At 38.3% G+C, this 1,151,311-nt stretch overlaps 3 protein-coding genes, 2 long non-coding RNA genes, 2 other non-coding genes and 2 pseudogenes across 32 annotated transcripts; 5 read left to right on the top strand and 4 right to left on the bottom strand.

Moving 5' to 3' along the window:
• Positions 1-37,376: 37,376 nt before the first annotated feature.
• On the bottom strand, positions 37,377-37,484 carry LOC120363419 (U6 spliceosomal RNA). The gene has a single exon (XR_005578973.1). It is a non-coding gene; the product is annotated as a U6 spliceosomal RNA (small nuclear RNA).
• A 7,412-nt stretch (positions 37,485-44,896) lies between these two features.
• LOC101032861 (ATP-dependent Clp protease proteolytic subunit, mitochondrial pseudogene) lies at positions 44,897-45,959 on the top strand (annotated as a pseudogene).
• Positions 45,960-122,835: 76,876 nt separating this feature from the next.
• Positions 122,836-162,567, top strand: MYB (MYB proto-oncogene, transcription factor). 4 transcript variants are annotated; one of them, XM_039467908.2, is made up of 16 exons: positions 122,959-123,044; positions 127,422-127,539; positions 129,582-129,653; positions 131,502-131,594; positions 131,839-132,059; positions 134,339-134,573; positions 136,147-136,227; positions 136,678-136,782; positions 138,095-138,349; positions 139,301-139,663; positions 141,552-141,694; positions 142,734-142,848; positions 142,940-143,065; positions 143,963-144,073; positions 145,654-145,761; positions 159,503-162,567. In XM_039467908.2, the coding sequence occupies exons 1-16, from the start codon at positions 123,022-123,024 to the stop codon at positions 159,617-159,619; spliced, it is 2,286 nt and encodes a 761-aa protein (XP_039323842.1). In that variant the 5' UTR covers positions 122,959-123,021; the 3' UTR covers positions 159,620-162,567. The 4 variants fall into 4 exon arrangements, with proteins under 4 accessions (XP_039323843.1, XP_039323842.1, XP_074253530.1 ...); XM_039467909.2 differs by lacking the exon at positions 139,301-139,663 and having other exon boundaries at positions 122,836-123,044; positions 159,503-160,408; XM_074397429.1 differs by lacking the exons at positions 122,959-123,044; positions 139,301-139,663 and adding an exon at positions 124,077-124,186 and having other exon boundaries at positions 159,503-160,408.
• Positions 162,568-187,887: 25,320 nt separating this feature from the next.
• LOC101033496 (large ribosomal subunit protein uL16-like) lies at positions 187,888-188,530 on the top strand (annotated as a pseudogene).
• Positions 188,531-223,371: 34,841 nt separating this feature from the next.
• On the bottom strand, positions 223,372-449,388 carry AHI1 (Abelson helper integration site 1). 17 transcript variants are annotated; one of them, XM_074397418.1, is made up of 27 exons: positions 449,219-449,388; positions 444,067-447,500; positions 443,056-443,129; positions 441,292-441,416; positions 422,566-423,116; positions 419,622-419,803; positions 413,961-414,180; positions 412,208-412,400; positions 409,814-409,909; positions 404,550-404,735; positions 403,330-403,482; positions 400,571-400,703; positions 395,959-396,082; positions 390,965-391,194; positions 389,090-389,199; positions 387,864-387,982; positions 385,148-385,278; positions 383,699-383,839; positions 364,126-364,322; positions 358,061-358,087; positions 347,889-348,009; positions 312,248-312,303; positions 267,310-267,472; positions 262,894-262,991; positions 245,263-245,321; positions 235,275-235,377; positions 223,372-230,628 (listed from the first exon to the last, which is right to left on the bottom strand). In XM_074397418.1, the coding sequence occupies exons 3-27, from the start codon at positions 443,063-443,065 to the stop codon at positions 230,626-230,628; spliced, it is 3,531 nt and encodes a 1,176-aa protein (XP_074253519.1). In that variant the 5' UTR covers positions 443,066-443,129; positions 444,067-447,500; positions 449,219-449,388; the 3' UTR covers positions 223,372-230,625. The 17 variants fall into 17 exon arrangements, 15 of the variants coding, with proteins under 15 accessions (XP_074253519.1, XP_074253520.1, XP_074253514.1 ...); XM_074397413.1 differs by lacking the exon at positions 223,372-230,628 and having other exon boundaries at positions 234,393-235,377; positions 444,067-444,212; positions 447,416-447,500; XM_074397419.1 differs by lacking the exon at positions 235,275-235,377.
• On the bottom strand, positions 434,364-434,470 carry LOC120363379 (U6 spliceosomal RNA). The gene has a single exon (XR_005578936.1). It is a non-coding gene; the product is annotated as a U6 spliceosomal RNA (small nuclear RNA).
• A 123-nt stretch (positions 449,389-449,511) lies between the features above and the next one.
• LOC141584260 (uncharacterized) lies at positions 449,512-781,250 on the top strand. 4 transcript variants are annotated; one of them, XR_012517176.1, is made up of 8 exons: positions 449,512-449,673; positions 451,058-451,154; positions 518,299-518,399; positions 654,045-654,167; positions 654,562-654,698; positions 767,949-768,078; positions 768,585-768,655; positions 780,845-781,250. It is a non-coding gene; the product is annotated as an uncharacterized LOC141584260 (long non-coding RNA). The 4 variants fall into 4 exon arrangements; XR_012517179.1 differs by lacking the exon at positions 518,299-518,399; XR_012517178.1 differs by lacking the exons at positions 767,949-768,078; positions 768,585-768,655; positions 780,845-781,250 and adding an exon at positions 707,261-713,908 and having other exon boundaries at positions 654,562-654,684.
• On the bottom strand, positions 589,551-595,431 carry LOC141584128 (uncharacterized). The gene is made up of 3 exons (XR_012517075.1): positions 595,237-595,431; positions 590,741-591,213; positions 589,551-589,820 (listed from the first exon to the last, which is right to left on the bottom strand). It is a non-coding gene; the product is annotated as an uncharacterized LOC141584128 (long non-coding RNA).
• Positions 781,251-794,320: 13,070 nt separating the features above from the next.
• PDE7B (phosphodiesterase 7B) lies at positions 794,321-1,149,859 on the top strand. Of its 4 annotated transcripts, none has more exons than XM_074397411.1 (13): positions 794,321-794,381; positions 912,236-912,296; positions 1,065,571-1,065,654; positions 1,100,922-1,101,073; positions 1,102,680-1,102,743; positions 1,105,209-1,105,304; positions 1,107,796-1,107,896; positions 1,109,384-1,109,515; positions 1,128,017-1,128,108; positions 1,133,257-1,133,401; positions 1,135,457-1,135,553; positions 1,140,973-1,141,053; positions 1,145,644-1,149,858. In XM_074397411.1, exons 2-13 carry the CDS (start codon positions 912,290-912,292, stop codon positions 1,145,877-1,145,879), a joined length of 1,287 nt encoding a protein of 428 aa, XP_074253512.1. In that variant the 5' UTR covers positions 794,321-794,381; positions 912,236-912,289; the 3' UTR covers positions 1,145,880-1,149,858. The 4 variants fall into 4 exon arrangements, with proteins under 4 accessions (XP_074253512.1, XP_003932514.1, XP_010341327.1 ...); XM_003932465.4 differs by lacking the exon at positions 794,321-794,381 and adding an exon at positions 812,731-813,110; XM_010343025.3 differs by lacking the exon at positions 794,321-794,381 and having other exon boundaries at positions 912,200-912,296.
• The last annotated feature ends 1,452 nt before the right edge of the window (positions 1,149,860-1,151,311 follow it).

Raw genomic sequence — 1,151,311 nt, 5'->3', positions numbered from 1 at the left:
TAAGAAGAAATTACTGGGCCAGCTGCAGTGGCTCACACACCTGTAAAGTCCCAGCACTTTGAGAGGCCAAGGCGCACGGATCACCTGTTTGAGACTAGCCTTGTCAACAGGGTAAAACCCTGTCTTTACCAAAAACGCAAAAATGAGTTGGGAGTGGTGGCACATGTCTGTAATCCCAGCTACTTGGGAGGCTGAGGAAAGGAAATAGCTTGAGAAAGCCTTGGTCTCCACAATCTCCTACTGTAACCCAGACATTCCTTACTACTGATAACTCTTTTAACCAATTGCTAATCAGAAAATTTTTAAATCTATGTATGACCTGGAAGCCGCCCCCCATCTTCACATTTTCCCACCTTTTCAGACAAAAGCAATGCAAATCTTACATGTGTTATGTCTCCCTAAAATGTATAAAAGCAAGCTGTACCCTGAATACCTTGGGCACACGCCATCAGTGCCTCCTGTGGCTGTGTTACAAGTGCAATCTTAACCTTGGCAAAATAAACTTTCTGCATTGATTGAGACCTGTCTCAGATACTTTTGGTTGCACACTGGAACTACAGGCATGCTTCACCTCACCCTGCTAATTTTTTTTATGTTTAGTAGAGACGAGGTCTCACTGTCTTGCCCAGGCTGGTCTCATACTCCTGGGCTCAAGGGATCCTCCTGCATAGCTTCTTGATTGCTGGCATTACAGGCATGAGCCACTGCGTAAACCTGGGCCAAAGGCTTCTCCTCTCAGAACCTTAGGGTCACACTGTGAGATCAAGGATAAAAATTGAACTTACTCTAAAAAGCCATAAAGATTTGAAAGGCTTAATTCATTAAAGTGTCTAGAGCAGCTCCAGGCACATAGAAAGTACTCTAACAATGCTTGTATTCATCTTTGGCACCGGTGACTTCCGCTGCATAGGACGGATTCCATCTGGGTCTTGAAAATGATGAGATGAGGTTGGTCTGATTTGGTTGCCTGGGTGCTGACATCACCACTGTTGCCCTTGAACTTTACCACTGCATCCAGTGATGAGGCCCTCAGGAGTCCTCCCTGTCTTTATGTCACGCCTATTGATCCAACAAAACATTTAGCATTTTCTTGCCCTTGGCAGGGCTCACGATTGCCAAGTGCTTTCTCAACTGTATGCTGCAGCGTGCAACACTCAGTGAGTCTGCCCTCAGTCACTCGTTTCAGTCCTAGCCAGGTGATATCACCACCCTCCGGCCCAACTCTCAACACTGCACCAGGCCAAGTGGGAGGCTTTTGAGGGACTTTCAGCCTCTCTAGGTTATGTTCTTAAGAAATTAGCACAGCTTGGCCAGGCATAGTGGCTCACGCCTGTAATCCCAGCACTTTGGGAGGCTGAGGCGGGTGGGTCACCTGAGGTCCAAAGTTTGAGACCAGCCTGTCCAACATGGTGAAACCCTATCTCTACTAAAAATACAAAAAGTAGTTGGGTATGGTGGTGGACACCTATAATCCCAGCTACTCGGGAGGCTGAGGCAGGAGAATTGCGTGAACCCAGGAGGTGGAAGTTGCCGTGAACCAAGATTACGCCATTGCAGTCCAGCCTGAGTAGCAGAGCAAGACTCCTTCTGAAAAAGAAAGAAAGAAAGAGAGAAAGAGAGAGAAGGGAAGGAAGGAAGGAAAGAAGGGAGGAAAGAAGGAAGGAAGGAAGGAAGGAAGGAAGGAAGGAAGGAAGGAAGGAAGGAAGAGAAATTATCACAGCCCTCAATATTGCTGGACATATCCAGTCTCTGAAAATCTTTAATACAAGAGCTCCCTCACAGGTTGAAGAGAACTGTCCATTTTGAATATAGTATTCTTTAAGAAAGGTGGGTGGGAATATTTCAGTGAAAAGATGAAATACTTATTTTCTGGATCCATCCTGGTCTGAATCCAGACTTGCCAATATACCTTGTTATTGTATGCACAACTTCTCCTAGGATTTACAGACTGTCTACCTTGGGTATCATCTTAGCACTCCCTGTATATGTATAACATAGGGACACATACAGCTCTTCAGCCATGGGAAAGAGGTGTGTCCACAGTACAAAATGCTCGAAGGCACCAACGGAATGTTAATGACAAATCAAAGGGCAAAGCATCTTTAAATCCTAAAAGAAAATTCAAAGCATAGAAAATTTGCAAATCAAATCTAAACCAGAAAAAAAGCATACACATAAAAAGTAGAGTTTTAAAAGGTAAAAGCGGCTCTCATTAAAGTCATTTAAAACACTGAACTCTTTGAGGAATTTCCCTTCCTTGCCCTGTCATGCTCTGCTTTCTTTGAAAAGGAAGAAGATGGGCTACAGTGTCAATGTGTTGTTTAGAAACCTAAATCTAGAAAAACTTTGAGAAGAAAGGAGTAAAATAATTTAAGTCAAAACCCTTTAAGCCATTAGATATGGTGCGTACTAGATTTTCTTCAGAAGTTGCCAAATGGGAAAGGCCAAAGGGAAGCACTTGTTTTCCTTCTCACCTTCATATACATATAGGGTTGAGCCCTTGCTCGTCTTGAAAAACTTGGATATGGGACAGTCACACAACAGTGTTTCCTGTATATTGGGCCATAGATTTTGCAAAATATCCCGTAATATTAATTAGAAGCTCTGAAAAACTCACACCAAGAAGAGGCCACTTGATACCGATTGCCTACATAATTTTACCAGGGGTCATTTAGAAGACTTTGGTTCCTCATTTCTGTTTCTCTCAGGAAATGGTTCAATATGATTCATCATTTTCTTTGTATTTCTTTGTATTTTCCTTGTTTCCTGACTTGTGATTATGGGGCATGGTTTTATGAGGCAAGAGTCGCTTTTGACTCTGGTTGAGGTACACATCATCTCATTGCTATAACTAGAAGTTTTTAAAGCCATGTTTGCATTTAGATAAATAGACTAGACAATCCTTTTCAAGGAGAGCACTGGGCAAAAATTAGTCCTTTAGGTTTCCCATTATGACTGTGGTATTGTGGTAGATTATATTTTCCTAAGATTTCCACACCAGTACATTCTATCCAACGTGATCTTCTTTCCATGTAATACTGACTGATATGGTTTGACTCTGTGTCCCCACCCAAATCTCATGTCGAATTGTAATTCTTAATGTTGAGGTAGGGGCCTGGTGGGAGGTGATTAGATCATAGGGGCAGATTTCCCCCTTGCTTTTCTGGTGGTAGTGAGTGAGTTCTCCTGAGATCTGGTTGTGTGTGTAGCACTTTCCTCTCCTGTAGCTCTCTCTCTCTCCTGCCGCCATCTGAAGATGTACTTGCTTCCCCTTTGCCCTTTTGCCATGATTGTAAGTTTCCTGAGGCCTCCTAGCCATGCTCCCTTTACAGCTATGAAACTGTAGTCAATTAAACCTATTTCTTCATACATTACCCAATCTCAGGCAGTTCTTTACAACAGTGTAAGAACAGGCTAATGCACCAACTTTTCTCCTTTGAGAGATTGGGAGACTTCTTCTTTGAAACATACTTTTCCATTGAGAGATATTTCCTCCCCATAAAACTGGGTAGACCTATGACTACATTGGAAGCAACATCATGTACCTGCTAAAGGTAAAGCCATAAAAGGTGATATGGCTTTCACCTGGTTCACTTTGGATGCTCACCCTCAGAACCTAGCCACCACATTGTGAAGAAGGCAAACAGCCATTTGGAAAGGCCATGCGTAGATGCCCAGCAGTGTCTTGATGACAAGCAACCTTCATGACCCGACATGTATGTGAATGAGGCTTTAGATGATCCCAGTGTCTAGACTTCCAGATACCCCAGCTAATGCTAAGTGGAATAGAGATCATCTGTCCTCACTGATTCTACCCACACTGCAGAATTGTGAACAAATGTATGTGTTTATTTTAAGCCACTAAGTTTTGGGGTTGTTGTGTACCAGAATAATTATCAACCCAAAAAACATCTCACAGGGGACAGTAGTAAATACCTCCATGTTACATAAAATGATAATGATAGTTATATAAAGTTAATTAGAAGTACTATTGATTGTGATTATTTATATGACAAGGAATCCAAGTTTAGAAAATCTGCGTTCAGTGAGATTTTCTTTAGTCACTAGTCACAATTCTGAAAACTGCCTCCTAGGTATCCCATAAATAATCACAAAAGATCTTTTTATTCCATCCCATTGAAATGTTACACTTAAATGACTCAGGAAAGCTAGTGTAACAAGAACTTTATTTTCTGTGTGGAAAATTTATGTTATGAAATTCTGTAGTCCCCACTCTTTCACATGTTACTCAACATATTAATTGTCTGAGAAGTTTTAAGGAACAAATATTTTATTCAAAGGTTGATACTCTTTTAAAAAAATGACAGCTGCCCGGGCGCAGTGGCTCAAGCCTGTAATCCCAGCACTTTGGGAGGCCGAGGCGGGTGGATCACAAGGTCAAGAGATCGAGACCATCCTGGTCAACATGGTGAAACCCCGTCTCTACTAAAAATACAAAAAATTAGCTGGGCATGGTGGTGCGTGCCTATAATCCCAGCTACTCAGGAGGCTGAGGCAGGAGAATTGCCTGAACCCAGGAGGTGGAGGTTGCGGTGAGCCGAGATCGTGCCATTGCACTCCAGCCTGGGTAACAAGAGCGAAACTCCTCCTCCTCAAAAAAAAAAAAAAAAAAAAATGACAGCTGAACAAGGAAACTTTTGATAAAATATCTTCTCCCCAAGTAATAGTAATGTGGGTCATTTATTATTATTTTTTTAAATTACTACAGGGTTGGCTGGGCATGGTGGCTCACACCTGTAATCCCAGCACTTTGGAATGCCGAGGCAGGCAGATCATGAGGTCAGGAGTTTGAAACCAGCCTGGCCAACATGGTGAAACCCCATCTCTACTAAAGATACAGAAAGTTAAGTGGGTGTGGTGGTGGGAGCCTGTAATCCCAGCTACTCAGGAGGCTGAGGCAGGAGAATTGCTTGAACCCAAGAGGAGGAAGTTGCAGTGAGCCAAGATTATGTCATTGCACTCCAGCCTGGACAACAGAGTGAGACTCTTTCTCACACACACAAAAAAATTACTGCAGGGTTACTAAATTTCACTTGCACTGATAATTGATTCAGATGTGTCCCAAGGACTGTTTATTCCTTAAGTCATTTTTTTTTTATTAGTGAATGAAAAAGAGGACAGGAAATTCAGCAGCATGTAATGAAGCACACTGTCATGTTATCAGGATAGTCCTAATCCAATTTAAACACAGAAAATTCTCTTTAAAAATGTTCTCAAACCTTCAGTAAAATACTTAAAAATTAATTATCTTATTCCAAGGGTTTTAGACCAGATGAAAGCTGAGATAACTTTGTTCCCATATTCAGAACATATTAGTGTACATAAATTTGTCTTAACATATAGGTAATTATTGCTTTATCCACTGGTCAAAGCCTATTGATAGTCAGTGAAAAAGAAGAAAAAGGAATAAACAGCTTTAGAGGAAAAAAAAACACTAGAAATCTTTATTTTTAAAAATCACAATTTGGTTAATGAGACCAATAGGAAGAGCCAAACAAAGACTGACCTTTATTTTCGCCCCTCTTTCTTCTTAGCCCTGGACCTAGGGTATTGGCTTGATGAATTCTGTTTTTTTGTTTTGTTTTGTTTTTTGGTTTTTGGTTTTTTTTGAGACAGAGTTTCGCTCTTGTTACCCAGGCTGGAGTGCAATGGCGCGATCTCGGCTCACCGCAACCTCTGCCTCCTGGGTTCAGGCAATTCTCCTGCCTCAACCTCCCAAGTAGCTGGGATTACAGGCACGTGCCACCATGCCCAGCTAATTTTTGTATTTTTAGTAGAGACGGGGTTTCACCATGTTGACCAGGATGGTCTCGATCTCTTGACCTTGTGATCCACCCGCCTCGGCCTCCCAAAATGCTGGGATTATAGGCGTGAGCCACCACACCCAGCCAGCTTGATGAATTCTGACCTCCTTGTATAGAGATGTTACCTTCTGATTTACTCATTCTACTTAGGGAAAAGAACCTTTCAGGGGCACACTGATGTTTAGGGAGGGAGTGTCTCACAAGGAGAGAGATTTTTTAATTCTTTATGTGCCTTAATATGGGCACTCTAGAGTAAGGGGTAAATCAGAAATTCAGAAATAATCTATATCATGGTGAGCCTATAGCAGGACTGACTTCTGGTACCCTTCATGTCACAGAAAATTTCCAGTATTTAGCATGTGTCCAAAGAACCTAAGAAAAGTACTTCATTTACCAATATAAGCAGTGGCTGGAGAAACCTTTGTCATGAAGGAATGCATAGGAAGACTCCTTTGTTTCGCCTCCTTTCAAAAAGCAACTTGGTGCAAGGCAAAGAATATCTACCTATAATTTAGGAACTCTTCAGGTTACCAATCAACTAACCGTTGAGGCAACTTACTTTGCCAGCCGCTGTTTGTTTGCTTTTAAATGGGTTTTACCACATGACCTCTAAGTTTCTTTACAGTTTTTGTTTTTGTTTTTGTTTTTTGAGATGCAATCTTGCTTGTTGTCCAGGCTGCAGTGCAGTGGTGCAATCTTGGCTCACTGCAACCTCTGCCTCCCAGATTCAAGCGATTCTCCTGCCTCAGCCTCCCAAGTAGCAGGGACTACAGCCATGCACCACCATGCTTGGCTAATTTTTGTATCTTCAGTAGAGATGGCGTTTCACCGTGTTGGCCAGGCTACTCTCAAACTCCTGACCTCAAGTGATCTGCCTGCCTTGGCCTCCCAAAGTGATGGGATTACAGACATGAGCCACTGTGGCTGGCCTCCAGTTTAAAATTTAAATGGTTCTTGAATTACAGCATTTATAGCATTTGTCATTTTTTAATGTAAAAGCAGAAAGCACACTAAGTCATGGTGTGCTTGGGTTCTTACTAAGTCTGAAAACATGAGCAAATTTCTAGCTTTAATTCTTTTTTTTTTTTTTTCCTTGAGACAGGATCTGGCTCTGTTTCCCAGGCTGGAGTGTGGTGGTACAATCCTGGCTCACTGCACAACCTCTATCTCCTGGGCTCAAACAACCCTTCCACCTTAGTATCCTGAGTAGCTGGGCCTACAAGCACACACCAACACACCCAGCTAATTTTTGTTGTTTGTTTGTTTGTTGTTTTGCAGAGATGGGGTTCCACCGTGGTACCAATGGCTGGTCTCAAATTTCTGCACTCAAGTGATCTGCCCACTTAGGCTTCCCAGAATGCTGAGATTACAGGTGTGAGCCACTGCACCCAGCCTCTAGCTTTAATTCATAAGACACATAATTCTTCCAAGGCCAACAAAATGCTTGCATGACCTCTTCATAAGGAAATTTTTATAGATTGCAGTAAATAATAAACTATATTATACATTCTAATTTCCACATATAAAAAGGTGTTTGAAACATTTATCTTCATATTTATTTTAATATTTTAGAATTGAAAATGTTGCCCATTTTTCTCTGTCTTTTAATATATATTATACAAACAAAATGTAAAGCACAACATAGTATCTATTTGAAAGTTGTTTATAAGCAATATGTACAAATTTGGACATCATATAAAATGCAACCGTTATTTTAAATAACTATCTTAATCCACTTTCTGTTGCTATAACAGTATATCATAGACTGGGTAATTTATAAAGAAAATAAATTTATTTAACTCATGGTTCTAGAGCAGGCGTCCCCAAACTTTTTACACAGGGGGCCAGTTCACTGTCCTTCAGACCGCTGGAGGGCCGCCACATACTGTGCTCCTCTCACTGACCACCAATGAAAGAGGTGCCCCTTCCTGAAGTGTGGCTGGGGGCCGGATAAATGGCCTCAGGGGGCCGCATGTGGCCTGTGGGCCGTAGTTTGGGGATGCCTGTCCTAGAGACTAGAAAGTCCAAGAGCATAGCACCAGCATCTGGTGAGGGCCTTCTTTCTGTATCATAACATGGTGGAGGGCATCACTTGGTGAGAGGGCAAGAGTAAGAGAGCCACAGAGCACTCACTTGTATAACAAACCCACTCCCATGATAGTGCCATTAATTCATTAATCCATTCATGAAGAGAGAAATTAGGTTTCCAACACATGCACTTTTGGTGGATGCATTCAAACCATAGTCATAACCAAATAAATGTTAAAGGTAAAATAAATGTGCACTGGGAAATGGATGAAAGGGAATATTATGGATTGAGTTTGTCACCCAAAAATTCATGCTATAATCCTAACCTCCAATGTGATGGCATTAGCAGGCCGAGTCTTTGGAAAGTAATTCATTTGGAGCCCTCATAAATGCAATTGGAATCATTACGAAAGAGATCCCAGACAGTTCGCTAGCCCTCTTTCTGACATACACAGAGAGAAAATGGGCATCTATGAACTAGGCAGTGAGCCCTCATGAGACACCAAATCTGCTAGCATCATGATATTGTACTCCTTTAGCCTTCACAACTATGAGAAATAAATACTTGTTTAGGTTACCCAGTCTATGGTGTTTTTGTTTTAGCAACCTGAATGGACTAAGACAGAGAACCACGAGAATCAGATGATTATGCACAGTGGCATAAAGACTGAGAGTTAAGGACAAGATGATGTAAGATGATGAATACCATGTTATAGAAAACAAAAAAAAAACCTGAATGTCTTGGAGCTAAGTAGATTAGAGAATAGAAGGCCAAAGGAATGCATGATTGCTATCATCCAGTAGCAGTCTAAGTCATCAAATTGCAATTCTAAGAACTGTTCTATAGGTTTTAGAATAACCTTATTTTGTGTTGTCCTAGAAGAGTGGGATTTACAATCACGAAAGTCTCAGTTGAATGCGAGGGGAATGCAAGCAAAGCTTTTCAGCAATGGAATGAAGTGTCTCAAGAGATAGCGAACTTCCCACTGTGGGAAGCATCCTGTTGAGAAAATTTTAAGATTTTTTTTTTTAATTTGAAAAGACATTGGACCAGATGTTCTTTTAAGAGCTCATTCAACTCTAATTAGCCTGTGATTCTATTTTTAATGAAATAGTAAATTAAGGCAGGAAAGCATCTTAAGCATAAAATAGAGAGTGAAAGAAAACTCAGCACTGGGAAAATAAGAAGATATAAATGGGAAATTAAACAGAAAAGAGAATATGAAATAGAAAAAGACAAGAACAGTGAAGAGATTCAGCTAGGCATAGTAAAGAATTTTGACCTTCAGGATGAGGGTTAAGTCTCTCAAGAGTGTCCATAAGCCAAGTGAGAAAAAAAAATGTCAACCACTAAAAGAGGTCATATCCATGCTCCAGATTCCTCCCCCTTCATAAATGGAGTCGAGGGGCTTGATCCAAAATGCGCAGGAAGTTGACAGATGAACCAGAAAAGAAAAGTACAAATAGAAAGTTGATATGTCCTCCTAGAGGATTGTGGTTAATGATTGTTAAAACATGCCCTTGCTAAAGGTAGACAGCATCTAATGACTTTGAAGCAATTGAGGTGAGAAATGACAAGGATGTGGGCTAATCCCTGATCATTTGTTCCTGTGTAATTTACGCCAGTGAGAGATGTGATGGGGGAGAGAGAGGAAGACAAGAAGTTGGGAAAAATGGGTGGAAAGGGAGATGTGAGAAGCTGTTGTGAAGGTAAGGGAGAGAGCTTTCCAAAAGACCTGCAGAGTTTACACATCATGTTTTGTACAACGTTACATCTCCATCAAGAAAAAAGGAATCTGTTTCCAGAAAATAAAATAAAACCTGGGTCCTTTACACATCTGTACTTTAAAAGAGCATAGAGGACTGCAGTGGGAAGGTATGCTAATACCCCTACCTTTTGGTTAAACTCCAAGTCAAATAATTTCATTGTATCTACCTAAATCCTTTGCTGTTTAATTGAGGGAAGTCATACTTTACTCCACTTGCTTAAAAACTAATAAAACGTGTCTGGAGTTGCTTGCACTATTATACTATGTGATATATTGTGATTCTTGGATTTTTAATGTCCACAAAACTCTTTGTATCCCTCAAAAGAGGCTCTTTAACTTTTGGTTGTTAGCATTTTCCCCAGCGGTAACACTTTAGATCTTTATTATGTTATTAATATATATTTATGAAGGATCATGATTAAGGAATATAATTTAATAATATTATTTTTATATAGCAATCTAGCATCTTCTCTAAAATTACATTGAGGAGATGCATCTTTTCAACTTTTCTTGTATTTTATACGGTTCTCTTTGGAATGCTTTTTAGGCTCACCATAGAAATCCAAGAAAACGTCAACTTTTGCTTGCTTCTTTACTTCACCTCTCATTTGTCAGTTTTTCTGAACTCTCTTTATATTAAGGCAAGATCTAACTTGGCTTGGTTGTTGGAAAATCCTGGCATCATAAGAGGGTGGAAATTTGGCCCTAATCCAATAAACTTTCATGACAACACTCTTTCAGCTTCATTTTGGTGGCTTGATCTGATAGCCAAGAAGAAAAGAACTACTTAACAATATGTCAGCTTGCTATCTAGTTTGGTTTACACATCGAAAAAGTATAGAAGTCTATCACCTATTGCTAGGATAAATGTCATATCTTGCAAAGACTAATCTTGTTCAAACGGACATACTTTTAAATGCATAAATCTACTTGAAAACTAATCTGATAACAAAGACATGCCTGCAGAAGGATGATTCAGTTGTATCAATGTACTTGTCACTCAGACCTCAACCAGAAAAAAATAATATGATGGGGCTGGGTGGGTGTTAAAAGCATGCAAAGTCTTGATAATGGGACATTAGCCACAAAATGAAAATAAGGAACGTTTTCTTTAAGTCACAGGAAAAAAGAGTTCTAATGAGTTTTTTTAGACTTTATGACATGAGTACAAAGAGACAATTGTCAATTTGCCTGAAAAATTAGTAAATCTTAAGAAAATTTTTGTTTACTTTGGCTGTTACTATTGTTTTAAAATTAAGATTATCTATATATCATCCTGGCTTATTCTCAAATGAAATTGGGACTATAACTCTTGAAATCGGGACTATATCTCTTACTTGTTTCAAATATTAGAGACATTTTGTATACCAGTGAGAAGGGAGCTGTCTCTTTACTTACAGAAATTGTGTTCCCAGTTTTCTCTTATTTTCTTGCCCCAGAGACATTAGTTGGCTATTTGTGAGTAGATTTATAATATGGCTTTACTTATAGAAACCACCGGCTAAGTTCAATAGCCTGTAATTGAAAGCAAAGGTTTATTTTTAGACACTCTTTAATGCTTTCTTAGGGTATTTTAATTTAACTATGTCCAATTTCAAACATGAGAAACTGTTCCTTTGAAATCTAGTTAAACAATTCTAAGGTAGAAACATTTTTAAAAATTTGAAAGTCCAGCCCTAAAAGGCCACATTTTCCTAATTAATTCAACCAGCTCCTCCCTGTCTCAGAGACCAGATCCAGGCATATATAATCAAATAAAAGAGTATTCAATTCCACACTGGTTAGGATATTCCTACTATTCCCAGGACCTAATTTTTCAAAATATTACTGAATACTATATTAGGATCTCTATCCTTACTTTGTAAATGGATAATTAATTGCTTTCACCTGACTTTTCCCACTTGTTCTTGACCTTGGCTTGACTTTATCTTGACACTAGGTGGCAGGAATAGAAGTTTTCCTTCCTTCTCTCCCTCCCTTCCTCCCTCCTTCTCTCCCTCCCTTCCTCCCTCCTTCTCTCCCTCCCTTCCTCCCTCCTTCTCTCCCTCCCTTCCTCCCTCCTTCTCTCCCTCCCTTCCTCCCTCCTTCTCTCCCTCCCTTCCTCCCTCCTTCTCTCCCTCCCTTCCTCCCTCCTTCTCTCCCTCCCTTCCTCAACACCTCCCTCCCTCCCATCGTTTCTTCCTTCCTTTGCACTATGCACTCTAGTTAAGAAGTTAGGAATTTATCTAAAACCCTTACTTTGTATTGTTTTTTAGTGCTCTTTGTTTCATTGATTATTGATTATTACATGTTTGTGCTTATTCATTTAGTCTAGTTAGGAATTTGACTACGGAATGGTGAAATAACTCATACGCTCTTTTATTATTATTATCGTGGAATAACATTTCACATCTCTCGTTTTTAAGAATTTTGTTAGAAAACTTCATGTATAGACCAATAAATAGCTTTCCCTTCCTATGGCCACTTAAAACATGAACATAAAAGTATTAAATGAATTAAATGAATGCTTTCTACTTCCATTTTAGAGAACTGAGCAAACAATATTGATATTTTATATTTGAATGTTGTAGGCAAGGCTAAAACATGACAACATCTGATTTCCCATCTAGAGATCCTGGGCCTGGCTCAGTGAAGCTTCACACGTGAGTATTATCTCAAAATGTTCTCCTATTGACTGAATATGACTCCACACAATATTTCTTTTTAGGGGGTAGACTCTTTGGTGTATTCTTTTGTTTTCCTTTTTCTTTTTCTTTTTTCTTTTTTTTTTTTTTTGACTGAGGTCTTGTTCTGTCACCCAGTCTGCAGTATAGTGGCACGACAATGGCTCACTGTAACAACCTTGAACTCCTAGGCCTCAGCCATGGCCTCTCAAAGTGCTGAGATTACAGGCATATCTTTAGGTTTTTCTTTTTGGAGGTAGAGTCTTGCTTTGTCACCCAGGCTGGAATGCAGTGTCGAGATCTTGGCTCACTGCAGCCTCTTCTTCAAGGCTCTTCTTCAATCCCAGCTTCAAGGGCTCTTCCTGCCTCAGCCTTCCCAGGAGCTGAGACTACAGGCACATGCCACCATACCCAGCTAATATTTCTTTGTATTTTTAGTAGAGATGGATTTCGCTATATTGGGGAGGCTGATCTCGAACTCCTGGCCTCAAGTGATCTGCCAGCCTCAGCCTCCCAAATTGCTGAGATTACAGGCGTGAGCCACCATGCATGGACAGATCTTTGGATTTTTTTTTTTTTTTTTTTTTTTTGAGACGGAGTTTTGCTCTTGTTGCCCATGCTGGAGTGCAATGGTGCCATCTTGGCTCACTGCAATCTTCTCTTCTTGGGTTCAAGCGATTCTCCTGCCTCAGCCTCCCAAGAAGCTGGGATTACAGGCATGTGCCACCACACCCAGCTAATTTTTGTATTTTTAGTAGAGACTGGGTTTTTCCATGTCGGTCAGGCTGGTCTCAAACTCTCAGATGATCCACCCACCTCGGCCTCCCAAAGTGCTGGGATTACAGGTATGAGCCTCCAAGCCTGGCCCAGGTCTTTGGATTTTAAACTGAGCTTCCTAAAACCAAAATGTCTAGACCTACAGATATGAATACCTACTAGTTGGAATCTCTGTTGCAAGAAAATCAATGAGGTTCAGTATTTTGGGAAAAGGAAAAACACATTCACTCACACAGTTTTCATACATTTTTTGAACATCTACTATGTGACAAGCCTTTCTTTGGAAATCAAAGACACAAAACCAAAAAAGGAAAAATAATACAAAAATAATTGAAAAGAAAAATGTAATAATACAGTCTAGAGAAAACAACATTATCACTGACTATGACCTGTGGTGTACCGGGAATATGCTTGCTTCACTCTTCCTTTCCCTAAATCCTCCTTTACTCACAAATGTCCCACATCCCTCTTCACTACTCCAGCCCACTTTCCGCCACCTGCTCAACTGCCATCCTTCCTTCAGGTTTCAACTTAAACCTTACTTCTTTAGGAAGACATTTTCCACCTCCATAGACTTGGATAAATATAGTAGCTATAAAGTGGTCATTTTTCCAAATAATAACACCTAACAATGTTATTGCGTTACTTGCTTAATGTCTGTCTTTGAAGATTTAAAGGCAGGAACCATCTTGCCTTTGTTTGCTACCATAAGTCGAATACCTTGCACATTTCTGGGCCCATAGTAGGTGCTCAGTAAATATTTAATGAGTGAGTAAATGAATGAAAAGATGTTGTTTAGTATCTATTTTTTAAAAAGTATATGATGCCTTAATATATAGTATACAAAGAAAAAATTGAATAGTTGGAAAACCTGGTAGAGTAAAATAGAATATCCTTTGTTTGTTTTTTAATTCCTGAGTCTCCAGAGAAGAATACACTTACTAAAGCAAGGGGAAAAATATGATAGTATTGTGACTCCAGTGTTACAATTTTGTGCCTGCTGTTTACAGTCCATATGCACTTTCAAGTCTCTTTCCACTATATCTTACAACTAGGTTCTATAACTCCATCTTTATTAATTTCCGATTGCTAGTTTCAGATTCCTAGTTTCAGATTATATAACCATCAAGTTAACTGGAAAGGTATGGAAATATATTTAAACTTTCTTTTTCACTGTTCATCAAGAAATAACAAAGCACATTTCCATATACTTATTCAAGATCAAAACAATGAATACTTTGGGTCTTGTGAAATGCCTCTCTTCCTAGCGCCTAATATCGTATCATCGAATCCCCAAGATTAGTCAAAAGTCTGGTTGGGTTCACTAATAATTAAAAGCCGTGGTCAAAACTGTGTGTATCAACTATTAAGCTGTGAATTCTCAGCTCCAAACTCACCCTTTCTACTCTGTTTTGTGATGCTGGGACTGAGCCTCTGTAAAGAGTTTTTCTCTTTTGTCCTCCAACTCCCTGTTAGTCTTGGCCAGTAGAATGTGCTGGAAGCAGGCAGGAAAGCCAGGTTGAAGAAAGGATTTGCACCTTCCTGTTTGTTTCACAGTGCTATTTCAGCACAAGTCCCAGCCTTGCAAAGGCCATGTTGCCTGCTTTTCTCAGCACTCCCAGAGTCATCCTCATGGTGCCACTACAGTGATACCACCAGAACCCAGTCAGGGAAATAGAAACTACACTAGCTTAATATAATGAATGAAATATAATGAATTTAGTATAATGAATGAAAGATTGATCATTTAATATAATAAGACCATTTAATATAATGAATGAAACACTGAGAACTTTCAGGTATTAGAGAACTAAATCAAAAAGAGAACACTAAAGGTAACACAGGGATATGTCACCCCAGGAAGAAGCTACCACTCTAGGGCAAAAAGAAAGAAATGGGGCTTGTCAGAACTTAGAAGCCCAGAAGAAGGACCTAGCATAGCCAGGACTCAGGCTTCTGAAGAGGAGCCACTGTGGGGCTGGTGCTCATGCCCAGCAGCTCAGAGGGAGAGGTTGATGGACCCGAGACACAGGCCTTAAGGTGTGGGGGCTGCCTGACCGGTACACACAGAGGAAATCTGTGTGAGCTAGACTGTGTCCACTACTGTGGTTCAGGAATATCTAAACATATTTACCAAGGCTGTGAGACAGCCCAAGAGAAACCAATTTTTTTCTTTTCTTTTCTTTTCTTTTTCTCCATTTTTGAGACGAAGTTTAGGTCTTGTTGCCCAGACTAGAGTGCAATGATGTGATCTCTGCTCACGGTAACCTCCACCTCCCGGGTTCAGGAGATTCTCCTGCCTCAGCCTCCCGAGTAACTGGAATTACAGGTATGCGCCACCATGTCCAGCTAAACTTCTTTGTATTTTTAGTAAAGACAGGGTTTCTCCATGTTGGTCAGGCTGGTCTTGAACTCCCAACCTCAGGTGATCCATCTGCCTTGGCCTCCCAAAATGCTGGGATTACAGGCATGAGCCACCACATCCGGCCAGAAGTCAATTTTTATAAGTTGATATATTTACTTATTTTGGTTGGTTATCTATCTGTTTGTTTCTTTGTTTCAGCTCAAAGATGAGAAAATAGTGACTCAAGCGGGAGGAAATAGGTGACCAAGTGCACAGGGAGAAAGACTGGAGACTAAAGAGCATAGTGTGCGATAAGGTTTGGCTGTGTCCCCACCTGAATCTCATCTGGAATTGTAATCCCCATAATCACCACATGTTGAGGGAAGAACCTAGTGCAAGGTGATTGGATCATGGGGGCAGTTCCCCCATGCTGTTCTGGTGACAGCGAGTGAGTTCTCATGAGATCTGACGGTTTTAGAAACGGTAGTTTTTCCTGCACTCTTGCACTCACTCCCTCTTGCCATTTTTTGAAGAAGGTGCCTGCTTCCCCTTCTCCTGTGTTTGTAAGTTTCCTGAGCCTCCCCAGCCATGCAAAACTGAGTCAATTGAAACTTTTTTCTTCATAAATTACACAGTCCCGGGTATGGCTCTACTAAAAATACAAATATTAGCTAGGCGTGGTGGTGTACACCTGTATTTCCCAGCTACTCAGGAGGCTAAGGCACAAGAATCACTTGAACCTGGGAGGTGGAGGTTGCACTGAGCCAAGATTGCACTACTATACACCAGCCTAGGCGACTGAGTGAGATCCCATCTAAAAAAAAAAAAAAACACATAATAATAATACATATTAGGATGAAATTTTGATTCTGCTAAAATACGTGCTAAATGAATTAGACATTGCAAATTACGTGAAGCACAGAAAACATAAGTCGCAATTATTGAGACAAACAATATTTAATTTAATATAATAATACTAATTTAATATTCAATATTGTGCTTGTATTCATACACTAATCATATGTTCTGCTATGAAAAGCGGTATGCTAAGATCTCTAAAAAGAACCATAGAAACTATGGCACCAAATTCTAACCATGAATTCCCCTTAAAACCTTTAAATCTTAAATTAGATTAAATGTGCCTTTATAAATGTTTTTCATAGCTTCTGTCTTTAGAAGTTTTACTAATTCTAAAGATCATTAATCATGCTTTGGGATATACACAAAAAGACATAGAAAGCAACAGAATATTTCAAAATGTTCCGAGACATTACTATTCCATATGCTGGAGTGCATATTGCGGTATTATAGTGAATTGTTGAAAGTATCTACTCACTGTAACATTTTTTATAATAACAATGATATTTAAGCAGACACTCTGTTCAAGATTTCTGCCTGCTCAGTTATTTACACTTTAAATCTAATGTAAGCCTAACACATTTATTTCTGTGAGCAGCAGAATTTTACCTTGAAAAGAAGGTGTTTGTAAGCATTGCCACATGGTCCTTAAAAAGTCTGAGCATAGCAAGATAGTCATTTCTTAAAATTGGAAAACCAACACAATGCAAAGCCTTGAGAGAAGCAGTGTTGGGTTTTGTTGTTTAAGGATGTTTTAGGGATTTTTTACATTTCTTTTAATTTAAGAAACAGAAGATATGTGGTATTTTAAAAAAAAGTTCCTTTTTTGTGGCCAGGCTTGGTGGCTCACGCTTGTAATGCAAGCACTTTGGAGGCCCAGGTGGGCAGATCACCTAAGGTCGGGAGTTCAAGACCAGCCTGACTAACATGGTGAAACCCCATCTTAAAAAAAAAATCATTTTTTACATAATAAAAAATTTCTATTAAAGTCGAAAGCAGGCCTCAACACACACAGATGTGTGTACACACACGTGCCTGTGCACACATGCATAGCTTTTCAGCAAAGTATAGTAGATATACTATTCAAGGCATTAAGGAAATCTTGGATTAATCATTACCTGACCACTAAGCTAAACACGCAGAGTTTAGTGGCCAAATGCAGCAACAAAAGACTTTACAGAATTAATTTGGAAAGTCACTAAACAAAGAAACAGCAGTAATAATGGCAAACCCTTAAGGGAGAGGGAATCTGATTACCAGAGTTGCCACATTGTAGTATTTTAAATGCCAGTTTTGCTGAAAAAATATTGCAAGAAATACAAACAGGAAAGTATGGTTAATACACAGGAAAATAGTAGTCAATAGAAACTATCTCTAAGGAAACACAGACAGTAGACTACCTAAACAAAGGCTTTAAAGCAGCTATTACAAATACGCTCAAAGGACTAATGAAAACCATAGCTAAAGAATTAAGGGAAAGTATTAAAATGATGGGGTTTTTTCCTTCTTTTCTTTTTCCTTCCTTCCTTCCTTCCTTCCTTCTTTCTCTTTCTCTTCCTCTTCGTTTTTTTTTTTTTTGAGACGGGGTATTCCTCTGTCACCCAGGCTGCAGTGCAGTGGCACAATCTTGGCTCACTGCAGCAGCCTCCACCTCCCAGGCTCACACTATCCTCTCCTTCAGTCTCCTAAGTAACTGGGAATATAGGTGCATGTCACCATGTCCAGCTAATGTTTGTATTTTTAGTGGAGATGGTGTCTCCCTATGTTGCCCAGGCTGGTCTCAAACTCCTGGGCTCAAGTGATCTGCCCACCTCTGTCCTCCTGAGTGCTGGGATTACAGGCATGAGCCACTGTTCCTGGCTAAGAATGATTTCATCAAATTTTTAAAAATCAGTTTAATGGTAAAAATTATCTTTAAATGAGCCAAATAGAAACTCCAGAGTTATAAAGTATTATAAATAAATTGAAAGTTTCACTAGAGGGGCTCTAGCAGATTTAAACTGGCAAAAGAAATAATCAGTAAACTTGAAGATAGGTCAATTGAGAGTATCCAACCTAAGAAACAAGAAGAAGAAGAATGAAGAAAGTTAACAGAGCCTCAATAACCTGTGGAACATCAATTGTACTGAGTACACATAATGGAAATACCAGCGGGAGAGGAGATAGAAAGAAGCTGAAGGAATATTTGAAAAAATGATTGTCAAAAAAATCATAATTTGGTGAAAAATGTTAATCTGCAAATTCAGCTTTCAGGAAGTTTAAACTCTAGGATAAAGAGATCAATACCTACATGTACACTCTCATAAAGTCAAAAGACAAAGACAGAATCTTAAAAACACAAGAGACAAGTGACTTACCAAGTACAAGAGATCCCTAAAACAGTAGTATTTTGATTTTTCATCAGAAACCGTGAAGACCAGAAGATGGTATGATGCCATATTCAAAACACTGAAAGAAAATAAAAGTTGTCACCCAAGAATTTTATATCCAGTCAAACTATCCTTTAAAAATAAAGAAATGGAGACATTACAATATAAACAAAATACAAAACATACTAAAGTAGAACTTTAAACTAAAATGAAAGAACACTAGATAGTAACTCAAATCCAAATGAAGAAAATCCACAAGAAGGAAACTACATCGATTAATATAAAAGATAGTATATATGCATTTTGGGGGTAACTCTTTCCTTCCATTGGATTTAAAAGGCAATTGTATTAAGCAACAATTTAATACTGTGCTGACACTCTTATAATCTGTAAAAATGAAATTTGTGGCCAGGTGCAGTGACTCATGCCTGTAATCCCAGCACTTTGGGAGGCTGAGGTGGGTGGATCACTTGAGGTCAGGAGTTCAAGACCAGCCTGGCCAACATGGCAAAACCCCATCCCTACTAAAAATACAAAAATCAGCTGGGCATGGTAGCACATTCCTGTAATCCTAGCTACTGGGGAGGCTGAGGTAGGAGAATGGCTTGAACCTAAGAGGTGGAGGTTGCAGCGAGCCAAGATCATACCACTGCCTTCCTACACAGGCAACAGAGTGAGACTCCATCTCAAAAAACAAACAAACAAACAAACAAAGATAACTTGTATGACAATAATAGCACAATGAAAGGGGGAGGAACAAAGATATATTGGAGCAAAACTTTTGTATTCTATTTGAATAAATCACTAGTAATTTAAATACATTATTGAAATTTATATGTGATTTATAATTTCCAAGACAACCATTAAGAAAGTAGCAATATATAACAACAACAACAACAAAAAACCTCAAAAGAATTATAGTGTTATGTAAGAATATACCAATTAAACACAAAAGGAGGTAGTTATTAAATTCCATTTAACTTTCTGGTTTAAGGTTATGAAACTAAGCACTGAGTTCCTGTTAGGTAAGGTGAACATATAATTCATCATTTAAATCAAAATAGTTTGAGGACATTATTTATATCAGGACAAATGACCTAAACTGTCCCTAACTAACTTTGATATAAGACTGCCCTACTTTTAACAGAAAAGTTCAGGTATTTTGAACAATCAACTTAGTTTGCATTGTATCAAAGACTGTTTAGTATTCATATTTGGCTACTAACTTGTAGGCTAAATGAAGCGCAATGTTTTAGCATTCTGGTACAATCTGATTATGAGAAATTACTTTCAATGGTTTAAATCTGGTCACTATCACCAAGTAAATACTGTGTTTGGGATTGCGTTGGTTCTATAGATCGATTTGAGGAGAATTTTTTTTGTAGTTTGTAGTTCAAAGGACTAAAGAAAACCATAGCTAAAGAATTAAGGGAAAGTATTAAAATGATGGGCTTTTTTTTCCTTCTTTCCCTTTTCCTTCCTTCCTTCCTTCCTTCTTCCTTCCTTCCTAAACTGTTAAGTTTATCCTCAAATATCTCATGCTATTTATGGTATTATAATTGGTTTATTTTCTATTTGTATATTGCTAATGTAAAGACAGAATTGATTTTTGTATATTAACCTTATATCCTGCAACCTTGATATATTTTACTTATTAATTCTAACATTTTTTTCCCCAGATTTTATTTTACTCTGTCAGATAAGACTAAATTGTAAAAGTATGAATGTTTCTACTGGTGGGATGCAGAGAAATAGTATTTGGAAATATGAAATATTAAACTTTTTGGAAAGCATTTTGATAACATTTATTAAAATTTAAGTGAAAATAGACATTTAGTTTCAGCTCAGCAATCTCACTGGTAGAACTCTATTTCATAGCCAGCATAAGGATATACGTGCAAAGATGTTGATTGCAGTCCTCATTTGTAATGGCAGGAACCTGGACATGAAGTGAATGCTCAACAACAGGTGAGTGGTCAAGTGGTAGTACATCCACCCTTTGTTTTAGCTGGCTTGAATGGGTTTCTCAGACTGGTGGAAATAACCTGTTTCGGCAAAGGACCACATAGTACCAAAATAATATTTCATTTCCAGATATGATTATGTATTGCTGAAAACTAAAAAGGTTTAAAGATGGATTACTGTTCTGTGGAACTTTTGTATTCCTTCTAAAGCTTTGTCTTGCTGTGAGAAAGGTATACACGGTCTGCAAAACAAGCCCTTGCTCCTTTCGAATTTCCATAACGTGCATGCAGTTACAGTTGCTCAATTTTTTTCTTCAATTGCCAGAGGATTTTCATAACTTATTCAATAGAACTCACTCAAATACAGCAATTTTTATTCAACCTTCTACTTACCTTTTAAAACTCTGATGTCTAAGTCTCTGCCATTATTATTTCTTTGAAAAACAAAACAAACAAAAAGAAAACATTATTCTGACAGAGATCACGAGATTACCATGATCTCTGCCTATTTGAACCACATTATTTTCACAAACACTTTTAACATTGGATGTGATCTGACATTATTCATTGTATCACTGTATATCACAGTAAGTGCCTATTTTATTGCTATAAAGACTTTATTGCCCTTTGGAGAAACTCACAAATACATTTTTGGTAAAGGTAAAGAAATAAAGTAAAGGGGTGTAAAGGTCAGCTCTTCTGCAAGGCCATTAACAGCACACCATGAATTGAGCATGACTTGACATATGAGAGGAATGATTTATAGCAAATTCTTGGAAAAACTACTATCTGTAGGAAGTAGGAGAGAGAGAAAAAAAAAAACAAAGACATAGAAGAACTCAAAACATAAGCCAGTTTTGCATAGTCATTAACTGCAGATTATATGGTTTATGCTCTTACAAAGAATTATTTGAAGCATCAGATGAAGAGGGAAGGCAGACCAGTGAGAAGCCTTTGAATGAAACTTTTGAGCTGGTATTGCAGGCTAGGGAACTAACCTCCTGTACTGGGGAAAACAGGCTGATTATTTGATTCTTTTTCTCTTTTAAAAAAAAAAACTCTATAAATTTCTATTTACCTAATATCCCTTTGCCTGAAATGTTTTTTTGTTTGTTTGTTTGTTTGTTTTGTTTTTTCAGACAGGTTCTGGCTCTGTTGCCCAGGCTGGAGTGCAGTGGTGTGATCTAGGCTCATTGCAACCTCCACTTCCTGGGCTCAAACCATCCTCCCACCTCAGTCTCCTGAGTAGCTGGGACTACAGGTGTGAGGCACACGCCCAGCTAATTTTTGTATTTTTGCTAGAGACTAGGTTTCACCATGTTGGCCAAGATGGTCTCAAACTCCTGGCCTCAAGCGATCCTCCTGCCTTGGTCTCTCAAAGTGCTGGAATTACAGGCGTGAGCCACTGCACCCTGCTGAAATACCTTTATTCTCCTATGGTGTCCTAAATTTCTACAGTTAAACTCATTACTCAGAAATATTTTACTGTGTTTCCCCCGTCCTTTGCCATCAGCCGTTCACATAGCAATAGGCTGCAAATTAGTACTAACTACATTCTTCAGCGATAAGTAACTTCTCCTTCAGCCTTCTGAGACTACAAGATGTTCTTTTAAGTGCTCAAAATTCTTAGAAATACCTGTTAGGCTAATATGCAAGGTAATCCTTCAATCTAATCACCAAAGGTATTAGGTTGTTTCTGCTGCAAAGGAAACCTACAATAATTATATTGAGTGTTTTTATACATTTGATTAGTATAATCAAATAATTTCAATAAGGACGAAGACTTAAAATGAACATTTCCTTAATGTTGTTTAATTTGCATTGTAGGTTTCATTTATAACTCAACCCTTACCCATAAAAAATAGTCTCAAGTATTTACTAAAAATCAATATATTTTATGTGTATCACAGTCATGAAAACAATCAAGTTAGAAGTAGCATTTACGGTATTAGTCACAGATAGGAAGCCATAATTTAGTAAAGAATAGCAAAAATAAATAAATATAAATTGACAGAAATATAGCTAGCTAGCTAGCTAGATTGATTCTGAAATTTAACCTTGGCTTTACCCAACCTTGTTGAGAATGAAATCATGTATGCAGACTGTGTAAAAGACACTTTTTTCCTAAAATTGTATATATTGGAAATAGTTCACCAAGGAAACCCTAAGAAAGAAAAGAATCTATGTGTTTGACTTTGGGTTATGAAAGCAAAGACTATCCAGGATAAGTAATAGGCAGAGGATAAGGATTACGACTTATTTATTAAGAGAGCAACATTGGTGCATATCTGAGTCAAGCTTAGAACTACCCCTCCCTCCCCACCAGACCAGTTAGGTCATAAAAATACTGGAAAAATGGCATCAAATTGCCTGTGAATGTAAGCTCTTAGAAGAATGTTTTAGGTAGTGGTCTACATAATAAGACACCCACCAACCAAATCTGCAGTCCAGTATTGGGGAAAAAGAGCAACAGTGATATGTTTGTGTTTATTTAAATGTCTTGAATATTTTAAAAATTAAGTTCTTGGCTTTGGCCTACGAATCTCTAACTAATTCCAGGAAATGTACTGTATCTTTCCTTGAGGCCAGCAGGGAAGCCCCTTAGCAAGGGAGTCTGGAATGGCCGCTTGACATCCCCAGCACACCTCTTGCGAGGGTTACCCATGGCCACAGACAGAGAGACTGATGTGCTGCCATGGATGGACTTCAGAGATGAACAGATCAACTAGTTTGGGCTGATGCGTTAAAGTGTTTCTGTGTATGTAAGCATACCATAGAAAGACAAATTCAACAGCTTTCACTTTGCTTTCATATAAGGTTTTCTCTTACATGTTTTCTATTTTTGTTTGTATACTAATTACCTCTAGATTGACTGGGTTCTAAATTTATTATGAATTTGGCAAAACCTCTGAACTTTGTGTTTCTATATTACACACCTTGTGTCTGTTACTACTGTTGTGGTTATACATTCAGGATTTTAAAGTCTCAAAGATAATCACCGTAAGTCATTTTTAGCAGCTCTGTTTAAAAGATTCCATCAGCAGAAACTCAGCACGGGTAACTTTCACTTAAACGTTCCAGACTCTCAGAATCCTTTACATTTAAATGATGTGTTAAAAACAATGGCACCTCTTTTTACTTAATTTCAGTCACATTTGGAAGAATATAAGAAAATGTATTCTGAATTCCATCACTTACTATTACCGAATTTGTTTCATTGTTGAAACTAGGGAAAACTAGTCTGAGATTTCAAAGGAGCAACTAAATCATCTTTTTCCAAATTCTTATCCACCATGACCATGGCAAAAAAAAAAAAAAAAAAAAAGAAAGAAAAGAAAACACACAAACAAAAAACCCAGAGACATAAACACCCTTCAGCATAGTAGAGAGAAAGTGGACACACAAAGACACACATCCTCAAGTTCTCCACTTACTGGGTAAGTGCATTTTGTTGAGCTACTTAATGTCACTACGCTTCAGTTTCCTTATTTGTAAAATAGAGATGACACCTCCTTCATCACGTTGCTGAAGGATTACAGCATGATGGGTGAATTGTAATACTTGGTACATAGTATACATTCAATATACATTAGGAGGACCTCTTTCTGCTCATTATGTGGACAGAGGTAAAAGTACCTGGACAGGATATTTATAATGACTATGTAGAAAGACTTTGGCTTCCATGGGGATGGCAGGGTTATAGGAATCAAAACTTTGACATTAAATACTTTCATATCCCTTTAGGAAATTCAGTGAAAAAGAAAGAGCTGTTGATGCTGTAAGCTAAACATGAGGACAGTAATGGTTGGATTAACACAGCTGGACCACAGGGTGCCAGATGGTGTACGACACCCTGCCCCTTCCCCTTCCCAACCAGTAAATCCTAGAACCCTGAGCCCCCTAGTGTAAGCTTTGTGCATTTGTGCTTGAGGCAGCGAGCTTCTCCCACTGCAGGTCCCAGTTGGCATATCCACCAACAGCTCTCACCAAATCACACTTGTGTCCTGCCTACCTTTCCACACCCACCTGCATGCACTCCCACCACACCTAAAGAAACACCTTTACTGTTATTTCAGATATGTTTTATTTCTCTACGCAAAATGTTCTCACGTTCCACATACAAGTTCATTCGAAACCTAAGTTCCACTACCTTAGAGATGATCGTGTGGTTGTGTTTTTGTTTCCTTGAGGGAATGTCACCTCTGTAAACCATATGGCAAAGGGACAAGATGGAAGAGTCACTGTACACATTGGAACAAACATCCAGACATGAAGGCAGACAGCGTCACAACAACTCCAGAAGCTGGCAGTTTCTGGGCTTCAAAAGAAAAATAACTTTTTTTTTTTTTTTTTTTTAACTCTGCAAACCACAGCTACTTGTGTGGTTGATGTGTAGCTAAAGGCCACGGCTCTCCTATCACATGATCTCACACAGAGCTGGAGTTCTTCCAGTGAGCAGGTGTTAACGGTCCCTAAAAACCAGTTTGTAAGAGATTGTAGCTGTCATCCCAGAGTGATATGCTTTAATAGAAAGAAACCCATGTTTCTCAGGAAATGGCTATCAAAGTTCAACAGAGATTCCAGTGCATGAGCAGAACATAATTTGCCCACCATTTATCTTTAATGAGCACCTACTGTGTGCCAGGTACTGTGCACCTGCTAGCTTTGTCTATTTCAATCCTGCTGTTTCTTTAAATCTCAGGCAGACATCACTTTCTTTAAAAAGCCTCTCCTTCCTTCTCTAAGTCAGATCCTCCTTTTAGACACTCTGGTAATATGACATCTCTGTCTTTCACAGCTCTTAACCACAGCTGAATTTTACATTATTTATGGTATTCTTTTATTAACATTTGTCTCCTTCAGCAAGCTGTAAGCTCTATGAGGGCAAGTACTGTGTCTGACTTTAGTCAGTACTGAAAATACTGTATCCACAGCACCTAGAAGGCACTCATATATTAACCAATGCAGGTCTGAAAATACTGTATCCACAGCACCTAGAAGGCACTCATATATTAACCAATGCAGGTCTTTATATTGTCTGCAATCTTACACGCTCTTGAGGTAATAGTTCAGCTGACTTGATTTAGGGTAAGCTAGAATAAAGTAAGTAAATATTAATTGAGGAATAAAGTGCATATTTCTTTCTTTGGGAGGCATAGATTACCCACACCAGTGGTGAACTAGTAAGCTAGCTCTCTCAAAATTAATCAGTCAATTGATAACCCTGATTTGTATTGCTTGCCAAATTCCATGGTACAAATAGTCCCCCCACATCCAATTTCAGACTACCAGCATGAAGTTGCTGGACCTGAGTTGGGAAGAAATGCTCACAATCGGCTCTCATGAGCCAATCTGAAGCAGCATTAGCACGCACTGCCTCACGCCCACAGATATTCTTAAATACTGCATCACTGCCCAGGTTTATCATAACTGTAACCACGAAAGCAGCCTACGATACCTTTTGTCTTCTGGTGTCATGTAATTAGAGACCCCTTGAAGTAAAGCCACATACAAATGAGTCACCAGGAAAAGCCACCATCATTGAGAGTGGAATGTGCATTTTTTAACCTGCACAGGATTGAAATTACAGTTAAGAACTGTTGGATGGAACATGGATTCACATTTGAACTCTGGAGAAAAAATAACCTGGGAACATGGGTTCTCATTCTAGATTCTTATTGGTGAGTGAAATGGTAACATTTACTCTATAAATTATTGTCTTGGCCTGAATGGGTAGCAAATAAATAAATAAATAAATAAATCAGCCTAAAAAGTCACCACAAAATGAAGACCTGAAGTCTTTAAATTGGATTTTTTTTTTTTTTTTTTTTTTTTTGCCTTAGTGTCTACTCCTGAGATTCTGCCATTAGAGATGCTATTCTTTGATTTTTCTAAACCTTATCAGGGCATTAAAGCCACTGTGAAAGTGAATATGCTCCATGGACAGCTGTCACTTTAATCCTTTATCAGTCAGTATCTTCACTATTAGTGAGAATAAGAAACAGCAGAAATAGGCTTGATGGGCCCCAGCGGACAGGAGCAGAGGCACTGGAAGGGGAATTGGAAATTTGCATAAACAAGTTCTGCTTCATGTTATTTATTTATTCATGCCAAAGCTAGCCAGTCACTTCTCTTTAGGTTTTTGCCATGCCTAGTATTTATTATCATTTTTATTTTTCAATTTATTTATTTTTTTTGAGATGGAGTCTCGCTCTGTCACACAGGCTGGAGTGCAGTGGTGCGATCTTGGCTCACTGCAACCTCCTCCTCCTGGGTTCAAGCAATTCTCCTGCCTCAGCCTCCTGAGTAGCTGGGATTCTAGGCACCTATCACCATGCCTGGCTAATTTTTGTAATTTTAGTAGAGACGGGATTTCACCATCTTGCCCAGGCTGCTCTTGAACTCCTGACCTTGTGATCCACCCACTTTGGTCTCCCAGAGTGCTGGGATTACAGGCGTGAGCCACCACACCTGACTAGTATTTTATTTTTTAGTCATGTGTTTGTTCTAATATTTATGGAACAATTACAACTGCTAATAAAATCCAAAGGGGCTAGAGATTTAGATATAAAAGATGGTTAGCTTTTGTCACAACTTTCATGCAAACATAACTAAAAATGAACATTATTGAGTTATCCAAAAGCCAGTTATCTAAATGACTTGTTTTCTTAAAAGCAGTTGCCTTGGGAGGCAATTACTTTTGCCCCAACCTAATAACATCTACCAGAGCCTGTGGGGCTTCCCATAGCCTCCATGTTAGCAAATCTTGGACATTTGAAGACGATGTGATGTTGTTGGCTATGGCCAATATCCTATGAAGCTAAGTCCAGCTGAGTGTTAGCCTCGGGGATACTGCCAGGAGCAAATGAGGTCCAGCTCCCAGTAATGGGATTTGTGCCTCCTGGATGCACTCTGAGGATTAAATTCTGTGTGTTGACACACACTGAATCCTCTAGCGCTGTTTTGGCATATGTAGTTACTCAGAAAGCCTTCATTTAATTAACTATAAAGTTAGATATATGAAACAAAGCCACTGTAAAAAATCTTAAGGTCGAGAACATATTATATAATAGGCACACGACTGAAGCAGTAGATGGGGTAGATGTGACAATAGAGTCTTTGATGTTGATAGAAAAGCAAACTGGAAAATATTCATTCATCCTCCAGAACCTGAAATCCACCCACACTGGAAATTGTCACTAACATACTCTCGCCCAGGAATAACACATACTCTGACTTGTAACACTTGTCTTATTCCTTCACTCTTATCAAGGGCGAAAAGAGGACAGCTTTCAGTTCTAACAAAGCTAAGTTGAAAAACATCAGAATTTAACTAGGCTGAACTAATTCAGACACTAAAATAGATGTTATGTAGCTCAGATTTTAGGCAGTCTGGAAAATCATGATCCCTCTGATATTCTACATCTCTATCAGTGAAGCCTCTTGGATTTGAAGTATCTGACATCCATTCCGAGGGACTGCACAACATCCCCTTCGCTTTAGCTGCACTGGTTGGCTTTCGGTAAAACCTTCCACATCTATCTCAGTAATAACATTGAACGCAGTTCTACCTACTCTGTAATAACTTCTAATTTGGAGACCCAGAGAATATCAGTTGTTGCTTTGCTGTGGTCTTTGCTCAGAAGATGAATTTTTGTTTTAACACTGTGATGAGCAGAATAATAACCTCAATAGATGACCTATTCCTAATCCCTGGAACCTGGAAATATGTTAATTTACATGGGAAAAGGGAGTTTGCAGATGTAATTAAGGTTAAGGACCTGGAGATGGCAAGATTATCCTGGATTATCTAGGCAGACCCACCCCACTCACATGAGTCATTAAACTAGAGAACCTTTCCCAGGTCAGAGTCAGAGGGAGACATGTAAACAGCAGAAGGATGACACAGATGTGATTTGAGGCTTCCACCTGCTGTTGCTGGCTTTGAAGATGGAGGAAAGGGGCCGTGGAATGTGGGCAGCTTCTAGAAGCTGGAAACAGTAAGGAAACGTATTCTCCCCTAGGACCTCCAGAAAGGAACGCAGCCCACCGACATCTTTATTTTAGCCCAGTGAAACGTCCATCAGACTTCTGACCTATGAAACTGTAAGGTAATACATTTGTGCTGTTTTAAGCCACTACATTTGTATAAATTTGTTATAGAGGCAATAGAAAATGACCGTAGTTAAATATCAAATGTATATCCCACAGCTTTTGTTTACATGCCTTTCTTTGTACACACTTGCCTTGACTTTCAATGCCAAATAATAGCATACTCTTTTGAAAGCCATTTTATATGGCAAGTAAATCATCACATGTAATGTCATAATGCATGTCATTAAATTGAATCAACTATAATACAAACAGCTGTGATAACTGCATCACGACTGCCACCTCACTGACAATGACTATAGGATTATAAGGTACACCCCAATTTCAGAAACAAAATGTGAACAAAGGCTGAGGCAAGAGGATCACTAGAGCCCAGGAGTTTGAGACCATCCTGGACAACCCAGGCCACATCTCTGATTCACTAATTCAAACATGAACAATAGAATCTATGAAAAATGGAAGATAAGAATTAGGCGCTCCAGTTCACAGCAATCACCACTTCACTCCCTACCAACTCCCTATGATCACTGCCTTTTCGTGCCAGGCACTTAGGAGCTCCGGCTTGACCTCTCAATTTCTTATTTCATAGACAGGAGGAATGATATCCAGCTCACAGGTCCATCGTAACAGTGAAGGGTAAAATCATATCATAAAAACAGAGAGCTTTGAACACTGCAGAGTATTAGGTGGCCCAGATGTCCTTAGGCAGCTAGTCACCAGACCAGAACCCTTGGCGCCCCCTTTGTCTTTGCTCTTTCCTCCTCAGTCCATGTCCAATAGGTTTCCACATTTTGCTCTATTTTTATTTTTTGAGACAGAGCGAGACTCTGTCACCCAGGCTGGAGTGCAGTCGTGCGATCTTGGCTCAGTGCAGTCTCTGCCTCCCAGGTTCAAGCAATTCTCCCGCCTCAGCCTCCCGAGTAGCTGGGATTACAGGCATGCACCACCATGCCTGGCTAATTTTTGTATTAGTATTTTTAGTGGAGGTGGGGTTTCACCATGCTGGCCAGGCTGGTCTTGAACACCTGACCTCAAGTGAGCCACCTGCCTCAGCTTCCCAAAGTGCTGGGATTACAAGCACGAGCCACACTTTTCTTTCTCTCTTTTTCTTTTTCACGGCCCATTCCACGTGCTAACTCTCAATTATCTTAGTAGCCTCCTAATGGTTCTAACTCTGGCCGCTGATTCTCCTCTCCTTCAGTCAGCCTTATCAAGAACCACATGGCTAATTTTTCTAGAGTAAGGACTTATCCATGTCTGTTCACTGTGACAGGCAACCCCCAACTTTTAAATTTTGGGTGAAAAAGTACAAACTCCTTAGCCTGGTATCCAAGGCCCATAGCAATGTTGTTCTCTACCAAAACACACCATAAACCCAGTATATTGTACCAAGAGCATTCTCCCAGTCTCTCTATCCCCTCTATGCATATGTAAGGTCTAAAATTTCATTACAATTGAGCTCTAGATTTAGATCCTCCATGACACCTTCGTCAATACTCAGTTTTCGATGGCCCCCGCTGACCTCCCTCTAATCCCCTGTAGGACACATCTAATACCTCTCTGAATTTTCTGACATAGCTAACTCCGTGCCTTAAATAATACAAGATCTTGGTGGTGAATGATCACGGAAATTTTACCAGGCTTTGTATTGTCTCTTGACGTTATGCTCACACCTATACTGCAAATTGCTGATGCATTTCACTTTGCCTGAAACACCTTCCCCTTCCATACAACCTGTCCAAGTCCTATTTACCTTTCAAAGGTCAGTTCAAGTTTCTGACCTCTCTCAAGAACTTAACAACCACTCCAGCTCATGCAGTATGCACTGCTTGAATTTTTAATTTGAACGATTGAGTTTGTTTTGGCCCACATCTATATTTATCTGCTGATGTGTGTTATTCATGGTTTTTCCTTAAAGCTCATTGAGATAGGAACTTTTTTTTAGAGACAAGGTCTCACTTTGTTGCCCAGGCTGGCCTCAAACTCCTGGGCTCAAGCAATCTTCCCTCAGCCTCTCAAAGTGCTGGGATCACAGGCGTGACCATACCTGGCCAACATAGGAACTTTTATCATACTTTTTGGATGTTAGAATTCTACCCCTGGCAATATACTTACTGTGTGGCCACGGGCTGGTCACTCAATCTATATAAGTCTCAATTTCCTCATTTGTTAAATGGAGAAAATGTATGAAAGGGACCTATCAAAATGCCTGGTATATAGTAAGTTCTCATTAAATGTTTATTATTTACATGGTGGTTTATAAGCTTCTATCCCATCCTATTCCTCGCCACTCTGTCCATGTGTACATAAAGACTACTCATTGCGTTAATTGTTTCATCCTTAAACTGGTGTAGTTCTAATCTTTAAAATGGTTTGATGCTCACCACAATGACCACAACTAATGATATGCTATCCAAGGGACAGACACTCCCACAGGCTGGTGCTTTGTAAGTGATATATTGCAGGAAAACATTGTCATCTTTTCCACGTATAATAACATCTGTCTCCTTAACAAGGGCTTGGTGAGGTTCAAATGAGATAAACCATGTGAAAGTGTTTTATAGGTATTATAAAGTACTATAATAGATGTTATTATTATTCCAATGTCCTTATTTACAACTTTCTTTCAATTCAATTGCTTTCCCAGATGCAATAAAAAAAAGAGGCAGCAAACCATTCTCAAGGACCACTCATTCATTCATTCATTCTCATTGTTGACAGATCTTTACTGATCTCCTATGACAGGCAGAGTAAATGTGCTAGTCACAAGAGGGCCATACAGTGGGTCATGCCTATAATCCCACACTTTGGGATGCTGAGGCAGGAGGACTGATTGAACCTGGGAGTTGAAGGCTGCAGTGAGCTATGATCATGCTGCTACACTCCAGCCTGAGCAACAGAGTGAGACTTTATCTAAAAAAAAAAAAAAAAAAAAAAAAAGATATAATACTTGTACCCTCAAAACACTTCATATTATCCTTTTCTTCCTTCTCACCTTTTACCTTAAGCCATCCTGTTTATCAACTGAACATTTTATGTGTCTGCACATGAGACAGGATGGGGTGGGGAAAGAAGCTGAGTAGGTGACATCGAAGGGGACTCATCTATGTGATAAGCCCTGTTGTACCATGTGAACCACAAGGACTTTATTTATAGGGTGGTGAATCTTCTAGAGATGAAAAGTCTCAGCCCCAGAAAGCAATGCCAAATTATGAAAAATCCGGAGGAAGAAGAAAACCACCAAAGGGTATTCTTTATAAAAAAAAAAAAAAAAAGAAGAAGAAGAAGAAGAAAGAAAAAAGTATACCTACTGGAGACTCTGACCACATATCATTATGACTCATAGTAAAATGGGCCTTGATGATTCACTGCTACTTATTTTTTTTTAAGCATGATAATTATCTTTACTGCTTAAATTAAGCTTTTCTTATTTCCAAAAACAATTTTTTAAAACCCTTGAGGCTTTGTTGGATTTTTATTCCATTGTTTAAAGTAAGTAAGATTAAATACTCTGAGCCTTTCAAGTCTAACATGAGATTTGGTTACATTTTTGTAATACAGGACGTCTTTTGAGTTTCCATTTTCTAGATCAATTTTTGAAAGAATAAGATTTTTAAATTTCTCATCAGCTGTAAAGTAGAATTTTAAAAGATATTGCTAAACAATGCTATGTCAATGTTTTTCCAACACTGAGCCCATGAAGATAAGCAAAGGAAGAGAGAGAAGTAGAAGGAGGGAGGAAAAAGTCTTTGAGATATTTTCACTGTCTTTACTTAAACGAGTATTAACTGATTTCAAAACCAATATCAGTATTACAGTAAATGAGTTTTGACATGTGCACGATTATGGTTATATTTTCAGTGAAAATGGCCTCGCCTGGGGCTGAGAGTCTCCTGAGATCCTAACCACTTCAGCTATTCTCACTACTATACTTGTTCTTTAATGAGTGAATTCATCTGATAGGTAGATTGGACGCAACTTAACTCTCCATTAAAAATTGGGTTTATGTTTTACAATCCTAACAATTTCTGAATAAGGAAATAACGTAATATACTCTAAAGAATAGCGAAAGCATAACCTCCAAACACCAGGTTGCTTCACTAGCATGGTCCTTGCTCTTTTGTAATTCCAGGCTTCCAGCATAGTACTTGGCACACACAGTTTGCTGTTCAATGAGCTACTTTTAAATTACAATGAAGTCATACAAACATGAGTGAAATTAAGAGATTAAGTATGTCTTTGTGCATATATACTTTAACAATCTCATCTGACTTGGCAGAAAACTGTACTTTGCCAAGAATTTCATTATTTAATTAATTAGCATTGCTGCTAATTTACACCATGTGCTTAACCAAGTGATTTACCCCTCTTTTTTAATATTTGTTTAATAACTCTCTGTTTTATTTATGAAAAAGGACTGTCTTTTCTGACTTTATACATGTCTGAATATATTCTTTGTACTTGCCAACCTAGACAGGGATACTTAATCAGAACTTTGGATGATGTTACAAAGTCATTGAAAGCCGTTGTTCCTGCATATTAAAGTGCTAAAACAATAACTACTCAGAATTCTGTAAAATTTTAGTAAAACATCTATTTACATCATCTTGCATGTCTGGACCATACTTAAAAGAAACAGTGTCTTACGCACTGAGGATGCTATTGTGTTGTTAAAAGTTAATTCTAGATTTGACCCTAATTCTGATTTTAGTCTTTTTTTTTCCTTTTCAATCTCTGTGCTTACAGAAAGCTACTGAATAGACAATTAAATGATCTACCGCTACTCATATACATGGATATATGTATTTTATACAAAATGCTTTCAAATGTCTTCTATCATTTAACCTAATCAATGAACCAGTGAGTTTAGAAATACTACTGATTGTATTTTTCAGATAATGTAACCAAGTAGAGGACCAGGTAATAAAAGGCATAAATTAGTTAATATATACACAGGGTCATTGCTTAAGAGAAATGCAGCTAAAAGAAATTATACATGTATAAATTTTGAAGTAGACTAGTAGTTCTATCAGTGAATGGTATCAACATTATCTAATTAGCCACTAGATTGGTTATATGTTTATATGTTGTTTCATTAGCACATATCAGTACTCAAGAATTCCAAATATTAGTCTAAGCACGGTACATATAATTCTTTCAATCCTTCTAGTAAGTTTTGAGATGGGTGTTATTCTTTTCTCCATTTTACAGATTAGGAAGCTGGGGCACAGTGAAGTTAAAGCCAAGGTCCACACAGCTCATGTGTGAAGCACCTAGGATTCACTCCCAGAATTCTAGATTTTAAGCTTCTTTTTTTTTGAGATGGAGTCTCACCCTGTCGCCCAGGCTGGAGTGCAATGGCGCAGTCTCGGCTAACTGCAACCTCTGCCTCTAGGGCTCAAGTGATTCTCCTGCTTCAACCTCCCAAGTAGCTGAGATTACAGGCAGGCACCACTCTGCCCAGCTAATTTGTTGTATCTTTAGTAGACGTGGGGTTTTACGACATTGGCTGGGCTGATCTCAAACCCCTGACCTTGTGATCTGCCGGCCTCAACCTCCCAAAGTGCTTGAGCCACCGCACCTGGCCTGGATTTTAAGCTTCTAAAGAGTGGACTATTTTCAACAATGGTGTATCTTGCCATAACTAACATAGTACATTGTATTTAGATCAGGGGTCCCCAAACTATGGCCCGTGGCATCCGGCCCCCTGAGGCCATTTATCCGGCCCCTACCGCACTTCAGGAAGGGGCATCTCTTTCATTGGTGGTCAGTGAGAGGAGCACTGGATGGATCCGCATTCTGTGCTCCTGGAGCACTGTATGTGGCAGCGCTGCAAAGCGCGGTGTCGCTCACGTACAGTACTACTTCTGGTGACGCAGGATGCATGCGTCACGGCTCTGAAAGCACATCATATGACGCACATCCGGTCTGCGGCTGTGCTGCCCCACATCACTGGAAGCAGTGTGAGATAACAGCAGAAGTAGGAAGAAAGGCAAAGCACTATAACCATTACTACACAGTACAATGGTCCCCCTACTCCCCCAAATGTACAACAACATAATGGCCCCTATAACACCCCTTTGCCCAAAAGTCTCCCCCCACATTACTACACACCGTGTTTCCCCTATTATAAGACCCTGTCTTACATTAATTTTACCCCCCAAAGATGGGGGCTGTCTTATTTTTAGGAGGTGTCTTATAATAGGGGAAACATGCAGCAGTGGGCTTCCCACAGAAGAAGCCCACCACTGCTGCAGATGTCCAGGACGCTGTATACACAGTGTCACAGGCTGATCACTGCCATCCCTGTATACAGCACTGGAGGCGGTGCTGGGCCTGTGACACTGGATACCGCTGCCTGGGATAGTGGAGGCAGCAGCGCTGGCTGTGAAGGTGTCACACCTTGCATAGTCCGGCCCTCCAACGGTCTGAGGGACGGTGAACTGGCCCCCTGTGTAAAAAGTTTGGGGACCCCTGATTTAGAGGCATTTATTAATTATTTACTGAATAGAATTATGGCAGCAGAGGAACATTTTTTGTCAGAATAGTGAGCCTTTCTTTGTGAGCCACACCATGAGACCAGTGCCTCCAAAGTAAACCAAAGCCACTGCCTCTAATTGATGTTTTCTGGGGCAATCAGAGCTTTAGTGAACTAAACACACTGAAGATGTCATCACACCTTGCTCCGCATCTTAGAAGCTGGGTAATCTTGAGTAAGTCAACAAGCTCTCCGAAGCCCATTTTCTTTATCAGTAAAATAGGGATATTAAATAGCCTGAGACAGAAGTTGTGAGGATTCAGGATAATATAATAAAGCACTGCAGAAAGTAACATATAGTAATGACATGATTAATAATGACACCTGCAAATTTTTTATGGTGATTATTCTCATTAGCTCCAAAGCACACCTCTAACTGCTGGAACAAATGAAACCACAGCCTAGGTCTCCAGATTTCTAATCTAGCCTATTCAGACACTTATTGTCATTATTCTCCTCTATGGTAACTGGAGCAAATTGAATAACTTCTGCATTCATCTAGTAGTACCATCGTATTTTCAATGCATACCGTTTTTAAGTTCTTTTAGGCTCGGTTGTGAAAATAATTTTATAATGTTGCAGAAGAACAAAGCAATTTGGTTTTCCTGATTAAAGAACTCTACTGACACAACATCAGGATTAAATTCACTCTGGACAGCAGATGTTATTATATCAAAACCACAAAATGTTATCAGGGCGGTTCCCTCAGAAGACACTTACTGGCAAAAACTTCTGGCATTTACTATGGAAAAAATTTACATTTTTCTCTTATAAGAGTTTATGGTAGAAAACACAAAGAAAAAAAGAGTAAAATAAAAGTCTCCAGAAATGCCATCACTGAGAAAATCATAAGCCTGGGGTGGGTTTGGGGTGGGCAGAGAACTAATGGAATTATATCATCAATTATATGCAATATTTATCATTTGTGTTCTGGTTCTACAATATATACTTTTCATGCCATTAAATATTCTGTACAACATCTTAAAAAGCTGTGTAGAATTCTATTGTATAGATATACAATAATGTAATTAACTGAACATATGGTTGTTTACAGTTTTTTTTACTATTTAAGCAACCCTACTTGACTATTTCTGTGTGCAGATACTAGTTAAAATCTTAGCATAAATTCTGAAAGTAGAATCACTTGAACAAATATTTTTAATGCTTGCCAAAGTGCTTCTGGCAGCGAATTAACCTTGCAACAATAAATATTATTTCTAAAAATAATCTTAGTCCATTTGTTGCTTTTCTTTAAATGGTATCTTGCCAGGTTTTCAAAACTCTGTATTTCTTTGGTTACCAGTGATATTCAAATTTTAAAATATATTTATCTTTCATTTTATCTTCTTTTGTAAAATGCCTATTTATATACTTCATTTTTTTTTTTTTTTAAGAGACAGGGTTTTACCGTGTTGGCCAGGCTGGTCTCAAACTCCTGACCTCATCCACCCACCTTGACCTCCCAAAGTGCTAGGATTACAGGCATGAGTCACTGCACCCAGCTACTTCATTATTTTTATATTGGGCATTTTCCATTATTCATTTCTGTGGACTTGTTATGTGGTACTCCTTTGTTATACATGTAGCAATATTTTTATCAGTCTTTTCTCTTTTTATTTTTTATTTATTTATTTTTATTTGTTTTGGGTTTTTTTTTTTTTTTTTGGAGACAGAGTCTTGCTCTATCACCTAGACTGGTGTGCAGTGGTGCAGTCTTGGCTTATTGCAACCTCCACCTCCCAGGTTCAAACAGTTCTTGTGCCTCAGCCTCCTGGGTAGTTGAGATTACGGGTGCATACTACCACACCTGGCTAATGTTTTATATTTTAGTAAACACAGGGTTTAACCATGTTGCTCAGGCTGGTCTCGAACTCCTGAGCTCAGATGATCCACCTTGCCTCAGCCTCCCAAAGTGCTAGGATTACAGGAGTGAGCTACTATGCCCAGTCTGATTTTTAACTTTCCATGTCTTAGCAGAAAACAACTCTCAAGGTTTTATGTTTTATGTAAGTTAATCTGCTACCTTTGGCACCAAACTTAGAAATTCTCACTCTACCTAAATATTGTAAAAAATATTAGTATTTATTCTCTGGTACTTAAAGGTTTTAGTTTTGTTTTAGTTTTTGTTTTTTTTAATGGAACACTTCACGAATTTGCGTGTCATCCTTGCATGGGGGACCATGCTAATCTTCTCTGTATCATTCCAGTTTTAGTATATGTGCAGCCGAAGCAAGCACAAGGTTTTAGTTTTAACATTTGAGAACGTGATATCGCTGGAATCTGTTTTGGGGCCTTGTTTGAGTTAGAGAGACACCTGTATAGGATGTATATATAATATATTTTATATTTTGCCCCTCAAATGATTAGCCATTTATCAAAACACCATTTGTCGAATAACTCTCCTTTCGCCATTGATTAGAAATGCCGTTTTGTGCACATACCTATTCCTTCTTTTTAGTTGTGTCTGTTTATGGGCCTTTTGTGCTATTGCTCTGCTCATTCTTGTACCAGTTTCACAGTGTTTAAATTATGATGGCTTTATGTTCCTTTCTAAAAATTCAGAGAACAAATGTCTCCCATTGCTTTTCATTTTCTTAGCAAGTTTCACTCAGTTTTTCTTCCAAGTAAATTTAACAGTCATTTTGACATATACTTTTACAGCTAAAATCCACTATTTGTCCATTAGTGACCTAAATAGAGATTGTTCTTCCACAAGATGCTTAAAATTGCAATCATTGTGACTGGTAGAAGGAAACAAGTTTGTAAATTACAGAACATGATACTTGAGCTAGCCAGGGAATGTTTTCTTCATTTCTTTAATTCTAGGATAGAGTCATTAAGACGAAAAGGGACTTGAAAACAAGGCATTGGATTCATTCCTTGTTAGTCATAAAGTTTCGTTAATTTTCCCCCACAATACTTCTGAAAGTGTGACCCATGAATTCCGTCCCCAAATCATGCTGTATTTAAAATAGTGCAGTTTGTGAATCAAGAATAATTTTTTTAACTCAAAAATCATGAAAGGGACATACAAGTTATGTCGAGATAACATTTAAGGTGCTGCTAATGTTCCCTCCCTGACAGAAAGGCCATTCTTTTCAGAACTTGGCATTCTCTTTTTCACAGTGAACTGAGATTAGACTGTCCCTCGGTATATACTGCTTTTATTGTTGAGGGGTGTGTGTGTGTGTGTGTGTGTGTGTGTGTGTGTGTTTGGTGTTATATGTATCCAATCTCTTGAGGGCAAATTGCAAACACCCTACCAGCCTAGCGTCCACCCAGAGACACTAAATCATCAACATATGTGCTTAAACGGTCATTTCCAATCCTATGATTCTATGTTTTGGCTTTGTTTCCTCCAAGATTATGCTACCTCCTTTTTTTTGGAGATGGAGTCTCCTTCCGTCACCCAGGCTGGAGGGCAGTGGCATGATCTTGACTCACTGCAAGTTCTGCCTCCCAAGTTCAAGCAATTCTCCTGCCTCATCCTCCCAAGTAGCTGGGATTACACGTGTGCACCACCATGCCTGGCTAATTTTTGTATTTTTAGTAGTGACGGAGTTTTACCATATTGGCCAGGCTGCTCTTGAACCCCTGACCTCAAGTGATCTGCCTGCCTTGGCCTCCCAAAGTGCTAGGATTACAGGCATGAGCCACCATGTTCAGCCTATGCTACCTATTTAACTGCAGTCATAATTTCATTGTAGTCTGGCATTGGTCTTTAATTATTGCAACACTTGTTCAATTTAAAATATCAAAACTTGTATAATTAATCAACACTGATTGAATCATGTTGGAATAGGTCATCTAGTAATCTTTACTGTGGAGATTTTTTTTTAAAAAGACTTCTGGGGGAAAATTTGTGGAATAAAGCAGGATCACAGAATCTCCCTTCCAAACCACAAAACTAGGCAGCTTGGATAAATCTGGATTATAAAATTAGATTAAGTGGTGAATAGGAGAGAAAAAAGGATTGAATGGGGCACAGAGTGGCATTGTACAGCTTCTAATTCTTCCCAGACATAAATAGAGAGGAGTAAAAAAGATGAGCTAAAATTTCTGTAGCATGTGCTAAGTAAGGGTGTCTCTTTTTTTTTTTTTTTTTTTTTTTTTTTTGAGACAAAGTCTTGCTCTGTCGCCCAGGCATGAGGGCAGTGCTGCAATATCAGCTCTCTGCAACCTCTGCCTCGGCCTCCTGAGTAGCTGGAATTACAGGCACCCACCACCATGCCTGGCTAATTTTATATTTTGGCCAGGCTGGTCTCAAACTCCCGACCTCAGGTGATCCACTCACCTTGGCCTCCCAAAGTGTTGGGATTACAGACATGAGTCACCACGCCTGGGCAACGATGACTCTTGATAGTGGTGGGAAAAGTCCTGAAAAATTCCTCAAGGGTAGCAGCTCCTAAAATTAACTTAGAACCTAGGTTGAGGCAAAAGTCGAGGACTCGCCATCTCGCAGAGTGCCAGGCTGTCTCACGGTGTAAGCCCATGGATGGGATCTACCTCTGGCTGACTGAGGGAGGCCACAACACAGGACATCCCCAAAGGACTCTGAAGAAGAAGATTTCTCAGCCAAGACTGCACCACCCCAGATTAAGCTCACTCTTTTTTTCTTCCTTCATCTCCTTGTCATTACAGCACAGAAACGTGGATTGAAAGAGTGAAACAATCCTCAAACATTAGCTCATATGGGAAAGAACAAATATGTCTCAGAGGTAAGTTAAAATAGAGTTACGGAGAACATGCCACACTATATTATAGAGGGCAGAATGTTTGAACTAAGCTCTATTTCAATTTCCAGTTAAATTCAACATAAACAAGGGCAAAAGACTAAATTTACCATTTTAACCTTTTTTGGTTTTGTTTTTGAGACCGAGTCTTGCTCTGTTGAAAGGCTGGAGTACAGTGGCACAATCTTGACTCACTGCAACCTCCACCTCCACCTCCTGGGTTCAAGCGGTTCTCCTGCCTCAGCCTCCCAAGTAGCTGGGACTACAGGTGCAGGCCACCATGGCTGGCTAATTTTTGTATTTTTAGTAGAGACGGGGTTTCACCTTGTTGGCCAGGATGATCTCAATTAAGTGTACAGTTCTGTGGCATTAAGTACATTCATTTTGTGCAGCTGTGGTCATTCTCCATCTCAGAATTTTTTTTTTTTTGGCCACCATTTTTAAGAACACAACTTTGACCATCTCAGAAATTTTCATCAGTTTCCCAAAATGAAACTCTATCCATTAAACAAGTTTCTCCTCCTGCAGCTCTTATTAACCTCCATTCTTTTTGTCTTCATTGATTTGACCGTTCTAGATCCCTCATATAAATGGAATCATTCACTATTTGTCCTTTTGCATCTGGCTTATTTCACTTAGCACAACGTTTTCAAGGTTGATCCATGTTGTAGCATGTATCAATTTTATTTCTTTTTACAATGGAATAATTTTTCACTGTGTATATATACCACATGCTGTTTATCCACATGTTTATCCACTTGTCAATGAACATTTGGGTTATTTCTACCTTTTGATTACTCTGAATATTGGTATACAAATATCTGTTCTAGTTCCTGCTTTCAATTCTTTTGGGTAGAGATCTAAAAGTGGAATTGCTGGATCATATGATAATTCTATATTTAGTTTTTTTGAGAAATCGTCACACCATTTTTCCAAAGCAGCTATACACTTTTTCATTTCCATCAGCAATGCACAGGGGTTCAAATTCTCCACTTCTTCTCCAGCACTTTAAAAAAAATATGCAATGACCATTCTAATAGGTGTGACTTAACATCCCATTGTGGTTTTGATTTGCATTTTTCTGGTGATTCGTGGTATTGCTTGTTTTCATATGTTTATTGTCCTTTGTGTTTCTTCTTTAGAAATATCTATTCAAGTCCTTTGTCCATTTTTAAATTGAGTTGGTTTTGTTGAGTTGTAGTTCTTTTTTTTTTTTTTTTTTTTGAGATGGAGTCTCACTCAGGCTGGAGTGCAGTGGCATGATCTCAGCTTACTGCAACCTCTGCCTCCTGGGTTTAAGCGATTCTCCTGCCTCAGCCTCCCACATAGCTGGGATTACAGGCATCCACCACCACACCCAGCTACTTTTTGTATTTTTAGTAGAGACAGAGTTTTACTATGTTGGCCAGGATGGTCTTGATCTCCTGACCTCATGATCCACCCGCCTTTGCCTCCCAAAGTGCTGGGATTACAGGAGTGAGCCACCACACCTGTAAATATATAAGGTTGTAGTTCTTTATATATGCTGCATGTTAATCCCTTTTATGATATATGATTTAAAATGTTTCCTGCATTTTGTGGGATGCCTTTTCACTCTGATTGTATTCATTGATGCACAAAATCTTTCAATCTTGATGAAATCCAATGTATCTATTTTTTCTTTTTTAGGCTGTACTTTTAGTGCCATATCTTAAAATCACTGCCAAATTCAATATGACATTTTTCCCCCTATGTGTTCATCTAAGAATTTTATAGTTTTAGCTCTTACATTCAGATCTTTTATCTATTTTGAGTTAATGTTTGTATATTATGTAAAGGGAGGATTCCACTTCATTCTATTGTATTTAAAGTAATAACTTTTAAATAAATATAATCATCTAGCAGTTTAGCCTCTGACATTGAAGGCTTACCCAGGAGAAAAGTCACTGAGGACGTAAGTGTCCAGATGTACCATCATGACAGTGACCCAGAGCAGCCGAGGGGCTGGTCTTCCCATGGCTCCCCCTCATCACTTCCTGAAGCCTGCTGTAGACTGCTGTAAGAGCTGCTCTCTCTCTCTCTCTTTTTTTTTTTTAAAACAACTAGAGGCACCTGTTCTTTGAAGTGGGTGTCAGCTGCAGATGTAACACCCATTATCACATGACATCTGTTTTTAGTTAGTGAAAAATGCTGCAATGCTTTACTTATTTGCCTCCCTGCTTAGAAATCCACAAGCTTCAAAATTTCCCACAAGGGATCATTAACTTTTTTGCTCAAATACTTTTTTAAAAAAATATATCAGATGTCTTTTTGGGATTTACATGTACTATTTTGAATCGCCTCTATTTTAAGTGGAAATAAGTAGAATGACATATTTTAAAATAGCATTTTATATGCCATTGTTTCAGACAGAAACATCGAAAATTATTGGCAGCCTCCCAATTATAAAGCCAGATGAATGATCAATTAAAAAACATCCAGCATTTAATAGGGCACATACTATTAAAACAGAACATTACAGGTCTGCTTTGAAGTCAAATATGGCTTTTTGACTAGTATTCCATCAGTGTTTTTCTGTTTTGTTTTGTTTACTTGAGATGGAGTTTCACTCTTGTTGGCCACACTGGAGTGCAGTGGTGCCATCTCAGCTCACTGCAACCTCACCCTCCCGGGTTCAAGCAGTTTTCCTGCCTCAGCCTCCGGAGTAGTTAGGGTTACAGGCACGTGCCATAACCCCTGTCTAATTTTTGTACTTTTAGTAGAGACGGGGGTTTCACCATGTTGGCCATGCTGGTCTTGAGCTCCTAACCTCGGGTTATCTGCCCACCTTGGCCTCCCAAAGTGCAAGGATTACAGGCATGAATCACCATGCCCTGCCGTTCATCAGTGTTTCTCTAGTTAGCACCAACTATATTTTTTTCTCTGAACAAAACAAACTATAAACTATATAGTTTATATGTGTATATACACACACACATATATATACACATATATATCACATCTATCCAAAATGTTTTCATATTTGTCCTAAGTAATTAGTATCATGAAATATTACTAGATAACTTATTTTTGTTTCCAATATGGCTACATCTGAGACTGGAACAAAAGTAGGCTGTGGGAAGACCCTGAGAATGCCTTACTGAGCCTGCTCTTTAAGACTTGTTTCTCACATGCTAAATCCTTAAAATTCGTTCTTCTTCCTGAACTACAGTTTTTTGTTTGTTTGTTTGTTTGTTTGTTTGTTTTTTGAGACGGAGTTTCACTCTTGTTACCCAGGCTAGAGTGCAATGGCGCGATCTCGGCTCACCGCAACCTCCGCCTCCTGGGTTCAGGCAATTCTCCTGCCTCAGCCTCCTGAGTAGCTGGGATTACAGGCACGCGCCACCATGCCCAGTTAATTTTTTGTATTTTTAGTAGAGACGGGGTTTCACCATGTTGACCAGGATGGTCTCGATCTCTTGACCTTGTGATCCACCTGCCTCGGCCTCCCAAAGTGCTGGGATTACAGGCTTGAGCCACCGCGCCTGGCCTACAGTTCTTGATTCTTCCTAAACTGCAGTGAGAAACTATGGGGTGAACTTAGTCTTGCTTACATAATCTGTGAGGCCCAGTACAAAATGAAAATGCAGGACCCCTGGCTTAAAAATTATTAAGAATTTCAAGATGACAACAGCAGAGCATTAAGGCAAACACAGGGTCATTCTGAGCATGCAATCTGTGCAGCTGCACACTTTCACACCCATGAAGTCAACATTTTGTGTGCTTGTTTCTGTGTTCAACCATTTCTATGACTCAACTGCAGATAGATTCTCAAATGCTGCCCAAGGACTCATTTTCATTTTTACTTTAATGGAACCATTTTCTTTTCTTTCTTTTTTTTTTCAGCATCATACTGGAAGTCTTATTCATGCAACCAACGTGTCTCCTCCTGATTGCTGATGGCTCCTTCTCCTTGCTGCTCAGCCAACTTTCCACCATCTGTGAAACTATGCCCTAACTGGCCCCTCTCCTGCCTTTTTTCTCCGCATGTGTCCAAAATCTGCTATGACTATTTCATTCAACAATAACAAATATTTATTTTCTTGGTTTGGATCACCCGAAACAGATCTTGAGATAAGAATTCAAAAGTGAATGATTGTCTTGAGAAGTAAAAGCCAGCAGAGGAGGGGGAAAATGATGCAGGGAAAGAAGGCAGCCAACACAGGTATATTGCTAAGACAACCACTGCACTTTGGGAGGCTGGAGCAGGCAAATCACCTGAGGTCAGGAGTTCCAGACCAGCCTGGCCAACATGGTGAAACCCTGTCTCTACTAAAAATACAAGAAAAAAAAAAATGAAGAAGAAGAAATAGCTGGGAATGGTGGCAGGGGCCTGTAATCCCAGCTACTCAGGAGGCTGAGGCAGGAGAATCGCTTGAACCCAGGAGACGAAGGTTGCAGTGAGCCAAGATGGTGCCAGTGCACTCCAGCCTGGGAGACAAGAGCAAGACTCCGTCTCAAAAACAAACAAACAAAAAGAAGCTATCAATGTCTCAGAGCAACTCCCCTCCCCTCTTCTCCTTACTCCCATTCTCCTCCATTGAAGGACAAGGCAGCTGTAGTATTTATGCATCAAATGATGAGAATCATTGATTGAGGGCTGCTCTGTGGCAATGACGGTTGTAAATCCTCAAGCCTGATGGGTAGAATAGGTAGAATGGTCTTATATCTCATTTCTGGAAAGTGTCCTGAAGCTTGGAGATGCAGATACAGGCAGTTTGAAGTTGGCCAGAATACACTTGAATAGTACAGTCCAAGGAACCCAGGAGGCAATGACAGCATCTACTGTGTTTGAATACCCACTTTGTCCCATGTATTAATCTAAGTGTTGGGATATAGGCCATAAACAAAAATCTAAGCTCATGAAGTCTATATATTCTGGCTGGGGGAGACGAACGATGAACAAACATGGAAGAAAAGATGGTAAGTACGATAAAAAAGTAAAGCTGGTTTATGGGAATAGCAATGGGGGTAAGAGGGGAACCAATTTAGAAAGCGTGGCTGGGGAAAGGCTCTTTGTAAAGTGATACTTGAGCAGAGAACTGAGTAAGTGAAGGAGATAACCTAATAAGTGAAACTATTAGGGGGCATCTGGGGGCAGGGAGATCCAGGCAGAGGGAAGAGTAAGTCCAAAGACAAGAGTGGCTCGGCATATTTAGAAAAGAGTAAGGAGGTTAGATATTGGTGGGGGGTGGGGCGCGGGTGGCGGTAGGCAGGTACCCCGCGCTGGGGCTTCGCCTCACCTCTTGCTTGCCAGCGCAGCGGACGCCCCAGAGTGGCCTGGCCCTGCAGCAGAGCCTGCACGTGACGGCGGCCCGAGCTCTCCTGCTCTTTCTCATCGTGGTGGAGCAGACGGGTCGCGAGGAGCCCGCCTGTGACATCTACTCACGGCTGCGGGAGCGCAGCCTGTGCATCATGGGCCCGATAGATGAGACAGCGTTGCCAGCCTGGATACTGCAGGGCTCCTCTTCCGCAATCCGAGAGCAACAAGAAGCCCATCCACATGTACATCAACAGCCCTGGTGGCGTGGTGACCGCAGGCCTGGCCATCTACGACACGATGCAGCATATCCTCAACCCAATCTGCACACGGTGTGTGGGCCAGGCCGCCAGCATGGGCTCCCAAGCATGCATCACTAGCTTCCCAACTCCCGAATCATGATCCACCAGCCCTCAGGGGGCGCCCGGGGCCAAGCCACAGACATTGCCATCCAGGCAGAGGAGATCATGAAGCTGAAGAAACAGCTCTACAACATTTACGCCAAGCACACCAAACAGAGCCTGCAGGTGATCGAGTCCTCCACGGACAGGGACCGCTACATGAGCCCCATAAAGGCCCAGGAGTTCGGCATCTTAGACAAGGTTCTTGTCCACCCTCCCCAGGATGGTGAAGATGAGCCCACGCCGGTGGAGGAGCCTGTAGTAGCAACGCCGCCAGACCCTGTCCCAGCAAGCACCTGAGAGCTGGGCCTCATCTCCAGAATCACACTGAGGGGCCAGAGGCCGGCCAGACCCCTAGCTGGGCCCTGCTTACCCCTCACTGCTGAACCTGAAAGGGCCCCTTGAGGAACTTTGAATTTGCAAGGGTACCCCCTACGGATGGCGCATTCCGGCTGAGACACTGTGATTTTAAATTAAATATCTGTGATCTTTAAAAAATTTAAAAAAAGAAAAGAATAAGGAGGCTAATGTTGCTGGCTAGATTATAGGGAGAAAGAAAGAAATGGCAGCAGGTGGAGTCAGAATATTGGGTAGCAGTGAGATCCTGTAGGGCTTTGTAGACCACAATTAGAAGGTGTTGTTTTATTGTATTATGGTGTTGTATTATATTGCAAGATAGATAGAAGAAAGTGGAGGCTTTTGAGCAGAGAACCAATTTGATCTGTGGTGTTGCCAGTCAAAATTGGCGATTGCCATATCGTTTCTGTTCTTCACCCTAAAACACCAAAACAATAGTAAACACGTGATCACCCATCCATTCACCCATAATTGAGAAAGCATTTAAGAGTTGAGTAGTTTCGACTCCCTCCCTGCTACTGCCATCTGGGACAAGCTGCTGTAGGGTGTGGCCACTGGGAGGTAGCTCATTTGAAGCACAAGCAGAAGGAGAAAGACAAAATTGTTGGTCAACCCAGTGATCACCACTCTTCATTTTTTTTTTCTTTCCTTTTCATTTCTTTTCTTTGAATCTCTACCTCAATGAGCTACACATAGCCCTTCACATCAGAAGGTGATACTATAGTTCCTGACAGACAGAAGATATTCAGGAAATATTAATGGACTCTTAAATTTTGTGTTAATTTATGCCAAGTAACTGGTGCAGGGTTTTTTTTACAAAAAGACCAGTTATGACATAAAATGCACATTAACAGGGCCGGGCACGGTGGCTCAAGCCTGTAATCCCAGCACTTTGGGAGGCCGAGGCGGGTGGATCACAAGGTCAAGAGATCGAGACCATGCTGGTCAACACGGTGAAACCCCGTCTCTACTAAAAAAAATACAAAAATTAGCTGAGCATGGTGGCGCGTGCCTGTAGTCCCAGCTACTCAGGAGGCTGAGGCAGGAGAATTGCCTGAACCCAGGAGGCGGAGGTTGCGGTGAGCCGAGATCGCGCCATTGCACTCCAGCCTGGGTAACAAGAGCGAAACTCCGTCTCAAAAAAAAAAAAAAAAAAAAAAAAAAAAAATGCACATTAACATAAGCAGCAGAATATACACAGGTTAAATCACACAGGGGATTTACTTGTGCCCTGGGAGGCCAAGACCAGGCCAGGGGTCACCACTGTGAAAGTTTATTCCTCTTATGCTGAAAGATTGAACTACTGTGCTTGCTGAAAGTGGGGGCAGGGAATCAGAAGACAGAGTTGAGAGTTCCCCCTATTGCATTGAAAGGTGTCTTTAGAATGATCTATAAACACCTTTCCAATTCAATTCCTTGTTCCAGGATGAGCAAGAAGCATTTCTACAAGGAGAGCTGCATCCTGACAACCTTCGATTTTCATGGTACAGAATGGAAGAGAAGAAAAACCTGACTTCAATTTTCTCTTCCATCTATGAGAAGACAGAAGAGAAGTTTGAAGTGTGTGACCTTGAAACAAATTTTTCTCTTCTGTTCTCTGCCATCCTACTAAAAGCAGGAAAGCAGAGGGGACATCTCTGCATCTCTTGAAAAGAGCACCCACTGTGACAGTGACAAAGGGCAGTTTTGTCCACAGCAAAGATGGGCTTCAGGGCAGCAGTTCTGGTGAAGAGGTAGGGAGAATCCCCAGAAAGCTTCATGGTCACACCAAGTCCGGGCTGCTCGGCAGCTGCCCTGGCTGGCATCTAACAACAGGAAGCCAGTGGACCTCACAGGGCCATTCCGAGGCTGAGATTGAAGGCAGTAAGTTAGGGAGTTGAGGGTAGAAGGAGTAGCAGTGAAGGTAGAAGGAGGCCTTGTCAGGCTATCATCTAGGATTTGCAGAGGGAGATACCTTTGAGGGGCAGTGCTCCCCTTTGTAGTTTGCAAAATGCATGATTAAGAGAAAATTACCCTCTGCCTGGAATAACTAAGGAGTCCTATTTGGTTTTGTTTTGTTTTGAGATGTAGTCTCACTCTGTTACACAGGCTGGAGTGCAATGGCATGATCTCAGCTCACTGCAACCTCTGCCTTCTGGATTCAAGTGATTCTTCTGCCTTAGTTACCTGAGTAGCTGGGATTACAGGCGCTGACCACCACACTCGGCTAATTTTTGTATTTTTAGGAGAGACAAGTTTTTCACCATGATGGCCAGGCTGATCTCAAACTATGGGCCTTAGGCAATCCACTCACCTCAGCCTCCCAAAGTGCTGAGATTACAGGTGTGAGTCACCACATCTAGTCTTTTTTCCTCAAAATAGTGTGCATGTCACAAGAGATAAGAAAACGAGGAAATGTGGACATGACTGAACTCTTTACTTCTTTAGCATAGGAACCATGTTTTATTCAACTTGTTCTTTTACAAATCATTTTCTAAATTTCCCAAAGCATTTATTACCCTTACCCCTTAGATTTAAATTACAATATTTATATACAAGTAAGGTTGACTTCTGGGCTACCAATTCTCTTCTCTTTTTACATCCACTTCAGTACCCGTATCATATTATTTTCATTAGTAAAGCTTTATGTTTTCCTATATAATAATGAAAGGTCAAGTGATTGTGATTTTCCCCATCACTTATTAAATATTTTTGCATAATTTCTCTGTGAATTTTAGATTTATCTTATGGAGGAATTTCTGAATTAAACTTTATTAAAAACTTTGATAATATTTCAGTTATGATTGTATTAAACTTATACGTTAATTATAGAATTAAATTTTTTTTACAATATTGAGTCTTTCCATTGAAGAACATGGCTTATCTCTACATTTTTAACATCTTCTTTGACAACCTTAAGAGAAGTTTGAACTTTTTTTGTTATAGGTGTAATAAGATTTATTATTATTATTATTACTAAGTATCTCATTTTTCATTGTTGCCACTGTAAATAGGGCTTTTTCCTTTTTATATTTTCTTACATCTAGTATATAGAACACATTATTGATGTATGTTAATCTTGTATCTGGCCACCTTAACAGACTCTTATATTGTTATTGTAATTCATCTATTGAGTCTTTTTAATATCTATATAGGTGATTCTATCTCCTGTAAGTGGCAATTTTATTCCTTCCCTTTTAATATTTATATTTTAATTTCTTTTTCTCAGAGTACTTTTCAGGACCTCCAGTACATATTGAATGGTGGTAGTTTTGCAAAAATCCTTGTATTTGTAGGAATTCTTCTGATATTTCACCAAAAGAATGTTTGCTGTAGGTTCTTGGTAAAGTCCTAGGCCATTAAGATTTCTATCTTTATGAGTTCTTGAGTGTTTACTAGTAAATGCTATTTTTGATGACTGTTGAGATAGTTATATATATTTTCTTTTTATAGATTTGGTCTTAATAGCTGTTCTAAGAGGTTGTAGGTTGTAAAATTATTCCCAAAGAAGTTAATAACTGGCACTTTTTCTTCTTTCACAGATCTAAGTTCAGGAAAACAATTGGAACAGGATGTGCATCTTGAAGAGGCTGAGGGGATGAATATACTAAAGACATCATGCTGTCTGCACCGTGCCAGGTAGTCTAGTATGCACTGGGTTCCATTGAGACTGATGCTATAGTGAACTCTGATGATACGGTTCTCTGCGCCTGTCCACTCTGGTCTGCAGGAGAATTGCCACAGTCTTATGAATATAAGGCTGGGTTTGGAAGGGGTCAGTTGAAATTTTAGTTTTCATATGACTCTTACTCTTTCAGATTTACTATCTGCTATTGCACATCTGCCAGTGACCTCTGTCTGTTACTGAAGAAGGCTGCTGGCTTCTTTGCTGTATATCCTGATCACACTGACTTCCTTCTGTAGCCTCTAGATAAGCAAATTTTTTTGATTTGTCAGGAAGCATCTTTGGTCTCTCAGTCAATTCGACTCTACTACTGACATTTATCAACACAGTGGGTGTCATATCTTTTAATCTAATGAGTTATATAACTATATTTTTCTTTAGTTTTTGTTTTGAGATGGAATTTTGTTCTGTCTCCCAGGCTGCAATACAGTGGCACGATCTCAGCTCACTGCAACCTCCACTGCCTGGGCTCAAGCGATTCTCTTGCCTCAGCCTCCCTAGTAGCTGGGATTACAGGCACGTGCCACCATGCCCAGCTAATTTTTGTATTTTTGTATTTTTAGGAGAGATGGGGTTTCACCATGTCAGCCAGGCTGGTCTCGAACTCTTGACCTCAAATGATCTACCCACCTTGTCCTCCCAAAGTGCTGGGATTACACGCATAAGCCACCATGTCTGGCCTATAACTGCATTTTCTAATGCTGAGTGATTCTTGAATTGCTGGAATAAATCCTACTACTTTATGAGGTTTGTGTTTTTTGTTCATATACTACTGAAACCAAATAGAATTAGACATTTATTACATAATAAATGTTCCTTCTCAATTCAGTGTGGAAAAGATGGGTTTTTCAATAAAGGAAAATTGGATAAGATATAGAAAAGTACTAAATTGGATTCATCTTTTAAATATATATCCAGGTACTCTACACGTGTCAACAATTTAATGTGCATTATGATACAAGAAGGTAAAGATAGAAGAAGAAAATACTTGTGTATTTCTTTACGACTTTGGTGTAGAAAAGTCCATTCTAAACCAAGTCTCAAAATCTAGAAGCCAAGAATTTTTTTTTTAAAAAAAAGACTGATTAAATAGACTGTATCAAAATGGAAAAATGCAACATGGCAAAAGACACCACAAGCAAATATACAGATAAATGACAAATTAAGATAAAGCATTTAAAATTTATAGTAGAGGCAATACTCTAAAAGCCCCTCCATGCCATCCTCAATACTTTACAAGCCACTAGAAATTGAGAAGGCATGAAAATTACACTAAGATAACATTGTTCACCTGCCAGATTGGCAACGTTTCCAGCAGCAGGCTGGGTGCGCCAAACAGAGCAACCTCCACCAAGGGCAATTTGACCAGATCTGAGAAACTGCAAGTTGCACCCTACTGCTACAGTGTTTTCTCACAAATACACCTGCCTGTATGTAAAATCCTGTATTTACAAGGCTGTCCATTACATTATTATTTATTATGGGAAAAAAATTTAAATGAGGCAGGGGAAATTCAAAGGAGAACTGCTAAAATCAGTTATAGTCAACGCAGACAGTGGGAAAGCAGACCATTACAAAAGCAAATGAGGAAGCTTTCCTTGTGTTTGTGTGGAAAAATCTTTAGAATACATAAGCAAGGTGAAAAATAAGCAAGGTGAAAAATAAGCAAGGTGAGGAGGAAGTATATAATATGCTACTACCTGTAATTATATTAATGTCAATCAGATAATGGAAGTAACCGCTTAACAGCAGTGGCTCTCAAAGTGTGATCTGAGATCTGAGCCCCTTTCTGGGGTCCATGAGATCAAAGCTATTTTTTATGATAATATTTAAAATGCAGGCTGGGCATGGTGGCTCTTGTCTGTAAACCTAGCACTTTGGGAGGCCGAGGCTGGTGGATCACCTGAGGTCAGGAGATTGAGACCAGCCTGACCAACATGGTGAAACCCTATCTCTACTAAAAATACAAAATTAGCTGGATGTGGTGGTGCATGCCTGTAATTCCAGCTACTTGTGGGGGCTGAGGCAGGAGAATCGCTTGAACCTGGGAGGTGAAGGTTGTAGTGAGCTGAGATCGCACCACTGCACTCCAGCCTGGGCGGCAAGAGTGAAACTCTGTCTTAAAACACAGAAATGCATTTGCTCAGACTAGGCAAAAAGAACAAATCTGGAGGCATCATGTTACCTGACTTCAAACTATACGATAAGGCCACACTCACCAAAATAGCATGGTACTGGTATAGAAGTAGGCACGTAGACCAGTGGAACAGAATAGAGAACCCAGAAATAAAGCCAAATACTTAACAATCAACTGATCTTCGGCAAAGCAAACAAAAACATAAAGAGGGGAAAGGACACGCTATTCAACACATGGTGCTGGGATAACCGGCTGGCGACGTGTGTAAGAATGAGATTGAATCCTCATCTCTCACCTTACACCAAAATCGACTCAGGATGCATCAGAGATTTAAACCTAAAACCAGAAAGCATAAATACTCTAGAAGATAACATTGGAAAAACCCTTCTAGTCATTGGCTTAGACAAAGAGTTCATGACCAAGAACCCAAAAGCAAATGTAATAAAAACAAAGATGAATAGACGGGACTTAGTTAAACTAAAAGGCCTCTGCACAGCAAAAGAAATAATCAGCAGAATTAACAGACAACCCACAGAGTGGGCGAAAATCTTCACAATCTATACATCTGACAAAGAACTAATATCTCTATTCTAAAAGAACTCAAACAAATTAGCAAGAAAAAAAATAATCCCATCAAGAAGTGGGCTAAGGACATGCATAGACAATTCTCAAAAGAAGACATGCAAATGACCAACAAACATATGGAAAAATGCTCCACATCACTAATGATCAGGGAATTGCAGATCAAAACCACAATGCAATACCACCTCAATCCTGCAGGAATGGTCATAATAAAAAAATAATGTATGTTGGTGTGGATGTGGTGAAAAGGGAACACTTTTACACCGTTGGTGGGAATGTAAACTAGTACAATCACTATGGAAAACAGTGTAGAGATTCTTTAAAGAACTGAAAGTAGATCTGTTTGATCCAGCAATTCTACTAGTAGGTATCTACCCAGAGGAAGAGAAGTCATTATACAAGAACAAACAAGCAAACAAACAAAACACATCCACATGGATGTTTACAGCAGCACAATTCGCAATTGCAAAAATGTAGAACCAACCCAAATGTCCATCAATCAACAGGCGGATAAAGAAAATGTGATATATATATGCGGTGGAATATGACTCAGCCATAAAAAGGAACAAAATAATGGCATTCACAGCAACTGGGATGGAATTGGAGACTATTATTCTAAGTGAAGTATCTCAGGAATGGAAAAGCCAAACATCGTTATGTTCTCACTCATATGTGGGAGCTAAGCTATGAGGACACAAAAGCATAAGAATAATACATTAGACTTTCAGGTCTCAGGGGAAAGGGTGGGAGATGTCCAGGGATAAAAGACTATACATGGGGTACAGTGTATACTGCTCTGGGGATGGGTGCACTAAAATCTCACAAATCACCACAGAAGAAATTATTCATGTAACCAAGCACCACCTGTTCCTCAAAAACCTACTGAAATAAAAATAAATAAGTTAATTAATTAAATAAATGTATTTGCTCAATTTTGCTTTCTAATATTTAAAAAACATATCGGTGAAAAAATTTAGGAAGAAAGGCAGCTTTGGGCTGATTCGAATTAATCTGGTTGACATTTCCCTTGCTCTGTAACTTATGCCTGTGCCATTATCAATGGCATTTAGGTCCAGCCGTGAAGAAATGAGTAGGCACTGCCAGGCAAGTCTAAGAAAACAGACCACAACCACTTGCTTTTTGAGGCTTGTCTTTCCCATAAAGAAATTTACAAAAAGAAAAAGAGGGTCACAAAATATAAAATACTCCCAGAAGTCTAATCCAAAAACATCTATCAAAATTAAACTTTTTTCCCTTCAGACCTGTAATGGCAAAAGTAAAGCAGATAATCCATGTGAGTTCTAGATCATAATAAATAAAAATTCAAATAGGCACCTTGTTTTTCTAAGCATCAAGTAAGTATAGATCTACTAAATATAGGATTTGTGGTCATTGCTATATGTAGGTGGGGACCAGATGCTTGGTCACAAGGGATACTGAATGAGAGTGAAAAGCTGCTTCTACTATTAACTCCAAAGCATATGGCATTTGCTGTTTATAAAATGTTTCTCCCTTGTGTAAAATGTTTCTGAACCTTGGTCTCCAGGGCACACACGTTGCGCTGTTTTTTCCTGGAGTTGTGTTTCATTTGCACAAGCTAACCCACATTTTCTTCTGTGATTCTCCATATGACTAATGAAGCACATCTCTGAGGTTATGATTTAGGGGAATATCTGTAGCCATTAAGGGTACGACACTGACTGGGCCCAAACGCTGAGTATAAACGTGCTCTCACATACTTGGTGGATCAGTCTTCCTTCTCCTCTTCTCTTTTTCATTTTTGTTTTAAAAGATAATCTATTTAACTATAATTGAATGGTTAAGAAGAAAAACAGTGTTTTTCTGCACTGGCTCTCTGACTTATGCCTCCAGTAAAAACGTACAGGCCATCATTTCTTCAGGTTCTGCTCAGGCTTTTCCCTAAGAGTTGGCTCCAGGCTTCATGGCTCAACGCTAGGCTGGTCTATCAGCTCTTGTCATGCCATGGCTGTCCAAGTCCACCAAGGAATTTGAAGCGACATTGCAGTATGCACCTTGAGAATTCGTTTCTCTTCCTGCTCACAGTCACCTGATTTGTCTATCTGTGTATAACTCCTTAAGTTTATATATCTACATATCCATTTACTTGCATATACCAGTGAAATGAGTGCATGTGTTTATAAACAATTTGTGTGTGTTTATTTGCAAAATAATAAAACAACATGAAGGGTAAATACATTTCAAATTCAGAAGTTAATATGCAACATTCTTGTTAAGGTTATATTAGAATCTTATTTGTATGTTCTCATCTATTAAAAAAAAAAGTAGAAATCACACAAAAGCACAAAAGCTAATGTTTTCCTACAACTGGGGCCTCCTTGATCTTTAAATGGGTAGGATAATTATAGTATCACAAGGACCTCAGAATTTGATTTCACAGAAAATCATCTTTTGGAATTAAATAATATTTCAATGTCCAGCAGCATTCCATTTTTAGCTTCTCTGCAAAGTCTAAAATATTGTATTCTTTGTAGAATTTATTTTTAGACATTGTTTTAGAAAAGGTATTGAGACTGCCTACATACTGTGAATGTTTGTGTGAATGGCTTAGTCAGGATTGGACTTATAATCTCTGACCTAAGATGGAAGTTTCTGAATGACACTGGAGGAGGTGATCTAATTCTCATGATGAGTCTGAATACCTAACTCACAAAATGTGTCAATTAATTATAGAGAATCCAAAAGATGCAAAAACAAAGAAAAAATAAAACCATCAGTCGTGCTAAAGTGTATTAAATCTCATGCAGCATTCCTGCTCTTTACCAGACTATTAGCGTGAAATTCTCACAGCTATACTTTGCTTCTACTGTCTTCAGATGTAACTTTCTGCAGCAAAGCCTTCTATAAATCCTCTGTATTAGGGACCGATAGGACCACCCGTAGTTCCTTTTTCTTTCAAGCCTTCCTTACTGATCAGTTAGCTGAAGGTAGAGAGTGTTAGCACAATGTACGCATATCAAGGAGTGAAATGAAAACAGTTGAGTTCATTTTGTGAAACATTTCCACTGTTCTGGTAAGAAGGTAATGCATATGAATGTGTGAACTATAAGTACGAATTGTGCAATTTCGGTAATTCTGCAATAATAAAGCAGTGCTCTTACATTTGCATGTAATACTAGCTATGCACAAAATAAAAATAAGCAGTCAAATTAATGCTAATGATTTCAGGTTTTAATTTTTCTTCATTTAGAATCACATTAATTAGAAAACAAAAAACACTGTAGGTGGAGAGAGAGTCCCTAGAAGAAAGGAAAAAGTCACATGTTAAGTACCTTTTACTGCACTTTTTCCTGCTTTTTGAACAAGGGATCCTGCATTTTCATTTTGTATGGGCCCCCACATATTATGTGACCTTGGTTATAATGATGCATCAGACAAGATCCTTTGAGACTGAAAAAGTTCCCTATCTTTCAGGATGTGTAACATATAGAAAGATTAGATAGCTAGATAGTTACTGTTTGTTCACTATGTTAAAGCAGTCACTGTGCAGGTTTGTTCACTATGTTAAAGCAGTCACTGTGCAGGACCAAGCATAAATACTTGGTCCATCACTTTCTTAGAAGCTGCTTACCAATATTCATTGGCTTTATGTCATTTATCCTTGTAGGAAGATAACTTTTTTTTTCCAATACTGCACCTGTGCTGGGCTTTCTCAGGGGCTCCAGGAGCATTTCATCACGGGTATGTAGGGTGTTCAGTGACCTTTAAGGGAAGATCAGGTGGTTCCTCTGTTCTTCACACTGGGGAAGGAAAGACCTGCTTGTAAAATGTAACAAATGTTTCCTGGGTCGAAGCCAATTTATTTTTGATCTTCATTTGATCTTTATTTTGACTAATCCTTTTCTCTTTGTGTGATTTCCTTTTGTTGATATGCCAAAATTCTGCCAGCCTGTTTCCTTTCTCAAAAAACCCCTCATTTCTGTTAAGTTTAATTTAGTATTCACGCTTGTTTGCCAAAACTAAATTAGATTCCCTCTGCCCTAGCACCAACCCCTATTCAGTTCAAAAGAATATCTCATAAAATGCCTTGGAAATTGGGTCCTCTATATGCTTACTGTGCCCTTACCTTTTAGCGACAGTTGTATGTTGGTCTTTATGGATGTGTTTAATGGAGGTGGGGACGGTGGGGAGGGCACTCGGGATTTTCTTTCCAGTTATTCATTTTCACAAATAAGATTATATTTTTATGTCATTGTGGTCAACTACCCAGGTAATACATTCATGATTTCATTTGAATTAAACAAGATGTCTTTAATGTAAATTCAAGGATGTGACACAGGTACTTGGTTGATCCATTCCATAGGCTACTTAGAGGACTCTGGTTGGCAATCTGGCATTACAGGAATTTGCTGCAGACAATCTATCAGCAAGCCCAAAGTCCTATTGCAACGCTTTCCTAAACTCTACACATGCTACAAGAAATCTTCCTTTTCCAGATGAAACCCTCTTCAGAGGTTTGGACAAAGCAACTGAAGCACCAATTTGTACTGTTAGCTCAGCATTTTCAGCATGCAAGTTCGGCTTCCAAAAACCTCCCTTTGAGCCTGAGTTTGCAAGAGGTTCAGATCTCCTGAGTTTCACTTTGAGTGTCAAGTTCAAGCAGAACCAAAAGGAAACTCAAAGCAAAACCCACTTTGGACCCTTTGAGTTTCACCTGGTTTCTACCTGAAAGAAATACCCAATGTTCCCTTGAAACTTGGGCCAAGTTCGCATGCAATTCAACTGAAATCCAGTTCAGCATTGCTTGAAAGGTTTGCAAATCTCCATGAAACGAGCTATGAACCCAATGTGACCTTTGGGTATGGAAGGAAGTCTGCCAACATTTCCAGCAAACTTAAACAGGACTTTTAGGACCTGATGATGAATCTATGTGCTATATTTTAAAGTAGAATTCATCTCCAGGAAATCTATGAATCACATATAGTTGGCCCCGAGAGCTAAGTTTTCTACACTTTGAAAAATCATTTTTTATCTATGTATGCTCTTAAATTGGGAGGATTCTGGTTAATTGATCAGAAGTTAGGGCATTTTCAATACATGCTGTTTTCACTTCACCACACCACTGCATACAATGAATTCCATAAGCTCGGGCGGATCAGGGAGCATTTGCTATAAAGTGGCCCCAGGAATCTACACATTTCTAATGGTAAACAGTTGAGATAATCCAATATCTTTGCCCAACACAATGGGTTGGAACAACCTGTCATATAAGACAAACTTCCACTTCTAATGAAGATAAAATTGCACTTATTCTTTCATTCGTTCTTTAGGCAAAGTTCCTTCTCGTCTCATCTGTGCCTTGCCCTCCACCCTCTGCTCTCACCACAAAGCCCTCCTTGTGCCTTCTGATAATCCTCATCCACGCTCCCTTCTCTAACCACTTACCCTCTTCACCTTCAAGCCACTTTCTCCGTTCCTTAATTCTGTATTACCTGCCTCCCTCCTCCTCTCTCTCTCTGTCCCCCGCCTCTTTCTTCATCTGCCCCTGTTCTAAAGCACCCTAACGGCTTTCCAACCAGCTTCCAACTGCGCTACTCTGACAGTGTCATAAATAGGTCTCAGCTACGCCTTTTCCATTGTTCCTATGCCTGTCTGGGGCTGCTGATTTCCAGTCTTGTGACCGTTGTTTTCTGAACTGGCACTTTGGAAAGAGCTCCTCCAGAGAGGAGGTTGTAAGGCTGTCCTCAGCCCCTGCCTGTGGAAACACTTTGTAGCAACTACGGATGACAGAGTGATTTTGTATTCTATCAACTCAAACGCAAATGGAAGAAAGTAATACAATATACAGTGAAATAAGCATGGGTTTGGGAGTCAGCAAACATAGGTTTGAATAGTATATCTGCCACCACAACCCTGGACAACTGACCTAACCTCTTGGAGCTCTGATTTCTTCACCAGTGAAAGAGGGTCACTAATGTCTACCCCAACATGTTAAAAGGAATAAATAAAATAGTACACATTATAGAGGCTCAGTTCACATTAATTATTTACCCTTAAGAGTTCATTAAGAGAAAATGCTGCATTTTACATCTTCAGCTTTATTCAGAATGATTTAGTGGGAAATTTTTAAACTGCTTAATTTTAGCCTTGAACAGAGAGGTAGCGTAACATCTCTGTTCAATGTCCTAAGCAATGTGGCATTTTTGCACAGAGGCACAGAAGACACCAGACTCAAAGAAATCTCATTTTCTCACTTGGGATGCATTTTCCAAAGTGCTCATTTTGCTGGAGCCAGCGTGATTCCATGCTATATGCTTGATTTTAATTAGAGTATTTGTCTCAAAAAGGAGAGTGTTACTGCAAATAATATATCAATTACTCACATCTGTGCATTACTTTGCAAATACAAACATTGGTTGTCCAAAATTATCTGAAGAGAAAACCAAGTTAAAACTGAATCATGCTTATAACTGTATATACACTTAATTTAGTGACATCATTATTACTGTTAACATACTAATATTAAATGATAAGACTGGCACAGTTGAGGGTTGAAGTCATAAAAACAGAAGGAATGTTGAGCATTGTTTTTGACTGTGAGTTACATAAAAAGCTATACTTTTTTTTTTTTTTTGACTCAACAAGTATCTTAATCTCTTTTCCATTCACTTCAACATACTTGTTGTTGTTTTTGTTTTTGAGACAGTCTCGCTCTTGTCGCCCCAGGCTGGAGTGCAGTGGCTCGATCTTGGCTCATTGCAAACCCTGCCTCAAGGGTTCAAGTGATTCTCCTGCCTCAGCCTCCCAAGTAGCTGGGATTACAGGCACATGCCACCATGCCTGACTAATTTTTGTACTTTTAGTAGAGATGGAGTTTCACCATATTGTCCAGGCTGGTCTCGAGCTCCTGATCTCAGGTGGTCTGCCTGCCTCGGCCTCCCGAGTGCTGGGATTATAGGCGTGAGCCACCATGCCTGGTCCCTTTTTTTTTTTTTTCACTTCAGGTTCCGAGATACATATGCAGAATGTGCAGGTTTGTTACATAGGTATATATGTGCCATGGTGGTTTGCTGCACTTCTCAGCCCACCATCTAAATTTTAAGTCCTGCGTGTGTTAGATATTTGTCCTAACTTCAACATACATTGCTTTTGAAACTTTATTTTTCTGTGACTATGTGCACTCTAAGATATGACAGAGTCGTCATGGGTTTTTCCATACGTTTTTCGTAGTTTATGCTTGTTTTTTTTTTTTTTTTTTTTCCATTTTGGTAAACACATACAACCACCAAATGGCAACTGGGGAAATGTACTTCTTATTACTAAATTCTTAGTGTGTCTGTATAAGGCTTCAGACCTAAATGGGATCAAAATGTCTGAATCAAAAATGGAGAACTCTGTTAATCATTCAGTTTTGTTTTGTTTAATTTTATAAGGACAGCATACTTAGAGCCAACGAAACAAGATGAGTCAGAGTTTGGTGCCATGTAAATTATACTTCAATTTTAAATGCCTGCTAGATTCAATTTTGCATACAAATTAATTACCCAGTATTATTTGAAAGGTGTTAGATGAATGTATAACAATGTTTGCTTTCCTAGATTCAGCAGAATTTAAGAAACTCAAGAAAAAAAATTAACATGTGGAAAGGTCTGATACCTTTATCTTTATTATCATGTATAGAGCTTGATATATTTTTATTGAATGAATAAATATTATAATAAATTAATACTTGAGCCATTCAGCCTAGGATATGACACGAACCTAGCAAATGTCAGGAAGGAATGAGCTGGAGAGATGACCGTGCCCTCCTTGAAGCAGGCCCATTGTAGGGCTCACTAGAGGACAGCTAGATAGAGGCAGGACACAGAAGGTGTCACAAAGGTGACAAAGAGCAGACAGAGCAGTGCAAACCCTGGTAGAGTGAGCTAAAGGTAGGAAAGGGAAAGACTGCATACAGGTGCAAACTATAAAGGGGCAGGCCTAGGAACAACACTGTAAATGTGACAGGGAACCAAGAGCCAAGAGCTATGGTGGACCTGAATCCTAAGCATGCAAGGACAGATGACCTGATGACATGTTTGAGCTTCAGTCTCTTAGTCTTATAGTAATGGTTTGTATTTTGAACTTATAAGCTGCCATAGAATTTCCTAGGTGGAAATAAATAATAGTGAGAAGAAATCAGGGTGAAAGGGTCAAGGTAAAGGAATGGAGGGAAGCTAGGAGAAAAGAAGTGAAAATAAAAGACAATATGCAGTGAACAGAAAACAGACAGAGGAAAGTAAAACTAGAGAAATGGGACAAGGGCAGGAAGGTGGGAAGGAAAGAAAATTTTCCGAGAACTAGGAGGAATCTTGACTATTTTTCCGCTGGTCATACAGAACACAACAGTACCTTAGCTCATGGATTCACATGAATTTCCCAGTGGGTCCAGCCAGGCATCTTTGAGGTTTGTAGCTTTGGCGCAGAAATGGCTCTAGTCTCAGAAGATGGCTCTGAAATAAATAGGAGAGATGTTTCATTATAACCACAAATCTGTAACAGTGAAATTCAAAGAAAAAGGAAAATGAAAATATTGTTTTGTTTTAAAAAGTCTGTCCTGAGGTCATTACCTAACAATGATTCATTTTACCCAGCAGGGAAATTTAGGGGTACCCCTTTCATGAGTCAAAATCTTTTTCTTGTGGATTTTCTTTGTTTTGAATAGTTTGTTTCCTGATCTGTTAAAAAAAAAACAAAATAGTGTCAGGTGACATAATGAAAAAGCACCGTGGCCATCATCACAAAATAAGGTTAAATACAGGGGCATCAATCTTATAGGGTACATTTGATAAAGATCACTAAAATTTTTATCTTCTTTATTAATAAGTTGTTAGCTGGTAGACAAGAGCAATAAAATAAAAGCGGCTTTTCATACCACTACTAGATCTTTATTTCACTCCAGACTTAAACTTTCCACTAAGTTTTCAATATGTCACTTAGAAGATAACACTGGAGGAAAAAAACTACTACTTTTATCTAACAGAGAGAAAGATAAGGCCCTAACAGTGGCCAGGGATAGTGCCGTGGTCTTGGTAAGGACTTAAGAGAAAATAATATGCGAAAGATCCCAAAAGAGCTCTCAGGAAATAGGTGGGGACATGGGTCTTCCATAAAACAGCTCCTGGCACCATTGTTTAAAATACTGGAATACTGTCCTGAAAAGATAATTGTTATAGACAATGTTAATAGAAATAATAGTTTAAATTTACTGAGTATTTGCTAGGGACCGGGAGCTATTTGAAGCATTTTGCAAATTAACACACACAGCCAATCCTGAGAACAACTCTAAGTGACAGATTCTTGTTATTATTCTCCTCCTAGTTTGGTGAATTGATGAGCCTAGATTCATTTTTAGTGAATTAATAAATCAAATACAAGTTACCAAATCACAACCGTTTGATAGCAATAGTTATTACTGGTAATTCAGCAAGATGGTAAAAGCTATGATTATTAAGTTATGAAACTTTCCACTGTTTTTTTTTTAAAGCTCCTAAGAATTAGGATATAAACAGTAAATTGTTTCAAAATTTTAAAAGATTATATAGGAGTATTTTGAATAAAACATTTTAGCAAGTATTCTTACAAAGTCTCAGTGGTTTACACATGCACATCTGACCTAGGAGATCTCGAGCTGAAGTTCAATATTTCCTACATGTGTGGTAACACTGGATCATAGAGCTCGTTTTCTGAAAGATGTGCTCTTGTTGAAAGAGTTCAGGTTAGACACCCAGTCTCAAATGCTGTGGAAACACTGGGCTTGAAACAAGAGCCCTGAGCAAAACTTAACTCCTCCAGCTCTGTATGTCACCTTCTTCTTAAAAATGCATAACAGGCTGGGCATGGTGGCTCACACCTGCAGTCCCAGCACTTTGGGAGGCCAAGGCGCGTGGATCTAGAACTCATGGTCAGGAGTTCTAGACTAGCCTAACCAACACAGTGAAACCCCATCTCTACCAAAAATACAAAAATTAGCCAGGCATGGTGACATGTGCCTGTAATCCCAGCTACTCAGGAGACTGAGGCAGGAGAATCGCTTGAATACAGGAGGTGGAGTTTGCAGTGAGCCAAGATCATGCCATTGCACTCCACCCTGGGTGACAGAGCGAGACTCCATCTCAAAAAAAGCGGGCGGTGGGGGGAGCTAACAAATTTGCCCACAACAGCACAACTTTTTGTGAGAATCCAATGAGTTATAGATGCGAAAGAACTTCTTAAACCTTTACCATTTTTTCATAATCCTAAGCATGAGCATGAAGTGATGGAAAATTAGGAAATATATTTGCTCAAAAGCACTATAGATTTTCATTACCCTTTTTTTTTAGCATTTAGTTATGTTGATAACTATGTTTGATAAATGAGATAACTACTTATCTTGTAACTATAATAATCAATGGTCCTGAGTTATCTACAAGATGCTGTATATGATGTGATAGTTAAGTGAACATTTCAGCCAGACTTGCCTGTGTCCAAATCCAAACTCTCTACACTTACTACCTATGCAACTTTAACCGATGTTCTTAACTTCCCAGTGTCTTCATCTATAGAATGAAAATAGCAATAGTATCTATCTTACAGGGTTGTTGTGAGAATTAAATGACTTAATTAATGTAAAGCATTTAAAATTAATATTTAGCACATGAAATTCACTATATAAATGATTGCTGTTATGAATTGTAACAAAAATTCAGGTAAAGGCAAGTTATATTATTTTCCTAAATTACCCCATACTCATAATCATGAATTTCAAAGGCATAATTATATAATAGTTTTTAAGTCCTTTAAACAAACAGTATTACACACATACTACTCACCTGGCACTACATTAGGTACTACAACAACAACAATAGCAACAAGAACAAAAAGCTATGTGATATGCTCCCAGCCCTTAAAGGGTTTATAATCCAGTTGGGATCGGGGAGAAGGTACCAAATCATTGAATGCCAAAGTAAGTTATATGGATACCAAAATAAAACATCCGTATTTGTTTTGTGGCGCAGAAGAGGGTCACTATGAATTCTTGATCTTTAGAGTTACATAATGAGAATGGCGTTTGAGGAAGATTAATCTGGTAGTGGAGTGCTCAAAGACGAATTTTCTCCTGTATTCCCAGACTTAGTTGGTGGCAACATCAATACCTTGTCACCCACTCAGAAACCTGGGAGTCCAGTCAGTCTCCAAATCCTGTGGGTGTGAGAGCCTAAAGATCTTTGCAAGGCATTTCTACTCTGAATGAACTGCCCTCTCTCCTGTAAACTAGGAACATGTTTCCATTTCCTCACTACCTTCACCATCACCACACACATCGTCCCTCATCTGGCTGGGTGCAGTTGCTTCCTAGTCTTCTTGCTGCCTTTGAACTCCTCAAATCAAACTAATTATTACACATCATATACCTAAAATTTGTATCTGGACATTCATTCACTCATTTGCTCATTCATTTATTCATTCACAGTATTTATTTAGTGCTTACTGTCTATCAGGCAGAATACAAACAATGGCTGAGAAAAAACAGATACGGTCTATAAACATTGCAGGCGTGAACCACCACACCTGGCCTTATACACAAGTTTTAATTAAAACCTAGTAATGCTTGATATGAATGTATTCTGAAATGTAAATAAATGGCAGTACTAGAGGAAAGAGTGTATGGGAAAAGATTTTTTGATATTAAAAAATGAAATAAAAGAAAAATATCGGTATGAATGTTCTGTAGGAGTTCACAGGAGTTAGAATTCGTTTTAGGAGGAGCACATCCCTCTTCATGCAGTGGATAACTATAGGCATCACCAAGCATCACATAAACTAAAAATATAAACAAATATGAACTAATGCAGAAGAAGAAGAAAGATCTATACTGTGCAAAATGCAGAACATGTAGTGCTTAATATGTTGGTGGGTGTCATTGGCACTCCCAGTCGATTATTATAGAACATCAGTGTGCTCTAACTATGGTGAGGGCAGCGAACACTGCTCTCCATTTGGAACCTGTGACCCCAGTCCGTCCGGAACATGTGAATTTTCTGGTGGTTACTTTAGAATGGAGGCCCTTTTAAATAAGTATTGCGGCGGATGGCATTGCATGTGGACCACTGTCACCTAAGAAATGACTTTAGACTGAGAGATACTTTTGCAAATATAAAGTACATGAATAGGCCTAAGTAGTATTCATACATTTCTTTAATAGTTGTTTATCATTTCCTCAACCACCATTAATTTAGTGCTTAGAATACTGTTCTAAGATGTGGGGACTGACAGTAAGGTATTTGAGGGTAGTCTAAAAGGAGATTATGCCAGTTACACATGATTAGAGTATGAAAAACGCCACAAAAAGCACGGACAAAAAGCTACGGGAGGGGTACACAGACGAGAACACTAAATTCAGAATGGACTGGGGGGATAAGCAGGATTTCTACGTGAGGAATGCTCCGTGGAGGAGAGATGCTTGGCCTGAGGGATCACCTTGGCTGCTTGAGGTCAGGTTGTCATGTTTCTTTGGAACAATTGGTGACATCATAACCAAGCTGTTCCTGTAACATTGAGGAGGTTCATCTTTTTTTCTTGTTTATAAAAGTTTTACTTATCATCAAGGTCCAGGTTATTTCTCTACAAAAAAATTTAAAATTATCTGGATGTAGTGGTTCACACTTGTGATCCCAGCTACTTGGGAGGCTGAGGTGGGAGGATCACTTCTTCCCAGTTAGGCTTTCTCGTGTAGGCTCACAATGGTTAAGCGAAAGCAGATATGGTCTATAAACATTGTGATGCCCTCATAATGATAGACAATAATCAAATTATCCTCACAAACTAATGTTGAGCTTAAGGCAACGTTGAATATAACTTTCTAAGCTTCTGTTTCCCCATATTTGAACAGGAGTAACACAATGTACCTCCCGAGATTGTTATGAAGATAAGTAAGATTATTGATATAAAGGACCACAGAGTAAATGCTGGATTAACATTCATTTTGTTCTTGAAATCAAATGGCAGCAACTGGCCCAGAGGATAGCGTTAGAGAGAAAGATCAGGAAGTCAGGGGTAGAGGATAAGCAGAGATAGAGCCATAAGAGTGAATGAACTCTCCAAAAGAGAAAAAGCTAGGCAGAGAAAACTGAGATCCAAACCCTAACTTTAGTGAGGTGGAAGGAGGAAGAGGAGTCATCAGGAGGAGACAAATAATTTGTAAAAAGATGGGGCAGAAAAACCAGGGTCTACTGTTATTTTCAAGCTAAGAATTAAGGATGGAGTTCTCCACTCCTCAGTGGTTTGCTTCCAAAGTAGTCATGTGCTCAGTATTAATGACTTGGTTGGGAAAGATTTACTAATTGTCTTGTATTTGTTTGATTTTTAGATGTACCTGTTCACACAGACAATAATAACCACCAAGTTACAATATGAAATAAAAAGATGTAAACATCATAAATTATGTCAAGACCCTTAGCTGGTCTCCCAAGTGTTGCATGCAGTCAACTTTGACTCAACTCAGATAGACAGGGGAGGAGGCCACTCTAAACTAATGAAAGCTATGAATTATATGATATACTTTTAAAATATGAAATTTTATTCTCATATCTATCCGATGACGTCCTCGTCGGCCAGAAAGAGTACCAGCAAGTAGATACTCTCATAGACCTGCTTTCACAAATAACAAGAATTACTTTATTAATATATAAAATAAGAATACATAAACAGATGATATCAGATTGCAAACTTTAAAAATGTGTTCTCCAAAACAGGTTATATCCTGGCAGTTTTTTACACCATTTTTTGCTTACTAAAACCACTTGGCATAGAAAAGCCAAAGACAATCTTTATCTTAACCCCATTCCAACTACCAAAAATTCTAGATCAGCAATCCAGAGTAATGAGTGAGGTTTTACCATCCACAGTGCTAAGGCTAACACATCATTATTCTCCTTTGCAGTTCCATAATTATATTTAAACTGTTTCTCCTTAGATCAAATTTGCCACAGCTAACTTGAACCAAGAAATTTGAAGATCTTGAACCAAGAAATTTATTTAATTTTTTCAATGGTTTCTCTTATGAGAAATACAGTATCTGTTCTAAGAAGGAAGGCTGGTCCTTTCATTCTTCACCCTTCCCCCGATCTCTTTCAGGGCACAGTTGGAGCAGTATGTTTAGTTCTGTGTATGAAATTTCAGGACAAATGCTAAGAATAAAACAGAGTTTGAAGAGAATAAGACTCGGGGCTATTTCATATGAAGGACAGTTGGAAAAACTGGGGAAACTTGCTCTGGAGAACAAATGACATTGAGAAGCAAAGAGATAAGAATAAGTTGTCTCCACCTATCTGAAGGGCTAGGATGCATAAGAAGCATTGGCCTCATTATTCTCTGTGGCTTCAGAGCACAGATCTTCAAACTTAAGCTTATGAAAGCAGGGATCCGGGCTCCACAACCACCAACCGTCATGCATACGGCCTCATGTGGAGGGCGGAAAGATTTCATTTCCAGGAAAACAACATGGGTACTTTGGGGAAACATTCTTTCAGAAGGTGAACCAGTACAGTGGGCTGTTGTCACAGGAGATAGATTTCAGCTCAATATTCAAACACCTTTCTCACCCTTGGAGCTGCTCTGAAGTGAGGAGACTTGTCTCACACGGTTGTACATTCTCTTCAACGGCTGGGTCCAACCAGACTCTGGGTGACCACTGTCAAGACATCATAGAAGCGAGTGTTGAGGGCTTGCTGCTGCAAACGCCACGAGACAGCTGAACAACTGAACACAAAAGACATAAGCTCTTGGGAGCTCTATGGCCCTGCCCATCACCTGAGACACCTGAGGACCCGTCCTGGCCAACATAGGGAAAGATTATATCTCCCTTTTACTACTGTGGCTGGCGCTATATGGAAAGTGCCACTTCCTGGCTGGAAGCCAACCAACCCAAGCCATTATGGCAACTCATAACAAAACAATCCTGCCCCAGAGAAGGAGAAAACAACAGCTAATTCCACTGCCTGCAACACTCTGGCTAACCAGGGGTCCTGAGTCCATCCACTTGACAACTTCACTGCAAGCATAACTAGCATTCGAGAATACCAGCACACTAAACAAAACTACAGCAAAGACCCCCAGAGTCCACTTCACTCTCCTGCTACCTCGACTAGAGCAGGTGCTGGTCTCCACAGCTGGGAGACCTGAAGGCTGATCACATTACAGGACTCTCCCCAGTACCAGCCTGAAGGCCAGTAGCCCTGCTGGGCAGCTAGACCTAGAAGGGCAATCACTGCAGTCTGGCTTTCAGGAAGCCCCATCCCTAGGAGAAGGGGGAGGGCACCGTATCAAGGGATCACCCTGTGAGACAAAAGAATCTGAGCAGCAGCCCTTGAGTTCCAGATCTTTCCGCTGAAATAGTATACCTAAATGAGAAGGAACCAGAAAAGTCATTCTGATAATAAGACAAAGCAAGGTTCCCTACCACCCCCAAAAGATCACACTAGCTCTCCAACAACGGATCCAGCCAAACCAACAAGAAATCTCTGAATTGCCAGATAAAGAATTCAGAAGGTTAATTTTTTTTTTTTTTTTTTTGAGACAGAGTTTCGCTCTTGTTACCCAGGCTGGAGTGCAATGGCGTGATCTCGGCTCACCACAACCTCCGCCTCCTGGGTTCAGGCAATTCTCCTGCCTCAGCCTCCTGAGTAGCTGGGATTACAGGCACGCGCCACCATGCCCAGCTAATTTTTTGTATCTTTAGTAGAGACGGGGTTTCCCCATGTTGACCAGGATGGTCTCGATCTCTCGACCTTGTGATCCACCCGCCTCGGCCTCCCAAAGTGCTGGGATTACAGGCTTGAGCCACCGTGCCCGGCTCAGAAGGTTAATTATTAAGCTACTCAATGATGCACCAGATAAAGGTGAAAACCAACTTAAAGAAATTTAGGCCAGGCATGGTGGCTCATACCTGTAATCACAGTACTTTGGGAGGCGAGGTGGGTGGATCACCTGAGGTCGGGAGTTTGAGACCTGACTGACTACATGCAGAAACCCCATCTCTACTAAAAGTACGAAAATTGCCCAGCATGGTGGTGCATGCCTGGAATCCCAGCTACTCAGGAGGCTGAAGCAGGAGAATTGCTTGAACCTGGGAGGTGAAGGTTGAGGTGAGCTGAGATCGTGCCATTGCACTCCAGCCTGGGCAACCAGAGGGAAACGCCATCTCAAAAAACAAAAATCAAAAAACAACAACAAAAAAATGCACTTGCAGCAACCTGGATGGAGTTGGAGATCTTTATTCTAAGTGAAGTAACTCAGGAATGGCAAACCAAACATCACTTGTTCTCACTCATATGTGGGAGCTAAGCCATAAGGACTTAAGGTATAAGAATGATACAGTGGACTCGGGGAAAAGGATTAAAGACTACACACTAGGTACAGTGTACACTGGTCAGGTGATGAGTGCACCGAAATCTCATAAATCACCACTATAGAACTCACTCATGTAACCAAATACTACCTGTGCTCCAAAACTATTGAAATAATAAAAAATTTTTTAAAAAAAGCAAGTGCTCAACAGACAGATGATTGTGCTGCATGGAAGCCAAGGAATTCAATCCATTATGAGAGTATTTGTTTCTGGATTTATTAAGTTAAGGTGTCAGTTCTGACCATTATCCTTTATACAGAAGTTGTTTGGAAGTGGGTCAAATAAGAAAGCAGAGAAAAAGAAAAAAAAAATTCCTGGCCGGGCCCGGTGGCTCACGCCTGTAATCCCAGCACTTTGGGAGTCTGAGGTGGGTGGATCACGAGGTCAAGAGATCGAGACCATCCTGGTCAACATGGTGAAACCCCATCTCTACTAAAAATACAAAAATTAGCTGGTCATGGTGGTGCGTGCCTGTAATCCCAGCTATTCAGGAGGCTGAGGTAGGAGAATTGCTTGAACTCAGGAGGCGGAAGTTGTGGTGAGCCAAGATCATGCCATTGCACTCCAGCCTGGGTAACAAGAGCGAAACTCCATCTCAAAAAAAAAAAAAAAAAAAAAAAAAAAAAAAAAAAATCCTGAAGAACCCTAAATTAAATTAAAGGGTGATTGTAACAAAAATTTAGATCTTTTATTTTGCAATCACACATTATCTTTACCGCAGTATGAATTCTGGAGCCCTGTGAGTAATTTAGCATGTGTTGACCAAAGAGGGTAAGAAACCATGAATGACAGAAGTACCTGGAATAAAGAACGGAGCTTGTAGTAGCCCAGGGTGGCAGGGCAGGGCTTACTATCCACATGTTCTGTGAGGAGGGAGGCATAGAGAGATGAAGGGAAAGGAAATCAGGTAAAAGGCATCTGTTACATTTGTGTGTAGCTGGTTTTTCTTTCCAATTTTCACTTGCCAGCATTAAATTTATTATAAGCCAAGACTTCAAAGTCAAAATTAATCATTTTAAAGAGAATGAAAAAGAAACAGGAAGAGAAATGACATCTTTTCACATCCTGAACAAGCCAGTTTTGACATTGATAGGGAAAGGGGGTTGATTCATAATAGGTCAGATGTCATGGGAAGCCAATAATGAGACATTAGTTCCATTTGTGGTTTGGCTGTGAACTGCCAGACTGCCGAGTGTGAGTGCAAGCTGCAGGCCCCAATTCACGCCTTTTCCTCTTGTAACATAAAATGTCCTTTGTCTGTGGGGCAAAAGTACATGCACTTTAAAAACTGAGTTAAGAGTTTAAGAGAAAAAAAGTATATACATGCATCTCTTTACATCTGAGATCGAGGAAAGTTGTGCCCATCATTGGAAGTTCTTTCGGAGAAGGTGCCATTTGAGTTGAGATCCAAATGACCAAAATAATAATCATATTTGAAGATCCCAAGGACAGCATAGGAGACAGAGGGATCACGCAGAGCCAGAATCAAATACGTCCTTCAAACACACAAAAGAATATTTTGCTGAGGGAGCAGCAGCTAGTTTCCAGGTTTGGGAGTGTCGAGAAGAATCCAGGCTCCAACACAGCTCAGGTTGTTCCTGTGGCTGTAAAGCCACAGCTGCCGTATCCACTGTTGCTAAAAAGGAAGAAGCCACCACGTAGGGCTCTGACTGGCAAACAGAGACCACTGGACCTGCACGCTGGCTAGACTGGCCCTGCGGAGATTCTGGCTTTCCTAGCAGCCGCCCAGAGGGACAACTGATGCAATCCTTACAGGTGGAGGAGTTCCAACTCCATGGGTCGACTTTGGCCAAAGAAAGAAAGGAGACAGGAAGGAGCTGGAAGATGAGTAGCTTGCTCTTTCTCCTTTCTGAGGGTCTGTTTCTAGATGTTTTCATACAGCCTTGGAGCAGTTCTGAGAGACCAAGTGATCAGGAAGACGGGCTGGCGGCGCAAGGCACCCTCTGTATTTGCTCTCCGTCCCTTCCTGCCTTGCGTTCCTTTTCCCCTCTCTTGCCTCCTGGGATTGCACTCCCTAATAGAAAATTAACACAGAACCTTTTGCCTTAGGCAGTTTTCTAAGGAACCTACTCAAAGAGACATGCATGAATTCATTTCATCCTCACAGAAAGCTCCTGAGGCAGGTACTCTTTTTTTTTTTTTTTTTTTTTTTTTTTTGAGAGGCGTCTCGCACTGTTGCCCCGGCTGGAGTGCAAAGGCGCAGTACAGGCTTACTGCAACCCCCACTCTCAGGTTCATGCTATTCTCCTGCCTCAGCCTCCCGAGCAGCTGGGATTACAGGCGAACACCACCACACCAGGCTTTTTTTGTACTTTCAGTAGAGACAGGGTTTCACTGTGTTGGTCAGACTGGTCTCGAACTCCTGACCTTGTGATCCACCCACATTGGACTCCCAAAGTTCTGGGATTACAGGTGTGAGCCACCACGCCTGGCCAAAGCAGGTATTCTTAATATTCCCATGTTATAGGGAAAGAAACTAGCACAGCAGCTGTGCAACTTACCTAGAGTCCTGCAAGTGTTCAGTGGGCCAACTGAGCTGCAAACCCAGGTGACCTAGCTCCGCAGCCTCTATATTGCACCGTCATGTAGACTCCAGCCAGGCTCACAGCACAGGGACCGCATTCAAGATGGTCCTGCTGATGCTTTGACTTCGTGAATGAGGCTAGTATTCTCAGGGAGTGCTGTCCGCCTCTCCTGACCTTTTGGGAGAGGTCATGAGGCAAATTGTTATGGTTCCTTGGCCTCCATCGCTGGACTCATTGCATTGGAAGGGACCTGGCCTGAGCAAGTGTCGAATTTCCATCAGTGGTATCGTTAACCTCTTAACAAACATCTGTTCCATGCCAGAGTATTGTTCCAGGTTCTAAGCATTCCAGCGAATCAGAGATGGCCATGATACTCACTCCTGAGAGGTGGGGAAACAGCAAATATAGAAAAACAGGCTAGGGCTAGGCAAAAAATTGCCTTGAGCACAAAATTTAAGGTTGAAGGGGTGTGTCATAAAAAAAACAAAGTCATCCAGGGAAATAATATTCTAATGAATAATTTTATAAACCTGAGAAAAACGCAAAAAAAATCATGATGAACAAACATGAAAATTGTAAATGCAGATCAGATCAGTATCAGTGCCTTCCCAAACCAAGCTGGAGCCTGGGGCAAAAAGAATCAGCAGAGGTACCTCCTTTCCCTAGTCCCGCCCTGTAGGAAAGAATCAATAATTCAAGAGGCATATGTTCATTTCTTTGGCCCTCAGGGCCACACTCAACCCCAGAATAAATTCAAGACACTCTTTTAATAACTTCAGTATTAAACTTCATTTGGATGCTTTATACAGACTAACATGGACAATTAACACCCATTCCCGGCGTGATACTCTCCCACAGTCATCCCGTGGGCATACAATCATATTATTCAGAACTGAAATAATCTAATTAACTTTATCTTTAAAAATAGGGAAAACCACTATTTTCTTATCTATTTTTTAAAATCTTTGAGTTAAATAAGAAGTAGGATTATAGGTGACTGAAAATGTCAACATTCAGTGATACTCAGTAAATGAGGAAACTGAAAATAGAATATAAGCACTAGCTTATATCTGTTTTTATTCTAAGTGATAACAATATAACTATATGTAATAATTTAAATTTTAAAATTCCCAAACTAATTAACTGTAAAAAAAAAAAAAACTATACATTTCTAATGAAAAATGACAAAGCTACGCCATGTATGGTGGCACATGTCTATAGTCCCAGCTACTCTAGAGGCCACGACGGGAGAATCACTTGAGCCCAGGAGGTTGCAGTGAGCTGTGATGTTGCCACTACACTCCACCTTGGGTGACATGGTAAAAACTTGAGTCTAAAAAAATGTTTCCCCGGGCCAAGTGGCTCACACCTATAATCCCAGCATTTTGGAAGGCAAAAATGGGTAGATCACTTGAGGTCAGGAGTTTGAGACCAGCCTGGCCACATGGTGAAACCCTGTCTCCACTAAAAACACAAAAAATTAGCCTAGCATGGTGGCTGGTACCTTTAATCTCAGCTACTTGGGAGGCTGAGGCAGGAGAATCATTTGAATCCAGGAGGTAGAGGCTGCAGCGAGCCAGGATCTCAACACTGCACTCCAGCCTGGATGACAGAGTGAGACTCTTTCTCAGAAAAAAAAAACAAAAATTAAATAGAGACAGGGTCTTGCCATGCCGTCCTGGCTGGGCTTGAATGCCTAGGCAGGTCTCCCACCTCAGCCTCCCAAAGTGCTGGGATTACTAAAGTCATATGAGCCACTGCATCTGGCCAAAAAAAAAAATTTTTTTTAAATAAAAAAAGATAACAAAATACTATAAATGAGGGGAAAACATAAAATAAAGAAGATTAAAATTACAAAGCTAAATATCTTTATGCATGCAAATTTTGAGATAATCAGATGAGAAAATGTTCTTCTGTACCTGTTAAATTATCCTCTGGGTTGAGAAAGAAAAGATTCTTTGGATGATAAAGTTCTGCCTAAATTGTTGTACTCTGTTCAAATCCACTAACAACTTAGTTCAGGCCTGGATTCAGTCAAAGCAGGGCAGCCTAGGAAAAGGCTTCTGTGCCAGTTGTTCCAATATTGAGCTGGAAGCAGCAGCGGAAGCAAGGAGAGGGGTAGGGAAATTCCCACCTCTGGAGGAGAGCAAGAGGGAATACCCAGAGAAATCAGTGATGACTTGGCATAGATCTGACTTCCTCTTCCTAAACTTGCTGAAACACTTCTTAAAATCAAAATAAAATAGAGCAACAACAACAAAAAGCCCTTCTCTTCTTTGTTTTTCAGCTGAACAACAGTGATAATTGTGAGACTGCTAAACCGTACTTTCCCAGCAGGTCAGGCTGTAACTTGATCTGACCGCTTTTGCCCGGTGACAGACTCAGAAGAGGCAAGTACCCTTCCCCATGCCATCCAGGCTCTTCTGTGATTTGCCCATTTTTATAAATATGCCACATTGTTGGTGCTTTCTTCTTACTCCTGTAGCCTACAGTCATTCTGGAAGTTCTTTGGTTTTTCTTTTTTCTTTTTTTTTTTTTTGATACACAGTTTCGCTCTTGTTACCTAGGCTGGAGTGCAATGGTGCGATCTCGGCTCACCACAACCTCTGCCTCCTGGGTTCAGGCAATTTTCCTGTCTCAGCCTCCTGAGTAGCTGGGATTACAGGCACGCACCACCACGCCCAGCTAATTTTTTATATTTTTAGTAGAGACAGGGTTTCACCTTGTTGACCAGGATGGTCTCGATCTCTTGACCTCGTGATCCACCCGCCTCGGCCTCCCAAAGTGCTGGGATTACAGGCTTGAGCCACCGCGCCTGGCTCTTTGGTTTTTTCTTAACCCCTTTATTTATATGCCATGGAGTTGATAGGAGTCTTGAGTGTACCAAAAAGATAAACTCTCTTCTCTTATTAACTAACGGTTTGTGGGGAAAGGTACTTCTTAATGAACATTCAAAATGAGTTAAGAAGTGAGATTTCTATTATTGGGCTTCTGTGTGCGTATTATAAAGCTTTGCTAGTTCTAAGTCTAGAGCACGAAAATTAAAATAAATGAGCTGTGAGGCTTTAGTTATTATGCCTTTAATTGGAAGTTTAGTCAGTGTAACTGTTTCCTTAATAGCCAGTCCACACACATACACATGTATGCAAACATGCACATTTTTCAGAGTTCCAGAAAACCTCCCAACTTCTATTAAGAGCAACATTCTGATATTCAGTGTATCATCTTAGTCCAGACAGTTTGAAAATTCTACAAGCATTAATTTACTTGTGCGCTTACAGATTTTTCTCCTGGTCTAGTCATATACTTATGGTTCTAGGGAAAAAAAAAAGTAGGAGTCAAAATTTTAACACTTTTGTTCCAGTACTTTTAGTGTCCTTAAACAGAATTTTGAAAAAAAAAAACCCACCATAATAAATCTTCATATTCTAATGAGTGTATGTTTAGAGGCCTAGTCCAGATACATAGTAAAGCATCTAGTTCAGACACAGAAATTTTTCGAAATTTATATTTGAGCCAAGTTTGCATTTACAGGGTGAGGGCAGGAATGTGTGTTCAATTCATGTGTTTTAAGTTTCATGAAAGTTCTGCTCCATGAAAAGTCTCGAATATAATTTAACAAACTCAGGCTGGGCATGGTGGCTCACGCCTGTAATTCTAGCACTTTGGGAGGCCAGGGTGGGCAGACAACTGGAGGTCAGGGGTTTGAGACAAGTCTGGCCAACATGGCGAAATCCTGTCTCTACTAAAACTACAAAAATTAGCTGGCTGTGATGGTGGGCGCCTGTAATCTCGGCCACGCAGGAGGCTGAGGCAGGAGAATCGCTTGAACCTGGGAGGCAGAGATTGCAGTAAGCTGAGATCAAACCACTGCACTCCAGCCTAGGTGACAGAGTGAGACTCTGTCTCAAAAGTAAATAAATAAATAAATAAATAAATAATTTAACAAACCCCAAAAACCGTAATACCTATATAGTAAGTACTCTTCTAGATATTTAGAGCCAAAAAAGTCCACACAAAAATCTGCACACATAATTCATAATTGCCAAAACTTGGAAGAAGCCAAGATGGCCTTCATTATTGAATGGACAAATGGATAAACCCTGGTATACCCAGACAACGGAATATTATTCAGTGCTAGAAACAAATGAGCTATCATGCCATGAAGAAACATGGAAGAAACTTATTGCATATTACTCAGTGAAAGAAGCCAATCTGAAAAGTCTGCGTATTATATAATTCCAACTACATGGCATTCTGGAAAAGGCAAAACTATGGAGACAGTAAAAATGTGAGGGAATAGATGTTGGGAGAGGGATGAATGGGCAGAGGATTTGGGGGGATGTGAAAATACCCTGCATGATACAGTAATAATGGGCACGTGTTATTGTACATTTGTTCAAATCCAGAATGTGCAATACCAACAGTGAACCCTAAGGTAAAGAATGACTATGGTGTATCAATGTAGGTTCATTAATTGATAAAATGTACCACTCTGGTGGGGGAGGTTAATAATGGGGAACCTATGCATGTGGGTGGGAAGGCAGGAGATTTATGGAAAATCTCTACACTGTCTGCTCAATTTTGCTGTGAATCTAGGCCGGGCACAGTGGCCCATGCCTGTAATCCCAGCACTTTGGGAGGCCGAGGCAGGTCTATCACTTGAGCTCAGGAGTTTGAGACCAGCCTGGGTAATACGGCAAAACCCTGTCTTTACCAAAAATATGAAAAATTAGCCAGGCGTAATAGCGCATGCCTGTGGTCCCAGCTAGTAAGGAGGCTGAACTGGGCGGATGAGTTGACTCTGTGAGACCAAGGTTGCAATGAGCCAAGATCGTGCCACTGCACTCCAGCCTGGGTGATAGGGTGAAATCCCAACTCAAAAATAAAAATAAATAAATAATAAAATTGCTCTAAAAATTTGTCTTTTTAAAAAAAAAAGTGAAATCATTTTTTAGACGTCATATATCCAGTAGAAATTGAGCAATTCAGTTTTGAATACTGTCATTAGCCGTTCTCCCCCCAGGTGAAATCATTTTTTATGTTCTAACAACAACAACAACAGATTGACAATCTCACTTTATAATCCATAAAATTTATATCTCCAGTGTGGCACTGGATTTTGGACAGTCAGACAAGATGAAAAGGAAAAGGAAAAAAATTTTAGAATAATCTTCCTTCTCCACCTCAAAAAAAAAAGATGATTATACGAATCATTGGAACACAGACTTTCCAGCTATGAACAGGAACATTGTTTGGCCTAATAAATGCTATAATCTCTGAAACGTTAAGTATGTGTGGCCAATGGATAGTTCTTTTTTATTTTCCTTCTCATGTTTGAAAAGAAAAGAGGAGCTACTGCAAACTAAAGAACCACTGACTCCCCAATAAAGTTAATTAAGTCCAGGAGCTCATATTCACTGAAACCATTGAATAAAAAACTAACCTTTAAATCATGCTTTTATTTATTAACTTTGCTGTGTTGCTTTTGTTTGTTTGTTTACTTCACAGTTATTTCTCTCTCTCTCTCTCTCTCTCTCTCTCTCTCTCTCTTTTTGGAGATGCAGTCCTGCTGTCTCCCAGGCTGTGGCTTGATCTCAGCTCACTGCAACCTCCACCTCCTGGGTTCAAGCGATTCTCCTACCTCAGCCTTCTAGTAGCTGAGATTACAGACACCTGCCATCATGCCCAGCTAATTTTTGTAGTTTTAGTAGAGACAGGGTTTTGCCATGTTGGCCAGGCTGGTCTTGAACTCCTGACCTTGAGTGATCTGCCTGCCTTGGCCTCCCAAAGTGCTAAGATTACAGGCGTGAGCCACCGTACCCAGGTCACAGTTATATCTCTATGGTAGAATTGAGAGTAATGGCTACACTCAATCCAGGATTCAGACATGTCTCTTATTCTAAATTGGTTGCCCACCAGAAATCAGTTACCTGAGAGTCTGACATACCTCTCGGAAGAAAATCCTTCCTTAAAAACAGCAATTCAGACACACACAATACAGTTGTGATCCAGTTTTTTTATAAACAGCAGTAGTGATCAGAGGAGAAGCAGCACAGTGACTGTCCCTCAATTTTCTCTCCTGATCCAGCCCCCAAGTGCTCTGTGGGTCATGAAGCCATTGCACTAAAACTTTTGGGACATGAGGATACAGGAAGAAAAGCCACAGAGAAAGGTATAACCTGTAGAGAGGAAAGTCCCCCACAAACCCCCACCAGCAATTACAGCTCCATACACAGCTTGGTTGCAGTACTTTGAAAACTCAGAGGACACAGAGTTCACGGTCTCCATGAGGAACCCAGTGCACCAGCAGCAGTGGTGGCCATGCCTAGAGCACAACTGTACCTAGTGAAAATGAGTCATGGGCACCACAGGCACCTATGGCAGGCACAAAGAGGTGAGGGGAAATGCTTGAAAAGGAAGAAAATGACAGAACCATATGACAGCTAGTAGGTCTTCTTTGTGAGTACAAACGAGACTTCTCCTTGGGCCTCCTGGGAATTATCACTGTATCTGAGTGAAGGTAGTGGAATAATGGCTGAAAGAAAGAATCAAAGACACATGGATTTGTGCGTACTTTTACTGCATTACAATTATATAAATTCTACCGTAAATATAATGATAGACTACTTTGCGTATTTTGAAATGAATCTAGATAACACATTTATTGATCAACTTTTTTTTTTTTTTGAGGTGGAGTTTCACTCTTGTTACCCAGGCTGGAGTGCAATGGCATGATCTTGGCTCACCACAACCTCCGCCTCCTGGGTTCAAGCAATTCTCCTGCCTCAGCCTCCTGAGTAGCTGGGATTACAGGCACACGCCACCATGCCCAGCTAATTTTTTGTATTTTTAGTAGAGACGGGTTTCACCATGTTGACCAGGATGGTCTCGATCTCTTGACCTCATGATCCACCCACCTTGGTCTCCCAAAGTGCTGGGATTACAGGCTTGAGCCACCGCGCCCGGCCTTGATCAACTTTTATATTCATACTTACAAATTTCAACATACTGGACATAAACTTCATTCTCTGGAATGTTTTGTGATGTGGACCATTTTATCAGGTGCTGTCACTTGAAAATGCACTATTTCATCTAATCCAGCAGTCTTGTGGGGCACACACTTCTAATATAGAATATCTTCTTTTAAAGAAGAGGAACTAATTCCAGCAGGACCAATAGCTTGTTTAACATCACACAGTAAACAACAGAAGAGTTAATACTCAGCCCCTCGGGTTCCAAATCCCACTCTCCTTTCATAGCCCTATGTGACCTGCCAGTTTTCTAACAGCTCCTTGATGATTCTGGGGTCAGCATGCAACAGTTCTGGGCCATCAATTGGGAAACCCCAGATGGAATCCTCCTGGCTCTTGTTAGCTACTCTTTATTTAACCTTGGGAAAGTCACTTAACTTTCCATCTTATTTCCCCATCTGCGGAATGGGTTGGTGAATAATAACACCTGCCCCACCCAACTTTACATGAATGTAAGAGAAAGAATTAGATAATGTCTGCACTGAGGTTTGCTCTCCTTAGAAGAAAGTCTCTATAAAACACAAGACAGAAATTCATTTGACTTTACGAGGGCTGATGAGATCAAAGCCTGTAGCCATGGGCTGGGGAAGCTTTTCCCTGCACAGAGAACATTTACTGCTCTACACTCTAATAACATTCCTCCCTCAAGATTCTAAAATGATTTGCAGATAGTCATTATGTAGATCTTGCTGCCCTTAAGCACCATGCAATTTGCACCGTAACAGCCTAAAGTTTTATGGAAATGAAATCTTAGGAAGAGCAAAGGTGGAACTTTAAAAAATAATCCAGAAATTATGATCATTCAGTCTATTTTCTAATCATTTACTGTTTATATCCACAAAATGTAACTTATATTTAACTATTTAGTTTTCTATTCTTAGCAGCTAATAGCACCATTACAAGCAGATCTTGTAGTGGAAGAACCTATGCATAAATAAAAGGAAACAAATACTCCTAAATAATCAGTCACTTTTAAAAGCTTTGGGCAACTCTACAGCTTTGTACGCATCCCCAATTTTGATATTTGCCTAAACCAAAAATATTTCTCCCTTATTTTTCGTGCAAGTCCTTTCCTTCAGAAAGTGGATAAGGTCATCAAACCACAAAAGAACCCACTGTTCGGCTTTAGGGAATCCATCTTCCAGAAGCATGGGAATCCATTAATCAGGTCTTATGATGTTTGCATAATGTTGCTTAATCTCATTTTCTGATGTCTCAACTTGACTGCATTTCATTTTAATTTACTAACCTATATTGGCAAAGTCTCAGAGTAAAATGCTTTGCTATCTTATTTTTGAATCTAAATGTTAATCATGTCTAATTGGCCTTCATTTCCATCTGCACAGATCTCTAGTCCTCATTTCTGGAATTAGTAGACCAAATTTCCCAATCCAACCCCAGTCATGACCTCATGACGTTTATTTGACGTCGCCTCAATATTCTATCAAAACCTTAAAATGTAAGATACCAGTGCAAATGAGGAGCAGGTAACAAAATGACAAGTTTCAGCATTTATAGCGTTTCTTGTCTGAATTAGATTTGTTCAAAGGCATGACCAACATAGGCTGTGAATGTTTTCTTTCATTTTTTTTTTTCTTTCTTTCTATTTTTGAGACAGGGTCTCACTCTGTCATGGCTCACTGCAGCTTGGAGTAGCTATAACCACAGGTGTGCACCACCACGCCTGGCTAATTAAAAAAAAAAAAAAATTAAGAGACAAGGTTCTCTCCGTGTTGTAGGTCTCCACCTCACTCAAGAGATCTTTCTGTCTCAACCTCTCAAAGTGCCAGGATCACAGCAGTGAGCCACTGAACCTAGTCCCATTTTCCTTCCTTTATAGACTGCTCTGGAGTTTACTGAGATGAGCGTTAGGGCCAGTATTGACAGTTAACACACGTTTATATTAATATAGACTATTTAGAAGATTCTACTTCCTCTCAACTCCTCTCAGAGATTTTACCTTAAAAAAGAGGGAGCAATTCAATCTAGATGTAAAAAGGGGGAACTGACTTTATTCATCAGTGCTGAATTCATTACAATGGGGACCTCTCTATCCAAAGAACACAAGCCTTCAATTTCTGTTCATATTTAGTCTCAAGAAATGACCCTTTGAGTGGGGAAAATCATTCCAAAGGTGGCTTTTCTTTCTTTCTTTTTCTTTCTCTTCCTTCCTTCCTTCCTTCTTTTCTTTTTCTTTCTTTCTTTCTCTTTTTCTTTCTTTTTCTTTCTTTCCTTTTTTCCTTCTTTTTTTCTTTTTTGAGATGGAGTTTCACTCTTGACACCCAGGCTGGAGTCCAGGGATGTGATCTCGGCTCACTACAACCTCTGTCTTCCGGGTTCAAGTGATTCTCCTGTCTCAGCCTCCCGAGTAGCTGGGATTACAGGTGCATGCCACCATGCCCGGCTAATTTTTGTATTTTTAGTAGAGACAAGGTTTCACCACATTGGCAAGCTGGTCACAAACTCCTAACCTCAGGTGATCCACCCACCTCGGCTTCCCAAAGTGCTGGCATTACAGGTGTGAGCCACCCCACTCAGCCCAAAGGTGCCTATTCAACACAATCTTCTCCATCCAATAGAGTTATTTCCTTTAACTAAATCCTTTTCCCCTGATGAAATGCAAATAGCTCTAGAAATGATAATGTATTAAGTCTTATTAGTCACTTATACCTTAGTGTGAATGAATTGAACAGAGGCCTGGCGGTGGAGAAGAGACTGAAAAGGAAAGCCTAAGGAAGTCTGAAGCACCAAGAAAAACACCCCGCAAATTGGCCAGGTATTTTCTCAACAATAACGCAGACTTCATTCTATTCCCTCTAGCAGCTTCTTTCTTTTATGGCTAAAATGGGACAGAGAACCTTTCCTTTAAAGTCACAAAGAAATTCCGCATTAGGAGAGAAAGAAGATGAAGAGAAGAGAAAGGCACTAGGGTTATGCTTCCACTGTGCCCAGGAGGACATGCTGTTAATAGCTTGCACGCTGGCCGTGATGGTGAAGAAAACCTGCAGCAACACGCCAGTATCCAGGGTTCCAGACCCAGGGAGGGAGGAGTGCAGCGCATCTCATTCTCATTATGCCAAGGAATCTAAACTAAAAAAAATAACATCTCTGGCTGGGCACAGTGGCTCACGCCTGTAATCCCAGCACTTTGGGAGGCCAAGGCAGGTGGATTGCCTGAGGTCAAGAGTTTGAGATCAGTCTGGTCAACGTGGTAACACCCTGTCTACTAAAAATACAAAATTCAGCTGGGTGTGGGCTAATTTTGATGGGTGCCTGTGGTACTTGGGAGGCTGAGGCAGGAGAATCACTTGAACCTGGGAGACAGAGGTTGCAGTGAGCTGAGATGGCGCCACTACACCCCAGCCTGGGTGACAGTGAGACACTGTCTCAAAAAAAAAAAAAAAAAAAAATCTCAACAACACTGGAAAATATTGCCGTCTAAAATGAACTGGCCTACCAGCGTTCAGGGAAGAGATAGTGTTTCCAGGTCTCCAGCTTATGACAAACTTGTGTCGTAAAGGAAAATGAATAGTCAAAGAATCATTTCCAAAGAGTAAAAACCCAAGACCCAAGATCCTTGGTTGGTAGAGTAGTGAAAGTTGCTTAAAAAGACAATCTTGCCCAAGGAAAAGACAAATTATAATTACAAACATATTGTTCATTTATCCTACTGCTAAGGGTCAATCTGGAAGACTTTTCTTTTGTTTAGCCAACAATATGGTGAGTTTTTGTGATATGCAAAGAAGCACATTGAGCCTAATCTGAAATAAAAGCTATAAACTTAAATTTTGCAAATAATATTACAGGAACGTAGGTAGGGAGGGTGGACGCTAGGGCTTTGGGAGCCCTAGGAAGAAAGACCATCCAAGGCCACAGCTTAGGGCAATAAGGACTTGTCTTAAAGATCAAGGTGGTTTCTTTCCTGTGCCTGGTGCTGGTGCTGCTTTGGGGAGTGAAAGAAGCGACTTGATGGCCTTGAGATGAATGGTGACCTTGTGAGGGTGAAGCAGCAATCAGGGTCAGCAGGAGGAAGAGTGCATAGAGAGAGGATTCGAGCAGGAGCTCAAGGTGAGAGGGGCCATGAGGAAGAGGCCTCCATCCTGGGATCTCAGGGAGGAAACTCGGCTTCCCCCAGTATTTGGTATGAATGTTTGAGTCATTTAAATTTGTAAAAACAGAAAGGAAAGGGGGAAGGGGGAAGGGAAGAAGGAAGGGAAGGGAAGGGGGAAAGAGGAAGAGAAGAAGGGGAAAGGGGAAGGGGGAAGAGAGAAAGGGGAAGGGAAGGAAAGAGAAAAGGTTAAAGGCACCAGGGCAGAAGACCGTCTTCTTACATAATTAGTTTGCTCTGGCTGCATAAGGCATGATAAACACAGAAAGTCACAATCTTGCTGTCTCCCAAGATGTGTCTCTTCCCTGCTTCAAATCTCAGATCCCAGACCATCTGGAATGGTTGGATTTTAAATCTGGACCTACCTCCACATAGTCTAATCCAGTGGTGTACTGGTTAACCCGCCATGGGGGCGGGGAGGTGGGGGAGTTGGCTGATTTTTACCATGTAAATGCACCCACCTTGGCCTATTTCAAGCTAGAAACTCGATATTCCTGAACGTGGAGTTGGAAAGAGATAGGTGTGGAATCAGGCTCTCAGAAGCTAGTACAGCCAGCTCCAGCACACCCCTGTCTCAGTCCACATGAGACTAAGTCACTCCACTCTGTCACAGGACTGGCCACCTGGCCTTCTTTCAATTCCCTTTACTTGCTCTGCTTCCTCCTGCAGCAGGACTTTTATACTTTCTGTTCCTTCTGCTAGGATGCTCTTTCCTTCCTCTACACCTAATCGGCGTCTACTCATCCATCTGTTCTCGGCACGACTTTGACTTCTTTAAGCAAGATATTCTGACGTCCCTGGCCAGGTCAACTACCTTAATTCTAGACTCTTTATACCATGCACCTTTCCTTCCTAGAACATGTCAATTGAACAATTTTACACTATTGCACTGATCATTTGATTAATGTCTGTCTCCCCTCCCTGATGGTAAGCTCTAGGAGGACAGACCCCGAATGCTTCTGTTCCCGTGGTATCCCTATCACATAGCCTGGCAAATAACAGGATTGTGATGACAATTTGTTGAATGAATGAGCATCACAGATTATCCCCAATCCCAGTAAACCATCAGCTGGTCACTTTTTATTTGAAGGTGGAAAGTATGAAGTGCAGAATTGATCTTTCTGTCTCTCTTCTTCACCAACACCATACCCGGCTGTGCTTCAGATCAAGAAACCACTCTTTCTTTCTTTCTTTCTTTCTTTCTTTCTTTATTTATTTATTTATTTTTGAGATAGAGTCTTCCTCTTTCACCTAGGCTGGAGTGTAGTGGCACAATCTCAGCTCACTGCCATCTTTACTTCCCAAGTTTAAGTGATTCTCCTGCCTTAGCCTCCAAAGTAGCTGGGACTAAAGGCCTATGCCACCACTCCTGGCTAATTTTTTTATATTTGGTAGAGACAGGGTTTCACCATGTTGGCCAGGCTGGTCTCGAACTCCTGACCTCAAATGATTAACCCAACTTGGCCACCCAAAGTGCTGGGATTACAGGTGTGAGCCACTGCTCCCAACCAAGGAAGCACTCTCTTGATCGGATTCATTTGAATGCAAATCTACAGTAACTTCTTCATCTGTGAAGAACCACCCCATAAACTGCCAGAGGTTTAGAAATCATTTTGTGTAATCTTCAGCTACATAACAATGTCTTGCATGGTTATTTGGTAGAATCTTCCTCAAACAACCATGTTTTTTCATTGTTTTCTATCACAAATACTTGCTCAACACACTTGTATGTATCCAATTCAAATTAATTTGGCCGGGCACAGTGGCTCACACCTATAATCTCGGCACTTTGGGAGGTTGAAGCAGGCAGATTTCTTAAGCCCAGAGTTCGAGACCAATCTAGGCAACATGGAGAAACCCCCATCTCTACAAAAAATTAAAAAATTAGCCAGGCATGATGGCGTGTGCCTGCAGTCCCAGCTACTCAGGAGGCTGAGGTGGGAGGATTGCTTAAGCCCAGGAGGTGGAGGTTGCAGGGAGGCAAGATCACACCATTGCACTCCAGCCTGGGCAACAGAGCAAGACCCTCATTTTAAAAAAGTTACTTTAATCTGGAAAATAAGAAGAGAAATTTGTACTTTTTAGTCTACACAACTTCCACTCCACAGAGGATTAACATTTTTTTGGTGAAGTTACATCAGCATTTTAATAATGAAAATGTTTGTCATGTAGCAAATTGAAAGAACTTACAAAAAAACTGTTAAATCATACCTGAAGTTATGGAGTACCCTACTACTAAATCCTTGTACAACACTATGAAGCACAGAAAGGTTGAGCTAGGGTTCATGGTCATTCGGCCAGAAATAGTGGAGACTTGGATGGCACAGACTCGGACACCAGTGCTCACGCTTCTGCTTACTAAGCTCTGCAGCCTAGGGGGACAAGATCAAATACAAAATAGATGCAGTGAGTCCTCAGTCGGAAAAGAATAATATGGATCAAACATGCATAGAGTTGGAAGAAAGCATATACACACAGAAAAGTGTAAACAGTCATGCTAGGGTAAGAGGTTAGGATGCTAGGGAGATATGGATTTTTTGTTTTTTGTTTTTGGTTACTTTTAACAGTTCATTAAGGTTGTTATAAAGGAATTTTTAAAGGAAAAAATAAACCCAGCTTGCATTTTTTAACAATGGAGCATGTCCACAGAGTATCATTAGCATCTTGCTGAGGATTATAAGAGAAAAAGTAGATTTTAGTTTATTCCTCTGTAGGAATGAAGTAAAATGTAAATAAACAGCTCTGTAGACACGTGAGCTGTATCCTGGCCTACTCATAGTCATAGGAGCATATTTTGGCAGTAAAATCATAGTTAAATTTAGTTAAACTGCTTAGCTGTGCATCAAAAGTCAAGAGTTGACTACATGCAGTTCAATTTGACTTTCTGTGAAGAATCCGTTAGGGTCTAAAGTCAGGCTTAAGCAACAATTAAAAAGCCATTTCCCAAGACCAATAAACATCACTCACTACAGTGAGTGAGGATACTTGCTACTCAGTACAATTCCCTTTAGCAATAGCAACTTTAACTTTCTCAGAGAACTTCCCATGTGCCAGGCTAGGCTCTGTGCTGGGGCTGGGCATGCTCGCCTTCTCTTCATTCTTACAAGCTCCTGTGATCTACGTACTGCCATTGTCTTCTTTTTAGAGTTGAGAAGTGAAGTAACTAGCTCATGTTGACACTTTGAACCAAAGGGAGAGCAGAATTGTGAACGGAATTATTTCTCTCTGATTCACTGTACACATTTCATTGAAATATATGAAAAGTTCCAGAGGAAATTTTCAGCTCTGATTGGCCATTGGGGGGATTTGGTCATTTGGCCATGTCAGTTCATGACAATTTCTCTCTGGAAACCCTCTTAGAAACATATTCCGTGAGGGAGCTTCTGCTTCGTGAGAAATCTGACAAGAGCAGACTCTTTGCTTACTGACAAAAAACCAAACCAAACCAAAACAAAAACCTGTTCTTAGAAATAAAAAGCTGCAGAATAAATAGCAGTAGTTTTCAACTCTAATATATTTGAATCATCTGGAGAGTTTTGAGAAAATACTAATACTGGAGCCCCATCCCAGACCAATTAAATAAGAATTTCTTGGTGGTGGAGCCTGGGCCTTCATGATGTTTTAAAAGCTTCCTAGGTGATTCTAACGTGCAGCAAAGCCAGGAACAGTCTGCTTGCCTGTTATCAGAGTGCTGAACTCCACTGAAGACCTCTCATCTGTTTTCTCTGCCTCCTAATCCCTAACTGTAACAGGCAAAGAAAAAAAAAGTGCATTGCATAATGAAAGAGACAGCAAATGAATTTGATGCTTGGGACAATATTTTTGCTAATAGGCTTAATCTGCAAATGTACACAACTGCCTGTAATTGCTTATTTTATAAATTTACTTATGCTCTGCCACCAGTATCTTCTAATTTCAAAAGTTATACCAAAAGGCAACAGTAGATGGCCCACCTCTCTCAGAAAGAAAGAGGAGGCTGCTCGGCCTGCCTACGGAGCAGCCACTCTTTTATTCCTTAACTTTCATTAAACTTACTTACACTTTAAAAAAACAAAAAGAAAGAAAAAAGAAAGATCAAAGAGCCAACGCTGTGTATTAAATGGAAGAGCCAAAGCTTTCCTTGTAAGTTAACGTGAGGTGGGAGGTGAATGAGAAGATCAAAACATGATAAGAAAAATAAGAACTCAGAGTCTTTCTTAGAATAATTGAAGAGTGAGTTAAAAAGAATCACTACAAAAATAAATGCTAGGAATGGAAATGAGCAAAAGTGATTCCAGGGTATGCAGTCTTTGATACTGATAACGAAAGTAGTGAAAGTTAGAACAGGGAAGTTGGCAAACCAAAAAACTTGAGTCCCAAAGTTCCCCTTAATAATGGATATCTTTTTCCCCTTTTTGGGTGAAAGTGGGAATGGAAGATTTGGGTTTACATGGACAACATCTGTGAGGAAATCTGGTTATGCCTTTTTCTGACTGCCAATGGGCAGCTTACAGAAAGGTAAGAAAGCCCAGGAATTTTCCGTTGCCTCATCTATTCTTAAAATTGTTTTCATTTTCACTTTCACCATTTATATTATACTCCAGAGTCACCAAATAAACATACCACTCATTAGAAATTAACGAAAGTAAAAGTCTAATTAAAGGCTAACTTCTGTCTGGTTCATCTTCTAACATGAAGTATTTGTTATAATTAAAGCAGAGTTGAAGAGGATTGTCTTTTATATATATATATATATATATATATATATACAAGTGTAATTTTTAACCAGTAAAAATAATTATAGGTGCCATCAAGAACTTTTTTCCTGCCGATCTCAATACACACTCAAGGGATATTCACTTCCATTGAGGAGGAAAGTACAATAAATACTTCCATCTTACAACTGGACCAACTGAGAAAGAGAGAAAAGGTGATTTCCCAAAGGTCTTCAAACGAAGCAAGTCTCATCACTCCTAATCCACAGTTCTACTTTTAAATGACCTTTCCTGCCTGTTACTTCTGGGCTGGTAGAGATTTGAGGATTCGTTTTCCCCTTAAGGATAGTAATGTCCTAGTTCTAAGACCTACTATGACTAAAAGCTCAGAGTCCAATTTTAGTCATTAGCTTCAACTTTTGACCCTAAACTCTGTCTGGACCTGTGTAAAACCAGAGACCCTACTTAAAGCTTCAGTGAGGAGGGAGCAGGAGAACACATCCCTCCTGTGGTGCTTATAACTCAACTCATAACTTGATGCCAGGAACGTCAAACCTCACTACATAAGTCAGACTCCCTCATGTGTGTGACTGTAGATCACTGGAGTCTCATTTCAGTATGCCAAAAAAAGTGTTGAGCTTTAATGTAGAACTAGTATCTGGCAGTATGTGCAGCTATGGCAATGCATTGATCCTCTGGTAGAAAATAGAGATCTCTTTCCTTTAAGCCCATTCATTACCAGGCCTTGGTGGGCACAGAGAAGGGAGAGGGAGAGTGGGCTAGGTTAGACAGCTGTGGCCAAAGCAATGCCAGTAGCCATGGCCATGAGGCAGGTAAACAGTGGGTGAGACCAGTCACTTCCTTCTGTCATGAGGTCACCCCAACTTTGACACAGCTTATGTACAAACAAGTCAAAGTCTTAGGAAGTGTTCTGTTGTGTTTATTCTACTTGCGCATGTCAAGTTGTTTCTAGCAAGGATGATTCTGTTTAATGCTGAGAAGTAGAGGTGGCTGGCAAGCCTTTCTAACAGTACAGACAATTCTGGCTGAGAACCCAGTTTGCACAACTGCATCTGCAAACGCCTGTGGTGGAGATGGTGGTAATAGACTTGTCTTATGGTTCACTTAATTCCTGAGTGCATGATTAATACCGATTGTAACTACAAACAAGTACTGAAGCTACTCCTATGCAGAAAATAGAGAGGTGTTTTCTTCCTTTAAGCCCATTTAGTACCAGGCTTCAGTGAGTACAGAGTGGTAGCGTGGCCTGGGGTAGTCTATAGCCAAAGCAATGTCTATGCACACTATCTCTATAAAGAGATCATATAAATCTATATTCAGAAATGTTCTAATACAAAAAGTTAATTACTATGAACATTTTCAGGAATTATAATAAATCCATCACAATGTTTTTCTACACTAAATTGTTTAATGTTCTCTAGTACCTCTAAGATGAAATTCAAACTGCCAATATAAGGAATCCAACATCTTTTATAAACGATCTCCAACGTATCTTTATCTTATACCATTCCCCACCAGCTCTGCTGTCTCCCGGAACACATTCCCTGATCCTGCTACCCAGAACTAACCATTTTTGGGGTGAATTGTTGGCCAGGATTGCCAGCTGGAGGTCTGCGGGCCCAACCCATTTTGTTTGGGACTGAGAGTGTTTAAAAAGATTTTTGTTTGGACATTTTACAGAACTTCTTTTTTTTCTCTCCTTCCTATAGGAGATAGATAATTTTTTTTGAAAGAATAACTTTAATTTTTTTTCTAAAGAAATGGAAGATTCACTAACATTGGGCCCACATCCTGCATGGTAGCCACCAGTCAAAGCTAAGCAATGGCTGTTTGCTCTAAATGTGTGGCATGTTGTCTAGTTCTCCACAATCTCCACCCCTTTTCATTGCATCATTCCTAGCTGGTCATTCATTTTCTTTATCTGACTTGTCTCCATAGGGTCACACACTTTACAGTTTCATATTGTTCCCTCCTGCTAGTTCTTCTTCGGGAAATGTTCTGAGTTTCTCATATGCTTCTGCTAGTGCCAACCCAATGTCTCCTCCTCTGTGAAGTCTTTCATTTATGATCCTTTCAGTTATCATGTGACTGACCACAATACATCAACATTCATTATAAATAACAATTCCCTGACTACTGGCCTCCTCAAGTACAAGAATCTGATACTATTTATCTCTGTGTCACCAATATTTAGCACTGATGCTGATGAGTAAGTATCGAAGAGAGTCATAACATGATATAGAAAACACTCAACGGATTCCCATGACATTGAAGGGAAAGTGACTCTTTTTTTCTGAATCAGGCGTCAGTTGGGTTAACAGTGGTTAAAAGTGGAGCAAAAAAGTAGGGTAGCAAGAAAGTTAAGAACACAAGCAGGATCCTTGCTTAAGAACCAATTGAGAAAGCAGGACCTGTAATTATACATCCCTTCCAAATACAGATGGGTCAATAAGAAAAAGAAGGAGAGGGAGGAGAAGAAAAGGGAGAAGAAGACGAAGACCACTTGAGAACCGTGAAGGAAACATAGACATGAGGAGAGAATTTGTATTTACATTCTCTAACTAAAACTACTTTCAAATGAAATCATATTGTTCTTACAATTAAGGAAGGACAATTTCAGGAATTGTTTATAAACCGATTCCTCTACATTACAGAGGTCAGAGGTTCAAACTGCCAAATGTATATTGTGGAAGAAAAAACAAAAACAAGGAGAAAGTAACTCTCATTTTTTCAAACCTTTCACTAAAGAGTGAAGAAGGGGACCAGGGGAATACTGAACCTGAACATCTGAAAGGTTTGGCTGCTAGGAAGACCAGAGGTTAACCGTATTTTCCCAAAGCAACAATTACCATTACAAGGTTTTAAAATCTCTTACATTTGCCTCTTAAATTAATTCTAGTAAGCAACAAAAATACAGAGGAACTGGTGAATAGTTGTTGCCTGAATGAGGCGCCTGAAAAGCAAAAATGATTTGTATGCATCATAACAACAAAACAAATACCCTGTCCTAGTAAACAGTCTTCTGGTGTGTGTAAAGCAGTTCTTCATTACTCTAAGAGGTACACATGCTCTCCTATTCTTAGAGCACTTCCTTTAGCTTCTAACTGAAGCACTCTGACAAATGAGTGCCTACCGGCCTTTAAATGGATCCGTCATACCACCTGTTATTAATGTACTCCTCCTCCTCTCCTATTAGCTGTTAAAAAGGAAGAAGAAAGAGGCATGGAGCACTTGACCTAGAAAGACCCGTTGCCATTGTTTTAAATGAGAGAAAGGAAGTGTAGCGTCTGCAAGGTGACAGGTTTCTGTGGGAGGGTTATTTTGAATGACTTCAGGTACCTCATATCGTTCTGGTATAACATCAAGTTAGTGGTGTGCTTTTAATTTTTAAAAGTTTTTTTCTCTCTTACAAAATCCTGCTGAGAATATAAAACATACACATGTAAGTTTAAGCTACTAATTTCCTCAAGTGTCTTCTATAGAGTTACAAAACTCATGATGAAATAACAGCCTCTTTAAACACTGTGTTCAATATCTCTGACTTCAGTTTGTGCCGTTAGAAGGTCCCCAGAATCTGAACATTCGTCCTCGATCCTATGCCCCCACCCCCAACACCTCTGCTTTATAAGCAAATAAGAGGTAGAAATGGTAAGAGGAAGAACTGAAATGGCTTCTGGGAGGAAGAAAGTATGTCTCCATGTTATTATTCTAAACCATCTATTATCATGGTCAAATCCTTTCCTGTCACTAGTTTTTAAAATTAAGTGTTTTATTTTACTTGAGTGAACAGCAAACGGTGCAGGTTTCAGTCTATACAATCTATATATATTATGCATATATAGTGTGTGTATATATACACACACTATACATATAGATATATATAGACTGGTTTCTTGAATCTATTTTCTTGATCCTAGGGAACTAAATTGCTTCCTTTGGAAAACTGACTAAAATTTCACTAAATCTGACTAAAATGTTAAGACAAAGTAACATTCGCTGTAGTCTTATTTTTGTATCATTATATAAAATAGTTATAACTTATTGGTTATAGTCTGATTAGTTAGAGTCTTCTATTCCTGTTCTTTGCCATAAGAGAATTTGATTTTAAGAGACCTCTGACTTGTAAGAAGAACACAAAGTTCATTTTCTCTTTTTCAATGAACTAGTCAGCATAAGATCTTACCTATCATTTTCTTTTTGGCATTCATTAATTCTGTTCAGTAACAAAAACTACTTGGAAATAAACTTTGGAATTTTTCAGCTCATGCCTTACTTGGCACTGGACATTCTGCAAGATTATCCAGGACTTCCTGGACTTTTTGTGGCCTGTGCTCACAGTGGGACGTTAAGGTATGAACTATGACTCTAATAACACGTGATTTCCCTGTTGGGATCTTACTTTTATTATTATTAATATTATTACACTTTAAATTCTGGGATACATGTGAAGAACGTGCAGGTTTGTTATATAGGAATACATGTGCCATGGTGGTTTCCTGCACCCATCAACCCCTCATCTACATTAGGTATTTCTCCCAATGCTATTCCTCCCCTAGCCCCCCACCTCCCAACAGGCCCCAGTGTGTGATGTTCCCCTCCCTGCATCCATGTGATCTTATTGTTCAGCTCCCGCTTATGAGTAAGAACATGCAGGGTTTGGTTTTCTGTTCCTGTGTTAATTTGCTGAGAATGATGCTTTCCAGCTTCATCCATGTCCCTGCAAAGGACATGAACTCATCCTTTTTTATGGCTGCATAGTATTCCATGGTGTATATGTGCCACATTTTCTTTACCCAGTCTATCATTGATGGGCATCTGGGTTAGTTCCAAGTCTTTTCTATTGTGAACATTGCTGCAATAAACATATATGTGCATGTGTCTTTACAGTAGAATGATTTATAATCTTTTGGGCATATACCCAGTAATGGGTTCTGGATCCTTGAGGAATCACCACACTGTCTTCCACAATGGTTGAACTAATTTATACTCCCACAAACGATGTAAAAACATCCCCATTTCTCCACATCCTCTCCAGCATCTGTTGTTTCCTGACTTTTTAATGATCACCGTTCTAACTGGCGTGAGAAGCTATCTCATTGTGGTTTTGATTTGCATTTCTCTAATGACCAGTAATGATGAGCTTTTCGTATGTTTGTCAACTGCATAAAATGTCTTCTTCTGAGAAGTGTCTTTCATATCATTTGCCCACTTTTTTATGGTATTTTTTTTTCTTGTAAATGTGTTTAAGTCCTTTGTAGATTCTGGATATTAGCCTTTCATGAGATAGATAGATTGCAAAAGTTTTCTTCCACTCTGTAGGTTACCTGTTCACTCTGATGATAGCTTCTTTTTCTGTGCAGAAGCTCTTAGATTAATTAGATCCCATTTATCAATTTTGGCTTTTGTTGGCATTGCTTTTGGTGTTTTAGTCATGAAGTCTTTGCCCATGCCCATGTTGTGAATGGTATTGCCTAGCTTTCCTCCAAAAATTTTTTTGTTTTGTTTTGTTTTGTTTTGGAGACAGACTCTTGCTCTGTTGCCCAGGTTGTAGTGCAGTGGCACAATGTCAGCTCATGGCAACCTCCACCTCCCAGATTCAAGCAATTCCCCTGTGTCAGCCTCCTGAGTAGCTGGGACTACAGGTGCATGCCACCTCGCCTGGCTAATTTTTTTGTATTTTTAGTAGAGATGGGGTTTCACCATGTTGGCCAGGATGGTCTCGATCTCCTGACCTTGTGATCTGCCTGCCTCCGCCTCCCAAAGTGCTGGGATTACAGGTGTGAGCCACAGGACCCAGCCTTCTTCCAGAGTTTTTAATGGTTTTAGATTTTATAATTAAGTCTTTAATTCATTTTGAGTTAATTTTTATATAAGATGTAAGGAAGGGGTCTAGTTTCAGTTTTCCGCATATGGCTAGCCAGTTTTCCCAACTCCATTTATTAAACAGAGAATCCATTTTCCATTGCTTGTTTTTGTCAGATTTGTCAAAGACCAGATGGTTATAGATGTATGGCATTATTTCTGAGGCCTCTGTTCTGTTCTATTGGTCTGTTTTGGTACCAGTATCATACTGTTTTGGTTACTGTAGCCTTGTAGTATAGTTTGAAGTCAGGTAGTGTGATGCCTCCAGCTTTGTTCTTTTTGCTTAGGATTGTCTTGACTATATGGGCTCTTTTTTGGTTCCGTATGAAATTTAAAGTAGTTTTGTTTTAATTCTGTGAAGAAAGTCAATGGTAACTTGATGGGGATAGTATTGAATCTATAAATTACTTTGGACAGTATGGCCATTTTCATGGTTTTGATTCTTACTATACATGAGTGTTGAATATTTTTCCATTTGTTTTTGTCCTCTCTTATTTTCTTGAGCAGTGGTTTGTCGTTCTCCTTGAAGAAGTCTTTCACATGCCTTGTAAGTCATATATCTAGGTATTTTATTCTCTTTGTAGCAATTGTGAATGGGAGTTCACTCATGATTTGGCTCTCTGTTTGTCTATTATTGGTGTATAGGAATGTTTGTGGTTTTTGCACATTGATTTTGTGTCCTGAGACTTTGCTGAAGTTGCTTATTGGCTAAGGAGATTTGGGGCTGAGACGATGGAGTTTTCTAAATATAAAATCATGTCATCCGCAAACAAGATAATTTGACTTCCTCTCTTCCTATTTGAATACCCTTTATTTTTTTTCTTTTGCCTGATTGTCCTGGCCAGAACTTCTAATACTATGTTGAATAGGAGTGGTGAGAGAGGGCATCCTTGTCCTGTGCACGTTTTCAAAGGGAATCCTTCCAGTTTTTGCCCATTCAGTATGATATTGACTGTGGGTTTGTCATAAACAGCTCTTATTATTTTGAGATACGTTATATCAATATCTAGTTTATTGAGAGTTTTTAGCATGGAGAGGTGTTGAATTTTATCAAAGGCATTTTCTGCATCTATTGAGATAATCATGTGGTTTTTGTCATTGGTTCTGTTTATGTGATGGATTACATTTATTGATTTCCTTAGGTTGAACCAGTCTTGCATCCCAGGGATGAAGCCAACTTTATCGTGGTGGATAAGCTTTTTGATGTGCTGCTGGATTCAGTTTGCAAGTATTTTACTGAGAATTTTTGTATCAGTGTTCATCAGGGATATAGGCCTGAAATTTTCTTTTTTCTTTTTGTCTCTGCAAGGTTTTGGTATCAGGATGATGCCAACCTCAGAAAATGAGTTAGGGAGGAGTCTCTCTTTTTCTATTGTTTGGAATAGTTTCAGAAGGGATGGTACCAGAATTCTCTGGTAGAATTCTGCTGTGAATATGTCTAGTCCTGGGCTTTTTTTTGGTTGGTGGGCTATTAACTACTGCCTCAATTTCAGAACTTATTATTGGTCTATTCAGGGATTTGACCCCTTCCTGGTTTAGTCTTGGGAAGGTGTGTCTAGGAATTTATCTATTTCTTCTAGATTTTCTAGTTTATTTTCATAGAGGTGTTTATGGTATTCTCTGATGGTAGTTTGCATTTCTGTAGGATCAGTGGTGATATCCCCTTTATCATTTTTTATTGTGTCTATTTGATTCTTCTCTCTTTTCTTCTTTATTAATCTGGCTAGTGGTTTATCTATTTTGTTAATTTCAAAAAAAAAAAAAAAAAAAAAAAAAAAACCAGGCTCCTGGATTCACTGATTTTTTTGAAGGGGTTTTCATGTCTCTATCTACTTCAGTTCTGCTCTGATCTTAGTTATTTCTTGTCTTGTGCTAGCTTTTGAATTTGTTTGCTCTCACTTTTCTAGTTCTTTTAATCGTGATGTTAGGATGTTGATTTAGATCTTTCCTGCTTTTTCCTGTGGGCATTTAGTGGTATAAATTTCCCTCTAAACACTTCTTTGGCTGTGTCCCAGAGATTTTGGTATGTTGTGTCTTTGCTCTCATTGGTTTTAAAGAACTTATTTATTTCTGCCTTAATTTCTTACTTAATTTACTCAGTAGTCATTCAGAAGCCGGTTGTTCAGTTTTCATGTAGTTGTGCAGTTTTGCGTGAGTTTCTTAGTCCGGAGTTCTGATTTGATTGCACTGTGATCTGAGAGACTCTTTTGATTTCCATTCTTTTGCATTTGCTGAGGAGTTTTACTTCTAATTGTGCAGTCAATTTTAAAATAAGTGTGATGTTATGCTGAGAGGAATGTATAGTCTGTTGATTTCAGGTAGAGAGTTCTGTAAATGTCTGTTAGGTCCACTTGGCCCAGAGCTGAGTTCAAGTCCTGAACATCCTTGTTAATTTTCTGTCTTATTGATCTTTCTAATATTGACAGTGGAGCGTTAAAGTCTCCCACTATTATCATGTGGGAGTCTAAGTCCCTTTGTAGATCTCTAAGAACTTGCTTTATGAATCTGGGTGCTCCCGTATTGGGTGCATATAGATTTAGGCTGGTTAGCTCTTCTTGTTGCGTTGATCTCGTTACCATTATGTAATGCCCTCTTTGTCTTCTTTTATCTCTGTTGGTTTAAAGTCTATTTTACCAGAAAGTAGGATTACAACCCCTACTTTTTTTTGCTATCCATTTGCTTGGTAAATATTTATTTTGAGCCTATGAGTGTCTTTGCACATGAAATGGGTCTCCTGAATACAACACACCGATGGGTCTTGATTCTTTATCCAATTTGCCAGTCTTGTCTTTTAATTGGGACATTTAGCCCATTTACATTTAAGGTTAATATTGTTATATATGAATTTGATCCTGTCATGATGCTAGCTGGTTATTTTGCCCATTAGTTGATGCAGTTTCTTCAGAGTGTCGATAGTCTTTACAATTTGGAATGTTTTTGCAGTGACTGGTACCAGTTGTTTCTTTCCATATTTAGTGCTTTTTTCAGGAGCTCTTGTAAGGCAGGCCTGGTGGTGAGAAAATCAGCATTTGCTTGTCTGTAAAGGATTTTATTTCTCCTTCACTTACAAAGCTTAGTTTGGCTGGATATGAAATTCTAGGTTGAAAATTCTTTTCTTTAAAGATGTTGAATATTGGCCTCCACTCTCTTCTGGCATGTAGGGTGTCTGCAGAGAGATCCACTGTTAGTCTTATGGGCTTCCTTTTGTGGGTAACCAGACCTTTCTCTCTGGCTGCCCTTAACATTTTTTTCTTCATTTCAACCTTGGTGAATCTGATGATTACGTGTCTTGGGTTGTACTTCTCAAGGAATATCTTTGTGCTATTCTCTGTATTTCTTGAATTTGAATGTTGGCCTGTCTTGCTAGGTTGGGAAAGTTCTCCTGGATAATATCCTGAAGAGCATTTTCCAACTTGGTTCCATTTTTCCCATCACTTTGAGGTACGCCAATCAAATGAGGTTTGGTCTTTTCACATAGTTCCGCATTTCTTGGAGGCTTTGTTCCTTTTCATTCTTTTTTCTCTAATCTTGTCTTCACTATTTCATTAAGTTGATCTTCTGTCTCTGATATCCTTTCTTCAGCTTGACCGATTTGGCTGTTGATACTTGTATATGCTCCATGAAGTTCTCGTGCTGTATTTTTCAGCTCCATCAGGTCATTTAGCATTGGGGCATTTAGCCCATTTACGTTTAAGGTTAATATTGTTATGTATGAATCTGATCCTGTCATGATGCTAGCTGGTTATTTTGCCCATTAGTTGCAGTTTCTTCATAGTGTTGATGGTCTTTACAATTTGGAATGTTTTTGCAGTGGCTGGTACCAGTTGTTCCTTTCCATATTTAGTGCTTCTTTCAGGAGCTCTCGTAAGGCAGGCTGGTTATTCTAGTTAGCAATTCCTCCAACCTTTTTTCAGGGTTCTTAGCTTCCAGACATTGGGTTAGAACATGCTCCTTTAGCTTGGAAGAGTTTGTTATTATCCACCTTCTGAAGCCTACTTCTGTCAATTTATCAAACTCATTCTCTGTCCAGTTTTATTCCCTTGCTGGTGAGGAGTTGTTATCCTTTGGAAGAGAAGAGACAGTCTGGTTTGGAGAATTTCAGTCTTTTTGCTCCGGTTTTTCCTCATCTTCATGGGTTTATCTACCTTTGGTCTTTGATGTTGGTGACCTTCGGATGGGGTTTTTTTGTGGACCTCCTTTTTGTTGATGTTGATGCTATTCCTTTCTGTTTGTCAGTTCTCCTTCTAAGAGTCAGGCCCCTCTGCTGCAGGTCTGCTGGAGTTTGCTGGAGGTCCACTTCAGACCCTGTTTGCCTGGGTGTCACCAGCGGAGGCTGCAGAACAGCAAAGATTGCTGCCTGTCCCTTCCTCTGGAAGCTTTGTCCCACAGGGGAACCTGCCAGATGCCAGCTGGAGCTCTCCTGTATGACATGTCTGTCACCCCTGCTGGGAAGCGCCTCCCAGTCAGGAGGCATGGAAGTCAAGGACCCACTTGAGGAGGCAGTCTGTCCCTTAGCAGACCTCAAGTGCTGCGCTGGGAGGTCCGCTGCTCTTTTCAGAGCTGGCATGCAGGAATGTTTAAGTCTGCTGAAGCTGTGCCCAGAGCAGCCCCTTCTCCCAGGTGCTCTGCCCCAGGGAGATGGGAGTTTGATCAATAAGCCCCTGACTGGAGCTGCTGCCTTTCTTTCAGGGATGTCCTGCCCAGAGAGGAGGAAATCTAGAGAGGCAGTCTGGCTGCAGGGGCTTTGAGGAGCTGCAGTGGGCTCCACCCAGTCCGAACTTCCAGGTGGCTTGTTTACACAGTGAGGGAAAAACCGCCTACTCAAGCCTCAGTGATGGTGGATGCCCCGCCCCCCACCAAGATTGAGAGTCCCAGGTCGACTTCAAACTGCTGTGCTGGCAGCGAGAATTTCAAGCCAGTGGATCTCAACTTGCTGGGCTCTGTGGGGGTAGGATATGCTGAGCCAGACCACTTGGCTCCCTGGCTTCAGCCCCCTTTCCAGGGGAGTGAACGGTTCTATCTCCCTGGTGTTCCAGGTGCCACTAGGATATGAAAAAAGACTCCTGCAGCAAGCTTGGTGTCTGCCCAAAGGGCTGCCCAGTTTAGTGCTTGAAACCCAGGGCCCTGGTGGCATAGGCACCCACGGGAATCTCCTGGTCTGCGGATTGCAGAGACCGTGGGAAAAGCACAGTATCTGGACCTCCCTCATTGCTTCCCTTGCCTAGGGAAGGGAATTCCCCAACCCCTTGTGCTTCCTGGGTTAGGTGATGCCCCACCCTGCTTCAGCTCACCCTTTGTGGGCTGCACCCTCAGTCTAACCAGTCCCAGTGAAATGAGCCGTCTACCTCATTTGGAAATGCAGAAATCACCCGCCTCCTGCATTGATCTCACTGGGAGCCACAGACCAGAGCTGTTCCTATTTGGCCATCTTGCCAGCTACCCTCTTCTCAATCTTACTTACCATTTTCTATTGAAATGAACCACCTCTCAGTATAGCAGTGCCCACAATAATTCAACTTACTTAATTGAGCTTATGTTTTTAATAAAAGGCTTTGTTTTGTTTTGCAGCTTTATTTATTCTGTATTGGGTTTTATTACATTGCCTGTTAACACGTGGTCCAAACCATTTGCAAGTAGCTTCACTCTTACAAGTGGATATAGTTCTTTTGGTTTGTTGCCCAGGCTGGAGTGCAATCTCGGCTCACTACAACCTCCGCCTCCCAGGTTCAAGCAATTCTCCTGCCTCAGCTTTCCAAGTAGCTGGGATTACAGGTGTGCACCACCATAACCGGTTAATTTTGTATTTTTAGTTGAGGCAGGATTTCACCATGTAGGTCAGGCTGATCCTGAATTCTTGATTTCAAGTGATCACCCGCCTTGGCCTCCCAAAGTGCTGGGATTACAGGCATGAGCCACCACGCCCGACCAGATATGTTTCAAATATAGATATGGGTGTATGAGAAATGATAACAGTCTTGAGTCCCTTTAATTTACTAGCTGTTGTGACCTTGGGCAAATTTCTTAACTTCTTTAACATTCAATTCCATCATCTCAAAAAGAAGGGTACATGATACCTAAATTAGAGTGTTACTGTAAAGATTAAGTGGGATAATGTGTGTCAAGTTCTTGGTCTGATCCCTAGAGCATAAATAAGTGATTAATAGGTGATAATGGCAACAAAGACAGTAGGTGTTAATGGGAGATATGAAAAAGTAGAAGAGGATGATTTTGGTTAATCCACATCCAACCCATGTATACTAGACAGAATTTATTAATTCTTCCCACTCAATCGAGGGAGGAAAGTAAGGGTTTAAATATTTTTGAATGGCATCGAGGGATGAAAGAGACTCTATGGGCAGGCTGTGCAGAAGTGACTGTGTCCTTTCTCTTCCTTCCTTCCTTCATCAATTTTTACCATGTGCCCAACATGTGCCAGGCCCTCCCTTCTTCAGGCACAGGAAAGACAGCTAGGGGGAAATGATGCCCCCTGCCCTCTCAGTTTATATTCTAGGGGCGGAGGAGGCAATTAAAAAGATAAATAAGTCCAAATATAGCATACTGCAGAAAGTGTATAAGTATTGAAGAGAAAGTTTCAGCAAGGAAGGGACATTGGGAATGTGGGGGTGGGGAGCTGAAATATTGAAGTGTGAAGGAGGGTCACACAGCAAAAAGAAATTTGAATTAAGACCTAAAGGGACCAGGCGCAGTGGCTCATGCCTGTAATCCCAGCAATTTGGGAGGCTGAGGGTGGCAGATCACTTGAGGTCAGGAATTTGAGACCGGCCTGGCCAACATGGTGAGACGTGCCCACCCCCCATCTTTACTAAAAATACAAAAATTAGCTGGGCATGGTGGCATGCACCTGTAGTTTCAGCTACTGGGGAGGCTGACACAGGAGAATTGCTTGAACCTGTGAGGCAGGGGTTGCAGTGAGCTGAGATCCTGCCACTACACTCCAGCCTGGGTGACAAAAGGAGACTCTGTCTCAAAAAAAAAAAAAAAAAGGCCTAAAGAATGTGAGGGAGCAAATCATGTGAATAGAGAAGAAACAAAAACATTCAGCTTAAAAAAAAAAAATACCAAGACACTAAAGTGGGGCAAGCCCAGTAAGTCAAAATTGAGCCAAGTGGCCACAGTGATTGGAATGTCCTGAGCAAAAACAATAGAAGGAGGTACAAAATCAGAGTGGGGACAGTGGGTGGTGAGTCATACACAGGTCAGCACAGGGACCTAGGGTTTTTTTGTTTTTTGTTTTTTGTTTTAGACAGGGTCTGGCTCTTGCTTAGGATGGAATGCAGTGGTACAATCATAGCTTACTGCAATCTCAAACTCCTGGGCTCAGGAGAACCTCCCACCTCAGCCTCCTGAGTAGCTGGGACTACAGACCCAGGCTACCATGCCAGGCTATTTTTTATTTTTTATTTTTAGTAAAGATGGGATCTCACTATGTTGCACAAGCTGGTTTCAAACTCCTGAGCTCAAACGATCCTCTCACTGCACCCTCCCAAACTGCTGGGATTATAGGTAAGAACTACTGCACCTGGCCAAGTCCTAGATTTTTACTCTCCAATGGGAAGCCATCGGAAGGATTTGAGAAGAGGGAAGACATGGCCTGATTTACCTGTTAAGAGGATCATTCTGGCTGCTATGTTGAGAATAGACTGCAAGCTGGCAATTAGAACAATCTAATATTGTAGATGGGAGATAATAGTGGCTACTAACAGAGCAGGAGCTAGAGAGGTGGGGAGGTGTCATCATATTCTGGATATTTTTTACAGGTAGAGCCAACAAGATTTCTTGATGGATTATGAAGAGAGAAATCAAGGATAACCCTCAAATGTGATAACTGAGAGAATGAAGTTGCCATTCAATAAGCAAGAAATACCTAGAAGGAGCTGGATTAAAGGGATGGGTTGGAAAATGTGGACCAGGTATTTAGCTACATCGGTCTGGAATTCAAGAGAGAGATCCAAGCTGGCTTTGGGAGGCTGAGGCAGGAGGCTTCCCTGAGGCCAGGTGTTTGAACCTACGGTGAGCTCTGATCACTCCACTGCACTCCAGCCTGGGTGACAGAACCAGACCCTGTCTCAAAAAAAAAAAAAAAAAAAAAAAATCAGAATCACAAATATATAGGATGTATTTAAAGTCATTTGTAAGAAGCTATAAAGCAACGATGGGATAAACCCCTAAAACAGACTTTGAATGAGTAGAACAGAGAACAGCAGAGGGACAGAACATAGAAATGAAAACCAATGGGTAATGATGGTTCCCTGCAAGGGACTCCAGGGTCAAGTGTGCCAAGCACAGCACACTATGACAGGAAACTGGCCATGGGGGCAGGGCTGTGAAGGCAGATGAGCAATTCTGCCTCCTCTCTGTTCACCAGTGTGCCCTGATGATCTCACCTTACTGGTTCTTACACCTCGACCTACCCTCCACGGTCAAGAGACACCTGCTTCGTTATTTAATCCTAACTTAATCTTTCTATTAAAAAGATAATAATTTTCTAAAGGATTTACTATATTTAAAAAACATAAACAAAGTTCAGAAAGAAAATGTTTATCCACCCATTTCACATGGAAGTAAAATGTCATGCTTAAGTTGGTGTTTGGTTGTGCTTGTTAGGAATCCCTAACATCCCTAGGGATTTATTAAAGCAAGATCTTCGAGGGATCATCCTCAGTTACCGTAACTCATGACATGTGACATGTGGTGACACCCGGGGCTTCGGGAGCTTTTTTTGCCTATGCCTGGTCTTGCTAGCTTTTCCTTTTCCACCTCCAGGAACTCAAGTTTTGGCCCTTTTCCCATTTCATCCTGTATACACACTCTCTCTGGGAGCTCCAACACCACGTAACCACCACTTACCTGCTGATGCTCCTCATTTTGCTGTTCCTCAGTAGGAAGCCCATGAAAATGATGCTTCAGCAGTTATCTCCCCAGCGTCACAGGCATCTCAGAAGCCACACATCCCAAGCCGTTCATTTTCCTCCAGACTTTCTCTTCCTTACCCAGATTCCCTCTATAACAAGCTTCATCATCACTTATGAAGTCTCCAGAGCCAAAAACCTGGGAGTGACCCTAGACTCTCACTCCCCCCACTTCAACCCAGCATCCAGTTAACTTTGCAATGTAAATATTATTTTCTTCCTACACCATTTCTGCAATTTCTGCATACTTTTTTATTATTATTATTTTTATTTTTGGAGACAGAGTGTCGTTCTTTCATCCAGGCTGGAGTGCAGAGACATGATCTTCGCTCACCGCAACCTCCGCCTGGGTTCAAATGATTCTTGTGCCTCAGCCTCCCGAGTAGCTGGGGTTACAGGTGCCCACCACCATACCAGGCTAAATTTTGTATTTTTACAACATGGAGTTGTGCCATGTTGCCCAGGCTAGTCTCCAACTTCTGGCCTCAAGTGATCTGCCCACCTCAGCCTCCCCAGGTGCTGGGGTTACAGATGTGGAACACCGTGCCCAGCCCTCCTGTATGTTTTTGTAATCCCGTATATCCCAAGATTTAGCAGTTATTTACTTATATGTCTGTGTCACCTGTTAGACTATGAATTCCTCGAGGGAGGTTAGTGGATCTTATTGCGTAGAGGTGAACTGACTAATTCCAGATTTCTTCAGAGTAAGACCAATGGGTGAAGATGAGGATATAGACATCGGTGGCAGCAGCAAGAGACACTGTAGAAGGGGCAGATATCTTGTAACAGTAAAAAGCCTTGCAAAGTTGATGTTGGATGGTGCCCCCTAGAGTTGTGCATACATAGCCTGCACAGCCACATGTAGAGGTCCTGATTAAATACACCAGAAACTATGAATGAGAATTTACTGAAGGCCTGCTCTCTGGTGGGAGATAAAGTATCAATCACAGCTCTCCTGTCCTCCTGGAGCTTCCATGTAGCTGGAGAGAAGAGGTGGATGCCCAGTACGTGACAGTGTAGAATTGATTGATTTTCCTGGTGTAGGCCGTGTCCTGGAAGAGAAAAATCAATGAGATTCGTCATGAAAAGCTTCCTGCAGGAGGTAAACTCAAGAAGGGCTCAAAAATTGGTAAAATTTAGTAAAAGGGAAGACTAAGAAAAAGAAATAAACACATGGGTTTAAAAATGTGTTCACGGGACAGTCAGGAGCTTTGCCTGACCAACAGAGAGGTATCATGCTGTGGGATAGCAGGACAGAAAGTAGGGCAGGTAACAGACAGAAAAATTAGGCAGAGCATGAATGTGTCAACCAATGAGTCACTGATTTGAGCAAACTGTAATTAAAGTTTGACCCTATCCTCTACCTGAGGCTGACTTTTTTTTTTTTTTTTTTTTTTTTTGTGGCTCAGTTGGATTTCCTTAGGTCTTCTTCCACAAGAAGCACCACAATATGGATCCAGTAGTCTGCAAAAGGAAAGGAAGCTAGAGGGCGTGCCTGATGTCAGCCAATGGAAACACACCAGCTGATTAAGGTGGGGCATTATTTCATTTTAAAAAGGGGCTCTTGCTTCTCTCTAAGGACTCACAGGCCAATCACTTCCACGAGCAAGACAGCATCAAAAGGACTTGAATGGTGGGTAGCCAGAACTAGAACTCCGCAGGAGAACATCAATTACAGTCTTTACAAATATGTGTTTAACTACAGAAAGAGCTCTTAGAGGCCGGTCCAAAGAAACGCATTTGTCTATGAGTGTGATGGAAACAGAAGATAATCAGTTAAAGAAAGGACGAGAAAGGAAATGAAAAAGAGGTGTGAGATTTGTCAACCTTTTCCCTAAGCGCCCTTTCCAGTTCTCAGTGAGTGCAATATAATAACTACCCAACATGACAAAAAACTCATCATGAAACTCCAGCCAGTGGCAAAGCAGAATGAGCAATTTCATAGAACACAACCAACAACCGACATGAGGTCTGCAACAGAACTGCAAAAGGAAGACAAGTTAACTGTTAAACCTCCAACAGTTATGTTCTGCCGGGTTTAAGAACAACAAAATTTAGAGGCCATATAGTCTTACATTTTATCCCAAGATGTGAACGTTTTCCTTTTATAAGCTTGCTTAGAAATTGAACACAACAGGCTATAGAAGATTTTTTCCTGTAATTTGTTGTGCATTATCAGCTATTTACATAATTACTCTAATTAAGCTAGTTACAGCAGTTCCTGTAAATATGTGAAAGATCACTGAAACATGTAATTATGTCCTTATATCATTAATTAAACTGTATCAGCTGGGAAAATTACTATAAATATGTCTGGAGGTGTCATTAGTCTGTAATGGAGACATAGAATTCTTTATCGAACTATAATAAAGTGCTCTGCATTAATAATACATTTAAAACACCACTTGTGATTTTTAAAGTTCCAGATCTCAGCAGAAAAGAAATACGCATCTTCCACTCCACAATGATTTGAAAAACAGACACAGATTTTAGACTTTATTACCAACTTGGGTAGAATGCATACTGACAAGGGGGCCCAGTTCCCTGGTGGCCATTCTTGGCATTGCAGCAGGAGCGGCAGCACCTGAGCCCTGGGCTCTTCCTGGAAGAGGCTCAGCGAAGGCTCCTGCAGGGAGAACTTCCAGTCTCCCATGCTGAACCTGCCCCAACTGTTCCGTCCTAAGTTCTCATGCACTTACCAACCAACCTCTTTTCCCAGCGTTTATGTGTAAACAGATGTCCGAATGCCACTAGCCAAAATATTAGATTAGTAATAGGAAGAAGAGGAGTAGAAAAACCTGAGAGTAATACATTTTTAAATAGAATTTCAGGTTCGGCATGATGGCTCACACTGGTAATCCCAGACACTCAGGAAGCTGAGGTGGGAAGGTTACTGGAGCCCAGGAGGTCGAAGCTGCAGTGAGCCATGATCACACCACTGCACTCCAGCCTGGGTGACAAAATGAGAAGCTGTCTCAAAAATTAAAATAAAATCAGACATCAGGAGTACGGTGAGTGCAGGTGAGAATCCAGTCTTTCATGCCTTCAAATCAGTCAGTTTCTGTCTCCTTCTGAGTCTGGCCCTGCAGTCAGCACTTGGAGGTACTTCAAGCTTTATACCAGGAAACAGCACCCTGATTCAGTCAAGAAAAAATGCAGATCGCTCTGCCAGGGGATGGCAAACGGTGGCCACAGACGCCCTTATTGGTTCAAAGGATGCTCAATATAAAGAAAAAGGTGCCTAGGACTGAAAAGATGAGGGGATCCCCAGAACTTCAGAAAGACACACACAGGAAACCCCCTCCTTCAGAAAATAACAAACAGAGAAAGCTTTCGGTTCTTCAAGTGCAAAAAATAAAAGCTTATGACTAGAATTCTGATTCTCTTTAGTTTAATGTGTATTTCTGGGGAGAGGAAAAGGTTAACGTTCTTATACCAAAATCTTATATTAGGTTTCATCTTTTTTTGGAAATCAACAACTAAATTAAAAGAATTTAAAAGCAAATTCTTTGAACTAGAAGTTTCTGACTTTGGGCAGAAAAGCACATGATTTAATTTTTAATAGTTAAAAAATACAACACTTCCATTTGTCTCTAATCTTTGCATGTAGCAAATAACATACTTGCCCACGGTTCCATCAAATTCATGTTTAAAACTAGATTTGGATTAGTTGAGCTCCTTTCAGCTTCATTCCATAAGGCAGAATTAGGTTGATTCTACAAAATGGCACATAGTAAGATACCAATGACTCCTCACTTTTGGGTCCGACAGTGATTTCATGAATCTAATGACTGCTAAGGAAACTCTTGCCCTTAAAGAATCAAAAACTTGAATATATTCATTGTATTTTACATGAAATTTTGTCTCCTAAAGTCTACTCACAGACCCAGGTTACCCCTAAAATGCACGTTAAATTTTTAATTTTTATTAGTGTTTTCTATCAAGAGCTCTGGAGTAAAATGAAAACTTAATTTTCAACATTTATTTGTTTATTTACTTATTTACTTACTTACTGAGATGAAGTCTCGCTCTGTCACCCAGGCTGGAGTGCAGTGGTGTGATTTTGGTTCACTGCAAACTCCACCTCCCGGTTCATGCGATTCTCCTGTCTCAGCCTCCCAAGTAGCTGGAATTACAGGTGTGCGCCATCATGCCTGGCTAATTTTTGTATTTTTAGCAGAGATGGGGTTTCACCATATCGGCCAGGCTGTTGAACTTCTGACCTCAAGTAATCCACCCACTTCGGCCACCCAGAGTGCTGAGATTACAGGAGTGAGCCACCGCACCCAACCTAAAAACTGTTAAGGAAAGAAAGTCATGGCAGATCATCACATGCCATATGGAATACTAGCAATATTGTAATGTAAACACTGGTCAGGAAATTAGACCAACTTCTAGTACACAAACACTGTCAATATTGCTAGTTCTACTTCCCATCCTTCCTTCCTTCAATTAATTTTCATGTAGGCTCAGAATGTTCATTTTATGTATGTGTGTGTGTGTGCATATATATATATGGACACACACACATATGTATATACACTGTTTCCTAACATATTCCTGAGGTAACATTGTCTTTCCAGTCCTGCAAGGTTGCCCTCACTGACTCCCAAGTGACACAGCCTCTGCCTCCCAGACCTATCCGCTGGCTCCAGATTGTCAGATTCTGTCTTTAGTTCAGAATTCCCCCACTTTCAGAAGTAATCTGGTCTTCTCAAAGCGAAGGATGCCTCAGAAGGGAGGTTCCTTTCCAAAAACTCCCTAGGCAAGGCAAGCAGAACTGTGAAGACAAAACAGAAAATAGGAGAGCTCGCTCTTGTTTTCCGGATCCCAGAGAACATCACCGCCAACACTGTCACTCACAAAACAGAGCATCTCAGGAAGAAAGATGCTACAGCCAACCTCAGAGGAAGGATCTCAGGCTCCTGGACATATCTGTTGCTTTCTTTCACTTGGTGATAGACAAACCATGATCTCATGTAACAGCCTTCAGTGAAGCTATGGGATGCTACCTTGAAACTCAAGCTTCTCTTAGATCTACATCGAGGTGGAAACACAACATGAAGACTGGATATTTAATACTGGCCTGAAGTTGTCTTCGTTCTGTGAAGTAATCACTGGAGTGACTCTCTTGCTATCACATGCACAGCTGCAGAGTTCCTCCCAGGAGACTGGACAATGAATGGAGTCCCTCACCCCACAATGGATTCACTCATCTCTTATTAGGTGGGTTGTTGCTCTCAGAAAGCAGGTAAAGTGGCCTTGGCATGATTGTTTACAGTAAGGAAAATAAAAATCCATCGATTAAAAAAAACTTTTATTTTAGGTTCATGGGTACACGCGCAGGTTTGTTATATAAGTAAATTTGTGTCATGGGGGTTTGTTGTATGACTATTTTGTCACTCAGATTCTACGCCTAGTACCCAATAGTTATTTTTTCTGCTCCTCTCCCTCCTGCAACCCCCACCTTCAGGTAGGTCCCAGTGTGTATGTTTCCCCTCTGTGTGTCCATGTGTTCTCATCATTTAGCTCCTGTTTACAAGTAAGAACATGCAATATTTGGTTTTCTGTTTCTATGTTAGTTTGTTAAGGATAATGCCCTCCAGTTCCATCCATGTCCCTGCAAAGGACATACTGTAATTCTTTTTCATGGCCACATAGTATTCCATGGTGTATATGTACCACATGGAAAATGAGAATCTAATATTACAATTTGTAAAGACTTTGATGGTATCCAAAAAAGCATATGTCTTTGAAGCAATGATTTTTTAAAAACACTTTATAACACGTTGAATAGAACGTGCATTTATGGGTACTATATTTATTAAAGAGGCAGAGCAAAACTGAAAACGTCCTCTTTCCAAGGCCACCAAATGCAATACACTTGCTAAGATTTATCACCTACCTAATGAGGTTTTTTTACTCCAGAGTCTCCTGTGGCCTATTCTTGACCAAACCCCCAACTCAAAAACGAATGCACACTAAGTGGTAATGGTTATAAACTGATCAATGTGGTCATTTAATTCAAAGCAGTGGTTGGAACAGCAGTCTGATAACACTGCAGGGTTACTAAGTGTCAGAGAACAGGGTAAGTAAGCTTGCTCAGGGCAATGTACTGAAAATGCTTAAGACTGGGTTGCTGTGCACAGTGGCTCACACCCATAACCCCAGCACTTTGGGAGGCTGAGGAGAGAGGATCATTTGAGCCCAGGAGTTTGAGCCAGGCTGGGCAAACATAGGGAGACCCCATTGCTACAAAAATAAATAAATAAATAAATAAATAAATAAAATAAAGCAAATTAACCAGGCATGGTAGTGCACATCTGTGGTCCCTGCTACTCAGGAAACTGAGGTGGGAGGATCATTTGGGCCCAGGAGTTCAAGGCTGCAGTAAACTCTGATTGCACTGCTGCACTCCAACCTGAGTGACAGAGCTAGACCCTGTCTCAAAAAACAACAACAACAACAACAAAAAAACTAGGTTATACAGGGCAAGTGCTCACCAACTTCTTACCTGATTGTTTTAGAATTAAGAGTAACCTAAGCTCTCTCCCACAGAACTTCATGTACCTTATATGGTAATTCCTACATGCTGGTTTCCTCCATGAAGCATTTTTAGGGCAGGTACTTGTCACACTCATCTTTTGTTTGCAAGCTCCTAGCAAGTGCTTGCTACAGGGTGAATCCTCTTTGAATGTCTGTTGGCCTCCAAAGAAGTGATAAATTGGGAGGCCAAGTTTCTACACCCTGTTTTTACTAAAAGTACAAAAAGTAGCCGGGCCTGGTGGCGCATGCCTGTAATCCCAGCTACTCAGGAGGCTGAGGCAGGAAAATCTCTTGAACCTGGGAGGCAGAGGTTGCATTGAGCCAAGATTGCGCCACTGTACTCCAGCCTGGGCGACAGAGTAAGACTCCATTTCAAACAAACAAACAAAAAGAAGTGATAAAATGGCCTATTTTTGTGATATGTCCAACACAGCACCATGCCAACTATGAATCTTGAAAATTATTTTTGAAGTTCCGGAAGGAAAAATAAAAGACAGATATGTTTCTTTTTTACTATATGGAGGCAACATAAATTTTGTAGGTCCTTTTGTTAGAGTTCCCTTGCATCCTTTTTGGTATCAAAAAGTGATCAAGTGATATCAGTGATCAAGAGGATATCTAAATGGCTTAAGTAAAACGAAAACCCTACCTTTTGGATTTTTTTGGAAGCTGATTTCAGCATGAGGATACTCAAAATATCAGAGGTGCTGATTTGTTGTTGATGCCCTTCATGTCCTTCATGAACACCAAGTCATATATCTTACAAAGGAAAAGCTTTTACATTTTACATGAAAACTGACCACCGTACTGCTAAATCCCAGTTGTTTTCTTTAATGAGTTTATGCCGAATCATGTTCAACTAATTCCTACGGCTCCAGGCATGACTCAAAGCCAGAAATGCCAATAATTATGGTCTCAGCAGGTCGTGTATTCCTTCTCTGCAAACTTATCTGGAGTAAATCCTTTTCAAAAATCTCTGTGGAGTTACTCTTTATTCTATTTGTTGCAATGAGTTAACCCTCTTATAGGTCTGGAATTTCACAATTCCTCTTAAAATGAGCTGTATTCTCAGTTCACTCATGATTTGCAATACTCATAGATGAATTATTCAATTACTGAAAAGAAATCTAGAAATATCACTTTTTAAAAAATCTCTTAGGAAAGCCCTAAGGTTTTGTGATCACAAAAGCTTGGGTTTAAAACCTAGCTCTAAACTTTAAAGGTTGTGTAAATTTACACATGTACTTAAACCCTCAACTGCTCTATTTCCTCCTCAGTCAAATGGAGATCATACTCGCCACTGGCAAGGATGATGTGAGGATTAGCATTAGTCTAAAAAGTGGCTGGCACATAGCAAATGCTTAATAAATAGCTATTAATCTAGTGTCTCAATATATTAATTATAAACCATATTTGTGTTCTTGTAGTAACTTACTCACAGGTTATGAAACACTTGGACATATATTATCCACTGGATCACTCTGGTTCTGTGGGGTCATGCATAGAACAGGTACCATTTCTCTTATATTGATGAAGATTTAGGGACTAATGTTAAACATTTTGCCCAAAGTTGCACTGTGTGTTTGGGAGGGATAGGACTCAACTCAGGGTCTCTGACTCCAAGTCAGATATATATTTCCTGCCCTTCTGCCTCCCTGCCTCCTATCACTGGCCTAGTCAGCCTACACATTCATTTAAGGTAAATGTGAATTATTTGATCAAAAGTCGAATATCAAATGATCTAACTGGAACCTATTGGGAGAAATCTTTTTATTTTCCAGCACTTAGAAATTCTACAAGTCTGATCTTTAAGAAAATGATGGCCAGGCGTGGTGGCTCACACCTGTAATCTCAGCACTTTAGGAGGCCAAGGCGAGTGGATCATGAGGTCAGGAGTTCAAGACCAGCCTGGCCAAAATGGTGAAACCCTGTCTCTACTGAAAACACAAAAATTAGCCAGACGTGCTTTCTGGCTCCTGTAATCCCAGCTACTTGGGAGGCTGAGGCAGAGAATTGCTTCAACCCAGGAGATGGAGGTTGCAATGAACTGAGATTGAGCCACTGCACTCCAGCCTGGATGACAGAGTGAGACTGTCGCAAAAAAAAAAAAAAAAAGAAAAGAAAAGAAAATGTTGAAGATAAGTATAAATAGCTTGAAGAAAGCAACTGAACTGCAGCTTGTGTGACGGAGGAACTGAATCTTAAAATTTATTTATTTTTAATTAACTTAAAGTTATTTGTAATTAATTTAATTAATAAATTAATTAATTTAACAATTATCAATTTTTAATTTATTGATAGTTAATGACTAATTTATAATTAACATTAATTAATTTAATATTAAATTTAAAACTGGCAGTTGCTTTAGTTACAGGAAAACTTTTAAGTATAAAAAATGTTAAGTATGTTTTAAACAACTTGGGTATGTAATCTACTTTTTCAACCATACATTTTATGAATTCTAAATTTGTAAATAAAGTGTTTCTGATGAATATTGAGCATCTGAATTGAGTTGTGCCATAAGTATAATATACACACCGGATCTTAAAGACTTAGCATCAAAAAAAGAATGTAAAATATCTTCTTAATGATTTTATTATTGACCGCACATTGAAATGATAACATTTTGGTTGTATTAGTTTAAACAAAACATATCCACGCCTGTAATCCCAGCATTTTGGAAGGCTGAGGCAGGCATAACACTTTAGATCAAGAGTTTGAGATAAGCCTGGCTAACATGGTGAAACCCTGTCTCTACTAAACATACAAAAATTAGCCTGGTGTGGTGGTGCATGCCTGTAATCCCAGCTACTCAGGAGGGTGAGGCAGAATTGCTTGAACCCAGGAGGCAGAGGTTGCAGTGAGCCAAGATTGCACCACTGCATTCCAGCCTGGCAACAAAGTAAAATTCCATCTCAAAAAACAAGTATATATATTTACATATATACATATTTCAGTTGTAGTCAAACCAGAAACTTGGAGTCACCCTAAACTCTCCCCACACCAACATTCATGTGTATATATATGTGTGTGTGTATGTATTAGGGATATCTGTTTCTTTTTTTTTTTAGCATGGCACAAAATAATTTTAAGCAGATATATGGCTCAAATTGAATTTTATCTGGCAGAGCACTGTCCTAAAGGAAACCCAATTATCTGTAACCAGAGAAAATCACAGATAATATCACTTTTCATTTTATTAACCAATTTTCATTTTTGACAGGCCTGAGTCTCAGATTCTTCACTACTGAGGGTTTTCAAAGATGCTCCTTTCTCTGAGACAACCAGACAGAGGGCAAGAATGTGGGATTTTCTTTGGTGGAACAGGAATGGAGGAGTGAAAAGGCCTAAAATTCCTGAAATTGACCTAACTCTTGAATTAAAAGCTATGTTCAGTTTAATTCATTGCCCCAAACATTTATGGGACATCTACAAAGTGCAAGTGATTTGTTATGTGAAGGTTAATAGAGCCCAAAGTGCAAGACTCTAAGGTGCTCATATTCAAGTGCAGTGTTTCTCAAAATGTGGTCCAGAAACCATCACATCAACATGACCTGATTCTGCCTGTTAAAAATGCATATTCCTAAGTCTTAGCTAGGCCTATTGAATTCAACTGCTGGAGATGGTTACTCAAGAGTCTGAGTGTTAAATGGTAATTCTTAGGCCACTAAAATATGACTCCTTCTTCCACAGGGCAAGAGAGAGACATGAAACTGTGGATATTGTGCAAGTACTCTGCTGGAGGCATGAAGGCATTCACAGTGTACCATGAAAAACTTTTTTGAGCAGCAGGTTTCTAAACGAATTTATGATGACAAGCAGGAATTAGTCACCAAAGAAGACTGGGAGGAGAGTAGCAAGCAGAGGCTCAAAATGAGTGAGATATCTGAGCATACGTCCTTATGGCATATATGAGGACCTATGAGCAGTGCCTGTTACTAGGGCATACATGTACTATAAGGCTACAAAAGTCTTAGATGAAATGCTTTAATCTTTCAAGTAGGAGTATTTTTAGGGTGAAGGGGACATTGGTGGAAGGAATACAGGAGGCATGTGTAGTTTGAAGACAGTTTCCAAATCACCCTGATATTCTGCTCAAGAGCCACTGCTACCAGCAGCATTTTAAGCAAAGGAGTATTATAGCCAGGACTGTGTTCAGAAATTTTTCTGCCAGACAGGTAAAAGGAAAATGGCTTTGAGAGGGGCTAGCCCAGCATAAGGGAGTTGATCATTCTCTAAACTAAAGTGATGGTCAGAGAGATTTAAAAGGAGGGAAATAAAGCAGTGAACTTAGCAGGGCTTTGAACTTGACTGAAGGTTGGTGTGGGGAGAGTTTAGGGTGACTCCAAGTTCCTGGCTTGACTATAAATGAAAGGGTGGTAATACCATTCACTGAGCGAGAACATCAACAACCAGGCCTGTTCTAATTTCAAAACTTTGCTTGGCATGTTCTTTTGAATGAGTCATTGCATGCAAAACCTGTTGACAGTCTTCAAAAGGAACCAATGAAGCCATAACATGGTACAAGACTGTATACCACTATGGAGGAACTGCATGAAATTTTGTATTAATAAAATCTGTTCCCATCTTATATTTTCAAAGAGATCTACTTACAACAAAATGTTTCGGGGATTTTCATCAACATTACCATCATGAAAATTCTGATATTCACACACTGAAAGATATATTTAAGTGTCTTTCAGTGAGGATTTGAGTGAGTGTTTTTTCAGAGTTTTAAGTATTAGTAACACCTACTTTATATACTTACATGTATGTCAGGTCATTGAGAAAAAAATGTAATGGTGTGAAGGTCAAGTTACCTTTTTTTAGAAAGCATTTTGCATAGATATTGTTCTTTAAATGTTCCATGAGGATATCCTTAACTATGAGTTATGTAAAAGAAAGAAAAAAGCAGCAAAAGGGTTTTCAGAGATAAAAACTATATGCCATCTAAAAGCCAGGTAAGGTGCTGTGTACACCCTATAAGTCCCAGCTGCTTGGGAGGCTAAGGCAGGAGGATCACTTGAGCCCAAGAGTTCAAAACCAGCTTGGGCAACATAGCAACATCTCATCTCAAAAAAGTAAAAAGTTATCAAAACTACATGTAACCTAGCTAGATTAACAAATAATTAGAACTTTTATACATATATCAAAATATCACGTTGTTCTCCATAAACATATACAATTATAATTTGTCAATTATCAATAAAGAAATAAGAACTTTTATATAGCGATTTTGGTGTCCCTGACATTTTTCAAACAAATACCGCCTTTTGTGGCAAAAGTGCTCTCTGTCCAGCTCAGAACTAAAGGATCAAATGAGCCTCCCCAAGCTCCCAGCAGAACCAGCACTTCGGAATTTTGTCAAAGTTTTAAAACAAAGGATTATAAACACTTGGATGTAGTTTCCCTAGAAGCTGAATGTTTTGCTTAACACAAGTATTTAAACCAAATTAAGATCACTCTGGGAACTGATATGTTTCATAAGCTGATTGTTTTTATTTTTCGTAGAACCATTTACTTTAACTGAAGAGTAAATTGGAATAAGTAATTTCTACAAATGTCAAAACTTTGTAATATTGATTTTATGTATCCATGAAGTTTGTATTTCTAGTAATAAATGTAAAGGAAAAGAGCAAAGTTGTGATATATTTCAGCCTAACAGCGTTCACATTTAAAATTATGTAGTCCACTTATGTGAAGGACCCAAGAAAAATAACTCCCTTAAATCCATTCCTCTCTTTTTGTTCTGCTGAGCTGAAAACTTTATTTTCTTAGACTGTGGATTCAGATTAAAACAACAACAACAACAACAAGGAAAGACATAGAGGTGATTTAAAAAGATGCCGGTTCTTACCAAATGGTTTTCACAAAGCCTAATAAAACTTCTAGTTGCTGGAATTAAGCATTCATTCATTCATTCATTCATTGATTTTATGACTAATTTGAAAATGGATGGCTTCTTGAAGTAAATTCAATATTATATAAGGACATAGTAAAGTAAACGAACAGATAAATATACAATGATAAAGTAGGAAAGAAAAAAATAAGATTCAGAAAATTATATGTGAAACATCATGCTTTAAAAGAAAAACAGTTCCGAAGTCATTCCCAAACAGACAGCAATCTATGCAAATCTTAGAAATAAAGCGCTACGGCTAAGCTTAAAATTGTGATGTTGCCGTAATTTGTAAAGTTATCAACCTTTATCTGGGGACAGAATTGAATCCATTTGAAGCACTCATAATACAGGAAGAATTACAAGAACATAAATGCATACGAGTTAAAAGTTGAAGGCTGCCAGAGAGTAGTGGAAAGAACTTTGGATTTGGGACAAAAAAACAAACAAACAAAAAAAAAACAACCTTCCTTTAAACAGTCCCAGCTCTGGTAAATGTTATCTGTGTGGCCTTGTGCAAATTACTTCACCTGTCTCAATTTCAGTTACCTGACCTGGAAGTGACGAAAATAATACCTGGCGGGGAGACCTAGGCAGAAAGGCACGAACTGCTGTGAGGATTAAATGAGGTAATATGTGGCACAGCTTGTTGTAATCTCTAAAGTCAAATATTATACACTATTAAGTACCTTAAATAAATAAAACAGCTCCAACTAGTTCTCATCAATTGTCTTCAGCGCAACGAAGATTTATGTTCATACTTGTGTTCAAGACCCCGTTTTAGAAACTGAGTATGTAGAAAGGTAAAACATTGTGTCACTGCTCTCTGACCTATAATGAAGGCTCCAGATGAAATAAGGCACATTTATAAAAAGTAGATAGATGATGCTTAGGTAGGTAGGTAGACAGACAGACAGACAGATAGATCTATAGGTAGATGATACATAGATAAATAATAGATAAATAGATAGATGATACATAGATGAGAGAGAGAGAGAGAGAGAGAGAGAGAGAGAGAGAGAGAGTCTAACAGCAAAGAAAGGAAGGTAACATAGACCATAACAGTAAGAGTCAGGGAAGGTAGGCATTATCAGGTGGGAGAGATGACTGTCAATTAGTAAAGTCCAAGAAAGTTTCAGAAGGAATATTTGGACTTCAGCAGGGCCTGAAGAATGGGTCACACTTACATAAGCAGAGAGGAGGAAGGAAGACATTGCAGGCAGGAGGCACAGTGTAACCAAAGTCCTGAGACTGCCAATGGTTTTCTGGGGAGGAAACAGAGTGAACAGAGTAGGGTAAGAGATGAGGCTGGAAGGTAGGTTGTGTCGTAAGGCAAAATGGCATTCAGTCAGCGTGTCCCAGTCAAGCCCTGCAGGTTTTCTACAGCCAGGCCCACTCTGATTGGCCAAAGCATGAGCCACTTCAGGTATTAAATACTATCACCCCTGGGGGTGAGGTTGCCTGGGCACAGAGGCCAGAGCAAGCTCAATATAAGGAATGCCAAGTTAAGGAGTTCAGATTTTATCTTGTCAACATTAGGGAGCCAGTTAAGTGTTTTTAAACAGATGACTAACCTGCTAAAAGTGATTATAATGAGATTATTGAGCAGTGGGATGTAGAATGGATGGGGGAAAAAGTGGCCACAGGGTGGAAAATTAATTAGGGGGCTGTTATGGTAGCTCAGGGTGAAGTAATAATAACCTAGAAGAAGGTGGTGACACTAATAAGAGAAAACAGGCCCTGAATGTGCAGGAATCATCTAGCAAAAGCCCCAGTTCTTCCTTCTGCAGGCCAAAGCCTCGCACAGCGCCCAACACTGGGTAAACACATGTGTTTATCAACTATAAGGAAGTATGGAAACATTGTCAGGAATACAAAAGCAAATTGAGAGACCTGAGTATTTGAGAAAGAAACAGAATATTAAAGACTGGAAAGATTTTAAGAGATCTCTACTGCAACCTCCATGGATGGAAGGTTTGAAATATGAGGCTCAGAGGAACTATGTTCTGCTCATTCATTTGATGAACTTGCCTTAAACACCTTGTTCCAATAAGCCTTTAAATGCTATTAATCTTTTGTTGTTGTTGTTTCTATTAGCATTTCTACTAATAAAAGCTTACTATTTTGTTGAATAACTTTGAAAGCTGCTATTTAGCATTTATAACGTATGTGGGGAAAGTATAGAGGAGGGGAACTGACTAAGAACACCTGTGAGAGGAGATGGGAGAGAAATTACATCTGTAAACTGGTCGTAAAGATTTTCCCCTAAAGCTTTAAAAAGATAGGACTGTCACTTACAGAAAAGTTAGTGAGTCCATAAAACAGATTTTCTAAAGCAGAAAGAGGTAAGAACTTCATTCTCTACAGAAATGTTTTTCAAACTGTGATTCACTACCTATAAACAGAGCACAAAATCAACTCCAGGCTCCTGACCAGAATGAATAGAATAAAATAGAATAGAAGTCTCAGATTGCAAGGTTGGTAGTAAGGGGTAAGTATTGCTTTGTGAAACTTTTTTAAATTATTATTTAATAGAGACAAGGTCTCACCGTATTGCCCAGGCTGGTCTCAAACTCCGGGTCTCCAGTAATTCTCCCACCTCGACCTCCTAAACTGCTGGGATTTCAGGTGTGAACCACTGCACATGGTCAGAGCTTTTCATAGCTATGTGTATGTTGAGATAAGATGTAAGATGTGCTTCTTATTGGAAGTCACATATAAAAACATTTGAGGCCAGGTGCGGTGGCTCACACCTGTAATCCCAGCACTTTGGGAGGCTGAGGTGGGTGGATCACCTGAGAACAGAGACGAGTCTGGCCAACATTCTGAAAACTTGTCTCTACTAAACTTATAAAAACTTAGCTGGGTGTGGTGGCGGGTGCCTGTAATTCCCAGCTACTCAGAAGGCTGAGGCAGGAGAATCGCTTGAACTTGGGAGGCAGTGGTTGCAGTGAGCTGAGATTGTGCCATTGCACTCCAGCCTGAGTAACGAGAGTGAGACTCTCTCTCTCTCTCTCTCTCTCTCTCTCTCTCTCTCTCTATATATATATATATATATATATATATATATTTAAAAGCCACCACCCAATAAACATTTTCCTCAAATAAATCAAAGCCTTTCAAAATCAGTTGAAAAAATACAGAATTTTATTAAAAGAAGAAACATTTGTAGATAGGTAGGTAGGTAGATAGTTCCACAGAACTTTCTTTATTCCCCAACAGGCCTCTCCACCTAGCCTCTACCTTTCAGTCTCACCCCTGTCTTTTAACCTCTTAAATATTATCCAAAGACTTTCCATTGGCCAGGGATCTCTATATAAGTGCATATTAGCAAACCTTTGTTGCCTTCATGTAAATAAACTCTTCAATAAAGCATTTACTTGATGTGTTACTGGTAAATGTTTAACAGTCAGTCTTCCAATGAGAAAAAGCCCTTATCTGTAGCACTTGCCATTTCCTGTGGTGTAAGTACTCCAACCAGAGCCAATTTCAAGAGAAATTGGAAAGAGATACACAACAGCATATATTACATTGTATGTCCACTGTACACAGGGTAGGCATAACCTCAAGTAGGTAGATAATAGGAAAGTGTCATAAAACAGGAAGTGATGAGTTTTGAATATTTATTGTCTTTTAAAATAAAATACATTTCATTGTAAGTTTATATAATGTACTTTTTAATAATGGCTATGTCTAACAACTAGCTCACAAAATTTAGCTCCAGTGTATTCCTGACCCAGCTTGACCTCACCAGCAGGCTCTGATCCCACACTCTCTACCACCTGCTGAACAGCTCTACCCGGATGTCTTCCATAAGAAACCACAAACTTAACATACTGAAATCTAAACACACTTTCCTCTTTGAATCTCCCAGTGCAGACTTCTCTTCCCCTCATGACTTCCCTATTTCTATTAATGGTGCCCCTAATATCCTTAGCAACCCAGTCAGTTGTTAAGTCTTGAAGGCTCTGCCTATGTTCCTCTGATCTGCCTCCTCCTTTTCACCCCACTTAGGGTTACTGTCCCACCCCAGACAATTAACTAGCTTCTTCCCCTTGTCTCTTCTCACTCCAATCTATCTGACAATACTGTTAGATTCATCTTCCACATGCACAGCTCTGATGCTATAGCTTTTCTAGTCAACGCGCATACACTAATCCGGCCTTCAAAGCTCTCCTTGCTTCAGGCAATCTGGCTAGCTCCTTCTTTCCTGTGCTGGGAGTCTGCCTTGTGGATACTGACTGTGTGCTTTTGCTCTCCCTTTTACCTTTCTCTGGAATGTCCTTCCCTCTTTATGGAAAGACTGATACCTTTTATACAAGACTCAGCTCAAACGGCAATAAAAATATGTGGGTTGGTTGTCATTGGAATATATAAGTTGATGAGAATCTGGAGAGTGGAAACAAGTAGAGCCAAATCCAGACATCACTTAAAAATTTCTTCCGTCACTATCTGTTATGGAGGTTCTATGAAACATACTACACTGAGGTAGCACTTAGCCCATTGTCATTACTAAAAGATTTTCTGGGGAAGCCAACATGAGGTTTATCTCAAATCTATGGATTTCAATTATACATGCCACAGCTGTTCTCATTAATTGAAATCATCAAGAATTGTCTGTATTTTAATCATTTACTGTAATATTTCCCTCAATGCCCTGAACCAAACTCAGGTGAGGGGGTGGGAAAAGGTGGGTGGCAGAGACATGGAGCCCCCTAATCTGGTCTGTTAGCACCATTGATATGCCTCATCCATCTTTGGGATGCTGGTCACCGGGATTAAAGATCTACCACATGCCCAGGATTGCCCGGCAATCAGAAGCAAAGAAACCGGAATTTGTATCTTTTATGAATATTTTGTCCTTCAGCCCTTCCCCAGTGCTTAAAGTAAAATAAAATATCTTAAGTTCTTCCTTTTTTCCAGTGGGAGAATCCTAATGATGAGCAGCATCTGATCAAGTGATTCCTTTTCCTTCAAGTTGTGGCTGAAGTTCAGTAGTGAAGAAGGAAGGAATAGGCAGCCACAGCCCTCTGGTCAGTGGCATCAACTTTCCCAAGGAGTTAACTTATTCTGGGTTATGGAGAGCCTGAATCTTTAGCCCAGGAGAGGTGAAAGTGAATGAGGGAGAGAAAGGTGGTGAGAGACAAATGGCAAAAGTAAAAGTGGGCTGGGTGCAATGGCTCACACCTGTGATCCCAGCCCTTTGGGAGGCCGAGGCAGGAGGATCAAGCACTTGAGCCTAGGAGTTTGAGACCAGCTTGGGCACTACAGTGAGACCCATTCTCAACAAAATATTTTAAAATTAGCTGGCCATGGAAGCGCACTGCCTGTAGTTCTAGCTACTTGGGAGGCTGAGATGGGAAAATCACTTAAGCCTGGGAGATTGAGGCTGCAACGAACTGTGATGGTGCCACTGGACTCCAGCCTGAGCAATAGAAGGAGACCCTGTCTCAAAAATATAAATATACTTTTCATTTTAAAGAACGGTAAAAGTGTATCAAACCAGTCTGCCTGCACTCTGATACTGATATTATCGCCCAGTGCTCTGGAGACCTTCCATGAAAACCATTGTTAAAGATGCAGATTATTGGGTCTCACCTCAAACCTACTGAACCGTGGTCTTTAGGACAGCCTGGGACTGTGCATCTTTCATGGGTACACCCAGCAATTCTGATACATTCCAAAGCAAGCTTGTCCAACCTGTGACCATAGGACCGCTTACAGCCCAGGACGGCTTTGAATGCGGCCCAACACAAATTCTTACACTTCATTAAAACATTTTGAGATTTTTGGGGGATATTTCTTTAAGCTCATCAGCTATTATTAGTGATAGTAAATTGTATGTGTGGCCCAAGACAATTTTTCTTCTTCCAATGTAACCCAGGGAAGCCAAAAGATTGGACACCTGGGCTCTAAAGATTGAGGATCGCTGCTCTAGCATTGGCCAACTACTCCAGTGTTGGCTTGCAGACTCAACACAGCCTTTGAGCTAAAAATAGTTTTTAGATTTTTAAAGGGTTATAAAACAAAAACAAACAAACAAACCAAAAAAAAAAAAAAAAAAGAAAGAAAGACAAGAAAAAACAGAAGAATACACAACATAGCTTACAAAGCATTCACTAACTGGTCTTCTACAGAAAAGTTTTTTGACCCCTTTCTAGTGCACTGCAAATGAAAGGCTGTACCTGAATTTAGCTTCAGTGCAGTCCTGCCACAGCTAAAATAACTAAGGTAGCAAGCAGGTCTTTTTTAAAAAAGTGATGAAATGTGTAATGTTGTCATCTAAAAATACTTTTGTAATAATTATAAGTGGAGAGAGAAAATGTCTAAACATTCTGTAACGTCTTCAAAAATATAGTTTCATCCATACAAGAATTTTGATAACTCCATTTGATTCTGTTTTTCCATGTGCTTATCAGAGAGCAATATATCCAACATTAGCCTAATAAAATTACTGCATGTGTATTCTTTACTGTACTATGCATATTCCCAAACATATTATTGTCATACACCTGAGGGGAAAATGTAAAATCATACCCCCAAATATCTGGGAAATGAAAAATTATAAATTCTCAAAACGATACATAGGGGAAAAGGAAAATTGAACTTAGTATCTTTCTACTTTAAAGGGGTTCAAGAACTTAGGAATAGTTCCACCTCCTAAAATCTCAGGGAAAAAAAACTCACTTCACAAAGGGTTCAGATATTCACATTGTGTCCAAGAGACTCGGCAATTGGGAATCTTGCCAGTTAGATCCACAAAGCAATCCCAAAGCCAGAATGCGATTCCTTTAGGGGTGGTTTCTAGATGTTTGTTCTAGACACTTTTTAAAGATGTTTATTTTTGACGTGAAGAAAGAAAATTATTATAGAATCTAGACATAAATATTAGCTTTAAAAGAATTAATTTGACTTGTTCTTCATAATTGTGATCCGAAATATCTCACGATAATTTTGTTTCAGTGTTATTTTCTTCTCAGGAGGAAAAGAATGTTAAAAGCTTACTAGCAACTAATACTTGATAAAGATTTAAACTGTATAACAATTTTAAAGAAAGTCTAAAACACAAGATAGTCTTGAAACCTCGCATGCTTCACCGTTTAATAAAATTATGACTCATTTTAGTAAGAACATGCTTTTTTAGTAAGAAAAAATGCTTTCTGAGCTAAGTTTGAACTGCTAGGGCACATGGGACACCCACAAACCCAGTCAGCAGAAGTCTCAAACTCCTAAAAGATTAAAGGAAAAATACATTAGTGTGTACAGAGAATGAAAAAAAAAATCCCCAATGGGTCTAATCTATAAACGGAAGTAAAACTAAAATTCCCCTAAAATACCCCCAATCATCAATCCTTATAAATTGAGCACTCTTCTTCCTTTACTTCTGGAGACCCTCATGAAACAACACGAAAGCCTTTGCTTTCATCTCATAAAATAGAGCCCTCAAATGACACTAAGCAGATACCGACCTCCAAAATCACAAACTCCTTAACTTCTAAAACCATGCATGCAAACGTGGGGTTTTCTAAGTTCTGCTAGGGGCGGGTTGTCTGGACCCCCGTGAATTTTTTTTTTTTTTTTTTTGCAGGTGTGCAATGCAGGGCGCGCGCGGTGCAGGGAGGGGAGCAGAGGTGTGCAGTGGGCACCGCCTGGGCCGGGTGGGGCGGGGTGGGTGGGGCCCGGGTGTGTGCCGGGGTGAGAGTGAAGGACATGTGACAATACCACGGTGGCGGCTGCAGGATCTGGGAGGGGAGTGAAAGCTTTGCCAGGGCGCCCCATTAGTGAGCGGTGATCGCTGCCGCCCACTTGTATTGAAGCGTCCTTTGTCACTAACAAGTTAAATTAGATATGTTCTTTAAGAAGGAAAAAAGCCCTCGCCAAACATCCTATGAACACATATGCTCACATCCCCTAGTCCTCCAACTCCTAATTTCCCCGAAATCCAATCTTCAGTGTGAGAGTTTCCCCTACCGCTCGCCGCCCCTGCGACAGTCAGTGGGAGCCGAAGGACCTCGGGTCCCGCTGCCCCAGCGCACGCGGAGCCAGGAGACCGACGTGTGGCGGCCGGGGAGGAGGGAAGGCGGCGGGACTTGGCGCAGGTCGGCGCCGCCGCGGCCCCCGGCCGCCCCTCCCCGGCCCCGGGCTCCCCGCCCGCGCGCCTCCTGGGCCTCGCCGCGCGCCAGGCGCAGCGCGGCGGCGCGAGCGCCGAATGGTAGCCGCGGCCCGGCGGGCCCGACAGCCCCGCTGGCGGCAGCCAGGGCGACCGCGGAGGCGGCGAGCAGGGCGCGTGCGCACTGCAGGGGCGCCAGATTTGGCGGGAGGGGGAGTGTCCAAAGCTCTTTGTTTGATGGCATCTCTGTTTACAGAGTTTACACTTTAATATCAACCTGTTTCCTCCTCCTCCTTCTCCTCCTCCTCCGTGACCTCCTCCTCCTCTTTCTCCTGAGAAACTTCGCCCCGGCCGTGCGGAGCGCAGCTGCGCAGCCGGGGAGGGACGCAGGCAGGCGGCGGGCAGCGGGAGGCGGCAGCCTGGTGCGGTCCCTGCGGCTCTCGGCGGAGCCCCGCGCCCGCCGCGCCATGGCCCGAAGACCCCGGCACAGGTAACGGGGAGCCGGGCGGGCGGCCGAGGGCGGGGGCGCGCGGGGCGCCAGGCTCCCGGGCGCAGGTGGGAATTCGTTCCGGGATCATCTGCGGGGCTGTCAGAGCCTGCGAGGACCTGGAGCCCTTGCCTCGGCAGTAGAAGCCGCTCCAGAGACGGATGAATGGAATAGTCTTTATGGGAAACGTATCCGGACGTTGGGAAGCACGCCCTGCGGCTCATTTTGCAAGTTGCATGGGGATACATTTTTCTTTAGGGGGAAAAAGAAAGCAGCACGTTCCAGCCGGTGGCAGAGCCGTGCCCACCAGCCCCGCGGAGCCCACCAGGTGCCTGGTTTGATGCCGCGGGTGTCGGCGAGGGATCTGCAGCGTAATAGCTGGATACATTGAGATATGTTTGGACTTGGAAGTGCAGAGCATATGGCAGATACAGGGAAAATGCTGGATTGTTTAGTAGCTGCAGGTAGTTCATTTAAATTTCATTCATTCTTTATGAAGGTGAGGACTTGTGTCAGCTGACAGGCGGCTGAAAAGCAGGTTTTAGGGGTTAAAGAGGTCCCTACTTTTGCAAATTGTGTTAAGACCTGGTTTTGGAGGTTCGAATCATTACTCTCTGAAAGGCTTTTATTTCCACTGCAAACATTGCACGCGCACCCACACGCGCCGGCGTCGCACATGTCAGTGCACTTAGGGAGGCTCGCCGGGAAGAGATGGGTGCCATCCCCTCGCATTTTTGGCTGGACAGATGGGAAGAGGGAGAGGAGGAGGGGAGAAATCCTCGTCCGAACTGTCAGTTGCTGGCTCCCCAGCCTCCACCGGCCTCTGGACTTCCCCGGCAGCACTCGCCTGGGCTCCCTCGGAGCGGCGGGTGCCGGGGCTAGCTCCGCGGCCCGCGCGGTCACCACTTGGCGCAACCGGACCGAGGCCGGCAGCACTCAAGGCCGCTGCCGCGCAACCCGGACGCGATCCCCGCGGGCTCTGCCCCCAGGCGAGAGGTACCCGCGCGGCGCGCACATGTGGAAGTGACTGAGTTCGCCGCGCCTCCTTGCGCCCTCGTCCAGCCGCCTTAGGTCGCCCCCGCCGAGGCGCGGTGACCCGACGGACCCTCGCGAAGAGGTTCTGGGGAGAAGACTGTGGAGGCAAAGTAAATCCACTCTCCTTTCCTTAGGTTGTTTGGTTTTCTCCTGCTGGTTTGTGGTTGAGCCTGAGGGCGCTAGTCCCCGCGCGGCGCTGGGAAGTTGCAAAGAGCGTGGGTGGAGACCCTGCAGCAGCACCCGCGGGCTGGGCTGGGCGGGGAGCAACGCCGGGGCCTGGCTGGGCTGTAGGGACCAGAGGGCGACTTGGGGGAGCCCTGGGGTCCATACGCCTCGGCCGGAGCCTGGCCGCTCGGGGCGGGGTGCTGCCCCTCTAGGGCGCCACTTTTCGCCTTTAGGACTTCACAGGACAGGACAGCAACAGGGGTCACCTGTGTTTTTCTTTCTTTTCTCTCTCTGTGTGTGTGTGTGTGTGTGTGCGTGTGTGTGTGTGTGTGTGCGTGCGCCCTGGCAGCAGGAGATGGGAGCCGAGCAGGGGTGCTGGCAGAACGCGCGGCCAAGGCTACGCGCCCCGCGGTCCCGGCCGCCCCCGCGGGGCGGGGCCGCGCAGGTTCCCTGAGGCTCCAGGTAGCCCAGAGGGGAGGCGGCCGGGAGGGGCGGGAGCCTTGAACCTGCCTCAGGGGGAAGAGAAACCCGACTGCGGGCTCCGAGCCGTTTCTTGCAAGGGCGAGCGTCAACTCGGCCGGGATTATATTAACCAGGTCAGCGAAACGAGTTTGAACCCCATCCGAATCACAGTAGCGGCCACAAGGCACTTCCTCCGGCTCCCCTCCCTCTTTCCAACCCCCAGCACCTCTTTTCTTTTTCGTTTCTTTGCACGGTTTGTTTCCTTGACAGAATGTAATATTCATAGTTGTACTCTTGTAACCACACCGGGTCTAGCAGGTGGGGAGTCGAGTGCATCAACCCTGAAATCAGCCTTTGAAAGTCCTCTCTGACTGTTGGGTCTGAGATCTTGTCAGAGCAGATAAAGGAAAAGTTATTTCAAGTTCCTTAGTAGAAATTAATCATGCTGCTAGGACGACTTAGAGCAAGGAAATCGCATGCAAAGCTCAAAGGCGAGCCTGGGTGCCCAGCCTGGCGGGGAGACTCAGGAGCTGGCAGCGTGAGCAGCCCCTGACTCGCCCTGCTGCGTCTTGGCCCCTTCAGGACCTTTAGAAGTCACGCTCCACCTTGCCCCCAAGACCTTGGTTTTACACATCTCTGCCTCAGTGCTTAACTTTTAAGTGGCTCGGGAAGACATGGCATGATCATGTATTAGCTCTGGAAAGTACCTTAGAAATAGGATTCAAGCAAGCCCTATGTAAAGGCGGGGAACTGAGGTCTTGAGACAGAGGAAGTGATTTGTCCAAGCCATACAGTTAGGTGGAGGCTAGATTAGAACCTTTGCCTCCAGAACCCTAGTCCTGTGTGATTCTCGTGAGCTCGCCTGACATTGGCTGCCCCCTGCGGGCGGCTGACTTACGTTGCTTGTTCCTGGATTATTAAACTGCTGCCAAGAGAGAGACGCTCAATGACTACTCTGAAAAATGTCCTCAGTTCTGAAAATGTGACCTCTAGATCCGGCCAAACCTGAAAAGTTGATTCGACTTGAATCTATGACTGAAGTTTCAGATTCCTCTGGTTTTCTTGGTGTCTTTCACATTTCACAAGAGACTGCATTTGGGGGCTTTCCAAGGAGTTCCCTATGAATCTTTCAAAAGATGCTGATTACACTTCTGGGCTTATAGCTTTTTTTTTTTTTTTTTTTTTTGCTTTAACATATCGTGTTTTATATTTTTGTAATTCTTGTTCAGAAGTTGTTTAGTGCCTTCTGTCGACAGTGGAATCAGAACTAGGCTATTGTTTCGAAGCACAGACTCTAAATGAAAGGGATTATTACAGATTATAAATATACATTTCCTGGGATTTTATTTGGTGGTGGTGGTGGTGATGGTATTTTAAATTTGGATTGCATCATGTCATCATGCAACCTGGACTATCAGATTGTTGCTTAAAATAATAGTTTTAAATGATGAGAACCCCCAATTCAGGATTTTTCATAAGCACGTTAGCTTGACTTGTAGGGAGCTGGTAATGTGTGTATGTGAGTTAGTTTGGGAAGACAAACCTGTCATGAATATAACTTTTCATTTTAAAAACAATGGATTACATTATGATACTGCTTTACATCATTTTTTTATTGGTCTCGGTTTGATGGGTTTCTCAACGTTGCAATGACAAATTTTAGTGAAGGTTCTAAGATAGTATTTTTCCTATTTTAAGTCTTACAAGAAAAACTGTAAAACAAACTATGTCTGTAAAATTATTGTCATCTAATCAGTATGTGATTAGTAAACAGTAAGCACAGAGTTACTTCTTCAAAAGTCATCAAACTTCCTAGGTTTGGTTAGCTAAATAAAAGAAAAAGCTCTTTTGAAAATAGTAATGGGTTCTTTTAAATCCATGGATTTCTTCTGGGGAAATCCCTTGGTTCTGAATTAGGTCACATTTTATAGTATTTCAAACACCGTTCTGTCAGAGACAGAAAAAGCAAGAGTAAGTAAGACTCTGACTAAGAAGTGGCCTAATTATTCACTTAGTTACTCTAGAAACTAAGTATTGTAAACATGGGCACAAGTTGGATCAACCAGGCCTGGAGTTGTGAGCAATTTGGTATTAATTTTATTTACAAAACATTAAAGTTTGATCACTCAATGTTCTTATCTTTCCTTAGGTTTTAAAATCCTTTCCTCTTAAATTCTCCTAATCCTCTAGACTTTATGGGACGACTATAATTATGTTTAGGGGTGTATTGCTTCTTGATTTTTTTCTTCTTTTAATAAAACAAAAGCCCTGTTGGAATAACATAATTGAATTGTTTATTATGTTTGAGAAATATTTAAACAATGTGACAAATGCCAACGATTTTGAGTGTGTACTTAAAGAAAGGACATGGGTTCTTGTTCCTTTTCTTGTCCTTAACTTTAAGTTTTGAACTTCATTGGTTGGAAGGTGGCCAAATGTGTAACTTGTCCCTGGTCTAACAGTAACAGCAGGTTCAGACATGCAGGGGAATAGGAAGGTGCCAGGTCCTTTTCTGTATCTGTGGATACCCATAACAGCAGAACCAGTTTACAATACTAGAGCAGCAGAATGCAGCAAACAGTCTTGTTGTGCAAGTTTGCAAAGTTTTATCTTGGTAACCTTTGAAAAGCTTATTGAGTTTTTGTGGACATTTTGTAATCCAGTAGTAGTCTAAATCCTCATGTTTCAGCCCACATCTGCCCATTCCTATTTCTGCAGCATATATAGCAGTGACGAAGATGATGAGGACTTTGAGATGTGTGACCATGACTATGATGGGCTGCTTCCCAAGTCTGGAAAGCGTCACTTGGGGAAAACAAGGTGGACTCGGGAAGAGGTAACTATTTTATCAAAACATGGAAAACAGATAGAGTGTATAATTTATAAGAAACAGAATTTCAACTAAAGTGCAGGTGCTCCAGCTCGTTAGCAGGCTCTTTGATATTTTATCCTCCCCTGCATATACAGCGTGCCCTACACCCCGCCCCCCATTGTATTATCCATTTCCACAGTTTGCAGTTCTTTGAATGTCCTCTTCTTCTCATTTTAGACTTCATCTATGTTTCCTTCTGCCTGTTGAGTTCTCATTCTTTTGTCCCACCTCTTCTTCCTGCTTTTACATTGCCTGTGAAGGCATCACCTCTTCTGGCTTCACTGGACAGGATTGGATGCATCCTCCTGTGATCCCATGCATGGGTGCATGTTCTGCTTTATTGTTGCTGGGACATAGATGCCTCCTCTAGCTGACTGCAATCTGTTGAGGGCAGGGCTCAACGTCTATTCATCTTTTTTTTTTCTTTTTTCATATATATATATATATATATATATATATAAAAATATATATATATATTTTTTTTGAGATGGAGTTTCACTCTTGTTACCCAGGCTGGAGTGCAATGGCATGACCTTGGCTCACCATAGCCTCTGCCTCCTGGGTTCAAGCAATTCTCCTGCCTCAGCCTCCAGAGTAGCTGGGACTACAGGCATGCGCCACCATGCCCAGCTAAAACATGTGTTCATCTTTGTGTTTCCTGAACTCTCAAGTGCTTGACCCAAAGTAAGATATTAATAAATGTTCTCTGAATAAGTGAATGACATCCTTTCCCCAAAACAAAATAGACAAAAGGATACTCAGAGAACTCATCTTTTTACAATGTATTAATTTAATACCTTTGGTATATTTCACAGAGCCATATATATGAAGGTATGCTCTGAAAGCATCCAGTAATGGATGAAGACACATCTGCTTCCCGTTTCTTTTTCGGCTAGCTTGTCAAATGTTTGATTTTGTAGGAATGGAAAAATACTTTAGAAGCAAAATTAATAATATGTGGAGAAAAGTTTCTCTAACGTTCTTAGACATTTTTGCAACTAATTTTAGATGATTTGTGTTACAATAAATGGTAGTGGCTCATCTTCAGTTTCACTGTGCTCTGCTTCATTTAAACCAGAGCTCCTTTTGACAGGTGGGTAGGATTCCCAGAGGGGTCCATAGGAAATTCACATTTTACCTATTAAGATTGTGCACTTGGCTAATCCTTATGCTATGGAAATTCTGTTGTCAACATTGGTTTCCTAATTCTTGTGCATGGTATCGTACCAGGGACCTTCATTGTGTATGAATGTTACCTTTGCAGAAACATAGAAGGAATACATTTTTAAAGACACTTATGAACTGGTAGGATTGTGAACAACATATAAACTAAAAGAACTGATTACCTGCAAATGTTTCATGTCTTTTATGTTCTAACACATTTGGCCTCATTTAAATTGTGAATATATTGGTGCAAAAACTAAATAATTTTATTTAGCCTTCAAGTTTAATTTTAAAAATGATCTCCATTTCTTTATAAAGGGTTAAAATAACTGGAAATATTCTATTTCTTGCTCAATATTTTATTTATTGCCATAGGTAAATGTGTACTGAATAAAGCATTGGCATGCATTTTTCCCCACAGAGTAAAGCAGTTATTTATATATTAAACACTCACTATATGCCAGGCATTATGATAAGTGTTTGCAAAATTGCCTCATGTAATCCCCAAAAAACCCTGTTAATATCAGCCTCATGTTAATAAATTGCCTCATTTAATCCCCAAATAGCCCTGTTAATTTCCATTTTGTAGATGGCAATACTAAGGCACAGAAAGGGAAAATGATAAACCCACTTTACTCAATTAATCAGTAGTTGAGTCAAGATGCCAAATCTAGTCTGACTCTAAATATATGCTCCCAAGTCAGTATATTACATTAATATCTGCTGTATTTGGATACTTTTGAGAGATTTTTTATTCTGGATTCGTTCCCTCGTTCACTTTAACTTGAACAGAGTTATATAGTAAATGACTGATATCCTAGAATTACCTTTAAATGTCATAGGATGAAAAACTAAAGAAGCTGGTGGAACAGAATGGAACAGATGACTGGAAAGTTATTGCCAATTTTCTCCCGGTAAGTTAGTAACTTTTTCTTATTACAAAAGGAAAGCTTCTCCCAGTGATTTCTATAAAATATTCTAGGGGGGGTTATTAAGATAGTATATTATTTGCTCACATTTAAGAAGTAGGAGAAATGCCCTACCCATAACTTACATTTTATATTATAATGCATATAATTGGGATTTCTAAATTGATTATTGGAATTTAGATTATTAGAATCAATTATTATAATTTAGATTATCGAATTTTAAAAACAATTGCTTCTTGTTTTATCTTTTCATTTATAGGTTAATTCATATTTTGATGATTTGTTACATGGTATATGATTAAACTTGTTATTTCCTCCAAGTCAGTTTTTCCTAAATTCCCTATTTTCGTCAATAGTAATACTTTTGGCACCAGGGTTTAAAATTCTGGAGACGTTTCTTAACTTAGCGCATCCCCGCAACAACTACATCCAAGCAGTTACTAAGGATCCCGGAATTCCTTTAGAGTCAGTCCCGTCCTTTACATTCTCATGGTTGTGCTGAAGGTTAGGCTCCTGCCTTCTCATTTGGACTATCATACAACTTCCGAACTGGCTTCCCCACTTGCAGTTTTCCATTTTTCTTTCTTTCTCTCTTTTTTTTTTTTTTTTTTGAGACAGAGTCTAGCTTTGTCGCCTAGGCTGGAGTGCAGTGGCACAATCTCGGCTCACTGCAACCTCCACCTTAGCTGGGATTACAGGCGCCCGCCACCACACCTGGCTAATTTTTGTATTTGTAGTAGAGACAAGGTTTCACACTGTTGGTCAGGCTGGTCTCAAACTCCTGACCTCAAGTGATCCACCCACTTCAGCCTCCCAAAAGTGCTGGGATTACAGGTGTGAGCCACCGTGCCTGGCCAGTTTTCTGCTTTTCCATCCATCCCAAACACCATTGGCAGGTGGGACTTCCTAAAATGCAGCTGTACCTTATCTTTTCAAAACCAACCACAGTGACTTAGAACTCACAAATTAAGTAAACTGCCTTGACCTGGCACACAGAGGCCCTCCTCTGTTGCCCCAACTTCTAGCTCCAGTTCTGTTTCCTACTTCCTCTCTAAGCAGGTTTGCTTGAATGTATTTCTGCTTTCCCTCCTCTGGGCTTTTGCTCCTGGTGTTCCGACCTCCTAGAATGTTCTTCTTTTACGTCACCAATTGAAGTTTTGTTCATCCTTCAAAGTCCTTATGAAGCGCTCTTCCAGACTCCTCCCAAGGAAACCATTTCTCCTCCTAAGAAGATGCTTCTCTCCTCACTTCAGTATCATTTTGCTTTGGTCTTTCCTTCCAAATGAATCAAATTCAGCCTCTGTGATAATCAGTCATTTATTTGTCTTTTCCTTCTTAAAAGATTACAAGCTCCTGTAACATAGGACCTGTCTTCTATGGATCTTTATTCCTTCTGCAATATAAATACCGTGGTCCTGAATTGAAGCACGTCTCTTGTTGGAATGGGAAGCAAACTAGTCATTTAGGGTGGGTTTCCATGAAAGCTTGACAATATAGAATCTCCATGAAGCCTTAGGCCATGTAGATACTCTGCAGAAGTATCTCAGGTTAAGGTTAAGTTGACAGGCGCGTGTGTAGTATGATGGTCCTTTGGTTCATGTGGCAGGACTGTTTCCCTCAGGAGGCAGAGTGTACAATCTTAGAGCAACTTTGATGGATTACACGCATGTTCTGTAGCCTGTAGATAATGAGGGATAGGTGAGCTCTAAACATGCTCTAAAATGTTCTTAAATATTTTCACGGCGTATGGTCTGTGTGTGACTCTATGACAACAAAGAATTCATGTGCTTATCACTTCGTATCTTTATGGTGGTGCATACTCTATTTGTCTAGAATCGAACAGATGTGCAGTGCCAGCACCGATGGCAGAAAGTATTAAACCCTGAGCTCATCAAGGGTCCTTGGACCAAAGAAGAAGATCAGAGAGTAAGTTCTTTCTTCATTGGTGTGTGAATCATAATTAAGAATATTCCCCAAACGCTGAATTTTTTTCTGTTTGAGGAAGCAGGTAAAATGGGCAAACAGGAAGTAGAGGACTCTATTCCCATATTTCCAATGAATGAAAGCAAATTTTGGAAATTTTCTAAAGATCTTGTAACACTGAAGAATGATTATACTGACTCATTACATAACATTAAAACACAGGTTATTTTTGTGTGTTTATCTGAAGGTGATAGAGCTTGTACAGAAATACGGTCCGAAACGTTGGTCTGTTATTGCCAAGCACTTAAAGGGGAGAATTGGAAAACAATGTAGGGAGAGGTGGCATAACCACTTGAATCCAGAAGTTAAGAAAACCTCCTGGACAGAAGAGGAAGACAGAATTATTTACCAGGCACACAAGAGACTGGGGAACAGATGGGCAGAAATCGCAAAGCTACTGCCTGGACGGTAATAATATGTCAAAAAAATATATTGATCGGGAAGCATGAGGGAGTGGGTATTGGACATTCTGCTTTAAATGTATGGTGAGTGAATTAAATTTCATCAGTCATAAGTGTTTTATTAGATAAACCAGCTACATAGCTTTTAGAGACTGAAGACATCTTAGAGTTTATTTGGTTGAGAACTTCTGGGATCCACCTGACAGTGAGCCCTGGGTAAACACATTTATCTCTCCCCAGCCTCAGTTTCCCTATTTCCAAAATGACTCACACAGGGCCAGTGTTAGGATCAAGTAAAATGAATGTCAAAGAACTTGGTAAATTATAAAACTCTAAATGCATGGAAAGAAACTGAAGGCAGTTTGTCTCTGGCTGAGTTCACATAGTTGGTTAAGTGACTCAAAGGAACTCAGCTACCATTTTCCTGATAACCATTGTCCTTTTTTTTTTTTTTTTTAAGACAGGGTCTTGCTCTGTCACCCAGGCTGGAGTGCAGTGGTGCAATCTCGGCTCACTGTAACCTCTGCCTCCCGAGTTCAAGCAATTCTCCTGCCTCAGCCTCCTGAGTAGCTGGGACTATAGGCACATGCCACCATGCTGAGTTCATTTTTGTATTAGCTGGGGTTTCACCCTGTTGGCCAGGATGGTCTCAATCTCCTGACCTCGTGATCCACCTGCCTCGGCCTCCCAAAGTTCTGAAATTACAGGTGTGAGCCATGGCGCCTGGCCTTCGTTTCTTTAATTTTTTTTTTTTTTTTTTAAGAGACAGAGGTTTCTTCTGTCACACAGGCTGGCGTGCAGTGGCATGACCATAGCTCAATATATCCTTGAACTCCTGGGCTCATGGGATCCTTTCACCTCAGCTTCTTGGGTGGCTAGGCCTGCAGGTGCACGCCACTACACCCAAATGATTTTAAAACACTTTTTGCAGAGTTGGTCTTGCTGTGTTGCCCTGGCTTGTCTCAAACTCCTGGCCTCAAGCAATCCTTTTGCCTCCCAAAGTGCTGAGATTATAGGCATGGGCCACCGTACCTGGCCACCAATATTCATTTTATTATGCCAGTTTGCTTAATTTTTTACTCCGTTGATTAAAGAAATAAGGTGTTTCTCAAATTCTCATACTACTTCCAGGATTTTAAATGTCAGTGTAATAATGCTTGCTTTTTAATGAACAAGGCAAAGAAATGACCTCATTATGAGAGAGAACTATGGAAGCTCATTTTTGTCCCATTTTTCCCACTTAAATAATATATAACAGATTTTGTTACTTTGGAAAGCAGTATTTTTAATGATAAATCTTGCATAAAAATGATATAGATAGAAAATATTAAAAATAGTTCTACTCTTGAGCTCCATAATCCAGGAGAAAGTTTACGTAGTATTCTCCAGTGGTGCTCCAATGCATTTGCGCCCTCATGGTTCAGTATAAACTTAGAAAATTCAAGAGGTTGGTAAAAAGAGGTCTTCATTCCCATATGGCCTCAGAGGATACACTGCTGATTCTTCTCAAAATTAACAAGGCTACTGAACTTCCTCTTTCTTTAGCATACATTCCCCCACCCCCATTGAAATAGTAAAAGGGAGGCTTAAACGGTTTTTTTGAATTGAGAAACTGTTTTTCCTGAGAATGGAAAGACTTTAGTAAAAATGTGCTGCTGTTTGAAACTATACTGGGGGTGGTTAGGCTCTTTCCCTTCGGAATACCAGTTTCCACTCTAGTCTCTGTCTAATTGGAATAACAATTGGGGTGGTTTTTAAAGGGTAGGAGGTTTTTTGGTCTCAAAGGTTCTTGCTAGTGCTTCGAGAGATAAAGAGTGAAGTATTCTTCATCAGCAGCATCTTATCATCCACCAAACTTCTCCATGTCCCTATCGTGATATGTAGGCCCCGCTGTGCCACATTCAAAGGAGGAATTTCTTCAAAGCAGCTGGAACTTTACGTTGTGTTAGAGTCTTGGACCACAAACAGTCAGAATAAATATGAAGCGTTACTGTATTGAAAATACTCCTTTACCAAGGAAATGAAATGGTTAAAAGATACTGACGTTTCTAGAAAACGATGTGCATTCCAGATTGTGTAACTAAGAGAAATCTATGGATTTCTAACGAGGCAATAGAGAAAGCCTGATCTTAGCGGGTAGAGAAGAAGGAAACTATTAAAAAGGGGAAAATGTATGAGTGGGCCCAAGGGAAAGGTCTGTGTTAGAAACAGTTTTCTGTCAATTCACTTTAATCTGAATTGAAATTTTTTGTTTGTGAAATTTGTATGTGATATATTTCTGTGCAGAACTGATAATGCTATCAAGAACCACTGGAATTCTACAATGCGTCGGAAGGTCGAACAGGAAGGTTATCTGCAGGACTCTTCAAAAGCCAGCCAGCCAGCAGTGGCCACAAGCTTCCAGAAGAACAGTCATTTGATGGGTTTCGCTCAGGCTCCACCTACAGCTCAACTCCCTGCAACTGGCCAGCCCTCCGTTAACAATGACTATTCCTATTACCACATTTCTGAAGCACAAAATGTAAGCCATTCTTGAGAATCTAGTTTAATGAGAGAGATGGTTAATTTAGTTCCAGGTAGTAATCATATTTTGCAGTTGTATACTGTTCAGAGAACTTTCCTGGGCATGATCACGGCCAGTCTTCACCTATGCCCTTTGAGGTAGTTAGGGTGTAGATATTGTTTGTTATCCCTGGTTTATGTCTTCAGAAATGAAGATGGTAAGTGCTTTGCTCAGGGTGACATAGAGACAGTGCTGACTAGAATTTTAACTTGCTGCTTCAAATCTAATTTGAAGGTAACCTTTAAATGTAAATGTACTTAAGGTACTGCTGAGGAATAGGGGAATGGAGTTACATTTGTAGATGTAACATTTCTCTCTTCCAAAACCAAAATGGAAGGTATATTTAAAGAGGTGAGAGTTTGACACTGAAATTCAGCAGTTATGGTATGTTCGGTTCTGGTAATGATCTAGCAGACATGTCTTAATTTATTTTATTTATTTTATTTTTTTTTGAGACGGAGTTTCGCTCTTGTTGCCCAGGCTGGAGTGCAATGGCGCGATCTCGGCTCACCGCAACCTCCGCCTCCTGGGTTCAGGCAATTCTCCTGCCTCAGCCTCCTGAGTAGCTGGGATTACAGGCACACGCCACCATGCCCAGCTAATTTTTTTAGTATTTTTAGTAGAGACGGGGTTTCACCATGTTGACCAGGATGGTCTCGATCTCTTGACCTCGTGATCCACCCGTCTCAGCCTCCCAAAGTGCTGGGATTACAGGCTTGAGCCACCGTGCCCAGCCAGTCTTAATTTATTCACTCGGTAAGTGTTTACCTTCTTATTCTAAGTCAGGAGCAGAACTTTGTGACATTCATTTTCTGTTGTCTCCTTTTAGTCTCCTTTGGATCAGTGTGATCCCTTCCTTATTTCTAGATGTTTATATTTAGAGAAAGAGATAATCCATAATAGGTGGGAAAAGAAGAAGAAAGAGGAAAAGAAATCGAGAAACTTTAATCTTAAGACTAATAATAATTAAGTGATGAAACTTACCCAAGAATGGGTAGGCTCATATGCAAATTCTATGCAAAACATGTTCATAAATAGTTTTTATTCTTCTCTGTTCATGCATTTGACTACAAACTTTACCGAAAGGTCTCAGATGAATGCATTATCATAAGAAGTTCTGTGCTTTTTATTAAAATTCATAATTATTGCAAGAAAAATATTTTTATTTACACACAGCTGGTGCCATCAGTTTTTCCCATAGAAACTATTTTCAAACATTCATTCATGTATTTTAGATATTTTTTATTTTTTCATTGTGTTCTTCTCTAATTAAGGAAATTAAAGTGCCAATAACTTCCCAAAATTTACAGTGCTCATCAACACTTCCCAAGGATTGATGAGGACTTTAAATTTTTTCATTATGTTGCTTTAGCCATTTAGCCATTTTAAAGGCCTGGCTAAATTTCACAACCAAAGGTTTTTAAAAATTTTTTAGTGTATTTCAGTCCCAGAACAAAACCTCAGGAAGCCAAGTCCCCTGAAGCATATGTAACGCTGAGTGACGTGGCCTTTGCCTCTCTTTCCCATCTAGGTCTCCAGTCATGTTCCATACCCTGTAGCGTTACATGTAAATATAGTCAATGTCCCTCAGCCAGCTGCCGCCGCGATTCAGGTAAGATCATTTTATAAAGAAACTCATTCACTATTCAAAGCACCACTTTTAAGAAATGCCTTATTTCTTTCATCTAAACACATATTTTCACCTGAGCAACTGAACTTAAAAGGAAAGGGAACGTGGAGAGGAGAGCAGAGTCTCGGCCAGCCATCTACCAATCTTGTCTTCTAGAGTGAGTTTGCTCCGGAATTTTCTGATTCTTTGAGGTTGCAGAATGAAGTAACTCATCAGTCAGCATCCACTCTAGCCTGAGATTTCACATCACTCCCTTAAGTCTAAAGTAACATTTATAGAGATATCCACAGGAGCCAAATTTGGTGGGTGTTGCTGTCACACTGAGGCTCTTTGGGCTGTCTCTGGTACCTCATGACCATATAGGCTACACCCATTGTATTGGCAGCTTCCAATCAGACCTTTGTCTTTATTTCCCTTACCTTGTAATTTCAGAGACACTATAATGATGAAGACCCTGAGAAGGAAAAGCGAATAAAGGAATTAGAATTGCTCCTAATGTCAACTGAGAATGAGCTAAAAGGACAGCAGGCACTACCAGTAAGACTATCATCATGTACTTGAATGGAGGGGTTAGCAGCTTTGCCTCAGTTTACCTAAGCACGCTTCTCTTCAAAATATTATACTTACAAGGTGCTATGTGTCCATTCAGAATGTCTCAACACAAGAAGTTGAGTGTAGTAAAATGCAATTGATATCAGAATATATGCTGATTACATTGGAAGCAGTCTTTTTGTAATTGCAACAGAAATACAATCTCCAATTGTGATTGTCATTATCAACGTTTTTTTCTTCAGAAGGACTATAATCAGTTTAAAGACTAGCAAAGATAAAATAAATGAAAATCTGCATTTTCTACAGAGCTATGTATCTATATATCTATGTATCTATATGTATATATATATCTATGTACCATTTTTTCTATTATTTTCTTAACCTATATTTTCATATTTTATAATTTCAGATGTTTTGATGCATGTTCTGTATATACATGTAAAAGATTATATATAAAACCTCTTCCTAAATAACATTAGCTGCTCTCTTTTATTTGCATGTGTGAAAGTTATGTGGGCCATTACTGAATTCTGACATCTTTTTTAGTGACTGGGCAGCCAACTGGGATGGCTCCTTGTGCTTTGTAACATAGATACTCAACCAACAAAGACAGTAAAAGAGAAGTGAGGCCCAGTAGATCTTCCTAGGGGTACATTTATTTTTTTGTTAAATAATAGGATGATTATGTGCACATGCTAGTTCGACCACTTTTTAACTTTAGTTAATGTTTTGCAATTTCTCCTGTTGTGTGGTCATACTGTAAGGAGACTTCTGTTAATTTGCTCTTCTGCTTTCCTAACCACGTTGATCAGGCAGTGCTTCACTGCATCAGTGCAATCTGTAGCATTAGAAAGGGATAGAAGCAAGGAGACTAGGTGCAGATCAAAGCAACTCGAACTCCTGAGTCCTCCAGCTTTTTTGTGGTTAGAATGCAAATAGGACAGTTCTTCACTCGCAGCAGGCATTTATGGACCTTTGGCAAATTATATTAAAGTGGATTTTTAAGACAATATGAGAATTATACTTTGTAACGTAGACCTATGATTTGACGTTTTTACAAAATGATCACAATTTAAGGTAATCATAGAGGTACAACCTCTAGCACTATTAAAAACAGGGTCTTGCATTGATAAAAGGAAACATCTTGACAACTGTTTCATAGGCGTAAGTTTGGGATGATGCAACTACTCTTATCTTTCCTCCAACAGCATCTGATACCTTGTGCAACTTCATTGCTAAGTTCCTTCTCCCTTTCTTCTCCCCTCTCTTTATTTCTACACCCTTCCCCCTTCCTTAGACACAGAACCACACATGCAGCTACCCGGGGTGGCACAGCACCACCATTGCCGACCACACCAGACCTCATGGAGACAGTGCACCTGTTTCCTGTTTGGGAGAGCACCACTCCACTCCATCTCTGCCAGCGGATCCTGGCTCCCTACCTGAAGAAAGCGCCTCGCCAGCAAGGTGCATGATCGTCCACCAGGGCACCATTCTGGATAATGTTAAGAACCTCCTAGAATTTGCAGAAACACTCCAATTTATAGATTCTGTAAGTAGAATTGTGAAGGGAAGTTAATGATTCTGGAAGATAAATTATAAAACCCATTTCTTAAATCATTGCCATTTTCTATAGCCAAGATGTTATTAACATATATTCATGTAAAGGTAAAAGTATGATTTTTGTCTTCATAAATATGTTTTTTTCAAAGATCCAATTTCCTAGGCTACCAAGACAAAAGTATTTATAAACACTTACAACATAGGACTTTTGAAGGAAGAGTTTTTTTTACATTTGCACACTTTTCCTTCAGAAGTCACATTTTTTAAAATAGTCAAATTCATTCGTTTTAAAGCAGTGCTTGGATTATTGTAATGGAATGGTGTTTGAGTTACTTTTAACTTTTTTTTTCTTTGCTTACTCCATGGTGCTTCTCTAGAATTTTGTCTTGCTTTTGAACAGCACATTAAGGATCTGGCTTATCCAGAGCTTAAAGCAATTTTTTAGTGGATTTGAAGTGATAATCAGTTCTTTGGTCATACCTGGCTCTTTCCACAAAACGCCGTTTATTGATTACTGGCCCCATTGCTTCACTGAGATGAATCATCTTTAGTGAAACAAATTTGTTTTCAGCACCTCCATAGCGAACACTTGGTTCCTTTCCCAGTTGGTTAAAAAGCATTTATGACACAGTCGTTGGACAAGAGATGACCATTGCCATATATGCCATCTAGAAAAGGTCTTCCCTTTGCTTTCCATTGCATGCAGATGTAGAGAGCCGGGAGGTCCCTGCGGCACACGCAGAGGGCCGGCCTCGAGGCAGCCCACTAGACTACTCTACCGCAGCATAATAGAGCAACTGCTCATCTTGAAGCTGTTGCTCAAGAAGCCAAACCCACGGGCCCAGTGTTTGCTTTGCGTTGAGCATCTCTCTCTCAGTGCTGTTTCAGGTGATGATGGCACACACTGTCTCAAAGTTCTGTGCCTCCCACATTGTTTCAGGATTCTTCATCATGGTGTGATCTCAGCAGTTTTGAATTCTTTGAAGAAGCCGCTTTTTCACCTAGCCAACATCACACAGGCAAAGCCCTCCGGCTTCAGCAGAGAGAGGGCAATGGGACTAGATCTGCAGGAGAACCTAGCCTGAGGGTGAACAAACGCGTGTTGAGTGAGGGTTCACTTGACCCACCCAAGGTCTTACCTCCTGCGAGGCACAGCACAATTCCACTGGTCATCCTTCGAAAAAAACGGGGCCAGGCCAGCCCCTTAGCCACTGGAGACTCTAGCTCCTTCATATTTGCTGACGTCAGCAGCTCAACTCCCAAGCGTTCCCCTGTCAAAAGCCTACCCTTCTCTCCCTCGCAGGTAGAGCACAATTTCTGCACAGCTGTTACTAATTTTCAGCAGACACCTGAGCCTTAATAATCTAGAAACTAATACTTTGGAACAAGTGACTAATTACTGCTGCCCTCGCTGATTTCATCCCGTTCTTGAATCTAGCTGTTGCTAAGTTATATTGCCTGGCAAAGTTTAGGCTGTCTGCAGGCTGACTGTTGATTTTGGCATCATTCTCTCTTTTACTTTTTGGGTGGTTTTGAAAGATAGTTGCATGAAACCTACTTTTAGTTCCTTCAACTGCTAGAGTTTAACATTTCTGTCTATTTCTTTTTCTCCCATCTGATCCTTCCCTTTAAAATTTTTGACATCATTTCTGCCTCGTTGTTCATTTATTCTTACACAATCCAATGACCCAGGGGAGGAGGGAACCAAATTGTGTTTATATAACATTTGGGTCGCAACCGGAAAATTTAAAGCTAGAAAACGTAAAGGTTCCAATCCATCTTTCAGTGGAAGAGTTTGGGAAGAGGATGAGAAACAAATGCTTAAGGAAAAGAACGTATTTTTAGTCTCAGTTTCTCAACATTGGTGCTTTTGAGTTGTGCCATTCTAGTTTACTAGTGCAGTTTCTGCCAACAAATATTTTTATTTCATACAGCTTTTTTAAGGCATGAAAATTACAATTCTTGAGAGATTTGCATTCCTAAATTATTTAAATCATTAAAATTAATAGCTAATTTGGCACTTTAAAACATTTTTCCAATTGTATCTGTTGAATTTAAGAACAGATTTAGGTATGATGTAGGTATATACATTTGGGAAACACTGAATCAAACAAAGATAAAAGTGGGTTTCTTAGCTGAGCAGAGTGGCATGGGCCTGTAGTCCTCGCCACTGGGGAGGCTAAGGCAAGAGGATCACTTGAGTCCAGGAGTTCAAGTTCAGCCTGGACAACATAGTGAGACCCCAAGTCTAAAAACACTTTTTTTTTAAACGGCAAGACTTCTCAGAGTTATTAATATGCCATTGTGCCTTGTGAATTTCTAGGAAAAGATGACAATGTGTTATGTTTCCCAAATTTATTTTACCTTGGAATTGTTTAAGGAACACCTAGTTTTTTTCCCAGAACATTAGCGTTCTGAGAGACACGGTTTATTATTCAAGAATTTTTCACATAATGTAAACCTTCTATAGTAATAATTTTGGTCCATAAATTATTAAAGAGAAGAAACAAAGTATGAAAGGAAACTATGAATTATTAACTATTATTTTCCCCAAAATCACTAAAGCCTTTTAAATGTTAAAAAATAACACATCTCATTCTCTTTAATGACAAGTGTCATTTATTGAGAATATTTTCACACAGTTTTGCACATTTTTCAGCATTGACCCTAGATCTTATTTCTTGGAAACCACACCCAAATCTTGGGTGCTCAATCGAAATAAAACAATTCTCTGGTCAACACTACATGCTTGTTAGCATCTTTATTATTTAATATAGTGCGTCAGTAACACTTTCTTTTTACCTAGGTGTGATTTTTTTTTTTTTTTTTTTTTTGAGATGAAGTCTCACTCTGTCACCCGGGCTAGAGTGTGGTGGTATGATCTCAGCTCACTGCAACCTCTGCCTCCTGGGTTCAGGTGATTCTCCTGCCTCAGGCACTACAGGTACATGCCACCATGCCTGGCTAATTTTTATTTATTTATTTATTTATTTAGTAGAGATGGAGTTTCACTGTGTTAGCCAGGGTGGTCTCAATCTTCTGACCTCATGATCTGCCCACCTCGGCCTCCCAAAGTGCTGGGATTACAGGCGTGAGCCACCACGCCTGGCCCTAGGTGTGATTTTTAAATTGGATGGAATAAAGAAGTACTGTCTAATCTAAGTAATTTTTTTCTTTCTCTCCATATTTAGTTCTTAAACACTTCCAGTAACCATGAAAACTCAGACTTGGAAATGCCTTCTTTAACTTCCACCCCTCTCATTGGTCACAAGTTGACTGTTACAACACCGTTTCATAGAGACCAGACTGTGAAAACTCAAAAGGAAAATACAGTGTAAGTCTTTGATTCAGGAATGAGATTATTTATCTTATTTATTTATATTTAATTAATGGAATATAGTCCCCAGATGTCTGATCCACTTGTATGTGTATAATTTTACTGACCACTTACATATAATCATGTCTATTCCCACATTGAATGTATCTGTCCTGGGTGTATTAGAACTACCTAGAGGTAGAAGATGGGAACATAAATGAAGTTACCTTTTGTAACTTACGCCAAGATTTTTTGTATATGCACAAGTAGTTTTCATAAAACTTTTCCGTCCAGTTTGTTTGTTCCTTCAAACAAAGGCCTTCTTAGGAAAGCAAGCTTTTTAACCTCCTTTCCTCTCTAATTGCAAACTTCAGAAGAAGAATGAGTATGGTTTCTTAACTTGGTTTTATTTTTTATTTAATTTTATTTGTTGATTATTTATTTTTAGTTCATATTTTTTAAGTCTATTTTTTCTTTTTGAATTTATGTGTAGATAGGACCTCTTCTGACATCCCCAGGAATATTATATGGTTAGAAGCCAAGGGATGAGTAAGCAGTCACTTTTATTCAATAAAGCATTGATCAATTCAAAGGAAAGGCAGAGAAAAATCAGTGAGAATTATCAGAAACCTTGAAAAGAAATGCACTCTTATTTCAAATTACAAAAAGTAAATTTTAAAGGGTTAACATGTTTTATAGTATGGGCTCTGTTTTCATGAAAAGGGGAAATTGATTTGTAAATGACATCAGGTTTTTTTGATGCTTGTAGTCTTATACAGACCAGGGGCACTAGGTGTGTCTTCAGAGCCATTAAGGAAAAATAGAAAATCATGTAATGCTTTTATTCTTAGGAGTATAATATTTTGAAATATTTGGAAATATATGATATACATATTCTCTTTTTCTTAACAAGTAATATGATTAATCAGCATACCCAATTCCATATCCATAACAGAGTGTATTGTATTCAGTGGAAAAATATGAAATGTAACAGGTAAAGCCATGTAAAGGACATGTATTCTTTTATATTGAGCCACTGCTTGTTTTCTTTTTAAAGTTTTAGAACCCCAGCTATCAAAAGGTCAATCCTAGAAAGCTCTCCAAGAACTCCTACACCATTCAAACATGCACTTGCAGCTCAAGAAATTAAATACGGTCCCCTGAAGATGCTAGTAAGTTCTAGAAAAGTTCTTGGGTTTGGTTGGCGTATTAGTCCCGACAGGAGTTCTCCTCTGATGCAAAAATACCCACTCTTCCCTGTAGCCTCAGACACCCTCTCATCTAGTAGAAGATCTGCAGGATGTGATCAAACAGGAATCTGACGAATCTGGAATCGTTGCTGAGTTTCAAGAAAATGGACCACCCTTGCTGAAGAAAATCAAACAAGAGGTAAACAGGAAATCCTTTGGAAGCAACAAGCTGAGAATCCTCCCCTTTGCTCCTTGTGTACAGCTTGATGTGTCTGCCATTGGCAGTGTGCAACACCACCACTTTCCATGCAAGATTTTCATACAAGGAACAGAGAAAAGGTACTGCCAGACCGTAGGCATCATCCACCTTTCCTTTGAGAAGCCAAGCCATCTCTGTCTGCTTCATGTTTGGACAGAAAACATGCTAAAGAGTATCAAGAAAAGGGAGGGAAACAGCTTTTTAATGTACTTGTAAACATTATTGATTATAGATAGATAGTTGGTATTTCATTTTTAGATATTGTGAAGAATTGGAATTTGAATTAAAATAATGGTATCTTTAATTCATTGTAGGAAATCTAACCTGCAAGGATCAGAGTTTTAGCTCATTGGCAACAACTGTTTTCCAGCAGGTTAGATACAATGCCTCTTGAATTTATTTTCTTGTAAAGATAAATCTTTTATTTTTTTCTCATAGTTAAAAATCTGCTTTTTATATTCAGTAATGCAGAGTGTGATTAAAAACCAGTCTTTTGTCATCAAAAAACCTTTTATGTCACCAAAATAAAAGCCATGACAGATACAACACACGGATATCACTAAAATATATTCTTAGCAAAATAAACACCTAGAATCAGAACACTGGTTGAAAACACAGGAGCTTTACTGGGGCAGTAAAATTTGGAGCTGGTCACATTTTAAATTTGCTGTCAGTGGTTCTTTGTTGAATCCAGAAGATAGAGTAAATTGAGTTGATAGTGCCAGTTAGCAACATAGTAACATACAAGTATTTGAGGGACTGGCCAGAAATATACTCCTGACTAAACGTTTCATAGGAAGTTCTAGAATCAACAAAGCACTTTCTGTATGCTTTAAGGTGGAATCTCCAACGGATAAATCAGGAAGTTTTTTCTGCTCACACCACTGGGAAGGGGACAGTCTGAATACCCAACTGTTTGCACAGACCTCGCCTGTGGCAGACGCACCGGTAAGTATGTGCGCAGCAGCCCCCAAGTTGTTATGTGATGCTAGTGCCTCACAAAATTCTGGGTGTGGCCCATAGGACTGCTGCGCTTTCCACATTCTCTCTTTTAGGTGTCTTATTTCTAAATATTCTCCTGCACAAGATTTTTAAAAATGCATTTTTAGTAGAGACGGGGTTTCTCCATGTTGTTCAGGCTGGTCTCAAACTCCTGACCTCAGGTGATCCTCCCGCCTCGGCCTCCCAAAGTGCTGGGATTATAGGTGTGAGCCACCGACCCTGGCCTAAAAAAATGGCTATTAATGTAGAGTTTAAAGTTGAGATCTTTTTTGCGTTAGAAACATACCAGGCTTTTTTGTTATTTGTTTTCTTACGATTTGAGTGCCTTTGCCATTTTAAAAAATCTGCTATATGGATATTTCCATAAAAACAATGTTAATTTTTATATTTTCCTTTAATTTATTTGTCTTCTAAATAATATTTTCTTCTTGTTAAGCTGTCTGTGGTTTGGTTTGTGTAGCATCTATTATGGTATCAACTGCAGTGTCTCTAGCAGATGCACAGTGTTGTACCCACTTGCTTTGATTTACTACCACCATTTTTAAAGTTTGTAATTTGTGAATGGTTATCCTTATGTCTTAAGGAAAATCAGAGCTAATGACAACTTTATTTATTTAGTAGGTACTAAGTGGTGAGTACTGTTCTAGGGGTTTTCAATGAATTAATTCAATTAATCCTCACAATTATCCTATAAGGTTGGGGGCTTTTTCTTTTCTTTTTTTTTTCTTTTTTTTTTTTGAGATGGGGTTTCGCACAACCTTCGCATCCCAGGTTCAAGTAATTCTCTTGCCTCAGCCTCCCAAGTAGCTGAAATTACAGGCATGTGCCACCATGCCTGGCTAATTTTGTATTTTTAGTAGAGATGGGATTTCTCTATGTTGGTCAGTCTGGTCTCAAACTCTCGACCTCAGGTGATCCACCCACCTTGGCCTCCCAAAGTTCTGGGATTACAGGCTTGAGCCACCGTGCCTGGCCAGGTTGATATTATTATCATTTCCAGTATGTCAACTGGAAAACAGAAGCACAAGGAGGTTTCATCTTTCACTCAAGATTATATACCCAATAAGTGGTGGTGCTGGGTTGGAACTCAGTAGGTCTTGTTCTACATTCCCTACTTTTCACCGTTTTTTGCCAATAATTTATAGCTCTAAAATATTCATAGTTCTGTACCAATATATGAAATAAACTGTTCTCTCCCCAGAACTTAATAAATCTTCTATTTTTAAAGGCATGTGTTTATTAATTCATTTAGCAGATGTTTTTTGAGTGCCTAACACATGCCTAGCACTCTATGGGATCCCAAAGGAGGTTTGTGTTGTGGTGATGTTTGCCACAATGGGATTAAGGTTCATACATGGTTGAGTTCTCCTTTAGCTCAGAGTGGGAAGAATTTCTGGCAGATAACTGCATTTTTTTATGCTAATGTTTATCATCTCATAGTAATCTACTCTCTACTGTATTAGAAAAATGTTGGCTCTCATATTATCCAACCTCATTTAAATTTCAAATTATTCTCTTCCCTTTAGAATATTCTTACAAGTTCCGTTTTAATGACACCAGCATCAGAAGATGAAGACAATGTTCTCAAAGCATTTACAGTACCTAAAAACAGGTCCCTGGCGAGCCCTTTGCAGGTAATTGCTATTCCAACATTGGTATTTTAAAATTCATTCCCTGAAAAACCGTCATTGGTGGTGGTGGTGCTGGTGGTGGTGGTGGTGGTGTGTTTTTTTTTAACATTTTAGGCATAGAAGAGTGATACTTTTATACAATTTCTTGATGTCTAGAAAAATCCAATAATTCGTTTTTGCTGCTCATAGGAGACATGCTAGAAATTTTTATGAGTGCAGATTCCCAAAGCATGATGAAATGAAACGTTTCTTATTGTGAGTGAAAGATTATGTATTACATGTGTACTACGTGTGTCACTATCTCCTTCTGCCCTTAAATATTTTATAAAAATATATCGATATAGTTTACTTTTTGTTCCAAATTTTGTCTTTTTTATGCTGTATTCCCTAAGCAACCAAAGCTCGGAGATTGTTCCAAATGAAGTTTGAAATTAGTCAGACAGAAAATAATTGCAATGTATTTGACTGTCAGAACAAGAAAGTCAGCTGTCAATGTTGTGCGACTAATCTGAAGTTGACCATCTGCAGTCAAGTTTTAATATCAAAAGATATTTCCCTTGTAACCCTAAAGTGGGTGTGTGTTGATGAAATATAACAAATTCCAAATTAATCCTGAGCCAAATGTAAATAAGAATGCAAATTTTACTTACCTAAATTATTTAAAGCAGTTCCTAACAATAAATAGTCCAATACCCAGCCACCTGCAGAGCCCTCTCCTCCGTCCCCCTGGGCCATGCAGAGGGAAACTTTATAATCCTAGAGGAAGTGAAAAGCCTGGATTCAGAAGCTGAAAGATATATTTCTTGCTGTATGTTAAATGGCACTATCATAGGATAGCAACCTTTCGAGAGTCTGGCCATTCCCTGAATGGGCTTTCCAATTCTTGTGAAAATTTCTCATTCCAAATTGTGAGAATCTTAAAACTTCCCCTGTTTAAGTATTTGCAATGCTTAGTTTTTTGGTGCTTTTGTTTTTTGAGACAGGGTCTTGCTCTGTGGCCCAGGCTGGAGTGTAGTGGCGTGATCTCGGCTCACTGCAACTTCTGCCTCCCAGGTTCAAGTGTTTCTTGTGCCTCAGCCTCCCAAGTAGTTGGAATTACAAGTGTGAGCCACCGGTGCCCAGCTATTTGTTTTTGTATTTTTTGGTAGAGACAGTGTTTTGCTTCATTGGCCAGGAAGGTCTCGAATTCCTGGTTTCAAGTGATCCACCCACATCGACCTCCCATGGTGCTGGGATTGCAGGTGTGAGGCACCACACCTGCCTGGCTGGTGCTTAGTATTATTTTTAAATAAGGGTTGCAAGCACATTTTGTTTATTAATTAAATCAGATTGCTTCCTTCCTGGCCAACACAGTGAAACCCCATCTCTACTAAAAATACAAAAATATTAGCCAGGCGTGGTGATGCGCACCCGTTATCCCAGCTACTCCGGTGGCTGAGGGAGGAGAATCACTTGAACTCAGGAGGCAGAGGCTGCAGTGAGCTGAGATCATGCTGCTGCTGCATTCCAGCCTGGGTAGCAGAATGAGATTCCATCTCAAAAAAACGAATATCACAAAGAATTAGTAGATGAGGAAGAGAATGAACTCCACCCAGACATGAGAGGAACCCAGAAAGGGAGTTACAAGGATGTCAAGGCAAAAAGCAGCCATTTCAAAATTTCCCTGAGAGCTGTTCTCAGGACCAGAAGGAAAGCTTTTTCTTCTTTTTTTTTTCCCCTTCCCTCCTAAGTTACTTGGCCTTGTTTTTTAGAGAACAGAATTCAACTACTGCGATTAGTGCTGTTAGTGTTTAATTAAATTAGATTAAGTTTTATGTGTGTTTTCTAACCTAGCCTGGAGCCAAATCGTATCTGTAGTAGTAGAGGAAAAGTCTGTTCTAAATTTTAAAAAACGAACACAGAAATATACCTGGGGACAGCTATTGTTACATAAATTGAAAACCCATAGTTCAGTATTGAACTTAATCAGTATATTTGTATTTTATTTAATGGAAATATTGGTTATCTTTGAACTCAAAACTAAATTGTGGCTCTATTTTATTAATCTGTATTCTCCTGTCTATCAGTGAGTCATATTGGCAATTTACAGATTCTAACATCTGTACACTGAGATTAAGTCGTGTATGGTGAAGGTAATATTTGTCAGTTCTACCAAACTGAATAATTGAGACTTGAAAGTTAATTTTAGAGTTAATACTCCTATCTACAGTATATGGTTTACTGGTTTACACTGACCAAATATATTTTAATAATCTGCTATAAAGCTGTGTGCAGTGGCTCACACCTGTAATCCCAACACTGGATTATTGCTTGAGACCAGGAGTTGAGACCAGCCTGGGCAACATAGCAACACTCAGTCTCTATTAAAAAATAAAAAATTAGGCCAAGCACAGTGGCTTACACCTGTAATCACAGCACTTTAGGAGGCCGAGGTGAGCGGATCACCTGAGGTTGGGTGTTCAAGACCAGCCTGACCAACATGGTGAAACCCCATCTCTACTAAAAATACAGAATTACTGGGCGTGGTGGCACATGCTTGTAATCCCAGCTACTCAGGAGGCTGAGACAAGAGAATCACTTAAACCCAGGTGGCGGATGGAGGTTGTGGTGAGCCAAGATCACACCATTGCACTCCAGCCTTGACAACAAGAGCAAAACTCTGCCTCAAAAAAACAAATAAAATAAACAGCTGGGTGTAGTGGTGGTGTGCACCTGTAATCCTAGCTACTCAGGAGGCTAGAGTGGGAGACTTTCTTGAACCCAAGAGCTCGAGGTTACAGTGAGCCATGATTGTGCCCCTGCACTCTAGCCTGGAAGACAAGAGCAAGGCCTTGTCTCTAAAAGAATTGTTTTAATCTGCTATAATACTAATTCATTTTAAGAAGTACTTACTGAATGTTGCTCCACATGCTTGCCAGTTGGGAGGAAAACAGAAATATTCGCTAAATGAATGAATGCTGTATACCAAGTATCTCCTTCATTTTATGTCGCAGAGATCTAGCTTCTGATATCACAGAAATATGTGATTTCTAAAATGTTTCAGACTATCATGATAAGTATTAGAAAATCATCGAGTGACTAAATATTTAAACATATACGGCCTGTATTGCATATAATCCTGACTCAGCAGTATTTCTAGACGTTTTTATGCTATTTGGTAATTTTGTTTGTTTAAGACACAATGCCATTTCATATATTTCCATTGATAATCCAATTTGACCTAATTAGGCATATTTCTCACACATGGTATTATTTAACATATTGCACATTTATTAAATGATATATATTTTACTTAAGAGTATTTTATATAATCTATAATTTTTGTAATTTATACTTATAATAAATCAAATATTAAGTGGGATTTTAGCCAAACCATCTAGACTTTTTTGTCACAATGCTTTTATTAAACAGCAATATAGGAGTTTCAAAATATTTTAAAATTTGAATACTTTCAAAATGTAAAATATTTGCAACTGGTATAATGCAATTGGTTGTCCATCCTTCTAAATTGTCTAAATAACTTATGTGGAAGAACAGTTTATTGAAGAACACAGTAACTGTGCAATTCTGTGTTTTATCATTTCAGTTTGAATCACCCCTGACTGGATTATGGCAGTAACAGTTTAGATGAGCAATTATTACTGTTTTTGAGGCTCATATACTGGGCCATTTTGGTTTTACTTCTAACAGACATATAAATGCACCTGCTTATTCATAAATATGTATATGTTTGCTATTTTAAAATTGGAAATGCAAGAAGCTTTATGTTTGACATTTTATTATAAATTTTATACACATTTAGAAGTATGGAAAACATACAGTACTGTGTTCTAGATTTAACAATTATTATCATTTTGCCATATTTACCTAATCTTTTTTTTTTTTTTGAGACTGTCTCACTCTGTTGCCCAGGCTAGAGTGCAGTGTTGCCCATCTCAGCTCACTGCAACCTGTGCCTCCCCGGTTCAAGCAATTCTTCTGCCTCAGTCTCCTGAGTAGCTGGGATTACAGACGCCCACCACCATGGCCAGCTAATTTTTGTATTTTTAGTAGAGATGGGATTTCACCATGTTGGCTAGGCTCATCTCGAACTGCTGTCTTCAAGTGATCCATCTGCCTTGGCCTCCCAAAGTGGTGGGATTATAGGTGTAAGCCACCATGCCTGGCCTACTTTATCTCTTTTTTATGAAGTTTTTTAATTTTTTAATTTTTTTGAGACGAGGCCTTGCTCTATCACGCAGGCTGGAGTGCAGTGGCAAGATCGTGGCTCACTACAGCCTACCTCCAGGACTCAAACAATCCTCCTACCTCAGCCTCTTGAGTAGCTGGGACTATAAGCACATGCCACCATGCCCAGCTAATTTTTATTTTTTAATTTTTTTGTAGAGATAGGGTCTCCCTGTCTTGCCCAGGCTGGCCTCAAACTCCTGGGCTCAAGCAGTCCTTCTGCCTTGGCTTCCCAAAGTGCTGGGATTACAGGCAGGAGCCACCCTGCCCAGCCTGAAGTATTTCAAAATAAATTCCAACCAATATAACCTTTTTTTTTCATGTACTTTCAGATATGTCTCTAAAAATAGACATTTATATGTATAACCTAATACCATTATCACATATTTAACAATAATTCTTTAATCTTCTCATTCCCAGATATATTTAAATTTTCCCATTAATCCAAAAAGAATCAAAATGGAAACAATTTCACACATTGCATTTGGTTAAGTCTCTTAAATTTCATTTGCTCTCTAGTTCAGTGCTGTCTAATAGAACTTCTACAGTGGCATAAAGGAAATAGGTAATATACTGCTATCCACTATGACAGCTACTACCTATATGTGGCTTTTGAGCACTTGAAATGTGGCAAGTGCTTCTGAGGAACAGAATTTTCAATTTAATGAATTGAAGATGCTTTAGTTTAATAACTACATTTCCTTATTCTCTTACTGGAATCAGCCATTTCCCCATGGTGTTATGAATCCTCTTAGTGAGAAATGATGCATAGACACCAAAATCAGGGTGCTAAGTCTGCCCATTGTTATGTGGGTTGTCACTGAGATACAAATAATTTTTTTTTTTTTTTTTGAGACAGTCTCACTCTGTCACCAAGGCTGCAGTGCAGTAGTGTGATCTCGGCTTACTGCAGTCTCCACCTCCTGGATCCAAGTGATTCTCCTGCCTCAATCTCCCACATAGCTAGGATTACAGGCACCTGCTACCATACTTAGCTAATTTTTGTATTTTTAGTAGAGACAAGGTTTTACCATGTTGGCCAGGCTGGACTCGAACTCCCAACCTCAGGTGATCTGCCTGTCTCAGCCTCCCAAAGTGCTGGGATTATAGGCGTGAGCCGCCGCACCCAGCCAAGGCTCAATGAATTTTAATAATTTGGAATTCTGCATGTATCCCCTAATCTATAATCTGTAGGGCTTAAATAGAGGTTTTTATAAGCTGTTATGTACAATCAAGTTGTATTTGTTTTTTAAATTACTTAGTCTTTTCCCAAAAGGAATTTGCAACAGCTGCATAATCTTATAATTGCTATGTTTCTTTCTTTTATTTTTCTTTTTACAGTTGCTTTAATTTTACATCGTAAAAGCAAAGAGGATATTCTTACAATACAAATGTTCTGAGATGTTTTTCATATTTGTGTCTTTCATGTGGCTCAGAATATATGAGATTTTCATGTCATATCATTGTCAGTATTCAGCCTTTTCTCCACATTGTGTGGGATAGAGGATAGGGTCTAGAAGCTTATAAAATGGTCACAAATGAGGAAGTAGTGAAAACGTGCAGCCTAGAAAGCGTGCATTTGTGGCAGGAAAGGCACTGTGGAATGCTGCTGGATTCTGCCATTCAGTCGTTACCCCAAAAGAGACCGAGGCAGATGCAAGGAGAAAAGAGTTGCCTGCATTCCTCAGTGGCCTTTCCATTTCCTTTATGTTTTGAAATAAGCACATTATGCTAATCAAGTTTTCTAAAGGTAGCCATTTTTATTGGTAGATCAAAAACTGTACTTTAAGTAATAAGCCTTCTGACCTTCTGTATTTTTCTCTTAAATTATAATTTCCTTTTATTCCTATTTAAAACCCAAGTGTAAAAGATATGTTCATAGGCTTTCTACTCACTCACTTTCCTCTTTTTTGTAACCACAGAATGACAGCCTTAAATTTTAATTTCCTGACTTGGCTTGCCCATGGCCTGACTTTTTTAAAACAAGGAGTTTAAGTTAAAGAAATTTCCCCAGCCATTATTATTTAAACACAGTTGCACAGCATCAAGAAATTTTAAAATATTATTACTAGCAGTTGATACTCCCCCAGTTTTTGGGTTCAGTGTGTTTTAGATTGCCCCTGTCTTTATGTTTTTTGTTTATGAACTTTTATATTTTTCAAAAAATAAGGCAAACCCTTTTTGCCTGGTAGGCTTTGCTGAGCAGTATAATAAACTAGCATGCGGGCAACAGAACCTGGTTCCAGGCTAGACGCCACCGTTTTCAAATGGCAGAACTTTAATTCATCAAATGAACAAAATTAAGCAAATTAAATTGATATCATCTATAAGTCGAGGACCATAGAATATCCCACACTCATCACATGGGTTATTATGAAGATCCAATGGATATAATATTGCTTTCAAGATGGCAGCACACTTGCCACTGTACACCAGTGGTATTATTAGGCAGAGGCCGAATAGAGTCCCTGTCCTTGAAATACTGGCAAGGAGCCCTCACCAAAGGCCAGGTTTTTTGTTGTTGTTGTTTTTGCATTGTGGTATGTTATTTCCTCTGGCATGCTATTCCCTGCCCTACTCTTGCAGAACTGTGTCAGTGGGTCACCAAAAGAGAGAGCTGATTCAACTGATTCCTTGAAAAAAAGATAGTCAGACCTCGCAGTATGATGGAGATGAAACAACTGATTTACTGGTTTTCTTTACTTTTTTGCTGCTCATGTAGGCATTTAAAAAGACATGGAAACCGTCTGCACACGATAGATCTTTCTGAGCCTTTTTCATCTAGTGTGCTGTGCTGACCTGCTCCCTTGGATGTCTGCACACTCATTTGGTTCTCCCTTTTGGTCACTTTTTTCCACTTACCCTGGCAGAAATTCACATAGCTGTCAGTAGTAATTCAGTGACCTGCTTTCAAAAAAGTGTTATAAATTAAGCAGCTTTCCTGTGTACAGCTTTTGAGTTGAACTGAGAAGGGCTAAATGAAGGGAGAAGCTATGTTGAGCTCAGAGTCAGAATGCCCTGCCCCAGACTTTTTGAGACATGGATTTTTCATTTGTTTTGTTTGGTGACACTTAGAGAGAACAAACATTCTGAGATAAAATCTTCCTTGGGCCGGCCTGCAAAGATAGAATTGCTTTAGAGCAATTTGGCACTGGTCTTAATCTTAATAGTTTGGAACTCATATGTGACAAAGGAAAAGAATATTCCAAAAAGTTGTGCCACCCTAGGCTATGTGATATAAACTGTTAGAAAGTCTATCAGCATGTAAGATGAAGAGACCTCTAGAGACATCTAGGACAAACTCCAAATTTGGGAAAGGTCCATTCACATTTGCAATTGTTAATTTAGGCTTGGGAAGTGGAGGCATTGGTAGACTTCCAATCACCATCTCGACTTTTAATTCCCTAACTTGTAAGATCTATGGAAAATCAGCAGTGCTGAAGTTGGAGGCATTCGATTTGTGCCAACCTAGGGAAGCATTTACTCTTGGCAGCCATTAACCTTACCTTAGCAACATTTCAGTTTAAGCTCATCCCTGACTTTTAAGAGACAACTAGGCCGGGCGTGGTTGCTCACGCCTGTAATCCAAGCACTTTGGAGGCCAAGGCGGGTGGTGGATCACCTGAGGTTGGGAGTTTGAGACCAACCTGACCAACATGGTGAAACCCCGTCTTAAAAAAAAAGAGAGACAACTAAAGATTTCTATAGTTTCTCTTATAACTGATCCATTTTTAAAAAGATATCCCTTTGGGAAGGAATTCTTATTTTTAGAATTTTAGTCCAGAGTAAGTAATTTTTTTCAGATAGGTGAAATAGAATATGCAGAAAATTCTTATTTTTTTACTGTTTTAGATACCATCGATGCCTGTTTATTGTTTTAAAACAAAACATAATAAAAACATAATAACATCTGATGAGTTGCTTTGGTTTTACCTTTTTTTTTCAGTTTATACAAGTTTCTTATTAGGTCAGCAAATTGTAAAACACAATTTGTCAAGGCTTTTGAAGTCAGCAGATACTGGGTGAAGTTGCTATATGAATATAATAATAGAAACCGTTGTTCAGCATGATGCAAAAACTATTCATGTTCTAAGTGAAAATGTGAAGATAATCTAATTCTGACAGAAAACCACCTGTGGACATGGTCTTGTTTCTTTTTGTTTCTTCTGTTTTCTGCAAAGGATGGCAATGCTTATTTAAAGTCCTTTAACAGGATATCCCAGTTAAAGCTTTGACAGACTGTTTATAGTTCACTTCTGCCCAGGGGCAATTAAAGGCACATTACAGGATAAGCGAGATGACTCCCCGGCCACAGGAGGAGGATGTGTGGGTAGGATTATTAATGTTGAAATGAATTATGATAGAGTGACATGTCTGCAAGAGCACCAGGGGTTAGTAACTTAACAAGAATTCATATGCAGAAACCCATAATTCTCACCAGTTCTTCAGTGTAAATGAAACGAAAGTTGAGGGAGAGAGAATAAGGTGAATTTGCAGAGATATGTAGGACAGTATTTAAAAATATTCTTCCAGCACAAAGACGTTAATCTTCCTTTGTCGAAATTATTCTGTCTGCATGAAAATTTGGCATGGGGCCCCCAGGCTTCAGGTAAGATGGGAGAGAGGGAGTATTTCTTTTTTTTCTTTGTACCGAAGTACTCAACCTTCTGATCTTCCTTGACTTTCATACCATAGGCATATGTCTACTCTGACCAGTTTGTTTCATTTATTGTGGTAAGATGTGCTTGTCTTGTGCTTTCCTGGTGCAGAAAAGGAGCCGCCTCACTCATGCTTAGTGGCCCTTTTGTTCCTACACACAGTGGTTCTCGGACACGGTGGCTCCCACACCCTGGTGTTTGTCTGTACTGGGAGAACCAGGCGTTCCGAGTCATCTTGGCTGCCCTAGCTCTCAGCTTCAGGGAATATATGACTCAGAAATGCTATGCTTTCTGGAATTTGGATATTTCATTTGTTTTTAGTTTCTTGGCAACTTCTCTTTTGACTTAGGAGAAGCTAATTATTTGAAAGGGTCTCTCAGAACTCTACTTACAAATATATGGTACCTTCTTTGTATTGATCTCATTTTAAATATCTAGTCCTGGAGGAAGAGCTAAAGGTGAATAAAGTGATGAGCCATGTAGGGGATCTCTCAGGAACACAGTCAAATTTCAAGTTGAAAATATATTAAGTCGATAATACTTAGTACTAGATTCTCCTGAACTGACTTTGAGAATTCAGAGTCAACCTGAGGACTATATTACAAAGGATCAGAACTTGACTTTTGGGCCAGGTGTAGTGGCTCACACCTGTAATCCCAGCACTTTGGGAGGCCAAGGCAGGTGGGTCACTTGAGTCCAGGAGGTTGAGACTAGCCTATGCAACACAGTGAGACCCTGTCTCTACAAAAAACACAAAAATTATCCAGGGTGGCGTGCCATGTGCCTACAGTCCCAGCTACTGAGGAGGCTGAGGTTGGAGAATCAGCTTTGACCCCAGAGATGCAGGCTGCAGTGAGCTGTGATCATGCCAGCCTAGACAAAAGCGAGACCCTTTCTCAGAAGCAAAAACAAAAAGACACAGAACTTGACTTTTATTTAATAGGAGGCATGGTAATAGCACGCATCAGATTGTTTTAACATAGCATTTTAAGATACTTAATTTACACATTTAGAAAATTAATTCTGGCTGGTTGCAGTGGCTTTTCCTTAATCCCAACACTTTGAGAGGCCAAGGCAGGAAGATTACTTGAGGCCAGGAGTTTGAGACCAGCCTAGGCAACATAGCGAGACCCCCCTACTCTATAAAAAAATTTTAAAAACCATAGTTGGGCATGGTGACACACGCCTGTAGTCCCGTCTACCCAGGAAGCTGAGGTGGGAGGCTTGCTTAAGCCCAGGAGTTTGAGGGAGCTGCGATCACACCCCTGCACTCCAGCCTGGGCCACAGAATGAGGTCATATGCCTAAAAAAAAAGACAAATAGAAAAGAAAATTAATTCTATGTTGATTGAAGCCCAGCTAAATAGAAAAAAAAAAATTTCTAATAGCCATTTTAAAGAAGCTGGGAAATTCTTAACCAGACTAAAACAGAAACGATCCTTTCTTTCTTGGTGCTCACATCTATCTCTGTTTTCACCTTCATTCCCCTTCTAATCCATTCATTTCAAGTATTTTTCTTTTCTGTGTGTATCTCTATATAAATTTAAATTTACACACAAGATATTACAGTATTAAGATATTTCATTCTGCTTCCTGTTTTCATCACTTCTCAAAGTCCTTGGCTCCATGTATATCTAATCATTGCTATAATCCCTGCATAGTACTTCATATTCACTGTATTCAACCATTCACCCTCCAGTAGTCACTATTATATGTCACATTGTTGTAGCAACTACAAATGCAAGCTCAGTAATTGAAAAGTTAACATTAAATTTTACTGTTTAATTGGTTTCCTGTGTCAATTTCATGTTTCGGGAATTTGTATGGACAGATAGACACCAGAGAGATATGTATATTTCACCTGCATACTTGAGGCTAGAGAAACATGATTTAAACTATTTCAAATATTACAACTAACCTGGTTATTTTCTTTAGGAAAACATTAAATTCAGAGTAGAAGGCAATTCAGAATACCTGTCTGTTATCTTTGTCTTGTCATTTTTGTGATATACAGTTCCTTGAAAGTATTGTGATAATCCATCTTACTATGTAGTATTTCAAGTTATACGTTGAGCCTCTGAGCTTTCAGAGTGAACATTTCTATTCATAGACAGTGCTGTTGACATCAGTGGGGAGATGGCACAGGCTCTGTACTCTGGGAGAGTCTAGAATATTATACTGCAAACCATAGGTCAGAAAACTTTGTTCCGGCAATGAGGCAAGGAAACCTACCACTGTCCCCATAGCTTGTTTTTGTAGAATTATAAGTTGCCAAGAAGTCCAGTGACTCTCAACACCCCATCTCAACACTTTCCTGGATCCCAAGGCCCTGGTGCCCTTAGGACACAATTTCCCAGTTACTTTTATTGTTCCTGACAAGAACTCGAATGAAGGCAGTGTCTGGTACTCACTTGGGGTGTGGAGTCGTGGGTCACATTCTTGCTTCATCATTTCTTACCTGGGTGACCTTGAGTATGGCGCCTAAATCGTCTCTTTCTTTCAAATTGCCTGGTCTGTAAAATGGATGCAGTTAATGGTACATATTGCACAGATGTTTTGTGTGAGAAGTAAATGAGAGAAGGTAGATAAATAACACTTAGAGGCATGGTCAGCAGATGGTGAGGAATTGTTCAGTGTTGCCATTTAACCCTTTCTTTCTCTGCCTCTCCCCACACTCCCTCCCACCAGCAGTGTACAGATTGCAGCCTCCTGCCTCTTTCCTCCTATCTCGTTCCCTGGATGACACCCCTGCTTTTCCACCTCTCTCTCCCCTAATCTTACCTGTTTTCACCCGTTCCTCAGAACATTGCCTTGACAGTTCCTCAGTGCCCCATCCCCTCTTCCCATGGGCAACACCACAAACCTGCACACACTGTCTGTTATTATTCCACCTGTTTCATGTGTGTTCATTCTGTCTCATAAAGGACACTGTAGGCTCTGAAGAGCTAAGACCTTTCTTATTCTTTTGTCCCATGGAACATAATCCCCCTGGTATCAATACCAGGAATAGTGCTTTTTCTAACCCACTGGTTACCTTTTGTGCTTACAGGCACCAAATCTTAACATCTGTTTGTGTTTCTGTTCCCCTCTCTGCATTGGCTGCTAGAGATCAGAGTCAATCGGGAGGTCGCATCTAGCTGGGGCACTGTGCTTTATGGCAGGTGTTTTGTGTGCAGATCTCATACCATCTTCATTTTATAGTTGTTCCTTAGAATCAATGGGGGATTTGTTTCAGGACACCAAAATCCATGGATGCTTAAGTCCCCGATATAAAATTGCATAGTGTTTGCATATAACCTACACACATCTTCCCATATAATTTTTATTTTTTATTTGTACAAATTCATGGGGCACAAGTGTAATTTTATTACTTCAATATATTGCATAGAGGTCAAAATCAAGGCTGTGAGTGTATCTATCATTGGAATAACATACATTGTACCGAATAATTCCTGTATACTTTAAATCATCTCTAGATTACGTATAATAGCTAATACAGTATAAATGCTATGGAAATAGTTGTTATATTGTTAGGGGATAATGACAAGGAAAACACCTATGCATGTTCAATACACAGCAATTATTTTTTCCTGAATATTTTTGATCTGCCATTGACTGAATCCATGGATGTGGAACTCACAAATGTGGAACCCACAGACAGGGAACCCACAGATGTGGAGGGCCAGCTGTGTTTATTTTTTTCCAAATTTCTTTCCCTCTGATTCTGCTTTATACACATTTTTAAATCTGTTGTCTTACATTCCTTTTGTAATCGTCTTAAGTCCTTTTGGAAACCAAGCAAGGCATAAATTGTGCATATTTGCATTTGAGGCAACACAGGCACCGCAGGAGCTGGAGGCAGCAAAGTTCAAAGCCAGTTCACCACTTACCTGCACAGGAGCAAGGCACCTCCACTCTCTGGCCCCATTCTCTAGCCTGTCTGGAGAGAGAATGAACCTGCCTCCAGGGCGGTTATGCTGTTTAAATAAGATAATGCGTGTGAAATGTGAAGTGCCACTGTCCCCGGCATGGAGATGCTGTCCTCAGATATTAGATGCATCTTGTATCTTCTAGTGTGTCTTTAAAAATTAAGTTATACTGGCTTCATGCCTATAATCCCAGCACTTTGGGAGGCCAAGATGGGCAGATGATTTGTATCCAGGAGTTCCCAACTAGCCTGGGCAACATGGTGAAATCCTGTCTTTACAGAAAATACAAAAATTAGCAGGGGTTTGGTGGCACATGCCTGTAGTTTCAGCTACTTGGGAAGCTGAGGTAGGAGGATCACTTAAGCCCAGGAGGCTAAGGCTACAGTGACCCATGATTGCACCAATACTGATCAATCTAGTATGACAGAGCATGACTGTGTCTCAAAAAAAAAGAAAAAAATTAAACTATACTGACATATGTTTCTAAAGTAATCGATGAAAACATATACGACACTTAGCAAGCGTTGATCAGTTCCAGCGCGTGCATGAGCCACTTTGCACATGTGGCTCAAGCACTCAGCAGTTTGCTTAGTGAGTAGTTGGCCACAGCTCACCTTAGGTATCCGGAGAATAATGCTCATTCCTGTCTCCAGCTTTGTAAAATTGCCCAATAGACAAAAGGCATTAAAATATGAAGATGTGATTGTATCTTATAAAACTGCTTGGAGTGGGTTTTCCCTCCTAACAAATAATTTCTGATCATCCATACTCCTTAAGAACACTGGATTTCCGGGGGCCAGGGAGGTAAGATTTTGTCTAAAGCCTTCCTGGTGTCAACCACTTGCCATCTGTTGGTCCATGCTGGCCCTACTGGGACTATAGAATGTGCTTCCTTGACTGACGTTCCTGTTGCCCTTTCTTTCCCCATCAGCCTTGTAGCAGTACCTGGGAAGCTGCCTCCTGTGGAAAGATGGAGGAACAGATGACAGCTTCCAGTCAAGCTCGTAAATACGTGAATGCATTCTCAGCCCGGACACTGGTCATGTGAGACATTTCCAGAAAAGCATTATGGTTTTCAGAACACTTCAGGTTGACTTGGGATATATCATTCCTCGACATGAAACTTTTCATGAATGGGAGAAGAACCTATTTTTGTTGTGGTACAACAGTTGAGAGCCGCACCAAGTGCATTTAGTTGAATGAAATCTTATTGGATTTCACCCAACTAAAAGGATTTTTAAAAATAAATGACAGTCTTACCTAAATTATTAGGTAATGAATTGTAACCAGTTGTTAATATCTTAAGGCAGAATTTTTTTTAAAAAAACATAAAATGATTTATCTGTATTTTAAAGGATCCAACAGATCAGTATTTTTTCCTGTGATGGGTTTTTTGAAATTTTACACATAAAAGGTACTCCAGTATTTCACTTTTGATCACTAAACATATGCATATATTTTTAAAAATCAGTAAAAGCATTACTATAAGTATAGACTTAATACCATGAGACAGTTAATCAGGATTGTAAATGCTCATTTATGGTTAAAGACATTGAAGGTACATTTATTGTACCAAACCATTTTATGAGTTTTCTGTTAGCTTGCTTTAAAAATTATTACTGTATGAAATAGTTTTATAAAAAAATTATATTTTTATTCCATAATTTAATTTTGTAAATGCCAAATGAAAAACGTTGTTTGCTGCTATGGTCTTAGCCTGTAGACATGCTGCTAGTATCAGAGGGGCAGTAGAGCTTGGATGGGAAGGAAAGGAACTTGGTGTTAGGTAATTGACTATGCACTAGTATTTCAGACTTTTTAATTTTATATATATATATATATATATATATATATATATATATATATACACATTGTTTTCCTTTTGTAATACATTCGAAAACTTGTTTGGGAGACCTGAATTTTTTATTGTGGTTTTTTTTTTTGTTATCGTTGGTTTATAAAAGCATGCATTGCACTTCTTTTTTTGGGAGATCTATGTTGTTGATGTTCTATGTTTTGTTTTGAGTGTAGCCTGACTGTTTTTTAATTTGGGAGTTCTGCCTTTGATCCACATCCCCTGTGGTTTCTAAGCGTATGGTCTCAGAACCGTTGCATGAATCCTGTGTTTGCAGCTGGGGAGACAGAAACTGTGGTTGATAGCCAATCACTGCCTTAAGAACATTTGATGCAAGATGGCCAGCACTGAACTTTTGAGATATGACGGTGTACTTACTGCCTTGTAGCAAAATAAAAGATGTGCCCTTATTTTACCTACTTTTGTTTTCTCTCTTACTTGTCACTGTGAACAGCAGTTGTACTTTAAAGAAAATGGAGGAGACTCAAAGCACTTTCCTCTAATAATTTGCACACCATATGCATTTCATGTGAAGAAGCCAAGAATCATTACAGTGGAGAAGAAAGAATAAGCAAACCAAGTTAAATAGTTCACAAAAAATCACATAGACAATGGAGAGGAATCTCTTCCAGAATGCGTCAGTCAGGGTCCAACAGCATTTGAGTGGGGATGCAGTAAGGGGAGTTCGTTCACAAACGTACTGATGCCAGGGATGTGGGCAGAGGCTAGGAAAGCCACGGGTGCCGGCCTGAGGGCACCTGGAAGGCCACCTGGAGGGAGACAGTCCAGAAAGCAGGAGCCCTTGAGAAGAGCACTAGCCTTTAGCGAGACCACTGCCATTGAAGGAGACCTCACAGGGAGGGAGCCAAGGGTAAACCCTAACTGTGTTTCCCCATTTCTCCTATCTCTGCCCAGGGGTCTTCACTCGCAGAACCAACCAGAAGCTGGAGGGCAAGGCAGCTCCCAGATGGGAGCCGGCCTGTGAGCTTTCAAGGGCATGCTGGAATCATTTATTCTAAACGGCTCCATTTCACAGATGAATCTCCACTGGCTCCATCTTCAGCTTAGTGTTCTCTTTACTATATGCTGTAATACCCCTTTTCACATAAATTCCTTAAATTTCCTTTACTCACTCTGTTCCAACTCTGAATTCTCATAGGCATGATGCACTTGGTGTTCGTAGAGCCAAAGATTTGTTACGCCTAATTGCTAGTTTTTAAGATGCTTTCATGGACTTTTACCGTCCTGATGGTAAATGACATGACACATCCACCCAGCGTTAGGAAACTCTTTACATCCGTGCCCTCTCAGAGTGTTTCTCCAAGCTCTGACTCTGCCCCTTACTAGCGATTTGAACTTAGACAAGTCACTCACCTCTCTGAGGCTTTTTTCCTTATCTGGGAAATGCGTTCTTTCCCACAGTGAAACTTTTATTAAGTAACGCACTATGCAAATGTTTCTTATTACATACACTTTCCACAATCCAGTATGCTTGCTGTGTAATGTGTTGAATGCCCATCTTGCTGATCATGTGCACTGCCAGTTACACAGTTAGAGCTAGGGGTCACTTAATTATTAATAACGAGTGAACTCAACATCATACAGAACTGAAGTAGGTATTTATATTTCAACACGTTTGCAACCAATAACTAGAGACTCAAAACCTAACTTCATGAAAAGAAGTGTAAATTTAGATGTTACTGTCAAATCTTCATACTGCCAGAATACCCAGTTCACAAGCATCGCCAGAATATGGGTTGTTCTGATCAGTTTTAAAAATCATTCTGCTTTTTACAGGAGGAATTCAGATTGTATAAGTGAAAACAGTATTACATATTACTTAAATGAAAGGCTGCACTTGTGAGTTACTGTGTGTCTGCATACATTAAATAGTTTACAAAAAATCACATGGACACACCTGTGAAGGTGTGTCTTCATACGTCCATCCAGAGAACAGGAGAGACACTGAGAAGACTGATGTGTCCCAGCCTCTAGATGGGACTGAAAATTCAAGAGAAGAGAGATGCCCAGGGATAAACTTCCTTCTTTCTTTAGAAATTATACAATATTAGAACTAAAAGGAACAGTAGATATCATCAGGGCTTCCAGTAAGGAGCTCACTGCCTTGCTTTATTGAAAGAAAATCATTTTTGAAGCCTGACCAATTTTTTTTTTTTCTTTTTAAATAGAGGTGGCGTCTTGCCATACCCTTCCCTAGGCTGGTCTCAAATTCCTGGGTTGAAGCAATCCTCCCACCTCAGCCTCGCAAAGTGCAGGAATTACAGGTGTGAGCCACACATCCAGCCACCAATCTTGACTTGAATTCAGACCCTACCCTTTACCAGCTGTATGACTTCATACGTTTTACTTAATCTCTCAAAGCTTCATTTTACTTATATTTTAATTATACTGGACATAAAAATGCATCTCAAGTGAAGGTTGTTAGCTATTGTGAAGATTCTGCAAGTAAATACATTCTCGCTTCTCTGTAAAATGTTGCCTTGCCTGTTGATTAGATAAGTCACCATGATTACTTATGATCCGTTAGAGAAAAGCCATGTCCGTTACTCAGCAATGGGAAAGTGAATACCTCCAAGAGCTCCCCAGTTGTGTGTTAAAACTATTCTTCATTAAAAACTTACTTTAGGCCGGGCGCGGTGGCTCAAGCCTGTAATCCCAGCACTTTGGGAGGCCGAGGCAGGTGGATCACGAGGTCAAGAGATCAAGACCATCCTGGTCAACATGGTGAAACCCCATCTCTACTAAAAATACAAAAAATTAGCTGGGCATGGTGGTGCGTGCCTGTAATCCCAGCTACTCAGGAGGCTGAGGGAGGAGAATTGCCTGAACCCAGGAGGCGGAGGTTGCGGTGAGCCGAGATCGCGCCATTGCACTCCAGCCTGGGTAACAAGAGCAAAACTCCGTCTTAAAAAAAAAAAAAAAACAAAACAAAAAAACCAGAAAACCTTACTTTAAAACTCAATTATTATCTTCTCAAAATATTCCTAATCATTCTAACATTTTAATTAATATGTTTCTCCTTCTTGTACAAATACGTATGTGGGAAGTAGGGGGCATATTTTTCCTTAAGCTCGAGTTCTAATCTGAAAATTGTGTTGTACAGTTCTATTACACTCCAATTAAAATACAACTTTGAGGCTTATTTCTCTCCTGTTAGCCATTACTATTATAAAATCAATTCTTCCTTAGTCACCATTTTTAGACGGTAGAGTTGGGGAAAGGAAGTCAGCTAAAATACAAACCTCTTTGTAAAAGTAAAGTTGAGCAACTTGGGAGCCTGCGGTGGGAGGATCCCTTGAGCCCAAGAGTTTGAGACCAGCCTGGACAACACAGAAAGACCCCATTCCTGAAAATAAATAAATTTCAAAAATAAAGTTTACTTATATACAGTTATACTTAGTAACTTTGTTCACTATAGTGAAAGGAAGCTAAACTTGTTAGTGTTCTGGTAATAAATAGTTAAGAATTTTTTTTAAATTAATATTCAGTGGAAATAATCTTGGCCAGGTGCAGTGGCTCATGCCTGTAATCCCAGCACTTTGGGAGGCTGAGGCAGGTGGATCACCTGAGGTTGGGAGTTCAAGACAACCCTGACTGGCCAACATGGCAAAACGCTGTCTCCACTAAAAATACAAAAACTAGCTGGGTGTGATGGTGTGTAACTGTGATCTCAGCTACTCGGGAGGTTGAGGCACAAGAACCTCTTGAACCTGTGAAGCAGAGGTTGCAGTGAGCTGAGATTGTGCCACTGCACTCCAGCCTGGGCAACAGAGCAAGACTCCATATCAAAAAAAAAAAAAAAAAAAAAAGAAAAAGAAAAAATAATCTTGATGCTAATATGGAAATTAAAGAGTTTGATATTTGTCTTATGGACTATATTTCTTTAATGCAACTAGTATATGTTGAGGCTCTATTTTGTGCCAAGTGCTGTGTCTGAAGTTGGGGTTAGAGCTCAGAACAACATAGGTAAAAGTCCCTGGCCTCTGTGAGCTTACGTTCAGATGACAGATACAGATGAGTAAAGGTTACTACAATATAAGCTGAATAGGGCTGACAGAGACCACGGGAGAGCACCAGATCTAGACCTGAAGGAACAAGACAGGTGGGAGCAGAACACCTGCTGGTTTCATTACTAATGAAAGTTAAGGGGCCGAGTGCAGTGGCTCATGCCTAGAATCCCAGCACTTTGGGAAGCTGAGGTGGGCAGATCATCTGAGATCAGGAGTTCAAGACCAGCCTGGCCAACATGGTGAAACTGCATTTGTACCAAAATACAAAAATTAGATGGCCGTGGTGGCCGGCGTCTGTAATCCCACCTACTCGGGAGACTGAGGCAGGAGAATCGCTTGAATCTGGGAGGCAGAGGTTGCAGTGAGCCAAGATTGCACCATTGCACTCCAGCCTGGGAGACAAGAGAAAGACTCAATTCTGTAGGAAAAACCCTGAGCCCACTCTGAAATTCTAGACTCCTTGTAGCCTATTCCATGTTAACCTCTTCTCCATATAAGCATCTTAGGTTAAGTATGAACAGAACAGAACGCAAAATCACTTAATTTTTTTTTTTCTCATTAGCAATAATTAACCCTTATATCTTAATTTCTACATTTCTCAAGGCAAAAATTTGTCAACCTTGGTTTCTCTCTTTACCTTATTACCCTCCTTACACTCAAGTGCTCAGAAAGACCTGAATATTCTACTTGCAAAATATGTCTTAAATGTGTCTGCTTTTTTCTATTACCGGTAATAATATAATTAGTAATGACACAATATTTATGAAGTGCTCACAATATGCTAGGGAAGAAGAGAGAGAGAAAAGAAGAAAAGTAGTATCTGAGAGGTGAGTGTTGAGAAACCGAAAGAGAAACCTGGAGAAAAAGAAAAGATACGAGGCTAGAGAGAAAAGCGGTGTAAATAGAGCTTGAACTTTGTCCGTAGAGATATGGGGAGTTATTGAATGGTTTCGGCAGGGACATAAAATTATTCATTTATCTCTGATTTATATAAGTAACTTTGTTCAAATCCCTTTTTCTTAGACAGTATAAAATTACACCTTAGGGTAGCAGGGCCAAACACCGGCAGAGTCTGAATCTTACGCTCAGTTAATTAGATTGTACATAGCGCACTTCCTACCGCTTCTTAATTTAGAAAGAATGTGCTTTAATCCCAGAAAAATCCTACTGAAAATATATCTTTTAATCCAAAGTTCATAAAGGCTGTTTGCATGTTTTATAGTCCATAAAGTAATTAGTTCAGGAAGAACTGATTGCTTAAAACACTTTTCTAAGAGCAGAGTATTTTCAACAAATAATGTAACACTTTCCTTGTCATTTTCAAAAGCCAAATCTTCTATTGAATCTTTCATATGGAATAATCCTTGATTATATTTTGATATTTTGGTCATTAAGGAATTCTGCCAATATTTGTTCTTGAAGGTGTTTTTAGCATAATTTTATATTTTCTCTTACTCATTAATCTAGAACACCTTCTTAGAGTCAGTGGTTCTCAGAAACACATTGGAAATTTGTTTAAAATGGAGAGTCTTGCCCTCACCCTCAGGGATTCTAATTTGCAAGTCAGGTGTAGACCTAGGAATGTTTAACAAGCTTGCAGCTGATTCTAACACAGGTGGTCTGAGAGGACTGCACTAAAACAGCAGGCCTTACTCCCCCAACCCTGCGTTTTCTGTCTAAACACTCCCAGGTAGCTTCCAATACCTGTGGAGCCCATAATTTTTAATTAAAATGCCCATTTGTCTATAGAGTATTAGAAAAATATTAAGACCCTAACTATAAGTAGATTTTCTTAAATCCAGAGAATTATTATGTTCCAGATGTTGTTATTAATAAAGTTGACCTTGGCCTTCTGATCCACCTTTTGTTCAACTTTTATAATATATGGGGAAGCATAATTTTGTATATATCTAAACCTCTTTAGAAATATAGTTCTATTGCATATGATCTGTCATAAGGGAATTTATACCTCAAGAAGTTTAGCACATAAACACAGCAAGACCGAAAGAAAAGAAAAGAAAACACATTTTCATCCAGAAATCCTTGGTTCTAAACCAGTCTCTAATCAACGTCGGGAAAACCCTTGTTTCGAATCACTTTACTGCTCTGTGCTTTGGGATTTCTATTTAAATGGGGGAAGTATTTAATCCTGTATGTAGTTACAAAGCCCAGAGAGAACCTCAGATCAAAGACAAAGAAAACTGAAAGAGAGTTTTAGTAGCCCAGAGACACTGGAATACTTAGGACACAATTGTGAGGTTTTCCTGCTAGAAAGCATCCTCTGAAATGAACTTGCAAGTTAACAAATCACCCTTCCGCTTGTGTCTGAGGGCAGATGTTAGGCACAGTCAGGATTTGCTTTCATTCAGTCACTTTTCTAAAGAACATAAATCCATCCACCTATTCTTTAATGGTCCTAAATACCTAATGATGGACAGACAACTCCCATCCTTTCTTTCTGAGTCAAGGCATGCGGTGCCCAGAATATGATCTGAAGACCTCTGGAAACTTGTCGTTGGTTAGGGTACTTGCCAGTCTGGCCTTACTTTGAGCACCCCAAATTTATTTCCCTAACCCATTTCAAATATTGCAAAATGAAAGACATTAGGAACGTGTATTCTGGTTAAATACGGTGAATTGAAAATACGAATGAATGCCACTCCAGGAAATTTCACTAAATGACAATGAATCAGCAAATAAGGGGTATAAAATACAAGTTAAAGAAAACAACAGGTAAGAGATTATTTGCCACCAGCCTGTAACTCATTTATTTATTCAACAAGTATTTGTTGAGCACCTCCTTTGCAAGCAAGGCAGAAATCAAAACAATTAAACATATATTACAAATATAGCATATATAAACAATATGTGACATATATATAAAGTTACTGGCAGAGTAATATTTTCTTGGATACTCCCAAATGTACTAAGAAACAGGCTTGTTTCAAATTTGCTTTTTAAATAACCATAGTTCTTTAACATATTCTTTTTCAAATCTTTTAACATTTCTGACATCAGATTCTGTCTTTAACATAGTCTGGTTTTTCTTTGGTTGAAAACTTATTAAACTCATAGAGTCTTACAATTAATGATACCATAAAATAAAGAAAAAGCTTGGAAATTAACCAGCAGAAATTTCAGAAAGAACCCTTTAGCTTTCTTTTCTTTTTTAACTCTAAGACAAAATCTCACTCTGTCTCCTAGGCTGGAGTGTGCAGTGGTGTGATATCAGCTCACTGCAAACTCTGTCCCCCTTCAAGTGATTCTCCTGCCTCAGCCTCCTGAGTATCTGGGATTACAGGCATGTGCCATCGTGCCTGGCTAACTTTGTAATTTTAGTAGAGACAGGGTTTCACCGTGCTAGCCAGACTGGTCTCGAACTCCTGACCTCGGGTGATTCACCCGCCTCAGCCTCCCAAAGTGCTGGGATTACAGGCATGAGACACTGCACCGGCCCCCGTAACTTTCATTAGTAATGAAACCAGCAGGTGTTCTGCTCCCCAAAAACTTTGTCCACTGTCTCTAGGCACTCAGAGCCACATGCTTAACTGTGGTTCATAGGTTAATGCATGTCTGAACTTCTTCAGGGTGGAAACTCCCTTTTTTCTTTAGTGTCTAACCCAATGCCCACCGTGACATAAGTGCTCAGTAAATATTCAGACAATCCACGTATGAATGTGGTTGAGCATCTGTGAGTGGTCTCACCTCCACCCTACGTGTGTTACTATGGTCAACAACTTCATCTCTGTGGGTCTCTGCTTGCTCGGCTATAAATTAGTTGAGATCAGCTCAGATCCAACTCTAATTATCTCTGAGTAAATGAAGTCATGAAGATATGGGAAACTGAGGCAGGAGACTAGGATCTAGAGGCAGGGACCCTAAGGGTGTTTCACAATGACCTCCTAGAACTAAATCAAAAGGAAAACCCCCAACTTTCCATGCCCATCTATCAAAAGGACCAGAGGCTACTCCCTTTGCAAGCACCCCACCTTTTTCTGCATGGCAGATGAAATATTAAAAGTACCTCTGATGGGTCCCTTCCTGCAACCAGTCAGGCTGATCATAGATCGAGTCTTCATTTGCATAGGAGTATAACTTTGTAACTTCACTTCAGCCTCTGATTGGTCCCCTCCCACAACCAATCAGACTGATCGCAGGCCACCACTTCATGTACATAGGGTGTACACCGAGTAACCAATAGGAAACCTCTAGAGGGTATTTGAGTCCCAGAAAATTCTGTAACTGGGCTCCTGAGCCACTTGCTCAGGTCTGCTCCCACCCTGTGGAGTTTGCTTTCATTTGCAATAAATCTCTGCTTTTGTTGCTTCAGTCGTTCCTTGCTTTGTTTGTGCATTTTGTCCAATTCTTTGTTCAAGACACCAAGAACCTGGACACCCTCCACTGGAAACACAACTACAGTGATTTTTAGAGGGTTTGTTTGACGTGTGTATTGCTCATGAAGGTAATGCCTTTGATAACATTTGCTAAACACCAAGTAAAGGAAGGGAGGTATTTCCACACTTTGGGTCTCCTCCCATCTCTATCCCCCAAGACTCAAAATTCTTGCTTAAATGGGACTCCAAGGAATCCAACAATACTCTGTTGCGTTACTTAAAGTCTATGGAACATCGGGAAACTTTCTGTGTGTCTTACAGCTAGTTCAGTCACAAGCCAACTTGTCAGCTGTTTCATCTTGCAAAAGTCTAAAACAACTTGCATCTACTTTCTGACATTCTCATGGAAAAACCAATACTGTTGAACAGAGGTGGGCAACTTAAAGCTCCTGGTCAAATCTGGCCTACTTCCTGTTTTAAAATAAATGCAGGTTTGTTTGTTTGTTTTAAACTGAATTTCACTCTTGTTGCCCAGGCCTGAGTGCAATAGCACGATCTCGGCTCACTGTAACCTCCGCCTCCTGGGTTCAAGCAATTCTCGTGTCTCAGCCTCCTGAGTAACTGGGATTACAGGCACATGCCACCATGCCCAGCTAATTTTTGTATTTTTAGGAGAGACGGAGTTTCACTATGTTGGCTAGGCTGGTCTTGAACTCCTGACCTCAGGTGATTTGCCCACCTCAGCCTCCCAAAGTGCTGGGATTACAGGCGTGAGCCACCGCGCCTGGCCTAAAATAAATGCAGTTTTATTGGAACACAGCCACACCCTTTTATTTCCCATATTATCATGGTTAGTTTTCTGCTGTAATGGTAGAGTGAAATAGTTGCAGCAGAGACCTCGTGGCCTCCAAAATCTAAAATATTTACCATCTGGTTCTTTACAGAAAAATGTTTGTGACCCCAGCCCTAGAAGAAAGTTAATCAAAAATTACAATAGCAGTGTTAGTGCTGAAGATAATGCATTCTGCTTCAGTTAAACAGTGTAATTGAGCTTATGATTTTTCTATTACCTACGTTCTTTTGTTGGCTACACACCATGACTGCTTCTGTGTGGGAGCTGGGAACATGGTAGTAGGTTAAATTGCCAATATTTGACAGATTTGACCTACAATACGGGGTCATCTTCATGCGACTCAACCTAATACTTCGCCTTCCTTCAGTGTGTTCAGTTTCAATTCCACGTTCCCTTCGTATTCTTCCAGCTACCTCAGTGATTCTTAATCTTAGCTGTGTATTAGAATCACCTGAAGAACTTTAAGAAACAAAAGATTGTCCAGGCCACACCCAGGACCAATTGAAGCAGAATCTCTAGGGCAGGAACCCAGCCCTTGGCAATTTTGGAAAGCACCCCAGGTGATTCTAAAGTGCAGTCAGGCTTGAGAACTATGGGGCTACTTAGAGCTTTTGGCAATACCCATGTGCTGGGCGCTATAGACTCCTTCCAACTGGAGAAAAGAATGTGGACAATTGTAATAAATAACTGGGGCAATCACTCCTGCATAGTGTGTCTCAAACTTCAGCATGCATCCAATCACGGGCTTGTGAAAACACAGATTTTTGGTGCCAACCCCTCAGATTGTGTAGGTCTAGGTTGAGGCCTGAGAACTTGTAATTCTAACAAATTCCTAGGAGACATTGATACTGTCGGTCTACGAGCCAGACTTTTGAGAGCGACTGTACCATTACCATCTTCCATGGGTTCAGTGCCTAGCTCATAGTAAGTCCTTCGTATGTGTTTGTTGAACAGACAATGGAATTCTGTCAGAGTGTATGCTGGTGATTCGTCTATGTTAGATGCTAGGACACAGCAGTGAACAAGACAAACAATATCTGTCCTTATGGAGTATAAAATCTAGAGAGAACTACATGACCTCAAGAGTGGATATGAACATTACAAAAGGGAAGCATGGAATGCCGAAGCGGCCCATAGGAATCACAGAGCCCAGGGCTTCCCAGCCTTCTGAAAATCCCTCTTTTAAATAGCATTCTGCCAAGGACTATCATCACTAGGTCAACTGGAAAACAGGGACAGAATGCTCGCTTGGAAAGATTGATGAGTTGGGTGGGGGCAGGGAGAGAGAAAGAGACAGCACGTGCACTGCCTGATAAATAAAAAGAAGCGTAAAAAGTGAGCTTCTCCAGGAGTCAGATTTAGGTTCCTATTTTGATCTTATTACCACTGGCTATAAACATAGGCCTATTTAATCAACGATGAAATTAGATTGTCTTGGCCAGGTGTAGTGGCTCATGCCTGTAATCCCAGCCCTTTGGAAGGCCAAGGTGGGAGGATCACGAGGTCAAGAGTTCAAGATCATCCTGGCCAACATGGTGATACCCCGTCTCTACTAAAAATACAAAAATCAGCCGGGTGTGGTGGCGTACACCTGTAGTTCCAGCTACTCGGGAGGCTGAGGGAGGAGACTTGCTGGAACCCGGGAGGAGGAGGTTGCAGTGAGCTGAGATCACGCCTCTGCACTCCAGCCTGGTGACAGAGCAAGACTGTCTCAAAAAAAAGGAGGAATTAGATTGTCTCTAATGTATCTACAGTCCTCATAATTCCCAGGAGGAAGGCTATGCAGGTGTAAGTGAAGATTGTATAGCTCTTTCCTCGGCCCACCTCACACACGTACAGCGTCCGGAGTGCTAGCGCTTCTTAGAATTGGAGGCTCCACTTCCAGTTATTTGAACTACTTAAGATTGTAAAGACCCAAGACACATTCAGACCTAGGTGGTCTCAGTTAATGGGGCCTTTCTGTGAAGACACAGAGCAAAGTGTGGGAGAAACAAAAGGGTTTCAGCAGCAGCAATATTCAGGCCTTGAGCTGGCAGGGTCGTTAGCTGGGATTACCACCGTGATTCTGACAGCAGTTTCCCCTTTAGTCTTCATTTTTTCCATGGCTCAGTTGCTCTTCCCTCTGCCCACGCAGGTCTACAGCCAGCTAAGAGCACCCCCTGCCTCTCAAGATGGTTACAGCCTCCTCTGATCTTCAGAACCAATAGGGTGACAGGATTGTTTTTGATCTGGGCTTTTTGAATTTTTTTCTCTTTTTTCTTTTTCTTTTCTTTTTTTCTTTTTTCTTTATTATTTGTTTTTTGGTTTGGTTTTTTTTTTTTTTTTTTTTTGCAAATTAGTATCAGCGGTCCTTTTTTTTTTAAGCTAAAGTCCCAGTAATCTTGTCCAAATCTTGTCCACAGGGAAATCCATGGAGTAGAACTTTGATGACTGCAAGACAATGGACTAAGCACCTCCACAATTCTCTCCTTCCATCCTCTTCCCATTCCTCTAGCTACTTTGCTCTGAGTGCTCTCCTGGTAGGTATTAACATTTTTTAAACATCTTCTTATCTCCAAGCTGGGTGGCAGTGGTTTTAGCAGGAGAAAGAGGAGTTGCTGGACCACACTTACTGGGGAAGCTCCCAGCAACCATAATCAGGCAGCTAGAGAGCTCACCCCACCCCATCTGCAAAAACAACCAATCTATATTGAAATTTGCGGAGCTCCCTAAGTCACAAGTCTCAAATCTATTTATGATGGGGATTATGGAGTCCCTTTGGTTCAATTCTTATATTAAGTGAGTAGTCTGGGGCATGAAGTAGCATGTGCTTGGGACGTAAAATCAATTACAGGGCTATGTGGACCCTGTTCTGGTTGAAAACAGTGGTGCAGTATTTCCAGGGCCCCACTTCCAGAACTCTGCCAGAACTCCAGCTTCATAGCACATGCTGACTGCTCTTCCTCCTACCTTCTATCCAAGCTGAATCATTCCTCTGGAGTTGTCTTACCTCTTCTCTCCATCACTATTTGTGTTTTTTAGTTTTCTCTTCTCAGTGGATTTTACCCTCTGTCCCAGAAATCTAACCCCTTTGGCAGAGCCGTGAGATAATTTTCCACCCTTCTGCAGCCCACAAGTCCATTATTTCTTTTCCTTATCTTTTATGTGTGCTTGTATCACTATAGAGAGGGAAGTCCCAGGAGTTCAAAAAGAAAGAAAGAAGGAAAAGAAAGACAGACCCAAAAAAATGACTCAGAATTAGAGCTTCAATGAAGGAATACTCTCTGGGCCAGCGGGCAGGAGTTGCATTCTTGCCAACCCTTCCTATGAGCAGGCAGGCAATGCCACCATTCAGACTATGTAAGTCATTTTGAAACTGATTGCAGTTGGCGCTTTTATTGGTGTCCTTCCTTTGAAGTTGACTTTCAGATCATCAGTGGTTTTGTCTGCAGAACCTGGTGCCAAGGTGAAGTGACAAACCTTTGCTCACAAAGCAATATTCTTAACAGTCCATGCTTGTAATCCCAGCACTTTGAGAGGTCAAGGAGGGTGGATCATTTGAGGTCAGGAGTTCAAGACCAGCTTGGCCAACAATGGTAAAGACCCATCTCTGCTAAAATTATAAAAATCAGCCAGGCGTAGTGGTTCGTGCCTATGGTCCCAGCTACTCAGAGGCTGAGGCAGGAGAATTGCTTAAACTCGGGAGGCGGGGGTTGCAGTGAGCCCAGACAGTGCCATTGTACTCCAGCCTGGTGACAGAGCAAGACTTCATCTCAAACAAAACAAAACAAAACAAAACTTTTGGCTTTTCTGGATCTTTAAAGTATTCATAACAAAATGTTGAGAGGCAGGGCGAACGCAATGCAGTAGTAAGGTTAGTGGTACATTATAAACATTTGAAAGCTGAGCACAGAGGTAAAACTGGAGAGAAGTTGTGGGGGTTTTTGTGGTGTATGTTGTGTGTGTGTGTGTGTGTGTGTGTGTGTGTGTGTGTGTGTGCTGGTTTTTTTGGAGATAGAGTCTGGCTCTGTTGCTAGGCTGGAGCAAAGTGGCATTATCATGGCTCACTGCACCTCTGCCTCCCAGGCTCAAGCCATCCTCCTATCTCAGCTTCCTGAATTGGCATGTGCCACCACACTGGGCTAGTGTTGTAGAGACAGGATTTCACCATGTTGCCCAGGCTGCTCTCGAACTTCTGGTCTCAAGTGATCCGCCTGCCTCCGCCTCCTAAAGTGCTGGAATTACAGGTGTGAGCAACTGCACTGGACCTTTTTAAAAAATTAAATGGCTTATTGTTATAAGTTAATGATTTCTCTACTTGATATTTTCCAAATTAAAGACAGATGTTAGGCCAGGCATGGTGGCTCACGCCTGTAATCCCAGCACTTTGGGAGGCCAAGGTGGGAGGATCACCTGAGATCAGGAGTTCGAGACTAACCTGGCCAAATGGTGAAACCCCATCTCTACTAAAAATACAGAATTAGCCAAGCGTGGTGGCACATGCCTGTAATCTCAGCTACTCAGGAGGCTGAGGCAGGAGAATCGCTTGAACCCAGAGAGTGGAGGTTGCAGTGAGCTGAGATCATGCCATTGCACTCCAGCCTCGGCAACAAGAACAAAACTCTGTCTCCAAAAAAAAAAAAAAAAAAAAAAAAAAAAAAAAAAAAAAAAAGATGTGCAAGAAGAGAAATAGAAGACATTTTGAAGGCCCTAAAGGAAATACACTATCTGATGCCAAACCACTGAACATCTATTAACGTGGAAAAAGGATGAGTTTTGGTGTCAGATGGTAATAGGAGCATGCCTTGCCTCTTTTATTACGGATAGTAACTTCATCTCTCTGAGCCTCAGCTTTTTTCATGTATTATATGTGTTTTGGGGGGAGCGTTTGGGGATCATACCTACATCTTAAAGTTATAAGGTTTAGGTGTTCTGTAAAAGATAAAGTACACTGTAAATATTACTTATGAAAAGAAATCAGGTAAAATAATTTTTAACATAAAAAGACTTTTTCGTTATCCAAATGTTTCAGACACGTCCCCCAAAATTTGGCCAATGCTTCATGAATGGCGCCACTAGAGCATTTTGAAAGATCAGAGGTCCCGAAGACCTTCAATTAAATTCGCCTGTTTAAGTCTGAAGCCCCTAAAGCGTATTATACATTTAATGGGTTTTGAGACAGAGTTTTGCTCTTGTCACCCAGACTAGAGTGCAATGGCACAATCTCAACTCACGGCAACCTCTGCCTCCTGGGTTCAAGCGATTCTCCTGCCTCAGCTTCCCGAGTAGCTGAGGGATAACAGGTACCCGCCACCATGCCCACCTAATTTTTGTATTTTTAATAGAGACAGGGTTTCACCATATTGGTCAGGCTGGTCTCGAACTCCTGATCTTGTGATCCACCCACCTCAGCCTCCCAAAGTGCTAGGATTACAGGTGTGAGCCACCTCGCCCGGCCTTGTTTTTTCCATTCTTAGAAGAAGGATGGAAATAAAATAATGTGGCTTTTAACTATAGTTCTTTAGTAAATTACACAAAATCTGAGTGTGCCTTTCACAGAAAGAGAGTTTGCCTGTTATGGAAACATGGAGTCTGTCATGCTTGTGAAGTTTCTGTGAGAAACGTTTGTCCCAGACTACTGTTTGATGTTGCTACTAAGAGCAGAGTGGGACTTACCTGTTTGACCTGCCTCCGAAGAGAAATGGAATTGTGATCATATTCGCAAAGCAACCCAAAACTTAGTGTCTTAAAATAACAGCTATGAATTCCTTCTGTTGAATCTCCAGTTCTGCTGGCCTCAGCTGCTTTTCCTCAATCAACTGCCATCAGCTCTGCCTCTGGATTGGGCTGGATGAGGAGCCTGGGCTGTTCACAAGGCAACTCAGCAGGGTTTGAAAGGGGCATGGAAGTGTGCATTGTCTCTGGACATGAGGGCTCAGCACAGACAGTCACTTCTTTTGCATTCTCTCTTTTTTTTTTGAGACAAAGTCTGACTGTGTCACTCAGGCTGGAGTGCAGTAGCCCGATCTCAGCTCACTGCAACCTCCACCTCCCAGGTTCAAGCTATTCTCCTGCCTCAGCCTCCCAAGTAGCTGGGACTACAGGCACCCACCACCACTCCCAGATAATTTTTGTTTTTTTAGTAAAGAATGGGTTTCACTATGTTGGCCAGGCTGGTCTTGAACTCCTGACCTTGTGATCCACCCATCTCAGCCTCCCAAAGTGCTGGGGTCACAGGCTGCAGAGGGAGCTGAATAACTGCAGCCATTTTTGCAAACAATCCATCAAAGCAAGCACCGCACCCTGAAGGGTGCCACGAGAAGGGTCGACACATCTTCCCTTTTACAGCTTATGTGCAGTTGCTGAAACAGAATCCAGTTTCAAGATTGCTCATCAAGAGATGAGAAACCTGAAACAAGGAAATCTTGTGAGCAGATGGATGGCCAGTAAGATAACATCTGAACGTTCTATAATGTTACTTTGAATGAGAATAAAATAGCAATAACTAATCTGTTGGCTAGTCTCTGAGTCTCTTGAGGTCATGAAATTGATCATGTCATGATGTCATGATTTATTTTTAAATATTCAAAATTAGGTCTAACTCAGAAAACAGACTTACTCTTGAGTTGGACATCAAAGTGTCTTTTACATTCTACAGCACATTCATGTGTATAGTCTAGAGAAACCTTGAGAAACAGCCTTTCCCTAGCCGAGATGTGTAAGGCCTGGGTACCTGGTCTGCAGGCTTCTCATGAGCAGCAGGCTCATGGAAGCTTCCAGACTCTGAGCTAGAAATAATCTTTCTCCCCTCTCACCTCAAAGAGCAGTTTATGAGGATTTTCCTCTCTCTTTATTCTTTATGCACATACTTCATCTTCCTCACAAGATTTTTTTTTTCTTTTTTTGAGACAGGGTCTCACTCTGTCACCAGGCTAGAGTACAGGGGTGCAGTCTTGGCTCACGGAAGCCTAGAACTCCTGGCACCAAGTGATCCTCCTACCTCAGCCTCCCAAAGTGCTGGGATTATAGGCGTGAGCCACCCAGCCTGCCTTCTCACAATATTTTCATGCCAGCTCTTTATTTTTGTATTCATCTTGGTGTCTGCCACAGCACTTAATCCAGTGCCTCCTGGACACTGGAGCACAGCAGGGCTGTTATTTAGCTGCATGGGTCACTCATAGTTGGTGTCCATTCCGATTGCTTAGTAGCCATGCCATATCACTGATAAATACACACACACACACACACACACACACACACACACACACACACACGGAGAGAGAGAACACATGGATAGAGAGAGAGAAAGAGATTCATTTGATTAGTAAAGCATCTGTGGACACTGAATCTATTATTATGAGATTATATACTCCAAAATGCCCTCCTAGTCCAATACAACTAGCTCCTGTATACATTTCAACAAACATAATTTTAACAAGAATGTGTAGCCTTGCAAAAATGTAGGAGGAATCTCTAAACCTCCCACCCAAAGAAGATAAAGAATGAGGTGACAGACAGGCAAAGCAGACAAAATCCAAGCCATAAGCAGCAAGTAACCCCAGGAGCAGAGGCTGCCGTTAGAGCACATACTCTTACTAGCTCTGAAACGTGGAGCCCTCCACATTCACCTGGGACCCTCAGAGGGGACTGAAGTGCTTTCAGGCTGGTAGTTGTGGTGGGCAGAACTCTAAAGATGGCCCCTTCCTACAGAGTCCTGTGCCCCACTTATGCAATCAAATGCTAAGCTAGGCACCGCTGTGAAAGTGTTTTGCAGTTGTAACCTCCGGAGTCAGCAGCTCTGCGTGGAGATCACAGCGGCCGGCCTACCCAGTCAGGCAGGCCCTTCAAAGCAGAGAATTTTCTCTAGAAAGTAGCAGAAGAGGAAGTCAGAGAAATTCAAAATGTGAGGGGATTCACGCCTATTACTGGCTTTGAGGATATAGAGGGCCTCATGCAAGGAACAGAGAGAAGCTTCTAGAGCTGACGGTCACTCCCCCCTGACAGCCAGCAAGGAAAGGGAGGCCTCGGTCCTTACCAGCAACAGGATCTGAATTCTGCCAACAGCCTGAAGGAGCTTGAAAGCTGTTTCTTCTTCCCCAGAAAGTCCAGATAAGTGCCCCGCCCAGCACAGCCTCCATTCCAGCCACGTGAGACCCTAGGAACCCAACCCTCTCCTGGACTGTGGACCACAGCCCTGTGAGCTCCACCGTGAGGGTTGCTGTCAGCGGCTAAGTTTGTGGTCATATGTTATGTAGCAACATCTATGACTATGAAGTTTATAGGTGTGAAGTTTAAAGAGGAAAGGGAATACAAGCCGCCTGCTCCTGTTAACCGATTAAAAGGAAAACCAGCACCAGATAAAACCAAGTCTCAGTGAAGGGAAAGAGACGGAGGCAGCACTGAAGTTTGACATGTGCCCGTCAAAATGAGATGATAGGATGGCCAGAAAGATGCGCACACACATAGTCATCAAACGTCAAGTTCTCCTTCTCTTCTTCCTTCTTCCCTTCCTTCCTTCCTTCCTTCTTTCCTTCCTTCCCTTCCCTTCCCTTCCTTTCTCTTTTCCTTCCTTCTTTCCTGTCCCTTTTCCTCCCTCCGTCCCTCCCTCCCTTCCTTCCTTCCCTTCCTTTCCCTCCCTTTCCTTACCTCCTTCCTTCCTTGCTCCCTCCCCTCCTTTCTTTCCTTCATTTTCCTTCCTTCTTCCCTTCCCTTCTCCTTCCTTCTTTCCCTCCCTCCCTCCTTTCCTTCCTTCCTTTTCTTCTTTCTTTCCTTCCTTCTTTCTCTCTTTTTCTCTTTCTTCCTTTCTCTTTCTTTTTCTGACACAGTATTGAAATTTGTATCTATAAAGCTGTAAGAAAAGCACATATCTCTGCTTTTCATAAAGCACAAAATAACACAGTTAAATGGAGGTAGATCTTCCTAGTTCCCAAAACGTTTCCCAAAGGGGTATACAGCTCTCACTGCATGCTCCTACCATCTTAGAGTGAGGATTCTGCCAGAATGAAAAACTCTTTTGTCCCCTCCTGCCCGATGCTGATGGAAATCCTGCCTTCCTGCTTCTCCCAGCAACTCCTGTTTGCTCTCAAAGCAGGGAGATGAAGGCAAATGTCCCAAGAGCACCGTGAGCAGCCCTAGCTTCAGGCTGGGCTGAAGCCCGAACCCATGGTTGGTTTTGTTTTGTTTTGTTTTGTGTTTTGAGGCAGGGTCTTACTCTGTTGCTCAGGCTGGAGTGCAGTGGTACAATCATGGCTCACTGCAGCCTCAAACTCCTGGGTTCAAGCGATCCTCCCATCTCAGCCTCTGGAGTAGCTGGGATCATAGGTACACGCTGCCACACCCAACTATTTTTTTAATTTTTTGTAGAGATGGGCTCTTGCTGTTACCCAGGCTGGTCTCAAATGCCTGGCCTCAAGAGATTCTCTTAGCCAGAGTGCTGGAATTACAGGTACGAGCTGCCACGCTCAGCACCATGGGGGTTTCTTGATGATAGATAGGGAGCTTCAAAGGCTCAGAGAAAAGAATATGAGATGCATCTGAGAAGTGAATTAGTGCTCAAAAAGAAATGTGAGGTCAGGCGCAGCGGCTCATGCCTGTAATTCCAGCACTTTGGGAGGCTGAGGTGGGCAGATCACGAGGTCAGGAGATCGAGATGATGACCAACATGGTGAAACCCCATCTCTACTAAAAATACAAAACACAAAAATTAGCTGGGTGTGGTGGCATGTGCCTGTAATCCCAGCTACTCAGGAGGCTGAGGCAGGAGAATCACTTGAACCAGGGAGTTGGAGGTTGCAGTGAGCCCAGATCGTGCCACTGCACTCCAGCCTGACAAGACTCCATCTCAAAAGAAAAAAAAAAAAAAAAAAAAAAACCACAATTACTCTGGCACCAACCTAATATAATGAAAGTGCTCTAAGGGAAAGGAAATGGGAAGTTGGGAGGTGGGGGGAAGTGCAGGGAACAGGACAGGGAATGGGGAAGAAGCCAAGCAAGAGTATGATTTCAGGAAAATTCCAGTCTTAGCCTGATTCTGCAAGGGTGCTCTAGTGTATAGACGAGGCTCTGAGTTATCCAAACACCAGACAATTTTTTCCTGAGCGCTAAACTCCCAGAACAGTCAGGCATTGGCTAAAGGCCACCCCAGGGAGCGTGGATTTCAGGTGCTTCTGACTCTTTGCACTTGCTTGCAGGCAACTTATAAAGGCAAAGCATCTCCAGTAGCCTAGGATAGATCTCAGAAAAGAGTCACAGATGTGAGCTCTTAGACACAAAGCACACAGGGCCAAGAGCACAGGCATGCAGAATTGGGAACCCCAGTGGAGTGGCGCAAAGAACCAAGAGTGTCTGTCACACGTGGCTTTTCCAAGATCAAGCGCTGTGGTCAGTGCCTTGGAATTCCATGTATCTTCTGTTGATTCAAGGTTTCTCCCTGTGAATAGCGATGTGGCCAAGAATGTGGGGTGACATAAATGATGGGTGCTACCATTGAATCTAATGGCTAAAACGAGAAGTTTCCCCAAAGGAATGTGATAGACTGGTAAAATACTAAAATACTAAAAATACTCCCAAAAGATTAAGAGTGAAGAACTTTCAAACCGGAATTCTGCAGATAACATTGATGTTTCAGAGTCTTGGTCTTGAGATCTAACATTGGAATACAGTATTGCAATGGATGCAACAGTCAGTTCTTTATGACACTTGTGTTTTTTGTTGAGACAGAGTCTTGCTCTGTCACCCAGACTGGAGTGCAGTGGCATGATCTCAGCTCCCTGCAACCTTCGCCTCCTGGGTTCAAGCGGTTCTCCTGCCTCCACCTCCCGAGTAGCTGAGATTACAGGCACCCGCCACCATGCCCAGCTAATTTCTGTATTTTTAGTAGGGATGGGGTTTCACCATACTGGCCAGGCTGGTTTCGAACTCCTGACCTCAGGTGATCCACCCGCCTAAGCCTCCCAAAATGCTGGGATTACAGGAGTGAGCTACCGCGCCTGGCCAATACTTGTTCTTTTAAATATTTACTCATGGAGATGTCATTTGTAAAAAGAGTTTCCAATAAAAACAAAGCTCTAGAGAATTTCAAAAACCATTCATCTATAAAATGTGTTTGAACTCATAGCAGCGTTTGAGTAAAGACAGATTTATGGGGAACTTACCTGGCTATTCTCTGCTATCTTGATCCAGACTGCAGAAAATAGAATATACCTGAAATTTTTTGTTGAAAATAGTCTTAGAAAACAGTGGTAGAGTTAAGAGAGCATCATGTCTTTTTGATCTTTTTAAAAAAGCAATTTTGAAGTTGGAAAATGGTTAAAGGTACATATTATTATCTACAGCTGATTCCAAGAGTACACATTTTGAAAGATATTACAGAATATCACAAAATATATGTTTCTTCAACCTATTAAAAAATACAGAGTGAGGCAGCTGCCAGGAAGGAGGCACTCTCAGTTCGCTGAAGATTTTTACTGAATTCATCAAACACTGAGATCATACCAAAGACTGGAGAAAGCTCAGAGGTGCTTGGACTCCATTCAGGAGGACAGTTCACAATGATTGATAAAAGCTTATTTCCCGTTTACAAAAAATGAGAGCCAGGCACAGGACAATACACTAAGAGAAAGGGAAAGTCAATGGAGCTGTGGAAAAGTTCCAGGAGGAAGAACCAAGGGTTTGCTTATGCGCTGATGGCCATGTAACACCTGTTTGCTGGTCTATTCTTGCTCCTTGGTTTTAAATTTCTTAATATTCTTTGTACCTTTCAAGGCTTAACTCACTCCCCTTGGACCTGATCTTGTCATTTCCCTCTGATACAGAGCTGCAATCCTCTCCTTGGCTGTGATGTATATTGGCCTCTCTGTTCATGTCTGCCTCAGGCTGTTCTGAGTGAAGACTTATGTAGCCCAGCTTGACTTACAATGTCCATTGGAAAAATATTCCAGTCACTGTTTGTTACTTTATCCCAGGTAGTGCAAGAAATAATTTTTCAGGTTTAAAGCAATACCACTGAATCCCAACATGATGCTTTAAAGTTGATAATATGATTTCAATTTTCATTTAAAAGAAGGAATAGGTTAAATGTCACAGAATATCCTAGAAAAGAAAAAGATTAAGAAGTGAGCCAGCACTGCCCTACATTAGAGCATATTCCAGAGCAACACTAAGTGAATATGTAGCACTGGGCTAGGACAGCTCTGTGGTTATAAGAATTTAACATATTATAAGGGAGGCCACATAAGATGACCAGGAAAGAAAGGAATAGTGGTTAGTAGTCAGTAATTAGAGCAAAAAATCCATTTATACTTATATTATATGCTACATGATATCATTAAAAAAAACCCTAAATATTAATTTATAGAAAAAGTTGAGTATTTATCAAACATCTAATTGCTGGATTACTCTATTAACTTTAGAACACTAAATCGCAAAGCCAGAAGTCAATAAATTTAGCTAAAGAAAGGTTGAGTTTGGGTGAGATGGCTCATGCCTTTTAATCCCAACACTTTGTGAGGCCAAGGTGGATGGATCACTTGAGGTCAGGAGTTGGAGACCAGCCTGGCCAACATGGTGAAACCCTGTCTCTACTAAAAACACAAAGATTAGCCGGGTGTGGTGGCAGACACATGTAATCCCAGTTACTTGGGAGGCTGAAGCAAAAGAATCGCTTGAACCTGGGAGGCAGAGGTTGCAGTGAGCACAGATCGTGTCACTTCACTCCAGCCTGGGTGACAGAGGTAGACTCCATCAAAAAAAAAAAAAAAAAAAAAGAAAGAAAAGAAAAGAAAGAAAGAAAAGAAAAGAAAAGAAAAATGTGAAAACATTCACATCCCAAGAAAAATCATCCTTAACCAAAGTCATACAAAAGGCTGTGAAAACTGAAAACTAAATTTAGCAAAAATGATAAATACAGCAAATTGTTTACTATTTAAAACATTCATACAAGCTGGTAAGAAAAACACACAGATCCTAGCAGATCAATGAAGATTTCAATAAAAGGAAGCATAATTAGTAAGTAAAAAACTTAAAATTATGAACCTCACTAAAAGTAAAATATATGCATAAAAATATCTGTGAGGATTTTTTGGCAATTCAAACTGTTAGAAGAGGGTGTGGGATTTGCTGCTGTCATCTTCTGTTGCTGGCAGCGTAAATTGCTACAAATATCTTGGAAAACAATTTAACAATATTATATGAAGAACAGTAAAAATCTTTATTTGCCTTGAGACAATAATCCCACTTCTGGAAAGTTGGAATAAAAAAGCCAAAATAAATAAGAAGAGGTGGGATTTAGCAGAGGAAGAAAGGAAGAAAACAGGTTTTGAAATTAAGAAGTTGGACTGGGAACAGTGGCTCATGCCTGTAATCCCAGCACTTTGGGAGGACGAGGGGGTGAATCACCTGAGGTCAGAAGTTTGAGACCAGCCTGGCCAACATGGTGAAACTCCATCTCTACTAAAAATACAAAAATCAGGTGTGCATGGTGGCATGCGCCTGTAATCCCAGCTACTCCATAGGCTGAGGCAGGAGAATCACTTGAACCTGGGAGGTGGAAGTTGCAGTCAGCAAAGATCGTACCACTGCACTCTAGCCTGGGTGACAGAATGAGACTCCACCTCAAAAAAACAAGTTGGAAGAAAAAAGGAAGAAAACAAGCTATATATTCAACAATAAGGCATTAAGTAAGTTACGGTACAATGAAGCCATTTGAAATATGACCAGGTGCGGTGGTTTACATCTGTAATTCTAGCACCTTGGGAGGCTGATACAGGAGTGTTGTTTGAGCGCAGGAGTTCGAGACCAGCCTGGCCAACATAGCAAGACCTTGTCTCTACAAAAAAATTTAAAAATTAGCCATGCTCAGTGGTGTATAATGGTAGTCCCAACTACTCATGAGGCTGAGGCAGGAGGATGGCTTGAACTGGGGAAGTTGAGGCTACAGTGAGCCATGTCATGCCTCTATACTCCTACTCCTGCCTGGGTGGCAGAGCAAGATCCTATCTATTTTTTTAAAAAAAGGCTTGGCATGGTGGCTCACATCTGTAAACCCAGCACTTTGGGAGGCCAAGGTGGACAGACAGGAGTTCAAGACCAGCCAAGCCAACATGATAAAACCCTGTCTCTACTAAAAATACAAAAATCAGCTGGGCATGGTGGCTCACATCTGTAATCCCAGTTACTCAGGAGGCTGAGATAGGAGAATCACTTGAACCCGGGAAGCAGAGGTTACAGTGAGCTGAAATTGCACCACTGCATTCCAGCCTGGGGCAACAGAGCAAGACTCTATCTCAAAAAATGTGTGTATGTGTGTGTGTGTGTGTGTGTGTGTGTGTGTGTGTGTGTGTAGTAGCCTACATAAAGGAAGTAAAATGGCTACTATGGAATGTTCAAAAAGGCATACAGGGTCTATCATTGTGCACATGTGAAATGAGCTACCATGTAAACAAATGAGAATGCCTAAGAACTAATATTAGAATGAAATTTTCAAAAGGGAAAATAGTTGGGATTTACTATTTCCATCTTCTAAATTTTCTTTACTGTTACTTTATAACCCTAACAATAGTAACAAATCATAGACAATGCTGAGAAGGAAACTAATGCAGACCCCAGCACCTCCAGACCAGCAGATACGACCCACTCTTCAGTGTTCACAAGGAGACAAGCAGCTTTTCATTGACCCTGCATGTTGCTGGAATAGGGATGACAGAGAAAACCTAAGAAAAATGAAAAGAAATAGACCTGGCCGGACTCGGTGTCTCATACCTGTAATGCCAGCGCTTGGGAAGCCAAGTCGGATGGATCACTTGAGGTCAGGAGTTCTAGATCAGCCTGGCCAACATGGTGAAACCCCATCTCTACTAAAAATACAAAAATCAGTCAGATGTGTATTCCAGCTACTCGGGAGGCTGAGGCTGGAGGATCACTTGAACCCAGAAGGTGGAAGTTACAGTGAGCTGAGATTGCACCACTGCATTCCAGCCTGGGCGACAGAGTAAGACTCCGTCTAAATAAATAAAGAAATAAAGGAAACAGACTTATTTGCGTTTTCATTTAAGCCAGGAGATGCTGAAACACATACCCATTCTACATACACATGGGAGAATATTATTGGGGTAAACGATTATTTATATTTCCACGCAAGCTTTCAGCAAGCACCTGATAAAATCTTCTGAATAAGGATTGAGGATTGAGTCACTTATTGGCACTTTGTTGTATTAATCATCAGCATCAAATAATAAACTATTAGTCACTCAGTTGTACAGGCTGCTACACGGGCCTTTATCTGATAACAATGAACTTCACCGTAGTTACAAAACTTCTTTTTCTAAGGAAATAAAATAATGAGGCCTTTGAACAGCCTTTCTCCCTCTTCCCAACTCCCTTACCCTTGTTTGATTGATTTGGTGGCTGAATTTGGTCAGGAGGAGGGGAGTAAAGGGACTGGCTGACTCCATGCTCTAGGCTTTAGCTACCAACATCAGGTAACAGGTTTTCCTTTGTAACGATTAATACCAACATGGTGGAATTTTCCTATTGTTCAGTTGTCATTTCTAAGCTCTGCATTGCTGTCAGCCTGGCAGCCAAGAAAAACCCCTCTAACAACCCCAGAAACCACTGCCCTGGCTTGGGATCAATGGGCAGCAGTGTTTCTAGGCTGACAGTTTCAGGTGGAAGAGAGCAGATTTTCCGCCCTATCTGCTTTGGCCTCCTCAACTGTGAAACGCTTCAAGTGCCTATTTCCTTTCAATATCTAAGCCCAAGACTACAAATAAGAAAACGATCTCCATTTCCTGCCTGCTGCTCCTCTGGTTGCAAAACTGTCTTTTGACAGATTATTAGAATCTTTAAAGTTGAGAGGTGAGTTTGGGTTGTTATTATTCTTTTTTTTTCATTTATTTCTTTTCCAGTGCTTACAGTGATGGATTTAGAACATCTGAAAGGCAAGGTACAATTTAGTTTCCAGGGCAGCATTCAGTTGCACGTTTTTCAGAATTCCGCTGGCCCTGCGGTGGAGATGCTGGGAAGGGCCACCTGGAGGAAGCCGTGACTGCTAGTTAGCAAAGCGTTTCTGTGATCTGCATTTTATATAAGGAATACGGGCCTTAAAAATACTTCCAGTACCGTTCTGGCTTCAGATGGACAGATTGTTTACTGTTCTATATTGTATAGCTAATATAATTTGGGTCTTCATAAATGATTGACTCCAGCTGGGCGCAGTGGCTCATGTCTGCAATCCCAGCACTTTGGGAGGCTGAGGCAGGAGGATTGCTTGAGCATAGGAGTTTGAGACCAGCCAACGCAGCATAAGGAGAGCCCATTGCTACAAAAAAATTTTAAATTATCTGGATGCGGTGGTTCACACTTGTGATCCCTACTTAGGAGGCTGAGGTGGGAGGGTCACTTGAGCCCAGTTTGGCCCAGGTGAGTTGTGACTGTGCCACTGCATTCTAACCTGGGTGACAGAGCAAGACAAAAAAAAAAAAAAAAAAAAGAATTGACTCCCTTGTAGACACTGATATGAGCAATAAACTGGAGCAAGGCAAGAATCCTGGCTCTGTAAATACTGCGCTGAGGCCACAGATCATTTAAAACTTATGTATAAGGCCAGACGTGATGGCTAACACCTGTAATCCCAGTGCTTTGGGATGCCAAGGTGGGCGGATCACAAGATCAGAAGATCGTGACTATCTTGCCTAGCATGGTAAAACCCCATCTGTACTAAAAATACAAAAAAAAAAAAAAAAAAAAAAAAAAAAAAAAATTAGCCGGACATGGTGGCACGTGACTGTAATTTCAGCTACTTGGGAGGCTAAGGCAAGAGAATCACTTGAGGCAAAGTTTGCAGTGAGCCGAGATCACACCACTGCACTCTAACCTGGGTGACAAGCGAGACTCTGTCTCTAAACAAACAAACAAACAAAAACTTATGTATGATACAATGACATGGGTTCAGGACATGCTCTCCTAGATACGGTACTGTGGCACTGGAGGAAACAGCAGAAGCAGGAAAGCCTCTCTCACCTTCCCCTCACTCCTCTCTGTATCAGGTCATAAAACTCTCATTCCAGGGATGCTGTCCTATCCCAGGAGAAAAGGACATCCTTATCTCTGAAGAAAGGAGGATATGGAGAAGAATCTGAGCACCCAGGCCTTGCTAAGTTCCCCCAGTTTATCTCCATTTGATCATACCCCTTTTTTCCAAGCACACTTCTCCACGAGGACTCACTTCTTCATCAGACTTACCATAAAAATACACAGGTTTCCCTGTCTCATTGGGTCTTTATTTCTGAAGGTTCCCATGTTACATAAAACTTATATTAAATAAATTCGTATGCTTTTCTCTTGTTAATCTGTCTTCTGTATAGGGGGGTTCAGCCTTGAAAAAATATTACTTTTTCCTCCTCTACAGCTTCTGGTGCCCAGAATAAGAATGTAAAAATGTCTCCTAATGCCTTCTTTTCTTAATTTAGGCCAGCAGGAGAAAACATTTGTTTGGGTTGTGATATTAAATAAATCTGTATCTTTTTTCTTGTTAATCTGTCTTTAGTTACAGGTGTATGAGGCAACTGAGACATCACACTCCCTCTGAAGCCTGCAGAAAAGATCCTGAGACAACTGACAAAAAGCCAGCAGAAGGTAGGAATTCTCACATAGGTCAGTTCTCAGCATCTCTGTCTGTGATGCCCAGTCAAGACAGGTGATAAGGCGGGGTGCGGTGGCTCATGCCTGTAACCCCAGCACTTTGGGAGGCTGAGGCAAATGGATCACCTGAGGTCAGGGACCAGCCCGGCCAACATGGTGAAACTTCATCTCTACTAGAAATACAAAATTAGCTGAGCATGGTGGCTTACTCCTGTAATCCCAGCTACCTGGGAGGCTGAGGCATGAGAATTGCCTGAACATGGGAGGCGGAGGCTGCAGTGAGCTGAGATCCCACCACCGCCCTCCAGCCTAGGTGACAGAGTGAGACTCTGTTTCCCAAAAAAAAAAAAAAAAAGACGAGAGGTAAAAATTCAGGACAGTAGGAGAAAACATTTGTTTGGGTAGCAATATTAAATAAATTTGTATGCTTTTTTTTTTCTTTTTAATCTGTCTTTTGTTATAGGTGTGTTACAGTAAAGGGGTCAAGATCCAGACGCCAAGAGAGGGTTGTTGGATGTTGCCCAAGAAGTAATTCAGGGCAAGTCCATAAAGTGAAAGCAAGTTTATGAAGAAAATAAAGGAATAGTTTTTTCCCTTCTGTGCACCACTGAAGATCCTGGTGTCGCCATGGGTCGCTGCCCCACCCGTTCTTACCAGTATCATAAGAACAAGCTGTAACCAAAGTCTCGCTTCTGCCGAGGTGTCCCTGATGTCAGATTCGCATCTTTGACCTGGGGTGGAAGAAGGCAAAAGTGGATGAGTTTCCGCTCTGTGGCCACCTGGTGTCAGATGAATATGAGGCATGCTCCTCTGAAGCCCTGGAGGCTGCCCAAATTTGTGCCAATAAGCACATGGTAAAACATTGTGGCAAAGATGGCTTTTATATCCAAGTGTGGTTCTACCCCGTCCACATCATCAGCATCAACAAGATGCTGTCCTGTGCTGGGGCTGACAGGCTCCAAACAGGCATGCGAGGTGCCTTTGGAAAGCCCCAGGGCACTGTGGCCAGGGTTCACATTGGCCAAGTGACCATGTCCATTCATGCCATGCTGCAGAACAAGGAGCATGTGCTTGAGGCCCTGCAGGGCCAAGTTCCAGTTCCCTGGCCCCCAGAAGATCCACATCTCGAAGAATTGGGGCCTCACCAAGTTCGATGCCGATGAATTTGAAGACATGGTGGCTGAGAAGCAGCTTATCCCAGATGGCTGTGGGGTCAAGTACATCCCCAATCGTGGCCCTCTGGACAAGTGGTGGACCCTGCACTCATGAGGGCTTCACTGTACTGCCCCGTCTTGATAACACTCACCAATAAATTCTACTTTCTGTACACCTAAAAAAAAAAAAAAAAGAAAGAAAGAAAGAAAGAAAGAAAGAAAGAAAGAAAGAAAAAGCAAGTAGGGAAATAAAAGAATGGCTACTCCTGACCAGGCGCGGTGGCTCACGCATGTAATCGCAGCACTCTGGGAGGCAGAGGCAGGTGGATCACCTGAGGTCAGGACTTCAAGACCAGCCTGACCAAGATGGTGAAACCCCATCTCTACTAAAAATACAAAAATTAGCTGGGCATGGTGGCAGGCGCCTGTAATCCCAGCTACTCCGGAGGAGAATCGCTTGAACCCGGGAGGCGCAGATTGCAGTGAGCAGAGATTGTGCCATTGCACTCCAACCTGGACGACAGAGCAAGACTTCGTCTCAAAAAAGAATAAAAAGAAAAAGAAGGGCTACTCCATGTACTGAGCAGCCCCAAGGGCAGCCGGTTGCCCATTTTTATGGTTATTTCTTGATAATATGATAAACAAGGGGTGGATTACTTGTGCCTCCCTTTTTTAGACCATATAGGGTAACTTCCTTATGTTGCCATGGCATTTGTAAACTGTCATGGTGCTGGTGAGAGTGTAGCAGTAAGGACGACCAGAAATCACTTTTGTCGCCATCGTGGTGGTGTTTGGTGGGTTTGGGCTGGCTTCTTTACTGCAATCTGTTTTGTGAGTAAGGTCTTTAGGACCTGTATCTTGTGCTGACTTCTTATCTTGTCCTGTGATTTAGAATGCCTAATCATCTGGGAATGCAGCCCAGTAGGTCTCAGCCTCATTTTACACAGCCTCTACTCAAAATAGAGTTGCTCTGGTTCAAACACCTCTGACAGGTGCCTTAGCCATGGACCTAGTGGTCGGTGAGAAAAAGATTGAGTTTTCTCCCTTATAACCCAATCCGTCAAAAAGATGCAACATTTTGTTTTTTATGTAGAATATCAAACACAATTCTTTATCTGCCTCACTGAGGCAATATTTTTTAGAAGATATTTGTCTGCATTGCAGTAGTCATCTGTTATCCACAGTTTCACTTTTTGAGGTTCAGTGTTCATAATAAGATGTTTTGAGAGAGAGACAGAGAGACCACATTTGCATAACTTTCATTACAGTCTATTGCTATGATTGTTCTATTTTATTATTAGTTATTGTTGTTAATCTCTTGCCATGCCTAATTTATACAGTAGACTTTCTCGTGGGTATGTATGTATGTATAGAAAGAAACAGTATATACAGAGTTTGTGCTATCCATGGTTTCAGACACCCGCTGTGGGGCTTGGAACATATCCACCAAGGGTAACTGTGGATTACTGTGCTTAAATTTTCCCCTTTTCTCCCATAATGTAAACATTTCGAAGCATGCCAGGTACTTCCAAGAAATGAGAACAATTTCCAAATGGAATCATGACACAAAAGAAAATTCAGAAATTTAAGAAATCTTTAGGTTCACGTGGATCCAATTTTTATTTTAGACAAAAGAGGTTGTTTCCCAGGAACGACCGCAGGATGTGCCCATGATGTCTTGAAGCCTTTACTGGTGGCTTCTTCAGTGAGGGCTGATCAATATCTGCCTTCACTGGGGACCTTGACAATTGATGTGGACCTTCCAGTCTCCAAACTCCTTGTGTGGAGTTATTCGGACCAACCTTTCACAGGAGAGTATCAGAGAAGAGGCCATAAAGGGCAGGAGACCCCAAGATCTGCTCCACTATGGCGCCTGCTTTGTGACAGACCCATATTGTGCATTGCTTGTGTAAAGAGACCACCAGGCAGACTTTGTGTGGACAACGAGGCTGATTTTGCACTTGGGTGCAAGCGTGCCAAGTCCGACAAAGGACTTAGGCGAGAGGAATAGGAAAGGGGACTGCTTATATAGGTTGGGGCAAATGGTCAGTTAAAGGTAGTAATTCATTTTAGGGAGGGGGAGGGCATCACAGGGTCCATGGTCACAAGGGTTGGGGTTATCTATTACAAACAGGCATAGTCATAAGAGGGGGGGTTATCAATCACAAGCAGAGGGGAGGGTTCGGTAAATTACATAGTTATGAGAGGGGGAGGTCTTGAGAAACCTAACGTCTAGAGGGGGAATTTCACAAGGCCGAGCAGGATCAATGGCCGAATGTTGCACGGGGAGAGCAATCAGTGGAGGCAGGAGCCAGCTGTTTCACTTCTCTTTATGGCCATCCAGTGACTTCAGACTTTCTGGTTCCTGGAAACCATCTGGAGGTGTAGGGCAGGTCACAAAGGCTATAATGGCCAGGCTTGGACTTGGAGGCCTGACACATACACTTTCTTGTTTATATTCCATTCTCAATGTAGATGGGCCTCAGTTTCCTCTTTGGTAAAAGGGAGATAATAATTTCACCTGATATGGTTGTTTTGAAGAATAAAGATGTTCCCATGAGTAAAACACCTGGCACAGTTTATTGCCAATAAAGCAAGCTAATAATAATAGTTAGAAATAATTTTAAAAATTTTAAATATTATAATCAGCATGTAAGGAAAGAGGTTAGTTAGAAAGTCTATATTTTCTACATATGATAGACACTCTTTGACAAATCTTGAATAGAGTCGCTGTTGGTTACAACACATACATTTATTCTTCCTTTGTACACCTAAACCTAGGGGCTCTTGAATGAAGATGAAAGATTATACAAACCTATAGTTTATTACCAGGGCCCAGATCCCTTTTTCTTTTTTTAAAGTAGAATTGCAGGATCCAGAAAAAGCTTAAAAGGACAAAGCGCCTTACTCACTTCCTCCCACAGACCTTCCCATTTCCTCTGATTCCATCATACAATAATCAAACAGCTTTTTGCAAAGAAAGGAACAAGTGAGTCTCCTTCCTTTTTTTTTTTTTTTTTTTTTTTTTTGAGATAGAGTCTCACTCTTATTGCCCCGGCTGGAGTGCAATGGCTTGATCTCAGCTCACTGTAACCTTCGCCTCCCAGGTTAAAGTGATTCTCCTGCCTCAGCCTTCCAAGTAGCTGGGATTACAGGCATGCACCACCACACCCAGCTAATTTTTTTGTATTTTTAGTAGAGATGGGGTTTCTCCATGTTGGTCAAGCTGGTCTCGAACTCCAGACCTCAGGTGATCCGCCTGCCTCAGCCTCCCAAAGTGCTGGGATTACAGGCATGAGCCACCGCGCCTGGCCAGAGTCTTCTTCCTTCTTACCTCCATCATGCCTGGGCTTGGCTTTGAACAGGGGAAAGCTCTTTTCCAGTAGGTTTGATTTTTTTCCTTTCCTTCTGCTAACCAAGCCTTAGTCTCACTCACACCTTCTCTGACATCTTTATAGATTTTATAGTGTTGGGATTTAAAATGTCTCATTCTTCAGGAACCATCCTGCTATCAAGGCCGAGTGAGAGTGAAAGTAAATGAATTCTGTATTAGCGGTTCTGTGTTTTTAACCTTTTGGCTACTTTATTTTCTCCTGAGAAGTATTATTTAAATCACCGTCGTTATATTTCACTTTTCATTCAAACTCTCTTTCAGTAGGTCAAGCTGCAAAGCACAATTTACAACATGTTGAGAAATGAAGTCTTATTCACTAATAATACAGATGATAACTAAGGTGACTTTCTTATTTTGTTGAGCTGGTTCTAGAAGGTAAATGAAAGTTAGTTTAAGTACAGCGTTCCCTCCACATTTATGCAGGGCTCACTCTAGGTGGAGTTCTATTTTGGTGACTGTGGGAAATCACCAAAAGTGTGGGAAAAAATGACCCCCACACACCGAGTGACTCATGTAAATTAAACGGGGAGGGGGGGACTTTCAAGAGAGTTTTTTTTTGTTTTTTGGGTTTTTGTCCAGGTTCTCTATTTCTAAGTAAGTCCAGAGTTGTGTCAATAACTAAGTAATATCACCCGTGTTCCCATGTCTGTGGATCAGGGATGCTAAAATGTGTGATTGCACAGCTGCTTAAGATTGTTCTGGAGTGAATGAAGAAGTGTAATCCTGGGTGTGTGTGCGTGTGTGTGTGTGTGTGTGTGTGTGTGATACTTGACCATTTGTCTAGTTAGTGAAGGAGCCTCATTCATTCTCTCTCTCTTGCCTCTGGCGTTAGAAACATCTCTGGGCAAGCCTGCCTTGAACAAGGGGTAGACACCGCCTTATGAAATTAAAAGGTATGTTTTCCAGTGCTTGAGATATAGTGAAGAAATGTGTCAGCTGGTGAAAAAAAACCTTGATCTTCTAGTGAGGTCCAGAGTGGGCCCAACAGGCCTTACGGGGGCAGGGCCAGCAGCAGGTTCTTTGCCGACGAATTCGGGGAGGATACTCCCAGCAAACAAGTGAGGCCTCCAGTAATGCAATCTGACAGTGTTCCCAGTGGTGGGCGGCCAGCGGGGAGGGCCAAGAGAGGGCTGGTAGTTAGGGAAGGATTTGCATAATTACATTCACCTGAGGGACTCCATTTACCCAACAATGCGTCTCATTGTGGTGAAGCCAGCAGCTGGCCATACAGTTAGAACAATGTGAGCTTTGGCCTTATTCTTCCAAAACAAATGGTTGGACTCTGAAAAAAAAAAAAATGACAATTAGCATTTCGAATGGTATAGAGTTATGAATAGTACAAATGTTAGCATGATGTGTAACACTGCGTCTCGTGAAGCTTTCGTTTGTATGCAGGACTTACATTATTTCATACTACAGCAGAAGGATTATATACTAGCAATCGTACTACATTCGGATGCGCACGACCTATGCTGTATACATTTTATATAACAAATAATCATGTATACTTGAGATTTATTTATGCTTTAAATGCCCATGAACAAGTGAGATGACTCCTGGAATAGCCAGTCTCTCCCGATGTTTGGTAGAGTTAGATATTAAAGGAGTTTTCAGTGTGAGGCACTCACTGTTTTAAGTTGGGTACAGTGGCTTTTGTTTTCTGACTATGAAGGATTACAATGGATTTGAGAGATGCGAATCAGAATTTGGAGGAGGCGCTTTATTGAAGAGGCTGCAGAGTTCACACAAGGCTGTGTGTGCTCTCTGGCTGGGGGCATGTTTACCTAAGACTCCAAATAGACAAGAGTAGAGATATAAAGACCTAGCCCAAATATTATGCCCGGCTCATTTCCTGGTATTGCCCACATTTATATTCAAAGGGGAGGTGTGGGGGAGTGAAGGCTATGTAGGTTTAGAGGCAATTCTTTTTATTATGCCCAATAATTGTTACATTTTGTTCCTCAAAATGAGAACACAGGACACAGTTCTAAGGGAAGAAAAGGCCCTAAAGGGGTTTGTCTATTCTCAACTTTAATTAAGCACGTGTTTTAAAGATCACTTTTGTAAGCACAGCAGCACTGGAATTTCTTTTCAGCATTTTATTGAAAAGTAGGAAAAGATTAGCGCATGACGACTGGGGAAGAAACTAAGCTTCTCCTCGGAAGCTCAAGCCGCACTCAGGTCTAATGTGAATGGAAGTATCTGCTTAAGCCACTTCCGGACTTTCCGATGAGATGTGGAAACTCGAAGTTAACAGGATTCTAAAGCTGGGAGTCAAATCCTAGGTCCGTGCCCTTGGTTCAATCCCTGTCTTCCAGAGACAGCATCCTGAATGAAGACAAGCACCACTGGTTTTTCTCTTCCTCCAGATCAGGTAGTGGAATGACAAGTGACTGTCATTTTGTAGCTACGGAGAATGTGCGCTCAGAGGGAAGAGAGCAGTAAGTAATACATCGCTGGGTGGCTGGGCTGTGGTACCTTGCACACATAGGAAGCCCCCTCAGGAGGCTCCCATATGGCAGGCCCTGTCAGTTCTTGAGACCCGGCCTCCCTCTGTGCCTCATCAGCCTGCTGCCACCCTGCCACCAAAGTGAGCATTCTCAAACAAAAGCTCTTCTTTGGAAATTCCCGTGGCCCTCATGACTTCCGGCAGTGGTCCTCAACTCTGACCACCCATCAAGGCACAGCCCCACCCCAAGCCTTCACAAACAGAATTCTCAGGAACAGACAGGACACAGAAAGAAAATCTGTATTTGTAATTTACTTTTCAAGTCCTTCAACCTTTTGGAACCAGAGCTATAACTCCAACCACATGAGAGAGCTCAAGCTTCCATGATGTGTATTTCCAGAGGACTTTCATTTCCCTCCTAAATGCCTCTGAGGACTCCTGGGTTAAAGAAGGAGAGCGATAGTTCAGTTTTCCTTGATTTTTTTCTCTTTCCTGTTCCACCAGCTGAGACCTCCTGCCCTCAACTTTCTCCTCGATCAGTGTGGAGGTCTCGAAATTCCTCTTTGTATCACTTTCCCCTCTCCTTTCCCCAGGACACCACCACCAGGCTGACACTGAGCAGTGGTATAAAGCTTAACTAATGACCTAATGATGAGAGACAGTAATAGAAAACAATGTCATATCAATACCAGACACCATTGCTCCTTCGTGACTTGGCCCGTCCCACCATGGCTGTCCTGATGCCCTGAACTTATCCGCCGCCTGCCCCTTCTTTCCCTCTTGTCTCCTGTCCTCTACACCAGTTTCAAGTTCTTTCCCTTCCTCTCCAACCCAAAAATCAATTCCGTCTCCCTCTGGGAACCACCCAGATGATGTCCAAGTTGAAGGCATCTTCCGCGCTTCTGAGCAGCCACCCTCATTTTGCAGAGCAACTTTGTGCTTTTGGCATCAAGCTCTCCCTCCAGGCAAGCCCCTGTGGGCCTTGCATCTAAGAAGCAATGTTAGCATGCATTTCCTAAAGAAAGTGTTCTCTGCTGGGCGTGGTGGCTCGGGTCTGTAATCGCAGTATGTTGGAAGGTCAAGGCGGGTGGATTACCTGAAGTCAAGAGTTTGAGATTAGCCTGAGCAACATGGTGAAAACCCATCTCTACCAGAAATACAAAAATTAGTCAGGTGTGGTGGTGCATGCCTGTAATCCCAGCTACTTAGGATGCTGAGGCAGGAGAATTGCTTGAATCCTGGAGGCAGAGGTTGCAGTGAGCTGAGATTTCACCATTGCACTCCAGCCTAGGCAACAAGAATGAAACTCTGTCTCAAAAAAAGAATTAAAAAAGGAAAGCATTCTCTGAAAACAAATTGTATAATTTTCTCTACATTGTCAGATTTTGAAAATTGCAAATATCTTTCTTGCCAGAACTGACTCTCAAAAACTCTCCAGATGATTCTGCTACAGCTGATTCTCTGATGGTGTCTGGGGACCGGAGCTTTCTTCTCTGTAGAAGTGTTACTGGAAAGGGGTCCCGATCCAGACACCCAAAGAGGGTTCTTGGATATTGCATAAGAGAGAATTCTGGACGAGTCCACAGAGTAAAGTGAAAGCAAGTTTAGCAGAGAAGTAAAGAAACAAAGGATGACAGCCCCGAAGCCTGCTGGTTGGCTATTTTTATGGTTATTTTTTCATCATAGGCTAAATGAGGGGTAGACTATTCATGAGTTCTCTGGGAAAGGAGTGGAGATTCCTCCCCTCACACACACAAACTGAGGGTTTCGCCCTTTTTTAAACCATATAAGGTAACTTCCAGATGATGCTGTGGCATCTGTGAACTGTGATGGCACTGGTAGGAGTGTCTCTTAGCATGCTAATGCATTATAATTAGCATATAACGAGCAGTGAGGATGGCCCAAGTCTCTTTCATGGTATTCTTGGTCTTGGTGGGGTTTTGGCCAGCTTCTTTACTGCATCCTGTTCTATCAGTAGGTTCTTTATGACTGACTTGTATCCTGCCGACTTCCTGTCTCATCCTGTGACTAAGAATGCTTAAACTCCTGGGAATGTAGCTCAGCAGGTCTCATCTTCATTTTACTCAGCCCCTATTCAAGATGGAGTCACTTTGGTTCAAATGCCTCTGGCAGAATATCCTAATAAGAGCCTAGGCCATCTTGTAGATGGACTCCTGCTCATCCCAGAAGAATCTCTTCCACCTTTTGCTCCATGTAATACCAATGTAACTTTTCATTTTGTCACACAGCTATACTTTGTACCTATCAGTCTGGAAGCAGTCATCTTGCAGTAAGAGGATTTGGGGCTGTCACTTTCAGATTTCTGCATTGGTCTGAGAGCACTTTGAAAGCAAGTCTTGCTCATGATGGTGTCTCTGGCAGTTCAGTATGCTTGGCACAGAGGGGAATGTTCCATACTGTTTACTGAATGAAGATGTGGAGTGATTATGTATGCTGGATTAGTCAACAAGGAGGTCACTGGTGACAGTGATCACTCCCAAAGAGATGCTCAGTGGGGACGGGCTGCTCCCAGAGCTGCTGCAGATGGGACCTGTACAAACGTGCTTGGCTGATGGGATCCTCCCTACCTCCACTCTCTAGCCACACCTTCTGATGTGGCCTCATCCTCAAGGAAGGATGTCATTTACTTACTGATCTACCCAGATGGTCATGGTTTTACGGTTTGTCAGCTGGAAGAGGCCCCTGTGAACTCACTCAGAGGCATTGCCCCTGTAGCAGAGTCCCTGGCTGTTTCTTGCTCCCATCTCCTGAGATGGCAGTCATCATGATTGGAACCCTACTGCATCACGGTATGCCATTTTCTCTGTAAAGGGGGAAAACCCATCACAGAATGAAAGGAAGGTACTTTAGGAAGGCCATCATCATCTCGTATCTGAAAATGTTCAAAGAGCGCAACTCAAACTCCACATGTGCAAAACAAAGTCTTCACCTCTCTTGGGAACATCTGCCCTCCTCCTGCATGTCCTTCATTGGGTACACCTGGTTGCCAAGCTGGACGTCCTCCTGCACCACCACGCCTCTCAATCTGCCCACATGTCTTACCGGGTTCACCTCAGAAGGCTAATTCCAGTCACCTCCCTTCATTCTTCCCTCACTGCCCTGCCTTGGTCCAGCATCCTCCCATGATTAGATGATGCCAATCTCCTGATATTTCTGGACTTTCCTCACTAGTTTATTTCCAGATGCCCTCCAGATAGCCTCTAAAAACAGAATCTGATTACCCTGTTATGTGGTTTGGCTGTGACCCAACCCACATCTCATCTTGAACTGTAGCCCCCATAATTCCCAATCATCTTGTGAGGGACCTGGTGGGAGGTTATTGAATCATGCGGGCAGGTCTTTTCCCTCCTGTTCTCATGATAGTGAATAAGTCTCATGAGATCTGATAATGAGAGTTTCCCTGCACATGCTCTCTCTTGCCAGCTGCCCTTTGTTTCAGTTTTATTTGAGACAAATTCTTGGTCTGTCGCCCAGGCTGGAGTGCAATGGGGCAGTCTCTGCTCACTGCAATCTCCGCCTCCCAGATTCAAGCGATTCTCCTTCCTCAGCCTCCCAAGTAGCTGGGATTACAGGCACCCGCCACCATGCCCAGCTAAGTTTGTATTTTTTAGTAGAGATGGGGTTTCACCATGTCAGCCAGGCTGGTCTCAAACTCCTGACCTCGTGATCTGCCTGCCTCGGCCTTCCAAAGTGCTGGGATTACAGGCATGAGCCACTGCACCCAGTCTGCTGGCTGCTCTCTGTAAGACATCACTTTGCTCTTCCTTCATATTCCGCTATGCTTGTGAGGCCTCCCCAGCCATGTGGAACTGTGAGTCCATTAAACCTCTTTCCTTTCTAAATTACCCAGTCTCGGGTATGTCTTTATTAGCAGCGTTGAGAATAGACTAATACACCTTGATTTAAACATGTGCATGTCTCTCCTTTACTCTCAGCCCACTGGACAAGCTCTGACTCTCTAGTTTGGTACACAAGCCCACTGACTTCTGTGGCCACCTACCTCTCTGGCCTTTTCAGCAGAACCTGCATGGGCACAGCGCTTCAGCCACCTTCCTGAGCACGCCCTGCTCCTGCAGGCTCCTTGCCTTTGCACGTGCTGTTCCCTGTGCCTGTATCCTCCCTCCTGTGTGTTGGACTCACCCACAGATGACTCTGAATCCCCCTCCAAGTTCTCTATCCTTTGCTGTGCAATTGTGCACACCTCATTGTCACACTTGGTGTCCACATGCAGTCATTTATTATCTTCCCCACAGGACCTTGGTGTCATGAAAGGTGCTGTGTTGTTAATTTTTCTATCCTCACAATCTGTTGAAGTGTCTAGTATGTATTTGGTACAAAGGAAATCTTTTTCAAATTGAAAGTCTACCAGAGGCTGGGTTCGGTGGCTCACTCCTGTAATCCCAGCACTTTGAGATGCCAAAGTGGGCAGATCAGTTGAGGCCAGGAGTTCGAGATCAGCCTGGTCAACATGGTGAAACTGTTTCTACTAAAAATACAAAAAATTAGCTGGACCTGGTGTCACGTGCTTATAGTCCCAGCTACTCAAGAGGTTGAGACAGGAGAATCACGTGAACCCAGGAGGCAGAGGTTGCAGTGAGCTGAGATCACACCACTGCACTCCAACCTGGGCAACAGAGAGAGACTCTGTCTCAAAAAAAAAAGTCTAAAACAAAGCAGGGACCACAACAGCTGTACAAGGGAATAATGGAATAGCAGGCAACTACCAAGACTGAGTTAGCTCCACACATATTGATGAGAATTTCAGGGTGATATTTACAGTGTACCCTCACTTTTTTGTAAAAGGTAGAAAAATAACTCTTTACATTTGCCTTTGCCTATCCGAATGTAGAGGAACATATGGAAGAAATCCTTGATTGACCCAGTGAGTGAGATTGGAGGAAGGAGGGGAAGGGTGATTTTCCTTATAATTCTATTGTTTGACTTGTCACAAAGAGCTTTATTGCTTCTGTAAAACCAATTAGGCAAAATCAAGTAAATGGTTGCTGCAGGAGTGAATAGCCTTCAGGAAAGAAGTTTTCAGAACAGGAGGAACGCTGTTTCTGTTTCTTCTGAAGAAAATCCAAACATATCATGACAGTGTCATTATTCACTTTGCAAAGGATTTTTCTCTCCCCTGAAAGAATCTTCTTGGGCTTCTTTTTAAAAGGCAACTCCAGTAAAGCTCTGACGCATTTCATGCTCTTTGTCGTATCATTAACTACAAGTTCGATGGAGGGTGGGGCTGAGAAAGAGGAAGTTTTAAGAGTCGGTGCCAATTGAAGATCTATCAGCAATGAGATAAGCTCCATTGATATTATAATGTGATTATGGGGGAAAATTATTACATTGAAAAAATTCAAAGTTCACCTAGCTTTTCTGGAGGACAGGCACCAGAGGAGCTCACTGGAAGGAGAAGGGAAGGTGTCCCGTTTCCCAGGGCTGGGGACCACCAGCCAGGCCATGGGAGTGAGGGCACTTCTCCAAACCCTGGCAGATAAATTATGCCCAAATCCCACATCTTACTGAGAAAGCAGCTGTCTGCAATTAGTCACAGAAGGGAGGTGGGTGGTCGTGGGCAGAGAAGACATTTTTTTTTTAATAAAAAAATAAAAATTAGGCAAAGTAGAACTTGACAGTCACCATGCAAACAGAAGCAGCACTATGAAAGTGACCATCATGAGCAAGACTGGGCCTGTCTTATCCTTTGGTCTCTAAAGCAGAGACAATGAGAGCTACTTACTGACTCATTTTTAGTATTTGACAAAAGAAAAAAAGCAAATCAATCAGGCTTACCTTATTGACTTACTAATGTCCTTGTCACTCAGGGATAATTTTAACAAGAATTGTTCTACCAAAAGAGGAGAAATCAATCCATAGATCTCTTTGGGCTCCCACCCACAAGTTGTATCGGATAAAATCAAGTTTAAAACAGTGAGTGCACCCATAAGATTGAGAAGACATTGTGCAGTGACACATTTGACTACTTTGCATAGCATGAAACAGGGTTGGTTGGCCTTTCTCTGCAAAGAGCAAGATAGTGAAGATTTCAGGCTTTCAGCTGGGCAAGGTGGCTCATGCCTGTAATCCCAGCACTTTGGGAGGCTGAGGCGGGCAGATCACCTGGGGTCAGGAGTTTGAGACCAGCCTGGCCAACATGGAGAAACCCCATCTCTACTAAAAATGCAAAAAAAATTAGCCGAGTGTTGTAGCGGCTGCCTGTAATCCTAGCTACTTGGGAGGCTGAGTGAGGCAACAGAATTGCTTTAACCCAGGAGTCAGAGGTTGCAGTGAGCCAAGATCGCACCATTGCACTCCAGCCTCAGTGACAGAGCGGGACTCCATCTCAAAGAAAAAAAAAAAAAAGATTTCAGGCTTTCTGGGCCAAGAAACATAATCAAGGATAGTATATAGTTACTTGTATAACAAAAGCAAAACCATTTTTCCCAAAATTTAAAAAATTGATCAATTTCAAAACTTTATGGTCATTATGGTTTGTATTTCATATTGTTTTCATGTGTCATGAAATAATATTCTTAATAGATTTTTCTGCAAGCATTTGAAAATGAAAAAATGTTTTTAGCCTGTGGGTCATACAAAAACAGGTTGCGGCCTGGATTTGGCCCCGGGGCCATCATTTGCCAACCCCCGACATAGAACACTTCTGAGTCACATCAAGGTCCTTAATCAGTGAGGCCATCCAAGCTCAGATTGAACTGGGACATGGTTTCAGAATCCTTCTGGACACTGCATGCCTGCCAGACAACCACAGAAAGTGGGGAGGGAGAGGCTGTTGTCTCTGCAGTAGCCATCTTTGTAGTGACTGCTTAAAGGACCGTGAACTCAGTTATCAGTGGCATTCTCTCTACCCTCTCAGATCTGGGTGCAGTTGGCTCAGTCCTCCATCCCCAGCTCAGGAAAAGTCTCTCCCAGATTTCCGTTCCTTCTCAACAAGCTTGCATATTGTGCTGAGGAGCAGTCGCTTCTTTTGCATCAGGTCCGTTTACGAATTCACTTGCCCTTGTGAATTCACTTGCCCTTCACCCTTGCCTCATCCAGAACAGGGAATTCAGTTAGTTTAATATTTTACATATTTTTTACAAGCCCACAGAATTTTAGTGGAAGTTTGGAGAGACAATGGCAATTTACATGGCAGCAGTACCAGCATCTGCTCAGCATCATTTGTTTACGTCATCATCACAGCTGACACTTCTAGGAAACTGATTTCTTTTGCCAGGAACTTTTAACATATTATTGAATCCTGCAATAATCATTAGAAATAGGCTTTTTTTTTTTCAATAGTTATCTTGTTTTACAAAAAAAAAAAAAAAATTAAGCTTAAGAGATTGAGTGACTTGCTAATCACAGAGCAAGTGAATAATAGAGATGAACTTTGAACACCATCGGTCCAGGCAGTGGCTTACTCCTGCAATCCCAGCACTTTGGGAGGCCGAGGCAGACCAGCCACATAGCAAAACCCCGTATCTCTTAAAAATTGGAAACATTAGCCACCTAATTTTTCATGTGTCATGGTGTGTTCATGTCACATGTGTGACTACAGGTGGGTGCCACCATGCCTGTGGTGTCACAGGTGTGACTACAGATGTGTGCCACCATGTACCACAGGCATGGTGGCACACACCTATAGTCACAGTTACTAGTAAGGCTGAGATGGGAGGATCGCTTGACCTCAGGAGGTGGAGGTTGCAGTGAGCCAAGATTGCATCACTGTACTCCAGCCTGGGTGACGAGTGAGACTCCATCTCAAAAAAAAAAAAAGAAAGAACACCATCAGTGACCCAGAACGCAATCAATGACCCAGAGCCCATGCACCTAAGTACCACACAGTTCTCCCTCTATAGCACTTTAATTGAACATCAAACATTTTTCTGTTGTTGAAAGTTCTATCACCTCCCTGGGAATTCTCACTGGCCTGACCACCTCATGGAATGTCCTGGCTTCTAGCCACTCTCCTGGCTCCTCTCCTGGCCCATGTCTTTCCTACCGCTTGTCCCAGATTGTTTTCATAAACTCTTAGTACCTTGATTCAGTTCTTTAGAGTAATTTCGCTCTTGCCAGCTCATGTTCCCAAACTCAGCTCTAGCAAGAGCCTTCTGAGGGACACAATGCCATTTTACAGGAAGAAAACTTGATTGGCCAATTAGATGTGGAAAGCTAGGACAAGGTCCATAAAGAGAAAGTGGGAGAAATGAAACACACTAGAAAATCAGAAAATGGGGGGATGTTTTTCTTTCTGAGAGAGAAGAGGGACAGTAAACAAGTGAGAGTGGATGAAGGCAGAGGAGATGTAACACTTCGAAAAAAAGAGCTTGCTTTGCCTGAAACTATTTAGTCAGGACTTACACACAAAAATGCCTCGTCAGAAAATGCAGAATGTGGGAAATCACGAAATGAAGAATTCATCGGAGATGGATGGTGGGAAATGAATGTGAGCTCCCTGAGCGTTTAAAGAAATTCTGTAAACTTTCATACTGGATTTTTGAAACTGGACTTTCTACAGGGCACGCAAATGTTATTATCTAAATCCTTGGGAACAGACAGGGTGAATCTACATGATAGAGTGGAAGCCACCAGAAAAGAAGGGATTCTATCTGGGTGTGAAGCGGAGAATGTAAAAAAAAAAGAAAAAAAAGCTGTTAAGAGGCTGAGTGTAAAGTCATATAGTCATCTGGAAGCTGTGTTAGAGAGAAGAGGGGAGTGATTAAAGGGGACCTGAATGAGAGCAGGATGGTGGGGCTTGAAAGGGTGGCATGAACAGGAGAGACATGATGACACTGGTCACTGGAGCCCTCTCTAGGGATGTCAACCAGAAAGGGACGTGATGTAGGAAACTAGGTGTTTTTACACTTCTTGGGAAGGGCAAGAGAAGCGGGCTCTGGGTTGACCTCTGGAAATGAACAGCATTGCAGAATGGCCTTCCTGGGAGTCGAACTCCTGCCTCAACGGTAGCGGGGAATCAAGAGACCACTTTTTTTTTTAACACAACAGTGGTTTTTTTTTTTTTTTTTTTTTTTTTTTTTTTTTTTTTTTTTTTTTTTGTGGTAGAGTCTTGTCCTGTTGCCCAGGCTGGAGTGTAATGGCAGTGATCTCAGCTCACTGCAACCTCTGCCTCCCGAGGGGTTTAAGTGGTTCTCCTGCCTCAGTCTCCAGGGTAGTTGGGATTATAGGTATGCACCATCACACCCAGCTAATTTTTGTATCTTTAGTGGAGATGGGGTTTCACCATCTTGGCCAGGCTGGTCTCGAACTCCTGACCTCGTGATCTACCCACCTCAACCTTCCAAAGTTCTGGGATTACAGGTGTGAGCCACCGCACCTGGCCAGCACAATAGATTTCTGAAAGAACCCACCCTAGCTGTGGCAGGCACTGCTGTCAATGCAAGCTGGAGAGCTGTGCTAGGCTGCTCCATCTGCAGCAGCAAAATGTGCAAAGCCCGACCCCTGCCTTACAGCCCCCATCACGGCAATAACTGAATGCAGGAGCACCATTGTGCTTGCCAGCAGACATCAGCAGAGAAAGATCTTTGCCACCTTATCCTGCCTTTCAGATTCCACACAGCGCTTCTTAATTCCATGAAGAACCCTGCCCTGCCAAGCCGTATTGGAGCCAAAGGCAAAAGAAAATGTCAGTAACACTGCATTACTTTTTATCTTTTTTTTTTTTTTTTTTTTTTTTTTGAGACGGGTTCTGGCTCTGTCATGCAGGCGGGAGTGCTGCGACTCAGTCATGGCTCACTGCAGCCTTGACCTCCTGAGTTTAGGTGATTCTCGCACCTCAGCCTGTTGAGTATCTGGGACTATAGGCACACACCACCATTCCCAGCCAATTTCTTTTTTCTTTTTGTTTGTTTTTGTTGTTGTTGTTTCTTTTGAGATGGAGTTTCCCTCTTGCTGCCCAGGCTGGAGTGCACTGGTGCAATACTGGCTCACCACAACCTCTGCCCTCCAGGTTCAAATAATTCTCTTGTCTCAGTCTCCCTGGTAGGGAGATGCCTGCCACAATGCCCAGCTAATTTTTTGTATTTTTAGTAGAGATGGGGTTTCACTATGTTGGCCAGGCTGGTCTTGAACTCCTGACCTCAGAAGATCCACCCACATCAGCCTCCCAAAGTGTTGGGATTACAGGTATAAGCCACGGCACCCAGCTTTTTTTGGGTATTTTTTATAGTGACAGGGTTTCACCATGTTGCCCAGGCTGGTCTTGAACTCAAGAACTAGGCTCAAGCAATCTACCTACCTCGGTCTCCCAAAGTGCTGGGACTACAGATGTGAGCCATTGCACTCTGCCACTTTTATATTTTTTAAAATACTGCGTTAAGAGTATTTATCTTGATTACTGAGTTTTTTGATGCCCCTTAAAAGTTGTGCCTGGGGTGCCTTGCTTCCTCATCCTAGTCCCGGCCCTGCAAAGAACCCTAGTTACAAGGTAGTCTTAGAAATGCAGTGTTTAGCTTTTCATCCTCTGTGGTCCTGACCACGCCATGGAAGAGGCTGGGATGGAGGTAGCACCGTCCACAAAAGCCATTCCTGTCAACTTGGCCAGGGCTGTGGAACCCAGCTATTTGGTCAAACACCAGTCCAGATATTACTGTGAGGTATTTTAAATAAATATTTTACTTTACAAGAAAAGTAAACTTTTTTGAAACAGTCTCTGTCACACAGGCTTGAGTGTCATGTCACTATCATAACTCACTGCAGCCTGGAACTCCTGGCCTCAGGCAATCCTCCTGCCTTACCCTCCTAAGTAATTAGGACTACAGGTGTGAGTCACCATGATCACCTAGTTTCTTCATGTTTTTGTAGAGACAGGGGTCTCATTATGTTGCTTAGGCGGGTTTTGAACTCCTGGCCTCAAACAGTCCTCCAGCCTCGACCCCTCAAAGCGTTGGGATTACAGGCATGAGCTGCCGGCTGTATTTTTTAGATGTGACTGACATTTACATCTAAGTAAAGCAGATGACCCTCTCTAGTGTCAGTAGCCTCATCCAATTAGTTGAAGGCTTTAATAGAAAAACCAAGGTTTCCTTCACTCCTAAGAGGAAAGAATTCTGCCTCCAGACTCCTTTCTGGCTCGAGACATTATCTCTTGCTAGAATTTCTAGTTTGCACTGCAAACTGCCTGTTCCTACCATTGTGTGAGCCAATTCCTGAAAGTCAATCGTATCTCCATTTCTATTTCTGTCTCTGTGTCTATTGTCTCTATCCCTATCTCTACTTCTCTGTCTCTGCTCTTTGGTTCTGTTTCCCGGGAGAACCCTGACTAATACACTTGGAGGAGCTGACAGTGGTGAAGGGCCAGTCCGCTAGCTCTACTGCGGTGGAGATGGAAGTAACAACACTGCGCTATAGTTTCACATAGAGGGAGAGAAGGAGCGGGCTAAGTTGGCTCCCAGGTTCCCCACGTGGGTGACTGAGATAAGGATGACAGATACAGTACCAGATATCTCCATGAGAAAACAGAGCATGTGCTCGTCATCTTTGGAAGATGAAGTTCCGATCTCCCACGTGCAGCTCTGTTCCAGATCCACCCTGTGTATTTCACACATTGGTTGCCTGGGACAAGTAATTTGATCATTTGCTTACTTATTCATTCATTAAATACATGTTTGTTAAGTGTGTCCTGTGTCAGTTACTACTGTAGGCTTTGGAGAAACAATGGTGAATGAAAGCTGAGATGGCTTCTTTTTTTTTTTTTTTTTTTTTGAGACGGAGTTTCGCTCTTGTTACCCAGGCTGGAGTGCAATGGCGCGATCTCGGCTCACTGCAACCTCCGCCTCCTGGGCTCAGGCAATTCTCCTGCCTCAGCCTCCTGAGTAGCTGGGATTACAGGCACACGCCACCATGCCCAGCTAGTTTTTTGTATTTTTAGTAGAGACGGGGTTTCACCATGTTGACCAGGATGGTCTCGATCTTTCGACCTCGTGATCCACCCGCCTCGGCCTCCCAAAGTGCTGGGATTACAGGCTTGAGCCACCGCGCCCGGCCGAGATGGCTTCTTTCATGATGTTTTCCTTCCTTCCTTCCTTCCTTCCCTCCTTCCCTCCCTCCTTCCTTCCTTCCTTCTTTCTCTCTTTTTCTCTTTCTTTCTGACAGACTCTGGCTCTGTCACCCAGGCTGGAGTACAATGGCGTGATCTCAGCTCACTGCAACCTCCACATCCCGGGTTCAAGCGATTCTCTTCTCTCAGCCTCCCTAGTAGCCGGGATTATAGATGCCCACCACCACACCCTGCTAGTTTTTGTATTTTCAGTGGAGACGGGGTTTGACTATGTTGGCCAAGCTGGTCTCAAACTCCTGACCTTGTGATCCACCTGCCTTGGCCTCCCAAAGTGCTGGGATTACAGGCATGAGCCACTGCACCAGGCCTCTTTCATGATGTTTTCAATCTAATTCAGGGAGGTGTAACAAACACAGACACAAACCAAGGGGACAGTCTTGACAGTGATGTGTGCAGCCAGGACAGTGAAAGAGGGCATTGTGATGGAGATGTGGGGATAGCTGCTGCCTGACACGGCCACTCACCTTGAATATGCCAGGACCCCCACCTCAGCACCACAGATAGTCTAAGTGTGGGGGAACAGTGAGCTGTCCTGTGTGTGACCAGCTAGAATGAAAGGAAAGAGCCCCAGGCTTATATGACAAGTGAGTACAGGGGAGCCCGAGCCCAGGACGAATGTCTATGATGCACTCCTTCGTCCTCTCTTAGTCTATTCAGGCTAAAATACCATAGGTTTGGTAACTTAGAGATGTAGACTTTTTTTTCTACCCATTCTGGAAGCTGGCTGCCCGCTGATTTGGTGTTTGGTGAGGGCTTGCTTCCTGGTTCCTAGACGGTGTCTTCTCATGGTGTACAAACGTGGTGGAAGGAGTGAGGGGTCTCTCTGGAGCCTCTTTTATAAGGGCATTCATCCCATTCACGGGGCTCCATCCTTATGAGCTAATCACGTCCCAAAGTCCCCGCCTCCTAATATCATCGCCTTGGGGATTAGGATTTCAACCTGTGAATCTTCGGGGAAACATAAACGTGCGGGCCATAGCCGTTCTTCAGGCTTACGGGTAGTAAACAGACACTGAATGAGTCTCTGTGAGACAATGGAGGGAGAACCATATGGCAGGGCCCAGGCTCAGGCCGAGTCTCAGAAGAGCAGCCTCCGGATCTCCTGGGAGACAAATGGTCTTTGGGGTGAAGGTGATGCCTGTTCCTCATTGTGTTTTCAGCAGTGACACGGTATTTGGCACATGGTGGGCCCTCTGTAAATACTGGTTAATGAATTAAGGAATCCTTCAGCTGAAGGTGGATGGGCCGGCTACTGCGGGACCAGGGAGCTTTTGCATTTTGAATGATTTCTTCATGCTTGGAAGAAGTATTTTCCTCTTTCCGTAAGACAAGTCCCAGAGCCTTCCAGATGGGAAAGACTGTCTGGTCAAATGGCTCCGACTTTGTCTCCTTGATTTCAACACTTGCTGGCCCTGGGGGACTGTGATTCACTTTAATGCTCCCACCAAAGTGAGGCCAGCCAGTCCTTCCCATCTGGGAGGCTTTCCTTAGGTTTGTCACCTTAGCACAGCTGAGATGGTCCGGGAATTTAGGGAGACTTCATTAAATGCTAAGGGAGTGGAAAAGACAACTAAGCTAAGAGTATGCATGAGGAATAAAAGCTGTCAGGTTTCTGCTGTCTGGTTTTCTGATCTTTCTATAACCTTCTGGCTTTGGTGCCCCATATCTGCAGAAAGAACCCCGAAAGATGACTACAGTTTTATAGACAACCTGACTCAGCCCTAGACCCATCTTCACAAATCGGGAACAAATCTTACTTCCCTTCCACACTGAAACAGTTATTTGCCATTAAGACAAGATCACCGGATTTAGCAAATTAAAGTATAGGGCACCTGGGTAAATCTGAATGTCATATAAATAACACAGAATTCTTTGATATAAGTATGTCCCAAATATTGCAAGTTCCAAATGTGGCACGAGGTGTACTTATCTTGAAAACGATTTGTTGTTTATCTGAAATTCAAATTTGGCAGGGAGTCTTATATTTTATCTGGCAAGAGATTTTAACCCTGCCACTAACATAGGGCCTTGCCACTGAGGGCTCACTCCAGGTATCTGCCTGAGGCCTCCACACCTCCTTCCAGGGTTTGGTGGAACTTTTATAACTGTTCCAATAAGTGACTTCTCCCTTGACTAGACACCCTACCCACCCCCATGCCTACACACACAGGGGTCCTCGCCTGTCTGGACAGAATCTCAATACCCGAATCATGCATGGAGCATACCAGCCACAGAACAGGAATTACACACTTTGGCACAGTTTGTCTGGTCAGTGTAGAAGAGCTTCCTATTTTTCTTTGGAAACCAAAGCTTAGTTCCGCCAGCAGCCATGCCGAAAAATCGCAAGAACAGTAAAGCTTCATAGCAGATACAGTGGCTATTCAAACAAGAATGCGTCAATTTCTCTTACATATCAGAGGATTAAATAGTCAACCAACGCTAAGACATGCCCAGGAGCAATTTTCAGCTCTGTTTTAACCTGTTGAGCTCCAAATAGAAACTTCTATATTTTTATCTTATGCTACGCTTCCTTTGAGGGAGTCAGTCTATAGGGTAGTGAGGTTAAAAAAAAAAAAATAACAACTTTCAAGAAAACAGTTTAAAATAAGCACCTGTGTGGTGATTATAAAAATATACAAATTTCCTTTGTTTCTAGTGGTCATGTTGAAGCCCACACATTTGTGATGTGCATTGAGCCACACAGTTCTTTTCCATTTGCCCTTTTAGGTCAGATCTGCCAGATTTCCTCCCGCCCCCTCACACGATCAGTGCAGGATTTCTTCCTTTCTTGTGTTGAAGCAGAGTGATAATAGTATTTAACCCTTGATTCAAATATCCTGGGTAATGGCCACAGGCCCCACAATAAAATATGTCCAAAGATTACCTGGTTCTCTGAGAAACTCTGGCTGTCTCAGGAGTGTTTACAAGTACCTGTAGTCACCTCCCTTTCTATTTTGCTTAAGTGGGCATGAGATTTTGAGCTTTTCAATAGATTTTAAGCTCAGCAAGAACAAGGACTTTGCCTTGGTCACCGTTCTATTGGTTTGCTAGGGCTACCATATAAAATATCACACACCAGCATATGTAACTACTTTGTTGGAGTGATTCCTATGGTTTAAAATTGCTGGGGCCACATTTATGCAAAAATCTACATTTTTGAGTTAACTCCCTATGACTAGAGTAAATTTCCCCAGTATTTGAAAATTCTGCATTTCCTAAAGCTGTACAAACATAATCAGTATTTGTAGGGATCCATAATATAATTTATAATGAAATTGCCTTCTCAGCTATTAATGTTAACTGTATCATCTTCATATAGCCTATAACTCATTTGTGCTATTCCATTTTCCTCTGTTCCTTTTATTGTCACTTCCCTTGTAATGTTAGTCTCTTTGTACTGATTTCTGAAGAGTTCATTTATGATTAAAGATGTTAATATTGTGTCTAGAATTGCAAATATGTTTTTTTCTCATTCATTCAAAGTTGCATATTGAAATATAATCTTGTTCTGTTTTATGGATTTGGAGTTTTGTGTTTGTTTTTTTTTTTTAACATGTTTAAGTTAGTATCATTTATTTGTATTGCCTTCTGTGTCATCAGTTACTTTGTCATTTCTTTTTCCATTAATCATCATTCTGGTGTTAATGAATGCATTAAATATTTAAAGTAAAAAAAATCACACACCAAAAGACTTAAACAACAGAAATTTATTTTCTCATATTTCTCATAGTTCTGGGGGCTGGAAGTCCAAGATCAAGGTGTGGGCAGGTTTGGTTTGTTCTGAGGGCTCTCTCCCTGGCTTGCAGGTGGCTGCTGGCTGCCTTCTTTCTGTGTCCTCACATGGTCTTTCTGAGGTGCACGAGCCCTTGAGTGTTTTTGTCTGTAAAATTTCCTCTTCTCAAAAGGACACCAGTCAGTTGGGTTAGCGCCCATGCTAACAACCTTATTTTAACTTAATCACTTTAAAAATTATTTTATTGTTATTATTATTTTAGAGACACAGTCTTACTCTGTCACCCAGACTGGAGTGCAGTGGTGCAATCATGGCTCGCTGCAACCTTGAACTCCTGGGCTCAAGTGGTCCTGTCACTCCAACCTCCTGAGTAGCTGGGACTACAGGTGTGCACCACCACACCTGGCTAATTTTTAAATTTTTTGGAAAGACAGGGTCTCACTATGTTGCCTAGGCTAGTTTTAAACTCCTGGCCTCAAGCGATCCTCTTGCCTTGGCCTCCCCAAGTGCTGAGCCACTGTGCCCAGGCCTTAATCACCTTTCTCTCTCCAAATACAGTCACATTCTGAGGGTCTGGGGGTTCGGGCTTCAATATATGAATTTCAGAGGACATGAAATTTAGCCCATAACAGTCACCATGAGTCCAGTGACCAATGTGGTGCCTGGTACATGATAGACGATAAATCTTTTTGTACTCATTTGTTGAATAAATTCAAAAACTTTGATAATGTCATTGGTGAGACACATTTACTTACAGTTTCTCGTTAAGCCAGAGCATCAGGGTTTTAAGCTTCTTTCCTTCCTATACACTTTTGTGGTCATCCATTGTGTCATGGAAAGTCATCTGGCCATGTATAACATGTATGACACCTTCCCTTCCACAGAGGACGCTGTACAGTGAGTGTGTGCCTCACACTTGCAGGCAGAGAGCCCATCCTGTCCACGGCATTGCCAGCTGCCCTACGTGCAGCGGGCTGCCATGGCAGTGCAGGCTCCCAGCTGTTATTCTCCAACCCGCCTTTTGGCAAATGCTTGACATGCATCTCCACGTTTCCTTTATTTCCTTCAAATTGGGAAGAAAAAAATAGAATCTGTCAAAGATCTCCTTCTCCTTGTGTGGGGAGAAAGGGAGCCTCAACAACCTACCCATTGTCTAGGCGTTGCTCTACCAGTCTTTCAGGAAAAAGAAAAAAAAAATACCCCAAAACTTTGATCCCTGGGGAGGTGAAGCAGAAGTTGATCTTCACCATTAAATTTTTTTATAGATAGCAAAGTCCATGCTTCCACCTGCATCCAAAGCACAGAGGCAGCTGGCAGAACAAAGCACCAGAGAAAAATAGCTGACCAGAATCTCTTAAATTGCCTGTGTACAGGTGCAGCTTGTTTTTCATCTTGGTGGCAGCCACTAGTGATTGACAATGTTTTACCCAGAGGACTTAACCCTTTTTTCTCCGAGATGAGCCAAAGAGACAAGTCTTATGGTTTAGAAAACAATTCATACTCCTCTAGGTTCTAAGCAATTCAGCCCAAAGGCATGGGAACCATACTTCGAACTAATGCCACCTGCAATAAAAGAAAGAACAACATAGTGTCAGAGAAAAAGTTTAAAAATATATATTGCTAGGTCTCTCCAGCTTTGAAGCCAAGGCTGGGGCATGTCTTATTTTTTTAATCAATAGACAGATGGAGACAGCTTAGAATGAATGTGCCTCTGGAATGGGATGTGTTACGAATTGAGTAAGTCTTAAGCTACCTGTCCCAGAAAACCAGTCCCTTTATACCCTCAGCTTTTTTTTTTTTTTTTTTTGATCAGCATTAAACAGCTTATTTTAGATGGCAGACAAGCAGCAGAGAAGTGACACCATCGTGCAGCCTAATTTTTTATTTTTTTATTTTTCTGAGATGGAGTCTCGCTCTGTCACCCAGGCTAGAGTGCAGTGGCGCAATCTCAGCTCACTGCAACCTCTGCCTCCCAGATTCAAGCGATTCTTCTGCCTCAGCCTCCTGAGCAGCTGGGACTACAGGTGCGCACCACCACTCCTGGCTAATTTTTGTATTTTTAGTAGAAATGAGGTTTCACCATGTTGGCCAGGCTGGTCTTGAACTCCTGACCTTGTGATTCGCCCACCTAAGCCTCCCAAAGTGCTGGGATTATAGGTGTGAGCTCAGCCTCAGCCTAGTTTAAAAACCTCCAAAGACAGAGAACTGGCCAAATTAACTGGTCCTGAGCTGGTTCCGCTGTGGTTCCCCCAGGACTCCCACTGCATCTTACCTGGGTTATTTTTCATAGTTGTGTGCAAGGACATTTGCCACTGGGGAGTCCCCCCCACCCCAAGTGGTTGCATTTGTGTGGAGTCCAGACAGACAGCAGACAAGACTATAGGCAGAATGCTCTCTCTCTGGTAGTCTTGAAGGAGCATTAATGGAGGGATGAATTGAGAGATGACACTAGGATGCGGGCAATCTTTAACAAAAGGAGAAGCAAAAGTCTTGAGTGTTACAGGAATAGCTCTCAAAACCGCCACAAGGGTTGACCATTTGGAAAGACACTAAGCACAAAGGAGGAATAACCTCCTAACCAGTGATCTCTCCTAGGAAGAGAAGGGGAGTTGGTGACTGGTAATAATAAGCTCGCATTTCAAGGGAAGGCCCCAGAGCTGTGGGGTGGGCTCCTCAGCAGGGTCCTGAGGCAAGTCAAACAGCTTGCTTTAAAAACAACAACAAATATTACCTTTTTTATATACAGGGTCTTACTGTATTGCCTAGGCTAGAGTGCAGTGATCCAATCAGGGCTTACTGCAGCCTTGACCTCCTGAGCTCAAGGGACCCTCCCACCTTAATGTCCTGAGTGGCTGGGACTACAGGCATGCACCATCATGCCCAGCTAATTTATTTTATTTTGAATTTAATATTTGTAGAGATGGAGGTCTTTGTATATTGCCCAGTCTGGCTTCATACTCCTGACCTCAAGTGATCCTACTGCCTTGGCCTCCCAATGTGCTGGGATTACAGGTGTGAGCCACGGTGCCCAACCAAGAGCTTGTTAATGAAGTGCTAGTATTCTGGATCCCTTGGCTTCTCATTCTGATAGGGGCATTGTTAACCACCTTCTCTCAGCACAAGGAACACTACAGAGGAACATTCTTGATGAACATGCCTGAAACACACCCCAACACAAGAACAGAGCATGACCTCAATAACTTACAGCCACGGAGCAGTGGTTTGGCTTCTGAATGGAAAAAGTGACATGTACACAACTCTGACACTTCCTTAGAGAGGCTTAGTAAAATTATCACACTTGCCCAGCCAGGGAGCTCCCATTCTATGTTTTTGGGTTTGACACGGCCTTTGAAATGAGTCCATGCCAGGTTGAAGGCATCTGTCTAGATGTTCAGGTCTCCGTACTCTGTACCTGTTAATCTGTCGGTAAAATTCAAAGGAACTCTGTGGACTGGAAAGCAATCCATCTCATTCATAAATCAAACCTTTTGTATGAGTTTTGATGAAACTCTGTGGCCAAAAGTGATGGAATTTAAAAATTTTGCATTTTCATGAATTGTTTTGATCTTAGGCATAGATCACAGCTGCTAGCGATTGTGCATGAAATGAACTACCAAGATTATATCGGAATCATAGCCTTGGCACCATGGTAGTAATCCAAATGAGGCAGAAGCTTGGATGCAGGTCAACTTAATCAGAACAATGGGTGCTGTCGACCAGACAGAGATACTGGAAGGAGCAGCCTCAGACCTGCTACAGCGTGGGTCAGGAGATGCACCTGCTCCCCGTCGGAGTCTAGGGCAGGTATATCCACACCATGCCTCTGCTTCAATCCAATGCACAGAAGCTGCATGGATGGTGAGGAGATCTCTTGAAGTTCTGCTTCCATATTTATTCTTTTCACTTGTACTGCTGTCACCATGACAAGCTGGAGGCAGAGAACTCCCAGGCCCAGAGAGGCCTGTGAGGACACTGAGAACTGCTGATTTTCTTTTCCCTTTGGCCATTTTATGAGGGAGACACCACACACATTCTAACAGGTTTGTGCACAAGGGGTTATAGCATGCTCTATATTCTTGGCCTTGAAAAAATTTTTTTTTTTAAGTTTGTAAAGGTAATTATGATTGTTTACAGTACTGAGGGCAAAGCCCCACCCTGGGCTCCAGGCCAGGGGCTCTGGGAGTTGAGTGTAGTGGGGTGAGCCAAGTCCAAGACAAAAGCACAATTATGCTCACCTAAAAACCCACACTGGTGGCAGAGGGATGAAGGAAACACCCACACAAGGGAGGTGTGTGGAGGGAGGGGCTTCTTTTGAAGTTTTGCATAAATTGTGTAAATTTTTTTCCTATAGAGCTGGGAATGAAGATTCTTGGTTTTCATCCTGGATCTCTTACTGAGTATTGAGCTGTGCCATAAGGAAATGGGCTTCCTTCTTACTTGAGCTGCCAATGTTTAAAACTGAACTTTAAATAAAAGAATTCTGGAAGAATTAAGAGGAAAACAGGACACCTTGTGCAAGGTTTAAGAAGCTTTCTTAATTTTTTTGGCAGAAAGAAACTCAAGTCAGTCCAGGTGCAGTGATTCACACCTGTAATCCCAGCACTTTGGGAGACCAAGGTGGGCGTATTACCTAACGTCAGGGGTTCAAGACCAGCCTAGCCAACATGGTAAAACCTTGTCTTTACTAAAAATAAAATAAATAAATAAATAAATAAGCTGGGTGTGGTGGTGTGCACCTGTAATCCCAGCTTCTCAGGAGGCTAAGGCAGGAGAATCGCTCGAACCTGGGAGGTGGAGGTTGCAGTGAGCAGAGATCACACCACTGTACTCCAGCCTGGGCAACAAAGCAAGATTCTGACTCAAAAAAAGAAAAAGGTACTCAGGTCAAACACTAAAAGTCTTTTTTTCAAGCCCATCGTCCTTCTTTCTGATCCAGGTCCATTTTCTACTTACAAAAGTTTAAACACCATGGGGTGAAAAAGTGTTGCTCTAATCTATTGGGTTGTCTGGGACGGAAACTAATTAGCAAATACTCAACTACCTGCATACATTAACTTCCTGTTAACTCTGCTGTATCTTTTCCTGCCTGCCAGGATTAAGGCCAGATGATTATTTGTCCTAATGTTATGAATCATTGACAAGAAAAGCTTGTAATGGCAGTGTTGACATGCCTTTACATCCATTGGCACCACAAGGTAACCAGGAGCAATCAGTGACAGGGAAAACTGGAACACACTGTGGGGGAGGCGGGGGCGGGGCCCTCCCTCTACCTGGCTTTAGCATGGCTGGGGTAGGAATTCCTCACTACAGGCTTCAGTTCCCAAAAGGCAGGCTTTAGAGATTAGTACCATAGTTCAGGAGAACAACCACAGGGAGATGAATTTTCCCCTTGAGTCCGGGAGGAATACGATTTTTAGGAAACAGATGCAGAAACTGGAAGTTGGCTCCCAGCAGCCTTGGTGAAGCCAAGGCTGAGTAAGTTTCAGGGCAGTAGCCTGCCCTTCATTGCTGCACACACCCAGATGCACACACCTGAGAGAACTTGAGCAATCAGTTCTGTATACCCAGCTCTCCACTGCCTGGCAGCCAGAGGAAAGGGGAATTACAGGCAGGCTTGACTTGAAACACCGCTCTGGCCCCACCTGAATTCCAGGTGCCCCAGGGAGTCCCTTCAACCACCTGGAATCGAGGCTGATTCAAGGTACAGATGCAGCGGTGTGTTTGTCTTGCTTTTGTTTGCACCTTCTACCAGCTGGAAGCCAGAAGGTGCGGGGCTCTGCAAACAATTTTGATGTAAATAAAGAGAATGGAAGAATTAAAAAGACACCTTGCAGCTGAGCCCAGGGTGGAGGGGTGGGGGGACAGGCTAAGAGAGGAAGGAGGTGGAAAGCGGGGAAGAGTGGAAATAGATTTCCTCAAGGAAACAGAAAAAGACACAGGGCCAGACTGGGATTATGTGATCCTGTTGCGTATTTTCCATATGTTAATATCCTTCCATACAATTCCTCCTCAGACTGGTTATTGATAGATAGAAAATAAGCCTGCGGGCCTAGATCTGCCTCTGCTCCCGATTTATTGAATGTGCCTACTATGTGCCAGCACTAAGGGAAGCACTGGGAGTAAATGTGAAAACATGTTACCATGCAACAATCAGACAGCAAATTAACACCTACAGTGAGGCTGTTTATGATGGAGGTGCACCAAGGGCTGCGAGTGCACAAAGGGCCACCTCCGTGTCCTTAGGACAGTGTGGGCACACACCAAGAGGGAAGATCTTCCACAAGGACCTCTCCTTTCATCCCAAAGCAACCCTAATAGTCATAAATCTCACAAGGGTGTGGAATGCATTGGTGATGGTCTTTTATTCAGCATTCTTTTTGGACTAGGATGACTTATCTATATCATATACAATTTGGAAAAGAAAAGAAAAGAAAATTTTACTCAAACGTTAAAGGTTTTTTTTCTTTTTGTCACCCAGGCTGGAGTACAGTGGCACAAACACAGCTCACCTTGACCTTCTGGGCTCCTAGCAATCCTCCCATCTCAGCCTCCCAAGTAGCTGAGACCATAGGCACATGCCACTATGCCTGGCTAAATTTTCTGTAGAGATGGAGTTTCACCATGTTGCCCAGGCTGGTCTCAAACTCCTAGGCATAAGCAATCAGCCCTCCTCAGCCTCCCAAAGTGTTAGGATTACAGGCATTAGCCACTGTGCGTGGTCTAAATGTTAAAGGTTGATGTAGAGCAATATGCAACCTTGAGATCATTTTGATCAACGTATTTTGTTGAAGATTGTTTTGTAAAAGGTATTAGAAATTTGGAAAATTTCTTAGTCACTTTTTTTTTAGAGATTGGGTCTCACTGTCACCCAGGCTGGGGTGCAAGTGTTATGATCATGGCTCACTGCAGCCTCATTCTCCAAGGCTCAAGCAATCCTCCCACCTCAGCCTCCTGATAATCTGAAGCTACAGGTGTGTGCCACCATGCTGGCTATTTTAATTCTTACTTTTTTGTGGAAACAGGGTGTTGCTATGTTGTATAGGCTGGTCTGAGTCTTACTCACTTTTTAATAATAAAAAGTTACTATTTGTCAACTGTGAGTGGAAGAAGCACTTAAAAGAAGCTAGTTCATTTTAAAAGAAATACAGTGTATAGTTTGGCTCACTCAAGGGCAGTAACCTAATGATTAAGCGGGGAATTTTGGAGTCAGACATCCCAGAATCTGATCCTGACACCCCAACTTAAAAGCTGTGTGATCTCAGACACATTGCTTAAACTTTCTGAGCTGTAGGGTTTTTGTTTTGTTTTTAAATGGAATAATAATAATTACCTTGTAAATTTATTTTGAATATTAAATGAGATAGTGCACATAAGTTTCCTAACAGGAATTCTAATTTATCAAGTGTGCACTCAGCAGATGCCGTTATTAAAATTAGTCTGTAATTATGAATAATAACAATAAACACTTTTTCTTTTCCCAATAAATGATGACTCTGTACATAGGACAAAGTAAATTGGAACAATGGCAATTATTTTTTGAACTTAATAGCTGCAGCCTACTAAACTGGTTAAATAAATTTTTGAGCAGAATGATGTGGTATTACTAAGAGTGATTTATTTATTTTTATTTTTATTTTTATTTATTTTTGAGATCGAGTCTACCTCTGTTGCCCAGGCCGGAATGCAGTGGTGCAGTCTCAGCTCACTGCAACCTCTACCTCCCGGACTTAAGCAATTCTCCTGCCTCAGCCTCCTCAGTAGTTGGGATGACAGGCACTCCCCACCACACCTGGATGATTTTTGTAGCTTTAGTAGAGACGCGGTTTTGCTGTGTTGGCCAAGCTGGTCTTGAACTCCTAGCCTCAAGTAGTCCGCCTGCCTCGGCCTCCTAAAGTGCTGGGATTACAAGCGTGAGCCACCGCAACTGGCTAAGTGATTTATTTAATATGATAAATGCCAAAGTCACATTTCTCTGGCGGCATAGACAGAGTGGGTGCCAAAGTGAAGTTACCCACAATGGCTTCCATTCTTAAGGAGCTGACCAGACTAACGTGTATACTTAGAAGTATAGACACACAAATTCTCAGAAGGAGTATAAACTCAAAAGTTGAAAGCACGAGAGTAAATCAAAGGTGTTGAGCAGCATCGCCATCAGTAGCACAGCGTCCTGATCATGTGCAGGTATGTCTGAGCTGAACCGGTCTTTCCTCCAGCCAGCCAGTCTGAGCCTGACTTGTATTCCTCTGCCTCCGGGTCGTCAGGGGGCTCTTGACATTTTTAATGTAAACACTGCTGGCCTGGATATTGGGCTTGCTTGTCGAACAAAGAGTTGTTCCAAGCTTTTAGATTTTTTTTTAATATGATAAAAATATGGGTGATGCCAAGGACTGGGTTCACTTAATGTCACGGAGACTCATCCGAGAAGCTGTGGATGCTTATCACTGGACTGTAAGACTCAGCCACAGTGATGCTCTGGACTTTTGTTTATGAATCTAGGAATCTTTTTTCTCAGATAATTATTGAAATTGTAAAGAAAAAAGTGGCCAAGATATCAGATTAACAGGCAACAAGGTTTAGACACACAAAATTTTAGAAGTCTTTTGAAGGCTATTTACCCACGGATGAATGGGAATGCAAAGTATGATGCAAAGCAGATTTAACCTTCTGGCTAATTTGCCTCAATAAAAAAAGTTAAAGACATAAAAGGAAGATTACATCCACATTTTAAGATTGTGTCTTTATGTAAATACAAAGTTACTCAGCATGCACTCCGGGCATGAGTAAAGGTCTCCAAGTTCATGTTGAGAATGGGACTACATCTGGGATTCCCCAGCATCCGGAGCAGACTGAGATGGTGATCAGTAGTCGTGTTAATGGTTAAATTTTGAGTCCAGTGAATGCTACTGGCTGAAGTCAGGCAGAGAAGAAGGAAAAAGGGAGGCAGAAATGAGAGAGAGAAAAAAAGAATGTGATATAGGGAAGAGAGAATGAAAAAAGAAAGAAGACAGCTGTGACCACGGGAAGTTATGGTAGAATGACTAATGAAATATTTTTTAGATTTCTCCATAAATTCCCTATTCTTGCTGGGCATTTAGAATTTTACACTTGATCTTAGCCAAAAGGCCGAGAAGCGATGGCATTTAGAATTTTAAAAAGATCATATTCCACTTGAGAACATCCTGTGACATTGAGCAATTATAAGAATTGTCTCAGGCAGATAAGAGATATTGAATAATATATGTTGATTGATAGATACAGAATATTAGTGGATTGTTATTTCAGCCTTTCTACTGCAATCCACATCCGGGTCAGGACAGCATTTTTGGCTTCCTTCTGCCTGCCAAGTCGGTAGTTGGTGTCTACGTACAGAGATGTGTATGACAGATAGCATTTCTAACTTTCATGAGCTCACAGTCTATAGGTACGTCAGTTTCAGTGTTCTGTGCGAATGTCTTGATAGTTAGGTGTAGGGCATAATGAGAACACTGGGAGGTAACTCACCCAGTGTAAGAGATCAGGAAAGGAATCTTACTTAGTGCATGTGACATTTGAGATCAAACTGGAATGGCAATACCCTGGAAAGGCATTGGGAAAAAACTGTTTTCAAAGCAAGAAACTCAAGGGCTTGGAGTGTCAATGGTCATTGGAGGGAAGTAGTATGGTCCTGCTGCCATGTGAGCAGAGGATGTTCACAGCAAGCCAATGAACCTGGAAAAGCCACAGAAGCAGACCCTGGAAGCTTCTGTGCACCTTGCTGAGCTGGTTGGTCTTTTTCAGAGGAGATTCAGGGTGGTATGGCTGTAAACAATGCTTGGACTTTTACAGATATCAACCAAGTTACTTAATTTTTCTGTCACTTCCAAGGTGGTTGAATTTCATTTGTTTTATCTGATATCAGAGGGCACAGTAATAGATTTATAGGAATTATACTAGGCAAACAGGAATATCTCAATAGATTTAAGATAATGGATGGGGCTTCCGTGTGGAGTTTTAAGCAGGCCGTGATGTGGTCAGGTTTGCATTTCATGAAGTGTTCTGTGGTACTTCCAAGTTGGTGAGTTGATCTAATGAAGCTTCAAATGGAAATGTATTGCTCCTTAATAGAAAATACAATTTATTTGCATTTGAACAGTGACTATTGGATTTGAATATATGACGCATTAAAGGTTTTTATCTTGTTTGGCGTAGAAAAAGGTTTTGAAAAACGAATTCCAGTCTTTTCTGCATCTTTTCCCCACCCATCTACAATATATAATTAAATTTAAAAAATGCTCTTATTTGATACCAAAATATAACTGTGGGAAAAACACCCTATTTAATAAGTGGTGCTGGAAGAACTGGCAAGCCACATGTAGAAGAATAAAACTGGATCCATATCTCTCACATTATACAAAAATCTACTCATGCTGGGCACCGGTGGCTCACATCTGTAATCCCAGCACTTTGGGAGGCCGAGGCAGGTGGATCATGAGGTCAGGAGTTCAAGATCAGCCTGGACAAAGTGGTGAAACCCCATCTCTACTAAAAATACAAAAAAATTAGCCAGGCATGATGGCAGGCACCTGTAATCCCAGGTACTCAGGAGGCTGAGGCAGAGAATTCCTTGAACCCGGGAGGTGGAGGTTGCAGTGAGCTAAGATTGCACCACTGCATTCCAGCCTGGGCAACAAAAGCGAGACTCCATTTCAAAACAAAAACAAAAACAAACCTACTCAAGGTGGATCAAAGATTTAAATCTAAGACCTGAAACCATAAAAATCCCAGAAGATAATCTTGGAAAAACTCTTCTGGACATTGGCCTAGGCAAGGAATTCATGACTCAAACCCCAAAAGCAAATGCAGCAAAAACAAAAATAAACAGGACTGATTAAATTAAAAAGCTTTTGCACAGCAAAAGAAATACTCAGAGTAAACAGACAACACAGAAAATGGGAGGAAATATTTGCAAAGTATGCACTGGACAAAGGACTAGTTTTGAGAATCTACAAGGAACTCAAACAAATCAGCAAGAAAAAAAAAATCCCATCAAAAAGTGGGCAAATGACATAAACAGACATTTCTCAAAAGAAGATCTACAAATTGCCAGCAAACATAAATACATACTCAACATCAGGGAAAATGTACGTTAAAACCACAAGATGCCACCTTACTCCTGCAAGAATGGCCATTATTACATTGACCTTAGCCAAAAGTCTGAGAAGCCGTAAGAATTGCCATTATTAAAGTCAGAAAACAATAGATGTTGGTGTGGATGTAGTGAAAAAGTAACACTTTTACACTGTTGGTGGAAATGTAAATTAGGACAACCTAGATGGACAACAATATTGAGATTCCTTAAAGAACTAAATGTAGATCTACCAGCAACCCTGAAGGAAAATGAGTCATTAAATGAAAAAGACACATGAACACATAAGTTTATTGCAGCACAATTCACAACTTCAAAGATATAGAACCAACCTAAGTGCCCATCAAACAATGAATGGATAAAGAAATTGTGGCATGTGGGCTGGGCAAGTTCGCTCACACCTGTAATCCTAGAACTTTCAGAGGCCGAGGCAGCTGGATCACCTGAGGTCAAGAGTTCGAGACCAGCCTGGTCAACCTGGTGAAATCCCATCTCTACTAAAAATACAAAACAACAACAACAACAACAAAAATTAGCCAGACGTAGTGGTGGGTGCCTGTAATCCAGCTACTCTGGAGGCTGAGGTAGTAGAATTGCTTGAACTTGGGAGGTGGAGGTTGCAGTGAGCTGAGATTGCGCCATTGCACTCCAGCCTGGGCAACAAAAGCTAAACTCTGTCTCAAAAACAAAACAAAACAAGCAAACAAAAAAGGAAAAGGTGGCATGTATACACCATGGAATACTACTCAGTCATGAAAAGGGACAAAATAATGTCTTTTGCAGCAACTTGGATAGAGCTGAAGACCATGATTCTAAGTGAAGTAACTCAGCAATGGAAAACCAAATGTCCTATGTTCTCACTTATAAGTGGGAGCTAAGCTATGAGGACACAAAGACATACAGTGATATATTGTCTTTGGGGACTCAGGAGGAAGGTGGGGGGAGGGGTATGTGAGAAAATAAAACTATATATGGGGTACAACATACGCTACTTGGGTGATGAGTGCACTAACATCTCAGACTTCACCGCTATGTAATTAATCCACGTAACCAAAAACCACTTGTACTCTAAAAGCTGTTGAAATAAAAAATATTTTAAAACATTGTTATTTGACCTGTGTTGTGATTTCATATTTTAGGTTCTTGCATAAAAATAAAATATGCAGAGGATTACAGCAATAAAATATAAACTTAAATGACCACAGGAAGAGACCATAAATTGATTCCAAAAAAGATGTATGTAAATTAGCCTTACTAATTCATAGCTGCATCTCACACAGGGAACACAGATTGGCTTGTCTTATAATTTATTTCCACATGTCTCAGATGTCAGTAAACAATCTTCCTATTTGGAAAAATACAGAACTGGGAAGAGAACACCTGGGTTCTGATCAATAGTTGTTGGTCCGGTCTTTTGACTTCTTTGTAATCGGTTTTTTAAAATGGGAGAATAATGCCTTTCTTGTCTAATAAAGATTGGTATGAGGCTCAAGTTTTGCAGAGTATGGAATTCCTCTGACAGCCATAATAAAAATGACATAATAAATATGCGACAATTTCAAAGTGAAACTGAGTAGAAGAGTCAAGGCTACTGGTTCACATGTCTGTCAAGAAACAGGCATTCAGCAATTAAGCTGCTGAATAAGTGAATGTGTACACCGCCACATTTTGACATACACACACATTAAAAAATATTTAAGTGTTAAAATTATCAAGGATCTTAAATTATCAAAATACGTTTAGGAAAGTAGTCCATGATTCCGGCTATTGAGAGGCAAATAGAATTAGTTGCACTGTCTGTTTCCAGTTGTCAAGATAGTCAAAAAACAGCCTGGGCATGGTGGCTCATGCCTGTAATTTCAGCACTTTAGGAGGCCGATCATTTGAGGTCAGGAGTTCAGGAACAGCCTGGCCAACATGGCGAAACCTCTTCTCTACAAAAATACAAAAATTAGCCAGGTGTGGTGGCACGTGCCTATAATCCCAGCTACTTGGGATGCTGAAGCAAGAGAATTGCTTGAACCTGGGAGGTGGAGGTTGCAGTGCCGAGATCATGCCACTGCACTTCAGCCTGGGCGACAGAGTGAGACTCTGTCTCAAAAAAAAAAAAAAAAAAAAAAAAAAAAAAAAAAATATATATATATATATATATATATATAGAGAGAGAGAGAGAGAGAGAGAGAGAGAGAGAGAGAGTCAAAAAATAGTGGGGCGGGAGGCAAGAGGAGGGAGAGTATCAGGACAAATAGCTAATGCATTCAGGGCTTAAAACCTAGATGACAGGTTGGTAGGTGCAGCAAACCACCATGGCACACATGTATCTATGTAACAAACCTCCATGTTCTGCACATGTATCCTCAAACTTAAAGTAAAATAAAAATAAAAAAGCGAATCTCCCCCTGCCATGTGTGCATAGAAATGTCATTTCTCCTGACTCTCTGATGACACCTTGTTTACATATTCACCTACTTTTACCCTCATTCATTCAAACTCATCCTTTGTAATAACCTGGTTTTAAAAGGGGATTTATCAGAATGTAGACCCTGTTCTATGAGGGCTATTCACGTTTGGTTGTGTAGGAGGTTGAGAAAATACAGGACTTTTCAGAATTAGGATTTAGCTTTAGGTGTGAATGTTGACAGGTAAACAGAAGTCGGCAGAAGGGGGCAGGGTGCTGCCACAGGTGTCTGTGGTCCTGGACAAGTTACTTAATTGCGTGAAACAAAGGTCTTTGGCCAGGGGTGGTGGCTCATGCCTGTATTTTCAGCACTTTGGGAGGCCGAGGCAGGTGGATCATGAGGTCAAGAGATTGAGACTATCCTGGGCAACATGGTGAAACTCCGTCTCTACTAAAAACACAAAAATTAGCTGGGCATGGTGGCATGCCCCTGTAGTCCCAGCTACTCAGGAGGCTGAGGCAATAGAATCGCTTGAACCCAGGAGGCGGAGGTTGCGGTGAGCCGAGATCGTGCCATTGCACTCCAGCTTGGTGACAAAAAAAAAAAAAAAGGTATTTGTTCTCATGCTTTTGGGCACAACCTCCACCTGATTTCCCAACTCTTGACATGGAAGGGGCTCTGGAGGGGGACCTGGTGGAGGGAGCGGGAGGGCACACAAGCTTCTCCTCCATGGTCTCTCATCACATTTCCCTTGAGCTGCTCAGTCTGGTGATCTGCTGGGTGCTTTTCTTTTAAATGAATCCCAAGCAACAAACCTCTTGGGTCTTCTGAGACAGTATCCATTTCCAATAGTAAGGGTAGAAAGAAAATACAAAGAACTTACAGCTAGTCAAGTGTTTACAGTTGACCTGCCGTAAGTAGGCTAGGACCACTCAAGGCCCCTTGCCCAGCTTCTCACCTCTTTCCCACTAAGCGGGTCTCCTCCATCACCGGGACCTTTCCTCTAACATCTTTTCTCTCTCACCGAAATGTCCAGATTTAAGTTCCCAACCCCTCGAGTCCACTTGTTGGCAGAATGAGAAACTCTGATCTTCCCTAGGAAACGGGCAAGGTTGTAGACCATCATACAATAGAGGTTTCACTTTTCTTGGGAGGTTATCTTCACTCTTGGAGTAAGAAGCCTTGTTTACTACACAGATCCATCCTTAGTGTCAGTCACTATATGATCTGCATCAAATTACACACATCAAGTCAAGAAAGGCTCTTTCACACTCACATGAACTGACAGAGAACATACTGTTCAATAGGATCTATTTTGATCAAAATCCCTGCAAGATTTACATTTTCTACTTTCTCTGGATTGGATGGGGTTGTAGCAGAAATGATTGTGTATTTATTTGTACTTTAATTTGCAAATGGCAAGACTGCAGCTTCCGGAAGAGGATGGCACACAGAAGCCGGACTTGTGAGCTTGGCTTACTGGAAAAGAATATGTTCAAGAGACAACCAAGAGATAACTGATCTTCAAATCTTCCAAGAGAGAATACATCCTATCTAGCCTGAGGGACCCCTACATGGGAAGGGTTGACCAAACTGTCTCGTTCCCCTTTCCAGGACTCTTCCTCTTCAGGAAAAGACCACATATGGCAGAGGAGAGGCTGAACTCATGATTTCAGCCTGGAGTATTTTCCCATATTCTATATTTGTTATTTTGAAATTAAAAAATTACAAGTCTGTCCTTGGCTACAGGGCACTCTAAATATAATAGCCCCATGTTTGCCTTCATGTTTGAAGGCAAAAAAAAAAAAAAAAAACAAAACTACCTTCACTTAATGTGACTACAGGATCTCTTAACAACTGGAGTTTACAGTCTGTCACAAGTGTATTGGATGTTTCAGTTTGCCAGACCTGTCATGATAAATTAATTACAGGATGTTGCAGAAATGGCAAAGCTCCAGCAGCATCTTGCATAGTTTAATATAGACTCATTTCCCCATTTCAATGTATTTGTGGTTAGATAAATCCTCAGAAATTTACAGCTGCTATAGACTAGTTTATTATGTACTCTGCCTGCACACATGATAAGTATAAGAATTTGATGTGCTTAAAGTCCATAGATTTTACTGATATTTCTTTACCACCGTGGAAATATTTAGTTGCTAAAAGTAGCATCAGCAGATACTTCTGAACATTAACTTTTGTCTAATAGGCAGGGATGGTTAAACACATTACTGTGTTTAACTTTTATTAAAGAATCATAGCTCAGGAAAAATTATGTGGAGTATTTATACAGAATGGCCCTGTGAACAAATTTTAGGAAAAAAAAAAACTTAACTACTGATTCTTAGCTGAAAACATCGAAAAACAAAACTGAAGCTACCAAACTTTTCTCCAGCAAACCTTCCTTTAGTCTCGTGACCACTTTGCGCAAGCTTCAGTTGCTTATTTTTGCTGTAGCAGAAAGTTATGTTCCTTAACTTCTTGCTTTTTCCCCCTTTCAGACTCTATTTTTTTTTCTTATCTTCACTAACATCTCCACCCCAAGCAATGTTAAGAAATCATCCTTTGATTGGAAATATTTGAGTTTACCTATATAAATATAAGGAAACCATTCTTAAATTTTCTTCTGTTATATTTTTTCATAGGGCCCAAATGATTTTTATGAAGAAATGAACTACAATGAGTAAAAATCATATTGTTTAGTACTTTTAGAAATAACACTGAAGTATATAGTTGGACCATTTTGACCTAAGTGATAAGAGGTGGAACAGAAATTGTATGTGGTGTTTGTGTGTATCTCTCTCTCTATATATATATCTATATAAATACACACACACACATATGCCTTTATTTTTTGATTGAGGAGAAACTAACATTGTTGATTCTTAGCAGCACTACCCTCCCTACCTTTTTGAGATGAAAATAACCTATCTATAATCAGTGAATTTGAGGTGTTAGAAGAGCAACTTTAGAAAACAGAGTGCTCACAACATATGCTTGATGTAGATTTGAAGGGGATCATTAGAAAAACAGCATTCTTTGTGTTTACAAAACAAATGTTTTTGTTATCCAGTTCCCGCCTTAGCTTAAAGTATTTCCTATTCACCTTAATAATTAGAGCAGAAGGATATGATGAATGAAGTGCCTCATTACCAAGTTTGCTTCCTGGGTCTCCGCAGAGAGTAGCTGTCTGCTTTTGCCTAGTTAGTCCATTGTCAACCCTAAGTGATGCTGACATTCAATTCTCCTGCAGATAATTGTGTCCATCCATAGATTGAGTTCTCCAGTCAACACAGCTTTTTGATTGACATGCTTCTTGATGTTTTTATTATCTCATATATGACTGGAATGGCGCCTTTTTGGTTTCTTGAATAAAATGTTACTGTACATGTAATTAGTTTGATTCTATAGAATCTGTTTCTTAAGGAAACATAATTATAGTATGGAGTAAAGATTTACTAAAATAATTATGGGATAAACAAATGATCAGTTTTTTAAAAAAAATTCACTCAGATATACTTTATTTTATTTAGGTTACTGTTGAATGACAAACATTTGAGCTGTTTCTAGACCGAGCGTAGTCATAGGTACATGCCAACTGCTTCCTTAGTTACTCTTGGGAGGGCTGTCATATCCAAGTATCAGCATTTCCTGGCTTCCCCTCCATAGCAACTGAGATCCAGGACTTTACAGGTCACCCAGTGGAGCCTGACATCTCCATTTGCAGCTAGCGGTGACTGAAGGAGAAGTTACTTAACCTTCAAAACTTGGTTTCCTTAGTTGTAGAACAGGAAAGATTTTATCTGTCTCATGGATTTGATGTGAAGAGTAAATGAGGTCATGTACATGATAAAGTGAAGATTTGTCAAATATTTTCTGTACAGTCAATTAAATAGAGACAGACAAATATATAGCTTAAAACATTTGGATTGCTTAAAAGTGTTCCCATAACTCACTAAACAGATATGGGCATCAGATGGAAATATTTGAATACATCTAAAGTGTAAGGTCATAAACTTTTGTTACAGTTTCTAGAACTTCCTAACTCTTAAAAATATTTGTGGTTAAATATATGACTGAAGTGACAACATGTCACATGAAGCTATAAAATGGTAAGTTATTTCTCAAATATAGTCCTGCTGAGAGCTTCCTAAAGATATCTTTCTTTAATTAAACTCTTCTATAATTTAAGCATAATATTAAGGTCAAGTATTCATTTTTATGTGACAGAAACTCTGCACAAGACTTCAGAAGTACCAAGTGTTAGCCATTTAAAAGCACTGATTTCATTTAAAACAATGCATTTTAAACATACACTTGCATTTATTGTGTAAAATATTTCATATATTAAATATTTTGTTTTTGAGACAGAGTTTCGCTCTTGTTGTCCAGGCTGGAGTGAAATGGTAAGATCTTGGCTCACCAAAACCTCTGCCTCCCGGGTTCAAGTGATTTTTCTGCCTCAGCCTCCTGAGTAGCTGGAATTAGAGGCATGCACCACCACTCTTGGCTAATGTTGTATTTTTAGTAAAGATGGGTTTCTCTATGTTGGTCATGCTGGTCTTGAACTCACGATCTGAGGTGATCTACCTGTCTTGGTCTCCCAAAGTGCTGGGAAAATAGGCGTGAGCCGCCATGCCTGGCCTAAAGCTTTTAAAAACTTGATTTTTATTTTAGTTTTCCAAATCCTATACATAGTATCTTTTCAAAACTGAAGAAACCTTAAATCTTCAAGATAAGATTGCATCAATAATTGGGAAGTACATTTCTAAGAATGCTTTAAAAATATTATTTAGATATAGAAGAAAATAGTGTCAAATTGTTACTTATTTGGAGAAAAGAGATGACATGGGATAAAATTCAATACTTTCAGAACAAAGACAATCCCAATTTGTTATAAGGAAATGTTTAATGCCAAACATCATGAAATGGATCCTGGCATCTGATTTTCTGCTTGATTATATTCTGGATCTACTGCTTGGAGGGCATAGTCATGATCTCCCCCAACTTCATCTCATCTCAGATTGTGTGGAAAAGACATTTGATTAATCTAGTCACGAACATAACCCTAGTCTTATTTTGTCAGCAAGACAAAGGAGAAAAGGACTGGGTTTTCAGTAGAGTCAAATTTTCCTGTGTTTGCTGCAACTGCTATTTTTATCTTTAGTAGCTGCAATATAAAAATAACCCTTTATTTTTCATATAAACATCAAGATCTTAGCAAATGCTTAGCTCCTGACATAGTTTTCATTCAATTTAAATTATTTCTAAACCTGTTGAAGTTATTTGTGATTGAATCAGAAAATCAACACACATCTCGAAATTATGAGATGAAATGGCAGAGAAACAAATATTTTTGTTTTTAAATTATCAAGTGCATTCACAAGACAGATTAAAAAGAAGCTCGTACAAGAGTGACTCAAGCTGGCTGGGCCCAGCTGTACCTGATGCACAGACTTATGCATCCAGAACAATGAAAACTCAGTGCCATCAGAACAGGCTTCTGGGTTCACGGCTGCAGTCTGCAGCAGTTATCAATGCCACTCAACACTTTCAGAAATGTCTTTTTTTTTTTTTTTTAAGTTTTACACAGCAGAGACATGTTTACCAATTTTTATGCCTCTTCAACATGTGCAGGGATAAGAGCCAAATATATTTTTACTAGAAGATATTTCACACTGGGTATACATCTGGGCAAGATTTATACCTCAATGACCAACATTGTTTTTCTCACTTCTTATTTTAATGGGATTGATTGTCTAATTTGGAAAATAAGTCTTTCTAATTTTATATTAGTTTTCACTTTCTTGGGGTTAAATATTTTATCAGCAGACCTTATCACACAGTTGAGAAAGGAGAAAAGTCAAGAAAAGAACAAAAAATGAATACTGCTATTATATCAAACTTCAAAACATATAGTCTATAATAATGACACTATTATTCTGGAACTTAGAAATACATAATAATGCATTACAATAATGTAAAAATATTAAGACTAAAATAAATATTAAACAATGTAAGTCTACAATAAAGGTATATGCTTAAATATGAAATGCCTTTTTTAAAAAAAAAGTAAGAGACATTTGGAACACTGCTGCCAGTGCAGCCAAAAGTTACTTTTAGTTTAGGTATATGAAGTTACCTATATGATTTGTTCTTAAGAAACACAAAATTTTAATTTGTAAGTAAATTATTTTCTTTTAATGCTTTTGTTACTGTGACCATTTTGAATACACCACATTCTAAAGCTCCTCATCTTTTTTTTGGAGACAGAGTCTTGCTCTGTCATCCAGGCTGGAGTGCAATGGCATAATCTTGGCTCACTGCAACCTCTGCCTCTCAGGTGCAAGCAATTCTCCTGCCTCAGCCTCCCAAGTAGCTGGGATTACAGGCACCTGCCACAAGGCCCGAGTAATTTTTATATTTTTAGTAGAGATGGGGTTTTGCTGTGTTGGTCAGGCTGGTCTTGAACTCCTGAGCTCAGGTGATCTGCCCACCCTGGCCTCCCAAAGTGCTGGCATTACAGGCGTGAGGCATCGCACCCAGCCAGCTGCTTATTTTTTAAATACAGTAAATTTCAAAAGCAGATACTTCATATTCTGGCCATAACATCACAAATATAACCACATTACTGATATAATAATATTAAATGCTTACTTAACAGACATCCTAACAATGAAAACACCTTTTATTCACATTTGCTGAGTAGCAATTATAGTGTTTTCTTCATTAGTTTTCCAACACTGGTAATGTAATTATGATGCAACTACTAATAATACAAGTACCAATACTTTGACCAACTAATAATCACAATGGTATATAACAATCAAAGGCCACATTGATTTTTCCACCCACAAGTTAACTCTGATTTTTCTAGAGTCATTCACAAGAATAAGTAGCGGATCCTTTCTTTCTCCTTAGTGTCTGAAAATTCTGAACTCTGAAGAGAAATTCCATTTGGTTTGTCATTTCACCTCTGTGCATTTGGGTATCTCTTCGCTTTTCTTCAATTCTTTACTAGAGAGAAAAATACACAAAATGTACTAAATAAACTTGAATAATGTCTTCTGATTACCGCCAAATCTCAGTGTGCTCAGGCAACAGCGTAGGTAGTAAAAGACACTGTGTAAAACGTAAACACATACAAACACACACAACCAAATAAGACCCAAATACTAATTACCTACTTTCTAGTTTACCTCTCAAACATATTGTTAGCATCTCTTTGTATCATTAGCAATTGTTTAAGCCCTGCTCCTGCACTGACAGGTTAATATAAGCAAAAAAGAACTATAATTCCCAAATACAGACACTAGAAACTGCAAATCAGGAGTAACTTCCAGAAATTAAGAGCAGGCAATCAGAGTACATAAAATTCTTCATTCAGTGGGGGAAAAAATTCTCATGGATGATATTCAGGGTTAGTGATTCAATAGGGTATAGATAATTTTATTAAATAGCATTCTTTCATTTAGTCTATGGCTGTGCCTACCTTTATAAAATTAGGTTATTACATTTTTCAAATCAATTAAAAATTGGGTTGTCTCATTTTTGATTGATCAAGATAGTGACAATTAAGCATCTAGATGTGGCTTTGATGTAAAACAAATATACCATTCAGAAAAATCAAGAATCAATATGCAGATGAATCAAGAAGTTGCTTCCTTAGAGAGCATGTGTAGTATTTGCACTACAACTAGTGTGTGATAAACTAGTGGGGTTGAACCTAACATTTTTTAATGCAATCATTCATATGGCATTGATGAGTTCTGGACTCACACAGAAAGGTTACTATCTTTCCTCTAAAGACAAAGGCTTAACACCTGGTTGTCCTTAGAAAACACACTTCAGTTTCAGAACGATGGCAAATCTGGTTAAGGTAGCAATCAATTCCATCGACTACTCCTGAGAAAAGTGACAGCTGGCACATGGTGGTAAGAAAGGGCAGCAGCTAATCATTCCCAAAGGGCTTTCCCTGGGGGCACAGGAAGGTTAGGGAACACTTGTGCTGTAAGGGACAGGCCCAATCTTAAATAAATGGTGGCACCATCTTCATACAAAAAACATTTACACATAGGGGTAAAAAATTCTTTGTCAGTTGATGTTTCTTGATTTTAAATTTGTTAAATAGAGTGACTCCAGGTAATGTTTATCATATATAGAAGCCCAAAAATATGCTCCAGTGAAGCTCATGAAAGTAAGTGAAGCTGAGTAGAAATGGTACAGATACAGCATGCCAAGGTATACTATCACTAGGGGCAAAAAGGTGTCTCAGTACATATACAGAAAAAGTATGTAAAACTTTTGCCAAATTAGGATCTGATAAAAATGGAAAAGAAAGTAGTTTCAATGAAGGCTGGGCTAAAGTCACACAGAGACCATATAAACTTCTGCAAAAGGCAGTGAGGAGGGTAAAAGGCTCTTAGAGGAAGAATAAGGCAAAACAAAGTGAGAGGAAGAGTTCATGGTAGTGGGAGGGTAAAAAAGAAGAAGAAAAACAGAAAAGGGAAGAGGGAGAAGGGGAGAGAACAGCTGGAAATTAGTGAGATGGATCCTGCACGTGCAGAAGATGTAGGACAAGTGAAATCAATCAGGTGGAGACTGCACTGTGAGAAGTAAACAAAGAAGCCAGGAGGACCTCTGGGAGAGGAACCCAAATAGAAATTCAACTAGAAAACTCTAAAGTAGGCAGCAACGATAACATCTTGGAGGGAAATGATTCAGACTTAGAAGAGGAACAAACACACCGGATAGAGAATGACAAAGATGGCGCATAAAAGGGAGAAAAGAGACAGAATAAAAGATGGTCAAGTGCACGGTTTGGACAACTGGCAGCTCTCTTCTGATGATGGGGAGAAAATCAAGAGTGGTATACTGGCCTGATGAACGCTAAGAGCAGAGGGACCTGAAAGCTAGGAGACAGCAGGGATATGCTGAAAGAGGGAGAAAACAGCTAACCAAAAGACAAGAATAAATGCAAAGCCATTCCTTCTCTACCTTTTCATAAAGTATGTCTGTAATCTAATAGAGGAAGAAAGTAACAAAACAAAGCTGTTTTTAAAGGTCTTGCAATGAAAAGAGAAACATTCTTAGCAAGCTTATGAAAACAAGTATGAAACTAGGTTAGTGTTTGTGTGTATGTTATATCTGGGGAATAAGATTCATAAAAATATTGGGCCATGGCCAGTCACAGTGGCTCACGCCTGTAATCCAGCATTTTGGGAGGCTGAGGCAGGAGAATCACGTGAACCCAGGAGTCGGAGGTTATAGTGAGCCGAGATCACACCACTGCACTCCAGCCTGGGCAACACAGCAAGACTCCCTTTCAAAAACAAAACAAAACAAAACAAAAACAAAAACACACAACAAAAAACCCTGGACCTTACCCCCACAAGACATTTAATCCAATAGATCTTTCCTGAAGGTTTATTTCTGTGGCAAGATACCAGCCTAAGTGCAGGGGAGGAAAAACTGAAGTATGTATTAAATAATAGCCCCTGACTAGAATCACTGCCCATCTAATCAGAGTTAACAGACAAAGCAATATGTAAGAGAAACAACCCTGAACTTGGGGCAAGAAGATTAATTCCTAGTTCAGGCACTTTGCAGCTAAAACTTTGAGACCCTGGTTTCTTTAAATGTAGGAACAACAGGCTGTATTAGAAAATTTCTAAAAATTACATTCAGTTTGAAACAAATGATCAAGTAGTAAATATACACTAAGTAGATAAATTAGAAAATGCACAAAGTAAAATGGAAAAAATCACTATAATCTTACTACTCAGATAATTATTGTCTTTTGGTATATAGCATATAAACTATTTTATAATAATTTTTACTTAAAATCATAAACATCTTTTCATATCTATAAAATATTTCCATAATATGAATAATAACCATATGATATTCTGTCATACAAATATTTCATATTTTAATCAATCCTTTATTTAAAAAATACTGCTCAAAGGAGTAGCCTTTTAACTAAATCTCTCCAGGTATACCTGAATATTTTCCTATAAGAACTTCCTTGAAGTTGAACTGTCAGGTCAAAGGAGATGAACACTTTGGAAACTTAAAAAAAAAAAACCAAACCCCAACATATTACCTACTCATACTCCATAAAGAATGGATCAATTTTATAGTATTACCAGCAGTGTAAGCGGGAACCCATGTCCCATTTTCTCATCAATACTAGGTATGCATCATAAGTTTGAAACTTGCCATTTTGAAAGGGTAAAACACCATCTCATTTTATTGTTTTAATTTTCATTAATTTGATCACTAAATGGTAAACATTTTCCATGTCTGTTGCCATTTATAATTTATCCCTTTAAGAATCATTTAAGGATGTCTCGTGTATATCTTTGCCTATTTTTCTACTGGTGTATTTTTTTTCCTTGTTGAAAAAGCTCCTCTTAGAGCTTTTTATTTGTTAAGAGTATTACTCCTGGCCAGGCGAGGTGGCTCAAGTCTGTAATCCCAGCACTTTGGGAGGCCAAAGCAGGTGGATCGCTTGAGGTCAGGAGTTTGAGACCAGCCTGGGAAACATGCGAAATCCTGTCTCTACTAAAAATATAAAAATTAGCTGGGAGTGTGATGTGCACCTGTAGTCCCAGCTACTTGGAAGGCTGAGGCAGGAGAATCACTTGAACCTGGGAGGCGGAGATTGCAGTGAGCTGAGATAGTGCCACTGTACTCTAGCCTGGATGACAGAGCAAGATGTTGCCTCAAAAAAAAAAAAAAAAAAAAAAGAGTATTACTCTTCTATGGGTAAATCTCTTCCATCCCAGGTTATTGTTCATTAAAAATTCTATGACATTTTTTTGTTTGACCTGCATAATTTTAAAGTTTCTGTTATTAAAAAACCTGTTTTATAATGTTTTCCAATTCTGGTATCAAGGTTAAAAATCATTCCTTAGCCCATGATTATACAACCATTCATCTATATGCTTCTGTACAATTAGATTTTAGTGTTCTAAAACAGAAAAATAAAAATATGAAAAATTTGAATCTAGTTCTTACAAAATGACAAATTTATAATTGTGTACATGAATAGCTTTGTAACATTTCACTTTCAACAGACAAATTTCACTTCTACTCAACAGAGAAGAGTCCTTTCGGGAGGCCTTTTCTGCCTTTCTTATGCCCCAACCCCTAACACCCACAACACATTTTCCCACTGGCGTGTCTCAGTGGAAAAGTGGCCACTCTTGAGCTGTAATCCTCTGGATTTCCTTAGGCCCCCAGGGACTGCACTCTGCTCCGACACCTCGGATAGCTCCTTCTCAAGTGGCTCTTTCCTCTCAGTTTGCAACTGTCTTGTCATTCCCCTCTTTATAATGATCTTGCCTATATCCTGTGTTTTCTATTAGTTACTGCCTAGCTTTTTCTTTCCTTTAAATTCCAGCTTCTAAAGAGACTAAGATTAGTCTTACAGTCTTTTTCTGTTTGGGCTGGAGACAATCTGATTTACGCTTCCGGGTTTCTCCATCAAAACTATCTTTTCCAAGGTCGCAAACGGCCTCTTGGTTACAGATTCCAAAGGGAACTTGTCAGTCCTTACTTTACTTTCCTCTCTCTGGCGTTCGTCCTTGCTGACCATTCTTTCCTAAATCTTTTCCTGCTGATAATATAGTGCAACTTTCTACTGGTTTTCCTCTTACCTCTATTAGCGTGACTTTTCGGCCTTCTTGCTCATTCTTCCTCACCTGTGTATCCATTCTGTGCCCTCGGTCCTCATGACTCTGTTCTTTGCCCATTTCAGAACTACGGGAGGGAAAGATCAGAAACAAGGAGCCAGTAAGAGAGCTGGGGTAAAAGCTCAGATGAGGCTTTGATCTAGGGATATGGTAGTGGAAATAAAAAAGGGGGATAAATGTGAGGACATAAGAGAAAAAAAAATCCAGCAGCACTAATGAGTGATTATAAATGGGGGTGAGAGACAGGGAGTTGCTCAAAATAATGTAAATAGACAAATTGTTGGCTGGTTGGACTCCTTCTTAGCCATGATAAAGGGACAATAATAAAATACATGTAAAAATCTTAAACTATTATCTATGGACTTACAGAATAGAATAAATTTCATTTCTCTCAGAAAAATATTAGATGCTTGGGAAAAATCAGAAAGTTTTATCAACTTAGATGAAAACACACACATGTAAAAGTACAGGACATTAATTAATTACAAGAAAAGGAATGAATGAAGTTTATTTATAAAAAAAGCTATACGCTGGGTGTGGTGGCTTACGCCTGAATTCCCAGCACTTTGGGAGGCTGAGGCAGGCAGATCACATGAGGTCAGGAGTTTGAGACCAGCCTAGTTAACATGGTAAAACACTGTTTCTACTAAAAATACAAAAAAATTAGCCAGGCATGGTGGCATGCCTGTAATCCCACCTACTTGGGAGACTGAGGCAGGAGAATTGCTTGAACCCAGGAGGTGAAGGTTGCAGTGAGCCGAGATCACACCACTCCACTTGGGTAACAAGAGTATTTGTTGCAGCTTGGGCAACAAGAGCAAAACTCCGTCTCAAAAAAGCTGTAACATCCTTATCTGTGGAATGAGCACTGTAGCTTTCCAAATGATTCAATGGCAATAGCAAAATATAAAACAAATATTTTGTGGTGCACTTTATATTTGGAGAAAGCAAACACAAAAACAACGAAACAAAAAGGAAAACTGAAGAATGGAAGAGAGTATCTTCTCTCTAAGTTGTCTAGGAATGGTGAGAAACACCAAAGAGGAGCTTGAAAAAGACGCAAGAATTTCAAAGTCAGGTATTAAATAAAACTGAATAGAGATTCTTGTGAACCAAATGTTATTTCCCCAAAATTCATATGTTGATGCCTGAACTCCTTGATGTAACTCTATTTCGAGACAGGGGCTTCTAGGGAGATAATTAAGGTTCAATGGGGTCAGAAGAGGGGGGTTCTAATCTAATAAGGCCAGTGTCCTTAGAAGAATAGAAAGATGAAAGCAGAGCATGCTCTTTCTTACACAGAGAAGAGCACATGTGAGGACAGAATGAGAAGGGGGCCATCTGCAAGCTAGGAAGAGAGGCCTCGCTGGACACCAACCCTGCTGGCACCTTGATCTTGGGACTTCTAGGCCCCAGAACTGGGGGAAAATAAATTTCTGTAATTTAAGCAATGAAGTCTGTGGTATTCTCTGTGGCACCCGGAATAGACTAATAAAGAAATGTGTAAGTCAGTAAAATGAAGTCAGATGACTGAGAATGAAAAGGTCAGAAATTACAAATAAGAAAGGACAGTAAATTTAGAAAGAAATAGAATGATAAAGAACAAAGAAAAGGTTAAGTTCTGAAAAAAAGCACTGATAATACACAATCTTTAATCTTTCTGAAGTGTACCCTTTTGGCCTTATTTCCAAGGAATCTATGTTCTAGACTGATAAGGTGAACAAGGGAAGCAAGCCAAAGATAATACAACAGAGACAATGATACAATGGACTGTGGCAAACTGGAGAGTGGATGACTCATCTAAAGGGGGCAGTCCATCTCAGCTCATTGATGGATGTCAGGAAAGAATGCAGAGCTGTGGTCCAGAACTCTGGATTATTTTCAAGAAGTCCGAAATCTGCATTTCTTTACGGTGAAATGTTTAAATATCTGGGCAGCTAATAAACTTAAGTGTGCATGTGCACGCACACATGCAACCCCATGCATACTTGCTGGTCTGAGGGTATCCCATGCACTGTCATACTTCTGTGCCTTAGCTCCTGACTTCTAGGCCCTGTTCTTCTTGTTTACCCCGTGTCTATATGGTCTTAAATGCTGTCTTACATCTTTGGCTTTCTCTGACCACTAACGCCCACTATAGGAAGATCAGATTGTAGTAATCCTCTTTTTTATCTCTCACAATTTATAAACAATCTATCAAAAAGCTATCTTGAAAATACATAGAACATCTAGACCTTTGCTTGTAGCCCAGACAGAGTAGGAAGAACCAGATTTACCTCTTATCTAGAACAATAATAATAATAAAAAAAACTGAACAAAATACATGAAACAACAATTTTCAAGGTACTGAGCCACAGACAATGAGGATCTGCAAAAGGTCCCTCTCAAGTATCCAGCAGAGAATTGATGAGTACACACATCTGGGAAAAGTATTCGAGGCGTGGAACAGTGTTTATTCACACCAGCAATGAACAGAACTGTCCCCAAGAAAGCCCAGACACTGGCCTTACCAGACAAAAACTTCAAATCCATAATTAAAAATGTGTTCAAAGAACTAAAGGAAACATGTCTAAAGAACTAATGTATGAGCAATGTCTCACTAAATAGGGAATATGAATAAAGAAACAGAAATTACACAAGGAGGAAGTAATACTAAATCTACACAAACTATTCCAGAAAATTGAAGAGGTGGGAATTCTTCCCAACTAGTTCCACGAAGCCAGCATTATCTCCTTATCAAAATCTGCTTAAGATGTTACAAAAAAAAAAAAAAAAGTTACAGACCCATATTTCTCATGAACAAAATTGAAGAAGTTCTAAAGGAAAAATTAGCAAATCAAATTCAACAATTTATAAAAAGGATATCATGCTAGTAAGTAGTGTTTATCCCAGGAATGTGAAGTTGGTTTAACATTGGCATATCAATGTAATTCGCCATATAAAGAAATTTAAAAATAAAAAACAATAGATTTTTATTTTTAAAATAAAAATAAAACCATATTTGACAAATCAAAGATCTATTCCTGATTAAAAAAAAAAAACAAAACTCTTAGGAAAGGGAAACTACCTAATAACGGGCATTTATAAAAAACTTAGAATAACATTATACTTCATGGTAAAAGATCAAATACTTTCCCATTCATTTTCCACATGCTCAGGAACAAGACAAAAATGTCTATTCTCACTATTTTTATTTAACATCGTATTAGAGGTTCTACCCAGTGTAAGAGGGCAAGAAAAAGAAAGAAAAGGCACCCAGATTGTGAAGAAAGAAAATGGATTTTTATTTGCATGATTGTCTGTCTACCTAGAAAACCTCGTGGAATCTACTAAAAGCTATAAAAACTAACAAATCCGTTTAGCAGGGTGGCATAAAACAAGACTGACTTACAATAATCAGTAGTATTTCTATAAACTATCGACAAATACCGTAAACTGAAACTTAAAAACAATATCATTTACATATGAAATATGTAGGAACAAATTAATCAAAGACCTATACACTGTATGTCCAAGGCCTACATATTGAACTCTAAAAAACATTACCAAGAGAAATTAAAGAAGTTAAATAAAGAAATTAAATAAATGCAAATATATACCATGTTAATGACTCAGATGACTGAATATTATTAAAATGTCAATTCTCCCCAAATTAATATCTGAATTAATGCAGTATCAATTGGAATATGCTATAGAAATTGGTGAGCTAATTCTAAAATTCACTTGGAAATAGAATCCTAAATATTAAACAGTCAAATCAACTTTGAAAAGGACAAAGTTAGAGGACTTATACTAACCTGATTTCAAGACATATCACAAAACTACTCACTTACTAAGATAATGTGGTAGTAGCATAAAGATAAACAGAAAAATAATTGGCTGGGCGCCTTGGCTCACGCCTGTAATCCTAGCACTTGGGGAGGCTGAGGCGGGTGAATCATTTGAGGCCAAGAGTTTGAGACCAGTCTGGTCAACATGGCAAAACCCCGTCTTTACTAAAAATACAAAAACTAGCTTGGTGTAGTGGGGTACGCCTACAATCCCAGCTACTCAGGTGGCTGAAGCAGGAGAATCGCTTGAACCCTGGAGGCGGAGGTTGCAGTGAGCTGAGTTTGTGCCATTGCACTCCAGCCTGGATGACAAAGTGAGACTCTGCTTCTAAATAAATAAATAAATAAATAAATAAATAAATTTAAAATACCCAAAAGAGAAATAAAAAATAATAGTCCAAAAACAGACCCACATACATATTCAGAGCTGATTTTCAGCAAAGGTGCAAAGGCCATTCAGATGAGACAGAGTTGTTTTTCAACAAATGATGCTGGAACAACTGCATACCCAAATGAAAAAAAAAAAAAAAAAGAAAGAAAGAAAGAAAGTAAACTTTGATCCAAACTCAATCACATGTCACACACACAAATTAACTGAAAACAGTTCACAGACTTAAATAAAAAAACTCTAAAACTTCTACAAGAAAACCTAAGAGAAAACTTTGGTGGCTTTGGGTTGGCAGAGGTTTCTTAGATGTTATACTAAAGCATGATTTGTAAAAGAAAAAATTTGATAAATGCGACTTCAACAAAGTAAAAAACAGTTTGCTCTTCAAAAATCACTGCTAAAAGAATAAAAAGGCAAAACACAGATTAGGAAAAATGTCTGAGAATCACATAGTTGTTAAAGAACATATTTGGAATATATAAAGAACTCCTAAAACTTAATAAAACAAACAAACTAATACAAATGAGCAAAAGATTTGAACAGGAATTTCACCAAAGAAGATGTATGCATGGAAGGTAAGCACATAAAAGGATGCTTAGTTGTTAGGGATATGCAAAACCAAACCACAATGATGTATCTGTACATGTATTAGAATGGCTAAAATTAGAAGGACTGACCATATGAAATATTGGTGAGGAAGTAGATAGAACTCATACATGCTGGCAGGACTGTAAAATGGTACCATCGTATGGAAAACAATTTGGCAATTTCTTAAAAAGTTAAGCATAAACAACCATATAATCCAGCCATTCTAATCCTAGGTGTCACCCAAGAAAAATGAAAGCATAACCTTCAATGCCTCTTTCAGTGATATGATGTTAAAACAAACAAACAAAAAAACCCATATGTCCATACAGAGACTTGTACATAAATGTTGATACTAGCTTTATTTGTAGTAGCCACAAAGACTTGCACGTAAATGTTGACATTAGCTTTATTTGTAGCAGCCGCAAAGTGGAAATGATTCAAAGGTCCATCAACAAAGGTACATGAATAAACAAACTGCGGTATTTAAAACTCTAGACAGTGAGAGAAAGTAGATCAGTGATTATCAGGGGATGGGTTTTAGGGAAGGAGAGAAAGATATAGGAGGGCCAAATTACAAAAGGGCATCAGAAGTCTTTGAGAGATGGGTATGCTCATTACCTTACTTGTGGTGATGGTTAATAGGCATATCCCATCTCAAAACTTGAACTGTATCTTTAAATATGTGTACTTTATTTTATATCAAGTATCTCTCTCTCTAAGTTAGAAATATATATGCATATCACAAAATCTGACCTCTTCTCACTAACTTCATTGCTCCCACCTTTCTTCAAGGCACCACCACCAAGGCTCACCTGGATAATTTCAATATTATTTTAACTGGTCTCTCTGATTCAACCCTTGTCCGTTAATGTCTCTTCTTACCTTAAATGTCAGAGGGATTCCATTAAATTGTAAGTCACTTCCTCTGTTTGATGGCTTCTTATTTCACTTGGTATAAACGCCAAAAGTCTTACAATAGTATATAAGGTCTTGTTACTGACTCTGATTTTATTCAATCTCTCCCACTTGCTTACTCTACTCAACCCTAATTTCCCTACTTTTCTTTGAGGGTGAAAGGCATGCTTCTGCTGCAGGGCGTGCTGCACTTGGCTTCCACACACTCACATTAATCAGATCCCTGCCTCCTTCCACTTTTCTGAGGCCTTCTCTCACGCCCCTATTTACAACTGCAACCTTCATGTCTCCTCTCCTTTCCCCTACCCATCCTGTATTTTTCTCCACAGTGTGGCACACATTTGGTGTAATTAGACATTTACTTATTTTGCATAGAGGTAAATAAAACGTTAGCTTCTTAGAGCAGGGATTTTTGTCTGTTTACTGCTGAATACCCAGTGCCTAGAATTTTGGGTGTGACATGGTAGGTGCTCAGCAAATCCATATTTAGCAAATGACTGTATTATGTGTCTGTCTTCCCTGCCACACTGGGCACTTCTACAATGTACAAGTTGTATATCCTATCGCTTGTCACTGCATTTCAGTGCCTAGTACAGCACCTTGAAGAGAGAGCAGATGATCACATTTTCCCAATTGGACTGATGCTCACAGATGAACCACTGACATCTTGAAAGGCTGATCCTAATCCTTCCTCTTTATGGCAATAGCATCAAGGTCTAGGACAAGACCAAATTCTTGATATAGACAAATAATGTTTGCTCAGGCTCATATAAAATGCTGGGCAAATACAGCAAGACATGTCTCCTAGCCCCACCTTCCAATCATCAGCTGCCCTCAAAACACAATGCATTCTAGAGCCACAATCTCTACCCTGGTTTTTTCTCCTACTACGATTTCCCAACTCCAAGTCACTAATCAGTCAGTCTCTCCCCGCTCTCTCCCCTCTCTTCATATCTGTATGCTCCTTTAGGCTCGTTCTTTCCCACATCGCATCCAAATGCCCTCCCATGAGGAGGGCAAAAGCTCAGTTGAAGCCTTACCTTTGTCTAGAGGCCTTCTCTAGCTATGGATACTCCTCCTGCCTTCTTATTCAGCTCTCTTCTGTAATTACAATTTGCATCACATCATTGTACACCTAATTATACAATTTGTTGCCTTCTAAATGCTTATTTCTACTTCCTCATCTGACCTGTAATGCTTCTTTAATATCTCTCAATGCATCTGCCTCACTGCTGAGCACACTGTGAGGTCACACACATGACAATAAATGGTTTAATTTCGGAAACTAGGGGTGCGATTAGGGTGAGAAAAAGGCAGAAAATGGATATTCAGAGTAAAAATTTAGAAGAAAAGTGGCGAGTAGCAGGATTATTTCAGAAAAAAAAAATGTGGACTATAAACTACCTCCTCATAGAAAGGAAAGAGAAATGAAAGAGCCTAGAATGGTTACCTTAAAGATGGAAAAAATATATAGTGGAGTGATAGGATACTTGGAATTGACATTTATAGCTGTATTATATTAAGAAGAGATTTCATTCATTTAGTTCAGATTTTAGGGTCTAATAAAAGACTTTAATATGATTGACTATAGAATTAACCTCTCTGAACAAAACTGTTAATGAAATAAACGATGCTATGTTAAAAAAACCCAACAAAATTCAATATAGAGTATATTAGTAACTAAAGAACAATACTACTTACAGCAGCCTAATTATCAACTCAGACTTAGGCAGCAGATAATATATGAAGAACATCATGGGGCATGAGGTACAAAAGGTAGAAGTTTAAGATTTTCAGGAAAATACCTTTGTTAAATTAACCTATAGAAATTTCTCCTCCAGCTTTACTACAATGTGTGTAAACTGCTTGCACAGAAGTGATTGACGTTTTTCAAAAAAAAAAAAAAAGACAAGAAATTCGAGTGGAAAGAAATAAGAGGTTGTGTGGTTCATCTGCATATATTGGTCAGTGAACTTATAAGCAAATGTTACAAACTGAAAGGCAGAGCTGCAAAGAAACAATAAATTAGCCTCTGTCCATTTACTTGGGTACAAGAAACTCATTTAGGTAAATCAAAGAAATGACTTCTTTGTACACACTGGGCTCTAGTGTTTCCACCATCAACTCGCCTACAGTTTTCAAGTCATGAGAAATCTATCTTAATTCATCCTTACTTCTAAGAAATCGTAAGTAGGGAAAGTCCAAAAGCTCTAGATGAACTTGGGCATTTAGACATATCTGAACTTCTCATGAAAATTTGTATTTTCAGAAGCATCTTCAAAAAGAGAAGCTGAGCTATCCTGACATCCTTTAGAAGCTGAGATGTTTGTGAGGTTTTACTGAACTTTAATCTGGAGGACATGACATGGATCTCTGTATCTCGTGAAAACATGTATAAAATGTAGTCCAAGTGAGGTGTATGCAGGGGACATTTTTCCATTTGCATAATATTAAGTAACAGTTTCTAAACATTTTTATGAAATACATTCAAAGACACCAAGAGCACGGTTCCCATGATGTGTTAAACAGGGTCTTTTTTTGGGTTGTTGAAACAGTCTGTCCTTATTGTTTCTCGTCTATTTTTTTCTATGTGTAATCTGCTGTTGAGTATAAGCTCCTTAGGGTCAGTGACTATTTATCTACTATTATGTAAAACTTTTAATTGTCCAGAGACTGGAACTAAAAACGTATTTGACAGATAACAGAAAAACAAGAAACCATAAAACCTGGGATGTGTGCTTGTACCATGACAGGCAGAGGGAAGGCATGGGAAGAACCCTAGACTGAAATCAGGGGCCCTGTATTCTGGGACTGGGTCTGAACCACATGCAGTAATCTGAGACAAGCCACAGCCTTTCAGATCTTGTTTCTCCATTTGAAAAACAAGGGTCAGAATACTGGTCTGTCCCTTTTCCAGGGATACTTGAGAATCAAATGTAATAATGCAAGTGAATGTGCTCTGAAGCTATACAGGGCTATATACAGTTTCTTTCCCTTGAAAAGAAAGAAAACTTACAACAAAAGGATACCTTACCTTGGAGTCTGTGAATACTAAATCTGATTAAAAATGAAATCAACAACAACAACAAAAACAACAACAAGCCAGTAGTCTCGGAATCAGGAGATTTAGGTCTTGGTCCAAGTGCTAAAAAATATGCCCAGTGAAATTTGCATAAGGCCTTTCCCTTTAGCTTTCTCAACTATAAAACAGAGAGATTATAGAAAGAATTTCTAACGTATCTTCTAGATTATGATTCTGTGACTCTTAAATATAAAATTACATTTGTCTTTCATCTGTACAATGAAATACTGTCTTATGAAATGCTGTATGGTTTTATTAGACAATTCCTATAAATAGCTGTCATTGGAAGCAGAATTTTTGCACTGTAAGAGACATATAATTCTTCAAATTGCCAAAGCATACAGCAAGGTTAATAAGAACAAATATTTTCCCCAAGGAAACCCGGCAGGGATTGTCTGTGTGCATGTGTGAGTAAGCAAACACCCAGCAATGCATGTAGGGGTGGTGGTGAAGGGATGGGAGGGCATGATGGCTAAGCTGTTCAAGGCTGTTATACTCCTGTTATATTTTGTTAGTGATGTTATGTGAATATAAAGTTTGGACATAATGTTAGGTCCAAAAGATAATCTGAAATGATAAAAATTGAGACATATTTTGGGAAGGTTTTTGTAAAAATTTTGAGGTAAAAGAGTGACTTTATGGGTATATTAAGTGACACAGCAAGTACTAATTGCAAATATAAAAATTTTCCAGAGTTCTTTGAAAATAAATACCTCAAAATAAATTAATCAAATAGATTAAGTATTTATAGAAATTACATAATGACAAGGTTCTGCTTATTACCTTTTTCCTTAATGCTTCAAAAAAGGCATTCATAATTTTACTTTCATCACATCATTCGTTTTCAGTTAATGTTACTTCAAAATAGCACTTAAGCAAAAATAAATGACAAAATAGGTCCTCTAAAGTTTTGTGTGTTATTCGTTTAATAGGATTTCTTATAACTTTGTAATAATACACATTCTCACAGTTCAACTATTAAAATATTCATAGTTTAAACAAGCCAAACCTCTTTAACATCAACTATCTGAAATTTAACTTATAGTTTGATAATGTTATAAAAATGCGAAATGGAGAAATTTAAAAACAATCCCTTAAAAAAAATGCCAACCATTTATCATGGCAAATTAATTTGAAGAAGTTGCTTACTGTGTCATAGATTCTGAGCCAAGTCTGAAATCTTGGGACTTGTTCTTATGGATTGATTGCTGTGGAAGAAGCAAAGCAGTAGTAAGTAAAAAATGAGAAAAGACAACACAGTCAATATTCACATGCTGAAAATCCATCACCTTCCTGAGTGGGGAGAGCATATGCCTGTTCTGAATGACTATCTATGCTTGTCCTGAACATAAATGTCTATCAGGACGATATATTCGCTCCCATGAAAAACCAAGGAAGCAGTTTTCCAGAGAGTTTAAACACTCTTTATAAGTAAAGTCAGCTTTCAGGTATGTGACAAAAAAACAAAAAATCAATTATGAATCAGTTTAATCTCCCAGTACTATGTGGTATATTACTTAAGCTCTACTATATCTTTCAGCATGCATCTTTCCTTCATATTCTTTAGAGCATATTTTATATTTTCACAGTAATACGCATTGAACTGTATGCAAGATTTTGAATTTGAAAGCCCTTTAAATCTACAAAATGTGTTCAGAATATCTTGTTTTATTAATGGCACCTCCGTGAGAAAAACAATAAGCAATTTAAGGGGTACCGAATTATACTCTGAGTTTTGGATACGTCCTTTAGAATCTGAAACATTAACTCCAAATTAAAGTATACTGTGGGCAACTGAGTTTGATATGATATATAGTATTCTATAAATCAACCTAATGTTGCTATAAAGTGAATTGCAAATTTCTTTTAGACATAATCCTGTTATGGAAAGGATCTGTTTAACATTCACAAAGAAAATAAGAATTCTTATTATGTCAAAGTTCAATATGTACAAATGAAAGAGATATACCATATGTTCCTAATTATTTCAATAATCCAGAAAACATAAAAGCAAAATGAAATGAAAGAAAAGGAATGCAACCTTCTCTTTCAGTCTTTTTTTGAGTAATTGCTTTCCCAGTGTTATCTCTACTGAAGCTTGTTTGGCCTTTTTAGATTTTCTTCTTCACTATCAGCTTTCTGCAAGATCATTCTTCAGCAAGATTCGGCACTATCTTTAAACAAGCATTACTTTTCTTACAGATTTCAAGAGGATATTATGCTTTTCTGGACCATAATTATGTGATTATCACTGGTAGCTGTGTAGCTTTAAGTCAAGCATAATAAAACAAGAATTAAAGAGCAAGAAGACTTTGCTGTGAAAGGTGAGTGTTGTAATAAGTGACCCAATTTGGTAGAACAACAAAAGAACCAATGACACTTTGATTTTTCTCCACCAATGGAACTGTTCTGACTCAGATAAAGTACATACACACAGGAAGTATCAGATTCAACTACTAATTCAGACTGCCCTCACTCAATAGAGCAATAAGCAAAGAAAACCATCAAAACCTCAGACAGCACCATCGTAACAGAAATTATCCTGTTTCTTTCCAGACTCGTGAAATAAATTCTAAACAGAGCAATCAAATTAAATGTGAAATGTTTTATTCTTTTCTTTCTTTCTTACTTTTTTTTTTTTTTTTAAGAGATGGAGACTTGTTTTGTTGTTCAGGCTGGAGTACAGTGGCATGATCATAGGTCACTGCAGCCTTGAACTCCTGGGCTCAAGCAATCCTCCCACCTCAGCCTTCTGAGTTGCTGGGATTACAGGTGCGCGCCTCCACGCCCAGCTATGCTTTACAAGGTCTCGGTACAATTTTTATCCCTTTGCCCATAGCAAGATCAGCATCTTACCATCAGTATAGGTATATATGAAACTTGATAAAACTTTTCAAAAAAGAACTCTACATTAAGGGCTCTGATCAGAAATTCTCATCAATTTGAACCTATTCCAGAGGTTGAGGGGAGAGAAGACATAATAAATTATATATCACTGTCAAGCCTATGTTACTTTTAATTATTTTTTATTATCCTGAAAAATGAGTAATAATATGTTGCCATGTGCAGCTCTTACCAATTCTGCTTGTAATAGTCTGTTCATGTGAAATGGATGCTGTGATGTTCTCAGAAACTTTGTCCTAGGTATGTTAAACATCGTCCCTGCCATCTTTCCTACTGTACTAGTGTATTTCTATAACTGGCACACCCAACTCCTTTTTAATGATGCAGAGGTGGCTTAGCCTGTCTGTGTTCAAATTATATGACTCCTAAGTTAATAGGGTATCCAAATTGCAAAGTTTTAACACTTACTTATTTAACTAGGACCAATATTTCACTTCTAAACACCTTTACTCACGCATTCCTTGGTCTCAGCAGCAGCACGTCATATGGGTAGTTACTCATGGAGGCAGAAGCAGGGGGAAGAAGGAGGTGTCTCTGTGAGCGGTTTTGTGTTATTTTACCTTTAAACAAAAAAGTCCTCAAGCCTGGTGTGCAATCAGCCCGCAAACACCCCCCACCATTGACAAGGCCACGGACATGACTGCCCTTCTTTCCCTCCTTTCCATACATCTCAGACAGTTGTTTTATGATTTTGTTTCCTCTTCATGGATATCCTTGATTTGGAGAGGAGGGGATGAAGAGAGGAAAATGAGCAAAGCAAAGGTGATGAGTGAAAGGACCAGAATCTAAAGACTTGTTTTCCAAACCCTCACAACTTGAGGGTTTGGAAAGCAAGATGCTTTCAAATTTAAATGCAGTAAGAGTTAACATAAAAGAAATGATTTATGGAATGATTAAATGCTTCCACTGATTATTTGGAAATTCACAAGGAAGAAAACTACTCATATATAGCTTTGTAAAAGAGAAATGAGCTATGCAAACAACTCCCCCAAATATTTTTGTAAACTTGAAAATGCATATAGAATTAGGTAAATGTTTAATCAATGTATGTTGCATCCAGTACACCAGATTTAAATAAGGCAAATTTATGATACGGTATAGCTCTATTTTTTACTTTTTTGAGATAGAGTCTCACTGTGTCACCCAGGCTGGAGTGCAGTGGTGCGATTTTGGCTCACTGCGACCTCTGTCTCCTGGGTTCAAGTGATTCTCCTGCCTCAGCCTCCCGAGTAGCTGGGACTAAAGGTGTGCACCAGCATGCCTGGCTAATTTTTGTAATTTCTAGTAGAGATGGGGTTTCATCATATTGGACAGGCTAGTCTCGAACTCCTGACCTCATGATCCACCTGCCTCAGCTTCCCAAAGGGCTGAGATTATAGGTGTGAGCCACCACTCCTGGCCAGTATAGCTCTATTTTTACATGCTGCTTTATATACCTCATGATAGATCTACCTTTTCCACATAATTTCATAGTTTGTTTATATCTACTTTGTAAGAATTTTTTTTAAAAAAGATGCAAGACAGGAAAAACAACAACTAGGGTTGCTGGTTCAATTCTTGGTTTGGTTCTGTCATTAACTCTATGTGGCCCGAGTAAGCCACTCAGCCTCTCTTGGGGTCTTTCTTTTTCACTTGAAAGTGGATGGCAGTTCAAAATAAAAACATAAACAGCATGGCTCCATTCTCTTATTTTACAGACCAGGAAATGGAGGCCCAGAGTTACCAAGGTTACAGAAGCAGTCTGAAGGTTACACTGGTTACACTAGTGTTTTTCAAATGGATTTAATGGCAAAACTGTTTTCAATTAATATTTTGTTTGAAAGCCTCACGTACAAACGTGAAATAAGAATTACTCTGGGTGAAACTAGGTTTGCATGGCCTGGTACCCCCTGCTCCCCACCCTTAGGCCCCCAGATCCCTGAAAAATAGGGCTCTAGAGATGACAGTTTATAAAATACTGGACTATACAAGCTCTAGACAAGATTAGAAAGGTTTATTTTATTGCTACAATTCTGTTTCCAGGTGCAGAATTTTATGATTTTAAATATTCACATAAGTTTGAAGTTTTCTTTGACTTGAGAATGTATGTATGTATATGTTTGTTTGTTTATTCACTTACTTTCTAATTGAGACAGGGTCTTGCTCTGCAGTAGGCTGAGTAGCCTGAGTAGGCTGGAGTGCAGTGGTGTGATCATAGCTCACTGTGGCCTTAACCTCCCGGGCTCAGGCCAACCTATGCCCTCAGTCTCTCAAGTAGCTGGGACTAAAGGTGTATACCATCATGTCTGGCTGATTTTTTTGATTTTTTAGTAGAGGTGGGTTTCACATATCATCCAGGTTAGTCTCAAACTCCTGTCCTCAAGTGATTCTCTTGCCCCAACTTCCCAAAGTGCTAGGATTAGGGGCATGAGCCACTGGGCATGGCCTGATTTCAGAATTTATTACTGATAATGTATCTGGTTTACTTGTTGTTAAATCCTCCAATTATAATGCTCTTATTTAAGGGAAAAAATTCTGTATTAAGGTGCAGTTTCTAGAAGCATACTGTAACAAAAAATGAAGACCACTGGGCGTGGTTGTTCAGGCCTGTAATCTTAGCACTTTGGGAGGCCAAGGCAAGTGGATCACAAGGTCAGGAGTTCAAGACGATCCTGGCTAAACCGCCGTCTCTACCAAAAACACAAAAATTAGCTGGGACTGATGGCACGCACTTGTAATCCCAGCTACTAGGGAGGCTGAGGCAGGAGAATTGCTTGAACCCAGGAGTTGGAGGTTGCAGTGAGCTGAGACGGTGCCACTGTGCTCCAGTCTGGGCAACAGAGTGAGATTCTGTCTCCAAAAAGTGAAGACCATCCTGATCATGATTTGTAGTTTTGGATACTAATTGTGCCAATTAAAAACAATAACAAATACTCATCTGCGGGGCAGCTTAATAAGGAGAGTGTTTTAGAAGATATGGCGAAAATAGGTGAGAATGTCTATTTAATCTTTGAGGGGTGGGATCTGGATAAAAACTTACGAGATTTGGCTTTATAGACAAATATGAAACCAACTAGGATTTATTCAGTGGTAAGTCACATGATTTGTTTTTGATTTTAGGAAAGTATCTTCAGGAGGCAGGTAAAAGGTGCAATGAAGGCTGAAGAATGGGAAAAGGGATACTGTTATCAGCAGAGGCCAGAAGGCTGTATGCCAGGCGGTGGCTGTTACACAGAAATATCCTTCCCAAGCTCCTTCCCTTCAGTTCACTCTAAAAAAACTGGCATTCCTTAAGGCCCTGTATTCTACCCTTTGTCATTTTTATTCTTTATACTCCTCTATTCCTGTGGACTCAGATATCAAGTTTTCTTCAAAATTTAACAACTTAGCAATGGTTAGTCTTCAGCAAAGTTAGTTTAAACACAGGAGTTTTTCTGAAAATAAATTTGTATCCAAAAATTTTAGATCTTGCAAATATGAGTTTTTAGCAAATCTCTCCTGAGCCTCATAGATGTCTGCAAGGTATCTGCAGTTGGCTGTTGCATAGGTGCTATGAACTTTACACGTCTCAAATTGAAGTCCTTCATATATATATACACATATGTATATATTTGCAAGTGCTTGATGAATGGAAGTTGCTTTATTATTTATTTTATTGTATTTTAGGCTCTGGGGTACATGTGCAGATCATGCAGGATTGTTGCATAGGTACATACATGGCAACGTGGTTTGTTGCCTCCATCACCCCGTCACCAATATCTGGCATTTCTTCCCATGTTATCCCTCCCCAACCCCCCATCCCCCACTGTCCCTCCCCTAGCGCCCCCCCAACAGGCCCCAGTGTGTGGTGCTTCCCTCCCTGTGTCCAGGTGTTCTCATTGTTCAACACCCACCTATCTTTTCCTTCACATGGGTTTAGTAATCAATTCCTAGCTCATTATTTTTGGCTTGAATTATTGCAACAGCCCCTTCTGGTCTTATGCCTTTCAGTAGTAGGCTTTTCCCAGTCTTTTCATAGCTCCTAGAATGAGCTTTTGAAACAACCAATATGATCATGTCATTCCGTTGCTTTAAATCCTTTGATGGCTCCTTACTACCTTCAGGATAAAAGTCAGCTCCTTAACATACCAGACAAGGACCTCCTCAATCCTGTCCACTTGTTCAGGTCTAGCTTTTTCTACACTTTCAACCTTGCATCCTAAGCTGCAGCCATTACGAAACATTCCTGGCCACATTAGGTTTTGAATATTCTGTTTCTAATGACTCAAATGTATCCTTCCGCCCACCCAGCTTCTCTTAAAACCCAATTCATCCACTTCTCACCACATGGCCTCACAGTTTCCCTTCACTGTCCTTTTATTGCTTTTATGTTTAGTTTTGTGACTCTTTGATTAAAGTTACTTTTCACCCGTTAGATTGTAAGTTCCATACGTGCAGGGACTACTTTTGTTTTATTGACTATTATACCATCCAGACTCTCTTCTACCACAGTGCACGGAAAAAACAGCGGGCACTCAAAATATGCGTTAAATGAATAAATAATAAAAATGCCAGTGCTCGTAAGGTGAGTAGGTATGGGGATCATTGAGAGAGTAAGGACCAGAAGCATGTAAGAGAGGAAAATGACCAAAAGCACAAGTGGAGAGGTCTGCCATAGAAAGAAACAGCAGTCCCTTCTCTGAGACTCGAAAATAGCTGCAGGAGGGTAAAATTACAGAAATGTGAAGAAAGTCGGGATGAAAATGTGAGGGAATTCATGTTATACGGCCTCTCTTCAAGAAAGCAAAAGACCAAGTCAACTTGGAGTAAGAAATGAGCAGCTTGAGTGAGAAATGTGGACATTCGTTTCTCACCGGCTGCTGTAGAGAATCGGGTAGAGTCAGTAGGAAAGAACAAAAAAGATGACCAAGACTGTGGGCCTTGCTAAGGCAGGTAATCACAAATCTCACAAGGACGACAGTCAATACAAATAAGATAATTTTTTAAAAGGCTATGATTACATACTAGATTGGAAGTGAGAAAAATGGGTAACTGGTTGTGACCCCACCAATCCTGGGGACTAGTGAAACAAATGCACAACCGAATGTCCCCCTACCAGGCCTGGGGACTAGTGAAACAAATGGACAACCGAATGTCCCCCCACCAATCCTGGGGACTAGTGAAACAAATGGACAACCGAATGTCCCCCTACCAGGCCTGGGGACTAGGGAAACAAATGCACAACCGAATGTCCCCCTACCAGGCCTGGGGACTAGTGAAACAAATGGACAACCGAATGTCCCCCCACCAATCCTGGGGACTAGTGAAACAAATGGACAACCGAATGTCCCCCTACCAGGCCTGGGGACTAGTGAAACAAATGCACAACCGAATGTCCCCCCACCAATCCTGGGGACTAGTGAAACAAATGGACAACCGAATGTCCCCCTACCAGGACTGTGGATTGGTGAGACAAGTGATAAGGCTCCAAGTGCTGCTGATGCGTTTGCCATTATGTTGCTAAATAATGCTAGTTCTATTTCCCAGTGGTCTTAGGAACCTAGTTTGAGCAAAATGAAAACTGATTGCAGAAAACCAAGCAGGCAAGAAGAAGCACCAGAATGCACCCCCTTTTTTTTAGAATTCTTGCAAACTGGAGGGTCATTTGGGTTACCCACTTCCTTTTTTGGGACTAAACCATTTCCTAATCTCTTATCACTAGGGAATAGTTCTTCCCAAACCAGGTCACCAAGAGACAGTGGTGTGTAAGAGGTGGCTACTTAAAGACGCCTATAGCAATGGGGAAGCTGTAAGAGAGGTAAAAAGAGAAAAGACTCATTAAGTACAAAAAAATTCAAGTAAAAGAGTAATAAAAGCAAATCTGTTCCAATACATTGAAACATCTTTTATTGTATGCATGGCTTGTCTGAATAAAAGAGACACTTAAATAAGAAAAAGTTCTTCCTTTTTTATGTACCTAACCGGGAACCATATTAAGATTAGACACCATTATGACCCGTTATTGTGACTTCTAAGTAATTATAAAAATATCAGCATACAGTTTATTTTCCATAGTTTATGAAAAGATTAGCATATGGTTAACTTTACACATTAGTCAATAGATATCTAAATTTAATTATTAAACATTGTATATGTACTCATCACTTTGTGTCTCACAAAGCTGGATACATCTTTATGTAAAATTCTTGTTTTTAAGTAGGGTAGTCTATAGCCCATATATCACTACTCATATACTTGCAGGTAACGGAATAATGAAAACAAAATGTCATTACAGGATCTTAAAATGAAAAGGGCCACTTCACTTCGGAACCACTGGCAATTATCTAGGTCCTGCCCTCAGGCTAAACTGAGAAGATAAGCAGCCTGCAGGGTCTCACTCTGTAGAAAGTTAAGAGGGTCCTGGAAACAGGGAGAGCACTTTCCCAAAGCGGCACAAAACAAAACTGTTGTGGGTGAAGAGATAAAGCAGGGGCTGAGGTACACATGTCAAATACAATGGCAGAGGCACAAGTATAAAAGAAGCATTCAAACACGTTACCAGACCTTTAAGAGAATCAAGGCCTTATAAGTTCCTTTCAGAGTAGAAGAGAGTCCCTATTAATTTCTGGAGGCTTTGAGATTCCTCTGTGGAAGTCATTTAGGGACTCTGTTGTTGGGAGTGGAATCTGTGGGTGTGAGGTAAAGGTAACTCACACAGGCTTTGCTGTTACATCACTGGGATACCACCCACCTTCTTTATGGGAAATTTATCTCTCCGGACTCCAGAATAACAGACATTTTTCAAATGTAAATAACATTTATATGAAATTAATACTTTTTTCTCAAAACAGTTGTTTTAAGTTATTGAAACAAATTATGGGGAAAGGAAAAACATATTAGTGCTATTTGCATTGAGATTCTTCATGGGACACAAATAAGCATTTTAGTTTTAACTTACTTATAAGGTAAGATTTCAGGTCAGTGTCATCACTATCCTAAGCCAGCATGCTCGTATTGACTCTACATGCTTAATTGACTCTACAAGTTAGTTTTGATTCATTTCTCTTCAGATTAAACAAGAAAACTTCAACAATTACTAAAATTCTAAAGCAAATTCAAGCATAAATTAATTTTATTAAATTTAATAAGATAAATCACTGTATTTTGATAAATAGAATTACTAAAGTAAAAAAATGTATAAATTGATATTATTCATTAGCAATAGAAAAGAAGCCACAATTGTGACCATATTTCCAATGATTTAGTGTATATTAACTAACTCCTGGGTATTTGGAAAATCTGTTTCTATTATAAATCTGCTGTTGGTCTTAACATAATAGTAAGTCATATTATTCCTATGATTAACAATAGTTCGGATTCATTACTGGTATAGGGATCAGTAAATGGAAAAAAAATTTCTGTATAAAGTGATTTTTAAAAATAGTGTTATACGGTACAATTATTAGATACTTTGAAGACTAAGAAAAACACATGCACATTGAAGGCACTCTATATACTGCCTATTATTCATCTGAGAGGCTGACAGATTTACTAATGTAAATTTTGCATGTGCTTGTGTTTGGCTGGAAGAGGAACTACCATGAAGTTATCTAATGCTTTTGGGTTCTCTGTTCTTGTTTTGAACTAGGCAAGAAAGCACCTGTTCCCGAACATAACTACGTGTACACTTTGGATTAGAAGTCTGTCTTTGGAATTAAGCCAGCATGCTCTTATTGCCTCTAAATGCTTAATAAAATAATGAAAATTATGAAGACACTCCTCTGCTCACGTGAAGGTTAGCTATAATAGATACTTATATAATTATCTTAGAATAACAAAACCAATAACTAATATTCATTTAATGAGTTTTTAGAGAAGAATATAAGCAAAAACAGTAATTTCTCCACATTTTCAAAAATAATCTAACTTTTTCGTGCATAGTAATTACTGTATATATAGCATTTACATAAAAACATACTTGACCGTGTTAATGTTGAAACACTAATAGAAGGTAAATAGTACTTTCCTACTTTGGGTTTTGTTTTTTAGAGATAATACAGAAAAAAGAAAACAGCATTTTCAGGAATTAAAAAAACAGACTTTAGGAATTAAAAAAAGAAAATTGGGTATTTTGGTACCTCAAAATGGTTAAAAAATAGAATTGTCTCTACTAATAAGAAAAGAGGCCAGGCGTGGTGGCTCACGCCTGTAATCCCAGCACTTTGGGAGGCCAAGGGGGGCAGATCACTTGAGGCCAGGAGTTCGAGATCAGCCTGGTCAACATGGTGAAACCCCATCTCTACTAAAAATACAAACATTAGCCAGGCGTGCTGGCCCACGCCTTTAGTCCCAGCTACTTGGGAGGCTGAGGCAGGAGAATCACTTGAACCCGGGAGGCGGAGGCTGTAGTGAGCTGGGATCTTGCCACTGCACTCCAACCTGGGCAACAGAGGGAGACTCCATCTCAAAGAAAAAAGAAAAAGAAAAAGATAAAGAAAAAATATCCAAGATATATTGGAAACAGAAAAAGCAGAATCTTAACTATGATCCTAGTTTCATAAAGAATAGACAAAGACATGTGTATTTATATATGCAAGAACAGTTTTGTAAGCATATACAAGAAACAGAATGAGCATAAATATTAGCAGGACAGAAGACTTATTTTTAATTTTATACTATTCTTTACTGGTTAAAATGTTAAAACTATGGGCCGGGCGCGGTGGCTCAAGCCTGTAATCCCAGCACTTTGGGAGGCCGAGACGGGTGGATCACGAGGTCAAGAGATCGAGACCATCCTGGTCAACATGGTGAAACCCCGCCTCCACTAAAAATACTAAAAATTAGCTGGGCATGGTGGCGTGTGCCTGTAATCCCAGCTACTCAGGAGGCTGAGGCAGGAGAATTGCCTGAACCCAGGAGGCGGAGGTTGCGGTGAGCCGAGATCGCACCATTGCACTCCAGCCTGGGCAACAAGAGCGAAACTCCATCTCAAAAAAAAAAAAAAAAAGTTAAAACTATGAACATATATTACTTTTAAAGAACAAATCTCATAATTAATTAAAAAAATTTAAAGAGTTTTAAATAACTTTCCTACCCACATAAATGGATAATACAGGTTAATGCTTAGGCTAGCAAAAATAAAAAGGCTAAAAAACAAAAAATGTTCAAAATGCAAAAAGAAGAACAGAGTTTGTCAGCACTACTTGTTTTCAAAGCTTCTGAGTTTCTCTCCTTCCTGAGAGCACCTGTATTCTCTTTCCTATTAGATGCAATTTGTAGCACACCTTGGTAAAAATGTTCTGGAATGAACTTGGAGGAAAACATTCTCCTGCTCCCACTCCCCTGTGGTAAGAATTGTTACTGATTTGTTTTGGGATAATTAACTCAAGTCTTGTCCCCTCCTCCTCCAGTAAGGAGCCAGAAACAATTGCTGCCATCACCCACTAACATTTCAATGAACCAGATGAAATGCTGGAAGGTACCTGGCACAATTAGCAACAGAGCAGGTGTGCTCCACTCAGAAGAACATGTAAGATGCAGCAGCTGCCAAGCTATTAAGAGGTATAATTTTGTTTCTTATTCCATAGTTTGAAAAGAAATAATTTTAAAAAGGAAAGAAAATGATTGAGGTTTCTTTTCTTCATTAAAAATATAGAGAACATAATTCTTAAAACTTACACACAAAGAAGGGTACAATGAAACAAACACAAAACAGGGATGTAAGCTGGGCAGGATAGCTCATGCCTATAATCCCAGTAGGATTGGAAGGCTGAGGCAGGTGGATCACTTGAGGTCAGGAGTTTGAGACCAGCCTGGCCAATACAGCAAAACCCCTTCTCTACTAAAACTGCAAAAGTTTGCCCAGCGTGTTGGTGCACGCCTGTAATCTCAGCTATTTGGGAAGCTGAGGCATAAGAATTGCTTGAACTTGGGAGGTGGAGGTTGCAGTGAGCTGAGATCTCACCACTGCACTCCATTTTGGCAACAGAGTGAGACTCTGTCTCAAAAACAAACAAAAAGCCAAAGAAAACGAAAACAAACAAAAAAACAGGGATGTAAAAAACCAGTGTGATACGAAACCTGGCTAACTGTGCAGTTGCCAACTGTGTGTCTGTGTTGCTGACTAGGTGGTGGAGGAAAATGGGCACTGGCATGAAAATATGGAAGTCATGGTCCTAGTTAGCAGTGTCATTTTAAACGAACCTTTTATAGCTTCATGGATCTTGATTTCCCATACAACGAAGGAGTTGATTAGAATCACCAAGGATGATCTCTAAGGTCCTTTCCACATCACTAGTTCTGTCATTCTATGAACTTAGATGCCCCACAATTTTAGTCACTTAACAGAGACTACTTTTCATGTTTTTAAAATTATTTATTTATTTATTTTGAGACGGAGTTTTGCTCTTGTTACCCAGGCTGGAGTACAATGGTGCGATCTCGGCTCACCGCAACCTCCGCCTCCTGGGTTCAGGCGATTCTCCTGCCTCACCCTCCTGAGTAGCTGGGATTACAGGCGCGCGCTACCATGCCCACCTAATTTTTTGTATTTTTAGTAGAGATGGGGTTTCACCATGTTGAGCAGGATGGTCTCAATTTCTTGACCTCACAATCCACCCGCCTCAGCCTCCCAAAGTGCTGGGATTACAGGCATGAGCCACCGCACCCGGCCCTTTTTTTTTAGAAAAAAAATATATATGTGATAATAAAAATAAGACTTGCAGATGAAGTTAAATATCTGATAAGACTGTGGGAGGTTTATAAAGCAAGGTCTTGATAAAATCAGACCATGTATGTTTTGATAAAGGAGCTAGGTGCGAAGAAGCTCAGTTACACATTTCTCAAGAGTTAGTTCCATGACTCAGAGAGCACCCAAATCATTTTAATTACTTGAGGCAACATATTTCTTAGGGGCTTCTTTTTACATAAACATAGATCATTTGTTATACTTTCTCTCACTGGGAAGTAAAATACTGTCTAACTACACACAGCACATTCCTAAGAGAAAAAATACATGCAGATTCTATTCTAATACATGGATTCAACAAAAGAAATTCAAGCATTAAGCTTTAAGGCTTAATTTGAGTTCCATATCCTCCATGAGAACTTTCCTACTCCCTTGCCCAAATGGAGTTTTATCCTTTGCAACTCCTTTACATGACTATAAATTCCTTAAATCTATTAGAACTAGGGTTTGGGCTTCAGTGGGATTAGCTTGAAGTAGAACTCAAGGGAGATCATGGTATCTGAAGAACTGGTCTGCTGGAATATGAATATGAAGATATGTCTGAAGCATGGAGATCAGTCTGTGAGGGGCAAAAGTCATCAACTACAGTCTAAACCAGGCGTCCCCAAACTACAGCCCGCAAACCGCACGCGGCCCCCTGGGGCCATTTATCCTGCTCCCTGCCGCACTTCAGGAAGGGGCACCGCTTTCATTGGTGGTCAGTGAGAGGAGCACAGTATGTGGTGGCCCTCCAACGGTCTGAAGGACAGTGAACTGGCCCCCTGTGTAAAAAGTTTGGGGATGCCTGGTCTAAACGAAGACTGGTGCAGTGAGTCCACCTAAGTAGAGGAGTGGCACAGGCAGTGAGAACTGGGAAGTTTTGGAAGCAAGTAGGAGGTCCCTATACATAAGAACACAGGCACATCAGGAAGATGAAGGGGCAATACCAACTTCACAGGTAAGACATTGACAGAGTTCTTTATATATCCTCTGGCAGAGTCAGAGTTAACTCAAGGGTAATAGAAACATACTAAGAGTGGGTATTAGGTCACCTCAGTTTCAAAGTTTAGCATGTTGCAGAGTCAGGGACATGAGAAAGTCACAAAAAGTAAAGGCTGTATCTTTCATAGCATCACACAGTTTTTAATATAGACTAAAAAGTATTGTTAGCTGTCACAGCAACCCTTTATACCAATGTTATAAATGCTTCCACTGCATTCAAGGTTTTTATGTTACAAATTTAGACCTCAGGTTTGTTTTATGTTTGTGTTAACCTCATGTTTATGTTATGGACCTCATGTTTGTGTAACCCCCAAATTCACGTGTTAGAATCCTAACCCTCAATGAGATGGTTATTAGGAGGTATTTGTGAGGTAGTTAGGTCATGAGGGCAGAGCCTTCACAAATGGAATTGGTGCTTTTTTGAGAGGCACAAGAAAGCTTGCTTCCTCTCGTTGCCCAGTGAGGATAAATGAAGTCGCAAACCAGGGAGGAGACTTTGACCAGAACCTGGATCTGCCAGCACACTGTTCTTGAACTTCCCAGTTTCCAGAACTGGGAAAAATAAATTTTGTTGTTTAAGCCACCCAGTCTATATTTGTTACAGCAGACACAACTAAAACAAGCATTTTCCTAAATTCTTAAATCTAGTGCTGAATTACAAACAATAAGTACTGTTACACATGCAACATCTGCGATAATCAAATTCCTGCCAGTACTCTTGACTGTGCCCCTTACAGTCCTTACATTGTTGTAGGCCACCATCGCCATATATCCTTGCTTATTTGAAACTGATGTTTTACCAAGAAACCATTTTTCTTTCAGCTCCTTACAGCACAGGCTATTCATTCTCACATACCCATTTTCACATGGTTCATGGTTCTCTCATGAACCACGAGAGACAGGAGTGAACAGTGGCTTCTTCTTAGCTCCCTCCTGCTGATTTTAGGGTATTGTAATTCCAAAGCACTTTTCCTTCAGTGTTTTGACACCTGGCTATTCCATCCTCTACTTATCTCTGCATCTGTGATCTGCAGACCTTGTGGTTGCTCTAACACAATGGCCGTCAATGTTGGCTACACATTAAAATTACTTGGAAAGCTTCTGAAATCTGCCCTTACCTAGGTCCCATTTCACCAATTAAATATATTTGAAGGGGTGGACATTGTTATCCATATCTAGCTTTTTAATTGGTTTGGTGATTTCGATGTGAAGCCAAAGTTGAGACCTTGTTCTAACCTAAGAATTAAGAATGTCAGCTCTTTGTTCATCAGTTTCCTCCTCATCCTAACTCTTGCTATCATACTGGAATCTTAATGTTCAAGACTATAACCTGTACAACACTCTGGGTCCTAGTTCTTTGACCAGTTCAACTCTAGTAACATGTTCTTCAATTTCACATCAGCTCTTACACATACTCTATGAATTTATCACAACTTGAAGCTGCCTGACATCTGAGATACTAAATAAGCAAGAGTCTACGGCCTTGAACACTATAGTTCCAGCTTGCTGATTCCTTTTCTGTGACACTATGCCTCTATCTGGGCCCCAGTAGCTTACTGCAACTTTGCAGAGGAGAGCCCTGCTTTCTAACTCTTCTGATTCTACGTCCTTTCCAACTGGATAATCCTTCATGGTGCATCACTCTGGTAACTCTTACCAATGCTATCAAGTCTCTCAACCTCTTGTATTCCTTTCACATTGACAACTCCAATTCTATATTAAACCAAATCTGCCTTCTCTATTGCTATGCCCTAGATGTTGAGAAGAGACTACCGAAGAAAAAAAATCCAACTGCACAGATTTATGTCACTTCCATTTTTATGGTATCTAAAACAGCAGCTCTCAGAACTATTAGTGAATCTTTTTATACGTCCTAAATGAGTCCCTATTTTCCTTACTCAATAGATTATTATTCTTCTTGTGCTCCTATCTCACTCCTTTGCTCCTCACATTAGAAGTGAACCTTGCTTTTGTTCTGGAGAACATAAAAATATATTTAATTTCTAGACTTCAACCCTTTATTAACTTACCTGCATCCCTACCCACACTTACCTGTGTTAGAGGGGCACTGCTCTAAGTGCCATACTGTTGACATTTTTGGCTAGAGAATTATTTGTTGAGGGGAGCCATTCTCTGAATTCTAGGATACTTAGCAACATCCATGACCTCTACCCACCAGATGCCAGTATTATCCCCCACCTTGTAGCTGAGACAACAAAAAATGTCTCCAAGCCTCGCTAAATGACTCCTGGAAGGCAAAATCACTCTCAGTTGAGAATCCTCTGCTTGGAACAAGACTAATCTGTCAACATGTCTTTCCAATAAAGTACTTCCTGCTCCCTCCAAGATCCACTGCGTCCTTGGTGTCCTTTCTTTATCTATCTTCAACCTGAACCTGTCTATTGGCTTTGTCTCCTTAATAGATAATTTTATGTCTGTCCATTATTTAAAAAATCATTCATGGACATCAGGTCTCCCTTTAGCCACTGCTGAATCTTTTTTGATTCTTCAAAGTGAAACTTTGAGAATGACTTCCATGAGAGTTCACTTGCTGAGGCCTCATTCAACCTTTAATCTACTCTTCAATCCTTGCCAACTTACTGATTCTGGTACAAAGCTACCAGGGTCCTCTGGATGACCAAATGCTTCGACAACCTAACTGCTTGGCTGTTTCCAACTATCCTCTTCTTGAACTTTTCTTCCTCTTCTGGTTTACAGTGCACTTGTTTTTTCTGTTTTTGTTTTTTTTTTTTTCTTTTTCTTTTTTTCCTTTTCCTTTATTCTTTCTTAATCTTCTCTTCCTTTGACTGTCCCTTAATACTAGTGTTTAATTGGGGTCTGTCCTTGGTGTTCTTCTCTTATAACTCTATGACATACTGGGCTCTTCCTTCATTACAAGCTTTCACTTACTGATATAAGAACTAACACACTAATTCTTTCTCATTTGATTTTGAAGCTCTACATTCTCTCAAATTCCAACCCTGCACTTCTGGCTCCCAGTGAATATTTCTATCTGGGAGCACTACAGATACTACCAACAAATTGAGATATCTAAAACCAAGCTTATCATCTCTAACTGTAAGGAATGGTGATTCCCTGTCCCTGTCTTCCCATATCTTTCTTTTTTTAAATTGCATTTTAGGTTTTGGGGTACATGTGAAGAACATGCAAGATTGTTGCATAGGTACGTACACATAGGCAGTGTGATTTGCTGCCTTCCTCACCTTCACCTATATCTGGCATTTCTCCCCATGCTCTCTCTCCCCAACTCCCCACCCTCATCCCCCATTTCCCCCCAACAGACCCCAGTGTGTAGTGCTTCCCTCCCTGTGTCCATGTGTTCTCATTGTTCAACACCCACCTATGAGTGAGAACATGCAGTGTTTGATTTTCTGCTCTTGTGTCTGTTTGCTGAGAATGATGGTTGAGTGAACGATATATGTCAGGTTCAACTGCCAAAAAACTTTATTGTGATTGTAATGATATGTACGTGAGATGTATTTGTAAAAAAAATCTATGTTGGTTCATGGAATCAAGAAGCAGTGAGATTATTCAGTTTAAGGGAAGAGCTAATGTCATATAACAAAACAAGTTTAATAAGCAATATACATGATAGTGCAGTGCTTATTAAACCTTTCTACCAAAGTACTGCTAACCTCAGAAGAATACCGACTGAAAACCCCCAAGGGTCTGATGACACAGACTAAAATACATGACATTTTTCTGGTCGCTCTGGCTGATAATACAGCTATATTCATTTTAATGTAAAAACATTTTAAATTATTTGCAAGTAAAAGGAATACTCCAGAAACACAGAACATCTTAATTTTGTGAACTCCAGTGATCTTGCAGCATAAATGTTTACCTCCCAGGTGGGCCTGATGACACTGTCAGTATCACAGTTAAAGAAATAAGTGCAGAGTGGAAACAGCACACCTAAAGTCACAAGTTCCTTGTCCCATCACTTAGGCTGTGACCTGGAGTCTACTTTAACCTCTCTGAGCCTCCTCAGTTTCCTTATCTGGAAAATGGCTATGATATTTGCCTTACATATTCCATAATGATGTTAGTGCCGGGACAAAAAAATGTGAACAATAAAGGATAATAAGCATAAAAAATAAAGTAGTATTTTATCCAGAGAGAGTGAAAATCAAAGTACATATGTAACACATATTCTTAAAAACATTTACCTTTTGAGAAGCTGGAGATTTTTCTATTTTAGTTTTTTCCTCGGGGCTTAAAAGAGGGGATCGCTCCTTTATCTCAGGAGGCAGTTCTTGATACAGTGCTGAAATTGAAAAAAGGAATTCATGTAACCAAATTGAGGAGCACTGTTCCATAGGGAAAAGACGATGGTAAGGGCATATATGAAATTAAAGAAATCAATATTCCATTCCTTGGTGTATCAGTAAGGTACCTAAAACTTGCTTGATATGGCAATTTGCAGTTTTACTCATTAGTTATCAAAAGAAGTATGATTGGAAAATTTTAATCATCAGGATTTCAGAAATGTAGAAGGTGGTGTTGCCACTTACTATGTGGTCAGACAGATGCCTATTTTATTTGATCTCAAAACACATTTACCGGGAACCTGCTAAATGCAAGGTTATCTGCTAGGAACTGCTGGAGAATATATGGAGATCATCAAAAGATAAGTCTTCACTAGTAAGGAACTTAAAATCTGGTCAGAGAAAGACATGTTCACAAGCAATTACAATATGAAATAAATGTGACGTTATTTGAAAGCGAAATAATTACAAAGACAAACTCTGATGTGGGGATGGAAAACGCTTAATGGAAGAAGTGGTAGGTGTAGCAGACTCTGAAGACCAGGTAGGATTTTATCAGGTAGAAGTATTCAGAAAAAATAATTTGGGGGCAGGGCGTGGTGGCTCATGCCAGCACTTTGGGAGGCTGAGGTAGGTGGATCACTTGAGGCCAAGAGTTTCAGACCAGCCTGGCCAACATGGTGAAACCGTCTCTACCCAAAAATGTAAAAATTAGCTGGGCATGGTGGCTTGTGCCTGTGGTCCCAGCTATGGGAGGCTGAGGCACAAGAACTGCTTGCACCTGGGAGGTGGAGGTTGCAGTGAGCTGAGATAGCACCACTGCACTCCAGCATGGGAGACAGAGCGAGACTCTGTCTCAAAAAAAGGGAAAGGATAATTTGGGAAGATAATATGAAATCAATAAGCATTAAGTTAGGACTATATATGATATTGAATCTATATACAGTGTTGAATTTAAGATTCGTTTAATCCAATATTCTATATAATCTATTGAATCTATATAGGGTATTAATCTAAACAGCTATGTGCAAATTTTAAAGGGTTAAAAAGAAAATCTATTTTGATTAAGAACAACTCTGAATTGAAAGAACTTGCTGAAATATACTTGATCAACATTGTACAACTAAGATTAAGAGATGTACTAACTGTCTTTATATATGGGGTGATTTTATTCCTGGGTTTCTTTAACTTGTATTTTAAGAGTGTTAGATGTGATAGGGAAGCTGATCATGTTGTTCTTTCCAGTGTGTTAAGATACAAAGAGAATAAATTATTTATAATAGTGGGAGTACAAATTTCTCTTACTGTGTTGTTCTCTTAGAGGACAGGCTCTCAATGGAATAGTGGGTAGAGATTCTGCTTGTATACTTCTTTAGATCATTTACTTTGCATAGTTGGCTTCAGATAAAGATCAGGGACAATTCATCCTACTATTTTTAGAGTAGAATATGCTACTGACAGTCATTTGTTTTCTCTAAGGCTAAAACTGGGCAATTGAGTTTTTTTGTTAAATTCAGGTAAAAAAGGAATAAAAGGGAAAGGGAACCCCTAATGAAGTGGAGAATTCAATCATTATAGACTTAGATTTTCTTTTCTTTTTTTTTTTCTTTCCTGTTTGATCTGGTCTTTACAAGGCTTTTTAAAGAAGCAGTGATTGATGCCAAAAGAAGACATAAATTTTCTGGGATACGATAAGGAATTATGGCAGTTGAGGATGTTCACTACTGAGACAAAGAATTAATTTCTGTATGTAGCCATCACTTATCACTGCAATATGCTTCAGAGGTTTGGCTTTGGTTATTATGGAAGAAGAACAAATTTATTAGTTTTTTTAAAAAAATTATTTTTCTAGAGATAGAGTCTTATTATATTGCCAAGGCTGGTCTCAAACTCTTGGCCTCAAGTGATCCTCCCTCTTCAGCCTTCTGAAGTGTTGGGATTACAGGCGTGAGCCGCTGTATCTAGCCTTATTAGCTTTTCAATTCGCTGTAGATCAAACATCTATATCCTCTCAAGATCTGCAAGCCTAAGAGGTTATTTTCGTAAACTAGATTCTAAAGTTAAAGCACGAATCCCACCCTGCCTAGAGATACACAAGTGAAAAAATTAAAAAAATATTTCCACTGGTATACGAAAAGAATAGTGGATTCTAATATCTTGTTAACATGAGGCATACTCCAGAGTGACTATGATTGTGCCGGCAGCTCTTGATTTAAAAACCTTGATTTAAACAGAAGCTACCCCTGTTTAAACTCAGCTGTTGACCCTGTGGGAGACCCAACAATGGGAAGAAGGAACTTGGCTATTTTAGATAATCTGGAAGTTAGAAGTGCTGAGTTTATGGAACTTACATGCTGTCTTACGCCTACATAGTAATTAACCTGTCCTAAAATTTCTTCCTTTCATACTGCCTCTTGTTTTTTCCATTATGCAACCTCTTCTAAACGCAAAAATATACCTCTAATAGCGTTTAAGAGTTACATGTCAAAATTAGCTGGGCATGGTAGCACACGCCTGTAGTTCCAGCACTCAGGAGGCTGAGATGGGAGGACTGATTGAGCCCAGAGGTCAAGGCTGCAGTGAGCCGTGACTGCACCACTGTACTCCAACCTGGGTGACAAAGTGAGACCTTGTCTTAAAAAAAAAAAAATGAGTTATATGTCATTTGTTACTTACAAGAAGATAACTAAAACAGCTACACAAAAGAAATTAAGAATTTTGTTATAGGAGTGAGAAGTGGTGTCATTTTTGAGACACACAGCACTTTTCAGGGGAGGAGTTTGCTGACTGGCAGATAAGCTGAGGAAGGGAGCTGCAATGAGACTTAGGGCCACTTGAGAGACTGAGGAGGGGAGCACTGGGAAGAACCTGGGTGCAGAGAGGGTCATAGGAAGGTGCCAAAGATAGAGAATTTTATCTAGGTTTAGCCCAGCTTAGCCCAGCATCCGGTAATCACGAAGGAAATTTTTCTTCCATTCCTTCATCTCTTTGGCTGTCAAAATTCAAAACTTAAGTTAGAATTTGTTTAGTAGTAGTTTTGAGTTAAACAGTTTTGTGGACTATCCTGAAAACCAACTATTATTTATAATAATTATTTCTTTGCAGAAACAAAAGACTTAAATATTCAAGACACAGATTGTTCTCAATTTCAAGGCTGCCTACACAACATTTTATTTTTTAAGATAGAATTTTGTACGTTTCCCAGGCTGGAGTGTAGTGGTGTGATCTTGGCTCAGTGCAACCTATGCCTTCCTGGTTCAAGCACTCTTGCCTCAGCCTCCTAAGTAGCTGGGATTACTGGAGCCTGCCATTACGCCTGGCTAATGTTTTGTGTTGTCAGGAGAGACAAGGTTTTGCCATGTTGGCTGGGCTGGTTTCGAACTCCTGACCTCAAGTGATCCACCTGCCTTGGCCTCCCAAAGTGCTAGGATCACAGGTGTGAGCCACTGCGCCTGGCCTGTTTGTACTACATTTTGAATCAAAACCACAATTTTGGTGCTTACAGAGAAAAGCTTACAGATGATATCCCTCAATTTCTTCATTTTACAGAAGGAAACTGGGGCATATCAGTGTAAGTTGTTGAGCTGGGGTTAGAAGTCAGTTTTCCTGAGTGTTGTGCTTTTCCTAGCATGCTATCAAGTTAGTAATTGTGGATAGGATGCATTCTTCTGAAGAAGCACTACTATACTTCTCCCCTTTAATGATAGTTTTAAAGTTATTATTTTCTGTTTTCAGGCTCTCTGTATTATTTCTGTTTTCACCTCTCAAGACCTGGTGGTGAGTCTACAGCTTTCAGAAACTCATATGTAGATTTTCTTCTCTAGCTCATTTTTTTTCCCCATAAATGAGGGCCAAATTTACTTGAGAATGAAACAATTTATTGTAGTTTTGTTTTTGCAGGTTACCAGCTAGGTCTGAGGTATACAAAGTAAAAGAACTGCAGTTGGGGAACTAGAGGCTCTTAAGATGCCAGTCAACTGAGGAGTCACTGTGGCAGGAGAAGAACTGACAGAACTGTGCATGAAGCAGGTGGCAGGGTCAAATGAGTTGAATAAGAAAGCTGGCAGCTAGAAGGGTATGGTCCCCTGGGATAAGAAGTCCATGAAACAAACATTTCAATCTCAGAATGTAGCAGCTTTCTAACATACTAGTGCCTCCTCTCTTTATTTTTTTTACATCATGGGAATGAAAAGCAATATCCATTGGCAAACACATGCAAAGGTTACAAAGACAGTAAATTAAAGACCAGAAAATGATAAAATCTTGGACTATCGGTTATACCATATTAGTAAACCAGGAAGGGAGCATAAAACTTACTTTCACTAGCCACATGATTAGCTGGAAAATAACCTTCCTGTCCCTTTCCTATGCTGCCATACCACCAGTCTTCATTATCTTTGAGAAACACTCGGATAATGTCTCCGCGATGGATGGTTAGTTCATCTGATCGATTCGCTGTGTAGTCATAAAGAGCCACTACCTAAGAGAGAGATAAGACCACCACAGCTTTATCACAACTGTACCACAGAGAAAACCCCCAACATTCACTTCCTCTTGCAGAAGAGCAGCTGAAACCAAAGCAGTACTTTGGTAAGTGTGAGGCTGTCTCAAGGTTTGCTAATGGGATGAGGGGTGGTGGGAACACAGCAGGAGAAGCAAGATAAAACACTGTGGGATTGAGAAATGGTTACGAGCATTCAATACACTAAGATTAGCTTCAAAATAGCAGATGTTAATTTTTTTAAGTGAATTACTTGTGAAGCAAATTTAAAAAGCTTGTACACCATTTACGTTTTTAGAATTGTTTGATACTACCTTTATGTCTCTATGCTAAGCAGATGCATCTGAAAAAAAATTATTCAGAAGGTCGAAAGTTTTACAAAAAGGAAAGCTCAATGGAACAATCTGATTTCATCGCTTGGTTTATTGTTAATGCCTCTTTTGAGATAAATTTCTCTATATACATATATATTTTTTGATGTTTTAGGCAACAACTTAAGCTTTCTACCTTTAAAAAGTATCCTTATGAGCTTTTTATTTGATACGAATTTAAGAGGAAAAGCCTTTTTATGAGAATCCCCTTCTTTGTGTTACAGTAATCATTAAATTTGATTTCCTTTTCTTTTGAAAACCCAAGTCGAAATGATATGGCAGTGGCTGCACAGGCATTTAAAAATCCTTTGCTGGCGCCGGGCGCGGTGGCTCAAGCCTGTAACCCCAGCACTTTGGGAGGCCAAGGCGGGTGGATCACGAGGTCAAGAGATCGAGACCATCCAGGCCAACATGGTGAAACCCCGTCTCTACTAAAAATACAAAAAATTAGCTGGGCATGGTGGCGTGTGCCTGTAATCCCAGCTACTCAGGAGGCTGAGGCAGGAGAATTGCCTGAACCCAGGAGGTGGAGGTTGCGGTGAGCCGAGATCACGCCATTGCACTCCAGCCTGGGTAACAAGAGCGAAACTCAAAAAAAAAAAAAAAAAAAATCCTTTGCTGGGCATGGTGGCTCACGCTCATGCCTGTAATCTCAGCACTTTGGGAGGCCGAAGCAGGATGATTGCTTGAAGCCAAGAGTTTGAGATTAGCCTGAGCAACAAAGCCAGAACCCCTATCACTCTACGAAAAAAAAAAAAAATTAGTTGGGTGTGGTAATGTGTGCCTACAGTGTTAGCCACTTAGGAGGCTGAGGTGGGAGGATCGCTTGAGTCCTGGGGTTTGGAGGCTGCAGTGAGCTATAACTGCACTACTATACTTCAGCCTGGGTAACACAGAAAGACCTTGTCCCCCCACTCAAAAAAAAAAAAAGAAAGAAAATTTAAAAAAAATCCTTTATGGTAGTTAAAAGGAGGAAGACCTCATTTCATTTTAGATTCAGATCTGATACACTGTATAAAGTAGGACATAATAACATCTTTACTAAGTAATACATTTAAGCTGTTTTACTCTCTACTTAAACAGTGTCTGAAAATGTATAGGTTATACAACTACATATGTAATGGAAAATTATACATATAGTTACATATATATAGTGTGTCTCAGTGTGCACAGCACATGTGAGAGTCCAGGGAAGAGAAACTAAGAGTCCAGTGTGGTGGGAAGCTGGCCTTGGATGTGAGAACTGAGATAGACGGGGAAGGAGAGGAGAAAATAGGGCTCAGATCATGCATGTTTAAAAAGTTCTGACTCAATAATATGGTCAATGAAAAGGCACAGACGGGTTTTAACCAGAGGATTCCAGTATAGCTCACATAACTTTCTGGTACCTTTTAATCCATTTAACAATATTTATTAACACATCAACCAGGCAAGTCTAACGAATGAGTTCAACTCATTCTGCTGTCACCATATAATGGCAGTAATGAGAATTCAATTCAAATGGCTCAAATGCAATGCCTATTGTACAGCTAGGCAGATTACCTAATTTACAACATGCAACGCGGGGTGTTATTTAAGGCTTATACATTTTTATAACTTTAGAAATTGATGTTAAACCACTTATGTAAAAGTAGAACTTTTAACTTTTCTCTTTGCTCTCCAAATTTCTCTTTTACCTGGTAGTATCATAATAGAAGAAGAAAGTGAAAATGTACTGAGTGCTTACCATGTTCTAGATAGCATGCTAGTTGTTGAGGTGTTATTTTGCTTTAATCCTTTGACAACTTGGTGAGGCCATGTATCCTTATTTCCATTTTACAAAAGAGAAATCTGATGTCCAGAGAAATTTAGAAACTTCCCTAAAGTCAACTAGTGACAGAACCAAGACTTAAACCCAGTCTCTCCTCTCTCCTCTCTCTCTCTCTCTCTCCTCTCTCTCTCTCTCTCCTCTCTCTCTCTCTCTCTCCTCTCTCTCTCTCTCTCCTTCCTTCCCTTCTTTTGTTTCTTTTTCCCTAGTTCCAGGAAACTCTGGGATGGTTTGCTCCTGTTGTTCCTTATCCTGGCTGTGGTACACTGAAACACCTCAACTTTAATGAGTCTTATGCAAATATGAGGTTAATGTATGCTTATTTGTCTGGAGCCCTAGGTGACTGTTGAGAAGGAGAGCAGGGGAAGATTCAGCTTAGGCAACAGAATCACTTAGGAAGTCCTACATCAGGCTGTGTCACTGCGTGGACCTTGGACAATCTGAAGCTTATCAAGCAAAGGTCGAAAAATTTTCCTGAATTTTACACATAGGGATGTCTTGATAAAAGAATCCCTTCAGAGGCACAGGGGTCTGAAAAGCCTCTGAGAGCCCACATTACACCTTTCCTATTACAGCACCTCCTGATTATTCTCTCCTTACAGAACCAAATATGGCACACCAATTTTGCATGATCCACTAGTACCTGTAAACATGTTCTGCAATCTGTGACTGTTACGGACTGAATTGTGTCACTCAAAATTCATAGGTTGGAGCCCTAGCTCCAGTGTGAATGTATTTGGAGATATGGCCTTTAAGGAGGTCATTAAGGTTAAACGAAGTCATATGGGTGAGGCCTGGATCCACAGGACTGGCATTTTTATAAGAGGAAGACACAGTGAGAAAGTAGACATCTGCAAGCCAGCATGAGAGGCTGCAGGAGAAACCGACTGTGCTAGCACCTTGATCTTGGTCTTCTAGCCTCCAGAATTGTATGAAAATAAGTTTCTTCCTTTAAAAAAAATTATTTCAATAGCTTTAGGGGAACAAGTGGTTTTTGGTTACATGGATGAATTGTACAGTGGTGAAGTCTGGGCTTTCAGTGTACCCTGTCATGCAAATAGTATACCTTGTATTCCACAGGTAATTTTTTTTTTTTTTTTTTTTTTTTTGAGACAAGAGTCTTGCTCTGTCACCCAGGCTGGAGTGCAGTGGTGCCATTTCGGCTCACTGTAACCTCTGCCTCCTGGGTTCAAGCTATTCTCCTACCTCAGCCTCCCGAATAACTGGGATTACAGGCACCTGCCATCATGCCTGGCTAATTTTTGTATTTTTAGTAGAGATTGGGTTTTACCATGTTGGCCAGGGTGGTCTTGAACTCCTGACCTCAGGTGATCTGCTTGCCTTAGCCCCCCAAAGTGCTGGGATTACAGATGTGAGTCACTGTGCCCAGCCCCCCAGAGGTACCTTTTCATTCTTCACCCCCCTCCCACCCTCCTTCCACTCTTCTGACTCTCCAATGTCCATTATACCTCTCTCTATACCTTTGTGTACCCATAGCTTAGCTCCTACTTTTAAGTGAGAACATGTGGTATTTGGTTTTCTGTTCCTAAATTACTTCACTTAGGATAACAGCCCTAGTCCCATCCAAGTTGCTGCAAAATACTTTATTTCATACTTTTTTTAAGTGGATGAGTAGCAGTCCACATACATACACATACCACATTGAGAAAATAGATACATTTCTGTAAAACCACTCAGTCTGTGGTATTTTGTTAGCGCAGTCCTAGGAGGCTCGTACACTTTTAAACCTGATGGTATCAGATGAACCACTTACTAAAACTACCAACGGGCAATGCCTCACTTGTATCCACTTCAGGTCCTCAGCAACTTACAGAAAACTATGTTCTATACTATTAAGCTGTCATCTCTGGAGGTAGAAATGTCTTTGTCATAAAAGTCTGCAACTAGCATCCTTGGAAAGGGATGACTGGTGAGGCTACATTCTCTAAAGAAAAGAAATTGTCTGAGTCTTTGCTATTGTAATGCCCATCGATGATAGACTGGACAGGGAAAATGTGGCACATATACACCATGGAATATTGCACAGCCATCAAAAACGATGAGTTCATGTCCTTTGTAGGGACATGGATGAACCTGGAAACCATCATTCTCAGCAAACTGACACAAGAGCAGAAAAATCAAACATTGCATGTTCTCACTCATAGGCGGGTGTTGAACAAGGAGAACATATGGACACAGGGAGGGGAGCACTACATACTGGGGTCTGTTAGGGAGAAATGGGGAGGGACAGTGGGGGGTGGGGAGTTGGGGAGAGATAGCATGGAGAGAAATGCCAGATAGAGGTGAAGGGAAGAAAGGCAGCAAATCATACTGCCATGCGTGTACCTATGCAACAATCTTGCATGTTCTTCACATGTACCCCAAAACCTAAAATGTAACAAAAAAATAATAAAATAAAAAAAAAGAAAAGAAGAGAAATTGTCTTTGGAGCATGCCATCATAATACCATTGTTGACATTTAAGTACAGGCAGACCTCATGTTATTGTATTTCACAGTATAGTGTATGTATTATGTTTTTGTCTGCAGGTCCTAGTTCATAACTCCCATATTCCTTGTTAGTTTTTTTTGTTTAATGGTGGGTATGTTAGGCCTTAGGGGCAGGCCTCAAAAAACAGAACATCTCTGACCTCCTCCTGTTCTCCTTTTACCTGCTCCAGGGTAGAACTCTAATCACCACTCCTGACTTTCTGACTGTAGGTCTTATAAAAAATTAGAGGGTCCTTTCCCCATCCTACCCTGGTGGAGGAAATGCTGATGTCACGAAGCTTCCCTAAAAACCTAAGATAAGTGGGTTTGGAGAGCTTCCAGATAGCTGAACAAATGGAGGTTCCAGGAGGGTGGTGCCCCAGGGAGGTCAGAGAAGCCCCTTCCCCCATAGGTTCCTCTACATATCTCTTCATCTGTTTCCTTTGTAACACCCCTTGTAATAAACCGGTAAATATAAGTGTGTTTCTCTGAGTTCCATGAGTTGCTCCAGCAAATTAAGTGACCTGAAAGAGGGGGTTGTGGGAACCCCAACTTGAAGCCAGTTGATCAAAAGTTCTGGAAGCCTGTACTTGTGACTGGTGCCTGGGCTGGGGGGCAGTCGTGGGGACTGAGCCCTCAACCTGTGGGATTTGACAGTCTCTTCAGGTAGGCAGTAGTGGAATTTATTTTTATTTTATTTTTTTGGAGATGGAATTTTGCTCTTGTTGCCCAGGTTGAAGTGCAATGGTGCAATCTCAGCTCACTGCAACCTCCGCCTCCTGGGTTCAAGAGATTCTCCCGACTCAGCCTCCAAGTAGCTGGGATTACAGGCATGCGCCATCATGCCCAGCTAATTTTGTATTTTTAGTAGAGATGGTGTTCACCATGTTGGTCAGGCTGGTCTCGAACTCCTGATCTCAGGCCTGCCTTGGCCTCCTAAAGTGCTGGGATTACAGGTGTGAGCCACCACACCTGGCCGAGAGTATTGGAATTTAACAGGAGTACATCTAGCTGGTCACGTAAGTCTTCTGTGTTAATTGTGGTGTGAGAGCACAGTGAAAACATGATTTGAAAGTTTTTCCCAAATAGGCAGTCACTGTGATTTATTATTATTTTTTTAAAATCAATTGAAGGTTTGTAGCAACCCTGCATTGAGCAAGTCTATCAAGGCCATTTTTTTCTTCCCAACAGCATGTGCTTACTTGTGTCTGTGTGTCATATTCTGGTAATTCTCACAACAGTTCAAACTTTTCCATTATTATATCTGTTACGGTGATCCACGATATCTATGATATCTGTTATGGTGATCTATGATAACATCTTTGATGTTATCACTGTAATTGTTTTGAGGTGCTATAAACCACAGCCATAGAAGACAATAAACTTAATTGATAAATGCTGTGTATGTTTTGATTGCTTCACCAACTAACCTCCACCCTCCTGCCCCTATCACCAGGTCTCTCTCCCCTTCTCCTTGGGCTTCCTATTCCCTGAGATACAATGGTATTGAAATTAGGCCAGTTAGTAACCCTATAATGCCACCTAAGTGTTCAAACCAAAAAAGAATTGCAAGTCTTTTATTTTAAATAAAAAACTAGAAATGATTAAGCTTAGTGAGGAAGAGATGTAGAAAGCTGATAGAGGCAAAAAACTGGCCTTTTGTGTGAAACAGTCAAGTTATGAATACAAAGGAAAAGTTCTTCAAGGAAATTAAAAGTGTTACTCCAGTGAACGTATGAATGATAAGAAAGCAAAACAGAATTACTGCTGATAGGAAGTTTTAGTGGTCTGGAAGATCAAACTAGCCACAACATTCTCTTAAGCCAAAGTCCAATTCAGGGCAAAGTCTTAACTCTCTTCAATTCTATGAAGGCTGAGAGGTGAGGAAGCTGCAGAAGAAAAGTTGGAAGCTGGTAGAGGTTGGTTCATGAGGTGTAAAGAAAGAAGCCATCTCTATAACATAAAAGTGCAAGGTGAAGTTGCAAGTGCTGAGGTACAAGCTGCAGCAAGTTATCCAGATCTAGCAAAGATCACTAGTGAAGGTGGCTATACTAAACCATAGATTTCCAACAGAGATGAAATGAACTTATATTGGAAGAAGATGCCATCTAGGACTTTCATAGCTAGAGAGGAGAAGTCAATGACCAGCTTAGAAACTTCAAAGAACAGGCTGACTCTCCTGTTAGGAACTAATACAGCTGGTGACTTCAAGTTGAAGCCAGTGTTCATTTGTCATTTCAAAAATTCTAGAGCCTTTAAGAATTATGTTAAATCTACTCTGCCTCTCCTCTATAAATGGAAGAATAAATCTAGATGATAGCACATCCATCTACAGCATGGTTTACTAAATATTTTAAGCCCTACTGCTTTGAGACGTTCTGCTCAGAAAAAAAGATTCCTTTCAAAATACTACTTCTCATTGACAATGTACCTTGTCTACCCAAGAGCTGTGATGGAGATGCACAAGGAGATAAATGCTGTTTTCATGCCAGCTACCCCCAAATCTATTCTGCAGCCCATGGATTGAGTAGTTTTGACTTTCAAGTTTTGTTATTTAGGAAATATATTTCATAAGTCCGTAGCTGACACAGATAGTTATTCCTCTGATGGATATGAGTAAGTAAGTTGAAAACCTGGAAAGGATTCACTACTCTAGATGACATTAAAAAGATTTGTGATTCACAGGAGGACATCAAATTGTCAACATTAATAGGAGTGTGGAAGAAGTTTATTCTGACCCTTATAGATGACTTTGAGGGCCTTAAGACTTCAGTGGAGGAAGTAACTACAGATTTGGTGGAAACAGCAAGAAAACTAGAATTAGAAGTGGAGCCTGAACACATGATTGAATTGCTTCAATCTCATGATAAAACAAATGAATGAAGAATTGTTTCTTATGAATGAGCAAAGAAAGTGGTTTCTTCAGATGGAATCTCCATCTGAAGATGCTGTGAATCTTGTTTAAAATAATAGAGGATTTAGAATATCACATAAATTTAGTTGATAAAGAAGAAGCAGGGTTTGAGAAAACTGAATCCAATTCTGAAAGTTTTACTTTGGGTAAAATGCTATCAGACAGCACTGCATACTACAGAGAAATCGTTTGTGAAAGAAGAGTCGATCAATGTGGCAAATTTCATTTTTGTCTTATTTTAGGAAATTGCCACAGTCACCACAACCTTCAGCAACCACCACTCTGATCAGTCGGCAGCCATCAACACTGAGGCAAGACCTGCCACCAGTAAAAAGATGAAGACTTGTTGAAGGCTGAGATGATCATTGGCATTGTTTAGCAGTCAAGTATTTTTTTAATTAAAGTATGTACACTGTTCTTTTAGACATGGTGCTACTACACACTTAAAAGACTACAGTAAACATAGTTTTAAACAGTTTTCTATGTACTGAGAAAGCCAAATTTGTGTGACTTGTTTTATTGTGATATTCACCTTATTGATATTCGCCTTAATGGTCTGGAACCAAACCAGCAATATCTTCAAGGTGTAACTGTACAGAATGGCTATGCAATGAGGAGTCAGTGTGGTTTCACATGCTATCATCTGTCCACATGCCGGCAGCCAAATCTAACCATTCAGTTAGGATTATTCTCTTAACATACTGAAGGACAAAAACAACGTGGCTCATGGGAATTTACTTGCATTTCAGCGTTTCTATCCATGCGCTCTGAACTTCTCATATGAATATCACTTACTGTTTTCTGATCATCATATTGTATGTAGTAAACTTCTTTGCTTGTTTAAATTTGGCAGTGGATTGTCAATAAATCATAACTTTCCCATGTCCAATTAGATTTTATTATCTCAATATTTTATAATAAATTAAAGCTCTATAAAGAAGTTGGGTGGCACAGTCATATCCAGAGGTTTGAAGGAACAGCCTGTTTTCTCCTCGTTCAGTCAGGTATCACTATAGAAATATCTTTCTTGACCATTCTTTTGATGAGTGTCTTTTATAACACACCATTTCTTGCACACTGTAGTTTGGAATCTGGTATTACAGAATATCTTCAGCAATATGATTCAAATCTTGAGCTAAAAGAGTAATTAAGATATCTTTCTGCCACAGAAGTTTAAAGACATGAGCTAGCATGTCCACGTTGGTAATGACAGGCCTATAAAATGAGATGTTTTGCAAAATCCACGTAGTCAAATTTTGACCGCTGTTCACATACTTGAAACAGAATTCTTCTTTTTCTCAAAGCTTGTTGGGTTGCTTGGGCATAATCATGGTCTCAGGACCACTGGACTGGCAAGTTTTGTTTTTTTTGACACTATTTTCAGTCTTTTCCAGCACTGCTGGAAAGCAGTGCTTTTCAGACACCATTTCTTGATTTAGGCAGAGTCTGCCAGGCTGTTGTAAGACCTTAGAATAATTATTTCTGTAGTATCTTTGAAGGGATTAAATATTATTATAGCTGTCTCTGAAGAAATCTCAAAGAGCCTTGGTACCATGAAACCAGTGTATTGAGAGAACACCAACCAGTAGAGTTCAGCAGCATAGCTGTTCCTTGGAGTTTTATCCATAATGCAATCCAATAATTGATATTCGTCATATCTCCAAGTCATCTGACAAGCTAAGCACTGAATAAACTCACACTCCTGAGCACTTTTTCTTTCAGCACTACTTCAACTGGGCCCATAACCATTTGGAAACTTCTCTGTGCCAGCCTATAAGCCAATGTGGCATCTGGATCCCACCCCTTTCTTTATGCTTTCTCCTTGACTAATCTGATTTCAGACTTTTGGCTTCCAGAACTGTGAGTAAATAAATATTTTATGTTTTAAATCCATCAAGTTTGTGGTAGTTTGCTCCAACAGCCCTAGGAAAGTCACAGACATGATTTTTAGTTTGGTGAATGCTGGATTTTCTTGTATTTCTTTAAAGAGTGTTGGACCTTGTTCTAGCATGCAATTACTTGCTATCAGTTTTCAGGTTTAGGTTTTGATAGAGCATATTCAGAGAAGACTTTAGGCTAAAGACTTTAACCCCTCTATCACAGTGTGACCTTTCTGATGACTCTACCTGATGCCCCATGTATTGGGAGTATTGAATAAAAATTACAAGCCATTGGACTAAACTCCTGAACTAGGCCCCAACAGACCTGACTAACAAAATGAAGTCACTGAGGCTGAAGTTCTATGTCATCAAACCAAAACTAGGTTGTCAATTCACCTTCTAAGAAATTGGGAGAGAGAGAGCCAATTTCCCGAATAGGCCACTTTTAATCTTCAACAAGTATGGTAATGAAACTCCCTTTGTTTTAATCCTGACAACAAAAAGTGACCTGAAGTTAACCAGTTATTTTTCTATTGTTCTGTTTTCCTCTTCCTGATATACAAGGAAAGTAACTTTTAAAAAACCAATCTGCTCTTTATTCTTTATTTCTTCCTCCATTCCTTCTCTGTCTATAAAACCAATCTCTTTTGCTCAGCTCACTGGAACATGTATTCTATTTTATGGAATAAAATGCTGTCCCATTCTGGCAAATAAGCCAATTAAGATCTTATAATTTATTGTAATTGTGTCTTCTGACAGGTTTATCCATTCTGGCTAGCAGAAATGTAAATTTCTGCCATCCTGTTGTTGTGCCTTCTACTCTCTGATGGTCCTTTTCTTATGGAGTTTTGCTCCACACGTGCAGATTAGCACTTGGCTGAAGATTCAGGGTACTTCTTAGGATTACTGGTACAGTTATTAGCATTTAATATAGAGCAAAATATAAAGTAACATTTTAGTAATTATTTAAAAAGTGAAATAAAATACTCTTTAAGAAAGATTCATTTCTCAATAATGTCAGAGAAGATAAAAAGTATTGGTAGAAAACCAAATTTAACAATAAATCCTGAATTGTAAAGAAGCACATTATTAAATATTCAAATGACTCCTTTACTAATAGTGACACTAAGACTATATTTTATTTCATAAGAGGAATAAAGAAACATATAGTCCTATTTGTAGCATCAGGTGGTAGAAACATACAGTCTCTCAGCATTAAATCCAGTGTCAACCCTAAAGATATTTATAAAAAAGAAATCAAGGTCCTATTATTTTTAACTGATCTTATCTGGATAATAGATTAAGAAAACAGAGATAAAGAAAGTAAATAACTGCACACAGTTTATTGCCTCTGTATCAGATAAATGATCTGTTCCCTCTGTATAATTCAAGTACAGGTGAAACTTAAACACTTAATCCAACAAGCATTTGAAAGTATTTAATTCCAAATATCTTCTGATAAAATAATGACTAAAGGTATTGGAAAGAATATCAAACTAGAAATCAAGAGAATGAGTTTCCAGTCCTGTGTAGGCCTCCAAGGTTAAAGTACTCAGATTATACATCTGTAAAGTAAGAGGTCTGGACAAGATAATATGTGGTATACCTTCCAGTTTTAAAATTTTACCAAACTAAGTGCTCAAATAATTATATCAAAAGAACAACATTCATACATTTTAAAGTAAATTGAAAATATTAATTTATGGGATAACATCATAGCTTGATTATCTGTGATCAAACATTAACTGGAAAACCTTTTGTCTGATTGCTGCAAAAGTATTAAGGAAAAGCCTCTTAGTAATAATTAGACAATAACAATAAAGCATTTCCTCAGAATTTACCAATTGAAAATACTTTTCTTATTCTCTGACAAATAGGGATGACTTTCCAAAATAGATTGAACTTGACCTTTGGGTTTCAAAAATAAAGCTATTTACATGTGAAAGCTCATTTTTATATAATGATTGGTGCTATAACTGAATGTGTGTGTCCCCTCAAATTCACAAGTTGAAGCCTAATCATCAGTGTGATGATGGGACCTTTGGGAGGTGATTAGGTCATGAAGGCAGGAATGAAATTAAAGTCCTTATGAAAGAAATCCCAGAGAGCCCTCTTCCACTTGTGAAGACACAGCAAGACAACGTCCTCTATGAACCAGGAAATACATCCTCATCAGACATCAAATCTGCCAGTCCCTTGAGCTTGGACTTCCCAGCCTCCAAAATGTCAGAAAACTTTAGTGATTTATACTCAGTCTATGATATTTTGTTACAGCAGCCCAACAGACTAAGACACAATTGCTATTAATTAAACCTTTTCTTACTGTGAATTACAATTCACATACTTCATTACAGGAAATAATCAGTGTTACACTGAAAAAGTTTCTAAAATACATCTTTTATTGGGTATTCCCTAAAAATAAATCAAGAGAATTTGCAGGCCTTTATACATTGGATTACAGATTTGTTAGCAAAGAAAAAAAGCATAGTGAATTTTCATTTTCCTTCTTGGGAGGGATAATCTGCTCACTCTAAAAAGAAAATTATGAATCACTAATTTAGATTAGAGTTCTCAAAATATAGTCCCACATCTGCAACAGCAACATTACCTGGAAACTTGTTAGAAATGTAAATTCTTGGGTCCTACTCCAAATTAAGTACACCATAAATTCTGGGGATGGGTTCAGTAATCTATGTTTTAGCAGGTCTTTCAGTAATTCTGATGTACATAAAGTTTAGTTAATACTTTATTTTAATGGCCTACTTTATAAAACATATATACTTATTTCTGCACATATCAAGTGTAACTAAATGGGTAAAAAACATAATTTAAAATATAAAGTTGAATCTTAGAATGTTACTGGTCAAACTTAAGGAAATTAACCTACTCTTCCTTTCCAGGTTATTAGCTTTACTTATTTTGCTATTTCCCACCTGTCCCACTGAAATGCTCACTAGCTCCAGATTTGGTCAATTTAACATCTACTTTGTCATTTTTTTTTCCAACAAGCTTATGCTCAAACTGCAACTAGGAGTCATAGTGTATAACTTTTAGGTTTCCTTAAAATCTCTTAAACATTAGCCAAATTTTAAAATAGAAAACCATGCAAACTTTAAAACTTGAATCTGTTCATCCAACAATGATTATCAGTTACCTATTATCAAATACTCTTACAGGCTAAGGAGAGCATATGAATAAAAAAAATAATTAAAAAAACCCCACCCTCAGAGAACTTCCATTATTTTGGATGTTACATTGTATTTGGTTTGGTACTCCTTTTAAAAAAAAACGGATACCTCTAACATTTGTACAAGTTACTCTTCTGTTTTTCTACTTTTACTTTGCTAATAAATAGTACCAAGGTGCATGTAGATATATAATATTAATATAACTATGCATGAATTATTTCAGAAAAGTAAAATGAATTTTAAAAAATTCTCTTAACAAACTGTAAGCTATAAGTAAATGTAAAATTACAATAGACACAGACAATATTTTTAAATGAGAATAAATCCAAGTATTTGCAAATAACATCCTACTCACAATTTACAGATATAGTTTCAGTAGTTATGAAACATTTTAGAAATATATAAACATCCAAATTTATAAATAGGCATACACTGTATAATGACATTTCAATCAATGATGTACTGCCTATATGACAGTGGTCCCATATGATTATAATGGAGCTGAAAAATTCCTATTGTCTACTGATGTTATAGCTGTCATAATGTCACAGCAGAACTAGTTTTTTTTTTTCCTTTTTTTTTTTTTTTTTTTTTTTTTTTAAATTTACACTGGCTCCATCTGCACAGAATTAGTTTTTAAATAAATGTTAGTAGCCTAGGCTGGGTGCAGTGGCTCATGCTTATAAATCCCAGCACTTTCAGAGGCCGAGGCAGGCAGATTGCTTGAGTCCAGGAGTTCAAGACAAGCCTAGGCAAGATGGTGAAACTGTGTCTCTACTAAAAATACAAAAATTATCCAGGCATGCTGGTGCATGCCTGTAGTCCCAGTTACTTGGGGGACTGAGGCAGGAGCATGGCTTACGCACTGGAAGTTGAGGCTACAGTGAGGAGATTGTGCCACTGCACTCCAGCCTGAATGACAAAGTGAGACCCTGTCCTTATAATAATCTCCTGTAACTTATGAGGTATTCTGTTTTTTAAACATCTCAAATAGATGTTTTAATTTTATTCAAACAAGGATTTTTAACTCATTAGCTCTAAAACAATCATACAGATTTCAGTTGGGTTTTCTCTCAGCATTGATGTTCACTTACTGTTATTATTTAATCATCTGATATATTATAGACACGTCTGTGTATTTTTCTAGATATATTTAGAAATGTGTATATATATATATATATATATATATATATATATATATATATACCATTTACTTAATGCTTGCTATGTGTCAGGAAGGTGCTAACCATTTTATACTATATATGTACATATGTGTGTGCACATATACACACACACATACACATATATGCATAACTACCCCATTTATTATATGCCTTTTCCTTAAGTATAAACTAAAAGAATTGCTATTTTTAAGTTATACAGTTTAGCAGAATAGAGATGCGAACAAGTCTGCTTTTCTCCCAAGTCTATGCTCTTCTTAATCACTAGACTTACATCATAAGCCCTTATGGAACCAAGGGAATACAAACCTGCTGGTTCACTGCTTGTCATTTTCCTTAAAATTATGCCCCAAAAAAGGTTCTTAAAGACTTGGCATTTTTTTTTTTTTTTTTTTTTAGACGGAGTTTTGCTCTTGTTACCCAGGCCGGAGTGCAATGGCGTGATCTCAGCTCACCACAACCTCTGCCTCCTGGGTTCAGGCAATTCTCCTGCCTCAGCCTCCTGAGGAGCTTGGACTACAGGCACGCGCCACCATGCCCAGTTAATTTTTTGTATTTTTAGTAGAGACAGCGTTTCACCATGTTGACCAGGATGGTCTTGATTTCTTGACCTCGTGATCCACCCGCCTCGGCCTCCCAAAGTGCTGGGATTACAGGCTTGAGACACCGTGCCCGGCCAGCATTTCTTTATTAATAATGAAGACACCTGAAGAAGATCAACAAAGTACTTTCCTTCACACTTGTTTCTCAGTCACAATTTGTTGAGGCCACCAAACAAGGAAGTTACATGGGAAATTGAAATTAGACCAAGGTGGCAGTATACATGTACACACATACATATATATGTATATATTAACATATGTACATATGTATACATTAACATTTATGTCTATCTGATTACTGAAATTTGTATTTAGGGGTGCAGGAAATTACTAAAATGACTACAGAAAAATTAATGTGGAAAGGCTGTGAAGAGGCCAAGTGCAGTGGCTCATGCCTGTAAGCCTAGCACTTTGGGAGGTCAAGGCAGGAGGATCACCTGAGCCCAGGAGGATCAACCTGGGCAACACAGCGAGACCCTCATCTCTACAAAAAAATAAAAAAAATTAGCTGTGTGTGGTAGCATGCATCTGTAGTCCCAGCTCCTCAGGAGGCTGAGGTAGGAGGACTGCTTGAACCCGAGAAGTCAAGGTTGCAGTGAGCCACAGCACTCCAGCCTGGGTTATGGAGTGAGATTCTGTCTCAAAAAAAAAAAAAAAGGCTGTGAAGAAATCTTGAGTACTAAAATTAAATGAGAAAGATGATAGCCAGACATTGATAATTAACTGCTTATTTTATTAAAAGACTAAGGTTTATCTAATTCCAGTGCCAATCCAAATATTCTAGGAGAAGCTTGTGTACATGCATATAAGCATTTGGTTTATAGGGAAAAAGATAAGGATATAATTACAGAAAGGATAATGAATAAGCATAATAGGAAACATTCCTACTTTAGCATATAATTCTAATTGTGATACATAAGGAAATGTGGACAGTTGAGTAGGGGACTCTAAACTTATCAAAAAGTATTTTGAATGGCAAAATACAAAATAGCAAATAGAATCTTCAGAAACAAATGGAAAACTCTGAGCTTTAGGATAAATGAGTAGAGGGGAATCACTTGCAGAACGGTGAAGTAGTGAAATGGGCTCCTCCATCAAAGCAAGCAAGGACACTGGCTTTAACTGTCAAAATCAACTTTATCAGCACTCTGAAAACTAACTAAAGGCTGCAATAATCTCAAGAGTGTGAATTTAGGAAAAACAGCCAAATATCAGTAAAAACAGCAAGATTTTGGAATTTAATTTTGCCTATTCCTATTATCCCCGTGCCAACTCTGTGGTAGCCTTACAAGCCAACACTCTCACAACAATGGCTGCTGTGAAAACTAGCAGCCTGGCAATTAACAGACAGGGCAGAGTGGGTCTGGAGCACCTCCAAACCCCAAATCCCAAAGAAATGTCACTTTATGACCTGTGTAGCAGCTCCCTGAAAAGCTCCATTCTCAGGGCTCCTCAAGATGTGACTCACAGCATGCTAGGTGAATGATTATATCCCTAAGGCATTTGTCAAAAGCAATTAATGGTAACTGTTTAACACTGCACCTGCCTTAGGTGGTGATATGAGTTGGGACTAGAGAAATTAATTTCCAGTTTGCCACATTATATAATCTCAAATATATACTTATCAAAAAGCTATGAAAGATGCAAGGAAAGAGGAAAGTATGTTCTCCATAGGGGAGGTTAGTTAATAAAATTGCTCCTGAGAAAGCCCAGATGTTGGACTTACTAGACGAATATTTAAAATCAGCTGTTATAACATATTCAAAGACCTAAAGGAAACCTCTTCTAAAGAATTAAGAAAAAGTATGAGTGATATCTCACCAAACAAACAAAAAAAAATATAGAGACAGAATTTAAGAAAACAAGTGAAATTCTGTAGTTGAAAGTAAAATATTCACTAGAGGAACTCAACAGTAGGTATAAACTGACAGAAGAATCAGTAAACTTGAAGATAAATAAATAGAGATTATTTAGTCTGAGGAACAGAAAGAAAATAGAATGAATAAAAATGAACAGAGCCTCAGAGAATTATACGATACCATCAGATGTAACAACACATGTGTAATGGGACTCCCAGAAGAAGAATCAAAGAAAGGGGGAAAACTGACCCCAAACTTCCCAAATTTGATGGAAAACATTAATCTGCACATTGACAGCTAAATCAACTCCAAGTAGAATAGATTTGAAAAGATTCATATCTAGACAAATCATGGTCAAATGATTGAAAACCAAGGATACAATCTCAAAAGCAACAAGAATAAAACAACTCATCACACAGAAGTGATTCTCAGTAAGATTAACAGTAGATACCTCATCAACAAATGTGAAGGCCAGAAGTTAGTGGGATGACGCTTATGACACTGTGTTGAGAGCAGACTCAACCAAGAATTCAAAACTATCCAAGAAACCATCTTTTTTTAAGAAAGAAAGGATCAGCAGTCAGTGTCCAGGGTTACTGAAAAAAATAAATAAATAAAAACAAAAGGTGAAATGAATACATTGCAAGGTAATTTATAACTCAGAGAGTTTGTTGCTTGCAGACCTGCCCTTCAAGAAAATGAACAGAAGTCCTTCAGGCTCAAATGAAAGGGCACTTTTCATTTTTGAGAGTAACTAAAATCCGTGTAAAGAAATAAAGAGCACTGATACAGGTAACTACATAAAATATAAAAACCAGTACATATGTTTTTGTTTGTAATTCTTTTTTCTCCATCTAATTAAAAAAGTAACTTTGTAAAAATAGTTATAAAAGTAAGTTGGCGGTCTTAAAATATATAAATATGTAATTTGTATGAGAAGAAGAGCACAAAGGAAGCAGAAGGGAAACGAACTATCTTAGAGCAAAGTTTTTATATACTATTGAAATTAACCTGGTATTACTCCAAACTAGATTGTTTTAAGATGTTAACTGTAATTCTAAGGGTAAATATGAAAAAAAAAAAAAAAACTCAAGAAAATACACCATAGGGAAAAGAAAATTAAAATTATATAGTAAAAAATACTAATTTAATCCCCAAAAGTGAGTAATGGCAGAACAAAGGAAAAACAACAACAAAAATACATCAGATAAATAAAACTCCAAAACCAAATTTTAGACATCATCCTATCTTATCAGTAATTTCATTAAGTGTAAATAGATTTAACACTATAAATCAAAAGCAGAGATTATCAGAATGGATAGAATAAATCCAATTACAAGCTATGTACAAAAGCAACACTTCAGATATAAGGATACAAAACTGTTAAAAAGGATGGAAGACATACCAAGGAAATGGAAATCATAAGAGAGTTGGAGTGGCTATTCTAACATCAGGCAAAATAGACTTTAAGACAAAAGCTCACTAGAGACAAAGAAGGACATTTTATAATAATAAACAGGTCAACCAATCAGGAAGTCTTAAAAGGTGTAAACATATAAGTACTTAATACAGTCTCAAAATACAAAACGCACATCAACAGAACTGAGGGGTGAAACAGACAATTCAAAATCAACAGTTAGAGACTTCAACACCCTAGTTGCCATAATGGATAGATCTAGGCAGAAGATCAACAAAAAATAGAAGACTTAATCAATGCTGTTAACAACGAGTCCTAACAGATGTCTACAAGATGCTTCACATAACGAAAGCAGAATACATGTTCTTCTTGAGTGTACGTAGAACATTGTCTAGGAGACAACGTGTTAGGCCCCAAAATAAAACTTATTTAAATAAATAAATTTAAAAAAACAGAAAGCATTGAAAGTATGTTCTCCAATCACAATAAACTGAAAAAGAAGTCATTCACAGAAAAATTCAAAATGCGTGGAAAGTAAACAATATACTTCAAATAACCATTGGGTCCAAAAATAAAACACAAGGAAATTACAGGAGAATAAATGAGAAGAAAAACACAATATACCAATATGTATGGGGTGCAGAAAAAGCAGTGATTTGATGAAATTTTATAGCTGTAAATGTTTTTATTTAGATAAAAAAAGATATCAAGTGAATATTTTTACTCTATACCTTAAAGATTAGAAAACAAAAATTAAACCAAAAGGAAGCAGAGGGGAAAAAAATTAGAGTGAAAATAAATAAAATGACAAATAGAAAATAGTAGAGAAAATTAGTGAAGTAAAAATTGGTTCTTTGAAAGATCAAGAAAATTGACAAAACTTTAAACAGACTGACCAAGGTAGAAAAAACAAAAGGTAAGATCCAAATTAATAAAATCAGGAATGAAAGAGGGAGCATCACTTTAGGGAAATAAAATGAATTATAAGGAAGTGAACTATCAATTGTACGTTAACAAATTAAACAGCTTATTTGAAAGGGACAAAATCCTAGAAAGACACCACTTAAAACTGAAGAAGAGAGAAAATGTGAATAGGCCTGTAACAACAAAGAGCTTAAATCAGTAATCAAAAAACTGGACAGAATGCATCATTGGTGAATTATACCAAATGTTTAATGAAATGCTGATCTTTCACAAACTTCCCTAAAATAAGAGAGAAATGAATACTTCCTAATTCATTCCATGGGATCAGTATTACCGTGATCCCAAAACCAGACAAGAAAATTATAAATCAATGTCCCTTATGAATACTGATGCAAAACCCTTAACAAAATACTAATAAACAGAATCAACAACATATGAAAAAGATTATATTATATATTATGGCAAGTGGGATTTATCACGGTAATGACAGGTTGGCTCAACATATGAAAATCTGCCAATGTAAAAGACCATATTAATAGCATTAAGGGTAAGAGCCACAGAATAAAGTCAGTAGATATGGAAAAGCATTTAACAAAACTTAACATCCTTTCCTAATAAAAACACTCAACAAAGAAAGAATGCAAGGAAATGTCCTCAAGCTGATAAAGGCTACACACACACACACACCCCAGCACACAAACACACACACACACACACACACACACACACACACACACGCATAGTTAACCTCATAATTGATGGTGAAAGACTGAAAGTTTACCTTCTAAGATTAGGAAAAAGACAGGGACATTCATTCTCACCACTTCAACATTGTACTGGAGGTTCTAACTGGAAAAATTAGGCAAGAAAAGAAAAAAAGGCACCCAGATTGGAAACGAGAAGTAAAACTATCTCTATTAGCAGGGTATGCAGACAATCTCAAAGAACTGATCTCCCGCTAAAAAGAAATCTTAAAAAAAAAAAACAAAAAACCAGAAGAACCTGTTAGAACTAATATACAAATTCAAAAAGGTCACAGGATACATGACCAATATACAAAACCACTTCTCTTTCTATATCCAAGCAATGAACATCTTTACCTGAGTAATGAACAATCTAAATATAAAACCAATTCAATTTGCAATGGCATAAAAAATTTAACAAAAAAACACTAAGACTTATACACTGAAAACCACAAAACAACACTGAAAAAAATTTAGACCTAAATAAATGAAAAGATCCATGCTAAAAGACTAGGAAGACTTAATGTTTTCACAATTTAATCTATGAATTCCATGCAGTTCCCATAAAAAATGAAAAAAAAAAAAAGTTGGGAAGGTGATCCTATGGAAATGCAAGGGATCTAGAATAGCCAAAACAATCTCGAAAAAGAACAAGGTTGGAGGACATACCCTGATTTTAAAACTTCTCCAGAGATACGGTAATTAAAACAGTGTAATGCTGACTATAGAATAGGCGTGTGTATGGATCAATGCAAAAAAAATTCAGAGTCCAGATATAAACTCTCACATTTTTGGTCAACTGATTTTCAACAAGGGTGCCAAGATCATTAAATGGAAAAACAAAACAAAAGAAAACAAAACATTTAGCTGTTGTTGTTTTTTCAACAACAGCTAAATGCAAAAGGATGAAGTTGGATCCTTAACTCATACCATCTATAAAAATAAAGTCAAACTGGATTATAGACCTTAAAGGTAAGCAAAATATATAAAACCCTCATAAGAAAATTTGAGAGTCAATCTTCAGATCAGGCAGTTTCTTAGATATAACATCATAGGTCCAAGTGACAAAATAAACAAGCAAACTGAACTTTATCGAAATCTAAAAAATTTTGTGTGTCAAAGAATATGATCAAGAAAGAGAAAAGACAACCTATAGAATGGAAGAAAGTATTTGCAAATTATATACAGTCAACCTTCAGTACCCTTGGAGAATTGGTTCCAGGAACCACCCTGGATATCAATATCTGTGGACGCTCAAGTCCCTTACATAAAATAGTATTTGCATACAACTTACACAATCCTTGTATACACTTTAATTAATCTCTGGATTACTTATAATACCTAATACAATGTAAACGCCATGTAAATAGTTGTTATACTATTTTTCTTTTCATTTTTTTTTTTGGAAAGTATTTTCCATTTGTAGTTGGTTGAATCTGTGATTACAGAAACTACAAATACAGAGGGCAGAATGTATCTAATAAGAGACATTTATCCAGACTACAAGTAACTCTCCCAAGTCAATAATAAACAGGTTAACTTAATTAGATATAGATAATATAAATATATTCACATCGAATATATATTTTATAAAAATTTACAGTTTATTTTTATCTACTACATAGGTATATTTATATACTATATGCCTGGAACATATTAGATACTCAATAAGAGTTAGGTAGAATTTTTATTAAATTCCCAAGTTATTTGAGTATTAACAAGGAATGATGCTTTCTGTAGAATGCCTATACCTATGTGACCATATTTTCCAAACCAAATATAAACTGAATATAGACTTGTTAACTTCAACCCTCCCTTTTTCTTTCTTTCTCTCCTTCCTTCTTTCCTTCCTTCCTTTTTCTTTCTTTTCCATTTTTGTTTTTGAATTAGAGGAGAATCCATAGAGTAACGTGAAAGAAAATTTATTAGGAAACTACAGAAATAAAGAATGGCTAGTCCATAGGCAGAGCAAGCCTACTTCAACTCCATTTCTGAAAACCAAAAATTATTTCTAGGTTTGGTAAGATAAGTTCTGAATAACACACACACACACACACACACACACACGCACACACACACACACATCTAGTTTACATTATATAATAAAACATAATTATAATTTACACAATTAGAAAATGAGCAAAGAATCTGAATTACACATTTCTCCAAAGAAGATACACAAATGTCACTTCAGAAGATGCTCACATTGTTGTCACTGGGAAATGCAAATGAAAATCATGAAGTATCACTTCCCATCCACTAGGATAGCTATAACAAAAAAAATCGGTAACAAATTAGGATGTGGAGAAATTGCAGCTCTCATTCATGTAGTGGGATAGTAAAGTGGTTCAGTTGCTTTGGAAAACATTGTGACAGTTCCTCAAAAGGCTAAACGGAGTAACCATATGATGCAGCAATTCTATTCCTAAATATATACCCTAGAGAACTGAAAACTTATGTCCATGCAAAAACCTGAACATGAATGCTCACAGAATAATATTCATGATAGCTAAAAATAAAAGCAATTCAAATGTCCATGGGTGAATTAATAGATTAAAAATGTGGCATATCCATATACTAGATATTATTTTTGATCATCAGAAGGAATGAAATTCGGATACATGCAACAACATGGATTAACCTTGAAAACATTATGCTAAGTAAAAAAAGCCAGACACAAAAGGCTGCACAGTGTATTTATGTAAAATATCCAGAATACGTAAACCCATAAAGATGGAAAGTTGATTAGTAGTTGTCAGGGGAGAATAAGTGGAAGGGATCATTGCTAATCAGCATGGGATTTCCTTTAGGGAGCAATGAATGTTTTAAAATTAGATAGAGGTGCCTGGCTGCATAACTCTAAAAATATATTAAAGCTCACTGAATGGTACACTTTAAAAGGGTGTATTTTATGCCATGTGAATTATATACAAATAAAGCTGTTAGAAAAAAAGAACATAATGGAAATGATTGTTAAAGGAAATATAGTTGGTTATGACAAATAAAGCAACAGTGTGAGCAAAAATACAGATAAGGAGACCATAACTCTCCACGTCAGAGAAGACAACCTTGATCCCGGCCATGGAAATGGACAAAAGAGGTTAGACTGTGGAAATATAATCAAAGGAGAAAGCAACACATGTGGGCCATAAGAGAACTAGCTTAGCTTAACATATTACACCAGGGTGTTGTGCATAAGACCAAACAGCTGGCAGTACCAATGACAGAAAACTAAAGTGGAAAGGCCCCTTGAAGATTCTGGGGAAGACAGGAGTTTTACTGAGCCGTGCTTATTTTTAGGTTCTTTAAATTACCAAATAGTAAGAGTATGGATTATAAAGATTTTTTTTTTTTTTTTGAGTAAAATGGAGAAAGAAAAGAATTAAGATTAGAATATCAAATGGACAGTTTTTTATGCTTGAACATTAGCTGAAAGGTGTGTACAGTGAGCTTACCAAGTAGATCTCAAGGAAGAGGCGAAACAGCCCCATCACCTCATTCTTGGGTGATACTCATAATCACCTTCTCATTCCTTCACTCCTTTTCTTCAAGCAGCTGTCTGTGGCATGTGGGTAGCAGAGTTTGAAGTGTAGCAGGTGTTTGTAATTTCCTTTCTCAAGGTCACAGGTGACTCTGCCAGTGCACTACAAAAACCACAGCTTGTGGGCCCCTTTCTTCCCACCAAACCCCAAGATCCCCTTCTCACATCCAGATTACTCTGCTACTTACATATCTTTAACCCAATCCACAGCTATTAGAACTGAAGTGCCCTCCCTTCCCAGGAAATTGACTAAGATTCTATCCACTAACCTCAAATCGTTATCTGTTTGAAACTTCTTTGTGGGTTGATGGAATGTTTTCCAAGAACTGTTTTACAAGCTGGCTCTCTTAGATAACTTCCATGGTGGATTTATTAAGAAGGAGAAATCCAGGTTGTTGTGCTCTTTTTAGGGGTTATTCTGGTCAGCCTATCCAGTGGTGCCTGTTGTCTCTAACCTTCATTACCACCCTCCCTCCCTAATCCCATTGAAAGTTACAGTTATGTTACAAAGATCAGAAGAGATAATATACAGTATGTAGCAGGGCTTTTAAAAATATACAGTGTTTCATACGTGTTAGCTGCTGTTATTTACTACCTAAACTTCTCTCAATTTTCTTTTTTTTTTTTTTTTTTTTTTTTTTTTGAGACAGAGTGTCGCTCTTGTTACCCAGGCTGGAGTGCAATGGCACGATCTCGGCTCACCGCAACCTCCGCCTCCTGGGTTCAGGCAATTCTCCTGCCTCGGCCTCCTGAGTAGCTGGGACTACAGGCACGCGCCACCATGCCCAGCTAATTTTTTGTATTTTTAGTAGAGACGGGGTTTCACCACGTTGACCAGGATGGTCTCGATCTCTCGACCTCGTGATCCACCCGCCTCGGCCTCCCAAAGTGCTGGGATTACAGGCTTGAGCCACCGCGCCCAGCCTAGCTTCTCTCAATTTTCACAAAATTTGCCTTATGCCACTGAATGACATTAGAGTTTAATGGTTTATTCACATAAACTGATTCTGCTTTTAGAGAGTTAATATTTTTGGTTCACTTATCATAATGAATTAACATATTAAATCTAACTGTTTCTAGAAGACACTTAAAAGACCTTTTGTCTCAGTTTTCCCATTGGCAAATGGTAATAATAATAATAATTTACCTCATAGAATTATTATGACATTCAAGTGCGATCATCTACATAAGACACTTTGCACAGTGCATAGTACGTGCCCAATAAATGTTAGGTAGGTACAATTATTATTCGATTACTGAAGTTCTTCAAATTATCACAGAAGAAAGGTGTTTTGTCATAATATATTTCTGTAGAATACCCACAGCTAAAAATGTGATCATATTTTCTAAATCAAATGCATATCCACTAACTGGAATTCCTCTGCTGAAAACCAGCGTTTATTTTCAGATTTGGTAAAAATAAGCTCTGAATCCAAAAAGTGCTCCCAGAGAAGTCTGTGTATGTTGCCATAAGATAAAACCAGCCAGAGATATGCTGACAAGAAAACCTGATGAAGTTTGATTTAAAATACAGAATAAGAAGGGTTTCTCCCCCCTCTAGGGATTTATCTTACTTAATCTTTATTCATCTAGCTAATCCGTGATCCAATTATATAGTTATACCAAGTGTGTCTGTGTTAGTGACTGCTGTGGGGCTATCTCTGTTAAAGACTAATCTCACTGCTGGGGACACTGAGATGATGACAGGATAGAGTATCACAAGAAGATGAAACTTGGTGAACTCACATGTTTATCATGGCAAAAAAACACTCTATGGAACATATTAGTGGGGCAGATAGTAGATGTCCATCTAGGCAGGAAAAGCATGGTACTAGTAGTGTGATAACCTTTGATTAAATTTCTCCTCAAATAGAAAGTAGCATTTCACAATAATATGTGTTAAATTTTTTCTTTTCCAAATAATTGTTTCCTTCATTTCATGGCATGTTAACTCAAGGTTTGCCTCCTGCTAGTGACTATATTACTGCTTCCTTAGAGTGATCAAATTTTATTTTACTTTTGGGGGAAAAAATTATAAGTAACTAAATCTTATTTTAAAAGACATGCAGTAAATGCTTTGTTAAAGCACAATACAACACTGATATTACTATTACGTGACAACACTTCCCAAGCAAAATGACTTAAAAATAAAAACTTAAATTGACTGCAGGAAAATAAATTGTTGCCATTTTAATTTTGTGCACTGCTTAATATTTTTCTAATGTTTTTGAATAAAGAAAACTTACATGAAGCATTATAAAACTTATCAATGTTACGAAGTTTGAAAGAACACTATTGCCATAGTTGAAAAAATCAAGATTCAAGGGAATTTTGACAAGCAGGGTAGTGAGCCAAAAATGAATCTATGAAATACAGTAAAAATACATGGTCAGTTTTGCACTTATGGTTAAATGGTGATAGCTAATGGCTGAGAGATTACTGTGTGTTAGACATGGTACTTAATACTTGAAACAACAGAATAATATTGACAAGGTAGACACCACTATCATTTTCTTTCCAGATATAAGGATAATGAGGCACTAATATATAAATAATGAGAAGATTTGTCTAGACAGCATTTTCTTTAAAACATCAAGGAGTTATGGTAGGTCACAAGTCAATAACAAAATATCCGGTAATAGAAACCAGTAATAACATTACATTTTTTTTTTTAGAAGGAAAGAAAAAGAAGGAAAAAAGAAAGAAAGAAAGGAAAAAAAGAATGAGAGAAAGAAAGAGGAAGAGAAAGAGGGAGAGAGAACAGGAGTCTTGCTTTGTTGCCCAGGCTAGAATACAGTCTAAAAATGGGTATTACACACCTCTTTTATGCCAATAATTGTGTTTAACAATGGAGACAGGAAGAAATAAGGGAGGAAAATAACAAACAAGCAGCCAATCAATATTTCATTTAAACCTGTGAAATGCTATGCAATTACTGAGGAGTGATTTACTTCCAATTATGTAGAGTATGTGTGATGTGGTACTGAGAAAAATGTATGTTTTGTGGATTTGAGGTGGAGAGTTCTATAAATGTTTATTAAGTTTACTTGTTGCAGGTCTGAGTTCAAATCCTGGATATCCTTGTTAATTTCTGTCTCGTTGATCTAATATTGACAATGTGATGTTAAAGTCTCCCACTATTATTGTGTGGGAGTCTAGGTCTCTTTATAAGTCATTAAGAACTTGCCTTATGTATCTGGGTGGTCCTGTATTGGGTGCATATATATATATATATATATATATATATATATATATATATATATATTTTTTTTTTTTTTTTTTTTTTTTTGAGGCGGAGTTTCACTCTTGTTACCCAGGCTGGAGTGCAATGGCGCGATCTCGGCTCACCGCAACCTCCGCCTCCTGGGTTCAGGCAATTCTCCTGCCTCAGCCTCCTGAGTAGCTGGGATTACAGGCACGCGCCACCATGCCCAGCTAATTTTTTTTTTTGTATTTTTAGTAGAGACGGGGTTTCACCATGTTGACCAGGATGGTCTCGATCTCTTGACCTCGTGATCCACCCACCTCGGCCTCCCAAAGTGCTGGGATTACAGGCTTGAGCCACCGCGCCCGGCCCGGGTGCATATATATTTAGGATCGTTAGCTCTTCTTGTTGCATTGATCCTTTTACCATTATGTAATGTCCTTCTTTGCCTCTTTTGATCCTTGTTGCTTTAAAGTCTATTTTATCAGAGGTGAGAATTGCAACTTCTGCTTTTTATTTTTATTTTTATTTTTCTCCATTTGGTTGGTAAATCTTCCTCCATCCCCTTGAGTCTTTGTGTATCCTTGCATGTGAGATGGGTCTGGATGCAGCATACCGATGGGTTTTGGCTTTTTATCCAATTTGCCTGTATGTGTCTTTTGATTGGGGCATTTAGTCGATTTAGATTTAGGATTAATAATAATATATGTGAGTTTAATACTGCCATTGATGCTAGCTGGCTGTTTTGCCCATTAGTTGATGTAGATTCTTCATTATGTTGATGCTCTTTACCTTTTGGTATATTTTTTGAATGGCTGATACTGGTTGTTCCTTTCTATGTGTAGTGCTTCTTTCAGAAGCTCTTGTAAAGCAGGCCTGGTGGTGATGAAATCGCTGAGTACTTGCTTGTTCACAAAAGATTTTATTTTTCCCTCACTTATGTAGCTTAGTTTGGCTGGATATGAAATTCTGGGTTGAAAGTTCTTTTCTTTAAGGATGTTAAATATTGGCCCCCACTCTCTTCTGGCCTGTAGGGTTTCTGCTGAGAGATCTGCTGTGAGTCTGATAGGCTTCCCTTTGTGGGCAACCTGACCTTTCTCTCTGGCTGTCCTTAGCATTTTCTCCTTCATTTCAACCCTGGTGAATCTGACGATATGTGCCTTGGGGTTGATCTTCTTTATGAATATCTTTGTGGTGTTCTCTGTATTACCTGGACTTGAATATTGGCCTGCCTTGCTAGGTTGGGAATGTTTTCCTGAATAATATCCTGGAGAATATTTTCCAGCTTGGATTCATTCTCTTCATCATGTTCAGGTACACCTATCAGACGTAGATTGGGTCTTTTCACATAGTCCCATATTTCTTGGAGACTTTGATCATTCCTTTTTACCCTTTTTTCTCTAATCTTGTCTTCTCGCTTTATTTCATTGAGTTGGTCTTCGACCTCTGATATCCTTTCTTCTGCTTGGTCAATTTGACTGTTAAAACTTGTGCATACTTTGTGAAGTTCTCGTATTGGGTTTTTCAGCTCCATTAATTCACTTATATTCCTCTCTAAATTATCTATTCTCATTAGCATTTCATCAAACCTTTTTTCAAGGGTCTTAGTTTCTTTGCATTGGGTGAGAACATGTTCTTTTAGCTTACAGAAATTTCTTATTATCCACCTTCTAAGCCTGATTCTGACAGTTCATCACACTCATTCTCCATCAGGCCTTGTTCCCTTGCTGATGAGGAGTTGCGATCCCCTGAAGGAGGAGAGGCATTCTGATTTCGTGTGTTTTCAGCCTTTTTGTGCTAGTTTCTTCCCATTTTTGTGGATTTATCCACCTGTCGTCTTTGTAATTGCTGACTTTCAGACTGGGTCTCTGAGTGGACGTCCAGCTTGTTGGTGATGAAGTTATTTCTGTTTCTTTGTTTTCCTTCAGCGGACGCCCCTCCCCCACACACCTGGACCTTCCTGGGTTCAGCTGTGCTTGCTGTGAAACTCTCAACTGTCAGCGTTTCCAATTACTGTTTCTTTTTTGTGGAGGTGGGACCAGCCCAGCCCGATCACCTGGCTCCCTGCCTCAGAGCCCCCTTTTTTTTCTTGTCCTAATTGAATGGTGGATTCTCTCCCAGGTGCCCCAGTCACCTGCCAAAAAGGTGCCGGGATCTATGCAATTTCCCGTGCAGCGACCGCGCTGACTGAAACAGCGGCACTGAGATTTGTGGCACTTTTCTACCTGGGAATCTCCTGATCTGGTTTCCCACTTCAGTCCCTATTTCAATCAGTTGAATGGGTGACTCTGCCTTCCTGGAGCTCCAAACGTCAACTAAAAGGGCACCCAGTCCTGCATACTCCGCGCTGAGAACCGCCGCACCAGGACACCAGCAAAACAGCCACGCCGGCCAAAAGAATCATGCTGGCAACCTGTGGGGCTCCTCCGCTGGGATTCTCTTGGTCCGTGGACAACAGAAATTCGTCTGGAAGTCTGGCATCCACTCACTCCCTGCACCTTCACTGGGAGCTGCAATACTGAGCTGTTGCTAATTGGCCATCTTGGATCTCTCTCCCTGCAGTTTTTGTATCATAATTGGAATATCAAGTCCAGTTCTGGATGCCACTTTTCTGAGGAACATAAATATATTCAAAAGTAATCAAAATTAAGAGAAGTAAAAAAAAAGAAAGGACATAGCCTAAAAAAGAGAAGAACAAGATGAAACTGATGTCCTCAAACATTTTAAGAGCTATATTTACGTAAGAGGAAACTGATTTGTACTACAATAATCTAAATGCAGAGCAGAGCTAATATACTAATTATCTGTAGCAAAGAATAAAACTTGAGTAATTAATGAACACAGTGTTCTTAACATAGAACTAGTTTTTATATTTTCCAGAAAAGAATGTATCCACAAGTAAAGGTACCCTTTCTTTAGTAACTAGTGATACCTTCTTTTCATATGCTGAAGTTAAATGACTAGAAAGGTACAGAAACTAGAAATGTCTCAATACTCTTACCACAATATCCCATTGTTAGTAGATAACACAGTCTTTGAAAAACTCTTGATGGAAATCTCAGAAACTTCAGAGGCTTTTAGGTAACATGTTAAGTAAAGAGAAAATAACTTCTTGGCTCTATATTTACTATGTTTGTGATCCTAGGGAAGCCTCTCTTCACTTTTCAGTGCCTCAGTTTCAAATTTATAAAATGGGAATAATAATATCTACAAAATAGAATTATGCAGATTAATAGAAAGTAGACATAAAGACATCAGAACTATATACTGGTAACATAGTAAATGTTCAATACATGTAAGCCTTTATCATATCACTAATGTTCACAACAAAGCACTACTAGGTTTAATAATTTTATATGTCACCCATGCTGCAGTGCAGGGTGCGACCATAGTTCATTGCAGTCTTGAACTCCTGGGCTCAAGTGATCCTTCTACCTCGGTCTGCAGAGTGGCTGGGACAACAAGTGCGTGCCACTGCACTTGGCTAGTTTAAAAAAAAAGTTGTATTTAAGAGATGGGGTCTTGCTATGTTGTCCAGGCCAGCCTTGAACTCTTGGCCTCAAGTGATACTCCTGCCTCGGCCTCTCAGAGTGCTGGAAGTACAGGCATGTGCCACTGCACCTGGTCCTTTCTCTTATATTAGAAAAAATAGTGAGAGTATATGAAATGAATAAAAAAGATTACTGGGTGTTCATTCAATAGTACACTAGGCAGCCTGACCAGTACCCTCCCTCTTTCACACCATATACTATACATGTTCTCCAACCCATCTGCTGGCTAAATTGCACAGATATCTGGATCCCATATCCCACTGCTTAGCACTGTTTATCAAGCACTGGGTTTATGAAGGTGGAGAGACTGGGCCCTATAGCAAAGAGACTTAGATTCTAATCTATGGACAATAACTAACCTATGCCCACTTATTAAGCAGCATGAAGTTTTCGACAAAAATGGTGATGGGTGTTAACTGTCACATGCATAACATACGGAAGTAAATTCTAATTGAATCCTAAGAATGAATGAAATGATAAGTGAGTATTCAAAGGATGACTACAAAAGATCTGCTTCAGTTTTCTGCTCTAATATATTGTCTTTGAGCAATAAGAGCAGCTAAAAAAGATTCATAGAACATTAGAACCAAAAGTTGACTTTAAGATCAATTTCTTCAACTTTCCTCATTTTACTAATTAGAAAAATAAGTCCCATGGTAAGAGACCTTGCCACAACTGACCTACTCTACTCCTTTGTCAAATGCTAAAACCCAGTTTGCATCTTTCTCCTGCCTCATTCATATTGCTGGATATTTCTTTCCATCTGAGAAATACTTAGTTTGAATGGAATACTCTTATATAATTACCCAAACTTTAATTTTTACTTTTACAGAACATAGAAAAGAATATTTATTTCACATTCTACATAAGTTTATATCATGGCATCCTTTTGGCAAAATGTTTTCTTTTCTGAAATAAATCAGTAACATATAAACAAGACTAAATTAATTGTTATTTTATTTTCCAGCTCCTGTCATGAAGGGCCTCTTGAATTGCTTCTGATTCATCATGTCTCCTAGTGTGACCATCCAGCTTCCTTTCTGGGCCCTGCTCTCATTCTCACAGAGATAGCATTAAAAGCTCCCTCCAGTCGGGTACCGTGGCTCAAATCTATAATCCCAGAACTTCAGGAGGCCAAAGTGAGTGGTTCATGAGGTCAGGAGTTTGAGACCAGCCTGGCCAACATGGTGAAACCCTGTCTCTACTGAAAATACAAAAATTAGCTGGACATGGTGGTGGGCACCTGTAATCCTGCTACTTGGGAGGCTGAGGCAGGAGAACTGTTTGAACCTAATAGGCAGAGGTTGCAGTGAGCCGAGATTGTGCCACTGTACTCAGCCTGGGCGACAGGGCAAGACTCTGTCTCGAAAATAAATAAATAAATACAAACAACAACAAAAAAATACAACTCCTTCCATTTCCATACTCACATTGGTTTCTGAGATACTACATTTTCCTTGATCTCCTGCCTGCCTTTCTACCATTTATCTTCTTTGAGGGCTCTTCTTCCAACTTTTAAAATATGGATCACTTCCAGGCTGGCTCTCTGTTCTTATTTATTCTTATAGTTTCACCACAATTATTCACTTAAGTAGTATCTATTGAAGGACTATAAATAGTGGTAAGATGGACATGGTTCATGCTGTCATGGAATGTACACCCAATTGAGGAAGACCAGATAAGAAAAGAAATAAAAAAATCCAAATTGGGATAATTGTTAAGAAAGAAAAAGAAGGTGTAATAATAAAGACTAATGGGGGAAGGTCTACTTAAGATAGAGTGGTGAAGGAAAGTCTTTTGAAAAGTTAACCTTTACCTGGGATCTAAAGAAAAAGCTTATCATGCAAAAGGTTGTATATATTCAGGAGCAGAGAGATCAAATGTTTGAAGGCCTATGGGAGAGTGGGAGAAAGTCTGATTGTGCTCAAGAAATTCAGAACAGAGGGTCACACAGGACGATGCTGAAGAGACAGGCAGAGAGCAGATCATGCAAGGCCCTATCGGCCCTAGGAAAGGGTTTGGGTTTTATCTTAAACATAAGGAGAAGTTATTGAAGATGTTAAGTAGGAGGTTAACTTATTCTGACTTACATTTCTAAAAGACCACTTTGGCTGTCATGACTTATTGCACTGATGAATAAGGTGATCATACATTTAGGGTTGCCCCAGGTAGTCCCAGTTCATGCCTACTGTCCTGGTGTAACGGAACTTCTGCATTGATTCAGGGAAGAGTCACAATATGCAATAAACAAATACCAGACATAAAACAACAACAACAACAGAAAACAAAACAAAAAAGAATGAAGAAAGAAAATTGACTAAGACACAAGCAAGCTGTGGGAGGCAATATTCATCAGACTCCCTTGTTCCTAATCTCCCTGACCTAACTGGGACCCTTGGGTCCTTCCTTTGATTCTTGACCTAGTTTTACTTCTCAAGCCTGAAATATGTTCTTCTCTTTAATAGCTGGCTATCTCTTGTAATTACATAATATTCAGCAGCTGGTATACAGAAATATATCAAGTGATGTCCCATTTGCATTAATTCACTTATTCCTCATAACAATACACGAGGTAGGGTATTATCATTTACAGATGAGAATACTGAAGCACAAAGAGGTAAAGAAACGTGACTAAAGACAAACACAGCCAAAGAATCAGGACTTAATGCCAGGCAATTTGGTTCTGGAATCAGATGTTCTTTATCTAACACTGCTTCTCAATGTGAGATACCATAGCCATATTCAGGAACTGCAAGTAGCTCAGAGTGGCCAGAGTGAGTAGTGGGGACAGACTGGAGATAGGTTTAGGAAAGTAGCAGAAGGGTTTCAAATGATATGCAAAACAACTAAGTTTTCATCTGGTAGGTGATGGGGTACACCACAGGATCTTAAATACATGATCGTATTTGTGCTTTGGAAAAACAGCTCTGTGGAATAGACTTGGGAGGTGGGTAGGAGGAGAATGGCTCCTGACTCAGCTTTTTCTAAAGATTCTGGACCTGCACCTCCTTCCTGGATGGGGCCTTTGGATACCAATTGTGAAGAACCTGCATGCAGTGATAACACATGACTTCCCACAACCGAGGCCTGGGCCTTCCAATGATGAGATCTCCCTTTTGAACTACAACTTTCCTTTGAGTCCCTTTCATCAGCTCTCATCTCCAAGTCTTTTTTATAAGCATACCTCTATTTCCGTTTTCACATTAATTCTTTTAGTCCCCTTATTTAAATCCTTGTCTCCACAAACGTAGACTTTTGTAGCTTCACGGAGCAGTTACCATCTTCCTATCACCACCACCAGCAATTTCTTGAGCTGCTTTTATTTTAATACTTTTAAAACATTACTCCCTTGTTCTTATTATTCTCATGATCAAATGCCTTACTATTGCTTATACAGATAGTCTTAACTGTTAATCTAACATTCAAGGATCTTTATAAATCATGCCCAAATCACATTTTCTAATCTTCCACTATCTCATCTACTATGCTGCAGTCAAATTGTCTGCCCATCTATAAACTGTGTGTATACAGTGTGTCCTTCTTCTGCGATCTCTGGTCACACTGTTACTCTGATCTAGCAAATTCTATTCTTTTAAAAATTCCATCCTTTCAATGTCGGTTTAGCACTTTTCAATGCTAAACAGCCTTCCCAAACCACTTCAGCACTGGGAATTCCTATAGCACTCAAAGCCTTACACCATATTCCTATACTTGGGCACAAACTGCCTCAGTGACATGACATCACTTTTGTTATTGCTCTGAATTTTTTACTCATTTCATATATTAGGATTTAGCTGTTTACAGGTCACTTTTCTAATTACATCAAGAACTACTCAAAGACACATTACATAGATATATATATATAATATATATCTAAAGACCTATAAAACCATGTTTCACACTTTTTTTTTTGATATTTCTACTTTTCCCATAGTACTTCCATACTTCCCCCGTGATTGGTATGGTACAATCCTATGTATATTGTATACTTAATGTTTCCTGATAATTTAGAAAATTCAATTTATGCTGCTGTTATATCTTCCAGTAATATGAAATTTTCAGAATTTTAAGTTTTTCAGGTAGAAAAATTTAGCAAAGTCAAAAGAGAAATGGAGAAAAAAAGTCTAAGAAAAACATAAATGCCAGTGGAGTATGCCAACAGGAAAAAAGTCAATATAAACTTCAAAATTTATAATGTTTGGAGAAATAAACTGACGTGCAGATACTTAAAAATGTTATATTATGGAAAACTACAAGTGGTTGTTAAAGAGAACCTATTTTGCATTTATATTTGAATTTCAATAGAACTGCTTTGAATTGCTACTTTATTGATAAGTGAAAACAAGTTCTTTTATGACAAGTTATAAAAGCTTATAGTTTATCATTTCCCTCTCCACCCTGCAATTATCTACAGGAAGAGATTGGCCATGGATTCTATTTTATGAGTTTTATAGGGGCCCATTCACCCCAGTTTACATACTATGAATTCTTGGAAAATGCAATAGATTGTAGAAAATAAAGTGCTTCCTTTGAATAAAGGACATTTCACTCGAACTCATATATACATATCTACATATAAGCTGTCCCGAATATTATGTTAAAATATGAAATAGCCATATGTTTCATGAATATATGTATAAAGCATGCAAAAGTGTAACAGTGGAATAGGTAGCAATCTTGTGAATCTACAGAATGGACTAAACAATGATAACAATCTAACAACAATAACAACCCAACAGTTGTTGAGTAAGTACAGATATTATATAATCTAAGAGACAGAAGAACATTTAATTTGTATGATTCAGATCAGTATATTTATGAATAAGTTTAGTGTTAAGGGAAAACAACATTACAAATATCTCAGAAATATTTCAGAATAACAACATAAGTCCAAAACATATTAAAGTTTACTACTGATGAAAAATCATGTGACAAAAATTCATTCAGCCCTTAGAAAACTTGAAGAAGGGTAACTGCAGAAGGAATAAATTAACAGCTTTTATTTTTTATTTATTTATTTATTTTTGAGACGAGTTTTGCTCTTGTTACCCAGGCTGGAGTGCAATGGCGTGATCTCGGCTCACAGCAACCTCTGCCTCCTGGGTTCAGGCAATTCTCCTGCTTCAGCCTCCTGAGTAGCTGAGATCACAGGCACGCGCCACCATGCCCAGCGACTTTTTTTTTTTTTATTTTTAGTAGAGATAGGGTTTCACCATGTTGACCAGGATGGTCTCAATCTCTTGACCTCGTGATCCACCCACCTTGGCCTCCCAAAGTGTTGGGATTACAGGCTTGAGCCACCGCGCCTGGCCTCTATAGCTTTTAAAATTGGTCTTATAAATATGAAGCATAATGAATCAAAATTTAAATTTTCAATCAGGTTAGGATGTTTTAAATTCTAATAATTAAAGGAATACTTAAGACAAATGGCAAGTGTTTCATAGTCAGTGTAATCCTGATGAGACACTCTGGATTTTATTTCAACCTGGTGTAATAGATGTGTAGGCTTCTGTGAAAATGCAAGCGATAATTTTATATACTGCCCCAAAATCTCTCTACCAGGGGTTACAGGGTTATTGAATAAAAACTAAAAATATGAATATTAGTGTTACAAGTTTGGAATGTAGGAGCTTTACAAAAATTTAAGTTATTCATTCAAATAGGCCATATTGACGTCATTTGAATTTTATCATATTAGTTTTCACTGGAAGAAATTCAAAAACAACACTCTTCAAGATGCTAAAAATTATGTATTCAGTATGGTTTATCATGTTTCAATGTCTTTTACATGTTTATTAATTCTGCCAGAAAATACGAAAAGCCATGGGATTTGCCATGCATATGACTGTACACTGAAAGGTAAGTATGTTTTAACTATGTTCCTGGGGGAATACTTCCTTATCTAGTTGCCATTTCTCTTTGATTTGCAAATAAGTCCTTCATTTAAAGTAAATACGGGACTCAAACTTGTGCTGACTTAACAATTAACTAACTTTACACCTGCCTTTTAGGGTTCAGACAGTAACCTCTGATTAATCTGAGGCTGATATTATCCTTAACTTACTACAGGCTATCAGCAGGTGCAGAGGGACTAATTCTTAAAGTGGCATGATGTAAGTCTTTATAATCTAATATGATTGTTTCATGTCTTATTTATTCTTCCTTTTATCAATAGTACAATGTCTGAATGAATATCATTCAGGACAAAAATTAGTGAAAGAAATCCACACATTTAACCATCAAATCTGACCTAGGAAATTAGGCATAAAGAAAATAAAGCAATATCTATAATACATGAGCAGGCCACATAGGTTACTTACAGAAGAGAATGACTATCAGTCTGATGCCCAACGTCTCTTCTGCAATACTAAATGCCAGAATGCAAAGATAATCAATTTATACAGTGTTTTCAGGGAAAAGGTAAGCTCAAGTAATTAAAAATCTTGGCAAGCTGTCTAATAGTAAAGGCAACTGACAAGTATTTAAATATAATTTAAATACAATAACTCAGATAATTCACTTCCCATGTTCTAATTCTTGAAAAAAAAAACCTAGAAAATGTACTCTGAGGTATGAATAAAATTAAGAGCTCAGCATGCTATAAAAATTAAGTGGTTATAAACAGTTAAAAATAGAAGTTCAATACTTTTTAATGACAGGGATGGTCATGCCATATGGAGACTTTTTTTTTTTTTTTAAAGTTTCCATCAAAGACATCTCAAAAACAAATGTGGTACTATTTGTAAGAAAGAATAAAAAATCGCAAACAAAAAATATCAAGGTTCATGTAATAAATGAAAAATAAAAAGGAAATAAAAAGAGAGTGAGAGGTGACATGGAACAAAGAGACAGAGGTGGTTTTGTTCTCAGGCTGATCTTTATTTACTGAAGAAACACCGCATTATATTATAGTACTATAGAATCAAACTCAAGTTTGATTGACCATAACCATATGTTTACTGAAAACTTCATTCAGAATTCCAACTTGGAATGTTAAGAAACATCTTTCCTTTGAAAAGAGGTCTGATAAATTCTCATTTGCTCATTTCCCTCACCTGTTTAATGGCTGCAACTAGTGTCTAGCACTCCCCTAGAACCACCATTCATGGCAGTACTTGGAGCAAGGGGGATGTGGGCATGAAAATGGGTAAAGAAGCAAGCTGGGAATTGGGAGTTAGGCCTGGGGTCAAGAAGTCGCTCAGGGTCCCAGCCTCAGCTATTCTAAAATCCTGGCCCACTTCTTTTCTGTTTTTTTCTCAGGCTCCAGTAGAGACTTAAATCATGGTATTTCTTCTTTTTGGGTCAGTAGAATACGAAGTATGGGGTTACAAAATCCCACTTTGATAACTTTTTAAAGAGACTCCTTTTTTTCCTCCCTATCTTAGACATTTTCTTCTCTTAAGCCCTTTAAAGAAAATAAGAGAATATTGGTTCAAGGATGGAAATCAAGTAAAATTACATTTCTGTGGAAATCAGGCTTTACCTGTCCTAATCTGGGACCAGAGGGCACTGGATAATACTGATGAGCAGACTTGTGATTCTATTTAGAGGTTATGGAGAAAGGGCAAAGATTAAGTGTTGGCAAGCTGGGGGACTGTTGGGGAGACAGGCAGTAATATCCTTAGTTTGTAGTAGAGACACAGAAAAAGAAGAGCAGCTAGTCCTTCCTCAGAAAAACACATCAAAAAGGACTGAGTATGTTATTCAGATACATTAAAATCTTAAATTTTTCTTAATTGCCATTCCTTAATTTTTTAATACTAAGGAATAAAATTTATATAATGTTATGGCTATTCTTTTAGCATACTTACTAAAGGATAACTGAAACATACATACTACAGTCAAGTACTTTTTAATGATTATGCTAATTCCTCATGTACTGGTCTTTTCTGAAGTCCCACATATTAAGTTACGAAACATCTTAAATAAATCATTGGGATTTGTTACAAATAGAAAATAGAGTTAATTTGCTACTAAGGCATCTGTTAATCATCAACACAATTCAAATACTTTAATATTATCTTTATTTTCTTAAAATTGGTACAGTTTGAATATCCATAATCCAAAAACCTAAAATCTGAAATGCTCCAAAATCTGAAACTTTAGGAGCATTGACATGACTTTCAAAAAAAATGCTCACTGGAACATTTTGGATTTCTAATTTTTGGCTCAGGTATGCAGGAAATGTAAAACAAATGTTCCAAAATTTGAAAAAGACCAAAATCCAAAATGCTATTGGTCCCAAGGATTTTGGATAAGGGATACTCAGCCTCTATATTATTAAATCTTTCTCACAACACGAAATGAAGAATCATAGGAAGTACCTGGAAGACTTATGAATACAAAGGATAAGAAATAAGAGTAGAATTAGGGAATGTGGAGAATGCTGGGAAGATGGCCGCCTAAGAACAGCTCAGGACTTCAGCTCCCAGTGAAAGTGCAGAGGGTGAGTGGACGCCGCCATTTCCAGATGAACTCTTATTGCCCACAGTCCAGGAGATACCCAGGCAGAGGGGTCGCCAGCGTCGCAGTCCCAGCCGGTGCGGCTGTTTTGGCCCCCGCGGGGCTGATTCCGCCCGCGCGGCTGCTGTGACCACTCCCTGTTGCTGCGGTTCTCCGTACAAAAGCCACTGGTCTGGGAGCCCTCTTAGCTGGCGAGCAGAGCCCTGAGACGGCAGAATAGCCCATTCATCTGAAATAGCGAGTCAGGCCAGGAGATTCCTAGGCAAAAAATCCGCCAGGAGCCAGCGCCGCAGTTCGAGCCAACTCCGTGAGTCGCAGCACGGGAGATCCCGGCGCCTTTTCAACAAGCGACCAGAACGCGGGGTCGTTCAACTTAAAAGAAAAGACTCTGAGTCAGGGAGCCAGGTGATCAGGCTCGGTTGGTCCCACCCCTCCACCCCCAACAACGAAAACAAAAACAGTAATTGGAAACCCTCTGGGTTGAGCCCTTCAAACCAAGCACAGCTGAACCGGGATGGTCCGGCTTCGTGGGGGAGGGGTTTCCGCCATTACTGAGACTCTCCACCGCTACGGAGGCAGGCTGCCGTTGCCGAGGCAACCTGCCACAACAGAGAGAGTCCGCCATAACAGAGGCGGGGCCACCATTGCCGAGACAGTTCTAACTACGCCCTTATAAAAAGGACTACAGGGAAGAGCTCAGGGCAGCTGGGCGGAGCCCACAGCAGCTCAGCAAAGCCCCTGCGGGCAGGCAGTGTCTAGGCGGGCTGCTAGCTGGGCGGGTCCGACCTGAAAGAAAAATCAAAAAAGGCAGTAGTGCAAGGGAAACTCATAAAGCTCCAACTCCCTGGGACAGAGACAGACAACAGGTGGATAAACCCACAAAAATGGGAAGAACCCAGCGCAAAAAGGATGAAAACTCCCGAAACCAGAACACCTCTCCTCCTAAAAGGGATCACAACTCCTCACCAGCAAGGGAACCAGACCGGATGGAGAAGGAGGGTGATGAAATGACAGAATCAGACTTCAGAAGGTGGGTAGTAAGAAACTACAATGAGCTAAAAGAACATGTTCTAACCCATCGCAAAGAAAATAGGAACCTTGAAAAAAGATTGGACGAACTGCTGACGAGAATGGACAGCATAGAGAGGAGTATAAATGAATTGATGGAGCTGAAAAACGCAACACGAGAACTTCGTGAAGCATGCACAAGCTTCGACAGCCGAATTGACCAAGCAGAAGAAAGGATATCAGAGGTCGAAGATCAACTCAATGAAATAAAAAGAGAAGGCAAGAACAGAGAAAAAAGCGCAAAAAGGAATGAACAAAATCTTCAAGAAATGTGGGACTTTGTGAAAAGACCTAATCTATGTCTGATAGGTGTACCTGAATGTGATGAAGAGAATGAATCCAAGCTGGAAAATACTCTTCAGGATATTATCCAGGAAAACTTCCCTAACCTAGCAAGGCAGACCAATATTCAAATCCAGGAAATACAGAGAACACCACAAAGATATTCCTCAAGAAGAGCAACCCCAAGGCACATAATCGTCAGATTCACCAGGGTTGAAATGAAAGAGAAAATGCTAAGGGCAGCCAGAGAGAAAGGTCGGGTTACCCACAAAGGGAAGCCCATTAGACTCACAGCAGATCTCTCAGCAGAAACCCTACAAGCCAGAAGAGATTGGGGGCCAATATTCAACATCCTAAAAGAAAAGAACTTTCAACCCAGAATCTCCTATCCAGCCAAACTAAGCTTCATAAGTGAAGGAAAAATAAAATCCTTTGTGAACAAGCAAGCACTCAGAGATTTCATCACCACCAAACCTGCTCTACAAGAACTCCTGAAAGAGGCTCTACACATGTAAAGGAACAACCAGTACCAGCCACTCCAAAAACACACCAAATGGTAAAAAGGCATCAACACAATCAAGAATCTGCATCAACTAACCAACAAAACAGCCAGGTAGCATCAAAATGACAGCATCAAATTCACACATAACAATACTATCCCTAAATGTAAATGGACTAAATGCCCCAATAAAAAGACACAGACTGGCAAATTGGATAAAAAGCCAAAACCCAACAGTGTGCTGTATCCAGGAAACCCATCTTACATGCAAGGATACACAAAGGCTCAAAATAAAGGGATGGAGGAAGATCTACCAAGCAAATGGAGAGCAAAAAAAGGCAGGAGTAGCAATTCTCATCTCTGATAAAATAGACTTTAAAGCAACAAAGATCAAAAGAGACAAAGAAGGACATTACATAATGGTAAAAGGATCACTGCAACAAGAAGAGCTAACGATCCTAAATATATACGCACCCAATTCAGGAGTACCCAGATACATAAGGCAAGTTCTTAATGACTTACAAAGAGACTTAGACTCCCACACAATAATAGTGGGAGACTTTAACACCCCATTGTCAATATTAGACAGATCAACCAGACAGAAAATCAACAAGGATATCCAGGACCTGAATACAGACCTGGAACAAGCAAACCTAATAGACATTTACAGAACTCTCCACCCCAAATCCACAGAATATACATTCTTCTCAGCACCACATCACACCTACTCTAAAATTGACCACATAATTGGCAATAAATCACTCCTCAGCAAATGCAAAAGAACAGAAATCATAACAAACAGTCTCTCAGACCACAGTGCACTCGAGTTAGGACTCAGAATGCAGAAACTAACTCAGAACCGCACAGCTTCATGGAAACCGAACAACTTGCTCTTGAATGTTGACTGGATAAACAATGAAATGAAGGCAGAAATAAAGATGTTCTTCGAAACCAATGAGAACGAAGACACAACATACCAGAATCTCTGGGACACATTTAAAGCAGTCTCTAGAGGAAAATATATAGCAATGAGTGCCCACATGAGAAGAAAGGAGGGATCTAAAATTGACACCCTATCATCAAAATTGAAAGAGCTAGAGGAACAAGATCAAAAAAACTCAAAACCTAGCAGAAGACAGGAAATAACTAAGATCAGAGCAGAACTGAAGGAAATAGAGACACAAAAAACTCTTCAAAAAATCAATAAATCCAGGAGCTGGTTTTTTGAAAAGATCAACAAAATAGACAGACCACTAGCCAGATTAATAAAAAAGAAAAGAGAGAATAACCAAATTGATGCAATAAAAAACGATAAAGGTGATATCACCACAGATTCCACAGAAATCCAAACCATCATCAGAGATTATTACAAACAACTCTATGCACATAAACTAGTAAACCTGGAAGAAATGGATAAATTCCTGGACACCTGCAACCTCCCAAGCCTAAACCTGGAAGAAGCCAAAACCCTAAATAGACCAATAACATGGTCTGAAGTCGAGGCAGCAATAAAGAGCCTACCACCCAAAAAAAGCCCAGGTCCAGATGGGTTCACAGCTGAATTCTACCAGACATACAAGGAGGAGCTGATACCATTCCTTCTGAAACTATTCCAGACAATCCAAAAAGAGGGAATCCTTCCCAAATCATTTTACGAGACAAACATCATACTGATACCAAAACCCGGCAGAGACTCAACAAGAAAAGAAAATTTCAGGCCAATATCCATGATGAACATAGATGCAAAAATCTTCAATAAAATACTGGCAAACCGATTGCAACAGCATATCAAAAAGCTCATCCACCATGATCAAGTAGGATTCATCCCGGGTATGCAAGGCTGGTTCAACATACGCAAGTCCATAAACGTAATCCACCACATAAACAGAACCAAAGACAAAAACCACATGATTATCTCGATTGATGCAGAGAAGGCTTTTGACAAAATTCAACAACCCTTTATGCTAAAAACCCTCAATAAACTAGGTATTGACAAAACGTATCTCAAAACAATAAAAGCTATTTACGACAAACCAAAAGCCAATATCATACTGAATGGGCAAAAACTGGAAGCATTCCCTTTGAAATCTGGCACTAGACAAGGGTGCCCTCTCTCACCACTCCTATTCAATATAGTACTGGAAGTTCTAGCCAGAGCAATCAGGCAAGAAAAAGAAATAAAGGGTATCCAAATTGGAAAGGAGGAAATCAAATTGTCTCTATTTGCAGATGACATGATTGTATATCTGGAAGACCCCATCATCTCAGCCCAAAATCTCCTGAAACTGATAAACAACTTCAGCAAAGTCTCAGGATACAAAATCAACGTGCAAAAATCACAAGCATTCCTATACACCAGTAATAGACTTCAAGAGAGTCAAATCAAGAACGAACTGCCATTCACAATGGCTATAAAGAGAATAAAGTACCTAGGAATACAACTAACAAGGAACGTAAAGGACCTCTTCAAGGAGAATTACAAGCCATTGCTCAACGAAATAAGAGAGGATACAAACAGATGGAGAAACATTCCATGTTCATGGTTAGGAAGAATCAACATCGTGAAAATGGCCATACTGCCCAAAGTAATTTACAGATTCAACGCTATTCCCATCAAGCTACCAATGACCTTCTTCACAGAACTGGAAAAAAACACCTTAAACTTCATATGGAACCAAAAGAGAGCCCGCATAGCCAAGTCAATTCTAAGCAAAAAGAACAAAGCGGGAGGCATCACACTACCGGACTTCAAACTATACTACAAGGCTACAGTAATCAAAACAGCATGGTACTGGTACCAAAACAGAGATATAGACCAATGGAACAGAACAGAGGCCTCAGAGGAAATACAACATACCCACAACCATCTGATCTTCGACAAACCTGACAAAAATAAGCAATGGGGAAAGGATTCCCTGTTTAATAAATGGTGTTGGGAAAACTGGCTAGCCATGTGCAGAAAGCAGAAACAGGACCCCTTCCTGACACCTTACACCAAAATTAACTCCAGATGGATTAAAGACTTAAACATCAGACCTAATACCATAAAAACCTTAGAAGAAAATCTAGGCAAAACCATTCAGGACATAGGTGTAGGCAAGGACTTCATGACCAAAACGCCAAAAGCAATGGCAACAAAAGCCAAAATAGACAAATGGGACCTAATCAAACTCCACAGCTTCTGCACGGCAAAAGAAACAGTCAGTAGAGTGAATTGGCAACCAACAGAATGGGAAAAAATTTTTGCAGTCTACCCATCTGACAAGGGGCTGATATCCAGAATTTACAAAGAACTAAAGCAGATCTACAAGAAAAAAACAAACGAGCCCATTCAAAAATGGGCAAAGGATATGAACACATACTTTACAAAAGAAGATATACGGGAGGCCAACAAACATATGAAAAAATGCTCATCATCACTGGTCATCAGAGAAATGCAAATCAAAACCACATTGAGATACCATCTCACACCAGTTAGAATGGCGATCATTAAAAAATCGGGAAACAACAGATGCTGGAGAGGATGTGGAGAAATAGGAACACTTTTACACTGTTGGTGGGAATGTAAATTAATTTAACCATTGTGGAAGACAGTGTGGCGATTCCTCAAGGACCTAAAAATAGAAATCCCATTTGACCCAGCAATCCCATTACTGGGTATATATCCAAAGGATTATAAATCATTCTACTACAAGGACACATGCACACGAATGTTCATTGCAGCACTGTTTACAATAGCAAAGACCTGGAACCAACCCAAATGCCCAACGATGATAGACTGGATAGGGAAAATGTGGTACATATACACCATGGAATATTATGCAGCCATCAAAAACGATGAGTTCACGTCCTTTGTAGGGACATGGATGAACCTGGAAACCATTATTCTCAGCAAACTGACACAAGAGCAGAAAATCAAACACCGTATATTCTTGCTCGTAGGCGGGTGTTGAACAATGAGAACACATGGACACAGGGAGGGGAGCACTACACACTGGGGTCCATTGGGGGGAAATGGGGGAGGGGCGGGGGGGTGGGGAGAAATGACAGATACAGGTGAGGGGACGGAAGGATGCAAAGCACACTGCCATGTGTGTACCTATGCAACAATCTTGCATGTTCATCACATGTACCCCAAAACCTAAAATGCAATAAAAAAAAAAAGACTTAAAAAGAAAAATAAATAAAAATAATAAAAAAAAAAGAATTAGGGAATGTACAGTATACTCTATATCATCTTATGAGTTGTTCAACAGCAAACTAGCAACTAATATATGTTTCACATAAATATTATATTCAGAGACTAAAAGGGAAACTCATTCTCTTCCTTCTATTAATACAATTAAAAAATATAGTAAATAGATGCTATAATTGTTAAATGCCTTTTGTTGTTTGATAGTAATAGAAGACAGATAAAAGATAACACTTCAGTTCTATAATAATAAAGCAAAGTAACCTATAAGAGAAATGAAGCATAATGGCCCTTTTTCACTACTATAAAACATTCACTTTAAATAATCATGCTAGTGTACAAAATAACATTCATTTTTAGAAGAGTTAAATCAATTTGCATAAATATTTATATTACTTTATCAAATCTACAAAGTATTTCTAAGTTAACAACATTAATATGAACAAATCTTGCAAGGATATAACTTTTGGCAAAAGAGAGGTTGTAAGAGTTTTCTACAATGGCATTGTGAGTGACTACAACCAGTATAATTCTGCAGTTTCTTAACACTTTTAATAATTCAGCAACAGAATGTCTTACCGTTGGTGCTATATCTACCTGATGGTTACAAAGCTTTCTTTCAATGCTGATAACCCCTGTGGAAAGAAAATATTGTGAATATTTGGTTATTAAGCTTGTCCCCATTTTATGTTGAAAATATTTATGCCATTTTTTAAGAAAAACATTTATTATCACTCACAGAGCTTACAAGAAAAAAGTCTCACTTGGAAGGCAGGATCCTTTTAAGTTGTATCATGAATTCTTTAGTCAGAAACAGTTGGTGAGTTTAGCTACACTGACTCAAGGTTGGCTAAGCCATTTTTCCCATTTAAGTGATGTCTAGCAATAGCGCAAGATGTGTCCATACCCTGTTCTCAGCTCAGAAGTTACACCATTATCTGGGTTCTGCTGCTTTTCTTTCATGAAAGTTTTATTTCTCATTCAAAGAATGAAAATAAATCTATCTGAATTTTTCTTTGATCATCTGACTTCCTACTATAACATATTCTATTTACTCAATCACCATGAGTATCTGAAGAAAAAGTTTCCCTGATTCCCTCCTTTAAAATGATAACACAGATGGCTAATCTTGAAATACTCTTTTATCATGTGTGGATTTATCTTCTTGTTCCCAGTGTTCTCTACTGCATTTCTTTAAACAGCCTTTCAGGATGTGACACGGGGCATCTCACCTGTAAAGATGAGTCTAACTTAAGTTAAAAATGAACACAGGTGTGGGTCTTGTTTAATTCCTAATTTCTGTCCACCAGCAAACTAACACGTCAATTAGGATATTAACACAGTTTTGTTCAAATAATGGTAAAGGCTGTCATATGCAGGACTAGTCCAAGGTGTGAACTACAATGTCTGTTAACAGCAATTAGCAAAATTCCAGTTTAAATGTTAGTTCCTCTTGTACAAGCATGTGACTCATTTTTCTTAAAGTATGGTAAAGGGATTAAGTGAGAACAACACAATCACTTTCTATCACTTTGCAAGGGCATTTTCAAAATGAATTATGAAACATGAGTAAAGTAACATAGTTTTTCTCCAAGGGATCACAACTCCACACCAGCAAGGGAACAAAACTGGATGGAGAATGAATTTGATGAACTGATAGAAGTAGGCTTCAGAAGGTGGGTAATAAAATTCTCCGAGTTAAAGGAGTATGTTCTAACCCAAAGGTTAGATGAAATACTAATTAGAATAACCTGCGTAGAGAAGAATATAAACAACTTGATGGGGCTGAAAAACATAGCATGAGAACTTTGTGAAGCATAAACAAGTTCCAATAGTCGAATCAATCAAGCAGAAGAAAGGATATCAGAGATTGAAGCTCAACCCAATGAAACAAAGCCAGAAGGCAATATTAGAGAAAGAAAGAGTGAAAAGAAATGAACAAAGCCTCCAAGAAATAAGGGATTATGTGAAAAGACCAAATCTACATTTGACTGGTGTACCTGAAACTGATGAGGAGAATGAACCAAGTTGGAAAACACTCTTTAGGATATTATCCAGGAGAACTTCCCCAACCTAGCAAGGCAGGCCAACTTTCAAATTCAGGAAATAGAACACCACAAAGATATTCCTTGAGAAGAGCAACCCAAGACACATAATCATCAGATTCACCAGGGCTGAAATAAAGGAAAAAATGCTAAGGGCAGTGAGAGAGAAAGATTGGGTTACCCACAAAAGGAAGCCCCTTAGACTCACAGTGGATCTCTTGGCAGAAACCTTATAGGCCAGAAGAGAGTGGGGGCCAATATTCAACATCCTTAAAAAAAAGAATTTTTAACCCAGAATTTCATATCCAGCCAAACTAAATTTCATAAGTAAAGGAGAAATAAAATCCTTTAGGAACAAGCAACTGCTGAGAGATTTCGTCACTACCAGGCCTGCCTTACAAGAGCTCCTGAAGGAAGCACTAAACATGGAAAGGAACAATCAGTACCAGTCACTGCAAAAACATACCAAAATTGTAAAGACTATTGACACTATGAAGAAACTGCATCAACTAATGGGCAAAACAACTAGTTAGCATCAAAATGCCAGGATCAAATTCAAATATAACAATATTAACCTTAAATGTAAATGGGCTAAATGCTCCAATCAAAAGACACAGACTGGCAAACTGGATAAAGAGTCAAGAGCCATCAGTGCATGGTATTCAGGAGACCCACCTCATGTGCAAAGACACACATGGCTCAAAACAAAGAGATGGAGGAAGATTTGCAAGCAAATGGAGAGGAAAACAGAAAAAAAAGCAGGGGGTGCAATCCTAGTCTCTGATAAAACAGACTTTAAACCAAAAAAGATCAAAAGAGACAAAGAAGGGCATTACATAATGGTAAAGGGATTAATGCAACAAGAAGAACTAACAATCCTAAATATATATGCACCAAATACAGGAGCATCTAGATACATAAAGCAAGTTCTTAATGACCTACAAAGTGCTTAGACTCCTATACAACAATAGTGGAAGACTTTAACACCCCACTGTCAATATTAGACAGATCAATGAGACAGAAAATTAACAAGGATATCCAGGGCTTGAACTCAAATCTGGACCAAGCAGACCTAATAGACATCTACAGAACTCTATACCCAAAATCCACAGGATATACATTCTTCTCAGCACCACATTGGACTTATTCTAAAATTGACCACATAATTGGAAGTAAAACATGCCTTGGCAAATGGAAAAAAAAATCGGAAATCATAACAGTCTCTCAGACAACAATGCACCAGAATTAGAATTCAGGGTTAAGAAATTCACTCAAAACTGCACAATTGCATGGAAAATGAACAACCTGCTCCTGATGTCTACTGGATAAATAATGAAATGAAAGCAGAATTAAAGATGTTCTTCGAAATCAGTGAGAATGAAGACACAATGTACCAGAGTCTCTGGGATACATTTAAAGCAGTGTCTAGAGGGAAATTCATAGCAATAAATGCCCACAAGAGAAATGAGGAAAGATCTAAAATTGACACCCTAACATCAATATTGAAAGAACTAGAGGAGCAAGATCAAACAAATTCAAAAGCTAGCAGAAGACAAGAAATAACTAAGATCAGAGCAGAATTAATGGAGACAGAAACATAAAAAACACTTCAAAAAAATCAATAAATCCAAGAGCTTGTTTTTCAACAAAATAGACCACTATCCAGACTAATAAAGAAGACAGAAGAATCAAATAGATGCAATAATAAATGATAAAGGGGATATCACCACCAATCCCACAGAAAAACAAACTACAATCAAAGATTACTACAAACAACTCTATGCAAATAAACCAATAAATCTAGAATAAATGGATAAATTCCTGGAAACTTACACCCTCCCAAGACTAAACCAGGAAGAAGTTGAATCTCCGAATAGACCAATAACAAGGTCTGAAATTGAGGCAGCAATTAATAGCCTACCAACCAAAAAAAGTCCAGGACCAGATGGGTTAACAGTCAAATTCTACCAGAGGTACAAAGAGCTGGTACTATTTCTTCTGAAACTATTCCAAACAATACAAAAAAGAGGGAATCCTCCCTAACTCATTTTATGAGACCAACATCATCTTGATATCAAAACCTGGCAGAGACACAACTAAAAAAGAAAATTTTAGGCCAATATCCATGATAAACATTGATGTGAAAATCCTTAATAAAATACTGGCAAACTGAATTCAACAGCACATCAAAAAGCTTATCCATCACGATCAAGTTGGCTTCATCTCTGGGACGCAGGGCTGGTTCAACATACACAATTCTATAAATATAATCCATCACATAAACAGAACCAAAGACAAAAACTGCATGATTATCTCAATAGATGAAGAGAAGGCCTTTGATAAAATTCAACAGTGCTTTATGCTAAAAACTCTCAATTAACTGGGTATCGATGGAACATATCTTAAAATAATAAGAGCTATTTATGACAAACCCACAGCCAGTATCATACTGAATGGGCAAAAACTGGAAGCATTCTTTTTGAAAACTGGCACAAGACCAGGATGCCCCCTCTCACTACTCCTATTCAAAATAGTACTGGAAGTTCTGGCCAGGGCAAGCAGGCAAGAAAAAGAAATAAAGCGTATTCAATTAGGAAAAGAGAAAGTCAAATTGTCTCTATTAGCAGAGGACATGATTGTATATTTGGAAGACCCCATCGTCTTAGCCCAAAATCTCAAGCTGATAAGCAACTTCAGCAAAGTCTCAGGATACAAAATCAACGTGCAAAAATCACAAACATTCCTCTACACCAATAATTACCAAGGAATACAACTAATAAAGGATGTGAAGAACCTCTTCAAGGAGAACTACAAACCACTGCTCAAGGAAGTAAGAGAGGACACAAACAGTTGGAAAAACATTCCATGCTCATGGTTAGGAAGAATCAGTATTGTGAAAATGGCCATAATGCCCAAAGTAATTTATAGATTCAATACTATCCCTATCAAGCTACCATTTCTTCTGCACTGATGCTGCAGAAGAAAAGTCTGAAACGAGCAGAGGCTGATTGATGAGGTTTAAAGAAGGTAAGGTAGCTATTTCCATAACATTAAAGTGCAAAGTGTAGCAGTAAGTGATGTGTAGAAGCTGTAGCAAGTTATCCAGAAGATTTAGCTGAGATCACTCTTGAAGGTGGCAACTCTAAACCACAGATTTCCAATGGAGATGAAGCAGCTTTCTAATAGAAGATGATCTCCAGTACTTTCATCACCAGAGAAAAGAAGTCAAACCTGGCTTCAGAGCTTCAAAGGACAGACTGCTGGGTACAGTGGCTCATGTCTGTAATTCCAGTACGTTGGGAGGCCAAAGTGGGCAGATCACTCGAGGTCAGTAGTTCGAGACCAACCTGGCCAACATAGTGAAACTCCGTCTCTACTAAAAATACAAAAAGTATCCAGGTATGGTGGCATGTGCCTGTAATCCCAGCTACTTGAGAGGCTGAGGCAAGAGAACTGCTTAAACCCAGGATGTAGAGGTTACAATGAGCCAAGATTGCACCATTGCACTCCAGCCTGGGTGACAGAGTGAGACTTCATCTAAAAAAAAAAAAAAAAAAAAAAAGGACAGTCTGACTCTTTTGTTAGGGCTAAGGCAGCTAATGCCTTTAAGTCAATGCTCACTGACCATTCCAAATATCCTAGAGATCTTAAGAATTACACTACATCGGATCTTTTCAAGGAGAACTGCAAACCACTGCTCAAGGAAATCAGAGAGGACATAAACAAATGGAAAAACATTACATGCTTATGGAGAGGAAGAATCAGTATCATGAAAATGCCTATACTACCCAAAGTAATGTATGGATTCAATGCTATCCCCATCAAGCTACCATTGATATTCTTCACTGAATTAGAAAAAATTAGTTTAAATTTCATATGGAACCAAAAAAGAGCCCATATAGCCAAGACAATCCTAAGCAAAAAGAACAAAGCTGGAGGCATTGTGCTACCTGGATCAAACTATACTACAAGGCTACAGTAACCAAAACAGCATGGTATTGATGCTAAAACAGAAATATAAACCAATGGAACAGAACCGAGGCCTCAGAAGTAATGCCACACATCTACAACCATCTGATCTTTGACAAACCTGACAAAAACAAGCAATGGGGAGGCCAGGCACAGTGGCTCATGCTTGTAATCCTAGCACTTTGGAAGGCCAAGGTAGGCAGATCACCTGAGGTCAGGAGTTTGAGACCAGCCTGACCAACATGGAGAAACCCCATCTCAACTAAAAATGCAAAATTAGCTGGGCATGATGGTACATGCCTGTAATCCCAGTTACTTGGAAGGCTAAGGCAGGAGAATTGCTTGAACCTGGGAGGCGGAGGTTGTGGTGAGCCGAGATCGTGTCATTGCACTCCAGCCTGCACAATAAGAGCAAGACTCTGTTTCAAAGAAAAAAACAAAAAACAAAAAACAAGCAATGGGGAAAGGTTTCCCTATTTAATAAATGGTGTTGGGAAAACTGGCTAGCCATATGCAAAAAGCTGAAACTGAGTCCCTTCCTTACACCTTATACAAAAACTAACTCCAGACGGATTAAAGATTTAAACCTAAGACCTAACAGCATAAATGCCCTAGAAGAAAACCTAGGCAATGTCATTCAGGACACAGGCATGGGCAAGGACTTCATGACTAAAATGCCAAAAGCAATGGCAACAAAAGCCAAAATAGAAAGCCAAAATAGACAAACAGGATCTAATTAAACTAAAGAGATTCTGCACAGCAAAAGAAACTACCATTAGTGTAAACCGACAACCAACAGAATGGGAAAAAATATTTGCAATATATCCATCTGACAAAGGGCTAATATCCACAATCTACAAAGAACTTAAACAAATTTACAAGAACAAACAACCCCATCAAAAAGTGGACAAAGGATATGAACAGACACTTCTCAAAAGAAGACATTTATACAGCGAATAAAAATATTTTTTAAAAAAGCTTATCAGCACTGGTTATTAGAGAAATGCAAATCAAAATTACATTGAGATACCATCTCATGCCAGTTAGAATGGCAATCATTGAAAAATCAGGAGACAACAGATACCGAAGAGGATGTGAAGAAATAGGAATGCTTTAACACTGTTAGAGAAAATGTAAATCAGTTCAACCATTGTGGAAGACAGTGTGGTGATTCGCCAAGGAAATAGAAATAGAAATACTACTTGACCCAGGATTCCCATTACTGGGTGTACACCCAAAGGATTATAAATCATTCTATTATAAAGACACATGCACATGTATGTTTACTGGGGCATTGTTCACAGTAGCAAAGGCTTGGAACCAATCCAAATCCCCATTCACGATAGACTGGATAATGAAAATGTGGCACATATATACCATGGAATACTACGCAGTCATAAAAAAAGATGAGTTCATGTCCTTTGCAGGGACATGGATGAAGTTGGAAACCATCATTCTCAGCAAACTGACACAAGAACAGAAAACCAAACACCACATGCTCTCACTTACAAGTGAGTGTTGAAATGAGAACACATAGACACAGTGAGGGGAACATCACATACTGGGGACTGTCAGGGGATGGGGGGCTAGGGGAGGGATAGCATTAGGAGAAATACCTAATGTAGATGACGGGGTGATGGATGCACCAAACCACCATGGCATGTGTATACCTATGTAACAAACCTGCACATCTGTACAGGTATCCCAGAACTTAAAAGTATAATAAATTAAAAAATTTTTTTTCTTTGCCTTTGTCAGATTGGGTTAATTAGAAAGCCTTGTCTTTAAGCTCTTATGTCCTTTCTTCTACTTGTTTAATTCTATTGCTAAGACTTTCTGATATATTTTGCATTTTCCTAAGTGTGTCCTTCATTTCCAGAAGCTACTATCTCTTTCTCTGGAGATTTTTCCATCTATATCCTGTATCATTTAAAAAATTTCTTTAAGTTGGTATTCACCTTTCTCTGGTGTCTCCTTGAGTACCTCAATAATTGATCTTCAGAATTTTTTTTCTGGTAATTCAGAGACTTCTTGATTTGGATCCACTGCAGTTGACCTAGTGTGATCTTTTGGGGGTGTCAAATAACTTTGTTTTGTCATATTACCAGACTTGTTGTTCTGGCTCCATCTCATTTGGGTAGATTCTATCAGAGGGAAGATCTGGGGCCCAAGTGCTATTGTTCAGATTCTTTTGTCCCACGTGGTACCTCTGACGTGGTGCTCTCCCCATTTCCCTAAGGATGGGGCTTCCTGAGAGCTGAACTGCTGTGATCGTTATTTCTCTTCTCGGTCCAGCCACCCAGCAGAGCTATCAGGCTCTGTGTTGGCACTGGGGAGTGTCTGCAGAATCTGGTGATATGATCTGTCTTCAGGTCTCTCAGCCATGGACACCAGTACCTGCTCTGGTGGAGGTAGCACGGGAGTGAAGTGGATTCTATGACGGTCTTGGTAGTACTACTTAGTGTGCTGGTTTTGTGTTGGTTGGCCTCCAGCTGGAAGGTGGCTTTCAAGAGAACATCAGCTGTGGTAGAACAGGGAGGATACAAGCTTGCCCCAGAGTCACCTGGATAAGTATTCAGGTTTCTCAGGTGCAGGCTGGGCCACAGAGCTCCCAAGAGACTATCTCCTTTGTCTTCAGCTACCAGGGCAGGTAAAGACCATGGGAGGGGGTGGCAGGGCTTGCTGCAGCCACTGTGAGGGACAAAGGTATGGTTCTCAGGCTGATGGAGTTACTTTCCCAGGAGGATTATGGCTGCCTCTGCTGTGTCATATAGGTCACCAGAGAAGTCGGGAAAAGACAGGCCTCATCCAGCTCCCACAAAACCCAAAAGGCCAGTCTCATTCCCACTCTACTCCCCATAGTAATGAGTATATTTCCAGGCAGCCAGTGAACAGGGCTGAGGCCTTGCCCCAGGCTACAAGCCTCCCCTCTGAGAAAGCAAGCAGGGCTTTCAGGTTTTGTGCCTTCCGACCTGCTGTGGACTCCCAAATCTGCACTCCTCATTTGCCCCTTTCCTTGGATTCTGTCCAGGAAACTCTGCCTTCAGCTGAAATTGTTACAACCTTCAGCTAGAAGTTTCCTTCTCCTGTGGTCTTTCTGCAATTCCACTGGCAGGCCTCCCCAAGAACTCCAACAGACAAAGTCAGAAATGCAGGAACGGCTTCTATGAGGACCAAGAGCGCCCACAGGGCTCTTCCCACTGCTTATCTACCCCTATATTTCACTCGGCTGTCTAAAGTCATCTCAGCTGCAGGTAAGGTCAAATCCTTAAGGTTCCCCAGTGAGGACGTGTGTTCAGGGCAAACATTCCCTCCCTCACTCTGTAGGCACTCAGTTTTGCAGCTATCTCACGGAACCTGTAGCAGCAAGGCACTTCCTCTAACAGGTCTGGATTCTCTTGGCTTCTCTGGTATGTTCCTGCAGTAGTTCTTGGAGCAAAAGTTCACAATGTGATTCTCTGTGCACTGCTCTGTCTGTCCAGGTGGGAGCTGCAAGTTAGTCCTGTCTCCTATCTGCCATCTTGAGACAGCATCAATACAGTTTTAAGGCTAAATGCCCGGAAACAAGCTTGCATTGCTGAAGACTACTTCCCTTGCTAAGTTTTTCGTATCTGTAGCAGCCTATTATTTCTTCAAATATTTCTTCACCCATTTTTTTCTATTTTCCTTCTGTAATTCCAATTGCATGTTTGATCTGTTTCACATGGTCACAGAGATCTGACTCTTTCTTCTTCCCATGCCTCCTCTTTACCTTTGTTTCAATTTGGATAATCTGTATAATTTTTATTGTTTTGCCCTCCAGTTCAGTGGTCCTTTCTTTTAATGTGTCCTATCTGCTGTTAGGCCCATCTAATGAAGTTTTGTTTTATCTACGATACTCCCCAGGTCTAGACTATCCGTTCATTTATTTTTTAGGATTTACATTTCTTTTAAATGGAAATCCTGACTTCCATGAAATTCTCCATCTTTGCACTCCTTTTGCTCATGGTTCCACAAAAGTTATTAACATATATGTAACAGATATTTTAAAATGCTTGCCTGTTAATTCCAACATTTTGATTATCTGTGGAATTCCTTTTATTCATTGTTCTTTTTCTTGATTATGGGTCACCTAATGCTGCTAATTTACATGCCTCAGAATTTGATGATAGGTTAGAACTGCTAGACATATAATCAGTAGACTGAAATAGAAAATATCTTTCCTCAGAAAAGGCTCACCATGTCCTTTTCCAGAAAGCTAGGGTAAGGGGTAGATCTCCTTTCAAATCAGGAGTTGGCTTGGGTTGGGACTGGGCTGTTGCTTTAGTTAATTTCAATACACCTTAATTATTATAACTATCCCCAAAATGAGATGAGTTATTCCTTCGAGGGAGACTCTGGGAATTAAACTTCTGAGATTACGGGAACTCTCTCTGCCTTACTCCCAGTTTCCTGTCACTGCTTAAGCTGCAAAAGCCCTCTTGGGGAGAACTGATAGGTGGAGAGGACTGACTGACATTTGGGATCTTTCAGATTACAATCTATCATGCCAGTCCACATAATCCTTAGAAGTTCAGCTAATCTCTCCTTGTCTCAGCAGTAACTCTGCCTGTAGATGGCTTGCTCCTCTGCTTGCCTGGTTTCTATCTCAATAAATGTTCCCCTGTATCAAAGTGACTGCTTGTCTTTACTCCTTTATGCAGTAGGGTTAATTTCTTTTTGCAATTTATTTTATTTAGAATTCTCTGTCACCACATCTCTTTGATAGCTTTTTAGTTTATGTGAGGTCTTGTCAATAGTATGGTAAGAATGATGATCATTACAATGCACATACTGATTAGAAGCAAAACTCCACTTCCATTTAGTTATACTGTTGCTTTTTAAAATTTTCTTATTTTTGATCCATTTCAGTGTATACTCCTTTTTTTCTTTGCCTGTTGATCTTAAATTTATTTTCAGTTTTACCAATACTTAAATCTTCTATTAGTTACCTTCTGGTATTTATCCAAGTAAATTTACATCTAAATCTCTCTCCAACCAAGATACTATACTTACCATTATCTCCTTGTTCCACATCAAGATTAAACTTTTAGAAGGCTTCTATTTCTCTATTCTTTTTCTATAGTTAAGTTTGAAGAGATAAAAATGCATGGGAATTTGTAGAAGTGCTAAGTGTGAATTTATGAAACAAAATGATTTAGTGTAAGAAAAAACCTAATCTTTTCCTCTATGCCTAACAGAAAAAGCTAATGTTTTCCCTTGAGATTTCTGTTTCATTCAGTTGTCATTTGGTTAGAGTATTCTCTAAATCTTTGTATATCCAAATATGCCTTCCTTTGGATAGGAAACCCTTTATCTTGGTTGTATGTTATTCCACTACCAGCCAGCTTCTAGTCTTTTAGATATGTCATAAGTGTTCACTGATTGTCTTTCCTATGTAAACAACCTGTTCCTCCTATACAGAAGCTTGTGATACTTTTCCTTTAAATAGGAAATTCAGGAATTTCACCAGAGTATGACTGAGTGCCTTTGTTATTATTAATCTTTTCCTGGGACTTGATAAAGCCTTTGACCCACAGGGTCTTATCATCTGCTCAGGGAAATTTTATCCTATTGTTTAATTTTACAGCTCACCTTTACCTTCACAGCTTTTATGTTTGTGATAATCTGCAATTAATCTTCTAGGTGAACATCCTTTCTACTCGAAAGATTTTACCGTTTGAAATCATATAGTTTAGTTTCTTTCTAGAGATCTACAAAGACTAAGACAAGAAGGTGGGCAAAACCTGGAGTGTATATCAGAATAAAGTTTTCCTGGGATCTCCATGCCAGTATGTCAAGGTAAAGGGTCAGGATGGGAGGACTTTGTTCTACTCATTGTTGAGCAAGGATCTGTGCAGAGTAAGCAGTCTTTTTCCAAAGGTTTGAGTAGAAAATTAAGTTTTCAGAGTTCATTGAGGGCTTTCAGCCAACAGAAGCTGTAAATCTCCTTGGAAATGGGCAATATTGGTTAGCTTAATGTTTGTAGTACATTAAGGGCCTCGAAGATCCTATGAACCATGCCAGTATGTCAAGGTTCATAGGCTCTTCCAGGCCCTTAATGTACTACAAACCTAAGATTTAGTAATTTTAATAACCCTAAAAAGGTTATTAAATAATAATAACCCTAAAAAGGGTCTATATTCCTCGAAGAACTGGCTTCTGGATGAATTGGTATTCAGTCCCAGTCACTGGGAAGTGGTTGTAACTTGCAACTAATGAGACTTGAGAAGAGAAGGTTACTCCTGTGCCCCAGCAGAGGGGTATCATGGGCAGGTTTGTTTTTGCCACAACTCAGACTTCCATCAGTATACCTGGGGCAACAGACCATGAAGAGGCAAAGAAAATAACTTTCTTAAAGAGCTTCAGTAACTGAAGAAGATGAAATAAACTAGAACTGGTAGTGACACTGATGACAATGAAATAATTAGAGTCTTTTGAATTAAAACAAAACAAACAAAAAACAACTATTAAGACTTCTTGCCAGGTGCACTGAGTGGCTCATGCCTGTATTTCTAGCACTTCGGGAGGCTGAGGCAGGAGAATTGCTTGAGAGCAAGAGTTTGAGACTAGCCCTGGCAACATAGCAAGACTCTGTCTCTACGAAGGGGGAAAAAAATTAGCTGGATGTGGGTATGCATGTGTAGTTCCAGCTACTTGGGAGGATTGCTTGAGTTGAGCCTGGGAGGTCAAGGCTGCAGTGAGCCATGGTTGCACCACTGCACTCCAGCCCAGGTGACAGGGTGAGACTGTCACATAGACACATACACACAAAATAAGTGTAAGTTAATTACTAAACAACAAGATAACCCCATTTTAAAAGAAGGAAACAGTGGCTTTCAGAAAGTAAATTAGAAGGCAGGTAACGTTCCTAAGGTCATATAACTAAAAGCAGCAGTACCTGGACTAAAACCCACACCTCTAAGCCACAAACTCTCCAGATCCATTTATATATTTGTTTAGCCCCTGTGGTTGGGACCTGATTTTATTCATCTTCATATCCACAGTGCCTAACCCAAATGCTTAAAATATAGAAGGTATTCAATGGTTGACTCAAATATTAACTGAATGAATCTATTTTCCTATGCCACATTCACCAGATTCATATGCTATAATGCGTAAGTGTAGTAGTCATCAGAATGCCTCAGTTAATGTACTAGGACTGTTTTAAAAAATGTTAATTTACCCATTGGTAATATTCCTAAACTTACTGCAAAACTGAAATGTATTACAGTCATATGCTGAGTAATGATGTTTTAGTCAATGACAGATTGCATGTACAATTGGAGGGGTCCCATAAGATTATAATATTGTATTTTGCTGTACCTTTCTATGTTTAGATACACAGTTATTTACCATTGTGTTACAACTGTCTACAGCATTAGGTATGGCCATATGCTGTACAGGTTTATAGCCTAGGAACAGCTGGCCATACCATATAGCTTAGGTGTAGTAGGCTATACCATTTAGGTTTGTGTAAGTACACTCTACGATGTTTGCATAATGACAAAATCAGCTATTAATTTCTTAGAATGTTTCCCCACTGTTAAGTGATGCATGACTAAAACATTTCCCTAATTTCCCATATAGTAACACAATCTAGAGAAGATAATAAAAGAAACTTTATGTTTCTTGGGAGATATTTTTAGTATTTTATTTTGTAGAAAATCAGATCATGACATTTCACCCCATTGTACCTAATTTGAACAGCTGAAGCATACTTTTTTGAGTTTTCCTAAACCCTACCAACCTTTAACTCAGGGCTATGGTCAAAGAAAGAATAACAAAGACAAACAGATATGCTGCAAAACAAAAACAGGCAGGAATATGTGCCAAGTTTTAAAGACAGAACATATATCCAGCAATCTTATGTATCATTACTAAATGGTTACAAGCTACTCGCTAAGCACAAGGCACTGTTCTGGGAACAGGAAGAGCTCTAACTTCCCTTTCATGACATCTTATGAGTTTTGTTTTGGGCAATATGATACCTATGCATTCTATGTCAGTTCTGGCAGTCCCCATGGATCTTTCTGGATAGAACAGAGGCAGAATTATGCTTTATCGGGGTCTATGAAAACATGAAATTTATTATATTCCAGTAGGATACAGTTATAGAAGGCAGAGATATTTTCTTCTAGTTTAATGTAAGTTATCTGTACTGAGACTGCAAGCCTTTCTTAAGAATTAGAAAAGAAGATAAACTATGTTTTGAAGATAATGTAATTTTATATCTAGAAAGTCCAAAAGAATCAATGCTAAAATTGACACAATCAGTACCAGAGCTAATAAAATAAATCAGAAAGTTAGAATAATATAAATTTAATATACAAAAATCAATTTCTCTTACATAGTCAAACAAATTTGAAGATATAATAAACAATATTTCACTTATAAGGGCAATGTAAATGATAAAATATATGAATAAGTACAAGAAAAAATATGTAAAACAGTATGAAGAACACCTTAAAATACTTCTGAAAAACACAAAAGTACAGGTGTTCCTTGACTTACCATGGTCTGATTTAACAAGTTTTCAACTTTACCACAGTTTGAAAGTAACGTGCTCTCAGTGGAAAGCACACTTTGAGTACCCATACAACTACTTCGACTACTCCATTTTTCACATTCAGTGGAATATTCACTAAATTACATGAGATGTTCAACACTTTATTATAAAATAGGCTTTGTCTTAGATGATGTGGCCTAACTGTAGGCTAATGTATGTGTTCTGAGCATGTTTAACGAAGGCTAGGCTAAAGTATGATGTTTGGTAGGTCTGGATGCTTTTCTGACATATTTTGGGTTTACTGAGATATAAGTCTATTGTAAGTTGAGGAGTATCTATAGTCTGGAACAAATGGAACACCCTATGCTGTGTACCACAACAATGTAGCATCATAAATGTTAGCTCTTCCCAAGAAAATATATGAATTTAATATGATTTTAATTTTTAAAATTTTTTCCCAGCACTAGACAAGTTGATTCTAAAAATCATATAGAAGAACATCCAAGAATATCTTAAAAAAATCCTGAGGGGCAAAAAAAGCAACCATTGGAAATAAACACTAGTCAATACTATTATATATCATTAAAAGCCTCTGTAACTAAAATAATACAGTATTAACAGATAAGTAGCCATGCAGACCAGCAGAATAGATTAAAATATTTAAAAAAAGATGCAAGTACATATGGTATATGAAGAAGAAGAGATATTTTCAAATACATGTTGTTGGGACAATTTGTTGGGGACAAGTGGACAGACAGCTTGAAATATACATTGAATCCATACTTTGCAACATTTGTACTGCAAGGTCAAAAGCCAAATGACAAAGTGGGAAAAATATTTGCAGCCTTTATTGTTGATAATATGTCAATTATGTCAAAAATAATGTATCTATTATGTCGAACAAAAGCATACAAATATATAATAAAGATAACTGGGAACAGCAATATAAACTTGCTGATTTTATAAAAATTTATTTTCGAGTTGTGTTCACTGAAAGGATTTAGAAGCAATGATTCCCCAATAGCAGTGAGTGTACTTAGTCCCAGATTTTAGTTTCTAATTGCATTATCTATTCACAATACCAGAGTTCCTTGGAGAAAAGACTGATTCCAGCTCTGGGCAAGGATAGCAGAAGATGAACCTAGGACATCATAAGCACAGAAGTGCTCAACGGCTGATTCATATCAAAGGATATAAGAGCAGGAATGAATGGGTTATCCTTTGCCAAATTAGGGAACAATTTGAGCCACACAAAAAAAATGTTAGAAAAGTTGTACAACAAATTGAATGAAAAAACCTACAGTACTCATATAGAAAGACAGGAATGAGGGGGAAAAAAAAAGAAAACACTCGACTGAAGAACACCAGCCAATAAATGTAAAGGTGATGACAGCACTAGAAAACACCATTTTGTATCCTCCACCCACTATAATAATTAATTCAGGCCAGGATCATCCATGGACACTGAAACCAGTAAGTAGGCTAAGCCCATAAGGAACACATAAAGAACAAAGGAAGATTGGGAACAAGATATTTACATGGCCTTAAAGCAGGCGTCCCCAAACCATGGCCCGCGGGCCGCATGCAGCCCCCTGAGGCCATTTATCTGCCCGCACCACCCTCCACCCCACCCCGCCGCACTTCAGGAAGGGGCACCGGAGCACCTCTTTCGTTGGTGGTCAGTGAGAGGAGCAGAGAGCACAGTATGTGGCGGCCCTCCAACGGTCTGAGGGACAGTGAACTGGCCCTCTGTGTAAAAAGTTTGGGGACGCCTGCCTTAAAGTATCATTCCACAGATTACTCAACAATTACAAAGAAAAAATTTAATTTTTACAATGAAGAGATCTGGTGTTCACCACCTTAATTAAGGACTACACTTGACAACACCAAAAGTGGGACAAGCTGACATGATATGCACCTGATATAATGCAAAAAAGTGCAAATCGTTTACACGTACTTTTTAGATTTTTTAAATAGTATTTTTGCAAAAAAAGTTTAGCCTGAATATAATCAGGATGAAATAAATTCAAAACGTTGGACATTTTAAAAGACAGTTGGTCCAGTCAGACTCTTTAAAAAGTCAATGTCATAGCAACCAAAAAAAAAAAAAAAGATTCTAGATTAACTGAAATCAAATGACATTAAAATGACATGACAAGCAATTTAAGTATGAATCAGGACTGGAAGCTGAATAAAATAAGCAAGTAAACAAAAACTGCTTAAAACATTTTGATACAATTAGGGATATCTGAATACAAACTATTAGATGAGAATCTTTGCTATTTTTCTTAGGTATGATAATGGTACTGTGGTTATACAGTAAAATATCCTTCCTGGAAGGAAAGGATAGAAAGGAAAGGATTGGAAAGGAAGAAGCAAATGCAAATTTAGGGGTTTTATTTTACATTTTGCCAAATTTTTATGGTTTAAAAAGAATTTCAAAATAAAGTTGAGGAATAATAGGCCCTGAATAGACATTTATTTAATTATCTGATAGTATGCAAACTGAATCTTCAACAGTTTTGCCTGAATAGACAATTAATTATCTTACAGTAAGCAACCGAATTTTGAACAGTTGTTGAACACTGTAAAATCTTCCATATAAGCAGAGTAATCTGGTTTTGAGTTGATTGATTGATTGATAGATACAGGGTCTTGCTTGGTTGCCTCAGATGGAGTGCAGTGGCATAATCATGGCTCATTACAGCCTTCATCTCCTGGGCTTAAGTGATCCTCCTACCTTAGCCACAAAAGTAGTAGGACTACAAGCATGTACTGCCATACTCAGATAATTTTTAAATTTTTTTTGTAGTAACAGGTCTCACTATGTTGCCCAGGCTTGTCTTCAACTACTGGCCTCAAGCAATCTTCCTGCCTCAACGTGACAAAGTACTAGGCACATGAACCACTGAGCCCAGCCTGAGTTCCGATTTTAAAAATGTCTCAGCATTATTAAAAACAACTAGAACACAAATAAAGCACTCCTTCTCCAACTCTGGATTTATCAGATCACCTTCCTAAAAATAAGAGAAAGCTAAAAATTAATGCATAAATATATTTATGTTCTACATGTTGATTACTCAATAAATTTACTATGTTTATTGAAAAATAGTAATTTTGGGGAAAATTACTGTCCCAAATCAGCAGTATGAGTTATTTATAATTCTCCATGATTAGTATTTGCTCCTTTACAACTAGAAAAAAACATATTTCAAGGGATAATTTATTAGTATAATATGTCCTGACTCTGGGGCCATTCTGCATTTATTAGAAGACTGGCTCTGACAATTGCCAGATATGTACTCTCTGGGAAGACCTCCCTGGGCTATGCCAGTCTTTAATAATCTGTATTATTTATTCCCAAATATTCATAAAAAATAAAATTCACTGATAAAATAAATACATAAAGTTAGCAGAGATTTATCAGACTTCTAAACTAATGCCCAAATAATTTAATTGTGCTAAACAATAATCAGTCAAATACAACTATACTAATTTCTACCTAAAAACCATAAAGAGTTGCCTACAATTTTTAGTATTTGATAAATTTCCTCAGTAAACTCTAATATGGATTGAAGTCTGTTCAAATCATAGACTTTGTGACATGCTCTATATATCCTGAGGCCAGTAGTGTGTGTTCCTAATAAAGTTTATCACATATTTATTACACTGGCAAGGCCAACACACTTTAATTTTATGTGTTTGATCCTTAAAATATAATTCAATATCAGTCTTTAACATTAATATTATTTTAATAATGTTATAGATTGAAAATAGATTAACAATAGATTAACATATAGATTTAACATGTTATGCACTGAAAATCAAAAGTATAAATATAACAAGGATAAGAAAGGTAAATTTATAATTTTTGTATTTCCTTTTTACTCAGCTTTGTTATTACAATGAAGAATTAAAAAAAAAAAAAAAAAAAGACAACACCAAAAGAAGCTTCTTGTATTTTCTTGTTTCTTCCATTTTTTCCTTACTGTCTTTTTGGGTAACAAACATCCAAGCTATCCACCTTACAGTCACCCCTAATAGTTCTTAGTTTCTTTTTGCTAAATAGCCTCTTCTAGCTTATCTCACTAACTCCCGTGGGCTCAAATACCACACATATACCAGTGACTCCTTCATCTATACCTATAGGCTAAGCTTGTATTCCAAAACTGTGTAGTTCCTAGCACAGAGCTTGACTCACAGAATATTTAATAAATGAGGTTCAAATGAATGAGCAAGCTATGAGATACCGTGTTTCAGAAACACCAGAATATCTCACGGGTATTTCAAACTCAAAATATCCAAAATACAATTCATGATCTTCCTCCCAATATTCTTATATTTCCCTATTTTCATTTATGGATTGCTACCCAGTCATTCACCTAAATAAGAAGCCTCGAGCACCCTCAAATTCTACTTGTCTTTCTTCCCTCACAATCTAGACCTCCGTGTTAATGATTCAACATCTCCACTCTCTTACTTCAACCCCCTTCTCCTATCTCAATTATTAAATGACTTTTTAACTGACCTTCCTAGCTGGAATGCCCTCACATCTTTTATGATTCATCTTACAATTAGTTCACATACTGTCTTCTCTATGGGGCCTTACTATCCTCTCCAACACAAAACTTGTCACTACATCATCTGCCTTCTCTAGTACATTTTGTTCATTCCTCTTACAGCAAATATCAAACTATGCAATCCCATCTACCTACCTTTTAAAAAATAGGTCTCCAGGGAATACTAGCGGTGCTAGGGATGGGGTGGAGTTCTGCACTTCATTTCTATAAGGTTCTATACAATCTGGGCCTGCTGCTACCTCTCTGGACTTACTGTCTTCTACTCTCCTCCTTTGTTGCTCCAATCTAGATATACTGACCTCTTTGCCGTTCAAAATACATACCAAGTACATTTCTGTCTCAGGATCTTGGTTGGGGATGCTATTCTCCCAGACAATACGGTTTTCTTTCTTTAAAATTTTGCTTAATTGTCAGCCACTTTGTGAAGCTTTCCTTGACCACCCCATTTAAACAGCAACCTAACCCTACTGTTCAGGTCAACTCCCTTCCCTGCTTTGCCATTATTCTGTTTTTATTTAACAGCCTTCTGTATCCGTGGGGTTCTGCATTCATGGATTCAACCAACCATGAACTGAAACCATTCAGAAAAGAAATGCATCTTGTACTGAACACATAGACATTTTTCTTGTCATTATTCCCTAAACAATACAAGACAACAACTATTTGTATAGCATTTACATTGTATTTATTTGTATAGCATTTACATTGCATTAGGTATTATAAGTAATCTAGAGATAATTTAAAAGTATATAGTGGGATGTACATAGGTTAATATCCAAATACTATCCATTTTATATCAGGGACTTGAGAATCCAAGGACCTTGCTCTAAAAAGGGTCCTGAAACCAATTCCCCAGATGGGAATAACCAGACTATGTTTGCTTAATGTCACGATCCACTAGAAGATAAGCTACACAACGATGTGAATTTTTACCAATTTTGTTCACTGATACATTTAGAGCACCTATAAAAGTGCCTGGGACAACGTAAGTATGCATTGGGTACTTACTGAATGTATGAATGATCTTGCATTCCCGGTACCTGCATGTGTACAAATTAAACATCTTTTTAAGTAAAATAAAACCAACCCCATCCCCTAAAAAAAGTACAAAGTTAAAACAAGAAGGGATTTAGTGACGGAAAACATTTTTTGGCCTATTACACTGGTACGGTATTGAGAATGTGAGACGCTATGAACCAATTTTTTCAGGTCTTTTCATAAAAGAGACATTTTAAATTCTAGGGAAAACTTTTAAACTTTGAACATAAGCATGATGATTTAGAGAAAGTTTTTCATACTCAAAGCAAAGACAATTCAATTAAAAAAAGCTTATTATGCTATTAATTTTTTCCTATAGTTCAGTGAACATTAAGTACATTAATTTGCCTGTTATATGTGCATTTATAACTGCCTTTTTCATTAGCTTTTAAAGTGTTTTGCTTTCAACTCTTCATTAAATCTTCACTTTAAAATCAGACTCAAAAGACTGAGATGACATTATGTCTCATAACGTCACTATCAAAGGGAAGAAAAAGACGGAGGAGAGGGCTTCTACAAAAAACAGGCTTCACTGATTCTGAGCTGGCAAAAAAAAACCCCCAAAAAACCTGTTCACGTCCTACATTTCTCAGACAAATTTAACAGCAATGAGATGTAAAAGACTTGATTCCTTTTTTTAAAAAGTGGCAAGGATATACAGTAACATATATACAGCTGGGTGCAGTGGCTCACACCTGTAATCCCAGCATTTTGGGAGGCTGAGGTGGGCAGACTACGAGGTCCGGAGTTCGAGACCAGCCTGGCCAATATGGTGAAACCCTGTCTCTACTAACAATACAAAAAAATTAGCCGGGCGTGTTGGTACATGCCTGTAATCCCAGCTACTCGGGAGGCTAAGGCAGGAGAACGGATTGAACCTGGGAGGCAGAAGTTGCAGTGAGCTGAGATTTCGCCACTGCACTTCAGCGTGGACAACAGAGTGAGACTCCGTCTCAAAAATAAAACAAACAAAGAAAAAAACCATATACATACACGCACACCCACATTGACATTAATATGAAATAAACTGGAGTCTTTTATAAGTATAAACTCACTTATTCTCAGAATACTATCCTTGGGAGGCAGATGTGAAGCAAGCATACTAATAAGGTCATTAGATGACTTGTGACATGTGAGCCTTACAAAAGGCCAGCCACAAAATCCAGATTCCTAGTTCTAAGCTATCATTTAGAGAACTCCTAAATAGATGATATTGTTGTATATTGCATGGGCAATATAAACTTCTACACAGGGCCATAAAACTAAGTGAACTTTATAAGGATGATACATTTAATCAGATTTACTCCCCACTCTGTGCTGCCAGTGTTTTATATGAATGACCTGTTGAATTTACCATCATCATACTGTACTACTTCTTTGCCTGCTGGACTCCCTAAAATGACTGGAAAGCCTCTGAGAGCTTTCATCTTCCATTTCTTGCATTGTTTGGCAGAGTTTCTGTCACACAGTAGGCTCTCCATAAACAATGCTTGATGAACTGCTTCAATTAATTTTTTAAAATATTAAATGTTTTTATTTTTTAAACTGAATAATAATTTTCATTAGAGTACTTCTATTAAAATATAGTATTTCTGGTTCTTTTAAAAAAACAGGAATGGAAACGAGTCAGAAATCATTCTTAACTTTTATTCCTTATGAATTACAATTGAATGTTTTCTTAGAGAAAGTTGAGGAAAAAAATAAATTGTCAGAAATAAGAATAATGTTCCACTTTTTACTTATTAACCATTTATAATACAAAACACTCTTACATTATTTTAAAAAAATGACCAGTCACACATATAGTCATTTGTCACTTTCCATATTTCTCAATCACTTTGCTCTCACACTGGTAGGCAAGTTGCTGACTAAGAACAACACAGTGATTCTTTACATTTTCATTCATTCACTTTTCATTCATGGAAAAGGCTTCTTAAAAATGCACATTTAAAATTCTAGAAAACACAAATCAACATCATCTCTAAGTCTCTATCATTACCAGAATGTCTGGTTCCTAAACCTAATTTCCATTGTTAGTTAACATCTTCAGTAAGTGATGGATATTCATTTCTAGAAAACATTACCAGTAAATTCTATATCACAGACTGTTCACTGTCCAGGCCAAACTGACTAAACCACGAAATGCAAAAGTATGCACTTCACTTCTCTAAGGGAAACCTTAGGGTTATTCTGAGTATAGTTTTAGCAGATTATAACCTGACTAAGAGTAAACGAGAACTTAATTAGATAGCTGCCTTCTTCTGAATTTCCAGAGTTTTCAGTAGACACAAACTAAAATGTTTAAACCTCGAAATTTCTTGTTACAAATTTTTTAAAAAGTTACTTTGAGACATAGGGATTTACAAAGGCAACAACAACAAAAAAACCCTATTATTTTTGTGATACAAATGCTATTTCATTTTTGCCCCAGAGGAGAAAACATGAAGACGTGCTTGCTTGGTTCCAGGTAGTGCCCATTCTAAGCAAAATTAGTTAAAAAAAAAAAATGTATGTATATACATACATACATACATACATATGTTATTTTCTAAAAATTGGATCCCTTGCCACAGAATCACACAATATAATGGCTGAAATGAACACTGATATGAAATATGTGAAAACAAGTATACATGATTAATTTAGAGAAAATACCTTTTATTCTGTCAATTAAAATTTTTTTGTTATCAGAAATGTGGCCAACATTTTGCATATATAAATATATACACTATAATAGTGAAGAACTAAAGACCATAATATCTAACAATTGAAGAATGGCTTAAAATTATGATACTCATTTTCTTTTGTTTTTTTTTTTTGGAGACAGGGTCTTGCTCTGTCATCCAGGCTGGAGTGCAGTGGCACAATCATAGTTCATTGTAATCTCAACCTCCTGGGTTCAATTGATCCTCCCCTGCTTCAGCCTTCTGAGTAGCTGGGGCCACAGGCATGTGCCACCACTCCTGGATAATTAAAAAAAAATATTTTTTAAAGAGACAGAGTCCCAATATGTTTCCGAGGTTGGTCACGAACTCCTAGGCTCAAGTGATCATCCACCTCGGCCTGCCGAGGTGTTGGGATTACAGGTGTGAGCCATCTTGCTCAGCCAGAACAGAATACTCATTTTCTTCAAACACATGTATTAAATGTATTATGAGAAAAAAAAAGTTATAAAAAACCTATTTTAAAATCTACATATTTGGAAATATATTCTATAACAACATCATTTTGTATGCCTAATTATCTTAAAAATTGAACTGTCAATTTTGATTAGAGATCATGAAATTGTAAAATGCATTTTTTGGTTGAGAGTAAACTGTCTATTAATGTAGCCATATTCTCAAACTACAAAAAAAAAAATAAAGTTACGCCTGGTCAAAATAATTTAGTCATTTTATAACTAACCCTCTCATCTCACCTGTTGCAACGATATGGCATTGTTGTAATTCTTCCTTCAATTCTCACCTTTGAGTAAATTGATTACTGAGTTTCCTTTACCCTAGAGGGAAAGCAGTGAATTGCAAAACATTTACTACTTTCACCATGGTATAAATTATATTCCAATAAAGTAGTTGAAACCTTTAAAGTCTTCTACTTTTATTTAGAAATAATACATATGTACACAGGAATATAGATTTTAGCATAAGACATTTACTAGGTTTAGTTCTAGGAACATAGTGCTTTCCCTTTCTAAAATTTAGTGGGAAGTTAGAGGAATTTAAAATAAAAAGGTTCAATGATTAAAGTAGTTCTGAATATAGTTATAAAGATATAATCTGCTATTCCTATAGCTCTGTAAGACAAACAAATCTTGGTATTTAAAAACTTTCACTTGCAGCAAATATATTCCTATCCTCTATTTTCAAATGACAGGTCACTGAAATGGAATAGTAACTTGCTCAAGTCACAGCATTAAGCAACAGAATCTGGAACTAAATACAAATGCCTCTGATCTCTGGCTAAGTGCTACCAGAATCTCATACATTTATTTAAATAGGAAAAATAAGATACTTCTAGAGTCCCTAGTCAAGCTAATCAAAATTGCTTCTTAATAACATCTTCAAAATCATGACGGTCATATACCACCACAAAATGACTTCAACATTCAGGGAGGTTTTATTATTAAATGTGTTACTTGCATTCAGTTTTTTTTTTTTTTTGAGAAAAAACTGGTAATCTATTCTTTATATTGTAAAACCTGATTTGTCGGGAGTCAGATAATGAAGTGGATTTTATAAACCTGTACTGGCCCATATGATACCTACTGGCCAGAGGTGGTTTTTAAAATGTGAAATATGTGAAAACAAGTATACATGATTAATTTAGAGAAGATACCTTTTATTGTAACTGTGGCTCACACCTATAATTCCAGCACTTTGGGAGGCTGAGGAGAGCAGATCACCTGAAGTCAGGAGTTCAACACCAGTCTGACCAAGATGGTGAAACCCTGTCTCTGCTAGAAATACAAAAACTAGCTGTGCATGGTGGCGGGCACCTGTAGACCCAGTTACTCAGGAGGCTGAGGCAGGCAGGAGAATCGCTTGAACCTGGGAGGCAGTGGTTACAGTGAGCCAAGATCGCACCACTGCACTCCAGTCTGGGTGACAGAGCAAGAATCCATCTCAAAAAAAAAAATAAGTTAATTAAAATGAAATAAAATTAAAATTTAGTTCCTATGTTATACTAGCCTCTAGCTACCATAATGGACTATGTATATCTAGAGTTCAGAAAAGAGGTATGGGGTTGAAGATAAACATTTGAGAATCGCTGGCATATGAGTTTTATTTAAAGTCATGAGATCACCAAGGGAGTGGGCATATATAGGGAATAAAAAAGGGCCAAATTGCAGTGAAACAATAAGATAAGACATGGAAGAAAAGAGGAAGAATTAGCAAAGGAGAATGAAGAGTGGCTAAGAGGAAAGCCAAGACAATGTGGTATCCCAGAAAGCATGTATTTAGAAGTGATCAAATGTGTCAAATGCTGCTGATAGGTCAAGTAAGATAAGAACAAATTGACCACTGGAATTAGCAAAGAAAAGGTCACTTCTGAGGTTGAAAAGAAGAGATTAGAGATTTCAACAAATTTACAGAAGGTGGAAAATGATTAGAAATATCTGTCTGAAAATAGTATTGGAGGGCTGAAGTAGATAGAGAAGCTGACTACAAAACCTGTGAATTTGGAATGAGCATATTTGGAAGGGTGAAAACCTGAACGAAAACCAGAAGTAACAGCAGGTTCATTTGTACAATACCTAAGCTAAACAGACTGTGAAATCCCTGAAAATGAAGGATGCCCAGCATTAACAGCCTGCCAAAAAACAAAAACAAAAACAAAACAAAAACCACAGTGGAATTTTCTCTAAAAATAATAGAGTGAACCATTTGGAAAGTGGATACGCTCTCCCAGTTACTCTCATTTTGGCAACTTGCATGATAGTATCATAGGTGGACCCATTCATTTTACCTCTTTACCTTAAACACACGCTGCCAGTTAATTTGTCCTAGCCATATATATGAAGTTCTCAATACACTTTCTGCTTAGGTGATCACTGAATTGTTTTGTTTAAAATCTTCTTTCAACTTAGTTTAAGCTTTTCTTTTTTTTTTTTCAGTCACATTTTTTTTCATTTCACATTTGCAAATCAATGTGACTGAAAAAAGAAGAAAAGCTTAAATGAAGTTTTCTACTTTTAACAGAAAGGGAAAAAGTTGCAATTATAAGACTGAAACCATATGTATCATACAAACATCATATAAAATAGCTTCTTACAAAATAAATGGCTAGGAAATAGTGAGCAGATTCAAGCTCATTTGACTCTTAATTTAAATAAGAAAAGTTTGCATTCACATTCTCCCCTCAGACAGCATTAGGAGAAATTTAATATCTCAAGGGGTACACTAACTGCATATCCCTGTGTATGAAGAACCATTCGTTAAGAACATTAATATTCTCTAGAGCTAATAAAAATGCTTCTTAAATTAGGAGCTAACAAGTATGTAGAGTATATTTTAAATTATTATTGAGAAACACAGGTTTAAGTGGCATTTATCATTAAGGATACAGGGGCTTTTATTACAAGTGATGAATAAATTTTGTTTTGTTTTTTATTTTTTTTGAGACGCAGTCTCACTCTGTTGCCCAGGCTGGAGTGCAGCGGCACGCTCTTGGCTCACTGCAACCCCCGCCTCCCGGGTTCAAGTGATTCTCATGCCTGAGCCTCCCCAAGTAGCTGGGATTACAGGTGCTTGCCACCATGCCTGGCTAATTTTTATATTTTTAGTAGAAATGGGGTTTCACCATGTTTGTTAGGCTGGTCTTGAACTCCTGACCTCAAATGATCCACCTGCCTCGGCCTCCCAAAGTACTGGGATTATAGACATGAGCCACCACACCTGGCCTGTAAGGAAGGAATAAGTTTTAATACTTAACTGGTAGATTAACTCAGTTCACTGGATAATTACTTAGTATAATACTGATACTGGATATTAAAATGGCCCCTTATACCTCAATGAACCAATCAAGTATCAATTTTAGAGAATCCCATTATAACAATAAGAAATCCTAACAAGCAAGATTTGTGGAAGGAGAATAAAAATAGTCATCTAAAGGAAAAATTCATGTGATTAACAGAAAAATCCAAATATGGCAATCATCAGACGGTCAAGATTTTGGTGTTGACTGGCAGCTAGAAGGGTATGAAATGAAATCAACATTAGCTTTAGGAGTAATTCTTGGTCCTCAGTAGATTAGATGGAACAGAATTAAGATGATTAAGGAAGTTTGACCACCTGCCTGACATATACAGGTTTTTACCATGTTGTCTTCATTTTTATCACAACTCTTTCTTTTAAATTAAGCTACCTTTGCTGAATTAATGCTAGATAAATTAAAGATAATAGTAGTAACATACATTTGGTTTGCTTAGTCACTTAAAAAGTGACTTCAGGGCCGGGCGCGGTGGCTCAAGCCTGTAATCCCAGCACTTTGGGAGGCCGAGGCGGGTGGATCACAAGGTCGAGAGATCGAGACCATCCTGGTCAACATGGTGAAACCCCGTCTCTACTAAAAATACAAAAAAATTAGCTGGGCATGGTGGCACGTGCCTGTAATCCCAGCTACTCAGGAGGCTGAGGCAGGAGAATTGCCTGAACCCAGGAGGCGGAGGTTGCGGTGAGCCGAGATCGCGCCATTGCACTCCAGCCTGGGTAACAAGAGCGAAACTCCATCTCAAAAAAAAAAAAAAAAAAAAAAAAAAGTGACTTCATAGTGCTTGTTATTGCAGTAGATCACTACAACAGCCTTTCTGAAAAGCAGGAAATGAGGCATCAGAATCTTCATTTTATATATAAAAAAACTTCATAGCTGTTCGCTCTCAACCCTACAGTCCACAGCCCCCCCTTTTAAGGTGGACTGATTCCTTTAAAACTTGATTCAGAAATTCAGTGTCTTTAAATTCTTTCTTTCCTTTTCTTTTTTTTTTTTTTTGAGATATAGTCTTGCACTGTGGCCCAGGCTGGAGTGCAGTGGCACGATCCTGGCTCGCTGCAATATCTGCCTCCCAGGTTCAAGTGATTCTCCTGCCTCAGTCTCCCAAGTAGCTGGGATTACAGGCGCCCACCACCACACCTAGCTAATTTTTTGTATTTTTAGTAGAAATGAGGTTTCACCACGTTGGCCAGACTGGTCTCAAACTCCTGACCTCTCCAAATCCTGACCACCTTGGCCTCCCAAAGTGCTGGGATTACAGGTGTGAGCCACCGCGCCTGGCCCTAAATTCTTTCTTAACGTACCCCAGACTCGTAAGTCTGAGTTAGGCTTTAATACAGGCATCCCCAAACTTTTTACACAGGGGGCCAGTTCACAGTCCCTCAGACCCTTGGAGGGCCACCACATACTGTGCTCCTCTCACTGACCACCAATGAAAGAGGTTCCCCTTCCTGAAGTGCGGCAGGGGGCCGGATAAATGGCCTCAAGGGGCCGTATGCGGCCCGCGGGCCGTAGTTTGGGGACGCCTGCTTTAACATATTCAGAAAATTGTTACCATTTTTATGATGTTTTAGCACTTATCAATGGGAGAACACTGCAGTGCATAACTATCTACTTCTAACAAAAAACTGTCGACTCCTTGAAGGCAGGGTCTATAATTTTTCATTTGAACAACCAGTACTAAGCATATCGACTGGCCTACTGTAAGCAGTTCAGAAGTTGAATACATCAACTGGTTTCTGGGTGATAAATGCTGAATTACAAATTTGGTGTTAATTCCTAATTTGAAGTTTATTCCTCCACATATCACTGCTTCTGTCAACAGACAATTGTAACAAAACATTTTTGGTAAAAAAGCACCCTTTCTCCCATTTTGATGTTATCTACTATAGAAAAGTGGTTTTTTTCTTTTCTTTTTTATTTCTTTGAGACAGAATTTTGCTCTTGTTGCCCAGGCTGCAGGCTGGAGTGCAATGGCGTGGTCTCGGCTCATTGCAACCTCCGCCTCTTAGGTTTAAGTGATTTTTGTGTCTAAGCTTCCCAAGTAGCTGGGATTACAGGTACCTGCCACCAACCCTGGCTAATTTTTGAAATTTTAGTAGAGATGGGGTTTCACCATGTTGGCCAGGCTGGTCTTGAACTCTTACACTCAAGTGATCTCCCACCTCAGCCTCCCAAAAGTGCTAGAATTACAGGCATGCGCCACGGCACCTGGCTGAAAAGTGTTTTCTTAAGAGAAGAAAAACTACAGGTTGCAAAATGGAATTATATGAAGTACTCCAAGACTTTTTTATGCCTCTAGGATTCTGTTCTTAGAGATGGTCAAATTCTAAGAGAAACAGAGGCTAGCAAATGGAGCTCTGTTGTTGCTTTTGTTCTATTTTAACATCTGTGTAGTAAATGATTGTCCCCCCACAGAACCCATACCCTTATATAGATTTTGGCCAGATTACACAGATAAGAGAGTACTTTGATTTTAATTATCTTAAAATCTCAATGTTATCTCATTACATGCCAAAGATGGGTTAAGATTGGTACACATGTAGAGAACTGAAGTTTGGAAAGTTAAGTGTTCTGGTGGATTATTCAAGTTTAAGATGCTTGACAACTTTCTTCTTGAAATTGCTTCATTTTAATGTCTTTTTTGGCATGCTTCTAAAAATGCTATATCCATTATTTGTCTCTTTGACATGTTCCTTTTCTTGTAATAATCACTTGACAAATTTTATTAAGTCATGTCTTAAAATAAGATCTCTTCCATTCTTTTGGCAACAAAGCAAATTGCATAATTTCAAACTAAAAAAAAAAAAAAATGAAAAGAGCCCCCCATAACCTCATACTGTTTATTCTCCCAATATTTTATGAGTTTGAAAGTATTGAACATATTGTGTTGATCCTGACAATTCTATGGAGTAGGAAACGTGGAGACATTTATCTGAAGATAGAAAGCAAACTGTCTAACAAAACAGCTAGGAAGTGGAGGGATCCCAAGTCAGGCTCAGTTCTTCTGGCTGGCTGACCCTGAGTCTAGTGCTTTTTCCCATAATATACATGTGTTGAATTCAGCAAAGTGACTGTCTGGAAAACAAATTTTTGCCTTTAAAAGCTGCATAATAAAAACATTTTTTTGATTCTTTTTAGTACCAAAAAACACATTTAAGGGCATCTGTCTATAGAGATCAGTTAATTTTGCAGATTATCTATTAATCTACAATCGTGAATGAATGTCTTCCACCTACCCTACCACCGGAAATACTGGAATTTTGAAAGTTTGAAACCAGAATTAAAGCAAACATTCTTTTTCAATTAACAGTTTAAAGTTCATTAAGTAATACTAAGAGAAAACTCTGCCAATTCTGATGAGATGAGAAAGTCTTTGAAGCTCATTTTACCTTCCTTAAAATGGAAACCCCCTTTTACCATCAGCTGTGTTTATTAATCGTCATTCTAATTACTAATTTTTGCCAAAATGCTTTTTCTTTGAAATACAAGAACCATCATGTTTCCAGCTTAGATGTAATCTACCTTCTACAATGGTTTATACAGGAATATTACAGTATCTCTGGTGAAATTATGATCCAGGTTCATTTCACATTTCAGTTATCTAAAAAGATTTATATATCTCTATAAAAATTGAAACTTTAATAAATACTAAAATCTTAAAAACTAAAAAGTTTAACTGAAAAAATAGCTCTCAATTTTAAGAGCTGGTCAAGGGAATTTAAGTATATACTTTCAAAGAAACACAAAATGAATGAAAAAATACAGTTCTTTGGCTGGGCGTGGTGGCTCATGCCTGTAATCCCAGCACTTTGGGAATCCAAAGTGGTCAGGAGTTGCAGAGGTCAGGAGTTTGAGACCAGCCTGGCCAACATGATGAAACCCTGTCTCTACTGAAAATACAAAAGTTAGCCAGGTGTGATGGTGGGCTCCTGTAATCCCAGCTATTCAGGAGGCTGAGTCACGAGAATCCCTGGATCCGGAGGTTGCAGTGAGCCAAGACCACACCATTGCGCTCCAGCCTGGGTGACAAGAGCGAGACTCCATGTTTAAAAAAAAAAAAAAGAACTATAATTCTTCAAATATTATTCAACATGTAGAAGCACAAGACTTAGCTTGACAGAGCTCTTAACCAATACCAAAGTCACTGAACAATTTTGTGATCTTGTTTAAATCAAATATTTTCACTGTGAAGGAAAACAGGATATGGCAAATAATTAGATTAAATGGTTAGTTATCAAGTTTAATATAGTTTACTAGGGCCTAATGGAGAACACGAATAAAATTTGGAGAAGGTAGAAGCTATTGATAGTTTTAAAAAATCATGTCATTCCTATCACCACACTACAAGTTTATAATTAATAAATATGGAAGACTGCATGAATAAAGTCATATTAATAAAACGATTCATTTTCTTTTGTTTGAATCATCTATTTAATATGAATTAAATTTAATTTAGAGCAATGCTGTGAAAATATACAAAAGTACATAAAAATGAAATATGCTGCCCCTCAAATATAAACATGCAAAGATGATACAATTACCCCATTGTTAGCAGTAACACTTTCTGCTAATTTCTCTCCCCTACCTACCCATAACAGTGATTGATTTTATTACTGAATAATCCACATTTTAAAACTTAGTTCTATAGCAAGCTTGTCTAACCCATGGCCCACAGGCCAAATGTGGCCCAGGATAGCTTGGAATGCAGCCCAAAATAAATTCATAAACTTTCTTAAACATTGTAAGATTTTTTAGGCTTTGTTGTTGTTCTTGTTGTTGTTGTTGTTATCAGCCGTCGTTAGTATTGTGTATTTTATGTGTGCTCCAAGACAATTCTTCTTCCAGTGTGACCCTGGTAAGCCAAAAGATTGGACACCCCTGTTCTATAGTAGGGACTCTTGAGATGGTTGAATGTAATCTGGATTTTAGATAAAATAACACAGAATAAAACTTCTCTGTACAGAGCCTGTTGATTTGACTGAAGACTACATACCATAATTACTGGAAATTAAGCCTTAAAAAATCTAACAACTGACAAACAGAATTACATTTAAAGATCAAAGACAGATGTAAGTTTATTAATCCTCAGAACATAGGATGTCCTCCTTGAAACCTCAGTCTCAAAAACCACACCAAAGAGTTACTACTGTTCATATTATTATTTTGTAATGTATCTCAGAACTCTATAGCTAGTAAAAAAAAAAAAGGAGATAATAGCCACTAGCTAGAGGGCTCACTTGGCAATGTGGCAGGACAACTAATGAAGGAGTGGCTCTACACAGTCTCCCTGAGGGCTGTGAGCAGGGAGCCCACTGGACCTCCTTAAACTTGTACCCTCCTCCAGGAATAGGCAGTTTGGTATGGTGAGGATGAGCAGTCCTGAACTAGACATGACTGCCACTAGCTATGTGACTTGTAGTAAGTCAGCCTCTCTGATTCTCAGTTTCACTGTACAGAAATTGAGTAATAAAAGTTTTAAGGTCTCAGAAGCTCTAAAATGATTTTACTCCCTATGACTTTCATGTTTACCCTACTTTTCAGAGAGTTTTGTTGAGGATCAAATAAGGATACATATGAAAGCACTTTATAAATTTTTATACAAATGCAAGTTGCTGTTATTGTTTTATAGATTTTCTTCATTACACTAGGAAAGTATGGAATCAGTTTTGAGATACAATATAAAATGTTCACTACATGGTGAGGCATTTATATGGGCTATGCCCTACAATTTAACAAAAAATATTAAAATTATCATTTTCTTTCTTATAAAAATTACTCAGGGAAGATGCTATAGTTTTAATTTTTATAGATTAGCTGATTTGTTATTCAGAACTTAGAGTAACAGCTTAATGAACAGTTCCTAAAATAAGCATCTCATAGGAGCTGTATCCAAGTTTTCTTGTAACCTATTCCTCATACAGATGTCAACTGTATTCAAAGAAAAAATATATTTTAGAATATCCCTTTTATATTCATTGCTTGAATAATTCCTTAACCTAGAGCAGCAGTGCCCAACCTTTTTGGCACCAGGGACCAGGTTCATGGAACACAATTTTTCCATGGGTTGGGGGTGGGGGATGAGGAAAAGGGAAAGGTTTCAAGATGAAACTATTCCACCTCAGATCAGGCATTAGATTCTCCTGAGGAGCTCACAACCTAGATCCCTCACATGCGCAGTTCACAGCAGAATCTAATGCTGTCTCTGATGTGACAGGAGGTAGAGTTCAGGCAGTAATGCTCCCAGCCCCACCACTCACCTCCTGCTGTGCACCTGGGAGTGTGGGGGCAGGGGGCGGGACAGGTAGGTATCCCTGATCTAGAGAATAAAATGTGAATTCATCAGTGTGGTATGATCCGACCTAATCTACCTCTGCAAATTTAGTTCTCCTTAAACACATTAATCTCACCTTTTCCAGTTAAACCAAGACTCAAACCACTCCCTAGCCATGTCAAGCACTCTCGTACATATTGTTAAAAGAAAAAAATTATTCTATGATACTTGTGAAAGCACAGTAAGAAAGGCTTTATTCAGGGCTACTGCAATAGGTACAGCGACCACTGCAATGAGATTTTGTAGCTCAGGAGAAAGATTGGCTGAACTCTAAATACAGCATGGGCAAATGGGAAAGAAGGAAGTTGAGAGAAAAGGAATAATCAAGAATGGCAGCCGGGCATGGTGGCTCACACTTACAATCCTAGCAAGTTGGGAGGCGCAGGCAGGAGGATCACAAAAGTCAGGAGATCGAGACCATCCTGGCTAACACAGTGAAACCCTGTCTCTACTAAAAATACAAAAAATTAGTTGGGTGTGTTGGCACATTTGAATAGGTAAAGTTTGAGAATATTTTAGCTCCCCTATCCCTCTTTATTCTTGGAACATTTTGTTTACACTGTGATTTCAGAATTTGTCACATTCCGACTTAATTTGTTGCATACTTATTTGTCTCCCTAAGCAGACTAGAGGTTCCTTAAGGCAGAGACTCTAACATTTACTCCATATGCTAAGAAGAGGGCCTTAAACAAAGTGGTCACTTAAAATGATTTTAGAATGAATAAATTAAGTGTTCTAGAAATTGTGAGGAATAAAAATCAAAGAAGAGGGAAATGCTTACTTTTCTAGTAGTCTCCATTATCTAGAACTCAGCTTGAATAAGGTCAATAGATGTTACAATAGAACATAAACCCACTTGAGAGTATAGCACTCTAGCATGTAAACCCACTTACGTATGTAAAATCAACTCCTACTCTTAAGTCTCCTAGCATGAGCGCTACTGGGCTCATACGTACTAGCTCTGTGTAAATAGCTTTCTCTTATACTGTCCGTAGCAAACATTGACAGACATGACTTGCATCTTTCAGACAGGTTTCCAGTAAAATTTTTATTTTTAAACACTCTATTTACATGATTTGTTTCTGTAGTTATGTATTTCAGATTCTAATAGATTATTTGCACAATCAACATTTAATTATTTATCCACTTTACAAACTGATTTGAACACCGAATAGAACCACAGAATTTTTAAGACAGAAACTCACCAAAGCCAGAGCCCTCATTTATCTAGAGGGACGAGAAAACTCTGGACTGAAGAAACTGCTCAAGATTCTACATTTAGAAATAGAGTTAAGTCTAAAAACTAGCTCACCTTGTTCCTAAGGCAGGATTTTTTTCATAAAGTCTGGCTTCTTAATAAACGAGATTAATTTGGCCATTTTGAAGTGGACTACATATTATGCTTTTGCAATTTTTCTGTTCAGTGATATCTCAATGACATTTCTAAGAAAGATATGCCTTAAAATGAGGTTAGGCATATTAGTAACCAAATGGCTTAATGGCCATGCTTCTGAGATAGTATGTGCAGGTATATAAATAACTCTCTTATGGCTCACATGGCCATGGAAGCTGAAGAGAAATGGAGCCAATCCTATGTATAATTGTGAAGTTTGAAAGGCTTGCCTTTATCATATCCAGCTTTCCCTTTATTCTTTATCTGTTTCAATGGTAATCCTTCTTCCCATTTCAAAGGCCTTCCTATCTATTCCCTCTGCTATTTCCCTTTACAAAAAATGAAAAAAAAATTATATATCTATTATCTACACCTTGTTGGGAGACAGACATAAGATACTGCTTAAATGAATTTTAAACAGTATATTAACTCAACCAGATATTTACCTTCTAAGCCTTTAATCTTGGATTGTGGAATGAAAAGTTTGTTCCAAGACAGTTGGTAGGGATAGAGTGGTGGAGAGAGGTTCCCGCCCCCCTAGTTATAAAAATGACAAGTTCTGAAGCCAAGCCAAGTATCTATTTAGAGTGAAAAGAGCAAGTCTAAAGAGGTAGTACATGATGCAGCTCCACTGGAAATAACAATGGCCAATCTATTACTTTCAGTTTCTGGCAGATATCTGGAACCCTCGAAATTAAAAATTTCTAAGGTTTGCGGTATTTGTTATTAATTATTATAGTGATTTGAAATTAGATTTCAAAGTAGTTCAAAGTTAGCTTACACATATTCATCATGTTTACAACATAAATATGTTATATTCATATAGCACCTTATGCTTACAGTGTTTTCATATATGCTATCTCATTTAAACTTCAACAGTATATAATGTAAATATCATTTTCAGTTTTCAAATGAAGAGTCTAAGGTTTGCAGGTAATAAGGGTTATAAACGGCACAGCCCGGGTTGAACATAAGAGTTGTGAATCCAGGTATTTTCTCACTATAATATGTAACCTATACAGCAATATTAAAGTAACTTGTATATGTAAATTCCAAATACTTTCAAGGTAAAAAAGTGGTATATATTGTCCCCAAATTTCTAAGTAAATTATGTTGATCTTCTCATACTAAAATTTTCTTCTTATAATTTTTGTGGAAGATAATTGTTTTGTTATTTCCAGCTTTCCTACCTTTCTGAAATAATTCAGTAAAAGAAAAAATAATGTCAAAAACATATAGCTAGTGACCAGAAAACGTCATCTTTCAATACCACAAACATTTCTCACTTAGATATTTTTCCATAGATAACCTTTGAAAACCATATTCAAACTCATTGAAAACATTAGCCAAACAATTGTATAGTTCACTTCAGTGATTCAGTATAGTGTTGTGCAAGCTTTTTTGGGGGCATATTTTGTTAATCTGCCCTTTAATGGGATGTGATATCACTACAGGCTGCATCCTATTTCTGCCAAAATGTATTTTATCTTGGCTTTCCTTGAAATGAATTATAACATGGGATTATCCATCTACGATGGGTTCTTTATCTAATTGGGAAACTGAATCAGATTTAACATCATACAGGCTTAAAACTCACGTTTTGCTAGTTTTAAATTATTATCTGTTAATACAACATAGGTTCAATGTATCTACTGTTACCAGATACAAACTTACTTTTGAAATAAGTTTGGCGATTTTAAGGAAAAAAGAGATGCTAGAATAGAATTCATCAAATGTGAAAATCGACAATTATGAGCTTTATTTCTAAAAAAGGAAGTGACATTCATCAAACAAAATGAGCATCTGCACATTTAAAAGAATTGCCAAAGTAAGAAAGGGGCTCACCGGTCTGAGTGAAACCAAACTGATGTAGAATCTCTTGGGAGGTCAGCATGTTTGACTGCTTTAACTTAGACTGTTGTGAGGAAACCGCTGGTGGTGAAGTAAATGAGAGATTTTTGTTGACCTGTATTAGGAAAAACAAATCAGAAACTACAGTGTAATTTCCTGGATTACTGATGCAAAAATTGGATGAGAAATATTTGTTTATTATACAAACCAGGACACACGGTAAGTTAAAAGGAGTGGTCATGATTTACATGGCTAGTTTGTAAAGTTTACAAAAGAGAATCATTTTCATCAAGGAAAAAAAATACAACTGTAATGAAAATATAGCTATATGAAAATAAATCAGCCTTACTAAAATTTACCATGGAACTGACATCATTAATAACTTAGAGTGGGGTCTTAAGTTAGGCAAAGAAATGCAAAAAAAAAAAAAAAATGACTTCTTGATTGTTTCAATTAAGAAACAGCAAAAATGTTTCACATTCACATCTCTCTAGCATTTTAGTGAAATAGCATGTACTTCCTTTTCAGAGATACACAGAAAACACCTGTACTACTCATGTTTATATACATCACGGTGACACAGATAACACAGCTGTAACCTAACTTGCATGTGAAATAGTTTCCATTGCATCAAAATACCTTATTCTTAGGATACTGTTTAAGCCTATCGTTGAAATAACAATCAAGCAAAATTTCTGTAAGTAAATAAAATGTTGTAGAACATACAAACCTAGTATGATTTTCTGAGTGCACACTAGCCTAACAGAAATGAAATGCGCAATAAACGACACTTTATAACTACAGCTCTTGTAGGAAATTAAAGAATTGTTCACTAAAAAAGCTTAGAATGTTTATAAGTAATTCATCTTGTCAATCAGAATTAGTTCCAGAAAAAAATCTTTTTTTTTATTATTAACAAATCATTCCTTATATCTGCTTTATTACTTTCAAGAAGTACAACAAAATGTGACCTATTTTGGGGAAATTGAAAGTCTGGTTTTCTAATTCGCCTAAAAAATGTAATCTATAAATTAACTAAATAATAATTTATGGCATAAAAATATTACCAGAGTAAAAGAGCCCCTTTCCCATTTTTTGTTTAAATAATGAAAACCATACAGAGGACTTCTACTGTGCAAGTATTTAAAAATTCTCTTTTGATGTTCTGTATAAGATAATACAGGGCTCTGGTTACATGCCCTTTATCTGATTCATCATTTCTATGTTTGTAAATTTTTTTTTCTATTTTTTGCTTTTAAACAGTGATAATAAACAGTGTATCTCAGTTTAGGGTTTTCTCTCAGAGCGAAGAGATAGCGAATTTGGTGAAAAAGTCAATTAAGACCATATGTTACTATCGTTCTAAAGTACCTAAAATATTATGTCATTACATTAAAAAATAAAAGTATTTTCCAAAGTAGTTGGAGGGGTCAAATACCACATCAGTCCTAAAATATTATCCAGCTTTAAAACTTCTATCAAAATCCACTGAGCACAGATCAAAATTGCCTATTTTGATCTACAATACCTAAAACAACAAACTCATTTAATATTTTTGAGCTTCATTTTCCATCTTTAAATGGAGATATGAAAAATAATATCTACGCTTCAATGGGAATGTGTCAGGAAAGCAATAATGATAAACTGATACCATAAAGTGAACCAAAAAGCACTAAAGAATATTAAATAAGAAATAGATTAAACAGAATATATTGGCAAGGGCAAACCATATAGTAGTATATAAATAAGATGTTATATTAATTATTATTAACATCACTAGAAGTAAGGGTAATTGGGTATTTATAATGTAGTATGATGATGTAGTCAATTTTTCTGAGTTCTGTGCTTTCAAATGGAAAAGAACATAGTTATCACTTAATTATTTCATTCACTTCCTTTTGGAATCATTTCTCAATTTTGCTTTTTTGTTCTTGAACATTTTTATCTTAAATATCAAATAATGTATTAAAAAATCTGCTGCAAACAGGCATATGCTAGGGAAATGAAGATATATACACATATATGCACATACATACACACACCTACATTATCCATATATAGATATGGATATAGATACAGATACATACACACAGTAGCCATTTATAGTCTTCCTCTTCAGAAATTTGTGCTAAAAACAAAAAATACCAGGAAAACTAAAATAGGATATTTAAATGCCTCTTTTAAAACAGAAAGACTTGCCATTCTTTTAAAACAAAATTTAAAAAAAACTATCATCTATAATTATATGTTCTTCCTAAACATTTTTATAATTCTGATCTTTCTTGACTATTTTTTTTTACAGACTATTCAAATGTCCATAATGTAATGAGAGTAGCAACATAACAGAGCACATAACTTAATTTCTAAGGTTTGAGGTAACTGTTAATCATTGTTATTATTGGCAATTTTATTTGAAATTAGAACTTAAAGCATTTTCAAGGCTAGCTTGTACATATTTATTACTTCATTTAGAGGAAGAAAAAGAATAATAACCATTAAATATAGTGAAGCAATATCTATTTTTGAAATATACGCTGTGGAAAAGAATTGCTTAATAATTTTACAACAACAGAAAGGTTGGTTAAGATAGTCTACCCTGCGCCAATCTACCCTCTTTTCACAACACACTTTTCTGTTTGCTTCATGCAAAAACCACAGTCTGCCAAAGTCAGTTTAATACCTCCATATTGGAGAAAATTAAAGTATAAAAATTTAATATAATTCATAATAAAGAAAAAAATATCACCTGGAACTTCCACCAAGTTAGTCACAAAACTGTTTTGCCTACTCTTTTAGGATATAAACAGTCAAGCAAAATATGCAAATACTAATTCTTTAGAAGGGGGTTAATTTTCATGTTAAAAAACCTGCTGCTCTAAACATAAAATAGAATGCACAATATTACGAAAGCAATTAGTTTCTCTTTTAGTGATTAAAATTTAAAAGCTTTGGGAGAGATATAGTACTCATTTCCATATATACTTACAAGTTTAACCTCTTAGCTAATTTTAGATTACATGCTACATTCATCTGAAGTAGAACTGTTTATGAAGTTTCAAGCTGTGAAGACACCTCAAACTGGTTTTAAATTATAACCAAGAGAATGTTAATGCTGTCTATATACTTAAAAGTTCACAAATTCATCTCTCTCTCCCAGACAGTTGTTATATTTTTCTACTAATATGAACAATAAGGCAGATAATATTTTAATCTGATGGCAGTTCTGGTGACATTAGAAAAAAGAAACCAATAATACCCAGGAAACTTTTTTGCAAATCATGTATCTATTGTAAAAATTAAAATACCAGTATCAAAGAAAAAGTTACACAGAAAACTTGAGCCAAAGTGAGGTTCAAGATACTTGAAGTCAGATATCTTTTACATTCTCATAATATAAATATTAAGAGTAGCTTATGCTACTTGTGATTTCTAGCTTAGTAAAGTCAAAGCAATGAGTAGCCTATGGTATTATAAACAGCAATTCAAATATGACCTCTTGGCCCTCAGATGTTTTCTTTGCAAGCCAGGATAGAGATGTGAGGGATTTGGAAGAAAACTCTGTAACTGTTAAAGAAAAATTTCTACAGCAAGAAGATGCCAGACAATCTTACCCCCAAACCAGTTCATTACTATCACGTTAGCTAAAATCAGTATTCAAATTTGAATGAGTCACTGCAAAGTCTTTTGGGTAATATTTAATCAAGATTTTTGAACCTCTGATAGGTGCCAAGGACTGGTGGTTCATAGATTACTGATATGATTCCTTCATGTGAATTTTAAAATTAAGATCTAGTCCTGGCTCAAACTAATTATCCAGCAATATTCCTTAGGGTAAAGCAATTTACCTCTATGCATCTTGTTTTTCTCAAAACCTTTACCTCTTTTTCTCTTTTAGTTCACTGCCTTACTTCACAGAGAAAATTTTGGTCTTAAACCCCTGAACTTCTCATTTCCAATCTTATAAAAGAATGCACCTCTCGCACCTATCCTAATGTCTTTACTTCTAGGGTCAGAGGAAGAGGAGCATTCTGTTCAAGATTCATCCCTCATTCCCCTTAGGGATATCCCTAAAGCTTTTCCAAATTCTACTTTCAGGTCAGGCACAATGGCTCATGCCTATAATCCCAGCACTTTGGGAGGCTGAGGCAGAGGATCACTTGGGTCCAAGAGTTCAAAACCAGCCTAGGCAACATAGTTAAGATCTCATCTCTACAAAAATAAAAATAAATAAATTAGCTGGGCGTGGCAGTGCACACCTGTGGTCTACCCAGGAGGCTGAGGAAGGAGAACTGCTTAAGCCCAGAAGGTCGAGGCTGCACTGAGCTGTGATGATGCCACTGCACTCAGCTTGGGTGATAGGGTAGACACTGTTTCAAAACAAAAAACAAATAGTACTTTGAAATTCCTGGCTACTTCCTCACAGGCTAGAAGCACAGACCCTTCTATTTTAGTACAGAAACAAAGAGCAAACAAACCAACTAAAATCCTCCCTCTGATTCCATTACGTCCTTAAGCTTCGTTAAAAGCTAAACCCCTTGAAAAATAGCACACAACTGTGATCCGTATATCTGAATCCTTTAATCTTCAACCATCTACAACAAAGCTTGTCTCCATGATAAAACTAAATCTGGACTTAGGGTAACCCTGGAGTTCAAATGATCAAATTCAGCAGATTCACTTGGGCCTCTATCTGATACTGCCATTGATCCTTCTATCTTTGTTTCTAGGCAGTCATATTTTCTTGGTTATCCTGTTATGTCTAGCTGTTCCTCATCAGTGCTATTTGTTAGATCCACTGAGCTCCTCTTCTTCCTTCACATCACATAGTTACACTGGGCAGGGACATTTTTCACCAATTCATCTGCCTTCTAATGCAGATGTTTCTTTAATCTAAAACACATCTCCTGATCATTATGTTAAGAACTAAACTAACCTTTGCCCTGCTGTTTACTTTCTTAGGGAAAGCTATCATTCTCCACCTACTTAAGGCTAAAAAGCTGGGACTCATACTAGATTGCTCACCACATTCCACATAGATTACTATAGTTTGTACTACTCCTCCAGTTAAGCCGTCTTCCAAATAGTGTCAAAATAATACATCTTTTTTTTTAACTTTTATTTTAGGTTTAGAAGTGCATGTGAAGCTTTGTTACATAGGAAACTCGTGTCACAGGGACTTATTATATGGATTATTTCATCATGCAGGCATAAGTCCAGTATCCAATAGTTAACTTTTCTGCTCCTCCCACTCTTTGCCCTCCAGTAGACCCCAGTGTCTGTCGTTTCTTTTTTGGTGTTTCATAAGTTCTCATCTTAATTTGCAGTTATCCAGTTTTGGAATGCCGTGAAAAAATAATTATGTTTTTTAAAACTTTTTTTTTTTTTTTAGAATCCTTCCCAAATAACAGAAAACTACTACTCTACTCAAATCTCAAAAATATCCAAATATATGTTTTAAACAGAAGAATTAAAAAATTATTTTCTCTAGATTCCCTATTTTTTAAACCTCTAAAAAAATGATTTCAGTGAATAATGTGTTCTGAGGTGAATTTGACTATAATATACATTCTACTTTACTTTACAACATTCTTCTGCTAAACATAATAAACTTCAACTTGGCTGAATTTATATTCATCTAGGATAGGTGATTTAATATTAAAAAAAAAAAAAAAGATGAAGTTCCCTGGCTTCAAGAAGTTTACAGAGGAGTGTGAAGGGACAGATACATAATGATTAGAAGTGAAAATAGTATTATTTAAAATTTAAAAAGAGAGACAGAAAAAGAGAGAGAGTGTTAGTCCTCCCTGAGGTAATTTATAATCTAACGCCAAAAACAAAAAAAATTAAGCTGAAAGCTGAGTCATGCAAGCAGTTCCTTTCTTTTTATTTATAAGCAGATAGCTACAGATAAAAGTTAAGTATTTCCACAGGTAGCTTCCATGTTCACCTTATCTTTTGGAAAGTGCCAATTTTCTGAGGGCAAGATAAATACGTAACTGACTATTCCCTCACCTGTTCCTTTTCTCTTGCAACTTGTGGATTCATTATTGTGAGCATACCCTTCTTTTCTCCTCCAGCCTGTTTTTTCCCTTTAAATACTGAAGCCCCCAGAATCATCTTTGGAGAAAGGGAGACCGCAGCCTGTCTGTGATTCCGTGCTTTTCCTCCTGGGTCCTGTCCTTAACCTCCGTAAAATAAACTTCTAAATTGATTGAGGCCCGTTTCAGATACTTTTCTGGTTTACAATTGTTTCTCCTTGCTTGCTCACTACACTGCTTAAGCAAAGTGGTCTTTCTGCTCCTTGAGCATGCCACTTTTCTTCCTAGATTAGGATTTTTGCAGGGTATGACTAGCTCCTTGTCAAGTGTTTCTCTCAGCAAGGCCTTCTATAGGAGGCCCTTCCATAGGAGGATGATCTCAAGATCATCCTCTTGAGAGTAGCTTCCCCTCCCCGTCATTCTTTGTCCCATGAACTTCTTTTATTTTCTTCACATCACTTATTATTTGAAACTACCTTATTGGTTTCTTTTTAAGATTATTTGCCTCTCTACAATAAAAGGTTCTTGTTCACTATTATATTCCAAGCAATTAGAAAAATACTTGGTAGGGACTCAATAAATACTTGCTTAAAGAATGCTAGTGGAAAAAACAAGTGAGCCTTCAACAATATAAAAATACTGTAGAAGGGAAAAAAACTCATATAACGGACACCTTGTGGAAATTTATTATCCTAGATCTAACAGATGAGAAACTGCCTAAGTATACTCTGCTGTTAAGATTAAAGACTTTGGTCAAGGGTGCTAACACTGTATATAGGCAAAGCACTCTTTGCAATAAGCAGTGCTGAGACAACTGGACAGCCTCATGCAATAGAATGAAAGTGGACCTGTCCATCATATCATATACAAACATTAACACAGAATAATCACAGGCCTAAATGTAAGATTTAAAACTACAAAAATCTTAAAAAGAAAACATAGGAGTAAATCTTTGTGAGACAAGGCTAGAAAATGGTTTCTTCTATGCAACACAAAAAGTACGAGTGACCAAAAAAAAACCAAAACTGAACTTCATAAAAATTAAAACCTTTTGTTTCAAAAGATACCATCAAGAAAGTGAAAGGACAATCCACAAAATGGGATAAAATATTTGCAAATCATCCAGCTCATAAGATACTTATATCGAGAATGTATAAAGAACTCAAAAGTAAACAATAAAAAGACCAAAAAAATCCCAATTTTAAAATTGGGTAAAATATTTGAATAGACATTTCTCCAGAAAATAAAAGTACAAATGGCACATAAAAAATGCTGAACATCATTAGTTATAAAGAAAATGCAAATCAAAACAACAATGATACAACCACCTTTCACCCACTAGGATGGCTATAAAGACGTGAACACAGGTGTTGGTGAGGATGAGAAGAAATCGGAACTTCATTCATACATTGCTGGTGGAATTCTAAAATAGTTCAGATGCTCTGGAAAATGTTTTGGGAGTGCTTCAAAATGTCAAACATAGTTATCACATAACTCAACAGTTCCACTCCTAGATACGTATCCCACAGAAATGAGAATATACATCTGTGCCAAAACTTACACACACGATGTTCATAGGAGTATTACCTTAACAGCTAAAAAGCAGAAACAACCCAAATGTTCAAAAATTGATCAAATATAACAATATGTAACCTATTCGTACAATGAAATCTTACTTGGCAATAAAAAGTAGTGCAGTTGACCCTTGATCAACATGGGTTTGAACTGTGCAGGTCCACTTACAGGTGGATTTTTTCCAGTAAGTTACACCAAGTGTGCCAACCTCTTCTGCCTCCCCTCCCCAATTCTCCACCTCTTCTGCCTCTGCCCCCAATGAAACAGCAAGACCTAACCCTCTTCCTTCTCCTCAGGCTACTCAATGTGAAGACAAAGGAAGACCTCTATGATGATTCACTTCACTTAATGAATAGTAAATGTATTTCCTCTTCCTTATCATTTTCTTAGTAACATTTTCTGTTCTCTGGTTTACTTTAAGAATACAGTATATAATACACATAACATATAAAATATGTGTTAATAACTGTTTACATTATCAGTAAGGCTTCCAGTCAACAGCAGGCTATGAGTACTTATATTTTTGGGGAGTCACAAGTTATACATTGATTTCTGACTGTACAGGGAGTTGGTCCCCCTAATCCCAGAGTTGTTCATTGATACATGTTACAAATAGAGGAATCCTGAAAACAGTATTTTGAGTAAAAGAAGTCAGTTACAAATGACTACATATCATCTGACCCCATTTATATGAAATGTCCAGATTAGCCAAATCTATAGAGAAAGTATATTAATGGCTGCCAGGAATTTTTTCAAGGGTTTGTATTTGAAGTGTGTATGTGTAGGAATTATGGGAATGACTGCTAAGAGATATGGGGCTTCATTCAGGGGTGATGAAAAAGCTCTAAAATCAGATGGTAGGGATGGTTGCAAAACTTTGTGAATATGGTAAAAACCACTGAATTGTATACTTTAAAAGAGTAAACACTACGGTATGTAAATTATAGCGCAATAAAACTATTATAAAAAAGAATAACTGAAGATACTAGTAAGGTTAATCTTTCCAGACACTGATTAATTTCCAAATTAATGATTTTTCAATGAGTATTTATTCTACCTTTATTAAATACTAGGGATATGATGATGAATGGTACGGTCCTTCACCCTTGGGGAGTTTCCAGATTAGTAGAGGCTGTTCTCCATAAAGCCTTGCTCAATTTGTGCAGGACACTTTACTCTTTGTACATTCAGACAGCATTGCAAAAGAAGAGTATGCAGCACATTTGCTAAAGAGAAATAGCTTTGAATTGCTAGTCAGAAAATAAATTATAGTTTTGCCTCCTATTTTATATACAATGCATGCCTAAGGTTTAGTAATCTTGCAGCTACAATCATTACACCAATCATTGCTATCAAGAACATTTCCTGAACATCTGCAGCCCAAGTCAGAATATAGCTTGTTCTCTTTTCCCCCCGTCTTCCTTCCCCTTGTCTATATTCCATATCCTGTTGACTTGTGGATAATTAGGTACAAAAGTGATGGGTTCTGACTGATGTTGGACAGCTCAGTGATGGGGTAAGCCTTGTACCTTGTATTTTCTGACACATTCTTCCCTCCCTAACCCCTGAGGAAAGAGAGAATATCCTACTGTATTCCAAGTGCCTACCAAACGGTAGTAGGTATCTGCTGTATTACAAAAAAATTTCATTACATTGATATTATATGGAGCAGTCTTTAAATATACTAACACCATTCTAATTCTTTCCTTCTGGATGTTTTACCTTTTCTTTGTGATATATAATTATATCTGTTAAGTGAACAGATGTCTAATTATTTAATTGAATTTTGGGAGTGGACAGAAGAACAGGGAAGAATGAACACATGTTGCCATTCCAACTCTTTAATTTATTTTTCCAACACCTAAGTTAAAAGTTAGACATAAAATAAACTTTCCTTGAAAAAGGAAGAAAGTTGCCATGCTATGCTTTGTTGAAAACATCGAGGATACAATTTAGTTGAAATTGTTTAATAATCAAGAGCCTTTTTGTACACTACCATTTTTAGACTAACTTGGGAACTTGGGCAAATCACTTAACCTCAATTAACATCAGTCTCCTCCTTTCTAAAACTGGAATAACAATTATATCTAATCAATTTCTCAGGATTATTATACAGTATGGTTAAATGAGAAGGGAAAAGTGAAAGACTTATAAATTAAGAAGAGCATTATCAGTACAATAAATCATTTGTGTACAGCCTGTATGCATTTCAATGCTTATACAGTTTACTCAGCATATACCCACTGGAACTACATTGATTGGTCTCTTATACAAATTAAATATCATATAATTTTTTTCTCAGAGAATGATCTTGCTGATCCCTTACTTAAAGTATATCTCAGTCAATCACTTAGTATTCTCAAATCTTGATCACCCTTACTGAAATCTCAGGTTCCAGTATTATAAATCTTTGAGAAACCTGAGCTCCAATAACGAAAGTACACTTCAGATTAACTTTTATAAAGGTACCAAACTCTATGAATGGTGCGTTCCAATTCTTTGGTGCACCACTATACCTTTAAAGTTATCTTCTGGGTAATAAAAGCAACTTACTTTTGCAGCACAGGGTCGTATCACCTCCTAAAAGAAATACGATAAAATAAGGAAGTATTCATAATTTCATTAAATAAAGTATTGACTGTTTTCAAAACACTCAGATGTTAATCTTCTAATAACCTAAATCAACATTTGTAAGTCTCTTTATACATTATCCTGCAGTTGTCACTCTGCATTGTTTCCAATGAAAGAGACTTAATGACATATTCAGGGTGAATCTAACTTGCCCAAACAAATGGCAACCAGAAACTTTTTGAGGACTTACAGGTTATCTGCCTCAAGAAAAACTTGCTTTCCAATCAATAGAATAATAAAATTATATACTAAAACCCTAACAGGTATAAAAGACACATGCTAAGTTAACTGCAATATACAATTATGTCTATAAATAACAATAACCATAAACAGAATTCCCACATTATTTGTATCAGATGAAATCTAATATTAAATAGTAAATACTACTAAGTGATAAAATATATGACTAGCATTGAAGGAGCTATAGAAAGGAACTATGTACAATTCTTGGTACAAGACCAAGAAAAGATCATTTTGAAAGAGACACTAGTAAAAGTCAATGTATTATGGACAACTTGAAAATCTGCTGCTAACGAGACACTAAAAATACTTAAGTCCAATTAGGAGTTAACCAGCATATATCATCAGTCTAGTATAGAACTAGTAAAAAATGGTCATAATCAACATGGAGTTCAGAAAAAAAAGAGAACTAAAAAAGTAGATAATTCAGTTATTTGGAGCAATACCATTCAGTCATAATATAAATCATTTAATTATTTCATAATTAGCATACTTGAGTGCATGTTGCTGCTGCAGCAATACCTACAAGCATTCTGCAACCCAGGTAAGACCTCACAGGTAGAGATTTTCTTGAGAACATTAATATATCTCATTCTAAGTTTTTAGATCCAGAAATTTGATTTCATCAGTGCATCCAGAGTTGCAATTCTAGAGTATCTATTAATTTTTTACCTAGAAATTTCTAAGGGGCAGATACCATGTCTAAAGCATATCAGTAATTCAGTCACTAAAAGGAGACAGCAAAACTGACTGTGGACATGGGAGTCCAACCACCTGGGCTGAATCCCAGTTCCCGTGCTTACTACTTGTGTGATCTTGGTTATGTGGCTTGATCTTTGTAAGCCTCAAATTCCTCTTCTGGAAAATGGGAACAAAACTCATCCCTATAGGATGGTTTGAGGATTAAATACAATAAAATGTAAAGCATTTAGCACAGTGCCAGAAATAGATCAATTATTACTAATAATTAAACAGACATTAGTTATCATTAATTAATATATAAGGTGGTATCTCCTGTGGGGTAGAAAAAAGTAATCAATCTTTTTTCAAAATTGGCATAAAACATTTTCAAACCCATCCAATCCATACCCCTATGACTCTGCTTAGCAATCAATTCTGTGATCATTAGCCTAGGCTTCAGGTTAAATTTAGATAGGGAGAGATCTTGAGTGTACAGCCTGCCAGAATGGTCTTCCTTTTATTATATTATTAGACATATTTTAGTGGATTCTCATTTATTAATCAACTTTTTGTAGGACTGAGTAATCTTAAATAGATACTACAGATTCAGAGCAACTCTGGATGCACTGATTACAGCCAGATTTCTGGATCTGAAAACTTAGAATGAGATATACCAATGCTCTACAGGATACTGTCTACCCATGAGGTCTTACCTGGGTTGCAGAATGTTCTTAGGTATTGCTGTGGCAGCAACATGCAGTCAAGTATGCTAATTATGAAATAATTAAGTGATTTATATTATGACTAAATGGTAATGTTCCTGATAACTGAGAATTATCTATTTTTTGTATCCTTTACTCATTAGTGCCTAAACATCTATTACATACCTACTCAACTAAATTTATTATGCACCTCACTCACACATACACAAAAATAATCATACTCTAAACCTATAACATAATTTATTAGAAAAACATTCCTATTGTAATAACAAAGAAATAAAAGAGGAATTCGGGGTCTACTGAAATGCAATTGCAAGAAACAACATAAAAGGCATAATGACAAAAGGTGGGAATTCAGTTAACCTAAATGCTTGCACAATATAGAATGAGGCTGCCATAGGAATAACGATGACACTGTTTTTATTCCCATACATACTAGGTACATTCTGAAAGAAAATACATTGCAGATAGCACCCAAAAAAATTAATTTGGTGAAATCTCTCAATAAAGGAAAAATAATGGTTTTCAAAAACCAAAGCAAAAGCTTTCATTTCCAAAGGCAGCTTCTACCTATCTCAATACCAAAGTAGACATAGTCTCTAAATAATTTTAAAAAGAAAAGATATGGAAAAGGTAAATAAAGTAATAATTTGAAGTAAGTTTTTTCTTTTATAATAAATTATCCATTTACTTCTCCCTTTCCTTTGATTTCGTTTTTAAAAAAAACATTTTTCTGATTTTATTCTTTCTTCACATCTACTTTCTTCAGTTCTCACATCTTTTTATTTATCTGAGGATGACAGGTATATAATTAAATTAGAGAAAAGCTGTAAGACTTAGGTGATTCCAGGATATTAAGTCTAATAGTATAAAGACCGACAGACTATAGGAAAATTGCTTTTTACATTGTTGGTGATTGTTTTTATGTCTGTAGATGAGGTTACTTTGCCATGCAAGGTTTTAGAGAAGGAACACATTTTTTTTTTCCTGGTGAAGAAATATGTTTCTCTTCATTTTTAAAACTCAATGTACCTATTCAGACTTTCTTTTAAAATCTGGAACGCCATGCATTATTTGATTACATTAAACATGTTGAAATAAAAATAATTACAATATTGAAATAAATTTATTATAGTTATATATTCTAAAATTTGACTGAAAAATATAATTTTTTTTTTCTATATTCCAACATATATCCTGGGTTTAGGGTAAATCTAAGCCCAGAGATGGAGTGTAATCTGCATCTGGTACACCTTCAAGTCTCTAACTTTATAAAGAAAAGGAGAGAGGAAGAGAGCATAGTCAGAACCAAAGCTGTCTCAATGTATTCCTTGCATATTTAGTTTAAAACTAATTGAGATCTCTATCAAGGGAGCAAGAAAAGGGATAATATTTATTAAGTGACAGACACTGTGTTAGAAGGTAACAATAAAACAATGAACAAGGCTAAACAGCCCGTCTTCAAGGAGCTCAAAGTAATTCTAATAAAAGGACTTCCACTTAATTCTACTGAAAGTATGGTCAAAGGTATCTTTCAGGATGCTTAGGCTTCTTATTACATTTGATGATTTATCTTTGAGAAAAATTTTCTAGGCATTTTCACTAACAAAATGCTAGACTACCTTTAACAAAACATCCTCCTCATCATCATTTTCATTATCTGTTTTTCAGTTTTACCTGGTTTCTGTGGTACTTTTCTTATTAGTAGTGAGATAGAACTTTTAAAATATGCTTATGAAACATTTCTATCTCCTCCTTTTAGAAGAACAGTTTATTTCTTTTACTCATTTCTTGGTTAAAGATTTACTATTTTTCTTACTGTTTAGTTTTTTGCATGTTAAAAAGGCTGCTTCAAGACATTTTATGTAAATATTCTCCCAGGCTGGTGTTTGTTGCACATATATGTCTGTGTTTCTATGTGTTACAGATACACATCCTTATATTTTTAAACAGAGAAATTTAAAATTCTATGTCAATAATCTATCAAGATTCTGGGAGAGGATTTTCTACAGCTTTAAAAATTAGTATGTTTTTATCCGTTTGAGAAATATTTGCCAGCACATTTCCCTAGTTTTTAAAAAGATCTGGATTTTTATATTTAACTCCTTGGTAAATGAGAATTTGATTTAGGTAAGTGACCTGAATGGCCATCTATGCATATAAACTGACTGCATTTTTCAGTTAACTCATAGTTAACAGCTCTCCCAATACCATACAAGGGAACAATTCTTCCTTTTCTCACTGATTTATCTTATGAATTTATATGATACTACTGGTTATTTCAGCTTCATTATTACTTTGGCTCTTATGGAAAAGTTCAAAGATAGCTTAGTTCCTAACAACCAGTTGTATTTTTTTCCCCCTTCATATCTATGATTTTTCTTTAAAAAAAAAATCTTTAAAAATCAAACTGCTTCACTAGGACATTTCTAATACACTGGCATCTTTTCATTAATTGGTCTGGTAATAGATACTTTCATTTATAGACTGGGGACTTCAGCACAGGAAGGCTTTTGTATTTGATCTTTATTATCTCTTTTTACACATGCTGGTCTCTTCTTTGACAACACTGATAAACCATGTGCACAATCTATCTCATATCCATCTCTCATTATCAACAATAATAACTAACATTTATCAGTGGCACTATGTATCAGACACCCTGTTAAGAGGTTTACTTTTAGGGTCTTCCTGAATCTGAAAAATCCTGTAAGGTAAGAAATACTACAATCCTCATTTTATGGCTCAACATAATGGCTCATGCCTGAAATCTCAACACTCTGGGAGGCTGAGGCAAGAGGACTGCTGACTGCTTGAGGCTAGGAGTTTGAAAACAGCCTGGACAACACACCAAGACCCTGTCTCTACAAAAAAACCAAAAAATTAAAAATTAGCCAGGCATGGTAGTGTGTGCCTACAGTCCCAGCTACTCGAGTCAGAGGCAGGAGGATTGCCTGAGCTCAGGAGTACAAGACTGCAGTAAGTGATGATTGTATCACTACATTCCAGCGGGGGCCATAAAGTGAGACCCTGTCTCTAAATTAAGAAAAACAAAAACAAAAACCACCTCCATTTTACAGATGAGGAAAATTAGGCTTACTTAAACTTACCCAGAGTCACAAAGCTGGCACAGGTTGTAGCCTATGCTATTCCTATGCCTAAGCATCTGGATCCGAGAGCTACATTGTTAACTACAGTTTTCACCTATCTTTTTTTTCTGTATTCTTGTGTGCTTCTGAAGTTAGTTTTCTATTCTACACTATTGATCTGTTATTTTAAAGTGTCAGCTTTCTCTTTTACCACCTGCAATGTGGAATGAATTGAAGCTTACCTTTTGAATTTCCTTATATTCATTTTGTCTTAGATGTCTTTTTATTTTTTTATTTTTTTTTTTATTTTTATTTTTTTTTTTTTGAGACGGAGTTTCGCTCTTGTTACCCAGGCTGGAGTGCAATGGCGCGATCTCGGCTCACCGCAACCTCCGCCTCCTGGGTTCAGGCAATTCTCCTGCCTCAGCCTCCTGAGTAGCTGGGATTACAGGCACGTGCCACCATGCCCAGCTAATTTTTTGCACTTTTAGTAGAGACGGGGTTTCACCATGTTGACCAGGATGGTCTCGATCTCTCGACCTCGTGATCCACCCGCCTCGGCCTCCCAAAGTGCTGGGATTACAGGCTTGAGCCACCGCGCCCGGCCTTTAGATGTCTTTTTAAAATCAAAATCTTGGGACTCTCTTTTCATGTCTTCATTAATAGAAATTGTTTTCTTCTATTTTATGGAGAACACACTCTAAAATATTCCGTTTCTTACAGCAAAGCATTTTAAGATATGCTTTGCCTTTACTTACTTTCCTTTTTTGGGAAAAGGGGGACAGAATCTCACTTTGCCACCCAGGCTGGAGTGCAGTGGCATGATCTTGCCTCACTGCAACCTCTGCCATCTGGGTTCAAGTGATTCCTGTGCCTCAGTCACCTGAATGGCTGAGATTACAGGTGTGTGCAACCATGCTGGGCTGAGAAACTCGCAGTTTCTACTGCTTTCCTAGGAGATGGAGTCATACCTGTAAGCTAAATCCTAGGTGTGGTCATCTGGTTCAGAGCCCTCCCCTACCACTAGGTCCTGGGCTAGTTAGTCTTTACAGAGAGATCAAGTCAGAACAGCATGATCAATTACTCTAAATTCAATTAAGGATTTAGGAATTAGCACCTGAAACGAACCATAAAAGTATAAGAAGGTCTAATTTTAAGTAATTAACTTACTTCATTAAATGAATATTTACTGGCATGGCAATGTAAAACAGGACAGAAATAGTTTTCAAGTTTCAACAGCATAAAATAAACATACTGTGACAGTTTCAAGTCTCTGTTTGACTAGCTGCATCTTTGTTGAAGAATTTTCAGTGTGGACATATTCACCAATCTCAAAAGAGCCTTGATGGGGTAGTTTTGGAGAGGTACATAGGGCATCTTGACTTTGGTGTATTCCAGGTAATGGAAATGTTCTGTTGTAGCGTTTGCACATTTCAACCTCCTGCTGGGCAACTGAAGAAACAAATCCGTAATTAGTTTAAATCATCATAGCAAAAGCATAATCAAATAAGCCCGAAAACTGTAGCATTCAACAAATAATCAAAAACTGCATAACACATCTTAAAAACTGGGTAACAGTAAGACACACAACTAGCAAAATTTGAAATTACTGGATGCTATAAAATCATAAGGAAGGAAATATAATTTCAGGTCAGGCAGCATTATAATTGAGCTGTGAAGGCAATGTAAATTGGGATGGGAGAATAACTTTAAATATATGTATGTAGAAAAATATTTAAAAATCAAAGGCATAACAGGATTAAGGGAAATGCTAAAATAATAATTATTCACAAGTCTCTTTAAAACAACTATTTTCATATTTCTGTATACTTTTTTATACATACATTCTATGTAAGATATCACAATGTAAATACAATTTAACATTTCTCAACTTAAATGGAAATATTTCTCATATTTCTACAATGGCATCATTACCATTATTAATGTTTTACAGTATCTCATTTAATGAAGCACTATAATTTTTTTTTTTTACATTCTCTTATACTGACTACAGTTGGCTCTCTGTATCTGTGGGTTCCCCATCCATGAATTTAACCAACTATGGCTCAAAAATATTTTTTAAGAAAAGTAACAATAAAAAATACAGTATAACAATTTATATAGCATTTGTACAGTATTAGGCATTATAAATAATCTATAGATTATTTATATGTCCACAGGTTATATGCAAAACTATGCCATTTTATATAAGTGCTAATTTTAGCTTCCACAGATTTGGTATCTCCAGGGGTTCTGGATCCAGTCCTCTATGGATAACAAGAGGTAACTCTATAGTGTTCTCTGTTTTCCCTTATAGATCATGCAAGAATAAGTACTTGATAGCTGACTGTTTCTTTCTTTCTTCCTTTCTTTCTTTCTGAGACAGAGTCTTGCTCTGTCGCCAGGCTGGAATGCAGTGGCGTGATCTCGGCTCATTGCAACCTCCACCTCCTGGATTCAAGCAATTATCCTGCCTCAGCCTCCCAAGTAGCTGGGACTATAGGCGTGCGCCACCATGCCCAGCTAATTTTTGTATTTTTAGTAGAGATAGGGTTTCACCATATTGGTCAGGATGGTCTTGATCTCCTGACCTCATGATCTGCCTGCCTCAGCCTCCCAAAGTGCTGGGATTACAGGCGTGAACCACTGTGATTTTGTTTCTTAACATAATTCCTATTTTGGATTTAATTCTCTAAAGTAAGGAAGTTGGCTCAAAGAGTGAATGTTTTGATGATGATGATGATGATGATGATGATGATGATGATGATGGCAATGAGCACAGCAGCATCTGTGCAGCACTTTCCATTTTTTGGGGTGCTATCACATATACATTACCTTATTTGATCATTTAAAACACATGAATTTGTAACATTTTAAAATGTCTGTCTATATATACAAAGGAGAAAATATATATAAATTCATCATTTAAAAAAGCATTTCCTTAGTTATATAATCTTGAAATGGAAATCCTTCCTAAACATGACATGAAAGAAAGAAATCTCAAAACAGGGATTCATAATGTGGAATCAATGGATGAGCCTTCAGGAAGTCTACGGACTACTGAAATTATTATGGAAATGTGAATGTGTATATGTAAATGTTTCTGGAAAGCAGATTCATAATTTTTATCAGGTTATTCATTGATGGATTACATGAGTCAGAAAATGTTAATAACTGTCAATATTCCTACGGACCCGGACCAATGAATAGATTTTGTGACATGAACATTTAAAGAGTCTTCATTAAAATAAAAAAAACTGGCTAGGCACAGTGTCTCATGCCTATAATCCCAACAATTTGGGAGGTTGAGGTGGGCGGATCGCTTGAGCCTAGGAGTTTGAGACCAGCCCTGGCAAGACAGTGAGACCCTGTCTCTACAAAAAATTTAAAAATTAAACGGGCAGGGTACCATGTGCCTGTAGTTTCCAGCTGCTTAGGAGGCTGACGTGGAAGGATCACTTGAGATTGGAGGTGACGGCTGTCACTGCATTCCAGTGCAGACTGGATGACAGAGCTAATATGATTTTTAAATAATAATAATATTTAAGAACAAGATATATAAATAAATGATCACAATAAAAATTAAAAAGGAAATGACATAACAGGTTTCTTCCATTTCTGACCAATATGGGGTAGGGACTAGATTTACTCTGCTGCTCAAAACTATCAAAAAATGGACAAATTGTATAAAAGAAATAATAACTCTTTCTTTGCAGACATGATTGTCTAAGTTGAGCTAAAGTGGAACGAGGCAAGAGAAGCACACTGGCAGCAAAATTTAATGAAGTTCTCACTCTGAGGTCCTGGCTCCACTTCTGTGTAAAAACTCTAAATGGAATCTAAAAAACCAAAGCACTAGAATTGACTTTAGCAAGGTTTAAGGAGATGAGATCAAAACACAAAAATTATCTCTATGTCTATATACAAGTAATGAAGAACCAAAAACTGAAATTAAAAAAAATGCATATGCTATTTACTATGGAATAAAAAATATGACATACTTTAGAAAAAATGTTATGAAAAATGTGAAAGACCTGTACACTGAAAACTAAAAATACTGCTGAGAGAAAGTGACAAAACAATTTGGCATTCTGTTCACGGAGTGGCATACCCAGTATTGGTAAGATGTAAATTCTCCCCAGATGATCTGTAGCTTCAATGCAGTCCCACTCAAAATTTCAGCAGGTTATTTTTGAAGAAATTGTAAAATAAATTCTAAAATTGACATGCAAATGCATATTATCTAGAACAGCCAAAACAACTTTGAAAAAGAACAGAGAATTAATACAACCTGACTTCAAGTCTTATAAAGCTACAGTATAAAGACAAATAAATAGATCAAAAGAACAGTATAGAGAGCCCAGGGTGTACAAACTATAAAGGCCATTCAGTGGAGAAAGGACAGTTTTTCCAACAAATGGTGTTAGAGTAGTTTGATATTTGTAGGTGAAAAAAAAACAACTTTGATCTACACTTCACAACATGTATAAAAGTAACTCGAAATGAACCACAGATCTAAATGTAAAACCTAAAGCTGTAAGACTTCTAGAAGAAAACAGAGAACACTTTTGTGAGCTTGGGTTAGGCAAAGATTTCTTAGATACAACACTAAAATGCGTAAGAGAACAAATTGATAATTTGCACTTCATCCAAATTTCAAACTTATGTTCTTTAATCTGTTAAGACAATTAGAAGACAAACCAGATTGGGGAGAAATACCTGCAAATTGTAAGCCTGATAAAATATTTGTATACAGAAAACACAAAGAACTCTCTAAACTCAATAGTCAGAAAACAAATAAGTCAACTTAAAAAATGGACAGAACATTTGAAGACACTTTACTGAAGAAGTTATATGGATTACAAATAAGCATTCAAAAAAGGTGCTAAGTATCACTAGTCATTAGGGATAAGCAAATTAAAACCACAATAAAATAGCACTGCATGAATATTAGAATGGCTAAAATTCAAAAGATTGGCTATTTCAAAGTTGGCAAGTACATTCACATACTAATGTTGCGAACGTTAAATGGCACAACCACTTCAGAAAACAGTCTGGCAGCTTCTTAAGAAGTCAAACATACATCTGCAATATGATCTAGCCCTTCTACTCCTAGAAATTCATCCAAGAGAAATGAAAGCTTATGTCCATACAAAGACTTGTATGTGAATATCTGGAGCAGCTCTACTTGTAAAATGTGGATACAACCCCAATGTTCATCAACAGGTGAATGGATAAACAAACTGTGGCATAGCTATACAATTAACACCCAACAATATGAAGAATAAACTGATGAAAAACGCTAAAACACAGATTTATCTCAAAGTAATTATAAGTGAAAGAAGCCAGACAGAAAAGAGTACATGGTCTGTACAGTTTCACTTACATATAATTCTGAAAAATGCAAACTAATTTATAGTTGCTGCCTGGGGTAAGGGTGAGGAAAGAACAGAACACAAAAGGGCACAAAGTAACTTTGGGGGATGATGAGTAAGTTCATTATCCTGATTGAGGCAATGGCCTTACAGGTGTATAAATGTCTAAACTTATCAGATGGGACATTTAAATATGTTTAGTTTATAACATGTCAATTATACTTCAATAAAGCCATTCACCAAAAAAAAGCAAATGAAAAAATTGTGATGAAAGAGGTAATTATTCTTACTATGCAAAGAGTTCCCATAAAATCCATTAAAAACTAATAAACAGAAAAATGGGCAAAGAACCATTAAAGAAAATTCACAAAAGAACTATGTGTCCAATAAAAAGATATTTAACTTCACTATAAATTAAAGGAATTAGTAATAAAAAAGTAAATTAGAAAGTTAGGCTTTTTAAAAATTTATTTATTTATTTATTTATTTTACCTGTTTAACTGACCCTTTGTAACTCAAGATATTTCCTGAGGAACAAATTAAATAAGGGTGGCTAGGTATATACTGAAGCAGTGTTGAAAAAGACGTAACAGTCTAATTGTACAACAGCAGTTGTTTACTATGGTGTATTCATTTAATGAAAGGGAATTTAGCCACTAAAATTATGTATGGAAATGTAGTTAACACAATGGAAAACTGCCCATAATACATTATCAATTGGAAAAAAAATAATTTATAAAACAATATAGTCAGTATACAAAAGGACGACAACTTTTTCAAGTTATCAGTCTTGGTTTTTTCACCAACTATGAGTCTGAGATGATGTGTATAAACAATGCTAGGTCTTTGATCTTTATATTCATGTACTATTTCCTTTAGGCACTCTAAATGAAGAACAGCTCAATAATCATTGGTGTTCTCTCCCTGCAGACCTTGAAAGTAATGAGTACCAAAGGATATTATAAAGGGAGAGGACCTGTTTACACTCCATCCTTTTAGTGATGTACATTCCTCAATACTAATTACTACTTTTAAACAGAAGTGTAGCCTTTTTTTCTCTGTAGATTGTTGTGGGTTTCACTATTATTTTTCATTAAACATTTTGAACATTTCCCCCAAATAATCAGAACACTTATTTAACCTCAACTCTTCAAAGACTGCTTACAGAACAAGAGAAATTTTAAGGCTGTGAAAGAAAATAAAAGTGCTCTATGAACCGGAATTTGGAAGGTTTACATTAGCAGGTGGGTTTTAGGAATAAATAGATCAACAAATGCATATCACATTTCATGATCTTTGTCTTATTTGCTTTTTAAACTTGTCCTTTCAACATTTAATTGTGGTTTGATGCTATGAATGGAAAATAAAACTGGATTTAACTATTTAATGACACTTTCTAACTCCCTGTATTTTCTCTGAGATTGTGTACTTGCCAACCATGATTCACTTTAATCTGGGTGACTGAACATGCATAAAAATGGCCCAGAGGCACATACACCTATATAAGCAACAGTTACACAGGTTAGTAAGATTTCAGTATTTTTCATCTTAATCTTTTTGTCAAACAATTTTCTCAGTATTACGATATGCTAAACACATATTATTATTCTTTCTTAAAAGTGATATTTTAAATTTGAAAAAAAGAAGTAAAAAGCATGGCATAATGATCTCTTTCCTTATTTTTCCAGGTATTAAGATGCCTTTCAAAAGGATTAAAATGACCCAAATGGAAGCTGATAACAAAAATAAATACAAACAATTATGAATACTTGTTTTTGTCATCTAAAGGAAATTTTCTATACAAAAGCCATCTGACTGGTATTCAAGGAGTCAAATTAAACACCCTATTTTATCTTCAGCATCTGTAGTTCTGTGAAGGCAGCCATAAAACAAGATATGCAGAGATATTCACAAAGACTTAGTTTCTCAGATACTAGAAACACAGAAGCTGTTCACAAGTTCTTGTACTCTTCTCCCTCCTCCACCCTCCACAAACGTATACATTAATTTGTGTCAGACTATACAGATTCCATTGTAAAATACTAATAGGTTATACTAGATGACTTCTGATATTCCTTCAAGCTCTATGCTTTTAACATTTCAGGAGTTTTAACACTTTGACATAGGCCATGGTTGGAGTATAATTTTGCGATTAAGTAACTATATTTCTTCACTTTAGCATTACTTTTTGTGTTAATTTTTCCATCTTTAAAATTTAGCTCTGATCAAACCTGTTATGTTTAACACTTGTAATTTTAACAGTATCATTCCCATCTTTTCCTTAGTTTCTGAAGAACTGTCATGGACCATGCACTAAGCAGGTTCTGGATATACAGACACTGGACCCACTTGAGGTTTCAGCCTTCCAAAGGAGAATAAATTACTGCAAGGTGCTAAGGGGTATAGCAGATGAATGGACAGACGATGAGAGCACAGAGATGGCAACTGTATTTGCTTAAAGAAATATTACATTCATCAAAACTTCTGGCTATCATTCGGGATTCCAAATTTTATAAAATTAAAACATTCTTAAAATGTTTTTATGATGGACAGTCCTTTGATTTATAGAATAAGCTTGGTGCTTTGTGTATGTTCTTAAGTTAAACAATTATGAAAAAATAATGTGGTTTTCTTAAGAGATTTTTATCTTTATAGGAGGAAGAATGGAGGAAATAAGATATTTTAATCCACTGCCCTTGGCATTTGAAGCAAATGCAAGGTTTGCTATTATTACAATCTATGTACTTACATTACTGACTTTATAATAAAGTGAAACTGGAATCACAACATATTCTTTCTCTTACATTATATTAATAATAAGATTCTCCTTTGGTTCACCATTTAATTCCTTTGTTCAAGACATTTATTATATATAGCCCTGTTACTATATATGGTCATCTTACTGGATACCTAATTTCTTTAGCTATAAACTATTATATTTCCAGTTATACTATCATTCCTGCAAGCTGGTAGTTCTGCTTATCCAGTTTGCCAGCATTTAGCAGTTATATAGCATTTTCCGTCTCTTTCTCTAACATCTGTAGTGAATGTTCAAGGACTTACAATGTTTTTTGTTGTATTTTACCTGGCGTAACTTGTTTCTCCTTCGGCTAATCTTGAGATTCTGAGTGGATGGATCCAAGAAGTTCTATAGACTAACACTTCAATTCTGGTAGGCTGGCTGTGTTTGAGGTCCTGATAGTCATTTTATATTTCTTTGACATACCTTGTAAGTCAATCCGAACTTTGAAGTATTACTAATAAAACTGTTCAAAATCTATACAGTAATGTGTACCAGACTTAAGTCTCACAGCCAACCAAATGAGACAGCATCTACTAGCATATGGCAAATTGATAAGCTGGATATCAAAACTGAATAAACTATCTGCAAATCCCCTACAGCACATGCTATTCTGCTCTTGTTGGTTCCTATTCTATTATCAATCATCATACAGAATGTTATCCAACTGAAAATATGTCATACACATACTGCTACAGAGAATTGCTACAATTCCCCGACTGCAGCCTAGTTCATGAACTCTAAAAACACAGGCATTACACAGAGATATAGCGGGTTTGGTTTCAGACTACCGCAATAAGGCATATATCTCAATAAACCAAGTCATATGTTTTAAACTTTCTAGTGCATATAAAAGTTATGTTTATACTATACTGTAGACTATTAATTATGTAATAGCATTATATCTGAAAAACCAGTGTATTTACCTTAATTAAAAACTACTTTATTGCTAAAAATGCTAATAATCATCTATGTCTTCGGTTAACCATAGTTTTTTTTTGCTGGAGAGTCTTGCTTTGTTGTTAATGGAGGGTCTGCTGACTGACAAACATGGTGGTTGCTGAAGGTTAGGGTGGCTCTGGCAATTTACACAACAATGAAATTTGCTGGACTGATTGACTCTTACTTTCACGAAAGATTTCTCTGTAGCATGTGATGCTATTTGATAGCATTTTACCCAGAGAAATTTTTTCAAAATTAGTCAATCCTCTCAAACTTTGCCAGTGTTAAATTTATGGAATTTTCTAAATCTTTTGTTGTCATCTCAACAACGTTCACAGCATCTTCACCAGGAGCAGATTTCGTCTCAAGAAACTACTTCCTTTGCTCATCCATAAGAAACAACTCATCCATTCTAGTTTGATCATTAGATTGCAGTAATTAATTCACATATTCAGGTTCCACTTCTAATTCCAGTTCTCTTGCTATTTCCACCAAATCTGCAGTCACTTCCTTCACTGAGGTCTTGAAGCCCTCAAAGTCATCCATGAGGGTTAGAATACGCTTCTTCCAAACTTGTTAGTGTCCATATTTTGACCTCCTCTTGTGAATCATGAATGTTCTTACTGACATTTAAAAAGGTGAATCCTTTCCAGGCTTCCAATGTACTTTGCCCAAATCCATCAGACGAATCACTAAGTCTGCTATGGAATTATGAAATGTATTTCATAAATAAGACATGACAGTCAAAATTACTCCTTGATTTGTGGGCTTCAGAATGGATGATGGGTTAGCATGTATGAAAACAACATTCATCTCCTTGGACATTTCCATCAGAGCTCTTGCATGACCAGGTGCATTGTGAATGAGAAGTGATATTTTGAAAGAAATCTTTTTTTTTCTGAGTGGTAAGTCATAACAGTGGGCCTAAAATATATAATAAACTGTGTTGTAAAGGAATGTGCTATCATCCAGGCGTTGTTGCTCCATTTATAGAGCAGAGCAGATGTAGTATAATTTTCTTTTTTTTTAATTACACTTTAAGTTTTGGGATACATGTGCAAAACATGCAGGTTACATAGGTATACACTGCACTCACCAAACTGTCATCTATATTAGGTATTTCTCCTAATGCTAACACTCCCCTGGCCCCTCACCCCACAACAGGCCCCCAGTGTGTGATGTTCCCCTCCTTGTGTCCATGTGTTCTAACTATTCAACTCCTACTTATGAGTAAGAACATGTGGTGTTTGGTTTTCTGTTTCTGTGTTAGTTTGCTGAGAATGATGGTTTCAATCTTCATCCATGTCCCTGCAAAGAACATGAACGCATCCTTTCTCGTGGCTGCATAGTATTCTATGGTGTATATATGCCACATTTTCTTTATCCAGTCTATCACTGAATGGGAATTTGGGTTGGTTCCAAGTCTTTGCTATTGTGAATAGTGCTGCAATAAACATACATGTGCATGTGTCTTTATAGTAAAATGATTTATTATCATTTGGGTATATATCCTGTAATGGAATTGCTGGGTCACATGGTATTTCTGGTTCTAGATCCTTGAGGAATTGCCACACTGTCTTCCACAATGGTTATACTAATTTACACTCCCACCAACAGTGTAAAAGTGTTCCTATTTCTCCACATCCTCTCCAGCATCTGTTGTTTCCTGACTTTCTGATGATCACCATTCTAACTGGTGTGAGATAGTATCTCATTGTGGTTTTGATTTGCATTTCTCTAATTATCAGTGATGATGAACTTGTTTTATATGTTTGTTGGCTGCATAAATGTCTTCTTTTAAGAAGTGTCTGTTTATATCTTTCGCCCACTTGTTGAAAACAACCCCGTTTGTTTTCTTGTAAATTTAAGCTCTTTGTAGATTCTAGATACTAGACTTTGTCAGATGAATAGACTGCAGAAATCTTCTCCCATATTGTAGGGTTGCCTGTTCATTCTGATGTCAGTTTCTTTTGCTGTGCAGAAGCTCTTAAGTTAATTAGATCCCATTTGTCAATTTTAGCTTTTGTTGGCATTGCTTTTGGTGTTTTAGTCATGAAGTCTTTGCCCATGCCTATGTCCTGAATGGTACCGTCTAGGTTTCCTTCTAGGGCTTTTATGGTTTTAGGTCTTATGTTTAAGTTTTTAATCCATCTTGAGTTAATTTTTGTATAAGGTGTAAGTTTCAGTTTTCTGTATATGGCTAGCCAGTTTTCCCCACACTGTTTATTAAATAGGGAATCCTTTCCCCATTGCTTGTTTTTGTCAGGTGTGTCAAAGATCAGATGGTTGTAGATGTATGGTATTATTTCTGAGGCCTCTGTTCTGTTCCATTGGTCTATATCTCTGTTTTGGTACCAATATCATGCTGTTTTGGTTACTGTAGCCTGTAGTATAGTTTGAAGTCAGGTAGTATGATGCCTCCAGCTTTGTTCTTTTTGCTTAGGATTGTCTTAGCTATATAGGCTCTTTTTTTGGTTCCATATGAAATTTAAAGTAGTTTTTTCTAATTCAGTGAAGGAAGTCAATGGTAGCTTGCTGGGGATAGCACTGAATCTATAAATTACTTTGGTCAGTATGGGTATTTTCACTATACTGATTCTTCCTATCCATAAGCATGTAATAGTTTTCCATTTGTTTCTGTCCTCCCATAGTTCCTTGAGCAGTGGTTTGTAGTTCTCCTTGAAGAGGTCCAGTGCAATTCTTAAGAGCTCTAGGATTTTTGGAATGGCCAATGAGCAATGAGCATTGACTTAAAGTCATCAGCTGCCTTAGCCCTAATAATGTTCAGCCTGTCCTTTTTTTTTTTTTTTTTTTTTTTAGATGAAGTCTTGCTCTGTCACCCAACCTGGAGTGCAATGGCATGATCTTGGCTCACTGCAGCCTCTGCCTCCTGGGTTCAAGCAATTCTCCTGGCTCAGTCTCTTGAGTAGCTGGGATTACAGAACACATGCTTACATACCTGGCTAGTTTTTGTATTTTTAGTTTAGATGGGGTTTCATCATGTTGGCCAGGGTGGTCTTGAACTCCTGACCTCAAATGATCTGCCCACCTCAGCCTCTCAAAGTGATGGGATTACCAGGCATGAGCCACTGCACCTAGCAGGCTGTCCTTTAAAGCTCTGAAGCCAGGTTTGACGATTTCTCTCTAGTGATGAAAGTATTGGAGAGCATCTTCTTCCAATACACAGCTGCTTCATCTCCACTGAAAATCTGTGGTTTTGTGTTGTCACCTTCATCAATGATCTCAGCTTGATCTTCTGGATAACTTGCTACAGCTTCTACACATCACTTACTGCTACACATTGCACTTCAATGTTATGTAGATGGCTACCTTCCTTAAATCTCACGAGTCAGCCTTTGCTAGTTTCAAACTTTTCTTCTGCAGCTTCCTTACCCTTCCCAACCTTCACAGACTTAGGAGAGTTATACCCCTTGCTCTAGATTAGGCTCTGGCATAAGAGAGTACTGTGGCTGGTTTGATCCTTCTATCCAGATCACTAATTCTTTGTCCATATCAGCAATAAGGCTGTTTTACTTTCCTATCATTTGTGTTCACTGAAGAACTTGTCCTTTGCATTCACAACTTGGCTAACTATATGCCACAAAAAAGTCTTAGCTTTTTCCCTATCTCAGCTTTCCACATGCCTTCCTCACTGAGCTTAATCATTTCTAGCTTTTGATTTAAAATGACAGATGTACAATTCTTCCTTTCACTTGAATATTTAGAGGCCACTGCAGGGTTATTAACTGTTCTAATTTCAACATTTGTGTCTCAGAGAATAGGGAGGCCTGAAGAGAGGAATGGGAGAATGACTGGTGGGTGGGGCTGTCAGAATACTTACAACATATATTGATTAAGTTCGCCATCTTATATGGGTACAGTTTGTGGTGCCCCAAAGCAATTACAATTGTAACATCAAAAGCACTCATCCAAGATCACCATAACAGATACAATAATGGAAAAGTCTGAAATATTATGAGTTACCAAAATGTGATGGAGAGACATAAAGTGAGCAAGCCAATGTTAGAAAAATGGTGCCAATAGACTGGTTTAAGATAGAATTGCCACAAACCTTCAATTTGTAGAAAACACAGTATCTATGAAGCATAAATAAAGCAAAGACCAATAAAACGAGGTATGCCTGTATTTATGCTTCATGTCTCATTTTATAGTTTCATTTTATCCTTTGATAAAGAGATAGATATAAAATAGAATAGGTGCTATTCTAATTTTACAAGCAGAAAAAACAGATACAGAAAGGTAAAGTATTTGACCAGAGTCAAACAGAGAGTGGTAGTATTTTGTCTAGAATGCCAGCGCTCTCTTACTCCAGTCTTCGTTGTTGTCTATTTTATATCCTATCAATCATATCATTCGTGCATAGTGCATTTAAAAATACTACTGTAAACATTAGAAAAATGCCTTAAAGAGGAATTCAGGGCTCTGGTTTACACTCAAAACTATCAAGTTGACTAAGTTTTCCATATGTCTTGAGTTCTTGAATGACATAAACTTGCAAATATAATATGTGAATAATATTAAAATAGGTACTTCAGCATACAACCAAGAAATAGGTAGTCTCAGCATGAATTAAAATGTGGCATTCCTATCTTTTAATTTCTCCTACCCGGCTAAAAATAAGTATTTAAAATTCTGTTCTACTATTAGTTACATTTTAATGATACAATCTCATATAACTATGAGAATTATAACTAAATTGTTTTTGAATTATCCATCATGAATATTACAAATGAATGCCATATACAATACAGGAAACAAATGGATTTCCATTATGTATTGTATATGGTATCACAAATGAACATACACAAATAGTATACAAATAGCCATCTCCAATATAATATCCACTATATTGTACATAAAACCATGGATGTTAAATTTGTTTCTATTAGACATTATCTTATTCCAAAAATATTGTAAAAGTAGTTATATTAAAATTTAATATGGCCAGGCATGGTGGCTCACACCTATAATCCCAGAACTTTGAGAGGCCAAGGTGAGCACTGGAGACCGGCCTGGTCTCAAATATAGCAAAACCCTGTCTCTACAAAACATACACATAAGAAATTAGCCAAGTAGCCCATGGTCCCAGCTACTTGGGAGGCTGAGGCAGGAGGACTACTTGAGACCAGGTGGTTGAGGCTGCAGTGAGCTGTGATTGTGCTAGTACACTCCAGCTTGGGTGACAGAACACAGAAGAGGTCTTGTCTCAAGAAAACAAACAAACAAACAAACAAACAAAAAAACTGATGCTATATACTAAAGAAAAGTTTTATTTTACACTATATTGAGAACATAATGGCTTAGTACATCATAATGCTACTCCTAAAATTTTAATTTTTATGTATGTATGTATGTACGTATGTATGTATATATGTATAGATGGGGTCTCACAATGTATGTGTGTGTGTGTACATATAGACAGAGTCTCACATATGTAGAGACAGGGTCTCACTACGCTGCTCAGGCTGATCTTAAACTCCTGGCCTCAAGCGATCCTCCCACCTCAGCCCCCCAAAGTGCTGGGATCACAGGTGTCAGCCACCACACCTGGCCACCACCCAAAATTTTTAAAGTAATGAACTATTAATCTAGATAAGCAAACTTCCTTTCCGAAGGGGTTCTCCTAGATGTTGAAATTGAAAACCAACAACACATTTTGCCATATGAATATTTAGCTACCTTTTAAATTTATTTTATGATCATGAATTGCAAAGACTAAATAAGTGCCTAGGAGAAAGAGCTTAATGCATTAAGAAGTTGGACTCTGGAGTCAGACAGCCTAGAACCAAATGGTGGCTTTACTACCAACTGTGTTACTTTAGGAAAATTACTGTTTTCTCTGGGCCTCTGTTTCATCATCTGCAAAAGGAGGATAATAATGGAACCTACACCGAAGAGTTTCAGAAGGATTGTAGAAGATAATATATGTAAAATACTCGTAAGAGTCGTGGATACATTAAATGCTTGATAAATGTTAGCTACTACTACCACTGTTATTGGCCCCAAATTTACTAACTGATGATGCCGCTCAGTATATGTTTTTATTAAATTTAAGGAAAAACATGCTGTTCTACAGGCTTTGTAGTTGTTAATACCAACATTTATTCTTTTATTGCATATTAGTAATATGCCAGGTACTATGTTAGACATATGGCATTATAAATACCACACGCTTCTAGGCAATGAGCAAGTTAAATAAGAAATTTCACAGGAAACTAAAGGTACCTGTTGCCCTGAATTCTGGTAAGTGTGCCACAATATAAAAAATAAGTTTGTCGCCCAGGCGCGGTGGCTCACGCCTGTAATCCCAGCACTTTGAGAAGCCGAGGCAGGCGGATCATGAGGTCAAGAGATGGAGACCATCCTGGCCAACATGGCGAAACCCCGTCTCTACTAAAAATACAAACAAATTAGCTGGGCATGGTGGCGTGTGCCTGTAGTCCCAGCTACTCAGGAGGCTGAGTCAGGAGAATTGCTTGAACCCAGGAGGCAGAGGTTGCAGTAAGCTGAGGTCGCGCCACTGCACTCCAGCCTGCCGCCTGTTGACGGAGTGAGACTCTGTCTCAAAAAAAAAAAAAAAAAAAAGTTTGTCAACAATGACAATGCAGGTTACCATTAATATGAAATGCATTAATAAAATCATGTCAGTTGTGGAAACTGCTTTTTAGTTTAAATTTCTTTTAGAGGTGTAATCAACTACTTAGGAAGCACAAAGGACTAGAAAAGAGCACAGTAATCTATGTCTCATTCCTGGGTTTCATAGCCCAGCTCAACTTGACACACAATAGGTGCTTAACAAAAATCTGTCTAAGATATCATGACTACAAAGCACTCCAGAGTTAATACTGGTTCAGGGGAGACATTGCCCCCTAGTGAAAAATCAGCCTCATTACCTAGAATTATCAGATCATGCTGAGAACTTCCCAAATTAGACTCGACTCCACTTAAAACACTACATGCATATTTATTATGTGTCAGTATTCAGGATAGGTACTAGCAGGAAAAAGATGAACAAGCTTCCATCTTTGCTTCTTACAAAGTACAGAAAATACAAAGAAATTTCATATTCCACAGAGAAACAGAAAAAAACTGTACTACAGAAAAAACAAGGTTTGATTATTAGACATTTAGAAAATAGTATTACAGGAAATTTGCTGAAAAGGAAATTTAGTGTAGCAAGTAAGTGCATGGACTCCAGGACCAAACTGCATTGATTTAAAGCTATGGCTCCAATAAAGCTAGGACAGTAGCCCCTATGTCATAAGACTATTGTAGAATTAAATCTATGTAAAATACTTAAAACAGTACTAGGAACACAGAAAGTGCTACATAAGTATTAACTATAATTATTATTAAATTTAAAACAATATCCTAGAGACTGGGGTGAATAAATATTGATTAATAACAAAACATTAACTGCTAAAGTCCAGCTTCATAAATTTAATTCAGTAGAAGCTGTTTCTCTGAGTAGTACTCTGTTATTATGGGAATCCTAAAAGTACATTATTTGTGGTACTCTGTGACTAAATTTTGTATTACTGGATGATTAACCTTTTCAACATCAGGCAAACAGAACTGTCTTCTGAAAGCAAAAATCATATTTCTTACCAAAAAAAGCAAAAAGTCAGTAGAATGAAAGACCCAAAAGACCACAGCCTGAACAAATGCTTAACAGGGAAAGACGCTTGCTAACTCTTCACAGATTTTGCTAGAACTGAAAGATGGATGATACATTTAGCTACCACTGTGGTCTCATTCACAACTTATTTAGCTTATTTAAAAAAATAGGCTTGCTCCATTTTCCTTGAAAATCATCAGAAGCTCTGATAAAAACCACTTAAACATCTCTTCTTTTGTGTTTTTTGAATTTTATACTATTAAAGTATTTATGTAAAGCTGTATGTAAACTTTATTTTCAAACAAAAAATTATGAGCAAAATATTTCTGCATTAAAAAATAAAATACAAGACAAACTAATAGGTTAGTAATAAATATTACACTTTTCTTATGGAACTATACCATTCACAAGGACTCTGCTAAATCTTGGATGGTTAAGATTACTTAACTTCTTCCTAAGCTTCCTCTTTTTTAAAACAGCAATGAGTTGGGAAAATGTGTTGAAACATTTTGACTTTTAATTTGTAAAGGTGTGTTTGCATATCAAAAATTGTGTTTGTGATAGATTGCACAAATAATTTTAATTTAATGTGCCTATTATTTGAATATTTTAATTTCTAAAATGCTCATGGAAATCCTCTTGCACATTAAGATAGTGTGGAAATAACATTACGTTTTTAATTTTATGCGTTTATATTCTAACAAATTGACCTGGAAAGAAACTTACTTTAATAAAAGGCTGACCAACAGAGTAAAAGAGAAGAGAAATAAACTCTTCAACTCCTTTCCATATAGATATGCTTATCAGTATATTAAAACAGAAATTCTTACAGTCAAGTGTATACTGGTTGGATGAGCAGAACAACCCATTTTATCTTTTGTTTCAATATTGCGCTTATCAATTTACCAGCACTTTCACAGTCATTGTTGCATAGAATCTTTACAAATACTCTTCTCAGGTAGAACAGGTACTAGTAGTATAGTACCTTTTAATAGAATTCGGCTGTGAACCCGTCTAGATCTGGACATTTTTTGGTTGGCAGGCTGTTAATTGCTGCCTCAATTTCAGCCCTTGTTACTGATCTATTCAGGGTTTCAACTTCTTCCTGGTTTAGTTTTGGTAGGGTGCAAGTGTCCATGAATTTAGCCATTTCTTCCAGGTTTACTGGTTTATGTGCATTGAGTTGTTTGTAGTAATCTCTGATGGTAGTTTGTATTTCTGTGGGATCAGTGGTGATATCCCCTTTATCATTTTTTATTGTATCTATTTGATTCTTCTCTCTTTTCTTTTTTACTAATCTGGCTAGTGATCTACTTTGTTGATATTTTCAAAAAACCAGCTCCTGGATTTATTGATTTTTTGAAGGGTTTTTTGTGTCTCTATCTCCTTCCTTTCTGCTCTGATCTTAGTATTTCTTGTCTTCCGCTAGCTTTTGAGGGTTTTTTGTTTTTTTGTTTTTTTAATCTTGCTCCTCTAGCTCTGTCAATTTCGATGATAGGGTGTCAATTTTAGAACTTTCCTCGTTTCTCATATGGGCATTCATTGCTGTAAATTTCCCTCTAGACACTGCTTTAAATGTGTCCCAGAGATTCTGCTACGTTGTGTCCTCATTCTCCTTGGTTTCGAAGAATATCTTTATTTCTGCCTTCATTTCATTGTTTATCCAGTCAACATCCAAGAGCCAGTTGTTCAGTTTCCATGAAGTTGTGTGGTTTTGAGTTAGTTTCTTAATCCTGAGATCTAATTTGATTGCACTGTGGTCCGAGAGACTGTTTGTTATGATTTCTGTTCTTTTGCATTTGCTGAGGAGTGATTTACTTCCAATTATGTGGTCAATTTTAGAGTAAGTGCTATGTGGTGCTCAGAAGAGTGTATATTCTGTGGCTGTGGGGTGGAGAGTTCTATAGATGTTTATTAGGTCTGCTTGTTCCAGTTCTGCATTCAAGTCCTGTATATCCTTGTTGATTTTCCATCTTGTTGATCTGTCTAATGTTGACAGTGGAGTGTTAAAATCTCCCACTATTATTGTGTGGGAGTCTAAGTCTCTTTGTAGGTCAGAGAACTTTCTTTATGTATCTGGGCACTCCTGTATTGGGTGCATATATATTCAGGAAAGTTAGCTCTTCTTGTATTGATCCTTTCACCATTATATACATTATGTAGTGTCCTTCTTTGTCTCTTCTGATCTTTGTTGGTTTAAAGTAGATTTTAACAGAGACTAAAATTGCAACTCCTGCTTTTTTTTTTTGGTTTCCACTTGCTTTGTAGATCTTCTTGCATCCCTTTGAGTCGATGTGGGTCTTTGTGTGTGAGATGCGTCTCCGGAATACAGCGCACCAACGGGTTTTGACTTTTTACCCAGTTTGCCAGTCTGTGTCTTTTGATTGGGACATTTAGGTCATTTACGTTTAATGTTAATATTGTTATGTGTGAATTTGACCCTGCCATTTTGTTACTGGTTGTTTGTTTTGCCTGTTGGTCGACGCAGTTTCCTCATTGCATCATTGGTCTTCACCATTTGGTTCATTTTTGCAGTGGCTGGTACTAGACGTTTTGTGTGTGTGTGTGTGTTTGTGTGTGTGTGTGTGTGTGTGTGTGTGTGTGTGTGTTTGTGTGTGTGTGTGTTTAGTGCTTCCTTCAGGAGCTCTTATAGGGCAGGTCAATAAAATGAAGCTTCAGGAAGGCAAGAAGCTTGTGCAAGGTCACTAGAATAACAGAAAGAAGCCTAAATGCCATTTTTTGGACTCCTAAAATGCTTAGCTCTTCCTACTACTATGCCTCTAGAATGGACTTCTATGCTTACTGCCTAAAAACCAAATTGGCAAACCTAACTATCCTGGGCTAATCTGATGATAAAATCCTCTGTCAGTGGCAAAAAAAAATAAATTGCTTGAAGGAAGAAGACAAGAGTAGAACTTTAATGTATACGTGTAGTGAAAATTTCAAAGGTATAAAAAGCAAATTAGAAACTGAATGAAGACTATTATAAAACCTCTTAAGAGTCTGAGGAAATAATTTGCTGCCTACTTCCTGTATAATAGTTCCAAATATAAAGTACTTCAGTATAACTCTTCATTTATGTGAAGATTTGGAGTGGGTACAAAGGGAGAACTGTTTCAGGATACATGTTGAAACTAGACACCAGATTTGGACATTCAATAATGTGAGGAATCCATCTGTTTTTTCCTATAATCAGGCAGTGTTTATTTTTGCTAACATCTGCTTGTAATAGTAAATGGTACTGTGTCATTTGACAATTCTACCATAAGTAATAGTTTATATAATTCTGAGTATATGTTGCAGAAATTATTTCTTCTCTATAAAGTTCTTTAAAATAAGATTAAATCCTGATTTTACACATTATTTTCTAACATAATTCACCCAGGAAGGCGTAATATAATCCATACTATAATCAATAACTTCAGATTTATAACTTAATTGCCTAACTAAGAATTGCAATATTGAGAATGACAGCACTAATAGTAGAATGCAGAAGAGTGGCATCCTAATTTCAGGACAGAAATTAAAGAAATATGTGAAAACCAGCATAACTCCAAAGAATTCTTAGAATACCATATTGTACCGGAAAAATAATGTATCCAAAGTTTTTACTTCCTTATCATTCCCAGTAATGATAGAGTAGTGTAGTTGCAGAGCTTGAAAGACATTCAATTTCTCATTCCAGGTGATGTTTTCACTGACATGTGATTTACCCCTACTTTTTATGTTAAGAAACTCTCAAAACTACAACTTATTAAAACTATATGCTTTAGTAAAAACATAGGATAAAATACTAACTCACTAGTTAACTGCAAACATTAAAGATCTGTATTTCCTAAGGGTTATTTACCTTTTAAATTTAGTTAACATATTCCCAAATAATTTTTAGGTAAATTCTATTTATTTAAATTGATTTACAAAGAAATTGGTGGCTAGCTTTCTGTGATTCCAACATAAGTGCACAATTGTTATGTGTACTTTTGTCAACATTTAAATTCCAGATTGATTCTTGGTTTAGTCTAAATGTAAAGGTTGCTCTAAAAATTCTTTACTTAGCAAGTGGTAGACTTACCATGGAAATCATAAACATACAGAAGAATTGGCTCATTTTGCCCAAATGCACAGAATGCAATCATATTTTCAAATGGATGATAAGAAATGTCTCGAACAGGTGACTTGAATGGCAGGTCAGAATACATGGCTACTTGTTCTCCTAAATAAAAAGAGATTCAAAAATGTATATCAGATATGTCTTGCTAAAAGATTATTCTGCCATTTATTAGAAAATATTTATAGTAATGATGCTCATATTTATGTGAAAATCTCAAATATTTATAAATGTTTGAGTTAACATTGTATTAAATTATCTTTATTTTGCATTCCATTGACCCTCCTCTTTCTACTCTCTACCTCTTCCAGGAGGTTTTCAAGGCACAAAATATAGACAAAGGGCATAGAAAGAAGTAGAGAGGTATGACTCTGAGATTGGACAGAGCTAGGCAAACTCCAAATAACAGAGAACTCTAGGTAGAACTATGGGAGAAATTACAGGACTCTAAAACTAGCGAAACTCTAGTTGGGTAAGTTTTGGTGAACGATTAACTTTTCCATTTTTTTTTTTTTTCTAGAGGCTGTTGGAGGTACCCATTTGCTTGAAAGATACCTATTATTATGGCTTAAACGATGTCTAAAGCAGAGGTCTGTGGAACCCCAAAAAATCAATCAGGAGTCAAAAAGCAAAGAATCTAGATTCATTTATTGTAGGTGAGAGAGACTTAATGCTATTGGATTGATGCAAAAGCATCAAAACATGGTACAGGAAACAAATAAAACACACAAAAACCTAAGTTAGCTGATTAGTCTAAATGCCTAACAGAAAGAATAAGAAAACAAACAAAGAAAAATCAACTACTGTTCACTAAAGAAATTTTAAAGTAAATTTTATAAAATTATCTCAATTTCTTATTAAAAACATTCATGTAGCTTTAGCTTTTCTTTTGAAAAGCAAAGGTGAGGCATAAGTGAGCTTCCCAATGCAATTGTTTATTAAAAAAAAAAACTGAATTGCAATAATTCGGGTAACTTGCTATTTAAGTTTCAGACATCAAAACTTTCACAGGTATGTTTGTTACTAATGAAAATATATGATAGATGTTTAACAATTTGTCTGCCTAGTCATATTCCAAATTCAGCTTGTAACATTTTACACTTTGCATTATGGTCTTCATTAAATACTTTTCTAAGATCAGCAGTATCTCATCACAGACCTTGAAAGAACAAACCTTAAATTATAATGTGAAATTCTAAATCCATAAAGATATTAAGGCAATAAAGAACAGAATTTAATACAAGTTTAGGCTGTACCTGAATTCCTTTAAAGGCTTTCTAATCTTAAAAAACATAATTGAAAACCTGAAATCAGAATATCCTTGAAAATTATTCCATAAAATGGTAGAATTTTCATACTTCTTCAAACCCCTGTACCTCCCCAAATTACTTTTAAAGTTCCATAAATATTCACCTGTTTCTGGGTTCCAAACACACACTATACCATCCTCACTTCCACCAAACAGGAAAGTACCACATGGAGTCAAAGTACTATGAATCTTCTCCCGATAATTTGCTGCTCCTACGAATTTCCTTGCTACTAATCTATAAGCAAAAAAAGATTTTACAAATTTAACTGTCTTAACCATGGAAATGAATGGTGGTAGAAAATTTTTTCTCTTAAATACTTAATTTCTATTCAACAAATATTTTTTGAGAATCTGTCATATGGGAGACATTCTATAATATAATGGATACAGAATAAAGAAGAGCTAGTCCCTGGAGCCCAGGGAGTTTATCATTTAGCAGGAGAGAAGAAACATGTCAATGTAAAATAGAAGGTGGACGTACAAAGTACTACAAAAGAAAAACAGAAGAGTTCTTTTCAAACTTGGATAAGAGAAATAAATTCTAACTATGGAGAAAGAGAGACTACTTTATGGAAGTAGCATTTGAGCTGTTTACTAAAAAATGGATAGAATTTTTATACTTGCTGGGTGATCCAAGCACTTTGGGAGGTTGAAGTGGGCGGGTCACGAGGTCAGGAGATCGAGACCATCCTGGCTAACATGGTGAACCCTCATTTCTAAAAATACAAAAAATTAGCTGGGTGTGGTAGCGCACGCCTGTAGTCCCAGCTACTCCAGAGGCTGAGGCAGGAGTATCGCTTGAACCCAGTAGGTGGAGGTTGCAGTAAGCTGAGATCGTGCCACTGCACTCCAGCCTGGGTGACAGAGCAAGACCCTGTCTCAAAAAAAAAAAAAAAAAGTAATAATAATAATAATTTTTATGCTCATAGTTTCTTTTACCTGATGAATTTTTAAAACAATAAAAGGAATATTTGATCTCGGAAAAAATTAGATAAAACATATTATTAAATCATCTTACTAAATATGGTACAAAGCCTTCCATATTTTTTCACTATGAAATAATAGTTACCACCCTTTAAGCACATACTTTGTGCCAGGTAGGTACTATTATCGTCCCTGATTTACAGAGAGAATATTAGATCCACTGCTCTGTAATCTGCTGTTTTCACTCAAAAATAAGTCACAACGGACCTTCGTGTCAGAAAATATAGATTATATATAAACATTTTAATGGGTACATTAAACCTATTGTTGGATGACATTAGAATGTTTCCAGCTTTCCCTTACCATGAATACAATTTCTATAAATAATCTTGTGTGTATATACATATTACAACATTTGTACTGTTTTATAATTATTTTCTTAATGTAAATTCCCAGATCTGGAGTTACTGAGCCTAACTTTTCTAGGGTCCTTGCTATGTGCTTTACTGTTTTAAATACTTTACATGCATTAAGTTGCTTATTCCCCAACAAAACCCTTATGTATATGGTGTATTATTTCTCTCATTTAACAGATAAGAAAAGAGGCACATGGAGAGATTGATCAGCTAGTAAAGGGGTAGAGAACGCAGTATTTAAATAGGATGTCCTGCAGAGCCCAAGCATGATATTAAGCTGTACACTATACTGCTTAAAATTCTCTCTTAGTATTCCTTGCCAAGAACCTATGCTCATATAGACTAACTCACTCTGCTTTAAACGTCTATTATTTCACTTCTGAACTTTATTTTGTTTTCTATTCTACTGAAATATTTTATCTTGTCAAAATTCTACCCATCCTTCAAGACTGAGCTTAAATGGCAGCCTCTCAATAGAGCCCTTAACAGAAGACTATATTATAGTTGTCAGCTTTTTTGCTGCTGTGAAAAATATAGTCCTTTTATTAAAAATTTATATTCATTAAAATACATATTGAACACTTGCTAGCTGCCAGGTATGGCACGGATGCTACATACAAGAAAAAAAAAAAAAAAAGTAGCTTCCAGTCCTAGAAGTCTCACATTTTAGCTTAATTAAATGTTTTTTGGTTTTGTTTTGAAGGTACACAGCTAGATTATAAACAAATGGTTTAATTTTGCTTATTCTCCCACAGCATCCATGACAGTTCCCAGAAATGTTTTACATAAATATTGAAGGGTATAAGAGCTAACCCGAAAAAGATACAGAATTAAATTAAACTAAAATAAATTACATTTGCCTTTCTAAATACTAGAAAGAAATCTAATAAAATAGCTTTCTCTCATTTATTTTACAGAAACTCTTAACACCACAACAAAAGTGTACTAGAAGTCCATGCTGATTTCCCAGCATTGCTTCTGCCTTTTTCAGTAAGGATATTTCCCTACATTCACTATTATTTGGAAATAAAGAAAAAAACACAGACGTATAAATCAAAACTCTCTCCTTCAGTTGTATCATATTATACTAATGCTATAACAGTATCATAGTGATATCAGTAACAGTCAGTATCATTGTAGAAGACAGAAGCTTCTTTTTTTTTTTTTTTTTTTTTTTAAATTGTGAAAACAAAAGCAACTAACTACATTTCAGCCTCAGAACTATTCACATTTTGGGCTGGATAACTGTTTTAGGGAAGCTGTCCTGTGGTCTGTAGGATGCTTAGCAGTATTTCTGACCTCTACTCATTAGATACTAGAAGTAACATTAAAAAAAAAAATCTCCGGATACTGCCAGATGATCCCCAGTAAGTGTGGAGACACTGCCCTAGTTGAGAACCACTATTGCATTTTATAAATATAATTTAATTCATTACTTATTCTGTGAGTACTCATCCTGTCAATAATGAAATATACTTACATCCGGAGATCCATAATTCTCAAAGTACTGTCTTTGGTATGAATTAACAAACGTTTTCCATTGGGATGAACCTCCAAATAACTAATTGGAACCCCCTTAAACTCAGTTTCTTTAATTTCCTAAAATGATAAAAAAAATACTAATAATGAAAAGTTTGTCTAATGTTAAGCTTTTTTTCAGGTACAAAATTAATTTTAAAATATCATTTCCAATTCTGCTGTATAGGATGCTTTGTAATTGTTAGCAAAAGGATTCAGAGTAACTTCAGTTTAGGTTGAAAATAAAGCTCATGAACTATATTTCTGTTATGTAATGCCATGTTTAATTAGTATGTGTTTTTGTACTATGTTCACTTTCCCCAAATTTAGTCAGTGCCAAACAAGAAGCACTTCCAACAAACTCATCTTCTAACATTAATTTTTTTGTTTAAAATCACATAAGGAAGCTTCCAATTTTTATAAATCCAAAACCACATGTAGAACTATTTTTCAAGTTTCTATTCTTATTTATACAAGAATTTCTAAAAACAGAAGGGACTGTTTTTTAAACAGATCTGACAGACTCGACAGATTTAACTGCAGTTACTGGAAACTACTTTTCACGTAGGGTATCTTTTTTCAACTACTGTCATATTATGAAAAATTGAAGAACAAAGGTGTAACATGTTAGCCAGAAACTGAATCCATTTATATAAAACAAATTCAAGTTTAATGATTCATTTGTATTTTTAAGTAAAAAGTAAAAAATGTACACTAACAAAATTGTTTAACATACAAGCTATCTTAAAAACACTCTAGCCCCAAAATCAAAGAACTTATTCATTTGTTTCTATTTAGCAAACTTCAAATGAAACAATTATTGTGATCAAATGACAGACCTCCATAATAATTACATAATTCTGAAAGACACCAGTGTTTATAAAATACTGAGAATACTGTTCTTAGAGATATTATTGGACCAAGGAAAAAGGATATTAATAACAAAAAACAAATTATTACTTATCAATGATAATGTAACACACATCTCAGTTTAGCATAAATGTCACCCAATGAATTATTGAATGCCATAGTGCAAATGGGGTATAAAAAAGTGAAAGTAACACCTGGCCAAAATTTTAAAAATCTTGAAATGAGAGAACAGAATGTCCTTACATCCTATCTTAAAGTCATATGACTGGATTTTTTCCAACTTCCTTGAATCCCAAAATATGAAATATGATTTTATACCTTATCTATACTCCAGTGGTGCACTGAATGTTCCAAATCATTAATCTTGACATAGGTATTCCAAACAACAATCACCCCTGTGCAGTCTCCTGAATACATATGATGACCTACTTAGAAAAATAAGATTACTTACTTATGAACCTCACATAGAGTTAGAAACAAATAATAGGAAGTTGGAGGAAACCATACCCCAGTAAAACAGTCAAAGAATTGAAGGGCTGTTAAAAGGTATCCAAAAAGCAAAATGCAACTCACAAAATCTCAATTACCTTTAAATGAATTCTTTTCTCTCTTAAATTATTTTTGATGACTTATTTCCCTTTGTCACTTACCTGAATTGAACTACAAAAAGAAATGAGCTTCTCAGTACATGTGTATATGGCTCATACTCCAAAGCCAAATAATTTGAACCATCCAACATGTAACATTATTTCTCATCTTTATTAACCTGTAAATCTGCTTTGTATTCCTAGAAAAATACCTATATTCTAATATATAGTGTTAGTATAATTTCCGAGACCCAATAGAAACTCTTCAAATGATCAGGGAATGAATAAAATAATAACAGGTATTCCAGTTCAACATCAATTCTTTGGAGTCAAATCATCTTAAAGTGGACAGGCCTCAGAGACCATCAAGTTCAACTTCAAACCCACTCAGGAATATCTCAAACACCACCACTAACAGATGGCTGTTCCGCAACTGTAAATTCAGCATTTTACAAAACAGCTATTCAATTGGTGAACTGCTTCCTGTATTATAATATTCTTTCTAATTCTGAACAAAGAAAATCTATCTTCTACAGCTTTGGCCCACCTTTGCCCATTGGAGTAACATGGACCAATTCCTTTTTTTTTTTTCTTTTGCACATTTGGATACCTTATGGCCAAACATTGAAGAAAGTCTTTATCTCTCCTTTATAATCTGTACTTCTATTATGACAGTTAATTTTCAGATACCTTTCTTATTCAGTCTTTCCTGAATATGTTCCAAATTTATTAACATCTCAATAGCTGAAATGGGTAAATCAGCAGTATTATCCTTTTGATCTGGATCCTACACCAATTAATTATAGTGATAGCCTACATGACTAGTCTCTGGGATTATGAAAAAAGTATTTAATAGATATAATTAATTTATTCTTTCAGATAATAAAATGATTTGTATTTTACATCTTTAAAACAAACTATATTCTACTTTTTTTTTTTTTTTTTTTTTTGAGATGGATCTCGTTGTGTGGCCCAGGCTGGTGTGCAATGGCATGATCTCAGCTCACTGCAACCTCTGTCTCCTGGGTTCAAGCGATGCTCCTGCCTCAGCCTCTTGAGTAGCTGGGACTACAGGTGCATGCCACCACACCTGGCTAATTTTTTGTATTTTTAGTAGTGATGGGGTTTCACCATGTTAGCCAGGATGGTCTCCATCTTCTGACCTCATGATCCACCTGCCTCGGCCTCCCAAAGTGCTGAGATTACAGGTGTGAGCCACCATGCCCTGCCACTATGTTATTCTTATATAAAGATAAAACTTTAAATAATTATAAATTTCCCTTCTATATGTTTGTAAATTTTAAGATTCTTAAAAAAAAAAAACTAAGAATGATAATCACCAGTTCAAAGAAATATATTTATGAAATCTGGCACATAACTGGTTGTTATGGCAAAGATCAACTGAATCTAAATATTTAAGAATTTAATAACTTAAAAATTACAAACAGAACTCCCTCAGTGTCCAATCAATCATATGACCTGCAAAACAAGCATAAGCCTAAATAGGTATAATCAACAGTATATAACCCTTGCAAGCTTAAATAACTATTATTCTGGTAAAAAAATTATTCACATAACTGGTCTTCATTCATAGTCTCTGACATACCTTCAGTATCAAAGCAAAGTGAGTTGATAAAACTTTTGTGAACATCAAACTGTCGGACCAATATGGCAGAATCCTCTCTCATCTCAACTTTCCATATCCGTATCATGGAATCATAGCATCCTGTAACTACTAGCTCTCTTACAGCTGGATGGAATTTAGCCGTGTAAACAAAAGAAGGATGAGGTAAAACTTTGAAAGTATTTGTATTGTTTATTTCATTTTTCCATATCCTGGAAAAGGATAAGAAGTTACATAATGTTTCTGAAAAGTAGAAGTTTCTTTTGACAGTTTTTCTAAGAACCAACACAACCAATGAACCTTAAGGAAGCAAGTGAAAACAACCAATGGTAAACCAAGTTTTGAAACAATAAAAAATATAATGATGATCTCCTATTTGATGACTAGAATTTTCACATTTTGACAAAGTTATTTGTTATAGTTATTATCCAGCATATTATACCCACTAATTGTAATCTATACTGTAAAATTAATAACTTTTTAAAACCTATTTTACCATTGATTAAACACATTGAACAGTTAGTAAAATATTGCATTTAGTTCAATATACACAAAAAATATATAAGAAGAAACTTTAATGATTTCCCATTTAGGTTATGTATACCACTTTTACAAAATGTTTATTCATGGGGTTTAGAGAATAGCATAGTCTATTAACTTTTATACTTGTCATTTCAAAGCCTAGATAGTAAAAATGAAGATCTCAAAGATTTAAAAGTGATACTGAAACTGTATTTTGAATTCTCAAGTATAATAACATTAAAGTAATTATGACATTTTGATAGAAAAGACTATCCTACATTAAGCAAGCTCTCTTTGTTTAACAGTCATTATCCTGTCCTCTAAATAATGGCTAATTTAAAAAAATTATTGTCACTGCTACAGTCTTGACAAATGAGTAAACTGTAAGGGTTAAACTGTTAGATACTCTGCATTTCTAGAAATGTATAAAATGAGGTGAAATCTACCAACAGACAGGTTTATAAGTGTGAAGCACTGGATTTCTTAATATATTTGGTTAATTTATTAAAATTAGAAGAACACATTAAGTTTAAATATGAGGATTTATACTAATCCTTTTAGTTACTGCTTTAAAACTAAAGCAAATTAAGTCTGTTACAAGATTATTGATTAGAGAAAAAAATCAGTTTCTATTCAAGAATAGTATTCTATGAGTTTTGTCAGCAGCTGCTTATAATATAGGATATGATCTTCAATTACTAAGAATTCAAACTAATAATAGAGGAAGTGAAAGAACATCTTTTTGAGTAAAAATAAGGCACATGAATCACTACACAAACATTTTTTACCACAGTATATTTTCAATAAACATATTTATATAAAATATGCCTATTAGAAGAATAAAACCACGAATTTAAAAGAAATATTAAAAAGATAGTTAAGAGATAACCTCAGTTGTCTGGTAATAAATCTTAGTAGCATTATTTAAAATACTATTTAACAGGCAGAAATGAAGCAAATAGATCTTCAAAACAGCTCAATGTAATTAAAACAGACATGATATTTTAAAAACAAAAGTGAAGTTTTTTTGTGTAAAAACTGAACTGCAATCAGTGATGGTGTCTGTTACCCAGGCCATGGTAGAATCTGAGATTAAAATAAATATATAAATGAATTTGGGGGAAAAAATTAGACTAGATCATAGAGAACAAAGAAATGCAAATTTGTAAAGACTGAATACACACACATAAAAATTAGTAGATTTGGAAAAGAAAAAGCATACCAAAGTCAAGACGTATGTTTGAAAAGAGGCAATAGTAGGGACATATAGGCCTGTTTGGGAGCCATTACATATGGAGAAGTCTTTCTGAGTGTAATAGGAGTTGTTGATTTGAGAAAAACAGATTATTCTGGGGATAACTAAAGAAGGGGATTTAGGATAAACCCATACGGCAGAGAGCTAACCAAGTGGGAAATACTTAGAAGACACTAACAATAATGTGTGACACAGATCATCAGGAATAAAGAAGGAGAAAATACGGACAGAAATCCATACTTCTGCCACTTGTGAGCATTTGTAATTCTAATTATCTTCCTTTGGACTATAGCTTATTTATTACAAGCATTCCTTACCTCTTTGAAAAATCTCCTTGTTGTTCATGCTAGCCACAATGCTTCTCTTTTCACTCAGTTAATGCTTTCACAATACTATTTTTATGATATAAAGAGTCCTAAATTAGTATCAGTTTTAAAGATAAATAAGGAAAAATAAAAGGGGGCTTTAGTATAATATACTACATATTGCGTGAGGAAACTCAAGACAGCTTCAAGAAATAATAGAATTTGAGATGGATTTTAAATAATGGCTACAAACCCATGAAAGCTCACAAAAGGCACTTAATTTTTGTTGAATGAGTGAGTTAGTCAGGAAGGGTAGGAGAAGGTCATTTAAGTATAGAAAAAGTAGGTAAGTTTCAAAAGGCATGAAGATGCCAAAGAAGATAAGATGCTAAGGGTGTTTTAAAAGATTATGTGGGTGAAGCAAAGGGTACAGGGGAAGGGCATGAGAAAAGAACGCTGGGTCAGTGAGGAATATGCCTGTTATGCTATGCTAAGGCACTAGAAAATTTTTCAATGGGCAATAGGTAAAGTCTTTTAAAAAATTAAAGCATTATGAATGATAGCTATGGAAAGATACTTTTAGCACAGCAGAGACAAGAGGACCTAGAGCCTAAACACTGAGGTCAATAGCAACAATTTAAGCAAGGGGAAGTAGGCTTTGAATTAAAGCAAATGCGATAGAGAGGATGTGGCAAAATGGTGAGCCTTTTAGGAGGGAGAATTAGCAGACTTTAGTGCTAGTTAGATGTGAAAGGAGTGACGGGAAAGAAAGAAGAGTGAGCACTACTCTGAGTTTCCAGCTTGGGAGACGGTCGATAAGGATGTCACTAAAATACATATAAGAGAATTAAAGGAAAACAAAATTTAAGGAGGTTGGTAAGTTCGGTTTTGGATTTGAGGTGGCAATGGGCCATTCAAATGGAAACATATAATAGGAAGCCAAATTAGTAAAAAAGGCGCGCACTAGGGGTCATTAGCATATAAGCGAGATTCAAAGCTGGGGAAGGTAAGAGAAACTAGGATAAGCATATAAAACCAGGAGATGATCAAGTAAAGGATCCTGGGGATAAAACACAGAGAATCCGCAGAGGACAATGAACCAGAGAAAGAGAATGAATAGAACTTGTCAGAGTCATAGAAAGAAAAGAGAAGACGTTGTCAATGAAAACCATGAATTCAAAATATTTCAAGACTGGTCAATAATTTGATTACTACAGTGAAGGCAAACACAACAGGAGTTAAACTGGCCAAATGGATTTAAAAATAGCAAGAAACTGCCAAACTCTTGAAAAAAGAAGTTTATGTAGCATGGTGGAAAGCAAGCCAGACTAACTGGGGTGACATAAAGACAGTATGTGTAGAATGCTCCTGACGGTGTAGAAAAAGAAAAATAGTGGGCTAGTATAGAAGGCAGGAAGAAGTGAAAATGATGCTCTTAAGATAAGGCCATTTGAGCATAGTTCTAAGATGAGAAGACACGATCAACAGAGAGGAAGATACTAATCAGACTAGTAGATGTAATACAGATTTTTCAGGGACTGAGATTAAAAGCATAGATAAATAAAATAGCCTTTAAAAAGCCTCAAACCTCTGTGTTAAAAGAGATGGACAGAGATAAAAGTGGACATATCTATAGATATTAGGAGGGAAATCAGAGGGAACTATATGATGTTCATGTCTGACTAAATTTCATCTAAATTGAAGATAGTCATCTAATGAAGTGGAAAGATTTGAATTTACTGTGGAGAATGTTCATGGTAAGGTCTGGATCTGCTGCCAGAGGAATGAGAAAAGAAAACCTAGTGAAGATAAGTAAAAGGATTCCTCAGTAGAGATGACGGCTTAGGTGATATTAAGACTTAGAAATCCAAAATCACCCCTTATCAAAATTATGTATTGTTTTCTAGTATGGCCTGGCATCAGATCAGACAGGTTCTCAAGGATATTGTCAAAAGGGAGCAGTAGTAGGCTCCCAGCATTACCACGAAGGAAGTCAATTGTTACTAATTTTCATCTTTTTCATTTAAATAATAACTAACCAATAATGATAACATCTTGATTAGACCTTTCACACAGAAAAGGAGGTTGGCAAGACCAGTAAAACTGGTCCCAACACTAAAAGTAACATGATGTGTTAAGAAAGTAGGAAGCAGAAGTAAATGACAACGAATTCAGCATGGATCTCAACTGTTTACATGTCAGTTTCCTAGTGTGTAGAGAGAATAATGTGTATCTACCTAATAGTTGTCAGAATCAAATTAAGTATATAAAAGCATCCTGAAAACTAACAGTATTTTTAGAACACACTCAAGGCAGAACAAGCAACTAAAAAAGTATAAATGAAACTTGAAAAGTTAGCTTTTAAAATGTTTCATTGTGATACTTATTAAATTGAAAAGGGTTACATTATTTTTAAGATTGACATTCTGAAAAATGCAAATGTTTAACAATTTATAAAACTTTTATAATACAAGGTACATATTTATTTATTTCCCCTACTGTGATGTACTGAGCACCACTGGATTCTTAGCCTGTGCAAATTCAGCCAGCAGTGAAGACAGTATCACTGCCACCAAGAGCTCATGCTCTAGGAAAAATCTCAGGTATTTAATAACCTCTAACCCCATCTCAAAGCATTGATCAGTTTATATAATGATCACTTAAAAATGGTGGGGACTAGAAATATGATACATAAATTAAAGACATTTAAGGAAATATGTCTTTAAAAAGTGTTAATGTAATTTATAGAATCAGTCTGCACAATGCATATTTATGACAGTCCCTTCACAGGTAAAATATGACTGGAGCATAAGAGTAGTTATATCACTTTATATTCTCTTTGCTTTCCTTGATGGCAAGCAGCATGCACATAAGTACTTCTCAAGGATACTAACCTGGCAGTGCCATCGGATGATGAAGTAAGGATATAGCGATCATCTTTTGACCAGGAAAGATCATAAATGATGTTGAGGTGGCCACACAATTCTCTCATGAAACGTCCAGAAGGAATTTCATATACTAATGAAAATATTTAGAAATTAGTATGTTTCCAGACAGAAGATCCTTAATCCAATAATATACAAATGCATAATTTAATATTATTTAGACATAAGCAGTCTGTAGTAAAATTATAACCAAAGACATTTGCAGTGTAAATTTAAAAATTTACTTAAGAATCCTTTTTCATTTGCTTTATACAAGAATTCACATGAGAAATTATCAGTTATAATTTTGCTACAATTATCAATTATTTTCATTTCTTTAAAGAAATTCCCTAAGAATCTTTAATAATAAATTTATCAGTTGAATAATACATAACATTTACATTGCAATTCACTTAAAATATTCTATAATTTGTGCTTTCATTAATTTTTATTTTACCTGAAAATCAACCAAATGCCAACCAAAAATTTAATTATTTGAAGTAATGAGAAATTTATATTGTGCTATTATCAAAAGTAAATTTTAATACTAAAATGAACAGGGATAGTAGTCAGGGATAATAATGGAATTAACAATTACTCAATAAGACATACAAAGCACTGTGGTATTTTACTATATGTTTAAACATAGAAGGAAATCTAAGATAATAAACTTAACACGGAAAAACAAAGTTTCCAAGTCTTTACTTCCATCTAGTGGTAAAAATCAATTGCCCTTGCAAATACTTAGCAGTTCAGAAATAACAGTGGTCCCCCCTAATGTGCAGTTTCACTTTCTGTGGTTTCAGTTACCCACAGTCAACCATGCTCTGAAAATATTAAATGGAAAATTCCAGAAATAAATAATTTATAAGTTTTAAAATGCACATTATTCTGAGTAGTGTTATGAAAGCTTGTGCCATCCAGCTCCATCTGACCAGGATGTGAATTATCTTGTGTCCAATGTATCCATGCTATAGAAGCTAACTGTCTACAAACTTAGTAGCTGTCTCAGTTATCAGACTGGTTGACACCTAGTGCTGCTGTTCAAGGAAGCCTTATTTAACTTAATAATGGCCCCAAATGCAAGAGTAATAATGTTGGCAATTGGCATATGCCAAAAGAGAAACCACCAAGTACCTACTTTTAGTGAAAGTTCTTGATTCAAAAAGGAAAGAAAAAAAATCATATGTTGAGGTTGCTAGGATCTACAGTAAAAATCTTCTATCTGTGAAATGGTGAAGAAGGAAAAAGAGGTTTGTGCTAGTTTTACTGTCATACTTTACAATACAAAAGTAATGGCCTTTAGTGCATGGTAAGTGCTTTGTTAAGATGGAAAAGATACAAATCTGTGGGTGGAAAATATGAGCAGATGTGTTTCTACTGATGGCAATCGGGTTCAGTGCTACTTGAGGTTTCAGGCTTCCACTGAGTGTCTTAGAACACATCCTCTACAGAAAAAGGGGGACTATTACACTTATGGAATAGCAAACTAAGAGTCTTGGAGAAATCTCCTCTCCGCAGAAGCAACAAGAACACTGGCAAAAACTGTCAAAAATCAACGTTGTCAGAACTCTGAAGATTAAGCAATGCTTACAAAAAATTTGAAGAGTACTTGAGAAAAATGGCTAAATCTTGGTAAGAACATTGAGCTTTATGGTGTTTTAACTTGTAAAGTTCTCATTCCTGTCTCAAACTTTAAAGTAGTCTTGAAAACCAATAAAAATCAGGAGACTAGCAGCCACTGGAGGGGCAGAACAGGTCTGAAGCTCCCTCAAAGTTCCATCCCCAAAGACTTCTTACTATTTGGCCCTCCATGAAAGATCCATTCTCAGGTCCTGTCTTTATTTGACCTGGCTCACAGCATGCTCTGGGAGAACAGCCGTAACTTTAGGGTGCATGTCAAAACAACCTGTGGCATCATTTAATATCACAGCTGCCTAAGACATTGGTCCCAAGGCTAAGAAGAAGCTCACCAAAGAACTTAAAATGAAACAACAACAACAACAACAACAACAACAACAACAACAACAAACAAAAAGCAAAAAACAAACCAAACCAAAACAAAAAAACTGGGAATGAGATGTCCATAGGGAACACTGAAAAGCTCCAAAATACTCCTGGGTATCTAGACAGATTCCCACACATGCATGGGAGGGGAGTATGCACACCCAAGAAAGACCTGAGAGGCTTTACTTCTCACTTGGGCTGACCTGAGGAGTCTCAGCTCACATAGAATGTTAAAGCTAATGGGAGAGCTGTAAACTGCCTACTGAAGCATTCGAGTATGTATACCCTAACACACACAGAGCCCTTGGCAAAGACCAGTAGACCTATGCACTCAGGCATTTAAAAATCTCTGTACAATCACAACAGTGGTCTCGGTCTGACCACTAACTTAACTGAGCATAGACATCAATGGTAACATATGACAAAGAGGAAAGACTACAGAATCAGTCCAAAATCACTAAGCTAACTGCTAGAATAAATCCTGGGTGGGTGTGAGGGGATAAAAGGGGGAATGTGATTTCCAGAGCTGTCACACTGTATTAAACATCCAGTTTTCAACACAAAATTATGAGAGACGGAAAAAACAGGCAAGAGTGATCCATGCACATGGAAGAAAGTAGTCCATACAGAAACTGAGGAAGCCCAGATACTGGGCTTTCTCAACAAAGACTTTCAATCCGCTATTATAAACATATTTGAAGATCTAAAGAAAACCATGTCTAAAGAATTAAAGTGTGAAAAGATTTCTCACCAAAAAAGAGACTATCAATAAAGAGACAGAAATGATTAAAAAAAAAAAAAAAAAGAAGACCAGCTAGAAATTTTACAGTTGAAAGTACAATAACTGAAATAAGTAATTCATTAGAGGGGCTCAACAGAAGATCTAAACTGAAAGAACTACTAAATTTGACAATAGGTCAACTGAGATTATCCAGTCTGAAAAACAGAAAAAGAATGAAGAAAAACAGAAAAGTCTTACAGACCTGTGGGACACCACCAAGTGTACCAACACAGGCATAATGGGACTCCCAGAAGAAGAAAGAGCAAAGGGGCAAACAGAGCAGAACATTTTCGAGAAATAATGACTGAACACTTCTCAAATTTGTGAAAAACATTGATCTGCACATTCAACAAGTTAAAGGAATTCCAAGTAGACACATCATAATCAAGAAGTACAAAACCAAAGATAAAGATTCCTCCTCCTCCTCTATTTTTGAGATTTAAGCAATATCTAAATCTATGCAGCATTTTAAGAAAGTTTACTTAAGCATAAAGTAACATATTTATTACAAAAGTTTTTAAAACATAAAATCAGAATAAAATAATTCCTTCACTATCCAAAAGAAATAAGTAACTGAATAGTAATTAGTTACTATTAATAACTTAGGAGCATTTTTTTTTTTTTGAGACAGTCTTGCTCTGTCACCAGGTGCCAGGCTGGAGTGCAATGGGGCAATTTTGGCTCACTGCAACCTCCGCCTCCAGGGTTCAAGCAATTCTCCTGCCTCAGCCTCCCAGTAGCTGGAACTACAGGCGCAAGCCACTACGCCCAGTTAATTTTTGTATTTTTTAGTAGAGATGGGGTTTCACCATATTGGCCAGGATGGTCTCGATCTCTTGACCTCGTGATGATCTGCCCGCCTCGGCCTCCCAAAGTGCTGGGATTACAGGCGTGAGCCACCACGCCTGGCCAGAGCATTTTTTAAGAATCTTTTTTCCCCCTACATATAAGTTTTTGGTGAATTTTAAAAATAGCATAATGGCAATCAAACTACGCAAACAATTTTTTATTTTTAAAATTTATTACTATTTCATGGGGAGCAATATCTATTTAATAAATGCCAATCAAGTCAATTATGAGTCCCTGCTGAAAAAAAAAAAAGGGGGTGGGGAATTAATCAAGTAATAGCAAACTGTGTTAAGCTGAGAAAAGTTCCGTAAGATCTACTGTGTTTATAGCAAACATCCACAAGGAGCTGGCTACTTCTACAGAGGAGAACTGGTTTTTATTACTGAGTCAGAAGTAAAGGAGAGAGTATTTAATGCTTCTACGTCTAGAACAGTATGATAATGCTCACTTTAAAAAGTCTCTAAAGCTACAGAAATAACTGTTCTTGGCCTCTCTGCTGACTTCCCTATCATAATGAGAAGTTTTCATCTAGGTACTTTTGAGTCAATTATTGGTATTCTACTGCACAACAAATCTGGAGGCTTTCGTAACTCAAATCATCACTGCTATCAACTAGCCATATTGGAATAATGTTCCCCATGATAGTTAAACATGGTCCTAAATTTCTATATTTAAAATACAAAATGTTTACAAAAATCCTCCTGCATGTTTTAAAAATAAATTTACCATCTTTCATCTGATCATTCTCATTCTACTTCTGAACAGTTATTGTACAGAAAAGTGTAAAATTATTATAAAAGAACTTTCTCTACTTGAAGAAATCTGTTTTCTTTAATTTAGTAGTACAGAGGATGACTCAAGTTAAGATTTCCATGAATTTAAAAAACTAAAGAATGTTCTCTAAGCAGACTACGATCAGATTAAACAGGTAGGATTATTACTCACAAATAATTGGATATCCATCCCGGCTGGCACAAGCCGCTGCTAGTATTCTTCCATTGTGGGAGAAATCGAGACAAAAACATCCTCGTTCTCCTGCATTTAGTGAAAAGAGGTGTTTGTTTGGGATACGGCAAGCCTAAAAAACATAGATTTAAAAAGTATAAATTAGAAAACATTAAAATGCAAAGGCTAGTTTTAAATTTCAGTTACTGTAGTTTTTTTAAGTCCTTTTATTATGATGCACAGAAAGAGAAAAACAAGCATGCAGAATGTTGAAAAACCATAGTAAATTACTTTGCAAACAGAGAATGAGTTCCCATGAAATTTTTAAAGTGAATTTGTTCTTTATGTTTAACTAATACTTAATTCACCTAAATATGAATAGAAAAATTTCAATATCTGATACTCTAAAGCTGTCACTGCCACATTGCTTCTATATAGCTACATAAAAGAATGTATGTCACAGTCTTATTCTATGACAGCACTAGTAAGTCACTTTTGTTAAAGTCACAAGCTTTTTTTAAGACCACAAGTCTTAAATGAATGCTCATTTTCTTTTTGCCTATCTTAAAATAATAACCCTTTTTGGCTGCTTTACAAAATGTATTTTCAAACTAATCAACCCTTATTGGTCTCATTCATTATTACAATTTCTTCAAAATTTTAATATTTTCACCCTCTACTACCAGATGAAGCCAAAATTTTCTGGGTATTAATATCTACTGTGGAAAATACCAGTTACTTTTATTTATTTTAATTATTACCTAATTCTATCTCTCCCAACCTTCAGTGAGCCTTAGTTCTTCTGTTTCTTATAATTTAAAAAGTTGAATTAAATGTACACTGGGCTTCTACTATATGCCATGAAAGTTGTGTTTTGTTACAAATGTCTTTGAATATATATTCATCACAGCCATCCTGTGAGTAGCTACTATTAGCTAAGAGTAACCATTATTAGCTACATACAGCTAATAAGTATTATTCAAAGGGTCAAGCCTAGCTTAATGGACCTACTCAAAGACTGTTACTTCAAAAGCACGCTTTACAGACCAGTCCCAGGTTTTTCACAAATAGTACCAAGATCTAGCAGTAACTTGGGAGGCAGCATTATGACCAGCTACTAGGAATGTGAAAAATTCAACAGAATTTGTTAAGTGTCAAGTATGTACCAGACTTCATGCTACCCATCTTTTCTCTGCATTCTCCATCCACATAACTAAGAAAAGGGAGAGTAGGGTAACAAGGGAACAAAAATGAAAAGAAATGTCAGGAGGCTTTATAACCACTTGCTGTTGCTCCTAGAGTAAGAAGTGTAGTTATGAAAAACTCTGTGCCCAATCACCTAGGCTGAAAATGAAAACACTGAAGCCACTACCATGTTCTTTGTATTCTCAGGGTTTGACACTGCGCCCTATCCAGAAGAGACACTCATGAATGTCTGATAACAACAATAAAGGTCCTCAAAGGCTCTGACTCTTTCCCCTCCTTTACTCCCTTGTCAGTCACTAAATCATCCTGGTTCTTACTTTCTGTCTCTCATATTCATTAATCCACAGTTAGACCCTCATCATCTCACACATCAATGACTTCCATCTAATTCTGATGTTACTATTTCGAGATCTCCCCATGCCATTGCTTGCATTAATTCATCCTCAAGTACAATTGTTATTTTTCTCAACCACCCAAAAACCTTCTATTAGTCCTCAGATCCCTCACAATCAAGTATTAGGCTACCATTTGAGACACTCCAGACTGTGGGCCTAATCCATTACACTACTTTATCTCCTCTTTTACAAACTCTAGTTTCCAGCCAGTCAAACTTTTGAGTGCCTAATGAATACAACAGGTCCCTTCCCACTTATTTACAACTTTGCCTTCGTATGAAATAACCTTCTTTGTCTCTCCTTCACTCAACCCCTACCTTGGCCATCCTAGTCTATCTCAAGCTCCTTTGTTGAATGAGCCCTTCTTCCACCATTCTAGTTCACATTCTTCATATCTGCAATTCTCAAACGTTTTTAGTTTTGAGATGCTTTACATTCTTGAAAATGTTTTCCAGAGGCTAAAAAAGTTTTCATAATAAAATAAAAATAACTTGCTAACTTCAATGTCTAGCTTAATAAAATCTAGACTTTCATAACTGCTTCCACTCTCTTGTGGTATCAGGTTATTTAGCCTCTAGAAAATGCTAGTACATACTTGTAACAGAATGAATCTGAATGAGATTAATAACACCTTAGAATCATTATGAAAAGAAACGGACTTCAAGGACCCCTTGAAAAGAACTCAGAACTCCCGGAGGTCTCCAAACTACACTTTGAGAACTGCTGATCTGTACAATCATCTTTATATCTACATTTTTTCAAGACTTCTCTGAAGTATATCTGAAAATGAACAACACTGTAATTGCTTTCTTTTCTTACCTAACCTGGAAGTTCCCCAAGGGCATAATCTAAGTGTTATTCTCTCCATATTATTATGCTTGAAGTATTCTAACTGGAAGTGATTTTAAAATGTATCTGTAAAATTGGCTTCAAAAAGAAAGTAAAATGTGACATAAAATACAGAAAATGAAGATGACTAAGTAAGAATAGTAAGTTCTTATTTCTACATTAGATGTTTGAATAAATTAAGATTTTTGGATAAATTTCATCTGGTCGTAGCTTATATGTGTAAAATAAACCACTCCATTCTTTATAAAAACAAGTTTTTAAGGTAATAAGTAAACATCTAAAAAAGTCCACTATTATCAATCACTTCACCTGCCCAGGGAGTCGTTTCCACTTTATTACTTCCTTTGAATCTTCTAATCCAGGTTCTGTGTCTACTGAACTTGACTCATGCTGACGTTCACAATGCACTGGTTTACCTTTTTCCTCCTGAAGGGCCATTATAGAGCGGTATGATGGCTTTATCTAAATATGCATTAAAACGTGAAAATTTATACATCATGTTCACCTTTTTCTTTTTCTAGTATATAGTTTTTAAAATACTGAAACAAATAATATAAAAATATTTCAAAATGTAATCCAGAAAAAATTCTACATTTATTTGTACATTACTGTAAATAAAATGAAAAGCTGCTTAAAATTACAGTCATATAACCAAAAATCCTTAAAAGTTTCAGAGGGAAAAATATGACTACAAAGGCTGCTTATGACACCTATGAGTTATGTCATGGCTCTGATATACTACCATATCTCTGGCTTTAAAATCACAAAACCAGTATCATAAAAATCTAAAGTTTTAAAAATCCTAATTTTTCAGTAATATATTTAACTCCATCCAAACCAATGCAAATCAGCTCTGTAGTGACAATATCTATCAGCTACAGAATGTTCAAATGACCTGAAAAATTAATGTCTTATAAGAAATAAGATGAAAGCAGAAGTTTTTTATTTTAGGGCCAATTCTTTACTAAGATTATTTATAGTATTAATCTACGAAAAACAGCAGTAGAAACATTACATACTGATTATTTGAATAATATTGTGAAAAATGTACCCAGAAATCAGGAGTCTGCAAACTGCAGCCCGCACACCAAATCTAACCTGCTACCTGTTTTTATAGACAAACTTTTATTGGAACATATCACACACATTTGTTTAGTTATTGCCTACACATGTCTATGTAGCTACTTTCACACTCTGAAGGCAAAAGTGACAGAAGCTACAGGGCCAAAGCCTAAAATATTTACTATCTGGCTATTTATAGAAAATATTTTTCAACCCTTGCTTTAAATCAACTTTTATCTTTAATTTTTGAAAACCAAATTATAATGAAACATTTTTCCAACACTAAAAGCTGCATTTCATATTTAAAATTCATTTACGCATCTTTTAAATAGCAGCTATTATAGGCTTAATACATAATCCCAGAAATCTACTAAAATAATTATTAGAGGCCTTATCTTTTAAGAAACGACAAACATGTCACCATTTCAACAATAGAGGATATACACTTATATGTACTATTAACTTACACAGTCTGGAACTTTCAGTCCTCTTACAGTTACATACAGTGTGGATGGGTAACGATTTCTTGGACATTTTGACCACCATTCAAACACCTCAACAACACTTAATTGGGATCGAGTCTTAGTAGGTGGGCAATATAGCTGCAAGCGAAGTTTTGAGTTGATGTTTGCATTTCCATTGGCTCCCAGAAGCTTAAAATAAGAATTCATATAAAACGTTATCTTCATTGGAAATAAATATATCCAACAAAGCAATAGTATAAAGTCAGAAACATTTTAAAAAGATTAATATGGCAAGCTGAAATGTCTTTAGTTTTATAAAGCAAGGAACATTGACATAGTTGGTTAAGCACAGTTCCAGATCATTTTTGACAAAACGTAACCCAAATGGCTTTTAAAATATTTTCCTACTGGAAAATATTCTATATACCTACTGCAATCTACATACCTACTGGTCAGGCATGGTGGTCCACATCTGTAATCCCAGCACTTTGAAAAGCTGGGGTGGGCAGATCACGAGGTCAGGAGTTCGAGATCAGCCTGGCCAACATGGTGAAACCCCGTATCTACTAAAAATATAAAAATTAGCTGGGCATGGTGGCAGGCACTTATAATCCCAGCTACTCAGAAGGCTGAGGCAGGAGAATTGTTTGAACCAGGAGGCTGAGGTTGCAGTGAGCTAAGATCACACCATTGCACTCCAGCCTGGGTGACAGGACAAGACTACTTCTCAGAAAAAAAAAAAAAAAAAGAGGAAATTCCTGATAGCTCTTTTTTCACCTGTACAACAATTTCAGACTGATGGTACAGCATTTACACTATTGTGCCAGATTTCACACTGAACAAAGGAGATTATCAATATATATTTGTTTGAGATAATTATGATAAAGATTAAATTGCATATTTACACAAGATACAAATTTTCCATTTGTTTAATATCAGTATTTTTAATGGTTAAAGTTTTATGTTTTAAATTTTTAAAAAGTTAAAATCATTTTAAGATAACTCACTCACAGGTCATTTGCCACATTTTTTCCAATATTTAAGTGTATCTTCTTTCAAAAGTCTATTTTAAAAACCCTGTTAAACAAAACTTATGTTTAAGCTAACTTAATAGAAGTTTTTGTCTTTTTTGGGGGTGGAGGGCAGAATCTTGCTCTGTTATCCAAGCTGGAGTGCAATGGCGCAATCTCGGCTCACTGCAACTTCCACCTCATGGGTTCAAGTGATTCTTATGCCTCAGCCTTCTGAGTAGCTGGGATTACAGGCACATGCCACCACACCTGGCTGATTTTTATATTTTCAATACACTCAGGAATTTTGCCATCTTGGCCAGGCTGGTCTTGAACTCTTGGCCTCAAGTGATCTGCCCACTTCAGCCTCCAGAAGTCTTGGGATTACAGGCATGAGTCACCACGCCTGGCCCTCAATGGAGATTTTTATAGGAAAAATAAAAATCTTACCAACTCTGAATACATCTTCTTTCATTAGACCATGACTGTAAATAGGAAATGAAATATCTTTCTAACCTTTATGTCCTCTACAAAATAGAGGCGGAAAGATAGTTTGAAGCCTTTCCAACAGTTCACACAAAACATGGAAGTATCTTAAATTAGAAGAATAGGCACTGAGTGCAGGGAACATATTTAACAATGGTTATTTGTAGACTTATGTAACTTGGAAAGTAAAAAAAGAGTCAAGAAAGACTCTAATAAGAGTATTGTCCAAGAGAGCTTTCCATAATGACAAGGATACTCTACATTTGTGCTAACCAGTAAAGAATCCACATGTGGCTACCCCACACTTGAAGTATGGCTAGCACAAATGTGAAACTAAATTTTTAATTATATTTAATTTGCATTCGAACAGCCACATGACTTGTGGCTACCAAAACAGTGTAACTCTTAAGTTCATAAATCCGGGATAGTGGACAGATGGTGGTACCACCAACTGAAGTAGCAGAGAGAGTAGCAAGAATATTCAGTTTGGGGGAATCTGAGATATCTATGAGTCATCTGAGCTGAAATGTCCTGTAAGTGACTGCATTTACAAATCTGAAGCACAGGTGAGAAAAGTGGTTCCCAGAAAAGTGGGTTAAAGACGAAACCATGAGTAGGATGTGGGTAGAAGACCATGAAGGAAACTGAAAGACTGGTGTAAGAAAAATTAGGAAATCACGGTGTCAAGAAAACCAAGGTAACAGAGTTTCAAGAGAGTGGTATGTTAAATGCATAGATGTGACAAAATAACTAAAAAATGTTCAATACATTTGGCAAATATAAATCATTAGTGATTTGGTTGGAGAAGCTTTAGTGGCAAAGGCAAAATCCAGAATGTTGTTCAGGAATGATGAGTTCAGGAATGATGCATCAACAAGGAAAGAGAGATGGCAACATACAGCCCATCTTTCCCCTACCCCTTTAGGAAAGAATGTAAAGACAATGGAGGTATTAAGTTGAGCGGGTAATACTGTGATCCGTGTCAAATGACACACAGGGTTAAAGAACAGTTCAAAATGGAATAATAGGTATGTTCAGTCATTAAATAATAAGCACTCGAGACTCCCTTCATAAACCTTCCTACGCTCCCCAAAGCTCATCAAGGTAATTAAATAAAGATATTCCCCACCTTCTAAATCATACTTTCCACAGATCGTTTTAATTTAACCAGGCAATTCAGTTTACATTAATATGCTGCTTAGCATGCATAAACAGCTAAGATTCAGCCAAGATCCTGCCATTATGTTTATAAATTATATAATGTAGAGCTCAAATAAATAAGGCTTTACTACTTTTTGGTTTAAAAGAATAGCCACATATATGTACTAAAAGAATTGAAAGTACCCGAGAATCTGAGGCATAGATGAGAATTAAAGTCTCATTTGAACTACTGTAATAAAAATTATCCAAGACATCCCTGGAACCAATCGTATAGGTAATAAAACATCTGAATTTTAATTGTCTTCATGCTACTTTTTTTTTTAGATGAAGTCTCACTCTGTTGCCCAGGCTGAAGTGCAGTGGTGTAATTATGGCTCACTACAACTTCTGCTTCCTGTGTTCAAGTGATTTCCCCCCCCACTTAGCCTCCTGAGTAGATGAGATTACAGGTGCACAACACCACACCCAGGTAGTTTTCGCATTTTTAGTAGAGACAGAGTTTCACCATATTGGCCAGGCTGGTCTCAAACTCCTGACCTCAGATGACCTGCTCGCCTCGGCCTCCCAGAGTGCTGGGATTACAGGTGTGAGCTACTGCATTCGTCATGCCACTTTCTTGAAGACAAATTTTATCTTCGTCATTCTTTCCATGATCATTGATTAATTCTCTCTGTACTCACCAAGCACTTTCTATGTGCCATTAATATGCTAGAAGCTGGTGATATAGGATGGAGTTTCAAGAGAGTGATATATTACATGCAAAAAGATCTAGTAAAATAAGGACTAAAAATGTTCAATATATTTACCCAAAAGAAGTCATTGGTGACTCTAAAAAGCTTACAGTCTAATGAAAAAGACAGATAAGTATTAGAAAATGTAAAGCAGATAGAATACCTTACCCTTTATGGGGGGATACAGAGAATTCTTGACTGCCATTTTTGCCAATGGCATAAATTGAATAAATAAGCAAAAATCCATAAAGTACTTAGAGGTAAAAATGCTATGAAATATGTTACTGCTTCCCAAGTGCAACTTACAGTAAATACTGCAGGTCTGCACGAACCTTGGCATAAAAGAAATGCAGTTTCTAATAAAACCACAAGATGGCAATGTCTACTATGTGAAAGTGAACTTTTTTGCTTTTTTTTAATTTTTTTTTTTTTCCTCTAAATCAGTATGGAAGTTGGTATAGAAAAGGCATAAGAGGTTTATATAAGGGTGATCATAGATAGTACACTGGATCAGGTGATTCCTAAGGCCACTCTCAATTACTCACCACAGCCAACCTGGCTGCTATTCAGTTCTTTGATTATAATACTTCTAAAACCTCTCTCTAACCCCTAATATGGATTAAATGTCTCAACAGGATTTTCATAGCATCTGCTCTATAGCACATAACAATGTAGCTAACACATCTGTACAGAAATTAAATTGGAGGGCATATATATATACAGTGTCTAATTTAATCTATGAATGTAGTGTATTTAGCAGACTGCCTCACATTTTATAGATAATATTTGTTGAATGGATAAACAAATGAAAATGTTTTTATAAGATGGTTCAAAATAGACTACTCAAGATTTCATAATTTATGTTTGAAGGAATAAAAGATAATTATAAAATTAAAATATCCTTTCTTTAAAAAAAAATCTGTCTTTCATCTTTGCTGAAACATCCTAGTCAAAGACATCTAGTCAAAGACAAATGTACAAAGACATTTTTTACCTAGACTACTGTCAGAATTTCCTAATTTGATTTCAAGTATCTACATTTGCTCCCTCTCTAATCTGTTCTCCACATAGCAGAATATGTATCCTTCTAGAACATGAATCAGATTATTTTCTTGTTTTGTTTAAAATTAATGGCTTCCCACTGCTCTTTAAATTCTATGATGGCTCTCTCTTGCCATAATGACTGCGAAGACCTCATCATCATAATTAACATCCTGTTGACCTCAACAACCTCCTCCGTGCCCCATTCACCCCCATCAGTCTCTGTCCTCCAATCTTGGTGGCTTTCTTTGATTTTCTGAATCAACTCTGCTCCTTCAAATATCAGGGTTTTTGCATATATTGCTCCCTCTACCACGGACCATCTCTTCCCCACTGGTGGCAGTATGTCTCTTCCTCAGGAATCCTTTCCTTGACCCCACAGTTCATCATCCATCCTGCACCTCTTTAGAATATTTATAAAAATTTATAATTAAATGATAAATTGTGAAATCAATTGTTTCGAGTTTATGTTGCTGGAATATGAAGTCCACGAGTTCAAGGAATTTGTCATCTTTGTCCACTGACAAGAACAGTCACTGGTACATAGAAAGTATTAATACATATTTGTTGAATTGAATAAATAATAGCAGGGCTGTTTCTGTCTTTTTTAATGCTACATCCTCAGAACCAAATAGCGTAACTAGCACATACTGGGCCATCAATAAATATTTAAGAATCTAAATGAGCATAATCTGAGCTTGAATTAACAACTCCTCATCTCTGCAGCCTTATCTTAGATTCTAACTCCTTACATGAGACCAAATTGACTTTAGGAATAAGCACCCAGCTTACATTTGAAGACCATTTTAAAAGTGTTTAAAACGGATGGAAAACATACCTTAAGAAATGCCCAGGCAATTTTCCGAAAGCCACATTCTTGGTTTTTAACCTCAGAATTATTCTTAATTTCATCCATGCTTAAGAAATCAAGAATCTGCAAATAAATTCACAGAAGACTAAGATACCTGACATTTAATATTTTCTAATGGCATATTATTAAAAATTTAAAAATCATTTGTATAGTACTTAAAAACGTTTACCTTTACAGGAAGTAGAAACATTTTTCTTTCACTTCATTCACCTTAAAGTTAACTCATTCAATTAGGGAGGGTCCATTTTTTTATCTTTCATTAATAAATATTAACATTTATTCCAAATCCAAGGCAAAGTGTTAATCACCTCCAGTATAACCTAGGTACAACTATACTAGGCATAGAAATCTTAAGCTTTGATTATTTTGTATGTATCAGAGCAGACTTCAAAGCATTGTTTGTTTAAAAAACTCATGGCCCTATTTCTGGCTCTTTGCCTCGGAACACCTTTCTAAAGTTGGGGTTTTTCTCTTTGGATATATGTTATAACTAGGCTTCTCAATGGGAATTCTTCCATTTCTCTATCCTATGTGGACATAAAAGCTCATGGATTTGCACCCTGCCTGCCACAGAGATAGTGTTCTAGGTACTTATCAGACGCTATCACTTTGAACCTACTGGTGCTTATCAAAAGCTCAGCTGTGAAAATGAGATCTTTATAGAAAGAAGACTGCTTAAGAGACAACACAGAATCCATTCCTCTGTGTTTTTCTGATACCTATATCTTTTTTACAGATATAATACATACTCAGTAAAAACATAATATAAAAAATTCATATATGCAAAGTAAAAACAACTTGTAATTCAGATCCATAGATAGCCACCATTAACATCTGGTTTGCAGGATAAATCTTGTTCTGTGCATTCCTAAACATATGTATGAAACTACAAATCTAATAATGTTATTGCACAAATTATTTTTATATAATATGTAGTGAATATCTCTTCATGTCAATATACACACATGAATACCATAATGTTAATGACTGCCTACTATTCTGTTAAAAATACCATAAATTTAACAAAAATTATAACTTACTTAACTAACTCTCTTAATGACCTAAATTTAGGTTATTTTATCTCCCTAAAATTTTTGCTATTATAAACAGTGCTAAAATAAACATCCTTGCACACACATCTCTGTGGACTTGTCATTTTTCCCTCAGGAGAAATACCTAGGAGTAAAATAATGATTTTAAAGACTTGTGGCAGACATCATCCAGTTGTCCTCAATAAACACTTAAAAAGCCAAGATCAAAAAGTAGCCGCAGAGGCAATAACACATTACATGAAAACTTAAGAAGCAACCAAAAGTGTTGATAATCCAACAATGTATCCTTCTTCATCTTTTAATACTAAAATGAATATACAACATTATAACAAATGACAAATATTGAAGACAAAGAAAAAATTCCTTAACATACAAATTATATCCATTTTTCAACAATCACAGGTTTATATAAATCACACACAACATACTCACAAATGTAAATATTGAAATATTTATATCATAAATACACACAGACAACCAGAAAGTCAAGGTTCATAAAAATAATACTACAAAACGAATCTCCAGCATTGGTTATGCCAAGTTTCTTGCTGTTCCCATGCTAAACTTCTCCATCTAGCTTACACTGGAAGGGAGGCTTTCTCTATTTTCTTTTGCTTATGGAGACAGAACGCATGGCAGAGAAAAGAAATGTAGTATTCTAGGTTCAAACTATCTCCAAACACAATTTTTTACACTTAAAATTTGAGTAACTTTGGGGAAACAACTTTTACTCCAAACCTTGTTATCATTTTCAGTAAGAAAATTATATAACAACAACTAGTCAGCTCAAAAGCCACCTATTCCATAAAGCTTTCCCTGACTCCTCTGAACCTCCAATAACGCTTCACATATCAGAAGTTCTACATCATTTTTGGTTATACATTAAATTGCATGAATTAACTGATCTGTGTACATTTATCTTTATCCAGGTAGTGCACATATTGTAGAGTATCTAATATGGTTAAGTAAGTTTATGCTTTGTGAAAAGGTTTAAAAATGGAGAAATGCATTCATATGGAGTGGATTCATCACTTCACTAAAGTTAACAGTCACAGGGTTGTTGTAATTATTAAATGATACAAAGTAGGCCAAATGTTTAACAAGTGCAATAGCAAATGCTCAGCGAATATGCTATTGCTGTTTATAAAAGGGCGTCTCACCTATATTCCATAGCATTCTACAATCACTAAATCCTAGAGATTAAATTCTCACACTTTTTTGCATTATTAGACTACTAAAAATAATAGATTATATTTATGCTATTAAATATTAACTAACATTTATTTGAATTGCTCTATTCAATTCATACCTCAAAGAACAGGATGACTTTAGGACTCTCATCAGAATCTCGAAGCAAATAGGGAAAATTTTCATTAAATATAATTTGTTCTTCCCACTCTGGAAGTCTTGATTTTAACTGTTTAAAATCATATGGCTGGGTCATAATAGGAAGAATATAATCCACATTCTCTTTTTCATAGTAAGATGAAACAGGCCGTTTCCTGTTCAAAAAAAGATACTTCCATTAACGTATTTTTTATAATTTTGAGATGAGAAAAAAATATATAGTGTAAAAGTGAGACAATCAGAAGTAATGAATAGCCATAATAATACAAAAGGAAAAATTATTCTGATTGTCCATCTAGAAACTCAGAAATAAGACTTAAAAGTAACAGTCCATCTTACAATGGACTCTCAATTGGTTTCATGATTATTTTGTTATAGAAACATAAAGTAAGAAGTATGATTAGACCTTTGCTGTACAGAGCTGAGATAAAATAACTCCTTCAGGATTTTATAAGAGTTTATAATGAAATCAACATTGCCAGAAACAGTGGCTCACACCTGTAACCCCAGAGTTTTGGGAGGCCGAGGCAGGTGGACTTGAGCTCAGGAGTTTGAGACTAGCCTGGGCAACATGGTGAAACCTTGTTTCTACAAAAAAAAAAATTAGGTGGCTGTGGTGGCATGTGTCTGCAGCCCCATTTGGGAGCCTGAGGTAGATCACCTGAGTCCAGGGAAGTTGAAGCTGTAGTAAGCTGTGATTATGCCACTGCACTCCAGCCAGCGAGACAGAGTGTCTCAAAATAAAATAAAATAAAAATATACATAAAATTCATTTAAATAAAAAAAGGCACAAGATTATAAACCCTTTGACTATCATATTTTCTTTGCATTCCCTAAGGCAAATGAATAAGTGAATGGGATTTTTTTTTGGACAATCATCCCATTTCCATTCCCCACTAGCTTTCTAAACCAATTTTTTTTTTTTAATTTTAGTATAAATGTGTATTTTGTTGTACTTTTCATTTGGGATTTCAAGTATGTATTAGCTATAGAAGTAATCTTTAAAAAAAAAAGTTCAAGATTCATTTACCTTACCTGAGGCCCAGATAACATATTACTTTCAAAAGAAAAATATGAAGTCAGACAATTAAAGCATTTACAAGGCAATATAAAATATTTAAAATACAACTTTATGTCATAAATTACTCAATAAACAGGTAGAAGCTCTCTACCACTTAAAATGAATTATTCTCTTCCACTTAAAAGTAATTACTGAGCTGGGTGCAGTGGCTCACACCTGTAATCCCAGCACTCTGGGAGGCTGAGGCAAGCAGATCTCCTGAGGTCAGGAGTTCGAAATCAGCCTGGCCAACATGGTGAAACCCTGTCTCCACTAAAAATACAAAAATTAGCTGGGTGTGGTGGTTGGTGCCTGTAATCCCAGCTACTTGGGAGGCTGAGGCAGGAGAATTGCTTGAACTCAGGAAGCAGAGATTGCAGTGAGCTGAGATTGTGCCACTACTTCAGTCTGGGCAACAGAGCAAGACTCTGTCTCAAAAAAAAAAAAAAAAAAGTAATTACTGAATTAGATGTTCTCCATTTCTTCTATAATATTCTGATCAATGTCAATGATTGATGAACATCTGCAACTACTAGACTGTTCTCTAATACAAATCCAATTGTATTCCCACTGACTTTCAACCACCAATGCCAGAAAAAAGACTTCTACTGCAGTTTCAATTTTAAGAATTAGCTGTGCAATTAAAAAAAATTACCTATCATCTTTCTTGACATACTGACCAGTATGCTCATCAACCACATGAATTTTTACCATCGGCTGAGAAATCATAAAATCTGACTTAAGTCTATCAGTTCGGTGAATGTAAACTCCCAGGACAAGGTCATCATCAAGCAAACATTTGGGATAAACTGGGCTATCTCGGCTTGTGATTTTGTGAACACCATCACCGTGAACATCTTCGTTATCATGTGCAACTACATGCATGGAAAAAAAAAATCAATGTTATAATTAATTGTTTCCGTAGTTGTATTTACATATAACCTAACCTTTAAGATCTATGATGATTTTGCTTGGTTAACAAAGGAACTTCAAGGGGAAAGAAAAAGCCAGACAACAGCAAACCACAGTCTGAAAGTAAAATGCTACATTTACTAACACATTAAAAATAGGGTGCAAAATCTTTGTTTATATTTTTCCTAACAAGCAGCAGAAACACACACACACACACACACACACACACACACATACACACACACACACACACAAAGAGAGTCAAGTCAGGAAAGTAACTTTAGGTATTTTCTAAATGGAATATGTATGACTCAATACACTTCCAACTAGAATTTCCACTTCTGGGTAGGATGCAATAAGATGTAGCAGGTAAACACTTTGAGTAACAACTGGAAAAAGCCAAATCAATGACAAAAATCTTATTTTATATTTTAAAGGCATCAGAAAAGTACTGAGACAAGGTATACTAGACAGATTAAAATTCCAGAAAGGGAGAATCAGTCAGAGGTCAGCTGACGGACTGGCAGCTGTTTTTGCCTCTGGGGATATTTGCTGATTCAGGGTGTGGGCTGAAGATCAGGATTTGGCTTAGGCAGAAGGTCACTGCAAAGAGAATGAGAAATCAGCAAAACTCAGTGGGGTTCCGCACGACTAAAATGATAAAACTGGAGATTTGAGAAGCCTCAAACATATGACCAATTTTTCTCAGAAAACTGAATTCTGAATCTACAGAGAAGCTAGAGAGGCAGTGAAAACTCCCAGGCTTGTGGTGCTAGCAGACCATGACCTGCCAGGGGAAGAGGACTGAAACAAAACAGGCAAAGATGATGTCCTGAAGGTTGTGGTCAATTTACATTAAGGACCAAGAGGCCACTTTTCACCTGGGGTCATCTACCAATTCAGGCACAGATCCAGGTTGAAAATCCAGGTGTGATTTCTGGCAGAAGGTTGCTACTGAGGAACAGAGAAATCAGCAGAGATTTTGGCATGCATGGGGGCTAGTGTGACAAAAGTGGATACCTGAAGAAGGATGTCTAACATACAGCCAGTCTCCTGCTCAAAGAATTTGCCAAATTTTGAAGTTACATGAGACAGAAGACTAAATGACTAAGTCGAAAAGCACTGAAGGGCTAAACAGAACCTCCCATTGTATTTTAGGGCTAAAGAATTATTTAGGGTTACAGATTATTAGAGATAAAGAAGGGCGTGCTGCATAATGATAAAAGTGACAACTTGACAGGAGGTAGAAGAAAAATAAGCTCAAAATCATAGTGGAAATTTTAATACCTCTCTCAATAGCTGATAGAATCAGTAGACCAAAAGATTTAATAAGAAGAACTGAGGACATTTAAACTTGACCTAACTGACATGCATAAGACACTGCACTCAACATTAGAAATTCCATTCTTTTCAAGTGAACATGGAATATTTACCAAATCTGACCATAAAATTTTCATAGAAAAGGCCTCAACAAACTCAGAAGATTGAAATCATTCATAATGTTATCTGACAATGGAAAACAGAAACCAATAAAAGATAACTAGAAAAGCAACTGCTGCCTGAAACTAAGCAACATACCTCCAAATAATGCATGATCAATTAAAATGGAAATTAAAAAATATTTTGTGTTAAATGATAATAAAAATACACAGTATTAAAAATTTTAGAGATGTAGGTAAAGTAGCACTTAGATGAAAAGTCTTAAATGCATATAAGACTGAAATCTTTCTTATAAAATCTAATTTATAAAGATAGAAATAAACAGCAAATCAAACCCAAGTAAGTACAAAGAAGGAAAATAATAAAGTTACAAAAAAATCACTAAAATAGTACATAAATGTGTGAGAGAGAAAATCGAAGTTAAAGGTTGGTTTTTGAAGACTCACAAGTTTAAAATCCTAAGACTGATGAAGAAATTGAGAGAAAATAAACCGCCAATACCATGAATGAAAAAAATGGAACAGCCTTTCGGATGCTATGGGAATGCAAAAGTTGAAAATGTGGATTAAATAGACATATCCCTCAAAAACTACAGTCTATTAAATAGTGGAGAGAAGTTTATTAAAAAAAAAAAGAAAAAGACTGATAATAAGCTAAATCTTGATCTGTATCAAGGCAAGAAAAATGAATAGGGTATAAGGACTGAAAAAGAAGCAATAAAACTATTGTTATTAACATATTACATGATTGTACATATAGAAAAATCAAAACAATATAAGAATAAACTCTGCTGGCCGTGATGGCTCATACCTGTAATCCCAGCATTCTGGGAGGCTGAGGTGGGAAAATCGCTTCAGCCCAGGAGTTTCAGACTAGCCTGAAAAATATAGTTAGACCTTGTCTCTACAAAAAAATTAGCTGGGCATGGTGGTACATGCCTGTTATCCCAGCTACTTGAAAGAGTGAGGTGGGAGGGTCGCTCGAGCCTAGGAAGTTAGAAGCTGCAGTGAGCTGAGATTACACCAATGCACTACAGCTTAAGTGACAGGGCAATACCTTGTCTCAAAAACAAATAAACTCTTGCAATAAGTAAATTTAGCAAAATCAATGGATACAATGCTAAAAAGTTTTAAATCAAATACATTTCTACATATATGTACCAGCAACAAATTAAAAAAAAAATTAAATGGCATTTAACAATACCATTAAGAAACATAAAATCCTAGGAATAAATCTAAGGAGAGATTCTGCTGAAATTTATATTATTGGGATATACTAAATAAGATACAAATAAATTTAAGTGCATGCCAAATTCAATGACTGAGAATCAATACTTTGTGAAAATGTCAAGTCTCTTTAGAGGGTTGTTATACTGTGAATAATCTCTTTAGATTCAACCAGTTTAGATCGAAATCACAGCTTGTAAGACAGGATGGGGGTAGGAAGGAAGAGAGAAAATTGAGAAGCTGCTTCTAAAATCCATATAGAAAGGCAGAATAAAGAACAGCCTAGGCAATGCAGATGAAGAAAGAAAACGCTAGAGTACAATACCACCTAGCAAGACCTATGTAGACATGCAGGTGTTGGTACAAACTGTCTAAGGTGAAAGAATAGAGACTACAAAAACTGATCCACATGTAACACAGTCACGTTATTTATGAGAAAAGTGACACTGAAACACAGAGGGAAAAAGACACTCTCTTCAGTAAATGGTACTGGATCAATTATAACATATATTCATAAGGGAAAAACATGATCTTGATCACTGCTTCCTATCATAAATAAGAACCAATTCCAGATGAACTGCATATCTAAATGTGAAAAGTAAAACTTTTAAAATAAAACTTTTAGAAAAACATCTTAGAACTTGGGAAAGATTTCTTAAATTACAGAGAGCACTTACCATCAAAGGAAAAAAAAAGGATAAACTGGAGTATACGAAAATTTGGTTTTCGAAAGACACCAATGAGAGAGAAATCATCAAACCAGAGTAGAAAGACATTTGCAATATATATATGTGTGTGTGTATTTACATCTGAGAATGGACTCATATTTAGGTATGTAAACTATCACTACAAATCAATTAGAAAAAGACAATTCTGTTTTTTAAAAAATGCATAGAAGACTTGAATATATTTAAAAATATCAAAATCCAAGTAGGTAATAAACATGAAGACACTCAACTTCACAAGTTATCATGGAAATAAAATTAAAACCAAAATGAACTATCCCTATACACTCCTCAAGAATGAGGAATTTAGTCACTCCTAAGAATGACTAAAACTTTAAAAAACAGTATCACATGTTGGTAAAGACGTGGAGTGACTGGAACTCTCAAACTCTGCTAGTGTCAACTGGCAAATCAACTTTCGAAAACTGGAAGTAATTATTAAAACAAAAAATATATATAATCTATGACATAGCAACTCTACAACTAAGAATATGCCCAAGATAAAGGTATGCATGTGCTTACCAAAATACATGACTGTAATGTGAATTACAGTTTTACTTAAAATTGCCTAAAACTAGAAACAACTCAAATGGCCTCAATAAAACAGGTAAATTAATTGTGGTGTATTCACACAATGGATATCTAAATATACAAAAATAGAACTAAGAATGAATAAGCTCTAGTGTAAATGTTACAAAAGTAAAACTGAGTAAAAAAAAGCCAGGAACAAAGAGCACAGTTTTTATCATTCTATTCATATTAAAGTAAAAAAAAATAAGCAAAAGTAAACTGTTAGATGTCAAGGTAGTGTTTACTCCTATAGGGCAACTAGGGAGAAGCTGATTTTTCTGGGTGTTAATCATGTCTGTTTCTTAATTTGGATAATGATTTTATAGGTATGTTCAGTTTGTGAAAAAACTTTAAAAACATATATATAATGAGTATACTGCTTAGTGCTATATATACATGTAAACTTTTTTTATATATGTAAACATGTTTATATAAACATACAAAACTAGTATACTGCTTAGTGCTTTTCTATGTATATATATTTAAAATCTAAAATCGACCATTTTGATACCAATTTTTGGCCAATCAAATGGAAACTGAAAGACTAAAAAAGGATGTACAAGTAGGTAAGAATATGTAAAGAAAAATATGAGAAAAGAAACAAAAAAAGGAGAAGACAGAAAGCAAGAAGGGAAACAGAAAGCTGAGAAAGGAAAGAGAAGTGGTATTAGGCTGAGGAATTGGAAAGATACCATGCTTGACAGAGGATGCAGACTTAGTATCAGAAATGTTTACTGGTTGTTGACCATTTATAGCCTTCAAGAACTGAGTCTTAACCATTTAGAGGATATAAACTCAGTGGTTTAAAGAAGAAATCCTCTATGCTACAATAGCAACTACAAAGTCACTATCATTTTAGAGTTGAATTTAAAGTATGTCAAGAATCAGAGAAGGCCAGGCATGGTGGCTCATGCCTGTATCCCAGCACTCTGGGAGGCAGAGGTGGATGGATCACTCGAGGTCAGGAGTTCAAGACCAGACTGGCCCAAATGGTGAAACTTCATCTCTACTAAAAATACAAAAATTAGCCAGGCGTGGTGGTCGCACCTGTAGTCACAGGTACTAGGGAGGTTGAGGCAGGAGAACTGCTTGAACCTGGGAGGTGGAGGTTGTAGTGAGCTGAGATTGTGGCAGGCACTGCACTCCAGCCTGGGAGACAGAGAAAGACTACATCTCAAAAAAAAAAAGACCAAAAACCAAAAAACAAACAAACAAACAAAAACAGAATCAGAGAAGACTCTAGTGATACAAACTCATCAGAGATCCATAGCTACAAAGATATGTGTGCTTTAATCTAGATGAATCCAAGAACAAGTGCCAAATATTCTATATTGAATTATTCTCAAGTATTCCCTTCAGCTTTAGTTTAGAATGACTAAAATTTCTAGAATCAAGTTATTTCTATCAAGGTATACAATTTTTCACTTAATTTGTATAACAAACCTGCTTTAGCCTTCTTCTTTGTTTTTTTTGGTTTGGGTTTTGAATTATCTTCCATGCTGTCTTTTGCATTTTGTTCCATTGAGCTTATTGCATCATCTTGATGAGAATCTGAAGTAACTGGTCTAACTGGAGACTCCTTCTTTTGTTCACCTTCAATTGTGTCACCAGAGATGGTCAATGTACTACAAATATAACCCAAGTATCAGCCGTTACAGATACATTATCATAAGAATTATTATTATTCATGATGCAACAGAGTGAACAGTAAATAAAAGCAAAGATAATCCTAAAATCACTATTATTTTCTCTTAGGAATACATATATTTTCTTATACACTAAAATGGTTAGCTGTCAAATAGGTATCATAGGTAATATTTTATACTTCATGAGGAGTTACGTGATTTAACTAAAATTGAGCTCTAAACCCCGGAGGAAAGGAAAATTGTATTAATATTTTATGAGCAATTGATCTCTCTTTACATAGGACTTATCAAAGCATGCCTACCTGCTGCCAAGTAAATGACGAATCAACAAATTTTTAAATTAACTTATTTCAAGGTATACAAAGTATTCTAGGTTCGTTCTGTCTTCAAGAGGCTTCACATGCACAACTTCTGATTTCTTTTTTATAAGACATGGTCTTACTCTGTCACCCAAGCTGGAGTGCAGTGGTATAATCATAGCTCACTGCAGCCTCAATCTCCTAGGCTCCAGCAATCCTCCTACCTCTGTCTCCCAAATAGCTGGGACTACAGGCACATGCCACCACGCATGACTAATTTTTGTGCTTTTTGTAGAGATGGAGTTTCACCAGGTTGCTCAAGCTGGAATTTCTAGGTAAAAACTAATTCCTTGTATTTTCCAGTGATTGGTGAGTCACTAAATTTTCAGAAGACTATTACTAAAATTAAAGTCTGTATCACATGAACTAGTAAATGGTAAAAAGTGGCAACGCAGATGCATACTGAGTTTAAAGAAAAATCAGCCTATTAAGATTTTAATTTATCAAGTAAAAAATATGCATTTAAATAATAAAAAATTAACTTCCAATATTTTTAGTCATCTTTCAAAACAAATGGGTTGAGGACAGTAAGAGTAGAGACATATTTCAAATTAGTCATTCCAGAAAGCTATTCTATTTGATCACATCACCAAACACTATTCTTTAAGAACAGCTATGCTTTGCATGCCACTGTCATGGGTTATTTAAAATTCATGAGCTAATCCTATTTCATATTGCCTATGGCTTACCAGTCTACTACAGAGAAAGTAGCTTTGAGAAAAAGGAAGATTTACAGTATATTGTGGTAGGCAGCCTTTAAGATGGACCTTACTGATCCCCACCTCTTCATATTCACATCTTTGTGTAATCTTCCTACTTTTGAGCGTGGGCTGAACTTAGTGATCTAATTTTAACAGACAGAATATGATAAAAGTAATGAATGCTACTTATGACATTAGGTTCCAAAAAGACTGTGACTTTTGTCTTGCTCTCACTGTCTCAGAGTTCTTGCTCTGGGAAGCAAGGGGCCATGTTGTGAGTAGACCACATGGAGAAGTCCACATGGCAAGGAACCTAGCCCAAAGCCAGGCCTACCAACAGCCACATGAATGAGCTTAGATCTGGATCCTCTAAGGCCTTCTAACAGCTATGTCACTGACAGATCCTTCCCAAGTCAACGTCTGAGGTGATTTCAGTCCTGGCTAACATCCTGATCGTAACCTGTGATTGACAGAGACACCCAGCAAAGTCACTCCCAGATTGCTAGTCCACAGAAACTGTGAGACATTAAAAGCTTGTTGTCCTAAGCTGCTAAATTCTGGGATAATCTTTTTTTTTTTTTTTTTTTGAGAAGGAGTCTTGCTCTGTCACCAGGCTGGAGTGCAGTGGTGCGATCTCGGCTCACTGCAACCTCTGACTCCTGGGTTCATGCAATTCTCCTGCCTCAGCCTCCTGAGTAGCTGGGAGTACATGTGCATGCCACCATGCCCAGCTAATTTTTGTATTGTTGGTAGATAATGTGGTTTCACCATGTTGGCCAGGATGGTCTCAGTCTCTTGACCTTGTGATCTGCCCACCTCATCCTCCCAAAGTGCTGGGATTACAGGAATAATCTTTTTAATGGAGCAACAGATAACTAATATATACTATTGTGTCCCTGCAGCAACCTGGTTTGCTGTATCTTTGTTACTACTGGTCACCTAGCTTTTGAAAAGAGGGGAATGATTTTTAGCTGAGGGCTTTAGGGGAAATTGATCCAGAATGCCAAGGGATAGTCACATATAGAATTTTCCCACATCAAGTTGTTTCTCTAAAGGAGAACTGCAGGGCGGAACAAAGTTAATTACAGCAGTTAAAAGGCATTTTTATTTTACTGTTTTCTCCAAGTAGAGAACATATAAATATGTATATGTTCATTTAAACTCACACGCTATATACAAGTACATACATATATAACCATCATATAGAGAAAAAGATTAGAATACCAAATTGCCAATGGTGATTATCTTTAAATAGTTTTTGTACAATGAGCTACTGTTATTTGTATAAGAAAAAAATCTATTGGCATTTGTAACTCAAAAAAGGGGAAGTAATGAGGTTTCTATTACTTCAAAAGCAGATGTAAGTGAGTAGTTCAGGGCAGAGACAAGGTTCTGGCTCAGCCTCTTACTAGTTCTGTACTTCAGTTTCCTCATCAGCAAAATAGGATGAGTATTACTTTTCCTCATAAAACTGTCATAAGAAATAAGTAAGTTAATTCTTGTAAAGCATCTAGTACACAGTAAGGTGTTATGTAAAAGTTAGCAGTTATTATCTTAGTGGCAGTATTTCCAAATAAAAGCCTAAGAATTTTCTTAGTTAAATCACAAATAATATTCAAAACCTGAAAGTAATAGAGTGTTTTTCTAAGAGAATATGTTATATTTGTCAATGTAAAAATACCTTGTTGCAGTTTTAGGAACTTTCTTTTTTTTCTTTTTCCCTTTTTCACTGCTCAATTTGTCTTCATGGAATAAAGTATCTGAGGGAAAGTCAGTCAACTGTTCTTTCAGTTTCTTTCTTATTTTCTTTTTAATCTCCTTTGCCATTTCTTCAGTTACATGGCATTGATATGCTTGCATCAGTTCTTCGTCCTCTTCTAAATCATTCTTTTCTCTTTCCTCATTTGTCTTCTCACTTTTTTGATGATCAACACCTGGTTGCGGCTTTCTGTGTGCTTTCTGGTATGCAGAATCAACCCTCTTCTCAGGAGTTTCTTGTTTCATGTCTTGTATAGCCAACTGGGGTACCATCTTTATCGCCTTTTTATTTGGCTTTCCTTGTTTGTCTTCCTCTACACTAACATCACCATTAGGATTTTCAGTTGCTGACTGTGTATTCCTCAACTTGTTTTTAGTGACTCTCATGTTCTTCAGGTTGTTAGTGTTAGTAGCACTTACATCATCACTTGCAGTTTCTTTAATATGGTGAAGATTGCTTCTAATAACATTAGGCTAGCAAAAGAAGACAGGATAACAAAGTTTCAGCTATGCATTGATTAGTTATATAAAGAAAAACCCACTAATTAATGTTAGACAACGTGGAATTATTGGGAGGATTGTTGTTGTTTTTTTGTTTGTTTGTTTTTTTAACCTGGACATAGTGATACTATTTTAGAGCATTTGATGAGTACTCTCACAAATTATGCTTCCAGAATTTGATTAGTAATCTCTGAATGTAACTTCAGATTAAATGAGTTAACTGACATGGAAAAAAAGTACTTAAAGGCCTTTAGGAAATGAATTAATTGCTCAAATCTCAAATGCTATTTTCCTCATACATATTTTCCCTGTGATCTACACTCTAATGTAATTAATAGATATTTAAGAAATTGCTGAAAGAGCCACGAAATGTGACATTTCATGTTACCCAATAGGAAATATACATGGGTCACTTATGTTGCTTCATAATTACACTCTAAAACCAAAAGTCTACAGCTCTAAGATCACCCTGCAGTTGATCACCCTAAGTATATCACTAAAAGGCTGCTAAATATTACCTAATAAGTTAAATCAAATGACAGACTAAGCACAATCTTGTATCTCTTTCCCCAATTAAAATTATTTAAAATGAGATATATTTTTAATAGAAAAAAATCAGTAAGAGTCAGTCAAGTAATATAAGGAGGAGGAGGGGATAAGCCAGAGGATGACCAATTGAGGAGCCGGGATGAACAGCTGTTTCCTACTTTCATTTGTGTTGACTTTCACCCATGAGATTAAGCAGCTGAGCACAGAGAGAAAGGGCAGTATGCTTCAGGTAGGTACAATTCCCATAAACTGCAGAGGCAGACCATGTTAATAACAACCAACAATCAAGAGAAAAGAGATTCTCAAACACAAAGATGACTTGAGAGCTGAAAATTAACAAACACTAAAGGAAGGTAGCACAATGAAGGAAAGCCATCAAATCAAATGCAGTAAATAAACGAACACCAAAGGAAAATAAGTATCATAAATAATAATTTAACATAAGTATAATTAAGAAATCCAAAAGCATACTGGACCAAGAAAACCCAACTGCTGATATTAAAATAAAATTCTGAATCATATATAAGTTTAACAGATGTACTGAAAAACAGAATGGACAAAAACCATTGCTGTGTATTCCTCAGTTTGTTTTTAATGACTCTCATGCTCTTGTTCAGGCCACAAGTGTTAGCAGTACTTACATCACCACTTGTAGTTTCTTTAATATAGTAAAGATTACTCCTAATAGTGCAAGGCCAAAAAAAAGAGACATAATAACAAAGTTTCGCCTAAGCATAGATTAGTTATATAAAGAAAAGCCCACTAATTAATGTTCGACAATGTGAACTTCTTGGGAAGATTATTTTTTTACCTGGATATAGTGATACTATTTTAGAGTATTTGATGAGTACTGTCATAATTTATGCATTCATAATTTCATTAATAATCTCTGAATGTAACTTCAGATTAACATTTTGGATTAACACTTTGGATTCATTTTGTAGCGCAGAATGTTACAGGTAATGTATGGCTGTTACATGTTAACATTTGATGTTACAAGATGAACCTAAAATCAAAATGAAAAAATGTGCCAGAAATGAATAAACTTACCAGTACATACTGGAGTTTGCTTTTTGAAACTCCTCATATTTTAAAAGTAGTTAGAAAGCATCCAATATATATGGAAAGGTGATTTTAAAAATGCTGAAAGAGCTAATATCCCAATACATATCTAAGATTTGACCATCTCTAAGACTCTTGTTCACCTAAAACATACTTCCAAATTCTATCTGTTCTTTGAGGGTAAATTATGATGCCATATCCTCCAAAAAAATCTTCACTAATCAAATCTAATAAAAATAACCTTTCCCTTTTTAAAAAACACATGTTCTGTTTTAGAAGCAATATTTAATTTAAAACAGAAGAAAGAAAGAGGAAGAAAGAAAGAGGGAAAGAAAGGAAAGAAAGAAAGAAGGAAAGAAAGAAAGAAAGAGGGGAAGAGACTCGGAATATATATATATATATATTTAAAAACCCATAAAACAAAAAAAAACCAAACCCCAAAGCTAGCAGAAGACAAGAAATAACCAAGATCAGAGCAGAAATGAAGGATATAGACATACAAAAAACTCTTCAAAAAATCAATGAGGCTGGGCATGGTGGCTCATGCCACTTGGGAGGCCAAGGCGGGCAGATCACTTGAGGTCAGGAGTTCGGTAACAGCCTGGCCAGTATGCTGAAAGCTCATCTCTACTGAAATGCAAAAATTAGCCAGGCATGATGGTGCATACCTGTAATCCCAGCTACTCAAGAGGCTGAGATACAAGAATTTCTTAAGAATCAAATAGACACAATAAAAATGATAAAGGAGGTATCCCCACTGACCCCACAGAAATGCAGATACCCATCAGGAATACTATAAAAACCTCTATGCAAATAAACTAGAAAATCTAGAAGAAAGATAAATTCCTGGACACATACACCCTCCCAAGACTGAACTAGAAAGAAGTTGAATCCTTGAATAAACTAATCACAAGTTCTGAAATTGAGGCAGTAATAAATAGCCTACAAAAAAAAAAAAAAAAAAAAGCCCGGGACCAGATGGATTTACAGCTGAACTCTACCAGAGGTTCAAAACAGAGCTAGTAATATTTCTACTGAAACTATTCCAAACAATTGAAAAGGAGGGACTTCTTCCTAACTCATTTTATGAGGCCAGCATTATCCTGATATCAAAACCTGGCAGAGACACAACAAAGAAAGAAAAGTCCAGGCCAATACCCCTGCTGAACACTGATGCAAAAATCTTCAATAAAATACTGGCAACCAAATTGAGCAGCACATCAAAAAGCTTATCCACCACCATCAAGTCGGCTTCATCCCCAGGATGCAAGGCTGGTTCAACATATGCAAATCAATAAACATCATTCATCATATAAACCGAATTAAGGACAAAAACTACATTATTATCTCAATAGACACAGGAAAGGCCTTCGATAAAATTCAACATTGCTTCACGTTAAAAACTCTCAATAAAGAAGGTACTGATGGAACATACTTCAAAATAAGAACCATTGATGACAAACCCACAGCCATACCGTCCAAAGTAATTTATAGGTTCAATGCTATTCTTATTAAACTACCACTGACATTCTTCACAGAATTAGAAAAAACTACTTTAAAATTCACATGGAACCATAAAAAAGAGCTTGTATAGCCAAGAAAAACCCAAGAAAAAGAACAAAGCTGGAGGCATCACACTACCTGACTTCAAACCATACTAGAGCAAACAAAACAGCATGGTACAGGTAAAAAAAAAAAAAAAAAAAAAACAGAAAACAGACATATAGACCAATGGAACAGAAATACGATCTCAGAAATGAGACTACACATCAACCATCTTATATCTGACAAACCTGACAAAAACATGCAATAGGGAAAGGATTCCCTATTTAATAAATGATGCTAGGAAAACTGGTTAGCCATATGCAGAAAATCGAAACTGGACCCCTTCTTTATGCTTTATATAAAAATTAACTCGAGACAAATTAAACACTTAAATGTAAAACCCAAAACTATAAAAACCCTAGAGGAAAATCTAGGCAATACCATTCAGGACATAGGCACAGGTAAAGATTTCATGACAAAAATGTCAACAGCAATTGCAATAAAAGCAACAATTGGCATTTATGTGGCCAACAAACATATGAAAATGATCATTAGAGAAATGCAAATCAAAACCCCAATGAGATATCATCTCACACCAGTCAGAACAGCCATTATTGAAAAATCAAGAAACAACAGATGCTGGTGAGGCTGTGGAGAAACAGGAATGCTTTTACACTCTTGGTGGGAATGTAAATTAGTTCAACCATTGTCGAAGACACTGTGGCAATTCCTCAGAGATCTAGAACCAGGAATCCCATTTGACCCAGGAATCGCATTACTGGGTATATACCCAAAGGAATATAAATCATTCTATTGTAAAAGTACATGAATGCGGATGTTCACTGCAGCACTATTAACAATAACAAAGACATGGAATCAACCCATGCCCACTGATGATAAACTGGATAAAGAAAATGTGGCATATATACACAAGAAATACTAGGCAGCCATAAAAAGTAACAAGATCATGTCCTTTGCAGGGACATGGATGACACTGGAAGCCATCATCCTCAGCAAACTCACTTAGGAATAGAAAACCGAACACTGCATGTTCTCACTTATAAGTGGGAGCTGAACAGTGAGAACACATGGACACAGGGAGAGGAAAAACAAATACTGGGGCCTGTCAGGGAGGTCAGGGGAGGGATAGCATCAGTATAAACAGCTAATCGATGGGGCTTAATACCTAGGTGATGGATTGATAGGTGCAGCAAACCACCATGGCACACATTTAGCTATGTAACGAACTTGCAAGTCCTGCATACGAACCCCAGAACTTAAAATAAAATATTTTAAAATTGCTATTTTTTTCAGAATCTTCTTTTTGTTTTCTTTGTATGAATTTATTCATACCTCAAAACCTTGAATTTCCATTATGTTAAAATGGGGCACATGCAAATTTTTCTTTCTACTTTTTCAGCGAGTACCAATAATGTAGCACCAATATATATAAATTGTGAGGATACTCCTGAAGAAAATAATTAGCAAAAGAGCTAACCAAGAATTACAAATATAAGAAATATTTATGGTCTCAAGGAAAAAATTTTTAAATTGAAACTCCAGGCAAGCTAATAGGAAAAGGTTCAGTTTTCGGTTTATTTACTATTGATCTGTCAGCCCTTCTACTAACAACATTAATTTTATGACTTCATATTTATTATTATTATTATTATTATTTTTTGAGACGGAGTTTCGCTCTTGTTACCCAGGCTGGATCTCGGCTCACCGCAACCTCCGCCTACTGGGTTCAGGCAATTCTCCTGCCTCAGCCTCCTGAGTAGCTCGGATTACAGGCACGCGCCACCATGCCCAGCTAATTTTTGTATTTTTAGTAGAGACGGGGTTTCACCATGTTGACCAGGATGGTCTTGATCTCTTGACCTCGTGATCCACCCGTCTCGGCCTCCCAAAGTGCTGGGATTACAGGCTTGAGCCACCACACCCGGCCTCATATTTATTATTAATTTCTCTTTTCCTTTCTGTTTTTTAAACATTGCAGTGATTAAAGTTCCCATCTCTACATTTCAAATGTAGATGTTGGCATTTCTACATTTCAAAGGATTATATTGACACTTTTATTACTTTTTAAATGGGCTTTTTGTGGTTTTGATTTCCTTTGCCCCTCTAACAGCTTTATGGGATAAATTCCATAGTTTGTAAATTATAAACTTTTATTAACTTCTAGTTGTACTGTACTAGCATTTAAATAAAGAGTCTGCTTTGTGGAATTTAACAGTTTCATGGATCAAATTATGTTTGAATTCTGAAACGTCCCAAATACATTTGTTCATCTTCCTATTATATCTTTGCCTATCTTTTACCTCTTTAAACCATTCAAGTTTTTTTGCTTTGGTTTGTCTGCTATTAAAATCAGCTTTATTAAGCTACAGCTTATATACAATAAAACTCACCAATTTTAAGTGCATAATTAAATGTACTTTGGCAAAGGTATACAGCCATGTGACCACAACGATAATCATGACATTAATCATTTCCATCATTCTACATGTCCTTTTACAGAGTCAACGCCTTCCCTTCATCACCTACCAACTCAACCACTGATCTGGTATCACAATAGCTTTGCCTTGTCTAGACTTTCACAAAAATGAAATTATACCATCCATAGCCTTTTGTATCTGGTTTCCTTCATTCAGCACAAAGCTTTTTGAATTCATCCACGTTGCTGTATTTATAGCAGTTGATTCCTTTTTTGTGGAATAGTATTCCATTGTACAGTTATATGTTATATTTTGTTTCTCCATATACCAATTAATAGACATAAATTATTTCCAGTTTTGTGCTAGTATTAGGTATGTTTTCACTTCTCTTACGTAAATACCCACAAGTGGAACTGGTGTGCTATATGGTAAGGAGAGATTTAACTTATTAAATAATTGCCAAACAGCTTTTCAAACTGGCTGTACTATTTTGTATTTCTATCAGCAATTTCTAAGAGTTCCAGTTACTTGATATCCTTGTCTGCAGTTAATACTGTCAATTTTTGTTTTGCAGCTCTTGTAATAGGTGTGCAATGGTAACTCAGAATTGTTTTAAACTGCTTTTTCCTAATTACTATGACAACAAGAATCTTTACATGTCTTTATTTGCTATCTATAGCTTTTCTTTGGTTAAGCGTCCAAATCTTTTGCTCATTTTTATTAGGTTGTTTGTTTTCATATCAGCGAGCTGTAAGTGCTCTTAAAATATTCTAGATACATCTTATCAGATAGTGCTTTAAGAGTACATTATTCAAACCTATAGTTATAAAACATTTTCATTTTCATAGCAATGTTTTCAATGTTCACAAAGTCCAATTTAGCCCTTTTTTCTTTTATGGTTCATGCTTTTGTATCCTGAGAAATCTTTGCTTAACCCAAGGTTACAAAGGTTTTACCCCATGTTTCTCTTATAAGGTACACAGTTTTAGCTATTATATATGTCCTTGATATACTTCTTGCTAATTTCTAAACACAACATGGTCCCATGTTCATTATATGTGAATATCTGATTGTTCCAGGACCATTTGTTGAAAAGATTATCCTTTCCTTTAGTGAATTACCTTGACAACTTTGTCAAGAGTCAATTGAACATATATATTTGAATCTATTTTCATACCCTATTCTGCTCCACTGCTTTATGTGCCTGTCTTTATGACAATACCAGACTGTCTTGATTACTATGGCTTTATAATGAGTTTTGAATCAGAAAGCATAATTTCAACTTTGTTCTTCTTTTTCAAAATTGTTTTGGCTATTCTAGGTCTATTATTTACATTTCCGAATTTTTTTGACTACCTGTTACATTAATTTCTGAAAGAGGATACTGACATATCTAACTGCAGCTGCTGATTTGTCTATTTCTCATTTAAATTTTCAAGAGAAAAAGTCTCCTGGCATATTGATTAGAATAGAATTAAATCAACAGATATTGGTCAGAGAATGGACATTTGACAGTGTTGATTCTTCTGATCCATTAACATGAACATCTATTTATGTAGGCCTTTATTTTCAGCACTTTGAGCAGTTCAGTGTACAAGTCTTGCACATTTTTGACAAATTTATCCCTGAATGCAATATTTATTTTTTGCTGTTATAAATTATTAAAACATTTAATTTCAAATGATTCATTACTGGCATAGAAACACAATTGGTTTTTACACATTAACCACATACTCTGCTAAACTCCTTAATACAGACGGTCCCTGAATCACAATGGTTCTATTTATGATGGTTCAATTTATGATTTTTATTTTATGATGGTACAAAAACAACACACATCCAGTAGAAGGCATACTTCCAAGATCATACAACCATTCTGTTATTCACTTTCAGGACAATATTTAATAAATTATGTGAGATATTCAACACATTATACAAAATAGGCTTAGTATTAATTTTGCACAGCTGTAGGATAATGTAAATGTTCTGAGCATACTTAAGGTAGACTGTGCCAAGCTATGACGCTTGGTTGGTTAGGTGTATTAAATATATTTTCAACTTATGATACTTTCAATTTACAAAGGACATAATCCCATCATAAGAAGAATCTGTAACTCTAGCAGCACTTTTTAAAGATTTTTGGAGATACTGACATAGACAATTATGTCATCTGTGAATACATAGTTTACTTCTTCCTTCACAATCTACATGCCTTTAAAACCTGCATTATGGCATTTACCAAGGTCTCCAATAGAATTGTGAATACAGTAACTGACACATGCTCAATTTTAGAGCAAAAGCATTCAGTTTTGTGCCATTAAGCATGATGCTAGCTGTGGATTTTTTAGATGCCCTTTATTAGGTGGAGGAAGTTAATATCTATTGTTTTGTTTTTTAGACTAGTCAAATGCAGTACTGACAGTACAAGTAGAACAAGGAGTTCAATGTGTAACTGACTGTGAACAATCCACTAAGATAACTTATTACCTTAAGACAAGTCCCATCTATTGTTGGTTTAAGAGTTATCAGGAACGGGTAATAAATGTCATCAAGTCTTTTTTCTCCATTTATTGAGATGATCAAATGGTTTTCGAATTCAATCTTTGGATATGGTGAATTAAACTGAATGCTTTTTCTAAAGCTGAACTCACAGTATTTTCCTGACATAAACTCCACCTAGACATGGTGTATTATCCTTTGATTTTCTAATATCTTGTTGAAGACGTTTGCCATCTATTTTCAAAAGGGATTTTTGACTGTATTTTTCTTGCAATCTTCGTCTGGTTTGGGCAGCAGTGTAATTAGTGCCCACAAAAAGAAGTGGACAAGGATCCCCTCTTATTTTGTAGTCTGGGAGAGTTTGTATAGAACTGGCATTATTTTTTCATCAAATGTTTGGGAAAAGTTACTAATGAAGTCACCTGGGAGCACTTTTGACAAGATTTTTAACTACAGATTCCATTTTTAAAAAAGATATATAATGTTTAAGTTATCATCTCGAGTCAGCTTCAGTAGTTTGTGCCCTTCATGTAAATTTATACATTTCATCTAAACAGCTAAATTTATTGTCGTAAACTTACTCATAATACTCTCATTATCCTTTTAAAGTCTGTAGCTTCTACAGTGAATACCCTCTTACAATCCTGATACTGGCAATTTGAGTCTTCTTTCCTTGTTTCCTGATCAGCCTGGTTACAAATAGTACAGAAGAGTTAATTCATGGGCCTGGGTTGCTAAAAATTTGCAAATCCGAAGACAGACCTGTTTTTAGGACCAGTCCTTGAAATGCTGTGCTTGACAAGTATTTCTAAATGCCTGACACCTTGGGACACACTGTAAGTTTCACCAGAAAGCTTATATTAGCAATGTGATTTATGGTGAACAAGAGTTTTTGCTTTGGGGGTTTGGAGTCTGAGCAGCCGAGGTCAGTCACACAGGCAGTGAAGGCACTGCCTCTACATAAAACCCACATAGCCCTCTACACAAAATCATGAACATCAACACTTGGGTGAGCTTCCCTGGATGGCAACAATTTATACATTTTGCAACATTGTTGGTGGAATTAAGTGAGTCCCCTGCAACTCTACTAGGAGGGTGCACCTGAAAGCTTGCACCTGGTTTCTCCTGGGCTGTGTCTGGTTTCTCCTGGGCTGTGTCCCATGCCCCTTTTCCCTTTGCTGATTTTAATCTGTATCCTTTTGCTATAATAAATAGTGTGTGTTTAACAGCTTTTGAGTCCTGTTAGTCTCTCTACTGAATTATCAAGCCTCGGAGTGGTCATGGAAACCCCAACACATATAATCAATTTTATTCTCTTTTGAAAAAACTGCATTTGGATTTACTGAGATTTTCTATTTCACTGTTTTATCCTCTTCTTATTTCTATCCTGTGTTTATTTTGTCTAATTTGTTCTTCATACTTTTTTAAGGCAAAAGCTTCAACGATGGATATCAGACCAGTCCTCATTTTTAATATAATGCTACAAGTTTCCTCCTAAGTAATGCTTCAGCAGCATTCCATAATTTTTAGTTACTTCAAAATATTTCCTAATTTATTTTGTGTTTTCTTCTTCAATATATTGATCTGGTCTTTATATATAAAATAAAGCTATGTAGACTTGTTTTATGGGCCAGAATGATATCTGTCTTGGTGAATATTCCATATGCACTAGAAAACAATGAGTACTCTATGATTGTTGGGTACAATGTTCTCATAAAACACAAATCAAATTTGTTGATGTTATTGAAATCTACATTCTTATTGACTTTTTTGACTACTTGTTATATTAATTTCTGGGAGAGGATACTAACATATCTAACTGTAATTGATGATTTTTCTATTTCTCATTTCATTTCTATAAGTTTTTGTTTGGCATATTTTGAAGTTTTGTTATGAGATTCATACACATTCAGTTTTATCCTTGACACTGACACCTTTATCATTAAAAATGATTCCTTTTTACCCTTGACAATATTCTTTATTCTAAAATATACTTTCGCTGATATCAATGTAACAACTCCAGCTTTCCTTTTACTAGTGTCAACGTGGTCTAGAAGTAAGGCATGGAGTCAAAGGAGATTTTGGAACTTTAAAATTTAATGACTGCCCTGCTGGGCTCTTAACTTGCATGGGGCCTGTAGCCACTTTGTTTTGGTCAATTTCTCACTTTTGGAATGGCAGCATTTACCCAATACCTGTCCCCCCATTGTATCTTGGAAGTAACTAACTTGATTTTTATTTCACACGTTCATAGATGGAAGAGACTTGCCTTTTGTCAGATGAGATTTTGGACTGTGGACTTTTTGGGTTAATGCTGAAATGAGTTAAGACTTGGGGAACTGTTGAGAAAGTATGACTGTGTTTTGAAATGTAAGAAGGACATGAGATTTGGGACAGGTCAGGGGTGGAGTAATATGGTTTGGCTCTGTGTTTCTACCCAAATCTCATGTTGCATTACCCCACATGTTGAAAGAGGGACTTGGTGGGAGGTGACTGAATCATGGGGGCAGACTTCCTCCTTGCTGTTCTCGTGAGTTCTCCTGAGATCTTGTTGTTTGAAAGTGTGTAGCACTTCTCCCTTTGCTTGTTCTCTCTCCAACTCTGGTCATGTGAAACTGCCTGCTTCCCCTTCCACCATGATTGTAGTGTCCAGAGGCCTCCCCAGCCATGCCCCCCATACAGCCTGCTGAACTGCAAGGTGACTAAACCTATTTTCTTCATAAATTACCCATTCTCAGTTAGCTCTTTATAGCAGTGTGAGAGCAAACTAATATAATTTCCTATCATTAAATAATGCCACTTCACATATATTTTAAGAAATTCAGCCAGGCATGGTGGCTCATGCCTGTAATTGCAGCACTTTGGGAGCCCAAGGCAGGAAGATCGCATGGACCCAGAAGTTCGAGACCAGCCTGGGCAACATACTGAGACCCTGTCTCTACAGAAAAAAACAAAAATTAGCTGGATATGGTGGTATGCACCTATAGTCCTAGTTACTGAGGGTGTAGAGGTGGGAGGACTGCTTGAGCCCAGGAGGTCAGGGCTGCAGTGAGCTGTGATCTCATCATTGCACTCCAGCCTGGGTGACAAAGTGAGATCCTTTTTTTTTAAAAAAATTTTATTAAAAAAAAATATGGAATGCTTCACGAATTTGCGTGTCATCCTTGCACAGGGGCCATGCTAATCTTCTCTGTATCTTTCCAATTTTAGTATATGTGCTGCCAAAGCAAGCACGAGATCTTGTCTTAAAAAAGAAAAAGAAGACAGACACTTCCAGAAGTATATTTCTATTTATTTCCTCCCATACTTTGTGCTATGTTAGTTTTATGGTTTGAACATTTGTCTTCTCAAAAACTCATGTTGAAATTTAGTCCTTAATTTGGCAGTGTTGAGAGTTGGGGCTTTTAGGTGGTGATTGAGTCATAAGGACTTTGCCCTCATGAATGGATTAATCCATCAATGGGGCTCCTTGCAAAAATGAAGGTGAAATAAAAACTTTCTGAGGACAGAGAATTTTAGGTTGACAATTTTTTTTCATTACTTTAAAATGTTGCTCCATTGTCTTTTAGCAGAAGTCTGCTGTCATGCTCCTATACAAAATGTCTATTTTCTCTTGCAGCTTTAAAGATTTTCAATTTATCCTTCATTTTCAGCAATTGTGGTATGATGTACATTGGCATGATTTTGTTCATCTTTCTTTGTTTATGACCTTCGTTTATGAACTTCTCTGATCTGTGGGTGTATTGTTTCCACACAATCTACAAAGTTTTAGTCATTATTTCTTCCAATGTATTCTGTCCCCACTCCTTAGATTTCAAGTACACCTAAGTTGAAAAACAGCCAATTTTAAGTTACCAATAGTTTAACAACCAGTTTACGAAATTCCCTAATATTTAACAACCAGCTCTTATAAACCTGGACAGGCCATGCCAGCCCACCACTGGTTTTTTGTGTTTGATTTGAATAATTTATATTGTTATTTCTTCACATTTATTGATCATTTTAATGCATTGTCCAATATGCTAATTGCATCCAGTCTATTTATAATTTTGAATACTATTTTTTTAACTGCAGAAGTATGATTTGGTTTTTGAAAACATGTTCTATTTCTTTCTTTTACATCTTTTTTATATTTTCCTATTCCTCTCCTAGAGTCTGTTTCTATTGATTGACTTGTATTCTGGTAACGGGTTTGATTATCTTTCTTTTTTAAATGCCTGGTAGATCTGACTGAGTATCTAACATGATAAATTTTGTATTGTTGGTGGGTGGATTTTATTTGGAATCCTTTAAATATTGCTAGGCTTTGGTCTGGGATACAGTTAAATTACTTCAACCAGTATATCCATTTAAGGCTTTTTTTTTTTTTTTTTTTTTTGAGGAGTCTCACTCTGCCACCCAGGCTGGAGTGCAGTGGTATGATCTTGGCTCACTGAAGTCTGTGCCTCCTGGGTTCAAGCAATTATCCTGCCTCAGCCTCCAAAGTAGCTGGAACTACAGGTGCCGACAACCATGCCTGGCTAATTATTTTTGTATTTTTTGTAGAGACGGGGTTTCACTATGTTGACCAGACTGGTCTCAAACTCCTGACCTCATGATCCACCTACCTCGGCCTCCCAAAGTACTGGCCCAACCCATTTAAGGCTTTTTAAATTTAGTTACCCCTTGAAAATATTGGGGTTCTAAATTTGTTTTTGCTAATTCCAGGTCAGTGCTCATGAATGAACACATGAAGGATATTATTAATACCTAGAAAACCGAGAAGATTTTCTACCCTTTTAAAATCAATTCAGTGTACAAAACAAGAAGTTTTAGAAAACGTAATTTATAAGATAAAGAAGATATCATCTCTACAAAAGAACTATTATAAAAATAAAGTGAGAGAGGATAAAATCTATAATATAGTACACCCAATGAGTGAGCAAAATATAGCTTAACTTTCCCTTTTTAAAAGAATGTATATGCAACTTCAAAATTACAGCTACAATTTGAGTGCTTACTCTTAGCAATTTATATTTATTTGTTCCAGTTACCATTGCTGAGTATCAAACTACTCCAGACTTAGCAGTGTAAAATAATAAGCAGTTTATTATGCTCTGAGCCCAGCATATTCTCTTTATCAAGCCTCTCTTATCTAATTGCTGATGCTTTGATCCTACAATCCATCACTTCAATCATCACTTGCCATTTTCATGTACTTCCTGTCCACCACACTTTTCTGGTAAAACTGCAGGCACTGTTTAAATTTAGTCAACTTTATTTCTATAACTATAATCAGGCTATTGAATACTGCTGGAAAAACCTGACCCACTTCAATGATGGTGTATTAGTCCATTTTCACACTGCTGCTGATAAAGACATACCTGAGACTGGGCAATTTACAGGAGAAAAAGGTTTAATGAATTTACAGTTCCACATGGCTGGGGAGGCCTCACATTCATGGTGGAAGGCAAGATGGAGCAAGTCACATCTTACATGTATGGCAGCAGGCAAAGAGAGAGCTTGTGCAGGGAAACTCCCGTTTTTAAAATCATCAGATCTCATGAGACTTATTCACTATCACAAGAACAGCATGAGAAAGACCCACCCCTATGATTCAATTACCTCCCACTGGGATCCTCCCATGACACATGGGAATTGTGGGACTTACAGTTCAAGATGACATTTGGGTGGGGACACAGCCCAACCATATTACATGTTGTACTGTCATCTTTGTACCAGCATTCTACCAAAAAGCCTTGCTTGATACCTTACTACTAATACACTTTTTAAATACCTTTTTGATAAGCAAAAATATCACCTTGGTATTCCAATCTGAATCTTTTTAAAAATATTACTACATTTTATTAGTCATTGTTATTTTCTCTTGTATCTGGTTTTATTTCTCATTCCTTTTGCTCACCTAGCTATAATCTTAATATTTATGGCTTCAATTTATGCAACTTCTTTACAAGTTAACAATAGGAATGAAACTTACTCAGAAGGTTGTTCCAAGGATTACAGGACAATAATTACAAAATACTCAGAAGGTCCTTCTGATTCTACATTATGTAGCTGCCCAATAAGTATGAGCAATTATTATCATTAGCTATGTGTAAAAGTATTAGTGCTATGACTATAAAAATATTACATATTTTTCTCAGTGAACTAGCTCATAGTCAGATTTGGTTTTTGACAAAAAAGTATTTTATACACATCAGATGTATTCATTCATTCAACAAATACTTAAAGTCTTCTGTGTACTGGCAGAAAATACTGTCTTTATTTGGGAAGTCTTTTATCTCTTAAGACCAGAATATTTTGGAAGGTCTTTTATCCCTTTGAAGACTAGGATATCTTTCCACACTGGAAGGTTAAATCAGCCAGCTATTTTGATTTTCTTATGTAAACATTTGCCTATTCAATTTTTACATTTAAATTTTTGAGTTATCTGAAATACAATTTCTAGTTTGTGAGATAAAATGCCTTCTCTCAAAAACTAAAGCAACCTGACAATACTATTTATTAATCATATTTACAATTTCTTGAAACATCTAGAAGAACTACACTCCCCTCATTCTTCGTATTTTTTTGTTTTGTTTTGTTTTTTGAGATGAAGTTTCACTCTTGTCGCCCAGGTTGGAGTGCAGTGGCATGATCTCAGCTCACTGCATCCTCCACCTCCTGGATTCAAGTTAATTCTCATACCGCAGCCTCTGGAGCAGCTGGGATTACAGGTATGGCAATATCATGCCTGGCTAATTTTTTGTATTTTTAGTAGAGACTGTGTTTCACCATGTTGGCCAGGCTAGTCTTGAACTACTGGTCTTGAGTGATCTGCCTTGGCCTCTCAAAGTGCTGGGACTACAGGCATAAGCCACTATACCTGGCTTTTTTTTTTTTTTTTAATAGTTTATCTTCCTGTTGTATTTTTCTGCACTAACTTTAGTCTAATTTTGTCAACTAAAGAAGTCACCCACTGAAGACTGTTACAATTGGATTAAACCTAAAAATTAATCTGGAAATACCTGGTATACATAAAGTGCAACCTTAATCTGGAAACACCTGGTATACATATATCTATTGAAAAAAAGCTATCATATATGTTACATGCCTTCATACACTTACTTCAAGATTATTAAACAGTTACGATAAAAAGATGTTGAGAAAAATTAAGTTTACCCTGCCCTCATGGCTCCTTTGGGGAGGATACCTTTTAGTTTGTAGTAAGTGGCAATACATGGGTAACGGGTGCCTGCTTGGTATATCCCTGAGCTATGTGTATATGTAGAACACCTGTGTATTAATAAGAATCACCTGTCAAAGAGCAAATAAATGCGTGGATGAATCTGCTCGGGGCCTTCAGTCCTGGAGCGGGGCAAGACCCACAGGCTCTCAGGATGTTGGTCCCCAAGATAGATCTACTCTGTGGGCTATCTGGGTGTCTGCCTCTCTCAACACCTTCAATTCGTCTGGGTGGTGGTCTCCCGACCAAGCTGGTTCTTGGTAAAAAGACATCTTCCCTTGCAGGTCCTGATTTTAAAGGAAGAAGCTGCAGGCTAGGTATCTCCCTTTTCAAAGGCACCCATGGAATACTATTGAAATTATACATAATATGCCATGTATATGTGTGGATTTGCATTTTCCTAGAACCACACAGGGTGTTCTAGGTTTGGTGCTTACATACATGGTTTTCACATACATAAACACCAAAATGTTCTAAAAAATCCATTACTGTCCTGTTTCCAATTAAAATGATAGTTTTTTCCTTCCTATTTTTATATTATATGTTTTTTATTCAATTTATTTGCACTAACATTAATATTGACTGATATCCAATTATTAAGCTATTCTTGAGTTCCTGGGGGAACTATCTGGCTGAGATAGATTATTCTTTTAACATGATTAATTTCAATGTGTTCATATATTTATATAGGATTTTTTGTTCTTTGAATACAAATTCATAAATGAGACAGCTGTAAGTTTCTTTTCAGAACTGTCTATATTTTTGCACACTTTTAAACTTGTCATTTTGTTTAATTTGTGAATCTTGCAAGCAAAATACTTGTTATTTTATTTCTTATTAGTATTATTTTTGACATAGGGTCTCGCTCCATACCCTGGCTGAAATGCAGTGGCATGATCATGGCTCCCGGCAGCCTCCATCTCCCAGGCTCAAGCAATCCTCCCACCTCAGCCTCTGAAGTAGCTAGGACTACAGACACATGCCACTATGCCCAGATAAGTTTTTATTTTTTGAGAGATGGGATCTCATTATGTTACCCAGGATAGTCTTGAACTCCTGCACTCAAGCAATTCTCCCACTTTGGCTTCCCAAACTGTTCGGCTTACAGGCATGAGCGAACACACCTGGTCCTGATATTTTAAAAACCTATTTTTGAATCTGCTTTTTAAAATAGGATGCTTAAACTATTTACATTTATTGTCATGACTGAGTTTGCTCTTAATTTTATTTCATTACTTTCTTTTTAAAAAATCCCACTTGATTTTTTTAATGCTGATGACTTAGAAAGTATAACAATTTTATATATTATCTGTCATTTGTTTTATTTCAAACTCTAGGATGCAATAATAACTTTTGACTACACACAGGGATAAGAGTAATATTTACTGCCTTTTCATTCCTTTGTAAGCTAGGATGCTTTGCTCAATCTTTGAAAACAATTTGTTCTGTTATCTCACATTATCAATTATACATATCTAATGTAAAATCTTCAGGAATTATGCTGGACATATATAATAATTTAAAAATTCTACATGTCTAATTGATTTCAAAGTTCATCCAGTGGTATTTTCAGTTCATAAATTTCCCACTAAAAATTTTTTTTATTGATATTAAGAGTTGTACATATTTTGGGGGTACATGTGATATTCTCTTACCATATATAAAATGTGTAATGATCAAATCAGAGGATCTGAGATATCCATTACTCCAACCATTTATTTTTTATGTTGGAAAAAGAAATCTTCTCTTCTGGCTATTCTGAAATATATAAATTATTAACTGTAATTTCCCTACTGTAATATTGATTACTAGAACTTATTCCTTCTAACTATATTTTGTACCCCTGTTGAGGGATGAACTTCTGTTTATATCTCCATCTAAGATCTAATATGTTCTATTTTTAAATTCTTAACTTTGATTCACATCTAGAAATGGTATTACATCTTGATAAATCTTCAATCATTTTTGTTTTTTTCTTCAGGGAGGGAACACTGATAATATTTCTCTAATAAAGCACATATGTTTATAACTACCCTCATAAATGACTGACAACCTGGGTGACTAGATTCCTTGAGCTACAATTTTTTCCCCTTAATATACTAAATATTTCTCTATTGCCTTTTGGATTTAGTGTTTTTAGAGAGAAATCTGAAATGTACAATAATCTATTTATTTTTTTCTGTGAGGACAGAAAAGATAACGGTCAAAGTAGCAAAAAGTGCAAGTGAAGTAATGAGACAGGTATAAAGAATGCATAGTGCATTAACGATGGATGCCAATACAGACTCTTTATGATACCAAGGGGATCAGATTGTAGTTAGTTGCTGATTTGCTTAGTGTTACTTTGAGCACTGTATTTTTAATACCTTCAAGTGTGCTGCCAAAAATTCTATCATTTGAAAGTGTGTCTCAAACATAAAAGGATAACTATTGCCTTAAGGCCATTAATTTCTTGGTTCTGTTGGGTAGAACCAAGAATCACACAGAAAAAAGTTTAAACAAGCACAAGCCCTTCAATAACTGAAGTTAGGATACTACTTCCTAAGTTCTTCACAACTGTGGGTTAAAAATATTGATTTTCTACAAAAATCTTACCATGGCTAGTTTTGAGTTTCCCCATTATCTCTGGTCATTATCCCCACTGTGTGCATGTTCTTCTTGCAGGGCAGCACACAAGAATGAACTCAATACTCCAACAGCAATGTTGATTCTAATGTCAACTTTATTTTACCATGTGTTATTGACCATGACATAATATTACTGTTTTTAATTATATGCAGCCATTTTATGCAGATATGTAAATCACCATTACCAAATGATGATTACTTACCGAGATGTTTTCTCCAGACCTGACAAGTCTTTTCTTCGGTTTTTTCCTTTCATGCATTAGATCACTGTGGGTCTTAAGCAATTCTTCAAAGCGAACTTTGGTTTTTACTTTTGCTTCACTCTCAGCTGCAAAAGAGAGTCATGTCATTCTGTAAACAACTCTATTATAACACATAACCTACATTACTATTATGTTAAGAAATAAAGTCTTGGCCAGGTTTGGTGGCTCACGCCTGTAATCCAAGGACTTTGGAGGCCAAGGCGGGCGGATCACCTGAGGTCGGGAGTTCAAGACTAGCCTGACCAACATGGTGAAACCCCGTCTTTAAAAAAAAAAAAAAAAAAAAAAAAAAAGAAATAAAGTATTGTAAATACCTGCATGAGTTCTCTAGCTACATTAGAAAAACTCGCCAGTCTTTCCTTCTTAAAATACTTTTTACTTTGACTTTAGTGATACAACATTCACCTTTATCCCTCTAACCTTTTTGGCCACTGACCCTGAAAGTCTCCTTTGCTGAATTAACTTTTTATTTCTGATAAATGGTCGCATCTACCACTGTTGGTTACACGTTATGTGGCTTTAGACAAGTTACTTAACATTTCTGAACTTCGTTTTCCTTATCTGAAAAATCACAATTATCCTATGTCAAAGATCATTTTGCATGAAAAATGGCTAAGGCCTGTCTAGCCTGTAATCAGTAATCCACAAATATTAACATTTAAAAAAAAATTTTTTTTAAAACATGAATCAGATAATGCTTAATGAAAGTCTCCCATTTTATTTAGGATAAAATAAGTCTTTCACATACCCTACAGGGTTCCATATCTCCTGATCTATCTCTAGAGCTTGAAATCAAGACAAATATCCTCTTAGATGCCTTTGTTCTAGCTATAATACCCTTCCTTTAGCTCCTCCATCACAGCAAGATCCTTCCCACATGACGCTGTTTCTGAGGCAAGCTTCCTCTAACTCCTCACCTGGCTGGGGGTTAACCTGTCTGTTTAAATGCTGTCTCTAAATAAAACATCTGACATCTTAAATTTTCCTTTTTCTCACATAGCAGGTTGTTCTCTTCCTTCATAGCACTTAACACAAATGGAATCATATAATTATTTTTATATCTATATAAAGAAATATATTGTTTGTTTCCCCCATAACTACATCCCTAGCTACTATTATGAGGTCTGACACAGTATACATACTCAGTCATTATGTTTTAAATTAATAAATGTTGAATGAATGGGTACTCTAGATCAACTGTTGGCAAACCATGGCCTGCAGGCTAGTCACTTGTTTTTGTAAAGTTTTACTGAAATCAGACAGGCCTATCTGATTACTAATTGTTATAACTGCTTTCATGCTTTAAAAGAGAGAGACAGCAAGAGACAGAGTTTAGTAGTTACAGTAGAGACCAAGCCTAAAATATTTATTAGCTGGCCCTTTCAGAAAACATTGCCAATGCTTATGGTGTAGTAAAACATTCAATTTGATGATAAAAATTAACCCTATGTTGTAATCATTATTTACTTTGTTCAGCTGAGTCCCAAACTACCAACCATTAAATACATACTAACCTTAATCACAACATTAGATAGAAAACTGAATACAAAACCAATAACTATCTCTAAAATGTAGCATATTTGGTCAATGACACCTCCTGTATTCATTAATCTGTTAAAGAATCCCTTAAAATAAAAATAAACCAAACTTAAAATTAAATGTATAAAATGTAAATTTTATACATACATTTCATAGAAGTCTTACCGGTAGGCATTTCTCAGCTTTATGCAGAGGACCGAGAATGTTAAGGAATGTTAAGAATTAGCTCAGTCAGGATCCTGTTGAAACAAAGAGGATGTATTTGTAATATGGAACTTCCAAATAAAAATTATAAAACATTCTGCACCCAATATCATGCCATTGTATGTCCATTACTTCATTAAGTTTATACCAATAAAGCTATGTTTACCTTATCCCAATCTTATGCAAATGACCTGGGTACATTTGAATCATTTTAGGGCCCTAAAATCAAGGGAAACAAAATGGATCATCTCTGAATAAAGTATTTATATATTTGAAACAAACCAAAGTAAAATTTTGAAGGCAGTCACCATCTAATGTCGTGTGTTAATCAACTTTTTAAAGTGTTTTAATAAATTAATAAACATTTCAACACACTTTTAAGAAACCAAACTCCATCTCAGGATTGACGTTCCTAAGAGTATTCACTAGTACATTAAAGCATGCTTGAAGGTAGCACAGGCGGAGACAGTGAATTCAAATACCTGTGTCTGCCATTGAAATTCTGCTACAATAGAGAAGGATAGTACAAGTATTTGTACCATCTTTCTTTGGGTGTGTATTACTGTGTGTCAGAATTACTCAAAACCATGGTTAAACTCAGCATGTATATTACTAAACTGCCCATTTTATTAAAAAATGGGGGTATATGTCTAAAATGAACATGTTAATTCTCAAATTAGAACATTTAGAACATAATATGTATGCTTTTAAGAATAAAGGGTGTTAAAAAAAAAAAAAGAGCTGGCTGAGGCATTACTGGTTTGTTTTTGAGATGGAATCTCCCTTTGTCAAGCACAGTGGCATGATCTCAGCAAACTACAACCTCTGCCTCCCAGGTTCAAGCAATTCTCCTGCTTCAGCCTCCCAAGTAGCTGGGATTAAAGGTGTGTGCCACCAAGCCTGACTAATTTTTGTAATTTTAGTAGAGACGGGGTTTCACCATATCGGTCAGGCTGGTCTCGAACTCCTGACCTCATGCGATCCGCCTGCCTCGGCCTCCCAAAGTGTTGGGATTACAGTTGTGAGCCACCACACCAGGCCCAAGGCATTACTGGTTAATGCTGCAATTCCCTGGAGATCCACATTCATGTTCCTCTTGCAGAAATGTCTAAGAAACTCTAAAAAGAAAGGAATGATTATGTAAACACTCCTACGTCAGTTAACTTAGGCAACACTATGTAGTAGACAGACAAAATAGACATCAGTAAATCCATGTAGTAAAAACTCCTACACTTCAGTGACAGAAGCCTGTATTTACTCTTTCTAGTAGTTATAAATCTAATAAATTTAGTCTTCTACTTTCTAGTCTATATCAAATTAGAAAAGAGAAGCTGCGAAGGCAAGTGCAATGACAGCATCAGTAACTGAAACCTGAGAGCACAAAAGTAGAAAAATCATAAAGCAAATAAAAACTTAATATTTATACTACATGAGGGTCAGCCAATAGGGAGGAAAAAAGATGAACTATGTTATGACTATGAGTCACCAAAAAAAGCCTGCCGGGCGGGGTAGCTCATGTCTGTAATCCCAGCACTTTGGGAGAATGAGGTGGGCAGATCACTTGAGGTCAGGAGTTTCAGATCTGTCTGGCCAACATGGTAAAATCCCGTATTTACTAAAAATTCAAAAATTAATCAAGTGGGCAGATTACTTGAGGTCAGGAGTTTGAGATCTGTCTGGCCAAAATGGTAAAACCCCGTCTCTATTAAAAACACTAAAAATTAGTCAGGCATAGTGGTGGGTACTTGTAATCCCAGCTTCTGAGGAGGCTGAGGCAGGAAAACCGATTGAACCTGGGAGGCGGAGGATGCAGCGAACCAAGACTACACCAGTGCGCTCCAGCCTGGGTGATGGAGTGAGATAATATTTTAGTAAGATTACATAACTAATGAATAGGTAGGAGAAAGAATTAGAGATGATTCCCATGTTTCTAGAACTAGAGCAAGTAGATTAGCAGTATCATTAAACTGTAATATGATGCAGACTAGGGGAGTAGTTTAAAACCCATGTCCTAGAATTAATCTCCCATAGTCACTTATGTAACTTTTGGTTCCTCACCTGTAAAAACATCCTACCAGTGCCTACTCAAAGGGTTGTAAGGGTTTAACGATTTACAATGGTACCTTAGAAGAAGCAACTATAAATATTAGCTATAATTATAACAGGTGCTTGTTAGGGTGCAGTCACTGGGTTTAGTGTGGGTCATGTTGAGATGGGTGTCTGAAGGGCACTGAGCAAAGCATCAACTCCACTGTCAGGTCCCTGGAATCAAATACCAGTTCCAAATGCCAGCAGATTAATCTCTATGGACATCAGTTTCCCAGTCTTTCACAGTAATAGGAGTAAATCACTCACATGGTTTTTGTACAGATTAAATGAGAATATGCAAGTGAAATACTTGACACAATGCCTAGCACATGGCAAGCCTTTCAAAAATGACAACTGTTATTACTGTCATATGTGTGTGTGTTTTTATGAATATGATCATATTATGTTTGCTAGGCAATCTATTAATCCAGCAGGGAGACCCTAGGCTGAAGATTTGGGAGTTACTTATAAACATGATTGTTACAAGAAAATGAAATGCCAATGAGAAGTCTGTGAGCCCACAATATAAAGTAAAATCAGGGAGCTAGGTGAAAAACTGGGAGACAGAACCATTATAGAAGGGAAGAGTTTTAAGGAAGATGTAGTCTCTACTGTGTGGCATCAAAAGGGGCTGCTGGTTTTGAGGACAGCCCACTGAATCTGCAAGTAGGAAGTCACCTATAGCAAAGCTGTTTATGGAGGGGCAGAAACTTAGTAGGCTGGGGCTGAGGAATGAATAGAAGGTGAGACCTGTAGAAGGGACATGCAGACAATTCTTTTTTTTTTTTTTTTTTTGAAACAGAGTCTCACTCTGTCACCAGGCGCCAGGCTGGCATGCAGTGGTGCGATCTTGGCTCACTGCAACCTCCGCCTCCTGGGTTCAAGCAATTCTCCTGCCTCAGCCTCTTGAGTAGCTGGAACTACAGATGCACACCACTGTGCCCAGCTAATTTTTTGTATTTTTTAGTAGAGACGGGGTTTCACCATGTTGGCCTGGATGGTCTTGATTTCTGGACCTCGTGATCCGCCCGCCTCGGCTTCCCAAAGTGCTGGGATTACAGGCGTGACCCACCGACAATTCTTTACAGAATTCTTCCAACTGTCTTTCCATCACCCCTAAAGGCAGTGACATGACACAGTAACTCTGAGGGACAAAATGTGGAAGGATTATGCTGTTCGTTTTAAGATTGTCTCCATGCCTCTATCACCTTTCCCTTTAAAAAAAAGTCATCATCTACATAGCAACTAGTGTAATTTTCCAAAATTCAAATGTGACAGTGTCGTTTCTTTTTTTTCTTTTTTTTTGATGGAGTCTTGCTCTGCTGCCCAAGCTGGAGTGCAGTGGCATGATCACGGCTCACTGCAACCTCCGCCTCCCAGGTTCAAGGGATTCTCCTGCCTCAGCCTCCAGAACAGCTGGGATTACAGGCGTGTGCCACCACGGCCGGCTAATTTTTTTGTATTTTTAGTAGAGACAGGTTTCACCATGTTAGTCAGGATGGTCTCGATCTCATGACCTTGTGATCCACCCGCCTTGGCCTCCCAAAGTGCTGGGATAACAGGCATGAGTCATGGTGCCAGGCCCAAGAGTGTCATTTCTTTGCTTAAAATTCTTCACTAGTTCCGAATCGCACACTGAAAAAAAATATAAAGTCCTTACCATTGAGGAGGCAATTTATGGAAGGTCCCCTTCACACATACACTGTGTTCCAGCCATGTGAAACTACCTGCAGGCCCTCACGTGTGCGAAGTCCTCTCTTGCCTTTGTATCATTACACATATATCCCCTCTCCTGAAAAATGTCCTTCCTCCTTTGTCACTCTAACAAACTCCTCACCATCCTTTGAAGGCAAATGATATCTTCTCTAGAGAGCACTCTCACCTTGAAGGGCAGTTAAGTACTTCTCTTCTGTGCTCCCAGGGTGCCTTAATCTTTGTAACTCTCTCTACCTCAACCCTGAATTGCCACCCCGTTAAAATATTCTGTGACTCCCATAAAACTGCTAGCTTTGGAGGGTCAGGCCAATACTCTCTATAGTTATGTATCTGCCACTACAAAAGAAAAGTGGAGAAAAAGGGGATGACAGGAGGGGAGGAAAGGGGAAGGGACAGAAGGGGAGGGGACAAGAGAGAAGGGGAGTGGACAGGAGACGAGGGGAGGGAAGACACAAAGTAGTAGCAATGGTCCTAGAGTAAAAAAGACTCAGGCTTGAACTCTACTGTCACCACTTACTGATGTGTGGCCTTGGGCAGGCCACTTAATTTCTAATCCTTGTTTTTCCTTTGTCTGGGAATTTAAAATGGCACTTACTTTAGTACTGTAAGGAAAAGATAAAATACCAAAAAGCAAAATAATCAGTACACTGCAATAAAATTATGTCCATTATTATTGTATTTAAAATAACTAATTATAAATTAAATACATGGTTAAGTAAATCATATACTTACATACTATTAATAGCTTAATACACAACTAATAAAACACTAACATTATTTAACCATAACACAGAAAATACATTACAGAACTCATCTCTAACTTTTTTTTTTTTTGGAGACAGAGTTTCACTCTGTTGCCCAGGTTGGAGTGCATTGGTACAACCTCAGCTCACTGCTGCTTCTGCCTCCTCGGCTCATGCTATTCTCCTGCCTCAACCTTTCAAGTAATTGGGACTACAGGTGCATCCTACCATGCTCAGCTAATTTTTGTATTTTTAGTAGAGATGGGGTTTCACCAATGTTGGGCAGGCTGATCTGGAACTCGTGACCTCAAGTGATCCACCCACTTTGGTCTCCCAACGTGCTAGGATTAAAGGTGTGAGCCATTGCGTTCAGCCATCTCTAAATCTTAATGCTACAGCAAACACATCATAGAATTACTAATATTTGGTTAGTAATATCTGCAAAAATTCAGGTCATACTTTAAAATAGACACCTCTGAATCTTGCATATTCCATGATTTTACAACTTTTCCCTCACAAACCCTTTTACAGAAGCTTCTAAGAGATATTATGTAGGAAAATTAAATGTACTATATTTCATCTCATTTTATTTTACAGACCACCTGATTATCAGCCAATATGTGACTCAAAATGAATGGGAGAAAAAACTGAGAGGCCTGATAATTCGCTCCTTAACCAAATGTTATCGCAAGGGGAAAAAAAGGCAAACAAAAATCCTGTATACAAAATTCAATGAATAAATCAACCAGATTCTTCATAAGTAAACAAGATTCTAACTTCATAAACATTATTCTTCATAAACGAGATCCTAAGTATTGTTCAAAAACACTTTTGGTTTGAATTTCTTTCAAGCATTCTTTTAAAAATTTCCCAGAGTACTCATAACTCGTAACAAGCAATCTTCTTCCTAAAGCCCAAGCAATAACAGCAACTGTTAATGCAACAGGTGAAAAAACTGTTGGCATCTCTTTCCTCCCCAACCCCCCAAAAGAGAGAGTAAAGCTTTATTTTCACATTTAGATGTTTTCACAGGAATGCTAAACGCAGCAAAACCGTTTGATAAGGATTCTTAAGTGGTCTACATTTTTGTTCTATTTTTATGTATCTCTAAACGAACCTATTAATATAATTTGGTTCTTTTATTCTAAATGTAACACATTGATCACCTTTTTTTGTAACAAATGATCACATTGATCACCTCAGACGTTTTTAAGAAGGCTTTTGACACGCTGAAGATTTAATCCAGGTTAACACTCTAAAAGGAAATAAACACACTACACATCCGATTTAAAAGCATTTAAACAAGACTCGGGAGTAGGAAAGGCAAAGATGTGAATTCCCCATCACAGCACCATGCTCAACTCTCCGGAGACCAGTGAACGAAGAGGAAAAGTACGTTGAGGACTCTCAGAAATCGCATTCTCCCGAGACAGCCGGCCTAGCTCGCGGCTCAGTCCGCGATCAGCCCCCGCGCTCTCGGACTCCAGCAGCCCTGACACCGCTGCGCTCTAGAGCGTGGAGCAGGCCGAACACCCAGGCCCGCGATCCCGCCACCAGCGCACCCACGAGGTACTCACGGAGAGGAGGACGCAGAACGGCCTGTCCCGCCCGAGCCGACACCCGGAGCAGTGCAAACTGACTCCCCGCGCCTAGCGGGTCAGGCGCGGAGTGAGGCGGCCGTACAGCCACTCAATCCACCAGCGACGCGGGATCTGAGAGCAAGCCTCGGCTCTGTGCCGCAGTGCGGACAGCGCGCGGTCTACTGACGTCACGCCTGCCTACGCCGCCGTTCCCTTGGCGACCGACGCACCCCACGCTACCGGCCAGGTCCGCGGCCCCGCCCCCGCGGCGCCAGCGCCTCCGCTTTAGAGTAGGGGCTGTGCGACGCCCGCTCCCGGGCCCTCAGGCTTCCGGCCGGCGAGCGCTTCGGGGACATTACCGGGCTCCCGCCTACCCGGCCACGCAAGCGGGAAGAGTCTCCTCCACTTGGAGCGGGAAGGGACCCGAAATTGCGCGGGTGCCGCCACAGAGAGTGAGTCTAACCCGCTCTCACCCCCGAAAATGCTCTTTCCTCCTTAGAACCGTAGCAAGCTCAGGGAAAAACTGGCGGGGCAAAGGAAACTGGGGAGGCTGTCGTGGAACCCGCCCAGAATAAGAAAATGAGTGAATGAGGCCAAGAAACAGACTTGTCACTCCCCGCGCGGTCGCGCCCACGAAAGAAACCATGGTTTTAAAGCGTGGAAAATGAGTTGTACTACAGACAAAACCTTAAGAAAAAATTACCCATGATTCCGTTAGCTTTGTCTCCCCATGTATGGAAAACAAAACAAAAGTTAAAACGCCATCGTCGCCGGGCGCGGTGGCTCAAGCCTGTAATCCCAGCACTTTGGGAGGCCGAGGAGGGTGGATCACGAGGTCAACAGATCGAGACCATCCTGGTCAACATGGTGAAACCCCGTCTCTACTAAAAATACTAAAAATCACCTGGGCATGGTGGCGTGTGCCTGTAATCCCAGCTACTCAGGAGGCTGAGGCAGGAGAATTGCTTGAACCCAGGAGGCGGAGGTTGCGGTGAGCCGAGATCGCGCCATTGCACTCCAGCCTGGGTAACAAGAGCGAAACTCCGTCTCAAAACAAACAAACAAACAAACACGCCATCCTTTTCTACCCCGAATGCTCCCACTCACTTTTCTGATTTCTGCCACGGGCACCATCTTCAGCTCTGAGTCACCAGGGCTGGAAAAATAGTGCTTGGGTTACTCGTGGACTCGTGAATACAGGCCGGTTCCTGCACTTACGGCCGCGCGCTGTAACCTGTTGCTTTGTTTGTACAGTGAGTTTATGGAGGCCAGCTTTTCCATTCTCAGTGGCATCGCCATACCTTACAAACTATGTCATGTGCGTCCCTAAATCCTGTGAGGAAGCTAATCCAATGCTTACCAAACTGAGCTGTTCAACTTTCCGCTCTAAACCTACTCCCTTAGATTTCTATTTTGCTTTAAGCTGCCACAATCCTCCCAGTGTTTTTTTTTTTTTTTTTTTTAGTAAGAACTGTAGAGTATCCTAAATGCATCTTCTACCAAAGCATATACATTCTCTCTTTTCAGCTTCCTCAGATGGGCCCTTTACCGTCCTCTAACTCCAGTTTTGACTCTTAAATTCCATTCTCCACACTATCAGAATGACCTGACTAAAAATGTAAATCGGAGAATGCCACTCTCTTGTTGAGAATTCATGAAAGGCAATCTGTAAGAGAAAATCATTACTTTGCCTAGGATACAAAATGCTCCATCTCCCTGACTCATCTCATCTCTCATTAGCTTCTTCCAATTTTATGCAATATTGAATCATGTGTACCTTGCAGGTTTATTTATTTATTTATTTATTTTGAGACGGAGTTTCACTCTGTTGCGCAGGCTGGAATGTACTGGCGCTATCTCGGCTCACTGCAACCTCCGCCTCCCGGGTTCAAGTGATTCTCCTGCACAGCCTCCAGAGTAGCTGGGATTACAGGTATCGTCACCATGCTCAGCTATTTTTGTATTTTTAATAGAGACAGGGTTTCACCATGTTGGCCAGGATGGACCATACAGTTTTATGCAACACTGAATTATGTGTACCATGAACAACAATCCATAGTCTTTCACACTGGGCCCTTGCACATATTGTCCTCTGTTCCTGAAAATTCCTTCTTTTACACTCCTGTATGTCACAGCCAAATGCTGCCCATCCTTTGAATCTTAAGCAGGTTGACTGACTTCTTCAAACACTCCTATTGCCTATTAGACTTTGGACACTCCTCTGTATTTTCAGTTCACATTGTATTTTTTCTATCCCCAGCATCTACCACAGTAGCTATGAAATAGTTGTCATTTCATGAACGTTGGTTGAATGAATAATGGATAACATATATTGAGCTCCTTCTAAGAGCTATGCATTGTAGGTGTTTTATGCACTTTTCATCTGTCTTCACAGCTGCATTTAAGTGCCCACTTTTCCAAAGAGAGGTTATAACTCTGGTTGCTCATTCTTAGTGGAGAGTTATTTTCAGAATATAATCCCCAGACTAGCTGATGTGTAACACTTATCATCTCTTGCTTCAGAATTTACAGTAGCATGCAGAGGTGCAATGGGGTGGGAGAGGTCAGGGAATGTTTCATAGCAGAAGAGACATTTAAGTAAAGACCAAAATAATGTGTGGAGTTGTCCAGGTTAGGAAGGGTTTCAGGTAGAAGCAGGTGGCATATAGTGTTCATCAAAAAAAAGTTTGGTATAATACAGGAACTGAAAAAAAAGAAAAAAAGTTCAAGTTGGCTAACTAAAGGTAGAGAATGAGGCTAGGAGCTTTTTGAGGAAATGAAACAAGAGGATTAAACAAGCTATGAAGCGACCCAGACAGTACTGTATTCAATGAAACTATGGAGTGAAATTCTCAAATTTTAATTTCATAAGGATAACTCTGGCTGCAGAATGGTGATATTATATTGGGGTTCAAGGGTGCCCTCAGCTACCCAGAGAGGACATTTCTCCAGGTTGTTGGTCTCCTGCCCTCTCAAGAATGAGAGAGGCAACCATGGCACAGTGTGCAGTAAATGCCAGACTCAAAAGTGTTTATAGAAAGTGATTTATTTAGAGAGAGAGAGAGAGAGAGAGAGAAACCAGAGAAGGAGAGAGAAAGAAATAGCTAATTCTCCCACTGAGAGAATCCAGAAAGATGGAATCAGGAGAGGAAAGCAGCTTCCACACTAAGTGGAAGGGAATAGAGAGAGATGGAATTTAGGAGGGGAAGACAGGCTTCCATGAGAGAGTGCAGAAGGGGTCTCCAGAGGGGGAAATCCAGGAGAGAGAAAGGCAGCTTCCACAAAGGGAGTGTTCGTGGAAGGGGACCCAGACATGGAGTCCGAAGGGCTGTGGAAGAAGGAGACTTTTAACCTTGGAGGAACCCCCACCTTCTCTAAGACCCCTGGCCAATGAAAGGAGTTCCTTAGAACTTCTGCTGGAGTGATTGACTTTTGATTCTTCCTGAGCCTGCGAAATTTAGACATAAGCCGTTAAATCTCTTGGATGAAGATGGTTGGCAGGGGGAGAAAATTCGGTGCTTGGAAGTTCTTGCCCTAGAAACTACACCTCCTTGTGGACCCAGAAAGAGAACACATTCCCTCAGAGACAGGAAAGAAGCAAATCTAGATCTGGGAATACCAGTTAAGATGCCTTGCTGTAAGCCATGTAACAGACTAAGGTGGTATAGCCAAGGCTAAGAAAAGTCAGAATGGAGAGAAATGGACCAATTTGAGAATTTTTTAGGAGATAAAAATGCCAGGACTTAGTGATTGATTGGATGGAAGAGCGGATGTTAAGAAAGAATAAAAAAACGATGACCAGCTGGTTCCTCTTCCCCTTGCCAAGTAAAGAGGTAGCAAGTGTGAAAGGGGAGTGAGGAAATAAATATGTTAGGTCTCATGGGAGCCAGGTTTCTCACTGACAGAAAAGGAAGTTACAAATTGGGAGAGGAGGAATTCCACAATGACCTTTGTGATGATGTTGGATTGGAATTGAATATGTCAGTGTGAATTCATAGTTTTCAATACATACATAAACACATGTAGAAATAAATATAGAGGAAAGTATGTCTGGGTATGTGTATGCGTATCTATCTTTATATTCTTCCTAGCTCTCTCTGCTGAAAGGGTTTCAGAGTAATGGTATGCTAGAAGCAATGAGCACATGTGCCTAGATCTTGGTTTTTAAAGACTATTATTCACTAACAGTAACTCGGGTCCCTTGGAGAAATGGTTGATTTTATAACAGCAGTCTGGAAAATCTTGTTGCATCAGAAATTAAGGAAGCTAATACAGAGCGAAGAAACATATAGAAAGGGCACAGAAGCCAGTTTGAAGGAGCCCCCATTGGCCACATCTGAGTCAGTCTGAGCACCAATATGATGTTAATGGATTATAGTCTGCTAAATAAAATAGGAATACTTGAGCCCATACTAAAATGAATAAATGATTTTTTTGAAAAATCAGGATAAAGAAAAAGCTCTTCCTTACATAAAAATGTCAACTAATGAATGTAGACAGTGTTATAAGTAGAAACATCATTATTTGGCAGTCATGATACTAATTAACAGTTGATTTGGACAAGAATCATCAGTGTATGCTAAAACTAGAGGGTGAGAGTATTAAGAGACTTATAATATTTATATGGTCTCAAAGTATCTCCTCAGCAAATGCTTATTAATTACACAGAGGAAAAACTGAAACTTGACAGTGTAGAAATCTGGCACTGGTGATCAAAGTTACCAGCAGCAGTCATGAGACAAATCAGCATTGTGTGCCTCATGGTCAGAGGCATTTAGAACACACTTCTGTGACATCCCTGCAAAAAATGTGTAATCTGAATCTAAACATGAGGAAAAATCAGACAACCCCAAATTGAGGCACATTCTACAAAATCATAAACCTGTACTTTTCAAGGATCGAGGTCATGAAAAACAAAGGAAGAACTAAAGGACTTTTTTTAGATTGAAAGATATTAAGATACATGGCAATTATGTGGAATACATGATTCTGAATGGAATCCTTTTGCTAAAAAGATATTATTAGGACAACTGACAAAATTTAACTGGGATCTCTGGATTAGACAGCAATATTTTAACACTATTATTTTCCTGATTTTGATTACTATAGTGACATAGGAGATACTTTTGTTTTTAGAAAATACATATTGAAATATTAAAGATAATGAGGCTTTGTATCCGAAACTTTTTTAAGTGGTTCAGGAATATATATATATATATATATATATTTTATAAATAAACATAAATGTAAATAATATACATAGACAAAATGATAAAGCAAATGTCAACAGTTAGGGAATTTGGGCAAAAGCAGAAGTTCTTTATACTATTCTTGCAATTTTTCTGTAAGTTTATAATTATTACAAAATTATAAAAAAAAGTTTTGAAGGTGCTGAGGTTTCTGGCTCAGGTAACTGGGTGGAGAAGGACTAATCATTTAACAACAGAAAGTCAGAAAGAGCAAGCATGGAGGAAAAGATGTTTAGTTTCAATGGGATGTATGCAGTGGGATGTTCAGTAGCCAGTTGAATATATACGAAATATATTAATGAGCCCATTCAAACTGCATAAAGCAGATATGTTGCTTTAGCTCTTATTACTCAAGAGTGCAAGATCAAGGGTACTCTGCTGTCCTAGGAGAGACAAACAATTAAGAGTGGTTGTATGGTAATAATTATAAAAATTGGCTGAGTATCCATGAAAAATTTATATATACGTATATATGTTATATATACATATATATATATATATATATATTTATTTATATGGAGAGAGAGAGAGAGAGAGAAACGTTTAGGAATAAAATAGATTTAGAGTATTTGACACATTTAATATGTAATGAATAGTGAATTTCTTGAATAATATAATACATAAATGTGACTGATACACAAAATATTTAAGCTCCAGTACAGGACGTGCACTTACCAATCAGAACAGATATTAGCTTTACTGCTTGTATTAGTTTGCTGGGACAGCCATAAGAGAGTACCACAGATTGGGTGGCTTGAACAACAGAAATTTATTTTCTCACAATTCTGGCAGCTACAAGTCTGAGATAAAGATGTCTGCAGGGTTGATTCTTCTAAGGCCTTTCTTGTTGGCTTGTAGATGGTTGTTTTCTCCTGTGTCTTCACCTGGACTTCCCTCTGTACCTGCCATATCTTAATCTCTTCTTATAAGGACAGAGTCATATTGGATTAGGGCTCACGCTAATGACTTCCTTTTAACTTAATTCCCTCTTTAGAGACTCTGTTTTCAAATATAGGCACATTCTGAGGTACTTTAAGGTTAGAATTTCAACACATGCATTTGGAACTGAGGCATAACTGAGCCCTTAACATTACTAGGGAGGGTTCTGGAGCCATAACAGATGGAATGAATGGGCCTTGTTTGGATTCTGATTTACGTAAACCAACTATAGAAAATCATGTTTTAGGCAACCAGATTTTTTTATGGGCTAAATATTTAAATGATATTAAGAAATTGTATAATTTCATTAGGTAAAATAATGGTGTTGTGGTTATGTAGAGTATGACTTAACTGCACAGAATAGAATGATAAGGTGTCTGAGATTTGCTTTAAAATATTCCAAATTTTTTTAAAAGGTAAGGAGAGATGATACATGAGTATCTAAATTTCGATGGTTGCTAAAGCTGGCTGATAGGCACCTAGTATGTTATTATAGTTTTTCCTTTGTATGTTTGGAAATTTTTATAATAAGCAGGAAAAATAAAAGTTGGAATATACATATTACAGACAATTTGAAATACATAGAATCATGATAAAAAGGAAAAAATATTCAATAACACTACCCAAGAGAATCTCAATGAACTTTTTTGACAAATTTCCTTTTAGTCTGTTTTCCGTGTGTATTTTAATTTTGGTCATAATGTGTGTAAAATGTTTATTTCCGCTTACTTGAATGAACATTATGTTGTAATTACATTTCCATGCTATTACGGTAGTGCCCCCTTAATTATGGTTTTGCTTTCTCAAGTTTCAGTCAACAAGCTTGGTTCGAAAATTTTAGAGAGAAAATGGGAGATTACATTCACATAATAACTATTATTATATTGTTATAAATGCTTTATATTGTTATGAGTTATTGCTGTTACTCTCTTACTGTGCCTAATTTATAGGTTAAACTTGATGAGAGGTGTGAAGTTGACTGATTATATAAATTGGGTCATTCTTGTCATACCCAACTAAATCAGAGTGAAGGGGCCAGGGAAAAAAGCATTTGGGGCATATAGCATCTGCTCCAAGAATTAAATTTTCCACAAGCCCAGTTACTGAAACTGCCTGTTGTAATCTGAAATCAGTTTTATCTGATAGCTACTGAAATAACCTGTTATGACACTAAGACTAGTTTTACCCACTGCCGTCACTCACCAATCAGAGCTTGCCAGCTTCCCACAACTTGACTAGTGCCAATGAACTTTCTTTCAAAAACAATGGGTAACATTTTTCCTTTTTAAAAAACCTCAACCTTCTCTTTGTTTTTCAGACATACTAAAGACCTCCCATTCTGTGTATATGCCTTGAATTGCAATTCTCGTTTCCCAAATAAAATGTTTGAAATTTAGAGATTTGACTCTGTATGACTTTGAGAAAGGCATATAAGTATACCTGCAGTTTCAGACATTCACTGGGGATCTTGGAACATATCCCCTGCAGATAAGAGGGAGATGCTGTATATAACACCACTTAATCTTCATTGAAAATTATAACTTTGTTAGCAATGTTCATATGTGCATGTGGAAAAATTTCAAACAATCATTCAGATATTTATAATGTAACTGAAAGTCAGCCATGTTTTTAATCATTGATCAGTCTTTTACACATTCTTTCATACTTCCATTTATGCATATACTAAATATACTAAATTATAAAGATAATTTCCTAGTATAGATTTTGTCCTGTCACCTTGTTTTTGTCCTTTATCATGTATTATTATTCTAACAGTCTTTTTATGTCAGTAACATACATCTACCCCATTCATTTTAATGGCTTTATACTATATCACTTCTAATCCAAAGTATTTTTCAGCAGTATAGTAAAAATGTCAAAAGGTGATATGGTGGATTTTAAAAAATAAGATAATTTTCTTATAAGTCTCTCATATTATTATTTATTCCTCAGCATTTTGTAGGTTTTCAGTGCTAGTTTGAATGCATTCACTTCTCATTACATTTTCTAACTGATGATTACACATTTTCCTGCTTCTCTGCCTTCTAGGGTTCCTTCACTAGTTTAGGCTTATCTCCTTGACCTCTTGTTATTGGAATGTCCCAGACGTATATTCCTGGACTTCTCTATCTACATGTACTCACTCAGATTTCTTACAGTTCTATAGTCCCACTGTCATGTAAACTACTCCCAAATATATCCCTTCTGCCCCTTCTTCCTCAAACTTCAGATTCATAAATCTACCTGCATATTACATGTCTCCACTTAGATGTCTAACATATTCTCCAACTTAACTTTTCCAATACTGAACTCCTCATCTGCTTCCTCAAACAAACCACACTTTCTCCATCTCAAGTAATGGCAACTCAATTTTTCCAGTTACTCAAGCCCAACACCAAATGCCTTGGATTAACTATTAAATCAAGTTTAGCCTAAAGTTGCCTCCTTACATATTTTAAATTCAGCCTAAATGTTTCTCTGTACATCTTAAACTATTAACAAGTAGAAGTGTAATCAGATGTAGCCTACACTTGTGCTAAACACCAAGTTTGGGCCAATCAAATGTAGCCAGCTATCCAAACCATGTTCAAATAAGGCAAACACCAAGCTATAACCAATCCAGCAGGTTCTGTACTCCACTTCCATTTTCTGTACCTCACTTTCCTTTTTCTGTCCATAAATCTTCTATGTAGCTGCACCAGAGTCTCCAAGCCTACTCTGGCTGAGAAGGCTGCCTGATTTGCAAATTATTCATTGCTCAATTAAACTCCTTTAAATTTAATTTGGATAATGTTTTTATTTAATCATAATCTTTGACCTTTCTCCTTTTTCTTTTTCAGTTTAAATTAATTTATTTTGCAGATGATGAACCAAACTGCAACTCATTTAGGCACTTGATCTTTCTAATTAGGTGTATTATCAAGGCAAATTTTTAACTCTTGGTACAGTATTTTTTTTTAAATTTCTCTTTTTATACTTTAAGTTCTGGGATACATGTGCAGAACGTGCAGGTTTGTTACATAGGTATACATGTGCCATGGTGGTTTGCTACACCCATCAACCTGTCATCTACATTAGGTATTTCTCCTAATGCTATCCCTCCCCTAGTCCCCAAACCTCAGACAAGCCCAGGGGTGTGATGTTCCTCTCTCTGTGTCCATTTGTTCTCATTGTTCAACTCCCACTTATGAGTGAGAACATGTGGTGTTTGGTTTTCTGTTCTTGTGTTAGTTTACTGAGAATGGTGGTTTCCAGTTTCATCCATGTCCTTGCAAAGGATACAAACTCATTCTTTTTTATGACTGCATAGTATTCCATAGTGTATATGTGCCATATTTTCTTTATCCAGTCTATCATTGATGGGCATTTGGGTTGGTTCCAAGTCTTTGCTATTATGAGCAGTGCCACAATGAACATATGTGTGCATGTGTCTTTATAGTAGAATTATTTATAATCCTTTGGGTATATACCCAGTAATGGCATTGCTGGATCAAATAGTATTTCTGGTTCTAGATCCTTGAGGAATTGCCACACTGTCTTCCACAATGGTTGAACTAATTTACACTCCTAACAACAGTATAAGGGTGTTCTATTTCTTCACATCCTCTCCAGCATCTGTTGTTTCCTGACTTTTTAATGATCACCATTCTGACTGGTGTGAGATGATATCTCATTGTGGTTTTAATTTGCATTTCTCTAATGACCATTGATGAGTATCTTTTTTTTCATATTTTTGTTGACCACACAAATGTCTTCTTTTAAGGAATGTCTGTTCATATCCTTTGCCCACTTTTTCATGTGGTTGTTTGTTTTCTTGTAAATTTGTTTACGTTCTTTGTAGATTCTGGATATTAGACCTTTGTCAGATAAATTGCAAAAATTTTCTCCTGTTCTTTAGGTTGCCTGTTCACTCTCATGATTGTTTTGCTGTGCAGGAGCTCTTTAGTTTAATTAGAGCTCATTTGTCAATTTTTGCTTTTATTGCCATTGCTTTTGGTGTTTTAGTCATGAAGTCTTTGCCCATGCCTGTGTTCCGAATGATATTGCCTAGGTTTTCTTCTAGGGTTTTTATGGTTTTAGGTTTTATGTTTAAGTCTTTAATTGATCTTGAATTAATTTTTGATGTGTAAGGAAGGGGTTCAGTTTCAGTTTTCTGCATATGGCTAGCCAGTTTTCCCAACACCATTTATTAAATAAGGAATCCTTTCCTCATTGCTTGTTTTTATCAGGTTTGTCAAAGATCAGATGGTTGTAGATGTGTGGCATTATTTCTGAGGCCTCTGTTCTGTTCCATTGGTCTTTATACCTGTTTTGATACCAGTACCATGCTGTTTTGGTTATTGTAGCCTTGTAGTATAGTTTGAAGTCAGGTACCAAGATGCCTCCAGCTTTGTTCTTTTTCTTAGGATTATCTTGGCTTTATGGACTCTTTTTTGGTTCCATATGAAATTTGAAGTAGTTTTTTCTAATTCTGTGAAGAAAGTCAATAGTAGCTTGATGGGGATAATATTGAATCTATAAATTACGTTGGACATTATGTCCATTTTCATGATATTGATTTTTCCGATTCATGAGCATGTAATGTTTTTCCATTTGTTTATGTCCTCTCTGATTTCATTGAGCAGTGGCTTGTAGTTCTCCTTGAAGAGGTTCTTCACATCTCTTGTACTTTGTATTCGTAGGTATTTTATTATCTTCGTAGCAATTGTGAATGGGAGTTTACTCATTATTTGGTTTTCTCTTTGTCTATTATTGGTGTATAGGAATGCTTGTGATTTTTGCACATTGATTTTATATCCCAAGACTTTGCTGAAGTTGCTTATTAGCTTAAGGAGATTTGGGGCTGAGATGATGGGGTTTTCTAAATATAGAATCATGTCATCCGCAACCAGAGACAGTTTGACTTCCTCTCTTCTTATTTGAATACGATTTATTTCTTTCTCTTGCCTAATTGCCCTGGCCAGAACTTTCAATAGTATGTTGAATAAGAGTGGTAAGAGAGGGCCTCCTTATCTTATGCCAGTTTTCAAAGGGAATGCTTCCATCCATTGAGTATGATATTGGCTGTGGGTTTTCATAAATAGCTCTTATTATTTTGAGATATGTTCCATCAATACTTAGTATATTGAGAGTTTTTAACATGAAGGGGTGTTGAATTTTATCAAAGGCCATTTCTGCATCTATTGAGATAATCATGTGGTTTTAGTCATTGGTTCTGTTTACGTGATGGATTATGTTTATTGATTTGCATATGTGTAACCAGCCTTGCATCCCAGGAATGAAGCCAACTTCATCATGGTGGATAAGCTTTTAGATGTGCTGCTGGATTCTGTTTGTCAGTATTTTATTGAGGATTTTCGCATTGATGTCCATCAGGGATATTGGCCTGAAATTTTCTTTTTTTGTTGTGACTCTGCCATATTTTATTATCAGGATGATGCTGACCTTATAAAATGAGATATGGAGGAGTCCCTCTTTTTCTATTGTTTGAAATAGTTTCAGAAGGAATGGTAAGGGCTCCTCTCTGTACCTCCGGTAGAATTCTGCTGCGAATCCATTTAAGTCATGGGCTTCTTTTGGTTGGTAGGCTGTTAATTACTGCTCCAATTTCAGAACTTGTTATTGGTTTATTCAGGGATTCAACTTCTTCCTGGTTTAGTCTTGGGAGGGTGTATGTTTCCAGGAATTTATTCATTTCTTCTAGTTTTTCTAGTTTATTTGCATAGAGGTGTTTATAGTATTCTCTGATGGTAGTTTGCATTTCTTTGGGATCACTGGTGAAATCCCCTTTATCATTTTTTATTGTATCTATTTAATTCTTCTGTCTTTTATTATTTATTAGTCTAGCTAGCAGTCTATATTGTTAATCTTTACAAAAAAACAGCTCCCAGATTTATTGATTTTTTTGAAGGATTTTTTGTGTCTCTATCTCCTTCAGTTCTTCTCTGATCTTAGTTATTTCTTGTCCTCTGGTAGCTTTCCAATTTGTTTGCTCTTGCTTCTCTAGTGCTTTTAATTGTGATGTTAGTGTGTTGATTCTAGATCTTTCCTGCTTTCTCCTGTGGGCATTTAGTGCTGTAGTTTTCCCTCTAGACACTGCTTTAGCTGTGTCTCAGAGATTCTGGTACATTGTGTCTTTGTTCTCATTGACTTCAAAGAGCTTTTTTATTTCTGCCTCAATGTAATTGTGTGGTTTTGAGTGTGTTTCTTACTCCTGGGTTCTAATTTGATTGCACGTTGGTCTGAGAGACTGTTTGTTATGATTTCTGTTCTTTTACATTTGCTGAGCAGTGTATTATTTCCAATTATGTGGTCAGTTTTAGAATAAGTGCAATGTGGTGCTGAGAAGAATGTATATTCTGTTGATTTAGGGTAGAGAGTTCTATAGATGTCTATTAGGTCTGCTTGGTCCAGAACTGAGTTCAAGTCCTGAATATCATTGTTAATTTTCTGTCTTGTTGATCTGTCTAATATTGACAGTGGGATGTAAAAGTCTCCTACTGTTATTGTGTGGGAGTCTATGTTTCTTTGTAGATCTCTGAGAACTGCCTTTATGAATCTGGGTGCTCCTGTATTTGGTGCATATATATTTAGGATCGTTAGCTCTTCTTGCTGCATTGGTCCCTTTACCATTAGTAATGCCCTTCTTTGTCTTTTTTGATCTTTGTTGATTTAAAGTCTGTTTTACGCAGACTAGGATTGTAACCCCTACTTTTTTTTTCTTTCCATTTGCTTGGTAAATATTCATTCATCCCTTTATTTTGAGCCTATGTTTGTCTTTGCGTGTGAAATGGATCTCTTGGATACAGCACACCGATGGGTCTTGATTCTATACAATTTGCCAGTCTGTATCTTTTAATTGGGGAATTTAGCCTGTTTACATTTAAGGTTAATATTTTTATGTATGAATTTGATCCTGTCATGATGCTAGCTGGTTATTTTGCTCATTAGTTTATGCAGTTTCTTCATCGTGTTGGTGATCTTTACAATTTGGTATGTTGTTGCAGTGGCTGGTACCAGTTGTTCTTTTCCATGTTTAGTGCTTTCTTAAGGAGTTCTTGTAAGGCAGGCCTGGTGGTGACAAAATCTCTCAGCATTTGCTTGTCTGTAAAGGATTTTATTTCTCCTTTGCCTGTGAAGCTTAATTTGGCTGGATATGAAATTCTGTGTTGAAAATTCTTTTCAAGAATGTTGAATATTGGCCCCCACTCTCTTCTGGCTTATAGGGTTTCTTCAGAGAGATCCACTGTTAGTCTGATGGGTTTCCCTTTGTGGGTAACCCAATCTTTCTCTCTGGCTGGCCTTAACATGTTTCCTTCATTTTAACTTTGGTGAATCTGACAATTATGTGTCTTGGGGTTGCTCTTCTTGAGGAGTATCTTTATGGTGTTTTCTGTATTTCCTGAATTTGAATGTTGGCCTGTCTTGTTGGGTTGCTACAGAGCTTGCTAGGTTGAATTTTGGCTTGTCTTGCTAGGAGAACCCAGGAGTTCTCTGGATAATATCATGAAGAATGTTTTCCAACTTGGTTCCATTCTCCCCATCACTTTCAGGTACACCAATCAAATGTAGGTTTGGTCTTTTCACATAGTCCTATATTTCCTGGAGGCTTTGTTCATTCCTTTTTATTCTTTTTACTCTAATCTTGTCTTCACACTTTATTTCATTGAGTTGATCTTCAATCTCTGATATCCTTTCTTCCACTTGATCAATTTGGCTATTGATACTTGTGTATGCTTCATAAAGTTATCATGCTATGTTTTTCCACTCCATCAGGTCGTTTATGGTCTTCTCTATACTGGTTATTTTAGTTAGCAATTCCTCTAACCTTTTTTCAAGGTTCTTAGCTTCTTTGCATTGGGTTAGAATATGCTCCTTTAAGCTTGGAGAAGTTTGTTATTACCCACCTTCTGAAGCCTACTTCTGTCAGTTCATCAAACTCATTCTCCATCCAGTTTTGTTCCCTTGCTGTCAAGGAGTTGTGATCTTTTGGAGGAGAAGAGGCAGTCTGGTTTTGAGAATTTTCAGTCCCTTTGCACTGGTTTTTCCTCATCTTCATGTATTTATCTACCTTTGGTCTTTGATGTTGGTGACCTCTGGATGGGGTTTCTGTGTGGACCTCCTTTTTGTTGATGTTGATGCTATTCCTTTCTGTTAGTCAGTTTTCCTTCTAAGAGTCAGGCCTCTCTGCTGCAGGTCTGCTGGAGTTTGCTGGAGGTCCACTTCAGACCCTGTTTGCCTGGGTGTCACCAGTAGAAGCTGCAGAACAGCAAAGATTGCTGCCTTTCCTTCCTCTGAAAGCTTTGTTCCAAAGGGGCATGCACCAGATGCCAGCCAGAGATTTCCTGTATGAGGTGTCCTGCTGAAAGATGTTTTTGAGTCAGGAGGCATAGGGGTCAAGAACCCACTTGAGGAGGCAGTCTGTCCCTTAGCAGAGCTTGAGTGCTGTGTTGGGAGATCCACTGCTTTCTTCAGAGCTAGCAAGCAGGAGCATTTAAGTCTGCTGAAGCTGTGCCCACCACCACCTCTTCCCGCAGGTGCTTGGTCCCAGGGAGATGGGAATTTTATCTATAAGCCCCGACTGTGGCTGCTGTCTTTCTTTCAGAGATGCCTTGCCCAGAGAGTAGGAATCTAAAGAGGCCGTCTGGCTACAGGGGTTTGCAGAGCTGCAGTGGGCTCTGCCCGGTTTGAACTTTTTGGTAGCTTTGTTTACATGATGAGGAGAAAACCGCCTACTTAAGCCTCAGTAATGGCAGACACCCCTCCCCCCACCAAGCTTGAGCATCCCAGGTCGACTTCAGACTGCTGTGCTGGCAGTGAGAATTGGAAGCCAGTGTATCTTAGTTTGCTGGGCTCCATGGGTGTGGGATCTTCTGAGCTGGACCGCTTGGCTCCCTGCCTTCAGCCCCCTTTACAGGGGAGTGAACGGTTCTATCTCGCTGGTGTTCCAGGTGCCACTGTGGTATGAAAGAATACTCCTGCAGCTAGCCCGGTGTCTGCCCAAACAGCTGCCCAGTTTTGTGTTTGAAACCCAGGGCCCTGGTGGTGTAGGTACCTGAGGGAATCTCCTGATCTGTGGATTGTGAAGACCGTGGGAAAAGCATAGTATCTGGGCTGGAGTGCGCTGTTCCTCATGGCTTCCCTTGGTTAGGAGAGGGAGTTCCCCAATCCCTTGCACTTCCTGGGTGAGGTGATGTTCTACCCTGCTTCAGCTAACCCTTCATGGGCTCCACCCACTGTCTAACCTGTCCCAGTGAGATGAGTCAGGTACCTCAGTTGGAAATGCAGAAATCACTCACCTTCTGCATTGATCTTGCTGGGAGCTACAAACCAGAGCTGTTCTTATTTAGTCAGCTTGCCAGCTACCTGATAGTATAATATCCCGACCTTACTCCATTTTTTTTTTTTTTTTTTTTTTTGAGACGGAGTTTCGCTCTCGTTACCCAGGCTGGAGTGCAATGGCGCGATCTCGGCTCACTGCAACCTCTGCCTCCTGGGTTCAGGCAATTCTCCTGCCTCAGCCTCCTGAGTAGCTGGGATTACAGGCACGCGCCACCACGCCCAGCTAATTTTTTGTATTTTAAGTAGAGACGGGGTTTCACCATGTTGACCAAGATGGTCTCGATCTCTCGACCTCATGATCCACCCGCCTCGGCCTCCCAAAGTGCTGGGATTACAGGCTTGAGCCACTGCGACCGGCCCTTACTCCTTTTTTTATACTGTGTATCTAACCTACCAGATCAGTATAGGTTTGAACCCAAATTCCATGAAAGAGAGACCATGTTTATAATTTTGAGGGAAGATTTATTTTTCAGTACCTGAAGTTTAGTCCCTACAAACAAACTTCCTTGTTTTTCTTTCCTGGTTATCTTTTAACAGTTCCCCTTTTATGCAAACATGCAAACATCTTAGTTCTCACACTAAGCAAGGCCTTGTATCTTATGTTTTGGGAGGCCATTGCATTTTAGGACTATATTCCTGGCATCAGCAAATGCCCCTTTAGTAAAAATGCCCTTAGCCCCTAGTTCTCTCTTCTCTTTGGGCCCCTGAGGAATTCAATTATGCAATTTAGTCAGCATTTCTAGCTGGTATTCAGATTTTTTTTTTTTTCCAGAGTATCTTTGTGACATATCGGGAAAAGAGGAATTCCTTTTCTCTCAACTGTTAATACATGTTGAAAGGAATTTTATGAGTAACAGCAATTGCTTTGTAATAGTGATTGTTACTCAAATTTAGCAGATGACTTACTGAAGTAATTAAACCTTCCTTATACCCTTTCTGTGGGCGACATGCCAAGAAAACTCAATGAACCTGTGTGCAGGAGTTAGGTAGAATCCACTGAGCTTTCCATAGTGTATAAAGTTGTCTGTAGATTTGTTGTCTATGTATAAATATCATTTTATTAGGAAAATGTTTTGGTTTAGGTCTCAGAAGGCCCCATGAAAAACAGGAACTGCTGTAGAGACTAAGGGGAAGAGCTTATTTAAATAGCAATAATTTAAAAATCCTTTTTAGCATATGATTAATCCAGTTGTCTAAAGCAATGAGCACTAGATGGCAGCACATCAATGTGTATTGTTACCAGTGCCTGAAAAACCTAATTTTAGGGGTAAAGTCTTATTGCTATGTTTTACCATGCACCAGTCTGCTATCCTGAACTATTTAATTTACTGCTTAATGGTTTTAACTTATAACAGTTGATGAGACGCATTTGACACCAGGTTTGAAAATACAGTTTCTAGATTAATAAATATACCACAGAATGGTGCCAGTACCACCAGACTGTCTAGCAAAATATACAAGAATTCAGAGCACTTTCCTGTCATTAAAGGCAGCCCTCAGATAGCTCTTCTTTCATCTATGATAAGAGGTCTTCTGGTTGGACAAAAAGTACATTTTGGACACTCATTCCTGTCTTGAGTTTCAAACCTTTTGTGGCTGCTAATGTTTAACTTTTCATCTTACTATTCAAATGGCATCTCTTTACTAGACTGGAAACCAGCTTTATATCTTTTACTAAGTGCGAAAATAGGGGCCTCCCAAGCCATTTTGTGGGTAGTTACTAGGCCTTCTTCTCTGAAGGACTCAAGTTAGACATCTCTGTCACAGATGAGAAGGGAATTTCCTTCTTACCACATTTGAGATGACCTTTTATTATATAATTAGTATTTAAAATGTAAAAAAGAAAAAAATGACATAATTGTAATGTATAATTTAACTGAATAGCCCAATTTTTCTCTTGTTAACTGAGGTCATTTATAATTTTAATTTCTTTTAAACTGTTTAGAATAAATGATTAAAGTACATGTTAATTAAATAGGAGGGGGCTGGGCACAATGGCTCATGCCTATAATCCCAGCACTTTGGGAGGCTGAGGCGGGTAGATCACTGGAGGCCAGGAATTAGAGACCAGCCTGGCCAACATGGTGAAACCCCATCTCTACTAAAATACAAAAAGTTAGCTGGATGTGGTGGTGTGCATCTGTAATCCCAGCTACTTGGGAGGCTGAGGTGGGAGGATCCCTTGAACCTAGGAGGCAGAGGTTGTAGTGAGGTGAGATTGTGCCACTGCACTCTAGCCTGGGTAATGGAGCAAGACCCTATCTCAAAATAATAATAGTAACAATAATAATACATAAAAATAAATACAGGAGGGCTTGCAAGGGAAAATGCCAAATTCCTGATTCACCTATTCCTTGCCACAGTCCTGTTCCTAAGACCAAATTATCTTAAATACCTTCTGTTTTTGTTTCTTCTGGTAATTACCCATCTCTTATCACTATTTGTTGATTCATCAGTTTTAAATATTGTCTTAATCTGTTGTGGAGAGAGATGGACAACGATTTAATTCATTTGCATTGCCTTCCACCATCCCTATCCATCTCTTCCCAATAAAGTCTTATAAAGAGGCAGTGCAGATAGGTAAGAGTACAGACTTCAGAATTCTACTTGCACCGTTTATCAGCTGTTTATGATCCTAGGCAAGTTACTCAAGCTCTCTGAGTCTCTTTTTTTCCCATGTTTGTAAAATGGGGATAATAATAGTCAATTTCTTGGAGGATTATTGTGAGGATAAATGTGTCAATAAATTTAAGGAACTAAACAAGTGTTACTATATTTAATTTCTCTTTGCATATTTAAATAATATGCTTGCTCCTTTGTTTTTGATCCACTGTATGTATTATCTGATACTTCCCTTTTTAAGAAAATATTGGCAACCTCATTCTTTCCTTTACGCTCCCCCTCTTCTGCATCTTAATCTCGCCTTTCATATTTTCCATCTCTAACTGCTTTTTTATTCTCTGGGAGACTTTTTAAACTTAATCTTCTAACCATATCTTGAAAATTTTACTTTAGCAATAACAGTTATAATTTCTGAGAGTTTTATCTTATTTCTAATGTTTAATTTTATAGAATTTTAAAGATTCAGTATTTTATTGACTATTGTGTTTGTTAGAGTTAAGTCAAAGGGCAAAAATGACCTCACCTGTAATTTGGATAAGGAAGATAATTGTGAACTAAATAAAAGATGTATTAACTACTAAAAGAGAACTCTAAAATAAATAGAGGTAATAACTGCAAAACATACCTGCTACTCATAGGATTGAGGAAAAATTGAATAAGAAAGGAACCTGGAAACTCCAGAGGCTGAGATTCAGACCAGAGTGGGCCTGACTGCCACAGGAATGTTCCTCTGCTGCTGTGGGAAACACCAGAGGGACCCTTGCATGCCTGACAAGAGGAAAAGAACACCAGAACAAAAATTGCCTTTTGATCATTGTGTATGATCCTTCTGATGTGCTGTTAAATTTGGTTTTGTAGTCTTTTGTTGAGGATTTTTACATCTCTGTTCACCAGGGATCTCGGCCTTGTAATTTCTTTTTTTGTAATGTCCTTATTTCGTTTTAATATCATGATAATGCTGGCCTTGCAAATGAGTTTGTAAGTGCTCCCTCAGCTTCAGTTTTTTAGAAGAGTTTGACAAGTGTTGTCATTACAAAAATACCAGTGAGGTGAAAGAGCTTTGAACTCTTTTTTTGTTGTTGTGAGGCTCTTGATTACTGATTCAATTACCATACTCACTATTGGTTGTTCAGATTTTCTATTTCTTCATGATTCAGTTTAGGTAAGTTGTGTGTTTCTGGGAATTTATCCCTGTCTTCTAGTTTAGCCAATTTGTTGGCATCTAATTATTCACAGTAGTCTCTTAGAATGTTTCGTATTAATGTGGTATTAGTTTTAATGTCTCTTCTTTCATTTACAGTTATATGTATCTGAGTCTTCTCACTTTTTTCCTTGGTTAGTCTAATGTCTTTTCAGTTTTGTTTGTCTTTTCAACAGATAAGCAACTGTGAGTTTTATTAATCATTTCTATTTCTTTTCTAGTGTCTATTTTATTTATTTCTGCTCTAATCTTTATTGTTTCCTAATTTCTAGTAATTTTGGGCTTAGTTTGTTCATTTTCTAGTTACTTGAGGTGTAAAGTTAGATTGTTTATTTGACATCTTTCTTTTTTTCTAAATTCTTTTTAAAGCAGACATTGATTTCTATAAACTTCTCTCCTAAAACTGATTTCACAGCATCTCATAAGTTTTGGTATGTTATGTTTTTATTTTTGTTTGTCTCAAGATTTTTTAAATTTCATTTTTGATGCTTTTTAAGCCTATTATTGGTTGTTCAAGGGTTTGTTTTTAACCTGTCTACTGACAGATAAATGTATAAAGAAAATGTGGTATATGCATATGGTAGAATATTATTCAGCCTTAAAAAAGAAGGAAATCGTGCCATTTGTGATAACATGGATGGACCTGGAGGGCATTATGCTGTGAAATAAGCCAGACATAGAAAGACAAATATATATGACTTCATTTATGTATGGAATCTATAATAGTAAAACTCATAGAAGCAAAGATTAGAATGGTAGTTGCCAGGGACTGGGAGGGAAGGGAAGTGGGGAGGTGATGATTAAAGAACATAAAGCTTCTGCTATGCAAAATAAATAAGTTCTAAAGATCTACTGTGCAGCTTAGTGCCTATAGCTAAAAATACTGTATTACATACTACAGATTTGCTAAGAGGAGAGATATTAAGTGTCCTTATAACAAAAAAGAAAGGAGTGGAGGGCAGGGGAAATTTTCCCCAGTGATGGATATATTAATGGCCTTGATGGTGGTGATAGTTTCACAAGTATATATTTATTCCGAGACTCATTGCATTTTATACATTACATATGTATAGCTTTTTGTATATCAATCATACCTCAATAAAGTGGTTTGAAATAAAATTAAATTAAAAACACCTCCTCCACTCCTGACCTCACAGTGTCCAACCTTGCAGTTTCTTCTCCCCTTGCCCTCTATTAACAGAGACTACATAGAACCAGCCAGCAAAGACCAAACTTTGAGCCCAGTTCCATTATCACAACCAGAGAAAGTAGGATGGGTTTAAAACTGAAAGTTAATAAATTATTAACTGGCGTAGGTATCTGTGAAAATATATAATAAATAGACTGCCTTCCTTTTTTGCTTCCTTCAAAACCTTGAATTATTTCAGCTTTCTCTATGGGCTTTTAAATTTTGGTTTACCTTTACTGGCCTCTCTTTAATTCTAGAGCCTTTAAAAAATGTCCAGGGTTCCTTAGTTATTTGTTAAAAATAAGGGAATGAAAAACTGATTGTGGACTGGGCTTGTGAATTGATCAGCTTTACTTTAGGGTGTTTGGATGGGAAACAAACATACTGACTGCCTAACTTTTCTCCATAACATGCAGTTTCTATAGAGAAAAATCTTCCAGTTTTTTTGCTAAAATGGTGAATCCCTGTCTACTTACTTCTTGGTGTAAGAGTTGGGGGACAATTATAACCAACACCAATTTTCAATTAATACCTTCATTTTCTACTACCTGATTTCAATTGGTGTTTTCTGAGCTTCTCTGTATTTCTGCAAGGCCAGTTTACTCAGTTTCCATAGAAACCATCTGCATTAATTTCTTATGGCTACCTGTAACACATCACCACAAACTTAGCATCCTTTGGAACAATGGTAATGTATTCTTTAACAGGTCTGGAGGCCAGAAGTAAAAAATTAAGATGTCAGCAGCCTTGAGTTTTTGACCTCTGGCTTCCAGGCCTGTGCAGCCCTCCCGTCAGAGACTCTGGGGGAATATGTTCCTTGCCTTGACCAGCTTTTGGCAGCTGTTGACATTCCTCCGCTGTGTCACTCCAAATCTCCGCCTTTGTCTTCGCAGGCCCTTCTTCTTGTCTATGTAATCTGCCCCCTGCTTCACTGTTATAAGGAGAGTTATTGTTGAATTTAGGGCCACCTAGAAAATCCAGAGTGATCTCCTCATTCCAAGACTGTTAAGTTAATGATTCCACAAGACTCTTTCCAAATAAGGTAACGTTGACAGGCTGGAGGATGAAGACATGGACAAAGCTCTTTGATTACCACCATTCAACTCAATACACCACTCTTCTAACTACTTAATCTCTTTAGGAAATTTGATGACATTTCTTTGCTAATGGCCTGCCTTCTGTCCTTTTTATTCTTTATTGATTTTTGTGTATTTCTCTCTCTTGCTCGCTCTCTCTCTCTCATATACACACACACACATGCACATATACACATATATAACATATATAACAATATATATAAAATGTGTGTATGTATGTAAATATATATAATAAGTGTATATGTGAATGTGTGTGCATCCTTTATAACCATTTACTGGGTTATTAGGAATAAAAGAATATAAATGTGTATGGTTAGTCCACGATCTTGACTTTCACGTATGTAATTTATTTCAAACTAATTTTTACTAGGTAGTCTCTGAATAAAATCAAATTAAGTTAAAGTCTGGGAAAGTACAGAACAAATAAGCTAGGTTATGTAAAATAACTTAATTTAATTAATGGTTTATATATCTCTGTTTTCTCTCTCTCTCTCTAGCTGTCACCTCTTATTCTTTTTCAACCTGTTCTATCATGATTACACAAATACTCAAATATTTCTTGTTTCCAGAGTAACAATAAACATTTGGCAGTTTATCTGACACCTTCCATTTAAGATAGGAAATAAATAATAGAAAAAAAGTCATTAGTTTATGGAAGGCTCACCATTATGACATTTGGCTGGGTGTTATCTTTACAAATACTTTCTCTTCTCTCCCATGGTTCTGCCTGCAATTTTCTGACTATTGATAGCAATAGATGGCATACATGCTGCCCACTTCTCCAACTTGCTCTTGTCCATGATGACTAATTGGTCATATAATTCATTTTCATTAAGCCTGGAATATAGGTTCAGAATTATTTTCTACACAATATTACACAGGCATAACAATGTATTGGAGCTGGGGTGTAAATTGAAAATTAGTTGCTGTATCTGCTCTAAACTTTCTACCTCACAGATTTCATGACTTGAATTTATTTTACCACTATGGTTTTCTCCCATTGTTATAATTTTGTTATTGCTTCTGCTCTAATCAAGCGGTTAGAGAAGGCAGTACCCTATAGTCAGAAGGGCACTAGATTGCAAAAAACTTGATTTTTAGTTCTATATTAATTACTTGTGTTATACTGGATAAATTATTTATCCTTCTGGATCTCAGTTTTCTTGCTAAGACAGTAAGGCAATTGAGTTCTGGTAATTCCTAAGATACTTTCTGTCTCTAAAAACTTTTAATATCAAGCAGCCAATTAGATAGTCCACTTAAACGTTACATCATTACCCAAAATTCAACCTATCAAAAAATCTTAATTCAATGCCCTAAAAGCATCTTTGCCCCTTAGGTTCTGTATTTCTTATGCTTTGCACTCTAAATTCAAATTCTTTTAATCACATTTGCTTCTTGTCTTTTATTTACCTTTTATAGTTTATCTATTACCAAGCACTATAAACTCTTCCTTAGAAAGGTCTTTGGCTCTATCCATTACTTTGTATATCAGCTGTTGCTACTCTGACCCAAGAATTTATGTTCCCGATAAACTTGACCTTTCACCTCCCTTATTAGCCTTATTTCTGGACATTTTATTCTTTTTGTAGAAATTGTGAATAGGATTGCATTTCTGATTTGTCTCTAGGCTTGGCTGTTGTTGGTGTAAAGGAATGCCGCTGACTAGGGAGGTGGAAGGTCTCTACAATGAGAGCCACAAAACATTTCTCAAACAAATAAGAGATGACACAGACAAATGGAAAAACATCACATGCTTATGGAGAGGAAGTATCTATATTGTTAATGTGGCCATACTGCCCAAAGCAATTTACAGATTCAATGCTATTCCACTTAAACTACCAATGACATTTTTCACAGAACTAGAAAAAACTATTTAAAAATTCATATGGAACCAAAAAAGAGGCCAAATAGCCAAGGTAACCCTAAGGAAATAGAACAGAGCTGGAGACATCACAGTACTTGACTTCAAACTATACTACAGAGCTACAGTAACCAGAACAGCATGGTACTTTTTACAAAAAGAGACACATAGACCAATGAAACAGAATAGAGAGACCAAAAATAAGACCAGACACCTTCAACCATCTGATCTTTGACAAAGATGATAAAAATTAGCAATAGGGAGAAGGCTCCCTATTCAATACATGATGCTGTGATAATTGTCTAGCCATATGCAGAAGATTAAAACTGGATCCCTTCTTTCCACTATGTAAAAAAAAAAAAATTAGCCCATGATGGATCAAATACTTAAATGTAAAGCCCAAAACTATAAAAACCCTAGAAGACATCCTAAGCAATACCATTCTGGTCAGAGCAACAAGCAAAGATTTCATGATGAAGACATCAGAAGCAATTGCAACACAAGCAAAAATGGACAGTGGGATCCAATTAAGCTTAAGAGCTTCTGCACAGCAAATAAAACCATCAGCAGAATGAACATACAACCTACAGAACTGAAGAAAATGTTTGCAAACTATGCAGCTGACAAAGGTCTAATATCCAGCATCTATAAGGAACTTAAACAAAATTACAAGAGAAAAACAAACAACCCCATTAAAAAGTGGGCAAAGGACATGACCAGACACTTAAAAAGAAGGCATACATGTGGCCAACAAGCATATGAAATAAAGTTCAATATCACTAATTATTAGAGAAATGCAAATGAAAACCACAATGAGATATATTATCTCATACCAGTCAGAATGGCGATTACAGCTAGTGCTCAACTTACGACCATGATTGGTTCCGACAGACCGGTTGTAACATGATTTGGTTAAAGTGAGTAGGCTAAAGTGAGTAAGTTGAGTAGGCTATATGTACAGTACAGTACTGTGAAATGATGTTATAAAAATCTTTGTCATAGTTTATAATTTTCTTTCATTATTGTTATATCTCCTAATTTTCTTTGTTCATTTTATGCCATTTGTATCATCTCTACACCATTTTGTTTCTTATTTTTACATTTGTCAGGTTTAAGTAAAACACTGCATTACCAGTACAACTGGTTTAATATTTGCAAAACATACAAAATTACAAAATACAGGTGCATACAAAAATACAAAATACAGGTGTAAAAAATACCATAGGAAACATTTTCCCAATTGCAAAACATATCAAAATATATAAACATATATGAAACATTTTATTGGCCGCTGGTGTGTCATCTGAGGCAGCAATTTCTTCATTTTGTCGACAGGCCCGCTTTGTTGCTTTGTTATAACTGTTGATTGCATGGGTGCAGAAACTTTCACAGCTTCACAAATTCTTTATCTTTCAAAATTGTCGACACAGTCGAGTGTGATAACTTCGTATCACGTGCGATCACATTCACTTGCTTTCCTCCTTCGTACTGCTTAATTACCTTCATTTTCGTGTCGAGATCGATGGCCTTTCTTTCCTTCTTGGCAGGCTGAGGTGTAGACAAAGACAATTTCCTCTTGGTAGACATCTTGGGAGGGGTTTGATGAAAAATATCCAAGACACAAAACACAAATTGCTATACCGATTTCTGGGATAATGGTTGAAATGGTGCATGCGGAGATGGTAGTGCTGCCAGAAGCTGGTCCGCACTGTCGTATGCCCAGACGCAGAGTAGTCGTGGCTAGCGATTGTGGTCGTAAAGTTGAGTGGTCGTAAGTTGCATAGGTCGTAAGTTGATCAATGCCTGTATTAAAAAAAAAAAAAAACACGCTGGTGAGGTTGTGGAAGAAAAGGAACACTTATACACTGTTGGGGAGAGTTAAATTAGTTCAGTGATTGTGGAAAGCAGTATGGCAATTCCTCAAAACCCTAAAAGCATAACTACTATTCCACCCAGCAATCCCATTATTATCTAACCAGAGGAATATAAATTATTTTGCCATAAAGACACATACACAGAAATGTTTACTGCAGCACTATTCACAATACCAAAGACATGGAATCAACTTAAATGCCCATCAGTAGTAGACTGGATAAAGAAAATATAATAGAGCATAAATATAAAGGAATATTATGCAGTCATAAAAAAGAACAAGATCATGAATTTGGTGGGAACATGGATGGGGCTGTAGGCTGTTTTCTTTAGCAAACTAACACCAGCATAGAAAACCACATACCACATGTTCTTGCTTATAAGTGGGAGCTAAATGATGAGAACCCGTGAGCACAGAGAAAGAAATAACAGACATTGGGGTCTACTTGAAGATGGAGAGTGGGAGGAGGAAGAGGAGAAGAAAAGATAACTATTGAGTACTAAACTGAATACCTGGGTGATGAAATCGTCTTTACAACAAACCCTAATGACACTAGTTTACATATGTAACAAACCTTTAAAGTACCCTGAACCTAAAATAAGTTTTTTTAAATACCAACGCTTATATACAGATTATTTGATCATCTGAAACCTTTTATCAAGCTTCTGTTAGTGAGTACCAGTCTGTTGCTCAGAGGACTTGGAGTCATGCTAGAAGTTGTATAACATGTATCATATACATATCATTAATCAACTATCCTTGGAAAATACTTAAATAAATATAGTGCATGCATATGTAAAATAAAACAATAATTGTAACATATTTTGAGTACTTATTATATTACAGGCACTGTTCTAAATGCCTTTTATATATTAATGAAATAATCCTCACTGTCCCATGAAGTAGATCCTAATTACAGATAAGAAAACTGAGATACAGGGAAACTGAGAAAGTTGCCCATGATGACTAGTAATGGATGGGGATATAATGTTTGAACTCAGGCAGTTGGATTCTAGAGCCTGGATTCCTAGTCACTGCACAGTGTCAATACCTGAAAAATAAACTTTAACTGCTATATTAATTGCTGTTTGTTGTATCAACTAGATATCTATTCCATTCTCTCCATGTCTACTCATCATGTCTTACCTAGATGATGCAGAAGTCCCTGGAAACAGGTGTCATCCTTCTTTAATCTGTCATTCTCATGGCTTTCCAAGGCTCTTTACCATGTTACTCTCCTGCTCAGAAGTCTTTAATGACTTGTCTCAATGACCAGATATATGTGAACTACAATGAGCCTCCCTGCCTCTTCATTTCTCTTCCATTTCTTCCCCAGAAACCCTATACTTTATGTAGCTCCTCCAAGATGTCAGTTTCTCTCATGTTTAAAGGAGAGTCATGCCATATGCTCTCATAATCATGCATATTTTTATCTCTGGCTGGAATGCTATCACCTACCTTTTCCACTTGCCAAAATCCTATTTCTCCTTCAAGTCTCCTTGTAAATACCACTTCTCCTTTGGAGGAGATTCAATTCTCGATTCCCCAGGGTAGACTAGATATTAATACTTATGCTATGCTCTAATGGCCTTTGAACACACATGCCACAGTATATTTATATATACAATGAATGCTGGCATTTTATATCCCTTTTGTGTGATAAGTAACTTAAGGATACTGCTGATTGGTATCTGTCTAAGTTGTTTTGTGCTGCTATAACAGAATGTTTGAGACTGGAAAATTTATACCAAACAGAAATTTATTTCTCACAGTTCTGGAGGCTGGAAAGTCCAAGATCAAGGCACCAGCAGGTTTGTTGTCTGGTAAGGACTGGGTCTTCATTTCCAAGGTGGCACTTGAAACTCTGTATCCATGGCAGAAGAGCAGAAGAGAGTGAATCCACTCCCCCAAAGTCTTTTTTATAGTGACATTAATTCATTCATGAAGGTGGAGTCCTCATGACCCAAACACCTTTCATTAGGGATTAAGTTTTAACATGAGTTTTGGAGGGAACAAAAACATTCAAAGCATAGAACCATCCATCATTGTATTTCCTGTATTTTTCACAACACTCTGTACCAAGTAGGCACTAACTAATTACTGTATACCTTAACTGAGTTTCATTCTTTCCGTATCACTCAGAGAACATCAAAGTCGTAGAAACTCAAAGGCCTCCCTCCTACTAGTTTTTTTGTTTTAAGCAGTCATTCTCAAACTTTTAAGAAATGGGATTTCTTGGAAAACTTCAAAATATTTTGGGGAGAAACCACAAATGGGTCTACTAATAAATGCTGATATCTAAGTACTAAGCTAATTCTAACAAAATAAACATTTGCTTAAACTGACCTAGACCAACTGTGAGACTTGGTTGGGATGGGGCAGAGAATAATCAGAAAGAACAGAAGAAGATACTCTTGGGCTGACCACTGGTTTAATATTCCTAGGGTGCCTTTGCTGCCCAAGAATAATTGCCATGTTCTTGGCTTTGTCCTATGAGTTATAGCTACACCTTCTTTTCCCACTTGAGTTTCCTGCATCTGAATCTCCCTCCTTTAAGCTTTCTTCATGCAGTTTGTGAAGCTAAACTTCAGTTTTGTCTCCAATCTCTTGGGTGTTTTTTTGTTTGTTTGTTTTAGTAATCTCAGACCTGTTACAGAATTGAGCCCTGTTATGTTCTTTCTAGCCTCCTTTCTGCTAAACTACAGAAATTCTCCTAATCTCAGCCTACTTGCCAAGTTTGTCTTTAATTGACACTATCTAGCAAAGAGACTTCAAATTGTATGCATTGATGAGAGCATAGTTCTGTGTGTGTGTGTGTGTGTGTGTGTGTGTGTGTGTGTGTGTGTGTGATTTCTGCCCAGCATCCCTTTCTTCCTGTTTTGGTAAAGATACATCGATTTTAATATGAAAAGTAATCCCCTCACCCTACTCCATTGCATGTGGTGTTACATGGGATGTCAGTGAAAGAGCCCTATGCAAGGAGGCATGGGCACTTGGCCCAAGGAAGAAGAATCAATTATTTCTCTGGAAAGTAAATCTGGAATGGTCTTATACAGTTAAGATGTTAGTGATGGTTAACCATCTTTAGAGAGCTGCTATCACACTAACCATCACTAACCATCTTAACTGTTTAAGAATTTCTTTTTTATCCCCCCTTTTTTTAAAATTGCGTTTTAGGTTTTGGGGTACATGTGAAGAACATGCAAGATTGTTGCATAGGTACACACGTGGCAGTGTGATTTGCTGCCTTCTTCCCCCTCACCTATATCTGGCATTTCTCCCCATGTCATCCCCCCGCAACACCTCACCCCCCGCTGTCCCTCCCCTATTTCCCTCCAACAGATACCAGTGTGTAGTGCTCCCCTCCCTGTGTTCATGTGTTTTCATTGTTCAACACCCATCTATGAGTGAGAACATGCGGTGTTTGCTTTTCTGCTCCTGTGTCAGTTTGCTGAGAATGATGGCTTCCAGGTTCATCTGTGTCCCTACAAAGGACACGAACTCATCGTTTTTGATGGCTGCGTAATATTCCATGGTGTATATGTGCCACATTTTCCCTGTCCAGTCTATCATCGATGGGCATTTGTGTTGGTTCCAGTTCTTTGCTATTGTAAACTGTGCTACAATGAACATTTGTGTGCATGTGTCCTTATAGTAGAAAGATTTATAATCCTTTGGATATATACCCAGTAATGGGATTGCTGGGTCAAAAGGAATTTCTATTTCTAGGTCCTTGACGAATTGCCACACTGTCTTCCACAGTGGTTAAACTAATTTACACTCCCACCAACAGTGTAAAAGTGTTCTTATTTCTCCACATTCTCTCCAGCATCTTTTGTCTTCAGATTTTTTAATGATTGCCATTCTAACTGGCGTGAGATGGTATCTCAATGTAGTTTTGATTTGCATTTCTCTAATGACCAGTGATGATTAGCATTTTTTCATATATTTGTTGGCCTCATGTATGTCTTCTTTTGTAAAGTGTCTGTTCATATCTTTTGCCCACTTTTGAATGGGCTTGTTTGGTTTTTTTTCTTGTAAATCTGTTTTAGTTCTGTGTAAATTCTGGATATCAGCCCTTTGTCAGATGGGTAAACTGCAAAAATTTTTTCCCATTCTGTTGGTTGCTGGTTAACTCTGATGACTGTTTCTTTTGCTGCGCAGAAGCTGTGGAGTTTGATTAGGTCCCATTTGTCTATTTTGGCTTTTGTTGCCAATGCTTTTGGTGTTTTGGTCATGAAGCCCTTGTCTACGCCTATGTCCTGAATGGTTTTGCCTAGATCTTCTTCTAGGTTTTTTATGGTGTTAGGAAGTCTTTAATCCATCTGGAGTTAATTTTAGTGTAAGGTGTCAGGAAGGGGTCCAGTTTCTGCTCTCTGCACATGGCTAGCCAGTTTTCCCAACACCATTTATTAAACAGGGAATCCTTTCCCCATTGCTTGTTTTTGTCAGGTTTGTCAAAGATTGGATGGTTGTAGATATGTTGTGTTGTCTCTGAGGCCTATGTTCTGTTCCATTGGTCTGTATCTCTGTTTTGTTACCAGTACCATGCTGTTTTGATTACTGTAGACTTGTCGTATAGTTTGAAGTCTGGTAGTGTGATGCCTCCTGCTTTGTTCTTTTTGCTTAGAATTGACTTGGCTATGCAGGCTCTCTTTTGGTTCCATATGAAGTTTAAGGTGTTTTTTTCCAGTTCTGTGAAGAAGGTCATTGGTAGCTTGATGGGGATAACATTGAATCTGTAAATTACTTTGGGCAGTATGGCCATTTTCACGATATTGGTTCTTCCTAACCATGAACATGGAATGTTTCTCCATCTGTTTTTGTCCTCTCTTATTTCGTTGAGCAGTGGTTTGTAGTTCTCCTTGAAGAGGTCCTTTATGTTTCTTGTTAGCTGTATTCCTAGGTATTTTATTCTCTTTGTAGCAATTGTGAATGGCAGTTCATTCTTGATTTGGCTCTCTTTAAGTCTGTTATTGGTGTATAGGAATGCTTATGATTTTTGCACGTTGATTTTGTATCCTGAGACTTTGCTGAAGTTGCTTATCAGTTTCAGGAGACTTTGGGCTGAGACGATGGGGTCTTCTAGATATACAATCATGTCATCTGCAAATAGAAACAATTTGACTTCCTCCTTTCCTATTTGAATACCCTTTATTTCTTTTTCTTGCCTGATTACTCTGGATAGAACTTCCAGTACTATGTTGAATAGGAGTGGTGAGAGAGGACATCCTTGTCTAGTGCCAGATTTCAAAGGGAATGCTTCCAGTTTTTGCCCATTCAGTATGATATTGGCTGTTGGTTTGTCATAAATAGCTTTTATTATTTTGAGTTACGTTCCTCAATACCTAGTTTGTTGAGGGTTTTTAGCATAAAGCGCTGTTGAATTTTTTCAAAGGCCTTCTCTGCATCAATTGAGATAATCATGCGGTTTTTGTCTTTGGTTCTGTTTATGTGGTGAATTATGTTTATGCACTTGTGTATGTTGAACCAGCCTTGCATCCCCGGGATGAATCCTACTTGATCATGATGGATAAGCTTTTTGATTTGCTGTTGCAATCGGCTTGCCAGTATTTTATTGAAGATTTTTGCATCTATGTTCATCATGGATATTGGCCTGAAGTTTTCTTTTCCTGTTGAGTCTCTGCTGGATCTCATAAAATGATTTGGGAAGGATTCCCTCTTTTTGGATTATTTGGAATAGTTTCAGAAGGAAAGATACCAGCTCCTGTTTGTATGTCTGGTAGAATTCGGCTGTGAACCCGTCTGGACCTGGGCTTTTTTTGGGTGGTAGGCTCTTAATTGCTGCCTCAACTGCAGATCTTGTTATTGGTCTATTCAGGGTTTCGACATCTTCCTGGTTTAGGCTTGGGAGGAGGCAGGTGTCCAGGAATTTATCCATTTCTTCTAGGTTTACTAGTTGATGTGCATAGAGTTGTTTGTAATAATCTCTGATGATGGTTTAGAACTTTTGTGGAATCTGTGGTGATCTCCCTGTATCATTTTTTATTGCATCAATTTGATTATTCTCTCTTTTCTTTTTTATTAATGTGGCTAGTGGTCTGTCTATTTTGTTGCTCTTTTTGGAAAACCACCTCCTGGATTTATTGATTTTTTGAAGAGTTTTTTGTATCTCTATTTCCTTCAGTTCTGCTCTGATCTTAGTTATTTCCTGTCTTCTGCTAGGTTTTGAGTTTTTTGATCTTGCTCCTCTAGCTCTTTCAATTTTGATGATAGGGTGTCAATTTTAGATCTCTCCTTTCTTCTCATGTGGGCACTCATTGCTATATATTTTCCTCTAGAGACTGCTTTAAATGTGTCCCAGAGATTCTGGTATATTGTGTCTTCGTTCTTGCTGATTTTGAAGAATGTCTTTATTTCTGCCTTCATTTTGTTGTTTATCCAGTCAACATTCAAGAGCAAGTTGTTCAGTTTCCATGAGGCTGTGCAGTTCTGAGTTAGTTTCTGAATTCTGAGTTCTAACTTGATTGCACTGTGGTCTGAGAGACTGTTTGTTATGATTTCCATTCTTTTGTATTTGCTGAGGAGTGATTTGCTTCCAATTATTTGGTCAATTTTAGAGTAGGTGTGATGTGGTGCTGAGAAGAATGTATATTTTGTGTATTTGGGGTGGAGAGTTCTGTAAATGGCTATTAGGTTTGCTTGTTCCAGGTCTGAGTTCAAGTCCTGGATATCCTTGTTAATTTTCTCTCTGGTTGATCTGTCTAATATTGACAATGGGGTGTTAAAGTCTCCCACTATTATTGTGTGGGAGTCTAAGTCTCTTTGTAAGTCATTAAGAACTTGCCTTATGTATCTGGGTGCTCCTGTATTGGGACATACATATTTAGAATCATTAGCTCTTCTTGTTGCATTGATGCTTTTACCATTATGTAGTGTTCTTCTTTGTCTCTTTTGATCTTTGTTGCTTTAAAGTCTATTTTATCAGAGACGAGAATTGCATCTCCTGCTTTTTTTTTGCTCTCCATTTGCTTGGTAAATCTTCCTCCATCCCTTTACTTTGAGGCTTTGTGTATCCTTGCATGTGAGATGGGTTTCCTGGATACAGCACACTGTTGGGTTTTGGATTTTTATCCAATTTGCCAGTCTGTGTCTTTTGATTGGGGCATTTAGTCCATTTACATTTAGGGTTAATACTGTTATGTGTGAATTTGATACTGCCATTTTGATGCTAGCTGGCTGCTTTGCCCATTAGTTGATATAGATTCTTCATTGTGTTGATGCTCTTTACCATTTAGTTTATTTTTGGAGTGGCTGGTACTGGTTGTTCCTTTCTATGTGTAGAGCCTCTTTCAGGAGCTCCTGTAAAGCAGGCCTGGTGGTGATGAAATCTCTGAGTACTTGCTTGTTCGCAAAGGATTTTATTTTTCCTTCACTTATGAAGCTTAGTTTGGCTGGATATGTAATTCTGGGTTGAAAGTTCTTTTCTTTAAGATGTTGAATATTGGCCCCCACTCTCTTCTGGCTCGTAGGGTTTCTGCTAAGAGATCTGCTGTGAGTCTGATGGGCTTCCCTTTGTGTGTAACTCGACCTTTCTCTCTGGCTGCCCTTAGCATTTTCCCTTTCATTTCAACCCTGGTGAATCTGACAATTATGTGCCTTGGGGTTGCTCTTCTTGAGGAATATCTTTGTGGTGTTCTCTGTATTTCCTGGACTTGAATATTGGCCTGCCTTGCTAGGTTGGGGAAGTTTTCCTGGATAATATCCTAAAGAGTGTTTTCCAGCTTGGATTCATTCTCTTCGTCGCATTCAGGTACACCTATTAAATGTAGATTAGGTCTTTTCACATAGTCCCACATTTTTTGGAGACTTTGTTCATTCCTTTTTACCCCTTTTTCTCTAATCTTGCCTTCTCATTTTATTTCATGAGTTGATCTTCGACCTCTGATATCCTTTCTTCTGCTTGTTCAATTCGGCTGTTGAAACTTGTGCATGCTTCCCGAAGTTCTTTGTTGTGCTTTTCAGCTCCATCAATTCACTTATATTCCTCTCTAATTTGTCCATTCCCATTAGCATTTTGTCAAGTCTTTTTTCAAGGTTCTTAGTTTCTTTGCATTGTGTTAGAACATGTTCTTTTAGCTCACGGAAGTTCCTTATTACCCACCTTCTGAAATCTGATTCTATCATTTCATCACACTCCTTCTCCATCCAGTCTTGTTCCCTTACTGGTGAGATCCCTTGTAGGAGGAGAGGTGTTCTGGTTTCGGGTGTTTTCATCGTTTTTGCACTGGTTTCTTCCCATCTTTGTGGGTTTATCCACCTGTCATCTTTGTAGTTGCTGTTGTCTTTGTAGTTGCTGAGTGTACGTCCAATTTGTTGATAATGAAGTTATTTCTGTTTCTTAGTTTTCCTTCTAACAGTCAGGCCCCTCTGCTGTAGGGCTGCTGAGGTCCACTCCAGGCCCTGCTTGCCTGGGGATCACCTGCAGCAGCTGCAGAACAGTAACAGTTGCTACCAGTTTCTTTTTCTGCTATCTTTGTCCCAGAAGGATACCCGCTGAATGTCAGTCTGATCTCTCCTTTATGAGGTGACTCTTTGGATATACGGGGGTCAGGGAGCTGCTTGAGGAGACAGTCTGTCCTTTACATGAGCTCAATTGCTGAGTTGTGAGCTCCGTTTTTCATTCAGGGCTGCTGGGCAGGTACCTTTAGATCTGCTGCAGCAGAACTCATAAACACCTTTTTTTCCCCAGGTGCTCTGTCCCAGGGGGTTAGGGCTTTATTTATGAGTTTCTGTTGTGCTGCTGCCTTTTTTTTTTTTTTTTTTTTCTGTGCTGCCCTGCTTAGCAATGAGGCAGCCTAGTCACTGTCTGCCTGCAGAGGCTTTGCTGAGCTGCTGTGTGCTCTGCTGTGTGCTCGGCCCATCTGTCGTGTATACTTCCCTGCAGTCCTGTTTATATGGGTGTAGTTAGAACTGTCTCAGTATTGGTGACCCACCTCTGTAATGGCGGACTCTTGCTGTAAGGGCAGGTTGCCTTGGCAACGGCTGGCTGCCTTGGCAATGGCGGACGCCCCTCCCCCACAGAGCTGGACTGTCCCGGGTTCAGCTGTGCTTGCTGTGAAAATCTCAATCCAAAGTTTCTGATTGCTGTTCTTTTGTGGGGGTGGGACCAGCCGAGTCTGATCACCTGGCTCCCTGCCTCAGAGCCTTTTGTTTTTTAGTTGAATGGTCGACTCTCTCCCAGCTGTTCCAGTCACCTGTTGAAAAGGTGCTGGGGTCTATGTGATTTCCCCTGCGGTGACTCACTGCACCAGCTGAAACAGTGGCGCTGAGATTCGTGGGGCTTTTTTTTGTTTGTTTGTTTTTGCCTGGGAATCTCCTGGCCTGGCTCCCTGTTTCAGACCCCTGGTTCGTCAGATGAACGGGCAACTGCGCCTTCCCAGGGCTCCAATCACCAGCTAAAAGGGCACCCGGACCAGTGTATTTTGTATGGACAACTGCCGTGCCTGTCGTGCTGGGGCACCGCAAAGCAGCCACGTGGGCCAAAATAGCCACTGGGACCGAAACGGCCACGCTGGCCAAAATGGTCATGCTGGCGACCCGTGGGGCTCCTCAGCCTGGGAATCTCCTGGTCTGTGGGCAATAAAAGTCCATCTGGAAATGTGGCATTCACTCACCCTCTACATTTTCACTGGGAGCTGCAATCCTGAGCTGTTCCTAAAGGGCCATCTTGGATCCCAGTCTTAAGAATTTCTTAAACATAGAACATAGTCCAGAGCCTAGTAACCATGTTAACCATTTAAGAGTTTCTTAAACATAGAACATAGTCCAGAGCCTGGTAATTAACTGTTTAGGATGGTTAGTGATGGTTAGTGTGTGATAGCAGCTCTCTAAAGAGACTGTTCGTTAGTCCTGAATAGCAGATTATTGGAGTTGTTCTGTTTCCTGTAGTATACTACTCAATGCTTGATTATTTTTATTTAGTCTGTGAAAGACCCCACACCTTTCCAATAAATTATTTTTTGTGCCCTTAAATTAGATAGGGCTGGTTTACATTTTAAAGCCCAACTTGACAAATAAATTCCTTGTTGCAGTGCTCTCTCAGCAGTTAGGACTTGGACTTAGAATCTCAGTGTCAACTATGATGAATCGCCACCACTAATAAAAACATTATCTTTTATTAGGTTTTTAAATAGTTTCTGCTCTTCCCAAAACTGGGAACTGATGTAACAGGCTTTGTGCTTTCCTCCAACAAATTGAATTTCTGTGTGGTCAGCTCCTGTCATGATAATAGAACCCCCTGTATTGATTTATACTTAGGATGGGTTCAATGTCAGTCTAAACTTGTCCTACCTACTTCTATTGCCGGATGAATCTTTTCATTTTAATCTTTACTAAGGTAAAATTTACATATTATAAGATTTATCTATTCTAAGTGTACACTTCAATGATTTTTCAGTAAGTTTACACATTATATAACCCTCATCACAATCCAGTCTTTGAATGCCAAATCTTGGTGTGTATATTTCCCTTGGCCATGGATGGATCCTAGTATCATGTACCGCATGGGCTAAAGCAATGGTCAGACCTGAGATGTGTAGCAGTCAATCCTCAAGGTCTGTTGGGGCCCTTACATTTACTGTAAGGAGAGAGTGGCAATGCGGTAGATTCAGAGGCAATTACTACGCTGTTGAAGAAGCACTACCAAGAGTCAAACAAAAAACACTGGGACCAAATAATATAAATCCACAAGGCAGACAAGGCCACAGGAAGCAGGGCATTTGGAAGAAATGCCATAGAGTCCAGTCAGCTGTTGCTGGACAGGTCTGACCACTTTTCATAGATGGAGCACATGTCTGCTTGATGACCACCTGATGCCTTCTATGCCAGATGTTTCAGCTTCATTTAATACAAATTTTTAATAAATTAGAATTAACATTTTTAATAAAAAGGGCTGAAAATATTAACAAATATAAGATTTGCCTTGGACAAGGACTGAATTTTTTTCTTTCTTTCACCATTCATTTTAATGTGAACCCACCTGTGGGAAAAGTGGGTAATTTATATGAATAATGTAATGATGTTGTATTATCCTAGATCATATTATACTGTTTTTGAAATTATCTCCTGTCCCCATTGCAAACTTATTGATGAATGGCATTGTACAGGAGTATCAAAAAACAAAGTTTGCAGATTCCTGAGACTGACTATAGAGGGCTGATGTTAATTGTAAGAAGATCTCATATTGAGAAAGGACAACTGCCATAAACTTGGAAGAGAACAAAGCTTTTTTGGAGGGAGATTGAGTCTTCTCGCTCTGTTGCCCAGGCTGGAGTACAGTGGCATGATCTCAGTTCACTGCAACCTCCGCCCCCTGGGTTCAAGCAGTTCTCCTGCCTCAGCTTCCTGAGTAGCTGGGATTACAGGCGCATGCCATCATGCCTTGCTAATTTTTGTATTTTTAGTAGAGATGGGGTTTCACCATGTTGGTCAGGCTGTTCTCAAACTCCTGACCTCATGATCTGCCCACCTCTGCCTCCCAATTTATCACTTCTTTGGAGGCCAACAAAGTGCTGGGATTACAGGCATGAGCCACCGCGCCTAGATGAGAATAAGCTTTTATCTTTCCCCTCCCTAGTTCTTTGTTTTCTGAAATAATCTACTCACAAGGAGGTAAAACATTGGGTTGTCAGCCTGGCTTTGCGGTTGCTTCTGTATAGCCCAGGCTATCACTCTTAGGAGCACCATGAAGGTCTATAAGTATCTCTACTTGGGTCCAGCTACACCTTCCCTTGAAGAATATAGATTGGGAATGTAAGGAATATGTTTCCTCATTGGTAATGTTAACTTTTTTTCTTCTGAATAATTTAAAATGTGGTGTGAAGGACTAATTTTTGAAGTATCACATAATGAAACAACAGCCCTGAAAAATATAGATATCAGAAACATTTCTTTCCTTTACCATTACTACATGGGTTACAGGGAAATAGAAGAAATTGGAAAACTGAAAGAAAACCAAAGGAGATGTAGCAATATTGGGGATTATAATAACTTTGTGAAAATTTTCCTCACAGAGAAAAGTTAAACTAAGACAATTAAAAGCATCTTGAAAACTTGACAATTCATACTGTGTGGTAGATACAAAACATCCAATGAAATTCCCAAGATTTTTCAAAGCAAATGGTGTCTGTTTCTCACCAAGGATGCCTATCCAAACTGTTATACAAGTCTTGTGGTAGCGCTTTCTAAATATCTCCAGGATGCATTGCTCTTTACTATTTCTTGGTCTCTGCTGCTCTTTCTCAAGCCTTCATGACTGTATGTCTTGCCTGGATTACTGTGATGATCTCCTACTAGACTCCCTGCCTTCAATCATGCTTCTGTAATCTATTGTGTGCCTGGTTGTCAGCAACTCTAATCATGCCACCATACTTAAATTTTTAAATTTCTCATATATTTCAGAATAAGGAACCCTTTAACTTGATACGTTAGGAAGATGCTTCATGATCCAATTGCCTGTAATCTTTCCAACATCATCTCTCACAGCCTTCCTACCTTATACTAGATTTATTAAATGATGCAGCTATTTCACTTTTTCATTCATCTCCTTAGCAAATGTTGACTAAGTATTCAGCATTGTCAGGCACTGTTTTAGGTATTGAAATACAGTGATAGTACTTTCAGTTCCTAGAATAAGTCCCGGGCCTTATCTCTTATCTCTGGGCCTATGTATATGTTTTTCTCTCTCCCAGGAACTCTCATCTTCCTTGAAAGTATAAATTCTGCTAAGTGCACTACTGACTTCTGGTAAACCTTCTCTGTTACCTAGGCTGAGTTAGGTGACATGCTGGTTCCTCTGATAACACCCTTTTCTCTCATGTGTTTATCACACTACACTTTTCACTTCTCTTTCTACTCCACTAGAGTGTAAGCTTTTTAAGGCAATATGCCTTTTTCATTTTTGTATTCCCTAGACAGTGCCTTGCATATTATAGATGTTATTTATGGGATATCTTTTGAAAAATCTCCAAGTGAGTCCTGAGATCCTAGACATCACCTAGTAATAATTTTTCCTTCGTGTGATAGCAGATAGCAGATGAATCTGATCTATTTTTGTTGTTTTTAAAGTGAGTTATGCAAAGGTGGCTATGCCTTTTAATAAAAGATTAGCACAAAGGGAGAATAATATATTTGCAAATTATTTGCTTGAAGCTTTCATTTAGAAATCTGTTTGCATGTCATATATATATATGTATATATATGTGTATAACAGATTTCTCTCTCTCTCTCTCTCTCTCTCTCTCTCTCTCTCTCTCTCTGTGTGTGTGTGTGTGTGTGTGTGTGTGTGTGTGTGTGTATACACAGCTAGACTGGGAAATTTGGGCCTAAATCTGGACTTTCATACACCCATTAAGGCAAGTTGAATTTGTAATATATTTCATCACAGGCCACAATTTCTACCTTGGAGAAGGGGTTTGATCATGGTCTCCATCTAGGGGAGTAGTTACCTGGTAGTCACATAAACTGCAGGCTGGTCCCCTCTGTGGTCTGCTCCTGATCAGGTTGGATTTCCAAGAAGACAGGCTCTAAGAAGGTTTGAGTATGGAGGTTTATTTAGGAAGGCTCTTGGGATCCATCCTTGGGGTGGGAGTGAACAGATGGGGATACAGAGGAGTAAAAAAATATAGAATTGGGTGGAGGGAGAGAATGAATAACAATGCTGCCGTAATAAACACCTCAACCAATCTTATGGGAAGACTGGGGCTGGGATGACCCCAGCATTGAGAGGCAAAGGGGGCTGTGCCTTTATGCTCCTGCATAGACCCGTCTCCCAACTCTACCCAACTGCAACTGCTGAATGAAGGTCCTTTCTTCAACGGTGGTCTATTCCTAAGAAGGGAATCAGAAGAGACCATGGGAATGCTGTGGTTTGAATGCATGTGCCCTTCCAAAATTCATATGTTGAAACCTAATAACCAAGGTGATGGTATTAGGAAGTGGGGACTCTGGGAGTGATTAGGTCATGAGGGCTCCAGGTTTGTGAATGGAATTAATGTCCTTACACAAGAGACTTCAGAGATCTGCCTCCCCCTTTCATCCTCTTCATCCCTTTCATCCCTTCCACCATATGGGGAAACAGAGTTTATCCAGTCATCCATGTGAGGATGCAGCAGCCAGGTATAATCTTGGAAGCAGAAACTAGACCCTCACCAGTCACAGTCTCCTGGGGCCTTGATCTTGGAATCTCCAGCCTCTAAAACTGTGAGCAGTAATTTTCTATTATTTATAAATTACTCAGTGTAAAGTATTTTGTTATAGTAGCAGGAATGGCCTAAGACAGGTAGTGAGTGTTTCAGTTTTGAAGCTGCAAATAGAAATCTCAGTTGTGGACTCTAGGATCCTAAACCTCTTTATCACTTAGTGGGAAAAGTCAATTTTGAGGCTCATGACCAGTAGGAAAATTCAAGATTCCTGATGACTCACGGAAATGAAGGGCTGAAAGCAGGAGAGGAATAGCAAGAAGGTATTTGCTTTCAAGCCCATTTTCCCCTTCTTTCAAGCTGTTAAAATATGTTCAGTTGTTCACCTGCTAGTAGCAATTGGCTCAGGGAAAGTGACTCAGATCCCTTGTTCAAGAAGATAAATTAAGTTACCCTTAGCCAATCATGGTGAGTCTATTCTGCTTTTCAGAGACTGGTTTAACAAGAGTCATGTGATCGGTCTGGTTAATGAACGGTAAGGGGAAGCCAGCTTGGAGTTGCTTCAGAAAGGCTACTAAACAGAAACATATTTGAAGAAACCATAACTTTATACCAACTCTTCATGTGTGTTGCTGAGGAATTGATGTCTAGAGCTACTGCAGCCACTTAGGCCATGAGAATAACCCGTGTAAGTCAGGAAGCCAAGATGCTAAAGACAGCAGAATAGGATAATGGCAAGAATCTTGTCCTTGATGCTGTTGAGCTACTGAATTAACCAGGGCTGCAACTCCCTGTATTAGTAAGTGTTCTCCATAGAAACAGAACCAATAGAATGTATATATAAGTGTATAATAAGGAATTAGTTCATGCAATTACAGAGGCTGACAAGTTCCAATATCTGCAGTTGGCAAGCTAGAGACTCAGAAGAACTGATGGTATAGTTCCAGTCTAAAGGCTAGCAGGCCCAATAACCAGGAAAAGCTGATTAAAGTTCAAAGGCAAGAAAAAACCCCCAATGTTCTAGCTTGAAGGCAGTTAGGCAGGAGGAATTGACTCTTATTCATGAGACAGTTGGCTTTTTGTTCTGTTTAGGCTAATTGTTTAGATAAGGGCCACCACATTAGAAAGGGCAATACATTTACTCAGTATAACAATTTCAATGTTAAATTCATGCAGTGTAATGTTTAGCCAAATATCTGGGTGTGCCATGGTTCAGTCAACTTGATACATAAAATTATCCAACCATCAAAATCCTCTAATTTTGGTTTCTTGATAAATAAAATTTCTCTTCTGTTTTGGTAGAATAAAGGTATGGAAAACACTTTGATCAGTTTCTGCCTTTTGTTGATCTGAAACTGTATTATCATTGTGATTAAAGAAATTGAAGTACAGTGTAATAAGAAAGGGGAGTTACATCCAAATTTTACAAACCCTTTAGTAATGTTTAGAATAGATTTGATTAATTCATTTTTAGTTCAACAAATACCTGTTAAATACTAACTATATGCCAGCTAGGCACATGTTATATGTCAATGAAAAAAAAAAAGAGACAAAAATTCGTCTTGTGGAGCTGACATTCTAGTTTATTACAGAATAAAAAAATAGTGCCCCAAACTGACAGCTCTTGCATAGCCATGCCCAGCAGCCAATACTACATAATGTCAACCTACAACATAGCACCATCAAGTTGTTACTCAAATGAGACCCAGGTTTGACAGGATGTTAGGAGTTCCATTCCTATCAATAAACAGAGTCTGGAGTTCATCCGTCACCCTAAGCCTGCTATGGAGTGAACCCTATGTAAACATTTATGTGGCCACCAATAAATAGTAAGCCCCTCGATCCCAATCCTAACCTCACTGTGTTTTTAGACTCTTGCCTATGTTCTTTGTTTGCACTTTATTCTTTGCTGGTAACAGATTCTAGCTCTGGACTCCAGCCAAATTGTTTGGGCCTACAAACTGGCTAGTCTTGCCAACCTCTTCTCTCTGGGGGATCTGGATCCTATCCCAATTTTCTCCCCTCTGCAGCCCACTGGCTAAGGCCCTGTTACAACCCAGACAACCTCTCCCATTCCAAACATAAAACTGTCATCTGTTGGATATTAACATTTCCCACATAACCAGTTCCCAGTGCTGGCTTGAGATGGTGACTGACACCATTAATCTCGTTTGGATTCAGGTTTGGTGTGTCCTGATGCTGAGACTGGGGGGGAGCTTATAGTCATATCCATCAGATCTCCCCTATTCCTACCAGTCTGGGCTTAGTTCTCTCACTCCTACAGATCTACAGCTGGTGTTCACTTTTGGCTCTCCTGCCAAGGCTGATCAGATTACAATACAAAAAAGTCACACTTCCAGCATTCTGTAGAGTCTGATTTTCTAAACAGTTCTTTAGATTTTAATGCATCTTAATCATAGTGATAAGTAACATTTTATTTTTTCTGTAGCAGTTTAGGCCTCCTACAAAATAGTCATTTTCAAAAATTGTCTGAGATTCGGGTGCTGCACCCAGCGTTTATGCTTTTTGCAGCAATATGGTCCTAATTCAACATCATGCAGAGTGCAAATCAGTGTTTCTTCTAACTTCAACAGTGATAAATATTTATTAAGCCTCCACTATGTTCATGGAACTATACCAGGTGCTGCTGTAACTATTTTTCATTTCCAGGAAAAATAAATTCAAATATGGAATAAAAAGCCCAAACTCATGAAACTGGACTGACTTTGCTTCTTAAAATTTCAACATGCTGCAGCTGCATGCTTAAACCTGGTTCAAACAGGATAATGAAATAAAACATTATTATTGTTGGGAATATAATACTGTCTGAATAAATAGCCAAAGTGAAAACTGTCTCTAAAACCCGTAGCATCTGTATATGCAAACTGCAGTTAAGTTATACAATTCCTCCACTATTCTGTAACATGGCCAATTCAGAATGTCTTGCCATTAATCTTGAAGACATTTAAAGATGTTCACTTTTCTAACTCTTCCCTTTGAAAATATATTTGAACCTTATTTGCAATAAAAATCTCATAATATTTTATTACTTTTTGATGTGTCATTTCTGTTAAATGATGCCTGGAATAAATCAGCCTTGACTTTTCAGATTCCAGAGTTTTAGTAGTTACAACATACATTTACATTTTCTAATATCTTCACTAAAATGAAGATAAATACAGGGGTAATTTTTCTCATGTCGTGTGTATATAGGATAAGATTACCAGGCCAATAGTGTCACTATCAGATTTCTTTCAGAAAGCTTCTAATGTTGAATTTTAATCACATTCTTGAACAATTAGGACTTTCTGGGTTTTATTTTTCAAATATGTATTAGTAAGAAAATAGATTGAAATGTGGAATGTCCCAGATAAATCTCTTTGGTGATTTTACATATCTGTATGATCATGTTTGAATTAGAAATACCAATCTTTTGATCTTACACTTCAAATGTTACATCTGTGAACATAAAAACCTACATGGCTATAACTTTCCGGGAAGAAATCTTGCTCAAGTAACTAATAAATGATCCAAGTTTTAGATAATTCTGACATAATTCCAACGTATTTCCTACAGTATTTTGCTTTACAAGACTTTCTGACCCAGATATTTATGGCTAAAGTCCATATTTTATAGATCAAATGATAATTACCTTGTAAAGGAAGGCATTCATTTTTTAATAGTCCTAGGAGTGAGTCAGTGGTAAATAATATTACACAACAGATATTTCTGGAGATAAGTAAGCTTAACTCTCATGGTTAAAACTTATAGTTCAATTTCCACAGATTAGCAAAAGTTCTCAGTGTTATTAACAATTCTCCATTTTTAGTAAAAGCCCTACTTTCCTGATAAGCTGATGAGAAGTTAGTTCAGAAAGCTGCTCATTCCCATATTAATCATTTTTTATTCAGTAACATTATTTTATGAATAATAACTTTCTTATTTGTTGAAGCATATATTATGAAGCTTAGATGCACAGTACTATTTATCCAATAAAACAAATTAGTTAAATAGGAATGAGTTGTAATGATCAGAGGTAATCCCAGAAAATATTTTTTCAAGTTTATATAAAGAGAGCTTCATAACAGTTAATTAAATCAAATACTCTTTTAGTCAGACCATAAGCACTAACAGTTGGCATTCTGTGAATCCTTGCTATGTATTTGGTATTTTGCTAAGCACTTCATTTTTAAAAAATCTCATTTAGTTTTCACAAAAGCCCTATGATGTATGTATCATTATTAGTCTTTTTTAAATGTTGCTGAAGCTGATGCTTCCAGGAAAAGCAGCATGCCTAAGGACAAACAACTAGCAGGTGGGGAACCCTGGGACCTGAGCTGGGTAATCTTAACTTAACTTCTTAAGCAGAAGAACCTTGTACATGTCTTTCTTGTACAAGTATGTCTCATCTTCCCTGTTAACTCTTCATTGATAGGAAAGACCATCTCTTTTTAATCTTTGTGTTCCATTATTTGCCTTGGGCACAGTAGGGTCCTATAAATGGTGTTCACATTTAATAAAAAGATAATTATAGCATGAGATATTGTTCACATTTAATAAAAGTATAATAATAGCAGGATATATGATATATGGTTTTGTTTTGTTTTTTACTTTTTAAGGGTTAAATAGGGTCAACATGTGATCGATTCAGTTGTTTGTTGCTTATTGCACTTAAATGTCCAATATATTAGATCAACTCTATCATTAATGGTTTGGCCACATAAAGTCAACTGCTATTCTGAAATAAACAAAATGGTCCATAAATCCCTTGGTATATTTTTGCTGTTAAAGAGTACAAACATTCATTCAATAAATATTTATTGAGTGAATGAAGTGAAATCCAAGCACAAGAAAACAGATAGCAAAGAGCTAACAGACATGATTGAGAAAACAGAAAATAGTAGGGAGATACAGAATGACAGCAGTGGTTTCCACTTTAGTGTGGGTGGTTTAAAAAAGTCCTACCACAGAGTTAAACTTCAGCTGAGACTAGATGGGTGAGAAGGGTAAGAACAGTTTGAAGGTAAAGATGAATGATGTGGCTGGAGTATAGGGAAACAGTGTAATTTCTACCAATCTAAAACCCAAGGTAAGCTTTGCCTGAGCCATTCCAGGTTCCCTGATAGATATGAATCAGATCATTTCAAGTCGAATGTTCATGTGTTGAAATCTAATACTAAATGTTCCTTTAAAAAATTTTAGGCTAATTTCAATGAACTTTCATTCTGGTCACTTAGGGTAATGGGCTAAAATATAAATCCCTCTGAAACATTATTTTCTTTCACTCTTAGGCTTTTCTGTCTTCTCTGGATCAATGCATATGGTACTCCCTCAACTACCCCAGATATTTCAGCTGCACCTTGGAAACCCATTGACACATCCTCTGTATATTAAAAGAGGGCTCCATTGACTACCTGGTAATGACAGATACTTAACTTTCCTAGGAAGACAACTTTTCTAGGTCACTCACTTTCTCCCTTCAAGACTCTGACACTTGGTTCACAATTTCATCCTCTGCTAAATCCTGTTATTATCTTCCCTAACTTCAAGGTTCTCCCACCTCTCCAACTCCAGTGACTTTCACATACCCTTGCCATCCCCACAAAATCCTGGCAACTGTGAATATACCCTGAACTTTGTTATTCTCTATAACTATCCTGCCCTCTTACTTCCAGCTCTCTCCTCAGACCTTACTCTCCGTAGACGTCTCTCTGACACCACAGATATCTCTGACAATATCTGGCTAACCATAATTGATCTTCCTACTTTTAAATCCATTTATTTATTTATTTTCTTCTTGAAAACACCTCTTTATTTCACTAATGCCCTCTTCTGTCATTGAAACTCTCTGTCTATTGCTTCCTTTTCCCCTTTGTCTATCTTTTTCTTTGCATAATTCAAAATGCTGGTACTCTTGGGGGTCTGTTTTCAGCCCATTGCTCTTCTTACTCTGCATATAGGTCTTCAGATGGGGGCAGACAGGGTGTGGTTGTCATTTAATTTCCCAGTATATATTATCACCTTTAACTGACTCCTCAGATCTGCCCAGCAACTTAGGCTTCCATTTGGAAGGATCATAACTTAGTGAAATAAACATACCCCAATTACTACAAATCCCCTATATCAGGTTTCTTTGCCACTACACACACTTCCGCACATGATAGTGCCACCATGCATTACAAACCAAAGCCAGACTACTTGGAGTCACTTGAAATGCCTTCCCTCATGCTCACCTCATGTAGTCACTGCTTCTTACTGATTTCACTTCTAAATGTTGCTCCTCTGCTTTTCCTTCTACTTTTTAGCCTTTCTGTTACTCCCCTAGTTCAGACATTTATCTTCACTCATCTTAGTTATTGTTTTAGCCTCTTTGTCTGCCTTATCTCCTCTGGCTTTGCACTCACATTCCATCCTCCTTTCTTTCATCATGGCTGTCCATTTAAAGGGCAAACCCTCCTGGAACAGAGGGATGACAAAAACGAAGACAATGATGAATAAGGAGGAGGAGGAGGAGAAGAAAGAAGAGGGGGAGGAAAGAAGAAAAGGAAGGAGGAGGAGAGGAGGAGGAGAGAAGAAGAAGAAAAGGAGGAGGAAGAAGAAGGAGGAGAGAGGAAGAACAAGAGGAGGAGGGAGGGGGAGAAAGAGGAGGAGGAGGCAGAAGAAGGTGGCAAATCCCACAGCATCACTCCTCTGATTGAATCCTTATTGGGTATACCCTTACCTGCCTACTGATAGGTGCTGCCCACTGCTAGGTGTCCCATGCTCCTCTTCATAACACTTGCCGCATTGATAGCAGTCATGTTGCCCAGATCCAGCCAGAAACACCTCAGTGGCCAACACCTTGCCTCACTCATTCTGCAGCCTTGGTACCTGGAATATTATTCAGCACACTGTAGGCATTCAATAAATGTTAAACTAAACAGAATAGAGTTATATAATATTTGGTTATATATTAAATGGAATATATAACCAAAGTTAATTCATATTGGAGAATAACAAGCACATGACAAGTAATTATTTGGAGAACACCTAATGTATACCAGCACTGTATTGGAACTTCACTTTTTTTTTTTCTTGAGACAGAGTTTCACTCTTGTTGTCCAGGTTGTGGTGCAATGACATGATCTTGGTTCACTGCAACCTCCAGCTCCCGGGTTCAAGTGATTCTCCTGCCTCAGCCTCCTTCGTAGCTGGGATTACAGGCATGTGCCACCACACCTTGCTAATTTTGTATTTTTAGTAGAGATGAGATCTCTCCATGTTGGTCAGTGTGGTCTTGAACTTCCGACTTCAGGTGATCCACCCGCCTTGGCTTCCCAAAGTGTTGGGATTACAGGCATAAGCCACTGTCCTGGGCTGAAACTTCACATATTTTATATTTATTTACTGGACATCCGTATTACAAAGCAGGGTGGAATGGTGTAAGGGACATGATTTTTAAAAGAGAAAGACCTTGAGTTACATCCTGGCTGTGCCACTTCATAGCTGTGACCTTGAGAGAACTACTTAACATCTAATTTTTAATATTCCACTATTCAAGGGATAGCAATGCATTTCTCACAAGATAGTTGTGCAGACTAAAAGAGATTTACAAGATGTAGAAAATGTGTGGACATCAAACATGAATGCCACTGGGGCTTGAAATTTTCTCATAATTTGACAACTGCTGAGAAGGGCAGAACTTTTTGGCATGTTAAGGTCTCTGAGTTCAGGAATGAAGGGGCCTCATGAGTCCTAAGTGAGACTTGTTCTTGAGGCCCAGAGATTTTGTGTGAAACAGGATTTAAGAGTTTTTACTTTTCGGAAACCAAGGGCAACAGAAGTCTCTATATTGTAATAGGAGGTCATACATGCTTAAAAACATAGATAGTAATTTAGTATTTGCTTGTGTAAATAGTACCGTACTATTGGAGATACACTGGAAACCTTAGGAACATTTATTAAATGAAATCATAATAGACAAAACCCTTCAGAGTGTACCATCTCTGTTTTGCTGTAACCCTGACGGCTCTTACACTATTTCAAAAGAAATTTGGCACAAATTCCTGGTAACAATAAAGCCCCTCTAAAACTTTTATATGGAGATGTTTATTGCAGCATTATACTCAATAGCAAATAATTACAAATAACTTATGTGATCATAAAGTAAATGATTAATAAGTGATGTTACACCATTATGATAAATAAAATACTATTTGTCTTTACAGTAACCCTTAGAAAGACCGTAGAAAATAGAAATAAAGTGCCCAATGTGGCATGCATCTGATTCCATAATTATCGCTAAGAAAATATAGGACTATCTTTGGATAAGGGCTAACCAAAAAGGTAATAGATAAAAGGTAGTATGTACATGTAAACTTAATTATGTTTGGGCAGTAAAATCTACTGATTATTTTTTAATTTTGAAAGTTTACATAATTAAAAATTTTTAATTATTTTAAATGCTTTATGAGCGTCATTATTAGAATATTAAAAATATATAAACCAAGATCAATGCTCCAAGCAAGAGAAAAGCAAGTACTAACTTCCCAAATTATTCTCCTGGCATCTTGATTATAAAACATAGGCATAAGTTATTACCAGACCATAGTTTCCTATTCTTATAACACAGAAAATATTGTTTTATGGGTAGATTCTAATGACTTATAATCAAGGCACAATCTCTGAAATAAACAATCTGCTTTAGAATCAAATATAAGCAAAAGCACATTTATGTACACAGCTATATTACTAGATAACCGGGTTCGTAGCCTTGCAATGTGAATTCAATAGCCTTTATGTCTATTTATCTAACTCCTAAAATACTCACATTTCAGCTTTTAGCCTAATACACTGACAATCATGAGACTAATTACATAATTACTTCAAGGAGGAAAAAAAAAAAGAGGAAGGAATTGATTATTTGAACTTTAGTTATTCATTAGATTTCTTATGCAAGAATTACAGACAAATTTGTTTATTAAGAAAACACTGTTGAGAGGGACATTTCTTTGGAATTATGAACAATGATCTTCCAGAGTATATGGCAATTAAAGATATTCTGATGAAATGTCCATGATGAAGGTCCAAGTGACTATGCCTAAACCAATACAATAGTAGATCTGGTTGCTTGATACTATAATTCAATTATCTTCTGACTACCTCTCATCTGACAGTGAAATACACCCCTATTTTTTTCTCTAATATGCATTCAAATACTTTTCCAAGTATGAGACAATGACTGTCTCCTCAGTCAGTTGTCCTTCTTGAGGTATGCAGACTCATCAACCACTAAACCACTGTGGCAAGGATGCTGATACATTTGGCCAAAAATTCTGCCCTTGTTCTTCATCCCATTAACCATAAATATATTGAGAATCTAGCTAGATGTTCCAACTTATTACTCATTATGGCTCTAACAATATTAATGTTAATTATTAAGTATGAAGATTATTTTTTTCTTTATTTTTCCATTAAGTCATTTATTGAGTCACTTACATTCTGCCTGGTAGTTTAGGTATGATTAATCCATAATTTCTTCCCCAATTTCCCTGTGATTGGATTCCTTGCAGAGGACCGTTAAATATATGATGTGGTTGGAAGGTTCCTTCTTATCCTATGGATAAAAGGCTCTAAATGTCTTAATATATTTAATTTTTTATTTAAGTCACTCTTGATGTGTGTTTATTATGTAGGTAGGCTCCCTTGCAACTATTAATGCTTTATTTATTATTTATTTATTTATTTATTTTTTGAGACCAGGTCTCACTGTTGCCGAGACTTGGGTGCAATGGCATGATCACAGCTCACTGCAGCTTCTATTCCCTGGGATGAAATGATCACCTCCTTCAGCCTTCCAAGTAGCTGGGACTACAGGTGTGTGCCACCACACCCTGCTAATTTTTGTATTTTTGTAGAGAGAGGGTTTCACCTTGCTCAGGCTGGTTTTGAACTTATGAGCTCAAGCCATCTGCCCACCTCTGCCTCCCAAAGTGCTGGGATTACAGGCATGAGCCACCACATCTGGCCAACACGTTATTGATAACTTTATGCATGTATAAGAATTTCTAGGTTGTAAGAATCCATTGACTTTCAGTAGGCCCACCAGTGTACTCCTGCACCTTCAATGATGAAAACATGTCTCAGATTTCAATATGTAAGTGCTTTATTACGGGCTGGTAGTAAATTATCCCACAAGAGGTCACCAAAGCTCCAGTTTTTATGGTGTGTGATTTTTCTGATTTTTTTTTTCTCCTTCCTGCAAAGGAATTGCAAAAGATTTTCTGTTTTCTAGTTTTCTACTTGCCATTCTGTTTCAACTTGACATGAAGATAAGTGAGAATTAGGACTTAGTCACTAGGCAAGGCAGCTTACTTATGGAAGTTTGTAGCCATCTAGGGTTGCTCAGATCCATCATGTGAACTTCAGAGCCTTTCTTACTACAATTTATACATAAAAAGAAAAGGAAATAGAGTCAGGCACCTTCTAACCTCAATAACTAAACTCTTTTAGCCATAATTTAGACCCCTCTAAAGGTGCATTACCACTCTTCAGGCCCTGAGTTGACATTCCAGTTTATTGCACATACCAGAATGATAGAATAGACATCTAAAAGAGGCCTGCACTCAATAAATATCTCCTTAGAGAAGATCTAATAAAGAAATACTAAAGGTACTCTCAGTAATGGAAAATTGCTGCTACATCTATTTCTTTGGAGGATTTTTAGACTCAAGTAGGCAGATTCCTATAAAGAATTTGGTTTAAAACAAAGTTGATCTTTGAGAAACAACCTCTGTTTTCTCTATAGAAAAAATAAATATTTTTGCGCAAGACATTTAAAATAATATTTTAGATAAAAAACAGCTTAAAATTTGAGAATATTTTCCCCTATCTTTAGAAGAATCTTCTCTTCCCTTGGAAAAATATTGCCTAAATATAAAAAGGGAATCTATCATTGATTTCTCCATCTCTCAAATTTCAGAAGAAACAATGCCGCATTTAGTACCCTTGACTAGTAAGATTATTGGCTGTATATTTTCCTAGCAAGGGTCACATGTTATTTTTTTAATGGGTATTTTTTTACATAGGGCAGAGGTTATAGGCAGAGATTTCACTAATGATCTTTTCACTTCCATTCTCTAAGTGGGGAATATTTAACTTAAAAATATTGTGATTTAAACGTATATAAAAAGAGAAGTGTTATTGTGAATCAAGAATTTGAACAATTTTATGTTTTCATATGAATAAAGAGTGTTAAAATTATAACATTTGAATTATAAGGATGGAAAAACCTGGAACGATCCCAATCTTATGAACATGAAGGATTTATACAAGATAATTTCTAAATCATCCCTTCTAGTCCTAAAATGTAATGACTTTACTTAAATTCTTATGCTTTTGGACTATAAAAAGCCCATTTCTATTTTAATGAGATAACTTTAAGTGGAGGGGTTTTCTTATTTGAATAGCTGTCTTGTTATGATTTGGGAGTTAAATATCAGATAATTAAACTTTAGTTGCTTACAGGTACTGAGATTTTTGCATTATTTCCTCAGCAATATTTATATTTACAGCTTCTTTGTTAGTGAACACACTATTTCATGTAGTGCTTTTGTAAAATGCTAACATAATTCTTTCCTCATTTCTTTTTGAAAGCAGGAGACTCATACTTTTTATCAGATATGTGCATGAACTTAAAGGCTCAAGTGAATAATAATATAGAGACAATGAATTTGTACTTGACTTGAGCCATCACATAGTAAAGAAGGAAAAATGACATAGGCTAGCCAGGAGGGTAGGAATAGACCAGTCACAATGCATAAAAAAGCAAATAATAGTAACCAGAATCTCAAAGAATGATACAATGAGCCTTTTAAAAATACCACCACAATCTACTCTGGGCTTGTGTTAGCTGACAAGGCACATTGGTTTTCCCATTTACTCACATTAAGTCCTGGATAGGCACAGACAGAGAACATTTAAAATATGTATGGGTTATGAATAAGCATGAGTCACCGACTTTTAGTCCAGCTGAAACTACATTGTCAGAAGGGTACTAAGATGGCATGTGCACCCCACACACTTACCTAGTACCTGACACCATGTTCTGTATTTAGGAAAAGGCTTTTCTAGTCCATGCAGTCAGGTAACTCACAATGCAGTTGAGGGAAAGAGATAAGAATACAGACAACTACAGTATTGCATCAGTACTAAGGCATACATAGGATCCCCAAAGCCCCCACCCCCAGCTGTCTTACCTCTTGGAAATCAGTTTGCATATAATTGATGATATCTTGCAAATGTCATGTCTAGGCTGCTGTTCTAGCAGTCTTTGTTTGTGTGGGTGCAAACTTGGTCATAGCTGTTGATTTTGTCTTCCCTTCACTGAGGTATGCTCATTGTTGATACTGCATGAGTTGAGTGAGTTGCCAATTAAAATGCCTTTAAATACGACATTATAATTTAGCATTAGAAAAAAAATTGCTGTTTATGCAAGAAGGCTAGTAACAGTGCAGTGGGATGTATATTTGATGTCAGTGATGTACATATTTATCTCACTGACATCAAATATACATCCTACTGCACTGTTTGAAGGATGGAAGGATGGTTCTCTTTCTTATTTTCTTGCAAATTAATAAATGCTTTATGGGTCCTAAGAGAGAAAATACACATTGGGTAAGCTGTATAGGTTGTGTTGACTATACTATGTGTCAAAGAATTGTCTGTCACCTTGCTACATCAAGTGGGGTGTCTGGATCAGATACAGTCTGTATCAGCATCACCTGAGAAGTTGTTAGATTAGTATATATATTTGTAAGTCAGGCCCCACATCACACTTACAAAATCAGAATCTGCATTTTAAGATCTTTAAATGGTTTATATGACATAAAAGTCTGAGAAATAATGATGTCACATGCCAAGCAATTCAACAAAAGTCAGGAGAAATTGTGTTTGAAGAGATGAAAGAAATTTCGAAACAACAAGACCAATTCACTCATGCAGGACTATCATTAGAGTGTCAAACTTCAATATCAGAAACTTCCTGCTGAGTTTGAACAGCAGCTGCCTAACTTCTTATGACATGTATTTTGATTGAAGAAAAATGGAAACTATCAGTTGATTGAATAAAAAATGCTAACAAACCATGGGCTCTTTGATATGTCTCAGAATCACACTAAAAGAGCTCTTTCAATATGTATAAAATAAAAATTCTAAATGATAAGTCTGTGTAATAACTTTACTGGCAGGTTTTTTTTTGTTTCTTGATGTTACATAAACTAACAGTGTGTTTTATAATTGATGGTGGCATAGACTTGATAAAAAGCAGTATAATACAGTGTGGCAGGTATTAGAAGAAGTGGGTGATGCTATGAGGTAAATAGGTGATCATATCTCATAATCATGGAAGGTTTGTTACATTGAGCAAAAGTTAGGCAGACAGAGATGGGAATGGATGGAGGTGGGATGCAGAGAAGATGTCATTCCAAAAAGAGGGAATTATACAAGTAAAGGCATCAAGGCTTTGATCAAGCTTATCTGAGACCATTCCAACTCCAGAAGTTTCACCTATGCCAATCAATACATTCTATTTTGTCAAGAAGCAGATGGAGGCTGTTTGTCAAGAAGCAGATGGAGAGATTGAATCAATTTTTAGGGGATAGGGGAGCTGGAATGCTGGATTATGTTTTGCCTTAGCTGTGGTGTTACAGAGCAAAAGCAAAGGGAAGTACCTCCATGTGTCAAAGGAGACTTTGGTGTGCAAAAGCTCCAATTCCCACTGGGAGAGCTGACCTTGTGTATTAAGTTTCTCTAGAGGGACAGAACTAAGAGGATAGATGTATATATATATGGGAGTTTATTAAGGAGTATTGACTCACCTGATCACAAGGTGAGGTCCCACAATAGGCTGTCTGAAAGCTGAGGAGCAAGGAAGCCAGTCCAAATCCCAAAGCTGAAGAAACTGGAGTCTAATGTTTGAGGGCAGGAAGCATCCAGCCCAAGAGAAAGATGTAGGCTGGGAGGCTAAGCCAGTCTAGTCTCTTCCTGTTCTGCCAGCTTTTATTCTGGCTGTACTGGCAGCTGATTAGATTGTGCCCACCCAGATTGTGCCTTTCCCAGTCCACTGACTCAAACGTTAATCTCCTTTGGCCAAACCCTCACAGACATACCCAGGATCAATACTTTGCATCCCTCAATCCAATCAAGTTGACACTCAATATTAACCATTGCACCTTGTGATGAACAGTTTTGTGTAGAATTAGGTTCAGGGACAAAGTTTGCTCTGTTCTTTTCCAGGATTTTCTTGAATGACGATGGTTTCCACTTAAGAAATAAAGACATTAGTTTTGATGGCTAAGAGGGAAGTTTTCACTCAACCTGTCTGCACACTACAATCATCCCAAGTAGTGCCTCAGCCTTACTCACAGAAATCTTTGGTTAACTTGCTATGAAGAAGCATGAGCACTGGTATTTTTTATCCATTGTCTCCATGATAACTGTGCAGTTTATTTAAAAAAAACATGGGCTTATAGTCAGGGAGGGTTAGGGTAGGTGAACAGCTGGTCAGCAGAAAACAGGAACTGCAGCACCAACAAGGCTATAAATGAAGCAAAGCGTCATTTAAACCTTTGGGGCCTTTTAGGAGAAACCAGTTTTTGGGCAAATATGGTAAGGAGATGGAGGATACATTTCTGCCATCACATGGTAAGCCCTAGGACTTACCAAACACCTTGAATCATCATAGAATGCTCTAACTCTAAGATAGCAGATCTCTCTTTTGGCCTCCTGTGGGTGTTTAGATATATAACTTTCCCATTCAGGCCCTCAGTTACACATTTCCCAGGGCAGCTCTGAGGTGGTGCTGCTGTACTTGTGCTCATATTTTACTTTGAAAATTCTAGTAGAGAGAGTGAAACTTTTTCCTTCTTTTCACAAACAGTATGGGACTTTTGCAAGGCCAAAAAAAAAAAAAAAAAAAAAGAAAGCCTAAAGTTGGCACCTGTGTGTGTGTGGAGCATTTAAACTCAAACAGGGCATATATATGTTGGGTAAGAAAGTGGGGAAACTGAGTCAATGTATACAATATTAACAGTAGATTTTTGAGCCAAAGTGTGGGGTGGGCATGTTCAAGAATGAAAGGAGTAGTGGGTTTGCAAATGCAGAGGCTGAGAACAATATTAAGTAACGGGTCACAGAGAACACTGTTCTCTCAACTTCCTCTGTGCAGTGCTAGGGTATACCAGTCGGGGTTCTCTGATAATGTCTTCTCATACGGGAGACAGTGTGAGTCAGTGGACAGCTGGGCTGACCCTACCTGCATTTGCACTTCAAAGCTATATGATGCTTTAGTGTATTATAGGCTGCACTTGGAGGTGTGTTGTTTTCAAAACAGATTTGTGGTTCAACCAGTGAAATAGTCTCTGCTCAAGAGAGGGGGCTGAGGCATCTATCTTATTAAAACAGCCTCCAAAATGGTCTCCCTGCCTCCACTGTCACCCCTCAAAACTCTACTCTCAACAAAACAACCAAAATGGTCACTTGAGAATCAAGTTCTGTCTTCTCTACTCAAAAACCCTTCTGTGGCTCCTCTACTCAGACTGAAAGTCAAAGTCACTTCCATGGCCTCTAAGGCCCTTTGAGAATTGTGTCCCGTCCCCTATACTCTTCTCTGACTTCATATTGTCTTACTGGTCCCTCATTTACTCTGTTTCAGCCATGCTTGCCTCCTTAAGTTCCAGTCACACTTCTGTCCTAGGGCCTTTGGATTTGCTTGTCTTTCTGCTTAAAATACTCTTCCCCAGATATTTTGGGGGCCTCATTCTTCTTCTCCCTTAAATCTTTGTTTTAATGTCGTCTTTGCAGAAAGGCTTTTCTTGACCACCTGTTTTGATTTAAAGTGACATTTGACTGAGCCAAGAAGAAATTGATTCCCTGAATAGATCAATAATGAGCTCTGAAATTGAATCAGTAATAAATAGCTTACAAACCAAAAGAGGTCCAGGACCTCATGGTTTCATAGCCAAATTCTACTAGATATATAAAGAAGAGCTGGTATAATTCTTACAGAAACTATTCCAAAAAATTGAGGATGAGGGTCTTCCTCCCAACTCATTCTATGAAGCCAGTATCATCTTGATACCAAAACCTGGCAGAAACACAACAAAAAAGAAAACTTCAAGCCAATATCCTTGATGAACATTGATGAATTCTCAACAAAATACTTGCAAACCAAATCCAGTAGCACATGAAAAAGTTAATCCACCACGATCAAGGAAGCTTCATCCCTGAGAGACAATGTTGGTTCATGAATAAATGTGATTCATCACATAAACATAACTAAAGACAAAAACCACATGATTATTTTAATAAATGCAGAAAAGACGATGTAATTCAACATCCCTTCATGCTAAAAAGTCTCAAGAACTAGGTATCAAAGGAACATACTTCAAAATAATAAGAGCCATCTATGACAGACCCACAACAAACATCATACTGAATGAGCAAAAGCTAGAAGTGTTCCCCTTGAAACCTGGCACAGGACAAGGATGCCCTCTCTGACCACTGCTATTCAACATAGTATTGGAAGGTCCTAGCCAGAACAATCAGGGAAGAGAAAGAAATAAAGGGCATCCAAATACAAGAAGTCAAACTATCTCTGCAGAAGATATGATTCTATATCTAGAAAACTCCATAGTCTCGGCCCAAAAGCTCCTTCAGCTGATAAACAACTTCAACAAAGTTGCAGGATACCAAATCAACGTACAAGAATTACTAGTATTCCTACACACCAACATCAACCCAAACTTAGAGTCAAATAAGAAAGGCAATCCTATTCACAATTGCCATACACAAAAAAATAAGATACTAGGTCTATAGCTAAGCAGGGAGGTAAAAGATCTCTACAATGAAAATTACAAAACACTGCTCAAAGAAATCAGAGAAGAAACAAACAAATGTAAAAACATCTCATGCTCATGGATAGAAAGAAGCTATATCTCTAAAATGGCCATACTGCCAAAAGGAATTTACAGATTCAGTGTTACTCCTATCAAACTACCAATGTCATCCTTCACAGAATTAAACAAAATTATTAAAAAATTATATGGAACCAAAGAAAGAGCTGTAATAGCCAAGGCAATCCTAGGCAAAAAGAACAAAGCAGGAGGCATCGTATTACCTGACTTCAAGCTATTCTAAAAGGCTATGGTGACCAAAACAGCATGGTACTGGTACAAAAGTAGGCAAATAGACCAATGGAACAGAATAGAGAGCCCAGAAATAAGGCTGCACATCTATGCCCATCTGATTTTCGACAAAGCTGGCAAAAACAAGGGGGAAAATACTCCCTTTTCAATAAATGATGCTGGGTTAGCTGGCTAGCCATATGCACAAGATGGAAGCTGCACCCCTTCCTTACACCATATAAAAATCAATTCAAAATAGATTAAAGACTTAAATGTGAAACCCAAAACTATAAAAACCCTGGAAGACACCCTAGGCAACACCATCCTGGACCTAGAAATGGATGAAGATTTCATGACAAAGACACCAAGAGCAATTGCAACACAAGCAAAAATTGACAAGTGGGATCTAATTAAGCTAAAGAGCTTCTGCACAACAAAAGAAACTATCAATAGAGTAAACAGACAACCTACAGGATGGGAGAAAATATTTGTAAACTATGCATCTGACAAAGGTCTAATATCCAGGATCTGTAAGGAACTTAAATAAATTTATAAGAGAAAAACAAACAACCCTATTACAAGCTGGTCAAAGGATGTGACCAGACACTTTTAAAAAGAAGACATACATGTGGCCAACAAGCATATGAAAAAAAGCTCGACATCACTAATTATCAGAGAAATGCAAATGAAAACCACAGTTAGAAACCGTCTCATACCAGTCAGAATGGCTAGTATTAAAAAGTCAAAAAATAACAGATGCTGGCGAGGTTGTGGAGAAAAGGGAACACTTTATTACACGTTGGTGGGAGTGTAAGTTAGTTCAACATTGTGAAAAGCATTATGGCAATTCCTCAAAGAGCTAAAAGCAGAACTATCATTTGACCCATTAATCTCATTACTGGGTATATACCCAGAGAAATGTAAATCATTTCACCATAAAGACAATGTACACAAATGTTCATTGTCCCACTGTTCACAATAGCAAATATATGGAATAAATCTAAGTGCCTATCAGTGACAGACTGGATAAAGAAAATGTCATACATATACATCATGGAATATTATATAGCCATAAAAAGGAATGAGATCATGTCTTTTGTGGGAACATGGATGGAGCTAAAGGCTGTCATCCTTAGCAAACTAACAAAGGAACAGAAAACCAAATACCACATGTTCTCATTTACAAGTGGGAGCTAAATGATAAAAACTTATGAACATATAGAATGAAACAACAGATACTGGGGTCTGTTTGAAGAGGGAGGGTAAGAAGAGGAAGAGGGGCAGAAAAGATAACTATTGGGTACTAAGCCTAATACCTGGGTGATGTAATAATATGTACAACAAACTGCTATGACATGTGTTTATGTAAAAACCTTCACTTGTACTCCAAACCTAAAGTAAAAATTAAAAAAAATAAAATTTATGAAAAAAATAAGTAACATCCAAAACTTCCTAACCCATGTCACTGCTTTATTTTTATATTTTCTTCATTCATTCATTCATAAGTTCCATGAGAGCAGGGCTTTTTCTCTTTTGTTTTCTGCTATAGGAACAGTAACTGCCTAGAACAGTAAGTGGTGATAGAGAACTAGCTCCTTGTTGAATAAATGAAAGAATATGTGTATTATTGCAAACCATATAATTTCTTGGTGTCAGTAACACCAGGAGTGAGCACTGACCAAGTGGTCTACATTCACAATGTGCAGAGCTATCTTCACCGGTGACTGCTTGCTTTGTGGATGCCAAAGAAAATAAACAGCTATATGGTCTCTGCCACCTGGACAACTCTAGAGGTGAGTGGTAGGGAGTTAGGAACAGCAATGAGGAGCCGCAGGTGGCTGTTTGTTGGGTTTCTAGCTTCAGGACGAGTTCTATGAGTTTCCCAAGCCCTCATGATTTAAAACTATGAAGCTTGATGGGGCTGGGGTGAACACACATTGTGTTGCTTGCTCAGTACTCACTATCCTAAGTTTGTTCTGAAGGAACCATTTTGACTTCATTCTATGTGTTTCAAGTAAAATGTGTACTGAAGAAAATGCCACCTACTTTTATAAATACTGTGAACTAAGAATGATTTTATATCGTTAAGTGGCTTCAACAAAAATCAAAATAATAATATCTCATGTGAAAATTATATAAAATTCAAATTTTAGTACCCATAAATAAAGTTTTATTATAACTTAGTCATGCTCACTCATTGATGCATGACTGCTTTTGCTCTACACTGGTAAAAGTGAGTAGTTGTGACAGAGACCATGTGGCCTGCAAAGCCATAAATATTTGCTATCTGGCCCTCAATGGCAAAAGTTTGCTAGCCTCCATCCTAGACTATCACTATGCAGTTAGAGTCCTATGATCACAGTGAGTGGTTCAGCACAAGACCCAGGTTTAAACATCTGGTCTTTGAACTACTGGAGAAGTTAGCTCTAGCTAGCTAGCTAGCTCTTCTGCTGCCTCAGGTGAGAAACTGAGGATGTTAGGAAGCCTCATCAGGCAGCGGCTAAGGATGAGGTCTTAATCAAGCTTCTCTGAAACCATTCCAACTCTGGAATTTTCAGCTATGCCAATCAATACATTCTCTTTAATCTTAAATTAGCTAGCATTTTAAGATCTTTGTTTCTTACAGCCAAATAAATTTAACTGACAAAGTCATTTGGAAGGAATCTTACTGCAGGTATATAGAGAACAGCATTAATGAGTTCCCACGATCATTGCCTTATGGTGGCAACAGCAATTGCCTGGCAGAAGACAGGAAATCTGTCTTAATAGTGCCTTCTAGGACCCACATTTGTCCTGTTCTGGGAGAAATCCTAGAAGATCACGGATACAGGAGATGTGATTAGTGTTTAGGACCTTCACTTGGCAGCACACATCTGTGTCTTACCTAGGCATAAATACTGGGAGAATTCAGGACTTATGATTTTTATATCCTTTTATTGGAATTACCCATATAATATATGATTCATTGCCTATAGACTTTTCTCAATTTCTGTGTACACAATCGCAGCACTACTGTGTCTTTTAATTCAAATGAAATGCATGAAGGTGTTCAGGGAGAAGTAATAGAAAAGTTTAGTAATGAATAGTGTTTCATTTTTCCGTCTGAATTATATTTTCAGAACATCAGTCATTATCAAATATAGATTCATAATCAAATAATACAAACATATAATATTTTGATTATAATATTTTTAGAAACAGAAATCTCTTTTCCCTCCTACTGATTAATCTCACTCTCTGCCATTTGAGCTGCAAAACTGCTTTCCACTCAGTATCTCAGGGAAAGGATGTGACATGGTAGATAACAGAAAAAAAATGATAAAACAACTCCCCTGTACCCCCCACATTCAGGAAACATCCTGGGAAAAAGCTCATATTTTTAGGACAATAGAGAGTCTCTGTGTAGAGCTAAATTATTTAAGAAAAATGTCAAGGGTGACTGTTGCTTTCATCTTCTGGAGAGGAAAAAATTCCCCAGGGTTTATATAGGAAAGGAAGGGAAAGAGAGAACAGGGAGAATGTGATGGCAGTGCGTTTGGATGGGTTTCGGAGAGGGGGCCTCAGTTCCATCAAGGACCTCGGAGCCCCTGGAGCAGGCGTTCCCAAACTTTTTACACAGGGGGCCAGTTCACTGTCCCTCAGACCGTTGGAGGGCCGCCACATACTGTGCTCCTCTCACTGACCACCAATGAAAGAGGTGCCCCTTCCTGAAGTGTGGCGGGGGGCTGGATAAATGGCCTCAGGGGGCCGCATGCGGCCCGAGGGCCGTAGTTTGGAGACGCCTGCCCTGGAGGCTTCTCCCTAGGGTTCTGTGGGGCCATGGAGAGGCGTCCCCTCAATCCCACCCGGATTCCTGCTGGATCAGCCCTAGAAAGAAGCTTCCTGGGGCTGCTCCCCCTTCTCCTTAAATGTGGCTACACCATGGAGAGTGGGTCCCAAAGCAGGTGGCAAGGGCAACAAGAATGAGGGGCAATAGTCGTGCAGGCATGTGGAGGGGGCACAGGCTTCAGCCTGTGGGCGTCTGTTCCTATCCCTCCCTCTGTCATTCCCTGTGACCAATGGGCAGAGGGCCCATTCTTGGCAGAAACCCAGGGAAGTGGCAAAATTCCCAGATAGCGTTGTGAGAGCAGTAGAATGTTCACAACCTCCTACCCCTGCCCTAGCATCAGGGTTTGACAGAAAAATTAGATTGAGCCAAATAAAAATATTTCTCACCCACTTGTGTTCATGGATGGAGACTGATGACCTTCTAGGTCAGATATGTTCATTTCCATTAGTGTGGAAAATCAAGAGTTGACTGCACTCCTCAGTTCTTCCAAGTGTGACATTTAAATTTTGGCTGCACACCAGCAGCCAATGGCATGCAAGTGTTAGAGCAGGTTATCTGCATTTTATGTGCCAGATTTTGCTTCATTGCAATGCATTATTGTTCATTTTGAAGAACTGCTTTTTCTTCATTTGATTATGAAGTCCGTTCTTCACTGAGAAAGGGTGAATCACTGGGTTTCATTAGGGAGCTCTTGAAGCTCAGGGAGAGCAATTTTCATACTAAGTTCATTTTCTTTAACATATAACCAGTGAAATAATAGAACAAAAATACATTTATCTTTTATAATTGTTTTCCTCCTCTAATACATAACAGATTTAATGGAAATATTAATGTAACAGTTATGCTGCATGATTTTCCCTCAACCAAACAAAGAACAAGACTATTAATCTAGTCTATTTATTTATAAAATCCTCTTGATATTTCTGATACTGCTTTTTCCCATTATTCACTTGGTGGAAAAAGCAAGGTGGGGAAATAGACAGAGTGAACTATGGTGACAGCTTTTTGATGGCAATACAGAATGAGGCCCTTGATGTTATTATGGCCCAAGGGAAAGTGTGAGTACTATATTCACCAGCAGTTCTCAATCAGGGGCTATTTCGCACATTAGGGGATATCTGGGAATTTCTGGAGGTATTTTTGATTGTCAAAACTGGTGAGGTTGGTAAGGGGGAAGGTATGCTACTGGCATCTAGTGGGAAGAAGGATGAAGCTAAACATACTACAATGCAAAAGATAGCCCCGGCCCCTGGCAAAGAGTTATCTGGCCCAAAATATAAATAATAATTCCAAGGTTGAGAGAGAGACTCTGATATAAAGTAATCAGGAAAGGAAGTAAGGTCTGAGTATGTTAGTAAGATAGGCATGGTTTTTGCAGACTGAGAGGAGTCATATGGACATTTGCTGAAAAAGGGGGAAAGAAGGAGATAACAGAGGAGTTGGAGAATTCTTTTATACTATGCAAGGCATATTTTAAAGGGCCACCGTCTTTAGAGGGTAAGTTGTTACCAACTTTTTAAAGAGAGGATAAAATTCTGTGAAATCAATATTATGGTTATTAAAAGCACAAAAGGACCATCATTATGTTTCACGATTTGTCTTGCTAATTTCACATAGTATAATGTTTTATGTACTGAGTGGAGATAAATGTGTAAACAAAAATAGGAAGATGAGAAAGCATGGTATATTTCTACCTGGCTAGATTGTATAGGCCAATGAATGTCTAGGGAAAGGGTGGTCCAGGAGCCAGGTGAGAGAGATCTTGAATGGAAAGTTACAGAATTTGAATCCGTTCATTAGAAATGGAGGCAGGTGTATTACAGGGTACTCCAGCTAAACAGAATCAATAGGGTATGTATGTGGTGGGGTGGGTAGGAGGGAGGGAGGGAGGGAGGGAAGGAGGGAGGAAAGGAGGGAGGAAGAGAGAGAGAGTTAGTTTTCAATTGAGGAAGGTGGTAAGTCCTAGATTTGTATGACAGACAAGCTGGAGATTCAGGTAAGAGTTTATGTTGCAATCTTGAGTCTGAAGTCTGGAAACTCAGGCAGAAATTCTGCATCTGGAGGCAGAATTCTTTCTTAGGGCAGTGAGAGACAATCTATTCCATACCTCTCACCTAACTTCTTGTAGTTTGCTGATCATTTTTGGCATTTCTTGTAGAAACATCACTCTTATCTCTGCCGTCATCTCATATGATGCTTTATCTCTGTGGTTGTCTGTGTACACATTTTGCCATTTTTTTTTCTATAAACACCAGTAATATTGGATTAGAGCTCACCCCAATGACCTCATATTAGCCAACTACAGCTCCTATAGCCCTATTTCCAAATAAGGTTACATTCTGAAATACTGGGAGTAAGGACTTCAACATATGAATATGTTAGAGGCACACAATTTCACCTGTAACAGGGGGTTTACATAGAGCAGTGACATTTTCTGAATTGTTCCGTACTGGCAACATTGCACTGTTTTCTTCCTTCTCAGGGACATCAGCTATAAGAAAATGCTATAGTGAAGGCAAATGGGACAGAATCTTAAAACACTTAGGAATATTTTTTCTTGTTCTAAAGATAACATAAATGTAAAGGACACTAACACATTGTAAAACAGAAAGCAAAATAGTTATTATACTTCTCATAGAAATAATCCATTTTAGCAGTAATAGGTATGTCTGTATTTAAATACCTAACAGGACTATTTTTTAAAGCTATATGGATCTCACCATGTTGCCCAAGCTAGAGTGTAGTGGCTATTCACAGGTATAATCATAGTTCACTGCAGCCTTGAACTTCTTGCCTCAAACAATCCTCTCACCTGAGCCTCTCAGCCTTATGAGTAGCTGGGACTACAGGTGCAAGCCACTGAGCCCAGCTATGGAATATCTATTTCTAATAAAAATGTGAATCATACCATACATACTGTTCTGCAATTATTCCTTTTCTTTTTTTTTTAACCTCAAAGTACATTTTGGACATCTTTTCATGTCAGAACATAAAAACCTACTAATTCTTTTTTATTTACTGCCTAATATTTCATTGAATGAATGTGCTATATCTGTTTAACCAATCACTTATTGAATGCCATTTGGGTTATTTCTAAATTTTTACTTTTACAAGGAATATTATAGTGAATGTCATTGATCATAAATATTTGTACACTTGGGTAAGTATTCTTTTTGCTGGGTATATTTTTAGGGATAGAATTGTTGAGCCAAAAGTTGTGATCATTTTAAACTGTAACAGATATTTCAAAATGCAAAAGTGCTGCATTGAATTTTTTTTCTCTCACTAAAAATAAATGAATTAGATTAGTAACCCCTACATAGAAAGAAGTAAATAGACCATACTGGTATTGTACTTAATGACACTATGGCAGCACAATATTTTCTATAATAATCAAAGAAGAGTTACCATTGCTTTATTAATATACACTTATGTGTCCTCCATTGAGCTCTTGTCAGTAAATCTTAGCTTATTGCTAAGATTTAGCTTATTGCTAAGATTGGGGACTTCTTCCAGATGGAGTTTGTTTATGATTAAATGCTAATCACATTGTTACCAAAGTGTTCAGCTTTATTCATTATTTGTTTGTTGTTTGCCATAAAAATTATAGCCCTTACAGCCCATTCTTTTAGTTTCAACTTCTCAAAATGAATAGAAATATATGTTAAAAATGTAATGTTTGATTACTATTTAACATACTAAAAAATATGATGCAAAGTATCAGTGCTTAGAACTAGAAAACCCAAATAGCTTTAAGTTTCGGGGGAGGTGTTCTTTTCACCCTAATGATGTGTGGGTCTCTATGTCAAATGTGGATTCTTTCCTGTTGTTCTGTTTGCTAGAACCAAGAGTCACGTAATATTGAGGAGTTCAGATCACGGAGAAGGTCTGACTAGGACTGGTACCCCCAAACACTGTTATCTCCAATCACAATTCTGGAAAACAGTTTGATATAAGAACATCAATGAAATGTTTATGTATTGCACCAGTAGAGTGAAGCTCAGCCATGAATATACCAAGCATGGTGAGACTTGGAAATCCTGGGCTTAGGCAGTCAGTTTCTGGGATCTGTTAAGAAGATGAAGAGTGCCAGCCACAGAGCTGAGTCTCTGTTGTAGAATAGTGGAGGAGGAATAGAAGAGCCACTTGGTGGTGGTGTTGTAGGAGGCACATTACACATCAAAAACGTTCCAACAGAGACCGAGCTAACAAACTGGAGACCATGTAATGTAGATAGTCTCTGGAGACTTTGCAGCCAATGTCTGACTTTTCTAATTTACTTTTCAAGCCAAAGTAATTGTTATCATTGTTTTTCCCCATGATATTCTTGGGGAAAGAATTTTCCCCATGATTTCCCCATGATCTCTGTACCAACCGAGAGATAATATACAGTACTTCCTAAAACAATCCTATTGCCTCCTGGATTTTCTTCCAAATTGTTGACACCCATTCTATAAGTTTTGATGATGACAGGGTCTTTAGCTTATCAGAAGGTGGCCATGAAAGATGCTCAGTCAACGAGTAGAATTCATATTTCTTCTGAAGTGACTTTGAAATGGATGTTGAGGGAAATGTGAAGAGATTGTGGTCATGCAGTCATGTCACCAGAAATAACAACCAAATCTATCTGCAGCTATTGTCAGATACAATCAATAGCAAGATAAGTCTCAATTTCAAATATATTAAAATGTGAATCTTAGAATTAAATGGATTATTAAAATATGAATCTTAGAACTCAATGAAATATAATCATGTGAAAAAATTTAAAATAGAACATTTTTAAAAAAAATATGGATCTCGCTATGTTGCCCAGGGTAGAGTGCAGTGGCTGTTTACAGGTGCAATCATAGTTCACTGCAGCCTTGAAGTGTCTTCATTAATTATTTCTTTTAATCATTCAGCAAATATTCACTGAACATCTTTATGTACAAGACCCTGTGGTAAAACTGGCCACCAATTTTTATTTGTTGTTTATGTCTTTCTCTAGGTTTCTTAATTAGCTTAGCTAGTAGTTTATGAAATGTATTTTTTATTCCAAAGACTAAAATCTTCTGTTTCTCTATTAGTTCTGCTATTTTCTATTTCATTTTTTTTAAATTCCTGTTTCCTTTCGTTTGTGTTTTTTCAACTTTTTAATTTAAATATCTTATGAACTTATTTGTAATATTAATTATATATATATATGTATTTAAATACATACATTTCTCTCTGCTCTAACCATATCCTATTATTTCTATTATGTGGCATTTGAACTATTGGTATTTCCTAATTGTCTAACTATTTTGATTTGTAGTTTTACCTTTGATGTAAAAGTTGTATGAGAGAGAAATTGAAACTTACACATAGCAGTGTATTTTGCTTTTCTAATTTTGTGATTAATTTATATATTTAGTGTAGAAGATGTTATCTACATTATTTTTACTTTCAGGAATTTCTTAGTTTTTGTGGCTTGATATATGGTCAATTTTGAATATGTTTAATGTGTACTCGAAAAGTGCATTGAGTTGGATTTAAATTAATGTATATAGTTTTTTTTTTTTTCTTTTCTCTTTTGAGACGCAGTCTTGCTCTGTTGCCATGCTGGAGTGCAGTGGCGCGATCTCTGCTCACTGCAACCTCCGACTCCCTGTTTCAAGGGAGTGTCCTACCTCAGCCTCCTGAGTAGCTAGGGTTACATGCATGTGCCACCACACCCAGCTAATTTTTGTATTTTTAGTAGAGACAGGGTTTCATCATGTTAACCAGGCTGGTCTCAATCTCCTGCCCATGTCGGCCTCCCACAGTGCATCAGCCACGGCGCCTGGCCATATATATCTTATTGATTAGGCCATTTGGCTCATTATTTTTCCTTTTATTTAATCTGTATCATGAAGCGATGACTTCATCTCCCATATATACTGGTGTTTCTGTGTTTATTTTTGTATTTCTTGTTTCTATGAATTTTAAAAAAATTATTTGATGCACAAATACTCATAACTGTTAGATTTTTATTGTGGGTTGTAGGCATGTCCCAAAGTGCCTCTCTTTGCCATATTTTGTGCTTTTTGAGTTGAATTCCACATTGTCTGATATCATTACCATGACCCTGTTTCATTTTACATTTGCCAGGTAAGTCTTTGTTGATTCTTTCATTTTCAACTTTCCCATCCCACTTTACTTTGAACTCAGCTTTTCAGTAGACCATATTTTACCTGCGATCTCTTTTTCTTTTATTATCTTTCTATTTATTTTCTCTAAAAGATATACAGCCTTTGGTTTCTAATAGGTATTTTTAATAGCATAACATAGTGACACAGAACATTATTTAGACTGTACATGAGATACTTGTTTTAAACAACATTTATCCATCTTCCCCTGACCCCTCACCTTCCCTCACAGCCACCTTCCTATTTGGATGAGTCATAGTCCTCTGTACATGGCATGACCAATGGAGTCCACAGACCAACCTGTCACTGCCATGGCCACAGCAACTCATGCTCAGTTTTACATTCAGATGGATTCATGTTAACTGCCTCCACTTTACCATAGTTTCTTCTTCCTTTTATTAAATAGTCGAAGTTTATTTCTTTAAGAAGTCTTCCTGGACCATAGTTCCTAAATTCATCTATGTATGAAAATGTCTACTGTTTGTCTGTTTATGCCTGGAGAACACTTCAACTATAAAACTCTCTGAAGTGCATAATCATTTCCCTGAGGACTTGACAGAAAGTTGAAGTTTATCTGATATTTTCCCCCTCATATATGACAAGATTCTTCCTTTATCTTTGAAATTTTATATCTTTACCAGAAAATACACATTACCAATTTGATCACTCCAGGAATTTTTGGTGAAACATCATGCGACATTTGAATTCATAGATTCAAGTATTTATTTCAAAAATTATTTTTAAGTTACATTTTGAGTACCTTTCTGGGTCTTCTTGTTTTCTTTTTTAGGGACCTTAAAGAAGTGTATACTTCATTTCCTTTGTCTGTCTTCCACAGCTTCACTGTCCTCTCTAGTCCTTTTAAACTCTTTTGATTTAGCACAGTGTTCTCAAGCTTGTTCTTTGGGTCCTTGAATTCATTCTATCTGCCCTCCTCTCTGTGGTATCTAAATGTGACATTTATTTTTGTGATGGTCTTATTTTCACCTTCCATTTCCCCTGCCCCCAAATAGTTCTAGCATTTACAGAGGCAGTTCTTTCATTAAGTTCTCTGATCCAGGAGGACAGTTCAAACTTTTCATCAGCTTCATGACAATACATTTGAAGTGCGTGTTGTGGGTTTGTATCTATTTTTGGAAGGGATTGTATTACCTATTTTTAAGAGTATTTTTACTTGGAGCTCATGCTTTTTAAATGAAAAATGCCTGATACTTGAATGAGAGAAAGTCTTTTTCTCAGTTCTTAGTTGAGCTATAGACGAGTATTACTTTTACCCTAATTTGTCTCTAATATGATTATTTACAATGGTTCAAATGCATTTTCAGCAGGAAAATTGTTTTTTGAATAAGTTCCAACTTGCTTTTCTTATTAAAAGAAGCTAGTTGGAACTTCGGTCTGTGTGCTTATTTTCTAGTTTAATTTCTTTTGCTTCAAATGGAGCTTTACTGCTTTCATTGGTTATAAAATTGAACCTAATGGGAAGTATAAACATAGAAGGCTTAAAGAAGTAAGAATCATCCCTAATTTTTACCACATAGAGATAATCACCATCATTTTGATGTATAGAAGACTTTAATTTTTAAAGTATTTAAATTTATGTGATATATATGTTCGTACATATAGGGTGTATATACACATACACAGATAAGATGGCAGATATTTGCATGTGTGTGTATACACACACAGATACATACATATATGTGTATTTAGTATATATACACATACAGGAAAAATATGCTCATACTCTACATACATAATAAAGTGATCTAACATTACTTTTCCCCTAAAGGTCAGATCTGATGTTCTCAAACCTTGCACTGAGGTGCCCTAGGGAACTACAGCAAATACATAGGGTAGGTGCCGTGGAAATTGAAAAAAAAAATTTCTTTCTTTATTTTTTCTAATTCTGACCCTGAACCTGACCCCAAACTGTAACCTTAACCTTAACCCTAACCCCTGGAATTTTTAAGTTATTGAGAAAAATGTACTGACATTATCTTTTAGATACTTTGTGAATTACTAAATGGAAGTAGTTCACTTTATAGTTCTCTCTTTAGATTGAGACTTGTACCATTCAATGATGTCATCTTTGCAAATCTGGGTTGATGCAATTAAAAGCAAGTAAATACCCTGTGAAAATTACCTGGGAACAGGAAATGAGGGTGGCAGTATTCACTCTAAGTCCAAGGTTTGGGAAGTTGTGCAGTGCCTAACATCAAACAGATCCCATTAATAAGTAATGTTGGTTAAGAATGACATAAAATAATATTTCAATTTATGTGTTTTTTTTAAGCATAGAAATCTGTGTACAACAAAACCATCAATCAAATGTATGCTATAAGAAATATATTTTTAGACCCCTAAGATCTTAAAACAGTTACCTCTCTTGCATCCTTTCTCAGGACTGTTGGAGAATGCACTCCTTGGAAATGAGGAAGACAGAGGATCCAGGGAACAGAAGGTTCACCATGGAGGAGCAGGAAAGGGAATTCCCAGTATGATGGTAAGTTGCTAAATTAAATGTTTTGCCCATTATTTTTTACTGGGCTGTTCGTCTTTTTCTTATTGTTTCGAGGAGCTCTTTATTATAGGACATAAACCTTTGTTGTGTTGCAAATTATTTCTCAAAATGTTTTTGCCTTTTGATTTTATCTATAGTTTCTTTTTTCTTTGCTATATAGAAACTTAAAGTATTTATTTGATCAAATTGATTAATGTAAGGATAATTTTAACTCTCAGATCCTGTGACCCTATTAAGTTAGATATTCTAAGTTACAGAAACTAAGCCAGTTGTCTGACTTCTTCCGACTTTAGATCTGTTATCTGTAAAACGATTAGTCTTCTGCTAGCTATTTGTGAAGTCGCTTCCAACTCTGAGTGTTGATCGGTATTGACTTGATGTGATGGGAAGCTTTTGACCACAAATTTAAATTACCTCCTGGAAAAATGCTAGAAACAATCAACAACAAGTATTTAGATAAAACTATGAGACTAAGCGTCATAAAGCCATAAAAAATACAGATTGAAGTGGCAGAAAAATTCAGTGACTACTGCTAAGACGACACAGAGAAAGGACATTTCCTCATTTGTCTGAGGCCTGGTGATCTGACAGCTGTGTGAACAGAAGGTAAAGCATCAACAGGCCTGGAAATGGCAAACTGGTCTCTACCACGCTTCTCACTAGCAAAAAGGAAAGAGATGGGCACTCCCCCTGCAATGTGCTTTGGACACCAACATTTCTTATTGTTGTTTTTTTGTTTTTGTTTTTTATTTTTTTGTTCTGTGAGTGACAACTCACTCACAAAAGAGAAAGGAGACCAGAGAGCTTTGAAACTCACCAACAGTCTATAGGGAATTTTTCTCACACTCTAGCTCAGAAGGAGGTGTGGAAGGAGTAGGTGATAAAAGGGAGATCATACTGCCACACTTTTGCAACTCTTTCCCCTTCTTCCTAAATTGCTACCCCGTGGAACTTTGATTCATCTTTCTCTCTGCAGTCCTTATGTAATGCTCTGATCTGAATTCAGCTTTCATTAGCAATATCTGCAAACAGGAATGAGACATTGCAAGCATTTGTTCTGAAATGATACTAATTTAAAAATTATCTTTAAATAAATACAAGTGCTTCTTAAATAATGTACATCTTTCACATTTCTTTGTCCAGAACGTGATCAGTGACACTAAATCTCTAGCCTTTGCACTAGACTCTTTTTAAATGTTTCATATTTTCCATTGCTTGTTGGTATTTGTTCTCACATGTATATGGAGTTAAAAACATCACAGCTATGTAACTTGTGAATATTTTATTTGGCCCTGTTGAAAATTACACAATCAGAACCATTTCACTAGTATCTTGAGAGAAAATAATATAACTTTCAAGCCTCTGTCAAGATAAATGGTTAGGAATTAAGTAAGCTTGAAAATCCATTGTATTTGCACACATTTGAGACATCCATTTGGGCACTAGACTATAAAATAGCTGGCTTAGCAGGTTAAATGAAGTAAATGCATTAGATTTTTAGAGCATTTAGAATCATCTTAGATGAGTTCCAAATGAGAAAAATAATATATATACATTTAAAGAAAACTAAAATGTATTAGAGAAACTCTATGTATTAGAGTAAATATTTTGATAATCACTGTAAAACTGTTTTAATAGTGATTTTATATGACCACATGAGGCCAATTACTTAAACATGCTAGACACCTTTCATTATAAAAATAATGCAAAAATTCTGCAAACTATTCAAATATAAGAAAGAACACAGTGTGACTACCTTAACACACCAATGTGTATTAAGGTGTGGTATGTTAAGGTAGTCACACTGTGTTCTTCCTTATATTTGAATAGTTTGCAACATTTTTGCTGTTCATCCTTACAGATATTTGTTTTGTGCAGATTTTTTTACATAGTTGTAGTTGCATAATTCAAGTACCTTTTTGCATTTGCTACATTTTTACCTTGTTTATAAAGGTAGAAATAGCAACAGTCTATACCTATTTGTACTGTAACTTGCTTAAACATTATTCATATGTTGGATATTCTTTTATTTTCCTATTAAAATATCACTACTATAAATACATATTCATATATAGTCATAGAAAATATTTTTACTCAATTTAGATCACATTAATAGGAAGCATAATTGTGAAGTTAAAATGTGAAATATTTTTCATCGTTCTTGATACATACAGCTAAATTGCTTTTAGAAATGATTGTGCATATTTAGAATGCAATTAGCAATGTATAAAACTGCCAGTTTCACTGCACCACCATCAAAACATGATTTCTTCAATAAATGATTTAATAGATTTAATACTTAATAATATTTTCCTGGATTTGTTTTGTTTTATTTCAATTAATGCCTTGGCAGAATAGGTCCAATGCTGCTGTGGAAATATAGTCGTGGTTAGAGAGGATGGAACAACGGATTCAATACCTTTTTTTTTTTTTTTTTGGTGTAGTTTAGCTGGAAAGGTGCAGAGAGTATGAGGAAGTCATTTCAGCTGGGTGTGGGGTGGAGTGTAGAAGAGTTCCTATTGAGAATGCTGGGAAGATGGCCGCCTAAGAACAGCTCAGGAATTCAGCTCCCAGTGAAAGTGCAGAGGGTGAGTGGACGCCGCATTTCCAGATGAACTCTTATTGCCCACAGACCAGGAGATACCCAGGCAGAGGGATCGCCAGCGTCGCAGCCCCAGCCGGTGCGGCTGTTTTGGCCCCCGCGGGGCTGATTCCGCCCGCGCGGGTGCTGTGACCACTCCCTGTTGCTGAGGTTCTCCGTACAAAAGCCACTGGTCTGGGAGCCCTCTTAGCTGGCGAGCAGAGCCCTGAGACGGCAGAATAGCCCATTCATCTGAAATAGCAAGTCAGGCCAGGAGATTCCTAGGCAAAAAATCCGCCAGGAGCCGGCGCCGCAGTTCGAGCCGACTCCGTGAGTCGCAGCACGGGAGATCCCGGCGCCTTTTCAACAAGCGACCGGAACGCGAGGTCTTTCAACTTAAAAGAAAAGACTCTAAGTCAGGGAGCCAGGTGATCAGGCTCAGTTGGTCCCACCCCTCCACCCCCAACAACAACGAAAACAAAAACAGTAATTGGAAACCCTCTGGGTTGAGCCCTTCAAACCAAGCACAGCTGAACAGGACGGTCCGGCTCCGTGGGGGAGGGGCTTCCGCCATTACTGAGACTCTCCACCGCTATGGAGGCAGGCTGCCGTTGCCAAGGCAACCCGCCGTTGCCGAGGCAACCTGCCACAACAGAGAGAGTCCACCATAACAGAGGCGGGGCCACCGTTGCCGAGACAGTTCTAACTACACCCATATAAAAAGGACTACAGGGAAGAGCTCAGAACAGCTGGGCGGAGCCCACAGCAGCTCAGCAAAGCCCCTGCGGGCAGGCAGTGGCTAGGCCTGCTGCTAGCTGGGCAGGTCCGACCTGAAAGAAAAATCAAAAAAGGCAGTAGTGCAACAGAAACCCATAAAGCTCCAACTCCCTGGGACAGAGGCAGACAACAGGTGGATAAACCCACAAAAATGGGAAGAAACCAGCGCAAAAAGGATGAAAACTCCCGAAACCAGAACACCTCTCCTCCTAAAAGGGATCACAACTCCTACCAGCAAGGGAACCAGACCGGATGGAGAAGGAGGGTGATGAAATGACAGAATCAGACTTCAGAAGGTGGGTAGTAAGAAACTACAATGAGCTAAAAGAACATGTTGTAACCCAACGCAAAGAAAATAGGAACCTTGAAAAAAGATTGGACGAACTGCTGACGAGAATGGACAGCATAGAGAGGAGTATAAGTGAATTGATGGAGCTGAAAAACGCAACACGAGAACTTCGTGAAGCATGCACAAGCTTCAACAGCCGAATTGACCAAGCAGAAGAAAGGATATCAGAGGTCGAAGATCAACTCAATGTAATAAAAAGAGAAGGCAAGAACAGAGAAAAAAGCGCAAAAAGGAATGAACAAAATCTTCAAGAAATGTGGGACTATGTGAAAAGACCTAATCTACATCTGATAGGTGTACCTGAATGTGATGAAGAGAATGAATCCAAGCTGGAAAATACTCTTCAGGATATTATCCAGGAAAACTTCCCTAACCTAGCAAGGCAGACCAATATTCAAATCCAGGAAATACAGAGAACACCACAAAGATATTCCTCAAGAAGAGCAACCCCAAGGCACATAATTGTCAGATTCACCAGGGTTGAAATGAAAGAGAAAATGCTAAGGGCAGCCAGAGAGAAAGGTCGGGTTACCCACAAAGGGAAGCCCATTAGACTCACAGCAGATCTCTCAGCAGAAACGCTACAAGCCAGAAGAGACTGGGGGCCAATATTCAACATCCTTAAAGAAAAGAACTTTCAACCCAGAATCTCCTATCCAGCCAAACTAAGCTTCATAAGTGAAGGAAAAATAAAATCCTTTGTGAACAAGCAAGCACTCAGAGATTTCATCACCACCAAACCTGCTCTACAAGAACTCCTGAAAGAGGCTCTACACATATAAAGGAACAACCAGTACCAGCCACTCCAAAAACACACCAAATGGTAAAAAAGCATCAACACAATCAAGAATCTGCATCAACTAACCAACAAAACAGCCAGGTAGCATCAAAATGACAGCATCAAATTCACGCATAACAATACTATCCCTAAATGTCAATGGACTAAATGCCCCAATCAAAAGACACAGACTGGCAAATTGGATAAAAAGCCAAAACCCATCAGTGTGCTGTATCCAGGAAACCCATCTTACATGCAAGGATACACAAAGGCTCAAAATAAAGGGATGGAGGAAGATCTACCAAGCAAATGGAGAGCAAAAAAAAGGCAGGAGTTGCAATTCTCATCTCTGATAAAATAGACTTTAAAGCAACAAAGATCAAAAGAGACAAAGAAGGACGTTACATAATGGTAAAAGGATCACTGCAACAAGAAGAGCTAACGATCCTAAATATATACGAACCCAATTCAGGAGTACCCAGATACATAAGGCAAGTTCTTAATGACTTACAAAGAGACTTAGACTCCCACACAATAATAGTGGGAGACTTTAACACCCCATTGTCAATATTAGACAGATCAACCAGACAGAAAATCAACAAGGATATCCAGGACCTGAATACAGACCTGGAACAAGCAAACCTAATAGACATTTACAGAACTCTCCACCCCAAATCCACAGAATATACATTCTTCTCAGCACCACATCACACCTACTCTAAAATTGACCACATAATTGGCAATAAATCACTCCTCAGCAAATGCAAAAGAACAGAAATCATAACAAACAGTCTCTCAGACCACAGTGCAATCGAGTTAGAACTCAGAATGCAGAAACTAACTCAGAACCGCACAGCTTCATGGAAACTGAACAACTTGCTCTTGAATGTTGACTGGATAAACAATGAAATGAAGGCAGAAATAAAGATGTTCTTCGAAACCAATGGGAACGAAGACACAACATACCAGAATCTCTGGGACACATTTAAAGCAGTCTCTAGAGGAAAATATATAGCAATGAGTGCCCACATGAGAAGAAAGGAGAGATCTAAAATTGACACCCTATCCTCAAAATTGAAAGAGCTAGAGGAGCAAGATCAAAAAAACTCAAAACCTAGCAGAAGACAGGAAATAACTAAGATCAGAGCAGAACTGAAGGAAATAGAGACACAAAAAACTCTTCAAAAAATCAATAAATCCAGGAGCTGGTTTTTCGAAAAGATCAACAAAATAGACAGACCACTAGCCAGATTAATAAAAAAGAAAAGAGAGAATAACCAAATGGATGCAATAAAAAACGATAAAGGTGATATCACCACAGATTCCACAGAAATCCAAACCATCATCAGAGATTATTACAAACAACTCTATGCACATAAACTAGTAAACCTGGAAGAAATGGATAAATTCCTGGACACCTGCAACCTCCCAAGCCTAAACCTGGAAGAAGCCGAAACCCTGAATAGACCAATAACATGGTCTGAAGTCGAGGCAGCAATAAAGAGCCTACCACCCAAAAAAAGCCCAGGTCCAGATGGGTTCACAGCTGAATTCTACCAGACATACAAAGAGGAGCTGATACCATTCCTTCTGAAACTATTCCAGACAATCCAAAAAGAGGGAATCCTTCCCAAATCATTTTACGAGACAAACATCATCCTGATACCAAAACCCGGCAGAGACTCAACAAGAAAAGAAAATTTCAGGCCAATATCCATGATGAACATAGATGCAAAAATCTTCAATAAAATACTGGCAAACCGATTGCAACAGCATATCAAAAAGCTCATCCACCATGATCAAGTAGGATTCATCCCGGGGATGCAAGGCTGGTTCAACATACACAAGTCCATAAACGTAATTCACCACATAAACAGAACCAAAGACAAAAACCGCATGATTATCTCGATTGATGCAGAGAAGGCTTTTGACAAAATTCAACAACCCTTTATTGCTAAAAACCCTCAATAAACTAGGTATTGACGGAACGTATCTCAAAACAATAAAAGCTATTTACGACAAACCAAGAGCCAATATCATACTGAATGGGCAAAAACTGGAAGCATTCCCTTTGAAATCTGGCACTAGACAAGGATGCCCTCTCTCACCACTCCTATTCAATATAGTACTGGAAGTTCTAGCCAGAGCAATCAGGCAAGAAAAAGAAATAAAGAGTATCCAAATTGGAAAGGAGGAAATCAAATTGTCTCTATTTGCAGATGACATGATTGTATATCTGGAAGACCCCATCATCTCAGCCCAAAATCTCCTGAAACAGATAAACAACTTCAGCAAAGTCTCAGGATACAAAATCAACATGCAAAAATCACAAGCATTCCTATACACCAGTAATAGACTTCAAGAGAGCCAAATCAAGAACGAACTGCCATTCACAATTGCTACAAAGAGAATAAAGTACCTAGGAATACAACTAACAAGGAACGTAAGGGACCTCTTCAAGGAGAACTACAAGCCATTGCTCAACGAAATAAGAGAGGATACAAACAGATGAAGAAACATTCCATGTTCATGGTTAGGAAGAATCAACATCGTGAAAATGACCATACTGCCCAAAGTAATTTACAGATTCAACGCTATTCCCCTCAAGCTACCAATGACCTTCTTCACAGAACTGGAAAAAAACACCTTAAACTTCATATGGAACCAAAAGAGAGCCCGCATAGCCAAGTCAATTCTAAGCAAAAAGAACAAAGCAGGAAGCATCACACTACCGGACTTCAAACTATACTACAAGGCTACAGTAATCAAAACAGCATGGTACTGGTACCAAAACAGAGATATAGACCAATGGAACAGAACAGAGGCCTCAGAGGAAATACAACATACCCACAACCATCTGATCTTCGACAAACCTGACAAAAACAAGCAATGGGGAAAGGACTCCCTGTTTAATAAATGGTGTTGGGAAAACTGGCTAGCCATGTGCAGAAAGCAGAAACAGGACCCCTTCCTGACACCTTACACCAAAATTAACTCCAGATGGATTAAAGACTTAAATATCAGACCTAATACCATAAAAACCTTAGAAGAAAATCTAGGCAAAACCATTCAGGACATAGGTGTAGGCAAGGACTTCATGACCAAAACGCCAAAAGCAATGGCAACAAAAGCCAAAATAGACAAATGGGACCTAATCAAACTCCACAGCTTCTGCACGGCAAAAGAAACAGTCAGTAGACTGAATCAGCAACCAACAGAATGGGAAAAAATTTTTGCAGTCTACCCATCTGACAAGGGGCTGATATCCAGAATTTACAAAGAACTAAAGTAGATCTACAAGAAAAAAACAAGCCCATTCAAAAATGGGCGAAGGATATGAACAGATACTTTACAAAAGAAGACATACAGGAGGCCAACAAACATATGAAAAAATGCTCATCATCACTGGTCATCAGAGAAATGCAAATCAAAACCACATTGAGATACCATCTCACACCAGTTAGAATGGCGATCATTAAAAAATCGGGAAACAACAGATGCTGGAGAGGATGTGGAGAAATAGGAACACTTTTACACTGTTGGTGGGAATGTAAATTAATTCAACCATTGTGGAAGACAGTGTGGCGATTCCTCAAGGACCTAAAAATAGAAATCCCATTTGACCCAGCAATCCCATTACTGGGTATATATCCAAAGGATTATAAATCATTCTACTACAAGGACACGTGCACACGAATGTTCATTGCAGCACTGTTTACAATAGCAAAGACCTGGAACCAACCCAAATGCCCAACGATGATAGACTGGATAGGGAAAATGTGGTACATATACACCATGGAATATTACGCAGCCATCAAATACGATGAGTTTGCGTCCTTTGTAGGGACATGGATGAACCTGGAAACCATCATTCTCAGCAAACTGACACAAGAGCAGAAAATCAAACACCGTATATTCTCGCTCATAGGCGGGTGTTGAACAATGAGAACACATGGACACAGGGAGGGGAGCACTACACACTGGGTTCCGTTGGGGGGAAATGGGGGAGGGGCAGGAGGTGGGGAGGTGGGAAGAGATAGCATGGGGAGAAATGACAGATACAGGTGAGGGGACGGAAGGCAGCAAAGCACACTGCCATGTGTGTACCTATGCAACAATCTTGCATGTTCATCACATGTACCCCAAAACCTAAAATGCAATAAAAAAAAAATAATAATTACCTTCTAGTCAAGAGGTCAATAAGGCAAGATGGGGCAATAGGGAAGTAACAGCTTCAGGGACAGAGACACACTCAACAGCTGCCCCATCCATATTATACTACCCAGGCAGAACAGCCTATTTCCTCACCATGGTTCCTGAGAGTTCAGCTTCACAGTCAGCAAAATGAAAAACTGCTCTGAAACCAAGTCAGACAGAGGTACTGATATAGTGCTTAATGTTTGTAACAACCTATTTTGCTTTTATGTTATCCTAATTTCTTGTGAGGTCCTTGTCTGAAGAAAAGACACTAATAAAAGTTCATTCTACCTGAAAAAAAAAAAAAAAAGAGTTCCTATTTTGAAATCTAGGGTTTTTCTCCTACTCTTTGGATTCTGGTTTTAAAATTTGGCCTATTCTCCTATTTCCTTATGATTGTGTAAAGAAACAATCCCTGCCACTTGCCACTTTAATAAGAAATTTATTACTCTTTTTCCGAAGAGCACTTGTATGTGTCAGCTGAAGACAGCAGCTCATGTGAAGCTTAATCTGGACTGACCTGTGCAGTCCCTACCCCTCTACAGGTCTAGAGCCATGGAAAGTCTAACTGCTAATTTCTGGGCACAGTCTACTCAGGAGGAAACTTTTGATTCTATTGTCTGACTTTAGGGACTCCAGCAGATTTTTTTGAAATATGTTTTATAATGTCTGGTACATGGAATTCCTGAGACTTCAAACAGCCTCAGACCATTTGGCTCTTGGTCAATTAGAGCAAGTGGTTCAACTGCCTCTGCAATAGGCAGCATGCAGGACACAAAGGGACCTGGCCAAGGACTTACTGCAGTTGAGATAGGAAGGAGAGACTGTGACAGCCTGCTGCCATGAATATCCCTGTTTTTGTTTTCAGTCTTTTCCTGGTTTTTGTTTTCAGTCTTTTCCTGCAAGGCCTGTTTTTCTCTCGGGATTGAAAACTAGGACCATTTTCCTGGTTACTGTTTCTACTACTTAGGGAAGTGTAGGGAGAACACACAGTCCTGAGTGTGAATTAGAGCAAAGGCCAAGTCTGTATGTGTGCATGTGCATGCATATGGCAGTATTCCACAGTTGAAATAGGTCTGGTGGGCCACTAAAGGTAGGGATGGCTTAAGCAGGTACAGCCTTTGGAGAAAGAATCTATGGAACAAGACATGTAGAAGGTCTGGGAGAAGAAAGAATGGTTTCTCCTGGGAGAACAACATTCCTGGGAGATAGTTTATGTACTAATGAAGTTATGGCTGATCAGGCAATCGCAGTAGAAGGAAACAGCCCTTGATGGAGAAATTGATTGAAGTCATGGGAATGGTGTATCTTGTCATGGAGAAGCATTTTGAAAATGGGAAGAAACAGAAACAAACTTAAATGTGGAGACCTGAATGAAAGGAGCAAGCAGAGCAAAAACTCACAAATATAAAGTCACTTTTACATTTGTCACTTTAGAAAATCAGAATTAAACTTATGTTTTAGGAATTTTAGGATAAAATAAACAGGCATTCTTCTGCCTTACTAAGAGTATTGTGAGTGTTATAGTAATTCCGTTTCTAGGTATATACACCAAATAATTGAAAGCAGGGATTTGAATAGATTTTTGCACACACATGTTCATAGCTGCATTATTGAAAATAGCCAAAAGGTGAAAGCCACACAAGTGTCCATTGATAGATAAATGGATAAACAAAATGTGGCACATACATACTGTGGAATATAATGCAGTCTTAAAAAGGAGGAAATTCTGATACATGCTCAAACATGGATGAACTCTGAGGACATTATACTGAGTCAGATAAGCCAATCACAAAATTATAAATACTATATGAGTCTATGTAATCATAATTATATCCCATGTAATAAATACTGTATAATTCCAGGTACCCAAAATTCATACTCAAAATTCATAGTGATAGAAAACAGAATGGTGGTTGCCAAGGTCCAGGGGAAGGGAGAATGGGAAGGTAGTAGTGTTTGGTGGATACAGAGTCAAAGTTTGGGAAGATTAAAAAGTTTCAGAGATGGATGGTGGTGATGGCTGCACAGTAACATGAATGTACTTAATGACACTAAACTGTATACTTAAAAATGATTAAGATGGCAAATTTTATGTTACGTATATTTTACCATAATGAAAACAAGTGGGGGGCTCAAAAAATAGATATATCTCATACAATTATGGTAAACTGCCAACCACAATTTTTGGACCACTAGAGTTCATGAATAGTGATTTAAATTTTTATAACAATTAAAAAAAAATCTGAGATCTTTCACAAATACAAGGCTTAGTTTAGTTCTGTATAGTTGTTCCTAAAGTTTGCTATTAAAATTACTTATTAAACTCCATGAACACACAAAATACAAATCTCTGGGCCCTGCCTCAGACTTACTGAATCATAATCTCCGGGATGGATGCCAAACATTTACATCTTAACAGGTGCTTCCGAGGATCCTTATGCAGCAAAAGAATTCTAGTGCCCCCCACCCCCAAATTGTTATTTCCTCTTCACACCTGGGAGTAGGCCTCTTGGGGATTATGCAGAGAGAAAAGATTTTTAAAATTTTATCCTTTCAACAAATGTATGAGAGACTAGTCTGGGGAAATAATACTTCTTAATTGCCTTGATAATTTGTAAAAATGCATAATATTTTATGAAATGGAAAAGGGAAGCACCAGTAATAAAAGATACAATTATTGCCATCTTTGGTGAGTGGAAGTTTAGTATGAGGGTATTTGTTTTAGAAAAATAAAGAAATGTGACAGCCCTAACACTTCAAATGTTGTAGAGCTGTGTGTGTGTGTGTGTGTGTGTGTGTGTGTGTGTGTACACACACTAATATGGGTAATATATATATTTTGTATACAAAAATATGTTATATATACTACTCTTTATTCTTTCAATAGCCTTTCATTTAAAAACATTTTATTTTTAATGAATGCCATTCTAACTGGTGTGAGATGGTATCTCATTGTGGTTTTGATTTGCATTTCTCTAACCATCAGTGATGTTGAGCTTTTTTTCATATGTTTGTTGGCCACACAAATGTCTCCTTTTGAGAAGTGTCTGTTCATCTTTGCCCACTTTTTGAAGGGTTTTTTTTTTCCTTGCAAATTTGTTTAAGTTCCTTGTAGATTCTGGGTATTAGACCTTTGTCAGGTGGGTAGATTGCAAGAATTTTCTCCTATTCTGTAGGTTGCCTGCTCACTCTGATGATAGTTTATTTTGCTGTGCAGATCTCTTTAGCTTAATTAGATCTTATTTGTCAATTTTAGCTTTCACTGGAATTGCTTTTGGCTTTTTTGTGATGAAATCTTTGCCCATGTATACGTCCTGAATAGTATTGCTTGGGTTTTCTTCTAGGGTGTTTATGGTTTTGAGTTTTGCATTTAAGTCTTCAATCCATCTTGAGTTAATTTTTGTATAAGGTGCAAGGAAGGGGAGTCAGGTTTCAGTTTTCTGCATATGGCTAATCAGTTTTTCCAGCACCACTTATGAAATAGGGAATCCTTTCCCCATTGCTGTTTTTGTCAGGTTTGTTCAAGAACAGATAGTTGTAGATGTGTAATGTAATATCTGAGTCTCTGTTCTGTTCCACTGGTCTGTATGTCTGTTTTGGTACTAGTACCAAGCTGTTTTGGTTACTGTAGCCTCGTAGCATAGTTTGAAGTCAGGTAGCATGATGCCTCCAGCCTTGTTCTTTTTGATTAGAGTTGTCTTAGATATATGAGCTGTTTTTCGGTTCCATATGAAATTTAAAGTAGTTTTTTTCTAATTGTGTGAAGAATATCAATGGTAGTGTGGTGGGAATAGCATTAAATCTATAAATTACTTTGGGCACTAGCCATTTTCATGGTACTGATTTTTCCTATTGATGAAGATGGATTTTTTTTTTTTTTTTTACCATTTGTTTGTGTCCTCTCATTTCCTTGAGCAGTCGTTTGCAGTTCTCCTTGAAGAGATCCTTTACATACCTTGTTAGTGTATTCTTAGATATTTCATTCTCTTTGTAGCAGTTGTGAATGGGAGTTCGTGATTTGGCTCTCTGCTTGTCTATTGTTGGTGTATAGAAATACTTGTGATTTTTGCACATTGATTTTGTATCCTGAGACCGGTGAAGTTGCTTATCAGCTTAAGAAGTTTTGGGGCTGAGATGATGGATGATGGGGTTTTCTAAATATAGAATCATGTTATCTGCAAACAGAGAAAATTTGACTTCCTCATTCCCTATTTTAGTATCCTTTATTTCTTTCTGTTGCCTGATTGTCCTGGTCAGAACTTCCTATGCTATGTTGAATAGGAGTGGTGAGAGTATCTTTGTCTTGTGCCAGTTTTCAAAGGGATGCTTTCAGCATGATATTGACTGTGGTTTACCATAAATAGCTCTTATTATTTTGAGATACATTCCATGAGATATATTCCAATACCTAGTTTATTAAGAGTTTTAAACATGAAGCGATATTGAGTTTCATCGAAGGCTGTTTCTGCATCTGTTGAGATAATCATGCAGTTTTTGTTACTGGTTCTATTTATGTGATAGATTATGTTTATTGATTTGCATATGTTGAACCAGCCTGGCATCTTATGGATGAAGCTGACTTGATCATGGTGAATAAGCTTTTTGATGGGCTGTGGGATTCGGTTATCCATTATTTTACTGAGGATTTTTGCACTGAAGTTTATCAGGGATATTGGCCTGAAGTTTTTCTTTCTTTTTTTTTTTTTTTGTGTCTCTGCCAGATTTTGGTATCAGGATGATGCTGGCTCATAAAATGAGTTAGAGAGAAGTCCCTCCTTTTAAATTGTTAATAGTTTCAGTAGAAATTGTACCATCTCCTCTTTGTACCTTTGGTAGAATTTGGCTATGGATTCATCTGTTCCTGGGCTTTTTTTTTTCTTATTTTTTGGTTGGTAGGCTATTAATTACTGCCTCAATTTCAGAACTTATTATTGGCATATTCAAGGATTCAACTTCCTCTTAGGTCAAACTTGGGAGGATGTATATGTCCAGGAATTTATCCATTTTTTCTAGATTTCCTAGTTTCTCTGCATAGAGGTGTTTATAGTATTCTCTGATGGTAGTTTGTATTTACGTGGGGTTAGTAGTGATATCCTTTTTATTATTTTTTATTATGTCTACTTGATTCTTTTTTTTTCTTCTTTGTTAGTCTAGCTAGCAGTCTATCTATTTTGTTAATTTTTTTCAAAAAAGCAGCTCCTGGATTCATTGAGTTTTTGAAGGGATTTTTGTGTCTCTATCTCCTTCAGTTCTGCTCTGATATTACCTATTTCTTCTGCTAGCTTTTGGATTTGTTTGCTTTTGCTTCTCTAATTCTTTCAATTGTCATGTTAGGATGCCAGTTTGAGATCTTTCCCACTTTCTGATGTGGACATTTATTGCTATAAATTTATCTCTTAACACTGCTTTAGCTGTGTCCCAGAGATTCTGGTACATTGTCACTTTATTCTCACTGGTTTCAAAGAACTTCTTAATTTCTGCCTTAATTTCATTATTTATCCAGGAGTCATTCAGGAGCAGGTTGTTCAATTTCCATGTAGTTGTGTGGTTTTGAGTGAGATTCTTATTCCTGAATTCTAATTTGATTGCACTGTGGTCTGAGAGACTGTTATGATTTCAGTTTTCTTGCACTTGCTGAGGAATGTTTTCTTTCCAATAATGTGGTTGATTTTAGAATAAGTGCCATGTGGCACTGAGAAGAATTCATATTCTGTTGATTTGGGGAGGAGAGTTGTGTAGATATCTATTAGGTCCACTTGATCCAGAGCTGAGATCAAGTCCTGAATATCCTTGTTGGTTTTCTGTCTCATTGATATGCCTAATAATGACAGTGGGGCGTTAAAGCCTCCCACTATTATTGTGTGGGTATCTAAGTCTTTTTGTAGGTCTCTAAGAACTTGTTTTATAAGTCTGGGTGGATTGGGCACATATATATTTAGGACAGTTAGCTCTTCTTATTGCATTGATCCCTTTACCATTATGTAATGCCCTTCTTTGACTTTTTAAAATCTTTGTTAGTTTAAAGTCTGTTTTAGCAGAGACTAGGATTGCAACTTCTGCTTTTTTTTGCTTTCCATTTACTTGGTAAAATTTCCTCCATCCCTTTATTTTGAGCCTATGTATGTCGTTGCATGTGAGATGAATATAGCACACTAATGAGTCTTGACTCTCTCCAATTTACCAGTCTATGTCTTTTAATTGGGGCATGTAGCCCCAATTAAAAGACACAGACTGGTAAATTGTTATGTGTACACCCTAATATTGTTAATATTGTTAATATGTGGAAATTTGATACTGTCATCATGATGCTAGTTGGTAAATGTTAAATGTTACACATAACAATATTAACCCACCCTCTACAAGTTGAAATTGTTATATGTAAATTTGATACTGTCATCATCATGCTAGCTGGTTATTTTGCACACTAGATGATGAGGTTTTTAAATAGTGTCATTGTTCTTTATATTTTAATGTGTTTCTGCAATGGCTAGTACAAGTTTTTCCTTTCTGTGTTTAGTGCTTCCTTCAGGAGCTCTTACAAGGCAGGCGTGGTGGTGACAAAATCCCTCAGGATTTGCTTTTCTGAAAAGGATTTTATTTCTCCTTCCCTATGAAGCTTAGTTTGGCTGGATAGGAAATTCTCTGTTGAAAATTATTTAAGAATGTTGAATATTAGCCCCCAGTCTCTTCTGGCTTCTAGGGTTTCTGCTGAGAGATCCATGTTAGTGTTATGGGCTTCTCTCTGTAGGTGACCTAACCTTTTTCTCTGGCTGCTCTTAACATTTTTTCTTTCATTTTGTCTTTGGGTTGATCTTCTCATAGAGTGTCTTAGTGGTATTCTCTGTTTTTCCTGAAATTGAATGTTGGCCTGTCTTGCCAAGTTGGGGAAGTTCTCCTGGATAATATCCTGAGGTGTGTTTTCCAAATTGGGTGAATTCTCCCTGTCTCTTTCAGGTACTGCAGTCATTCATAGGTTCAGTCTTTTTATATAGTTCCACATTTCTTAGAGATTTTGTTTGTTCCCTTTCATTCTTTTTTCTCTAATCCTGTCTGCCTGCTGTATTTCAGCAAATGATCTTCAATCTATGATACTCTTTCTTCCACTTGATCGGTTTGGCTGTTGATACTTGTGTATGTTTCACAAAGTTCTCATGCTGTGTTTTTCAGCTCCGTCAGGTCATTTATGTTCCTCTCTAAACTGGTTATTCTAGCTGGCAGCTCCTGTAGCCTTTTATCAAAGTTCTTAATTTCTTTGCATTGTTAAAACACACTCCTTTACTTCAGTGAAGTTTACTGTTAGCCACCTTCTGAAGCCTGCTTTTGTCAATTCATCCATCTCATCCTCCGTCCAGTTCTGTGCCCTTGCTGGAGAGGTATTGCAATCATTTGGAGAAGAGGCACTCGGGCTTTTTTAGTTTTCAGCATTTTTTCTGTTGATTCTTTATTTTTTTCTTTTTCCCCTGTCATGTGTGGCTCTCAGGAGGGCCGCAGCACCACATTGCTCTTCCTTCCTCTCCATAGGTCATGCCAGCCACCTAGTCAGTGCTGATGACAGAACCTGGATACCTTGGTTGCCAGTGCAGGATTCACAGGCTGTTTTGTTTCTTTTCGATGGGAACCTCTGATTGAGGCTGCTTCTAGTTGGTCATCTTGGTCCCGCCCCACAATTGCCTTTCAAGACCTGTGAAGGGGAGAGCCTTTGGGTTTATATACAGAAAGAATGCAAATGCAAAACATTAAGTATCAAGCCAGTAGATAATGGTTCTCAATCCTTTAACTGGGTGCCCTAACAGATTACAGAACAGCAACAGGGGTTCTAGAACAATGAAAAAGGTACTCTGGTAGAGGACTTTCTGCCTGAACAAGTTTTCAATGAAAAATATTATCTGTTTTGGACAAGATGCCGACTAGACTTTTATTTACTCTGCTTTTAGGTATTATATATATCTAGCCATTATTTTTTGTCCTTGTCAACCCTTTTATTTTCCACAGAAAAGTATTGTCAACCAACCATTCAGCTAGCCCCAGAATTTTTCAGATGCAATTTTTTCTCCCCATGACTGGCAAGGGATGACAGTAATTATTTCAGGCATGAAAATAAGCATTTATACACTTACTTTTCATTATCTTAAGAAAAACTGAGCAAGTAGCTGAAAACATATTAGTAAGTGTGGCAGGGCAAGGTATTTACAATTTATGGGAGCAATTTCCCTGTACACAACCCCTGTCTCGCCCCATTGGAGTAGCCTTATCAGAAAAAAGAAAAAATAGTAAAAGCTGATTATTCCCATGGAAGATTGTCCTGAGGGCATTTGTAAAGGGAAAAGCTTAGGAGCTGCAGTTTTGGCACCTGTAGTTGAGAAGATGTCACACTGAAGGGACCGGGGACAGACCCATCTCTGATTCTCTATGGGCTGCTCTGTTACCAGTTCTCAAAGATGGGGGAAGAGAAATGTGCTCAGGAAGAACGCTGCACTCAAATGAGGAACAGTAAGATGGCAACCACAGTGGGATAAAAATCTGCCCCCACCCCCTTTTTCTATGGACCTTGTCAGTCCTAGGATCCTTGTAAAGTCCCTCCTTTGAAGGGAGTGGGAATAAGTATGGACTAATGACTGATACTGATTAGTTGCTTTCCTGCTAGGTGAGCAAGGACTCAGATCCCTAAATAGAACAATTCTAGCACCTGTGTTATGCAGCAATTTATTCATGTTATGTATGATGATGGATATTGCTTACCATATTTAAATAACATTTATTTTCACAAGACCTGTTTTTTTGAGGGGCAGAGGTCGGCAGCAGGGGCTCAATTTTTCCTAAAGGAAAATGAGTCTTTCCTTTGATCAAGTGTAGGAGAAAGAGGGGAAGCCTGTCAAAATGGTTCTGAGAAAAAGTGTAAGTTACACTACTATGGAAAAGATCTATGCACATTTTGGAACTAGAGGGTTTTCCAGAATTATTGTGTTTATACAAATTCTGTTTTTAAGGCTAAATTAGCAGCTATCAGAATCCATTGCAATTTTTTTGTTTTCTTTTGCTTTTTCGTTTTTTCTATAATACAATAGGCTTGCTGTTGGGGGAATGTGTGAAAATACCAGTGGGGGAACAGATTTTTTTAACTGATTAAAATGTGTAGAGCTGCTGCAATGATTTCCTTTGTGTTTCCTTTGGCTACAGATAATACCACAAAGCTAACTCAGTGACGCACACAGCCAGCTGATAACAGCTGACACATGTGAATCATAAGCCAAGCATGTATTATCAGAAAGTGAGCTAAAAAACCCATAAAACTCCCCACTGTCTGACTTGAAAACATTCCTCTTGAAATTTTAATGACATGGTAGGTAACATTTTAAATTTTGCATGCTAAAACACTTCCAGTGAAATCTGAGAGTAAAAACATGTCCCTTTAATCAATATAAGCTAGATAAACAACCCAATATTAATATATTCCTGCAATAGCAGGATTCCTGAGAATTGTGTACAATTGGTATCATTCATTAGGATGTACAACTAAATATTGGACAACCTTTCAAAATTTAATTTTAATATTGCAATCAAAGTTAAACATTGACAGAGTTAAAAAATTCCAACAGTACCATAGCCTTAAAAGAAAAACAGCAATCCTATGCTAAAATCATTCCCATCACAGATTCCTGTTCCCTGAAGATAGTACTTTAAATAATTATGTTTATTATTTACTGTAATATTTAAAATAATCTTATATTATTATTTCTTAAATTTGAATTCCTAAAAATTATCTAATGACTTCATATTGCAGAAGACATGAATTTTGGACTCTTCTACCTCCCACTTCTCTGTTCACACTTTCCTTTTCCTGTCCTTCCAATGTAACTTTTGATGAAATCAGTTTAGCACATTTTTCTTGGTTAAATTCCCTGTGTATTATGTATTATGATCATTCAAACATAATTCACCACTGAGTCATAGTGAATTATGATCCTATTTCTTTGTTGTACAACTTTTCATTTTTCAAACTAATTGCTGTCTGTCAAGTTTAGTCTTCTGTGCAGCCACCATTAATTTATTCCCAAACTTCCCACAGGACTTCAGATCTTCTCTCAACTCTCAATATGTTAAAATATATCTAAAAGTTAAATAAAAAAAATAATATAGGTACTAGGCTTAATACTTGTGTGACAAAATAATCTGTACAACAAACCCCTATGACACAAGTTTAGCTATATAACAAACCTGCATATGTACCCCTGAACTTAAAATAATAGTTAACTAATATATATATTATTATGTGGGCCATGAAGATGTGCTGCCCAGATCTCCTTAGAGAGTCTGCTACAGGACACATGGGGATTACCTTCAGTTGCTGCTCCTACAGATGCTTAGAACATGCTTCCCCTAGGTTGTTTCCAACCAATGACTGAGCGTGGCAGGGGTATTAGGTTCTAGTCCTGTCCTAGTACCAATGAACAACCTTTGTGTGGGGACTCCCCTCTCCACTGGCCTGGCTGCAACTTTCTCACAACTGTGCCAATCCTCCCTTCCCTCTCCTTTCAAAAAGTCTTATCTGCAAACAGTTACCCCTGCCTACTCCTGGTCTTGCCCCCTTTATCCTTCACAGACATTTACCCCAGTAAGTTTCTTGCACATCTCATCTTGGCACCTACTTCTCAAAAGGGGGCACTGAGAGGGGTCCGAGAAAGCAGGCACTAAGATGAGCACATGGATTGGCCTTTTCTTTTCCCAGATAGTGGTAAGGAGGACCTCATCCTGAGAGTAATATGGGGTCAATGGAACCCAATTACTTAAGATTTTACTTGTGGTAATTTGGGAAAACAGACAGTCAGAGGGCTAATTATTGCTAAGCTATATTGATATCCTACAAAGGATAATGAAAAACTGAGAGTGATTAACAAATAGTGAAAGACTAAATGTAAGTGCCAGAGGGACTGTTGGTAGTTCACAAATAGGTCCTTACCTTCCACAGTGGAAGAACATACACAGCTGAGAAGTGGACATGGACTTTTATAATTAAAGTCACAAAGCCTCAGAAACATTTAAATGCTCAGCTAAGGCAGGTTCTGGAACCCTGACATATGCGATGGAGACATGTAGGACAATGTCCTTCAGGTTTTGACACTACAGACTCCCTGAACCCTCAGAGCTTATAGAGATGTCTCCTTTTTCCATAGCAAGGATTAGTGCTTCCTCTTGGAAGATGCTGCAGAGCCCTCTTCGGCATTAGGCAAGTCTCGCCTCAGGAATGCCTCCATTCCTGAAGGTCAAATCCCAGTACAGCTTCATGGGGAATGTGCTGGGCCTGGTAAGAAGGGAAAGAAACCGTGTACTAAAGGAACAGCAGGAATTAGTTAGCACGAACTAGCGGAAGCCAGGGAAGTACATTAGCGATTGGATTTTGAGGACGTGATATGGTTTGGCTCTGCATCTCCACCAAAATCTCACCTTGTAGTTCCCATAATTTCCATGTGTTGTGGGAGGGACCTAGTGGGAGATGATTGAATCATGGGGCCAAGTCTTTCCCATGCTGTTCTCATGATAATGAATGGGTTTCACAAGATCTGATGATTTGGAAAATAGGAGTTTCTCTGCACAAGCTCTCTTTGCCTGCCACCATCCATGTAAGATGTGACTTGCTTCTTCTTGTCTTCCACCATGATTGTGAGGCCTTTCCAGCCATCTGGAACTATGAGTTCAGTTAAGCCTCTTTCTTTCACAAATTGCCCAGGCTTGGGTATGTCTATATCAGTAGCGTGCAAATGAGCTAATACAAAAGCTTCCTTGATCAAGGGAACCCAGAAATGAGATTGTATAAGCAAAATTTATTGACTTTGGGTGCTTTCTTGGGACACAGGGTCCTGGCAAGGATCCCAAGTGATAGAACAAACTCATTGCTAGCATGGACCTTTGAAACCTGTAAAAAGCAATGGTCTAAATGAAGTGGAAATGCCAGACATCAGAAGAATTTAACATATTAATATTTTTAGGCTAAGGGAATTGGGCAAGGAGTGAAGGCTTTTAAAATCAGATGTTAATGCCTACCAGAAAGCATACACCACGGAAGAGGCACTGAACAACCAAACTGACAAAATAACTTGGTCATTTGGCATTATCCAGTCTTCATGATTGGTCGCTCTGGAACTAATGGGAAACAAATAATAACATAGTGGTGTTGGTGGCAGAGATGAAGGATATACATGGGCCCAACAGTGGGGACTTTCCCTCTTACCAAGGTCAATCTATCTACTGCTGCCTCTGAACATCCAGTTTGTCAGTAATCAAAATCAACACTGAGCCCTGATATGGCCTTATTACTCTAGGAGACCAAATAGTCACATGGTGGCAAGCCAGGCAAATTTGTTCTCTTATCTGGTGAAGGGACCAGCAGTTTGTCCATTCTGGGATATCTACCTAGTCTGGATATGATTTCCTGCTCACTGAGATTCAGCTAACACTATTTTGGGGGAGCTTAAAGAATACTCGACACACTGGCATGGAATCTTGCACAACATAGCATCAGAGAGAGACTCACTTCACAGTGATGTGGCTGTGGGAGTAGGGCTTTGACATGGGATTCACTGGTCAAATCACCCACTACATCATTTAGAAGCAGCTTCTCCATAAAGGGTTGGGATGACTTTTCAAAGGCATAGTGAGAGTCCTAGTTTGGAGGCAATACTCTGCAAGGATGAGATATCATTATTCAGGATGTAGTGTATGCATTAAATTGGAGAACTTCATATTATATTGTGACCCCAGTAGGATGAATACATGGATCTGGGTACCAAGGAAGTGGAACCAGAAACAGCCCCCTCCCAGTGATCCATTGGGGGCCTTTGCACTTTCCATCCTGCAACTTTGGACTCTGCATAATTGAAAGTCTGTACTAGTTTGGGTTCTCTAGAGAAACAGAACCAATAGGTAGAGAAACAGAACCAATAGGACACACACACACACACACACACACACACACACACACACACACGCCCTCCATTCCTGAGGACCAAAATCTTGTATATTAACCTTGTATAACACAAATATATATTTTCTTAATCTATATAGGACATATATATTAAGAATATATCTATATATCACTATCTATCTATCTAGAGATTGATTTATTATAAGAAATTGGGTTACAAACTTATGGAAGCTGAGAAGTCCCATGACCTGTAGTCAGGAAGCTGAAGACCCAGTAGAACTGGTATTAATGGTATAGTTTAAGTCCAAGTCTGAAGGCCTGATAACCAGGAGAGCTGGTAGTGCAAGTTTCAGTCTGAATGCCAGTGAATACCGACTGACATTACAGTCTAAAAATAGTCAGGCAGAGGGAGCAAATTCTCCCTTACACTGTCTTTTTTTCTGCTTAGGCCACCAACAGATTGGATAAGGCCCACCCACACTAGGGAGGGCAATCTGCTTTACTCAGCTGCAAGTTCATGAAGATGAATTCATGATTTAGTGTATCACACTTCAGTTCAAATTTACACTGGCATTTACTTTGAAGAAATAATTTGATAACCATTGTAATAATTTGCACATTTTAAAAAGGTTTGTGAATTTGAGGAGTGGTTGTGGTTGCATTTAACTCATCCTTTAAAACAAACATTTTTATTGATCAGCATATTTCTTTGTTAATAACTGCAGTCACTTATTGAAGCACACTCTAATGATATTTACTTGCACAAACATATTAGAGTTATAATACACTTTGTTTTTGTTTTTGTGTTTCTATTTATTGCAATTGTAGACAGGCAAATATTATTGGCCCCCGGTGCACATGGGCCTTTTGTGAAATGCTATAATACATTAAAAGCCATAATAAAAAGCAGTGATGAAGCCATGAGGGTTAAGTGCCATATCATAATGTTACTGCTATAGCATCAGCTGTGGCACTACTTTGGTGAACAGACTTAGAGAGTTCAGAACCTCTCAAAGCAATTTTTATGTTTGAACAAATACAGAGATGGATCAGCAGAGTGAGTTACTCATCAAGAGCTTGGCAAGAAGACTGAGTTACTCTGAGCAAATGCTGGTGAGTTTAATGACTCTTTGGGAACATGTAGGCACTTAAGTCTCTAGGGTCTAAATATGGTTAATTCACAAGTGTGAAATTGTCAGCCTACTCAAAAGAGGCAGAAATTATGCAATGCTTTTAGAAAGCAATTTTAATGTAAGAGGAGCACTGGAAGCCAGACAGGACATAGCAGTATTATATTAATGACTTCTGTTTTGTCATGGTGGAATATTTAATTGATTCCATTAGGAAGATGGAACAAAAGAGACTTTCTAGAAATCCCATTCTCCTTCTAGGAGAGAAGAGATAATCAGGGAAGGAGTTCTCATTTTAAATTTCTTTGGATTAGTTCTTATTCCTGACTCAGGAAAGGTTTTCTCTAATAAGCAGACATTTAGAGTTTGAAGAAAAATGTCATGTGACTAACGAGAAAGAACAATACTATGAAATATCTTTATTACCTTAAATAAGTAAAGTTAGATTCAACATACCCATTTGTTAGATACTGGGATTTTTGAAGGGATGATTTACCATGTAGAACATGTTCTCATTTCTCAATGTATTTCAGTTCCTTGGCCTTCAAATATTGCACTTGTTACTATTCTTACACTTTTACCGCTGAAATAAAATCAAGGCAAATAAGAGTTTTTGAACATGTTTAAAAAAATTTTAGAAATAAATGTGTTCCTTCCATTCCATCCAAAATGGAGTAACAGGAAATTTCTACTGAAGCAACTAGAAAAACAAGACATATATGTCCAGTTTTTACATACTGAGCGTAAGGCATCATAGGATTGTGATTGCCTAAAGGAAAAAAAAAAGAGAAAGTGAGCTCTAAAATTTCTTTCTTTCTTTTTTTTTTTTTTTTTTTTTTTCGTAGCAGGTAGTACAGGTGAGGTGGCGGGGGGCAGGGGTGCATTCAGAGACCAGAGGTTCTGCTAAATTGAAAAAAAAGAGGTACTAACCCACAAAGGCCAAATTTGCTAGAATTTGCTCACGGTCTACCAGTGAGGAAGGAACAGCACAGGGACAGAGCTCTAGAAATCTGCAAAGAGGTTCCCACAAGTCTTTGGATGAATACTGATCTCTATAATGCGTGAGAAGAACCTACTTGTGATTGGAGTGGGTGGAACACAACAAATAGAGTGAGCAGAACAGTTTCAGAGCTCAAACTGGCTAGAAATAGTTCAGGTTTTCACAATTCAAGCGAAAATAATTTGTCATACAAAGAGTATTGGGTAGAATGCTCAGAAGGCTTTCACTTTGTGTGGATAAATTGGCTCTATGCTAAAGGCTATTCTCAACACACACAGATAAAGCTTAAGAACAAGTATCAAAATGATTTAACTGGTAACTTAACTGCATGCTAGAGCAAAGTCAAATGCTATTTAAAGGAACACAACAAAACTCAGTAAAGAACAGTGTAAAAATCACAATGAGTGGCATCCAAGAGAAAACTACCAGGCATACAAAAAAAAAAAAAAAAAAAGAGAGAGAGAGAGAGAGAAAATGTGATTCAATAAAATAAAAAATAGGAACAAAATCTACAAAATAGACCCAGAAATAAAAAAGATAATAAAACTATCAGATAAGGATGTTAAAATAGTGATTATAAATTTGCTCAATATGTTCAATAAGGTAGGTAACTAGGAGAGAAATAAACTGAATGGAATTTCTAAAGCTGAAAAACACAGCATCTGAAAGGGAAAATGCAATCGAATGGGGTCAACAGCCAATTAAATAATGTATAAGAAAAGATCAGTGAACTTTAGGATGTAGAAACTATCCAAAATGAAGCATAAAGAAAAAAAATGGCTAAGACAAATGAACCTAACATCAGTGACTTGAAGGCTCTCCTGATGGCCCAGGCTGCAGTGTAATATGAAGCAGTCTAATATGTTATATATCTAATTGGAAATAAAGGGGTGGGAGACAGAAAAATATGCAACAAAAAATGGCCAAATGTGATTCCAGTTTGATTATAAACAAAAATGTGGAGGAGAAGCTAGAGGAAAAAAAAAACCTTATTATATACAGAAGAACAAAGAGAATTATCACAGATTTCTTGTCAGAAACTGTGCAAACTCAAAGACAAATGAAAGTTCTGAAAGAAAAACCTTGAATTTTGTACTATTGAAAATATGTTTCAAAACAAATGCAAAAGGAGGACCTTTTTACACACACACACACACACACACACACACACACGAAAATTTGTCACAAGTAAACCTGTACAAGAAATGTTAAAGGAAGTTCTTTGGGGCAGAAGGTTCAGAACTGTTATTTTTTTACTGATTATGCCTCTTTATAAATATTGACATTATTCTTTATGGTAATGTATTTTTACCATGAAATTTATTTTACCTGAAACCAATATTGCTATGTTTATTTTACTTTATTTTTGTCTTGAGTAGTTGCTATTTACTTCATTTGTAAAATTTCTAATGTATTTATTTAACATACTTTTTCCAAGGAGGAATATTTTGAATTCTATTTTGTAACTTATTCTGTATGTTTGTCTCTTTTTGAATTGAATTTAGGCAACTTAAATTTAGTTATAACACATATATTTAGCCTCTCTTCTGTCATTTTGTTTTATATTGTCTGAGGCTTCATTTTCTATGCCAGTACTTTTGTACTCTAAATTTTAGGGGCTATTAGGTTATGTATGTGTATGTGTGTTGCTGTTTCTAAATGGAGCAACATTTGGCAATATTTTGTTTGCTTTTATAAATAACCTACTGCATTAGAAGGCATCTGTATAGCTTGAGTTTAATTCTAGTAGTCATCACTTTCACATTCAAAACTATGCTGGAATCTTTTTAAAATTTCTCTATATCTGAATTTAAAGAATGAAAAAATTGCTGTCTCTAATGTTATATGAACAATTTGATATATTTCACTATTATTCTAGAAAATATACTCATTTTTGCTATTTCGTTATGGTATTTTTAGGAGACTATCAAACTGTTTGCAAAGTGATGATGTCATTTAACAGCCCACCAACTAAATAGGAAAGATGTACTTGCTAGTGTAGCTTTAAACATTTTTAGCCTTTAGAATTTTTATAATTTTAGTATTTATGTTACTGTAGGTAATTCATCATTTTGAGTTAATTTTTTAAAAGGTGCAAGGTAAGGATTAAACTTCATTTTTACCATACGGAAAGCCAGTTGGTCTAGATCACTTGTTGAAAAGATGATTTTTAACCCTGTTGAATTATCTTGGCACTTTGATTATCTTGAAAATCAATTGACTATATATGTGTAGGTCTATTCTGAATTCTCAGTTTGGTTTCATGGATCTATGCATGTATTCTTATGTTGATGCATTCTCCTGATTACTGTATCCTTTTTTTCTTAAAGATGATGAATAGATTTTTTTTTTAATTTTGGGGATTTTTTTTGTTTGAATATTATTATTTCAATCATTTTTAGGGATCAGGTGGTGTTTGGTTACATGGGCAAGTTCTTTAGGGGTGATTTCTAAGATTCTGGTGTACCCATCACCCAAGCAGTGTACATGGTACCCAATGTGTAGTCTTTTATCCTTCCCCCCTTCCGTCACCTTCGCCCAAGTCCCCAGAGTCTATTACATCATTCTTATGCCTTCGAGTCCTCATAGCTTAGCTCCCACTTATAAGTGAGAACATACAATGTTGTTTGCTTTTCCATTCCTGAGTTACTTCACTTAGAATAATGGTCTCCAACTCCATCCAGGTTCATAATAAATAGATGGTATTTTCAATTGCACAATTTGTGGTGATTTATTACATAGCCACTAATATAGCTGGCAAAGCTCACATTTTTGCCCTGGTTTGCCCCTACCCTGAGACATCAAGCTCAGTGATGAAGAGATGGTTCTGGTAGAGTTCAGAGGGCCTGTCCTTGTCCAGCTATTTATACATGGTTACCATTGTGTGATTACTGTATCTTTATAGTAAGTCTTGAGATTAGCAAGTATAAACCTTCCATTTTTTCCCTCTGGCTATGCTGAATCTTTTACATTTCTACGTAAGTTTTAGAATCAGCCTGAAAATTTATGTCAACAAAAGCCTGTTACAATATGGATTAGGATTGCATTGAATCTGCAGACCAATTTGAGTATAATTTATCTTTTGCAATTTCAGTTTTCTAATTCATAAAATGTATGCCTTATCTGTTTATGTATATCATTTAATTTTTCTCAAGGATATTTGTATAGGTGTTGCACAAAATGTGTTAAATTTCTTCTCTCAAAGTAGAAAGTAGAAAACAATCACAGAGATGCTATTATAAAAGATACAGGTATAGCAATTCTGTAACATTCCCATTTAATTCTGTAGTTTGACCAGACTGAAAGATGGCTATCTTGGAGAATGATGGTAGATTAATTACATAGTCACTCTAATAATAGTAGCTGTTCCAACTATCATCTCCATATTGAAATCCTACAAGTTTCCTTTTTTTAAAAAAAAAATCAAAACAGAAGACACCAGCAGCCTGTCTTTCATTAACTGATTCAGCTAGCTCCTGGAGTACTGATCATCTCCCCATTTTACAGATGTAATGGATCAGACTCATCCATTACATTGAAGATATCAAATAGATTCTTGGATAGAGTAAGAAAGAGTGCTAGGCGCTTCAGAGTACATATACTGCTGAAAATATAGGAGCCTGACACTTAACTAAATTTTTTGGACTCTGGGAGTCTTGGTCAAGAAAGATAGATATCTTTATTAAAGTAAACAAATGTTTTTTAAAGAGATGAGGTCTTGCTTTGTCACCAAGGCTGAAGTGTAGTGGGCACAATCATGGCTCACTGAAGCCTAGAACTCCTGACCTCAAGTGATTCTCCCACCTCAGCCTCCCGAATAGCTAGGACTACAGACACATGCCACCATACTCAGCTAATTAAAAAAAAAAAAATTGTTTTAGAGATGTAATTTCAACTATGTCTCTCAGGCTGGTCTCGAACTTCTGTCCCCAATAGATCCTACCACCTAGGCCTCCCAAAGTGTTGGGATTACAGGTGTGAACTACCATGCTCTACAACAATGAATTGTTGAACTTTGTCCATCCTTCAATGTTTAGGGGACCTTTTAGATTTTGTAGGCCACTTATCCCAGGTATAGGTGTGTGCTACCTAATTTATTAACTGAATGACCCAAAAAGCTTCCTCTTTAGGTTAGGCCTAGAACAAGAGAAGGCTCTCCTAATGGCCGAGGCTGCAGTGTAAAGATCTAAACCATTTGGCTTCTGTGTGGCTTAAAGTTTCTATGGAAGATCAGAATGCTGTGGCAAGTCCTATAAGAGGATTGCAGAAGAGACCGATACCTTTTATTTGAGATGCAGCGGGGATGGAAATTTGTCTCACTTCACTTTTTGCATCACATCTCCTCCATCACCAAGGAAGCTGGTTATAACTTGGTTGGTCTGAATCCACACATAGCTCAGAAGTGTGGGTGAGCTAATACTCCCAAGGGAAACTTTTGAGTAGAAGACTGGGAGAAGAAAGCAGATAGATAAATGCTTCTCCTGTTTCCCTCCTTCTGCTAGAAAATTTGGGGAGGTATCTGGAAACTTCTTAGGAGCCCTCAACAGAACAGTGTGTTAATGTACTTCAGCCAAATACCACTAAGAACACATCTGTGGCTGAACAAGTTGGGTCAATGTTCATTGTAATAAGGGAGAACTCCCGCATGGGGAACTTTGGGATGTTTCTGTAAGATGGCGTTAGAAGGACATACAGGAATTTTAGCTATGCCAGATATTGTAAGGAGAGTTCAAGAATGCAGGACTTTGTTGTGGATTAGATGCTGTCAGGAAGTGAGTATAATTCTAATCGGGTGTCTTAAATTTTTACAAGGTGAGAAGACTAAAGCGAGGGTAAATCTAATTGATAAAGAATCATATTATTAAGTTTAGAGAGACGGTTGGTCATTTGTGTGGTTTGGATAATGTTGTTTTTTATCTGTTTTCAGATGTGATTACAAAATGGTATTCTTACTCTAATTCACCACAGTTATGGTGTGGCCCTGTTGATGTTGATGTTCTAGGAAAATTATTCACATCCAGCAGGAGAATGCTGAGACCTGGCTGTGAATACCAGGCCAGCTCTTAGCAAAACCAAAGCCTAGCTGGTAGTTCCAGGCTATTCTTAACAGTTAAGAGCATTTTTTTTTTCTCTCTCTCTAGAGCCACTGCTTTTCTGGAAGGAATAGTTTTAATAATACCCTCTTACAATGGCTTTTCATCCTTCCTGTTAACATTCTTTCTGGCCTCTCACTGTCTCAGTCTGTACCTTTAACTTTCTTTAGGCATGGTAACTCAAATTGAGATACTCTGCCAGGCAAAAGCAATATTGTAAGTCGTATTCACCTTTTGAAAAACAGCTGCCCATGGTGAACTCTGTGCTATATGATCCATCTGGCCATAAAGTCAGGGACGTGCTAACTATGCTCCATCATTAAGTAGTTATAGATATTCTCAACAGGGCTCAACGGTTCCTGAAGGCACAAGTACTTTTCCTGAATAGGGCATTCACATCTCCAGTGTGCCTTCCCTTTATTACCCTTCAGTTTGCCTCTGTGGCCTGCAGACATTCCCCGTGACTAGTTGGCTGAGGAGGTATGGCTGTGAGTCTGCTTTACAGATGGCTCTGCATCATATGGCATCATCTGCTATAACTGGCCGGAAGAATTATGAAGAAGTTCAGCTCCATTCAGGGTTGGTTTAGCAAGGACATTCCTTTCTAAAGGAATTTCAAACAGAAATTCTTGTTTTCCAAAGTGTATCTTGAGCTAAGGATATAAGGATGGGGCAAGGATGGGGAAAAGTTCAGAGCTACTTCCTTGGCAGCAGTCTCTGTGGCAGCCATGTCCAGAGGATGCTATCATGTTGACACCAGCAGTGGCATCAATCAGCCTTATCTGGGGGTATGTGATGGAGGACAGAACACCTACATGCTCCACATCTTTCCTGATACCTTGGACTTACATAAACCTCTGGGGTGAAACTAAAATCCTGAGAAAGAAGAAAGTATGTAGGAAACTCCTGATTTCACAGAAGAAAAAATTAGAATAAACTATGTTCACCATATATCAACTAATATTACATTTTTACCACCAGAGAGGCTTGAGACAAAAAATAAGTTCAGTGATCAAGAAAAGAAAGAAAATATCCACTCTCAAATTTGTAGCCTGATAATTTAGACCTGTAGTTAGAAGTATTGCCAGTGGCTCTCTAGATAGAGACACTGTTTAAGAGAGAGAGTAGGAAACTTAGGTTACTTAAATTTTCTTATTTGTACTGTTTTTTATACACGCAACAAAATTTTTTTACAACAAATACTTCTATAATCAGAAAACTATAAGCATTGATTTAGAGAAATATCATCAAGGCAAATACAAGTCAATGATGAGTATCTCTGACTAGTATTATTATGGTTATTATTATTAAATTTAACCTAATAGCAATGGTACTCTACATTTACTATTATAAACTTTATCCTAGTAGAAGTTATAGTTGATTAAAACACTTAAATTTATCTTGTTGATATTTTCTCTGCTAATAATATAAAACTATAAAATTAATACTTCTTGGTCTTTTCACAAACTCTTAAAAGATAAAACACAAAATTCTTACCTCTTGGTCATGTGAGGCATCAATAGCTGTGGAAGCTACTCATGAGCTCATGCTTATTTATAATCTTGAATATGTGCTCCCACAGATTATATAACATTAAGCAAGAAGCAATTCACTGGCGATGCCTAATATTGGGGCTGATAGATTTTTAAATGTGTTACACAGAAAATATTATGACTCACTTTGGTGGACATTGGGGGCAGGGAGGATTTGTTTTCAGCTCTGACTTCAGTCAGGAAATGTCTTTACTGTTAGGAGAAAAGCTCTGGATTTACTAAAGTTAACAGCATTTATTTGCACGAAGATTGATTCAAGAATTGGTCAGCACTAAGAACCATAAGATGTTCAAAAAGCTCTGCTCTGCAGTGTGGGCAGTGAGTATTTATAGACAGAAGACCATGGCAGAAATAGCTTGATTGGTTATTGCTAGGCTTTTGCCTTATTTGGGCATGGTATGAACAATTGCTGCCTATGATTTGCTGAAGCACTGCTGCTTGTGATTGGATGAGATCTGGCTATTTCAACTCCTTAGATTGCCCTACAGAGGTTGCAGTTCTTTAGGTAGGAACTTCAAGTATAGAGACAGCCTCAGACTAATGGCCTTCTACATATTTAACAATACCAAAAGAAGTTTCATTCTACCATATCCCTTTTCCATTACTAAAGTGTATGGAAAGCCACATTTATCCCACAGAGAGAATAGGGCTGGATCACAGGGCCTGACCACAGTGAAAGGTCAGTGAGATCACAGAGACTGAGCAGGAGTCTAGTGCCCAGCACGTAGATGGGATTCAGAACCTTCCACAGCAATCAGCTGATACAGATTCACTGCCTAATGGTTCAGAAAATGAGCCATCAAAGACTAGAATGGAGGGAGAAAAAGTGAAGTGTGGCAAGAGTAACAATGGGCAGTGGAATGCACAGAAAGGATTCAAAGACATTAGCACTAATCCCTCAGTTGGCACTAATGGCTATCTGGAAGCCACCTACCCCTGAGAAATTGTGAAGTACCTGTACAGGTCTCATGGCACAAAAGAATACTTTTAGTATATGGCTGCTATAATCAACATGGTTAAAAGATTAACTCCAAACTGGGAACATATTGGTCACAAACCAGCTAACATTTCTTTCTGGTTATGTACCAGGTAATGCTGAGCAGTTTATATGCCTTGGGCACATGTAATTCTTACAACAACACTATGAGGTAGGTACTATTTTCCTCAATGAGAAAACTGATGTGCAGAATGACCAAGTGACTTGCTTAAGATCCACAGCAAATGGTTGGCAGTGCCAGGTTCAGGACCAGATATCTGACTTCAGAGTCTGAGATGTTAATCACTGCATAAACTTCCTTTCCAAACTGACCAAAGTTATCATCAAGTGTCTGTGAGGGGCAACTGTTAATTTATTAAAACCGACTGTTGGCTGGGCACAGTGGCTCACACCTGTAGTCCCAACACTTTGGGAAGTCAAAGTGGGCAGATCACTTGAGGCCAGGAGTTTGAGACCAGCCTGGCCAACATGGCGAAACCCCATCTCTACTAAAAATACAAAAAATTAGCCAGGTATGGTGCATATCTGTAATGCCAGCTACTTGGGAGGCTGAGGCAGGAGAATTCCTTGAACCCAGGGGGCAGAGGCTGCAGTGAACTGAGATTGTGTCACTGCATTCCAGCTTGGGTGACAGAGCATGACTGTCTCAAAAAGAAAAAAAACCCACCTACTATATATTCTTTAGAGCAGGTGTCCCCAAACTTTTTACACAGGGTGCCAGTTCACTGTCCCTCAGACCGTTGGAGGGCTGCCACATACTGTGCTCCTCTCACACTGACCACCAATGAAAGAGGTGCCCCTTCCTGAAGTGCGGCGGGGGGGCCGGATAAATGGCCTCAGGGGGCTGCATGCGGCCCGCGGGCCGTAGTCTGGGGACGCCTGCTTTAGAGTTTAGATAGTGTGACTAAGTGAAGAAAATTTTAAGAGTGTGGATTCAACATCTTCAACAGAATTTTTTTTCTATTTTCTTCAGATTATCCTATAGAGTACTTTCAGATACTGATATTTGGGGATACTTGGACCAAATGGACCACATAAAGTATTATGCTAGAGATTCTGGTGCCTCGACTGAGTAGAATAGGTTCTTGCTTTATAACTGTGTCGTAACATCATTTCTCTCTGGGGAGGCTACATTTTACACTTATACAACATAAAATACTACCACAGATTCTTGACAGTTGTTATTTGTAGACCTCCTTGATTGAAAGGTTATGCAGTGAATAAAGTTGTTTTGGAATCAGATAAATATTATTTACATTTGGAAATAGATACACTTGTAGAGGATTATAGAGCAATAAGATAAGCATCAAAAATACGAAAATGCTTTTCTTATTTTATTTGAAAACTCACTTCTTGGAACAGTAAGTATTTTGCAAGAATAAAAATACTTCAAGCATTTTAAATACAGTGTTACTCCTTGGCCTGACACATAAGAACCATAAAGTCAGGTTCTAATGATGGGGCCCTAGGTACTTCTTTCTTCCTGTGAGGAATAAATGACCAAGAGCAACACAAGATAAATAAACCTGTTCTAATCTAGATCTAGTATGAGAGAATTAATAATGCCCAGGTTTAAATTTTAAAAAAATTATTTTGCCTGACCCATGTTTTATTTTGTACACTAATATTGATATTCGACACATCAGATTATTAGATATTCATAACAGTTGATTCCTTTGGCTATCATGGATTATTCTTTTATTCAGTAAATATTTATTGAAAGCTTTAAACGAGCCAAACTCTATTCTGGTTCTGGGAATATAGTTGGTAACAAAACAGAAAAGATCACTTTTCCTTTGGAGTGAACATTCTAATGAGGAAAGCAAGACAGTATTCAAAATGTTAAGAGGAATGTGTTAGATAGTGTTGAGTGATCTGAAGACAATAAGGCAGAGTCTGATGACAGGGAGAGACTTGGGGGCTTCTTTGGAGTGAGGAATCCAAGAAGATTGGAATGGCAAGCAGGGACCACTGTTATAAAATCAGTGAAAGAGCATCCCAGATAGGGGGAACTGACAGAGTTGCAGTCAAGAACCTATACCCAGGCTATTCAAGGCAGAAAATGCACGAATCATAGCTTGCTTTGTCTAGACAAAATAATCAAACGATATCCTGGCATTCCCCCTTCTGTTGGTTAGGCTCCAAAACCAACCTCACAAGACACATGGGTTAACTGTATACTGTTTGGTAAACCTGGTTTTATTAACTACTCATAAAGATGGCAGAAACAACAGAATTGGCTTTCTTGCATAGTAAACAGGAGACTAGTCTGTGAGTGACCAGGAGAAGCTTTGTACAGCTGTGGCCAATTTGATAGTTAATAGGTTAATTCTGAAATCAGGCGAGTTGATAGTTAATTCTATATTAAAACCCTGGAGGAGAAAGAATACAAAGGAAATGACATGGAAACAAGCTTCTTGTTAGCAGTTGTTACTGAGAAAATACACTGCATACTACACAGGTTAAATGCTGTTTGCTGTTCATGGGGCTTTAATTGGAGGGTCACTCTTCTGAATGTTTTTATCACAAGTGCATTCCAGTGGCACTGGCCCAAGCCTGTTATTTCCACCTTGTAGCTCATGTAGTTTTGCTCTGGTACTGATGTGCGTAAATGTGGTTGTTGCTGTGTTTCTTACAGGTTCTGGAGAATTGCAGATCATGCAAAAGGTTATAGGTCAGTTTATCTTTCCAGATATAGAACTAGGTAAAACTCCCCTAAAACACTGGTGCTTAGCAAAGTAACCTTGTAAATTTACTTTGCCCTTCAATGATCAACAACAAAAACCAACCATCTAAACAAGCAAAAATTAGAAATCGTTAGCTTATGATTAATCATTGATTAATACTCTTGAGCTTATGGAGAAAACAACCAATATAGAAAATATTCTTCAATTATATCTGCTACTTTTATTTATTTCTTTTAAAAGTATTTTTTTAATCTGTGCTTTTCCTAAAGGCTGAGAACATTTTGTGTTATTTTTGATGCCAGAGAGGATAATATGATACACTATATGTCTTTAATTCTTTGTAACTAGTGGAAAAAGAAAAATAATGGAAACCTTATAACAGCAAAGATAAGTGATCTAGTTTGTAAATCTGCTAGTAATTGGAGAATATTTAGAAATATCTCCTGATAAGATTAATTGAAGGAATATTCTAGTGAATGCAGTAAGTTAGTTATTTCCAATCTCAAAATCTTTTTTAATATTCTGAAAGAAATTCAGATTTTAGTGAGAGATGTCCCCTTTATGGGACTACTTATTTCTCCTTTTATCTCTTTATGGCAAGTTCTATCTTAAAGAGCAAGGTGAATCTTTCTTGTTCTATTTTATTGCAAATTGTTTTTAAAGAAAAACAAACTTACATAGAACCAATTATTTCTGTTATTAAATTATAGAATGGGAAGATGTATGGTATATTGTGATGATCCTCAACCCTGGCTGTGCATTAGAATCTCCTAGAATAGAGCTTCCAAGAGTGCTTGTAAATCATCTAGGGAATATTAAAATGCAGATTTTGGTTTAGGACTCCTAGGGTAGGGTCTGAGAGTCTGCATTCATAAAAAACTCACAGGTGATGTTGATGCTTGGATTAGTCTGTTCTTTCATTGCTATAAAGAAATACTTGAGACTGGGTAATTTATGAAGAAAGAGGTTTAATTGGCTCACAGTTATGCAGGCTTTACAGGAAGCCTGATACTGGCATATGCTCAGCTTCTAGAGAGGCCTCAGGAAGCTTCCAATCATGGCAGAAGGTGAAGGGGGAGCATGTACATCACATGGCAAAAGTAGGAGCAAGTGAGAGATAGTGGGCTGGAGAAGGTGCCACACACTTTAACCAGATCTTACGAGAACTCACTATCATGAAGACAGCCCTGAGCCATGAGGGATCTGCCCCCATGATCCAAACACCTTCTACCAGGCCCCACCTCTAGCACTGGGGATTACAATTTAACATGAGATTTGCTTTGGGACAAATATCTAAACTATATCCTTCTTCCCTGTCTCTCCCAAATCTCATGTGATTCTTACTTTGCAAAATATAATCATGTCTTCCCAACAGTCCCCTAAAGTCTTAACTCATTCCAACATTAACTTAAAAGTCCTAAGTCTCATCAGAGACAAAGCAAATCCCTTCCACCTATGAGCTTGTAAAATAAAAAATAAGTTAGTTACTTCTAAGATACAATGGGAGTATAGGCATTGGGCAAGTATTCCCATTCCAAAAAAGAGAAATTGCCCAAAAGAAAGTGGCTACAGGTCCCACACAAGTTTGAAACCCAGCAGGGCAGTTGTCAAATCTTAAAGCACTGAAATAATCTCCTTTGACTTCCTTTTCCACATCCGGGGCACACTGGTGCAAGTGGAGGGCTCCCAAAGCCTTGTGCAGCTCCACCCCCATGGCTTTGCAGTTTTCAGCTCTCAAGGTTTTTCTCACAGGTTGTTGAATACTTGCAGCTTTTCCAGACAGAAGGTGCAAGCTGCTAGTAGAGCTACCATTCTCAGTTCTGGAGGGTGGTGACCTGCTTCTCACAGATCCATAGGCAATGCCCTATTGGAGACTTTGTATGGAGGATCCAGCCCACATTTCCCCCTTGGCACTGCCTCAGCATAGGTTTTCTGTGAGGGCTTTGTCCCTGGAGCAAGCTTCTGTCTGGACATTCAGGCTTTCTCAGACATCCTCTGAAATCTAGTGAGAGGCTCCCAAGTGTTCCTCACACTCTTGAGTACTGCACATCTACAGGCTTAACACCACATGGAAGCCACCCCAAGGCTTATATTATCTAAAGTGGCAGCTAGAATTATACCTGGGCCCCTTTAAGCCATGGCTGAAGCTGGAGCAGCCAGGTTATAGGAAGCAGTGTTCTGAGGCTGTGTAGGGCAGCAGGGCCCTGGCCCATGATTGGAAGGGCTGCTTGTGATTGGAGGGGCAGCCTGTGATTGGAGGGGCTGCATGGTTATTCTTTCGTTCTAGGCCTCTGGACCTGCAATTGGAGGGGCTGCTGTGAAGGTCTCTGAAATGCTTTTGAGGCTTTTTTTCTTATTGAATTGGCCATCAGCACTTGGCTTCCTTTTAATTATACCAATTTTTCCAGCAAGTGGTTGCTCCATAGCCTGCTTGAATTCTCCCCCAAAAGCTTTTTCTTTCTCTGCCCCATGGCTAGGCTAAAAATTTTCCAGACTTTCATGTTCTGCTTTCCTTTTAAATGTTAGGTTGATGCAAAACAATCACAATTTGCAAAAACAATTATTTTTAATTGCAAAAACTGCAATTGCTTTTGCACCAACCTAATATAAGTTACAACTTTAGGTCATTTTTTTTCTCCTACATCTTAGTGTAGGCTGCTAGAAGCAGCCAGGCCACATCTTAAATACTTTTCTGCTTAGAAATTTTCTCTGCCAGATACCCTAAACCATCATTCTTTAGTTCAAACTTCCACAGATCCCTAGGATATAAACAGAATGCAGCCAAGCTCTTTGCTAGGGATAACATGCATGACCTTTGCTACAGTTCCCAATAAGTTCCTTATTTTCATCTGAGACCTCAACAGCCTGGCCTTCACTGTCCATATCACTGTAAGCATTTTGGTCACAACCATGTAATCAATCTCTCGGAAGTTCCAAATTTCCCTTATCTTCCTGTCTTCTTCTGAGCCCTCCAAACTCTTCCAACCTTTGTCTGTTACTCAGTTCCGAAGTTGCTTCCACATTTTCAGGTATCTTTATAGTAATACTCCACTCCTGGTGCTAATTTTTTTATTAGGCCATTCTTGCCCTGCTATAAAGAAATACCTGAGACTGGGTAATTTATTATTTTTTTTAAAAAAAGAGATTTAATTCGCTGATAGTTCTGCAGGCTTTACAGGAAACATGGCACTGGCATCTGCTCAGTTTCTAGGGAGGCCTCAGGAAGCTCATAATCATGGTGGAAGGTGAAATGGGAGCAGGCATGTTACATAGTGAAAGCAGGGGCAAGTGAGAGAACAGGTAAGAAGGTGCCACACACTTTGAAATGACTAAATCTCATGAGAACTCACACTCACTATTATGAAGAGATCACCAAACCATAAAGGATCCACCCCCATGGTTCAAACACCTCCCACCAGGTCTCATCCCTAGCACTGTAGATTATAATTCAACATTAGATTTAGGCAGGGAAAAATATTCAAACAATATCATGTCGGCTTTACAGGAAGCATGGTGCTGGCATCTGCTTAGGTTATAAGGAGGCCTTGGGAAGCTTTCAATCATGGCAGAAGGTGAAAGGAGGAGCAGGCACATCACATGGTAAAATCGGGAGCAAGTAATAGAGAGTGGTGGAGGAGGGGTGCCATACACTTTTAAATGAGCAGATCTTGTGAGAAAACCCTATCACAAAGACAGCACCAAACAATGAGGGATCTGCCCCAACATTTCCCACCAAACTTCACCTCCAACATTGGTAATTACAATTTAACATGAGATTTAAGCAGGGACAAATATCCAGACTATATCAGTGCTGTTGGTCTGTGGACCATAATTTGAGTAGCAAGGAGAGAGCGCTTTTAGAAATTACCAATACAAAGGCCAAGACACCCATTATTTGGATTCATTGTATCTAACATGGGGTCCAGAAATCTGCATATTAATGGGAACAATATGTGATTCTAATGCATATAATCCACAGATGGGAGTTTGGTCTAGCTAGAAGGCAGTGCTAGCCCTGATTATGTACAGTATTAGAATCCCATGCAAATCATTAAGGCTGTAATTCCTGTGCATCTGTAGTCTTAATATTTTTATAGCAGGTGCTGACATAAAAAAGCACTATTCTGGGCATTCAGGAAAGAACACTATCATTGTATGAACTTAATGAAATGATGTGGAAATTGTGAGTGTATGCACAATCATAAGGTTGTGGTTCATAGCTATTAATTGAATCTTAAGTTTTTTTATTTGTATAAATTTATGAGATACAAGTGTGATTTTGTTACATGGATATATTGTATACCAGATGGAATGCTGGTAATGTCAGGACTTTTAGGGTATTCATCATCTGAATAATGTACATTGTATCCACTAAGTAGTTTCCCATCAACCACCCACCCTCCCATCTTCCCACCCTTCATGTCTCCATTGTCTATCATTCCACACTCGATGTCCATGTGTACACGTTGTTTAGCTCCCACTTATAAGTGAGAACATACTGTATTGATACCAATTAATTTTTTCTTTAAGAATTTTCAGATTTTGCGTTAGATACCTGTGCAGGTTTATTATACAGGAATATTGCACTTTGCTAATGTTTAGTGTATGGATCCTGTGACCCAGGTAGTGAGCATATTACCCAATGGGTAGTTTTTCAACCTGCATCCTTTTTCCTCCCTTCCCAGCTCTAGTAGCCTACACTGTCTATTGTTTCCGTATTTATATCCATGTGTGCTCAGTGTTTAGCTCTCACTTATAAACAAGAATATGCGGTGTTTGGTTTTCTGTTTCTGCATTTGTTTGCATAGGATTATGAGCTCCAGCTGCATTCACATTGTGGCAAAGGACATGATTTCATCCTTTTCATGACTGTGTAGTATTACTTTGTGTATATGTAGCACATTTTCTTTACCCAATCTACCATTGATGGGCACCTGGGTTGATTCCATGTCTTTGCTATTGTGAATAGCACAGCAATTAACACATGAGTACATGTCTTTTTGGTAGAACAATTTATTTTTCCTTGGGCATATATCTAGTAATTGGATTGCTGGATTGAATGGTAGCTCTGTTTTAAGTTCTTTGAGAAATCTCTAGACTGCTTTCCGCAGTGGCTGGACTAATTTGCATTCCTACCAACAGCAGGTAAGTGTTCCCTTTTTTCTGCAGCCTCACTGGCATATGTTGTTTTTTTGACTTTTTATTAAGAGCCATTCTAACTGGGTAAGATGGTATCTTATTGTGGTTTTGATTTGCATTTCTCTGATGATTTGTAGTGCTGAACATTTTTCCATATATTTGTTGGCTGCTTGAATGTCTTCCTTTAAGAATCTGTTCATATCCTTTGCCATTTTTTAATGGATTTGTTTTTTTACTTGTTGATTGGAGTTCCCTATAGATTCTATTAATAGGCCTTTGTCAGATGCATAGTTTGTGAATATTTTCTCCCATTCTTTAAGTTGTATGTTTACTCTGTTAACAGTTTCTTTACCTTTGCAGAAGCTCTTTAGAAATAAGAAATGTTGTCAATTAAATAATGAAATACCAATTATTAGAAGATTTAATCTAATTTTAAAGATGTTAAAAAATTTTTAAATCTGCCCTGAAGTCAGTGAAATATATTATTCAATTATGGAAATTCTGTGTACATAGAACAGTTCAGGAACACAAAGTTATCTAAAGAGAGTTTGGATTTTAACATAGTTCACCCATTTTTTATTGTAATGTTATGCATATGGACAATGTGTAGTCAAGGTGAAAACCCAGTTCTAATTCTGTTCAAGGAAAAAAGTAGTAGAAATTAGAGTTTCCTCAATTCTATTCTATATTACTATTTAAATTTAGTTTGTCAGAGGCTTAAAGTTTAATTTCACAGGCATAAAAACTCAGCTTTTTGTTAAATAATATTTGAATTCCATAAATATATTATTATATTTATTACTTTATAAACTATACTAGCAACTAGAAAAAATTTAAAAATATGACTTGGAGGATATTTTATACATTTACTTACATTCTTTATGCAGCCTGATCCCTCATCTCTTCTTAACATTAGTGATGATGGTGAGTGGACAGTGGGTGGATCTGAAGTTTTAAAATTATTCTCTAGCAACTAGAGCAAAAATCTTACCAGAATATATAGGCTAGAAGCTCTTGATTGAGAAGACAGAGTATTATTAAGCATTCTGAAAGAAGAGCTTTTTATTATTCACCAGCAAGTTTTACTATCTAAAATAGAATTATATTAATTTGTAAAATTCTTCACCGAGAGCTTCATCTACTTCTAAATAAAAAATCCTCTCAATTTTTGGCCAGATGCTGTGGCTTACTCCTGTGATCCCAGCACTTTGGGAAGCTGAGGTAGGTGGATCCCTTGAGCCCAGGAGTTCTAAACCAGCTTTGGCAACATGGCAAAACTCCGTGTCTAAAACAAACAAACAAACAAACAAACAAACAAAGTGGACATGGTGGTGCATTCCTATAGTCCCCAGTTACTTGGGAGGCTGAGGTGGGAGTATCACTTGGGCTCTGGAGTTCAAGCCTATACTGAGCTGTGACTATGCCACTGCACTCCAGCCTGGGCAGTGGAGTGAGACCCTGTCTCAAAAAACAAAAAACAAAGAAACAAAACCCACAAAACTTTTGTCAATTTTGGATAGGTATAAACATCATGAAGAATAGCTTAAAAATTTACAACTGAGAAGGTGCTGAAAATCCTCGATCAAATCTCTACTTTCAGCTTCTGCATAAAAGCTTTTGAGAATATATGCAATGCAAAATAAAGCATTCCATATTTTTTAAAATATTTTCTTTCGTAACTATGTATGATTTTTTAATTTGAGAGGAGTTGCTCAAATATGATATAGTTGTTTACTCAAGAGTCAATAAAAATCTGCTAAATTAATAACACATTTTAATAAAATGGTTAGTTATGACATCATTGCCCTTCTCATACAAAGAGCAACCTGTTAGAAATTCTAATAAAAAAGAATCCTCTTGTATTAGCAATAAAAATTATAAAATGCCTAAGAACAAATTTTAGTAGAGATATAAAAGCCCCATATGATTAAAAATTCCAAAATGTTAATAATGAGATTATAATACTTGAATAATTTTTAAAAATATTTTTAATTTTTCCATAGGTTATTGGGGTACAGATGGTATTTGGTTATATGAGTAAGTTCTTTAGTGGTAAGTTTTGAGATTTTGGTCCACTCATCACTCGACCAGTATACACTGCACCCCATTTATCCCTTCCCTCTCCTACCTTTCCCCACAAGTCCCCAAAATCCATTGTATCATTCTTATGCCTTTGCATCCTCATTGTTTCACTCCCACATATCAGTGAGAACATAGGATGTTTACTTTTTTATTCTTGAGTTACTTCACTTAGAATAATAGTCTTCAATCTCATCCAGGTTGCTGCAAATGCCATTAATTCATTCCTTTTGATGGATGAGTAGTATTCTATCATGTTTATACCACAGTTTCTTTATCCACTTGTTGATCGATGGAAATTTGGGTTGGTTCCATGATTTTGCAATTGTGAATCATGCTGCTATAAACATGTGTGCGCAAGTATCTTTTTCATATAGTGACTTCTTTCCCTCGGGGTAGATATCCAGTAGAGGGATTGCTGGCTCAAATGGTAGTTCTACTTTTTAGCTCTTTAAAGAATCTCCACACTGTTCTCCATAGCAGCTGTACTAGTTCACATTCCCAATAAATCCAATAAAATTTGGATTTATTTCTGGGTTCTCTATTCTGTTCCATTGGTCTATGTGCCTCTTTTTATACCAGTGCCATGCTATTGTGGTAACTATGGCCTTATAATGTAGTTTGAAATCAGGTAGTATGATGCTCCTAGATTTGTTCTTTTTGCTTACTCTTATTTTGGCTATGTGGGCTCTTTTTTCATTCCATTAGTTTTAGAATAGTTACTTTCTGGTCATGTGCAGTGGCTCACACCTGTAATCCCAGCACTTTGGGAGGCCAAGGTGGATGGATCACCTGAGGGCTGGAGTTTGAGACCAGTCTGCCCAACATGGTAAAACCCTATCCCTACTAGAAATACAAACATTAGCCAGGCATGGTGGCGAGCACCTGTAATCCCAGCTACTGGGGAGCCTGAGGCAGGAGAATTGCTTTAACGCAGGTGACAGAGGTTGCAGTGAGCTGAGGTTGTGCCATTGCACTCCAGCCCTGATGACAAGAGTGAGACTCCATCTCAAAAGAAAAAAAAAAGTAGTTTTTTTCTAATTCTGTAAAGAAGGATGGTGATATTTTGATAGGTATTTCACTGAATTTGTAGATTGCTTTTGGTGGTATGGTCATTTTCACAATATTGATTGTAGCCATCCATGAGCATGGGATATGTTTCCATTTGTTTGTGTCATCTCTGATTTATTTCAGCAGTGTTTTATAGTTTTCTTTGTAGAGGTCTTTTGCCTCCTTGGTTAGATATATTTCTAAGTATTTTATTTTATTTATTTTATTGCAGCTATTGTAAAAGGGGTTGAGTTCTTGATTTGATTCTCTGCTTGGTTGCTGTTGGTGTATAGGAGAGCTACTGATTTGTGTACATTGATCTTGTATCCAGAAACTTTGCTGAGTTCTTCGGTCAGTTCTAGGACTTTTCTGGAGGTATCTTTAGGGTTTTCAAGGTAAACAATTATATCATCAGCAAACAGTAAGAGTTTGACTTCCTCTTTACAAATTTGGATGCCCTTTATTTCTTTCTCTTCTCTGATTGCTCTGGCTAGGACTACCAGTAGTATGTTGAAGAGGAGTGGTGAGAGTGGGCATTCTTGCCTTGTTTCAGTTATCAGAGGGAAGGCTTTCAACTTTTTCCCATTCAGTGTAATGTTGGCTCTGGGTTTGCCATTGACAGTGTTTATTACATTGAGGTATGTCCCTTGACTGCTGATTTTGCTGAGCATTTTAAGAATTTTAATCATAAAGGGATGCTGGATTTTGCCAAATGCTTTTTCTTCATTTATTGAGATGATCATGTGATTTTAGTTTTTAATTATGTTTATGTGGTGTATGACATTTATTGACTTGCATGCATTAAATTATTCCTGCATTCCTGGTATAAAACCCACTTGATCATGGTGAATTATCTTTTTGATATGTTTTTGGATTTGGTTAGCTTCTATTTTGTTTAGCATTTTAGCATCTATGTTCTTCAGGGATATCAGTCTGTAGTTTTTGTTGTTGTTGTTAAGATTCTTCCCCGGTTTTGGTATTAGGGTGACGCTGGCTTCATAGAATGAATTAGAATGGGTACCTATCTATCTTGTGAAATATTGCTAATAGGATTGGTACCAATTTTTCTTAGAATGTCTGGTAGAATTCCGCTGTGAATCCATCTGGTCCTGGGCTTTCTTTTGTTAGTAATTTTTAAATTACCATTTCAATCTTGCTGCTTGTTATTGACCTGTTTAGGGCATCTAATTCTTCCTGATTTAAGCTAGGAGGGTTGTATTTTTGAGGAATTTATCTCTTCTAGGTTGTAAAGTTTATGTGCATAAAAATGTGTCATATTATCCTTGAATTATCTTTTGTATTTCTGTGATATTAGTTGAAATATCTCCCATTTCATTTTTTATTGAGGTTATGGATTTTCTCTCTTCTTTTCTTGATTGATCTTGCTAATGGTCTATCAATTTTATTTATCTTTTCAAAGAACCAGCTGTTTGTTTCATTTATCTTTTGTAATTTTGGGGGGGTTTCAATTTCATTTAGTTCTACTCTGATCTTAGTTATTTTGTTTTCTTTTCTTCTGCTTGGTTAGGGTTTGGTTTGTTCTTGTTTCTCTGGCTCCTTGAGGTGGGATCTTAGAATGTCAGTTTGTGCTCTTTCAGTCTTTTTGATGTAGAAATTTAGGGTTATGAACTTTCCTCTTAGCACCACCTTTGCTGTATCCTGGAGGTTTTGATAGGTTTTGTCACTACTGTCATTCACTTTGAATAATTTTTAAAATTTCCATCTTGATTTTGTTTTTAACCCAATGATTATTCAGGAGCAGATTATTCAATTTCCATGTATTTGCATGGTTTTGAAGGTTCCTTTTGAAGGTGATTTTCAGTTTTATTCCACTCTAGTCTGAAAGAGTGCTTGATATAATTTCAATTTTCTTAAATTTGTTGAGGCTTGTTTTGTGGCTTATCATATTGTATGGTCTATCATGGAGAAAGTTCCATGTGCTGTTGAGTAGAATGTGTATTTTACAGCTGTTGTATGAAAGTTCTGTATTTATCTGTTAAGTCCATTTGTTCCAAGGTGTGGTTAAAATCCATTGTTTCTTTGTTGACTTTCTGTTTTGGTAAACTATCTAGTGCCATTAGTGGAGTATTCAAGTCCCCCATTATTACTGTGTTGTTGTTTATCTCATTTCTTAGGTCTAGTAGTAATTGTTTTGTAAATTTGGGAGCTCCAGTCTTAGGTGGATATATGTTTAGGATTGCAGTATTTTCCTGTTGGACAAGGCCTTTTACCATTATGTAATGTCCCTCTTTGTCTTTTTTTCACTGCTATTACTTTAAAGTTGGTTTTGTCTGATATAAGAATAGCTACCCCTGCTGGCTTTTGGTGTCCATTTGCATGAAATGCCTTGTTTCACCCCTTTACTTTAAGTTTATGTGAGTCCTTATGCTTTAGGTGAGTCTCTTGAAGGCAGCAGATAGTTGGTCTGTGAATTCTGATCCATTCTGCAGTTCTGTATTTCTTAAGTGGAGCATTTAGGCCATTTACATTCAATGTTAATATTGAGATGTGAGTTACCATTCCATTCATTGTGCTATTTGTTGCCTGTATACCTTGGTTTTTTGTTTTTGCTTTTTAAATTGTATTTTTATTTTCTAGGTCCTGTGAGATTTATGCTTTAAACAGGTTCTATTTTGATATGTTTGCAGGATGTGTTTCAAGATTTAGAGATTCTTTTAGCAGTTCTTATTAGTGTTGGCTTGGTAGTAGCAAATTCTCTCAGCATTTGTTTGTCTGAAAAACACTGTATCTTTCCTTCATATATGATGCTTAGTTTCACTTTATACAAAATTCTTGGTTGATAATTGTTTTGTATGAGGAGGTTGAAGACAGGGCCCCAATCCCTTCTAGTTTGTAGGATTTCTGCTGAGAAATCTGCTGTTATTTGGATAGGTTTTCCTTTATTGGTTACCTGGTGCTTTTATCTCAACAGCTCTTAAGAGTCTTTCCTTTGTCTTAACTTTGGATAACCTGATGACAATGTGCCTAGGTGATGATTTTTTTTTTTTTTTTTTTTTGCAATAAATTTCCCAGGTGCTTTTCATGCTTCTTTTATTTGGATATCTAGGTCTCTAGCAAGGCTGGGAAGTTTTCCTCGATTATTCTCCTGAATATGTTTTCCAAATTTTTGTTTTCTCCTCTTCCTCAAGAACAGTGATTATTCCTAAATTTGGTTATTTAACACAATCCAAGATTTCCTGGAGGATTTGTTCACATTTTCTTACACTTTTTTACTTGTCTTTGTTGGATCAGGTTAATTCAAAGACCTTGTTTTTAAGCTCTGAATTTATTTTTTCTACTTGTTCAATTCTATTGCTGAGACTTTCCAGAGCATTTTGCATTTCTGTATATGTATCCAATATTTCCTTAAGTTTTTATTATGTTTTCTTTATGCTATAAATTTACTTGAATTTTTCTCCCTTCAATTCTTGTATCATTTTTTGGATTTCCTTGCATTGGGCTTTGCCTTTCTCTGGTGCCTCCCTGATTAGCTTAATAACTAACCTCCTGAATTCTTTTTCAGGTAAATCAAAGATTTCTTCTTGGTTTGGATCCATTACTGGTGAGTGTGATTTTGTGGGGTGTTAAGGAGACTTGTTTTGTCATATTACCAGAGTTGGTTTTCTGTTTTCTTCTCATTTGGATAGGCTCTGTCAGAGGGAAGATCTAGGCCTGAAGGCTGTTTTCAGATTATTTTCTCCAATGGGGTGTTCCCTTGATGTAGTACTCTTCTCCTTTTCTTATGGATGTGGCTTCCTGAGAGTGGAGCTGTAGAGATTGTTATCTCTCTTTTGGGTGTAGCCAACAGCATGTCTTCCAGGCTCTTGGCTGATACTAGGGGTTGTCTGCACAGAGCTCTGTGATGTGAACTGTCTATGGGTCTCTCAGCCTTGGATACCAGCACCTGTTCTGGTGGAGGTGGCAGAGGGGTGAAACGGACTCTGTGAGTGTTCTTAGCTTTGATGGTTTAATGCTCTGTTTTTGTGCTGGTTGGCTTCCTGCCACGAGGTGGTGCCTTCCAGAGAGTATCAGCTGTATCAGTATGAAGAGGAACTGTTGGTGGGCAAGGCCCTAGAACTCCCAACAGTATATGTCCTTTGTCTTCAGCTACCAGGGTGAGTAGCAAAGGACCAGTGGGGAAGGGTAGGCATGTCCAAGGTCAGACTCTCCTTGGGTGAGTCTTGCTGTGGCTGCTGTGGGGATGGTGATGTGGTGATGAGATTCCCAGGTCAATGCAGTTGTATACCTAGGAGAACTATGGCTGCCCCTAATGTGTCATGCAGGTTGACAGGGAAGTGGGGGAAAGCCAGCAGTCATAGGTCTCACCCAGCTCCCATGCATTCCGAATGGCCAGTCTCACTCCCACTGTGCCCCTGATACAGCACTGAGTCTGTTTCCAGACAGAGGGCAAGCAGAGCTGAGAACTTGCCCCAGGCTACCCACCTCTGAGCTGCAAAAGAAAAAGAGGCTTCTCAACTGGTTCAAATTATTATGAGTTCAGCTGGCGACTTCCTTCTCCCTGTGGCATTTACCCCATGCCTCTGGACCCCCTCCTAAAGGACCCTGTGTTGCTTCCATGGCCTTTCCTGCATCCTCCTTTACCCCTGCATTTCACTTGCCAAACTCAGAATTAAGGGGAAAGGAAATATATCTTGTCTTTTAATAGAAGGAACTAAAAAGTCACATGGTAAAGGACATGGATACAGGCAAAGGTAAAGATTTGGGGCCATTAATACGGTATACCAGATGCCACCTTTTACATGTTGGTCAGTAGAGGGTTGTTGTTTTTTTAACCTTGCTTATAATATTCAGTGTTGTCAAGAGTGTTAGGAAATGAGTACTTCCACACACTGCTGAAGGTGGGAGTCTAAATAGCTAATTGGAGTGACAATTTGCCAGTGTTTCAAAATTCTCTTAAAGGTTTGTGTTTTGGGCTCAATACTTCCATTTTTAAGAATTTACTACAGGAAAACAATTAGACAAATGTGCAAAGGTTGTTCAAGTATAAACCTGGCTAATTGTCAGAGCCAGTTGTCATGGCAGCAGCAGGCCATCTGGAGCAGTTGCTGCCATCATGATGGCTGCAGCAGAGATGTGGCTATGGCTGCTTGCTCCATGGAACTGGTGGGAACAGGGGGCAAGTGGGAGCCTCACCCCTCCTGAGTTGGAGCAGGAGCTCCCTGGGTGCTGCTAAAGATGCATAAGCCACAGCTGTGGACCTGGGCATCCCTGTGCTCTTGGGACCCAGGAGCAGGCAGAAGCCTCTCCCTCCTGGGCCCAGCTGTGGCCACCCAAACTGTGGCTGCAGACCCGTGCCTCCTGCTCCATGAAGCAGGCAGGATCCCCTTCCCCCTGAGTGCAGCTGCAGCCTGCTCAAGATGTGGCTGTAGACCCAGGCATGTCTGCACTCAGTGGGTCCCAGGAGGGCCCCCACTGTTCTTATGGGCTCAGAAGTACTTGCTCCTGCTGCCTGGCTTCTCCTTGCTGTTAGCACCTGTTTCTATCTTGGAGCAAAGATGGGGTCAAGCCCAGAAACTGTCACAGCCCAGCTGGGTGTGCACACACTTGGGGCAGTGCTGACATGCCAGCCCCTTGTCACTTTGGCCCCCCACTGGACTTTGGGCACTGATGAGCATAGGAGGAAAGCTGAGGGGATGTGGAGGCAGCTCAGTGTTGGTCTGCATGTACCTTTTGGCTCCTATAGCCTGTGTGCCCTGAAAGGCAGATTGAGGCACAGAGGTTAGCAGACAGAAGGGGGCAGGTCCCAACCTTCAGGGAGGGTCTAAAGGCTGGGGACTGGGCTGCCAGTACCACTGGACTAGAGTAGAAACTTGTGGTGCATTTTCTGGGCCCACCCATGGGCACCCATGGAAGAACTACTTCCTCCCCATACACTTCCTCCCCTCTGAGGCCCATAGAAACCCCGGGCTCAGCCAGAGCTGAGCAGATGCCAAGATGGCCAGCTGCATAGAGGAGCAGCCCACTCTAGAGCCTCCTCTCTGCTGAGAGCTACAAAGGTAATGGGATGACCTACCTGCAGAGAGGAGCCACCCACTTTAGGGCCTCCTTTCTGCTGAGAGCTGCAGGAATGAAGGAGAGATGACAGAGAGATGATGGGACTACCTGCCTGCAGAGAGGAGCCACCCATTCTAGGGCCTCCTTCCTGCTGAGAGCTGCAGACAATGAGATGACCAGCTGCAGAGAGGAGCTACCCTCTCTGCTGATACCTGAATACTTGTCAGGATGACTTGCCTAGCAGAGAGTAGCCACCCTCTGTTAGAAGCTGGGTACATGTTGGGGAAACCCTGGCTGTGGAAAATCGCTGCACCCTGAAGGTTTCCTCTGAGCTGTTCTATCACTCAGTAAAGCTCTTAATGTTGCTCACCCTCCATTTGTCTCATACCTCATTGTTCCTGGGTGTGGGATAAGAAGTCGGGGACCACTGAATGAGACTAAAAGAGCTGTAACACAAACAAGGCTGAGATTTGTCTCTTGCTTACCGCATTGCAAGCAAAGAGAAGGAAAGAAGAGCTGTGTCCTTTCACAGAGTCCAGACCTGGGAGTTCCCCAAGCCAGGGCTGTGACTCCCTCTTTGGGTTCCTGGCATTTCCAAGCTACTGGGCACCACCATGTTCCCTGGTGCCAGCTCTGGAAGCTGCTTGCGGTGCACCTGGTCTAGCTGCAGCCTTGCAGAGAGCCAATGCTATCATGGCACCTGGAGCTTCCTGCCCTGCTGCAACAGCTGGCATGTCTGAGTGCACAGTGGCTGGGCCCATGCTCACTCACACATCACTTGTTGCTCTATACAGTCTCCCTTGGCAGGTGTGGGATCCAGGCTGGTAGTGTGAGCCGAGTGCAGCCTGCCAGGCCCAGTGAGCGGAATGAACCCAGCAGGCCTGAGCAAAAGTCAGGTAAAGGCACCAGGGGTCACAGAGGTTTCTGGCCAGAAAAGTGACACCCCAAAGGTCCTGTAACATTTGCACACATGCTATACTTTTTTTAAAAGTTGACATTAATTTTGATTGATTGATTGATATTTCAGCTGATTATATATTTTGAATGTCACCTCTGAGTTCAATATTAATCACTGGATTGTTTATAGTAGTAAATACTTGGAAATTTTCTAAGTTCCATTAGCATAAAATTGATAAAAAGAAATGTTGGTATGTCCACACGATGAGTTGCTATACAACTGTTAAGATAATGATGCTTGTATTTATCGTCATGAAAGAAATCCATGCCATACTGATTAAGTGTAAAGTAGAGGCTTGTTTCAATAACACATGTGGTTGTATGTTCATTAAATATATGAAAAAGTATTTATCAGGGTGTTTCTATGTGGAAAATTATGGGTGATTTTATTTTCTTATTGTGCTTTTTAATGTTTTATTTGTACTATCATGCATTAACAGGCACTTTTATAACCATTAAAAGACAGAAAATTTACTTCTATTGTGGAAAAGTGATGTTGAGAATTTAACTGTAATTAGTTTCAAGGAAAATATGTGGGTAACAATACTCTATGTTACATAGTCAAAACATTCCGTAGAAAATAGCTATGAGTTTTAAAGGAAAGACTTGTCTAATCATATCATAAATGATGGCTGGTCACCTTTTGAGCAAAGAGACACAACTCAATAAAATTAATAGGGGAAACTCAAGTGTATAGAAAATAGAATATGAGTAAGAAAGGCATGGATACTTTTATACTGTTTATATACACATGTACACCCAGCCATGCTGTCTGTAAAAATAGTGCTTGCTTAGTTCTGTAAAAGGAGGAAATATTTCAGAGTTTATGGCAAAATCATTTTGGAGGTACAGAAGGTTGGTTTGGAAAGGATTCCACATTTGTCACGCTTTCTTTCATGCTTAATTAAAAAAAAGTCATTTTGATCTGATGAATGGAACATTGTTAGAAGTCAGAAAATATTACTGTTTCTTATACTTTTCATTTGTCACATGACTTTGATGAAGGACCCTCCTCTTGGCATGAGAGTCATTAATGAAAGGTGTATAGAACATTTCCTTTTTAATGCAGACAAACTAATGAATACTAGCTAAAAATAAAACTCTCAAAATCATTTTGCTTATACACTTTGAGGATCTGCTAAATCTTTTCTGCTTTTGAGTACACAGTAAGAAAATTAATTTAGAGCTTTAAGCAGCCATCATATTTTTTATAGCAGCAGCAGGCAATTCTATTTAATTTTTCAAAGCAGTGAGATACTGTTGGAGTGGGAGCAGGCATGTAGGTAATAAAGAACTCTTTGATTTTTATTGAAACATCCATAATTTAAATGACAAGTTTTGCGGATTCAAGACTAGTGGTTAACAGAGTCCTCTGCAGAACCTCTTGGGTTCCATGGCATTACCTTGGGGTGCACTGAGGGCAGTGGTTGGAAGAGAAGGCAGCTTCTGGCTCCCATGTTCACATCCTCCACTGTAGCTCTAATTTCATAGGTTTTGTATTTCAGCGTTCCATGTGAGTTGGCTTGAAAAATGAGTTCTATTGCAAAAATAATTTTGAAAACCTTTAATTTGTTCCATCTCCACAGTGTGTAGATGAAGAAACTGAGATTCAGAGTAGACTCCTGCTCTATTTTAGTGTTTATTAACTTCTGGTAGGTGTAAGAATGCACAAAACACTTCAGTCATCACAGCAATCCTGTCACCTAGGCTGAATGGGTATCAGCACCATCATTTGCCAGATTAGGAAATGGACACTCAGAGGGTTTCAGCAGTCTGCCCAAGAGATGGTATGCCTAACTCCTAGTCCTGCTTTTCCTCCTTATATTCCTTCTTCGAAGTACTTTTTATCTGGCCAGGCTGCGTGGTTCTCTATGTTTGTACGTGTTCCAACCCAGAGAATTTGTGGTGTATAATTCACAGTATTTTTGGATGATTCCATTGAAACTGTCATTATTAGAAATGATCTCTGAACAGCAGCCCTAGGCATGAGTATGTCCAATAATGACAAAGCCTAACCAGTAAGTGCTCAGAATAGTGTGAAAATTTTATTTAGCAACTTTACAAGATTGGTGTGGAGGGTATATACAAATTGCTTTATGTGTTTTTATTTTTAGCAGGTTTTAATAAGTGATATATTTATAATTTTAAAAGTTTTATCAGGCCAGGTGCAATGGCTTACACCTGTGATCCCAGCACCTTGAGAGGCTGAGGCAGGTGGATCACGAGATCAGGAGTTCAAGACCATTCTGGCTAACACCCCATCTCCACTAGAAATACAAAAATTAGCTGGGCATGATGGCGTGCTCCTGTAGTCCCAACTACTTGGGAGGTTAAGGCAGGAGAATCTCTTGAACCAGGGAGGCAGAGGTTGCAGTGAGCTGAGATTGCACCACTGCCCTCCAGCCTGGGCCACACAGCGAGACTCCATCTCAAAAAAAAAAAAAAAGAAGTTAAAGACCTGTAAGTTGAGCACTGTAGCATTGTAAGCATAAATGTTCTTTATGCTCACAAAAAATCTCATGGTATTCTCAATTTTAAATTGGTCCTTGTGTATATTATATTCCTCTCAAATGCACTAAATTTCTATAGATTCTGTATGTTCATTAAAAGTATTTGCTCAATTCAGTTGCAGTTATCGGGATTAAGGGGTGGGTGGGGAAAATGTGTAAGCTCCTGAGGCTTCCCTAAATGGGAAGTCTTCTCTGTGGATTGAGACATGTCCAGAAACCTACATTGAACTTTCAAGGATCTGTCAGCTGAGGGGCCTGAGAATCTATGAAAAACTGGCATTTTAAGAAGAGTCCTGGCTCAAATTTTGTTTCATAGGTATCTCATCATATAAAAATAAATAAGAATAAAAATTATAACTATTATATTCCTATATGTATATATACACACACACCAGATTTTATTTAATAATTTCCTCTGTTATTAAAGAATTTAAAACATTTAAGATATTTCTGAATCTTTGCCATTGTTTAAAATAACACTGAAATGAGCATCTGGGTGCATATGTAATTGCATTCATCTCTAATAATTTCCATTGGAAAGATTCCTATTAAAGACATTGTTGTACTGATTTACTCTTTCATTGACTTAAAATAATCATTCTACTGCTACATTTTACTAATATTGAATTATACATTATTTTACTAATATTGCTAATGAAAGATTGTATCATGGTGACTTTTTTCATTGATCTATCAATATGTTTTTGTCATCTGTAAGTGACATGGAGAGCTTATATTTTTTGACATCTCTGATTTTCGTAAAATCATATATAGAATTAGAGAACCTATGAAATTAAATTAGGTTATCTCTGGATTGAGAAATGGTGATATTTGTTTTCTTTATTCTTTTTGTGAGTTTCTGCCCATATATTTTATAATAAAAATACAAAAAGGATGAATGTATTTTTTCCCAAAAATACATAAAATAAAACCAGATACATGTATATTACCTAACATTTATGAAATTTTATTATTAAATGTTTTTTGAGGAGTTATTCAACATATGAAGGATTTTAGTCAGTAGACACAGTGCTTCTTCACCTGCGCTGGAGGAATTGTTTTTCCTCTATGTAGCAGGGTGAATAGGGTAGGATGGTAAAAATTTCCACTGAGAATGTAGCAAGATTGATGTCTTCAAAACAGTTCTAGCACCATGGTTAATACACATCCCTGGAGTCAAACTACTTGAATGTTACTCCATGCTTTACCACTTACTTCTTCTGTGACCTTGAGAAAGGTCATTTTTTTGTCCCTCAGTTTCCTTAATGTAAAGATTAAATACATTTCGGGACTTGAATATATTACATATATAATATTTATGTAATATCATACAATATTTGTAAAATAAACACAATTACATACCATGGAAATATATTTCATTTATTCATTCTAATCCACCACCAGGTAGTAAAGTTTCAGATAATTTTTAACTCTGGAGGAGAAGCAATGAAGCACTGTCCAGAATAATTTTCCTACTAGAGAAGCAAGTGGTGACCCTGTGTTACAAGGGGCTTGTGTGCTGGCCTAGTATCTATGTTCTCTAGATAGCAATGGTAGGATCTCACTCCCATAACACCCAAGAGTCACTGCATTATAAGGAGTCTAGAATTGCTATTTTTTCTTTTTTCTGAGAGGGAGTCTCACTCTGTCACCCAGACTGGAGTGCAGTGGTGTGATCTTGGATCACTGAAACCTCTGCCTCCCGAGTTCAAATCATTCTCTTGCCTCAGCCTGCTGAGTAGCTGGGATTACAGACATGTGCCACCATGCTTGGCTAATTTTTGTATTTTTAGTAGAGACAGGGTTTCACCATGTTGGTCAGGCTGATCTCGAACTCCTGACCTTGTGATCCGCCTGCCTCAGTCTCCCAAAGTGCTGGGATTATAGGTGTAAGCCACTGCTCCCGGCCTAGAGTTGCTTTCTTAAAAGCATCAATTATGTATCAGATGATACATTACAACATTTGCAATGACGAATCAAGCAAAGATTGAATATATCATTCTGTTTAAAGTGGAAGTACACCTCCGCTTATTTTGCTGCTGATGATAGAATAATATGATTTCAAAAATTATTCTTTTAATTTTTGTTTTATAACAATTTTTGATATGAGTGATGGACTAAAAATCTCAACTAAGTATTCCTGAGACTCTTCATTCTGTTCTCTAACAGAACCTTCAAAGTGTATTTTGGAAAAATTCCATCAAAATGCTGCCTAGGATGAAATAGTTTCATGATCAGTTTCATTTTTGTACTCACCCTGTAAATCCAGACCTCCAGGCAGGTGCTGGGCACTTATCAGTAGATTAATCTGGTCAGCTTCTTCTGGTTGCTATTTTAAGGTCACTACCTGTGTGTACTTTTAGAGAAGTTCTCTAGTGTGCTGTCACAGAAAAGTCGATTGGGCTTTTATGTAAAGAAGGGCTTGGTGAGCCTCTAATCCTTAAATAATTCCTTTGACATTTTATTTCATTGTGGATGGAGATTACCACACAGAAAAATATCTGATGCTTTTTGGCTGATCCAATTCTAACTAAACAATTAAGTCACTTGTAGGTCAGAGCATATTCTCAGCTCTTGGCAATTCCATTACCTCAGGCTTACCGTGAGGCTATTTTGGAAATACTTCATCTACTGCTATTTTTTTCCTAGACAGTGTTATTTTATTTTTAGATGACAGATAAAATTGTATATCTTCATCTGTACAATGTGATGTTTGGAAGTGCAAATGTATTGTGAAATGACTGAATGTAGCTAATTAATATATGCATTACCTCACATAATCATCACGTTTTTGTGGTGAGGACACTTAACATCCACTCTCTTTGCATTTTGCAGGAATACAATATATTGTTATTAACTACAGTCACAATGTTGTACAATAGAACTCTTCAATTTATTCCTTCTATTTAACTGAAAGCTTGTATCCTTTGACCAACATCACCCCAAGCCCCCACCTGCAACTGCAACTGCCTCCCCTCCATATGTATCTATATGACATTCTTTTGCATATGGATATTCAGTTTTCCCAACACCATTTATTGAAGAGACTGGCCTTTTCTCACTGTGTGTCCTTGGCACTTTTGTTGAAAATGAAAGCATCAGATATTCCTCTGTGTGGTAATCTCCATTTACAATGAAATAAAACACTATTCTACTTTCTAGTTCTAGAAGATCAACTTTTTTACATTCCACATATGAAGGAGATCATATATTTGTCTTTTTGTGCCTGGTTTGTTTCACTTAACATAATGCCCTTCAGGTTCATTCACATTGTTAAAAACGGCAGGATTTCCTTCTTTTTTTATGGCTGAAGAGTGTTTCATTATGTATCTATATGACAGTTTCTTTATTCATTAATTCACTGATGGACTCAAGTTGATTCCATTTTTTGGCTGTTAGGAATAATGCTGCAGTGAACATGAAAATACAAATAACTCTGACACACTGATTTTATTTCCTTTGGATATAGATATGATTGTATCCCATAATGGGATTGCTGGACTGTATAGTAGTTCAATTTTTAATGTTTTTGAGGAACTTTTATATCGTTTTCCATAATGGTTGTACTAATTTTCATTCCCACCAACAGTGTGCAAGGTGAGACATTCACATCCTTGCCAACACTTAGCTTTTGTCTTTTTGATAATAGCCACTCTAACAGGATTTTCTTATACTCATTTACCAAACTTCAGTTTGCTGCAGAGCACAATTACAGATATTTGAGTGGGGGCAAGAGTTATTGTAATTACAATTTCACTTGCCTTTTGTGAATGTCCCTGTGGCACCAAGGCATGGAAATGACATGTGTAAAGGCAGAACAATATCCCTCCATAGAGAGGTGATCTCTCATTGTGATTTTAATTTGCATTTTCCTGATAATTAGTGATGTTGAGCATTTTTTTTCATATGCCAGCTAGATATCTGTATGTATTCTTTTGAGAAATTTTTATTCAGTTCCTTTGCCCATTTTTAAATTGGGTTTTTCATTTTCTTGACTTGAGTCCCTTAGATATTTTGGCTATTTACCCTTTAACAGGTGTATAGTTTGCAAATATCTTCTCCCAATGTATTGGTTGTTTCTTCACTCTGTTGATTGCTTCTTTTGTTGTGAAGAAGCTTTTTACTTTGATGTAACACTATTTTTCTATTTTTACTTTTGTTGCCTGTGCTTTGGGGGTCATATCCAAAAAATCATTGCCCAGACCAATGTAATGGAGCTTTCCCCCTATGTTTTCTTTCAGTAATTTCATAGCTTCAGGTTTTACATTTAAGTCTTTATTCCAGTTTGAGTTGATTTTTTTATATGGTGTGAGATAAGAGCCTATTTTCATTCTTTTGCATGTGGATATTCAGTTTTCCCAACACTATTTATTGAAGAGACTGTCCTTTCCTCACTGTGTGTTCTTGGCACTTTTGTTGAAAACTAGTTGGCTGGAAAAGCCTGGATTTATTTCTGGGCTCTCTATTTTGTTCCACTGGCTGTTTTTATGCCTGTGCCATGCTATTTTGATTACTATAGATTTGTAGACTATTTTGAATTCAGGTAGTGAATGCGTGCTAATTTTCAATTAGGAGAAAGCTCAAGCAAAACGCATTGTGTATAAATGAAGCAGCTCTTTATGTGGACTTCATGAGGATTAGACTCTCATGGGGCTCCATTTTTGTATACCTCTTAGTTTTAACCACATTCTAAGGTTCTAAGGAAAATTCTGGAGCTGTGACTTAGATATGCATTTGCACAACTTCCTTGTCTGCCAATCTAAAAGTTAATCTTAATGATCCCTATTTCTCTTTTATGCTTTTTTCCTCTTATCACTCATTAGTAGCTAATATACTATGTATTTCACTTGCTTAAGTGTTTGTCTGCCAATCCCATCACAGCTCCATGAACATAGCTCCACGGGGGCAGGAATTACCTATTTTATTCATTGTCATAGTATCAGTATCAAGAAAAGTGGCACATTATATGTATATAATAAATAACTTTGAATAATAGCCAGTCACTCTATTTTATAATCCTATTTTAGTAGCTTGGCATGGTAGATATTTCATGAATATTTATATATTTGCAACTTTTAGAAGAAAGAAAAGAAAAACACTCTATAGAAGGCAAATTGAGAGGTCTGAAAGTTTAGAAGAAAGGAGCAACCTAGAAATAGCTAAACATTTTTAGTAATCAAAATCATTTTTTGTTATTAACTGGATTTACTAACTTCTCAACATTATCATGGATGTAAAACTGGTTCCAATCTGCTGATCCTCTGTGGTGTTCTACAAAATTGCTAAATTGTTTTTATATGAAATTAGATAAGACATAACCCTTCTTCTTTCTTATATATTATTGTTTAGTCATGAGCCAGATTTTTCTGGCTAAGCCAATTTAAAAAATACTAGAAATGCAAACCTATTGCCATTGGTCTAAAACGTAGTTTTACAATTCCATTTTTCAAGGTGAGATTTGTGATTATACATGAAGTGCTTCATTGTCTCCCAGGCCACTTCCTAGCCATAATCAGTCCATTTTGCCACTCCTGAGGAAGGGCCTGCTCTGTGTGACTCACAGTTACTTCCATGAATGTTTATCCTGTCTGTACTGTTGGAATCATCTTGAGATCATGTACAATTAGTGTTGATAGAATTAATAATGTTACTAGTTGTGTTACAGTGTCTATGGATCTCAGTGAAATGGGACCCAATTCCTTCTCCCTGTGACCCTATTTTCTGTCTTTTCTTGAGTCTGCCTGTAATTTTGGGGTGGCAATTTATTTCCTTAGTAAAAACAACACTAGTTAAGCATTAAGATACAACTGTATTGGCCAGGTATGGTGGCTCATGCCTGTAATCCCAGCACTTGAGGGGCCAAGGTGGGTGGATTACCTGAGGTCAGGAGTTTGAGCCCAGCCTGACCAACATGGTGAAACCCTGTCTCTAATAAAAATACAAAAATTAGCTGGGCGTGGTGGCGCATGCCTGTAATCCCAGCTACTCAGGAACCTGAGGCAGGAGAATTGCTTGAACTGGGGAGGTGGAGTTTGCAGTGCGTCGAGATTGTGCCACTGTACATCGGCCTGAGAGACAGAGAAAGACTCCAAGACTCCATCTCAAAAAAAAAAAAAAAAAAAAAAAAAAAGATACAACTATATTATTATTATTTTTTAAATCCACTATTACTATTTGTGTTTTCATTGATTAAAGTTCAGGCAAAACTCATTTTGGCTGTGTTGAAGAACATTTCGCAGTTTTCTTTTCCCTATGTCTTGAACACTTTGTGGTATTGCATTCATGTATACACTCTTTGTAAGTTCCTATCTATTAAGTGATGGTTCTTACCATAAATCCTGTATAATATTTGATTTTCACCATTTATTTACATTTTTGTCACCTGTACTCTCTTGTCCTTACTATGAAGAACACACATTCATTTCTGCACCTTTTTTGTTTATTGATAGTTTATACTGAGATATTTATTTTTCTGTCTTTTAAAATCAATGAATCTCATACAGCTCTGTCCACCAAAGAATCTTTTGACCTAAAAAATGCACATAGACCACATTTTCGAAGGATTCAAAAAGTTAGTTCCTAATCAGCCCCACAAAATGAGGTATCTTTTCTTGATAAAGATGTACAAATAATGAATTTCAATCATTGAAATATTCTAAAAATTTGTTATTTTGCCTAAGTAACTGTTTCTATGCCTTTAGCAACTAAAAAGCATGAAAACACAAGCCTTTTTAAAAGCACATATTTTTACCTTTCATCTGAGTAATTTTTATTAGTCAAGGAATTTAGTATAGATATATATTTGGTGAAACTTTTTAATAAAATTGTGTTTTTCTGATTATAAAATGATACAGTTTCCTTAAAAAGTTTATAAAGTGGAAAAATACATAGAATGTAAAAATCATCTGTACTTTCATAGCCAGCAAATCATTGTTATCTTAAACATACGTATCTATAAATAAGAATTTTTAATGGACTTGGGATCATATATACATTTTCTTACTGTTTGTCTCTTAACAATAATGTATAATGGTTAGTGGAAAATTCATCATATGAGGTTTTCATTATTTAATAAATTCCTCATTCTTGGACATTTAGATTATTTTCACATTTTTCATTGTTATGTATAATGATGTGACAAACATTTTGGAAAATACATAATCATATGGTTTTCTGTTCATTTGGAGTTAAATCACTGAGTAAAAAGATTCACATCTCCTCCCATACTCTGCCTTCTTTTATGTGATTTAGTACCTTTAGGTTGCCTTAATCTCTTTCTGCAAAGTAAGAAAGTGATCTGAAAAACTAATTTCTTACAGTGTTGTTAACTTGTAGGTATTTTCCTACCCTTTTCCCTTGCTCAGCTGTCCTAGACCAATTTTGGGAAGCAGATACCATAGACCTAGGATTATTTGCAGGAGATTTATTGGGGAATGTTGTCAGCAACAATACCATAAGGGGAGTGAGGGAAGGGGGTTGAGCAGGAGGGGTTGAACTGGGATGCAGTAACAGCGGGGTCTCCAGCCATCCCAAGGGGAGCTCTGGAGCTCAGAAAGCCTTTCAGAGAGTTCTTGAATTGAGACAGGTCTCTGAACCCAACTTCCTCCTGCCGCTTCCATTGACCAGTTCTTAAATTGGCATAGGGTGTCTTGGGCAAGGCAGTGGACATGCTCAGTAGCTGGGTGAGATGAGGACTTCATCCCAGAGTGGCCATCTGGGCAGTGAACCACTGGTGTTTGGCATTATCAGCCCCATGGATTTTATCAACCAAGAAGGGGAGAGGAGATGAAGTGTAAATCAAAACAGATGATTCTCCGATGGGAGAGTTTTAGTCTTTCTTGCCTGTTACCTAAATTGGAAAATATATATGAGCAGAATCTTCCTCAGATCTCCTTAGCCTCTTTCTCATAATTCTTCTCTAGAGCTCAAAATGTCCTGCTCTAGGACTCAAAACCAAATGAACATTGCTGTTTGTTGGTGAAGGGGGCACCTAGAAGCATTTATTGACTGAACAGTGTCTTTAACAATACATTATTTTATATATCAATATCATCAATTAAGAGGATTTCACTACGTTAACAAGTCCTAATGTGAAAATAACTATAGTATCACTGATTATGTAACAAGATAAAATACTATATTTTGACCATTAAACTATTTTTTTTAACTAGGGTGACATTTAGTCATTTATCATTTCCAGTAATCTAAATGTTTATGTCACAGAATTCACATATTAAATTATCTGGAAATTTATTTCTCAGGAGGATCACCAGGGAATCAGAAAATAATAATAATTAATAGCACATCTATAACAATTTTACATTTGATAGGGACAAAGTATACAGGTTAATCACTGCTTATAATTTATTTTATTATACTTTAAGTTCTGGCATACATGTGCAGAACATGCAGGTTTGTTGCATAGATATGCATGTGCCATGGTGGTTTTTTTTAACAGCTATTGAACTAAATTTCAAAAATGGAAAAGAATTTAATTATGAACTCCTGATGATTTGCCTTTCACCTCCAAATAGTCCACCTGTCATTCTTTATTAAATATTTATTGCATACAGGCTGAGTGTGGCGGCTCATACTTGTAACCCCAGCACTTTGGGAGGCCAAGACAGGAGGATCACTTGAAGTCAGGAATTTGAGACTCATCTAAGGCAACATAGTGAGATACTATCTCTAAAAAATACATAATATATTGCATAGAAATATTTTGGGGGATAATTTAATTACTGTTGTACCTGGTTGTACTTGATGAATATTCACATATTTTCTGATCTCTAAAATAAAAATTTGGCATCATTTTACAACACTGAAAGACATCATGGAAGCATAGTTCTTTACTGCTGTATATTGAAAGAGGGGTAAATAGGATGAGTGTCATTTAAAATACATTTTACTTTTTCTATCCCACTGAATGAAACTATGAATGCTGGACAGAATACATAAAGCAGATATTTGAGGAATCTGAAAAATAAATAATAGCAGATGTAGTGGGAAGAAGACCAGAATTTGTTTATTTTTTCCTCTGGTATCTTCTGGCTTAGACTCGAGGCAGCCTGAGATCAGAGAGAGCACCTTGTCATAGACACACAGCTGCAGATGCCATTTAGTTTAGACTCAGCATGAAAGTGGCCTCTTGTGAGTGACAGTGGTGGTAGTGAATGCTTTCAGAGGTTTTACATTCTGAAGGAAGAGAAATTCTTTAATTTGAGGAGGTCTGGTCCCAAGATGGCAGAGCAAACCTTCTTGCTGTTTTTCTGTCTCCCTTCTCCCACCACTTAGTGTGAATGCAGCAGCAGGAAGTAGGTGGCAGAGGAGGTGGTAAATAAAGCCCCAGCTTTTTGGCTGGAGGACTGAAAAGAAGAGCTCCTAGGAACCAGTAAGTAGGAAAGAGCACAAAGGGAGAAGCTTGGAAAAGGGGCCACATGGAGTTGTTTACAAATTTCTGAGCTCTTTTTATGGCCCAGTGCTCTGGTGAGGACTGATAGTAGAATAGTGTGCTTGTTATGTCCTTATCTGGTTGGGTGCAGGCTTTATTATTTATTTATTTATTAAGCTACACATCTTGTCCTTTTTGGCTAGGTGCACTATGAAATGTGATGGTGTCATTTCCTAAGGTGGAGTGACTTATGTCACAGGTGCTCTTTACATTTGGGCTCCTTACTTAGTTCCTCTGCATCTCAGGCTTGCTGTCTGGAAAATGGATAGAATTCTCACTACCTTCAAGAACTGTTATAAGGGTTAAACAAATTAATGTACACTAAGCAAGTGAACCTAACAGGTGTTTTTTTTTTTTTTTTTTTTTTTTTTTTTCCCCTGTGGCATTTGGTTTTCAGCTTTCCTATCCATTTCCTTTCAGACCCTTAGTTTTCATGTTTAGGACTCTGTTAGTCTGTAAATTTTACTAAGTTGCAGGATAATTGAGAAGCTTCCTAAGAATCACCTGTTAAATTTAAAAAGAATAAATGTTTTAAAGGAGTGCTAAGATAAAATCTATGGTAATCTGCTGCCCTCTTCCTTACTTCAGAAGAGTTGAGGTTGCCAGGAAACTAATATTTAGATATGGGCTTATCTGGTTCATAATATTCTAAACAACACTGCTACCATTACTATTATTACTAACTAAAAGTACTTTGAATGTGTCAGATATTGACATTCTACATATATCAATTTATTTAATTCTTACAATAACATGATAAGGTGGATACTATTGTTATTCTAATTTTACAGAATACATAACTAAACCATCACTTTATTGCACTAGTCTTTTTACTCATATTATTAAAAAACAACAATTGAATACTGGTCTTAAATTAGTTATGAAGTTAGTTATATTTGGTTATCTTTTTAGCATAAAAACTCTAGGTAAAATGAGCCTTAATATGGGCAGTGCTTTTCTCTCTGCTCCATGAAACAGACCAACCCTCCTCGCAGGCTTAAAGCTAAAAACTAAGAATCTATTAACAACCTGAGTGTTGGAGTTACATCAAGGTTTTTGCAGTGTAAATTCCTTCCATTACCTTAGTTCAGGTCCTAAGCTTCTCTAGTTTGAATTATTATAATTGATATCTTTTTATTTATTTACTTTTTTTTGAGACGGAGTCTTGCTCTGTCTCCATGGCTGGAGTGAAGTGGCATGATCTTGGCTCACTGCAACCTCCGCCTCCCAGGTTCAAGTGATTCTCCTGCCTCAGCCTCCTGAGTAGCTGGGCTTGCTGGTGCCCGCCACCATGGCTGGCTAATTTTTGTATTTTTAATAGAGATGGAGTTTCACCATGTTGACCAGGCTGGTCTTGGCCTTCTGACCTCAGGTAATCCACTCGCCTTGGCCTCCCAAAGTTCTGGGATTACAGGCAAGAGCCACTGTGCCTAGCCTACTATAATTGATTTCTAACTGAGCATATCAGTCTCTTCTTCATTGATGGCATCCTCCACCCACACTGATTGAATTATTTTTATTATTTACGTGCCTGGTTTAAAAAAATAATGGCTGTTCAATAAAATAGAACGTCTTTCTTTTCGGCTGAGCACTGGGGACTTTACTGACGGGACATGACAAGGTGGAGCTTTCTAGGCCCCTCCCTTTTCAGGTGGCCTGCATGGAAATTGTGAAGAGGGGAGACTGTGAAGAGCATGATGGGGTCTGAGTGCAGCAGAGACTCCCAGCAGCTGATGGCCTCTCTCTTCCGTTCATGCTCTCACTGGAGCTAGAGGCCATGTGGGCCACGAGGTTCACCACCCTGTTGATGTAGCCAAATTCATTGTCATACCAGGAAATAAACCTAATAAAGTGGTCGTTGAGGGTAATACCAGCTCCAGGATCAAAGTTGGAAGAGTGAGTGTCGCTGTTGAAGTCAGAAGAGACAACCTGGTGCTCAGTGTAGCCCAGGATGCCCTTGAAAGGGTCCTCTGAAGCCTGCTTCACCACCTTCTTGATGTCATCACATTTTTCAGGTTTTCCAGACAGCAGGTCAGGTACACAATCGATACGTTGGTGGTGGAGATATGGGAGTCCATGCCAATGAGCTTCTTGTTTAGCTCAGGGATGACTTGACCATAGCCTTGGCAACTCTAGTAGTTGCAGGTATGATGTTCTGGAGTGTCCTCTGGCCATGAGGCCTCAGTTTTCTGAAGGGGCCATTCACAGTCTTCTGGGTGTCAGTGATGACATGAACTGTGGTCATAAATCCTTCTGCGATACCAAAATTGTCATGGATGACCTTGGCTGGGGACACTAAGCAATTGGTGGTACAAGAGGCATCGCTGATGATCTTGAGGCTGTTTTCTCACAATTCACTTTTATCATGAACATGATGGCTTCAGCAGAGGGGGCAAAGATGATGACCCTTTGGGCCCCCCTCCCCGGAAGTGAGTTCCAGCCTTCTCCATGATGGTGAAGATGCTGGTGGACTCTGCAGCGTACTCAGTGCCAGCATTGCCTCATTTGATTTTGGTGGGATCTTTGTCCTGGAAGATGGTATTGGGATTTCCATTGATGACAAACTTCCCATTCTCAGTCTTGATGGTGCCATGGAATTTGCCATGGGTGGAATCATACTGAAACATGTAGACCAGGTAGTTGAGGTCAATGAAGAGAACATTGATGGCAACAGTACCCACTTTACCAGCTAGTGACCAGTCACCCAACATAGCCAAATCCCTTGACTCCATCCTTCATCTTCACTATCATGTGGCTGGTGCTGTGATGCACAAGTAAATGTGGCTGTCTCTCATGGGAGGAGCAGAGAGCCAAAATAGGGCTTATTCTATGCTTCTAAAAACTGAATCCTGGCCACACTTATTTCTCTAATGCTGTCTCCTCTGACTGAAAGTAACAAACAGAAAGCCCAGTATCCACTCACACAAATACACTCATCATTCATGCCTTTGCTGCAGAATGTGTCTGTTGTTCTTGATTAGGTTGTGATAATAATTTTACTGTTTACTATTTATTGAGAACTTACATTGTACCAGGGTTTGTTCTAAGCCCCTTATGTGCACCTATGTTATACATAAAAGAGCTGAAGTTTAGAGGAGTAGTTTGTCCAGAGTCATACATTCTGTAAGTAGGGTTTCTGAGATTAGAATTCCCAGCATTCTAATACAGGCCTGAATTTTGAGCCATGATACATACTGCTACCTGCTTATTTCTCACACTGAAGAATGGAAGGGATCATACTGACACTGCAAACCTAACATATACATCTTGTTTCCAGGAGGCAATAAGATAAATTGCATGGAAGCTCTGTTGGGAGGAATTTGGATGCTCTTACTGTCCCTTACCCTGAAGGTAATTATAAGGTCTTTTGAGCCCAGAGCTTGGCAATAGTTTCCAGTGTTGATAAGCCAAAGGTGGAGTATTTTCCTTTTTCCTTTGGTTAAAGATCAATTCACTTCTTTCATGTTTTCTTTTTAGTTGATAATAAAGGAGAAGAATAAAAGGATAACAGATGTGAATACTTAATCATGTTGCTTAATCTTATGGAGTGACATAAAAATATGGTTTGCTTTATCTAGACAGATGTGGCTTTATAAAATAATCATGGTCTTTTTGTTTGACTTGTAGACTAATTATGCATGAAATGGGTGCACTTTCTGGAAAGGTCATCTTGACTTTCAAAGGATTTCTTTACGCATTCATGATTGTCACTTCCTGATCAGTGTGGGACAATTTGAGATACATAAAACTCTATTCTGTGTTAAAGGACTATTTCAAAGATTCCATGTTTAACGAAATAAACCTAGAAATTAGAGAGCTGTGGTTGCTTGCACTAATTCATTCTGAAGTCTTCTCAGTGCTCTTTTAAAAATCTGTAGCTTTTTCTTTATTTTTTTCAGATATCAGGAAATTTGGATTTCCAATGTACTTAGCTTATCCTCAATAGTGGATGAAATAATTCATTTAGCATGTCCATTATGACACTAAATTAATAGTTCAGGGTAGTTAAAATTTCAGTGGATGCTGAATTGATACAAGAAATAGTTTCAACCTTGTGAACTGGTTTGGAATTAGTTGTCTATCATTAAATAGTAATTAAACATCAAAGGCTTAAAATGGCCCATAATGTGCAACAGCAAGTTTGTGTGTTAGAATAAGACACTTGAATTAATATATAGCTCATATTTTTATATAGCAATTATGTGGTGAAAAATATAATTATTTTATTTTTATGAGTTCATTGTCTACATTTTATATTTTAATAGTAGTTATGTAGTAATTGTCTACTCTGTGGTGATAAACAGAACACTTTTTATTATTTTAAAACTCATTTTCTAAAAGGATAACACAAAATTGGTTTATTTTGTTTTATTTATTTTTGAGACAATGTCTCATTCTGTTGCCCAGGTTGCAATGCAATGGCTCAGTCTTGGCTCACTGCAACCTCCACCTCCCAGGCTCAAGTGATCCTCCCATCTCAGCCTCCCAAGTAACTGGGACTACAGATGCACCACTATACTCAGCTAATAAATTTTTTTTTCTTTTTGTAGAGGCAAGGTCTCACTATATTGCCCAGGTTAGTCTCAAACTCCTGACCTAAGCGATTCTCTCATGTCTGACCCCCAAAGTACTGGAATTACAGGCATGAGCCACTGGCTAATTTTGTTTTAAATCCCTATATAGTATGTACTTTGAATATAGATTTTTTTTTGTAACTCATATTTGAAAATGTCTCTTTTAAAAAATTATATAAATATTAAAAGTATTTGAGAGTTTTTAACCTAAATCAGGAATTTGTTTTAACATCTGTTATCAGTCATCTGAAGCCGTAATACTTGGTTTTTAGAGCCATTTCACTTTATGATGTGAACATGCATGGTGCATTCACGGGGGGATTATATTTCAAAGTATGTGCAAAATTGTCAAACCTTGTATCTTTGGTATGTGGGAGGCTAGGGGAAGTGGAAAATGAATCCACTTTATTAGGGGCAGTGGTATATCATGGTGTGTGGGTCATCATTGTGAATCACAGGGAAAGTGGCATAGCATTTGAGATTGATCCACATGCCACCAGTAGATCTTGGCCCAAATCAAATAGAAGTAGTACAAGAATTAAGATAGCTAATACTGTATTTATCAATGGTTAATTATGTACCTGGCACAGTTCTAAGTGTAAAAGCATATTCAATCATTAATCTTCACAAAACCTTTAAAAATAAAATTGTTAGTAACTAGATACCAGCAAGGGGTGAGTATTCTACAGAGGAGCAAACAGTATGCAGTGGTTGGGTAACTTGTTACATAACTAGAAAGTGGAGGTGCTGAAACTGACCTTGGGAAGCTTGGCTACCCACTCAGCACTCCTAAATATTTTATTATATAAAAACCCCCTTTGGGACTTTGATTGAGGTCTAAGTCATAGAAATAATCTGTTTTCCCGAATTTTTCTTCATTAAGATGAAGGTTCTAACTTCCTGCCAGTAAATGTCTAATTTATCTGGAATTTTTATCTTCAGGATATTCAAGTCTCTTAGATTTTTTTTTTATTGTCCCAGTGGTCAGTCCAATATTGAGCTTAAGTCATTTTGAATTCAGCATTTTGTTTTCATGAAGATGTAGAAAACGTTCTATGGCTTTTTTTATGGGTTGCTCCTAAGCTTCCTCTAAGATATTTCTTCTTTCTCCTTTTTCCAGACACATAGTCACCCATCTAGCTTGGACTCTCTTTAGCTTTCTCCATGGTGGTCTCAATTCTAGTCTCCTTACAATTTATTTTCTAGATTAACTTAAGCAATGTTCGAATCACAAACTTTACTCTTGTCTCTCCATTTATCATTATATACAATCCAAAGCCCTTAACATGATAGTCCCAAGTCTTGTTGCTTTGGATCTACCTTTTTTGTCTTATCTTAAAATTCTTAATCATCATGGAAGCTAACATTTATTGAGCACTTACTATACATCAAGCACTGTGCTTACTTCCAGACATACAAAGATGAATAATAGAACATATTTTCTCCCTTTGTGATTATCACAGGGATTATCTTACTTAATTTTATGGAAACCTATGAGCTATGTAATATTATTAACTCCATCTTAATGAAGAGGAAATGAAGGCTTGAAGAGTTTGTATAACTTATTCAGGGTCACAAGATTGCCATATGGCAGAGCTGGGATTCACACCCTCACTTTTAAGCCCTATACAATACTCCCATGTCATAAATTTTCAAACCCTAACCCATCTTTAGACATATGGGACCACTCACCACTCCCTTTATATATCTCACGTTTTTCACTTCATTTTCTTGTTTTATGTCATTCTATCCTCCTTGTATGTCTGTCCCAATTTTCTTCCTTAATTCTGTCTATTGTATAACAACTGCCTTCAACCTGTGGACCTCACTGACTTCTTCCACCACAAACCAAAGCTTAATTTTTTTCTGAACTCCCATAGTGCTATAACCTTGTAGGCTGGTTATACGAACTATATGCTGAGCTTTATCGAGTGCTAAAAAAAATTTTTTTTTAGCAGTAAAAGCTTCTAATTATGTATCATAAGTAAGTTCTCAGAGAAGCTGATTCAGACTTTCCACTAAGGGGTTGTGTTGGCACAGAAGACATAAACATCAACCACATTTTAGCACAATTTTCATCATTCTCTTGTGGTTTGACTTTTCTGATGATATCTAAACTTAGACATAAATGGAAACCCCGCCTTATATGGATGACATGGAATGGAAAAGAAGCTCCATGGCCTTCCTGTTTAGCTGGTGGGTTTGACCTTTTCCACACGTGCATTTGCTTTGAACTCCTCCTAAGTTAGGTGCTACATGAATACAAGTTATAATTAACATGCTTTCTTTGGATCTCCTTGAACAAAATGTTCTCTCTCCTGATATGCTATGCATATTTACTTTGAATGAATAATAGTTTTGAATTTGGATTTAGAAAGCAGATAGCGTGACTGAAATGCATGTTTCTTCTTTGCCTTTAATCTAGGGCTGCAGGATGGAGCCCAAATGTGAAGGGAATAAAACATGAGAGAACCTCCTTGTTTAGCCATGAAGTAACCAGGGATAAAAGGTTTAGCTTATAGGCTCTCATCAAACCTGTTATCTTTCATTGAAAACTGGCGTATGGTATCACTATGCAGCTGCTAACCAGCTGTTTCCTTTCTACTGGGGTTCTTGTGAGCTCTCCGCTTTAAATTTATGTATCGCTTGGGATCCTGAAGGATGAAATAATGCTTGTAGGTTCAAGGTAGTGGTTGAAATGGTTGTTTGTACATTTTAAGACTTTTTTAGTTTAGTCCAACATGTTTAAAATGTTTTCTTCTAATTGCTATTGTGAATATGTAAATGTTTATTTAATCATGCCCAAGTGAGGAAAGATATAGAAACAATTCATAGGCTAATTCAAACCATGTTCTTACCTCTCTTGTTTGCCCTTCACTAATCTGCCAAGCCTGTATGATTGCCTCAGTTCTCCATTTAGCACCGAAGTTAGAGCTTTGAACACTGAAAAAAGAGACATTAATGTACTTACTTGTTTCCATATAGTGATAAATGTCATGGTCATGTAATGGCTACTTCAGTTTTCACGCCTTCACTGACCCGAGGACAGAGTTTCACCAATAGAAGAAAATCTTTTGGTTTGTCACAATGTGTATGGTCTGGGGTCAGACATATCAAAGAATTGTAAACAAAGAGCTCTGGACAGTATATCAGTGCTATGGCTTGAATATGTCCTCCAAAGTTCATGTGTTGGAAACTTAATTCTCAATGCCATAGTATTGAGAGGTGGGACTCTTAAGAAATGGTTAGGTTATAAGGGCTTCAGTCTCAAACATGGACTAATGCCCTTAGTGCAGGAATGAATTAGTTGTCACAGGAGTGAGTCCCTGATACATAGATGAATTTGTCTTCTCCCACATCTGTCATGCTCTTTTGCCCTCCTGTCTTCTACCATGAGATTACACAGCAAGAGGGCCTTCACAAGATACAGCCCCTTCACCTTGGACTTCCCAGCCTTCAGAACTATGAGCCAAATACATTCCTTCCTCTATAAATTATCCAGTCTTAGCTATTGTTTTAGAGCAGCATAACACAGACTAAGACAATTAGAATTTCTGCTAAGTATTCACATGCTGTGAAGTTTAAACCTAATGGAATATGTTTATGTTATCCTTTTTATTATTAGAAGGTTAACATTTTATTATTAGAAGGTTGAGGTTATAAAAATAATACCTAACACTTATAACACTTAACTACACACTAACTTTTCTACATATTAATTTATTTAATTTTCTTAATAAGTACTGTCAACATCTTTGTTTTGTAGATAAACTGAGACAAAAAATATTAAGAAATGTGTACATAATTACACAACCTGTAAGTATCAGAGACAGGATTTAGATGTAGGTAGATTAGCTCTTCACCCTGTACGAGACTGCCTTGAGTTGTTACAGTGAGCAAATAATTAATCAGATTACTAATTTCAGAAGTAGTCCAGTGGCAAGAGCCTCTATAATTCCTGTGTTTGGTATGTTTGATTGACTTCTCCTAAACGTTTAGAACTCTTTTTCATGATTCCCGAGGAACACCAGTGTTGGGACAGCAAAACTTCTACCTAGAGGATCAGCTAAGTCAAGATAAGGAATTTACAGTAGGCATATGTCAACCAATACAGAGCGAACTGAGCTGGGATTACTATATCATGCTCCAACAATTCAAAGTTTTCATAGGAATCTTTCTTTTCTAAAACCAAGTATAAAACTCTCATACCCTCTCATGTGAATTTATGTTAAATTTCAGAGCATATAGGATGGGCTTCTGAAAAATATTTTTGCTTGTTTGCTTTTGGATAGATAGATGGATACATGGATAATTAAGAGAAAGAAAAATCAAGTTCATGTTAGTAAAATTGCAACTTGCTATGTTTCATTTTGTTACCAGGAAGTAATGGCCATCTTTAAATGACTTATTCTTTCTTCAAGGCATTGTCTCCTGCTAAGCCTCAATAGACAGGTAGGGAAGAGAAGCTGTTGAAAGAGGGAGTGCTCTCTAGATAGTTTTCTTTTTTCTTCCTGAGCAGAGTTAGCACAGAATATGGAATCATTTAATCTCCATGTTATCTTTGGTGAGGGCCAATAATCTAAGGAGGAACAGAAGCTGAAATAACAATACCAACACCAACACCAACACAGAAAAGCTAAAATGAAATTACTGAGTGAATGATTGAGTCCTCTGTAATAGCAGCTTAATATGTTGGCTGTGTAGACCATATTAATAAGTTGTGGTTCCAGTTTGTATCTTAGAGCAAATAACTACAGCAAGAGTAGTATTAAATTCTTAGCAAAACAATAAATCCAGACCTACCAGTTAAAGGTCAAAGGTTTCCAGTTTACACAGTGAAAATATATACATGCTAGATTTGGCTTTAAAGCATTGTTTTCCTTTGATTTAAAGTGCATTTGTATCTTAGCTAGAAAAAACTGGTAGACTTTAACAATAGGTTGAAATACTCAAAACAGGGAAGAAATCAGTAGGCTTTAGCTGTAAGTTTAAATAGCCAAAACAAGCCACCAAATGAAAAAATGAAAGCTCATATGTGCTTTACACATAGCAGGCATGCTGAAAATAATTGAGTAAATGTAGATGAACATGAACAGGTGGAGATGAACCTGTGAATTAATGACACCATAATCTAAGGTTCTACTTGGGGATTGAAGGTCTTCCCTCTGGGGAGGTAAAGTGAACTAGTAAAATGACATGATCAACCAGCGCTAGGATAAGCTGTTTAGTCAGAACACTAGGTGAGGTCTCAGCTAAGGAGAATAAGTAGGTGGGAATAATATTTAAAGACTCAGAGAAGCAAACTTCTTTATTATTTATTTATTTATGTATTATTATTAGGGATCTCATTCTGTCACTCAGGCTTCAGTGCAGTGGAATTAGTATAGCTCACTGCAGTCTGGAATTCCTGGGCTCAGATGGTCTTTCCACTTCAGCCTCTCGAGTAGGGTGAAAGCCATCGTGTCCAGTGCAAAGTCCTTTATAAGGTGACATACTTGCCTTGGATAAAGACAAAGATGATCAGTGTTGGTGAGCAGTGTTATCCAATAGATCCAGATGTTTTGCTATCAAGTTCAAAAAAGTAGGCAAGGCAAAAGAATGGGCCCAGACAGAGCAGAATACAGGGGCTTCCCTTGGGAGGTAAGTGGGGCTAAACAGCATTTGGGACCCAGAATTTGTTTTAATACAGTGATTCAGAATATTTTACTAGCCCACTTCCAAATTTTCGTCACCTAATCATTAAAAAAACTCCTATGGCTGACGATTGAGGGAATCCACAAAATCTAAATTGCATGTACAAAAGGATAAATGTAAAATTTTGCACTGAGCTTAAGAAACTATTTCAGTGGATGATGGGTAGGGAGAACAAACTCAATCACACTTTACAGGAAAACAAAACAAAACATTGCATTAGGAATGTCAAAATTTAATCTCAACTGCCACAAGCTAACTGTGTGACTTCTAGCACAAGATCTTTTAGAATCTTAATTTCCTTATCCAAGAAAGAGGATGTTGGAAGATCATCTTTGAGGTTTTTCCTGGATTTAATTTTATAGTTCTATGGCCTCAAGTTTTCTTTTAAGTACAAATTCATATGAAGCCACGCTGTGGCATGTGATGCCAAAATTCTAATTCATTAGGAGAAATACATAGACTAGATTATCCCACTGTGTTCAGTGTAGTCACTGAACTAGATTGTCCATTTGGCTGGACAATCAAGTTAGGGGTTGCCACATATTTTGAAGGATACTAAAAAATTTATAGCAGATCTGGAGGAGGTTGATTGAGGTGGTTATCATTCCAGAAACAATTTTATAGAAGAAATCATGAGATGAACTAGGGTTCATTAGCCCAGGCCAGAGAAGAAGGAGGCTCCCAGTAACTTTCTTCCAGTATCCCTTCTCATAGCTCTAGGTGGAAGGCTGTAGGAAGATTTCCCTAAAGACTACATAAAAAAAAAAAAAAGAAGAAGAAGAAGAAGAACCTTCAAATGATGACAGTGTTCCAGTAATAAACTAGATTGCTTTGTGATGAAACTATTTCCCTCACAAGGATAATGTTCAGGCAAAAGTTGAAAGACCATCTCTGTGGGGAAAGCTGGATTTGAAGATTTTGAGGGTCCCAGGCACTCACAAGTGCTTCCGTCCTATGATATGCTCAGTCTTGACATTAGTTTTGAAATTACAATAAAAAAAATTATGTGCTAGTATCAGAAATGACCAATTTTTATGGCAAACTTTTCTGATTAATCAGAAATAAAATATTATAATTGTCAAAACTCAGACAATTTCATTTACCTCTAAATGAAGAAGTATTGAAAACAGCAATGTGATCTGGGGGCTTTTACAGTTTCTCTTGCTCCTTGGCCTCTTTATCCTTCATGAGCATTTTTCTGAGTGTATTTCTTTCACGTCTAATTCTGTCTTGGTACCTGCTTCTTGGAGAATCTGAATTGACCTAGTAATAAACACACAATAAATATTAGCAATCATATCTTAGTCTTTCCTCTATGACTCAAAATTAATTTGTTTTCTTCCTATGAGTAGTTTGTTTACTGTTGGTGGACATAGAATTTAAGTGAGTTGGAATTTTTTGTTGCTTTTCCTAATGGAAACATGGAAACATTCTTGCTGTTTGATGGTTACAAAATGCCTCCTTGTTTTAGGTGGATAGTAACAATTTAGAATTGAATTATAAAAAGAAAATATATTAAGGAAAAATGCTTTGTATCACTTAGTATTTACACTTCACATCTAACTGGACTAGTAAAATTTTAGTATTGGTGTGTACATGATCACCATTCATGTGTAGACAGTACTTAGAGGCAGAACAGCAGGAGGAAATGTAGAAAGTCAAACACTTGGCTAGGCAAAAGTCCTCACATCTTTGGATTAGGTGTCAGCCTCCCTTCTGTCTCCATCACTAGCATTTCCAGCCAATGCATCCCTGATTATTCAAAGCCAAGCATTTCCTCAAAAATAGCAGGAGGGATAGGAAACAGCATGTGCTTCCTGGTTTGGGAGGTGGCACAGGACTGTGGGGCAGCCAGTAATAGCAAACACCTAAAGCAGTAAAGGATTTGGTGACCTTGTGAACAGAACTTTGCTTTTCAGCAGAATGACACAATCACCTGTAGCATTTTAGTCTGGATTCAATTCCTAACCAGGGGGAACACGCTTACCGTAGAATCTTTACTTTTGGGGCACTAGTGTAATAAGGTAAACAGAACTGATGATACTGACTCATGCAGAGAAGAGAGACAGACACCCAGCTCCTCCAGAGTGTGGGGTGCCCATGGTAGAAATAAGTAAACATTTCTTTGCCCTGGAGTTGGTTAAGATCATTCAGGAATCACTTCATTGAGAAGGAGATTCTTGAAGAGAGTCCAAGAGGAAAAGCATAAAGCTATGTTTTTAGTGGATGGAAGGGTGTAATCATTCCTGTTAAAGGGAATTGCTGTCAATCACAGCTCTGAGGCAGAGAGAATAATTTGTGAATGGGGGCTGTGAACTTGGGTATACCTTTGAAGTTTTTAAACGCAGTGTAAGGCTACATATTTTAAGAAGCAGAGTTAGCCTGAAATATTTAAATTATTTAAACTTGTATCTCTTGAAGGGCAAGGGAAGAGGACCATGGTTTCTGTGGCCTCCCTAAGATAGCCTGCCACCTCTCCTGATGCTGGTGAATTCTTGTAATGGTGGAACAATATTAAGTGTTTCAAAAAGGAAGAAGTTCTTATTCCCAAGTGAGAGACCATGTAACCTAGAAATTAAAGGCAAGTGATTTGGATGAGGTGTGGATATGAATTACAGTTTTATTTCCTGCCAGTTATGTCACCCTGGGAAAGTTACTGAATCTTTCTGAGCTTCAGTTTCCTTATCTAAATGAATGGTGGCAATATTAGCTCCTATCACAGGATTTTTGTGAGAATTCAGTGAGATGTGCCATGTACAATGTTTAGCACACAGTGCCAGAAATATTTTGTGGGAGCACAGATTCAAAATGACTAATTAGAGCAGTTACTGAGGCGTCTCAGCGCAACAGCTGTGTTTATTATTGAATTGCTTGCAAAAATGGGCACACATGGCTTTTAAAATTTTTTTATTAAAAGTTAGTAATTTACAATGGCTTTATAAAAATACATGACTGCTATAACTGGCTTTTATTACATAGAACAGTTTATATTTTCATAAGTAAGATTTAAAAAAAAACAGAAGACTTCCTGTATTCTGAATTAGAGCTATCATCTGTTTAAAAATTTTATAATTAAGGAATAAAAGATAATTGTTTTTATAGGATATGGGCTCAATATATAATTACAAAATGAGTAGATTTACCTATTCAATAAATATTTATTTTAAATAATACTAAGCACTATAAAAAATAAAATAGGGGAATATGATAGGGAGTGGGCTGTATGTGTTTGTAGGTATTGTAGTGCTCTGAAGTTTAGACCAGGCACTAGTCTTAATGTCAGAATTTTAAAATTATTTGAAAATTGCAACTTCTATTAAGTGTGCTCAACTTAAATATTCCAGAATTTTTACGATAACATTCAAGTTTAAATTCAACATAACTGCAAAAAGTTGTATTTTGTTTATTTTCAGAGTTTGTGAACTTTTCCTGATGTTTTCCTAATATATGAAAATGAAATTGGGAAAAAAGTTACTTTCAGTAATTGGACTTTCATTCTTCGGTGTGGATTTGTTTCCCCTTTTGGCTAATGTTGCATTGACCTCTACAAGGCTGGCATTTCTAGAATACCAACTGAGTAAATTTTAGATTCTCCACAGTTGATTTTGTTAACGTTATCAGAAACTGTCAAGAACTTATTTGATAATTAGAAGTTTTTATGTTTGGATAGTAGTTAATTTGCAATCGTGCTGTTTTGTTGAATATTTGAAATTGGCTTGCTATTGATGTTCTAGAATGCTTTTTCCAAATATAATAGAATACATGTCTGAGTTCTCAGGCTTATTTGTTCATTTAAAAATAATGTATCAAGCAAGTGCTACATGGTTCTAGTATTAAACTGAACCCTACGCCACTGTGGATATTCTACCCTCTTTAGCTCAAAAGTCAGACATTTGATACAGTTCACCTTATTAAAAAACAATTTCCCCTTTAGATAGCTTTCATTCTAATATAAGGTTTTAGATATATTAAAAAAGACTCTAAAAAATTTTTATACTTAATTTAAAATTTTGTTCTCCTGGAAATCTAAAATCTGTAGGTCAAAAACATTTCTGTATAATGAAATATAGAGTAAAAATATTTCTGTATAATGAAATTATTTCCCTGATACAAGGTCTCATTTAAAAGAGTTTGTTTTCTATATGAAGTGTCCAGAGTAATAAATGATTTCTTCATCCTTGTGCTGCATCATCAAGAATTACTTATTTGACCACTTTGCTGTGATTTTTAAAGCTAATTTAGAATCAAAACTGAAGTGAGAAGTTGAACAGTAGCCCAGTTTTGTTCCTGCTTGGAAGAAGCAATTAATCTTTAACTTCCCGTATTTCTACCTACTCTCTTTCAAAAGCACAAATAATTTTCCTTACCAGAAACCTCCTAAATTTCATAGCATTCACAATGTATACTGACATGATGTAGGAGTGGTGACACAATATGTGCTTGAATTCAGAGCTTTTTGTCCTGTTCTTTTTGATTTAATGTTTGAAAAGAGTAGTGACATATGGACTTTGTTCTTATTCAAAGCCCAATTATGTTATGATTCCTGGCAAAAATGTTCACTATTATACAAGACCATAAAGGGTTTTTGAATTATTGACCCTACTCAATAAACTTAAAAGAGCTCCTTGTTCTTGGTCCCATGGGGGAAAGGGGAGCATAGGTAAGCATAAGCATAGGAAGGGCGTAAGAAAGGAAAGCAAGGAGAGATGAATATTGTAAAATGCTGTTATTTTAAACATGCTTGTTTTAGTGTACTTTCAAGGAATTTTAATGTAATGGAGAGAGCACAGAACTAAAAGCTAAAATGATGGGATTCCAAGCAGACTAAACTAAAGCACTTTCCCCACTGCAAGCCTACCTGCCTCTGTACCCCCATGTCCTCCTCCCATTGTGGTTGGAGGGGACAGTCCTTGTCATTGAGCCAATCATCTCACCAATGTCAGAAGCCCATTTCTTTATTATCCTGTTTTTATTATCCTCCTTCTATATCTTCTTCTCTCTTTCTACTGGATTTTCCTCATCGATATTTAAACGTATAGAAGTGTTTTAATTTATAAAAGTCTCTTTATCCTATTTTTCTCTCCAGTTACCACCCTAATCCTCTCCATCTTTACTCATGCATAAGAAGTGGTCACAGCAAGGCAACACTTGTCTTTACTCTCAATGGCTCCATTTCCATAGCTCTCATTCATTAATTAATTTTCCTCTGAAAGGGCCAAACCAAAGTTGTCAATCATGTCCCTGAAGCTAAGTTCAACAAACATTATTAAGTTTCATATCATTTACCCTCTTATCGAAGCACAGCAAAGCTGACCATGCCACTCCAGTAGATCCTCCACTGACCTGATTTCCATGATACTAAATCCTTTTGGACTTTCTACTGCCTCTTCAGTTGCTCCTTCTTCTTATTCATTCACCAGCCAGTGCTCCTCCATCTGCTCTGAAAGGTTGGACTTCTTCAAGCTTTAATCTTAGGCTCTCTTTTCTTCTCCATAGACCAGCATTTCTCAGTAATTTTGGGATCTTAAAGAATCCTTGACAAAAAATTATTGCCATCAACTTCCAGTATATTAGCATGATCAGTAAGTTGCAGACATAATAAACTAAAAATACTATTAATACACTTTTGGAGATAAAATGATAGTTTTCTATGATATGTTTATTTTGGCCAACTTCTTATCAGCCCACTCATTTCATGTGGTTCTTCTTCCCACTAAGGATATCAACTTGAATGTAAGTCAATAGCTTGAGTAGAACAAACTTTAGTTTTTCCTTTTTTAAAAAAAAATTTACAATTTCTTCTGGATTTTTAAAACCTTATCCAAGTAGACTTAAGATTATTATTACAAATGTCTACTATGTAATTACTATGTAATGCTAACACTTTAGGAGGCTGAGAAAGGAGGATCACTTGAGATCAGGAGTTGAAAACCAGCCTGGTCAACACAGTGAGACCCTATCTCTGCAAAAGAAAAAATATTAGCCAGATATGGTGGGACTTGCTTATAGTCCCAACTGCTCAGGAGGCTAAGGCAGAGGATCACTTGTGCCCAGGAATTTGACGCTGCAGTAAGCTATGATTGTGCCACCACACTCCAGCCTAAGTGACAGAGCAAGAGTCCATCTAAACATACAAACAAATAAACCAAAAAACCCCTCATTCCCCCAAATGTCTACTTTAAAAAAAATGCTAACAAGGTATGGTATGTAGTATATGGTGAATGGCAAGAGTGCTTTTTCCCTATTCACAACTAAAGATGATTTTTTAGCTAACCTTTCTTGAAAAAAGAAAGGCAATAAACTTAGCTTATCTTTTCAAATTTTAATTCCTTTATCATAATAAATTCTTAAAATGCATAGATTAACATAATAAATAACTGGCTTAAGCCAAAATAATTTTTTAATTGTATTTACTTAGAAGCATCCAGAATGTCAACAACATGGCTGCAACTCTTTTTTTTTTTATTTTTATTTTTTAACAATTATAGAGTGGTATTCAGTTAACAAAACAATTATTTAGTATAAGCTGCGTCAAAGACAATTGAAGATGAAAGAACTACCATCTCCACATATAACAAATTTTTGCAGTGTACCAATAAGAACTATTTAAATTTCCATGTCACTTTACAACCCCCATACCATGCCAGGTAAGGTTACTGGCTATTGAAAATGCTATTTGGAGAGGGCTATCTAAAGACACATTGGGTATTGTGTTAACTATACAGAGAAAGACACTGTATCGTTTAAAAACAAGTTTTATACAGCCTTACATTTCAATTTATTTCTTTAAAATGAATCCGTTGTTTACAGGAGAGTTAAATGCTTTTTGGACAAGAAAAACACTTTTAGACAAGAACCATCTTATTTGTTGTCATTATCTCTTCCTCCTCTTCCTCCTTATTCTTTATCTTCATCTTCTTCATCTTTTTCCTCCTCCTCATCTCCATCTTCCTCCTTTTCCTTCATTTTCTTACTCCTATTTTTTTTCCTGCTACATCAGGCTTTCCTTTAGCTCAGTGTGCAGCAATATTCTTTGCACAGTTTTCCTTCAGCCTTGCATTCTTCATTTAAGGCTGACTGTCATCTGCAGCACTGTCATTCCACGTCTCTCCCAGTTTCTTTGCAACTTCACCAATGGATAGGCCAGGATGTTCTCCTTCAATTTTGGGGGGATACTCAGAAAAGAATGAGGCTGAAGGAGGCTTCTTGGGTGCATTGGGATCTTTGAACTTCTTTTTCTTTTCTCTTTAGGAGGTATATGAGTTTCATTTCTCTTTTGTAACAAGCATTGTCTGCCTTTGCAGCATCTGCAACTTTTTCTTTCTTCTTAGTGGACATGGTCTTCCACCTCTCTGGGCACTTATTAGAAAACTCTGAAGAGTTGGCCAAACATCTGGGTGCTTCTTCTGCTCCTCCCAGCAAGTTTGCACAAAGAATGCTGTGAAAACACTTTTGTCTCTTGGCTTCTTAGGCTCTCCTTTGCCCAGGTTTAGTTATTTTTCCTCAGCGAGTCACAGAATTATCCAGAATCACACAGTGCCCATCTGGTTCTCACTTGTGCTGCCATTGTCTTTATGGAGCTGTATGTACTGCAACTGAGATTTACTTTTTAAAGGTAAACTTGATAGATTTAATTAAAATTGTTTTTCAATTGACTTTGATTAATATTATTTACAACACGAAGATTTATTGTGAATGATGAATAGTATACCTCCTAAAATAATAAGTCAAAGCAACGTAAATAAAAATACAGCTTAGGACATATATAAAAGTCAAAGTCTTTAGTATAATCATTTTGCTATAAAGACACATACACACTTATGTTTATTGCAGCAGTGTTTACCATAGCAAAGAACTGGAGCCAATGAAAATGCCCATCAATGATAGACTGGATAAAGAAAATGTGGGACATATATACTATGGAATACTATGCAGCCATAAAAAAGGAGAAGTTCATGTCCTTTGTAAGGACATGGATGAAGCTGGAAACCATCATTCTCAGCAAACTAACACAAGAACAGAAAACCAAGCACTGCATGCTTTCACTGATAAGTGGGAGTTAAACAATGAGAACACATGGACAAAAGGAGGGGAATGTCATACACTGGCGCTTGCTGGGAGGCGAAGGCATAGGGGACGGATAGCATTAGGAGAAACCTCTAATGGAGATGATGGGGTGATGGATGCACCGGACCACCATGGCATGTGTATACCTATGTATACCTTCACATTATGCACATGTATTCCAGAACTTTAAGTATAATTTTAAAAATTTAGTTTAAAGCTTTAACAAATAACTTTCTTTGTGAATGACATGATTAGGCTGAAACACAGATCTAGAAGTTACAAAATTATTATGCAGCTGTGTTTTGGTTTCCCAATGTCTATTATAGACCTGAATATGGTTAAAAGTATTATTTGAAACAAAGGAAAGAATGAAATTTACACATGTAATGTGAAACTTGTGCTTGGTTTTGGCTGCAAAAATACTCAATTCTAGGTCAAATATATGAGGTAAGCATTTGATTACTTCATTTTTGACTATGATCAGACAATTTCTGCCCTTGGTGTTTCTTAAAAAAGAAAATGTTTGGTCATAAATCAAAAAAGTTGAAAACCATAGCAAAATGTTCACTGCTTCACTGCAAATGGCAGGATACTCTGCCTTCACAGAAACCTAGAACTCACATAGGGGCAGAACTCTTATTGTCATTTGTAGTGAATAATCAGGCTTCAGCTCAAAATTCTTCCTCTTTTCTGAAAATCGAATTCTCATGATATGGAGAAAATCTAGAGAAAGCATCCCCTACCAAGTCAGACACTTGGATTGAAAGGAAAAGTATACTCTGCAGTTCTCTGGATGGTTTTCAGTATGCTTTTATCATCCTCAATTTCAAGCCCAAGCAGCAGTTGAAACATTTCATGATTTCCTTCTGTGACTTGTTTTTCCCTAAAGATTCAATTTCTTTAAATTCAATAATCATGTCACTTGAAATAAAAAAAAAAATTTCTGGGCCATACAAAGGCTTGTTTGTTTGGATAAGGTAATGGAAATAGCCTAGTTTCTGCAGCCATTCTTCATCTTGAAAGCCTCTAGCAAAATCTGACCTACTAATTTCTTCAAAGTGCTACCTTTCAGCTCTAACACCCTGTTGAGACCTCTTCCTCTGCCAACCCACTGGATGTAGGTTTGTTAGGTGGTCTCTTTCAAGATTCTCATACCATCTTCAAGCCATCTGCAGTTAACTGGTCTATGTTTAATACTAATCATTCTTATAGCATTACTCAGATTTTTTTATTTGGTATTTAAGAGTTTTTAACACCAGTAACTCTCTAGAAAGAAATCAGTGTGTTGTGATGTCAGTGTGAAGGTGAATTTTTTGGGGGCACCATCAACACAGATGCCAGTGGTGTTCTTGCAAAATAGACTTTCTGTTTTCAGATATAAAGATGAACAGAAAAAGTATCTTGTCCTTTACTTGTTTTGGGCAATATTCTGCAGTAGAAAAAAAAGTTCTTAAATTTCAACTTTATTTACAAATCTTACAAATGCTACAGCATGATGTTTATTGGTGAAATTTGTTTATTTATTGAAATGGAAAACGAAGCTGTAACTTTTCAGTGTATTATACAAAATACCTTCATCATCATGTGACATGCCATCAATATGTCAACATATTATGCTGGTTGAGAGTGTGACTTTTTCCGTTTTTGAATGGAGCCTCATTGTAGCATTTTCCTAATTATGACGTTACGTGCTATTCTGTTCTTACCAACCGTGCAACTTTTCCTTTTCTAGGCTATACATTATGCTTTGGATAATTCCAAAATAACTTGCTTTCAGAGCCTTTTCCTTGAGTGTGACTTTTTTTTTAAACAAAATATTTATTTTGTTTGTTTGAGATTCAAATTATTGTTTGAAATAATCAGCATCTTTACTTGTTAAATGGCTGTAATTTGTAGTTAAGTATCTTTTCAATTTTGCTAGTTATTGCTGCATTTTTAGTTGTTTGGTACAGAGTGTGCACAATAGAGTAGGTCAACTCAGATGTAAAACTCATTGTTAAGTAGATTTGACTGAAAAGTGAACTAACTTTGGGTTCTCTGCACTGGGGCAGTACATTGACTCAAAAGATTTCAATTTTTATCCAATGTTACCAAAACTGTCCAGAGACCTAAGCCTAGACGCTTTCTTTTCTCATACTTCATCTTCAGAAATCATCAACTCAGTATTCAGACATATTTGTGGAACGCAAAGGCAAATGAAATATAAAACAGAAAGGTACAACAAGACCTACAATACAGTCAGTCTATTTTTAACTTACCGAATTAACATTCAGCATTTATTACAACAAGCAGCAGGGATCAGATTAGTCTTGGTGTGTGTAAGTATCTTCTTTATGATGAAAATGTCCCACTGATTTTCTGTTACACCTGTAGAGCTTATTTGCTTCCTTGTCGGAGGCTGTGTCTAAAGGGAGGTGGGAAAGGTAATTTGGAGAGAGAAGTTGGACATCACCTTGCTACCTTCCTCATCTTTGTGCACCAAACACTCAACAGATATCCAAGGCCTCACTCACCAGGTGTCAATATCTGAGAATGGATGTATCTACATAAATACTATCTTATGTACATTAGGACAAAATCTGATGTTTAATATTTCTTCAATCAGTGTTTCACATGGAAGTCTCAAGACATCTGGCAGCCCACTAGGATTCTGTAGAACTTCTGTTGAGACACCTTGCTGAGACGATTTTACCTACAACTCATGGCTTCAGTTATCTAATGCTTTCAAATTTATGTTTCCATTTGGTTATGGATGTAACCAAATTGCTGACTCACCATCTCCTCTGGAACATTTCATAGGCACAGCAAACTCAGAATGCCTAAAACTAAATTATCAGTTGTGTCTCTCCTCCCTCCCTGACCATGCAAAAAAGAAAATTGTGAGCCCCTTCCAATGTTGTTCCCCTCAGCAAATGGCACCAATATCCACTAACTGCACACCTCAGCAACCTGGACATCATTCTTTACTCATTTCCCTTAACTGTACCTCCCATTCTATGTTTAATCAGTCTCTAATTCCTATTGATTCTGTTTATTAAATGTCCCAACATTGAATCTTATTCTATACCCCACCACTCCGAGTCAAACTACTCCCTTTCTTAGGGCTGAATTTCCAGGATATTCTCTTAACTGGTCTTTCTCATCTGCTATGAAACCAGTCCAAGCCATTCTCTACTTTGTTGCCAATTGAATGATGTTTTAAAATGCAAAATCTTATCCCGTTTCTCCCTGCTTAAAACTTCTTGATAACTACCAACACATTGCTCCTAAGATGAAGACTGAAATCCTTAATAGGACATACAATGATGTGTGTGATCCTCCCCTGCTAACCTCATAAGCCTCTTCTCTGACTTCTCTCTTCCCTTATTGTATTCTGTCCACAACGACTTATCAATCCCTTCTTTTAAGAGGCTCCCTCATGCTGTCTTCCCTCTGCTTGAACACCTCCCACTCCTTTCGCTCTTACTCATCCTTCAGATCTGAGTTGAAATGTCATTTCCTCAGAGAAGCAAGAAGTTCCTTAGTACTGTGTATTTCTGCCTAATTTCACTTACCACAATTCTAATTGCACAATTTATTGGTTATTATCTATCCCTGAAGCAACTCTGATTGCTCTTGGAAGGCAGGAAATGCATTTGTTGTGTTTACCACCTATCTTCAGCGTTCACATACAATAAAAACAATTGGTGGGACAAATGAGTAAATGAATTATTCAATTCATGAATTTACTTCTTTTATGCTATTGCTCTCAAGTTTAGGAATAAAATTACTATACTCATTACATAAAAGAAACTGGAATCTCTAATTTTTGGGTTTTTTTATTAATAAGAAAAATTGCTTAGCACTTAAAATGCCTTTTTAAAAAATGATGCCTAGCCAACCATCTCATGTGTGTTGTACGTTTTACGTGAGGAAATGAGTTTTTGATACACAGCAAAATAATAAGCAACATGAAATTGTAAGTTATAATAATAGTCTGTGACTCTTTATTAGCATGAAAAATCTTCCCATTTATTTATAAGACCAAATAAAAATATTAACTTGAGATTAGCACTGCAGCTGTTGAGCATTTCAGTGCTTGTTAAATATTGGAGGACATAATTTAAAAATATACAAAGAACATAACACAGATCACTTTATAGAAAAAGAAATTTTGAAATTAGTGTTTCCCACAAAGAAAAATACTTAAATATATAATTGTAATACATATATATGCCAAAATTGGTATTTATTTTCATTTTTGTTTGGCTGTAAGCCAACATAGACATGAATGTAGCTCTTTTCTCCTGGCAGAGAAGAACACACTATTCAAATTCAATCAGAGCATCTAGATGTAAATGAGCTGTTCATCTAGAGTCCCCAGGATGTTCACTTTGGTTTCAATCCTTCCATACTGGATCTGTACCAAGACTTCTCTATTATTACTGTTAACTAGCAGTTCTGGTAAAATTAAGTAATATTGTTATGTCAGCTTGAAATCCTTAAGGCTGACTAGTGATCTCAAAGAAAGTTAAGATTTTCTCAATAATTATTTAAAGTATGATGATTAAAAATTAAATTCCCGATGTGATCCATGAGGATTTTTTTCCCCTCCCTCCCTCTATTTTAGCAAAACAGGGCAGGTATTTATCAGAGAGGAATCCAAAATCAGAAGTAGAAAAGGGATGGATTTTAAGATCTTCTCTGTCTTCATTTAGTCTTCCCTTTCTTTCCATAGTAGATCATCATAAAGATTTTCATTCTCATCATCTTCACATTGGGTAGGTTGAAGAGGAGCAATAAGAGAAGGGGTTGGTCTTGCCATCTCAGGTGCAGCAGAGGTGGAAAACAATCCAGGTGGTTATATAAATATCAGTCAAAGGAGATGTCAAGACAAAGATTATTACCAGAGATAGGAAAGTACATTTCATAATGATAAAGGGATCAGTTCATCAAGAAAATACAACAGTCTTAATTGTACACCTAATGACAGAGGATAAAACAAAAGTTGATAGGGCAAAAGGTTGATAGGCAAATTCTCATTTATAGCTGGTGTGATGGTTAGATTTATATGTCAACCTGGCTGAGATACAGTGTTCAGTTATTTAATCAAACACCAATCTAGGTGTTGCTCTGAAGATATGTTGTGCATGTGGTTACATCTACAATCAGTTAACTGTAAGTAAAGGATACTATCCTTGATAATGTGGATGTGGGTTCGCCTAATCAGTTGAAAACCCTAGAGCAAAAATGGAAGATAATCTGCCTTAAGACTGAAGCATTAACACTTACCTGAGTTTCCAGCCTGCTGACCTATCCTATTGATTTCAGACTTGCCAGCTCCTATAATCACAGGAGCCAATTCCTTAAAATAATTGTCTTAACACATAGATATGTATATCTGCTATTGTGTCTGTTTCTTTGGAGAAACCTGACTGACATAGTGGTTTTAGCATCCTTTTGTCTAAGCAGACAAGACAATCAGTAAATATACAGAAGATTTAAACAGCATTATTAATCAAATTGATCCAATTAACAAATGCAGATCTAAATTATTTCAAGTACTTGTGGAATATTCATAAAGATCAGCATATGCTGCATCAGAAAAAACATCTCAACAAATATCAAAGGTTGAAGTGATACATAGCATGTTGTGTGACCACAGCAGTGTTAAAGTGGAAATTAGTAACAAATATAAGTAGAAAATCCTCAGTATTTCGAAATTCAGCAACATTTTAAATAACTCATGTGTCAAATGAGAAATTATGTTGGGGTCTAGAAAATTTTTTGAACTGATTGATAAAAGAAAACATTATAAATGTGTGAGATGCGGCTAAAGAAGTGCTTACATTGAAAGTCATAGCTTTACATGCTTATGTTTAAAAAGAGGAAATTTTACAATCAATGACCTAAACTTCTACTTTGAAAATCTAGACTAAAAACGTCTCTGGTTTCCATCGTTACATGTAAGGAGTTTGGAAGTCATTACTCCATCCTAACAACAAATAAAAAGCTTAAAAGGAGCTGGAAAATAAACACTCATCTCAGATCTATCAGAGAAGTGAGGTCACAGGGCAAACTACTGTCCTAAAAATGAGAGAGACTGAATACAGAGAATCACAACTTATAGGAGCAGAAACCCATGAGCAGAAACCTCCACAAGAACCAGTGCTGAGTTATATAAACCTAAACTCTAATTGACAAATTCTTAGAGCCTTAGTGTGAAGAAATCTGAGAGCTAAAACTCCAGGGGAACCCAGTCGTATTTGAACACCCACACTTTCATGAGTTTACCATTAGGAGATTGATCCTATTCTTACAGTAGGTATTGAAGAAAAATTCTCTCATGCTTTTGGCAGGGGCAAGGGGAAAGTAATCATTTAAAAATACACCAGAGCATACCAATCTTCTTAACAAGGCCTGCCCTCAGGAGAAACTATTTTTACCAGAGCCTAACCTATTGGAGTTTTTCAGAGCCCAACTGACTGAGGGAAAGGAAATATTCAACTATAGCCCACTCTAGCTATCCTCTTCCACCTAAAAGGGGAGAAAAGTGAGAAGCACATGCAAAGTTCACAATTCAGAGGCACAGGCTTACTAAAACACTGAGCACTCATCACAGTGCTAAAGAAATCTTCCCTGACCCACACTGTTCCACCACATCATTGAAGGCCCATTTACTGTAGTTCCTTTTACCCAGTTCATGCCCACCATTCAGCAAAGAAATTATAAAGCATACTTAGAGGCAAAATATACAGTTTGAAAAGAGTAAGCCTCAGACCCAGAGTTGAATATAGTAGGAATGTTGCAGTTACCATATTAGGATTTTTTAAAAATTATGACTGATGTGTTAAGTTCTCTACTGGACAAAACAGAGAACATGCAAGAACATATGCATAATTTAAGCAGAGTGATGGAAATTCTCAGACAGACTAAAAAAGAAATACTACTAAAAGAAATGCTAGAGATAAATAACCCTGTAAGAGAAATGAAGAATGACTTCGGTGAGCCCATTAGTGGGCTGGAGATAGCTGAGGAAAAAAAATCTCTGAGCTGAAGGATATGTTAACAGAAACTTTGAAAACTGAAAAAGAAGGAGTTAAATACTAAAAATGATGAAATGGAATATCTAAGAAATGTGATAAAACTACAAAAGTTGTGTTGCAGTTTTACAAACTACATATAAAACTAATGTAGTGGGAATATCAGGAGAAGAAAGAGAAAACAGAAGCAATAATTGAAGAAATAAAGACAGAATTTTCCCCAAATTTATGACAGATATCAAACCACAGATCCAGGAAGCTGAGAGAATACCAAGCAGGATAAATGAAAACAAACAAACAAACAAACAAAACAAAACAAAACAAACCCTCAAAAAACCTACACCTAGGCATATCATATTCAAATTGCAGAAATCCAAGATAAATTCTTGAAAGAGGTCATAGGAAAAAAACACCTTACCTCTTGAGAATCAAAAGTAAGAATTACATCCAATTTTCTTCAGGAATCCATGCAAGCATAAAGAGAGTAGCATAAATTATTTATGGTGTGTATTAGTCTATTTTCAAGCTGCTGATAAAGACATGCTTGAGTTTGGGTAATTTATAAATAAAAATTGACTCACATTCCATGTGGCTGGGGAGGCCTCACAGTGATGGTGGAAGGCAAAAGTCATGTCTAACATGGCAGCAGAGAAAAGAAAATGAAAGAGGTTTTTCCTTATAAAACCATCAGATCTCTTTATATGGAGTCTCGGTCTGTTGCCCAGACTGGAGTGCAGTGGTGTGATCTCGGTTCACTCCAACCTCTGCTGCCCTGGTTCAAGCAATTATCCTGCCTCAACCTGCTGAGAGGTTGGGACTACAGGCATGCACCACCACACCCAGCTAATTTTTGTAATGTTAGTAGAGGCAGGGTTTCACCATGTTGGCCAGGACAGTGTTGATCTCTTGACCTTGTGATCCCCCTACCTCGGCCTCCCAAAGTGCTGGGATTACAGGCGTGAGCCAATGCATCTGGCTAAAAATCATCAGATCTTGTGAGACTTAACTACCGTGAGACTTACTCCCATGAGAACAGTATGGGGAAAACTGCCCCCATGATTCAATTATCTCCCATGGGGTCCCTCCCACCACACTTGGGAAATTATAAGAGCTACAGTTGAAGATGAGATTTTGGTGGTGACACAGCCAAACCATGTAATTCTGCCCCAGCTCATCCCAAATCTCATGTCCTCACATTTCAAAACCAATCATGCCTTCCCAATGTTCCCCTAAAGTATTAACTCATTTCAGCATTAACTCAAAAGTCTCATCTGACACAAGGCAAGTCCCTTCTGCCTATTAGCCTGTAAAATAAAAAACAAGTTACTTATGACCTAGATAATAATAGAGGTACAGGCATTTGATAAATACACCCATTCCAAATGGGAGAAATAGGCCAAAATGAGGAGCTAAAGGCCCTATGCAAGTCTGAAATCTAGTGAGGCAGACAAATCATAAAGCTCCAAAATGATCTTTAACTTCACGTGTCACATCCAGGTCAGACTGATGTAAGAGGTGGGTTCCCATAGTCTTTGGAAGCTCTGCCCATGGCTCTGCAGGATACAGACTGTCTCCAAGCTGCTTTCACAAGGTGTTGCTGAGTGTCTGTGGCTTTTCCAGGTGCCTGGTGCAAGCTCTCAGTAGATCTACCATTCTGGGGGCTGGAGGACAACTGCCCTCTTCTCACAGCTCCACTAGGCAGTGCCCCAGTGGGGACTCTGTGTGGGGGCTTCAGCCCCACGTTTTCCTTCTGCACTTCCCTGGCAGAAGTTCTTCATGAGGGATCGCCTCATGCAGCAAAATTCTTCCTGGACATCCAGGAGTTTCCATACATCTTCTGAAATCTAAGCAGAGGATCTCAAACCTCAATTCTTGACTGCTGTGCACCTGCAGGCTCAACACCATGTGGAAGCTGCCAAGGCTTGGGGCTTTCACCCTCTGAAGCCACAGGCTGAGCTGTAGGTTGGCCCTTTTTAGCCTTGGCTGGAGTGGCTGGGACACAGGGCACCAAGTCCCTAGGAGGCACACAGCAGGGGAGCCCTGTGCTCCACTCATGAAACAATTTTTTACCTCCTAAGCCTCTGGGCCTATGATGGGAGGGGCTGCTGCAAAGGTCTCTGACATGCTCTGGAGACATTTTTCCCATTGTCTTGGTGATTAACATTTGACTCCTTGTTACTTTTGCAAATTTCTGCAGCTGCCTTGAATTTATCCTCAGAAAATGGGATTTTCTTTTCTATTGCATTGTCAGTCCTCCAAACTGTTTCAACCTCTGCCTGTTTTTCAGTTCCAAGGTTACTTTCACATTTTTGAGTATCTTTTCAGCAGTGTTCCACTCTACGGGTACCAATTTACTGTATTAATCTGTTCTCATGCTGCTGATAATGACATACCCAAGGCTGGGCAATTTACAAAAGAAAGAGATTTAATGAACTTACAGTTCCATGTGGCTATGGAAGCCTCACAGTCATGGTCGAAGGCAAGGAGGAGCAAGTCACATCTTACATGGATGGCAGCAGGCAAAAAGAGAGAGCTTGTACAGGGAAACTCCCCTTATAATACAATCAGATCTTGTGAGACTTATTCACTATCATGGGAGCAACATGGGAAAGACCTGCCCCCATGATTCAGTTACCTCCCACCAGACCCCTCCCACAACACGTGTGAATTCAAGATGAGATTTGGGTTGGGACACAGTCAAACTATATCAGTGCATTAAGGATTGTCATGTCTTAATGGAGTATGGATCCTTTTATCATCTTGCTGTGTCCCTCTTTATCCCTATTTCCTTGTTCAGAAATCTGCTCTGTATGGAATTATATAGCTACTCCTGATTTCTTTTGATTGATGTTATTCATTTTCTTTTAATCTATGTGTGTCTTTATATTTAAGGTGAGTTTTTTGTAGACAATAATAGTTTCACATTCTTTTTGATCCACTTTGATAAATGTATTTTAATCAGTGTATTTAGATCATTGAGATTTAAAATGATTGTCAATGGATCTGGATTCATATCTACCATATTTGTTAATGTTTTCTACTCATTTACCTTGTTCTTATTTTGTCCTCTATTCTGTTTCTGCCTTTTGTGGTTTTAACTGAGTATTTTATATTATTTCATTTTCTCTCCTTTCTTAGCATAACAGTTATACTTCTTTTTATAATTTTTGAGTAATTCTCTTAGTTTGTAATATACATTTACAACTAGTACAAGTCCAATTTCAAATAACACTTTACAACTTCATATTAGTACCAGTACATTGTAATAATAAAATATTCCAAACTTCTCTCTCTCATATCTTATATTATTGTTGTCATTTATTTTCCTTATACATAAGCATACATAAATGTCATAAGCTTAAATATATCTATATCTATACATGTGGACACACATAAGCATACATAAAAATATATAGATATTATTTCTTTTTGATGCTTTTTTTCATAGATGAGAGTTTCTGACCTATATCATTTTCTTCTCTCTGAAAAACTTCTCTTAAGTTTTTGCAAGGCACTCCTAGCAACAAATTCACTAAATTTTTGTTTGCTGAGAAAATCTTTATTTGTCTTTCACATTTTCTTTCTTTCTTTTTTTAATTCCTCACTTTTGAAAGGTAATTTCACAAGGTACAGAATTCTAGGTAGGGGGTGGATGTTTCTCTTAACATCATTATATAGTTTGACTCTGTCTCCACTCAAATCTCATCTTCAATTATAGCTCCATGAGTGGGACCCTCATGGAGAACCCGTGCTAGGGCAGTGTGAAAGGGAAATGTGGGGTTGGAGTCCCCACACAGAGTCCTTACTGGGGCACTGCCTAGTGGAACTTTGAGAAGAAGGCCACCATCTTCCAGACCTCAGAATGCTAGATCCACCAACAACTTGCACCATGTGCCTGGAAAAGCCAGACACACTCAATGCCAGCCCATCAAAGCAGCCAGGAAGAAGGCTGTACCCTGCAAAGACATAGGGGCAGAGCTGTCCAAGACCTTGGAAACCCACCTCTTGCATCAGTGTGACCTCGATGTGAGACATGAAGTCAGAGGAGATCATTTTGGAGCTCTAAAATTTGACCACTCCACTGGATTTTGGACTTGCATGAGACCTGTAGCCCCTTGTTTTGGCCCATTTCTCCCATTTGGAATGGCTGTGTTTACCCAATGCTTATACCTCCATTGTATCTAGGAAGTAACTAACTTGCTTTTGATTTTATAGGCTCCTAGGCAGAAGGGACTTAACTTGTCTCAGATAAGACATTGGGCTGTGGACTTTTGAGTTAATACTGAAATGAGTTAAGACTTTGGGGGATTGTTGGGAAGGTATGATTCGTTTTGAAATGTGAGGGTATGAGATTTGGGAGGGGCCAGAATTGGAAGAGAAGTTTGGCTCTGTGTCCCCACCCAAATCTCATCTTGAATTCCCACATGTTGTGGAAAGGGACCTGGTGGGAGGTAATTGAATCATGGGGGCAGGTCTTTCTCATGCTATTCTTGATAGCAAATAAGTCTAAGGAGATCTGACTGTATTAAAAGGGGATCTTTCCTGCACAAACTTTCTCTTTTTGCCTGCTGTCATCCATGTAAGATGTGACTTGTTTCTTCTTGCCTTCTACCATGATTGTGAGGCTTCCTCAGCTGTATGGAACTGTAAGCCCATTAAACCCCTTTGTTTTATAAATGACCCACTCTCAGGTCTGTCTTTGTCAGTAGTGTGACAACAGCCTAATACATGCACATAACAACAGAGTGTCAAAATACGTGAAGCAAAAACTAATAGAATTGCAAGGAGAAATAGTTAAATCCAGTATTATTATTGGAGATTTTAACACATTTTTCTATTAGAAACGGACAGGTCCAGTAGGCAAGAAGATCAGTAACAACACAGTTGAACTCAACAACACCATCAATCAACTGGTTATAATGGATATATTGACTACATCAACAGCAGAATACACAGTCTTCCAAGCTTACATGGAACATTCACCAATATGAAACAAATTCTGGGCCAAAACCAAAACAAACCCACCATACCTCAACAAATTTGAAAGAATGGGAATCATACAATCAATGTCTTTTCTCAGACTGCAATAAAATTAGACTAGAAATCAAAAACAGGTAGTTGGAATATCCCCACATACTTAGAAATTAAACAACACAATTCTAAATAACACATGGCTCAAAGAAGAAATCTCAAGGTAACTTTTAAAATGCTTTGAACTAAATGAAAATGAAAACACAACTTAAAATGCTTAAAGGGAAATATATACAGTAGTTCTTCCTTCTTTGCAGTTTCACTTTTTGTGGTTTCAGTTATCTGTGGTCAGCCACATTCTGAAAATATTAAGTGAAAAATTCCAAAAATAAACATTCTTAAGTTTTAAATTGCATACCATTCTGAGTAGCATGATAGAATCTCTTGCCTTCCCACTCCATCCCCTAGGAGATGTAAATTCTCCTTTGTTCACCCTACATACATTCACTACCTGGCCATTAGTCATTTAGTAGCTGTCTTTTTTTTTTTTTTTTTTTTTTTTTTTTTTTTTTTTTTTTTTTTTTTAAGATGGGGTCTCACTCTGTCACCCAGGCTGAAGTGCAGTGGTGCAATCCCAGCTGACTGCAATATTTACCTCGTGAGTTCAAGTGATTCTTCTGCCTCAGCCACCTGAGTAGTTGAGATTGCAGACACACCACCATGCCTAGCTAATTTTTGTATTTTTTGGTAGAGGCAGGATTTTGCTATCTTAAACTGGCTGGTCTCAAACTTCTGGCCTCAAGTGATCCACCTGCCTTGGCCTCCCAGAGTGTTTGGATTACAGGTGTGAGCCGTCTTGGTTATTAGATTGACTGGTGATATGGCAATGCTTATGTTCAAGTAACCCTTATTTTACTTAATCAACACAAAGCACAAAAGTAGGGATGCTGGAAATTCAGATATGCCAAAGGAAGCCATAAAGTACTTCCTTTAAGTGGAAAGGTGAACATTCTTGACTTAATAATTAAAGAAAAAAATTATATGCTGAAGTTGCTAACATCTTTGGTAAAACTGAATCTTCCATCCATGCTATTGTGAAGAAGGATAAAGAAATTCATCCTAGTTTTGCTGTCACACCTCATGCTGTGAAAGTATGGCCACTGTAAGTGCCTAGTTAAGATGAAAAAAGCATTACATTCATGAGTAGAAAACAGAAAGAGAAACATGTTCTGATTGACAATATTTAGGCTAGGTACTATCCAAGGTTTCAGGCTTCCACTGGAAGTCTTGGAACATAGCCCCTGTGGATAAGGGGAAACTACTGCAGTGTTGAATGCATATATTAGGAAAGCAGAAAGATCTAAAATCAATCATGCAAGCTTTTACCACAGAAAACTAGAAAAAGGGCAAATTAATCAAAAGCCAACAGAAGAAACAGTACATATTAGAGCAGAAATCAAATAAATTGAAATACGAAATCAGTAGGGAAAATTGTTGAAACAAAAAGCTGGTTCTTTGAAAATATAACAAATTTGATAAGCTTCTGGCCAGGCTAGGAAAAAAAGATAGAGGGCACAAATTATTACTATTGGAAGGGAAATAAAAGAATACTATGAATTATTCTGTGCCCACAAATTTGATCACCTAGATGAAATAGGTGAATTTCTTGAAAAATAAAATCTGATAAAACTCACACAAGAAGAAATAGACAATTCAGGTAGGCCTATATCTATTAAAGAAATTGAATCAGTAATAAATTTTCAGAACAGAAACCACAAGACTCTGATGGGTTCACTAGTAAATCTATCAAATACTTAAGAAACATATGTCAATTCTTTTCAGTCTTTTAGCAGCAGATGGAATTTTTACTAACTTATTCTATGAGGCCAGCCTCACCATAATGTCAAAATCAGACAAAATCATTATGAGAAAAGAAAACTACAGGTCAATATTTCTCATGAACATAGACACAAAAGTCCTTAACAAAATATGAGCAGACTGAATCCAACAATGTATAAAAATAATTGTAACCCACAACTAAGTGGGATTTATCCCAGGTATGCAAGGTTGGCTCAAATTTGAAAATCAATTAATGCAATCCATCACATCTACAGACTAAAGAAGAAAAATGACATGATTATATCAAGAGATGCAGAAAAAGCATTTGTCAAAATTCAACACCTATTCATAATAAAAACTCAGCTAGAATTTTAGAGGGGAATTCCCTCATCCTAATAAAGAACATCTACAAAACCCCTACAGCTAACATAATATTCAATAATAAGAAACTAAAAACTTTTCTATTAAGATCAGGAACAAGACAAAGATGTTCCTTCTCACCACTTCTTTCAATATTTTACTGGAAATCCTAGCTAATACAATAAGACATGAAAAGGAAATAAAAGATATAGTGATGAAGAAGAAATAAATAAAACTGTCTTTGTTCACAGAAGATATGATTGTCGAGGTAGAAAATCTGAAGAAATCAGTAAAACTACTCCTGGAACTGACGTGTGATTATAGCAAGATTGCAGGATATAAGGTTAATATAAAAACCAATGTCTTTCCTATATGCCAGCAATGAAAAAATGTAATTTGAAATTAAAGATAAAAATCCATTTATATTAGTGCATCCCCAAAATGAAATAGTTAAATATACATCCAACAAAATATGTACAAGATCTATATGAAAAAACTACATAACTCTGATGAAAAGAAAATCAAGGAACTAAATAAATGGAGAGATATTTCATGCTTATTCAAGGAAGAGTCAATATTGTTAAGACATCATTTCTTCCCAACTTGATCTATAGATTCAATGCAATTCCAATTAAAATTCTGGCAAGTTATTTTGCAGGTATCAACAAACTGATTCCAAAGTTTCCGTGAAGAGGCAAATGACCTGAAATAGACAACAAAATATTAAGTGAAGTTGGAGAACTGACACTATTCAACTAGGTTACAAATGAAATGGGAAAATAGTTTCATAGTTGGCTTTGTTCTATAGTTTACATTGGGTTTAACTCTAGGTGTTGTTCTATAGTTTACATTAGAAGTTGGAGAACTGACACTATTCAACTAAGTTACAAATGAAATGGGAAAATAGTGTCATAGTTGACTTTGTTCTATAGTTTACATTAGAGTTAGCTCTAGCATTCTATGTGCCTTGAGAAATGTATAATATTCTGTTTTGGAGAAACCAAAAGCAGTAAGTGAGCAATATATGCCTTATCAACCCATCCTTATTAATTCACATATTTAGAGCAGACGTAGTCACATAAAGCTTTACTTCCTGTAAGAAATAACTTTAATACTGGCTCTCTTTTTAAAATAAGCTGAAGCTTTATGAGAATGTATAAAACATTATATATTGACTAATAAGAAAAAACTTTATTGTGTATATAGGATTCTATAATTAAGGTTGAAATTGTAATCTTTAATCCTGAAAGGCTTAAAAAAATTTTAGCCCCCACATACAAAGTGAAAACATGAATTTGTCTTTCTGTGCCTGGTTTATTTCATTTAACATGAAGTCCATCATGCTCATCGATGCTGCCTCCAATGACAGGATTTTATTCTTTTTATGTCTAAATACTATTCCATTGTGTATATATACCACATTTTCTTTAAGCATTCATCCTTTGATAGACACTTAGGATAATTTATATCTTGGCTATTGTGACTAGTGCTGCAATAAACATGAGAGTGCAAATATTTCACTGACATACTGATTTCACTTCCTTTGGACACATACCCAGTAGTGAGGTTGCTTGATCACATGGTATTTCTATTTGGAGTTTTTTGAGGAAACTTCATACTGTTTTTTTTTATAATGGCTGTACTAATTTGTATTCTTACCAACAGTGTAAGAGTGTTTCCTTTTCCTTGCATCCTCACTTGCATTTGCTATTATTTGTTATGATGCTGAATAATTATTATTTGTTATTACTCTGGATTATTCATATCTTTTTTATATGAATAATAGACATCTTAACTAGGGTGAAATAATATCTCATTGTGGTTTTGATATACATTTTCCTTGTGATTAGCAGTATTGATCATTTTTTATTATACCTGTTGGCCATTTGTGTGTCTTCTTTTGAGAAATGTTCATTCAGGTCCTTTGCCCACTTTTTGATTGGGTCATTTGCTTTCTTGCTAAGTTGAGTTCCTTAAATATTTTAGATTTCAACCCCATATCAAACATATAGTTTGGAAATATTTCCCCCATTCTACAGATTGTCTCTCTATTCTGCTAGTTGTTTCCTTCTCCATGCAGAAAATTTTTAGTTTGATATAATCCCATTTGTCTATTTTGGCTTTTGCTGCCTATCCTTTGGAGGTTTTACTCAAGAAATGTTTGCCCAGACCAATGTCTGAAGATTTTCCCTAATGTTTTTTCTAGTTTCGCAGTTTCAGGTCTTACATTTAAGTCTTTAATCCTTTTTGATTTTATTTTTATTCATGGTGAGAGAAAGAAATCTGACTTCAAATTTCTGATTTCTTCTGCATTTAGATATCTAGTTTTACTAGCACCATTTATGGATGAGACCATTCTTTCCCTTGTATGTTATTGGTGTCTTTGTTAAAAATAAGTTGTTGTAAATGTCTGGATTTACTTCTGAGTTCTCGAATCTGTTTCATTGGTGTATGTGTCTGTTTTTATGCCAGTATGATGCTGTTTTGGTTACTGTAGCTTTGTAATATATTTCGAAGTCACAAAGCCTACACAACTATTATCAATCTGGGCACATGGATGACATTCAATATACATTTCTTCTTTCTTCAGAGTCATTCAGTCATCAAAATTTGGGAGGTATTTGGTGAATATAGGACTTTAACTTTTGTGAGAGTTAAAAAAATTCAAAGAAGATCTTCCCCCAAATAAGAAAGGATCTAGTGTTGGAGAGAACAGAAACACTGCTGAAAATATTCATAAAAAGATGCAGAATGAGAGCTCAGGGACAACCAAAATACTGATCAGACTATTAAATGTATTCTCTTCTAATTAGATCTGAATTGTGTTGACCCTGCTTTAAAAAGTGGACCAGCTGATAAGTACCAGACAATTCTGGAGCAATATAAAGAAAGGCATTACCCAGAGAAGGTCATAAGTTCACTGGAAAAATGAAGTAACACTATTATCATGAGTGGCCAGAGTAATAGCCAGAATAGATTGAATGCACCTTAAGACTAAGGATAAAAACATAATTGTGATGGGAGGTTGGTGAGGAAGTTAGGCCTGTAGCCAAAAGATGACACACACACACAAAAAAGGAAATACAGACAAAGGTAGTAATAGAATTGGGTGATTTAGGAAGCTAGATCTGTAAACAAAGGGAATGTACCAAGTTCCTTCCTTCATGCAGTGCCTGGGGAACACTTTCCAGGACTCAAGTGCCCTCTAAAGGCACCAGTCTGCCAGGATGGACTCAGAGCCAAATGTAATTGTGCTGCTCTCTTCCATTCGAGTAGGTGCCTTTTTTAAATGTAAGTGACCACTTTTAAAGAGCTCAGTCCTCTTGGTTCTACTCTTGAAATTTCAGTTTTGTCAACAAAAATCTGTTTTGTTTTTGCATTTTCCCCTTGCCTTAACATAGTGTCCCAAATACTTCTTGATGATTTTTAATATATGGATTATAAACATAATGCCATTCCTAATCTCCTTTTCACTTCCCCTCAAATAAAATAAAAAATTTAAGATACAGCATTCCTGAGGCCAAGGAATGTTACAGTTGTCACACCCAAAATTAGGACAATTATCAGACAAATTACAATTCTTCTATTCAGAACATAAATCGGACATTCTTGAGCTCATTTGATAAATATTAAGTATCCTCATATGGTTTCTGGTTTATATACATTTGCCATGTATAATATCCACAAGCCATTCTGCGTGTGTGTTCCTATTCTATAATTTCTGGTTGGGAGAGAGAGAACCAAGCCTTTAAATTACCACCTCATGCAGAATAAGAGCTCAGGGTCAACCAAGGATAATAATCAGACTATTAACTGTGTTCTCTTCTGTTTGGATCTGAAATGTGTTGATTCTGTTTAAAAAAGTGAACCAGATGATAAGTAACAAACAATGCTGGAGGGATATAAAGAGAGGCATCACCCAAAGAAGGTCATAGTTCACTAGAAAAAGAAAAAGTAAAACTTCATTTCATGCCAGCTTTTAAAGGATATGCTGCAGGATGTAGGGTGTGGCTTCACTGATTACCCATTACTGTGATCCTACCAATTTTCATTAATGAGAATATTGCCACCTAATGTTAACATTCCTGAAATGAAAGGTTGTGGCTCTACTATGTAGTTCTTTTTGCTAGTCCCTGAAATCAGTTTTTTAAATAACTTACCTCTGAACTCTTGCTCTGCATTCCCTTTTGTTTCCTGGATGTGACTGTGGATTCACTGGTAGATGTTAGGCCAGGGCTACCTTATCAGCCATTTCTAGGCTCTTCAGGGTGAAGTAATGCCCACAGACAATCTTAGAAGGGAAAAGACAGTCTTAGAAGGGAATTCTGTTCTTCTCTCCTTTCCTTTTATTTATTCAAAGACATTCGGATTGTATTTCACTGTTGCTAGAGAATTCTTGAGTACGGTTGGATGCACTCTCCAATGCATTGGGAACATTTGTTCATGGAAATTGGCTCTAGAGCAGTGTTTCTCAGACTTCCATAGGCATACAAGTCCCCTGGGGATTTTGTGAACATGCAGATTCTATCCTGTAGGTCATTTAATTTCACTGAATTTGTGCAGTGCCAAAAGTCCCTTTCTGAACCTGAACCCACAGATCACCAGCATTACCTGGAGCTTGTTAGAAAAGCAGACTTTCAGATTCCACTGCAGACCCATGGAATCAGAATCCATTTTAACAAGATTCCAGAGAAAATTGGTTTGTTCAAAATTTGGGGAACATCATCCTGAAGATCACACAGAATCAGCTACGTAATGGCGAAAGCAAAAGCAGACTTACTGTACCTTCTCATTGCTATGTTATTCTCTGGTTATTCCCTGAGGATGCAGCTGCATATGATGTGGAATCATTCCTGTCAAGAGAGTCAACCTCTCCAAAATACTTTCATCTTTGTATTGAATCTTGAAACAGTGATGCCATTTCCTATAATATACCACATACTAACAGTTGCAAATTGGTGTCTGAGGGCTATGTCTAGACTGAAGATATATTTTGGGGGTTATTTTGTTTGTCCTATGTATAATTAAAAGGCAATGTTATTGGGCAGGTGTGAGCAGTTAACAGCTATTATGAAGAAAAGCATACAGAAGTGTTATGCATGGTATCTACAGGCATTTGAGTTTGGAATCCTTAAGAGCAATAATTTCCAACATAAATTCCATGGAACAGCAATGTAAGAATGTATAAACAGGTATTATTTGAAAAAATAAAAAAAAGGTTTGTATCATGCATTGGCCTAATAACAGTGAAACAAAAGAAATTTGCGGGGGAGAGGATATTACAGAGACTTTAGATTATAATATACAGTTTGAACCTCCACTGCAACCTTTCCCAAACTTATTTACTCAGAAAACTCTTTGTCTCAAACGATTAGAGTTCTATAGAACATACTTTAGAATAGGAGTTGGCAAAGTATAGCCTGCAGACAAAATCCAACCAGTCACCTGTTTTTGTACTGCCTATAAGCTAGGAACAGTCTTTACATATTTACATGTTTAAAACCAAAAGAAGAATATTTTATTACACATGAGAATTCTGTAAAATTCAAATATCGGTGTTTATAAGTCAAATTTTTTTGGAACCCAAACACACTCCATGGTTTAGAGTTTGTCTATGGCAGCTGTCATACTGTAAGGGCAGAATTGGCAGCTAAGACAGTGATCACGTGGTCTGTAAAGCTGAAAATATCTGTTATCTGACCCTTTACAAGAAAAGTTTGCCAATACCTGCTTTAGAGCACACTGCAGTTGTCACTTTTTGAAAAAAAATTTTTGAGATGGAGTCTTGCTCTGTCACCCAGGCTGGACTGTAGTGGCGCATCAGCTCACTGCAATCTCCCCCTCCTGGGTTCAAGCGATTCTCCTGCCTCAGCCTCCTGAGTAGCTGGCATTAAAGGTGCCTGCCACCATACCCTGATAATTTTTTGTATTTTTAGTAGAGATGAGATTTCACCATGTTGGCCAGGCTGGTCTCAAACTCCTGACCTCAGATAATCCACCTGTCTCAGCCTCCCAAAGTGCTGGGATTACAGGCGTGAGCCACCACGCCTGGCCCACAATTACTTTTGCACCAACCTAATAAAAAGACCTGGATTCCTCAACTGTAAAATGATAATAACATAGTGTTTTTTTTGATAACTGTACTAAATATAACTGTATATTGTACTAAAGCATAAATGTACTAAATATAATATTGCATAGCAAATAAATATTTTCTCTTTTGGGAGACCAAGGCAGACAGATCACGAGGTCAGGAGTTCAAGACTATCCTGGCAAATGTGGTGAAACACTATCTCTACTAAAAATACAAAAGTTAGCTGGGCATGCATGGTGGTGCATGCTTGTAGATCAGATCCAGCCACTCAGGAGGCTGAGGCAGGAGAATCACTTGAACCCAAGAGGTGGAGGTTGTAGTGAGCCGAGATTGTGCCACTGCACTCCAACCTGGCAACATCGTGAGACTTCATCTCAAAAAAAAATTCTCTTGTAGACATTTTTTTTTTTAATTGCATTTTAGGTTTTGGGGTACATGTGATGAACATGCAAGATTGTTGCATAGGTACACACTTGGCAGTGTGGTTTGCTGCCTTCCGTCCCCTCACCTGTATCTGTCATTTCTCCCCATGCTATCTCTTCCCACCTCTCCACCCCCCACCCCTCCCCCATTTCCCCCCAATGTACCCCAGTGTGTAGTGCTCCCCTCCCTGTGTCCATGTGTTCTCATTGTTCAACACCCTCCTATGAGTGAGAATATATGGTGTTTGATTTTCTGCTCTTGTGTCAGTTTGCTGAGAATGATGGTTTCCAGGTTCATCCATGTCCCTACAAAGGACGTGAACTCATCGTTTTTGATGGCTGCGTAATATTCCATGGTGTATATGTACCACATTTTCCCTATCCAGTCTATCATCGTTGGGCATTTGGGTTGGTTCCAGGTCTTTGCTATTGTAAATAGTGCAGCAATGAACATTCGTGTGCATGTGTCCTTGTAGTAGAATGATTAATAATCCTTTGGTTATATACCCAGTAATGGGATTGCTGGGCCAAATGGGATTTCTATTTTTAGGTCCTTGAGGAATCGCCACGCTGTCTTCCACAATGGTTGAATTAATTTACATTCCCACCAACAGTGTAAAAGTGTTCCTATTTCTCCACATCCTCTCCAGCATCTGTTGTTTCCCGATTTTTTAATGATCGCCATTCTAATTGGTGTGAGATGGTATCTCAATGTGGTTTTGATTTGCATTTCTCTGATGACCAGTGATGATGAGCCTTTTTTCATATGTTTGTTGGCCTCCTGTATGTCTTCTTTTGTAAAGTATCTGTTCATATCCTTCGCCCATTTTTGAATAGGCTTGTTTGTTTTTTTCTTGTAGATCTGCTTTAGTTCTTTGTAAATTCTGGATATCAGCCCCTTGTCAGATGGGTAGGCTGCAAAAATTTTTTCCCATTCTGTTGGTTGCCAATTCACTCTACTGACTGTTTCTTTTGCTGTGCAGAAGCTGTGGAGTTTGATTAGGTCCCATTTGTCTATTTTGGCTTTTGTTGCCGTTGCTTTTGGCGTTTTGGTCATGAAGTCCTTGCCTACACCTATGTCCTGAATGGTTTTGCCTAGATTTTCTTCTAAGGTTTTTATGGTATTAGGTCTGATATTTAAGTCTTTAATCCATCTGGAGTTAATTTTGGTGTAAGGTGTCAGGAAGGGGTCCTGTTTCTGCTTTCTGCACATGGCTAGCCAGTTTTCCCAACACCATTTATTAAACAGGGAGTCCTTTCCCCATTGCTTGTTTTTGCCAGGTTTGTCGAAGATCAGATGGTTGTGGGTATGTTGTATTTCCTCTGAGACCTCTGTTCTGTTCCATTGGTCTGTATCTCTGTTTTGGTACCAGTACCATGCTGTTTTGATTACTGTAGCCTTGTAGTATAGTTTGAAGTCCGGTAGTGTGATGCCTCCTGCTTTGTTCTTTTTGCTTAGAACTGACTTGGCTATGCGGGCTCTCTTTTGGTTCCATATGAAGTTTAAGGTGTTTTTTTCCAGTTCTGTGAAGAAGGTCATTGGTAGCTTGATGGGAATAGCGTTGAATCTGTAAATTACTTTGGGCAGTATGGCCATTTTCACGATGTTGATTCTTCCTAACCATGAACATGGAATGTTTCTCCATCTGTTTGTATCCTCTCTTATTTCGTTGAGCAATGGCTTGTAGTTCTCCTTGAAGAGGTCCTTTACGTTCCTTGTTAGTTGTATTCCCAGGTACTTTATTCTCTTTGTAGCAATTGTGAATGGCAGTTCGTTCTTGATTTGGCTCTCTTGAAGTCTATTACTGGTGTATAGGAATGCTTGTGATTTTTGCACGTTGATTTTGTATCCTGAGACTTTGCTGAAGTTGTTTATCAGTTTCAGGAGATTTTGGGCTGAGATGATGGGGTCTTCCAGATATACAATCATGTCATCTGCAAATAGAGACAATTTGATTTCCTCCTTTCCGATTTGGATACCCTTTATTTCTTTTTCTTGCCTGATTGCTCTGGCTAGAACTTCCAGTACTATATTGAATAGGAGTGGTGAGAGAGGGCACCCTTGTCTAGTGCCAGATTTCAAAGGGAATGCTTCCAGTTTTTGCCCATTCAGTATGATATTGGCTGTTGGTTTGTCGTAAATAGCTTTTATTGTTTTGAGATACGTTCCGTCAATACCTAGTTTATTGAGGGTTTTTAGCATAAAGGGTTGTTGAATTTTGTCAAAAGCCTTCTCTGCATCAATTGAGATAATCATGTGGTTTTTGTCTTTGGTTCTGTTTATGTGGTGAATTACGTTTATGGACTTGTGTATGTTGAACCAGCCTTGCATCCCCGGGATGAATCCTAATTGATCATGGTGGATGAGCTTTTTGATATGCTGTTGCAATCGGTTTGCCAGTATTTTATTGAAGATTTTTGCATCTATGTTCATCATGGATATTGGCCTGAAATTTTCTTTTCTTGTTGAGTCTCTGCCGGGTTTTGGTATCAGTATGATGTTTGTCTCGTAAAATGATTTGGGAAGGATTCCCTCTTTTTGGATTGTCTGGAATAGTTTCAGAAGGAATGGTATCAGCTCCTCTTTGTATGTCTGGTAGAATTCAGCTGTGAACCCATCTGGATCTGGGATTTTTTTGGGTGGTAGGCTCTTTATTGCTGCCTCGACTTCAGACCATGTTATTGGTCTATTCAGGGTTTTGGATTCTTCCAGGTTTAGGCTTGGGAGGTTGCAGGTGCCCAGGAATTTATCCATTTCTTCCAGGTTTACTAGTTTATGTGCATAGAGTTGTTTGTAATAATCTCTGATGATGGTTTGGATTTCTGTGGAATCTGTGGTGATATCCCCTTTATCATTTTTTATTGCATCAATTTGGTTATTCTCTCTTTTCTTTTTTATTAATCTGGCTAGTGGTCTGTCTATTTTGTTGATCTTTTCAAAGAACCAGCTCCTGGATTTATTGATTTTTTGAAGAGTTTTTTGTATCTCTATTTCCTTCAGTTCTGCTCTGATCTTAGTTATTTCCTGTCTTCTGCTAGGTTTTGAGTTTTTTTGATCTTGCTCCTCTAGCTCTTTCAATTTTGATGATAGGGTGTCAATTTTAGATCTCTCCTTTCTTCTCATGTGGGCACTCATTGCTATATATTTTCCTCTAGAGACTGCTTTAAATGTGTCCCAGAGATTCTGGTATGTTGTGTCTTCGTTCTCATTGGTTTCGAAGAACATCTTTATTTCTGCCTTCATTTCATTGTTTATCCAGTCAACATTCAAGAGCAAGTTGTTCAGTTTCCATGAAGCTGTGCGGTTCTGAGTTAGTTTCTGCATTCTGAGTTCTAACTCGATTGCACTGTGGTCTGAGAGACCGTTTGTTATGATTTCTGTTCTTTTGCATTTGCTGAGGAGAGATTTATTGCCAATTATGTGGTCAATTTTAGAGTAGGTGTGATGTGGTGCTGAGAAGAATGTATATTCTGTGGATTTGGGGTGGAGAGTTCTGTAAATGTCTATTAGGTTTGCTTGTTCCAGGTCTGTATTCAGGTCCTGGATATCCTTGTTGATTTTCTGTCTGGATGATCTGTCTAATATTGACAATGGGGTGTTAAAGTCTCCCACTATTACTGTGTGGGAGTCTAAGTCTCTTTGTAAGTCATTAAGAACTTGCCTTATGTATCTGGGTGCTCCTGTATTGGGTGCATATATATTTAGGATCGTTAGCTCTTCTTGTTGCAGTGATCCTTTTACCATTATGTAATGTCCTTCTTTGTCTCTTTTGATCTTTGTTGCTTTAAAGTCTATTTTATCAGAGATGAGAATTGCAACTCCTGCCTTTTTTTGCTCTCCATTTGCTTGGTAGATCTTCCTCCATCCCTTTATTTTGAGCCTTTGTGTATCCTTGCATGTAAGATGGGTTTCCTGGATACAGCACACTGATGGGTTTTGGCTTTTTATCCAATTTGCCAGTCTGTGTCTTTTGATTGGGGCATTTAGTCCATTGACATTTAGGGATAGTATTGTTATGTGTGAATTTGATACTGTCATTTTGATGCTACCTGGCTGTTTTGTTGGTTAGTTGATGCAGATTCTTGATTGTGTTGATGCTCTTTTACCATTTGGTGTGTTTTTGGAGTGGCTGGTACTGGTTGTTCCTTTATAAGTGTAGAGCCTCTTTCAGGAGTTCTTGTAGAGCAGGTTTGGTGGTGATGAAATCTCTGAGTGCTTGCTTGTTCACAAAGGATTTTATTTTTCCTTCACTTATGAAGCTTAGTTTGGCTGGATAGGAGATTCTGGGTTGAAAGTTCTTTTCTTTTAGGATGTTGAATATTGGCCCCCAGTCTCTCCTGGCTTGTAGGGTTTCTGCTGAGAGATCTGCTGTGAGTCTAATGGGCTTCCCTTTGTGGGTAACCCGACCTTTCTCTCTGGCTGCCCTTAGCATTTTCTCTTTCATTTCAACCCTGGTGAATCTGACGATTATGTGCCTTGGGGTTGCTCTTCTTGAGGAATATCTTTGTGGTGTTCTCTGTATTTCCTGGATTTGAATATTGGTCTGCCTTGCTAGGTTGGGGAAGTTTTCCTGGATAATATCCTGAAGAGTATTTTCCAGCTTGGATTCATTCTCTTCATCGCATTCAGGTACACCTATCAGACGTAGATTAGGTCTTTTCACATAGTCCCACATTTCTTGAAGATTTTGTTCATTCCTTTTTGCGCTTTTTTTCTCTGTTCTTGCCTTCTCTTTTTATTTCATTGAGTTGATCTTCGACCTCTGATATCCTTTCTTCTGCTTGGTCAATTCGGCTGTTGAAGCTTGTGCATGCTTCACGAAGTTCTCGTGTTGCGTTTTTCAGCTCCATCAATTCACTTATACTCCTCTCTATGCTGTCTATTCTCGTCAGCAGTTCGTCCAATCTTTTTTCAAGGTTCCTATTTTCTTTGCGTTGGGTTAGAACATGTTCTTTTAGCTCATTGTAGTTTCTTACTACCCACCTTCTGAAGTCTGATTCTGTCATTTCATCACCCTCCTTCTCCATCCGGTCTGGTTCCCTTGCTGGTGAGGAGTTGTGATCCCTTTTAGGAGGAGAGGTGTTCTGGTTTCAGGAGTTTTCATCCTTTTTGCGCTGGTTTCTTCCCATTTTTGTGGGTTTATCCACCTGTTGTCTGCCTCTGTCCCAGGGAGTTGGAGCTTTATGGGTTTCTGTTGCACTACTGCCTTTTTTGATTTTTCTTTCAGGTCTGACCCGCCCAGCTAGCAGCATGCCTAGCCACTGCCTGCCCACAGGGGCTTTGCTGAGCTGCTGTGGGCTCCGCCCAGCTGCCCTGAGCTCTTCCCTGCAGTCCTTTTTATATGGGCGTAGTTAGAACTGTCTCGGCAATGGTGGCCCCGCCTCTGTTATGGTGGACTCTCTCTGTTGTGGCAGGTTGCCTCGGCAACAGCGGGTTGCCTCGGCAACGGCAGCCTGCTTCCGTAGCGGTGGAGAGTCTCAGTAATGGCAGAAGCGCCTCCCCCACGGAGCCGGACCGTCCCGGTTCAGCTGTGCTTGGTTTGAAGGGCTCAACCCAGAGGGTTTCCAATTACTGTTTTTGTTTTCGTTGTTGTTGGGGGTGGAGGGGTGGGACCAACCGAGCCTGATCACCTGGCTCCCTGACTCAGCGTCTTTTCTTTTAAGTTGAACGACCCTGCGTTCGGGTCGCCTGCTGAAAAGGCGCCGGGATCTCCCGTGCTGCGACTCACGGAGTCGGCTCGAACTGTGGCGCCGGCTCCTGGCGGATTTTTTGCCTATGAATCTCCTGGCCTGACTCGCTATTTCAGAAGAATGGGCAACTCTGCCGTCTCAGGGCTCTGCTCGCCAGCTAAGAGGGCTCCCAGACCAGTGGCTTTTGTACGGAGAACCGCAGCAACAGGGCGTGGTCACAGCAGCCGCGTGGGCGGAATCAGCCCCACAGGGGCCAAAACAGCTGCACCGGCTGGGTCTGCGACGCTGGCGACCCCTCTGCCTGGGTATCTCCTGGTCTGTGGGCAATAAGAGTTCATCTGGAAATGCGGCGTCCACTCACCCTCTGCACTTTCACTGGGAGCTGAAGTCCTGAGCTGTTCTTAGGTGGCCATCTTCCCGGCATTCCCGACATTTTTAAATCAATGTAAAATAATATAAAACATTCATTTTACTACATTATAATAAGAATTCCTTTCTGGGGATTACCACAGTTTTCAGACTTTTAAAAAGTAGAGTTTAGATTTGATAACAAATTTTTGCAATATTCAGCTATTAGAATGTGTATCTAAGTGTATTTTAAGCTGATTAATCTTTTCAAACTTTTTATTCTCTGGAGCGCTTTACACTCTTAAAAATTATTAAGGGACTCAAAGATCTTTTATTTTTATAGGTTATATCCATCAGTATTTCAAAAACTAAAATTGAGAGAATTAAAAAATATGTATGTATTACTCATTTAAAAATAATCTATTTTATAGAAATATCAATAATATATATCATAAAAATAGGTATATTTTTCAAAGAGTGGCATTTTTAAAATACCTCATTAATATCTAGTTTAATATGAGATAGTTAAATTCTCACATCTACCTCTTTATTTAATCTGTTGTGCTATTACACCTCATTAAGCCCCTGGAAAACTTCACTGCCACTTTGTGAAAGAATACAGGTGATGTCAAAAAATTTTTAAAAAATAAATTATATCAAGTATCTTATCTAACCACAATGAAAAAAAAACTAGGAATCAGTAATAAAAGGAACATGGGACATTTGGAACTGTACAAATACATGTAAATGAAACAAAATGTTCCCGTCCAAGCAATGGGTGAAGGAAGAAACTAAGAGGGAAATGTAAACATTCCTTGAAACAAATGAAAATAGAAACACAACATACCAAAACCTACGAGGCACAGCAAACACAGTATTAAGAGGCAAATTTATAGCAATAAATTCTTACATAAAAAGAAAGATTTCAAGTAAACAACCTAATGACACACCTAAAGGAATTAGAAAAGCAAGAACAAATTAAATTCAAAATTAGCAGAAAAATAATGATGAAGTTCAGAGCATAAATAAAATTGACACTAACAAAATAGGAATAAAATCCATGAAACAAACAGTTGATTTTTGAAAAGATAAACAAAATTGACAAACTATTCGCTAGACTAAGAAAAGAGAGAAGACCCAAATAAATAAATAAAATTGTATATGAAAAAAAGACATCACAACTGATCCCACAGAAATACAAAGGAGCATTAGAAACTATTATGAATAACTATATGTCAATAAATTTGAAAACCTAGAGGAAATGAATAAATTTCTGGACACGTACAGTCTACCAAGATTGAACCAAGAAGAGAGAGAAAATTTAAACATAGCAATAATGGGTAACAAGAATGAATCCATAATAAAAAGTCTCCCAATAAAGAAAGGTCTGGAATGAGAGCACGTCAATGCTGAATTCTACCAAACTTTTAAAGAACAAATACCAATTCTTCTCAAACTATTCTAAAAATTTGAAGTGGAGAGAATTCTTCCAAACTGATTCTATGAGGTCAGCATAACCATGATACCAAAACTGGATGAGGACACAATAAAAAAAAAAGAAAACTACAGACTAATACCCCTGATGAATATACATGTAAAAATCTTCAACAATACACTAGCAAACTGAATCAAACAACACATAAAAACATCAAACACCAGGATGTGTAGGATTTATCGCAGGAATGCAAGGATGGTTTAACATAAACAAATCAATAACTATGATCCATCATAATAACAGAATGAAGAACAAAAACCATATATCTCATTAGATGCCAAAAGAGCATTTAATAAAATTCAATATTTCTTCATGATAAAAACTCTCAATAAACTAGGTATGAAAGGAAAATAACTCAATAAAATAAAGGCCATATGTAACAAATCCACAGATAACACCATGCTAAAGAGGGAATGATTGGAATAAGATAAGCCACTCTCCCCACTCTTATTCAGTATAGTACTAGAAGTCCTAGCCAGAACAATTAGGCAAGAGACAGAAATTAAGGACATTCATATTGGAAAGGAAGAAGTCATATTGTCTGTGTTTGCAGATGCCATGATCTTATATATAGAAAATCCTGAAGACTGCATCAAAAAACTCTTAGAATTGATAAACAAATTCAGTAAAGTTGCAGGGTACAAAATCTGCATATAAAAATCAGTAGTGCTCCACACATGAACAACTAACTAGCTGACAAATCAAGAGAGGAATTCCATTTATAATTACTACAAATACAAATTACCTAGGAATAAATTTAACCAAGGAGGCAAAAGATCTCTGCAAGGAAAACTGTAAAACACAGATGAAAGAAATTAAAGAAGGGCATACACAAAAGGAAAGATATCCCAAATCATCCCAAATTTATAGACTGGAAAAATTAATATTGTTAAAATAACCATACTATCCAAAGTGATTTATATGTTTAATGTAATCCCTATCAAAATATCAATGATAGTCTTCAAAGAAATAGAAAAAAAATCTTAACATTTGTATGGAACCACAAAATATCCTGAAGAGCCATTTAAAGAACAAATACCAATAGTAATCCTAAGCAAAAATAACAAAGCTGAAGGCATCACATTAGTAGACTTCAAAATGTACTATAAAGCGATCGTAACCAAAGTAGCATAGTACTGGCATTAAAAACAGACACACAGACCAATGAAACAGAACCCAGAACCTAGAAACTAATCAACGTAACCAGAGCCAACTGATTTTTGACAAAGGTGCCAAGAACATTCATTGGGAAAAGGACACTCTTTCAATAAATGGTGCTTGAAAAACTGGCTATCCATATGCAGAAGAATAAAATCAGATCCCTGTTTCTCACTATATACAAAAACCAACTCAAAATGGGTTAAGATCTAAATGTAAAACTTGAAACTATGTAACTACTAGAAGAAAACATAAGAGAGATGCTTCAGGATGCTTGTCTGGGAAAATATTTTGTTATTTTATAAATAAGACCTCAAAAGCACAAGGGACAAAAGCAAAAATAAACAAATGGGATTGTATCAAACTAAGAAGCTTCTGCACAGCCAAGTAAAGAATCATGAGTGAAGAGACAACCTACAGAATGGGAGAATATTTTTGCAAACTATTCATCTCACAGGAGATTGAAATTCAGAATAGGCAAGGAACTCAAAGATCTCAATGGCAAACAAACAAACAAAAACCCTCCAATTAAAACATGGGCAAACTATCTGAATAGATATTTTTCAAAAGAAGATATACAAATGACCAACACATATATAAAAATGTGTTAAACATCACTAATCCTCAGGGAAACACAAATCAGAACTACAATGAGATATCACCTGGTCCCACGTAGGATGACTGTTATCAAAAAGACAAAAAATGACAAATGCTGGACAGGATGTGGAGAAAAGGGATCTCTTACACACTGTTGGTGAGAATGTAAACTAGTACAGCCACTACGGAGAACAGTATGGAGATTCTTCAATTAATTCAAAATAGGACTACTATATGATTCAGCAAGACCACAACTGGGCATTTGTCTAAAGGAAAGACAATTATTATATTGAAAAGACATCTGCACCACCATGTTTATTGTAACACTATTCACAATAACCAAGATATAAAGTCAATCCAAGTGTCCAACAACAGATGAATAAATTAAGAAAATGTAGTGTATATACACAATGGAATACTATTCAGCCTTTAAAAAGAATAAAATCTTGTCATGCATGGCAACATGGCTGGAACTGGAGGACATCATGTTAAGTGAAATAGGCCAGAAAGAGAAAGTTAAACATCACATGACCTCATTCCTACTGGGGAACAACAACAAAAAAAAGTTGTTCTTGGAAGTAAAAAGTAAAAGAGAGGTCACTAGAGGCTGAGAAGGGTAGGGGAAAGGAAGAGATAAGAAGGCATTTGTTAAAGTATATGAAATTACAGCTAGATAGAAGGAATTACAGCTAGATAGAAGGAATAAGTTTTAATGTTTGATACCGCTGTAGAATGACAATTAACAATAATATATATTTGGAAATAGCTAGAAGAGAAAATATTAAATGTTTCCAACACAAAGAAGTGATAAATGTTTGAGATGATGGATATGCTAATTGCCCTGATCTGATCAGTAAAGATCGTATGTATCAGAAGAACATCACTATGTGCCCTACAAATATGTACAATTATTATGTGTCAATTAAAAACATAATTTAAAAAATCAAAAAAAATTAGTGTTGAGAAGGATGTAGACCATATGTAACTCTCACACATTGATAATGGAAATACAAAATGGAACAGCTACTTTGAGATACAGGTTACTGTTCTTTATAAAGTCAAACATATATTTACTATATGCCCCAGTCAACCATCTTGTAGGTATTCATCCAGGATAAATGAAAGATATGTTTGTACAACAATTTGTTCCAGAAGCTTCATTCTGGCCACAAACTGGAAACAACTCAAATGTTTTATAGATGATAAATGGATAAACAAACTGTGGTACATCCATACAATGGAATACTATTCAGTAATAAAAAAAAAAGAACAAAATACTAGTACACACAACATGGATAAATTTTACTTCTGTTAAGTGAGAGAAGCCAGACATAAAAGATACATAATGTATAATTCTTTTATGTGAAATTCTAGAAAAGGCGTAAGTATAGCAAGAGAAAGCAGGTCTGTGGATGCTCACAGCCAGGAAAGAAGGGGTTACCTATAAAGGACACAGATAACTTTGGGGGTGTAATGGAAATATCCCATACCTTGGTTGTTGTGGTGATTGCACAGCTACATACATTCATCAAAACTCACCAAACTGTATACCTAAAATTGGTCAATTTTAGCCTATATAAATTGTACCTTAATAAAGCTGATATTAAAAATCAATCACATGGCTATATGACAATGCAAATGTATTTGATGCCACTGAACTGTACAATTAAAATGAGTAAGATAATAAATTTTATGTCATGTATATTTTATCTCAATTAAAATACATGAATAATATTCCCCCCACTAAAAATGAGAGTGAAAAAGGCAAATAATGTCTTAGAATTATTATTGGCCCTCTGAAGGTGTGTTTGGGGCCTTCAGCGTTCTCTGTACCACACTTTGAAACTGTTACTCTTTTGTAAGTAAGAATGAATAATTATATATATCACACACACATACACACACACATGCACTCTCATGTACACACGTTTACCATGGTAAAAGTTATCAACAGTCTTCAATATAGGAATATTGTTTTTCAAATGTTTGCTTATAAGTATCCTGTTTTCTTGTTGAGCCCAATTGACTTGTACTAATAGTATTTCAGAACCCATCTGTTCAGGTATTCACAGTTCTGTGTATAAACATCTGTCCAACCTGGATGACAGGAATATGACTCCCTTCTCGCTGACTAGCAATGGTGCTGGAACCTCTATCCCTGCATCACTCCTTATCTGATAGTGAAATTTGTGATTTCTTCACTTCCAAACTACTATTGGGGTTCCCCTGGCCAGGGTTGGAAGTAAGAATTTGATAAAAACAGGGACTTGGGGTATGAGTAGGTAGGTGTTAAAAAAACTTTTCTTTTATGAAATATAGGGATTAGTGCAACATTTTTTTTACCCTATTGCTTCTGTGTTTTGGATCAAGTCCTGGCTTGTTCTCTCCTGTTTCCCTATATCCTCCTATATTTTTTAGGCCTGTTACAATTCAAACTAGCTCACTTAAAGACAAGATAATTTGTTGGTTCACATTACTTGAAAAGTCTGGGTATAAAAGATAGAGGAGCTAACTTCAGACATGTTTAGCTATCATTAAGACTTTTTCTCTCTTTTTGTCTCTAAACTCTACTTTCTCTGTGTTGGCATCATTTCTAGTTAAACTGGTTCTTTCCATGTGGTGAAAAATATGGCAACCTGAATGCATAGTCATTGCAGAAGGAAAGGAACCTGCTTTTTTTTTTTGCTGATGATTAAATCAGTCCCAGAATAAATATGCCACACTGGCCAACAAGGGTCACATGCCAATTCTTTAGTGGAAAAGGGCAGTCCTTGATTGGAAACCCCTCCAGAATACAGCAATAAAAGAAGAGTTGGAGAAGGAATTCAGGGAAGACAGCAAGGAAAAAATTTGTCCTGTGCTTCTTGTTTCTAAGTGAAATCAAGGACCTTTTGAAGTTTTCTAAATGTTTTTACAATTTTTAAATTTTCATTGTCAATTTGAATTAATTTGCTATGATAATTAATTGCTTTGAAGGCAACTGAGAAATAGATTTCAAACTGTAGATAACATACAGACTTTTAGAAATCTCACTCTACAATGAACCTAGTATTTTTCAACCCCAACTAATCATGGCTTCATGCTCTTCAGCTTCATGATCAATGTATGTAGCTGTCTGTTTCTGTCTTGATCATTTCTGAAGCTGCTGTTTCCTTATGTTTTCCTAACACAGAGGCTACTAAGCCTTTTTTTATTATGGGGGAGGCTGAGACTCAGTGAAGTCAAGTAATTTGTCTAAGGTCCCCATTAGTAAGTGATACTATAAAACAATCCTTTTCACTCCAAGCTAATTTTCCTTCCACCATAGGTTCCACTTCTCCATTAAACATCTTGCTATGTTCTAAATTTGTTTATTCATTTTCCAAATATTTATTGACAGGCACTGTTCTAGACACTGAGGGAGGATAGACAGTGAACAGGACAAGTTCTTGCTCTCATGGAGTGAATGCCTTAGTGGAAGGAAAGAAAATGAATAAATAAATATATATGATGTCACATGGCAACAGTACTAGAGAGAAGAGGATAGGAGAAGTGTACTTCTTAATTAGGATGGTAAAGATGATGTCTTTGAGGTTACACTTGACCAGAGCCCTCGGTGAAGCCAGGAAGCGTGGCAGGGGGATATTGAAGCAAGGGCATCACAAATAGGAGAACAGGAGGACAAAGACTCTAGGTGTGAACGTCTTTGGCCTGTTTACAGAGAACAGCATAGAGGTAGGGGACCTGGAACTGATTTGGGGTCAGGGTGGGAGCAGCAGGAGATTAGATCAGAGAGGTAGCCAAAGGATATTTTATTCAGAAAGACCAGAGAGATGGCAAATATTCAACTGTGTGTTCTCATTCTCTGAAAGAAGAAAGTGCTTTATCATTTTACAGTGTTTACCTTGAGAATATGAAAAAAGAGAATCTTTTATCATTTCAGTCATCTATAAGTGAGTATTCAAGTTTATATGTTCAATCATTCAGTAGTTCATTCTTTCAGTCAGCATTTACTAGGCACCCACTGTACTCTAGACACTGAGCTGGATGTTACAGCTGTGAAAAAGGCAAAGAGATACCATTTTCTATCCTCCAGAACCAGATATGAGTATGTCATATACAACCGGAGGATGATCAGGTTGACAAGGGCGTCTTGTATTACTGTCCACACATTTTTTTACCTCCCAAAATGTGCGGTTTTCCACAAGCACTAGCTGGAAGCTTGCCATTTACTGACATGTTGCTACAAGTTTTTAAATTAAATATTTTACTAGAAATGGATTCAGCATGGTAATGGATCCGTCTGACTACCGTTTCGGAAGGGTTTTAAAGCATTTAATTTCCATGTCACATCCATTAAAAGTGCATGATGTCATGCACTCCAGGGAGCAATCCATTTCATAATTTAAAATGGAACCAACAAAATATGACTCAAAAGGGAAATGAAGGTGACAAGATACAGAATAACATGAACCTGTGTAGTTGCACCTATCATGACCCTTCCTGGGGTTAACCTGGCAGGGAACAGAGAGAGAATTTAAGGGAAACGAATCAGAAAACCAAGCCACATTCCATTTTCCTCAGAGAGAAAAGAGCATAAATCAGGAAGAAATAAAATTAATGTGATATGCAGCAAGCATTTTTAGCATTGGTTTTCTCTGCACCAAAATGAGGAAAACAGAGCCTAAGGAAAGCCACGTGAGGGAACTGCATAATGAGCTGTGGGATTCCAGAGGATGTAGATCTCCGGAAGCCCTCTGACTCCACACTTGAACTGGGAGGCCAGCTGGCACCCTCCCTCTCTCCCCACACTGCCTGAGGCTCTTTCCTCTACCTGCCCTTCTGAACAAGAGAGGAAACCTGAGGATATGCTCTTCCGAATACTCACTCTCCTGCCCTTCCAGCTCCTTCCACCTTGTTTACATTTGTACTTGCATATTTCATGTGGGTTGTGAAAGCTGGTAACATGTTATGGCTACAGAGTGCACTATTATAATTTCAAGGGCAAGAAAAGGCTGTATGTGAGGCTGCCAAATCAAATTTTTCCCAACATGGTCCAGGTCAGGTGTCCCCAAACTTTTTACACAGGGGGCCAGTTCACTGTCCCTCAGACCGTTGGAGGGCCGCCACATACTGTGCTCCTCACACTGACCACCAATGAAAGAGGTGCCCCTTCCTGAAGTGCGGCGGGGGGCCGGATAAATGGCCTCAGGGGGCCGCATGCGGCCCGCAGGCCGTAGTTTGGGGATGCCTGGTCCAGGCTAATGAGAAGGTTTGTAAATTATAGTTCAGTGGATGAGATGTGGAGGACAAGGAATATCATGTCCAGCCAGCAAATAGAATCACTGGGCATCACTAGCGTTTTTACTGGTGTGTGTGTGTATGTGTGTGTGTGTTTATATACACACATATATATGTGTGTATATATACAGTGTGTTTATATGCGTATATATACACACATACATATATATACACATATATACATATATGTGTGTATATATACATATATGTATATATACATACAAATGTGTGTGTATATAGAAACACACCAGTGTGTGTGTAGGTATGTGTATATATATATATGTACATATATGTATATATATGTATATGCACACAAATATATATGTATATATATACACACATATGTATGTGTGTATATATATACACCTACACACATGCAGTCGTGTGTATATATATGCACACACATTTATATGTATATATACATATACTCGTATATATGTGTGTGTGTGTGTGTGTATATATATATACTGGTGTGTGTACATATATATATACACATACACACACATATTTGTATGTATGTATACATATACTTGTATATATGTATATATACATATTTGGATGATCTTAGTCAAAGTAGTCAAGAATTTAAGCATTTATAGAGTAACATTTTATTAATTCCTGGAACTAGATCAAGTGTTACTTAAACTGATAACTAATGCAATGTTTTATGTAATACAGACAATCAATAAATTGCTGCTTAATGAAAGAATATGTATCTACAAAAATAAATAGACAAATATCATATGGGAGAACTATAATTACAGGCAACTTTACCATTTGAGTCTACTTCCTGCCCCACTTCCTCCCCACAGAAAAGTTTAGAATTTTCCACATATTCTGATACGATTTAATTTTAACTAGTCCTACCACTTATCAGCTCATTTTTCGACAGATTAATGGACATAAACCAATTTTAATTTCCCTCTTTCTTTTGGAAGTTTTGTATGCATTTGCTTTGGAGCCAAACAAGAGAAGAAATTTTAAAAATCATAGCTCTTTGAGTCTTTTAAGTGTTTTTCAAGTCATAAAGTCATTTAGTTTCAGAGAGTTTTCTATTTTCTAGCTGAAAGAAAGCAACTTTAAGGATCCCTATATAAAATTTCCTAGAAGTGCCTTGTTAGAAAATTAAAGCAGAGGAAGAATTGATTTCTTTGTTATAGTCTTCATAATTGTTTAATCAGAAACAATGCAAAAATTTAATCAATTTCTTAAAATTTTTAAATGACATTTTCTATGTATTTTCATTAAAAAGTATAAAGTATTTTTGTAATGGATCAAAATTTAAGAAAATTTAATTCATTTTATTAAACTATGTTTTTTCTTTAATAAAAATAATCATGATGATTAAGAAAACAGAAAACATTAAAGTTAAAATAAAGCCTATAATATTCCACATTATCAAGCTTAAAACACCATTATAAAAATTATGAAGATATTAATTTTAGATTTAGGGAATGGTAATTTTTTGGGCTTTGCCCGCACATCAGTAGCAATGATAATCAGATACAAATTTAGACTTTAAGTTAATTCCTCTTTTCCTGCAAGTCCTTTCTCCTGTATAATTATATCATTAAAAAGAAATGAATTCAACATCTTAATGTATATGGAATTACTCTGCAGTATCTACAAGAAACACATTCCCTATTTCCAATAAGTTGAGTTGAAAAGAAAAGAATGCAACCTGTTCAATTATTTTGTAAAATGCAGTTAGTAAAATCTTTAGTGTTGCTTTTTGTTTTTAATTCATTATTTTGTTGGTTCTTTTTGTGATATTCACTATGATGCATTTTGTGTGACTGGAAATTAGTGATTACAATAGAATAGACAAAAAGACAGAGGAGTAAAGAATGAAGGGACCAGAAGAAAAAAAAAAAACTGGAACTTTTCATGTGCTATGTTCTAGCGCTCAATACGATACAGAATACTGTGGAGTGTGGTTCTAGGTGGAGTTACCTCTGCCTATTGGAGTCAGGAATGGCATCCACAGGAAAAAAAAAAAAGTATCTAAAAATGTCCAAAGCAATCTACAGATTCAACACAATACCTATCAAAACAATTTCAAAATTCATATGGGACCACTGATCGCCACCAAAAGCTAAAGCAATTGTGAGAAAGAAGGAAAGGGCTGGAGGCCTCACTTATTCATTTCAGAATACATTACGATGCTGCAGTAATCAAGACTATATATTGTCATAAAGATGGACATATCGCTCAGTGGAACAGAATAGAGAACCCAGAAATAAATCCACATATATATGGTCAACTGATCTTTGACAAGGGAGCCAAAAATACACAATGTGGAAAGGCTTTTCTCTTCAACAAATGGTCTGGGAAACATGCAAAAGAATGACATTGTATACACAAAATCAACTCAAATGGATTGCAAACTTAAACCTAAGACCTGAAACTTTAAAACTCCAAGAAAAACAGAGAAAAACTTTATGGCTTTGTCTTGGCAGTCACCATCAACAAAAACAAAAACAACATGAGACTACATCAAAAAGAGCTCCTATACAGAAAAGAAAACAATCAATAGAGTGAAAAGGCAGTTTATGAATTGAAGAAAATATCTGTGAACCATATAGCTGATGAGGGGTTAATCTCCCAAATGTATAAGGAACTTCTATAATTCAATAGCAAAAACCAAATAGCCTGATTTAATAATGGGCTAAGGTTTTGAATAGACATTTCCCCAAAGAAGATACAAATGGCCAAAAAGTATAAGAAAAAATGTTCAGTGTTACAAATCTTTAGGAAAATGCAAATAAAAACCATGATGAGATTTTACTTCACCCCTGTCCAGATGGATACCATCAAAAAAAAATACAAAAAGTTTTGATGAGGATGTCGAGAAATAGGAATGCCTGTACACTGTTGGTGGAAATGCAAAATAGTGAATGTGCTACAGAAAATACTATGAAAATTCCTCAAAAAAATAAAAATAGAACGTCCATATATATGATCTAGCTATCCCACTTCTGGATATTTATCCAAAAGAGTTGAAACCAGGATCTTAAAGAGATAACAGTAGTCTTATATTCATTGCAGCACTATTCACAACAGCCAAGATGTGGAAATAAATGTCCATTGACAGATGAATAGATACAGAATATGTGATATATACATTGAAATATCATCAGCTTTGGAAAGGAAAGACATCCTATAATATGCAATGACATGATGAACCTGGAGGACATCAAGCTAAGTAAAATAAGCCAGTCACAGAAAGACCAATACTGCATTATTCCACTTATATGAATTATCCAAAACAGTCATAGAATCAAATAATGAAATGGTGTTTGCCAGGGAATAGCAGGAGGGCGAAGTGGAGAGTTATGAATCAACAGGCATAAGGTTTCAGTCAAGCAAGATGAATGAGCTCTAGAGATTTGCTATACAGCATTATACCTAGAGTCAACAATATCGTATTGTCCATTTTAAATTTGTTAAGAGGTAGGTCTCATGTTAAGTGTTTTTACCACAATAAAATAGAATAGTGTTAGAAATAAATGCTTGGTGCCGCAAAGAAAAAATTAGCACTGAGACAAGGGATCTTTCAGCAACACATTTTTTGCTTCATGGACTGCAGGAAGGGTACTCTCACTAGCCATGGTGCCACAAGAGTACAATGAACAAAGGAAAACAGACAAATTTATCACTTATGCGTTTGGGATTGTCTTTACTGCTGTGTCTGATCTCCAATGGAGCCAGACCTCACAATTTAAACTAAAACCCATTTGGCTAATAACTTAGAACTTTTTTAAACAGATAAAAGCAATGGAGAGCAGGGACATGACTGTGAGCACATCCAGCACAGATATCTTGGTTAAAGTACAAGGATGTAGAACGTACTACGTGCCTGTAAACATGGCATGTTTAACAGCTACATAGGACAGGGCTTAACAAAGAATTATTAGCACACTTACTCTTTAACAAGAAAGGAAACTAAAAATGAACCTTTTCATTTTCCACAATAATAAAATAAAATATACCTGAGATGAGGCTTGCAGTACTGTATGAGGAACAGGTATTTGCCCACAGAGGAGAGTGAAGATGGAGAGAATGTTACAGACAGGCCGCAGCCTGCTTTGGGACCTAGAAGTGAGTAAACAGGCTACCTAGAGGATATGCAGACAGCTGGGCCTGGGGAGAGTGTACCGGGGATGCACTGAGGGTCGTTGGGAGGTGAGGCTGTAAGGCAGGCTGTGGCAGACCATCACAAGCCCTTTATAGACCTGCAAGAGACTTCCAGGTTTAATTGTCTGATATTAGGGGCTATTGAAGAGTTTTGTGTAAGACATGGGATGGAGTGTTTGTGACATGATAAAATACTCATTTTAGAAAGGTCACTTCTGAGGTGGTGGAGAGTATTGAAGCAAGTCTGTCTTGAGGAAGAGACAACCCAGTAAGTATGTTAGTCAACATAAGCTAGATTTTGATGTGGTAACAAACAAGGCTTAAATCTCAGTGGCTTCACACAACAGGTGGGCATTTCTCACTCTTTCTGGATGCCCTACATAAGACAGCAGGAGGTGAGGTGGGTGTGTTCTACAGTGTCACTCAGGGACTCAGGCTCTGCCATCTTTTGACTGCACCATCTTGAACACACTACCCTTTTAGTCACCGTATTAGGGGAGAGACAATTGCAAGGGTTTGCACTGGCTCCTTTATGCTTCACAATAGAAGTAACACATGCCATTTCTTCTTGTAGTCACAGCCAATTCTATGGCTTTTCCCTAACCACAGGAGGCTAGGAAATGGGGTTGGTGGGGGGAAGCAGATGGGTTCTTGGTGAGCACCATAGTCTCTGCCATGGTAATTTCAGGTAGTTGGATGGAAGCTATGGGAGGCAGGAGAGGAGACCATCAGCTTTGAGTGGTTTTAAGATGGCAGAAATGACAGGCCACGGGGACTGAGGCAGTTTGGTGGGGGTGAGAGACGGGTGGCACAGGGTGATTGCTGGGTACTCACTGGTGGCAGCATACTCAGCTTAGTGAGCAAAACTGGCACAGGAGTAGGTGTGGGGTAGGGATAAGGCTCATCTTGATCAGCACTGCTGTCTGCGAAGCCTAATTAAACATGTTCACTAGGAACTACAAGTCAGGAGTGCAAAATAGAGTCAGGCCTAGCTATTGCTATTTGGACATCATCACCCGGTTATAGGTAGAGGTCGAAAACATGTAGGTGAATGACTCTCCCAAAAGAGACAATAAATAATAAGATTAGACGGGTGTTTAAAAAGTTGAATTGTCTATGCGGTCTGGATCCAGAGTCATCACACCCAGATGGATTGAAGGAATATAGGGTCAGAAGGTCTGCTTCCACAAGTTCGTAATTAACTGGTTTTTGATGTATGGTTGCAGAGGCTAGAGACACACTGAGAGATTTATCGAGTGCAATATTTATTTGACATCCAAAGAAATAAAACAAGTCTTCTTATGAACTCTTGCAGAGACTTACTTTAGATAGCAAAGAACAGCTTGACACTACAGATTATTAGACACCACAAGAGTTTATTAAGTAAAATGGGTGGAAGCATTGATTCTACATCTTAAATATATCTATTGGGTCCAGTGCTTGTCAGACTGTTTCTCGGAGAGGTCTCAGGAGCTGCTACAGGATGCCAGTGGCCCGGTACAGAGCAGAGTGACTCACATCTTCCACCTCTCCCTCCATCAGCTCTGCAGTTACTGGTTTTATATTGTAATGTTTCACATAAGATTTCATTGGAGAAAAAATTCTGCACCACAAAAACAAAACTTTCCTTTGCGTCTCCAATGTTAAAAAGCCTTGCGCTGAGGCTTTCATTTTCTGCTTGGATTGTTGCATTTTTCTTCTCTGGGGTCTGTCTCCCTACCTCTGGTCTCATCCGTTTGTCATCCACCCTCCACATGGTTCCCAAAGTGATCATTCTGGAACACAAATCCAATTCTGATGGCTTCTGGTGCATTTATTGACTTCCTATCAAAGTTTGTAGAAAGTTAATCTCTAAAGAATGGCTTCTAGAAAGCACTTTAGGATTTGGCCTTCACTTACCTTCCTCCAGCCCCCTTTTCAGGATGACCCCATTTGGTCCTTGTGCCTCAGCCGTAAGCAACAACTTGTACTTGCAGTGCCCTGAAGGTCTAGAAGGCCTTCTGTTTAGTGAATTCAGCCTCTCAGCTGCAGCTTCAGCATAATATCGCCTTAGAAGATAAATCCAGCTTCCACGAGTTCATTTGGAAGCCCTCCTCTGGGGCTCCCATCATGAGGCATGTGTACCCCTCTGACTGCACATTGCCCACAGTATTGTGCTAATTGATATTTAGTTTATCTTCCTACTAGATAATCAGCAATTGCCTTCAGGAAAGGGGCTGGCTCATCAGCTCTGTCTCCTAAGACCTTGGCTCTGCACTTGACCTTCTACCATGTTGTTAAATGACATGAATGAATGTCCTGCTTTCTGGAAATCATTAAAATAATAGATTTTTATTTGTTTGATTCATTTGAAAAGCTTTGGTCTATGAATAGAGACTAAATGGCTCCTTAAAATTTTGTCTATATTGTTTTTGATTTTTTTTGTTTTTTAACACCTTTAGAATTTCATAGACCTTGTAAATATACTTAAAAGTAACATTTCAGAATATTTGAAATACTTTTTGACTATTTAAAACCAATAAAATATGAAATATGAAATATGAAATATGGTAAAGATATAAAACAATAATTTGGGTAAAAATTCTTTCTTTAATAGAAAACACTACTGCAGTCTTCCTATTTCAAATGTCCTAAAGCATTACATTTTTTTTTTTTTTTTTTTTTTGCAGCAACTCCACACACATTTGTTCTTGGTGTTTGCTTCCTAGAAGATACAGTCAAAATTCCTTAGCCTAGTTTCCAGAGCCTCTGTAATCTGACCCTAAATGACTTTCTCAACTACGTTACACTCTAATGTTTGACGCATTTTTTTTTAATTTAAACCTTTTCCCTTCATATTTCTATTTATCCTTCTTGGCCTTTGGTGAATGTTTTCAATCGGAGGATTTGTACCTTCTGATTTCTGGAAGTGTCTCTACCATTGTATCTTAGCATATTGTTCATTTGCTCTTTGTTTGCTGATGTCTTTGGACTTCCTCTGAGGCAGATACTAGAGCATTTATGATTCCTAATTCTGTTTTAGATCCTCCACTGCTTTATTTTTATCCTCCATGTCACAGAGATGTTCTGTTTCATCTTCTAACTCATCTTCAAGCATGCTTTGTTTTCTATAATCCATTTGCTAAACTTTCTAAGAAGATTTAATGACTGTACTTATACTTGACTTTTAAGAGCTTGTTTCGTAACTTGCTGTTTTCATTTTACAGATGTCATTTCTCCCTTTATATTTTAAACACTGTAAACATACTTATTGTCAGCTCTATTTCATGTTGTTCTATTCTTGTTAGTTCCTCATGTCCTATAAGCTGTCTTTCATGATGCTGAGAGTCCTATTTTTTGTAATTCTGTTTTATTTTGCTTATGAGTTTACTTCAGAAGGAAGCATCTTTTCTGAAGATCCAGACAACCACCTGGGGTGTTTCCACTGGTCTGCCTGTCAGCACCTTCAAGACACACTGATTCTGAATTATTTTTTGTGTTAATTTTTCAGCCTGGAATTCTGAGTGCATTGGTCATGAGAAGTCTGTTCCCACTCCTACATGTAGTTCAGTCTTGGGGTTCTCATCCTCTATAAGACTCCTTTTTTTCACCCACAGGGTGGGGCTATTGGCTCATTTCCAGCAGTTACCTTGGGTGTGCAGGCAGAGATGATCTGCTTCCTTCAGGGTTAGTGCAGTGCTTTCTAGGGTTCTGATTTTGCACAGGAAACCCAGTTCCTATTCCTGCTATGAACTTAATTTCCTGGCCAGCTTCTGGCCTTGAAGGCCATGAAAATCCCAGGCTTTGAGACCTGTCATCTCCCATCTCCCTTAGTTCCAGATGCATTGTCATGTTCCCTCTATGTTCTAGCTTTTGGAGATTTCCCCCTTTCTTGCTTTTGTGTTCTGCTATATATTTAATATGTAAAAAATGCTTATAATCCCTATTTCTAAATGTCTGGAAACATTGTGTTCAATTCAGTCATGTCCTGTTATTTCTTGACTGTCTGAATATATTTGTTTCTCTCGTTCTCTCCATTTTGAGTAATCTCCCAAATACTCTCTGCCTTTTGCAATTTCACTTATTCTTCCAAGACTTGAGGAGTTGCTGAAGGTAAGCTCTTCAATGCTTTTTGCCTCCAGGGGCCAAATTAACCCCTAGAAAGGTTCTTTTATGAACTCCTTTGACATCCATTTGATACTTAATCATTTCTGTTAATTGCTTTATGGCTATTATTTGTTTTCTTGTGAAATTATAAAATCTTTGAAATTTGGGGCCATTCTTAAGCTTCTTCAATTTCTCCACCTGTTCTCACAACAAATTCTTCCTAATGGAAGAAAAACAGAAATGAAAGATACACTAGAATAGAATAATTTTACATGTTTTAGATTTTATTTAAGAGGATACAAGCATCTAGGAAAACAATTTAAACAGATTTTGTTTTCCTTTATATTTTGCTTACTCATTTTATTTAGAATTCATGAATTTATAAGGCCAGAGAGATTTCATATAAGATCTTAGGTTACTGAAGGAAAACTGAAAAATTTCATGTCAAACAGTATAAAATTAATATGACAGATGCAATCCTAGAAAATGTGTTTCCTAGATTCCTAAATTAGCTACTTTATTGGTGTCTGCTTAGTATTTGGTCCTGAGTAAATGAATAAACAAACAGCTTCTTCTGAGAGCTACTTTCATGGGGGAAATGTTTCTGAGTTCCAGTTCATGGGAGCGTAGGAAGGTATGGGATGCAAATCGCATTTCAACACTGAACCAGCCAATCAATCCTTGAACATGTTTGAAGTCTTTGGCTTTGCCTGTGAACATGTGAACACCCAAGCACATCTTCAAATTAAAAATGAACATACCGTTCTAAAAAGTTGTAGATGTGTAATTTGGTAGAAATTTCAGGGATGTCTTTTTATAGCAACAAAGTCTATAAAGAAAATGAAATTCAGGTAAGATTATGTCTTTTCCAGTCATAAAGGTGTATGCAAATGTCATTTAACTCCAAATTCAAGTACTTTGGGCATATCATACCCGTTCCCTGCCCCAACCCCATAATTTCTTAGTAACAACACACAGTGCAATTTTTTTCAGTTCTAGCCAGATTTTTATAATCTATTGGATGGATATTACATTGATAAAAATAATAGCTAACACTTATTGTATGATTGCCTTATGTCAAGCTGTGTTCTTATAATTTTCTAATATTTTGATATGATTTGGCTCTGTGTCCCCACTCATATCTCATCTTTAATTGTAATCCCTGAGTGTTGTGGGAGGGACCTGATGGGAGGTGATTGGATTGGATCATGGGAGTAGTTTCCCTCATGTGGTTCTTGTGAAAGTGAGGGAGTTCTTATGAGATCTGATGGTTTTAAAAGTGGCATTTTCCCCTGTGTGCTTTCCCTCTCCTGCCACCATGTAAGACATGCCTTGCTTTCTTCCCTTTCTGCCATGATTTTAAGTTTCCTGAGGCCTCCCCAGCCATGTACTGTGAGTCAGTTAAACCTCTTTCCTTCATGAATTACCCAGTCTCAGGTATTCTTTATAACAGTGTAAAAATCAACAAATACATAATCTAATACCCAGATAACCCTATGGTGTTGCTGCTATTCTCCCATTTGCAGATGGGGAAAACTGAGATAAAGGAGAATTAATTTACCAAAGTCTAAAGAGTAGTCTTCAACTGCTGTGAAATTTCTGTAGGTCTCCTTTCTATTCATGGTTCTACTTTAGAAGATGTATAGCTAGATATATATACCTGTCTATAGATATATATACTCATCTATACATCTAGCTATATGTCTTCTAAAGTAGAAATACATACTTGTCTTGTATATATATATACTTATACTTGTATAAGTATATATACAAATATATACTTTATATATATATGCATATCTATCTATATGTCTTCTAAATATACATCTTCTAAAATAGAAACATGAATATATATATATCTATATATATAGAAACATATATGTCTTCTAAAGTGTGTGTATATGGTGTATATGTGTGTGTTTGTGTGTGTGTGTGTGTGTGTATATTTGTCCAGTGTTCTCTTGGGAAATTTATATTTTATTGAGATGAGAAGAAAACACAGCAGTGTTGGTTAACTTATCACCACCTTGTTGCTGCCTCAACTCAACCACTTCCTATTGTGTCATGGTTTGATTATAAATTTCCTCTAAGCCTCTTTTTCTGTACACTCATTTATCACCACTAATCCTACACACAAAAAGTTGGATATTGGCCACTCTGAAAGTTAACAATCTAATATGGATTAAATGTAAAAATAAAGCTAGTGACTTCAAAACCCACCACTAGCTGGTTCTTCGTGCCTGTATATTTTTACATAATCTAATACCCAGTCCACACACTTCAGTCCACACTCTAACCCAACTCATCTTCTTGGAAGCCTGGCATCTATTTATCTAGTTACACACTGCAAATTATCTTATGTGTCTGGAGCCCCTGTTTGCATTTTTTTTTTTTTGCTTAAATTTTGACAAGCAAAAGAAAAAGAATGAAGTTTAAAATCATCACTTCTAAAAACCTTGTGTTTTGTTAATTAGAACTTATTTAAGGGAAAGATAGAATCAATATTTTTCCTCCTGTTTTCAATAAGTGCCTAGATATTAGATTTTATATTTATTTAAAGCAACGTTTTAAACTTGGAAGAATTTTGAGTAAGAAAATAAATAAGGTGAATAGAAATAAACCTTTTAAAATTAATGCTCTTCACTAGAGAATGTATTACTGGGAAAGGTTTTAAAAACTTCGCTAGAGGTCCTTCCCATTTTTTTCACCTGTATTCCTCAAGATGGGGTAGTCAAGGACAAACTGATTACTGTTATAAGCTTCCTTCCAAATTTCTATTGCTGTTATTTATAATTCTATTCCAAATGGAAACTTTTGGCCTTTCCAATATGTATTTTAAAAATAAAGAGCCTTTCTGATTCCTATGAATAAAAATACTCCATGCTGATGAAAAAATCAAGAATCTTGGTGACAAACTACTTCATTCAAACTCTTAGACAATAAAATAAGCAAGACAGTAAATTATAGCAAAGTTCCAACATTTCAATAAACTAGATTCACCTTGAGGAGTTTTTAAAATTACAGATTTCTACCTTTTCCCAATCTACTCTTTCTTCCCATCCCAAGAATCTGAAATTAACTGGTTTGGGTGAACTTGATCTAATACATTTTACTAAATATGTACATTTATTATATACAGTATAGTGTATATTATAATATAAATATAATAATGGAATAAAATATAAACATAGTATAAATAAAATATATTCATTATATCATTATTTAAGGTTGAAGATCAGTGTCCACAAAGGCATTTTATTTTATTGTATTTAAAAAAAATTTTTTTATTGTATTTTAGGTTCTGGGGTACATGTGCAGATCATGCAGGATTGTTGCATAGGTACATACATGGCAATGTGGTTTGCTGCCTCCATCCACCTGTCACCTATATCTGGCATTTCTCCCCATGTTATCCCTCCCCAACCTTCCCACCCTCTGCTGTCCCTCCCCTATACCCCACCAACAGACTCCAGTATGTGATGCTCCCTCCCTGTGTCCGTGTGTTCTCATTGTTCAACACCTGCCTATGAGTGAGAACATGTGGTGTTTTATTTTCTGTTCTTGTGTCAGTTTGCTGAGAATGATGGTTTCCAGATTCATCCATGTACCTACAAAGAACACGAACTCATCATTTTTTATGGCTGCATAGTATTCCATGGTGTATATGTGCCACATTTTCCTTGTCCAGTCTATCATCAGTGGGCATTTGGGTTGGTTCCAAGTATTTGCTATTGTAAACAGTGCCACAGTGAACATACGTTTGCATGTGTCTTTGTAATAGAATGGTTCACAATCCCACAAAGGCATTTTATTTAGTTGCTCTTTGCTAATGCCAGATAAATTAATGCAAAAGAAATGATTGGATAAGAAGAAAGGAAAATGAGGACTAATATTCCTCTTTATATTTTCTATCTATTTTCACAAAAATTACAAATAGCTAAAGGTGGTCATTTTGCCTCAAATTTCCAATCAGGTTTAAGAAGTTTTTCGTCTAAATTTCCTTGTTCTAAGTGAGAGACTGAAAATGCAAATGAACAATGACCAGACTGTCTATGGCAACAGAACCCTGACCCACAATCTCTGTGGCCACCAGCCCAGAAAGCAAAACCCCAACTTCTATAGCCTTCAGCCTAGAGTGGTCAGGAGGACTTGGTCAATGACTGCCAGCTTTCCTATTTTTTTTCTTCTGCTTTCAACTGAGGACCAAGGAGAGAACGCCAAATATATTCATTCCCCTTCTCTAAACAATCACTTAGGATGCCCCACTACCCACTTCTAGTTAGTGCACTTCCAGCTTCCCTGTGTCAACAAGCTCCAAACAGAGCACACCTGAAGCCTTTTTTTTTCCCTGTGGAACTTTTCCATTTCTATCTGTCTTTGAGTCTCTGTCAAACACAGGCGATGGTGGCTGACTCCCTTGCTATAGCAAGCTCTGAATCAATAGCTTCTGTTTGTTCTTATTTGGTGTTCGTTCAGTTCCACATAAATAAAAGCGGGGGAAAAAATTATCCTTGCAAATGCAAATTTGATTATATATACATAACAAGGTTATTCATACCAATTTATACAACTTCAGAAAATGAGAGGAGAAAGCAGATATTGTCACTAAGGCAAATGTTCAAAAGGTTAATAATCACAGTGACAAGAGGAATGCCAAGAACTTTTATTTTCAGTAAATATGGTTACACAGTCAAGAGTATTGAGGACCTGAGAATGGGAAGTCATTGCTTTGGATCCTGTGATTCCGCCAACACTTGCCTGAATTCTCTTGAATCAATGAATCAGGAGTAGAAGACCAGAAGCAGGAAAGGAAGGAGCAGGTAGTAAAGGGAGTTACTTTCAGAAGGCTGTACAGTGGTCTCTTGATATCCACAGGGGATTGGTTCCAGGACCACCCCATACACCCAAACCCATGCATACTTAAGTCTTGCTATTGGGACTATAGAATCCAGGTATATGAAAAGTGCAATGTGTGTGTGTGTGTGTGTGTGTGTGTGTGTGTGTGTGTGTATCTCCATAGACTTTTTCAAACAAAAGCAGATCAAAAATACAGTATACTGTATTTTATATATACTATATATAGATGTACTAGTCTATGTATATTCTATATAGTATATAATAACTCTTGAACTGGGTAAAATATTAAATTACAAAGTAATTTTAATGCTTTGTAACAGTTTAGTTACCAATATTGAAGTTGAGAGAAGGAAGTTCTCTCTTGTGGACAATATGGAATGCTCTAAAACTTGAATCCAAATGTACATTCTTGGCATCACTCAAATAATGTGAGTGTGTAACAGTTATGGTATATTCAAGAGGCAAAACCCTAGTTTTTTATACTGTAGACCTGTTTTGTTGATGTTATTTTAGTTTTGAGAAGGCAAGGTTTTAAGAAAATTTAATTCTAAAAGCATTATTGAGTATTTACTATTATCATTCACTGCACTTGGTAATGAACTGGAAAGAGATGCAGAAAATCTTATCTCCACAAATTCTTCAAAAAAAAATTTCCATTATAATTAGGTGACAATCTACACAACTAATGGTTTACACCAATTCACTGATAATTTAGAGTTGCAATATGGTGTCATAAAAGGAGTCATAAAACTTTGTGACTTTACTTTTTCTCTGTAGTTTTCTCTTTAAGATATGTACTGCAAATGCAAACTAACATCAAATAAATAATTCATCTTTTAAAAATTATGCATTATCTAATACTTTCCACAACGCTGATATTTAAAATACTTCCATTATTACTAGCTAATTGCATAAATTCAACAATTAATTATATTCTAATAATCTAGAAGAATCTTTATCAAAAATGAAACTTGTAGACATTGGGGAGGAATTAAGGCATATTAATACATTTTCTATATCAATCAAGTAATTTTAGTGTAAATGTCTTATCAAGTGAACTAAAACATTAAGTAGAGGAATTTGGTATTGTGGGAAAAATAATCTCATTGATTCTCAAATTTGGCGGCCCTTTGGAGCCATTTGAGAAATTTTTGAAAAGCAAGACACAGGGATTCTAATTTACTTGGTCTAATTTACTTGGCCTGCACCCTTGCCAAATGATACTAACATGTAGCATAGAGTGAGAACCATCATTATAGAATCTAAGACTCTAGTTTATTACTGCTTCATGATTATACTTCTCCTCCAGCTCTTGGGCCTCTTCCTGATTTCATAGGTTTGTTGAACAGTTTTTGTTGTTGTTGTTGTTGTTGTTGTTTGTTATTTTAATGTTAACTTGTTTTCCCAAGTAGGTATTCTTCCTGGAAAGAGATAGTACTCACTGTAAATGATTAATTGACTTCCTAGTCAAATTAGTCCTTGATGAGTCTAAGCAGTGGGTGGTAGACATACCTCACCTCCCCAGTTTGATCAGCCTGGGATAGGCATGCCGTCTATCATTAGAATAACAGACCTATGGAGCTAGGAGGCCAACCCTAGAAACAAAAGAGGCAACAGCTATATTCAGGTTATTACAGCTTGTCAATTTGCTTCCCCCCAAATTACTGCACTGCTTGTTTCTTCATTGGTTTCCACGCCTGCTTATTCACGTCCCTCAATCAGTTTTTCCTCAATCCTGGGTACACAACAGCATCACCTGGGGAGGATTTTAGATGCCTCATGCCTAATTACATCAGTCTCTGGGGGTAGGACCCAGTTATCAGTGTTCTTTAAAGTTCCTCAGAAGACATTGTGAACCATTGCCTTAGGCTGTAGTGCTCTCAATATTTACATAAGACGTTCATGAATCTGCATTTTCTTTAGTTGGTATTATGGAGCTACAAACCAGCTGTGACCCAAGCTAATTTATATAATGGCAGATAGATACTATTAAAAACCTAAAAACATTGTTAATAGAACTCTTTGCTAATGTACTTGCAGAGCCCTTATACTTTCAGCCAGGGGCTCTTGTAGGCACTGTACATAGATTGATTTATTTACTCTAGCCACATCTTACAGATGAGAAAATTTCTCAATGTTACACACTTAGTGTTTGGGCCAAGATTCAAATTAGGCATTCTGGCTCCAGAGTCACCAGTTAACCACAGGTGACCAGTGATGTGGCTGTTACAACTACCAGATGTAATTAGATAGGTGATATTCTTACACTTCCATTTTACAAGAAAAGAATCAAGGTACAGAGAAAGTGTCCTAGGTTCACACAGCTACTAAGTGGTAGAGTTGGGATTTGAACTCAAAAACGTCCCAAGACGATGTTCTCTTAATAATCTAGACTTTTTTCACTACAAATATTCACCTGATGCAGATTTCCATACATTTATATTCCTGCGGATTGGAATTTGATATTACAAGTTTCATATGTGCTTTTGAACTTGTTCTTAATGTTTTGCCCAGAATTTTGTTTTTAAAAAACAGAAAGAAAACTTCGGTGGATTTTTCACTTACTACAACTGACTGCACTGGAGAAGCAATTACTAGAGATGCTACAGCTGCTTTTTCGATATTAGCCTATGGTTTTAAGATGTCTTTGATTTGTAAATATGTTAGGTACCACAGGTCTATCACAATGATATGCAGAAAGAAGAAAAGATTCTTCACTCAAAATCTTTATGTGCCTGAAAATCCTTTTAATTTCCTTTATTAGTTTGGTATGTCCTTAATTTTATATTAAAAATACAGATTTCTTCCAGCTATTGGACATTGTCCCACTTCAAACTTTTAAAAACAAATTAATCAGAGTTTTATGGTAATTACTATGTAAATAGGACAAATATATCCCAGTTCTTTGGCAAGCAGCCTTGACAATGGAAACAGTTTCACATTGTGGATTTTAATCAATGTAACAAAGTTACTGAACACAGTCTGAAAATGAATCAATTCTGGACTGCAGGAGGTTTTTAAAAGTTTCTTGCTTCTCACATTTTAATATAAAAATATTCCCAGGCTATTGTTTAAATGCAAACATCTTATTTGGGAGATGCTGGACTTTTATTTCTAGCAAAGTCTCAAGTGATGTACATGCTGCTGGTCTGTGAACCACACTTTGAGTGGCAAGGACACAGTGCTGGTAAACTGGTTCTCCAAAGGAAGAAAACAAAGCCCTGGCTTGTAGTGTTTGCTAATTTCCATGATATAAATGCTCCCGCAATGACCACGATCAAGCTACCAACATGATGTCATTGAAAATGGAGTTGGGAAGAGACATTCAGCACACTGCCCACAGTTAGCTCTCCAAACAGGTACAAGTCAGTTCCAGCACAACACTGACCTACGTAAGCCTAAGCACACACCCTTCAAGATTCCACAACATAGCTGTTTCACTCTGCAAAGACTTTCGGGAGGTGAGGGAGAATAAGAGTGTCATAGGAGAAAATGACAAGATTAATTACAAAGTTTTCAGAATACGTGCAATATAATCTAGTTCCAAGGCTATAGGTTGATGAGAGGGCGTGTTTAAGAAGTTAAAAGACACGTGTGGCTGGAGACTTTGGGGAAAGATCTGAACCAGGTTTTGACTGTGATGGGTTTGGATGAGTGGGAAAGGAGAACACTCACAGAAAAGGAAGCAGGTACACACTAGCAAAATGTCTGATACTAAACAAGAGTGAAGGAAACCTTAGAATTCCTAAAGAGTTGAGAGCAGGGTCATTGGTCCTGCAGAATGAGGGCATCCTATTTTTACAAATGTTTCATTCTCTGGCATGATTGAGGAATAACATATTGAGATTAATCAAACATTCAGGTTAACAGAGAGTTGACATATGTACCAAAAAGAGATGCCAATGTTTAAAGTAATAAAATATATTGGAGTACACAGAACCTAATTTCTTTCTTCTTTGATGAAGAAAGGACTTCGAGATCTGCCATGTCTCAGAGCCATGGCTTTGAGCACCTCTGTTCCCTTCTGGTGGGGTTCTGTGATGGAGCCTGCAAAGTTTTGTTTGTATTGTCCTGTAAGAAGGGTATGTTCTCAAGCCTTTCTCCATGGCTATAGAATGAGAGCATCCTAAGAAACTGACTCTCTTGGAGAGAATTTCTAAGTGGGAGAAATGCTTTCCCTTATAGTACATTGAGTGCTTAAGAGCCCAAACTCATTTCCGCATCTGAAACTGGGGTAACAATACCAATCTCATATGGTTTTGGTAATTATTAAATGGAACTTGGTCAAGAAATATTGGTGCTCAATATTTGAATGAGCACTACAAATTAGTGTGGGCCTTGTAGCCAAACATACACCATTACTAATTTTTAAATCAGAATTGCTTAACACCCACGGATTTTCTATAAGGCCATAAACCCCATGTGAACTGTGGACAGGATGAGGCTGCAGGGAGAAAGTATTGTCTGGTCTCTAAGCCTTCAGAGCTAAGGTTTCTGCATTCTGCACACACCTTTGAGAGAACCTATGACGCCCTGTAAACAATGTTTAAATGCCTAGGAACCTTCCCTTGCTACAAAGGCAAAGGCTTACTTAGACCCTCTGACAGTTCCCTCAGTCAGCAACTATATAAGAGAAACTTCTTACATTTCCAAAATCTGAATAGAGATTTATTTTGAAGAAAAAAAAAAACACCTTTTCCCTCCTGTCTCTTGGAATAAATGTACTATTTCGTTTTCTTCATTTGTACTATGTTAAGAAGCAGTAGAGGGAACTTAAGGTCAGTCTGTCTCTCAGGTTGAGTAACTCTAAGCTATAAGCTCCAGAATCTTGTCTTTGTCTCTGATTCCAAATGGGCTTGTGGGGAAAAGTGATATAACCATGAGATCACTGTGTTCTTTTAGATGATTTCCTGTTTCCTGTGTATTTAAATACACAGGGAATAATCCTGCTATTAAAATGAGACCCTGTATGTGTGTATGGGCAGAAGTTCAATGAAAAAGGAAGAAAAATATGCTTGCTGAATACCAGATGTAGAATGCATAAATCCTGTCAGAACAAGTGGGGAATAGCTTTTATGGCTGACTTGCAAGAAACCTAAGGGAATTGGGAAATCAGATAGGCATGTGTCAAGCAGACTTATTTAAATCATCCACTTCCTCAGCAAAATAAAAGTTTGAGAGGGTTCTGCTTCCTTTTGTGGTTTGAAATTACAGTTGTAGGCCTCAGAAGTCCTGCTTGATTGAGGGCTTCCAAGCAAAGACGTTATATGACCCAGTTCAGGCGCCACAACACTAGGGGCACCCAATGCCTCTCCCTGAGGTCTCCAACCTTGCCTTGTTTGTACTTTGTGTCCTTTGTCATCTAAGAAGCAAATTGTGGTGCAGCTGACCACTGCTTCATGGCCCTTTAGCTTGTGCCTGATAAAAGTCTTTTGCATCTGAAAGAGAAAAATGCCCACTGGCTTCCTTCTTAGACCACTGCTGTAGATCCTGAGTGCAAGCCTTAGCTTTTCAGGCTTGGAGACCATGCAGTGCTTTCTCCCCGCAGCCTCATTCTGTCCACAGTTCACACAGGGTTTATGGCCTTATAGACAATCAGTCTACATTAAGCAATTCTGATTTAAAAACTAATTGGCCGGGTGTGGTGGCTCACTCCTATAATCCCAGCACTTTGGGAGGCCCAGGAGGGAGGATCACCTGAGGTCAGGAGTTTGAGAGCAGCCTGGCTAACATGGTGAAACCCTGCCTCTACTAAAAATACAAAACTTAGCCAGGTGTGGTGGTGTGCGCCTATAGTCCCAGCTACTTGGGAGGCTGAGGCAGGTGAGTCACTTGAACCTGGGAGGCAGAGACTGCAGTGAGCTGAGATCACGCCACTGCATTCCAGCCTGGGTGACAGAGCAAGACTGTGTCTCAAACACAAAAACAAAATGACAACCAAAAAAAAATCTAGTAATCTGTGTATGCTTGGCTACAAGGCCCACATGAATTTGTAGTGAGAGATAAAACTGGATCCCAATCATTTCCAGGTATGAAATTCTAACAGGTAAGTTTTCAGGAGGCTATAGTTCCGTAGGTTACTAGTGTGTATAGATACAAAGCAAATGTATTTAAGTACAAACCATTTCCTTTAAGGTGTAGTAGTTCCCTGAATTGTTCTTCTCAGGATATTTCTGTTTTCAAGTGTCCCATTAAGTATATTATTTTTATATACAGTAGAATTTCTAAAAAGTATGCTGACACAGAAAGATCATGGACTTTACAGACCCAGGTTTAAATCATTCCAAATCTATCACTTGCTAATGTGTGAACTTCAGCACGTTACTGTACCTCTCTCAGACTCATTTCCTTATCTTCTTGCTGAGAAAGTGTGTGTAAAAAGTGTTAACGTGGAATCTAGCATGGTGTCTAGCACTTTGTTAAACCCTGACAAGTTCTTATTCCTCTCCATTTATCTGTCCATCTGTATTAGTTTGTTTTCACACTGCTGATAAAGACCCCAAAACTGGGAACAAAAAGAGGTTTAATTAAACTTACAGTTCCACATGGACATAGCTGGGGAGGCCTCAGAATCATGGCAAGAGACAAAAGGCACCTTTTTTTTTTTTTTTTTTTTTTTTTTTTCCTAGATGAAGTCTCACTCTGTCTCCCAGGCTGGAATGTAGTGGCATGATCTCAGCTCATTGCAACCTCCACCTCCCAGGTTCAAGCAATTCTCCTGCCTCAGCCTCCCGAGTAGCTGCTATTACAAGTGCTGGCTACCATGCCTGGCTAATTTTTGTATTTTCAGTAGAGGTGGGGTTTCACCATGTTGGCCAGGCTGGTCTGGCACTCTTGACCTCAGGAGGCCTTGGCCTCCCAAAATGCTTGGGTTACAGGCATGAGTCACTGTGCCTAGCCCAAAAGGCATGTTTTTTTGTGTGAGACAAGGTCTTCCTCTGTCACCTAGGCTGGAGCACAATGGTGAAATCTCCACTCACTGCAATCTCTGCCTTCTGGGTTCAAGTGATTCTCCTGCCTCAGCCTCCTGAGTAGTTGGGATACAGGTGCCCACCATCATACCCAGCTAATTTTTTGTATTTTAGTAGAGACAAGGTTTCACCATGTTGTCCAAGGTGGTCTTGAAATCCTGAGCTCAGGCAATCCGCCTGTCTCGGCCTCCCAAAGTGCTGGGATTACAGGCACACACAATTGTGTCCAGCCCCAAAAGGCACTTACATGGCGGTAGCAAGAGAAAAATTAGGAAGAAGCAAAAGCGGAAACTCCTGATAAGCTCATCTGATCTCATGAGACTTATTCATGACCACGTGAATAGTATAGGGGAAACTGCCCCCATGATTCAGTTATCTCCCACCTGGTCCCTCCCACAACGCGTGGGAATTATGGGAGTACAGTTCAAGAGAAGATTTGGGTGGGGACACAGAGCCAAACCATATCACTATCCATCCATCCATTCATTTGTTCCTTCACTAAATGCCTGTTGAACACCTTTTATGTGCCAACCACTATGTTGGTTAGTGGAGGCACAGACAAGTTTGAGAGGTGAGCTCAGTTGATGGTATTTAGGTGGGTCTCTATCTGGGCTCTCTATGCTTCTCCAATGATCTATTTGTCTATCTTTTTTTCTTTTTTGCCAAAGACTTCCTTAATCTTTAACAATGTAATTCCAGAAAGAGAAAAAGAAGTTTCAGAAGTAATACTACCAAATCATGAAGAGGGATTGTGGGGGTCGTGAGTGCGTTCAGGAAAAAGACATAGAGAAAGAGAGAGAGCGAGCCTGAAGGCCCTATAAGGTAAAGTGTTGAATGTTACATGCTCTGTTGACTGTGGGCCCCAGGATGTATATGATGGAATTTACTGAAAGAAAATTTGCACATTTATAAAAAGGATGCAGTTTTAGAAAATAGCTAGTTATGCTAGCGTCTTGTTTCTTCATCGATGCTGCAGTGTTATATAAGCACTGAATCCTCCCACATTTCCAGCTCTTATCTAAAAGCCAGAGTGTGTACCACCTGGGTTGAGAGGAAGGTGAAATGAAATTGGGGAAGTAAATGGTGGAAAGCATCCTGAAAGAAACCAACTAGATATGTTCAAGTCAGCAGGTTCTGAATTATTTAGTAATTTGAGAAATGTGTAAGGGATATTCTGACATGTTTTTTTTCTCTCATTTTCTCCCTGTTCTTCCAGGCCTGTAGTGAATCTACCACCTTTGTTGACCTCTTCTTCTTCCCCCACTTATTGCTATAGAAGCTATCTGAGCTCATTGTCTCTGGAGATGTACCAAACAGAAGAACAAGCAGTGCCTATGTGGTGAGCTTCAAGAGGTATCTGTTCTCTGGGGAGTGGGTGGGTGGTAAAGCAAAGGTGGCAGATGTGTATATTAGTTATCCATCGCTGTATGATTAATTATACACAAAACTAAACTATACGTAAACTAAAACTTCACAGCTTACAATAGCAAATATTTATTATCTCACACAGTTTTTGAGAATTAGGAATCTGAAAATGGCTTAGCTAGTTTGGTTCTGGCTCAGGGTCCTCTGTAGAGTGACAGCCAAGATGTCATCTGGGACTACTATCATTTGAAGGCTCAGTTGGGGCTGGAGGCTGAACTTCCAAGATGACTCACATATAGGACTATTGGTGGGAGGCTTCAGTTCTTCTCCACATGGAACTTTCCTCATACCATGAAACTGGCTTCTCTCAGTGAAAGACCCAAGACAGAGAGACCAAGACAGAAGCTGCAGTGTTTTTATGACTTAGTCTTGGAGGTGACATACTGTCATTTCTACCATATTTTATTCATTAGAATAAAGCCCACACTCAAGGTGAGAGAATTTAAGCTGAACCTCTTGAAAACATGGTATCCTATGCAACAATCTTGCATGTTCTTCACATGTACCCCAAAACATAAAATGCAAAAAAAAAGAATAAGACATACAGATATTTGTAACTTCAGTGTTTAATGTAATACATATTAAATAAATATTTGCTGAAAGAACAAATTAATGTTTGAATAAAAATATAAAGTGATTAAAAAAAAAAGAAAACATGGTATCAAAACTACCGCAATCCATATAGATAAACTTTACAAGATGTAGACATGGGCTGAGACTGAATATTGGATAATATCTCATTTTTCAAACAGCAGCCTCAGCTGTAATAAAATCCAGTTCAGAAATCAAGTAGGAAAGGGGCTTGTTGGAGAAAACTTATAAAGGATGTTACTTCATTTATCCACTTATTCTGAGCCACAGAATAATATGCTGTGGTCCAGATTACACAGGACCAACTATGTGTCCTGTGTAATTTGGGTACCTCTGCTCAGTAATAGCTGAACAGATTTTATCCTATTTTTAGAATAGTTAGTATGTTCACATGGCACAAAATTTAAAAGGTATAAAAGTTTTTGGTTAAAAAATAAGATTCAATCCTTTTCTTTTTTTCTTACTCTTGGAATGCAATTACATTTACTGATTTCTCATGTACTCTTACAAAGTATTCTATGTATATACAAACTTATATGCACACATATTTTTTCTTTCCCACAAATAATATAAAATACTATATGCATTGTTTTATTCTTGACTTTTTTTCGATAAACAGTGTATCTTCAAGGACTTCTACAATAGCACATCCAGACCTGCTTTGTCTTTTTCATGGCTGCCTAGTACTGCATTATACTTATTTGAGCAGTCATTTATTAACAGATGACACTAGGTTGTTTCCACTCTCTTGTTACTATGGACAAAGCTGCAATGACTATCTCTGCAATTTATCGTTTCTCACACAGGAGTAGAATTCTTGTTCATTTGCAACACTGACAGATACTGACAAACTTCTTTCCAAAAGGGCTTACCATTTTTCTCTCACTACAATATGAATGCCTTTTTCTTCAAACCCTTGGCAATACAATAGGTTACCCGCTTTTTGATATTTGCCAATTCTGTAGGCACAAAATGGTCTTCAATTGTAGTTTTAATTTTTATTACTCTTATTATGAATGAGGTTGGGCCTCTTTTTATATGCTTAAAATAATCTGCATTTGCTTTGCTATGAACTATTTGTTCTTAATCTTTACCCACATTTATATTGAGTTGGTGGGTTTTTTTTTTTTCCTTATTGATTAGTAGGAGTTCTTTAGGATTAAAGAAATTAGCTCTTCTTGGCCGGGTGCAATGGCTCAAGCCTGTAATCCCAGCACTTTGGGAGGCCGAGGTGGGCGGATCACGAGGTCAAGAGATCGAGACCATCCTGGTCAACATGGTGAAACCCCGTCTCTACTAAAAATACAAAAAATTAGCTGGGCGTGATTGCACGTGCCTGTAATCCCAGCTACTCAGGAGGCTGAGGCAGGAGAATTGCCTGAACCCAGGAGGCGGAGGTTGCGGTGAGCCAAGATTGCGCCATTGCACTCCAGCCTGGGTAACAAGAACGAAACTCCGTCTCAAAAAAAAAAAAAAAAAAAAGAAATTAGCTCTTCTTAAGAACAGGTATACATGGACAGACAGAGTGGAATAACAGACATTGGAGATTCTGAAAGGTGGAGTTAAAATACTGCTTACTGGTTATATTGTACGCTATTTGGATGATGGGTATGCTAAAACCCTAGATGTCACCCCTATGCAATATATCTATGTAAGAAAACTTCCCTTGTGCCCCCAAATCTATTTCCTTTTAAAAGAAATTAGTTCTTTGTCTAGAATGTGAATGGCACTTATTTTTTCCAGTGTGTTTTTTTCCATTTGTTTTTTGACTTTTTAGTGTTTTTTTTTTTTTTCTTTTTCCATGTAGTAATTTTACAAAATATTTTTCTGTGGCCACATTTATCAGTTTGTTTCTCTTATAGTTTCTGGATTTGCATCATTCTTAGAAAGTTTTTCCACTCCCAGGGTTATTAAGAATCCTTCTAAGGGTTCTTTTAGTATCATCATAATTTGATTTTTACATTTCAAATTTGATTGAATTGGTTCTTTTAATGCTTTACGCTCTACCAAAGTATAAGATACTGCACTGTGTTTTTGTTTGTTTTGTTTTTGGTTCAGCTATTTCTAGTTTATTCTCAGTTTTTTTCATTTGTGAAAAAGAGATCATAAGTATTACTGAGTACCATCCGTAAGTTTTAGTGGAGCGATACCATTTTGATGGCTGAGAGCTAAACTAGAATATTCTTCCCCATTCTCATTACTTAGAAACTTTTGCTGATGATTAGGTTTGTTGTCCTAATGGGACAATTGAGACTAACACAGTCTTATAAGATAATTTGCTTTAGTTTAAAAAGGCAAAATCAAATTAGCCACTTCATATTATCTGCCTACATAGGGGCTACTGCTTTCATTTGTAATGTTTAATTACATATTTTTTCAAGAATACATACACATGTCTGTCACTTCTGAAATAATTTTGGCTCCCTATGAAGCAGAATTGGAAAGTGTCTCAAAGTTAGTTTTGAATTGATTATTTGGAACTCAAAATGATACTCCATTAAAACAATACCTTAAATGTTGGTTAGGTTCTTGAGCCTAATTATAAATTCCAGATTTATGTATTTATGATTCAGAATAGGAAGAATGGTGCTATGTCAATGACACGTAACAATATATCATAACACTGTGTCCTTGTTAATATGCATTGGAGGGACACATCAGGAATCCCCAAATATGTCTTGCCCAGCCCTTCCCCTGCTCCTAGCAGCAGATGTGAGAACTACAAGAGCTATTGGGAACTAGTTGCAGGACCAGAAAGGACACTCTGATCAGGAGAATACCTCTTTATATTTGTACCAGGGAAAGCTGCTTTCTAATATTTGACAGTTGTCCTGAGAAATTAGGTCTATGGTGTAGAATTTCAGAAGCATATCATATATTTTCTTGGCAAATAATATGATTTGGCTGTGTCCCCACCCAAATCTCACCTTGAATTGTAGCTCCCACAATTCTCATGTATTGTGGGAGAAACCTGGTGGGATATAATTGAATAACAGGGATGGGTATTTCCCCTGCTGGTCTCATGATAGTGAATAAGTCTCACAAGATCTGATGGTTTTTTGTTTTTGTTTTTTGAGAAACAGTCTTGTTCTTGTTGCCCAGGCTGGAGTGCAGTAGCATGATCTCAAGTCACTGCAACCTCTGCTTCCCAAGTTCAAGTGATTCTCTTCCCTCAGCCTCTGAAGTAACTGGGATTACAGATATGTGCCACCATGCCCGGTTAATTTTTGTATTTTTAGTAGAGACAGAGTTTTGCTATGTTGGTCAGGCTGGTCTTGAACTCCTGACCTCAGGTGAGCCACCTACCTCGGCCTCCCAAAGTGCTGGGATTACAGGTGTGAGCCACTGCACCTGGCCCAGTTTATGGTTTTATAAGGGGAAGTTTCCTACACACACTATCTCTTGCCTGCTGCCATGATTGTGAGGCTTCCCCAGCCATGTGGAACTGTGAGTCGATTAAACCTCTCTCCTTTATAAATTACCCAGTCTTGGGTATGTCTTTATTAGCAGTGTGAGAATAGACTAATATAGCAGGCAATTAGCTTTAGGGAAGTGTGCAAGTATGAAATAGGGTCTTAGCCACCAAAGGTGGGTTTTAAGGGAAGGAGAGTCCTGGGGAAGAGAAGGCAGGAAGCAGTTCCCTAAGACAGGGACTCAGTCATATACAGAAAGAAGATAGCAATGTAGGTGTCTGGAAACAAGGTGGGAATTGAGGCTCAGGAATAGGAAAAAATCTAGGTATCAGGACTGAAGTCTAAGACTACCTAGAAGAGTAAAATGATGCTGAGCCCCACACTGATGGTTTGGAGGTAATTAATCTCCAATGTTTAAGAGAGGGACCTGGGAACAGGACCAAAGCATGGGTGACAGGTGGGAATGAAGTGGGTCTGACTGTGGGTCAAGGAGAGGGCAGTGGCTGGTGATGGGACAGGGAGGATGTTTACCACCTCTGAGTGGAGGTTTACCACCACAGAGAAAGTGGATGCCCATTATTTGGCGAACTCCTTACACTGCTGTATTTTGTGTATAACATAAAATATATATATTTGTTTCAGAATTATTTAACGGTATTGCCCATGTGGAAAAACGCATATTCTTATTCTATTTCTCAATGACATTTATGAGTGCTATAATTATAATAACAATGGTGAAAGGTTGCCTAATCAACATATAAATGGTATTTACAGTGAGCCAAATCTAGTAGAAAGCCAGCCAGTCTAGAAATGAATAAAGTTCCCATGTTGCAAATACAAATTATAATAGGCTGGAATAAAAATCAAATTATGTTTTGCTCTGTGATGCATTGTGCGTGCTGTGTTCTCTGCATCTCCTTCCATCTGTCTTCCCGCTGTTTCCCTGCTCATTAGCACCTCTACTAGAAAGTGGGCAGGGTGATGACAAGAAATAAAAATACAAGTTGAACTGCAACTAGGAATTTAACATTTAAAAAATGCCAACCTAAGAATGATATAAATATCTCAATTGTGAAAATAGATTGCGACCCTGGTTAGTATATGGTATTTTAAATACATGAAAAATGACAAGGAATTGGAGCATATTCCATACAAAAGAACAAGTTCACAGAATGTTATCAAGGGAAAGGACTGCAGAGATAGACTGCAAGAGCATCTGTTCCTACAGGTAGGAACTGAGAAAAATTCATTAAAAAAAAAAAAAAACGAATTAGCAAGTACGCATAAACTCATAAGACCTAATCATGTTTCTGGAAGCTAATTGCAAAGTTTGGCTTAAACATGGACATGCTGAGGTCACTTGCTGGAGTCAGGGATGGCATCTACAACGGAAAGATTTTTTTTTTTAAAGAAGGTTAATTCAACATTTTCAAAAAGGAGTCTGGGGTGGAAATATATGACACTAGACAAGTATACATTCAAAACAATATTATAAGAGGCATGTAGGCTATTTAGGCTATTTTTATTATTATATTTATACTTTACATCTCAAAATGTTTACAATGATCATGTATCAATTTTATTATGGGAAAATGTGCTTTAAATAAAAATTTTATGTTCTGCTCTCATTTGTTCATCCGTCAGTGGAGTTTAATCAGTGACTTTTATTAGTCAAATTCTTTTTACAGAGGGATGGAGACAGGGATCAAGGCTGGGAATTTCTGATATGCAAATGACCTTAATGATGACAGCATAGAGTTTAGCCCTAGTGAGATCATGTATACATGCTGATTAGATTTATCAGACTGCTTCTAAGTAGGAAGGACTTTTAAAATTTAAAGACTGAGTGACCCAACTTAGAGAAAATTCATTGGCTCAAGCCATATTTTCTAAGTGATGTGATAAGATAATCAGACACAATTAACTTGCAGCTAGAAGACAATTACCACCACAAAATGTATTTGTTCTAGAACTTGCCTATATTCAGTCTCAAATTAGAAGTATGTATTAATAAATATAATATTATACAAATATATTATTCATTAAATATTACATGCAAAAACTAATCGAGTATTACACATATTATCTACTAGCAAATCTCCCTGAGCTTTGAGAAAATTATAGACTTCAAAAAATTTTAGTGGCCTTTGGTACAAATGAAGCCCATTTTAGAATTTCTCAGATTCTTTTATGAGAATAAGTTTTTGTTTATATTTTTGTGGTACAAACCTAATGAAGTGCCTGAATCATCTGCCTAAATATGGAACTTATTTCAAGATGTATTGATTAACTCAAGAACACAAAGTTGATGAAGTTTTTAAGATATGTTATCTGAAACCAACTGACAATTTCTGATTATATTTTTAAATTTGGGGAAACTTTGCTAAACCCTGTGTCTGTGAAAATGCTCACTTGCTTATGAATCTGATAAACTTTATTCTGAGATCCGCTGTGAATAATGCAGAACTGAATTCAGAATTGACAATGTCCTGGGTTTACCCCAGAATTCACCAAAATATTCTAATTTGTTAAATACAAAATCTCTCATTGAAATGGATGAAAATGATCATGACTAGCATTAAAGCCATAAATGTAGATTAAATAGCTTTCTAAATTTAATGCTTCTAAATAGAATGCTTCTAATGGTACATCCATGTTATTTTCTATTAAGATGTATTCCACCCATGTTCATCAATAAAAGCCATATGTATCACACACATGCTGATTTCTCAAAATTAAAGTTTATACAAGTAAAGTAATTTTTTAAAAATTGCAGCATGGGCCGGGCGCGGTGGCTCAAGCCTGTAATCCCAGCACTTTGGGAGGCCGAGGCAGGTGGATCACGAGGTCGAGAGATCGAGACCATCCTGGTCAACATGGTGAAACCCCGTCTCTACTAAAAATACAAAAAATTAGCTGGGCGTGGTGGCGCGTGCCTGTAATCCCAGCTACTCAGGAGGCTGAGGCAGGAGAATTGCCTGAACCCAGGAGGCGGAGGTTGCGGTGAGCCGAGATGGCGCCATTGCACTCCAGCCTGGGTAACAAGAGCGAAACTCCGTCTCAAAAAAAAAAAAAAAAAAAAAAAAAAAAAAAAAAAAAATTGCAGCATGGCTGGCTAGAACATAAGTCTGCAAAATCATGCATAATCAGTGGTCATTCTACTAAACAACGCTACTTCTCCCTATCATTAAAGAACTAGGAGGGACCTTTGAAATAATTTTATAGGAACTGAAAGGACAGTCATATATAATTACAACAAGGAAAGGTTAAGGTGCTTCTCAAAATAACTTTTACCTTGTAAATGATTGATAACGAAAAGATTAGAAGATAAGATTAATTAGGTTTGTATGCCTCTTTTACAATTTATTGTCATTGTAGAAGTTTTAAAATTTCTTCCTTTTGCTTTTCATTTTTAAAGTAGGGATAATAACTGTGCCTGTATCACAGGGTTGTATTGGTTACTATGATTTAATAACATAAAATGCTTGAACAATGCAATATATCAGTGTAGCAAAATTTCATTTGTACCCATGATTATATGCAAATAAAAAAAGATAAAAATAACAATAATAAAATTAAAATAAAATAAAAAATAGAAAATAGCTTTGCAGTGAAAAATAATAATGTAGAAAGCTTGAGACAGTGTTTGACACATCATAAGTGTTCAAAAAACATTAGATAGTACCACTATATGCTAAGCACTATGTTTTGCCCTTAGTATACACAGTTTTAATCATTCCTTACAGCAGCAGTGGGAGGATAAATATTATTATCATTCCCACATGGCAGGTTTTATAAGTGGCCATTTTTGCATGGCTAATATGATTAAAACAACATTCATACCCAGATCTGTGTAAGTCTAGAACAGCAAGTTGGTGAATTAAAAACTATTTTACATTTTCAAAGAGTTGTTAAAAAAAATGGGACACAGACCATCTGTAGCTTGCAATGCCTGTAATACTTACTGTCTGAACCTTTAGAGAACATGTTTGCTGACTGCTACTCTAGTGCAGTTTTTCCTTCTGTAATATCAGACTAGGCTGCCTCCTGAAAACCAGATGCCTATTTTAATTGATAAAATCATTCAAATTTTCATTTATTTTACAGATATCTATTGAGCACCTGATATTTTTGAGGCATGTGTTAAAGTTCATTCAGGCTGCTATAACAAGATACCTTAGACTAGGTAATTTACAAACAACAGAAGTTTACTGCTCATAGTTCTGGAACCCAGGAAGTCTGAGATCAAGGCAGCAGCAGATTTGGTGTCTGGTGAGGGTTCATTCTCTATTTCATAGATGGCATCTTCTTGCTGCATCCCCAAATGGCTAAAGAGACAAACAAGCGCCTTTGTCCTCTTTTATAAAAGCACTAGCCCCATGATTGAATCACCTCCTAAAGGCCCCACATCTTAACACTGTTGACTTGGGAATTATATTTCGACATACAATTTTTTGTGGGTACAAATATTTAGATCATTGCAGCATTTTTCTAGACCTGTGGGTACCAGGTCTAGGAAAATAAGTGAGATAATAAAATTTCCATCAATAAATTTGCAATCCTGTGAGGAAGTCTAAGAGAAATAGATAATTATAGGACAGTGTGAAAGGTATTTTGGTTCAGTATCACAGGCTTCTGTGGAAACACATAGGAGGGACTTTGAATGTAGCATTCAGGGGTCAGATATGCCTTCCCGGAAGAACTGTTACTTGAAATAAGTCCAAATGTTTAGTTTAAGAGTAGATATAGGATATTCTAAATTAATGGAGAAGCAAGTAAGTACAAAGGCCCAAATGCAAAAAGAAGTATGAGAATTTGAGGAACTGTAAACGTAGTTGAAGTTTATGGTAACGGCAGAACTTGGGAGGAGGGTCCCTCGTAAAAGAGAGGGCTAGAAAGGCAGACAGAGTGTGAAGTATAAATATCATGCATGTCATGCTACTGTTTAAAATTTATCCTGAGACTATGAACATTGTCACACTGTGGGGCTGTTGGAAACTTTCAGAAGGAAAGTAACACACTAAAATTTGTATTTTCGAATGATCCTTCTGGAAGCAGCATGGGAGATGAAGAGCTGGGATTCAAGAGTGAGGGCAGGGCTTGCAGCCATGTAGTTAAAGGGCCTGGATTTACCCTCATGTCTTGATCAACTCTAACATTATATGGAGAGACTGATTTTCAGACATTGGACTATAGGTAGACAAGAAGGACTGTGAATCTCAAGGGAGGAGACATAAGTGAGCGAAGCCCTGCAATGGCCAAGGATTTCTGTCTGGAGGCACATTCTAGACTGCAGAGCAGAGAGGGAGTTTCCAGTCAAAGAAAAGTTGTATTATATAATTGAGGAGCTAGAACTTGAAGTTTAGCAAGTCTGGTGTCTATAAATGGTGAGGCAGAGATCCGCAGAGCAGGGAGCTACACAGAGAAAGGGCTTGAGAAATGCACACAGGGGTTCCATGAGTCTTTGAAAAATATCAAGACAATTCACAGCGTGAAATGCTGCAAGGCTGGTGAAGAACAACTGTGGAGTGATGAGATGAGCAGATTTCCACAATTCACACAGAATCAGGAATCATTTGCATTACCACCAGATAGCAGGGAGAGCCCTCACTGAGCCTCTTTGCTTAGAGACTGCAGTCAACATTCCATCCAGAAGGGCTACTCTGCAGTAGTTGGCTAACATATTCCTAGAGGAAAGGTTTCTCTAGACCTGCCCAAGCACAACTTAAAAGCAAGCCTCGAAATCATTTAACTAAATACTTACATTAGAGAAGAATATCAACAATCAGTGATCTAAGTTTATTAGAGTCTAAATTCCCATCATAAGAGGCTGGAAAAGAAAAGAAATGTTAAACCAAAGTAAGCAGAAGGAAGAGAATAAGAGTGATAACAGAAATAAAAAATCCAAGACAAACTGAGAAAATTTGTGAAATCCAAAGCTGGGTTTTTGACAACGTCAATAATATTGGTAAATATCTAGGTAAACTGATGAAGGAAAAACAGGGAGGGCAAAAATTATTCAGTTATGAATTAAAGAAGGACATCAATAACTATCCTACAGATTTTACCCAAATAGTAAGGAATATTAGTAACTACTTTATAATGGGAATTTATAATAACAAAGTTGGATTGTTGGGAAAAGCATCCTGTGGTAGCAGTAAGTAGCCATCCAACAAAAGCCACCATAACAATAACAAAAAACAAATCATTCATTAACCAATTTTATGTGGCAGGTACTGGTTAAGGAAAGTGGAAATAAACCAAAACCAACCAAATAAGAAAAGCAAGGATTATTTATTCAGCATTTGCTATAGCAAGGGAGTCAGCCACTGTCACTTATGTTTTGGGAGAAAATCAAAGTCAGGCAGAGGAATGGGAAGCTTTGTAGTGGGAAACAAAGGGAAGGCTTCAGTCATGCCGTGACTGGAGGCTGTTTGTCATGGAGAAGTTGGAGGTAGGCTAACCAGAAGCAGAGCATCCTCTGTGATTGCTTGGGGGTGCATATTTGGCTTTCTCTCGTTTGTCCTAAGTTTAGAGTGGGGACAGATATTGGGGAAGCTGTCAGTTATGAATCAAGTCCTCAAGTCCTGGCCGTTTTGAGCCAATTGTTACAGAAGTTTTTACTTAGCTTCCCAGATTGTTTCTACAGATAGCAGCCTGGCTTCCTGGACTATTTATTGTAGGTAACAGATTGGCTTTCTGGGCAAGATTCTGGTGGTTGATGGTCAAACTTCTATTTTTATACGTGGATTAGCTCATGTCAGTTTGTATATTCAGTCCCTCAGTAGTATATGATATAGTGATACCCAATTCATTCTGAAAGCATACTGAAAATAGTGACCCAGTCTTCCTGGGAGCATCCAAGAAGTCTTTACAGTGAAGCTAATATTTGAAGTTGTCTTAAATTCTGAGGCAAAAGAAGATGAGAAGAAATTGCTACCAGAGATGACCACATTAAAAAAAAAATAATAAGCAGGCGGGTGTGTGGTGTGTTTGAAGATCAGTGACCTTTTAGAGAAGCTTGAACACAGGCGGGTGGGGGCAGACAGCCAGGAAAGGAAGGTGGAACCAAAATGTAATGGACTTTGAGTGTTGTTCTAAGACATAATCTTATGGGCTCCAAGGGAGACAGGATGCTTCAAAGCCAATAGTTATAATATTAGACTTGTATTTTAGGAACATGATCCTTTTGATAGTAGAAAATATGCATAGGGTGTGTCAGGAAACTGGAAACTTGCACACAGCTAGGATGGTGTTTTACCAATTGGAGGAAGCGGTGGGAAAAGCCTTGATCTGGGCATGGATGATGGGGATGCAGCAAAGGGCAGATAGAGCAACCAGGGCAAAATCTTGGACACACAGTGAGTGCTCCATAAATATCTGTTATATTTTTAAGTGAATAAATGGGATATTTAGGAATTGGAATGGGTTAAGCTTGGTGACTAATTAGATGTTACAATATAAGGACAGGAAATAATCAAGAACTACTAAAATCTTTAGCTTCATTGACTGATTGGATAGCAATGCCATGGGCCAAAGTGTGAAAAATAGAGGGGTGGCAGTTTATGAGTGAGGATGCCAAGTTTCATTTGGGGCATGTCTCTAGGGCTTATAAAGTTGGAATCAGGGTTTAGGGGGATCACTGATAGCACATAGATAATAGCTGGAATTATGCAAAGAGGTGGGATTGGTCAGAAAGACTTTTCAAAGCTAGAGGAGAGGGTCTAGTCCTTAAATGTACTGATTTTTATTTATTTTATTTTTATTTTTATTTATTTATCTTTTTGAGAGAAAGTCTCACCCTGTTGTTCAGGCTAGAGTGCAATGATGCAATTTTGGCTTACTTCAACCTCTGCCTCCCAGTTTCAAGAGATTCTCCTGCCTCAGCCCTCAGAGTAGATGGGACTATGGGCACATGCCCAGCTAATTTTTGTATTTTTAGTAGAGATGGCGTTTGGCCCTCTGGCCAGGCTAGTCTCGAACTCCTGACCTCAAGTGATCCACCTGCCTCAGCCTCTCAAAGTACTGGGATTACAGGCATGAACCACCAAGCCAGCCTGCACTGATTTTTAAACAGTGGATAAAAGAGGAAGAAACAGCGTTTGCCATTAAATACTGTTGTGTGCTACTTCTTTGGAATTTTTCCTTTAGACTTCCTTACACACAGCTTAACCATTCATCTACTTGGACATAGGGATACGAAACAGAATACCTTTTAAGGAAAACTGTGGAAATCACATTGGGTGGAATGTACAGAATTTGGAGAACCTGACTCTTTGAGTCCTGAGCTTTGTGTGGATGAATGACCTGGTGCACAAGGGCACCTAAGTTAAAATTCAAGCTCACCTGATTTCTATGACCTTGGCCACATTACTTTTCTCAGTCATACATTGATGTTAATTACATCTATTTTAAAGAGTTTTTAGGATTAAATGAGATAATTCTACATAATATATGTAAGGTGCCCACTGGTACCTTGCACATAGTTTGTGCTCAATTAATGAATGTTTTTATTATTTTGAAGAGCTAGAAGAATCACACTTAAGAAAAGCCATCAATGCAGTTTGTTTTATTTTGGTTTTAGATGGAGTCTTGCTCTGTTGCCAGGCTGGAGTACAGTGGCATGAGCTCAACTCACTGCAACCTACGCCTCCTGGGTTCAAGCTATTCTCCTGCCTCAGCCTCCTGAGTAGCTGGGACTACAGGTGCACGCCACCATGCCCAGCTAATTTTTGTATTTTTAGAGGAGACAGAGTTTCACCGTGTTGGACAGGATGGTCTCAATTACTTGACCTCATGATCCACCCATCTCAGCCTTCCAAAGTGCTGGGATTACAGTGGCAATTTGTTTTTTACAAAACAAATTTATGGAATGATTTTTGTTGTTTATATTGCAACGTTGATCATGTGAATTTTATATTTCTCTTTTAATTCTTTCCTACCTAAGAAAAAAAGCAAAATCGTTTTTTTTCTAGAGAGAGATTTTTTTTAAACTTTCAAAATAACATTGTATTATGTCTTTGGTTCTACATATGTGCTTATCCTTATCCAAAATTACCCTGAAGATTATTTCCTAGTATGGTGCTTCTAGGTTACAAGCATTTATTGGGTACCTTACCATGCATTAGTTACTGTGCTCAGTGCCAAAATACAATGTTGAATAAAGAGGCTTCTGCTGAGAAATTCATTCATTCATTTACTCAATTAATTATTTATTTAACTCCTACTAAAGGGCAGGTGCTTATCTCAGTGGCAAAGGTAGAGCAGGGCATAGAATGAATGCACAAAAAGACTCAGAACTTTGGCAGACCACATTACAGTGAAGGGAGACAGAATAGAAAATAATAAACAGGTAAATCAAGAAGGTAATTTAGATGGTGCTTAGTGGAAAAAAAGAGAAAATAAATAATAGGTAGAGAGTGATTGGAAAAGAACAGCATGTGTAGCCAGGTGTCCTCTGAGGATTGGGGTAGGACTGGGGAGGAGGATGAGAGTAATGAGTCAAAATAATTATTATGAAACAAAAATATTGCATAGTTTGGGGCAAAGAAAATTATAGACATCACACACACACACACAAAAAAAAAAACAGCCCAAGGAGGAAAAAGCTATAAATGCTTAAAATATATTAATTTGGAATCACATTTTAGAGATTTTATATGCTCATCACTCCCACTTTAACCTCATTTTTGAACTAACGATAATACTAAGGTAGGGAAAAAAAATTGATCTCTTTATTCTCCCAAATTTTCACTTTGGGTAAATATCCTGTTTGCAAATTAACCTCAGGTGTGTTGGACAGAATTTTTGTTATAAGTAAGATTTTTGTGTTGGTCATTCTTCCAACGAAATAGATCGCCATCATTTCTATCCTTAAAGCTCTAGCTAGGGTCTCTAGTTTTCTCATTATCCAATCAGTATGTAGAATCAAAGTGATACTGATAGTCATAGGATTTTGAAACTAAAAAGGTGCATTTTGTCTAATTCATCCTTAATTTGCAGCAGGCAGAATGGAGGCTCAGAAATAAATAACAAAGTGAAAAAAGGTAATTGGCAGAACAAGCACAGAAACACTGGTTTCTTATCACCAAATTCACTGATTGAGATCGTTCCAATCTTCTCATCTATACAATAAACTAGCACTTCCTAAATGCCAGGCACTGTAAGGCTCTGGGTTCCTGGATGAGTAATAAGTTTTTTACAAGAAAACATTCTCTTATTCGCTAGAACATGGCAGAGTACTAAAAGATGTCTCAATTAAGCAAATTATAATTCATAACCTCTCAAAGTACAATAGAAATTATTAAAACTGTCAAATTATCATATGAGAACAAGTCCTTGATGTGCTCTTCTTTTACCCTTCTGCATCAAGAGTTTTAAAAATGGTATTTCAATGGAGAAGGCTTTAGAATGCTAGATTTGGAGCTTAAATCTAGACAGAGACTTACTAACTTTTCACCTAGGAAAAGTTGTTCTAGAAACTTCACTTTCTAGTAGCAATATGTGACCAAAGTCACCAGCCCAATGCCAGGGATTCATAGAACTTTGTGTGTTGTCGGAAATGTTTTCCTTTAGTTGCACTGTCCGAGGTTAGAAGGCTGCAGGAGGTTGGGCTGAGAAGGCCCCTGGGCTCACAGGTCTCAAACCGCAGAACCTCCAACTCTTCTCTACTTCCCCGCAGCTCTCAGGGCCCTTTGCAAACATGAACTCATACAGAACAGTGAACTCTGCCCTCCGTCCAAGGAAGAAACCTGAACTCAGGAGTTGGAAGTAGCAGTGAGCACTGTATCACCAGCCACTCCTACTCAGTCTCTTTGCTTGGTTCTTCCCACTTCTAATCTCTGAATGCTGTAATGTCCCAGGGCTCAGTCTCTGTAGTGTTTTTCTTTTTTATCTACGTTACTCTTGGTCATCTCATCCAGCCTTCTGATTTTAAATGCTGTCCAGACATAATTCTGATGTATGTATTATCTCTAGAGTTGGAAATATCAACTCCTATTCAACGACCTAATTAAGATCTCCTCTTGGTTGTCTAATAGTCAATTCAAAATTAGTGGATCCAGATAGAGCTCCTGATTTTCCTCCCCAAACTTCTTCCTGTTGTGGTCCTCAACTCACTAACGTGGAGGCTTCACTTGATTTATTCAATTGCTAAGGTAAAAACTTTGTTCTTGATTTCTTTTTCTTACATCCAACTTTCAATCTATCAGGAATCTTGCTGGTTCTATCTTCAAAATATGTTGAAATCTATTTTTTAACCACTTTCGCCACTACGAGTCTGATTCAGCCCCCATCATCTCCTGCCCAGATGACGCAATAGCAGCAGTGTCAGTTGTGGTGCTCACTCTGTCTGTTTCTGTATTTTCCCTCCTGCTGTCTATTTTCAAAATAGCGGCCAGAGTGATCAGAGTAAAATGGAAATCAGACATTTTTCTTCCTAAAGTTCTCTACTGGTTTCCTGTCTCACTCAGTGAAAGCCAGAGTTCTTAGAATGGCCCGGAATGGTTAATAGGGTCTGTCCCATATCAATTCTTTCATTTTATCTGCTGTTATTCTCCTACCCAGCCTCTCTGCTTCAGCCACACTGACCACTTAAGTTTTTTTTTTTTAAAACACATCATGGAAACTTCTGTCTCAGGGCTTTGTCCTTGCTGCTGCTTCTGCCTGAAATGGTTTTCCCTCAGAGGTTTGCCCAGCTCACTTCTTCCCTACCTTCTGAATGAGGAATTCCCTAACCCACTTATCTGAAGTTGCAAAGCTCCCTCCAATGCCAGCACCCTCCAATTCCTTTTCTAATTTTATTTTTCTCTATATATTATCTGCCCGCCTATCTATCTATCTATCATCTAACTATTATCTACCTACCTATCTTTCTATCTCTATTTATCTGTTGTCTATATTTCCCCAATAAAATAAGAGCAATGTTTTCACCCTTGTTTTCCATTTTATCCATTTCTGTATCCCTAGTGCCTAGAGCTAAATCCTGTTGGGTAGGAGGTGTTTTGTAAGTATTTGTGTGATAAATGAGTGGTGTTATCCTTAATAGTTGTACAAAATATTTTTTTTTATAAAAAGGTGTTTTGCTTCATTGTAAGTTTATTTCTTTTTAAAGAAATTTTGATTCTTTAGATAATAGTGGACTTTAGGTTCAAGGATCAAGTGGGAAGATATATTAACCACCTGCAACACTGCACAAACAGAAAAATCATAATTACAGTGAATTTTGCAAATTTTAAAAATAAAACCATTCAACTCAGCAGAGGGGGGGGGCAGAGATAGAGAGAGAGAGAGAGAGAGAGAGAGAGAGAGAGAGAGAAAGGAGATTCCAGAGGCTAGAACAGAGAAAGTCCATCAGAGTGGGGGCTAAAGTGTCATGTCCAATGGTACAGAGGACCAAATTAGGAAAAACGGTGCTGGGGTTTCAGTGCCTGTTCAGGAGGTGGAGTTAAGTGTGTGTTGGCCAAGGTGGAGGACCACAGTGGGGCCACTAGTGGAAGACTGGATGGGGGTAGAGGTGAGGGATTGAATTAGTTCTATCAATGTCCAAGAAGAATAACCCATGAAGGGCTGGAGCCTGACCCGTATCACTTGCATGGGGCTGCAAATTGCACAACTCAGGTGGAGCAGGAGCCTCCAGCTTCTAATTTAAGGGCAGGTTTGGAGCCCTGAAACCCAGAGAGCCAGACTGTGCACATCAAACTCATGATCATGCCTGCCTCTAGGAAGGGTGGGGAAAGGAGGTGGCCAAAAAGGACTTTATCCACAGTACTTATTGAAAGGAAAAATACAGATGTGAAGAAATTGTTATCAATTTTCAATTATTGTGAAAACATGGGTGTTTTTCTGCCATTCAAAGTATTTTTCTGTAATTATTTTAATATCATAATTATTTTAAAAGGAAAAAAAATTAAGGAAATAGGATAGTCTTCTAAAATCAAGAGTATCTAGTCTTTCTGTCATATTTCTAGTGGCTTAGGTCTGCTTCCTACATACTTTAATTGGTAGTATCAGTAGTGATTTTAAAAAAGCAAATGTCTATTAATTTATATTTTTTCCTGTTTGTTTAAGTGATAATACATGACAATCTGTTAAAAAGTACTTTCTTTGGATAAAAGTAAAAAAATGAAATCTGATTTTTTCCTTTTCTTACCTTGATCAATTGTGATAGCACTGACTTGCATAGAACTCAAACCACAGGACCATTCCCATCCTATGGCATTTTATAGTGAAGGAGAATTCGAGTCAAAAGAGGCAGTTAAATATCTTTGGATATTTACATATAATTGTCAAATAGACTTTATATTGAGTGTATAGTTGTATGTGTTAGTATATTGCTTTATTATTTATTTTTCAAATTCCATTTTTATTTTAGATTTAGGGGATACATGTGCAGGTTTGTTACAAGGGTTGAGTTTCTATAGACCCTGTCACCTAGATAGTGAACATAAGATCCAATAGAAAGTTTTTCAGCCCTTGCCCCACTCTCTCCCTCCCTCCTTTTGGAATCCCCTGTGGTGTCTATTGTTCCCTTGTTTATGTCTGCATGAACCCAAGATTTAGCTCCCATTTATAAGTGAGAACATGCAATATTTGGTTTTCTGTTTCTACATTAGTTTGCTTAGGATAATGGCTTCCAGCTGCATGCATGCTGCTACAAAGGACAGAATTTTGTTCTTAAAATTAAAATTTAAAACATTTTTAAAAGAAATAATCCAAGATGTTTTCTTGCTTAGTGAAAACTGTTCAGGTGTACATCTGGAATATTTATTCGCTGTAAGGCTTTCTGCAAATTTCTACTGGATATAATCATGTACTATTGATATGGTTTGGATGTCCCTCCAAATCTCATGTTGAGATGTAATCCTCCTTTGTGGGTGGAGAAGGAGTCTGGTGGGAGGTGTTTGGGTCTTGAAAGTGCATCCTTTTTGCCTTGGTTGTTTAAAAGTCTCATGAGATCTGATTGTTTAAAAGTCTGTGGTATCTCTCTCCACCACCTTGCTCCTGCTTTTGCCATGTGAAGTGCCTGCTCCCACTTTTCCTTCCACCATGAGTGAAAACTTCCTGAGGCTTCCCCAGAAGCAGATGCTGGCACCATCTTAGGAAGGGTGCAGCCTGCAGAACCATCAGCCATTAAGCTTCTTTTCTTATCCAGTCTCAGGCATTTCTTTATAACAATGCAAAGCAGCCTAATACAACTATTAATCCATATTCATCTCTATACTAACAGTAATACTTTGCTGATAGCAAATGGGTATTTAGGCTAACACTTCTGAAAGAAAAAAAAAAAACCTTACATTGTTCTCAAGGCCAATTTGGAATAAGAGAGGCTTTGTTATCCTGCATCATATATCTTGTTTTCAAATATGAGTTTTCGCTTTTGAAATTTCATCTTAAAAGAAAATTCTCTGCTTTTCAAAAATAAATGTATTTTCTTTGGAGAATACATTTCTCCACTCAAAATGTAATCTTTAAAAAAATGCTTTTGAATCACACTCTTGCATCCCCTGTTCACTTTTTGTTTTGTCTCACTGCATATTTGAAAGCTGCTAAACAGATCTTACTCAAATTTTCCAAAACATTTCTTTATTGGAAAAAGACTAGGAATCAGAAATGTAAAATTATGAACCCAAGAATGCTCTTCTAACTTTTAAGAATTTGATCAATCTAGACATTTAAAATAAAACTCTTTCTCTTGTATCTACTTAATATTTCCATTCTAATTACTCAGCATTTCATGTAGATGCACATATAGTCAAATTTTTATAAACATGATCTACTTGGATTTTACATCCAATCTTGGCAACTATGGCCTGGAATGAAGCCAACTCTGTTCCTAACAGAGTGATTATCCATTCCTCCATTACGTATTGCATTTAGAGTATGCAGATATGTTAATGTCTGCAGAACATTTTAAGATATGCAGAGTAAAAGATCTTTATTAATTCCAGATTTGTGACCAAAGATGAGGAAATTTAAATGGAAATGGCGATTGGGAGGCCAGGATGTAGAAGTAGAAGAGGCACAAAGGAGGGATGAGGAAGGTTATGAGCAGTAGAAATATAAAGATGAAGATATAAAAAGAGATCTGGATCTAACATAATACCAGAAATAACATTCCAGGAGTTCTAACAATAACTGATAATGTTTTAACATTGATGTTCTCATCAATCATAAGTGTGCTTGGAAGTCATGGGAGACAGTAATAATATAGTGCTCATGATGGGCTTAGGTTATGTGACATTCTCTTGGAATTTCAAAGGGTGACAATAGCTTTCATGAAGTGAGAGTGAAGCATGTATGCTTGTCTTCAGATCATCACAACTGAGAATAATAATTGTATTAATAAAAGGGCTTAATTAGAAAGGAGCCATTTGAGAGGCATTAAGTCACTTTGAATAATATAATTACCTTTCTTATGGATTTAATCAAAGCTTAACTTTAACATATAATCCCAGATCACTTGCTAGAATTCTGTCTGTCTGAAAACCAAATTTTGAAACTCACTTTTCCTATAGATTAATTATCCTGGTGTTTTCAAACTTAGCTAATCATCTGGAACAACTGTGGAGCTTTGACCACCACCTCAGACCACTAACTCAGAATCCCTCAGATGGAGACGGGATTTAGCTTACTTGATTAACCCTCTAGATTAGAGGTCTTCAACCTTTTTGGCACCAGGGACCTGTTTCATGGAAGGCAGTTTTTCCACGATTGGGCAGGGGAAGGGGGGTGGTTTCGAGATGAAACTTCCACCGCATATTATTAGACATGAGTTAGATTCTCATGAGGAGCATGCAACCTAGGTTCCTCGCATGCACAGTTCACAATAGGGTTAGCGGTCCTGTGGGCATCTAATGCCACTGCTGATCTGACCAGAGGTGGAGCTCAGGCAGTAATGATCATTCATCTGCCACTCACCTCCTCCTGTACTGCCCAGTTTCTAACAGGCCATGGACTGGTACAGGTCCACAGCCCTAGGGTTGGGGACCTCTGTTGTAGGTGTTTGGGCCCTTGCATATTGGGGAGAGGTTCAAATATCAAAAATTTCAGCACTTTTGAGTAATTCGTTAATCTTTGGTATATAACATAACAATAAAATCTATCATTTATTGTTGTATACTATGTGCAGAGGATAACATGCATTTTCTCTATCCACACATTAATGCTTCCAGACATCATTATTGCCATTGAACTATTAGAAGTTAAATAGCAGAGGAAGTCTCTGGTTTGCCTAAGGTTTTACAGTTAGTAAAAGGCAGAGCTGGGATTCCAGCACAATTCAGCCTAACTCTGGAGCTTGTGAGTCTCTCAGAGTGGCACTGATAGGATGTTATTATCCTTCATACAATGGTCTCCCCGTGTATATGACATTTGGTGTTGGCATGTTTAATAAGAAGAGTTTTATATTTCTTTCTAGAAAGTCCCAATGATTTGCAGCTGGTGGGAATTCTGAGTTGTGAGATGGTAACAGGATTTTAAGCCTGGTTGTCTCATAGTCCTTTAGCTGATAAATGCTTTGAGATTTGCATTTTGTTAATGACAAGGACAAAAATATGGAAAATACAAAATAAATTTTTTCTCTTGATACGGGAGAAGAATTGTCCATTTTTATGAACTTAGTAGTAAATGAAATGTCCCAGTCTAAGCTTTCCTCCCCTTGCCTTTTTCCTACTCCTCTTCCCATGCTAGGTTTCACTTCATTTCCAGTGATGCAGGTGGCTGTAGGAGGTCCACCTTGGCTGAGGAGGAGAAAGCCCATTGGTAATGTTCTCCTGTTCTTCTGTAGCTAGAGATCTCAGCCGATTCCACATCTAGGTAGGTCTTTGAAATGGGCAGGAGGATTGGAACCTTCCTCTTTCCTGAGTAATACTTTTAGGTTTCCAGCAGCTCATTCCATTTTTGGTTTCTGTGATCCATTCTTGTATAAAGCTATCTGCAAATTTGATGTAATCTGCATTGTATTTCAACAAACCACAAGTCAAGGATTTCCTACTGTGAGCTTCCTATAGAAAGACGCTGCTGTGAGTAAAAATACTACAAGAAATAAATAATCATGACAGGCTCCACAGAAGCAATAGGATATATCCATCTTGTAAATATAAACGTCTTAAAATGTTAAAGCAGAAAGAGCAATAGAAAATACATGAACATTGAAATGAATGAATTACACTTGGTAATAAAGATAGTCTTGCCAGTTTGCTTCAAGCTTTTGGTTCTCAGCACCAGCCTGCACATGTGTTAAGAGTTGCTTTGTTTATATTTTTATCTCTCTGCTACATGCTATGCAGCAAGTAAACATGGACAATTCCTTGAATTAGTTAGAGGAATGAACATTTTTCAGGAAACCTGGCAACTGTGCTAAGGGAGTGTATTTCATATTCAGTTTCTCCACTCTCCTGAAGTTGTCAGGCTAATTACCTATAGGCTGGGTGTTTACACTTTGGGGCTATGGAGGGGAAAATGTTTTGGCTTACAAACACTGACACTAGTGGCTTAAATCCTAGTCATTTGAGGGACCCCTGTTGCTCTACAAATCCCTGCCCACTTTAAAAATGCTGACAGTTGGCTGGGTGTGGTGGCTCACGCCTGTAATCCAAGCACTTTGGAGGCCAAGGTGGGCGGATCACCTGAGGTCGAGAGTTCAAGACCGGCCTGACCAACATGGTGAAACCCTGTCTTTAAAATATAAATAAATAAATAAATAAATAAAAATGCTGACAGTTGTCTTGTATGTTGTATCAGAAAGCAGTACTCTGTCATTGAAGCAAAAAATCATTCTAAGCACAAGCAGAGTGTGTGTGGTTAACTCACATCTTTCATACAAATATGTATGTATAATTATGTTTAAATATTTATAGAATAATGATCACATTTCTATGTGAGGGAGGAACAAAAATAGCAATTAGATTGCAGCTTGGCTGTGCGGCATGTGTAATGAAGCTTACCCTACCCTTCACCCCTGCCTCCAGGCTATCAGTGCAAACACTTTTTGTTCAAACTTTTTTATCATATAAAATTTTAATAATATTTTGAAAGAATAAAGGGCTCTCCCTTCTCTGGCCTTATTCCACATCCTGACCTCGTCTTTGGTAGTGTTTCTTCTTTAGAGATATCTACTCTGGCATCATTTGAATTACAGAGCAGAACAGTTCTACTAAATTGCCCAAGAATAGAATAATAAAATGTAGAAATTTTAACTTCTTAGAGACATATATAAACATTCACTTCTCCATGCCCACATTTGAAATTATTAAATAAATGAAGAGCATTGATTTTTATTTTGTTCCTTTTAAAGGAAGTTAACAACTGCACAGAAATGTAAAGATGTATGGAGATGTAATTATAGCCCAAGCCAGAATATAATAAATACTACAACAATGGTACCAGAACAGTCATAGGAGATTACAGATTAGGGGACCTCTATTTCTAACAACAGGATAGATGAGATCATTTAAAAACTTTCCACATAATACATTGGAAAAGCTGGATAAAATTATAACAAACATCTTTTTGAATACACAGTTAATGATTCAAGAAAGTAATGTAAATTTCTAAATAGAGCAAATAAGAGAGGGATCTTGAAACCAAAAAGATGTTCTCACACTACACATAAAACTGTCCTGGGAAAATAAGTCACTTCCAGCAACCTAGATTCTTGGATTTGAAATGGGTGCCCATGTGACAAGAGCCAAAGCCTTTGGCATATGCAAAGTGAAGAAGTATATCCTTGTATAAAGCTAGAATTCTTCAAAAGATACACATTAGGTTGGCGCAAAAGTAATAGTAAAAACCACAGTTGCTTTTGTACCAATCTAATATTTAGTCAGTGAAATGTTGAATTACCAAAACAAACCCCCAAATAAAAAATATGGATTAGGAACACAGAGGACAAGAAAATGTTTCTGTCTTCACAGGGGGTCTGGAGTTATCAATCTCCTTCAAAATTGATAAATGCAGGCCTGTCCTTGTATGGCAATTTGCAAACTGTGTAGAGAAATAGATTCGCTAAGGCCTTGCAGGATTTAGAGATGAAGTCCAGAAAAACATGGAGTTAGCAATAAAAAAGCAAGTTTACACTGAGGAATAAGCAACCTTGAGCTAGTTTGCTCAAGCACAGTTCGACTACAAAGACTTCAGATATTGGACTTGCTATATCTAAAACATGAATATATTTTAAATATTTAAATATGTGATGCAGAGATTTAATAACATTATCAAGGAAAAGAGTACTATAGATTGAGTATCCCTTATTTAAAATGCTTAAGACCAGAGTGTTTTGGATTTTGGATTTTTTTGGATATTGAATATGTGCATGTACTTAATGAGATATCTTGGGGATGGGAGCAAAGTCTAAACAAAAAATTCATTTTTAAAAATTGTTTTATTTTTATTGATTTTTTTTTTTTTTTTGACAGAGTCTCACTCTGTCATCCAGGCTGGAGTACCATGTCACACGATCATAGCTCACTGCAGCCTCAAATTCCTGGACTCAAACAATCCTCCTGCTTCGGCCTCTTAAGTATCTGAGACTACAGGCATGCACAGCCATGCCTAGATAATTTTTAAATTTTTTTTTTAGTAAAAACAGGATCTTGCTATGTTGCCCAAGCTGCTCTCAAACTCCTGGGCTCAAGTGAAACTCCCACCTCTGCCTCCCAAAGAGCTGGGATTATAGGCATCAGCCACTGTGCCCTGCCCATTTGTGGTTTATATACACCTTATACACATAGTCTGAAGACAGTTTTATGTAACGTTTTTAATGATTTTATGCCTGAAACAAAATTTAAATAGGAGTGGAATTCTCTGCTTGTGGCATCATGCTGGCACTCAAAAAGTTTTAGATTTTGAAACATTTTGAATTTTATATTTTTAGATTAGGAATTCTCAAACAGAATAAAAAACTGATATGTACATGTGTAAGAATCAAATCGATGTAGAAATTTAAAAAAATGTTAAAATGAATTTTCCATTGGGTGGGATAAACAAATAAGATAATAGCTAAAGAGAGAATTAATGAAGTACAATGTAAATTTAAATGTATTTCTGAATATACATCAGAGGGAGACACTAAAACATAAAAACCAAAAAAAGAGATTAAATGACATAAATAATAAAAGATATGGTGCAATAAATGTCTCAGTAGTTCAAAAAATAGGCATTTAGAAAAGGCAATGAAAGATTTAGATTTTCAGTTCGGGAAGCAGAACAAATCCAAATAGGACAAACTAGAAGAAATGCACACAAGACATATCATATTGAAATATTATGGTAATATATGCAGACTATCAGAGACACAAGTCAAATTGCAAACAGTGAGAAAGATTATCTACAAAAGAATGGCAATTAGTCCAAGAGCTGACTTCTCAATAACAATAATGGAAGCCAAAAGTGGTGCAGTAATAGCTTCTCAATTTAGAGAATAAAATTGTCAAACTACATTTTTATACGTAGAAAACCAACTTTCAAGAATAAAGGGGAAATTACCACACTTTCAAGTAAATCCTAACAGAAAGTGTATCACTAATGACACCTTATAATAGATATTTCTTTGGAAGAGGAAAAATAATTCCAGAGGAAAAGTCTGAGATGCAAAAATAGGGAAAAAAGAAATCTGTAAGTTTGTAGGCTCAGCTAAACAAATATAATATGCAGAATTTTGGAAGGTTGAAAAATATAAGATACAGTGATAGGCAGAATAATGAACCCCCAAGGATGTCCATGTCCTAATCCTCAGAATCTGTGAATATTGTTATATGACAAATGGAAATTTATTTACTTATTTTTCTCTAAGTAGTCACTCTTTTTTTATTTGTTTAATTTTTTTTTTTTGATGTTAATAGCTTTAGGGGTACAAGTGGTTTTTGGTTACATGGATGAAGTGTATAATGGTGAAGTTGGGCTTTTAGTGTACCCATAACCCAAGTAGTACACATTGTAGCCAATAGGTCATTTTTCATCCTTTAGCCCATTCCCACCCTCCCTTCTTTTGAGTCTCCACTATCCGTTATACTGCTCTGCATGCCTTTGCATACTCATAGCTTAGCTCCCACTTATATAAGTGAGAACATGCAGTATTTGGCTTTCTATTTCTTAGTTACTTCACTTAATTCACTCTTTTTTGTGGCTGAGTAGTATTTCATGGCACATATGCTGTATTTTTTTATCCACCATTATTGGGCGCTTAGGTTGATTTTCTGTCTTTGCAATTATGAATTGTGCTGCAATAAACATGTGCACTCATGTGTCTTTTTTATATGATGACTACTTTTCCTTTTAGGTTGATACACAGTGGTGAATTTGCTGGATCAAACATATCTACTTTTTGTTATTGTTTTTCATGGAAATTGACCTAATTGAAATTCCCACCAGGAATGTACAAGCATTCCCTAACAAAGGGGAATTTATATTGCAGATGGAATTAAGGTTGTTGATCAGCTGGCTTTAAAATAAGGAGATTATTTTGGATTATCTTCTGGGCCCAGTGTGATCCAAAAGGTTCTTAGAAGTGGAACAGAGAGACATAAAAGAGAGTCAGTTAGAGGGAGATGTGACTACAGGTAAAGTTAAAGTCAATGTAATGTGACAAGTACTTGACCAGCAAGATGAAATAGAAATGATAAAATAAGATGGTAGAAATCATTCCCCCAAAATCAGAAATGATGATAAAATGTAAATACATTTAATTCACTAGTTAAAAACTATAGATTGTCAAATTGAGTAAGAAAATCAAAATCTAGCTATTGCTTTTATAAGTGACATATCTAAAGTGTAAAAACATGGAAAGACTGATGGAAAAATTATAGAAAAATTATACTTAGAAAATACTTACATAGCATGTGGCTGGCATAGCTATTAAAAACAGATCAAACATTGAAAGTAAAAATATTAGTAGTATCAAAGAGGATTACTATATGATGATAGAAAAGTATAATCTAAAGAAATATACAATCATTTCAAACTTTTACATGTCTAATAACATACAGTACTTTGAAAATTTCCAAAGCAAATCTTGACAAATTTCAAAGAGCAATTCACAACTGTTGCACTTGAAAATTTTAATACTACTTAATGACTGGAAATTCAAGCAAGAAAATTAATAAGTAACTTGAACAACATTGTTAACAAGCTTGATATATTAGACATACAGAAAAGCTAAACTCAAAATAAGGAAATACATATTATTCAAAAAAGTAAAACCAAAAAAAAGTAAAAAACAAATAAAAAAGAAAATACATATTATTCTCAATTACACATTAAACACATAAATTGTTACTATTTACATTCATAAATAGATTGCAATAGATATAAAAATTATATAGACTTGATTACCTTATCAACCCAATTAGTAATCAATAACAAGAAGGTAACATAGATAAATGTATTTATTCAGAAATTAAAGTTAAAAATTTATAATTAATTTATGAGTTAAAAAGGAAATCATAATGGAACTTAGGAAAGAGATCCATATGCTTTTCTAAACACAGTATTGAAATTTGTGAGACAGAGCTAGAGTATTAAATACTTGCATTAGGAAAGAAGAAAACTGTAATACTAATGAGATAAACTTACAAATTAAAAAAATTTTTTAAATAACAGAAAAAATCTCAGGGTACATTGAAAGAATTAATAAACATAATAAAAGAAACTTATTTAGTATGTAACAAAAGAGAAAAACACAAACTCAAAGCTGTTTTATAGAGAAAGCTGATAAAATAGATAAAGCATTAGTAAATACGAGCAAAAGAAATAAAGGAAAGAAAAGGTACAAATAAACTACTAAGAATAAAATATGCAACATAACTACAGAAACAGAACAAATTTACTCTTTTACAATTAATACTGAAACTTTGTGGCAATATATTTTTTTAAAAAATTTTAAATCCTAGAAAATTATAGCTTACAGAATTGATTCCAGAAGAAATAGAAGACCTAAATGGAACTATAATTAATATGGCAACTGACAGTAGTTACATGGCAGAGATTATTGGATCCTAACCAATGCAATTTCCTCTTCCTGGAAATACATCTGCCTTGCCATTAGATTAAAGCTACAAGTTTGGTACTGACTAGTCAGTGGAATGAGGGTAAAAAAGCTAATTATAAAACTACCCTCCAAAATCTTTCTTAAAATCTCTGGCTTGCTTTTATTTGCAGCTGAAGGTAAAGAAATTTCATGTGGTAGATTTCTACAAAAGAAAAAGCTGAAAAAGAGCCAACCAGGAAAGGTGCTAGACAAACATTCAGTGGCTCCTGAGTGATGAGTAAGAAAGAAACCTTCTGTTTGGTAAGCCATTGAAATTTGAGGCGAATTTGTAAAAGCTGTTGCTGTAAATCTCCCCACTGCAAAACACTTCTACCAGATGTTGAAGGGCACGTCATTCCAATCTTATGTAAATTATTCCAGAGAATAGACAAAGAAGAACTATTCCTCCAACTGATTTTAGGAAGCCAAAATAGCCTCAATACAAACACTAGCTGAGAACAGAATGAAAAGGCACAATATGGTTTATAAAATTGATGAAGAAATCCTGAACAAAGTATTAGCAAATTGAATCCAATGGAAAAATATAATTGAATTATGTACACACATATGAAATTATTCGTCATGTAACAAATATTTTAAGCACCTGATATATGCCAAGCAGGAACATAACAACTCGAGACATCAGAGATCTCTGCCCTTGTAAACCTACATTCCAGCAGAAGAAAATAGAGAATCTATAATAATAGAGAATTCCTAGTATCATCCTTGACTGAGGCAATTTTTTCTTGGTGCTGCCCCCAAGTGCCTTCATTTTTTAAAAAAACTCTATTATTGATGACTTATACTAAGTTTATAGTCAAAAGGAATTCCCCAACCTTTAAAAAAATATATAAACTGTTATGAGGTCCAATTTGCTTATTATGATGTATATTGAGTGTTCAAAACAGCAGAAAAGAGTAAAATAATAAATACCACATCCACCCATAGCTTACAAAATGAAACTGCCCATTCAGTTGGTTCTTCTGTACATTTCTCTGTGCTGTTTCTTTCTCACCACGTAGGGTTACCACTAAACTACACTGTTTTTCCATTTTTATTGCGTGTTTATATGTACTTTTAAGCAATAGAAGGTACTGTTTACAGGTTTTAGAACCTTATTAAATATGTTTGTGGGCAGTAACTAATTCCATTTGTTTAAAGGGTTTGGCATGAAATAATAAATAATTCATAGCTAGTAAAACAACAACAAAAAAAGAAGAGATAACAACTATTTGCTGCTTACAAGGAACAAACAAAACAAAAAACTTTAAATGTTTAATTGAAATCACAACCATCCTTATATAATAAACATACTAGCTATGAGACAGAGCACTCATGTTAGACAGCCTCTTCAAGAAACCCTCCCTGTGGTTGTTTTATTTGATCCCCGTGACATTTATTTTAAGTCTTCTTAATGACTTTCAAGAACAATTTATAATTAAATTTATAAAGATCAGGGTCTTTTTATCAGATTGCTAAATATCATATAATTCATTAGGGCAAATTATATTGTTTACAACATTGCATTTTGTTGTTGCTGGTGGTTTCTATTGACGTAATATATTTCTATACTATTTATATTCAACTATCTTCCTGTATTAGTTATATATATTGTATTATATCTGTATTATATCGAGCTGTCTCTCTGTATTAATTTTAATAATTATTTTATAGATATCTTGGGTTTTTCTAAGAATATAATTACATTTTCTGCAAAAACTAATAGTAATGTTTCTTTATAATTTTTATACATTTTAATTCCTATTATTATTTTTTTTTTCAAAAAAAGAAAAAGAAAGAAAGAGAAAAAAGAATGAAAGGGAGAAAGAAAGAGGAAAAGAAAGAGTGAGAGAGAACGGGAGTCTTGCTTTATTGCCCAGGCTAGAATGCAGTCTAAAAATGGCTATTGAAAACCTCTTTTATGCCAATAGTTGTGCTTAACAATGGAGACAGGAAGAAATAAGGGAGGAAAATAACAAACCAGCAGCCAACCAATATTTCATTTAAACCTGGGAAATGCTATGCAATTACTGAGGAGTGATTTACTTCCAATTATGTAGTCACTTTTAGAGTAGGTGTGATGTGGTTCTGAGAAGAATGTATGTTTTGTGAATTTGGGGTGGAGAGTTCTATAAATGTTTATTAAGTTTACTTGTTCCAGGTCTGAGTTCAAGTCCTGAATATCCTTGTTAATTTTCTGTCTCGTTGATCTGTCTAATATTGACAATGCGATGTTAAAGTCTCCCACTATTATTGTATGGGAGTCTAAGTCTCTTTACAAGTCATTAAGAACTTGCCTTATGTATCTGGGTGCTCCTGTATTGGGTGCATATATATTTAGGATCGTTAGCTCTTCTTGTTGCATTGATCCTTTTACCATTATGTAATGTCCTTCTTTGCCTCTTTTAATCTTTGTTGCTTTAAGGTCTATTTTATCAGAGGCGAGAATTGCAACTCCTGCTTTTTAATTATTTATTTTTTGCTCTCCATTTGGTTGGTAAATCTTCCTCCATCACTTTGTTTTGAGTCTTTGTGTATCCTTGCATGTGAGATGGGTCTGGATGCAGCATACCGATGGGTTTTGGCTTTTTATCCAATTTGCCTGTCTGTGTCTTTTGATTGGGGCATTTAGTCGATTTAAATTTATAATTAATAATAATATATGTGAGTTTAATACTGCCATTGATGCTAGCTGGCTGTTTTGCCCATTAGTTGATGTAGATTCTTCATTATGTTGATGCTCTTTACCTTTTGGTATATTTTTGGAATGGCTGATACTGGTTGCTCCTTGCTATGTGTAGTGCTTCTTTCAGAAGCTCTTGTAAAGCAGGCCTGGTGGTGATGAAATCTCTGAGTACTTGCTTGTTCACAAAAGATTTTATTTTTCCTTTACTTATGAAGCTTAGTTTGCCTGGATATGAAATTCTGGGTTGAAAGTTCTTTTCTTTAAGAAAAGAATATACAATGTAAACAGGATGAAAATATCTCATATACCTCCTATCCAGAAGAAACCAGTTCATCTCTTGGAATTTTCATTTCCTTTCTGTCTGGAATAAAAGATTTTTAGCATGAGAGAGCCCTTAGAATTCTTCTCAGGCTCACTCTCACTCAGGACTGTCATCTTTTTGTCTGTCATCCCTTCTATTACTTCATACTACCTTATTTAAAAAATTGAGGAAATTGCAGGTTGGAAAAGATAAACCAGTCTGGAAATATGGAAAGTATGAAAAGTAGTGAAGAAAAACCAAACCCTTCAACATCTATTTTCTCAGCATCACAGGGAGTCGAATTTGTATAGAGTTTGAACTCCCCACAATTAGAAGCTACTGGTAAATAATTATAGAATTCAAAATCCAAACATATCACAGCAAATCAAACCAAACTAAATCACTCCAACAGCCTGCCCCCCCACCCACCAAAGTCACCTATAAGAACTACCTGCCAAATTTATACTATATCTTTATTATTATGTCCTTCAGTTAAAATTCCTACAAATTAGTTACTTTCCTACATTTACACAATATTTTGTGAGCTTTTAATGAATACTTTGATTAAGATTCAGTGTTCAATATGTTAGCCATTTTGGACAAGGTGATTTTAAAAGATATAAGATTATTTAAAGTGATTATGGTAAATAAACATGGATTATACAAAATTTTATTTCCATAGCAGTAAGTCATTGTAGAATAAAAAATTAGAATAGTAAAAATATTTCACAAAAAAAGCTTCATTAAATTCCTACATTTTAATTAAACATCATGATGTCGTTGACTATTGGATAGTGATATGGTTTGGCTGTGTCCCCACCCAAATCTCATCTTGAGTTCCTACATGTTATAGGAGGGACTTTGTGGGAGGTAATTGAATCATCGGGGCAAGTTTTTCCTGTGCTGTTCTTGTAATAGTGAATGTCTCACAAGATCTGATGGTTTTAAATAGGGCAGTTTCCCTGCACAAACTCTCTTTTTTTTTGTCTGCTGCCATCCATATGAGATGTGACTTGCTTCTCCTTGCCTTCCACCATGATCATGAGGCCTACCTAGCCATGCGGAACTATAAGTTCATTAAACCTCTTTCTTTTATACATTGCCCAATCTCTGGTATGTCTTTATCAGCAGTGTGAAAACAGATTAATACAGTACATTGGTACCAGTAGATGGGGCACTGCTGAAAAGATACCCCAAAATGTGGAAGTGACTTTAAAACTGGGTAACAGGCAGAAGTTGGAATAGTTTTGGGGGGCTCAGAAGACCGAAAAATGTGGGAAAGTTTGAAACTCCCTAGAGACTTGTTGAATGGCGTTGACAAAAATGCTGATAATGATATGGACAATAAAATCCAAGCTGAGGTGGTAGTGGTCTCAGATGGGGTTAAGGAACTTGTTGGGAACTGGAGAAAAGGTGACTCTTGTTATGTTTTAGCAAAGAGACTGGCAGTATTTTGCCCCAGACCTAGAGATTTGTGAAACTTTGAACTTGGAAGAGATGATTTAGGGTATCTGGCAGAAGAAATTTCTAAGAAGCAAAGCATTCAAGAGGTGTCTTGGGTGCTTTTAAAGGCATTCAGTTTCATAAGAGAAGCAGTGTCAAAATATGGAAAATTTGCAGCCTGACAATGTAATAGAAAAGAAAATCCCATTTTTTGAGGAAAAATTCAAGCTGCCTGCAGAAATGTGCATAACTAATGAGGACCTCAATGTAAATCCCCAAGATGATGAGGAAAATGTCTCCAGGGCATGTCAGAGGTCTTCAGAGCAACCTCTCCTATTACAAGCCTGCAGGCCTAGGAAGGATAAATGGTTTTGTGGGCTGGGCCTAGGGTCCCTGTGCTTGGTGCAGCCTAAGAACTTGGTGCCCTGCATCCTAGCTGCTCCAGCTATTGCTGAAAGGGGCCAACGTAGAGCTCAGGCCATGGCTTCAGAGGGTGCAAGCCTCAAGCCTTGGCAGCTTCCATGTGATATTGAGCCTGTGTGTGCACAGAAGACAAGAATTGAGGTTGGGGAATCTCCACCTAGATTTCAGATGTATGGAAATGCCTGGATGTCCAGGCAGAAGTTTGCTGCAGGGGCAAGACCCTTATGGAGAACCTCTGCTAGGGTAGTGTGGAAGGGAAATGTTTGGTAGGAGCCCCCACACAGAATCCCTACTGGGGTACTGCTTAGTGGAGCTGTGACACCAGGGCTTCCATCCTCCAGACCCCAATATGGTAGATTCACTGACAGCTTGCACCGTGCACCTGAAAAAGCTGTAGATACTCAACCCCATCCAGTGAAAGCAGCCAGAAGGGAGGCTGTACCCTGCAAAGCCACAGGGCCAGAGCTGTCCAAAGCCATCAGAACCCACCTCTTGCATCAGCATGGCCTGGATGTGAGACATGGAGTCAAAGGAGATCATTCTGGAACTTTAAGATTTGACTGCCCTGCTAGATTTCAGGTTTTCATGCGCCTGTAATCCCTTGGTTTGGGCAAATTTACCTCATTTGAAATGGCTGTATTTGCCCAATGCCTGTACACCCCTTGTATCTAGAAAGTAACTAACTTGCTTTTAATTTTACAGGCACCGGCTCATAGGCAGAAAGGACTTGCCTTGTCTCAGATGAGACTTTGGACTGTGGACTTTTGAATTAGTGCTGAAATGAGTTAAGGCTTTGGGGGACTGTTAGGAAGGCATCATTGGTTTTTGAAATGTGAGGACATGAGATTTAGGAGGGGTCGGGGTGGAATGATATGGTTTGGCTGTGTCCCCACCCAAATCTCATCTTGAGTTCCCACATGTTTTGGGAGGGATCAGGTGGGAGGTAACTGAATCATGGGGGCAAGTCTTTCCTGTGCTATTCTCATGATAGTGAATACATCTTGCAAAATCTGATGGCTTTAAAAAGGGAAGTTTCCCTGCACAAGCTTTTTCTACCTGCTGTCATCCATGTAAGATATGACTTGTTTCTCTTTGCCTTCTGCCGTGATTGTGAGGCCTCCAAAGCCACATGAAACTGTAAGTCTGTTAAACCTCTGTTGTAACATTCTCAGTCTCAGATATATCTTTATCAACAGGATAAAAAACAGACTAATACAGATAGCATGAGAATATAATCACAGTATTTGAATTTAAAATATATTATAAAATACAATATGCAATATTATTCTATTTGTGGAAAAATATATGAACACTTGGAAAAGAGACTGAAAGAATATTGATCCAAATGTAAAGCAGGTTTATCTGTGGGTGATGAGATCTGATCAATTTACATTTTTATTTGTGCTTTTTAATATTTCCCAAATTTTCTACAATGAATTTAGGTAGTTCAGTAGATAAATAAGGCAGACTATCTGTGTTAAAAATATCAGAGTATTTATGTAAAACAATCTACATAAATAAATTGTAGATTGTTGAATTATTAACCTGGAGTATTTGGGCTCCTAGAGTGCCCATAATTGGGTGTCAAAGAGTCTGTGAACCCTGTGGAACAATTTGTATGTGTTTATATTTATTGTTGTTGATGGAAGGGAATCTATATATTTCACAAAATTCTCAAAGTGGTATGTGACCCTCAAGACCAAAGGAAAAGCACTTTGCAGCAACGTGTTCTAAATCCTGTTTAAGACAATTTAAAGTAGGTGTCTCCAGGCTCCTCATTTTAAAGATTGTGTATATATAAACTGTTTTGGCACATGGGCCATTCATACTGAAAGTATTTGGGATAAAGCCAGAATATTTATGGAAATAAATAAGATTAGCACCCACTTGAAATGATAACAGAAAAAGCAAGTTATCTTTTGTTTGATAAGAACTGTATCTTACTACCAAAACGTCCTGAATTATTCAAAATACAGACTCAAATTTTCACATTGAAGTTGAATAGCGTAATGACTTGTTTCTGTTAAAAATCCTCATTATGAAGTCCATTTTGAAATATTACCTACTGAATCAACATTCAGCTTTGCTTTCTTTTGATTCTTAAATAAACATGTAACATTGACTTCTTACTTTGTAAGTCTTCACATGATCTTTGATCAGAAGCAGTAGAACCTGAAAATGACCTTTATAAATGGAATTATATTTTACTCTTGTGAATGGAGGTAGATAGGGGCTAAAAGATGCTCTGTACTTCTTTGCTTACCAAGCCTAAAAATCTTATGGGGACAATGTCAACACCACCCACATATTTGAAACCCTGAAAGACATTGGTTTGTTATTTATTCAAAAGTTAAGTTTTTTGAAACCTTCTTTCATTTGCCTTTACACTTTCATTTTGGATAATTGTGCACATAAACTTACACACACTTCTTTCATTCATCAGCTGAAGAATTGCACTCTGGCTACAAAGACCACATCATAAGTACTTACTAAGTTATAAGTTAAAAAGAAGTGGATTCATTTTTAATTTATTATTAAATAAAATTATTATTTCCCATTTGGGACAGATGCAGAATTTGTGGTTCCTTTAAAATAGCAGCCTGCAGGCTTATTTCTATCCAGAGAACAGTACAGTCCTTTTGAGTTTGACCCTATAAAATGTTTTGTTTATTTGCTTTTTAATTTCAGGGTTGATCCTGCAGTCATTACACACACACTGGTTCATAGTGAACATTGGAAGCTTGCCTCCATATTCTTTGGTGGAAGAAGGCATGTGGTGGTTCTCCCTTTTAAAAAAGTTATTTGCAATCAAGTACAGCCAGTTTTTGATTTTGGATAATTTTATCTAGAACTGTGACATTTTGTGGAGTTTTATGCACTGGAATGTCCTATTCACTAATCCATTGATTGGAGAGGGGTGGTGCAACTCACTCACTGCTTCTTGTTTGGTGATTGACAAAGTACTACCATATAGACTACTGAAGTGTTCATTATGAACTGTCAATTCTTAAGGACAAAGAGCATTGTTCCAAATGTCATCTTTTTAAGAATGAAAAGAGTGGGAAGAATATTAACCTCCTCTAAGTTAATAATAAAGATTCTGATCAGAGGATTCTGATGAGGCCATTTATATAGGAATAGAAAGACAGAACTGGGTGTAGCTCACGCCTATAATCCCAGCACTTTGGGAGGCTGAGGTGGGTGAATCACCTGAGGTCAGGAGTTCTAGGTCAGCCTGGTTAACATGGTGCAACCCCATCTCTACTAAAAATACAAAAATTAGCTGGGTGTGGTGGTGGATGCCCGTAATCCCAGCTACTAGGGAGGCTGAGGCAGGAGAATTGCTTGAACTCAGGAGATGGAGGTTGCAGTGAGCTGAAATCATGCCAATGCACTCAAGCCTGGGCAACAAGAATAAAACTTTATCAAAAAAAGAAAAAAAAAAAGAATAGAAAAAAAAAATATAACATGGAAGAAGAAAGGGTTCCCTGAAGATACTTCTGATAATTTCGTTTGTTTTGCAGGGTAAGACCTAACAGTGAAAATGGTTCAACTTTTCAACTTAAAAAAAAAAATTTCTCCTGAGCATGTAACTATTGAAAAATCTATGATACAGGGAATCAGAAACAATATATGAGAGAAGGCATATGTTTGGCCGTGTTTCAATATATGTTAAATATATTTTCCCACTGCTGATGTTCAATAGATACAAAATAAGTATAATGTGTGAAATTCAGTGCTGTTTTAGAATAGTGCAGAAACTTTCCAATGGAAGCCTCTTGTCTCTTTTCTATAGACTTGTGATCTGTGGAGATGTGCTCTCATGCTCTTCATTAATACTTTGCTTCTCCCCATCATTAAACATTCCAGACTTTTCTAAGTGAATACCATCCAACAACAGAATACACATCCTTCATTGTCACAGTCAGCTGATATCTAGGGAACACTCCACATTTCTCCATAACTTCAATACTGAAGCATGTGCCTATTTGTCATTCTTCTTGCCAACCCAGTGACTACAACACTACTCTTGGTTTTCTTGGTTTTCCTTCTCTGGCTTACTCCTATGATCTTTACAAAAACCACGGTTTCCATCTCCATTCCAATTTAGCCACTATGTTTATAGCCATAATTTAAATCTAATCATCAGTCAAGATTACTTTATTGCTAACATCCTAAATTCTAACATTTCCTTTTTTTCTTCCACAAAACTTTGCTTTACTGTTCCATTCATTTCCTTAGCTCTACTGCTCAGTTAGTTGTCCTTCTTTTCTACTTCAGGTCCTTATTGCTCCTCTGATTTTCCAGTCCACTGGCACCCAAGTTTTGGCATACATTAGAATCACTTGTTGAAACACAAATGTAGATTGGACTCCAGAGTTTCTGATTCTGTGGGTCTGAGATAGGACTTAAGAATCTGCATTTTAACAAGTTCCAAGTGATACTGATGCTGGTGTTATGAAAACCACCCTCTGAGAAAAATTGTCTTTGTTCAATAAAACTCTTGTTCCGTTAGAGAAATAAGTGATGGGAACAGGAACTTACAAGGATAGTTCAATGTATGCAACTGAATCAATGGGATACATCACATCAACACAGTGAAAACAGAAACCATATGATCATTTCAATTGATGCTGCAAAAGCATTCTCTATCTCATCTGTTTTTTATATCAACCATCTTTTAAATTTTGGGTAACTTATTGGGTAAAAAATGGTATCTCACTCTTTAAACTGGTATACCATTTTTTTCTATTATGACTCATGTGGCTAAGCATGTTTTTCATATTTGTTGGTTGTTTGCCTTTCTTTTATGTGAACTGACTACTGAACTAATTTCTGTTTATTTCTTTCTCAGTGAGTGATAGGAATTTTTATTCATTCTGGTGCTAATCCTTCATTTGTTATTATATAACACAATTTTATTAGTCTTTCACTGTGTTTCCACTATGAATATGTGTTTTTTTATGTATTTTAATTATTTTAATATAATCAAGGGTATCTATTTTTTTACACTATCATTTTTGTTTGTTTTTCCTAGTTAATAGGGCCTTCCTTATCCTGGGGTCATGAACTAATACTATTAGATCTTTTTCGTTTCCTTTCTTTCCTTTTTTCCTTCTTCTTTTCTTTCTTTCATTTCTTTCTTTTCTTTCTTTCTTTTTCTTTCTCTTTCTCTCTCTCTCGCTTTCTTTTTCTTTCTCTTTCTCTCTCTCTCTCGCTTTCTTTTTTCTTCTTCTTCTTCTTCTTTTTTTTTTTTTTTTTTTTTTTTGAGACAGACTCTTGCTCTGTCACCCATGCTGGAGTGCAATGGTGCGATCTTGGCTCACTGCAACCTCCACCTCCTTGGTTCAAGCTATTCTCGTGCCTCAGCCTTCCAAGTAGCTGAGATTACAGGCGTGCGGGCATGTGCACAACCATGTCTGGCTAAACTACATTTTTTCTTGATGCTTTTAAAGGTTTAAATATTTTGCTCTACTTTTTAGACTTTCTGAAATTAATTTTTCTGTATACTATAATGTAAAACTCTAACTTTAATTTTATCCTTATTAATCGTTCATCTTTTATTTATTTCCAGTGCTACCCTTCTCATAGACCAATACCTGTTATATGTGAGTTTATATTCAATTTGATTGGCCAGTTTACCTAATATGACACCAAAGCTACACTATTGCTATAGCTTTATTATATGTTTTCATATTTGGAAGAACAACTCTCATTTACTTATTTTTCACAAATTTCTTTTTTTGTAAGTGAAAGCAAGTTTATTAAGAAAGCAAAGGAATAAAAAGAATGGCTACTCCACAGGCAGAGCAGCCACAAATTTCTTATATTCTCTTGCAACTTACTTATCTGTGTGACTTTTAGAATAAACTTGTGAAGTTCCATGAAAAATCTTCTTGGGAATTTTGTTTGATATCATGTTGAATTCATGGATTAATTTAGAGGACACTCACATCTTTAAAAGTGTGGATTTTCTCAACTACATACACCTTAACCTCTCTACTTATTCCGGTATCCGTTTATGCCCTCAGGAATACTGTATCACTGACTCTGCGAATATTTAACCCTCTTGTTATTGTTAAATTTATTCCTAGATACTTTGATTTAACAGAAAAAAAAATTCCTTTAACATTCATCCTCTCTCTTGATCTAATCCTGACACTCTAATTTCTTAAACTGTCCATTTTTTGAATGACCAGTTTGGAGAGTCTGTTTCCTCCATTTTCATACCACCTGTTTTATTCCCTTGCAATATGACTTCTTTTCCTGTCACTGTAGAAAAATTATTCTTTAAAATATTGCTGTTGATACCTTAATTGCCTAATCCCATAATGTTTTGTCAGTTTTGGTCATTCTCAATTTCTCTGCATTACTTGATGTTGTTGATCTCTGCACCTATGTCAATACTTCTCCATTGCTGTCCATGGCATTTCACTCTCTTGTTTGTTTGTTTCTTTTCCTATTACACTCTCATTGCTTCTTAACTGCCTTTTTATTCTCCTACTCTGTGAAAATAATGTTCTTGTGACTTTCTCTTTCTATGTGCTTTCTTCTCATGCACTGGAGGATGACCGGGATTTCAATATGCTCCCAGCAATGATGTTTATACTTGGAAGATTGTGGGTGGTGAATAAAGGTTTCTTGAACAAGTAGATCAACGTAATCATAGCTTTCAAATGTTTATTAACACGAAAGTCAGGTGACTATTGATTATTGGGCAAATTTGAACTCTGTTTACCATTTCTGGGGCCACATTATAGTCTCATTTTACTTTCAGTTGTATTTTTCTCCTCCATTGTAATCAAACTATTCACTGCTTCATAATATTGCCTTTGTTCCTGAGGTTTTCTCTACCTGGGATTCCTTCCATTTTTATTTGTTGAAATCTTGTCCATTACTTAGGAACCATAATATCTCTCTCATTTTCTTGGAAGTCTTTTCTCATTCCTCCTGGTTTGATGTAGTCTCTTCCACTTTTGAATTTGCAAAGACACTGTCTGATTTCTGCTACTCTCATAACATTTGTATTCATTAATCGTAAAAACTCTCTTTAAAATTGGCACAGATTAAAAAGGATGATAATTCCCAATCTTGGCAAGGGTAAGGGAAGAGAGAGTCTCAAACATTGTTGGTAGGAATTTCTAGAACATAATTTGGCAACGTGTATCAAAGCCTTAAATATGCAATTAGTCCATGGTGCAGCAATTTCCATTTCCATGAATTTTTCCTAAGGAAATAGTCAAGGATATGTGCAGTGTTGCTCATTATAACATGATTTTTATAAAAGTAAAAAAAAACTGTAAGAATCTGTGTCCAATAATCTAGTTTTTATATGCTAAGTTTGGCTCAGCAAACCTTAGCATATCTATAACAGAAGACAACAAAACCAAAATCATTTTATAAAAGAATATTTATTTACATGGGAAAATGTTCACAATATGAAAAATAAAACAGGACATACAACAATTTTTCCAGCATAATGTCATTATTTCAGAGGAAAATAAATGTGCTTAGAAAATATTAGAAAGACAGATCTAAAATGTTGTTGATGATTTTACAAGATTGTGGCTGATATGGATTTTTTTAAAGTCCTACTTCTCTATCTTTTTCAAATTTTCATATGCGTGCATTTTCTTTATAATTTATATCCGAATGGACTACAGGATATGCTGCCCAGGTTCCTCTTCCTCTCTTTTCTACCCTCGACTATTAAAACTTAGGCTCTCATTCATCTGTTGCCAGAGGTACTAAAGACTGACCTCCCCAGTTGAGACCCAGTTCCCCAACTTCAGCAATTGCCCTTAACTGAGCAAAGCTGCCACTGGAGAGAGTTGCCTCTTCCAAAGTCACATGCCTTTCCCAAAGGGAGTCTGCATCTAGTGACTGTCATTATAGGATCTAAAATCCTATCCCCTTTACCCCAATTTGAGGGAATGCTACAGGGCCATCCAGCTTCAGAGTTCACTGTGCAATCAGCTGAGGGTTTTGTTAAAACTTCTTCGCCACCCACCTTCTCCCTCTGTTCGATCATGCTTCTTTCCTTTTCCCCTACAGCTGTGAATCCTGAGAGCCCAACCTAGTAAACTTCCTACATCTGCTTTCCAGGGAAGCTCAGCTGGAACATCTGTTTGCTTGGCACTTTACATATATTATCTCCCAAAACCTTGCAATAGGATTTTAGGGCAGTTATTGGTGTCTCTGTTTTGCAGAAGAAGAAAACTATGTTCAAAATGTTTATGTATTTTATGCAAAGGTACACTATTAATAAATGCCAGAGCCAGGTTTGAAAGTGGCTGTGTTTGGATATACAAACTATGCTTTTTCATTAAGCCAAATGAATCTCTGCAGTCAGTCTTGTGTTTTATTATTTTTGTGCTTTTCTAGTTCTCTCTGGTAGATAGATGGTAAATTCTTCGGCTGCAGCGATTTTGTCTTATTTGTCTTTGAATCCCCTGCAGGGTATTGCATAGTAACTTGCACATAATAAATGCTTCATGTTTTTGGAATTGACTTGAACTATTTGAGGCTTGAAATGTAAGTTCTATGTCTGTTCCACAAAAAATAGATTCCCTAGGAGGAAAATAAAATCATGATGGTAAGATATAGAAATTGTTATTTGATTTAAATTTCATGAAATAATCTCTTAAAAAAGAGTGATATTAATTTTTTTCTCTTTGCTTGCTATTAGATAACAACATGCAATTTTTCAAAACTTTGCTTATAATTGCTAACATAAGCAAATCAGTGAATGCAATAAACTTATATTGAACTTTGATGACAAATATTATGGTTTTTACCTCATATTCCTGATTCAGGCTTCTATGAAATTGAATTTATTGGAGAAGAGAATCTAAAATGTAACAAGGAAATGGGCTTGTTCCTCACATAAGAATGGAAAGTATTCTAACAGACTTTAAGATTTTGTGGCAGCAGAGATGTGTAAGATGACATTTCCAGCAATCACTGGAATTTGCAAGTACAAGATGAGTTTTCCTTAATTAAAATCTACCAGGTTAATAATATTTTAAGTACAAGTGAAATGAGTATGTAACTAATTAGTTATGCTGTTAGGAATAAATAACATTAGGTTTAGGGTTATATTTAGGGAAGCAGACATTTAAAGTAAACTACAAAGATCTCTGCTATGGTCTGAATATTGTTGTCCTCACAAATTTATACATTAGAACTTAATTCCCAACATGATAGTATTAAGAGATAGGGCCATCGGGAAGTGATTAAGTTGTAAGGGCTTTGCTCTCATAAGCGGGATTAGCACCCTTATGGACAGTTAAAGGGAGTTGCTTCACCCCTTTCACTCTGTGAAGACACATGGAAGCTGCTATTGATGAGCAACGATCCCTCCCCAGACACTGAATCTACTGTCTGCTCCTTGATCTTGGACTTCCCAGATCAAGATCAACTGTGAGAAATAATTTCTGTTGTTGATAAATTACCCAGTCTGGGATATTTTGTTGTAGCAGCCTCAACAGACCAAGACAAACACACAGTAGAGAAACTTTCTATATTGACTGAGTTTTATTGTTCTTGCACTCCAGAGAATCAACGTGAAAAGATATTTCTTTTTTTTTTTTTTTTTTGAGACGGAGTTTCGCTCTTGTTACCCAAGCTGGAGTGCAATGGCACGATCTCGGCTCACCGCAACCTCCACCTCCTGGGTTCAAGCAATTCTCCTGCCTCAGCCTCCTGAGTAGCTGGGATTACAGGCACGCACCACCATGCCCAGCTAATGTTTTTTGTATTTTTAGTAGAGATGGGGTTTCACCATGTTGACCAGGATGGTCTCCATCTCTCGACCTCGTGATCCGCCCACCTCCGCCTCCCAAAATGCTGGGATTACAGGCTTGAGCCACTGCGCCTGGCTGTGAAAAGATATTTCTAACGCCCAATAGGGGTCAATTAGTTGAAGTTGTTAATGCCAGAAGGCCCTGGCAAATGGCATAACATAGCTACAGAATGCATGATTGGTAACTAACCCAAATTATGCTATAAAAATGATTAATACTGTAACCTGGATGTTCTGCTAGTGGATGAAATATGAAGCCACTTAGGTGAGATGATTTGAGATGCCAGCACTTTGAGTGTGTCAAACACCATGAGTCCTAAAATTCTACTGTTAGAAATTTATCGCTTTAGTTGACCACTTTAGCTCCTATTACAATATGTATTTTCCAGAGAAACTAATACTCATTAGTTCCTTAATACAAATGTGCCTTTTATTAGAAAAAAAAAATCTACAGAAACAGAGGTCTGGAAGCAAGAAACATAGTTTCAAAAATCAAATGAAACAGGCCATAATTATAATTGCATATGGTTATGATTAATACTGAACCTTAAGCCTGAGACCTAAAACAATCTAGCTTTCAGTTAACTTACTTTAGTCCGTCTCATCATATTATTTCCTTTTATATTTAGCCTGTTCTAGAAGTTCTGTAAACATTTCCATGTAAAAGGTAAGCAACCATCTCTAAGGCGAGATCAATTGCATTGATTATATTTTTCCCTGAACTGTAGTTCTTCCTTGAGTAGAAATATTACTGTCCTTCGTGGCTCACGCCTATAATCCTAGGACTTTGGGAGGCCAAGGTGGGTGGATCACCTGAGGTCAGGAGTTCAAGACCAGCATGGCCAACATGGCAAAATGCTGTCTCTATTAAAAATACAAAAACTAGCCAGGCATGATGTTGCACACCTGTCATCCCAGCTTCTCAGGAGGCTGAGTCAGGAAAATCACTTGAATCTGTGAGGTAGAGGTTGCAGTGAGCTGAGATCATGTCACTGCACTCCAGCCTGGGCAGTAGAGCAAGACTTCATCTCAAAGGAAAAAAAAAGAAATATTACATCCTTGGAGAAAACCTCTATAAGTCTTATTTCTTTCCTCTCCACTATAAAGGGCCAATAAAAAGGGCTTTCAGAGTATATAGGTATTTATATTAAAGCAAGCAAAACTGCCATTTACCTAGTAAGTCCATATACTTTCAAAGGACTGCTTAGGTTGCCCCCATTCTGTCCCTAGCCCACCCTGATAGAGGCTTTCTTTCGAGTTCTAAGATGAGATTAATGCTTCTTGAAAATGCTTAGAGATTTTTAAGTTTCTGTTTTCACCTGAAATTTCACAAATTGATAAACCTTTTCAACTAATAGTTATGATTTCAACTAATAGTTATTAGTTTGTTTTTATGCTGCTGATAAAGACATACCTGAGACTAGGAAGAAAAAAGAAGTTTAATAGATTTACAGTTCCACATGGCTGGAGGGGTTGCCTCACAATCATAGTGGAAGGCAAGGAGAAGCAAGTCACATCTTATGTTGATGGCAGCAGGCAAAGAAAGAGGTTGTGCAGGGAAACTCCCGTTTTTAAAACCGTCAGTTCTTGTGAGACTTATTCACTATCATGAGAACAATACAGGAAAGACTTGCCCCCATAACTCGTCACCTCCCACCGGGTTCCTTCCATGACATGTGGAAATTGTGGGAGTTACAATTCAAGATGAGATTTGGGTGGGGACACAACCAAACCATATCAATAATCATTCTCTTTTAAAATTGCAAATAACATCAGTAAAGTCAATTGTAACTCTTTGTTATAATTTATGCTTATAGTTATATTAATATTAAATATTAAAAGTATTAATATTTATAAACATATTTATGTTTATTAGCTCTGTTACAATTGACTGTACTGATGGTTATTTGTAATTTTACCAAGTGTAACAAGGAGTCATTTGTAACTTAATATAAATTATTTTAAGCCTTTGATTTATTTTAATTCCTACCTTAGAGCATTCACTGAAAAAATGAGATTTTTAACTTGAGGGAAAGAAAGAACACAGAATGGGGTGGTAAAAAGATGTTGCTATAGGCCAGGCGCGGTGGCTCATGCCTGTAATCCCAGCACTTTGGGAGGCCGAGGCGGGTGGATCACGAGTCAACAGATCGAGACCATCCTGGTTAACATGGTGAAACCCCGTCTCTACTAAAAATACAAAAAATTAGCTGGGCATGGTGGTGCGTGCCTGTAATCCCAGCTACTCAGGAGGCTGAGGCAGGAGAATTGCCTGAACCCAGGAGGCGGAGGTTGCGGTGAGCCGAGATCACGCGATTGCACTCCACCAGCCTGGGTAACAAGAGCGAAACTCTGTCTCAAAAAAAAAAAAAAAAAAAGAAAAGAAAAAAAGATGTTGCTATAAAGGACTTTAAGTAGCAGAAAAAAATATTAGCACTGGGGCACAGGAAAATACATGGGGTAGTGCCAGACATGTGCTTGCATCAAAATTCTGCCTTAGGTGGATTTTGATTAGGATGGGAAAGAGAAAGAGTGATAATGAGAATCTCTCTCTCTCTCTCTCTCTCTCTCTCTCACACACACACACACACACACACAAACACACACAAACACACACACACACACACACACACACACACACACACACACGCCTTCTATAAAGATACCCAGGACAAGTATCTTTTTGCCACCAGAGGACTTAAACCAAGGCTTTTTTTTTTTTTTTTAACCGAATTTGAGCTATATTCTGGGTTAATTGATTCTTGCAAGCTAGTCTGGAATTTATGGTGCCTACTTTTGAGAAAAGGTGCCTTTATAAATTTGAACAATAAGCATTTAGGAAGCCTCTTACAACAAATTGACTTATAAATCAGGCACAGAGTTACAGGCAGCATTTTAACAAGAGAAAGCACCTACTAAAGAAGTCAGCTGTCCATCAGATGATGTGAAATAACTGTTTCTTATTGAGCAAGTAGAAAAGAATGGTGAGCTCATTCATTTTGCAGTCAGACCATCCCCATGTGACAGGGTGGGCCAACTAAAGAGGGAAATGTATGCTGGTAAATATTTAGTAATTATTCAGTGTATAAAAACTCTAGCCATGGAAATATGTTATCCACTTAAAATTGTAAGTATTTTTCAGGGGGTTTTAATTATGTATATGCATATTGAGATCAAAAGCACAAAAGACACATATAGAAAATAAAATGAAACAATAAACACATTGTTCAACACACTCAGAAAAGCTACTAGACACCATTTTAAAAAATATATGTAGTGTACATTTTGCCTTTAGCTCCTTCATCTTGTTCCCTTGTCAATTATCTGTCTCTCTCCAAATTGCCCTCTTATCCCTAAGATAATTCAGCACTCTCTTTCCTCACTCCAGTATCTTTCTAGGGAATATGGTGTACAGGGTGATGTTTTTCTCTGCTCAAGTCATTAACTTTGTGAGAAGGATACCAGACATTCAGTGGGATTCTTCCCTTCTGAGTTTTAACTAAGCACCTGCCAAGGTTATGTTTTCAGGCAAAATTTATGGTGGGTACAGAAAAGGTTAGAACCTGAACCGTGACATTATGAAGCACGTGAAAACGGAAACTTCCGAAGGAAACTTTCCACTTCAGTGTTTGGTAAGAAAAATAGAGAGAAAAGAGGGAATTAGATCATGGCACATGTTACTTAGAAGAAAAAAAAAAAGCAGCAGGGAGTTAAAGAAAATAGGATGAAGAAAAGCCTAAGAGAAAAAATTCTGGCATCACTTTCCTACCTAGAAAAGTGCTCTCTTCTTTCTTTTATCTGGCTTCTAAGCTAATTTTTTATTATTCTTACTGCCTCTATGTTCCCCAATACTTCATTTTTAATGAAGCGCGTGTTAAAGGCCATTTCATTATTTATTTTTCTAGGGAGTTCTTCAACTTCAGAACTCTCTCTGATATTCCTGTGGTTATTCAGTCTTTGACTTTTAAGAGATTGACTAGGTTCCTGAAGCAATATATTTTCTTGTTCAGCACAGTTTTCAGCTGTGTTTAATTTTGGGATTATTCGCAAGAGAGTATTTTGTTTCCTTTCTGGTGTGATTCAAAGTATGTACAGTAGTCCCCCCTTATCTGCAGAGTATATGTGCCAAGACCCCCGGTGGATGCCTGAAACCACAGAGTACCTCATTCTCCACAGATACTATTATTTTTTGATCTGATAACTAAGACAACTGCTAAGTGACTAACCAGTGTGTGGTGTACACAGCGTGGATCCACTGGACAAAGGGAGGATTCATGTCCTCGGCAGGATGGAGCGAGATGGCACAAGGTTTCATTACACAACTCAGAATGGTGTGCAATGAAAAACGTATGAACTGTTTACTTCTAGAATTTTCCATTTACTTTTTCAGGCTGTGGTTGACTGAAGGTAACTAAAGCCACAGAAGGTGAAAGTGCAGATGGGGAGGGGGAACTAAGGTATAACATATACTTTAATAACACAAAAATTAATGCTGTAGTATATTGGCTAAGCAAATCTCTGGCAACAAGAAGGAAGATGTAAAACTTCAGCATCCTGAATAGTAGTTATTAATCTCAGAATGAAATTAAATTCTCAAGAGAGTGGAAAATTATATTCCAATGATAGGACAAAGAGCAGAAGGAGGGTTAATGTATGCTAATATTTTAAGGAGTACAAGGAGACATGAATTTGGGTAAGCTTTTATTGTTTCCCCTTTATTGTAGGAGAAAATAATGTTGTGTATTCATAGGAAAATGCCCACTGAAACCATATTTTACATAAGATATATACAATGCTGACAAAGATTAGTTTGTTAATTTATAATGAGTAGAACTTTCATGGAATTATGAGATAAAACACTATTTCTGATAAAAATTCAGAATTAATTAAAGTAAAAAAATTAGCTTTACATTTTATACATGGTCTTGGAATTAAGAAACTTCATGTATGTAAAGTAAAAGAAAAACAAAACTGCATGTTGGAAAGAAATTCTCTAATATAAACCACAAAATTAGAAAAATTGTTTTTTAAAATCTTGGATTAAATTATATTTTGATAAAATATTTGAATTTTTCAAATGGTGCTGGTATCTGCTTCCATCTAAAGAGAGCCTATGCTTCAGCTTGAAAAACATCTCCTGTCATAGATTTTCCTTTTGTCATAATTGTTCTTGTTTAAATCACTATTTACCTACCTTTTCATCATGACCTTAGTTAAAAAGTTCCTGTTTGATTCAATATTATGATATGAGACCTTTTAAAAAAGTATCTTTTTATAGAAAAAAACTATTTATTTGAAAAATGTATAAAGTGATGGAAGAGAATACTAGCTAGTCATCAAAACATATTTCCTCTTCTTAATTAGCACATAGTTAATGCCACATCTCCCAGTCTTCCTTGCAGTTAGGTGCAGCCATGTGACTGAGTTCTAGGCAGTGAAATGTGAGCAGCAGAAGGGACATATGTTATTTCCAGGCCTGGCTCATAAAATCAACCCTACATGTTCTCTTCCCTGCAATTTTTTCCTTCAGCTGATTGCAGTGGAAACAAACTATACAAACTTTGGAAATCTCATTTTGAGGATGTCACAGCAGTCATCAGAGAAATAAATATTTTTTTGTAAGGTATGAGGTATTATACATTTTTAGAGTCTGTTATTATATAACCTTAGCCTAGAGTTATTAACACACTACCTCAAGATAAATACCAAAATATGACAGATATCCAATTTTATATTTCTTCCATTAAAATCCTTCTCTTTATAATCCTTCTCTTTATAAATATAATACAATTTGGTTGACTTTGACATTACTTAATTTCATTATACTTTTGCCTCACTATTAAAATCAGGTATCATTAGACATCTCTGATAGTTTATACATTTTCTTTCTAAAATTAAAGGAGTGGTAAAAGTAGGATTGTTTACATTATACTGATATTGTGAAGCAATAATGTAGGTTAAGAACTAAGTAAGAAGGCCAGATATACTGATGTTGAAAAGCATACAGTTTACATAGCAACCTCATGCATCTTATTTTATTAGTTTCTTACAAAAAGCATATATATGAAGAGTACTAGGGAAATGGTGACCCCAAGTGTCTGACTTTCCCAAGACCACAGTTAGAATGTAACCGAACCCAGTTAGAACTTGATATTCTTTTGACAGTTATGCTAGGAGGCTGGATAAGTCCACAGGAGAATTCATAATATCCTGTCTAATTCCCATATCTATGCTTGATTTGGATAAGAAAATCCAGGCAAAGAACCCATTGACAAAAGGCATGCAGAACCAGTTAATTAACACTTCGTTAAAGCTTTCATCTTTCTATGTAAAATCGTAGACTCTTAAACATGAGGACAGACAGAGGCCATTTATTTCATGTTTAACAAAATAAGAGTTCAAAATCTATCTCTGACAGGATGTAGTTTTTCTAGTTGTCCATCTTGCACATGAGTATTTATCCATGCTAAAAAGATAGTCCATTCCACTTTTAGACAACACTAATTGTTAGGAAATTTTACCTTATATTAATTGAAATCTATCTCCCTGGGACTTTAAATGCTCTAAGGCAATCAGATTTTCCTTTACTGTAGCTTTTACTCTGCTGTGCTTCAAATCCTTTCTGATCACATTTGTTTGACCCTCTTCAATTTGAAGATGAATCTCCTTGGGAGAGAAGAAAGAAGCAAAATCAAAGTTGAGTGGCTTTAGTTTCTGTCTGTCCTTGAATAACATCTTCAAGCAGAAGGGCTTTTTTTTTTCTTGTTTATTATCCTTATTTGAACATAGCTTTTAAAAGTTTGTTGTTCCCAGTACTCTTCAATAGGTCCAAGAGTTTCCAAATACATGTACAGGGCCATTATTTTGATATCTTAATAAAATAAAATTACTCCTCTTTCATCTTCTTCAAGTAGTAGGGTCATTCTTTCAATTGCAACAATCAATAATGCTGAATTTTTTTTAAAGTCACACTAAACTTGAACATGATATGTAACTCATTTTAGTAGTATCAAATTATTATCTCACAACAAGTAGCATAAATTTATTTGTGTCCTATGCTTACCGGGCAGTGTAATTTATCTCATGCTAAATGGGCTTGAGGAGAAATTCAAATCTTCTCAGTTTAGTGTTCAAGGCTCTCCACAATCTGGCTCGAGGCTATGTTCATAAATTTATCTCTTACTAAATCCTGGTGCTATCTCAGTGCCTTTGGCATTCATATTTATATCTCTTAAGGATGGTGATCATTAGGTATATATTTTATGACTTATTGTAATTTTTGCTTCAAACTTTTCTTCCATTGTTTTATAGTGGTCTTTTTCATGTGCTGGAAAATTATATATATAGCATTTTTCCCTTTGATAACTAGATCTCAAATTCTGTTCTCTTTACAGGTCGAGAACTCATTCATCACAATATAGGATGTGGGCACCATTTGTATTAAACTTGCACTTAGTGGTATCTAATTTAATTTCCAATTCTTAATAGATATATTAGCTTATGTATGAAACACAAAGCATACCTAAAATACAAAGCATGGCATATATAGCTTTGAATTGCCCTGATCAAGTAGCTAATGATCTGATACTAATTACTATATTTCTTCTTAACTATGGCTATTTTATTTTCTATTTAATATAGAGGAAATGAAAATTTTCATTTGTATCTCACTACATGGTTTAAAATTGACTTTCATATACATCCAACCCTCCTCAAACGCTGTGATATAAGCAGGGCAGGTATTGCTGACTTCTGTCTTTAGAAGAAAACCAAAGCTTAAACATTGAAAGATAAAATAAATGAAGGAAGACTGTCCATCAATCCTGTTGAAAGATTTTCTATTATTATAATAGCATTTAGCACTGAAATAACACTATTTTCAAGGACCATTCCAAGTGCTTTTGCATATATTAACCATTTCTTCACAACAATCTATGATGTAGGTTGTATTATTGTCATTCCTATTTTACAGATAGAAAAACAGGGGCACAAAGTCACACTGCTCTTAAGTGGCAGAAGTGAGTTTTCAACCAAAGTTTTCTGTCTCTAGAGTCCATAGCCTTATTTCCCATATTTTCACCTTGGTAAACATTTATTGAGAACACTATCTGTGCAAAATGCTGTGTTATGTACACTGAGAGCTGTAAAACTAACAACATATTTGAAAGGATAAATATGACCGTAACTTTAAAACTGAAGCTATTGTAAAAATATTATAGAAGCTTAAAATTTTTTTTCCATTGGTATGAAGTGGGGAAAAAAGAACCCTAATGGTAAATCTTGGAAACCATTTGAAGGAGATATGATTTGAAGCTCTTTGCAGTCTGAGAAGGACTGACAGGTGGGCACCTGGGGAGGAGCATTGCAATAGGACAGCCTACGTAGAGGCCCGGGGAATAAGACTGTGGGAGTGAAAGGTGAGATTTCTCATGTGGTTGAAGTTGAGGGTGTAGGAGTGAGGCAGGATTTAGTAAGAGATAAATTTACGAACATAGCCTCGAGCCAGATTGTGGAGAGCCTTGAACACTAAACTGAGAAGATTTGAATTCATTCTATATTCAGTCTGGACCTAGGAAAGGTTTTTAAGGACACGAGTTACATAATGAGATAAATTTTAGAACGGTATCTCTGGCAGCAAAGTATAGGCTTAATTGGAGAGGGCTGGGCTGGAGAAAGGAGAACTAGAATTGGATAAAGACACAATTGTCCAGGCAAGAAAGAGGCAATGAGTGTCGGAACTAAGCTAGTGAAAATATGAGTTGGGAGCCTTTTAACAAACAGAAACTTGCTGAGAAATAGGATCAACTAGATTTGGCAAGTGATTTGTTATGGAAACACATGGGAAGGAGAAATAGGAGGTGAGCTCGCATTTTATGGTCTGAACAGTGGAGAAGGTGCTCCTGTAGTAAGGGGAGACGATATGGTTGGTTTTGGGGTTTTGTGAAAAAGCCCAGCCCATAATAATCTTTCCTCTTCTTGAATTTTAACGATCAGCTTTGCACAGTTTGGCCCTCTGCTTCTATCACATTTGTGTGTGTGTGTGTGTGTGTGTGTGTGTGTGTGTGTGTGTGTGAAATATGTATAATATACCTATTATCTGGCATCTGGCATGCACACACATATCCCATATTAGATCATCTCTGATAATGTCGGTGCATATTGTAATTTTGACTGCCTGATTAATATGTGAATCTACTCATCACTGTATCAGAAATCTCTATGATAGTCCAAGTCATCTCTTTACTATTTTCATAGGTCATGCTATTATTCCTAAAACACAAGTAAATATTTCTGTCTTCTTGAATATTTAAATATTGATATAAATTTGAAAGCAATTGATAAGTAAGATCAAGAGTTGGGTGATTTTGATGTGTGATAACAATCTAGCAAAAGTATTTTAGACATATGAGTTATGTCTAAAATACTTTTGTAAAAACTACGTATGTAAAAAATACATCTTTTAAAGAGATGGCACACCCTTTATAGTGTGTATTTTTCACTTTTTAAACCTGTCATTTACTTTTTAAGACATTTTGAAAGTTTATGTCTTTCTATTGTGATTTTTAATTTTTTCCATAACCATACAATATATATATATAATTTGTTATAATAATGTGTATTTACAATGCATATAATTCACCTTTTTACCGCTTGTTCTCCATTAAGTCACTCAACAGAAGAAGTTTAATAATGTTCATGTCCTTTAAGATGCTATTTACCTTCACGCGTTCAATCTATCAAAATTGGGTCCAAGACAAAGGGACACACTCCAGGAGATTAGTCAGACAATCCCAGCAATAGTTGTGCCAATTGTATTATTATTAATATGCTCCTTACTTTTATTGAATCTTCCTCTAACCTGGTTCCTTTCTGAGCCCTAAAATGGTACTTGCTGCCCCATTGACTTCAGGCTTGGCAACACAGCTTGTTTGGCTAGTGAAATGTCTGTAGACATAACATGTTGCTCTTTCAAGCAGATCTTTGAGTTATTGCCTTATTTCCTCCAACTTTTTTTGTCCTATCTTTCTCTAGGCTAGCATATCACAGATAGAGGCTGCACCTCCAGCCTTGGTCTCAAAATAAAGTATACCTGGAGCAGAACCTCAGTCAATATGTAACCATATAATATAGTGAAATATAAACCTTTGTTTTGTGGGTTACTGAGACCTGGAACTTATTTGTTAATTGCACTACATTTAGCTTAAACTAATACAAATAACTTTCTGCATAGGTTATTCTTGTTTGGTGTAGATCATTGTAGACATTTTCCCTACATATTTTTCTGGAAAAATATTAGTATATTTTTTAATGGTATAGTATTATAAAAAAAATTGTTGTAAACTTTAAAAAGTCTTTATTCTGGTTAACAGTGTACTGTGAGCATTAAACCAGATGACTAAATGTATACTTGCATCCTTAATGCTTTAATAGTGTTCTGTTTATGGAAAGTGGTATAGTGTAGTGGTTAAGAGTACTGCCTCTGGGACATATATTTCTGGGTTCAAATCACTGTTCTACCACTTACTAGTTGTGTGACCATAAGATACTAAATTTGTTTGTGACCTTAAGAGACTTATTTGTCTTATGAAATAGTAATCCAGTCCCTTAGATAGTAAAACTAATGTTTTTTTCTGTTACAAAGAATATTATTATGGGTAAATAATATTATGGGTGCCACCTTCTCCCTCATCCTCACTTCTGCCTTACCTCAATTTCTTGTGAGCCTTTTATTACTTTTGATTTAAAATACCTTTTATAACTTTTTAATAATCGACATTCTGTTTTCTTTTTCTTTTTTTTTTAAGATGGAGTCTCACTCTATCATCAGGCCAGAGTGCCAGTGGTGCTGCCACCTCCGCCTCCCGGGTTCAAGCGATTCTCCTGCCTCAGCCTCTGGAGCAGCCGGGACTACAGGCGCATGCCACAATGCCCCACTAATTTTTGCATTTTTAATAGCGACGGGGTTTCACCATGTTGGCCAGGATGGTCTAGATCTCTTGACCTCATGGTCTGTCTGCCTCGGCCTCCCAAAGTGCTGGGATTACAGGCGTGCGCCATCTCGCCTGGCCTTTAATGATCACCATTCTAACTGGAGTGAAGTGGTATCTCATTGTGATTTTGATTTGCATTTCTCTAATGATCAGTGATCCTAAGCTTTTTTACATATGTTTGTTGGCCATGTAAATGGGAGGGAAACATCACACACCAGTGACTGTCAGTGGGTGGGGAGAAAAGGGAGGGAGAGCATTAGGACAAATACCAAATGCATGTGGCACTTAAAACATACATGACAGGTGGATGGCTGCAGCAAACCACCATGGCACATGATACCTGTGTAACAAACCTGCGCGTTCGGCACGTGTATCTCAGCTCTTAAAGTAAAATTTAAAAATATATACATATATAAATAAAAAATACCTTTTGTATTCCTCTTTATATCTTGTACTACCACAACCACTTAAAAAAATTAATACTTTGATCTCTTACCTGAAGTATTAGTCTACTTTTATCACCCTTTTACCTTAATCTGCTCTCCGTACTGCAGCCAGAATGACTTTTCCAAATTGTAAACCTCATCATTCATTCTTCTGCTTAAAACTCTCTGATGGTTTTTAGTTTCTCTTAGAATAAAGACAAAATTTCTTACCAAGTCTTAATTATTTTCTTATTCTGGTCTCTGCCCTTCCAGCTTCATCTCTTTCCATATTCCCTCATGCTGTCTGTGCTCCATTTGTGAAAAAATACAAAAAAGAAAAAATTCAAAGTATATGTACTAGATCAGCCAGGGCTCCATAGAAAAACATAACCAATAGTATGTAGAGTCACTTATTACTTAATGATGGGAATATGTTCTGATAAAGGCATTGTTAGATGGTGTCCTCATTGTTTGAAGATCATAGAGAGTGTGCACAAACCTAGATGGTATAGCCTACTACACACCTAGACTCTATGGTATAGCCTGTTGCTCCTAAACTATAAACCTGTACAGCATGTTACTGTACTAAACACTGTGGGCAATCATAACACAATGTTAAGTAGTTGTATATCTAAACATAGAAAATGTATGGTAAAAATAGTCTTACAATCTTATGGGACCACTGTCATATATGTAATCGATTGCTGACCTAAATGTCATTATGAGATGCATGACTGTATATGTGTGTATGCCTGTCTGTGTGTGTCTGTAGAAAGAGATTTATTATAAGAAATTAGAAGTTGGCTCATGCAATTATGAAGGCTGAGAAGTCCCAGGAGCTGCAACTGGGAAGATGGAGACCCAGGAGGAGCAGTGCTGTAGTTCCAGTCTGAGTCCAAATGCCTCAGGGCCAAGAAACTTGATGTTGTAAGTTCCAGTCTGGGAGCAAGAGAAGACAGATATCCCAGGCTGATCAGTAAGGCAGAGAGGGCAAACGTTCTCTTACCTTGTCTTGTGTTCTGTTCAGGCCTTCAATGGATTGACTGAGGCTCACCCACCCACATTGAGAAGAGCCATGTGCTTTACTCAGTCTATGGATTCAGATATACATCTTAACTAGTGCTGGCTTCAGTAACACATTTACAAATATGTATCTTGTCCAGAAACAGCTTCACAAACATGGCCAGAATAATGTTTTTGTTTCTTATTATTTTTAATTTTTGTAGGTACATAATAGGTGTATATATTTATGGAGCGTGTATATATATGGAATATTTTGATACTGACATACAATGCGTAATAATCACATCAGGTTAAATGGGGTATCCATCCTCTCAAGCATTTATCCTTTGTTTGTGTTATAAAAAAATCCAATAATACCTTTTAAGTTATTTTTAAATGTGTTATTTTTAAATTATTGTTGACTGTAGTCACCCTGTTGTGCTATCAAATACTAGACCTTATTCATTCTATCTAATTATATTTTTGTACCCATTAACCATCCCTACTCTACCCACTAACTACCATTCTCAGCCTCTGATAACCATCATTCTATTCTCCATCTCCATAAGCTTAATTGTTTTCTTTATTAGCTCCCACAAATAAGTGAAAGCATCTGATGTTTGTCATTCTGTGCCTGGTTTATTTCACTTAACATAATAATCTCCAGTTCCATCCATATTGTTGTGGATGACAGAATTTCATTCTTTTTTGTGGCTGAGCAGTACTCACTTGAGTATACATACTACATTTTCTTTATCCATTCATTTGTTGATAGACATTTAGGTTGCTTCCATCTCTTAGCTATTATGAATAGTGCTACAATCCACATGGGAGTGCAGATCTCTCTTTGATAAACGGATTTCTTTCTTTTGGGTATATACCCAGTAGTGGGATTGCTGAATTGTATGACAGTTTTATTTTTAGTTAGTTTTTTTTTGTTGTTGTTGTTGTTGTTTTTTTTTTAGGACCCTTCATACTTATCTCCGTAGTGGCTGCACTCATTTACACTTCCACCAATAGCATATAAAGGATTTCCTTTCCTCCATATCCATGTCAGCATTTGTTTTTGACTGAGTTTGGAATAAAAGCCATTTTAAAACTGGCATGAAATGACATCTCATCGTAGTTTTGATTTGCATATCTCTGATGATCAGTGATGTTGAGCACTTTTTAACGTACCTGTTTGCATTTGTATGCCTTCTTTTGAGAATTGTCTATTCAGATCTTTAAGCCCACTTTATATCAGATTATTAAACTTTTTCTATAGAGTTGTTTGAGGTCCTTGTGTATTTTGGTGATTACTCTCTTGTCAGATGGATAGTTTGCAAATATTTTCTCCTATTCTGTGTGTTGTCTCTTCACTTTGTTGATTGGAGCTTTTGTTGTGCAGAAGGTTTTAAACTCGGTGTGATTCCATTTGTCCATTTTTTACTGTAGTTGCCTGTGCTTGTGATGTATTACTCAATAAATCTTTGCCAAGACCAATGTCTTGGAGATATTCCCCTATATCTTCTTGTAGGAGTTTTATAGTTTATGATCTTAGATTTAAGTCTTCAATCCATTTTGATTTGATTTTTTATATGGTGAGAGATAGTGGTTTAGTTTCATTCTTTTGCCTATGGATTTCCATTTTTCCCAGCACCATTTATTAAAGAGAATGTTCTTTCACCAGTGTGTGCTCTTGGCATCTTTGTCAAAAATGTGTCCACTGTAGGCATATGAATTTATTTCTGGGTTGTCTATTCTGTTCCATTGGTCTATGTATCAGACTTTATGCCAGTACTATGCTGTTTTGTTTACTATAGCTCTGTAGTATAATTGGAAATCACATAATGTGATTCCTCTAGTTTTGTTCCTTTTGCTTACATTCAGAATAATGTTTAATAAAATATCTGGGCACCATCAGACACATTAAAATTAATGATCACAATATACTAAGTTTGGAATATAGTAATTTATATTAGATCTTTGTAATTATATTAAAAATTTACTGAAATGAACAATTTTGGAGGAAATATAAATCAACAAATGAAAGCAAGAGGAAATAGGAAACAAAAATCCACTAATATCCAAAAAGAATTTTTTAAAATTTTTCAAATAATTACTTCAAAAACTAGTTCTAGAATTTACCAGCGATTTATTTCATCTTTAAGAAACCAAGTGTATTTGCAATTTATTTTTAGAATATTAAAAATTACAGAAAGTTATATAATGTGTCTTATAAAACCAACATAAATCTGAGGCCAAAATCTGACATAGAGAGCAAAAAGGAACATTCCAATACCTGTGAGGATAATCAGAATTTTTTTTTCTCTTTCTTGCTCTCTCTCTGTGTATGTGTGCCTACTTTGAAAAAGTTTTTTCATACAGGAGACTCCTATATATTTTTATTATCACAATTAATGTATTCCTGCCTTGTGAACAGTAGTTTAGAAAATATAAATATATATTCAAAACCTCAAAATGTTAATAAATAAGATTTAAAAGTATTTTAAGGCTTCCACTTCTTTCTAAGCCCGACTAATAAGCACTAGATTTACTGTCCAACATGAAGCAATTGAAAAAACATGAAACAATGGCTTTTAAGACACTGGACATCAGCCAGTGAAGTCCAGTGTTTTAGTTTATTGGTAGAGCTGCTGTGTCAAAGTATCACAAGCTGGGTGGCTTAAGTAACAAAAATGTGTTATCTCCCAGTTCTGGAGACTAGAAATCCAAGATAAGTTGTCAGCAAGTTTGGTTCCTCTGAGGACTGTGAGAAAGACTCTGTCCCATGCGTCTCACCTAGCCTTTGGTGCTTTTCTGAAATCTTTGGTTTTCACTAATTTGTAGGAACATCACTCTGATCTCTGCCTTCATCTTTATATGATGTTCTCTGTATGTGCATCTGTCTCCAAATGTCTCTGTTTTTATAAGAACATCTGTCATATTGAATTAGAGGCCCTCTTTTGTGAGCTGTGGGGGTTAGAACTGCAACAAAAGAATTTTAGGGAACACAGTTCAACCCATAATTGATAGTGTTCCCTGAGGATTGAGACATTAACTAAAGAAGTCCTATGATGGCTTCAAGTTACCTCCTGAAGAGAATTTCCTTCCCACAGAGCAGAAAGAGAAAGGCTAACTGGAGGTCAGTGGTGTCCCTGAGTTGAGACAAAGCTGGAAGTCCGGGTCGGCCAAGGTGGCTAGAGCTGTCACAGGAGAGTCTTAGAAAGGAGACAGTAGCTCCCTCTGAGTTTTCAGCTGAAGGCTGATCAAGGTATGGATGTGAGGAAAGTCCCCAAGGCCACAGAAAGAACCGTTCTAAAAGACTGAAGGAAACAATTCTTGAAGATCTCACAGGGTCAGGAATTGTTCCTCTTCTTATCAGCCAGAGGAGAAAGCCTTCATAAATGGGGCACTGGTTAAAGTACCTAGAAGTGTTTTTCCTCAGTGATTGGGAAAGATTAGCCTTAAACTAAACATGGCTCTGGCTGCAGCTAACAATGCTTTAAAGTGGAACCTAAATGGTTCAAACATTTTGTAAGTAATTTCTCTGCATTTCAGAACAAATCTGAAGAATATTTATAGAAATACAAAAACATACGGTACCCAGTGACGTAAAACTGACCGTATCTAGCATCCAATAAAAGAATCACTGTGCATGCAAAAAAGCAGAAGAATCTGACCCATAACGAGGAGAAAAATCAATTGATACCAACCCAAAATAACACTGACAATAAAATTAGTAGACAAAGATATTAAAACAACTATTATAACTAAATTCTGTATATTCCAAAAATAACAGGAAGATTTATGTAAAAAACCTAAGGATCTAACTGAACTTCTACAGTGGAAAACTACAATGACTAATTATTAAAGATAAAATTTATGGGATGAATGGCAGATTGGACTTTGCATAAAAATGATAAGCAGAGATAAATCATAGAAACTATCAAAAATGAAGCATGGAGAGCAACAGACTAAAAATATATTTGAAGAAATCATGGCCCAAACTTTTCAATTTTGACAAAAACTATTCTAAAAGAAAACATAGGAGATTTCTTAAATAGGACAGTGAAAATACAACCCATACAAGAAAAAAGAAATAAATTTGACTTTCTACAAATTAAAAACGTATGTTATTTCAAAGGAACTATTAGGAGAATGAAAAGAAAAGACACTGACTGGGAGAAAATATTTGCAAATAGCATATTGGATAAAGGAATTGTATCAAGAATATATAAATACTAAACTGGGAAAAAGTCCTTGCAAACCACAACAAACAGTTAATATCTAAAATTTATAAAGAACTCTTACAACTCAGTAGCAGAAAAACAAATAACTTGATTAAAATATGGACAAAGAAACTGACTAGACATTTCTCCAAAGAAAACATAAAAATGGCCAGCAAGTAAATGAAAAAGTGCTGAACGTCACTAATCATAAGGGAAATGCAAATTAAAACTACTGTGAGATATCACCTCACAACCTTAAGCATAGCTATTATCAAAAGATCAAAAGATAAATGTTTGCAAGGGTGTGGAAAAAAAGGAACCCTAGTACACTATAGGATGAATGTAGATTGGTACAGCCATTATGGGAAATAGTATGGAGGTTCCCAAAGAAATTTAAAATAGAACAACCAGCCGGGCCTGTAATTCCAGCACTTTGGGAGGCCGAGGCGGGTGGATCACGAGGTCAAGAGAGCCAGACCATCCTGGTCAAAATGGTGAAACCCTGTCTCTACTAAAAATACAGAAAATTAGCTGGGCATGGTGGCGCATACCTGTAATCCCAGCTACTCAGGAGGCTGAGGCAGGAGAATTGCCTGAACCCAGGAGGCGGAGGTTGCGGTGAGCCGAGATCGCGCCATTGCACTCCAGCCTGGGTAACAAGAGCGAAACTCTGTCTCAGAAAAAAAAAAATAGAGCAACCATATGACCCAGCAATCCCTCTCTGGGTATGACCAAAGGAGATGAAATCACTACCTCATAAAGGCAACTGCACCCCCATGTTCATTGCAGCATTATTCACAATAGCCAAGATATGGAAATAATCTAAATGGCTATCAATAGATGAATAGAGACAATGTGAAGTGCATATATACATACATGCATGCACGTATATGTGTGTATATATATATATATATATACACACATATATATGATTCACTTTGTCTCTATCCATTCATCCATATATATGTATATATAATATACATTATATATATGTATATATAATGAAATATACATATATATGTATATATGTATATATAATATACATTACATATGTATATATAATGAAAGTACTCTGATTATCTCAGTATTTATATATGTAGACATATGTACACATGTATATGTATATATAATGTATATATACATAAATGTATATATATACACACACATATATTTTAAGACTGAAGTATATTCATATATGTGTGTATATATGTATATGTGTATATGTGTGTGTGAGGATATATGAATATCCTTCAGTCTTTAAAAAGGAGGTTCTGCATTTACCACAACATGAATGGACATGGAGGATGTTAAGCTAAGTGAAATAAGCCAAACACAGAAAGGAAAATATTGCATGATCTCACTTGTATGTGGAATTAAACAAAAAAAAGAGAGCTCAAATGCACAAAGATAGAGGATGAAACAGTGGTTACCACGGTGGGCAGAGGAGAGAGGAAATGGGGAGCTATTAGGTCAAAGGGCACAAAATGGCAGATATGTAGGATAAAGAAGTCTTGAGAAGCATAAAATAAGGACTAAAGTTAACAAAATTGTATTGTATTAAAGATTTTTGTTAAGCAAGTAGATTTTACCTGCTCTTATCACAAAAAATATGAGATGGTAGACATATTGATAGCAAATCTACATATAGACACCATCGGCATTCCTAGCACAAGTAAAAACAAAACTGTATGATGATCTCAATATGTGCTAAAAAGCATGAAGCATTTAATACAAGTCCAAAAATATTTTTTAATTAAAAAAACTCTTAGAAATTAGTAGAAAGAAAAAAAAAAGAAACATTATCATCAGAAAGACTAGCAGACAACATATTCCCTGCTTGTGAAACACTAACCATCTTTCATTAAAATAAATAGGACAAAGATGCCATCATTTGCACCGTTATTGAAGCTAAAAAGCATCCCTCTTGGAAAGACAGATAAATAGACTCTGCTGTTTGGAATACCCTTTGTTATAAATAAAATAGTCTTCAGAATCTTCTCAGAACACCTTCCTGAAATATCCATTTTATTCTTCATGCTATCAACTAAGCATAATGCTTCCTTTAAGTTGTGAGTCATTTTCCATTAATGCTCTAAATCTTTTGAGCTAATAATGATTTTATATACATCAGTAAGTACACATTGGTTTGCTTCATTTCCTCAGATGGGGAGGGTGGATTGAGTTGGTCCATGCAGCAGGAGTCCCAGGTCCCTGGGACAGAGGCAGAAATGCCTCTCAGTCTCCTGAGGCTGTGGTTGTTTGGATTAAGGGAGGAGAGAAGGAAGTATCAGGCTGAATGCTAGCTACAGATAGAAGCCTGGAAAACATGACTGAGTGTTCTTTACATCTGGGAAGGCCTGGCATTGTTCTTTCAACCAGGAAGAGCCAGGTGAAAGAAGGATATCACCAGAGGAATGTTGCTTGTTTAGATGGGTTCTAATCCAAGTCCAATTATTTGAGCAAAACAGTTCCAAATTTACTCAGAAAGCTTCCTGTTATGCCAAATTTACATTCGTCTAAGGTATGCTCAAGGTTCATAAATTCGTTGCTTATCCATATCAAAATACTGCAGAGAATGTGAGTGACCACCAGAAAAGGTAATTAAAGGAATAGTTCAGCTACCCTGATGGACAATTTGAAAGCAAGAAGAAAAATATGCACTATTAATCAGTGTTTTCAGAATTATCTAATTTAGTCTGGCAGCAGAAAGAGGGAATTCAAAAGAAAAATGGAATTTTGTTGGAGGGGTCAAAGTAGAAATGTTTTCTTAAGTGTTACGGTGTGAAAATGGAGAAATGCTAAACTTGATGCTCTCATACAAATAACTCTGACGTCATAAAGTCAGGAACTTTAAAGAAATTTAGATGAGTTCTACCGATTCTATGACCACCTACATATAGATCTTGAAGCCAAATCCCAAAGCAGGGTGCCCAGCAGAGAGCTTCCACTGGGGCTGCCACAAGGTTCGTGTTACGTAACACTACTGGGGAGTGTAAGCACACAGCGAGGAGGGTTGCAAAGCTGCAGTCACTTTGCTGTGAATACTCTCCATTAATCAACCGATCAACCCACAGGTAGATCCCAAGCACCTCACCTGTGTACAGGAACCAGACTCACGCAAATTTGCTAAAGTGTTTCACAGGAAAACCTAAAACTAGCTTTGGTATGAGTTTGGATGGCAGAGAGCGAGAAAAAGAAAATTGTTATGAAGAGGCACAGTTACCAGAAGAAATAATTACCCCAGCCTCTAACAAAAGAATAACCTTTATATGCAGTTTGTGTAGGAAATATTTAGGATTCAATATTGTAAATACAAATAACCATGTAAATTCAAGTAAAACCATAAAAACATAAAAATTCTAGAAAAAAACCTAGGCAATATCATTTAGGACAGAGGCATGGGCAAAGACTTCATAAATAAAACACTAAAAGCAACGGCAACAAAAGCCAAAACTGACAAATGGGATCTAATTAAACTAAAGAGCTTCTGCACAGCAAAAGAAACTATCATTAGAGTGAACAGGCAACCTACAGAATGGGAGAAAACTTCTGTAGTCTACCCATCTGACAAAGGGCTAATATCCAGAATCTACAAAGAACTTAAACAAATTTACAGGAAACAAACAAACAACTCCATCAAAAAGTGGGCAAAGGATACAAAGGACACTTCTCAAAAGTGTCTCAAAAGACTATTTCATATGAACAAACATATGAAAAAAAGCTCATCATCACTGATCATTAGAAAAATGCAAATTAAAACCACATTGAAGTACCATGTCATGCCAGTTAGAATGGCGATCATTAAAAAGTCCAGAGACAACAGATGCTGTTAATGGAGAGGATGTGGAGATATAGGAACACTTTTACACTATTGGTGGGAGTGTAAATTAGGTTAACCATTGTGGAAGACAGTGTGGTGATTCCTCAAGGATCTAGAACTAGAAATACCATTTGACCCAGCAATCCCATTACTGGGTATATACCCAAAGAATTATAAATCATTATATTATAAAGACACATGCACACGTAAGTTTATTGCAGCACTGTTCACAATAGCAAAGACTTGGAACCAGCCCAAATGCCCATCAATGATAAACTGGATAAAGAAAATTTGGCACCTATACACCATGGAATATTATGCAGCCATATAAAAGGAGGAGTTCATGTCCTTTGCAGGGACATAGATAAAGCCGGAAATCATCATTCTCAGCAAACTAACACAAGAACAGAAAACAAAACACCACATGCTCTCACTCATAAATGGGAGTTTAACAATGAGAACACATGGACACAGGGAGGGGAACATCACACAATGGGGCTTGTTGGGGTGTGAAGGCACAGGGGAGGGATAGCATTGGGAGAAATACCTAATGTAGATGACAGGATGATGGATGCAGCCAACCACCATGGCACGTGTATACCTATGTAACAAACCTGCATGTTCTGCATATGTACCCCAGAACTTAAAGTACAATTTAAAAATTCAAATAAAAAGCAAAACATTAATTTATTTTATTATACAATCAAGGATCATTCTACATTTGCAAGACACAATACAATTTTATACTCTCTACAGATATTTTTAAAGACCTAGAATTTGGCCTGACTTTCTGTGTAAGGTGATATTTTCTAGCTCTGTCTTTAAATGGAATTAAACTTCTTAGGTGGGATGTTTGATTTAGCTTTGAGCAGATTTGTTATAAATCTGAGGATTTTTTTTTTCTAGCTGATTTTTCTTAAGTTCTCGTGTTGAGGGTTCCTTTGGCCTCAAAGGCCTGAGCTCTCTTCAAATACACATCTAGGGAAATCTTGCCGCTGATGACACAGTAAGTACAGGGTGCCAAGGGAGAGATTCTGGCTGAAACTGTTTCTCCTGTGAAAGTGGACAGAGTCTGTGTCAATTACTATGGCAACTTTTGGGTAAAAAGCAACACTTTTACAACAGAAATATATTTTTTTAAAAAAAATCATATGTCATGGTTGCCTGCACATTCTGTATGTATTGTGAGCAGTCATTTAATTCAAAAACAGTCCTAAGCATATGTCCTATCAGTCTACAAGTTTCCTGTCTGTCTTCATTAAGTTTTTCTGGTTTGCTTTTGAATTAGCTGGAAACTCAATATGGGAAAGAAATTGTGTTGGGCATCTTTTAATTTTTTATTCGCCTGCTCACATCCTCCACCTAATTGTGCTTGGGCTGTCACTGCCGCCACCAACTATACTCAGGTGAAGCTTGACAGTCCCTTGTCTTAGCTGCACAGAACATCTCTTTTTTCCCACCTTGGGATTCCTCTGCCACTACCTGTGTGTCTCCTGTAAACTTGCTGTGATGGTTAATACTGAGTGTCAACTTGATTGGAATGAAGGATACAAAGCATTGATCCTGGGTGTGTCTGTGAGGGTGTTGCCAAAGGAGATTAGCATTTGAGTCGGTGGGCTGGGAAAGGCATACCCACCCTTAATCTGGGTGATCACAATCAAATAATCAGCTGCCAGTGCAACTAGAATACAAGTGGGCAGAAAAATTTGAAAGGAGAGACCGGCCTAGCCTCCCAGCCTACATCTTTCTCCTGTGCTGGATGCTTCCTGCCCTTGAAGGTCGGACTCCAAGTTCGTCACTTTTGGAACTTGGACTGGCTGTCCTTGCTCCTCAGCCTGCAGATGGCCTATTGTGGGACCCTGTGATCCTTGTGATTGTGTGAGTTAATTCTTAATAAACTATCCTTTATGTTTGTGTGTGTGTGCGTGCGTGTGTGTGTGTGTCTGTGTGTGTGTGTGTGTGTGTGTGTGTGTGTGTGTTCCATTAGTTCTTTCTCTCTAGAGAACCCTGACTCATATACTTGCCCAGACATTCTCATGCAGGTGCAAAACGCAAGGGCAAAGACATGCTTAACATACTTGGTTGGGTGACCCTTGACCAATGTAAGACAGTGACTGATTGATAAATTCTCCTCTCTTGAGAGCTCCTTGTCTCGTGCAGGCAGTTCTGTGGCTTGGTCTACGTGGTTCCTTAGAGTTTACAGGCAAGATTGTGTTCAACATTTTTAGCCTTGGAGTAGTTTTTCTTTCCTTCTCTGTTTCAACCTTCGCTTTCCTCACTTCTGTTCTCTGGGATTTCTTTCAAGAATAAACCGTACAAAGGTCTTCTCAGGTTCTGCTTTTAGGGGAATCAAGAGAGCAACTAAGTATTTTAGTAAATATTTGGTTTTCTTAATATGCCTTTGTGACAAACCAGTAGGTTATACATACAAACCTACTGGTTTGTTGATGGCTTAGTGCTGTGGCTCACTCCTGTAACCCTAGCATATTTCAAGATGGCTATTCAGAGAGCTGGAAATACAAAAATGGCTGAAAAGCATTCACAGACAGCAACAAACATGAGTTGTTGGGTGTTTCCAACAACAAAACAAACTTGTGTTACTTGAAGCCACTAATTTTGTGGTAATCTGTTTCAGCAGCAATAGGAGACTAATACACCAGCCCGGCCCCAGTCCCTGAATGATACACTCAGCTGTTGACTAGTAGAATTCCAGTGATATTTTATGGTTTTAACAGTTTTGAAAAGCATGTTTTTTATATGAAGCATCTTTTCCACCCTGTTTCCTCCACATCTCAAATGTCCTGGTGCAATTAAATACGAACGGTTATAATAAAGAAAAACAGTTTGAAATCTTTTAAGATTCCCAGAACTCACAAGGAAGACTCATGTATAAATGAATGCAGAATCTATTCTAATGGAAAGATTTGAAGATTTTATACATATGTGCACATACATATCTATGTATACACATACAAACCAATAGATAATTCCGATACCAGTAATACATATTAGAGAATATGAACATTATGTGCATGCTTTAGTTTTTATGTGTATGTGCATATATATGTATATTTGTGTGCATCTATTTGTATATCTGTATCTATATCTATATATATATCTTCAACTAAGGGGAAAAAAGTCCAAGCCAAAGATAATCATCAATTTCCATATAGTGCCATGCTACCAATAACTTTTTTCAAATAATATTTATAGAAAGAAATTTGTCAGTACCTATTAAATATGAAATTGTGTATCTCTTCAGACCTCACAATTCACTGTTCAGGAATTTAATCTGAAGAAATACTTTTAAAAATGTGTAAAGATATGTGTTTATATTTAATATTCATTGCAGTGTATTGTCTTCTAAAAAATAAAATGAAACATGTCTGTCATTATTTAAGTAGGTTTCAGTTTATTCATTAAATGCAAAGAGTGAGATTAGGATGTATGGGCATCAAAGCATGTCCATGAAATATTGGGTGAAACAAGGAAGTTTTAAATTAAAATATAGCAGATGAGCTGTAAAAATACATGCATTTTTATGTAAGAATTTTCTTAGGAGCATAATTACTTTAAATGCATATATATTTTAAACACTAAGATAGTTCTATCATCCAGATCACAAGACAAAAGAACTTTTAAGTCTATGGATTTTAATTTCCATTTCCAGAGTTAAAGTCACATACATGGTGTACTCTATTTTTCTCTCTCTCTCCTCTCTCTCTCTCTCTCTCTCTCTCTCTCTCTTTTCTAAAGGAGGGAAAATACAGATCTGTTTTACATTGTGGCATTTGGGGAAAAGTTAAGTCTCTGAGTAATTCTGAACATTTTAATCTGTTGATCTCACCAAAGGTCATCAGTTAATGCCTTTTGTTTATAAATAACTTCTGTTCTTTATTTTTGAGCTCAAAATTTAAGAATAAAATCAAACTTTTTTTGAGGCAGTTGGGATGCAAAATGTTAAGGACTTTTATGAAATAAATGATTGTTTCTTTTTCCATTATAAATGAATTTCTATTTATAGATAAATTGCTTCCTTATGCAAGCCAGCTTTTAAACCTACTATTTAAGGGAAAATAGATAAATAAAATTAATTTTTTTTTTCCAGAAAGGAAAGAGCAAACATGAATGGAGTTATACTGTGTGCCAGTCTTTGTCCCAGTGACTTAAAAATGGTATGGCATTTAATGTTCACTAAATCCTATTGGGCTAGAATCACTTCTTAGATTTTTCCAATGAGACACAAGGTCCATGAAGGACAGGGTCACCTTGCCACATATTCATTTTTAAAATTTTAGTTTATTTTATTTATGTATTTATGTATGTATATATGTATGTATGTATTTATTTAGAGATGGAGTCCTGCTCTGTCACCCAGGCACAATCTTGGCTCACTGAAACCTCCACCTCACGGGTTCAAGCGATTCTCCTGCCTCAGTATTCTGAGTAGCTGGGACTACAGGAGCATTCCACCACATCCAGCTAAACATTCAGACATGGAACTCATTACTCTTTTCTGTAACACAGAACATAAAAATATTCTATGGTTTTATGTAAGCTATTAGTGGAATTATTTTCTTCAGCCCATATTGGCTAAAACTGATCGTTTATCTTGGGCAAGTCCTATTAGAAATGTACTAACACAGAAAGTGCAGCCATTTAGAACATCTAAAATGATAACTTGTGAAACCATATTGCTCTAAAAAAGAAGAGGATAATTTAAAATATATACCTTGAACATTTTTCTCTTGAAGACTATTATTAGACATTTAATCTTAGATGCTAGGAGATTAGAACTTTTTATATCTTTTTGCCAAATCTACATCTGTGAAAATCTGAATTTAGGCATATACCAATAACATAAATTGATATTTTTAGACAAAGCTCGCATTATAACAAATGTTTCTAATGCTAAGTAAGCCTCCAGATATTTTTGCTGTTTAGTTTGGATCTCATGTTTGTGTTGTCATTGGAAAAATACATATCTGAAATTTAGCAAGAAGTATGTAAACGATTGATAATATTATTAGTGTGATATGAATAATAGCATTGCTCCTTCTATAAGAACTAAATGCCCACATTTATCAGAGTTACTGTCTAATATGAGCTAGAATCACCTAAAGAGATTAAACAACAGTAGAAAAAAATTCCTGCTCTCAAGGATGTCACAGTTTAGTGGGAGAAAACCATTTCCATTAAAACAGCACCCTACTTCAGTGCCTAGTATATGCGAGGTATTACTGGGGGTACCTTCAAATTTGCTCATTTGATCTTCACAATAACCTGCCTTTGGAGGGAGATTTTCCTCCTCCAAGAATGTGCTTGCTTTATGGTCCTTTGGACATTCCTATTCATCCTTCAGAATTTGTTGAGATGGTTTCTTTATGAATTCTTCTGGCCAGGTGCCATGGCTCTCTCCTATAATCTCAGCTACTGGGGAGGCTAAGGTGGGAGGAACACTTGAGCTCAGGCATTGGAGACCAGCCTGGGCCACATATCAAGACCCTCTCTCTAAAAACGTAAAATAAAATAAATGAATTCTACCTTGGCCTGCCTACTCTCAGCTGCAGCTCCCTTCCCCAGTCCCCTATAGGATTCATCTTTCCATCTCTTAATTATTATTAGTATTATTATTATTGAGATGGAGTCTTGCTCTGTCATCAGGCTGGAGTGCAGCGGAATGATCTTGGCTCACTGCAGCCTCCACCTCCAGGTTCAAGTAATTCTCCTCCTTCAGCCTCCCAAGTAGCTGGGACTACAGGCGCCCACCACTATGCCCTGATAATTTTTTGTATTTTAGTAGAGATGGGGTTTCACCATGTTGGCCAGGAAGGTCTCGATCTCTTGAACTCATGATCTGCCCACCTCAACCTCCCAAAGTACTGGTATTACAGGCATGAACCACAGCGCCTGACCCATCTCTTAATTATTTCTGCATATGCTTCTATGACAGAAATGACCTTGAACTGAAATTTCATAGCTATCTGTCTGTGACACAACAGTGAGATCCTTTGAGGAAGAGGATTTTGTCCTGTTTTGTTCATTCAAGTCAGCCCCAATACTGACCCATTCAAATCTTCAAAGGTGAATGTCTCGTCCTTACTGCCAGTACCTGGGTTCAACACCTGAAAGTTCATTCTAGGGAGATATTCTGGTGAGGCAGACTTGTCAGTGTGTGTATCTTTGTCAATCTTCATGGCAATCTTCTGGAGTCATGCCTTTTCTTTCTTTCATCCTCTGCCAGACAATTGTGTGAGAGATGACTTGTATTTGATTCTCTATCTGAATAGTGACTGAAGCCTGTGGACACTCTGAGTGTTTATCAAAGTAAATCCTCCTTACCCTATTCCATTTTTTTAAAAATCAACTTTATTTAGCATAATCTACATACAGTAAAATCCACACATTTCACATGCACAGGTGAATGACTCAATAAACATATACTTCTGTGTATTCATTACTCAAATCAACATATAAAATACTTTCATTTCCCCAGAAAACTCCCTCATGCCCTTTTACAGTTAATCTCCCCATCCAGTTCCAATGCCAGAAATACGAATCTCCTTTCTATTGCAGTAGTGTACTTTCGCCTATTCTACATATTCATGAAAATTGAATCACATGACAATTTCTTTAACCATTCACCCATTAATGACATTTGGGTTGCACCTAACTTGGCTACTATGAATAAAGATGCCATGAGTATTCAAGTTTTTTTTTTTTTTTTTGAGACAGAGTTTTGCTCTTTGTTGCCAAGGCTGAAGTGCAATGGCACAATCTCGGCTCACTGCAACCTCTCCCTCTGGGTTCAAGTGATTCTCCTACCTCAGCCTCCCGAGTAGCTGGGCTAACAGGTGTCTGCCACCATACCTGGCTAATTTTTGTATTTTTAGTAGTGACAGGGTTTCACCATGTTTGCCAGGCAGGTCTCAAACTCCTGACCTCAGGTAATCTGCCCACTTCGGCCTCCCAAAGTGCTGGGATTACAAGTGTGAGCCACTGCACCCAGCCTCATGTATAAGTTTTTAAAAAAATGGATATTTTGTACCCTTTCTCTTGGGCAAATACCTGACAGTGAGTAAGTAACTTCATATGGTAACTACATGTTTAATTTTATATGAAACTGCAATGTGTTTTCCAATGTATCTGCAGTATTTTACACTCCCATCAGCAATATAGGAGTTCCAGATGTTCATTTATCAATCCGTTTTCACACTGCTGATAAAGACACACCTGAGACTGGGAAGAAAAAGAGGTTTAATTTGACTTACACTTCCACATGGTTGGGGAGGCCAGAGTCAAGACAGGAGGTGAAAAGTACTTCTTGCATGGTGGTGGCAAGAGAAAATGAGGAAGATCCAAAGCAGAAACCCTGATAAGCCCATCAAATCTCACGACACTTATTCACTACCATGAGAACAATATGGGGGAAGCCGCCCCATGATTCAAATTATCTCCTACCAGGTCCCTCCTACAGCATGTGGGAATTTGTGGGAGTACAATTCAAGATGATATTTGGGTGAGGACACAGAGCCAAACTATATCATTCCTACTTTGGTCCTTCCAAATCTCATATCCTCACATTTCAAAACCAATCATGCCTTCCCAACAGTCCCCCAAAGTCTTAACTCATTTCACCAGTAACCCAAAAGTCCACAGTCCAAAGTCTTCTCTGAGACAAAGCAAGTCCCTTCCACCTATGAGCTTGTAACATCAAAAGCAAGCTAATTATTTCCTAGATACAATGGGGGTATAAGCATTGGGTAAATATAGCCATTCTAAATGGCAGAAAATGGCCAAAACAAAGAGATTACAGGATGGTTTGCCAAGTCCAAAATGCAGCAGGGTAGTAAAACTCTAAAGCTTCCAAATAATCTCCTTTGCCTCCATGTCTAACATCCAGGTCATGCAGATACAAGAGGTGGGTTCCCATGGTCTTGAGCCACTCTGCCCCTGTAGCTTTGCAGGGTATAGCCCCCCTCCTGGCTGCTGCTTTCACTGCTGGCATTGAGTGTCTGTGGCTTTTCCAGGTGGATGGTGCAAGCTGTCAGTGGATCTATGATTCCGGGCTCTGGAGGACGGTGGCCCTCTTTTCACAGCTCCACTAGGCAGTACCCCAGTAGGGATTCTGTGTGGAGGCTCTGATCCCACATTTCCCTTCCACACAACCCTAGCAGAGGTTCTCCATGGGGCCCCTGCCCCTGCAGCAAACTTTCACCTGAGCATCCAGGTGTTTCCATACATCTTCTGAAATCTAGATAGAGGTTCCTAAACCTCACTTCTTGACTTCTGTGCTCCCACAGGCTTAATACCACATGGAAACTGCCAACACATGGGGCTTGCACCCTCTGAAACCATGGGTTGAGATGTACCTTGGTCCTTTTTAGCGATGGTTGGAGCAGCTGGGACACATGGCACCAAGTCCTTAGGCTGCACACGACATGGAACCCAGGGCCTGGTCCATGAAACCATTTTTCCCTCCTAGGCTTCCAGGTCTGTATTGGGAGGGGCTGCCATGAAGACATGCCTTGGAGTTAGTTTCTCCATTGTCTTGGTGATTAACATTCAGCTCCTTGTTACTTGTTATGCAAATTTCTTCAGCCAGCTTTCATTTTCCCTCAAAAAATTGTTTATTTTTTCCTTTTCTACTGCATTGTCAGACTGCAAATTTTCCAAACTTTTATGCTCAGTTTTCCTTCTAGAATGGAATGCCTTAGTGATGGAACTAACCCTTTGAGTTGTCTTTCTCTAGGGATCACAGTCCTCCTCTCTTGCTCATGTTCCATTGCCCAAAAACAGTTGACTCACATATCTTGTCTAATTTTATAGGCGTTTATTGTGGTAGGGCTAATTTGGTGCTAGTTTTTTCATTCATGTCTAGAAGTGAAGTTCCACTACTTCTGTCTTCCCCCCAACTCCATGGCACTTATTACCCTCTCACATATTAGATAATTTACTTATATGTCAGACATTAATAGATTATTATTTGCCTCTTCTCATCACCTTACCTGAATATAAGCTTTGTGTGAATAAAGATATTTGTCTGTTTTGTTCACTAATGTGTCTCAGGCACCTAGAACAGTGCCTGGTGCATAGTTGGTGCTTACTCAGTCTATCATCTCAGCCATTTTATAAATTAGGAGATGACTCAAACAGTCCATATATGTATATTTTTTAAATTTCACATTAATAAGTAGTAAAACTTTTTTTTTTGCACTTGTTCTCCAACTTCTGACTCAAAAGCCTATATTCTTCCCATAACAGCTTTCTTCTTCTATTTTCTAAAGTAAGACAAGGAAGGGGAAAGATTGAGGAAGAAAAATCTGGGAAGCAAAATGCACAACTGTGTCTCTATGAACTTTCTAAGAAGAAGCTAATAATAGGTTTATTTATCAATTAAATAATATTTATTCTACATTCTAGGTGGAAAGCTCTGTACACAATGATAAAGACTTAATCCTTGATAAGGATATTAGTGAATCCAATTTTGGAATTGTAGTTTTATAATCCTATTTATTTGTGTTTTACTTTTTAGAAACTAAATATGATTTTTTTGAATTAGAAATTGAGGTCTAGTCATGATCTAGTCTAGTCATCTATGTATTAGCTGTGAAACTTTGGGTAAATAGTAACCATTATAGACCTCTTTTTTCCCCCAAAATGGTTCTAGTAGTACATGTTTATTCCACTACTTCTTTTTAATGTAAATGAAACAAGAAAAGAAAATCAAAATGCTTTGAAAATGACAAACTCCAATGTATTAAATATTATTTGAGCTGTTTAGAATTTAAAGTTGGGTAAACCTTTATAAGTAATATGTTAAAGATTATAAATAAAATGATGATGTGTAAATAGCAGCAGCAGTATTGAAGGAAATATATTTATTTTGTGCTAAATTGAACTTTGCAGTAGGCCTTAATAAATCTAAACCAGAAAAGAAAAATTTCTTTTACTTATTTGCTTGAAAAGAATATTATAAGACACATTTACTTCAAATTTCTTCAAAACTTGCAATTAAACTTTTTGTGGGTATAATTAGGGAGTCTTTTACCAGTATAAAAATAAAATACATAGAGTAAAAATGAAAAGCTATTTCAGGGTACAATTTCAGAACAGGATTTAAGAGTTTGTATCACACTGCCACTTGAGAGTTCTTTGAAGGTATTGAGGGGAAATGGCGTAGTTTTGCTTTCAGTTACAAATCAGCACGATATGAATAATATAAAAATTATGTGATATTAAATACCTTTTAGTTGCACAAGGATAAATGCTTCTTTCTTTCACATGTACATTCATCCTTGGCCAGGGATGGTGGCTCATGTCTGTAGTCCCAGCATTTTGGGAAGTCAAGGCAGGTGGATCCCTTGAGGTCAGGAGTTCAAGACCAGCCTGGCTAGCATGGTGAAACCCTATCTCTGCTAAAAATTCAAAAAATTAGCCAGGGATGGTGGCACATGCCTGTAGTCCCAGCTGCTTGGGAGGCTGAGGCAGGATAATCACTGGAACCTGGAAGCAAAGGTTGCAGTGAGCCGAGATCATGCCACTGCGCTCCAGCCTGGGCAACAGAGTGAGATTCTATCTCAATAAAAATAGAAATGAAAATAAAAACAAATTCATCCTTAATAATTTTCTTTGTTGATATGAATACTTGTTCATTTTGATTTAGAAAGTCTTGCATGATTCAGTTGTATTTCTCTTCTCATCCCTTGGGAATGCAATGAGGAGCTGGTTATACATACTGTCTGTAAAGACAATGTGGTATCTTAGACTAAAACTACATTAGCAGCTAGTAGTTGGTGAGTTAACTCTTCCATCCAAAAGCAACCAACCACATAGTTCTGGGTTTAGTATAGCATTTCTCTCTGTCTCTGAGATCACATTTTAAAGTATTAAGATTGAATCTTCTCTTTGGGATGTTGAGGTGAGAATTGTTTTTTAGGGGAAAACATGGAGGAAGAATGGGAAAAGGAATTTAACAAGTAAAATCTAAATAAGTTTTGAAAGGAAGAAAAATTAATACTTTCAACCTAGTGCAATAACTGAGAACTAGATAAATTTGTGGACTAAGAGGTCTTTGTAGATATTGCATGCACTGGGATTAATAAAAGTGATTGGAATTAACAAATAGATTATGTATCAGCAAATATATGCTTTTAAATTACTTGAAGGCACAAAAAGCTTTGTTTAAAATTACTTGAAGATCTTAGACATTCCCTCTCAAATATTATTTACCCACGGTTTCCCTTTGTTTCAGAAAGCTGTATTCCATACAGAATGCCAAGGATACCCATCATTTTTTCCCTGGTTCTTTAAAGTTAAGTAGCACAGTGACAAATAATATTTATCTAATGGAGTCTCAATTAGGAGTAACACCTTCTTTTAAAAGGATAAAACCAGCACTGAGACCTCAGAATTTTAAAAATCCATCATAAGGGGTAGTAAAAAGAGTTACAATCACTGCAAAGTGTGGTTATCTTGGTTTAGAATATAGTAGTGTATCAGTAGCAGTTACTGCTTACTCTAAATCAACATTAATTTCCTTTTTCTCCCTCACTAAAGAACCTCAATTTTCTACAGGTATCCACCTATGCCTCACTTTACTTGGGGAGAGGTGACCCTGTCCTTGCCTCAGGGGCAAATGTTGGTTGGGTCGAAGCAGTTATGATAGGTAGTGTCATCTTCACCCCCAACCCTGCCCCACTGATCAGTTTAATGGTAGGCATGGGACCCAGTTCTCATCAATGTGAATATGGGGAGCAGGGATTTTTGTTTTTTGGAAAAGTTCCCTTCTAAGACAAAGCTAGATGTAGCTGTCTTGCACCCCTGGGGAGAGCCACCTCTATCAGTTAATTAGAGCTGCCATAATGACATTCCATGGGCTGTGTGGCTTAAATAACAGAAATTTATTTGCTTACAGTTGTGAAGGCTGGAAGTCTAAGATCAAAGTGCTGGCAGACTTGCTTTCTCCTAAGGGCTCTCACCTTGACTGTCTTCTCACTGTGACCTCACATGGTCTTTTCCTGGTGCACTTGTGTACCTGTTGTCTCTTCTTGGGTGCCCAAATTTCCTCTTTTTATAAGGATACCAGTAAGATTGAAGTAAAGTCCATAGTAATGACCTCCTTTCAACTTCATCATCTCTTTAAAACTCTATCTCTGAATAGTTGTAGTCTGAGGTATTGGAGGGTAAGGCTTCAACATATGAATTCTGGGGCGAGGCCATTCAGCTTATAACACCACCCTTAGAACAAATGAGATCACTGACAATGGTAGAAAATATCAATGGAAAGAACCTGGGTCCTGCATATGAGATAATATGTATTCTTATGCTGTGTAAGTTTAAGTTGAATAGGCATTTTCTCTTACTTGAAATGGAAGACCCCTACCTTAAATCTAAGAACTGTGGAACAAACAAAAAACTGTTAATGTCACCCCTATTCCTAGACTGCAGAGTCTCACTAGTTAGTCTATACTATTGAAATAGCTTCTGGAGGTTCTTGCAATTGGAGAAATAGCTGCATATGTTGAAGCACCTTTTGAAGTGACAAGAAATCTTCCTCTTGTAGCATTCTCCAGGAAAGATTTAGTAATCTTTGGACTTAAAGACAATGCTTCAAGTTTTTCAAACTGCAAGAAGACTCAAGATACAGATTTAAAGAGGGTCAATGGAAGAAATGTTATAGTCGGGAAATATTATTTCATTTCTTTTATGTGTTTTTCCCAAAGACAATGCATGAAATGTGAATATTAATATTTAGACAGTTCCTTAATGGTTAGACAGCTAGCAACCAGGCTCTGAATACTACAAGTAAAAAAATCTATGGAAAGTTATTTCTTATAAATATTTTATCACAACTAATAAAAAATAAATAGTCTGCATTTATCTAGTTATTGCACAAAACATTTTCATGCATATTATTTTAGTGAATCAGTACACCAGGGTGGGATTTTTGTGGACTTACTTTGCATACCAAGACTCATGTTAAATTGTCCATTCAAATGAATAATTAGTGTAGGATGCAGGAACCACAGGCAGATTTTTTGTCTCTAATAGGTAGAAATTCCAATTTGCAAAGAAAATGCATAAACAATAATGCAACCATAAGCATGCTTTTAAAGATTCTTTTATGAAATGACAGGCATTTTTGCCAACTGGCAAAAATTAATATGGAAAAATGTCATTTGGCTTTGAAAGAAATGAAAGGTATAAAACAGAATCATGAAATTTCTAGAGTAAAAAATGTTGGATTTGGGCAAGATGGCTAACTAGATGCAGTCAGGTAGAACTGCTGCCACTGAGGAACTGGGATGACTGATGCACTCCTAAAAGATCTTCAGAGGGAAGGCACTGTCCGTGAATGGAGAGAAAACATAGAAACTGGACTGAAGGGGGAAGAGGCTGCGAACCCTGTAAGGGGCTTCTGCACACCAGGACTCATTCCTGGCCCCCAGTTACTCCAGGAGAATGGGTGAGTTGAACTTGCAGGGACAACTTGCTCTAGCCGTGAGCCTCTGGAATCCCAGCAGGAGGAAACCCCTCAATCACAAGGGGCACTTCAGTTGGCAGGGAGAGCTGCTTAGAGAAGTGGTAAGGGCAGCAGGCCAGTTGTTGTAGAGCCTAGAGGGCTTGCTGTAGGAGCATCTGTATTAAAGCAGGGCCAGGGATGCCCATCCCCCCAGGCTCGAGTTGCTCTCCTAGGAGACTTTAGCCCTAGGGGAGCTGTTGGAACCAAACTCTGTCTTACCCATCAGATGGGAGTGGTTTACCTGAGCACCCCTTGGTCCACTGGTCTCTTCTGGATTCCCACCTGGCTGCACCTGTTTGTGTTGCAGCCTCCAGTGCCCTGGATCTTGTATCATAGCTTCTGCACTGGCACATCATTCTTGAACAGTGGATAGCTCCAGCAGGGCAGCCCTCACTGCCATATACCAGCCCACCCACTCCCCCTCCCCACTGCAGCTTCCCCAGGGTCCATGGCCACCCCCACATTGCTTTGCCAGCTTGTGTGGGGGGAAGACGCTTTGCCTTCCCTGTCCTACCAGGGTGCATGTGTATGTGTACCCTGCCCTGCCTCTGCTGCCAGCAGGAATGCATTCTGCCTTCCCTCACCCACCATACTGCCATTGAAATAGGAGTTTTGGCAGGCACAGAGCTCACCAGTCCCACCCCTGCAACAACACTGGGAGTGAAAATAGGCACATAGAGCAATAGACACTTCCCTGCCCTGAGTGGCCACAGAGGGTGCACAAGGACTTGCACCGGCCAGTGCCCCTCCTCTGTGCTAACACCACCAACAGTGCAAACATACATACAGTTACCAACAGGAGGCCACCTGCCCCCACCAACCATACTGCCTCTGCTGCTGCTGTGAACACCTGCATGGAGACAGGCACCCCAACATCCATTAGCATCCTGCAACAGCCAATGGATGTGCACTCCACCACACTGCCACTGCTGCTGGCACTTACAAATGAGAATGGATCCCACTGCCATCACCCTATGAAATGCTTTGTCTGGCAACACCTATCAGAGTGCAATAAACAGTGGTCCAAGAGTACTTAGCCACCCCTAGCCCCATGCAATGGGTTCCTAACCTCAAGAAGCAAGAGAACAAAGTTGGGGCCTGTTACAAGACCTCCAGAGTCAGAGCACACAGTCCAAGAGTTGGGAGATGATTGCTGTTCCCCAAATATCTTCCAAAAATGAATTCAGTAGACTGGATCCACCTTAAACCACAATCAAACCCTCAATGCCATCAAATAGGATAAAAGAAAAAAAAAAAAACTCTAAAGGACAGCAACTCAAAGATTGAAGGAACACCAGTCCAGAAAGATGAGAAAGAACCAGCACAAGAACCCTAACAACTCAAAAAGCCAGAGAGCCTTTTTTCCTCCAAACAACAACACTACCTCTCCAGCAAGAGTTCTGAAATGTGCTGAGGTGATAGAAAATAGATTTAAGCATATGGATAGGAATAAAGATCATTAAGATGCAGGAATACATTGAAACCAAATCCAAGGAAGCTGAAATCACAATGAAACAATACAGAAGCTGAAAAACAAAATATCCAGTATTGAAAAGAACTTAAACAACTTGATAGAGTTGAAAAATGCACTACAAGAATTTTATAATGCAATCACAAGTATTAATAGCAGAATAGACCAAGGTGATGAAAGAATATCAGAGCTTGAAGACTGGCTTTCTAAAAGAAGACAATCAGGCACGAATAGAGAAAAAAAAGTAAAGGTACATAAACAAAACTTCCAAGGAATATGGCACTATGTAGAGGCCAAATCTATGACTCACTGGTGTCTCTGAAAAGGATTGGGAGAAGAGAACCAAATTGGAAAACACATTTCAAGATTTTATTCATGAGAACTTCCTCAACTCAGCTAAAAAGGCCAACATTCAAATTCAGGAAATGTAGAGAACCCAGTAAATTACTTCACAAGAAAATCGTCCCCAAGACACTTAATTATCAAATTCTCCAAGGTCAAAATGAAAGAGAAAATATTAAAGGCAGTGTGAGAGAAAGGTCAGGTCAGCCACAAAGTGAATCCCATCAGACCAACAGTGGATCTTTTAGCAGAGATCCAACAAGCTAGAAGCGATTGGAGGCCAATATTCAACATTTAAAAAACGAAATTCCAACCGAGAATTTCCTATTCAGCCAAACTAAGTTTCATAAGTGAAAGAGAAATGAGATCACTTATGAGCACTCCTGAAAGAAGTATTAAATACGAAAGACTAACCAGACACTACAAAAACACACTTAAGTCGACAGACCAATGACACTGTAAAGCAAACATACAAACAAGTCTGCATAAGAACCAGCAAATATCATGATGACGAGAACAAATCCACACATATCAATACTAACTGTGAATGTAAATGGGCTATATAACCCAATTAAAAGGCACAGAGTGGCAAGCTGGATAAAAATGCAAGATCCAATAATATGCTGTCTTCAAGAGACCCATCTCACGTGCAGTGACACCCATAGACTCAAAATGAAGGGGTGGAAAAAAATCTGCCAATTAAATGATAAACAGTAAAAAGCAGAGGTTGCAATTCTAATTTCAGACAAAACAGACTTTAAACCAACAAAGATTTTTAAAAAGACAAAGACATTTCATAATGGCAAAGGGTTCAATTAAACAAGAAGACCTAACTATCCTAAATATATATTCCCCTAACAGAGAAGCATCCAGATTTATAAAGCAAGTTCTTAGATACTACAAATAGATTTAGATAACCACACAATATTAGCGGAAGACTTCAGCACCACATTGACAGTGTAGAGAGATTCATTGAGAAAGAAAATGAACAAAGATATTCAAGACCTAAACTTAGCACTGGATCAAAAGGTCCTGAGAGAAATCCACAAAACTCTCCACTTAAAAACAACAGAAAAGGTATTCTTCTTATCACCACATGGCACATACTCCAAAATTAACCACATAATGAGACATAAAACACTCCTCAGCAAATGCAAAAGAACTGAAATCATAACAACTAGTATCTCACACTACGGTGCAATCAAATTAGAAATCAAGACTAAGAAATTTTCCCAAAAGCATACAATTACATGGAAACTGAATAACCTCCTCCTGAACAACTTCTGGGTAAATAACAAAATTAAGGTAAAAATTAAAAAGCTCTTTGGAACTAATGAGAACAAAAATACAACACATCAAAATCTCTGGACACAGTTAAGGAAGTGTTAAGAGGGAAATTTATAGCACTAAAAACTCACATCAAAAAGTTAGGAAGATCTCAACTTAACAACCTAATATCACAATTAAAAAATCAAGCCAAGAGCAAGCCAATCCCAAATATAGCAGAAGACAAGAAATAACCAAAATCAGAAATTGAAACATGAAAAGCCACTCAACAGATTAACAAATCCAGCATGTGGTTTTTTGAAAATATTAATAAAATAGATAGATTACTAGCTAGACTAATAAAAAAGAAAAGAGAGAGGATCCAAATAAACACAATCAGAAACAACAAAGAGAATATTACCACTGACCCTACAGCAAAACAAATAACCATCAGAGAATATTATAAACACCTCTATGTATACACACTAGAAAATCCAGAAGAAATTGATAAATTCCTGGATACATACACACTCCCAAGCCTGAACCAAGAAGAAACTGAATCCCTGAACAGACCAATAATGAGCTCTGAAATTTAATCAGTAGAATCAGTAGTAAGTAGCATACCAATCCAAAAATCCTAGGACCAGACAGATTCACAGCTGAATTCTAGCAGATGTACAAAGAAAAGCTGGTACAATTCCCACTGAAACTAGTGAGGAGAGAGGACTCCTCCCTAACTCATTCCATGAGGCTAAGATCATCCTGATACCAAAACCTTGCAGAGACACAACAAAAAGAGAAAACTTCAGGCTGATATCTTTGATGAACACTGATGCAAAAATCCTCAAGAAAATACTTGTGAGCCATCAAAAACAGTATCGACTAAAATCAAGTAGGCTTTATCTCTGGGATAAAGTTTAGTCAACTTATGTGAATCAATAAATGGTATTCATTACATAAACAGAACTAAAAACAAACACCATATGATTATCTCAATAGATGCAGAAAAAACTTTCCATAAAATTCAACACCCCTTTATGTTAAAAGCTCTTAATGAGAGCCATCTATGACAAACCCACAACCAATATCATACTGAATGGGCAATAGCTGAAATCTTTCTCCTTAAAAACCAACACTAGACAAGGATGGTCTCTGTCACTATTCCTATTCAACATAGTATTGGAAGTCCTGAACAGAGGAATCAGGCAAGAGAAAAAAACAAAGGGCATCCAAATAGGAAAACAAAAAGTAAAAATATCCCTGTTCACAGATGACATAATTCTATATCTAGAAAATCCCATAGTCTTGGTCCAAAAGCCCCTTGAGCTGATAAGCAATCAGTGAAGTCTCAGGATACAAAATCAACATATAAAAATCACAAGTATGCCTATATACCAACCACCATCATGCAGAGGGCCAAATCAGGAATGCAATCCCATTCACAGTTGCCACAAAAAGAAAAACAATGCCTAGGCCTATAGCTAACCATGGAGGTAAAAGATCTCTACAATGAGAACTAGAAAACACTGCTCAAACAAATCGGAGATGATACAAACAAATGGAAGAACATTTCATGCTCATGTGTAAAAAGAATTAATATCATTAAAATGGCCATACTGCCCAAAACAATTTATAGATTCTATGCTATTCCCATCAAACTACCAATGACATGCTTCGCAGAACTAATAAAAACTATTTTGAAATTCATATGGATCTGAAAAAGAGCCAAAATAGCCAAGGCAATCCTAATTTAAAAAAAAAAAAAAATCTGGGGCATCATGTTACCAGACTTCAAACTATGCTACATGACTACAGTAACCAAAACAGCATGGTACTGGTACAAAAACAGATAAACCAATGGAACAGAATAGAGAGCCCAGAAATAAGGTCATATGCCATAAACCAATGGAACAGAATAGAGAGCCCAGAAATAAGGTCATATGATCTTTGACAAAGCTGACAAAAACAAGCAATGGGGAAAGGAATCCCTATTCAATTAATTTCTACTGGGATAACTGACTAGCTATATGCAGAAGTCTAAAACTGGATCCCTTCCTTATACCATATACAGAAATCAACTCAAAATGGATCAGAGACTTAAATGTAAAACCCAAAACTAAAAAAACCATGGAAGACAACCTAGGCAATATGATTTGGACATAGGAAAGGGCTAAGATTTAATGACTAAAACACCAAAAACAATTGCAAGAAAAGCAAAAATTAACAAATGAGATCTACTTGAAGAGCTTCTGCACAGCAAAAGAAACTATCAGCAGAGTGAACAAACACTACCAGCAGAGTGAACAGACAACCTACAGAATGGAAAAAAACTTTCGCAAACTATACATCTGACAAAGATCTAATATCTAGCATCTATAAGGAACCTAAATTACAAGAGAAAAACAAAGCCATTAAAAAGTGAGCAAAGGAATGAAAAGACACTTTTCAAAAGAAGACATACGTGTAGCCAATGGAAAAAAGCTCAACATCACTTATCATTAGAGAAATACAAATCAAAACCACAATGAGATACCATCTTACACCAGTTAAAATGGCTATGATTAAAAAGTCAAAGAACGACAGGTGTTGGCAAGGTTGCAGAGAAAAAGGAGTGCTTACACACTCTTGGTGTAAATTAGATCAACCATTTCAGAAAACAGTGTGATAATTCCTCAAAGACCTAAAAGCAGAACTACCATTTGTTCCAGTAATCCCATTACTGGGTATATACCCAAAGGAATGTAAATTATTCTGTCATAAAGACACATACTGGCATATGTTCATTGCAGCACTGTTCACATTAGCAAAGACAAGGAATCAACCTAAATGCCCATTAATGATAGCTGGATAAAGAAAATATGGTACACTTACACCATAGAATACTATGTGGCCATAAAAAAAGAATGAGATATGTCCTTTGCAGAAACATAGATAAAGCTGGAGGCCACTATTCATAGCAAACTAAGGAATAGAAAACCAACAGCTCATGTTCTCACTTATAAGTAGGAGCTGAATAATGAAGACAGATGAACATACAGTGGGGAATGACAAACATGGGGCCTATAGAAGGGGAGAAGGAGGGAGAGGGTTAGAAAAAATAACTAATGAGTACTAGCCTTAATACCTGGGTGACTAAAAAATCTGTTCCACAACACATTACTCCTGAACTTCAAATAATTTAAGTTAAAAAGAAAAAATTTCAACTGAAAAATTCTCTGGATATGATACATTAAGGCACATTTTAATATTTTTTGAAAACAGTAATATAGAGATATCTTAATAGCAGAAAGAGAAAAAAGACATTATATACAAAGGAACCAAAATAAGAATGATCACTGAACTGCATGCAAGCTAGAAGGCTGTAAAACAACATATTTCATATAGCAAAAGAAAAATGGGCCAGGCAAAGTGGCTCATACCTGTAATCTCAGCACTTTGGGAGGGAGGCCGAGATGGGCAGATCACTTGAAGTCAGGATTTCACGACCAGCCTGGCCAACATGGTGAAACCCTGTCTCTACTAAAAATACAAAAATTAGCCAGGTGTGATGCTGCATGCCTGTAGTCCTAGCTACTTGGGAGTCTGAGGCACAAGAATCACCTGAACTCAGAAGGCAGATGTTGCAGTGAGCCAAGATTTTGCCACTGCACTCCAGACTGGGCCATAGAGTGAGGCTCTGTCGGAAAGAAAAGGGAAAAGGGAAGGGAAGGGAAAGGGAAGGGGAAAGGGAAGGAAAGGGGAAAAGAAAGGAAAAAGGAAATGAGAAAGGAAAGGAAGGGAAAAGAAAAGAAAAATGGAAGACTCACCGTTGCCAAATAGTAATCAACAATAAGTGATTAGATCTGTGACCAAAGATCTTATTAGAATTGTGATCAAAGAGTAAACTCAATCATTAGAATTTTATTTTGTTCCCCTTCACAGGTACTGTGTAAGAGGTACCAAAGGACCAGATATTTGTAAACTAAAATCTTATTTTTCTGTTCTCAACTAACTGTGCAACTGTCTTACTGTCAAATCTCTAAAATAGGTAGTCAAACTAAATCTTGGACTCTTCTAAGATTCTTTAAAATTGTGATATGGAGTTGAAGAAAACTAATATCAAAACTAATGCCTCCTTATAGAGCATCCAAAACTGTTTTCTAACTGCCTATTTGATGCAAATGTACGCAAGGAATTCATCACATTATCTAGACAAATTATATTCAGGCATATATATAGGGGAGTGTGTGTGTATATATATACATATAGATATATGTTTTAACATTTAAAATGTAATTCATGACATTGAAACCACTTTTTATATTGAATTAGTTGTAAAATAAATTGATATTGATTACAGTTGAGGAAAAAGTTACCACATAGTTTAACTATAATAATTTCCACTGTTGGAAATTAATGCCACTGAATTACATAAGACTAAAAAATATAGGCATGTTACTTTTGTTTTATTTCAGAACATATTTCTATACCAATGAATAAGTAATAATTTTATGTTTCTTTGCAGTAATCAGAAAAAAATGCAGGCTACTCTTTTATTTATGCTGATTTAAATTACCATATTTACATATTTTCTGCCTTTTGATTGGTTTATACATCTGTTCTTAATGTTTCTATGAAAATTATATTAAAACCACAATGTCAAGGTTTTGGTGAGTAGCTCAGAAGCAACCCAAATACAAAACAAACATTAGAACATAATGCTTCTCATGGCTAGTGCTGGAGTAGGGCCATTTATCACAGAGGCTGCAAAGCCAAAAAGGCCAAAAATCAAAGATATATCAGCCTCCATGTTTGAGATTTTTTAAAATAGCTAAATGCTTCCAAATGTGCAAGTTTACCCAAAGCTACTTTAATTTTACTCTGTTTCTATACGAGGAATAAAAGTTTCCAAGGATAGGGTAATACTTTCTTATGAAAATTCCAAATCATCATATGAAATATCAGGTCAAAAATCCTGTTTAAAGGACATGAAGTGGTAGTAATTTTGTTGCATGTGAACAACATGAAAATATAAAGACAGATTTTATGAACTATTCAATGAACACACCATTAACAGTGTGTTCAAAACTGAGAAAACATATTTGACTATCTTGAATTTAGACTGATTCAGATAGTAACCTGTCAAGAAAGAATGAACCGGTTTAAGAACCATGGAATAAGGGAATTCAGTAAGATATAAATTGGAAACTATATAGTGCTGATTGCTTAATGCTGGAGTAATCAGCAATACAAATTTATCCTGTGTCTTCTTGAGTGGTTCAAGTGCTTCTCCCAGATGCAGCACTGAAGGGCCAGGCTTTAGCTGCTTTGGTCTTTTTCTTCACATCACTAATATGTGAGGATTGAAATAGCCAGGTACAATAGACTCAAATACCATTATTCTGTTATTCTAAGAGACGTAATCTGAATACAGAATAATGAACCAAATGAAATCTCATAATCACTTTCAGTTATAAGATTCTTGGTCATTGTTTGATTTTGTATTATTTCAATATTCAGACAATATCATAAAGAATATAAGCACTAAATCAACAGGAAACTGAGTATTCCCTAGGAATGGCTACCACTCCCTAGTCACCTCTCTACCATCCCAACCCAAAATAAGTTAAATCAAGTAAAAAAAGATCAAAGGATTTATTGTTTTTCAGTTTTTATTCCCTATCATTTCCTGTTTAATACAAATGGTATTTTGTATATACAACTGGGAATGTTTTTTAAAATACATAAAGAAGGACATGATTGTATGAATTGGTTCTACCACCTTGAAGAACAATTTGACTCAATGACAAATATCTCCAAAACATTATATTGAGAGAAAAAAATTGACAGTATATTAAATCTTATTATTGAGTACATACGAATATAAGAATAAAACATGCATGTAAACAATAAACATAAAATCAGAATGGTGCTTATACTGGAGAGGAAAAGAGGAGCAGAATATCCAGAGAGAGAAAAACACAAATATTTTATTATATTTATAATGATTAATATTTTATGCCACATGTTAGGGGTGTTTATTACAGTACTATTTTACATTTTGGCATTTCTGAAATATTCCATAATAAAGTTTGAAGAAAACAAGACTATTCAGCTTGAAGCTAGAAGAGTGATTTAGTTTTTATGTGAAGCATGAGAACTAGCTGTTTTCTGTCTCCATAAATAGAATTGGAAATTTAGGCTAACTACAAGGTTCACTTTCCCAGTTTAGTGAGTTCTTAAATATTGCCATAGGTTGCAAAGAAAATTTATGTGGCTTTCTGTGAACAACTTGATGATGAGGCCAATCCTTATCCTTCTTAAGGTACTTGGGTGGCCCTGTTTTAAAGTGGATGACATCGCCCCTCCACTCCTCTCCAACTTTTCAGTTCTTATTGTGAGATTACAATAGTTTAAGATGAGAAAGCAGAAGAGGGAGGAAAGAACATTTATGAGTACAAATATCAGAGATTAAAAGCCCCAAAATCAGGCCAGATAATAAACATCAGAAAAAGGTTCGCTTTCATTTTTGTCCTTTATCGTAACCTGTTTCTAAGCTGGATTTATTTTCAGTTTTCATTTCATTCAATGTTTTGAATAAATGTTTTTATTGTATAGGCAGTCTCCTGGAAAAATACCTTAAAAATATCCCCAAATATCCAGCCAAATGACAGAGTGAGTTAAAAAGAGCTCAATCATTCACTTTTCCATTTCTAAGTCCAGTTATTGTGGCAGACAAGCCCCATGTTCATGATCTCTTCTATTGAGACAAGATTTAACCTCACAGTACATTTGGAAATGGAACTTAGATCAGACCTTTTACTTTCTGGTATTTCTGAATGAGGGATCACATCCGCAGACTCTATTTTGTAAGGACTGTACAGGAAGAGCAAGCATTTCTTCAATACCATTTATCAATTGTTAATGCTTAAATTTCTGTTGTGGTGTGACATTTCTGAAATTCAACCTCTTCTGTTACATGTTTAGAAAGCAATCTGCATGTTTATATAAGCAGGATGGAGTTTGTTTTATTTCTTACCCCCTGAATATTTGCTTACTAGGTCTTCTAGGGGACCTGCCAGTTAGAGAAAATGGCAATCATGAAACTAAGGTTTTTCACATTAATCTCTTATGTAGTATAGACACATTTCCCAGAAAATTGCTTTTGCCAACCAGGAAACAATGTAAGAACTATGACTGCCAGGATTTTTGTCTGTTATGTATGTGACTTTTTTATTCCCATTAGAGATAAACAAAAGTGTTTTGACTTCTCAGTAGTAAATGTTTAATGTAAATTTATGAGACAAAATCATTTTTTAATGTTAGTGGAATTTGGAAAATTCAGAAGTGCCTATCATATAATCTCAGTTATTTCTACAGTAGTACAAACTTTGCCATTTTCTTGTGTCTTGTACACACACACACACACACACACACACACAAACACACACACAGAGATGCTAAGGAGGAAAATAATATATAGCATGAACCAGGTTATTTCAATAACAATCAAAAATTTCTAACTTCCTTATGCTAGGTCTTCCAAAATACTAGCTGTCTATGTATTTCTTCCTGATACTATTGTATTTCAATATGCTTCTAAATGGGTTTGGCTTAATCCACTGTATATATGTAGTACAGTTAACTGGTAGAGGTAAGGCTTTTTCTAAATTTCTTTCCTAAACAGAAAGACTTCAGGTTCATAAGTGAGCTCCATTCCTTTCTGTCTCCAGCATGGTAACTGTAGGATGATACTCAAGACCACACAAAGAATCCAAGAGAACCAGAGAGAACACATGCGTGAGATCTCAGTTGACTAGGGAGGTGGCAGTAATGTGGATTGGACCCTGGAAGGTCTGAGTCTTGATTCTGCATTTGTCAGAAGTTGGTTGATGAACCAGGAAGTCACTCTTAGCTCATAGAGTTTTCTCTTCTTCTGTATAAAGTTTGGGAATAAATAGTCTGAGGTTCTTACAAGTTCTCAAATTCTGTGAGCCTATTTCTCCTCCACTTTTGTGAAAAGAAAAAAAAAAATAGAAATTATCCAAAGCAAAATGTTGCCCTTTTATAAGATGCTTTTTATTTTTAAAAATTAGCTCTCCTTCAGGTTTTTAAAAAATCTGTCAAAATTTTTTTTTGGTTTTAGTAAAAAATAAAAACTTGAACTTCCAAATTTCAAGAAATTCTTATTTTTAGAATCCCAAGTCAAACTTTCCTGAGATTCTTTAGTTTATCTCTTTTCTTATTTATTATTAAATCATTTTTTAAAAGATGCAAGTATTCTATAGCCTGTTCTTTTACAATTGGTATGTGTAATTGTTTAGCACATTCTGCTTATTAATTGTTAAGAATGAGGCTATCATTCATTTTGATCCATAAAACAAGTATCTTAACTTTGGAGAAACAATGTCTCCAAAGCAATCAACAGTGGGCATTTGTCAACCTTGTAGCTTTGATTAAAACAAAAAAAGTAGACTCATGACATACCACTCTCGACCACAGTGATCTTTTCCCCTGGCTGCAAGAATTGTGAGGTTTGTTTCATGAAAGCACTTCGTATGCTCTCCTCCAGTGGCTGCCATCTACACTTCAATGTCCTAGTCCTCCAGCACACTGAGATGCACTCCTATTCTTGTGCTCATCTAGAAAAAGTGTTACGATAAAAACAAAATGAACTTCAAAAAGTAGCCTCTTTGAACACAAATTAATTTGGAGTAGACCTTATATAATTATGAGTCAATTTTTCTTCCATAGCAAAACACAATTCCCTTTAAAATATAGACAACTGGTGGATTTTATAATGCTTTTTAATCCAAAACCAAATAATACCTTTGTATGTGTATATATTTATGTTATTTATATATGTATATAGCATGTATATGTTATTTACATGTTATCTACACACACACACACACACAGAGAGAGAGAGAGAGAGAGAGGAGATTTTAAGAAATGAAAGAATGGCTCATACAACTGTAAGGGCTGGCAAGACCAAAATCTGCAGGACAGGTCATAGGCTGAAGACTCAGGGAAGTGTTAATGCTGCAGCTCCATTCTGAGTGCAGCCTAAAGTCAGAATCCCCACTTCATTAGAGGACTGCAGAATTTTTCTTTTAAGGTCTTTAACTCGTTAGATGAGGCCCACATACATCAGGGCAGATAATCTGCTTTACTGTGCTCTATTAACTTAAATGTTAACTTTATTTAAGAAATACCTTCACAGCAACATTTAAACTCTTGTTTGACCAATTACTTGAGTACTGTGAGTTGACATGTAAAATTAACCATCATAATGCTCAAGCTAAATAACATTTTCTTTGCTTATTTAAGAAATAAACTGACTGGGCACGATGGCTCATGCCTGCAATCCCAGCACTTTGGGAAGCCAAGGCGGGCAGATCACTTGAGGTCAGGAGCTTGAGACCAGCCTGGCCAACATGGTGAAACTTCATCTCTACCAAAAATACAAAAACTAGCCAGGCATGGTGTATGTACCTGTAATCCCAGGTATTTGGGAGGCTGAGGCAGGACTCCAGCTTGGGCAACAGAGTGACACTCTGTCAAGAAAGAAGGAAAGAAAGAAAGAACGAAAGAAGGAAGGAGGGAAAGAGAAAGAAAGAGAGACAGAGAGAAAGGAAGGAAGGAGAAAGAAGGAAAGAAAGAAAGAAAAAAAGAGAGAAAGAAAGAAAGAAAGAGAGAGAGAGAAAGAAAGAAAGAAAGAAAGAGAGAGAGAGAGAGAGAGAAAGAAAGAAAGACATTCAGCAAATGTCCGGATGTTATAGAATCTATAGATGGTTTAGGAAATAGTAATCAGAATGAAACTTTTCGCCTCCACACATTAAGCTTTTTCCTCTAGTGCACTCTATAAACATTTATAATTCTGAAATAAGAATTTTGAAGGAGCATATGTCTCTGGAATAATTTTTCTTTTTTTTTTTTTTTTTTTCTTTTTTTTTATTGCATTTTAGGTTTTGGGGTACATGTGATGAACATGCAAGATTGTTGCATAGGTACACACATGGCAGTGTGCTTTGCTGCCTTCCGTCCCCTCACCTGTATCTGTCATTTCTCCCCATGCTATCTCTTCCCACCTCCCCACCCCCCGCCCCTCCCCCATTTCCCCCCAACAGACCCCAGTGTGTAGTGCTCCCCTCCCTGTGTCCATGTGTTCTCATTGTTCAACACCCGCCTATGAGCGAGAATATACGGTGTTTGATTTTCTGCTCTTGTGTCAGTTTGCTGAGAATGATGGTTTCCAGGTTCATCCATGTCCCTATAAAGGACGTGAACTCATCGTTTTTGATGGCTGCATAATATTCCATGGTGTATATGTACCACATTTTCCCTATCCAGTCTATCATCGTTGGGCATTTGGGTTGGTTCCAGGTCTTTGCTATTGTAAACAGTGCTGCAATGAACATTCGTGTGCACGTGTCCTTGTAGTAGAATGATTTATAATCCTTTGGATATATACCCAGTAATGGGATTGCTGGGTCAAATGGGATTTCTATTTTTAGGTCCTTGAGGAATCGCCACACTGTCTTCCACAATGGTTGAATTAATTTACATTCCCACCAACAGTGTAAAAGTGTTCCTATTTCTCCACATCCTCTCCAGCATCTGTTGTTTCCCGATTTTTTAATGATCGCCATTCTAACTGGTGTGAGATGGTATCTCAATGTGGTTTTGATTTGCATTTCTCTGATGACCAGTGATGATGAGCATTTTTTCATATGTTTGTTGGCCTCCTGTATGTCTTCTTTTGTAAAGTATCTGTTCATATCCTTTGCCCATTTTTGAATGGGCTTGTTTGTTTTTTTCTTGTAGATCTGCTTTAGTTCTTTGTAAATTCTGGATATCAGCCCCTTGTCAAATGGGTAGACTGCAAAAATTTTTTCCCATTCTGTTGGTTGCCGATTCACTCTACTGACTGTTTCTTTTGCCGTGCAGAAGCTGTGGAGTTTGATTAGGTCCCATTTGTCTATTTTGGCTTTTGTTGCCATTGCTTTTGGCGTTTTGGTCATGAAGTCCTTGCCTACACCTATGTCCTGAATGGTTTTGCCTAGATTTTCTTCTAAGGTTTTTATGGTATTAGGTCTGATGTTTAAGTCTTTAATCCATCTGGAGTTAATTTTGGTGTAAGGTGTCAGGAAGGGGTCCTGTTTCTGCTTTCTGCACATGGCTAGCCAGTTTTCCCATCACCATTTATTAAACAGGGAGTCCTTTCCCCATTGCTTGTTTTTGTCAGGTTTGTCGAAGATCAGATGGTTGTGGGTATGTTGTATTTCCTGTGAGGCCTCTGTTCTGTTCCATTGGTCTATATCTCTGTTTTGGTACCAGTACCATGCTGTTTTGATTACTGTAGCCTTGTAGTATAGTTTGAAGTCCGGTAGTGTGATGCCTCCTGCTTTGTTCTTTTTGCTTAGAATTGACTTGGCTATGCGGGCTCTCTTTTGGTTCCATATGAAGTTTAAGGTGTTTTTTTCCAGTTCTGTGAAGAAGGTCATTGGTAGCTTGATGGGAATAGCATTGAATCTGTAAATTACTTTGGGCAGTATGGCCATTTTCACTATGTTGATTCTTCCTAACCATGAACATGGAATGTTTCTCCATCTGTTTGTATCCTCTCTTATTTCGTTGAGCAATGGCTTGTAGTTCTCCTTGAAGAGGTCCTTTACGTTCCTTGTTAGTTGTATTCCTAGGTACTTTATTCTCTTTGTAGCAATTGTGAATGGCAGTTCGTTCTTGATTTGGCTCTCTTGAAGTCTATTACTGGTGTATAGGAATGCTTGTGATTTTTGCACGTTGATTTTGTATCCTGAGACTTTGCTGAAGTTGTTTATCAGTTTCAGGAGATTTTGGGCTGAGATGATGGGGTCTTCCAGATATACATTCATGTCATCTGCAAATAGAGACAATTTGATTTCCTCCTTTCCAATTTGGATACCCTTTATTTCTTTTTCTTGCCTGATTGCTCTGACTAGAACTTCCAGTACTATATTGAATAGGAGTGGTGAGAGAGGGCATCCTTGTCTAGTGCCAGATTTCAAAGGGAATGCTTCCAGTTTTTGCCCATTCAGTATGATATTGGCTGTTGGTTTGTTGTAAATAGCTTTTATTGTTTTGAGATACGTTCCGTCAATACCTAGTTTATTGAGGGTTTTTAGCATAAAGGGTTGTTGAATTTTGTCAAAAGCCTTCTCTGCATCAATCGAGATAATCATGTGGTTTTTGTCTTTGGTTCTGTTTATGTGGTGAATTACGTTTATGGACTTGCGTATGTTGAACCAGCCTTGCATCCCCGGGATGAATCCTACTTGATCATGGTGGATGAGCTTTTTGATATGCTGTTGCAATCGGTTTGCCAGTATTTTATTGAAGATTTTTGCATCTATGTTCATCATGGATATTGGCCTGAAATTTTCTTTTCTTGTTGAGTCTCTGCCGGGTTTTGGTATCAGGATGATGTTTGTCTCGTAAAATGATTTGGGAAGGATTCCCTCTTTTTGGATTGTCTGGAATAGTTTCAGAAGGAATGGTATCAGCTCCTCCTTGTATGTCTGGTAGAATTCAGCTGTGAACCCATCTGGATCTGGGCTTTTTTTGGGTCGTAGGCTCTTTATTGCTGCCTCGACTTCAGACCATGTTATTGGTCTATTCAGGGTTTCGGCTTCTTCCAGGTTTAGGCTTGGGAGGTTGCAGGTGTCCAGGAATTTATCCATTTCTTCCAGGTTTACTAGTTTATGTGCATAGAGTTGTTTGTAATAATCTCTGATGATGGTTTGGATTTCTGTGGAATCTGTGGTGATATCCCCTTTATCGTTTTTTATTGCATCCATTTGGTTATTCTCTCTTTTCTTTTTTATTAATCTGGCTAGTGGTCTGTCTATTTTGTTGATCTTTTCAAAGAACCAGCTCCTGGATTTATTGATTTTTTGAAGAGTTTTTTGTGTCTCTATTTCCTTCAGTTCTGCTCTGATCTTAGTTATTTCCTGTCTTCTGCTAGGTTTTGAGTTTTTTTGATCTTGCTCCTCTAGCTCTTTCAATTTTGATGATAGGGTGTCAATTTTAGATCTCTCCTTTCTTCTCATGTGGGCACTCATTGCTATATATTTTCCTCTAGAGACTGCTTTAAATGTGTCCCAGAGATTCTGGTATGTTGTGTCTTCGTTCTCATTGGTTTCGAAGAACATCTTTATTTCTGCCTTCATTTCATTGTTTATCCAGTCAACATTCAAGAGCAAGTTGTTCAGTTTCCATGAAGCTGTGCGGTTCTGAGTTAGTTTCTGCATTCTGAGTTCTAACTCGATTGCACTGTGGTCTGAGAGACTGTTTGTTATGATTTCTGTTCTTTTGCATTTGCTGAGGAGTGATTTATTGCCAATTATGTGGTCAATTTTAGAGTAGGTGTGATGTGGTGCTGAGAAGAATGTATATTCTGTGGATTTGGGGTGGAGAGTTCTGTAAATATCTATTAGGTTTGCTCGTTCCAGGTCTGTGTTCAGGTCCTGGATATCCTTGTTGATTTTCTGTCTGGTTGATCTGTCTAATATTGACAATGGGGTGTTAAAGTCTCCCACTATTATTGTGTGGGAGTCTAAGTCTCTTTGTAAGTCATTAAGAACTTGCCTTATGTATCTGGGTGCTCCTGTATTGGGTGCATATATATTTAGGATCGTTAGCTCTTCTTGTTGCAGTGATCCTTTTACCATTATGTAATGTCCTTCTTTGTCTCTTTTGATCTTTGTTGCTTTAAAGTCTATTTTATCAGAGATGAGAATTGCAACTCCTGCCTTTTTTTGCTCTCCATTTGCTTGGTAGATCTTCCTCCATCCCTTTATTTTGAGCCTTTATGTATCCTTGCATGTAAGATGGGTTTCCTGGATACAGCACACTGATGGGTTTTGGCTTTTTATCCAATTTGCCAGTCTGTGTCTTTTGATTGGGGCATTTAGTCCATTGACATTTAGGGATAGTATTGTTATGTGTGAATTTGATGCTGTTATTTTGATGCTACCTGGCTGTTTTGTTGGTTAGTTGATGCAGATTCTTGATTGCGTTGCTGCTTTTTTACCATTTGGTGTGTTTTTGGAGTGGCTGGTACTGGTTGTTCCTTTATATGTGTAGAGCCTCTTTCAGGAGTTCTTGTAGAGCAGGTTTGGTGGTGATGAAATCTCTGAGTGCTTGCTTGTTCACAAAGGATTTTATTTTTCCTTCACTTATGAAGCTGAGTTTGGCTGGATAGGAGATTCTGGGTTGAAAGTTCTTTTCTTTAAGGATGTTGAATATTGGCCCCCAGTCTCTTCTGGCTTGTAGGGTTTCTGCTGAGAGATCTGCTGTGAGTCTAATGGGCTTCCCTTTGTGGGTAACCCGACCTTTCTCTCTGGCTGCCCTTAGCATTTTCTCTTTCATTTCAACCCTGGTGAATCTGACGATTATGTGCCTTGGGGTTGCTCTTCTTGAGGAATATCTCTGTGGTGTTCTCTGTATTTCCTGGATTTGAATATTGGTCTGCCTTGCTAGGTTGGGGAAGTTTTCTTGGATAATATCCTGAAGAGTATTTTCCAGCTTGGATTCATTCTCTTCATCACATTCAGGTACACCTATCAGACGTAGATTAGGTCTTTTCACATAGTCCCACATTTCTTGAAGATTTTGTTCATTCCTTTTTGCGCTTTTTTCTCTGTTCTTGCCTTCTCTTTTTATTTCATTGAGTTGGTCTTCGACCTCTGATATCCTTTCTTCTGCTTGGTCAATTCGGCTGTTGAAGCTTGTGCATGCTTCACGAAGTTCTCGTGTTGCGTTTTTCAGCTCCATCAATTCACTTATTCTCCTCTCTATGCTGTCCATTCTCGTCAGCAGTTCGTCCAATGTTTTTTCAAGGTTCCTATTTTCTTTGCGATGGGTTAGAACATGTTCTTTTAGCTCATTGTAGTTTCTTACTACCCATCTTCTGAAGTCTGATTCTGTCATTTCATCACCCTCCTTCTCCATCCGGTCTGGTTCCCTTGCTGGTGAGGAGTTGTGATCACTTTTAGGAGGAGAGGTGTTCTGGTTTCGGGAGTTTTCATCCTTTTTACGCTGGTTTCTACCCATTTTTGTGGGTTTATCCACCTGTTGTCTGTCTCTGTCCCAGGGAGTTGGAGCTTTATGAGTTTCCGTTGCACTACTGCCTTTTTTGATTTTTTTTTTTTTTTTTCAGGTCGGACCCGCCCAGCTAGCAGCACGCCTAGCCTCTGCCTGCCCGCAGGGGCTTTGCTGAGCTGCTGTGGGCTCCGCCCAGCTGCCCTGAGCTCTTCCCTGTAGTCCTTTTTATATGGGCGTAGTTAGAACTGTCTGGGCAATGGTGGCCCCGCCTCTGTTATGGCGGACTCTCTCTGTTGTGGCAGGTTGCCTCGGCAACGGCGGGTTGCCTCGGCAACGGCAGCCTGCCTCCGTAGCGGTGGAGAGTCTCAGTAATGGCGGAAGCCCCTCCCCCACGGAGCCGGACTGTCCGGGTTCAGCTGTGCTTGGTTTGAAGGGCTCAACCCAGAGGGTTTCCAATTACTGTTTTTGTTTTCGTTGTTGTTGGGGGTGGAGGGGTGGGACCAACCGAGCCTGATCACCTGGCTCCCTGACTCAGAGTCTTTTCTTTTAAGTTGAACGACCCCGCGTTCCGGTCGCTTGTTGAAAAGGCGCCGGGATCTCCCGTGCTGCGACTCACGGAGTCGGCTCGAACCGCGGCACCGGCTCCTGGCGGATTTTTTGCCTAGGAATCTCCTGGCCTGGCTCGCTATTTCAGATGAATGGGCTATTCTGCCGTCTCAAGGCTCTGCTCGCCAGCTAAGAGGGCTCCCAGACCAGTGGTTTTTGTACGGAGAACCGCAGCAACAGGGAGTGGTCACAGCAGCCGCGCGGGCGGAATCAGCCCCGCGGGGGCCAAAACAGCCGCACCGGCTGGGACTGCGACGCTGGCGACCCCTCTGCCTGGGTATCTCCTGGTCTGTGGGCAATAAGAGTTCGTCTGGAAATGCGGCGTCCACTCACCCTCTGCACTTTCACTGGGAGCTGAAGTCCTGAGCTGTTCTTAGGCGGCCATCTTGAAAGTCGTTCTGGAATAATTTTTCAACACTGGAAATACTGATTTACTTATGCTATACATGAGGAAGTTCCTAGAAATACACTTTTAACTGAAAATGTTCAAAGGATGAGGGAGAGATGGGCTCTTTACATTTGTATATTCCTTGATTCTAACTCAATTAATTTAAAATTCAGGGGGGGTTAGTGTGTTAATAAAAGGAATATCAGGTGCTATGGGAACAGAGTAGAATGATAGCCAGCCTGTGAGAGCAGGAACAGACAGGGAGGCTGTCCAGAGACCTGCATCTCTGAGCTGACAAACTGTAAATAACAGGGTGGTTATTAAAGTGGCTGATGAGTTAGGTCACCTAGACTCAGATCTGTGCTCTGGCACTGAACAATTATTACATCTTCAGAAATATATTTAATTTTTCTAGTTCTCTCTCTTATTATCTACAAACATAGTTTCCAAAGTATAGAAGGATTAAATATGAAAAATATATATAATACACTTCGCACCTGTAGTCAGTGGCACAGTGATTAATATTATTATTATTACTATTATAGTCACTAGGTAGAAGATGAGGAACAAAAATGAGCATGTACCAGTTACATTGATTTGTGTCCAATGTCTACATGGGATTGGATATAAGTGTCAGAAGGCATAATCAAATAGTAAAAGAAGAAGAAAAAAAGAGGAAATGATTTTCTGAAATCATTGTATATTTTAACATGTTGAGAATGTAAAGTAGGAAGGATGTTTTTGTAAGAGACTATTATATAAAGTGTAACTTTAGGCAAAATGAAATTGCTCTGAATAATTTATGATAGGAGATTTAAATATTCCAGTTAATATATCTCTTTTAGATAGTCACGTGGAAAGTAGCATTTTTATCCTAGAAGTGCCCCCATTGACCAAAATGTTTTTGTGTTATCCATTTTTTGTTTGTACTGTATCATGAGATTATAATGCCTTTAAGTTTCTTCAGTGTCAGGAAATTATTTACTTTTGAATGTAATTCTGAATTTTGGAAGTTAAAAACCAACTGGAAACAAATAGAGTGAACAATACGGATTATGTATTTTCAGTTTTTAGGTTTTGATCATGTGGATTGACTCTGATTTTGAGGAGTGGCTGAAAGATTAACCGGGAAAGCAATTTTCAAGACTGTTTTTTTTTTTTTTAAAAAAAAAAAAAGCATTTTATGATATAATAGCATAGTTGCAATATGTCTTTCATATCAAAATGTAACAAATTGGAAGATATATAATAAATATTTCTTACTTTATTTTTAAAATAACAATTTCATTAATTTATATAGAAACAAACATCCTTTTGTTCTTTTTTATTGTATACAATTTAAGTAAAATTACTGAGGGCAAAATGCTAATGGCCAAACCAGAACCCTAAATCCAGCAGGAAAAAAAAATTCTACCTATGTATGTGCTATTTCCTTTCTCACACAAACTTAAACTTTATTGTCATTGAAAAGACATAATATTAAATGAGGATGGACTTATTATTCTTATATGCACAAAGTGCGGTAGCCTTTGCCTATGTCTAACATATTGGAAACATGGTTAATAGGAGAATCAGCCCTGGACACCCAGTTCTGACCCTTGCTCTACACATCTCGGGGTTATCAAGAGCAAGATGCTTAACGTGTTGGTGCCTCAGTTTACTCATCTCTAAAACCTGGCTAACAGTATATATCCTCATTCCCTCCAAAAGCAGCCATAAGAATTAAATGTAGTTATACTTTTTGAAAGTCTGAAAAATGCAAAATACCAACCAAATGCTAGATATTGCAATGTATGTTCTTCAGACAATTTCCTGGGGGAAAAGCATCCCAAATAACAAATGCATTTTATAAGACCTTTTATTTCTAAAATTAAGTAGATAAATTAAATCCCAGTTATTTTAGCTTGCGTTTTCTTTGTCATCACATGTGTAAAAAGTTGACCTGTTTTAACTATAAGGATGTTTTAACTATCAGGTTTTTGGCCACACCCTTTTTGAAAGTAGTAAAATACAGAGGCCACTCCCTATCAAACCGATTCTACAGGTTGAAATAGTGATCCACACTAATTAGGTATGTCAATGTTGACAGAAAGCTTGTATGCTCTGAAGCCTACCTGTTCATGGAATATTATCTATTTTACTAACAAACAGGAATTTCCCCACAATGTACAGTCATCACAGAGCAATTACATATATGCTTTGCATACCTTTCAATGGTAAATATTTTGCTTGACTTATAAGATCATATGTCATGCATTCGTTTCTATTTCTGGCTAGAAAACATGAATATAATCATTATATTCAGTAAGACTAGAATGTAATCCTACCTGTAGTAATTTTTTTCCAAAACACATACATATATGTGTATTTCGGGGAGAGTTATTATTATTAAAATAATGAAATTTACAAATCAGTATTTTATTTTTAAATATCAAATTTATAGCCAGGAATTTGGGTTTTGGTTCGCTGTGCTTACCTGTCCTGAATTATAGGTAGAAGCAATATAAAACATTAGCATGTTTTTACCTATTTATTTATTCTCTCAAAATATTTTGAAGAACATCTATCACCCTGCTAACTATGCTTAATTATTTATTAATAAAAATTCTTTATAACTTGAACTTTGTTGCATAATAATTCAGACTATGAAACTCCACCAAATTTTCTCATTAATGTAACTCATGTTTGGGATGTAGTAAAAATAGTGAATTCTGTAATTATCCCAGGCGCTATAAACATTTGTTGAACATGCAGAGCAAGGGGACTACAGACTTCAAATAAATTTTCTTCAGCAAATTTGCCTTCTACTTTATTCAACCTGAATGAGTTTAGTAGCAAAACAAAGACTTTTTTTCTGTATCTGGTGATATAATTGCATTGTTAATGTTTCAGAACCATATGGAACAATTTCCCTTTAAATTAATATAAATGAGAAAATGTACCACAATCTCTTTATATGCTTTGTTGTTTCTCCTTTAGAGCTCAATATTTCATGGCAGTCGAGTTTCTGGAATTATAAAAAGTATAAAATTATTTTAAAAACAGTAAAAAAGATTGTGTATACCAAAATGGTTATTCTAAACCCGTTAAAAATAGAATTACCTTTTTCTCAGAACTAATAAGCAAAAAAAACTAGCTGAGATTACAATCACTCGATGTAAAAATTCTAATCTTAGACAATTTGAAGACAAATATTTCCCCAAAGACATAAGAATAATCACATCCAAATGTTCTTTCCAGCAGAGAAGAATGAAATAAAGCTACACTGTATAAACTTCAGCACACGATGTGTCAACTCAAGGATTAGTGTGTATTTCAGAAAATAATATTGAAATCAGTGTTTTTATTACTTAGAAAAATACACTTCCATAAGTCAAATATTCATATCTTTTTATTTGTTTATTAAACACTGAAAGACTTCACATTAACATCACCACAAATATTTAGCCAAGAATGCCAGCTGTTGATTATGGGCCTATGACAGAGGATTTGGCATATTTCCAATGACATGCTTCTACTGTTTCCAAAACAGAGCATTTTAAAATACAGTGCTTCTCCGCTAACGGATGTTAAATTTTCAGATGAACATATTTGGGAGAATGCATCTAGGTATCAACACAAAACCATCAGACGTGGGCATTGACATATAGCTGAAAGGCAAGGACATCTCCTAATGATATGGCACTGCCAAAAGCCAGAGAGGACTGTAGTCACACACATACAAACTCCCATATCCTCAAGTCCAGAACAGTGATAGCTCATGTTTCTGCGTACTTGCCCTGTCTAGGCTAAGTGATTTATATTGACTAACTCATTTAATCTTTGAAGCAGGAACTATTCTTCTCATCATTTTAGAGATGAAAAAACTGATAGCATAGAGATGTCACATTATTTGTCCAAGTTCCCAAAGCCATTTTAACTTCTAAGCCCATACTTTAAATCACTGTGTTATGCAGTGCTATCTCACACACACTCAAATTCAGACATAAGGAATAAAGATTCCATCGAGACAATCGTAGCATCAGATTAGGCATGTGGTGCTTCAGAAGCGTCTTGCCTAGCATGAAGTCAGAAAACAACTTGAATGGCCTTTATCACTCCAAGTCCTTCGTCTTTTGTTTAAGCATCACTGTGCCCAGAGTTGGCATTTATCATATGGCTACATTTAACTAAATAAAAATATCATCCTTTTTCAACATACAAAAATCCCAAAACTTCAAAGTTGGCTCCAAAATGTGCTTGTTTTTAAAAATTGGCATTCAAGTATTTAGGGGTAAAGGCTCTTTATGTTGGCAACTTATTCTCAAGTCAGAAAAATCACTCATACACACACACATACACAGACACACAGACAAAGCAAATCTGATAAAATACTAATTTTGGAATCTAAATTAAAATATAGGAGAATTATTTGTACTGTATTTGTACTTTTTCTGTAAGTCTAAAATTAAAAGCTGACTGGAGATTCAAATAGTGAAAAAAAAAATTATTGAGGAACAGCAATAGAAAAACTAAGGATACAAATATATTCAAATTGGCATGTCCAAGATAAAATGTTATTCTTTTCTTCCTCCATACGTAGAAGACTACTTAATACCCACTATCTCTTTTGCAATATAGACTGGAAGAGAAATGAGGACATGAATTATATTTTCCTTTCTTTCTAAGGCCTCTATTTTAGTTCTAGCTTTCTATTTGTGGGTTTTTCCCCTTCTAGGTCACCCCATCTCCTTTCTACAAGACTGAGTTGTATTTGAAAGTTTTAACAGATAAATCAGAATGCAATAAAATAGCCCTAACATCCACAAAAGAAATATAATAGATTCACCTTTCTACATTGAGGCTAAAATTGAACTTCGAAGCATTAGGTAAATTAGTGTATAGCCAAAACTATCCCAGAACAACCTTTAAGCAGCCCATTAAGTAGGGGCTCATTGTTTTGTATAGTACTGATTATGCACAGTAAATTTTGACAACTGCTGAGCTGAACAAAAGGAACAAAATAAAAATGTACATGCAAATGTCTAAGCATTTAAATGACTTTGCTTTTAAGATAATCATCAAATCCTGAGCAGAATAAGGTGAGGAATGAGGCAGTGAGAAGAGAATTTTAAGTGATTTTGCTTGATGTGAAGTTTATTCCATTTGGTTTAATGTTAAGTCTCTACAAACAATATATGTAAGCAGATTTGCTTGTCAGGGTTAAATCCTGCTTCCAGGTATGATGAAACAACTCGTATCACAGTAGGCCTTCTGTCATAAGCAATTGTAAAAGTGGACAAAATGTGTGAAATTGCTACTTTTAGACATTGAACAAAAGGCACCACATGACTGTGATCCCTAAAAGAAGGGCAAAAACATGAGATGAGTACTGTAATTGTACCAGCTTTCTGCCTAGTGTCACTTCCTAGGCTGTGTGGTTCAGAGAGATGGTGCCCAAACAAACACAGCAGTACCTCAGAGCAGAGGAGACAGAAATTAGACTTCAGGCCCAGCGAAGTGACTGGAATTTGTATGACATGATCAAGAGGGAAGTGAACTGAGCAGAGAAGGAGTTCCAAAAATCTGCATCGAGGTCCCCCAGCGTCTTGGAATAGTAAGCTGTTTATATTCAGATTGAAATTCTCTGAGGCAGGACAAAGTATAACTATTAGGAAGAGAAAAAATACAGAAGAACTGTGAGTTGAACTCTCAGAGCTAGAGAGAGTGCAGAGATATTTACTTCTGACTTGCCAAAGTGAAAAGCATCTTACTAAACACTGTAGGTACAATATTGCTTTAGTGTAGATCTTTGACCCCTCCAAACCTCATGTTGAAATTTGATCCCAAATGTTGGAGGTGGGGTCTAACGGGAAGTGTTTGGGTCATGGGGGCTGATCCTCACTAAATAGATTAATGCCTTCCATGGGGGCAAGTTGAGTGAATTATCATTCTATTAGCTCCCAGGCAGAGCTGGTTATTAAAAAGAGCCTGGCACTTCCCTCCTGTCTCTTGCTTCCTCTCCCACCATGTGATCACTGCACATGACAGCTCCCCTTCACCTTCTGCTGTTAATAGAAGCAACCTGAGACTTTCACCAGATGCCCAGTCTTCCAGCCAGCAGAATTGCAAAACAAATAAACCTTTTTTCTTTACAAATTACCTAGTCCCTAGTATTCCTTTGTAACAATACACATCAACTAGAACAAGCAACACAAATGTACTAGGTAGAAACTCCACACAGGCCATACCTTAGAAGTAGGATTAATCTAGTCCTACAAAAAAAGGTTCTTCTTGACCTACCTTAACAACAAGACTTGAAAGTATCAAGCTCATCTGCAAGCAAATTAACTACCTTTGGGAAAAAACTTAACACTCTTATTTAGGAAGATGATAAAATCCAGTCAACAATGAAGGATCTATAAAGTCCAATGTATAATAAAAAAAACTCGCTAGTCATGCAAAGAACCAGGAAAACACGATCCGTTATCAGAATAATAGTGACTCAATCAGAACAGACACAGAAATGACACAGAAAATGAAATTAGTGGACTACGTCTTTAAAATAATTACTATAAAATATCCAGGAATTTAAAGAAAGAAGACAAAGAAGGAAAAATAGAAAATCTCAAATGGAAAACAAACTATAAAAAGAGATATAATAAAAAATTATTATATCTGGAGATAATAAAAAATTTAAAATTCACCAAATAAGCTTATCAGCAGATTAAATGATGCAGAAGAAAACTATCAGTAAACTTGAAAATAGAGCAATTTGGAAATTACCTAAAGCACAGAAAGAAAAAACAGCTAAAAAGTAATAACAGATTCTCAGTAATTTATAGTAGAATTCCAAGCAGATTTAAGAAGTTAAACACCTTTTAATAATACTAAGCAGGAAATACACCTTTCGATAATTCTAAGCAGGAAAAACACAAAGAAGACCATACCAGGGCCTATTAATTAGGATTCCATCAGTTAAACAGGACTACTATAAGTGACATACAATCTGGGATTTATTTTGAGGATTAGACCTTAGGCAATTGTAGAAGCTTCTTAAGTGGTCTATAGAAGACTATTAACTCTGCAAACATTAGGCCTGAAGTCAGCAAGGAAACATAGACATTAATTAAGGGTGATCCACGAGTCAACCCTGAGGGAACTTGTGGGGAAAAATGGAATCTATAAGGCAAAACTAGAACACACAAGAACAAATAAGACGTGTTTGTCCCACTCCCTCCAATCTTGATAAAGTAAGTGAATTGCAAACAAACCTGGACCTCTTCCCTGTGAAGCTGTACATGACCTGGCCTGGGATTCCAAGATCTAAACAAGTATTTCTGGTTAGAAAAACTGTAAGCCCAGGTTTTGCTCCTCAACACCCGTGGGTAAACCAGTAGATCAGTAACTGTATGCATGAGCTAAAATGGTGCCAGCCCCGTGCCAACCTTCACAATGTAAAGACCAGCTGTTAGTTACTTCACTTTTGCCTTCTCAATCTCACACAAGTTTCTGTTGTGACCCATCATAAACTAGAATGATACAGTGAAAGAATTTCTGAGAATCATTCCAGTTTAGCTAAACTGAACAGTTGCCACAGTCCACTCCCTTACAAATTGGCAGTCCCAAATACACCTTTCAATAATACTTAACTTCTAAATAAAAACAATAGCAAAATTATCTTCTTGTGTAACACAATACTGATACATACTAAGATACTGATATATAACTAAAAACATGCTAAAACTCTCCAAAAAGATGATACAAAATCCCTTTATTCAATTTTGGTCAATGTTTCTTTTTCTTCTAATTGAATCACATTCCTCCTAAGATACAATTTAAATACTGAAATATATGCTCAGTTGCTATTAATACTTCTTTTTTAATTTTAGACAGAGTCTTGCTCTTGTTGCCCAGGCTGGAGTGCAGTGGCACAATCTCGGCTGACTGCAACCTCCGCCTCCCTGGTCCAAGCAATTCTCCTGCCTCAGCCTCCTGAGTAGCTGGGACTACAGGCACCCACCACCACATCTGGCTATCAATACTTCTTATGTTACATGTTAAGGAGATAGAGGGAGGGGAAAGATAGTTGAATGGAGAAAGAACGTGTAAATATCCTTCTATAAAATAAGAAGAAAGTTCTCAAGTATTATGGTGTTCATTTCTGCAGCTGGTGACATGATTTTAGTTAATATTTGTTCCTTCAGTCTTCTACTATCTAATCCTATTCCCTTTGTCTTCAGTACGCACTTTTGCCTTGTCATGATTCTTTGCCTAATGGGGTATACCAAACCATCATCCCTGAAGTGAGATAAACTGCTAATGTCCTAGCCATTTACAGTTTTGCTGTAGTTTTTCTTTGACTCTTATCACAGAGCATGAACATATTAAGATGTGTCCCAAGATATTTTGTGAATTACAAACACATTCCTCCTTACCACAACAGTGTAGTCAAAACTTGATTTCCTCTTGATGGTCAAAATCAATCATTCAGTATAACCCCCCTTCTCTGCCCATTGACTTACCACCATGAGAATCTTTAAGTGGTCAGATGACAGCATCAAATTCCCATGTAATAGAACCATTGCTATGTCCCCTGGTGGAAGCATTCCTTGCTCCAGAACTAAGACCTCTAGACAAGATGAGTCAAGGTTGCATAGATGAGAAGCAATAATTTTGTTAGTGATGAATTAGGGGTAAGCAGGGAGATAAGCCATTCACTTTCATTTCCACTTTTTGATTCCCAGATCTGTGTAATGAGAGAAAAACATCATAAATTGGACACAGATTCAGAGCATATGCTCGCTTTTGGATGACATTACTCAAACCCTACAAAGTGTTGCCATGCATCTGGCACCATAATTTAGTCTTCAGAAGGCCATTCTATCAGGCCAGCTGCTTCAGAGTGATGGAGAACATAATAATAATACAAGTGAAGGCCATGTTCACGGAGCCATTGCTGCATTTTGTTAGCTGTAGAATGAGTTTCTTGGTTAGAAGCAATGCTGTGTTGCTTGTAACCAAGCAATTGCTTCTTGGTTAGAAGCAATGCTGTATTCACTGTGCTGGTGAACAGGGCATTTTGTAAATCCACAGGGTGACTTTTGGCAGAAGCACTGTAGGCAGAAAAGGCAAATGTGTATATAGAATGAGTTTCCATTGCAATGAGAACAAAGTATTTCCCCTTCTGTGACAGAAATAATTAACCTACTTGCTACCAAGTCACTGGCTGATCCTCCTGGGGGCTCAGTATTCATCTCAGATAGCAGATTGGGCATCAGCAGCGGCAGTTGTCAGATCAGTCTCGATGGGTGGAAGTGAACATTGCTTAGCCCATGCATAACTTCCTTCCCTGCTGCCGATGACCACTTTGTTTATGAGCCAATTGGACAAAGAAAGATTTAGCTGAGAAACAAGTTCACTCATGTCCATAGACTGGACCATTATACCTACTTATTCTTCTGAAGTGGCTCTTTGTTGGGCCTTGATATGGGACACAAATTTCTTAATGATCTATGCTCAAGGTATGCCGAGATTCACGTACATCTTTCCAGACCTCATTATCACCAAGTTGCCAATCATGTTCCTTTTAATTGATGATTATTCAGCCAAACTGTTAGCCATACCCTTTCAACCAGTGGATATCTGACCATCTCTTCCTCCAGATAAAACTTTACCCAAGGTTTACACAGGCAAAAATGGTGTGTGTGTGTGTGTGTGTGTGTGTGTGTGTGTGTGTTGTATTTAACATTCTACTAAAAGTTTTAGTCAGTGCTATAAAACCAGAAAATAAAATAAATAGCATAAATGTTGGAAAGAAAAAAGTATACTATCTTTATTCAAAAATAACATGGCTGTGTATATTAAAAACTATAAACATCTAAAAAATATACTACTGGAGCTCATATATGATTTTAACAATGCCACTCATATAAGGTTAATATTAAAATATTTATCATATTTCTATATACTATCAAAGAAGAATGGGAAAATTAAATTAAAAATCCAAAGCAATTTAAAATAGTATTGATTGACACAATTTACTTAGGATATTTTAAGTAAAATATAGCTAAGATCTTTATGCTGAGAGTAAAAAACACTGCTGGAAGAAATTACAGAACATTTAAATAAACGGAAATATATAGCATGTTCATGGATTTGAAGACTCGATATTTTTAAGATGTAATTGTTTTCTAAGCTGATCCGTAGAGTCAAAATATTCCCAAACAAAATCTTAGTTGTTTTTTTTTTTAATTTCCGTAGAAATTGACAAGATAATTTTAACATGTATATGAAAAGACCAAGGTCAGGCGTGGTGGCTCATGCCTGTAATCTCAGCACTTTGGGAGGCTGAGGTAGATGAGTCACCTGAGGTCAGGAGTTTAAGACTATCCTGGCCAACATGGTGAAACCCTGTCTCTATGAAAAGCACAAAAAAAAAAAAAAATTAGCCCAGCATTTTAGCACGTGCTGGTAATCCCAGCTACTCAGGAGGCTGAAGCAAGAGAATTGCTTGAACCTGGGAGGTGAAGGTCGCAGTGAGCCAAGCTTGTGCCACTGCACTCCAGCCTGGGAAACAGAGTGAGACTCTGTCTCAAAGAAAGAAAGAAAAGACCAACTACCCAGAATAGCCAAAATTATCTTGAAATAGAAAAATACTTCGTAGTACTTATATCACTTGATTTCAAAACTTAGTATAATCAAGATGGCATGATATGATGTCAAGATAGATAAATAGTTTTAACAAAAGCAAGTAGTAAATCCAGAAACCAACCCACATTTACCTAGTCACTTGATCATTTTTTAACTGAGTCATCAACATAAGTTAATAGGGGGAAGAAACGTTTTGACAAAAGGTTCTATAAAAAATGACTATAGGAAAAAATTTGTACCTCAAACTCTATACCATTTATAAAAATTAGTTAAAGACAGATCATAATCCTAAATGTAAAAGATAAAATTCTAAAACTTCTTGAAGAAAACAGAGGATTATTTTTTCAACCCTGCGAGAGACAATCCAACCAGGCCCTGAACTGTGGGTTTCCATGTCTGTCTGCATTGCCCAATTTTAGCAAAAATTCTGTCAAATTTGTTTCACCAGAATCTTTCACCCTTTATATCTGATCATCTTCAATATTTGATCAAATTCCTTATCTCCCACCATCTCCCAGGTGATATCCGATTACTCTGGCCTGACTTCAGTAAGAATCCTGTTAAGCCTGTTTAACCAGAATCCCTTGTTACTCATGTTTCCTCTCAGTAATTTTCCATCCACTGACCCCCACAACTTGCTACTTGGCTATAAATGCTCACTTGTCTTTGCTGGACTTTCAGAGGCTGGAAGTCCAAGATCAAGTTGTGAGCAGGGTTGGTTTGAGGGCTGAACATGGAGAATGTACACGTATATGTGGTCTCTGATGTCTCCTCTTATAAGGACACTAATCCTGCTGGATGAGAGCCACTCGCCATTATGACCTCAATTAACCTTAATTTCTTCCTTAGAGGTCCCCATCTCCAAACAACCACACTGGGGATTATGGCTTCCACATACGAATTTTGGGGAGATTCAAACATTTTGTCCATAGCAGTCATAAAAATGTCAGTTTTCACAGGAACAGAAAACCAAACACCACATATTCTCACTCATAAGTGGGTTTTGAACAAAAAGAACACATGCACATAGGGAGGGGAACATCACACACTGGGGACTGTTGGGGGTGAGGGGCTAGGGGAGGGATAGCATTAGGAAAAATACCTAATGTACATTATGGGGTGGTGGAAGCAGCAAACCATCATGGCACATGTTTACCTGTGTAACAAACGTACATGCTCTGCACATGTACTCCAGAACTTAAAGTATAATAATAATAATGTCAGTTTGGATTAACTCTAAAATCAATAATGCATTGCTTTACTTAGTAAGAATGAACCAATCCCTGATTCTCAAAGCTTGAGTTCTCATCAGCAAACTAGGCCATGAGTCAAATAGAAATAACTGCATATTAAAGATGTTATCTAAATATGATACAAATTGAATATTAGCATAACCTATTGACAGAAGCTTGCCTTGTTAAGAGTACTTACAAAAAGATATTTGAGTGCCTTTTGTGCAATACCCAATGTATTAGGAACTGTTATTAGATGAGGTATAATGATGTAATAACAACAAGTCATATTGTTATAAATAAACTTCACTAGCTGTTCTGCAGGATGAGCAAGAACAGTAGCATTATATAAACAATTTAGCCGGTCTGCAGGAACAGTAGCATTTTATAAACAAGAATAGTAACACCGTAGAAACAATTTAGCATTGCCAAAGTGAAGTAGTGATTTGAAGTGATTGTAAGCATACATCAAAATAAAACTTGCTAAATGGAGTAAGACAGGTTTTAGCATAAATTAACTACATAATTATTTCAGCTTATACTTTAGCTACCAAGTCCTGGCAAAGCTGTGATAGGATAGAGTACTCAGGAAGCACAAGCTCCGAAAGTGAGAACTCAGATGTCCAAACACAGAAGCCCAACCGGGCCTGAAAAATATTGCCCAGAAGAAATTAAAGCTCCAAAGAGTTGCTTTCCAAAGTTAAAATTTATGTGGTAGAACAAGCACCTCATTCTCATGAAAATGATAACTTCTTAGAATGGATACCAGAAAATAGCGACTGAGCATAGCTGGATGGCTGCCTGGTCTTCAGGGTAAGAGTCCTGGTCTTTTTCAAACAAGAGGACAGTGTGGTCATTGAGTTTCGAAGAGAAATAATTCTTTAGTGTGGTTATACTCCTTACTCATTTGTGTATGTGCACATTTTATGTGTAGCTCTGTTCTATATCTGAGAGCTTCACATAGAGTTATAACTCTCCTGGGGAAGGAGGGAGAAGAAATAATAAAAGGGAAGCTAAGGAAGCCCTGCCTGACAAGTAGAACACCTGTCAGAGCAGCACTCATGGGACACTGACACAGGCCCAATTAGCTAGGTGAATGATTTAAGTATCAAAGGGACATAAGTCATGAGAACAGAGTGGTGGTCAAAGTCAAGTTTAAAAGTGAGACTTTTCTTCAATAATGAAATATTTCCTAATAGATGAAGGGCATTAAGAATCTTTGTTATTTATTTATATATTAGAGACAGGGCCTCACTCTGTCATCTAGGCTGCAGGGCGGTGGTGCAATCACGGTTCACTGCAGCCTCAAACTCCTGGGCTCAAGCAATCTTCCTGCCTCAGTCTCCCAAGTAGCTAGGATTATAGGCACACATTAGCACAACTGATTAATTTATTTTATATGTATATATTATATATGATAAATAAATATAAAAAATAAATTATATATATTATATATAATTAAAAAATTATAAATTATATAATATAAATTATATTATATTTAGCAATGAAATATATATTATATATTATATATAAATACATTTATTATATATTTTATATATATTATATATATTTATATATAATATATATTAGATATATAATAAAAACCATATCTATCTATCTATATATGTATATATATAACACATTTTTTTTTTTCCTGCAGAGACAGGGTCTTCTCATGTTGCCCAGGCTGGTCTTAAATTCCTGGCCTCAAGCAAGCCTCCTGCCTTGGCCTTCCAAAGCACTGGAGTTACAACCATAAGTCACTACACCCAGTTAAGAATCTTTTCAAACTGATACAAGAAATTTTAACAGCTTGGACTGCCAGTCTGATAAAATTTCTGTAACAGAGTTAATATTGATTTTTGTTTTTTTTTTTAAACAGAGCTTTAGTTAGGTAGATTTGGAGGAACAAGACCTGTAGAAAAGCCATTAGTAATTTGATCCAGCACTCAAAAAGAGTGAAGTTCTGAACTATAATTATTAGCCAAATTATAAGTTATAAAAATATCATTATATATATATTTTTAAAATCCCATCTTTCCAGACAAAATGGTTGGAAAAAAAAAGGAATGAATCCAATAAAGCATTATCTTTGAAAAATTCATTGGTCTGCTAGCATGATTTTCAACATAATTAATTTAATATTTTATAATAGGTAACCTGGATATAGGAATGCTGCCACGTTTGCCATGTTTACAGGACACTCAGTAGGAAAGATGAAACTCATCAACCAAGGCAAACATATTGCAGCCACCTAACCATGTCTGCCACATAGTAATTTCCCATAAAGATTTCTTGGTGCATTGACTGCTTGGTCTTTAAACCAAGTACGGCATTAATTTCTCATGAGGTGCTTTCTAATATCTTTTATTTATCTTCTAAATGTAATCTTTGCTATATTATGAAGCCGACTCTTTCTTTTATTGCATTAAAACTAACAGATGCATACTGAGTAATTAGCTTTGCCTTTCTTTCTGTACTTTTTCTCAAATCTTTGTAAGGGATAGCATGGGAACTATATTTTTATCATCCAAGTTTGCCTCTAAGCCCAACTGTGCAGTGAAAGGGCAACAGGAAACTTCATGAAACATGCCTTCAGCTCAGAGTCAGAATCCACATTCAGAACTTTGCTGGGGATGACAGAAAGGTCAAACCTGTGGGTTAAAAGAGAGAGAGATAAGAAATTTACAGATTTTTGTAAAGAAAGCTGCAATAATTTGTGTTCTGGACGCAGACAGACTTGGGTTAAGGTCCTGGCTCTACCACTTAACCTACATAAGCCTTAGTTTCTGCATTAATAAAGCAGGGCTGATGGGGAATATAAATATTTTAAAGGCTCTAGAATATAGCAGGGACTCAAAAATGTATTATTATTCCAGAGAATATATGGTGACACAAAAACATAATGATAAATATTATCCAGGAAATGTAGAAGATTCTGGGTAGATGATAGTCAGTCCAAACACCATTCCCAAAGCCAACGCATGAGCAAATTGCTTTTTAGCCAAGGAAAGCTAGGAATTAATGACATCTTGGGCTTCAAGGAAGTAATGGGGAGCTGTTCTCCCACAGGTGTGGGAACCTATCCAAACTCTCTGTTTCCCTCAGCGTCCTCTGGCTGATGCCCAAATCCAACCTGGATGACTTGTCACACCTGTGACACTAGCACCCATCCAACTCTGACACTCACCAGTCTAGAAAGGCCCTCTGCCATGTTCAGGCACCTAAACTCCGGACCCCTTGGGACACAGTGACTTATAATTTGGGGCACTTCGTCCCACTGGAAGAGTGTGGGAGTAGGGAGAATAGAGAAGAGTGGTAAGAGAAGCTTACTCTCCCAGCCTCATCATCTCCGGCTTTTTCTATCCCTGCACCCCTTCCCCATACACTCTCCAGGTCTCATGAGTTTGACTAAGGGACTCACGAAAAATTCTCATTACTGAAGCCTGAGATTTCTTCTTTGCCTGCCAGTCATCCTCTATCTCTCCAGAGTCAGAACATTTGCAATTTCCTTCCCAATGATTATTTTAAACAAGTGAATTAGGTTTGTTGTCCACTCTGTAGATTTAGGAAGGACACTTACCTATGAGTGATGTAGGTCTCACCTCCTAAAGTCCACATTTCCACCTCAGCAGGTCTGTGTGATGTTCATTCCACAGATCAGAATATCTGAACTTTTAGTTTAAAACTGGCTGGTGGGGACCCGGAGTTCATGCAGGCAGCCTGCTCTGGAATCTGCGTCCTTATCCCCATGCCAGGCAACTTCCCTCTAACTAGAGTGGATGGGGAAGGGAGAGGAATGGAACAAAAAACATAGGTTAAAGTTAGATTGAATAGAGTCTTGAAAGCTAAACCAAAGAATTAGAATCTTACTATGTAGGCAGTTGGAAATCAGAGAGATTAAACAAAGTAGTTTTCAAGGAATAGTAATTGGTTGGCAGAACACAGGACTGAATAGAATGAGTAAGATATTAAAAGATTAAGAGACTGTCTAGGAGGATATTGCATGAATCTAGGTTTAACAAGATGTGAACTCAGCCTAGGAGGTAACATTGGGAATTAAAATGAAGAGATGGGCATGAGCCAGTTAACAGTGTGACCTGGTGGCCGACAGGAGTGGAGGGTAAAAGTGACAAGTCTGATTTTAAGAGTAGATGATGAGAACTAATTACATACACACACCCATAACTAAAATACACCCATAATAAGGAGTTGTATTTAATAAATTCTTTACTCTCAACCTAAATTTTCATTCCTCAATTTAAATCTCCTCTCTTTTATTATCTTTAGCCTAAACATTGCTGTTTAAATCCTCTTTAACACTTTACACTTAAGACTAAATGATCCCGATCCTGTTTTTTTCTCATTCCTCCATTTCTTACATACGTATTTATACATACATAAATGCTAATTAATGGGCAGAGTTGGTATGCATGTACCTTCTGTAAGTGAAAGCAAGAAAGGGATTCTGGAGATAAAAATAAGGATGATAGCTCTAGTTTATTAAACACTTATTATGTACCTACTTCTGTGCTGAGCTGTTTGTATGTATTATTTATTGAATGCCCATAACAACACTAAGAAATAGGTACCATTATTTATAGGATCCAGCCCTACAGGGTCCTGTGAGCCCCTCTCTGCTTGTGTGGAGATGAGAAACTGTGGAAATAAAAGACACAACACACTGAGAAAGAGAAAACAGAGTTTGGGCCCAGGGGTCCACTGCCAACCAAAGCACAGAGTCTGGCAGTGGCCCTGAGTGCCCGGACGCTCTGACTTTTATTGAGTACAAAGCAGGGGGCAGGGAAGTAGTGTGAGGTAATGGTGGTCAGTGACAGGGTCAGGTAAATCACATGTCTTGGAGATAGGGGGCCCAAAACATTCAAGTAGCTGAAGGCGAGGAGAAAATCTAATGCGTCAGCACTTTTCGCATATTTGTCAGAAATATCAAGGACATTAAGTTTATGTTACTACTATTAATTCTTATCTTCTGATAAAAAGAGAAACCAGGTGCAGAAGCAGAGTGTGAGAGTGGACATGGAACATGACCACTGAAGCACAGCATCACAGAGAGACAGTTAAGTCCCTGGATGCCTGCAGGCCTCCCTGACAGCCGTCAGGCCTTACCACAAGAGTTTGGAGGAGCAGAGTTTTCTCCTAACTCCCCCAAGGAAGGAGACGTCTCAGCCATTTTGGACGTCTCCTTCCCTAGCTGGCTAAACAGCAGGCACTTTCCCAGTGCTGGCACTGCTGCACAGCTGAGGTGCTCTCCAGCAGCCCTTGTGCAGGTGTGACAGAGGGCTTAGAGCAATGCCTTAGGATCACTTTGTTCACAATGTCTCCTCAGTTCCATGCTTCGTAACCTGATAATCGTTAGTAAAATTAAAGGTTATATTGAGTATATATCTTCATGATTATAAGTGAGTGAAAACAAAATTACAGATGATTATATAAAGGAATAACTATGTGCTTATATTTCTAATTATTTTCTAAATCAATATTTATATGGGAACAGGCTGAGGCTTCAGGCCCTTGCCACGACACTTGCAGGATTCCCTCCTACACACACACACACACAATTATTGTCTTCATTTGCCCAGAAGGAGACTGAGGCTTGAAGGAGTATAAGAACTTGTTGACAGTCATAACATCTGGAGGGGATTAGAATATGTCACACAAGGCCAGGCGCGGTGGCTCAAGCCTGTAATCCCAGCACTTTGGGAGGCCGAGGTGGGTGGATCACGAGGTCGAGAGATCAAGACCATCCTGGTTAACATGATGAAACCCCGTTTCTACTAAAAAATACAAAAAATTAGCTGGGCATGGTGGCACGTGCCTGTAATCCCAGCTACTTAGGAGGCTGAGGCAGGAGAATTGCCTGAACCCAGGAGGGGGAGGTTGCGGTGAGCCGAGATCGCGCCATTGCACTCCAGCCTGGATAACAAGAGTGAAACTCCGTCTCAAAAAAAAAAAAAAAAAAAAAAAAAAAAAAAAAAAAAAGAATATGTCACACAAAAATAGGCCACTTTGGCATAATGATTATTTTAAGATTTTAATTCGAAGGCAATTGAGAAAAAGCAGACACAAGAAGAGCTCTTTACCCTTCCCCTATCTGCATAAACATAAGGCATAAAGCTTTCTTGTGAAAGTATTTCCCCGTCTTCCATATCAGGAAAAAGAGAACAAACTGTACCACTGGAGATGGAGACAGCACCTAAATGAGTCTGTACAGACAAACCTTACTACACAAACCTTATCTAACATTTAGTTTCCTCCATGTATTTACCTTCCCACAACATGCCACTCCTAGAAGGCCGAGCCCCCTTCTTTTGTCCAGTCACTTCTCCATAATTTATCACTTTTTGTTAAAATGGTATATAACTCCAAGTCTAATCACTTCTATAGGTTTTTTCTTTCTATTTCTTTAAAGCCCATGTACACGTACAAATATTAACATCAAGTAAATTTTGCATGCTCTTCTTCTATTAATCTGTCTTCTGTTTTAATTCACAGGCTCCAACTACAGAAGATAAGAAGGTATAGGAAAAGGTTTTCTTCTCTACAAGCCAAAAGTGACAAGGCTAATATTTAATCCCCTGATTCTCTCCTCCAGAACCCATACCCTTCGTCACTACTGATAAAGGTATAATAATAAATTCTAAATTCATTTCTTAAAATCTGCTAATTGGGAAAAGAAGTAAAGAAAAGATTGATATCCTTCTTCATATAATGGCTTATTTATGGCTGTAACTTACTTGTCAAATACAAATGCTACCATGGTATTATTTATGTGGTATGTGATCCAAAGACTGTTACCACACATTAATACACTAAAACATGGATGTGACATATTTCCTGTGAAGGAGAATTTGGTATGATTTAGAAAATCTTGAAACCTATTCAATAATTTAATTTTCTAGTCCGGATATAAACATATAATTGTTTCAAAATATAAACTACTGTGCAGAATGTCAGTGTATTATGTCACACCCGATAAAAAGACTGTAAAAAAATTATTGTTTTATGCTCAATTAAAGAGAAGGAAAATTTTAAAAAGGGGCTATGTCAATCAGAAAAAAAAGTACCTACAGGTCATTAATTTAAAGACAGAATATTTTTTTAAAATGCTAATTGATATGCTTGTTTCAGGTGAAAGCTTTTCATATTATCATTAATCAACTTCTCATTTGAAAAACCCACACAAGGGAATTGCTCAAACGGTAGGTATCACATTTAATTTTTTTCCACTATGTTTTTTCTAATTTCAAATATATTTTTAAAATCTGGCATTCATGGTTGCTACTGCATTGGAATAATGGCAACAGCAGGCTGATGAGAATCTTAAGTGGCACTTACTCAGTGGCCTAATTGGAAGCTGCAGTGGTTATACAAATAAATGTCTCTCAGAAGGAATAATGAGAGATCTGCCTTGAAACTGCAGCTATAAAAAGCAGGTGCTGGTAAGTGAAGAAACAGAAACTAAGTGATAGAGAATGGGAACTAAGGTAGAAACTCAGGAAGATCACTGTGCAGAGCTCTAATGGTGTTCAGAGTAGATGTACAAGTCTGTATATGCAGCAAATGCAAATCTCAACCGTCAAAAGAAAGTGAAGATGAATATATTTTAATTTTGTAAGTAAAGTTATTTTAATATCTTTATAAGCTCTCTTCCACCAAGACAGAAGCATGGTCAGATGCGTGGGTAAAAAGAACATCCCAGATACCCATGTCTAGGCAGCATGCAGGGGTGGCAGGCTTATTAACTTCACACTCACTGGCTCATCAGTACTTTACTTAAATGACTTCATTCACAGTGCTGAACTTTTAAAAAAAAATGTTCTTACTTTGTTATTTGTTACTCCTTTCTCTCTTTTTTTTTTTTTTTTTTGAGACGGACTTTCGCTCTTGTTATCCAGGCTGGAGTGCAATGGCGCGATCTCGGCTCACCGCAACCTCCGCCTCCTGGGCTCAGGCAATTCTCCTGCCTCAGCCTCCTAAGTAGCTGGGATTACAGGCACGCGCCACCACGCCCAGCTAGTTTTTTGTATTTTTAGTAGAGACGGGGTTTCACCATGTTGACCAGGAGGGTCTCGATCTCTTGACCTCGTGATCCACCCGCCTCGGCCTCCCAAAGTGCTGGGATTACAGGCTTGAGCCACCGCGCCCGGCCTACTCCTCTCTTATAAGTGATTTTCAGGTAAGCAGAAACACATTAAAGGAAAAGTTTGATTCATTTGCAAGGCAGAGTCCATGGATTTCTTTTTGCTATTCCTTTTTGCACTTTCAATGGAACACACAGTGCAATTTTTATCCCTTCTGTTTTTAGAGCAGCAGCTGTAAAAGTAATTAATAGCTAAAGAGACTCTAGCACATCGTACCGAAGGCCATTCTGGGTTCAGCGCAAGATCTGGACCTCAGTCTGCTGCCTCTGCGTTCCCAGACTTTCAGAGAATACTCTGATGAATGCTGAAGGACCCTTCTCCCAAACATGGGATCTCTGTGGCACTCTGATCCATTTTGACTACTGCCAATCATAAAGAAAACTGGTGCCAACAGGTGTTTTTATGCTATTTCCAATGATAAATTTGGTGCATATCCATTATTTTTTTTTAATCTCTGGGAGTTGACAATGATGTCCGAAGACCTTTTACATGTAATTAGTAAGGAACTGAAGTAGTCATGAATTCTACAAAAATAAATGAGCATTTCCCCTAATATGTTTTCTCTTCCTTTCAACCTCCAATTTCTTCTTTTTGTCTCCCTACCTTCCCTCAAAAGAGAATTGTGCAAAACATCCCTGCGGTTAAATAGTAATCATGTATAATGAGGAAGTGCTCTGTGTGTGCCCTCTGCAAAGTCAGAGGCCTAATATGGGACTGAAAACACAAGGTGACCTTCAGGCCTGGTGAGGGTCATGATCTCTGTGACCTTGAGTCAACTGCTTGACACTTTGGATTCTCAGTTTTATGATCTTTAAAATATAAGGACAATGGTACCTACCTGGTGTCTTTGAGGGATCATGAAAGCGAGCATATTTTGTAAACCGCAGTGTTCCATAGGGACATAAGGAATGATAGTCTTGTTGATTTTGATAGAACAAAACTCTTCAGAAACCCTGGTGAGAGAGAGGAATCAGTCCGGATTCTTCTGTTCCATCTCATTGTCTCATCTGATAACACTGAAGCAGTGTGGCTTAATGCTGCATACTCCCTAGTGGACTGAGAGAACACACATTTGCCAAATATGGAGGGGAAGATGAGCTTCTGAACACCCTCCCATTGTCTACAGGCGAGCTGAGCCAGGCCACATCTTCTGGATACTGATCTGAGGATGGTCAGGCTCACTTCATTCTGCCTGAGCTTTGCTGCTGCTCCTTCAAACTGCTTAGGAAAGTGGTGTTTGATTGTGATGGCTGCCGCCCCACCCTTGGGAGAATGCCCAGGGGATGTGGACTGCCCCAGTCAGCCACAGGAAGCTGGACCAGAAAGTGCAGAGTCACTGTGTGCCCAGGAGCTTGCAGGCAGATCTTTCTCCACCACATACATTTTTTTGTGAGCCCTCTCACAAATGCCTGATATTTAGCATTTGAGAAAGTCAGCAAAATGTTTTGTTAGCCTTTTATTCACTGTTTTAAGAATATAATATTTATCCAATTGGAATTGGATAAAATTGGAAAAAAAAATCACAACTACACTGTATACCCAGGACCCAAAATTATTCTGATAATGGCCAAGTAAAAACATTAAAAGTTGAAAAATCTAATGGCATTCAGGATATTACTGAATATTCATTTTAAGTGTGAGTTTATTTCCCCCTCTCTTATACAGATTTGAGTATGCGAAGATTTAAAGAATTCTGTAAAAACTGTAAAAATGCATCTGGTAAATTAATAACAGTATTGATTTCACAAAAATGTCCTAAGTTTTGTAATGTCTCAGAAACAATTCTCAAACATTTTAGTTTCAGTATCTCTTTAAAATTCATAAATGATTTAGGACCCCAAAGAGTTTTTGCTCATGTAGATAAAATCAATATGTATTTACTGTATTAAAAGTTAAACCTGAGAGTTTAAAAAAAATTATTTAGTAAATCATTTAAAATTAATTAAAACAAACTCACTCAAAGTTAACATCGACACAATGATATCATTGTATTGATGCAGGATTCCTTGCTCCTTAGCTCAGCTAGGTCTGGGTTCTTGTCTCATGACCAGGAAGAAGTAAGCACATGGACACTCTGAGAGTGAGAAAGGTGGGAAGTTTTACTCAGTGATGAAACAGCTTTTAGCAGGGAGGAGTTGGGGGTGGTCCCTCTACCCAAAGGCAGGAGAATTCTCAATATGGCTTAGCCCAGGGCTTTTTAAGGGCTCAGAATAGGGAGTATGTGCTGATTGGTTTGTGAATATGCAAAAAAGGTCAAAGCAAAGATGCCATTCAAAGGTGAGCACAATGGTGTAGAAAACCAATTAGGAAAGGGTAGGTCTATGTAAAATGGGTGAAGGATAAAGATCAATCAGAGGAAAGCACACCAAACAGGAAGGTGGGTTCTCAATCGGGTTTGGAGGATTTAACTTGCAGCTTGGCTTTCAGGCTTTAAACTGTCTTCAGCTTGGATGTAGGATTTGGCTGAGGACCCTCTCCTATCTGGCTGCCTCCTGCTGCTCTCCATATATCATATAGCTATCGAAAAACTCCACTCATAAGGAAATGAAAGTGAGAAGGACGAATGACTTCTTAGTATTTGCTTGTCAAGAATCTACTTGACAATGTTTGCCCTAAAATATTTTGATCTCCATGAAAAAGTGTTAAATAAAAATGAGGAACTATAATTTATTATTCTAGGATTTTTAAAAGTCTATTTCACTGATCTTAAACAGTATATTTACATTGTTAAAATTGTGGGCAGTGAGTTTGAATCCTCATCCTGTCATGTACTGGTTGAATGACCTTGGACAAGTCTTCTGGACTTCAGCGTCCTCATCTGTAAAACAAAAGTGATAATTGTATACCTTCCCCTTGGGGGTGTTGTGATGAACAAATTGCTTAACACTTATGTATGTCATGGTTGTCCAGAGGAAAGAAAACATATATATAAAATACTAGATATGTTCTATACGTGTGTGTGTGTGCGACCGGGATACACACAAACACACACACACACACACACACACACACACACACACACACACACACAAAGAGATTTATTTTAAGGAACTGGCTCCCATTTAGGAGGCTGGCAAGTCCAAGATCTGCAGGGTGGACTGGCGCCCGGAGACCCAGGGAAAAGCCAGTGTTGCAGGTCAAGTCCAAAGGTCATCTGCAGGCAGAATTCTCTATTGTTCCAGGGAAGGTTAATCTTTTGTTCCGTTAAGGCCTTCAACTGATTGAATAATTATGGAGGGCAATTTGTTTCGCTCACAGTCTACCAATTTAAATGTTAATCTCATGCAAAAACACTCTCAAAGGAACAACCAGAATAAGTGATCACATATATGGGCACCATGACCCAGCCAAGTTGTTACAAAAACGTAACCATATAAGACTTTTGTTGACCAAAAAAGCCAAACACTATAAACTATTTGAAGATATTTATTCTGAGCCAAATGGGAGGACCATGACCTGTGACATAGCCTCAGAAAGTCCTGAGAATATGTGCCCAAGGTGGTTAGGTTACAGCTTGATTTTATACACTTTAGGGAGACAGAAATTACAGGCAAACACATAATACATATAAGATTTACATTATTTTGGCCTGGAAAGGCAGGACATCTAGCAGGACAGGGAGTGTGACTTCTGGGTCATAAATAATTTCAAAGATTTCCTGATTGATAATGGATTGAAAGAGTTAAGTTATCATCTAAAGCAAGCTTGTCCAACCTGTACCCTGCAGGCGGCATGCAGCCCAGGACAGCTTTTAATGCTGCCCAATACAAATTCATAAACTTAAAACTTTATGAAACTTTTTTTCTTAGCTCATCAGCTATCATTAGAGTTAGTGTATTTTATGTATGACCCAGGACAGTTCTTCTTCCAGTGAGGCCCAGGGAAGCCAAATGATTGTATACTCCTAATCAAAAGAGTTAAAGTCAGCTTAAAGAAATGCTTGCGGTTGTAAGGGAGGCTATGGAAGTCAAGGTTCTGGTTATACAGATGAAGTCTCCAGGTAGCAGCCTTCAAAGACAATAATAGATGGTAAATGTCTCTTATCAGACCTTAAAAGGTGCTAAACTCTTAGTTAAATCTCTCATGGATCAGGAAAAGACCTGGAAAGGGGAGGGAATTCTCTACATAATGTAGATTCTCCCCACAGGAGATAGCTTTGCAGGGCCATTTCAAAATATATCAAAGAAATCTATTTTGGGGTAAAATACTTTGATTTCTTTCCGGGACTGCCATCTGTCATGTGATGCAATGCTAGAGTCAGGTTGGAAATTGGTATCTTATTGCTACAGTCTGTTTTAATGTTAATGTGAGTCAGTTGTACCTGAATTCCAAATAGAGGAGAGTGTAACAAGGCACATCCAATCCTCCTTTCCATCATGGTCAGAACTAATTTTTTAGGTTTCTTCAAAATCCCTTTGACTGAGAGGAAGGGGTCCATTCAGTAAGTAGGTTGGGGGGGCTCCAAATTTTATTTTTGGTTTACACTATGAATGGTGTCTGGCATATACAAATTCTAAACAAGTGTTACATATATTGAATATATTGTTTTTAGGTATTGCAACATTATATTGAATATATTGTTTTTAGGTGTTACATGAAAAAAAACAAGTAATATGTAAAGCAAAGTTTTATTTTTCTAGAGAAAAAAATACATAAAACCCAGGAAACAAGTAATAAAGGTTAACATGGCTTTTTATACTTTATAATACTTCATATTTTTGAGTTGATGTATAAGAAAATTCAGAAAAATCAGCAGAAAAAAATATGTAACTGTTGACAAAAAGAGTTAAACTCTTAAATATTTTAAGAGATTTATTCTGAGCCAAATATGAGTGATGATGGCCCGTGACACCACCCTCAGGAGGTCCTAAGAACATGTGCCCAAGGTGGCTGGGGTACAGCTTGCTTTTATATATTTTAGGAAGGCCTGAGACACCAATCAAATTCATTTAAGAAATACATTGGTTTGGTTCAGAAAGGCAGGACAACTCAAAGTGGGGGATTTTCAGGCTATAGGTAAATTTAGACATTTTCTTGATGACCAATGGTCGTGTTTGTTTAAAGACTTAAGATCAATAGAAAGGAATGTTCACATTAAAAATAAAGGATTGCGGAGACCAAGTTTGATTATGCAGAGGAAGCTCTCAGATAGCGGACTTCAGAAAGAACAGGTTGTAAATTGTTTCTTACTGGACTTAAAAGGCTGCCTGGCTCTTAGTTGATTATCTCCTGGATCTGGAAAGAGAGGAAGGAAAACAGGGGAAAGGGGATTCTGTATAGAATGTGAATTTTTCCCACAAGAGACTTTGTGGGGCAATTTCAAGGTATGGCAAGGAAACATATTTTGTGGTTGAATATTCTTTCCTTGTCTTATAATGTTATGCCAGAGTCAGCATGAAAAGTAAGTCACAATATATAGGGTCAAATAAAACCCATCTGATGAGAACTTATGGTTTGTAGAGCATGACTCCCTAGACACCCTAGGTAGGAATTTGGGTAAGATAAAAAATCAGAGCTTGGTCCTCATAACCCAAAAACAGATCTTATCATACACGGTGATATGATAAAAAATTGGCATCACAATGTGAAAGGTGAGTCAATTATTCAGTAAACAGTGTTTTAAAAATTGTTAATTACTTGTTTTAGAAGATTACTTTATATCAACACTTTAACCACAAAATAAATTCCAATTCTATTTAAGGGTGAATGCTAAACACACACACTCACACACAAACAAAACAGAAAATAATTTATCAATTCACCTATAGAAATCTGTAGATAAATATTTAGCTTCTCTTTGGGTAGGATTTTTGACTCAGAAATTATTGGAAATATTACTAAAACATTAATATATTGATTGTATTAAAATGACCAATATTAAAGGTAACTAGTTGTGAAAGAACATCTACACAAATATAACACATAATTGTTAGTATATATAAAATATTGCAGGCTTAAATACATTGATAGGAGCAATATAAGACCCCATTGGGAAAAAAAAAGTGGCCGTGATATCATCCTGGTCTGTCAGTTTCCTTTAAGTCACAAGAATAATAGAAGTACAGGTTCTTTAATATCATGGAAATTTATGTAAGATTCCTCAGAATGCAGAGTTAAAGGGAAAATCATCGCTTAAGTAACAGTCATCTGGGACTCCAATGTCACCTTAGATAGGATAAAGTGTTGGCTTCAAAGACAATGATGAGAACTGACTTGTTTAGGACAATCCCCTTGTTTATGTTTCATTTGTACTTCATAAAAACTGAACTTGATTAAATTGTTTGGTAACAATAGATGAGCTGAAGAAATTGATTTATGGGAGTACATTTGGACTAGCTTTGTAACAGCAGTAAATGAAAAGTGGATGTTTTCTAGACTTTCACTTATTTTAATTGATAGCTTGTTTAAAATGTTTTAGCTGTAATCCTCCCTCCCCTGCTTTTTGTGAGATTTTCCAGTCTCACCAACTACAACTCTTTTCACATGTTGGGGTGGAAAAGTCGTGATACCTTTTCATCCCATCACAAGCGTCACAGCCAACACTCCTGAGGGAATGTGTTATCTCTCCGGTTCCACGAAGGGGTGCAGTTTTAAGAGCAAGAACTTCCCAGCGCCATGCCCCCCTCCCATCTCTCTCCATCCGGAAGATTTAACGGTCTCTGTTTTAATTTTTGCAGGGGTGGGGGGAAATCAAAAGTCGATCACTCCAGTGGAAGTTCTAAGGAATTCCTTTCATTGGCCAGGGAGCTTGGAAAAGGAGAGAATTCCTCCCAAGTTAAAAGTCCCCTTCTTCCACATCCCTCTGGACTCCATGTTTGGATCCCCTTCCACACACTCTCTCTCTCTCTCCTGTGGAAGTTCTCTCTCCTCCTTTTTTCTCTTTCTCTACCTAAAAAAATCCTTTTCTGCAACAATGTTTGGGGTCCAGTATTTACTCTGTGAGCGCACCTGGTCCCCTCTCTCATTCCTGAAAGAGCAGGAGACCATGAACCTTGGAGAAACATCCTCTCAGGGAAGCTAAGGGCTCCTCTGAACCTCTGCACCCCTGAACCCCAACACTCCTATAACAAAAAACAAGTTAACAAGAGAAAAGATTAACACATTTATTTGATTAATCAAAGTTTTCTAGGACATAGAAGGCTTCAGAAATGAAGACCTAAAGATCAAGAGAAAACTGTCTATTCTTTTGCTTAGGATCAATGGAGAATGGACAGCCATGTAGAAATGTGATTGGATCAGAGGGTATGATCTACTGGTGACAGGTGACAGCAAGTCCTGACTGTTCAGATTCTTCTTGGTCTCTCTGTGTAAAATTTCTTTTTCCCGGATATAGGGCAGACCCCTTCTGAAATGAGAGTCTTACGACCTGCTTTCAAGCAAGGTAGGTCAGAGGGCTTCTTTTGTGACCAGATCATATACAGAAAGTTTAGAGCAATATTTCTAGTTTCTATGACCCACCTTGGGAAAGAAGCATTCTAGTTTTTATAGCCTACCTTGGGGAGCAGGAAAAAGAAAGACAAGAGAAAGGCGGAGAGAGACTTTGCTCCTGAGTCCCTTCCGATGTCCTTCAGTTTAAAGCACTCAGCATACCCAAGTGCCATTCTTTGGGGTATTGTTTTCTGAACCCCAACACAGGACTGTGAGCTCATGGCTGGTAGGGACTGTCTATGCCATGCCTCACACCAGCGTATCATACTCCCATCTCTCAACACCACATGTAAAGACAACTGCCTTGAAGGATTAATTGGTACTTTAAAAAAGATACTGGAAGAGGGAACCAAATTACAGATGCTTTCTTTCCCCTACCACTTATTTCCGCAAGAGGTACTGTGCAGGTTGACTCTTAGGCCTGGTTCTCCCAACCCAGAATGGAAAGTCTGGCTTGACTCATGGAGATTAGCTTTGTCTTCTGGGCAAAAGAATCAAACCCTGCTCCTGACTCTTGCATCGGAGCCTTCTGTGTGGCCTAGTGGAGAAAATACTTGCTGGGAGTCAGGAAATTGAAGATCTGCTCCTTTTCTAGTCTTCGGGGCAGGCTGTGGGGCATTTATGTTTGCAGCCTTCAGATTTCTCTAAAAATAGCAAGACCCCTGCATCCATGTATCTTCTGGTTGGAGTCTCAATCACTTGTAAGCTTCAACAGTTAAATTTGCCTCCCTGAACCTGGATGTTCTCATTTATACAATGAGAGAACTACCTACATCATGCCCCTTAAGACGATTAAATAACATTGCACTGCACACATAAAGCATGTGTTTGTTGTATAATAATCTCAGGAATGAACTTCTCTCCCCCTTAACTTTATCTCAACATCTTGTTTCCTAATAGATCCACTTTTAATTAATTTTCAAAAAGAAAGGATCATATAAATTCAACTCATATATTATTAGCTAATAAGGGAAAATAAATGTTCTCTCCCAAGCATACTGATATTTTAATAAGGAAAAATGGGAAATAAGGCTCTCAAGGGGATACTTGAGGCAGCAAGGAGATGCCAACAAGGAGCATATCTAGAGATTCAGGAGAAATTATCCAGGAAATCTTTGCTTCATAGCATTTTTTTTTTTTTTTTTTTTTTTTTTTTTTTGAGACGGAGTTTCGCTCTTGTTACCCAGGCTGGAGTGCAATGGCGCGATCTCGGCTCCGCCTCCCGGGTTCAGGCAATTCTCCTGCCTCAGCCTCCTGAGTAGCTGGGATTACAGGCACGCGCCACCATGACCAGCTATTTTTTTTGTATTCTTAGTAGAGACGGGGTTTCACCATGTTGACCAGGATGGTCTCAATCTCTTGACCTCGTGATCCACCCGCCTCGGCCTCCCAAAGTGCTGGGATTACAGGCTTGAGCCACCGTGCCCGGCCTCATAGCATTTTTTAATCAATCTTTTGATTTAAGCTTTCTAAAACTTAATTTGCCAATATTTTGAAAAGTAGGTTTTCAACTTAGTTGTCAATCACACCTTGGTGTGGTTTAGCTTTCAGATCCCTTTTTGGAAGGGAAGTTTTATTTAATCTGTGTGTTGAGGAGGATGTAGTTCCTATAACCTGGATATTTAAAGAGTGAAGGGAGAAAGAGGATACAGTGAATATGAAATAAAACTTTCACACAATTCACACATGTACCAGAGAGAAAATAAAATTGTTGGTATATAAGTGCACTTATTTGAAATGACTTAAAATGTTTGTATATGGTATTTTTGTTTGATTGTTTTTGAGAAAGAGTCTCGCTCTGTCACCCAGGCTCGAGTGCATTGGCACGGTATTTTAATTTATTATTCTTTATTTTGAATTTCTCTACTCAAAGGTACTTGTTTTTTTTTTGAGGCAGAGTCTTGCTCTGTCACCCAGGCTAGAGTGCAGCGGAACGATCTCAGCTAACTACAACCTCTGCCTCCCGAGTTAAAGCAATTCTCCTGCCTCAGCCTCCCGTGTAGCTGGGATTGCAGGCATGTGCCACCACACTTAGCTAATTTTTGTATTTTTAGTGGAGACGGGTTTTCACCACGTTGGCCAGAATGGTTTCGCTCTCTCGACCTCGTGATCCACCTGCCTTGGCCTCCCAAAGTGTTGGGATTACAGGTGTGAGCCACCTTGCCCAGCCTCAAAGGTACATTTTAAATACCCTTAATCATCATTATGATCCCACACTGCCTGCAAATTCCCATAGAAAGTCACACATGCAAAAATTATAGTATTTGCCTAGGATTTTGCTGTTTAAAGTTCCATTGCCATATTTGCGGTAAATTCTATTGTGTATGGCAACACATGACAGCAACAATGCACAGCGTCTAAGAGCTCTAATGAGCAGCAATTCTGTGGTCAGTAAAAGGAAATTACATAACAGTAGTTGCCAATATGCTGTTGAGGGAAAAGTCTTCACATTTCTCCAGCCCATCCCTGCCCCTGTCACTTGCCACTAATGGTAGGTTTTGCAACTAGGTTTCGGGGTAAGTGGACCCTGGAGTACTATTCTCTGTACCCCCAAACCATGCCCAACCCTTCTACTTGGTTATGTCAATTCAGCAGTGGGCAAGTTTTAGTGTATTTAACTCCTACACAACTTTACTCGGTCTGTTCAATCATAAACCATGTGTGCCTAGGACTATCCAGCTAAGCATTTTCATTATTACTTTATTTACATAAAACACTCTGTGAAAGAATAGTTTAACCAAAGAGAGACAGGTCATCCTGGACTTTCCACCATGTGTGTTCTGTTAGTGGTGGTTTGTCTTTTCGTTTTGGGGATATTTTGTTTTTTGTTTTGTTTTTACTTTTTTGAGCATTTACTATTTAAATTAAAAGCAATGGCAGCAACAGTTTCCATTTCCGTGTCCCTTTGAGCTTTTTCCTTGACTTCCGTTTCTCTCTCATGAGGAACTGGCCTTCATGCCAAGACTCTGTTGATTTTTACTATGGAGGGTAGCTGGGCCCCTCCATCGGCTGATGCCAGCCTCACACTTGTCCTGGTCCTGTGTCTGGCTTGTGCTGCCCGTGATTATGGCTCCTGCCGGCTGCTTGGTGGCCCATGGGATTGTGGAGAAGAAAGCAGAAAAGGAATTTTGGATTACAGGGGGAAATGATGCTTTAAAAAGGCAACAGTTTTCTGATGTTTATTTTTTTCATTCTAAGATAGTTTCATCCATTTCCTCTTCATTTCAACCGAGTACGCTTGGTTACACTTCCTAAGGAAATTTGTTCAACTAGATAGTATGTTTTGGTGAATTAATCCAAGAAGATGCTACTGAACAAATATTACATATGTGCAGCTTTCTTCACAGAACATGTAATAGGATATATACTTGGGATATTAATTATAAAAACAATTTTAAGGATAAAGAATGTTACAGTGTGCTAGATGAAGATGCATTGAGCCAAGTGCATTTTACCTTTTGTTCATTTTACTAGGTTATTTACATTCATTTCATGTGCTCCTCCGGGCAGTTAACTCTTGACTTGTTTGATTCAATGCTTGAAAGGCTATAAATACTTCTAAACAAAGTTAAGTGATTAAATGATTATGACCATTATCTTTATCATATTTGATGTTGTAAATACTGCTAATAATTTATCTTACTTTATTTGTTCTAAAAGCTATTCTTGGATTTAATATTTCCAGGAATAAAAAAACCTGAAAAGAGAAATTCTCTCATTTGTGTTCCTCAAAGTTAATTATTTATTATCTTCCTTCTCCTCAAACATGAAGTTTTATCAGTGGTGATGCATTTTCTTGCGTGTTTCTTACTCTACCAGGTTTGATCCAGTCAGACTCACACACCTGAGATGAAGCCCAGGCTCCTGGAAGCTACGAAATTATTCAGTGATGTAGCCTTATAAGGAAGCAATTAAAGCAGGCCTGGAGTCCAGTAAGGCCTATGGCATCCACACTGGGCGACAAGAGATGTATTTTCCACCACTCTTTCCTTTTGCCGCAAATAGCCTCCTTCAAAATACATAGTATGTTTTATTCTATCAAGCATTTATAATACCTTCTCCTTCCTAGCCATTTTAATGGAAATGGGCAGAGAATACACAATAACTAAATAAGAAGTCGTAATTGCTTATCATAATACATCATCGATTGTGTGATTTTGTAACATAATTCTTACTTGGCTCTTATTGACTGGATTCTGGGTTTCTCCTGTCTTTGTTAGGTTTTGTGTTGACTATTTTTCTATTTTTTTTCTGAGACTTTTAAAGTGTTTCTCAAAGTGTGGTCTTTGTTAAACTTTCTGCATCCTGCAATGTGGATGTTCAAGACATTCCTGGTCCCCACCCCTTACCCACTGCCAATGGAATTGGATTCTCTGGAAATGTGGGCTAGAAAAATACATTTTGAACAAGTACTCCTCCCCTTCTCAGGTGGTTCTTATGCATGCAGAAGTTACAAAACCATTGAGGAAAACAGATCTACCAGCAACATTTGAAACACAATTATCCTTCCAGTCATGTTTGTTTTTCCCCCACACTTTCTCCTTTTTTATCTTTCAACTCCTCCATTTCCAAGAGGATTTGTGAGTCAATGTAAACCAGTATTGCTGGGCTCTACCCACCAAATCTACATCCAGCCTTGGACATTAACAATATCAGCAATCATCTACTGGAGAGATTCAGGCTTATTCCATAGCCACAAATCCTGGAAACTGTCCTCAGTCGTTTAGCATGATGCTAGAGGACGCCTCGGCATTCTGTGGCTAGTACTACACCGTCCTTTCAGCATCATGAATGTCAAGGTTGTGTTGAGATGACGTGAAACATATGTGAAATAACAAAAACAAACAAACCAAAACAACTTTCTACTTGTTGAGTTTCTCTTACTTCTAGAAGTTACTCTATTTCCAAAAGTTCCAGGTCCTACAAATGCTCTAGATGCTATCCTATGCCTATTTCCCATGAGGCTTTTGAACATCTTCAAGTCATAGTTCTTTTTCCTACTCCCATGCCCTCAGAACCTAGTAAGTACTTAAATATGCTCTTGTTATTATGCTCATTCTCATTGTGTTATTTATACATGGGGAACACAACGGTGTCTTGCGCATGTGATCTCTAATCCATAAATTTTAGTTATCATTATAAATATTCTTCAAAACTATACTCAAATAACATCTTGGGTAACAAAGCATATCACATATAAACTGTGAAAGCCCAACACATATTTAACTGATTTATCAACATGCTGGTAGATACTTAAAGGATTTGGAGTTTACTACATATTAAAGTGTATATCATGTTATTGAGTATCAACTCAAAATAATTAACAAAATTATCCAGGTGTGGTGGCTCATGCCTGCAATCCCAGCAACTCAGGAGGCTGAGACAGGAGGATCACTTGAGGCCAGGAGTTCAAGACCAGCCTGGGCAACATAGCAAGATCCTGCCTGTTAAAAAGTAAAAAATAAAATAATCAGCCAGATGTGGCAGCACACTTCTATATTCTCAGCTATTCAAGAGTATGAGATGTGAGGATTGCTTGAACCCAAGAGTTTAAAGCAGCAATAAGCCAGGATCGTGCCACTGCACTCCAGCCTGGGCAACAGAATGAGACCCAAACCCTTAAAAAAATTAGCACAGGCCAGGCATGGTGGCTCATACCTGTAATCCCAACACTTTGGGAGGCCAAGGCAGGTGGATCAAGAGGTCAGGAGTTCGACCCAGACTGACCAACATGGTGGAACCCCATCTCTGCTAAAAATACAAAAGTTAGCCTGGCGTGGTGGCGCCCACTTGTGATTCCAGCTACTCATGAGACTGAAGCAGGAGAATCGCTTGAATCCAGGAGGCGGAGGTTGCAGTGAGCTGAGATCACACCACTGCACTCCAGCCTGGGTGACAGAGCGAGACTCTGTCTCAAAAAAAAAAAAAAGAAAAGAAAAAGAAAAAACACAGAATTGTCATTAACCTAGTGCTCCCTATTCTGGCATAACCAGTTCAGAAGGCTCTGTCCCACTTTAGTGTAGAATCAGGTTACTTAAATTACCATTATTTTTAAAGTTGGGTGTTTGGTAACTCTGACATTTAGTGGAAAAAAATCAAAAACAAATCCTCCCTTCTATTTTGGGCAATTAATATCCACCCACCCTATGACTTTTATCCAGTCTGGCCCATTTGCATACTTGGCTAGCTTTTCTGGTCTCAACACAGATAACTTCTCTTTTGAGAAATTTCCCTCATCCAACAAAATCTGGATTTGGGAAAGCTCCCATAGGCTCTCACAGCGTTCTGCCCTTCCCACACCAACGACAATGTTTGTTACTCAGTGCAGTGATTACATTATCTGCCTCCTGGGCAGTCTGTGAGTCTGAAGTGTTTCATATTATAACTTCAGTACCAAGACAAGAGCCTGGAACACAGGTGAATGCCTTGATCAGAAAATTAATGCAACCTGTACAAGTGAAAACAAACCCTGTATACTTTAGCATCATTTATGGCACAGAGAGCCCACTTTGCTTTACTCTGATTAAGTGGCCATTTATTCTTTTGTTTGGCCCTGCCATTTCATTATGGCCCCCAGTTTCCACATCCATTCTGTGCCATGAATGTATCAGTTAATTTCAGTATTCCTGGTCCCATCCTTCTGGAGCTCTCAGGGGCTCTGGTTCAGGCAAAACACTCTAGAGATTCCCAGTCTTCACAGCTTTAGAACAATCCCTTGTTCCAGTCTCTTAAGGCAAACCCTGAGGTCCCCTTAAGAGAGAGGACCAAACACTCTGTGTCCTTGTGGGTGTTTTCAGTCTAGCATTCTAACCTCCTTGAAATCATGAAAACACATTTTTTTCTTTAATTCATTTTATCTAAATGCCTTGGACAGTTCCATAAATGGATTTGTTGATAATAACTTTGAACATGTTTTCGTTGAAACTATCTCCCTGATGAGTATTTGGTAGCTTTAGAAAAAGAAATGGTTGCATATTAGCATGGGATGTTAAAACCTGAAGGTTAAATGGATGAAGAAGACTTTGAATAATCTCACTGAGGCAACACTGAGTGAAAAACGTCTTAACATTTTTCAACGTCTTCTATCTGGTAGGTCCACAGAAAGGCGTTCATCACCCAGAACTAGCTTTTAGAAGGACACAGATTTATATTTCCATATTGTCAAGTGCAGATCAACAAAGTTTCCAGATTTTCCAAAGTTGTAGAACTGTACCTTAGTCTTGTTGGGTGGTTAGAGCAGAAGAGACAAATTTATCATTTGGCTGGTCAGTAAATCTGCTTGATGTCTGGCCAGACCAAAACTATTTTTTGAAGGGGACTTCTCTTTGCTATGTTATTTTTAGTTTTGGCCCAGATTGTCTTTAATGATTCTATTTCTTTGGCATTAAGGTGGGCTGCCAAGGAGACCCCAGACTCTGAGTAGACTGCTAGGCAGAAGCACTCAGAAGAATACAATGAGCCCTTGATCTGAAAGAACTGACAGAAGAATTCAGGGAGTGACAAGAGCTACTTCTATCCAGGAGGGCTAGACTGAGTGCAATGATTAAGTCTTCCTGGGGCACAGTGCAGAGCACTTGGCATTGAGTCAATGCATTTTTAAAAAATTAGTGAATGGGGCAGACATAGTGGCTCACACCTACAATCCCAGCACTTTGGGAGGCCGAGGCAGGTGGACCACGAGGTCAGGACATTGAGACCATCCACCTCATCTCTACTAAAATACAAAAATGAGTCAGATGTGATGGTGTGTGCCTTAGTCCCAGCGACTCAGGAGGCTGAGGCAGGGGAATTGCTTGAACCCGGAGGCAGAGGTTATAGTGAGCCGAGATTATGCCACTGCACCCCAGCCTGACAACAGAGCAAGACTCTGTTTCGAAAAATAATAAGTGAATGAATGAGAAATTTTATTTACGTTAAAATTTTGACCAGAACATATGACTCTATTACTGAGCCAGTCCTGGAGAAGGGGCTCAGAATCTGGCAGTCAGCAACATCATACTATTCAGGGTCTTCAAATATCCCCTCAAGTTTGACCAACAATTCCAGGAAGTGACTAGCAAAGTCTGCCTCTATCCCCTTCCATTAAGCACTTCAAGGCCAGTTTTGTGAAGCAGTTGATTACAACCCCCAAACCTCAGGCAACCAGTGGAGAAACCTGCAGCTGAAGCCCTTGACACCACTGAACATGAACTAAGGTGTTGGACATGGCTTTGTCTGTCTTGCTCTTGAGGATGTACCCAAGAGACAATTTGGTTGGGAGTGCTGTTTTTTGGTTGCGAGTGCTGTTTTTTGGTTGGGAGACCTGATTCCACTCTGGGTAGATTTTTTTTTAAGTGAGATTAAAGGCCCATGACTTCAGGATGGGAATCTTCTCTTCCGACTGATGGGCCAGCGCTGTCAGTGCACTGTCTTTACAGCACTATGGCTGCAGATTTGCCTTGGGCTCTTTGTGCTAATAAAGACAAAGGGCTAGAAAAGATGGACCTTGTAACATCTTAAAGGCTCTAAGACATTTTGCTTAGAATAAGAAAAAGGAAATTGGAGAGCTACACCGATGGCCCCTACTGCATTCTTAAAGCGGACTTACTCCTCGGAAACCAGGGACTACAACATCGACATAGTATAGCCGAACGGCTAACAGTGACCTTTCTGAGGAGCATGGTGCAGTCAGGATATTTCTGCTTTGTGTTAATGTTTCTTCCCTTCGAATCTATCATTTCCAAGCTTACAGATCAGTGAATGGCTTTACTATTTAAGATTCCAGTTGAGGGGGGAAGGCAGGAATGTAAATTTGTAGGGAGGAGGGAAGAGCAATCAGCCACTCTAAGGTCCCATGGGAGCTGGCAAGCGCTGGACCACAGAAGGGAATGGGATGTGCTGAATGAAGCTCTGTCTGTCTTGTATACACCAGTCACCCCAAGGAGGGAGGTGGGAAGCAGGCAGCAGGGTATGTGGGCTGTCAGAGTAGCCGAGAAGACATGTGTAAGGGAGAACTATTGCTTTACCAGAAGCGTTGACCAGAAATAGAAGCTGAGATGTCAGTGCAAAATAGAATGAACCCAGAATAGTATTTGAATGTGAATGGAATCACTGGAGAACCTACAGAGAGGTCAGGACAAAGGAGGAAATGTGGGAAGCTTGTTTGAGAGTTGGGAGTGAGAAAAAGTTGTTTGCTGTGATGAGCTGGCAAAAGGAGGATTTTTAAAAAACAGCGACTACCCTTTTCAAGAGTGACCGGTAACTATCTTAGAGAGGCGAACTTTATGAACTAGGCCATGACGGGAACTGAAGAACATGCCTGCCAAAGCCAAATGTCTAAAGTAAATAGAATTTTATAAAGAAAGTATATAGCATATGTGCATTTCATGAAATATATTTTATAAAGAAAATATAAAGTACGTATGCGCATGTGTGTGTGTTTCTTTAAAGACTTATTTATACAACTAGCAATCTTAGACTTTTTTGGTCAAACTGGTCATATTAGACTGTTTAAAATTCAAAAAGAAATAGGTATGTTGGTATATATACAACTTTCTAGCCTTGCGTCTCTACGTATTCTCTCCGTTTCTCTGTCAGTCTTTCACACACACACACACACACACACACACACGCATACACCATGCACAACTATTAGCAGAACTGTTGTTTTGCAAAAGTTTGAGGGTTTTTACTTCTTGGAATTGTGTCCTACCAGTTTTTTTATTGCCCTTCTGGGAAATGTGTCCACCTGTCATAGATGAAAATATTGCCAATGTGTCTTCTGTGTTACTGAAAGATCTAAGTGGGAATTCTATTTTATAACCGAGAAAAAACTAGAGCCAGTTTTTAAGTGCTTCTTCTAGGATTCAAATAAAACCTTCGAACACATATACTGGCCATGTTGTTCTAATTAAAATATATCAACATTAATGCCAGTTATGACTGTGGGTATCCACACAAATGAAAGTTACCAAAAAAAAAAGTGTGTAGTTTCCACATAAAGGCTGTTTTTGTCAATTTTTAAATTTTAAATGGAATATGAAGAAATTCATGAAAATAAAATGTTATTTCTGCCTCCAGTATTTATACTTATCAATCTTGGTACTTTTTCTAGAAATCCTTTATGGCACTCTTGTGTTTTTCTTTCCATCACTCTCCTCACTCCTCCAAGGCACCCTTTTCTACTGAAGGCCAACCCGTGGAAGTCTCAGGAGCTAGCTACCATGTTGCCAGAGGCTGCCCCTCCTCTGGACCCTCTCTTCTGTCAGACTGTGGAATGTCAGTTTTGGAAGTTGCCGGCAGCTATAGGTCCTATCATGTATAGAAAACTGCTCTGCAGTGAGAAAGACTCCAATGGACATACCAAGAAGAGCACAGACAGGACACAGAGGAATAATCTTGTCAGTGTTCAAGCTCCTGGTCCCACTTATTTCCCTTAATCACTATCCATCCTGGGATTTAGTTGTTCTACAGTTCTTCGAGTTGCATGAGTGAACAAATGCTTACTTGTCCTAAGCAAATATTGCTTGGATTTTCCATCATTTAATCTTCTATTCTATCCAGAAGATTCAGAAGTCCTAGGTATGAATATGGAAAGAAATCTTGGGTCTGATTATTTCCAGGAACAGTAATTAGAAATATTAAACTGTGGCCAGACCTATCCACGGCATGATGTATAGTTAGTATATGTAACACTGACCATAACATGGGTATGAAGGTTTTAAAAAATATGTTGCAAATTCTTTGACATTGATTCTCCTTTCATTAGGTCAGATCTAATTCCCTCTCCTTTTGACTATGGAGTAGACTTAGTAACTTGTTTCTAACAAATAAAATATGAGAGAAGTGATGTTATATGACTTTTGAGACTAGGTTAAAATAGATAGTTTCACCTGGCCTTCTTTCTCATGGATCACTTGTTCCTGGAGAAGTCAACCTCCAGGTTATGCAGATGTGCAAGGAACCCTGAGAGAGGCCCATGTCACCTGCCAACAGCCAACACTAACTTGACAGCCATGTAAGTGGGCTATCTTGGAATGGATCCCTCGTCCAAGTTAAACCCTGAGATGATTGGCAAACATCTTGAATGCAGTCTCAGGAGAAACCATGAGCCAGAACTACACAGCCAAGCCAGTCCTGAATTCCTGACCTACAGAGATAGTAAAATGTTTATTATTTTTGGGCTACTAAATGTATGAGAAATTTGTTGTATAATAAGAGAACTGCTACTATGCCCAAGATGAAAGGAAATTACTCTGAAAATGTTAGTCAGTTAGCATCGGTTGTAAGTGGTGGCAGGAGATCCCAAACAGGCAACTCAGCCATAAAAGTAATTGGAGTTGATGATTACAAGTGTGGTCCCGGGACTAGGGTTCCAGTAAAAAACACTGTTGGTAAAGAACAGGTGGAAATAGAATCATTTCATAGTATAAAAAGAGTGACAGAATAATGGTTAAGATATAGAGTTGGAGAGTTACACAGATTTAGATTTGGATCATGGCTCCACTAGTTTGTGTTTGAACTTATTACTCGTCTGTATTTTTTAGTTTTATTTGGGATTGTTTTAGACTTATTAAAATGTTGCAAAAATTACCGAAAGGATATCTGTGTACTCTTCACCCAGCTTCCCCAAATGCATAAGAATTTTTGCATAAGAAAAAAACAAAACAAAACAAACAATAACAAAAACACAAGAGTCTTGGTACCAAGTCTCATGAGTGACTGAAATCTCAATTTGTATTCACAGAAAGTCTATTCATATCACCTTATCCTGTTCCCTTTCTCTTGACTTTTTCCTGGATCCCTGGGTTTTCCTCTTCTCCCTGCTGTGCCAAGCTATCGTTTCCAATTGGAAATTAATGTATGCAGGCTCATTTCTCTCTTTAAAAGATACAGTCAGAAGCTAAGAAGCCAGCGTGAAGTTTCTCAGTCTCTGTTTCTTAACACTTTGGCAAAGAACATTTCCAAAATGAATGACCCTCCTCCATCACAACCCACACCAAGAAAATTTGAGAAACTGATCATAAATTTCTCAGAAAAATAATTCAAGAAATTTCAAATAATAACAAACTACCAATGTATGTATCATTTAAATAAAACATTCTTTCTTTTTGCTCTCACATCATAAAGTAATCTGTCTTCAAAACTTGAATTTGAGAACTATTCATGAAGATATCAGATTCACATCATATAGATGTGCTGGTTGCTCACCCACCTTCCCATCTTGAAGGTAAGCCTCTTGCAGGCAGAGTTCTCTGTCCCATCTCTAACACAGTGCCTATCAAGGAGAAGGCACGTTGATCAACTTTGACATGATAGAGAAATTTCCTGTTAAGTATTCAATGTTTTCAGAATTGATTCAGAAGTCAAACACCCATTCTTTAAGACATCCTGATAAGAGAGGAAAAATTCATGATAAAGGGTCATTTTGAATATCCAGAAGGAAGGCCTAAGTGTCGAGTAAGTGAACAGACCTTTCTGCCGATGTATCTACAGAGACAGAGGTCCAACCAGTTCCCCGTCACCTCTTACCTTCGATGTTACAGGCTCTTCCCAGAGCTCTCTCAGTCTGGGCTCTTTCTCAGTAGCTTGTTTTCACATCTGGCTGCAAAACAGAACACAGTTAACCCAGCTCCCCTGCCTTGCTCCCCAGAAGGCCAGTCAACAGCTCTCTTTTGACTTATCTTTAAACATTTTTTTTTAAATGTTCATGACTGAGGAGAAAGAAAAAGGAAGCAACAGAGGCACAAACCGAGTGAAATGATAAGGCCTAGGAAATCTTACATCGTACTTCTATTCATGGCCCACATTGTTCATTTTCCTAACTTGCTTTTGAGGAGTGTCTGGCCCTGTACTGGGCATCTGATCCTGCACTTCTGTGTGCTGTACTGGGTTTATTTTCACGTAGGTTCACATGGCATTGGGGTGCCATTATGGAGGGTCTTGTTCTCAGTGGACATGGCGTAAGGCAGTATCCTCACATAGCAAAGGTTCAGTCAGTAGTTGTTGAGTTAGTAAATGAATGACTCATACAGCTAAACTTTTACTGATCTGACTGATGGGTGGATGCAATCCAACGTTGCCAAAGTGAAGGGTTACACAGTGGGAAGGCAGTGGGGGTGGATGTAGTTGGGAAGTGGTAGAGAGAGGCACAGGCCAATCCCTTACATTGTAAATGCAAAACATTCCAGTGGAATTTGGCTTTCCCACATAGTAATTATGTGTCATACTGTGTACATGCTCTATAGCTTATTTCTCAAAACATATTTGTGGGTACATTTTTGCCAATGCTATTTTCATAAGACGTGTTTCACAGAAATGGCCAGGAGCAGCCAGAAGCAAAACCCACCAAGTCGTGTTTCATTCTTGTTCTCTCTTTGCTAGTATGTGCAAGACTTAAGATAACTGAACTCATACTTTTCCTACCTAGAATAGAATTATCTTATAAATGCTTCTGTTAGCCTACAAGTGGTCTGTCTTGATCCTGTGAAATAGCACGCCAGTAGAACTGCTGTATTTTGTTTGAGTGTCGTTACCACTTGGTTGGCATACACTAAGAATATTTTTTACTCTCTCTTTGCTGACATGAGCTACAGAGCCCAGTTGAGAAAACCATCTGAGTGAAAACAAACAAAAACCTACCAGAACAAATTAGGGACAGGGGAACTTGGAAGCTATGTGAGAGTTGTGAAACCATCAGAACATTAGGATTTAGGATGTCCCCTTAAAATTTTTTAGACTTTCTGGGAATACTCCTTGGGAAATGTTGTATTTTCATGAAAAAGTTGTTCTGTGCCTGACAGCACGAAGAAGCACGTAAAGACTGGAGACTGTGAGAATGTTTTCAGCAAGAGCCAATCTGGTAGCAAAAGGCTAAAAATTGCATTTTCACAGCTCAACCAGAGTATGCAAAAATTTCTTGTCCCTATCTATTTTATGACATTAAAAAATGATTTAAGGCAATTGACACTTCTATTTCCTCCAAGGGGAAAAAATAGATTTTGTACAGTTCTGGCATATATCAGTGCATGATTGTTTCAGATCATTGTAGTTGGAATGGACTGTTGTATCAAAGCTTATCTAATACACTTTGTTCATTCATTCAAAAAATCTTCACTGAATGCCCATTAAGTGCCAGACACTGATCTCATACTGGGTATATGGAATTCAAGAGGAGAGCCATAATCAGCTTAATTAAGAAGCAGGTCTAAATTTTTATCAAGCAACCATAATGTAGAGAGACAACAAAGTCAACCCACTTCTAATCCCACCACTAAAGATCAAGAAGGAAATATTTTAGTATATGAGTTAGGCAACCTGATTATTAGTCATTTAGGAGGTGAAATAGGACTTAGAAAAGGTTATAAAGATTTTGAAGTAATATACTGAAACAATCAGACTTGGCAAAGAACGCAGATCTCATTTTTCTGGACTAGCTGCATTTGGATGCTTGTGAGGTGAAGCTTTAGAGGAAAAGGAAAAAGGAAAAGAATTTCAGCAATCAGGTTACATGAATAGCAGGTCTCAGCAGATCTAAGTAGTCCCAGGCAGGTCCTTAGATAATGAAGTGTGGCTTTACTGGTACCGTTATTATCTCAAAGGAGACCTGCTAGAACAAGCTCGACTCTGCTGTTGTGCAGCATGACCTTAGGTGCGTTCCCTTTTTTATTCTTCCTGTAGGAGGCAAGAACTGCAACTTAGTGGATAAGAGCCCATGCTTTGTGGCCAGCCATGCCGGGTTTGGGTCCTGCTCCTGCTACTTACCAGCCACCCTGTGATTTGTGTGAGTTCCATAGCCTCTCTGAGTCTCTGATTCCTGCCTCATAAAAAGGGCAATGGTGATTGTGTGATACTTCATAGAGTGAAATGAGCTTAGATTAAGCACTTATCCCAGAGGCTGGCACAAGGCAAGGATCTAACTCTTTCTAGCTAGTGTCTCTTGCAAGGACATCAAGGCCATTTCTTGTTCATCAAAATGAGCCAGCTGGCATCACAGGTTGGAAATCCCTCAGCAACTGGTTAGCACTCATTACAAACTCGCTTAAAATTGGTATATCGGCACACAGTTAGGAAGTTATCACTAATTCTGTCACACTTAACCATTTCACAATGGTGATCTATTTAGAGCAGTGCTTGAAAAACAAAGAGAACTTTAAATTTGGTAAAGGAGTTTTGTGTTGCTTTATTTGTTTCAGAAAAGGACAATACCTGAGTTATGTTCTTAGAAAAACATGAGCATTTTTGAAAGTACCCTATGTGGACTCCATAGTGAAAAAGAAAAGGCACATGAAAAAGGACATTATTATTTTAAAATGCTTTTGAATCACATTCAAAGTCACCAGCTAAGGTTGTGGCGTTCTGGCCACTGAGGGCCTGCCAAGGTGTGTCTTCCGTTTTTGCCCATGGGGACCCAGCACCTACAGTTCCGGTAGTGAGCCTCATGGTAGTTCCCACTCATTGGACCCATTCTATCATTTAAAGAAGATGTCCAGTTCTTAAAATAAGCTTACAATAAATAACAGATCAAGTATTTTGTGATCTAAAATAATTCAATTGGAATTTGGAACGAACATAAAACCATATAGATTCCCATCTTCCTTGGGTGTTTCTCTCAGGTTACAAACATATTAAGCTTATCTCCAGCCTAAAGTAACCTGCTCAAGGGTTGGCACTCTCTCAAGCTGCTCTTGCCCCCTCTGCTCTCCTCTACAGCCAAGAGAATGTAAGAAGCAGTTCTCCCTGACTCTATCCATTTCCTCCACTCCCATTCACTGCTCCTGCAATTCCCACCACTCCCTTAAAATTGCTCTCTACCCAGCTAAAGGAGAGCTGGCAGCTCATAACTTACCATAGACTTAAAGGAGAAAAGCTTGATCCAGCCCCAGGAGAGCTCTACGCTATCCTGGGCTGATCTGAAAGGAACACTACTTTCCAACCCCATCGGTGGTCACCCGCTACCAACCCCTGCCCTCCAAGGTAGGAAGCAGGTGAGTTGAGCTAAGGGATGAGATGGAAGCTGGCATTATTTAAAACAAACAAACAAACAAACAAACAAACAAAAAAAACCAGTAACATCTCTGGGAGTTACAAAGTTACCAGGCTCAGGAGGAAGTCTTGATCGTCTTTTATCAAAGCTGGCGTTCATTCTCCAAGAACCTATTTGTATTTGGGACAATCTGAATCTCAATTATCTGAGTTCCTTAAAGCTACAATGATTATATTCACTTAATATCGACAAATAGATAACATTTATTTGCTTTACGATAGCACCTAGGTTTGCATTAGAGAAATTTAGAGGAAGCACCCTCTCTCTGTCTTTAATCGGCTTCCTAATTACATTGATTTTATTTGATTGATATATTAGGGTCTGGAGGAAAGGCAAAAGAGGGGGAAGAGAGGTCACAATACAGTCCTTTATTCTACACTCCAGACAGGACAGGAAATCCTCAATTAAACTATACCACTTCCCTCAGCATGCCATAAAACCCATGCATTATATGTAATATCTTTAAACTCATTTATAATAATGGTTTTATGTGATGTGGTGAAGTTAACACATTCCTTCTAGACTTTCTTTTCATTATTATTGCAGAGCAATGCATGCTTCTTGTGAAAAAATCAGATGTTCGGAAGAATAAATCCTGAAAATTTAAAGTTTTCCCCTGTCCTCCTTAGGTTTTCTTTAGAAAACGTCCCTATAACAATTTCCTTCCATTTGGAGAGGCAGACAAGAGGACATGTCCTCACTCACAGCCAGGACACTGTGCATCTGACACCGTGCTGGGATTTTTTCTTGACAGGATTGAGGGAGAGTCAAAGTTTCCCCAACCCCAGAGAGGAACAAAAGCAGCAATACACGATCTCAGACCCTGGAGAAAGACCAGCGGTGGCCATGGTTTTGCTGCAGAATGTTTTCTTCTAATGCAAAGTCTGACTTAGAACAATGGCTTCTCTGTGTCTTCCCTTTCAGGAAGGGTTGGCTGGACCCCGACAATTGTAACTTAGGACAAAGCCTTCTGAGTTGGTGGCCCTATAAGGGCCAGAAGAAAGTGATTTTCCTACAACCTCTGTTCCTCAGCTTGGCCTGGGCCACAGCCCAGGTGAAGGCTATTGGAGGAAGAGCTGTTTCACCTGGGAAGCTTTTCCTTCCCTCATTATCCACCACTGGGCAGCACACAGCCTAGAGGCTTGATTGACCACAGTTGTGGAGCGCATACGTATTCCGTGGTGAACATCTGCGAAGTATCATCCCCACCTCCAGAGACAGCTCCGCTCACCGTGAAGGGGTGGACTGGTTCTGTCTAGTTCCTCCATTCTCTGCCCTGACTGGTATCTAGGAGTGTCTGACCCTCTGTGTTCCCCTGTGAACCCCGCTGAGGTGAGTATCAGTATCTCTGATCTGACTGACCATTGCCTGGTTTGCAAGCTCACCTCCCAAACAGTGTTAAGCTTGTTCCCAACCAGACCGAAAAAGGGAAATAGTAGAGGGGCTCGGGACCAAAAGTGGGGAGAGAAGGAAGAGGTTTAGGGTAAAACTCTATCCAGAGGTGGTGTTTGTTTAGGGTAAAACTCTATCCAGAGGTGTTGTTTGTTTATCTGAGTGCTTTTTCTCTCAGAATGCTAGATGACTGTTGGGTGGCCGGGGTGGAGGTGGGGAATGGTGGATGGAGGCAGTTGAGGGGTGCGTGGAGCAGCAGCGGGCGGGGGGGGGGGGGGGGATGGAGGCAGGTGGGCGGGATCCAGGACAAACATGCCCTCTTCATATGCTGCTGAAACAGTTCTGAAAATTGTGTTCTAGGAATCACCGTGATTCTGTGATTTTCCACATTTCCATGACCACTCTAGGGTAGAATTAGAACAAATGGCTAACAGGATACCATTCCTTACAGCTCAATAATGCAGATTGTCTCTGACTGGATTCTGAGTAGGACGGAAACTGGGAAATATCAATATCTAAGTACCTCTGGTGATTGGGAAAAAAATTTAGATGTCTGGCAAACTTTATATTTAACCTTCTCAAAGAAAATTTAATTAATTTTAATGACATTTTTAGCCTCTAAAAATTATTTGGTTACAAAATTAGCTTAATAATAATGATTACATTGCTAAAGATATTATTTTAGCACTGAATCTGGGGGGAGAAAATTACCATGAGTTTCAGAATATATTATTTTTGCCTACTTCAAAAGATGTGTGAAGTTTTCAAATGAACTTTACAGTGTCTCTTACACCCAGAATGTTGTAATGTCTTAGTCCATTTGTGCTGGAAAAAAATACATAACCATACTGAGACTGAGTAATTTGTAAAGACCAGAAATACATTTTCTCATGGTTCTGGAGTCTGGGAAGCCCAGAGTCAAGGCACTGGCAGGTTTGGGTGAGTTGTGAGGGGCTGTTCTCTGCTTCTAAGATGGCACCTTGTGGCTGCCTCCTCCAGAGGGAAGTCACGCTAAGGTAGATGGACAAGCTCCTCAAATGTTGCGTGAAGCCTATTTGTTTTCATTTTATTTTTAAATATATTGTATTGCACTTTAGGTTCTGGGGTCCATGTGCAGGACAGGCAGGACTGTTGCATAGGTACATACACGGTAATGTGATTTGCTGCCTCCATCCCCCCGTCACCTATATCTGGCATTTCTCCCCCTGTTATCCCTCCTCAACCTTTTTAACTAGGGCACCTGATCCCGTTCAGGAGGAAAGAGTCCATCTGGCCTAACCACCACTTAAAGATCTTGCCTCTTAATACCATCACATTGGCAACACCTGAATTTTGGCGAGGCTACATTGAAGTTGTAGCGCTGATCTGTTTGATTAGGATTATTGACAACCTGTCCAAGCTGCCCATTAAAAAAGGTGGCAGACACTTTTCCTTCTTGTGCTGCTTTGTATTCTAAGTGCACATTGTCCAGAATGAAGGCTCAATCAATAATAACCAGATCTCTTAGATCCGATTTGTAGTACTTTATACTTTGCTTTTGTATTTAGACAAGAAAGGAAAAGTTACGCTGTTTTGAGAAAGCAGCACCTGAGCTTAAATTCTAGCTCGAATTCATGTGATTTTGGACAGGTTAGTAAACTCTCTGGGACTCTTATCTCCTTATCAGTTAAAGGCAGGTAATGATCCTACTATCTCGTAGAGTTATTATGAGGACCAACTATGATCACACATGAAAACACCAGCTCAGGACATGTTCTTAGAGTGTAACAAATGCCATTCCCTTCCCTTCTCCTTTACATGGTACAACTGACCTGACATCTGTAGGTATTAAGAGTTCTAATAAACATTGAGGCAATATGTTCTTTCTCTGTAAGTGATATTAAAAGGATTACATATATATGTAAATATATATTCATATGAATATGAATGAATGATATATAAATTATATATTCATATGGACTGCATTGAATATATTCATATTAGTATGGATGAATTGTTTATATTAATAAATGAACATTCATGCATCCCTCAGCCCATCCATTGAGCTTTTTACAAACATTTTCCAAGTATGTATATCTGACAGACAATAAAATGAGGCAATGGAGCTTACAAAGAAATATAAACATGATCCTTCCTTGGGGGAGCATCTTATGAATCCTCCTTACTGTCACCCAGCTGTTTTTCTACCATGGAGGCAAAGGAGAAATAGATCAAAGATTTGGGGGTGGGGGCAGGTAAAGGTAAAAACAAAAAGGAAAAAGTCCACCTTTGTTATATTCTTGGAAGCTGATTGGTATGAAGATGAAGATTTGTGTTAAAAAAAAAAGTAATAGAACACAATTATCCTGTTTATAAGGTAACAAGATTGTGGTACATCACCTTCTGTCTGCGAGATTTAAGCAGAGTTGTTATCCTTCAGTTCAAGGAATGTACTCTGACACTTTCATTGAAGTGAATAATGTTTTGCTGTTTGTCTTAGTATAATTTTTTGAGTGTTTCTTTAAATTGTTCTTGTCTGAGTTGACATATTTTCCAGGATATAATTACTCGATATCATCCAATTCATAAACTCTTCCTTTTCAACAAATGTTCTCATCATTGTGGGGGAGTAGCATCAAGTCCTTGTACACTTCCTGGGTGTATTAATATTGAAGGCAGGATATGCCTAGGGTGGTGGCTTCTGTCTCTTTACACATTTTCACTATCTTTTGAGAAAGTCTTCTTGCAGCTTTAAATTTTGGATCAGGAACAAAATCTGTATCTCCTCAGGCATACCTGGTGCTGACCTACTACTAAAACATTTGGACTTTTGTTTTTGCCTAACTTGGAAGGGGAAAGAGGTATTTATTAGACTTGTATCAGAATATCAAAGAGGATAGCATAATAAAGAATATTTCCCCAAATTCCCTTCTGCTCCTTCTACCACCCCCGCAATGTGGGAGGGAGCTTGATTCTGACAGCAGTCTGCAGGGAGGAATTTTTAGTCATTCTCACCTGCAGTTATCTGTCACTGTTGGTAGCATGATTTCTGAATAAGGAGATGGTTTCTTTTTAATGGAAAAAAAATTCTTTATATCCCAAACTTGGCATGTATTTTAGTGAGAAAAAGAGGGGAAGAAAGTCTGATAATGAAGGCTGTAGTTGGTCTTAAACCCTATTTTTGGCTATAGCACAATTCCTAATTGATCCCTAAAGACTGGCTTCTGATAGGCTGCGTTTCCTTTCTGAGGACCGGTAGAGCCCTGCCAGGAAGTCTCCACTGACTTCGTGCCGGGTGCTAGTGGAGCTAAGGAGAAGCCTTTGCACCAAGCTTATGCCACAGCTGCAACAGTCCCATGGCCCCGGGGAAGTACTCGCCTCCTTGGCATTTTTAGTTTTAGTCTCTTGCGTAACCATGCCCCTGCCCCTCAGTTTGTTGGCATTAGGGTCTTTGAACAAAGCAGTCCTAACTAATTTCTTACCCAATGGTCTGAGATCTCCTTTCCCTTCTTAGGTTCAGAACAAGCAAATAGCCACAATGAAAACATACCAGAAATTAACTTCAGTGTGTCTGTTGCTCTTGGAGCAAGTTTAGGCATTAAAACATGCAAAACAACAAACAAAACATTAAGTAGGACCGTTATCTTCAATTTTTAAGATCATCAATGATCCTTTATTTTTCTTTTTATCGATAAAGGCAATTTTGAGAGATTTCATCTGCAGACTGCATCCTGCATTAATTTTTACTCTCTACTTAGGTTTCTCTTCTTATCATACAAGTATATTCCCTTTTACTATAGTAATGTTTTCTGTTCTTCTTACTTAATAATAAAAGTAACAATCCACTAGATCATATAACAGTACAATGTAGCAAACACTAACTTGCTAAGTAAGTTAATAAAGTTCCAACCAAAAATAAAGAACGTGAAAATTGTATTTCTCTGTGAGGTCTTATGGTTTCAATTTCGCTTTTTAGTATTGGAAAATTGCTCTAGCGACTGCCCCCTCCCCCGCCACCACACTCCTGTTCTCACTGAACCCCAGGTTTCTGAGTGCAAGGTGGGATTCCTAGTTAAAATATGTCAAAATAGATTTAGGCTTTGACTTTCCCATTTTCTGTAGCAGCTTCAGTTTCTCAATTTTTGTGGTTTGATATTCACCGAGTAGTCAAAAAGATACAAACACAATATCCTGTGATCTTAAGGTAAGGGTATTCTACTGCAGCGTGTGTACGAGGATTTTTATGTTACGCGGCCTGGCATGGAAAGTATAAGAGAAAAGAGGGTCAGGGAGAGAAGGACCTGAACCAAAAGAATGAGCAAAATTTGACTTCCCTCTAAAGATTTTTTCACTCTAAGTGCCATTCACAGAAATTTGGTATCCGTGGAAACCAATGCAGTACATGCTGAAGCCACATTTTCTCTGCAGATACAAAAGCCTGTCTATCCAAGCTGACGTTATGCTTAGGATTAGCAGAGAGAAAGTGTTTGAGAAAAGTGTAGAATAATTAACTGAATACCTATCATGTGCAGGGAACTATGATTTGTACAATGAAGGATACAAAACATACAAGAAAGGCTGATAGATATCATTTATTACCATGTAGGAATGTTGACGACCTTTGTCATTCTGGCCTTTTTTTTCTTAAATTTATAATGTTACCTATGAACATATGAGAAAATGTTCCTGTCACAAATTTAGATTTTATCCTCTGCTTTGGTAAAAAATAAAATGTTGTCAAACAGAAGATGGAACTTTCTTGAGACTTACAGTTGAATGATAAACAAGAAAGCAGAGATTCCCAGAAATTGAATAAGATGATAACAACCTTGCAGGCCGTTGACTAGAAACGAGGCAAAGCTGGGGAGCGAGGGAAATAACAAGGAGTGTTTGACAGCATGTTGATTGAATCAGGGGTAAAAGAGCTGCCACTGCAGAAAGAGTGTGTTCAGAGGAAGAAAGAGTAAGGAATGATTTGGAAACAAGAACCCATTCAATGAAGTTGACGTAGGTTATGACCAGGAACAGGAAGTTCATGGCAATTTCTGTGAGTCAGGGGAGATGTACCCCTGGGCGTGGTAGATATTCACTGTGTTTCAATTCTGCTCGTATTCCAGGGTAAATCGTAGAGAGGCCAACTAAAAATAACTTAGCTTTCTTTGCTATCAGTAGGATTGGGTGAGAGAGTTCTGGTGTAGCCTTGGTGAGTGAACCTGGGTGTCTAGAAAATGGTGAAAAAATGAAAGAATTGAAATCTTAACGTTGTTCTAATTGGACTCAGGGAATGGTATGTTTGGATCAATTTCACAGGTTGTTAAGAAACGAGATAGTTGCTGACAGCTGCTACTTAGTCATTGGTCAGCACAAGTGGGATGTGGGCATTCGTTTACTCTATAGCAAACCTGGAGAAGGTGATAAAGTCAGTATTGATTTGAAATCCTGCAGCATGGGGAATGTGAGGTTGGTTTGTGGCATGACAACAGGCAGGCACGGGAGACACTGGGGTAGAAAATAGACAACTCTAGAGAAAAACGCATCCATGCTTCCTACCTCTTGCTGAAACACTTCCCTACTTATTCTTTAATCTGAGCATCAAGAACATTTTCCTGTTGACAAATGTCTACCTCCATAAATAAGGTGAAAGTGCCATCCAAGATGTTTTAAATGCTGCACGAGTGTGTCTGTGTTCATACGCTAAACATCTGAAATAGTTTTCAAGTTACAAAATTAACTTTACATGTGATTCATTTAACATAATTTAACTCAAACATTTCATTTTAAGTGTTACAAAACACGTCAGTTGTAGCCAGCATGGCAGATCCACACTATCCAGGCCTAGCCGCTTGCTTCTCTCTGAGCATATGTTCCAGGTTACCACAATGTGATTGTGAGTCAGAAGAGGAAGGTCACCCCACAGCTCTGTTCTTTGCCAGAGGGATTCTGTAGTATAAGTGGTAAAATCTCGGTCATTTCCAGGTGGATCGGGTAATATTAAAAGTTGGTCATCACCCTAATCATGAAGCTGCAAGATGCATACATTTGTTCTATTTCTTAAATGATTGGTTAAAGCCATTTCAGAACATTAAGATGAGAGATCTGACATAAATAACTGTCTCCTCTAAGGCTCTGTTTTTCAGGAAGTGTTGGTGAATAAGTATTTGGTTTGCTATCACTAGAAGCTCCAATTTTTCATGTGACTGTCTTCACCCAACTACACCAACTCTGCATATATTTTCTTTGTTCTTCCAAGGTCCCTAAAAGAAATATAACGAGAGAAGTTCCTGCTGCTAGCAACCCTCTCTGAGACAGAATGTCTTCCAGCTCTTCTTTAATGCTAGGTGCAATATCTGTTTTACTGCCCTGCCCATCAAAAACTTTTTAATTCTGTAAAAGAAAATCCTCATGTCTTGATCATTCAATGAAGTGTCAATTTTCTTTCTCTTGGGTTCACATCATCTGTCCGGTTTAACTGCTGAGTTAATGGGTATGTTGTAAGAAACTTCTTTTAGTCTCTTTGAATTATATGTTTTATTTACACATAACTTCCCTAGCAATCTCATTTCCTCATCAATTCAGTCATTAGACAACTATATATTCGTGGTCTATTAAATGCTAGGGGCTGTGCTAAGTGTTGGGAACACACCGCACAGCTATTTAATTTTGGTTCCTGGCCTCATAAAGCTTACTACCTAATAGTGGCTTGCTACTGAATACTTGAGAAGTATTTGAATGGCTATGTATGTGCTTTCTGAAAATGCAGGTTAAGTATTTCCTTACTCACTAGAAGACTCCTAAAAAACAACATGTGAGTTCAACTTCTATTAAGTGGAATTCAGATCTGAAATGCTTTCATACAGCTTGCTATTTTAGAGACTCTGTAAAGTTAATAAGCAAACTCTAATTTTTAATATGAATTTTACCTTTAGCACTGATAAATTTTCTTAATGTCGATCAATATTGTAAGAGCTCAAAAAACTCAAGCATTTTAGAAAATGCATAAAAAGAAAACCTTTGTAAATGGAATCTCTATTTTAAATGCACTAAATAATTGCTATTTAAGGGATCCCTGATATAAAATTGTAAGGAAAGTGATTAATCATTAACTTGTTTTTTTAAATGTGGACTTTGTTATAATTTCTATTCTGCAGAAAGCAAAACTTTTAGCAATACAAAAAATGTGACCAATGAGAAAATACACAATATACTTTGTTATAATAAAAAGAACACACAAGCAGTAGGCTATGTGAGACCCTTTACCTGTTGTGTTCTGAAGAAGAAACTTTCTCCAGAGTGTCTGCCTCAGAATCTGTGTTGTGGCATGTATTAGTTTGTTGTTGTGGCCATAACAAAATACCCCAGGTGGGGGCTTAAAAAATGGAAATTTATTTCCTCACATTTCTGGAGGTTAGGAGTCCAAGATTAAGATGTCAACAGGGACCGGGCATGGTGGCTCATGCCTGTAATTCCAGCACTTTGGGAGACCAAGGTGGGTGAATCACCTGAGATCAGGAGTTTGAGACCAGCCTGGCCAACATGGCAAAACCCCATCGCTACTAAAAAATACAAAAATTAGCTGGGCATGGTGGCTGGCGCCTATAATCCCAGCTACTCGGGAGGTTGAGGCAGGAGAATCACTTGAACCTGGGAGGCAGAGGTTGCAGTGAGCTGAGATTGCACCATTGCACTCCAGCCTGGGAGACAGAGGGAAAAAAAAAAAAAAGATGTCAACAGGATTGGTTTCTTCTGAGACCTCTCTTCTGGGCTTTTAGATGGCTATCTTTTTTTCTGTGTCTTCATGTGCCCTTTCCTCTGTGACTGACTGTGTCCTAATCTCTTCTTATAAATGCACCAGTCATACTGGGTTACAGTCCACCTGCATGACCTCACTTTGCCTTATTTGATTACCTCATTAAAGACCTGTCTCCAAATACAGTCACATTCTGTGATACTGGGGCTTAAGACTTCAAATGTATTTTTTGGTTGAGGGAGGGATATGATTCAGCCTGTAACATGGTGCACCTCGAGATTAGAAAGTTCCAGCTTGCAAATAAATAGCCATAGGAGTCACAATACAACCTCGTTTTTCCTCCTATAAAAACTTCAGCATGTATTAGGTTGTCAGATAACTGCTATGTTCAAAATAAGCATTTCTAAAGATTCGTTAATGACAGCTCTCCCCTTGAAGAGCGGAGGATAAAGGAATAGAAAATGCACCCAGCAAATGGGTAGAAGATGGGGTAGAAAAATGCCAGAAGGAATGCTCACAGTGGCTGAGTGGAGGGAAGGGAAGGGCTGCAGATAGCTCCTGAAGATGCAGGCTGACGGGGAGCTCAGTTACACAAAAGGAAGGGGATAACCAAAGCCAGACTGATTTGCATATTTGCCCCAATGGAGAATGTTTGATGATAAGCATTAAATGGCAAAGTTTAGAAGTTTTTTTGGTCTTGTTTTCCAGTTGTCCTTTCTACTGGATACTTTGCCATGATTCTGAGCTAAGCACTTTGGAAACATGTTCGTAAGATAGTCTGTTGATCTAGAAAACACTTTTCGTGAAAAATGAGTAGGCAGTGGAAGGAAAAGAAAAAATAATTTGAAATGCAAAGTGCTGTAAATGCATAGGAGGAAAATCCAGTAGTAGGGCTGAATATCTCTTGCTCATCAAATTTAAAGGAATTCATTCTTAATGTATTTGGTTGTTAATGACGTAAGTTATGGATCACAGTAAACATTCAATAAATATTTGTAAACATTTACATTATGCTTATGGAATGATTCTTTGGTAAATAAGTAACATTTTTTTTCTTTTTCTTTCTTTTTCTTTTTTTTTTTTTTTGAGACAGGATCTTACTCTGTCACTGAGGCCAGAGCGCAGTGGTGCAGTCAATTCACTGCAGCCTCAACTTTCCTGGCTCACTTTCACAAGTATCTGGGACCATAGGCACATGCCACCATGCTCAGCTAATTTATTTTTTGTAGAGATAGAGTCTTTCTGTGTTACCCAGGCTGGTCTCAAATTTCTGAACTCAAGTGATCCTCCCACCTCAGCCTCTCAAAGTGCTGAGATCACAGGTGTGAGCCACTATACCCAGCCCAGTTTATTTTTAAAGGGATTAAAGTGTGCTCTGACTATATCACTATCTTACAGTGATACAGGGAGGAAAATTCAGATGGGCAACAGGGTTATAATGAAGTGGAAAGAAGTTGATATAAGATATAGCATCAATTGGCAGAAATGACAAGTTGCTAGACAGATTTGGAAGGGTGGCACATGCCAGAGGATCAGGTCTCAAACTAGGTTTGAGAAGAGCACTGTACTGGGAGGAGGAGATCTCAGCCCCTCCTGATGAATGATGAGCTGCCCAGACCCCACTGAGAGTGTTAGAGATTAACTCTGTATAATCTTTCAAAAGCCTTAAATATCCTGAATTTTGAAACTCTATCTGTACTACTTTTCCGAAATCTCACAAAGTTTGAATTCTAAAACTGTGAATTCTAAAACCCTGGTCCCAAAGGTTTCAGATAAGTGGTTATAGACTTGGACCAATTTCCAATCTCACCTTCAATGTATAGTAGTTCCCTTGACCCCATATTCTCATCCACATTTTTTATAGCCAGACTCTCTAAGTTTTATAAATCCAATGGAGATATACTAATGTGCAATTGTGTATCTTATTTTTTATACAGGTTCGGATGTCTTTCCATCTGTCCTTTGTCTTTTTACTTTACTTGTGATGTATTTGCTCTTACAGGAAACTATAATTTTGATGTTAGCTACTTTGCCCATTTTCTTCATGGCCTTTGCTTTTATGTGTTTTGTGGGAAGGTCTTTTGCTTTGGATCATTTGTATATCCAATCAAATATTTTCTGACAATTTGACAGTTTTGGTTTTTTTCATGTTTGAGTCTTTTATCTAATTGCAATGTATATTTGTATAATGAATTTTGGAAGGAATCTAAGTTGAACTTGTTTGGCAGTTGTATTTTTCATACGGCTACCCTTGTTCTAACATCATTTACTAACTAGTCCGTTTCTTCTCCACTCATTGAAATATCAACTTTATCTTTTACTAAATTTTTGCATACATGTTGATTCACTTTGAGACTTTTTTCGGTTCCATTTTTTAAAAATTTATAGATATGCACACCAATGTCACAAAACTTTACAATGTATAGCTATTTAACAGCTATAAAAGATGTCTTCTTCTTTCCCCTATGCAGATTTAACATTGCTGATTATGTTTTACATCATTTTCCTTGGATACTGTGATACCACATCCTACATTATTTTCCTCATGTTGCCACGTCTCCATTTGTTAAAATAGACTTGTCCTCCTTTCAATACTGATATTCCTTTCCGTTTCCCCCCCAGACCCTCTTCTCACTCTAGGCATGCTTCATGGGCTAATATAGTTTAATTTCACCAAGATGATACTACTCAAAACTGTTCTTCTAGTTTAAAGTTTGTTTTGTTTTGCTAAGTTTCATAGCCACATATGCATGTTCACTTTGACGTTAAGTTCAAAAATGAACTTATTATCATCCATGCCTGATATAGTTTAGATATTTGTTCCTTTCATTTCCCATGCTGAAATTTAATCCCCAGTGTTAGAGGTGGAGCCTAGTGGGAGGTGTTTGGACCATGGCAGTAGATCCCTCATGAATAGCTTGGTGACATCTTTGCAGTGATACGTTCTTACTCTACTACTTCTAGCAAGAACTGATGTTAAAAAGAGACTGCCGACCATGATGGTGTCACGTGCCTGTAGTCTTGGCTACTCGGGACACCAAGGCAGAAGGATTGCTTGAGCCCAGGTGTGTGATGCTGCAATGAGCTATGATCATAGCACTGCACTCCAGCCTGGGCAGCGGAGTGAGACTGTCTTAAAAAAAGAAATAAAAGAAAATGTTTTGGGCCAGGAACAGAGGTTCACGCCTGTAATTCCAGCACTTTGGGAGACCAAGCCAGGAGGATTACTTGAGGCCAGGAGTTCAAGACCAGCTGGGGCAACATAGCGAGATCTTGACTATACAAAAAAAATCAATTTAAACATTTTTTTTAAAAGACTAGTATTTCCCTTCTCTCTCTCTCTCTTGCTTTCGTCCTCTTGCCATGTGATGCCTGCTCTCCTTCATCTTCCACTATGATTGGAAGCTTCCTGAGTCCCTCGCCAGACGCAGATGCTGTAGCCATGCTGCTTGTACAGCCTGTAGAAACATGAGCCCAATAAACTTCTTTTCTTTATAAATTACCCAGCCTGAAGTATTCCTTAAGAGCAACACAAATGGAGTAAGACACTGACAGACCTAACCCAGCAGGTGTACTAATTCAACACACTTGAAACTTGGGAGTCATCCTTGATTATCTTATTTCTTATTCTTGTCCCATTCTAAATCCTTCATCTTTCTCCTTCAATTCATCATCAAATACTCACACTGACATTTTCTGAATGACTCTTAAATCCACTCACGTCTCCCCATCCACGTTATCACCAGCAGCACACTTTCCCTTCTGATCTTTCTGTCTCTAGACTTTCCTTCTCTGGCCTTCACACGACTCCCGAAGTGATATTTCAAGATACAAATTTGATTATGCCCTTTACTGTTTAAAACTTTTCATTATTTCTCTTAGAACAAAGTCCCAATTTCTTAAGATGATTCAAAGGCCCTATCTGTCTTCAGTTCCTATCACTCCACCCAAACCAAGCTTGCCTTGGTCCCTGGAATGAACCATTCTCATCTTCACCTATGTGCCCTTGTAAGTGCTTGGCTTGTAACACTTTTGCACCCCTCCTTCCTTCTCTTTTTATTACAATATCTCTTACTCCTTTCGGCTATCTCCCCTGTTATATGAGACTACCTCTTATCCTTTAGAACTCATCTCAGATGTCACTGTCTTCAGGGAGAAGCCCCTTTTTTTTGGGCTCAAAATCTGGTTTCAATTTCTCTCCTCTATGCTTCCAAAGCACCCTGAAGTCTTACCACCTTACTCATTCCTTTATATTGTAATCTTTATCCAGCGTAAGACCATTTTGCTCACAGGATAATAGTGCTGCTATTCCAATTCCCTCCTTGCAAACCTTCAATAATATCTTATCTTCTAATAAGTAAAGTTGAAATTCCAAATTTGTATATCATTTTACACTAAACTTTCCAGTGGAGGCACAATATATTTTTCCTTTCTTATGTCCTCTGCTCCCATCGTACTGAACCTACCTGTCAGTCCCTCAACATAACATGTGTCTTCCTGGTTAGGGACAAATAAAATCTCCCACATTACCTAAAATCTCCCCCAAATTCCCCCAGGTAGAAGAAACCGTTCCTTTCTCTGAATCTGCATTGAACGTTTAGAGCCTTTGCTGCGTCTTTCCTCTTATCATGATCATCAAAACGTGTGTCCTATACTTGTTGTTGAGAACACAAGTTTTTAAGATGGAGACCATACCCTACTAGTCTCTGTCAACCCCAGTTATGTTGAACACATACCACTAGGTTCTTCTACTGATATATACTCAATAAGTATTTCTTGAATGAATGTAATATGTGTAAGGCTATTGAGAAATGTGTCATCCCAAAGATGCAGCAAGAGAAGGATTGTATTTTCTATTCCATTAATAGAGAATATAGACAGTAAACTGAAGAAAAGAAAATAACTAAAAAATGGTCATTTCTATGAGTGATCGATCATGGGCTGTTTAAGAAGATTTAGGATAAAAATGAAAATAAAATAAAGGTCATTCCTTTTAGATTATCTTTATAGCTAATTAATTGCTGAACGTGAGGTTATTTAAAATGCTGTGCTTCAAAGAATACTTTGAAGTACCTGTTAAATAATGGTGCCTCTGCAGATGAGTTAGTACTTCAAACTTAGTCGTCTTAGATTAATATTACTGTGTTTGGTGGAGATAATTAGATAGACTGGGAAAGACATAGACGTGGACACAGACATGCATATAGATATAGATAAAGATAAAGATACAGGTGTAGGTATAACCTTAAAGTTTTCTCAAGCTGCAAATAGTGAAGTATTTATATCACAGAGAAGACAGTCAACAGTCACCTCTAGGAAACATGGACAGAGACCATTGAATGTGTTAAGACACTTCCTATGATCAGTAACAGAAAGCCAACTTAAATAACCTCAGGCAAAAAAGAAAATCCATTGACTACCATAACTGACATTATTTGTCCACTTGGGCTGTCCTAACAAAATACAACAGACTGAGTGGCTTAAATGACAGATTTATTTTCTCACAGTTCTGGAGAATGGAAGTCCAAGAATAAGATGCCAGCAGGGTGGTATCTGGTGAGGGCTCTTTTCCTGGTTTGCAGACAGCCACCTTCTTTCTGTGTCCTCCCATGAGAGACCGCTTGTGTCTCTTTCTCTTCTTATAAGGGCATCAGCCCCATCAGATTAGAAACTCACCCTTGTGATCTTATTTAACTCAGTTGCCTCCTTATAAGCCCTATATCCAACTATATTGGAGGTAAGGACTTCAACATATGACAGGGAGGAGGCATAATTCAATCCATAGCACCAACTGTGTGAACCTATTTCTGAGAGAGACCACTATCTTGGCTGTACATTCATAGCCGCTCCTTCTTGATCTCCTTTGCTGGATCCTCCTCAGTTTCCCATTATCTAAACAGTGTTTAGCCTTGAGTCTATTCTCATTCCCTAAGTGATCTCATGCCCTACCATGGTTTTCAATATTATTTCATCTGTCCATGGTGTTCCAGAATGATATATAAGCTGCCTACATAAGATTTATATTTGGATGTCCCACAGATATTGCAAAGGTAACATGCTGTCTAGCATCACCTTAATGACAACCAAACTCAAATAGGCCCTAGTGCTCTTAGCCGTCATACTATATTTCTCTGATAATTTGGGTTCTTTACTCTGTTGGATGACTATTTTATATCTTCTTTTCTCAAACTCCATCACTTTCCCATCCCCTCTCTTAGACAGTTCCTATTTCACTGAGAAATTAGAAGTCACAGAGAATGTTCACATGCAACGGTGGTGCAACTGTTTTATGAAGAAAAAAATAGGAGAGAGACGGGTCACTAGTCAGATAGAGGCTTGCAATTTTAAAGTGAGTATGCAGAGAATACTCTGTTTTCCAAAGCCAATAGCTCTGCTAGATTTATATCACTGCTGAAACAAACTAACACGATATGTATTTGTCCCTGTTTCTCTAGGTGGGTTTGGCTAGGTACTTTGCTTAAAGTCTCACAAGGCAAGAAAACAAGGTGTCAGCAGGACTGTATTTTCTGGAGGCTCCAGGCAAGACTCTGTTTGCAAGTTTATTCAAGTTGTTCGCAAATCCGGTTCCTTAAAGTTGTAGGACTGAGGTCCCTATTTTCTTGCTAACTGTTAGTTGGGGTCCACTCTTTGCTAATAGAGACCTCTTTCAGGTCCTTGCACATGGGCTTACAACTCAGAGACAGCAGCATTGTGTGAATCTTTTTCAAACTTGGAATCTCTGACTTCTGTGGCTGCATCTCTCTTTTGCTTCCAGCCAGAAAAATCTCTCTGCTTTTAAGGGCTCATGTGATTAGACTGGGCACACTCAACTGATTCAGGATAAAATCTTCCTACTTTAAGATCCAGAACCTCAATTAAATCTGCAACATCCCTTTTGCCATGCAATTTAACATGTCCCTTGGTTCCAGGAATTAGAGTGTGGACATATCTGGAGGGCATATCTATCACAAATTTGATTTGTGCCCCAGCAATAATCCCCCCCCCGCCCACCATTCTTCCACATCACTAATTATTCCTCTCAACTGCATTTTTTTTCCATCAGTGTACAACATGCTGATATCCTTTCCAATTACTGCTCCATTTCTCTGCTCTCTTTGGGGCAAAACACCTTGAAAGAATTGCCTATACTCCATGTTCCCAATTTTTCTTTCATTTTTCTTAACCTCTCAACCTTTCTACTACACTCAATCTGCTTTTGTTAAAGGCACAAATGATTACACATTCTAAGTTTAAGTAAGGGTCAATTTTCAGTCTTCATCTAAGTGTCATTTTACACAGCTGATCACTGAAATATTTAATTTGCCTTCTAAGACACAATCCTCTCTTAGTTTTTCTTACACTATCTGGAGTCTCCTTCTCAGTCTCCCTTGCTAGTCCTTCTTTATATTCTTGATAACATAATTGTAGACCGCCTGAAGCTCTTCCATCTGCACTCATTCCCTTGGTAATCACATCTAGTTTCATGGCGTTAAGTATCACACGTATACAATCACTTCCAAATTTATATCTACAGCCCAGAACTATCCCCTAAACTCCATGCTTAATACATTCAGCTGCCTAGTCAACATCTCCATGTAGATATCTTATAGGCAAGGTTAACATATTTAATATCAAACTTTTCATCTTCCCCACAAAGCCTGTTCTTCCTATCTCTTGGTCAGTGCTAGCTCTGTTCTTCTACTTGATGGAACCCCACATTTTGGAGATGACATTGGCTCCTCTCACGAATCTCCCTCCTTTATACTTGGGACCCAATCTGTTTAACAAGTCTTATTGTCCTGAACACCAACACATAATCAGAAGTAAACCACTTCTAGCCTCCACCATAGCATCATGGTAGACACCACTAGAATGTCTGGCTTGTTTTATTGCAATATACCCTTTATTAGACTCTCTTCTCCCTTGACCTCCACATGGCTGCCAGAGCGATCCCGTCAAAACATAAGTCAGATTGCCTCATTCCTCTCCTTAGAGCCCTGTTTCATGCAGAGTGGAAGCCAAAGTCCTTACTGTGACCTAGAAAACTCTCCATGATCTGTCTCCTCTGCACCCATTGCCATCTCCTACTTTTACCATCCGAATACTCCAGTCCCCAGAGCCTTGCACTCGATGGCTCCTTGCTTAAAATGCTCTCCCTATGCCTCTGTCATCATCTCTCCATTTGTGTCTAACATCACCTTTGCAGTGGCACCTTCTCTGCAAACTTGCTTTAAAATTGCAGGCCTCTATCTGATTAGTGACCCTTACCTCTCCAATTTTTTCCTTCATGATGTGATTACCACCCAATATCCTATATAAATTTTTTAATTTGTTTATGGCCTTCCTCCTTTTGGAAGAATCTAAGTTTTATGGGGTCAAAGAAAGACATGTGGGAGGGTGTATATGTGTAGGGCATGTTTTCACTGCTTTCTCCCCAGTACCTAGAACAGTGCCTGGTACAGAGCGCACAATGAAATATCTGTTGCTGTTCAGTGAAGGGCCAAAACTGTTCTTTATTTCATCTCGAAACCAGGCTCTTCTCCCAGGCTTCCCCACATCAGGAAATGGCAACTCTCGTCTAGTTTGCCCAAGCCAGCAACCTGGAAATTACTCTTGATTCCTCTCTCTTTCTCACACTTCTCATCTTCTAATACTGCCAATGCTCTCTGCAAATACTCAGACCCCTTTCAGCATCCGGCCCTCCCACCTTCTCCACTGCTGTCACCCAAGTTCAAGCCATGATGCGCTTTCACCTAGGTTAGCATGTTGGCCTCATTATCAGTCTCCCTGCTTCTACTCTTGCTCTCTAGGAGTCTACCACAGAGAAAAGAGAGAAGTCTCTTTAGAATTCATGTTGAATCCTAGCCATTCCTCAGCTCAAAACACTCTGATAGGGAGGTTTTCACCTTGGAATAAAATGTATGTCCTATGCATGGCCTGTAAGACATGTCCTGACCTTGTCCCAGACATACTTTCTTCAACTTATTTCTTTGCTTTGCTCATTCTCTTCCAGCCACTCTGTTTCGCTTTCTGTTCCTTGGATCTGCCAAACACCCACCTGTTGTGGGGCCTTTACGTGGCTTCCTCTGCCACGTAAGAATGTGTCTGGAATGTACAGACACACAATACCTGCTACGTCCTATCATCCAGGCCTCTGCTCGAAGTTGCTTTATCAGAGGGCTGCCCTGATCCTCTTGCCTAAAATAGCAGACACATACCATACCCGCACACACACATGCACACACACACACACACCTCTTTCTCCTTACCTTATCTTATTTTGAAGCCCTTATTACCACCTGACATTACTTATTTTTCTTTGCCAATTTCCCTATTTCTCCAAAATGTAAACTCCATGGGAGAAAGGAACCATCTATTTTGTTCACTGTTGCAGCTTCAACACCGAAGACAAACCCCAACAACTACAGGGTCACTCAACCCTAGTGCCTAGGCTCTTAGGGATATATATCTTCTTTCTCAAAGAAGCGATGTTAGTATTTCAAAAAGGAAAGTGGATTTCCTTTAGTGTGGTGCCCACCCCTAAAACAGTCTCTGCGTCGGAGCAATGGAGAAATCTGGTTAGCCCCCACAAGTCCCACGGCTCCTTGTGGTTCTGTCGTGGGAATGGGGCTGGGGGGAAAGTCCATGCAATCCATAGAGAGAGGAAGGAAAGTTCCGCCCCACACCATAACCCGCCCCCCCCCCACCCGCCCCCTAAAAAAGTCTGTTAGCAGAATTCAGGATAGGTGGGGATGGGGAAAAGGAGGAGGATATGGGGGAGGCAGAAACAACAGATGGCAACCATGGAGATTTTTCCAGAGTGGGAAGAGTAACCCAGGGCTAAGCTGGGGTCCCTGGTAAGGGAAGTATTCCTAAATAGCAGGACCTTCACACTCTTTGGGAAACAACAACATGCTGAGGCCCCAGCACGCCTGCATGGCATCACCATAGTCCTGCTTTTTGAATGACTCCTGCTGGCATGGCAGGAGGCATCTCCCTGGCAGGAACAAGCCTGAGGCTCCACCACGGAAGCTGGAGGAAACGCAGGGATCCGTGGCACAAACCGATACAGGATTTCTGTTTTATTGCACATCATTTTGTTCACGAGCGCATTTGCATAATTTTGCCTCTGTGGCTATCAGGATGAATTAACAACTCATTTTTAGGTAAGGGTAAAAATGAATTAGGTTGAAAGATAAGCAACAGCTGCCAAGCGGGCATGTGCACATAACCCTCACAGATAGAAAACAATCTACATCTCGCTGTTACGGTTTAGTTAAGAGTTTTATTTTTAATTTTTGTTTTGTTTTGCTTTTGTTTTTATACACCTCACCGCAAGGTATTTTAAATTCTTTAAATGTATTCCCGAATATAGAAAATGTTTCTTGGGTTCTCCCAAGAGTGGGGTGCCCAGGCTGACCACAGACACACACACATTCTTCCCATAGTACAGTACTTTAAAATTAATAGCACATGCAGAGGAAAAACTAAACCCTTTGACGTCACTCTTGAAATGAGGAAACATAAACAGAAAAGGCTCCACTCCAGTAAGCTGCCGGAGTTGAAGCCGATTGGTCTCTGCTTTTCCTTGCCTGTGGCAACTGACAGCACCTCCCAGCCTAGCAGGCCGGCCGCGGCTCACCCAGCCAGTCAGTGGTCTGGGCACTGCAGCAGGCTCGGCTCTGTCCCAGCACTTGTCTGGGAGAAAAGTGGTGTACTCGCTCTTTCTACCTTCCTTCTTTCTCGATCTCCTTGTGTGCTTTTTGTGTTTCTTTTTTTTCTTTTTTTTCTTTTTTTTACTTAATTATATTTCTAATCCTGGATGAAGTTGCTGGATTCTGCAGCACAAGTCTTCATGAACAAGCAGCACCGCTCAGAGATTTCACGGCACTCAAAGGTCACAGAACTGCCACTATGGTTAAATGTCTTGTTTAATGGTTGAGGTATGTACAAAAAATTTAAGCGGCAAGCTCAGTTTTCTTGAGAGAACGGAGTCACAGAGAGATGGTAGGATTTTTATTTAAAATGAACCTGTACATATATATATATATATATTTTTTTTGTCTGTGATTGTTACTACAGCAACCAGCTTTTGAATTTCCTTCCTTTTTCTAGGCGAACTGACTAAACACGATCACTTACCCTGAATTAACTGTTTAAGGGCAACAGGCTTTCATTCCAACCAGCGTAATGAGACTCTGGCATTTTCACTGCACTTTGAGCGAACACTAAGGTGGTCTTTTTGAAAAATGCACTATTTTTTCTCCAACATAGATCTTGGAGTTGGGTAATTTTTATTTTTGGTGGGCGAGGCTAGGAAAATGCTGGTAAAGGGATTGGTAAGGTTTGCAGAAGAGGGAAGAAGAAAATTAATTTTTTTCTCGAGTTTTTCATATTGGTTGATAGCAGACTTCAAGATGAAGAAATTAGTAGCAAGAGGGGAAGAAGCTGGTTGTGAGATTGAAGGTAGAAAACAATCAATAGAAGATGTCCAAAAAATGAATTCTTAAGAAAAATTCTTCACCTTGTTGCATTTTTCAAAAATTGTTTTGGATTCACAAGTCCAGGAGAGACACAGATACTAAGTTATATGACCAGAAATTTTGATATTATGATTTATAAAGGAAAATAAAACTTCTTTATTACCACTGCAAATTTGCTAATTGTCTTTTCCTACAATAGTTGAAAGCGGAGTCAGATCTTCAATTAGGGACTTAAGTGATGGAGCCTGGGGACTAATTAATCGTTTAGAAATTCTGTTCTTCATGTGCTCTAGCCAGAGTGACAATTGCAATAGTAAGAGTAAACCTCTTTGCACCAGAAGGCAGGTATATGCATTCATATGTAGTAAACACGCTAAATACTGCAGGAAGCTGGGCAATTCAACACAGGGCTAATGTTCCTTTCAATGGCACAATATTATGTGTTAAGGGAGGTCCCTGCTAAAAAGCATTCCTATCTGAAGAGTTTTTGTAATAGCAATTTAAGTAATATATGGTTACCATGGATTTCCCTATTACCCTTCTCAAAGCTATGCAATAGCCAATAAGACAGGATTATGTGAAATCATTATCCTGTTCCAGAATTTCTAACTGATTTTCTTAAAGTTTCTATTCTCAACACTGAGAACCTGAAACCTTTAAAACTGGGTCACATTAGCAGTCATATTAAGCAAGATTTCAAACACGATTTCAAAGGGTTAACAAAATTAACTGCATAAGACTGTAATGTACCAAGTTAAGAACTGCAAAAATATTAGCTCTGAAATGCAGAGGATGTGCTGTGAATGGACAATTGCTTTTCTGCAGCGCCTAGTGGGAAAACAAGGACTTTGTGTGTTGCAAACACATAACTGCAGCTCCTCCATTTCCTCTGCTTTATCTTTTATTACTGGCTGGAGAAACAAAGACGGGTGTCAGGAGTTACGTCTTGATTGACATTTTCTCCAGTAAAATGAAGTCACTTTTTGTCTCTAGTAGAAGCCCACAGTTAACTAGTTGCAACTCCAAAAATGTATCTGCCTCGGAAGAATTTTTACCTGACACTGTAAGCTGTCTGATTTCAGAATGTAGTCAATCACTTGAACAACACGTGACAAAATTAGTGGTGACTATATGTCAGCAAATTAGCTGGGAGAAAAAAATTTTTTTTTAATTAAGTTACTTAGGGCAAGGGTGGAAAAGTCTAAGATGTGTCAGAGACAGGCATTAATTTAGGGAAAATAATTACACTAGTGCATCTTTTAATGCCTTACACAGTGTTCAGCAGAAAGCTACTCACTTTCGGTTCTCCATAAAAACCTAGTTAAAATGTTTGCCCAGAATTTACTACCTTTCATATATTATAAATTATTTAAATAATTTTCAATCATGGCCTTTTCCAGTGTCTTTGAAAAGCACTTTTGGTGTCAGTCCAGCCTAAAATGTAATCTAAAAATCAAGTCAATGATACAGAGAAGGACATTTCAAACACTGACATGTTATTTTCAGCCGAAGGACATCTTAACTGCAAAAGTAAAATGACCAAGTTTCCTCAAAGTGGGAATGTACCACCTAGAAAATGCCTCTGCCTAGTCATTATTCTTCTGAAGTCTAACTTGTTAGCCAGGCCCAAATCACAGGAGGAAGCTGTTTGTTGACTCGCAGAAGGTAGTGTTGGAAGAAATTTATTAAGTGGTGAGCTAATCCCAAGCAATACTGAAAGGGCTTTGTTTGTATTTGACAGAAGTGTCAATTTTAAGGATCAGAATAGACTTTGAAATATCTAAATGTAGAATCTGAGAGGTATTCGAAGTGGTTTCCCTCACGTTGCTGGGGTACATAATTGGTTGGGGACTCTCTATATACAGAAATTCTTATCTAAATAATTCACCATCTTAATGATTCAGCTAAGTATCTATCTCCTAGGGGCTGCATTTGGGTCAGGAAGAAGGGACTTGGCATTTGGAAATGTAGGTCCTTCTCACAGTACAGAGACCATCTCTGATCTCTGTGGGTACCTCCTCCTGGTGGCAGCCCCATTTCCCCTAAGAATGTCCTTTGGGGAGCATTTCCATTGTCCACAGAAGAGTAGCCATGGGATCAGCACCACTGGCTTCTACAAACATCCTCAGTGGCTCTAGGAATCCCACTTTGATTCATGAGATGGTGCCTACTTTATGTATTAGCACTCTGTAAAGTGGTTCACATGCAAATTTGAAGAAGAGAGAGGAAAAAGGAATATAGAAACCCAAACTGACGGAATACCTATGATGTATTGGGCATTGATAGAAATTTGAATACAGAGAGTGAAATATGTCAGAGTTCTTGTGTGTGGTCAAGGCATTTATACCTTCTACTTTCTCAGGAGTCATTTAAGTATCTAAATGATTTGATTTGTACTTAGTGATTTTTTTTCATGGAGTGCACTAACAAGGGCAGTGAAGAGAGGTAGTGAACCAAAGTGGACATCCTCATTCAGGCTCTAATGAACTGAGTGACCCTGAGCCACGCACTTACTCTTGACCTCAGTTTCCTCAACTTGTAAGAGCAACTGGTTATGCTGGGTTATCTCTAACATCCATTTTGGTTCCCAGTTTTTACACTATTCTTAGTCTCAAACTAGAATTTTTTAGCTCCGTTTACATGTAAATGTGAAAGTATCAAACCTTTATTCCAAAAATCATGACTACCTGTTTTCAGGATGTCAAGGGCTGTGTCTGTGATGAATAAGCAATGATTCCCACATAAGGAAATACATTCTGGTTGAGTATGAATATTTAAACAAATGAAGAGTCTGTATAAAGAAATGAAGGAACAAAAGGAGAATTTTGGGAGGGGAGGCGGTGATGGAAAACTGCAGAGGAGGCAGCTCTATGCAATTTGGAATTTAAGAAAAAAATGAATTTTGAATGTATTCAGATATTTCTTTTTATATGATGATCTATAATGTGATTAAGTACATTGTTAGTATTTTGGAAATCATGTATTTGCAATGGTGTTCTTAAAAAGCAGAATGTTGAAGAGAGCCAAAGTTTTCTTAATAGGTTGATTCAGCTGCTGTGCAGGCCTGAGGTGGTGAATCAAATCAGTTCATTGACTTCGTCCTCCCCATTCCTTGAACTTAAAAGCGTAGAGGTTATAGAAAGCTGGAGTTTTTAGAGAACACCATGGGCAGCTGAGATACACAAGCCAGCAAGGTTATAGCTGTGATAGTCTTGAACACTGGCACAGTGTGGTATCAACATGGTAGGAAATTCCCTTGGCATCCGGAAAGCTCTCATGGTGGCTTGGAACTTCCAGAGATTACTCGTGGGAGTGAAGACACATTTCCTCAACTCTGGAGCCTCAGTTTCCTCATCTTTAAAATAAGGCTGTTGGATGCCCTTTTCCTTTCCAAATTCTGTGATTTAACCTGACAAAATGAACACTGAATCATTAGCATGTGTTTACTTTTTATTTTTCCACCTCTCCCATTCCTTTTTTCCACTGTGTCTCTGTGTAGTTTGCCTTTACTCAGTTGTCCAAATTTACATAATTTTACCTCCAAGATAATCTCATTGCCAAGGAAAAACAAAAACAAAACAAGAAACCTGGGTTTGAGAATTTCTCCCCGGGAAGACTATCACTCCCTTGAGACAGTCACCTCTCCCTGCTCTGTTTCTCTTGTATCAGGTTGATGTGCCCCTCTGTGGCTGTGACACTCCTATTGTGAAAATTGTAACTAGGAACTTTAGTGTTAAAAGACAAATGTCTTTTTCCTAAATGCCAATCACTGTCCTGGATTTTCTATATTGCTTCATTTAATATTTTCTCAACTCTAATTCTGATTTTTTTAGAGAATAAATGAAAACCTGTTGATAACTAAGTTGGGGGAACCTTCAGAAGAAATTTTTGGTGAATTGATTGTCCATTGAGTGTCTGCTCTGAGACCTTGCCCACCCCCCAGCCCACCCTGTACAGGGTTGCTGCTTCATACTAGTGGTGGGATTTGATGCAATTCAGTCACCTTCATGGAGACATTTCTGGGATTCTGTGTGGCTCAGAGCATTCTAGTTGGTGTCTCCTCTGAGCAAGAGTTCACATTTAACACTTCAAGCATGGAAAATAGGGAGCTGGTTTTACATAAAAATAAACATTAGCTAGTTTTAGATAAAAATAACATAACAGAAAACACACAGAAATCTATTAAGCAATATACAATTCTTATTACTGAATAAATATCTTAATATTTTCAAACCTTAAATCCTTTCATTAATGTTTTATATATTTATCTGTATACAGAAGGATGAAAATAATAGCCACAGTCAATAAACTTTGTTGTCAGTAAAGAAACTTTGTTATACATTTAAAGTTCCTTCCCTTCTGCCCTTCCTCCCTTCTTTCCTTCTTTCCTTCTGCCCTCTCTTGCCCGCCTGCCCACTCGACCTCCCTCCCTCCCTCCCTCCCTCCCTCCCTCCCTCCCTCCCTCCCTCCCTCTTCTCCTCCCGTCCCCTCCCCTCCCTTTCCTTCCTTCCTTCCTTTTCATTCTCCCTCCTACCCTTCCTCCCTCCCTTTTTCTTTTTCTTTCTTGAATCTGTTAGGGGAAGAAGGGAAAAATAAAGATTGGTAATGAGGTTTTGAGGAGTTTTCCTTGTGTAAAATTTGAAATAATATTTACTTTTTTTCCCTATATATAATTTTTCATTAAAATTCCTGCTCAAGTTTTTTCTTAATACCTTCTGTGTTCTACATAGTCACAGTTCACATATAAATAGGATGTATATAAAATACCCTTTCTACAAGATGATGATTATTCCCACTGCTTCAGATATGCACAAAAAAGGATTCTGTTCAAAAATGAAGTCTGTACATAACTTAAATAAACTTAATCTCTAAGAATCTTCTTTTGCTCTGGCATGGGGATAGGGTCCAGGACTGGCCTGGTGTGAGGAGTATGTTTCCATAGGTCCAGGTATAGACATGGGAAAGCTACCATATGCCTGGGTTGGTCAAAACTTGATACCTGAAGATACCAAATGGTCAGTGTTTTACTTTCTCTTTGACTGTAGCAAATCTTTGTCAATGAACTTATAGAATTGTTTATTTTTGCATTGTTTGTAACCTTAAAAATCAGAAACTACTTGAACCCAATAAGTGAATTATTGAAAAAGTATTGTAAAATCATACAATAGAATACCATATAGTCATTTAAAATAATGAAGACGCTCTACATGAAAAAATCTGGAATGATTTTTTCAGATGTATTAAGCGGGGTGGGGGGAGCTACATTAACATTTTTATGAATACATACACACAGATGTAGTTATTGAAAATTCCTGGAAATTCAAATAAAAAAAAACTTAATAATGCCACTGGAAAGATAACTTAGGGTATGGGATAGGAACAAGGCTTACTTTTCTTACATATAGTTTAAAATTGTTCAACTTTCCCCCTATAAATGTATTACATTTACGATTGGAAAAAGTTACTGACATTTATTTATCTTGTGATACTTTAAATTGACCAGAAAAAAAATAGAAGGTAAAAGAAGAAATAATTCCTTTTTTTTTTCATTTTATTTAATTTTATTACTTTGTTTTTGAGACAGAGTTTCGCTGTGTTGTTCAGGGTGGAGTGCAGTGGCATGATCTCGGCTCACTGCAACCTCCACCTCCCAGATTCAAGTGATTCTCCTGCCTCAGCATCTGGAGTAGCTGGGATTACAGGCATGCTCCAGTGCACCTGGCTAGTTTTTGTATTTTTAGTAGAGACGAGATTTCACTATGTTGGCCAGACTGGTCTCGAACTCCTGACCTCAAGTGATCCACCCGCCTTGGTCTCCCAAAGTGCTGAGATTACTGGTGTAAGTCACTGCGTCCAGCCTGAGTTCTGTTTTGTTTTAACATTTCTTCCTTTGACCCTTGCTAAATTTCTCCCATGTGCCTTTGACATGGCTAGGGAGCAGAGAGCTCCCTGGAAGTAAGAGTCCTGGAAGCCAGAAGATAGGGAGCCCATCATTCTTATTTGAGTAACTTTGGGCCAATCAGCCTTCTGGGCACCAGTTTTCTCATGTATAAAATGAGGGGCTTAGTCAAGCTCAAAGTTTCTTCAAGTTGGTATGTGTCTAAGAAAATTTGGCCTGTTACATGCCCAATTATTTGAGATCCTTTCCGTAAGCTGAATATACATATTTTATGATATGTATTTTGCTGGTTTGAACATTTTGACTAAATTTTGTTTTAGAATTGGTCAGTTCAGTTTAATTTTTCAAATTAACTATACATGCAAAATTTGTATTTATTCAAACAGTGTTTTAGGAAGTCACACATCATAGACTTTTAAAATAAAATTATACTGTAATATCAGTTATTCACAAAACAGTAGAAAACATACTAAGATGTACAGCTTGTGCAGTTATGCAGGCAACTAATGCTTCTTCCTTTTGGATATGATTTATACATTTTTTGGTTCTCCAGGAGGGGAAAAAAAAGACCTTCATTTCCCTTTCTCATTATGCCACTTGCCAGCTGGGTCCAGTCAGATGAAAGAACTCAGTCATTCACAAAAGTGTAGAAAGCATTCTTGCAAAAGGAGATGCTGCAGTAATACAGAGGTCTAAAGAATGCCTTGATTTAGAAAAGGTCACTAAATCTAAGAAAAAAGTTACTTTCTATGTGATAGAAATATACTGTGTTTCCATGTCCTTAAGATGAGTGTTCACGCTTTTCCAATTAAATAAAAACCTAATTTCAGTTGGGTTTTTAGCTTCATTTGAAAAAATGTAGGTATTGATCATTTTCCATATTTAGTAGTTTTTATTTTCTATTTTTCTAGATCTTCATTATTGTGTTTGGGGTAAAAAATAATTAAGCTAAAATAATACCAAAGGAATAAACATAAAACAGGAATTTGTGTGATGGCAGTTTGGAATAACAGAACTAACATTCTAAACTTTTCTCTATAAATCTCTTTTAATCATTAAAAATCACTATTAGAAATAGTTCAATATCTTATAAATAAAATAATTAAGAAATATTGTTCTCCTTTTCATTGAATATGTTGCCGCTAAGTGCCCATCTGTGGGTGCATGAGAGAGAGAGGCCCTTCTTAAACTTGACAAAATGCATATAAAAGCTTTGTATATAGTAGTAATACCAAAAAATTAAAACATTGAGTTGGAGAACATAGCCTATTTAAAATATATTGTCTCCTTAAATGTAAATCTTTAGAAACCAAATGATCAAATACATCTATTGGATTAAATGGCAATAATGAGTAATAAAATTTAATATGTTTATTTTGGGTGAAAGGAGAAAAGGAAAAGCAGGAAAAAAAAAAATGAGGATTCAGTTTTTTTCAAGGAGCATTGAACTTGTAACCTAAAGCCCTGAGTTCAAGTTCCAGATGCTAAGAATGATACCGTTGGCAAGTTATTTAACATATTTAGATTTCTGGTAACTATAATGTATGTTTAAACCTTTTGGTTCTAGAATTTCTGGCTTTCCTATCTAAGTAGTTATTCAGTTCATAATGCAAATGTCCTGTAACTTTCTAGAACATTCCTCTTAGATGGGGATTTGTTATGCCCACTTTAAAAGCAAGGAAATTGAGACTCAAATAAATTGCAGCTAATAGTTGAAATTCAACCTCAGCTTTTTGCTGACAGTTTTTAATGGTTTTTGTATGCTTAAAATTGATCCTTTATCATTTTAAGCATGAGTTAGAAGACATTTTTAAAATACACAAAACATAAAAATATCTGTTTTGAAAATGTTAATCTACCCACTATATTTTTATACAGGAAGTTCAAATATATAGAAAAAAAAATAATTTCATTTTAAATGCAGTCACAATGTATTAATCTGAGACTTTAAACTTCCAATGTTTTGCTCTGAGAGGCAGTAGAGTGCACTGATCAACAGTGCGTATTTTGGTGACATTATATGGTGACATAATCTGGTGACATAATATAGTTCATTTATTAGCTCTGTGATCATGAAGAAGTCACTTAATCTCTCTAGGTCTTGCTCTACTTATTTGTTAAATGAACGTGTTTCTAATATCTGCTTCATATGATTCTTGACAGAATGGAATGACTTTATTTGCAAAGTGCTTAGAACAGAGTATGGAGGAGTATAATATCATCTGAGTGTATAAAGTGGTATTATTTGCTTTCGAGTTTTAGAAATTTTTCACGGAGTTATCATTTTGTTGACAGTGTTGTTGGTGTTTAAACATTTAAGAGAAATCTTGTTTTAATTTTTTTTTTTTTACTTTCTGAATTAAACTGTAGCACACATAACAGAAAATTGTCTAACATATAATTATGCACCCTTGAACCCCTACATAGAAGTTACTCAAATCAAGAGAGAAAAGAAATAGAACATTATTACATGTTTGGCACCTGAGGAAACCCATCATGCCTCTTCCATTCTTTCATTCATTCAGTGTTACATCTTAAGATTAGATAGATTGTTGCCTATCACTGTATCTTGTACATTTTCATTGTTGCATTCTGTTTCATTATCTGAATATAAGGTATTTACTGTTTTACTGTAGAAAATATTTTAATTGTATCTAGTTTTTAACATTATGAATAATGCCAGCATAAATATTCATGGACCTGTCTTTTGGTGCACATGTACAGGCATATCTGTTGAGGGTGTACCTAGGAATAAAGTTGCTGCCACAGGGGAATATTTATGTCCAAATTTGGTTTAAAAAAAAATTCATGGTGGGAATGTAAATTAGTTCAACCATTGTGGAAGACAGTGTGGTGATTCCTTAAGGACCTAGAAATAGAAATTCCATTTGACCCAGCAATCCCATTACTGGGTATATATCCAAAGGATTATAAATCTTTCTACTATAAAGACACATGTACACAAATGTTCATTGCAGCACTGTTTACAATAGCAAAGACCTGGAACCAACCCAAATGCCCATCAATGATAGAGTGGACAGGAAAAATGTGGCACGTATACACCATTGAATATTATGCAGCCATCAAAAACGATGAGTTGCTGTCCTTTATAGGGACATGGATGAATATATATATATTTGATACCTTTGATATATATGTTACAAACATTTTCTTCCATTGGCAAAATCTCATGTTTTATTCTTCTTTGAGATTGTTTTTATCATTTTTGATTCTTTACATTTTTGTAAAAATTTTAGAATTAACCTAAGATTCTTCCCTAAAACAAAACACTGTTGGGATGCAGATCAATTTGGGAAGATTGGCATCTTCTCTGAGTCTTCCAAATCATAAACATGTATCCTTCTATTTATTTAGGTCTTTGTTAATTTCTGTCAGTAATATCTTCTGGCTAGCTTTGTGGTCATTTTACACATTCTTTGCTAGACATATTACTAGGCACTTAATATTCTGATGGTATTCCAACTGGCATCTCTTCAATTTCTATTTTAATTTGTTGTTACTGATACATAGAAAAACAATTAATTTTTGTATATCAGTTAGTTATCAGCAACTTTGCAAAACTCACAAATTCCAATTCATTATCTATAGATTGCTTTTCCATATAGGTAATTGGAACATCCAAGAATACTAATGGTCATCAATCTTCCTTTTTAATATTGCTAACTTTGTTTAATTGTACTGGATAGGTTATTCAGCATATTGTTGAAGGGGTAATCATGGCAACATTATCTTGTTTCCAGTCTCAGAAGGAAAGCTTTCAACTTTCTTCCACTAAGTTTGACATTTTCTATAACATTTGAAAGTTTCCTTTTATCCCTAGTTGGCTAAGCATTTAACTTATTAAATGTTCTTTTTTTTAAATTGCATTTTAGGTTTTGGGGTACATGTGAAGAATATGCAAGATTGTTGCATAGGTACACACATGGCAGTGTGATTTGCTGCCTTTCTTCCCCTCAGCTACATCTGTCATTTCTCCCCATGCTATCTCTCCCCACCTCCCCACCCCCCGTCCCTCCCCCATTTCCCCCCAACCGACCCCAGTATGTAGTGCTCCCCTCCCCGTGTCCATGTGTTCTCATTGTTCAACACCCGCCTATGAGAGAGAACATGCCGTGTTTGATTTTCTGTTCTTGTGTCAGTTTGCTGAGAATGATGGTTTCCAGGTTCATCCAGACTTATTAAGTGTTCTTTAAAATAGTTGTCATATGTTTTTTTCCCTTTTATTCTGTTTATAGTAGGCAATAAATTTTATAATTTCAAATCAAACAAATCCTAGAATGACTCTAACTTGGTCATGATATGCTCATTTTCAAAATCCCACATTGCTCTCTTTCTGAATTGCTAATTTTTAGGATTTGATACTATGTTGATGAAAACCATTAACCTAAAATTATCCTTTTTGGTTATGATATTATCAGGGTTCCTTGACTTTATTAAATTACTTAGGAAATATTACACTTGTAAAAATGTTCTGGGAGAGTTTTTGTAAGTTTATAATTTTTTTCCTCAAATATTTGATAGAAATTGCAAATAAGTTGATCTGGGTCTGAAATATTTTGTGGGCAAGTTTTTAGTTACAGTTTTAATTCGACTTATTTTTAAGGGCTATTCAGACTTTCTATTTTCATTGTCAGTTTTAGTAATTCCTCAAGGATTTGTTGTTGGTTATTTTTCAGTCTTTCTTCTTTTTGAATATATACGTTTAAAGGAGTAAATTTATTTTTCACAGTTTTAGCCGTCTCCCCTAGGTTTTAAAATTTAGTGTTTCTATTATCAGTTAATTCAAGATAAAATTTCAATTATAATTTGTTTTGGACCCATTAGTTATTTAGAAGTACATTTATTAATTTGCAAACAAATTGGGATGTTCTAGTTGTCTTTTTGTATTTGTTTCCTAGTATAATTCTACTGTGCTTACAAGTCATACTGTATACTATTAAGATTTTTGAATTTTTTGAAACTTGAATGTATAATCAAATATATAGTCAGGTTTTCTAAACATATTACATGTGCTTCAAATAAATGTATTCTGCAATTGTTAGGTATAGTGCTCTATAGATATCAATTATAAAATTTATTCATATTGAAACATTTTATATCTTTACTGATTTTCTTTGCTTCTATTAATTACTGAAAGAGATATATTAAAACGAACTTCATAATTGAATGTTGTTTTCCTTTATTTTCCCATCATGTGCTTATATATTATGTTCAGCAATGTAAAATGGGCATTTTTTTAGATCAAGGTTGAATATCAGCAATTTTATAAAATTTAAAATAGTATTTTCATACTGTGCTGATGTATCCTACCTTCAGAGTAGGAGAAATACTGGGTTCTTGGGGAGCCAAAAACCTTACATCATAATGGTTTGTGACCTCCTAAAAATGTTCAGCACATAAACAGATATTCAGTCAATTTGGCACTGAAATTTCCTTGACTTGGGGGAGTGTGATTAGGGAAAGAAATATCTAAAATGGCTCCGTAAGGGAACAGGATGATAATGGAAAAAAGGTCGAGAATTCCTTATAAACAAATTTAGAACTGTTACAAATTGCTGGTGAATTGAAATTTTATCATAATAACACATCCCCTCAATTTTTTTTGCCTTCAATTCTCCTTGGGCTGATACTAAAATCTGTACAACTAGCCCTCCATTGCTTAGTGGTTACATGGCTTTTCCATTTTTATTCTTTTAGTTTTAAATTTTCCATATGTTTATGTTTTAGGTGTGTTTCTTGACAAGCAGAAAATAAGTAAATTTCATTTTATCATTCAGTCTAGTATTCAGTCTGACTATATTTGCTTTTTCAGTGAGTATTTGATCCTTTTATAATTGATGTAAACAGTAATATATTTGGGTTCAAATATGTTGACTTACTATATATAATTTATTTATTCTTCTTGTTCTATATTTCTTTTTCTCTCCTCACTTTCCTAATTATGAATTAAGTATGTTTGTAATTGCACTGCCCCCTTTCCATTGGCTTTAGTTTATTATTTTTACATTATTTTACATTGTTTTACTGGTGACTCTTGTGGGTACAGGGTGCATCTATGGCCTAAAACAAGCATAATGCATGTTAGTACTTTTCTTTGTGGCAAATTTGAGAACCTTGGAATGCCTCAACTACTTTTGTATACCTCCTAAATTATATGGTATTGTTCGGTATTTAACTTTATATAATGTAAATCTTTGAATAATTATATAGATTGTAATTCCCCTCCTCCTTACTTTAAAATATTATTGTATTATCTCATCACTTTTATTGTTTCTTTGATAAGTCAGAAAATAGTCTTTTAAAAGCAATCTGTCCTTTCCCTCTGACTGTTTGTAGCACTTTATTTTCATGTTTGATTCCTTGTTTTACCTTGATTACTTAGTTATTTTCTTTGCGTTTATCCCAATTAGGGCTTGTATGGTTTCTCAAGTGTGTGTCTTGATATTTTTCGACAATTTTGGAAAATGTTCATTAATTATCTTACAATATTGCTTCTGCTCCATTCTCTCTAGCCTTTCTTAATGGGGCTTAAGTTACATGGATGTTCAAGTTTTGAATGTTCCTACTCCCATTACTTGCCTTCAATCTCGTTGTTCTTCATTTTGAACATTTTCTTTAGACCAGTATTTTTATTTTCCTAAGTCTTTCTTCATCTGTATCTAATCTCATTCAACCCATAAAGCAATTTCTTATTAAGTTATGATACTTTTCAGTTTTAAAATTTAGGAATTTTTGGTTATTTCTAGCTTTCTGTCGGAATTCTCAATCTTGTCTCTCATATCCTTAAACATATCCTCCAAATAATTTTAAAACTTTTATCATTTTATTTAGGTCTCTTGAATGTTTATAGCTATTGCCTGCTGTTGCTCCTTGTTGAATAAGATTGGCTTGGCTTTGATATACCTGGTTATTTTTGATGAAGCACTAGGTGTTGGGGGGGGGGCGGGAGCGGGGGGGGGAGAGAGAGAGAGAGAGAGAGAGAGAGAGAGAGAGAGAGAAACAAAAATTACTTAAGGCCTAATGTGATGTTCTCTCTCTCTAGATATGATCTACATTTGCTTCAGCAGTTACCAGTGTTATTAACAATCTTGTCTTAATATGATTTCAAAAGCATTACAATCTCATCAGCCTAATAACTTTATTTTATATTGTTACTTGCATGTAGTGCTTTGACAAACGATCAATTTGAGGTTGCTAATACACTAGGGAGATTTTAGGTCAAAGAACTACTTGTTAAAGTCTCTGCCTTTCATTGATACCTCACATTTTCCATCAAGGCTATCTGGCAAAATACATTATTGAGCTCCTGATTTATGGCTTTCATGCATGGAAGTTAGTGTTTTCTTATATAGTTGCCAATATATAACTAAAAAGGAGCTCATAGCAACTTTCTTCATTATCCAAATTGTTTCACAGTTTACAGTTCTGTACAAGCTAATATAATGTCTCAAATGAAAATGATAGTGCATACGTGTTGTAAGCACATAAAAGATTATTTCCAGTACACTAGCCATGTCCTGTGGAAATAGCAAATAAATTATTTAGATGATTGCAAATAAAATAAACCCTAGAGTGAGCTTAGCTATGCTACAGTAAAACTCTGGTCCAGTTATGTAAAACCAAGTCTTTGGTGTTCTGTATTTATCTATTGCCTCTGGCAGTTTGTCAGCTTTTCTTGGGTGCGTGTATTTTCTTAACACTTTATGCAGATTTTTCCTGTGTGGGGGATCTTTTGAGCACAGGTGAACTTGAAGTTACAGCTAATAAATGTAAAATATGCCAAGTCCTTAGCCTAGAGTGCAATCATTAATAATTTATGAGTAATTTATAAGTAACTTGAAAGCATATATATGTATATATGAGAACAGTTTTAAAACTGTGTTTGTTATAACTTTTCCAATAGGACAAATTTTCTTTATAAAAAGATGTATATTTCTGGTTTTTGTAACATTAGGTAGTCTTTTTCTTCCTTTTCAAAACAGAAATTAGAATTTAAAAATTTTTAAGAGAATCAATGTCCAACAATTTTAATATATGTTAAATGTATGCTAAAACATTACATTGAGAACAAGTTAATATATGGTAAGGTTTAAAAAAACTTTTTTAACTTTTATTTTGAGAGGTACACGTACAGGATGTACAGGTTTGTTACATAGGTAAACGTGTGTCATGGGGATTTGTTGTACAGATTGTTTCATCACCCAAGTATTAAGCCTAGCGCCTATTAGTTATTTTCCTGATCCTTTGCTCCCACCCTCTGCCCGCCAGTAGGCCCCAGTGTGCGTTGTTCCCCTCTTAAATGGTACATTTTATGAAATGTTATTATTCTCCATTGATAATGTCATACCTTACAGGTAACAGTAGAAGCTAAGGAACGTGACTTATTATTTAAGCGAAAGGACTAAGTACATTTTTATATGTTACTCCGTGATTTTTTTAACTGAGAAAGTATTTTTAACTTTGGCATCTTATAAAGTAATAACAAAGAGTACTTACAAACTGGAGCTTCAGAAGTAGATGTTAGCGCTAATACATAGTTTTTCATTGCTACTTTCTTATATTCTGTGAAAAGGTGTATGAGCTGTTATCTTTAATACAGCAAACATTTGCAGTGTTTCTTCTTTCAAGTAATGCAAAAAGGTAACTTAAGAAATCCACAAATAAATTTTTCAATGCTCATTTTATGTGTTGAATTAAAAAAAACAATTTATAAGTCTGATAATTTTGACCTGCATTTAGGTTATTCATACAATCTTCAGTAAGCAAAATGACATTTATTTTCTACCTATGAAATGAACCCCAAATTATGTCATCTATCTCCAAAGAGGTCTCACAACATAGCTTTCTATTTTTTTCTAATTGGATTTTTAGGCTAGGAGAAGTTCTTAGGCACTACCAAAATGAGTTTCAAACTCTGTATAGCAGACGGTTCTCTGAGTTTTGTCCTTGTCCCGGGCGCTTATTCCACAGGTAGATGCCCACATGGCCGTATCAATCATTCTCCTCTGGTCAAACTAATGTTTAAGTATTTTTACTATCACCACCCCCACCCCCACTCCAGGGCCTATGTTTTATCAAGACAATAGTGGAACCAGCGATTGGGAAGATAATCTTTTTTTTTTTTTTTTTTGAAACGGAGTCTCACTTTGTTGCTCAGGCTGGCTAGACTACAGTAGCATCATCTTGGCTCACTGCAACCTCAGCCTCTCGGGTTCAAGTGATTCTCCTGCCTCAGCCTCCTGAGTAGCTGCGACTCTAGGCACATACCACCTTGCCTGGCTGATTTTTGTGTTTTTAGTAGAGACGGGGTTTTACCATGTGGGCCAGGCTGGTTTTGTACTTCTGGCCTCAGGTGATCCACCCACCTTGGCCTCCCAAAGTGCGGAGATTACAGGCATGAGCCACCATGCCCAGCCTTGGGGAGGTAAAAGAATATAGATTGTAAGAGCTGCCATGAACACACAGAATTTGAATTAGGTGGGGCTCTTCTAACCTTTCCCACAGTGTTCCCACTGTGCACTAGTCATTAAAAGTGAATTCTTCCACATGCTTAACTGGAATTGAATTTTAGGCACAATACTTACATTGTCTTGTTTAGTTTGTCTGAACCTTAAGTACACTGGCTCAATTATTTTTTAACTATGAGAGTCTCAGATAAGTAACCATGTGATTCTTTGTTTCCTAGTGCTGAAGGTTGTATACATATGTGTGTGTATAAATATGCATATGTTATGTCAAGCCATTGAAATGATCATTTTTTGACCAACAGTCAATATCAGCAATTTCATATGGCTCAATCATGTGTGTGTGTGTATACTTGTACACACATGAAGGTATAAAACCAGATGACTGGTATGTATTACTAGTCTTTTAATTAATAGAGTCTAAACTTATAAGTAGTTTCTTAGATCTTAGGATTAGGGTGGATATAGGCTTCTTTCAAGTGGTGTGAAACTATCTGAATATTTGCACATGTGACAAATTATTAATTAGTCCCAAATTTTAGTGAATTTATAAGTATATATATATTTAGTACATTACTATTACTGAATAGTATATTATACTTATGGTCTTAAGAAAAAATTCTGATTTCTGCTTATATCTCTCAAATAATCTCATAAAATCTCTAATATATGGATAAAATTGTCCCTGTCTTGATGAACAAACTCAGACTCTCATCAATTAATTAGCATAAGGTCAGTGCTTTTAAGTGAGACAGCCTAGATTTATTCATTCAACCGTCAGGTATTTGGGGCTCTAGTATGGTCTAGGGACTGGAAATAGAGAAATAGAAAAAACAAAGTTCCCATCCCCATGAAGCTTGCATTCCAGTGAGAGATGACTGACAGTTACCACATAGACTAGTAGATGTGACAGTTAATTTCAGAGATTGCTAAATCTCTTAAGAAAATAAGACCTGGTTCCATAGCTGGAGAGCTCCATGGAGTCTTTTCTCTGCTGAAATGATTGAGAAAGAGACAGCCAAACCTGAAAGAAGAGTGATCCCTGAGGTCAAGAGATTGAGACCGTCCTGGCCAACATGGTGAAACCCCATCTCTACTAAAAATACAAAAATTAGCTGGGCATGGTCTTGCATGCCTATAATCCTAGCTACTTGGGAGGCTGAGGCAAAAGAATCACTTGAACCCAGGAGGCTTGCAGTGAGCCGAGATGGCACCACCGCACTCCAGCCTGGTGACAGAGCAAGACTGTCTCAAAAAAAAAAAAAAAAAAAGAGTGATCCTGGCAGAGAGACCAAATGTGAAGTTCTGAGAAGGAAACCCATTTCAATGTCTGAAAGACAGAAAGTCTAGTGCTTTCGGATCAAAATGAGGTGGTGGGAGGGAAGGAGATGAGCAGGCATAAGAAGGCGGGGCACAGGGCATGGTGGAAATTTTACTCTTCTCACAGTAAATAAGAAGCCACCGAAGTCATGTAGACAGGGAGGAGAGGCCAACTGATTCATGCTTTCAAAGAAGTACTCTGACTCCAGTGTGGGAAATGGGTTGTCAGCCTAGGCTAGGGGTACCATCATAAGCATCTGATGGGTGTTGTAGGCAAAATGGGAGATGATGATGGCTTGGAGTAAGCTGGAAGAGAGTGGTGGACAGCGTTCAGATTTGGGTATTTACCGTAGGAATATAGGACCAAATGGTAGATTGGATGAAAAGGAGATGCAGCAATACACAGTGCTGTGGTCCCAGATTCTGGAGCTGGGCTCCTTGGGTACATGTTCTGGCTCTGCCCCCATCAGCTTTGTAACCTTGGGCAAATAGTCTCTTCTCCATTTCTGCACTGGTAAAACTGGAGGAGGATGCTAATAGTGCCTAACTTAGAGGATTGCTATAAAGATTAAATGTGTGTGTGTGTCTGTGCACACAGGCTTAGAACTGAGTTCAGTTCTGTGTGTATGTCTGTGCGCACAGGCTTAAAACTGAGTTCATGGTAAATGCTATGCCTATTTAGTTTATTTAGGTGATATGTACTTGTGATATGTACTAAATAAACTAAATTTGAGAATAATTGATTGTAGACTCTTGGCTCACATCACTAAATGGCTGACAGTTACCACATAGACTAATAGATGTGACAGTTACTTTCAGAGATTGCTAAATCTCTTAAGAAAGTAAGACCTGGTTCCAATTCACTGAATTGGGGAAGATTGAGGGAGGATCAGTTTAGAAGAGAGGGGATGCAGGAAATAAGAGTCGTGTTTAGGACACATTCAGCTTGAGATGCCTATTAGTGAAACAGAGATGAAGAGTCTGGGGTTCAGAAGAGAGACCAAAACTGTACTTAAATTTACCAGTGTACATATACTATTTATATAACCGGATGAGCTCACCTAGGAAGACAATGTAAAGAGGAAGAGGGTGGAGAATAAAGAAGCATGGGGAGGTTGGGAAAGGAGGAGGAGCAGGAAATGATTCGAATGCATCCACATCTGGTTTTTCCATATTGCTGCCTATATTATTGGAGCCTTGCCCAAAGAGCTCATGCTACAGAAACCTCTGTAGACATGAAAGCTTCTTTAGACAGTTCTTACTGCTAAGGTGCTGAGGCTTCCAGCTTGACCTTGATGACAGGAATTTTCCATTTATACTTGAAAGTAGAACAAAGAAACTGTGGTGGGAATCTGCTGCTCCCTATTTACCCTGAGATGATTTTAGTGCAATCACAGTTATATGTGGCCCTTAATGATAGATTGATTGTTTTAAATTGTGTCATTATTATGTATTTTCCTTTACATGAAGATATGGGCATCTCCAATTTACAAAGATGATTAGAACTGAAAAAGGATGGTTCCATAGGCAGTATACTATTGACTACCACTTGATTCCCAGTCAGCCCACAAAAGCCTGTGTAACCCACAAGGATATGAAATCAAAGTACAAAGACCACATAGATCCCAAAGAGCAGAAGAAACAAGACTTACAGACATATTTGCTTAGATTCCTTAAGATACCAGAAATGCATTTTCTTCTCCTCTTATTTAGGCCCAGCAAAGCAAGGACAGAGAGTTGCCTATTGAGTGGGGTGGAAGGGGCCAGGGAAGGCACTTTTGTGGCCAGTTACATGTGAAGTAGTCAATGGCTTTACAAAGGAAATGTTGAATTGAGAAAAACAATTCTGGGGAAAGATAGAAAACTGGAAATCTACTCTTAGCTTTGACAGCTACCTGTGCTATGACCTGAACGAAGTCACTAAGTGTTCCATGCCTCAGTTTTCCTTCATTTTATATTGGCTATAATAATCATTTTCAATGTTGTCATAAGGATAGGTATACATACACACACACACGTACATACAATACACACATTCATGTGTGACCATGTGGATGGTAGAAAGATCTAAGTAACTATTAACTATTGTTTATTATTGTTGTCTTATAGCCTCATATCATCTCTTGGTTTCTTATCTTAATGATTCTTAGGAAACTATGAGTGACAGGACTTTAATAATGTGGAGCAGTAATAACAGAAATGAGATTTAAAAGAAAACAACTAATTCATGCAATACGGGAGACATTTTATTCATAACATTGTGATTAGGTCACCTAGTTTCTCATTAGCTCTTCCAATTTTTCCTAACAGATGCCTCAGTGAGTTGTCAAGAATGATCTAATTCTAGCTTTTTTAAAGGCTTGGTGCTTGCAGCAAAGAGTTCAGTTGCTTTAGCAAGTTATCTTATATAAGTATAGTCAGTAGCATCCTGGCAATTTGCCTCCAGAAAATAATCTAGAATTTTATTATAAACTGTTATTTACTCTTATAGCATCATTCAGCATACAAAGCAGGAAGAATTCCTGTTTAAGATTTTCATAATTTTATCAATGACTTCCCAACGTTGCTTACACTTTTCTTGTAGAGTGTCATCCACATTATACTAACACTGCAATTGTCTTTTTAAAAATATTTTCTATTTCACATAAGATACTGCAAAAAAAATCATACAGAAAAGATATATTTGAGCTTTCCAATTTGTATAGCTTCTCCAAAGAATGCAGTATGTCAAATGCAAGTGTTTATAGTATATTAAAAATTGATTAGAAATCAGTGTTTCCTTTTTATACTGTCTGATTCATGCTCTTTGCTTCAAGATCACACAGAAGAAAACCCAACATTGTGGACCCTCCCTACCTAACAAAGTCTCACAAGGTGAACTCATTCTATGTTTCAAGTGAGTCTGTTGCATAAAGACTTTCCAGGACTATGTAGACACATTAACTGAAGTCTACTATGGGGATTTTGTCTGAAAATTTACTTTTCTGCCCAACTAATCAACTTTTTGATTAGTTAATATATAATAAAATGCATTCAGTGTCCATCTGAACTTTGGAAAATATAACCTGATTTAATACTACTCATTTATGTAGTAGTGAGTGTGTGTGGATGAGTGAATGTGCTTTCTCATTTCTCCACCCAAAGCTTTCACTTATGTTTTGTTTTTGAGAACCGCATAATCAGCAGATTAAAATTATCTTGAACTTAGGGATGATTTTTCTCAGTTTATACTTTATTCTATAAATAGAAATGGTTCTATGTAACAGTGTAATTTTTGTGTCTCGATGGTTGTCTAATACAGTCATCTTAATTTCAATTAATTTCCTAGAATTACTCTTGTATTGATGAATTTATTTTACAAGCATTAAAAAGTTCACCCTGTTAACAACAGTCCATGTATACAATTGCTCCATACAACGAAGGTTCCTGATTTTGAAGCTGGGTGAATGAGCTGAGAGCAAAACACAGCTAGTGATCTACCAATACGACGCAATTGTTGTTTAACTCCCTTCACTCTTCTCTACCACAGATTTCTAATTTCTCCTGTCAAAAACACACCTGGATTTCTGAACTGTTCACAAATGCACAATGACATGGCAGACACAAATATCTTAGAATGGGGGTAAAGACGCCTTCCCAATATCTTCAAGTGTCCCCTTTGTCTCCAGGTTTTGCAAACACGACATTTGAGTTCACATCTATGCGAAAACATTTTTTCACTGAAATAATACAGTGTCCTATGATTATTTTTATTTTAGAGGTTTTGGCTAAATTGTTTTTGAAGGATTATTGAATATCTCTTATATACATCTTTAATGTAGTATAATGTAGTTCTGGTAGTTTCAAGAATTCATGAAAATAATGGGTGCTTTAAGACAATAGTAGAATTTACTGAATTTATGAGATAGAGATATATGATTGATTTTGGAGGGTATTATTTTTATATTTGTTGTAATTGAAAAAGCAGCATAAATATAAATAAATGAGAAAAGTGAGCAAATAAGTAAATATTGATAATCATTCTTCTTATATTGATAATCAATATAAACTTTGGCTTATATTTCCAGAAATTGACATTTTTTTCTTTGAAAAGTTTAAATTTTTAATTACAAATATTTAAAATGTACGAAAACCGTCAGCAATAATATGACAGACATCCACATATCTACCACCTAGCAGGCCATCTAGTCATTGATTCATTTATTCATTCAATAAATATTTATTGAGAACTACTGAGCTAGACATTGTTCTAGGCACCTGCAGATTCAGCAGTGAACAAAATAGATCATAATAAATTCAACCCATGTGTGAAAGATGATAGTTGCTGATGATTGCTATAGAAAAAAGAAGAGCAGAAAAAATGCTAGGGAATGTGGAGGAGATGGGCATGATATTTGGGTGCTTGGGAGGTCTCACTGAGTAGATAACTTCTGAGACTTGAGGGAACTGAGGGAGTAAACCATGCAGATAACCTGGGGAAATAATGTTCGTATCAGAGAACACCAAAAGTGCAAACGCCTGAAGGTGGGAATGCATCTGATGACATGAGCCTCTCTATTATCTCTCTGACTGCTTCGTTAATTTCTATCCTTGGTCTAGTGGTTTTCTTTCTTCTATGGATTTCTGGCTTACCCTGTTGCTGAGTTTTCATCTTACCTTCTTTCTGATTTATGCTTTGCAAACTATAAATTTCCCTCCAAATGCTTTTTTAGCATCAACACCACAATCTTTGACAGAGGGCATATTCACTGTGATCCATTTCTAAATATGTTCTAATTTCCATGATTTTGTTTCTACTCAGTGATTATTCGAAGTGGTTATTTTAGATTTCTTAAGTGTGACAATCTTTTATTATTGATTTCCAAATTTAATGCCTTATATTCAGGGAATGCTGCTTGTGAAAAGTGATTCCTAAATATCTTTGAGTCTTGCTTTGTAGCTTAAGTCACTAATTTTTATTTTAAAAATCCATGTAAGAATGAAAATAACATTTTCTGTAATTGTTGGAAACAGTGATTATATGTAGTCATCAGAGAAAACTTGTTAACTGTGTTGTCAAAATTGTCCATTCCCTTATACTGGGAATAATCTTTTCTCTTTTTTCCCTTCTGGGTCAATGACTGTAATAGGTAAGTTAAAATGTCCTGCTATGATTATAGATTTGTGAATTTCACCTTATAATTCTGTCAACTTTTGCTTTGTGTACTTTGAAGTTTGCCTGGTAGGTAAATGTAAATTCAGAGGGATAATCTTCCTGATAATTGTTACTTTTATCTCTGCTAAGAAGTCTATTACATTTATGAAAATATTAATATCTTAATAATCTAATATTAAGAGCTTCTATTCCAGTTCTCTTTGGGTTATAGTTTTCCTGACACATCTTTTTTTATCCTCTCATTTTCAACGTTTCTGTGAGTACATATTCTTGGTGTGTCCTTTTTAAACAATATATAACTGAATTTAATTTTTAATGCAATCAGACACTGTCTTTTAACTGTCAAGCTAAACCCATATATACTTTAAGAATTACTTATTCAAATCTAACTTTGTTTGGCTATTCATCATTTTATTTTTACTACTTTGCTTTTTTCTGCTTTCAACTAGATGGATTGAGGTCTTGAATACATTTTCTCATATTGGTTTAGAGATTAGACATTTCATTTTTTGTGGTTTCAGTAGATATACTTACATTTTTAGCATTTTACACTAGAATTAAAATACAAATAAATTATTTGTATTGAATATCCCTATCATACCCTGGAAAAATATAAGAAACTTACTTCAATCATCTTAAATGAGATCATGTCCATCCCTAAAACTATTATTGTTGTATGTATCTGAGCTCTACTTTGTTTTGAAACCCTGAGCTATTTTCTTTTTAAATTTTTATAGCAAGTGCTAATCTAAATTTACTCATCTTGTTTCCCAATATTGCTCAACGTTCCATCATACATTTCATTTTTCCTTTTCAGGTTCACATTCAATCTTAAAGGGTATGTAAGTGGTAAATATTTTCAGTGTTTAGACTAAAAGTATCCTTACTTAACCTTCATTCTTGAATGACAATTTAACAGGATCTAGAATTCTCTAGGTTTTAGTCATTTTCTCTGAGCACTTTGAGGACAATATTCACTTGCCATTTGGTCTCTGTTGTTGCCACAGAAATTCTTTTGTGAGGCTGATTGGTGTGACTTTGTGGTCATCTGTTATTTCTGGTTGCTTTTAAAGTTTTCTCTCTTTGGTGGTTCAGGTCTTCTGCAAAGGACACACCAAGACAAAATTAGAAACATATGAAATTTAGGGAGGAACGTGCCTGTGAAGGACAGAGCAGAAGAGGACAGTAATAAATGGAGACAGCCTTCAGACCTCAGGGCAGGTGTGACTGGTAAAAAGGGAGGGAGAAGAACAGGAACTTGAGGGTAGGAAAAGTTTCAAGCAGCAGGGCAGCCAGGCTCCTGGGGGTCTGCTAAGTAGAAATGACTGTGAGAAGAGTTCGGCATTGAGCAGGAAGGGCTCGGCTGTGGTACCCCACCATGCCCAGCACCTAAGTGGAGCAGTCTGGGGAGAGAGTGACCTTCGCACCCACAGCGGTGGATCTGAGGCTGTCGGCTGTCGGCTGTCAGCTGAATGCACATCTGGTAGCAGGTCCCCTGGAAGAGGAGAGCTGAGGTCCACCACACTCTGTCTTTCAGGTTTTGCAGCTTCACTAAAGTGTCTAGATTTATTTTTGTTTTTCCTACCTTGTAGTCTCGTATTTCTTCTTGCCTGCATTTCATATACTTCATCCCAGCTGGTCAAATTTCAGCCATGCTTTCTTTGAAAATGGCATCTCCTACCTTTTCTCACTTTCTTGAACTTATATAGTTACTAGATATGTTCATTATCCTCATTTTATCATTCATTTTTAAAGCACCCTTTCATATTTACCATGTATTTATTTCACTGTACTTCATTGTGAAAATGTCCTTAGATTTCTCTTCCAGTTCAGTACTCTTTTGAGCTGTGTCTAAAATGCTTTCACTTCATATTTGAGTTTTTATCTTTGATTACCCTATACCTCATTTGTAGAAGATACATTTGTTTTTTTTTTTTTTAAAAAAAAAATACCGAATTCTATTTCAGTGTCCATTCTTTCTCTGTAATTTTGATCTTTTCCTTTATCTACAGTAATCTGTAACCTACTTGTTTTGTGGATTCCTTGACATTGTTCTATTGTGTTCTGATTCTTCTGTCTGCTGACTCCTTGATGGATTTGCTTTTATTGTTTTTATTATTTACTTCTTTTTCATGTCATGTTTTGGGATTGCTTCCAAACAGTGTCCCAGAAATTTTGCCATTCTAGAATCAGTTTACACATTCCCTTTTTTTTCACCTTAGATTCCTGAACCATTCAGATCTCAGTCTCAGATCTGGACTTCCAATTTTTAATGCAAGTTGTTTGTTTGCTTTTTCCCATCCTGGGGTAATGGAAAGAGAAATTGGCTCGTGACTTCCCGAGAATGAAGATCTTTTATTTCTCCTTTCCTGAGGGGCAGCCCAGAGTCATGCTAATACAAGACTCTAGGTTCTGGTTTCCTTCACTTTGGCTTCTGAATGGACGGTAAAACTCTAACCCTATACCTGAGTCTCAGAAGTCATTAATATATTGCTTAGATTTCATTCCCCCCAAAGCAGATCCTGAGACAAAGACTCAAGGGCATTCCATACTCTTTGGAAGGTACATAGGCCTCCAGGAAAATGAAAGTGAAGGGAGAGGCAGGGAGTAGAAGGAAATGAATATACTCTTTAGAAGCCAGCCATGTTAGTGGATGATTCAAGTGAGAAACAGGGTAAGAGTGTAAAACATGTGCTTCAGAATTAAGCCACCTCAAGGGCTGAGGGAGCTCATATATTTATACGCCCTCTCTGGGGAGTCATTGGTTGAGGGTTACTACAGCAGAGTGGGGAGGTAGTCTTTGACAGCTCCAATGTGCCACATGCAATTAGAGCAGGTTTCCAGAGTTCTGGGGAAAGGAAGCCCTAATTTATAGAGAAGGACATCCTGGCAGTTCCAAGTCAAAGGGAATACCCTAAAAGGCCCAAGAGAACTTTCAGCATTGGCAGCGATGTCCTATTAATTGCCACAGTTCTCTCCTGACCATAAGACTTAAAGTTACCTCTTTGCTATGGTTCTTTTTTTTTTTTTTTTGAGACAGAGTCTTGCTCTGTCACCCAAGCTGGAGTACAGTGGCACAATCTCGGCTCACTGCAATCTCCATCTCCCAGGTTCAAGCTATTCTCCTGCCTCAGCCTCCCAAGCAGCTGGGACTACAGTCATGAGCCACCATGCACAGCTAATTTTGGGTATTTTTAGTAGAGACAGGGTTTCACTATGTTGGTCATGATGGTCTCGATCTCTTGACCTCATGATCTGCCCGCCTTGGCCTCCCAAAGTGCTGGGATTACAGGTGTGATGCTATGGTTCTTAGAAATTTTATTTTCTTTGATATTTGTTTAACAAATTATTTACACTTTTGTTACTTTTTTTTTTTTTTTAAGAAAAAGTGTGTTTATAGTTGGAAGAGGTCTGCTTAAGTCAGTCCTTGTGTTGCTGGAACCAAACTTCCAAAATACTTTAGTGTACACTTTAATTTTATAAAATAATACTAAATACGCCATCACAACTTGCCTTAATATTCAAAATAACTGACAATTTTTCCATAATCATAAATGTAGGTCTACTTTGCAAAATGTATTTCTCCAAATTAATATAGATACTTGTTTACAGATGTCACTATTCACAAAGAGTGCAATGAACATTATTTTACCTATTCTTTCATACTTATACTTGTATATCTTTGGTATAGATTCCTAGTACTGGATGGCGTGGATCAAAACTTTTAGCACATTTAAACTTTAAGTATTATTTGTGAAATGCGCCTAAATTGCTTTTAGCATTTTTTATTCTCACCCACAGCTTGGGAGGGTATCTTTTTTCCTATCCTTACCAAAAATTTACAAAAATCAGTCATTTGATTCTTTGATGAAGTGATGAGTGAACAGTAATAGATCACTTAATTTGTTTGATTTTAATTATTAGTGAAGGCAAAACATTTTAGATATTCCTAGTGAATGATATTCACTTGTATGATTTTTGCTCATATTTTTATTAACCTGCCTTTTTTTATTTGATTCATAACAGCTCTATATTACGAACACTAGCCCTTATATATCTTGAGTTTACTTTTTAGGTTTATATTTCATCATTTGAATTTGTTTATTGTGTTTTATTACCCATGTACAATTTTATGTAACCAATGTCATCCATTATTGACTTCATGGTTTCTCATTTTTCAAATCAAGCATTTAAAAAACCTTCTATAATTATTAATTATAAAAAGATTTTATGCAGTTATTGGATGCCTCCCATGAGTTGGATATACCATGGCATGAGGGAAAAGGGACAGAGATGAATAAAAAGTCTTTTATTGCTTCAAAGAGTATCATATTAAATATAAAATATTTTGTTCTGTAAAAGGAATGAAGTAAATAGACCTTTCCCCCTCTATAAACAAACAAGGGAACAGATAACAATTCTCTAAACTTGTGTCTCTTTTTTAAAAGAAAAACTCAAACCAGTCAAAACATCAACAAATATAGTAAATAATAATATTTAGAACTGATCGGTGAGAAAGCCAGGCCTAGAACTCAAGGTCTGTTTATATACTGATACTGTAAGACTGTCAAAAACAGTGCCACTGCTTTACTAGCCAAGGCATACTCTGTAGGACCTGCAAAAAAAAAAAAAAAGGTGTTTTTTTTTTAAACATACTTTTAAAAATATTTAACCAATACTTGTCTCAGTAGCATTTGTAGGCAATTATAATGAACAGAATTTGCTAAATGTTGATGCAAGAATACTTTTTAAAGACATAATCTCTGTCCTTAAGGAAATACAGTTGGAAAGCAAACTTTATGTGAATGAAACAGCCTAAGAATGATATGAAGATGAGACAAAACAGTGTAGGATAGACCCTGTGTGTGTGGTCAGAGCTTAGGAAAAGGGTCCTCAGTGCTCCTGTGGCAATCGACACGTATTCAGACTAACTGATGCAGAACTTCCTTAAGTTGAAATCTTGGAGATTGTATTGATGCTTCCTGATATAAAGAATTCTTAGACATTGGGAATGATATAAATCTAAATAAAATTATGTATATAATTATGCAAAGCTATAAATATCTATCCCAAAATTAAAGAAATAAGACCAACCCCCAAATCTTGATGTTTTAAATGCTGATGTAGTAGAGCAGAAAAGTGAGCAAGACGTGAAAGCAGATGCTCTGGAAAAATCACTCCTGTTTTCACATGCATAGTAAAACATCACCCAACAAACCATATCCTGACATTGCTGACATTCATCCCTCCTATACATGCTCAGCCTGACCCTGTGTGGCTTGAGTTGCCTGACAGTAAAACAGGATTCAGAGGGAATATCAAAGGGAGAAAGCAGTGGACTACAGATAATCCACTAAACAGAAAATCAACTCAGAGAAGTCTCTGCTTGGGGCCATGTACTTCGGGAACACCAAGTTATGTTGGTGTATAACTTGAGATCACATGAGTTTATTCATCCAACAAACACTTACGAAATACCTACAAGCCAAGCACCATATGTTTAGATGGATGGAGTCAAGAGGCACTTTTTAAGCAATGAGGGAAGGAGAATGTCAGGCAAGGGTATGGTGAGTTGTATGTGTAGAACTAAGGAAAACATCACAGACACAATCTAATGGCTGGGAGGAGGCCTCAGATTGGCAGTGGAAAAACTGAAAGTAAAACAGGATTGAAAACAATGCTTGAAAGCACCACCATGAATATAAAGAAAGAAATTTGTCTTCATTCCCCTGTCCTGGGACTTAAGAAAGAGAGAGTTTGGAGATGATCTTCCACTAGGCCCTGAGGTTGAGAGATGCAGAGGAAGTTAAAGCCAAGATTGGTATGCAAAAGAAACCTTTCAGCAAAGGGGATTTCAAAGTAATGAGCTAGATAATTTCCATTTGGGGATGCTGAAGAGAGGCAGTTGCATTCATGGGGTGAAACAAGGAGGAAAAAGGGAAGTTGTCTGGATGCTTTCTTTGCAATTAAGATAATACTAGAGCTCGGTAAGTGAATAAACAAAATTGTAAATTTGCTAGTAGTTCTAATCCCGGAGATGCTGAAGAGGAAACGTTTCTTTTTCTTTTCCAGGCAAGAGTCATCTCAGGATAAATATCAAACCAGGTTTGATGTTTGCACATTTCTCTCAGTTGGTATATTTCAGAGCCTGGGAAGTACAGAGACCCCATGGGGAGGGTAGGCACCATTTGCTTTTATTACATTTAAGTTCTGGAACATGCAGGTGCCCTGTGCTGTTGTATGAGGCTACATGGGAGTGTATCTTTGAGTCTCAGAGTCTGTTGGAATCACAATGATATATAAAGAAATGGTAAGGTCAGTGCTGGAGTCTGCATGCTAATAGGCAGGTCCTGCAATATGTTTTCAATAACAAACACCTACTGCAATGACCTGTTAATCTAGAGCAGATGTAGTCTTGGAGACTTAAGGGAATAGAGGCTAATAAACCCAAGTCAAAGTTTACTGTAAATAAGGCAACTTGTACAGGCATCAGAATTGAATCCATTTGAAGTCACTAACATGTCTCTAGATTATTTCCCCTCTTTCTCTACATTAGATGGGATTTTATTTTAGGAGAATTCGAAATACTCTAGAACAGGCGTCCCCAAACTTTTTACACAGGGGCCAGTTCACTGTCCCTCAGACCGCTGGAGGGCCACCACATACTGTGCTCCTCTCACTGATCACCAGTGAAAGAGGTGCCCCTTCCTGAGGTGCGGCGGGGGGCTGGATAAATGGCCTCAGGGGGCCGCCTGCGGCCCGCGGGCCATAGTTTGGGGATGCCTGCTCTAAAAGGCAGTTGAGGTAATTGCATTATGTAACTGAAATAACTGTACGCTTCTATTTGTTACGCATTAGAAAAACAGACTTGAAAATCTGTTAGAAACAAACTTGAGAAAGACCTGTCTACCTCAAACTTTCCCATCTTCCCACATGTTTCTTTAATTTGTAGACCAGGTTGAGGTGTATTCTTTATTTAGTTGAGGTGAAACCTTTTTGTCATATTTTTCATAATATGTTTTGGCATCATTCTTCAATTCCGATTTAAATTTGCAAGACGTTATTAGGTTTGGGATGAGAAGAAAGGCTGGCAGGAGCAGCTGGCCTAATTTATCTAAGAGAATTACTGAAAGCCTGTTAGATATGAAATTTGTGGCTAATTCTCCTATTGGAAATCCACAGCACACCAAAATCTGATTTATTAGCATGTGGTGTGACCTCCCCTGGTAACAAAGACTTTGGTTAAATTATTTTCTGTTTCCCTGAGTTACTCGCAGAGCTGGCTAAAATATTCTATGAATCTCATGTAAAACAAAAGTCTTCAATGGAGTAAAGATTATTTCCAACTTTCTCTCCCTGTGTTTCTCCTACTTCCTGGCTTCCCACTTCGTTGTTTCCCTTCAATATCAAATCATATTCCACACTGCTTCTCTCAGTTTGAACATTCTCACGTTCTCCCTTTCCATTCATCAATCTTTCTGCCACCTTCCCCTTAAGTATTTCCTCAATTTAAACCTTATTCAGTAAATAAATACACCTCACAGACTGAACAGATGGACTACAGGACTTTTTCCCTTGAGATTTTCATGTACAGCAATTTTCACTTCCCAAAGAAAATAGTGGTGATGATGATAGAGTGTCCATGCAGTTTTTTAAAGCAATTTTTGTGCTGTGTGAGTTCTGCAACTTCAGAAGGCAGACTCCTTACCACACTTGACTTGTAATTTCTATTTTGTTACCCAAATCTGTTATGCTAAGAATAACAGATTGTCTTCCCCTACTTGAACACTTTCAATGACCAATAGAGACCTGAAGATTTCACTAGACGGCCGGTAGTTTCACGGCTCCTGTTATTATAAGGCTTTCTGTTACAAAGAGCTGAAAGCTATGCCTATCTTTCACCCTTATTATAAAAGACAACAAATATAATCTCTTTTTCATAAGGTAGACATTGAAACATCAAAACACAAATATCCTCTCTTTTTCACACTGCACATCCTCAATTACTCTAGGCATTCCTCAGTTATCAGGATGCCCAGGTGCCTTCAGTTCATGGTTTCTTTTTACTAATACACTCCAACTGGTCAAGTTTTCTCTTTGAATCTTGTCGCTGATCTTGAGGAACAGCTTGGTCATACTCAATTTATGACCACCACTAAAGTATTAACGTGTATTCTATATATGGAAAATCCCCCTGAAGCCTCTTAAGCATGTGGCTCGATTGGAGATACCCTAGGTGTCCTAACAGCTCTATCTAACAAGGTGATACTGAGCCCTCATGAGAAGGCCTTCAAGCCTGCCCAGCTCACATTTGCTTATGTTCTCTGCTGCTTAAATAATCATTCAGCAAAGTTAAGTGAGAAAGACTGTCTCTCAATGTCTAATATTTATTAATGAGCTATGTTAATTCTCCTAGGTCATCAAATGCTAGGAAAAGAAATGTCTATGAAAAGTAATTTCTCAGTGTGTCTGCAAAATCTGATGGTGTTTATTGCTTGAAATATGAATCTGTAATAGATGGTGCTTTAGTCAACAAGACAATTACAGTAAAGAAATATCATCAACGAGATCAAGAAACCTGCTTTATTCGAAGCACTTTCATCAAGGGCTCACATGTGGCTGGCACTAAACTAGGCTGTGTCCTCTCTCTTTGGTCTGCACTCCTTTTGGGCTTTCAATATGGGTCAAAGTAAACGGAGAGGCTGCATATTTCCAGGTCACCAAATGTTCTGCACTGACACCTAGAGCATTTGTTTTAGGGCCTCCCTCACTATTCCAAAGCTCCTTCCTGCTGGGGTCCCTCACTCTGGTGTACTCAGATCACCAGTGAAGTGAGCTGGCTTCTATTAATAATTAGGTTCTACCCAGCCTTGCTGGGTCAAATGGACATGATTATATCTGCAAGATTGATTCCCCCATTGGCAAAGTCATCTGAGTTTCAGCTTTGTTTTGCGTTTGGTAGAAAGAACTTATTTAATACAGCGAATATGACCATATTTTATAAATGTTTCGTGTAAAATAATCTCTGAAGCTTAGTATATATAAATAAATTCCTGCCATTTTGAATTATAGCAGTTCATATCCCATACCTCTGCAGAGTTTTCTTGCCAATACTGTCCATGTGGAATAAATAAATATCCCTATATATTTAATGGTTCTACGTTCGTTAGCCTCATATTTTGCTTAAATAATAGGTAAAATTAAATATTCCAAATTCTCTTTTTTTTAAAGTAGATTCTACTTTAACCATTTATTATGTATGGATGTCTCAGAATTTGCAGAATTTAAAGCATGCTCCAGTGGTACAATCAGCTAGTGTACAATACTTATGCAGCGGAATTTTCAGAATTTTCCTGATTCTATATCACAGAAGTCCTTACTATGGACTTCATGTCTTCGAAGTTCCTATCCTGGGCCCGGTACTTTCTTAAGGTCACTAGCATCCTATACTAACCCATAACACTTGCTGGGTCTTAATCTCTGTTGACTGTGACATTTAATAGTGTTGATAGTCAGTATTTCTAGAACTCTCTCTTCTCTTGTTCTTGAGAGCATCTATATTTCTAATTTTATTGATGAGTCAACAGATATTTATTGAACACTGGGACTGTATCACATGGATCTTTCTTGTCTCCTTTTACTCTTTCATTGCTCCTTTCGTGATCCCTGAACTCAAATCCAGTCAGTCTGTCATTCTCTTTCTCCGAGCTGTCTATGAGTCAAATTAGAAAAATTACAGCAATTTTGAGTTAGAAGGGACTATAGTGACCAATTAACCTAGTTAGCGTTCTACAGGTGAGGATATTACACCCTTTAAATTAACTGCCTCTTCTAAGATCTATCAGTGGCAGAGCCCACATCAACTCATGGAAAAGTCAGGGGGATTTCCATGCTGTCACTTGACTTGTGTAGAACCTAATTCAGGGTCTTCTGAAGCCCAGAGCCAACTCTCCACTCTCCTCCTGCTTTTCTAGTTCTGTCATTGTATCTCTATTCTCTATTTCAGAGTCTAGATTTAGTAATATTTGATATCTGTCAATTTCTCACTTCCCCCTACTCTTAGAGCCAAATATTCATGATGTTTCATAAAGCCTGTCATCATGATGCCTTGAAAATATGTTTCTTGTTTGTTGTTGTTGTTTTTAACTCATTGCCACCACTTTGGCCCAGAGTTGCATCTCCATAATGCTGTGCACTTTTCCAATGATCTTCCAGGCATGATCAGTCCATTCTACACTGAAATGTTTGAAATATCACTTTTCCCACATCAATGTGTCAGAAAAACACATTGATCTCTATTTATAAACAGTTCTCTAGAAATCTTTGTAAACATTCAGAAAAAGAAAAGATAACCCTTTGAAGAAGGAGAATCTATGACAAATGAAAAATATACACATTCTGCTGTTAAGAGTAAGGAACTCCATTCCAAGAAATTAAGCTTTGAAGAGGGTTTGAAAAAAGAGATTACTGAAAGAAAAAAACTAGCTGGCTGCTGGAAAGATTCGTTGTAAAGAGCACAAAATAGAATTTTAATGATCATATGTGATGGTTAGAAGAAAGAACCTACATACCTCACACATTGTGATACCAAGCAATGGGCTGAGAAAATGTGTGAGATAGAAAAGCAAAGCTGAGTCAAATCAGTTGTTTCTCATAAGTGTCAAGACAAGATGCTCAGGCAGACCCCTACTAATTCACAGGCATGCAGGCACATTTTGATCATGTGTAAAAATTTAGTCTGTAATGGAAGATCCTTCCTGCTGTGGAGCTTTCTCTCAGCCTTGAGCAAAATATAGAACTTGACTCAATTTAGTTTGCTGCTAGTTTCTTGCCTAACTGAATATCAACCCCTGTCACATTTTCTGAAACATACAATGGCTTTGCTTCAATCAGGACAGTAAACAGCTGCAGTCAAATGGCAGCTGACTAAAGAGTGAAAAATACTGAGATGCTGGTGAGTGCTTTTAAGGACACCGTAAGGCATCCTTATACTATAGTCACAATGAAACTTTTCCTGAGGGTAGTGTTGTGAAATCAACAGCACCTTTATCATGTGTGTTTGCAAGAAGCCAAGGACCTGCTCTGCAGAATGGTAGCAACATGTTACAGCAGCATTTCCTTCCCTTTATCATTTTTTTCTACCTTTTTTCCCTTAACAAATATTTGTAACATTTTTTATTTCAGTAGTTTTTGGGGTGCAGGTGGTTTTTGGTTAAATGGGTAAGTTCTTTAGCGGTGATTTCTGAGATTTTAGCAAGGCTGTCACCTGAGCAACATACACTGTACTCAATATGTAGTCTTCTATCCCTCACTCCCCTCTCAGCCTACTCTCTGAGTCCCCAGAGTTCATTACAACACACTTACGTCTTCGTGTCCTCATAGCTTATCTCCCACTTATAAGTGAGATCGTATGATATTTGCTTTTCCATTCCTGAGTTACTTCACTTAGAATAGTGGACTCCAGTTCCATCCAAGTTGCTGCAGAAGACATTATTTAATCCCCTTTTATGGCTTAGTAGTATTCCATAGGGTATACTACATTTTCTTTATCCACTCATTGGTCAATGGGTACTTAGGTTGGTTCCATATCTTTGCAATTGCAGATAGTGCTGCTGTAAACATGCTTGTGCATGTGTCTTTTTTGTATAATTACTTCTTTCCCTTTGGGTAGATACCCAGCAGTGGGATCATTGAACTAAATGGTAGTTCTGCTTTGAGTTCTTTAAGGACCCCCCATACTGCTTTCCACTGTGGTTGTACTAATTTACATTCCCACCAGCAGTATAAAAGTGTTCCCTTTTCACCACATCCATGTCAACATCTATTGTTTTTTTACATTTTAATAATAGTCTTCTTGCCGGAGTAGGGTGGTGTCTTATTGTGGTTTTAATTTGCATTTCACTGATGATTAGTGATGTTGAGCATTTTTTTTTTCATATGTTTGTTGGCTGTTGAGAAATGCCTATTCATGTCCTTCGATGAAATTGTTTTTCTTCTTGCTGATTTGTTTGAGTTCCTTGTAGCTTCAGGATACTAGTCCTTTGTCGAATCCATAGTTAATATTTGCAAATATTTGCTAAGCATTTATACTGTGCAAGACATTTTGTTAGGGGCTGGAGATATAACAATGAGTCTTGCTTTCAGTACTTTATAATTGCTCTGCAGATTTGTCTTACAGACTTAAAATAATTTTCCTAACCTGCAACCCCACCAGAAAAATTTATGAAAGGATATGCTTAAATCAGAAAAGTGAATATACCAGTTAGATTAAGTCATGATGGTGAACACAATATTGACAAAGAAAAGATACTAAATAGACACTTAAGTTTGGTATTTATTTAAATTTTGTGTACTGTATTCTGCTTTCAAAATTATTAAGCAAAGATTTGTCCTTAGTAGTTAGCCAGAATTTACATAGAATATTTTAACAAGGGATTTATTTGTTGAAAAGGCATAATTGGCTATGGAAGTCTACACCCTCTCAATTATCTACATTTGGAGCAAGTTTACCTAGTGGGTCTAAATAAGCATAATTTGTGGCAGTTACCTTGGTGTTGTCAAATCTAAACCATTAAACAAAACAAATAAAGCCTCATGTATCCTTTTCTGAATGAATTCTCATTGTTTCTAGCAGTCAGCAATCTTTCAGCCTGATGTTTAGATTCCCCCATAATCCAATAGTGGTTTCCCTTTTGACAATTTACTTCCTACTACTCCCCAACTCTTTGTTCTACTGCGCTATTTCCCTGCACATATCTTTGTGATTACTTATATCATCTTTCAACTTGCAGTGTCATCTCTTAATTCTCTCCAACTATAGAACTATTGATATTTATCAAATTCTTACTCTCTCTGAGCTACTGCATTGGGTGCCTTTGCCTATATTATCCCATGTAATTGTTATGGTAGCCCTATGACCTCAGTGGGTCTCGTTGTAAAGAATTTTAAAAACTGAGGCTTAAAGAGACTAACCTCTTTACAAAAAGAGGACTACTTAGTAAAAAAGACGACTAAGTAACCTGCTCAAGGTCACACAATTAGTAAATAACAAAATAAAACTTGAACCTAGACCTAACTACAAATCTAGGTACCTAACCATTGTGTTCTGCTGCTTCCAAGGACTTACAACTGTACTACCAGATAATTATCTTTGGGACCTCAGATAAAGTAGCTGACGTTTCTGAGCTCCAATAAAGCCAAAATACACACACACACACATACACACACACACACACACACACATACACACACACAGACACACACGTGTGTGTGTGTGCATGTGTGATATCTTAGAATAGGTTCTTGTTATTTATACTTATAGGTATAAAATATGTATCACTATTCTGGACTGTTTAGAAATATAGATCCAAGAAGAACAACTAATGTCAACAGTAGGTATAGTAGTTTTGGTTTTCAGTGTTTATAAATATTTTTTCTAATTATGTAATTCTAGTGTCCAGAAGATAAATGTGATTAATCTACCGCAAGCATATACCCTTAAGGAAAAAAAACAAGCAGAAATAAAACAAGATGAAATACTATAAATATATCTAAAGTTGTGTGATTTCCATAAGTTAGAAGTGAATTGTACTAAATATCCAGTCTGGATGATTTTCCCAGTAATTCACGCCAACTTCAGTTTTGAGCAGAACTGCACTTGTACAATTTGCCTAAGGATAGAAATGGAATCTTTTGCTTAGCAGGTTGATCTTCCAGGGGTCATGCCCAGTTGATAGATTCTCAGGACATCTTTAAGTTCTCTTCAGGAGCTTCATTCTAAAAGAATCCTTAGGTTTGAATACAATGATCCACCAGCAGATGCCCCAGGCCTATGTCAGAGTGTAGGTCTAACCTGACTCAGGCTCTCACTGAACCACCTCTAACCTGACCTGGGAAGACCCTAGCTCCACCATGTCCAGCTGAACAATTTTTCATTAAGAGGCTGAGTCTCACTCCATCACCTAGGCTCCTGACCTCAAGTGATCTGCCCCCCTTGGCCTCCCTAAATCGGGATTACAGATGTGAACCACCGCACCCTGATGGTGCTACTTTTTTCTACCAGTCTCAGTGTGTGAATTGAGCAGGGACATAAGTGTGTACCAGTTATTTGATGTATATAATTATTTCCTACTTTGTATAATACATGATTCACAATAATTTACAAACCGATAATAACATTTTTAAAATGAATTTTCATTATTAGAGATTTCTGAAGAAACATAATGTTGGGATATAGTGGACAAGTGAAGAATTTCCCTAGAAAATTATTCTTTACTCTCTGATTGTTTTAACACAGTAAGTTTATCAGACAGGTTCTAGATATTTTCTATTGTACTTAAAGCCACATGCAGATTGTGCATTCAAACTGGTCAAAGTTGCAGACCAGAGTGCTGCTATTGATTTGTTTCACTCTGGTGAATGTAAATGATTCATGTTCAGCAGCATTTGTCCTACTGGAGATAAAACAGAAAGAATATGTGCACAGCTTCAAAGGTGTAGCTTGACTGATGGTAACCCAGCACGCAGTCAGGATGATTGGCATTTTTGAGAATACATCATAAACTCTCCAAGGAGTCAGCACCATCTTCCCTGAGATCATTATATATCCACCAAAATGAGAAGGAGAAGAATGTGGCAAGAGATCAAAAGAGGCAGCAATTATAAATTCACCTATTTTGTTGATGCGAGACAAGTTGCACTAAGTCTAGGAAAGTGAAAAGATAGTTTTTGAAGTCCAGGGATGAAGTGCAGAAACTGCTAATGGGAAAACAAGCATGGTCCACATAGGATTCTAATATTATGGTTGTTTTTGCTCTACTGAGGCTGCTCCACCCATGAGTAACCCCATCTTTAAGAAACTACTAAAAGTTGAAGTGTTTATTCCCACATTGTTTTCAAAAGATTAATTGTATACAAGAAAGGCATATTTTCTTTTCCTGCATCCAGAAGCCATATGCCAAAGGAGCTCTTGTTTAACATGCTTCTTAAGATTGAAAGGGTTTCTGCTGCAAACAGGCCTGGATCACATACGCATCTTCCTGGAGGACAACGTCTTCAGCTTTAAAGGGACACATTCCACAAGTGAGGCTGCATTTACAGGTACAATAGATTTTCATTCAGCATAATCCAAAGAGCAGAGGTATGCTGTAATATTTCTGACAAGACCTGAACTATAATATTGTTCTGTGCTTGGAAAACTAGGCTTCAAAGCAGAAGCCTTACATACATTTGATTTCAAGATGAGAACCCAAAGTGTAATAAAAGTGGCAAAAAGAATTTGAAACAGTGAGAGTTATTAAAATGAAAATCTTTGTGGTGATGACTGCATGTAAAATCATAGGTCATCAGGGCTAAAGGAAGAATGTATATGCCAGATGTTGAAATGGCCAGATAATGTTATCTCTCCCTACCATGTGTTAAGAATTCCATCCACAGGTCTCATTAATAATGCTAGGGAAGACAAAGCAACCTTCAGGAGCATTGAGAAAATTATGGATGCATTATAATGTAGTCAGAGCAAAACTGAGGCAAGAAATTCAAATGCCTTCTAGAACCAAAGCTCCTAAACAGAGGTCCACGCCAGAATCGTCTGAAGACAGTGTTTCATAGTGTGCATTCTCAGGCTCCCCTGCCAGCCATTCTCATTCATTTAGGTATGGAATGAAACCTAGGCATATGAATTTTGAAAAAGCCTTCCAAGTGACTTTGATGACAATCCTGGTTAGGAAGAGAAAGCATGTTCTACCTTGCCATTATATACCTGTCACCTTTCCACCAGATTGCAAACACTTTTGAAAGGATTCTGTCATATTTACCTTGGGTCTTTTGCTGTGTTTAGCATAGCTGGACTGTAAGCTTGAGGAAGAAAGAGAGCATGCTAGTTTTGTTTATTATCATAAATACCCTTGCCCACCTCTCCCACTCCAGTGCACAGCTAGAAGAGTACATGGTCTATAGTTGGTACCCAAGAAATTGAACTAAAAACTGAATACTAGGAATTTAATTGTATCCATATGGATTTGAATTGATTTTCCTCTTTTCTGATATTATTGTTTAGCAGTTTTGAAAGTTAAATACGAGTTGCTTTAAGGAGCTTTTGAGTGGTATTTGTAGAAATACACTACATTACTTTATATTCCTTGCCTTTTTCTTTGGGCTTCTGTAAAACATATCTTTGGCTTATCCTAGACTTGCTGAGAACAGCTTAATTATATCTGTTTCAGAAACGTGGGAATCAACTAATCCAGAGTAACAAAACAAGCAGATACAGTTGATCCTGTGACTTCAAGTACCTTCTCAAGGGGCATTGTTAATAAATCTTGACTCACAGGACTAGCATAGTGCATTATTTTTATAACTAATGCATCAAAAAGTTACTTGAACCATATAACCATATGATTTCTAAGGTCCTATAATCCAAATTCTAATCGGAGGAAACATTTCTTATACTTTCTAGTGAAGTATATGAAAAGAAATGAAGCTGTTTTGGTCATTAAATAATTACTTCCATCAGTTCATACATAGTATCAGGTAGCAGGAATGTGTTAAAATAGCTCACCTCTTCCATATTATTGAAATACCATTTGCTGATAACTGGAAATAAGAATGCTAAAATTGATTGATAGCTAATGTGGGTTGTTGCTTATTAAGGGTCATCATTCACCAATAGAAGATGTAATTTGAAATGTTCAGCTAGCCATCTTCATATGAATTACAATAAGCTGAATTTTTCTTAGTATCTTTATTAAAGATGCCTGTACCTTGGGTACAGTATATTTGCAATGGACCAAGCTGAAGCTGTATAAATGAGATACATGCTTTGTTTCCATCTTTACTATTGAACTATGCTCCATAAAGTCTTCCTTATTCCTCTTCTACCCATAATCTTGCCTCATTCTGAATCCACATGACATTGATTTTATAGCTCATTCGTGCACTTTTCTTGTTCTTTATTCTTTTAGATTTCTACCAAATTGTAAACACCTATAGAGATAGGAGGCTTTCTTCATCATCCTGTGTCTCCTGCTATGACAAGCATGTAGCAGGTATTCAGTTATAGACTCTCTGAATTGATAATCTCTTATACAGAAATTAATAATGACAATAGCTTCTTAATCCCAGGAATAATTATACCATTGTCATTGAAGTTAGAAAAGAACATTTAATTTCAAATTTTGAAGTCTTTAAAAAAGAGATATTATAAGCTGATTTAAAGTGGATCTTTTTAGCCATCACCAAAAGCATTTATTCCAGTTAAAAACTTGATCCATTTATATATTCATGCATAATTTATACTCCACCCACTTCCAAAAATTAATTGAAGAGGCCACTAAGGTGATGCCAATTAAGGAAATTACTAAAACGTCAGTAACAAAACTTACCATAAAAGTTTTATTCCCAAACTCATGTTGGTATTTTTAAATGTTTATAGGTTAAAATGTTAACCACATCTATTGAATTATTTCTGTGCCAAATAGAGTTTGGGAAGGCTTATTTTAAACTAGTTACCGGTTTATCGCATGTTTCTGTCTCAAAGATAGCATTTTATATTATTTTTCTTTTAATTTCCACTGTTTTGTATATGTTAAGAACTATAGAGTGAATTTAAATATGTATTTAAAAACCTAGGTGAAAGATACTTTATATACTGCCTTCAAATGAATTCAAATAAGGATAATTTCAAGGAGTAGGAAAGTTAGCCAAACACTTTTCCGTCTCAGGAAAGCCATAATAACAAGAATTATAACCTGTTCCTATTTTTCTTAATAGGTGATTTGGGGTAAGGGTGCCAAGGAAACAGAGGGTTCTGTTCTAAGAGAGAAACTTGAGGCAAATGAAGACAAAAGGAGAGAGGAGACCCCAAGGGCAATAGTCTCCTACATTCCCTCCATCCAAGGCACACTTGCCAAATTACATGATTCCAATGAGCTCTGCACAATTAACCTGTCCAGAGGGGTTGTCTGGCTGATGTTTAACTTTCCACCCAGCTATGTTGAAATGTACAGTACATCTTGAACATGTTATTTAAATTGAAAATGAAACATTTAGACACATCAGTACAAGACGGGTCCCGCTAAATATGGGAACATGTTTACCCAGGTGGGTTCACTCATAATTTCTACTCTTTGAAATAAAATTTCAATCTCGCCTGCAAAAACTAAAAATTAATTTGAGTTTTCTTTAAGGAAATGTTTTTTCACGGAAAAAAATCATAGTTGAGTTTTAAATACTGGATAATTTGAATGCCTTTATACTGAATGTGCTAAAAAGGGTTTAAGATAGGATTACAATTAGAATTTATTAATAATAAATTTTTATAACTGGAGTTATATATAAGCAGGCAAATCCTGTTGGTCCAATAAAGATAATCATGTGATAAAAATAAAGGAGTTAGATACAACATTTTTGAGATGTACGTTGCCCGTTGGCTTTTAGAAGGCACACGTAACAAAAGAACTTTGTCATTCGTAAAGAAATCCACAGATAATTGGGCATCAATGAATAACGAGAGTGAGCAGCAAAAATTAAGGACTTCATTTTCAAAGTCAATGTTGTTTATCAAGCCCTGGAAAAGAAACCTCTGTTTACTTCTAACACACCAAATGAAATTGCTGCCAAGTGTGAGATACTGTGATAACCTGGAACAGGAAGAGAAAGATCTGTTTGTAGACCAGAAAGAGACCTGGTGTCTTGACCTCTCTCTGATAGCTGCCAACATGGTCAGGTCTATGAGTAATTCAGTAAACTAGTATGTTCCTTCTTAACATCCCCACCAAAAAAATCCTTTTTCCAATGTAAGTTCAGTGCCGGTCAGCCTGTAGGAGTTTCAGCAAAGATGGGAATTAAATGTGCTTGCAGGCAAAAGCGTATCGGAAACATTGGCTAAAAAGTAGACTCATTGTAACCTGGGAATGGAAATAAGGTCTTACGAAAACACTTAAAACGTTAGGACCAAGCAGAGCTTTCTACTTGCAAATAAAGGCTTCTGTTGTGTACAGACAGAGCTGCTAAGCTTTTAGCCTTAGTGTTCTTGGAGGGGCCAAGGGAAAAAAGGGCAGAAAGGGAAAAGAATACAAGGAGGATTTTGGCAAAAAAAAAAAAGAGAGAGAGAGAGAGAGAGAGAGCCTTATATTTGGTACTTCCTCCTTCAACACTATTCCGTTACACCCGCAGCTCACCCTAGGGTCTCCTGAAATCTGACCCAAGTGTTCCTTCTTCTTCCGTTGTACCAATCTTAATTTTCTGTGAATGGTGTCTTGAGAATGCCTCACACTTTCCCACATGTCTTTCTCTGCATCTGGTATATTTTGTGTCACTAGCTTCAAACTCAATGCCAGTTACAAGAAGTTTAACTGTTAAAACAAATAGAGGACAATTCTAGAGAGGCTGAGCCTAGAACGTGCCAAACAACAGGTATGTGAAAAAGTGGGGAGAGAACAGCCCATTCTCCTTGCACTGACGAACTCAATCTAGTGAAAAGCCCAAGTAGCAGGGCGGATTAGGGCTGGATGTGGAGCTAACACATAAGAGCCTTGGTTTATATGAACTTGTTCATACACGAACAGGTTGAGGACTGGGTCTCTGCTGGAAAAGAAAAGAACCATCCTTGGTTCCCAAGATAACTACTCCACGCCATAGTTGCCTAGGATTGGTCTGACCAATGCCTTTCTAAGCACTCTGTAAGACCTTGTAACTTTAGCACTAACACCCACAGCCTTGACCTATTTTTGTGCACCTGTTCCTATCTGACCAGACTAATTTTCTGCTTCGAGACCTTCAGTTATCATCATTGCTACCATTTATTGTATATTCACTGTATGCCTGCTAATGCGTGAGGTTGTTTACATATATCCACTGTGATCCTTGCGACTTACATTATTGCAACTGTAAAATGTATGTTGCTGTCTCCATTTTACAGATGAAAAAAAAGGAGACTCAGAGATTAAAAAAAATTAGCCTAATCATGCAAAAAATGTTGGTATCACTGAGAATCAAACCAAATCAGTCTGGCTCCTAAGTCAACGTTCAGTGCACCAAACCTCAGACTACCCAACGGGTCCTCAGTGTGCCTTCCAAAGCCTTCCACGATTCCACTGCTCTTCCTTCCAGCTCCATTTTGACACTCCTTGTGGAGGCAAGAATTAAATACTTGTTATACACCATCCCCCATCTCTTCAATGTATTTATTTATGCTCTTTCTTTTGCCTGAAATACCACTCTTCAAACAAACTTAGCACCTCCTCCTCTTTCCAGATGTGGTTTCCTCAAGAAAGACTCTGATAATTCTCTCATACACACAGCAGCCTAAGCCATCTCCATCAGATCACTTTCAGTAGTCCACTGCCACAACGATCAACTTCAGGTGTATTCCCACATACACAGTAGCCTTATAAGGTAAGAAACATGTCTTTGCCGCTTTTACATCCCCAAGACTCTGAAAGTGCTTGTTGAATGAGACTCATCTGAAATTTCAGAAGTGTTTCCCATTTGCGTGTGTGTGTGTGTGTGTGTGTGTGTGTGTGTAGGAGGAGGAGGAGGAGGAGGAAGGAAGAACAGTGTGTGCTTAATCTTCTCAATTAACTTTAACATTTTTTGAGAGTAGGGTCAATGTCTTCTACTTTCATTAGCGTGCTTGTCTTTCAAAGCTCCTTGCCTACTGCAGACAGCAGAGTGAATGGCCGTATTTTCACCCATGAAGGTGAACTGAATTATACAGAAGAGAAAGGTGTCCAGGGAGCTGATAGCAACAGAGAAAAATGAGAATTTACTTAGCAGGTGGATTTTACCAACTTGTGGAAGGTTTAACAGTCTAACAAAATTAAATAATATAAGGCTAGACAATTAAGAATAAAGATTGAACCGAGACAGCTTAAAGGGAGGAGAAAAGTCTGTATTAATAGGCATTTGAAACGAACCACTTACTTCAATTTAGTCACTAAATTTAGTAATGCTTCCCAGCAATTAAACAAAGTCAGAAGTCATTCAGTACCACAGCTTACCAGTATTCATTCACAATGGTTTAAACATATAAGGGCTCATTCCTCTCATGGGGATCTAAAGCAAGTGGCTGCTGGCCCTTATTCTGTAGCTAGATCATGTCAGGGCCAGCGTCTCTGCAGGTTTCTTGGGCTTTTCCTTGAGGTTCGCATGCTGCAAGATAGCTACTGCTGTTCCAGACATCACATCCAGGTTTAAGGAATGAGGAAGGGAAGGAGGCTTCATAAACTATGTCTGTTCCTTATGTCAGCAAAAGCAAAAGCCTTTGCAAACCAGTTCTTACGTTTTACTGATTGGAACTATGTTACATGGTCACTCATAGCCGGAAGAGGGTTTTAAAAACATGTCTCACTTGCAGCAGGGTGCATGGCTGCCCAGATCAAAACTGGCATTTTGTTCGCAAAGAGAAAGAAAATAATATGTACTAGATTAAAAATCACACTGATTGCAGATTGTAGTTTTCATTGTCTGCCAACAGGCTTCGTGTAAACCCCAGAAGAAATTTATTACACACTTTAATAAGTTGATGAACTAATAAACACATGTTTGGTCACCTAACTGGATGCTTTGGAAAAAAACACAAACTTTATTTTTCTGCCGATAAAAGTACCTTTGAAAATTTTGGAAAATTTATGAAATTATAAAATACAAGATAGTAGTGACCTATAATCATGTCTCCCAGCAATAGAATATTTTGTTTGAATGCTGTTTTTCTAAAGAATGCAGTTATATATGTCATTATAGAATATTTAGAAATTACTCAGCAAGTATAATTAATCTCATAATTCTACCATCCGTAAAACATAGATCAATTTTGATCATTTTGAAAAGAGAGAATAACTTTCCACAAAATTTTAAATTGTATACTTTAAAAAATATAGACGTTTAACTAAAATTATCTATAAAGCATAAATAGCATGGCCAGGAATTTGTGTACAGAATTTATTTAATCCATCTTCTATCATTGGACATCTAGGTTGCATGCATTATATAAGAACCCTAGCATTAACATTATTATAGATGAATTTAGGGACAAATTATTATTCTTTCCTAGGGAATAAATGGTAGAAGTAAGACTCTAGTGGCAAATATATTAAACATTTTCAAGATTTTTGATACATGTTACCAAATTCCATAGGAAATAATTTGGCTGTGTCCCCACCCAAATCTCCCCTTGAATTGTAATAATCTTCATGTGTTGAGGGTGGGGCCAGGTGGAGATAATTGAATCATGGGGTTGGGGATTCCTCCATACCGTTCTCATGATAGTGAGTAAGTCTCAGGAGATCCGATGGTTTTATAAATGGGATTTCCCCTGCACAACTCTCTCTCCTCCCATCGTGTAAGATGTGCCCTTGCTCCTCATTTGCCATCTGCCATGACTGTGAGGCCTCCCCAGCCATGTGGAACTGTGAGTCCATTGAACCTCTTTTATAAATTACCCAGTCTCAAGTGTGCCTTTATTAGCAACATGAGAACAGATTAATACAACATGTCCGAGGAGTTCTACAGTTTTCATCTTATTAATAAATAAGATGGCCATTTTTCCTGAAACCTGGGTAATGTCTGTATATATGTTTGTGTTTGTATTTATATATACTTATATATATCTTATTCAATTGCAAGGTTATATATCTATCTATCTATATGTTATATGTTATTATGTATATATAATATAGATCTATAGCCTTCCAGTTAGGTAAGTTAAAAACTGGTATTTAATAATTGTGCCTAAATTTTTTTATTACTTTTACAAGTAAACATGTTCTAAAATGGCTTATTAAAAATGTGTGTCTTTTTTCCATATGGCCTGTTTATATACTCATCCATTTTCCATTGAGATAGTTATATTTATTTGTATTTGTAGCTTTCTATATAAATAGTAATTCTTATTTATGTAATAAGAATACACATGTAATAGTCTGTTTTTGGATTTCTAATTTTGTTTACAGTAGTGGATTTCTCTCTTTAGTTTTAAATGTAGATCCTTTTGGAAGCTTTTGAAGAAACACCCATGGTGTTTCTTATTTTCATATTTTCAAAGCCATTGTACATATGACAAAATCTTTCTGTTGTCTTCACATATGCCATGGATGGCAGCTATCTGGGTATATAATTTTTCGTTAACATCCTTTAATATCAAAACTGTAGTTTTGACTTCTGGAATTGTATACAATTCTTTGTTAATGCACTTTTAAACTTCTAATTCTAGTTATTTTTCTATTTGACCTCAAGAAATTAATGCTGTACACAAGCTATCTAAAGTCAGCGTGAGATGGTTCCTTTGTAGCTAACTTTTCCCCCATGTGTCTTGGTTTTTAAACATTATCTTTTAAAAAGGGAAAACCCCTGTGAGGTAGTTTGTTAGCATGAAGGCTTCTCTTTTTTATTGGTTAAAATTTAATATCTTGGGGGCACAGTGAGCATGTTTAATCTGTGGATATAAATCTTTTTAGTGCAAAAAATATTTCTTTAGCCATGTCTTGCTCATTGCTCCTTAAATAGGAATTCTCCTTTGGGAATACTGGTAAACTTTAGGTGGGTTTTTAATACATTGTCTTATCTTTGTTCTCAACTCTCTTTGTCTTTTTAGCTACCTTCCTAAGAGTTTCCAGTGTTTTCTCTACGTCTTTGATCCAGTTTTCTATAGTATTGATTCTGACCTTCATTCTTTCCAATGATAATTCAGATATGTCTACTGTACTTACAGTTTTCTTTCAATTCTACCCTATTTTACTCAATTATTACTTGGTTTTCATCCTGATTTATTTTTGTCTTTTCTATCTTTTCATGTCTTTCTGCTCCTTCGTCATGGAAGGCATGTCTACTTGCTATTTCAGGAGCAAAATCTGAAATATCTTCTTTTAGCTATAACAGTAATTTTTTTCCTGTGTGTCTTTAGGATAATTTCCTGATTCTGTATTTTTTTTCCCAAATTCTCACATACAGGATAGACTGACATACTCAGTATTTCCAATTAACAGGATATGTGATTGGCCTCAGAGCTCTCAGTTATTTAGTGTTAATATGGCAGATTCTCTTAGCGCCTTGTCCAGTGTCTAGGTAGCATTCAACTGGAGTAGTTATGCTAGCGCCACGTAATAGCTTTTATTCACAATACCTGGTTCTTTGACACATACATTTGAATGCCATTGGCCCTTCGAAAGCTTCACCATGCCTTTTCCCCCAAAGGTTTGTGAATGCCACCTTGCACTTCCATTTATAGAACTGCTGAAAATGTGACCATTAGACATTTACCAAAGAAATTAAACTAGCAACCACTGCTAAGGTTTTTGAGCTGGCTGGCCACAGAGGGGATGACCTTCTACTTATAAAGAATTCTTCTCTTTAGGAAAAAGCAGAATGAAACAAAGCAGAAATAGCAAATATCTACATTCACACGTGGACTTCTCCTATGGGTTTAAATTGACACATCTAGCTAAACAATAGGTAATGTATACTCAGGAGCATAATAAATCTAGGCCTTCTCCTATATGATTCATCTATTGATTATTGACTATAGCTTATACGGGATCTTGGTGGGGAAAATTGTTATTCGTTATATTTTAATAAAGACTTTGGTACTTTATTAAAATACTTGAATTTGAAAATGTTTTCAATAGGTGGCAGGTCACAGCCCAGCTCATAGCAGATGACTGAATGAGTACAGATCGTTTTTGTTTTGTTTTGTTCTGTTTATCAGGAATAAACCTGAAAGGGGTGGGGAACTGAGATGGAGTCAGGGTACTCTCTTCTTCCTGTCTCTGAGAGGTAGCCTCTCTGAATGCGAAGAGCACATGTTGCTGAGAAAGCTCTAGGTGGACAAGTCAAACTCCAGATTGAAACCAGGCAGCACACCCCAGGGAGCAGCCGTATCCAGCAGCACTTAACGAGCTTCCAATTGCGTCCACAGTCTATTCGATTCCAACACACCATGCTTATTTATTACTTTACTTACAGCAATTGGGAGTTCTCCTCTACACAGAATTCCTAGTTTTCGCAGACAGTTGTCTCAGTGCTTGGGATATACATAATGAGAGAGAAGTGTGCAGACACAGCGATTATTACATCATTGTCCTTATTGTCCTGAGCTGAGCAATGAACTAGAAAGCAGAATGCCTACATTCTAATCCAGCTTTGGGCCCTGTCTGACCTTGGGTGTGTTCCTGTATTGCTCTGAGTTTGTTTCCATATCTGGTTGAACGAAATCATCTCTAAAGCCACTTCAGCTGTAACATCCTATGATTCTCTTTTCAAATAGAGAGGACAGTCTTCCTCTTACTGGACACGAAGAGCGTTTACTTTGCAAATGTGGCTCTCAGAATTCTATAGTTGCTCGTTTGAATGTGAACCGAAAATTTGTTTATGATTTCTTCTCCATACTGTAGTTTGGGATAAGAAGGGTGCATTTTTTCAATATGTTCAACTTTCAAAAAGACATGCTGGAGGAAGTCAGCCAATTTCTGCCCACACAACTTCCAAGTGACGTCAATGGAAGCAGAGCACACAGATCTCTAGGCAAGTTTTGGCTCATTATGTGAAGGTTTTTTTTTTTTCTTTTTTTAAAGAACAACTGCAAAAATGATTTCTCTCAACTCAAATTACACAATTTGTTCTTCTTTGTGCCCTGAGTCAGCAATAGACACAATGTGGAAAATAAAGCAATATCTGCTTTTTACGCATCAAATAAAATAGTTCATAGTTATGTGAAACACAGAATGTTTGAGATTCTTAAGCAATATTTCCTCTTGCTGTGGCATCTGCTTAATTTCAATATAGAAGGTTGATCAATGATCATCAGAGAGACAACTGGAAAAACATATCTACTTATTCTTATTTTGATCCTAGATTTGTTGTTCAGTCCTGCAGTTGATGTCATATATCATTGGCTTATTGCTTAACTATTGGAAGCATTTTAAAGGACTTACTTGACAAGCAGATATAACTGGGGTTTTGTTCTCAGCTCAGCTTTCACAAACAAGTCAAATAGATCTGTTGCTATCACTAGAAGAAGAAAAATGGCTAATAGAAATGTAGCTGTGAGTATATAATAGGAACATACTGGCTCAATTATCACAGCAACCCTGTAAAGTTGATGTTGTTATTCTCCTCATTCTACTGATTGGGAAACAGGATCAGAGAGGTTAAATAATTTTCACAAAGTCACACAGCTGAGCAAGGGGTATTTGGATTCCAAACCAGGCAGTCTGGTTTCAAAATCTGTATTCCTAACCACAACGCTATCCAGATAATAATGTATTCTTTCATTCAAAAAGCATCTAATGATGCCTAATTATTCTAGGCTCTAAGTAGAATCAGTTACTAGGTAATGTGGAATAACGACATGAGAACAAAGGGCAAAGATAAGGGAGGGAATTCAGATTTTGTTTGTACCTAAACTGGCCCAAACACTGTACTAGACAATTCACAACTACTTTGTTTTTGCAAAACCTGTATAGGGAATGGCTGTATCAGTGGCATTTTATGGATTAAGAGACAATTTTAGGGAGGTTATCACTTGCTAAAGATTGCACAGCTGGTAAGTCTTGGTAAAGGCTTGCATTCTAATCCGTTTGTGTTTCTACCACCTACACTTTCTCTAATATGCTGCCTTCTGGAGCATGTGCAAGTGAAATACAGTTTAGTGTCTGAGCCAGAATGAGGGGCACACAAAGGTACCCCTAAAATTGGGGAAGCTCTAAAAATCATTTAGAGGTGATGTCACCCAAAGCACATTTCTACATTTCAGAACTTCTCCAGTAGTATTCAACTGTGGGCTGCACGGCCCAAACTGTGCTAGAAGGATTGCCTCCAAGTTCAGACCCAAAGAGGTCCGTGGATAAATAAGAACATAATTCTGGTGAATAGCACACATGTTAGAATTAAAATAGAATCAAAACATTACATTCCCTTTTAAAGCAATAATAGAGTTCAATATTTTATGTACAAAATCTTGCAATTTTAGAAAAATTAATAGAAAACTTTTGCATAAACTTGCATAGTTTTTCATGAGTATGTACAGAAATGAATAAGGACCATTTTGTAAACATTAAAAGGTGAAATATGTGAGAAATATGGAAGAAAATACTTTTCATTTTTCCAAAGCAAAATGAAATGTAGACTTAGAGTTACTTGATTTGTCCCTTTTGTATTTGAATAAAATCCTCTTCCTAAAAAATAATACCAACTAAGTGAGAGGCAGTTTGGGTTTAAATTGTCCTCCTTTCAGAGTTTGTTCACATCACACCAAATGTCTTATTTATATTCAACTACCACAGGGAATGGGCAAGAAATTGTGTGTTTAAACTGGACTTTTTCAAGGCTTTTAAGGCCAGAATATTTGCTTTGCCAAAGACTAAATTATTGCAAAGTGGGGCAAGCACCTGACCTTGTGGCAAGTCAGCATAAGTAAATATCTCCACCTGGAACTGGAAACCAATGCTCCCAAGACCCCAGAGCATCATTTATTAGTCTAATGGCAGCTGTCTGCTTGTTGCTGGCTAAGCCTGATTATACATATGAAAAATGGGGATCACCCAGAGATTCTCTCACCCTAACACAAAGTCCACTTGGTTTGTCTACTTGCTCTTGCAAATTTCATTACCTTCCATGCCTCCACGAGACCTTGAAAACCCAGAAATTCTTACAGACTATAGATTATCCTGGTCCACGCTTTCTCCATTTCTAAATGGACATTCTGATTACATTTCTAACCAACTTCCATCCAAAGGTTCTCAGTAAATTTTCTTTGCAACCATCTCATGGTCTTCTAATAGTATGATTTTTAATTATGGTATGACATGTCAAATATGGTGTAAAGTAACTTTGACATGTGTGGAACCTCTGGGGAGGTTCCCTAGGAATGCTAGCTATGTTGGAAGCTTTCTGGAGCCAAGTTACATTCTCTTACCATGGATTTTATCAGCATTTTTTCACTGCTGGGGTTGTGATAGAAGCCACATCAGCACCACACACTGCAGCTCTCCAGAGAGTGTGTTGACCACTCCACTGGGCTCAGGGAAGGCAGACCTCTCCTCTCTCTTTCCAATGCCTAAAGGGAATTGGGAGTAGTCTGAAGCCATGGGGAGATGTCATTCCCACCCTTTATGTCTGGTTTAGCTGTGGACATGATCAGCCTTTGGCTGTGAAGACCTGAGCAGGGTTCTGCTGACAGCTTGTTCTAGAGAAGGTTTTCCTTTCTCTGGGACATTGTTGGTCTCGTGTTATGCCTATGATGGATTTGTCCAGCCTTCATGTTACTCAGTGCAACAACTTATCTCCTGTGTATCACCCTGGTTTGTGCAATGATAAAGGCCTTATGAAAAAAAAAATAGTCTTACTTTTAATCATAGCATCAACAAAATTTTAATGCATTTTTTAACTTGTCTGTCCTTCATAGGATATACAGGGTCTCTGAAGAGGTCTGTGTATACCCAAGATCAGAGACCGGCTGTCCTATCCATCCCGCATGAGTAATTAAGATACAACTCACTGCTGTTCATTAACTTCAGAGGGTCCATTTACCTTCTGTGGGAGTGAAATGTATTTGTACTTTGTAAAGCTGGGTGACAGAACTTTTAGGATTCCTGGAAGTCATATTCAGGGCTTGTTCATGGGCGGGCAACCTATACAGTTGCATAGGGTTTCACACTTGGAAGGGCTCATGCTTGGTTTCACGTTTTGCTGTCACCATCTTGAAATCGTTAATAACTAGGCTGGGCGCAGTGGCTCAAGCCTGTAATCCCAGCACTTTGGGAGGCCGAGGCGGGTGGATCACAAGGTCGAGAGATCGAGACCAACCTGGTCAACATGGTGAAACCCCATCTCTACTAAAAATACAAAAAATAAGCTGGGCATGGTGGCGCGTGCCTAAAATCCCAGCTACTCAGGAGGCTGAGGCAGGAGAATTGCCTGAACCCAGGAGGCGGAGGTTGCGGTGAGCCGAGATCGCGCCATTGCACTCCAGCCTGGGTAACAAGAGCGAAACTCCGTCTCAAAAAAAAAAAAAAAAAAAAAAAAAAAAAAAGAAATCGTTAATAACTTCTGAACAAGGGACCTTGCATTTTTATTTTGCACTAGAATCTGCACATTATGTGGCCAGTAGTGACCACATTATAATGTCAATGTAGCAAATACAGTTGGTTGAAAATAAAAGAACTAAAATGAAAAATCAACCAACTGACACTAACATATTTGAGAGTTTTTTTTCCCAGTAAGATATTGCATTTAGTAACTGTACCTGAATTTTATTTTATTTTTGGTAAAACAGTCCTGTTTTTTAGACTGATGTAATTCTTAATGTGTCATGATACATGCACACATGCATACATGCATGAGAGTGTGTGTGTGTGTGTGTATATACACACACACACACATACACGTAAATGGTTGGGCAATGAATAAATTTTTAATGGTTGATAAGAAAACTGAGCAGGAGGGAAGTGAAAAAGAGAAACACCAGATTCCAAAGTCTTTTAACTTAGTTGTGGCTAAATGCTTAAAACATCTAATACTGTTCACATTGTTCACATCTAATACTTCACATTGCCTCTCTCTCTGAAAAGAGAATTCATATTCCTGTCTTATTTATTTTTGGATTATTGTAATTTATAAAAATATTGCAGATGTGCAGGATGTCTCCGGAGTTGAGCTTGAACATGGCCAAACATCTTGGAAGCCTGGTACCTGAATGCCTTGCTAGCAGTCAGCCAAGCACAGCCCGTCTTGCCATGTCTTTCTTTCTCCGTGTGGGTGCAAGGGCGTGGGGAGTGGGCCAGCATGACGCTAAATGCACTACGCAAAAGCCAGCATGAATCCCAGGCCTTTTTCTGGACAGAAAGGACTGATTGTGTGGCAGGCAGCTGGAATGCGTGCCAGTCACTTTTGGAGTGGTGTTCGCAGGCATCATTTTGCTGGATTGTTTGAGGAGAAGCAGAAGGACAGAAGGGGGCTCTCCTCCCTGTGCCACAGTGGCCCTGTAATTTTCCTCCTCTTCTCTGTTCAAATTATAAAGAAGAGTCCCACATGTTCAGAAAACTGCAGCCCAGTTTTTTCAATTGGACACTGTTGTTTCAAAAGTACAACCTTCTCTTTCTGGCTGCTTAAAAGTGATGGTTCAGGAAGTGTGCCCAGAATGACATGGGTTAGGGAACCCCACAGGCCAGGCGGATGGTGGAAACTCGCAGGAGATTTTAGTCAGGGTCTGTGGATGAAGCCCATATTAGGACAGTAAAAAGCTTAAAACAAAGCATTTTAGTGAACTCATTGTATAAGTGATCAGAGAAAAAGCCAGAATGATTTATGCTATCTTAAAGTTTATTTTAAAAGTTTCAGATTCTTTTAAAAACAAGCAAAATCTTTACCCGTTGAACGACTTATATATCTACTGGCTATAATTTTACAAAGTTAGAGAAACTCCAAGCTCTGCCTTTGTCCTGCTGTGTGATATTTAGCCATTATCCCATCAGTTGGGGTCTCAGTCTTCTGAACAGTCATCATTTTACACCATTTCCAAATGGATAATCACTCACAGCTCTTGCCCACCCGATCTCACCTACCAAGAATAGAGATTATACATGATTATACCATATAAGAGGAAGATGTTAGAAACGTCTTCCCTATTTTGTTATTTTTGTTGGATTTTATTCTTCAAGTTAGAGAGATTTGAAGTTCTGGATTAGATACAAATTCTCTGCAAGCACTTGCTTGACTAAATGCTATGAACATACTTATATAGTGTCCTGATGTAATGACTCATACAAATACTTTTCATAGCAGAAACATTTACATTTCTTATTTTGACTCAAATGTTAATGAGACCTTTTTTTTTTTTTTTTTTTTTAAATCCTCTAGGCTTTTCCCAGGATGTCATTGTGGAAAGGTAGTTAATGAGAAATCGTTTGAGTCTAAATGCATTTTTACCTTTCATGTTTTATAGTTGGTAGGGTAACCAAACTTAACCAGCTAAATTGGCCCCTATTTCCCAATCTACCCATTCTTCCCAGCTCATGAAAAACTCTGAAATGACATGACAAGGTCAGAGGAAAGCAACTAATGAATGCTGGTACTTGGTGAACTGGAAACTCTGTCCCCTACATCAGGAATTCTCCCTGAAACCTCTGCTTAGCTCTCATTTGGCCTCCTAGCTTCAGCTTTATGCTGCTGCTTTTTGTAAAATTCCTGGAGACCCTCCCTGCACATGCAGGATTTAGGAGTCAGTCAACAATCTAAGAAGACTTGGTAGAGAGATTTTTGACGTTCCTCCCACCTGGCTCTCTCTTCTTTGGGAATACCTTCTATTTCCAATTCTTCTAGCAACCCTAAACTCTGACCTTTGTTTCCTTCAACCAGTAAAATTGTGCCCTTCTACTTGGACTCTCTCCCCTGGCACCCCACAGAAATACAGAGCTTGGCTTTCAAGGCTCATGCCTTTTCCAGTTTCTGCTCGTTTTGGTTGCTGAGCGGTACTTTTAGTCAATTATTGGTTTATATTTTATCTAGTTTCTGTAGTTGTTATCAGATGAGAGTCCAATACAAGCTACTCTGCTATGCTCAGTCCTGCAAATCTCAAATTACTATAAATAATAAGAATTTTAGAAAAGTGCTGATTAAAAATTGAATATGCAACATTAACTGTTTCTATACATCTAGAAACAGTGGTTAGACAATGTAATTTTAATTTACATTTACAATTTGATACAAGGATATAAACTACCTCATAATATTTCTAAAAATACATGCCATACTCTTGTAGATAAAATTATAAAATTTATTAAATAAATGGTTTTGAAAAACTTTAAAGAAAACCTTAATAAAGAGAGAGAGAGACCATGCTCTTAGGTAGACTTGATATCAAGAAGATACTCATTCCTCCCACAGGGAGGAAATGTACAAAAGATTGAAAAGACATGTCTTATCAAAGGAAATAGAAGGGGGCTGTTAAACATTTGGAAAGATGTTCTAACTGAAAATCTCAAAAATGCAAATTTAAGTGCTTAGGAGATGTTATACTTACCAAATTGGCAGAAATTTGAAAATTAGATAATAGTTTGTGGAGTATTATAATGAAACAAGAAGCTTCATCACCTGTTTTTAGGAGTGTAAAATTGGTCCAACTTCTTTAGAAACTATTGTCATCATCTATTTTTACAATTCAGTAAGTTTACTCCTAGATATTTACCTAGAGAAACTTTTACATGTATCTGTATAAAAACATTCATAAGAGTATCATTACTGATGTTAAAAACAACAACAACAACAACAAAAAAAAAACACAACTGGACACAACTCAAATGTCTACCAATACGAGAAAGGATAAATACATTGTATTATATTCACACATTAGAGTATAATACCACAGGAAAAATGAATACAATACAGCTACAGCTCTAACGTGGAGGAAACTTGAAAATCTAAGTTTGGAGGAAGGAAGCACAAGTATCCAATTTGTTTCCATTTGCAAAAAGTTCAGGCAACATGCAATAATATGCGGCTTGGGGAATACCTATATAGGTGGGTATAATGAGAAAGAAAAGGAAGAGAATAAGATAAATTTCAGAATGGTCAAAGAAAGACCAGCATCAAGTTGAAAGTCTGTTATAGTATGAACCAAATCACAGAGAATTTACAAACAAATTCAGTTTACCTGGTATCTCCAGTATGTAGAAATACTTGTCTTTTTCAATAATTAAAAACTAATCTATGCATGATCAAGATAAGTGGATTCTGTTGGTTAAAACATTAAATTATCAAAGTGAATTTGGGATCTTATTTGAATCATACAGAGTATATTCTTACTAACTTATTAACTTTGGATCTTCTGTTAGTCACGATATTTGAGAATCCAGTTATGTTCTGTAAGTCTGAATGTAAATGATTTTTTGTTTTAAATTGTTGTGGGACATGTAAAACTGTGGTTAAATTACTGTGAAATTCTAAAAAGAAAAAAATTCAGGAGTGGTCATTTTCTCTGGATGGATGAAGAGGAATGCGAGTGTGCAGCGAAATAGAAGGGATTTCAGAGGTGTGTTGCCGTCATATCTTCTTTTGTGCCCTGAAGATGGGAACATGGGTGCTCTGTGATCATTCTTTAAGTTGTGCATTAATATTTATGTATTCTTCCTGTAAGCACTTTGGGGGGCTGAGGTGTGTGTATCACTTGAGGCCAGGAGTTTGAGACCCGCCTGGCAACGTGGCAGAACTTTGTCTCTACCAAAAATACAAAAATTAGCTGGGAGTGATGGTGTACAACTGTACTCCCAGCTTCTCTGGAGGCTGAGGCACAAGAATCGCTTGAAGTCGGAAGTTGGAGGTTGCAGCGAGCTGAGATCCTGCTACTGCACTCCAGCCTGGGCCCCTGCCTACCCCCCGCCAAAATGTATATATTCGTCTCTGTGTATGATAGTTCATAATAATCATATGTTATTTTTATATTTTTAATTTTATTTTTTATTTCACCAAGTAGAATTTTTAATTGCTTTCTGGAGTTGCTGTGGGAAGATGAAAGTGTCTGGACAAAAGGGGCCTAGTAATAGGGTGGGGTCCAAAGCACAATGCTGGTGGAGACAGAAGTGCAAGGTACAGCCTTGCAAGGTCAGCCCCCGTAGACTGGGATCCTCGGCAAATGCAGGTGTGTTCTTGGGACTAGCTCTAGGCTGAATAGCTCACATCTAATTCTCCAGCACTGTAAACCAGTTAGTCTTGAAATGGCGCCCTCTACTGCTTACATGTGCAAGACACTGTTCCTGTTGCTTGCTACCTGAAATCCTGACGGATGTATTGCTTTTGTAGTGTCTGTGGGAACAGGTGAGGATGTCCAATAAGGACACTAGAAATCCGAGATTGAAATTTAGGAATGGTGTCTGACATGAGATATAGGCCAATATACAGTCGTTTGTAAACACAGATAAGTTCACTGGAGAGTAGGTAATTCAAAGAGTAAGAACCTCAAAGCGTGCCCACTACAACATCCAAGGGGAAACCAGCTCCTCACTTACCAATACCAGTGCTTAGACGGCGCTGGGACAGTCTTGTTAACCACAGATCCCACTTCCTCTACCAGCCAGTATTACAGTCAGCACTTTAGAGCTGTCAGGAGCACTGAGGGATACATGTAACACTGAGGGATACATGTAACTATTCACTAATTGTTTTTCTTTTGTTTTGTTTTTCACTTTTATAGACTGTCTTTTTTAGAGCAGTTTTAGGTTCACAGCAAAATTTGGAGGAAGGTAAAGATACATTCCCTATATGCCACTTGCCCCCACACATGCATAGCCTCCCCCGTTATCCACATCCCCCACCAAAGTTTGTTACAACAGATGCACTTAAAATGGCACATCATTTTCATCCTAAGTCCACAGAGTTCCTTAGGGTTCACTTTTGGTGTTGTACATTCTATGAGTTTGGAAAAATGTATAATGATATAAATCCTTCTTTATAGCATCATATAGAGTATTTTCACTGCTCTAAAAATTTTCTGTGCTCCAGCTACTCATTCCTTCTCCAGCCCCAATTCCACCCCCTTCCTTCACCACCCCCTGCCCCCCCCCACATCTAACCCCTGGCAATTTTTAAACTTTTTAAATTGCATTATCCCCACACAGCCAAGGAGATTATTCTATGATAATATTGAAGAAAACTTCCCCAAGAGTAACCCCATATTCTTCGAGAATATCTGACCATCATTCTGCATAATTAACCTACATTCTGGTCTCAGAAGCATGACTAAGAAGGAGTTTTAAAAAATAGGTTGGTGGGGCATTAATTATGTGGTTGATAGCACAAAGCTCTACCCTGTGTACATAAATCTTTCACAGGAAGAAAAATATTTGAAATGTAAGAATTAAAAAGCAAAACATTTGGCTATAGAAAGAGATTCAGTAATTACAATGAACATCTCATTAAACATAGCCTTTATTTGCAAGAAGGCTGGGAGAGCTCTAATTAACTCATAAGCTGTCCCTATGAATCATTAGCTGTGGCAGGAAAATTCTAGGTGATCCATTAAATCTCCATATGCACACTGTACAGGGAAAAATACAAGCAAACTCTAATTGCCCTGATTTTTGATGGGTGGTGAATTTTCTTCAGTGACCAACTGGATGACCTTGACCACCAGGAAATATACCACAGGTCACGTATTTCCTCTCCCCAGGGGAAAGTGAAGTCCTCTTTTTCTATAACCAAGAATAGGATTTTCTCAATGCTCAACAAGTCATTTATTCATCTTTGAACAAACTTTTAAACCAAAGTGATATAAACAGTTTACAAAATGTTATGGTAGACTTTAGTTGCAAATCCTTGAGTTAGCCCAGAAACACTCTGCTGTTTTATTATGTTTCCTAAGTCTGTGTTGGAATATGACTTTTCACCATGCTCTCTTTGTGTTTTTGTGTTTGCTGTGTATGAGAAGACATGGTCTTAATAACTGATACGGGTCAGACACTGGATCTATGCAGAAAACCACAAAAGTCCAAATCTGCACTATGCAATATGGTAACTACAAGTCTCCTGTGGATTTTGAGCTCTTGCTCTGAATTGAGATGTACCGCAAGATTTCAAAGAGCTAGTGAAAAGAAGTAAAATATCTCATAAAAAATTATATGTTTGACTACTAGAAATATTTAGCTACTAGAAATTTTTTAATTTCATATGTGCCTTGCATTTGTAGTATACATTATATTTATGTAGAATGGCACTAAGAGAAGTGGCCACTTTGAGCCCAGTGTATAATGGAATATTTTTAAAAAGAAGTCAGGAGTCCTAGAGCTATAGAATTTTCTGCTGGAAGAGCCTTCCAAAAGTAAATGGTATAAAAGTGCTTATATTTGTGCGACATACACCTCACTTTCCACCACACACAGAGTAACACATATAAATGTCCATGCAGGCAATGCTGTGACTAGCGTAAATGACAAGTTGCTATACATTAAGAGTTTGGAATCACTGGCAGAATCTCCTGCCTGGCACAGTTGTCTCTCTGTATCCCCGGGTTCCATATCAGCAGATTTAGCCAATGGCAAAATGAAAATATTAGGAAAAAAATGAAAAATACAACAATAAAAAATACAAATTTAAATACCAATAGAGTATAACAACTATTTACAAACACAACATAGCATTTACCTTTAATTAGGTATTAGAAGTAATCTCAAGATGATTTAAAGTATCCAAGAGGATGTGCGTCGGTTATATGCAGCATATATATGGGTGGTGAATTTTCTCCGGTGTCTGACTAAATGGCCTTGAGCATATATTAGGGACTTAAGCATCTACAGATTGTGGTATCTGCAGGGGTTCTGGAACAAATCCCCTATGAATACCAAGGGACTATATTTCTAAATATTGAGGATTTAAAGGAAGAATATAACAGAAAGAAGAAACTGAAAGAACAAGCAGGAGAGATCATTGGCAGAATGAATGGAGAAGTGAAGAGCATTCCAGAAAAGGAAAATAAAATCAACAACAGCTGAGAGGAAAAAATAAGCATGGGTCTTTAGGAGAATAGTGACAGTTGGGCTATTAGTAACAATAATTAATATCTGAAAATAGCCTTTAATTTACATAGATGTCGTCACAGGCATTATTTCATTTAATCATCATAGACATCTATTTCTATCATTCCCATTTTGCAGATAAGGGATGAGGCCCAAATTTAAGGAGCTTGCCCAAGATCACGTAGTCAGTAGTGCCAGAATTTTAGGGGATCAACCATCCACATTCTGTCTGTCCTAGGCTGGGATTTTCAGTGCTCAGGACTTCCAGTGCTAGAAATGGGAACATCCTGGGCAATGCAGGAAAGTTGTTCACTCTACACTTGAATGCATATCTTCTGACTCTAAATCCCAGTCTCTTTGCATTGCTAATAATGACAAACAGTTATTGAATGCTTCGTGTGTACCAGGAGCAATGGAATAAGAAATTCACATAATTATCTTTTGAATCTACAAGAGGACTTTATAAATTGAGTATTGATTTTTCTCTTCCTCCTCCTACCATCCAACATAGTTCAGATATAAAAATATAAATTTCCCAGATCACTGATAACTTATCTAATGAATGTCATCACACAGCTGGTAATGGCTGGATTTGAACTCAGGCCATTTCAGTCCAGGGTCTGTGCTGCTAATCACCATGAAAGCTGCCCAGCCTGGCACTGCCACCTCACATGCTTACTAAGGCCCAGGGTTCCTGCTGGACCTATGGACCCACTCATTTATTTTTTTCATCATGTTAGTATGAAAACATAGCTTGACTGGAACCCAGCGCCCAACTACTGCAGCCACTCGTGACTGCCTACAACCTATGCCTCCTGGCTTTGATCTTGCCAGTCTTCCATTTAAAATGACCTCTCATATTAACATCCTACCAATGCCTGTTCCACCTTTTATTAGGTATCTTGAGTCAAAAAGAGTTCTTAAAAAATAGAAAAAAGAATTTCCTTTTCATTTAACAAGTACTGGCAAGAATTGCCAGATAATTTGTCTTTAAAATTAAAACAGTTATACTTTCTTTAATAAAACTCTAGTTTTTGTTATCATCTGTGATGTCATTTTTTAAAAAGCTATTCTATGAAAGAATATGCATTATTTACTGTTGTCATTTTTTAAAAAGCTATTCTATGAAAGAATATGCATTCTTTACATATAGCAGAACCTTACACCATTTGAAGCACCAGAACAGATATATAATGTAATTTCATTATATCACTCCCAGTATGAGAATGATGAGCTTGTCAGTTTCCGAAGCCTGTGCATTCCTGGGTAAAAACAACCATGTCACTTATTTTTTCTGTAACCCACACGTCACTGACAGTGATTGACATAAGTTTTCCAGAAATGTAGAATTGAGTGGAATTTAGTGTTGAGTGAGTCTGAGATCTAACTGGCCTCACTGGCACAGGGTTGAAGCCAGAGGATTTTATCTGAGTTTCTTATTGTCTGTGGCTTTAAGCCTTGTCGCTTCTTCCTCCTCATACCTCAACCTTCCATAGTCGTGTATTCTAAACAGTGTTGATATGTAGGTGCCACCCCAGAAAGAAAAACTAATGTTAGATATTTAAATTATTTACCTTTTTATTGGCAGATAATTTATATACATTCACATTTGTCCTTTTAAAACCACTGAGTTTTGACAAGCATATACAAGTGCATAGAGAACACAATCAGAACCTAGAACATTTCCATCACTTCAAAAAGCTCCCTGAGCTCCTTTTATGTCAGCCCTTCCCTCCCCCCACACTTCCCAGCACCAACTTAAACTGCTTTCTGTCCCACTAAAACTGCCTTCCCAAATCACAGAATCATACAACAGGTAGCTTTTTGGAGTGGCTTATTTCCCTGTGTATAATGCTTTTAGGATGTGTTGCTGGCTAGGGGCAGTGGCTCACACCTGTAATCCCAACACTCTGGGAGGCTGAGATGGGTGAATCACTTGAGGTCTGGAGTTTGAGACCAGCCTGGCGAACCTGGTAAAACCCAGTCTCTACTAAAAATAGAAAAATTAGCCAGGTGTGGTGGCAGGCACCTGTAATTTCAGCTTCTCAGGAGGCTAAGGCAGGATAATCATTTGAACCCAGGAGGTGGAGGTTGCAGTGAGCCAAGATTGCACCACTGCACTCCAGTCTGGGCTACAGAGCAAAACTCCATCTCAAAAAAAAAAAAAAAAAAAAGATTCATTTCTCTTGCTGCATGTGTCAGTATTTTGTTGTTGCTGCTGATTATTCTAATGTGTGTACACCAAAATTTAATTGCCTATTCCCCAGTCGATAGACATCTGGAGTTTTGTCTATCACAGATAAAGAAGCCAAACCGCATATAAGTCTTTAGGTGGATATATGTTTTCATTTCTCTTGAATAAATTCTTGGGAGTGGAATTGCTGAGTTATAGGGTTGGTGTATGTTTACCTTTATAAAAAAGTGCCAAAGTGTTTTCCAAAGTCCTTGTAAGACTTTGTATTCTTGCCAGCAATATATGAGACTTCCAGATAAGCCACATCTTTGCTGGTATTTGATACTGACAATCTTTTTAATTTTAGCCATTCCTGTAGGTATGCCTAATAGGTGCATCTCATTGAGGTTTTAATTTGCATTTTCTTGTAAATACCACTAATAGATCTTTGGGGGGGTATAATTCGTATTCAGTACAATGTTCTCATGTGTTACAGTTGGCTTAGTTTTGGCAAGTGCATACCCCTTAGGTAACACACACCATGGCCAGGTATAGACGAGTGCCGGGTCCCCAGAAATCATCCTATCTTCTGTCCAGTCAATTTCCTTCACCACAAACAACCCCTGTTACAATTTTTTCCACCATAGATTAGTTTCTCCTATTGAAGAACTTCATCCACGTAGAATTATACTGAATGAGCGTCTGTCTGTGGGCTGGCTCCTTTACTCAGCCTGATGTAGTTCGAAGGTGGTCTGAGCTGCAGCCTGGGACTGTTTTGTGTTACCTTTCATTGCTGAGTAACTTCCCTTTGTGTGGATGAACCACAGTCTGTTTAGCCATTCTTCTGGTGATAGGCACTTAGTTGTTCTCAGTTTTTGTCTGCTATGAATAAAACTGCTGTAAACAGTTTTATTTTTGTACAAGGATTTTTGTGAAGACATGTTTTATTTCTCTTGAATTAAGTAGCTAGGGGCAGAACTGCTCAGTCATAAAGTAGGTAAATGTTTATCTTTAAAGGAAGTTGCCAAGCTGTTTTTCCCAGTGGCTTTCCCATTTTGCATTTCCACCCACAATCCATAAGAGTTTCAGTTGCTCCGCATGTTTGCCACAATTTGTTCTGTTTTTCTTTTTCTTTTTTTTTTTTTCTTAAACTTAGCCATTCTAATGGGTGTGTGGTGGTTTCAATTTATATTTTTCTGATGACTAATCATGTGCTTATTGCCCATTTGTATTTATTCCTTTGCAAAATATGTCTACTCAAGTCTTTTGCCTTTCCCCCCTGCCCCTCCACCGAGACAAGAGTTTTGCTCTGTTGCCCAGGCTGGAGTGCAGTGGCATGATCTTGGCTCACTGCAACCTCTGCCTCCCAGGTTCAAGTGATTCTCCTGCCTCAGCCTCCTGAGTAGCTGGGATCACAGGTGCCCACCACCATGCCTGGCAAATATTTGTATTTTTAGTAGAGACAAGGTTTCAGGGGGTTGGCCAGGGGCTGGTCTCGAACTCCTGACCTCAGATGGTCTACCTGCCTAGGCCTTCCAAAGTGCTAGTATTACAGTCATGCCTTGGCACCTGGCCTGGTTTGCCCTTTTTAAAATCCGGTTATCTGTTTATCACTAAGTGTAGTTAATTGATTGACTTTTAATTTAAAAACATATATTCTACATACAACTTAATTGTCAGATATATGTTGAGAATGTTTTCTTCCTGTGCATGGCTTGAGGGAAGTATAATATATATCTTCATAGTTTATATTTTTAATATAATTTATAATAAACATTAAATGTAATTCATATGCTATAAGATATCTGATGAGCAGATGTTTTAATTTGGCAGTTTAATTTATCAAAAAATATTTAAATTCATCCTGTTTGTATTCTATATAAAAAATCTTTGCTTAACCCAAGGTTGCAGAGATAATCTATGTTTCCTTCTCTGTAGTTTTGGCTTATATTTAGGTCTACAATACATAAACTTATATGTGTGTGTGTGTGTGTGTGTGTGTGTGTGTGTTAAAGTAATACTACATCATTACGATGATTGCAGTGTTATAACACGTTATAAAATCAGTTTCTAACGTTGGTTTTATTTTTTTCAAGACTGTTTTGGCTATTCTAAGTCCTTTGCATTTTCATGTGAATCTTAGAATTAATTTGCAGATTTTTTCAAAAAGTCTGCAGAGATTTTTTTCAATCTTTTCTCATTCTTTGTTCATAGAGGTTTTGGATTTTGTTTTGTTTTGTTTTGTTTTCAAATTTTCCATGTCATTTATTTTTTTCTTCTGCAGTTTCAAGTGTGCTGTTAAACCCTACCCAGTGAATTTTTAATGTAGGATATTATATTTTTTTAATTCTAAAAGTTTCATTTGGTTGTCTTTTGTAGTTTCCAGTTTTCTACGAAGATTTCTTATGTTTACTCATTATATTTCTTTTGAATCCTTAAATTTGCTATTATAGCTATTTTAAAGGTCTCATCTGCTAATTTCAACATCATCATTTCAAGTCTGCCTCTATTGACCTGTTGTTGTTGTTGCAAGTGAAATTTTTCACTTCCTTTGCACATAGTAAAATTTTTTGATATGCTACTGTGAATCCTAATTGTAGAATCTGGATTTTCTTATCTTCCTTTAATAGTTGCTGAATTTTGCTTTGGTAGGAAGTTAATTTCCTTATGAATCAGTTGATCCTTTTAAGTCCTGTGAATAAGCTTTGCCAGGAAGGAGTCTTTTTTTTTTTTTATTGCATTTTAGGTTTGGGGGTACATGTGAAGAACATGCAAGATTGTTGCATAGGTACACACATGGCAGTGTGGTTTGCTGCCTTCCTTCCCCTCACCTGTATCTGTCATTTCTCCCCATGCTACCTATTCCCACCTCCCCACCTCCCTGTCCCTCCCCCATTTCCCCCCAACGGACCCCAGCATGTAGTGCTCCCCTCCCTGTGTCCATGTGTTCTCATTGTTCAACACCCGCCTATGAGTGAGAATATGCAGTGTTTGATTTTCTGCTCTTGTGTCAGTTTGCTGAGAATGATGGTTTCCAGGTTCATCTATGTCCCTACAAAGGATGTGAACTCATCGTTTTTGATGGCTGCATAATATTCCATGGTGTATATGTACCACATTTTCCCTATCCAGTCTATCGTCGATGGGCATTTGGGTTGGCTCCAGGTCTTTGCTATTGTAAACAGTGCTGCAATGAACATTCGTGTGCATGTGTCCTTATAGTAGAATGATTTATAATCCTTTGGATATATACCCAGTAATGGGATTGCTGGGTCAAATGGGATTTCTATTTTTAGTCATTGAGGAATCGCCACACTGTCTTCCACAATGGTTGAATTAATTTACACTCCCACCAACAGTGTAAAAGTGTTCCTATTTGTCCACATCCTCTCCAGACATACAGGAGGCCAACAAACATATGAAAAAATGCTCATCATCACTGGTCATTAGAGAAATGCAAATCAAAACCACATTGAGATACCATCTCACACCAGTTAGAATGGCGATCATTAAAAAATCTGGAGTCTTTAGGACTAAAGTGGCCTCTCTCCGAAAGCGTGTGATTGGAGATCTCAGCTGCATGCCCAGGGTGGGGTGTCAGTGAGCCCTCTCTACTTTGATTGGCCAGAACTCTTGTGACTCCCAGCTCTTTGTGCCCCTGGCTTCTTCATTTCACTCACACCAACAGATCTACGTTGTTGTACCTTATCCTTTTCCCTGGACATGAACGAGGAGGTTAATACTTGACCAAGTCCTAAAAGAACCTTTCTGCAGATTTCTGGCATTTCTTCTCTATGCAGTTCCTAGTTCTCTTCTCTCGGGTTGTCTGGTCCAAAATTTTGGCCTCAAACTCAGAGTGTGTTCCATCTCAGCTCAGCAAAAGCCCTGGGTTCTGCTCTGGCTCTACCTCCCTGTGTCTAGACAGAGAGCTGGGGCCACTGGGGGGCTCTTAACATGTTATTTCTTTCTCCTAGGAACCACAATTTTGCACTGAATGTCTTCCAACATCTGAAACAGTTGCTTCAAATATTTTGTCCAGTTTTATAATGGTTTATGGCTGGATGAGTTCCTCGTTACTGATTATTTTGTCATGACTGGGAATGGAAGCTACCTATAGCATTATTTATGAATCTAGAAAAACATAAGTATACTAGGCCTCAATCATTTTTTCTCTTCCACATTTGATGTCATCTCTGAAACCAGAATTCCAGTTTTGTTTCTGTACCACTACTAGAAATGTCCAGCTGTGAAGCAGAGTGAAAGTATTCGCAAAAGACAGCGTATCTCCTGCTGTAAGATGAAATTCCATGTTAGGATGTATCTTATAGGGGAGCTCTAAAAAATATTTGGAATTTCAATTTTATTTAAAGCAAGTTTACTTTTTTATCATGAACAGATAGCTCCTGAGGATGGCCTAGGCCACAAAGGTGTTTAAGGTGGAAATACAATATCTTATAGCATTTTAAGGCATTTTATTTATGTGAGGACAGGGATTAATTTCAGATTTCTATCATGTTTGAAATATAGTATGTAATATTTTATAATGAACAAAGTGTTCTCCAATTAGATTATCACTATAAGATGTCTGGTATGTTTTCACATGGAAATTGTTTTGTGTTGTGTTTATTTCCTCTGTGGTATTGTAAGAAAATTTTAAAGCTAACTGCCTTATGTATTCATTTAAAAAACACCCCAAATTATTATTCCTAATAAGGGGAAATATGAAAGTATTAAAATATTATTATATCACTTTTTCAGGTCAACTGAGTTATGGGGGTTATTCTCCAGGGTAAATGTGTGTTCAGCTTGTGGAAAGAATCATTAGTGTCTTCTCAAAATAAAAGAACTCTTTTGGTTATAATAGGATATGGGGGACAATCCAAGCCAATCTTTCCACTTGTGCTACCAAACGCCTCCTTTTTTGAAAGTCTTCAGTTTCAATGGAAATAAAGGGCAGCAGATAATAAATGCTTTGTTCATTTTGACTTAACAAGGGGCCTTTTAGGAGGCTCACCTAAGGAACCAGTCTTCCAGATGTTGCCACTGTAACTCTGGCTTATTATGACTTCCTGAACTTTGCTAAGAAAAAAGAAATATTTAAGATACTGATACCCAATAAAATGTTATGAAAAACTTCTACACTTAAGTAATCATGTCCTCACTGTGAACTGCTCTGTCAGTCCCTACAACCACATATAGATTTGTTTTCTCTCAACATGCCAGTAGTACATCCCTACTGTGACTACATAAGCCTCATTAGATTACTTGCATTGTATTTATTACACAGGCGGTCTTGAGACAAAGCACACTATATTTTCTTTTTCCTAATATTTCAATATGCACTGTAGGGGCAGAAGCAACTCATAATAGAAGAGAGTTTGAATTCTGACTCTGCCATTTACTAACCAAATGACTTTGAGCAAATTATTTAACCTTTCCGTCTTTGACTTTATTTGTTAAAGGGTTGCTTAGGATAGTATCTGGTCCACAAAGGAGTTGTAAAAATTAAAGGAGTTAACACAGGACGGAACATGTTGTTTTCAGTATTATTATCATTACTACCACAACTGTTTATAGAGCACTTTAAAATTAGCTCATTTCATCTTCCCAACAAATCCTTAAAGTAAATATTGCTATCCTTATTTTATAAATAAGAAAAACTTAAACCTAGGTCTCCTAGCTCTAAAAGGCTATACTCTTGTCTTAATTATCATAATGTTGAAACATTCAGGTGTTTTTAATAGCGATGATGAGCCTTCACTAATTTTAGCTTAGTCATTTTCTTAAATAATAATTTCATAAAAATATTTTTAGTGTATTCCAAAAATTTCATTGGCAAAGAGAATTCAAGATCATAATACATTTCTATAAATAGAAAATGTGCTTCTGTCTGCTTCATATCTTTTCCAATTAGAATACAGAACTTACACATTATAGGATGAGAAAAAGTTTAAATATTTAACACCTTGGCTGGCATATAGCGTGTCAATTCCTCTCCATGCTTCTTTTTCCATCTAAATACGTGTATCCTAAATTTCTGATCTCTTACTCTTTTGAGAAGTTATTTCTTTGATCCTAGTTTTCAACACCTAGTTACACATGACCTTCCCCATCAATGTGGACAGTTTGCTTTTCAAAACATTTGCAGATATACCTACTAAAAGACTAGTCTCTCTAGTACTATTTTGTGTTACCCATATAATAGATTCTGAATTTTTTTCCATTCCCAAAGTCTCCACAAGTCTAACTATGTTTCAGAAAAAGAGTCACCTAAATGCTAGTAATTATATCAAGTTATCAACACATAGAAGCATATGTAGTTCTCTTGGAATCCTTTCAGGAATTGACTTAGCCTGAGTCTGTGATTTAGGTTACTTTCCACTTCTTTTAAGAGCTAAGCACAACCTAAGTAGAGGAAAAGTCTTTGAGGTGCAAGCTGGTTGACCATTTCCTGCGCAGGGTATCCAATCCCGTTGAAAATGTCTTGGAATTGTCCCTAGCTTCATCAGTAAGTGCTGGGGAATGACGTCACTGTGGGATTTCAACCGAACTGTATGTTCTGATAAACAATGCGGTGTTGGTGGTGGCCACTGGTGAATTCTTTTTCTCTTGGGAGATGCCAGCCAAGTTCCTTATTCATTTTCAAGCTTCATTGAAAGAATAACAAAGGGTAAGACAGAAAGAGCTTGGGGGTGGTCAGACCCCTAGGAGGATCCTCTATTAAAGTCAGTGAGCATAGACGACAATATTTTGGTTTAGTCCCACTCTTCTTTGAGTATAAGTTAAGGAAATAACTGTAGTTTCTTGGATAACAGGCTATTTCCAACTTACTGTCACTTGTCTCCTGTGTCACTCTTCTTCCTAACCCTGTGGCAGAATGCAGATAGCAAGGGTTATCTTGAATTTAATCCTTTTCTTACATGGACGAATATATTCAGGAGACTGTAGAGTGCAAAAGTGGTGGTCAAAGCCCTTCCAATGGCGACAGTAACGATGAAAAGACCCAACAGGCGGTTTTGTACTCTTTATCCTGAACAAAAGCCAAGAGTACATTGTCACCAAACAATGAATAAAAACAATATTAGAGTTTCTACAGAAATCGGTGCATGGAAATTCCCTGCTTATTAAGCTGTTTCCATTATGAGATGTTCCCCTATATTAAAATTTTCATAGCATAATACATCCATCATCTGGATATTCTGAAGGGTTTTCTTTTTTCAAGGAAAACTACTTCAGTAATCTTTTATAAAAATACGTTTCCATTTTCTTCAAGAAACAAGGCTGATTTGCGAATGAAAATAAATAAATAGAACATATCATAATTTTTATCCTAATGGCTTCACAGAAAATTAAACCAGTTTCCAAAAATCATAGCTACTGGGTCGGTTGTGAGTGTTTCAGATTTGGAGGAATATTATCAGATCCTAAATTAATAGAACCAGAGTCTCTTTCTAACCTGTTCTCAACATCCCTTTCTACAAAAAAAAAAAAAAAAAAAAAAAAAAAAAAAAAAAAAATCCCTTATACTTTAATCCCAATCTCTAATTTTAAGAGTCACCACTCCTATCCTTCCCAAAGGCATCCCCAAAACAATAAAAAAATAAAACTTATTGGAGCAGACTGAGAACAAGCAGTTTAGCATACTCTCCCTCCTATAATTCACTGTACCTGAAATGAGCATTAGTATTAGAACTCAATTCATGAGGGTTATTTTTACTGTAGTTACATAAAATAAATCTTGGGGCATTTACCTTAGGGATTGCATAAGGTCAGTCTTGCATCCAAGTTTTTACTGACTAACATTGTTTATTCTAACTCCTGTTTTCTTTTACCTTCCTACAAACTGCCACCTCGAGATCACTCAAGCCTTTATTTACTCACATACAACTCTGGGTAAGGTAAGAGAAAACACAAGCCCAGAGTGGCGTTTTATATGAGTCAGTAATGTACACCCGTGTCCCAAATGGAACATGTAAACTAGGGAATCATTTGGAGTTGCAAGGTTCAGTAGTGAAACTCTGTAGTTTTCTTGGCCCTTACAAAACCAGGTCACAGCTGCCTGGCTTCCTAATTTGGTTTGATGTACTGTGAATTCCCAAGGGGTTGAGTCATTCTCTTATTCATATGGAAGTACAGGAACCATACCAAAATAAAGACCAGTCTGAGTTTATTTATGATTCTATATGCTCTTTACTGCCCCACTATACAGATGATCCAGAGTTGACTTTCAGCTGTTACTTACCATATTGGAGAGGAGATACATGACATTTTTCATCTTCTGAGTTATCTGGCTTCTTTACTGTGAATATTCCCTAAGATAATATTCCCAGGCGCTTGCTTTCTTCTGCTTAGGAATGCTTCCCTGAAGATAGATATCTATTATGAAACAATGAATGCAAAATCAGTCACACATAGAGAAAATGAAAGTCGTAAAATTAGCAAGAGAATTCCTTAAGAGTCTGTGTTAAGTCAATGTAATAGCATTATTATACATTACTCTTGTTACCTATTAAGTGTACAAGAACATCATAAATACCTTGCTTTATAGACTTGATGAGGCAGAAGGATGTTCCCTGTGGGTTATCAAATTAAGATTCAGTATGGCTTTATGATTTGTTCCTTCTTAGAATTTGGCTATGTTCTATCTCTTTGTGATTTCCCAGAGCCAACCACTTCACAGTGTTTGGGCTTCTGCTAGTGGTTATGGCACAGATGCTTTTAATAAAGGGATCCAATCACCGTCTGGAAAACCTCCTTGCTCTACTAGAACTTTCAAGAGATATCAATCCTGTTTTGTTAGTGTTTATTTAAAAAAAAAAAATAGAAGAGAAAAAGGAAACTGAAGTAGCCAACACAATCTTTGCAGTCTACTTTATGTCCCTTCTTTTGTCACACAAAATAGAATATTTCTCTTGCAAAAGGCTCATGCAATTCTGTAACTATATATTGAGTATCTACTGTATGCCAAACTCTGTACTAGGCATGGAGACACCAAGAAGATGGATGACTTGCCTTAGAGCTATTACACAGATGCAATATTACTTTATTAAAATATCTGATAATTAAAATTAATCTGTAAGGTGTATAGAGATCTTTGTATAAATATCACATTTCATGGGATATTTAAAATGTAAAATTGACACTAATTTTTATATATGAAGTGTTTAGCATATGATTAGTAAAGCTTCATAAACAATGGGAAAGTGATGGGTCATTCCACAAATGGTATAGGTAAAACTGACTTTTTAGAAAAAAGTAGGTTATACTAATCTCAGATAAAACATAAAAAAAGTAGATTAATAGTTGTTTGTATGAAGAACAATATAAAATAGAAAAGTACACATATAGTGGTCTTAGCATAGGGAAGGAGTTTCAAGGTATAAAAGTCATGAAGGAGAGAGCAAATGTCAAACTTGACAACATAAAAATGTAGAAATTATACATGGAAATTTTATAAAATTAAAACACAAGTGACAAACTTGATAATACACTTATAAAATATGACAGTGAATTAATATCATTTATAATCAAATAAATTTTATGAATCAGTTACTGTTACCAACCACACAGTAGGAAAATAATAGGTGAGATGTTTAGAAGTACACAGTAGAATAAATTCAAAGAAATGATGGACACAAACATATATGAAACCTCACTAGTAATCTAAGAAATCGAATGAAAGCAATAATAAATAACTGCTTATCAAGTTGACAAATTATTTTAGTGTAAAAACAATGATGGGAAGGTGCACAGGCAATCTCATTCAATTCTGGCCAAAACTAGAATACAAACAATTTCTAGGAATGTGTTTAACAGAAAGTATTTAGAAAAAGTTTAAATTTATTATTCTTTTATTCAATAATTCTTGTTCTAGAAAAATTTTCTAACCTAAAGAAAACACATAAAAATACATTCATCACAATGCTCATTATCTAAAAAATTGAAAATAATTTAATTGTTCTAATGTAGAAAATAGATACAGTCTATCCAAAGGATAGAATTATCTTTTTCAAAATTAGAAAGCTCTTGAGATACTGGTAAGTCCAAAATCTTAGATACATTAAAATAAACAATTTTTTAAATGCGTGTTTGTTCAACAAATAAGTTAAACATTTATTCAGCAAATAAGTTAATTAAACATTTACTATGTGGCAGGCATTGCCCTAAGCGCCTAATGCATTTAATCTCTTTTTATATTCTATTTTATCTCAGCTAACACCCTTTGTATTATCTATTTTAATATAAAAACTCTATGAAATAGGTGCTATTTTAATCCTCACCTTAAATATGGAGAAACTGAGGCGCTTGCTTAAAAAGTTACCTAGTATCATCCAGTAATTTTTGAAACAGAGTTCCTAATCTCTTACAGTTTACAATATAAAAGAGAGAAAGATTCATCAAAGAACTACCAAAATAAATATAGATTATAGCAGTGATCATAACCCACAAAGTAGAAGCCCATTCTAGAGGGATTGACCTAGTTGGCTAGATGAAGAATGCTTGCTTTGGAGGACAATACTTGAGCTGATAATTTAAGCAAAACTGAGACTTAACTGAAAAGACAAGAGAAGAATATTCTAGATGGAGGGAATAGGATGTGAAAAACCCTCTCTGGTTGGCAGGTTATGGCATTCTGGAGAAATTGAGGAAGCTAAGATGGAGATGAAACAGAGAGAATCTGGAGCGTAATGTGCCCCCCTCAACCCCACAGCTCTACCACATGGCACAAAGAGGCCCTGTGTATAGATGAGCAGTCTGAGAGCCTGAGAAGCAAGGTGACTTGTCCAAAGTCACACCACCTACTTGGTGTATCTGAAACGAAACTCAGATCTTCTGGTAACAGGAACAGAAATTATTCTAGCACATAATACTTGCTTAGAACAGTGAATTTCAGACTCTTGAGTGGTGGTATCTTTTTTTATTTTTTAATTTGTGGGATGTCACCTCTAAGTATTTTTGCTTTTTTTTTTTTTTGAGTGGCAGAATCTTATGCACAATTTCCAATAAATGAAAGAGATCAAAGTATTGTAGTACTATATAGTTTTTAATGTAAAAGTATAAAATTCACTTACAAAGTCAATCAGTGAGAAGCATAGGAAAATATAAGGAAAATGTATTAAGTTTGTTACACAGAAGTGGTTAGGTTGAGTGGGTAGGTTGGTTTTTAAAATACCAACAACAACAAAAAAAGGCTGTTCTAAAAACACAAACATTTTGAAGCTTGGATGATGGATACAGTTTTATATCAAAGTCACCACACACTATATTTGTATGTTTGGGGTTTTTCTTTAAATGGAGAGTATCTTGTTTCATATGAATAAGTAGAAGAAAATGATTAACATTTTTAATAGTTTGTATGCCAACCTGTCTCAAGATATTATTCAATTGAACTGAAACAGGAGCTGAAAGAAAAGGAGAAATTTTAATATTTTAAAAATAAATCTTTAAAAATATCTAACACTATATTCCCTATTCCAAGGGTTCAGCTTGGAAACAGTCAGTAACAGGGTCCTCAGGCAGTTTAGATCTTGAGTGAACACTGGCGAATGCTATCTTGTAACATTATAAGATGTTCAACATGTCAGTTAAAATCCCTCAGATTATCCAAAAAGGGCATACCTCACTATATAGCTCAGCTAGATATTCACTTGAGCTTTCAGTCAAATTTGTTTCGTTGCTGACACATTATTTAAAATTTTAAGTGTGACTACAGTGTGATCTTACATTGCAAAATTGAGCTTCTTCTGTTTACTACAAAAATAAGCAAGACATGCAAACTAGTAAAACCAATATTTTGAGAGGTATTTCACTAGAAGAAATTCAGCAAAAATGAATTTTTGCCAGTACCTTGCCACAAACACCCAAGGGACTTCAGCATAAAAAAAAAAATCCTGAAATGAACACTGCACATATTATTTAAATAATTCTTTAAAAACAAAAAAGCAAAAGCCCTGGTTTAATAACATTTACAATTAGAATGATCTTAACACCTTGCCTTGAAAGATCTTCTTAACAGCTTATGCTCTCTTATGCCACCTAAATAGCTTTTCAAAAAGTGTTTCTGCAAGGCACTAGCCTATTTTTTCCCAACATTCATTTTGCACAAACTGTATAACTTTTTTAAAAAAATGTTTTGCCCTTGTTTGTTTGTGTGTTGAAAATTGTAGGTGAGAAGAAGTGAATTTTCCTCACATGTCACTAGGTTCATGGCTGAGACCACTCTCATAGCAGACAAACGAAAGAAAAGCATAGCAATTTGTTATATAACTTTTACATGACACCACAGCCTTCTTTAAAATATGAAGCCTGAATAATGAAGCAAATGTCTGCATTTTTTATGCAAGGTTTGAGGAAGAGTGGGCAATCATCAATAAATATGATTACAGAACAAAGGGGGTGGTCTGACAGTACTGAACTAGGGGAAGCTTAGCAAAGCCTGTGTGTTCAGATTCTGTCTTTGGCTCCTATCCCCTGGGTATAGGGAGAGCACTTTTCGAATGAGGGTCATATGAACTGCTTGAGGTGAAGGTCAGAAAATCCCTCTTGGGTTTTATGACCTCCTTCAGGAGAGAAGAGCACAAGGAGAGGGTGGTGATCAGAAAGACCTCCCCGTTTCTACTGCTTTCTTAAATGCCATGCATCATATTTCGGGGTGACATGTCCTGAACCCCATCCAAACCAACCTAACCACTTCTACTCTGCACCAAGTGCTTAATAAATTTTCCTCATCTTTTCCTGCACAAACCTGCTGAACAAAGAAGAAAAGTCAGCAGTAGTGATACTCTCAAAACATTGACTCATAAAGATTCTGCATAATCTATATGAAGTCTTTGAATTAATATAGCTATTTGAATTAATGAATTCTGTTGAATTCATGTTCTTATTAAATAGAATAATTGTAGATTATAGCACCATAATTCTAATTGTTTCTTCAATAGCAGCCTATTCATCTAAAATACTTGTTAGCATAAAGTTTAATGAGCTTTTTCTGGAGAAAATGTGCTGCTGCTTCACAAACAATACATTATGTCATTGCTTCAAATTTTTTCTGTAACATGTATGCTAAATTAATCTGAGAACCTTATTTCTATGCTTCCTATGCTTTGTGTTAAAATAATGTAACTTTATTTCTGGGTTCTCTATTCTGTCCCATTGGTGTATGTGTCTGTTTTTGTACCAATACCATGTTGATTGGTTACTGTAACCTTGTAGTATAGTTTGAAGTTCAGTAGTTTGAGGCCTCCAGCTTTGTTCTTTTTTGGGGGGATTGCTTGGGTGATTTGGGCTCTTTTTTGTTTCTGTATACTTTTAGTATAGTTCTTTAAAAATTCTATTTAAAAAAGATACTGGTAGTTTGATAGAAATAGCATTGAATCTATACATTCTTTGGGCAGTATCACCATTATGATGATATTGGTTCTTCCCATCCACAGGCATGGAATGTTTTTCCATTTGTTTGTGTCTTCTCTGATTTCTTTCAGCAGCATTTTGTAATTCTCATTGAAGAGATTTTTCACCTTCTGCATTAGCTATATTCCTAGGAATTTTATTCTTTTTGTGGCTATTGTAAATGGTAATACCTGAAACTATAAAAACTTTAGAAGAGAACCTAGAAAATATGATTCTAGCATTACACTGGCCTCAGCAAAAAATTGACAAGTGGGACCTAATTAAACTAAAGAGTTTTTGCATAGCAAAAGAAACTATCACCAGAGTAAACTAACAACCTACAGAATGGGAGAATATATTCCCAAATTATGCACCTAATAAAGGTCTAATATCCAGAATTTGTAAGGAACTTAAAAACAAACAAAAAACAGCCCCATTAAAAAATGAGCATCAGTCATGAGCAAATACTTCTCAAAAGAAGACATACATGCAGCCTGCAAATACATGAAGAAATGTTCATCATCACTAATTATTAGAGAAATGCAAATCAAAACCACCATGAGATACCATCTCGCACCAGTCAGAATGGCCATTATTATTAAAAGCTAAAAACAACAGATGTTGGCAAGGTTGCAGAGAAAAGAGAATACTTACACACTGCTGGTGGGAATGTAAATTAGTTTAGCTACTGTGGAAAGCAGTGTGACGATCCCTCAAGGAGCTAAAACCAGAACTACCATTTGACCTGGCAATCTCGCTACCGGGTATCTACCCAAAGGAAAATAAATCACTCTACCAAAAAGGCATATACACTCATATGTTGATTACAACACTATTCACAATAGCAAAGACATAGAATCAACCTAGATGTTCATCAATAGACTAAATTTTAAAAAGTTATATGTGTGTGTGTGTATATATATATAATATATGTGTGTATATACATATATATACACACACACACACACACACATGCATACATACATATACACCATGAAATACTACTCAGCCATAAAAAGGGACAAAATCATGTCTTTTACAGTAATGTGGACAAAGCTAAAGGCCATTATCCTAAGTGAACTAACACAGGAACAGAAAACTAAATACACATGTTCTCACTTATAAGTGGGAGCTAAACATTGAATACACATGAACACAAAGATGGGAACTATAATAGACACTGGGGGCTGCTTGAGGCAGGAAGGTGGGAGAGGGAGTGTGGGTTGAAAAACTACCTATCATGTACTACGCTCATTGCCTGGGTAATAGAATCAGTGGTACACCAAACCTCAGCATCATGCGATTTACCCATGTAACAAACCTGCACATGTACCCTCTGAACCTAAAATAAAAACAAAGTACAGACCTACTATGCAAAATTTTCACAGCCAAAATATAGTGAAAACTGGGTTATTTTTATACCTAATAACACTCAATGCACTTTTCAAGTGGTATCTGGAAGGCTGTTCTGCATGCTACCTTTGTTTTGCACAATGTGGGCGTGGTAAACAACAGTGGAAAGATCCAGTATATCAAGTCATTGTTTGTGTTCAATACCTCGCAAAACTTTCTTTGCCAATTTTCAGTTTCAAAATGTGACTTGTTTCTAATTTAAGAGTCTTGTTACATCATATTTTTAAATTATAAGTCGATAATGATTCAAGAATACTTAAAAGTTACAATGAATATATAGGAAATACAAAATAAAACAAGCACCTAGTATTCCCTATAAGAGTTTTATCTGTAACTATGCTGTCTAAATATGGCATGGAGCACTTGAAATGTAGCTTGTCAGAATTGAGATTTGCTATAAGTATAAAATATACTCTACATTTCAAAGATTTAGTCCAAAAAAGTAAAATACTTCATCATTAATTTAATGCTAAAATGATAGTTTCTTAGATATCTTAGGTTACATGAAATCTATTACTAAATTAACTTCACCGGGGTTTCTTGTTTTAGTTTTAGTTGTTCTTTTTTTAAATTGTACTTTAGGTTCTGGGGTACATGTACAGATCATGAAGGATTGTTGCTTAGGTACATACATGGGAAGGTGGTTTACCAGCTTCATCCCCCCATCTCCTGTATCTGGTATTTCTCCCCACGTTATCCCCCCAACCCTCCCTATCCTTCACTGTCCCTCCCCTAGCCCCCCAAGCTGACCACAGCGTGTGATGCTCCCCTCCCTGTGTCCACCTGTTCTCATTGTTCAACACCTGCCTGTGAGTGAGAACACACAGCGTTCGGTTTTCTGTTCTTGTGTCAGTTTGCTGAGAATGATGGTTTCCAGATTCATCCATGTCCCTATGAAGGACATGAACTCATTGTTTTTTATGGCTGCATATTATTCCATGGTGTGTATGTGCCACATTTTCTTTATCCAGTCTATCATTGATGGACATATGGGTTAGGTCCAAGTCTTTGCTACTGTAAACAGTACCACAATGAACATACATGTGCATGTGTCTTTATAATAGAACAATTTATAATTCTTTGGGTATATACCCAGTAATGGGATTGCTGGGTTGAATGATATTTCTATTTCTAGGTCCTTGAGGAATTGCCACACTGTCTTCCACAGAGGTTGCACTAATTCACAGTCCCACCAACAGTGTGAAAGTGTTCCTATTTCTCCACATCCTCCCCAGCATCTATTGTCTCCAGATTTTTTAATGATTGCCATTCTAACTGGCGTGAGATGGTATCTCAATGTGGTTTTGATTTGCATTTTTCTAATGACCAGTGATGATGAGCATTTTTTCATATGTTTGTTGGCCTCATATATGTCTTCTTTTGAATAGTTTCTGTTCATCTCCTTCGCCCAGTTTTGAATGGGTTTGGTTTTTTTTCTTGTAAATCTGTTTTAGTTCTTTGTAGATTCTGGATATTAGCCCTTTGTCAGATGGTTAGATTGCAAATTTTTTTTTCCCATTCCGTTGGTTGCCAGTTCACTCTAGCGATTGTTTCCTTTGTTGCACAGAAGCTCTGGAGTTTAATTAGATCCCATATTTCTATTTTGGTTTTTGTTGCCATTGCTTTTGGTGTTTTAACCATGAAGTCCTTGCCTATGTCTATGTCCTGAATGGTTTTGCCTAGGTTTTCTTCTAGGGTTTTTATGGTGTTAGGTCTTATGTTTAAATCTTTAATCCATCTGGAGTTAATTTTAGTGTAGGGTGTCAGAAAGGGGTCCAGTTTCTGCTTTCCGCACATGGCTAGGCAGTTTTCCCAACACTATTTATTAAACAGAGAATCCTTTCCCCATTGCTTGTTTTTGTCAGGCTTCTCAAAAATCAAGTGGGTTTGTCATAAATAGATTTTATTATTGTGATACGTTCCATCGATACCTAGTTTACTGAGAGTTTTTAGCATAAAGGGCTGTTGAATTTTGTCAAAGGCCTTCTCTGCATCTATTGAGATAATCATATGGTTTTTGTCTTTGGTTCTGTTTATGTGGTGGATTACGTTTATAGACTTGCATATGTTGAACCAGCCTTGCATCCCCAGGATGAAGCCTACTTGATCATGATGAATAAGCTTTTTGATTTGCTGTTGCATTCAGTGTGCCAGTATTTTATTGAAGATTTTTGCATCTCTGTTCATGATGGATATTGGCCTGAAGTTTTCTTTCTTAGTTGAGTCTCTGCCCAATTTTTGGTATCAGGATGATGTTTGTCTCATAAAATGAGTTGGGGAGGATTCCCTCTTTTTGTATTGTTTGGAATAGTTTCAGAAGGTATAGTAACAGCTCCTCTTTGTACATCGGGTAGAATTCAGCTGTAAAGCCATCTAGACCTGGACTTTTTTTGATTGGTGGGCTATTAATTGCTGCCTCAACTTCAGCCATTGTTATTAGTCTATTCAGGGTTTCAACTTCTTCCTGGTTTAGTCTTGGGAGAGTGCAAGTGTCCAGGAATTTGTCCATTTCTTCCAGATTTACTGGTTTGTATGCGTAGAGTTGTTTGTAGTAATCTCTGATGATGGTTTGAATTTCTATGGAATCTGTGGTGATATCCCCTTTATAATTTTTTATTGCATCTATTTGATTCTTCTCTCTCTTTTTTTAAATTAGTCTGGCTAGCGGTCTATCTATTTTAATGATCTTTTCAAAGAATCAGCTCCTGGATTTGTTGATTTTGTGTGTGTGTGTCTCTGTCTCTTTCAGTTCTGCTCTGATCTTAGTTATTTCTTGTCTTCTCCTAGCTTTTGAGTTTCTTTGATCTTGCTCCTCTAACTCTTTCAATTTTGATGATAGAGTGTTGATTTTAGATCTTAGATCGTTCCTTGCTCCTTATGTGGGTCTTTATCGCTATGAATTTCCCTCTAGACACTGCTTTAAATGTGTCCCAGAGATTCTGGTACATTGTGTCTTCATTCTCGTTGATTTTGAAAAACATCTTTATTTCTGCCTTCATTTCATTGTTTATCCAGTCGACATTCAAGATCCAGTTGTTCAGTTTCCATGGAGTTGTGCAGTTTTGAGTGAGTTCTTAATCCTGAGTTCTAATTTGATTGCACTGTGGTCTGAGAGACTGTATATTATGATTTCCGTTCTTTTGCATTTGCTGAGAAGTGATTTACTTCCAATTATGTGGTCAATTTTAGAGTAAGTGCGATGTGATGCTGAGAAGAATGTATATTCTGTGGATTTGGGTTTAAGAGTTCTGTAAATGTCTATTAAGTTTGCTTGGTCCAAATCTGCATTCAAGTCCTGGATTTCCTTGTTGATTTTTTTGTCTCATTTATTTGTCTAATATTGACAGTGGAGTATTAAAGTCTCCCACTATTATTGTGTGGGAGTCTAAGTCTCTTTGTAGGTCTTTAAGTATTTGCTTTATGTATCTAGGTGCTCCTTTATTGGGTGCATATATATTTAGCATAGTTAGCTCTTGTTGTATTGATCCTTTTACCATTATGTAATGCCTTTCTTCGTCTCTTTTGATTTTTGTTGGTTTAAAGTTCGTTTTATCAGAGACTAGGATTGCCACCCCTGCTTTTTTTTTTTTTTTTTTTTTTGCTCTCCATTTGCTTGGTAAATCTTCTTCCATCCCTTTATTTTGAGTCTATGTGTGTCTTTGCACATGAGATGGGTCTCCTGAATGCAGCACACTGATGGTTCTTGTCTTTTTATCCAATTTGCCAGTCTGTGTCTTTTGATTGGGGCATTGAGTCCATTAACATTTAATGTTAATATTGTTAGGGGTGAATTTAATCCTGCCATTTTGTTACTGGTTGGTTGTTTTGCCCTTTGGTTGGTGTAATTTCTTCATTGCATCATTGATCTTTACCATTTTGTTCTTTTTTCAGTGGCTGGAACTGGTTTTTCCTTTCTGTATTTAGTGCTTCCTTCAGGAGCACCTATAGGGCAGGTCTGTTATTGACAAAATCTCTCAGCAATTGCTTGTCCGTAAAGGATTTTATTTCTCCTTCACTTATGAAGCTTAGTTTGGCTGGATATGAAATTCTGGGTTGAAAGTTCTTTTCTTTAAGGATGTTGAATATTGGCCTCCACTCTCTTCTGGCTTGTAGGGTTTCTGCTGAAAGATCCATCGTGAGTCTGATGGGCTTTCCTTTGTGGGTGACCCTACCTCTCTCTCTGGCTGCCCTTAGCATTTTTTCCTTCATTTCAACCCTGGTGAATCTGACGATTATGTGCCTTGGGGCTACTCTTCTAGAGGAGTATTGTTGTGGTGTTCTCTGTATTTTCTGTATTTAAATGTTGGCCCTACTTGCTAGGCTGGGAAGTTCTCCTGGATAATATCCCGAAGAGTTTTTTCCAGCTTGGATTCATTCTCCCCGACTTCTTCCAATATACAAATCAAGCATAGATTAGGTCTTTTCACATAATCCCATATTTCTTGGAGGCTTTGTTCATTTCTTTTCACTCTTTTTTCTCTTTGCTTGACTTCTTGTTTTATTTCATTGAGTTGATATTCAATCTCTGATGTCCTTTCTTCTGCTTCATCTATTCAGCTATTGAAACTTGTGTATGCTTCACGAGGTTCTTGTGCTGTGTTTTTCAGCTCCATCAAGTCGTTTATTTTCTTCTCTATGCTGGTTATTCTAGTTAGCATTTCATCTAACCTTTTTTCAAAGTTTTTAGTTTCTTTGCATTGGGTTAGAACATGTTTCTTTAACTCAGAGAAGTTTGTTATTACCCAACTTCTGAAGCCTGCCTCTGTCATTTCATCAAATTCATTCTCCATCCTGCTTTGTTCCCTTGCTGGTTAGGAGCTGTGATCTCATGGTGGGGGAGAGGTGTTCTGGTGTCATCCTGCTTGTGCTGGTTTCTTCCCATCTTATTGAATTTTTATGGGTTTGATCTCAGGTAGCTGCTTGGAGAGGTGGCCTTTCCTTTGTCTGCCTGCAGAGGTACTGCTGGACTGCCATGGATTCAGTGGAGTTGCCCTGCCCCTCCCCCCCACACACAGTTGAGCTCATTCGTTCCTGGTCGCTCTCTAACTGATGTTCTGGGTGCAAAACTCTGAAGTGAGAGATATTTAGCCTGCTAGGCTTTGGGGTGGGCGAGACCTGTCTTGCCATATGGCCTGTTTCCCTGTGTTTAGTTCCCCTTCTTTCTGGGGGGTGGGTAGCACCTTCCTGCCAGCTTTTTGGCTTTCTCAGCATCAGCCAGTGCTTCCGCCTAGATCTATGCTGATAGCCCCAGCACTGGCTCAAGTTGCTGTTCTGCTCTGTTCAGGCAGCCCACTGAGGCTTTTCAGCCCAGTGAAGATCTCCTGTTCTGTGGGTTGTAGAGGGCTTGGGTAGAGCGCTATATCCGAACCGAAGTCCCAGAGGGGGAAATCCCCCAGTCCTCTAGTTGGTTGCATGCACCTCCTGGGTGTGGCAGTGCCCCACCTTGCCTCAACTTGCTTTATTTGGCTTATACCCCCTCTCCAACCAGATCCACAAAATGAACCTGGTACCTCATTTGGAATTTTGGAGACCACTCGACTTCTGTGTGTCTATCTCTGGGAGCTTTGCTCCAGAGCTGCCTCTTATTCAGCAATCTTGGCCCCCCCCTCCCCCAGTTTTAGATTTTTCCTGTTTTCTTTTCCTTTTTATAATGCAGCTATTAGAAAATTTAAATGGACATATGTGGCTTGCTGTATATTTCTAATGGACAACATTGAAAAGAAATTAGAAGCCTTCTCTGATTTGATACCAGGAAATTCCATCCATGTGATTTATGCTTCAACAGATGGTACTACAAGAGTGCTCATAAGAGATATTTGACAGAACACTGGAGGTGCTTGAAGGCCTCCAGGAGGACCAGGCGATACCAGAGCTGTAACCTGAAGGATAGTTAAGGAGAAGCTCCTCAGAGAGGTGCAGGGGTTCAGAGGTAGGGAAGAATAATGGGGCACTAGAAAGTAGCTCAGTAAACCTAGAGCAGTGTATGATAGGGAGCAAGAGCCAGGGCCGAAGGTCTTGTGTGCCAGACTAAGAATTCTGAGTTATTTCGAGGGAAAAGGGTAGCCGTGTGTATTAGTCTCTTCACATTGCTGATAAAGACATCTGAGACTGGGCAATTTATAAAAGAAAGAGGTTTAATGACTTACAGTTCCACACGGCTGGGGAGGCCTCACAATCATGGTGAAAAACAAGAAGGAGCAAGTCACATCTTGAATGGATGGTGGCAGGCAAAGAGAGAGCTTTTGCAGGGAAACTCCCCTTATAAAGCCATCAGATCTTGTGAGACTTACTATTACGAGAACAGTTTGGGAAAGACCCACCCCCATGATTCAGTTCTCTCTCACCGGATACCCCGCACAACAGAAGGGAATTATGGGAGCTGCAAGATGAGATTTGGTTGGGGACACAAAGCCAAACTATATCACCATGGGAGGCTGTGGAGCTGGGATGTGACTGATTCAGGCTATAGGAGATCACTCTGGCTGATATGTGACAATTAGAATGGAGTGAGGCAATGCTAGGAATAGAGGGTCCCTGGGGCAGCTGTGCAGACATCTAAGCATAGGATGAGAATGCAGTGAGAACTGGGGGTCCAAGGTGAAATAAGGAAAGCCAAATGGATTTGAGAAGTAGAAGCAAAAGGACTTGGCAATGTATTCAGTTGTTCAGAGTTTGGAGGGAAGTAGAGGAGACAGGCAATGAGAGGAAGGACAAAATCAAGTGAGACCCTAGGATGCTGGCTCGCGTAGCTGAGCAGGAAGGTAAGAATAATCAACAGTGTTATAAAAATTATTTTCAAGATATTCAGCTTCCAGATATCTTAATGGTACATGCATGCATGACCAAGACTGCAATATACACTTATGATTTGCCGTAAGAGTTCTGAGGTTACTCGGTGTTCTGTGTATCATTGAAAGTCTGTGTAATAGTTCATTTTTCAAAAGTATCATTTGCCAGAGCCCTTTGACTTTATTATTCTGATCATCAAAATAGTTTCCTTATGAGGAAGCATTCTTGCCAACTCACCTAACCACATATCTGAAACATCAGAAGTGGACAGGTTGGCTGACATTTTATCTTTTGTAAAATTTGCCTTACCTTAAAGGTTTTGCCACAAAACAGGTTTGTGGCCTTTCCTTTTTAGGAAGTAAAAGCTAGATGTAGGTTCAAATTTGAAAATAAATACTAGTAATGATTTCTTATAACTAACACAAATCCCCACTGAGTCGTTAAAGATACTCAAGACCAGATCTTGACTGTAAAGCTTTATATGAATCCATTCCATAATTGTATTTATTCCTCAATTTCGCCTAAGTGATTACTATAAAATAACATTCTTTGATTATCTAATATGAGTGATAGCATATGAATTATGGATGACCTGTTTGTATAGATGACAGTAAGAATGTTTTAACAAGATCATGTTTTTGAAAATAAAAATTACTCTTGGGGTTTAGATAAAGAAATGTTTCACTAACAAAGGGCTCTGAAAGAATGCTGGCATCAGTTAAATGAAGGTGTGAATGGCGGCAGGCCAAGAAAACAACTGAGTGTTATGTCCTTGATTCCAAAGGTTTGATATTTTCATTTATAATAAATGAGTAATGATCAAAATTTTTTACCAGAAATAAAAACAATGAAATATATTGTGGGAAATGTTACAAGGGAATGTCACCTCTCTTAACAACTTGAAAATAAATAGATTTTCAACATGAAGAACATAATTCCACAATGATAGCACTGTACACAAGATATCATTTTTGGAACATTTTGAGGCTTTAAGACTTTAGGTTGAATACTCTTTGCAATATGCATGTGTGTACATGAGTATGGGGAATGGTGATCTGTGTACAAACATATACACGAATAGAAATGTGCATTGGCCTCAAAATGAGGCCAATGTAAATTTTGTAAAATGAGGTAGTGTGAGAGCAAGATTTTAAAAACAGATGTTTATTAAAAATTTTTTTATTCACACACACACACACACACACACACACACACACGTATACACACTATTCCAAAAGCAGAGTAGGATATATTAATATAAATAAAGTAGACCTGGATTCAGACCCTAACGACCTCATGGCTTAAAAGACAAAGAAAAAAATGTAAAGTAGAAAGTGGCTTAAAAAATTTTAGGAAATTCAGGAAAGAAGAATGTTAAATTAGGCTCAGAAAGAATCAGGAAAGTGTCATAAAAGATTACCATTTCAGATACAAAAAGAAATAGAGACTGAATCAGTCCTACTATTTAATAGCACAACAGGGTGACTATAATCAATAATTACTTAACTATGATTTTTAAATAACTTAAAGATTATAATTGGATTGTTTGCAACTCAATAGAAAAATGCTTGAGGGGATGAATACCCCATTCTCATGATGTGCTTATTTCACATGGCATGCCTGTATCCAAATATCTCATGTGCCCCATAGATGTATACACTTACTATACTATTTACCCACACAAATTAAAAAGTTTTTTTAAAAAAAATCACCATTTCAGCTAGGCCTTGAATAATAGGGATAATTTGAACATATGGAGAAGGGGAGGGCAAACATTAGAGTTTTTTTAAAAAATGAAGAGATAGATAAATATATAGATACACACATTCACTTAATTGTACCATGGAGCCAGGAGTGTTCCTGATCATATCTAATCCTCAGGATGACCTGTGAGGCGGAGCATTTTCTTCACATTCTGGAAATGAGGAACCAGTTTCAGAAAGTCTCCTGTGGTCCTGGGGCTGGGAAGTGCCACACAGGAGCTGTGGGACCCAAAGCCCACGTTCTCTGCTCCAGCTGTTTACACTTCCTCAAAGATTTGCTGACAGGAGCTTACAGGATGAAGGGAAGAGCAAAGCTTCTGTTTGACTGGAGAGCAAGATAGCACAATGTCCAAAGTAGAAAGTAACGTTTTTCCTTCTTGTGGGTTTTACCTGACGACAGCCAGAATTTAAGGGTCTATTATTCACAGATGGCATGGAGTGTGCGCTCCCTGTGTTCTGGGCACTGTGCTGAGAACCTTCTGTGTGTTATCTTATTTGATCTCATAACACCTCTGTGTTTTTCTGTGAAAGCACAGAGGGTTACAATAAGCTTATTTCCAAGGTCAGAGATCTAGGATACGGTGGAGTTGGGATTCGTGCTCACTGGTACTAGACTCCAGACAAGAACCTGGGGTCCTAATCACTAAACACAGTACACTAGAAAGCACACTTATGTGACATATGTCATAGGTATGTGTGTGTATAAATATGCATGTATACAGAAATGTGTGTTTACTTTGTACATACACATGCACAAGATACACCCCTCAAAAATTTCATGCCTATCAGTGATCTCCAGATATGCTTGTGTTGACATGTTTGCATTTAATACAATTTGTTTAACTAATGATCATATTACTATTTAACTAAGTATCATATTACTTGGTGATATTTTCTTCATTTGGCCATGAATTAAAGAGCATTTACTGGGCACCTGCTTTAAGCCAAACTGTCTGTAGACAGCAGGATTCAAAGCTAAGGTATAACTCCTGCCCTTAGATAAGCTGGTAGATTTAATAAAAAATACGTATTGCGTTATTTCAAACGCTATTTGCTATTATTGTTTTCAATTTGTTTTTTGCTTTGCTAAAAATACATAGAGATAACAGTTTTAAATTATAAGTTTAAAAGATTCAAATAAGCAAAAACCTGCTAGTTTGCTAAGCATCAGTTAAATAATGAGTATTGTTAAATGATGAATATATGTCATATTGCAATGTCAATTTCACAGGCAGATTTATTAGGAAGCTAATGAAGTAGGATCTTCAAGATTCCTCAGTTTCATTGACACATCCTAAGACTCATGTGTATTCCTTTTCTTAAGAGTCCTCCCTTCCCATTTTATAAATTTTAGGATCTAAGAGGACCAAATATCCCCCTGGTCAGTCTTAATAATTTAAAGGCAACTCAGTGATTTGGGATTGATTTCACAGTCCACAAAAAAATAAAGAACTATTTCTTTCCTATGATACTCACCTCTATTTGGTATCTGCATTTTAGTTACTCCACTAGATAACCATACTAGGGCATAAGTATTAATAAAAATTAAAACTCAAATCAATGATCATCTCTACTCATAAAGAAGCTGCAGTGGGTGGGCCTTGAAGCAATAAAGTAATTTGAATGAGAAATACAAACCATGAATAACATAGTACCTACTACTTCAAATAATCCCTAAGCGACCGTTAGATAATTTTTCTTCTTGGACATTTGAAACACTTTGCTAATTTAACTCCTTAAACCTGAACTATTGAGATAGAATATTGCTATTACCTCCATTTATGGGGATGGACTCTGATCAAGGAGATTTAAAAGAAATTTTGTTTATTTAATTTTGGTAATATTTGTCAGTGAAAAGAGCTGTTGTTTAAATATATATATATATATATGTTCAGGCCTGGGACCATGGCTTATACCTCTAATCCCAGCATTTTGAGAGTCCGAGGTGGGTGAATCACCTGAGGTCAGAAGGTTGAGACCAGCCTGGCCAACATGGTGAAACCCCGTCTCTACTTAAAAAAAAAAAAAAAAAAAAAATTAGCTGGGTTTGGTGGCAGGCACCTGTAATTTCAGCTACTCTGGAGGCTGAGGCAGGAAAATCACTTGAACCTGGGAGGCAGAGGTTGCAGTGAGCCAAGATTGTGCCATTGCACTCCAGCCTGAGAGACCAGAGTGTAACCCCATCTCAAAATTAATTAATTAATTAATTCATTCATTCATTCATGATTCTTGTTCTCCAGGAAAAACATCTTTCAAAAACATTGGAAGATATTTCAACATTAAAAGAATGGAGAAATCTTTGCCTTCAGGTTTGACTGCACCTAAAGCATTTGTAATAGATTCCCTGCGTGGTCTCAGATGCTAACTTCTTAGTGGAGTAATGGCATCAAAATTTGTAATTTGAACTAATTTAAGTATAACTTTATTCACATATTCTTCTCCTTAAGGATTTTGGTCTCGCAAATTTTTATTGTGGTAGTAAATAGATTCAGTATATTTTTGGCCCAAATTATTTATGCGTTCTTTCGACTAAGCAATATGTATTGAGAACCTATGATGTGATGGATGTTGATCGAAGTGCTAGAAGCAGCAATGAAATTAGACAGAAAGTCTCTACCTTCATGAAGTGAGGGAGAACCTTGACGATGTGTCGTTCAAATATTGCTCTTGCCCAAGTATGTTGTGAAGTTAAGTAAGCTCTACCAAAGCAGTATCTGACTGCTAGGAAAATATACATGATTTCATTTCCACTTGCAGCTTATAAAACCTGTCAGTCATTTCTCTAAAATATTGGATTTTCTAGCTCTAGCTTGGGGTTGTCATTGATTGCCAGTAGAATTTAACGAAATTTCCTTTCTGAGGCCAAATGCACATCTCAGCGCTGTCCATGTGGAAATGGTCAATACAGTTTGACCAGTAATAGGTTTTTGATTGTCTATGGGAACATCTGGATCTTTGACCTCACAAGCAGTTATACAACAAGCCCTTATCCCTGTGGAAAAGTGTTTGTTCCTTTGTGGCTCAGAGGCCCTGCGTTTGCATATTGGGCTTCATGTTCTGGAAGTTATTTTCTCTAGCAGTGAGGTTATTTAATTCCAAGGACTGGTTTGAATTTCTTTTTAAACTATAAGTGTATAGGATTACATTTAATTGTTGGTTTATGTACAGGAGCATTGCTGCACTGAGCTGCAAGGAGCATATTACAAGTACTTTTTTGTCTTGAGTAAATATTCATTCAGTTACAGGCTAGATGAGAGCCCATGAATCTCTGAATCATGATGTCTAGAGATCTGGACATCAGATATGCAAATATTTGAAGATATTGCTGGTATTATCTATTAACCTTTGGCTATCTGTTAGGGTCTTTTAAAGTAGCTTGACGACTGCAGTGTAAATCAGGAGAATGAATGCCTAAAGCTTGGACACATTGACCAGGTGGCTGGAGTTTAGCAAGTGTGAGTCCATATTTGCTGGCAATACACAGTCAGACAAAAAGGTCCTTGTCCAGCAGCTCACGGGTCTTCTGCCCAGGGGCAGCAGCAACACAGACTGAGGCCTTGGTGCACATGATATCAGGCTCAGGGGTAAGAACGTAGAGTTCTGTTCTGTTTCAAATCTTCCTCTGAAGGTGACAAGTGCAGGAATGATTTTCTTGAAGTACAGCATGTTCTTCCAGCTGTTTCTGAGAGGGAAATACCCCTGAAAGGGTGAAGGAAGGACTTTTGTTCCAGGACCCTGGTTCCTCCACCATCGAGGATCCAGAGGCCTGACTGTTCATCACCCCTTTCAGCACATCCTCAGTGCTCACTCTCTGCATGATTCAGAAGGCCACATTCTTCATAATACCGTCATACTAGACTTAGAATTTTGACAAGCCATATTATCATTTCTATGATCTATGCTTCATAAAGGCCATATGGAGTATACCAGATCTAAAGGAATCCATCTGATTTTGAACACACGGTGTAAGGCACTACTGAGAAGGGAGTCGGAGTAAGGAGAGCCTCTGGTGGCATTTCCCAACTTGACTGATTGACACAACTAAGAGTGTTAGATATCATTGGGAGGGTGTCATCTCTCACTAACAAGGTGGTTCCCGACTTAGCAGAACCCTTTTCCCACCTTCAGTGTGATGGGGAGCAACATTGGTTAGCAAACGCGGCGGCTACATATGGCACTCATGTTACAGAAACTTCCTAAGCCCTTTTGGGATCTCTCCATTGCCTTGAACAGATGGCCTGTGAGCTGCGGGGACTCCTTCCAGATCCACGGCCTGCAGCATCTAGGCTTGTGTCCAATCACTAAACGGAGTCCTGTGAGGCCCTTCCTCATCTGGCCCCTGCCAACTTCCCCAGCCTTGTGTCTGTCCACTCTCCAGTTCTCCTGTTATCTGAATCCCATTCCCTTCTAGCCATTCTTAATTTTCTTCGTTTCCTCAATCGCTTTTAGAGTTTTACATCCACAGTTTCTCACACTTAGAGCAAACAGGCTCCCAGCTTATCTTGTACCTCCAACCCCCGCTGAAGACTTATTTAATACTAGTTTCTCTCTCCTTTATTGAGTCAGAAAACATTATATTCAGAAAGTTTCCCACACCCATCAGGATGTAACCAGTTTGGCTGGTCACCTAGAAGGGACCCCTCTTTCCCAAACCCAGGTGGGTTCTTCCCGCTTCCTCAATGACAAGGATAAGGGTACATCAGACAGGATCACCACCTCCATCCTGCCCTGCTGACCTCTGCTCTCCAGACCTCTGGCCTTGCAGGAGGACCAGGGCTCTGAAGGACCAGGGCTCTCCATCATGGGAGGAGCACAATCTTCCCCTCCTAAAACACCGTGATTTACGTGGTAGAACTTGCTGTGTGTCTTGTACACACTACCACCAAATGACCCTATTCTGCTTCTACCTCCTTCCTGCCACAAAACCACATACACAGCAGGACCCATGATGGTTTTAGGGTATACAAGATGCTTTCACATGCGTTACATTTCTGTGGAGGACTGACCTTTGTTATTCCCTCTGCTCTACAATGAGTTTTGAAAGGATAAGTAAACCATGCTTAAGAGCACATAGCTATTGAGAAATAGGTTTGGGATTTGAATCCTGATACACTCAGCTCTTTCCATTATATGCACCAATCTGGTTTTTTTTTTTTTTTTCTTTTCTCTGTATTGCCTCCCGTTTTCTCCAACACAAAGTGTCTATGGACTTCGCCTTTTAAAACTGACTATACATAAGTGAAATGTGTTTGGCTTTAGTTGTTTGCCTTCACAGATGTGTCTATCTTTCTGAAAAAAAGGGTGGCTTAGTTGTCAACCCTTGGGATTCTGAGACGATAAGTAAAAGATGAAATAATATTGCAGAATTCTGACATAATTTTTGCACTGTGTATCAAGATTTGTGGCATACGTATTTGTGTCTGCTACAGGGAAATTCCCAGAGCCCATACCAGAATTATTCCCAAAGTGTCTTGAACTGAGATGCCTAGTCAGTTCCTGGGTGCAGGAGAGTCGCCAGTATACTCCATGCCATCAGCCTTCACAAGTACAGGTTGTTCTAAAATGGAGCTTGTGCAGAGGTTAGAGTCATTTTGCACAATGAAAAAGGCAGTCTTCAAGGTGCATTTCAACGTGTGCTGTGGAAGTTAGGACTAACCAAGATGCTTGAAGACAATGCTGCACGACTTGGAGAGTGCAGCGTGAGACACAATGACTCTGAGCCTGCACCAGGCCATCCCGACCCGGGGATCTCCCTGCGGGGGTATGAGGAGATCTTAGCCATATCGCCTTTCTAGTGCCCTTTACCGTCTAGGGACAACATGGCAGAAAACACAGTTCTGTATTTTGGAAGTTTGCTTAATCACTAAAAAATAAATAAATAAAAATTACTCTGCAGCTGAAACCAGGTTTTCCAAGTTTTGGTTCATACTAAGTAGTTTTTAAACATTTAAAAATAGGTGTATGTAATAAAATGCTGAGAGACTCTCTGGAGACAGCTGCTGCTGGTACTGCTCTAATAGAAAGCATACGCCATTGAGCTAACATTCTGTTCTTTGAAGAAGAAAACAAAGCTGTTAAATGCTGGTAAGCTCATTTTCCAATAGCAATAGCATTAATATCTTTCAAGTCACTCCTAACCATAGCTAATTAGAGGTTTAGGAAGGATGGCTCTTCTGGAAGGGTCACCTCGGGTTGCGTAGCCCACAGATTTGCTGTTGATTGTTGGCAACAATGGATTTGTGTAGAATTTCTGCTCAGCTTAAGGTGATTATCTCTCTTTTTTTTTCTTTTGCTTGTGTGTCTCTTATTTTGACTGGCTGAGGTTGGGCTGGATGATGTGGGCCTGATTCGAAAGCAATGCCAGGTTGTTGCCGGAGATCTGCACTGACAGACCGTTGAAAACTTATTAGTCTCTGACGTTTTAACAGCCTGCAATGGGACGGAAATCTGCTCTTTCACTGGAAAAGCTTAAAAAGGAAAATATGAGCTCGAGCTGAAATCAGTCCCAGGTCCAAATCTGCCGTCCTCTGGCACCGGAGTGCTGAGGGCTGCCACAGTGTGTAGAGTTTAATGCCTGACTGTGCCACCCACATGGTAGACAGGGCTGCCTAAAATGATGTGGACCTGGGCCATGGTCAAATAGCAGACCCTGAAAATGCATCTTCTGGGAACTGAGGTGTTCTCAACACTAGGTGCTAATGGCTTCACCAGCAGGAGAAATCAGCCTCACTGAGGTTTCAACTGGGTGGTTGAGGGAATTCTTTTGGTCATAGCCATTCTATGAGATAATTCAAGAAAAAGGACTAAGAAACACTTAGTGTTGGTATCCTCTTTGGGGTAACTTCTACCTCAAATGGGCAAAATGATGGCTGCCAATATTGTTAGTGACAGACATCTGGACCCAATCAAGACCTATAATACAGAGATATCTATATTGTAATTATTTAATACAGTGCTAAAGTTATTCATTAAGCACCCTGGTTCTTCCAAAGCAAACCTAGCCTCTCCAGCCCAGCTCAGCCCATAAAGACGTTTTTAAATCACTTTTGACCCCAGTTTTTCTCCAGTCTCCCCTGTGATGACCACTTTGATTAAGCTCTCTGCTTTCACCCACAGCAGTTGTGCTCCCATCCTTGGCAGCCACGTGCAGGATCCTGACCAAGTTTCTGGACTTTGCCCAGGCAGCTCCCTCTGCCTGGAGGGGCCCTTTCTTTTCTCAGACAACTCTTTCCTATGCTCTGGACAGGCCTGCAGTCAACTCTTTCAAAGTCTTCTCCAGTCACCCCGGTCAGGGGTGGGCAACAAGCATTGGAAGTGCCCATAGCCTTCTGTGTTTTGACTTCAAAGTAGGCTACAAACTTCTTGAGGACAGGACCTACGCTGAATCTCATTTCGTTTTGTATCCACACTCATGGTACAGTGTCAGCAGAGAGTAGACACTCCGTAATGTCTTGCTGAATGTTCACTTCTTCACTCATTTGACAGACATTAATGGAGTTCCAAATTTCCAGGCACTGCCAGGGAGCTCAGTCTCTTAACAGGAGATATCTTTATATGCTCTACAGACCTAAACTGCTTTCTCTCCAGGACTGCCTTCTAGGGGTCTGGCTTTGATTAGTACCATTCAGTTCTTGGTTGGGGAAAAGTGTGAGATGAGAAGTGACCCAGATGTTTGGAAATGTCATCTCAATGTCAGGTTTCACGCTTTGTCACCCCATCGCAGCTGCACATCATGTGGCTGCATCTATGGCAGTGCTTACTGGTGTGTATGCAAAAATGTCCTGGAAAAATAATCTCTTCTCATGCTACCCCAGAAAACTTCAGGATAGCCCACAGAATTGTGGTAAGGCATTATTCATTCATTCATTTAATTAACGTTGGAGGTGCCCATTATGCATTAGTCATTATCCTAGACATTTAGGGATTCAGTGGTGAGCAAATAAAATAGATGTAATCCCAATTAATACATCAGCATACAGGCATTTGCCTTGTTTACCTAAAACCTCATTTGGGATATTCATGTATTATATGGCAAACTTGCAGAATTGAAGTAAGTAGAAAGGAAGTGAGGGCAGGGGTGAAGGCAGCCTGTGCTGAGGCTTTGCCTACTCCAGATTCCCTTTGTCACTCTTGGGATAACAAGGTGTACTTTACTTTCTGCTACACTTCAGCAATTCACCCATAGACTGACCATGGGTGAACTTGAACTTATTCAGTTCAAGAAACTTAGGTTTGATTCCACCACCCCACCCCCTACCAAAAAAATGACTCTAGTCGTGTGTCAAGGGTTCTTTTTGTTTTATTTTGGTTTGGTTTGTTTTAACAAGCTATCCAACACAGTCATGGAGTTGTTGAGTTTTTCTGCATTTCTGCAGTAGCGTTCAGTGTTTAGTTACTAGCTTCATGGGTATCAAGAGGCAATTACACCCATCAATTTCTAAGCCTTGGATCACTGCCATGGTTCTGTGTTCTTGAAGTCAGCAACTCAGTGATGCTTCCTGGTTTTCCATTTTCCCAGCTGTGGCCCACTGGCCTAGTAAGCTCCCAGCCTGGTAAGTCAATTTCAGAGTGTTTTGAGTGTCATTTCTGGAGACTAGCATGTAGCCTAATCCTCCAATAATTTCATAAACATCTAATCCCCTTTATCATTCCTTTCTGCTCAAGAACAATTATAATGTGAGAAGAAAATAATAAAAGAACCCTAGCCTATTAATTACTTTCTGATAACATTTAACATTATCTACTTGCAGAAAACTGTTGGTTTCTCAGGTAACACTCAGGCAAACCTCCAAGCATCAAGGATTTCTGTCTTTGGTTTTATTAGTTTGCTAATGTTTCCTCTGTTCTGAAGATATCAAGACACATTTCTCTAAAAAGATTAGTTGCTGGAGGCCCACTGAGAAAATAATAAATTTGAGTTATAGTAACTACTCAGAAAAATTTTTTAAAAATATAAAAGCTTATCTGAAGCAGAAAAAACATTAACTGGTTTAAGAAAGCTGGAAGTGCTATCAGTTGAACAATTAGAACAAAACATGAGCTTTTCACTATTTTTAATAACTTCTCTTGAATATGATGTGGAACTGTTACCAACATTTTAATATTATCAAATTGGATATAATTTTTCTTTAAGGAAAAGAGATTCATTTAATACTTAAGGGTGATTTTAAAAATTACTCCCAATGTCAATTTTTTTATAACTAAATGTATTGTGAAAGTAATGAAAAAAATACAGTTTACTTAAAAGAAATATATTTTGTGCCTCTGATTTAGTTCATGGAAATTATATTCTTTTAATTTAAAATTATCTTAATGTATGAATAGGTACAGTATTTTTATTATGTTTAAATGACATATATATATATATATATATATATATATATGATTTACAACACGATGCTTTGAGATCTGTGTACACTGTGGAATGGCTAAGTTAAGGTAATCAACATGCGCCTTATTTCACATACCTAACATTTTGTGGTGAGAATACTTAAGATCTATTCTCTTAGCAATTTTCAAATATACAATACATTATTGCTGTAGTCACCATGTTGCACAATAGATTTCTTGAACTTATTCCTCCTAAGTAAAATGTTGTAACATTTGACCAATACCTCCTCAATCTCCTCCTCTAACCTTACCACCTCCCAAGCTCCTGGTAACTATTATTCTACTGTCTGCTTCTAAAAATTCAACTTTTTTGAATTCAACATGGAATTGAGATCATACAGTATTTGTCTTTCTGTACCTGACTTATTTCATTTAACATAATGTCCTCCAGATTCATCTATGTTATCACAAATAACAGAATTTCCTCCTTTTTTCAAGAGTGAATAATATTCCATTTTCTTTAGCCATTCAACCATTGATGGACGCTTAGGTTGGCTCCATACCTTGGCTATTGCAAATAATAGATGCAGTATTTTATAGCATCCATCTTTCTCTTCCTGAATAAAAGTCCAATTTTAGATACAATGTAGAAAATTTTTAATAAAAATTAGCAACCAACTTGTGAAATATTCTGACTTTTAAAATTAGAAGAATTTCTTCATTTTCAATCCTAAAAACTAATATGAGAATTAAAATAGAATTTTAATGGATGGGTTAAATGTATTTTTATTTTTGTATTACAATCTTATCTACAATAATTTAAAGTAGCACATTCTTGTTCATGATGAAGGGAAAACTACACTTGCAATGATATTATGTTGTAGATTACATTATCCTGTTTTATAGATAAGAAAGCAGATTTGCAAAACTAAATGCCCGTGATAGTACAGTGACAAGAGGAGGCAGCATCAGGATTTGAATTTGGATCAGTCAGATCCAAAGCATGTGCTCTACTAGATAGCAATTCTTGCAAACAGCCAGTAGTTAGTGAGTGAGAGAAGGGAATAAAAGTAGTCTATTTGGTCAAAGCAATGAGCAGGTCAAAAGTAGCCAATATTTGAGAATCTAGGTATCTTGGTCAAGCATCTGGTAAGCCGTCAACATTTATTCTATCATCATTGGAGAAGAGTATTCCTGAGTGAGTGGTACAGCCTGCGCCTCAATTTCCTACTCTGCTAAGAGTACAACTAGCGTGTGAAAAGTAGATGTACATCATTTAGTGCAAGGCCTAGCCCATAGTGTGGGCTCAAATGTTAGCAAGTCCGCAAGTATTTAGTCTACCTAATCCACAAAGATTTATGAAGGCCCTGGTATGAACAAGACACCAGGGTTACAATAATGAAGCATGTTAGGAACACTAACAGTGAACATGGTTTGACTCTATGGTCTATGAGGGCAATGGACGTTACACATATGAATTCATATCCTATGTGTTATGGAAGGAGCTCATGTGCCTTGATCTCTCTGTTGCTAGCAGAGATCAAGCCTCTTGGATGGGGACTTTAATAACTATGCCCTATTATTTGGAGGCAGTGTTGGCTGGGAGAGATGGGCATGAACAAGGCAAGTTGGTCTCAATATTTCAGGCTCAAAAGAAAATACAAAGATAGAATCCCTTAGGAGAGATTGGATCTTGAGAATTAGGCAGAATCCTGGTGAGCAGCACCAAGTACAAAGTCAGCATCACCTCAGCAGGGTGCTTGGATAGAGATTCCCAGAAAGCTTAACTAGAGCAGGGAAAGAGGAGGGTTGTAGCACCTGAGAACCCAGCAGGGCACAAGACCTTCCCCCAGGGCAGATCCTGCAGTTCTCTTAAACTTAGACCCTGTGGCTTAACCCGATTAATCTCGTAAACTGGGTCATCACCCTGGGTTGCACAGCAAGCAGGAGCCTGGCAGCAAAGGCTGGATAAACACTGGCATCAATAGGAAAAAGCACTAGAAACTGGTTTCTTTCAAGCCCTGAGAACAATCAGATTCCCTTGGGTGTTGCTTTCAAATCTGTTACCATCATCAGGTAACTTTACAAAACAGGGCAATTAAAGAGCTAGTTAAAGGTGCCTCAGCAATTTTCCAGACCCCCAGGGAAATGAAGACAAGGAAGAGGACCCCCTCATTGTCATTGGAAGGGCCCCCACACCTGTTCTTACTGCTTGATGATGAGCTTGTCTGGCCTGTAAACTCAGGCAGGTCATGACTGTTAAGGAATGCATACCTCACAGGAGTTTCAAAAACTCTTCCTGGATTTGTTTATGGCCAGGAAAGAGAGCAAGACTCTAGCTCCTGTGCCCTCACTGACATCAATCTGCCTGTTGAGCGACATATATAAGGCTGCCCTTGGCCTACTGTAGCAAAGAGAAGTTATGCAACCTCAACCCATCAACCCCTTCCCTAGAAGGCCCTGCAAGGAAAGAAGAAAAGCTCTTCCTTCACAGCACATGTATGGACTTTGTCCTTAGCAAATGGCAGGAGAGCCCCCTAGAGTCCTGGAGTTATTTCCGTGTGGGACTCAAAATGTGAATTGATAAGAGCTTCCTAGCCCTTTGTTTTGCCAAGAAGTTTAAAATGTTTAGGAAACCTCTGATTTTTTCATTTAAAAATATTAACTCTTTCAGGTCAAACAATATCACTTTAAAATGCAGGTAATGCAGAAAATGGATCCTAGTAATTTGCAAAGGTTTAATGTCTACCAAAACAACAAAACAGGAACAAATGGTACGATCAGACTCCATGAGTCATTAATCCTCACATTTGCTTCTCTGACCTGACTTGGTGGCATATATGTTGGCATCCCCATGTTACTTACATATTTATGAAGAAATGAAGCATGAAGAGATTAGGTGACATGATAAATATGACACTAGGTGAGCAGAGCAGCTGAGAAAAAGCTCAAGATGTAGGATCTCCATTGAGAACTCAGTGCTCTTTTGCAACCTTGAGCTGCATCCAACCTCCTTCCTCCAGAGTCAGGCCTCTTGACTCACAAAAGCAGCTTGCTTGCTTTTCACATCACTGAACCAACTGTCCATCTCCTCTACATAACGTAGGCCATCTTAAAAAAATTGATTGACTTGAGTGTAACAGCATCATCCTTTCTCCTCTCAACTTGCTCCTCTTTGTACCACAGGATGTCGTAATCAGGTGTTAAGAACATGAATTCTCACATCCAGGAATTTCTTCCCCTTAAATTACTTTGTCTTATAATATATAATGTGTAGATACAGTAAAGATAGATGGGAGTGGGATTAACCAAGTTGTGAACAGAAAAAAAAAAAAAAGGAAAATGAGTGAATATAGCTCATCTTTAGTCTCCTTAAGGGCAGAGGAAACACGTAGTGAGAACAAATTATTTGAAGACAGTCCAGTCTGCTACCAAATGGCCTCCCAAGGAAGATAGGTACAGAGATGTATCGTGCAAAGGGCCATTTTTATATTCGGCGTTGTGAATATGAGGACAATTCTTTCTTATTTCGACACACTTGAAGGAAAACATTCAGAGAATAATTTAAGGAACACATCATTATAGAAAAAGTTGATAGCCCCTGTGTGCCCTCCAACACTTCATTTCTCAGCATTTCTTCCCCCTGCCCTATATTTGATGCTTCATTATTCACTGCATGTTTTTTTGCTTTTTCTGTAATGTATCCATAAACAGTATGTACTATTTTCAGATCTTTTCAACTTCATAAAATAGGGACAGTTTTTTTTCTTGGTTTAACATTATACTTTTATGGTTTTTATTTTTTGTTTTGAGACAGAGTCTCACTCTGTTGCCAGGTTGGAGTGCAGTGGCGCGATCTGGGCTCACTGCAACCTCCACCTCCTGGCTTCAAGCAATTCTCCTGCCTCAGCCTCCCGAGTGGCTGGGACTACAGGTGTGCTACCACACCCAGCTAATTTTTGTATTTTTAGTAGAGACGAGGTTTCACCATGTTGGCCAGGATGGTCTCTATCTCTTGACCTTGTGATCCACCTACCTTGGCCTCCCAAAGTGTTGGGATTACAGGTGTGAGCCACCATGCCCAGCCTTATGCTTTAAATATTATATATGTCTTTTATGATTTTCATGTTATATATTTTATATTATTTGAATATTCCAGATTTTTAATATTATATATTTCATATAGACATATTAAATACGTTTTACAGCCTATATAGCTCTAATTCTCTAATTTTAACCATTGTATCATATTCCGCTTATAAATAACACTCATTTTCTTATCTGTTTTGTACCAAGACATTAAAGTTGTATATGAAATTTCTCTAGCTATAAATCTAGAAGACAACTTGCTATCTCATAGACTATGAACATTTCATCTTTGCTGGATTTTGCAAATTTTTTTCTAAAGCGATTGTATCATTTTATATTCCATCCCCCAGTTGGTGAGAGGATCCATTTCTCTACAGCCTTGAAAACACTTGTTACTGCTAGACTTCTAAATTTTTGTGAAATTGACAAGTTGAAAATAAACCTCATTTTATCTTTAATTTGCTTGCCTCTGATCACAGCTATGATTGAATATGTTTTCTGCATTTATTGACCATTCAGATTTTTCCTCTTCTATGAATTGCTTGCTCATGTCCTTTATCCATTTTTCTATTACATTATTTGTTATGTTTCATTGATTTGAAAGATTTATGTATATATTCAAGTACTGACCATTTGTCAATATATTCATCATACAAATGTGGTATATTCTTAACTGATTGTATCTCTGGAATTTGCCTTGCACAAAAGTTTTAACAAGCGAGTTAAAACTAAGATATAGATAAGAAAGTTGATATTTCCATGAGTCTGTGAGTTCAAGAAAAGCATTATGAATGCCAGTTTTTCATTATTTCTGTACTTGTTTTTCCTTCCAAATTCAGAGAGATAAAGTATAGGCCACATAGCTTTCCTGTTGATAATATCTGTGCTTTGCAGAGTGGGTAGTGTAGAATACTAAGGGAGATGAATAAGGACCAACTTTGAGAATAATTAGCCTCAGATTATTGGGCCTAATAGATTGCATACCTTCCACTGAAATAGAAACTGTTTCAAACCAAATGCGTTTCTAACTGTGACTTCTCATGGGAGCGCACAGAAATCAGCTCTATGCAAGGGCATAAGGCATTCAGAAACAATCTCTTCCAACTTACCCCTCAAATATTTTACTACCAGGCAGGTCTCTGCTCACGACATAAGTCCCTAGACTCAGGTGACCAATGAAAACAAAAGTAGAATAATGTTAGGGTAATGTCAGGTCACACGGATATATTGCCTTGGGAATCTTGATATGAAATCTTAAAATAACCATGGCTATCTTTCTGTTTCAGAGGTGTGGCGAAATCTTGTTTGAGAACCCCGATCAGAATGCCAAATGCGTTTGCATGCTGGGTAAGAAGGACTCTCCTTTTAAATATATTAAGCACGTTGATGTCATGTGGAGTTATCATTGTTCTGTTGCCTTTTTGACTGTCTCTCGTTCCGTTTTGAAGAGGCTGATCGGTTCTTTTATGGGTTTATAGACAGCTATAATACATTTGTATGTGTAACACCTGATAATGAAGAAAGGTTTTGATTTTCTTAATTGTCAATCAGTCAAGAACCATGCTTCCGAGTCTTTCAAAATTTTTCTTGGATCATCAGCATAAGGTAGAATTAAGTGGTTTATATTCAGGCAGCTCTGATGAAAAGGTAAGAATTACTTTGTAATTGCTAAACCAGAGATGGATGATAAGATAGATAAGTAAATTATTAAGTTTTTACATTATGGCACAAAACCCTTACTTAGAATTCCTGGGAGAAACGTATATTTGAACTGCTAAAATCGAAAGTCAGCACAACTATTATCCACATGGCATTTGTAACAAAAAACAACATTATAATGAATAATCATTTGTTCTTGTAGGACAATATATTATCAATGCCTTTGACAAACTATTTTAATATATACTGTTAGTTAATGAAGTTGGTATTATTCTCCTCATTATATAGATTAGAAACAATTACAGAGAATATAAGTGATACACTTAACCTCAGAGTGAGAAATGGTCCAAATCATGATATGAAAGTTTCTAAACTGCAAAATTTTAGGTCTAGTGTTTAGATCTTATTTAATCCAATAAACTATGTCCAATAAAGTAGCAATTCATTATAGTAATAGATGAAAATAATAGCAAGGATATATAAAAATAATTCCTAAATTTTATCATCAGAATTTTACCTTTGTAGATTCTAACCTTGAACTGTATTTATAAGCAAAGAACAAAATTATTCATTTTAGCATTTTCCATTTACTCTGGCCATTTCATAAACTTACAGCCTAGATTATTGGTGAAAAGCAGACAATGAGATAAATAGAGGTAGGAGAAGATCTTGGTAATTTGTAATTCAAAATAATCATGTAACAAATAATCAAAAGGGATACATGACATGACTTAAGAAACAAATGAAAACCAGACATCATATTTTTCTAGGCTTCTAATCTTTCTTAAATTCTTTATAAGTTTCTCTTTGCAGTTCTATGTTTTTATTTTAACTAAGATTGTGGCTATACAGTAATACATCCATTGGAAAATGAACATTTTACTAGAAGCACATGAACAAAGAATAGAGCATTGCATCCATACACCCATTTCAAATATCCAATATTCCTTCCCCTTGAAAGTGTGAAATCAAAATGTCTCCAAAGTTCTAATATTTCAGGTACTAGATAGATGCAGAGATAGACAGATGATAGAGAGATTAGATAGATGATGGATGCATAGATAGTTAATTGATAGATGGATAGATACATGATAGATGATTGATAGATGATGGAGAGATAGAGAGATATAAAGAGAGACAGACACAGATGGAAGCAGAAAAAAAAATCCTTTGTCAAGCCATGTGTCCCCATTTTGGATTTGGGAAACTGTCTTACCTCCACATCAAATCTATTCAACAATTAATTAACTCATTTAATTTTCCACAGTAACAAGATGAGGTTGGTGCTATTGTTACCTTCATTTTACAATAAGGAAATTGTGACAAATGGTCTGATATTTCAAGTACCTTATTACCACTGAATTATTATTTGACTGTAGCTTCTACCTGGTCTGGTAACTTGAATCAATGTTTAACTCGTGATAATTTTAAGCATATGAATACATTATCTATTGTGACTGAATGTTTCTGTGTCCTGGCTTCCATGTAAGTTACTTGATTAGTTTATAGCTAGAACAGCAAGAGACTGTCTACTACTCCCTATAGATTTGAATGCACTTAAAGTAAGATCAATTATCTTTCCATCTCTTCTAGATTATATGGTACCGTTTATATAGATGTCAGAAAGCAATCCTGCCCACCAAATGTGTCTCTAATGAATCTGCCAGATTGCACAAAATTCTAAAATTAGAAATGTATTTATATAAATCAGTTTTATGTTGCTACCAGTCATAATAATTACAGTTAATTGAGCACTTAATATGTGGCAGGTGAAACCCATCCTAAACATCTTACATAATTAGATCATTTATTCTAAGTAAATTAAGAGATGCCCTATCTTTCAAAATGTAGATATCTCTGGCAATGGAAGAGTTTTAATTAAGCTGCTGCTGGTTATTTACCTTATAGATTTCATTAGTTTGTTAGATTTCACTTTTCTTAGTGATACAGAACTGAATAATAAAGGGAATCATGAGAATGAAGTTTTTATTAGTTTCAGGACACATAGGAAGAACAAGTATACATTTTACCTTTAAGTTAGATAGTAAATAATTATTATTATGAGTGTTCAAAGGTAATATGCCTAGTGAGCTTGAGTTGCTCACATAGTGAAAATTGTGCCCTTGAGCTTATATTTAAGAAGAATTAGATTTTTTTAAAAAAGAGAATTGCTGTCACTTTTAATTCAGACACTTAAGAAGTCCTTCATTATGGATATCAATACACATGGATCAACCTCACCATTAACATACATCCACCTGAAGCCCAGGGACTGCTACTTCACAGCAAAATAGTCTAAGATGATTTAAAAAAAAAAAAAAGTAAAGTTGAATGGTTCATTCACTTAAGAGAAATCAAGTTATGAGTACATAAGTCCCTAAAACTGAGACCACATCTTGTATTTCTTCAAGAAAGACCATCTGTAATAACACAAAAAGCACCTCTTCACCACTATCTAAGGTATTAGTTTGCTGCTACCTTCAGAAAGAATCTGAGATAAGGTTCTTATGATTTCCTAAAGCATTTTTTGAGAAAACTTGACATCTCACACAACAAAATATAAGGAGTCTCTGATATTGTAAAGGACTATTGTGTTTCATAAGCACTGCCAACCATAAATGTAGTTATTATTTTTGCAGATGCTTTTGTAACATTTTTATGAATAAATTAAAATTTCTAAATGAGAAAACCAAATACATGGGGCCACCCAATATTGAGATCCCTGATGGGGGCCAACCTGACACATCCTCATCTTTCAATGGTCAAGCTATCAGCTCACTCCCCTTGAAACCTCCCTCTCTACCAACCCACAGTTCAGGCTTGGGTGCCTGCTGGATCCTAGCTGTGCACTGGTTTCAGCACAGCTGAGGTAGAATATGGAGAAGGTTCGCTAGCCAGGGACTCCATTTGCATTTCTTTCTCATCCACTGGCGAGTCCTCAGATCATTCTGAAAGGTACTGTTTTTATGCTTTGAGTTGTCTACCTCATGACTTCCATGGATAAACCATTCTTACCAAAAATCACGCTTCTGACTCACTCCATTAAATGAGACATAAATGTAAAATTCACCTTGAGTTACTCAGAAGCCCCAAATTCAGGGCAGCTTTAAATGGAACCAAACTACTATCATGAATAGGTCTTGCAGGGAATTATTTCTGGCTTCAGAAGAACAGCTCATGTTGAATAGGAAGGTAAATACAGGTATACTGGAGAGCCGACTACACTACGCATTAACTGTTTATTCCTTAAAATTGTTCAGAGAGGGCCCACGTGGATGATCAAGTTAAACACCAAATTGTAATGAATGTTGCTTTATTCTTTCCTTCTGGCTCAGGGCAATGTGTTTAGAGCTTCAGCCTCCCTGTTCTCCCCTCTCCACCTTCCTTTTTATAAACTTAGCCATAAGATTTTACTGAAATTCCAATTGGCCGTGGAAGTTTACATAGTTATGTCAATGGATACACAACTGTATAGCAAGACTTTTACCTTCTTCAGGTATCATGAACAGATATTAAAGAAAGAGAAAGTAGAAGAGACATTATCTCTCATTGTATAATTAATGCATGAAGTATGGAAAGTTACTAAAAGCATAATGAAAACCATTGGGTAAAAAGAGCCAAGAGTATTTAAAGAAATTATGTAAAATGATCAATGTTGATTCACTTCTCAGTTCATTTGTGAACCTTGCTCTGTGAAATGATAAATCGTGGGAAAAGAAACTTTCAAAAGGAAATTCCTGATCAGACTTAGTGCTTCTTTCTATTTCCTCCTTTCCTTATTATTAGAGTGGGATTTTTTCAAATTATAAGGCTTAATTTTTAATTTGTGATATTTTCTTCGCACAATTTATTCATCCTCTTTATCAAGGTTTAATTCTTTCTCATTAGAAATTTTCAGTGGCCCTGTTTTTGTCTCATGTATGATTTCTTTCATGCTGTTGAGTGTCATGATGATTGGAATGCACAATAAGCACTTTCTTATCTGCCATGACTTAAAAGGGAGTGTTCACATTAGTTTTCCAGTAGAAATTTGTTATACATTATTTAAATGATTGCTAATCTTCAGAATAACAGAACAAAAAAAATCAATATTTTATTATACAATGAACATAGGCATAGAGGGACTTGCTTTGTAGCACTAGCTCTGAAAAATTAACTGTATACTCATAGAAGTTGCTTCATCTCTATTGGATTTAATTCATACTTTTCCTGCAAAGTAGAAATAAAGACATCTGTCCTTCCTAGCCCAGGGGTTTTTCTGGTGGGAGAATGAGATGTTCTATGAGGAGAAGCCTGTTATGATGTCTGCCCTAAATATTGTGTATGTTGATGCATAAGTGATAACAATTGAAAATCTAAAAATTGATAATAAATATAAACTAATAAAAATATTTACTGATAACACCAATGGTGTTTAGAAAAGCAATTGAAAAGCTAAAACATTATATAAATGTGAGGACAATTTTTAAAAATATTAAATACATTCTTCAAAATTGCATGGTGCTTTCAGGGTAGAACGAGACCTTCATCTAATTGTTATTAATCAGGTATGCATGGAGCACCGACAAGGTCATGGTGCTTAGCATTAGGACTCCAAAGACCAGTGGGCATATAGTCTGGCCTTAGAGGGTTTATCCTTCAGCAAGAGATTCAGGTCCTGAAGCCCAGTGTATGCAACACCAACTCGACTGATAAGTGCTACAGAAGAAATAAAGATAAAATATATAGGGACTTCAACAAATGGAGAGAGTGCATATAGCAGGGATGTGAAGACTCATGTATCTAGATATGAAAGTTGAGAAAGTGGCAGTACTCTAGGTGGATGCAAGATCACTCTCAAAAGCCCTGAGATAAACTGGGGAGTGTTTCTGGGAAAGTGTTTCAGACCATGAGGTAGATTAAAGAATAAATTGAAAAGAAATTTGAGGCATGATTATTGAGAGCTTGACTGTCATCATTGGCCCTAAAAAGGACACAATTACCAGATAAAAGAGAGTTCTGATTTCTTTTATTTCATTAGAGAGTCTTTTCAATTTAGTTATAGAGTATCAGAGAATACTCTATAAACTCCCATGAACTGGGTAGTATTAAGCAAAGCCATTCATCAGCTACTTGTGAAATTAAATAATTTTAACCCAACACGTATGTAACCCAATCTATATCTGATGACCTGATTTCTGGTTTGATTTTTTAAAAATACATGCTGATTCTATTTTTTTCTCCTCATATCAAATGTCATAGTATTTTATTAAGAAACAAGACAATATTTTCATCTGTGACAGTAGGGAAAATGATTTTTTTCACTTTTTGGGAACTTTGTCAGCTAATAAAGTTGGGAGTTATTTTATATTTATATTTTGCCCTTATCACTGGCTTCAGCTTGTGGTTTTTGCATGTGGACACTTATGAGACATATACATTGTTTCTTAAAAATTAATACACAATCTGTTTTGAGGCAAAAAAAAAGATTTGGTATCAAAGTAGGCCACTGTGGTGTTGTAGAAAGAACAAGGCATTGAAAGACCTGGTACTAGCTGATAACTGTGGGAGCAGAGACATGTCATTTAGGAGTTGTAGACCTGTTTATTCTTCTCTAAAATTGAATAACAATAATAATATTATTGTCTAACTGATTAGGTCTGTTGACCTAATCATGACAATAAATATTAAAACATTCAGTGAACTTGTAGAAGTACTATAAATATAAGTATTGTTTTTTAATACTAATACTCAATTTTTTTGTAAGTTCTTGCACTTCATTTTGTATTTGTAATATATGCAAATTGAAAGTATTGTAGATTTTAAATATTAAATGATCTCAATTTGGTTCAAAATGAACAGATATTTTCAAGTGCATGTCAGCAATTTAGTAATAAGCATATTATACACAAAGGTTATGAAAGAAAGATTATTTTGCATGCCCTTGACTTTACAAGTAAAGACTATGTTGAAAGAAGTTTTCAAGTTGCTTGATTTTGATCTATTAAGGTTAGAATGCCTCAGGAATCTGAGTTAATTTTAACTTACACTTTCAAAGCTCTTCATTCCTGTCACTTGGATTCATCAGGTCACTCTGCATCTGTGCACAGACAACAAAATCACTAAATGGTATTTTCTTACTCTGCCCAAAGAGGGTAAATTGAACCTGGATATTCTCAAGGGAGGATTGTGGGAGCATCATTCCCCATCATTCCCCATCTTTCACCCAAGGCCCTGTCTTGTTTTATTTTTCATTGCTCTTACCACTAAAGGACATAATTTCTGTTTGTCCATCACTGCCCCCAGCCTTGCCCTGCAACACACCCACACATGCAGAATGTGATCATCACAGAAGTAAGGACTCTGTTTCATTCACTGTTGAATATCCAGCATCTGGAACATCTAAGCTGTCCACTCCCTCAGAGGAACTCACTATTTACTGAATGGATACAAACTGATGTGTTTGTGAGAACAGCAGAGTCATCTGGAGTGCCTTTATCAAGTGTGTCAAAGACGGGTTGACCCAGTATTTAAAACCCTCTGCTAACATAGCCAAGACCATGGGTCAGCTCCTATATGAACAAACTGGTGGCTTCCCAAACACACTACTCCAGGTTACTAGATAAGAAGGAGGAGTTCTCGGCCGGGCATGGTGGCTCAAGCCTGTAATCCCAGCACTTTGGGAGGCCAAGGCGGGTGGATCACCAAGTCAAGAGATCGAGACCATCCTGGTCAACATGGTGAAACCCCGTCTCTACTAAAAATAAAAAAAAAAAGTAGCTGGGCATGGTGGCACATGCCTATAATCCCAGCTACTCAGGAGGCTGAGGCAGGAGAATTGCCTGAACCCAGGAGGCAGAAGTTGCAATGAGCCGAGATCGCGCCATTGCACTCCAGCCTGGGTAACAAGAGAGAAACTCCGTCTCAAAAAAAAAAAAAAAAAAAAAAAAGAAAAGAAAAAAGAAAGAGTTCTCTTCAAATAGGCATTTAGAGCTGTCCTAAGAAGGAGATTAACAGGTATTCACTGAGTGCCACCGTATTCCCAACCCTCTGTTGGAGTACTCTGAAAATTGATATAATAATGAGCAAGGTAGAATCACTATTGCCACAGAGTATATTCTTGGGCAGATGGAGCATTGAGCTGAGAAAACAGGAAGAGACCCATTATTTTGTCGTCTTATGTTTATGGAAATATATAGAAAATTATTTCACCCTGAGGTTTATGGTTTAAAAGGCATTCTGTGTTATCCTACTGCCTTTTAAAATTTTATATACATAAGAAAAGCAAGTTTCCTAGCTTGAAGGTTGCTTTCCGTGAAAGGTTGCAGCATTTCCACAGCAACAGAACATCTCATTTTTTAATGCAGCTGGAAGCCAGGGCTCAGATGAGAGCTAGCTGCAGAATAACAACACAAGCAAGGTCCAAACTATCAGAACTGAAGTTGTCAAGCCCAAAAGTGACAGAAGGGTCAGTCTTGTATTGGATTAGCTTCATTTTCTGTCTGAAGGTAGAAAAAGGGAATTCAATGAGACCCATCAGCCTTACACAAAGCTACACTTCAGAAAACATGTTCAATCAACAAACACTTTATAGATACACATTGTGTCCCAGAGTAGGGATGCAAAGACATTGAAATTCTGGCTTCTATCCTCAGCAAGCACCCAATCTAGTGACACAGGGACAACCACCCAATGATAGCATACCATGATAAACCACAATCAGGAGGGCCCAGTTCTTATGGGAGGAGGAAGGGTAGAGCGGTGTCAGGAAAGGCCTTGTGTAAGATGTGGTGAGGAGCTGAGTGTCAAAGAGAAGCTCCAGACAGCCCTGGAGGTTGCGGTGAGGACAGCCCAGTGGGAAAGGTGTTGGTATTTCTAAGAGCAACAGGAACCGGCAGCTTAACATGACCAATTAAAAACTGTTAAAAAACAACAACAACAACAACAACAACAAAACAAAAACAAACAAACAAAAAAACTGTTAAGATGGTCCTTATGCCTGGAAAATAGAATAAGAGGAATGAAACAAGAGAATCGAATGTGGAGAGGAAGGCAGCAGAGATTATGAAGAGCCTTATAACAGGACAAATAACCACTGAAGGATGTTTAAACAGAGGAGCTGCAGGGTGAGGTGCACACTTCAGACAGACCATCTGGTTAGAGTAGAGAGTGCGCAGGAGGAGTACAAGGCTGGAGAGAGACTAGTTTAGGGAACAGCAGTATCTATCAGGTGAGAAATGATGAGTCCAACCTGAACTGAGACAGTGTCAGGAAGGACAGAAGGCACAAAATACAGGAAGCTTTTCAAGAGGGTGGCAGAACCCTACAGTGGGTTGAGTGTACAAGATGTTATTAAACAGATAGAGGTACTGCCCTCTCCTGCAAAGGTGAGTCCGAGAAAATTGAGTTTGCATGGGGTGGGGGTGATGGGGAGAGGTTACATTTTAGACACAGTAAATTTGAAGTGCCCAAGGAGCTCTCCAGCACAGCACAGCTCAGAAGAGGGATCTGCAAGTCAGTGGCGGCCACAACATAAGAGAAATGTGAGATCACCCAGGGAAAGCTGAAGAGTGAGATGAGGCTGCGCTTTGGAATGCCCAGAAGCATCCCCCAAAGGGCTGGGCAGGTTCAAAAGGAGCCTATAGAAGTCTAAATAGGTGGGAGATTAACAAAGAGCGTACAGAATGGTAAAGGAAAATGAGAGAATGGTATTTTAGCCATGTTAGCCAAGACGGGAGGGGAAGAGAAGGGGAAGAGAGAGTGAGAGAGGGAGGGAGGAGTCTGAAAAAGGGCAGGGGAGATGACAGATATAATGGTATCTCTCAAAGTCTGCAGTCAGTAAGGGTATCTAAGGAAAGGAAGGCTTGGAGAATGTTTTCACCATAAGAGGAGCGAAGAACTGGCTTAAGTTTTATGAAGAGAAAGGGAGTAGTTGTGAGCCTTAAACCTGCGATTGTGAGAAGATGGTCCCCATGGGTGAGGAAGCATGGAGATGGAGACAGGCGTGCCTGGGTGCAGCCAGGCAGAGCTGGGGGAGCTTCTATCTGATCACTTCCTGTCTTTTTAAGAAAGAAATACTGAGTTCTGATGAGCTTAAGGAGAGGAGCAAGTGAATGCGAGCATACTACTAGGTTAATTCAAACTAATGTTACAAGAAATTTTTAAAAAATGAATAGAGGTGTTTAAAAAATGTAAAGCAGTTTAGAGGACTCAGCTGAGTTAAACACTGTAAATATCAAGGCCTATTCTTTAAAAAATACAGAAAATACCAATTATGTCTTCTCAGCACTCCTTTCAGAAGAGTAACTGCTGCACGCTCATGAAGACCCTTCCCTTTATTCTCCTTAGCTGCTTCCCCATCCTCTTCCTGTGGCCAGCCGACGTAACCTGCAAGGGGATGCCCTAACCCCAATGCACACATCACTCTGCTTGGTACTATACATGTGAAGTTGCTTCTCCATTTCCCCATTGAGCCTGCATGTTCCAGGGAAGAGGTCTCTGATCTAATTTTCTATCCCTAGCACCCAGTGTTGGCCTAGAATTCCAAGAAAAAAAAAAAAAAAAAAAAAAATAATTCCTGATGAAGGTAGAAGAAATGTGTAAGTTTACAAATTCAGCCCTAACATTCTCCCACCACCCATGGTGCCTCTAGAAGGTTATTTTTTGGCCGGTCTTGGCCTAAAAGGGGATGCCTCTACATCCACCTCCCACTTTGTGAAGGAGACCAAAGGTGCTAAGCCGTTTGAGCTCTGGGAGTACCAGTGTCCCCAGAGCTGGGCCCATCCCTGTCCAATCACATCAAAACTGCCTCTTCTGGCTGGGAACAGTTGCTCACGCCTGTAATCCCAGCATTTTGGGAGGCTAAGGTGGGCGGATCACCTAAGCTCAGGAGTTTGAGACCAGCCTGGCCAACGCGGCGAAACCCCATCTCTACTAAAATACAAAAAACTAGCCAGATGTGGTGGTGCGAACCTGTAATCCCAGCTACTTGGGAGGTTGAGGCATGAGAATTGCTTGAGCCCAGGAGGCAGAGGTTACAGTGAGCTGAGATTGCGCCACTGCACTCCAGCCTGGGTGACAGATCAGGACTCTGTCTCAATAAAAGTTAAAAGATCTGCCTGTTCCTCCTCATCCTCTTCACTTCTGGTTCATTTTCCCCTCCCACAAATTTGATTCAAAAGCTTTTTGCTTTCAAGATGAGTCTACCTAGGAATCTTTGCTTATATCAAACTGTATTCTTTGTAATGTTCCAGAGACAATGTCACTTTTAGTTTTGACTCCAAAAGAATGCTAGGCTTCTTATTGGAAGGAATATAGATTATAGTTATGTTTCATTATAAATTCATATTTTAAACAAATTATTGATTTAGGTTTGTGAGATCTCAATCTGCCAATCTCAAACCACCTGCCTTAGCAACTATAAATATGAGGTTTTCTTTATAAACTATAAACATTCACAAAATAGAGAAATTTTCCGAATGAGACAAATTATGTGTATTATAAAAGATGCACAAGAACAAATTTTGAAGTATAAAAAAATAAATACTTGTTCTCATTATATCAGTTGCTATCTTTGAACTGTGGCATTTCTTTGACATATCTAATTGCCAAAAGATATTTTGTTTCCTTACCAGGAGATCCATTCCAAAGAAGTCGCTAACTGATGGTATAGAAAATTCATTTTTCATAAACCCAACATTTTCCCCTCTGACTGAATAATGCCTGTTTTCAACTTTTGTGAGCCTGCATTAATGCTATCAATGTTACTGATTATTTCTTACTATAAAAACCTTTGTAATCCCAGCACTTTGGGAGGCCAAGGCAGGCAGATCACAAGGTCAGGAGTTCCAGACCAGCCTGACCAATATGGTGAAACCCCATCTCTACTAAAAATTTAAAAAAAAAAAATCTAGCTGGGTGTGGTGGCATATGCCTGTAGTCCCAGCTACTTGGGAGGCTGAGGCAGGAGAATTGCTTGAACCCAGGAGGCGGAGGTTGCAGTGAGGTAGGATTGCCCCACCATACTCCAGTCTGGGCAACAGAGGGAGACTCCGTCTCAAAAAATGCAAAATAAAACAAAACCCTTAAAGGCAAATCTAAGGATATTTATAGATGAAAAGCCAAGGTGTAGAATGTTTTTGCCTACTTCCAGGTAGTCAACTACATGAATCTAATGCATTTGATTTGTAGTCAACATTTTAAAAATTTTCTGACTTAAAATTTAATGAGATAGTTAACATGAAATCTTGTACTTTACCATTTTAGCTTTACCTAAATTCTGGATTCTGGGAGCCCTAGTTCTATGTGACATAATAGAAAATTTGAAGACTTCATTCTAAAAGAGGACCTGACATTCCGAAACATAAGAAAATAGTGCCAGAAATGCTAATAGGATATAGCATTCCAGGAAGCTGGTGAATAGCACTATCCTCATTCTTTCAGTGATAATCATATACTACAATTCTGAGAGTTTTGGAATATGTATAGTAAATACAAGAAAGGAGTTACTATGTCAAGCTGCTTTCTAAAATTTATATTGAAATGTAAATTTCAGGAAAAGGCACTTCAATATTTTGTCTTTTAGAAAATCACGTATTTAAAAAAGCAATTGAACATCTTGAAAGTATATGCTGCATTCAAAAATACATTTTCCTTGTTTGTAAGGAAAAAAATTCACATCACATTCCTGAATTACTGCATTGTTTATAGAATGGGTTTGCTAATAATTAATTACACCAGGAAGTCCACAGAAAGTTACCTTATTTTGACTGCTATTTCATTCTTTGTGTCAGGGAAAATCTTCCCTCATGAATCGTGTTTACAAGATGGTTGACTAATGAATGCCAAGAGAACGTTGGGTAACAGTATATTAATGACTATGATCATGTTTTGTATAACTTAACAGACATTTGGAATATCACAGAGTCTTTTTTTAAAAAAAAAAAGTCTTTCTTTTTAGAGACAGGATCTCACTTTGTTACTCAGGCTGAAGTGCAGTGGTGTGATCATAGCTCACTGCCTCCTGGAATTCCTGGGCTTAAGCAATCCTCCCACCTGAGCCTCCCAAGTACCTGGGGCTACAGGTGTGCACCTCCACACCTGGCTAATTTTTAAATTTTTTGTACTGATGGAGTTTCACCGTCTTGCCCAGGTTGATCTCTAAGTCCTGGACTCAAGCGATCCTCTTACCTCAACCTTCATAACAGATTCTTGAGCAAATCTCTGAATATCTGAAGGGGCTTAGTTCTTTCAAATGTTGCTTTCATAGGACTTAAAGGTTGCAGTTCAAGTAAGAGGGAGATGTTAACTTCTTCTCCCAGACTGGTGGTCTACTTTCTAGGATTCTAGGAATTCAAGGGACAGGTCTGTGACATGTGACCATACAAATCTTTGTAAATTTTAGGCCATAACAATAAATAAAAGATTTTTTCCCCTGTACCACTCGTACTGTTGAAAATGGAGAAGTGTTTGACTAGAAACAAAACATGACTGTACATGTTTATTTTGTTTACTTTCCCAAGGAAAATTTTCTTAGAAGATCAGTTTCAGATGTTAGCATCTTTAAGAGAGAAAATTTGCATTTGCTGTATTTAACATTAGTAAATATGAACCAACAATGTGCATACACATGTCTGATCTTACATTTATCTGTAACCTGATATTTATGAACAACTGAAATGGTAGTTTATACACTCATTGGCACCCCTAATTCTCCTGCTATTCATTTATTTAGCTATTTGTTTATTTTGATAAGAAGTGGGGTTTTTAACTTTTTAATTGAAATATTGCTTAAATTCAGAGAAATATCTAATTTTTATGTGCAGCTTGATGAATTTTTACAAAGTTAACATATCAGTGTAAAACTACATGGATCAATATAGATAGTTTCCCTCATACCTCCTCCTAGACATTACCTCCCAAAGATTCCATTCTGATGTACTGATTTCTATCGCCATTCCCTAATTTTGAAATTTATATAGATGAAATTAAAGAGTATGTTCTTTGTCCTGTCTGCCTTCTTTCACTCAACACTTTCTATGAGATTTGTGCATGCTGTTGCATATAGCTGTAGTTCATTCTTCTTTTTTTTTTTTTTTTTTTTTTTTTAATTGCATTTTAGGTTTTGGGGTACATGTGATGAACATGCAAGATTGTTGCATAGGTACACACATGGCAGTGTGCTTTGCTGCCTTCCGTCCCCTCACCTGTATCTGTCATTTCTCCCCATGCTATCTCTTCCCACCTCCCCACCCCCCGCCCCTCCCCCATTTCCCCCCAACAGACCCCAGTGTGTAGTGCTCCCCTCCCTGTGTCCATGTGTTCTCATTGTTCAACACCCGCCTATGAGCGAGAATATACGGTGTTTGATTTTCTGCTCTTGTGTCAGTTTGCTGAGAATGATGGTTTCCAGGTTCATCCATGTCCCTATAAAGGACGTGAACTCATCGTTTTTGATGGCTGCATAATATTCCATGGTGTATATGTACCACATTTTCCCTATCCAGTCTATCATCGTTGGGCATTTGGGTTGGTTCCAGGTCTTTGCTATTGTAAACAGTGCTGCAATGAACATTCGTGTGCACGTGTCCTTGTAGTAGAATGATTTATAATCCTTTGGATATATACCCAGTAATGGGATTGCTGGGTCAAATGGGATTTCTATTTTTAAGTCCTTGAGGAATCGCCACACTGTCTTCCACAATGGTTGAATTAATTTACATTCCCACCAACAGTGTAAAAGTGTTCCTATTTCTCCACATCCTCTCCAGCATCTGTTGTTTCCAGATTTTTTAATGATCGCCATTCTAACTGGTGTGAGATGGTATCTCAATGTGGTTTTGATTTGCATTTCTCTGATGACCAGTGATGATGAGCATTTTTTCATATGTTTGTTGGCCTCCTGTATGTCTTCTTTTGTAAAGTATCTGTTCATATCCTTTGCCCATTTTTGAATGGGCTTGTTTGTTTTTTTCTTGTAGATCTGCTTTAGTTCTTTGTAAATTCTGGATATCAGCCCCTTGTCAGATGGGTAGACTGCAAAAATTTTTTCCCATTCTGTTGGTTGCCGATTCACTCTACTGACTGTTTCTTTTGCCGTGCAGAAGCTGTGGAGTTTGATTAGGTCCCATTTGTCTATTTTGGCTTTTGTTGCCATTGCTTTTGGCGTTTTGGTCATGAAGTCCTTGCCTACACCTATGTCCTGAATGGTTTTGCCTAGATTTTCTTCTAAGGTTTTTATGGTATTAGGTCTGATGTTTAAGTCTTTAATCCATCTGGAGTTAATTTTGGTGTAAGGTGTCAGGAAGGGGTCCTGTTTCTGCTTTCTGCACATGGCTAGCCAGTTTTCCCAACACCATTTATTAAACAGGGAGTCCTTTCCCCATTGCTTGTTTTTGTCAGGTTTGTCAAAGATCAGATGGTTGTGGGTATGTTGTATTTCCTGTGAGGCCTCTGTTCTGTTCCATTGGTCTATATCTCTGTTTTGGTACCAGTACCATGCTGTTTTGATTACTGTAGCCTTGTAGTATAGTTTGAAGTCCGGTAGTGTGATGCCTCCCGCTTTGTTCTTTTTGCTTAGAATTGACTTGGCTATGCGGGCTCTCTTTTGGTTCCATATGAAGTTTAAGGTGTTTTTTTCCAGTTCTGTGAAGAAGGTCATTGGTAGCTTGATGGGAATAGCATTGAATCTGTAAATTACGTTGGGCAGTATGGCCATTTTCACGATGTTGATTCTTCCTAACCATGAACATGGAATGTTTCTCCATCTGTTTGTATCCTCTCTTATTTCGTTGAGCAATGGCTTGTAGTTCTCCTTGAAGAGGTCCTTTACGTTCCTTGTTAGTTGTATTCCTAGGTACTTTATTCTCTTTGTAGCAATTGTGAATGGCAGTTCGTTCTTGATTTGGCTCTCTTGAAGTCTATTACTGGTGTATAGGAATGCTTGTGATTTTTGCACGTTGATTTTGTATCCTGAGACTTTGCTGAAGTTGTTGATCAGTTTCAGGAGATTTTGGGCTGAGATGATGGGGTCTTCCACATATACAATCATGTCATCTGCAAATAGAGACAATTTGATTTCCTCCTTTCCAATTTGGATACCCTTTATTTCTTTTTCTTGCCTGATTGCTCTGGCTAGAACTTCCAGTACTATATTGAATAGGAGTGGTGAGAGAGGGCATCCTTGTCTAGTGCCAGATTTCAAAGGGAATGCTTCCAGTTTTTGCCCATTCAGTATGATATTGGCTGTTGGTTTGTCGTAAATAGCTTTTATTGTTTTGAGATACGTTCCGTCAATACCTAGTTTATTGAGGGTTTTTAGCATAAAGGGTTGTTGAATTTTGTCAAAAGCCTTCTCTGCATCAATCGAGATAATCATGTGGTTTTTGTCTTTGGTTCTGTTTATGTGGTGAATTACGTTTATGGACTTGCGTATGTTGAACCAGCCTTGCATCCCCGGGATGAATCCTACTTGATCATGGTGGATGAGCTTTTTGATATGCTGTTGCAATCGGTTTGCCAGTATTTTATTGAAGATTTTTGCATCTATGTTCATCATGGATATTGGCCTGAAATTTTCTTTTCTTGTTGAGTCTCTGCCGGGTTTTGGTATCAGGATGATGTTTGTCTCGTAAAATGATTTGGGAAGGATTCCCTCTTTTTGGATTGTCTGGAATAGTTTCAGAAGGAATGGTATCAGCTCCTCCTTGTATGTCTGGTAGAATTCAGCTGTGAACCCATCTGGACCTGGGCTTTTTTTGGGTGGTAGGCTCTTTATTGCTGCCTCAACTTCAGACCATGTTATTGGTCTATTCAGGGTTTCGGCTTCTTCCAGGTTTAGGCTTGGGAGGTTGCAGGTGTCCAGGAATTTATCCATTTCTTCCAGGTTTACTAGTTTATGTGCATAGAGTTGTTTGTAATAATCTCTGATGATGGTTTGGATTTCTGTGGAATCTGTGGTGATATCCCCTTTATCGTTTTTTATTGCATCAATTTGGTTATTCTCTCTTTTCTTTTTTATTAATCTGGCTAGTGGTCTATTTTGTTGATCTTTTCAAAAAACCAGCTCCTGGATTTATTGATTTTTTGAAGAGTTTTTTGTGTCTCTATTTCCTTCAGTTCTGCTCTGATCTTAGTTATTTCCTGTCTTCTGCTAGGTTTTGAGTTTTTTTGATCTTGCTCCTCTAGCTCTTTCAATTTTGATGATAGGGTGTCAATTTTAGATCTCTCCTTTCTTCTCATGTGGGCACTCATTGCTATATATTTTCCCCTAGAGACTGCTTTAAATGTGTCCCAGAGATTCTAGTATGTTGTGTCTTTGTTCTCATTGGTTTCGAAGAACATCTTTATTTCTGCCTTCATTTCATTGTTTATCCAGTCAACATTCAAGAGCAAGTTGTTCAGTTTCCATGAAGCTGTGCGGTTCTGAGTTAGTTTCTGCATTCTGAGTTCTAACTCGATTGCACTGTGGTCTGAGAGACTGTTTGTTATGATTTCTGTTCTTTTGCATTTGCTGAGGAGTGATTTATTGCCAATTATGTGGTCAATTTTAGAGTAGGTGTGATGTGGTGCTGAGAAGAATGTATATTCTGTGGATTTGGGGTGGAGAGTTCTGTAAATGTCTATTAGGTTTGCTCGTTCCAGGTCTGTGTTCAGGTCCTGGATATCCTTGTTGATTTTCTGTCTGGTTGATCTGTCTAATATTGACAATGGGGTGTTAAAGTCTCCCACTATTATTGTGTGGGAGTCTAAGTCTCTTTGTAAGTCATTAAGAACTTGCCTTATGTATCTGGGTGCTCCTGTATTGGGTGCATATATATTTAGGATCGTTAGCTCTTCTTGTTGCAGTGATCCTTTTACCATTATGTAATGTCCTTCTTTGTCTCTTTTGATCTTTGTTGCTTTAAAGTCTATTTTATCAGAGATGAGAATTGCAACTCCTGCCTTTTTTTGCTCTCCATTTGCTTGGTAGATCTTCCTCCATCCCTTTATTTTGAGCCTTTGTGTATCCTTGCATGTAAGATGGGTTTCCTGGATACAGCACACTGATGGGTTTTGGCTTTTTATCCAATTTGCCAGTCTGTGTCTTTTGATTGGGGCATTTAGTCCATTGACATTTAGGGATAGTATTGTTATGTGTGAATTTGATGCTGTCATTTTGATGCTACCTGGCTGTTTTGTTGGTTAGTTGATGCAGATTCTTGATTGTGTTGCTGCTCTTTTACCATTTGGTGTGTTTTTGGAGTGGCTGGTACTGGTTGTTCCTTTATATGTGTAGAGCCTCTTTCAGGAGTTCTTGTAGAGCAGGTTTGGTGGTGATGAAATCTCTGAGTGCTTGCTTGTTCACAAAGGATTTTATTTTTCCTTCACTTATGAAGCTGAGTTTGGCTGGATAGGAGATTCTGGGTTGAAAGTTCTTTTCTTTAAGGATGTTGAATATTGGCCCCCAGTCTCTTCTGGCTTGTAGGGTTTCTGCTGAGAGATCTGCTGTGAGTCTAATGGGCTTCCCTTTGTGGGTAACCCGACCTTTCTCTCTGGCTGCCCTTAGCATTTTCTCTTTCATTTCAACCCTGGTGAATCTGACGATTATGTGCCTTGGGGTTGCTCTTCTTGAGGAATATCTCTGTGGTGTTCTCTGTATTTCCTGGATTTGAATATTGGTCTGCCTTGCTAGGTTGGGGAAGTTTTCCTGGATAATATCCTGAAGAGTATTTTCCAGCTTGGATTCATTCTCTTCATCACATTCAGGTACACCTATCAGACGTAGATTAGGTCTTTTCACATAGTCCCACATTTCTTGAAGATTTTGTTCATTCCTTTTTGCGCTTTTTTCTCTGTTCTTGCCTTCTCTTTTTATTTCATTGAGTTGGTCTTCGACCTCTGATATCCTTTCTTCTGCTTGGTCAATTCGGCTGTTGAAGCTTGTGCATGCTTCACGAAGTTCTCGTGTTGCATTTTTCAGCTCCATCAATTCACTTATTCTCCTCTCTATGCTGTCCATTCTCGTCAGCAGTTCGTCCAATCTTTTTTCAAGGTTCCTATTTTCTTTGCGATGGGTTAGAACATGTTCTTTTAGCTCATTGTAGTTTCTTACTACCCATCTTCTGAAGTCTGATTCTGTCATTTCATCACCCTCCTTCTCCATCCGGTCTGGTTCCCTTGCTGGTGAGGAGTTGTGATCACTTTTAGGAGGAGAGGTGTTCTGGTTTCGGGAGTTTTCATCCTTTTTACGCTGGTTTCTACCCATTTTTGTGGGTTTATCCACCTGTTGTCTGTCTCTGTCCCAGGGAGTTGGAGCTTTATGAGTTTCCGTTGCGCTACTGCCTTTTTTGATTTTTTTTTTTTTTTCAGGTCGGACCCGCCCAGCTAGCAGCACGCCTAGCCTCTGCCTGCCCGCAGGGGCTTTGCTGAGCTGCTGTGGGCGCCGCCCAGCTGCCCTGAGCTCTTCCCTGTAGTCCTTTTTATATGGGCGTAGTTAGAACTGTCTGGGCAATGGTGGCCCCGCCTCTGTTATGGCGGACTCTCTCTGTGGTGGCAGGTTGCCTCGGCAACGGCAGCCTGCCTCCGTAGCGGTGGAGAGTCTCAGTAATGGCGGAAGCCCCTCCCCCACGGAGCCGGACCGTCCCGGTTCAGCTGTGCTTGGTTTGAAGGGCTCAACCCAGAGGGTTTCCAATTACTGTTTTTGTTTTCGTTGTTGTTGGGGGTGGAGGGGTGGGACCAACCGAGCCTGATCACCTGGCTCCCTGACTCAGAGTCTTTTCTTTTAAGTTGAACGACCCCGCGTTCCGGTCGCTTGTTGAAAAGGCGCCGGGATCTCCCGTGCTGCGACTCACGGAGTCGGCTCGAACCGCGGCGCCGGCTCCTGGCGGATTTTTTGCCTAGGAATCTCCTGGCCTGACTCGCTATTTCAGATGAATGGGCTATTCTGCCATCTCAGGGCTCTGCTCGCCAGCTAAGAGGGCTCCCAGACCAGTGGCTTTTGTACGGAGAACCGCAGCAACAGGGAGTGGTCACAGCAGCCTCGCGGGTGGAATCAGCCCCGCGGGGGCCAAAACAGCCGCACCGGCTGGGACTGCGACGCTGGCGACCCCTCTGCCTGGGTATCTCCTGGTCTGTGGGCAATAAGAGTTCGTCTGGAAATGCGGCGTCCACTCACCCTCTGCACTTTCACTGGGAGCTGAAGTCCTGAGCTGTTCTTAGGCGGCCATCTTGAAAGTCGGATAGAGCCATTCTTACTTGTTTATTTCTTTTGCGATAGAGCAGAAATCAGCAAGTCACAGCTCATGGGCTAAACCTGACCTGTCGCCTGTTTGATTAGAACACAGCCATGTTCATTCATTTACATATTGCCTATGGCTGTTTTCATGCTGCAAAATGGTAGAGTTTATTCATGATAGAGACCATCTGATCCCCAATACTTAACATATTTTCTATGTGTCCCTTCACAGAAAGAGATTGCTGATTACCACTAATATTCTTGTACGTATCTTTGTTTGCACAAAATTACATGCATTCTTTTAATTATCTACCTAGAATTGCAAATTATTGGATCATAGACTGAGAGAGAGTGAGTGAGTGAGAGAGAGAGAGAGAGAGAGAGAGTGTGTGTGTGTGTGTGTGTGTAGTTCAGCTTTAATTGATTCTGCCAAAAAGTTTTCCAAAGTGGCTATACCAATTTATCCTCCTAACTGCTGTGTGCAAAAGTCCCACAAATAATTTAACACTCAGCGATTACCTTAAGTAAAAGTTAGGAAATGCATAATTCATCATTTGACTCAATAAAAACATTTTATGTATTAGCCTCTAATGAAGATCATGATTATCATTTAAGTAAACAAATCATCAGGTTGATGATGGTAGTAATAAAACAAGTAAATTTTATTTGTTGATTATCAGTGAGCATTAAAGAGTTGACGTTTGTTGCAGAAACTGAATTAAGTTACTCTATGCTGAACACTTGAAAATAAATGTCCCACAAATGACCCTAATAAGTGCTTACTCACCCACGAGGGAACTATAAACAAAACCCTGGTTCATAAATAAAAACCATTTTCTGTTGACCTAATTAATTTCCAGTTTCTCTTTCTCAACAAAATATACAATTAACTATATTTTACAGATCTAAAATTATAACATGAAAAGTTAAGGGACGGAGGGAGGGTTGAATAGGAGGAACACAGAAGATGTTTAGGGCAGTTAAAATATTTTGTATGATACCATAATGGTAGATACATTTGTCCATAGAATATACAACATCAAGAGTTAACCATGATGTAAACTGTGGACTTTGGATGATAATGATGTGTCAGTGAAGGTTCATTGGTTATAACAAATGGACCGCTCTGATGAGGGAAAGCTTGTGATGTGTACTGTGGGGGGTATATGAGAAATTTCTTTACCTTCCTCTCAATTTTGCTTTAAAAAAAGTAAAGACTTAAAAGACTTTAAAAATGATAGCTAAGGCATCGTATTTGGAAAAATCAGTAGTCTAGACCCTTACTATGAAATCATATGGCCTAGGATTTCTAAACTTAACCCTCACCTGTTATTTTCATGGACTTTGTACATACTTGCTCTAGGAATGAAACTGCAAAGTGTTTTCAATTTGCCTTTTTTATCAGTTTCTCTCAGTATTGGGTATGTGCAGGGGGAGATAAGAGGGCACCTTTAGCTAATATCAGAATTGAGTTGAATGAGAGAATTATACTTTTCCAAGAAAAAAATATCAAGAAGTGGTTTTGCTACCAGGTGGTAAAATCATGCATATTTTTATTTCCCTTTTTTTGTCTCTTTATATTTTCCAAATGTTCAGTAAAGTGTAGTCATTCATTTTTCTAATAAAAGAGATTCTAGGTTATTTCTCTGATTTCTAAGAGGACAAAGAGTGTTTCTTGTTGTTTGTTTGCATTACTAAAACCTACCTCTCACAAGTGTCAAGGTTTTTATAACGTGCTCCCATGGTGGAACACGCATAAACAGAGAGGTGGTTGTGATAACTGTGCCTTAAGGTAACCACCACACCAGTTGCTGCATCTTAGAGATGAGCCAGGACTTTTATTAAACCTCTCTCACAAAGTCACCTGAGCCCAAACAAATGGAATTTTTCAGATCAGCCATTCCTTTTACAGAGGGCATGTGATCCAAAACTCCAGTGCCTGGAATCATAGACCAATATGCCACCCATAGACATCTAGCCCTTGACATAGGACAGAAGTTGCAAAACAATATGTAAGTCAAGTAACTGAGGTTTGTGGTTCTGTGGCAAATGGAAGCCTTCCAGAACCAGCACACTACGAGTCTGTTGTAGTAGGGATGGGTAAGAGCTCATTGCACAAATGACATCAAATAATATGGAACAAAACACTGTGGAACTTCCTGAGGTTCTCAGAATTGTAACATGTAACACAGATGCACTAATGCACACACATGCATTTGCACACACACATGCATGTGCACACACACACACACACACAGACACAACCTGCCTCTGCCTCGGAGACATCCTAAAGGTGTTACCAAGACCTGTTTTCAGTTATGCCTGGAGAATTTGCAGCTTTGATTCAGTTAGAAAACAAACAAAAGATGATTGCCCATTTCCAAGTTCAAGATCTCTATTTTATTCCTTTCTTCTCAAATTGGACCCAAAAAGGACTGTTTAGCCGGAGAGAATAAACGTACAGTTGTTTTGTGTAATCAGTTAGTTCACTTTCACTGTTCAGAGAAGAAACAGAGAAATGCTACATGACTCGGAGTGTCCTAAAGTCTGTCTCAAATATAGGAAGATCCTGCTGATTGAAAACTCTATCAAGAACTACAAATATGGTGTGATTTTCCGAAGACGTGTGGTTATGTATATGTGCATGTGTGTAGAACTTTAAGTGGTAGGAAAAAGTTTGATTTGATTCGTTGTATTTTTTCCTGCATTTTATAGCCTTCCTACCATCAACAAGTATTATTTTCATAATAGAAAAAAATGAAAAAGAACCAACATTTAAAAACCAACTTTAAAAAGTTTAAAAAACATAGAAAGGAAAGGTGGTTGGCAATCTCATCCTTAGAACACTTTCCTCCTCGGGGAATCCTTTTTATACTTGATTTGTCTTTAGAGTGGCTTTTGTCCATTTTTAATGAAGGAGGCTACCTCTCCTTCTGTTTTTTTCTCTAAAAGGGGATAAAAAGCAATGGGGGAAAAAAGTGGAGAGCCGTGTGCCGCTGAGGTGCAGAGAGCTCTAAAGAGGCCCTGACAGGTTGTTCAGGGACAGCATCCTGTTGTAGAACATTCCCGAGGACCAAGAGACAGGCGAGTCTTTGTTCAGGCTCTATCATCTAGTTCATTGTTCTCTCACTGGAAAATGAAATTTGTTGTGACCGTTTGCTTTTAAAATAAAAAGCTTTTTCTGGGTTCTTTTGTTCTGTTTTTTTTTGAGACGGAGTCTCGCTCTATCACCCAGGCTAGAGTGCAGTGGTGTGATCTCCACCTACTGTAACCTCCACCTCCTGGGTTCAAGTGACTCTCCTGCCTCAGCCTCCCAAGTAGCTAGGACTACAGGTGCATGCCACCACTCCTGGATAATTTTTGTATTTTTAGTAAAGACAGAGTTTCACCGTATTAGCCAGGCTGGTCTCAAACTCCTGACCTTGTGATCCTCCTGCCTCAGCCTCCCAAAGTGCTGGGATTACAGGCAAGAGCCACTGCACCCAGCCCTCTGAGTCCATTTTTAAAGTAAACCATCATGGAAGGAAATTCAATGGCTTCCCAAAAGTACGTCGTGTCTTTGTTGCACCCATAATCATTGTAACTCCAAAGAACAGTGTCAAGTAGCAGTCATATATGAAGATTTCTGATGTACAATTATAAATTAATGATTTTAAAAGTTACTTTGTATGATATTTTGCTTATACTCTGAGGCTGGATAACCTAGCGCTTATATAATATTCTATGCTATATCATCTGATAATGATGGATTTGTCCAATGAAAGTAGGTATTGAGTTCCAACCAAATAGGTGTGCTCTTCTAGGCACCAGAAAAACAGCAGTGAATAAAACAGACAAAAATTCTGACGCAGGAGCTTAGATTCTAGTAGGATGTGGGGGTACAGTAAATGGACAGTAAACAATATAAATAACTAGACATTGCAGGCCAGTTGCAATGGCTCATGCCCGTAATCCCAACACTTTGAGAGGCCAAGCTGGGTGGATCACTTGAGGTCAGGAGTTTGAGACCAGCCTGGCCAACATGGCAAAACCCCATCTCTATTAAAAATACAAAATTAGCTGGGTGTGGTGGTGTGCACCTGTAATCCCAGCTACTGAGGAGGCTGAGGCAGGAGAATCACTTGAAACCGGGAGGTGGAGGTTACAGTGAGCCAAGATTGCACCATTGCACTACAGCCTGGGCAAAAAGAGAAAACTCCATCTCAAAAATAAATCAGCAAGCTCTTGCATTGTTTTAGGAGATGGATGGACTATAAAAGAAATAAAGTAGAAGTATCTGTGAGGAATGGAGTAATGATGGTAGAAGTGGAAGTGAAGGTGCAGATTTGAGAAGTTAGGCAAGGATCTGCTTGCTCAGGAGCAGCAGGATCTGCCTGGGATCTGCAGCAAGTATCCTAGGTAGAAGGCACAGCTCCTACCAAAGCCCTGACACAGGAGTGAGCCTGGAGAATCCAAGGAACAGAAAGGAACAAGTGTGGTTAAGCTGAGTGTATCTGTCTGTTCTCAAGCTGCTAATAAAGACATACCTGAGGCTGGGTAATTTACAAAGAAAAAGAGGTTTAATGGACTCACAGTTCCACGTGGCTGAGGAGGCCTCACAATCATGGCAGAAAGCAAAAGGCGAGTCTTACTTGGTGGCAGGCGAGAGAGAACTTGTACAGGGAAACTCCCCTTTATAAAAACCATCAGATCTCATGAGACTTATTCACTATCATGAGAACAGCATGGGAAAGACCTGCTCCCATGATTTAGTTACCTCCCACTGGGTCCCACACATGGGTTTATGGGAGCTACAGCTAAAGATGAGATTTGGGTGAAGACACAGCCAAACTGTATCATCAAGGAATGAGGATTAGGAGAGGAGAGGTAATGGGAGGCAGAACTGGGGAGTCCTTGTAAGGACTGTAGATTTATTCTGCATGAGATGAAGAGGTGGAGGCAATTTTTGAACACTGGTGTCACAGGATCTGACTTCCTTTTTAAAATACTGGATATCTTAGGTTGATTTTGAAAATAGCAAAATAAGGAAAGCATGCCTGCAGTATATTGCCATTGTCCTTAAACGGGCATTGAAAGGATATGTTTAGGAAAATAACAACAGATTTAAAGCCATATGTTATATATGCTCCCGATAAGCAATATGGTAATTAATGTTCATCTAACATAGGAAGTTCAACTAGAGGACATATCACTTTAAAGGAGTTAGGACTTAGAAAGGAAAGGTGATTGGCAATCTCATCCTTAAAAAACTTCCCTTCTTGGGGAGTTCTTTCTATGCTTGATTTGTCTTTAGAGTGGCTTTTTTCTGTTTTTAATGAAGAGGACTACTTCTGCTTCTGTTTTTCTCTTTGACTCTTCACCTTTCTTAAAGAGTAGCTTGGTATCGTAGTTAATGGCTTACTGAGGAAACTAGTTTCACTAAAAGACAAAGGAAAGGGTAGCCTCTCCTTTTTTTCATGATCTTTATTTAAAGTAGGTGTTTACAAGTGCTAGCAGAGTTAAGCAGGCCACAGAGTCTCATTATGACAAAGCAGGGGCTCTGCATTCGTAGAAAGTTGTCCACTAACAACACTAGTGGTGCCATCGACGTAGGCTACAATGAGTAGCGCTCCCTAGAGTTGCAATGTGGCAGCCCTGGGCGTGAGAGATTGGTTCATCACAGACATCAGGCTTTGGCCTCTCTGATGCCTGTTTTGTCTGAGAATCATGGACTGACCGAAACACCCTCTCTTCGATGTATTCGGTTATGAAGTGAGAATACCAGCATTTCTCTACTCCCGTCTCCCTCCAAGAAAAAAAATTGTGAGAATTTTTAAAGAATAGCACATCTATACAGACTTGATAAGGTAACTCAGTGAAAAGGAGACCCAAAACACAATCCGTAATTGTCCACTCAGTTTGGCCAACAATTACTGAGCATCTATTGTAATCCCAGAACTACACTTGTTAGTAAAGATAGAAAGAAATGAGTGCGGCTCTCTCTCCTGTGTTCTTGTTCTCTAGCATTATACAGTCAGCCCTCTCTGCTCTGCAAGAGAGTAGAACAGGACTGGCCCTTTCCCTGCAGTGGCATTGTTTTAAAAACTCATGAATATTCCAGTGCACACGTCAGCCTGGGACCTGCGCCTCCCCTCTGAGTTGTCTCATGCTCATCCCGGTCAAAACATTGATAGGCCCAGAAAAATCTAGAATGGGTAGATTCAGTTGACAATCTAGAGGCCTGATTTTATGTCCTAGCAACTTATCAAGATTGTATACCATAATCTCTCTCCGTCTCAAATTCCCCATCCTTCAAACATGTCCAACAACCCTCTATGTAACCCCAACTTTAACTACATTGCTTAAGGGCTTCAATGAAATAATGTAATATGAATAAAGCACACAGAAAAAAGAAAAAACAACTATGCCAATATCAGGCATGTAAAGGGTATGGTCACTTTCTATCAAGAATGCATGATAGTTGAGGGAACCAAATTTTTCTTTCGTCTGCCTTTAGTGAAAAAATGACTAATTGGATAGAATTGCTATCACCAGAAGTTCAGCTTTCAAAATACTAAGCTATTGCTATGAAGGAGACAGCCCTGAAATTGGTGACCTTGGATCAGGTACAACAACCTATCGGCTCTCAGGCACCAAGAGCAGACTTATCAAGCAAATATCCCTGGCGTTAATTTCCTGATAAATTCTTTAGGGTCTATGTCCATATTGTCTTTTGTAAGAATGAGGGATGCTTAATTTTGTAGGATATTAAATGGTTTGGCTTATCTGCTTTCTCCAAAATACATGCTGACACTGTAGGTAGGAAAGCTCATGGCAGAATGGATACTGGTGTAAGGAGAAGACAAAAGAGGTCATGGGAGAAAGCACATCATAGATATCTACAAGGGGCCAGTGCCACTTGGGCAGGACATGAAGGGCAACAAGGCTGTGAATCCCCAGGCCCAGGTAGCTGAGAACTCTTGTGGAAGCATTCTCTTCATCTCAGAAGATTCGCAAGAGTATCGTGGCTTTTGAAGAAAGGCTTGCTTTTTAGCAACGCTGAAACAAGTTTAAATTCATATTGAAACAAATGACGCCAGCATCTCAAGTTAAAATAGTTCTGTTGGGAGAACTTTCTAGCCTTATGCAGAAAATTCAAACTGAACCTCTTCCTTATACTTTATGCAAAAATTAACTAAAGATAGATTAAAGACTTAAATATAAAACCAAAAACTATAAAAAAAAACCTAGAAGAACATCTACGCAATACCATTCAGGACATAGGCATGGGCAAAGATTTCATGATGAAAATGTCAAAAGCAATTGCAACAAAAGCAAAAATTGACCAATGGGATCTAATTAAACTAAAAAGTTTCTCCATAGCACGCATGAGCGCATGGACACACAAACACCTATCCTCAGAGTGAACAGACAACCTACAGTATGAAAGAAAGTTTTTGCAATCTATTCATCTGACAAAGGTCAAACATCCAGAATCTACAAGGAACTTAAATTTACAAGAAGAAACCCCATTAAAAAGTGGGCAAAGGACATGAACAGACACTTCTCGAAAGAAGACATTTATGCGGCAAAGAAACATGAAAAAAATTCAACATCACTGATCATTGTAGTAAGGCAAATCAAAACCACAATGGGCTACCATCCCACACCAGTCAGAATGGTGATTATTAAAAAGTCAGGAAACAACAGATGCTGGTGAGGCTGTGGAGAAATAGAAATGCATTTATGTGGTTGCTGGGAATGTAAATTAGTTCAGCCATTGAGGAAGACAGTGTGGTGATTCCTAAAAGACCTAGAACCAGAAATACCATATTTGACCCAGGGATCCCATTACTGGGTATATAACCAAAAGAATATAAATCATTCTATTATAAAAATACATGCATACATATATTCGTTGCAACACCATTCACAATAGCAAAGATGGAATCAACCCAAATGCCCATCTCTGATAGACTGGATAAAGAAAATGTGGTACATACATACCATGGAATACTATGCAGCCATAAAAAGGAATGAGATCATGTCCTTTGCAGAGACATGATCTTCATGGATGAAGCTGGAAGCCATTATACCCAGCAAACTAACACAGGAATAGAAACCAAACACCAAATGTTCTCACTTATAAGTGGGAGCTGAACAATTAGAACACATGGACCCAATGAGGGGAACAACACATATTGGGGCCTGTGTTGGAGGGTGTGGAGTAGGGGGTTTGGGGGGAAGGGAGATCATCAGCATAAGTAGCTAATGTATGCTGGGCTTAGTATCTAAATGATGGGTTGATGATAGGTGCAGCAAACCGCCATGGCACACGTTTGCCTATGTAATAAACCTGCACCTCTGGCACATGTATCCCAGAACTTAAATAAAAAATTTAAAAGTAATAAAATAGCTTTGTAACACACATTCCACATATTAAAATATACATTTTTTTTTCTAGGGATAGCTTTGAAAAGAAACTTCTCTGTAATGAGGACTGAATCAGAGCTTGTTAGCATGTAATCATATTTCAGGGTCTTCCTTGGCTCATGAGAAAGCAAAAGGGCTCACAGGTCAAGGTTACTAGCTTGGAAGCAAAGCTTGAAATGTTGCCATCATTTGTGTTAAGTTTACTGACAAAATTTTACAGTAAGGTTGGACCTTTAAAATTATCTTTGATTTCAAGAACTTCAAGTTCAGAAGCTCCAACCAGTACCTGCCATACAGTGAAACATTATTAAGCATATACAATTCCATGTTGCTTTGTAAAGTTTAGACAGAACTGTCTGTTGCATCATTTTGAGCCACTGTTTTTTTAATCACACATCTACAACCATCTGATCTTTGACAAACCTGAAAAAGCAATGGGGAAAGGATTCCCTGTTTATTAATGGTGCTGGGAGAACTGGCTAGCCATATACAGAAAACTGAAATTCGACCCCTTCCTTACACCTTATACAAAAAGTAAGTCAAGATGGGATAAAGACTTAAGTATAAATCCCAAAACCATAAAAGCCCTAGAAGAAAATCTAGGCAATACCTTTTAGAACATAGGTACAGGCAAAGATTTCATAATGAAAACATCAAAAGCAATTGCAACAAAGCAAAAATTGACAAATGGACCTAATTAAAGAGCTTCTGTACAGCAAAAGAAACTATCATCAGAGTCTGAGCCATTTTTAACATACTGTAAAATGGAAAAGAACCCCCATGGCTATCCAGAGCTGAAAGAAGGAAATGGGGTGATAAGGAACTCGAAAATAACCCAGGTGGGGAAATGATGAACGATGGTGTTGAACTAGTGATGTGCCATGCTATAGCCAACAGTTGACAAGAGGGTTTCACTAGAGAATAATGGTTGAGTCAGTGCAAAAAATTGACCTTTCCTATATCAAAAATTCAGCAATGTGTTGTTTTCGGTAAATATTTATTGAGTTTCTACTATGTGCCAGCCATTCTTTTTGACCCAGGAGGAAATAGCAGTGATGAAAATAAACAAAATCTCTTGGGTCTCATAAAGTTTACATTTCACTGGCAGAGACAAAGTCAGGCAAACACATACTTAAGTCATTTCAGGTCGTGATACAGACTCTGCATAAAAGCAAGGTAGGATTGGGGACAGAGAGTGACATGGTAATGGTAGGAGGGTAGCTTTGGTAGAGAGGCTGTCCTCTAAGAAGGCATTCCAGGCAGAGAGGAGAACAGGGCAAGGGGTGGGGGCGGGGGAGCAAGAGGAAGGCCAGAGTGTGGAATAGGATGGATCAGAGGAGAAGCAGTAGGAGATGAGTTCAAAATCCCCAGTGGGGCAAAGTCATGTGGGGTCCTCTAGGCCAGCGCTTCTCAAACTTTAACGTGCATGCACATCACCTGGGGATATTGCTAAAATGCTGATTTAGTAAGCCTGAAATGGGGTCTAAAATTATGTATATCTTTCCCACTGATGCTGATAATGCCAGTCCCCAGAATGCATTGTGAATATCCAGTTCTTAATCCATAATGGAGAGTTCAGATTTCATTCTATTATAAATGCAGTGTTTTGAACAAGGAGTGGAATAACTTATCTTTTTAAAGAGATCATATTTGCTTTTGTATGGAAAATAGATTCTACGTGGGTACTGGGAAAGAACCATGACATTCGTCTGAGCTGGAAATTAGTGGTTTGGCGTAGGGAGACTGTAGTCAGGCAGCGAGAAGTCTGGATCCAGGCAACGTTTTGAAGGTAGAGCTGATAATACTTGCCAATGAATTAGGTCTAGTAAAACACTCTTGTCAACTGTTGGCAAGGAAGCCTGCATCCTTGGCTGAAGCAGCTGGATAATGGTGATGCCATCAGCTGAGATAGGAAGAGGTGGATAAGGGATGGTAGATGGAATGGCAGCAGAGCAGGTGTGGGTATAGATTGAGTTATGTCCTGCCAAGATTCTCATTCTGAAGTCCTAATCCCCAGTACCTCAGAATGTGATCTCTTCTAGAGCTAGCAGTCTTTACAGAGGTAATCAAGTTAAAGTGAGATCATTAGAATGGGCCTTAATGCAATATGACTAGTGTCCTTATAAAAAGGGGAAATTTGGGGCCGGGCGCGGTGGCTCAAGCCTGTAATCCCAGCACTTTTGGAGGCTGAGGCGGGCGGATCACGAGGTCAAGAGATCGAGACCATCCTGGTCAACATGGTGAAACCCCGTCTCTACTAAAAATACAAAACATTAGCTGGGCATGGTGGCGTGTGCCTGTAATCTCAGCTACTCAGGAGGCTAAGGCAGGAGAATTGCCTGAACCCAAGAGGAGGAGGTTGCGGTCAGCCGAGATCGCACCATTGCACTCCAACCTGGGTAACAAGAGCGAAACTCCGTCTAAAAAAAAAAAAGGGGGGGGGGGAATTTGGATACACAGACACACATATACACATCTTCATGTGAACACGAAGGCAGTTATCGACAAGCCAAAGAGAAAGGCCTGGAACAGATGCTTCTCTCTTAGCCCTCAGAAGGAATCAACCCTACCAACAGTTTAATCTTAGACTTCTAGCCTCCAGAACTGTGAGAACATAAATTTCTGTTGTTTAAGCCACTTAGTTTGTGGTGCTTTGTTAGCCCTATCGTTCTAATGTAGTAGCAGGGAAGAAAAATTGTTCTTTTAGGCAGACCCTATCAGAGAAGGAGTCAAATTTAATGATCGCTGGAAGGAGCTTTCCAGAAAGAGAGCAGCATGTGAGCATGTGTGAAAGCTGTGATATAAGAACAGATGGTGTAGAATAAAATTTTTATTCTGAACCCAAAAAGTAGTGACATTACTGAGTTGGAGTGTTAGGATAAAAAATTCATTGGACTAGAATTCAGAAGACATTGGTGTGAGTTTTAGCTCTGCCACTTAGTCGTTGTATGATGCAGTTTCCTCACTGGAAATAATGCTACCCATGGCACCTAACCACCAGGCTGCTGTGAGGTCCAAATAAAATAGAAATACAAGTGAAAGTACCTACGAAGTATAAAACCTTATGTAAATGTTAGTTACGCAGCTGTTTGGTTGTTGTTGCTACAGCTGGTGTTCTTACTCCAGCCATAATAGATAATAATGTGCGAAACGCTGTAGTAAACAGGGATGCACCAGGTGCAGTGGCTCACGCCTGTAATCCCAACACTTTGGGAGTCCGAGGCACGTGAATCACTTGGATCAGGAGTTCAAGACCAGCCGGACCAACATGGAGAAAACTCATCTCTACTAAAAAAGCAAAATTAGCCAGGTGTGGTGGCACATGCCTGTAATCCCATCTACTCGGGAGGCTGAGGCAGGAGAATCACTTGAACCTAGTGGACGGAGGTTGCAGTGAGCCAAGATAACACCATTGCACTCCAGTATGGGCAACTAGAGTGAAATTCCATCTTGAAATTAAAAAAAAAAAAACAAAAAAACAAAAAAAAAAAAACAAAACAAAAACGGGGATGCGCCTGCCACAGACATGCAACTCAAGGGCCGCGAGCTTTGATGTTACAAGAGTCTGTTTTGGCAATTGTCAAGTCATCCATCTTATTTGTTAGAAGCTAAAAAATCCAAGTTCATGTGATTTTAATTATAACCATACTTGTATTTAAAGTGGGAAGGAAAGGAAGATTGTGGTAGCATAAATCATAAGTCATCTCATCTCATTTAGGTTATATGAAAACAAGATGGAAACTTTCAAAGTTAGTGTGTTTATTTGCTAATCTACCTCCCTCCCCCTGCTGCATACATCACACTATGGTTCTCAGGATTGTTCTGCTGGGAAGTATTATTTTTGCAGACATTTTTAATTTAAAAATAGCTAAGTTCAGTGACTGCTCTAAATTAATATTCCATTGGTCAAAAGTGAACCATCTTAGCAATGTGGCAGCAAATTTTGCAGCTCCTGGAAATAAGCCAAGAGGTTTTTCTGACCATTGATAATGGACTAAAAGAAAACTCAAGACAGACAGATGACAGCTGCAATGTTCTTGGCACAGCTAAGGTGGGATGGGAGTGGGTGTGAGGAGAGAAAGATTCAGAAATACTTTTTAAAACAATCTTCCACCCCCACAATGTTTGGGGGCTTGTTTATATGGATCTTTTTTGTATTTTTGTAACATATTCTATTTTATTCTAGTTTTACTTCATTGTGATGAGGCCTTTTAACAGAAGATCTGCCCTTTTAACAATTGTTTAAGTGTATGATACAGTATTGTTGACTACCAGTGCATTGTTTTATGGCAGATATCTAGAGCTCATTCATTTTGCATAACAGAGACTTTAAGCCAGTTGATTAGTGATTCCTGATTTTCTCCTTCCCAAAACCCATGGAAACCACCAGTATCCTATTACATGATTCTATGAATTTGACTAGTTTAGATACCTCATATAAATGGAGTCATATGGTGTTTGTCTTTCTGTGACTGGCCTATTTCACTTCGCATAATGTCCTCCAGGTTCATCCATGTTGTCACAAATTGCAGAATTTTCTTTTTGAGACAGAATAGTATTCCATTGTATGCACATACCATATTTTATTTTTCCATCCATCTGTTGATGGACTCCTGGGTTGTTTCCATATCTTGGCTATTATGAATAGTGCTGCAATGAACATAGAAGTGCTAATATCTCTTCAAGACCCTGACTTCAGTTCTTTTGAATAAATAGTAATGGGTTGCAGGACAATGTTATAGTTTTATTTTTTACGTTCTGAGTAACTCCCATACTGTTTTCCATAGCAGCTCACCATCGTGCCTTCCTACCAATAGTGCACGAGGGTTCGAGTTTCTCCACATCCTCACCAACACTCGTCTTTTGTTTTCTGATAAAAGCCATCCTGACAGGTATAAAGTGATGGCTCATCGTGGTTTTGATTTGCATTTTCCTAATGATTAGTGACACTGAGTGTTTTAAAACATTTTTTACCTGTTTTTTTAATAAAACATATACATTTGTACATGTTTTGGAGCTTATTTTTATCTGTTTAATATTGTCCTCTATTTTCCATGATAAATTATGTTTTGTTGGAAAATGCCCATTTGAATGGTGGCACTTTAGTTGCCCAGTGGAGAGTCATTTCCAGACTGAGTCACCATCAGCTGCATGTGGTGCCTTGGCTGTTCATGACCCCACTCATAAGACCAGGAAGACAATTCTGTCTCCATGTGCTAGGGGTCCTCTGCTCCTCTGCTGATATTCAGACATTATAAACTGAAGAATGGCATGAATCAGTGAACAAGACTAAACTATTCCTAACATCTTGGTAATTCAAAAGATGTTCTTTTCAGATGCCTAGAGCAAGGCTAACCATCTGTTACCCATTACCTAGTAACTGATCATCTATAACAATAGGTAACATTGACTGTACACTGTGCTGTGATTCCCATACATTATTTTGTTTATTCTCAAAATAACCATGTAATAATTTAAGTGCTATCAATGCCCTATCATTCCAATTAACAAAATCTTTATGTGTGTGTGTGTGTGTGTGTGTGTGTGTGTGTGTGTGTATAATTCAATCCTCTCTACAAAATACTAGACTTTTCTTATTTTTATCATATGTGTGTTATATTCCTTGAGACACTGATCCTAAAAAATCATCAGCCAATTACAGTGGAAAATTTTAATGATTTACGTTCAAAGATTGAAATCTTACTATATGTAGCAGTTTCTGGTGAAAGAAAAGAAAGTAAATGATTTATCCCCAAATGGCTCAAACAGAAAAAAACTTGGAAGTAGTTAGTGTTGCATGTGCAGTTCTCTGACTCTCTTTTCCAGGCTGATTGTGAAGCACACATCATTTCCTGGCAGCATGCCTGATTATATCTAGGCAGTTACATCCCAGAAGGTATATTTTCACAGTCAGGAATATGTGACAGACACCTCTTGTACTTTAACTAAGTCAAAATGTTATAGCTATCTTTACAGCTATACAATCACCATGATGGTGCAAATCTGGAGTCCTCCTGGTATCACCTTTTCTGATCCAGAGGTTCAAAAATCGCTTCAATTGTGTCAGAATGTGTCAAGTACTTAACAGTTTCCGAGATGGTGCTGATGATTTGTAAGAGTGAATTTGCAAATCTCCAAAATTCCTCTCTGGAGCTTCTTCTGGAGATCACACACTCAAATGCCTCCAGGAGCCGGAATGTTCAGGTGCAAGAGTGAGTGAAGCCAACTGGGTTCAATACAAGAGATAGTGATGGTGCTGAGGCCCCTGGAAAGCATGTACCCCCCACTAGAGCAGCAGCTGCTGCTCTGCTCCTGCCACACAATGTCATGAGGGAATGCAGGCTCTGTGTGGCAACTCCGGTCATTTTTTTCAAGAAAATCTGCAAATTCAGATGTCTGTATAAAATATACTGATTTATAAATGTAGGCAACGAATACAGCCTTTCTTTCTTTTAAATACAATGCAGCAAGGCGACTACTTTGCAACTTACACTTTAGGGATTCTCAGTGGGGAAGAAGGAGGTACCAAAATATTCTCCCCAGCTTCCCTCGGCAGCTTTTCCTTTCTGACCTCTCACAACCAGAAGGATATTAAAAGCAGTACCTCCCTTCCACTAGGAAGGATGTGAGCTTTGGGGAAAGTGAGGAGCAGGTCCTTCAAAGAAAATCTTGGGCTGCCAAATCCAGCCCTTTCCCTCCTGCCTTTGGACAGAACAGTATGTAACTCAAGATCATCACAGACAAGAATGTGTGCACATTTGGGTTTCTCCAAGGAAGGACAGCCTTGTAGAGCACTGCAGGGCCTCTGGCTGAAATAAGAAAGTTGGGAAAGTAAAGAAAAAGATTCTATTTTCAATGTATTGTGCTTAAGAGGAAAGCAAAACTTCCCAATTAAAACAACTTAAGACATTTTGGGTAGATTCTCAAATGAGATTTAAGACTAAAAGTTACAGACTTGGCAGCTGTGAGAATAGAGAGAAGTGATGTACTCAGTCCCCCAATGGGGATACCTTAGGTGCCGTACTTGGTGCCATGGTCCGGACTGGGACACTTGGTGTAAGTAAATGTGGACTAGACCCACCCATAGCAGTAAGACCTTACAGTGAGCTAGAGAGGATGTCTCCAACCAGGCCATGGAGTTGGTAGCAACAGAATGCAGGATTTGGAAACTTGGGAACTCCTAGATGATTCTTTACAGAAAAGGAAAGTCTAGCCCCAGGGAACTCAGAAATGATGGTGTTTCAGTATCCAGACCTGCAGCCAGATACCACAGAAACCTACGTAGAGTGGACCCTGAAAACAGCCCACTTAACTAGATTCCAGGTAATCAAACTAGTTAAAAATGAGGTTGGCAAACTCTTAGAAGGCAGGGAACTATCTAATCCCTTAGAAAAATTCTTAGCAAAAATAATTAAATGTTTCACATGAATCCCTGCTGAACTTGTACTCTCTATTCCTCCAGCAGCATTCTCCACAGTTCAGCTTTTGCTTTCCTGGGCCACGTGGGGAAGGAGCAGGAACAGAGAGAGCTGCAAAGGTCCTCTGGTGGTCACAACAGGCTCTCAGCCCCCATAAAGGCCCTCACGGGTCAATTGCGCAGTATCCCCAGTGAAGCTGCTGGGAGCTGCTTGGTTCCACACCCCTCCCTGGGGAAATGCTGCAGGGATAATATACCTGTTTACAGGGCAGAGAGGGGGCAAGTAAAACAGACCTCAAAAAGATGAAGTCAGCTTTCCGTTTTTTCCTTAGATATTTAGAATTCATTTGTTATACCTTTCTCTAAATCGTTCTGTAAAATACATCTTGAGCACTTAAAAAGTAAAATGGGGAAGACAGCTTAAGCCATATTTTAAATCATAGCAAATGCCAAGAAATGTCTCAGAGGCCCTGGGATAACTCTTTGCTTAGGGCTATTTTCATTATTATTATTATTATTATTATTATCATTATTTTTATTATTTGCCTTGGCAGTCATTCTTTACATCCGCAAGTAGTCTGTGCTCTCCAGATAGTATGATAACTTTGGGGATATCAGCCTTGACATTTTATTGGTTTTGGGCTTCCTGCTGGTTCACCCTAGGCTATTTCAGGTTCTGAAATCACACACTTTCTACCCATTCATTATCTAGAGGTCCCCACATCCAGGCAGCAGACAATGGGCATGGGTGGCTTTCCCTACTGTAGGACCTCTATACATCTGTCCAGATATGGGGGAATAGAAATCCATCCTCTGAATTCTGTGTATTCTGAAAGAGCTTGAAGTCAGTTTGTCACAGCTAGCAATATCCTGGTCAACACAGGGAGGAAGGAAGTGAGATGAGACCAGGCAGAAGGACCAGCCCTTTATAACAAGAAGCCAACAATCTATATCATCTGGTCCAAAGAGGCAGAATCCTCCTGCTTCAGGTTAAGACACCAGTAATGGCCAACCATTGGAGCAGATGGGCAGGGGCTTCTGAGAGGCTCAGAGCACTAGTGATGTCTACACGATCATAGATCTAGGGATCCAGCCCTGATCACGGAGGATAGTTGGCCCTATGGTTCACCTCCAGAGAAATGGGATTGAAAAAAATTTGATGAGGGGCCAGGGTCATTTTGCCATCCGCTAGGATTCAGATTCAGTCCCAGCTCCAACCATGAAACTTGAATAGACTCCAGGCCCCAAAGCCATAACCAGAGAACTACTCCAACTGTCTGCCCTCTGCTGACATTAAGGACACCGCCTCCAGGCACACTGACCTGGAAGGTTATGATCTCCCTCAGGTCACCAAAGAGAAAGTAGGAGTGGAGTAGCTTCCAGACCCTTGTCAAAGGGGGAGATGGGTCCTGTGACCTGACAGACCTTGCTCTCATTGGCCCAAGGTGGGAACTAAGACCAGTTTCTTATCCCGCAGAGCTGCTCAGGCCAAGAACAGGAGCAGTAAAGAGGCTGAGGGAGGAAGGGAGGAGACGAGAGAAAGGGGGTGGTTTATTATTAAAAAAAAACACTGACTAATTCATATGACCATCTTCAAAGTGTCCCTGACTTAAAGTGAAATTGCATGGGCCTACGATAAATGTTAAGTTGTTGCAAAAGTAATTGTGGTTTTTGCCGTGAAAGTAATAGAAAACTGCACTTACTTTTGTACCAGTCTCATAACTCCAACAGATTGAGAACACTACTGTAATTCATGAGTTAAGAAAGTCTGGGTAGCATTCACATGCAACAAATGTATTATAATTTAGGTCTACCTGGGCTAAAGCAGGCAAACCTGCACAGTCATGCATCACTAAATGGTGGGAATACATTCTGAGAAACGCATCGCTACCCTGTTTCATCATAGTGCAAACATCGAAGAGTGTACTTACACAAACCTGGATGGCAGGGCCTCCTACATACCCAGGTTATATGGTCTAGCCAATTGCTCCTAGGCTACAAACCTGTACAGCATGTTACTATACTGAACACTGTAGGCAATTGTAATATAATGGACACAGTTTGTGTATCTAAACATAGAAAAGATACAGTAAAAAGATGACACAAAAGATTTTTAAATGTTACACCTGTCCAGGGCACTTACCGTAAATGGAGCTTGTGGGACTGGAAGTTGCTCTGGATGAGTGAGCGAGTGAGTGGTGAGTGAATGTGAAGGCCAAGGACATACCTGTGCACTCTGTAGTCTTCATAAACACTGTACACTTAGGTTACACTAACTTGATAAAAAAAAAAAATTCTTCAGTAATAAATTAACCTTAGCTTACAGTAAGTTTTTTACTTTACGAGCTTTTTACTCTTTTATATTTTTCTCTTTTATAAATACCTTTTTATTTTATAATAACAGCTTAAAACACTAACATGCAGCTGTATAAAAATATTCCTTATGCCCTTATTTCATAAGCTTTTTTCTATTTTTAATTTTTTTTTTAACTTTTAAAACTTCTGTCTTAAAAACCAAGACACAAATGCACACAGTGATATTGATCATCCTGACCCTAGACCAACCCAGGGTCAAGAATGATCAATATCACTGTCTTCCACCTCCACATTTTGTCCCACAGGAAGGTCTTCAGGGGCAATAACACACTGAGGCTGCCATCTCCTACTATGACAATACCTTCTTTTGGATACCTCCTGAAGGACCTGCCTGAGGATGTTTTACAATAAACTCTTTTTGTCAGAAGTAGGAGTATACTCTAAGGTATAGTAAATACACACACCAGTAACATAGCTATTTATTCTCATTATCAAGTACTGTACACAATTGGACGCGTTATACTTTTATATGCCTGGCAGAGCACGAGGTTCGTTTGCACCAGCATCACCACAAACGGGCGATGCACTGCGCTACGATGATTACAATGACGACGAAGTCACTAGACGACAGGAACGTTTTAGCTCCATTGTAATCTCACGGGACCATCGTTGTATATGCAGTTTGTTGTTAACCCAGACGTTCTTATGCAGCGCATGACTGTACTTGGCCTGCCCCCGCATATCCCTTGTTAAATCAGGAGCAGCTAAGAAACGGGCAGTCTATGTATTGCATCATGACCCCGAGGACTCTTAGTGACCTGTGTTTCTACATCACCTGGTCATCTGCTTTAAATATAAAATCTGATGAAGTCTAGGATGAAACCCAAGATTCTACATTGTTAATAAGCCCCTCATTGATAGTACTGCTGCTGGTCTATGAATCACACGTAGCAACGTTTTAGAAGATGGGTTGGGGCAGTTCCCAGACAGCCGTATTTTTTTCTGTGCCAAATGCATCACACAGCCGTTTTATGCCATTCTTCTGGCTCCTGGATACTTAGCACATCTTGTCACAGAGTGGGGTTTCTTCAAATGTGCTCGTCCTCTCTGAGTAGACCCTCATGTCCTCTAAAGTCTTCTCCCTTAGCCTCTTCTAACCACCAGCCTCACAAGAACTCCCAATCTCTGTTTTGTCCCCATCTAGTTTTCATGGGAAAAAGTGATCTGATGAGCACCATTAATGGTAGTCTAATCCATGAGTCTCAATTCAATAAAAACAGTTATGAAATATTTATTTCCTTTTTTATCTACAAAAATTAAAATGCTATATGGCTAAAGAAATGAATCTCTAATGGGGGAATTTCAATCATTGTGGTAGGTAGACAAAAATTTTAAGACAGACACAGTGCTACCCAATTGTCTTGAAATATCACAGTTAAAAGTACCAAAACTTTTAACTGTGTACTTTGGGGTCTGAAGATGCCATGGATACTGGTTGCCATGCTGACTGGCTCGTTGTGGACTCAGCAGTGGGCCAAGTTCACCCCTACCATGCACTGAACTGACTTCAGAACCAGGGGCAGTGACCAAAGAGACCTGTCCTTGTCCTAGCTAAAATCATCCAGGTAATATATGTGAAATTAATCATCTACATTCAAAATTACATTTTGTTGTGTGTAATATCCATTGAGAATTTTCATAAAGAAAACTACCTACATTAGATAAACACTCAGCCAACAGAGGAGCACAGATGGGCAGAGTTGGGTACCTGAATCCTTAGTGTTGAGCAGGGTATAATAAGTGTCCCAATTATTACATTTGTCTTAAAGCCTATACATGTTTTTTTAATCCAATTGAAATAAGTTGGTCATGGCACTAAAGTTTCCTAAATAGGGACTGTCTTTTTCTGTCTCATATGAGAGCATTTTAATGAAAATATTCCCCCAATATCCTAAAGGCATTTCTCTGTCTTCCCAAGAAAGTGATTCTCTGCAGTCTGTGTAAGAAGGGTTCATTGATTTCTAAAGATAAAAATGTATTGATCTTCTATATAAACACCCAGAATCCATTTGAAAATGCTACAAGATGTTGTTGCCTCTTGCACCCAGTGGCACGAAAATCTTGGAAGATGATAACTGCTTCCAGTAAGGCCCTGTGTTTACTCAGGTTTCTTCATTTCCCATATGTGTGTGTTTGCACGCCAAGCCGGGAGCATGTACTCCCATCATTAGTAACTTCTTACAAAATAGGCTTCCTCAATTTACTGCAAATTCTGAAGGAATAGGAATGAAGGAAATAAATGTGGTCCATCTTTCTTCAGGACCAGATGCTCCTGCAGTGTGTATCTGGCAATTCTTTCATCCACCTATTGGACCAGCTGGAATAGGGAAAGAGGAATGCTTTGAATAAGAATACGACAGTTGCAGGAAGATTTTTCATCAGCCAGGGCTGTTGATAAAACAGTCAGCTTGAGGTTAGGAGTGACGCATATTGGAGTCTCTGCCTCAGACATCAAAGTTATTCATCAGAGAACCTGAAAGTAAATCATAGTCCCCCATTTGTTTTTTTGTTTTGTTTTTTTGTTTTTTTGTTTTTTTGTTTTTTTAAGCTGCTGCCATTCGGGCAATAGCACGCATCTAGGCTAATGCTAACCTAGAATTTGCCAGCCCATAATTCTAATAATCTTTCAAAGTATTTCCATCTAATCTCAGAGAGATCAACATTGTCAATTTGGATAGTTAATTCCTCTAGTTACAGAAATTGCTTGGCAAATGCTCATATTCATTTGCCAATTAAAGGAGTCACCTGGATCATGGCCAGCAGTGTTTCACATTGCACATGATGGCTCCCCTGCACACCCGATCCAGGCCTATTCTAGGCAAAACATATAATTTTGTATAGAAAATAAGACTTATACCTGGGTTTAACATGAGAAAAATGAGAAGAACAAAGACGATTTCTTACTGTGGTGGTTGCAAACCTGGATCTTGGAATCGGGACATGAACTGGAATTGCGAGGATAAAACTTCCTTACTCGAATTGTTTGGGTTCCTCGCCTGCAATATGGAATGGTTGTAGTGAGGTACACTGAGGTCGGGTAAAGGACATGTGTACAGAGTCTGCACACAGGGAGAGCTCAGAGCTTAGAGCCATTGCTACGCTTTTCTTATCCCACCTGCCCAGGTCTGCTCAATCTTCACCGGCCCTACAGGAGAAGAGAACAGAAGCAAACAAACAAACAAACAAAAAATACCAGGCAAAGGCTATGTGGTGGGAGACAGAATGGGAAGAACCGTGGAGAACTTTCTAGAACTGTTGCCATACACTCAGAAGTAATGAAGTTAAAGTCTTCCTTTCACTTGTTCTTTTGCAACCAGGCTGACCCAGCCTGAGCATCAGACTTTACACTTTATGTGTGCACTTCTCTCTTTGTGACTGTTCTTATAAGAAAAGGACTGTTGTGCTGTTGCATTTTCCATAAATCACAGGGAAAATGCCACTGGGGAAAAAAACCAACCCCCCCCCCCAAATAGCTGTTTCCTTTATTCAGCTACGACTGTCCTATAGTGCCATCTGCCCTCACAGCTAGGCTGAGCAGAGCTCTTGGGAGCTCCACTGATCCCTGGGATGCAGCTTTCTGAGGTTGGATAGAACAAGGTAACTGGAGGTTTCCAGACTACTCTAGAAATGTTGTTTCTCTAGGGGTCCAAAGTTTTCCACCATTTTTCTTACATGGGTGGAATAATGAAAATGAGCATGAAGAGGAGGCCGAGGAGGAGCAAAAAGATAAGTCCTAGTGTTATTTTTATCATCTGCAAAGGGAACAATTTCTTTAGACATTGACTCCACTTTGACAAAGCTGCTGCATCCAAATATCCTATACTGTGAACAACTTTTGATCATCTGGCCACATTTCTAGCATATACACGAAAGGTAACAGATATTCATAGTTTGGAATACCCAAAAGTATTTCTATCCTTTGGAAAGATTTGGCGTACAGGAAAAACATAGCAAGTTACCGTTTGGCTAGTTCAAGCCTGGCTTAATTACAAGCATTTCAAATTCAGAGCATCTGGAAGCTTCTTCGATGTTCTTCCAAGTACACAGCTTAGAGAAGCATGTGCTTTGATAGTCCCAACCAGGATGGCTGTATACAAGGCCACTGAGCCCTTGACAGCATGTTTTCTGTCTCCAGATACCTTACAGCAAGGTGTTTGTGAGGCTGGTTGCTCAGGCACCAGGCAATGTTCTCCACTCTGCTCCTGTCCTGCTGCTAATAAAACCCCTGGGAGCCAATTATAATGCAGTTACTCCTCCAGCAGAGGTTCAGCCTGCATTTTATAGAAGGCACCCATATTGCTCACTAGAGACCCTGGAATCAGAGTTCTGTTTGGTGTCTGTTTGTATTCCCTGGAACTTTCACGTTACCGAGTCTGCGAAGGACACAAAACTTGCCTTTTTTGAGGATATGTGGGTAGGCTCGATGGTGAGTGTGAGGCACATTGACTTGTTTACCAAAACATCTTTGAAATGAGAGTAATTTTAGTTACTGAAGTGATGACATTTTGTTTTAGCCCTCTCCTCTGAGTGAATTATGTGAAAATGTCTAAACAAGCAAAAATGCTCTTTCTGTACATTGCAAAATGGTGGCTTTTAAGGCAACCTACTAATATTGTTTATTTAAGGGAAAACATTTAAGAAAGTGTAGTAGCCATGCAATTAAGCAAGATTTTTCAAAACTGCTCTCTAAGGACACTCAGTCCAGCTTTGCTTACAGAAATGGAACAGCATAGTGATTAGGAAGTCAAAATGCGGTTGTATCTTCAGTGCGGACATCCTAGCTCGATGGCTCCCAGCAAGATGACACAGGTACTCCATTCACATTTTTATGCTAAATCTGTCCTGGACAGCTCTGTCTGCCAAGGCTGAAAAGCAGGCATGAGAAAAGATAAGGAAACAGTCACAAATCTTCATACATTTTCTGAATCTTCTTTATGGGATGAACCTGTATGGTGTTACTTTCTTAAAGAAGCATTCTTTCAGAAAGGAGTTTTATGAAAGAAACGAGTTCTGATTAGGATAGTCCATTTTTCTCTTTCCAAAGCTTTGATCTATCACAGACCAAGAATCCAATGAAACGTATCACAACATTTTGAGAAGAGACTGAAACATTCCCATTGTGTGACCAGCGCCTTCTTAGGTACAGCCTTGCGGAGCAGAAGTAAGCAAAGGAGACCTGATTGTTGTTTGTATATTTTTCACCTGCAGATAGCCTTGAAGCCTCTCCGGAGAGAGAGCTATTCTGATCCTGTCAACTTCCTAGCTATCTGTCATTAAAGGAATATGTATATAGCCCTCATATCTGTAAAGTAATACCATTATCCAAAATAAATTATCTTTGCAAGTAACTACAACTTTCCTTCCAAATAACAAAGCGATGCTTAACTTTGAGACAGGACTTGCTGCAATAGATGACATGCTTTGAGGAGCAGACAATAAAAAATCAGAATTTAGCCCTTTTTAAATGATTTGGGATCATCTTCTCAGCTCAGGCAAAAGCCACTTAGAGTTATAGGCAATGTCTCTGGGTTGACAGCAAGAATAAGGTGATGCCAGTTTATAGGAGTTAGGGGCACAAACCCTCTGGATTCTATATTGAGTACGAGTGGCCCCTATTCCCAAGTATCTGACTTAGGAGATGAAGGGCTCCTAGATTTGCTAACTAGGGGGCTTCCCTGTGCAATTATTGTAAAATTAAACACAAATAAATACTGGGATCATGTTCATTCCATTTATGATTGTGGTGTCTCGAATGGAGGCCACCAGACCTGAGCCGCCTTCTCTTGAGAAAAGCACTTGAGTTACGTTGCAAAATACAGATCCCACTTATTCCTGGAGACATCTATTGGCCACCAAAGCAGAGAGCAGAGTGTACTCAAGATCACAGCAATGAGAAGGAGCCCCTGGTTGCAGGAAGTACTCCCACTTCTTTCTTCTGAAGAAGAAAGAATAAGACACTTTTCCTAAGCAGGGCCTTTGCATTTCTCTAAACAGTGCTGCTCATCTTTTTGCTTTTATTCACTAATAAATGCATGAGAATATGAACATTTGCTGAGCAGGAAGCAAATACACACACATATATGTATATGTGTATACATGTATCTATTCACATATATATTCATATACATGTATGTGTACATCTCCACATATAACATATCTCCACATATTATATAAATGACAAAAAGAGGAAACGCTATTTGTTGAAGTTATCCATTTTCACACAGTCATTGAGCTTCTTCCTTAACTAAGAATTGATATTTTTAAAATAAAGTTCCAATTTTTAGTCTTGTAACCTTAAAAAGTGAACTTATAAAATAAATAGATTTTCAAGGTATTCACATATTTTTGAAATTCAAATAATCTATTAGTAATCATAGGAATTTTAAAAAGCATCCATAATTATATTTTTCCCTTCTATGTGTAGAATCTGTGCTGTCTTAGTCTGTCTGGGGAGCCATAAAATGCTATACACCCAGAAATTAAACACCAGACATTTATTTTCTTTCAGTTCTAGAGACTGAAAATCTGACATATGAGGGTGCTTGCATGGCTATGTTCTGGGAAGGGCCCTCTTCCTGCTTGCAGCTGGCCACCTTCTCACATGTCCTCCTGTGGTAGAGAGGGAGAAAGCAAGCTCTTTGGTGTCTCTTTTTAGAAAGGCACTAATCCCATCCTGAGGGCCCCATCCTCATGACATCACATAACTCCAATCACCTCCCAATGGCCCTATCTTCAAATACCAACACACTGGAGGTTGAGAATTCAATATATAAATTTAGGTGGGGGCAAAGGGAGACAAAAATATTCAGTTCATAATACATGCCTATCACATTTGTGAATTATACAAAGCCCCAAGGGAGACTATGCACTGTAATTTTGTGTCTAGTCAGAGCTCTGTATATCATGTGAGACAATGAAAAGCAGAACTGTATTTAGAGGAAAGAAATAAACTGGGCAATGTTCTAGAAACCATATCATAGAAGTAATTGAAGAAACCACAGTTCTTTATTCTCAAGAGAGAACTAAGAGGGAGCACAACCCACAAATACTGTTTGTAGATAGTTGGAGAGTTGCCTGTAGAAGGATTTGACTTTTCTGTGGTGCTAGCATGTGAAATAAGTGAAAGGTAGAAGGAGGTAGATTTTGGATAAATATAAGGTGGAACTTCCCTGTAAACAAAGCTCCTCAAAATTGTACATTAGTAAGCTCTTTAGCACTGAGCTCATTCGGGCAGGCAATCCTCTTTCAGTTCTAATGGAAATATTTAAATTAGACTGAACTTGAAACTAGGTTTCTCCACAGTGCATTCTGACTCTAAGATGTTATGTTTTAAGAGCCCACTCTTTTATAATAAGCAGTCTTTAAAAAATTTATATAGGTATAGAAGAGAAAACATAAAGACCGAGGTAATCTATAATATTATTTGTGTGTTGAATGAAGGGTAAGAAGGGAGATACAAAATGTGTTCTTCTTCCTTAGAGATACAGTTAAGATGAAGCATTCAAAGGAAATGGAAGTGTTCTGATCAAATGGGTAAACCAAATTCTAAACTTAGGAATGGGTTGATAACTAGGAAAATCTCACCTCAGGGAAATCATGAGACAAGAGTTTTGTTGTTGCTGTTGCTTTGTTTTGTTTGTTTTGATTAGGAGCCTACATTTTCTTTATTGCATGGCCTGTATTTCTTCTGTGGAAAAGACAGACTGATGGATGTTTATTATCCAATGAATAGTTGGTCAGCTCGTTGTAAGAAAACTTCATCTCAGTCCATCGAAAATAAAATCGATCTGTTAGTTATCTGCCATCGCTAAGGAAATGCAACCCTTAAGTAATCTTTTATGTAATCAGTTTCTATAATATAGTCCACTGTCTCTCTTTTTATGTTGAGAATACATAAAAATTCATTTTCTCCTAACCAAGATATGTGTTTCAGATTAATTTGCCTTCTCTTCTGAAAATTAAATTCTATGTAATTAAACCAATGGAAAATACAAACAACCTAAAAGATTATCAATTACAAGGAACTTGTTAAAACACTTGTGGGTCCAATGGTTGACTAAACTTACTGGAAAATGAGACAATAAGAGCAGGACAGTACCTGTTTTATCTGTCACTATATTGTTTGACCTTCATGGTGCCTGCTATCAAGAGGTCCTCAATAAAAATTTATCTTATCAAATGAAAGAAAAATTATTTTCAGGGAGCTATTAACTCAGTTGATGAAATATATGAAAAAATTTCATTCAAATTCATACTAGAGATTTGGTTTAATTATGGTGGTTTCTGTTGGTTTTTCAGGAGTTAACTGCCCACTTGGTGGCTTTCTGGTTTCTCTCTATTTTCTTGGTTCTGTTTGCTGTTTTATTATTGCATGGGCAAGAGGTGTTTAAGAAGATACGAAACTCAAATTCAATTTGAATATAATTATGCCTCAAATTTAGTTGCAGATTCTATTAATAGAAAGTTTGCTTTTATGAAACCCTTATGAGTCTAAAACAAAGAATATCTAAAAGAAGTATGTGGATAATATGGATTATATGGGAAATGCATTGTTGCAGACTATGGTCACAGTATGAAAAAAAATCGAAACAAAAAAATGTGTATTTGGATGTCCTGAGGTGAGAAATCAAATGCACAATTTTATTGCAGAAGGTAGAAGATTCGGTCAGAAAACATACCAAGCTGGGAGTTAGGAAACCTGAATTTTCATCAGAGTCACTGACGTCATTTAGCATCTTGGACTCCAATTAATTCATTGATAAAATGAAGACTAAAACAATGGTTCTCAAAGGGTTTTGCTTCGGCCTCACTTGAGAACTTGTTGGAAATGCCAATTCTTTGGTCAGATGCTGGACCTATTCAATCAGAAACTCTGGAATTGGGACTCAGCAATCTGTTTTTGTTTTTGTTTGTTTGTTTGTTTGTTTGTTGAGATGGAGCCTTTCTCTGTTTCCCAGGCTGGAGTGCAGTGGTACGATTTTGGCTCACTGCAACCTCTGCCTCCTGGGCTCAAGTGATTCTCTTGCCTCAGCCTCCCAAGTAGCCGAGATTACTGACACCTGCCACCATGCCCAGCTAATCTTTGTATTTTTAGTAGAGACGTGGTTTTGCCATATTGGCCTAGCTGGTCTCAAACTCTTGGCTTCAGATGATCCGCGTACCTCAGCCTCCCAAAGTGCTGGGATTACAGGCATGAGTCTGTGCCTGGCCAGCAATCTGTTTTTGAAAATCCTTCAGGTGATTCTGATGAATACTTAATTTTGAAAACCATGAGCTTTGGATCCTCTAGGAAACCAGCAGTGAGGGTTTTGGAGGTTCCCTTTCCCCTCTGCTCCCAACAGCTCTTGAAACAGAACCTCCTGCTACCTGAGCAGCAGCATCCTGTTAGCCAGGAGTTGAAGTTAGATATAAAGAAATAGCAGCTGTTCTTTCAGAAGATACATTGTACAGCATGGTGACTATGGTGATGACATATGGTATGTTTGAAAATTACTTTAAAATGCAGATTTTAAATGTTCTCACCACAGATAAGTGATAAGTATGTGAGGTAATGTTACCAGAAAGGGGTCCCATGATCCAGACTCCAAGAGAGGGTTCTTGGATCTCGGACAAGAAAAAATTGGGGGAAGGTCCATAGAGCTAAGTGACAGTAAGTTTATTAAAAAAGTAAAAGACTAAAGAATAGCTACTTCATTGGCAGAGCAGCTCTGAAGGCAGCTGGCTGGCTGTTTTATGGTTATTTCTTGATTACATGCTAAACAAGGGGTGGATTCTTCAAGGAAAAGGGATGGGCAGTTTCTGGAACTGAGCATTCCTCCCCTTTTTAGACCAGATAGGGTAACTTCTGGATGTTGCCATGGCATCTGTAAACTGTCATGGCACTGGTGGGAGTGCAGCAGTGAGGACTACCAGACGTCATTCTCGTCATCATCTTGGTTTTGGTGGGTTCTGTCTAGCTTCTTTAATGCAACCTGTTTTATCAGCAAGGTATATGACCTGTATCTAGTGCCAACCTCCTATCTCCTCCTGTGATTAAGAATGCCTAACCTCGTGGGAATGCAGCCCATCAGGTCTTAGCCTCATTTTACCCAGCCCCTATTCAAGATGGAGTTGCTCTGGCAAAACACCTCTGATAGCAATGAGTGTGTTGATTAATTAGGTTGACTCATCATTTTACAATGGATACATGTTTCAGAACATCACGTTATACACCACAAATAGATACAATTTTGTCAATTAAAGTAAAATTTAAAAAAAGAATGAAAAAGATAGTTCTCTTGCTTTTCCTCATTCTTCCTCCCTACAATTCACGTTCGCCAATACAAGCAAATTGTCCTCAAGTGGGTACTTCCTGCTTTCTGATGGTTGAAATTCATTTTGCTAGGAGAAAGCCTCTGTGTTCACAATTAGGTTAGTATTGTTATATATTTATATATTAATATTATGTTAATAATATACTAATATGAGGTAATTTTTCTTCAAATGCTTTTTAGTCATGGATAAAAAAATTGCTTTGTAAGTGTGATGCCAGACAAGGCAGAAAGAATGACAAGGGTCCCAGAGAGCTGTAGAGAGGAAGAAGCGGCTGTGAGCTTTAAAGCTTTATGACTATGCCTTGAGTTACCTTCAACATGCATGTTCTTTGAGGAGACACACATGAAGATAGATTATTTTCCTGTAGCTACAAAATCAAACTGTTCTCTTTCACATGATTCTTGAAGATTTTTGGTTTGTTTTGGTTTTGGTTGTTGCTTACTCTACAAAAGAGCTGCTTTGATGAAGTATATGTCAGTAAGATGTTATTAAATCCTTAGGCTATCCCTTTTTCATCATCACTATGAGAAATCAATAGTCAAAGGTGGCTGCCTCTTCATTCCTCTCCACAAACATTAGACCAGGAACGTCCAACCTTTTGGCTTCCCTGGGCCACATTGAAAGAATAAGAATTGTTATAATACGCTAACAGTAATAATAGCTGATGAGCTAAAAATAAAATACACTAAAATACATAAACACATAATATACACGAACACTAATGATAGCTGATGAGCTAAAAAAAAAAAAAAATCCCCAAAATCTCATAATGTTTTCAGAAAGTTTACAAATAAGTATTGGGCCACATTCAAATCCATTGTGGACTGCAGATCATACAAAGTTCTAGATATATTCACCATAGCCTACAGTCTCTTAGATCTATTCCACTTTCTAAGTATTCTGTTTGAGGTAACATTTCTGGTTCATTTCTGGTTTCAAATATATGTAATTGACTTGCATTTCAGGTTATTTTTAGCTCATAATATGTTAAAGTTCAAATCAAGCCAGCACTGCACAGTGCCTAATACAGGGTCTTGAGCAGTAAACACTTAACATTTGTGATGATACTTCAGATATTTTCTTTCCAAGCTTTTACATATTAAACAGATTAGCTTTCCTTTTTACTTAATTGTCCCCTGTAGCTAGAATTTTGGGATGGTTTATACTCAGAATATATGATAGCAAATGAAGGAAAATATGACTCACAATATGTGCTACATGTCCACTCATGTTTCATCTACAGATATTAAAATATTATTTTCCAGTGTTTGGTCCATGGAAAGAACACACTTAAACTTCAAAGTAACTTTGTTTCACAAGTAGGAATAGTAATTTCTATGAAATGTGAAACTCTACAGTTTATAAAGTGCTTTCAAGTATACAATCTCATTTGCCCCTCCCAACAGCCCTGTGAAATAAGTGTAGGGTAATGACTTCTTATTTACTTGGCTGGAGAATATGATTGGAGAAAATTCAATTAATTACCCAATGTCACACAGTGAATTGTGAAAGCATTTAGTGGTCCAAATGCTCCTGTGCTCACACCCGGTTGTTACCTCCTCCATCCTCATCTTGAGCTGAACTCCCTGCCTCACCCCGCAGTCTGGTCAACTGCTGCCACATTGGGCTAGGTCACATTTCTGTAGATGGCATTTAAAAAAAAAGACAGAGACAATTTTGATAGGTGGACTCAACTGGTGAGAGGTGAAGGCTATCCTGAATGTGAATCTAATGATAAACATCAAAAGGTCAGCCTAGCCAACATCTTAGCATTCCACAGTAGAGTCGAAGGTGTCACCTATTTCATCTTTCAGAGGAGTGTCTTCTTGGTCCTAAACTCTTTTGTTTTCGAGCCTGGCTAACTCTTGGAATTGCCCGGGAAGATTTTTAAAATTCAGATGCTGTAGTCTCACCATGCAGTGATTCTAATGTCAGGCTCAGGCACTGATTTTTTTTTTTTGAGATGGAGTTTTGCTCCTGTTGCCCAGGCAAGAGTGTAATAGCACAACCTCGGCTCACAGCAACCTCCGCCTCCCAGGTATAAGCAATTCTCCTGTCTCAGCCTCTCAATTAGCTCAGACTACAGGCAAGTGTCACTGCACCCTACTCAATTTTTTGTATTTAGTAGAGACGGAGTTTCACCATGTTAGTCAGGCTGGACACGAACTCCTAACCTCAGGCGATCCACCCTCCTTGGCTCCCGAAGTGCTGGGATTACAGGCATCTGCCACAGTGCCCGGCCAACACTAATATTTTTGAAAGTTCCCCAGGTGACTCTAATGTGTGGCCAAAGTTGAGCTCCACTGATAGAGCAGAGATGGAAGCAGGACTGTTACAAGCTGGCACAGAAGCAGCCTTTCCCCACCCTCACACTAGGTAAAAAGAGCATGTCTGTTGACAGTCCTAACCATTTCTAAGAGGAGGCCTTGTATAATTTCAAAGCAAGCCAGAAACTTGTGTCTACTCGGGAATTCCTGTGGAATATTATTAAAGGGTTTATGGTTAACTAATGGGCTGAATTAATGGTGAGCATTAAGGCAGATTGAACCTCAAAATTCAGGCAGATTAACAAAGTGACCAGGGTAGAGGTAGAGATTTCAAGCTTAACTTTGAGTTCCTGTCTTTCATCAGGCAAGTACTGGTAGTAATAAAAAGCATGCTTTCTTTCCTTCCCCAGTCAAGAGGACATGGACCAGCTCTTATAAAAACTCAGGTCTATCCAAAGAGACATAGGAGGAGAGGTATAATTAACTTGAGTAAGCAAAGTAATCAACAACAGTAGCCTGAAAAACAGCTTCCAGAAGTCTAAGAGAGACCCCTGTTTCCCGGTTCTGTTATTAAACTACCCCTTCCTTTAATCTCCTGCAGAAGTAAACTCCTAGAAATTATACCAAGAGCTAAAGTTGCCCCTTTTTGTATTAGATCCGTGTGTGTGTGTGTGCGCGCGCACGCGCGTGTGTGTTTTATGTATAGTAAGAAGGGAGGTGGGAAGGAAAGGACACTAGCCTAATTACCACTGAGATGCTGTCTTGTGAATCCCATTGAGGAAACACTTCAGAATAAGCACATTTGTTAAAGTGGATGAGTTATTTTACGCTTCATACAAAAATGAAAAGATAAATGTATCATTCATAGTTATATTACTAGAGGGGGGAAAAATAGCATGGTACTCCTCAACAGGGTTGTGTTACACAAATTTTATCTGAAGCTTCTATTTCATCAAAGATACATTTGACCCCATCCTACCCAGAGAACGGAAATATTTAATTATTAATTAATCTTTTGCAGCAAAGCACATGTATAAATGGATTCATAGTTAGCCATTAAAGCCAACTGAAATGTTGCCACAATTTATAGAGCTCATAGACACAATAGAGCCTATGATACACCCAAAAAGGCAATTGGAAGAGACTTTTTAAACTCAAGAACCCTGTCTTTATTATATTAGAAGACGAATGAATCTCATTTATTCCATTATATTCAACAAACACTTTTTGAGGATCTAGCACAGGTTTGGCACTGTTGAGAGTAAAAAATAAGACAGCACCTCCTCCGCCTAACAGCAAACACGTATTAATTCAAGAATGCTAAGAATTATTACATTAGCGTGTACTAAAGCTCTCATTTAAAAAAATATATTACTACAAAAAATGTGGCATAGAAACAGCGAGTGCTATCAGCAGTTCCAAGGATACAAAACAGAGTTAGTCATAGTCATAGGGCTCAGTTTTTATCTTTCCTTGTGCTCTCAAATCTTCCTAAAACTGCACTTGTATCAATAGTAAGTATTGGCTTCCCCATAATCAAAGGTTATTCAGAATGAGATCCATCCATCCTGCTTTTTCATGTCCCCTCCCAACTCTGTCCCTTCATGCTGTCCTGGAACCATTCACCCCGGGCCTTTGGTCACACAAGTCCTACAGGTCTCCAGGCTCTCTGGCCACCGAGTTCATGTCCCAAACCTGAACTCTCCCCCAACCCCCACCCTCCACACGTACATAGCACTGCTACTCAGTCCCTACTAATCCATCTACATCCAGCCACAGACATGAAGCTTCCTCTGACAAATCCAGGAAAGGGAACCACAGTGTTTATCAATAGAAATGCGTCTGAATCTTACAATCTTGAAAACATTAAAGATTCTAAAAAAGCTTTTATTAAAGGTTTACTTTTGAAAGAGATACAAATAGAAAAAATGTCTGACTCTTGCTTAATCAGCCAGTGAAGACTCTGATAAATGTGAGTCGATTCAGGGGTAACAGCAGAAAATGAAAGCCAGTGTGGACAAATGGGAAATTGGTCTCTTCTGAGAACAAAGAATTATTCCCTACTGTTAGAAAAAGACCATTGCGGTGAAATTCTTAAAAGTGACCAGCATACCTATATGTTATGTGCAAAACAAGTTCTCTTTCTCTGCTCTGCTTTAGCTGATTAGCCTGAGAAAGACACTTTTACTAGCCCGGGAATACTAGCTCAAAGCCTTGCCCGAATCTGTCAACTAAAGACTTTTTTACTACAAGACAATTTGAGTGAATTATAGCTAGTCTGAACTTACTTGTCAAGGGAATAATTGGAACTACATTAAAATAAAAATTAATGAAAAGAGAATTAACATAAACCGAGAGGTTTTTTCTTTAAGAGCCTATTATATAGGAATTGTTTTATAATTTAATTGCAAATTAACACCATAAATTTCTCAGCTTTCTTTAAATAATGGATATGCACATGCACATACACAGAGAGAGAGAGAAGGAAAGAAACTTGGGGTTGGTTTTTTTTAAGTTTCTCAGCTAGATCAAATCTCTTGAAAAGTTTATTGTTGACTAAAATAAAACCTCTTCTTGATGGTGATACATGCTTAGACACAGGAACTTTACCAAGAGAACATCAATTTCTTAGTGTCAAGTAGGTAAACCTAAGTAAATATATTGAGAATAATAGCATAGAATTTTCTAATTTCAAAATTATGACTTTATATTTTGGCATAATTATTGGCCCATTTGTAAACAAGAATGTCTTTCAAGCTGGTTTTTCTAGATTTCTAGATTTGTTTATTCAAATAAATCAAGCAAGGATACTCGCTGTTATGGAGGTCATAAATATTTTTGAGCTAAAAATTAACCTCACTCAGAAATTCACTGATTCACCAAATGATTCATCAACCAATATGTGATAGATTTAGATGTTCTTTAACTTACATATTATATAGACTTCCTACCACTGAGAAGGAACATGATATCACATTAATTTTCTATCCTTACAAAAGGAAAGAAAATAACAGAGACAAAAGCACAGATTTTTATCAATATAGGACAAGGAGGACTGTTTTGTAAGTTTTTCTCAGATTAACCCATTTAGACAATCTAGCTTTGTTGCTGCAAGGAGAAGTATCCTTTTCTCTTTTTAACTCATTCTCTGTCCCGTTGTCAAATGTTAAATAGCAGAAATATATTCATTTGGTCCAACTGTAATCTTTTATCTTGGCCTGGTTGTTTTGATCCAATATTGGGAAGAAAAATCCATCTAGTTACCCTACTTCTTTTCCAGTGTGCACAGCACTTGTGTGAGTAAATGTGAAGGATCCAGGGGAGATTATAGCAAATATACCGTTTGGTATTTTCCCCTTCTGAGAAATAACAATCCCCACTTAGAGCACAGGGTTGCTGTGAAAATCAGTCACATTAAATTTGACTATGGTCTATTGGAGATATGCTACTGTGATCAACTGTTAAATCTGATAAGAAACACTGAGCCCATCATACACTCCTTTGAACTATCCTTTAATAGCCCAGTCCCGATGGAAGCCAGAGGCCATCATTCACTTCAAATCTGTGACTTTATTCTTGTTTTTCGTCTTGTTTTATTTTTTATTGACCATGTGATAATTTCAAGAAGCAGGCTGGGCACAATGGCTCAACTCTGAAATCCCAACACTTTGGGAGGCCAAGATGGACAGATTGCTTGAGCTCAAGGGTTTGAGACCTAAGCAACATGGTGAGGCCCAGTCTCAACAAAAAAATATAAAAATTAGCCAGGTGTGGTGGCATGTACCTGTAGTCCCAGCTACTAGGGAGGCTGAGTGGGGAGGATTGCTTGAGCCTGGGAGGTCAAGGTTGCAATGAGCCATGATCATGCCACTGCACTCCAGCCTGGCTAACAGAGTGAGACCCTGTCTTAAAAAAATAGCATAGAAAGCAGTTTTTATAGTAAAAAAACAAAAAAACAAAAAACAACCTCATAAGCATTTTTTTTAATGAACTTTTACTACTAGGACTCTATCATAAGAAAAAAATCTAAAATATTGGGAAAAGCCCTTTATACAGTGATGTTTCTGCAGCATTATTTATAAGCACCATTTAATAAAAATCTACATGGCTATGAATAGAGATGAATTTAATTATCATAGAAGCATATGTTGAAACATCATTAAACAGTATATTTGCAAAAAGTTTTAATGGAAAAGAGAACTGGTTTTTTTGCAATGTTAAATGGAAAAGGAGAACACAAGATAGTATAAATGATACAGTATCAGCTATGTAATATATGCGCAGGGATAAGACTCAAAAGGTAACAGAATATTAGCAATTGCCAGTGGGTGGGAGGTTATTATGTGGTTATTTTCTTTTTAATACTGCCCTTTTACTCCCCACTTAGTGTAAGGAGCATTTATTACATTTTACAAAACAAATATACACTAATGGAAATGGAGCCAGGAAACTTATTTTTCAAACTACTCTACCATTGTAAATGTTACGGTGTCAGGCAAGTCTCTAGTGCAATGTGTTGATAGAATATGGCCATTTTACCTTCTAAGACTCCTATAATTATGTGATATAATGTATTTGAAGTCACTTTTTATTTTAAAAGACTTATATAAGTACATAAATATTATTTGAAGGACAAAAAGAGGAATTTTTATAGTATTGCCAAGTCAAAAATACTTATTTACGTAGTGAAAATAGAGGTTCACCATTCTTTCTGCCACCAGTTGGAATTCAGTTTTCTAAATAGATTTTAACAGTTTTCGGTGCAGACTATGGTATAACACATCGTTCTTCTGGGTTCCCGTTGACTATGTAAAAATACATATAATGCAGATTCCTTACCTTATAAAAATATGTTTTGGTTTATTTAAGTCATGTGATATTTATCTTGAATTTTTTTTCAACCTTGCCTTAACATTGACAAACAGGATTTTAAAACTCCTTAAAGTGATACTGGTACATTATAATTTTCATTCTTTTTCAGTCACTGACTTAGATGGTGAAAGAAAGAAAAAGAGGGAGGAAAGGGAGGGGGAGAGAGTGAGAGAAAGCAATATGGCTCTCAAATTTACTACAAGAGAGAACATTTGCAAGGGAGGTTGGGAAAAATAATTTTGCTAATATAATATATTCCGAGAAAAAGGAATAGCATGGTGAACTCATCAGCTTTTCTCTGCCACAGACTCCTAGGCAAAGAGAGAAGAAATGTCTTCTCAGACCTAGACGAATCAGAGAACTTCAGCAAATAAGTTGTCTGTGGTTCAGTCTAGTTTGGGAAGGACATAGATATTGTACATCCTAAGTGATGTTTCTGAAAACGTTCACAAACCATCAGATAACACTGAAAAAAAATCACAGGCTTCATACACTACACTCGAGAACCTTTGTTTGCCTTTTTTCTTGTAACTTTTATTTTAGGTTCTGGGGTACATGTGCTGGTTTGTAACACAGACAAATTTGTGTCACAGGGTTTATTGTACAGATTATTTTGTCACCCAGGTAGTAAACCTAATACCCAATAGCCACTGGTTTTGCTCCTCCCTCTCCTCCCACCCTCTATCCTCAAGTAGGCCCCAGTATCTGTTGTTCCCTTCTTTGTATTCATGAGTTCTCATTATTTAGCTCCCACTTACAGGTAAGAATATGTGGTATTTGGTTTTCTGTTCCTGTGTTAGTTTGCTAAGGATAATGGCCTTCAGTTCCATCCGTGTTTTGACAAAAGATACGATCTCATTCTCTTTTATGGCTGTGTAGTATTCCATTATGTATATATACAACATTTTCTTTTATCCAAGCTGTCATTAATGGGCATTTAGGTTGATTCCATGTCTTTGCTATTGTGAATAGTGCTGCGATGGACATACACATGCATGTGTCTTTGCAATAAAATGATTTACATTCCTCTGGGTATATAGCCAGTAATGAGATTGCTGGGCTGAATAGTAGTTCTGTTTTTAGCTGTTTGAGGAATTATCGCACTACTTTCCATAAAGGTTGAACTAATTACGCTCCCACCAACAGTGTGCAAGTGTTCCCTTTTCTCTGCAACCTCACCAGCATATGTTATTTTTTGACTTTTTATTAATAGCCATTCTGACTAGTGTAAGATGGTATCTCATTGTGGCTTTGATTTGCATTTCTCTAATGATCAGTGATTTTAAGCTTTTTGGCCACATGTATGTCTTCTTTAGAAAAGTGTCTGTTTATGTCCTTTGCCCAATTTTAATGAAGTTGTTTGTTGTTGTTGATTTTCTCATAAATTTGTTTGAGTTCCTTACATATGCTGGATTTTAGACCTTTGTCAGATGTATAGTTTACCCAGAGGAATGTAAATCAGATGCAAATATTTTCTCCCATTCTGTAGGTTGTCTGTTCGATCTGTTGATAGTTTCTTTTGCTGTGCAGAAGCTATTAAGTTTAATTAAATCTCACTTGTCAATTTTTGCTTTTGTTGCAATTGCTTTTGGTGTCTTTGTCATGAAATCTTTGCCTGTTCCTGTGTCCAAAATTGTATTGGTTCAGTTGTCTTACATGGTTTTTATAGTTTTGGGTTTTACGCTTAAGTCTTTCATCCATATTGAGTTGATTTTTATATTTGGTATAAGAAAGTGGTCCCATTTCAGCCATCTGTATATGGCTAGCCAGGTATCCCAGCACCATTTATTGAATAGGGAGTCCTCTCCCCATGGCTTGTTTCTGTCAGATGGTCAAAGATCAGATGGCCATAGGTTTGTGGCCTTATTTCTGGGCTATTTTGTTCCATGCATCTATATGTCTGTTTTTTGTTCTAGTACCATGCTGTTTTGGTTACTGTAGCCCTGTAATATAGTTTGAAGTCAAGTAACGTGATGCCTCTAGCTTTGTTCTTTTTACTTAGAATTGCTTTGGCTATCTGGGCTCTTTTTTGGCTCCATATGAATTTTAAAATCATTTTTTCTGGTTCTGTGAAGAATGTCATTTCTGATTTGACAGGAATAACATTGAATTTGTAAATTTCTTTGGGAAGCATGGCCATTTTAATGACATAGATTCTTCCTATTCATGAGCATGGAGTGTTTCTCTATTTGTCATATCGAGTTTCTTTGAGCAGTGTTTTGAAATTCTCATTGTAAAGATCTTTCACCTCCCCTGTTAGCTGTATTCCTGGGTATTTTGTTCCCTTTGTGGCAGTTAATGGGATTGCCTTCCTGATTTGGCTCTCAGCTTGGCTATTGTTGGTGTATAAGAATGCTATTGATTTTTGTACTTTGATTTTGTATCCTGAGACTTTGCCGAAGTTGTTTATCAGCTGAAGGAGCTTTTGGGCTGAGACTATGGGGTTTCCTAGATACAGAATCATGTTGTCTGCAAACAGGGATAGTTCGACTTCCTCTTTTCCTGTTTGGATGCCTTAATTCTTTCTCTTGCCTGATTGCTATGGCCAGGACTTTCAATACTATGTTGAATAGAGGTGAGGAGAGAGGGCATCCTTGTCTTCTGCCAGTTTTCAAGAGGAATGCTTCCAGTTTTTCCCCGTTCAGTATAATGTTGGTTGTGGGTTTGTCATAGATGGTTCTGGTTATATTAAGGTATGTTCCTTCAATACATAGTTTATTGGGAGTTTCTAACATAAAGGAATGCTGAATTTTATCAAAAGCCATTTCTGCATCTATTGAGATAGTCACGTGGCTTTTGTCTTTAGTTGTGTTTATGTAATGCATCGCATTTATTGATTTGTACGTGTTGAACAAACCTTGCATCCTGGAGATGAAGTCTACTTGATAATGATGGATTCGCTTTTTGATGTGCTGCTGGATTCAGTTTGCAACAATTTGTTGAGGATTTTTACATCAATGTTCATCAAGGATAATGGCCTGAAGTTTTCAGTTTTTCTTGTGCGTCTGTCAGGTTTTGGTATCAGGATGAAACGGGCCTCATATGAGTTAGGGAAGAGTCCTTCTTCCTTGATTTTTTGGAGTGGTACCAGCTCTTCTTTGTATATCTGGTAGAATTTGGCTGTGAATCCATCTCATCCTGGGCTATTTTTTGTTAGTAGGCTATTTATTACTGATTCAATTTTAGAGCTCATTATTGGTTTGTTCAGAAAACCAATTTCTTTCTGGTTCAGTCTGGTTGGGCATATATGTCCGGTGATTTATCCATCTCGTCTAGGTTTTCTAGTTTGTGTGCATAGAGGAATTCACAATAGTTTCTGATTATTATTTTTATTTCTGTGAGGTCAGTGATAACATCCTCTTTGTCATTTCTAATTGTGCTTATTTGTGTCATCTCTCTTTTCTTCTTCATTAGTCTAGCTAGTGACCTATCACTAATTTTTTCAGAAAACCAACTCCTGGAATCATTGATCTTTTGAATGTTTTTTTGTGTCTTGATTTCTTTCAGCTCAGCTCTGATTTTGGTTACTTCTTGTCTTCTAGATTCGGGGTTGATTTGCTCTTGCTTCTCTAATTCTTTCATTTGTGGTATTGGGTTGTTAATTTGAGATCTTTCTAACTTTTCTGTATGGACATTTAGTGCAATGAATTTCTCTCTGAGACACTGCCTTAGCTGTGACTCAGAGATTCTGATATGTCATATCTTTGTTCTCATTTGTTTCAAAGAACTTCTTGATTCTGTCTTAATTTTATTACTTATCTTAAAGTCATACAAGAGCATGTTGTTTAATTTCTATGTAATTGTATGGCTTTGAATGATTTTTTTTTTGTCTTCTATTTTTATTGTGCTGTGGTCTAAGACTGTGTTTGGTGTTTGCCTTTTAAAGTCAACACTTTGAAACAATTTATACCAGATTTTAGGAATTCTAACCTGCAGGGGCATTGCTAGACATTGGATGTAATTCCATTATTCCCCTTTTCCTTTTTCTTTCTTTCTTTATTATTTTGTGTGTGTGTGTGTGATGGAGTTTTACTCTTGTTGCTCAGGCTGGAGTGTAGTGGTGCAATCTCTGCTCACTGCATCCTCTGCTTCCTGGGTTGAAGTGATTATCCTGACTCAGCACCCCAAGTAGCTGGGATTGCAAGCACATGCAACAACACCTGGCTAATATTTGCACTTTTAGTAAAAACAGTTTGGCAGGCCTTTCAGATTTATTTTATTTATTTTATTTTTTTGAGACGCAGTCTTGCTCTGTCACCCAGGCTGGACTGCAATGGCAGGATCTTGGCTCACTGCAACCACTGGTTCCCTCCCCTGATACATGGGAATTACAATTTGAGATGAGATTTGGGTGGGAACACAGAGCCAAAACACATTAGAGGTCAAAGTTAGAGATTAAGGAAAAAGAACCATAGTCCTAGTCTCAGGGTTAGAACAAGGTCAGGACAGAGAAACAAGTCTAAGTTCTGATGGCCTATTGAGAGGCTGCACTGGGTACTCCCAGAGTTACTGCAAGGGAGGTTCATTTACCCAGGATTATACTTCATGCCATGTGGGAAACGGCATGCTTTCTGGTCGACTGTTGAGATTACCAAGACCCTCAGCCTTGGAGATGTACATTTTACTCACACCTCAGACATAGACACAAGCTGGGGTTCATTTGTTTGTTTTATTTCTTTCAGATGTTGAATGAAGAAAGAGATCCTTAATAATGATTTTTCACTTCTGACTGCACCTTTCTCCCCATTAAAAACAAAACAAAACAAAACAAAAAACACAGTTTTCTTTTCCTTTCCCTTTCTTTGCAGCAGAGATACACATAAAATCTGTGTGGGGTATCAGGCTGCTCTCTAATCCAGATGGCAATACTCAAAGGTTCCCAAGATTTAGTCACCTCCCTTCTCAAGTGAATATAAAACATGAAGCATCTTTCTTTGCAAAGTAAGACTGACTTTAGGTCACCATGAGCCCATTTATTATTATTTATTTGGAACATTACAAGATCTATTGGATCATATAGCCAAAATTATAGAAAACATAATTTTCATTTTTAAACAGATCTTTTATTATGAATGGTTACTTGGGCTTCCTGGCCTTGGAATATCTCTTCTGCATGATTGCAATATCCTTGTGTCCAAATGTGGATCTTGGCCTCTTTAACAGTGTTCTCATATTTTACCCAAACTTGTCAGTGTTAGCTAACCAGAGGTTTAATGTGGACTCATCAGTGCAGGGAAGTATTGCAGTGTGTGTATATTTCTAAGTGCCTGAACTAACATGCGACAGGCACTACGTATACTTGCTAACCTGATGAAACAGCTTCAATTAGAGCCTCATCGCCGACTTTACCCAGAGTGGTTGCACTTGGAATCATAGAATGTGCAGGCATCCGTGGTCAGATTTTTACATAAACTAAACAAAACAAAAAAAAAAGGAGACGTTTCAGAGTATACGTTTTATTGGATCTGTGGAATTGAAGTTCTTGGAAAATGATAATGATTTAGAATATGGTTGATACATCTTCCCTGGGTAAAACTTGAGAATCTTTGTTTTGTGCATGTCTTTCTCACGAGGTAGAAGATCTGATTCTAAGTCAGAAACACATCTGGGACGATTTAATACAGGTGAAGTATACAAAATGGCTCTTGAACAATCCCTTTAACTTCCTTGCTCTACTTGCCCTGGCTGAAACTGTGCTGCTTCCCTCCTGTCTCTCAGCTCCCCTCCCCAATACAGAGCACCCACTCTCTTCCCAGCCCCTGCCCACAGGCTCCCTTCCCACCCTTTGAGTGCTCAGGAGGAACCACTTACAGCAAAATCGGGCCTCAGGGCTCCCTTATTCCTAGGTTCCCTTCAGTGAGGTGTCTCCTCTGGTTTGCTCTCTCTTGATCTGCTTCTGGCCCCCATGCTGTGAGTTTTAGATCCTATTTATCAGCAATGCCTGGATGAAAGGAGATATCAAGATTTTCACAAAAAATTGACATGCTGACTCAGCCTAGAGTTATGGAGCTAGACTGGTTTAAGTCACTGCTTCCTTTGTCCTAACTTACTCATTTTACTAATACAAGCATTTACAAATAGTTGCAGAGTCATGATATGGAAAACTTAGGGAACAAGGAATATGCGTTTAACGTCTTCTATTTCCCTGTGAGTGCTTATAGAATCCATTCTCTTACACGGCAGCAGGAAAGAGAGAGTGAGCAGGAGAAATGCCAGACACTTATCAAACAGCCAGACCTTGTGAGAACTCCCTCACTATCAGGAGAGCAGGAGGGCAGCAGCATGGTTTTCAGCAGCTCAGTCATTTTAGCTGTGAATTGAGGAAGGGAAGTGTTAAAGTCTACATACAGAAAGAGGTAGTCAAACACGTAAGGAAAAGAAGGATATAATTTCTTCAGTTAAAGAGTGTGTTCTGACAATAAACTCTAATATGAAAGTACTTTCCCCTTTTAATTAATAGCAAGCAAACATCTGTATTAAAACCTGAACTTTTTCTAACATTATCTTTCACTGTGGAGAGCAGAATCAGTCCCATTCTACAGTTAGGAAAATGAAGACAGGAAGCATTCAAGGATTTCATCCAATATAACAAAAACACCAGACAAAAGCTAATGGCTTACAGATGCAGAGTATTTTTCAAAGAAGAAGCAGAAACCATGTTATCTTTGATGTAACATGTGTAGAACTAACACAAATGTTTGCCTTTGAGAATTACAATAGTCAGAGGGGGGCAAAAATCCTTTTTCATCTTTTTTATTTTAAAATTCTTATGTGTATGTAGTCACTTCTCTAAGACAGGCCAAGGTATTTTTCTGAATACCAAATTTCACTAAATAAGTTATGCAATAAGCTACATCAGAATTTCCTCGTAATAAATCTTTAAGGTTTCTGCCTCTTTTCACCAGTTCTTTTATGTAAGAAAAACACAGGCATGATGACAGTGGCCAAGACAAAGGTTTTCCTCTTTCTTTCCAAATCCCGTACACTGGAATTGTCATGGAACTGGGAGGAGTCACAGCGGTCCCGATCTAATGAGTCACACTTAACCATGTGCCACAGCGGTCCCGATCTAATGAGTCGTACTTAACCATGTGCCAGGCCCAGGAATCTCTACCCTCAAGTGGCTTTCAGACTAGAGGTGGTGGACGAGACAAACATGCTGTTAGGAATGAGCGTGGGGTGCCCACAGTAGCACATGGGAGGCCATTGAACTTGGCCTTGGGGACCAAGATGTGATTTCTGGACCATCAGAGCAGACTCATACCTAAGGTATGCATAGGAATTAGCCCGGTGAAGGAGCGTTCCAGGAAGGTGGAACGGGATGTGAGGAAACCTGGAGTTGAGAGGGCTTTTAGTGGATGAGACCTCAAAGCAATCCTGCATCAGGAGTAATGGGCAGCAGGGTTAACTTGCCTGATAGAATCGTCCTTTTGTACTTTTGGTGTGTGCAAAATTTATTGACAGTAGCGTGCTACATTGAAGAGGCGAGGCTAGATGTAACTGCTTCCTGACACACTATATAAACTTGTGGATAAATATAAAGACTTTAGATTTGGGCAAGGACTAAATATTTTCTTAAATGATAGGTTTTCTCTGAGCAGTTCCTCCTGTTGCAAACTAAGATCATACTCAAGTTACTCTAAGACTGGCAGTAAATTTGACCAATTCATTTATTTCATTTGTGTCTCATCCCAAACTTGTTCTTTTAGAATTTAAAGGAATTTTTTCTTAAAAGCTCTGTCATTTAAATTTTACCCAAGCAATTTTCCCCTTTCAAATTAGCTTTTTCAAAGATATTTATTGGAATTAGTTTCATAATTTTAGAAGAGTGACATGCTCGTGTTAGGAAACTTGAAATATAAAGGAAAGCTGTATCAATGAAAATAAAATCACCCTACAATACCATCAAGGTGATAATCATCGTCAATATTAACTTGTACAGAGTATTCATGATATCATTTTCTACGTTTTTCTATGAACATATTTCATAACAAATATTTCAAACAATTTGCATGCATTTCCTGTTTCTGTGTGCATGTATACATATGATATATATTCCATTCATTTTAAAATTAATTTGAATTATTTAATTCATGAATACATTCTTATTTGCAAGTTTTTATAGAACTATTAATATATCTAGGGTGTGAACTTTTAGCCCTTTTGAAAATACATTGTAAGCTATAAGCTGATTATATTTCAAAGAGCTGGAGGCTCCTGCAGTTCTCTATTCATTAGTTTTAAAGCACCTCTATGACATGACGTAGGTGGCAGTATTATTATCCCTATATTGCAGATGGGGCAGCCAAAGCAGACAGCAGTTGCATAACCAAAGCAGGGCTAGAAACAGAACTGGGGTTCTTTTGAAAGTAGGTAGAGTAAAAAGTTACAGATAAAATGAAATATTGGTGATCTATAGCTCCATTCAAAGCCTCATCTCTTTGAAATGATGATGCATAAAACACATTGGCCCTCTGTTATTTTTCCATCAATTCAGAACTGAATCTGACCTTGGGGAGTCCACACAGATATCAATGGAACGTTTGGCCAATTGCATGTGAGGAGTTGCTGCCAGAACTTTGCCTCGAAACTTAAATACCCTATGAGAGCTGCAAGGAATTCTGAAAGACTATAGTGAATATCTGATGTTGAAGTTAAAATATACATATATGCATGTGTGTGTGCAAGCACACAGACACACACACAGAATTTTAAGCCCAAAAGTAGCACCGGAGCCAATTTCATAATTTTTTATCAGTAATCTTTACTTGGGCACAATTTCACTTGAAGCTGGTGGGATTCTTTTTCCTGAGTCAAGCCTGCAGAATGAAGCCTGCTGGGAGTCAGCAAACCACAACAGACGTCATCAGCTCTCTCCTGCTTCAGGATATACATACTGATCGCTGCGGGGGTCGGGGAGAATTTTATTTTTGCTTGCGCAGGCTTGCACAATTGTCAGCGGATATAACCCTTGCCTTTCTTTGAAGTGTGAGCTATCAAAAACTAAATAAACCAGATGGAGCTGTTTTCTGATTCAAGGTGACAGAGCAGACCAATGCCTGAATAACATTTCTTTTTAAAGATGGAAATAGAATTACAAATTTGCTACATCTAATTTACACCTTCCTTTGAAAAGGTGGAGCCCAAAAAGAAATTTTTCTGAAGAGCCTTTTCCACCTGAGAATAAGTAATAACATTAAAATAAGAGAAAGGTGGGAAAAATTGACCACACAATACATGAAGTCAGCAAGAGAATAAGGAGGAAATTGTCAACCGTGAAAGTGACAAACGCTGAGTCACTGGCATTCAGATAACCCCTCTTCTCCTTGCGACCAGTTAAATATACATTCTTGATTCCCAGATTCTTTCCATTCTTGGGGCAATACTTGAAAAAAAAATTGACCAGGTTTTTGGCATTTTCATCTTTTCTGGGAATACTTCTAAATGACCTAGGGGAAATTTTCTAAACCAGAGAACAGTTTTGGCAGCAAAAACAAGCCTCAGTATGTATTATGATTGAAACAAAGTAATTTGTCCTTTAACTATGCAAGGATCTATGAGAACATCTATGTCAAGTAGAATAAAATAAATTTGATATCTTTATTTTTAATGTGTGGAAAAGATGTTTTCACTTCATTGTTTTAACTCTATAAAAGAAAAACTTGTTTGATGATTTACTAAACAAGGAATTAACTAGATTGTTAATGTTAGTGTTACAATTTACTCTTATAGAATTGAGTTCTCAATTGTACTAAATTTGTTCTATTCATCTCACTACTCCCTCTAATATGTAGGAAAGCATAAACACAACCTATCTGGGTCTTTATTTTTCTCATCTGTATAATAAGGATAATAGGTTCTATTTCAAAGCATTGCTCAGATGATTAGATGATACAAGGAAATTCTCCAACCTAGTATCTACATGGTAGGTTCTTTCTGATTCATTCCCTTTTATCTTCTTTCCTATGGCATTTGAATAATGCGTGAGGACTTCAGCAGACTAATTGCGTGAAGTTAAACTAGTAAGAGCACAAAGCCAGGTGTGTCTGAAGGACCTACTGTTTATATGAGTGCTAACTATGTACCTAGCACCTAATAAGTGCTTGATAAATAGTAGCTATTGTTATACCACACACCTCACTTTATCCTCACTATAACTCTGGAGAGGCTTTCTTTGCATTCTCATTTTCCAGTTGCTAAAACTCAGTCTTGGGAGGCAAAGTAGCTTCCCAATATTGCACAGCAGGACTATGACGGAGCCAGAATTCCAACTGAGGTCTGCCCCAGAGCTCCTGATTTCACTGCTGCAGCATGCTACACCTCCCCCTAACTATGGGACAGGCAGGCCTCTGACAAGTTCAACCACCTGGACAGAACTGGGAAGCCAGAAGTAAGCTAAATAGACTTCTGGGAGGAGAAAAAAAAAAAAAAAAAGTGGCTGGCATACTCATCTGCACGTTCTAAGAGAAATTCTCTTAAATACATCTAATTGAATCTCTCAGCTATGTTTCGAAATCAACTCTAAGCCCATGTATTTACAAGAATAATGCACTTCAAAGACACCGTTAACCAGCTTGGTTATCTGCCTTTACAGCTTCTAGAAGATTCAAAGCAGTAGAACTGAAGGTAGGGAGGGTTACCACAGTCAACTTGAAAACAGTAAAAGTGGCCTGAAATACTGCCAAATGCTGGCACAAAAGCTTTGAAAGCCATGGTAGCCTGGAGCCATTTAGGACAGGAGCGAATAGCCTGAAAGCCTCAAATAGTCCTTGAAGTCTAATAATTGATATCATCATAAAGTCGTTTAGATTTTTAAGCAGAAGTATATTACACATTTCATGGAACTAGAAATTTCAACCAAATGCTGTTTTTTAAGTTCCCTAACTTAAATAGGAAATATTAGTGAAAGAGAAAAGTCACTTAAATAAAACACCTCTTCTATTGAAACTACTAGCAAAATAAAACTAGCGATAAAACTAATTTGTTCAGCAAACCTGAAACCTTAACCACATAAACTTTAAACTTTGGCTTTGTTGGTCTTTTTTCTATCATATATAACTTTTTGAATTGGGTGATAGAAGTTATACCAAAGACAAGTGTTACATTAAGATACAATTAATCATTCAAATATCTAATTAGCATATGAAATGTGTTCTTGCTTGGCTTAAGGAGTCAGCAATTTTTAATATAAATTTTAAGGACACTGTAATCTAAATATGGTCAGGGAGAAAACACATTTTTCTGGAAATACACACGTACCCCTTAAGCCAGGCGTCCCCAAACTTTTTACACAGGGGGCCAGTTCACTGTCCCTCAGACCCTTGGAGGGCCGCCACATACTGTGCTCCTCTCACTGACCACCAATGAAAGAGGTGCCCCTTCCTGAAGTGTGGCGGGGGGCCGGATAAATGGCCTCAGGGGGCCACCTGTGGCCCTCGGGGCCATAGTTTGGGGACGCCTGCCCTAAGCATTCCTGCATTAAGCATTGTTGACTAATGTTATATTTCAACTTACATTTACTTACCTCATCACTAGGGACAGTGAAGCAAGGGAAAATTTCAATAGTATCGAAGAGTAATTTGGGATCTAAAAAGTCAAAGCTGTCTTTTGGATTTTATCTATGGTTTCCATGCATCTTGGGACAAATCATTTGAATCCCACAGGAATCCCCATTTTAGCATGATGGGCAGGATGGAACAGTGAGGCACGGTATCTTCAGTCCCAAGTAGCAGATCACCAAATCCAGCATCAGTCAGAGATACAGCCCTATTTCCAGAGACCTGTCCTATCTTTGTGGAGCCCATAAAATAAGAGTCAGGCAAAACCACACTGCAACTGAACGACAGCCTGATTTTCCTTTCTGAGTTGACTTCCTGGGTGGTCTTGGATAGATACAGAAATATGATCCAGTGAACTTAACACCTGAGCATTAGAGCTAACCTGACTCAAAATAAGATCAACTTCTCAACATCGCAAACAATCCTGAACCCAACTTAGTCAAGGAAAGAAGGCCAACACTTGGCGTGTGTATGGGCCCTCATGACATTCAAAGTTAAAGGAAAACCTTTGAATAGGCTAAGCAATGAAAAGAACATGCTACCTCCTCACCACAAGTAATTCAAAATAAAATAATAGAAACTCTTAAATTACTGTTGAGGTCCAACAAAGTTTTTATATGTTTTTAAAATATATTTATTTCCACATTTATAGCAATACAATAAATATGTATATAATTTGCCTTTTGATAAATATATATTATCTGTACATATACGCGCGCGCGTGTGTGTGTGTGTGTGTGTGTGTGTGTGTGTGTGTATCAAAAGCCAAATCCTTATTTGAAGAAACTTCAGTTATCTTGCTTCATTGATCCCCTAAATGTGGGCTTAGACTGTGTTTTAACTGATTTTTGTGGCCAAATAGCTCCCATGTTCAGCAGTGTATGACTGGGCTTTCCCCTTCCCTCTCTTCCCGACCAAGCCCAGAAATGTCTCATGGCCACCCACCCAACTCAGAATCCATTTTATTGAAAGGCAGTCTCTGCTTGTACTGACTTCATGGAGACAATATGCAAATTACTAAGCGGATTCTTGAACGTATTATCCTGGAAGTCAATACTGCAGAAATGCAAAGTACTTAGTAAAACTGACCTTATTCTGAGATTAATAAATGATTCTTTGGGAATAAATTGCTCAACCAAGTAAGATTAATAAAGTTAAGAGCCATTATCCAATTTTCTTGTAGTACATTACAGAGTACTTTGCAAGAATTGCATGATTTTGTATGTTAGAAATTAATTCATTGAAAATATATATAATTCTAACTTTTTAAAAAATTTATTATACTTTAAGTTCTGGAGTACATGAGCAGGTTTGTTACATAGGTATACACGTGCCATGGTGGTGGTTTGCTGCATCCATTGCCCTGACATCTACATTAGGTATTTCTCCCAATGCTATCCCTCCCCAATCCCCACACCCTCTGCTATTCTTCCCCTAGCCCCCCACCCCCTAGGCCCCGAGGTGTGATGTTCCCCTCCCTGGTCCATGTGTTATTGTTCAACACCCACTTATGAGTGAGAACATGTGGTGTTTGGTTTTCTGTTCTTGTGTCAGTTTGCTGAGGATGATAGTTTCCAGTTTCATCCATGTCCCTGCAAAGGACATGCACTCATCATTTTTTATGGCTGCATAGTATTCCATGGTGTATATGTGCCACATTTTCTTTATCCAGTCTATCTTTCACGGGCATTTGAGTTGGTTCCAAGTCTTTGCTGTTGTGAACAGTGCCACATTGAAAGTAGTGAAAGTAACTAATAAAGAAGCTGAACAGCTAGTACAGCTGGAAAAAAAAAAAAGGAAAAAGAAAAAGCCATCAAAGCACACCTATCAGGGCTGGCATCGACACTATAAATATGCAAGCCACAGATGCGCAAAACGTGCCACCAAATGTGCTTTCTGTCATTTTGTCCAGCATGTACTCTGTAGCTTGAAATATTTTGTCTCTAAAACTGCATTAACTTGGCGATACAGCTGATCCTTGAATAATGAGGGAGTTAGGAGCAAATCCCTACATAGTCGAAAATCCGTGTATAACTTTTGAATCCCCCAAAATCTTAACTACTAATAGCCTATGTTGACCAGAAGCCTTACTGATAACATCAACAGTCAAATAACACATATTTCGTGTATTTTATGTATCATTTACTGTATTCTTACAATAAAGTAACCTAGAGAAAGGAAAATGTTATTAAGAAAACCATAAGGAAGAGAAAAAATATATTTACTATTTATTAAGTGGAAGTGGATCATCATAAAGGTCTTCATGTTTTGTCATCTTCACGTTTAGTAGGCTGAGGAGAGGGAGGAAGAGGAAGGGGGAATCTTGTCTCAGGGTAGCAAGAAGAGATGGAAGGAAATCTACTTACAAGTGGGCCTGTGCAGTTCAAACCCATGTTATTCAAGGGTCAACTGTAATTGTTTTGTTTTTCCTCTTTATTCACCACAATCAGTTAGAGATTCTGCTTAATAAGGCATAACAATATCACTTCACTGAGTTGATATAATTACCCTCTTCAGTGTGTCTCATCTTATTGTGTTATAACCAGGTACTGTGATCTCTTGCCTGGTTGTCTTAGCTCTTGTGAAGGTATTTTTGTGCATGGATAGTTGTTCAAATGGATGTTTCTGGGGAGGGGGGGTGAGGGAGACAATCACTAGAGAGCCCCATTCTGCTATCTTGCTCTATCTTCCAGCTGACTTGATATAATTAAAGTTAAGGAATTTGACTTTTCTGGCAACCTGCATAATCTTAATAAAGCTAAATATTTTATTTCTCCTAGACTTTTCTATACATGTGTATACCTATATATACATTTATAAACAGGTATATATGCATGTTATACCACTTAATATATTGAAATATGCATAACAATATATGGCCTTTAACTATATTAAAAATATATTCTTATGGATATCTTTTCTTACATCATCTCTCTGAGACAGGAGACTGCTGATTAAATTCAAGCCTCTGTTTTCACAGAGGAGCATGTCACATTCCAGAGTGATTAGTACACTGCCCAAGATCAAACAAGCCATTAAACATTGAATTTTCTCTTGTCCATATAACACTTCTACAACAACCTCCATCTGCTTGCTATGGTCTGTAAATATGCCCACATTAGGAGTAAGGGACTCACAGAAAATTATTCCAATGAAATAATTATCTTTCAGGTCATCTCTTGTCTCTACTGCCCCTGACACTTCTAGGCATAAGTCCTTATTCTATAACATAGCTTTCTTTATATTTATGCCTACTTACATTTTTACCATTGCATTATAACAATAGTATTATGGCCTGCCTCTCTCTCTATTAATAGTTCCTACAAGAGCTATGTCTTTCTGATCTATTTTTCCTTGGCATCTACTGTACCTAATTTCCTAAGAGTTGATTTAGGGTGGATGAGATAAGATTGATATGACATAATGTTTTGTTTTCTTATGTTTAAATACATTCTGTATGCCAGTAATTTCCAAATTCATAACCAAGGACTGACTTTTCCCCTGTACTCTAAACTCAGACTACCTACTTGACATCAGCTTAGGTATCTCATCCTCCCAAACTTAAAATACCCGATCAATGCCTGATTAAATATGTCTAAGTATATTTCTTACTATCCCAGCAAATAACACTAGAACCGGCTGCTTTTTCTTCTCGCATGCTGATCCATAGTTTTGTTCTAAAAATCCTATCTCCAAAATATTTCCTAGCTGGGATTGGTGGCTCACGCTTGTAATCCCAGCACTTTGAGAGGCTGAGGTGAGTGGATCACCATGGTCAGGAGTTTGAGACCAGCCTGGCCAACATGGTGAGACCCCCATCTCTACTAAAAATATAAAACTAGTTGGGCGTGGTGGTGCATGCCTGTAATCCCAGCTACTTGGGAGGCTGAGGCTGCAAAATCACTTGAACCCAGGAGCCAGAGATGGCAGTGAGTTGAGATTGTGCCATTGAACTGCAGCCTGGGCAACAAGAAAGAAACTCTGTCTCAAAAAAAAAAAAAAAGAAAACCTTTCTGAAACTGTTTATTTTCCTTCAGTCTCACAGCTACTACCCTAGCCGATACATCACTTTTTTCTTTCTTGAATTGTATTAGCCTCCTGATTAATTTCTGCTTCTATTCTTGTTCCTATGCAATTTCTTCTCCACAGAGCCACCTATATGGTCTTAAGAAAACTGTTATATATTAGATCACATCATTATTATTCTGAAAATCTTGTAATGACTTATCATCACACTTGGAACGACATCCAAGATCATTCTCTAATGTGCATAGTCCAGCATTGTCTGGCCTGGAATCTCCTCTCATGCCACCTCTTCCCTCGGTCATTGAGTCTCTGTCACTGCCCTCCTTTGTTTTACACTGGCCCTCTTCATTTCTTTAGATACAGCAAGCTAGTTCTTGCTTTGGGGTCTTACCATGGGTTGTTCCCTTTGCCTAAAACCCTCTTTCCCCAAATCTTGGCCTGCTTGGCCTCTTGTTTTCCTTAATTTTCAGCTCAAACATCACTTACTTCAAGATGTTTCTCTTGACCATACAATTAAAATAGTTTCTTAGCCACTATTTTATTAATTAATTAAATTTTTGTTCAATTGGGTTATTTTCTGGTTAATGTATTTGTGTGCTTTTCAATGTGTTTACTTCCTAATTCTCATACTGATACTTAAAATCTGACTTGTTCAAAACTTTGTTCCATGCTTAGACCATGGCTGGCCCCTAGAAGGTGCTTAGTGTTGGATGCTTAATGATGTTACATTCATTTGCCTGCCTTTAACATCCACAAGTGCAAGGAGAATACATTCATGTGCTCAGAATTCACCTGATAAAGATTTGTCACCTAGGGTCAAGGACATCATCTTTTTTCCATTCAGGGACACCTATTTATTATTGCTTCTGTGGATGTTGATATGTTAATGTGTAGTAATCTTTTGCACCCAGCAGTTCCATCCTTTGAGCTCTACCATTAAATTTTCTCATCTTTGTGCCTGAAGAGCTGGAATGATTCCTTTTGCCTCACTGCCCTGACAGTTTGCACCCACTGTGCGAGTGGTAGCCACTGCCCTTCAGCTATCAGAAGGCTGACCCTGCCCCAGAAGTGTGGGCAGGGAGCTTTGTACAGCAGCTGTTTGTGTCTGTGCACAAAATGGCATCCCTTCTTCCAGAGTTAGCCCATGGTCTTGGGAGGGTGAGAACTCAGTTCCTTCTGGATCAGATTCACTTACCCCACTAGGGAGCGCTGGCTGAGCGGGTGGGAGAAACTACAAAGCAATGTTTCTATTAAGTCTTAGAGATTAGAGATGGAAACCAGAGAGAGAGAGAGAGAGAGAGAGAGAGAAACAGAGGAATCTCAGGAAAAACAAAAGCAGCTCACTCTTTCATTTGACCCCTCTGCCAAGGATCTCCAAAACCCTTTTCCCAATTAGCTATTTGATAGTGCAGTTCCACACTGGCTGAGTCTCCATCAGGCACTGTGAGACGCCTGCTGTTTCCCAAAGTATTTTTAGATGCCCAGGAGGCCACTCAGGAGTACACACTCACTTATTCATTGAATGAGTATTTGCTGCACCGATGAATAACCTGCTCTGATTAATAGTTATAGCATTAATGCCACTCTTGGTCCAGGCTCATCTGTTAGCACAAAAGATCCCAGGATAAGCAGGGCATTGCCAAGGTCTGACAAGCCCAGAGACCTTCTACAACCCCAAACTGGAATCTTGCCTTTACTAACCAGGCAGGGCCCTGAAAAGAAGCCAATACCTTGGATCATTTTATCTAAAGATTTGAGGTAGCACAGAGGCCACCAAATCTCCTAGGTTGTCCCCTGTCCCATCCCACATTCACCGTATCACACTCTTTCTTCATTCCTCAACAGAGAGGCTGCGGAGTGGATAATTCATGGCTCCATAATGATGGCTCCCTTCTGCTACTTGAGCAGAGGGTCTTTCCTTCCCCATCCTGATTTTCTGATAGCATCAAAAAATGGCTTTCCTCTGCACCATCAGTCTCCACAGTCTCTTTCAGCGCCCAAGTCAGCCATCACCCTTACAAGAAACTTCATTCTAGGAGGTTCATAGCAAAAAATAACTATCTACAGCTATAGAAATAGATACAGATATAGATATCAATATAGATATATCCATAAGACTTTTTAGAGTTGCTTTAGTTTTTTTAGGCCACAAAGACCTAAAAAAAGAAAATGCTATTGTGACTTTAGTGCCCTAAATAATGTTCTTAAGGCCTAAAATGGTAAGGAGTTTCCCAGAGTGCATTAGTTATTTACTAACCAGGAGCAGGCTCTTTCCAGTGCCATTAAGGGTTGACTTACAGGTGACAGTGCCTTACTAAGAAGGCCCTTGATAATTCAGTAACCACATCCTTTGATGGAGATCTAGGAAAGGTTGACAATTTAAAAAAAAAATCTCCTCTAGGAATAATTATAATGGGTTTCTAGAGATTTAGAGAGAAACTAATTGGATATTCACTCTATGGCTGTCTCTTTAGATCACACTAGAAAAAAATAATGTTCATCTATGTTTTATAGAAATGGATCTGGAGAATTTTGCAGATGAACTGAAACACATGTTAAAAGTTGAAACATGAGGAAAAGAAATGGCAGCAGATCAATAGTGAGGTAAAGGGCCCAGCAGCCGATCGCCTCCAGGGGCTGAAATTCACCTTTAGCATCACTGCTAGCGGAAATCTGTACTTTTTTTTTCCTCTTTAGTTTTTATGTTATCTTTAGCATCTTTTTCTTTCATCTCCTGACCACTTCCCACCAAACATATGTCTTTTATTTTTTTCTTTCTTTTTACCTTTCCTGTCTGTTTCCCTTTATCTATCACCCTTGTCTCATGGCTGCTGGTTCCCAAGGCTGACGGCATCTAAGGCTGAAGGGGTTACCAATGCCAGCTCCACAGAGAAGGGAGCAGATAATTTGGAGGTGATTTCAGTGGCTAGATGTTATGGAATGCCTGCTTTGTCCTTGGCCTTGTTAGAGATGCTTTCCATGTATGCTCACATTTCATCCCCTTGGTTGTCCTAAGAACCCAGTCTAATATTATGCAACCCCTTAGTTCAAGAATAAAAGCAGTTTGTTTTGTTGTATTTTGTTTCTGAAAAACTCTGCCTCCAAAGGTTCTAGAGAAAAAGCCCCCAAGAAATGCCAACTTGAAGGTGTCAGTGGCAGGTTTGACCGACAGATGAGAGATAAGAAAGATGCAGCAACTGGGTCAGTCTCTGAAACCACGAGCAGATTTCCATGACCGATCTGTTTTATGTGCACGTTTGTGCTCTTGGGGGAAAACGTGACTTTACCAACCATGTTAATGGGGGGAAAGTTCTAACCCTTCAATAATTTCAAGAAAACCAGAATATGGTTTAGGTCAAAAAGAGTACTTGATTTTGCAACACCAAATATCCCTTTTGGGGTTTCTCAAAAATGCTGTGGCTATCCCACACAGAACTCTCTCCATATTTTTACTACAGAAACAATAGTGCTAATTCAGCATGTGCTGTGATTTAGACCGCTTTGGGAGGTGCTTTAAGGAAGATATCAAAGTAAATGAATACCTTTACTCTTACAATATCATAAAAATGAAATACAGAATATACCAAATTTCCATGTAAGGTGAACATAGAAACAAATGCTAAATAAAATAAAATGCATTAATTACATATTTAAAAAGTGTAGATAAACAAAGGAAATCATTGGACTTGTTTTAGTAGGTCAAAGATTTAGAGTACTATTAGATACTTATTCAAATAAGTAAGTGGGCTTATTAATAAATTGTTTTTAGGGACAGGAACAAAACGTAGTTGAAGATCCTAAATGTCAGAATGATTTGCCTGAAGCAGGCATCCCCAAACTTTTTACACAGGGGGCCAGTTCACTGTCCCTCAGACCCCTGGAGGGCCGCCACATACTGTGCTCCTCTCACTGACCACCAATGAAAGAGGTGCCCCTTCCTGAAGTGCGGCAGGGGGCCGGATAAATGGCCTCAGTGGGCCGCATGCAGCCCACAGGGCTGTAGTCTGGGAACGCCTGGCCTGAAGGTTTAGGCTTTCCTTCCCTTAGGGATATTACATGGGAACCTAGCCTTTCTTTCACTCTGCAACACCTTTGAAAAGAAGGAGATATATAAGGGGGGGTGTGGCATTTACAAGTCCACATTGCCCCAGTAGAAGGACAGTAAATATAAATAACTAGGTAACAAGATTTACCACGTGGAAGTAGAAAAGATGTCTGATCCACCAGACACATGTCTGTCTTTACCTTCATCTCTGCATCCACTACCCCAGGACAGAACTCAGCCTGGGGCCAGACTTGAATTTCTGTCGTCCATGCAGAAAGTGACCCAAGTCATTTCCTTAACACTGTGAAACATTTAAAGCTCTTTTTTTTTTTTTTCCATTTCTAGCCAAGCTGTTTAGAAAGTACAGATGCAGCTGGCACTGTGATATTGTAAGCAGCCTTGCTAAATGACTCCAAAAGGAAAATAGCTGTCCAATTTGGGTAAATCTGTGGGCTCCATTCACCAATTTCACATCATCATTCTCTGGTTCTTCAGACCCAAGAATCGAGGTCAGAGACAGCGGAGTTGCTGCTGCAATTTTGTTTACATAACAACATAAAGACTACCCTGATTACCCTCCATTGCCAGCCCCTTTTCATAAGAAATAAAGTCATTTTAGGGGTTTAGCATGTGATTTGAAGAAACCACCCCATTACTGAAGGGAGATCAGATGTTCATCTAATTTTTTAAAATGTCCATATGAACCACGTGCAACACGTTCTTCCTCTCTGGTCACGCTGAGAGCTGATGACATTTTTCAGCACTTTTTTCGATGAAGGTTGTGGCAAAGATCAATGCTTGTCGCAGTCATGACCCTGGTGGCAGTGAAAATGTGACTTTAGTTTGAGGAATACAAGGTGTAATCCAGCCATGAAGAACACCTATAGAGAAAGGTGCTGTAATTATTCTTTCTTTTCTTCAATTCATTGGATTTAAATATTTAGCAGCCAGATAAGATTATAAGCTGTAAATCAAGCAGTTTCTACTGCTTCATACAACATTTCAACCACACAGGCAGTATAGCGGAGTGCTAAGAAGGCGTGCCTATCACCCTTCTAAAGCCTGATATTATCTGCACCTTGAACAAATTACTTTCATAGGAGATCATAATAATGCCTACCTTTTGGAGGATTCTTGTAAGGATTCAGTATAGACTTGCATATGAGATAGTACTATATCTGGTACATAAGCATTCAAAGGAAGTGCTTGGGCTCAGGTCTGTGGGAATCTGAAGCTTATGTTTTCTGGATCATGTTTCATCATATTCGTGCAATATTAGAAAATAATCCACTATTGACTGAATGTGTCCCTTCAAAATTCATGTGTTGGTACCCTAACTCCCGAAGTGATGGTTATTGGAGGCAGGGCCTATGGCAAGTAATATGGATATGACGGTAGAGCCCTCATATTGGGATTAGCACCTTTATATAAAGAGACACCAGAGAGCTTTGTTTCTCTCTCTCTCCCCCCATGTGAGGATACAGCATGAACACAACCATCTGGTATCCAGGAAAAGGGCATCCACCAGAATCTCGCCATGCTGGTGCCCTGATCTCAAACTTCCCAGCCTCTGGAACTGTAAGAAATAAACTTCTGTTATTGAAGCCAACCAGTCTATGGCACCTTGTAAGATAGATCATATCTTAAGTCAGCTTGGACTGACTTAAGATATGATCTAATGGAAATAGTCTATCATCTCTGAAGTCCCTTAAAACTCTCACATTATGTGATTCCTCTTTCTTTGCTTTGTTGTAATAAAACACTTTTTGTAAGCTCCCAGTTTGCTAGGAGCACAGTAACAACTCACCTGAGGAAAATAGTAAGAATGTTCTTGAAGTCTAACAATCCCAAGAGCTAAACTTTTAAACATTCTATCAAATAAAAATAATCAGCAAAAGTATAATTAACCACCCATTTTTCCTGGCTATGAACAAACTCTATATCATATAATTTCTATTTTTTTAAGGGTTAAGTAGAAATTTCTAAGACATTGTTTTAGTTGCCAAGACATGAAAAAAGAATTAATTTAAAAATTGGTTATAATTTTTATTTATTTATGTATTTTGAGATGGAATCTTGCTCTGTCAACCAGGCTGGAATGCAGTGATGCAATCTTGGCTCACTGCAACTTCTGCCTCCTGGGTTCAAGTGATTCTCCTGCCTCAGCTTCCTGAGTACCTGGGACTGTAGACATGTACCACCATGCCCAGCTAATTGTTGTATTTTTAGTAGAGATGGGGTTTTACCATGTTGCCCAGCTGGTCTCGAACACCTGACCTCAGGTGATCTGCCTGCCTCAGCCTCCCAAAGTGCTGGGATTACAAGTGTCAGCCATCATGCCCGGCCTGTCATTTTAATAACAAAAACTAATTTGGACTTATTGCAACTATATTTATATTATAGCACCATAGATCATCATGCTTTATACTTAATTGTACATGTTTCTATCTCTCTACCAAACTTGTAAACAATTTTAAGGGAAGGGAGCATGTTTTTGAATATCAAGCACTTAGCATAGGGCAGGCACAATTCACCACTCAATAAATGCATGTTAAATGAATTAATGAATGAATGAAGGGTGCAGCACCAAGTTTTAAGTTACAAAGTATGATTCAATGGCCTCTGCAATCCAAATTAGAAGACAGACCAGAGCATCAAAGGCAAGTAGTGACGTAAATGAAGTTACGTCCCAGATAACAAAAATGGATAAGAGGTGCTGCTTTGTTTAAATAGAAGAGTCAGCTTTAAGGTGGGGCACAAAGGCTTCATGAAAAAACACAGGATTTTATTTGGATTAGACAAATGGAAAAATCTATCCCAAGAAGGACCACGTAAGCAGTAACATAATATATTCATTTCCTATTGCTGTTACAACAAATCACCACAAATTTAGAGGCTTAAAAACACACAAATTCATTATCTTACAGTTCTGGAGGTCAGAAGTATGACATGGATTCCACTGGGCTAAAGTCAAGATCTCTGGAGGTCTGTATTTCTTTCTGGCGGCTCTAAGGGAGAATGTATTTTCCTGCCTTTTTCATCTTTGAGGGTCTCCTCGCATTCCTTGGCCCAAAGCCCCTTTCCATCTTCAAAGTCAGCAGTGACCAGTTGAATGCTGAATCTTTCTCACATCACATCACTCTGACATTGACTCTTCTGCCTCCTTCTTCTACATTTAAGGACACTTGTGATTATTTTGGTCCCATCCAGATAAGTCAGATATTCTCTGTATTTTAATGATGGCTGAATAGCAACCTTAATTTCATCTTCTACCTTAATCTCCTTTGCCATGTAACTTAACGTATTCACAGGTTCCAAGGACCAGGATGTGGGCACTTTTGGGAGGCCGTTCTTCTGCCTACCATACATAATATCAGATGCAGCTGACATGTTTGTGCAACAGTATGACTTCCACAGAAATTTTGTGTGTTTGATGTAAGTTTGAATGCGTTTACAGGACTAGGTGAGTGGGAGCCTATTTTTGAAAGTGCTGAATGCCCAAGAAAAGGATTTGAGTTACTTTAGGTGTAATAACTCTCTTTGCATCAAATTAATATTAATATTGCCATTACTTTTCATATGTTACATATTTGAGAATGACATGATTATAAATTATGTTCAATCCAGAATATCATAACCTTTAAAGGTAAATAAGACTTGACTGAAGTTTTCAATGGTTAATGAGAGACTTGGAAAACACAATTTAATAGTAGCTTCATCAGTTGCCTCCTCAAAGTTTGAAAGCAGGGAAAAAAAAGTAATAACAGCATTGAAAAGGCATTTTTAAAAGCCCATATTCTAATTGAGACACACAAACATAAAATCAGCAAGGTATATGAACATATGCAAGTCAAAGACAGGTGTATTTTACCTTGAACCTTAGTGGACAAAAGAATGTAAAGATATCTCAGAAAACAAGGAATGCAAGAAGTCTTACCAGCAGACCACAAAATGCATCCAGGAAGATCACGGAAGACAAAGAGGAGATAGACCCAGAGGTCCAAATAAGAAAATGGAGCAGTTAGTATCCATATCCTGTAGATAGAAAGATACACAATCATTTTTAAGTAATGTACAAAATAGAAGGAGAAAACTGTAGTTAACATTTCAATGTGGGATTAAAAAAAAAAAACTTACCAAAGTGAAATTCTTAGAGAATCTTTGGATAATAAAGATCTTATACACATGTCAAAGTTGTCAAATACTCTAGTATGCTGGGCTTTTTTTCTTTGATTATGGTACAATTATTCTTCTAGCAACTGCATATCAAACAAAAAGGGTTCAGTAAGAGTCCCTGTACTGTACCATGCAAAGAACGTATTGTATACATACTCTATGTTAAATGGCCATCCCTTTAATTTTCACTCTAAATTATCCTGCCATTACAGGAGAAAACAACTCCTAAGATTACCAGAAATAATACAACATTCTGTAGACTAGTTTTTAATACATATCTTCCAACTTTCTCTTTCTCATTGTTTAGTTACTCCCCTGGATTATATACATCAGGAAGTATCGGTCTTCACAACCATAGCAAAGCACTTAGCCTTAGAAAGAATCAGGAAAGACAATGGAAAAAATAATACAGCATTTCCAATTACCAGCAGATGCTTTCATTTATTCTAAGCATTCTTGTTTAGCTAACTGTACAAATTTTTAATCATAAAAATCTGGTAATGTTCTAGCCCCATGTTCTTGGTTACCCTGGTCTTCCAGCTGATTTCACATGTCTCTTGCTTCTGGCATCATTTTCCCATGAATACTGTGCCTGTGGCTGCATGAATTCCAGGGGATACCTGTTAAAGAATGCAGCCTATTGCAGAGTTTACTTGATTCGATTTTTATGTTGTGTTTGTGTGTGTGTGTGTGCGTGCGTGTGTTATGTGTGTTTCGCTGAGACTGACATTGCAGTAGATTTCTCTGAATCAGCAGCACCATTAGCCACTGGCTATAGCGCCATGAATGCCTGCTTCCTTTTTTTTCCCATCTTTATTTCTTTACGGAATCATCTGGTCACCATTCACTCCTGCTTGGAATATCACAGTGGGAAAGTTATCAGGCTTCACGGAAAGACCACTTTACATAAATCTTTAGTAAACCGAATGAAAGAGCAGGTCTTGGTGAAAGTATCACTGATGATGGAGATCAAAGACTCAGAGCCTTGCCTGCATTCCAACCATTCTGAAAATAGGAGGGGTGCAACAAAATGCTGGAAAGACAGAGTCGTGGAGAAACTGGCTTAACTGAATTGCATTTGACATTTGATGAGAAAAGACTGTCAAAAATAATATTTGTTTATGAAATTCTTCAAGAATCCATCACATATATTTATTGCATTGGCTTATGGTTGATAGTCAACCTTATCCTTACAGTTAACCCATAAAGGAAAATAAAGAATAAAACAAAATTGACAAGCTGTGGTTCGGTGTCCCTGGACACAGCCCTTGTTCTAACACAGCAGTTCTGGTTTCTTCTTTTTATTGAGAGTATTTGGCCTGAGCCAGCATGAATGTTTTTAGAAGTCCTAATAGGTGTATCTGGAAAGACTGGGATGGTTGCTGTGTTTTCTTTTGTAAATAACTAATATGGAACAGACATAAAATACTTCCTACATGGTTATACTCTAGCCTTGATACTCAGAGTGTGGTCATGACCAACAATCTTGTCATCCCCAGGAAACTTGTTGGAAATGCAGAGTCTCAGGTCCCTGCCTTACTTCTGAAATCAGAGATCTACAGTTTAATGGAATTCCCAGATTATTCAAATGCACATTAACATTTGAGAAGCTTGATCTAGAATAGCCTCTAAGAGATACCATTTGGCATAGATGTTCTGTGTAATTCATAATTACCAGGAGGTAATAAGTGAAAGAGGGAAAATAAAAATTAAGTGGAAGAGGCAGCAGGATCACACACAATACACATGGAGCAGTTGAAATTTCCTTTTTCCAAATTGACTTTGAACTCCATAAATATGAACATAAATGAATGTCAAGAACAAAAAGAAATCCTGTTAGAAGGCTTGATTCCTCATCATTTTCTCACTTTCCTTTTGTTATGTCATTTATATAAAAAATCTTTCTGTATCTTATTAGTGGTCTAGTTTATTAGATTAAGAGAGAACCTTCAGGCATTTTCCAGCAGTTTTTTGAGAGTGTCTGGATAATCTCTCCTCCAGTCTCCTTGAGTCTTCTTAACCTGGTCAAATCCTTGCGAGCTTTCAGAATTTATGCATCTTACTTATTTAAAAGAATTTCTAACGTATTTCAGACTTTGTACAGGCCACTTTTTAAAAAATCACATTTGATCTTGCACACTACACTTCTTTTAAGCACACTTGCAAATTAAACAGAGGTCAGTTAGGAGCAATCAAAATTATGAAAATGTTTGAGAAATAAAGACCCCCCCAAACAAAACACTGAGGCCCTCATCAATTTGTCTAGGTAAATGAGGCCAGTAGGGGGCCTGAGGACACACGGTCCCTACCACAGCATATGACACAAAGCCGTGCACAGCTCATGAACATGAAACATATTTTGTGTTCAGTTACTCTGGACTAAAACCAAAATTCCCTATTAAAAGAACCTATATGGTATTAACTAGAACACTAAATAACACATGGTGAAGATCATGTAGGATGAGACCCTAGACAGGATTCCTGGGCTTTTATCCCTCCAAAATGCACTTACAAAGAATATTTATCTTATTGAGCACACATATTGTTCTGTATCTGTCTATTCTCACTCATACTTTCACCAGGCCTACCTTAAGAACCTTGCTACCACCAAATCTCTCACTGTCTTCTTCCACAGCTCACTCCCCAATACCCTCTATCCAACAGCCCTGCCTTCGATTTCCTTTACTCCTACATTCTCATTGGGGAACCCAAATTTCCAAAGTGAGACCTACTTCAAGGGTGGAAGGGCTTGATTTTCCAGCTTTCTAACAGATCCCAGGAAAGGATAGCCAAAATTTGTGTTTAATGAAATTGTCAACTATGATATCCTACAGCTTCAAAATAACAATATTAAATTTTTATAGCACATTACAGTTTAAAAATAACTGACATTCTAGTCTTATTTAATCCTTTTAAGAATCCAGTGTGATGGATAAAATGTTTATTGCTATCATACCCATTTATAGATAAGGCCCCAAATTTGGGGCAAAGCTCAGTGGTGAGTACAGATCAAAACCCAGTTTTTGTAACTCTCAGCTAAGTAGCCTCAGAGAGTTACTTTAGAGATTTCCTTGTTGTAGCTGTTTTCTAAGAAGTTGACACACTCGAATGTAAAACTCTGAAAAGTGTACTCTACCACCACTATGATCTTTTACAGTCAGAAATAAGTCCTGAAATCCTAGAAAGGCTACAGTCAGAAGGTGCCAGCGTTCAGTAATGCGACAGAATAGGAGACTGTATTCATCAGCAGGCAGGAGCTGAGTAGAGAAAATCAAGTCTTCCTGCCATGTTGTTCTCAACCTTTGTTTGACTAGAGCCATTTTTATTGGGAAATTCACAGAGATAGTAAACTTAGCATTAGCTAAGATCTTTAAGAGCCATGACAGAGTGTGATGCTAGCTGAAATCCTAGTTTCTCTCTTTAAACGTACAAAAATAAATGAATAAATAAAGGAGGGAGAGTCACTCACACTGAAAACTAGAATTAAGGCGAAAGAGGCCAGGCAGTTCCCCAGTACCAGGAAATGGACCCAAAGACTAGAACAGAAGCTTTTCCCCTCTGCTGTTGCTCCCATAGTTAATATTCATCTGCAGAGTGAACAAGAAAATGATTGGGTTTGGTTTAGACACCTGTTCTGAAAGCAAACTACTTATCTGTCAGTTCAACCCCTTACTTTGCCCCACCTGTCTTTCCTCATCTCACCCCACATGCTTTGCCCCGTTCCCCCACGATGATGGAAGTATGTGCTGCCTTGTAGGGTCGGTCTGTAGACAAGTTCTTTTTCCTACTTGCTGGCATTTATTGAGATTAGCTAAGGCCAGAGTTATCACATTTCTATGTCTCCTAAAGGACACTATAAATTGCTTGAGCTTCTTCTACTTAGACTGCATAAAGCAAAGTTGAAAGACCTGTTTTTCCTTCCCTGATCATTTTGAATTTTTTTGAATTGCATTTGTAAAAGCAGAGTGGCTGTGTGTGTGTGTGTGTGTGTGTGTGTGTGTGTGTGTTTACACATCCATACTTGAACTGATGGAGAGGAAAGTTCAGGACAAAAAAATAAATAAACTCCTTCCATAGTTCGTATTTTTTTTCTAAAAGGTAGATCACAGATGAGGGTCAATAGGGTATAAAACAATTCCAATATATCTGAGTGAGATTTTCACCAAACTTTTTGTTTTGTAAGAATCTATTAAACTCAAAATGAAAGAAAATGACAAAGGATATATGTTTCTAAGATTCCATTCTTTAAAAGTACATCCTCTAGAATTATTAGAAATATTAAACATTATAAATGCCTTATTTTACAAATCATATATAATAAGTGCTTATCTGCCTAGTTACTAGAGCACCGATAGTCTACAAGATTTTTACATAGCCCTCAGCACACCAAAAGTTCTTCAACATACCAGTTCTAAATCAACTATGTCTTTGACACTTTTCTTGGTTGTATACATTAGTATTGGGGTTATCAATTCTTTCATAGCTCAAACCACACAGCAAAGTCTTTTTATTTTTTTGAAGAAGGAGCCAATCCAATGGCTAGTCTTTATCAACTGCAGGGGATCAGTGGACCAGCTGGTGGGGCAGCTTGTAATAGTTTCCACAGTCAAGACAAAGCTGGGTTTCACCTTTGTCCAGCCAAAACCAGATGATAGCACTGCTATTCTCTTCACAGAAGCTGCCCACTACTGGTGAAGGAGGGGGGCTAACTTAAGGTACTGCTTGGTGCCTGAAGCTGCCTTTGGGGCTAGTATATTGTATGGGTCCAGTCCTTTCCCTGCAGCCATCATGATCTCCCTCTCCAAGTCAATCACCTGCTGGTTATCAGTAAGAACATCATCTTTAGATGCCTCGGAGTGCACTTCAACCACCCCTCTGGGACCCGAAGCCCTTAGAGCCTGCAGCCAGCCCCCCAGTTCCTCAAAGTAACCTTGAAGCTATCACACCCTCAACAAGCAGCAGTACTTCCAGGAACAGCAGTCTTTTTGACACAATTAGGAGTCCATTGTTCATTGGGGCAAGCTGTTTTGACTTTGTTAGTTGTCATTATATTGGGTCGATTCACAATGCCTGAAAAAGAACTTGGTTATTTTGAAAGCCTACCTTAAAATGTCCTGTCTGTAGCATGTTAATTACTGATATTAACATGTGTAAGAATCCTCACAAGTTACCTAGATGGGTCTTCTCTGTTCCATGATTCCTCTGACCACAGAAACAACCCCATCCTTTCCCCACCCTCAATTATCCAAACTTCTGGCTGCAGATTCCATATCGAGGTGAATGATGTCCACTGAGTAGTGAAAAATCGTAGGTTTACAGGCAGGCTCTTCTAAACCAACTACCTGAAAAACAAGAGATCGCAGCCTATGAGATGCTAGCCATGAAATGTAACAAAACCTCCTTTCAGATAATTCACATGGTAGAGAGGTTTTAGTCCAATAAGTACTAGCCTCACATCAATTTGTCCCAATCTCTTGAACCTGCAATTGAGCCAAAAATTTCCTGAGCCAAGCTTTCTCGCAAGATTTCCTGTACTTCCTGTTTCTACGTGAGCCAGAAATACCATGAGAACGACCTTTCTGGTGGTATTTTTGCACTTCTACTCTGGGATGAAAATAATCCCATATTGGGGGAAATTTTATTTAATTATGCAAATATTTTCAATTTTCAAACCTTCAAATGAAGTGGGTTCCTCCTTGGGAATGAAAATCTGAAATGGTGATTGCTTGGCCCTGACTCATCTCCACTAGGAAGTATTCGTGCTCACCGATCCAACATTTTGTAATTTCTCTAAGATATTTTTACAAGGAACTAGGTAAAACAATACAGAGGATACAATGGAAATTTATATCCTTGGATTTTTTAAAAAAGTGATTCTTGAAGAAATGAACAATGAAGTGTTGTATTCTTAGTATATTAGTGTATGTGATATATTATATCATATATTTGTTTTCTTTGTTCTTAACCCCTTTGTTCCAAGGGTCAGGATATCCTGATGCTAAGTACTCTTGCAAAATAACTGAACAAAAATAAAAATAGTCAAATACTTAGGAAACTCTTCAGTTGTTATGTCAAGGAAGTTTGTGAGTGAGGAGTGAGTTTAAGACATTATTCAGGAAATATGATAATAAAGTGAAACAGTCTGCATGTGCTTATTAAATAAAATCATCTCAATCCTAGAGAGCCTTGATGCCCCCAGCCTGATAGAAGGGTAAGAGAAGGACTGGACAGGCTGTCAAAGTGGTGGAAGTGTCAAACTGATGCTTGAATCCTTTCATCTCTTACCAGAGAAGGAAATAAGGAAGGGCACATCTTTCTAATCAAGTAGACCATTGATTATTCCCTAATTGTGTTGTATGAATATCTGGTTGTTATAGAAAGAGCTGCTTGATCAATATTTCAACAACAAAATTCACCAAAAGCAGTGTCTTCAATATCCTTATTATTGTTTTATACCCTCTTGACCCTCCTTCACCTGTTAGAAAAGAGAATAGGTTTGCTAGTATACTTTTCAATCTAGAAAAAAAGGAGTCACTTAATCCAGTATGGAAAACTAAAGTTATTAACCATAGGTTTAGAGAAATAATAATAACAATAAAATTACGATTGTCTTTGCTGGTTTTAACTTTTAAAAAAAAATGAGATGGGAGCAATGAAAATAAAACACACTCTACAGTGATCTCTTCCCCAAGTTTCCTCCTCTCTCCCATGAAGAAATATCAAAAAATTGTGTGATAAACCAGCCTCGAAAGGAATGTAGGGCAGAAGCAACAGATTATACATCAGCAAAATGGCATGCCAAGCAAAATAAAGCACTTCGCAACGTGGAGACGTGAGGAGAGGAAGACGGGATTGCTACAATGTCCTCCAAGAAAACAGGGGCTATGCACTTGAGTGTACAAGTTCAGATTGTTCCTACAAACCCAATACAAAACCACCCCACTTTGGTTTCTGTCCAGGGCCTTTCACATAAGCTACAGGGGGCATCGCCCTTCGTTGAATTGGTTCTTACTTTCAGAGTTGGCACCTCCATCTCTGAGACAAGGAACAAGCGTCATGGCCCACAGTTGAGGTTGCCCTCAATTCAACCACTCTCAGGTCGGGGACACAGTAGTCAGTGGCCCACATAATAAGTCAACAGTGTTCTCCCTGCAGAAGGTGAATCGTTAACACTCTTTTCTTTCTTTCACTGCCATTTATGCCCCCTGTGAACGTCCTTTAAAATTATTGTTCCTTTGAAAATGGGTTTTGAATGGCCCTGAGCCACATGTCCAGGCTATGCAGGCCACTGCCGTATGTATGAGGATGTTGATGCTTCCCTAATTCGCATCTTTCGGAGTTAGCTGTGGAATGCGATTCAATGTTATTTCCCTTCCAGCTGAAGGGCAGCTGAGGTTATGAAGGGATTTGACTAATAAGTCATAACGCAGTTAGGTTTGCTGAGAACCAAGTGACACAGGAGGGAGGGATCAAATGGAGGCACTGAGGATCCACCAAGCCCATCCCAGCACTGGTCTTGGTGACTGGGCCACGTGCCCCCTAGCCGCCCCCCCACCCCGCCCCCCGCCAGGCCTTCCAGAGAGAAGCAGCTGCAGATTCTGCAGACGCTCAGCTTCCCCAGGTGTGTGTTTGTTTGTTTGTTTGTTTGTTTGTTTGTTTGTTTGTTTGTTTTAGAACTCCTTGGGGCTTGCAGGGCTTGAGCCTGCACCACAGGGGTGACTCCTCACCTGACACCTCCAGATAACTGGCCTCCCGCAAGGCGGGAATCCTTGTGTGAGGTTAGCAAAGGGGAAGCCCCGCTCCTTTTCCTGAAGTCCTTAAGACCTAAGCCATTGGACAAACTTTGACAAGCACCAAAAGAGAATTCAGAACAAATAAATCAGAAGAAAGAAGAGGAAAAGCAAATGCTAGAACTTAGATGTTTTTTTTTTTTTCTCTCTCTCGCTGTGGTTCCAGCTGTAGCCTGGGATTAATTAAGTGCTGTGAACTCAGTGCCAGAAAGAGGAGGGGAAAAAAAAATGCATTCTATCTCTAAGGAAGGAGTACAGTAACAGTTTCTCACCAGTGAGAAACCTAGGGAAGTGGATCGCTCTCGTCGGCAGTGTTTGTGGAGGGCCTGGAGAGACAGGGAGGTTGTGCCAGGCTGGAGGAGGCTTCTTTCTGAAGCTGGAGAGGATCTTACGGGGGTTCGCCTCTCCCTGCCTGGGAAGAATTTCCCCTGTGGTAGCAGCAGCAGCTGCAGCAGCAGCAACAGCAGAAGCAAAAACAGCAGCAGCAGCAGCAGCAGCAGCAGCAGCAGCAGCAGCAGCAGCAGCAGCAGCACCACCACTACCTCTTCTGGGGCACAAGGCAGAATGCCTGTGCTAGAGCGCTATTTCCACCCAGCAGAGCTAGGCAGGAGGTGGAAAGGCCCAGAAGGTGTGCTGCCCTCCTCCCCGGGAAGCCGGCTGGGGTGCCAGCAGGGGCCGCTGCCCTGGGACTTGCCAGAGATGATCAGGATGGTAAAGCTGGTTTGGAAATCCAAAAGTGAGCTGCAGGCGACCAAACAGAGAGGCATTCTGGAAAATGAAGATGCTCTCCGCAGCTTTCCAGGTAAATGGACCATGGGGTGTAATAGGTCACAGGACCAAGTAGGAAAACTCCCCTTCTTTGGAGAGTTCAAGCCATAGGGAGGCAGACAAACGGGGTAGCATAGGGTCCAAGGGCTGTGACTTCCAAGTGTCTGCTCTATGATAGAAATACGTCTTAAGATTAAGACTGATTTCGTAGGAGGAGCATTTGACTGGAAATCAAGAAGCCTGGGTCCCGGACTCAGCTTGACACACGCTTCCCCCGTGGGTTTGCACAGGTCAAATTTCCTGAGTTTGAGTTGCCACCAAGGAGGGGGTGGATTTGGATGCTCTTTAATGACCATCCTGACTCTGACATTTCTTGTCAACAAGTTAGAGATATCCCCAGGAGAATAGTCTCCTTGGGTTGCTTTTTATCATTCTTTATATAAAGTAAAATATCTTTTCCAATTTTTAACTCTGCATTTATATCATGTATCATGTTCCCAGCACTGACTTTGACATGCAGGCTTTTTAAGTCCTGGGCAAGCTGGTAAACGTTCTTGACTTGGTTTCCCCTTTGACATATGTCAGAAATACAAACACCTTTATTGATATCAACTCACTCACAAATGTGGAAATGATGATTCCCAGGGACTTTGTCATGTCATAAGAATGTGCTGTGTTTGGGACGGTTGTGGAGAATGTTCCTGTGTTTCTGACAGTGGATACAACCACCACCAAGATGCCCAGCATGCCTGGGAAGGATCCCAAGGGGCTTCGTAAACTAAGAAAGCCACAGCTGACTGCAGGGCACTGTCTTTGAGGAATATGTTGCTAGATATGTGGAAAGTGGTGGGTTCACTTCAGAAGAAAGAACATGAGTGTGTGTTTATGCATCTGAAGTCTTGGCTAGCCCTCTGTGGTGGCATACTGGCATGCCATTGGCAGTGAGGGATGGGATAGATGGAAAAGATACATCAAAAATTACCTCTCCCTTTCTCATGGAAGGAGACTAGGAAATAAAAACCTGGCTAGTTTTGATTTTAATGATTTATGCCAGGAACTTTTTAAAAGTTTTTAATAATCAATAAAGAATTTATTAAGAAGTTAACACTCTGGGAAAAGAAAAGATTTAAAAGGAAGAAAAAAAAAAAAAAACAGGGTTGGTCTCTACTAAACAATGAGTCCTTGAGTACAAGGAAAGTGAAGGAAACCAGTAAGACTGAGGTTTATGTGGCAATTGGGAGAAGGATGCCCAGGGAGATGGGACTTGGTCAGAAGAAATGAGGTAATGCTAAGCCAACATTTCATGTGAGTAGGGCAAGAAAAATGGAAAAACCCACCTGGGCAGAAAATTTAACTCTTGACACTTCAACTCTTAGTACTTGAGGCTTGTTTCAGTCAATCAAATGATAAAAATGTGTATTTCAAACTGCACCTTTGATAAAACTACCTAATTCAACAGTTGTTAGCATGTCTGTGGGGACAGGTGTACATTATTATTTATATTCTGTATTATTGGACATGTAATTCCTGAAAAAGCAATACTTTGGGGGAAAAGCAGAAATCCTGTAATTTCTTATTACTTGAAAGGCATATTTTTCTGGACGTCATGAAGCAGGGCTTGTTGGCTCTTACTATACCTCTCTACCACTGCCTCACGTTCGGTGGAAACAGTCTCAGAAGCCACTTGGATTCCCAGGAAAGCTGTACCCTGGTCTGCTGTCCTGGTTGTCTGCCTGCATGGAGATAGGCTCTATTTGAACACCTTTCTGAAGGATGTGTGTTTGCCTCCTCTTCTTCCTCCTGTGCCTTCTCACTTTTGGGGAGATGAGGGCTCACCCTTACTGGAATGGGTGTAAAATCTTATCATCCTCCATCTGTGCGGAACAAAGTCCTACGATGCAGCCCCAAAGATGAGCTGCTTCACTTTCCAAACTGTCTCGTACCTTCTTCCTCACTCACCTTATCCCTGGTGCTGCATTTCCTCCGAGCATCAGGTGTCTTTAGCTACACCATTTTCACCACAGCAGCACGACCATGGGGCCCTCAGGAACACGTAAAGACTATTTCAAAACTTCTGGCATTTTTTTTTTTTGTTGTTGTTGTTTTTAGAAAGTGGTGATTTAAGCTGTTTTCAGTTCATGCATAGAGGCAGAGGTTTATAGTAGAAAGTTCTTCAAAAAACCACCAAGACACATGGTGATATCTCTCTTTCTCTCTCTCTCTCTCTCTCTCTCTCTCTCTCTGTCTCTCTCTCTCTTTGTCTCTCTCTCTCTCTGTCTCTCTCTCTCTCTCTTTCAGTCATTTCATCCTTGCCTCAGTATCCTCAAACAATTTATACTTTCACTATCCTTTTAAGCAATTGACTATGCATCAAGTGAGCCTTGCTTTATGCTTGAAATGTTTTTTCTTGGCTCAATCAACTGAAAATTTTCTATTCAAACAACAAAGCCCAGGTCAAGCATCTCTCTCTTTAAAATGCTTTTCCTGATCGCCAGTGGCCTCCCATCTCCCCCAGTGGTTTTCTGCTCCCTCCTCTTTGCTTTCTTTACCTGTAGTTACTTAACATTTTACATTTAGAGCACACAATATTTTGCTATGCTAGCAACTAAAAACAGAAAAATTAAATGTTATAACGTCCTGTGGATATTTTGACTGCTTGTGATAACGAATTGATTTAAATTTTTTTAAACCATGAAATTGCAGAAATTCCAAATCAAACCAACAGTTACTTTAGAGGGCTTTAAAGACGGCTATCACTGAATCTTAATGTTTTTAATGACACCTTAAAAGTCCCAGCATTTCTTTTCCTTAGCAAAGGGCATCATTATTTTTACTCACACTACTTCAACAAGACTGGAACTTTGTTTCTCACAAGTGAAGTAGAGAAATGGTCTGAGATTTGGCTAAGGTAATAAAAGGAAAGAATTTAGAAAACACACACATGGGAACATAAATATTTGTTCATGTTTTTGTTTTGTTTTGTTTTTTGAGACGGAGTCTTGCTCTGTTGCCTAGGCTGGAGTGCAATGGTATGATCTCGGCTCACTGCAGCCTCCACCTTCGGGGTTCAAGCAATTCTCCTACCTCAGCCTCCCGAGTAGCTGGGATCACAGGCATGCACCACTGCACCAAGCTAATTTTTTGTATTTTTAGTAGAGATGGGGTTTCTCCACATTGGTCAGGCTAGTCTCGAACTCCTGACGTCAGGTGATCTGCCCGCCTTGGCCTCCCAAAGTGCTGGGATTACAGGCATGAGCCACCACACCGAGCCCATGAGAGGTTTTAAGATGAAATATGCTGAATTGAGAGTGATGGAAGAGAAAGAACAGTCCCCTGGAGAGAGTGGGGAAATGCCAGAGAGGTGATACAGGAGAACACATTCTTCCATCTTCACAATGGCATGTTCTGCAGACTGTTAGGTGGCTGTCCAAAGCAATAGACTGTAGGACAGGATGGGAGATGACAGGAGGAGGAGGAGGAGCTTGTCACCTTCACATATGAGGGTGTATTCATTTGGGAGTGCCCCCAAAGTTGAGCATTGGCTGAGACACTGCTCACCCTAGACAGGGGCTCTGGAAGTTATCACTGTGCTTGAGGTCTAAGTGTCAACTCTGTTCTTTGAACTGCACCCAATTATTTAATTGTCTTAATACTTATATCTTTTTCCCTTTATGAAGCAAACAAAGGATGACCTAATTATCTAGTTAACCCCCTGTATTTTGGAGATGAGATGAATAGTTCAGAAAGACTCAATAAGGCATCCAGGGTCACACATTAAAACTGCATCAGAACCAGACCAGCATGTCAAATGCCCAACTGTGGTCCACAAAATTCATGTGATCAGAGTACATGCTGGGTAATATAAACTGAAGTTTAATCCAAGACATGGCTTTATTGATTATATGTAGATGGGGTAAAATAAGAACTCATCATGTAAAATAAACCTTGGTCAAACCAGAAAAATTGTATTACCATGCAGAACAAGTCAAAGGATTATGTCTCATACATATTTTCTATTTTTTTTTTTTTTTGTGGGCTTTAGTCTTAGATCCAAGCGTCAAGTACTGCAAATATCCAGGGAAAGATCCCCAACTATTATCAAGAGAAAGTCACCTTATACCATTGCAGTGAGGGCATGCACCCATGTGGAAATGGAGAGAGGGATGAGAATAGGAAATAACTAAGTGGCTTCTTAGATGTGGTGCAGAATTATAATTCTAGTCAGCAACCTGTTTAAGGCTAGATATGCCTTAGCAGGACTCGTTCTTAGTTGAATAATTTGATTTTGGAATTCAACCAAATAACTGCAAACTCTGCAACTGTGAAACTTACCTTTCATTTCAGTGTCTCTGGTCTAAATTTTGCATTATAGTTTACTTATTTATTAAGTTTGTTCTGATTTCAATAGGAAAATATAAATACACACAAATCTCTCAAAGAAAGAAATTCATTTTCCCCATAGCCATTGTAACGTCTCTTGCCTTTCAAGGAGAATACAGAATCAGAAATTTGCTTTATTCCCAGACCTGAATATCAAACAGTTTCAGAGAAGAAAATCTCCAAAACCATTCTATGATTCCAGTACTCTACAATTCACATTAACATTTAAACTACTAATTCAAAATGTCTTAAGTATCAAGCATGATATAAACCAAATATGTTGAAGAATGAATACTTCAATCATTATAATCAAGAAGCATTTATGGGATGCTTAGTGTGTACCAGGCCCTGTGCTAGGCACCAGGGACTCAGAGATGAGTCAAAAGCTTAATGAAAGAACAATGATGGATTTATGAATCAGAGCTCTGTCTATAACTACAGCGTGAAAACTGTGCTTGTGAGTTTCAGCCTCTCTGTCAACTCAAACTATGGGCTGGAAAACTGGTAAAACTCTAAAACACTTGTAAAAATGTGTATACACTTTCAAATACTCATCGATTCTAATGATTTCATTCAAAGCAGGGCAAATTGCTTTGAGCAAAGAATCAATTAGTCTCAGTGCCAGATAAGTATTAACTCCACTTTTTTCTAAAACTACTGCTCTTAGACATCAATCTGTTTTTAACACTGTAGCTATGCTAGATAATCATCGTCATCATTAATAATTTAATCCATCTATTAAATGTGAATGCAAATTTAGTCGAAACTGGAACACATCGTCTTACTTTGAACTAAACCTTTTCCTTTACCCGACTCGTTTTCATGAATGACAGAAACCCAGGTTCAAGACTGCTAACTCCAGCTCCCCAATTCCCACTAGTTTTAAGTCCATAAGAGAGGCTAAGGATGCCAGAGGATAGCTGCAGTGTTGAGATTTTAAACGTTTTAAATTCTGCATCTTTGTTACTGAACTGTGCGACCCTGAGTGGGTACTTCACCTCTCAGTGCCTCAGTTTCCCCTTCTATAAAAAGAGAATAAATAATAGCATCTTTGCATAAGGTTGTTGTGGGGATTAAATGACGTAATAGCAACAAAAAAAAAGTGCCTAGAAGATGGCCTAAGTTCCACCACACTCTCAGTAAATGTAAACTCTCATAATTATTGGCGTTGGTGCTATTTTCTCAACAACTTCTCTCATTCATTCTCTTTTCTCTGATCAGTTGCATGGCCCTTGGTCAAACCTCATGTTGTTTTGTCTGTAATCTTGCAATAGCCTCCAACTCTCTCTATGCATTGTCATTCTGTTCTGTGATTTAGATCAACCGTGTTCAAAGAAAACTCAGGCTGGATGCCGTGGTTCATGCCTGCAATCTCAGCACTTTGGGAGGCTAAGGGGGTAGATCACGAGGTCAGGAGACCGAGACTATCCTGGCCAACACAGTGAAATCCTGTCTCTACCAAAAATACAAAAATTAGTTGGGTGTGGTGATGCGTGCCTGTAGTCCCAGCTGCTCGGGAGGCTGAGGCAGGAGAATTGCTTGAACCCAGGAGGCGGAGATTGTGGTGAGCCGAGATCACGCCACTGCACTCCAGCCTGGCAACATAAGGAAACTCGGTCTCAAAAAAAAAAAAAAAGAAAGAAAGAAAGAAAAATCAAGATATGTCTCTACCCTTCTTCAAAATTCTTTAATAATTCTCTTGTGTCTGCAGAGGAAATCCAAATTCTTTACTCCTGCATTTGAAGTTCTCCATCTGGCACTAGCTCACTTTTCCAGTCTTATTTGTCATTACTGCCCTCTGATCACTTATATTCCACCCAGAGAAGACAGACATCCCGCAGACCCTTCTTGTTTTCTGCTCGTTGTTCCCAATACTTGAAATGACTTTGCTCCATGTCCCTAACTTCTCCCATTCTTTAAAAGCCCACTCGCATCCCAGCCCCATCGTGAATCCCTCCTGAGATTACTGAAGGAAAGTATGTCTTTCTCTTCTGAGGTTTCACAGAACTTTCTTTGTATTATTTAACAGGAAAATCACTTTATTTTGTTACAATTAGTGTACATTTTCTTCCTCCCCTCCTAGATTCCAGGTCTTTGAGAGTCTGGAGAACATTTTCTTCATGTTTTCCCTGACATCTATCACATGTCAGCCACTCAATACATTTTGATATGTGAGAAAAATAAAATATTATCAGAAGGAATAAAATAGCTTACAAATTGCCATTAAATGCATGAATGAACATGTTTTTAGAGACAGATTACTCAAGAAACATGAATTCTAGCTCTCTTTTTTAATGGAATCTTTTTTAAACATATTCTAGCAGAAGATCGGGATTAGTCATTATAGCTTTTAAAATAAAAGACACAAGAGTAAAATTCAGAACTATTAAAAAAAGGTATAAGTGCAAAACTAATATAGACAGCTCTCTTTTCATATAGAGAGACTGTAATTTGCTGATAATTGCAAAATTTTAGAGCAAATGCATGCATTTGTAGACTTTTAAAATAATTACTCTGTTCATGCATTTTGGAACACTTTACATAAACGAAGTTTCAAAAGCGGCTTCTTCTACAGATAACAGTCTGTAGACTCCCAAACATAATTTCAAAAATAGAGTGCAGAAGGTGTGTGTTTACCCAGCCCTACAAATGAGCTTTTGAGGGGCTGGTGCTCAATGGAGGATGGTATTCCCAAGTCCTCTGCTCGTTCTCTGCAAACAGTTTTTTTCTTTTCTTTCCTTTTTTATTTGTTATTTAATTTTTTAAAAGGCTGGTTCAACTCAACAGAAAAGCATTGACTTTTGCATCAGATGAATTCCTTTAAAAAAAAAAAAAAAGTTAGTAGCTTTATTGTGAAAAGCCCAAAAGCTTCGAGGTTATTTTTTTTTAATCACAGAAGCAGCTGAAAGTGTGCACTCTCTTCTATCTGATTTTGTTCCACTCTAATTTTCAGTACACTTGATAATACATAGAAGGTACATCTCATCATATCAAAAATAGTAAGCAGGATTCACAGAATTTGTGATGTAATACAATGTTGTAGTCTTGATGGCACACAGTGTGAAGTTTACACTTCATTTTCTTGTTTATCCCTCTCTGCCTTTCCATACATTTCACTTTGGAATTGACTTTGATCTCTAAAATGCCAAAAGACCACCCCAAGAAATGAGTTTTATATCTTTGAACTTGTCTTAAATTTCCTCAAACTATAAAATTATTAGAGAGTCCTTCTTCTAAGCACTTCTTCTTACCTAAAAAAATCCACAAGTATATATTTCAGAGCTTATAAAGCAAGCCACTGTCCTAAGCATTTCGTTACTTCATCGGCTGTCACACAAATGCTGTGGGAGTACTCCAGTGAGTAGGTCACAGGTCTCATCATGAGTGACAGGATAAAACTTGTCAGCCTTGTATACAGTTGGAAGGCATGGCTGACAAAGACAAAGCAGGGTTTAGTTGTGGAAGGCCTTGGGTCCAAGGGGCCAAGCTTACTACAGAAAAATAAAATCACTAGAGAGAAAAGCACATATTTCAAGAAAGACCGGGTCACCAGTTGCATGAACATGGTAGTAAAAATAAAATAATTGAAAGGTACAGGAGCCAGAAAATTGTAAAATAAAATAAAGGTGAGAGGCTATGATCAGAATGAATGTCAATCTTTTGGAAAGGTATCAAAAAGGAAAATTAAATAACCAAGGGTAATTATATCACGTAATAATTAAAATTTTATGTTTCTTAAACTCTGGAATTAAAGCCAAAACTAAAGAAAGATTTTCTTTCTTGCTTCCTTCTCCAAATCTTTTTGGATGATACCCAAATGTTTCACATAAAGCCATAAACAAGAGCAACAAGCACTTCAGAAAACATGAAGAAATGTACATTTCGAGGATTTGTGACCGTAGTTCATTCAAAGCAGTGGATAGTTTGATGAATAAAATAATTTAGAAAGAAAAGAAGTGTCAGGCAGACAGCGAGGCCTAGAGCACCCAGAAGAAGGGAGTCAGGTGAGGTTACCACAAAGAAACATTCAAATATAGGAAGTATAATCAAAAACACATACAGAAATGAGAAGGAAACAGTCACTATTTAAACCATTTGTAACAGAGATTTCAAATTTGCACGCTCAAATGTGTAGTGACATATAGCCTGAATTTCTTCTTCAACCAAGCAAATTATCCTCTTGAGCCCATCCTGCTGGGGAATAGGGAGACTGAAGCTTGCTCATTAGCACCACGGTGGTCAGTCTCTTCTCGATTATGTTACTTCTTTCTAACAAATACCTTCCCACTCTTTGCTTCTCTCCAGGTTGGCATCTGGGTAAATATGTGCCTCGGGTTCCTACAGACCTAACACATGTTTCTGCTGCACACACCTGAGAGGTGCCAACCTCAGAGGGAGAAGCAACGGCATGTTCATGTGCCACTGGGCTCTGCCTTTGACTCTTCCCTGCAATCCCCCAGGGTATCAGGAGTAGACTTTGTGACTCTGTCTTGGACATGACCTTACCCTGTGCCATATCCTCTTTCCTCCCTGGAGAAGGAAGCCTCAATGTAGACCCATATCTACAAGCCCACCTCTTAATATATTAAAGCGATACAGCTTTCCACAAAGACAAGCTCTTAAGATTATTATCTTTCTGCAAACTCACACACAAAACGAACTCCAAAAACCTGTTACTCTGAAAGTCAAACAGTGCATAGTAGCTCCCTCCTTTTCTTCTCATTCTTGCTATGATATTCCAAATGATCTTCAGTGTATGCCTCTGGAGGGGTGGAAGCAGAGGATATGAACAAGAGAGTGCAAAAGAAAAGAAAATGGCACACGGTCATACATCAAAAAACAGGATCTCTATCACACATTGGTAGAGTTATCATGTGCTAGGCCCTATCCTTGAGCAATGCATATTCGATATGATTTATTTTAGTGACATTCTCATGCAAGAGCTAGACCTGATTATTCTACCCTCTCTACTACCTCTCTTTCTCTATTAAAATAAACACGTACATTTCCACAACCATCTCAAAACATTGACACTGAAAACTTTGACCAAATGATTGTAATGCATGAAAAACCATGTGTACAATCTCACCTTTCTGGTGGGTTTTCACATTCAGAGCTGAGGTTCTGTATCTGCCACTAATTGGAATAGCGGTCCTAATAGTACAATGCATTGTATTCTGGTCAGGTCTGATACATTTTCACTGCTTAAATGTGCTAATTGGAAATTCTGAGAGTTCTTCTCTTCCTTTCTTTGGCCCTTATCCCCTAGAAAGAAAATGGGCAGTGAATGTAAATAGACAAAATTGGACTGAAACAAATTTTGTTTTTGAAAAATTTTTGAAAATGTCTCAAATTCTCTAAAACTTGTTAGAAACATACTAGGAGGTCACAGAATGGAAAACAGTGTTTCAGTATTACATGCAAATACTGAACTTCTTATGCTAAACAATAAGCATCAACCAAATAGGTATTATTTCCAACTTAGAAGAAATTGAGACCTCTATTTACTGGTTGTTTTTTTAAGATATTCAGAAAGGAAAATGAAAAATTCAAATTTCTAATTTTCTTTTCTCAGTGCATAGCATTGTGCTTTCTGTCTGGGACAGTATAAAGGAGATTATGACCTGTTAGAAGAATCACTGATACCAAGGTAGAGTGGCATATGCTTTACAATAAAGTAGAAATAATACTCTGTGGGAACATAGAGGAAGAATCAAAAGTGTTTATTCGACTAAGTTTATTTAGCACCTATCATATGCCACAGAGTTTCTTCATTCCTTAGAAAATAAATATTCATGAGCCAAAAATGTAGAGGTTAGTGGACAGATGGACAGATGGACGGACAGATGGATGGATGGATGGACAGATGAATAAATAGATAGTAGGTAGGCAGGTAGATAGATAGGTACATAAATATGATATATGATACACTAAATGCACATACACAAAGTCTGTGCCAACCGCCAACATATAAGAGAGTGATTAATTCTGTGTGTATGATGGTGATAAAGGAGGTATCAAGAAAGGACATGATGGGCTGGGAGTGGTGGCTCACACCTGTAATCCCAGCACTTTGGGAGGTGGAGGCAGATGGATCACCTGAGGTCAGGAGTTCAAGACCAGCCTGGCCAACTTTCTGAAACCCTGTCTCTACTAAAAATATTTAAAAATTAGCCAGGTATGGTGGCAGGCACCTGTAATCCCAGCTACTTGGAGGTTGAGGCAGGAGAATCACTCAAACCCAGGAGGCAGAGGTTGTAGTGAGCTGAAGTTGTACCGTTATACTCTAGCCTAGGCGACAAGAGCAAGACTCGAACTGAAAAAAAAAAAAAAAAAAAAAAAAGGAGGTGATTTTTTTTTAAGGTACCACTTAAGTTAAGTTACATTTCTCCAAATGAAGAAAAGATGGAATACACTATATGATAAGAAAACATAGAACCAAATACAAGATATTTCAGGAAAAGCCAAGTTGTGGGGTATAAAGTGAATCAGGGAAGGGCTAGGATAGGGTTAGAAAGATAGGCTGGGGGTCAGGTTGCCAAAAGCCTCATCTGTCTTTCTGAGGAGTTTATCCTCTAGCCCATAAGAAAACTTCAAACAATTTTAGTGCGAAGTGACATGATAAATTTTACATTTTAGAAAGATCATTCTAGTCACAGTGGCTGGTGGAGAGGTGGAGTTTGGGTAAGCGTATTAATGAATATATATAACCATAAGTGGCATTCATTGACCGTATTTGGAAGATGTTGAAAAATTTTGAGATGCTGAATATTTTCCCTTCAACTTACAAACAAAATTTCCCAAGTGCTATATATTTTACACAAAGCCACAGGAAGTAATATAGAAATAATCAAACCAAAGCCCTTGACATATGGTATCATCCTATCATGAAAGATTTATACTTCCATCTAGACCTGCTGTGGCAGTCATGTTTATCTCTTCCCCAAATGCAGAGCACAGCTTATCACCACAGTCTCAGAACAGTCGATGCTTCTTACATTGCCCACTCATATTTCTTCTAGTCCTTAGATGGCCTGTTTTGTTTGATTGATTGCTTGCTTGTTTTTGAGATGAGGTGTTGTTCTGTCACCCAGGCTAGAGTGTAGGGGCTCAATCACAGCTCACTGCAGCCTTGAACTCCTGGGCTCAAGCAATCCTCCCTCCTCTGCCTCCCAGGTAGCTGGGACTATGGAGGCACACCACCATGCCCAGCTAAATTTTTTTTAATTTTTATAAAGACATGGTCTTGCTACATTGCTCAGTCTGGTCTTGAATTCCTAGCCTCAAGTGATCCTCCCGCCTCTGCCTTCCAAAACGCTGGGATTACAGTTGTGAGCCACCCTACTGACCCTCCATTTTTTCTGAGCAAACAATTCTTCCAATGCTAGATACCACTGGATGGATGAGAAAACTAAGAAAAATTTGATTTTTTTATGTAGCTTATAATGTAGTGCGATCAAGTTACATACTCAAAAACAAACCAAGTGTGATTGATACTCCGTGGGGATGGGGCATTAACTGAACCTTTGTAGGCTGACCCAGGAAGGCTCTGTGCTGGACTGATCATTACAGCTATGTCTTTATGATGGTTAAGATCTCAACCAGATGTGAGAAATTTGGTGAGGGAATAAACATGAACATAGGTACAAAGACAAAGAAGCATAGGAAATGATTGAGAATGGAGATTAGTCAAATTCCCTTGGCACAGTGTTAGGAGTGAAGAAGAGTGGGAAACAGAGAAAGATACTAGTGTGAAGAGACGACATATGGACAAGAAACCTTAACTCTTGTAGAACCATTGAAAATCTTTAAATGGAACAGTAAAGGGTAGTTTCCGTTGGATTTGATAATGAAAATGCGTCTTTGTGATTATCTAGTTAAATCACTGCATTTTTTTTTTTTTTATGGTGAGAAAGCTGAGACTCCACAGACATCACACAACATACTTGGGGCAGAGAGCTAGTTATTGACTGCACAGGGGCCAACTTGGGGTCCACCGACATCCAGCCATGCCGTTGACTCAGCCACGCTCCCGGTCATGGTCTAACCCTGAAGCCGCCCAACTCCAGCCAAGGCTTCTCCAACATGACAGTCTCTCTAAATCCAATTTTCTGTCCTTTTCATTCCCCAGTACTTACCGTCTCTGTGATGGCGTTACGTAAGTGTGTGGTGTCCATCTTTCCACAAGCAAGAGTTAGATGTCTACATGTAAACGTGCACGTGATATGTTTATGCGCATTTTTCTTGCTTTCAAACTTACATTAGAAATTGTCTAGGCAAGTCCCAAGCCCTCTCTTTGTGAATTTTCCCATCAACATTGCCTGCAGTGTACTAAAGAGATAGACATTCACCAGAAAAAAATAATCCCAGAGGTGAGAATTTAACCAGGATTACAAGGTTAACAAAGTTATAGGTAAGATAGATAGAGGTGGTAGCTGCTGGTTGCTTAACCAATGTAAATAAAATGTTACTGTAGTCTGCTGCCTTCTGCATTGTTGCCTGGAGGTAGAATTTCAGGCAGGGCCATTGCAAATGGCTATTGAAGCTTGGGTCTGTGATACATGAACCCATAAGCTACTGAGAATCAGCCTCTCAATTCCTCAGGCTCTCTTAGCGGAGGTAGTGGTGACCATGATTCAGGGCCTGTGCTCAGAAGGTGAGTTGAAGATTTAGCTACCTTTAGGCAAGATGTTGTAAACTGGACAGGCCCAACCCCCACCATTTGCTTTTCTTTTCTGCTTCTATAAGATGTTTGTAGCCCCAAAGGAACAGTGCCGTCTTTGATGGTCATTTTTCCTTTTTTATCCTCTGAAACTTTCTCCTCCTCCTCCTCCTCCTCCTCCTCCTCCTCCTCCTCCTCCTCCTCCTCCTCTCGGAGCCTGGAGCCTTCCCGGGCTGCCTGCTAATGCCGTTCAGAGCCTATCTGCTTATGAGTACCCAAATAAGGCAATAGTTAGAAATACAATTGAAGTGCCTTCTTCTTTTAAATCAACAATAGACCTTGTTCCATTAAAAATATGATCCTACTCTGAACCATTGCAGAAATTTTTCTGATGCTTAAAAAGAAATGTCAGTGAGTAAGGGGAGTGGGGGCGGGCAGAGATTTCTGATGTTATTCTTAATTATTTTTACTCCATGCTCTCTGTACCTTTGGATCTAGCTGAGACAGAAACAGTGAAATGCCATAAAATAACCCTCTCTCGAAGTATATTTGGCCTCACAGGAAACAGGAAATACCAGAAAAGATCACAAGAAAAGCTGTAATCATAAGATTTCTAGCCTAATTCTTTTGACGTCAGCAGTTTAGATAAGTCAGATAAGCAATCGTGAGCATCCGTGAGTTTTTGAGTGCCAATCCAAATACCCACAGGGCATCTTCAACCCTTTTGAACTCTTGCATTGTTGTTTAGCCCCTGTGAGGAGGCCCTCCTCTCTTCTCTATAAGAAGCATATCCTGAAATTGTGAATTATAGATTTTATGTCAGCATTTAGGTGTTCAAAGACATTACGCAGATCTTCTAAATTGGTCCTGTAGCCAATTCAGCTTGCTAGATGCATTGTAAACGCTGGATGAAGTCAATGTTAAAAAAGCAAAGGAAAACCAAGCCTGGTTCATCTCAAAGGGAGTTTGCTTCCTGAAGTTTAAGTTTTCCAATCTGGGTAACTAATCTGTGGCCAGGTAATGTCTCTGATAATATGCTAAACGATTTCTTACCATATTCGAAGTATTTAGTAACTCCTTCGTTCTTCATTATTTCCACCTTTCCTTAGCTACCACCATCTCCATTGCCCACCACAACAACATATGTGTGGGTTGGTTAGATCAAATGGGTTGGTTAGATAAATCTGGGTTGGTTAGATATGGGGGAATACACTCCCCTTTGAGACATTTTCCTAACTTCAGAACCAGAACCATGGAACTTGACCATTATATAATAAGCAGAGGCACAGGTATGGGCTGTTCAGGGCTTCTTATAAGAAGCCTACCATGAAACGTAAGTACACAAACACATAAGACCATTCTCTCAGGATGAGTGCTAAAGCCATATATAAAAAGCAGGAGAAAGGAGAACAGTGATGTGAAGCAGGTGAGCAAAACTGGGACCTGAGCTTCCTAGCAGACAGGGCAAAGGGGAAGCAAAAATGATTACAACCTTCATTATCTCCAGGAAGATTTGCTGGGAAGAAAAATAAATATTTTTCCCAGCTTTGGGTATGTGGAGCAGTTTTTGATGAGGACTGCCAGTCTGGTACTGGAGGATGTCCTCCTGAAGAGTTTAAGCAAATGGATAGGGGAGAGTTTTGCAGGTCCTTGCAGTGAAAAATGGTTCCATAAAGAACTGGCGAGTTCCAGCTGAGGCCGAAACCATTGGCTCCCCAGGAAAAGGGTAGCCATGTGGGGAAAGTGCAAGTTCAGTTCTTGCGGGTATATAAAGTTAGGGTACAGCACCCCCACCCACAGCATGTTGGACACATGCTGCTAATGTCCTCACGGGCATACCCGCCATTATAATCTTTAAAATGAAAAGAAAAATTAAGCAATGCTCCTTTTAGATAGCAGAAGTGTTTTTATATTTGCCTTTTGTCTGTGCCAGGTATTTGGCTTCAATTACATACACATTGGTAAGGTGCTCTAACTAACTCATAGGTGAGTCCTGAGTCTTTTACCTGGTTTTTAACCTGGCACTTACCTCATATGGCTATCCTCTTCCATCCTCATTCCCCCTGAATTGTGGACATGTTCTTGATTCCTTATGTCAGACCAGTTCCAAGGCACAAGCTGGCGCCTATCCCATTGGCTCCATTGAATGGTCTCTGTGTGTATTAGAACGGTCTCTGTGTTCTCATGCTGCTAGTAAAGACATACCCAAGATGGAGTAATTTATAAAGGAAAGAAGTTTAATGGACTCATAGTTCCACATGGCTGGGGAGGCCTTACAATCATGGCGGAAGACGAAGGAAAAGCAAAGGGATGTCTTCCATGGCAGCAGACGAGAGAGCATTTGCAGGGCAACTCCCTTTATAAAACCATCAGATCTCATGAGACTTATTCACTACCATGAGACCAGCATAGGAAAGACCTACTCCCATGATTCAGTTACCTCCAACTGGATCCCTCTCATGATCTATGGGGATTATTACAATTCAATGTGAGATTGGAGTGGGGATGCAGAGCCAAACCATATCACTGTGGAACTGTCTTTCATTGTGAGGGTCTGTAAAACTCTTCGGGTGGCTCATCTCTTCATATGTGTATATAATTAGAGCCAAATGTCTGGCACAGACCAAAGGCCAATCTAAAAACATTTCTACTATCTAAAATGAAACACTGCTTCTGAATTTTTCTCTTTCCATTTAAAAGATGGTAGGTTTGCCCATGATGGAATTAGCAGAACATGCTTAACATGTGGGAAGTGAGAAGGGTGGTGGGGGGGTGCTGTACTCTAACTTCTGTGCTATAAAACATGTAGATTTGCCATTCCAATAGCAAACCTTGAAAGTATTCTTTACTTCTATTTTTTAATCAAACTTTCTGCTCTCTACCTTGAGTGCCAGCACTGAGTCCTTTACTTCGGTGGCATTCCCCCAGTGTAGAAACACATGTAGATGGAGAACTCAAAAGTTCATGTTTTGTTGAAAGTTCAGAGTAAATATCTGAATGTATTTTTCACTTTATTTGAACTCATTTCACACACTTTGCCTAACATTCTGCTCAGTGAAAATCCTTTTAGTATTTCCCAAGGATCCAGAAAGATTGGAAAGAATGTGCATGTTTAGATTAAAAGGTAAATATGACACTGAAGGAAGCACAGTAACGATGGAAACGAGTGGCTCCATTCCTATTCATTACAAATGTGAGGAGCAGCTGGGTGTTAACTGTATCTAGATCTGCCGTCCAGACATTATTTCTGAGGCGATTTCCAAAGAAACTTACAGAGGACGGCTGCCTGTGCCACAGGGGCGAGGGGGCGGGGTCTAAAGGAACCAGATTAATAGCAGAAAGAAAACAAGGTTCTTGCTTCTTTATACAAAGAACAAGTTTCTTTCTTTGTATTACTCTTTGTAAGAGTTATACACTGGACAATGATCCTGCAAGATAAGAAAGGAGAAGAGCGGAAGACTAAAAGATTCCAGAAAGTACAATTGCCAAAGTAACATCTTCTTTAAATAAATAAATAAATAATAAAAAAAGCTATGGCGTTCAGAAAGGAAAAAGAAGACCAGAGCTAGATAATGTCCGAAGTGGCGCAGAGAATGAGGGGACATGTAGAAGGAGAGAAGGAACCTGGATGACTTTAGAAAGAATGTTCTTACGGTATGTCTTAAATTCTTAGAGCTGAACTGCTCCTATTCCTGGCAGCTCATCAAGGTCAAGGTCAACAGTTGCTATTACATCATCAGTCTTTCTCACACTAACCATGTTGAATAACTTTGCCCCTTCATTGGAAACCAAGCTTGAATTCAGTACCAGCCATGATATATGATACACAAGTGACCTGTTTGCATATAACTGTGACATGACTTCTAATTATATTAATGTGTTTTAAAGATTTCTTGGGCAATCTTAAAGATTGTCAGGTTCTTTCTGCAGTTCTTGTTTTTGTAATTGCCCTACAAAACTGAAAACTTAGAGGCATACTTTTCAGGAAGCGTTCAATTCTGAGTTCCTTTGCAGATAGACTCTGTGTGTGTGTGTGTGTGTGTGTGTGTGTGTGTGTGCAAGTAACAGAGTTTTGCTCTTGTTGCCCAGGCTGGAGTGCAGTGGCATGATCTCAGCTCACTGCAGCCTCCGCCTCCTGGGTTCTAGGGATTCTCCTGCAGCAGCCTCCTGAGTACCTGGGATTAGAGGTGCCTGCCATCACGCCCGGCTAATTTTTTTGTATTTTTAGTAGAGACGGGGTTTCACTATGTTGGCCAGGCTGGTCTTGAACTTCTGACCTCGTGATCTGCCCTCCTCAGCCTCCCAAAGTGCTGAGATTACAGGTGTGAGCCACCGTACCCGGCCTGGTTTATATTCTTTTTTGTTAATCTTATGAAGAATTAATAGCCTTCTACTTCCCTAACTCCATCCCCTTTGGCCCTGTCACTGGGCATACTTTTCTTTAATTCATTATCATGCTTAAAAGATGGGCTCTGGAGCCCAGTGGCCCTGTTTCTTTACTAAACTCTTTGGACCTCGGTTTTCTCATTTATAAAATGGAAATAACCAAAGAAACTGCATAGTGGTACAATTGTGAAGGTTAAGTCAGATAATCCACACAAGGAACTAGCACACTGCTGGTACATAATAAGCCAAGTGCTGTACGCACTAATGATTATTATCGCACACTATTCTTATTTCTACTGATTACCCAGAAATATTAAGTTGCCTTTTTAGCTTATTCTTGAAGATCAGGAAGCACTAACTCAATTCACATTCCCTCATTCATGGTTCACTACTCTGAGTCATAAATAGTGGGAAGAAAAGTCATAGAACAGACTTTTGGCTTAATTATATTTGCAATTCCAGTGGTAAATCTTGAAAGTATCCTTTACTTCTATTTTTCAATCAAACTCTCACCCATTATACATCAAAGTATACAGTGAAAGCCTAATACCTCTAATCACGCAATTGCCAAAATGTTCTGAATGGTTTAGGGTAGAGATTCAGAGTTTAAAGTTTGGTTGGGTCACATTACATGCAAAAGTAATTTTGTAGATGCAATGTTGAATTTGCCAGTATCTGGTTGTCAACTAAATCCTTAGTTAAAAGGAGACATTTGTGTTCTTATTTTTGAGTCATCAATTACTCATGGTATGAATGGTCACTTAAGTCAAAAACCGATGTCATCACAAGGCTTTTACTTGAATACAGACTCCAGATCATCATCATTTTTGGGGGGATGATATATGCTCACAATTTTTTGTTTGAGACCATCTGCACCCAGGCTGGAGTGCAGTGGTACAATCTGAGCTCCCTGCAATCTCTGTCTCCTAGGTTCAAGTGATTCTCCTGCCTCAGCCTCCTGAGTAGCTGGGATCACAGGTGTGCACCGCCACACCCAGCTAATTTTTGTATTTTTAGTAGAGATGGGGTTTCACCACATTTTCCAGGCTGATCTCAAACTCCTGACCTCAGGTGATCCTCCTGCCTCAACCTCCCAAAGTTCTGGGATTATAGGAGGGAGCCACTGTGCCCAGCCTCTGCTCACAATTTAATAATGCAAAAAGCCAATCCATAACACATTTTCATTAGATTTCCAACCACAGCTTTTTTAGGAATCAAGATTGATCACTCTTGACAAGTGGCAGACTTTTCCAAGGCACCAGAAGTAGAACTCAAAAATCAGGTGGTTTGTAAAGATATCAATATACAGTAATAGTTTATTTTCTAATGAACTGGCAGGGATCAAGGTCTTCCAGTTATGTTCAAGAAAAAACATTAGATATCCTCATGAGCTTTTAGTTTGGATAATCTTCAGTTGGAAATAAAGGACACCTGAAAACATGTCACATCTGCTCACCCACAAATGTCCAAAGGAGCCTGAAAATATTCAGAACTTCCAGCAGGTTCACTGGACAAAGGTATGTCCCCATCCCACCTCCAGTATCTATTTCCTGGGAATTCAGTAGCAACGTAGAAACAATAACCAAAGGGAATTAAGAAAAAGAATATCCAGTTAATCACTCTTAAGAAAATAGAACTAGTAAGAATTATCTCATTTTGGATGTACTACTCATTAGCAGCCCTAGTTTATGACATTCCAATGTTTTAAGCAATGGTGGATTCAGGAGGCTTACAAACCTCACCTTTTATAAACACACATAGTGTCTGTTATCCTTCTGTGCTATAAAACGTGGATTTGGGGAAAATGTTTAAGAGAGGAGATGAGGAAGAGGGATTTTAATGGGTGGTATTTTACAGAATTCAGAAAGATACCATGTCCATTTACTAGAACCAAATGATTACTGGAACCAAAGTCATTTACTTTAAATAACTACTTAACCATTGAGGACATTGATTTGGGGGAAAAAAAAAAAAACACCGTGATTTATATAAGGAATAGTTTAATAAAAGTAAGCCTCCTTTGCTATGGAAATGGCAAAAATAGGATTAGAAAGCCAACAACTTAAATACACATAATCCATAATTATGTCTTTTTAGACAGATGAATTATTAATGAGTCAGTCTGAACAGTTGTTTGGCATGAAGAGTGTTGACAGGTCAGGTTAACCTACACTTTGGGCCAAGGGTGGTCTGACTAACAGCAACTTTGCAGCGTAGGAGTTAACCCATTTATACCGGAGGTTGCAGTTTATTTTTATAAAAAATCAGACCTTGGTGATGACCTTGAGAAATAGAATATAGATAACTGCCACAAGCTTAGCATTCCATTAATGCAACACTAGGCATAAAAGGGTTAAGAGTGACTTGTTTCTGAGGCAGGGAGAAGATGCAAGAATGAATGCAGACTCCGTCTCTGACCCCAATTGCTCAGTAGTTCCTCAATGCAGTTATACAAAATTAATCAAATCCCTGGATGAAGAATCAAAAGGCATCTTCCTACTTGCTATGCAGATGTAAACTTTCCTTCTCTGTGCACCAGAGCCAGCCAAACTGGATGCTGTGGAGACCTGAGCCGTGGTGGAACCCTGCCAGGCAGGCACAGTGACTTGAAACAGAGCCCACATTTGATTTAAGCTCAGAACGACAACTTTGGCAAGTAGGGGTGGTGGCTTTGCTGCAGTTGAGCAGCAAAAGCCTAGCTGTTAAGCATAAATTTGTAAGTTTTAATTATGCAAACTCCAAGAACGTAGTAGCTGCTTGAGTACTATCCCAAAGTCTACTTACTTAATCTCCCCAAAATCATGCCATTCAGTTTTCATAACTATTTCACATTCAAAACGTTAACTCTTAACCTCCTCACAGTTGAAATAAATGGACTGCTTCTGTAAGTAAAAGGCTAATCATCTTACATCTCAATTAAGAAAATAGTGAAGATGATGGTAGAAACATTGAACATCACTTCATAGGAAGTATTTGCCATAATCATTCCTGATCCACCTGAACTCTGCCAAGCTTGGAGAGGGATGGGAAGACACATAAATTACAACCCTTCCCTTTGAAAATTTTCAACCCAGTTTGGAATTGAAGAACCAGGCATAAAGAACTAACTAAAATTCAAACCCATGTATTCTAATGCGGAATGTTAATCTGAAAAATTGGAAGACATATATCAGGATGAAAATGGATAATTATTTTAAGTCTAGTTTATAAAAATGAATAACTAATGTATCCCCTCCTTTTCTTTAGCTTATCATCATTTTGCAGGGCATTTTTTCTTAAGATTATTTCTAAATCTAGTTCATAATCCCAGACCTTCGCCCTGTTCCTGACCTTATGGGGCAAGGGAGTGATTCTTTTGGCTCCAATTTGATTTGTTATTTTTTCCTCGCTTGTACTTCCTTCTCCAGTTGTCTCCTCTGCCCTCTCTTCTGCCTACTTTAAGGAAACATTATATTAAAATTCAAATGTATAAAAGGTAGTATGCATAAGAAGTATGCACGTAAGAACCTAAAATTATTAGCAGAATAAAAATGCCACAAATCAGAGAAAAAGTATAAATTACAAGAAAATCTAAATTGTAATGTAAACAATAGATTTATTGTAATAACTTCCATGAGACAGTGATTTGGAATGTGCAAGAACCATTTACTTACATTGCTTCCTTATTTCTTACAACAACCCTGTGAGGTAGACACAGAATTAGTATTCCACTTTACAAACGGGAAATTGAGGCTCAAATCACATAGATGACTTGTCCAAATCACATAGCTAGTAAAAGCATAAATAAGAAGGCTTTGTACAGTGTCTGCCACTAAGTCTGCACTAAGTAAACTCGAGGTTCTATCACTATGTGACCAAGCTGAGATTCTAATCCTCTACTCCTGATTCTAAGTCTAGAGTTCTTTTCACTTCATGTGCTTCCTTTGACATATTCCACTTCTTTTTTAAAGAGACAAGTCCTTGGGGTTGTGTTGGCACCAGTAGGAGAATTGTCATACTATTTCCTGGAACATTGTGTCATGCATGGTGGCTGCTGTGTAATAGATGCTCAATAATTATTTGTTGAATGCATGAAGGTAAATGAATAAGGCAAATGCTATGAAGCTGGCTGGCACCCTCTGTTTTATGTTACTCTTGAATAAATTGTTATTATCTAGTAGCATAACAGTTTTATTTTCAAATGAATCAGTATTAATGTCAATGGCATTGTTTGCAGGAGTGTCAAATCAGAGACCATAAAAAATTCTGTGTGTGTGTGTGTGTGCGTGTGTGTGTGTGTGTGTGTGTGTGTGTGCGCGCCAATTCTTTTTCCTCTCATCTGGCTGATGTATTGTCTTCACTTGTCCAATTCTTTAAAAAATATTCACACAGTTACATTTAGTTGACTAGATACATAGTTTGGAATTCCTATTGATGAATTAAACACTTTCTTTAAAATTAAATATAGATTTGAATACTCACAGGAAAAAAGAAATTTGGCACCAGTTCAAGGAGAGTTGTTGTGAGTAAAGAGGTCTAGTGGGCAATTAAATGATTCCTCTTCCTCTCTCCCACCCCAAATAAGAAATAAGGGAGGGCAGTATTGCCTGCCAAACATGAAAGTCAGATGTAAAAATTGGGAAACAATACCCCTCACTGCTTTCAGCTACGTAGCAGTGCCCTGCAGAGGTCATATGTGTTCAAACTCAACCACTCATAGAGTAGAAGCCATCAAATCCATTCATCAAGTATTAAATAAGCATTGAATCAATGCTGGGCATAGTACTATGCTGGGTGGGGCGGTGACCGTGCCAGGTGAGGGGATAGAGGGATTATGAAGACTACGATAGTATAGGGTGGCGATTGAGAAGGCAACTCAGCATACCCAGCACTGAATCCTGATCTGGCTCTTGCTGCATATGTGATTCTTGGCAGAGTAACCTCTCAGACTTCAGTCCTCTCATTTGTAAGTTAGTACAATTCCTGGTACATTGCCAGAACTCAAACATGAGATACTAGCATTACTGTGCCAGTACTTAAGGAGCTCGCGATCTAGGGATAAGACAGAAATTGAAACAGTAGAACAGCATGTGATGCTGACTGTGATAGAGCAGGGCAAAGGTCTATGGGATCACCAAGGCGTGGAGGCCTAACCGCCTCTAAGGCTTTACTGGAGTGGTTGTGAACTAAACCATGTTATAATGCTTTGCAGGCAATCCTCACACCATCCTCATAAGGTAAATACAGTACCATGATCTTCTTAAAAATTCTTTTCCACCTTTATTGAGATATAATTGACAAATAAAAATTGTACATGTTTAAAGTAGGCAATATGATGTTTTGATATATGTATACATTACAAAATAATTACCACAATCAAGGTAACTAATATATCCATCATCTCACATAGTTACCCTTTTTGTGTTTGTGTGGGTGGTGGGTAGTGGTGGGAATACTTAAGATCTAAGCTCTTTCTGAATTCCAAGTATAGAATACATTTTTTAAAAAAAAATTATTGTTATTTCAATAATTTTGGGAGTACAGATGGTAGAATACATTATTATTAAACATAGCCACCATGCTGTACATTCAGTCTCCAGAACGTATTCCTCTTACAGCTGAAAGTTTGTACCCTTTTATTTTACTTTTGGATAGGAAAAAAGCAGGAGCAAGATGTCAGGACAGTTGTCAAAGCTCACACAGCTAATAAGTGACAAAGGGTGAATTCGAACTTACATCTGGAGCCTCCAGAACCCACGCTGTTAGCCTGGATGGCACACAGCCTCTTTTCATGAAGGTCTTAAAGAGGATCACTGAGGTGCCAAGTAAACAAGATGGAAGGAGACCATTACAGGCACAAGAAGAGCAGCTCTAGGGTCCTGAAATACTCCTTCCTCCCACCACCTCATCCTCTCCAGCTCCAACACCCAGTTCACCTGTGACCCGACCTAAGGGTCCAAATTGCTCTCTGGAGTGAATCTGGAGCAGTTTCCAAGGCCCCACTTTGAACTGAAGGCTGAGATTGCCCTAGGCACGCACTAGACTCTAACATTTGATTCTGCGTGGTCTCAGATTCTTGTGGAGCAGAATCGGCAGGAAGAGGAAGCAAGCAGAGCAGAGACTGTTAACACTGACACATGTTAAGATTTTCTGTTGTCATTCTAGAGTCTCAAGATGTTAGTATGGGTTTGAATCTTCAAAATTCAGAGAGATTGAGAGACAATAATAAATAGTGATAAGAACCTTTAATTTGAATATGTGATAGTGTAACTTTGATCAGGCTTTTCTGTAAAATTAGACCCGTATTAGTGACCCTGCCTACAAAAAACAAGGTTCTAAAAGAGCAAATATGTGAACCTGAGTCTTAAGTAAATATGGGTAAATATTATTGCAAGGACTTGCAAAACTGTAGGCAGTGACCTGGAAGAGCAAGTGGAGTTACTTTAATGAACAGCATCTGATTAACCAGACCCATGAAGACTCTGGCTCAGTGACTGATAAAGCCCTTAGATACACACCATTTTAAAACCACAGTGGGATATCTTGAGATTAAAAGTAAACCACAAATATCTCACAAAAATCAAAGAAACTATGTACACTCATTAATATTTTTCCCATCCACATCCTCCTGGCCATTGCTTCCACCCCCTTGGTAAGTCAGGATGTCCTCGTTTTACACGTAGACCACTGCAGTAGCCCCCTGTCTGTGGTCCCTACTTTCAGTATGGCCTAAAGATGAACTCATCCTAACACACGTTACTCTTTCCAAGGTGCAGCGCTGCTTATGCCATTCTCTGGAAAATCTTCCAGTAGCTCCCAGCTAACCTAGCATTTAAAGCAGACCATAAAACGGTCCTGCCTCCTATTTTCCATTTCTCCGCCTCACTTTCCCTGCGCACCAATGAAACGGCAGAGCTCGGGTTTCTCATATTCACCGTTACTTCCCGCCTCTGAACGTTTACTCAAACTTGTCCTCCCTAGATATTCAAAACCTCATACCCATCCCTCTCATTTCCAAATTCCCTTGTCCTTCAAGAATCAGCCCTACCCTATCACCTATCATCTTCTAGCTTATGCTATATTTTTCAGTACTCCATATCTTCCTGGCTAATATAAAAAATTCCCCTCTAATACCCATTTGCCCAATCCAAGGTAACTTCTCATTAAAGTTTTTTTTTAACTACGTAATTAATAATGTTGAATGAAAAATATAATTTTTAATGCAATGTGTGGAGTATCATCTGGCTTTGGATTTTATTAACATGTGACAAAACTATAAAAATACTCACAACTTCTTAATTGAACAGCTTTTTACTCTGGGATTTGTTTTTGCATGCAATGGAAGACTATTAGTATTTAAAATTTCTCTGAGACCGCAGCTGTATTAACATTACAGCTCTAAAGGAAAAGCACAAACAGGCCAAACAAATGCTTTGAGAGAAGAAAAACAAGCCAAATTACTTATGATTATTTTCTCTCCATGCACAAGGAACCAGAAATTACCAAACAGTAGGCAAAAAGAAAGCTTCAGTTTTTTAATCTCATAAATGCAAAAGCTACCCACCTGCTTCTCTGTTGGTGGCCAGTTCATTGAATGCCAGGCTAGGAACAAGCTGCTCAAAAGAAGGAATCTGCAGGAGGCCACTTAGGCTGTTACCCAGTGCCCTCAAATGTGGGACCTTTGTGGAGACCCTTCTCCTTTAGCTTGAGGGTCTCATGTTGACTCTCACTGGTTCCCTTGCCTGGTCCCGACCCCTCTCATAGTTTTTTTCATCTTCATATCTGGAAGCTTCACCAAGAACTTTACAACAGAGGTAACACTATCCGCTCCAGGCATCTTCCTTCCTTCTGAAAGCAAGTCAATTCCTGTGGCCCATAAAGCATTGTTTTCATTGTCTTTTGCTTAATTGTCACTCTTTCTGGAGGGCCTTTCCCGATGTCTCGATTAGGGGGTTAGGTACCTACCCTTCATTCTCCTTCGTGACATTCATAATTATGTTCCATTTCTGTCTTCCCCTCAAAACACTGTAACCAACCCCCACCCCTCCAACAAGAGCAGAAACAGTATTTGTTACTCTCTACCCCCGGCACTTGGTGGAGATACTCAATAAATATTCATTGTGAATGAATGAATAAACAAATGCAAGTAACAGAGTCCAACAGTTTGTAGGCTTACAAGGGTGGCATTTGTTTGTGTGTGCAAATGTATTTATACCTAGTCATTGCCAAAGTACCACAGAGCACAATTTCATGTGTGACTAAAAGTCCATGGAAGAGACGTTCACTTGAACCCTTCTGGGACTAGTAAGACTTGACAGCAGCTACCTGGAAACAAAACACTACAGCTCTCACTTCTCGGTTTGCTTGTCAGGTTTTCTCAGTTTGCTTTGAAGATGTCACAAAAGTATGTTATTAACCATTTCTCCTACACAATTATTTACACAAATCAGCTCATCAAATCAGACGTTTGCTTCACAAAACTACCTTTGAGGCTAAGTCACAGGACTAGAATGATATTAAAAAGAACTGAAATTGTTTTCCTTTTTATTTCATATGAGGAGTCATGCTAATGATTATGAGTGTCACGCTAATTTAAAAAGAGACTTTGGGCTTGATTTGGATATTTTGTAAACTTCGATTGTAGTGAATGGCATTCTGTAGTTAGGGAGTGAAAAGGCATCACAAAGCATCTAATTGAATCCCAGGGTACCAGGAATATTGCTGCTTTAACTTCAGTTTCAGAAGCATTGCAAGATTCTGTTTAAAATCCGCTCACCCCTTCCCTATACCCTGAAGCCATACATGTTGCCTTCCAAAATAAAAACCAAACCAAACCCAACACCGAACAAGAAATTTAGGGTATAAAATTGTATACCAATTAATGTGAAATTATAGAATTAAGTGTCTCAGATTCTATTAAATGGTGATTGTGTAATGTTTTCATCTAAATAGTTTATTCTGGATTTTTAAGAGTCTGATTAGGCATAAATTTCAGAAAGATCAGATTTCTAGAATACCAGCTATTACGGAACAGTTAATATTTCAGATTTTAACCACTAAGTTATGCTCTTTATTTTTTATCAGTTCTTATTAATAATGTGAAAATAGTGTTTCCCCTGTGATCTTAAGAGCTCTAACTGGTGGTTTACAACCAGGTCACCAGTTTTACACACCACTGCCAACAGCTTCCTCAAAGCTCACAGTCCAGTGATATCCATAAAGACTTTTCTTTTTTTGTTGTTTAAGTTTTATCCAGGCATGTTTATATGTGGCTCTTGCCTTATTTTCAGCCAGTCTGACTTAATAGCAATCCAGAAGAAAAGACTCTTGTACCTGCAAGGCAACATAGCAATTCCTGTTTCCAGGGCACAACAGCGCAAAGGCTTTTCCCATGATTTTATACTTAATGCTGGGAAATGTGACTCCCCCAGGGTGACTCAGTAACCCTAAGAGCAAATGTGCACTTTGGATTCCATATTTGCTGTTTGGATTTGGTTTCGTCCTTTTAGAAGGCAACATGCAGGGCCTCAGAGTAGATAGGAGAGGTGGGAAGACTCCGAACCAAATACTGAACAGAAATGAAACGTTATTGATGCTTTTTCACAAAGCCATCATTTTCCTATTATAGCACCCATAAATTATGAGAGATGCAAAGCCCTTAGAGAACATGAATGTGGCACTTTGGATAAGTTAATGAAATAGGCATGGCCTGGGGAACCACAAAAGAATAGATGTTCAGCTCTTTCCCTGTGAAGGAGCAAACCAGTTACGGAAAGAGATATGTAAAGTAAAAAAGATTTTTGGAAAACTTCAGGTATGCAATATATTCTGTTACATAAAGTCTCATGATAAATACTCTTTAAAAAACAAAAAGTTGAATATCACTTAGCAACCAAAGAACCAAAGCAGAAGAGACAGAGAGATCGAACACAAAGCTGAAGCTAGAGAAGTACGAATACTGGTTACATCCTTACCAGTGACTCCCTGAGTATTCCTTTGGATAACCATAATCATTTTCTCTTTTTTTTTTTTTTTTTTTTTTTTGAGATGGAGCCTCATTGTGTCACCCAGGCTGGAGTTCAGTGGCACAACAGATGCAGCCTAGAACTAACTCCTGGGCACAAGTGATCTTTCCACCTCAGCCTCCCAAGTAGATGGAACCACAGGTGTGTGCAACCACACCTAGCTAATTTTATATTTTTTGTAGAGATGGGGTCTTGCTGTGTTGCCCAGGTCTAAAACTCCTGGCTTCAAGCAATCCTCCCACCTCAGCTTCCCAAAGTGCTGGAATCACAGGTATGAGCCACTGCACCCAACACAACAACCACTTTTTTCCCCTTTAGGAATTCCTCCATGCATTGGGAATGTACCTTTCTCCCTTCTTCACAGAAATGTTCTAGATAATAAGATGAGGCATGCATGTAAAATTTTCAGCTTAACATGTCTTCAAATGAACAATTTTTCTCAAACTAAATAATGCCAATTCTAAGTGAGACCTCATTGAATTTATTTCTGTTTCTCAGCCCTAACCATCTGCCTTTGTTGTTTTCCACTACCCACTTTCACTTCTCTACTAGACTTTATAAAGACCTGTATACCCAACACCTAGCATAAATATTTTTAATTGAAGTGAATGCACGAAATGTGTTATAATTTAATATAAAACCTAAAACTACATCAGACATTCTAATTAAGACTTGACTAGCAATATCTAAGGACTTCTATGCCCAAAGCATAACTAGAATTAAAGTGTTTGGCTTTTTCTTTTTTAATTTTTTTGGTTTGCTTTGGTTTTGTACTCTGTTTCAACTACCGTAAGTATAATTTTTGACCAGCAATTCATGTTGATATAGATGTGGCTTCACATCTAAGCAAGGAAGGTGTTTTTCAAGTTGCTGGAAGTGAGCTGCCAGTATTTCCCACATATCAGGCCCTGTTTTTTCAACACCTTGTGGATCACTAATTGGAGTTTGCATAATCTACCGCCAAATTGCAAGCATTCCTTTGAGATGAGTGGAACACACACTTCCCTTCCAGAGTCAATGAAAAGAGAAGGTCAAGAAGAGGAAAAGCACAAACAATGATCTAATTAATTTAGAAGAAATTGAATTTCTGGTTCTTGATTTTCTTCAGAAGAAAAAAAATGAAATGCCATCTGAAAGGAATGTTTGTGATTCACGTTTTAATCCCCAAACAGTTCCATTGTTAGCTGCTGTCGACGAAAAGAGACTCTGTAAAATATTTGAAGAGAGTTATTCTGAGCCAGATATGAGTGACCAATGGTCCGTGACACACACATGAGGGCCTGAAAACATGTGCCCAAGGCAGTCGGGCTAGAGCTTGGTTTTGCACATTTTAGGGAAACATAAGACATCCAGCAATACATGAAAGATGTTCAGTCTGGAAAGGCAAGACAACCTGGAGAGTTGGAGTGGGGGTGAGGGTGGGGTGGGGTGCCAGGTCATAGGTGGATTCAAAGATTTTCTGATTAGCAATAGGTTGAAAGATCTAAAGACCTGGAATCACTAGAAGGGAGAGTCTGGGTTAAGGGGTTGTGGAGAGCAAGATTCTTCTTAAACAGATGAAGCCTCTGAGTAGCAGGCTTCAGAGACAATAGATTGTCAGGGTTTCTTAATCAGACTTTAAAAGGTGCCAGATCCTTTAGTTGATTCTCTCCTGGATCAGGAAAAAGACATAGAAAGGGTCAAATCTATGTCAAAGGAATAAATTTGGGGGCAAAATCCTTCTATTTCTTTTAGGGTGTGCTATCTCATGATGGTATCTTATTGTTAACAAAGCATCTGTTTTGTCTGTCTTAAGGTCTCTGTTTTAAAGTTAATGCTGGTCAACTGTGCCTGAATTCCTAAGGGAGGAAGGTATAATGAGGCAAGCCACCCCTTCCCCTCATAGCCTGAACTAGTGTTTCATTAGTAGGTTTACTTTAGAATGCCCTTGGCCCAGAAGACGGATCAATTCCATTGGTTGGGGGGCTCAGAATGTTATTTTTGGTTTACGCTGCCCATAGCAAAGGAGAAATAATTTTGAAATAACTTTAAAATGTGCTTTCACTTTAAAGGCTGAGGAGCTGGAAGCAGTAAGCAGGCAGAGACAAATCATGAGGAGAAAACCCTCTCAGCATGCAGTGAATCGTCTTTAAACCATTCACAAGCACGTGCATGAGCAAATATGCACACGTGAGGCTACACAGATCAGATCCATGCAGAAACTAGAAAATAATCAGTAGTGAACGTGTCCGCTATCAGCAAGTCATGACGGTTTCCCCTTGAATTCAGTCCTTGAAATCGTACAGTTCAAAACCGTCTCAGAAAAGCAAGGGTAATATTTTTTTAAAGCATTTGATTTAAATGCTTTATAAATGTGAAGAGTTTTTAAGGCATTCGAGACTGCAATTATTGCCTATTTTAAATTTTGAAATTAATATCTAGCCAATTAAAATGAACTAGGTCTTTTAAATGAATCATTTTCAGCTTTTTTAAACAGTTCTATAATATACAATTATAAAATGTAAGAAATTATCTTTAATTTTTGTTTGTTTTAAATTACTGTTAAAAATCACAATATCTTCATCAGGAAATAATGCAGAGATGAATTTCTTTGGTAAAAATATCACAAAAATTAATGCTAAAAAAATTCAGAATGGTAAATGAAGTGCTTAAAGAATTAGTTTAAAAGATGGCAAATCTCTTTTTCTATCTATTGATCAATTAATCTATCTCTAATCTGAATCACTATTAAAGTGTTATTGAAATGGCAAATCTGAGCTAAAATGAGTGCAAAAGACCCCAAAACTTAAAATATGTTAAACAGATAAATATAAAATATCAGAAATTCCTCCAAGCATCAACTCTTTCTGAGCATACATATTAAGCGGCAGAGAATGGATCTATCGGTTGGATAGCTCAACTCAACTATATTCAACTGTATTCAGCTGCACTGTGTCTTAAAGTATAAAAGCCTATATTAAAAAAATAGTAGCAAGATTTAAAATAAATTTTAAGAAACATGTACTTACTCTCAAAACCAGTTGATAAACATACATTTTGATGCAACACCAGGAACAGTTTAATTAAAAGTGGATTAAGACCTTGAATTTCAATTGAACAGGAGAGAAAATCCAATACATTTGAATTCTCTTGGGTTAAAATCCATCAATGATATAAAGACAAATTATTTATAATTTCACAATGATATCCAGTTAGAATATTTATTAACCTCTATAAATATGTACTCAATTTTCTTTCAGGCCTATATTTTTCATATTTTATATGATTATAATATGTCATTCTCAAATATTAAAATAATCAAGTCTCATGAATGAGAATATTGTTGAAAAAAATATTGTGTTCTGTAATCTGCTTTATTTTAAAAAGTTAATCATCGATCCAGATAGAATAGCATTTTAGTCATTCTTTCATGACTTCATTTAATTTAAAAAACACTGAAAATTTTTTAATACTTTAAGATACTAGAAAATAGACTCTCATGTAGAATGGAATTCTTTAAATTTATTTTTCATCATTGACAACATATTGACCTTTTTATTATGACCAAACTAGAATACCATAATGGATTGATTTTCTTACATAATAGTAACAGCAAAGGTTTGAATCAAAAAAAAATTAAACTCAGTATAAAACAAACTATTTGGGCTTATGTAGGAACCAAACCCAAACTCCTGCCCAAATGAACAATTGAAATTCCTGTTGAGGTTTTAAAAAGTCTCTCAAGTGCCCTACTTTTCATGCAGCTCAGCCCTTCCTAACAGAGCCAGCATGAGGAGCCCTGAGATCCGTGCGGTCGGCCCGTTCCCAAGTATTGCGAACCCACGCCTGGACCAAGAAGCTCTAGGAATCTCATCAGAAGCCTTGACTCCAGGAGGTTTCAAGTTAGATTTCCAAACCAGAGAGGCTTGGAAAAGAGCATGTTGAACCTTCGACCCACTCTTGACTGCCCATCCATATTTCAGTTACAGGCACTCACCTAAGAGTACTGACTTCTTTCATGACAGCTGCATAGTTAATGTGCCATTTCCACTGTAAGAAACTTGGCTGGGCCCAGTCAAGATGGCTCATTTTAACAACCTAATAAATATATTGAAAATAACCAATGAAAACAAAATTACAGAGACTGCCTTGTAGCTCAGCTACCATCGTCTCTTTAGCCAGCCTCAGCCTTCACCTCAGCATTGCACAGAGTTCAGAATCACTAACACATCAGAAAGGCTCGACAAGAGGAAAAGTAAACTAGAAATGCATACACTCGTGTATGTATATATAAATATATACAAGTTTAATTCTGAAATATTGGGAATTTTATTTTCAAAGTGCTAGAAAGGGAGCTGAGAGATAGTTCATTCCATAATTACAGAAACACCAAGAAATTATAAACTTCTCTGGATGTCAGTTTTCTCACTGGAAAAATTATGTTAAGAATATATCACTCTAGGTAAGTACAGTGGTCCATGCCTGTAGTCCCTGCTACTAGGGAGGCTAAGGTGGGAGGATCGCTCGAGGCTAAAAGTTTTAGGCTTCACTGAGCTAGGATCACACCATTGCACTCCAGCCTGGGCAACTGAGCAAGATTCCAACTCAATAATTAAATAAATGAGTGCAGCGTTCTAACGTTTTAAGGTTTAAATGACATGATCATATGACAGTGCCTTACAGAGTACACAGTGCAGTAACAAGAAAATATGTTTTAGCTTTTTCCTTGGTTTCCATTAACATTTTTTCCTTCAGTCAGTCATTCTGAAAATATTTATTAAGCATCTGTTATGTTTTAAGAATTAAAAGAGGTGATCCTACAACAGTGCCTTAAAAGGTACACAGCACAAAAACGAAATATATTTTAGCTTCTTTCCTCAGTCCCCTTTTAACATTTTTTTCATTCAGTGAGTCCTTCTACTAACATTTATTAAGCATCTATTATGTAGCAAGCACTATAACTTGTCTTGAATATACAATGACAAATACAATAAATACAGTTCCTGCCCTCAAGGAGGCTACAATCTTAATGGGGAAAACAGAAAATAAGTAAATGGGGAGGCAGGGAGAAAGGCAAATCGAAATGTCCTAAGTTCTGTGAAGGAACTAAACAGGGTACAGTGAGAGTAAATGGTGGGAGAGGAGCAGCTGGTTAGATAGTTCATGGCATAGCTGATACTTGAACTTCGTTTTTTAAGTAGACATGAGGTCTTGCTATGTTGCCCAGGCTGCTCTTGAACTCCTGGGCTCAAGCAATCCTCCGACCCCAGCCTACCAAAGTGCTGGGGGGGATTCTGGCTGTGAGCCACCCCACCTCGTGCTGTTCTTTAATTTTTCTATTGTTCTTAAGACAGAAAAAAAAAAAAGTTTTCTAATAACTAGTTTACCTTAATCAGTTTTAAGACAAGTTTTACCGCGCTCCACGACCCTTTGAAGAAACTGTGGCCACCTTGTAGGTTAGAATATTTTGGACAGATGGCTGGGCTACTGAGCACTTTTCTGAACATGGCCATTCTGGCTAAACTTCATCTTGTCATTCCATTTCCTTTTCTGAGAAGGTTGCAGTGGGGTTTTGACAGGGTGATGCTGCTGGTATTTAGAATCCTGACTTTCTTGATCCTTTTCACTGAAGCTGCAGGACACATGTGCAATGGAAACTGGCCTGGTTGCCATGGTGGTTAGTGTTCTGACAACAGACACATGGGTCAGGTGTCTGTTTTGGATCTTTCAGGCCTGTCAGCAGCTCTTGATAAAGTCGGCCATGTGGTTTTTCTTGGCTCACCTGTATATCCTGGTAGGAACAGCTAAGAGCCACTCAACGCACCCTTCCGTTTTTGGAGAAACCCCCAGGGAGTCGTGTTGCCTGGGCCTGGGCCTCTCAGAGACCATGTTCTCTGTCTTTTGGCGTGCTCTCGGGGCTAAAGAGTGTTGATGGAATATCTGAGATGGTGGTGTCAGCAGGGGTGGCCACACTGAAGCCTGTTTGTATCATACAACTAGGGCCACAAGCAAAGCCCTCCATCTGAATGACATTCAGGGAGAGTCCGTAACTCAGCGTGTGCACGGAGTGCCTCCATACGCCGTGCACTGTGACAGGTCCTGGGGTCCTGGGGTAACAGATCTGAAAGACTCTTCCTTTGTGTGTAAAGAACATGATTGGCTTAATTAAGTAAAGGTGAATATTTTCTTTACTGAGACATAAAATTAGGGGCATCTGTCTTTATCAGCTAAAGCTGTCATAACACAGTACTGCAGACTGAATGGCTTAAACAACAGAAACTTATTTTCTCACACTTCTAGAGACTGCAAGTCCAGCATAGAGGCATCTGTGGAGTTGCTTTCTTCTGAGGCCTCTCCCTTTGGCTTGCAGAGGTCACTTTTCCTGCCTTCCCTCTGGGCCCGTGTCCTAATTTTCTCTTCATATAAGGGCACCAGTCATATTAAGTTAAATGTCCTCATTTAACTTAACTGCCTTTTAGAAGACCCAATCTCCATATACGTCACGTTCTGAGGTGTTTGGGTTAGGACTTTCACATATGAATTTGTCAGGGGACACACTCTAGCCCATAACAGCATGTTTACAACCACATATAGTTTAAAAATTTGTAAATACATCACCCACATATGTCAGAGTATAAGTGGCAAAGGTTGATGATGATGTATATCTCTCAGTTGGAATTTCAATGTGATTTCTAAAAACTTCATGTGAAAGTACAATGCAAATAAGAGAAAACTGAAATTTCACCAAGTCCCATATCTGAAGCAAATAAAGTATTTTAGTTCCCCTATTCTTTCCAATAGAACTAATTCTTTAGTGGAGAATTTATGCCTATCTCATTCCTATAACTAAAAGGAATTTGGCCAGCCTGGCCAACATGGTGAAACCCTATCTCTACTAAAAATACAAAAAAATGAGCCAGGCATGGTGTCCTGTGCCTGTAATCTCAGCTACTTGGGAGGCTGAGATCCAAAAATCACTTGAACCCAGGAGGCAGAGGTTGCAGTGAGCCAAGATTGCGCCACTACACTCTATCTGGGGTGACAAAGTGAGACCCTGTCTCAAAAAAAAATTAAAGGAATTTGGGATTTTTTTTGTTGTTTGGGATATTAATTTTTAATTTTTGTGGGCACATAGGGGTATATATTTATGGGTACATGAAATATTTTGATATAGGCATACAATACATAATCACATCAAGGTAAATGGAGTATCTATCACCTCAAGCATTTATTATTTTTCTTGGTGTCATAATCCAGTTATACTTTTTTAGTTATTTTTAAATTATGATAAATTTTTGTTGACTGAAGTCATCCTGTTGCACTATCAAATACTAGATGTTATTTACTCTATCTGATCATATTTCTGTACAAATTAACCATTCCCCCCTCCCCCTTACCAGTGTACTTCCCAGCCTCTCCTGTCATTCTATTCTCTATCTCCATGAGTTCAATTGTTTCATTTTTAGCACCCACAAATAAGTGAAAATATATAAAGCTGATCTCTCTGTGCCTAGCTTATTTCACTTAATACAGTGCCCTCCGGATGAATCCATTTTGTTGCAAATGACTGGATCTCAGACTTTCTATGGCTGAATAGTATTCCATAGTGTATATATCTCACATTTTCTTTACCCGTTTGTCTGCTGGTGAACATTTAAGTTGCTCCCATGTCTTGGCTGTTGGGAATACTGTTATAGTGCACATGGGAGTGCAGGGATCTTTTCAATAGACTGATTCCTTATTTCTGAATATATACCTAGAATTGGGATTTCTGCATCATATGGTACAAAAAGGAATTTAAGGAAACTAGATTTCTTTTCTCTACACAAGATCATTCAGTTGTTTCCTCTCGTAAGGAAAAATTTCTGAAACAACTTCACAAAATTAATCAAGATTTTTGTTAATGAATAAAGTGGTTTTCAAACCACTCTCTCATTCTGTCTCTCTGGGTGATTTACCTACTGTCTTCTCCTGACGGTTTTCCTTTAGACATAGCAAGAGCATATTTCAGACACTTTTAGACTCGACTATTTCAAAGCATTAAAGGAAAAGGGGAATCTGAAAATTATCTTGATGTTCTCTGACAGCTGTAATACCATATAAATTATTACTAATGTTCTAAGATTTCAAAGTGCTAGGAAACCCCCCACCACCACCACCAACCCCCTGCAGATTCTCACAGAAAGGAAACATGTTGAACTGTATTGCTTGGAGCTATTGATGACTTGTCTTTGTACATAATGAATGAGATGTAGAAATGGCACAATAGCTGGGACACACTCAGGAACACGATGCTCCTCGGTCTCCCACGCTTGATACCAAGGATCCTGGCTGTCCCATTGTCTAGCTCAGCTGTATGGGGTACGTGTGCTCTAATTTGCCCTGGCACTGCTTTATCATTTAAAAACTTCGTTCTGGGTGAAGTGCGGTTGCATATTGCAATTAAGAGTGCCTTCAATACATTGCTTCATGGCCGTCTCTCCCTATTTCCCCTTCCCTTTGAACCTTTCCCTCTTCTTGGAGCTCCTCTTATCTGAGTGATCCCTGAGAAACATACTCCCTGCTGAGAAGAACGACCTGGGTTACATAACAAGTCCTCACAGAACAAACCTCAAGAGGAGGCATGGCTAGTCAAGCAACAGAAAGCAAAATCTAACCCTAACGACACTGTTCCTTTACCTAGGATTTTGATTATCTTATTTTCTGTGGCTTGACTTCTGCATCTTTGCAGTGATGACATGCTTTGTCTCCATTTTTTATAGGGCAGATAAATGTGGTACGTTGAATATACCTGCTTATCCCCAAAGCCTTTGATAGAATAACAATAAAAAATGAATGAACTCAAAAGAATAAAGACTGGAAAAGGAAACATCAATCAGCCAGAGGCACAATGGGAAGATGGAAAGTGGCTAGATGGATAGTGACCGAGTTATTGCTTCTTGATATCACTAAGTGCCTATAGAAGAGAGAAGCCTAAAAAAAATAAATTGATCCAGCCAGGTGTGGTGGGTCATGCCTGTAATCCCAGCACTTTGGGATGCCAAGGTTTATGGATTACTTGAGAGGTGAGGAGTTCGAGACCAGCCTGGCCAATGTGTTAAAACCCTGTTTCTACTAAAAATGTGAAAATTAGTCAGGTGTGATGGTAGTCGCCTGTAATCCCAGCTACTCGGGAGGCTAAGGCAGGAGAATTGCTTGACCCCAGGAGGTGGAGGCTGCAGTGAGCAGAGATCGTGCCATTGCACTCTATGCTGGGCAACAGAGCAAGACTCCATCTCAAAAAATAAAAATAAGCAGATGTACGCCCCCAAATCTTAGAAAGTCTCAGGAATTGAAGGCAGCAAGGAAATGTAAAGACAGGAGACAAGACAGCTGGGAGAATGCTCAGAATAAAAGAATTGGTTCAAAGTCTTTATGCGTGGCAGTTAGATGCCCAGATCTCTTCCCCCACCCCACACGTCTAATCAGATAGTCCCTTTCACCCTTGCAGAAGACTAAGACTTATTCTCTGAGGAGGAGGGTGAGTCAGGAAGCTTCTGAACTTAATAACGCACTCCCTAATGTTGAAATTATGCCATTCTGGACAATGGCAATGGGAACACCTGGGGAAAGAGTGACACATTATTCTAAGGTCATAGGAATGAAGGCAAAGGATGTGTACTAAATGACAGCAACTAAAAGCCTTTCTCCATGGGACGTGGTAACGCAGGGAAAACACCTAAGGTTATGGATATTTGGGGGTCTCTGAACAAAATGTCTCTCTCGACCCCTGACAATAAGTAAGGGTAGAATACACCATATGCAGGTATGCAAGATGTCAATTTCTTTCTTCTTATATATCCTGTGCCAGGGAGTCTGGAGGATGTGTTCCACCAAAGTCAAGATATAAACGGAGAGGTGGGGAGAGAAGGAGGGATAGGAAGAGAGAGCATCCAGCACAGGAAAGAAGAAAAGACAAGGACCAGAAGGACAGTGACAAATAGCTATAGGAAGTAGCGTGCTTGACAGTATTACTGGATTTTATCATTATTTCAAACACAGAGACAAGTGAGCAAGCTAAAAACAAAAGGAAGTATTTTTTTTTCAATAAAGAAAATGTAAACATAGTATCCAAGGTGGATTAGTTGTGAATTTTTTTTTTTTTTTTGAGACAGAGTCTTGCTCTGTCACCCAGGCTGGAGTACAATGGCGCGATCTCTGCTCAATACAACCTGTGCCTCCTGTGTTCAAGTGATTCTCCTGTCTCAGCCTCCTGAGTATTAGCTGTGAATTATTAAGACTATAATAATAAATATGATTTAACCCTAAACTGGAATTATTAGGGACTGGGAAGTTGTGGGTGTAGGGAAGGTCATGAAGGAAGAACGTGTAGAAGCAAAAATTTCTAAATGTCTCTATGTCTAAAATTGAAAATCAAGATATAGCAATATAAATATATTATATGGAAATCTGGAGGTAAATACCATAAAAAAAAAATATGAGACTGTTAAAAGTAATTACCAGTGGGTATGTGACTAGGGACTGAGGTTGCGGCGAAAAAGGGAACAGTTTTGGATTGTTGTAAACCTTATAGTGTTAGTTGACTTTTTAAACTATGTACAGTATTACTTAGCTAAAAACTAAAATTAAAGTTCAAATATAAGGTTAATTAACCCATATGAAGTACATATTTCAACATGTATTTTAAAATGAAAAGATATTCTTAATGAATATTAATCTTAAAAGCTTTGAGATATTCCAAAAGGCAGAATTTTACAAATGTAAATATTTAAATTATGGTGTTGTATAATATTCCTCCACTAATATGTGTTAAAAGGGTTCTCTCAACCCTGGATTTTTATTTTTCAAATGTATGACATACTTACTTTTGTCGTTTATTGAAAAGCTGAGCTACTTGGTAATGAATGTGAATATGTTTGGAAGTCCAGTCCAGCTCATGTAGATGCATATTGGTTTCCATGATAATTTGAAATTCTATGGAGTCACCACTGCTGATTCAAACCTGGCCAGGCTTCCTGATTCTAATCTCATCCCGGGGTGAATTGAGGTTAGCTACTGGAGGGAATGTTCAGTTCAGTTGAATGTAAACCTAGTGCCAAGCCACATGTGAGCTGAGTGTGCCAGGATGCCAAGTGATAAATCGAGGAAAGAAAGATCACATAAGGCTGACATCTTAGCACTGGCACATAGCCCTCTTCTGCAGAAATATTAAGCAAAGAGTTGTGAGTCAGCTACAAAGAAGATAGGGCTTTCCACTGAAAAAGGCAGTGCTAAAAGAACTCATTCATCAGGAAAAAGAATTCCCATGCCAGTGAGGGCTTGATGTGAGCCACACTCATCTTTGGATAGGTGTTTGATGAATAATTGTATTCTTGGGAGACTTTCCAACATTTAAGTAAGACCATTCAGCCTTCACAACCCATTTGACTTAAAGGACAAAAGTGCCTGTCTGACAATTTTGATGATGAGACATTGCCTCCTTCCCTTCTACTCCTGCTAGATACATTCTAGTCCTTGCCTAGTTAATTCCCTTACAAACCTTCATCATAAAGTAGACTTCAGTATCTAGCCTCCTAGTTCCAGATGAATAATGATACCAAAAAGGTATCTTAGATTGTACATGGTAGTGAGAATGTTTAAATGTCCTGAAAAAAAAAAAATAAGTACTATGTAAAAGAGGCAAGAGAGAGGGAAAAAAGCGTAAGGACTGAGGTTTCATTTCTACACCTGAGTTTTCCAAGCACTTTGATCTTTGACTGTTGCCAACAGTCTTTAGGACTAAATCCCAACTTTAGCAGCCAGAAGTCACAACTGAAGAGACCAGCTATTTGGATTAAGAAGACAAAAAGATTTTCCCACTGTTTGCAGTGACTTCTCAAAGGGCATGGCTTCCAGCTGTTCTGTTGACCAGAATGACACTCCCCTTAACACTGAGCTTCCTTGGGACATGAGAGCTCTTAGTCACTGAGAATGAGTGTGAGAGTTTGAGGGTAGGTCCTCCGTCGTAGATTGGGACCCATTCTACGTCAGCCTGGGAAAATCACTTCAAATATCAGAATATAAATAAAACAAGGACAATTAAAGAGCAGTGAGGTCTGGGAACTGGATCCAAACCAGCCACCCACCTGCAGTTCCTCTAGATCTTACGCTATCACGAGGAAGGGAAAAAAATAAATGAAGAAAAAAAACTCCATGTGCTCAGTGTTATGCTCTCAAGCTGAGCAAATAAATAACCCTTTCCCTGTTTTGGGGTCCCTGTGTCCCTAGAGAACAGAATGCAAAATTAAATTCCAAGCTGTTCCAATAATTTGAGAAGATAAACTTCCAATGTCTTAGAATTTATGTTCAGTTTGAATAAGCACCTAAAGTTACACGCTCTCTAAACTCACACAAGTCCTCTACCCTCAGCTTTAAATCTCTGGAGGCTGAAAGTTTGGCAATGAGAACAAACATTCTCACAGTTTCTTATTCTTCCTTCTTTACTTAAATTTTAACTTTCTCAACAATGGCCTTCAGGGGTTTCCTTTCAGCACGTCTTCCTTCAGTCCTAGGAGGAATGTAGAAATATGAGTAGAAGAAACTAACAGCATGAAAAGAGATTTTCAGTTTCTATGGATTCCCAAAATGGTTCAGTCTGAGGTCTGTAGGAAGATGTAGAATCATTTCTCATTTGTTGTGAACTGTTTTATCTCTGCTTCTGAGCCATTTTTGTTTAGTAGATACCCATTTGACATGGAGCTCTATCTACTCACTGTCCTAAGGGGCAGCCTTTGGAAGAATTACTGGTTTTATTTTCAATTTATTCATTTATTTGCTCCATAAACATTAATTGATCAGCTGCTATGTACTAGGGACAGAGCCAAGTGCTATGTAAAATAAGTAGTATGTAAAAGAGAGACAAGAGAGAGGGATGCAATTTCTTATTAACAAGCGTTAAGTGGTATGGGAAAGCTTCCTTCAGGAGAGGATACTTGAACTGAGTCTTAAAACATAGCTCTAAATCAGCCACACCGTGAAGGCAGATAGAAAAATCCCAGCACAATGTTTGCAGAGGGACAAATAAATCAATGAGGTTGGAAGAGCGTAGTGGTAAGAAATAAGGCTGGAGAATTGGGCAGAGTCAGATGAGGAGAGGTCCTTTATTTCATCCTGAAGGTGATACAGTCATAGAAGGGCTTTTAACATGGAATAAAGGGAGAGGGTCATCATTTCGGAGAGATTACTGCGGCATGATTGTGGGAGATGGAGTGAAAGGGAACACACATGACGAGAGAGAAACACCACAGTCGATGGTGGCTCCAGTCCCTCAGGAGTTCAGAAACAAGGGGACTACTGAAGATCTAGAAGGACCCAGTGAGAGGTATCCAATAAATATTAGGTAACAAGATTTGATGACCAATTGGATAAATAGAGGGAGATTAGAATGGTTTCCAAGGGCAATTGAGTGATTAAAAAATAAACTAGTCTTTTAAGTTTTGTTTGGAGGGAATGGTTTATTAACGGAATATCTACTCTGGCCTCTGACATACATGCTAACATTCCTAAGACAAGAAAAAGAAGCCAGACTTTCCTACGAGCATCACCACTGATTCTCATCATTCTAGAAAACCTTGCCGCTCACATTAGTGTTCTGTTTTCTAGACTTCAATGACTCTTTCAAAACAAACAGATAAGCAAAGAAACCTAAGACACCATTTACTAGGTAAGATATTTTGAATTTTGGCATCAGCCTAAATGAGACCCTTTCAGTCATTTAGTCAACAGTGTTTATGGGGATTTATTCTGTGCTGAGCACTGAAAATACAAGAAGAGATAGAACCCACATCCAGACTCTTCTTCGGCCCATATTATTTGCACATTTATGTTTTTATTTGTTGTTTGCGCATATCTGGTTATTATCATATATTTCAGCAGTGGTCCTCAAACAAGAGCATAAATAGGAATCACTTGGAGAGCTGGTTAAACTACAGTTTCCTGAGCCCTGTCCCCCAAATTCATGATTCACTGAGTCAGACAGGGCAGGGCCCATGAATTTGCATTTTTATCAGTGCTGGTGGGAGGCCCACACTCTAAGAAGCATTTCTTCATGGCTTTGAGCGAGAGTAACTTTGTGAAGCAAGGTAAGGTTCTTTCCTGTGGTCCTGACGTATCCATAACGTGGAATTGACGTCAATGGGAATTACACAGGCCACAGAAGTGTCACACAGAGGCCTTAGGTGCTCATGACCAGCCTCTCACCATGGAGCTGTTGCCTCCTGTTTTTCAGTTGCTTCTCCCATTGGGCATTGCTGTTGCTCCGTACGTTGCTGCAGTGACGGCACTTGAGGAGGTCAAACAGTCCCTGTTGGAGAGACTGGAGAAACTAGAGCAAAGCTTTCTCTGTCTGAACTTCTGTGATTCTACCTAACTTTAAAAGTAAAATTGATAATCTGATCACCTAGTCATCTGGAGAGGACAGCAAGATTTGCCAAATAGTAACAGACACTGGAAAGGCTGTGATGTTCAGCTCAGGCCAGTCATCCAGTTCGCCTGGACCACAAAAAAAGATATATGGGTAAGAACCTACCTTGCAGTCTCATTGTGAGTGTAATGGCCAGCCAAATGCCTTGGCTATGAATGAGTTTTCTTGAATGGGTCTCTTCTAGGTGGAGCAAAGTCCCTCTGTTTACTTATAACATTCAAGAGTGTTTCTGATATTTGCCTTTAGGTATATACTTTTCAATCTCATATACAGGAATATCAAACAGGACGTTATTGGGTAATTCAAGTATCAAATGAAGTGAGAGCAATGGGAGTGGAAAGAAGACACACATTTAAAATGGAAAGAAGGTTGGAAAACAAACAGTGAAACACTTGTTTTCTACAACAGACAGCCATATGAGACCAGAAAAAAATAGTTGAAATAAACTCCCAGATGGCCACCTCTTTTGCCCAGGAAAAGGATGGCATCAATTACACAACTATAAAGATCGAAGAGGAATTGGTTTAGGTAAAAGGCTGAATTCTGTGTTGGACATCCAGGTGATAGTGAGACAGCCAGGTGGAAGTATTTTGAAATATTGGGAAATCCAGAACTGGAGTCTGGGTGAGAATAGTGGTTTGGAAGACAGTGTTAGAAGGCCCCTGCTTAGCTGTCACTTAGAATTGATAACTGAGTCCTATCAGTGATGTGCTCACTGACAGAGGGTTGTAAGAGAACAGTCAGAAGACAGGGTGGAATGCTGACATTCCTACAATGAGGGTTCCAAATAAGTGCTTGGATTTGATACCTTTGTGCATTCTCAGTTCACTGTTTCAGTGAAAAGGTAGGCGGTATTCCTGGAACACAGTATAGGGCTGCCAGTGGAGACCTGAGCATGGGCAGATACGACTTGCATCTATGCCCACCTATATAGAAAAAAATGGCTTCTCTGTGCATTCCAGAGGGTGAATTGGGGACATTTTCAGTTCTCTCAGAAAGGCAGAATAGTCTGAAATGGCATGCTAACTACTCTTAAAATGTCTGTAGCTTTCTTCCTTTTTTTTTCCCATATTATTCATGCCATGTGATACTGACGTGGGGATACTTCCCAGCCACATTTGAAAGCCTCCCCTGAAGCTGCAAACCCAATGGTTTGGAAAAGATATTTTGAATAACTCAAAATATACAGTGTAAACAAACTGGCCTTTTCATATAAAGTGTACTAAATTAAAGAAACCAGATGCTTTGGTTGGCTTGGAACAGCTGAATTATGATTGGCTCTCCATCACTAACCATTTTCTTTGGGGCCTCCTCTCTCTCCGCACCTTCTTCCTCTCTCTCTCTCCTCCCACACTGACTTTTTTTCCTTTTTTCAGAAAGCCATAAGCTCATCAGATACAAGAGACATAGCTCCCTAATAACAGCAACAAATGATTTCTGAAATTAGCACTGTAAATCTAAATTGTTTGCCTGTACTTGCTGAAATTTGCTTATAAATTTGAGTTGTTATAAGAATGAATCATCCTCCAATCAAAGTTCTACGTGCAAAGGACTTGTCTATGTAACAATTTTATTTGACTTCAAAATTAAATATTCATCTTTCAGTTAACTACCAACTGAGACATTATGTAAGGTCTGTAGGAAACCATTTTGATCCCTAACTCTCCAAGTTATTTATCCATGTGAAATCAAGAAGCCCCACAAACCTCTGAGATAGGGCTCCAAGCCCAAATATCCCAATTCGCTAAAGTTAGATTAACCTCCATGCAACTGAGTAGCTTTCCCTGACACAGGATGGCCAAATTTATGCCATCCCCAATCAATTGATACCTTGGAAAATTACTGGTTAATGCAAATTGAAATCTACTTTCATCTGAAATATCTGCAGAACTGTGCCAAAAATATATATTGGCACAGTTGGACTCTAGAAATAGAATCTCTAGAAAGGGAAGGGGATATAAGGAAGGGAAGAAAAGAGTAGGAAAGGGAAATTTTACACAGCCCAATAGCAGTAAAAATAGATCAACACTATTACCTCAATGATTCATACGCCATATAGTTGGAGAAAACTTTGTGTTTCTGTGATCCAAGATAAACACTAGCAGTCTCTGTCAGAAGGGTCAATTAAGGCTTAGCTAATAAAGGTAGTTGTGAAACATTTTGTAAGTATAGTGTTCTTATAAGTATTAGATGTAAAAGGCAATTTGCCAGACAACATCTCATAATTGTGTAATCCTATTGTATTTGAACTGGATAAGGGAATCTTAGACCAAGGCATCTAAAATGTACTTATCTTTATGTTCTCCCTTTAAGAATACATTTTTATTGTGCTTTAGTAAATTGAGTCTAAGAATGGAGTTGGTTTCCAATAATTTAGGGGTGTGGGCGTTAATTTCATTTCGGTTTCAAGGTGGTGGGGAAAAAAAAAATGACTCCAGAAATTCTCCATGGCCTTTTTATCTTCAAGACACCCATCCCCTCCGCCTTTTCCCTTTACCCCTCTTTCCTTCTAGGTCTTGACTCCTAGCTGATGGCTGGCCCCTGGGGCTTCATTCTGGCACTTGCAGGAGAGCCAGGTGGGATGGAGCAGGCCCATCTAGGAGATGAATATTCCAGAGTATTTCCCATCCTGGTTGAGCCTGACAGATCTTTTCCGAAATGCACTATCATATTAGATACATTCGAGAGGGTCTGAAAGTGGTAACTGGCTCAACAGAATTACAGGATCTTTTTGTTGGTCAGCATTTTATTGCACAGTCTGACTTAGCTTCCCAGTTCTGGGACAGGAAAAGAAAAATAGGTCTACCACTCCTTCCTGCAGAATCACTCAATGCTCAAGCCAGGGCAAAAAAACAATTATGCCTTTTGCTAGAAACTTCACATAGAAAATGAGTCAGGATATTCTTTTCTGTGTCTTGGCTTTGCATTCTTATGTCAAAGTGCTGTCCTAGTATTAAATCTGTTTTGAAACGTACGGGGATTTGTGAAAAGCAAAAGCAGAAACTTCTGAACCTGGAAGCCCAGTTTGTCTTGCTATTCTAATGCACCGGAGGGGGCTGAGTGTTCAGAGAAACAGCTCTGTGCCTGGCTGACTTTTGGTTGATGGAATCAGTTAACATTGCAGGCAGATATGGAAATCTTGACTTTTATCAGTAGGTTGCTGGCTATCTGGGGATGCAGCACTGAAGGCAAAGAGTGGAGGCAAAGTAGTGGAAAGAAAAGTCAATATTGAGAAGCGCAGGGAATTTACAAAGCCCTCACACATTGTCCAGGACAGCTCCACTTCCAATACCGGGAAGTTATTGCCCCCACATTAATCCCTGGCTCCATGGTACCGTAACTCACTGGGCCACACGGAGAGGAGAGTGTGATTGAGCAGCACAGGCCAACAGCACTGCAGGCTCAAGCAGTATTTCACAATTCATGACACCTTCGGGTCATTATTAAGCACTGAGCTTTGTGGGTTCTTTGGATTACTCACCCTTAGAATCTTTGCCCATCATACTCTCAGGGTTTTGGTTTGTTGGCCAAGTTTTGCAGTTTCTCCAGGCTGGGCTTCTTTCTTGCATAGGTGTTTTTAACCTTTGCCCAACAGATAGTTATTCTGCGGTACTTTCTAATAGTTCCCACCAAAATGTCTCTTTATCGAAGGAGAATTCTCCTCATTCTGTTTTCCATATTTGGATTGCATGTCTGGGTAACTGGAGTTATAACTCCTGTAGTTGGTGAGTATTCTAGTACTCTGTGTCATCCTGAATACTCAATACCTTTCTTTTGCATCTACGCTTATATTAGTGTGCCTTTCTAGTTCCGTTGTGAAGCTACTTGTCTATTCAGTATCTAATGCTTTTCTTAATGGTTTTTATTTATTTTATTATTTTGAGGGGGAGGATTTAAGGAGTAGAGATAAGCAAGAAAGAAGGAAGAGGCTCCCCCCGTACAGAGACAGAGGGAGGGGGCCCCAAGCTGAATGAGAAAACCCCTTTCTTAATGGTTTTTAAATATTTTCTTATTCTATCTGGTTTTTTTTTCTTCACTCGCCTACTCTTAAGCAACTTTGCCCCCATATTGAAGCTTTTCAAAAAGACACACATCCCAATAGTGGTATATGTGAAAACCATGTTTATCTGTCCCCCATCAACACATCCACAATAATTTTCAAAAACCTTGACACCAATCTGATTATGAACATGCATTTTCTCCAAAGGTGAATTTTAGTTACATCTCCCTTGACTAAGGATTAACGATGCAGATCTTTTACTCAGAATAAAAAACAAAATGGAAAGTACTGTTATTAGACACTCAGCAACAGCCTGAGAATGTCAGCAAGTAAAGCTGTGTGTATACGGTGCCAAGGTAGACGGAGCAGCTGCTTCAGAAGAATATTGAGAAGCCAGCTGTTATTCCCATTGGCACCAGAATGTGCCAATCACCACCCAAACTGTGGGCATCGCGTGCCAGATTCTAGCGGGGGGAGAGCGCCTTCACAAGCCAACTAGAAAAGGGCCTTGTTGTTCCTATGTGTCAAAGGTCTATCTACCGTTACTTATATACTATCCTTTATCCTCCCATTCTTCCTTCATAGGTTAGAATGAGAAAGACAGTACACTAAGGAGAGAAACCATCTTTCTCTTTCACTTTACACTGTTACAACAAATAATTTTATAGTTTAATTGTTGATTGTGGCATGGCTGGGCATCTTACATTGATTAACGGAGCAAACATGAAATCCAAGTGAACTTCAGAGGATGACTAATTCACCATCTGATATGAACCAGTCAGTTTTCTAAAGCTCTCTATCTGGGAACCAGAAGTTTTGGCTAATAAAAAAAATAGTACCTCAAAATATCTACACAGTGACAGACATAAGAAAAATTTTAAAATAATAAAATATATATCCCTAAGGAATGTTTTCACTTCCAAGCAGAGAAAAAAAGAAGTTTTCCCCTAAATTTGATTACCACAAAGTAAGAAGAGCAAGAGATAATTTCCCCCAAAATTTATTCTGACTTGGAAATTAAGTCACTTCCATAAAAATGAGGCCTAGTTAACTTTCACTTTAGCTTTATATAAACAGGTTTTCGAGATCTAAAAGCATTTAGGCCTCAAGCAATTAGAAAGCAATAACTTCAACTCCCTGCTTTTAAGTATGCTAAGGCATGCAAAGCTTTCTAATTAAACAGTATCATCTTCTCCAGAAGGAAGGTGAAGAACTGTACTTGGTGAATATTCAAGTACTCTGTGTCATCCTGAATACTTGATGCCTTTCTTTTGCATCTACTCATACATTAGTATCTCTTTCCAGTTCCATTGTGAAGCTACTTGTTTATCCAGTATCTAATGCTTTTCTAAATGGTTTTTATTTCTTTTATTATTTCGGGGGGAGTCATTTAAGGAGCAGGGAATTTAATAGGCAAGAAATAAGGAAGAGGCAGAAAAAGAAGGAATGCTGCTAAGGATCATTCCTGAAAAATTGCACAGGATGGAGCTAGAAGCAGATGGAGACTGATGTCATCAAAACTCAGCATAGGAAATCAAGACCTGAGTGGTAGCAGGTTATAACATTATTACACCAAAACAGGTAGAGAAAGAAAAGAGGCAACCCCACAATGGGGGAGTGCAGCAATGGGATATTCTTTAGAGAAATATTACAGACAACTGCCAAACATCAACAATTTCTTCCTCAATTTACAAACACTCACTGAAGGTGTGCTGTAAGTGATGCAGTACGCTGGGTGCCCTGAATCCAGGAGAACACAGGCCCAGAAGGAGATAAAGCAGGGACACATTAAAAGTCTTCAAACTTTTGAAGACCACATTACCACCAATATCATAAGGCAGAATAGGATTAAAAGTCAAGTGGACAAAAGACCATATATTATATTGTTTCCATTTATGGATATGTCCAGAAACGGGAAATCTGTGGAGATAGACAGTAGAAGAGTGGGTGCTTAGGGCTAAGGACAGTAGGCTGGGGGCGTAGGGAAGTGACAGCTGTAAGCTCCAGGGTTTCTTTTTGCAGTGATGAAAATGCTCTAAAATTGACTGTGGTGATGGTTGCACGTATTCTGTGAATATACTAAAGGCCATTGAATCGTACACTTTAAATGGGTGAATTGTGTGGTATGTAAATCGTATCTCAATAAAGCTGTCATTTAAAAATGTGAGGTAATAAAATTTGGCGGTGGTGGGGGAGTGGAGGGGGAAGTCAAGTAAATGGAAGGAGCAATAAATACTCCAGAAGTGGATGCTCTTCCTCAGGTCCCTGTCCCCAGCCAGTGCCGTCCCCAATTACGCACCAAAAAAAAAAAAAAAAAAAAAAAAACCGAAACACAGGGACCAATCAAATATTCTTGCTCACAAAACACAAGAAAAATTCTTCAGAGAACCTGGGTGCCTCATTTTCTATTACACTGGAAGCCCACTTAAATGTGGGACATGATGAGATCCCAACTCAGTCCTAGGAGAACTGTGAGCTTGGGAATTATTGTTCAGCGCCTCTTCCAGACAAAAGGGCTTTAGCTCATAACAACACAAACCTCTGGATAAAGAGAAGACTTTCAAGCTCTCTGAGGCCCTCTCATAAATAACAAAAAAAGATTGGCATCAGGTAGGTCATCCCGGAGACTAGTGCATTGACAAAGTTCTATTTGAATTTATTTCAAGCAGTCAATAAATAAATGGTTCCATGCTATTAAAAACAGGGAAAAGAGAAGACTACAAACAAGTGCTTCTACCTCCTGCAATTTGGTCCATTTCCCCAGCTGCCTTCTCAGAGAAAGATGCAATTGTTCGTTTGATGACCCTGGTACTCAGCGTATTTTCTTTGGGGCCATCTTTTGAATATTATTTTTGCATAAAACTAAGTAAATGAATGGGAAAGTTGAAAAACATAATCAGAATGTTACATTGACACCGTTGTAGATTTTCCGAATGTTGAAAAACAAGAAATGAATGGAAATGAGTTTGCCAAAGTGAACATTTTATGCATCTTTATAAAGGGCATATTCCCCAGTGGAAAAACATACACTGGAATAAAATAAAATGGCAAAATATTTATTGAACGTTTCAAATTTATGACAGTTACTGGTCATAATTAGGCAGAAGGCTTGCCCTAAAAAACTTACTTACATTTTAAATACTCACTTCTTCATGCGTGCCTTTTTCTCCTTCCTTATTTTCTATGTCTAGTGTTTGAAGAAGGCACTTTTAGCTATTTTGTAGGAGCGGCAATATTCTGCCCCACCACAGGCATATAATCTTTCCTAGAGCCATCTGTCTTTCCAACTCTCTATCTTAGTGATACACACAGTGATTACTGGCGATTGTGTAGGCCCTTTGAGATACTGCAAGACACCAAATGAGGTGGTTGGGTTTTTTTTCCACTAACTCAAAAAGTCCTGTATTAATGTTAGCCTTGAATGACTCACAAGTGACTGTTCTTTTTTTTAATCATCAGAGATACAATCAGGGATCATCTCCTTCCACTGGGTGGGTAGCTTCGGTCCCTTCATGTAGCTCTGAGAAAGGCTGACCTGTGGAGCATCACGATTTGGGGAGTAAGCCATGCTAAGAGGTCCAGAAAAGACCCAGGAAAATGTCTTCCATAAAGTTGGTGATCAGTGATTGCCAAAGCAACACTACAAATTTAAAGTTTCTCATTTGGAAGGTTAGAGAATTTGTGCTTTTAGTTGAAGGGATTGTTGGGATATGAAATGGCTTCCCAGCTGCTATTAAAATAAAATTAGGCTTTGTATCGTGACCCGGTTTTTTCTTTTTTAGAACTTGAATTGTGCCTTCCCTGTAGTAAATAATATGAAATGAACCTACATCTTATTGTGCTCTTAATCTCATAAATATTTTCTACAGTAGTAGATTTTATTACTTTTGTTATTGTTTTGCTTTGAGTGTGAGTACACGTTGTTGCCAGAGTCCTTCCTTGGCTCTGGTTTGGCCGGTCCACAAAAAGTGTGCCAGTTGCCCTCTTAGTTTGAATCAGGTTATATGCAGAGTGCCTGGGGTTTTGTTAAACAACCTAGTCTCCTAGGAGGGCCAAGAAGTTTTCACCACAGATGCCCTAACCTCTCTCTCTGTCTCTCACTCCTCTACCTCCCAAATTATCCCTCACCAAACAAACCATCTACCACCTATTTCTTTATGCCAACCTCTAAGAAGTTCATACTCTCAATTATCACTACATTTTTCATTTCAAAATATTCTACAAGTCAATTCATTTCACAAAGCCTCCCCTAACTCACCAGAGCAATGCTAATCCATTCCCCTAGCCAAAGTGCCCAAATTCCAACAGGTCACGGTTCACAAATGACCAAAGATGATGTATATTATAAATATTTGCTTTCTGCCCTGTTTGCTTTTGCCTCATGTGTCCTCTCTATTTTGTTCTTTGGGTGAGATCTTTAAAATGTGAGTTGGGTTGCAAAGTGAGATAGCCATCAGTGGTTCTCAGCATCTCCCCATTGAAGTCACTGGGGAAACTGTAAACGTATGCCCAGATTCACTCCTGTCCAATTAAATCAGAATATCTAACTGAAAACAACTGATCATAGATGGTTATGAAGGAGAGCAGAACGTTCGCCTGATTTCTTTTTTCCTCTCATATGGGGCTGAGGGGGAACGTGCTTGGCCAGTTTCAAAAATAAAAGATGTTCTGATAACCAGTTAACAACTGCAGAATCCTACGATGAGAAGGGTAAAGGTGAGCAAAAACTTATCTTTTTCTGAGTCACTGCATGTCAGTTCAGAGAAATATAAACATTGGTTTTAAATAATGGTTCCTTTTTCTACTCACTCTTACTATAGATTTTCCCTGACCCACACCTCACCTTACTCAACTGCTATTGATGAGTAGTAAGAATCTTTGAACATTGATTCTATGAAATGTGTTAACCTCAAGAAGTATATATTCTAAAAAATCAAACATAGGGTAAGCTAGGTTTGAGGTTTGTTTCCAGGTAGTATTATCTTAATTGTGCGGATCAGAGTTTCGCAACCGATGTGCTGTGAATGGGTCTCCAGTGTGCTGAAATATTCAATTCCCTCAGCCTCCTGGGTGGCCAGGCACTGGGACAGCCAATAGGAATCAAATACTATTTTTTATGAGTGTTATAAAGTACATAAGAGGGGAGCCCTGGAAAGATACCGATGGTAGAATCTTGAATGTCTGAAGTAATAAGCAATACAGAGTATCAAGTTTGTGCTCTATGTAGAAGACACTATGTATTGTACATAAATCCATCCAACCGTTACAATTATACATACAGGAGTAAAGCTATAAGCAGCAGCATATCACTTATGAAAAACTAAGCAATTCATACCAAAAGAAATTATCCCCCTGATTATCATCCTGTAGCATAAAAATTACTGTCATTACTTTATATTGCTCAGTCATAGTACTCTCCAATATAATAATACATGAGTGACAGAACCAGACTCTGTCTCAAAAAAAAAAAAAAAAAAGAATAGGTATTCAATGAACATTGACTAAGAATAGACATTGCTGTTTAACATCTCCAAAATAATTACTTCAATATATATGTAATAGTTTTTCAGTTCCAGTTTTCAAATTCAAACATTAAAATTATGTAATTGGGTTTGGAAATGAAGAACTGTTTCTTTGGGTTCAATTATCACAAAAAAAGGGATATTTGCAGATATGTTTGCAAAACTCCTGTCAATAATGCTAGTGGAATTATGAAGAGTGAAAAAAAGTATCAGAAAACTGGAAAAGGGCAAAAATTGTTTAAATTTTCAAAGAGGTAGAAATGGCAGGTTTGAATTTTTAAAAACTCAGGGTGAAGGCCTGGCATGGTGGCTCACGCCTGTAATCCCAGCACTTTGGGAGGCTGAGGCGGGTGGACCACCTGCGGTCAGGAGTTCAAGACTAGCCTGGCCAACATGGTGAAACCCCGTCTCTACTTAAAATATAAAACTTAGTCGGGCGTGGTGGCAGGCACCTATAATCCCAGCTACTCGGGAGGCTGAGGCAGGAGAATCTCTTGAACTCGGGAGGTGGAAGTTGCAGTGAGCCAAGATGGCGCCACTGCACTCCAGCCTGGGCAACAAGAGTGAAACTACATCTCAAAACAAAAAAAAACTTCATAATGAAATGGGGAGCTATTGCTCAAGGGGTACTAAGTCTCAGACGACAGGATGGATAAATTCTGAAACTCTAGCCTACAGTCAACAATGATGTTTTGTATGCTTGAAATATTAGAGAGTAGACCCTAAATATTCTCAACACACAGACACACACACAAGATTTCTATGTGAGATGAAACGTTTATTAGCTTCATTGTGATTATCATTTTACATGGGGTGAGTGTGTGTGTGTATATACACACACACATCACAACATGTTGTATACCATAAACATATAATTTTCATCTGTCAATTATACTTCAGTCAAGCTGTGAAAAAAACACATCAAATGATCTCTGTAAAGTATCTCCACTTCAGTTTAATTAGCCGGTATGATGGCTGTGTAAACAAACAATGCTGCCTGTCAGGGGTATGTTGAATGCACAGTGGAGGCCTGACTGGGCAAATTAATATATGACCCAGTTGATCCTATCACGAGTTAGTGAGGCCCACACACACAGAAGGGCAGGTTTCAAGGGCTATTTCTGCCACTGGGCAATGTGTTCTGAATTTTATGCTTCCCAAATAGTCCTTTCCAAATATCAAGAATATATGCTACAAGGTCTTTCTTTTAAGGACATATCTTGCAAGGTCCAGTTTAATTTTACAGATAAAATGCTCCAAAATGCACCTCTCCCTAAAATACACATATTTGTGTTATATACTTATAAAATTGATGGACAACTGTGTGAATGAATAGAACCATGGCCACGTGCCATGATCCATTTTCTGCCTTCTCTGTGCAGCCAGGAGGATATTTATGGTGGCTTAGTTCCCTTTTCCAGAGAGGCCCCTGAACACATAGGCCCTAGGAGAGTGTCTATACCACTGAGTGAGAAAGCCATCTCTGGGAGCAGCGAGCAGAGACAGAAGGGGGCACAGTAACAAGACTTGCCACAGTTGGAATGGGAAATGCAATACAAGACTTGGTTTGCAGAAAAAGATAAAACATTTGTTTGGGGATTTATTAAATGTATAGAAGGCCCCAACAGTCTGCTCTCAACAGAGAAGCCAGTGCAATCCTTGAAAAACCTTACAGCTAGTGCTCGACTTACGACCACGATTGGTTCCGACAGACCGGTCGTAACACGATTTGGTCGTAAGTTGAGTAGGCTATATGTACAGTACTGTAAAATGATGTTATAAAAATCTTTAAGTCATATTTTATCATAATTTTCTTTCATTATGGGCCCGCTTCGTTGCTTTGTTATAACTGTTGATCACATGGGTGCAAAACCTTTCACAGCTTCACGAATTCTTTATCTTTCAAAATCGTCGACACAGTCGAGTGTGATAACTTCGTATCACGTGCGATCACATTCACTTTCTTTCCTCCTTCGTACTGCTTAATTACCTTCATTTTCGTGTTGAGATCGATGGCCTTTCTTTCCTTCTTGGCAGGCTGAGGCATAGACAAAGACAATTTCCTCTTGGCAGACATCTTGGAAGGGGTTTGATGAAAAATATCCAAAACACAAAACACAAATTGCTGTACCAAGTCTGGGATAACAGTTGAAATGGTGCACGCGGAGATGGTAGTGCTGCCAGAAGCTGGTCCACACTGTCGTATGCCCAGCTGGGCAATGTTTGCGCTGCCAGATGCAGAGCAGTCATGGCTAGCGATTGTGGTCGTAAAGTCGAATGGTCATAAGTTGCATAGGTCATAAGTCAATCAATACCTGTAGTCAGTTCATGACACTTTCTCATTCAAAATTCTCCTGTCTTCGGTTTTGCTCTAAGTCTCTAAACTATCTGCCACTTCCCTCCTTTCTTAGTCTAGTCTCTTCAGATTGCTATAACAAAATACTGTGTAATTCATAAACAATAGAAATGTATTGCCTGTGGTTCTAGAGGCTGGGAAGTCCAAGTTCAAGGTGCCAACAGGTTCTGTGTCTGGGGAAAGCATACTTTCTGCCTCATAAGACAGCACCTTCTATGCGTCCTCTTGTGGTGAAAGGGACCAGCCAGCCCCCTTCCACCTTTTTTATAATTCCATTCATGGAGGGCAGAGCCCTCCAGACTTAATCACTTCCCAAAAAGCCTCAGTTCTTAATACCACCTATTGGAGATTAAGTTTCAACATAAATTTTAGAAGAACATGTTCAGACCTACTACCACCTCCTCCTCAACACTTGTTATCTCCTTGCCCTCGCCTCCTCACACTCCCACTCTCTCTGCTCTACCATGTTGGCCCCCTTGCTGTTGCCAGAAAGTACCAGGCATGTTCCTTGTTGTCCTGAACTTGCTGTTCCCTGATCCTGAAGGGCTCCTTCCCACACTTCATTCAAGTCTGTGCTCCAAGTCACCTCTGTGTGGCCTTCTCAGACCCTGCCCCATTGAAACTGCAGCCCTACCCTACTCCTGCAACAGTGCAGTCCACTCAGCACTCCCTCATCCCTTCCCTGCTTATTTCTCCCCATAGCACTTACATTATTTTCTTATGGAGGACAATTTACTTATTGAGTTTGTTTATTGTCTGTCTTCCCCCAGTAGAATCTCAGTCCCACAAAGGCAGGCACATTTTATCTGTTTTGTTCACTGCTATATTCCCAGCATCAAGAACAGGGCCTGGCACATAGTCGGCAAACAAAAACATATTTGTGGAATGAATGAATAAACATCCAGTTGGTCTGCAGTCCAAAAGGGAAATTGGAACCAGAGGTATAGACCTAGTCATGCAGACAAGGATGCAATGGGTAATGATACCAGAGAATGGAGCTAGGGAATTTCTAGGCATTTTACACACACACATGCTCCAAGTATAGCAGTATCTACCTAATTATTTTCAATAAAAATAAAATAAAATAAAAATTCATCTCAGCAGAAACTTGGAAAACATGTTTCATAGACTAATGTATTTGAGAAATGCTGTATGATCTCACTTTCTTGGCTATTCAGTGCATATTAACATATTGAAGTGTCTGAGAATTTCTACAATTAAAAAAATTAATTTTGCTAAACCTGCATGTTTCCCAATTACGTTTGATTATAACATCCTTTAATTCACATTATGTTTAATTGCATATCAAAGAATAACATTCTTCCCTTTAAACACACTTTAACACTGACCTAGATTTTTATAACAGTATCAATAATATGATTTATATGCTCTATAAAGTATAATACAATATCAAATTTATATAACACATTATATGTGTTATATATTTATATGGTAATATCAATAAGAATATTCTTAAAAATAAAATTTTATTGTAAAGTGATTGGAAAAGCAGTTTTTTCCATTTTTACCCATGTGATTTCTTTTGATTCCTACCTTCTGTGAGGTATACAGAGCAGATCCCTACTTAACAAAACAGAAGATTGAAGGTAGTCCAGAAGGAGTAGGACTTATGAAGGTCACAGAGGGAATGAATCATTTTTTATGCCATTGATTTTTTTTTTTTACTTTGTGATACAGTTTCAAAATACTATGTATTAATAATACTCATCCTCCCTTAACAATAGATCGTGGCTCTTGGCTCAGCTCAAGACATCTTTAAACAGAGATTGCACCACATTAGTTAAGGGCACAGGCTGTGGAGCCCGTCACCTTAATTTCCAGTCTGTCTTTGTACTCACTGGCCATGTCATCTGAGCAAAGTAATTTAACAGCATAGTCTCTCAGACGATGATATTGAGAATAGCACTGATCTAAAGGAGTTGCAAGGATTACATGAGTTAACTCAAGAAAAGTACTTCAATCTATTACCTAGCACAAAGCCAAGGTTCAATAAATGTTAGCTGTTACTATAGAAATATAAGTTACTGTGTTTAGTAACAGCATTCTATAACATGGCTATAATATAATCAATTCAACCACTTCCCGACTGAGTCTAGTTTTTGCCATCCATTTCCTTTCTGAAAAACAAAAAATGAACAACACTTGGAGCTTAAAAGAATCCCAAGTGCCATATTGGCACAGATGTCTGGAATGAAGAACTCCCAAATACTTCCTGGTCCTGAGTGGGCTCCAGCACTGAGTGTGGTGGTCGCATGGCCCTTCTCTGGTCAGCAGACTTGATGTGGAAGTCTCTTAAGAACAGACTATCTCCTGGGACTTGGAGTATTTCCTATCCGTGATCAGCAACATCTTTTCTTTCAGTATTTGGCAAGTTTGTCCTTGTTCCCGGCCAGAATCAGGAAGTTCAGAAGCACATAAAAACAAACAATACATAAAAACGCTTCTCTCAAATTATTCAAAGTTAAAAAAAAAAAAAAAAAACAAGAAATTATCCAGTGAGATTAGGACTTCGTTGGTATTTTATTTTACTAATCACATTTATTCTCATCGGTGTACCCATCTTTTCCTTCCCAGTGAATGCTTTTATGGGGGGGCAGGGTTTTTCATTGTACTTTTTTCTTGACATGTATTTAAAGATAGGAAGTGATTAGACAGGTTATCACTATATCATGTAAAAATTTACAGGCATTTTCATGACATAGACTGTTTCAGCCTCAGTCTATGTCATGAAAATTTATAATATATAAAATGTACAGGTATTGCTGCACTCAGGGTGACCACACAAGGTATGTTCCAAAGCAGAATACCTGTGAGTGTGAAGGTGGCACTATGACTAATTATGCCAGCCAGGACAACATATGTTCACCTTATATTAACTTAAATATATGTGTTCTATATTAATAATCAAATATATTAATATTTTAGAGATTACTATTATTTTTAGGGATTCTGATTATTCTTAAGATCAGCATAATTTTATTTTTAAGAATGTCATTTCAGTTACCATAATTGACCAACTGCAAGCCAGTACAGTAAAATGCTTCTTTTTGAAATTTTACTTATTCAAGATCCATTTAAGTATCAGCTCCTAAATAAAACCTTCCTTATTCCCCAACTCCATGTGATGCCCAAAGGACCATCCTTCTCTCTCTCTTACTTCAGTCACTCAGCTAAATCCAATGGACTTTGTTCAATCACCATTTTACTTGTGCTTCTTCCACACATTCTATCTGAAAACCACTCCCTTGCTCTTGAGGCACTCTCTTTCATGACACAATTCTGCTTTTCCTCCTATCTCTGTGATTGCTCCTTTTGCTTTACAGGCTCCTCCTCCTCTAAGTCATTAATGTTACAGATACTCAAGGCTGGATGCTAGACCTATTCACTTCTCGCATCATTTCCTGGGCAACTTCATGATGACCCATAGCTTCACTTGATTTACAAATTTGTATCTCCATCCCAGAATTTACTCCTAAACCACAGACCCATATGTCCAACTGTCTACTTGTGGTTTTTGCTTTGAAATCTCTGGAGTGCATGCATTTCTTTCCACAAAATGGGTCCTTCTAGAATTCCCCTTTTCTGTGACTTGTACAATCAGTCATCTGCAAGCCAGAAATCTAGAAATGATCCTTGATACTTACCTCTCCCTCCGGCCTCATATGAAATTTCTCACCACATCATGTCAGCTTTACCTTCTAAACATCTCTAAAATCTATTCACTTTTCTCTGCCAGCATCAGCACCCTACTCCAAACTACTGTCTTTTCTCACCTGGACTCTTAAAATGATCTCCTACCTAGTCATTCTTTACCCCTCCATTCCTTTCTCCATACTGCACCCAAAGTTGTTTTTAATATGCAAACCTGAATGCATTACCGTTCCATTAAAATCATTTTATGACTTTCTAATTCTCTTAGGATTTCTCTTAAGTCATCCTAAGTCTTCTTTAGTCATCCCACGTCTGTTAAAGTCATCCTTTAGAACTTATCCTACAAAATCCTAACGCTTCTCCCGTCTCATTTTGTACCATGCCTCACCCTGCCATGTCACACTTGGCTTTGTTATGGTCTCTCTGGAAAGCATCCTCCTGCCACAGGTCCTCTGAATATGTATGTCCCCACAGCCTAGATTGCTGCACTCAGAGTGACCATGCAAGGTATGCTCTAAAGCAGAATACTTGTGAGTGTGAAGGTGGCACTATGACTAATTACGCCAGCCAAGACAACAGATGTTCACCTTAAATTAACTCCTGTTCCTTTACCAGCTCTCAGATCAACATCTTTCCTTAAGGGAACCTCACAGCAACCTCCCTGGCAAGGTGAAGAATATTGTAACTTTTACAACACAATATAACCGTCTTTTGCTCCTGGAAAAATATACATATACAGGAAGAGAGGTAAGGAAGGAGAAGAGAGAGTAGGCTACAAAGAAAATGGACACTCAGAACAGGGAGTTAGGACATTCAACAGATTGGAAGAACATCTTTTCCTAATGACATTCGTTTCTGAAAAGAGCATTGTTAATTTAAATTGTTGGCCTATACTCAGAGAAATCTGCTTACTGGAGACACAGTCTAAGAGTCTAAGTCAAATCTTCAATCATCAATCTAGGAGGAGAAGGCCTTTTAAATGTACAAATGATATTTAATTTTAAAATTCAACAGTAAATGATTTTCTTTCAATTCTAATGAAAACATTTTACGGAATTGCTAGGGAGCCATTTAAACCCAGACATTTTCATGTTACTCATCCATATAAAATCATAAAGCCTCACAATGCTTGAGAGAGGAACCCAAACCCAAATATTTCAGTATCATTGCAAGTGAGACTTCTCCTAGCTTATACCATATCGATTCACTTATGTGACTCCCTTCTAGATTGTTAATTATCTGAGTACCAAGAGGACATCTTATGAGCTTTTGCATTTCCCTTTTCCTCACCTACTTTTCAACACTTTGCATAATATTTTGCATAAGCGTTTGTTGAAATGAACTGAATTAGTCTAGGATCCCCTCCGAGCCTGCCCTAGAACTGGCTCCTTTGCTGACTCCCACACCTAAATGTTCTACCAACCTGCAAAACACCTACACATCCCAGTGGAGTCTGTATCTCCCAATAGTCTAACCTGCGCCACTGGGGGTTCACAGATCCCAGGCTGTGGTCCACAGCACACCTGTTGTCCTGGGCTTATAATGTTGCTGTGAAGAAGCACCAGGATACATGTTCAGCTTTCCTCAGGACATGGTTTTGGTGTTCACTGTTTTTAACCCTGGCATGTCCAGCAGAAAGAGAAGAAACACACCCTGGGAAGACCAAAGGGACCTGTGAATTACATCATGCATAGTCATCCCTGGTCTCTGTTGTGGAGAACAGAGACGCTGGCCACGAGCAGGAGTGCTTTAGAGAGCAAGGGCTCCCGAGGGCACCTGGCCTGGAATCCCAATATGGTCACTTTATAAGCTCTCTGTGCTCCTCAGGACAATGGGGATGACATACACACCTATGTCTGGGCTTTGTCACGAGGACTAAAGGCACTCATACACATAAATCCCTTCAAACAGATCCTGACACTTAGAAAATCCTCCTAAAAACACCGACGATCAAGGAGCTGGGGTGGGGGCAGGGCAGAAAGGAACTCAGAATATCAGAAAGGAACTCAGAATATCAGAATGGTAACTAAGTAAGAACCCTAGCTACTTATGTGCCAGGCACTGTGCTAAGCGCTTTATATATAATGCACTTCTAAAAAACAACAAACTTTTCTTTGTTGAGATTCTGAAGATGAAAAGTATTATCCCAGAAGTACATGAACGATGGGAAATCTTACTCCCACCGTGTTTTTGTTACTGAAGGTAGATCCAGATTGCCTAAGTCCCCACGGTCACTCTTCAAGTTGTTCTCCTTTTACCCAAAGTTTGTAAGAAGACATGTCTTTGTGTTCTTTTAAGTTCTTTTACAGCCTCTTGAAGTTCTCCTTAGGCATTCCTGCTGCTTCTTGTTCAATATCTTTTTTTATGAGACTCCTGTGTTTCTGGTGATTGAAGCTTACTTTTCCTCATTTTCCCTCTGAAAAACTATCAAGCTTAAAAATGAGGATAGCTCTTGTTGACACTAGTCCGAGTAAAAACCTGTCTTACCTTCTTTAGAAAATAAACACACTACCATTTATATATTCACTTTTGCAGCGTTCAGATTCCAAAATGCAATTTGTCACAAAGTAATCATTCTAAGCTAAAGACGCAAGGTAGTACAGTATAGTTTGGCAACTCTAATTTGGGTAAATTTCTGTTTTCTCTGATTTTGATGTAAAAATCAAGATTTTTTTAGAAGAGAAGAAAGAACGTTTTTTCACATATAAAGAAAATTGCATTTCATTCCTTTTGCCAAAAATGTGGTTTCTGGACGACTAACTCCTGGTTTGGGTTTGCCTCTTTTCTACATACAAAGCTCTCTCACCGACAGCCCAGGAATAGTCAGCTAGTGAAACAGACCAGTGGACAGGAAGCCTCCTATTTAGCCAGTTCAGCACATGGTCCTTAGTGACCAGACAGGCCCAGCTTCACTCAATAAAGTGGAAGATTGAACACCCACAGGGGGGAAATTTGGGTCTAATCAGCCATCTTGGGTCCCTCGGTAAGATCACAGTACTCAGAACAATAATCTCTGCCTGAGTTATCTGAACTGGCTGCTTGTGCTATCCCATAAATCTACGGAGTGCTTAAATTGTACAACCTTCCTCCTCTCTTTTAGACCAGATAAACATCTTAGGAGAAATCGTTCACTTAGTTAATTTGGAGAGTAGTCAGCTGAAATAAACAAACCTTCCAGCTGAGGTGTGCACTATGGTGAAAGTTCTTGTCTGAGATTTGGGATCTGGGTTTTCTCTGTCTGTATTTTGCAAGTGGTAGCAGTGACATGAATTAGTAATGTGCTCAGCAAGCTCAAAGGAATACCTTTAGTGAGAGCTGCTGCTTTCCCACCATATTTGGGCTGCTTTGCAACTTCATCTTTCTGACACCAGCCCTATCTCGTCTTCCTGGTTCCTTAGTCACCCCCCTGCTATGAATCTATAGCCTATGTTCCATGCAACCTGTTTATGCCGAGAACGTCACTGTCTTCTCCATTCATCTCAGATGCCATGGGAGCACAGTAGTTACTGCTCTGTCCCTCTCTGACACCTTTTCCTCACACCCTGAAGTGACCTTGACACAACACAGCGGGGGCCAGAGTCTGGTTCTTGTCACATGGTCCATGTTTCAGCGACTGTAAGTTGTCATCACCGTCAGAGTCTCCATCCTCTCTGCCAGTTACATAAGAGGCCACATAGACGTCTGCTCCCAAGCACAAGCTTTTATTAACCAGAGGCAGTACGAGAAGCCAAGTAAGCAAGAGGTCCATTCTGGAGCCATGTCCCCAGGGAGGGTGAGGGACTGTCATCAGGTCAAGGCTCCTGGGGCAATTCGGCTCAGCTCTGGGCCTGTCTGCAGCCTTCAGTCCAGGGACGACATGTTATGTTGTCAGCCTGAAGGAGCAAAAAAGAAGCAGCCCTTTCAAAATCAGAATGCCCCTGCTGTTTGTTTCCTTTTGGAACACAATAAGAACAGACCGGGGACATGACTCTGGGCTGTCAACGCTTCCTACCAGCTTCCACAGCACCTTTCATTTGCCAGAAGAAAAAAAAAAAAAAAAAAAAAAAAAAAAAAAAAACAAGCTGTTTCAGTTAAACAAGGGCTTAATGAATAGTCAAAATAATTGTTTAGCTTGGATATAAGGCCTTAGGTAAATAGATGATTGCCTGAGACCCTGGGCCAGGAAAAGCAGCTCGGCAGGACACCGCTTGTTCTGTCCCTCGGACAACAGCCCAGTGGCCTCTGCTCCTCTGAGGACTGTTGTTACTCAGTTCATTCTCTCTCCCCACCAGTATTAAAGCAATTTAATATGAGAATGGGCTCCTCAAGGCAGGGAGAAGGAAAGAAAACTTTCTGCATTAGAAATGTACCGTTCAAACATAAATCTTACTACATGAGCGCTTCCAGTAAATAGAATGCTTAAGATCAGGAAAGTCTGGTTTGTTCGTATTGAATTGTTTTTATGTTATGAAATTTCTCAGATGCATTGTTAGCATGATTGCAATTATCCTGCCTCCTGCTTTACCAGTATTTTTAACGTGGTTTCCTTTAGAAAATGATTATTTGCTACACCAAAGGGGTATTGTTAGGGTTATGAGGAATCAGCTTCTCAAAGTGCAATTGTAGTTATGGACAGTGTCAGCACTGAAATGGACTCTTCCAGGTATGGTTTCCTTATTCGTTATTGCTGATTTGTTTGGGTGTGTTTGCTTGTTTACATATCTTTGCTCTCATCTGGCTCCATTGTTATTTGTCTCTTCTTCCCAAAAGTAGGATGCAATGTGAAAATTTGTTGCCAGCTCATTTCAGTTCTGCTGAAGAATATTTTTAATAATTGCTTTCTTACTTGAAAGTAATAGATTCCTTGTTGATCCAGAACAGGATTTGGTTGTCTTACTTAAACAGCCCATTTCCACCAAACTGCTCTTTGATTGAACCTTGAACTCATCAAGGGAGTGGAATTCTCCTGGTATTCTTTTTCCACAAATCATAATGACTGTATATTCGGTTTACTGGCAAACGGCAATCAAAGCATATATTATGTAAGAAAAATTTAATGCTGATCTGTTTAAATAATTTTTCATCTTAATAATATAGGAGAGTGGTTAACAACATGAGGTTCCAAGTCAGTTCTGAGTTTAAACACAAGGTCTGCACTTACTAGCTCTATGAGCCCAAACAAATTATCAAATTTCCATTGGCTTTGTTTCCTCATCTGCAAAACAGTCAAATATTACCTACTTTGGGTTGTTGAGTTGATGATGTGAGATGATACATGTAAAATGCTGCACAGTGTAAGTATTCAATGAATGTTAACTACCACATTTTCACATACCTTATAATTTCCTTACAACTCTGTAGACAGAAGTGCTATGATTTATGCAATTTAAATATTAGACAACTGGACTTCAAAGTGATTATTGATTTATCGAAGGTTACCCAAGATGGCAAAATGTTGGTCCTCTCAGTACAGGAGCCCCCAGGTTCCCAGTGTGTTGCCCTTCCTTCATCCATTCGGCCACAGGGTACTCTTCCTCAGTTTCCCTAAATCTAAAACCTTACATGATAATGGGCCTCCTCTGCCTTAGACTCTCAGGCAGACACTAGGAAGACTCCTGTCACAGGTGCTAAAACGTTCATCAATATTACATAGACATTTTCTGGGGAAATGGTAACCTTATAACTACAAAGACAAGAAGAACTCTTTGGTAATGCTGAGAAGAAAATACTAATAGAGACGTAATTTCCAAAAGGTGAACTGGAAGGAGCCCATGTGATTACAGCAACAGGTCAGCACATCCACAGCCCAGCCAGCTTTGTAGAGAAAACGTATACAGTCTCCTCCATGCATCATTTTTACTGTATATGTCCCTCTTCTTATCATTATAAAACATAAATTTATTTAAAGTCAACAAGTCTGTTACATCCTTTTAACATGCTGTATTTTCTCAATTGATATCAAAACGACAACTTCTTTTATGTGAGGATCTAAGATTTTCATTTCTTTTTTCATTTTAAAAACCAGGTCTACACCTACATACTCCATAAGGTGTGTGTTTCTTTCTTTTTCTTTTTCTGAGACAGAGTTTCACTCTTGTTGCCCAGGCTGGAGTGCAATGGCACGATCTCAGCTCACCGTAACCTCCGCTTCCTGGGTTCAATCGATTCTCCTGCCTTAGCCTCCCAAGTAGCTGGGATTACAGGCATGCGCTACCCCGCCAAGTTTTGTAATTTTAGTAGGGTTGGGGTTTCTTCATGTTGGTCAGGCTGGTCTTGAACTCCTGACCTCAGGTGATCCACCCACCTCAGCCTCCCAAAGTGCTGGGATTACAGGTGTGAGCCACCCTGCCCAGTCAAGGTGTATGTTTCAAAACATATGCCTAGAGACCAACGGTACTGCAAGGAGAACTTTGCCTATGATGTCTAACAGCCTAGATTTAAGTGCTAGCCCTGGTGATTATAAGCTGAAAGCACTGTAAACTTAGCTCAATTAAAGTCCATAAATATTTACTATCTCAGGACTTTAAGGGACTTGCATCCTTACCTGGGACTACAGAGCAAATAGCAGTCCTTCACAACCATTCTTCTCTGAGCCTCTATTTTCTCACTTACAAAGTAAAGAGAATAATGGTTCCTCTCCTCACAGGGTTATTATGAAGATCCAGTGAGAAAAACAAGAAAATAAATGTACTGTGATGTTGTGAAAGTACTCTGTAAACATAGGGTGTTCAAGACAACTACTGAGAAGAGAAAAACACTTCAGCTCTTCTTGGTAGCTTTCCTTTAACTATTGACCAGCCATCCCATAGCAAAAGGCCTAAGTACATTTTTTTAAAGCTAACAGCATTACCCTCATTGAGGTAAGTTTATATTCATACCCATAAAAATACTTTTCCATCTATGTCCTCTTCCTCTCACTTTGGTTTATAACATTTATGCATAAATTACAATATTCTTTGATATCAATATTGCTATGTAATATCAGATGATATGAAGCATTAAAGAAGGCACCAATATAAAATTGAAAGCAGAGAACAGCCCAAGAGCTCATGGCTTGCACTTTACAACCCCGAGTACATTCAAGGCCCATCTGTGAGAGACATTTTAAGCACATCAGTTGCATGAGTTGCAGCTGACAGGGGTCTCACCCAGGCCCTGAGTAACTCCAGGAATCAGGAAAGGAGGAGAGAGGATTGTTCTTCCTTTCAGCTCCCAGGCTGGGGCCCCAGTGCCACCTCAGTGTGGGAAAAAGGTGATTTATGGGAGTGTACCCATGAAACCTTCCCTGATTCAGTTCTTCCAGAGATAGATTATGTCTCATGTATTTCTACCTCCTCTACTCTGATTCCTTATTATATTTAATAGCTGGTGAATTTGGTCTTTATTTCTACTCCTGTCAACAGAGAACATTCACTTAGAATCCACTAAGTACCAGACAGCATTCAAAGTGCTATGGAGAAATGTAAATAACATGATATGCATGATTCCTGCTTTGCAGGAGTTTAGAAGGAAGCAAACCAGCATTTATTGCCAGGCAGTGAGTATTATTTTAGGTTCTCTGACAAGGACACTTCGAAGTGGGTCTTAACTTTATTTTATAAATGAGGCGTCTGAGGCTCAGAGAGATACATCTGCCAAGATCACACAGGTAGCGAGCGTCTGGGCCAGGTCTCTCCAAGGCCCTACCTTGTTCTAAAATCCATGCTCTTTCCACTCTAATCCATTACCTCCCGTAGTCAGAAAGGCAGGACACACACCAAAAAGGAAAGCGAACACAGATATTAAATATTAAAGAAAACCTACTAATAAATAAGTACTAGAAACTCTACAGACTGTCCTGTGTGCAAGGGTGGCCAAGTGCCTGGAGCAAGGCTAGCCTTTGAGCTGATTCTAAAGCACATCAATGACACACTCTGGAAACAAGGAAGGTGGATGCCAGTCAGAGAACAATTGTGCCGGGAACCAAGAGAAATTACAGTCTGGGTGATTAACACTTCTAAGAACGAAAGCTACAGTGCAACCTGCCATCTGTCCTTCCGGATTCAGAGGCTTTGTCTTTGTGATCCTGGGAAGCATAAAAAGACTATGGAACTTTGCAAGTTGCTGTGATTTTCAGAGACCCATCTTCCAAGCACATGCAAGAGACCAGTGGTTCCTTGTTAGCGTGTTGCCAACTTCATTACACTCAGCATTAAATATCCCTTTCCACATAGCACTCTCATCAGCGTGGTGAAAGGGAATCATTTTTCTCCTGACATCTGGGGTTGGTTTCACAGAGGATTTACAGGGGAAAAGTCAACACACGTGGCAATGTTTTCAAGCCTTTGTTTGGATTTTCTGTTTTCTAGGAGATGTACGACTAAGGGGTCAGTCGGGGTTTCCTGCTGAACGCCGCGGCTCCTACCCATTCATTGACTTCCGCCTACTTAACAGTGAGTAATCAAGTGTACCTGGAAAGGAACAAACGTTTTCTTCAAAAAGAAAAAAAATATCCTCATTTCCCTCTGAACTTCAAAACCTTCCGGGGTCTGCCGTCCTTCCTGAATCTCTCTTCTGCCAACTGGAACTTAACCCTTTGTCTTTGAATTTCCTCACAAGTGAAGTAAATCTGGCCCTGCCCTACCTATCAGAGCTTCAGTGAGGGTCAAATGAGATCAGGTCAGCGTTAAAAGTATAAATCTCTGGTCGGGCGTTCTGACTCACGTCTGTAATCCCAGCCCTTTGGGAGGGCAAGGCAGGAGGATTGCTTGGGCCCAGAAGTTTGGGACCAGCCTAGGCAATATAGTGAGACCTTATCTTTATTTTAAAAATCAAAAAATCAGCTGGGCATGGTGGCTCATAACTGTAGTCCCAGCTGCTTGGGGGCTGAGGTGAGAGGATACCTTGATCCCAGGAAGGTGAGGCTGCAGTGAGCCAAGAATGCACCACTGCCCTCCAGCCTGTCTCAAAAAGAATAATTTTTTTTAAATAAAAATTCTCAAAAACTGTGATGCCCTCTACAGGGAAGCTACTATTTTCATTTTCCAGTGCATTCTTTCTACCTTCAGCCAGAACTAGACTCGGTGAGATTCCATTTTCTTTTTAAACCCCCACAGGCAAACCTCTTCTATAGTAGCCCTTAGTAACCTACCTGTTACGGAATTCTCACTTCTTTATCTAATATGCATCCTCGAGGTATATTCTTGCATTCCTGGTAAAACTCTTCACCGTGGCCAAATCCAAAGCACTTGCTCCTTTCTCCCTTGAGCCTCACAAGTTCATGGGCTTCTACCCTCCCCTCCATAAACTACTCCTCATCAGGAGTTTTGCTCAACCTTTGGCCCATCATTATTTGTTCCTTTGCAAACCCAAACCAGTGGCCGATCATCTCTCCAGATTTCATATCTTATAATTATCATAATCATCCTTCACTTTAGACTTGTCAGGGAGGTGGAAGAGAAAGTGGATAAATTTCACAATTTGTTCCAAGGTTTTCAGTCTTTGGTTCTCATATCACTTCCCATCTATAAATTTCAAAGTGCTGGATTATACCCATAGAATATTACTTTCCTTTGACATAAATATTCTCAGCTAAAGATGTAATTTTATTTACTTCAACCCCTGGAAATTACTAGGAGACATTAGAACTTGTTATTTCTGATCCTTCGATCTTTGAAAGACCAATAGGAGGTGGCCATGTTTGTGTTTCTCCTGGCTTGTTAACCTCCCATATCAATGTACAACGTCTGTTTTTGTTTGGTTGGTTGGTTTGTTGGTTTGGGTTTTTGTTTTTTTTTTTAGCACTTTGAGGGACACAGAGACTTGGAGTAATTCTTTCCACACTAGAGATAACCTTCGATACCCAGATCCTCAAAAATGCTTTTGGAAGACAGAGTTGAACCATTAGACCAGTGCAATATGGGATATGGCCTATGGGAGCTCTAATGGTCTTTCTGACCTTTCCTTATGACCGTGAATAAGCTGTCCCAGCTACCCACAGAAGTTACAACTTTGACAGTCTCTAGACTGAATAGATTTCCAGGTCCTAGGCTTGTGGTTTTTCTAAGCAGGACAAGGATGAGCAAGGGGTTCCATTTCTCTGTTTCATATAGACCAGAACTCTCCCACAGCATCCCATTTTGAAAGTCAGAGGGAAAGAACAGCCAAAAGTCCTCCTTCCAATAGTAGATGAGTTGTCAGTTCATGATTTCTAATATGAACCACAAAGGAATTAGGAAAATAAGGGGATATTTCTGTTTATAACTCCTAAGTTTCCAATGATTATTTTAAAACTTTAATCCCAGTGTCAATAAGCAACTTTACTGCCAATGGTGGTTATCTTTGCAGGTGGGACAGTGGAATATCTATCTATATTATAGGATTCTGTAACACTTTTTTCTTTTCTTTTTACAATTTGCAATCTGAAAAACAACTGCAAAAATAAATAACACTTAAAGAGAAACTCATTGTAGAAAATATTTCTTTTTTGAGATGGAGCTTTGCTCTTGTTGTCCAGGCTGAAGTGCAATGGCATGATCTTGGCTCACTGCAACCTCCGCCTCCTGGGCTCAAGCAATTCTTCTGCCTCAGCCTCCTGAGTAGCTGGAATTACAGGTGCCAGCCACCACGCCCGGCTAATTTTGTATTTTTAGTAGAGATGGGGTTTCTCTATGTTGGTCAGGCTGCTCTTGAACTCCTGACCTCAGGTGATCCCCTCGCCTCTGCCTCTCAAAATGCTGGGATTACAGGCATGAGCCACTGCACCCAGCCTGCAGATAATATTTCAGTGTCGTAGTGTTCACCATGTAAGAGATCATCTGCCAGCAACTGCTATCCTATCTCCCCTCTGCTGGAGATCCTCCAGGACTTCTGAGTGTCTGGGCTCAACCTCAGCCTTATTTCCCTGGCCCTGGATGCTTCCTGCCCCTCCACCCCCATTTCACCCCGCTTGGTGTTCACAGTCTTCCACTCATCAAGTCACAGTGTTGGCCATCCACACTCAAATTCCCTTTAGGCTCTCCTTGGCATCCATTCCAGATAACTCTTTCACTCGTGTTTCCTCTGTAACATATTGCAGAGGCAATATTAATTTTCCTTTAGTGTATTTTGCTTTATATGTTGTCTCCAGTTTTACATATCAAATACACCACCAAATAAACTATAAGATGTTAAAGATAATTGCTATTGATCACTTACTAGCTATAGTTAACTTAACAATTATTAAATGGTCTCCTCAAAAACATTATACTAAATAACTATGAATGTTAATATCCCTTGTATTTAACTGAGGAACACAGACAGGAATGAAGACCTCTAAGATTTTCCTTTGTTTATGATACTCTTTACCTCTTGGTGTAATGTACCATATATATACCCCACTGGTGAGTGGAAACTAGAACAGGAAACATGACTGTGGTCACCCTCCACGGTTCCTAACTTAGTTTGCAATTGCAGCGCTTTCTCACCACGGAGCAAAGGCATATGAGTATCTGTGTTACGCACAGTCACATCAGGTATATATGTCATACCTCCTACTACTTCATATACTGTCTATTTAATTCTCTTTAATATCATTCGCGTCCTTGTTGTGGTTTGCCTGAGTTGTTAGTGTATGCTTTATCCCTAAAGGGAAACATCTTGGGACATTTGGGGATTTTCTCCTAGAACTTTACTTTTGACCAGCTCATTCCTATTCTACACTGTAAGTGCTGAACTAATTTAAAATGATTCTTTAGATCACTTACCTTAATTTTGAGTCAAATCTTTCCCAGTGTAGGCACAGACCCCAAACTTCATTTTCCTTGGGTGCTTGCAGTTTTATTCTCTCTCCCACAGCAAAATCTAATCTAGGATTTTTTTAAAACCATTTATAGGAAAAACCACATCACCATAACCATCACTCCCCAGCTTTGCATCCCTGCAGCCTTCCTTCCAAAATGCTTAGCAAAACCCACACAACTGCCATCCCCTTTCCAAAGTGTTTGCTGGGTGGGTGCCCCTCTTCCACCCACCTTGGTATATGCATTGAATCACTGGAGCACACGAGAGCAGAAATGTATACTAAATAGTGAGGCTCATGCATTTCCCCATTGGTCCCATTAGTCACAGCCCCAGTCTGTCACAGGAGGGTGGGGGACATCAGAATTAAAATCTAAAATTACTTGTCTTCAACCAGAACAAAGTTTCTAGGCATTAAAATGGATAACTAGAACAGAAGTGGACAAATAACTAGACAGCAAATCTGTCCCATTCTCCTGCCTATTTTGGTTAAGAAAATTTTACTAAGATATTGCCATGCCCATTTGTTTATATGGTATCTGTGACTGCCGTCACTGAAACAATGGCAAAGTAGTTACAATAGAAACTGGGCAGTCCACCACTCCTCCCTGCCACAAATCCCAAAATATTCCCCCTATGGCCTTTATAGAACAAGGTTGCCAACCCCTAACTTAGATCTTTTTAAACAGATTTAAGAGAGCTTTATGACACAGCCACAAGCACATTCAGTCCAGTCTGTTTATCTTTGTTTATGATTTTTTTCTGTTAAATTTCCAGTGCCATCACTTTACTTTCAAGAATGGACTCACATCGTGTAAATTTTTATGAACAGAAGTATACACAGAGGAAACCTCTATTTAAATTCCAATTTAAAATTAAAATTTCTAATTGCACATTCTACTGGAAGAGGTTATTTTCGCCTGGAGGGGAAGCACATATTTGGGGCAGGGGGAAACACAGGACTACCATGTTCATGTACCTGTTATTTGCATATAAGGTGACTCTTGGTTTACCTGGCATAGTCCTAGTTTGTACATGTTGTTTCAGAGTATTTATTAATAGTGCTGTCCTTCATTCCCAGAGTGTCCTGATTTGGACACTAAATTACAAGGCCAAATGCTTATATAGGTTTTCCCACAAAAGAGTACTTCAATTTAATGTCTCTCAAAGACCACATGTAGGAATGTGTTTAAAAGATCTATTGTACAATATAATGTCTATAGTTAATAACAAATGTCTACTTGGAAACATTGCTAACAGAGTGGGTTTTAAATGCTCCCATCACAAAAAGTAAGTATGTGAGGTATATTTAGCTTTACTTAGCCATTTCACGTTGTGTGTGTGTTTCTGTCTATATATATATTTATCTCTCTATATATATATATTTTAAGATCTATCTATATAGATATATCTATATATATCTTAATATATAGATAGATAGGTCTATATATTAGGGAGACTCAGGCAGCACTTAGTGAGGATGAGCCCTCACCCTCGTCTTCCTCCCCAGCAGTGCATGCAGGGGGCTGTTTACACGTCCGTGCCGGGCGGGACCGGGCGCTCTCGGGGGCCACTGCAGCATCTGCCTGCTCCCTGGAGGCTCCTGTTCTGGACTCACAGGTCTCAACTGTGGCGCCTTCTCAGGGCCAGCCTGGGTCACAAGACGCTGTTACTCAGCCAGATCAGTATTTACTCAGCAGGGGAGGTGGGATTCGGCGAGAGATGTCGGCCTCAGACTTCTTCCCGCTCAGGGTCCAGAGAGCGGGGCTGTGTGTCCCCCACATTTGCGCTTGGTCACCGCCCTCCCCACTTTATGTGTGTTCATGTCATAGTTGCATTCAATTCCATTCATTGAAAAAAAAGATCTATCTATGTACTGTAGATAGATATCTCTATATATACCTTAATATATAGATAGATATTTAGATAAATCTATATATTAAGATATATAGATAGATCTTAAAATATGTTGTATATCACAAATATGTACAATTTTTGTCAGTTAAAAATAATATCAAGTGCATTTCTGGAATAAAGATTAAAAAGTCGTTTTCATAAGAGATCCATCCAGATCGGTAGAAATACATGACTCATTAAAGGCTAATTTCATTTCCTGTTTCTATTTTACACAATTTTGAAGAGAGGCATCTCTATGAATTTCTTGAAGCTTCTCTGGATAAGTAGCAGGAAACTGTGGCCTCAGCACCATTTGTGTGGGACACAGGAAAAATAGATCTTTAAAGACTGTTGTTACCTTTATGCCTAAGCATAGAGAGCCAGAACAGAGAAGGGGGAAATTGTTTTGATTCCAGATGAGGTCCCAACACAGAGGACTGGAGGGATGGAAAAGTAACGGCTGTATACTCCCAGCATTGATTTCCTATAGATTTATTTCATTTACTAATTCTTTTTGCCGGGGAGAAACAAAGGAGGAAAAAAACATAGAGAAGAGTGTTCAGAGACTTGCAGACCCAGAGGGGAGAGTCGCGAAGCGAGCAGGCAGCCCCGTCTACAGCTCTGTCTCCTGATTTAATATAATCAGCAGCCTGAGTAGATAATGACTAGGTTGAGATGTTCCCGTGGCAACCATCTCAGAGCAACACGAAGTGATTTCCACACTGGCTCGGCAGAAGAAGTGACATACAAAGAAAACATGCTCCGGGACTGTGGAGCTTGAGGAAAAGAAACAGCTTCAGCCTGAGGTTTTAGGGCACCAAGTATTCACTGCCACAGAGAATCCAGAGCTCCCGACCAGCCCCTGGGCTTTGCAGTAGTAGGTTAATTCGCTATTTGGCTTTTCCTGCCTGCTAATTTGCTCATCTTGATCTTTAAAGCTCTATTACTTCAGACTTGCCTCTCCTGTCAGGGTCATCTTAACTGCACAAGCATGAGGTCATTTTAGCAGAGCTACAAAAATATTTTCCTTTACTTATTATTTCCCAAATGGAACCAATAGATACAAACATATATATATTTTTAAGCTTTTTATGAAGAAGTGACCCATAGACTCAAATATTTTTTTTAGAGCTGTCATCTAAAACATTATACCCTGTAGCCATTCTTTCTCTGACGTGTAAAACACACTCTCAGTGAAGGACTGTCGACCGAAAGCCACCCGGCATGCTGGAAGCCATCTGGCCCATCTTAAAGATGGAAGGACTGTTTGCCTCCAGACTTCATGTCCTACGAGAGAATTCTTGGCAGACAGATACAGCCTTTTAGTAACCTTACAGATACCTTTTTTCTGTCACCTATAAGAACTACACAAAATGCCAAGGACCAGAACTAAAATGTCATCGGATGATTGGAATTCAGTCACACTGAGAAGATGCTATCCTACCCGCCTCCCTATGTTCCCCAAGCAGAGAAGGGAGGTGTCCGCTGGGACTTGTTCAAACTTCTTCTCACACTTGTGGGTGCCAAGGTAACACCCTACAATTTCAAAGTTCAATATTTACCTTCCTCTAGAAGAAAGGCAAGGCACTGGCTGTGGTCATGGTGCTTTCTGGCTCAGCGGGATCCTGCACCATGGGTGCACTCAGGGCTTCTGGCTGCGAGCTCCCAGCACTTCAGCTGCGGAAGTGCCAGGACAGCAGGACAGCAGGATGGTTAGCCACTGAAATGCCGCTACACTGCAGAAGACAGAGTTGGCGATGTCCCGACTCTCCCTATGATTGACCCCTCAACGGAGCACCTCCTATGGCAGGCATTGTACCAGTGCTGGAGATACAAAGATGAAGGAGACATGGCCACTGCCCTTGAGGGATTTACAGTAGCAGAAGCTACTGTATTTACAATTTATTTTATAAGTAAATTTTGATGTGGTGTGATACATCTAATAATACGTGCCTGTATAATAACAGCATACATAAGAAATATATGCATCTATGGGATTCAGAGGAGTTCAAGAAGGGAATGATTAACTCTGTCTTGGAAACTAAGGAAGGCTCCCCAGGAGGAGTTATAACACAAGCAGATTATGGAAGCAACAGTGAAATAAAAGAGGGCTGTATGCTAAGGCCAACGTTTAAGGCCATTATAAAATATGTTTTAAGACAAACCAGGAAGATATTGTGAGCAAGTCTACTCAACTAGATAAAAGTGTTATTGAAAGACAAGGTATTCTAGTGGGATCCAAGCAAAGAAGTCAGGAAAGATTATTCAAAATATGCCTGAGGAAAAAAAATTCAAAAAGAAACCGTTTTCACCTTCTATAAGCTAAAAGTGAAAACAACCATTGCCTTCTATTAACCTGCCTGACATCATTTAATGGATTACTTTTTATCTGAGGGATGAAAAATAGAAAACTGAGTTAGGGAGCCCAGTACTTCCTCTGGGTTTTCGCTCATTCATTCAACAAACAGAATGCCTACTCTATGTCAAGAAGGCCACAAAACCAAGGTACTCTGAGCCACACCAACTGCCACAGGACTGAGATAGCCTCTATGTGACGGCTACCTTCTGTCTCAGACAGCAGTGGGACTGGGGTCTACCAGAGACACCAAACAAAAATATCTGAACAATTCCTTTTAAGTCAACAAGGACTGGGGAGATGGGGGAAAAGCTTGCCATGTGCCGTATATGGGCAGAAAATTCTGAGGGCTAGAAAGGAAACTCTTGAGAGATTCTGCTACCCTCAAAGAGCAAACAGTCTCATTACATAGACAAATAAACATTACACCAAGTACCATGCAACAGTGAGTAATGATCTAATTCTAAAATAACTGATATAACAATAATCAGAGACAAGAGAAGACAGAGATTACTGAAGTACCCTGAGCAGAACAAGGCTTATGTCTTGTGCTGAACCCAGAAAGAGAAGACAGGGTGTTGACCAAGTAATGAATTGTCTGTAAGGGAGACTGACCTGCGTATGGGGCCATAAAGTCATTAAGTAGGAAGAAAATCCAAAAAGTAGTAAATAAAGTTCATTAAATAGAGAGAAAGGCTTGGAATGCCAAGATAAAGAATTCAAACATGTTTCATTAAGCAGAAGGTCTCTAGAGAATTTTGAGAAAAAGATGAACAAGATAAAACCGTGTTTGAGAAAATTAACTGATATCCATATGTAGGAGGCACAGGCACAATGAATCCAAAGAAATGTAATCAGGCTGCAGACTGCAATGGCTATAGAGATGAAAGCCTAAATCCACAGATTTCATGTAGAGGAAAACGTAAAACTTGAGGATACTGAATATTGGGAGAGCCAGAGTTGGTCTGGCCATCTGAAAAATTGGAGATGAGGTCAACAGTCAGGAAAGTTAGAAGATGAGTTGGGGGAAAGATGGTAAGCTCCACTGGGACAGGTTGAGTTTGCAGGAGAAAAGTGGAAATGTCCAGAAGAAAGCTAGAAATAAGGGACTGAAGCGCAGAGGAGATGTCTATTTTCGAAATTCCACTTGGGAATCATAATCATTCATGAGCCATCTGGCCAGAACAGGCATCACGAAGTCAACCAACTACTTTTGTTCAGCGGCCCCTGTATTTTTAGTTTATAATAAGCTTGATTTTGAAAAGCATTACAAGATTGTCCACGAGAAAGCCCACAAAGAAATGAGTTTCCTTTAGTGAGGGACTCTACGTTTTCCTCTGTGAGAAACTATTTAGACATTCCAGTTCAGACACCACCTTACTCCCTCCTGTTGGATTCTATTGGGTACAAAAGTGGCTTGTGTCAGATCCCAGCGGATTTGCTAACTCACCTGAACACAACATATAGAAATGGCCATTTTCTACTACAGCACTTTCTTGAGTGAAACTCTAACCCACTCAGAGTATTTTCAGCATAGTGGCTTCTTTGGATTTCTGGAGACATTAAAATATAGAGGGAAGCAGAAGTAAATTACGTTTCTTTTGACTGAAGTTACCCTATGAATCACTGAGCTAAAATGACTTGTTTGTTCAATAAAATTAAATTCAACCTCCTACCCAGAAACAGGCAGAGCATATCTCTTGTGACCTCATTAATAAACCAAATGTGGGGCTTTTTTCATTGCCATCCCACTTTCAAAGTTTCAGAACATCTAAGGGACTCACTGCGGTCCCCATTCTACTGTATGTATGAAAAACTAGAGAGTGGTCCCATCCTTAATATCTTTTGCATGTTTCCAAACTGAGATCTCAAGGTTCATACACAAGATCCAAAGGATCTTGTTTTCTTTCTAATTAGCAAACCAAATTGCCTTGAGGCATCTGGGTGGCTTATTACCTTTTTTTTTTTTTTTTTTTTTTTTTTTGCTTTTTTTGAGAGGGAGTTTCGCTTCTGTTACCCAGGCACAATGGCGCGATCTCAGCTCACCGCAACCTCCACCTCCTGGATTCAGGCAATTCTCCTGCCTCAGCCTTCCGAGTAGCTGGGATTAACAGACACGTGCCACCATGCCCAGCTAAATTTTTTGTATTTTTAGTAGAGACAGGGTTTCACGACCAGGATGGTCTCCAGCTCTTGACCTCGTGATCCACCCGCCTCAGCCTCCCAAAGTGCTGGGATTACAGGTGTGAGCCACCACGCCCGGCCTGGTGGCTTATTACTTTTAAGTAACCTAAGGAAGGAGCACAGAAGTTATGGAACAAAGACCCAGGAAGAAAGCAGTCAATGCCACTACACCTAACAGCAGCCACCATAACAGCTCTAGTCTGGGAGGTGCTTAATCCCAGGCATAGGGTGCGCAAGGCCAGGTGTGCACCCCTCTTAGGCAAGGTCCCCAGGCTGTAGGTCTTTTGGAAGCCTGGAAGCACAGGAGGATTGTTGTGAATACTAAAAATAAAAATGAGGCCCTTCACAACTGAACCACAGTTACCTCTCTGCTTCTTCTACCATGGTTGCCCTACCCAGAGCTCCAAGCTCACTAAGTCATAATCAATAGAAGGAGCCCACAGATATGGTCCAAAGACCATCATCTTGGAAGTTAGACCTGGGTTTGAATCCTATCTATATTGTGAGCTTGAAAAAGATGCCCAAACTACTTAATGTTCACATATATGCAAGGAGATATTAATTCTATCCTGATTGGGTTGTGGTGAGAAGTCAATGAGATAAATATGCCCAGAAGCTTGCCCTGCTTAAAATAGATCCATAATAAATATAGTTGAGTTTCAGATGTGCCGTCCCTCTCTGCTGAGTTCACTTCTCTCCAGCCACCTCTTCTCCTAGGAAGCATCTGTTCACCCTTCAAGCCGTGGCCCCATCATTATGACCTTTGTGAAGCTTTCTTTAACCCTCCCAAAGGAGTAACTGATCATTCTCTCTGCACTCCCACTGCATCTCCCAGACAGCATCATCACATTGTAAATGCAACGTCATTGAACCTAACTTTCTGGAGGTAGAGCCCAGGACATTTACAATACATCCTCGGGCAAACTGAAACAACAACCCTGGCTCTGGGCCTTCCAGGAATATTTGGGAACCACTGATATATGTCAGTTATGGCATACATATTATATTGATGCTTTGCACAGATAGACTCATTTAATCCCCACAAACTCCCTATCAAGTAGCCACTATTATTTCAGATGAGAAAACTGGGACTAAAAGAGGAGAAATACCTCAACCAATATCACCCAGCTTGTAAGCCAGAATTTAAACCCCAAATATATAATGGCAGAGCACAAGCTTTTAACTCTAGTAGAGTATAATCCTTTTTATCCATGATTTTTTTTTTTAATGTTCAAAGGCAATAGATGATGAAGCATACTCCTTTTATGTGGAACATATCTATGACAATTATTCCTTTTAAGTATTTTTCACAAATTATGAAAAACTTATTTTTATAGTACATTTAGATTATTTCCTTTTGGAATTAAATGACTTCAGTATCACTGAACAAATATTCCTATAACTGAATGAGAAAACATGTGATTAAACATCTAAAATATTAGATTTTGCAATATTCCTACTGTATTTTCCAATATTCCTGCCACTCTGGTGGAAGACGCCAAATGACAAATTGCACATTTCATCGCCTGACCTTGTGTTCTTTGATAAGAAAGAGAAGGGTGTGGTGGTGACAACTGAGGACACTTGTAAGCTGCCCCCAAAGAAGAAGGAAATGGAATCGCTATTGTGACAAATTAAAGTCAGATTTCTAGCTGCCACCAGTTGCTTTAATTTTTCTCAAGGGGGAGTTGGCTATTTCCTGTCGTGCAAACCATGAATCACTGAAAGAAACAATTTCTCAATATGTGGATAATATATTAGATAAAAAGCAGAATAGAAAAGTCTGTATCCAAAAAGAAGATCTGTTATGTTTTTTAAAATATGCCAATATCCTAACAAGTGTTCTTTCTAGATGATTCTTGTTTCCTTCTATTTTTCTATTTTTTTCCCCTACTGGAAGCAGTATTCCTTTTATAATCGGAGGCGGCGGGGGGGGGGCGAGGGTAATGATATTTTTACAAATTTCAGTGTCCACCAGAAAAAGAACCTTTATTTTTCTTCTAAAGGAATATCAAGATGCAAAAAATGAAATTGCAGCCCTAGGCCAGAAATATTTAACAGGCCTAAATTGAAAAATTGATTCAAAATTGTGAAGTAGGGTGTTTCTCAAAAGCTGTATATGCTAGCTACTTTGTCATTTAAAAGCGGAATGTATTCCAAAGAGCACAGATCAAAGTCCATATTCACATTTAAACAGGACTTCACATTTCGCAAAGCTTTTAAATGAAGACACTGAAAAGATCATTGAGCTTCGTTTTTCATTTTATAAGCAAACAAAAACAAAACAGGCCAAGTGATTCATTGCAAGGTAATGAAAGAGTTAACCAGGATTCAGCTCTTCTTACATTCTGTCTGTCCACTCAACCCTGTGGCCTTCCTTATATAAGCCTTACCTTAAAAATATAAAATAACTTTTAACACTTGCAAAGAGAGGAAAATAAAACACAGAGGTTCCCCTCGAAGGTGATTGGTGTTGGCTCCAGAGCTGGCTGCCTGGGTTTAGATTTCAGTAGCAGTGGCTACAGGACTTTGATCTACTGACCCCTGGCCCTCTGGTTTCCCAGGCTAGAAAAGATGGATTCACAGGTGCACACCTCACAGGTTATTGTGGGAAGTAGTAAGTAAATGTGCTTACAGAGCTGGCACAATACCTGCCATGGTATCAATTCTTTTATTATTATAGGTGTTAGCATTCCCATTTAAGAAAGGCATAGGATGCATAATATAAAGTACTTGACTTACAGTGAAGTAAAAAATGGCCTATTAACCCTTTTCAGTTTTCTGTTCTTTCGTTATGACAGGTATTTACTGAGCTCCCCCTACAATGCCTGCAGCATCACTTTCCAATGTGTGGCTGTAAATAAAGTGGTAGAGAGACTGAATGCTGGCAAAGTGAGGCTAGGGAAGGTTGTTTTGTGGGTTTTTTGTTGTTGTTTTTCACAAGACATTGAAGCAAGCTGAAATCATGGTGAGAGGATCTAGTTGAGAAAGAACCATGGAATAGAGAGACCGGAAAAATCGTAACTGGGAATAAAGTGTCCTGAGAAAATGAGAGGGGATGACTGGCCTGAGAAAAGGAGGCAGCTCTCCTAACAGCAGGTGGGAAGAAGGAAAGAAGGGAATGGCAGGTTTTACAGCAGAAAAGTAAGGAATTCCCTGTCTAACAACTTCTCATTTCTCCATGAAGTGGCAAGGCAGGTAGAGAGCAGTAGAGATGGGGCAGCCCAAGGGGCCACCAGGGCTTGGTGGTCTTGCTTTTGTGACACTGTTTGTCACTGTATGGCCCAGAGAGATAGTTCGGTGCTCCACCTGGCCATCAGCAGTCAGCGTCACCAAAAGTATCACAGGGAAATTTCATCAGCAATGTGGTGGCCTGGCACGGTCTTGGTCAGCTAAGTCTTTCCCATTGTTTTCAGCTTCCTCCCCACACTTGGGCTGATATAAATAAGCCTACCACCATTCCTGCCCTTCCCTACATGCCCACATCTCCCCTAGCAATGCAATCTGAAAAACAAGAAAAATGATCACCTTGTTTCTGACTTCCCTCTCCTTCCTGAGCTCATTTGTGCTCTGTGGGTAATATCATCTATAAGGAAGGTCTAGCAGTGGAAACAAGTTTTCCCTGATCCACGATGTCTGGGCCCTGACACAGCCACCCCATCCACATGACCATCCACTGCTGGTCATTCATCACATGAAGACAGCTGTGATCACAGCTAGTTCTAGGCAGGAGTTGAGAGGTGTTCCCTCCTTGCTTTCCTGTGATTCTGGATCCTACAATTCTAAGCTTTTCTCCCAAGAGATGCCAAGAAATTAGGCAAGAAGTCCAGTATCCCCTTTCCTCTCCTAGCTACCATTTTTTGACAATTTTTTTATGTGAGGAAGGAGAATTTCCCAGCTCTTTTTTTCTTTTCTCATTTTTCTTTTATACCCTGCCACATTAGCTTTATTTTCTGTTTTGGAGAGAATTCTTGATAAAGACCAGAAAGCTAAAAATCTGTTTTTAGAAAGTCCTCCTTGGAAGACCTAAGATCATCCCTTTAAAAAAAAAAAAAGGAGAAAGGGTAAACTAGATTACACTATTCACATTTATGGAGCAGCTACTGTGTACCAGGCCATAAGCACTATAAGAAATAAAGGATGAAGAAAACATTCTGGAAAGGGCTGATACAGAACTCACTAAAACACCAGCTACATTGGCAGGTGCCAGGAGGTTCTTAGAAAGAAACCACTGGACGTTCTAGTGAAGGACCTTGTGGAGAGAATGGCATTGGCATTCGGGCAATGACTGGATTTTTGCAGTAGAGGTTTTTAAAGTGCATTCAGAAACAGACCAGGCATGGGAAAATGCTGGATACATTCAAGGGGCAAGCACCTTCAGATTCTAGGGTGGATGTGTAGTGCTGAAAGGCACGGGTATTGCATACTTAGAAGGAAGTTAATCAGAATTGATGTAAATCAGGTTGAAACCCTTACTAAAAGTTGAGGGTTGGTAGAACCAGACCAGGGATTATCTTGAATGCCAGTTTATCATTTAATCTTTTTTTAAATGGCAATTTCACTGAGGGCTTGTGAGTAAAGAAAAACACATTTTCTTTCCCTCATATCTTACATAGGAAGTGGTTGCTCCTGCTTAATATTAAAACTAAGTTACAAAGAAATAACTAGTTTTTCCTGGGTATACAATGAAAATACATTCTCTCTTCAATCCCTTAACCCAACCCTCTATGCCTAAGATCAAGAATGCTCTTAGAATATGATTTATAGAAACCTCAGAAACTCATCTCTAGTATTCAATTCTGTTTCCAAATTGTTGCATAGAAAGTCCAGGATCTCAATCCAATATCAGTGAACAATCTATAATTGTATATTGGAACTCTAAAATTAGCTGATCTCTATTCAAAGTGTTCTATGTGCTAAGCACTTTATAACATTATTTATTCCTCTCATAAATGTGGTAGGTTCTGTGTAAATTATTATCATCAAATGACATAAGAGGCAACAGAAGTACTAAAAAAGAAGTCCAGTAGCTTCTCTACTGGGGCATAGTCAGGTTGCAAAGCTTCAAGGTAGACCCTAGAGATCGTTCTCTGTATCTCTCTGCAAGTGGCTCCCATCACCCTCCCAGCTGAGGATGCATGCTCTTCAAGCAAGCCTTCAGACACACTAAGACTGCTGGAATATTCTTATTCATTCATTTATTCACTCCGTAGATATTTATTGAGCACCTACTATGTGCCAAGCACTGTTCTAATTGCTTAGCTCTTGCAATGGAAAATGAACACATTTCTTTCCTTTCAAAGACCTCTTCTGCAGCTAGGTGTGGTGGCTAAGGCCTGTAATCTCAGCACTTTGGGAGGCTGAGGCAAGTGTATCACTTGAGGCCAGGAGCTCAAAACCAGCCTGGGCAACATAGCAAGACCCTGTCTCAATCATTCAGTCAATCAATCAATCAAACAGTTAGCTGGGTGTGTGGTGATGTGTGCTCCCTAACTACTCAGGAGGCTGATGTGGGAGCATTTAAGTCCAGGAGTTCCAGGCTGCAATGAGCTGGAAGACACCAACTCTATAAAAGACCTCTTCTCTTAGTATTTTCTCTATCACATTTATCCCTCTTGATATAGCAGTAACTAATCTTTTAGAGGCAATATTTGGTCTCCAAAATGTCAACATTGTTCTTCATACTACTGTCAAACTATCTCAATATTCAGAGTCATTTTTACAGACAAATAGATTATAACATCTCAGAAAGAAATATCTTCAAAGTTAAGTGCTGCCTAACATATTAAAACACAAGCAAGCTCTAGTTGGTCAAACATTCCCTTAGTTGGGAATTGCCAAACAAGGATAACCTGTTTTGAAAGAATTATAGCATAATCCAAAACTCCTAACACAAAAGCTATTTGGGGCAAAGCTTAGCTCTTTCCCAGTGACTCATGACTTCTCAGAATCTTAGACTGTTTCAGAGTCAATTACTTTAAACAGCAATTATTAACTGGAACTTCAAAACAATCTTTGTGAAGAGTTTAGCTTTCTTATTGTTGCAATTTCCATTTGCTGAACCAATTAAGGCCAGTGGTACCACCTGGATTTTGAAAATAAAGCAGTGGGTTTTTATTTCAGCTGTTTGGAAATGACTAACAGTAATACAATAGATGAATTTTATCTAACATTAATAGCTGGATATGTAAGAAGCACCCACTCTCTGGAAATTATGACATGTCACTACAGTCTTATGACAAGAGTGAGTGTCTTATTCTTGAACTTTCTATTGAACTGCTCTCACCACCTTAAATCATCCTTTGTTATTAGTTTTTAAGTGTCTTAAATAGAGAAGATTAAGTAAATGAATACTTAAACTTCTTTGAATACTAATTAAGAGGCTCTGGTAACCATTTATCAGTAATATTAATGGCATGAAAAATGAGAAAGTGTGACTCAAAGGTGAATTCAGGGCAATTTAAATTATACATAAAAAATTAAAACTTAGATGGAGAATTAAAAACTTTAAAAATTCCACCCAAATTGTGGAGTGCAATTTTATACACTGAGAAGAAAAATGACAGCAATAAAAATTTTAAAAAGGAAAAAAAAGTATTTTTTTTTAAATTGTGCAGTGCAATTTTAAATGGAACTGGGAAATAAAACAAAGCATCAATGAAATAGTACATGGTTAGAAAAACTAAGCAAATGAAGGAACATTAAAATCACTTTGTTTTACAAAACTCAATGTCAAATGACAGTATCAAGTGTGCACTTCTCCTGACGCCAAGTTTCAGTTATCTAATCCATATGGAGATTAATGCTATGCCCTCATCTATTTCCTTCTTAGGACTAATGGAAAATTTCCTTCATTTTCATATTATGTGAATAAAATATAAGTTCCATGAGGAAAATGACTTAATTTTGTTCATTGCTATATCCTAGAGCCCAGAACAATGGCTTGCACATAGTTGGATCCCGACAAATATTTGTTGAATGAATAAATATTGAGGGCATTTATTCAAAACTATTTGTTACTAGGGATGGCACATTTATTTTTACTAAAGTTAAATTACACATAACATGCTGACAACAGCGGTTGGAGAGTTTGCCCTAATATATGAAGCTTTTCCAAGAAGAGTCTAGTAAACAGTATATTCAGGAAGATTATCAATATGTAGAGTGGGTATATTACATATATTTTAAATTATTTGTATTTGTGATAAATATTTAAAATGCAACATTGGGGATTTATTTCAGTAAAAGGAGACTTTGTCTTTTCTAAACAAAGAAAATTATAGGGTATGACTAGATCATTCTTTCTCCTTAAGTCGTATTTTCCAAATCTTTAATCCCTTATAGCACCATTTCTCAAAGAATGGTATGCAAACACAGGTGATCTTTTTGTTACAGAAACAACCTTTTTACTTTTACTTTAATCATTACATGTATATTTCAATGTGTACTAGAAAAAATATAACTAGCACATCCAATCGGTTTTTTATTGATACTAATTTTATATAAGATCTATGTAAGTAAGGGCCCGGGCATGGTTACTCACATTCATGATCCCACACTGTGGGAGGCCAAGGCAAGAGGATCACTTGATGACAGGAGTTTGAGATCAGCCTGGAAACAGCCATGTCTTAAAAAAATTTTAAAAATAAGCCAGGCATGGTGATGCACACATGTAGTTCCAGCTACTCAGGAGGCTGAGGTGGGAGAATTACTTAAACCCAGGAGGTCAAGGTTACAACGAGCTATAATACAGTTGCTTCAGTGCACTCCAACCTGGGAGACAGGGCAAAGATCCTTCCAATCAATCAATCAATCAATCAATAAAAATGTATTTGATTTCTTAAAAAGATATTATGTAAATAGTGGTAGAGGCAGATATGGTAAAAACCATACTAAAGGCAAGTGGATGACTGAAATTTAGTCTGACCTTAGTCTCTACTTGGAGCAGTGAGACTCAGAGCAAATACTGCATTCTTCTTGCAAAGGTATTCCCAAGCTTTAGACAGACACCCATTACACAATATCCTTCCCAGGGATGTTTTTACCCAGTGGAAAGACTTCTAACCCTCTCAGACCCAATGCCTCCTTTTTATAACACATTTTAGAATCTTTACTGCCCTAATAGATCCTTTATCCTCTTGAAAGGACATCTATAGCCTACTGATTCTCATAAGTTCAAAAATAAATCATAAGACCCTAGCTTTTAATGTAGAAGAAAAGCAACTTATGACCAGTAATGTTTTCGCTAAGTGAATGCTTGGGCAGAACCACCCTAGAAGGCCTAGGGATATAGTCTATATTGCACCCACACGCAGAATCCCTGTGAATGTAATAGTCCAGTGCAGATCGATACGGGTGTATTATGGTGGAAACGAAGTCAACTGTCATAAGCAGTCTTGCCACTGGTAACTTCCTAAGAAAGGGAGCAACTCCTGGGGAAGTCATGTTCACCACTCCCTCCTCCCACCCGCAAACCCCAAAACAACATTCTTTCCTTAGTTTGCATAGCAGTTACACTTCTGACAGGAAATATTTGGATTAGAACTGTACAAGAGAACAACCACTATGGAAAACAGTGTTGCGATTCCTTAAAGAACTAAAAGTAGGATGACCATTTGATCCAGCAATCCCACTCCTGGGTATCTGCCCCGAGGAAGAGAGGTTATTATATGAAAAGGATACTTGCTCATGCATGTTTATAGCAACACAATTGCAATTGCAAAAAATGTGGAACCAACCCAAATGGCCATCAATCAATGAGTGGATAAAGAAACTGTGGTGGGTGTGTGTGTGTGTGTGTATGCAATGGAATACCACTCAGCCATAAAAAGGAATGAATTAATGGCATTTACAGCAACCTGGAGACTATTATTCTAAGCAAAATAATTCAGGAATGGAAAACCAAACATCATATGTTCCCACTCATAAGTGGGAGCTAAGCTATGAGGATTCAAAGGCATGAGAATGACATAATGGACTCTGGGGACTCGGGGAAAGGGTGGGAAGGGGTTGAGGGTTAAAAGACCACAAATTCAGTTCAGTGTACACTGCTCAGGAGATGGGTGCACCAAAATCTCACAACTACTGAAGAACTTTCTTATGTAACCAAATACAACCTCTTCCCTAATAACCTCTGGACATTTCTTTAAAAATTTAAACTTTACAAAAGAATACTTTGTGATTCCCATAAATATATACATACCTACTAAGGACCCACAAAAAGTAATTTTTTTTTAAGAAAAGAAAACTTTTTTTTTCAAACAGTGAAATGGGGTTAGGTTCTGGGTTCAGATCATTATAAATAGGCTTTTCGCCCATATGAATACCTGACAGCCATTGAAAAGCTGAAGGTGATACAGGACGATCCTCTGCTGTGTGGAAGAGCCCCACATACTTTGCGACCTCCCACATCCCTGGCTGCCTTCCATTAAATTGCATTCTGGCCTTTTCTATCATTTTGACAACCAAAAATGCCCCCAACATTTCCCCAGTGCCTCCTAGGGAGTAATGCCTCCCACATTGAACTCATAAATCCCAGTAGCACTCAAGGATTTATTTGTTTTTTTAAGCTATCCATTATTACTACCTAGCCTGTAGTCATTAAGCCCCTTTGGGCTTTTGATTTATCGGTGATAGCTTTTGGTTCCAAAGTGTCTTAAACATAAAAGATGATGATGAAATAATAAGGCTATTATCAATAATATTCTATTATTATTACAGAAGTGTTATTGTTAGTGCCTTGTTATTAACTATAAAATTTCTTTGGCTTAAACTTTTTTAAACCAACTTTGGCTTAAAGTTGGTAAAAAAAATATCGTTAAAACAAATTTCAGAAACTTTGGTTGCTCTTAAGAAAAATACTCAAAGTTAGGGCTCCTGAAAAATTCTGAAATTCAATATAATTAGAAATCTGGTTACTGAAAATCAGATAGTTTTAAAATTATCTAAGCATCTCAGGGCTGCAAATTTTGACAGCACAGTTTTAAAAACAAATTCTTGGCATAATGTTGAGTGGGTTTTGACCAAGTCATACTGAGAAATTTGCAACTGCAGCATTCACTGGGGTGAATGCAAAAGAGAAAAAAACATTAATGAAAACTTTCCAGGATGAAAGACCTTAAACTTAACTTCTGAACTTTTTGCTCTGCTGTGATCCTTCTGACACTTTGAAGAATGATTCTGGATGGGCTCCAAATAGCACACTCCTCACTCCTCATTCTTAAACAGTGTGAGATCTGTCAACCCAACGAGGTCATCAAGAGGGCAGACTGCCACTTGTCATTACTGAGAGGGGTGTTCTCTAGGACACTGAAAATGTTAGGCAGGTCTCGCTTTTTACCAAGAGCTAGGGCCTGGCATTTTGAGGAACACACTCAATTTCTATTCATTGGGAAAGCTACCTTAGCACCTATGTGCAAATGAAGTATGCCCTATTCAGTTTACCAGAGTGATCCTTTGACATCATTCCCCTCAACAGAAAGCTGATAATCAAAAATAACCCACCGGGCTTTATTTGCAAAGATGGAAAGTTCAAAACACTTGCCTCAGCTCAAGATAGAATCTAATGTCTTTAAATTAATTCTAATGTGTGAGACAAAGAAACAAAATCAGTTAATGAGAAGCATGGGAACTGTTTGAATGCTTCTTGTTCTGCTTGTTACGTGTGCTTTCCTGAGTTTTTTAACTTGTTGGTACTCTGTTTCTCTGCTTATAAACCTGGAATCATGGTAAGTATTATTAGCTCTGGTTATTTTGTTGTGAGAACTGGGAACGTCCCTGACAAAATTACCAAGTGGTTGGAGTTTTCATTTGACTTTCACCCCTCCTTTACTCATGCCATTGAGCTAAGCCCTAGGGATTATAGGTAAATAAGGCATAGGCCCTGCCCTCAAGGAACTAACAGTTTAGTGGGTTAGAAAGACAAGTAAATATGACAATGCAGATATGGCTGAAGAACTACTTTGCTGAACTGCTTTTGCTTTTGTGGGGTTGCTATGGGAGCCCAGCACACCAGCCACCTTGGGGAAAAGACTAGGAAGAATTTCCACCCGGTCACCTTCTTTCTCCTCTCTCTGTCCCTTTGTCCCACCTTCCTGCTCTCCCCAAAGCCAAGCCGCCCTATGACTTCCCTTCTGAGATAGAACCCCAAGCTTTAGACTATTCCTTCTGCCCCCTTCCATCAGAACCTATCCATCTGGCATTGCCTACCTAATTGCAAACTAATTCAAGCTGAGGCATGCATTCATTGATCCGTTAACTAACTTTCTGAGCGAAAGTTGCATTCTGACTGGAGCTGTCCGTACACACTCTCCCAATCTTTATTGAGCATATCCTACGTAGGTTAATTTCAATCTTTTACCTAAAAGATTGGTGAGTGGAAGAACCAAGCCTTGAACCTCATTCTAGGCCAAGTAGCCTTTCCTCAGAAAGAGTTTTCTTATTCCATTGCATCACAGCCTGCAGGCTCTGCCTAGCTTGGCAGCCCCTCTAGCAGAGACTCCAAATACAGCAATAGGACGGTGCTAAGGCTCATCTATGTGGAGATGGGACATACACCAGAGAGAACGGAGAAGACTGTCATGGCACCATAGCTGCTCCTGGAGATCCCAACCCCATGAGGGCAACTGCTTAGGTATCCAGCCACACTACTTGTGCACTGGAAGAGCAGCTGGAAGTCCCAGGAGAGGGCAGAGATTTCCGCCCGCCATACCCCTCCCTGCTCCCCATTCCAGGGCCACTGTTTTCAGCTGCTGCTGCATGGAAGGACAGGAGTGATGTCCCCTTCTTGACAGAAAACTCTCCGGGAGCAGAAGCTGTATCTTCCTCATCTTTGCATCACTAGCACCAAGCCCAGTGTCTAAGCCAAAGTAAACCCTCGGTTAATGTCGGGAGAAGGGAAAGGAAAGAAAGGGAAGGGTGAGCTAATGAGACAATCGAGAATAGTTCTCTTTGGCCTTTCTACAAGCACTTAGCTAAGTTTATTCTAAAATGCCAGGTCTCTACCTCCTGCTTCTCTCTGTCACCTCTTTCAGGCACAGCAATGAAACTCTTCGTTCTGAGCAATCCAATGTTAATAACCTAGGATGAGAGACGGCAAGAGAAACCTCAATGCAAACAGCGCACATCCTTTTTTGTGCATTTCTATGCCCCCTCACTTTCATCCCCTGCCATTTGCATCTCCACAGGTCCTATTTGAGTGGGTTTCGCTGTGACTTTAGCAGGGTGTGTATATATTCATGTTTTTCCAATATAGGTGCATATAAGCTTGTTCTCAGAGCGCTATAGTTTCCATAGTCATAAGAATAAAAACATTTTTCTGATCGACCACTCCATCCCTGCCATGATTCTTTACCTCATCCGGAAGGGTGTGCAGGACCCAGTCCATTACCAGAAAGGATACAACCTCATAGAAGGCAACTCTCAAACCCATATGGGATTCACAGGGTGGTGCCAAAATCATCTTACATTTCTTCTCAGACTACCTTTCACTGGTACAGAGACCTCCTCCAATGGCTACTTGAAGGTCCCCTCTCTTTTGATCTCCCTTCCTCATTCCCTTTCTACTGCTCTGTCTTCTCGCCATCTCTACCTGGCCACACCCCCTTCATATATGCCAGGTGCCATCTTGCCTTTATCCCATGTGGAAAGAAAGGCTTCTGACTCCATCAAGTGTGAGGGGCAAAGTAGATCATCACTTTCTTGAGAATGGAGCACCTACTAGACAAATAATCTTTCTTTCTCTTTCTCATACTTTTTTCCTTATACACTGTATTAATTTCTAGGCGTTTTTATAATAAAACCTTCTCACCTGCCACAGCTGAAGTAGAAACAAAAGCAGTCAAGATGATAAAGAGCCAATCCCACCACATTCCTCTGGGTAATTGAGGGCAGAAACACTCAAATATTCTTGTATTAGTCCATTTTCAAGCTACTGATAAAGACATTCCAGAGACTGGGTCATTTATAAAGATACAGAGGTTTAATGAACTCAGTTCTGCATGGCTAGGGAGACCTCACCATCATGGCAGAAGGTGAAAGGCACATCTTACATGGCAGTGGCAAGACAGAAGTGAAAGCCAAGTGAAAGGGGTTCCCCCTTATAAAACCATCGGATCTCGTGAGACTTATTTACTACCATGGAAATAGTATGGGGGAAACCACCCCATGATTCAATTATCTCCCACTGGGTCCCTCCCATAACACAAGCGGAAATATGGGAGCTACCATTCAAGATGAGGTTTGGGTGAGGACACAGCCAAACCATATCAATTGTGTTGTTTGATATGGTTTGGTACCACAGTGCCTTGCACAGAGTAGGTATTCCATGGATATTTATTGGTGGAGGCTTCCCAGTGTACATCAGACTGCAAAAAAAAAAAAAAAGCCAATTCACTCCTCCTCAACTGCTTCCAGTTCATTCATTGACAACTACCAAAGAATATTATATATTTATTATACAGCCATTCCTGATTAATTCATTATGCAACATTATCAAGGGCGGAAGGGATATTTAGAAAACACATAAAAGACAAGAAAGGACAAAAGAAAGAAGATGGAGCTCACGGGCCATGTTAATCAAGAAAAGAAATTACGGATTATGCTCTGACACCATGACAACAGATGTCCCTCCAGATAAAATTTCCGGTGGCATTAAGGCTTGACTCCAAAGGGTTAAACACAAGGCCTGTGTGCATCCCGGCAGTTTGGTTTTTTTTTTGTTTTTTTTTTTCCAAGCTGCCTCTTTGCCCAAGTACCTCCCACTCTCTCCCTTCCCCACAAGCTGCTGCTCCACTCTATGTACATAACAAAAATGTTTGTCTTTTCCAAAGCTGGAGGCACTAACCAATGTCTGTGAATTTCTTTGTGTAATAACATAATAATCAAATGACATTAAGTCAGTGTCAAGTGAGACATGTGTTTTCAATTTTAAAACCCACAAGTGATTTAGTATTTATTTCCTAATACTTCATTTGTACACTTAGTGAAAGAAATAGGAAAGTCACACACGTAGCATCGCTTCTAAACTTTGCTATGAAATTGTTTCCCTAGTTGTTTTCTAGTTATCTTACAAGTTGTCTTTCAATATTAACATTATGGTATTTCTCACTCTCTTGTTCAATGATACCAAGTTTAATTTTCAGCCTTTACAACTTTTGATTTTTAAACACTTGCATTTATGAATTACACAGTTAGAATGAGTAAGAAATATCATTTTATTGTTTTTGCTTTACTATACTTTTTAACATGGTAAATAACTCATAATATGAGACCTACCATCTTAGCAAATTTTTAAGTGTACAGTAGTCTTGTTAACTGTAAGTACAATGTAGTGCAGCAGGCTCTAGAACTTTTTCATCTCGCATGACTGAAACTCCATATCCCTTCAACAGTGATTTCCCATTTCCACTTCCCCCACAACCACCATTCTACTTTCTGAGTCTATGAGTTTGGCTACTTCACTATACTTTTTCTTAAAGGAAGGAAACTTAAAATCCTTTGGGTGCTGATACATCATTTTGGATCACTATCTCCCAGAGAAAATAGGGTCCTGTGCGAGACTGCCTTATGTCGCCACTGTTTTCCCTTTCCTGTAAGAGAGCAGGAGATAATGACCAGAGCATCATCTTCAAGATCAGAAAGACCCAGATTCTAGTCCCTGCTCTGTGACTTATCCATTGCATGACTTTGGCTAAATTATTAAACCTTTCCAAACTCATGTCTTCATCTGTAAGATGTATCTATTTTAATAGCAACTTCACAATACCTACTTTTATGAAAATTAATTGGATCACAAATGTAAATTACCTAGTAGGTGCTCAATATTTTGGTTTCGTCACCCCAGCTGCAAGCCCTAGTCTCGCTATGGATTGAATACATGGAAGAGGAGTCCCAGTGTGTTTGTTCTAGATTAAATACATCAGATATATCTTTGGGAACTGTCCAGATACCCACACGGGTGGATACTGCAGTAGTCATCTAAAACAATTCTTTCTTCTCTCTGAACGAGTTCAATGTGAAAATGTATAGTTTTCTATGGCATGTTAATGTCTTAATGAAACCTGCTTCCTTGAGAGTGTCCTACACCAAGGGTACAGATATGATTAGTCCTAAGGTGTCACTATAATCCATAGAGAGCCATGGGCCCTAAGAAAAAAATCTCAATGCACAGGTAAATTTCTCAAGTTCTCTGAGGAGCTAAGGATAGTTACATTTAAAGAGTTATATTCCAACCACATAATTAAATCACAGAATCCACTCCAATAAAATATAATTCAAGCAGCCTCTGTAAATTGGTAACCTATAAAGGAAAAGGAATTAGCTTCCAATGCATTCCCTTTCTAAAGAATTAAACATAAAGGCTTTCTTTCTGGAAGTTTTTAGAAACCAAAGTTTCTATCTACACCTTTACCAATGGGTAAAGTTCGTACTAATCTACCATCATTCCAAAGATGCACCTATAATCATTTAGGAAAATCCAACAAATTCAGGAAATAAAGAGAGGTTCAAGCTCTTCTATACAGGGGATCATCCCTATTATCTGATGTGTTAGATGAATGAATCTTGCCTGTTCTGGACAATTACTTCAATTCAACAATTACATGATAGCACCTATCATGAGCCAGATAATACACTACGGTAGGCAGAAAAACAGCTTACACTCAATCAGTAGTCATCTCATTCCTTCATTCCTTCTTTCAGTAAGCACCTTTTAAGCCAGGCTTACATGGTCCTAGCCTAACAGGATTTAGTGCTCAGCATCTGCCGCATAGCAAGAGAGCTAAGTTACTACAATACCAGAGGAGAGCTGAATGCCTCTGACCAGGAGGCCAGGAGGAAATAGTTGAGGTGGGCTGCCGAAGGACTGATACATTTCAACAGGTGGGGAGAATATTCAATTGAGAAGGAGTATGGGAATCCAGATAGAAAAAGAAGACTATTGGAGGGGGGCATGGCATAAAAACAGCAAGAGCAGAGATATCTGCAGGGTACTTGTGGGAGATAAAAATGGAAAAGTTGGCCTCACATTGTGGAGGGCCATGAATGCCAGAATAAATCATATAAACTTAATTAAGGAGACAATGGGGGACCATTGAAGGACTTGGAGCAGAGGGCTGACATGGTAGGAGTTGTGCCTGAGGAACAAATCTGTTGGTGGTAGGTGAGATAGACTGAACGGGTTGACTAAAGGCACTCAGATGCGTTAATCCAATATCTTGGGATAGATAATTGGATTAACTAGCAGAGAGAGCGACAGAAGAGAAGCAGTTGTATGTCCATCTGGAACTTTTGCAGTCAAACATGACATCCCAAACCTATCTCCCAGATAAAAGACCCCTTGCTTTAAATGTATGCTGAGAACTAGAGAGTTAACGCAGCAGTTTCTAACCTCTGGAGACTTAGAATCAACTGAAAGTTTGGTCACTCAATTTGCTCACCACAAACCGTTGCCCTCAAAACTCCGGATTTGCTAAACATTTCAAACTCTGAGAAGCGGAGGGGTCCATAAAACCACATTGCGCCTGGCACGTATTACTTCTTTAGGATGGAGGAAACTTGATCTGCTTCTTACTAATCTATTTAAATTTCATTTAAACTGGGACTTCGAAAAACCTTTCTATTGCCTAGAGAAACCATCGGAGCTTACTTTTAAAGCCTTTTTTCCTCCTTACAAAAAGCAAACAATAGTTTCCAAGCATCCCTGAACCCCAGATGTCAGAGATTTGTAATCCATTTGTTGGGATGGAGTTTATGGTAGACCAAAAAAAAAAAAAATCGGCTAGAAATGGCAGATTTTGCCAAAAATCCACGTGTTGCATGGTTAAGGAGACAAGCATTTGATCCTCTTGAACACCTTCCAAGTGTGCTGCCTGCAAGTGACCCAGCCTTTGAGCAGTCAGCTAGGAAGGAGCTCATTCTGTTAAATTACTCAAATCAGCCATGTTGGCTTTCCCTTCACTGTCAAGAACATAAAAGAAAAATGGCAATTGAAAAAAAAATAAGCATGTTAAAAAGGAGAGTGAGAGAAACGATTTCACTCTGCCTTTAAGGAGACTTTCCTATTCCTCCACCTCCTCCTCCCACTCGGTGGCAATGTTGAAACAAAGCTCTTCTTCTAGTGACAGCCATCAAGAAGTCGTGAGTATTTTTTGTACACAGAAGAGCTAATGACATAAGGCTTTGATACATTCTATTCAAAACCTGAGTTTGGAGAACTTAAAATAACTTTTGAGTTCCTTTAAACTCAAACAGATTTCCCAACTTCAAATTAAATTTTAAGATGATGGTTTATTTTGGTTTAGGCTTTTCTCTCCCTTTCTTACTTTTTTCTCTCTCTCTTTTTGGTGGTTTTATTATTGTAGATGTTTTGTTGTGTGTGTTTTTACATGGTTTTTAATATTTACAACTGATCTCACTTTTCTATTAAAAATTAAGCCTAGCAAATGCCCTAAATGTTAAGAAATTTAATTTGTTTTTGCCTTAAATTGCTTAGAATTTCAAAGTCATTTATAATGACTTTGTCTTAAAAATAGGTTCATCCATGTGAGAAAATTTCCACACTTGATGATGTTAAGGGCCAGATAATATATTTGGTTGTCATGAATTTCTACCCATCATTTTCTGACCACTGAAAATATACACAGGAAGAAATAAACAAATATGACCACTTATGACCCCTGGTGATTTCTGAAAGACTAGGGGAGACATAGTATTTTATTTTAAAATGTTTTCTGGCAGCTAGTTATTTTATGAATAAATGGAACTTTAATATCTAGAGATCCTAAACTGTAAAAGGGGGGATTTGAATACTGAAATCATTACGACCAAGTTTAAGTTATGAAATTTGCTAAAAGCACATGAAAATAAACTGAAGTGTTTAATACATTAAAGTGAACACTGACTCATCCAGAGAACATCTTTAGCACTTCATCAGAGTCCATACTGTAAGTTCTGGAAATCAATCAATACTGTTTTCTACACACAACTTCTTTAAATAATTTTATTTTAATTTCTTAAAGAAGTCTGTATAAAAATTATTTTTACATGGTGACTGCATCTTAGGCTAGGTTACTTCCATCTTAAAATTGTCATGTATGCTTTCAAGAAAACTGTCATCCTAGACCACACTAACCTTCCAATTTTGCAGGGATCATGAACCCTGAACTAGTAGAACATGTGAAAGAATGGAAGAGCTGTGCTGTAAAACTGCTACTTGTGCTTTAGAATACTTAAAGTCAAACTAATAGTTTCTCCTGTTTTTTAAAGCTGCATATTGAAAACAAGAATTTCACCCTGATTTCTCCCGAGTTCAGCATTCTTGAACTTAGATGCGAGCACACACATCAGGAAAGTAATTTAATTCCGTCAGCATGTATTTCACACCTATAACTTGTAGGACTTTGTGGAAATTCAAAGAAAATTTAACAGAAATCTCGTCTTTAAAAGCTTACAGCCAATAAGAAAGTCAAATATGTGAATAAGAGTGAAGTTTGCAACCATACAAGACACAATTGAGTGTTAGAGCACAAGTCCAGAAAGCAAAGGACAAAAAGTGCGACTACAGTCAATAATAACTGTACATTGAAACAGTAACTAAAAGAGTATAATTGGATTCTTTGCAACGGAAAGGATAAATGCTTGAAGGCATGAATACCCCATTTTCTGTGATGTGCTATTACACATTGCATGTCTGTATCAAAAGATCTCATGTACCCCGTAAATCTATATAAACTTACTATGTAACCACAAAAATTAAAAATTATAGAAAATGAAAAATAAAATAAATAATGACAAAAAAAGCAAAGGACAGCAGCAGTGGCAAGAGGACCTGGACCCTGGAACTCCATTTTGAGGTTGAATCGGAAAATGATTATAAAAATGAACATGTACAAGTTTTAGCATCTTCCATTTAACCAGTTGGCTTATTGTTCAAAAAGAGCATTTAACAGTGATGTCTCTGTAAATGAAGAGAATTTATTCAAATTTAATTAGCAAATTTTTTACTGTTTCCATTATATGTAAGATTATTATACACTAGATACCAGGGGTCACAAAGGGTGATTAAATGGTTTCTGACTTTGGAGTGTAATAGTTGTTTACCAATAACTCTGTAGTACAAGACATATTTAAAAACCCTGTAGCAGATGGATGCAGTGGTACATGACTGTAATCCCAGCTACTCTGGAGGCTGAAGTGAGAGAATTGTTTTTAGGGCAGGAGTTTGAGGTTGTAGCACACTGTGATTGTGCACCTGTGAATAGCTACCACACTCCAGCTTGGGCAGCATAGCAAGACTGTCACTTAAAAAAAAAAAAAAACTCCTATAAAAGAAAGATAAACAAAGTCTATGAATAGCCACTAAGCAAGCAAGAAATTTTATTAGAATAATTACTAGCTCAATAATTATCAAAGTAGGGCTTAATAACACATTAGAAGAAGTTCAGCTGGACTGATACTCAAAAGTGCTAATATTAGGTTTATGTAGCTGGATCTCCATGGGTGCTTACAGCCAGCTCTGCTCACTTAAACATAAAGGCTTTCTTTGTTCTCACATTACCTGAGCTACTTCTGCACCAATTACTAACTACTCGACTTCTGGAAACAGTTGGCATAGACCTATTTCAGGGAACCAGGTATACAGTTGACAGAAACACCTCATACCTCATCATATAGATATATTTAAAGCTTTTTTTAAATCTCAGATATTTATTCTAGATTTCTCCTAGTACCAAAATTAGTCAGCCCCATATACAGAGAATATGCCATAGAGAAAGTACTCAAAAATAAAAATAATTTTAATGTATTTTTCCATTTAAGCCAACCCCAACTTGTAAAATTTAAAAATTGCTGTACTGGCAGTGCCAATACAAATTTTGTATTCCTAAAATTAGCACCAAAGTAATGCAAAAACGCATTAATATGTAGATATTTGTGATATTTACAAAAGAAAAAGTGAGAAGAAAATGAATTTCATAGTTCAAGTCAATGCTCACATAGATAAAGCAATGAAACATTCTGAAATACCTTTTTATAACTATTCCAAATGAGAATCTGGAAACCATAAAACAATAAAATCCAAACAAAGGTGCATTAGGATAACTGTAAATGCCTTTAGGTAATGATTTGTAAAACCGTATAAAGGTCTTAAATAAACCTGTCGTTTTATTACTAGGAACACTGTTAACATTCCCTAGATTTTTACAAGAGGAACCTAGCTGAGCTATCTGCAAGATTTAGCTTGATCATTTAAGTTTCTACCCAGAAATACATATCACTATACCCTTAATTATCAAAGTAAATATGGTAGCTATGCAGTGGACGTCCTTTCGGAAACAAATATATCAGCTCTTTATCAATAATTAACACATTTAAATACTTCAAAAAGGAGGACCTTGCACTATTATGTAGAGGTGCTTTAGTCACAGATTGTTATATGAATTTTTTTCTCCAAGCTGTATCTTCAGCTTCTTATATCTTCATTTTTCATTATCTCACAAAACACAAAATGCTCCCTAAATGACACTTGATTGATAAATTATTAATGTTAGTTTAAATAAACTTATTTTTCCTGGATGGTTGCATGTTCTTCCCCTTTAGAAAGCTACCTTGAGGCTTCTTTTTCCAATTAGCTTTAGGTATGTCCTTAAATAAGAAAATTAAGTGCTACTGTTTTCACAAATGACTATGTAGCATTGCTTCTGAATCATTTTCTTGTTAATCAAAGGATAACCCAGATAGAAGTTAAAGGGAGTAGTCATGCCCTGCCTTGGTATTTTAGAAAATATTGGCCACCAGTTAACACTGCAACTTGTCAGATACCTACTTGCCCATCAGAGACAGAAGGTTTGAAAGTACACAAAGACTATACATCATGATGACCAATTTGTTCAAAAACTTTGAACATTTTTATGGGGAAAGACATTGTATGCTGCATTTTTTAACCTACAAAGCATCAGAAAAAATTATGAAAAGATACGTTGGCTAGCTTTATTTTATTATTGTATTTTTTTAACACCATCTGAGTTTATGCTTCAAAGACTGGTCAAGTGTGGTAGCTCACACTTACAATCCCAGCATGTATGTTTGGCCCAGGCAGGAGGATCAGCAGCCCTAGCAACACAGTCATACCCCATCTCTATTATTTTTTTTAATTTGAAAAAAAAAGATGCAAGACAGGCTAGAGTGAGGGGAATGAGACACTGGCCTTACTTAAAATTTAGGAGAGTACCAAATAACTCAGTGATCAAGATGTATCATATCTTAATGCAATATTTTTAAAAATCAAAACAAAAACCAAGAAAAGTCATGAGAAACAATATGTCAAAAATTTGAATAAAGATCAAAAGAGGTCTGCAATTCTGTTATGTTACTGAAATAGGTTAAGGAATCTTGCTGTTTTCTTCTTTGTTGTAAAAATAAAAACAGATCTAAATATCTCCAGCTGCTGGCATCATTAGTTTAGTAATACTTTAGTCAAAATTGCTGAATAGAAACCATTATTTCCTATCATCTACACTTAAGATAGGTCACTTAATTTGAATGTCATTATCTTAGCTATGAATCTTCCCAAAGTACTACACTACTTGAAAAGCTAAAGAGAAGTTTAAGAAATAATCCATCATTTCAATTTGCTATGTTTGTGACATAGTCCCATCATTCAGGGTTATGTTACTTGCTTCTAAGTTTATTACATAAATAGAGGTATACTTTCAGCTACATAACACCTTTTCTTTTAGTATTTTGGAATGGGGGAATTTTTATAGAATATGAACAAAAGAAAAATATCATCTATAGATATTTTCTTTTAGATTGTTCTTATACATAATACCGGAATAATTTGTTTATTGAATAATTGGTTTCATTCTATATAGAGCTATTACTATGTTTCTTTACTTTTCCATGTAGCAAAACTCCTTAAAAGAGTGGTCTACACTTCATATTGTTTCAAACTTTGTCTCCACAGTTTTTCTCTTCTTAAACTTTTTATCATAAAATAACTTCAATGAATCAAAAATCTGCAAGAATACTCATATACTCTTTCTCCATATGCACCATTTGTTATAATTTGCAATCTTTGCCTTACTGCTATACGTTTTTCTTAACACTTGATTATACATATTATGCCACTTTATTACTAAATATTTCAGCATCTGTTTTCTAAGAATGAAGGCATTCTTTTGTAATCACACTTCAATGATCACATTTAAGAAGTTTAACATGGATTTGGATTTATGCATGAGACGTTAGTGTTAATATCTAATATAGAACACTAACGTCTCATGCATAAATCCAGATCCAAAATTGTCCTAATAACATCATTTATGACATTTTTTTCTGATTCAGAATCCAGCTAAGGGTCATGCATTGCATTTAGCGCACTGTCTCTGGTATCCATTATTATGAAACAATACCTAAGGTTGTGTTTGTCTTTTATGATATCGACACTTTTTAAGAGTGCACAGGCTGGTTATTTTGTGGAGTGTCCTTTAATGATTTTTTCTAATGTATCCTCTTTATTGGAATCAAATATGCATTTGGGGCAGTGACACAGTACATATGATGTTGTAACTTCAATGCATTATATCAGGGAGAGCATGATGTCAGTTTCTGATGGTATTAACTTGGATTACTTAGAGAAGACGATGCCCCCTCTGCATTTTCCACTAAAATTTACACATTTTTTTCTTCTCCAATTAATCAGTCTTCTGTGGGTAAATGCTTTGATACTGGGTAATTGCCCTATTGCTTTTTAAACTTTCACTTAATAATTTTGGTATCTGTTAATGATTCTGGCCTTTGTTATAAGGATAAAATCAGATCTAAACTTAGTATCTCCAGCTCATGGCATCATTAGTTTAGTAATATTTTAGTCAAAATTCGTGAATAGAAACCATTCACTATTCACTGAACCAGTCATGAGCATATTGACTGCAAAATGGTAATTTTCCAACTCTATTATTTCTTCTACATTTATTGGTTGGCACATTCTGCAAGGAAGATACTTCACTTTTCCTTATGTATTTACTTGCTTACCTTGCCACCGGTACGAACTCATTGGTTCTTACTTCAGCTAATGGTTTCTAATTCTTTTGTTATTCATTTTGAGGCTCAAATTTTCCCATATTTTCTCAGAAAGACCCCTTGATGTTGCCACACTTCTATCATTTTTAAATGATTCCATCATTTTTTGAGCTCTCCCTTATTTTCTGGTATAACAAGATGCTACAGTTCATCTGGTACATTTTCCATCCCAGCCTTAGAATTGGCCATTTCACCAAGATAAATCTGGTTCCTATTAGCAAAAAGTCATATTTGAAAACAAAAATTTGGGTGCTAGATATGCTCACTGCTCCAGGGTGTGGCTGCTTCTAGGCACACAATAAAATGTGCTCAAGTACTTTGTGCAGTTCATGGCCAAGTCTCAGTCTTCATGGTACCTGACCCATTAGCAGCATTTAATTTTGATGATCACACCTTTCTCTTGGCAGTACAGTCTTCATGAAGCTTCTAGGAAATGATGGTCTCTTGGTTTTCCTCTGTCCTCAATGGGATACTCCTTCCCAGTCCCTTTTAATTTTCCCTACTTTTCTCTATACTCATGTAAAGTTGAGGACTCTGATCCTTTTCTCATGTGTATGTATACTTACTCCCTAGGTAATCTCATCTGACAACTCTCAAGTTTTTATCTCAAACCCAGTATTCTCCCTCAAGCTCTGGATTTTACGTCCATTTATTTCTACTTAGCATGTTCACCTGCATCTCCAATAGATGTCTAAATACAACATATATAAAATCAAATCTTTCCAGACCTGGTCCACCAGTAGCCTGCCCTTAAATTATGCCTTTGCATACATAATGCAACCTAAATAACAAACTGATTTTGGTCATTCACTGCCATCAGGGAGCACCCATTGTTTCCTCTGCCTCTGCCATCTGTTGTGATTTTGAGTTCCATAGAGGAAAGGGGGAGATGGGAGAAGGTAGGACAGAAGTCAAAATTACTGTACATATAAGCTGTACATTTCCTGTGAGACTGTTAAATTCACTCTACATTCAAAATTGGCAGCAGACGTCACTAACATGGCCCTAGAGTGATTCATATAATTTCAGCTGAGGTAAGAAATATCTTGACAGACATTCAAATGTGTTTGGGGTATTTCTGGACAATCACTGTGATGTCAACAGTCAGGTTTTGAAAGACACATGTGAAATGAGTATTAAAATATTTCTACTGGTGGCCAGGCATGGTGGCTCATGTCTGTCATCTCAGCACTTTGGGAGGCCGAGGCAGGTGGATCAAGTCAGGTGTTCAAGACCAGCCTGGCCAAGATGGTGAAACCTCATCTCTACTAATAAAGCAAAAATTAGCTGGGCTTGGTGGTGGACACCTGTAATCCTAGGTACTTAGGCGGTTGAGGGAGAGAATTGCTTGAACCCAGGAGTCAGAGGTTGCAGTGAGCTGAGATCGCACCACTGCATTCCAGCCTGGGCGACAGAGCAAGACTCAGTCTCAAAAAAAAAAAAAAAAAAAAAAAAAAAAAATCTACTGTTAAGATTAGATTTTTATGGCAACCAGTAAAAATGAAGGCATCATTAGGAAGTAAACATCCCTGCTTCTTATCAGGGCACCCAGTTCACTTCATGCTAAGATTTTTTGGATTTTTTGGTTCCTTTGCCAGTGATGTTCCTGGGATATTCGGAACCATTTCCTCATGTGTAAACTGGTGTAGTCACAACTCTTCTAATTAGGTGGAAAAGTTCATCATACTAGTCAGAGTGTGGGATGAGAATGTGGTCTAAATGTTTGAGTCTCCAGTTCAATTCCACTATAGTAGAAAAAGAATAACTGCTCATTTCAAATGCATGCAGAAGTGTGTGAATTTCACTTAGCATACCAGCATCATTAACAAGAAAATGAAATTCTTAATTCATATATTTCATGGCCTTCCAAAATTAAATTCTGAAACACCTTGACATTTTAGTAAGTGTAATATATAAGAAATATCGATATAATGTAGGCCAGGCATGGTGGTTTTCTCCTATAATCCCAGCAATTTGGGAGGCCAAGGTGGGTGAGTAGCTTCAGCTCAGGAGTTCAAGACCAGCCTGAGCAACATGGTAAAAACTCGTCTCTATAAAAAATACAAAAATTGGTCAGACATGGTGGTGCATGCTTGTAGTCCCAACTACTCAGGAGCCTGAGATGGGATGATCACTTGAGCCCAGAAGGCGGAGGTTGAAGTGAGCCAAGATTGCGCCACTGCACTCCAGACTAGAAAACAGAGTGAGACCATGTGTCAAAAAATAAATAAGTAAAAAATAGAAAGAAAGAAATGTCAGGTATGGTCATGAAGCATTTCAAATGTAGAGTTCAATAGACCACGTTCTTAAAAGCACAGAGAGCATCTTTTAAATTTCTCTGCTTTTTAACACATTATAGTTTTACAGAGTGGAGAAAACTGGCTCTTTTTTAAATATACAAATTTCTTGACTTGATGACTTTCACAGATACAACATACTCAGGGGAGATTGGCACCAAGAAAAAGGTGAAAAGACTATTAAGCTTTCAAAGATACTTCCATGCATCAAGGCTGCTTCGTGGAATTATACCACAAGCCCCTCTCCACCTGCTGGATGAAGACTACCTTGGACAAGCAAGGGTAAGCTGACTGCCCTCTGTCTCCTCACAGTAGGCCGGTGCCCAAGAGCATGTGCCTCAGCTGATAGCACTGGGGTTGGAGTCCTGCTCAGCCTCTGAGGAGCTCTGTGACCCTGAGCTCATTATTCTGTACATCTGGACTTGTTCCTCTAATAGAAAATGAAATTAACAGAAACATCCCCCTTATGAGGTATATGAAGTAAACCATGTTTATATGCTTAATATGCCCATGCCTAACACATACTAACCATTTTCATGTTTATAAAGGTACAAAACATATTTACACAATATTAATAAAGCAAAATTTTTGACTGGTGGATTACTAATGAGAGAATAACTAAATTTTTTAATTCATTAAATTATCTCATTGTAATGGCTACACTAAAAATACCCAATAATTATCAACTCTTAATTCTACTTTAGGCTGTTAATGCAGTGTATTTTCCTTTTCATAATTTTAATTCATTTGAATAAATTTTAATAATTCCACAATTATTTTTCTAATCCATTGATCTGAGAGTAGAAATTAATGTGTGACAATCTGAAAAATGTGTACAGGTTATGTCTAGCCCAAACTGCCAGAGGAATTTCAATTTCAGCAATAAATGCCCCAGTTTATACAGAGATCGAAGATAGATTTTATAGCTTACATGCTAAGTAATATGATACTAATTATATCTATTAAGAAATATATACCATTGGCAGGGCACCTTGCCTCATGCCTATAATCCCAGTACTTTCAGAGGCTGAGGCATGAGGATTGCTTAAGCTCAGGAGGTCAAGGCTGCAATGAGGTATGATGATGCTACTGCACTCCAACTTGGGGGACAGAGTGAGACCAGGTCTTAAAAAGAAAGGAAGGAAGGGAGAGAGAGAGGGAGAGAGGGGAAAAGAAAGAGGAAAAGGAAGAGGAAGGAGGAGGAGGAGGAAGAGGAGGAGGAGGGAGGAGAGTGAGGGAAGGAAAAGAAGGAAGGGAAGAGGAGGAGAAGGCAGGCATGCAGGCTAGTAATACATGCCACTGGAGAAAGGAACAGCAAGTTATGTCAAAAGAGCTCATTCCCAACAGATCTTCAAAAGGAAAAACAAAATCATTCCTAACAAAATCATTCCTAAGAACTTAAGGCCTGAGATTGGACAAATTTTTGAAAGTTTGCTTGTTTGTTTGTTAAGAAAAGAACAAGCCTAAGCTTCCCCAGCCCTGGAATGTCACTGACAGAGCACTCTTGGTGGTGTCTCTCCTCTAAGCAGCCGTGTCTCAAGAAAAGGGTGTGAGATGTAGAAAGGACAGAGGGCTGAAAGTCCAGCTTTCAGAGGCCAAGTCCTGGGGCTGACTGTGATACTGTGTGACTTCAGTAAAAGACTCACAGAATCTAAAGCTCAGACATAACCTAATATCCCTTCATTTTTCTGATGTGTTGTGAAGGTCTTTCTGTGTCATGCTGAGGCATTTTAATTTTATGGTAGGACGTAGAGAAACTATTGAGTTGCACTAGATGGTAGTATGCTAGGATTTTCAACTTTTTAATTGTTTAATCCACTGTATCTCAAAGTAAACGTTTGAGTCTCCAGTGATTCATTTGCGTGCTGTTTTTTGTTTGCCTTTTCAGCATATGCTCTCCAAAGTGGGAATGTGGGATTTTGACATTTTCTTGTTTGATCGCTTGACAAATGGTAAGTTACCCAAAAGAATTCTCACTCAAATACACACCATAAAGTGGGATTAATTTCATGAAAAACAAAATTTATTTTTAAACACTGCTATTCCTTTTTCCCTCTTTTTCCATTTTCATAAATCTACAGCTACTGAAGAAAGACTAGGGTAAGGGAAAATTAACTCAGATGAAGAATAAGGACTGAATTTGACCTTAGAATCTTAAGACAGTTTCCTTCTGGCCTTGATGATCCCAAAGGAATTTAGAAATCACAGATTAGATTCTTTTCTTGCAGAATATTTTGGCCACATTCAAAAGTAGGGAGTTCTTTGTTGATGAAAACTAGAAACAAAAGCATATCTCATCAGCCCTGACTTTTATAGGGCAGGGTGCTCGTGCAGTTGAGCTAAGTCTTCTCTGCTGCTGGTATTGCTCAAAGATGTTTGACGTCATCAGAAGGAAACAATGTAAAAGCTTAGGCTGTAGCCAGAGGGAAAAGTAAACATCCTCACTGGTGTCACTTCTTATATTTTTGTGCCTACAAAGACCTTCCTTAAGAAAATAATAAAAGCCTATTATATTTTTTATGGACCTCTTTATAATTTTAATTATTCACATTTCTTTACAGGCAGATGATGGGATTTAGAAACTCAGCCAAGCTTTAAATAGATTTCTGATATACATAATGTATTTTATATCTTTGGCATTTCTTTACTATTCACTTTAAATATTGGAACAGTTGTTTCCATACTGTCTTTTTAGTTTGTGTGTGTTTATTATTATACTTTAAGTTCTGGGGTACATGTGCAGATCATGCCAGTTTGTTACATAGATATACACGTGCCATGGTGGTTTGCTGCACCTATCCCCGTCATCTACATTAGATATTTCTCCTAATGTTACCCCTCCCCAATCCCCCCACCCCCTGTTATCCCTCCCCTAGTCCCCCCACCCCGCAACAAGCCACAGTGTGTGATGTTTCCCTCCCTGTGTCCATGTGTTCTCATTGTTCAACACCCACTTATGAGTGAGAACATGCAGTGTTTAAAAACCTATTATATTTTTATCTGGCCATTAAACAAATGCTGATGAGCTTTGAGAGCCAATTAAAGACATCACATTTAATGCTGATGTTGATAGTTCTCATCATTTGCCAGCTTTGTTCTTTAAGTCATTATATATGGTTTTTTCATCATTCTATTGCTTGGCAAACAATATGCAGTTGAGAGAAATACAGCGTAAGACCATGAAATGGGCCTTTACATTGTGGAAAGCAAACTAGACCATAGAGAGATGAATCTCATAATTTTGCACTTCATTTTGCTCAAATCAGCTGAGAAATGGATACTGGTAAATGAAGTTACCTGTGAACAAAAGGACTTGTTAAATGGTATTTGTTTAAAAGAGAATATAATCATGACTCTCACAGAAATATGAAATGGCCACATGTCAGAGATTTTCTTTAACTCAATTAACTAGAGATCCAGTAAGATGCTACAACTAGTTCAAAGAAGAAGTCAAAGAGCCTCACATGTGTACACAGTATACACCACATATATCTAAGAAATTCTGAAATTGATTTATAAGTAGACACAAAATCAAGAGGGGGAAATAAATTGTATTTCCACCTAACTGATTTCGTTTTTCCTATGTTTTCTTCCAGTAGTTTCATAGTTTCAGGTCTTACATATAAGTCTTAGTGTTGATTTTTTATGTGGTGAGAGATAAAGGTCTAATTTCATTCTTCTACATGTGGATATCCAGCTTTCCCTGCACCATTTACTGAAGAGATGTCCTTTCCCTAATGTGTTTTTGGTGCCTTTGCAAAACATCAGTTGGCTTACAGATGCATGAATTTATTTCTGTGTTCTCTGTTCTGTTCCATTGGTCTCACTGTCCGTGCTTTTAAAATTCAAAATCATTTATACCTAAATAAACAATATTTCTTGAATCCTTACAAGTCATTACAGCTTCAATTTTGCATCTCTGCTGACTTGAATTCTAAAATAGCTCATAGTCAGATCTCCTCTTGAGTGATTTTCCATAGGAAGAAGAATAGGCTATGACTATTAAGCAGTACAGTGGTTTAGATACACCTGTAAATGGAATAGTCAACTGGAAGTGACTTAAGGAACATTTCAAGTGGCCATAAGCTGTGTCTTTAAAAAAATATACATATACATGTGCATGTGTGGGTGGGTGTGTATGTATCCCCAACACCTCAGTAGACAGATTCCTTCTAACTCTTAATGTTTTCATTGCCTTTGGTGAAGGGAGGAGGCCTGAGCTAATTTTCCTTGTACAATAAGAAAAAACCTAGGACCAGATCATAGTAATATGCTCTATACTTGAATAATTTCACACCAAAAGGGGAAAAATATTCTATCAGAGAAACTTTATAACAGAGACTTTGGATCTTATTGCCAATATTGATATTTTAGCGGTGGTAAACACGAGGTAAAGGAAGTGACTGTTTTCCTGCAGGAAACAGCCTGGTAACACTGCTGTGCCACCTCTTCAATACACATGGACTTATTCACCATTTCAAGTTAGATATGGTGACCTTACACAGATTTTTAGGTAAGTCTTTTCTTCACGTTTCTAGTCCCATCCTCATGAATAATGGCAATGCATAATACTCTTTAATATAAAGTAATAAGAACCATAGGATGATGAAGACCTCCAATTAATCTTAAAAGATCTCATCTTACTTTTAAAATATGGTTTGTCCATCCTAAATCATTTAAAAGTTGTTTACGTGATTATAGTTGATCCTGAATAACTTGGGGGTTAGGGGTGCTGACCCCCTATGTAGTAAAAAAATCTGTATATAGCTTTTGACTCTCAAAAACCCAACTACTAATAGCTTACTACTATTGACTGGAAGCCTTACCAATAACAAATAGTTAATTAGCACATACTTAGTATGTTCTATGTATTATGTACTATGTTCTTACAGCAAAGACAGATAAAATGTATTTTAAAAATTGCAGGGAAGAGCAAATGTATTTACTATTCATCAAGTGGAAGTGGAACATCTTGAAGGTTTTCATCCTCATCATCTTCACACTAAGTAGGCTGAGGAAGAAGAGGAAGAGCAGGGGTTGGTCTTGCTGTCCCAGGGGTGGCAGAGGCAGAAAAAAATCTGAGTACAAGGAGACTCATGTGGTTTAAACCCATGTGGTCGAGGGTCAAGTGTAGTTATGTTTATAATAAAGTATACATAAAGAAACCCACCAGGAACATATACTTTTCAAAGATGATACTGGTCTGCTGACATATTAACAAACCTCCAGCAGCATGTGCCTCAAATAATTCTAATCAGGACATGAGTTATTGAAAATTTTCAATAGGCTTTTAAAAAAATAGTAACTGCCATTTATGTAGTATCCACTATGGGCAGAGTACTTTTGGCAAGTTATTTCTAACCATTTAAACAAATCTGCATGTAGGATGTTATCATCACCATTTGCCCCGTAGCTTAGAGAGGTACATAGAGGTTTCATTACTTTCCCAAAGCCAACAGCTAGTGAGTGGCAGAATCTGAGTCCAAGCCTAGCTCTGTTGACTGGGGAGCCCGCCATCTCTCCACTCAACTCCATCATTACTCTGTGTCGAAAGGCAGCCTCACTTCTTATTTAAATTTGTGCATATTCTTATTTATCTGCCAGTGTATTTTTCAGGGCACATTTCTAATCACCAAATGACTTTCCTCTGCCATTTGGCACGTTTCTGGCTTTTGACTTGCCACATGGCTGTACTTTGATTTTGGAAGCTGACTTAATGCCATCAGAAGAAAATAACAGGCACAACAGTAATAACGGCAGCCACAACCAGGTTTCTATGGTGCTTACATCTGCTGGACGCTCTTCCAAGGACTTGCATATATTAATAAACACATGTAATCCTTACTCAGGGCTATTGCTATCCTCATCTTACAGAGAAGGAAACTGAGCAAACTTGGCAGTTAAGTAACTTGCCCAATACAGACCTTAATGATAGCGGGTTTAAATATGATTGTAATATATACCTGCTGAATAAAAGTGTGTGCAACACAACAGAAATATTTGAACCAGCCACAACACGGCTCATTACCAGAAACCCAAATATTCTCAAGCTGACTATTTTAATTGATTGAGCAAACTACTGGCCATGCGTAGGACCAAGTAATTTTGATTTGTCTAAAAAGAGAGATACAGATACAGATACTTCGGACACATGTATCTACCCAGAAAACATGTAAAGAATGCAAAGATTTGGCAACAGAATTAACACCAGAATCCAGAGCCAGATTCACAGCAAATGGCTGAATCTCGCCACACTTGCAAATCAGGATGTTCTATACACACTGAATATATTGCATCCTGAGCATCACCTTGGTTATGAGCTGAAGCAGGCTAGTGTCTTCCATAAAGAGCAAACCAAAATTGCCCTGCCTGGGTCTCTGCTTGGTTCCAAGAGTACCCTAAGCCTTGCATTAGACAGCAGGAGCATGAAAAATGATATTCTAACTTGAATAAGGTAGAAATAAATCCAAGGAGTCTGCAGCTGGATCAAGGCAGTACTCTGAATTTCTGCCCTAAGAAGCCCTGATTTGCTTTCGTTGGTATTTGTTATTCAAGTGTTAACCAGTCTTTGGATATCAGTCTTCTGATGCTACCAGGGCTTTTTGAAGGAAATCTCATTTGTGGCATATTTTTTATAAATGACAGAAATATATACTCAATTAAAGTCTAGTGTGAGATAAAGTTGTCCTTTTCCTACGTATTTATTTTTCCTATGAATGACAGCCTTTACGAGTGTTAGAAGGGGAGGATTTATGAAGGAGGCGAGAAATCTCAAGGCCTCACAAATCTTTTTGGCCTTTCTCCCCTCTGCTGTCCATCTCTGCTCTCTGCTAAAAACAGCCTAGCGGAACTGCCAAGCTTGCAAACCACGTTTATTTTTAAAGCATCTCTAGGCTGCACATTTTGAAGACGCTGATATTTTTAAGCAAACAGCACCCACAGTAAGTCTAAGCTAGTATACCACTCCTATTTGGGTTTTTGTTAATTATCTGTTTACCTCCTAGTCATGGTTCAAGAAGATTACCACAGCCAAAACCCGTATCACAATGCTGTTCACGCAGCCGACGTCACCCAGGCCATGCACTGCTACCTGAAAGAGCCAAAGGTAAAGCAAGACCCAGCTCCTCCTCAGCCACCTGGAAATGCCAAGGAAACTACCTGCTAGGCCCAAGTCACCCAACATATCTGAGTAACTATGTTATGTGTCATTAACAATGTGAACACAAATTATCAGTATTATGGTTCCAGTATCAGCTCTCAAAGTCTTTCAAAGTTCATGAAAAAGGATGGGGCTCATCTGAGGTTTTCTTTCATATTTTGTATATTTTGAGGCTGTATTCAGACCAAAAAAAAAAAACCTTCTCCTCTATGATAATCTACATTTTAGATATCTTCAGTGGTCCCAAGAACTAGTTCTGTGTCTTGGATCTTGGCCACAAACAGCACCAGCATTGAACTTTGCTAGGAAAAGTCTCCTACCTCATGAGTTTTGATCAACAAATGGAATCAGAGCTCCTAAGTCTGATGTTCTATTTCCTACTGAGCCAACTGGATATCCTGATTCAGGGCCCAAGAAAACTTGTGAATGTCAAAGACCTCTCAGCAAGCATGTTCTGATGCAATAAACCAATCCAAAGTTAAAAATTTTAAACATCATAATAATGCTCAATATTCCAGATTTAGACAGTCCTTAGCTGTATAAAATCTGCTGGTACAAGGTACAGGGTGAGTTTTCTTAAGGTTTCTGGAGAACTGTATTCTAATACTGTTGAGTTCAATCTGTTTTTAACATTCCCCTACATACACGGATGCTTTGACAGCAACCACTAAATATACAGATGCCAAACAGGTACTCTCAGGATAAAGCTGAGTGGTGGATGCCTCATCCCTGCAAAATATCGCAAGGAAATTAATGGCTTTGCTTTTTTAATTTCCAAGTAGTCCAAACTTTGTAATATGTCATACAGTTGTATTTTTTTTCTCCTCTCCCGCCTTCCCCATACAGTTGCATTTTTAGTTAGTACTGGATTCCTATGTCTCTGCTTATTTCCCTAGCTAACCAGAAAATCACAGATTCTCATACATTCTCCCACTATTTATTACACATTAAAAAATGCAGATCTTGCAAGTCAGCCCACTTCTTTCAAAGTGGCAAAGATCTATTAAACAGTTGAAATTCACAAATGATTTTTTAATATGTCCATCACTGCAACTTCAACTTTTTTCTTCATTTACACCTTTCTCTAGGAGCAAGGCTGATTTCAGGCTCTGTCTTCTCCCTATCCACCCAACAGCAGTGTTGCCGACAAGCAACGCCATCATAACAGCAAAACAAAATAGAGTGGAGTAGGAAGAAGGGGATACCTGAATGATCTACACAATTTGAGTTTACTCAATTATTTCTCACACAGTCCTTTCCTTTTTGCCTGCAATTATGTGACTATCACCTCATTTAATGCTTCAGAGGGTAAAGGTCTGGCTGATACGATTAAACAATGCCATGATGATTCATTCTGTTTGATTTAGCCAAAATGACTATGAGCCTATTTGTGGAAACACACCAGTCAATCTCCCAATTGGTATTTTTAACAGCTCGCCAGCTTCCTCACGCCTCTGGACATCATGCTTGGATTGCTGGCTGCAGCAGCACACGATGTGGACCACCCAGGGGTGAACCAGCCATTTTTGATAAAAACCAACCACCATCTTGCCAACCTGTATCAGGTAAGGGAGCCCAACCTGGAGCCAGACACAGCATGATCAATTGCCTTCGGCCCAGTGCTCAAGCCTGAATCTTGCCCATGGAGACAGCCTAACTTTAGGATCAGCCTCAATGATGGAGACACATCCAAACAGCATGGGTTTGAAATAGGCCCAGCATATCCCCCAAGGGAGATTAAATTAAATTACAAGGATATACAAAGAATTCAATTTGCTCCAAAGCAGGTTTGAAATTGCCTTAAGTTGAACAGGATCCTTGAACCTCCCCTCTCATGGTCTGAGAAGATCTGTTGCTATGGAGGCTATCTTGTACATAATGACCAGCTGAAGCCAGTTCCTGCAGGACTGCTATGGATACTTCCTAGGTAAAATCCTAATTCAGACTTGAGTCTCTGGGGCCATTTCTGAACTGTGTGTTGGCCTCTGAGTCAGAGATACATCATTAAAGACAATAGGCATCCTTCATTGTCATAAAATAGTTGAGCAACATGAGAAGGTTGGCCTGAAGGATTCTTATCTACAATATTGTTTCAGATATTAAGCCCTATATCATAAATGAATTACTTCCAGAATTTTCAATGTAGTCCTTTGAATACCTTCAGCTGGCATTAACAATATCATTTCACGCACGAGTGTCACTGATCTCAGTTTTAGTAGATCTTTTGAAAAAAATTGAGTGCTGTAACAAATCCTGGCAGATGCCCATACAACAGCTGCATTAAGCAAGATTTTGCAACTTGAGGATGCATTCCTTTCCAGTAAAGTACAATTGGGACATGAAAAGAAGCCTTTCTCCATTCAGTTGATTAGCTTTGGGCACAGGTATAAATCAGTATTCCAAGGCATATGTGTTTACCTAGCAAATACTTCCATTCTGAGCTCCCTTGAGTTGTCAGCCAGCACCGAGAGCTGGGATAGATATGGCCACATAGGGGAGACAGGACAATAGAACTAAAAAAAGACTTTTGATGATGACCTAAAAATTAAGCAAAGATAAATAAAAAGCTAAAACTTAATTTTCTAAACCATCTCAGCAGCAAAATGTATTGATTGTGAAAAGACACAGATATTTAACTAGGGAAAAAATGAATAACATCCTGAAAGCCCCCAAACAAGTTTTTTTCCTCCTGTCAGTTTTGACTTTTTTCAAATGCTATTTGTTAGACAAAATCAGTCAACAAAGTTGGTTACTCGGTCCATTCCCATATAATGTGAAAACACTTACACGATTCTAATTTCTCATCATCAAATCAATCCTACCAATGATGTTTCAGAGACTAACTACTTCTATTGACTGGTTTGTACATAAAAATAAAGGTCATAAGGCCAGGCACAGTGGCTCACACCTGTAATCCCAGTACTTTGGGAGACTGAGGCAGGCAGATCATGAGTTCAAGAGATCAAGACTATCCTGGCCAACATGGTAAAACCCTGTCTCTACTAAAAATACGAACATTAGCCAGGCATGGTGACATGTGCCTATAGTCCTAGCTACTCGGGAGGCTGAGGCAGGAGAATCGCTTGAATCTGAGAGGGAGAGATTGCAGTGAGCCGAGATCGTGCCACTGCACTCCACCCTGGTGACAGAGCGAGATGCTGTCTCTAAATAAATAAGTCTACATTTTCACATGTAATATATGAAAAACGTGTAATGAGTTCTCATTTAGAGAGGAATTCAGAAAGAGATATGCTGATTAAAAAAAAGACATAAAAGCAAGAAAATAAGTGTAGAATTTCATTAACAGTGAAGAACTACATGCTCACTGATGATGAACAAAAATTGATTCTCAAAAATACCCCAGTCTATCTGATTCAGATACTAACGATTTTCTCAGAAAAATTGATTTCTTTCTCAAACTTTTGAAGTGCAGATCATTTTTAATGGCATTTCTTTTCATCTTTTTATTTAAAAAAATGAATAGCCTTTTTTTCCTTTTTTTTTTTTTTTTTTTGAGATGGAATTTCGCTCTTGTTGCCCAGGCTGGAGAGTGATGGTGCAATCTTGGCTCACCGCAACCTCTACTTCCCAGGTTGAAGCGATTCTCCTGCCTCAGCCTCCCAAGTAGCTGAGATTATAGGCATACACCACCACATTTGACTAATTTTGTATTTTTAGTAGAGATGGGGTTTCTCCATGTTGGTCAGGCTGGTCTTGAACTCCTGACCTCAGGTGATGTGACCGCCTTGACCTCCCAAAGTGCTGGGATTACAGGGGTGAGCCATCACACCCAGCTATAGTCACATAGTTTTAATCAGCAACTACTTATTGCATATATTGGCTCATTATCCAGGTCCTAGAAGTTCAAAGATGAATGAAAGGCAATCTCTGCCCTCAAACATTTGTTCAAACTCAGATTCTCAAAATGAGCAAAATCCAAGCAAACTTAATTCCAGTCTGAAAGAGGTTTGAGGAATTCGCTCATGTACATAAAAATGTTTCCTTAAAACTTCGAAGAGTGAATACCTGTGCTGTTCTTTATATCCAAAGATGTTACTAGAATAAAGTGAGCTACTGTTTTTTTTCCAGCAGTAAATTTATTCTTTAATTCTCTGGCCTTGTCCCTGTAAGGAAAGAGAGGACAGAAGGATCCATGTGTGTGTGTGTGTGTGTGTGTGTGTGTGTGTGTGTGTGTGTGGTGTGTGTGTGTGTTTTCAGAAACAGGATCTTGCTTGCTCACCCAGGCTGGAGTGCAGAAATGCAATCACAGCAGCTCACTGCAGCCGGGAATTCCTGCCTCAAGCAATCCCTCCATCTCAGCCTCCCAAGTAGCCAGGATTACAGGCACCTGCCACCACACCTGACTAATTCTGTTTTGTAGGGACAGGGTCTCACTATGTTGCCCATGCTAGTCTCGAACTCCTGGCCTCAAGTGATCATCCCGCCTCAGCCTACCAAACACAGGAATTCCTGGCATAAACCTCCTGGGACGACAGGCATAAGCCGCCATGCCTGGCTGAGAAGGATCTCTTTGATCATGACTAGGGGGCAATTGGGGGACAAATCCAGGAACCACATTCAGGACACCACCTTTATCAGTCACCTGTTCAACTGGTAGTAGGACCTCTTGGAGGCTGTAGATACGTGTCTTTCAAGATTTAGAGACAAGGTGAAAGGCAAAGCAGTATCACATAGCCACATACAGATCTCTTCAGTGTCAGATAGCTGGCTATAATAAGAGCTGAAAACTTTTACTGGCCGAATTGGAACCTGTAAATACTGAAAGTAAAAATTATTTAAAACGATTTGAAAATAAAAGCAAATTTCAACGTTGTCAAAAAATCATGGTGACTTTATTTTTGGCTATATACCATCACTATTAACTATACTAAGGAACATAAAAAAAGATGAAGAAAATTTCTTTTAAAAAGTTCAGTTCAACAAACTAACCTTTATTCAACACTTACTATGATCCAAACACTGTGCTAAATGCCTTCGATGTAGTATGTTATGAATCTTCACAACAGCCCAGGGAAGTGGGCACTATTATCATACCTATTTTCCACAATGATAAAAATTGATAGTTGGGAAATTGAAGTGCTTTCCCTGAAAATAAACAGATAATAGCAGAACTGGAATTAGAACTCAACTTTTTGGTTTCCAGGGCCAAACTGCCTAAGAACTATGCGCACTGCCTCTGAAATTCATGTTGATCACCCACCATGTACAAGAAACTAAGAGCTCTCCTACACTCCTCCTATTGTAGTGAGGCAGACAAGAGGATTCTAGAAAAGTGATCCAGGACAGGCATGGTGGCTCACACCTATAATCCCAGCACTTTGGGAGGCCGAGGCAGACGGTTCACTTGAGGTCAGTAGTTGGAGATCAGCCTGGCTAATGTGGTGAAATCCTGTCTCTACTAAAAATACAAAAGATAGCTGGGCATGGTGGCCCATGCTTGTAATCCCAGCTGCTCAGGAGGCTGAGATAGGAGAATCACTTGAACCCAGGAGGCAGAGGTTGCAGTAAGCTGAGATGGCACCACCACACTCCCACCTGGGCGACAGAGGGAGACTCCATCTCAAAATAAAATAGAAAAAAGTGATCTAAAGTTTGAGAGACTTGATACATACTTTAAAGTATTTAGCTACAAACCAATGTGATGGGAAGACAGGGGAAAGAGAAACTGATTCTACAGATGGTTTCCAGGGGGAAAAAAAAACATAGAAAAAGAATGCTATAAACTGGGCCTTAAAGTGTGAGTAACATTTTTAATAGGTGAGATGAAAGGGCATTAGAGGCAGGATGAATTGATGTACTTTTGGGATTAAATTCCACAACTCCAGAATAACTGAAAATGGAATGTCCCTGTGGCCTTTAGCTGAGGATGGTCCTGCCATCACAGCCCCGTCTCTGATCAGTGTCTCGTGCAGATCATGAGTCAGTGCATATGCTCTCTTTTGTAGTAATTTTAGATTAGTTGTACAGGACGTGACCTGGATCAAGAAATCTTCACTCTGCATTAAGTTATAGATGAGGAACTGACACAAATCTTCAAGTTTTCAATATCAAAGGAAAACAATCATGTTACATAATAAATAGATATAAGCTGAGCAACACCATTAACAACACATGGTATTTTAAAATCTTTGGAAATGTAGCCTTTCAGCCTCTCAGGGGTCTGTTTGCTGAGACACAAATGGGCTTTCAGGGAGCTATCTGCAAATTTTCACAGGATGTTCATATGCGCATATGCACATTTTTCTAGGAAGAAGGTCTATAACTTACTCTTATCAAATTTTAAAATGAGCCGCAGATTCTGAAAATGTTAAGAATCATGGTAATGGGGCTGGGTGTGGTGGCTCATGCCTGTCATCCCAGCACTATGGGAGGCTGAGACAGGTGGATCATTTGAGGTCAGAAGTTTAAGACTAGTCTGGCCAGCATGGTGAAACCCTGTCCCTAAGAATACAAAAATTAGCCAGGCACGAATGGTACACACCTGTAATCTCAGCTGCTACTCAGGAAGCTGAGGAGGGAGAATCACTTGAGCCTGGAAGGCAGAGGTTGCAGTGAGTGGCGATCATGCCACCGTACTCCAGGCTGGGCAACAGAGTGAGACCCTGCCTCAAAAAAAAAAAAAAGAACCATGGTAATGAATGAAAAAAAAAAAATATATATATATATATATATATATATATACACACACATACACACACACATATATATATAATATATGTGTATATATATACACAAAAAATATTCATGCACATAAGCACATTTGGTCAACAAGAAGGCCATAGAGAGGATGTGCCAGGAATTATGTGACTGGGAGAACACCCTGTGCGTGACTTTGCTACAATCCAGGCTTACTATAAATGAGATAAAATGGAAGAGGGCTTCCTCTCCCTCCTTCTGTTGGCTGTGCTCTTTCAGTTCTAATAAATAAGAGAATCATTGCATAACATCCAGCCTGTTATTCTGCCCTGAGATAAAGAGAGAGCAGGGAAGCTGGAGTGAAGGCCAGGTCAGAGGGCTCCCTCCCATAGTCTGCTCTCTGGGCCAGACTCACTAGCTGAACTGCCAACCAAGTTCAACATGAAGGCACTGAAGGCACTTCCACTTGGCACCTCTCTCATCAGACTGGAAGCAGTCCAGGTATCCAGGGTGGACTGGGAGGAAAAACAGCATGTGAGAAACAGAACTAAGAATCTACTTTCTGTTCCTTCACCCTCCAACCCTACACACACAAATTTAAAGGGGGGCTCAGCAATTGCGCAAAGTAAGCATTAAGTAACATATAACATTAGTAATTATAAATTGTAAAGGAGTAACTTTCAGTTCAATGCTAAATTTAACTCCTTTCAATCGAGTTCAACAACATATTAACTCATGACAGAGCATCCTTAAAATAATGACTCCAAAAAATTGTTCTGTAAATATTGTATTTATTACATACTATAATGTCTTGCAGAAGTTTAAAATCAGTTTTCTTAGTCATTTATCACAAGCACTTAGGGGGGATCAGCATTTTGAACCACTTTTTATTCTTAATAAGTCTGAATCGCAAACATGAAATTGACCTAGCCAGGAGGAATATTCCTTCCATGCGGTCCTATGACTCCCTCCTCAAACAAACACCCGCAAAGATTAAACTAAGCTCACAATTTCTACAGTATGAAAGGTGTTTTTGGAAAGTAGTGTTAAAATTATAAAAGGAGGTTCCAATTTGACTTTCTGTTCCATAAAGTTTCTGCCATCCTCAATCTGTACCCCAGCCTTCCCTGCAGACAGCAATTGGTATCCCCGCTCCCTGCTCTCAGCTCAGTGTCTTGGGCAGATGCAGAACAAACAAGAGAAAGACATCTTCAAACAGGCACTAAACAAGGCAGTGCTATCGTTTCTTCAAGGGCCAAGGTCTTGTTTAGGGCTCAAGGAGCTTCTATTCCACTGAGACCACCTAGGCTGGGGCTCTCATAGTGTTACTAAGGAGACCACTCGGCTTGTTAGGGAAGAACTTAGCAGCCTCCATTATCCCTGCACGTCTTGCACCTTGTTTCATGAGCAATTAAAAATGAAAACACAGACAATGTTCCTGTTGTTTTTCTTTCTGTATCCTCTGGATTTAAAATGGACAATTAACTCTGATTCCTGTCGTACCCCAGATTCGGCTTATCATCATTTAAAATATTTTAATCAAAGAAAGGGTCCAATACAATAGAGGAAAAAACAGTTTAAATCTGCCTGGTAAGATAGCAACTCTGCTCTGCCAGATTCTATTTGCCAAATAGCCTCTTGACTTAATTTGAAAACCTGTGTTGGTGGTGTATGAAAAGCCAGGTGCGTTATTAGTGAACAAAGGGATTGTTTTGTTTTTAGGGTGAAAAATACTCGATAATTCAGGCACAAAGGGAAATAAAGCTTTTGCCATAGAATTTAGAAGGGTTTTGTTTTTTCCAAATTAAAGTTCTAATAGGTTTTGTTGCCACAAAGGTAGATGCTTACTCCCTCAACTTTAAGATGAAGATTACTCTTAAAACTGCAAGTATGAAGAGTTTGAGCCACTAGAACATGTTGTCATAAGGCTAATGTGAAATTACTGAGCCAATGCTTCTTAAAGGTAGACAGACATGATATCTGATGTGATATTCTAGAACTGGCTAGGGCTTCAGAGGATATTAAATGGTATCCCCTCACCACATGTTTAGATCGCCATGACCATTTCTGATGCTTTTCTTATTTTTCTCAATCTACCTTTTATTGATATGAGTCATTGAACCTCTGTGAAAGATAGATGCAGGAGTAGAGCGGCTTCTCTGCTAGGGAGGATACAGCTTCCGTATCTCTGGCAATTCACTATGAAACCCCAGTGTGTGAAGCCTGCTCGTCAGCACTTGCCTCTCCCCTAGTTCAGGGCACCAACATCATCCTCTCATCCACCTACTCTCAGCCTTGCTGGTTTCAACCCTTTTTCCACTGTGAAGACAGAAGGAGTTTCCTGAAACTCAAATCTGACCACATGGATTCCTGCTTAAAACCCTACTACACCTCAGAATTGAGTCCAAATGACCTAACACAGTTTACCATCCCCGTTCTGATCTGACCCCTGCCATTCCTTCCAGCCTCACTTCCCACCATTCCCCTCCCAGGCTTCTATGCATCGAGGCTGAACTTCCAGTTTCCCAAACATATCACTCAATCATTTATTCATTCAGCAAATATTTATGGAGTGCTCAATACGTGCCAGGTGCAGAAGTATAGAGGATGAACAAAAAAAATAAAAATGTCTGCCTCTCTCTAGGGGAAACAGAAAGTAAGTAAAATATGTCTTCTATTAGAAAGTGATAATTCCTAGATAAAAACAAAACAAGATAAAGATATAAAGTATCCCTCTTGCTTACAGATCTTCACACACATGCTCTTCCTTCTGCCTATTTGAATAAAATGAAGTATTCTATGGTACATTTTACTCAAATATAGTATACAATAGCGTATGTTGTCTGTACTCTGATTCCTAACTTGCTCATCCTTTTGATCTCAATTTGGACATATTCCCCACCTGAAAACCTTCCTTTTCTCCAAAAATCCATCTTACAAGCTCCTCCTATGTGATTTTTCCAGTCTATTACTTCCCTTATCACAGTATGTTTCACTCCAATCACTATTGCCTGATTGGATGTCCACTTCCCAGACAGATAGTATGTTTCTGGTCACCTAACTCATTCATTGTGATGTCCTCAATACCCAGCACAGTTCTGATGTCCAGGGAATATTTAATAGCTACTCCTGCTGATTACTGTGCTCTTACTAAGAATACAGTGTGTAAACCATGCAGAAGGAATAGCAATGATTAAAACATTCTTAGAATGATCTCATTGCATCCTGGAATTGACAAATACAAGCTGATACATGTTGTTTCTTGAATCATTTACCTAATCCTGGTCATCTGTGAATGAGTAGTGGGAGGGAGCCAATTGTTGTAATAATTTTTAAATTTCTATAGATTTTACTTAAGTCTAAGGATTTCACTACAGAAGATTCTAAATCTGGCTTCTGTCAGATATTGACCAAAAATTCAAATAGCACTCTTTTTCTTTTAACAGTTCTTTTAACTTTTGCAGCTACTGAACTTTGGGGTTTGGGATATTAATTACTCAGTACCCATTCAACAAATATTTACCTATTTAAGTGGCACGTGCCACATACTGTGGCACAAAGATGAATACAATATGCTCCCTGCCCTCAATAGCAGTCATATACCTCCACAGCTTTCATACAGGGTATGTGTGCCCATGGGGACAAGTGAAGACCTTCCAAGGAGTACACAGTCATGCATAATGTTAACAGAATCCATTTTCAGGTCCTTAAACTGATCTGCCTGGAATATGCTTGCAGGGTAGTCAAGCCAGTTCCAGTTTTCCACTTATCTTTCACAGTCACCCTATTTCCACTTTACAAAGGAAAGATATAAGTCTGACTCATTCTGTCATACTGCAGACTGACCTGAGTATAAAAATACCAAAGGAACTGTATTAGTCCATTCTCAGGCTGCTATAATGACACACCTGAGACTGGGTAATTTATAAAGGAAAGAGGTTTAATTGACTCACAGTTCCACAGGGCTGGGAAGGCCTCAGGAAACTTACCATCATAGCAGAAGGGGAAGCAAACACATCCTTGTTCACGTGGCAAGAAGAAGAAGTGTCAAGTAAAGGGGGAAAACTCATTATAAAACCATCAGATCTAATGAGAACTCATGCACTATCATGAGAACAGCATGGGGGACCATACCCATGATTCAATTACTTCTCACCGGGTCCCTCCCATCACGTGGGGATTATGGGAACTACAATTCAAGGTGAGACTTGGGTAGGAACACAGCCAAACCATACCATTCTGCCCCTGTCCCCTCCCAAATCTCATGTCCCCACATTTCAAAACACCATCATGCCTTTTCAACATTCCCCAAAGTCTTAGCTCATTCTAGCATTAACCCAAAAGTCCAAGTCCATTGTCTCATCTGAGACAAGGCAAGTCCCTTTCACCTAGGAGGCTATAAAATCAAAGGAAGTTAGTTACTTCCTAGATACAATGTGGGCACAAGTAAATGTACCCATTCCAAATGGTATAAATTGGCCAAGAAGAAGGGGCCACAGGTCCCATGCAAGTCTAAAATCCAACAGGGCAGTCATTGAACCTTAAAGTTCCAAAATGATCTCCTTTGACTCCATGTCTCACACCTAGGTCACACTGATGCAAGAGGTGGGCTTCCACACCTTGGGCAGCTCCATTCCTATGGCTTTACAGGGTACAACCCACTTCCCAGCTGCTTTCACAGGGTGGCCTTGATTGTCTATGGATTTTCCAGGTGTACAGGTGCAAGCTGTAAGTGGATCTACCATTCTGGAGTCTGAAAGACAGTGGCCCTCTTCTTACAGCTCCACTAGGCAGTGCTCCAGTGGGGACTGTGTGGGGGCTCCAATTCTATATTTCTCTTCTGCACTGCCCTAGCAAAGGTTCTCCATGAGGGTTCTGCCTCTACAGCAAACTTATGCCTGAGCATACAGGCATTTCCACACATCCTCTGAAATCTAGGCAGAGGTTTCCAAACCTCAGTTCTTGACTTCTGTGCACCCACAGGCTCAACACCATGTGGAAGCCACCAAGGCTTGGGGCTTACAACTTCTGAAGCAGTGGCCTGAGCTGTACCTTGTCCCCTTTTAGCCATGGCTGGAATTAAAGCAGCTGGGGTGCAGGGCACCATGTCCCAAGGCTGCACAGAGCAGGAGGGCCCTGGGCCCTGGCCCAGGAAACCATTTATCCCTCCCAGTCCTCCAGGCCTGCAATGGCATGGGCTGCCATGAAGGTCTTTGACGTGCCTTGGCGACATTTTCTCCACTGTCTTGGTGATTAACATTCAGCTCCTCATTACTTATGCAAATTTCTACAGCTGGCTTGAATTCCTTCTCAGAAAAGAGGATTTTCTTTTCTACTGTATCATCAGCCTACTCATTTTCCAAACTTTTATGCTCTGCTTCCCTTTGAGTGTTTTGCCACTTAGAAATTTCTTCTTCTAGATACCCTAAATCATCTCTCTCAAGTTCAAAGTTCCACAGATCTCTAGAGGCAGGGGCAAAATGCCACCAGTTTCTTTGCTAAAGCATAGCAGGAGTCACTTTTATTCCAGTTCCCAACAAGTTCCTCATCTTCATCTGAAACCACCTCAACCTAGACTTTATTGTCCATATCACTACTAGTATTTTGGGCAAAGCCATTCAACAAGTCTCTAGGAAGTTCCAAACTTCCCCACATGTTCCTATCTTCTTCTGAGCCCTCCAAACTCTTCCAACGTCTGCCTGTTACCCAGTTCCAAAGTCACTTTCACATTTTCGGGTACCTTTATAGCAGCACCTTACTCTTGGTACCATATCAGTCCATTCTCGTGCTGCTATAAGGACATATCTGAGGCTGGGTAATTTATAAAAGCAAGAAGTTTAATTGATTCACAGTTCCACAGGGCTGGAGAGGCCTCAGGAGACTTACTGTCATGGCAGAAGGGGAGGCAAACACAACCCTCTTCACATAGTGGCAGGAAGGAGAAGTGTCAAGCAAAAGGGGAAAAGGCCCTTATGAAGCCATTAGATCTGATGAGAACTCACTCACTATTGGGGACTGCCCCCATTATTCAATTACTTCCCATCAGGTCCCTCCCATTACATGTGGTGATTATGGGAACTACAATTCAAGATGAGATTTGGATGGGGACATATGAGGAGCAATTAAAAATATTAAAGGAAGTCTCCTGTAACTGAGGTACAATAACTTACCCATCCATCTCATGAACAGACACATGGTCAATAAATTATTATTCTTGAACATAATTATTTTTTCCAAATTTGCAATAAATATATGTTTTGGCCAATGAGTTACTGGTAACAATTGCACTATAAACTTAGAGCCTGATGTTAGGATTTTTTTTTTTTTGTACTTGAGGTGTATACTATATCCAGCATTTCTCCCATGTTATCCCTCCCCACCCTCCCCACCCCCCACTGTCTCTCCCCTACCCCCACAACTGCCCCCAGGATTTTATCAAATTTCAATTTACAGACTTACTTTCATTGCTGAAAAATATGATAGGATGACAATAAAAGATTTTCACATATAAAATTATATTACATTAAAATAAAAATCTATGGAGAAATAGAATGAAAATATAAGCTCTAGAGGGAAAAGAATGTATTTAATATTTCTGACTTAACAAGTTAAATAAATTAAATAAATTATTCATGTGGTTTTTTTTTTCCAATGAGTGCTGAAGGGGCATTAAATGCCAGTGTTATTAGGCTCCCTTAGATATATTTAATACCCAAAAAAGTGATGTAATGATTTTATATTAAAATACTGACATTCACTAATACACTGGATGTAACATCTTTGTAACCATCTATATTTATGATTTTTGAAAGTTTAGATATCAACTCTGAAAACTGTGAGGAAAGCATACTTTTTCAAAATTCACTGAATGAGCAGACCACTGACATGTGGGAGCAAGGCCAGCGAACAAAGCTGTTACAAGGTGTTGCAGACACTAGGATAGAAGTTTCCTGTGGGTGTAGGAAGTCTGGAAGAGGGAGCTGTCAGTTCTGTTGGGAGAACCAAGGAATGCTTTTCAAGCACATTAATGGTTTGTCTCAGAAATAAGTAGATAATTTTGCGTTTGTGTGTTTGTGTGTGTGTTTTTCCAACTTTATTTAAGGTGATTTCTCCTCACTCTTGTTGGAGTTATGTAATTCTTTATCGTCATTTCCTATGCCCAAACCAAGCATTATTATAAATCCAGACATTTAAAAGGCCCTCTCATTAGCTCTTTCAGGATGACACAGAAGACAAACTAACTTTACATGAACTTGGTGTATTTGTGATTTAAACAAGAGAGAAGTTTATTTCTATCCTTCACAAAAGAGGTTTGGCAGTTGGAAGCCCAAGGAAGGCACAATAGCTCCACAAAATCATTAGGGACCCAGGATCCTTTTAGTTCTACAATCATCTCTTGGGTAGGGCACTTGACCTCATCGCCCAAGGTAGCTGCTGGAGGTCAAACCATTCCTGCTGCATTTCAGTAAGAAGATAGAATGGGGAAAAGCAAAAGAAGCCTCTCTAAGTCCACCTTTGCTTTAAACCATCTTCCTGGAAATCCCACACAATACTTCTGCTGACATTTAATTAATCAGAACTTCACCAGATGATCCCACCTAGTTGTAAAGGAGGCTGAAATTGCTGTCTTTATTCTGAATAGCCATGAGCCCATCTAAAAACTGAGGTTCAGTGAGTAAGGAAGAAAGGAAATCAGATATATGGGATGAACAAACAGGAGTCTCTGGCATACCTGATGCTTAATCTTAAATCTAAGGCCATCAAAATGATGACTTGGCCTGATCCTTCCCTTTATGTAACGTTGTTTCTCTAACCCACCAATTGCTGCAGCACTTACATGACTGTGGTGTTTTCCTTTTGTTGTTGTTGTTACTGCTCTGGTTATCTGACATTCCCACTGTGCTGCCATGTGTTGAATGGCCTCAAACTCCACATGGCCCACACTGAGCTCTACACCTGCTCCACTGCAGCTCTCCCATCACAGTTAATGGGTACTCCATCCTTCTACGCTCATACAGAAACACTGGAGGCATCCTGCAAACCCAGAAATCAACCAGCTCTCACCACCTCTGCTGTTACCTCCCCCATTCACATCTCCATCACCTCTGACCTGAATGAGTGCTATTGCCCCAAACAGCCTTCCATCTGTGTATTAGTCCTTTCTCACATTGCTATAAAGAAACATTTGCAACTGGGTAATTTATAAAGAAAAGAGGTTTAATTGGCTTATGGTTTCCACGATGTATAGGAAGCATGATGCTGGCATTGCTTGGCTTCTGGGGGGACCTTAGGAAACTTATAGTCATGGCAGATGGCAAAGGGAGAGTAGGCACCGCACACAGCTAGAGCAGGAGAGAGAGAGAGAGCACGGGGCAAGGTGCTACACACTTTTAAACAAGCAGATCTCATAAAAACTCACTATGCCAAGAACAGCATCAAGGGGATGGTACTAAATTATTCATGAGAAACCACACTCATAATCCAATCCCCTCCCACCAGGCCCCACCTCTACTTTTGGAGAAAACAACTGAACATAAGATTAGGCTGGGGGCACAGATACAAACCATTTCAACCTGTTTCCTCCCTTACTCCTACCAAAGTCTATTGTCAACGTACAGCCAATGTGGCCTTATTTCAGTGTGAATCATATAATTTTACACCTCCCAAACCCCTGCAGCAGCTCCTTATTTCTCTCAGCATAAAAACCAAAACGTTTGTCATTGCCAGAAGGGATGCCTGGTCTGATGTCTCATGACCTCTCTGACTTGATGTCTCCATACTTCCCCTCTCTCCCTGTGCATTGACCTCACAGCTGTTTGCTCCTCCCTTGAGGCCTTTGCTCCAGCTGTTCTCTCTAGAATGCTCTTGCCCCACACAGGAATGACTAACTCCCTCCTGCCTTCAAACTCTCGTTCAAATCTCACCTCTCCCCATGACTACCTTACCAACCCCCCCACTATATGAGAGTGGGGACTCTCAGATGCCCACTATTCTACTCTTCTCTCCATGCATTTACTGTCTCCTAACATGCTATCCAGCTCCTTCCAGCATGAAAGCACTTATTATGTTTATTGCTTATTGCCTGTCTCTCCCCATCTGATGTGGTTTGGCTTTGTCCCCACCCAAATCTCATCTGAAATTCCCATGTTGTGGAAGGGACCCAGTGGGAGGTAATTGAATCATGGAAGCAGGTCTTTCCCATGCTATTCTTGTGATAGTGAATAAGTCTCACAAAATCTGATGATTTCATAAGGGGGAGTTTTCCTGCACAAGCTCGTTCTCTCTCTTCGCCTGTTGCCATCCATGTAAGATGTGACTTGCTCCTCCTCCTTGCCTTCCACCATGATTGTGAGGTTTCCCCAGCCATGTGAAACTGTAAGTCCATGAAACCTCTTTCCTTTGTTAATTGCCCAGTCTCAAGTAGTCTTTATCAGCAGTGTGAAAATGGACTAATACACCATCTCTACCACCACTAGTTCCTTGTCTGTTTTGTTCACTGATGTATTCAAAACATGTATCACAGTGTCTGGAACATAGTAAGTGTTCAATATATTTGTTGAATTAAATCAAGTTATTTGTTCTCTTACTTAGCAAATCTATAGAAACTGTGTGAGGCATAGATTCGAGTGGGTACAACAGGAACAAGGTAGGCTGCCTACTCATACCTAGCTTATAACGTAGTAATAGAAAGGAAGTACATAAAGAACTCTAATACACATCAATAGGACTGAGTTTAACAGGACCCAGGACTTGCAGAATGCCACAGAAAAAAATCAAAAGGAGTATAAGACTCAGAAGAGAGCACATTTGCCTCTGCCTGGAATGACTGCAGATGCCCTTGTGGATGGAGTATTTGAAGAGAACTTTGAAAGACAAATGCTGGTTTGATAGGTGAACATAGAGAATGAGGTGTTTGTGAATGATAAACTGTCTTAGAAGGCATCAGAGTGACAAAAGCAAAGGACCCCATCATATGTTAATAATTTAATATTTACATTAGTAAGTTATAGTCTTACTAACATATCATTTATTTGGACTATAAGAGCTTTGTTGAAAGGAGAGGTAAAGGTATTGAGTTATCTCAAACATATAGGAAAAAAATGATAGTTGAGACAATTTCATAGAGCACTGAATACCAAAATAAGGAATTCAACTTAATTTGTCTTACAGGGGGCGGCGGATCCACTGTGGGGTTTGGAACAGAGAGCTGGGGGAGGTGGAGAGCATGATCATACTCTCCACCAAGAAGGCCAACGAGCTCCTTGAGAGCAGGGATTTTGTCTTATTTATCCTTGGGTCCCCAGTGCACACCACAGCACCTAGCATATTAGTGGGTGATTGATAAATATTTTTGTTTCAACCAGTAATTAGAGAGAAGGTAGAAAATTTTTGTCAAACAAATAGGTCACTTCTGACAGCTGTAAGGAGAATGGCTTGAAAAAAGGACAGTGAGGAAGTTTGGTAAAACTTGGAAATAGGGTGGCTTCAATGAAAGGAATGATTGGATTCAAGTGACGCTACGTAGGAAAACCGAGAGGATTCAGACACTGGTTGGACATGAGGGTTGAGAGTAAACAATGACTTCTCCCCCAAGACAACCTAAATCTACTCAATCATAACATATTCAAACCACAAGATTTTTAGCAGTAGAACCAGATTCAGAGGTAAATGCAAGAATTCCAATGTGCGGTGAGAAACTAACATCTAATTAAAACAGTCAACCCCTATTTCCCCTGCAGTTCTGGCCAAAACACGCTTTTATGCATAATGATTCTTCCACAAAGGCTGTGTTTGCAATCATCTACTCTATTGTCTTTTAATCTGTACCAGCTTCCAAGCTAACCCAATTTTCTTGCATTTCCCTGGTGCTCATCTCCAAATATGGTTTCACCAGCAAATTTCCCAAGTATCATTTTATTCTGTCTACAGGAAGATTATTAATGAAGATGTTAAGTCAAGCTGGCATACATCACGATGCTTAAGGCCATCTTCTAGACATTTTTGTTGCACTACATGGGGATATGGTGTCATTTGTCATCAGGTCTCGTTACAGCTTTCTGGCCCTTGAAAAACTCATGGGAGGGCACACATGTCCACATCTACTTGAATTAGTCTTGCAAGTGAACTCATGAGCAACTGAATTAAATGTCATCTCAGGGTTGAACATCTGTTACATCACACTAATCTATCACTCTTTTCTCTCCTAAATCTTTACAATCAAAACAAATTAGTCTGGCATGTGATTTCCAATCAGCCTTCTCTTTTGTTGTGTGTGGCTCATGCCCAAAAGGAAATAATAGACCAGTTGACAAAAGTAACAAAATTTCATTAGTACTTCAAACAGGGTCAAGTGGTGAATAAGGAATAATGACTCCTTGGCAATTAGTGAAATGAATAGCAATAGGACAGCCTCAGCAGAAGATGAGTATGAGACTCATTCTCATGAAACTTATCTCATAACAAAGTCTTGGAGATAAATCAATGTGTGGTTTTAGAATCAGGAATAGTTGCAGCTTTCCTGACGTGTTTTCCTACTGGAGCCTTGATTGTGTCACTAACAGAGATTCTCTTTCTTCATTTGCTAAAGAAGTTAAACATTATATGGGTGCTTCAGATACATACAGTAGGGCCATAATGATGGGATGATTTTTAGCCTCACTCCTGACTCCATTTAATCATCATATTATTTTCCTTGCTTCTTTTCCCTTACTTTCTAATTGTGGTCAAATACATGTAATATAAATTTTACCATCTTAACCATTTTGAAGTGTACAATTCAGTGGTATTAAGTACATTTATAATGTGAAATCACAACCACCACCCATCTCTAGAAGTCTTTTCATCTTGCAAAACTAAACCCTGTGCTCATTAAACACTAATTCCCTGTTCCTCCTTCCCCCAGTCCCTGGCAACCACCATTCTACTTTCTGCCTCTAAGACTGTGACTACTCTAGGTACCTCATGTATGTGAAATTATACAGTGTCTCTCACTTTTTATTGAATGTTATTATCTTAGTCCATTTTTTGTTGCTTATAACCGAATACCTGAAACTGTGTAATTTACAAGGAAGCAAAACTTATTTCTTACAGTTATGGAGGCTGAGATCAAGGTAGAGGGGGCTGCATCTGGTGAGAGCCTTGTTGCTAGTGGAGACTGCAGTCCTGAGGCAGCTCAGGGCATCACATAGAGAGGGGGCTGAGCATGCTAAAGTGTTAGCTCAGGTCTCTCTTCCTCTCTTATAAAGCTACCAGTTTATCTTCCATGATAACCCACTAATCCATCAATCCATGAATATTACTCCGCAATTCAATCACCTCTTAAAAGCCCCACCTCTCAATACTGTCACATTGTGGATTAAGTTTCAACATGTGTTTTGGAGGGGACATTGAAACCATAGCAACCATCCTCTTATATGTTTTGTAAGATTATAACCACTCTTGAAACAACATGGAGAGTGAATAAATAAACAAATAAAATATTGCCTGGGGTCAAGAGGAGTTCTCTTCTGTACTATGAAGTCAGTGATAAGGAGATAATGCTTGCTAATTAGAGCAAAACGCAATGGAGCATAAGAAATAGTCATTATTTAAATGGTTAAATGTTCAGATAAAAAAGCCTATTTAAAATAACAGTAACGTCAAGGGAGAGATTGAATATAACGCAGGTTCTCTCAAGGGGAGAAATGTTAAGATAATTGAGCAAGGAAGCAATTGTAGATTCCAAACCATAGATTTAATCAGCTAAATGCCAAGATGCTGGTCACGAAAATTACCGGCAGAGGCACCTGCAAGATAATCGTTCTCAAACCTTAGTGTACCTATGAATTAATCACCACAAGCCTATCAAATCAGAACCATAATGACTGCAACTCAGGAGTCTGAATGTGTCACCAGCTACCCTGGAGGTTTGGAGTCAGGAGGTTCTTATCAGTGTTGAGAAATGATCAGTGCAGATTAGACCAGAGGCTGTGGGGCTTGCCTCTGTCCAGTTTGCTAGTATAATCTTGGACTCTACTATGACTGTAGTGCCACGGTATCCATTACTACGTATTTCACTGCTTCACTTTCTTTCCTACATTTAGTGTGGCCTGACTAAGCTATTGAAAGAGGGGAAGAGGCAGGAGTGAATGACCCCCTGAAGCAGAGGGTCAGCACGGCCCTGCTGTTCTCATCATCATCAAAGCCTTGAGACTAGACTTCACGGTGGTTATATCTTGGGTTTTGGTGGTTTGTTTTGTTGTTGTTGTTGTTGTTGTTGTTGTTCTCTTTTTTCGGGTCTGCCTCTGTCTCATCTGGTACAAACTGACTGGAGGGAAAATGCTGGCGTCCATGGAGCTATGTTCAGCATGAAAGATCAGTATCTGGCTTCCCTCTCGTTCATAGCTCTCATTTCCTTTCTTTCTTTCTAGAACATGTCTGTGCTGGAGAATCACCACTGGCGTTCTACAATTGGCATGCTTCGAGAATCGAGGCTTCTTGCTCACTTGCCAAAGGAAATGACGTAAGTGCTGCCGAGATGAAACGTACTGATGTGCACGCAGTAATGATAAGCCACTTTCTCTAGGGCAGGCTTGGGACCCCTTGTGTGAATGGCAGAGAGCCAGCCGGCTGTGCTTCCTGCTTGCACTGAGCTGTCTATCAGAGGAGATTTGGTGTCTGTTACAGCAACCCAGAAACCAAAATCTCTCTGTGTACTTTGAAAGGGCCTTGCACAGTCAATGACCTACAGTCAGGAAAAGGGATAATAAACAGCTCTCAGTTTTCACACACTTCAGCATCAGTGCTCAGCTTTGCCAAATTCCCATCCTTTAGATTAGCAGAATTGCCCTCCTATGTAGATCCAAATAATAATTATTTATCAAGAAGGAACCCAGACATTCTCAAGCTAGATTTAAAATTAGTACCAAAAAAAGTATGTTTTCTAATTGCCAGTCTTAGCAAAAATAGAAGTCAGAAATTCTTTTCTAAAAAGTCTTTTGCTAAGTGATTGAAATGGCCCCAGCAGTTTTTTTACCAATTAATTTACTTTATGTCTCTTGTACTTTAAACGTAAGGGGAGACACTCGTTTTCTGGTTCACTATTTGATAGCCATGGTATGTAGGTTGAGTCCTACTAAATCGGAGGCTATTGCTTCATTTTCCTCATGTCCCCAAATTAGCTAATACTAAGGCCACCACTCATTCTGGTCTGTTTAATGAACAAGTGCCCTTAACCCAAGAAACCTAGGTGAAAAGAGGTATAGATTGCTGTACCCTTCTTCAAGACAGGCACGTAACTTGAGGTCAAGGACCAAGTGGTGTCTCCCAACTGAACAAGCACCACACTCTGGGTTATGGGTTGGTTCCTGGCCCTCTGATTTGATATGCTGTTTCCTGGCACCCAGAGGGATGTGAAATTTACAGGAAGAATTCAGCTCTGATCAATTTTTACTCCCTGGAACTAAGTAAAACCAGTTCTTGTGCATGGAACAAAAACTTATAACCCTTTACTAGAATAATAGATTGTAAAGACTGAAAGAATCAAATGCAGTAAGAACTAAAAACTAGAGCAAGAAATCAAGTGAGAAGAGAGAGGAGGTAAGGGGTAGAGACAGATAAAGAGGAGGAAGAGGAGGGAAGGAAGAATAGTGAGAACAGGAAAGAAGAAAATGCAAGGGAAAAGGGAAAGAAGGACTCGGGTGACCAGGCTTCTCCCAGTCCATACCTGCGTTCTTCCTATTTGTGACTCAATTAGCATTTGTTTCCTAAGATACTCATTTCATGTCTAAGGATTCCAACGAAAAATATATTTTTATGTGTCTTTGTGGAACACAGTGTTATAAACCGCTTTTGCCAGAAGAATAATTGTTATACAATAATATATGTGAAAAGACTTTATAACAAAACCCATTATCATAATCATTATTTTTCTACCTCAGGTAAATGCTTTCATGTCATTTTTCTGATTTCAAAAGTAGGGCAGGTTAATTATAGAAAGTAAAGGAAATTCAGGAAAGTGTTAGTTTGAACTCTGTAAAATTCTTCTTTTTAAAGGCCAGAAACAGCAGATTTTAGCACTTTCATATGATTCGGCTTGATATAAAAGAGAAAATTGAAATTACTAGTAACTCTGCCATCCAAGGATAGTTCACATAACCTGCCTAGTTATTTTCTTTTAGTCTTTTTTCAATACAAACATATTTTAACAAAATATGGTTATCTGGGAAACTTATTTTATAGTTTATGTCCTGAAATTTTTATTTACTATAAAGACTTTTTTTCAAGTCATTAAACCTGTTGCTTAAAATTATTTTATCAGCCATATGGCATTATTGTGCCAAATGACATTATTGTACACAACTACTGCCTTTCATTTGGAATGTAAGTGGTTTCCAGTATCCCAAGCTTTGATACTGTTTTCTCCGGAAATATTTGTAGATAAAAATTATTGGTCAGAAAGGTCTAAATGTTTAAGTTTCTTCTTGTATATTATCTCATTGTGCTTTCAAAAGACTGTATCTATCTGTATTCCCACTGATGGATTAATAAGAAAATGTACCAATGTACCATCACCAAAATTAAGCTTTATCTTTTAAAAATATTTGCAAATTTGACATGTTTATGAATATGTATGTATATTAATATATGAATATATATACAAATACATATGTATATATAGAGAAAGTAGTTTTCATTAAATTAGTATGCATCAATTACTTACAACCAAGATTGAAATTTTTCATCTCTTTACTGATCATTGCTATTTCTTTAGAAAACACACTTTTATATTTGGTCTCTTCCTATTTTTTTTATTAGTGTTATTTTAGAATTCTTTGTATGTTAACGACAGTAACCATGTGTTATATGTTGTAAATATTACCTGAAGTTTTTCGTTTGCCTTTTAATTTGGTTCATGAAGCATTTCACCTCATTTTGTTTTCCAATTATAAATTTAGTAAGTATTCATATTTTCAAAGAAGTCATATGATTTTGAGAATAAGAAAATAAAAATCAATCCTAATCCCCTTACAGATCTTTGCATTTTCTCTGACCATAGAGATGCTTTACATGCTTTGCATTCCATTTTAACAATAAAACATGACATTGTTCAATGTCAATTACTATAGCTGTACATCATACTTAATTGTACAGTATGAGTGTACAATTTAACTGCTTATTTAACTAATCTCATTATAAATTTTTGTGATTTTTTTTCCCTGTGGAATGTTTCATTATTGTAAATAACAGAATAAGCATCCTTGTAACATATATCTTTACTAACATGTTAATGTAAATTTATAGATGAACTATTGGTCAAATTATTTATGTTCACCAAATGGTTTTTCCACTGATTCCTAAATTACCCTCCAGAAACATTGTACTAGTTTATATTCCCTAACAGAGAATGAGGGGAACCATTTTTTTCTCATATCATTGACAGCATTGGGTATTACAGTCTTTCAATAATTCAGCAAATTAATTAGCAGTTACTTTTAATCCTCACCAACAAAAATGGGAGAAATAATATCATATAGTAGCATAGCAGAAAGTAAATTAAAACCAAGAATATTTAATATCACTTTATTTTTGAGATATTTTACATTTCTTTTGTGAATTTTCTGTTTTATATAATTTTTCATGTTCTGAACTGGATTAAAGATGTATGTATGGCTTAAAAACAAAAACATTAGTGGTGAAACTACAAAGCTTTTAGAATATAATGTAGGGAAATTTTTCATCAGAGTTGGGAAAAAATTATTAAAGAGGAGAAAAAACTAGCCATAAATAAGAAGATTTATAGATTAGGCTACATTAAAGAATAAGACTTCTTGGTGGCATGATGGTTCATGCCTGCAATCCTAACACTTTGGGATGTCAACAAGGGAGGATCACTTGAGGCCAGGAGTTCGAGACCAGCCTGGTGAACATAGTGAAACCCCATCTCTATTTATAAATTTAAAAATAAAAGTTATAAAAATTAAGACTTCCTTTCATCAATAGATATCATAAAGACAGCAAAAAGACAAACCACAGACACAATATTTGCAACTCATAGCTGACAAAGGACCAGTGTTTAAAATATGTAAAGAACTTCAGAATCAATAAGAAAAAGAAGACAACTCAATAGAATAGATAAAAACTAGAGTAGAAACTTCACGAAAGAAGTAGTACACATGGCCAATAAACACATGAAAATGTGTCCAGGCTCATTAGGAAACAAGAAAATTCATATTAAAACTACAGTGGGTTGCATGACATGCCCCACCAAACTGGCAAGAAATGCAAAAGGTAAGAATGTAGAACAATGACAATCTCATCTGCTACTGTTGAGAAGAGCTCAAATTTACACCATCATTTTGGAAATAATTGGCACTATCTAGTAAACTGAAGATAAATATACCCTGTCTCCAATTATTGCATTCCTGGACCTAGACTCTAGGGAGACTTCTGCATATGCATAACTAGAGGTATATAAGAATATTTACTGTGGCTCTTTTCATAGTAGCCAAACACTAAGAAACAACTCAAGTGACCATGATAAGTAGAACAGAGAATGGGAAGGATCAATGGAATTTTATACAACGGCGTACACTATAATAATGAAAGAGGATAAACCACACAAAGAGGATAAACCACAGCCTACACGTCAACATGAAGGAATTTCAAAAACATGATTTGTAGCTACAGAAGTCAGTCACTAATACATACCATATAACTTAAAGTCCCAAAGCAGTTAAAATTCAATTGTGTGGTTTAGAGATGCATTCACAGGTGGTAAAATCATAAGCAGCAAGAAAAATATTAAGACAAAGAGCAAGAAAGTGGTTACTTCTGGGCTTGAAAGGAAAGGGGCTGTGATGAGACAGGCAATGTGGCCTTCTGGGGTACTGGCAGGCAATGTTCTTGACCTGAGTGGTGATTACAAGGTTTTCATTTTCAATTTATTCATTAAACTATATATGTATTCCTATGCATTCTACTTAATTATATTTTGTTTTTAAAGGTAAATTTTACAAATATTTATGGATCATTCCTTTATTACTTTTTATATGTGAGGTAAGCTCTAACTTGCTTTATCTGATATTCCATTTTCTCTATACCATCTGTTGACTAACATATCTCTTGCCCACTGGCTTATAACAATGTCTCAGTTTTTGTTTTTGAAGTTCCAGAATCTCTTTCTGGCCTACATATTTGTGTTCCACTGATGGATCTTTCCATCCCATGGTACCATTTACTATTATTCTCTTCACTGTTATTACTACTGTTATGCCCTTTTCTCTCTCCCTGCAAATCTTTATGTTTGAATTAGTTTGAACTCTAAAAACACAGCACAAATCTCATGATTCTGCAAGTCTTTTGTGTCCTCCCTAAAGCAGGCATTTCTATTTGCCTTTCAGTTTTTTCACCCATAGGAATGTCCACACTACCACAACGTTGTTTTCCAAGGTTTCAATCACTTTACACCGTCCTTGGCATGCCTCCTGTCCAAGGACGGAACTGGTGGGTGAGAGACTTGCTCTTAGGCGGTGAAGGACTGGCACATTGTGTAATAAACAGAATCAAAGGCAGAAATGAGATTACAAGCCACCTGATGATGAGAAAATCAATCACCCTCATCAAAGGGATTTGCTTTGTGTGTTTTTCTCTTTCATTCTTGTGGATGCAGACAGGATATTGAACAGCAGCTGGGCTCCTTGATCTTGGCAACAGACATCAACAGGCAGAATGAATTTTTGACCAGATTGAAAGCTCACCTCCACAATAAAGACTTAAGACTGGAGGATGCACAGGACAGGCACTTTATGCTTCAGGTAAACAACAGTAAAAGCCATTCTTCTTGTTGAGTAAAAACACTCAGCTGGGCTGGGCGTGGTAGCTCATATCTGTAGTCCTAGCTACTTGGGAGGCTGAGGCAGGAGGATCACTTAAGTCCATGAGTTCAAGGCTGCAATGAGCTATGATTGCACCACTGCACTCCAGCCTGGGTGACAGAGTGAGATCCTGTCTCTAAAAATACAAAAAACAACAACGATCCACTCAGGGCCATGATCAATATTAGCATGTTTGAGAAGGAATTATCTCCCATGGTATGAGATCAATGACCTATTTTAGTAAAGGCTTTGAGATGCATGAAAATTATAAGTGGGTCCCAACCAAGCAAAATCTGGGTCTTGTGTCAACAAGATGATAATACCTCATTTTTCTTGTTTGGTAACTGATTTATCACAGAGTAATCCTGCTGGATGACTGCATGCAGTAAAGTTCTAATACATTTTGTGTCTTGGTATAAAATCAACTACTGTGATACGCAATTTTAAAAGTCTGTTTCTGAAATACAAACATTTATTATATTAACTATAGTGCATACAAAAATTGAAAAACAAGTGGCCTTCCTTTACCTTAAACCCATTTAACCTGCTTTATTTCCTTTTACTACCTAAACTTCTATTTTCATCTGAGTCTCAAACATGTTTATCTGATCTTACCATTTTTAGGCAGCAAAAAATAAAAGTTGAATTGAATTGAATCAAGTCCATTCCTTTCTGTTTTACGGCAAGAAGCCATTTGTGACATGACAAATTACATCAGGGTAGAGTGGACGTCACCAGTAAAAATGTGACCTGGCATCCAGACCAGAACCTTCTTTCTTGATCTCCCATTTTCTCTTCTTCCTCCTTTTCTTTTGGTGCAAAAGACATAACGAATGGACCCCAGACTCATCTAGATCGAGGAGACAGAACAGCACTTGGAGATTGAATCGTGCAGTCTTTGTTCCAGGCTCTCCTGCTACCCTCTGTAGCTGTCCAAAGTGCTCCATCCTTGCCAGGAAATACCTTACTCCCAGCTGTAGAACTGACTCCTCCTTATTTCTTTCCAAACTAGGCTTCTAGTCTCTGAATGCCACAAGGATTAACCAGGTGTCTGATCTGAGTGACTAAAGCCAAGTTGTGAGTAGCTGAAAGATTTGACTTTAAACACGTGCATTTCAGAAGGAAGGCTTGCTAACTCAAATGCATCCCTTAAGGCAGAAACTGGAGAAGGCTTCTCTGATACTTACCTACTTCAACCTGTACTGGTACCCCCACTAACCAGGAAATAAATATAAACAACCAGATTTGCAGGTTAATACGATCCAAGGCTCTTCCGGACCCCAACATTGCTATCAGTTCTATGATCCCAAGGAATTGGGTCAAACCAATGGGCATTGCTGGTCTCTTGGTAGCAGTTGGTGGTTAAAAGGGAGAATCTACTTCTCTGGGAATTCAAGGTAACTCTCCTAGGGTCATCATTACTGACAAAAAGCTGCATCCCAGATCCAGACCAGTGTTAGGCAAGCCAAGAAGGCCCAAATTTAACTGTGCCAACAAAGCATTCCTAGGTTTGATACAACTTCATTGCCTGACTGGTGGTCTGAGTTGACACCGGCAGATATAAATGCCAACATGCATAATTTAAGTGATGTATGGAGTTCCTCAGTGTGGCTACTGTGAGAGTGAGGTTCACATGACCTCACTTGAGCCTGGCCAGGGACCCTGCAACCTCCCTGCCTGCAGGAGTTGGGGCTAAGAAGAAATCAGGCCATGGCTTTCCTTGGCCTGCCCACCCAATTCTCCTCCAGCTAGCTCCACGTCCTTGGACTGTGGCTCGTCTCTCCTCCTCACTGCTGTAAAGCCAGCATTCTCAATGCAGACTTTGTGTAGTGGTGAATAAGTGGTTTCCTGAAGAGGCATGTCAGGGAGGTACTCTGTAAATAGGGGCCTGGTACCGTGAGCAGACTGACGACTTGACAGCCTCTTTTGCTTGGGGTGCTTTTGCAACTGAAAAAGCTTCCTCTGACAATCTCTCCCTACCCTGTCATTTTTCAGATCGCCTTGAAGTGTGCTGACATTTGTAATCCTTGTAGAATCTGGGAGATGAGCAAGCAGTGGAGTGAAAGGGTCTGTGAAGAGTTCTACAGGCAAGGTGAGTAGTGGTCCAGCAGCTGAGATTTCGCCGCCCCATCTTCTTTTAGGCATTTATCCTAATAAAACAGGAAATGGCTCATCTATCATGACATTTGTTCTCTCATCAACTCTTATTATCCTGACCTTTCTTTTTAAGTCTCTTGCAACTCATCCAACACTTGTTTGGAAAAAGTACAGCATTGATGTATTGACTTACTACAGAAACAGGTAGTAAGGAGGCAAAATAAAAATGAGCAAAAGTGGAACATTGATTATAAGTGGCTCTCCTCTGTGGATATAAGAATGTGTGGGATAGTTCGATTTTGACTTTGACCTTCATTTTAATGAGCTGAGTGCAGCCTAAAGGCTAAATGTCATTTGAGGTCAATGTTTTCCACTGACAGAAGGACTTAGACTGCTTTTGTATTCCTTCTCCTTGTTTTCTTAAACAAAAGTTAATAATGAAATTGGACACAGCTGACCAGAAATTGAGTTCTTCCTTTCAAATACAGGTTCAACAGTGAAGTAGAAGAATTTTGCTGTGAAAAGACAAATGGCCCTGACTTAGGGTATAATTTTTAAAAGATTAACCACATTCAGAAATACAGCAATGAATTAGCAAGCAGGATCTTACTGTTGGGTGGGGTATCAACCTTTAAATGCAGCCTTGTTTCTTCAGGCTTGGTTTCAATGTGCAGGATGTTTGCTCAGGCATCAGCAGTGCCCTCATGCTAGTGACAGAATCAGGTTTGAGAGGCCGAGAACAAATAAAGCTCGAAGTGTCCCACATACCAGCTCTGTGGGGAGGTCAAATAGCAACAGTGAGCCTTTTGGAGAAGGCACCATTGAAAGATGCGTCAATGACATCGTGATGGCCCCAAAGACAGAAGAAGAATTGATTGAGCTCCTGTGGAGCCAGAAGGCTCTGCTCACCTATCTTTCTCTCAGAATAAAAGTGCTCATGTAACTCCTACAACTCTGTATATAATTTCACTTGAATTGAGTATAACTGGTTAGAAATCAAAATATCAGCTCTAGTTGCCCCTAAATAAAATCTCCAAGGAGGCCAAAACAAAAGGAAATATGACTAAATTGGAGCTAGGGGGTTTTAGATTAGATATCATCAATACTTTCCTTACTGTTTGATGTGTTAAATATTGAAACAGCACAGTGAGAGAGGGGCTAAGATCTCCATCCCCACAAATCAAACAATGAGATAAAGAAAAAGTCTACTCTAGCCCACTTGGTTTTGACTTAATCACATCCAGCATTATTAAAGTGCACAAGTCAGCATCAACTGCAGTGTAAACCTTTTATTCTCTCGTCTCACACCTTATATGGATTCTGAGCACCTTGGGCAGGACCATGTCACTTAGGTAGACAGTAAGACCCATAGGGTCATTAAATCAAAGTTGTCAGCTAGGTACAGTAAATGGTATCAACCAAGAAATGTAACCTATAAGATCTCTTTACTTGGGCCGGGCACAGTGGCTCACGCCTGTAATCCCAGGACTTTGGGAAGTCGAGGCAGGAGTTTGAGACCAGCCTGACCAACATGGCGAAACCCCATCTCTACTAAAAATACAAAAATCAGCTAGGCATGATGGTGCATGCCTTTTGTCCCAGCTCCTCAGGAGGCTGAGGCAGGAGAATTGCTTGAACCCAGGAGACAAATGTTGCAGTGAGCTGAGATCCTGCCACTGCACTCCAGCCTGAGTGACAGAGTAAGACTCCATCTCAAAAAAAAAAAAAAAAAAAAAAAATCTCTTTTCTCAAAAGTGGTTATTGTCCTAGTAATATAAGCACACATTATAACATGGAAAAACCTAGAACATCTGTAACACTGATCACTAAAGGCAGGCTTCCATGCACTTTCCTCTGGCAGGTTTCCTGGCAGAGGAAGAATAGAAAATGTAGATCTGGTCCTTTTTATTTAATAGCCTTATGGTCTAGCAGAAGTTCTGCTTATTTTAAGAGAAGATTAGACTCCCTGATAATCCAAACTGCCTGTCCTCCCTACTGAATTATTTTTAATGCTATAAGGTTGACTGTGTCATTTTGATAAATCTTTCAGCTTAAGATTTGGACTCAAATCCCAGCTCATTCCATCCTGCTCCTGACAGGCAGGCTTCCACAGACTACTAACAGTCCTGGACAAAGTATCTTTAATGTGATTCATGATGTTAAGCAAAGGAAAATCCTTAAAATCAAGGTTGAGGACACAGGGGGAAAAGAAAACAAGATCCTGTGAGTTAGAAAAACTTATATTCTCAGAACAGAGATTAGGATTCCAAATACCATATACCTCCCTCCTCTCCCCGAAAAAAAACTTAAAGTAGACTTTCTGTCCTCTCGTGACTAATGATTGCTATCATCTCAACCAACCTAGCTTCCCAGAAGCTTTTTTTGAACATCCGCTTTCAGCCTTGTCTAATCCTCAACAACACCGTGATTTTCCTATGTACAAAGCCCTACTGGAGATATTATGAATAATACAAAGAACTATAGTTAGTCTATGCTTTGTACTCTCAAAGTACTACTTAGTATAGTTTCTAGAGGAAAACAACTATGCAAAATTCCTTTTTATTCTCTACGTTGGCTAACAAAGTGTCTGAAACATAGAAGCATGTTAAATGAGTAAATGAATAAATGATCTCATTGGAAGACCTCTAATGATAGAGGTCACAGGAGAAGATCCAGTGCCTTGAAAGGTAGGATCTGAGCTCAGTATTAAGTGATGTGCATTGTTCTACACTTTCCAGTACGGTAACAAGGTACTTGTGACTGGTTCAATTTAAATTAAAATTTAATAAATAAAAAAGAGTTCCTCAGTCTTATTGATCATATTTCAAGGGGCTGCCACAGTGAGCAGTGTAGAGGAGATCTCCGTCATTGCACAAAGTCCTGTTGGATAGCGCTGGTCTAGATAGAATGGAATGGAAATCACGAGGCAGGGATGTACCCTGCCTTATAGACCAGCTCAGTCTCGTCGAGGATAAGAACGAGAGGATTGTGATGGCTTCTGGACACCAGGCTACAATAGAGAACACAACAATGGGAGTCATCTCAGAAAGTGCATTTAGGCAGCATACATCGTTGAAATAGAAGATTTGGAGGAAGGAGACTAGCTAAGAAGCGGCAACTAAGAATGAATGATCAACACACCAGACCAGGATAAAGTAGAGTGAAAGAAGGCAAATAAGGTCTCCTGAGAGAGAGAGAAACAGGATGTGAAAACAGATTGAAGAGGAAGAAAGGAGCAGGGAGGTTGCAGGGTCCCCAGCCAGGCTGAGGTGGGATGGAAGGTGCAGGGAAGGGAGGTGTCAAAGAGACTCCTCCAAAGTGTCACACTTGACTGAAAGATCACTAATAACAGAAGTTCGGATGTGAGGCATGGAACTGGCTTTAGGTGGGTTTGTCTTAATATTAAATGGTATCCTGTCCTGCCCTCAGAAGGCTATGATCGTCTGGAGTTGAAGAGTTAGGGTGGCCAGGCCAACCTGAACCACTCAGGTTAAGCCCGAATGGTTTCCTCACTTCAGCATTGAGGATTACCAGGGACAACAGCCCCCAGGAAGTGAACTACAGTCTTAAAATGACAGAACTGTGGCCTCTGTACGATTCCAGCTCAATGGTTAAGTACAGACACTTTGAAGCTAGACTTCCTATGCTGGAATCCAGGCTCCCCTCTTTACTGGTGGTGAAAGCTACTAGTAACATACTGGGTCAATATACTTAGCCTTCCCTCGTCTCAGTTTCTTCATCTGCTAAATGGGGATTCTAATAAGGTTGTTATTTGGATTAAATTAATTAACATATGCTTGGGTATGGGGGCTCACACCTGTAATCTCAATGCTTTGGGAGGCTGAGGCAGGAAGATCACTGGAAGCCAGGAGTTTGAGACCAGCCTAGGCAACATAGAGAGATACTATCTCTATTAAAAACAAAAACAAAACATTAGCCAGGAGTGGTGGTGCATGCCTGTAGTCCCAGCTACTCAGAAGGCTTAAGCGGGAGGATCTCTAGAGCTCAACTGTTGAAGGGTACAGTGAGCTATGATGGCACCATTGTACTCCAGCTTGGGTGACAGAGTGACAGCCTACCTCTTATTTAAAAAACTGACAAATTTTTTCTATTAACATATGAAAAATGCTGAGAACAGTGCCTGGCACACAGTAATCACTATATAAATGTGTTTTTCTCTCTTCTACTTTAGCAGAGTAGATTCACAACTGTGAACCTTAGCTAATGTTTCTGAGGATCAACTCTTCCACTGATTAGTCAGATTATTTTTTTCCAACACAAGAATTACAATTTTTACATTCAGGAAGGACTGATGAAATAGTTTAATAAAGTTTTGTACAATGCATTTCTACTTTGATCTTTTATTAATTTGGTGCAAATGTAATTGCAGGTTTTGCCATGGAAAATAACGGCAAAAAATACAATTACATTTGTACCAGCCTGATAGCTGACAGAGGCATTAAAAAGAAACATTTCGAGCCAGGTGCAGGGGCTCACAGCTGTAATCCCAACAGTTTGGAAGACCGAGGCAGGAGGATCACTTGAGCTCAGGAGATTAAGACTAGTCTGGACAACATGGCAAGACCTCATCTCTGCTAAAAATTAAAAAATATATATTAGCCTGGTGTGGTGGCTCATGCCTGTTGTCCAAGCTACTCGAGAGGCTAACGCAGGATTGCTTGAGCCCAGGAGTTGCAGGCTGCAGTGAGCAGAGATCATGCCACTGCAATCAAGCCTGGGTGACAGAGTAAGACCCTGTCACAAAAAGAAAAAAGAAATACCATTCTGACCTTTATAGTTTTTTTCACCTTCAGTTTCATTAGGTAAAATTCTAAAAAATCAGAATGGAAGAGTCTGATTAATTTTGTGGTTACAGACTGAGATGCCCCTCAGATGAGATCTTTCCAGCCCTTCTACCTCATTTCCTACCTGCTTCCTGTTCCTGGTTGTTCTTAGGTGAAACAAAACTAGGTTTGATTTGAAGCAAATCAAACTGTGGACATTTTAGGCACTTTAGTGGAGGAGGGAGAACGAAGAATAAAACTGTTTTCTTAACCTGTCACTTAAAGCCAGACTTTTATTTCATGTGAGGAAATTTCTCATTTGTTGTTTTCTTGTTTTTATAGGTCTTGTTCAAAAGCTTATTCTAGTCCTAGAACACACCTACTTGCAGTGATCCATACGAACAGTCATTGGCACTGCAGTATTTTAAATTTCTATAGAAACCACCAATGAAAGGCAGAGCAAGTCAGTCCTGAAGGGCCCCTACTAATAACAAGTCAGGAAACAGTAATTCCCAGAATAACTTCTTCCAACGAGGTCATTAAAATTATTAATACTCATTTTATAAATTCTAGATTACCGATGTGTTGTGTGTTTTGTTTTTTTTTTTTTTTTTTTTACTTTCTTCTTAGGTGAACTTGAACAGAAATTTGAACTGGAAATCAGTCCTCTTTGTAATCAACAGAAAGATTCCATCCCTAGTATACAAATTGGTGAGTTAAATTCAGTGTTAAGTTTAAATGAATACTGTTGGCACATCTCACAAAAGTCACAAAGAAAAGATCTACACACAGCTTTCAGAAGATCAGCCCTGGAGGTCTAATCAACATCCCTTTGAATGGCTGAGTCCAAATTAACCCTTTAATCACATCTAATTTACTAGCTAATTATCTACTGAGAACTTATGAAACATAGAATAGAAGCTTTGTTACAGGCCCTTAACTAACTTGTATTATTTTGATTTTGTAGTTTAGAATAGAGTCAAAATCAGAAAGAGTAGAAGAAAAGTAACAAGAATCAACTATTTGCACTCTCTTCAGGGCATGAAGGTGGGAATCTACAGAATCTGCCTTTAGGACCCTTCCAGTTTGGGTCACTACCCCTCTTCCCCAACACTCGCTCCCAGTCTCCAGGGCCCAATCTCCAGGCCTAGAGCCTGCGAGCCATGCTCTCCTGCTGTGTCAGGGATCCCCTGTCTCACTAGTCCTTCATTCAAAACGTATTTTCAGGTTCATTCTCTTAAAACCACACTCTCTTGCAAGTGTCAATGGTGGGAAACAAAGTATGATGCCAATGCATCCAAAATAATTGTGGCTTTATCTGAGTTATGAAGCAAATCAGTGATGAACTCATAAGTCATAAAGACCATGAAGCAAATCAAATTGTGAAAATTTTAGGCACTTTAATGGAGGAAATATTTTTGCTCCAGTAAGAATTTCTATCACACCTTAAGACACTCCACCAATTCTACCCACCTTTAAAGCAAGTCTTTCTTTTCCTTGTACTTCCCTTCCATTGAACCCAAACTCAGAACTTTAACTCTTTTCCTTATAAACGCTGATCCTGACACGTACCAGTTCATGTTTTGTACCTGTTCCCATAGACTTTAGACAGCTGAATGCATTCACAGCGTTACTACTGACATTTGCAAGGATCAAGGTTTAATGGTTTGACATTGGTAGGGAAGGGGGCATCTGAAAAGATAAGCTGAAAATTAAGAAAACCAGGGCAAGTCAGAATTATATAATATCACCGAAGGTCAAATCTAATCCACTGACCTACAAAGGAGTCATAAAGTCATCCTTAGGAAACAGGACAAAATAAATCTAGCTACAAAAATTTTAATGGAATATACAACTATCAAAATAGGTATGCTTGATTATTGGGCATTCTTTTTTTTTTTTCTTCAAATTGTCCTTAATATTGTTACATAGTTCTGACAGTTAAACTGACTCCTCCACCCCAAAGTTGGAAGCTGGAGGTGGTGGCATAAAAAAATAGAACCCAGAAAAGATGATAATACAGAATTGCTGGGTGGATGGAGGGGAAGCATCAGCAAGAGAAATGCAGCCTCAGCCTCCTGAGATCCAATTCTCTCCTATCGATTGCTTTAGCCATGGAGGGACTGCAGACATAATTCAAAATTAGATGCTAACTAAAGTCCTAATCCTGAGACTCCCTGAAAGAAATTTACCAGGCAACTGTCGATGACATTTTGAACCCCCCAAACAAAAGGATTCACGTGGTTCAGCATACAACCTGGATTTGTGAGACAGACCTAATTTCAGAGATTCTGTCTTGTTGCTGTCATGAGAACACACTTATTTTGTGAGATCGTATGTCCTGATTTTCAGCTCAGGAAAATGTGGTTACCATAGACACCTCTTTTAAAAGGGGTCAGGGGTTGAGTAAATAGGAAAATCCTATGGATGCTACACCAGCACACACCAATAATAAAGAGAAAGGGAAGATGATTATAAAACAACCCTTAATACATAAATCTTGGTCTGTTTCACATCGGCCAGCTCGTAGGGATTCAGGGTTGGGAATTAGGGTGGTAGGGACAGATCAGGCTAAACTGGAAAAACCCCAAGAGTTAAATGAAATTTGGTGGATGCTGCAGGCTCTAGCGCCCGAGACAACGATTTTTCCAGTGGGTCCTAAGTAATGCAGCTATTTCCTCTGTCCTTATTCCTCTCTGACTGCAATGTTCCCTTTCTTTGTCCTGCCTCAATCCAAAATGAGAATTTTCTGAGTGCCACTCTCAGCTAGGCTTAGATCTAATTTTTCTTTTTAAGTAATTCACATCTCCCCAAGTGGAACTAGGGCTTAATTTCTCCTCCCCAACTCCACACGTCCCTCACTCTACCAAATTCTGCATTTTAAAAGGAAAATATTAGCCAAGCAGGGTGACTCATGCCTATAATCCCAGCACTTTGGGAGGCTGAGGCAGGCAAATCCCTTGAGGCCAGGAGTTCAAGACCAGCCTGGACAACAAGGCAAAACCCAGTCTCTACAAAAATAAAACATGTGTGTGTGTGTGTGTATATATATATATATATATATATATATATATATATATATATACACACACATATATTAGCTGGGTGTGGTGGCATGTGCCTGTAGTCCCAGCTACTGTGGAGGCTGAGGCAGGAGGATCACTTGAGTCTGGGGGGTAAAGGCTGCAGTGAGCTGTGATCACACCACTGCACTCCAGCCTGAGTGAAAGGGAGAGACCCTGACTCATAAAAAAATTAAAACAAAAAATAAAAAGGTATTAAATCATATGAATCTCTAATTGGTGCAATCTATAGAAGGCTGAAGAGAAAGAGGTTTTCCTTCAATCCTTGTCTACTCTGAGGTTACCATTCTTCCCTATTCCCCCTTCCTCTCCCCAACCCCCTACTATCCCATCATCCCACCTGGAGAACGATAGCCCAGCACTGTCAGCTCACCCCTTGAGAAGAGAGAGGTTGGCAGAACACACTGATGGACCACTTTCCAAATCTGATCATGTGGAAGCCTTCCTTAATTTGAAAAACTGCCTCCTGGTGTCTATTCAGACTTTAAAATCACTTTCCTACCTAGCATAAGAAGTCTTTATATCGGAAAAGTACACAGATAGAATGCCAGGGTCACTTCAGAAAGAAAATGAGGTGTTTTGTTTTTTTTTTTTTTTTTTGAGAGTTGGATTTTTAAATGTTGGATTTGTAACTTTTTTATAATGAGGTAAACTTAATATTCGTACTTTGAACTTTAGTACAATTTTGCAAACTGTCTTTTTAGATATCTAATATCTCATCTATTTGAAGGTGAATGATATTAGAAATTAAATATGGAGATTCTGGAAGAGGTAAAGAAAATTCAAGAACAGCAATCAAAACGCGAAGTCCTCATCTGCTGATGCCCTGTACAACCTTACCAAAATGCCAAATACAGATGTCCAGTCACCGGCTTAACTTTCCCCCTCCAGTTCAGGTTCTCTACTATGATCTCACAATATTTAAATCATATTTCACATCCGATGAGACAATGCAGAAATGTACAACAATACTGTGTATTGCTGCATCCCTCTTCCATCTCTATGGCATTCTCAAAGGCCAAGTGTCTGCTGTTTGTCCAACAAAAAGATAATCAAATCTAGCCTGTAAATCACATGCCTGTAAATATACAGGATTTGCTGTTGGAAATTTTCGTTAGGCTGAAAAACATTTGCCTTTTCTCCCCACAGCTACACATCAAGGAAATATACAATAAAACCTAAATAAGTTCAAGTTTGTGATGATTCCAACAGTTCTGGCTTAGACTGAAAGTTATCTTTTTTTTAATAAATCATGCGTATTATGAAAAGCACATTAACAGCGAAACTTGATTAGAAAGCAACAAATCTGAAATGTGTAAGAGAACAGACTTGCAAACAAAAGAAGTCTCATATCAAACAATCTTATCTAGTCATTAAAGCAGGACTTTCATACAGGTAAAAAAAAAACTTGTATTCAAAATGAATGAACATTCTTTAAACTTAGTTACTTAACATAACTCAAAGCAAGACAGGACTGTTCAATGATAATCTTGAAAAAGATATCCCACAGGGTAAGCGTATGAATTCTTCAGGTGATCTAAACCCGTGAGGTGTCCCTTGCTGGTATGATTTGCCCTTTGCATCCCTTCCCCACCTGCCTTCTTTAGCTGCAGCACAGACTTTTATATATATATACATATTTTCTTATATGTCTTTCTCCCTCTGCAAATAGTAGCCAATATTCACTGGATGTTTACTATGTGCCAAGAGCTTTCTAAGCATTGTACATACATTAAGTCATTTAATTGTAACAACCCTATGGGTTTAGTATTCTCTTTAGCATCTTTTTACAAATGAGGAAACTGAGGCACAAAGCCATTCAGGGACAAGCCCAAAATGACACATCTTATGCTCCTAGGCTGAGGGTAACCACCGTTATCTTGCTTGCCTTCCTGTCACTGGAGCCGGAAATTTTTATTAGGCTGAAAACATTTGCCTTTTCTTCCCACACCTACACATCAAGGAAATACAATCAGACCTAAATAAGGCCAAGGGCAGTGGCTCAGGCCTGTAATCCCAGCACTTTGGGAGGCAGGGGTGGGCAGATCACTTGAGGTCAGTAGTTCGAGACCAGCCTGGCCAACATGGCGAAACCTCCTCGTCTCTACTAAAAATAACAAAAATTAGCCCGGCGTTGGGGGTCCCCAGTCGTGCTTGGGAGGGAGAAAGGAGCGGTTTCGCCACCCTGCGGTGCTGAGCCTGGCCTTGCCTGTTCTAGGTTTCATGAGCTACATCGTGGAGCCGCTCTTCCGGGAATGGGCCCATTTCACGGGAAACAGCGCGCTATCGGAGAACATGCTGGGCCACCTCGCGCACAACAAGGACCAGTGGAAGAGCTTGTTGCCCAGGCAGCGCAGAAGCAGGGACAGCAGTGGCAGCGGGCCGGACCAGGACCACGCAGGCCAAGGGACTGAGAGCGAGGAGCGGACGGCGCGGGAAGGCGACAGCCCCTAGGGCCGGCCCAGCTCAGACGCGACGACGTTCTCCAGCGCGGGGTGGGGTGGGGGGGAACCCTTGCCCAGCAGCCCATCCACTCTCTGGGTGTTGTCCTGGGGCTCTTTGGAATGCCACCTTCCTCCCACTTACCTGCCTCCCCTTCTTTTCGCAAGTGTACAGAAGCCATTTGTCACCTCAGCATTCGCTGCCGAGATGAGCAACTCCATTCAGTATCGTGGGGGGCTGATCCCACGGGCAGGCTCACCCTGCTCCAGGAGACCCGATGGGAGGAAGAACGAGGTGCTCCCGCCTTGCCTGCCAGGGCCCCGGGTCGCACTGGACCAAGCAGCCGTTCCCAAGTCCGGAGTGTTTGCTATCTGACTGCTGATGTGCGTGACAGAAACACCAGCATATTTGCAACACCAAGGATATTGATCTTAAGTGCAAGAGCACAAATAAGAGCGTGAGAGAAAGTACCTTCTATTTTAATAATAATTATTATAAAAATAATAAATCTTTTTAACTTTTATATTTGATGCACTAGACAATGGAGCTGCAACTTTGGGACTAAGATCATTCAATGTACCCAAACTTGAACAGGGGGTTCATTGTTTTGCTATTGACTTTATTATGCCACTTTGGGGCAGAGACTTGGCATCTTCTCAGTTTAAGAAACCACGTTTCCTATCCAATCCGAAGGGAAGGTGCTGTACAGCTCATTCCTTTGCACCGTTAGCCAATCTGTCTTTTATGGATTCCGTGACATGTTTATATTCACCCATGTACATTTTCTGTAAATATCGAACGCTACTGATTCCCATGCCAAAATACATGAGTATTATGGGATTGCTACCTGTACAAACAATGGCACTGTGAACAGAATACTGTTAGTTTTAATACAAGAGAATGCATTTGTAAATATGGTATAGAGTTTATTAATATACTATTGTTTGCAGATAAAGGCCTTAACTTTAAACATCTTTCATCTTCTGAAAGCTACCCGACTTTAATCCTCATAGATGTCTTTCTCAACTGCCTTCCCACGTCCATCTGTATGTTTTCCAGCTAAGGTCACAAACCAAAACTGAATAAAGTCTTTGAGGAAACATTTTGGAAACTTCACATGCATTCCACTCGAGACCATAGTGTTTAATCTATGGCACCAAGCATCGTTTCCTCAGATTAATGAGACCCTTCAACAAGCCTGAATCAGTCACTTTTCAACGCAGCGATGTTTTAACAAGCCAGCTGCTAAGCTTGTGTTTATGTGACTCTTGTTACAGAACATGGCAGTGCATCAGCCTCACAGGAGACATAGCAGGTCTTGAAAACCTTCTATGACCCTGCCATCTAACCATCAGGGAATTCCCTGCTCCCATGCCACACATTTGTCTGTTATGGCTACAGTACCAAAGTACTTTTGGTGTATGGCTGGTGTGCATTTCTTTAGTGTCAATAGTAACTGGATTTTTTTCCCCTTAATCTCATGTGAACAACTACCCAACTGTTTAGCTGAAGTTCATATTATTTAAGTAAAGAAAATATTTCAGTTGTATAACAGACTTTACCCTCCTGGCAGGTCATTGCAGTTAATTATGTCTTTTAGCTAGGAGTATCACCTTGGAATTTCGTTGCCATCTTTTCTGCAGGCACTTGGCTGTAAAATTAGTTTGTTACAGCATTCTTCTCTAGGCTGCTAAACACTGTGCATTAAACCTTTTCTTTAGAAGTTTCAGCATAACTGATGTTAGATGAAAATTGCTGATGTCTTTCTTTTTACCTTAAACAGTGTGGTAGTGGGAGAATGATTGTTTCTGCTGCTATCAACCTATTCCTCAAGCTAGCAGAATGAGAGCTGGCATTTCCTAAGTACAACTGTTTTGGGGGTTTTTCTCCTAACATACAAGTGAAATATTGATTGACCTGTAATAAGTTCCTATAGAGAGACTGAGGCTTGCAGAATTAAGGTTTAGGGGAAATTTTGGAAAGTTGGTTATATTTTCATTAAATTAGGAGAGATTGTCAGATGGTGCTAGAGAAAGTGTGAAGATCTTATGAAATGGGTGGATGGTAAGTTGAAATTATTGACGTGGGTAAGAAAGGAAGTTGTGGAAAGCTAACACTAACTTTGTAATTTTTTTTCTGTAAAACTATGAGCTGATATATTTTTCTGTATCGCTTTAGTATTATGCAGCTCTCAGCTTGGTGAGGTCCCAGAAGAGAATACGTAAGATGTATTCCTATTTCCGAACCAGTCTTACTTTGGTTTGATGGTGCAGAAAGGGCTTTTGATTAGTCTATTTTTAATGTATATAAGGTCAAATCAAGGCAGGCAATTGCTGGGGACAAGAAAGGAAGAGTTAGGAAAGAAGACACTATTTTAGCTAATGGGGTTTCTGCCTTGGGTCTAAAAAAATGGCTTTGTTTAAATTATGTGATAATTTAGATAAATGAGATTCCAGGTGTTCTTAGTAGTTCCAAGTTGATAGGGCAAAAGTGTCTTTGTTACAATTAGGTATTGAAGCACTCAGAGAGAAAAAACTACCAAATATCCAATGGGTAAGCCTGTGACATAGCTACAAGTACATAAAAATCTGAAGTAAAATGAGGCTTAAACTCAACACAGCTGCCTCCCTCATTCGACTGTCTGCAGAGTTCTTGAGTTCCTCATTTGTTGGTAAAAAGAAAAAGAATATGAATGTATTTTTTCTTGCCTATTAGTGGTCCTCTTGCAATATTTCAATAGGAGTCCAGTTACTAGTTAAAACACAGCTATTGGATCATCCACAGATTTTATCTTTACAATCTTGATCTCCTTGTCCATGGACCATCGATAGTTGGCTTGCCAAGTTTAATACTTTCATTGCTTGAGTAGAAAGGAATCAAAGGGCTGTGTAGTAACCTGATGGTAAAGTTAAGATCGAATTAAGACACAGAGAGAGAATATATATCACTGCCCGGCCTGATAGGCAAAACCTGCTCTTGCTTTTAATAGCAGTGATGAATTGTCAGGACCTTATTTATGAAACCCTGATCTACCTGTAACTCCCTGCTAGGCTGAGTAAAAACCAGGCTCTTTCTCCCTGCTTATGACTTCCCACAAAGGGACTGGCAGCATCCTGCAACCTTGTCTTCGAATAGTGCTTTCTACAAAACTAGCATTTGTTTTGTAATCTTTTCTCATGTTGAATCAGATCTGCTCACTGATTTAGGTTTGGTTATGAGCTTGTATCTCACTGTATTTCTCATGCTTTGTTCTTTTAAACCCTTTAAATACTGTGTCATTTTGTATACATGTGTGAAGTTTGAAAAAAAAAAAAAAAAAAGCACACCTTGTGAGTTTCGCTCAAAATGTGGCCTAAATATCCATTGGCATGTCTAGATGAACAATTAAAAATAAAGATCATTTCTTTAAAATATCGCAAGATGAAGAGATCCTAATTCTCACCAAGGAACATGTTACCAGCCAACCAACTGGATTCCATAAAAGGAAGCCACTGCTCAGGAAACATTCAAGGAAAGAACACAGAAGCAAACATGGTCCACGTGACTCCTTCCACTTTGGAGGCTACAGAAACACCCATGTCCATGAAGGTATCACTTGCTGGTTAGTGCCAAGTTAGGGAAACTGGGCCACAATTCAGCTCTGCATTTCCCCAGAGTCCTGATATTTTTCTGACTCATATTTGTCAAACTCATATACGAATGAGAATGAGGTACAATGTTTTAAGTTGTAAAAACATAGCCGACTCAGTGCAAGAATTATTTGTGAAAACAGGGTCTCACATTTCAGAATTACAGGCCATGAAGAACAATAGAACAGTTCAGAACAACTGAGTATTCTAAATCCATCTGGAAAGAGAGAAAAAGAACACTGCCAACGTTTCCAATGTTTTCTTGGAGCTTTATATATTCTCCTGTCTTCATTTTATTAAGATTTGTGTTCAGAATCCCTCTGACTACTTAATGACTTCCCATGTTTGAATGCAAAGCTACTTTTTCATTTGTGAATGTTCTATATCACAAGATAAAATCAAAAGAGATGCCTAGTAGTATTTCAGGTAAAGGTCAGGTATGACTTTCAAAGGTACATGGGAACCTAGCTGAAACACTGTCAAATAGGCCAAGCCTACATGAGCAGTTAGATTTCAATTAAAGAAGTATTGATTGAGGATCTACTATGGGCCAGATGTGGAGCTAAATATTGGGATATAAAAAGACCCAGTCCTTCCAGGAGCATTCAAGCTTGTGCCAGAGACTGGAGTTACCGGTGAACACTTCTTAGAGAATTCATGAAACAGCTGTGATTGCTCAAATGCAGCTAACACTCCCTCCTGGCATACAACACAATAGAAAGCAGACACTTCCAAGACAGAAATGGATCCCAATCCTAGTTCTGTCACTAATTTATCCTCTGACTAGAGAAATTACCAAAAACTGCTATAAAATTTCAAGACAATAATATATTTTATAGTATTGTGTGGCAATTAAAAGAGATTGCATACAAAAAGCACCAAGCATGCTCACTGGTACATGGTAGATGCTGAATACATAGAGGGTCTCCCCTCAATTACAGAATCTTACCAAATAGCCATTCTTGCATTAATAAGAATAGGGAGAGTTTATGGGGCACAAAATATAGATAAAGAAGAATTGGTTGTTTAATACTAGGAAGTCAAACTTATAATTAACCCAGAGAGATTATTAGAAAAAAAAAGTTTAAGTTTTAGCTGATGTGGTTTGAAATAACATTGGCTTGTCTTAGTCATCTAAGCAATTTATTTCATTGCCTGAAATTCAAATTCCCATATTAAAAGTGCTGATATAATCTTCAGTATTTTCTTTCCTTTTAAGGAAGCAACACAGTAGTGTTTTAAAAGCATTTTTAGGGCACAGTGGCTCACATCTGTAATTCTACCACTTTGCAAGGCTGAGGCAAGAAGATTGCTTGAATCTAAGAATTTGAGACCAGCCTGGGCAATGTAGTGAGATCCCATCTCTACAAGAATCATTTTAAAATAAATTAAAATGTGGGCTTTGGACCAGGTACAGTGCCTTACACCTGTATCTTAGCACTTTGGTATGCCAAGGTGGGAAGATCACTTGGGGCTAGGAGTTCAAGACCAGCCTGAGCAACATAGCAAGACCCCTGATTCTGCAATAAGTAAAAAGTAACTTAAAATAAAAAGTGTGGGCTTCAGAGCCAGATAGACCAGAATTTAAATCCCTCATTAGCATTAACTACCTAACCCTAGGCAATTTATTTAACATCTCGGAGCCTCCATCTCCTCATGTATAAAATGATAGTAATATCAACCTCCTGGGTGGTTGTGAGGGTGAAATTAAATAACACACATAAAATATATAGCACAATTTTTAGCAAAAAGGGAGTACTCAAGAAATGTAAATTCCTACATCACTTAAAAAAATGTCTATGAAGTGGGAGTTAG

Source organism: Saimiri boliviensis, chromosome 4 (assembly GCF_048565385.1).
Source record: "Saimiri boliviensis isolate mSaiBol1 chromosome 4, mSaiBol1.pri, whole genome shotgun sequence".
Taxonomy (NCBI): Eukaryota; Metazoa; Chordata; class Mammalia; order Primates; family Cebidae; genus Saimiri; species Saimiri boliviensis.
Note: the sequence above shows the minus strand (reverse complement) of the source record. Positions and strands in the feature narration are given on the sequence as shown.

Excerpts from the sequence above, each read along its gene's own strand:
- MYB (XM_039467908.2), top strand. The coding sequence starts at position 123,022 with ATGGCCCGAAGACCCCGGCACAG. Across the intron at positions 127,540-129,581 it reads CAAGGTGGACTCGGGAAGAG|GATGAAAAACTAAAGAAGCT; the intron begins GTAACTATTTTA and ends TAAATGTCATAG. Across the intron at positions 131,595-131,838 it reads CCAAAGAAGAAGATCAGAGA|GTGATAGAGCTTGTACAGAA; the intron begins GTAAGTTCTTTC and ends GTTTATCTGAAG.
- AHI1 (XM_074397415.1), bottom strand. Across the intron at positions 419,804-422,565 it reads GTTCCTAAAACTGCAACAAG|TACATTGACCATCTCTGGTG; the intron begins GTATTTTTACAT and ends TTATATTTGTAG. Across the intron at positions 267,473-312,247 it reads AGGTAGATATAGCACCAACG|GTAGTGGCTCTTTATGACTA; the intron begins GTAAGACATTCT and ends TCTCTCTCTTAG.
- PDE7B (XM_074397412.1), top strand. The coding sequence starts at position 999,618 with ATGCCTGTGCTAGAGCGCTATTTCCACCCAGCAGAGCTAGGCAGGAGG. Across the intron at positions 999,856-1,065,570 it reads TGCTCTCCGCAGCTTTCCAG|GAGATGTACGACTAAGGGGT; the intron begins GTAAATGGACCA and ends TCTGTTTTCTAG. Across the intron at positions 1,102,744-1,105,208 it reads GTTTGATCGCTTGACAAATG|GAAACAGCCTGGTAACACTG; the intron begins GTAAGTTACCCA and ends GTTTTCCTGCAG.